This window comes from Mirounga angustirostris, unplaced genomic scaffold, assembly GCF_029215605.1.
Source record: "Mirounga angustirostris isolate CCGP_5_RB_7025 unplaced genomic scaffold, mMirAng1.0.hap1 SCAF_4, whole genome shotgun sequence".
NCBI classification, from domain to species: domain Eukaryota; kingdom Metazoa; phylum Chordata; class Mammalia; order Carnivora; family Phocidae; genus Mirounga; species Mirounga angustirostris.
In genome coordinates this window covers 49,020,887-50,174,319 of record NW_026991712.1, presented here as the reverse complement: position 1 = coordinate 50,174,319, position 1,153,433 = coordinate 49,020,887, and the positions used below count along the sequence as shown (strand labels likewise).

The 1,153,433-nt window shown below is 36.6% G+C and overlaps 4 protein-coding genes, 1 long non-coding RNA gene, 1 other non-coding gene and 3 pseudogenes across 22 annotated transcripts; 5 read left to right on the top strand and 4 right to left on the bottom strand.

The window, feature by feature from the left end:
- Positions 1 to 22,088: 22,088 nt before the first annotated feature.
- Positions 22,089 to 22,224, bottom strand: LOC123860582 (U4 spliceosomal RNA). The gene has a single exon (XR_006794715.1). It is a non-coding gene; the product is annotated as a U4 spliceosomal RNA (small nuclear RNA).
- Positions 22,225 to 100,672: 78,448 nt separating this feature from the next.
- Positions 100,673 to 134,895, top strand: LOC123858595 (heterogeneous nuclear ribonucleoprotein A3-like; annotated as a pseudogene).
- A 51,879-nt stretch (positions 134,896 to 186,774) lies between these two features.
- On the top strand, positions 186,775 to 880,203 carry RALYL (RALY RNA binding protein like). Of its 3 annotated transcripts, XM_045896307.1 has the most exons (10): positions 186,775 to 186,796; positions 187,537 to 187,630; positions 512,289 to 512,567; positions 747,298 to 747,373; positions 773,238 to 773,270; positions 801,723 to 801,770; positions 811,749 to 811,912; positions 830,592 to 830,705; positions 845,907 to 846,079; positions 879,433 to 879,568. In XM_045896307.1, the coding sequence occupies exons 3-10, from the start codon at positions 512,312 to 512,314 to the stop codon at positions 879,448 to 879,450; spliced, it is 882 nt and encodes a 293-aa protein (XP_045752263.1). In that variant the 5' UTR covers positions 186,775 to 186,796; positions 187,537 to 187,630; positions 512,289 to 512,311; the 3' UTR covers positions 879,451 to 879,568. The 3 variants fall into 3 exon arrangements, with proteins under 3 accessions (XP_045752263.1, XP_045752264.1, XP_054368527.1); XM_045896308.2 differs by lacking the exons at positions 186,775 to 186,796; positions 187,537 to 187,630; positions 512,289 to 512,567 and adding an exon at positions 685,372 to 685,511 and having other exon boundaries at positions 879,433 to 880,203; XM_054512552.1 differs by lacking the exons at positions 186,775 to 186,796; positions 187,537 to 187,630; positions 512,289 to 512,567; positions 845,907 to 846,079 and adding an exon at positions 685,372 to 685,511 and having other exon boundaries at positions 879,433 to 880,203.
- On the bottom strand, positions 508,883 to 508,960 carry LOC123860553 (small nucleolar RNA U3; annotated as a pseudogene).
- A 37,836-nt stretch (positions 880,204 to 918,039) lies between the features above and the next one.
- On the bottom strand, positions 918,040 to 1,065,133 carry LOC123858937 (uncharacterized). Of its 2 annotated transcripts, none has more exons than XR_010410618.1 (3): positions 1,064,810 to 1,065,133; positions 1,060,356 to 1,060,503; positions 918,040 to 918,178 (listed from the first exon to the last, which is right to left on the bottom strand). It is a non-coding gene; the product is annotated as an uncharacterized LOC123858937 (long non-coding RNA). The 2 variants fall into 2 exon arrangements; XR_010410617.1 differs by lacking the exon at positions 918,040 to 918,178 and adding an exon at positions 1,013,760 to 1,014,423.
- Positions 1,065,134 to 1,065,240: 107 nt separating this feature from the next.
- LRRCC1 (leucine rich repeat and coiled-coil centrosomal protein 1) lies at positions 1,065,241 to 1,105,250 on the top strand. 7 transcript variants are annotated; one of them, XR_010410615.1, is made up of 20 exons: positions 1,065,241 to 1,065,475; positions 1,067,807 to 1,068,012; positions 1,068,297 to 1,068,362; positions 1,071,773 to 1,071,940; positions 1,073,874 to 1,074,049; positions 1,074,141 to 1,074,347; positions 1,083,386 to 1,083,579; positions 1,083,849 to 1,083,996; positions 1,085,664 to 1,085,812; positions 1,088,282 to 1,088,486; positions 1,089,174 to 1,089,313; positions 1,090,919 to 1,091,120; positions 1,091,503 to 1,091,688; positions 1,092,679 to 1,092,853; positions 1,093,732 to 1,093,895; positions 1,097,753 to 1,097,961; positions 1,098,056 to 1,098,193; positions 1,099,881 to 1,100,016; positions 1,101,568 to 1,103,430; positions 1,103,686 to 1,105,250. XR_010410615.1 is itself a non-coding variant. In XM_064588153.1 (20 exons), the coding sequence occupies exons 1-20, from the start codon at positions 1,065,387 to 1,065,389 to the stop codon at positions 1,101,579 to 1,101,581; spliced, it is 3,033 nt and encodes a 1,010-aa protein (XP_064444223.1). In that variant the 5' UTR covers positions 1,065,241 to 1,065,386; the 3' UTR covers positions 1,101,582 to 1,105,250. The 7 variants fall into 7 exon arrangements, 5 of the variants coding, with proteins under 5 accessions (XP_064444223.1, XP_045752258.1, XP_045752260.1 ...); XM_064588153.1 differs by adding an exon at positions 1,100,610 to 1,100,670 and having other exon boundaries at positions 1,101,568 to 1,105,250; XR_010410616.1 differs by lacking the exons at positions 1,101,568 to 1,103,430; positions 1,103,686 to 1,105,250 and adding an exon at positions 1,098,680 to 1,098,858 and having other exon boundaries at positions 1,099,881 to 1,099,963.
- Positions 1,105,251 to 1,108,275: 3,025 nt separating this feature from the next.
- On the top strand, positions 1,108,276 to 1,108,384 carry LOC123860702 (small nucleolar RNA SNORA70; annotated as a pseudogene).
- A 5,190-nt stretch (positions 1,108,385 to 1,113,574) lies between these two features.
- On the top strand, positions 1,113,575 to 1,138,366 carry E2F5 (E2F transcription factor 5). 4 transcript variants are annotated; one of them, XM_064588150.1, is made up of 8 exons: positions 1,113,575 to 1,114,106; positions 1,129,128 to 1,129,237; positions 1,130,409 to 1,130,572; positions 1,132,071 to 1,132,112; positions 1,133,575 to 1,133,639; positions 1,134,330 to 1,134,447; positions 1,136,345 to 1,136,389; positions 1,137,567 to 1,138,366. In XM_064588150.1, the coding sequence occupies exons 1-8, from the start codon at positions 1,113,873 to 1,113,875 to the stop codon at positions 1,137,674 to 1,137,676; spliced, it is 888 nt and encodes a 295-aa protein (XP_064444220.1). In that variant the 5' UTR covers positions 1,113,575 to 1,113,872; the 3' UTR covers positions 1,137,677 to 1,138,366. The 4 variants fall into 4 exon arrangements, with proteins under 4 accessions (XP_064444220.1, XP_054368526.1, XP_054368525.1 ...); XM_054512551.1 differs by having other exon boundaries at positions 1,113,577 to 1,114,106; positions 1,136,342 to 1,136,389; XM_054512550.2 differs by having other exon boundaries at positions 1,113,580 to 1,114,106; positions 1,134,180 to 1,134,447.
- Positions 1,138,351 to 1,142,870, bottom strand: RBIS (ribosomal biogenesis factor). Of its 5 annotated transcripts, none has more exons than XM_045896301.3 (4): positions 1,142,738 to 1,142,869; positions 1,140,462 to 1,140,578; positions 1,138,776 to 1,138,892; positions 1,138,351 to 1,138,479 (listed from the first exon to the last, which is right to left on the bottom strand). In XM_045896301.3, exons 2-4 carry the CDS (start codon positions 1,140,573 to 1,140,575, stop codon positions 1,138,408 to 1,138,410), a joined length of 303 nt encoding a protein of 100 aa, XP_045752257.1. In that variant the 5' UTR covers positions 1,140,576 to 1,140,578; positions 1,142,738 to 1,142,869; the 3' UTR covers positions 1,138,351 to 1,138,407. The 5 variants fall into 5 exon arrangements, with proteins under 5 accessions (XP_045752257.1, XP_045752256.1, XP_045752255.1 ...); XM_045896300.2 differs by having other exon boundaries at positions 1,142,720 to 1,142,867; XM_045896299.3 differs by having other exon boundaries at positions 1,142,711 to 1,142,818.
- Between the last annotated feature and the right edge of the window lie 10,563 nt (positions 1,142,871 to 1,153,433).

Genomic DNA, 1,153,433 nt, shown 5'->3' with positions numbered 1-1,153,433 from the left:
GCTAAAGCCCATTTTGTATTATTATTGGTCAAGGTGAAAGTAAGTCATTGTCTATCTTTATATTAGGTGAAGAAGATGAAAAAGAACATGATTAATAGTAGAAGTGAAATTTCAAATAGGTTTTGTGTCCAATAAAGACAGAATAATGCCTTTTAAACTCTCTCTTTCTAAAATAGTTACCCACTCCTTGCAACCCAGTTTACATCCATTATTTTACTTGAATTCAGATTTCAAAATACTATTTTGTTCATATAACTGGCGTGAATACTTCCATAAACTTTGGGTGTAAACACAGTCAGCCCTCAGACATTTTTACAATTACCTACCAACTGTCAATTTTTAAAATCTTTTTAAAGGGACAACTTTTGTGGGGTTCTTAAGAAATTTATACTTTAGTCCCTATTTCATTAATTTCTGCCCTACTCTTTATTTTTTCCCTTCCTTCTGCTTGCTTTGAGTTTAGTTTGCTTTCATTTCTATTATCTTCAAGTTTAGGTTATTCCTTCTTTCCTTGTTTAGATGTCCACACCTATAAATTTACTTCTAAGCACTTTTTTATCTGTTTTCCACATGTTTCAGGATATGTATCTTCATTTTGTTCATATTTTATCTCAAAATATTACCTAACTTCCCTTGTGATTTCTTCTTCGAGCACTTTCCTTTTAAGTAGAGTAGTTAATTTCCTCTGGTACAGCCTTGCCCTTAGAGAGGAGTAGAAAGTGGAGGGGAGGAAGCCAGAAAGAAAGTGCTCTGACAATCCCCTAGAATTCGTATAGTGGGATTTTTGAACCAAGGGCACACTGAATTCTAATGTAGTTCTAAATTCTAGGTGCACTTTGTTTACTTTCTTTATCTTTCCCAAGTCTGCACTGAAATACCTGTACCCTTAATCTGCTATCCACACTATCTCTTTTCTCTCCATACTCTATCTACAAAATAAATGACTAAATCTTAAAAAAATAAAAATAAAAAATCACATACTACAGTAAACAAAGGATAGTAAAGAAACAGGTCTGTATTTTTATATTGAAAGTGATTTTAACTTTGGTCCTAAAATATTAAGTTGTTTATGATGTTCTAGAATGATTCAGAGTAAACAGAAGATTGTAGTTTTCCTACTTTGCAAAGTATTTCCTAATTGTAAAAGACTAACATATCCAAATTTTACTGATTCATTTTAATTCATTGTGAATATCAAGTGAGCAACTTGTTCAATAAATCATAAATGACAGAAATGTTGTGTAGTTAAAAAAGAAAACCAAGAATGAGATAATTATGTATAAAATGGAAAGTATAATGACAATTTTGTCTGAATAAAAACAATATAAATCCCATCACTTATTGCATTTAAGAATATGAAAAGATGCATTGTGATGAAAAATATAGTTTAATTGTGTAGCTAAGTAGCAGTGTTTCTTCATATGTAGTCAAACAGACAAATTAAGAAAAAGCTGATTAGGTCCTAAAAAATTGATCAGTAATTCAAGAGAGTGAGACAGAAGGATCAGGGTATAGTAGGACTACTGAGTGACCATTACATGATCCTTTATAACCAAAAGGCTAGCTATTTCCTCAAATAAGATCTACAAAGTGGACGAGCAGGATAAAGAAGTGTACGAAAACAGAGAAAATAGGTACTGCCTAGAAAATTATTAAAACGGATAAGGCGCTATAGCAGTGAGCTTTCATTCGGTCCATGGACTTGCCTTTGGATTTTCACTTAATTAGAATACAGTATTGTCAGCCACTCGTTTCTAAAAAAACAAAAAATAAAGTATATCAAACATGAAAAAGAGAGAATGATTCTCCAAATAGGCTGTGTCCACCTACAGCAACGACAGGGGACTTATTTTCTGGGTATTCAAATAGCATATAAATCAGTCTAAGGAATTCTATCTTGACATGAACTTCTTCTAAAATTGTCAAATTGTTAGTAAGGTTTCATTAAGATTTTTAAGCAACGTAACATAATTTTTTGTAGTATTATGATGCAACAGATTATTTCTTCCAAGTAGGGAGAAGACAGTGACCTGAGAAGTTAAAGTTGACAAAAATGAAAGTCTTTGAAAACTTCAGAGGGGGGTGTGCAGCAAACATCTATAATTCTTTAAGAAGTCTCTCCCTCTCTGACGTTAATCTATGTTTTGCTCTAAGACCTACAGTATTCGTTTGTTAATATTTACCTCATTATAAAATTTACTATGTCATCATTCTATTGGTTTCTGACACCAGGTAAGGATTCTCAGGGTGAAAAATGCCTTGCTAATTAAGTCATATTTTCACAATTTTACTTGTAAGTGGCACTTATTCCTAACACTTTTCTCATCTGAAGAAATGTAAGAGGCATTGCGTTTTAATTGGAAAAGAAATTTAGCTCATACAGAGTTGGCAGATGTACAGTTTTACTGATTACTTTTTTCTCCCCCTTAAGAAAATTGGTTTCGTGGTTAAGCTTAAAGACCAGGAAAGAACAATCATTATGAAATCGTTACATAAAGTTACAGTAAAAAGGTCAATTCAGTAGAAAAGTGTGATCACCTCACTCGATAAGTACACTTTGTTTCTACCTCGTGGGAAAAACAACAATAAATATGTCACCTCACACTGTTAATGATTGTACATATTGTTATAAATAAATTTGCAAGAGCCAAAATAATCAACCAAACTAAAAAGACAGTTTGACAAATTTAGGCACCTGCACCGAGAAAAAAAAAAAATCGTTTAAGCAAATCTTTTTCACAAGGTGGTTCAGTTGTAATGACAGCATGTGAGCTTTGGTTGAATGCCCAGATGCTGTAATTTTTTTTTTTTTTTTTTTTTGCCTTGTTAGTTTAGTGAGTGCTGAAATCCTAAAGAAGCAATAGAAGCAAGTGACAGCACACAAACTAGTAAGGAGTCTGGAACAGCTGACTCTTTTTACCTTTTGCTACACTTGACTTCATGGGTTTTGGATTCAGAAGATTATATATTTTTATTAAATATTCTCCTTGTGGAAATGACTGTCATCCTAAAAGTTAAAGAATTAATCATAGGAAGATATGATTTTGCTCTCCAAAAACTGTCAGAGTTTTAGGGGCACCAGGGTGACTCAGTCGTTAAGTGTCTGCCTTCGGCTCAGGTCATGATCTCAGGGTCCTGGGATCGAGTCCCACATCGGGCTCCCTGCTCTGCGGGAAGCCTGCTTCTCCCTCTCGCAACTCCCCCTGCTTGTGTCCCTTCTCTCGCTGTGTCTCTCTCTATCAAATAAATAAACCTTAAAAAAAAAAAAGTCAGAGTTTTAGAAGCATAGCCATATCGAAGTAAGCAAAGTGAAATTGAAAGTTAAGAAAATTTATCTACCTAACTTCAGGAGAAAATTTCTGTCCCAATAAAAGAAAAAGAATCCATTTCAGCATGAATGATTCAGGCTGAATATCTATGTTGTCCAGACACCTGCTCCCCCACCGTACCTGGTAAATACAGTGTTTTAGCCTTTTTATAGTTAATATACATCTCATTAAAATTAACATGTACATAGTGCTCTGGACTTTTCAGTCCACTTCCAAATTAGACTTATGGGTTATTTTTCAGTAGTAGAAAGGTTTTTGAGGTGCTTTTGAGGATTATTTTGGTGTTAGCTGGCTATCAAGCCAAGCAGAAGTCTGAATAATGGGCTTTAGGAAGTAAAGCTTCTGGTCTCTCTTATATACATAGGATGAGAAGATGGCAAGAAGGTTTAGTTGAAGATTGTGTTGTGAAGTGGAACATAGCTCTGGTGAAACCGAAATAGCTGCCACGTCCTGCCACACTACCAGTTGCTGAAGGTCTGCTATGAAGCAAGAGCTGTGCTATCCTTAAGTAATCTTAGATGTTAAACCACATCACTTCTGTCTCAGTGCCTACTATCAACACGAGAGCAGCACAATGGACTTCTTATATCCAGCCAGTACATTAATACTTACAAAGAGCCTAATTTATTATCTTGTATCAACAGTCACTTGGTGGATAGGAAAAATTACTATCTTATAATTGTTTAATCTGTTTTTCTTTCCCACTGTACTGTACACAGAAAGTGCCATATTGTACTCATTGGTGCATCTCTAGTGTCTGGCATGGAACATAGTAAATGTTTAATAAATATATATTTTTAAAAGATTTTATTTATTTATTTGACAGAGAGAGAGAGATAGGGAGAGCAGAAACACAAACAAGGGGGAGTGGGAGAGGGAGAAGCAGGCTTCCCGTGGAGCAGGGAGCCCAATGCAGGGCTCGATCCCAGGACCCTGGGATCATGACCTGAGCCGAAGGCAGACGCTTAACGACTGAGCCACCCAGGCGCCCTAATAAGTATTTTTGAATGAATGAATTGTTATTTTGTTTGTTTTATATGACAAAGGAAACCAAAGGAAGGAAGGGAGGGAGAAAAGGAGAGAGAGAGAAAATGGTGAGGAGAAAGGGAAGGAAGGAAGAAAGGAAAGAGGAAGGAAGGAAGGAAGGAAGGAAGGAAGGAAGGAAGGAAGGAAGGAAGGAAGGAAGGAAGGAAGGAAAGAAGGAAGGAAGGAAGAAAGGAGGGAAGGAAGGAAGGAGGGAAGGAAGGAAGGAAGGAAAGAAGGAAGGAAGGAAGGAAGGAAGGAGAGAAGGAAGGAAGGAGAGAAGGAAGGAAGGAAGGAAAGAAGCAAGGAAGGAAGGAAGGAAGGAGAGAAGGAAAGAAGGAAGGAAAGAAGCAAGGAAGGAAGGAAGGAAAGAAGCAAGGAAGGAAGGAAGGAAGGAGGGAAGGAAGGAAGGAAAGAAGGAAGGAGGGAAGGAAGGAAGGAGGGAAGGAAGGAAGGAGGGAAGGAAGGAGGGAAGGAAGGAGGGAAGGAAGGAAGGAAGGAAGGAGGGAAGGAAGGAAAGAAGGAAGGAAGGGAAGAGAGAAAGGAGGAAGGGCTCACAACAAAAATACTGGGAAATTGTTTGCGCCAGTAACGCTTACTTAAGTGGCTAAGCAAGTCCACAAATATTTTTCTAGGGAAGAAAGCCAACTTCTCTTTCATGGAGTCACTGTATGATTACACCATGTGCAAAATTGCACAGGCAGCAAATAGAAATATATACATTTCTCTAGGAAAGTCATTGGGCCATCGGCGCGCTTAAACCTTTCAAGCAAGAGTCTGGCTTAGTTGGGTCTAGCTGATCCCTCTGGCCCTAGCTGGAGGTGTTTTTGATCAATCAAAGAATTACAGAGGTTCGCCATTCACAGGTTAACTAGGAGTGATTAAAAAGGACTGCTCGTGCAGGCCGAAAGAAGCACCTTCTCTGCTTCAAGCCTCCTGAGTCAAGGCCCTATCAACATGAAGAACCCTGTATGCTGAGGAAAAGTTAACTTTGGATTTTTGTCTTTGGCACAGTCTTTTTAGTAGAGGACAAAGACGTTAAATTTATTTTGTAGATGAAATGTCATTTGGAGTGAATTTCCTTGTGTGTATGCCCTCAAAGGATTTCAAAGAAGAGACTTGTTTAATTAGTGGAAATATTAAGTAAATAAAATGAACAATCTAATTTCCACCCTCTAGCCAAGAATTTCTACATCTCCTCCTGACTAGCCACTAGAAATGCAATAATTAGAGCTCATTAATGCAGTAATGTGGTAACATAGATAAATCATAGATTAAGATTAGGTCCAGTTTTAATCATATTGAAGTTTAGTACTTAAAGTAACATATATCAAATGTATAAAAGACTCTGCAGTATTCAGAAATTAACCAACATATTTGAGTTAAGCAAAGTAGGATGTATGCCTAGGTCCTAAATGCATAAACAGTATAGCAACATACAGTAAGTAAGATCTCAATTAAGGTAAGTCTTAAGAAATTATTATTGGGGCACCTGGGTGGCTCAGTTGGTTAAGCGGCTGCCTTCGGCTCAGGTCGTGATCCCAGGGTCCTGGGATCGAGTCCCGCATCGGGCTCCCTGCTCAGCAGAGAGCCTGCTTCTCCCTCTCTCTCTCTGCCTTCCTCTCTACCTACTTGTGCTCTCTATCTCTCTGTCAAATAAATAAATAAATAAATAAATAAAATTATTATTAATTTTTCTAATGCCTCAAAGTTTCAGTATCTGAAATTATCTAATTATCCTATCACCATTAAGTAAAACTACATCAAAATTCCACTTTTAATTTTAGTGTCATTAAATTAATACTTGCATTTCAACAATGCTCTTAGTATTTTTATTTTGAAACCCACTTTGGTTACTGAGAAAAAAAGATTTAAGTTGGTTTGATTTTTATAAGACATTAATATACACGCTTTCTTTTAAAATGTAATTATAAATTTAAAAATGCAAAATAATAACCGCCAGCCAAAAGCTTACCAGGGCAACTTTTCACTTAAACCTAAAGGGAAATTAACTGGAGCTTTCTCTGAGCCAAATTAAACTAAAACAAAAATTAGGGTGACTGCGAGCAGTTCAGATTCTCAGAGTCATCAGAGTGAGTCTACTGCCCAGTGCCTGGTTGTCCCTCCTAGGGGACCATTTGTTCACATGGGAGAAGTGGTGCAGAGAACTTACAAAAGTTACAGAGTACCAGGCAATCTGGAGAAAAATACTAGTCTTAAAGAAAACAATTAGTTTTCTCTTCGACATGCGAGGTGTCTAGAATCAATTTTGAGAATGTGTACATATCCCTTCTCCAAACATGTATTATAGATCCAGAAACACACATAGTCATCACACCACCAGTATCGTCTCTTGACCCAGCTGGTTTTAAATCACAAACTATTAACAATATCTGCTCTCAATATCCCCTCAGTGAGTCATGTTTTGTGATTTATTGCCACCTTTTTACAAATGACAACCAATCAATAAAATTTTCAGAGCGATCCCTGACTGTCGTTGCTTCAACCCCCAGTGAAACACTATTCTAGCTGGTTGGCTGAGGGTTGTTTTCATTCCTATAGTTTGTTCTTAATAATGAACTTCTTGACAACATACCCTGTTTCAAAAACACATAGATCTTCTTTCAGTGAGTAACATGACAATCCCAGTATAACTCCATTTATTTTTAATGATGGATGTGTCTAATTTATTTACTTACACATGTAAGCTACATCAAAATTACCTTGGAAACTACAGGGCAAACAAACTGAAACACATTTTTTTTTTTCCCACTGCAGTAATTTAAGGCTTCCATTTCTTTTCCTGTTCCATGTCCTCTTAGGAAGCATACAGCTCCAAGCCTCACTCAGGGCTCATGCAGAGACATACTTGAGGCTAACAGTAAAGAGAATAGAGAGAGAAGCCTCACATCTCTCCAGTGACCGTGTCACACACTCATTTCTAGGCCTGGTGAACTTACTCCCAATAGCATGTGTCCCCATGGAGCCCACAGCTATAGGCTTATTTTTCTCTTGGGTATTCATATTCCAGGTCTGTCAAAAACATTTAAGAGTATGTTTTTTTCTCTGAAATGTTAAGTTTACCTTCAAATTTTTGTGTACTAAATATTCACATAACATCCATACATTGCTTATCTTCTTTGGAAAGTGTAAAACTTGAAAAGAGAAATGGCGGGGGGAGCAGGTAGCAGGCTTTTGTATTATTCCCCATTGTTGGCTACTTTTCCAAAACTTCAAAAGGCTGTGAGTTGGTGTGGTCAGCAGAGCAGGAAAGAAACTGAGATTGCAGTAACAGGCAGGAGAAGAAGAATCCACCGTCAGAAGCAGTAAGCTATATTGGCAGAAAAGGTTAAAGCTATAAAATGTGATCTAGGAAAAGGCATTGGGAACCAGAACACACAGCACATGATACAGACAGGGAAAAAGACATTTTGTCAATAAATTAAATATTAAATAAAAAGTATAGAAAGTACCATAAGTACACATGGAAGAAACAGGACTCAATATTTAAATGTTTTCCGAATGGAGCCCACAACCTCCTTACTCTGCTCCCTCGTAGGCAGCCGATGCAGCTATTCCCGTGAAAGCGCTAGGTTTGCCCACACTTGGTCAGAAGCAGGCGGAGAGAAGAACGGATTTCAGCAGGAGGTGGTACATTCAATGCGGTTTGAAAACACAATTAGAGAGGAGATGTGTAGATCCTGACTGTAAAAATGGCCCACAGCCAAATGACAGAGAAGTCAAGCAGTGACAGGAATAGGCCAAAATTGAAGACCACAATGAAGATAATTTATAATTGTGTCACTGAGCAAATTGTGTTGGTCGAGTTGTACAGCCACAGGAAGATGAGCGTACATTTCATTTAGTATTATGATTTTCCTGGACCTACCATAATGCTGGGAACTTGGCAAGTGTTCAGTACATGCTCCTTAGACTGAAGTTCCAAGTCAAGAAAAATGGAATGAAGATTGATGCAGAAGACTAGGAACACATGTGATGACAAGCTCAGTTTCTCTGAAACAGAATGGCGGGGACAGGATTCGAACCTCACCATTAAGTCCTTATGGGATATGGCATTTGCCATCAGCTTTCCCCAGTAACGGTTTTCCAATTCTTCTTGCACCATTCCCCAGAATATGTCAGGAGACTGTTCACAGATCTCCCATGTTTCTGCACATCTTTTGATTCAGACTCTCATTTCAAAGATGTTTGTGTAGCATATATCCTTGGAAGTTAGACATAGGCTCTCCCTCCAAGGCAATGGACAGATTTGTTTCCCAGACAGATAATAAAAATAATGTATTCTTCTGGGGCATAGTTTGAACAAGTTCCCTAGACTTCCCCTTATAAGGTTGGGGTTTCCCAAGCACAGGGTTCCTCAGTTGTGCCACAGATCCACTGGGCCCTGGCATCTACGTGAGCCCACAAATGTGTTCCCCTGTGGGAATCAGGGGCAAAGGAAACTGATGCCCACATAAAGCTCCTGCCGCCTGCTCTGCTGTGTGTAATGTAGTCCTTTGCCTTTTCCTCAGAGTCTCGTGGCTTCTGCCAGCATCGATGAAACTATGGTAGCCTAACTGGTTAGCTTGCAAGTAGGAGCAAGTTTCAGGTACTTTACAGTTGGGCACCTTCAGTTAAGTGTTGCCCACATGACTTACTTATGGGTTTGAGCAAAAGCGTCTTAAAACTTTCAGGACATGTCCTTATAGGCAGAGACCATGAGCTGCTTCTATTCTGCCTCTGGTTGAAATGTTGATGAAAGTAATGAAGCTTCAGCATCCATCCTGGAATATAGTTTGACTTTAGGAATAAAATCCATGTGGTACCTAGGTTTCACAGTCTCTGACACTGCATAGCATTTTATAAAATGCATTAATATGGGGACTCCTGGGTGGCTCAGTCGGTTAAGCATCTGCCTTCAGCTTCGGTCATGATCCCAGGACCTGGGGATCAAGCCCCGCATTGGGCTCCCTGTTCAGTGGGAAGCCTGCTTCTCCCTCTGCCTGCTTCCCCTGCTTGTGCTCTCTCTGACAAATAAATAAATAAAATCTTAAAAAAAAAAAAAAAACACACATGGCACCTGGGTGGCTCAGATGGTTAAGCATCTGCCTTCGGCTCAGGTCATGATCTCAGGGTCCTGGGATCGAGTCCCGCATCGGGCTCCCTGCTCCTTGGGAGCCTGCTTCTCCCTCTGCCTCTCTCTCTCTCTCTGTCTGTCTCTCATGAATAAATAAATAAAATTAAAAAAAAAAAAAGCAGCGAAGCCTTGTCTGAAAAAAAAAAAAAAACACAAAAAAAATGTATTAATATAACTTTTTTTAAATTGAGCACTGTAATGTGCCCATCATCTTGTTAAATAGTTACCATGTATTAAACCAGGAAAGCCTCACAAAAACTCTATAATGCAAACATTACTATAATCCTCAGATGAAGTAAACTGATGGTTATTAAACAAGGATTTTGGCCACATCGTCAATTGCATTCAACCAGAAAGTGGCACACAACTTGTTACTGGCACTCAATCCGAAGAGCACAGGGCAGGAGTGCCAACTCAGTCTTCCTGGTGTTGCCCAACACTAGGTCACCCTGGAAGCTGCACACGCACAAGGGACAGGCCTGCTCATTCTACTACCATATACCCGGCCCCTAGCAACATGCCCAATACAAACTAGGTAATCAACAGTAGGTAATCAATAAATATTTATTGAATCAATTAGGGAGTTAAAGTCACTTAATCACTCTGACCCTCGGTTCTCTTATACATTAAACAAGAATAATAGAAATATTGCAAAAATGTTATAAAGATTAGACATAATAGATGAATAAGTTCTGGCATATATCAGGTATTCAATTAATGGTTGCTGTAATTATTAAGTCTGTTTGAAGAAATGTGGCTGTTGAGGCACTCTGTTCTTCTGATCTCTAATAGCCAATTTGCTTCCAGGGGTTAATTATGGTAAACATTTTAAATACAGAGACACCCCACTTTATGCAAGTACAGGTAGCATATAATGTTAAAACCACATGTTGCTACATTCAAAAGATGTTTATATTTGACATAAGAAAGAGTAGATTGGGTTTTATCACTGTTGTTTTATGTTTCATAATGGATGAAGATCCCTTATATACCACTCGGGTCAGATACTGTCTTCTCTGCAACAAATGCCAAGTTATTTCCCCCACACACAGTGGTGAAACCTAGAGATGAAGGCATTCCCAAACTGCTGCAGTGCACATAATTACAATGCACGTGTTGGTTGACAGTCTGCATCTTCCTAACCTCCAGCTACTTCATGGCTCTGTTTTTAAAAAGCAAATAGAAATAATAAACTATTGCTAAATAAATACAACCAATGAATATTCTAACCCTGAATTTCTAAATATTGAGAAATTACAGCTGTAGACACTAAGAACTCCCCAAACAAGCTATCAAATCTAATATAAGGAGAGTGTCTTCCCAAGATGAATGAACACAGGTCAACATGGAATAGAAGAAAAGACAAGAATGAGACCAAACCAGCGTGATTAAAGAAGAACAGGATCCAAAGAAAGCAGGAGGGGAAACATCCTTTCTCTTTTTCTCTGGCTAAGAGCTCAACTAGGCACCTAGTGGGAAGGAATGGGTTTAATACCAAACAAAAATTCTCTAGAATTATTTGTGTATCTAAGAATTTATATTTATTGTCTTGTAGCTCACATCCAATAATGTGAACTCACTACTTATCAAAAAAGAAAAATATAATAAATTTGTCCTTATAGAGATTTACATAATGGCCATTTTAAGAGGTTTCATAAAAATAAGGACCTGATGTTGATTGGCACAAATGCTCATTGTCATTAAAATTCTACTAAATAAGTTCTAGAGATCCAATGTAAAACATGGTGACTAAAGTTAATAATATTGTATTGTATAGTGGAAATATGCTAAGACAGTAGATCTCAGGGACTCTCACCACACACACACACACGGTAACTGTGTGAGATGAATATGTTAATTAGCTTAGCAGTAATAATCATTTCCTTATGTATATGTATATCAAATCATCATGTTGTACAGCTTAAATACATGCAATTCTATTTTATTTTTTTTTTTTTTTTTTTTTTTTTTTTTTTTTTTAAAGATTTTATTTATTTATTTATTTGAGAGAGAGAGAGAGAGAGAAACAGCATGAGAGGGGACAGGGTCAGAGGGAGAAGCAGGCTCCCCGCTGAGTCAGGAGCCCGACGTGGGACTCGATCCCAGGACTCCGGGATCATGACCCGAGCTGAAGGCAGTCGCTTAACCAACTGAGCCACCCAGGCGCCCTGCAATTCTATTTTAAAAACAGAAAAAATTTCAACTAAATATATGGAAATATTATATTTAAAAAGAATCCTCTATAGATGGTGACTAAAAAGGCTCTTGTACATTGAGGGCACCATTTCTTTTGGTAGTCATTGGTAGTTTCACATAGGAAGAGATAACAAAGGATAAATCTAACTCGGAGATGCAAATAAATATTTTGGATCATTATTTGGCATTTCTTTTCAAAATCATCCTCTGTGTGGTTGAGCAAACCATAAATCTACAGGGTATATGTCTATAAAATTAATACTTTGAAAATAAGGAAGAGATTTAGTAGTTCATTAGTATACCACTGTAGATCCAATTCTCCCTTACATAGCAGGTATCATATATTATCGCTGCCCTTATTTCTTGCTACAGACTTTACAACTATTTTGGGATACGGTCTTATTTCAGTCAGATTTAAACTCATTACTTCATGCACTTGGTGGAAGAGAAATTATCTGTCATCCTATATTTGACAGGATGTTCTCCTGGGCTGTATATTTTAAGTTCAAATATAGACTCTGCCTCCTTCTGTCATTTTGAGTCTTGTCTACTTGGAATGAGTAACTAGGTGGAGAATATTGTGTTTGTTTAATGCTAAACCTATAAATATTGCTAACTTAACATAGTCCTTGGAATATTTTCTTTATGAACGTGCAAAGTAATCAATTTTCCCACTATTTGTTACACTAGCTTCAATGGGTACCTAAATCTTAAATGCATACTAATCATTGTTTAGGGAATGGAACTCAGACATTCCGCATCACTTTGGGAGTTAGAACAGCTGTGTTTTGGTCTGCGCACTCCATGACTGATTCTGATATTTTTGCAATACCTACTATTTTTGAATGCGTCTTATGAAAGAATGATCACGTGGCTAAATGATGAAGTCATTTCAAACTACAAGATTAAAAAAAAAAAATCTCTCCCCTGAAACCAATTCTACAAGTGTTCAATAGAATCACTAGCTATAAAATCGGACAGATTTACCATTCTTTGTTCATAGTAGTAGTTTTAATTTTTTAAATTTTTGGTACTGTTAACATTTCATCTTTCCTAGTAGCGTAGCATCAATCTTCTTTTATAACATTACTCCTCAGTTATTTTTAATAATTAAAATGAATTACCATAAAACTTACATTCTTTATTAACAAAACTTCTGGCCTATTTAATTTTGCCAGTGTGGTGTCTTCTATTTTAATAATTAGTGAGTTCTGCCATTTTTCAGACAGAAAAGGCCTATCCTAATATTTCCTATGGTAATATCATGAAAACATAAGAAATTGACCCTAGTATGATTAATCGAATTCATCTTAAAATGTTTTTCAGATCATAATTACAAACTAATTTTTCAAATCTATTATTTAGCAAACAAACCAATTACATAAAATAGGAAAATATGCTTAATCTAAAAATTCCTAGATACACATCTATGGTAAAAATACCAAAATTTTTATTTATTTTTTTTTAAATACCAAAATTTTTAAATGACAGCATCAAATCTAGATCATTATTTTCCAGGGAAAAATATTTGCAAGACTATCTTAAGACTATTGCATGAAGTGAACAGTATCCAAACCACCGCCAGTATTTGTGGGGGTATTTTAAACATGTACATATCCATAAAACTGGATTTGCAATGTTGATGCTATTTCCTGCTAGATAAATGAGGAAGAAATCTTTGTATAGTAGTCATACAGGATAGAGAGATAGGAAAATGACACTGGCTCACAAGTTCTGCTGAGAAAAAAATTATGAATAAATATTTTAACTTTTAAATTCAACTGGAGAAATATAATAAAACCTTGCCAGTCCATCCTAGTACATTTTGATTGAGCGGAAAGTTCGTGATCTGGAGATTTGCCTTTGACTAGAACAACTAAATAAGTATCATTGAAACCTTGACGCTTTTGAGAATGAAAAGGGACGCTAGTAACAATCACACCAGGAAAATAAGTGCAAATATAGCCCATCCCAGTCAAACCAGGTAAGCAGACCGCCACAGCTAGATAGATGATTTGTAGAAATGCTAGGAAAAAGCAGCTATTAGGAAAGGCTAGACTGGCACTGTGTGAAGCCAACTTAAGAGCATGCTGAGATTCATGGACCACAGACTGAAAAACATTTTTAAGGAAGATTTAATTCCATTCCATAAATTAGCTACAGATTTTACTCCATTAGAATTTAGAATACATCTACTCTATGCAAAATCCATTTATCCATTTGATTACATAGCCAATGAAATACATTTGATTTCACAGCCGAAGATTCTAGAGATAAACGCTATTAATTTTCAGTTACAAGAAAAGAGATTTCTGGATGTTTCCCTTCCATTTCTATTGAGCCCTTCCTTTTCTCCACATTAATGCCAAATGAGAAGCTAAGCAAGAAAGGTAGGTTGAAAGAGATACCCATAGTTCTGTCAATATCATAATCAGAAAAAAAAAAAGCGGCCTATTTATAGACAGGATTGCAAAAAAGACTGTGCCTTATGAGAAACCCTAAAAGTGCTATAAAATGGCTGTTGAGTCACTTTTGATCAAACAGTATAGTCTGAAATACTAATAGGTTTAATAATAATTATTATTATTTATGATTAACATTAATAATAATAGCTAACAGAGAAAATGTTTAGTATGTACCAGGAATCCTTCTAAGGCTATCGCATATGTAACTACTTTAAATCTCTAGACATTATATTAAAAAAAAAAAGACAAATAAATCTCTAGACAAGCCTATGAGGTAGGTATGACTATTACCCCCATTTTGCAGATTATGAAACTAAAGTAAGGTAAGATTATATAACTTGCTCAAGTTCACACAACTAGTAGGTATTTGATTTGAGATTTTAACCCAAGCAGTTTGGATCTAGAATGCATACAGTTAAATTCCCAACAGAACTATAGTTATAAAGACAGTCTTGTCCAAATAGAGGATAAGCCTCTTCCAAATGTAGAAAAATACCAGTAAATAAAGAATATTCAGGAAGCAGTCTTTCAACTGATGGTCAAAAAAGACAATATTACTATAAGGTCTGTATGCCCTCAAGGTATTTATAAAAGTTTATAAATTTATAAGATTATAAGAGTAATTTGGAAGGAAAATAACTGTAAAACATGCTTTTTATAAAATATGAAATATTTACTGCATTTGCAGCCAAAAAATGTACATTTAGAAAGAAAATCACAAGATACCCTCGCAGCAGCCTCATTTACATAACGTGGTGAAACTGGTTTTTATACAGTTAATACTTTAAACTTAAAAAAAGCAAGACCCCCAAGAACCTAACTTTCTGGTAACCATATGTCTTCAAACAGTGAGTTCAAGAGCAAGACTGAATTTCAAAAGGATCCATATGTTTTTTCTTTTCATAACTCCAGATTTCCATAACAAGAGAACCTAAAAGCCAATCTTAAAAGTCACTTTAAAAAACACATGGCAGGTGAAATAGAAAGTACTCAGTCATACCTAGCCAAAATAAGCATCGCATACTTATATAAAACATTCATGCATGGGGATGCAGCTAGTCCTAATCCATCTGTTGTTGAAAAATATATAAAGAAAGAAAAAGAAGAGATGAAAGAAATGGTCTAAATCTCCCTCTGAAGGAGATTTCTCTGTTCTATGTTCAGTAGCAGCTGTTCTAAACCGATTCAACGGGTTTCCTTTCCATTTCTTTTACATTTTAATTGTGATTTGTTTCTTGTGTTTTTCCCTGTGAAACAGCCCATATTTTTCAGATGAATTCTATTTTGCTACAAATATCATGCCCATGTCATTAAAATATCAGTAGATAAAAAAGGAAGTAAAGCATTCTTAAATTTAAAATTAAACTCGTTTTTCACAAATATTTCCAGAGAAAAAAGAAAAAAAAAAAAAAACTTGGGAGAGATACATTATTTGTTTTAGTAAGGGGTAATCTATTGCTTAAATATCAAAGGACAAAATTAGGTAGGGTGATTTATGGCTTCACCAATAAAAATATACAAGTGATTACTAGTAAGTTATCAGGATTGTTTATCAAAGTTTGCAATTACTGAAGTTTATATAATCCATGTCTTATTTATTTTTGAATAACTTATGTACTTAAAATCATCATTGCATTAATAAAACCAAATGCCAAGCAGAATTGATGATACATGCATGGATCAAGATTCATAATTGGGCAGTGACTTGACCAAAATTTGAATTTAGCACTCATCCATAACAGATAGTCTTTGAGGAACTAACTCTTCAGACTTACAGATATGTTTTACCCCATCTCAAAGGGCAGGTCTCCAATGGAATAGAAGTCATTTATTTAATTAATTCAACACATATTTATTGTGTGGCTACTATGTGTATGCTAACACTGGTGAATGTCATTGATTAAGAAACATTCCCACCTTTCGGTGAGTTTATAATTTAACAGAGGAGGATGAGAAAAAAAAATTTCAGGGGCGCCTGGGTCGCTCAGTCATTAAGCGTCTGCCTTCGGCTCAGGTCATGATCCCAGGGTCCTGGGATGGAGTCCCACATTGGGCTCCCTGCTCCGCGGGAGGCCTGCTTCTCCCTCTCCCACTCCCCCTGCTCGTGTTCCCTCTCTCGCTGTGTCTCTCTCTGTCAAATAAATAAACAAAAAATCTTTAAAAAACAAAAGAAAAAAAATTTCAATTCAATGTTATGGCATACCTAAATTTCAAAACTCTACTTCTTTATTGTGTCTAGAAAAAGCTTAAGAGTTTCAGTAATTAGTAAATCAGTATGAAAAATAAGTATGATGAGCCACTCATACAGGTCTCCAGAACATGATAAGGGATAATAGAATTTTTCCAGGCATTGATCATACTGTCCCTTAATTATTATGTCTCATTATATCTGAAACTCCAGAGGACACTGACCACAAAAGAGAAGCAACGTTAAATTACGTTATGTGGAGGATGTGGTAAGTTTGTGCACCAAATCTATTTCACTTTTTCTCTATTTTTAGGCAATTTATACTATCTCCATTTTTTCAATTCAATAAACATTTTTATGTACACATCTTTGTACTTACCATGCTATTTTCTTTTTTTTACTAATGAAAAATTATTATTGAAATATAGTTGATGTGCAAGATTATATTAGTTTCTAGTGTGCAACATAGTGATCTTACTTCTAATTATGGTCTTTTCTTTCTCACTTAGAGAAAAATCCCTTAACATCTCTTGTAGGGCCGGTTTAGTGGGGATGATCTCCATGTTATTTTCTTACGGTAAAATGTTAGAAGCAGAATTTTTAGGTCACAGAGGAAATACTTGGAAAGCTTGGTGCATATGGCCAAATTTCTTGAAAAATTTTGATGTTTACCTCTTTTGCAGGTCATATGTAGAAAGGCCTACATTCCATTAACAAATCTATAATTGCACTGTCCAGTGTGGTAGAGACTATCCATAGGGGATCATTCAAATTTAAATAAAATTTAAAGTTGTTTCCTCAGTCACACTAGTTATATGCCAAAAGCTCAATAGAATACTTCGTAGAATAGCATGTGTTTACTCTTGATGTAAGTCCTGTACATTTTTTTTAAATGCATCCCCAGCCTATCATTATCATTATTGCTAACCAAAATAATTATTTCAATATTATTTTCTAAGCAATTATTGGTGATAAATTTTTTAAATATTAGTGTTTGTACATCACCATGATCTTAAACCATTTTATTCATTTGAATAGTTTCATTTTGATGCTCCTCCTTAAGACAAATGTCATGACACCTGCAAATAATGATGCTAGTTAGAAAAAAAATCCCCATGGACTAAAGTCATTTTTGGTAAGGGTGAGTGTACTTCTTTTGTGCTTTGTCTCCACGCCTTTGGAAATAGCCCAAACGGGCTACCTTCTCAGTGGTGTACTCTTGCCTCCAGACCTAGCTCTCCTCGACTAGTCCCATGTTGGAGTAAATCCCTGCCACTTTTAAGAAACTGGCTTAGAGAAAAACGGCTAGAAACAGGCCTGTGCTTTACTTTGGACCTCACTTTGAACCATTAAATGCTGTTTCTCCATAGTGATGGAAGGAACTAAATGCATGACATATTTCATTCATGTTATGGTCTACCCATGCATCTTTCACTAATCTCTTCAAAACAGAGAATGCTGTTAGAACATGCCAAACTTTCTTTAATTTCCTTCCTGAAAAGCTGTAATTATTTCCCAGGAAAGGAATTCATGTAACAACTCCTAGTGTCTTCATCAATTTATCTGAAGCATTTTGTATCTAGCAAAATTTTCTTGAGGTTATGATATGCTACCCTCTCATTCTGCAATTTCACTGCCGAGGAATCCTTTGGGGTTGCTGTTGTTGCTTCTTTTGACTCTGTTATCTCCTTCCTCTTTTCTTCCTAGACTTGTGTATTTTTGGCCAGGGTGGGCAGATGGTCTTATCATATTTGCTTCACCTCATATGCTATAGAATTTTAGTATTTATCTGTATCTAAGAGCTACTCTCCCCCCATCCCAAGAAAGTCTGTGAAACTGTAGGCAATTCCCAGCTAATTTCCAGCACCAATTTAGTATTTCTTGAAAGGTTTTTACAGTGACACACTACTGTGAAATGGAAAAAAAAAAAAAAAAGTTAAGTATTAAGGTTTCAGAATGGTATAAAAATTTTACTGAAATGATGACTATTTTGTACTTGTAATCATGTTGATAAGATGGCATCTTGAAGATCCTTGGGTTAGCCTTAGATTCCTCCAGCTTTATTAATACTCTTTTCTATATCATCCTTCTGGGACATTAAACCTTGTTACTCTCTACACTTCCTGAAGAGTTCTATCCCAGCTGAAAAGCCTCCTGGGGTAGACAGGGCAGAAGAATGATGATCACCATTTTCAAAAGGCTCAGTCCCAGGCAAGATTTGACTTTTTTAGGATCCCTACCATCACCCACAGATTTTCATATGGAGGAAGAGCTTTTCTGATTTCACATAACTCCTGAAAGGACCACCAGTCCCCAGTCATGCACATGCCAACAGGTACATATATACCAAGAGGATCTTCTTACATTAACAGTTTCCAAATAAAGAGTCTGGAATTTCAGTTCATGTTAGCATTTTTCTGAGACTAGACTGAAAATCACAGTATCATCGTATATTGGAAACTATGATCAAAAAAAGCAATGCAGAATAAAGTGGCAATTGAGGACTAAAATTTGACCTACATCGTATTTTAAAATATTATGTATTATTATTCTAAAATATAAAGATGTGGTTGGATTTCCATTATTTCAAAAACACTGAAGAGCTCATCTTTTTCATGCCTCCACAGAGGCCAGATCAACCAGAATCATGACCACTACAGGCATCTGAGCAATTTTAGCAGTCAGTACAAATAGCTGTAGCTAAATTGGTCTTTCCATGATCAATACCAATTGCGAAGCTCCAAAATTTATGTGCATGCTCAGGCTGCAGTCAAATGGTCATGTGAATTAGGTAAATATCAACGGGGTGATATTATCAATAACAAACGTGATCATGTTTTTCCATTCTACTTTCCTTTGTATTAGATTAGCAGACAAACAAGCAGCTTGATTTTTTTTTAATTAGAAAGCCACTTTAAAAGTTTTACGGTTATTTAAACTATTATCTTAAAAATGATTCTGTCCCTTCCTCCCCACCTGTCTCTCAAAAAAAAAAAAAGCAAATAAATGCATTGTCCACCGCAATTATAATGCGGCTTACAGCCATGCCCTTAGGCCCGGAGGAGAATGTGGGAAAGCGAAAGCAGTTTTTGGATAAGTGTGATGAAAGTGTTTTGATGTTTTCTTTACATTCTGCCTTCCCATTATTACTATTACTTATGATTTCCCAATATTTAAATGTAACCAAATGGTGATTTTCTTATAAAAAATCATTATTTTTCTTCATAGTTTATAATATTTCACAAAGCATTAACATTACACCATGCTGCTAACTGCTATGAGTGTATCTAAACATATTCATTAGTATTTGTTAACAGATCACATTTTATGTAATATAATATTTTTAAAACCTTTCTACATATCTATAAAATTTAAGGAGCTATAGTTGAAGCATTGTTAAATATCTAGCACCAAGGCCTTGTGTTCTGGTCTTCTCTGGATGTCTTTTCTCTGATCAGCAGCCCTTAAGATTCACTTTGAGGTAGAACAAAAGGGAGATGTGAGAAATATAAAATTGAAGGGCAAAATGAGAGCAAGGACACAGGTTTCCATCAGCATCGACTCTCAGTACAAAACACTATTGTTTTGGAAGTCTGTTTATATTTACGCAATGAAAATATCTGTTCTATAGTCATCACTGGTTAATCTGTAAGTAACACATACACACACGTACACACACACAACAAAACATATGTATGCTGTACATCATAAAAATACAACTAAAATACATATTTTTGTGTCTATAATGAAAACAAAATCTTAAAATTTTAAATTATGAAGCTACAGGAAAGATCATATACTTCCTTTTTTTATTTTATGAATTTACAAAGGTAGCAGTGGACGGGCTGGGGTCAGAACATAAGCTTTGAGATATACTTGTGTGCTTTCTACTACACAACTATACTCTGAAATATGCAAGCAGAGCTCATTAGAGAGACAACCTTTGCCCAAAGAAAATACATTTTCCATATACTGTTCTGCAGATTTCAGTAGAGAAATTCTTTTGAAATCTTGGTAATGATGGCATATAGATTTCTCTGTTCATGAAGATAACAAAGCTATTGATTTGGCTTTCCTTGTAAAATTGTAAAAGAATAATAAAGCCACTCCACAAACAGAGTCAAAGAAATGTGCGCTTCAATTTTGTCTGTAACTACTCTTTTTTTTTATAAAGATTTTATTTATTTATTTGAGAGAGAGAGAATGAGAAAGAGCACATGAGAGGGGGGAGGGCCGAGCAGGGAGCCCAATGCGGGACTCGATCCAGGGACTCCAGGATCATGACCTGAGCCGAAGGCAGTCGCTTAACCAACTGAGCCACCCAGGCGCCCTGTAACTACTCTTAAATGAACCTGTCATTGGAGTGTATTGTTGACTCTATTAACTGCATCTGAGTTTGCCATGTTTCCTGAAGATGTGTTTCAGATTATGCCCATGATTCTTTAGTACTTTTTGGTTTGGTCAATTACGTCAAATATTTTTGTTTATTAATACAAAGAAAGATCTTCTAGAGGGGAGGGGGGTAGGAGGATGGGTTAGCCTGGTGATAGGTATTAAAGAGGGCACGTTCTGCATGGAGCACTGGGTGTTATACGCAAACAATAAATCATGGAACACTACCTCAAAAACTAATGATGTAACGTATGGTGGTTAACATAACATAAAAATAAAAAAAAAGAACAGGGAGAACTATGAATGTGTGTGAATTATCAAAAAATAAAGAAAGATCTTATTATTCTTTAATATTTTCACTATGTAGTATGTGGGAATAACATGGTTTCTGTTCACTATTGGATATTGTTGTTGCATTTGACTGAAAAAGAACTGACCAAGATATGGCCAGCCACCAGGAATAGTACCATGTGGTGGTTAACTTTATTAACTTTCCTTTCAACCATAATGTTGTCTGACACTGTGGTGCTTATCATTTAATATTTAACACCCATTTGTCATTCATTACTTCAGCAAATACTTCTTTAGCATCTGATGCAGTTTTCTTATGCCTTGAGTAAAAAGATTGCAAAAATCACTAGTGTCAAGTCCCTCGTCAAATACTTTCAGACATATTTGTCCACAAGGTGCTCTACTGAAATGTAGTTAAATACTCTAGATTAAAAGAAGGAAAATTTTCGACATTTCATAGTTCTCAATTTTATCTTTAACATTATGTAAGTTTACCCCCACAAACTGCTCCTTGCTTTGGAACTAAAGAAAATAATATCGCATTTGAATGACCAAGGCTCTTCCCTGTATAATGCACTGTTACAATAGTCTATAATATAACTACCATAGAACAATTTCACTTCTAGATACATACCCAAAAGTACTGAAAGCAGCATCTCAAAGAAATATTTGAACATCGATGTTCATAGCAATATTATTCACAATAACCAAAAAGTGAAAGTAACTTAAGTGTTCTTTGACCAAAGAATGAGTGGGTAAACAAAATGTAATATGTATATGTCATGGAATATCATTAAAAAAAAAGGAAACTATGACACATGATACAACATGGGTGAACCTTGAGGACATTATGTTAAGTGAAATAAGCCAGTCACTCTGGGAACCAAACTGAGGGTTACATAAGGGAGGCAAGTGGGGGGATGAGGTAACAGGGTGATGGGTATTAAGGAGGGCACGTTTGGTGATGAGCACTGGGTATTATATGCAACTAATGAATCGTTGAACACTACATCAAAAACTAATGATGTACTATATGCTGGCTAATTGAACATAATAATAAAATAATAATAATAATAAATAAGCCAGTCATAAAAAGACAAACACTGTATATTCCACTTCTATGAAGTACCTAGAATAATCAATTAGCAATAATCGTGCCCCGGATAAACCTCATTGGCTACAATACTGCCACTGCGCAAAGCAAATAAATAGGGACAGAAAGGAGAAGGGCGGTTGCCAGGGGCTGGGAGAAGAAGGGAATGGGTCATTGTTGTTTAATAGGTATAGTGATAGCAGAAATGGTTATGAGTGATGTGTACCCTCTATTCTAGCATCTTAAAGATGCTACAATTTAACCAAATTATGAATGAGTGAAGCAAGGTCCTACAGTGGAAAATCAATGTACTGCTTTTCAAGGGTGACCTTCTTTTCATGGACCTTAATGCATTAAAATATTTCTTCTTCTTAGTATTATGCTAGAAAGCCATAAAGAAGAATGACTCTGGGGGACCTGGGTAGCTCAGTCGTTTGTTAAGAATCTGCCTTCGGCTCAGGTCATGATCCCAGGGTCCTGGGATCAAGCCCCACATTGGGCTCCCTGCTCAGCAGCAAGTCTGCTTTTCCCTCTCCCGCTGCCCCTCCCCCTTGCTTGTGCTCTCTCTTTTTCTCTCTCTCAAATATACATAAAATCTTTTAAAAAATAAAAAGGCAAATGGTATTGAAAAAGAACAAAGTTGGAGGACTCACACTTCTCAATTGGAAAACTTACAACAAAGCTACTAAGAACGTGTGGTGCTGACACATATATATGGAATAGAGCTGGGAGCTCCACAACAACCTTTCAATGGTCAGGAGAATTTTGACAAGAGTCTCAAGAAAATTCAAACAGAAAAAAAGTCTTTTCAACAAATGGTGTTAAGCCAATTGGATGTTAACATGCAAAATAAAGTTGGACCCCTTCCCCTTGTCATACAAAAAATGAACTCAAAATAAAAAATAAACCTGATTTTACAAATGTTACCTAATAATAAGTGTGACCAAAATTAAGAATAAAACTCATGATCAAATTGTTTAAAATTATTAAATAAAATAAAAGGTGAGTTTTCTATAGTGCTTATAGGTTAAGATAGTTAACATCTTAGGTTCCCTCAAGATTATACTTTTAATTCAATGTAATTCAATAAAATTCAGTGTTTTTCATAAAGTTTAAAAAGACCTGCCTAAATTTTATATGACATAGAGCCAATAACAGCCAACAAATTTTTAAGAAGAAAATTTGTCTCTACCGTATTGCAAGAAAAAAGATAGTATTTCAAACAGTGTGTAAGAGATAGCTAGATTAATGAAACTGAAATGAAATGAAAACAGATGCAAACCCACATGTTAATGAAATCTTTGTGTGTGACAGTGGGAGCATCACACATCAGTGGAAAAGAAGTAATGAACTATTTAATAAATTGTGCTTGTTTAATTGTAGATCCTTATGAAAAGACATTAAAGTATATCCTTATACCATGTAAAACTTAGAAACTCCAGATTTAACTCAAAAACAAAAATGAGAAGAGCAAAACTTTTATAAGAAGTTAAGATATTATTTTCATAATATTATTAGTGCTAACTATAAAGGCTTTGAGCTAAGGTAGGCTAGCTTTTATTTGATCAACCCCCTCACCACAAATAAAGAAAAGCTAGGGGCTATGTGATTGAAGGTGTCAGAGAGAAGCAACTTAGCTATATCCAAAAATGTCAAGATCCTGAAGAAAAGGGAAGTGCAGATTTATGAGACTGGCACTTGGTGCGACTTGTTCTCTGAAGGCGTTTGGAGAGTCTGGGCAATGCATGCAGTGATTTCACAGAACTGCAGGAACAAGAGTTGGAGTTCAGGACCTAGCAAAGTACTGGCACTCTGGTGACGAGCCCTGGATTTAAGATGGGTCCCCCAAGGAGTAAAGGCATACTAGAAATAGAACACCCCTAACAGGAAAAAACCTGTCATGGAATCACCTCAATTATGGTTTTTCATATGAATATTTGCCTTTGCCATAGCTGAGAAACAGACAGACTTTTGGCAACCCTACATGTTTGAAAGACAAAAAGTGGAGTTCGGGATCCCAAAGATGAGGGCCTTGTAAATAGTCTAGTTTTTCAGTTAAAACCAAAAAAGGCCTCAATAGAGGATTAAGGGTGATGTGGAAAAAGAGGGACAATAGATAATAGAAACTGATACTAGAAATCCACAGCTGATCCAGGTATTAGAATAACAGATATAGCCTTTATAATCAAAATAACACATGGGTTGAAGAAAACAGAGAAGGTATAACATTTCAACAAACAATGGGAATATATAAAAGGAATACAAATAAAAATTACAGATCTGAAGATATAATAACTAAAATAAAGAATTCGATAGATGAGTTTAATGGCAGACTAGCCAGTGTCTTCACTCCAAAAAAAAAAAAAGAAAAAAAGATTAATGAGGTGAAAGATAGTTCATTAGATCCAGACTCAAGCGCAGAGAGAGAGAGAGAGATGGGGTGAGGGAGGATGGAAAATACACTATAGCATTTAAGAGATAAATGGGATATGTTAAAATACCTAACATAACCTGTAAATAGAACCTTAGGTGAAAGGCCAAAGAAAAAAATACAAAGCAATATTTGAAAGAACAATGCAAATAATCTCTCAAAGCTGATTGAATACATTAAACACAGATTCAAAAAGTACAACAAAAAGTTTATGTAAAATACGTAGAAACAAAACAACACTAAGGCACACCATAGGATAACCAAAGACAAAAAAAAAAAAAAAATCTTAAAAGCAAGAGAGAGGGGAAAAATGGACCCATTACCTAAAAGAAGAGAGGAAGAGAATGACAGGTAGGTGACTTTTCTATGGAAATAATAGGAGCAGAAGGTAATACAGTTGAAAAAAAATACACTAAAAAAAAACTGAAAAATGCACTAAAATAGAATGCTATTCACAAAGAAAATCTGCTTCACAAATGAAGGTAAAGACCTTTTCAAATATATAAAAATCAGGAAAATGTATCACCATCAGATCCACACTAATGAAAATACTTAAAAAGTACTTAAGATGAAGGGAGGCGCCTGAGAAGCTCAGTCAGTTAAGCATCTGACTCTTGATTTCTGCTCAGGTCATAATCTGAGTATTCTGAGATCAAGACCCATGATGGCTCTGGACTGGGTGTGGAGCCTGCTTGAGATTCTCTCTCCTTTGCCCTCTGCCCCTCCCCCACCTGCTTGTGTGCATGCGCTCTCTCTCTTTCTCTCTCTCTCTCTCGATCTTTCACTCTTTCTCTAAAAAAAGAATTACTTAAGATAGAGGGAAAATGAACTCATGTGAAAGCCTGGAGTTCAGAAAGAAAGAAAGACTTAAAAGACTAAATATGTAGATACATCTAAATGAATATTGACTGCATATAACAACAACATTACTGTCTTGAGTGCATTTAAAATTATGAATAATTAAAGTAAATACCAAACATAGCAGAAAATTCAGGAGGTGATAAATGGAATTAATGTGTTTTAAAGTCCCTGCATTGTCAAGGGAGCATTAAAAGCATTACGTTAAATCAGGCAGGCTGCAAAAAAACAATAATACATAGAGTAATTTCTCATGTAACCATTCAAACAATATTTTAAAAACATGACCGATGAGAGGATAGATATCAAAAATGCTTAATTTATCCAAAGAATGCACAAAACGAAAATAAAAAGGAAATATAAAGCAGGTGGAAAATACAGTACAAATAATCAGATGGTAGATTTAAGCACAAATTGAGGAGGAAATACACTAAATACACCAATTAAAACATAAAAATTGTCAGACTGGATTTACGAAACAAAGACATAATAAACTTTGAAAAAGTCTTATCAGCCCTCAATCTGAAACTAAAACAATCTGAGGGTTCTTACTATGAAAAAGAACGCAAATGGAGGTTTCTTTTGAACATTTTACAAAGTCCTATGACATGTGAACCCAGTGCTGGAGGTGGAGGTATTTCAGGTGAGGCGTTCTGAGGGGCTCTGCCAGGGCAGTAGATTCATAACAAGTCTGTTTCTGTTATGCAGGCAATGATAGTGGGAACTCAGGAGCATGACAAACTGTGGGTGGGAAGTTCAAACTCAAAGAGAATGATTTCTTGAGATGATGATTATGGTAGAGATTTTGGTATGTTTTAATATAAAAAGATGCAAATCATTTCAGGATTTGGTACTTGTTGAATTTATAGAAACCTACAGGCTACTACTCCCTGAACTCATTTGATCATGACAAAATTTATGAGATTCAGTATTAATACGATAATTGTATAGATGAGGAAACAGAATCTTGGAGACGTTAAATAATTATCCAAAACACTTAACTAGTAAAAAAAAGAGCTAGAATGTAAACTCAACTCCATTTGCTTACAGTACTCATATAGTATTTATTAAAAGTCAAAGAATTTTAATATAATTTAAAAATATAATTAGAGTAGCTGTTGCAAATTAATTTGAACAGTTGCTGAATTTTGGATGTTAATTAAGGAGTTCTTGTATTATCAAACAGTGGTATAAACCAAAAGATGTGGAACATTCAAATTTATTTTGATAATACATCTAATAATGGCTCTCTTTGTAAACCACAGGAAAAATACTTATTAGAAAGAATATCCTCAATTTTAAGCTTTTCTATTTAATTTTTTGTCTTAAGCATTGGTGATTTCTGCCATCTAGCAGATGGCAAAAGAGAATGAGCAAGAAGCAAATAAATATTCATGGAAGAGTTGGATCCATTCACCAGGCTTAGATGAAAGCTAGTGATTTTTTTCTTGAACATATTCTCTGGGCCATGATTTTATTTGACTATATTTAATATAGTCATACTTCATAATAGTGAAATAATTCCATTTTCGCATGCTAGAAGAAAATACATCCTTTTTTTTTTTTTAGAATTTGTCTATTCATCTGACACACACACAGAGAGAGAGACCACAAGCAGGCAAAATGAGAGGAAGCCCAAGCAGGGAGCCTGACGTGGGGCTTGATCCCAGGACCCCGGGGATCATGACCCTAGTCGGAGGCAGACTCTTAACCGGCTGAGCCACACAGGTGCCCCAAAATACATCCATTTTGATGATGGCCCTCAAGGATTGCTAGGATTTCATATCATTCAAACAAATTTGAGAAGTACTTCCTTCTTTGGCTCCTCCCAACTTTGCATAAAAACTGAGAATTTTCTTTATTCTGGTGATGCTCAACCTACTACATTATTTACTTTGCTTTGTTTTTAGGGATAATATTACTCTTCTCATTTCTAACCTCCTCCTTTGTCTTTCTGACATGATTTCAACTTTAATGAAACTGAATTTTTCTCCTGGCTCTCAGTTTAGTTATAGTTAACTATATATAGTTTAGTTTTATTTAGTTTTCTTTTTATATTATAGTTATAGTCAGCATTTGTTTTAGGGATATTTCTTCATTATCTTTCAAAAAGTACAGTAATGAACTGCTTTTACCCTACAATGTTTTGACTGTTTACCTTCTCTTGAAAGGATGATGTTTTTTGTCTAAACTTGCTAATTATAATTATAATCACCACTCAAATAGCAACATCATTGAGACTTTCTCATCTAGTCTGGTTTAATTTCTTCTAGTCACACTTAAGCTGTGTAGGAAGATAAAAAATGTTCAAAATAGGGGCGCCTGGGTGGCTCAGTCGTTAAGCGTCTGCCTTCGGCTCAGGTCATGATCTCAGGGTCCTGGGATAGAGCTCCGTGTCGGGCTCCCTGCTCCGCGGGAGGCCTGCTTCTCCCTCCCCCTCTCCCCCTGCTTGTGTTCCCTCTCTCGCTGTGTCTCTCTCTGTCAAATAAATAAATAAAATCTTTAAAAAATAGTTCAAAATAATTTATACATACATAATGATTAAAGTTTAACTTATAGAGACTTCATTTAGTGATCACCAAGTGATGTGTTTAGGAGCAATATTTTTCCTGCCCTACGGAAAGGGAGATGACTTTTGAACTTGAAGAGTAGTAGGAAACCATGTGATCCCTTTAGCTATTAATCCTTTATTGATAAAAGAATTAAATACTTAATAGAAGATAGTTCAAAAAACAGACCTTCAGAGATTTTTCTCTAAACACAATCTGTTCTTTCATTTTTAAAAGATCCGTAAGGAATTTGAGAAATAAGACAGAGGATCATAGGGGAAGGGAGAGAAAAATGAAACAAGACAAAACTGGAGAGGAAGACAAACCATAAGAGACTCTTAATCTCAGGAAACAAACTGAGGGTTGCTGGAGTAGAGGGGGGTGGGAAGGATGGGGTGGCTGGGTGATGGACATTGGAAAGGGTATGTACTATGGTGAGCGCTGTGAATTGTGTAAGACTGTTGAATCACAGACCCGTACCCCTGAAACAAATAATACATTATATGTTAATAAAAAGTAATAATAATAAAATAAAATGTCTTGTAGAATCTTCAGACTGTAGGTCATGGAAATAAAAAAGTATCAAATCTTTAAAAAAAATAAAAAAATAAAAGATCTGTAAGAATTTTAAACATCTAAATTCTTCATTTTATTATTTAATTTGGTATATAATTATTATCATTTAGAAGAGATTCTAAAGATGTCTAAAGAGATTATATAAATCTTAAATTAGAATGAAGCAACCAAGGGGGGCCTAGGTGGCTCAGTTGGTTGAGTGGCTGACTCTTGATTTAGGCTTGTGTCATGGTCTCAGGGTCCTGAGATTGAGCCCTGAGCACAGTCTGCTTGTCCCTCTCCTGCTTCTTCTCTCCTCACTCATGTGCTTGCTCGCTCTCTCTTTCTCAAATAAATAAATAAAATCTTTAAAAGATAAAATAGATAAAAAATAAAATGAAGCAACCCAAAAGAGAAATATTTTTGACTCATAATATCAAATAAACATTAGTTAAAAGAATCTCCTAAAACAAGATTTGACAATCTGTAAAATTGTCAGTATCTTTCAATATCTCTTCTTGAGCAAATACAATAAGGTAATAGTGATCAAATTTTAAAAGGATATGGAAGTTAATTCAATCTTAGTTAACTAAATAGACATTATGATAAAATTGCGTATAATTGTAATTTATTTCCTGCAGTTTGCCTTTTAGATTTCACTAGAATTTCCCTTTTATCCTGAAATACCAGCTTGATACATTTCCAATGAAACAACTTTGGATTTCATGTTGTTAGGAAAGCTAGTCCCTCTTACTAAGTTCCTGTTTAAATTGTAATCCTGTGATTTTTTAATCATTCGTTACTTTAAGAATAGACTTCTATTGGAAATTTGCAGTTTAAGACCATGATAAGATGCCACATTCAGGGCGCCTGGGTGGCTCAGTTGTTTAAGCGACTGCCTTCGGCTCAGGTCATGATCCTGGAGTCCCGGGATCGAGTCCCGCATCGGGCTCCCTGCTCGGCGGGGAGTCTGCTTCTCCCTCTGACCCTCCCCCCTCTCATGCTCTCTGTCTCAAATAAATAAATAAAATCTTTAAAAAAAAAAAAAGATGCCACATTCATTTGTTATTTTAAAGCATTTTTATAGTCTTTTATATATAAAATTAAAAGCGGTGTGTGGGGGGGAAACAATGATATTTAGTGCTGGCTCCAAAGAGTTGAATTTCTTGGTGTTTAGTTTGGGATCAAAGAACAAAACTATAGCAACATAAATGGAAAAACCATCAGTATAATAATAGGGAAAAGATGTGGATGTTATTCCAAAGAAATTACTAAAATCGGTTTAGTAGTCAAAAACAGTACTGCTAATTTGTTGCTGGGGGAAAAAAAATGGAAGGAAAGTTAATGATGCCATAGTACAAGGATTCTTTTAAATCTTCTCCATAATATGACCCATAAAATATCTACTCTCAACTGACAATGAAAATATTTCTATTTTGGAAAATATAAGTCATAAATAAAAGAAGACATATGTTCCCACCAGCCCCACCATCTCTTCCGAAGATTAAGACAAATAAATCTGTTTCGGTTATCTCTTGCTATATATAAAAAAAAAAAAAACAAAAACAAAAACAAAACTCCAACATTTAGCTGTATTCAGTGATGAGTTCTGCTTTTTTACTTCACATAGTGTCCACTGAAATCACTCACACAGCTACATTCAGCTGGGAGCTGGCTGGGGTCCCAAGGTACTCCCGAACATAATCAATCCATCAATCTCCCCACTTCCTCCCCATCTCTCTCTTTCTCTCCCCCCCCCCATAACCTGTCATCACTAAGTAGCTTAACTAAAATTTCTCTATATGGTAGGTAGCTTGGCAAAAATGGAAGGGTGAAAATGAGGGATAAAATGAAGCTGCAAGGTGTCTTAAATTATAGAGCCAGAAATTATACAGTATCATTTCCACTGTATTCTATTGGTCAAAATAAGTCACAGAACCTGCATAAATTCAAAAGGAAGGAAAATATATTCCACTCATTAATGACAAGAGTAGCAAATTCACATGTAGGACAAAGAGGGAGAAGTGTGCACACTTTGGAAAAAAGCTACCATTGTCTACCCCCTGGCCACAGCAATTTATAGACCTCCCACAAGCAAAATACACGCCTCCCTCCTCCAGAAATCTGATACCCTTAAGGCGTTGTCTCAAAATCCGGAATGTCATTATCTAAATTATGTCCATATGTGCCTGAGGTTTCCTGGATGCAGCTGCTTGGGTTCAATTGCTCTTGATCCAGAGACATATGAAAATAAAAAGATCATTTGCCTACAATATTCACTGATGAAGCACAGATAATCGCAACAGACACTTGCATTTTAAAGAAGGCAGAGATTTGTCACTGGTCCATGGCAATTCTAAATACAGTTGGACACATGTCACAAGTTCCCCCTACTTGAAAGGCAAGTAGATTGTGGTTCTGGCCCCTAATGCTTGCCTTTGCTTCGATCATCCCTCCTTTTCTATAAGATATAGCCAGTATTTACAGTGAATCACTCTCTCAGCCTGCTTCTTGTCCTTAAAAGTTGGATGCTCTTTGCATTTTGAAATATTCTGTTCCTTTTAGCCAGTCAGGTGGTGCTTTTGACGGTACAGGGCTCTTAAAATTTTGTAGACCTTTCTATAAATCTTATTATGATTCACCTCATTCCCTAAAAGCAATATCTATTAATTTTTTTCAAGACAGACTTCTAATACTTTGGGAAAATGCCATCCAGATTCTCAGAAGTCTTTATGTCTAGCTGAGATGGTCTACTAGGAACCATCTCAAATTTTTCTAAGGTTTTAAAAAAGCAGCTTACAAACATAAAATGAGTGTAACCTTTACTGAGTGGTCATATTTTACTTTGGTCAGTTGGAGAAACTATACTGGACAAAAGGAAAGAGATCATCTACTTGAAAGAAGAAGATAGATGTTACATTACAAAGGACATGTGCAAGGGGAGATCTAGTTGGATGTATATGTGAAAAGAACCTACCTCAACTTTATTTTCTATCTAAATTACTTCTAAATTCTCTGATCCATCATTTTTCTATTTTTATTCATAAATAGAAACCTAATGTGATATATTACACAGAAATAACATGTTAATGTATTACATAGAAATAATACAAATGTCTTCAACTTAGTCCCAAATATTTTGTGCATTTAACTTTGGTTGATTTAAATTTCTGCTTTTAATTGCTTGAATTATTTTGTGTCTATCTACTTACTTCGGATTTTATAACTTTATATTTGTTAGCAACAGAATGATTAGAATCATATTCAAAATTATTCCATACCATTTCATACCCATTAGGATGGATGTATTAAAAAAAAAAAAGAGAGAGAGAAAATAACAAAAGGTAGCAAGGATGTGGAGAAATTAGAGACCTTCTGTGTTTATTGCTGATGGAAATGCATTGGTTTGGCTTCTGTGGATAACAGAATAGCAGTTCCTCAAAAAACTACACATAGAATTACTACATGATCCAGCAATTCCCCAAAGAATTAAGAGCAGGGACTCAGACACATATTTGTACACCCATGTTCATAGCAGCATTATTCACAATAGCCAAAAGATGGAAGCAACCCAAGTGTCTGTTAATGGATGACTGGATAAACAAAATGTGATATGTACATAAAAATGAAATGTTATTCATCTTTAAAAAGGAAGGAAATTCTGACACATGTTACAACATGGATGAACCGTGAAGACATTACACTAAGTAAAATAAGTCATAAAAAGCAAATATTGTTATGTTTTCACTTACATGAAGTACTTGGAGTAGTCAAATTCATAGAAACAGAAAGTAGAATGGTAATTCAATTATACAATTATGATGCCAAAACATTCTATGTTCTATATAAATTAAAAAATTTAGGGGCACTTGGGTGGTTCAGTCAGTGAAGTGTTCAACTCTTGATCTCAGTTCTGGTCATGATCTCAGGGTCGTAAGTTCAAAACCCAACTTAAAAAAAAAAAAAACTAAAAATTTAGTTTGTCTGCTGTGCTTAAAAATGTTTAGTTAAAGGTCAAGTTGTTCAAGTAATGTTCAAGTAATGAAGTTCTAATTTTGAAAAACACCAGCTAGAGCATCTGATTACTAATATTAAATGATGTTTCCTGGTGAAACTAAAGAATACATGTCCATTCATCTGTTACAGTTACACTATGCCATATAATTTACACTGATAATAACTACCTCCAACCTTTAAAAGTTGTGTGTATTTTCTCCCAAATGTTTAAAGATATTATAATCTTCACATTTTTGTTATTTTTATTACTCAACAATGACTATCAGGAAAAAATAATTTACTCTTCAGTATTTTTACTTATACAAAAAATGGTGAATTCTGTTCTTACTGTACCTGATATTATTTTGCCCAAATATTATGAGTAATGGACCATACATTGTACCATTATATGATTGTTATGATTGTTATCTTGACCTCATTCAATTTTGAAAGAATTGCCTTCTTCAAGCAATGTCATTTTATAAACAATTTCAAACTTTGATAGGTAATTGCACTGAAGGTTCAGAAAATCGTTTTGTCTCTTGAGAGCCCAGATTAAATCAATTTACAAATTAAAGGGGAGGAAGCAATTAGATAGCAATCCAAAGAGTGTTTTTAAAATTATTATATCCTAGGTGTCTTTTTTTTTTTTTTAGAGAAATGAAAGAGAGACAGAGAGAGACAGAAAGAGAGCATGAGTTGGGGTAGGAGTGGAGGGGTAGAGGAAGAGGGAGAAAGAATCTTAAGTAGGCTCCATATTCAGTGCAGGGCCCGACATGGGGCTCCATCTCCAGACCCTGAGATCATGACCTGAACCGAAACCAAGTGCGGGATGCTTAACTGACTGAGCCACTCAGGCACCCTACATCCTAGGTGTTTTTTGGAAAAAAAACCCAAAAAACAAAAACAAAAACTGAACACAAGTTCTGTCTTCCAAGAAGAAGCTGTTTCACTTTTCCACTTTGGTTTCTGCTGCTTTGGCAGCTTTTTACGCTGTCCCAACTCCATGTTTAGATGCCTCACTGGAGCATATTTTAGATGTAGAACCCATATTGCCTTATACTTTGAGGCTATGGCCCTCTTGCTTATTAGAAAATAATTAAAACATTCAAAATTAGATTGGAGAGTTGCCAACATTTCCATGGTTGCTTAAAGGGCAATGATTTGATAACAGTTGTAACAAGAGAACCATTAAAGAGAAAGATGCACAAAAGATTCACTTAAATTTTCTATAAAAATAAATCGTGTCACCACACACGGAAAACGGTTTTCATAGATTGAAAGATGTACGAAATAGGAAACTAAATAGAACACAAATGTAATGCAAGATAACTGGATATACTTATTTAGCACCAATAGTATTGAATTTAAGATTTTTTGTTGACCTGCCAAAATATCGAATATAAATTTTTAAAGTAAAGAAAATTGATAACTATTTTGATGGTCAAAATGATATGAGAATTTAATTTTAAAGTAAAATCAGGAGCAAAAATTCTAATGCATACCTTATGCAAATCTATATGAATCTATATAAATGATTAAAATAATATCAAGTAAAATGTTGATCATATCTTGTATTCTTTAATGTTTCAGACTGTAGCTGTGTTTCCTTCTACATATTCTTTATAAAATTACATGTGTGGCTGATTATTACTGTAAAAGTTTTTTTTTTTTTAGAATCATAAATTTCATTTCAAATTTTCTCCAGTTGTTTTTGTTTATCTCTCAATGTCCCATGTCAAATTCAAATCCCCTGGCTTTTGACCAAGATGATTAAATGTAGAGAATTATAAAATTAAAATATTTAAAAGATACCAAATATATTTAATTAATGATTATCCTTTTACCATCCTCAACATAGTGACAGAATATTCTTAAAGGTTATAAAACTATGAACCAGTGTCTTAAATAGATGTTAAAGTTACAGATAATTACTTAGCACTATCACAACTCATTCTTTATGAACATTAAGAACACATGGATGATAAGAGACATGCTAAAAAAATTGGAATTTGATCAACATCTTTACTAAAAAATAAATACAGAGCTGTTGACTGACCTGAATGCATTGTACTATATTGCTAATTTATTTTTATTATTGGAATAGTTTATAATCAAACCCTTATAGGGGAAAGGTAAGACTCAGTGATCACTGGTCAGTAACCAGAAAGATTAGTCTCAGAGAGATTCTCTATTCACCCCTACACTTTGTCAATACCAACACGGCTATTCATTCTCCACCAGTAACACTCCTTAACTTGTTTGTGTCTGTGTGTGTATATGCATGTGCATACATATAACACAATTGCATTTGAGCTTTGTTATCATCACATAGATTTTTTTTTTAATTTCCCAAGTTAAATTGAAGTAATCATATTGCCTGATTTGCCATAATTTGTAATGAGGAAAAAAAAAAACTGGCTGGTTAAAATTTTTAAGTTTAGAATGCTTTTCCCAGGAGCAATTGCTTTGTATGTAGTTGAGAGTTATATAAACTATTTGAGGGCAAGGGCCAAATTTTGATTTACCAGTATCCATCACAGTGGAAAGTAAATATCAGATATTCAAGAGTGATTTAATGAATTGCATAAAATGAACAGTCATGCTTGACCGAAACAGTTTTTTTAAAGGAAGTTACGAGAGATAAGGAATAAAAAGTGTTTAGTATAAAATTGGAACTCAATAAAACATTTGATAAGTTTTCTCATGATATATTTATAAAAATTATATATGGAGGAGTATGGACATGGTAATTATGTTGATTAGTAAGTGATTAAACAATCTAGTAGCAAGAAGATTTATTAATACAATTTGTCTGACCAAGAGAGAGAAGTCTTTGGATGGACAGCCATAATACTCTGTTCCTGATCTTATCCTGTTCAATATTTTTATGGAAAAGATAAGAAAGACTTCTGGTCTCCAGTTCCCCATGTAAGGAGCTTCGAAGTCACCACTCCATCCTAACAACATGGAAAAATCCAAACAAAGTCAAAAATCAACAACTCTTCTTGGATCCTTAGAGGGAAGGACCCAGGGCAAAGCACTACCTCCAAGACTGGAGAGACAGGCAATACATACAGAAAATCACTGCTTAACAGAGCAGTGGTTTATGAGCTGCAATGTCAATGGGAGCCAATGCAGGGTTAGGAAAACCAGAATTACAATTAACCAATTGTTAGAACCTCAACATGGACAAGTCTGAGAGTTAAAAAGTTCTGGGGACCCAGTCATCAGAGGTCCCCACAATACTGTGAGATTTACCTCCAAGGGTTAGAATAGAATCCTAAAGGAAATATGGGGGGGGGATCCCCTTGTGCTTTCAGCTGGCCTAAGGGGAAAGTTACCTTTTTGAAATACCCCAGAACACCAGAACATTTTGTTCTTCTAAACAAGGCTTGCTTTCAGATGAAACCAGAGTCTAACCTACTGAGATATTATCAGAGCTTAACTGACACGGGGAAAGGGAAATACACAAGTCCAACCCACTATAGCCATCCTGTCCCACCTAAGAGGAAAAAAAAATTACTAAAGAAACACTTGTGAAGTTCACAGTCCACTAAAAGTCTGACTATAGGATGCTTCCTCTCCCTTCATACCTCACCACCAGATTCCTAATGATCTATTTATAGCAGCTCCTTTCATCATATTCGGATACCATGAAAAAAGTACAAGACATACCAACAGACAAAAACACAACTTGAAGAAACACAAAGCATCAGAGTCAGACAAGGCAGGGATGTTGGAATATTCAAATCAGAAAATTTAAACAACTAATATTAATATGCTAAGAGTTCTAGTGGATAAAAGCATGTAAGAACAGATGGACAATGTAATCAGAGAGATAAAAATCCTAAGAAAGCACAAAACAACAACAACAAAAAGCTAGAGATCAAAACATGTAAGTGAAATGAAGAATTCCTTTGATGGGCTTATTACTAGATTGGCTGAGGAAAGAATCTCTAAGCTTGAGGATTTCTCAACAGAACATCCAAAACTGAAAAGCAATAAAAAGAAAGACTATAAAAGAGAACAGAATATCCAAGAACTGTGGGACAATGTCAAAAATTGTAACACATGCATAATGAGACTACAAAAGGAGAAGGAAGAAGAAACAGAAAAAAATATTTGAAACATTAACAGCTGAGAATTTCCCCAAATTAATGTCAAACACCAAACCATAGATCCAAGAAGCTCAGAGGACACCAAATAGGAGAAATGATAAAAATTAAACAAACACAAAAACAAAGCAAAAAATATGTGGAGATTGAACAGCACACTTCTAAATAATATATGGATCTACATGAAATCTCAAGAGAAATGTTTAAATATTATGAAGATTTTTCATACTGTTACTTATTTATTCAGTTCCCCAACATAAGACATCTTATTAATATTTTTCCCTTTCATCATCTTGAGGTATGTGAGTTTATTCACTGTTATTCTATATTCTTTTTTCATTATTGTTTTAATTTATCCTGAGTTTTTAAAATTATTCAATATGGTCTTTTCATTTCCAAGTTACCTTACTTCTCCCTTTAGCTGCTTCTTTTCCAGATTGTTCTAAGAACCTATGACATATGTTAAAATTAGTGTTTCTAAACTTGTTTTAAGCATCCTTTTTTTTTTAATCAGTTCAGGTTACTATAACAGAATACCACAGACTGAAGGACTTAGAAGCAGCAGAAATTTATTCTTCACAGTTCTGGACATTGGGAAGACCAAGATCAGAGTGCTAGCATGATGGTCTTCTGATGAGGGCCCTCTTCCAACTTGCAGACCTGACTTTTTGTTTGTATTCATATGATAGAAAAAAAGAATAAGGGACCTCTTTGAGGTCCCTTTTATAAAGGCATTAAGCACATTCATGAGGACTATACCATCTTGACCTTATTATCTCTCCAATGCCCCACCTCCTAACACCATCACATTAGGGGTGAGGATGACTGCTTATAATTGGAGAGTGAGAAACATAAACATTGTCTATAACACCTACCTTGATAGGCCCAAATATTTCCCCCATTTTTAAATGCTATTTGACATTCCAAATACATTACTCAGAATAACGACACAAGCAAAAGCAATTGTAAGAAATCTAAGTATTTATATCATCTCTAGATCTAGATATGCCCCTCCCTACAGTGGTCATGGTCTTTGCCTTTTAAGAATCAAAATCAAAACTACCTCGAGAGATAAGCATTCTGAGTTAAATACAACAAGGTAAATATAAAGGTACTGCATATAAGTGAAACAAGAACAGAAAAAATTCTAATAACCAAAAAATACATGACTTGGTACAACCTATGTTAGTCCATTCCTAATCCAGCTTTATCCAACTTATGTAGAATATTGACTCGATAAACCAGGCCTGCAAGCACATAAGGAAACATCTACAAAAGTTAATGGAGTATCCAGGGGCACCTGGGTGGCTCACTCAGTTAAATGTCTGCCTTCAGCTCAGGGTCCTGGAATTGAGCCCCACATCCAGCCCTGCATCGAACCCCTACACCCCAGCTCGGCAGGGAGTCTGCTTCTCCCTCTCCTTCTCTCTCTCTCTCTGTGTTCTCTCTCTCTCTCAAATAAATGATTTTTTTAAAAAAGTTAATGGAGTATCCAAAGAATCTGCTTCCATTTGTCTAGTTTCTCAGAGAGAACAACATTTGATATACAGGAAGTTTTATATATCTATTGTATATTTAATATTATTTTTGTAACATAAAACTAATTCTTGTATCTAGGCAGCCTGGTGTCTAGTTTTTCCCTTTTCGTTCCAGTCCCTAGTTTTCTTTCTTCAGTGGGCAGTAGGAAGGAAAACTAGTAGTTTTGCCAACTTTACTTCATATCTACTCTAAAATAGGCAATTTTTCTCTGCAATAAGGATATGAAATCATATTACTAACCACACATCATAACTTAAAAAAAATGTTCAAAATGAAAGTAAAACACATATGGAGTTACCTCTAAATCAGGCAATGAGCGTGATGCTGGGAATTGTGAGGAAAATGTGCTAACTGTGCTCAAGGAGCCAATAGAAGATTTAGGGAGGCAGATGGGAAGTCAAATAACTCCAATACAGTGGGGATATTGCTATGACTGAAATATGCACACAGTATTACAGCAAAATGCAGAAGCCACTGTCTTAACCCAGCCTGCAGAAGTTCAGTGAAGGTAATTTCTGAGTTTCATCTTGAAGGCTGAGTAGGACTAAAGCAAACGAACAAAAATATTGTTTTTTATTAAAAAACAATCTTTGTGGGGCGCCTGGGTGGCTCTGTTGTTAAGCGTCTGCCTTCGGCTCAGGTCATGGTCCCGGGGTCCTGGGATCGAACCCCACATCAGGGCTCCCTGCTTGGCGAGAAGCCTGCTTCTCCCTCTCTCACTCCCCCTACTTGTGTTCCCTCTCTCACTGTCTCTGTCAAATAAATAAAAAAAAGTCTTTAAAAAAATAAATAAAAAATAAAAAACAATCTTTGAAACATCATCCTATATATGTATATTTATATAGTTCAATGTTTCTCATATAGAAAATGTCATGGAGACAGGAAATGGAGATGGTAAGGCTGAATGAGTTGTTAGGGGGTCAAACTGGAGGATTCTGTGTCACACCACAGATTTAATTTCATTTTATAGATGAAATGAAGAGCAGAGACATAGTCGTATGTTTAATTTAGTAATATTACCATGCAGTAAAAATTCAAGGACGCCTGAGGCTAAAGCTGGAGAAACTAATCAACAGATTGTTATTAAAAGTCCAGGCAAGAGATGGCAAATGTCTGAGTAGTAGAACCAGCAACAATGGAAGGAAGGTAGCTATCTTCAGGAAATATTTAATAGGTTAGATTTATACTGGGATAGTGACTAGATAAGAATTTTGAGGAAAAACAGGACTAGAGAATAACTCACATAAGATTGGGTAACTGAGTGGGTAGTGTTTCTAAAAACAATTTAGAAAGCACATGGTATTGTTCAGTTTTTAGATGTTTTGAGTTACAAGTAATTGTGGGATATTCAATAATTGACTTTGATTAGAATTTGGATTTATGGCTTTGGGACCCTCAAAAGAGGTTAGACCTGTAAAAATTAACTTGTAGGTCATGAACATTTAGAATGTAGTTAGAACATTGAAAGGTTATTATGGGATAGTTTAAGAATGTGAAGAGAAGGGGCGCCTGGGTGGCTCAGTTGGTTAAGCGACTGCCTTCGGCTCAGGTCATGATCCTGGAGTCCCTGGATCGAGTCCCACATCGGGCTCCCTGCTCGGCAGGGAGTCTGCTTCGTCCTCTGACCCTATCCCCTCTCATGTGTTCTCTCTCTCTCATTCTCTCTCTCTCAAATAAATAAATAAAATCTTTTTTAAAAAAAAAGAATGTGAAGAGAAATTAATAACAGTAGAAATTCCATATCTTTTTTTTTTTATTGGTGCATGAAAAATAATCTGCAAACTTAATGGATTAAAACTAAAATGATAAAACACTTTTTAAATATCTGTGGGGTTAATTAAATTACCCTCCTGTGATCTTGCCTGGGCTCATTCATGTGATTGCATTTAACTTACAGATCTCCTGGAGACTGGTCACAAGGGAGATACCTGCATCCATTGGGCTCTATTTGTATGCAATCTCTTATCATAGGCTGCTTCTCAACATTCCAAGGGAGCAAAGGTCGACCCTGCAAAGCCTCTTGAGGCCTAGGCTTCGGATATCAACAATGTCACTTCTACTACATTCTCTTGGTATAAGGCAGACACACAAAGCTAGTTCAGATTGGCTTGAGGAGATAGACTCAACCCCCTTTTGGAAAGAGCTACAAAATATATGGGCATTTTTTTAGTCTACCACATCTGAGAAACACCAATATGTGAAAGTAAGACATAGAAAGAAGAGGCTGAAAAAAAATAAGACGCAATTATCATGAGAATTGTGTCATGAAGCCAAAAGAAGAAAAAACATTGAAAAGAAAAGATTGGTTAACAGGGTCAAATTTCCTGGATAATTAAATTACCACTTGACTTTGTGAGTGAGTGTATCTATTAGGTTTAGGAATTGGAGGCCATTGATAAACAAAATGAGAAAAGCCTTAGTGGCAGGCTAAAGATAAAAGCCAGATTGAGATTTATTGGAAAATATATGGAAATTTGAAATGGAAATAGTCATGTTTGGTTATTCTTTCTAGAGTTTTAGGGGAGAAGGAAGTAGAGTGAGATTAAGAATTATGTAATGGCTTGTATTTTTTTTTTAATGGGAGAGATATGAGTATATATGCAGGCTCAGGAAAAGGAGCTAATAGATAAAGATGGGAGAGACAGACATAGACAAGGAGATAGAGGCAGACACAGAGAGCAGTGATGGTATTGGAATTGGAGAGGGAGAGAGAAATGAGAGGAAAAGAGAGACAGAGACAGAAAAGCAGATACACAAAGAGGTAGAGAAACAGAGAAAAAAACTCAGAGAGAAAGAGACACAGGAAGATAAAGAAACAGAAAAAGAGATAGAGAGCCATAAAGAAACTGAGAAAACACACATGCAGAGTACCGCATACACGAGCACAAAGCTGTAGAGAAAGACACATATGGAAATAGAGGCATACACACAGACTTCCATGCACGTAGCAAGTCAGAAGCAGAGAAAGAGAGAGAGAAGCAAAGAGAGAGGAGACAGACATAAAGAAAGAGACACAGACTGACAAAGAGAGTGAGAATAAATGGTTTCAAGAACAAAGGTGGGGGAACAAGGCATGGACAGGACCAAGGATCTCATCTCTGAAAACAGAGAAGGATTAGAATGAGTGTTTATAGATGTAAATTTACAGGAAGATGAGGGAAAGAAATAAAGGGAATTCAATGTGATAGTCTCAAAATCTTTGATAAGATGAGAAGATGAAAGTTTTCTGCTGAAAACAGAAACATTGGGGGTCACATTATAGCAGTGGTTTCAGCCATGGTTGCGTGTTAGGATCAACTTGGAAGATTTTTTTTTTTTTTTTTTAATACTATTGCTTGGGCCAACCCTCAGATTCTCATTTAATTGCTCTGGTGTGAGCCTAAGTATCAGAATATAAATCTCTCTAGGTGACTCAAAAATACGGTCAGACTTAAGAATCCTTTGCTAGAGCTTTCAGGAGAGCAATGATGTTTTGGAATCATTCCTGTGAGTAATGTTCCAGGGGTAAGACCAATGAACAAGTGAAAGGATTGATGGGTGTATTCACAGCCCTGCGGAAACTGACCCCTCCAATAGATAATCAAACCATTCCACAGGGTCATTCAGGTTTTTTTGTTGGTACTCAGCTGCCCAGCCAGATAGGAGGAGAAGATTTTCCAAGAATAGTGAGGCCTAATGGGATGACAGAGAAGAATATGCTGAGACATAGTGACAGTGACAAACAAGGACCAGGTTTTGTTAAGAAAAGAAACCAAAAGTGTCCAGATAGACTGGATAAAATTACAGGACATGCAAAACCATAAGGTGAAAGGAAACATATAGCAAGGGCATATTTGAGTTTAACATATAGAAGTTTAGGCCTAACAGTGGGTTATGGTGTTTAGAAATATCTGAAATGGAGCAGCTTCAGGGCCATGGTGTGGAATAGGTGGATAAGATGAAATGGAGGAAAGGATCAATTGAAAAAGGAAAGACTATGGAACTGCATTTACAGTGGCAGAGGCCACCGCCATTGAAGATAAAGTCACTTGGGATGGTTTTCTTTTCTTTTTTTTTTTTTTTTTTTTAATGATTTTATTTATTTATTTGACACACAGAGAGAGACAGAGAGAGAAAGCACAAGCAAGTGGAGTGGCAGACAGAGGGAGAGGGAGAAGCAGGCTCCAGAAGAAGCAGGCTCCCTGAGGAGCAGGGAGCCTGATGCGGGGCTCGATCCCAGGACTCTGGGATCATGACCTGAGCCGAAGGCAGTCGCTTAACCAACTGAGCCACCCAGGCGCCCCTCTTTTTTTTTTTTTTTCTAAGTAGTCCACGCCCAATGTGGAACCCAATGTGGGGCTTGAACTCAGGACACTGAGATCAAGACATGAGCTGAAATTAAGAGTCAGATGCTTAACCAACTGAGCCACTCAGGTGCCCCAGGATGGTTTTTATATATATATATATATTTTTTTTTTTTTGCATGAGGGAGGTCAAATAATGGTTTGGAAACCAAAAGAGGAAACTGAAAGAATGTAAATGGGTAAAGTCACTTGCTTAAGGTCATGAAAATAGATGTACAGCATCTAGATTAGTGCCTGGTTCAGAATAAACATTGAATAACTATTAGCTATTATTACTAGTGCTATTATCATTAAGAAGCAGAGTGAACACTAAGTGTATCCAACTCAAAAGTACATGTTTTTTTTCCAAATATACCAAGAAGTTTCATTTCCTACCTTATAATTATTTCCTAATTCCTACCAGTTCCTGTGGGTAATAAAATTCTGCTCTAAACTCAACAAGTTGGCTGGACTTGCTAACATAAGAAACCTTCCCTGTGTCATTCTTAACTCTTAAACACAAACTTCTCAGATTAATGGAGGTTGGTAAAGGCCCAGCTCTCCCTAAGGAGTCTTTTCTCTCTATCCTTTCACTAATTTCCACTGTTAGAGCCACAATGACCTCAGAGGGGCACTGCTTTTAATATTCTTACTTGGGTAAATTCAGGCAGGCTAGGATATTCAACATTCAATAAGGTCTGGGGAATATCTCTTTACTCACATCAAAGAATAGCACCCATAATCAGATATTTACAAGACTGGTGTGCACTAGGGTCCTAAGGAGGTTTGAATTCTGACATTTAGTGAGGCTATCCAAGCTCATTTCCAATAAACTCCTCAGGAGAACAGGTCCTTATGGGATCAGCTTGGCTATGGTCTGAAGATCAACTCAGAAAAACCTTGCATTAACTCCATGTTTTGCAAACTTGCTAAAAATAAGAACTGCCCGGAGTATTTAATAAAAATAAAAAATAAAATTCCAAGCCATCTCCCTAAAAAGTATTATTTAGGACATAAGGGAAGTAGGAATCCATATTTATAAGAAGAACCTCTAGATGATTCTTATGATAAATTTGGTAAATTCTACATTAACTTCCTTGACTCAGGAGATTCTCATCTAGTGAGCCAGGAAGCAGGGCAGGTCTCCTAGAACTTTCCTGCTCTAAGTGAGGTCAGAGGACCCATCACGCTGGCATCACATAGAAGAGTTTTAGAAATTCAGAATCTTGAACTCAACTCCACACTATTAATCTGCATTATACTAATATCACTGAGTGATTAAAAGGTACATTAGAGTCTCAGGCTAGAGAGCCTCCTGCCCAGTTATAGAAACACTCTATGCTCTCCTCATCCAACTTGTATTTGGGAGAGGCCATCTTTTTCTTCCACTAGGGAGCATTTCCTGATTCCTGTTAGCCCCTTTTCTACAAGGATGGACCAAACAAGCTTCTTATGTAATATATTGCTTTAACTTCATTAGGCCTTTTCTACCCCAATCCCCTAACCAACAAAAGCTCAGAATCATGATCGACCCACTGTCTGGGATAATAGCTCTCTGATCAACACCTCTGAATAGAGTACAATTAGGGCCAATGAGAAGCTATGGAGAAGTATATCCAACTCAATGTTAGAAACGACCTAACTAAGAATCGGAGCTTGGCATGGATAAAAAGGCAGATATCATAGAGTAACTGAGTTGAGCTACACAGAAAGCTTCAAATAATATGCTGGAAGACTATCTGACAGCAAGCTGAAGAAAAGATTCTAGAACCTAATGTAAGGTTATAATTTCTCACTTTTAATACCCCTTCCAGTCATGATTTTCTATGCTTATAAATATTAATATCTAATATTTTTCATATCCTAGAAACCAGAATTATTCTTTATAGTAACATTTCCAAAGCATGTTCTACATTTATGTTTATGTAATGTTATACTTTAAAAGTATGCAATAATTAAATAAGTCTGAGCATCAGTCATTGAAATTACAAGTTTTCATTATTACAGTAATTCTCTGGGCCTTTAATATGTTAATTTTCCTTATGACCTTCCAAGATGAGGACAAGGATTGCCGTGTTTTTCAACATTATTTGACCAGAGATTATTTTTTTACAGAACGTCTCATAGCAGTTATGTTCTGTGAAACACAATTTGGAAAATGAAAATACATAAAGTAAGTTCTCAAATGCATGAAATCCAATAAAAATTGTGTTCAGTATTTTCCTACCTAGAATGACATCTATATGCTAGGCCACCTTACAAGGGAGAAGGATGCTGCAAAGAAGCATTCGTCATCACAATCATGTAGTTTGTGACATTTTAACTTCCACATCTTTCAAAATATGAAGTACTCCACTTCTATTAATATTATTTTTTTCTTCATCCAAGCTTCACTGCATTTGACATGCCTGGAACACTGTAAAGCAATAAAATATTAGAATTTTCTCCCCTTTTATTTAAGAAATAGAATTATTTAGGATATATAAACATGTTTTTAATTGTTCCCATAGTGCCAGATGTTATTATCTGATTTTATTTTAATTTGGAAAGTCTGCATTTTTACTGATGAATATTAAAACAGTCAGCAAAACTACAAAAGATGTATTTCAAGTTCAGAATGTCTTCCTAAAGATAGACCATTGGACCGATACCTCTATCTTTCAAAAATCTGACCCTTTCCCAAATTCTCTCATTGGTACAATAATTGCTTGTCAGAAACTCAGATCATCCCAAAGAACTTCATATTTGACGACAGCAGGTGAGCTATACAATGTGTGTATACATTCAAGCAAACACAAGCGCTACAACCTGACGGGGTGTTGCCCATCTAATCCTGTGGGCTGTCCTAATGACAGATGCTGATGTTCACACAACTGCTTTAGCAGCAGCTGTTGCAATCAATTACTGAGATGGCTAAAATGGTCACATTGGCTCCACTGTGTTCTGGCCATTTTATGTTTATAGCTTAGACTTTGCAAAGTCACTTTAAATGGATTTTAAACAGGAGCATTTCTTAAATCAGTCTTCCTGACAACTAGTTCCATGCTCCATACTGATGCGATAGAGATATTGTCATTTTTCCTCTTTTACCTGAAGAATGAAATAACTCAGGCTATATAAACATTCTGATATTGCCATGATTTATCATCTGAAAAAAATGAGATTCCAATATTACTTTGAAGGAGATGGTAACTGCCAATGTAAACAGTCAGAGAGAATTCTTATTGTGCTGAATCAGATGCCTCTGAGCCCTTTCGGTGTTATTCAACCCACATTTTACAGTGTAAATATACACTTAAAATGGCCGTAATGTAAAAATAAAACATATGATTTTAAATGACCAATGCATTATATTTTTAAAATCTATTTCTAAATTGTAAAGTCTATTGGGAAAAATTTTGATTCTTTAAAAATGAATTACCTAATTTCTATAGTAAGACAGTAATTTAGAAATTAATTTTGATAAGATTAGAATACTTGACAACTCTAGTTCCCAGTTTCCTGGGAAATAGAAATACAATTCAAAAAACAAGAAGTTTATGAAAACTAGAGGTACACCTAAAAATATATTCTATTTGTGAGACCAAGGATTGACATATTGAGTCATGGTGTCTTATACATGAGCTATACATATCAAAATAATTTTACCTTTTATTATTCATGTCCATGGCATGGATCCAATCATTTTAGTTACCCAAAGATAAAATTAAGTCTATACAATATCAATTGCCTGACAATGTATTAAATACTTTTTTCTTTCTCATATCTAGTGTCCCAAAGTGCATTAATGTCTGTATTAAGGTGGGATTATGACTCCATGCTTGGTGCTGTTTCCTCAAATCCAAAATCCAATCTTGTGTTTCTAAGTAGAGATGCTGATTATCAATATAGGCTAATGTGAAGGACTGAATATTTGTGTCCACTCAAAATTCACATGTTGAAACCCCAGCCCCCAGGGCAATAGTATTTGGAGATGCGGTCTTCAGGATGTAGGTAGGTTTAGATGAGATCATGAGGGTAGGTCCCTCGTGGTGGGATTAGTATCCTTATAAGAAGAGATGCCAAGAGTTTAGTTCCTTTCTCCCTCCCACTTTCTCTCTCTCACTCACACTTTCCCTAAACCCCAAGCACTCTCACCCACAATGGAATCAGGGAACACTTTGATCTTGAATTTCCCAGACTCCAAAACTGTGAGAAATAAATTTCTGTTGTTTAAGCCGTTCAATCTGTGGTATTATGGCGACCCAAGCTAAGACACATAGTGACAAAAAGGAGAACATGAGCTTTGAGCTAATAGCCCCAAGTTTTAAACTTAGCTGGTCGACATACACTTCTGCCATTAACAGATTGCTTTATACTGCTAAACCCCAGCTTTATTTATAAAATAATAACAATAAATACCTAGGTAGGAGATAGTTGTGAGAACCAAGTAGGCAATGTATGTAAACACCTTATCATATGAAGTGCCCAAAATGTTGCTCTTGGGGTGATTTTATTATATTTTTTCTTTATCCAATATTTTTTTTTACCTATCTTTTATTTATAATTTCATGTTTTTTATTTTTAAAGAGTCTCTTTAAGCAGCTTTAGTTGGATTTTTAAAAAATCAATATAAGGAATTCTTAATCTCAGGAAACAAACTGAGGGTTGCTGGAGTGGTGGGGGGAGGGAGGGATGGGGTGGCTGGGTGATAGACATTGGGGAGGGTATGTGCTATGGTGAGCGCTGTGAATTGTGTAAGACTGTTGAATCACAGACCTGTACCTCTGAAACAAATAATACATTATATGTTAAAAAAAAAAAAGAAGATAGTAGGAAGGGAAAAATGAAGGGGGGGAGTTGGAGGGGGAGATGAACCAGGAGAGACTATGGACTCTGAGAAACAAACTGAGGGTTCTAGAGGGGAGGGGGGTGGGGGGATGTGTTAGCCTGGTGATGGGTATTAAAGAGGGCACGTACTGAATGGGGCACTGGGTGTTATACGCAAACAATGAATCATGGAACACTACATCAAAAACTAATGATGTAATGTATGGTGATTAACATAACATAATAAAATAATTTAATTAATTATTAATAAATGTAATAATTGCTTAATAAATATTTATAATAATAAATAATTTAAAAAGCAATATGAATTTTTCTGCCTTCTAACATAAGAAATTTATCATTTAAACTGACACAATTTATTTAATTGGCTTAACTCCTGCCACCTTGTTTTATTATTTATAAATCATAATTTGCTTTTATTATCTCTGTTTTGCAAAATGGACTTTGCTTTATTTGTTTATTTACAAATGTTTGCTTTTATTTTAAATCACTTTCATTATTATCAGGTGTTCAAAAACATTCCATCAGTAACAGGTTCACACCATAAATACAAAATATCACCAAGCAAAACACCACAGCATGTTACAACTATATTGCATTCCAGAGAAGGAAAATTCTGTTTTAGGAAATCAATATCAGATATGACTACTTTATAGTTTTGAGGAAGAAGAAAATATATAAACATCTTGATGACACAGTAAAGCTTTAGACAAAAATTTAACAACTAAGCTTGGTAGGAGAAAACTTAATGAATTTGAAAAAGGAAGAAAGATCTTTATCTTGATTAAGGCTTTCTCGTAGACAGCTATGGCAAATAATATAGTTAATATGAAGCAATCACTTAAAAATAAGGGCAAAGATAAAGGTAGCCACTAGTTCATATTGCTTAAAGGTCAACCCAATGTAATAAGGCAAGAAAAGTACACATGTAAAACAAAAAGATGGGGGTGCCTGGCTCAGTCTATAAAGCAGGGAACTCTTGATCTTGCAGTGGTGATGAGTTCAAGCCCCATGTTGAGTGTAAAGCTTACAAAAAAAAAAAAAAAAGGGAAGAAGAAAGAAAGAAACAAAGAAAGAAAAGGAAAGAAAAGTACAGATGTATAAATAAAGAAAAAGAAGAAAATACGCCACCATTACATGCAAATGATGTATCTGTGCACCTAGAAAATAAAAAAAACAACTAACTGGAAATTATAAGAAGTAATGAGAGAGTTAAAATGATTGTTTATAAGTTCAACATCAAAAATAAGTCATTTTCTTATATCAGTAAAACAGAGATAACTAATTATAAAATGTAAAGGGTAAAGGTTAAATTTATAAAAAATGAGAGTGAAAAACTTTAATATTCCTTACTTATGTAAAAATTATTAAAAGTTAGGTTAAAGAATACATGAATAAATGGAAATACTGTGCTCCTAATTCAGAAGACTTAATTTTATTAAATCATAAAGAAATGTCAACCCAAAATCATATAGAAATGTCAATCAGAAGTTTTCATGTGCATATCCTTTGCTCCAGCTCACCACTCAACACTCAACAAAACAAAATGTGCACAACTACATACCAGAACATTCAGGCATTGCTTGTATTATCAAAATATATTTTTTTTAATTCTGGAAATGACTTAATGGCATCCACAAGGGAATGGTAAAGGGGAATTTTCACTCTTTAAGTTATCAATTAATATGTTATCGGTATGCACGCAGTAAAGAATTAGCTCACTTAAGCTAGATTGCTTACATCATACAGATAGGTTTGGCACCTGTCCCTGGCTCATGGGAAGTAACCTCTAAACCCCTGGAATGTCCTGCCTGATAAGAGTGTCCTTGTTTTCATGAGGGCTTCGGGCCATGACATATAGTCTATGTTAACCACGTAACATATTGTGAAGGTCTTGAGCTACATGGCGTCACCTCGACTTCCGGAGGCAGAGAGCTTCCCCAGTTGGGAATACTTTGTACATGCTGTCACACATCATTGCTGGTAGAAGTAAGTACTATCCATGGAGAGAAAACCTATAATTTATGCCTTTTTCCTATTCTGACTTTAATCTGCACCCTCACACGGTAAAAACTGAACTATGACTACAACGGCTTTACTAAGTTCTGAGAGTCCCACTGGTGAATCACTGAATCTAAGGAGGGTCTTGGGGTCTTCCCCAACTGCAGTATGTTCTCTACATTGAGGTTGTATTCAAATATAACTTTTAAAATGTTTTAAACAAAGTTACACACACGCGTATACTGACCTACACAGGATTTCAACAAAAGGATTGGCCTCTTGTCAAAATTATTACTTTCAAGGTTGTTTTTCAACTATTTCTTTCTTAAGATTTTATTTATTTATTTGGCAGAGAGAGACACAGCGAGAGAGGGAACACAAGCAGGGGGAGTGGGAGAGGGAGAAGCAGGCATCCCGCAGAGCAGGGAGCCCGATGCGGGGCTCAATCCCAGGACCCAGGGATCATGACCTGAGCCGAAGGCAGACGCTTCACGACTGAGCCACCCAGGTGCCCCCTGTTTTTCAACTATTTTTTACCATTTGAATAATTTGTAACTATATCGGGCACATTGTCTGCCGAGGTATATGTTTCTCTAGTTTCAGCGGCACATACTACCATTGGCGGCGCCCCACGGCTCACGAGGCAGCACAGAAGAGGCGCAGAGGTCAGGAAGCCAGACTCCTAAATGGGATCCTGCCTCTTGAGTAACAGGACCTCAGCCTGTTGCATAACCTCACTCTACCTTGCTGCTTCTTTTGTGAAACAGAGAGGATTCTATTTTTGTGAGTTCAATTAATGAATATGAGAGAAATAAGAACAATGCCTTCAGCATTGACTCAGTGAATATTCATTTTTATTATTTTTATTTTTAATATTTTTTATCTTATCTTTAAACAAGCCTGATTGGTTTCAGCATATTTTTGTGTTCAAAATGGATGTTGAGGAGCCATCTTTTCTAAGTTATTGCATATATTAACATCCATTTCTCCCTTAGGCTAATTAAGGGTGAAATTGACTATGTATAATGTTTTTGGTTGACAATATTTTTCTCTTAAAACTGTATACTGTTTATTCATTGCTTCAGGAATTTAGTACAGCATGATGGAAGCTTCAGATGAGCTTAATTTGTATTTCTTTCTAGTTAACATATTTTGGATGCTTATAGGATCTAGAATTTGTTTTTATTTTTCAAATTTTTGTAAAAACAATTGTTCATCGTTCTTGCTTTGGATTCTTCCTAGTTAATCTATAATTTGAATTTCCATGTCAATCACCATCACTCATTAAGTTTATTTCTATCTGCTTTTCTTCTAAATTAGGAAAATGTTCTCAAGTTTGTCACCTCATTAGTGATCTCTTTTCCATGGGATCAATAATACTCAATAAATCCTCTAATGTTGATTTTGATTATTCTATTACTCTTTTTTTTTTACTTTTCTTTTAATTTATTTCACCTCTTTTCATCTTCACCACTGACTTTAAATCCATCCTGACAATATTCTTCTTAGTTTATATTTTCCATATATCTTCTAATTTTTGCTTTTGTTTCACAGAGGCGACATCTTTCTAACCCATAAAAACACAAAATATCTTCTTAAAATATTGGGTCTCTAAGATGTAACCCATTTTATGAAGTTTGCTCTCCCTTTAAATCTTCACGATAAGCTTTCAATTTCAATTTATAGCTTCTGATAATAAGCCACATTATTTTATTTTTTCTTCCTCAAATTAGAAGAGATTTGTCCAGATAGGGGGTTTGCTAATAAACAGTAATATGAATTTCTATTTATCTCACCCAAATACATGTGAGTAAAAATATTCTTGTGAGGTCTGCACACAGAGGATAGGTTGCTCAATATGACCTTTTGTACAGTTCTGCTAAATGAAAGAACAATGTCCAGGGACACCTGGGTGGCTCAGTCATTAAGCGGCTGCCTATCTCTCAGGTCATGATCCCCGGATCCTGGGATTGAGCCCCATGTCAGGCTCCCTCTCCCCCCCTGCTCGTGCTCTTTCTCCTGCTATCTCTCTCTCTCTCAAATAAGTAAATAAAATCTTTAAAAAAAAAAAAAAGAAAAAGAAAATAGAGTGTCTACCTGCTCTGCGAGTGCATCTCCCTTACAGTGAATGGATGGACAACACAAAATACTATGTATTTTTACCACCCAGCCATCCAAAACCTGCACGTGAGGAATTTCATTTTTTGAAGTAGGATGTGGTGATTCACTGTCAATTTCCCCTTCAGGTTCTTTTTTTTTTTTTTTTCCAGTTATCCACATGAACCATAAAATGAGATGCTAATGTAATTTGGGTTAGGGAAACAATACTTTGTTGTTGGTTTTTTTCTAAGATTTTATTTATTTATTTGACACAGAGAGAGAGACAGTGAGAGAGGGAACACAAGCAGAGGCAGGGGTCGAGAGGGAGAAGAAGGCTTCTCCACGAGCAGGGAGCCTGATGTGGGGCTTGATCCCAGGACCCTGGGATCATGACCTGAGCCAAAGGCAGACACTTAACGACTGAGCCACCCAGGCGTCCCAATACTTTGGGTTCTTATTCAAACAATACCAACACAATAGATGTTTGACTTCTTAGACAAGACCTGCTGGAAGAATCTTTGAAATAGGGCCAATGTAGCAAAGAGCAAACATAACTGTATTTATTTTCAAGGTAAGTACATTTGGATTTGCTGCATGTCAAATGGCAAAACACACATGCATCATCAATTTCAGCACCAGAAGTTCTGTAGTTAGCAGAAAAAAATCTGTAATTTTGCCAATGTGCTGGCCCTCAAAAAAACTTCATGGGTAGTGCTGTTAGAAGTTTTTATCCTCATGCTAGCCTCATAGGTATGTTAGGTGATAGTTGGTTCAGGCTAAGAAAGAAATTTCTAAAGAGCTGTCATTTTACCTTAAGTCCCCCTTTAACTATTTCTATCACAATAAAAAATATATTTACACATAATAAATGAGGTAAATAATGTATTATCATTTACACCGGAAATATATAAACATAATTAAGCCTTAAAGTAATAAGGAAAGAGCTAAGGAAGTCACCGTTCCTTTTCAGGTTGTAATTGAATCAAACATACTTAATGATAACAAAATTATACAGGGTTCTACATTTGCAACCTCTTAACCTCTTCCACTGCCAAGGAATGCTCAAAAGAAGAGAGGAGGCAGAAAAAGGTTGAGCTAATTAGAGTACATATTAATTACTATGTGGATGTTTCAGCACAACCAGCTCACTAATCAATAGCAGAGTCCAAGCGAATGCCTACGATTTTATGTTATCTTAAAAATCTTGGTGAGTTTTCAAAGACACATTTAGCATCCTTGCAGATTGCCTATGGCCTTGTTAATTTGTAACCAAGTGTCTCTAATACATTTATTTTAAAATTTTCAAGGGGCGCCTGGGTGGCTCAGTCATTAAGCGTCTGCCTTCAGGTCAGGTCATGATTCCAGATCCTGGGATCAAGCCCCGCATCGGGCTCCCTGCTCAGCGGGAAGCCTGCTTCTCCCTCTCCCACTCCCCCTGCTTGTGTTCCCTCTCTCGCTGTGTCTCTCTGTCAAATAAATAAATAAAATCTTTAAAAATAAATAAATAAATAAAATAAAAAATAAAAATAAAAGTTTTCACCATTAAAAAGTGGGTATCTAAAGATCTGGGACTTTGTAACACACAAGTTTTTACCTGCTGGCCTTTGTTTTTTTTTTTGTTTTTTTTTTTTTTTAAAGATTAAAACAGAGAGAGAGACAGCATGGTGAGGGGGGAGAGGGAGGAGAGAAACTCAAGCAGACTCCCAGATGATTGAGAAACCCACAAGGGGCGGGGCTCAATCTTGAGACCCTGATGTCAGACCTGCGCTGAAATCAAGAGTCAGATGCTTAACCGCTTAATCCACTGTGCCACCCAGTCGGCCTTGGCCTTGGCATTTTATACGGCTCCTGGACAGCCTTCAGAACTGACACAGCAGCATCTGGTTTTGTGTTTGTCTTCCTGGGGAGCATCTGGTATTGAACCTAATCTCCTGTTTTTACTGCCTGGTAATTGGTATACAACTATATTTCTCTTTAGATAAACATAAACCAATCAACTTAAAGTGTTCTGAGGCAAAACTGATACTTTTCCTAGGCTGAGAACTCTGAGTACTTTGAATTGACCTGACGGCTAACATCAGAATTTTTCCGGACCAATACATGTCTTCTTCAGTTTAACTTGGAGCTCAGTGTTTTGGAAGACCCTTGGTGAAATCCCCCTGTATGGGACTAAATGAGACAAGACAGGTCCTCTTTCCCAAATCTCATCATACAATTAATTTCTCCTCCATCTTCAGAAGAAGTAAATTATAATGTGAAATAGTAGAGCAGGTCAGAATAGACTCAAACCGGCATCTTCAGTCAGACTTCTACCTCACTTACTTATTAAGGAGTGGGACCATATAAGGTATTATAACTTGGAGCGAAAGTAGAAGAGACTGCACAGGATAGCTGTGCAGATGATATCACTTAAAAAAATTATACCTGCAAAAAACGTTTTGGCAAAATTGCTCCCTTTACAAACTCTGCCTGCTTGATGTTTTCATATAAATAATATGAACAAAAAGAGATATGCTCCCTGGACTATCTCAAAGTCTTTCTGCATGTTAATCTGCATACAGAAGATTAATATTTCATAAAATAAAATCAATAAAAGGAGTCAGAATATTTACCCCTTTAGAGGTAGTTGCCCAGTGGTAAGCAGAAATCAATGTTTATTTTCATTCTCCTGTTAATAGTAATAATAATAATAATAACATTTTAGGAGGAGAGCTGATATTAGTGTGGACAATAATGAGTGGCCATTTGCTTATTCATTCATAAGTATTTACTGAGTACCTACTATGTGCCAAGCATAATTGGCACGGGAAATATAAGAGTGAACAAAGCAAACGAATTATCCCTGGCCTGGGGAACTTATATTCTAGTGGTAGTGACAATTAATACAATATTTAATTGATAATCTATACATGTATAAGTAAACACGTCTACACACAAATTAGAAGGTAATAAGTGGTAGAGTTAAAAATTGAAAGTTAAAATGTAGAGGAGGGTCAGGAGATAAAGGGGTTTAGGAAAGCTGGAGATGACATTACAATTTAAATAAAACAGTCAAGGTCCTCACTGGGAACAGGAAATTTTAGAAAAGATCTAAAAAAATGGTTTTGATATCATGTTAGATCATGAATAAAGAGACCATTGGGGTGGAAGGATTAGAAATGTTCCATGGTTCTGAAATACTACCTAAGTACTTAAGTAAGTCAAGCCTAGAGAAATAAATAAACCTTGATTTTGATAAGGCCTAAAACACTTGTATAAATAAATGCTGATAATATAGCTTCAGAGAAAACTATAGTTTCACCCATCATGGATACCAGGCCCTTGACAAAAATTGTCATTATGCTGTCCTTCCAAAACCTGGTTTCTATCGTTGAGGTATCTATTCATCTTTCTATCTAGAAAGAATATTTCATTTTAGACCATTTGGGATTATCAAAAATGTTAATTGAAGTAGGAACAACACACATTTTTCCAAAGTTAATTTAGCATTATGTATACATTAACCAGTGATGGAGGATCTGTAGCTGAAGCTAGGATATAAATGTTAGACTTATGAGGAAGTAGATCGTCATCATAGGTCTGTTCCTTCTTCTGGATTGCTTTTATTAATTCTTGTCTCATGGTAGGATTGGTCTCAGAAGAGTTTATGAAAGGCCTTTATTCTCACTTATCAATTAAGTGCTTGAAGACATTTTTTATGAGTGAGTTCTATCAAAGAGAGCTCTACAAGTGGTTCCCCACACTGCAGTCTCCAAGCTAGGGGCCTGCTTCCTTACTCATCCATGAATGCCTATGTTCTGCTTCAGCCATTTCTGTGAATTAGAAATGCTGAGTTTGGACTCCTTAGTAGAGCCAGGAGAGCATGACCACTTTGTACTAAAGTCTGACAGAGTTTTGACAGCTGCAACCAACATATAACCAGCTGTGTAAACTTGGGCAAATCTTTTAACTTGTCCAACCCAAGTTTCTTTTTCTTTAAAAATGGAAATAGGGGCTCCTGGGTGGCTCGGTCCGTAAGCGTCTGCCTTCGGCTCAGGTCATGATCCTGGGGTCCTGGGATCGAGTCCCACATTGGGCTCCCTGCTTGGCGGGAAGCCTGCTTCTCCCTCTCCCACTCCCCCTGCTTGTGTTCCCTCTCTCGCTGTGACTCTATCAAATAAATAAAATATTTTTAAAAAATGGAAATAAAGATATCTACCTCAAAGGATCATAGATTTAATTAAATAAAATAAAGCACATAAAGTTTATCAGATCTAGAGATATCTGGTATTCAATCTACTCCCCTGGTGTGGTATAGTCTCAGTTGTAAGCATCTCCGCCGGGGTGGGGGGTGGTTGCAGAATTCCTGGGCAGCCCTAGAATTTAGTCCTTACCAAAAGACAAAGGCACTGGATAAACCTAGTCCAAAAGACTACACAGGAACCAAACCAAGAATTGTCATTTCAAGCTTAGTAGTGTATGGAAATGAAAGGAACTGGGCACAGAGATCCCTTCCTATCTCAAAAGGACATCCTGCTGTCACGATCAAAGAAAATGTTAGATAAACTAGACTGACCTCAAATATATGAATAATCATTACCATAGAGAATAATTAGGAGCTGTTTTTTTGTTTGTTTGTTTGTTTGTTTGTTCACAAAAAGCAGAACAAGAATAGTTCCAGTTTGTAACATCAGAGGAGGTCATTGAAGGACAGATGGACCCTCACGCTGAATATCTTTCAGTAGCTACCTGCCTCATTGTCTGGGGTAGCTCAGGGCAAGCGATGGTGCCAGCAGAGGAGCGGAGTAGACGCGCGCATCTCTTCATTTCTCACTACGTGCTTCGATGATTCCACGCTTGCACTTAGAGCCACCACTCAGAAGCAACATGAGAAGACATTAAAATTTCTCCTGGAAAGAGATGATTTTCCTGCCTCTACAGCCATGCAACTATATCCAAGAGGTAACTGAAGATTTTTAGAGGAAATATATGTTCAATTTACATTTTGCATTAAAATTATAAGTTCATACTACTACTTAGCGGTAAATAAAAATTCACCGAGAAGTAAATCTGGTAGCCTAACTTGTTCTTCGGGGATAATAATTTTTTTCCAGATGTTAGCACATGACAATTCCCATAGTACAGCACAAAAGTACACAGACTTACAAAGAGCAGTGCGCTTTTTTTTTATTTTAAAAGTATCACTAGTTTCCCTTTTCTTAGGAAATGTCCCTTATGAGGAGTAATGAACCACAGCCACCTCTAAGTTATTAAGTGTAATTATCTGCTTTGTGGAACATTTGACCTGTTGTTTCTTCTCATTCCTCAGGATATCTTCCACTTCAGCAATTTCACTACTCATCCAAAACTACCCCAGTGGGTGAGCAGAGAAATAAAAAGAGATAAAATATCCATCAGTTAATTGGCTCTTTTTAATAGCACAGGAACAGTGTGATGGAAGCTTGAATATAGTTGTTAAAATGAGGTTTGAAAATCGTTTATGATTGACATAACATTTTCTATATTCAAATGCATTACAATACATGATCAAGGTGTGATTGTATTGGATTATAATTAGGCTTCTGCTTTCTATAAGGATTTTACTTACCACAGATCATTCTTGTCATGAATTTTTCAAGACTCTGATAGTCTCCAAATATTTACATATTACCATTATCTTTTTGGCTTTCAAAAGTTGTCCCCAAATGACATTTATTCAAATTTACTAATAATCAAACCAAAGAAGAAATAAAGTCTCTCTGGACTAATGCACGTCTTCTGCTTTCACTAAAAACAGCCATCAGCTTATTCCGTTCGGTTCCTCTTTCTTGTGGAACAACTCGAGATGTTCTCCAAGGAATATTCTTCTTTTCTTCAAACGAGTACACTTCACTTAAAAAAATTCACTAATCTTGAACTTATATTTGCTTTTGTATAAGTCCACGTCTACTCCACTTTGTAATGCCTATAAGCTGCCATTAAGAATCATCCTAAGTACAGACATTTGTAGTCAGCTGCCATAGTCTCCTGAGTTGTTCTATCAAACTGTGCATATTCAATTATTTTAATTTTTCCTCTTAAGTCAATCCCTCTAGCTACTTCTCTTGTATTGCTCTTTTCTGATTTCTATCCCTTTTTTTTTTTCTTTTCTTTTCTTTTTTTTTAATTTTCTTTCAGGGACAAGAAGTCAATGAAATATCTTAAGCATCTCCCTGGAGCTGTGCAAAAAGATTCAGCAACCTTCCAGTTCTTTCCTGAAGTGAAGGCTCCCCACCATTTCCTATCAGGATCTTAAATAATGTACCAAAAATTCAACAGAAACTCATTCTGGATGAGAAAACAAAGAGCGAGACAAAAGGCAATTCATTTCACAACAGTCATTGAAAACGCATTTTTACACCCAAAGGACTGCAAATGTGGGGAATGATCTACTCTATTGGCAAATATCACAGAAAGAAAAGCATTAAGAAATGTTGCCAAGCCTTTTGTCTAAAATTACTGAAAATCATCGAATTTGTTCTTAAAATGAAAAATGGTCTCTACTCCTTGATTCATCTCTACCTACAGAGTAAGTATGTTACAAATTGTAATGGTTCAGTTATTTTCTTTTTTCTTTTTCTAAAGATTTTATTTATTAGTCAGAGAGAGAGAGAGAGAGCACAAGCGGGGGGAAAGACAGAGGGAGAAGTAGACTCCCCGCTGAGCAGGGAGCCCGATAAGGGACTCCATCCCAGGACACCAGGATCATGACCTGAGCCGAAGGCAGACACTTAACTGACTGAGCCACCCAGACATCCCCAGATATTTTCTAAATATATATTTTACGTGATATGACTGTGGCTGGAGTTGGCTTGTTCTTTTAAAAATAAATCCTTTTATTGAAGTCAGAGTCATGGGTACGATACCTTTTCCCCATGCCCTACTTCCCAAACTAACATGCCCGCCCCCCCCCCCCCCCACACACACCCTTGGATACTTATCTCTAATGCAAACTACCTTGAGTAACCTCTTGACAATAGAGACTTTGTATTCATCATTATACCCCTTACAAATTCTTTATATTCCTTCCAAATCCAAACAGGTATGCCATGAATTGATTCATTAATTACCGAGTAAAAATAAATCAGATGAGACAATGTAGATGGCCAAGGCTAAAGCCAATGCAAGAAAAAGAAATCATGAAATATTTTTTAAAAGTCAACATGTATGTCCAAAGCCTAAATCTAGAAATACATTTCTCAGTTTTTTCTTTTCTTTCATTCTGAAAAACATTAAACCCAATGTATTATATATAATTATGGTCTTCTGTCTTTAAAGTTCACTTCTTTCATTTAACCTCTGAAACAAACACATCTTATTTATTCAAAATAATACAAAGAAGAAAGCTTTTTCCAGAAAATGTAATCATTCTCCTCAATAAGTAGCACCTGGGCCTTATCATTTATTCTGAACGGTCTGATAAACCTCACACATGTGGGGAAAACCTGGCAACCAGCATAAAAATATACTATCAAAATTTGCTAGAGGCTTAATTTTTTTAAAAAATCATTATATATATGCTACATTGGAGATGACTAAATGATCCATATGAACAGTGATATCTCTAAAATAATGTATAAGAATTTTTTCAATAAAATTAATGTCTCTTGTGAAGACCTTATTCATACAGAAGTTCACAATCTTTTCATGTGGATTTCAGGTAATTCATTCCTCTCTGTGGTTATTTTCCCTTACCAAACATAAAGAATGCTAAATTAATTGTGCTTTCAAAGCTCATGCGACTATGTATCTTAGATTCATTTATGATTATATGTCCTTCAGAAATTTTGGACACTGAGTTCCAAACTATACCAAAAGAGGAATTTTTATATGATTTTCTAATGATCCCCTGTGAATGCTAAACATTTTCTCTTGTAATTAGATAAAGCTATTCTTTAACTTGAATGCTCTTTGATGGTATACTTCTATCTCTCATCTCCCATTCTTGGTCACTGTTTCGTCCTTCTCTGATACTTAAAGCTATTTTGGTCCTTTGTTTCAGGTATAATTTACAGGAAGCATTTCACACTTACTAGAACTTTCTATCTTTTAAATGTTCAAATAACACAGTTTTAATTTTATTCCTCAATTTTTGTCCCCAGAAGACACTTCCACTTATAGCAAACACTAGTTAGTAGTTCTTTTTCCAATGCGAGACTCTTAACTTGGTGATTCAAAACTGAAACAACAGCAAAAACCTCTTGGTTTCTGTGACTCTTGATTCCTAGGCTAAAAAGAGCTTGATGTAGCCATACCAGATGTGAGAATAGAAGCTGCACCTGTGTGTGGAATCTCTTGATTAACTGTACATAAATTTCATTATAGAAGCCAAGATAAAACTGGCTAGTAAAGCTAATAGTACAAAATTTGTAAATTAAGTTTTCAATATGTGTTTTGTTTTCACATGATAACAAGTATTTAAATTAAAATCTTGTAAGGAGCAGAAACTTAAAATCATCAGGTTTCTTTTTTCCTAATTTGAGCAAGTAGCATTTTTGTTTAAAGAATATTGCCTCAAGAACAAAGTTTTACTTTCAGCCTTCAAGCTCTAGTCCGTGAATCATTCAGTTATTTTTTCTTACATTTTTAAAAGCAAAAGTTAATTAATAAAAAGACTTCCCTTGATAATACTACTTTTCCCATTTCTTGAGATTGTTTTATCAAAGCTGTGATATTGATTAAATTTTTATTAATTTGATGCTTAAAATGTATTACAGTAAATCATTTATGTGGCTCTACTTCACATTTTCCTTTTTTAAAAATGAAAAGTAAATTTAAATCACAGACTTAATGTTTGGGTATATTTTTTATCATTGCTGGTAAGCATGATAAATTAATTACACAAAATATTTTTGAATAATTTCCTGTTTACTTTGAGAGGTAAAATAAAATGTTTTTTAAGGATTTATTTATTTATTTTAGGGGGAGAGAGAGAGAGAGTTTGTTGGGCGGGAGAGGCAGAGGGAGTGGGAGAGGGAAAGAATCTCAAACCCACTCCCCACTGAGCACAGAGCCCAAACTAGGGCTTGATCTCACGACCCTGAGATGAAATCAGGAGCCGGACCCTTAACCAACTGAGCCACCCAGACGCCCCTAAATTGTTTTACAGATAAATAAAATCATATTATAATGTACAGAATAGAATCCTTTAATAATTCACAATAAATGCTGTTAAGTATGGAGGGCATAAGAGGGATTCTGCTAACAAGTTGGATATAAAATTGGCTTCTAAGATTCTAAGTATAAAAAACACATAACATATCACTGGAGAAAAAAGCAAAGTCACATTAAAATATAAAGAAAAAGGTCCAGGGTCAATCTGAAATGAAAAATTTTTCTTTCAAAGGGATGTGTTAGCAATAGAAGTACATACAAACTAAACACTGGAGAGCATGTTTTGGCAGGGCCTACTGAAGCCCTGTCCAAAGAAGACGGCTTCCCTGCCAGGAACTCAATCACACCAGGTCCTCTGGCAAATCCAGTCCTCTCCTACTCACATGCCAATAAATATCTGGATCACACAACTTTCCTGTCCTGCTTCAGCAAACTTCTATGTATAATTTGGCTTCCGATATAAATCTGCTTAAAGGGTTATTGTTCTGGCCTTGTTCCTATAAATATGCATGTTCACACGATAGCTCTATTTCTTTTTGGAAATTAGCAATTGGCAATCTGGTTTTACATATTATCCTTTGTGATGTAGAAGCTGAGTCCTCACTCTGATGCATGGTAAGAACTAAAAGTTATTCATTGCATATATTAATAAATAAATAAGAGGTAGGTCCACATGCACTGTGATAAGAAGATAAATATTGTGAATCTGAAGATGGGAGGGCCAGATAAAGTGAATTCCCCACCCACGGTGTAAGTTGGCCACACGTGAGTCTTCTTGGCAATCTGACCACCGTCTTTTTCCTGGAAGCACATTTACCTCATGCAGTGCTTTTCCTTTAAACTTTAACAGATTGTATCACCCTCCCTGAGAGCAACAAAAATACTTTTGTATTTCCCCATCAATAAAGACAGAATATCTACTTTAAAAACAGTTAAGTATGATGGATCAAAAGCACATATGTAAGTATGTTCTCTTCCAAAACCAAGCTTTAAAGGTATTTTCTGAAGACATTAACCCATCAGGTCAAATATATCCATAAAAGAGATAATAACACAAAAGTTTAGAATCTGAAGGCAGAAGAATATGTGGAAACTAATTTGGGGGGGCGGTTAGGAATCTGTACCTAGCATTAGTAATGTAGAGAAAGCAGAGGATACATTTATTCTGCAGATCCTGTAACAAACCTAGAAGTAGGTTGCAGCAGGGCTCCTGAAAATAGGAGCGAAAGCTGCAATACAATTAGGGGGGGCTGGCAGAAGTCTGCTTAAAGAAGCATGTAGGCCACCTCTCATCACACCAAGCAGGTGGGTGATGGCACTGACCCACCTTGGCAGAAGATTCAAATTCAATTCTCTGAAGAAAGTCTAAAAGAGCCAACCCAAATCTAACCAAGCCTCTAGGTCTCACTCTGTTTATAGGAGCTAGCAGCTGTGATAAAGGAACAAGCTAAATGATACTACAAAGAATACTCAACCAAATCTAGTATGTTGAATATCCTATAGTCTAGATAACCTGGCTTCACCAAAAACTTGATGGGTCAAAATGTAAAAAGGGCTAATGCTGAAATATTGTTATAGAATGAAAAAGAGTTATGCACATTGGCACATAAAAATACATGAAATATGTAGACTTGTATCTTGATTCAAACAAACCAACTACCAAAAGAAATTCTTAAGGCAATGGGGAAATATGAATATGGTCTAAGATGAAGATTCATAAGCTTTATTTGCCTAATATGAAGACTACCAAAAATGGGAGAAAATAAATAATATATTTAATAGCAGGTTTATAATTATAAATGCATTTACCATTGGAGATAACAGTCTAATACCAGGAACATCCAAAAAAATAAATATTAAGGCATGCAATTCAGTTCTTAAAAATAGATTAATGATGTTGAAAACAAGTTATATAATTGTGTTGAGTTAATTAGAGGACCAATATCAGTAGACATATTTAGGTTGGTTGCCCAGAAAGCTAGGACAATATTATCCTTCATTAATAAGTAGGTCTTCCCCAAATGAACCATTTAATACGCCTTTTATTATACTCTGGTCAGACCATATTAGCAATACCTCTTTGAATATAAACACTTGGTTCTTACCAGACTGATTTTCTCCCTATTTGCTAAAAAGTCCGTGTTTACTTTTTTTTTTTTTTAAGATTTTATTTATTTGCGAGAGAGAGAATGAGAGACAGAGAACATGAGAGAGAGGAGGGTCAGAGGGAGAAGCAGACTCCCCACCGAGCAGGGTGCCTGATGCGGGACTCGATCCTGGGACTCCAGGATCATGACCTGAGCCGAAGGCAGTTGCTTAACCAACTGAGCCACCCAGGCGCCCCCGTGTTTACTTCTTAATGTAGGATGGAAGTTGTGGGTGAACCTGGGAAAGGAGGCTACCATGGAGTGGGGGAAACAAACCTGCTTGGAATGAGCTGCAAAAAGAATAGGAGAGGGAGAAATGGCGCATCAAGGACAGACAGCAGTTTTGCATGTGGCTGTCCAGTTTTCCCAACACCATTTATTGAAAAGACCAGAATTCACTACAATAAAATACACTCTCTTTTAGTGTAAATTTCTATGACTTTTGGCAAATTCATCTAGTTGTATAATCAACACTACAGTCAATATATAGAACTGTATTATTACTACAGAAATTTCTCTCAAAATTTTTTTAGCCATATCCCTCCCTATACACCAGCCCCTGGAAACCAACAATCTGTTTTTTGTCCCTATGGTTTGTATTTCCAAGAATACTACATAAAGACTCTATAAATACTGTAGTGGTTTATTCCACTTAACATTTTTAGTTGTTATTTACTTTTTTATTTGCATGGATCAGTACATATTTCTTCTTTACTATGGAGTAGTATTCCACTGCACAGATGTACCACAGTTCTCTACCCAGTCACAATCCAAGGACATTTGAGTGGTTTCCAGTTTGGGGCTATTATGGGTACAGGGACCATAAATATCCAAGTTTCTATGTGAACACGAGTCTTTATTTCTCTAAGATAAATACCTGAGAGTGGGATTACTGCATCACATGGTGAGTATATATTTAACTTGACAAGAAATTGGCCAACTGTTATGTAAAGTAGTTGTTCTATTTTGGATTCCCACTAGCAATGTATGAAAGTTTCAGTTGCTCCACATACTTGTCAGCACTTGTTACTGGCAGTTTCTTTGATTTTAGCCATTTTACAAAGGGTATAGTGCATCTGATTGTGATGAGTTTGCATTCCTCTAGTGACTAATGATGTTGAGTGTATTTTCCTTGCTTATTTGCCATCTCTATATTTTCTTTTGTGAAGTGTCTGTTCATATCTTTTGCCCAATTGTTAAATTGGTTTGTTGACTTATTTAGTTTTGAGAGATCTTTTTGTATTCTGAATACAACTCCCTTATCAGATTTATGTTGCAAATATTTTCTCCCAGCCAGATGGTTTTGCCTCTCTTAATAGAATTTTGCAAAACAAAAATTACTAATTTTTGTGAAGTCCATTTTTTTCTTTTAACAAATTTTGTGCTTTTGGCATTGTATCTAAGCAATCTTTCCTAAAACCAAGATTATAAATTTATTGTTTTTTTCCTTAAAGGTTTATGGTTTGGGGATTTATATTTAGGTCTATGATTAATTTTTGTTAATTATTTCATATGGTGTGAAGTATGAGTTGAGATTTATTATTTTACAAATGGATATCTAATTAGCCTAATACCACTTGTTGACAACACTATTCTTTCTCCATAGAATTGCCTTCAGAGTTTAATAAAAAAAAAAAAAAAATTACCATAGATATGTGGGCCTATTTCTGAATTCCCTTTCTGTTTCACTGATCAATATTTCAGTCTTTTCAGCAATACCACACAGTTTTGGTTACTGTAGCTTTATAGCAATTCTTGAAATCAGATGAGGAGACTCAGCCAACTTTATTCTTCTTATTCAAAATTGTTTTGGCTATTCTAGTTTTTCTAGATTCCTTTCTTTCTTCCTGTTCTGTTTTCTTTTCTTTTCTTCATTGGTTCCTTTGAAACAAGTTTCCTATTTTAGATAGTAAACCAGTTAGCCTTAAAAATATAAGTGTAATCGCACATTGGTCATAAAGCCTTCATCAGTTACTTTAGAGCTGTAATATTTTGTGACCTTTTTTCTCCTCATTTAATACATTCCTATCAGCCAGCAATGTCCTCACTTGTACCAGTCATACTTCTAGAGAGAAACAGGGGCACATTCTGATGGAATTACAAAGAAACAAGAGAGATGAAAGCAAAGTTAGGAGACTCAACATACGTTTTGTCTCTGAGGTGGGAATACGTTGATAGGTAAGCCTTCACCATTCTTTGGCTTACAGGTACAAAGGGAGGAAAGTGTTATCAGAACCCAGGGATAATTAAGATGAAGTAGAAGGAGCATTTCAGCTGGAGCTGATGAGAGCTGCATGTCGGACCATGCAGAAAGGAAGTGGAGAAGAAATATCTAGGTTCCTTTCTCTTTCTGTCCTTTAATCTCTTCCTTTTGCCTCCTATTTTCTGAAACTTGCTAGAAACAAGGCAAAGATCTTCAGATATTGCAGTCCAAGAAGGTAAGCACCCAGGGCACAGCTCACCGTAGAAAAAGACAGACAATTGATCTAGAGAGCAAATGGAGAAAAGCAGCCCAGCAACCCATCCCATCCAGGATTCTAACTCAAGCTCAAGTATGTCACCAGAGTTCACAAATCTTAAGTTCAAAACTGTAAAACATTATAATTCTACATCATTTTAGAGACTGCAGAGAAAACCAATGATCCAGTTTAATAGAGACCATCTTGCTTTTCCTCAATAGAAAAGCTGCTTTTTAAATGGTTGAATATTAAAATATGATCCATAGAAATTATATAATAAACATGATGATAATTAAAAATTTAAGCAGAAAATTTGAGATTATTTTTTCCTATCCATTCTACTTTACTTTTTATACAGTGAGTTTCTCTTTTTAAATTTCAAGTCTGGCTCTGGTCTCTGAATCATCCCAGAGTAGTTGTTGTTCAATCAGAATCTAATTACTTACTTATCCAAAAGCTGACATCTGTTTCTGGGCCAGTTATTTTCAATGATTCATCACCCTTCATCACATGAACACTTCCACCTTTTACTACCTTATACCTCAGAATAACCAGAGGAAAAATAGTAAGTGAATCATATTGTGTCTAATTTGCTTTAAAGGGCCTCTCCACACAAAACTTCTATTTCACCAAACTTAAAAGATATTGTAAATGTCTCCTGATACCCAGTCCATTGTATGCAAGCAAGCTGCAGAGCTTCGGCATATGCTCTGCCTTCTCTGTGTCTCATTCTCCACCAAATCCCATCAAATGGGAGCCTTGATTTTCCTCAGGCTGGAGGAGGGGCTTTTAGGAAGCACTACTTCTACTTCAAGTTGAGACCTTGCTACAAACCAAGGCTTCTTGGCTCAAGAAAAGATGGTGGAGGAGTAGGGGACCCTATTCCAACTGGTCCTGGAATTGAGCTGGATATCTACAGACCACTGTGAATACCCATGAAATCAGCCTAAGATGTAAGAAGATAGATCTGGATCTCTACAAACAGAATATCGCAGGCAGTTGGTTTTGAGGTATGAAGCAGGGAGCCATGATTCCAGGGGCACATATCCAAAGATAAAGGGAAGGAGGAGGGAGTCATTGGAATCCTGCCCAGCAGTGAGAGATAGCTTCCCATGCTGGGGACAGGACACAGACTCGAAGACCAGTAGTTGCGGGGAAAGGGGTTTAGGGCAGAAACCCAGAGTGGTAGGGCCATGTGTGCAAACTGGGGGCAGCTGGAGGTTTTAGAAGCACAAAGGACAGAGATGTGCCCCCATGCCCAACCTGGAGGCGAGGACTGGGAGCGCTGCTGAGGGGTGCACAACCCAGGATGCTGCAGTTTATAGCAGCACAGACAGAAATGGAGATGGTATGGCCTGGAGAGCTCAGTGAAGAACAGACTGAGGTCTCTCTGCTCTGAGGCAGAGGGTTGGAAACGATTCTTCTGCTCTGACTTTTGGAAGAGACGCGGAAAGCTGCCAGGGAAAGCTGCCAGAGAACAAAAGCCCCAAAAAACTGGTTATCACTGAGCCCATCCACCCCCGCACAGGGGGCAGGGCAACTCCTCTGCCCAAACAGGGTTGCCTGAGTAACAGCATGGCAGGCCCTTGCCCCAGAAAACAGGCTGGGAGAACAAAAGGCTGGCAATTCTAAGGTCCCTATAAAACTGGTGCATCTTGCTTGGGTTGTGGCCAATAATTTGGACTTTGTACATTCCCTCAACCACCCCTTAACAGAATGACTAGGAGGAGGAAACCCCAAAAGAGGAAAGACTCAGAGGCTGTGACTTCTGCCACAGAGTTACAAATGGATACAGATATACCCAAGATGTCGGAAATTGAATTCAGGTTAGCAATTGTGAAGACAATAGCTAGAATGGAGAAATCGATTAATGGCAACACAGAGTTTCTAAGGGCAGAAATGAAAGCTGAACTGGAAGAACTTAAAAATGCTATCAGTGAGATCCAATCTAATCTAGATAATCTAACAGCTAGAGTAAGCGAAGCAGAAGAACGAATTAGTGATCTAGAAAACCAATTACTAAAAAGAAGAGAAAAGAGGAGGCCAGGGAAAAACAGCTCAAAATCTATGAAAATAGAATCAGAGAAATAAGTGACACCATGAAATGTCCCAATGTCAGAATTATTGGGATCCCTGAGGGGGTGGAGAGAGAGAGAGGACTAGAAGATATATTTGAGCAACTCATAGCTGAGAACTTCCCTAATCTGGGGAATGAAACAAACATTCATGTCCTAGAGGCAGAAAGGACCCCTCCCAAGATCAAGGAAAACAGGCTAATGCCCTGGCAGGTAATAGTAAAACTCACAAATCTTAGAACCAAGGAAACCATCTTAAGGGCAGTTAGGGGAAAAAGATTCCTTACCTACAGAGGGAGGAACATCAGAATAACATCAGACCTATCCACAGAGACCTGGCAAGCCAGAAAGGCCTGGAAAGATATATTCAGGGTACTAAATGAGAAGAACATACAGCCAAGAATACTTTATCTGGCAAGGCTATCATTTAGAATGGATGGAGAGATTCAGAGCTTCCAAGACCAGCAGAAACTGAAAGAATATGTGAATCCTAAGCCGGCCCTGAAAGAAATATTAAGGGGGGTTCTATAAAAGGAGAAAGACCCCAAGAGTGATATAGAACAGAAATTTACAGAGACAATCTATAGAAACAAGATCTTCACAGACAACATGATGACAATAAATTCATATCTTTCAATAATCACTCTCAACATGAATTACCTAAATGCTCCCATAAAATGGCACAGGGTTGCAGATTGGATAAAAAGATAGGATCCATTCATATGCTGTCTACAAGAGACTCATTTTGAACCTAAAGACACATCCAGACTGAAAGTGAAGGGATGGAGATCCATCTTCCATGCCAACGGACCTCAAAAGAAAGCTGGGGTAGCAATTCTTATGTCAGACAAATTAGATTTTAAGCTAAAGATTGTAGTTAGAGACACAGAAGGACACTATATCATTCTTAAAGGGTCTTTCCAACAAGAAGATCTAACAATTGTAAATATCTACAGCCCCAGCGTGGGAACAGCCATCTACATAAGCCAATTGTTAACCAAAATAAAGAGTCATATTGATAACCATACGTTAATTGTAGGAGACCTCAATACTCCACTCTCAGCAATAGACAGATCATCTAAGCAGAAAATCAACAAAAAAACAAGAGCTTTGAATGACATACTGGACCAGATGGACCTCATAGATATATACAGAACATTCCACCTTAAAACAACAGAATACTAATTCTTCTCAAGTGCACACGGAACTTTCTCCAGAATAGACCACATACTGGGTCACAAATCAGGTCTCAACCGATATCAAAAGACTGAGATTATTCCCTGCATATTCTCAGACCACAATGCTCTAAACCTGGAACTCAATCACAAGAAAAAATCTGAAAGAAATTCAAACACTTGGAAGCTAAAGACCACTCTGTTCAAGAATGTTTGGGTCAACCAAGAAATCAAAGAAGAACTTAAACAATTCATGGAAATTAATGAGAATGAAAACACATCGGTCCAAAATCTATGGGATACTGCAAAGGTGCTCCTAAGAGGGAAATACGTAGCCATCCAAGCCTCACTCAAAAAAATAGAAAAATCCTGAATTCACCAACTAACTTTACACCTTAAAGAACTAGAGAAAAAGCAACAAACGATGCCTAAGCCACGCATTAGAAGAGAAATAATTAAGATTAAAGCAGAGATCAATGAATTAGAAACCAGAAATACAGTAGCTCAGATCAATGAAACTAGAAGTTGGTTCTTTGAAAGAATTAATAAGATTGATAAACCACTGGCCAGACTTATCCAAAAGAAAAGAGAAAGGACCCAAATTAATAAAATTATGAATGAAAGGGGTGAATCATGACTAACACTGAGGAAATATAAACAATTATTAGAAATTATTATCAACAACTATATGCCAGAAAATTAAGCAACCTGGAAGAAATTGATGCCTTCCTGGAAACCTATAAACTGCCAAGACCTGAATAGGCCAATAACCAGTAAGGAGATTGAAGCAGTGATCAAAAACCTCCCAAAAAACAAGAGTCCAGGGCCTGATGGATTCCTGGGGAATTCTACCAAACATTCGAAGAAGAGATAATATCTTTTCTCCTGAAGTTGTTTAAAAAAATAGAAACAGAAGGAAAGCTTCCAGACTCATTCTATGGGGCCAGCATTACTTAATCCCCAAACCAGGCAAAGACCCCATCAAAAAGGAGAATTCCAGACTGATATCCCTGATGAATATGGATTCCAAAATTCTCAACAAAATCCTAGCTAATAGGACCCAACAATACATTAAAAGGATCATCCACCATGACCAAGTGGGATTTATCCCTGGGATGCAAGTGTGGTTCAACATTCACAAATCAATCAATGTGATAGAACACATTAATAAAAGGAGATAGAAGAACCATATGGTCCTTTCAAATGATGCAGAAAAAGCATGTGACAAAATACAGCATCCTTTCCTAATTAAAACTCTTCAGAGTATAGGGATAGAGGGAACATTCTTCAAGTTCATAAAATCCATCTATGAAAAACCCATCATTTTCAATGGGGAAAAGCTGAGAGCCTTTCCCTTAAGATCAGGAACACGTCAAGGGTGCCCACTCTCACCACTATTGTTAAACATAGTACAAGAAGTCCTGGCAACAGCAATCAGACAACAAAAAGAAATAAAAGGTATTCAAATTGGCAAAGAAGAAGTCAAACTCTCTCTCTTCGCAAATGACATGATACTTTATGTGGAAAATCCAAAAGACTCCACCCCCAAATTACTAGAACTCATATAGCAATTCAGTAATGTGACAGGATACAAAATCAATGCACAGAAATCAGTTGCTTTCTTATACACTAACAATGCAACTGTAGAAAGAGAAATTAGAGAAATGATTCCATTTACAATAGCACCAAAAACTGAAAGATACCTCAGAATAAATCTAACCAAAGAGGTAAAGGATCTATACTCTAGGAACTACAGAGCACTCATGAAAGAAATTGAAGAAGACACAAAAAGATGGAAAAATATTCCATGCTCATGGATTGGAAGAATAAACATTGTTAAAATGTCTATGCTACCCAGAACAATCTATACCTTCAATGCCATCCTGATCAAAGTTCCAATGACATTTTTCAACGTGCTGGAACAAACAATCCTAAAATTTGTATGGACTCAGAAAAGACCCCGAATCACCGAAGAAATGTTGAAAAAGAAAAACAAAGCTGGAGGCATCACGTTGCCAGATTTCAAGCTGTATTACAAAGCAGTGATCACCAAGACAGCATGGTACTGGCCCAAAAACAGACATATAGACCAATGGAACAGAATAGAGAGCCCAGATGTGGACCTCAACTTTATGGTCAAATAATCTTCAACAAAGCAGGAAAAAATAGGTGATGGAAAAAAGTCTCTTCAGTAAATGGTGCTGGGAAAATTGGACAGCTATATACAGAAGAATGAAACTCGACCATTCTCTAACACCATACACAAAGATAAACTCAAAGTGGATGAACGACCTCAATGTGAGACAGGAATCCATCAAAATCCTAGAGGAGAACATAGGCAGTAACCTCTTCGACATCGGCCACAGCAACTTCTTTCAAGGTACATCTCCAAAGCCTAGAGATACAAAAGCAAAAAGGAACTTTTGGGACTTCATCAAGATAAAAAGCTTCTGCATAGCAAAGGAAACAGTCAACAAAACAAAGAGGCAACCCACAGAATGGGAGAAGATATTTGCAAATGACACTACAGACAAAGTGCTGATTTCCAAGATCTATAAAGAACTTCTCAAACTCAACACCCAAAAAACAAATAATCAAGGCAAAAAAATGGGCAGAAGACATGAACAGACACTTCTCTGAAGAAGACATCCAAATGGCTAACAGACACATGAAAAAATGTTCATCATCATTAACCATCAGGGAAATTCAAATCAAAAGCACATTGAGATACCACCTTACACCAGTTAGAACGGCAAAAATTGACAAGGCAAGAAACAACAAATGTTGGAGAGGTTGTGGAAAAAGAGGAACCCTCTTACACTGTTGGTGGAAATGCAAGTTGGTATAGCCACTTCGGAAAACAGTGTGGAGATTCCTCAAAAAATTAAAAATAGAGCCCACCCTTTGACCCAGCAATTGCACTAATGTCTATTTACCCCCCAAAGACACAGATGTAGTGAAAAGAAGGGCTATATGCACCCCAATGTTCATAGCAGCAATGTCTGCAATAGCCAAACTGTGAAAGAGCTGAGATGCCCTTCAATAGACGAATGGATAAAGAAGATGTGGTCCATATATACAATGGAATATTACTCAGCCATCATAAAGGATGAATACCCAACTTTAAATCAACATGGATTTGACTGGAGGAGATTATGCTAAGTTAAGTAAGTCAAGCAGAGAAAGTCAATTATCATATGGTTTCACTTACTTGTGGAACATAAGGAATAGCATGGAAGACATTAGGATAAGGAAGGGAAAAATGAAGGGGTGGTGATCAGAGGGGAGACAAACCATGAGAGACTAGGGACTCCAAGAAACAGACTTCAGGTTTTGGAGGGGAGGGAAGTGGGGGGATGGGCTGGCCTGGTGATGGGTATTAAGGAGGGCACATACTGTGGAGCACTAGGTGTTATATAAAAACAATGAATCATGGATCACTACATCAAAAACTAATGATGCATTGTATGGTGACATAACATAATAAAATAAAATAAAACTTTAAAAAATTCTAATTAAAAAAAAAAAAAAAACAAGGCTTCTTCACAGTCCCTAGGGGATGGGTTGCCTACATGTGTATACAGGGAGCAGGGTGGTGAAAAGGAAGAAAATGACGAGAGATAGGAGGAGGACAGATATAATTATAAATGATGCCACGATTTATTGAAAAAGAAAATGAAGGTTAGCGTACGGAGGAAATCACAATTAGTGGAAAAATTTAAATATGGACTAACAAAAAATTATAACATCACATCCGTTTGCAAATATCTATATTTAAATTTTACAAATAATTTCTCGTACTTATTGTAACCAAACCTTGTTAAATAAATGTGCATCAATAAAAGCTCTTATGAGGTAAGACCTGATTATTAATGCTGTGAAGCCCTCTGTGGTTTCTGCAAAGTGTATCAGTACCAATCAATCCTTACATTAGTGGACTAATGAGTTCACAATCTTCAAATTATTTTTGGCAAGAAACTGCATAAAATTATGTCAAAATATATATGTTGCATAAGTTCATACAAATTATCAACTTTAATCTGAGCTAAATTTTATGTCTATGATATAAAACAAAGTAATTCAACCTATTTTATCAGTTATACAACTTGCGCTTTTTGTTTGTTACCATACTTATAAAGATTTTATCTATAGGTCCACACATTACAGAAATATTGACAGTACTCAGAAGCAACCATTTTGAAGACGTAAGACCAAAATTAAGACTTACTGTATGTGTTTTGTGGCCCAGATTATATTCATCATCAGTGCTTTATTTCATTGCCTAATATTTCTTACTTGTATCAGTAGCAAAAATTTTATATTAATTTTACATAGAGGAGCTTATGAGAAAATTAACAAACCAAAAAGAGGAGAAAGAAGATACAAAGAAAAATGGTTCTTAATTTCCAACATATGAATTAGTTGATAATATCAATGTGAAAAAAACATATAGGACATAAAATAAGAGAAATGCTTGAGTTAGAACAGATTGCATTTTTTAGCATATATAGTTCATGGAAATTATGTTAAAAGCTCATTTTTTCCCCAGCATTTTAATTAGAAACTTAAAAAACATATAATTCAGGAATATTTAGCTTATCTGCATAAAAATGTATGATTGGTAACCTACAGTCTTATTAAGTCATTTAATACTTGAAATTATTTCTCACATTGACAGATAAAAATTGTATTGCTATTGATCTTTGGTATGCTACCCTAATAAATTTTTATTGCTTCCTCTGTCCATTCATGCATGACATCATTTTATTCATTACTTGGATGATTCTCTGTTGAGACTCTTTAGTCTTATCTAATAATGCATTTAAAATTTTCCCCTAACATACATGTATTTCAATGTGCTGAAAGCTCAACCAGAAGGAAATATTCACTCATTTCAGTACAACTGAAGCCCTAATTATTTTTCACCAGCAACTCTTGAGCAATCACATTAAATCTTACATTCTAGCACTGTGTTACTGCCATACAATTTTGTAAGCCTTAAATACTCAATACATATCTACCTAGAAATTATAGAATATTGCCCTGTGATAACTGCAGTATTTTACATGTTTATAAATGGTAAGAAACTTTCTACCTTCTTTTAAAAACGCCAATAGCAAAAGCATTATATGAAATAAGGAATAAAATAAAAGATAAGGAAGAGGAAAAATGAAAATACGAGAAAAAATAAAAACGCAGATCTAGGAAAATAATCAAGTAACTTGAAAAATAAATGTATCCTTTCTGATGGCTGAGTAATAGTCCATTGTATATATGCATGGATGGGACTGGAGGAGATTATGCTAAGTGAAATAAGTCAAGCAGAGAAAGTCAATTATCATATGGTTTCACTTATTTGTGGAACATAAGGAATAGCATTGAGGACATCAGGAGAAGGAAGGGAAAAATGAAGGGGGGCAGAATCGGAGGGGGAGATGAACCATGAGAGACTATGGACTCTGAGAAACAAACAGGGTTTTAGAGGGGAGAGGGGAGGGGGGATTGGTTAGCCCGGTGATGGGTATTAAGGAGGGCACGTACTGCATGGAGCACTGGGTGTTATACGAAAACAATGGATCGTGGATCACCACATCAAAAACCAATGATGTATTGTATGGTGACTAACATAACTTAATAAAATTTAAAAAAAAAAGAAGAGAAAAAAATAAATTTAAAAATCATATAAATGAATCAATAGGTGAAATATAGTTTATTTTGTAAATGAATGTTTAATTGAATGTATTTATGGTGGGATGGATTATATCAGCCATTTACAATAAATCTGAGGTAACTTAAAGCTAGGTGAGTCTTGAAAGCACGACATACTTTTTGTTTTGGACCCCCACCTCAACATTTCATGACCACATTAAAAATGCAAGAAGTCAAACAAATACTTTGTTAACTTTGTTTAATTCTGTGTTTTACTTAAAGAACTGGTTTCCTATAGAACACCCTACGGGAGACACTAGTTTATGTTTTTCTTACATTTGCTCTGTCTCACTCTCCTGTACCTACTTAGTACCTCTACTAGTTTTCAGTTGCTGCCTATAAAACATTACCACAAATTTAACGGTTAAACACAACACAACACAACACAACACAACACATATTTATTATCTTCTAGTTGTGTAGGTCGGAGTACCGGAAGAGTATAGCTCAGCTAGTTCTTTACTCTGGGTTGTACGAGGCCAAATTCAAGGTGTGGGCAGGTCTGTGTTCCCTTCTGGAGGCTCTGGAGATGAATCCCTTCCCAAACTCATTCAGGTTGTTAGCAGAAATTCATTCCAGGAGTTCAAGTCCCTGTTTCCTTGCTGGCTGTCAGGTATGGGATTTTTCTTAGTTTATTGAGGTCATCTGCATTCTTTCGCTCATGGCTCCCTGCTCCATCCTCAAAGCAAGTAATGGTGGATTGAATCTTTCTTACACTTCAAATCATTGACCTCCTTTTCTGCCTCATCTCTCCACTCTTCCAGTAGGAGGAAGTTCTCTGATTTCAAGGGCTCCTGTGATAAGATTGGGCCCACCCTGATAATCCAGGATAAACCCCATTTCAAGGTCTTTAACCTTACTCACATCTGCAAAGTCCCTTTTGCATGTCAGGTAACATATTTACCGGTTTCAGGGATGATGATGTGCATATCTTGCAGGGAGGGGAGGCATTAATCTCTCTGCCATATTATCTACCTTTCCTCCCAGTCTTCTTTCTCTCTAATCCTCTCATGAATCTGGGCACCACAACCCACTGCTCCTCAAAAAAGAGTGACAAGTTCACTTCCATCTTTGTTGTTTACCCTTTCACCTGGCCCTGAAATATCTTTCTTTCCATATGTTCATCATTTTCACCTCCCCTTCCCTTTGTGGCTCTAACTCAAATTCTACCTACTCAGTGAATTCTTTCATGTTTTAGACTTGCAAATTCCCTATCTGCAATAATCTACAGACCTCAGTGAGCCTTTGGGTCTGTTGTTAGAATATACAACCTTCGGGAGCAATAGCATAATTCAAGCCCTGAAGCCAAACTGACTGGGTTCAAATCCCGATTCTGTCCCTATCTTCCAGTATGAGTCCCAGTTTCTCTGTATATAAAATGTGGCCAATAAAAATAATACCTCTCTTCACTTTTGTGTGTTGCTGAGGTTACTGATAAAACACACTTAAGATATGTAGAAGTGCCTAGCAAATGGTAAGCTCTCAATGACAGTTATTATTACTACTTTATGAGTAGCTCTAACAAATCCTCAAGAGCTTTTATGAGTATCTCTAACAAATTCTCCTGGAGCATCAGTTAGGATGTATTTCAGCTGCAAATAACTGAACAACTTCATTCAAACTGTCTTAATTAAAGAGAAAATGTATTTTGTATATTGCAAGAAATCTAGAAAAAGGTATATGCAGTGCATGAGAAGTGGTCTAAATATCAGCTGATCCAGTGACTCAGTGAGGTGAGTTTTTCAAGCCCTCTGCTCCATCACTCACCGTAAGGCTTCATTCTCAAAGCCCTGGGAAAAAATCAGTGCTATTGCAAGTGTCACATTCACACATAATTCAGCAAAACCCAAAGGAAAAATAAATACTGTTGTTTTCTATGCCTCCCCTTTTAGGATGTGGAAAATGTCCCAAAGACCCCACAACATGCTTTTCACATGTCATGCTCCTATGTCATAGGCCTGAAACAGTTCACATACTCATTACTGAACCCCTGGGTCCAGGTTGATGTTAGCTTTCCCTAAGCCTGGGTAGGGTTGGTGGTCGAGAAGGGAGTTGGGATGGAAGGAAGGAGTAGGGGATATCTTTATAAGGCAAGCTTCTGCTAAGAAGGAGGAAGGGAGAACGACTTCAGGGTAGACAACTGATAGGCTACCTTCTATAGCAAATATGTGTTTACATCGCTTCGAAGTCAAGTACCTACGATTGTGTCCTGCATAAGGTACGTGTTCGGGAGGTACTACTAATATCAATGATGCTAATGTTAAAGTGTTTTAAGTAATATACGATTTTTGATTAGTTCCAGAAGATCTAATTATCCATTTCATAAAATGTTTAATATTATTCTAATTATACGTTGATTTTATAACTCAATTGTGCTAAATTCCTTACAAATAAACGCAACTCTGTAGGGAGCTTATTTCTTGCAAGTTGATTCCTAATCCCTTAAACAGGCTGTTAAAAATGAGGTGATGTGAAATAAGGTGAGAGTAGGAAAGACGCAGGCTCGTGGTTTACAACTGTAACCCTCATTTCATCTCAAGTCGCCATGCTTCCTTTTGTCAGTCCCTCTTTCCCCAGAAACACACAATCTGCAGCCCAGCGCAACACATTATTTGCCTGACTTGATTTTATACTTATTTCAAAGTTGAGTGGAGAAAATTATCCAAGGGGAATTTTTTTTTTTTTTTTCTCATTCCTACCCTTACTCAAACAATGGTCAGCCTTCTCCTCTCCCTTCATTTCTCAGAGTAAGAAGCTAATTCTGGAGTTCAGGTGGAATGTGCTGCACTTAAATTCCAGTGATTTCGCTATTTCAAATAGAAAGGTCAGAGTGGAGCTTTATGCCTTTCTTTATACCTTCCCTTGATCCTTTCCCTTTCTAGAAGTTCCTTGAGAAAATGTTATATGACAGGTGTGTCATTTGCTGTAAGAAATACAAAAGCGGTATGATATATACTCCAGGTCCTTAAGTAAATCACGCTGTTATTATGGAAGCATCGTGGATACACATGCAAGTAACTTGGAACATATTTTATAACAGTATGTAATTTTGTATTAAACAGATGATATTAAGTGCTCACCTCCTAGGAGCTCCAAAAAGATAGAAATTATTATGATTTGTACAAATTGTTAGAAACAAAAAGTTATTGTTTTAGTATTTTTATTCCTTAAATTACTTCATAGGAACTAACACAAAGTCTGCAAAAAAATGTAATAAAATTTTAGAATTTTCATAATATATTAGGTTACCTGAAATAATTTTATATACATATCTATATATATAATTATATAAAAGGTACTGGGTTGGACAGTCCAATCTAAGACTAAATGAAGAAAACATTAAAATGATTTTAAGACTGAATTTCTAGGTATTCGATTTAAATGTTTAAGAATTACCCACACAGACTGAACTCAGAAATAAAGATAATGCAAAAATAGAAATCAAAGTAAAATATAGACATTGCTTTGAAATCTCAAAATCACTAAAATCATCAATTATCTTTATTTGGCAAGGGGAAGGCAATAGCAGTAAAATGTGTATCAGCACCAACTGTGATGTGAAATTTAAAGCTCTAAAACCCCATTAAAATCAGCCTGGTAATGATGTACCATATGCACTGATCTACAGTTGCCAGAGGATCCCTAACCTGTGGCTTCTTTTTCTCTGTCACATTACCTTGTTAAATAAGAACGAGCTGAGAATGTTTGTTTAAGTATTCATAAGCATGTACATAATATAAAGGTTGACAAGTTTAGGGATGCATATTTCTCTTCTGCCTTTTGATATATACTATATATCTGCTTTAATTTGCCATGTATGCTTGTTTCCAAAGTAAATTTTAAATATAATGTAACAAAAGCTATTCATATGGAGCAAAACAGATTAGTCATTCTGACTACAAATTTATATATGCATTCTGGTAAGGGAAATGGTTTAATCTGATGATTACGGGGGCCTATTAATCAAAGTGCTGATCAAAAGTCATAAAAAATTTATATTTCAGTTCTTTACACTTCTTTATTGCTCACCTTTATAAATAATTCAGTGCCTATTCTCTTTTTCATACACTTACATCTCTTTCATTAACACCTGTGAAAGTTGAGATTTTATACTGAAGGTAGAAAAACTTTCAGCTCCAGCTGAACATTTTCATTTTTTGGCTCAGAGAAATTATTAATAAATAAGCTCTGGGTCTATGAGATAAGTAAAATAACATTTTTATTTACATGTTCTTGACAAATTGATTATTCACATTATTTTCCTTTTCCAGGGTTAGCAGTTTGTCCTTACTAAATAGGTATGCTGCCACAAGGATTTTCACAGGAGGAGAAAACGATCTTTGAAGTAACTACATAGCTACATAGGAAATTTTTAAGGCTGCATGTATGAAATTTCATCTCCACTGAGTTAATCGACCAATCATCCATATTGTGAAATACATTACACATTTTTCAGGACTCTGGAAACTACTTACTTTCGGAATTAATTCATTAAAGTTCTCTGCAATCAAGTGACATAATCACAGAAACTTTCAACTGTGTTACTTGAAGACAGTAAAAGTCAAATATTCTATTCTCACATGACATTTCCCCTTCTCTTTCTCTATTTTTCTTCCTTTCTTTTAGATGAATTATTCTAGAAAACTCTCATGCTTTTTTAAAGGGAAAAAGGGGATTTGAATCAATACTGACCTCGTCCCAATTTGTCTCCACCTGCTTGCTTCTAGACCCCCATTATTTATTTGCATTTCTGAAAGGATAAAGGTGGGAAAGCATGCATGTTCACTTGTAATAATTTGAGGTAAAATAAAAGCTTGTTTTTATTTATTATGTGCATACATTATAATGTATAACATGAGTCAACCTACTTTTCTGCAAAGGGCCAGCCGACTCTTGATTTCGGCTCAGGTTTTTAGCTCAGGGTCCTAGGATTCAGCCCCACTCAGTAGGGAGTCTGCTTGAGGATTTCTCTCCCTCTCCTTCTGCCCCTCCTCCCAATCTCTCTCAAATAAATAAATAATCATTAAAAAATTGTTTCCTAATACACATATATATGTATCCATATGTATATGCATGTGTGTGTATTATGTGTGCATGTTTGTTTATTCCTTCCTAATTAGATGTTATAATTAAAATACAATTAATATTAATATTTTTCAAGCAATAATCATAATGGATGTGTCAACTCTACCTAGACATCTTACAATCAATTCATATACTCCCTAAGCAACTTGGAAATAGTCTTGGGACAAAGTTGAAACAATCTCTGATAACTTCTTAATCTCCAGGTCTTGACCCTACAATCTGAAAATGTAAAATCTCTTAAATTGTGTGCATTTAAATGTGTCACCATTATTATATGCCCAAATCAGTCCATCTGCCTGTCCCACCAACAGACCCTTTGGAAAGACTAGACTAAGTATGTGTGATTGTTCTTGCTTGGGCATAACTAAAAGATTACTGTTAGATGCTCAATTCTTTGGAAATGCGTCCTCAATTATATTTTTAAAAGCAAACTTACAGAAAAAAAAAAATAAGAAATAAAAGCAAACTTACAGCTCAGAGGGAAGTTTCTTTAAAATTGTTTTTTTTTTTTTTGCCCTAAAACCCTAGATTCTTTTTTATTTATTTATTTATTTATTTATTTATTTATTTATTTATTTATTTTTATTCTTATGTTAATCCCCATACATTACATCATTAGTTTTAGATGAAGTGTTCCATGATTCATTGTTTGTGCATAACACCCAGTGCTCCATGCAGAATGTGCCCTCCTCAATACCCACCACCAGGCTAACCCATCTTCCCACCCCCCTCCCATCTAGAACCCTCAGTTTGTTTTTCAGAGTCCATCGTCTCTCATGGTTCGTCTACCCCTCCGATTTCCCCCGCTTCATTCTTCCCCTCCCGCTACCTTCTTCTTCTTCTTTTTTTTTTCTTAACATATATTGCATTATTTGTTTCAGAGGTACAGAGCAGGAAAGAATGTCCAATGGGAAAAAGACAGTCTCTTCAAATGGTGTTGGGAAAATTGGACAGCCACATGCAGAAGAATGAAACTGGACCATTTCCTTACACCACACACAAAAATAGACTCAAAATGGTTGAAAGACCTCAATGTGAGACAGGAGTCTGTCAAAATCCTAAAGGAGAACACAGGCAGCAACCTCTTTGACCTCAGCCGCAGCAACTTCTTCCTAGAAACATTGCCAAAGGCAAGGGAAGCAAGGGCAAAAATGAACTATTGGGACTTCATCAAGATAAAAAGCTTTTGCAAAGCAAACAGTCAATAAAATTGTTTTATATTTGTAAATAAATTAACTTAGCTACTTCTGGGGTTATGGTTATCTATTTTTGGATCATTTCTTGCTTTTGGCTTTGAATTTTTAAAATTTATTTAAAATGTATGTATTAAGCCTCAAAGAAACAGCAACTTTGGGGTTTTGTTTTTGTTTTCATTTTGAATTTTATCATCTCTTTGCTATCAAAAACACGATTTGGTAGATAATCCTGTAAGAACTATAGCCATTTTGCTCCTTGCCACACTCAAAATATGACATAAATGAAAATATTGTTCAAGGTAATCCATCATGAGAGTAGAGAACATTTTCAGTTTATGTTATGTGATCCTTATATTTTAGAACAGGAATAAATGTGCTTCATTTAATGCATGCCCTAATTTCCATATATTTTCAGGTCAGCAATAGTTTGGGCAATGGCAAACATCTATGACTACACTTAGGATAGTAGTTATATATAATCAAACAATGAGGATTAAGGGTGTTCCCAAACTTTGACAATCTATTCTTTTTATAGGTCAGTTTGATTATAATGTCAATAAAGAGCAGGACCAATTTAGAATAATTTACAGTAAATATGCAGAATTTTTACTTAACACAGAATTAGGCTAAGGCACAACATGCCATTTTCATACCTCTTGCCAGATATATAGTAAAGTAACTTCTAATTGAATTTCACAACTGATGGTCTTTCTTTTCTGAAAGGAATATGACTGATCTTTAATAGAAAATTTTAAATATTCATTTTATTATATAGGTCAGTCTGAAGTAAACTCATCTTCTATCTAAATTTCTGGGCCGTTCAACAGTATTTCCACTATTAACTTGTTTTATTTCTGATTACATCAGAGTTCTCTTTTCTTTGTATTTTGTGAGACACTTATTTTTGAAACATAAATAGTGAAAAAAAGTACTGTTGCCTCTGACTTTAATGTATATTAAGTAAGACATCTTTAAGTAGAAATGCACATAAACAAGGTAATGTATTGATTGATTGGTGAAAATGTGACCAGAGGCTCACAGGACTCTATCCCTGTATTTTCCCTAGGAACAATGGCTCGGGATTCACTCATCCAGTGTTTGTGGTGAACACGACTGCCAACGATAAGAATCTATAGTACATATCGATTCAGGGCCAGTGTCAATTCTTGATGCTAAAAGTCATAGCTGATGTTGCTGGTAAGAAATGTTGAATGACCAGAAAAAGTCATCCTGTGCCAAATAGAATGTAGTTAATTTGCAAAAAGAAGGAACAGAGAGACTAAGTATACCCAAATTGAAAAAGACAGAAGAACGTAGTGTAATATGATTTTCCTGTTCCCCTTCCAACATTATTTCCAACCAAGACAGCATTAACATTTCTCTCAGCCTGACTAAACTTTGGACAGGTTTCTTCCCGACGATAGGCCCTAGACCCCCCTTTTCTTAGAGCACTGACTCGAGAAAACTTGTAATTGTAAATTATTTTTCAGCCCCTTTGAGATAACAAATCTTCTCTCAGCCTCTTGCTACTTTTACAACCCAGGAATGTCTTTCTCAAGGACCTGGAAGTCATTCCTTTCAAATATTACTGTCAAGAAAGATAGCATCCCTGTCTCCCACTCTCTATAAGAAGGTAGGAGTCAAACTTTGATCAAGATCAATGCCAATTAACAAATACAGATGGCCTAATCACACGGACCAACATCCCCACTGATCTCCTTGAACATTTGTCCATTAGCTCACTCCAGTTTTTAAAACTCTCCCATCTTGGGGCACCTGGGTGGCTCAGTCCGTTAAGTGTCTGCCTTCGGCTCAGGTCATGATCTCAGAGTCCTGGGATGGTGACCCACATTGGGCTCTCTTCTTAGCGGGGAGCTTGCTTCTCCCTCTCCCTCTGCCTACCGCTCTGCCTACTTGTGTTCTCTCTCTGTCAAATAAATAAATAAAATCTTTAAAAAAACCCCACAAAACCAAAAAACTTCTCCATCTTTTGTTTCAGTAGATCTGAGTTTGACCTCTCCCGTATTTAAATAGTGTTGAAGAAAATCTTCCTTGCCTATTTAACTTGTCTGGTGCAATTTTTCTTTGACATTCTCCTGTATCTGTTTTACTTGAATTAAGTATGAGTGTTTCTGCAGCAGACCACATGCATGCACACTCACATACACACACGCATACACACACACACTTGAAGGAATAATGCAGTGATAAATCATTTCAGGATAGGTGTAGGTACTGATAAAGCTATTCCTTATTTCTTATTTTTTCCTCCAAAGGAAAAAAAAAATCCATGGTTTCAAAGAAAAGTGGATATGGTGGGGAGAGACAAAGAGGACAGTCCCCTCAATCAGAAGATCAGTTCATTGTCATCTGTTGCAAGTGCTATCTCCTCCCCACATATAATAAATAGCACGTGGTTCTGTTTGGAAATACCTGAAGACGGATTTTATTTTATTTCTTAATGCTTTAGGCAGATGTATTATTTATCTGTTGCCACAATAATGTTGAGTAACAGAAATCCAAATACATCAGTGACAATAAACATGTATTAATTTGACTCATGAGTTTACAGAATTCATCTGAATTGGATTGGGCTCGACTGATCTTAACTACTCTCCTTCATGCTTCTGTGGTCAGAAATGTGTCAGCTAGACAGTTTTAATGAGCTTGCCTGCTCTCATTCACATAACTAGAGGTTCGTAAACAATGTCCTCTGCTGAAAACTTGGGACAATTTGTCTCTGTTCTACATATCTTTCATCCCCCAACAGACTAGCTCAGGCATGTTCTTTCGCAAAGGAACAAAAGACAAGCGGAAAAGCACAAATACATTTCCAAATCTCCTTTTGCATCGCATCTGCCAGCGTAACATCTAAACACATCCCATTTGAGCAAAGCAAGTCCCAAACTAATCTAGATTCATGGTGGTGGTAGCATGTGGTGGTATGGGACCCCGCAAGGCACATGAGAAAAAGCAGGAAAATGGTGGGGAGCAGAGAATCGGGACCTGTAATATACTTGATCTACTATAGTAGAAATATGCTCTTTCTTATGCCTATTTCTGCATCCCTTTTTAGGTTTACAATGGCCTACCTTATCCCCAACTTGGAGGACAACCATCTAATGACTTTGCAAATAGATTTACAATTTTAGTGTAATTCTATGACCCAAACTATCATCTGTTATATGTGTATATATATATATATATATATATATAATTTTATTTTATTTATTATATATATATGATATATATATATCATCTGCAATATATGATATATATATATCATCTGCAAATGTTATATTTCAAATATATAATTATCATGAGTTTGGGAATAATGAATTATTTCACTCTTGATTGAAATGTTTTCAATGTGCTAGGAATCTTCACTGGAAGAGGAAAGTTAAATATTAATAAAGTTCTCTTTTTGAAGCATTTTAGTTAAACTTTGTGTAGTTTTACATTTCACTTTATCCTCTTGCATTCTCTCACATTTTTGGAAAAAATTCATGAAAAGGGCACACAGTGTTCATGTTTTATTAAAAGGTGGAGGCAAACTCAGTTGAAATAAATGTTCAACTTTTTGCAGTACTACTGAGTACAATGTAACAAATCTTTGAAGCAGGGCTCCTACTTTTGATAAACTCACCACCTCTCTCATTTGAGGCAGGACTTTGTGTCTTTTCTCTATTCCCAAACAAAGGCACTGCTGTCCAATTGTTTGTATAATAGCTAAAGTTATGCAGATGTCTGATTCATTGTGGTACTTCATTTTCTTTATCATCTTGTATTGTTGTGGGGCCAGCTAGAGTGTAAGGCTTCCTTCCCAATTGTAATCTTCCTAGCCAGCCGCAAGAGCTGGTGGAAAAAAAAATTGTGTAGTCTTTGAATTTCCCACTCTTTTACTTGAATTTACTTCCAAGTACAGTGGCAGCCATGCTAATAGGAAAACTTACATAAAGTAGGCAGTTTCCAAAAATTTCCTAACGTGTGACTAGAAAGGTAAAAATTTGAGATTCCGCACTTCAGAATATACAATAACCCATATTTTTTTCTCTAAGAGAGGGACTTGCAAAACAGCTTACGTGTCATAAAGAGATTTATATGAACATCCATCAGTACTTTCAAATATTTGGAATTTCAGGCTGAATTAGCTGCTTGGTCCATTCATTCAGTAACCAAATCTCCTAAGAAGCACACATGAAAAATTTGCCATCTTTGTACTATTTTGACCCTGGATTTGGGTTTGAAAAGAGAAAATCCGAGTTCCCTATCTGTTCTCCATTGTTACTAATTATATGATTTAGTAGAAGTCCATCCTATCTCTGAATCTCAGTTCATCATCTTTAATATGAGCTTATTATGATCTACCTCTCAAGATACTGTAGTTATAATAACGACAAAGCATACATAGGTCCCAGCTCAGTGCCAGATAGACTATTAGTATAATTATCATTATTATTAGACTCTTTCAAAGTCAAGAACATCTTTCCAACCCTAACAACAAATTCAGCCTTCTAATTTATGAAGCCCCAGACAAACTGTGCAATGGCTTAGTCACAGAGATTCTACTCATGTATGTATGCAATGGTCTTGATATTTTTTGGGAGGATGGGGTGAAGGAATGGATTATTTTATTTATTTGATAAATTAATAACCTGGATAATCTAGACAAATAAACAGCCATTCCTAGGTAAACAGTGGTTGAAAACTGGTAGCTTTAATCAAAATGACCAAAATGAGTGGGGGATAGCCTTAGAAACTTCCCTGTGGAAAATAATTGTGTTTGAAACTGAGTCTTTATGGAAGAAGCCCTTTGCAGCCTGGAATTTTATTTAATAAAGCTAATATTGGTTATTTTCAAAATAACGATTCAAGATATATGAAGTTTTTATACACTCAAGTTGGTAGAAAATGGCAAGTTCTGTTGAATGTAGAAATATTAAATCATATTCTCTAGTCATAAGTTCACTGTTCATAAGGAGAACTATTAAATTATATAGAGCAGTGACAGAACAATCCTGGCACCAATTGTCCTTACTGGGCTATGCACATTATGAAAAGAAATGATTTTTTTTGCATGTCTCTGTGGTATTTATAAAATCTTGTGAAATTTGGAATTTTGTAAAATTATAGTAATATGCCAATTATAAATATAATTTAATCTTTACCTCTATTCAGGAGGTACTATGATAGAAACTACTCTTTTTTTTTTTTTTACAAAAAAAGCAGTTTCTATAGATACTATCTTTGTTGAACAGCAATATTTTTTGAACCAGCTCACTTCCTGTTGGTGCATTTATTATTATAACATAAAGTAAGTTGCAGAAAGCTGGTATCTTTTATGTTAAATTATACATTTCCAAATTTTGTGCTTTAACTTTAATGTGGACACAATATAAAGAGTTGATATTACAGAAATTTAATGCTAATGTTTCCTTTAAAATAAGAAATACAATACACCTATGCGTGAAATTAATAGTCTGTTGGAATTCCTAGCAAATCATCTACTAACTATAAAAAGACAATTGTCAAGCAACAGATTTAGACAAAAACAGGTCTAGACTCTGAACACTACTGATTATCATAGAGTAAAATAACAGATGAAAGCTTTTCAATCTCAAAGAGCAGCCAAAGGACAAAATAAATAATATTAGGTATTATATATAATATTTGAGTTTGCCCTGAATAGTCCTTCTCCATCTCTGATATTAGATTATGGCTTTTCTACTGTCAATGCTTTGTATAGTATGTTTTATTCTATTCTTATTTTACAAACTCCCACTCATCCTGTCGACTTCCCTGGTGGCTGAACTGATGGCCATGACATCTGGAATCCCATTTCCAGCCCCAGATCCCCACCCCAACTTTGCCTGCTCAGGATCCAACAGTTAGCTGGACATTTCTCTTGGTTTTTCAACAAGTAATTCCGGTTGACTATGTCTCAGAAAGTTATCCTTTTTTTATACTCTCTATTCTAATTAAAGACCCTAATAGTCACCCATGATGGAGACTTGGAGTTTAACCTGAGATTCTTTCTATATGTTCAATAACTACTTCTTAAATGTCTGTGTTTTCTTCCTCTCTATATCTATTGCAAATAATTCCTTAGTTCAGATCATCATTATTTTTATATCGTTTCACGCAATCTACAATACTGAAATTTATTGTGGAATCTGATTGCTTAGACATGCCATTTGAGTGGTTGGAGTATGTCTTTAAAGTCTGATGGTAATTTGAAGAAGTTGCCACAAGATGGTGTTTTCTTCTTTTTAGTTTATTAATTACAGACATCTTAAACCTTGACTAAGCCCTATAAGTATGATATGTAAATTACCTTTTCATCATTGAAGGATTCATTATCAGGTAGTCAATATATATACATATAAACTATGAGAGAATGTACCAATTGACATAAAATAATGAGGAATATGATATCCAGGTCTAAGTCAGTGTTTTCAAAATTTTGTAAGCAATCTTGACTGGCTGGCAACATTGAGCAAGGTATTCCACATGCATTACTAAGCTTCAAAGAGTTTCTGCATTATAATAAGGGGAACCCTATCAGTGAGATCACAATTTTACCTGCTGGGAGAAAGCAGCGGTAAGAGGCGATAAATATGATTAGCTTTCCAGCTTTCAAACTTTTAACTTTCTTGCATTTCATGATGCCATAAGTTCCTCGATCTTTTGTATTCAATATTCTTTTCACCTCTATTGCAAACTTATCAGTTCACAAGCCTGTAATTTCTATGAAGATGGTTTTCCAATCCAAAGCTCTAGTGTCAATTATTTTTTCTAGAGCCACATGCACATTAACATAAACCTATATATTTTTCAAAACTCAATAGCCTTTCTTTACAACCTCAAATATTCATATTTCTATAAAAGCCAAAACATGAAACTTCAGTCTTCTTTGAGAATGTCCTCTTTCTTATCCTGTCCCATTCACACATCTACTGAAAAAGATGTAACATTTTTAAATTCTGTATTCATTTTCTCCTGAAGCTATTTTTCTTTTTATCCTCGTAACTTTAGGGCTTCACTTCCTCATCTCCCAGCCCTAGGAAGCATTTCACTTTACATATATAAACAGTCACATGCATCACACAGAAATGCACACACACACATACACACACAGTTTTGACTTTTAAAATAACTCAATATATACCTATCACATAATATTTTAAAAGTTGTTATATATAATATATAACATAATAATATATCTTGATATATATGTATCAATAAAGATTTATTTTCATTTAAAAGAGCTCATAATCACCTTCTAGAGTAACACATACAGATCTATATCAGTTTTTATTACCTTTATGTCATGATAGTATATATGGATGTGCCATAATTAATTTTGATATATCTTTATAATGGACATTTGACCATATCCAATTTTTTCCACTATTAGCACTAATTTACAGATAGTATTCTTATAAATATGTGTGTGCAAGGTTTCTTTTTTTTTTCCTTGTGAAATGGACTCTCATATAATCAACTATTTGGGTTTGCACCTTTAAAATTTTCATAGCTACTTCAAGTTATTCTCCAAAAATGATGTATTAATTTTCCCTATCATTAAGGTAAGAGATTACCCATTCTCCCATATATTTAACAACAAAGATATTATTATTACTTCATATATTTTCTGAACTTAACATAAACCAGCTTTTTAATTTGCATTTAATATATGTTTAATGAGGTTCAACAACTGTTAATATATTTATTGGCCATTTTTACTTCTACCTTGAACATCTTATTCATATCCTTTATCCATTTTCAAAAACTTTTTATTTTTAATTTTTTTTTAATTTTAAGAGAGAGAGAGAGTGCACATGAATGTGGAGTGGGGAGGGGCATAAGGAGAGAGAGAGAGAGAGACTCTTAAGCAGGCTCCATGCCCAGCTCAAGCCCAAGGCAGACCTATCTCACAACCCTGAGCTCATGACCTGAGCCGAAATCAAGAATCAGACACTTAACTGACTGAGCCACCCAGGAGCCCCATCTTTGCCCATTTCTTAACTGAGTGTTTAAAATCTTCTGTTCCATTTAGTTGTAGGAGATTCTAACATAATGTGTGTGTGTGTGTGTGTGTGTGTCTACAGTCATTGTTTTTAGGATGTCAATTCTCCTCATATTTTTTAAATGATTGCTAATTTTATTAAATAGTGTTTCTACTTCTTGATTAAACATGGCCTTTCTTGCTTCTCTGTATTTTTGAATTTTCTATGACAAATGTGATATTTTCATAATCAAACAAAGAAAACAAAAATTTTGTATACAAGTTACCAGTAAGAATTTTGGGGAAGTGAAAAAATCACAGTACTGTTAGTCAGGATGGTAAATTGTAAACAACCTATCAACGTCTTCCTTCCTCTTGCATCCTGTCTCTGGTGCTTGCACACTAGACAGGAAAGTCGGGTGTATCACAAGACAGGCCAGTGTGAAAAAGAAGAAAAGAATCTGATTCTTTCTTGTATTTATTCCAGTTGGTCAGTGCCTGTAACACCAATTGTCAAAAATTCTACATATCATTTCTTACTGTAAACTTTATCTATAAACTTTATTTAAATTCTCTTGTTTTAAATTTAGAAATCAAATTCTACTCAGGAGTATGTCTCTATTCCTCCTTTCTTCATGCTGTGGTACTGATGGTAATTAAAATTTACAATGCTTCTGTATCTCACCAAATACAGTTATGTACCCCATCTCACAACCCATCCCACCCCATCTCACAACTATGTAAGATAAGGAGGGTAGTAATTATTATTCACATTAATGAAGAACAAAACTGAGATGTTTGTCAACTTGTCCAACATCATTTGGCTTGTCAGTGTTGGACCCAGCACCCGAACTCAGTTCCTCTGATGTCACCCATTCACCAGCTTCGCTTCTCTGTGTCAACACTGAATGATGTGCTTTTCCCAAAACAATTCCTGTTCTTACCCAACCTCCTGCATTTTATCATAGAGTTTGCTCTTTTCTAGCCCTTCCTTGCCAGGGTTGCTACAGTTTGCAAATAAAAAATACAAGTTACCCGTTAAATTTGAATTTCAGATGAACAATTTTTTAAGAACTGTAAGTGCGTCCCATATATTGCATGGGGCATGCTTATGCTAAAATAATATTCACTGATTCTCTGAAGTGGAACTTTAACTGAGAGGCCTATGTTTTATGTGGCAACCTTATCTCTACTCTTATTTACTCTCAGAATATGAGCCATTCTTTAACATGAATGCCATTTCTGACTTGGACTTTATCCTAAATCTCCCAAACTAAACGAATCACTTTTTCTTGCAATTCATGAGGATATTTGTTTTTACTTCTTTATTAAATCTACCTTATATCATAGGTTTGTGGCTGCTCCTACTTTTTAACTATGGTAAAAACCATGGTGACAGCTATAGCTTATTCATCCTTAGAAAGTCCAAAAATACGTAACATCTTGCATATGGTAGCTGTTCAAAACATCTTCACTAAACTGAGTTAGCATATAATAATCCGCATCCACCTTCTCAATTTAACCTGCATATATATCCATGACAATATACACTACCAAGGAAAAAAGTAAGATAATAGAACACTTTAAAAGAGTTGTCTTAAGGGATGCCTGTGTGGCTCAGTGGGTTAAGTGGCTGTCTTAGACTCAGGTCATGAGCTCGGGTCCTGGGATCGAGCCTCACCTCAGGCTCCCTTCTCAGCGGGGAGTCTGCTTCTCCCTCTCCCTCTTCCTCTGTCCTTTGCCTTTGTTCACTCTCTCCTTCTCAAATGAATAAATTTTAAAAATCTAAAAAAATAAAAGAGTTGCCTGAAAAAAGTTAAATTACAGAGATTTTTGTATATTTGGGATATCTTCATGTTCAGAACAACTTTTTTTCAAGCTACTAAGTGGCCAAAGTCATATCTTACCTGGCTTGGGTTTTAAGATCTTGACTAAAACTCAACTCTAGCTTTCAAATTTTTCAAATACCTGACCATAATCAGAATGAGAGAGCTACGTCGGATTTTCTTTTTAACCTAACAACAATGCATTTTTATCTTAAAACAAAACTTTTTTCTTAACAATAACTCATTAACTTTCTCTTGTAATCAAAGTAATTTTATTTCCCAGATGCTGTCAGTGATACTGAAACAAATAATTTCCAGCTTTTAGTGTTTAGGTCTCTGAGCCAGGTACTGTGTTAGGTACAAAAGAAGAAAGCTATATGGTACATGTCCTTAAGAATTTCACATTTGAAATATATGCATAATGGAATAATTTTAATACAAATAATTTAAAGGATAAATTTGAAAAGACAGAAAAAAAATGGATTATCCCAGTATGGGTCAATTTGAGACATATTAGTAACCCTTGAATTTTTTTTTAAAGATTTTATTTATTTAAGAGAGAGAATGAGAGAGAGAGAGAGCATGATGGGGGGAGGGTCAGAGGGAGAAGCAGACTCCGGGCTGAGCAGGGAGCCCGATGCGGGACTCGATCCCAGGACTCCAGGATCATGACCTGAGCCGAAGGCAGTCGCTTAACAAACTGAGCCACCCAGGTGCCCCGTAACCTTTGAATTTTTAATGTAGACTCAAAATTTCCTGTTACATTTTGCATCCACTTTAAAATTTAGCTTAAAGAAGTGACATATGCAAAAATTCAGCTAAAGAAATGTCCATTCAATGATTTACAAATATTCAAATACGTGTACATATAATTAAAGAAGTATTTAATAAAACATAATACAGCCATAAAATAGACTGAAAACAACAAAGTGCTATTGTAGGAGTGTAATATGGTCATGAAAAGATGTCTTTAACAAACTGCTGAGTGAAAAAAATTATAAAACGGCATAGCAATAACCGTACACTTTTTGTTGTTTCTGTAGAAAATAGATGATTACATAAGCACAGAAGTTAGAAAAAGCAATTCCTACCACTCTAAAAAATTATTTTTCATTAATGTATTTTATATAATATTACATTTTATTATATTTTAGCTCTTTTAATCTAATTTTCCTGGTATATGTGTGTACTTAATTTTCTATCTATCCATCTTATGTTTATATAAAAGTTAAAAGATAGTAAATAAAAAGATATGTCTAAGTAAAGGGTAAATGATATTAGTTGATTTGGATACATAGATACAGGATGCAATCACAAACGATATCACCAAGATTCAAGTTCTTTCTACGAATATCTACTCAATGTTAACAAATCATATTATCTCCACGGACAAAGAGCAGATATGAGGCTTGGCCATGAGGTTCTGACCCAGATAAAGGACGGATGGTGTTAAATGCATCTTGGGAAGGAACCATCTGGGAATGGCATGTTTATGCTTGGTTAAAAAAAAAAAAAATGCAGCTTTCTCCTTCTGTTCCTGGCTTTATATCAAACATGTAAACATGTCAACTTAACCACAGTTAAAGTGCTCTTTTGAGTTCAGTAAGTCAGTATGGAGTTCAATTTACCTCCTAGGAGGTATGTTCTTTTGCCCCTTCTTGTGTGGAATCTCCTACTCTTCTAGAAACTGCTCCCACAATATTACAAATATGCTGCTCAGCTGTTCCGTGGTTAGAGTCTATCCATTTGGGTCAGACTCAACTTGTTTCTAAAGCTCTTCCCCCTGATGGAAGCTTCTCTGCTACTGTTTCCCAGGGTGACCACTCTCTACAGTTTAGCAACTCAAACTGATTTAAATTCAGTAAAATAAGCATGTGCTCCTGAAATTTTGGCATGAGTTTAGCCTAGGATTTCTGGGTAAGTAAAGTATGTTTAGGAAAAACAAACAAACAAACCCAAATCGATGCTGTAGTAATGTTCCCTTTTTAAAAACATATCAAACATGTCAATGATATTTGGAAAAGTAGACACACAAGGGTTTCTAGACACAAAATGTATTTTAATGAAGTGAAATCCTTTTTATGTTCCATTGTGTCCTCACAGAATAGATACAGAATAGGCATAGCAAAAGAGCATTCCAGGACTCTCCTAAAAAAAAAGTGTCAACCATGTTGTACACAGAACACCTCTATGGGTGAGAGGATAGTTCCGTGAAGATGTTGATTCAGTCTGCCGTACTGACGAGACTGCCAACGAGGGGGCCACTTGCCAATTGGCACTCAGTACAGTGGCTTTTTCCCCTTACGATAATTGCTTATCAACTGGGAATTTCATTTATCCATTGGCACTATAAATTTAACCTCAGTTTATGAAGCAAGCTCTAATACCTCCACAATTTTTGTCAATAAAATGATTTGAGATTTTTCATTAGACTAGTGTTTGAAAACATGGCATTGTTGGCTGATTCTGTTCCTCTTCATTGCACTAATTGTTTATAAAAATTATACTCCACAAGCTTTTTGAGAAAACAAGCACTTTAATGAGCACACCATTTTAAAAAGTGAGGATAATTTCAGCAATGTAGAGGCCCAGGCACTAGGAATTTGCCTCGAACCATTTTAAATATATCATCCAGCAATCATTATTTAACTAAATTAGTCATAAGTACAATTTAGGAAGGTTATGATTTTATTTATGTCTACTCAAATGTAACTTAAGGACCTACTAAGGGATGCACAGGAAACTTGCTTCTCCATCTCCCCTCCTATGCTGATCAATATGCAATACACTGAGGAGTTCTGCTATTACACATATTACCTACAAGGGGAGGGATGGAGGAAAAAAAAAAAAGACAGCTTAGGCCAGGATCTTGGACTGATATGAAGCTAAAGTCTGCTACCACTGTGAGAAGAGTGAGAATGCTGAGAAAACTGGACTTTGGGGACACAGGTTCAAATGGCTTTCAGGCCTCATATTTTGCACAAAGTAATAGCAGCAAACGACTGAAGAAATCTGAAGCCGCTGGTGCACTGAAGATAACATTGGCTATGACAAACCCATTTAGCTCCAGCTCAGACTGATAGACACAACACCGATCCTCTCCCACTGATGGCAAGAAAAAAGAACAGGGGTACATATTTCTAAATGCAAATATTATTTACCTCAGCCTCTACTATCCTTTTACTTACAATGTTTAGCATCCTATCAAAATTTAGAGATATTCACAAAAGCAAAGCCCATGGTATAACCCATGACCAGGGAAACAAGAGAGTAACACAAATAAATAAAACAAACAACAAAAAAAAAGAAGACCCAGAAACAACCCAAAATGTCGAAAATATTAGATAAATACTTCAATGTAACCATGATTAATATATTAAATCATGTAAGGTACAAGGTGAAAAACATGCAGGGATAAATGGGGAATTTGAACATAGAGATGGAAACATTCATAGGAAGTTAAAGGAAATGTAGAAACAAAAAACACTATATAAGAAATTAAGAATCCTTTTGATGGATCTATGGTACTTGACAGAGCTGAGGAAAGAATCAGTGAACTGACAGGAAGTTCAATAGAAATTATCCAAACTGAAACAAAAAGAGAAAAAAAAAAAGTAAAACAACAACGAAATAGAGCATTCAAGAGCTGCTAGATAATAGAAGCAAACATATAGGTAATTAATATGTTCAGATTATATAACACCACAACCAATTAAGTTAACATTTAAAAAACTAAAATTTAAAATCAACATCATCATTTTCAAGTGATCTGTAATATTCACAAGATAGATCATATTCTGGGCATGTAGTGAATCTCAATAAATTTAAAAGGTTGAAATCATTCTAAGTATGAGCACATACTTAGAGCACACTGGCATTAAATATAAATTTTTAGAAACACAATAATATTCAATAATATTTCAGAGAATACCTAGAAATATCTGCAGTATTTAGAAATTAAACACACTTCTCCAAGAATCCATGATCAAATAAGAAATTACATAGTGAAAGACCATTCTAACTCAATGAATTAAAAAAAATAAAGAGATAATATACAAGTCACCAATATTAGGAATGATAGAATATCTGCAGACTCTACAGATATTAAATGGATAATAGGGCTATTTTATGAACAACTGAATGTCAATCAATTCAAAAAGTAAAGAAAATAATCATGTTGGGGCACCTCGGTGGCTCAGTAGGTTAAGTGACCGACTCTTGATTTCAGCTTAGGTCATGATCTCAGGGTCGTGAGATTGAGCCACACGTTGGGCTCTGCACGGGGTATGGAACCTGCTTAAGATTCTCTCTTTCCCTCTCCCTCTGCCCCTCCCCCACTCATACTCTCTCTCCTTTCTGTCTCTCTCTCTCTAAAAAAGAAAAGAATTATATTGCTTGGAAGACACAACCTAAATTTATTCAAGAAAATATAAATACCCTGTATAGCCATGTATTTATTTTTTAATTGAATTTATGGTAAAAAAAAATATTACAAATAAAGTTTCAGGGTCGAAAAGATTCACTGGGAAATTCTACCAAACATTTAAGTAAGAAACAATACCAATTTTATATGATTTCTAAGAAATGGAAGAACAGTTTCCAACTCACTTCATGAGTCCAACCTTGCACTGGTACCAAAAACACAGGCCTTCCAAAAGAAAACTGTAGACCATTTTTCTTCATGAACTATCAACACAAAAATTCTTAAATAAATTATAGCAAATTACATCTAATTAAATATATAAATGGCAATACAAAAAAAAAATAGAGATGCGCTTCATCAGTTTGTGAAGAAGTTCCGATCTATTACCAGTTTGCTTAGCGTTCTTAACATAAATTGGTATTAAATTTTGTCAAGTTTTTTTGTACCTTTCGAGATAGTTCTAACATTTTCAATATGTAATGTTTTGATATAGTGATATGCATCACGTAAGTCTTGAATTTGAATGAACCTTGTATTCTTGGTAAAAATGTATTGTCCTTTTACTTTTCTTATACTTCATGGATCTAACAAAGTTTTGCTGAAAATAATAATACAAACACTGTAGTCAATTATGTATGTGTATTATATGTAATATAATATATATGCTTATGTGTGCTTGCAGATAAATGAAAAATTACACTAGTGATACAAAGGATGGGAGGAAAGAATTATGATTATTTTGTTATTATAAAAATAATCACTGTACCTATGAAATGGTACAGTATTATTTGTGAGTGGGCTTAGATTAGGGGTAAATGAACAATACAACCATAATAGACAGAGAGAATGGAAGCCTAAATTAGGAACAAGAACAAGAGAGCAATTAATAGAAAATATAATCCACCAGTGTCAATTATCACTTTGAACGTCAATGGTGTAAATGAAATTAAACAATGAAGATTGGATCAAAAAACAAGACCCAACTATATGTTGTCTACCAAAAACCCACTTTAAATATAAAAACATGGGGCACCTTGGTGGCACAGTTGGTTGAGCGTTGACTCTTGGTTTGGGCTCAGGTCATAATATCAAGGTCGTGGGATCACAGAGTCTGCTTAGGGTTCTTTCTCCCTCTCCCTCTGCCCCTCCTGCTTGTGCTCTCTCTCTCGCTCTCTCTCTCAAATCAATCAATCTGTCAATCAATCTTTAATCATAAAACCATATATAGATTAAAAATAAATGAGTGGAGGAGGAAAGTATATCATCTTAATGCTAATCAAAAGAAAACAGGAATAGTTATATTAATTTCAGACAGCAGATTTAAAGTAAAGAAGAGTATCAGGGACAAAGAAGGGCATAACATAATAATAAAGAGTTCCATCTCAAAGAGACATGCAAGCCCTAACCTGTACGTGCCTAACAATAGAGAATCAAACCATGATAGCCAAAAACAAATAGAATCGCAAAGAGAAATAGATGAGTTCACAATCATAGTTGAAGATTTCAACAATCCTCTATCAGAAATGGACCAATCCCACAGGCAGAAAATCAATAAGGACCAAGTTCAACTCAACCACACAATAGTTTGAGTGAATATAATGGACATTTATAGACTGTTTCATTCATAAACATCAAAACACATTAAAAAATTCATCCATCTCAAGCTCACATAGAACATTTACCATGATAGTCCCTTCAGGGCCATAATACATACCATAACAAATTTAAAAAAATAGAAATCATATAATGTCTGTTTTCAAATCATAATAAAATTTAACTAGAAATAAATAACAGAGAGACAACTTTAAAATCCCCAAAATTTATATAGACTAGAAAACACACTTCTAAATAACACAGAATCAAACAAGAAATATCAAGAGAAATTTAAAATATTTTTAACTAAGTAAAAATGAAAACACTAATTATCAAAATTAATGGCATGTACCAAAAGCAGTACTTAAAAAATGTATAACATTAACATATATATTACAAAGGAAGAAAGGCCTAAAACTAGCCATGCAAGTTTCCACCTTAAAAAAGTAGAAAAAGAGGAGAAAATTAAATCCAAAAACATTATAAAAGAAAACTGCAGACCAATATCTTTCATAAACATAGATTCCAAAATCCTCAACAAAAAATTAGCAGTTTGAATCCAACAATGTATGAAAGGAATTACACAGCATGACCAACTGGGATTTAATCTAGTTTTGCGGAGCTGGTCCAGCATGTGGAAATCAAATTATGTAACCTACCAAATCAACAGATTAAAACAGAAAATTGAATTATCACATCAATAGATGCAAAGCATTAGACAAAATCTAATACTGATTTATGATAAAATCTCTACGTAAACTAGAAATAGAAGGGAACATTCTCAATTTGAGAAAGATAATCTACAAAGAACCTAAAACTAACATCCTACTTAATGGTGAAAAACTCAAAGCTTTTCCACTAAGATCAAAAACAAGGATAGGAGGGACGCCTGGGTGGCTCAGTTGGTTAAGCGACTGCCTTCGGCTCAGGTCTTGATCCTGGAGTCCCGGGATCAAGTCCCACATCGGGCTCCCTGCTCGGTAGGGAGCCTGCTTCTCCCTCTGACCCTCCCCCCTCTCATGTGCTCTCTCTCTCATTCTCTCTGTCTCAAATAAATAAATAAAATCTTTAAAAAAAAAAAAAAAAAACAAGGATAGGAGGGGCACCTGGGTGGCTCAGTCAGTTGGGTGACCGACTCTTGATTTCAGCTCAAATCATGTTCTCAGGGTCTTGAGATCAAGCCCTGAGTTGGGCTCTGTGCTGGGTGTGGAGCCTTTTTGGGATTCTCTCTCTCCCTCTCCCTCTGTCCCTCTCCCCCTGCCCCTCTCTCTCTCAAAACAAAATAAAACAAAACAAACAAACAACAACAAAAAAACACAAGGATAAGATAATCCTCTCTCACAACTGCCTTTCAACATCATATTGGTAATTCTAACTAATGCAATAACATAGGGGAAGAAAGGAAATAAAAAGTTGTTACTGGGAAGGAAGAAACAAAAATGTTCACAGATGACATGATCATATATGTATAAAATCTGAAAAAATCAACAACAAAAAAATTTTTGAAACCAGTAAGTGATCATAGCACAGCTGCAGGATACAAGGCTAGTATACAAAAGTCAATTACTTCCTTGTATACCAGCAAAGAACAAGTAAAATTTGAAATTAAAAGCACAATATCATTTACATTAGCACTCGAAAAATTAAATAGGTATAAATCTAACAAAATATGTACAAGAGCTATATGAAGCAAACTATAAACTCTGAAACAAAGTCAAATCAGAATTAAATAAAGAGATAAGAAGATTAAATATTGTCAAGATTTCACTTCTTCCCAATTTGACCTATAGATTCAATGCAATCCCCATCATAATCTCAGCAAGTTATTTGTGGATATCAACCAACAGATTCTAAACTTTACGTGGAGAGGCAAAAGACTTAGGATAGCCAACACAATATTGAAGGAGAAAAACAAAGTTGGAGGATTGACACCAACAACTTCAAAACTTACTATAAAGCTCCAGTCATTAAGACAGTATAGAATTGGTGAAAGAACAAATAGTTCAATGGAACACAATAAAGAGCCCAGAAATACACCCACATAAATATAGTAAACTGATCTTTGGTAAAGAAGCAAAGGCAGTGGAGAAAAGATTCTTTTCAACACATGGTATTGGAAAAAGGAACCTAGACACAAACCATATACCTGTGACAAAAATTAACACAAAATGGGTCACAGACTTAAAACCACAAAACTATAAGACTCTAGAAGATAACATAAGAGAAAATGTAGGTGAACCTGGGGTATGGCAGTGACTTTTTATTTTATTTTATTATTTTTTGATAGAGAGAGTGTGCATGTGCTCATGCACATGCGAGGTGGGGGTAGGGCTAGATGGATAGGGCAAAAGAGAATCTTAAGCAGGCTCCATGCCTTGAGATCATGACCTAAGCCGAAATCAAGAGTCAGAAGCTTAACTGACTGAGCCACCCAGGTGCCCAAGGGCATTGGCTTTTTAGATACAACACCAAATGCACAATACACAAAAAAGAATGTGCAAATTGGACTTGATTAAAATTAAAAATTTTTAATTGTCTGCAAAAGACAATGGCAAAAGAATGAGAAGACAAGCCACAGACTGGGATAAAATGTTTGCAAAAGCACATCTGATAAAAGACTATTACCCAAAATATACAAAGAAATCTTAAGTTCAACAATTAAAAAGAAAAACCCTATTAAAAAAACAACTCTATAACTTTTACAGACACCTCACTAAGGAAGCTATACATATGGCAAATAACCATGTGTAAAGATGCTTCACATCTTATGTCATCAAGGGAAAACAAATTAAAATAATGAGATACAACTACACACTTATTAGAATGGCCAAAATCCAGAACATTGACAATACCAAATGCTGGTAAGGATATGGAGCAACAGGAACTCCCATTTGCTGCTGATGAGAATGCAAAATGGTACAGGCTTTTTGAAGTCTGTTTGGCAGTTTCTTTCAAAACTAAACATACATACAATCCAGTAATCATACTCCTTGGCATTTACCCAAAGGAGCTGAATACATATATTGACTCAAAAATCCACATGCGGATGTTTATAGCAACCTTATTCATGATTGCCAAAACTTGGAAGTAACAAAAATATTTTCCAGTAGGTGAAGGGATGAATAAACTGTGGTACATTCCAACAATGGAATATTATTCATCACTAAAAGGAAATGAGTTATCAAGCCATGAACAGACATGAAGGAAGCTTAAATGCATCTTGTTGGGAGAAGTCAATCTGGAAAGCTACATACTGTATGTTTCTAGCAATATCACATTCTGAAAAAGACAAAACAATGGTGACAATGAAAAGATTGGTGGTTTCCAAGGCCTAGGAGGCACTGAGGGTAAATAGAGCACAGAGGAATTTTAGGGTAGTGAAAATATTCTGTGTACTTAATGGAGGATATATGTCATTATACATTTGTCCAAGCTCATAAAATGTACAACCCCAAAAGTGAGGCCTCATATAAACTATGGACTTTGGGTGCAAAGGATGTATCAATGTAGATTCATTAATTTTTACAAATGTACCATTCTGGTGGGATGTTGATAATGGGAGAGGTTATGCATGTGTGCGGGCAAGGGGTTTATTGGAAATCTCTGCACTTCCCTTTTAATTTTGTTGTGAACCAAAACTGCTCTTAAAATATAAAATCCTTGGAAAAAATATTATATTATATATTATGTCTATAATATATATTTTTGCACTAAAAACTTTGGCTCTTAAAGACTTTGGCATTTTGATTTATCTTATACTTCTTTTTTTTTTTTTTAAGATTTTATTTATTTACTTGACAGAGAGAGACAGCGAGAGAGGGAACACAAGAAGGGGGAGTGGGAGAGGGAGAAGTAGGCCTCCCGCCGAGCAGGGAGCCCGATGCGGGGCTCGATCCCAGGACCCTGGGATCATGACCCGAGCCAAAGGCAGACGCTTAACGACTGAGCCACCCAGGCGCCCCCAGGCATTCATATTTTAAAGGATGTTCCTACTAAGTAATATTCAAACTTTTTCTTAAAAGGCATAAGAACCTCTAATTCTGATAGGTCTAAGCATATCTTCTAATAAAATGCTTAGACATGTAGAATAAAATCAAGTAAAACAAAAAGAGAAGGGAAACTGAAAATGAATATTTCATTTCAAAATTGTTAGAACATCAACCCTCTTGTTTTTATCGTATTCCTTGGTTTGGGATGAATTCCAGATGGGATATTTGTCTCTCATAGCTAGCTTGTTCCACATGAGGCTCGGTTAATCAGTTCAGCCGGAGAACGTAAATCAAACACCTGTTCATGTGAATAAAAATGTCCAAATTTTCTTTTCCAGGCCTTATTCTCCTGTCATGAGCAGACACAGCTCCTGCCCGTGAAACGACCATGATTGATCCATGAGTTTTCATTAGTGGACTTTTAACTTATCCATGAGTTAGAATGCCCAAATCCACCGAACATCTGAATGTGCCCTTTGGTGATGGGATTGAAGCTGCCGCAGGCAAGCAAGATTACGTGGGTCTTGGTGGTCTCGGTCATCGTGAGGGTGGGTCCCTCGCGCTGGTCCAGGGGTCGCCTCTTTTTTTGTGTCTCGATATGTCTTAATTACTGCACCCACCATACTGCATTCTTAGCACTTCTCCACTCTCTCTATCTCTCCCAGAAGGTGGGTTTCTCCAAGACAGGGACCTAGTCTTCACCATGGTATCCATCGTAACCTGGACAGTGCTCTGGCGACCTCCCGGCAGCAGGAGGTGGCTCGGTCGCCGCCAAGGGCGGGTGCGGGCGGCAGTTGGGGGATTTCGGTAAGGGGTCGACCGGCCAGGAAAAGTCTGAGGTCCCTGGGGGAGGCTTTTAGACGGAAGGGAAGCCAAGGGGGAACTCTGGGCACTTTCCCGGGAATCCCTTCGCCAAGGGCTTATCTTATACTTCTAATAGTTTCATATAAAATACTAATATTATCGCTAATAATAACTACAAAACTGCAGTTTAAAACATCTTTGCAGTTTAGTTTTATCCTTTGAATATATCCTACTGGGTATCCTAAATCAAACTACTTTGTTACTGTTGTTTGAATTGGTTTTCTTTGTATTATATATATAGTGTTAGATTCAATGCCATATTCATGGCATTTGTACATGTTTTGATTAGCTTTTATTCTCAAATACCTTTTCCAAAGATGCTTTTATGGCAGACAGACTTGGAAGATAGAAATAAAATCACCCTCCAGGACAGAGGGCAGATTTATGTCCTGACCAATATAAAAAAGATAATACTGTCTTCTGGGCAAAGTTTGGGCAGGCTTACTAGCAGCCATCTTACAAGATTTAGGGATTACTAAACTAAAGTTTCCTCATCTGTATCAGAAACCTGTGTGTGCTGTATTCACCTCAACCCTTCATTATCACCTTCATGGGATTGGGAGGCAAGAAGAACGGATGCAAACGTGATGCTCATGCTTCTTGCTGCAGTGCCATGAGTTAAAGTCCTTAGTCTCTGTCCCAGACTGTCACATCTCCAGCCAACATTTGTGAGCCTGGGGCAGTCTAACTTAGCTACAATCTCAGATCCTTCACAGTTCTTCACATAGTTAGGTTCTTTGTTTTCAGTTTGTTTTAAATTTCATGTATTTTTTTCTTCTTTTTGATTTAACTTTCTTTTTATCTAAGATGTTGACATGTCTCTGTAGTCAAATCTGTAAAAAGGTACAAATCATGCAAATCTTGCTTTCATCTCTGTCCCCATCCATCCAACTTTTTCTTTCCCTCTCTCTATCAATAAGCATTTTTATTATTTTTGTTGATCCTTCCATTGATTTTAAAAAGAATATATAGAGATAAACATTGAGACAGACAGATGATAGATAGATAGATGATAGATAGATAGATAGATAGATAGATAGATAGATAGATAGATGATAGATAGATAGATGATAGACAAAAAGACGAACAGGTAGAGACAGGCCAATGCCCATTAACAGACTTCCCTTGAATCCCAGAATTATTAACTGTACAGGACAATGTGGGATTGCAGAAACAAAAAGAGATTGGCTAGTAAGAAGGGCTGAGATACAGATTTTGTTGGGAAGGTCATCTCCATAGCTCAAAGAATAGCACTGAAGTCCCTGTGGCGTCATAACATTTGAACTTACTGGAAATTTGCCCTGGAGTTTTGAAGGCTTGCTTCATCTAGATCCTATTCAACTATCTCCCAGGCATACTACCCGCTCTCAGAAAATGAATATATAACATATAAGGGGCACCACAGAGGTATGGCAATGAACCAGAACTCTCAGAAAGAAAAGAAAAGAAAGAAAAAGAAAGAGAAAGAAAAAGAGAGAGAAAGAAGGGAAAGAAAGAAAGGAAGAAAGAAAGAAAGAAAGAAAGAAAGAAAGAAAGAAAGAAAGAAAGAAAGAAAGAAAGAAAAAGAAGAAAGAAAGAAAGAAAAAGAAGAAAGAAAGAAAGAAAGAAAGAGAAAGAAAGAAAGAAAGAAAGAAAGAAAGAAAGAAAGAAAGAAAGAAAGAAAGAAAGAAAGAAAGTCCTGATTGTAAATGTATTTGCTAATTTCCATGGTGTAAATACACCCACCACAGAGAAAATTGTAAGCTACCAACATACCACTGAACATGAAGTCCAAGGGATCCAGCCTATTGCTTCAAGTGCCTATTGTTAAAGAAGGTCAAGTGTAAGTTGTGGGCACCTTTTCTCTCAAGCAAATGGGAAGACATAAGCAATTTCTAAACAAGATAATTTGCTGGATGTTGACTCTGGCTTGCTGGAGTCAGCATGCACAACATCAGAGAGGACAATTGTGTTTGTCCTTCCCTGTGTTCACTACATCCCTTGAAGGTCCCAAAGTGTTTGGAATATAGTATGTGTCTACTCCAATCCAACCAGGTCAACGGTGATGTGTTAAATCTAAATGTCATGCCCCAAACAGTTATCAGGTCCTGATTTTTTGTCAAATTCTTGCTTATGACATTCCATGGAATTTTTGCTTTTGATCTCATTAGTCTTATTTCAATAGAATTGTTATCATGGCCTGGCTCTTTGGTTTTACAGTCCTCCCCCTACCTCCTCATTTCAAAATCTGCCAATACTTACTTTCCCCAAACCAGATCCTTCTTGGTTCTTGCTCCTTAAACTGTACCTGGGCTTATATTATCACGCAAAGACCTTGGTTTTTCTCTTTTCTGTCAGTTAGACCACAATTTATGCCTACAGTTATCCTATTTACCTACTATTTTTTCCTGAGCAAAATGCCAAGCTCTCTGTGTCAATAACAGTGTAACATAAACCTATGACTAGAACATGACTATGTTGTTATGAAGGCAAACAGAATTATAGATATAATTATAAACATATTTAAAAATTCAGTGTATATATAAACATCATATAAATGATAGAATTTGTATTTACTGAGAATATGCATATATAAATTCTGTAGATGACTCTACATGACAGACTTTCCAAACAATGAAATACTGTAGAGATTTAAATTACAATTGCTAAAATTATTTATTAACCTAATAAAAACACATCAAAAGGACGGTGCTTTTACCATTTCTGTGAGAACTCTTGCATTTAAAAACTGATAATGCAGGACGCCTGGGTGGCTCAGTCAGTTGAGCGTCCAACTCTTCATTTCAGTTCAGGTCATGATCTCAGGGTCAGGAGATCAAAGTGCCATGTGAGCCTCCACACTCAGTGGGGAGTCTGCTTGAGATTCCCTCTCTCCATTTCCCTCTGCCCCTCCCCACCACACTCCCTTTCTCTCTCTCAATCTAAAGTAAATAAATAAATCTTAAAAAAAAAGCATAATCCTTACAAAATGACTGGTACTTTTTTACTGAGGGTAAATACACAAAAATGTAAAATGAAAACAATTTTTCCCAATGTGAAGCTCAGTGAAGTTTCTAAATGCTAAATTAAAATGAAAGAGCAAAATTCAATGCTTTAAAGGCAGTATAACAACACTTTTTGAATACTACACTACTCAAATAAAACACTAGATTATACACTAAAACATTAAAGTGGTTTTTTTTCCAAGTTATAGGATTGCAAATGATTTTTTCTTTTCATATATTTTTCCTACTTTCCCCAAGTGAGTGTGTATTACTGTTACAGTAAGATGAAAATACAACATGATGTCCAAAAATTACTTTTTGAAAGGAATATAATGAAGTCAATTTGTTTATTTCTATTAAGCACAATTAAAGTAGTTGAAAGAATTATTGGTACATTATTTCTTTTATTATGTTATATTAATCACCATACATTACATCATTAGTTTTTGATATAGTGTTCCATGATTCATTTTTTGCGTATAACACCCAGTGCTCCACGCAGTACGTGCCCTCTTTAATACCATCACCAGGCTAACCCATCCCCCTACCCCCCTCCCCTCTAGAACCTTCAGTTTGTTTCTCAGAGTCCATAGTCTCTCATGGTTCGTCTCTCTCTCCGATTCCCCCCCCTTCATTTTTCCCTTCCTGCTATCTTCTTCCTTTTTTTTTTTTTTAACATATAATGTATTATTTGTTTCAGAGGTACATTATTTTTTAAATGAAGATAAAAGACTTCTTCTTTCATTAAGTGACAGGGCTGAGTTAGCCATTAAAAACTCTAAGAAGAGGGTGCCTGGGTGGCTCAGATGGTTAAGCATCTGCCTTCGTCTCAGGTCATGATCCCAGGGTCCTGGGATGGAGTCCCGCATCGGGCTCCCTGCTCCTTGGAAGCCTGCTTCTCCCTCTGCCTCTCTCTCTCTCTTTCTCTCTGTCTCTCATGAATAAATAAACATAATTTTAAAAAAAAAAGCTCTATGAAGAAATACCAAAAAATAGCAAAAGTTTGGATATTAAATGTTTTGAAGTTAAAGGAAACCATAGGGGCACCTGGGTGGCTCAATAAAAATCTTTAAATAAATAAATAAATAAATAAATAAATAAATAAATAAATAAATAAATAAATAAAGGAAACCACAAAAAGCTATTTAATAATTAACAAATTTTGAAGGCAGAAGAAAATGTGAGTCAATGAAATGTTTAAGCTACTCTTCTTTTTTTTTTAAAGATTTTATTTATTTATTTGACAGAGAGAGAGACAGTGAGAGAGGGAACACAAGCAGGGGGAGTGGGAGAGGGAGAAGCAGGCTTCCCGCCGAGCAGGTAGCCTGATGCGGGGCTTGATCCCAGAAATCTGGGATCATGACCTGAGCCGAAGGCAGACGCTTAATGACTGAGCCACCCAGGTGCCCCTAAGCTACTCTTCTAAAGAAATTATTTTCGGGGAGCCTGGATGGCTCAGTCAGTGGGGCATGCAACTCTTGATCTCGAGTTGTAGATTCGAGCCCCACGTTAGGTGTAGAGATTACATAAAAAATTTAAAAAAAAATGGTTTTCAAATATTTAGTTGTGGACCTCTCCCTTCAAAGGAATTATACCTGCTGACCAAAGATGCCAAAAATGCAAAAGGTGAGCTGCAATTTTTGAAATAAGAATGGGACGACCCTCACCAGCTGCCCCTTCCATGATATCCCTGGGAACAGACTAAAAATCACTTTTCCGAAGTAAACAGAAAGAGCAATAAAATTAGAACTGAGAATATTAATATCAAGCAGGCCCTAGTGTATACAAGTATTATTTAGTTGAATAGGTATTAAAGTATCCCAAATCCTTAAGATAAGTCTGTGAACAATGACAGAAAAGAAAGGAAAAAAATTAAAAATAATGTATCCAGAGCCCAAAGCTTACCCTGGCTAAAGGGCAGAGATTTATGCTGGCAGCAGTTAATGAAGAAACTAACAATGCAGTGTTGCAAGAAAGCAAAAAGGAACACATTTTCATAATCACTACCTTACAGGAAAAAACCTCAGATTTTGAATACACGATTGTGTAACACAACTGTGGTGTGCATAAGGCACAAGTAGAGCAAAATAAGGTTTATAAGTCTTTAAAGATGAGTTTATTCATTGAAAACTGCAGTATGTACATAATACACAATATAAAAACATGCTCAGGCAATTGTACCAAAAGATCAAAATTAAGCATGACATTTCTATAGAATACTGGATTGAAGAGGAAGAAAACCAGTACCAAATAATATATGCCAAGTAGAACATGCTGCATAGAGTTGTAATTAGTATGATGAACGAGTAGGATTGGCAGGAGGATTTACAAAAACTTCATTTTCTCCCTTTGCCCATTCAAACACTTTCTGTGGGACAAGTTCTGCCCCTGCCCCTGGATGGGACCCAGTGCAAACCCACTTGCTTTTCCACTCATTCTCAGATAATAAAAAAGGCCTCCAGTGTCAATGATTGGTATACTCAGGCCTGTATAACAAAATTTCATTTAACAAGCTTTCATTTAAAGGTAAATCTCCAGTTGAGGTTCAATATCCTCTATCTCCAGATCTTTGATTTTTAAAAGGAAAGGAAAGTCAGTTAAGGAAATTTAAGGAAAAGAAGGGAGTGGGGAGGAGAGGAGAGGAAAATCTCCCAACTTCATTTAAAGATAAAACTCCCACCCCATTGAACCTGCTTCAGGTTAGCAGGTTGAAAGCTGGACATCCTTAGCTTCATTTCTTTCTCCCAGTAGCTGGGTCCCCAACTTCTGCTCTTCAGGCTTCTTCTGACTTCCCTAAGGCTGAAGAGGAGGAGGGGAGGGACAGATGGAGGGGAGGGGGAGAGAAGTTATGCTTGACCAGTGTCAATCTAATCTGGTTTTCAGTTCGCATGACCTGACCACATGTCTAAAGCAGACTCTGTTCTCGCAGTAGATTTCCTGTCTGGGTGCTATTGACTGCAGCTGCCATGAAGAAGGGCAACCTCCTTTTTGGGTTGCTGCTTAAAATTCCCCGTCAGGGTCTGCATCAGTCACCTCACTTGACCAGGACACTGTTCCACAGGAGTCACACGCTTCGGACCCACCAGCAGTGCAAGAAAGGTAATTCCCACAGAGCTTATTCTCTGCTGTGGTGGCTCCTTCTGCCACTCTTACCTTGAGTTCTGCTTGGTTATAAGAACAATTCCGACATTTTGAATTTGTCTATGATGCCTCCCAAACTCCAAGAGACCCAGGTTAACTCACACTTAGTAAGCCAACTGTCCATCTCCATGGGAGCGGGGGGGATCATGCCACAGCATTGCGACACGCTGTGTAAAGAAGCCCTCTTCCTGATCCCCAGGCCACTTCAACATCAATCCTTTATCACCTCATGTGGGCGACTGTCCACAAAACCAGTCTTCATACATCTCCTTCACCAGTCCCACCACCTTATTTAGAATGTGGTGGTACTTACCACCTGCAGATTTGTACTTGCCCTTTCAAGCTTCAACAAAACTAAGACAAAAATAGTGCCATTTTGGGGCGCCTGGGTGGCTCAGATGGTTAAGCATCTGCCTTCGGCTCAGGTCATGATCCCAGGGTCCTGGGATCGAGTGCCGCATCAGGCTCCCTGCTAGGTGGGGAGCCTGCTTCTCCCTCTGCCTCTGCCTCTCTCTCTCTCTCTCTGACTTTCATGAATAAATAAATAAAACATTTTAAAAAATAGTGCCATTTTAACACCCTAAAGTATTAATTAATGGGGCAGAAACTATTTTTGCCCTGTTCACATGAAATACAATTCCCTTAGGGGTGCCAAAAGTATCATATCTGAAATGAAAACATGATTATAACGATAAAGAAGTCTGTAAGTTGGATGGGTCACTTCATAATATCCATGAATGGCTATATTCATTCAATGAATATTCATTCATTCAATATAGCTATATTCAATGGCTATATATATATGATCCTGGTAAATTAATAAATCAACTCTTATCGGCATACTTAATTTTAACAAACAAGCCAACACAATAAAAAATAAAGGGCAAAAATTGAGTAACTGTCTCCCTGAAGTCAAATTATAATATTTTCCAACACAATTCACACACACACACCACATTGCATTGATTAAATGGACTGTTGTTTCTTGTGATTTGGAAATGGATAAGAGCATATAAAGATTCTCAGTATCTTAAGGCTTGCATAATGATTCTGGCACTTAGGATACCAAGCAAAAGCCAAGCACAACAAAATAAAGCATAGTATATGTATAGCAACCAAAGAGAAGTGGATAATTGAAACAATTATCTTAAGCATTCATGCCTAATTTGCTGAAATAATCCCTGAAATATCCAGATAACAACAATCACAGACTGTGAGTAGAAAGCTTTTGTAGAGCAGTCATCTCAAACCAGTCCTCCACTGTTCTTTTTTTTTTTTTTAATTTTCTGTTTAACATACGGTTACAGAAGGCAAGTCTCTTCCTCCAGGAAGAAACACTAACAAGCCCTATGCTAAAAGACCTGAAATCTGATGGGAGGATCTGAAGACACAAGACAATCTTACCCTGATTTACCAGTGGATAATAAAAAATATATTTAAAATTTTCTGAAATTTTTCCTTTAAGTGTTGATTCCTGTACCATTTATTCCTCCCTCCCTACCTCCTTTCCTTTGCTTTCTGGTAAGTTGATATAAGTGTCAGAGTATGTCAGAACACATTTTTAATAAACTTTTACATTAGTTTCAGATTCCCAGAAGAGTTGGAAAACAAGCTCCCTTGTATCCCTCACCCAGTTTCCTCTACAGTTAACATCTGACACTACCAAGATACATTGGCGAAACGAAGAAACTAACATTGGCATATTACTACTAACCTAGCTAAGATTTCACTAGTTTTTCCACAAATCTTGTTCTGCCCCAGGATGGCATCCGGGGCACCACAAGATGTTCTATCGTCCTGTTTCTTCAGTCTTCTCTGGTCTGTCATGATTCCTCAGATTTTCCTTGTTTTTCATGAACTTGACAGTTTCTTGAATACCAGTGAGGTATTTTATACAATGTCTGTCAATTTGGGTTTGTTGATGCTTTTCTCAAGATGAGACTAGGATGAAAGACTTTTAGGAAGAATTGCATAGAAGTCAAGTGCCCTTCTCGCAGCCTAAGAAGAGTACATGTTATCGACATGACTTATCACCAACCATGTTCACCTTGGTCACCTGGCCAAGATCATGTTTGCCAGGTTTCTCCCCTGTAAATTTAGTTTCCACTTTCCTTGGAAGCAGTCATGAAGTGCAGCCAACACTCAGCGGGGAGGGGAGGAGACACAATACATTTTAAAGTGCATAATTGTCCTTAATTGCAAAGTATTTTGAGTCTGATTATTTCACTCAATACAAAATCCATGTTTAGCAGTATCATACTTTGGGAGGAAAACAGAAATTCTATGCAGATTTTCCTATCATTCCAACCCAGACTTTTTTGCCTTCTTTATTGATTTATTGAGTATGTACCACATGGCAATCACTCTTTGGGACATTCAAGTTTTAAGAAAAATTGCTGCCCATTCAAGTCGTATTGGAGCATATTGTTTAACAGACACACCCCAGGATTATTTAATTATCTAGGTGAACATACCTTTGTTTGACTTACTATTTACTATTGACTATAGCTCAGCTGCTATTAAATTATGTGGTACTTATAGATTTTTGTTTAGCAGAAAGGCAAATGATTTTTTTCCTGATAGAAACGTATCCCTAACTTTATTATTATATTGTCTTGTAATACATTAACCAGTTTTGTTTCTAAGCTATTAATATTATTCCTTCTTCAGTGCCTAATATACTCAGTTTCTCAAATGTTTTACTGGTCTTACCACCCTGATGGTCCTTTCATTATTGATTTGAATACATCTTTAACACATTATTTATTCAATATTATATGAGAGTCCTTTTACTTTGACATGGGAATACATTTGTGAACAAAATAGTCAAAAAAATCCAGTGTTCATGTAAACTACGCTATGGTGGGACAGAAACAATACAAAAATAAGTAAGATATGTTGTCCTAGAAATTGATAATTACTACATAGAGAAATAAAGTAAGAGAGTGGGATAAGGAATGCAGGAATGGAAACTAATATTTTGAATAGAGTGGTTAGGCAAGGCCTCTCTGTGAAAGTAATATCTGAAAAAATATTTGAAGGAAATGAGAGCACAAGTCATGGGAATTTCTAAGGGAAGAGCATTTCCAGGAAAGAAGCAGCATGTTCAAAATTCTTGCATTGGGAACACTCCCAGCATGATGGAGATAAGCTAGGAGAACAGAAATATATTGAGGAGAGAATAAGGATGGTATATAGATATTTTATTATTTTTTATAGTTTTTTTATTATGTTATGTTAGTTTTTATTATGTTATGTTAGTCACCATACAGTACATCATTAGTTTTTGATATAGTGTTCCATGATTCATTGTTTGCGTATAACACCCAGTGCTCCATGCAATATGTGCCCTCCTTAATACCCATCACTGGGCTCACCCATCCCTCCACCCCCTCCCCTCTAAAACCCTCAGTTTATTTCCCGGAGTCCATAGTCTCTCGTGGTTCATCTCCTCCTCTGATTTCCCCCCCTTCATTTTTCCCTTCCTTCTCCTAATGTCCTCCATGCTATTCCTTATGTTCCACAAATAAGTGAAGCCATATGATAATTGATTTTCTCTGTTTGACTTAATTTCACTTAGCATAATCTCCTCCAGTTCCATCCATATTGATGCAAATGTTGGGTATCCATCCTTTCTGATGGCTGAGTAATATTCCATTGTATATATGGACCACATCTTCTTTATACATTCATGTGTTGAAGGGAATTTCGACTCTTTCCACAGTTTGGTTACTGTGAACATTGCTGCTATGAACATTGGGGTGCATGTGCCCCTTTTTTTCACTACATCTGTATCTTTAGGGTAAATACCCAGTAGTGCAATTGCTGGGTCATAGGGTAGCTTTATTTTTAACTTTTTGAGGAACCACCACACTGTTTTCCAAAGTGGCTGTACCAACTTGCATTCCCACCAACTGAGTAAGATGGTTCCCCTTTCTCCATAACCTCTCCAACATTTATTGATTGTTGCCTTGTCAATTTTTGCCATTCTAACTGGTGTGGTTTTGATTCAATTTCTCTGATGGCTAATGATGTTGAACATTTTTTCATGTATCTATTAGTCATTTATATGTCTTCTTTGGAGAAGTGTCTGTTCATGTCTTCTGCCCATTTTTTGACTTGATTATTTGTTTTATGGGTGTTGTGTTTGAGATGTTGTTTAGAGATCTTGGATACCAGCCTTAGATTTTTACTATGATTGAGATGGAAAACTTTTGGCAGTTTCTGAGCATTAGCTGACATAATCGTATTTCTTTTTTAGAGCATCATTCTAGTTGCTTCATTAAGAATGGGTTGTGAGTTCAAAGGACAGGAGGGAAACCAGTGAGGATGTTATTACAATACTGCAGAAGAGAGATGGCAGGGCTCTGGAGGAGATGAAAAGTACATTTGTCTTAAATATATTTTGTCATATGTAAAGAAATAATATGTCATCTGCCAAAAGGATTAACCAGACTACCCACAGGGGCAAAAAATACCAACCCAAGGTGACAGAAAGTCTGCATTATGTCAGTAACATAAGGAGTAGAAGACAAACTGAGCAACTGAGAAGAGAAAACCATTTCTTCCCCCTTTGCAAGATTTTCTTTACTGTGAAGAAAGGGTTTTATAGTACCCTGAGAGATATTTTTCAAGTTTTATTTTTGGATTATGATACATGCTTTTTATAGAGCAATGGAAAAATATAAAACAGTATGTACAATTTTTTAAACAATGTCTAAAAGAGTTTCTCTTTCAAGAATAATTCAAGCAACAAAAGCCGCCATGTACTATGACTTAGGCTAGTAACCCTAACGTTAGCATGTAGGACAGTGTATTTGGATTTTTGGTTTTTCAGTTATTATTTTAAGTCATTGAATCTTTTGTGCAAATAATATATTACTAGGAAGAAAATAAATAAAACAGTTAAAGGCAAAACTTCTTTACTTGAAGCTGGGATATGGGAAGAGGAACCCAAATTGTTTAGACAACAATCTTGAATCAGTCACCTGGAATATCCAGGGCTCAGGAGAGCATGATGGCTTCTCTAACCAGCATTGCTTCACTGAAAGGAAAGATATATGTTCGGTTATATATTTTTCACAATAGATAATAGATTAATAAAAAAAAAGGTCACAAGCGGAGCGCCTGGGTGGCTCAGTCGTTAAGCATCTGCCTTCAGCTCAGGTCATGATCCCAGGGTCCTGGGATCAAGCCCTGCATTGGGCTCCCTGCTTGGCGGGAAGCCTGCTTCTCCCTCTCCCACTCGCCCTGCTTGTGTTCCCTCTCTCGTTGTCTCTCTCTCTGTCAAATAAATAAAGAAAATCTTAAAAAAAAAAAAGTCACAAGTAAAAAAAAATATAATAAAGCCAGGGACACTCATGAATTTGTCTTCTTTCTATTTAGCATTCTGAATAAATTCACTTGGTCTAAGAGTTTTAGGAGAGGCCATCCAGTAAAACCAAACCTTGGACCAGGAGTTGAGACACCAATCTAGTAGGTCAGTCCAAACACATTGCAGATTTATATCTCTGGTTCTCAGTGATCGAATGTGTTAAATTAAGTGACAGGATAAGAATAAGCTACTTACAAAAGTATTTCAACCACTTCTCCAAGAAGGAGTTGACCTTTTCGATCAGGTTTTTTAAATAAAAATAAAATGTTAGGGGGGAAAAAAATAACATGATTTACTTAGTATATGCTATTAGGCCTCTATTCTGTTGTCTACCTCCAAATGCACAAAGTACTATAAGATTAACGTGCATATTTTATTCATAAATGAAAAGCTAAGAGAGAGAGGAAATTGAACTCTTTTGAATGTCCAATAAACATCTAGCATTAATCTTATAAGATTGTGATCAATCAACATCATTTTCTTTGGCTATATTTTAAAGACAAAAATAACTACAAGTTTTAAGAAGATTTGGGGTCACACACGTATTTTAACTTGAGAATACAAACCACAAACATAGACAATAAAAATGCACACAGAATCGGCCAACATTTACAATGTATATAGACAGTGGATTGATTTAAATAAAACTGGATCACTTCGTGACCAGGTTCATCACTTTGCTACAACTGCAAAGAAGACAAGTCCAACTCCAAATAACCTTGGCAAAGACTCTAGAGCTTTCCTACATGCATTTTTAGTCATCTTTTCTTATCACTAAAGCTTCATTCCACTAAATTTTCTCCTTCCTTTCTCTTCAAGCCATAAAACTGCCATTGGCCCTATTACTCTCTTCTTATCTTAACCGATGGGGTCCCCAGCCTCCCCACACACATTCAGAGTAGATACATGCACTTTCTTAAGGAGCCTTATTTTTTCATTCATTCAGCATCTCCTATGTGCATCCCTATATACCAGCTTGCAAAATAAAATTTTAAAAAATTTTAAAAGACCATACTAGGGACACCTGGGTGGCTCAGTCATTAAGCTTCAGCCTTCGGCTCAGGTCATGATCCCACGGCCCTGGGATCGAGCCCTGCATCGGGCTCCCTGCTCAGCGGGAAGCCTGTTTCTCCCTCTCCCACTCGCCTGCTTGCGTTCCCTCTCCCTGTGTCTCTCTGTCAAATAAATGACTAAAATCTTAAAAAAATTAAAAAATTAAAAATAAATAAAAGACCGTACTAACAATTCCGCTTTAACAGACAGTGGGGTTATTACAATTTAAAATTTAATGTTTTGTCTCTATCACCTATATTAAACAAAAATAAAATCATGCAACATATTTTGTAACCCACTTTTCCAGTTATAATTATGTTATTTCCCCATATTATTAAATAATTTCAACAATATTTGAATGGCTATCTATTGTTTGCCATTTATGTTGTCTGCAATCTTATTTGATATTCAAATATTCCTTTGTATTCATCCTTTTAGTTAAATTTTTTATAGCAACCATGATTTCTAAGGAGAAATTCCTAGAAAATAAAATTTGGGGTCAAAGCACATGAATACTTTTAAAGCTGTTAATATATCTTACCAACATTCCCTTTGAGAATTTTATTGATTTAGATTGTATTGCTTACTAAAATGTTTTCACATCTTTTATTTCTTAGATCTTATTTATCCAAATCTTTAGCTCAATCGTGGACTGGCATAGGCCATTTCATAGTTTATATCAAGCTTTACGTAGAGAGTTCTCAGACTATAGGTAATAATTGTTCACTTTCCATTTTATTGATACTTAATACAAAAGTGTCTGAATGAGTTCCATTTGGCAGCTTACATGGTTTCATTATGGAAAACATCCATGCTCTTGAATATTTCTCGCTGCCTTCTTTATATTCTTTCTTTCTCTCTCTTTCTCTCTCTCTCTCTCTCTTTTTTTTTTTTTTCTGGAATAGTTTCAAACTATTTCAGACTGCACAGTAGGCCGTATGATTTGGAGAGTTAGTATTTCTGCTTTCAACAACGGGACAGCAACCATTAAGGTCTAGGTCATACAATTATTTCTGCCAAAGCAGAAATTTGAATGGTGGCACTGTGAGTTTGGGTTGGGAATGAGTCATTTACTTAATGCATCTGCATCTCTCTGCACATTTTCTTTACTGGCAGACTCTTCTCTGGTATCTCTAGGGAAGCACTAATCCTTTTTTACTGTTACAAATAGGGTCCAGAAAAAAAAAAAATCACCTAATAGAGTTGGAACAGAAACAACAGACAAAACAATAGAGTTTTACTTATTTTTTTAAAGATTTTATCTATTTATCTATTTATTTATTTATTTATTTATTTATTTATTTATTTATTTATCAGAGGGAGAGAGAGCGAGGGAGAGAGAGAGCACAAGCAGGGGAAGCTGCAGGCAGAGGGAGAAGCAGGCTCCCCACTGAGCAAGGAGCCCAATACGGGACTTGATTCAGGACCCCACGATCATGATCTGAGCCAAAGGCAGACCCTTAACCAACTGAGCCACCCAGGCGTCCCAACAATGGAGTTTTAAAAGGTTATGGATAATTGTTGAGAAAATAGAAGTCTTCATTATATAAAATGGCAGAAACTCTAATTTGGTTGTGGATCTTATCTGAGCTATTTTTACATTTATCTCATGCTGAGTAGAGAAACCTGGGCAATTCTTGCCACTTTATCCAGCAAGGGCCTTGACAATATAGGGCATCAATATAGAGGTAAAATCTGAGAGAATTTAAAAATTATTAACCTATCTTTTAGGGATTTTCGCAGCACACACCTACCTCTTAAATAAAATGCAATTCAGGTTAAATCCAGGAAACTGCACAAACATTGCCATTGTACAAAATATTGTCATGAGTAAAAGTTGACGCTGAGAAATTGAATAAAAATTGAAGAGGGGAAGCAGCTTCAGCCAACTGTGTGCCTACTAAGGTTTAACCTCCTGAGTCAAGCAACTTCACAGAAGGGAAGGTCCACAGACCAGGAAAAAAGTAGTCAATGAAGATAAGCCTGTTTGTATTGGAAGAAAGTGCCTTCCTGACCAGGCAATCATTTAATCCATGCGTGGCTCAGCAGTGATCATCATTCATCACCATTGATTCACTTTGCTGACTCAGAGAAGTTCAGAGTTAGGTTACTACAGTAATAATGTAATGTACTGTGGAGTTTATTTTAATGGCAGAATTAATTTTAACAGCTTTATAAATTACTTTAGTTCTGTATTTATAGAACCATTAAGGTTATGAAGGGGTTAGTCATATTTTCAGTTATACTTTACAGCATTTATAAAGGAAATTATATGTTATGTTGCTATGAGTGAATTAACAGATCCTGAAAGCTCTAAGGGTGTAGCATTCAAGAATCTATTCTACTCTGAAACACAAGTTATGAGCTCCCCCTCAACCTCAATTGCATCTTTTGGTTTCTTTTAACACTCAACTGAATAATTCTCCCGAACACCTACTTTATCATGGGAATCAACAAATTCTTAAAAACCTCAACATTTTTAAAAAGTAAAATGCTGATTAACCAAAGATAAAACCAAGCGTCTTTGTAAGTGCTTCTATTATATTTATTTTTCATACATCATTTCTACTGGCTTTAAGCACAGGCTGTGAACAGGCAGAGAAGATATGAATTACAGAAGCAAACCTAGAAAAAAAAAATCCTAAAACTTCCTCTCTCCAATATGAAGTTTAAGAATTATACTTGAAAGCATAGAAAGTTAAACCTGCTTATTCAAGAAGGTATAAAATTTTAAATGATGGCATCTTAAACTCATGTTTGAAATTGAGGTATTTTCTTAAGAATAATTACCTCTAAGACTATGGATTCTAGAAAAATCATAAAGATGCTGTCAAATATATTTCAGTAAGCACCAAATGAACCTCACTTGCAACCATAAATCATTAATCTTTAATCACCAGCCAATTTCTCAATAAGCTCATTGGCATGGAAATTCTAAGATACTCAAAGGATAGTTCTCGCCGATCTGGCATGCATGGTTGGCTTGTGTGTTTAATTACTGTTTATGCATCAGCAGGATCCAGACTTTTGTATGTAATAAATAGAATGCTGTCATAGTGTCCAGATGGTTTTAGATGCAAGGCCCAGGGAGCATGTTTGGAGATTATAGGACTGATTTACTCTCTGTTTGCACCAGTTCAATTGTAAAAATCATGCTAATAGTAGGCATATCAAGAATTCTGCACTACAGAAATAAATCTAGTGCTTTATTAGTTATTTTGAAAGACATTTAAACTTGACTTTACCATTTTCATAAGAAAATTGAAGGAAGTTTTAAGGCAAAATTAGTATCTTTGTTTAATATGATGTCTTTTATTTTTGCAGGAGATAGGGAATACCTATCTAGGGTCCAATCACTACCCCCATAAAATGGGCTTTTAAATTAAATTAATATATAAACAGATGTTTTCTTTTTTTTTAATTTTTTATTGTTATGTTAATCCCCATATATTAAATCATTAGTTTTAGATGTAGTATTCCATGATTCATTGTTTGTGCGTAACACCCAGTGCTCCATGCAGAACGTGCCCTCCTCAATACCCATCACAAGGCTAACCCATCCTCCCACCACCCTCCCCTCTAGAACCCTCAGTTTGTTTTTCAGAGTCCATCATCTCTCACGGTTCGTCTACCCCTCCGATATCCCCCCCTTCATTCTTCCCCTCCTGCTATCTTCTTCTTCTTTTTTATTTTTCCTTAACATATATTGCATTATTTGTTTCAGAGGTACAGATCTGAGATTCAACAGTCTTGCACAATTCACAGGGCTTACCAGAGCACATACCCTCCCCAGTGTCTATCACCCAGTCACCCCATCCCTCTCACCCCACCCCCCACTCCAGCAACCCTCAGTTTGTTTCCTGAGATTAAGAATTCCTCATATCAGTGAGGTCATATGATACATGTCTTTCTCTGTTTGACTTATTTCGCTTAGCATAATACCACGTCGTTGCAAATGGCAAGATCTCATTCCTTTTGATGGCTGCATAATATTCCATTGTATATATATACCACTTCTTCTTTATCCATTCATCTGTCGATGGACATCTTGGCTCTTTCCACAGTTTGGCTATTGTGGACATTGCTGCTATAAACATCGGGGTGCATGTACCCTTTCGGATCCCTACTTTTGTATCTTTGGGTAAATACCCAGTAGTGCAATTGCTGGATCATATGGTAGCTCTATTTTCAAGTTTTTGAGGAACCTCCGTGCTCTTTTCCAGAGTGGCTGCACCAGCTTGCATTCCCACCAAAAGTGTAGGAAGGTTCCCCTTTCTCGGCATCCTGGCCAACATCTGTCATTTCCTGACTTGTTAATTTTAGCCATTCTGACTGGTGTGAGGTGGTATCTCATTGAGATTTTGATTTGGATTTCCCTGATGCCAAGCAATATTGAGCTCTTTTTCATGTGTCTGTTGGCCATTTGGATGTCTTCTTTGGAAAAATGTCTGTTCATGTCTTCTGCCCATTTCTTGATTGGATTCTTTGTTCTTTGGGTGTTGAGTTTGATAAGTTCTTTATAGATTTTGGATACTAGCCCTTTATCTGATATGTCATTTGCAAATATCTTCTCCCGTTCTGCCGGTTGTCTTTTGGTTTTCTTGACTGTTTCCTTTGCTTTGCAAAAGTTTTTATCTTGATGAACTCCCAATAGTTCATTTTTGCCCTTGTTTCCCTTGCCTTTGGCAATGTTTCTAGGAAGAAGTTGCTGCGGCTGAGGTCAAAGAGGTTGCTGCCTGTGTTCTCCTTTAGGATTTTGATGGACTCCTGTCTCACATTGAGGTCTTTCAACCATTTGGAGTCTATTTTTGTGTGTGGTGTAAGGAAGTGGTCCAGTTTCATTCTCCTGAACGTGGCTGTCCAATTTTCCCAACACCATTTGTTGAAGAGACTGTTTCTTTTCCATTGGACATTTAGGATTATTTGTTCCATTTTTTGAAAAAAGTGGATGGTATTATGATGGGGATTGCATTAAATGTGTAGATTGCTCTAGGTAGCATTGACATCTTCACAATATTTGTTCTTCCAATCCATGAGCATGAAACGTTTTTCCATTTCTTTGTGTCTTCCTCAATTTCTTTCACGAGTATTTTATAGTTTTCTGAGTACAGATTCTTTGCCTCTTTGGTTAGATTTCTTCTTAGGTATCTGATGGTTTTGGGTGCAATTGTAAATGGGATCAACTCCTTAATATCTCTTTCTTCTGTCTTGTTCTTGGTGTATAGGAATGCCACTGATTTCTGTACATTGATTTTATATCCTGCCACTTTACTGAATTCCTGTATGAGTTCTAGCAGTTTTGGGGTGGAGTCTTTTGGGTTTTCCACATAAAGTATCATATCATCTGCAAAGAGTGAGAGTTTGACTTCTTCTTTGCCGATTCGGATGCCTTTATTTCTTTTTGTTGTCCGATTGATGTGGCTAGGACTTCCAATACTATGTTGAATAGAAGTGGTGATAGTGGACATCCCTGCCGCGTTCCTGACCTTAGGGGGAAAGCTCTCAGTTTTTCCCCATTGAGAATGATATTTGCTGTAGGTTTTTCATAGATGGCTTTTATGATATTGAGGTATGTACCCTCTATCCCTACACTCTGAAGAGTTTTGATCAAGAAAGGATGCTGTACTTTGTCAAATGCTTTTTCTGCATCTATTGAGAGGATCATATGATTCTTGTTCTTTCTTTTGTTAATGTATTGTATCACGTTGATTGATTTGCGGATGTTGAACCAACTTTGCAGCCCAGGGATAAATCCCACTTGGTCGTGGTGAATAATCCTTTTAATGTACTGTTGGATCCTATTGGCTAGTATTTTGGTGAGAATTTTTGCATCCATGTTCATCAGGGATATTGGTCTGTAATTCTCCTTTTTGATGGGGTCTTTGTCTGGTTTTGGGATCAAGGTAATGCTGGCCTCATAGAATGAGATTGGAAGTTTTCCTTCCATTTCTATTTTTTGGAACACTTTCAGAAGAATAGGTATTAATTCTTCTTTAAACATTTGGTAGAATTCCCTTGGGAAACCATCTCCCCTGGGCTTTTGTTTGATGGGAGATTTTTGATGACTGCTTCAATTTCCTTAGTGGTTATAGGTCTGTTCAGGTTTTCTATTTCTTTCTGGTTCAGTTTTGGTAGTTGATATATCTCTAGGAATGCATCACTTCTTCCAGGTTATCTAATTTGCTGGCAAAGAGTTGCTCATAATATGTTCTTATAATTGTTTGTATTTCTTTGGTGTTGGTTGTGATCTCTCCTCTTTCATTCATTATTTTGTTGATTTGGGTCATTTCTCTTTTCTTTTTGATAAGTCTGGCCAGGGGTTTATCAATCTTGTTAATTATTTCAAAGAACCAGCTCCTAGTTTCGTTGATCTGTTCTACTGTTCTTTTAGTTTCTATTTCATTGATTTCTGCTCTGATCTTTATTATTTCTCTTCTCCTGCTGGGTTTAGGCTTTATTTGCTGTTCTTTCTCCAGATCCTTTAGGTGTAGGGTTCTTTCCATTAATTTCCTGGTTGTCCCATTCATTCTTTAGTAAGATGCTCTTTAGCCTCCATGTATTTGAGTTCTTTCCGACTTTCCTCTTGTGATTGAATTCTAGTTTCAAAGCATTGTGGTCTGAAAATAGGCAGGGAATGATCCCAATCTTTTGGTACCGGTTGAGACCTGATTTATGACCTATGATGTGATCGATTTTGGAGTATGTTCCATGGGCACTAGAGAAGAATGTGTATTCTGTTGTTTTGGGATGGAATGTTCTGAATATGTCTGTGAAGTCCATTTGGTCCAGTGTGTCATTTAAGTCTTTATTTCCTTGTTGATCTTTTGCTTAGACGATCTGTCCATTTCAGTGAGGGGGTGTTAAAGTCCCCCACTATTATTGTATTGTTGTCAATGTGTTTCTTTGCTTTTGTTATTAATTGCCTTATATAATTGGCTGCTCCCATGTTAGGGGCATAGATATTTACAATTGTTAGATCTTCTTGTTGGATAGATGCTTTAAGTAGGATATAGTGTCCTTCCTCATCTCTTATTACAGTCTTTGGTTTAAAATCTAATTTGTCTGATATAAGGATTGCCACCCAGCTTTCTTTTGGTGTCCATTAGCATGGTAAATGGTTTTCCACCCCCTCACTTTCAATCTGGGGGTGTCTTTGGGTTTAAAATGAGTCCCTTGCAGACAGCATATCAATGGGTCTTGTTTTTTAATCCAATCTGATAGCCTGTGTCTTTTGATTGGGGCAATTAGCCCATTTACATTCAGGGTAACTATTGAAAGATATGAATTTAGTGCCATTGTATTGCCTGTAAGGTGACTATTACTGTATATTGTCTGTGTTCCTTTCTGGTCTATGTTGCTTTTAGGCTCTCTCTTTGCTTAGAGGACCCCTTTCAATATTTCTTGTAGAGCTGGTTTTGTGTTTGCAAATTCCTTTAGTTTTTGTTTGTGCTGGAAGCTTTTTATCTCTCCTTCTATTTTCAATGACAGCCTACCTGGATATAGTATTCTTGGCTGCATATTTTTCTTGTTTAGTGCTATGAAAATATCATGCCAGTCCTTTCTGGCCTGCCAGGTCTCTGTGGATAGGTCTGCTGCCAATCTAATGTTTCTACCATTGTAGGTTACATATCTCTTCTCCCAAGCTGCTTTCAGGATTTTCTCTTTGTCTCTGAGACTCGTAAGTTTTACTATTAGATGCCGGGGTGTTGACCTATTTTTATTGATTTTGAGAGGGGTTCTCTGTGCTTCCTGGATTTTCATGCCTGTTTCCTTCCCCAAATTAGGGAAGTTCTCTGCTATAATTTGCTCCAATATACCTTCTGCCCCTCTCTCTCTTTCTTCTTCTTCTGGGATCCCAATTATTCTAATGTTGTTTCATCTTATGGTATCGCTTACCTCTCGAATTCTGCCCTCATAATCCAGTAGTTGTTTATCTCTCTTTTTCTCAGCTTCTTAATTCTCCATCATTTGGTCCTCTATCTCACTGATTCTCTCTTCTGCCTCATTTATCCTAGCAGTTAGCGCCCCCATTTTTGATTGCACCTCATTAATAGCCTTTTTGATTTCTACTTGGTTAGATTTTAGTTCTTTTACTTCTCCAGTAAGGGTTTCTCTAATAACTTCCATGCTTTTTTCAAGCCCAGCTAATATCTTTAAAGTGATGATTCTGAACTCTAGATCTGACATCGTACTAATGTCCATATTGAGTAGGTCCCTGGCAGTCGGTACTACCTCTTGTTCTTTTTGTTGAGGTGATTTTTTTCCGTCTTGTCATTTTGTGCAGAGGAGAATAGATTAATGAGAGAACAAAATGCTAACAGGCTAACAACGTCCCCAGAAAATATACTCTAAACAAATCAGAAAAGACCTGAAGCCAGGGGAAAAGAAAGGGAAAGAGAGGAAAAAAAAAAAAAAAAGATAAAGATAAAAACAAACAAAAACAGAACAAAACAAAAAAATCAGACTATGATCAAATATGACCAGGCTGGTACATAGATCAGTGCCACACACTAGATTTTGGGTGTATTTTGGTCTGTTAGAAGAAAGTGCCTCCCAAAATTTTAAAGAAAGAAAAACTTACATATGTACAAAAATAAGGGTTGATATAATGAAGGGATGGAATATGACTGTAAAGATGAAAATTATAAAAAATTTTATAAAAGGAATTGATAAGAAGTTGTTTGAAAAAAGAAAGAAGAGGATTTAAAAAAAAAAAGCAAAAAAAAGGGAGAGAATGTGATCAGGCAGGAGAGTAGAAAAAAACCATACACTAGAGATTTATGGTATATTTTGATCTGTTAGAAGAAACTATTTCAAAATTTTAAAAAGAGAAGAACTTATATATATATGCCAAAAATACGGGTAACTACTATGAAGGGATAGAATATGACTATAAAAATGAAAAATAAAAATGTTTTTTTAAAAAAGGGATTGATAAGATGTTGTTTGAAAAGGGAAAAAGAAAAATTCAAAAAAAAAGTTAAAAAAAAAATTTAACTTTGAAAGACTAAAGAATCATGGTAAAAAAAGCCATGGATTCTATGTGCATTATTCCCCTAGCGCTGGAGTTCTGCCGTTCTCATTGATCGGTAAACTTGGTCTTGGCTGGCTGTTCTCGCTGATCTTCTGGGGGAGGGGCCTGTTGCCATGGTTCCCAAATGTCTTTGCCAGAAGCGGAATTGCCCTGCCCTTGCCGGTCAGGGCTAAGTAATCTGCTCCAGCTTGCTCTCCGGAGCTTTTGTTCCCTGCAAGCTTTCCATACAGCTTTGGAGGCCAGAGTGAAAATCTCAGCCTCCCAATCTCCACCCTGGAGGAGCCCAGAACTCGGGGCCCTGCTCCTCAGTGAGCCCCCAGAGAAAAGCAGTCAGTCACTCCCACCTCCCTGGTCTCCGGCCGAACTCCATGCTCACCCGGCCCGAGACCGTGTGTTTCTATCTCTGGCACCCTACTCGGTGTGGAGTCCCCAAACCCAGCAGATCCCTGCGGTGCACTCCCGCACCTCTCCTCCCAGGGGAGGGAGGGGAGTCTCTCCGGATGTGCCACTTGTTGGGTCCCTGCCGGAGGAGCAGGGGCCCGACTCTGCCGCGGATCACGGTTTATGGCCACCCCGAGCTGAGAGCCCGCGCCTGGGCTCCGTCTCTGCAGCCGGCTTCCCCGCTCCGATACCTGGGAGCTCTGCCACACTCAGGCACCCCCGGTCTTTCTGCGACCCCGAGGGTCCCGAGACCACACTGTCCCGGAGGGTTCCACCCCCCGCTTAGCCACCAGAGTGACGTCCCTCGGCGGAGCAGACTTTTAAAAGTTCCGATTTTGTGCTCCGTGGTTCTATCACTTGCCAGACGCGGCCGACGGAGGCCCCTCCCCCGCCGTCTATCCTCCCGAATATCGGCTCGGATTCACTTCTCCGCACGTCCTACCTTCCAGAAGTGGTCGCTTTTCTGTTCAGAGATTTGTTGCTATTCCTTTCTTCGATCTCCTGTTGGGTTTGTAGGTGTTCAGAATGGTTTGATCCCTATCCAGCTGAATTCCTGAGACCAGACGAAATCCAGGTCTCCTACTCCGCCATCTTGCTCCAACCCACATTGTATTTTTAAATGATAGTGACTATAAAGTAAAAGTGAATTAGACAAAATATTTACCTATTGATGATTATTTATTTTCCTCATATGAATTATTATTTTTTTTTTGGAAATTCAGAGCCAGATTGTTAAATTCATATTTGGCTGAAATATTAGAAAATGTTGAACATATGGATAATTCAAAAATCCTTCAATAACATTCTACCTGATTTGAACCATGAGCTTTGCAGCCACTTTAATGAAAAAGAGGGGGAAAAGAAATTTGAAAGATTTTACTTTTTTTAATCTTTTTTAAGATTTTATTTTTTGACAGAGAGACAACATGAGAGGGAACACAAGCAGGGGGAGTGGGAGAGGGTGAAACAGACTTCCCGCCGAACAGGGAGTCTGATGTGGGGCTCGATCCCAGGACCCTGGGATCATGACCTGAGCCGAAGGCAGACGCTTAAAGACTGAGCCACCCAGGTGCCCCAGAAATTTTAAAGATTTTAATCCTCTTTTATATGACTAGTTGAGGACTAAAGTTATAATAAACTGGAGAAAAAGAAGTTATCCTGTCTACGATTTCAAAATCTAGGAGAACATTTCTGTCTAGGAGTCTGGAATTGAACATGTATAGGTAAAACATTTATAAGAAAGAAAATTGTCCTAAAACTGGTCTTTGATAGAATTTGTGAATTGATATGATCTATTATCCCTTCTGGAAAATAATTAGAATTCCTGATAAAATGCTTGAGCAATTTTATACGAGATGATAATGATTTCAGAGTCACTTTGGAAAACCTCCCCACTTGAGAGAAGCCCAACCAGTCTTACAAAGAAACCATGATCTTTAACCAGTATGCATTATGGGGTGGTGGGGGTGGAAATAAGTTTAATAATGACTATCTAGGTAGTCTAATTTTCTCATAAAATGTCTTTACCAAGGGAGAAGCTTATGATTTGGCAGGTTTGAAATACAGTTTTCACAAGTGCTCTTAACTATTTGAGAGATTGCTTTAATACCCTAGTAGTATATCTAACATAAGGGCCAATCATGGATCAACTAACAGAGAAGTAACGTGTCTGCATAAGAAACAACAAAAACAAAACAGTGAAACAGACCCATACACGTATGACCACTTGACATATGACAAAGGCAACCCTGAAATATATGGGCTAAAGCATGCTCTTTTCATTAACAATGTTGAATCAATTATATACCAATATGGAAAACAATAAATCTTAATCCCTTCCCCACATCACACATAAAAGTCAATTCCCTATAACTAACAGTTCCACTTCTGGGCATATACTCAACATAAATGAGTTTATATATTTACCAAAATTATGAAAAAGAATGAACATTCTTTTCATTCTTTGTTATGGCCCCAAACAATAAACAACTCCTAGTCTATAACACAAGAAAAGACAAATTTAACAAACTCATATAATGATTAGCAACAAAAATGAGTAACTTGCAAATACAACATATTCAAATGAATTTCACAAATATAATGTTAAGCGTAGTCAATAAGGAGTACCTACTGGATGATTCAATTGTATGAAATTCAAAACCAAGCAAAACTAATCTATGCACTAGGGGGCTGGTAGTGACTGAAAGGGAACACAGGAATGGTTTTGTGGTGCTGATAATGTTCTGAAAATTTATTTAGATGCTGGTTAGAGGTGTGTTCATGTTGTAGAGCATCTTTGACTTTGTATATGTAAAATACATATAGATGTGCATAAATTATGTGTGATTCCTAAGTCATATATATGACTTACTTCAATAAAAAGTTTACTTTATAATGAGTGAACATTTCTGATTGTTTATATCTATATATCAGGATTTTGTGTATCTTAAATTAATCCTTACCATCCATGCATTTTTGCTGCCTACCTCGGGAACTTAATTTTGCCCAGCCTTAGGTCCCAACTCTCTCCCACTTCTTGTTCCCCCAGAATCCCTATCATTCAGCCAGTTTTGTATAGCCCATTGTCTCCCATGCAATTCAAAATTGTGACTTTTCTTCAGTTAAGAGAATTGACTCACATGTTGTATCATAAAATAACTAAACATCTTCTCTAATATCATATATAATTGAGAATATATTCTGAACTTATATCTAACATAGGACTTTTTATGATACTGTCAATGCCTAACAAAAAGCATATCAACAATTCTATTGACAGCATAGCTCTTACATGGAAGCAGCAAGAAAGTCCTTTTAAACTTGAACACACAACCACTCCATGTCCTGGAAAGGTGAAAAACAGATAGGAGCAAGGTCAAGAGGGAGAGAGAGAATGATATCTCTTATTGCAGAGTGAGTTTCTGATTGAAGTAAATAAAGGAAAATGAAAATCTTGTTGATTCATACACAAAAGTAAGAGAATGGCTTCATTGATTAGTATGAGGTGAAATGCCAAAATAGAACATGTCAATGAAGGAATGAACCAGATTCCTGATCCCCATATAAATAATTCCTATAAATGCATTAGTATGTGGTATTATCCACACTTCATTCTCCTCTGCTAGTATTTTTAATAGGAGAGGATATGATGTAACCTCCTGGAAACTTTATTTGAGAGCAGACACTTCTGTTGGCATAGTATATCAGTAATTTATTCCTGGAGAAATTTGGAATAGAATTGCACATCTAAAATTTTAAGTAATTTTTTTTTAGCTTTGGCCATATTATTGTTTTGAATTTTTGAAATGCATAAATATCAAGCTGGTGCATTCTGTGGGACACATCGAATACTATTCATGGATATTTGCTGAATAAGGCAAGCATAAATACAGCCTGGGAAGATTCCAACAGATCAGGTCCTTCCATCTATATCTGGTTGCCTGGCTAGGCAGAACTTCTGTGAAGGTGCTAATGAAAAGTTGCCTGATGCTTGCTTATCTACCTGGATATCTGGAGATTGCATATATGTTGTCACCTTTCAGCATATTTTCTATGTACTGTGAAGAAATGTTTGAAGAAGCATCTTAGTTATGATAATGCAAGGCAAGTATGCACCTATTGTTCTGAGGAAAAAATGTGATAACACTAGTTATGTGTCCTCAGGGACTTTCCCTCCCGATAATCCTTTGAGATGCATTTCTGGAGAACAGGGAAAACGTTTTGCATGGACTCCTGGGAGGAAAAAGATAAGACACCTCACTTTTCCCTTTGAAGTTCAAAAATTTTAGAACTGCTATGAAATGATTCTGACTATTCTCAGTCAAGAGGGCACAAGGACCTAATGGAGAACTCCTTATCATGGTACATTCATATTCGAAAAACTGTTTAGTAGTATCTCCTAAAGCTGGATATACATTCACCTCATGATTAACAATTCCATTCCTACTTTATATTCAAACAGATATTAGTTCATATGCTGACCTTAAGACTTGTGCTAAAATATTCATAGCAACACAATTCATAATATTCCTAGGTGTAAACCACACAAATGTCCATCAACAGCTTAAGAGGTAAATAAATGGGCTCTAGGGACATGATATAATAATAAACAGCAATAAGAATGAAAAAAATATGCAAAATGTGGTTGAATCTCAGAAACAGAATACTGAGAGAATGAAGCTAGTGTGAAATAATACATACTATAAGGAGTCCTTATATTTAAAGTTCAAAAGGGGGATGCCAGGGTGGCTCAGATGGTTAAGCGTCTGCCTTCGGCTCAGGTCATGATTCCAGGGACCTGCGATCGAGTCCCACATCTGGCTCCCTGCTCAACAGGGGAGCCTGCTTCTCCCTCTCCCTCTGTCTGCCAATTCCCCTGCTTGTGTGTTCTCTCTCTCTCTCTCTATGTCAAGTAAATAAAAATCTTAAAAAATAAAAATAAAGAATAAAATAAAGTTCAAAAGGGGTTATAACTAATCTATGTGGTTAGAAGTTAGTATATAGTAACTCTTGAATAGGGTCATTGACTGGAAAGAGATACAAGGGGGAGTTTTGGTGTGCTAGCAATATTCTTTCTTAGTCCAAATGCTAGTTACATGGGAATATATAGTTTGTAAATATTCATCAAGCTGTAGAGTCATGATATATGTCCTTTCCTCTATGTATGTTATACTTCAACTAAACATTTAAAAATATAAGTTGTGACATCTTTTCAAACTGGCAAATTGTTATGCCACTTTTATACATTATATGTTTAGATCTAAATTTGGTGAAATAGTATCATTTAAAGAACATAAATAAATGATATTAATAGAAAATATGCTTAAGGGCACCTGGGTGGCTCAGTCAGTTAAGCGTCTGCCTTCAGCTCAGGTTATAATCTCAGGGTCCTGGGATCGAGCCCTGCGTTGGGCTCCCTGCTTCTCCCTCTCCCTCTGTCCCTCCCCACCCCCTCTTGTGCTCTATCTCTCTCTCCCAAATCAATAAATAAAATCTTTAAAAAAAATTTAAAAAGAAAATATGTTTATATATTTCATATTGTTAATATTTGTATGTTAAATATATTTATAGAATTTATAAAATAAATATGTTTATTTATAATATATAGCCACTTTTTCCTTATGAACAACATTGTAATATACTTCTTAGTATACCATAATACTGAACTTGGTTCACTCATTTTTTTATAAGATTCAAAATTTACACTTAAAAGTTTGAAAGGGATATCTGATCATGAAAACAGAAATATGTCTTTAATTATAAATTCTCTTATCCCATCTTTTCCATCTACCTTGTTCAACATCAAAAAAAAAAAAAAAAAGAGGGTGCCTGGGTGGCTCAGTCGTTAAGAGTCTGCCTTCAGCTCAGGTCACGATCCTAAGGTCCTGGGATGGAGCCCCACACTGGGCTCCCTGCTCCGCGGGAAGCCTGCTTCTCCCTCTCCCACTCCCCCTGCTTGTGTTCCCTCTCTCACTGTGTTTCTCTCTGTCAAATAAATAAATAAAATATTTAAAAAAAAAGAAAATACAACTGTTTTATACTGTGGAACAATGACTCGATGTGAGACAGGCATTGTCCAGAAGCTTTAGTACTGAGGGTGGCTGGAACAGAATGTCTGAATGAGCAGAGCCCCTGAAGAATTTGCAGAGAAAAAGTAAAGTATTATTTTTAGAACTAAATCTCGGCAGCCTTGATTAGATTTTCTATAATTAGCTAAACCCTGAGTTTAAAAGTCACTCCCAAATGAAAGATTGCTAAAGTACCAATAGTAAATAAGTTTCAGGTAGCATGAATTAGGGAAGCATATTTTACCCTTGGTGTTTAATATTTACATGCAAGAATAATATAGATAACCCTATGAAATAGGTATGTATTATTTTTCTCCTTTCATAAATAAAGAAACTAAGACAGAGTCGTTAAAACCATGCATAAGGTCAATAGAATGTGGGGGAGTCTGAATTTAAAACCAAGAATTTCTGATTTCAGAGCCCAGGCTCTTAATCGTCATTCAATACTGCCCATGGTACTATCAAAGGACCCCACAGAAAAGACACATGTGTTACAGACACTTTGAGCCTAAAAATATAATTTATCAGGTATCAAGGGGTTGCTAAAACTCAGGACAATGGAAGACTTTTGTGTATCTCAGTATCACAGAGGGAAAAAATATGTTTTCTCTAAAAGTTCAGAGAAAGACAGAGACAACATGTGGCAAGTAAGCTTTTGAAAGTAGATATTTAAGGGGCGCCTGGGTGGCTCAGTCTTTAAGCGTCTGCCTTCAGCTCAGGTCATGATCCCAGGGTCCTGGGGTCAGGCTCCCTGCTGGGCGGGAAGCCTGCTTCTCCCTCTCCCACTCTCCCTGCTTGTGTTCCGTCTCTCGCTGTGTCTCTTTCTGCAAATAAAAAATGAAATCTTAAAAAAAAAAAAAAAAAAAGAAAGTAGATATTTAAGGAAGTCTGCCTGGAAAAGGGAACTGTGGTTCTAAGGTTGAATGACTTAAAGTCTTTAAAAAATCTTGAAACCTAAAAAAATAGTTATTCTTAAAGTTGAGAAAATGAAAAATACAAAATTATAGTTAAGTAAATCCCACAAAATAAGCTGGTTGCCAGATGCTGTACACTTTTTTTTTTTTAAGATTTATTTATTTATTTTAGCTTGAGCAGGAGGGGCAGGGGGGAGGGAGGGAGAAACTCAAGCAGAGTCTGGGAGCCACACCGCAGGACTTGATCTTGAGATCATGACCTGAGCGGAAACCAAGAGTCAGAAGTTTAACTGACTCCTCCCCCAGGCGCCCTCCAGATGCTGTACACTTAGTTTTTTTGGTTTTTTTTTTTTCAAATATTCACTAAAAATTTTTTTAGAAAGGTATTTATTTATTCTTTTTTAATTTTATTTTATTATGTTATGTTAATCCCCATGCATTACATCATTAGTTTTTGATGTAGTGTTCCATGATTCATTGTTTTCGTATAACACCCAGGGCTCCATGCAGAACGTGCCCTCTTTAATACCCATCACCAGGCTAACCCATCCCCACACCCCCCTCCCCTTTAGAACCCTCAGTTTGTTTCTCAGAGTCCATAGTCTCTCATGGTTCATCTCCCCCTCCAATTTCCAGGGGTGGATGCTGAACACTTTGTAATTGGTATCTGTGCTGTAGGGTTTTTCCTCTGGCTATAATGGCTTTAATTTGTAGTGCTGCCACCATCCTTTTGACTTGTCTAAACCCATTCATCAGTTAGTGTGCATTAAACTCTGCAAGGTAGCAAGATTTAGACCGTGCAATGAGGCTCAATATATATATATATATATATATATATATATATATATATATATATATATATATAATATATATCATATTATATAAAGTTTCCTATCCTCAAGATGCTCAGTCTGTAAAATGAAATCCATTTGAAATTAATATTTTTAGTACAGTGAATTCACTTTTATTTTAATATTACACAGAAAGATGGCATAACACACTTCCCTTCTCAGAAATAACTTAAAACTGATTGGAAGAACAAGGATGAAAAACCCAAATACCATCTTCTATGAAATTAAGAGATATCTACATTCTTGGACTACAATAGCAGTCAAGGTCAAAAAGAAATGTCACGGGGCGCCTGGATGGCTCAGTTGGTTAAGCGACTGCCTTCGGCTCAGGTCATGATCCTGGAGTCCCAGAATCGAGTCCCGCATCGGGCTCTCTGCTCGGCAAGGGGTCTGCTTCTCCCTCTGCCCCTCTTCCCTCTTGTGCTCTCTGTCTCTCATTCTCTCTCTCTCAAATAAATAAAATCTTAAAAAAAAAAAGTCACAAGACATTAAGAGAGGATGCCCATTGCTGTTGACATCAGACAATGCAGTAAAGCAACTTGCTCGGAAGAAAGTGGCACACACCTAATGCCAAATAACCCCTTGTTTAGAACAATAAAAATCACTTGACAGACAAGCTAGATTTTCAGAGAAAAGTTTATAAGTGAGGCATGGTGAAGACTACCCTATGGCCTCCAAGCTCTATTGCATGGGGAGGAGTGAAGCCTAAAAGATATTTCCCTCTCTCTATCCCTTTCTCTCTCTCTCTTACACACACACACTCACACACACACACAATATGTGTCACAGACAATTCTCACCAGCCAGAAATTAAACTTTATCCCCTTCTCAATATAAACATCTCCGTCCAAGAAGAACTCATCTTACAGAAAGGTAAATAATCACAAAGGAACCAAAGGGAATGTAAGATGTCCCAATGACAAAAGGAAAAAGAAAACAGGAAAGGCAGATGGCACATAAAAAACATCAGCCAGAAAAAATCTCTTCACACAGTAAATAAAAACTAAGCCCATAATATAGTCATTAAAATAGAAACTAATACAAAAAATAAATCTATAAACCAAAAGACCAAAGCAGAGATAGAAGAATTTGGAGATAATATGGCAAGACAAGAGATATAAATAAACCATAAGCCAGTAGAACTCAGGAGAGATGGAATTCAAAAAAATCAAGCTAAGCGGGTATGACAAATACTATAAACCATCTGACATTGGCTAGGAAGACAGGGCAAGTCTTCAAAGAAGAGAAAAAAGTTAATATAGATCTTAAAGGACAAATGGAATTGAGGTCAATCAGAGGAAGAAAAGAAGTCCAGTCTCATATAACATGAACAAAGGCATGAGTATATTTTCTGGGACCTAAACATGGCTTTCTATACATGAAGAACAGGATATGAGGGAGAGAAAAAGGATGAATGGGACTGGAATTGCAGATAAATACTAGTTTTTGGAGACTGTTTTATGCTAAGCTAATAAATGTAACTTCATATTATTAGCAAAAAGGACCTACCAGTGGCTCCAATCAGAAGATTAATATGATCCTTTATATTTTAGAAAGATCGCTCTGCCAACAGTGAGGGAGTAGGATAGATTAGGATGAATACAGGAGGCAGACAAAGTAGTGAGAATAATGGTAATTCCTTTCTGTAATCTAGATAAAATATAATGACATAATTACAGATAATGGCTGTAGAAAAATGTGAGAAAAAATAAGAAATATTTAATGGGAAATATCTACAGAATAGCTTGGCCAATTGAATATAGCAGGTAAGGGAAAGAAAACCTGAAGAATGATTCCAAGTGTATGAATTACTTGACTGGTTGAATGGCATCCCAGCAATCAATACAGAAACACTGTAGGATATACAGGATAGATGGAGAGAAGTGAGGGGCAGAGATAATGAGTTACCTCTAAGTGAGTATATTATAATAAATCAAATAATCCAAATAATTATTGGACTTTAATAAAAAATGCTGCAGTACCAGAAACTGAATTCCAAAAGGTATTGACAAATTTTGACTGCTGCAAAAACAAGAAAATCATCCCTGTTTTCACATCAGATTTCATAATTTTATTTTTTTAATTTTTTATTGTTATGTTAATCACCATACATTACATCATTAGTTTTTGATGAAGTGTTCCATGATTCATTGTTTGTGCATAACACCCAGTGCTCCATGCAGAACGCGCCCTCTTTAATACCTATCACCAGGCTAACCCATCCTCCTACCCCCCACCCCTCTAGAACCCTCAATTTGTTTTTCAGAGTCCATCGTTTCTCATGGTTCGTCTCCCCCCTCCGATTTCTCCCCCTTCATTCAGATTTCATAATTTTAATATAGCATGGGTTTTTTTTTAGATATTTATTTATTTATTTATTTATTTGACAGAAAGAGACACAGCAAGAGAGGAAACACAAGCAGGGGGAGTGGGAGAGGGAGAAGCAGGCTCCCCGCCAAGCAGGGAGCCCCATGCGGGGCTCAATCCCAGGACCCCGGGATCATGACCTGAGCCGAAGGCAGACGCTTAACGACTGAGCCACCCAGGCACCCCAATCTAGCATGGTTTTAATGTCTTAAAGTATTAAAAATCATCATAAACTGTGTATATCTCAGCATCACTAAAAGCTCAGAGAAGAATTTACACAGAAATTATATAATTTATATACAATTATATATAAATAAAATTATGTAATTTTATATTACAATAAAATTGAAAGGCAGTCTTAAAGGAAGTCAGCCTAAACTACTGAAATCATGTTATAGACTTGGTTAGGAAACATAAGTACTCTCTACTTAAGAAAAATCTTACCTTTTTTTTTCTTTCTATAGTAATGTGTTCTGTGTTACTTTATAATATCAACAGTGCCAGATAATAACAAATACTGTTCTACTTATTTCAATCTTTTCATTTAACTTTTACTTTTATGTTGCCTAATAAGCTGGATGTCAACCAGATTTTCTGTTGTATTATAGAAATTTAAGGATACCTGCAACATCATTTAACAAAATCCTGTGAAATTCACCAAGTAAAGCAAGCAAGGTTTCAACACTGAAAAAAAAAGAAGTAGGACATTCTAATGGCAAGGTACCATTGTGATGCTCTCCATTAAATTGTACCATATTTATTTATCCATCTTTAATGTCTGTGACTACTACATAATGAATGAAGCACTTCTGCCTTTTCTTAGTTTGAGCCTTTCTTTAAATGCCCTTCTTGGAATTTTGTTCATTTTGTCTTTTGGTATGTGTAATTTGGTCATATTCAATTTCAGCTCTATTTGGCTATTTTTAATTCTGATGAGCTTCCTTCCTATGCAGTTAAGTTACACACAACTTCTATTTAGATAAATGTCAATACAGTTCTTACATTTAAGAACCCTACCGAGGGGCAGGAAGGCCACAATCCAAAGGAACCAGAGCAGTTGAGAAAACTGCTAATTGGTGGCTTGAGCTTTGAAACTACAGATGATAGTTTAAGAGAACATTTTGAAAAATGGGGCACACTTACAGATTGTGTGGTGATGAGAGACCCCCCAAACAAAACGTTCCAGGGGTTTTGGTTTTGTGACTTACTCTTGTGTTGAAGAGGTGGTTGCAGCAATGTGTGCCCAACCACACAAGGTTGAGGGGCATGTAGTGGAACCAAAGAGCTGTTTCTAGAGAGGGTTCTGTCAAGCCTAATGCCCATCTAACAGTGAAGAAAATTTTCGTTGGTAGTATTAAAGAAAACACAGAAGAATTTAATTTGAGAGACTACTTTGAAAAGCATGGCAAGATTGAAACCATAGAAGTTATGGAAGACAGGCAGAGTGGAAAAAAGAGAGGATTTGCTTTTGTAATTTTTAATGATCATGATACAGTCGATAAAACTGTTGTTCGGAAATACTACAGTATTAATGGGCATAATTGCGAAGTGAAAAAAGGCCCTTTCTGAACAAGAAATGTATCGGTTGGATCACAAAGAGGCCGTGGAGGTGGATCTGGCAACTTCATGGGCCGTGGAGGAGACTTTGGAGGTGGTGGAAACTTCGGTGGAAGACGAGGCTATGGTGGTGAAAGTGGTGGCAGCAGAGGTAGTTAGGGAGGAGGTGATGGTGGATATAAGGGATTTGGAGGTGATGGTGGCAACTATGGTGGTGGTCCTGGTTATAGCAGTAGAGGAGGCGATGGTGGTGGAGGACCAGGATATGGAAACCAAGGAGGCAGATATGGCGGTGGTGGTGGAGGATATGATGGTCACAATGAAGGAGGAAATTTTGGAGATGGCAACTATGGTGGTGGCAGGAACTACAATGATTGTGGAAATTACAGTGGACAACAGCAATCAAATTTTGGACCCATGAAGGGGGGCTGTTTTGGTAGAAGAAGCTCGGGCAGTCCCTACAGTGGTGGTTATGGATCTGGTGGTGAAGAGGTGGATATGGTAGCAAAAGGTTCTAACAATTTTTCGGAAGAAAAGGGCTACAGTTCTTAGCAGGAGAGAAGAGCAGGGAGTTGTCAGGAAAGCTGCAGGTTACTTTGAGACAGTCTTCCCAAATGCGTTAGGGGAACTGGAAAAATCTGCCAGAGAAGGAATGATGACCCATAGTCAGGGAAGGTACTGGAACCCCTTTTTGTTCCGGACTGTTGTGGCCACAGTTTGCAGAAAGTGCAGCTACTGATTACTGTGCTGGGCTCTCAGTGACATGTACATTCCTGAGGTCTTTTATCTGTTGTAGCTTTGTCTTTTTCGTTTTCATTACATGTGGCTTATTGCCCTGTCAATTGTGGCAGTGGTACCAGGAATTAAAAAATTAAGGAATTTTTAACTTTAAAAAAAAAAAGAGAGAGAAAAGGGAAGACAGATGAAGAAAAAATAAGCCAATTTATTATTGACAAAGCTGGTAACAGGTTATGTGACTCCTATCTTCAGATTAAGACCTTTATTTCCCTCAGCTTTTGTATATCCCAAGCTCTCAGTACCAGTTTATTCTGCCACTGCTTTTTCTCAAGTGGTGGGAGTACAGGCATTGCTTTATTTCCAACCTGTTCCTCCATGGCCTTCGTCAACCCCCAGCACACCATGATTTTGCTGAGGCCTGGACATTCTTGCTTACAGTCAATGCAAGCAAGATTAAAACAACCCCTTGATTGTGGTCAAAGCTTCCATAAGCTGAAATGATAAAGAGAAGTCAAAAATCACATGGGACCAAAGCCCAAAAAGTGTTGGTCCAGACCTTACCAGTTAAAAGCTAGTTATTATACTACAGTAAAATCCAGCTGTAATGCACAATATAAGCTGCTACAAATTGCCAGAATTTGACCCTATGTACCCAGCCCAACAAAAACTTAATATTCAAGTTACCATTTTGTTTCCTAAATTTCACTCTTGTTTATTGTTCAAGATTTCAGCCCAGTGCAGCAGATGTTAGGGTTTTGAGGAGGTCAATGTATAACACTCCTCTTTTCCTCACTTGAGTTCTAAACCAAAGAAGAAAGAAACGTAAGACAAATTCAGATTATTACTAGGAATGTCATACATATGCAGGCAAGTAGCCTTCTTAATACAGATACCCAGAGTTAGAAAAATTTACCCCCTGACTAAAAACAAGAATTCCTGCCCCTCAAAGGTCCTTCCAGCTGGACTAAGAATCAAATTGACACGAGGCAGATTAATAGGAGAGAGTCAAATTCAATAGGTGTACCTATGGGGAATCCACACCAACGTGGAAATTCCAAAGACAATCAGGCAAAATTAGATATATATGCCATTCTGAAATAAGAAGAAGGAAAGAGAGGTCTGGGATTTCAGAGGAAAGGAGCACATTTCATAGGGCGAAAAGAAGAACAGATGTTTGGTAATTAAGTGTTTGCCCTATGATACAGATAATAGCCCTTATTCTGCCAGACCCCCAATTTAGATTCTTCTGTGTGGTTAAGGGAGAGAAAAAAGTTTCTCTTGAGCCCATAGGGTCTCAAATGCCTTCGGCTCAAAATAATCCACATGCCAAAGTAGCATATTCTGGGGGAACTGTCCTGAACCCCTTCACCACCATCAAGAGCTGAACTGAACGGGAGAAGGCCAAATTGCCAGGTGTCAGAGTGGTCCATCAAGATATGTCAAAACGAAAGTAACAGCCAGTCCTTGAGTTACGTACTACAACAGTCTAAGCAGGAGGCTCCCAGGAGGCAGTGCAGGCTCCCACAGGGTTCTATTCTTCCCTATGGAACCGTGTTAGATGGATCAGCACATATGCAAGGATCCTTTCACTGACAAGGGGGCCCAAGACATTTTGAGGACTCAAGGACCAGAAGGGAAGAGAAGGGGGAGGCCTAAGAGTGGAAAATAACTGAATACTGAGGCAGAGTGGAAAAAAAAAAAAATGTCTGGAGTAGGGAGGGCAGCTCTCCTCCATGAAGCCTGCCAGGTTAAGTCTTTATAACTGCTTATGGTCAGACCTGAAACATCACACATCAAAGTGGTCCACCCCCTTCATCTGGGGGCATGCCTTTGTAAAACTTAAAGTATGGAAGCTAAAATAAAATAAATAAAATAAGATAAAATAAAATAAAATAAAATAAAATAAAAAGTATGGAAGCTCAGAACACAGAGTGTGTTTCTCACAGGTAAGAGGGAAGACATAAAGACACTATGCAGGCATTCCATTATTCTGTCAGACTTCACAACAAGTCCCTCCTCAACCCCCTATGCAAATGCAAGAACAAAAATAGGCCAGTAGTTGAACAGTAGTGGAGCTCCCTAGATTTTTACTTTACTTTCCATATATGGGAGCAAATTTATTCCAATCTTTTGGTCGGTGATGTTTTATGATTAAATAACATCAATCAATATATAAATAAGATGCTCACAGACATCCATAATTACACAACTTTTTTTTTAATTACACTTTTGAACAAAACATCATATTTTTTCTAGATTTGTAGTTCTTTTCTTTCTCCTCATAATTTTGATATCAGGTAACGTCAATTCAGTTAATTAAAGTCAGAGGAGAATTCTGGAAAGAGAACAAACATATAGAGCAACTAGGATAATCAAACAAAAAGACATGGACAGTATCTACAGGGAAAAAAATTGACAATGTACCCACATGATTACCAAAATGCAAGAAGGTATGAGGGTGCAGATGGACCCTGATACCTGATGTTTGCATGACAATAGGAGAAGCAAGGAAAAAGGCATCTAGTAAAACTTGAGAACTACCAAATAACCAACAGGGCCTTACATGAAAGGTCAACAAATCATTTTGAGAATAGCAGCAAAACTAGGATGGTGTACGATTGAGAACAGGGTGTCTATGATAAGGCCCAAAGATGTAGAGCATTCTACATCCTATGAACTCTGGGAACTAGTCTAATCTTTTTTCCATGACAATAATCTATGCTCAGGAGAAATGTCTATGACTAAAACTCAAAATGGAAACAATAGAGGCAGAAGAAAAGGAGGCAGAATACATCAAAGGAGAGAATCAATTAGGAATTCTCATGACATAAATTGCTATATTCTTCAACTCTTCATAAAAACAACAAATGAGAGAAATTTAGATGCAAGTTAGAAATGCTATCTTAAACTTTAATGAAATCAATTTCATAAACACAAATACAACAAAAGTGACTCCCATCCAAAATTATTTTAAGAAGGAAAGACAGACTAAGAGACAAAATAAATAACATCCATAAAGACAATGAAGGCAGATTGGAAGAAATGACCACAAAACATCAGTACATCAAAATAGATAAAAAGACAAAGGAAAAGTCATCTAAAATATGAAAGCTCTCTCTCTCTCTCAAATAAATAAATCTTTTTTTTTTTTTTTTTTAAATGGGGTGCCTGGATGGTTCATTTGGTTGAGCATCCAACTTTTGGTTTTCACTCAGGTCATGATCTCAGGGTCATGAGATCGAGCCCTGTATGGGGCTTGCTTTCAGTGGGGAGTCTATTTGAGGTTCTCTCCTCTCTCTCTGCCCCTCCCCCCACTTGCATCCTCTCTATCTCTCTCTCTAAAATAAATAAGTAAATCTTTAAAAAAACAAAATAAAATAAAATAAAAATATGAAAGAACAGTGTAACTAAGAAATGGGCTGATAGAATCAGGGAAGAATTAGAAATTTAAAAAAAGCAATTGTGTCTGAAATAAAGAATGAGGAGCAAATAACTAGGGAGTATCTTAAGGAAAATAGAAGATTTTTTAAAAAAATAGAAACATTTTATAACTCAAAAGAAATGAAAAAAGAAATGATAAAGACTTTATATGTAGTCAAGATTACTGTCAAATATACAGTTTGCAGAAAATTTGTCATCAGCATGCAAGGTCTCAGGTAATGTTTCTCTGATGAGTCTTAACTCAAAATTTGCTAAATAATGACCTTCAGAAAACCAAAATGACTGCAAAGACCTTGACATAGGACTGGTGGTAAAGATTAGAGATTAGTGATTTACCTATAGAATCAAAATCAATGGAGGACATAAAGAAGAGAGTATAGAATGTGCTGGCTGCCTGTTCTGACACTGGGTATACTACAACGGTGAATAAACAGGACAGAATGGGTAGAGCATTTGCAAAAAAACTCTTTTTTAAACTAAATTGGTGCTAATGTTTGTATTATTATTCTAAAGATGCTGTGTGTGTAATGTAGGATAAAATCAACAATTCTAATTTTATCATCCCTAGTATCCTTGAATTCAGGATGCTCAATGTGGGGGAGAGGAAATATGCATATAAAAAGGAAAAGTTAAGCTATACTGAATATGAGTAGAAATTTCATGTAAAAATCAGATATTTTATTTTTAAAATATATATCTATATCTTCTCCATGCATGTCTATATTTATATAGAGAGATAATAGATAGATAGATGATAGATGATAGATAGATAGATAGATAGATAGATAGATAGATGATAGATACATAGATAGATAGATAGATAGATAGATAGATAGATAGATAGATAGAATACACATACATATTTTCTAGTGCTGTTTATTGGAAAATTATAGAAACAATTATCAACCTATTATGAATGGCAATCCTTTGTCCAAACTCTGATCTCTCTATCCATCTCCCACTAAAAGGAATGAGGGCTACTTGGATAATTGGATAATTTCAGGTCTCAGACAGGAAATGTACAATATACAATTTTCCTATAAGATGACCAGAGAAAGGGGGAGCCTCAGTGCCTTAGTCATTAAGCGTCTGCCTTCGGCTCAGGTCATGATCCCAGGGTCCTGGGATCGAACCCCACATCGGGCTCCCTGCTTGGCAGGAAACCTGCTTCTCCCTCTCCCACTCCCCCTGCTTGTGTTCCCTCTCTCGTCGTGTCTCTCTCTGTCAAATAAATAAATAAAATCTTTAAAAGAAAAAAAAGATGACTAGAGAAGTTTCTAATAACAAGACATTTGATCAGAGATATAATTGATGAGGGAGAGAATAAGTTGGGTTTCTGAGAAAGAACCTTTTTTTTTAAGATTTTATTTATTTATTTGACAGAGAGAGAGTACAAGCAGGGGGAGCAGCAGAGGGAGAGGGAGAAGAAGACTCTCTGCTGAGCAAGGAGCCTAATGTGGGGCTCGATCCCAGGACCTGGGATCATGACCTGAGCTGAAGGCAGTCGCTTAACCAACTGAGCCACCCAGGCTCCCCAGAAAGAACATTCTTGACAGAGGAAACAGCAACTGCAAAGTTCATAGGTGGAATTGTGTTTGCTATGTTGAGAAAAAGTAAGGAGGTCTTCCTGGCTGCATCTTTGAAAGTGAGGGCAAGTGTACCAGGCAATGGACAGATGGCTTAGAGGTGGGCCAGAACAAAAGGGTTTTGCAGACCATTTCTAACAGTTTGGTTTTTCCCTGAGAGAAATAGTTCACAGAGTTATTCTGAGCAGAGAATTAACATGATCTGACTTCTGTTTTAAAAGGATCACTTTGGTGGGGTGCATGGGTGGTACAGTCTGTTAAGTGTCCAACTCTTGGTTTCAGCTCAGGTCATGATCTCAGGGTCATGAGACTGAGTCCTGCATCGGGCTCCACAATCAGCAGGGAATCTGCTTGAGATTCTCTTTCTCCCTCTTTCTCTTCCTCTGCCCCTTCCCCCTACCCTCTAAAATAAATAAATAAATCTTTAAAAAAAAAACACATAAAAGGATCACTTTGGCTGTACATTACATTAGATTATTAGGGGAAGAGTGAAAGTAAAAGCAGGGAGACCAGGTGAGAGTCTGCTGCAGTAATCTGGGCAAGACTTGGTGGACGCTTGGACATGCATAAGCCCAAAAGTGATGAGGAGAAATGGTAGGATTCCGAATATCTCTTGAATGTACAGTCAGTGGGGTTTTGTGATAGATGGAAGGTATGAAAGAAGGAGAAAATTCAAGACTCCCCCGAGGTCCAGGACCTGAGCAAGTATAAAAATGAAGATGGCAATTCCTGAGATGATGAAGACTTTGAGAGGTGCCAGTCATCAGGGGACAAATCAAATGTTAAAGTTTGCATAATTGTTCATCATTATTATTAAAATATATTCATTTAAAAATATTTATTTTTTCCTACTATGGCATTTCATTAAAAGTTGTAGTCAATCTTTGCAAATGCATCTTTAATGTCACGGGCTTTGTCAAAAATAAGGGCAATTTTTAGAGCCATCTAACACATTTTTAAGGATACATCATCTTCACTTCTATCTGTGTTGTGAAAAAGAGCACCTTTTCAAGTTAGGACTGATACTGGCCCTGGAGATTTGATCCTATGCGTATAACATTAAGACCATTTTTTTGAAAAGTTTGTCTTAGAAGTGTGAATATGTGATCTCAAAATATAAACCACTTATTATATAATAATAAATCCCAAAACAGTTCTATCAAGTGTTCTTCAAAGAGCTTAATTAAAATATTATGCACCTATTTGCAACGGAGATATTCACACTTTAGGAGAAAAATCATTCAAACTTGTTAAATTCCTTTGACTTGTTTTTGAATTACAACTGATGGTTTCGTTCAAAATGAGCATGGGTTTTGATTGAGGTCATTCTAGAAGAACATGTCTTACCTAAGTAGTATTCTGTTGTTTAAAATAAAGTAATTGTGAGACTACCTTTTAATATGAAAGGCATTACAAGAACAGCATAAGAAAAAACTCTATTTTTATTTTTTTAAAGGTTATTTATTTTAGAGGAGGGGTGGGTAGGTAGGGGCAGATGGAGAGAGAACCCTAAGTAGACTCCACACTGAGCACAGAGTCCCCACATGGGGCTCGAACTCAAGAACCTGAGATCACAACCTGAGCCGAAACCAAGAGCCCCATGCTTAACCGACTGCGCCACCCAGGCACCAGAAGCAACTTTATTTTTAGAATGATGATGAGGGAGGAGATAAAATTAAAACAAACAAGTTAAATACATCATTCAGGAATAGGTATTTCCCTGATTCAGATTTTTTTTTAATCTTTCTCTACATTGTTCCATCTCTGTAAATTCATTGCACCTTTACTGGTTTTTCATTCCATATTTAAACATTTTTATTTAACTTAGGAATCTGGGAGAGGAAAACTAAATTTAAGCTGAATCTTTTAACCAGCAAAAGAAGAAACTTAAAATTACGGAACCTATTCTTGTTAACATTTTCTTGACAAGATAGCATGATGAAAAAAACATTTAATATTTTAATATTTAATACAAGTTTAAATATTAGTTATATTCCACAACTTAATAAAGATTATTAGTCTGATGACTTTCAATTCCTGCACATTTACATTTTTAGGAGTAACTTAGTAAGGTTTGTTACTAAATTTCATTTGTTATCCATATACAGGGGATACAATAAGGACTTCTTTAAGAGTATAAGTTACTGGGGTGCCTGGGTGGTTCGGTTGGTAGAGTGTGTGACTCTTGATCTCAGATTGTGAGTTCAAGCCCCATGTTGGGTAAGAAGCCTATTTAAAAAAATAAATAACAGAAAAAAAAGTAACAAGTCACTATTATGCCATTAATTTTAAAGAAACTAGTATCACTGTTGGAGAGTTAAAGTTGAGATTAACTCATAACAGTCCAGGGAGGAGTTACGTAAAGTCTCCCTACGAAACAATACTCCAAGGTCAAGACATTCTTTGACAAAAATTGAATGTATTCATATAAAGAAAGAATGTATCAAATAGAATGATACTAGTAACCTACAGAGAACTAGAGGAGACTAAGGGTAGAGACATTGGTATACCCATGTGTCCAGGGATGAGAGCATTTTACCTAATGGGATTCAGGTATTTTGCTCTCTCTGGCAAAACCATTCCCATTGAGATAAACACAAAAGGTTGTCCTTTTCAATTTCTCTAACCCCTTCATCCTGATTACATGTTTTCAAAAGAACTTCTAATTATGTTTTCTTATGGGGAGAGCATAATCTGATTTCATCAAAACATGTTGAGGGGCGCCTGGGTGGCTCAGTTGGTTAAGCGACTGCCTTCGGCTCAGGTCATGATCCTGGAGTCCCGGGATCGAGTCCCGCATCGGGCTCCCTGCTTGGCAGGGAGTCTGCTTCTCCCTCTGACCCTCCTCCCTCTCATGCTCTCTGTCTCTCATTCTCTGTCTCTCTCAAATAAATAAATAAAATCTTAAAAAAAAAAAAAAACATGTTGAAACAACTCAATTCAAATTTTTTTAAAAAACAGTATTTGATTTCACATATCATTGTCCACCCCTTTGGTCCCTTCTACGTTATTCTTCCAGAAACTCATCCTCAGTGTCTCTTGATAATTCCTTTCTTCTGTACCTACACAAACCAGTATTTTACCCCTCGCTGGCCACTGAAACAGCTCTTGTGAAGGTGACTATCGCAATGCCAATTCCAACAGTCAATACAATATTGTTCACTATGGGCAAAATGTTGTACATTAGATCTCTAGAATTTATCTTGCATAACTGAAACTTCATGCAGTTAAATGGTGCTCCCCTTTTCCTTCTCCCCTTTCTATGAGTCTATTTTGGATGCCTCATATAATTGGAATCATGCAGTATTTGTCCTTCTGTTACTTGTACACTATTGGAAAAAATGTAAAATGGTGCAGCTGCTATGGAGAAAAGTATAGAGTTTCTTCAAAAAATTAAAGATAGAACTACCATATGATCCAGCAATCCCACTTCTGAGTATATATCCAAAGGAAGTGAAAGCAGAATCTTGAAGAGTTAATTGTGCTACTGTGTTCATTGCAATATTATTCACAATAGCCAAGACATGGAAACAACTAAAATGTCCTTGATGGATAAATCAATAAAGAAAATGAGGTAAATACATACAATGGAATATTATTTAGCCTTTAAAAAGAAGGAAATCCTGCCAAATACGATAAACCGGGATAAATCTGGAAGACGTAATGCTAAATCCTTACATATTCAAACTATGCCCCTTACCTATCATTCAAATACATTATCAAGATTTTATCACATTTTCCTTTTTTCATTCACTTAAGTAGGTAAAACTCATAAAGAGGAACTATGCTAAGGCAAATTCCCAATATTATGGTATTTCATCACTATCTATTTCAATATGTGGTTCTAAAACTATAAACATTTTCCTGCAAAAAACTCAGAAATACATTATCACATCTAACAGAAGGAATATTAATGAAATTAGCAATTAAATAAAATAAAATCCAGTCCATAACCAAATTTCCTCAATTAACTAAAAAATGTGTTTGCATACTTACTTTATTCTAAGGAGGATCCAGACAAGATCAACACACTAAATTTGGCATTTAGTGTTCTGTTCTGGTTTTTTTTTTTTTTTTTTTTTTTTTATTTGACAGAGAGAGACACAGTGAGAGAGGGAACACAAGCAGGGGGAGTGGGAGAGGGAGAAGCAGGCTTCCCGCCGATCAGAGAGCCTGATGTGGGGCTCCATCCCAGGACCCCAGAACCATGACCCGAGCCGAAGGCAGGCGCTCAATGACTGAGCCACCCAGGCGCCCCTCTGTTTTGCTTTTTAAAGTCTCTTTTAGGCGAATTAGCTTCCTCCTGGGTTTTTTGTTGGTTATAGCGGTGGGTTGTTGTTGTTGTTGTTTTAATGGCACTGAAAATTAGTCAGCAGTTATACATTTTGTATGTTCTTTCCAGAGCAAAATAGAGTGGATTCCTTGATATGAGTGGGTCAAAGATAAATGCATATATTATTTTTCTAATTATTGTTCAATTTCTCGGCATAGGGGTTTAACCATTTTTCATTCCCACTGACTGGATATGAGTACTTGTTTCCTCACAACTTCTTCATTGGGGAATGTGGTCAAAACTTTGGATGCTTTCCAACCCTATAGATAATAAGTGGTTTTTCAGTGCAGTTTAAAATCACATTCCTTTCCATTGTGTACAATTAACTTATTTTTATGTGTTTAAAGGTCATTTTTACTTTTTATTTTGTTAACTACCCTTGATATCAGCAGCTTTTGAAAGGTTTCATCACTACCTCTTTAATAAAATAGTTTTCTTCTTTGGACTTTGAAGACATACCACTCACCTTACTTCTCTTCTCCCTCACTGCCCTTTCCACTCTCATTCTCAGGCCAGATTATTCTCCTCTTCTCAACTTCCGTCAGCTATCCCCAGGGCTCAGTCTATGAACATCTTCTTTTCTCTATCTATACTCACTAGGGGACTTCATCTAGTCTCCTGGGTTAAAATACCACCGACACACTGATGACAGTTCCCAAATGTGTATCTTTAGTCTTTAGCTTTACCCTCAATTACAGAAAAATGTAAAATTCACTACTCAATATGCAATTTCAATATCAAACCACACTCTCGATCATCCCCACACTCTAAAGCAACTCCCTCCCCAATATTCCCCTGCTTCCTGCCTTCTTTCCTATAATTGCTCAAGTGAAACCTCATAGAGTGATCAGGAATTCCTCTCTTTCTCTCAGATCCCTTTTCTAATACAGTTGGCTCTACCAGATTTTTGACCATCTTACCATCATTTGCACCATTACAGTTCTAGCCCAAGACAACATCATCATTCTCTTGGATTTGGGGATAAGTCCTCCTTACTGGTCTCCTTGCTTTCACCTTGTGTTCCTGACATACAGCAACCAAAATGATGCCTTTAAAATAAATCAGATCAGATCCAACAGTTTCATTTCTGGATATATATCCAAAAGAATTGAAAAAGTCTCAGAGATATATGTACACCCATGTTCAAAGCAGCATTATTCACAATAGCCAGTAGGTGGAAGCTTATTGTGCAAATGCCTGTCAACAAATGAAGAGATTTATAAAATGTGATAAATAAAGTGGAATATTATTCAGCCTTATAAAGGAAGGGAATTCTAACACATGCTACAACATGGATAAACCCTGAGGACACACTAAACAAAATAAGCCAGTCACAAAAAGACAAATATTATATGATTCCACTTATATGAGGTTATCTTAAGTAGTCAAACTCAGAGAAACAGAAAGGAGATGGTGGCTGCCAGGAGCTGGAGTGGGAAGTAGCAAGTTGTTTAATGGGGACAGACTTGCATCTTTACAAGATGAAAAAGTTCTAAAGATTGGTTGAACCACAATGTGAATATACTTAACACTACTGAACTGACTTAAAAATGGTTAGGAGGGTAAATTTTATGTTATATGCATTTTACCACAATTTAAAAATATTTTTAAAAATTAAAATAATTCTTTTTGAAAAAATCAAAGTCAGATCTCCTTCAAACCCACCAATAGATTTCCTTCTCTCTCAGAATAAGTCCAAAATTCTTTCCAGAACCTTCAAGGCCTTATATGACTTATACCCTTTCCCCACCCAACACCTACCTCCAACCTCATCACCTACTACTTTCTCTCTCATTCTCTCTCTGTTTTCCTACTGTGTCTCAAACTTGTCAAAAACACTTCTCCCTCAGGTCCTACACACTTGATGTTTCTGGAGATAATTCACATAATTCATTTTCAATTTCAGTTAACTGCTCAGAGAAACATTCCCTGGAAACCCTATCTAACTTGTACCTTCTTCTTGTAACTCTTTAACCCTGTATTGATTTATTTTGCTTCATTACACTTAGCTATATATATATATATATATATATATATATATATATATATATATATATATATATATATATCATTTGTTCATATTGTTGGGGAAGAAGACTTTCCTCTGTCCTATGGTCCTTTTGCTAGACTTGGAATCAAATTAATACAAAACAGATTAATATGAGAAAATCAAATTCAATAGGCATATATACAGGAATCTAAACAGACATGAAATTCCAAAGGCAATAAGGCAACAGGAAACTTAAATGAGCTAAGGAGAAGGGTAGGGTCTGAGGATACAAAGGAGAGAAGACCATTTGTAAAAAGGTGAAAGATGATTTCTAAAGCAAAGGTTGCCCTATTATGTGGATAAGTTTCTTAGGTAAAGGGAGTCTCTCTTAATAACTCTCTTCCTGGTATAGGCTCTCTTTCCAAAGTAAATTTAGGCAGTTGAGGGGGAATCAGAGAGCTTTTCTCGCATCTGCTAAGTTTTGATTACTTTTAACTCAAAATAATCTTTATGCCAAAGTGGCCCATCTTGGGGCAGCCTACTCTTGGCCCCTACAATGCTTAACTAGTTTTTTCTTCTCTTCAATTATTAAAATCTATCTCTTTCATTTTCAATCCCTCTCATACATAAATGGCCGTATGTATTTGGATTTGCATCTTTACTATTTTCTTCCCTGTGACAATATATCACATTGCCTTCATTTCTCGACATTTCTACCAAATCTCAATATCCATTAGGTGAAGTATCAAAATGTCTTTCAAAACTGGTTTGTCTACCTTTGCTCTTTTATTGTTCATATCTATATAAAATCAGCTTGTCAAGTTCCATGAGAATTTTAATTGGAATTGCATTGAATTTTTATATTGTTTGCTGGGGAATTTATACGTCTCCATTCCTGGATCTTCCCATCCTTGCATATAATGCAATTTATTAAGGTTGTTAATGTCTTTCAATAAAGTGTTATGATTTTCTGAGAAAAAACTTTTATATATGTTGTGAGATTTATTTTTAGTACCTTATATTTTTGGTTGTACTCAGATAATATATTTTTTTAAGATTTTGTTTATTTATTTGACAGAGAGAGAGAGACAGCGAGAGAGGGAACACAAGCAGGGGGAGTGGGAGAGGGAGAAGCAGGCCTCCCACCGAGCAAGGAGCCCGATGTGGGGCTCGATCCCAGGACCCTGGGGTCATGACCCGAGCCGAAGGCAGACGCTTAACGACTGAGCCACCCAGGCGCCCCGGATAATATATTTTCTAAATAGAAGTTTATTTTATTTTCTGATGTAGAGGAAGGCCATAGAATTCATTTTATATCTAGCAACTATACTAATCTCTCTTATTAATTCCGTACATTCTTTGGGGAGTCTGTGTTGTAAATCATATATCTGCAAATGCTGATGTCTATTTCTTTTTCAAAACAGTATGTCTTTTCCTTTCCTTTTCCTGGCTAATCCCTTTAGGACAATATTGAATAGAAATCAGGACAGTGAGTATCCTTGTCTTATTCTTTATTTAAAAGAGAAATGCTTTTGACATTTTACTATTAAATGTTAATTTTTTTCTTCAAATTTTATCACATTAAAGAAGTTCTATTCCCATGTTGCTAAGTATATTTTTGTTTTAATTCATGAATGATTATTTTATGCACCTGTCGGGATGATCATACTTTTACCTTTAATCTATAAATGCAATAAATTACATTAATATATTTTCTAATGTTGAACTAGATTTTCATTTCTAGAATAAATCAATTTAGTTGTGTTGTAAAGTTACTAGATTTGGTTTGTTAATATTTTCTTTAAGATGCTCTCTTCACATACACAAAAGAGATTACAATATAATGTTTAATTTTCATAGGGTTATTTTCTATTTTTGCAGCAAGATAAACCTGTGCCATAAAAAAAAAAAACAGTTGAAAAGAGGTTCTGTTTTGTTTTTTTCTCATAAACATGTGCAAGACAGCAATTATCTTTTTTTTTAAGTATATGTTTAAATTGTCCCCAGCATTTTCCTTATGGGTAATTTTTTGAATAGTCACTCAATTTCTTTAATAATCACGAGGTCAAAACTTCTGTAGCTGAAATCATGCAATCAAAATATTTTGTGTTTGCCTACTGGCAATGTTATATAAAATAAAATATATATACCATGTCATGTTCTAAAATCTGAAAAACTCTTAATTTCAAAACAAATAATTTTCCCAAAAATTTTAGATAAGAAATTTTAGGCTTCTAGTTAAATTTCTATTCTTGAATCAATTTTAGTAAGTTACACTTTTTCCGAAAATTTGTCCACATAATTTATGTTTTGAAAATTATTACCATCATAGTATCACCCCACACCTGTCAGAATAGCTAAAACCAAAAACTCAAGAAACAAGTATTGTTAAGAATATGGAGAAAGAGGAACGCTTGTTCACTGTTGATGGGAATGCAAACTGGTGCAGCCACTGTGGAAGATAGTATGGAGGTTCCTCAAACAATTAAAAATAGAACTACTCTATGATCCAGTAATCACATTACTGGGTATTTACCCCAAAAATATAAAAACACGAATTGAAAAGGATATATGGACCTCTATGTTTATTGCAACATTACTTGCAATAGGCAAACTACTGAAGCAGCCTAAGTGCCCATTGATAGATTAATGGATAAAGAAGATGTGGTGCATATATATATATAAGAATATTATTCAGCCATAAAGAAAAGTGAAATCTTGCCATTTGCAGCAACATAGATGGAACTAGAAAGTATAACACTAAGTGAAATAAGCCAGTCAGAGAAAGACAAATACCATATGATTGCACTGTTTGTAGAAATCAAGAGACAAAACAAATGAACAAAGGAAAAAAAAAAGAGAGAGAGAGAGACAAACCAAAACAGACTCTTAATTATAGACAACAAACTGGTGGTTACCAGAGGGGAGGTGCATAGAGGGATGGGTGAAATAGGTGAAGGGGATTAAGACTACATTTATCATGATGAGCACTGAGTGATATATGGAACTGTTGAATCACTATATTGCACACCTGAAACTAATACAGCACTGTATGTTAACTACACTGGAATTAAAATTTTAAAAAAATATGGTCATCAAGTTATTCATAATCACTCATAATTTGCAAATCCCTGCTGCATCTCTTTATCTTGGTTTTACTTCTAATATGTTTTTAGGTATATACTTTTTTTAAGGTTTTATTTATTTATTTGACAGAGAGACAGAGCACAAGCAGGGGGAGTGGCAGAGGGAGAGGGAGAAGCAAGTTCCCCGCTGAGCAGGGAGCCTGGGATCATGACCTGAGCTGAAGGCAGACACAACCGACTGAGCTACCCAGGCGTCCCTAGGTATATTCTTTTAATCTTACCAGTCTTGCCAGAAGCTAACGATACTGATGTTTAAAACAAACAAATGTAACTTTCTTGATTCTTGTGCACCAAAATGTTTTTTTTTTTAATTAAGGTCTGCTCTTCTATTTATTATTTTTCTTTTTCTACTTTATTTTTATTTGTTTTAGTGTTCTTTTTTATATCCTTATAAATTAGATGCTTAGGTCATAATTTATTTGATCTTTTCTAATGAGAACATTTATGTTCCACTTTCAATGCACATCATGAGTTTTGCTTTGAATAATTTTTATTATGACCAGTGCTAAGTACTTTCTAAACTCTAACACTGATTCTAACTTGAATATTGATTATTTAGAATTATTTTTTCATATAAACTTCTGGTGTTTGGTTTTTTTTTTTTACATTTCTAACTCCATTTTATTTTTGTCAATAAGTTCTATGTGTTATTGATTTTTTAAGTATAATTAATATAGTGTACATTAGTTTCAGGTATAAAATATAATGATTGAACAATTCTATACATTTCTCCTTGCTCATCAAGGTAAGTGTACTCTTAATCTCCTGCATCTATTTCACCATCCCCATACCTATCTCCCCCTAGCAACCACCAGTTTGTTTCTCTGTATTTAGGAGTCTGATTTTTGTTTGTCTCTTTTTTGTTGTTGTTTATTCATTTGCTTTGTTTCTTTAATTCCACACATGAGTGAAATCATGTGATATTTGCTTTTCTCTGACTGACTTATTTCACTTAGCATAATACCCTCTAGGTCCATCCATGTTATTGCAAATGGCAAAATTCCATTCCTTTTTATGGCTCACTAATATCCCATTGTATGGGTGTGTGTGTCTGTGTGTGTGTGTATCACTTCTACTTTACCCATTCATTTATGGATGGACACCTGAGCTATTTCCAGTCTTGGCTATTGTAAATAATGTTGCAATAAACATGTATATATCTTTTCAAATTAGAGGGTTTTTTTTTCCCTTTGGGTAAATATCCCATAGTGGAATTAGTGGATTGTATGGTAGTTCTAATTTGAATTTTTTGAGGAACCTCCATACTGTTTTCCACAGTGGTTACACTGTTGAATGTTCTCATTGTTTTTAGGTTTTCTGTACTTAACGCTTACTACCTCTGGTTCAAAATGCCATTTGTTATTATAAACATGTTATTCTAGGAAGGAATTAATTTCTTAATACTGAAAATACTTTCTATCATCACAATTGTGAGCTTTAGTTTCCTCCTATGTTAGATGAGGATGAAATTATCTACCTTGAGAGGATCTGACGCGACATATGTGAAGTATTATCACAGTTCCCTGACAACAGTAATGTTTAAAAAAATAACTGAAAAATAAATGGACACTTTCTTGGGCGCATATATGCATGTGTTTCATGTACTTGATTACATTGAAGGTTTCTTGAGGAAAGGAGTAAGTCTGATTCTTTTTTGTATCCGATGTTGTGCTTTCTAATGTAATATTTTGCACAAGGTATGAAATTAAATACAATTTGTGATTGATTAATTGATTGAATAATTGTGATAAATTATAAGTCAATCATTTGTAGGGGCACTTGGCTGGCTCAGTTGGCAGAGCATACCACTCTTGATCTCAAGGTTAAGAGTTTGAGCCCCGTGTTGGGCGTAAAGTTAACTTTAAAATCTTAAAAAAATCATTCGGAATTTTCTATCATTTTTTTATTTCAGATTTTGAATGTTAATATTAAATAGAAGAAAAGCACACAATGATGAATAATGGTTAGTCATTAAAATGATGTTGAATTGACTATACACCACTTTGTGTACAGAGATTTCCTAAGAGTGGTTCAAAGAATGGTCTCTTACGGAGAAATGCCAAGGATGAACCTTAATACAAGAGGTCCTAAATATCTGGATTTGTGTGTGTTTGTGTGTGTGTCTGTGTGTGTATACATACACAAACACACTCTAATCCTTCAGTAAAGTCCATTACACACATTCCGTTTCTTGGAATGGTGCCATGGGAATTAAGGGACATGATTCTCTCCTGCACAATTAAGCTGGTAATAGCAGTATCCCAGCAAATATACAATGATTCCAGATGGGTCACCAGAAATGAAGAAAGAAGCCACTTCAAGAGGATTTGGGGGAGGGGTCCCTGGGTGGCTCAGTTGGTTAAGTGTGGGACTCTTGGTTTTAGCTCAGGTCATGATCTCAGGGTCATGAGATCAAGCCCTGCATCCAGCTCTGCACTGTGCATGGAGCCTGCTTAAGATCCTGTCTCTCCCTCTCCTTCTGCCCTCACTAGCATACGTGTCCCCAAACTAAAAAAAAAAAAAAAGAGGATTTGGGGGAGGTACTGGGAAGCATATGTCATGGAGAAGTAGATGCAAATGGAAGATTTCTGTTGTTTCCAGTTTCCTTCTCCTCTTCCTGTCCTCCTTATAGTCTCGATCTGTGCCATCTCTACTCCTACCAAAAGTCCTGACTTACATATTCTCTCTGATCCTAACCAGGTCTCCTTCACATTATTTATTCATCTATGTCCTGTAGCTGCTCAATTAAATATTTTGAAGAAATGCTTCCTACAGCCTTTACCTTGATACCCCTTTATACAAACTTCCAGTAACTCCTTTCACGTTTAGTTTTACTTTCTAAGTATATCTTTTTTTTTTTTTAAAGATATTATTTATTTATTTGACAGAGAGAGAGAGAGCACAAGTAGGCAGAGAGGCAGGCAGAGGCAGAGGGAGAAGCAGACTCTCCACTGAGCAGGGAGCCCGACGTGGGGCTCGATCCCAGGACCCTGGGATCATGACCTGAGCCGAAAGCAGCCGCTTAACTGACTGAGCCACCCAGGCGCCCCTTTCTAAGTATATCTTAAATCTTTTATAATTCTAGCCTTCCAAACTATCATAATCTCTTTCTTAGACAAATACAGTAGCCCCTACAGCCTTTTTTTGCACTCATTCTTGTTCCCTTCCTAGCTGTAGCCAAACTGATGTTTTTATAAAGTTCATCTAATTCCCTCTTCCCACCCTCATCAAGAACTTAAGGTTTTACTAAGGATTTACATTATTTTAAAGATAAAGACCTAAATCTCTAAATGCTCCGAAGGTCAAAATCTATTCTCTACTTACTTCTCCTGGTTCATCAGCCTTCCTTCTGTTCCTGGAACGCACCATGCTCCCACCTGCCTCAGAATACGAGTGGCTGCTGCAACTTCCACCCGCCTTTTTCCCCTTTAGCCCTCTCTCCAGTTAGCTGCTACTCTCCATTCAGAATGACACTTGATCTTTTTTTTCAAGTAAAAAACTATCAATACCGATAATAAGGGCGCCTGGGTGGCTCAGTTGGTTAAGCGACTGCCTTCGGCTCAGGTCATGATCCTGGAGTCCCGGGATGGAGCCCCACATCGGGCTCCCTGCTCAGCGGGGAGCCTGCTTCTCCCTCTGACCCTCCCCCCTCTCATGTGCTCTCTCTCATTCTCTCTCTCTCAAATAAATAAATAAAATCTTTTAAAAAAATTAGGTAAAAAGCACAGTGTTTTTTTTCTATTCTACCACCATATATTTGTTTAGGAGAGATCATTTTTAGACATAAATACTTCTGAGAGTGAGATAGGGGTGTCACAAATTGGTAACTGCATTTCACAGAATACAGTACAGAACAACACTCAAGCACTTTTTGTATTAACCAGAGCACTACACAAATAAAGATACCCTGCCATTACTCAAAACAGATTCACATTTCATTTAACAAATGCAAAGAGAACCCTTTCTGCAGTTTCTCAAAATTTTAATTTAACTTAATGTAGTTAATAGACATGGAAGAGAAAGTCCATAGGATTCTCAAATGCTGTGGTTACTGCTTAATTTAAATTAGAGCTTATCTGTTACCTATAAATGTATAAGGTCTTTCTTGAAGGGTTTCTCAGACTGAACCATTTCTTGGGATTTAAAGGACACTATTAGTTTATCACATTTGCATATTACGGGACATTTCAGGTTGATAGAAAATATGAGGTACTGCATCGTAAGTATGATATAGCAAACTGGCTAAGATCAATGATAATATCTGGTTTGCTGGTTAAATATCTAGGTATCACTTACCTAAAATAACTGGTAAACAATTGATATAATCAATTATGATATAAGATAACTTTATATTCTTCCCAATTAGATTCTCTCTCATTGTCTCAAATTACACAAATCATTCTAAAGTACAGTTCAGGTCTCCCTCATCACAGTGCCATCCTACAGATTCTGATCCACAGTATTTCTTTTATTCACACTCTAATAATTCTGGATGCTTATCTTTTTTGGCTTGGACAACTTATCTTTTCATATGCTTATTGAGTGTCCTCTGAATACTAGACTCTTCTTGTGTTTTGAGCAAAAGAGACACAAATCCCTGCCCTCAAGGTGTTTAAAGTCCAGTGGGGGAGACAAATAATAAATAGCAGAAATAAGTTGATTCTAGCATATATTAAATGGTAATAAGTGTTAATGGAGGAAAACAAAGCCTGCAAGAGGACTAGGAAGTGTTGGGGAGGGGAATTGCTATTTTTAATAAGATGATTACAGAAAGTCCAAAAAAGAAAGTCACATATAAGTAAAGACCTCAAGGAAGTAAGGAGCAAGCTGTGAAGTGAATAGGTCAAAAGGTGTTCCCAAAGAGGCAACATTAGTACATCAGTTACATAGGCTTTGGGGGGTGGGGGTGGGGTGGGGTGGATATTGTACCTCTTCTGTTCCAAGAAGAGCAAAAAGGTCCTGAGCTCACGTGACCTGACCAGAGAAAGCAAAGAGAACAGTAGAAAGAAATGAGGTCCGAGAGCAAAGGGAATGCAGACCAGGTGAGAACTTAGAGATCAAGGTGAGGATGTGCCTATTTTGATCTGACTTAATCCAACAGGATCGTTCCAATAGCTGTATTGAAATAGTGCAAAGAGGGAAATGAAAAGAAAGATAGAAAGACTTTGGATTATAGAATCTCAGAATTTTATTGGGTTCATGATTCATTGAGAACTTATGAATTAATTTTCTCACTTAACACTCACAGTTTATTTAATAATTGCTTTATATTCATTACCTGACTAATACAACTAAAAATTGAAGCACATAATAATATTAAAGAGAAGCTGAATTTGCCACTCTAAGATAGGTCTTTCTGGCATAAAGACTATCTTGAGCTGGTTATTTTTAAGAAAGAGCAGACATAGGAGAAGCTCTGAAAACCAACAGAAATTACTCTTTTGTAGGACGCATTTACATTTGTAAGGAAAATCGCCACTTGTAAGGGCATATTCCTCTTTGTATGGAGATCACTAAAGCTCTAGGGGCCCCTTGGTGGCTCAGTCAGTTAAGTGTCCAACTCTTGGTTCTATCGGTTTCAGCTCAGGTCATGATCTCAGGGTCTTGACATCGAGCCCCAAGACAGGCTCTGTACTCAGTGTGGAGTCTGCTTGAGATTCTTTCTCTCTTCCTCTCCCTCCCCCTCTGTTCCTTCCCTTGACCCTCCCAACCCAGCACCTTCCACCGCCGCTTGCATGTGAGTGCTCTCCCTCTCTCTCTCCCCAAAAAATAAATAAATAAAATCTTAGAGAGAGATCATTAAAACTCTAGAAACTTTCATTAGTGGAGAAGGCAGGGACCCAAATTTGCATAACAACCTTACCTTTGTTTGCTGTGTTTTGTCTGATAACCTCCCATAACTGGCTCCCCCCCGCTAAAATCTTTTGTCTTTAGCTGGAGATGATATTTCATTTCAGGGAGTTAGTTTTCCTGCATATCTCCCATGTATCTGTATACAGAAGCTATATAAGTTATTAAACTTCTGATTTTTTTCCCTGATAATCTGTCTTTTATTGCAAATGGTCTCAGACAAGAACCTAGAAGGTTAGAGGAAAAATTATTTTCCTCCCCTATAATATCAACCCACTTCCCAGATGCAGAAACTGAGATGTAAAGAGATTGGGTAAATTGCCCTAAATCACATAGTAAGGGGCAGAGCTGGAATTTGAAACCAAACCACCCAAATCCTGTTACACTTACTCAACAGCACTCCCATACATCCACTTACTGCTGGTGATTGTGGCAAAAACTGACCTTGAGGTGAGCAGCACAAAGAGAAACTTCCAAGGGCATAATTATTTTTATGATTAATTATTCAGATTTGAACATTTTTTTACTATATCAGACTTCTTGCTTCCATCATTCACAAGTTCAACATTTTGCTTTTACAGGTTTTGGGTTTGCTAAGAGGAAGCTAAGTTTTTTATCAGAGTCTTATAATATTAACTATAAGAATATCTCAGATGGCAAGGTATTCCAAAGCAATTAGCTTTTGAGAGAAAAAAAAAAGAAAGAAAGAAAGAAAGGAAACAATTAATGAAAACCTTGGGTCATTCAAGTCTATTTTGCCTTCAGGAAACAGTAACAGATTATCTGGACAAATCTCTTACAGAAAGATGACAAGGCAGATTCAAAAGCTTTTGAGTCTTCTATGCAGTTCATGCCAATTTTGTTTGAAGATTAAGCTCTAATAATAAGTTTCAATCTCTTTCGGGCTTAAACCTCTAATACTCATTAATTCTCAAATCTTTAGAGCATGGTCTTCTCACCAAGCATAGTGCACTAGCATTTAGTAGGCACTCAATAGATAGCTATGAGTGAATCAATGAATAAATGAATAAATGAATTATTAGCATCAGAAAATCCCAACCCACACTCAGTCCCTTCATATATAAAAGAGGCTTTACATTCAATCCTGTTAACTTTTTAAAAAAAATTGCACAATCGGGGGCACCTGGGTGGTTCAGATGGTTAAGTGTCTGCCTTCAGCTCAGATCATGATCCCAGGGTCCTGGGATTGAGCCCCACATTCTCCCTCTGCCTCTGCTGCTTCCCCTGCTTGTACATTCTCTCTGTCTGTCAAAAATAAATAAACACTTTTTAAAAAATTGCAATATCAAAAAACTCAGAATTCCCAACCTTAAAATTCTGCACTTATGTGTTAATATTTTCTACAGAGCAGGTTCAATGAAAGCTTTTTGAAGTAAATACACAAAAAGGATAAAGATTACCCTGGAAGCCTGAAGAAGACAGACAACAGCCTTAGAATGGCAACAACAGATGAACCACAGAACATCAGTAGTGGGTAATATTCACTGAGTGATTATTATGTGCCAAGCATTGCACTAAGTGGATTATCTCATTTACCTCTTCATTATATCACCCTGTAAGGTGGGTATAACATAGTAACTACAAAACATTGGAACATGGGAGTCAAAATTCCAGTGTTGCTGCTAGTTAACTATGTGAGGTTGAGAAAGTGGCTAAAACCCTGTTTCCTTTCTGTAAAAAAGAATATTAGTAGTATCTACTGTGTAGATTTGTTTTAAGGGTCAAATGTATTACTATATGTAAGTTGCTTAGACTTATGCATGGAGAACCTGGGTGGCTCAATTAATTGGGTCTCTGCCTTTGGCTCAGGTCCTGATCTCGGGGTCCTGGGATCCAGCCCAACATCAGGCTCCCTGCGAAGGAAGGAGTCTGCTTCTCCATCTCCCTCTCCCTTTGTCTCTCTCTCTGCTTCTCCCTCTGACTCTCCCCCTACTCATTCTCTCTCTCAAATAAATAAATTAATTAAATATTTAGAAAAAAAAGAATTATGCCTGGCACTAAGCAACTGCTCTATTCATATTAGCCATTTAAAATTCCATTTTTAAGATTGAGTAAATTGAGGTTTACAAAGCCTGTATTTCTCCTAAGCTTCTGATTGTACCACCAATCCCAATTATAAAATAATTCCATTTATCAAAATGGACAGTGAGTACAAAGAAAATGCTCATTGTGGTGATTAGAATAGCTCAAATCAGAGATCCTCAGATATTAAGTTCCTCTAGCATCAGCTTTCTTCATTATCCACAAAGATTAGAAATATATATTATTATATTACATATGTTTTATATATGTAACATGTGTATGTATATGTGTGTATATATGTGGTTAATATAAAGTACGGCTCAAACAAAATATCAAATTGCCCAAAAATCAACAGCTTATTAAAAGCAAAGCTACCAAGCATTCTAATTCAATAACACCAGTATAATTTTAAGTAGGAAATAAACAGAGAAATGAGGACATTCCAAGAAAGAAATGATGGCATTCATTATGCTCTGAACTTACTGTCGTCAACAAGGTAATTCTGAAAGAAAACAGTACATGACCAGTGTGAGGACAAATACAAATTAAAAATAAGAAGTTTGATTTTCCCTATTGAAAATAAAGGAAGAGATTTGCTTCCCTTTCTTTTAATTAGAGCACTTACTTTAAAAAACTTTTAAGTACCTTTTCCTGTCTTCAAATGTATACGAATTCTTTTGAAACTAGATAGGCCTTTTGTCAGCTTTACAACCCAAAAAAGTCTTGCACAAGGACCTGAGAGCCATTTCTTTGAAATGTAAACATCAAAGGATAGCACCCCTATCTCCCAGTATCTAACTTTGTTGGGTACCTTGCTCCCAAGGTACAAGATGCAAAACTAACTCCTTTTGTAAAGATCTGAGAAGTTTGTTTTTCTTCTGGATAAAGTCAGTTAGCTAACACAGTCACCCCAATTGCCAGGGGAATCTGGGGTGTATTGTGCATGGTGGTAGTGCTATGCAGTCCTCTTCCTTGAGGACTAGTTCCTGTTTATCTTGAGAACATGTACGGGTTAGTTTCTATCTGGCTATATAAAAGGGTGAGGTTTCTTTCTGTTTTTGCAACCTCTTAGCAGATTACCTATGATGAACATAATTTTCTGATTTAATGCTTATTTAATAATTAAAACGTTTCGTGTGTATGTGTGTGTGTGTGTGTGTGACAAACAGTATCTTCTTCTTACAAAGACATCACTCTTCACCAGTAATTCTTGCTTATTTGTTTCTCTTTGATGCTATTTTTACTTCTATTCTCTGAGAACAGTGCAAGCGCCAGGTAAGAAGAAAAACAATGGAAAAAAAAAAAAACTGTTTCTCTGCTGCTTTTATGGAGAATTTTCTGGGTTGGGAGAAGATTTTGTTTTTAATTTTAGTTCCCCAACACCAGTTATCTACAAAAATACGTATCTGTTATCAGGATGGTATTAAATCAGGTGATGTAAATAATTCATTCACAGCCAATTTTTGGTATGGCAGGAAAACTCTCTAGTTATTGGCCAGGAATTATTTTCAATTTCATGATTATATATTTGGCCTTTCTAAAATATGAAGAAATATACAAAGAGAGATAAAGAATGTATCAAAACAATTTCAAGCGACTAAAAAGCTAAGTGGCAGAACATTTTCATCATTTCAATTAGACATCTACCTAAGCATCCTAGGTAATTAATATTCTACAGGTTGAATGGTATAAATAAATCAGGTAACTATTATGATGCCAGTTGCAAAATGCTTTATCCATCAATTAATTCATTCACTGAACTTTTACTTGAGTGACTACAGGCTGATAATCATTATTCTGGTTCCTGTACAGAATACATTGTAATAAAATAGAATTTTCCAAAGCACCTGAGAGTATTAATGGCTTAGTGCAAACTGCCACTCAGTTTTACTAGTGGGCTAGGAATAGCGCTGGCCTAAAGAGAGACAGACGGAAATGAGCAAGTGTTTTATTTGAACAAATTCTAAGTATACACCTCTTGCACAGACCTGATTCCTTCTACTCCCTCTTCCCTACTTATTCTAGGAGGAATACAACCTTTGATAATAGCAAATACATTCTTTATTATTATTATTATAAATTAGATCATCATTACTGGTAGAAATAATGGTAAAAAAGAATGTTCATGGCTGGAAGCCCATTTTGCTTTCCCACTGATCAGTCTACACTATGGATCAACTAAGGTTTTCACCTTACTCCCTGACTACCCACCAACATCTCTGACAAATAAAATGATTCATTAACAAATGAAAGCCAGATCCCATGACTTGCCTCCTCCAAGCTGGCTCCTCTGGAATAAATCCAATTGAGTTAAAAAAAAAAAAAAAAAAAAATCCTTTTTGTATTTCTTTATTACTGTTAGATTGCATGATTTTAAATTTTATCAATTGTTAAGCACTTACTAAAAAAAGAAATACAATGCTTAATTCAAATGTTTTTATAAATAAACAACAGTATGTATCTATATGGTTTTCTTGTGTTAGATTTTCTCCTCAGCATAGACTTTTATACCATCTTTGAGCAGGGCTGTATCAGAGGATTTTGATTATTTCTGCTTTAAAAATATTTATTACAGGACATCTGGGTGGTTCAGTCAGTTAAGCATCTGCCTTCCACTCAGGCCATTGGAGTCCTGCATTGGGCTCCCTGCTCAGCTGTGTGTCTGCTTCTCCCTCTGCCCCTCCCCCTGCCTGTGCTCTCTCTAACCCCTTCTCTCTCTCATGCTCTCTCAAATAAATAAAATCTTTAAAAAAATAAAAATATTTATTCCATATATCTAAGCTACATATTTTCTTAGGAATAACATTTGTACAATTTTATGTTTCATAATACTTTACTAATTTATTTTCTGCTGAATCTTTACAGTTTTATCAGAATATTAATTTTAAAATGTGTATTTAATTTTTTGATATGATAATATCTGGCACATAGTTTACTCAATAAAGTTTCTTTTCATTTTAAGTCAAGAGTATTGATACAAGAGTATTCAGATAGTTATTCATTCTTTCATTCAATATGTGTTTATTGAATCACATATGGGCAAGAGACTGACAGGTACTGCCTATGTTGTAATTAAGGTGACAAAAAGAAAGATCAATAGATGCCAATTAGTGAGGTTTGCCTGAGGAATCAGAAACTTGAGAGGACAGAAGTATATCTAGACTCTAATCCTCAACATTTGCAAGAGAAACCCAGTTATGTCATTTGGAGGCAATGGTCTGACTCTAGAGAACATGTTCACCCAATCTAACCCACAGTAAGCAAATGCTGAGTTATAAGTCAACTGCTGAGAATATCTATCTAATGATCCTAGTGAGTTTATACTTTATTAGTAAAGAGTACTTAAATAATCAAATTAAAAGATTGTTTTGGTACTATGGTAAAGTGAGATTGTTTGGTACTACAGGACAATTCTAAGTGATACTATCACCAAAATTGGACAGCCTGAAATATCCCCTTACCAGATGAAGAACAAGATGTGTTGTATAGTGAAGAGAAAGACTTTTGGAGTCAGATACAACTTGGTTCAAACCTCAGTTCTATTACTAGGTAATCACTGGATTATCACTTTTTCTGTCCGTATTTTCTCATTTGTGAAATTGGTATTGCTTGTAAGAGAAATATTGGTCTGGCATGCAGAAAAACAATTTAAATCATGACTGAAGTTTCTCAAAGGGGTTCCAAAAGAAGAATGCTTTCATAATATACAAAAAAGGCCTTAATATCTATTTTCTCTATCTCTCAATATTTTAGAAGGCTGTGTTCCCTGAGAGATAAGGGCCCTGGGGAAATATTTTTTTGTGGGCCCCTGCCAATATAAACAATTCGATTAAAATATGCAGTACAAAACTCATGGGTCTATATGAGGTATACCTATGTATTAATAAATATATTTATTTATTTATTTATTTATTTGAGACAGAGAGAGAGAGAGCACAAGCGGGAAGGAGGGTCAGAGGGAGAGGAAGAAGCAGACTCTCTGCTGAGCAGGGAGTCTGTTGCAGGGCTCGATCCCAGGACACTGGGATCATGACCTGAGCCAAAGGCACACACACTTAACCGACTGAGCCACCCAGGTGCCCCTGTATCAATAAATATTTAAATTAGGGAGTAGAAAAAAGGGATTGCATATCTGTTTATTGTTCAAACAGTACCTGTGAGTATAGGGGAAGAAAAATTTTTCCTTTACCCTTCTAGATTCTATTGGTTGGTCTGTCAATTAAATTGACATAGACAGAATAACCGGAGAAAAATTTAATTTTGTATGTACAGGAGCCCCACAAAGACATGAGAGGCTCAAAGACAGCCCAGCCAATTGAGGCTTATTTGCCATCCTGAGCTCAGGAGAAAGGGCTAGTGGTCTAGGGCTTCAAAAGAAGAAAGAGGATCCACAGGAAGATGGGAAGAGTAAATGTTTGGTAAACAAGCGCTTGTCATACCATGCAGAGACAATGGGACACAGAGAGGATTTTAAACAAACAGGCCTTGCCAACCTCTCACCAACTTGCCATACATAACCCATACTCTTTATAGTTATCTTTGGTGATAGCTTTCTTCCTGGAGGAAACTTCTATCTAAATTCCTAGGGGCAGTTATAAAGGAGGTAAAAAGCCCTTTCTGAGTCTTTTGGGCCTTCACTGTCTTGAGCTCAAAATAATCCACATGCCGGGCGCCTCGGTGGCTCAGATGGTTAAGTGTTTGCCTTCGGCTCAGGTCATGATCCCAGGGTCCTGGGATCGAGTCCCACATCGGGCTCCCGGCTCAGCAGGAAGCCTGCTTCTCCCTCTGACCCTCTCCCTCTCATGCTGTTTCTCGCTCACTCGCTCTCTAAAAAATAAATAAAAAATCTTAAAAAAAAAAAATAATCCACATGCCAAAGTGGCACATTTTGAGAAGTCTCCTTTTTTTTTTTTTAAGATTTTTATTTATTTGACAGAGAGAGATATAGCGAGAGAGGGGACACAAGCAGGGGGAGTGGGGAGGGAGAAGCAGGCTCTCTGCCGAGCAGGGAGCCCTATGTGGGGCTCGATCCCAGGACCCCGGGATCATGACCTGAGCCGAAGGCAGACGCTTAACGACTGAGCCACCCAGGCGCCCGGAGAAGTCTCCTTTTGAATGTCTTTATAAGGCTCCTTCTTGGTGTTCAGGCTCCTGTTTATGCCTAGAAGCCATTTCTTCTTATTTTTTTAACTGTCAAATGTATCATTACTTGCTAATTTCATATCTCCTACCACAGAAAAAGGTAGCAACATTATTATTACTCATAATGCCATGGCTTTTTGGAACCTGTTTATACTGAAACAAGAGAGGCCTTCTTCTCTCTACAGTTCCTTAATACCATTCATTTAAAAAAAAAAAATACCTTTCATTTGATGTTGCTTATCTTTTTACCCATGATTCTGGATCACCCATCATGACGTCTGGATGTATTGGCTACTAACGACTTTCTCATAGGTTATTCCTGTGCTTTGGGTCCCTCACATGCAAATCTTAACCAGAGAGTGCAGAAAGAAATGTGAAAAATAATTCCTTTTCTAATCATATTAAACTTACTATTATAATTGCATAGACTAAACAGAACACATCTTTAAGCCATGTTTTCTTTTGAAATCTTTAGAGAGTAGTAACTGCATATCTAGAATTCGATTTCTTTCAGTGTTTACCATGATTTCCCTAGGGATTTATGGAATAGCCATGACCATGAGCATCTTCCATAGCACTCAACAGTGAAACAAATTATTTAAAAAGAGGGTTTTCTCATTTTTTATTACAACCATAATGGAAAATATGTCTATTTCATTAGCAGCATGTTTATTGCAATATGTCACATTGAGACAAATGAAATGATAGGAAATATGTAGGACGTAAGCTAAAATTCAGATTACAAAACAGAACATTTCTTTTAAATACAACAAATGATAAATCTATGAGCACTTAAGTAATAATAGAGGAAAATGCCAGGCAAATGTCAGGTGAATGTGCAACATTTTATATAGGGATTCTGAGCTATGGGGATCTGGAACTGTCTAATCAAAAATAATATAAATATAATAATATAATCCTCTTCAATTAGAGATTAAAACCACACAGGATAGAATGGTTTTCTAAAAAGCAGAATATTACTGCCCTGCTCAGTGGAGCCTGTGTTTACCAGTCCTGAACTAACATTGTTCTCTTTGGGCCCATAGACACTTTTGGTGTCTCCAAGTTTTGGTATCTCCAGTAGATACCACAGATTATGGATTTGCCAAGTAAATCCTAGATTACTTGGTCTGACCAGAGCATCTGGAGAAAAGAAGAAGCCTGGTATTTAGTGAATGATTACTACATGCTTTGATAAGGAAATATGATTTTATTTTATTTCTCAAAAAACATAATGGGATATTGTTATTTTCACTGCATTCAATTCTTTAAGCTGAAGGTAACAAATCAGCTTTTCATCTTACAAAGCAAAGTTCAGTATTTACACAGTGGCCATATGATCTTCTCACCAATAAGATATGAGTACAAAGTATGCGTGAGATACTTGCGTTACTTGCTCAAAAGCAAACAGCTTGCCCTGGATGTCTCCCTGCCTTTCCTTTCCTCTGATCTGGAACACAGAAGTGTCAGAGATGCACTGTAGACCCAGAAGACGAGGACAGTGGTGATGAATGGACAAACCAGACTGAAAAAGAGAATCTGGATCTCACAGTAATCTTGTAAAAGAGACATCCCTACCAACCTAGACATGCCTGACACTTGAGGTGAAAGGGAAGTAAACTCTCAGCTTATTTAAGCCACTGTATTTTTCCCCAGTCTTTTTGTTACTGCCATTCGCCCTTTACCTTTCTAAGTAATACAAGCGATTTTGTTCCTGGATTACCTAGCTATCTAGCACTGGTTTCAAACTTGTAGATTTCTAGTAGGATATGGTAGGTACTTTATGCTTAGGGTTCATTCTCCACTGACTAAATTACCTGCAATTTCAATGTTATGTCCAACAACATGTTGTTGATTTATACTTTGGATATGTGAAATGTAAGCAAGCCTTACGCAAGTTGTTCAAATGATCTACATCGTTTCCCACAAATCTCATAAAAAATTCAGTATTTTTCTGTGATTCTAAAAATGTTAAGGCTTGAATCCCATTGCTTTGGTTTTTAACAATCATCTTGAATTCATTCAAGAACTCTGCTTAGCAAGCAGGAATTATATATATTTTCCCCTATTTTGCATATCTATACGAAGTTAAGAGAAATGTTTTGGAAGGCTCCAGCCTTAAATTTTCAAATAAGCAACTTTACACATACTACAAGTACACAAGAAAGGAATATATATATATATAATGAAAGGAATATATATGAACAGTTTTTCCTTTTTTTTTAAAGATTTTATTTATTTATTTGAGAGAGAGAATGAGATAGAGAGAGAGAGCACAAGAGGGGGGAGGGTCAGAGGGAGAGGCAGACCCCCCGCCGAGCAGGGAGCCCGATGTGGGGCTCGATCACCAGACTCCAGGATCATGACCTGAGCCGAAGGCAGTCGCTTAACCAACTGAGCCACCCAGGCGCCCCATGAACAGTTTTTCCTGATGGACATCTCATGTATGTGATCCACTTAGGTACCCCCAGAAACCTACCTAGAAGCCCCTTTTGTGCTGTGACCTGGAGTTGAAAATTTTCAACATATACATGAAATTATCGCTCTTACCTAGTGACTAACGGCTTCAAATTCCTACCTTTGGAATTCTTTCTTTTACTTATAATGTTATTTTTAGAACTTTCTGACTCAATTTGTTGCCTGGCAAAGGAACTACCAACACAATAACAGAAATAAAAAGTATGAAGGAATGAGACCAAAGAGAGAGAATTAATTTTGCTGTTGATGGGGGAAAGTGATAGAGTATACAGAGCCAGCTGACGAAAAGCAGATCTGAGTGAAAAGATTCAGTGAGAGGCTTTGCTTACTTAAATGGGCAGGCATGAAAAGCAACTGATAGAAGCACTGACATGGGAAATAAAAGAGGTAAAGGGATGCTCAAGTCACATTTTGCCTGCTTCCCAGGGTTTCTGCATCATACAATACCAAGACCTTTGCTCTAGAGAAGTATCTTACAAGATATATAGCTGACCTCAGCTTCCTGTATTTATTCTCTTGGAATAATCACTTCTTAAAAGGGAAAGGTGATCTTAAGGGAGAGATTATAGCTAAAAAGATTTTGTCCAGAAAATCCAGGAAGAATCACTTTTTATAAGGTTAGGAGTTAATCTCTGCCACATACCATGTCTCATGGGTGGGACAGTTCTAAAGCTGTAAGCATTCTCAATCGCTCTGATTTATCTCAACTCCTTGGAAGTTATAAGAAAGTGTTCTGAGACCATCTCAGATTTGTTATTACAGACGAGATCTTATTTTCCAGTTTTCCTGAATTAATCTATGGTTGATATGTGAAAAGAATAAATAAAGATGTGCTGGGAGAAGGTTACACAGGTATGAAGTTAAGAGAAATGTTTTGGAAGGCTTCAGCCTTAAATCTTCAAATAAGCAAATGTACACAACCACATTCGCAAGAGAGACTTCCATTTGTTAAATGTCAATAATAAGAAGGAGGAAGAGGGCAAGAAGGGGAGGGGAAGAGCAGTTCACATTTTTGAACACTTGCTTATTTATACTCTTCCCATTCCTTGTTAAGGTCTTTTTCTTGTTTTTGATGACCTTAACAGTTTTGGGGAGTACTGATCAGATATATTACAGAATGTACTCCTTATCTCAAGGTTAGACTGTGGTTTAGATCATACGGAGGAAGACCACAGGCAAAACATTATTCTCATCATATCAAAACAAGGATACATGCTATCAACATGACTTACCACTGTTGATGTTAACCTTGATCACTGGGCTGAGGTAGTGTAGCAAAGCTACTCTTTTGCCCCTTTCTGCATTATACTTTTGAGAAGGGGATACCATGTGCAGCCTGCACTTAAGGAGTAGGGATTTATGCTTCCCTTCCTTGAGGACAGGTAACTATAGACATTATTTGGAATTAATCTGTATGAGAGATTTGTCCATTTGCCTGCATTTATTTATATATTCAATTATTTAATTTTATCAATATGGGCTTGCGGATATTTATTTTATACTCTGGGTTATAAGTCAATACTATTTAATTTTGTTGGTCACATTTTTCCATCTTTGGCCATTGGGAACTTTTTCAGTTGACTTCTACACAGAAGTGTAGAATCAATGTGTTGTGGGATTTTATTTTATTTTGTTTTGTTTATTTTATTTTGTTTTGTTTTTTCAGTGTGTGCTTGTGTGTGTGCGTGTGTGTGTGTGTGTGTGTTAGCATTTCCTTCCGGCTCTATGAGATGTTCTAGGATCACCTCTGCATTCCCTATCTTTTTTTTTTTTTTAAGATTTTTTTAAATTTATTTATTTGAGACAGAGAGAATGAGAGAGAGAGAGCACATGAGAGGGGGAGGATCAGAGGGAGAAGCAAACTCCCCGCCGAGCAGGGAGCCCGATGCGGGACTCGATCCAGGGACTCCAGGATCATGACCTGAGCCGAAGGCAGTCGCTTAACCGACTGAGCCACCCAGGCGCCCTGCATTCCCTATCTTAACCCTAAAATCAGCTCTTTCTCCAAGGAGTCCTGGTTCCTTTTATTAGAGAATGGTATTAGAAACCAGTATCTAGGAGCTGTGTGGACTGGTTGCTTTTGAAAATCTTGACTCCCTTCATTTCCCAAGCACTGAGAGCTTCTGTTACCTATTATTTCAGATTATTCTCTGCCTGCCTCTCAAATGTCGATATTTTTTAATCCACAATCCCTGCAGTGCCCATTCCATAAGCCATTTGAGGGATTTCTTCTATTTTTATGTCTTACACTACCAGCTCTGTGCTGCTGGCTCCCAACTCTATAACCTGACCTTTTCCCTGAACTAAAGATGCCAACTGCCTGATGAACATAAATGATTGAATTCCAAAGGTACCTCCAACCAGACATTCCAAAACTGAGTTCCCCATCTTTTCTTCTCCAAATTGGTTACTCTTCTCCCAATCTCCATTAACACCACCATTGTCCACCAGTCAATCTGTAATCACCAGTCATTCTAGTCCCTTCCATGGCTCTCATTCTGCCTCCTACTCAATAATCAAGCCCTGATCATTTTACCTCATAAAACGTTATCAGATTAACTTTCTCCTTTCTGTTGCTTTACCTTCCCTCATTCTGGTCTAGTTCCAGTCTTTACCAGTTCTCATGTGCACTATTGAAAGTCTCACTATCTCAAATTTTGCCTTCTCAAAACCATCCTCTAACCTGAGGTCACAAAGATTTGTTATAAATGCTATTCAGACTTATCATTCTTCTACATATATACCCTATACCATCAGACAATTAAAAAAAAAAAAGAAAGAATAAGAAAAGAAAAAAGAGCCTGTGTTTTTTCATTATCATTGTTTGAGAAGTTGGCACAAGCCTGACATGGAATAAAAGCATTCACAAATAAAACATCCTGATCACACCAATATTCCAAGTTTTTTTGGGACTGTGGCAGGTGCTAGAGCAAAAAAGCACTTCAAAAGAGGTCTCTCAAGGTTTACTGAAACTACTGAAAAGTGAATTCCAAAAGTAAACATCAACATGGAAAGTATCATGGTTATCATGACAGAAGAGTGATCATAGAATCAGTGTAATAGCACTTTAAGGAAAACCTAAGGATCAAAATGCAATGCTGTTTCTTTATGCAGTTGTCCTTCATTGCTGTATAGCAAAGCTTTGGTGTAATACACTCATTATTTTTGAGGCTACAATTTGCTACTACTAATAAAGAACTGAAATATGCAAATGATTTACATGTTTGATAAGTTACATTTTCTAACATATTCATACAACAGTGTTTTACTCGTTTCTATGGCAACACGCTTTCTTGAGAGGAGGAGGAAAGCTGTGCTTACAGTTAGTAAGCTGGTAACCCTGGGGAGTGTCATGTTCATTTGAACAGCCCTCTCTGATAGGAAATCAAAGAGGCAAGAACTGCTACCCTAAGCAGCAAAATAGAGCTGCTGGTGAGGTCTTTAGGACTCTGAACCACTTTCACCAACATCAGGATGACTCAACATGATGGGTCCCTGACACGTGTCCCTAAAGGATCACTCACTCAGACAAAATATTTATTAAACAAGCATTTATTCCAATTCTGTGAAATACATGAGACTGACAGAATCCCAGGCTGGCAACCATCATGAATATCACCCTGTTTAAAGGTGGACAGTCACATGTAACCTAGGTGTGCTTTCCAATTGTATGATTTATGCCTTAGCAAGTGTTTAAATAACTAAAGTGTGTATGTGTGTGTGAAAGAGACTGTGTGTGTGTGCCAGAGGTTTAAAGAATACCCAAATAATACCAAGGATTAATTCCAATATACCAGAGCACTATGTTTCAGATCCCATCCCTCAGCTTACTATCAACTACGATACTATATTTATTTTTTATTCTATCCAATAATATTATGGTAACATAATTCAGAGTATTTAGTATTCCTCTGCTCTCAATGACTTCAGAATCTAGCTAGAAAGAGAACACAGACTTTTTGCCTCTCTCTCTCACACACACACACATTGTTAAGTAAGGAGGTAAATGAAATAGAACATACTAGATACTCAAAATGAGTGGTACACGTATTTTTTTTTTTTTTTACTATTTTCGTATAATATGAAAATGTCTGAATGGAGGGTAGGTTTGGGACTTAAAGTACAGGCTATGTGGCATTCATGGAATTCACTTTGGGGTACCCAGGTGGTAATGCAAAGAGATCACAATAATGCTCAGAGTAGCTGAAACGGAAGTATGAGTCCCATGTGGATGTTAACTGCAGCAGACCTGCCATACTGATGAGATAATTTGGACAGAGAAAAGCACTGTTTCCAAACATGAGGCCCAAGTTAAAAGACAAAAGAGCAGGTACTTCAATTTGTAGGTGCTGGTTTGCAATTGAGCTGCATCTTACACAGGGAACTCTATGAAGCATACTCCAAAGTGAAGAGCAAGGGATTTACTTAAAACTGTGGTTTACTGAATTTCAAAATAATATTGTGAAAGTCAACCAGACTCTAAGCGTAATGGATTCAGCAAAAGAAGAAATTGCTGTTTGCTAATATGATCGAAGGAAAGTATTAGAATGTGATTTTAAATGATTTTGGGTCTTTAAAAATGGTATACTCTGAAATAAAGAGACAAGGAGTAAAGCTTCTTAAGACAAGGAAAGAGATACAAAGAAATAATCTGCTTTGACTGCAGACGTCCAAACCAGACAATTTTGTTCAGTTATAGGGACGCATTTGTGATGTCTGGCTGACACTTCAGTTCATTTCACCTCCCAAATTCCCGAATATCAATCAAGCAATTCCCTGAAGTTCACTTCTCAGTGAATTTCTGCCACTTAGAAAGGGGCATACTATCCCTCACACAGTGTAACTCCTAAATCTAAAATTGACCAAACTTGTTTCAGTGGAAGATCATGTTACCCATCACTTCTCCAAACCGCACTGGATCCGTCCCTACAACACTTTTTTTTTTTTTTTTTAATGAGATGAAACAAAATTTAAAATCTTGTTTTAGTTGCTTTCTTCCCTTCAGCAGGAATTTTCTTTCTGTACTTTAGACTCTTCCCTAACTACACAGAAACTAACTCCTCGCTATGTTCCCTTTCTGGGCAACTACTCAATCCATTTCATTTTTTCAGTTCACATAAGCTAGTGAGCCTTCTGTTACATATATTCTACATTCTTCTGCCAAGACATTCCTCTTAAGTGTGTAGGATTTCCTCACCGTAAAATTAACACGTGTGTGTATAAGATTTGTTTGGGCTGCTGTGTATTACAAATATCTAAAAACCAAAAACTAATTACAGCTTTACAGTATTCATGTAGAGAACCACAAAAAAATGCTTTTTGCATTAGTAATGTCATTATAGACCCAGTTGGATAATAAGATGTCTTTAAAATGGGGTCAGCATAACTTATGCCCTTGATTTTTACCAACATGTTTATATCTGACTAATTTTCAGCACCATAATGCAAAAGCTGTAGAAAATACCATAAATTATAAATATCATTCTACCAAAAGAAATTTTGTTTAAAATTACTACATAGACATTGTAATGTATAGCAATGGAATTACAAGACTGTTATTTTTCAAAGATTGGCTGGAAAATTTGACTCTTTTCACTAAAAAGACGGGTTTTTTATTAGACAGTTTTACTATTTTTCCATAACACAGGGAAGTTTATAAATATCCTTTTATATCCATATATTTTACCTTAAATATTTTGACAGTTCATTTATGGTGATGGTGGGGGCGGATATTTTTCTCTTTTCATAAATGAGCATCACATTTGAGAAGAGTAGATTTACTTGTTTTAGAAAATTATGTGGGCTGTTATAATTACAGTGCTAGTCAGCATCAATAAGTTTATACTCTAATGACTATGCCTTTTTAATATTTTAATGTTACTATTGTTTGCAAATACTCTAATAAGTTCAATCTTTCCTTAGCATGTGCATTCTTCTTTTTTAAAAAAAATCCCATTTAAAGAAGTGATTTATGAAATCTGATTTTAAGTTGGTTTTATATTACTACTTGCAGGTTGCATTTTTTTTTAAATTTTATTATGTTATGTTAGTCACCATACAATACATCATTAGTTTTTGATGTAGTGATCCATGATCCATTGTTTTCGTATAACACCCAGTGCTCCATGCAGTACGTGCCCTCCTTAATACCCATCACCGGGCTAACCAATCCCCCCCCCCTCCCCTCTAGAACCCTGTTTGTTTCTCAGGTCCATAGTCTCTCATGGTTCATCTCTCCCTCCAATTCCCCCCGCCCATTTTTCCCTTCCTTCTCTTAATGTCTTCCATGTTATTCCTTATGTTCCACAAATAAGTGAAACCATATGATAATTGACTTTCTCTGCTTTTAAGCTGACTATTGGCGTCATTATAAACTCAAAGCTGCCTTTTTGAAGAGATGCAGAGATAGACAGTAGAAAAGAAGAGAATACGTGAATAGCAATGAATTTCACAGGAACTTACACTATCCCTCTCTAGGAATTCAGCAGGAACAAAGAAATGAACATTTAAAACAAAACACATAAGCACCTTATTCATATTCATATCTCATCATTATTTTAAATTTACAGGAAAAAGATCTTAAATTTTTCTAATAATCCTAATAGAAATATTCAATCTTTTTTATTTCTGTCAATAATCTAGCTTACCAGTTTCCATTTGTAATTAACTTCTGGTTATCTTTGGTAATGGAGACTCAATATAAAACATAGAGAAAATAAATTGATATAGTTCAAATATCCATTTTTTACTCACCTTTCCTATTTCACGTTTTGACTTCAAAAATGTTTTTAGCAGCAATTCTGCTGAATTAAAAAAAAAAATTCTTCCCCTAAATTTTCTGTAATTTTCAGATGATTTCTTTATTGAAGAAACAAATATTAGTGCTATTGCAGTTGTGCTATACGCCATGAACCTAGTTAAAAATACTACAAAACACGGAATCCCTGTTCTCTTATTTCTTAGTATCAGATAATAGATTTGCATATCCACAAACAGTACTAGTTGCTTTAATAAAACTTATCTTCCTCTCTTTGTTAACAAAACCCTGATTTCCTTAAAGTGCTAGTTAAACATAGTCACCTTTCTGGCTTCCCTTACCTTTCTGCATTTTGACCTTCTCTGCTTCCTCCTGAGCAGAGCACAGCTGTGATGCCCGGAGTTGAAGCAGCCGTCTTGGTACCAGGATAAAAAAAAAAAAAAAAAAAAAAAAAAAGGCCACAAAAAGATCGGTAGAGGCTGTTGGGTCTTGAGGACTTCTTTAGACAAACGTCCCAGCCCTGGAAATTTGGGGATGTTGAAGCAGGACAGTATGAGACAGAATTGGCAGCAATCAAGTCTGTAAATCACATTCTTTGCTGCTATTTACTGAATCCCAAGTTCAAAAATAACTTCCTTTTTGATACAGTTTCTGAAAGTTTGGTTAAAATATTTAAGCTTTCTTAGGTAATATATCTTTTAATTTGGAACAAGTATTTATTAAGACCCTTAAGTGTTCATTTTGGTTGCCGAATACACAGGCAAAGACGTCTAAGAAAAATCTTTAAAGTTTGCTTTCATGTTAAAATTGTAAAGTATGAGGTTGAGAGCCACATCAGATGATGCCATCTGCAAACCGGGGCAAGCTAAGTTTGTTTTCTGGTTAGAAAGCCTGACTTTTGGGTACATTTAATAACTCCTTTCTTGTTCTAATTGGATAATGTCAATCAGTTGAAGTAAAATTTAATTTTTCTGAGACTTTTTTTTTTAAGATTTCATTTATTTGAGAGAGAGAATGAGATAGAGAGAGAGAGCATGAGAGGGGGAGTGTCAGAGGGAGACGCAGACCCCCTGCCGAGCAGGGAGCCCGATGCGGGACTCGATCCCGGGACTCCAGGATCATGACCTGAGCCGAAGGCAGTCGCTTAACCAACTGAGCCACCCAGGCGCCCCATCTGAGACGTGTTTGAAGTTATTTTCGCTGCCCGCCCCCACCACTTTCCACGAAAGACAGTACAAGCCTTGTTATTCATGCCAGGCTTGGTACAGTTTCAACTATCTCATGGCACAGGGAGTTGTTGGGTTTTAAATGGATACTCCCGCTATGGGAAATGGCAGCTGTTTTTCCCCATATTTTCTCTTATCAGCCACAGATAATTAGTTCTGCCTGACAAAGCACATCGCAAGGGACAACTCCATAGCTTTCGTAAGCACCTCAGCAGTATCTTCCTATGGCTAATTCTTCCTGAACCTGTTTAAGACTGCTTCACTATAATTATTATTCCTCATCACTTGTCCACACTATAAATGTAGGCAGTATTAACAATATATGTAGCAGATATCTGCATGTTATCTTTTTAATGCTCTTAGATATTTGCATAGCAGGAAACAGGGGCATTAAAAAAACAAGCTTATTCCTCTGACCCTCAGCATCCATACTCATATACCACCACTGGAGCCCCTATTATATTATTATTATATATAATATTATATTAATGCATCGTAAATTCCTAAACATGTTATGTCCTCCCACCCTTTACATAAGCTGGGTTAGCATGAAGGATAACAAATAGTCTCTCTTCTTTATAGTAATAAAATATCATAAATGAAAATCTGTGAATACCAATAAAATACATTTTAAAATTCTAAGATACTATCAAATAGAAGATACACAGCTTTTTAGTGAGAGCTTCTCAAGAATAGGGGAAAAAAACCCTCTGTATTAAGTATATACATCTGTTGTGAAATATGAGCCAATTAAAATATATTAACATGGGGGGTGCCTGCGTGGCTTAGTCGGTTAAGCACCTGACTCTTGATTTCGGCTCAGGTCATGATCTCAGGGTCCTGGGATGGAGCACCATGGGTTAGGTGCTCAGCACAGTGTCTGAGTTTCTCTCCCTCTGCCCCCCCGCCCCCAGCTCACATATCTGCATACTCTCTCTCTCTAAAAATAAATAAATAAATCTTTTTAAAAAATACACTAACATGTGAAAATGTCCTGCTTATAATCAAAGAAATATGGTAAGAACACCTTTATACAGAGTTGGCATTATTTGAGCAACAAAATTTTGAAAAAAATTGAAAAATAATTATTGATATACCCATGTCCTATACTTAAACTCTCTAACAGCTCTTTTTTCATTTACCCCTTCTCTTCCTCTTGTCTTTAACTCTAGACTGCTGAAACTTTAGTCCCTGTGATATCTTGAGGTATTCTCTTTGGAGACCTCATCCATTCAAAGAGCTTCAAAAATCTGTGCCAATCTATCTGTGCCAATTACTATTAAGACTCTGAAGAGACACCTAAGAAATTTAGATTATTAAAACACTTTTCAGGGAGCCTGGGTGGCTTAGTCAGTTGAGTGTCTAACTCCTGATTTCAACTCAGGTCGTGATCTCAGGGTAATGGGGTCATGGGATCAAGGCCCATGGGACTCCGTCTCAGGGGCAGAATCTGCTTGAGATTCTCTCTCTCTCTCTCTCCTGTTGCCCTTCCCCTTCCCCCCACTGCTGTTTGTGCTCTAAATAAGTAAATAAAATCTTAAAAAGCACACATTTCTTTTTATCTACTGAGGAAGTCCACTTGTATACTTGCTGTCAAATCTAGTACAATGTGTCCTCAATATAATGCATAACTTTTTCCAACACCAGCTTATTCCCCTAACTTTTTTTTTTTTAAACAATGATACCTCCATTTTCCAGGAAATTGGTGGCAACAAATTATCTTTCTCTTTTATTCTCAATCTTCCAAAATCTGCTTGCAAAGTCTCTTCATGTGTCCCCTTAACACCTCTCTAATACCATTGTCACCACACTTCTTGGTTCACAAACTTGGGAGTTCCTCTAGGTGAACTATGAAACTCTCCCCATATACAGAGGGCAAGGAGAGACAGAAGAAAAAGTCAAGCCAGATTGGTAAGTGGTGGGCTTAATATGCAAGGGAACCTACATAGAAGGCTTGTCTTGGGCGGCTGCAAACTGAGTAGATCTCTGCCCTGCCCGATAGAATCTTAAGTTTATAAAGAAGCCCTAACAGCATTCAGTCATGTGTACAGTGCAGGGGGTCTCAAATAACACATTACTTTCTCAAGCCTGCATTCTTAAAATGGCTCCTAGTAAGGGGATGGAGGGTGCAATGCACATTACAAAGACAGGGGAGGGGTAAGGAGCCTCCCATCTAGCTCAAGGATCAACCAGCAGTCCTGTCCTCTCCGTGACCTCTCCTACCAACACTAGTGAGGTGTTTTTTCTCAAGCTCGGGTGATAGCAACAAACTCCTCTGAAGCTATGGTGTTCAGATTACACAGTTCTCATCAATGAGATATTTTTAGAAACTTTCTAATTCTTTTCTTTTTTATCGTCTGATGCAATACAAAATCACTTTTCTCTCTTGAAAAATCATCAGCATTTGCCTCTCTTGACCACTCCTGCCTTCTTGAAACTCTCCTGGTTTCCCTTCGTTCTGACAGCTCCCTTGGCAGTCAGTCTTCTTAAATGTTGGTGCTCCTTGTGAGTTTGTTAAGAACATGAAGTGACACTGCCCGAATGTGAAGTCTGGCTCTGCAGAGTACTGTGTAACCAGGGGCAAATCACATCACCTCTCTGTATATCACTTTCCTCATCTGTAAAATGAAATACTAATAATGTCTATGCCATATGGTTGTTACAACTTTAGCTGATTTTATCCATATTTATTAGCTCGAGTTTAGATCATTCTTGTGAGCTCCAGATAAGTATTTCCAATTATACAATGGAGATTTTCATTTGGATCTTTCACACAGACATCTTCCCATCTCTCTCTTTCCACTCCTCCCTCATCTGCCCTTACTTGCCTTCTCTACACTTCTTCCTACCTTTGAAAACTCAAAATTATCCTATAAGGTTTAGCTTGGCTATAATCATAATGTAGGGGATAAGATTGTGTGCCAAGAGAAAAGAGCAGTGAGGTGTAAAGGACTTCGGTTGAATGGGAGAAGCAGATTCCTAATGTGGAAAATGGGAGAGAAGAAGAGATAGAGATAGAGAGAGAGGGAGAGAGAGAGAAAGAGAGAATGGGCAGCATAGGTAGGATTTGTGAAAGGCTGTACAGCTGAGATTGGACACCCTTCATCTAGAGGCACTGGGCATAACAACTGCTCCTCTCTGTCTTCCCAGCATTGAGCACAGTGTAGACAGCATTGCATGTCTGAAATAAAACTTATTTCCATGACACAAAGTGTTGTCGAAACCGACCTCTGTGCTCCGGAGCCGAAATACATAACATGAAGACAGAGCTTGAGTATAAAGAAGGAAGATAGTTCATTACTTTGCCAGACAAAAGAGGCTGCAGCTAATGCCTCCAAGACTAAACCTGCCCAGGGTTAAAGGCTGAGGGGTTTTATAGGAAAATACAGGATCTGGGCGGTTTTGATAGAAATCTGATACATGTTGCCATGTCATGTCTTCAAGGCGCTCTCAGGACTAGCCTTGATGCTGGCTACCTGAGTCTTGTTACTAAGTATACATTGAGGTCAGCGAGATGTCAGTATCCATACAGAGTTCCTGGAACAAAGGATTCCACAGAAAAACAAGTGAAGGAGAGGGAAGGTTTAAGATTGAAGAAGAGAAAAAATTGTTCAGTTTAAAGTCAAGCTTTGCTGAAGCACTAATGTGTATATTTAATTTCCATCCATCTTTACATTTCTATAGGGGTTTCAAAAGAAACACGCAGATGAGCAAAGAAATAAATGAATAAATAAGGATGGTACATACGCCTCTGAAATGTTTTGCCCCCTGGCATTTTAGAGGGGCACAAATTAGCAGCATCTGTAAAAGTGACCTAGTCTTGGGTAATTATTACCAGAAATAAACGTTTCATAATATTGTTGAATTGCTATTTGGGACAGGCATCTTGCATTGTTAAAAGGATAACAATAAATAATCTCATTCCATAGGCACATGGATTTGGATACTTGTGGGAATGCTTTCAAGCTCAACATCCTGGCAGATTCATTAGAATGCAGTTCTGTTAAAAATCAGAGCTGTTTGGGGGCATCTGGGTGGCTCAGTCGGTTAAGCATCTGCCTTTGGCTCAGGTCATGATCCCAGTGCCCTGGGATAGAGTCCCGTGTTGGGCTCCCCATTCAGTGGGGAGTCTGTGCTGTCTCTTGCTTGCAATCTCTCTCTCAAATAAATAAAATCTTAAAACAAAAACAAAACAAAACAAAACAAAACAAAAACCCAAAAACTTTTTTAAAAATCAGAGCTATTTTTTGTTTGGGCTGCTTCCTGAAATAATTGTCCTTAAAATGTTCCAGCCTTTCTTACTCTTTTTTGTTTTTGATTTTCCTCTTGGCAGGATTCTGGGTCTTCATAGAATGCATAGCCAAATTACCTAGGTTTTTTTTGTTTGCTTGTTTGTTTTTTCCAAAGCAAAACAATCGTACCTACCTACTGGTACATACCTTTCATCACAGTTTGGAGAAGTGGTCTGGTTCTCCACCTGTGTGAAAGATACATATCCGGCCCTGAATTTTCACAGAGAACATCATTTCTACTCTGTGAACACCTGGTATCTAAAGCGTATGGATATCTATTCAGCAACACCCTCTATCAGCACTTCAAGCAACTGTCAAAGAATTCAACCATAATCTGACTACGATCCAGTACCTGGGAAAGGCTTATTTGAAAATCTGATATTTAAGAATGTGTAGGGGATACATGAACTCCAGGTTCTCAAAAACCTAACCCTTGGGGCGCCTGGGTGGCTTAGTCGTTAAGCATCTGCCTTTGGCTCAGGTCATGATCCCAGGGTCCTGGGATTGAGCCCCACATAGGGCTCCCTGCTCAGCGGGAAGCCTGCTTTCCCTCTCCCATTCCCCCTCCTTGTGTTCCCTCTCTTGCTATGTCTCTCTCTGTCAAATAAATAAAATCTTAAAAAAAAAAAAACCTAACCCTTCATGGTTAGAACCTAGAAAGAAATAGATTCCTACAGAAATGCTTTCACTTTAATATTAGATTCTTAATGTTTATAGAAAGTTGATATAAAGTATTTATTTGAAAATTACTCTGTTTTTATTACAAAAGCATCATTACAAAGATATAAAGCATGAAGAGAAAGTTAATCCTGCCTGGTGAACCTGTGTTATTTCCCTAATCAGTCAATGCAAGCAAAGGTTCAGAGGGAAGCTTAGTATCTTGTTAAGGAAACTTACTCATGCCATGTGCCCGGTACATTGATTTCTCTCCAACTTTTAAAGAAATATTTTGTTATTAAAAAATCTTTCTTAAAATCATTTTTTTAAAAAAATGCAAATGAATGAAATAGGATCAATAAGCAAAGGTTTAGATTATATTTTAGTCTGAATTTAAAATATCGAGAATCTTTACATGTGATATACATTGATTCCACTTTAGTTTGAGACTGGAATAAAGAAATCAAATTCTGAAATTTTTGAATGTCTTTTATAATCCATATTGTCAGCATCTCCTGGAAAAGTGAACTGAAGCACAGGTATCTTCGAGTACATTTTCAGAGTCATATTAACAAAGTTTCAGCTATGAGATAATGTCATCTTTTACTGTTATGCATCCCTAACCTTGCTTGAATAGTTTAAAAAAAATTATACATAGTGGTGGATAATTTGCAAATATTCATATATTTTAGGATACCAAAGTAACATTTTCCTAACACAATAAATTTGTTTCATAATAGCAAATGATTGTTTTTATAATCATTATTTAAATTGTACACAGCTTACAGGATGTAAATGAGTAAATTGTACAAGTTTTAATAGTCTATTTACCTACCTAATCTGTTTATCTACTTGAGTGTTATACTCGTCAATTCGCTGTCATAACCACTGGATTTTTTTGATGGTAAGAAAAATACTTTATAAATGATATTTCAGTCAACATAAAATTATGATGTATTAATTTTCAGGATTTTAATAATGATCCTATCCTAGGCAGAAAAGATTCTAGTTTTATCAGTAACTCAATTCCAGAAACATTTCATTAAGCAATAGAGCTTTGTCTATTCTCACTAGGTTGCTGGAAGAAAATTAGGAGATGCGTTAATTTTGACAAAATTTTATCTGCAAAATCTCTCCTCCCCCCCAAAAGGTAGTATACTCTTGGGCGCCTGGGTGGCTCAGATGGTTAAGCCTCTGCCTTTGGCTCAGGTCATGATCCCAGGGTCCTGGAATTGAGTCCCGGATCGGGCTCCCTGCTCCTTGGGAGCCTGCTTCTCTCTCTCTCTCTCTGTCTCTCATAAATAAATAAATGAAATCTTTAAAAATAAAAAAAATAATACCCCCCCCCAAAGGTAATATAGTCTTGAATCAGGCATTTAAGTTTTAACTTGTTAGCCTGTTTTTCTCTTTGTTAACTTTCATTTGATGTACTATAATATTTTGATAATAGTCTTTAAAATTAATTGTGCCTCAATAAATGTTTGAAGAATGTTGATTTCTTCTTATAAGCCTTAAAACATGTTATATCTTCTGCTGGACAAATGACAAAAGAAAATTACAGACTAAGTTTAATTGTAAGAAAAACAAGTATCAGGTTTAAAGATTAAATTTTGTCTGGACTGATGAATCACAGATCTGTACCTCTGAAACAAATAATACATTATATGTTAAAAAAAAAAAGAAGAAGAAGAAGAAGAAGATAGTAGGAAGGGAAAAATGAAGGGGGGAAATCGGAGGGGGAGACAAACCACGAGAGACTACGGACTCTGAGAAATAAACAGGGTTTTAGAGGGGAGGGGGGTGGGGGGATGGGTTAGCCCGGTGATGGGTATTAAAGAGGGCACGTATTGGGCACCTGGGTGGCTCAGTTGGTTAAGCGACTGCCTTCGGCTCAGGTCATGATCCTGGAGTCCTGGGATCGAGTCCCGCATTGGGCTCCCTGCTCGGCAGGGAGTCTGCTTCTCCCTCTGATCCTCCTCCCTCTCATGCTCTCTGTCTCTCATTCTCTCTCTCGCAAATAAATAAAATCTTTAAAAAATTTTAAAAAAATAAAGAGGGCACGTATTGAATGATTCATGGAACACTACATCAAAAACTAATGATGTAATGTATGGTGAGTAACATAACATAATAAAATAAAACTAAAAAAAGTTTGTCTGGAATTTACATACTTTTGTTATCTCCTGGGTTTTGAACACAGTTGATTTAGGGACTACTAATAAAATATTCTGTTTAATTTTTTTTGAAAAAAAAAATCAGTTACTCATGCTCTTTGAAAACAAGCAAAAAATGATATATATCAAATTTTAATGAAATCTTTTTATGTGACAATAGCAAAAAGTCCTTCATTTGATTTTATGTAATTTGTAAAGATAAATGTGTCTGAGACTGGCACTTATGTAAGGGTATGTGAGTGCTTGTAATACACAGTGTGCTGTTTTTCTCTGATGTGAGTCCTAACTGGAGTGTTCGTGTATTTATAAGTTTGTAGTTTGAAATATTCATATTTTGCCCAGTGGCCTACTAGTAGATCATTGTACTTTTATTTGCAAAGTCTGTGTTTGATCTTTGCTCTTGTTTTCTCTGGAGCTTTAAATGAATAAAATAACAAATAATTTACTACCCTGAAGCCAAACAGCCAAGAGCTGTGATCTTTTCAGAACTTAACAAGTTTCACCCCTCTCTACATTGAGGAGGGAGACATGCATGGGGGAAAAAAGGAATCTGGGAAACATCGTCATATACATATCACATACATAATTGACTGTTTCCTAAAATCATTTTTTAACCCAGTGTTTATTTACACATTTGCTAGTACAAAGGATGTCCATGAATCAAATAAAAGTAAAAGTCAAGGAATTAATGTGTTCATATGTCCCAACCCTTCCCCACATATATACTCTGAATATGTATAGGAAGATAAAAGAGGTCTGAGTTCTGAGACAGAAATAAAAAAAGAGAAAAAAAAAGAAATTAAAAAAGAGAATAGAGAATATCAGAGGAAATTAAAAATATGAAAGAGAAAAGTTACTAAAAAATAACCTATTTGGGGCGCCTGGGTGGCTCAGTCGGTTAAGCGGCTGCCTTCGGCTCAGGTCATGATCCCAGGGTCCTGGGATAGAGCCCCATATTGGGCTCTCTGCTCAGCGGGGAGCCTGCTTCTCCCTCTCCCTCTGCCTGCCGCTCTGCCTCCTTGTGCTCTCTCTATATCTCTCTGTCAAATAAATAAATAAAATATATAAAATCTTTAAAAAATAACCTATTTATTTTTCAATGAGCCCAAAAATAGAATCTGGAAGATACAGATTCGTGCATACAGTATATAGAACATAACTATTTATTATAGTCATTCTTAAGATTTATTTATTTTTTGACAGACAATTTTAAATCCATATCATCTGTAAAACCCAGGTTTTAAAAATTAAAACAAGTAAACAAAGAGAAAAAAATCAACGGGAGAATTGTAACTATAACTGTACAACATCACTGTATATCAAGGAGCTACTTCATATCTTTGAGTCTAAGATCTTGTGGGTAGACAATTAAATGTCAGTTTCTCTCATACATCTTCACAATTGTTCTCCGTAGGCAAAATTAATTTTCCAATGAAATCATATGGTCTTTGTTATCAGTTGGGATCATTAGGATAAATAAATCTCTTAATTTTTAAACACAAATGAAGATACTTCTTTCTGATTCTCTCTTTCTTTTCAAAAACGAGATTTTCTCTGGTACATAGTTTTGTTAACATCAGCAAGATTGTTTTCTAGAGTTTTCAGGCAACATTTAGTTTCACTAAAGAAACATATTGTAAAGTCTGCAATATTTTTCAAATGTACTTTTTGTCATGTGTGTTTTAGGACTCATCTGTATGACCTAAAATCTGTCCAGTATTTGCACTTGTCTTATATTTCTCTAATATTTTTTTAAAAGGAGATTTTCCAGGCCCCCCACCCGATGCTTTTGGTCTTACAATTTCCTTTCCTCCTTCTCCTCTCTCTTTGCTTCTTCTCTTCCTTTCTTTCTCTTCATCCTCCTCCCCATCCCTTTTGCTCGTCTATATTTTCCTCCCTTTCACCCGTCACTATCATTTTCTCAATTTTTTAGCTCTATAATGTATGTAACTTTGTCATTAGAGTTACTTTTTCTGTTGCGTGGTCTTTAGCTGTCTCACTAGGTATGAAAGCTCCTTGCTGTTCCATTTTTGTCCTCTGTCCCTGGACAGAGTCTTTCAGAATCTCAGTTTCTGATTATGAGGATTTTATAACAGTACATATGTCAAGCATGTAAAACACAGTAAGTTATTCAATGGCACGTATTTTTCCTTTATATGATATTTCCCACTTTTCTTTTGCATAAATCCCTTTTCTTTTTTTTGGTTTCCTTCAGGCTTCTTATATACTTATATCAATACATAATAAAGTGTTTTAAAGTTAACTTAATATTTTTAACCTTTAGTACCTTTCAGAGGTTTATTTCTGGTTCTAGGATTACCACATTTCATCGTTAACTTTTCAAATCTAAAGAGATATCTTGGATTTACAGCTTATAAATTTACAAACTGACATTTTTTATATCCTCCTTTAGAGTGAATGATTGTTAGATCAGTAATCAATGAAAAATAACAAATGGTGCAGAAGACTGAACATGTCACATGTTGCCTTTTTTTTTTCCCTCTCTGTGCCTAAATTGTATTTATGAGGAAACTCATCAGAGTGTATATATACCCTCTTGTCATTTTTTGCCAGAGGCCACTTTATCATAGAACTACACTCAATCAATTTAATGCAAAATAAATACATTCAAAGTAAGAATAATAGTAGACATATTAATTTGTTTAAAATTAATTTTCTTAGCAATATACATATTTTTAATTTGTATGAAAATAAACATGCATGTACATAAATCATAAGAAATTTTGATGTGTTTTACTCTCCATATCTGAATTTTTGGATTCCATAAAATATATGAAGAGTGAAATAAGTATTAAAAATGAAATTACATAAAAATTTTGATAGCTCTTCCTTATTTTACTCATGCCATATTATATCTTTACTACTTATTTTTATATTTACTAATCATTCTTCATTTGTACAAATTATTTCATGAGTTGTGGTATTTACAGTTACTCCAATTGAAATACTAGAAAAAACAAAGGACACCATCAAAACTCGAAAAAGAAGCATAAGTGAAGGATATTCATTGGGTAGGACATAAAATGAAAAAAAAATTAAATTAATCAAAACAAAATCACTAAATTGTGAAAAAACTATTAAGTGAAACAAGAGAAAATGAGTTGGGGGCATTGGATATAAAAGTGTACATTGAAACCTTGATACTGTAACACATAATTTCTAAGTAGATATTTATATGTAAAACATGCATATGCATATATAATTCATGTGTCTTCAATATTTTCTAATGAGAAAAGGTTGAGATTATGTAGAATAGATTTCAAAATAGAGTTTTCCTCAAACATCATTTATTTGTCTTATCTTAAATTTAGTACACTTTGAGTTATGAATCCTCCATGATTTATTTCAGAATAGATATCAAAAGGAACAGTTCACAATTGCAACTTTGCTTTATGAAGTTTCTACAGTTAATCTCTGAGAATGTGACCGGAAGTACATGACCACATCTTGTATACGGATTTTTGTTGAAGAAAAAAGTAACCTATTAATCTCTCCTTTTGAAGATTTGTTTCTTCTCCTTGTGTTTTATGGAATCAAAATAATGCATGAAAATAAGGTGTACTATTTTTGTGATGAATAATATAGCCAATCAATCCCCATAAATTTGTTTTAGATCTACTTCATTTATTCAGAATATTATGCATTTGTTAATTAGTATTAATAGCAGTATTTGAAAATATTTACTATCTTTCATGGGTTTTTTGGTAAATATTTTATTCTAGCTGTAAAACCAGATACAATGTTGGTTCAATCCCACTTGTAATATGTATTAACCATGGGATCCTTGGAAAATTATTTTAATTATCTGATTTAATTTTCCTAATCTATAAAATGAGTATAGTAATATCAATGTCCTAGAGCAGTTACAAAAACTAAATGAGAAGCTATGCTTAGTAAGTACAGGTTCTCTTAATCTAATTTTGTGTATTCTTGGTTTTCATGGAGTGATGCAAACTAAAAGGTGAGAATGGCACATGGAAATAAAATAAGTGGAATATTCTGAGCACCATATTGTAATTATGTAAGCAAATGGGAAATGTGCAGGGAGGATATTGATGTCTTGCTTTTTCTTCAGCAGAACTGCATTCAACATAAAGGGAAGTCATTTTATTGAATAATAAAAGCCTGACAATCACTGTGATTGGCTGACGGCCATTACTGCAGTGTAATTCTAAATAGCTTGTTTTTCAAAGTTCTTCTTGCATAACTCTTCAAAACCCAGGCAATTGCCCAGGCTAGTTGAAAGTTTCAGAACTCATTTTTAAAATGAAGTTCCTCACATTTGAACACTGCTGTGATATAAGTGATGGTAAATATGCATTGAAATAGTATTTTCTTCTTAAATTATTAGAATCAGATAATTTTTGACATGGAAGAAAAAAATTTGGAAAATTTAGCAAACTAAGTTTTAATTAATTAATTCATGACTCAGAGAAGAAAAAGACCGTGTGTGAAGAGATCTTATTTAAAAAAAAAAACGAAGCCCAACATGTTTTGCAGTGAAAAGCACATTTGATCTGTATTATCCAGCTTAAAATCCTATGATTTCCCAGTGGAACTCAAAGAGGCTTCTGAAGTTACCAAATCCACCTTGATGCATTCATCTTTTTCAGGAAGTATTTCTAATCAGCAATTCTTACTCTAATGTATGTATAATAAGTGGGTGTCGAGTTGGCAACTCACCAAAATAAATGTTTAATGACGTTTTAATGGTTATTTTAAATCTCTTTTATTTAAATTGTGGATTAATCCTTAATTTGGTCAATGAATTCTGACCAGAATGTTTGAGAAACATATTTGCAGTTGAAGCTCTCTACAATGGATGTGTACTTAATTTTCAGAATTGTCCAGGTTAGATCATCTCGGATGGAGGCATTTTATCTTAAATGTCAACATTAGAAACATTGAGGTAAAGATCAGGGGCAGCAATCTGTGAACTGAGGAACTGTGTTAATTGTTCACTCTCAAACACAGAGATGCCAATTAATTCCACACAACTCAGATTCAAAGCAGCATGGGGAAATGGTCCTGATGTTAGTTTTGCACAAAAATGAAGAAAGTAGATGTGTTCCAGCGCCCAGAATGCTGATTCTTCAACAGGCAGCAATAAAATCCCAGTGCAACCAGCAATTGGCTGGTGGAATCTTTGTTCAGGCGATAGGCACCCTAAACCAGCTGCTAGGTGGAGAAATTCCTCTTTCACCCTCACCTTCAGAATCAACGGATCAGCCACCTGGGCTCCCGCGGGCTGCGCCACCGCCTCACTCCTGGTGCACGTCTCCCCCTCTCGACCGCCAAGTGCTCACTCCCTCCCAGAGAGCACTTACACAATGGACTCACTTGTTTCCCTTGAACCTCTCCTTTGACTTCCAGCCCCAGTCCACAACTTGAGCAAGAGTCAGGCAGGGGCCTCTGCCATGGAGAATGGACCCGCGCAGCATTCCAGACGGGCTTGGAAGCACGCGCGCACACGCAGACAAAACAAACAATGCTTGGCCCACGAACGAATAAATTAACGACACCCATGCCCCCACCCATTGCTCTGCAGCCCGTTAACAGAAACCCGGAACGGGGTTTCCTAAACGAGAGATTTTGTTTTGTATTTCAAACTGCAAACATTCTTCGTTGGTGGCGGCAGAAAAGATGCTGCACGTTCTGATTGCAATAAAGATTGACTGTGGCTTAGCCCGAGACAACGCCCCCAATATCGCGCTGCGCCAGGTTCCCTGAGAACCGCGAGGGGGAAGCGCAGATCTAGGGGAAGGGAACAGCAGAGGCAAAGGCAGCTTAGGAGGGATGAGAAATGGGAAATCAGGGAGGAAGAAAATGAACGAGTTAAATAGGGCTTTAATAGTGAAACTTCGGGAGAGAAAGGGGTGGGATCTCTCCCCGGTAACTACCTAGAGATTAAAAAAAAAAAAAAGAAAAATAGATGAATGCATAAGCAAGTGGCAAGCAACAACAACTTTGAGGTGAGCAGCAAGTTGTTCACCTCCTCTAAGGCGCTCCCAGAGCTGCCCCAGAACACGCGCTCCCCATCGGCGGCGGTGGCGGGGTGGGCGGTGGGGGAGCGGGAGCAGCAACGGCAGCAGTAATAGCGGCAGCGGCGGCAGAGGCAGCGGCAGCTGCGCGCCTCCGGCCCAACCCCGCTCCGCTCCCCCTCTCGCCGGCGCCCTGCCTGTCTTGCGTGTGCGTGTGCGTGTGCTCAGCCTCAGCGTGAGGGGCACCTGCTCGTCTGGGCTCACAGCGGAGGCAGCCTCGCCGCGAGCTGCCGCTGCCGCCCCTAGCGCTGCCGCTCCCAGGCGCCGGGCTCCCCGCCGCCGCCGCCGCCGCCGCCGCCTCGCCGCCGGAGTTGGGCTCGGTGGGGCTTCCCCCCTCGCAGCCTCAGTCCTTCCAGGCTGCCTGCAAGTCAGCCTGGCTCCGAGTCACGTGTCAGTGCCCGAGGCAGAGACTGAGAGAAAAAAACGCGCTTCATTCCTTCTTCCACCGCCATACTGTATTTTATACTAAATCTCATTTTTATTCCAACATTTTACTCCCGCTCGGTGAGTACCTTCTCAGTGGCCTTCTTGTCCTATTCTTTTTTTTTGTCCTTTTTTTTTGTTTTTGTTTTTCTTCTTTTTTTTTCCACTTCTTTGATTATTGTTTATATTTGGGAAAGCTGGAGGAGCATGGTTTTGAGCCTTTTCCTGAATCCAAGTTTTTCTAGCATGAGATGGTTCTGTAGACAAGGCGCTGTGTCTGGGAGTCCGCGGCGACCGTGCCCGCTGGGAGCGACTCCCAAGTCCAGCAAAATATGCAACTGGTTTTATGGAAAAAGCGATGTGAAGTATGGTGCCAATTTTTTTTTTCCTTTGTAAAAATAAAAAGCATGTTTCTAACTCTTTTTTTTTGCATACTCTTTTTTCTGATAAGATTTTTGTATAGGTGGGATTTTACGGCAGTGTTTACAAGTTTGTGGTTTTGCAATACTGGTACAAACCACTGAGCAAAAAACATTAATTTTCTATCTTTTTGTGCCGTTTTTGGAAGCCGGTGAGAACAAATTCGTTTTTTTCCCTCCTGTTTTTGACACCCATGCATAACATGAAACTTTTCTTGCAGCTGGTTACTGGGATAATTTTTAAGCAAAATACTTTTTTCCTCCTTTATATTAACTGTGACTTTTGCACATTTGAATTTTTTAAAAACCGAGATAATTTTATGATAGATATCCTGATATCTATATATTATCCCTTCTTCCTCCCCTTCCCCTCCCCGTAAATCAATTTTCAAATGATGGCAGTGGAAGGTTTTTCTGGAAAAAAAAAATGAAGTGCGGTTTGGTTTCCTTGTCAACGGAGGATGAAGTGAACAGCTGAGCAGCTCGCAGAGAGCAGGTACTTGGTCCCCTTGGAGGCGTTTCCCGGGTTTGCAATGGCAACACTGGTCCTGGCAAAGAAAGCTGTGTGTGTGTGTGTGCGCGTGTGTGTGTGCGCGCGCGCGCGATGGCGCGCGCTCCCGCGCGCGTCTCCGGGCAGTGTCCGAGCCCGCCGTGGGGAAAGCCGTGCCCGGAGCTAGTGAAAGCCAAAGTCCGTTCCCCGCCTCGGGATCCTTTTTGGATGTGCGCAAAATACGGTCCCTCCCCAGGCTGCGCCCAGGTCATCTCCGCGGCGGGCGGTGTCTGCGCCGCCGGCGGCGCCGGCTGGGGACGCGGGCCCTGTAAGTTCTTCGAGCGCCACTTGCGGAGCAGGAGGGGCGAGGGCCGAGGACGCGGCGCGGGTCGGCTGGGGCGGCCCCTCGGAGCGCCGGGGAGACGTGGGGAGAAGCGGCAGGGGCAGCATCTTCCGAAGGGGCTGGCTCCTGGCCACGCGGGCCGGGAGCTCGAGACATTTCCAGATCCCTGAGGATGGCACCAGCCCCCTCACGCTCAACTCCTGCTCCTCCTCTATGCCACGAGTAGACAGCGCAGTAGGTCTTTCCCAGCCCGTTGTGCTTGTTCCGAAGGGTTTTGCTTTCTTAGTGGTGTTGTCTTTGGATCTTTTCTTTCCCTGTCGTGTTGCTTTGGTTTTAAGTGCTCGCTGGCGTCTTCCAGGGGTTGGGGAAATAGTTAACTTTCTGTGGTGGTCAGTTGGGTTTTAGATTGAGGATGTAACTGTTAGTTTGCATTAATGAGACTACACCCCTTAGGTACAAATTAGCCTTTTATTTCAGTTTTAAAGGGACAACAGCGTTTTTCCTATTTTTAACCACCTGATCAGTGGTTCCAGAGGTTTTCCCCTGAGAACTGAGCACAGGGCAAGGGGTCGGGGTTGGTGATGGTGTGATTGATTTCAGTGTATTGGTAGCATTACAGTACTCGGTGTTGACGGTATTCTGTGGAGTTTAAGATATTTTATGATTGTCCTGTTACATATTTCCAGTATCATCTAGCACTGCTTTTTGGAGATGTACCAGTTGATAATAAAAAAGCTTTTTCTGTACTTAAACACAGTGACAGAATCTGCTGGAAAACTTGCTGTCCAAACAAATTTCTTGTCATACTTTAAATCTTGAAATCTGGAGGGTAACTATTATTTAAATGATTTGATTTTGAAGCTCTGATGTTCTTTCTTTTTTTTTTCCTTAAATGAAAAGTTTAGCCTTAAATTTGTCATATGTATATAATTTGAATTCTGTTAAAGTAAATATGAAGCAAAGGAAATAACTTTTTACTTCTAAAATTAAGTTTTCTTCTAGAGTATCTGTAGACAAAACAAATACCAGCATACAAAAGGGCCTGTAACAAATGGGTTAATTACTTAAACTATGGCTTTTAAAACAAGTATTTCTGTAAGTCTTGTCACCTCAGCTGGTGGAATGAAAAGTTTTATGCCTATATTTATTTACTCTTTGTGGTGAAAGAGTTAGGAGTACTAACGATCATTTATCTGTAGAACATTAAAATTTATTTCAATGTTTAGAAAGCTTTTTTAAAAAAATTCACAGTGCATTCTCAGTGGTGTTTGGAAGTTACAGTTGAGTTATTTTTGTACTCTGGGTAGCTTTTCTCTGTTAAGAAAGTCCTGTTGCATTTATATAAGGAAGACAGCTCATGTCCTGCCTGTGGACTACCAGACTTGATATCACGAAGGGTATAGTTCTAAGATTTGGCACAAATATTGTTACTACTAAGCTTTAATTTTTGATTTGTGTGTGTGTGTGTGTAGTGAGCACATTACTACAATATAATCTTTCATATGGTTTAAGCAGCTAGCAAAAGCATTTAAAAAGCCACTTTTTAATCACTTTTATCATAATGTATATAAATAGAAGTGCTCATTTATTTAAAAAGGCAAGTGAATGCATGTATATAATATTTCTTAGCAGTTTATATGTACTGTAAATCATTAAGTTCTTTTGAAAAGGAGAAACAGGATGAGTAGAAAGAAAAAACTTGAGTAATCAAACCAGAATTTTCATTTAGAAGACGAGTTGCTGCCCTGAGGTGGGGGTAATTGGGTCTTAAGATTGGAGCAGTGCTTGAGCTGTACTGTATGATGTTTCCAAATGAGATTGAAACTATAATGGGGCAGATGAAGATGTTCATAGCATTTTAATGTGGGAACAAATATGTAGCTGTGCTTTGAATTCTGTAACTAAAGATCATACTAAGAACCTTTAATTCATGTTAGGTTTTCATTTATTTAATAGTCATAGTTCATTTTATTTCATACTTATGTTAAATTCTATTACATGCAAATTTTTGAAATTTCCTCCTTCATGAATATACTGGGAATTCTACAACTCTTTAAACTGGTCACCTAGTCTATGTGTGTTTTGGTTTAAAATCTTTGCATGTAGTATCCTAGAGTTAGCACCGCCTACTGGTTTCTTATGGAAAAATAATGTTGTTCTTTCATTTAGTAAGCAACCCACCCAGATTCTGATCAGTTTAATCATGCAAATTATTTTCAACTGCAGGGAGAAAGGGTCTGGGAGGTAGAGGTGATGGGTGAGGGTAAGAAGATGTATAAATTAAATTGGTTTTTGGACTGTTAGCCGACTTTGAGAGTTTCATTTAAATTTTGGCAAAGAAATCATCACAAAGTTAAAACAACTGTTAAATTTCCTAGAACTTTTCTATGGGATGCCGACATTTGGACATTTTGAAAAATCCTGGATTACTGAATTAATTTTACAGTTTCTGTTCCAGTCTTGAACATTATAGAAAAAGAAACCGTTAATTGGAGTTCTGTCTTAAGTGTGTGGTTTGTCCAAACATTTTTGAATGAAATTTTCATCATTAAAAATAAACATTTATTTTTTCCTTATATTTACCCTTATATGATTAAAAGCAAGCAAGTAGCACACTTATTTTTTTTCTTAGTTTGCATGAGGTAGCCACACTGTGGTGGTGTTATATATGAGGGGGAAAGTTTCAAACACATAATTTATAGAAGCACTCTTTATATTCTTAACCACAAAAAATATACTGCCTTTTTTAAAAAAAGATGGCCAATTTATTTTCTCTAATTTTTATGAAAGGCTACTGTTTAAAAGAGATACTATATTTATGCAAACAAATGAAGCCTTTAGAATATAAGAATAATGGAATAGAAAAGTAATGCACATACATATGATATGCCACAAATATTGTATTTTCCTAGTTAAAAGAATCATGTGCTATATGAATAACTGTTTCTTAGGTAAAATAGTCATTTTTTAAATGAGCTAATATAAAGCGTATGGAAAAGCTCCGATGTCTGTTACATTCTTGAATGCATTCCTCTTGAGTAAGAGTATGGTCATGCTTTGTTTACTCTTTACTGGTATTCCAAGCAACTAATTATACAGTGCATCAAATCAAGTAAAGCTCTACATTGGAAGTAGAAGAGAAGCAGATATTTAGAATAGTTTGCATGAAAGAAAGGAAATTGAAGGAAATACATTATTTAAATTTATTTATTCTTTCTGACTTTGAAAACTTTTATTTTTATATGCTTATTAGCTGTGATTTTAAAAAAATACAGTAATTTCCTCACTTCTATCATATTGTCATTAAGAAAATTCTATTTTGTGCATAAAAAACTGCAATAATGATGAATTTTATTCCTGAAACTTGTTTATGGAGCTCTGGAATATAATTAAAAACTAATTTAAAAAATTCCTCACTGATCTGAAGTTATTGTTATTATTTTCTTATTCTTTCATATTATTATTATTTGCTATTTCTAGTGACTTGCACAGGTGCCTTTAAAATCCCATTTTCATAATTTAATATGAGTTTTTAATTGAATAAATATCTCTTTAGTAATTGGCAGTGGCAACATAAACTTGCACATTTTTGATGACAGGGGCAATTCATTTCACTATACCATGATTTTGAGAACAATAATTATGAAATAAAATGTATGTACAAAAAGCTAGTTACACATTTAGCAAGTGTTATGTAAATATAATATGTGTAATCACTCTTATTTTTATTATTAAATTTTGACCTGTGGAAGAGATATATCTAACCCAGCCATTGCCAACTTCTACTAGTTTTACTTTATTCTTCTAGATTTTAGTTTTTCAAGAAAGTATTGGGGCATTTTTTTGTCCTTGTTGCTGTTCATTTGTTTTGTTAGACTTCTGTTAACAGTTAACTTATGGTCAATTGGTTTCGTGTTTTTGTAATTCTCTCACAAATTAAACTTTTTTGTTTGTTTTGCATTATCTTGCTGTTTTCTGGGGCTAAAACCTAGAGAATATAAAGGTGTTGATTTCATTTTCTATCCATTCCAAGCTGCAGAGAAGGCAATGGAAGAACTTATTTAGTGTTTAGGATAAAAGTGTTCTGGACTGTCCTTGGAGACTCTTCAGCTGGGGTCAAGGCTGTAAGATTTATTCCTTGGATCATGTATAAATCTAAGTGGAGAGAAATATAATGGAGAACATGGGAACCTTGTCCTGCTTTTCTGAAAGATGCAATGGAATGCATCATTAAGCACCCTCATAATAAAGAAAAATTCGAGATTTTATTTGTAAATATGTTTTATAACATTACATCTAACTCATCAATTTCTTTCTATATATTTTACTTAGAATAATATAGTTGAATATTTTGTCTAAATTTTAAGAGTGGAAATTAATTGCATTCATACAGAATCTGTGTGTATAGATACACATTTTGATAGTTACATGCTAAATTGTTAAAGGTACAACATATTTTTGAGTCAGTTTGGAAATTGTTACCAGGTTGGAGTAGGCAAGGGCTATGTTTTCTTTAATCAAGATGAGCGGGACAGAAAAGTAAGACTAACATTTATTGATGTATCAAATGAATGTAGTTCCATTTGTTCTTCCATGAGTAGGTAATATCATTATTTTACATTTTTGAGGAAGCTGAGACTTAGATATGTAACTTGTTTGAAGCTCCACAGGTAGTAAAGGGGAAGTGACAGGAATGTCTGAATTGATATCTTATGTCCCTTCTGTACAGGGATGTTCCATTTGTGGAGAGAAATTTGTTTGTTTTGTTTCAGCTAGTCTAAAACAACTGCTGCATCTTTATTCTTGGTACATAATTTAAAACTACTGTAGTCACTTTTAGTAGTAAGTGCTGTGGCCAAAAATAATAGAAAATGGCACCATTTACACAGAGACATTTACTGGTCCTGAAAGGACTTTCAAGTAGCAACATCACAAATCTTTCCATGACTCTAGGATTTTCTAAAGAGAACCAAATCATGGAAATTTGTCAGGAGCCACTGGTACTCTGTGGTCAAGACAAAATTAGATGGTTCAACATCTACAAGTGGCTTTCTAGATGACCAGGGGGAAACACTCAACAAATATTTACTTACTAAGTACAAAGTGTAATCTATACTTGAGGCTTTTGCAGTGTGAAGTGAAAACTTAGTCTTCTGCACAAGGAAAACAGAACCACCAATTTTCATAACACAGCAAGTCTATAAATATAGGTGTCTCTTCTGTCTACCAGCATCTCACTATCGACATCATCTCCACCTCAGAATTCACTGTTAACACATATTTGGATGTCACAGTTTCTTCAAGCTCATTTTATCCATTTGTTAATAACATAAAACACATATAACTGAAAGATGTTATTTTAGGATACTGTTTTTAATTGCTTCAGATGTGTGAAAAAGTCTTCCATTATTAAGTAGTTTCCTTGGAACATGAAAAGTGGTTATTTTTCAATAAAGAATGGGAAACATAAACCACCGTGGAGGTAGTGTAAATGAACGTGATGAAATGGATTGCAAAGATGATGGTAAATCTGCAAGTCCATAAAAACAGTGGATCTGAAGGCCAAGGCAGAAGGACCCTTAAGATCTGCCTTTGTGTTTGGAATCTGGATAACTCGAGAACGAGTGGTATAGGGGTGCCTGGGTGGTTCAGTCCGTTAAGGGTTTGACTTCTGAACTTGGCTCAGGTCATGATTTTAGGTTCCTGAGATTGAGCCCTGAGTTGGGCTCCATGCTGGGAATGGAGCCTGCTTAAGATTCTCTCTCTCCCTCTCTCCCTCCCCCCAGCTCTCTCTCTTTCTTTAAAAGGAAGGAAGGAAGGAAGAAAAAGAAGGAAAAAGAGGAAGGAAGGAGGGAGAGAAGGAGGGAGGGAGGAAGGAAGGAAGGAAGGGAGGAAGGAAAACTAGTGGTATAAAACAAAACCAAAAAATAAAAATATCTAGAGAAGAACCTGACTTGCTGGGAGAATGGTTCAGCTTTGGACATATCACTGATTTGAAGTTCCAACATTAATTCCTGGATAAAATGACCAATGTGCAATGAAATTCAGCTCTAAAGCTGGAAAACACGCTGAAAGATAGAGATATTGCGAACTTATTTATGCCAAAACTTTAGGAGGGAATAACTCATTCAAAGGCAAAAATTTGGGAAACACCTGCATTTTTTTTTGATTGGATGTAAAAGGATCTGGTTAAAAGCAGAAAAAGAGGAAGAGGAGAATACCCACTGAAGCTTAGGAAAATGTGTGTGTGTAAAGGAGAAGTGTTGTTCAATAGGGCTAATGCTGCTTAGGCTTACAGGAAGGTGAGGCTTGGGAAGTGTGGGAATGGTGGGTGGAATCTGTAATTAAAATCCACTGATTTTAAAAAGGAACTGAATGAACTTGAACAAAGGAAAAATTCTGGATATGATGTGACAACATCATAAAGAGGTCAGTCCCTAAGATTGTATGTGTCACATACTTTTGTATGTGTGTTTCTCTGTGTGTGTGCATGTAACCTGATCTCAATAGAAAGACCATAAAAAGTTTTCCTGGAACTAGGTAAGCTGATTTTTAATTACATATAGAAAAATAAACATGCAAGGATAGCCAGGATAATTCCAAAAAAGAAGAGCAAAGAAGGGGCTAAGCTATCACATATTAAAATATAAAGCTTTTAAAAATAAATATATTTACTAGCTCTGTCTCCTGAAAAAGTCTTCTAAACAGTGTCTCTGGTTGCAGTGAGCACATCCAGTGCACAAATTGTGGTTTCTAAATACCATTTCCTACTCAAGGGGACCAGAGCTTTTTAGAGAACTGGCTGATTTTAAGTCTAGGCAGAAAAAGTACAAGTGGATATCTCATTGTGCCAGAAAGTAAGGAAATGTCCAAAGATGAGTAAGATTGTGTCAACTTTATTTGTAAATTGTAACTATAAATGGGAGCCAGTTTGAAGGGCCTTCCCATCGCCAAATTCAGATAAATTTGAACATCAAGTGTTGTTGGTTTGCAGCCTCAGGAGTTTCTTGGGTGAAATTTGAAACTGGGCCCCATACTCCGAGGGTAAGGAGAAACTGAAGCGAAAGGCACATCGGTCTAGGTTGTAGGTGGCAGTTTTGATAAGCAAGAGAATTTGCATAGGGTGGTCACAAGACAAGTAGATCTTTGTTTTTTTTTTTAATTTTATTTTATTATGTTATGTTAATCACCATACATTACATCATTAGTTTTAGATGTAGTGTTCCATGACTCATTCTTTGCATATAACACCCAGTGCTCCATTCAGTACGTGCCCTCTTTAATACCTATCACCAGGCTAACCCATCCCCCCACCCTCCTCCCCTCTAGAACCTTCAGTTTGTTTCTCAGAATCCGTAGTCTCTCATGGTTCATCGATCTTTGCATCTATCCACCAGAATCTCAAAAGTTTAGATAGCTACCTTAGTGGGGTTCAGTCATATATCCAGTCGGGATGGGCTCAACAGCACATTACCCTCTTAAGACTGTGTACTTGAAGTGGCTCCTAGTGTGGGAATGGTGGGTGAAATGTATATTTCAAGGATGGGGAGGAGGTAAGGAGCATCTGATTGCCTGGGTCCAGCTGGAGGGTCAACCACCTGTCACATCTTCTCAGTGACCTGCTCCAACAAGAGTGACTGTAACAGTTTGTAAAACATTGAGTGAAGTAAAATCCATGAGTCCATAATGAAACTCAAAAACAAACAAATAAAACCCAAAACAGGAACTAATTCTGATAATAATTAAATTGAAGGAAATGGTTAGCCTGTTTATCTAAGGAAGTACTCTTTTCTAGTTGATGAGGGACCAATTCTTTACAAAACCATGTGGGTTGATTTATGTAAGAGATGCTGGAATTAGAAAATTAGTTTATAACTCCCAATGAAATAAGTAGTTCTGTCAAGAATCATCAACAGGTGCTAAAGTCATTAGTTAAAAGTATTTTGGGCAGTAACATATTCTCATGGTGCTCAAATATTACTTCTTAATTGCTTCTAGCTATTGTCTGTTTAAATAACTAAGTTATCAACCCTAGCTTCATTAACAGAGAGCCTGATGCCATAAGCCTCCTGATGGACACAGTATCAAGTCTCCATCCGGCACCGGTTTTGAAATATTGTTGCTAGAATGTTCAAGCTGAATCTAATAAAACCTGTTTAAACTTAACTTTCAGTTTACAGAAAAAGAGAGGGAAAGAGGAACAGGTTAAACTAAACCTTGAAGAAAGAGACAAATTTCCAAGGTTTAGTATTCTGCACTGAACATACCAGACATGTGGCCTAGTTTCTTCAAAAGTTTCACACCACGGTAGGGAGAATTTTCTAGATTAGAAGAGAGTATAAAGTCGGGGCGCCTGGGTGGCTCAGTTGGTTAAGCGACTGCTTTCGGCTCAGGTCATGATTCTGGAGTCCCAGGATCGAGTCCCACATCGGGCTCCCTGCTCGGCAGGGAGTCTGCTTCTCCCTCTGACCCTCCCCCCTCTCATGTGTGCTCTCTCTCTCTCTCTCTCTCTCTCTCTCTCTCTCTCAAATAAATAAATAAATAAAATCTTTAAAAAAAAAACTTTAGAAGAGAGTAAAAGAAAAGCAAATGCAATACTGGAAGCTGTATTTGATCCTATTTAAACAAAAGAAACAGGCTCAAATCTTGGTAGAATTGGGAAAATTTATATATAGGCTAGATAAATGATATTAGGAGATGCAAGCTGAGTGTAGTGATAAGTGTCATGCGTTCTTATGAGTCATCATCAAATGTGTGTGAGATGTGTCTGGAACAAATCATCATTTGTTAATTTTTGAATGCAAGGAGACGTTATGCAGATTTCATTGTACTCTTTCAGATTATCCGATTTTTTTTTCAGTTAAAATGTTGAAAAATCCATTAGTTGTCATTGAGAAAAAATATGTATATTAGAATTAAACAGAAGCAGAAAGAAGTCCCGTTGCCCATGTTTAAGGTCATTTGGGGTCTTGAAGATATGAAGACAAGAAGTAAATGAAGTTTAATGCTAATCGTGGGACTGAGATATTATTCAAGGAGTAATATTATTGAATAAAGGGTATATTTTAAAGTCAGAATAAAGAAAATCTGAATGCATATTTACTTTTTTCAGGATGGAATCCCCTAGCAAGAAGAGATGGAACTGTAAGGATGAGCATGGTAATTTTCAGGAGCAAGTTTCAGAATGTGCTGAGGGGTTAGTGTGATCAGTGCTAGCACAAGAAGATGTTTGTGTATTAGAAGAGGAAAGAAATTCAGTCAGTTTATTAGTTAACTGAATTCCTTATTTATTCAGCTGTGTACTGGAGGATGGAGATTCAGTGGTAATAAGACTCCATGCCTGCAGGGAGTTTGGCATGTAATGGTGACTTCAGTCTTCTCAGGTTAAGTGCAAGGTCATACGTTGAGAAGAACTGGTATGGGCATAGGAGCTTGGAGAATACAGCCAAGAATATGCAGGAGGTCTGTAAAAAAGATTCTAGAGCCATAAGGTGAAACTTGGCAAAATTGACAACAATTTGTCACATTTTAGTCAAGGCAATTGCATCACTTTCTTTAGCAGTACTTAGTCTATAATCTGAATGGGTCTAGCAAACAACTGAAGTTTACTTGATTAGAAGATTAGCAAGGTATGCATAATGCAAAACAAAGAGCCTGGCTTTCTAACATAGTGAGTATGTTATAGAAAAGAAGGGCCATAAATTTGGGCTGGGAAAGGGGGCAAGGTCAGCTCCAGGAGATGAATGAACTAAGAACAGGTTAAGAATTGAGAGCCTGAAGTCAGGATGAAAACTAATAGCAAGTTTACTATTTTTAATAGAATGAGAAAGGTGCAAGGATGGATGTCTTTGATCAGAGGAGAATATTATTCCTCCAGATTTTGATAGTGGAACAGAGTCAAATGATGAACACATTTTAGAGTTTGGGAAGGCATGTGGCTTACTAAGGTTGCTGATATTGAGAAGTTAAAGCATTGTGAGGAAAGGCTGAGTGTTAAAGTGTAATTTAGAAAAAGGATTTTTTTAGAAGATTTATTTATTTATTTTGAGAGATAGGGCACATGTACTTGAACAAGGGGAGGGGCAGGGGCGAGGATCTCAAGCAGACTCTGAGCTGAGCTCAGAGCCTCATGAGGGGTTCGATCCCAGGACCCAGAGATCATGACCTGAGCCATAATCAAGAGTCTGATGCTTAGCCAACTAAGCCATGCAGGCACCCCTAGAGAAAGGATTTTTTAAATCCATAATTGCAGACGGGGAAGAAGGTGGAAAGGAAAACTTTAAAACGTGCTAAAAAGTACCAATGACATTTCTAGAGGTTTATAATTAACTGATGTCATAAAGGAATTTTTTTTTCATTTATGTAGGATTTTAGTACTCTCTTTTGGAACATCATAAAGAGAGCCGTAGATAAGTAATGTTTGCATTTATCTTGATCCTATTTGGTTAGAATATTCAGGGAATATAGAAATAAACTCTGCAATGGTTACTGCAACCCAAGTTGAGTTTTGTAAGAAGTTACTGATCAGGGGGCACCTGGGTGGCTCAGTCGTTAAGCGTCTGCCTTCGGCTCAGGTCATGATCCCGGGGTCCTGGGATCGAGCCCCACGTCGGGCTCCCTGCTCGGCGGGAAGCCTGCTTCTCCCTCTCCCACTCCCCCTGCTTGTGTTCCCTCTCTCGCTATATCTCTCTCTGTCAAATAAATAAATAAAAATCTTAAAAAAAAAAAAAAAGAAGTTACTGATCAGAACCAGGGAAACTAATACAGGATACGACACTAAAATACTTTCTAAACGTAACAGTAAATGATTCAGACTTAAAGAAGGTTATAAAGTGTTTGTTAATATATTTTTTTTTGTCTAGTTCAAGATTTTTTTTTAAGTCAGAAGTCCAGTTAGGTAGACAGACAATAGCTGTTATTGCTGGATATGTTGCTGTAGCTGCTATGACCTCATTCCATTTATAGATCGTCCGTTAGGGGTCAGACTGACTGCTAAGTGCTTAGTCATATTGTGCCTCATCTTTGTTACACCATGGAAGAATGTATTATTATCGCAGATAGTAATATCTGGGAAGACATTGAGGATCAGACGGATGGCTTGTCCAAAGTGCTGTCAGATGTCTGACTAAAGATCTGAACACAAGCCTTTTGCTCCACACTTAAACCAACATGCCTTCTTTAAAAAATGGAGAAAAAGATACTTGATTTGTACATCATTAGGTCAGTGACATTTGTCTAATAAAATAGGCACCTGCACAGCAGCTCCCTACATAGGGAATATTTAAAAACACAATGCTTTTATTCAGAACTGTGCTGCATCATTCGCCATTCTTGTCCTTCTCATAGTCTTCGGTAGTGTTTCTGCTCTGAGCGGAATTGTGATTTTGAACACTTGTTCATTCATTCTTCCACTATACATTGGGAATCTATTGTATCTAAGTGTGTTTTAGGAGATTTAAAAAAAAGTTGAAGAACAAAACAAGACACAGACCCTGTCCTCATGAACTGACAACCTACTTGAAGGAAATGGTTCATGTGAAAAGAGACAGTAAGGTAATCAGAATTAAGAAAAGTATAGATGATTACTTATGGTTACACAGATTATTAAGGCACTTGAAAAATTTGGAATGCAGTGCCTCTCTCTTTCTCCCAGTGACTTTGCAAGGTCCTCAGATTGGGAGATTTGACAATACTCTGGATATTGTATCCAAAGTTAGGAATACGTGAGCGCATACGGGAAAATGGGTAGCAGGAAAAGTAAATAGGCCAATGAAGAGGACAACAGCAACCACAAGATTTAGAGAGGGCCATCTGGAAAGGAAATTGGAAGATGAAAAAGAATGATAAACTTTCAAAGAAAAAAAGAGGTCAGCAATAAGGAGGTACAGTTAATATGAGTGTATGACTTTGTATTCATATTTTATTCATTAAAATAAAGTTCATTATTTGGGAAAATGAATTTTATTTTGGAATATATTGAGATTATTCAAAATTTCAAATAAAAACACCTTATTAGAAACTCTTAAGTACTATAAAACATATAAAAGGAGTTCAGAAATATCTATGCATTTAGATGCTTTAGGTGGACAACAATGTACAGTTGACCCTTGAACAACACAGGTTTGAACTGTGCGGGTCCACTTATGCACGGGTTTGTTTGTTTGTTTGTTTGTTTGTTTGTTTTGATCAATGCAGTACAGCACTGTGAGTGTATTTTCCTTACGATTTTATTAATAGCTTTCTCCATCTTAATTGTAAGAATACAGTATATATGACCAATAACATACAAAATATCCATTAATCGACTGTTTATACTATTAGTAAGGCTTCTGGTCAAGAGGCTATTAGTAGTTAAGTTTTTGGAGAGTCAAAAGTTATATGTGGATTTTCAACTGCACAGTAGTCAGAGACCCTAACCTCTATGTTGTTCAATGGTCAACTGTCATTTTATTAATAATTTAGATTAGTCGGGGTGCCTGGGTGGCTCAGTTGGCTGAGTGTCTGTCTTTGGCTTTGGTCATGAACTCAAGGTCCTGGGATTGAGTGCCGGGTGGGGCTCTCTGCTCAGTGGGGAGTTGTGCTTCTCCCTTTACCCTTGCCCCCCGTTGCTCTCTGTCCTTCAAAGAAATAAAATCTTCTAAAAACTAGTGAACCAATAGTATGAAAATACTTTGTTTTATTTAATCTCTGAGTGTATTCCATCATGTTTGTAATCTTTATTTCAGAATTGCTAGAGCCTTCCTTCCTTATTCCAGGCCTCCCTCCTGTCATTGTTGCAATTGGAGAAAAAAAAAATAACAAAAAAGAAAGTGTAGAAGAGGGAAGAGGGGAAATAAAGAGGAGGACAATGGGAAGACATTCTTGAGATCAGCACTGCCCAGGTGAAAGAGAAGGCAAGCCAGGAAAACAAGCCATCATGTGTAATTTTAAATTTTTTAGAAGACACATTAAGAAGAAAAAAGAAACATGAAATTAATTTTCATAATATATTTTATGTAACTCAGTTTATCAAAAATGGTTATTTCAACATGTAATCAATATAAAATTATTTTTTAAACATTTTGCATTTTTTTTTGGTACTAAATCTTTAAAATCCAACTTGTATTTTACTCGTAGAGCACAGAACTAGCCAAGGTTAAAAAGTGCTCAATAGACACGTGCTAGTAGCTATGACTAGGAAAATGCAGATCTAGAGGGTTCAGAAGTCTCAGGACCATGTCATGCTTTAAAATTTCTTTGATGTCTTGATCCTTAGCAGAGATTAGCCAAGATATATTTTGATATACTCTCTGATTGTCTCAATTTTAGCTTTCACTTTTTATTAAAATCTAACCTGAAATCCACCGAAGTTCATTTTTGCTAAAAAGTAATCTCGGGGCGCCTGGGTAGCTCAGTCGGTTAGCATCAGAGTATGGTCAGTTGGCTAAGGAATATTAATATTTGCTCAATAAATATTTCTTGAAAATTTGCTTTGCACCATTCTTTGTGTCACAAGATACTCCATAATGTATGAGAATGGAGATTTTGGTGTAGAAGGGGCAGACGGTGATAAATTCCCTAAGAGGTAAAAATATAGTTCAGGGTTAACATGGTATCTTATTTTGTATTAAATCAGAAGATTAATTTCCTATATAAGTATGTTCACAAAATATGACTCATAATTAAGTGAATAAAGTCAAACCAGTTTTTGATGACTGTATATAGAATGACACATTATTTGAAAAGAACACCACAAATTTATAGAATATTAAACAATTTGTGTAGTCTCCAAGAATGAAGTGATTTAGTATCCTTTGTTAAAATTGTGAGTCACCAAGAATCTGATGGGGAAATATGAACATTGAATGTTGACCTATTATCTCTCATTATTTGACTGTTTCAGAGCTTAGCCTAGGTCAGGATTCCCTTTACAGTCTTCCAAGGTGTGTCCTTGTGTGAGTGAGAGGGATATGACTGTGTGAATGTGTGGAATGGGAAGGGGAGAAAATGCATTGCTTATAAAAAGCTGGAGAAAATGGCATTAGATATCTAGTTACCATATAGAATATAATGAGAGGAGTAGCTCTCATTCTTTTTTGCCCTTTTTCTTTTTTTGATACCATGTCTCTTTCTTCGTCCCTGAAAGATGCATGTATAACATTAAATTTAAACAAAGTTTACTATGAGATTTCTTGTTTTTGATACCCAGACAGGGAGCTGGAAGTACTCAAAACACACTAATTCTAGATTTGGGGTTCTAAGGTTTTGACTGCATGTGCCATGGTTTTGATTCAGTTGTGTAACTGCAAAACTAATTTATGTCAAAATATTAATGAACGAGTTATACTTTTTTCTTTCATGTCAAAAATGTAATTGTGAATTTGGTATTTTTACTTATCTAGTGAGCATTATATTGCTATGTCTATCAGATCTTCAATTAGGGGATTAATCCTTAGTTGTTTTTGATCTTTCTCTGGTGAAGGAGAAGGGGGTTAATATATCTATATTGAAATCCCATAATCTCAGATTAGGTTTACAATATACCTAGGAGAGAAGGTAGGCTTGGATTTGTTACAAGTTGAAAATAAATGGTTTGGTTTTATAATTTCCTTTAATATAAGGGGCAGGAAGTTGGATGTAGAATATTATTCATTCTCAAAATCCAAATTTTTAATTTTATACTTTATCAGATGATTTCCTGCAGATAACTCAATTGACGCATATATTCTAAAAAATGTGTATCTGTTAAAAAATGAAATAAAAATGGAAAATGCTCAAAATGTCTTAAAAGGAAGCATTGTTATTATGATAGTATTGATGTTGAAATTTTAATCACTAGTGAGGAGATTCAAAATTATATCTTCCTTTTTATTCATATTATTTGGTATAAATCCTTTCAGCTTTTGTTTAAATAAGCAGTGATATAATTTTTAGTAAACGTTTGTAATTATGTAATACTTGCATAATTTGTGTAGTATATACATAATAATAACATATAAATGTTTAGACATATGCTATATAATATATGTAGTAAAATTTTGCACTTAAAAATATACTTTAAACACACTGTCATTAACTATCATTTGTAACATAATTTTAATGGCAATGTAGAATTTCACAATATACTTTGCCAAAGCCCATTGTGAATGTTTTAGTTGATTCTCTGCATTTTCTTCTGATTTTTATTTCAAATAATGCTTATTCCCATACTTACATTTTTTGTGTGTTTGTTTTAGAACAGTGTTGTGGCATTTTATGCACTTTTAATTTATATGAATTCGTACTTTTTAATTATATTTTTAGTGAAAACACAAGCTTAACACTTCATCCAGTGTTCAGGAAATTTATCTTCTTGTCCAACATTAGTAGAAAAACTGTGTTGGACTTACTTACAGATGATACTAAAAAAAACTCCATATCACATGGAGTTTTATATATGGAAGTAGTATATAACCTATTGCAGATATTTTCGGGAGCAGTTTTTACATACCTTTCATGATTACTTCAGAACCTAACCACTAAGAAATAGGCTATGTAATTGTATTTCATAGAATATTTTTCTTACATGGGCAGTGACATTTTGAACACTTACTTTAAAAAAAAATGCCAGAGCTTTTAAAATTTAAAGTTTAAAATGTTATAGTGATTTCTTAATATTTTCACCACATGTATGTGTATTAACATTGAAGTACTCTGGTTGCTTACTAGCACAAACAATAACACTTTTTAGTAATATGTCACTCACCTGTGAAAGTTACTCGAAACGTAACATAAAAACAGAATTGCATGGGAAAGGAGTAGGACATCAGTACTTTTTGCAGTTGTAAATTAATTATTTCCAACAACACAACAAAGGAATGTTAATTCTTTTGAAAAAGAAGCAAATGGAAATGAGAAAGATGCTTATGGCATTTATCATTTATCACTCAGGGTAGTTGGGCTTTTTACTTGCCATCAGAAGAGTGCCTGGTGCTGTGAGGGGAACCTGGGTGGCTCGGTTAAGAGTTCAATTCTTGATTTCTGCTCAGATCTCAGGGTCATGAGATTGAGCCCTGTAACCATCGAGCACCACTCTAAGCATGGAGCCAGCTTGGGATTCTCTCTCTCTCTCCCTCCCCTCCTCCCCACCCATTCTCTCTAAGAATAAAATAAAACCGAAATCTTAAAGAAAAAAAAAAAAAAGAGTGCCTGGTGCTGTGAATCTTTTCTAGGGAAGAGAAGCTGTACATACATAGCCTCCTTTTGAGTCCTCTAAAGTTTCCAGGATGACTAGAGTTTGCAGAAAAGAACTAGAACCGTTTGATGCCCAATATTTTGTTTTCATTTTTATTTTTTGTCAGTTGTGTGAATCACAGTAGAATTCTAAAAAGTACAGGAAGAAAATAACAGTTTTTTCAGCAGATTATTCTGAACTAATTTTAATGAAAGTTTTCAAATGCTTTTCTTTCATTTACTCGGGTTAATTAGGGTTTTCTCCCATCATGTTGATGATGGCAATAGTAAAAAAATGTTGCTACCCAAAATAGAATCTGTGGCCTACTGATGGCTAGTTGAAGACAAGAAATTGAGACTTCCCTACAATTTTACAGAAAAATTTTATGTCTTATTGTATGTCTTTTGGTTTTTTCCTTATTTTTTCCAGTAATATATTTTTAAAAGATTTTATTTATTTCTGGAGAGGGAGGGAGTGTGCATGTGAGTGTGCACAAGTGGGGGAAGGGGCAGAGGAACAAAAGGGCAGGATGGAGGGAGAGGGTAAGGGAGAGACTCCTAATCAGACTCTGTGCTGAGCAGGGCTGCATCTCATGACCCTAAGATCATGACCTGAGCCGAAACCAAGAGTAAGACACTTAACCAACTGAGCGACCCAGAGGTGCCCCTTTAGTAATATATTTTTATTTTATTTTATAAAATATTGATTTGCTACTGGTTGAAAATTTAAAAAAAAAGGTCATTCACCACAAATTGCTTGAGAAGTATTGGTATAAAACATAGCACATTGCACTTACGCATTTTTTGTCCTTTCTAGATTATGTTCATCTTGAAAATGAAGATAGCATAATTCAGTCATTCACTAACTCATATTTATTCATTTGCTTATAAACACATCAATTGACACACTGTTAGTTACTGATACACAGAATATAGAAACATCGTCCCATTTGTAATGGGCTCACAATCTCCAGGGAAATTTAATTCTATGAGAGTAGTTACCCAGTGTTTATAGATTCAATAAATATTACTAGAATTAATTGTATTATTTAAGTAAATATATACATGCAAATATATTCATACATATACAGTGTATATATATATATGTATTATAACATTTATATTATTTTTGTTTTTTTAAACCTCTGGTATTATATGCAAATTGCCTAAAATTTTAAAAGAAATTATCACAAGCAAGTCACATTGAACTATTCTTACCCTGTAATAATTCTGAATAAAAAGAGAAATTTCATATAGAGACTGATATTGTAATTCTGAGTAGTTCACCCAAAAGATCTGAGCAAATATCAGAAGCATTATTTATTTTTTCTGAAGATTTTATTTATTTATTTAACAGAGAGAGAGAGAGCATAAGCAATGGGAGCAGCAGGTAGAGGTAGAAGGAGAAACAAGCAGGGAACCTGATGTGGGGCTCGATCCCAGGACCCTGGGATCATGACCTGAGCCGAAGGCAGATGCTTAACCAACTCAGCCACCCGGGTGCCCCGGAAACATTGTTGATAGAATTACACCTCTAAAAAAAAAAATAAGGAAAGAGGAGCACGAAAAAACTTTTTCCTTTTCAGATGAAAATATCTGGAAAATATTGATATATTAAAATCTGTAAATAATATTCTGCGATTGTCTTAAAAATGGAATAAGTTTTTAAAAATTTTTTTCTTATTTGCAAAGATTTACATATTTTGACCCCATCGATTTATGTTTAATGTATACAAACTAGCGTTGTAGCTGTGCATGTTATTAATGCCTATAGATTCTGCCAGTATATTTACATATACCTGATTAACATCAGTTTCACCTAAATCAAGTTACTTTTCTTCATTTTTGTCCATTTTTTGTTTGCTTTTACAGAAATGTTATCTCACCATGTTACGTTCCCCAAAGTACCACTGTGACATTTTGCTTTTTTAAAAATATTTGGTGAATTCTTAAATGTATCTTTTTTGTGCATGCCATATGTTCAACTCCTGTTTCAGATTTCTTCATAAAGCTTCTGTGGTTATTTCTGTTATCATTTCCAAAAATAATTTACTCTGAAGATATAATTTTAGTAAGCAAAAGCAGTGTTCAGTATTACTAGGCTTAGATAATATATAGCAGTTTTTTATATGGCAGAGGCATACAAAATGTGCCAGGTTTTTTAGGTCCATTATTTTTATTCTTATTTTATAGATGTTGGCCTGGAGAATCAGAGGCATTGAGTTACCGGCCCAGGCTGACAGGGCTGCTAGGTAGCAAAGCTAAAACTTCAGTCCAGGTCAGTCGGATGAAAGTCTATAATTCTTTTTTTTTTTTTTTTTAAAGATTTTATTTATTTATTTGAGAGAGAGAGAATGAGAAAGAGAGAGCACATGAGAGGGGGGAGGGTCAGAGGGAGAAGCAGACCCCCTGCTGAGCAAGGAGCCCGATATGGGACTCGATCCCGGGACTCCAAGATCATGACCTGAGCCGAAGGCAGTCGCTTAACCAACTGAGCCACCCAGGCGCCCGAAAGTCTATAATTCTGACCCATAAGGTTACTCTCATTTCATAATACATGCTATCTTAAGTAGGATTTGATGACTTACACAAATGATCCGTTGTCTTAGTCTGTTTGGGCTGCTATACCAGAATACCATAGACTGGGTGATTTGTAAACAATAGAAATTTATTTTCCCCATTTCTGGAAGCTGGGAAGTCCAAGATCAAGATATCAGCAGATTCACTGTCCAAGGAGGCCGTCTTTCTGGTTCATAGAGGGCTGTTTTCACGATGCATCCTCACATGGCAGAAGGCATGACGGAGCTCTCTAGGGGCCCATGGGGGCTCCACCCTCATGATCTAATCACATCATAGAGGCCCTACATCCCAGTACCATCACACTGGGGGGTAGGATTTTAACATATGCATTTTGGGGGTACACAAAACTTTCAGTCCGTAATATCCTTTTATTTGATCATTATTTTTTCTGACTAACAAAACGTGTGTTGACACTTCAGAAAGTCTGTGAAGCCATTGAGCTCAGATAATGCTCTCAGTATACAATTACTGAACATTTGCTCCTTTGGCTCAAAACAGGTAAAGTGACAACACTATAAGTTATAAAGACACCACCCGGGCGCCTGGGTGGCTCAGTTGGTTAAGCGACTGCCTTCAGCTCAGGTCATGGTCCCGGAGTCCTGGGATCGAGTCCCATATCAGGCTCCCGGCTCAGCGGGGAGTCTGCTTCTCCCTCTGACCCTCTCCCCTCTCATGCTGTTTCTCTCTCTCTCTCTCTTAAATAAATAAATAAATAAATAAATAAAATCTTAAAAAAAAAAATAAAGACCCCACCCCCCACCCCCCCATCCCACAGTCATCGTTTCTGTTATCTCAGGGTGAAATCAACAATCAGGATGAGGAAAGCCATATGGCTGGAAATCAAGTTGATGCAGTGTTTTTTTTTTTTTTTCCTTCTGTTTAGGAATTAAACATTGATTAAATTTGAATTGGAGAGGATTCCAAAAATATTATAACCTGAAAGTATCGTACAATCCCCCCTCAACACATATGCAGGGTATTAAAAGGAAAAGCCACTGACACTCTTGTCTGGAGGTTTTTTTCTTTTCAATATTCTTTGACTTCCAACTGAAGCCTGTTACTTGAAGGAACAAGTAACCTAAATTCAAGACATCTTTGGCGGGGTGGTGGGATGGTGGTGCTAGAAATAGGAGTGCTTTTCTAAAACACTAAGTTGGCAATAAAAAGAACGAAAGGGAATCCATGATTTCAAGGAATTTATCTTTATGAATCTACATTTAAAAGTGGTCTGAGGAGAAAGAAGTAGCAAATTATAAGTTGTAATCAAGCCAACAAATAAATGATGGCTATTTTATTAGTTTGCTAGGGCTGTTACAACAAAATGCTAGAGACTGCTGGCTTAACCGACAAATGTATTTTCTCACAATTCCAGAGGCTAGAAGTCTAAGATCAAGGTGTTGGCAGGTTTGTTTTAAGACCTCTCTCCTTAGCTTGCAGCCTTCTTGCTCTGTGCTCTCATGGTCTTTCTTATAGATGCTCACATCCTTGGTGTCTCAAACTCTTTTATAAGGAAACCAGTCATACTGGATTAGGGTTAACCCATATGATGTTATTTTACCTCAGTTGCCTCTCTCAAGGCCCCATCTTCTAATACAGTCAGAATCTGAGGTCCTGGGGGTTAGGACTTTAACATACACATTTTGGTGGGACAGGATTCAGTCCTAAACAGGTGTTAACTATTTCAAACACTGTGGTAAATACTAGGGGAATGGATTACATTTCTGGCTTAAAGGAGTTTGCAGTCCTTGGTGGGATAAGGTAATGACTGTGTGGGTAACTCCAGCCTTTCTCATGCTACCTAAAATCCGGTGACCTCGTTTGAGTAGCTGGGAAGGTGTCCTCAGTCTCTCAGAAGCATCTCATTTAAGAGGGCACTTTTCTTATTAGAAAATGTAAATATTTCATTAAGGTTACATATATGAGACATTGGAAAAACAGTTCAGTGGGAGCATATGATTAAGAGTTGAATTAAGGCTATACACATTTATTTAGAGGACTATGAATTCAGTTCTCCAAGTGGGGAGTTTTAAGTTGTCAGGAGAATAACTGATGCTTTGGGGGAGAGGTCAGGAATAAGAAGAACAAGTTTAGAATTATCTCAGTGGAGGTGATATGTATAGTTGAGGTGAAAATGGATGAATTTGAGAATAAGGAATTGTAGGTGGGAAAGTGCTTCTCTCATAGCATTTACGCTCAGTGTTACTGAGCGAAAGCAAGGTTAACCAGTGAGAAAGTTGGAAAGACTAAATAGGTCTGTGGAAGGTAAGAGAAATTATCAAGGAAAAGAGGTCTGTCAGAGAGTCTATGAGAGTTCACAGTTCGTTGTTTAAAAAGTTTATAAATACATTTAATTTGTTAGATTATTGGGAGGGAAGATTTTTAGCCACAAACCTATTAGCAACTGTCAGATATAGGTCAAATCCACCATTTTTTGGTCAACAATTTGAGTTTTCTTTATGTGCAGTATACACATATCCCATGATAGTCTTTAAGTAATACTGAAGATTGGCCACGTGAAGTTCTTTTCTTCTGATTAAATTGTGAAATCAGTAGTCAAAGTATTTACATTAGAAAATCGTCATTACCACAGGAACCAAACTTTTTAAAACCTTTTAAAGTTTGATATTTTTTTCATTCTCTTTATAAAATAGTTTTTTTAAAAAGATCAGTATTTTCCATCTATATCTAAGTAAATCAAATTCACTAATAAATTAGAAAAATTATCAAGAGTTATCCTTTTCCCTTTAAAATATGATTAGTACATTAACCTTTTTAGACTTACTGTCAGAGCTGGAAGAGCTTAACTGTATCTTTTAAGTGTTCTAACTAGTCAGTGATGAGCTCTTCTGTTGTAGCTGTGATGGTTCTTAATCCCTTTAGGAGGAGCTTCAGCTTTCCAGAAGGAGGGTTCTCAGCCCCTCAAGACCAGAGAACCTGGAAAAGCCTTAAATGGGCAGACTGAAGACCCGTGTGTAATTCCTACCCTGGCTTTTGAGCTCACATCACACTTTGCATGCCTGAGCTTTGGTTTCTACATCTGTAGAAAGTGGTGCTAAAATTCATTGCTCTATCAGATTATTGGAATGATTGATAGGGGGAAGAAAAGCACCTCGTGATTTCTTTTTTTTTTTTTTTAAAGATTTATTTGTTCGGGCACCTGGGTGGCTCAGTCGTTAGGCGTCTGCCTTCGGCTCAGGTCATGATCTCCAGGGTCCTGGGATCGAGTCCCACATCGGGCTCCCTGCTCAGCGGGAAGCCTGCTTCTCCCTCTCCCACTCCCCCTGCTTGTGTGCCTGCTCTCGCTATCTCTCTCTGTCAAATAAATAAATAAAATCTTTAAAGATTTATTTGTTCATCTTAGAAAAAGAGAGGAAGTGCGAGCAGGGGAAGGGGCAAAGGGAGAGGGAGAGAGAGAATCTCCAGCAGACTCCCCCTGTATGTGGAGTCTGAAGTGGAGCTCAATCTCAGGACCCTGAGATCACGACCTGAGGCCAGACCAAGAGTCGGTCGCTTAACCGACTGAGCCACCCAGGCACCCCCAAAATAAGGAAGTTTTAAAGCAGGTGTCACAAATGAGGCTGAAATTGCCTCTTTGTGATATAAGAGGGTTCTCTAACATGACGACCTGAGAGTCGCAGCCCTGTCCAAATGTGAACCCTGTTGTATCGAGCATCCCAAGGTAAAAAAATAAATAAGAAGGTAGGAGGCCATTTAGTTGGAAGATTATACTACGTGAAGCTGCCATCCCTGTGGTAGGTATGCAGGGCTGTGCTTTGATTTTGAATTGGAGAAGCTTATATACATACACACCTGAATACATAAATAATAATACCAATAAATAAAAACATTAAAAAAATTTTAACTAACAAATTTTGCAAATATACTCCTCCCCTCAAAAAAGCTAACCATGGGGGCGCCTGGGTGGCTCAGTGAGTTAGGCGACTGCCTTCGGCTCAGGTCATGATCCTGGAGTCCCAGGATCGAGTCCCACATCGGGCTCCCGGCTCAGCGGGGAGCCTGCTTCTCTCTCTGACCCTCCTCCCTCTCATGCTCTCTCTCTCTCTCTCATTCGCTCTCTCAAATAAATAAAATCTTTAAAAAAAAAAAAGCTAACCATGGAAGATATTACAAAAAGACTATTTTTTTCAGAAGGTATGGTCTTTTTGATATTCCCTGATGTCCAACTGGTTCGCATGCACTTTTCAAAACAACACTACTGTTGACTGAACAAAATATACGTGCTGGCTTTTTGTGAGTTTCCTCTAAATGGCCACTTCTTGGCCCCAGTTATAAACTCTATGGAAGCTTTTTGGTTTAAGGTCTGGTGTAGTATAAAAACACACCTTTTGAATCAGATCTGGACTTAATTACTGGCTTTGCATCCACCTCTAAAAGTTTCCCAGGTTTATGGGGACTTAGAGTGGAGCTTGGGAATCAGCATAATAGAAGTTCCCCAGTTTACTTTAAGGTGCCATTGGGATGGGAACCAATGCTGTATCAAGTAATCCAAAAACATTACAAAGTAACTTTAGCATTCTGGTGTAGTGTCCCTTCACCTTTCCATCCCCAGCTCTGTGAGTGTGCACACGTGTGTGTGTGTGTGTGCATTCATACACACGTGCATGTGCTCTAACACAGTGACTGTTTGAATAAGTAGCTATCAGTTGTTGCATTTTTCATTTCATTTACTTTTTTTTTTTTAAAGATTTTATTTATCCATTTGACAGAGAGACAGCGAGAGAGGGAACACAAGCAGGGGGAGTGGGAGAGGGAGAAGCAGGCTTCCCGCCGAGCAGGGAGCCCGATGTGGGACTCGATCCCAGGACCCTGAGATCATGACCTGAGCCGAAGGCAGTCGCTTAACCGACTGAGCCACCCAGGCGCCCCTCATTTACTTTTGATTAACAACTTTTGTAGTGTGATTAGTAATTAATGCGGCTACTTTTCTCATCGCAAAACCCATGCAAAGCCAATTGTTAAAGTGGAGTATGACAAAATTAGCCTGGATAAGTGTATATCTGAAGCAGACAACTTTGAGTTGACAATACACACATCAGGGTAGAAATTCTGATATGTTTTAAAAATGAATTCCACTTCTTTATATGATGTCTAGTTTTACAGCCTCAGAATTGTACAAGCTTGGTCATAAATAAATGTGTGTGTGTGTCTTAATTATTTTTCAAATTTTTCAAATTGCTTTTCCAGAGTCTTTATATTGACAGCTGATAACCTTTAGGTCTTGTATTTAACATTTTGGTAACTGGCATTCAATACGGTATAGATTTCTCAAAATGGATTTTTTTTTTTTTTTTTTTTAGCATCTTGCTTGTATCACTGTAGGCCTCAATAGGGCCATTGCTAACATGAGCTGCTTCTCTTTCTCAATTAGTAGGTCATTCATAAAAACAGTATCTCATTAGCCTCCAGAAAACACAAGAAGGATACAGTGATATAAACAAGTGTAATTCAGTGTTTACAAGCACTTATTAAAGAGTCCAAGTAGAAATGAAGAGTAGATCCCCTGCTGTCCTGGATCATTCCCTCTACCAGTGCAGAAAATGGAGAAATGTTCATAATATATTCTGTTTTGTTTTATCCATTGGCAGAATCCAAGTTGTAAGGTCATGGGCCACTGAAACTTTATTTTATAGTTTGCTGAACATTTTTGTTATGTTTTATTTTCACAGTCTTACTTCTTTAAAACGTTACTCTGTACCAGTCATGCTCATTTGAGAGACACACGTACATGGATTATTCATTTCACTCTGTTTTCATAAATTGCCTCATCATCAGCATTATCATAACCAATTTTATGTACCTACGGTGTGCTAGGCACCGATACATGAACGACTGGCATACTCTCCATGTTGCTTTTATAATTCTAGAGAGTAATAATGCAGTTGTGTAATGGTGTTTAAATGTCAGTTTCTTTCTTAATGTCTTATAATTTCATGATTACCAGTAAAAATCAACACCAATTCTTGAATACTAACAGTGTACTAGGTATTATGTAGTTGTCGTTTCTCGTCTTTGTACAATCCCTGAAAGGTAGATGTCTTATTATCCCCATTTTATAGATGATGGAAGTGAAAACTTAGGTCACTTGCCTGTGTCACTTGGCAAATAGCAGAGCAGAGATTTGAAAATACCTCCGTCTGACTCTATGCCTGACCTTTTTCTCGCAAACCATAGTATTTTACCATCACGGTCTCCACTTCGGGATTGCTGTTACCCGAAGATCATTAGAGTTAGAGTTCCCAGAGCGCCTTAGTTAATTCTCTAACAACTCATCTTGATTTGAAATGCACAGCTACTAGCTTTCCAGTCACAGTTTGGACTGGGGCCCAAAATGGTCTGTTGAGTGTTTGGTTGTATAAATGACTACAGCGACTTGCCATCTTCTCGATCAAGCAACTGAATAGTTGTGTAATTAGATCCAGAGCTTAGACTTTGCTTCCTCCCATGATGTTTTTATCATTTGGTGATTAGATTACAATGTCAATGATTAGCATGCATAGTTTCCCCACTCTAAGCAATAAGAAACTCTCTGTTCTGTGTTTGAAGTTGGCTGCTGGGTTAATCCACTAACTGCCTGTACCTTGATCCAAAATTATATACTGATGAATGGTGATGAATTCCATGAAATTCAGGAAACTGCTTTGTTGGCTGACACTAAGACATGTTATGATTTGACGTGGCTGTATATAAGTGTTTGCACTCGAGCAGAATCCCAGGAAAAAGAGAGAATGCATAGAGCTGGAGAACTATCCCTAGGGAAAAATCTATGAAGGCAGTGTAATAATAATAATAACAACATTATCAAAAACTTCTTTAGTTACCTGTATTGCCAAGTGATATTCTAAGCACACTGCATGCTGTAGTCACCTGAGCAGTGAGGAAATTGACGTATAGGGAAGATAAGCCCTGGTCACAGAGTGGCAAAGCCAGGATTGCAGCTCAGGCAGTTTTATTCCAGATTCTGTGGGTTTTTTTTTTTTTTCCTCAACAGTTTTATTGAGTTATCATTGACATATGAAAATTATGTATATCGGGGCACCTGGGTGACTCAATTGGTTAAGCGACGACCTTAGGCTCAGGTCATGATCCCGGAGTTCCAGGATTGAGTCTCTCTCTCTCTTACTCTCTCTCTCTCTCAAATAAATAAATAAAATATTTTAAAAAATTATGTATATTCAAGGTATTCAACTTGATGCTTTCATATATAATACATTGTGAAATGGTCACCGTGATCAAGCTAATTAACATATCCATCACCTTAAGATTCTGTATTCCTAACCATTGTGAATTCTTTCATAAAACCTCATGTGGATATAAATGTGGTTCTGAGCATAAAATGCAGATTTAATTTACATGAGGATTTCTAGCACAGAGATTAATAATTCTGAATATAAATTTTGAGTAAAAATGATACCTTCTGTGAATTCCCAGTGTTTCCACATAAGTAAATGGAACTTTTATTTATTTTGCGTTGTATTTTTTAACATGAAAAATGCTGTTCTAGCTTTCTGTCCTGTCATAATGTTACTATCTTTTGTTTCTGTATGTTTCATTTTTTCAAAACTATTTCCAGTGTGCAAGTTGATGTAATTCTCATAACATCAGGTGTTTTGGGGGCAGGTGTTGTTTTCTAAATCTATTAACAAAGAAATTAATCATAGAGACATGTAATGAGTAGCACAAAGTCACCAGCAAGTGAATATGAGGCTTGGAATGAGAATACACACTTGATTTCTAGAGAAGCAAAGGCTATATTGCATTATCCAAATTTTGATGGAATAGTTTTAGGTTTCAAGAAACAAGGTTTTAGTAGTAGTGTGTGAAGCTATAGGTACAAGTAGCGTAAGTGAGGTAAAGGAAGTGGGAGAACTGTACAAATAGGAATATTCCCCCATTGAGAAACAAGACATAATTTCAGTATCTCACTAAAAATATTTATGAATGTTGAAAAAGATCAGTATGCTCTCTTTTAAAAATTGCCTTTTCATATTTTTCCAGTAAGAAAAAGTTTTATGGGCAATTTTTATTATGAAGAGTTTCATAAGGTTTAGGTATGTTACAGAAATGATGTTTCAGTACTAATTAAGTAATAAGATAAAGTTCTCCATTTACTTCAAGCTACCAAGGTAGATTTCTTCTAACCTCTAGAAATTGTTCTAATAACATTCATCAAGATTTATCTGTGTTCTCTTTTCCTTACTTTTTGGGTTATTCTCAGAATACAGATATAGGGGTGCCTGGGTGGCTCAGTCGTTAAGCGTCTGCCTTCGGGTCAGGTCATGATCCCAGGGTCCTGGAATCGAGCCCCGCATCAAGCTCCCTGCTCGGCAGGAAGCCTGCTTCTCCCTCTCCCGCTCCCCCTGCTTGTGTTCCCTCTCTCGCTGTTTCTCTCTGTGTCAAATAAATAAGTAAAATCTTAAAAAAAAAAAAAAAAGAATAGAGATATAATTAGGGGTGCCTGGGTGGTGTAGTTGGTTAAGCGTCTGACTCCTGGTTTCGGCTCAGGTCCTGATCTCAGGGCTGTGAGATCGAGCCCTGTGTTGGGCTCAGTGTGGAGTTTGTTTAAAGGCTCTCTTCTCTCTCACTTTCTCAAATAAATAAATCTTTAAAAAAAGATATAATTAGTAGTTGCTTTATTGTGTGACTGTAGGTTTCTGCATGTAATAAAAAGTTATTTTGTGTTTAAATTGAATATTATTTTGAAAATAAGCATCAGAATCCATTTAATAGCTCCTCATTTTTCTTAAATTTGTTTTATTTTGGAACAAAATAAATAGCTATTTGGAATAAATAGGCTACATTTTTCTCAAAAGAAAATTATACCTGTGTGTGTATTTGTGTATTTTGGTTCAAGATAAATGTTATCACTTAAAATACTGACACAGACAACATATTAAAAGTCAACTTTCATAAACCCGTATTTATCATTTTCAAAATAAATCCATGACATGAATTTCATGTTTCTCATTAATTGCATTTGATAAATATAATAATTGCATGTTTTAATTTGGATTTTATCTTGAAAATATGTATTTGAATGTTCAAAATTAACATGCATACACAATGGAGAGTTACATATACAATAATTATTAATGTATATACCATAAATGCCCTCAATATACCTTGTTTAAGAATGATTCCCTTACATATAAAAGTATACATATACCTTTCACAATATTATTGGAAGTTGAATGAAAAAAATGTTCTGCAGAGTGTAATAAAAAATTTATTGTTAAAATTACTTTATTTTTATTTCTAAATTATTACCACTGCTTCAGTTTGCTTTGTCTTTAGCTAATTTAATTTGCTATGGCTGTGGTCCATCATTGTTATCTATTGTCACAACCTGTACCTAATATTTTAGGTCAATTATTTATAGAATATGCTAAGTTAGGTCATATTACAGGTGTTACCCTTGGGTGGAAAAGATAAGGCAAAGTAATCAGACAGCATGTAAATCAACTTTGAATAATGAAAATTGGTAAGTTACATACAAGTAATTTGTATCGTTAATATACATGAAATAGGCAGTAAAGTTGTGGGTATGTTTTTGTGGTCAAACTTCATTTCTCATAATTGGATGCATGTATATAGATTGAGTTGTAACGTGTCTTTGTGCTTTATCAAATTTGTATAAACTAAATAAAGGAAAGTGTATTTGGCATGAATGCAATTACATATTTACCAAGAAGCCTATTTACCTGAATATTTCTAAAATATACAATAAAACTTATTTTGTCCCTTTAGCTATGTGTTAAAATTTTCAAATATTGTGAAAGAAGTAATTTAATTAACATTATTACTGGTCATAGTAATATATATATATATATATATATATATATGTTATACCCAATGTATACCCATTACTAACATATATATATATATATATATATATATATATATGTTACCATATACCAGTAATGGGTATACACATAAATAGCAAGAATTGTTTGAGGCATTTTTATTGAATTGTATGTTAGCCCCTTTCTGGGGAAAAAATGTATTGTGATTAACTCTGTGCTATTGAAAAGGTGGTCTGTGGGACCAAATTGCTCCACAGTGTTTGTTTTGGGCCTTCCAGGAGATAGAAACTGAGAGTGAACATTTAAGAGTGTGTATAGAAGCAAAGCAACAGAGTAATTTTACCTATTGAGTCTGATGAACATTTTGGCTTGTCTTTTTGCGTGCCATGTTTTATTTCATTCTCCTAGTAATTATTTTTTATTTTATCAGTCCACGACAGACTATGGGGAGGAGGGAGGAAAGACTGGTCCTTCATTAATTACAGTTTAAAAAGCACTGATTTATCTGATTCATGATTCAAAAAGTTCAATGTACAACCAAAATATGATACAAAGTTTAATATTATTAGTGTACTGGAAAAATCCTACTATTTCAGTAAATGTCATGTCCATAAAGATTTTTTGACATATAAAATGCAAAAACTGGCATTACCACTTGATAATAACATTTTATTGAAATGGTCATCAGCACTCAGATGGATCCTTTCTGTTTATAAGGAGAATATTTACACCTTATTATTTATTGATTCTGAATAATGTAAATGCTCTTACATTAAAAATACTCATTTAAGGGAACGAATATATTAAGTACAGATAAATTGAAATTTTAATTATTTATAGAAAAATGTCCTGAGCCATATTTCTTAATTTATCTCCTCTGCAACTTGCATCCTCATTTTTCTTTTCTTTTCTTTTTTTTTTTAAGATTTTATTTATTTATTTGAGAGAGAAAGTGTGAGCTGGGAGAAGAGCAGAGGGTGAGGGAGAAGCAGACTCCCCCTTGAGCAGGGAGCCCAACGTGGGGCTTGATCCCAGGACCCCGGGATCATGACCTGAGCTGAAGGTAGACGCTTAACCGACTGAGCCACCCAGGCGCCCCAACATCTTCATTTTTCAGCCTGTGGCTCTTTAACTTTTGCGGCTCTCTTAGTTAGGTTTTCCCTGTCTTAAAGGCAGTGGCTTGTTTATATTTAATCCATGAACCAACCAAGACTTCTGAAGATGTTCAATTGACTTTTGTGGTTTCTGGGTCAAACTACCCACACAAACTCATCTATCCTAGAGTGCACAGAGAAGAGTCCTTTAAAGAACATTTCATCAGTGGTTCATTTGAATAACTAATATTTGCATGTGGCAAAAAAAAGTATAAAAAGGTATACACTAAATATACATCTTCCTCCTCATACTCCCTGGAAGAAACTGCTGCCAACTACCTGTATAAGAAAATAAAAGTATATTTTCCCACATAAAGACATACTCACAAAAAATGTTCTATGAAGTGAGAATGGTAGTCTCAGTGAAATGGGAAAGTAAATGAGTGTTTTTGTGAGTGATGTCACACATTCACACCTGCTGTTTGTAAGGCACATCACCTCCCTTCCTCCTCACAGCATAATGCTGAGATCCAGGTGTAATTACCCCTGTTGTACAGGTAAAGGTCAGCCTTACATGTTGAGTTGGCAGGGATGCTACATCCTGAATTTGTTCCTAAAGTCTGTACAGACATTTCAGGTATGATTTGATACAAACATTTTTTAAAAATCTAACATTTTGCTGAGTTACACACTAAAATGTGTAGAGTTGATGGGAAAGTGGACCTAGGTTTATATCAACCTCTGTCTGTGTAACCAGATCATGAAGAAAAATAGTATTCTTTTAATTTTTTTAATTTTTTTAATTTTTTTATTCTTATGTTAATGCCCATGCATTGCATCATTAGTTTTAGATGTAGTGTTCCATGATTCATTGCTTGTGCATAACACCCAGTGCTCCATGCAGAACGTGCCCTCCTCAATACCCATCACCAGGCTAACCCATCCTCCCACCCCCTTCCCCTCTAGAACCCTCAGTTTGTTTTTCAGAGTCCATCATCTCTCATGGTTCGTCTACCCCTCTGATTTCCCCCCTTCATTCTTCCCCTCCTGCTATCTTCTTTTTTTTTCTTAACATATATTGCATTATTTGTTTCAGAGGTACAGATCTGAGATTCAACAGTCTGAAAAATAGTATTCTTTTAATAAAAATCTCAGCAGAGTTAAACAAATGTAAAATTCCTAATAAATAAAAGAAGCTATAGGACAAAATAAAAATGAACTTTTAAGAAATGGTGAGGATGGCAGGTGGAAGGAGGAATAAGGAAAGGATAACACTGTGAAGTTATGGAGATGAGCAAAATGTGCAAAGATCAGGAAGCATGAAATAAGCACTTTGAAGACTGAGTAGTTGAGCCAAGAGGAAGAAAGAGGCATAATACATTACCGATTGTTGCTGCTTGCATCTGTAATGGACTGTGTGTTCACTTGCCGCTACTTGGTGGCACAGACCCTTAAATTCTTGGGAAATATTACGTATAAACCAGTGCTACCCAGTAGAAATTTCTGCAATGAGGGAAGTGTTTCTGTTATCTGCACTGTTTAATATGGCGGCCACATGTGGCTAATGAACACTTAAAATGTGAATACTGTGACTGAGAAACTGAATTTTTAATTTTACTAATTTAAATTATTTACGTTGAAACAGCCATATGTGGCTGGTGGCTACCAAATTGGACATTGCAGATATGATACAACTGATTTCCATATTATACTTCTGTTCACTATTCCATTTGAGCTAATTCACTTTCCAGATAGAGATGGTGCAGCAGATATGACTGATCTCATAACCAGTATGCTGTTTTCTGTCCTGAAATAAAATTGGAACTAGCTTACATATATATCCTGCTAGTAGATTAACATCTGTGATAATAATACAAAGGGTTGTGGTGGGTTAGAGGCCTCTTAAATAGGAGCCTGCTCATCACTGAACACAGCTTGGCGTCTGGGCTTGTGCAAACTTTCTATTTCATTAATATGTAAATCTTACCTTTCCTAGGTAAGCTCTTTCAGAACTGTGATCCACTTAGTGTGTTCTTGTTTCCCTGTGAATACTCGTTCCAGATAGGCACGTTTTACATTTTAATTCTGTGTGACTTAGTTTTTGGAAACTACTATGCCGTTTAAGGTCCATATTTTCTTTTAGAAAAAAGACTATTATAACTTCTAAAATAAAAACTGTTTAGGAAATTCGTATTGAAAATCATTTTCAAAAACATCTCAAAATATTTAAAATACAATAAATATTGAACATTTGAAAGAAATTATTCTTCAAGTTGTTTGTTCACAATATTATTTTAAATCAAGTAGTTATCAAAAAAGGATATCTATGCAATATTAAAGAACTGGAGTATATTTAAACTTTAAAGCTAGATCAGTGATAACACTAAGAAATAATTTTGAAAGTTGAGAACATAAGCTTTTTTAAACCACTTGTCTCGTTCAATTGCATATATCTTTTCAGGCTTGTACAACTTGGTCCATATGTGACAGACATTTTCAGATCCACTGGAAAAAGCAGAATGCTTGGAAAGATTTTATAATAGATCATCCTTGGAAATAGTTTGTCTCACTACCCGATCTTTCATAAACATGCCTGTCTTCGATATACCCTGCATAATCAGGCTGTAAAATGATGGCTGAGGATAAAACTAGTGGTATGTTCCTGAAACTAGTCACTGATCCAACAGTTTAAGCATTGTATTAACATGTTTTCTGGGAAAGAATTAGACTTTTTTGAAGAGAGATTCTAGAACATTTTATTTCACTATTTATGAAAAGTATGGGCAACCTACAGCCATTTCTTTTAAGTGGATACACTAGTCATAGACGATTTAATTGAGCCACTTTCTGAGTTGATAGAGATGATGATTGTGTTTAATTCTTTGAGGAAAGTGAGTGGGACATGTAACCCTTTATAAATGGGGAGGAGTTAATCAGGGCTAGTTATGCTATTTCAGTAGAAATACTGCTTAAGCATTGTCTTGCAGAATGATAGCTTCCTGTATATTATCAAATTTAATATGCCTTTGATTGTAAGAGTCATCATTATTTTCTGTACTGATAATGTGGAAAATGCTGTCAATTAAATTATGATATGCCCTCACTTGTATAATATGGCTTTCTTTCGGAGATGTTAAAAAGTGCCTAAAATCTATGCCTAAAAAGCTATGAAATAGGATAATAATTTTATCACAAACAAGGAATCCTTTGGTAGAAATAGTTTATGGAAATACTGCAGACTGATATCCAGGAAGACCTTCATGTCCTACAGGTTAGAACTCCAGTGACATTTCACTCCCTCTGGAAAATATTCCTATGTCCAAATCTGATTCAGATTCCCCTTCTCTTGGCTCCCCCAACACCAATACACAGCTCTGTGGAAGCTTAACCTAACAACAAACTTACGACTTTTCTGTACCTACCACATAATTTCTGAGCCTCAAGACATTTGATAAGACTTTATTCAAATTTCTAGGATTCTGCCTGGTGTATGGTTGGTGTTAAATGACTCTTTCATGAATAAATGGATGGACAATAAAAAACAAATGGGTGCTGAGGTAGTAGCCACAATACCAAATGGAATTCTTCTTTTTAAACTTTTCAACAGACTAACAGTATGACTTTCCTACATCTGAATTATAATTCAGTGACATTTTCAAGTTATCCTGGCAGCTGGAAAATTTAGTGCATACCTTGGATGATGTGATGCCAGAGTCACTCCTAGAGTTAATAACAGGGAACATAAATACAAACTATAGGCAACCAGAGTTGAGACTGTGTACTTTATAGATTTTTTTCAGTGTAATGATCCACTTGCTAATTGTCACTCCCTTTATAGTAAGTGTAACTTAAAAATGAAGACATTTCTGTTTTTTTTTTTTTTCTTAAAGTAGGGAAAAAGAAATGGATGAGGTGCAAGGTGGAGAATATCAGAAGTGAACAACAAGAAATAAAATGAAATTCTAATATTTGAAAATTATTAAGTACTAGTAACTATAACTGGGTCTAACCCAGAAAGCAGGATCTGTGAGGTAAGGGAATAAAGACATTGGAAGCAAAAAATTACTGCTATCCCTATCCACCTAAAAAGAGTAATGATAAAAAAAGACATGTAGACAGGCAAAGAGGAATCATGAGATATAAATATATAACCTACTTCCAAATGTCTTCCTGATTTTTACTTAAGAGCATAATTTTTATGCACACATAATAGCTATTTGAAATGATTTCCATATTAACCAATATTTTATTTCCCCCAGGTGATGGAAATAGCCACTCATTTAAGTTTCTTCTGCAGTGAGTTTCATGCAATTAAACCAAACAAGAAGAACAATTTCTGTAAACCACAGTCCGGAAAAATTAAATTGAATTTTTACATTAGTGATTAGGAGGTCATTATTAATATAACCAAATTTTTTGTTTCCTTTACTTTATTAAAATTTTCTCACATGTATTCATTTTATTAATCTAATGGTATTATCTTAGTAAATCCCACTAAACTATAAATAATTTAAAATATTCAAATATGTCTATATCATACGGTATTGGCATGTATATTGCTGAACTCTTCAAAACTTTCAGGTGAGGTAAAATATATTTCTCTTGTATTTCCTCCTAATGATATGGTTGACTGTAAAAGAACAATAATCACTATTGCCTCAGAGTAAATAGGCTTTGAGATTCATTAACCACCTTAGTTTTGCTTCAGCTATTAATCTGAGAAGGCATTTATTACTTTGCATATTACAATGCAATAGAGAATATTCATTAATTAATTCCATTGGGAGAGTTCAGTACTACCATAAACAACATTCAAGTAATGCAATATATGTTAAGGAAAAAAAAAAGAAGAAGAAGAAGATAGCAGGAGGGGAAGAATGAAGGGGGTAAATCGGAGGGGTAGACGAACTATGAGAGATGATGGACTCTGAAAAACAAACTGAGGGTTCTAGAGGGGAGGGGGTGGGAGGATGGGTTAGCCTGGTGATGGGTATTGAGGAGGGCACGTTCTGCATGGAGCACTGGGTGTTATGCACAAACAATGAATCATGGAACACTACATCTAAAACTAATGATGTAATGTATGGGGATTAACGTAACAACAACAAAAAAATCTTCAAAAAAAAATAAATAAACGCATGGTGTCAGCCACAAACCCGTTTAAAAAAAAAACAAAACAGGAACTGAACCATAAATATTATTTGTAATGGGGTGAGAAATGGAGTGAGAAATGGAGCATTACTGTTTGTATTATCATTTATTCATTTTTAAGGAAAACTATAACAAGTGTAAAGCCAGATGCTGCTTGGTATCAGGGAAATAGCTATGGAAAAAAACTTAGTTCCTGATATCAATACATTGTTTCATCTGTCCAAAAATAAATAAATTAATTAATTAATCTTATAGGGAAATAGTAGAATATATAAATATATATTCATCACAAAGAGAAGCAGACCTGCAAGTCATTATTTTCACATTCATAGAGGGACAAGTAGTTATAATTCAGGAATTCTTCACAGGAACGGAGGTAACAAGGAATAGAATTTGATGGTGAGGGAAATTAGCATGCAGTTAAGTGTATAAACTCTGGGGAAATCTTGGGTTTAGATACTTACTGTATCGATTACTAGCAGAGAAATCTTATTCAAGTTCTGTTTCTTCTCTAAACTTAGGCTTTGTCAACATGTAATGGAATAAAGATAGCATCCAAAAGACGGTATTTAAGGGGTGCCAGGGAGACTCAGTCCCTTAAGCATCCGACTCTTGATTACAACTCAGTTCATGATTTCAGGGTCTTGGAATCAAGCCTGGCATCAAGCCCTGTGCTCAGCATGAAGTCCGCATGAGTCTCTCTCCCTCTGCCTCCCCATCCATCACTCACACTCTTTCTCTCTCTCATATAAATAAATAAATCTTTAAAAAAAAAGAGAGTGTTTATAAACAAGGTAATTGTAATCAAGTACCTTGTATTAAACGGGGTATTGTAAAATGTTTATAGTAATGCTAAATGAATCTCACCTGCTATTATTGGGTACCAGAGTGATATAAATGTGTTTTTCACAATCATATGACACAAAGGGAAATCTAAAACTAAATTGAGGAAAACATAACACTTTGTTTTATATATACTTGAATGTAGGTTAACTGGAGTGCAGCTGGAGGGTAAAATCTATGCCGTTAAGCCGGTCTTCCTAGAACCTGCCAGCCTTGTTTTTGTTGTTGTTTTATAATAATAATAATAATAATAATAATAATAATAATAATAAGCAGTGCCTGATGACTCAGTCAAACATCTGACTCTTGATCTCAGCTCAGGTCTTAATCTCAGGTTGTGAGTTCAAAGCCCCGCATTGGGCTTCATGCTGGGTGTGGAAACCTACTTTAAAATATATATATATATGTATAAATGTATATATACACATATATATATAAAATAATGAAGTTTGAAATATTGTGAGACTTACCACAATGTAACAGAGACATGAAGTGAGCAAATGTTGTTGGAAAAATGGTATTAATAGACTTGCTTGACATACTGCCACAAACCTTCAATTTGTAAAAAAGACAGTATCTGCAAAGTACAATACATAAAGTGAAGTGCAATAAAACTGGGCATGCCTGTGCTTATTTTTGTATAGTCATAATTTATTTTAACTAACCATTTTTGGGTTTCAGTGTAGTATGAACATTGTAAGTACTCGAGGTAAATAGATACTGTGCCTGTGATCTGGGGCAAGTAAATGACTATTACTAAATCATCTGTGTAATGGGTACATTAATACCAGTCTACCTGTAAGTTTTTGAGAGACATTTGAGATTATCTATTTCCTGAATAGTACATTGTAAACTACAAATACTATGCAGAGATAAGTAGTTATTATGCTCACAATACTTAAGGAAAATAAATAAAACTGTTGCAAGTTTCAGTTGAAATTTATCCGTGCAAATAAAAAAATCCAAATTATAACACCTACCATGTTCAGTCCTCTGTGTTACATCTATGCTGTATAATACACGCATTAACTTTATTAATTCAGCCATGCATATTTAAGAATACTTATATGTTAACTATGGATACAGAAACAAATAATATATAGCCTTCACTCTTGAATTAAAGTACAGAGTGTTGAGTACTATAATGGAAGTAAATGCCGTGAGTCACAGAAGCCTAGACATGGGTTTATCTTACTGATCAGGAGATTCTGGGAGGTTTTCCTTAGACAGTGATGTTTAACTCAAGGTTCAAGATGTGCAGAACAATTGTCTTTATCTCACCTTGGGAGATAAGGAAAGGAGAGCACATACCACGGGAATTTATGAATAGCATTATTTTATGGGCTCAGTAAAACCTCACTGATAGGATGTATTCCATCACTTTGACCGATAGTAATCTATCTGGCCCCTGATGTACCAGAGACCCTTAAGGTTCATATGCTACTTAGACCTAGTAGCTTCTTATGTAACAGGCATGGGTGAAGGGATGGTGGGGGGTGCAGGGAATGCTATAAGAAGATCAGGTCTTTGGTTGTGAGCTGAGGGTGGTGAGATTGGTCTTGACACTTATATCTGGTTCAGATAAATACATGCAAAGGGAGCCTTGTAAGAACACAAGTACGCAGGGAGCAGAGAAGTCATTAATGTAACATCCACCACCTGCTACATCCACCTTGGGGAATTTCTCCGTTAACAGAATGCTGCATCTTCAAACTTGAGGTGGGAGTTGGGGAAACAGGTAGGATGGAGGAGTCTTCTTTCTCATTCTCTTTCTCTTGCTTTTTATTTCTCCTTCCCTCTTCCCTTCTGCTTCCTCCTTCCCTCCCTTCCTCCCTCTCTTTAAATGTCTAGAATCTAATATGGAATGCTGTTTTGGCCAGTGGGTTATGTTGGGAGGATGTTGATAGGCTTTCATCTCCCTGGTTCTTCTGGCTAGCTCAAGAGTTGCCACCAGAATGAGACAAAGGTCAGATAAAGTGCTTGACTGTTTGGTACTACTGAAGGATGACCAGGTATTGTGGGCAAGGACAGTGGTAAGAGTTTGTAATAGTCACAATTAGAAAAGCAAGAGAGAGCTAAACAATACTATATAGAATGAATGACAGGTAGCAGGTGGTTTGTGTACCTTCATTTCTAACCTAGCCCTGGGACCCACAAATATTATGAAGTGCCTCCCTTCCTCTGAAACGTTCCCGTCTCAGTTTATAGTATCACCATCCACCCAGTTGCTCAAGCTAGATAGAAGTTACTCGTTTTTCCCCTCCCCTGCCCCTCCTATAAGTTATTCTTGATTCTTCTCTTTGCCTTTCCCCTCTCTTGTAATACTGAGTGAGTCTTCTAGGTTCTCTTACAGGATGGATCTTGAATTTTTCCACATTTTCCCCCATCTCCATTGCCACCACCCTAGGCCAAGGTGCATCATTTCTGGCTTAGATTTACTGAAACTGTCTCTTAACTGGACTTTCATATTTACATTCTCTAATCCATTCTCTACATAGCATTTAGAGGTGATCTTTCAAAAATGTAAATCAGATCATGTCACACGTTGGCTTAGCCCTTCAGCAGCTTTTCATTATACTTAGAACAAAATCCAAATTCCTTGTGGTGACTTACAAGGCCCTGCCTGAATTGGCTCCCTCTTATCTCTCCAACCTTGTCTTGTTCCTTCTTGCTGATTACGTTTCAGCTACAGAATCTTTCTCAGTCCTTCAAAGAAGCATTATTTCTGCCCAGACTCTTGGCCATTTCTCTGCATGAAGATTCTGCCCTTAGCTTTTTTGCACAACTGGTTTCTTTTCATTTTTAATGTCTCAGATTTTATTGCTGCTACTCAAAGAGGACTTCTTTGGTCCGAACCTTGTGTCTTCCTTCACTTTTTTTTTTTTTCTCTTACAGCACCTGTTTCTGTATGTCCTTTGTAGTACTTAGCACAATCTGGACTGTGTGTGCTTGTTTTCTGGCTGTTCTCAGTTTGCTTCTTTAGAATGAATGCTCCATGGAGATAGAAACCATGTCTCCCTTCTCCTTCATTGTGTCTCTATCACCAGGCCCATGCCTGACATATGTGCGGAGCCAGTATGCTTTTGGAAGAATGAATGACTAAGAGGAAATGAGAAGTAGGTTTTTCAGTGAATTTAATAAGAGGAGAGAAGCTGGTCACTATAGGTAGCATACCAAAAATATAATTTTGATACTAATGTATAGCAGGGTAAGTGTGACTGCTTGTTTATTTAGATCAGTTAGTGCATTCCTTCAGGTAAGATCTCAATCTTTATATCTTCACAAATTTCATATGGTTATTCAGATGAGAGCTTAATCTTTTATTTAGATATTTGCTGAGTACCAGACTTATTCATACCTTTATTTATCCTTACTATTTCAGTTTGTTCTTATTAATCATTAAAAAAACAACCATTATTCAACCTATCAGTCAAAATAAAGAATATAAATGAAGGAATATAAGGAAAGAAAAGAATAAAAGGAAAGGAAAGGAAAAGACTATAAGGAAAGGAAACATAAAACCACCCAACTTAAATTTTTAAACTTGGGAGAATTTATTGTTCAGAAGTCTGTTAAGAAAGTATGATAATTCATGAATATCTGCAGGGATAACTTTGGAAAGTAAATTACCTTTCTTATAGTAAGTTAGGTATTGTTTCATGAAGACTTGATTCAGTTAGGTGTTTGTACATATTTATGCTATGTGTCTATACTGGATCTCAAGATCTAGATCTTGAAAAGATTTCAAAAAAACATTTGAAAGTTGCTATCATTCTAAAAACTTTGTGTATAATTCTAGCTAGCTCAATGTCATGCATAATTTCACTGAGGGGGAATTGAGTCGGTATTTGTTTGTGAGTGTAACCAGAAAATGATAATTCAGTCAGAGCTTACTGAACAAAAGTTGTGTAATCTTTTCCACAATTACAGTTTTTAAATTTTATCTCTAAATTTTTGTTTTTGGTATTTTCATCTGAAAGTTACTCTGTCACTTCAGAGTCACACTCCGTGATGATATTCTCCCCAATTCGCTATTCCTCCTGACTCCCCTATTACTGTTAAGGAATGATGTAAAGTTGATAAGAATTACGGTTACAATGGCTGTGGGTCATTAAGCACCATGCATCGAGTCTTAGAAATTAGTTTCATTATTGTAATAGTGATTTAGAAAACAATTTTTCCCCTTTGACTTTTAAAATTATTATTACTCTGGTATGTGATATTTTGGGATCCATTTATCAAATGCTCTGTACCTGTCACTACAAGTTAAAAGACCCCTTCCTAGCCTACAGGGAACATGTATTCAAGCATAGAACACAGACTGGTAAACAGATAAGATCACACAGTGGGATAAATGCTTCAATAAGCACAATATAGAGCTGTAAGGGAGTGAATTGAAGAGACACTCCCTCGTTCTTGAGTGTTCAGTGAAAATTTATTTGTCCTGCAAGTGTTATTTAATCTGAGACATAAAGGATGAGTGTACGCTAGCAAAACAAAAAAGAAAAATGTGGTTGTGGTAGTTAATGTTCCAGTTAGAGAAAAGAGCATAGCGTGGGGGAAATGAAGGTGGAGGAGGGCTGTGAACTGGGGTGGCAAGAGTGAGTCACGTTAAGGAAATCAGATTCCATCCTGGGTGTAGAGGAAGTTTTCAAGTGTGTGAGGGCACGTACAGCATTAGCAGCATAGAAGAATCTTGATAGTTGTGCTCATCCAAGTACACTTGACCGTAAATGGTTGACTTAGCACTCTTGAGAAGAAGACTAACACTGGACACAAAGAGTACCAACTCACTAAATCCTGCAGCTTTTGTGTGCAGTTAGAAATGGTAAGAAGATCAGCATTTGGAGGGGAGCACCTGTATTTGCCTGGTGGTGGTGGGAAAGGGCACATCATTTGCTCTATTGAATATAAATGACTCATCACGGTTTCATTTCATACACACACATGCGTGCACACACACATCCAACACACTAGACATATGTAAGAAGTCATACGCCATTCCCATGCTGTGGGTTTCCTCCTCCAGTGTGCCCTTTAAAAGGCCCTTAATGGGCTCCTGGGTGGCTCATTTGGTTGAGCGACTGCCTTCGGCTCAGGTCATGTTCCTGGAGTCCCGGGATCGAGTCCCATGTTGGCCTCCCTGCTCAGCAGGGAGTCTGCTTCTCCCTCTGACCCTCCTCCCTCTCATGCTCTCTGTATCTCATTCTCTCTCTCGCAAATAAATAAAATCTTTAAAAAAAATTAAAAAATAAATAAATAAAAGGCCCTTAATACTAGGTCCTAGATATTTCTGCAGTTTCATCTCATGGTATTCATGCATGCATTCATTCATGTATTTAGTCATACTTGGCATGCATGCATGCATACATACATACATCTGTTCCATCAATCAAACATTTAGCCATTTCTTGGGCAAAATTTATAAAGCAAGGCATCCTTCCTCATCTTCATCCTTTCCTTGGTAGGCACAATATCTGAAATGTTCTCTGTCCTTGACGTATGTGTTCAGAGTCATGACAGAAGTCTATATAAATTGCTCTGGGTCTTTGTAAGGAACACAAGGAAGCTTTTCGTGAAAGTAGCAGGATTTGAATAGAGTCTTGAAAAAATGAGCAAAATTTGAACACATAGCATGCACAGTAAAGGATGAGCAAGTGGTAAATGCAGAGGGAAATTGCATGTTAAATATCAATACCCAAGTTCCTCTTGTGTTGCTGCAGCCAGGAGAGAATTTGGAACTACTTATTCTGTAATACCAGCATCTACTTTGAGTTCTTGAGACTCACCAACTCCAAAAAAAGTCCACATTAATCCCAACACCTTTTTTTCATTCCTGCCTGTCATAATTATATGTGTAGCTGTTCTTATCTCTCACCAAATGTTAATATGACTCAGGTTAAAAATCTGAATATCTAGAGAATAAATAGGGGCTTGAGAGTTGGGAAGGATAATAAATCTTTTAGAAGAAAGCGAAATGGTAATCAGCCTGAATCCTGAGGTATTTCCTGGCCCATTTTCTGATATTCTCGATGAAGAGCTACATTATTGACACCTGATGGGTGTGCTTCTATAGTGGCTGAGTCAGGACTCGAACCCATGGTTTCTGACTTGTTGGTGTCTTTCTACCCAGGATAAGAAAATCTGATCATGTAATACAGGTTAATAAAACTTTGAAAAAATGGAAACCTGAGAACGTAAGTGTGATATAAGTGAAATAGACTATCACTAAAATAATATTTACATATCCTTTTTTTGTATGCCACCCCTAATTAATTTGAGAGGTAGGTGGGACATAAATAACAAATAAGTTATACGTGGCTAAACAATATTTAACCTAATACAGTTCGCAGATATAGGGTTTATTGTTAATTTCTGTTAGTGCCAATAGACTACATAATGATACCGGTTATGTATGATTAAATTGATTCAAATTCCCAACTTTAAAAAATACCTATGCAATAATTCACAGAATTTTTCTGTGGTAGCTAATTTAAGGAATTTTGCATTTTGTTCAGTATGTTAATTAAATATTTTTTATAAAATTTACAAGGTAAGTCATACATGGAGAGTAATTACCAACCCCATATTATTAAATATTGCAGAACAACTTATAAGAATGACACAGATTCATTCACTTAATTTGGATGAGAAAAATAACAAAATAACAGACATAAACACAATTTCCATTTCTTTAAATTTAATGTAATAGTAGATTTCATGAATTATTCTATAAATAATGTGAACAGAAGCAAATTTTAGTGTGTAAAATTTATTTACTTACATAAGTTATAATATAAATTGTACAATAAATTATTCTCTAGTTACTCTGTTTAGAAAGCTTTCTAACAAATCCTGAAGAAATGGAACCTTTTTTATTCAACTTTCATACTAGTTTAGTTACTACTGTGGGCACCACATCATAGTAATGATTACTATTTCCTACTAATAATTACCATTATGAGCACATATTTGATGACACACACTGTACTGAATTTTTTACTTACGTTATCTCACTTAAGTCTACTATAACCTTGCAAGTCCGTTATCATTATCTACATTTTATAGATGAAGAAATGAAATCTCACAGGGAATAAGGAAATTACTCAGCGTCAAGCAACCATTAAATAGCAGAGGTGGTACTTAAGCCCAAGCCTCTCTAATTCCAAAGACTGTGATCTTAATTTCCATGGCAACCTGCCTTTATTCAGTCCACACATATTTATTCAGCCTCTCCATGCTAGCATTCTTTCAGATGCTAGGAATGCCAAGATACATAATAATAGCTTTGACCCTTCCAGACTTTCTCCAAGAAGAGAGGATATTTCAAGGAAGAATTGTAATGACAGATGCTATGGGAGAATGGCATAAGAACATTAGAACAGAGTGAGGGCATCGAATAATGCATATCATTTCTACCTAGGAATGTTAAGGAAAGGCTTTGTGTAAGAAGAAATGCTTGAGTTAGGACTAGAAAAATAAGGAAGTGTTGGATGGATAAGAGAGGGAAGGGTTGTCCAGATTTGGGAAAAGATAAGGAACCATGAAACAGCATGGGGAAAAGCATATTTTTCAGATTGATTGAAGCAAGAAATAAAGCTAGAAAAAAGGGCATATATATCATAAATTATCTTATAACCAGTTAGGAAGAGGTTATGACATATTCCACAGTTATTGTTCTACTGTTGAATATTTCATAGCATTGAAAAAAATAGCCACATTTTTCTACATGATATAATGTGGATACAGTGGATATATCTGCATATAATGTATAATGTCATGAAAGGAGGCCTTCCTAGTGGGAAGAATACCAGTAAAGAGACTATGACGGTGGTTCAAGATGAGGGGTAGAGGACATTTTTAAGTATTTCAATCTTTGAGTTCTTAAAAATATGCTTTGGTTATATGCTCCTAAGTAAATTTATAGAATTCTGGTTATTGCTCACATAGTTTAGTTGCATGTTTATATCTGCAAATATTTCCATAAATGTTAAGGCCATCAAACTCTCTCTCCAAATAGCCTTTCCATCCTTTTTAAATACACTTCGTGAGGAGACACTTAAATAATTTCAGGGATCTGGGACCAGTCTCCTCTTTTAACTCAGGAATTTGAAGAGCAGAAAGGAAGCTGAGAAAAAAGTACGACCATGTGGATTTGTCAAATATATCTTGTATATGGGTATCTGGTATATGATTAAGGTGACATTATAGTCACCTCACCTAATCACAGAAAAGGCAAATACTCCAAAACAGGTCTTGATAAAATCAATTAGTCATTTGGGAAAAAAAGTCTGGGTAGTAATTCACTCCTTTTTCCATTATGGATTTCAAATGTGTAAGAGATTTAATTGTAAAAACCCAAACAGTAAAAGTACCAGCACAAAATTGGGTGACTGTACAGGGGTTTTCAGTAAATGGTACCAAATACAAAATTTCAAAGAAAAAAGTTAGACTTGACTATGTAAAAGTTTAAAATTTTTCTACTGTGAGGATAACATGTACAAGTTGAAAGAAAAGTGACTGTGAAAATTGTTTTTAACATAAGTGAGATATGAATTGTTAATATGGCCAATAAATATGCAAATATATTCAGAGTTGGTAATAATCTAATAATGCTAAAAATGATAATGAGATGTCATTTTAGCCTATCTATTTGAAAACTATTTTTAAAATTAACTATATTCCGTGTTTTTCTGAGTGTGTGAAAATGGGCACTTAAAAATACTGTTTGTGGGCATATGATTGGTATATATGAAAAATGCTTAAAAAGTATATGTATTAAGTCATATAGTATATATGCATTAAGGAATGGACTCTAAGGAGATAGTTAATAAAAATAATGTTCAACAAAGGCATTTTATACGGGATGATTTATAAGATCAAAGCACTTGAAACAACTTTCATTACTCTCAGGAAGGGACTAGATAAAATCTGTATAGTATAAAAATACAGCCATTAAAAGTGGTAAAGTAGATTAATATTTGTAAACATGGAAAAATTCCTTTACATATATATCTACACATACATATATATATATACATATATATATACAATTTAACAGTCATATATATAATATATATCAGATAATATATAATATATTATAGGTACCTCTTGGCAATTAGGTTTTGGGTAATTATGTTCGTTTTCATATTTGGATTTTTATTTATGACATTTTTATCAACAGAGAAAAATAAAGTCTTTTTCACTTTATGGGACAAAACCTGATGGATTTGGTGGAGACATACATATTACCATAACAGGTCTTGGGTCTGGGCGCACTCATGATGTTGTCAGAGATGTAAAGTAGTCAGACTAACTCCATATCTGTTAGCTAAGTGGTTCCAAGCACCTAACTCACTCCATCTTTTGTCTCCTTCAGTTTAGAAACAGTAGAATTAGAACAACTAGTATTTGAGTTTTGAAATGTTGAGACAACAGAAAGGAAGGACTGGCACTGCTTCGTTGTACTACCATGCCACCCCCCTCTTCCATGTACTCAAACTTAAACCCCTGAAATGCTGGGTGCCTTTCCCCTTCCTTTGTGTTAGTCACCCTCACTGTTTACCAAGTCTAATTCTTTCATCCATTCTTTTTAGTCTACTTGGACCAACATCTTCTTATTCTGGGCTCTCCTGTGTGTGGATGATGCAGTACCTTTCCAGCTGGTCTGTTTCTTTGGCTTTATTCTAACACTGCTGCTAAAATAATGTCTGAAAATGTCATGATTCAGCTCAAAATCCTTTAGTCGCTTCCTACTACCTACCCGAGAGTGGCTTCCTTTCTTTTTTTCTTTCTTTCTTTCCTTCCTTCTTTCTTTCTTTTTCTTTCTTTCTTTCTTTCTTTCTTTCTTTCTTTCTTTCTTTCTTTCTTTCTTTCTTTCTTTCTTTCTTTCTTTCTTTCTTTCTTTCTGTCTGTCTTTCTTTCTTTCTTTCTTTCTTTCTTTCTTTCTTTCTTTCTTTCTTCTTTCTTTCTTTCTTTCTTTCTTCTTTCTTTCTTTCTTCTTTTTTTGGCAGTTCTTTCACCTATTTAATTTTTGTGAGATATGAATTACATGAAACAAATTACAAATAGAAATATAAAGGTAAGCCAGATAACTCCCCTAATTTTCAGTGCATTGGGGACTTTCGGAAAAATTCCACAGTTAAATAGTTCATATACTCTCAAGAATCTAGTCATTGCTAATTAGTCCTTTTCCCTCAACAATTTCTTAACTTTGGCTGGTTGTCCCATTTGTCTTTTGATTCATCTAAAAGAAAAAAAAAAGATTCTTGCTCCTAAGAACACAATCAAACAATAACTTTTATCTTCTTATTCTATGTGATAAAAATGACATGTTGTGTCTCTTATCTCCCACAGAAATATATCATCACTTGGTCTGTAATGATAAGAGAGAAATTGATTTAACAGATTTAACACATTTCAACATCTCCTCCATAACTGATACAAATGGGTGACTTTGGGCAAGTTATTTAACTTCCTTAAGCCTCAGTTTCCTTGTGTGAAAAGAGCTACCACATTTGAGTGATTTGCCTTCATTGGAGCTATTTTTCCTTTCTGTCAACCTTTTTAAAATTTGCAACATCTCTTTTTCTTTTTAGTTTGTCAATATTTTATCTTTTGTGACCTTACCCATTTATCCCTGTAATGCATTCATCCTTTTATTATTGATTTGTAAGATTTTTTTATCTATCATCTATCTACCTATCTTTCATCTAGCTAGCTAGTTAGCTAGCTAGCTAGCTAGCATCTATTTCAGCTTTCTTGAGATATAATTGACATATAATATTGTGTAAGTTTATTGTCTACTTGTTAGTTTGATACATTTCTATATTGAAAGATGATTTCAGCTTTCTTGAGATATAATTGACATATAATATTGTGTAGGTTTATTTTCTACTTGTTAGTTTGATACATTTCTATATTGAAAGATGATTACTAACATGTGCTGGCTGACACCTGCATCATGTCACATAATTACTGTTTCTTTTTTGTGGTGAGGAATATTTAAAATCTACTCTTAGTAACTTCCAAGTACATAATACAGTATTATTATTTTTTGTGTATGTTTTATATCTTTTTTTAATGTTCAGTTAGCCAACATATAGTACATTAGTTTTTGCTGTAGTGTTCAGTGACTCATTAGTTATGTATAACACCCAGTGCTCATCACAACATGTGCCCTCCTTAATACCCATCACCCAGTTACCCCATCCCCCCACCCCCTTCCTTATGTAACCCTCAGTTTGTATTATTAACTATCATCGCTGTACTGTACATTATATCCCCAAAACTTATTTTAGTTTTATGATATTTAAAAATTTATTTATGTACAAAATTCAGTATAGTTGGGCGCCTGGGTGGCTCAGTCGTTAAGTGTCTGCCTTCGGCTCAGGTCATGGTCCCAGGGTCCTGGGATCGAGCCCCACATCAGGCTACCTGCTCAGCCGGGAGCCTGCTTCTCCCTCTCCCACTCCCCCTGCTTGTGTTCCCTCTCTCCCTGTGTCTCTCTCTGTCGAATAAATAAATATTTGACTCAGCAATTCTATACATTACTCAGTGCTCATCACATCCCCTTCACCTGTTTTGGCCATACCCCCACACACCTCCCATCTAGTTATGAACAGTTTGTTCTCTATATTTAAGAGTCTATTTTTTTGTTTGTCTCTTTTTTTCTTTGTTTTGTTTCTCAAATTCCACAAATGGGTGAAATCATATGGTATTTGTCTTTCTCTCACTGACTTATTTCATTTAGCATTATACTCTCTAGCTTCATCCATGTTGTTGCAAATGGCAAGATTTCATTCCTTTTTATGGTTGAGTAATATTCTATTATATATACATATACATCACTTTTTTTTATTTATTCATCTACAATGGACACTTAGATTGCTTCTGTAGCTTGGCTATTGTAAGTAATGCCGCAATAAACATAAGGGTGCTTATATCTTTTTGAACTAGTGTTTTGTATTCTTTGCATAAAAACCCACTAGTGGAATCACTGGATCATACGGTAATAATATTTTTAATTTTTTAAGGACTCTCCATACCATTTTCCACAGTGGCTACTTCTGTTTGTATTCCCACCAATTGTTCACATCCTCGCCAACACTTGTTTCGTGTGTTTTTTATTTTAGCCATTCTGACAGGTGTGAGGTAATATCTCATTGTGATTTTGATTTGTATTTCTCTCATGATTAGTGATGTTGAGCATCTTTTTATGTGTCTGTTGGCCATTTATATGTCTTCTTTGGTAAAATGTTCATATTTTCTGTCCATTTTTAAATTTGACCCCCTTGACTTGCTGAGATCTAGAATGTTGAAGGTTCTGCCCTCTTTGCTACAATCAGTTTCAGTCAAGAGATACCTATTGAGCACCTACTAACTGTAACACTGTTACAAAGAAATACATGTTTTTAGAGAACATGCATTCTTTTATGAAAGTTTAATTCTTCAAAATGATAAAAGAAATGTCACAAGGTGATAACATGATTCATTGCCACATGAATAAAATAGACAGCAAGTGCTGTTGAGTTTTTGAGTGAGGAGAGAGCTCTTCAGACTTTACTTCACCACCATGAATAACAAGGTTCTCATGGCTTGAATCAGGCACTTTTGGGAATGTTTCAGTCAGTAACTTTAAAACTCTTTACAGCTAAGTTACAGTCTTTTCACTTTAACAGAGAACAATAGTAAGGGTGGAGTAAAGAAGCTCAAATTTGAGAAACAGTTACATATTAGGAATAACTTTGAATGTTTAAAAAATATGTATTTTTTAAAATTAAAGTAATAGATGCACATAGCCTAAAAATAAAATAGTAGTAATAGGCCTTTAAAGAAAAATGGCAGACACATATATATGCATGTGTGTACATACATATGCATGTGTATATACATGTGTATGTATATGTGTATGTATATTCTATGTGCATGTGTGTATACACATGTACATGAATATGTGTGCATAAACAAATAATTTCCCCTTCTTCATATCTTCCCCACAACTTTTACTGAGATGTGTTGTCAGTATAATTGCTATTGTTTCCTTATAATTTTTTTCTTTCACTTCACAGTCTGTTTCCTCTTGGGTTTTTTGTTGTTTTCTGTTTTGTTTTGTTTTGTTTGCTTGCTTCTTTTGGTCTCTCTTTTTTCTGTTGGGAGCTTCCTCAAATGTCTGATAATCCCTGGTTATGTTCATATTAAAGAGTAAGGCACTAAGAGCTCTGTTTGGGATAAGTGCTGGAGAGTGAACAGAGGATGTGGTAGGCTCGACAGCTGATGGGTTTTCTAGAGGGTGATAAGTGATCTGGCCTAAACTTTCTAGGAGGTCTTCCAAGTTTCAATATCCACAGAATTTTTCTTTGAGGTTCCTCAGATTTTCCAGAGTTGGATACTCTAGTTTTCTGTCTGGAAGCTATGCACCTCTCTATCCATGTTCTGGAAGCTCGGTGGGAGAATAGAGCTAAGGGTCCCATCATTAAATACATAAACTTTACTTAATTACTCCTCCTTCCCACCTCCTGCTTCCCCTCTACACACACACAGATTGCTTCCTTGCTTAATTTGCCTTATTCTTCTCCCTGTTTTGCTGAATTTCTTCCACTCAGATTGTATTTCTCAAAGATAACCCCCTTTGCAGGATTGCATATACATAGTGTGGTGGCCTGAGAGATCATTACCGGGCTGCACACGTGGGAGTCCTGCACTCTTGAGTTAGTGGTTCTGGGATGACATCAGTCAGTCCCCCTCTCTTTGCTGTTTCTCTTTGAAGTCAGACTGTCTCACTCTGCTAACTCAGTTGCCAGTCTTCTAAGAGTTTCCCATCAACTGAACTGGGTGTGATTTTCTTCACTGATTTTTTTTTTCTTTCTCCTTTCCAATTCTATCCATGTAATTTAATAAACATTTTTGTTTTTTAATACCGTTAGTGAATTGGGGCGGGGAGGGTCAGGAGATGAACGTGCATTTTCAATCTGCCACAATGAAATAGAAGCAAGTATTTTAGTCTTGCTATTTCTTATAAACATCCCAGGATGTTTCCCTGTGAAAGTTATGCACCATTTTATTTTTTCCCATTTTATGTTAATCCAAATACGTAGCCAGAGTTTCTGAACAGTGTGAGTAGCCAAAGTTGTCCAACAGGACAAGGGTCTCCTTTCTTCCAGTCTTCAATATCGCTTTTGTACTTTCCTTTAAGCCATCCTGAAAGCCATCAACCTTCCACTAACAGATTTTTTTTTTTTTCAAAACTCATCTACTGTTTATGCTCACCATGCAGTTTCACATCTGCTGAAACATTTTTATGTTTTTGTTAGGACAGCACTTCTTTACCAGGTCTTTGTTGTCTTTGTTGCTAACCCAATTCCTTCTCAACCTATTTGCTTGAAACAAGAATGATCATGTATTATCTCTCACATTTTGTGGATCTTGAATTCAGGCAGCATAGTAGGTATGGCTTGTCTCTCCATCACAGTATTTGGGGGATAAGCTGGGAGAATCAAAGGTTAGAAGCTGGAATCATCAAAATCTCCTTTACTCAAATATGAAGGAAGATTCTGGCTGTTATTTGGGACTTGTGAAAAACTGTGAAGGGTCTGAGATTGTCCTGGATGTGCAAGCTGTCATATGTATGATAGCAGAAGATACAAGACTCCTCTGAGTCAGAGACAAGAGAGTTTATTACTCAGGACGCAGCAGCCTGCATGGATTTTCAAGTTCATATCATTCCTTCTGTCCTTAAGACCCATGAGGAGCGAAACATGGAGTGACTCTGGCAGATGCTGCACATGTAGTGGGTGTACATTATAGATGAGGAACCCTGAGCTTAGGAAACCTCATTTTTTTCAAGGGTTTGCAAACAAACTTGCTTGAATTTTGCACCAGAGGGCAGCATAATCTTTATTATTATACTGGTCAGCACCAAACCTACCTTTGCTCCAGAAGGAGATACTATCTCTATCTCCCGAGGTTTTTTGCTGCACAAGCATCCTTGGAATGAGAATCAGAAACAAAGGACAGTCAGTGTCTCTGCTAGTAAGATGTGCAGAAACCCAAAAGACCCATTGAGAACTTCCTCCCAATGAAAGGAAAGAGAGGAGAATGGATATTGAAAAATGATTAGCAGCTTCTGACACACTATTAGGACACACTTAGATATAAACAAATCATATTACCATGGTCTAATAAGTAGAAAGGAATTTGGGCTTCTTATATTGGTGCCTGAAGGCAAGACTGACAAATTCTGCTTCAAACAGAAAATGCTTGAAGCAAGCAAATCAGATACTGAGGAAATCTTCACACATTCTATTGTGTTATTGTTATCCTTGTCACTAGCTCTTTGTGCATATGCATATAACTTATCATATTTAAGATGCTTGGATAGTTTTAGATGGCATACTTTCATAAGAACATTTATTAACATTAAAGTAAATGTTTAGCCTGGAGAAGGGTAGACTCAGGGGGTATGCATGGTACCATGTTTAAATAATCTGAAGGAATGCTGTAGGGTGGTGAGGAAGGAGGTTCAGACTGCTCCAGAATGCAATCCAGATCAATGAATAAAGGTTATGGGGAGGCAGATTTACCCTCACTAAAAAGAACTTTTTAATAATTAAAGCACGGCGTTGGAGGAATCTTAATTGACAGAAAGTGCAGCTTTGAAAGCAAATGCAGAAAGCTTCACAGGAAAGAGAGCTCGGAAAACCAAGAGCTGAATATTCTAATATCATGTGTTGGTGTTCAGAAGCCAAAGTAAGATAGTAAAATGGTATCAGTAACAGTGACCTTAAGAGAGAACTACTTTTGTAAGTGTGACAAGGACTCATTCAATTTAAGTTTGACAGTGAAAGACTGAAGAAGTCTTAGTGCCCTGAAATTGCAGACAAGGATCAGGGCATAGAGGTAGAGGACAACAGTGAAGACAGTTGAAACTGACTTGGAAATGAGCCCCTTCCCTGCTTCCCTTTTCTTTTACTTTCTTCCTTCTCTTTTTCTCCCCTTCTCTCTTTCCCTTCTTCCCTTCCCTCCCCCCCCCTTTAATCATATAAACATGGTCATTGTACCAGGCACTGTGCTCAGACCGAAGGTGGTTGTAATAGTGAAAAGAATTTGTGGTCTTTACTTTCAAAAGACCTACAAAGTTAGTGAGAGAAACAAAACAAGTATGATGGCAAAGCATAACTACTCTGAAAGAAACAGGGTGCCATGGAAGAGATATACAGGGGAGAGCTAAATTAGGTTGGGGGAATGGGAAATTTTCACTGAGGAGGTAATACTAAAGCTGAGATTAAAAAAAGAAGAAGAAGAAAGAGAAAGAGAGAAAGAGAGAAAGGAAGAAAGACAGAAAGAAAAGAAAGAAAGGAAAGGAAAGAAAAGCTGAGATCTAAAGCCGGTAAGAGCTTGCCAGGTAAAGAAAGAGGGGATTGAGCTGTCTTAGAAGTCACGATGGAAAAAGACTTTAGCACATTCAGAAACAGAGGGAAGGTTGCTGATGTGGCTGGAGCAAACTTAGGGAAGTGATTTGAAATGAAGTTGGAGACCTGGGCAGGGTCCCAAAGCTGAACTTTGCTTCTGCCTGGAGACCTGATAGGTGGTGAGTAGGTGAATATGGGGGATGGACCTCCAAGGGGCTATAGGCACAGTCCAGGTGGCACGTGTTGTTGGCGTGGAGCAAAAAGCTGGCCTTGGAGGAGGAGACACATGGATGAATGCTTTTCAGCACCACTGAGTAGAAGAATTTACCCACTCTTCAAGGAAAAAAAGGCTGATTGTGCACCAGTATTATTTTCTAATTGTCATCAGCTGTCTGTGGCCCCCAGAAGGCAGGATGGTTGGCAACACAAGCTCTGCAATGAGACTGGCTGTGCCCCAGTCTTAGCTCTACCACTGTCTAGCTGCATGAACCTGGGAAAGTCTGACCTTCAGATCCATCATCTGTAAAATAAACTGCATTGAAGTATCTGCTTTATGGGACTTATAAGATTGTCAATTATGGAAAGACATCAGAGGCAAAATACACAAGTTTCTTTAAGGAAGTTTACAAGAACTTAATTGGGTTCCAATGGTTGCCCAAAGAAGGAGACTGTCCATGTTATCTCCATTAGAGGAGCAAGGGTTCCACGCCTGGAAGTACGTCAGTTGTGCCCTAACACTCACCTGGCCATTAGGTCTTTCTTGATGTTTACTTGGTCACTCTTCTGTGATGCGTTAAACCCTTTGGCTTGTTTCAGTAGTTGTGTATTCATCAGATGCACATAAATGCTACTAATACTCCCAGCATGTTCCTGCATTTCCCTCAAGTTTAGTGCACCTAGTATAGTGTCCCTTAGCAGGTCAAAGATTTAGCCCTATTTGAAATTTATTCCTGCACAATTGTGCAATAATTTAATGAGGTAATTTGTATAAAAAGACTTGGCCCAAACTTGGAAAATCATGATACATGATAGGATGCAGGCTTTAATTATTAGTGAATCATTAAATAAATCTGTGGTTTAGTTTTGGTTATTGTAGTTTCTCTTTTAAAATTCTAGTCTAGTGCTGGAGTGGTGGGGGGTGGGAGGGATGGGGTGGCTGGGTGATAGACGTTGGGGAGGGTATGTGCTATGGTGAGTGCTGTGAATTGTGCAAGACTGTTGAATCACAGATCTGTACCTCTGAAACAAATAATACAATATATGTTTAAAAAAAAAGAAGAAGATAGCAGGAGGGAAAGAATGAAGGGGGGGAAATCGGAGGGGGAGACGAACCATGGGAGACAGTGGACTCTGAAAAACAAACTGAGGGTTCTAGAGGGGAGGGGGGTGGGAGGATGGGTTAGCCTGGTGATGGGTATTGAGGAGGGCACGTTCTGCATGGAGCACTGGGTGTTATACACAAACAATGAATCATAGAACACTACATCAAAAACTAATGATGTGATGTATGGTGATTAACATAACAATAAAAAAATAAAAAATAAATAAGTTATGGCACATCCACATAATGAAATGCCACAAAAAGAGAAAAAAAATAAAATTCTAGTCTAAAAAAGAATTTATTTTATTATTTTCTGAGGACCTGTAATAAAGTACCCCTTCAAGTGTAATAATCCAGACATGTCTAAACTAAGTGAACCAGCTCACCATCTGCTCACAGTTCTGCTATTTAGGCAGAGATAACAGTAAAAACAGTCTGTCAGAGTTTCAGTTATATAAACAAAATAAATGGTGGGACCCAGACTATCCTTGCTTTGCATTAACTCATAACTCTCAAAAATGACACCCAAATAGAAACAATCCCTCTATGCATTGATATGTCAAATGAATATATTTTTTAAAAGCTTTGTCAAGTGAAAAGTTTCAAAATATAAGTAATTTTTATGTTTAAGATTACTGAACTAATTACAATCATATTAATAACAACAATAATCATCATGGTACATGTAGCTTTATTTGTAATTTATTTAGGGCATACCTTTATGTATCTAAGAGGAAAAAAAATAGGATCACCAGTTCATATGCTAGGTACTAAAATAGCTGAGGCAAGTTTGGTTGAGTACCCCTCAGGCTGTCAAGAGACATCTCTTTAGGATCCTCATAAAGAAATAGGCCAGGTCTAGGCTTACAGCTTGAGGAACAATTCAGGGGCTCATGGGAGTAATTAAAAGTAAAGATTAGCCAGTAATGGTCCTACTCAGCAACTGTATCAAGCCTGGATCAAATAATCTGCTAATAGGCAAACAATTCCATGCCTTTCCCAGGGGATGACACCTGATATATCCCTTTTAATTCCCCCAAGAGCTCTCGGTTGTCAGCATTCATACATCATTAATGATTATTCTAATATTGTTTCTCCAAAATGATAACAGCCATAATTTGTTCCTCTCTTCTCTTGCTGTTGATGCAGTCTGCTTTTGCTTAGTCCTTAGTCATCTTGTGTTTTCCGAAACTCTCTCCAGGTTTAGACTTGCATTTGTAGAGCTGTAGGTGACAAGAAAATTCTTCCTCTCAGCCTTCCCTCTTGTTATCTGTTCTGATGTTATTAAAGATTTTGAGTGGAAAATCAATAGAGAGGGAGCTAAGGAAAGAGAAAGAAAGAAACACCACATTGTATCATGCTTCTCTTTTTATATATTTGTTAATTTCATGGTCACGGAGGGACTATTTTTGAACAAAAGTCTTTATTCATTGTGATAAAAGGGACAACAGTGAACTGTACAGACAATATTGAAACAGCTGAATATAAAAATATAAGAAAGGAGATATTTACAAAAAAACCTGATATTACCAAATAGAGGTAAAGAATTAAAAGAAGGGTTATTTGATACCTATTAGGATTTCTTTAAATGTTACAATTAGATAGAAGTGGTAGAAGAGATCATGTAATGTTTATTCTTCATTTGTCTGAGATCCACATCAGTGGGGAGGAACCCATAGTATAACTTTCTTTAAAAATTTTCTCTTTAACATATTTCAGCAACTTAACTCTTATCAATAAGTTATTAAAATTTATAACTTTACGAACACATCTCTGAGATACTAAGTGAAACTTTTAAATTTACAGTTCAATTATTTTCAAAGGTCAAAAGACAGTGACTTGAGGAAGTGATAAAAAGTAGGTGTGAACAATGAATCATGGAACACTTCATCTAAAACTAATGATGTAATGTATGGGGATTAACATAAGAATAAAATAAAATAAAATAAAGCAGATGGCAACCATTAAAAAAAAAGTAGGTGTGGAATCCTATAGTCTTGAAATTGAAAAAGAATATTTGCATTTTATAATAAACTAACCTGAACCCTGGACGTCAAAGGATAACACTGGATTGTTTCAAAGGACCAAACTCAGGTTTCTTGATATCTGAAGAGAAAGCCTTTTCCACTATACTGTACTGCATTTAGAAGAAGGTCCTAAGTTTTGAAAAAATTTCCTAGAAAATTATTAAAAATAATAATACCTAGTTTAATTTATTATTATGTTAAAGTTCAAAGTTTATTTTCTCTGTATGTACATAATTGATCTATCAATAACACAGTAACAGGGAAATTTAAAAAGCTAATTTTTTTACAGTAAGAAAAATATTTCAAAAATTAGTCCAAAAATTTACAAAAATATTGGTACAGAATTTTTTATTTTATTCTTATTTTAGGTTAGTATATTACAAAGTCCAACATCTTCATTTAACAGCTAAGATTATATAGAAAGGAAACTGAAAATCAATTTACCTACATATACTCTTTATTTTTAGAGAAACAGGGTACTTAGCACTCAAAAACTTTAACATGATAGTCAAATCTAACATCTTGGTATGGAATTAAAAAAAAATTTGTTTTTGAACTCCAAATCCAGATAAGCCAACTAAGCAATTGGTACAAGGCAGAACTTCATGTGTTTCCTACCTTTATATTTCATACATATTTTGTTCAATTTACCTTCAGATTTAGTGTGATAATGTAATGTTCCAGTTTTAAATGACTTTTTTTTCCATTACCCTAGAGAAATAATGGCCATTTGTTACTGTTATGGACAAAACTTAGTTTATTAATTATAGAAAATTGCAATATAGAAATATAGAATTATATGGATTTTGCTTAAAAGCACTAGAACATATTGTTGAATTGCTTTAAAAAAACACATACAAAGTTTAATACTGTAGTCGATGCTGATTTCCCTTAGTTACTATAAAAGGTGATTTTTCAAACAAAGTTTGTCATGTACTTTCTTACAGATTTATCAACAAGTTAAAGACAAAATAGGGTGAAATGAATAGAAAATACAGTGCCAAGCAGCCCAATTTTCGCTCCCAACCTTGGTATATTAGAAAGTAACCATTCTAAAGTCATACTTTGGAACAGTATCTCCCTCTTCAACTTCTACTCAGGTTACAGCATGCCAGAGGATTTTTATACTTTTTTTTGCAAAGCTATTTGTTCCTAATTCTCCAATATTAAAAACTTTCTTAAAGTTCTAAAAGAGATAATGCTGAAAGAGTGTTTCCTGTATGCAACATGACAGATAAGGAAGTGCTAGGTAATGTTTACAAGTCATTTTTACCTAGTGTGCCTTTTTATTTCACCATACTCTTATAAAAAGGTAGATGGGAAAGATATTTTCTTTATAGAATTGTGAAAACTGAAGCACGTAAGATTTAAATGATTGGTTTGCCCTTGTGCACTGTTGGTGGGAATACAAATTGGTAAAGCCACTATGGAAAATAAGATGGAGTTTCCCTCAAAAACTTAAAAATAGAACTACCATCTGATCCAGCAATCCCACTTCTGGATACATATCCAAAGAAAATGTAATCACAATCTTGAAGAAATATCTGTACCTCCGTGTTCATTGCAGCATTATTCACATTAACCAAGATATAGAAATTAGCAAAGTGTCTGTCTCCAGATGAATGGATAAACAGCATGTGATATCACACACACACACACACACACACACACACACACGGGACTATTATTCAGCCATGAAAAAGAAGGGAATCCTGCTATTTGCAACAACATGGATGAACCTTGAGACCGTCATGCTAAATGAAATAAGCCAGACAGAGAAAGATGAATACCTTCTGATCTCATGTATATGTAAAATCTAAAAGAGATGAACTCAGAAACAGAGTAGATTGGCTGCTACCAGAGGTTGGGGGTGGGGGGTGGAAATGGGGAGATGTTGGCCAAAGGGTACAAACTTTTGGTTATAAGATGGGGATCCAGTGTATGGTATTTCCAAGTATATACATATATACATGTATCAAATCATCACTTTCTACACCTTATACCCCTTAAACTTATTCAGTGTTATATACTGATTATATAATATCAATAAAGCTGGGGAAAAAGTAAACAGAGAGCAACAAAATGAAGAGGGTTTTTTTTTTAAAGATTTTATTTATTTATTAGAGAGAGAGAGACAGCGAGAGAGGGAACACAAGCAAGGGGAGTGTGAGAGGGAGAAGCAGGCTTCCCGCAGAGCAGGGAGCCCGATGCGGGGCTCGATCCCAGGACCCCAGGATCATGACCTGAGCCGAAGGCAGATGCTTAACGACTAAGCCACTGAGGCGCCCCCAAAATGAAGAGTTTGAATCATTGAGGTTCTGGAATGCAACTCTCAGACTAGAACATAGAAGCATTGCTCTCCGATCAAATAACAATAACCAGACTACTTTTGTGACGATACTGCATCAGGATACAGAAACAGATTTAAGGTGCTACTTTATTTATACTGAATTTTGGTAGTAATTTCCTTTTGATGTCAAACAGTAAAAATCTCCTAGTACAAAATATGTTAACTTTTACAAGAGTAAAATTATCTACTTGATACCACTTTTGAATTATAGTCATCTTGTAGAAGTTCAACATGGTTATTAAGAGCTAATACTCAAGAATCCCTGGGTTGGCATCTAGGCTCTGCATCTTAGTGGTTGTGTGGCCTTAGACAAGTCATTTAGGTCTCTCTGGTTTAACTGCCTCTTCTGTAAAATGGGAATAATGGAGAGTACCTTCAGCCTGAGGATCTTGGACTGAGCAAATGAGTTAATACATACAAAGCACTCAGCATAGCATACTGTGCAACACTTGGCATATTGTGTTGTATAAGTTAGCCATTCATTTCTGGTAACATTCATCATATTTTATATTGCATTTACTCATATCTCTCATTCCTGTGGGATGTAGAATCTCCCTGTGGTGAGTAGGAAGCTGTACCCAGATAGAAGGAAGTTCATTTAATGAACATGAGGGCTGGAAATACTTGCATAAAATATGCTCCCTGCTTTCAAGATGTTTATAAACTAGTGGGAACCCCCCCCCCAAAAAAAAAACAGGCTAATAAAGGCAGATGGTGAAAGTGTTACAGAAAAGGTCTCCAAAAGCTCCTGTGGAAACAGAGTATAGGATACAGAACAAGCAAGAGAGGAATTCTTTAAAACTGGAGCCAGGCAGGGCTTCATGCATCTGCTCACTCTGCCTTTCATTCATCCATTCCCTCATCTCTTCAGTATTTAATGAGCTCTCACTGTGTTTTAGGTCAGGGAATTAAATTGTGACTCAAAAAAAAAAAAATGCAACTTCTCTCTCCTTTTGGAAACTAGAGTTTAGTTAGGTGGACTGATACTAAACAATAAATAGCATTATTATTAAAAAAAACCTCCACTTTGGCTGAAATAATATATTTGTTCTTATGTATATATTTAAACTTTACCCTTATATTACATTTTATTTCAAGTAATTTGGGGTGGGGGGTACATATAGTTGATTTTATTCTCAATCTGCAAATCTTTGTCTTATAAGGGCATCAATCTATTTACTTTTGCTATCACAGGATAGGCTCTTAATATTTATTCTTTTCTTTCCTGCTTTCTATTTAGTTTGCTGTTTGTTAATGCATTTGTTTCCTTCTTCGGATATGTGGACTTTATCTTCATTCCTGTTATTTTTTCTTTGATGATTTGGAGGAAAGATTTGAAGAGTTTGATCTTCTGTTGCAGATTTCTCCAATTCTGTTTTACTTCTATAAAAGAGCATACTTGAACCTGTGTTTATTAATGTTAATAAGGAAATTATATCAACCCCTTTTATGCAAAATGAGGGAATTAGCACTCTTTTCCTATGCCTTTCCCTGTTTCACAGATTTTGTTGATATATCATTATATAAAATTAAGTCTCATGTTCTTATCTTTGAGTTACAAATGTTCACAGTTTTATTTTGTGATGCACCATATTAATGACAAACATTGAGAAAAACCTTTACATTTTACTGTGTTCAACATACTCTGTACACACCATTAATAAATAATGTCTTGCCTATTCTTATGATTTATTTTAATTCTAGACAGATGGTGCTCATTTTAAGAGTGCCATGAAAGTATTCTATCATAAGAAAGTGCTTTTGGTTCAGACATGGATCACAATATCAACTAGTTGTAAAGTCTCTATAGACCCCAGGTTAAAGAAAACTCACAAAAGTCTACAGGATCCAAGTCAGAAATGTAAATCATTTTTTCCCTCTTCTCCTATGTTCATCTATTGTGTTTCTTAAGTTCCACATATGATTGAAGTCATATGGTATTTGTCTTTCTCTGACTTGTTTTGCTTAGCATAATACTCTAGCTGCATCCACATCTTGCAAATGGCTAGATTTCATTCTTTTTGATGGCTGAGTGATATTCCACTGCGTATATATACATATATATATGCGAGCATATATATATATATATATGTATATATGTATATATATACATGCATGTGCACGCACACACACACACCTCCCACACCTTCTTGATCTATACATCAGTTGATAGACATTTGGGTTATTTCCGTAATTTTAGCTATTGTTGATAATGCTGCTATAAACATTAGAGTGCATTTGTCACTTCGAATCAGTATTTTTGTATCCTTTGGGTAAATACCTAGTAGTGCAATCAAACCACATGAGACTCTTAACTATAGAGAACAAACTGAGAGTTACTGAAGGGGCGATGGGTGGGGGATGGGCTAAATGTATGATGGGCTTTAAGGAGGGCACATGCGTTGAGCACTTGTGTTGAGCATCTATGAGCACATATGTAAATGATGAATCACTAAATACTACTCTTGAAACTAATATTGCACTGTATGTTAACTAACTGGAATTTACATAAAATTTTGAAACAAAGAAATGTAAATCATGAAGGCATCTGATATAATGTAATAGATAAGGTCTGTGGCAAAATAGGGAAGTACAGACCTATTCTGAAAGCATTCATATTCAAATTTTTTTTCTTTTTTTTAAAGCAGAGATGGTGAAAGAAATGACTGTAGGCCATAAATTGATTCATGGACAGCTAGTGTTTCTGTAGACATTGACTGAATGATTTTTATAATTTAGTGGTAAAGAGTAAAGTCTGGGCAAATATGATTTCTGTTGTGTATGACTTGCTTTTGTTTCTCTGGATTTTTCCCCCTTATCCCTTGGAGAAAAAAAAAAAATCCCCAGAATATGCTGTATTGATTTTTTAAATTATGTTGAAATAAATAATCCTTTCAATTTTCAAACTCAAATTTTGAAGTGAATTATTTTGTTTTTGCATGTTATTTCTGTGTAATGTTTGGTCTTTTCTTCAACAATATCAGTGTCCCATTTTTAATTTTCTTCTATTTCCGTACATTATTGGAGAATCCTCTCAAGTTTATCATTTACACTACAGATTTAGTTTCTTATTATTTTTGCTTCAAATTCTGGTTTCCATTTTTACAATTTTACTTATATTTAATAAAACTTCCCTCCTAATCTCCGGTGCTTTTTATTTGACATATACTTACCTCTCAACTAGTATTACTGTCCTTAAAATGTGTGTGTGTGTGTGTGTGTGTGAGAGTGTGTAGCCTCCCTCATATTACTTTCTTTACCTTTGAATGAAAAGAGGCATATCTATGCCTGGTATTTGAAAAGTAATTGATTGGGAAAGATAGATTCTGGTTGTTCCGTCATTGAGCCCCCTTGGGTGTTGTTACAATACTTGTCTTAGATCTTAAATTTAAAAAGTTGTTTATGTATAAAGTCTTAGCCATACTTTTTGGATCTTGTCTTTGCGTGCTTATTATAGGTCTCTTGAAGTAGGAAATCTTTTACCCACTGTCTGGTGAGATAAAGTAGAGTTTATACCCAGATAATTTAAAGCAATATTTCTTCCTCTGACTTCATTTATACAGACAAGCATTTCTCTCTGTTTTTTATGGTTCCATTTCTTCCTAGTGCCAACTCCCCAGTCCAAGGTGCAGCACGGCATTGCCTGTCCACTTCAGCCCAATCCACATTATCTTTTGGAGAATTAATATCCATGAATGGATGAAAGTATTGTTGCTGAATCTTTTGTAACGAGGGTGACAAACTTGTTCCGATTTGTCTGAGACTTCACTGGTTTTAGCACTGCAAGTCTCACATCCTGGGGACGTCAATAGTTCTAGAGAAAATGGAACCATTGGTTACTTTATTTGCAAACTATGCTATCTTCTAACCAACATAAAATTCCAAAGTTTTCAGAGATTCTGCTCTTTTTCTTTTACCTTTGTTGAAAATTATTTATCTTTTTAGTATCAACTAAGCTAAGTATATTTCATCTTCTGTTGTTTATACTTTGAAAGCAATGAACTATTTTTTTTATTTTAAAGATATAATATTAATTCATAGTACTGGATATACTTGTTCAAATTATGAGTACCTTTTCAACTCAGGCAATTCTAATGCTTGTTTAGCCTTGTCCTCAAAGGATGTAGACAGAAAAGTACAAGTGGAAGCAGTGGAAACCTGGAATTTGGTTTCCATGATGGGACCAAATTTAATGTGTTAGTTTGACTGGGCTAAGGGATGCCCAGTTAGCTGGTAAAACATTATTTCTGAATATATATGAACTTATATGTATATATGGACTCTGTTTCTTTAGAAAATGCTAACTAATGTCATCTCAACTAGCTGTTTTAGAAAAGTTCATGTGGGGGCGCCTGGGTGGCTCAGTCGTTAAGCGTCTGCCTTCGGCTCAGGTCATGGTCCCAGGGTCCTGGGATCGAGCCCCGCATCAGGCTCCCCGCTCAGCGGGAAGACTGCCTCTCCCCCTTCCACTCCCCCTGCCTGTGCTCCTCTCTCAATGTGTCTCTCTCTGTCAAATAAATAAATAAAATCTTTAAAAAAAAAAAAAAAAGAAAAGTTCATGTGGTCTTCAGGCCTAGTGACCAGTGAGGGCTTGTGCCTTTGACACTGGGATATGCTATGGGGGAAAGATGCATAAATTCTGCTTTATCTGGGTCTAGTCTGAATACCCTTCCTGGGGGCTCCAACTGCCTTTGGCTTTTGAAAATATATCCTGAATTCTAGAATATCAGTACTATGGGAATTCTGAAATGTGTGTGTGTGTTTGTATGTGTGTGTGTATATGTGTATTTGTGTGTGTTAAATGAAACGAAAAAGTTCAAGTACATCAATTTTATATCACAAATCAATACATGCTTAAAGCTGAAAGTCTAAATTATTTTTTAATTTAATTTAAAAATACTTAACGAATGTGTAAGGTACTGTACCAGAGTGTATAGGACAAAAAAATTTAGACACCTTCTAGACTCCAGCTTCACACATTTTCCCTTATAGTATATGAGTTGCCAAACCCAGATTACTAGACTGCAAAGCCTGGAATGTCACATACAAGTGATTTGAAATGCTGGAAAAAGATTATTTCTGGTTGGTGGCGATCCTAGAAGAATAATTTGAGATAATGTTAAAAGATATGTTGAATTTAGGTAGACTGCAGTGGAAAAACATATGAAAAACTTTTAGAAAAAAAATATATGGGAATGCGTAAGTTCAGAATATATTGGAAAATTCAAAAGAAGCTAAGTTTAGCTCATGCTTCAGGTCACTGATGGAGGTTAGTGCAAGTTTTTCTGGCAAGTTCTGCTACGACTAGTGGGTAGAGGCCTTTGAAATCCTGACTTAGGGGTTTGACTTATTTTTTTTAATCCCCTAAACTTCTTTTTTTAGAAATTTATTTATTTTTTTTCTAGAGAGAGAGAGATAAAGAGTGTGTGTGCGTGTATGCCAGTGGGGGGAGGAGGAGAGGGAGAAGGAGAGAATCTCAAGCAGACTCCCTGCTGAGCTCAGAGCCCAACTACTCAGGACTCAGTCCCACCACCCTGAGATCATGACCCACCCCGAAATCAAGACCCTGATGCTCAACCAACTGAGCCACCCAGGTGCCCTTCACCTAAACTTTTTAATAGGGAAATTTTGCCTTGTTTATATTTCTATCTATAGAATATTGCCTAACAGTAGACACTCAAGAAAATATTTGTGGAAATTGAAGTAATCATATAAGTGCAACTGCACATCTGAAATGGCTTTGTATATGCTTAAATGCACATATTAGAGTTCTTTTTTCAGAAATTCCATTAAGATTTTTCAAAACCAAATAAAAACTTGAGATAAAATAAAATTTCTTATGAAAAAAATATTTTTAAAAGCCAATTTGTTGGAAATGGATGAATGAATGAGCTGCATTAGTCCCCTTCCTACCCATGGTTTCACTTTCTTTAGTTTCAGTTAACCTTAGTCAACAGCAGTCTCGAAGCAGATGATCCTCAGTAATAGTCTAACTCCAGTCACACCTACACCATTCACCTCACTTCATCTCACACATAGGTATTCTGTCATGTCATATCATTCTCAAGAAAAAGGGTAAGCCTAGTACGAGACGATATTTTGGGAGGGAGAGAGAGACCACATTCCTATAACTTTTATTATAAGTGTATTATTACGATTGTTTTGTTATTATTGTTAATCTCATACTGTACCTACTTTATAAGTTAAACTTCATCATATGTGTGTATAGGAAAAACATAGTACATATAGGATTTGGTCCTATTTGTGGTTTTAGGTATCCACTGGGGGTCTTAGAACATATCCCCTGCAGATAAGGGGGGACTATTGTATTGCATATAATTTCACTATAGACTAAATGAGAAGATTCTTCCCCTTTTATAACCAGGAGCATAAATAAGGATACCACTTAACAAAATTATTATCATCATGAGTAGGGTTTCATTTAAAAATATTTTGAAAGAGACACACATTAAATATCATGAATTACCTAGTGTCATGGAAAAGCAGCAATTTGCCACAATTATACAGGTCCACCAAAAGCCAGAGCTGCAAAGGGTATGTCTGATTACTTACTGGTGAAGGGTATAATTCTCTCTGAGGTTGAGAAGGGTAATATGTGTGGGCTTGTTTGCCAACATCTGTCAGCAGTTTCAGGGTGCCACATTTTCTGTTCTAGTTTTTAGCATTAATACAATATCATCAGAGGTTCTAGGCAAGACTGGAGCTATGTGCAAAAGTACGCGTAGTTTTTTTTTTTTTTTTTTTCTCTGAACATATAGAGAGGAACATTTCTGATTTCTGAAAAAGACTTTATTTGCCAGCAGAAACCTTTGTTTTGACATGTAACAGTTTTCATTAAGTCAAGTGTGTTCTTAACTCTAACAGCTGGTAAAGTGCTTCCTGTGTATTAAGTGGGAGTGACTCATATTAAAAGACATTCTCTGACATGAAACCATTTCTGAAGGTCATGCTTGCTGTCCTGAGGACCTTTAGAGTAATCTTGGCTCTACTTGATGTCTCATCTTGTCTACATCTATTTAAAAAAAAATAGGATCTTCATGCAGCCGTGGTAGAGAAAATGAACTGGACTTGGGTAAGAGAAAGTTATCTGAAATAGGGGAGTGCTACATATTGACTGTATAATTTTCAACAAATGACTTAACCTCCGCTTTTGTTATTCGAGGGGTCTTAAATGAATTACTCATTTCATTCTCAAATGATTCTAGGGAGTAGGTATCATCACAATCGTTCCCGCTTTCTATATTAGGAAACTAAAGTACAAAGAGGTTAAGTAATTTACCTTGTGGATAGCATGCAAGCCTAGGAATTGAACCAGGCTCTGTCCCTTGAGCCATAACCTTACCCACTCTCTTCTGTACCTATCTAACACTATCTAATTTATAGGATTCTTTAGAAGTTTAAGTGAGATAATATCTGAACACAATAGGTGTTTATGAAATAGTTTTTGAACTTTTGGAAAGTACGGATTTTTTTAAAAGATTTATTTATTTATTTGCGAGAGAGAGAGAGAGAGAGTGAGCAGGAAGAGAGGCAGAGGGAGAGAGAGAGGATTGAAAGAGAGAGAGAGAGTCCTCAAGCAGATTCCACGCTGAGCATGGAACCTGACTTGGGGCTCAATCCCAGGACCCAGAAATCATGACCTGAGCCGAAATCAAGAGTTGGCTGCTTAACTGACTGAGCCACCCAGGTGCGCCAGAAAGTACAGATTTTTTTTTAAGTTTTTTTTTTTTAACAAAAAACATGATTCTTGATAAAGTAAAGAAAACTTGCTGAGAAAAAGATTTTAGGAACAACATGGCCAAGAAAGATAATTGGAAAACATTCAGGTGGTTGGTGGAGCCCTACTTTCAGCCTGAATTACTTTATGGAATATTAGGTCACAGATTATTGAATCTTAGAATTATAGAGGAAAATTTATGCAGGATTTCATTGTTTTTGCCTACTTAAATTCCAATTACCAAAGACTATACCTAGAGTTGAAAGGTCATACTTAGAGCAGTGACACTTGGAAGAAATGAAGACCTACTTAATTATTTAATGGGACTGCAAAATGCCAAGTACAGCCATAAAATCATAAAAGTTCATAGCAGGCAAATCTTTTGGTGTTACAAATTTTCATCAACATCATCATGGTGATACTAACATATGTCTTCTAATACTAGGTCAGAAATTACATCATGCCTGGTCTGTGGTCAGTTGTTGCACGGTTAGGAGTGACTCCAGGACAGTAAGCAGTAGACTCACCTCATACCCAAAGCATGTTTCCTCTTTCTGATTCCATAAACTCTCCTAGTTGGATAGGTACATTTTCTGAATATGCATAGGATTGATTATCCCAGTAAAGATTCAACAAACATTATCCTTACAAATGTTAGGGATATGGGATGGTGGTTATTTTAAACTCATTTATTATTTGGGGACCAAGTTATTTTGTGACCAAAAAAATTTAATTAATCATCATTTCTAGATGATAACTATGAGGATGAGGCTGCCTTTAAGCTTGTCAAATAATAACAGGGGAAAGGCAGGTTGAGAGGATAAATGGAAATAACAAGATGTTTCGGAACATGGAGTTAAGTCCTTGTTGCAGATCTATGTGAAAATTCTGGAAGGTAATTAGATACACTATTCTGGAACTTAGAATAGAACTAGTGACTGTAGACATCGATTTGAGAATCATCAGCTTATTTGGTCCTTGGAGGGGGGGAACTGAGGTAGCCTCATGCACAGAGTGTTGGTTACCAGATTTTCAAGAAGGTGAAGGATTGTGATGATGGGATTTGCTTAGGGCCCTCTTCAGATGATTTTTTTTAATCAATGATGATTCAGATGAGCACGTAGAAAATGGATAGCTTTTTCAGGATTTAAGATATTGTAGAAATGAGTGGCATAAGCGAGGTCCTTGATGAAAGAAAAAAAATTGGAACTCAGTTATTTTCATTTGATTAGAGTCAGTGTCTGAAAACAAGATGAAAATTTAGAGGAATCAATACCACATTTTACATTTAGGTTGAAATAAATAGAGCCCTACAGAAAGGATAGCAAAACCAGTCTTTAAAAGACTTAATGGGAAGATAGACTAGGTGTTTTTTGTACACAAATGCTAGCTTCTTCTGCCACTCTCCTCCCCTTGCCCTTACCACCCAATAAACAAATTGCAGTATTGGGTTGTCTCAACAAAAGACATTATCTTATAAAATTTGTCTCCAGGACTTGGTTTATTGTTTCCGTTCCTTCTCCTCCTCATTCTTCTTCAGATCTGTAACGTTCAGAAAAATGATACCAGTCTCACTGGGTTATGAGTGGATCTGTAAATTATGTACCATGAAGTTCATGCAAAAACTGTTTAAGAATTTTTGCAGAGGTGATAATGGGAGCATGTTAGCAGATAATTGAATTTATTCTTACTGTTTATCTTTCCCTACAAATTCACTTTTTAATATTTCCTCACAAACTTATTCCCATAATTGCCTTTCAAGACTCAGTTGTAGAGATGCCGTCCCTCTGTGGACTTGCCTGATGTGCCCAGGTAGGTAGACCACTGCCTCTTTTGTGTTCTCTGTGTCTCTGCCCCATCCTTATAGCTTCATTCAGCTCTTACCACATTGAAGGACATTAATTTATTGTCATGTGTCTGTCTCCACTAGCCTGCGAGGGACATCAGAGCACAGACCTTGTCTTAGACCTTGTCTTACTAACATATCGTTCATATCTGTAGCCCATGTCTTAGTTCAATTCCTGACAATATGCTTTTGAACTGAATTGAATCGGGGATAGAATAGAAATGTTCTGTGGTGCTCTGGAGGAAAGAAATAAGGCCAAAGGGCAGAAGGGACAAGGACACAGGTTATTTAAGCTCATTACTAACAATTAGAGCTGTCTGAAAACTAAATGACCTGCCTTTACAATGTAGGTCAAGCGCAAGGTGAATCATAATGCAGAAGCGATGTTGCATAGCCTGACCTCTAAATTCCTCTCCAACTCCTGTGTTCTATGCCTTACATTTTTCTCATGTGTCATTAACTACCCTCTTGGGTAGTCTTCAAAAGTGCCTTCATATATATTATCTCATTTATTTGAACGAATTTCCTGTGATGTATGTCAGGACAGGTATTACCATTCTAATTGTTCAGTAAAATAAGGCGTAAAGAAGTTAAGCGACTTGAACAGGGATACTCCTTCAGCATTAAATTTGAGACCAGAATATTATCTTCCACATAGTCATTCAGATATTCATTAAGAAATAAGTTTTAAAAAAATATGTCTTTCCTGCTTATGCTTTGATATATGCTTAATTAAAAACAAATGATCATCGGGGGTGCCTGGGTGGCTCAGTTGGTTAAGCGACTGCCTTCGGCTCAGGTCATGATCCTGGAGTCCCGGGATCGAGTCCCGCATCGGGCTCCCTGCTCGGCAGGGAGTCTGCTTCTCCCTCTGACCCTCTTCCCTCTCATGCTCTCTGTCTCTCATTCTCTCTCTCAAATAAATAAATAAAATCTTTAAAAAAAAAATGATCAAACCCCTGTTAGTGCTTTTCATGCCACTTTTAGTTGTCGTGTTAATGATGATTCTGAATAGCCAGGACCAAAAACAGGAAAGCATGTAGTATAAAACAGTGCCTAAGAGGAAACATTGATAACATGCCACGTATTTCAAAAGTCTGGGTGTATGATATGTGAGCACACACACTGCCTTCCATGTTAGGACCCCTAGAGTGAAGCCTTTGATGTTGCGGATCAGTGATCAGATTTGGCAGAGCTATTTGGCTTCAGTGCATTGCCTGAAAAGGCTGGAGATGGAGAGGAGTTGTTTTGGATTGTATCACATACTATGTATTACGTCTTTTAGTGTATTTTATTATGTTCTATCTGAGTTTCCTAGGCTGGCAGCTATATTGTGCTTGAAGTTAGGTATTTCCTGAAGTAAAGTTAAGGCCATATGAGGAAAGTAAACTGATCCTTTCAGTTACCTATTTGTGCATAACAAATCATCCTGGAACTTAGTGGCTGAACACTATAGCAATTCTTTTCTCTCATGGTTCTGTGTATTCACTGTACCCCTACTGTCTCAGATGTGGTTACTCGTGAAGCTACATTCAGCTGGTGGTTGGGGTGGGGTTTTAGCCAGAGACCCTTAGTTCTCCTCCATGTGACCTGCCCAGATGGCTAGCTTGGTATCTCACAGCATGGTGGTCTGAGGGTTCTGAGAGAGAAGTGGAGGCTGCCAATCCTATTAAGGCCTTGAATCTGAACTCCAGGAATGTCACTTCATGTATAATATCAGCCTCATGGTGTTGACTAGAGCAACCCACAAAGTCAGCTCAGATCAAAGTGGCATCATTAACATGACAACTAAAAGTGGCACCTCTTGATTTTTGAAACAGTATGACTAAAAGGGGAAAGATTGTTGGTGGCCATACTTGAATGCAACCCATTACAGTGACCAACCAGGAAAATAGTAACCTGAGGAGAGTGAGGTCTGGAATTACACTGCTTAATTGTTAGGATCATAGAAACAGTCACCTAAAAATTATGTGAATAATCCTTTTCTCTGTATTGATCAAAAGCCCTACCAATCCTGATTTTCTTCGAGTAAACCAAATTGCCATTAATTCTATTTTATGATTATTATTTTCCTATCTATTTAGTTACTTTTGTAATTTTGGAGCGTGATAAATATTTTAACATACAGCAGATGACAATTTTGGGATTGAAATTCTGTCATCCGTATATTGATTACTGTTTGCACTGCCTTATAACACTTCACTTACATTTAAATATGATCAGTCCCACTAACTTTGTGTAACTACACAACTGTTTCTGAAGATTCATTTGTTACTTTTATAAAGTATTACTTAGTTTTGGATTGATTACTGAATTTTATTCAGATAGAATTAAATTAAATTTTGAATAGATTTTTGAGTCACATTCTTTAATAAATATCTTATTTGTTTATAAGTTATCTCAAAAAAGTCCTGAGTCACATTAGCTTTCATGTACTACTTATTGATCAATATATAACAAAAATTCAGTTTTCTCTATATACTATGTTGAAATCTGAAAATATGGCTCTACAATATTAGTTCAAAATGTTTGGGCTTGGGGAGCCTGGGTGGCTCAGTCGTTAAGTGTCTGCCTTCGGCTCAGGATGTGATCCCAGGGTCCTGGGATCGAACCCCGCATCGGGCTCCCTGCTCGGCGGGAAGCCTGCTTCTCCCTCTCCCACTCCCCCTGCTTGTGTTCCCTCTCTTGTTGTGTCTCTCTCTGTCAAATAAATAAATAAAATCTTAAAAACAACAACAACAATAACAACAACAACAACAAAAAAAACAAAATGTTTGGGCTTGTTTTCCTTACTTTTACCTGAATTTATTAATTTCTAGGTATTTGATACTTGAAAATTTCATTTTTTAACATGTCATATTGCTTTAGTTATGACATGTCATTAAAATAGCCATCTTAGTGATTTTAAGATGTATAGATTGGAAAGAATTTTCATTAAAGAAAATTTCTAACACAAAAGCAGAGAAAATAATATACTGAGGTCCTATGTACCCACAAAAAAAAAAGTTGTATAGATTGCTTTTTTGAAATTCATTGTATCAATTCAGGTTTTTGTAAGTTTAAAAAATAAAATTCATATGCTTATAAATTAATTGCCTAGCTAAATAGATTTCATATAATAAAACACTCAACAGGAAATTTTCTCATCACTTACTGAACTCAAAGCTTTTTTTAAAAAAATTCTGCTTCATCACTAACATACTTAGAAAATTTTCATGGCAATCAAGTCAACTCTTCTCTGTTGATAGAAATTTGCATGACACCAGTGACTGGGGGAGTTATGGTTCCAAATCAGAAGTTTTTGGTAAGGTTTCTATTTGTAGATGTTATTAATTTCAGTGTTTCAAGCATAGTTTTCTGATTTAACATTTCATTTTGGCAACTGTGTTCTTTCACTAGTGGAAAAATATACTGCATTTTTTTTATTGTGGCTTTTATATGCATAAGAATGTTTGTTCTGATTCACACTGGAGACTCAAAATAACATTTCCAGTTTACTTATGTGCTAAGAGTATTTACAAATCTAAACTGGAAACAGTCTTTCAGTGTGTTTAGCAAATGTTTATAGTTTCCTTCCCTGCTGACACCAAATAATAAATATTGAACAAAGTCCAAATCTGTTTCTTGAACATTTCTATAAATAAAAAGTAAACAAAGCTATAATTTATTGGGTTTTATAACTGTTTTTATAATGAAAGATAATGCATTTAAGTATAATCTAACAAATTGCCCTATCTTGTTTTGTAAAATAATTACCATGAGTTATATTTTATAAATTTTTTGACTTAATAAAGAGAAAAAAATGCTTTTAAGTTCTTAGCTGAATTGTGTAGAACGTTCTGGAACAATAGTTTTCCAACCTATTGGTGATCCATTAATGGGTGATGAAATAAATTTTTTAGGTTAAATGCTGGATTTTTAGAAGAGTGGAATAGAATTGAGTTAAGAAAAGAGCGGAGTACATGGGCATGTCATAAAGAGTAGACATTTTATGAAAGCTTTATTTTTGTTTTATCCATTTATATGTAGTTGGTCACAGTGTAAAATATGCTTCAAGCTGAGGGTTTTGGTCAAATCAGTTGGAAACCTACCTGTATCGAAGCAACTTTAGCTCTTCAGTAACAAATTTAAGCCTTACTCGTGATCTAAATTTAATGTCTCCAATTGTATTTTGATGAACCACAGATTACTTTAAAGATAAATATTGCTAATCTGAAAAGGAGTGGAATTTGGATTTTACAAGTTTTAATTAAATATCGGCTTTGTGTACTAAATGTTTTTTCTTTAATATTGAAATGCTTGTGACTCACTATTGATTTATCTCTAAATTTTCAGTTTATTCTTCATAACCATAAGACAGCTGTCAGTCATTCTTAATGTATTTTGACAGGAAACTTCCCATTGATAGAAGTAGATGTATTGATAGAGGACAGAAGAAGTTATGATGTTAAGAAATAGTAAGGCTCTATTAATTTTATGTAATCATGACCTGACAAGGTACTTTCCAAAGGAAATGATGTATAGTAAATAATGCCAGTTCTCCCATTCTGAATACAATTTAAATCATTATTTAATGCATAAATGTCTATAGTTGTTAATCAAAGATTAATTATACTACCTTGGAATTAAAGACTGATTTTTTTTTAATTTTTAGTAATTGGACATTCATTTATTTAACGATTGTGCCTTGGTTTAACATTTTGCTAAAGCACCAAGGGTGTGATTCTTCCTTCATGAAGCTAGCATTTTTGCTAAGGAGACAAAATAAGTGATCACAAAATACATGAATTCCTTGAAGTCAATAATGATGTATATTCATATTTATAACCATTATGCCATTAGGAGTTCTTTTAACAAAATCTCAGTAAGTATTATTGAATGAATGGATGATTGAGTTAATTAATTTAAATAATGTGGGGAAAACTGGCATTGATCATGAATTTAGCATGTAATCTGACAAAGGATGCAATTATATGAGCTCAAGTTGTTTAAAAAGGTTTTAAAGGAGATTGCATTACAGCTGAATTTTAAAGGATGCAAATGGATGGGTCTAGACTGGGGAGACTGCATGAGCAAAACTACTGTGATGAGCTAGATTTATTTGTAAAGCTTGCCTGTCCCTATCTTTTTTCTTTTCTCAAAGGAAAACAAAACAACTCTCTTCATAGGCTTTGATATCTAGGTGGTTGTGGTAGGCAAAATAATAGCACTTTGAAGTCTATACATGAATCCTCAGAACCTATGAGTGTTACCTTATGCACAAAAGGGACTTTGTAGTTATGATTAAGAGTATGGACTTTGGGATGGGGAAATAACCCTAGACTATCCAGGTGGGCCCAAATTAATGATCTAAGTCCTTAACAGCATATAACTTTTCTGGCTGTGGTCAGAAGTTTGACAGAAAGAGGAAAGATTCAAACTGTAAGAGAGACTTGACTTGACTCACCGTTACTGGCTTTGAAGATGGGGGAAGGGACCTTGAATGGGGGTGCCCTCTACAAGCTGGGATCAGTTCTCACCTGGCAGCTGAGAAGGAAACAGGGACCTCCGTTCTGCGGTCACATGGAACTGAATTCTCTCAACAACCTGAATAAACATAGAACTGGATCCTCTAGAGCCTCCAGAAAGGAATGTAGCCATATGGCACCTTGATTTTGGCTTGGTGACACCTGTGTCAGACTTCCAACATATAGAACTATAAGATAATTTGTATTGTTTAAGCCAGTTAGTGGTAATTTGCTATAGCAGCCTTCACTCTAACAAAATGATGGTGTGTTTTGCAAAACCACGTCATCTCTCTTCGTATCTCTTTGTAGCAAAAGGACCTAAATATATCTAACCCACAGGTTAGCCTATGGTATAAAAAGTCTAGGTCAGATAGTGACATATAAACTCTGTCCTACCTCAAAAATAGCCTGGGCCAATTAGATTTTCTCAGTTTCTTTCTCTGTACTTTGTACTAGAAGACTTTTTTTCTAGGTGACTGATGACAACTGATGATGTACTTTGTACTAGAAAAGAAAAAAATCTTAGAAAAAGGCTGTAGCTGAAAGAACATGAGGTAAGTCAGGCCTGAATGTCCATGATGGTCCAGGTACCAAAACAAAGTAATAGAGAATAAGGAATTAGGAGCTTACCAAAGGATGGTTGTTAGAGGTAACATTCAAGCAGGTGTACAGAAAACAGCAGAGACCTCACTGTCCTTGATGCAGAAATGGAGGGAGTGACCCCTTTGCGAGTTCCAGTTCCCACTGTAATTCATATTCTTCCCACATACTTCTTTTTCCTTTGGGTAATTTAAGGGACTCTTCATTTAAAACCCAACAAGCCTAAATAAGGCATGAATGTTATCTGGGAGTAGTCTTTGACAAAGCCAGTGTAAATAGTTTGATGTTGAGAATTCAGAAAGAGGACCCTGGGCCAAGAAGGGAGAAAGAAAAGTCATAGAAGATGGAAAAATAGCCAACAGAAGCTCAAGACTTTTCAGGGCAATGAAAACACATTGAGAAATTGCACCTGTGACAGGTAACTTGTCCCAGGCCAGTATCATTTCATAGGGATAATAGAGTCAGGAGAAGGAATGCACAATGATGGGTAGGTCTCTCTTCTTTCTGTTCTACAGAAAGGTATGAGGTGTGAGGGCCTTGGGTGGCCTTGACAGTCAGTTCAAGGTTCAGGCAGCTGATAATAACTGTGATAGGTTTTAATAGGTAGCCACCTGTTGGTTTAACCACCCTTTTCCAGGTAGTTAACCAACCTTGGAATCTACCACTCAGACCGTTCTAATCATTCATTCCTTTCTTCCTTTTCTTTTCCCCACAGTTCTTACCATGGCCTGATGATATCTTGATTTGCCAGCAACATGACTCTCCTTTCTCTCAACTTTTCCATCTAGTCTTACCTAGATAGAGCCCAACAATTATTTTTTAAAATTCCTTTTCATCTTGTTGCCTCCTGAGTCAGAAACTTTAAATGGTTCCTTGACATTTACAGGATCCTCCGTAGTATAGCTTTCAAGGTACTCTGCAGCCTAGTTTCAACTTCAATTTATCATGCCTCATATCCCATTATATTGTTACAGAAATCATCTTCACAAGCCAACTTGGCTCATTCAGAATCCCCTAAATATGTCTCTTGGTTTCCTGCCAGAGTGAATTTTGCTCGTCTCATTCCTCTCACCTTCAGGGTGCTGCCGGGCACACATTTGCCCATTCAAACCCTAGGCCTCTTTTGTTCAGTGTCTCTCAAATTGGGAAATGCTTTGTCTCTGGAAGATTGTGTACCTATTCTTTCGATAAACAGTGAAAAAGGAAACTTCAGAGCTCCAAGAGAACAAGACCAATGACATAATATTCCCTTTCTTCCCTATCAGATGCAGTGTCAGATCATCTTAGGATTTTTCCCATATCACTTTCATCTTTAGTCCTAAAGGTGGGACTCTGCAAATATCAAATGATCCTAGACTTCAAAACTGGATCAGACACCTCTGGCAAGGGGTGCTTTGACCCTTTGTTTTTCATTACTTTACCTGGGACAGAGATTAAGAACTCCTGGTGAAATCAAATTATAACCTCAGTAGGTAAATGCCAATCATTTGAATTGGTGTGAAAACATAAGGATACCTACCTATCTCCCCAATCAGTATTCACGGACTTATACTGGGAAAGAGGATGAACATGGGGCTTTAAGCAGCAGATGTGCTCATTATTCATTCTCGGAGCAGATCTGCAGGAATCGTACAGGAAAGGGCAGAGTGATCTTGCTTGGCAGTCTTGATAAAGGAAAATGGTCATCTATTCGTCTCATCTTTCACATAAGAAAGAAAAATTATTTCATGGCAATCTATGAGTTTTAGGACCATTTTGAGTGTTTTCCTGAGGATCCTTCAAAATACCCAGTTCTAATTCTAAATCCTTTGAGCCCTATTGTCTAAAATTTTCTGAATTCTGAACTCCGGAATCCTATAGTAAGTACCTAAAGCAGACATTAATGATTAATTACAGAGTGGCTAATGTCGCTTATTTATAACCTTTCTGTCTTATTTAAATCATATAATGGGTTTTAATTGTTACCTATTTTTGTCACACATCTTTAAGAAAATTATAAGATCTTTGAAAGTAGCCACTGCTCCTTATTTTTTGCTGTATCTCCACAGGTGTTCACCTAGAGCTTTCATTCACATAACATTTATTGAGCATTTACTATGAGTCAGGCACTGTTTTGGGCATGCACATCTTGCCTATGTTAGGTTCTTTTGCTCATTTCTGGAATGTCCTTTAAAAATATATGTTAGCAAAAAGGCAGACCCTGAAAACTGAAGCCAAAAAAATTTACTTGCTTGTTCCTTGAATGTTCACTGACATCTTTGCACTGGGTACAGAATACCTTATGATACACCTGATTGGAGCAACATAGTTCAGAGTTTAGGTGGAACAATCGAGATCTGTTTTTCACAAAGGTTTACGTAAACTCCATCACTGCAATTGAAATCAGAGTAGAGAGAATTCGAAGAACTTTGACTATACCAGATTTGGTATCAGGTGATAGTCTACTGTTGCTGATTTTATTTTACTGAAGGCTTATTACCATGACTATCAATGTTTACCAGTGTCAAACTTGTTCCATTTTTGCAGGTCATTTTAAAAAAGTGGATAAGCAGTAGAATGATTTCAAGTGAGGATTTGAAGGGAAACTTCTGTGAGGATCCCTGAGAATAACTTAAGTAATTTGTGGCAGCTGAGAACCATAGGGCTAATCCTATATGAAATGAAACTATCAGGAATAGGGCACATCTTTTTTAGCAAATGCTTCAGGAGGTTGGGACTAAGAGACAGATACAGTGAGAGGTTCTTAAAATAGTGGCAATTGTAAATTGATGACAACATTTCATTTATTTATAGGGGTTATTTAGAAGGCCATTAGTAATCTGCTTTTTCAGCCATACCCATATACTTAAAAATCATAATCACCTCCATGGGAGGCATCACTCTTATAAGCAATCTATAATTCAATGTGTAATGTGTATAGTATGTGAATCTCTCATATTACAACACATAGATATGTATAATACAAAAGTAACCTCCAGAGAAATAATAGGAAATCTCAAGATGCAAGAAGTGATGTGGGAACTCCTAGGCAGAACAGTAGGAAATGGTGATACTGTGCCCCAGGGAGTATCACATTAATGGGAGCGGGGGACAAGATGTAACCTGAGTTCACAGGAGAGAAGGACCTAAAACTGAGACTCCTGCATAAATCTGGGACCCTCCTAATAAAAGAAGGTTTAGAAAAATTTTGCCCTCTGCCCAAGGGAGCTGGTCATTTTTTTTTTTTTTTCATACTCGGAGTAGACAAAAAGGATTCTTTTGGCAATTGCAGCCCTCAGTTGGGCCATGCCTGAATGTGGAGTCTGATGTAACATCATTGCAGGATATGGAGATCCCAAAGTGAAACATCTAAAACTTCCTGGGACCAGGAGAAGGAAACACGAAACCTCCCTACAGGTGTATTCCCACAACCCAGGGGTAGCTACAGACTATCACCAGAAGATAGAGAAAAGGTAAAAGTGAAAAAAAAAAAAGACATTTTCAAATAAAGGGAGTCTAACATTGAAAAATTCTGGCTGAAGAAGCCACTAGAGATCATACTTTAGTATAAAGGAAATTGAACCCAAACAGAATTTCTTACAACTCTAACAATAAAAAGACAAAGAACCCAATTTAAAGATGAGTGAAAGATAAGAATAAACATTTCTTCCAAGAAGATAAACAAATGAATGACAAGTATGTGGAAAAATGTTCAACATCATAAACCATTAGAAAAATGCAAACTAAAATCACGATTAAATACCACTTCATACCTACTGGAATGGCTATATTTAAAAAGACTGATAACAGTAAGTGTTGCTGAAGATGTGGAACAGTTAGAACTCTCATACATTGTGGCTGGAATGTAAAATGATGCAGCCATCTTGGGAAACAGTTTGGCAGTTAAACATGAGATTAACCATATGGCTCTGTATTTTCACTCCAAAGTATATGCTTATGAAAATTGAAAGCATATGTTCACCCAAAAACTGGTACATGAATGTTCATAGCAGCATTATTCATAATAGGTAAAGTTGGAACAACTCAAATGTCCATCAGGTGATGAGTAGGTAAATAAAATGTGATATATCTGTACAGTGGGATATTTAAAATAAAAAAAGGAATGAAGTACTGATACATGCTTCAACATTGATGAACCTTGAAAACACTAAACTAAGTGAAAGAAACCAGTCACAAAACCATATATTTCATGATTCCGCTTATGTGAAAAGTCCAGAACAGGCAAATCCATAGAGAGAGAAAGAATGTAAGTGGTTACCAGGGGTTGGGAGTAAAAGGGAATGGAGAACAAAAGCTAATGGACATGGGGTTTTGTTTGGGGGCAATGAAAATGTCTTGAAATTAAACACAACTTTGTTGTGTTGAGTTGTTGCAAAAAAAAAAAAAAAGAGGAAGAAGAAAGAAGAAGAAGAGGAAGAGCAACTTGTGATCCAATGTATAATGTATAAATTCAAATACTAGTGTTTTTCAGGGAATTGTTGGGGCTAAATTTGGCCTCAGGTAAAATAAAATCTAGTAAAATAAATAGTATTATTAACACTATTATTATTAATTAATAGGATAAATCGGTAATAATAAATGCATTATTCTGTAGTTTATTATATTATGTTTTATTTCCTTTTTATGTTTGTTTCATTAAACTGTAGGAATGGTTTACAAATTAACTTTACAAATTAACAAAAATTACAATTATTACAGTATAGCCACAATTTTCAGTGTTAATTGGAAGTAAAAATGCAGAACAGAGGCCACTTTAGGATGGCTCCTTTCTGCCAAGATAGTTGTTTTGTCCAACCCATCCAAGCAGTTTCTATAACAAAGTGTTGCCAGCCATCATGTACTGTAGCCCTCTCCAATAAGAGGGAAAACTGGATGGGTGCTTTGCTGGCTTGCATCTTAATCAGCGTTCCCTACTTTCTTTAGCATATGAGTTATTCTAAGGCGAGGGAAGCATATTGTTCAACAGGGAGGAAGAAAGAAAGCTTGAATGTTATGCACTAATATGTTAGCATATATAGTCAAATGAAGGACATTTTAAAAAGTTATTATAACACTCTCACTACTACATATAGTAAATCCAGAACATGAGAGAGTACTAATTAGTACTGAACACAAATGGCAGAATCATACTGCATTTGCAGATGTAATAAACTGCTGGTGTTGCCGCTTTTTAGGTGATTCCTATGAGTTTATAACTCATTCTTTCTCTAAATGCTTTAGCTCTCTCAAGAACAAGATCTGTCGGGCGCCTGGGTGGCTCAGTTGGTTAAGCGACTGCCTTCGGCTTAGGTCATGATCCTGGAGTCCCTGGATGGAGTCCCGCATCGGGCTCCCTGCTCGGCAGGGAGCCTGCTTCTGTCTCTGACCTTCCTCCTTCTCATGCTTTCTGTCTCTCATTCTCTCTCTCTCAAATAAATAAATAAAATCTTAAAAAAAAAAAAGAACAAGATCTGTCATTTTACACTGTAGGAATGAATTGTATAATTAATATGGGAATGACTCTACTGCATAATAAGACTATAAGTATATTGGTGAATACAGATAAATTAAAAACTAATTAATTTGAAATTTATGGACTGGTGGCCACTTATGCTGTGACACATTGAATGCTTTAGTAAGCAACTGCATAATTCAGCGGAAGGGTTAGTGGGAGTGAATGACAAATGTGAGGATGCAGTTCTCCCGTGATGAATACAGATGGACGCAGAGGTGGCTTTTTTTCTTTAGTCATTATTTAATGATTTTACCTTACAAAAGAAATTATTTAATTGTCTGAATTAAGACTGTTTGTTTTGCCTTTCTGTTCTTTCAGTTTCCATTGTGATATCTAAACTAAATTCTTTGGGAATATAGCCCATTAAGTTTAATTAATATAGTTGAGACTGATTAGCAATGGCTGAGTAGTATCAAAGTGACTTCAGGAATCTATTTAATGCATATGAACAATTCTAATTATTATTTTAAGAAAGACCGTCAACTCTGAGTGTTTGTGATTCAATACTATATTCCTGGTCAATATTTTTTTCCTATTTTTATAAATATTTATTGTGAGCAATGGATGTTAATACTTGTTGAATGATAGAAATAAGTATCTAAGTATATTATTGGAAAGTTAAAGAAATAATAGTGTAGGCATTTAGGGGCACCTGGATGGCTCAGTCGTTAAGTGTCTGCCTTCGGCTCAGGTCATGATCCCAGGGTCCTGGGATTAACCCCGCATAGGGCTCCCTGCTCTGCGGGAAGCCTGCTTCTCCCTCTCCCACTCCCCCTGCTTGTGTTCCCTCTCTCGCTGTCTCTCTCTGTCAAATAAATAAATAAAGTCTAAAAAAAAAAAAGAAGTAATAGTGTAGGCATTTAATTGAAGCACATACTTTTGATCATTGATATTTTGAAGTTGTGGAAAAGATGTTTACATTGATCAATTCCAAAAGTTGTTAAGGGTATGAATGCAAATAGGCTAGTTTTTTGCATAATTTCATTGTTGGAATGCCACAATATAGCAAATGCCTTGTCATTACTATTTATTACAATACTGCTGTGGAAAGAGGACCACAGACTCAGACATTGGCACTTCTGTGAATGTCATTGCATGAAGGCATGGTTGAACACTCACAGTAAAGGGCTGAACCATGAGAGAGCCCAGTTGTTAACAACTCAGAAGAGCAGATTGTCTTTTTTGCCTGTGTGTAAGAAGAGCTGCTCTAACATTTGCCTCGTGCCAACTACAGGAGAGTAGAGAACTGGTCTGTCTCCAAGAATGAAGTGGCATAAATAATGGTCCATGGGAATGGTGATGCTGGGGCTCATACAATAACAAATTTCAAAGATGCTACTTGAAAGATTCTTGGTGACTCACTTTAGACAAAATCAAATAGAGATTTGAATAGAGGTTAATATTTGAAATTTTGAAAATAGAGGTTATTATTTAAAAATATAAATCTTCAAAATAATTGTTCAGAGAAGAAAGGGGAGGATACTAATATTGAAGAGCTATAAAGGGATTTTGGTTTGTTCAAGGGAGTACAACATTAGGGACTTTTTATCTTGTTTTCAACTGTCCCCCTGACATGAGGGTCATGTGTGTGTGTGTGTGTATCATGTTCACATATCTGTCTATAAAATATTACAATGCAATGTACTGGCCTAAGGATGAAACTGACACTATGATATTCATATAGAATGTCTCACTCAACATTTTCATTCTTTAAGATTTATTTATTTTTTAGAGGGGGGAAGGACCAGAGAGAGAAAATCCAAGCAGACTCCCCTCTGGGTGTGGAGCCCATGTGGGGCTCAATCCCAGGACCCTGAGATCATGACCTGAGCTGAAATCAAGAGTTGGATGCTTAACTGACTGTGCCACCCAGGAGCCCTCAACATTATCATTCTTAATTATTAGTATTTAAAATGGAGAAGTAGAAGAAATTCCTTCTACATCTCTTAAAGTTTTGAAGATAGGGAATTAAGCACATTTGAAATTTAAAAGTAATTTTTACTGCCTGAGTCTAACAAATTACAGTGAATGAATTAACTTACAGGTAGATCAAGGGATCTCCTGGGATGCAAGTGTGAGCACAATTTTATGGAGCTGACTCTCAAACTCTGCCATAAATTCACAGTGTGATTAGTTAGGGATATTATCTCTTCTTTCTTCATTGTGGCTTTCCTTACTAAATTTTTAAAAATTACACAGATTATTTTTTTCTTACAATGCTATAAGAAATTCATTTTTGCTATAGACTTCACATGATTAAAATTAAATGTCTTTAATTTTGTCTCTTATGTTTGTATTTTTGTTGAAACAGTGTATCTCTCTATTCAAAAATTTTTATGTCAGACTAGGTCACAGACTATACACATGAAACTAGAAACATACAATCCAGAAATAGCATTAAAAATCAATAAGAACGCCATTCACATTAGCATCAAAAGACTAGAAGGTTAAAGTAACATAAAAACTAAAATTATGAAACTTCTAAACTAATCACATTAGTCTTTAAAAGTGGGCCTTTTCTGGGCGCCTGGGTGGCTCAGTTGGTTAAGCGACTGCCTTCGGCTCAGGTCATGATCCTGGAGTCCCTGGATCGAGTCCCGCATTGGGCTCCCTGCTCGGCAGGGAGTCTGCTTCTCCCTCTGACCCTCCTCCCTCTCGTGCTCTCTGTCTCTCATTCTCTCTCTCTCAAATAAATAAAATCTTTAAAATAAATAAATAAATAAATAAAAGTGGGCCTTTTCTGGGGGCACCTGGATGGCTCAGTCAGTTAAGTGTTCGACTATTGGTTTCAGCTCAGGTCATGATCTCAGGGTCTTGGGATGGAGCGCTGTGTAGGGCTCCATGCTCAGCATGGAGTCTGCTTGTCCCTCTTCCTTCCTCTCTGCCCCTCCCCCTGTGCACTCTCTCTTTCTCTCTCTCTCACTCAAATGAATAAATAAAATCTTTTTTAAAAAAAGAAAAAAAAAGACATTTTCTGGCTATGGTCAGAAGGAGGAGAGGTTCAAATTGTGAGAGACTTGACTGCCATTACTGGTTTTGAAGATGGGGGAAGGTAGGTTGAAGCAAGGAATATGGGTAGCCTCTAAAAGCTGGGATCAGTCCTCACCTGATAGCCACAGAAGGAACAGGGACCTCAGTTCTGCAGTCACATGGAATTAAATTCTCTCAGCAACCTGAATGAACAAGGAAATGGATTCTCCTCTAGAGCCTATGGAAAGAAATATCACCACGTGACACCTTGATTTTGGCTTGGGTGAGAACTGTATCAGAAACCATAGAAGAGAATCCTTATAATTTAGGGATGAGACAAAGATTTTCCAGTGTGACCAAAAAAAAAAAAAAAAAACATAAAAAATAAAAAATGATAAGTTGAACTTTATCAAAATTGTTTGCTCTTCAAAAAACAACATTAAAAAAACAACATAAGAAATAAAAAGCTAGAGAGACAGGAAGAAAATATTTTGAAATGTATATCTGATAATGGAATTGAATTCCAAAATCTATAAAGAACTTTTTTAAAAAAGAAAGACTTAATTTTTTTTTTAAGATTCATTTATTTATTTTAGAGAGAGAGAGCATGAGCGGGAGGAACAGAGGGAGAGGGAGAGAGACTCCAAGGAGACTCCCAGCTAAGCACAGAGCCCCAAGGTAAGGCTCCATCTCACGACCCTGAGATCACAACCTGAGTCAAAACAAGAGTTGGGAGCTCAACTGGACCCTCAACTGACTCTGCCACCTAGATACGCCAAGACTTATTTTTAAGAGCACTTTTAGGTTTACCATAAAATTGAGAGGAAGGTACAGAGATTTCCCATATACTCCTGCCCCCACACATGTATAGCTTCTCCTATTACCAGTATCATTCACCAGAAGAAAAAAAAGTTTTCTTTTATTGTTTTTTTTTTTTTTTTTTTTTTTTTTTTTTTACCAAGAATGAACCTACAGTGACACATCATAATCACCCAAAGTTCATAGGTTACCATAGGGTTCACTCCTGTTGTTGCACATTCTGTGGGTTTAAATAAATGTATAATGTCATATATCCACCATTATGATATCATACAGAGTATGTCACTGCCCTAAAAATCCTCTGTGCTCCACCTATTCATCTCTCTCCCGCCCACCTCCACGCTGGCAAAAACAGATCTTTATATTGACCGTAATTTTGCCTTTTCCAGAATGTCATGGTCAGAATCACAGGGTAGTTGACTTTTTCAGATGGGCTTCTTTCACTTAGTAATATGCATTTAAGGTTCCTTTGTGTCTTTTCATGGCTTGATAGCTCATTTGTTTTTAGAGCTGAGTAACACTCCCTTATCTGGATGTACCACAGTTTATTCATTCATTCACCTCCTGAAGGACATCTTGGTTGCCTCTAAATTTCGGCAATTATGTGTAAAGCTACTAAAACTTTCATGTGTGGGTTTTTGTGAGGATATAAGTTTTCAATTCATTTGAGTAAATAATGGATACTATCCAGCAACAAAAAGAATGAACTATGTATTGATGCATGTAACAACATCAATGAATATCAAAATGGTCTAAGTGAAAGAATCTAGCCACAAGAAATTACAGACTGTATTATTTCGCTTATTTTGAAATCCTAGGAAAGACAAAACTGTAGAGACAGAAAGTAGATCTGTGGTTCCCTGCGGCTGGGGGTGGACGTGGGAACTGACTGTAAATGAGCACAAGGCAGTTTTGGGGTGATGAGAGCATTTTAAAACTGTGTTGTGATAGCCGCACAACTTCATAAATGTCCTAAAATCGAATTGTGCACTTAAAATAGGTGAGTTTTATGGTATTAAATTAACTCAATAGATCTGTTAAAAATTATTAAGCTATCCTCAAAATAAGATTTGGAAGATTATTTTCTGTTATAGTGGGAAACGTGTATATCTGTTTAATTAAAAGAGAGACATTGGAGGCAAAAACATCCATCTGGAGAGAAGACTAGCAGGCTCCTACGTATAAGATTTCAGAGTGCCTTTCATGAACTTAGTAAATTTGCTGTGATGGAACATCTGGCTGAGAAACCTGATTTTACCAGCACAATGAGAAATACCGTTTTCACATAGGCCAGAATATTAGTATACATATAGCCGGTTTATTTACCACTGTCGACAGAACTACATAGCAGGCGAAATGATAATTTCACTCATAAATGATCATGAAAATGCACTGAGATATTTTGGGAAAAAGCAGAGGCAATAATTTCAGCTTATATGAGTGGTTCATAAGCTGTATCATAATCAGAAAATTGCTTGATAAACACACAACTCAAAACTAGTGCAGTTAATTAGATGAAGTTGATACTTACTGGTATCAGGATACAATAGCTTGTTCACTCTATTTCACAGCAGGATGGCTTGTTGCTGGCCAACCAGCTCCCTCAGAAGGATGATATAGATATAAATAGAGATACAGATACAGATACAGGGATAGTTAAATACGTTTGCTTGATTGGATTCCTTTCAATCCAGCATTTATTCAGCCTACTTAGGTGGATTTGCATTTTCAGCACTGAAAATTAATTCGATAATCATAATGTTTTATAGTTAGAGGGAGAATTTATTGCCTTTTATATTAGTTATCTTTTACTACACAATCAAAACTTAGTGCCTTAAAACACCGAACATTTATTATCTCAGTGTTTGTAGATCAGGAATCCAGGATCTGGGTGCCTCTGACTCAGAGCCACTCACAAGGCTGCATTCAAACCATCTCAGGGTCCTACTGAGGGAGCATCCACTTCCATGCTCACTCACGTGTGGCCCTTGGCAAGCCTCAGGTCCTCTTTGGCTGTTGGCCAGATACTTGCCACATGGGCCTCTCCAGAAGGCAGCTCACAATATGGCATCTGGTTTCCCTCAGACCAGGTAAGCAAAAGAGCAAGAGGGACATCCAAGTAAAAGTTGTTTTGTTACTCATCCCAGAAGTAAATCCTTTTGCCTCTGCAACACCATATTCAAGAGAAATGAGTCACTAAATCCTACTTAAGGAGAAAGGATTACACAAGGGGGTCATCTTAGAGGATGATGACCACATTTTTGTTTATGTGTTTTGGGAACAACCTCACACTAGCTGCTGACATCTTTTTGAAATTTAATCAATGATGAAAATATACAGTTCTACAAAGAAAGACTGGGTAAAATGTATGTGTAAGATTCTTTTGTTAACAGCCAAAGAGCAAAATCCTTTTTATTAAAAATCACACAATATAATGATAAGAAAGGATAGAGGAGATCTCTTTTGTTTAGTGTCGGGGGAATGAAAGGTACAGGGTTACTTAAATAGCATAAGCATCATGTTCCCATGGACTGTATTACTATCTGTTTTTTATTTAGCATTAGTCTGTTGGAACATAGGAAAACTAGAAATAAGCAACTAAGAGACATCTTTTTTGTCTCTTTTCCATTGTCTTCCTATTCCTTTATTCTTTCTCATTCTAAAACCCAAACCCACTTTGTGATTAGTTAATAAGCAGAACACACATTTTTCCCCATTAAGCTCTTCCGAAACCTCCCAGATCCAGGGTCATGGTCAAATGCCAAGAGTGAGATTTTGCTCAAATGTAAAAATGAAACATGGATTTTTTAAAATCTTAATACTTAAAATGTGATGGAGTGTTTGTGGTGGTGCATGTGTATGCCTTAGTTTAGGAAACCGTTGATTAAGTCTGAGTAAACAGTCTTACTTTTTCCCCCTTCATAGTTTGTTTTTACTGATTTTTTACTATCATTATTTTGCTTTACCATTTAATATGAGTGTTATTAAAATATGAAAATTTAGAGAGAAAATAAATGAATGTTCTTTCTTGGTTAACTTCAGGAAGCTTAGCTGTATATTCAGTGAGTATTTAGTATGGTGCATGATCAGTACTCAGTATTCAAAGCTAAGTTTACTTCTTAGGCCATATTTAGCTTAGTGACTGAGAAGAAAGAATAGAATTTTTGTTCTTGAAAGTAAAATTAAAAGCATACATTTTTTTTATTCAAGATTTCCTTTTTGAACACTAAAGCAAATCAACAACTTTTTCTTAAATCTGATAGCTGACATTGATTAAACTTGCTGACACCATGAGAGACTATTCCATTGGTCTTGATATTTATGTATAATTCAGGAATTGTATGCCTGCAAGTCATGGAGATCCAATTCAAATGAGTACAGGCAAATTTGAGATTTTATTGAAAGACTCCTATATTGCTGAAGAGATGATTAAAAAGTGAAACTGTATGTATGTCTGGAACCCTGTTAAGACACTTTCTGTCTAGTCTCTTCTCTGTAGATTTTCAATGTACGGCATATGAGGGAGATAGTCTTTATTTTTTATTTTTTTTAAAGATTTTTTAATTTATTTATTTGAGACAGAGAGAATGAGAGAGAGAGAGCACATGAGAGGGGGGAGGGTCAGAGGCAGAAGCAGGCTCCCTGCCGAGCAGGGAGCCCGATGCGGGACTCGATCCAGGGACTCCAGGATCATGACCTGAGCCGAAGGCAGTCGCTTAACCAACTGAGCCACCCAGGAGCCCGAGGGAGATAGTCTTTAAACATCCACAACTTAGATCTCTACCACCAAAATGAAAAATCCCAGAGATATTATCTTAAAGCTCATTTTTGGTTAAGGGGTCCACCCTGGATCAGTCACCTGTGTCCAGAGGATCAAGATCTTGTAATGGGCCTTACTTAAGTCTGGTGTTTCTCTTGTCAGCTACAACCTCGCAGGTGGTGTAATACATGTCAGTCAGCTACAACCTCGCAGGTGGTGTAATACATGAACATTATGAAAGTTATAAATCAATGTCTTCTGGCCTTTAAGCCTAATATATTTTATTTTTAGACATTTTTATAGAGCATTCTATTGAAAGTCTAATAAATATCCTCAGTTCTCGATACTTGCCCTGGAATATAAGAGGGTAGAAGGAGGAATAGATTTCAAAGGAAGGAAAGAACCCTGGGAAGTAAAAAATAATGCCATTTTCATCTCTAAACCGCTCATGTCCTTGAAGACAACCTGCTATTTGTTGAGTGTGTTGTGCAAATTAAATCCAGTCCAACCTTCTAGTATAATATTTCATAACAGTGTTGGGAAGTGGTGAATATATATAAGTTGGATACCAATATAAAAGTTACTTCATTTTATTTTTTATTTTTTTTAAAGATTTTTAAAAATTTATTTATTTGACAGAGAGATAGCAAAAGTAGGCAGAGCGGCAGGCAGAGGGAAAGGGAGAGGCAGGCTCTCCGCCGAGCAGGGAGCCCGATGTGGGGCTCGACCCCAGGACCCTGGGATCATGACCCGAGCGGAAGGCAGCCGCTTAACCGACTAAGCCACCCAGGCGCCCCTCTTCATTTTATTTTTTAAAGGGGGTGGGGGCAAAGGGACAGGGAGAGAGAGAATCTTAGCCAGCTTCCATGCCCAGTCCCTGAGCCTGATATAGGGCTCTGTCTCACAACCCTGAGATCATGAGTTGAGCCAAAATCAAGACTCGTACGCTTAACTGACTGAGCCACCCAGGCACCCCAGATACCAATATTAGGGGTCTTATACAAACAGTTTAAATTTCCCAAATCAGTACTAGTTTTTCTCAATTGAACATTCATTTCTTTCTCAAGGATAGCCTTTGGAAAGATGAAACACCCTCTAGTTAGTTTTTCTAAATTTTTAGCAAGTTCTTTACAGATGTCATGCTTAAAATGAGTTAGCCAGGATTCAGTGGCCTTGAGCCAATCTTTATATTTTGGTTCCAAAGGGCAAAAATTAAGTTTTCTTTAGCAAACTAGTTTAAAAAATATGATACCATTCATGTCTCAACTCATAAGCCTACACTCACTGGCATATAAGAAATCATATTGCTTTCATCGTTATGCATGTAATCTTAAAACATAACTGTGTGATCTCTATATATTATTTATATATGTGTCATTACCTTTGAAGTCAGAAGAGCCCACTGATAATAAGCTGTTTTGTTTTTTGTTTACCTTTGAAGTCAGAAGAGCCCATTGATAATAAGCTGTTTTGTTTTTTGTTTCTTTATTAAAATTTATGATATTTTGGAAGGAAGATGAGCTTTGGAGACTGATTTTGAATCCAGCTGACCTCTTATTATATTAGCCAGTGTGAATGTGGACATGATTCTTACTGTCTTTGAGTCTCAAATTATCATATACTCAGTAGCATTGTTGGGAAGGTTAAGTGCTATTGCATGTGGAAGGCAGCTTTGTGGACCATAATGAGGCTCAACAAATGTAATTTCCCTTCCATATTCTAATTGACTGGTTTCCGCAACTTTACTACATTACACTTTACAAAGTACTTTCCTGCTGTAATCTGTGAGTTTTGCATCTCGCAACTTCTTTACGTGGTAAGAAAAGAAAGCTGTTATCTTCATATTGCTTCATTTTGTTTCTCAACTTGAAAAACAAAGTTGAAAATAGTAAGATATTAAGTATACTTCTGGAAAGTTTATTAAAAGGCATCTGAATTAGGCCTGCTGCAGTCATCCTATTGCATCAATCCTTAGGTCCTTCTATGCAGACAACAGTGGGATCAAAAGGAATTTAAGGAGAATCACAGGACAATGAAGAGGGGAGTGTTAAATTAGGTATGATGTTTAAATTGGGCTAAATTTGAACGTGCTCTAGATATCCTTCAGGGACAGGGAAGAGCACTTTTAGTGGTTAGAGAATAAAATAAAGAGATTTATATTTGTGCCTCAGAGAAGTTCAGAATTTTCAATAAAGCAGTTAACAATTACTAGATTCAAATATATGTTAAAACACATGTTTATGCTCTGTTGTCACAGATTTTTTTTTCCCCAAGAAATAAAGGTAATGATGACATAGTAGTGAAGAAAGCCACAATTATCTGAAGAACAAGGTTTGATGTTCACCTCTGTGTCTTTTGGTAGCTCTTGTACTTCAATATTTAGGCCACACTTGTATTTAGGACACTCTTCCTAGTGCTGGGGTTTCTGCAGCCAACAAGACAAACAGGTCCTATACCCGTATTAGGGAATTTATATTCAGATTTGGGAAGGAATTCAGTAAACAATGAAATTCAGAAATAAGGGAATTTCAGGTAGGAGTAAGTGCTGTGAAGAATGCAAATCAAGTATATTAGCTTCCTTTTGCTATTAGTGGCTTAAAGCAGCACAAATTTATTTTCTTAAAGTTCTGGAGGTTAGAAGACTAGAATCAAAGCATTGGCAGGTCTGTTATTTCTGGAGGCTTCAGGGAAGTATCCGTTGCCTTGCCTCATTGGGCTTCTGGAGATCCCCTGCATTCCTTGGCTCATGCTCCCTCCCTTACACCTCTCCAGTCTCTCACTTCCATCATATCTTCCACTAATGATTTTGAACTTCTTGCCTCCTTCCTACAAGAACCATTGTGATTATATTTGGGGCCCAATTAGATAATCCAGGATAATCTCCTATCTCAAAATCCTTAGCTTAATCTCATCTGCAAATCCCTTTTGCCATATAAAGTAACATTCACAGGTTCTTGGGATTAGGTTAAACACATTTTGGGTTGGGGCCATTGTTCAACCTACTGGGTGAAGTTACTTGAGACAATGATTCAGAATGAGAATGATTTACCCTCCAGATAAGGGTGATTTATCTGAAGTGGTAACAGTTGAGCTGAGGTTTAAATGCTGAAAGGAGGGCGCCTGGGTGGCTCAGTTGGTTAAGCGACTGCCTTCGGCTCAGGTCATGATCCTGGAGTCCCTGGATCGAGTCCCGCATTGGGCTTCCTGCTCGGCAGGGAGTCTGCTTCGTCCTCAGACCCCATCCCCTCTCAGGTGTTCTCTCTCTTTCTCATTCTCTCTCTCTCAAATAATATAAATAAATAAAATCTTAAAAAAAAAGATTTAAATGCTGAAAGAATACATATTTAAAGCTTTTGTGTGTGGTAAACTACTCAATGTGAAAAAAAATTTTCCTTGCACTTGGCCACCATTTTCTTAGTAGAATCAAGATCGATCAAATTGTGGGGTGCCTGGGTGGCTCCGTCAGTGATTAGGCATCTGCTTTTGGCTTGGGTCATGATCCTGGGGTCCTGGGATGGAGCCCTGCATCAGGCTCCCTGCTCAGCGGGGAGTCTGCTTCTCCCTCTCCCTGGGATCCTCCCCCACCAACCCCCACCTCCGCCCCTGCCGCCCGGCTCCTGTTCTCTCTCTCTCCCTCTCAAATGAATAAATTAAAAAAAAAAGTCTTTATTAAAAAAGATTGATCAAATTTCTGTATAGTATGTTGTGGTTATAATTTCCTCATCACCAGGAACCAGTGTTGAGGGTCCTCAGGAGTGGGAGAGAGACACAAATCTTGGGCCCTAATAGTTATACTGGTGAGTGAAAGTCTCCTCAGTTATATGGGTTTAGGAATTCACACTGTAGTGGCTTTCTCTGAAAAGAATTATTGGTACATATAAGAAGATAGAGTCTACTGATTTCTCCCCACTACAACATTAAATTAAATCTCAATCATGAATATACAATAATACTCTTCTGTTTGCCCTTGAAAGCTTTCAGCAGTAAAATATTTACACTAAATCTCAGCAACTAATGACATCTCTGAAGTCACTAGATAGGAATTACTCACAGGGCAAAGAACAATATGCTGAACTTTCCACAGAGAAAGTATTGGTTTAGAGATATTTTTAAAAATTTCATTGAAAGGCAAGATGTAATATTATATTGATTTATTTTCCCTGAAACACCAGACTACACAATGCCATATACATAACAAAATATGTTTATGTTCCCAATCTAGGGAGTTGGAAATTTTCCATTGGAAGTATCATAAGAAACGTGGTAATATCTTTTTATTTCTGGATTTAACACCATATACACAATGAATACCAGACATATTAAATAACCTGAACCCCGACTTCATCTTTGTATTGATCTTGCTTCCCTGAATATAGCATACCTCAGCTTTGAAGTCATAGGACCCAGAATTGCACTGGTGAATACGAGGTGATGCATACAATTTCTTGGGGGAGAAAATTTGGATTGAAGTTTCTTATATATATAATTTTCAAACTAGAAGAGGAATGGTGTGTTCCCTCCCATAAGTGGTTAGTTTGCCTGAAAACAAATCTTTGGGGAGGAGAGAATATATTTTTTATTGTGATCCCATGAGGTAAAAACAGAGAGAGTAGTCAAACTGCTTTTTCACTTAAGTTTATTTTCCAGCTTTAAAACTCTGGGATGCTGTGAGTCTGTGTTTTCACACTTTGATGTGCATAAGGAGGAGGCATGTTATCACCAAAGATAGAGACTTGTGTGAGGGGTAAGGCCACACTGAGAGCTACGCTGCGATTTCATTAGCACTGAAAAGGGTGTTAACACACATATAAGGAGATTTTTCCTAGGCATAAACCCTGGCTTGCTTTTTAAGTGTTATTCTGATTGAAGACCCAACTTGTGGTGGAAGATCTAAGTGGAGCAATTTCTTAAAACCCCTTAGGACACTGGAATATCCTAAATATCCCTGGAGAATTTCTAGATACATGAACAAACACAAAGCTGTTTCAGATTTTTTTTTCTATATTGATTTAATCATGTCAATTTTGTTCTCTCATTCTTTTTTTTTTTTTTAAGATTTTATTTATTTATTTGACAGAGAGAGAGATAGTGAGAGCAGGAACACAAGCAGGGGGAGTGGGAGAGGGAGAAGGTTTCCCGCTGAGCAGGGAGCCTGATGTGGGACTCGATCCCAGGACCCTGGGATCATGACCTGAGCCGAAGGCAGACGCCCAAAGACTGAGCCACCCAGGCGCCCTGCTCTCGCACTTTTTAATATCATCTTCCCTAGCAGGGGATATTTGATGATCTCCACACTTATCAAACACATAGCTGTTTGAGTGTATTTTTTTCTCCCAAAATGACTTAAGTGTAGGGTTTTACAACCTGTGAATGAAAGAATTTAGCACTGTAAGCCAAATGAAACTCTACCCAGAGTGTCCTCTCTTGAGTGTGTTTTGCTATGTAACTGCACTCCCCTGATGTTTGCTCTACCCTTCTTCCTGGTATTCTCTTCTTCAAACTAGTGTATGAATTATCAGACCATTTTTGGAAAGCTCAACAAGAGCTAGTCTGTCCTGAACACCCACCCCCAAACTTTTGTTCTTTAATCAATCTTCTTGAAAAGAGGAAAATAATAAAAGCAACATCATGTGTGTGTGTATGAAATATAAATATGAATTAAATTATCTGATATAGATATTTTACCCTAAGTTTACTCTCTCCCCTTACACCCTTCCAAAGGCGTCCAGTGACTTCCCATTTCACTTGAACAAAACTCCAACTTTGCCATGATCTAGCATCTGCCTTTCTTTTCTGTTTCCTCTTACTTCCACTCTTCTCTGTGTACCCTGTGCATCAGCCATGGAGGTATCCTTTCAGTTCTCCAAGCATACCATGTTCTTGGCTGCCTCGTGAATTCATACATGACGTGTCTTCTCCTTGGAGATCTCTTCCCCTGGTTTGGTATGTATCTGGCGTCCTGTTATCCTTCAGGGCTTTTCTAAGGAAATACATTACTCTCTTAGGAACGTTATCTGAGTGGCTCCCCTCTGTTACCCTCTATATGTATTTTATGGCATATGTACACTATCTAGCACTGAGAGAATTTCAGTTACGTGTGTATGTATTTGTTAAGTCAATCGCAGCCCCTCTTTTTCTCTAGATTGTAAGTTCCACAGGGTCAGGGACCCTATACTTTGTTCTCTAGGACATACTCAGGCTTAGTGGTACGGCTGGCAAATAGTTAATTGCTAAGGCATATATGGATGAATTAGTAAGTAAAAAAAACAGTAATAATTTTTTCTTTCTCTTTATATTATCATCCCTTTCAAACAGTGAACTTTTTGGTCTATTGGGAATTAAAGGGTGGCAGCAGAGGGTGCGGGATGGGAGGTGGCTCATAACTTCAAGGTTCATCCCTCAACTACTCAAAGACTCAACCACATATTAGCAAGGTCCTATTTATTTGTTTGTTTTGCTCTTTTAATTGAAGTTGTGGTATTGATCAAAGGAGAATGTTGTTTTAATAGCTAGGGAGCAGGCATTGTAGCAAGAGATAAAGTATGTGACATCACCAAAATCCATTGACTGTGTATAGGTCACCCATACTTTATGGGTTGGGCCAAATACATAAGGTGAAATGACAGACTGCTTATGATTTTTTAGTTTTCAAAAGTGAGGTGAGCCAAGAAAACCCTTGGAACTTGACAAAATGAAGAAGAGCATTCAACTAAATGTGAATTATATTTCACTCTTGATTGGCGTAGAAGTCAGACACCTCTCTCCCCTGTTTTTAATAACATTATAATACAATATTCCACATAGAAATGTGGTAAACAGTAACTAGAAGTGTAGTCATTGGTATTGCAACTAGCTTCTTTTTGGAGGAAAAAAAAGTTTAGAGAACAGATTTAGAAAGAATTTGTGCTACAATGGGTGATAGTGATGTGTAAATTTTGAGCTATAGATAAAAATGTTAACCTGAGCCTGCTATTGGATACTTTCCCTGCATATTGCTGACCTCTTGATCTTTCTCTTGACTGTAGTCAAGTTGCTGTAGGCAAAAGTCATGTATTTGCGCATCTGTGTTATCTGCTTTATCTGCTTCTCAGCAGCACTGCCTAAAAGGAGTCATAGAAGGAAAAAGGCAAAAGTTCCCTCTCCTAGTAAGGAATAGTCTCATAAAGAGAGAAGCTGTTTCCTTTGCTCCATCTTTATTCAGGGGATGCTGGTTTGAGGACATGATCCTGAAGACGTAGCAGCCATCTTGTGACCAAGGTGTAATTAACCTGAGGAAGAAATTCGAACATGACATTGCAATTGGTAAAAAGAGCTTAGGTCTTTATATAATCACTGAATGAATCTTGGAGCCAGACATGATTTTAGTGATCAATTAATATTCTTAGGATTTATGCCATAGTTAGTTGGATTTTTTATTATTTGTAGCTAAAAAGATCTCTTACAAATTTGTAGTTCTTATCATCACCCGGGATTCTGGACCTACTCAAGGCAAGGTCAGGGGATAACATATCTAAGAGATTCAAAATTTACTCAGAGGTAGAGACTTAGAGCACAGATGATGTCACATAATTCTCATGGTTAATGAAGTGACAGAATCCTAGATATAAATACATATTCTAGTGGGATAATAAAAGGGGTTGGTTATATTTATTAAATGGAGCATTACTTCTGGACAATTTGAAACAAAATAAAAAGAAATCGCATGACAGCAAATTAAAGAAACCAATGAAAATAAGATATCATTCTGTAATACACAATGTAATTTTGTTTTAAAAGCTGAAAAAAAGAACAGTAAATTAAATAGATGCAAATACTTGACAAAGTAGGCTTTAGAGGATTATTCCTGTGTGATAATAAAATGTGGGTAAAGAAAATATTACAATGAGAAGCAATCTCATTCAATGATAGGCATAAAGTCTTTCCTTCCCCAGATTACCAGGTGTGAAAATATCTTATTTAGTAATACCATTTTCTTCCTATTCTCCATTATGTAAAAGGTTAGTTATTCTAAGAAAGTCAAGCAGTAATGCAGAAAATTGTTCTGTTTGAACGATTGTTTTTTAGCTTCTAAAGTCATCTGTAGTTCAACACTAGAGAAATATATAATGTTACGCTATATAAAGTTCATTTTTATTCTCTTATAATAGTGACACTGGTGTTTTATTTCCAGCTAAATAATATAATGTTTAGATTCTTAAATAAGTCACTTAGAAATATTTAAGGGCCAGTTATGTAGCTTTCAATTTTTTCTTGTTTACAGATGTTTTTGCTACTCCATAACAGAATTGTCGAAGGAGAACTATGCAAGAATACAGAGAGACTTTCAATACAAAGGACTCATAGATCACTAACCATATTTAATCTTATCATAGTCAGACTAAGCATTTCCTAGAGATTTTTGGATTAAAGTAGGCTGTGAAGTCATTAATTGAAAAAGGCATGGGTTAAAACTCATTTGGCAGAGACCCTTCATACACCTCATAATAGCGAAAGATAGTTAGGGCCAAGCTCTTTCATTATAACTAGTATTTTTTCCATTATCTTAAAATATCTACTTTGAATTATTTTAATTACAGTGAAAGATATAATAATTTGGAAACCTAAAATTAGTGTCACTTCTAATGACACTAGGAACATATTCATATGCTAGGAACATATTCAACACAAGGCCTGTTTTTTTCTTTTTTTTGAGAGAGAGAGAGAGTAGGTATGAGCAGAGGATGGGGAGGAGCCAGGTGAGGGGGAGAGAATATTAAACAGACTCCATGCTCAGCACAGCCTGACTCAGGACTCAGTCTCACAACTCTGAGATCATGACCTGAGCTGAAATCAAGAGTAGGTGGCTTAACTGACTGAGCCACCCAGGCGCCCCTTGAGAAGATGATCCTAACCTCAAGGAACAGGAAGTGTAAAGGCCCTGAGAGCTTGTCTGACTTACTGGAGGAACAGCAAGGAGCTCAGTGTGACTGATGGGGCCTAAGCAAAGGAGAACAGTCATAGGAAATAAGGTCAGATATAATAATAGAGAATCGTATGCAATGTTGAGGATCTTTTATTTTACTGAGTGAGAATAGAAGTTATCTTTACTGTGGGTAAAGAATTCTGAGTAGAAGAGTAGCACAATTTGACTTAAATTTTAAGAGGATACCTATGTGTGCCAGGTTGATGGAAGCAGCAAGACCACTGAGGAGGTTTTGCCATAATAAAAGTGAGAAATGATGGTGGTTTAGACCACCGTGGTAGCACTGAAGTAGTGACAAATGATCAGATTCCAGATGTATATTGAAGGCTTACCTGGCAGGGTTTGCTGATGGTGTGAGAGAAAGAGCCAAGTCAAGGATGACTTGATGCTTTTGACTTTCATAACTGAAAGGATGGAAGTGTCACAGATGGTATAACTGTGTCTTTTTATCTGGCCATGTCTGGTTACGTGCAAGCAAACTGAGAATGGGGAGTGCTAGATGTAACCAGGATTGACTTTGCTATGTGAGTACAGTGTGAGGCAAGAGAGATGTTAAGGAGTTGGGGATATATGCAAAAGAGTTACTAGGATGAACCAAATGACTTAATCCGGTTAAGTAAAATGTGAGGTTCTGACGGGTGAGAGTGGATGACATCAGGTAGAGATTACATCATGGAAAAGAAGAGGTCAAGGGACTGTGAGGACAGGTTATTGGCAAGATCATGGAAATCACCAACAATTATGAGTTAATGCTGGAGAAAGTGACAGTAAACTGGGAGCTGAATTCTTCCAGGAAGGAGGAAAATTAGCTAGGCAATTGGTAGATGAAAAATATGATGAAGGGTTATGAGTGGTATCTGATTACATGACATTTAGAAGAGGAGATTTTAGGAAGAATGGAGGGAAATGGACAGGAAGTAGCAAAAAAAAAGGGGGAAAAAAAGCTATTGTTCACAGGCTGTGGGAGAGAAACCAGCCTCCTTAAGAAAAGCATCATCCTCAGGAGCGGATAGGACTTAATTTGAGTAAGAGGGTGTTGGGAGGGGCACCTGGGTGGCTCAGTCCTTGAGCGTCAGACTCTTGATTTTGGCTCAAGTCATGATCTCAGAGCCTGGGATCGAGCCCCAGGTGGAGCCCCACATGAGCGCTGTGTGGAGCCCCGAATGAAGCCCCTTGTCCAGTCATGTGCTCAGCCAGAGTCCTCTTGTCTCTCTCCCTCTGCTCCTCATGCATGCTTATGCACACTCTCAATCAAATAAATAATTTTTTTTTAAAGGAAGATGATGGGAATATTCAGGTAAGAATGTGTGTGGGTAAAGAATTTTTCTAATTGAATTCTAGAAGATTCACTGGTTTTAGAATTGGACAGTGGTGGGTGATGGAGTCATTTGGGAATGTACAGTCCTGTTAAAGATTTTTATTGGGGTTGAGGGATGACCTTGGATCCTGGGCTTCTTGTAATGACTGAGCAATCCTCACTTTGCCCAGTTCTGTGAATACTGAGATCAAATCATGCTACCATCAAATCTCAGTTATTATAGAACTGGGCAAAGTGAGGGCTGTTGGTAATCTGAAATAAAAGGAATAGAAGATTAATCTGGCCCCAGTGGGCAGGTAAAACCTGCAGGCTGAGTCTCAGGTTGGAAGTCAGGCCAGTGTATGCCTGGAAATAGAGAGCTGAGTGCTGTTTGCAGGGCACCAAGAATATCGGTCACAGCAATGATTCTGAATATTTCTGCACATTCTAAACAGTTGGGAGCTTTAAAAAATCCCAACGCCTAAGTCACACCCCCAGGCATCAGTATTTTTTTTTTTTCAACATTCCACAGTGATTCCATTGAGCACCCGACTTTGGGGACCATTGTGCCACAGTATCTCTTAATCCTAGGATATTCAGATCACTGAAAGCATCTGTCATGTCATCATTGCTGATTCTCTCTTCTTCAGTTGTTATCTGTTCAAACTGTGACAGGGCCTCATTTTTCAATGGCTTGGTTTGCTATATAAATAGTTACAAAACCTCACATTCATCAATTACATGGAATTCTATGTCTGTGGAAGATTTGTAATGTCACGTTGCACTCCTTTTGTATTTTAGTTGCATATTATTGTTCTATTGCACTTTATTGTCTTTTTTTTTTTTTTTTAAGATTTTATTTATCTATTTGACAGAGAGAGACACAGCAAGAGAGGGAACACAAGCAGGGGGAGTGGGAGAGGGAGAAGCAGATCCCGGCTGAGCAGGGAGCCCGATGTGGGGCTCGATCCCAGGACCCTGGGATCATGACCTGAGCTGAAGGCAGTCGCTTAACCAACTGAGCCACCCAGGCGCCTGCACTTTATTGTCTTATTTGAAGCCATAATTATCCAACAAAGATGTTGACCCCAAGAATGGAAATCGATGCAAGATATTTTCATTTTATAATTTCTTTGCTTCCCCATCTAAAATCCTGTGTGTGAAGATTTGTAAAAGGAAAGTATTTTTCTCTGATATATTTTATTTGCTTAGCAATACTTATAATTTATTATACAATTAATATCATTGAACATTTAATATTTTTTCTTTTTTGCTATCATAAATCACATATTAATAAATTCAATAATGCATAGCTTTTTATGCTTTCAAAGTAAAAAATTGCACAGGACAAAGTTACACTGGCAAGGCTAACTTAATTTCAAGCTATCACAATAGTGGAGAGAGAAGAGAACTGAATTCAATTCCAAGAAACAAAGAGCAGAAAGACTTTTAAGTGCTGGAGTGAGAGGGTGCCCAGAGGCCAACTGTGTTTACACCTGTTGGTTTTCTCAAAGGCAAAGTAAACTTTCTCTTATCTTTGTGACAGGACGTAGTTTTATAATTTGTAACAAGGCACCAGCAGAAATTAGACTCCTACCCTCCCACAGAAACTGGAAGATAGGGGGCGCTATCTCCCCTTATGTTTACATATCAAAGTGACTGCTCCCAGGTCCTTGAGAAAGATCTGCCTGGGTTGTAAAGCTGGCAAAAGGCTTTTAAAAAGGATTTAGATCTCAAAGGGCAAAGAGAGAATTTACAATTGCAAGTTTTCTAAAGATCTAAGAAAAGGGGCCTGTCTCAGAAAGAAGTCTGTCTAAGGTTTAGCCAAGCTGAGAGAAGGTGAAGGCTATTTTGATCAATGTATATCTCATATTAGTTCTTAAGGAAGAGTTGTGAATTGCTAGGTGAGTGCAAGAATGCTTTTAAAACATTTGATTCATATTGAAAAATTACCATCAGAATTATTTTCTAAATTTATATGTTCACTAGCAAAGTATGAGGGTTTCCATTTTCCATTTGTGTGTGCCAACATGAGTTTGTTAAAAGAGACTATTTCCAGCTTTGATTTATATTTTGACCAATTTGTAAGAGAAAAATGAAATACCACACTTTCAATTACCCATGAGATTGAACTTCAAAAATATATTTATTGTCCATTTGCAATTCCTTGTTGGGAATTGCCATTTCATGAAGCTTTTTATTTTTGTTTTATAGTGTTTATATTATTTTTAAGAGAAAATCACAGGGTTATCTTGCTTAATGGTTCATAAATAGGAGAAAAATCAGTACAATGTACCAAGAGCTAACTACAAGTCTAGGTATTTGTTTTTCCCTGTAAATTTCAACCTCAGTTTCTGGTGGGTTCCTTAGTTATGAATAAGAACAACTGCAGGAGGACAATACATCTATTTCGAGGATATTTTCTTCATTTTGGCTTTAAGCAAAAGGAACTGCTATATCTTAGCTTTAGGAAAATATTAGACACTGACAGTTCTGTTGCCTAGAAGACAATCAGTGCTTGTTGGAGGGAGGAAAGAGAGGGTAAATATTTTACAGGATACATTCAGTTACAATCAAAACCATGACTTAGAAAGACAGACCTTTGTCTCTGTGGCCACCCACCCAGCCTCTCCCCCAGCAACAAACCACCCACACCTCAGCACACCATGATATGGATCATACATGTTTCAACTTGTTATGTTAAATATGGATCCATCATCATCTCTTTTTTTATCAACGATTTTATTTATTTATTTGTCAGAGAGAAAGAGAGCACAAGCAGGGGGAGCGGCAGATGGAGAGGGAAAAGCAGGCTCCCCGCTGAGCAAGGAGTCCGATGTGGGACTTGATCCCAGGACCCTGGGATCATGACCTGAGCTGAAGGCAGATGCTTAACTGACTGAGCCACCTAGGTGTCCCATTTTTTTTTAATCACCTCTTGTTTACCTACTTTTACCTCTTTAAGAGTCCCCCTCTTTACACATTCATTAAATTCTGATCCTCCAGTTCTCTTTCTCGTCTTTGTCTATTACTTTTATCCTCCTGTCTCCTTTCAGATAAATAATTGAACGCCTCTTCTGGAATAGACACTGTTCGTTTGGGTTGAAATACTGAAAGGAAGCCCTATAAGCTCCTTCTAGAGGAAACAATCATACAAGCATGTAATTTCAATTCAGTGAGTTTAACATAGGTTTCAGTTAAAGGTAGAAAATATGAAATAAGGGACGGGGGAACTGAAGTTTATTGGTATCTTCTAACTGCCAACCACTCAGAGAAGTCCAATCTCATTTAAATAAGGACCACTATTCACTGAAAGATCTGTGTGAAACAGTTTTGTATTTAATTTGGTCTTCTCAGAGCATATCTGGGAGCCTGGCACATGGTAGGCATTAAATAAACGTTCGCTGAGTAGAAATGTATAGAGGTTTGGGAAGCAATGGACATTTGAGCTGGTCTTAAAGGGTATGTAGAATAAATACAGAATAAATATGTAGAATAATTTTTTATCTTTAAAATTCTTTAATACAGTATATAAGCTTTCATAATTTTATGGATATCCAAAATAGCCATTGAATTATATTTCTGTCTCTAATAAATATTAATTTTAAAAAGGTTGATTTTCAGTTGTTGTTAAAGAACCAAAGCTGACATTTTGTTGACTGGTTAAAAACTGCTGATTGAGAATTATTAAAACTAGTAAAATGGGGGCGCCTGGGTGGCTCAGTTGGTTAAGCGACTGCCTTCGGCTCAGGTCATGATCCTGGAGTCCCTGGATCGAGTCCCGCATCGGGCTCCCTGCTCGGCAGGGAGCCTGCTTCTGCCTCTGACCCTCCCCTCTCTCATGTGCTCTCTCTCTCTCATTCTCTCTCTCTCAAATAAATAAATAAATAAAATCTTAAAAAAAATTAAAAAAACCCCAAAAAACTAGTAAAATGTTATGTCATGTATATTAATAATGAAAATGTGCTTATTCTAAGTATAAATGGCATCCAGTTTCAGGAGCACTTATCATTTGAAAGGAGAGGGCTTGTCTTTGTAAAAATGATAATTTTTGTCTCAATTCATAACCAATAAAATGGTATTATATTTTTATAGCATCTCGGTGAAGTTAATTAATAATAAATTATGCTTTCTCTAATCAGTTGTTGGTTAAATGAGGGAGAATATTATCTCAAATTTCCTGTGGTTCAATTCTGAGAAAGTAAATGAAATAAAATGGTAAATATATATGTAAGCTACATATATAAGCTTTATATATATTATATAATGTGCATATTAGGAATATGTATTAGCTATGTTTGTAGAATATGTGTGTAGAACGAACATATTAAATATATATGTATATGTCCATACAGATGGTGTTCTATCTACCCTAGAACCCTATGTTATAAAGTCACGAGTAGATACTATTCTATTTTCCACATATTGATGATTTATAATTTGAGACTCAGATTTTTCTTACCAACATGTGATTGTTAACAGAGAAAACTCAGTTTAAAAACCTGGCCTCAGATTGCAGTGAACTAGGTCCTTATTCTGTCCTCCCTCTCCACATCATGTTCCTATATTTTGAACATTGTTAATGCTAATAAATTTCTTTTCAGAATTACTTCAATATTACATTTTTATTTAATATGGTAATAGAAAAAGTGAAAAGAGGACTTGAAAGGGAACTACTTCTAGATTTAAAATGCAAAGCAGATAATTAACTATAAATACCAATAAGCTCACCAATAAGGAAAACTTAAAATGAAATAAGGGAAAGAGAGAAAAAATGAACAAATCCCAATTATGAGTTTCTATTAATTAACATTTTTAATTACAGAATCATATGTCACCTAAATGTCAGCTGCTTGGGGGTTTCCAAATCCTCTGGCCTCCTGAGGTTATTCTTCCTTTAATGTGTAGTAAAATTTAGATAAGTTTCCATCCCAGTTATTATAGAAAAGTCAGTATTTCTCCCACATTACCTATAGGAATACTTGGGATCTACATTTCTCTCAGTCCCCTCTTGGCCTGTTCCACGTTTCCACTAAATTCTCAGTCTTCTGATGTCTTTTGTACATTCTATGTTGATGTAAACACAGGCATCTTTTTTCTTTGGTTCTCTAAATCAATCATGATCACAAAGCTCTTGGATTTAGCAGTTTTTCTTTTTTTATTTAAAGATTTATTTTATTTTGGGAGAGAAAGAGTGTGTGCAGGCGCGTGCAGGCGTGCATGCACGCACACATGCATGCACACACACACGAGGGGGAAGGGACAGAGGGAGAGAATACCAAGCAGACTCGGTGCGGAGTGTGGAGACCCACATGGGGCTTGATCCCATGACCCTGAGATCCTGACCTGAGCCAAAACCAAGAGTCGGACACTTAACCGACTGAACCACTGAGGCGCCCCTAGCACAGTTTTTCTAAACCATTTTGGATACTACCGTATAAAAAATAATAACAAATTGATTATGAGAATACTATTCCTAATGGTCTCACAGTCTTTTTCACTCATGGAACTTCTGACAGGCTGTCATTTGTCACCAGACATTTATGTCCTCATCTCCTCACTTTCTGCGATAATTGCTGAGATTCACGATCCCTGCCCTCCAAACTGAAACCTTCCCATTTCCCCCTCTTGCGCTTCTTTGTTTCTTCACATTTTATTATGTATGAATAATACATAGCACTTCTCTATTTTTCTTGTTGCAGAAAGCTCTGATACATATTTTTTACTTAAAACAGCCAATAATGTTATTTTTTGAGTAGTCACCCACCCTGGAGAAAAATTATGTGCCTCTCTTAGAAAGCACATTTTATGTTCTCTCTCCTTGCATAAAAAGTGGCAGAGTATTTTTTCCCTCTCCATTTTCTAGAAGAAAAAAAAAAATATATATATATATAGTCCTTTATATTCTACTTTTTAATTTATTTTGGTAACTTTAAAAAATTAGATACTTAGGAAATGTCACTGGCATTTAAGGAGGGTTTAAAGATAATAAATTGACTATATAGCATTACTATAAGTGGTACCGAAGGAGATAAAAGTGAATTGTGATTAAATAACCAGGTATTGAACTAAAGAATGAAAAATGAGAGATGTAGAAGACAGTTACTTTTCTTTTTTTTTTAAGATTTTATTTATTTGAGAGAGAGAGAGCACACGAGAGGGGGGAGGGTCAGAGAGAGAAGCAGACGCCCTGCTGAGTGGGGAGCCCAATGCAGGACTCGATCTAGGGACTCCAGGATCACGACCTGAGCTGAAGGCAGTCACTTAACCAGCTGAGCCACCCAGCCAACCCAAGACAGTTACTTTTCTAAAAGTGGCAGGATTTGACAGTGAATTTTACATGTGAACTAGATTATGTTGTTCAAGAATGCTTGCTTATGGGTATCTTCAGTTTCCATATGAAGAGACCAATAGTATCCAGAGCTCAGCTGATACCTTCAGTTTCATATGAAGAGATCGGTAGTATCCAGAGCTCAGCTGATCTCTTCAGTTTCATATGAAGAGATCAATAGTATCTAGAGCTCAGCTGACTTTTAAACTCTTGGATGGGCAGAGAAAGCACTGATCTCTATTAAAAACTTGACTGAAAAATTAGTAGTTCAGAAGAATAGGCTACCAATTCTCCTAAAAGCTTCTCCTGTATTTTTCAAATCCTTTTGTCAAAAGCTGACTCCTGTGGGAAGCAAGGAGGACCACCAAAATGAGAACAAAAAGAGGCTGTTTTGTCAAAGCTTGGTCTAACAATGGAGTCAGCCACCATCTCTTGTGTTTGGCAGTGACTCAAAGGCAGACAGGAGTAATAAAAAATCCAGGAAGGTGTCAATTTTACTCTGGAAGCTGTTGGTATGAGAAGCTGGAGGTGGGCTATCTAGAATGGGGGGGCATCTTTTGTGATTGATTCGAGAGCATATTTGACTTTCTTTAATCGGTCCTAAGTTGAAAGTAGGGTCAAAAAGCAGGAAGGTTGGCAGTCATTGACCAAGTCTTGACCCTTTTGAGCTGGTTGCTAAAGAGTTGGGGGTCAGAGTTCTGTTGTCATACATGGTCTCTGAATCCCCAAACATTTCCAGCAGAACTGGCTGATAAGACAAAGCTGAATTGATTGCCTATCTGGCTAAGGGAGAATGGTGCCTCACCAAATTTTGGCAGTATCTTGACATGGGGGCCAGTTAAAATCAGAATTTGTTGAGAATTTTTAATAAAGACAACAAAGTGTGGTTTGGTTCTCAGTGTGCAAGCTGAGTATAGGAGTAAACCAAGAGCTGTTGTTCTCTCTTTTTAGTTGGACTGTATTGTCTTTGCTCCTTTTAGATGCCATTGTCCTGTTTTAAAGTTTGCATAATATATGAAATAGCCATGTAAAATTCATAGTCGTGTTTACCCAAAGCCATTTGTCAGATATGTGTACTACGGTCAATTGCAGAGTAGCATTCTCTGCAAATACTGTCGATTAAAAGTCTTCCATATGGGTCTAAGAATTCTTGTTTCATTTGGAATTTGACCTTGTTTGGTTCTGTTGATGATAGAAGGGACACTTTCTCTGGGACAAAATCAGTCAATGAAATTTGCGTGTCTGAGGTGCGGTAGCATGAACTATGCTTTCTTCTCCAGCTGGTGCCAGGAGAATTCAGAGCTGATGGAGAGAAGCTACTGAGGTGGGGAACAGGGCTACCTCTAGTGAGTAGTCACAATGTGGTTTTGTCCTCAGGGAGGGAAAAAGAGTAGGTGGCTCTAGAATGTCTATGAAGTAGATTTTTTTCTTTTCTTTTCTTTTTTTTTTTTATAGATTTTATTTATTTATTTGACACAGAGAGAGACACAGCGAGAGAGGGAACACAAGCAGGGGGAGTAGGAGAGGGAGAAACAGGCTTCCTGCCGAGCAGGGAGCCCAATGCGGGGCTCCATCCCAGGACTCTGGGATCATGACCTGAGCCGAAGGCAGACACTCAATGACTGAGCCACCCAGGTGCCCCTATGAAGTAGATTTTTCATCAAGTTTTGTTTGCATGATGAGCATGCACTTTTTTTTTTACTGTATGTGTCTTTCAAGCAATTTGAAGTAATTTGAAGGTTTGTTATCCTCAAAATCATAATTTAGCACCTACTACTGGCTGAATGAAGTTTGTTACAGAAGTAGTAATTATTCAAAGCATGGAAATTTCCATAATGATAAACTCAGATCAGATATTTCAAAGCCAAAAGATTCCCAAGGAACCAGAATATTATCTTAGTGAACAGTGCTTTTAATCCCACACATATATCCCAGGATATATCTTTCCTGGGGCTGTGACATTTTATCCTGTTCACCATATTCCTCTTTGCCTTCCCTTGTAAAGGTCCCAGGCTCCTTATGTTAATTATTCCATCCAGTTTCCAGAGCTCTGTATGCAAAGAAGTGGCTTTCTGAGTCATAAAAAGTCCTGTTTTCTCCATTTCCTAGAAAAGGAGACATCTTCTCCTGCCTTTGTTTGACTGAGAGGTACACCACTCAAGAAACACATAAGAAAAATTAAATCTGCCCCAAGTTTACCTGGTTCTTCCCAAATCTAAAATAATCAGTAGTTTCTCTTGCTTAAGAAAAAAAAAAAAAAAAAAACCAGTTGGGTAATGAGGATCTGGCAGGGACACCCACACACTATTGCACAACCAAATGCATATGTAATGATAACCAGCTGATTATTGCACTTTGACCTGTTGCCTAAAGAATCTAGAAATGTTGGCATTGTTGCCTTTCTGGAGTAGATATACATGTGATGAGAAGAGTGAACAGTTCTAAATAAGTGAATATCTAGAGTCTAAATAAGTGAACGGTTCTACATGTGAGAAAGTGGAAGATATTAGAATACTGTGGATTAATGTTTGTAAGATTAGAATTAAGCGAGTACTGGTATTTCTTACTTTGTGCGGTACGTGAGACCATAGAAATGACTGTGCCAGCCGAAATTGTGCAAAGTGATCTTAATAATCCAACGGGGGAAATTTTCCCTCTGGAACCTTTAAATTTTTGTCAAAACATCAAAAACTCTCTTATTCTAAATTGCAAATGTATAAGGAAATAAAAATGGAAAACTATTATTTATTTAGTACACTGTAATTTAAAATATTAGAAATGTTGAGATTTAAAGTGTCTCTTTCTTTTAAATAACTTAATTATAGTTTGAATAGTACTTGCCTTCCTCTTATCATCATATAGCTTATATTACTGAGTGCACATCTTTTCTCTGCCTTTGCAAATTGTCATACTCCTTTCTAAGTCTGAATCAGGGTCCAATATTTTATCCATTGCACTTGCCATATCATAAAATATATCTGAGAGTTTCTTTAACGGAATCTGGAGCCCAGGCTATCCTGTAACGTCAATGGAAAGCCATTTAAGGGTTATATGTAGGCAGAAAAATGAGATAAGCAGCTTTGCATTTTTATAAAGATATCTGTGTAGCATTTTAGAAAACAGAATGGTGTTGGGGAGGGGCAGTGGGGCCTGGAGGGGGTTTAATTATGAATCAAATGGGGGACATAGGAGAGAAAGGAGAAGAAATCTTTAATGTGACCTATTTATGCCTAGACAATGGAGTATATGGACCTGCTGTGCACCGAGGCAGGAAGCTCAGCAGCTTTGTACAGCACAATGACTGTAGGGTCTGGTGGGTCCCCGAGGCATTTGATATGTATGAACTTAATTGTATGTGAATGGAGTGGGTTTGGGAATTCTGGAAAATTGATATTTTTCTGCTTAGATTCTTACAGAGAGTGTCAGGGATGATGGAGAGACATGAAATCTGTTTCTTGACTCTGCTCTAATGACCACATCACAGCCTTATGGGGGGAAAAAAAGGAAGGCAGTAAATAAAAGTAGAATGTGTTTTTCCATGAGGAACTAGATAACACAGTTATCAGTGCTTTGGTACACAGGTGACCATGTGTGGCCAGAGTGTGGGTTAGCAGTGTTCTCACTTTTCCTATACAAAATAAAATCTGGCTCTGGCACAATGAAAAGTGAAATCAGCATGGTTGGCTGCTTAAGGTGAACAGCTTTTGGAAAACAGAAGACAGCACTTGAGGGAGGGGATGCTGGGTTCTAAAAACGAGCATTGGCAAGAGAAGAGAGACACGGCTGAAGGGAGTCTTCCAAATGCCTCAAAGCAATGAACATTCATTAGGATGCTGGAGCAGAGTAATAAGAAATGACTGGTCAAGAACTTGTTGGGACACCATTTGGAAGACTTTGAGATGGAGAATCTTAAGTCCTGTGGTTATATAAGTGGCAATTAATGAACCAGAGAAATTGAATATTAATACTAATATAATTTTATTGTTACCAACATTCTGTTAATGTTAAGGAATATTCAGGGTACATTTTCACTTTTAGTAATTCAGTTATTCTCTATATGTGTCTGTCTCTTCATTAAACTACAATCTGACCAGTGGTTGATCCTGACATACTGATGTTTCTATCTTTGTAAGAGTACAGGACTTGGCACATATTAGAAACAAAATAAATAAGTATCCCCTCAGCAAATGAATAAATTATAGATACAGTATATAGTTGTTATTCAAAGTACATTATTCATTGGGTAAAATGTGTTGTCTATTCTTACCTTGCTTAAAAATAAACTGTGTGAGTTAAAAGTTAGTAATGAAGAACTGCATTATAAATAGTGCAAAAAACATTTCCAGATAACATTTAATAGCTTTACAAGTGTGTTTTAATGAACTTTAAGATATAGCTTCCCCTGTAATTGCTGACAATTGTGTTGTTGTAGTTTGAAGCTCACGCATGCTTATCAGAGGTTCTATTGACTTATACTCTTTCTGTTTATTGACTACTTAATTAGTTTTCCAAGATAGCTAATCAGGGAGAGATGTCGGTATTTAGGAGTCTTTCATTAAACCATGCTAAGAAATTTAACACAGAAATGTGTGACTTGAAACTAAAGTTTAGCCATGGCAGAGCTCCTGAAGATGTAATCCTCAATCATGAGTAAAGTAGTTACAATTTAATATTTCTATTTTACTTTTCAGAATAACAGCATTTTCTTTTTGGTCCACTGGATGAAGAAATCTCACATGTACACATCTGTGGTTATAAGGATATTTCAATTTCCATCTGAATCTTAGATTAGCTGAAGTAAGCACATTTCTATGGCCTATATGTATTAAACACATATCAATTCTGACACTTCCACTTTTTATTGGAAATATAGCAAAAAATATAAAAGTCATCATGACTTTTTCGTGTTTTAAAGCTGTATTTTTTAATCCAAATCAATTTTGTAGTTCTGTTCAACTATTTACTAATATAATATAATGGGATATTAGTGAAGAGCTTTACCTAGCCATTTTTTAACTTGAGTTACTTTTTTTTTTTTTTTGGAAAATGATTTCTCTCTCTCTTTTAAATCAGTTGAAAACCACTAGCACTTTTAAATCTTATTCTTCTCTGTTCTATGTGAAATGAATTCCCACAAATATTTTATGCTATTTTTTTAAAAAAGAGAGTGACTTCCAATTTTCTACTTCTCTCTACAGTCATACAAATTTTTAAAGTAAAGTCATAGGATTATTTTGCTTCTTCAACATAGCTATACATCTTATTAGACACTTTGCTGCCTTATTTTTCTTAATATTAAAGTTTATTGTAATAAATCAATAGATGGGATTGTGGGATAATGAAAGCAGAATGTTGATGATGTGTGATTATACTGACGTTTGCACTATGTACATTGTGATAAGGTCATTTATTCTAGAGAATTTTAGATGCTGACTTGACTTATGGTAAACTCAATGAACAGTTTCTGATCTTGAAATTTTTATGTACTAGTGACAAAGACTTTACTGTCAAGTTACATTATTTTTTAATTTAAACTATTTTTCATATGACTTTTGGGAAACAAAAGTTACAGAGCTAGTTTATAGAAAGTACTTGAACCTAACAGAGTGAGAAATTGAGATGATAAAACTAGAAGGCAGCTTTAGGTTTTCTGTTTTAAGCTTAAAACCTTGGAGATATATGAACTTTTGATTTAAAAAAATGTCACTCATTCATTCATTCATTCCTTCATCCAAGCATATAACCAATATTTATTAAGCATATAATATTTGCTCGTGTGAAGATTGAATCAGAGAGCTTTTTGTTTCAGGGTAAATTGTTTTCATTTAAAAATTCTTAACATGGAATAATAAAAGACTCATACCTCTAGCTCTCATAGAATCCTTCTTTTCATAATTCATCTAGTCATTCAGCTGATATTTATTCAGCAACAGATGCTCATTTACATAAAATAAGAAACACTGTGTTCAGGAATTGAGGGAGGTGAAACATATGTAGTTATTTAGAAAATATGCATGAGCTTTAATTTAGGGGAATATATATGGGGCAATTAGAAAAAACTCTTTGGATTAATTGTGTGAAATTTTTGAGGAAAGGTAATAGGAATTGCATGAAAAACAAGCAAATAAAAAATTACATGTATTCCAACTTCCTTGAATTATATCTATTTATTTTCTGTTATTTACAGGTAATTTAGGAGCATACATTAGACGCATAATGTGTCATTTGTCATGTAGTTTATTAAAATGCCTACATTCTACTTTCTAAACCCATTTTCATTCTTACTCCATTAAAGGTAAGGAAACAGCACTGACTGGTAATTGAATATAATAGTGACCATTCATCCCATGAAGTGTTATAGTCTCCTTTATTGAATAGTTCAACATCAGTGGCATGATTTGGGTTGGGAAACTGAAGGTAGAGTAAAATACTGATATGAAATGAAAGAAGGCATTCTACAATCCGTAGGGGAAGAAAAGAGAAAGAGAGCATGTAGCTTTAGCATCTTAAGGCAAAGAGATTTTCAGAAACCAGTAACCTTTTTGAACAGCAAAAATTATTCCAACGGTGTTCAAAACAAATCTTAGATATCTATGACTATGCCCAAATCGGATTTCTTAAGCAAATATTTTGGCTGGATGAGTTTTGGGGGACACTTATAAATGATAAAAAGAAAAATATTCTCTCTAAAGCTAGATTTTGGGTGAGTCTGCTAGCTAGATTGATTCTCAAACCCTGTTTACCTGGCTAAATGTTTTCAGACCATCTTGTAAGAGGTGTAGGTCAGGTTTTGGTGTTGCAGTGGATATAATGGCACTCTACTTTGACCCTTCTTCAGGGCCAGTGGTCCCATCCATAGTTGCCTAGAGTACCAGCAGTACTTTGCTCAACTTTAGGAAGCTGTTTGGGCCAAGGTTAAACCTCCTTTCAAGGGATAGCCTATAGCCATTGACAAGCTGATCCAGGGATGTAAAGGTCTGACCCTTTTGCCTCAGTTCAGGACAACTCTGGAGAAACTACCACCGCTTGACAGTGAAGAGCATTGGAAATGGTCACTCAGCCCAAAGGATGTGAGCTTGGACAAAGATGAAAGACAAAACCTTCCCATAACTCGAAGAGACGTATTCTACAAAAGTAAAATTCTTATCCTGAAGGGAGCAAGTTGAATTACTAGAGTTCTGTATCCTGGTGCTAAGATGAGTTTCAAGAAAACTGGGGTGAGACACCATAAATTGCCCTAGGTGAACTTTTTCTAATCTTACTCTCTATATCACAGGGCATGGAAAGAGTTAGACCATTTGAAAGCCTTCTAATTCTATCCTGAGTGGATGTAGGAAGAGTGACAAGTTCTATTACAATAACTCTGTGAGCAAGGCTGATATACCTAACTGCCTTAGAAGTAGCAACTGAATCTTGAGGCTACAAATGATTGCGGGACACACTGCCATGATGTTTTTTTACATTCTTTACAGAGGGAGGAACAGGAATCTTTCTATGAGTTAGGAAGAACATAGAAACCCCTTTCAGAAATTCCTCTCTGCCTTTGTACAGAGACCAGACTTGCCTTTCATCCTTTTCTTTTGATTCAGCTACTTATAGGTACACTTCACCTGGGTCTGTAATGTAATAAATCAATCTCAAACCCACATGGACAGGCACCTTTACTTTAAAACCTCAAAAAAAATTGCAAACAAAGAATCTTCACTGAGGAAGAGTCAGAGCCCTCTTGAGAGTTAATCTGGATCAAACAGACAATTAAAGAGAGAGTACAAAGTTTTCCTTCCCCTTGTAATTCTAGTTTATATGTTTTTAGTCTTTATAGACAGATTTTAAAAATGTACAACCATATATGTTTTTAGGGGCACCTGAGTGACTCAGTCTGTTAAGAGTCCGACTCTTAATTTCAGTTCAGGTTGTGATCTTAGGTCATGAGATCGAGCCCACGTCAGACTCCACATTCACTGTGGACTGCTTGAGATGCTCTCCCTCTGCCCCTCCCTCTATTCATGCGTGCTCTCTCTTTCAAATAAATAAATATTTTTTTTTTAAAAATGTACAACTGTATCTGTTTTTAAGTTAAAGCCTTTGGTTAAAGTAGTATTAATTTAAAAATGACATTCAGAACAATCTTTCCTTTCTTTCATTGTGAAAATTACTCAAGGCCAGAAGGAGATTAGAAAAAAAAACTTCTAATATATTTTTGATGACAGTAAGTTAGCAGGGCTGCCATATAAGTAGAGATTAAGGAGGTGAATGAGGAAGAAAGAGAAGTGAGGACTCCCACAAATGGACATCTCTGAAGGCCAATCGAGTTCACTTTTCAAAGATGCAAGACGCATTTTGAGACACAAAACAAGATCCTTTATTTGAATAGGTCAGAATGAATGGGGTGCATTGGCTTGAGTTAGTAACTTCCCAGAATAGAGTTTGTTTCCCACAGAGGGCTGGAATAAATAAAGAATATACACCCAAGCCATATTTCTAGGAAGAAGTCTGTTTCCATAGCAGGGGAATTAAGGAAGTCCTTGAGTTGTGAAAAAAAAAAATTATTTGCCTATGTCTATTAACTTTTAAGAAGTAAATGTTAATTGATCCTCAACCCAAAATTCTGGGTCAGAAAAAAAATCCCATGAATCCTGGACCATAACTGATCCCTCCTAAACACAAACCACATATAAATAGATCAGCAAGGAAAACTCAGAAACTGCAAGGATGAGTAATCAGAAAGGAACCAACAAAATGTTTATACAAAGATTCTGTTAAAAAAAAAACAAACACCCAAGGACATGAACATAAAAGGAAGAAAAAGAAAGACTTAAAAAAATAAATATGGTCACATAGCAGATAAAAAATTTGACCATCTTGCCAAAAATTGAAAAACCTTATGCATCTATGAGCAAGTACCAAACATAGAGAAGGAAGAGCTCCTTGGATGTATGGGAAGATAAGAGACTTGTTATTATTATGTCTCAAGTCTTTTAAAAATCTAGAACTGTCTTCCTTCCCTCCCAGGTATTTAGATGTCATTGATTTGTGAGATGCTGGCACTTTCTAGGTCTCTCCCTAACATGGTCAACAGAAGTTTTCAGACTGTGGTCAAATGGTCCTCAAATGGTTTATTTACTGCAGGTGTCTCATCATGCTACCCAAAATAACAGAGAAGTCAATGTACTTTTCAGATGGTTTATACATGCAGTAAAACTGTAACAAATGCCACTAGCCAAGAGCAACTGTATAGAGGCTGATGATGGAATTACCCCATGGATTTCAATAATGCATCCAAATTTTGGAGACATTAAAATGTGAAAAAATGTGACCAAAAATCGGCAGATTAAAATGAACTGTCAGAACCAAGACAAACATTTGTGATATAGATACATAAAAATGAGGTTAGTATAAATATTAAAAGATAAAGAATGCTATATTTGATCACAAATCAAAGCTCAATTTTTTCCTTTCAACAACAGATATTTCTATAAGATGATTCTTAAGATTGATAGTATAAGCATGATAGTAAAAAAGCATTGGCAGTGATATTCAAAACAAATGCCAATAAACAGATATGAAGAGTTGTGACTCTCATATCACAGAATGTTGAATTAAGGCCAATAACCACAAATTACCTTACAATTATAATGTTAAAATATATGTGACACAATGAAGGTAAGGCAATTACAATTATTTTGTCTACAAACAATATAGCATAGACATCGATGAAAGCAAAACCCATAAAAGATAGAATTAAATAGAACAGGGTCACATTATTAGTAGAAAACTTTAACTTACCTGCCTCAGTCAATGATAAATAAAAATAAATAATATCTAATACAATTAAATAGTATTAAATTAATATTTCTATACTGCTGTAACCTAAAAAGATCAAATATACTTTCTCTTTAGTATCAATGGAAAATTAATAGGCATTGATAATGTCTTAGATTGTAAAGACGGCCTCAGTTAATCAAAGTGGAAGTAGTGCAGAAGGCATTCTCTAATAACACAATGAAACAAATTCATAACAACATTAAAAAGTAAGAGTCTGACCACTTTGATATTAAAAAACAAAAAATAGTTGGTAAAAACCTATTTCAAAAAGTAATCCTACATAAAACATTGTAGGACTAGAAAATTAACAAAATCCAAATGCTTAATATATAAACTGTTGGAATAGGGGCAGCAAAGCTCAGAGACCTATTCACAGACTTCAACATATATATTAGCAAAAAAAAAAAAAATCTTAAATTAAGCATCTAACTTATGAAAAAATGGGCGAAAGAAAAGCAAGAAGCATTAGTAAAGGCAAAATTGGAAAATAATGAATTGAGAAAAACTAAAAGGGGCACCTGGGTGGCTCAGTCGGTTAAGCATCCAACTCTTGATTTCGGCTTGGGTTGTGATCTCAGGGTTGTGAGATTGAACCCTTCGTCTGGCTCTGCGCTGGGCATGGAGCCTGCTTAAGATTCTCTTTCTCCCTCTCCCTCTACCCCTCTCCACCACTCTCTCTCTCTCTCTTCTACTCTAAACAAACAAACAAAAAAACAAAAAAAACAAACCTAAAAGAAAAACAATAAAACTTCCTAGGAAGAGAAATCTCAGAGCTAGGTTTTTTGAAAGAAAAAAAAAAAATGGGCTCACCCAATTAAGAAAAATGGAAGAGTGAACTATGACCCAAATGAATAAATAAATAAATTATAAGAGAGAAATAATCATACACAAACATAAAAATGTCAACACATACGTATATTATTTACTCACATATTTACATATATTGATATATATTACTCTTTTTATCTATATATAATCATGCTTCCTAGATATACAATCATTATCTTTGCAAATAATGATCAGTTAACTGAAAAATGCATCAATAAACAAAAAAGCTATTATAAACAAAAGAAGTTAGCAAGTAAAATAAAATTTTCTATGCATAAACAAGATTATTTAAATAGAATGGTAGAAAAGACACCTTTTTACTCTACTAGTGAAACCAAAATACTATACATAAACCTCGAGAAATGTGCAAGACCTGTATTTAAGTTATTCTATGTACTTAGAAGATTGAATTTACAAAAGGGGATTAATTATCTGTAAATTCCTGAAATTCTCATGAGCCCAATAAAGTACCATGGGGATTGTTTTAGTAAGTGATGACATTATTTTCTAAATTTCATTATTTTTAAATAATAACAAAATGAAGAACTAAAAGAAAAAATCTGAAAGTAAAGAGTAGTGAGGGGAAACTAGCCTTACTAGATATTGAGATTCATTATAAAGTTTCAAACATCTGAGAAATGTGGTCCTGTGTATACATGTAGTGAGATTGCTGGAATAACAGCAAAAATAAAACAAAGAAATAGAGCAAATACATACAAGAAATTAGTATAAAATAAAAGTGACATTCAAATCTGGTGGATTGTACAATGAATGAAGTTGGGACAATCTTGTGTCTACCTGGAAAAAAATAAATTTGGAACCATATGTAATACGTTAAACCCTCGAAATTCTAAATTGAGCAAAAAATCACATAATTAAAAGATAAGAAGCCAAAGAAATATTAGAAGAAAAATGCTTATATATACATACATATGTATATATAACATGTAAATGTTACAAGGCTTTTGTAAGGATGCTACACAACTTTAATCCAATTAAAAATATGTAAAAGCATTTTTAAACTTGTTTTTAAAAGACATGTCACCATAAGAAAATGTGATGACAAAAATTACAGACTGGGGTATACATTTTCCTAAGATACATGTAAATTGGTAAGAAAAAGATTAAAAACTTAATAGAAAAATAGGCTAAATATATGAGCAAACAGTTCACAAAAAATAACTCTTAGACATATCAAATGGTTTTAAAAACCATTCTCTGGTGTGTGACTTTAGAAAGACAGATGCACTCATGTCTAACTGGAAGGCAGTTTGGCAGTCATTATTAAAATTACCTTGCACATCTAAGAATTTTCCTGCAGATACATTCCCATATGTATAAAAGGATATAGATTAAAACTTACTCATTTAATATTATTTGTGATACCAAAACATTGTAAACAAACTAAATGTCCTTCAGGAAGAAAATAAACTACATTCTATCCAAACAGTCCATCTAAGAATTTTTGTCTATGTGTGTTCTTATATATACAAGAGAACAGTGGTTAAATAATGTATTTGTCCACACTGTGGAATAATAGGCACCTTTAAAAAGAACTAAGGAAGTCTTTATGTACTGATGTGGGATTATATTAAGTGATATGTCAAAAGTGTGTTTACCTAGTTTTATATCATCTGTGTAAAGCAATATTAAACATATTTGTTGAATATGCAAAAATGTATACTGAAATGTATATAGAAGAGACTGATACAATTTGCAACTCATGGGAAGAAGATTGGTTGCAGGTCTGAGGAAGAATCTTATGTTAGGAGACTTTTCAATGAGTGCCTTTTTTGTACCTCCTGAATTTTGAACCGTGTCATTGTCTTACCTTAAGCAAAATAATGAAGATTATTAATTTCAGAGGAATTACATATTGGTCAAAACTGGCTGAATTAAAAAAAATTAAAAATTGGCTGAATTAGCTGCCCAATTTCTTGTTAATTTAAGCCTACTTAAACAGACTATGTGTATTAAAGTAAAATGAGAATTCTTATAGCCTTTCTGTGGAATGTAACCCAAGAACATAGAATAGTCCACTAGCTGCATGGTTGATAGCCAATTCTGAATATTTAATTGAGTGGGAAATTGCCTTCATTCTGCTATCCCACTGTCTGGCAAATTTTTGGGGGGGTCAAGGACACAAATATTAAAATTATATAGACCATCTCCCCAAATTTTAAAATTTAATAAAAACAATAGGTTGCCTTGATAATAATAATTCATTAAAAGCTGGAGTAAGATCTAGCTTTTAACACAACTGATACTGTTTTGTCCAATTACTTGACTAAAATACAAAGAATTTTAGTATTTTGTAAAATTATTATTATTTTCAATTTGGGAAATTGCACATGCCTGTGATTAACTGATTATAAAACCTGTCTCCTTCATTCTTTGTTAACTTAGACCCTGATCATACATTTAGAAAGCTGTTTAAACTCATGTTTCTTTGGGGTGCCTGTGTGGCTCAGTTGGTTAAGCGTCTGCCTTCAGCTAAGGTCATGATCCCAGGGTCCTGGGATCATACCCCACGTGGGGCTCCTTGCTCAGTGGGAAACCTGCTTCTCCTTCTCCCTGTACTGTTCTCCCTGCTTGTGCTCTCTTGCTCTCTCTCTCTCAAATAAATAAACAAAATCTTAAACTCATGTTCCTATCATGACTTTACCAAAGACAACTTTACTCTGATTTGCCAGAAATTATTACTACTTCTCTTGCTAATCAGTTTACTCTCAGGCATCTCTGTCCTAAATCTGCTTAAATGCTTGGTTTGCAATTTACATTTACAGTTTATAGAAATTCAGGTTAAGAAAGACATGGAAAAGTACTTTTGGCATTCTCTTCTTTAACCATGTCACATGTACTCTAAATCATTCATTAGACTTCTCTCAAAAAGTGTTTCATATCATGCTCAAAAGTGAGAAAGATAAATTATTTTAATTCTTTGAGTTTTGTCAAGGTATTATGAATACTTGTGTTTACATGTTTTACCAGTTGATATAGAAAACTAGGTAGAAAAGTAGGAAAGGTGTTTTTTACTCATTACGCATGCATTCTGGCAAGTATGGTTAGAATAAAGGCAAAATCTTAGTGATTTATTGTTTTGTCCTATATCCTTTCTCTTGTTTGCTTAAACATTGTTAAACTTAACTGTAGTTGTTTTCTGGTGTATCTATTTACATTTTATTTCAGTATGCTCAAATGTTTATTCTCATTCTGTATCCAGAAATTTGATGATTTAAACTCAGAATTTCTCAAGAACTTGAAATTTAAAAAACTATCCTTCTTTCATCTAGAATCTTTCTCAATCTCTATTCTGACCAGGTAAGCACAGATAGGGGGCTATTTCAGTAGAAAAAGATAATATACTAAATCCTTTTAAAATAAAACTTAATTTGAAGTTATTAGAGAGCTTCATTTGTGTGTGATCATTTGCTAAGCATGATTTTAGTTATGGATCTGATTAAGTTTGAGTAGCACACGTTAATTAAAATTTAATAACACTTCATTTAATTAGGTTAGGTATTCTCAAAAGTACTCCAGAGCTAGATTTTATGATTCATAGAAGCAAAAATACCCACTTCTTATTCAACATAATGATCCCATGTTAAATGGAAGAGAGTGAGAACAGCAGGGATGAAGCACATGTAAATCAGTACCAAATATTATTTTGTGATATTTTAGCTACACATAATCCTTAGCTCCTAAATTAACTCATCTCTCATAATGTAACCACAGCTAGGAGATTGAAAACACTGTGCTAGTTGCTAGGGGCAAAGTAAAGATGAATAAAACAGCCTCTGACCTCAAGGATATTAAATCTAGTAGGATTAAACAAAAGGAATTTTATGATTGCACATTAGAATTTCCAAAGTAGGTGCTCGGAGGCTCTGTAATTCAGCAGCTGAATGTGAGTTTTTACCATCTTGCTTCCCTGCTTTCCTGAGTTTGTCTCTTTCCTCATGATGTCAAGACGGCTACCTTGATTCTGGGGTCATGTGCCAGGATCAAGTGGAAGACGAGAGGAGGAGATATTAGAGGTGTTTCTTTTGCAGTGAGGGAAGCTCTCAGGCAGATTTCTCCTCCTAGCATATTGGTTAGAGCTGTGCCCACGCGGTTTCTAAACTGATAACCAACAAAGGGAATGGGTTTGCCCTGATTGGCTTACCGAAGCACGTGGTCCTGTAAAGAAGGGTTTCTACAGAATAAAATCAGGCTTCTGCTAGCAAGGAGGATAAGGTAAAGGGGACTGATTTTTTTTTAGGCAACTATCAATGTCTGCTGTATTATTGAAAAATTTTTAGGAAGAAAGTGTTATGATCAGAGCCGTGCTTTTTGTCTCACTCGGCAAGTGAAATGTAATTTGCCATGGTTGGAAAAGCGCAATCTTAGGTTTCATGAAAGTGGACTATTTTATGCTTTCCTTTTCTTCTTTCCCTCCTCTTCTTCCTTCTTTTCCTTTCCTCTGTTCTTTATTATTTCAGTCATTACTTAAATTTTTAAATATTTACATGTGTTACCAATCCTTACAATTTTTCCTCCTGAATACCCTTTCCCTCCAGCTTCAATTTAGCCTGTTACCATTATTTCTTTGTAGACAACTAAGATAGCCATAAAACATGTCTACCTGAATTCAGCATTAACTTCCTACAATAGGATTGGCTCTGTCCTTTCTGAGGCCTAGTGCAAAATGAAGGTGCAAAGCTTTTCCCCCCAAATTATTAAAAGTTTAATATGACAATAGCAGAACATTAAACCAAGAATGTGGCCCTGTGGAACAGCACAGAGATCTTTTCTGTTGTTTTTAGGATGAGGACTTACATCCTGAATATGAGCTAAATGTAACCAGCCTAATCCTCCACCTACATCTATAACATATCAGCCTGTTCTTCACTCTCTGTTGTCCAGGCATAATAGTTTTCTTTCACTGCCCTTCACATTACTATGCCACTGGCCATTTGCACATGCTCTTTTCTCTATCTGCCCCTCCTTTCCTGTTTATCTTTCAACTCACATCACTCATCACATCCTCCTAAAATCTTCATTGACTTCATAACTGTGGCAGACTTCTATCATGTGGTAGGTTTTTTAGTTTTATTTTCATAGCAATTGTAACACTTATATGTTCTTTTTTTTGCACACTTCCTTAATTTTCCTTTTACCACATTACTGGCCATTTGGTGAGGAAGATCAAGTGTTTTATTTGCTGAGTAAAACCATGCTGCTTAGCACAGTGCCACACATATAGAAAGGTCAACAAATACTCAGCAATTGAAGAGCAATATGGGGAGGGATGAGAATAGAGTGGAGAATAGGACAAACGTAATCTTTGCCATCGTAATATTTACAATATAGGCAAAGTAACAGTGAGGTTTTATGAAGCTAATGCATCAGCTTCGCTATCTATAAAATTTTACATATTTTGACTGAAATGAATGAAAGATGGTTCATTAACATTTTTTCTCTTTGTTACATTATTTTAGGTTTTTTCTTGGGGATAGAATGGCCTGCCAACATGTGCTGGTTTTGATATGGATAAAACTTTTGTTTAGGAATGGCCGTTAACACAGTTAAGTGAATTAAAGTGCTTAGCATGCACTTTGCATTGATATTCAACCAAGAGTCTTTCTCTTAAGTGAATTTGAAATACAGTTGACCCTTGAACAACTTGGGGCTTAGGGACTGCCATGCAGTCAAAAACCCATGTCTAACTTTTGACTCCCCACTAGTAGTTAATAGCCTACTGTTGACCTAAAGCCTTACCCATAACATAAACAACACATATTTTTTATGTTGTATGTATTATATACTGTTTTTTATAACAAGTTAAAGAAAATGTTATTAAAATCTTTTTTTTTGAAGATTTTATTTATTTGAGAGAGAGAGAGCATGAGCAGGATGAGGGGCAGAGGAAGCAGCAGACTGCCCACTGAGCAGGGAGTCCGATGCCGGACTTGATCCAAGGACCCTGGGATCATGACCTGAGTCAGAGGCTTAACTGACTGAGCCACCCAGTCACCCCAAGAAAATCTTAAGGAAGAGAAAATATATTTACAATACTATACTGTGTTTATCTAAAAAGTCTATGTATAAGTGGTCCTACGCAGTTCAAACTTGTGTTGATCAAGGGTCAACTGTATACATCTGCTTCTTCATGTGGCTGAGTCTCAGCCAATCATGCGGTTGCATCAGGAGCTGGAACATAATGTCTGAGTGGGTATCTTGAAGAAGGTTCATCTCCATTCTACATTTATAAAATAAATAGATTGGTTCCACTTACATACAAAATGGAAGAATTGTTGTATTTATTTGTGCTAAATAAGACTAATCTGGAAAGAATTTCTCAGTATTTTGTCATGGTACTGTCTTCATAGTGAACATAGATGGTAAAGTTTTTCTAAGAAATGTTTGACTTTTACAAAGAGTCAGATTTTGCCCTTGGTGTGAAGGTAGTTTTAATACATCTATTAGAAAGAATCTAAACTGCATTTATGTTGTGAATAGCTGACCAAATAAATGCATAACCTTCACTCCTGCTGAGAAGAGGGAGTGGTTGTTCCTTTTCATTGTCTGTGATAACAAGGCCAGGGAGAGCTTCCTTAATGTCTTCTTAAGGTTGTTGCAAATACCAACTGACATGCTCAGAAGTGCTTTGATGGTTGTCTTTTTAACTTCACATTCCCTTAATCATAGCTCGAAGAGAGGTTTTTTAGGAAGCTTCAGTATTTTCCAAATGTAAGGAAAGCTCTTATTAACAGTTTTTGAGTCATTGGTGCATAGAAAAAGCTTAGGAAAGATGGAGCTATTTGAGGTGAAGAAACACATTTTTTTTTCTCCTCCTTTCATCACATAAATATATTAGAATGTGTTCCTGTTAAACTTCCAAGGAAAATGTATCTTTTGAACTGTGTTAGTCATAAAAGAATTTTTTTCAAAAGGTACAAATTCTCTAAGGTAATTTGTGAAGATGGAATTCAAGTATGTAACTAGTTTTGTTCTCTTTCTTGTTCTACAACTTATTTTTAAATATATATGTAAAACCCTTGCATTGTACTTAAAATTCATAAATGGTGTCAGTGTACATAGTTTTTAATTAAAATATTTTTCATTTTAAAACATGAGCTGGGTAAATACTTCTCCACATTCTAATTCCAAAATTTGGAATTGAAATTCCAAATTTCTGTAGTAGTAGTGATTTTATAGAAAAGCACACACATCTATCAAAATCAGAATGATATCAGATTTGCTGTATTTTGCTTAGGTTTTTCATGAGGCAAATAATACCAACTGTTGATCTGTGTTACCTAGACTATTATGAAATATAGGTAGGTATATGATGAACATTCTAAACTTGATGTTTTCCTTATGTCTTGTTTGTCATTCCACTCTCCCTTTCTCTATATTTATATATATGTGTACCATATATATCTACATATATATGTGGTATATAAGCATATATGTGTGCTTGTAAATGTATGCACACACATGCATGCACCTATACACACAAAAAAAACCTTACTCTCAATCTATTACATTGTGATAAAGTTGCACTTCATATAATTATATATATATATATATATATAAATGTATTTTGGAGTTATATATAAATGTATATAAACATATATGCCTTGTGGGTTGGCAGCACAACAATTAAATGTAAATACCAAATATACAGACCTTAATATTTATTTGTAGTTGCTTCTGGAGCTAAAATGAAATGGAGTCATGCATTCATTGAGCAAATGGTTACTTAGTATCTGCTATGTATCAGAACACAAAGACATTGTTCCCTTGTGTAGCTATAAAGGCTTCTCCTAATGCCTTTTTGCATACTCCATTTTTTTGTCTGACTCAAGTGAACTGGAGTTAGAAACTAAAACATGATTTTAGATTCTGGATCTAAGTTGATGGTTCTAACTAAAATTGTTAGGATACTTTTGTCACTTTCTGTAGTGCTTCTGATTATCAGCTAACTTATGAACTTCCAGGAGTCAAAGAAAAACTGGTTCCCTGGAGTTTTCCATGAAAGTAATTCTTACTTAGATTTGATGAACTACCAATGGGTCCATTTTTCAACTTCTTTTCATTTTTTGAGATGTCTCAAAATATCTAAATTTCCTAATGACAAGTCATTTATTAAGGAAAACTGTTACTTGCCTGGTGGAGAAAAGCTTTTTCTTTTTTTTTTTTTTTTAAAGATTTTATTTATTTATTTGAGACAGAGAGAATGAGAGACAGAGAGCATGAGAGGGAGGAGGGTCAGAGGGAGAAGCAGACTCCCTGCCGAGCAGGGAGCCCGATGCGGGACTCGATCCCGGGACTCCAGGATCATGACCTGAGCCGAAGGCAGTCGCTTAACCAACTGAGCCACCCAGGCCCCCGAGAAAAGCTTTTTCTGATTATAGTGGTAGAAAGAAGAGGGGAAGAAAGACAGTCTTAGGGAAAGTAAAGAGGAAATGTAGAGATTTAAAAGCAGAAGTAGGGGCACCTGGGTGGCTCAGTTAGTTAAGCGTCTACCTTTGGCTCAGGTCATGATCCCAGGGTGCTGGGATCGAGCCCCGCATCAGGCTCCTTGCTCAGTGGGGAGCCTGTTTCTCCCTCTCTCCCTGCTTCTGCTCTCTCTCTCTCAAATAAATAAATAAATAATCTTTAAAAAAAAATAAAAGCAGAAGTAGGACTTATGATTTTAATTTCAACAGGTAATGATCTTGGAACTCATCATTCCTGCCCTTATAAGAGAAGCCAAACAAACTGAAGGTCAGTGGCTTTTCTTGGACACATCAGAGAAATAAGATCTCAAGGCAAGCTGCCATGCTGAATCTAGAAAGGACAGACTAACCTAAAGAGGCATATCCAAAATCTGCTTACCTGGAGCAGAAGCCACTGGAGCCATAAACTGGTTAAGGATCACTGAAGTGGTAATTTTGATGAATTTCTAGAGGGTACAGACTAATGTGATTATGAAAAACTCTTTAGGGTTACAGTCTTAGAGGAGATTCCCATTGTGTCATGGGTTTTGCCCCCTGAGGAACTGAGGAAGACCCTCTCATGCTTCTAGAAGGGAGAGGGGAAGAGTAATCATTATAAAATATGTCCAGAGCATTTGCCATCACAAAGACTTGTTCTCCAGGAGAATAGTCCTTCCCAGAGCCTTATCCCAACTGGGAAGAGGATTTCTCCCACTATAGCCCCTTTAGTCTTCTTGTCTCACTTGGGTTGGGGGGTAACACTAAAAAAAATGAGACTTAATCATAAGATTATGGAACTCTTCCTCTTCTCCATACATTACCCCCATGCCACCCAAACTCCAACACCCCTCTTTCAGTAACTGACAGAACAGACAAAAATTCGGTAAGGAATTAGTTGACTTGAGTAGCACTGTCAATCAGCTTGATCTGATTAGCAATTTTAGAACACCCCATACAACAGCAGCAGAGTACACATTCTTCTCAAGCTCACATGAAACATTCTCCACCATAGGTCACATTTTGGGTGGGTAAAAGACAGGAATAAAATGTAGAAAGAAAAAAAAAATGGTAGAGGAAGAAATTAACCTGGAAATAATTTTGGCAGGAAGAAAAATGCTAGGAGAAAAGAGAAGAAAGAAGAAGGCTAAAAAAAGAGAAAAACAAATAAAAATAGTTACCTCTTACTGAGCTTTTGCTGTACGTGTGCAAGTTCTGTGCCAAACTCATTTCATACATTATCTCACTGAATCCTCACACACTCTGATTTGGGCTTTCAACACCATTTGCAAATGAAGAAACTGAGACTCAAAGAAGGTCAGTAATTTGTAAGTGACAGAGCCAAGATTCAAAGCCAGAGACCCTACTTCAACCAAAACTTGACTTTGTTCATTCTGTAAATATGGGGTTAAGGCTACTTTTTGTGAAGTTGGGCTGGGTGGCTTGATCTAGAATGGATCTATTCATCGGTAAGTGTTTTACATGGTGCCTGGTGCCTGGTAGTGTAGTCCCATTTTTTTTCCTAATCAGACTCTATCCTCCCAGACTCCAGTCAACCTTCTTGGCAATCAGCTTTTCCTCCCCTTTGCTATATATCTTGTTTTCCACTGCACGTCAGTGAAGTACGTCAGGGATGTGCTCATCAGTACCCCACAGACCTTACTTCATACTATTTAACATAGTGAAAAGGCTATTACAGTAGAGTTGGTGACTGTGTCTACAAATAGAAGTTACAAGTATCAATTATTCTTGGGAAATGAGACCAGGCTTGAAATAGAAGCTAGATAGAGGAGATGGTTAAAATCAGAAAGCCTTTTTCCTTCTAAACTGTGACATAATATTCCTCGAAGCAGTGATATACTGCAGTATATTGCGTGATTCTTAAAAGCAAGGACCATAACTTATTCATCTTTGTTTCCTCCAACTAGGGATTTTGTAAATAGAAGTTGTTTTAATAAATGTTACATGAATTATAATCCTTCATAATCATTTAAAATAGTAAAACATGCTTCAAGTTTTAGGAAAAGCTCATAAATATATCATAAATATATTGCATACAAAATTAAATATATTTTATACAAAGGACTGCAGTACACTATTCATATAACACATAAATAATATAGCTGTATTGTATCATAAATTTGGCCTACATCTAACAAGCTAGCTATAAAAAACATTTCCATCTTTTTATTCCTTTAAATTTAAGAGAATTTGTTAGATGGTTTTAGATGACCTACGTTTCTGAAAAAGGCTGCCCTTGGAAATTTCAATAATGCTTTCCTTTGATCTCAACATATGTACCTTAACAAACAAAAAGTTACTCCATTTCTTGGCCTAGAGCTGAGCTCTTAAAAAAAAAAAAAATCTGTTTTCCTCTCTGCAATTCAATGCACAGTGTTAAATTGGTAAACCAGCACATTAGTAGGTAAAAGCACTTGAAATGTAGTTCTAAATTAAAAGTCTTCAAATAAACCAAATGAGGAAAATTATGGACTGCCTATATGACCACACATACTAAATTTCAGGGACATACTATGAAGGGGAGTTTCTCCTGTATTCTGATTTCCATCATCCATCAAGTGTTTTGTCACTTAAAATTTTCAACATGCCATCTTGCAACAGATGAGTGCCACAGTATGACTCAGTGCAGCAATTATTCTGGTAATCACAGGGTTGGAATACTACAATGTGTTAAAAGAGATTGGAATGTCACTACAGCAGTTACATAATCAACATTTTAAATATTTTCTTTTTGAGTCTCTTGTGTTATATAGTTGGATCATGTAATATAGTTAATAGCACATGTGAAATGATAGAACTGTGATGCAGTGAGTTTTGAAGTGTGTGGATTGCGAATATGATACTTTATCTCATAAACATTTTGTAAGTAGAAGTTGTTTTACTACATGAATTATAACCCTTCGTTATCATTTAAGATAGTAAAGCATGCCACACATTTTTGGAAAAGCTCATAAATATATTGCATACAAGATTAAATATATTTTGTACAAGTATATTAGTGCGTTAAGAGGTCTCTCTATCACTAAGTGCTTGAAAATTACTAGACTGGTGATTTGAGCTATTCAACTAAGTAGACTGGTTATTTGACTATTTGAATATCTTGGCAGTTTTACTGTCGAATCCATCAAGTGTCTTAATGTCGTATATAGTTAATATTCTTCCATGCCACTGATCTTCCCTCCCTCCCTCCCCTCTGGCTGCTTCCCACCCCCCTTCCCTTCCTTCCTTCCATTGTGGATAACATTATTCCATTTGTACTTCAAACAAGGTGAAATTTCAGTGGTACTTTGAGCCATTTACTGGTGATCTTTCTTAACCATTCCATGACTCAATTTCCTTATTGAGAACCAACTTCATCTAGTTCTTTTGAAGTGTGCCCGAAACATATTAAAATTTCTAATATATTGAGAACAAATTCAATGGAATTTCATTACATGGATTGTATTCCTTTGGAATTTTTCAAGTCCCCATTATTTTTTCAGCAAACATTTTATTTATAAAAACATTAATTTTTGGTACTGGTATGAGGTTGTTTTTTTTTACATCATTTAGTATTAACTATTATAGAATTATTAATGCCTCTCTAGATCCTGCTTTCTTTGTACTCCCACAGATCACTCAAGGTAAAACTTCGGCGATATTTCTCACTTGGGGAGACTGGTTACAGCCACTTTACCTCCTTACTTGATTCTGAAGGCTTCGGATTAATAATTCTGTCACTAACATTTGCCTCCTGCATAACCCATGATGATGTATTTTCTTTTTCTCTCTCTTTTTTTAAGATTGTATTTATTTATTTGAGAGAGAGAGTGAGAAAGAGCATGAGAGGGAAGAGGGTCAGAGGGAGAAGCAGACTCCCTGCTGAGCCAGGAGCCTGACGCGGGACTCGACCCCAGGCTCCGGGATCATGACCTGAGCCGAAGGCAGTCGCTCAGCCAACTGAGCCACCCAGGTGCCCCGATAATGTATCTGCATCAGAAAATGTTCCTAAATATGTCATGGAAGGCTCTTTTTGCTCTTTATTGCCTGCACTGTTAACTTTCTCTGGTACTCTTAATTCTATTTAGCTTGGATTAAACTGTATATCTATGCCCAGATTTCTAATAACTTTTCTCATTGTAGCATTAAGGATTGTTGTGCTAGTGGGAAAAGAGTGACATTACCCTTTATATGTCCCATGTCCATATTTCTATGGAACTTTTCAGTGGAGGTTACCAGGTGCACCTTTTATAGATTCCCTATTATGGGGAGAGAACACCTTACAGCTCACTCTGGAATACTACCTTCATTATTTCAATGAAACAATACATGTTCTTTAAATCACCAAATGATTCTCTTGCATTACATTCTTGATGTCCTCATCAGTTTTACTCCCTGGATTTTAGATTTTTCCTTTCCTGGATAAATTCATTAACTACACTGTCCTCCTGATAGCCCTGTCGGTGACTACAAAATCACTCTTCATAACTGATGAAATATCCTGAACTTGTAGTGTTTTGATATCTCAACTGCTCTGGCTTTTGACATTCCTTCATTTCGGCCACTTAGTGGCGAAGTCAAGTCTTGAAAAGTATCCCTCAGAAGTACTCTACCTTCAAGTTGACAGCTCAAAGATCGACAAGGACCACTGTACATCTCTTCATGTTCTTGACAACTAACAAACACTGAACAGACAATGGGCAAATTTGAACCCAAATTTGACCCTCCTGTATATTCTTCGCTTATCCACCTCTATTCCTAAGCTAGAGATGAAGATAATTTGTTTCAACATCATCCAGTTACTTTTCTAAGATGGCTTGCCTCTTGGCCTTCAAAAGTTCTCCTTTGCTAGCACCATTCTATATGGGTAGCAGATAACTTTTGATATGTATCTCTTGCAGAAATATACAAACAATAAAAATATTTATGCTATTTATTTGCAAACAGTAAGTAGTGAACACATTATAAACTCCTAGATTTATTTCATATTAACAATTTAATATATGTCTATGATTGCATACATTCCAGTGTCACATATGATTGTATAGATTACGGTGCCTGAATTTCAGTGAAAATTCTGTTTATTTATGACTCCAATCCTTAATTTACTGTTTTAGATAACATGTCTCTTGTGGTCCATTTTAAACTGTATCTGATTCTAGTCTTTCTGATTGCTTCTCTACTAATGACCACTTACTGTCCTAATTGGACTGTTCACCCTTTTTCTAGGAGATAAAAGTAGAGTGTTTTCTCTCTGCACTTAGATATTGCTTAACTTTTCGTAATTGATATAACTCTCTACAATAGGTAGACAGCTAAAAATTTTACTTTTGAACTTTATGCCTTGAACATTTAGCTGTTTTTATTTTTTTTAGATTTTATTTATTTATTTGACAGAGAGAGACATAGCGAGAGAGAGAACACAAGCAGGGGGAGTGGGAGAAGGAGAAGCAGGCTTCCCGCGGAGCAGGGAGCCCGATGTGGGGCTCAATCCCAGGACCCTGGGATCATGACCTGAGCCAAAGGCAGATGCTTAACAACTGAGCCACCCAGGCACCCCTAGCTGTTTTTATTTTAAAATAATGTCATAATAACAAGGAATATTTTAAAACAATAGGCCAGCCCAATTAAAATATTTTCATATTTCTATAGAAACATATTGGTAGATCAAAACGTTGGCATTAAGTATATTAATTATAACTATCTTTAGTTTGCTTTTATATAATTAAGATAAAAATGTAATCATGTATGAAAAACAATGAAATGAGATTGATTTAAAATGTATTTTTTTCTCAAATAAAATTCTGTGTCCTTTTCCACTAAGGGCATGACCTAGAATTTGCCTACATTACTTCTGTGTTGATTCCATTTGACAGAACTTACTTGTAAAGGAAATCTTAAATTATAATTTTTCTAGGCAGCCATGAGTTTGACTTAAAATAGTGAGTCTGATACTAAGGACCAAAGTGTTAATTGGATATTGAGAGGCAACTAGTAGTCTCTACCTCCTATGTTGGTAAGATTTCTTCAGTCATATTTCAAAAAATTTTTTGGTTGATCTTCTGTCATATGCCAGATCCAGAAGATCTAGAAATGAATGAAATATAATCTTTAACCTTAGTTGTGATAGGAGTGGTAGGGCATAGGAGTGCAATGCTTTCTGAGCTCAGGAAGGGGTGTCATTAACTCAGTTTGGGGTGTAGAGGGGATTGAGAAACACTTCAAAAAAAGATACAGTGTTAGTTGAGTTAGTTTAAATACAATTAAAATTTCCCAGGTGAAGAATGGGCCAAGACTTTCTTGGTAGTAGAGGGTAGTAGAATATGCAACTTCAAAATATGCCTTTTGGGGGCACCTGGGTGGCTCAGTCATTGAGCGTCTGCCTTCCGCTCAGGGTCCTGGGATCGAGCCCCACGTCAGGCTCCCTGCTCAGCGGGATTCTCCTCTCCCACTCCCCCTGCTTGTGTTCCTGCTCTCGCTATCTCTCTGTCAAATAAATAAATAAAATCTTAAAATATATATATGTGTGTGTGTATATATATATATATATATGCTTTCCGGTGTATTGATTATTTGGGGCTGTAGACACTTAATAAATGCAGGTAGAGGTTTCTCTGAACTCCCTTTATATGCCTAAAGACAGATCCTCGAAAAGGAACCCACTTATCTATAGCACCTACCCAGAAGTTTCATCAACCAGGCAAGATTGATTCTTATCACAGGAGAGACTAGAAGTCTGTGCTGCACCCAGGTGAACTTTGTCACAAACTACCATATCTCCTATCTGTTCTTTAAGGCCCCATTCACCTTTCCTAAAAATCACTTACTGTCCCCTAAGAGACCTACATCCCTCTTCCCTTTTCCCTATTAATTTAATCCTGAATTGTAAGCCATCTCAGGGAGTTACTCATTTTTCCTGAGCACCTCCCATGTATACATAATGTATACATGTTAATAAATTTGTTCTTCTCTTGTTAATCAGTCTTTTATTACAAGACTCTTAGCCAAGAACTCAGAAGTGTAGAGGAAAATTATTTTCCCTCCCCTCTATTAATAAGATACGCTATGAAAACTAGCTGTGTCATGAAATGTCATAATACAGAGAACAGGAGTAAATTCAGTTTGGTGGTATTAAAGGGTTTGTAGAGGGAATGTGATGGAGATGAACCTATAACGATATCTCTTGGTGTGATGTGAAAGGTCATGTATGTTTGAATTTCATTAGATAGATCAGGGGTCCACAAACTGGGGCCCATGGGCCAAATCCTCCTTGCCAGCTCTTTTTGTAAGGAAAGTTTTATTGGAGCACCGTTACATGCACTTGTTTACCTTAAGTATCTATGTTGCCTTCTTGCTACATTGGCAGAGCTGAGTAGTTGGTGATAGATACAATAAGGTCCACAGAGCCTAAAATATTTTCTATCTGGTCCTTTGCCAGAATAATATTGCCAACCCCCCAGATGTAAACAGTGATTTCTCTTTGGAAATTTTAAAGCAGTAGAAACCCACTAATGGGAGCTCTTTCAAGAGCGTGTGGAATAACAACTTACTTATGTTGGATATCTTGATGAAATATTTTTTTGTTTTGTTTTGCTTTGTTTTTGTTTTATTGTTAATGTAGAGTGTGCTTAGAGACCAGAATACAAAGGAATCAGAAGAGAATGCACTATAAATAGTCTGTTTACTGCCACTGGGGAAAGCAATTCAAAAAAAGATTAAAGGGTTTGCCGAAAAGGTATTAGAGTTTGCTTTAAGAAGGACCCAAACTTTTACATTGAAAAAATGGGTGGGCTTTGGTTGCTATTTTAATTAATACTTGAGTTTGCCTTTCACTGAGAACTTTCACAATAACGTTAATTATTGGGAGTCATCTTGGCTACGTTCACTGTCATTCCGACACAATAGAAGCTGTTACAATAAAGCAGTTCTGGGCCATGACAAATACCGAACAACTGCAGAGCACATGTCGCTCACCATCTCTAGACCTAGAAATTTGTCAGTTTTCAGAATGACTTCTTTCAAAAAGAAGCTATCTTCAGGTTTTCCTACACTTGAAGTTTTTCAAGAGCTCTTCATGAAGTTGTCATATGGTATTAATGCACAATGAGCGTCATTCATTAAGTCTGCATTGATCTGACAGACATTATACTTTAAATAATTACTGCCTATTGCATTACCTTTGTCCTTTGTGAGCTTTAATTTCACATGTCAACAGTAATCACTTTGGAGTGCGATATCTGTAGATACAAAAATGTCTTGCCTTGGCAACTGTGTACTTGAAAGGTGATGCCTTAGGCTAGGAACTCTTGCACTTTTGTTTGCTTCCCATAATGCCACCTTTTAAACAAATGTTTAAGGTTTACTGTCACTATTGTAATTTTTTTATTCCACTGTTTTAAATAAAAATATTGTCTCTTATTAATCCAATATAAATCACTGTGGTCTATTATTAAACAGGCAAATTCTGATAGAACTTTTATATTCCTCGTAGTAATGTGATATCCCATCAATTCCTTGGAATTTAAAAGACAACCATACTATAGAATTGGCTTTTGTTTTGTATAGTGAGCATGTAGACTAATCTGAGGTCTTTAATCTGTTTTCAGGAAACTCTGCCTTATTGGAAAAAAATGTTGGATAAATCCCTTTAAGACTTACTTAAAAAAACATTATTTCATAGTTAAAACATGAAAAACAAACTGGCAAGTAAGAGAAAAGTGTATTATGGATATGTAAAGAAGTAACAAAAATAACTCCTTTCTTAATAGGAATTAAACAAAAAATGCACACATTCAATTCACAATGTTGATACAAATGGCAGATAAATATATGAAGAAATACATAGCCTCATTGGAATAAAAGGAATGCATATTTAAAGCATAACAAAATACTGGTATTTCCACTTACCTGATAGTAAAGGTGAATAAAATATTAACTCCAGTGGTAGCTTGAGTACATAAGGACATCATACTCTAATCTTCTGTTCACAAGAGTACAGTTTTTAGTCTTTCTGGAAAAGAGTTTGGTTATATATACCACATTTTAAGTGTTACACTGTTTACTTACCCATGTTAGTAATTACATAAGAATTTATGCTAAGGAAATAGTAGAATAGGGGCATAAAGATGCACGCATAAGACTGATCATCATAGCATTGTTGGTATTGAGAATAAACTAGAAGCAACCAAGGTTATCATTCTCTGGGAGTTGGCAGAATACCATGTGGTACACTCATAAAATGGGTATTATTTAGCTACTATAAATGATGAGTAAAAGTAATAGTTTCTTTTTCAAATACTTTCCCCTTTACTTCCCTCACAGCATACCTATATTTTCCTCTAATGTCTCTGAATTTTGCCCCTGTTTGAAGGTTCATTCTTCCCAAACTAGTAGATAAATTCTGGATCTCACAAAGTTCTACCCAAGATTCACTTCCTTTTTCATACTTTCTCTTTTGATCATATATGTTTTTTTCAAACTGTGGGTGCTGACCCAATCTTGAGGCATGAAATCAACCTAAGGAGTAATAACCAACATTTTCAACATTTATTGCAAAGGATATAGCATGGACAAAGCTAGAGAAATTGTGGTTGGTTTGAGGAATTTCAAGAAGTTCTGTAAAACTGAACTGTTCATTTGGACAAGCTCTAGGATTTAAACCTGCTGAGAAAGGCCATGGAGGGCATTGTATGCTGTGCAAAATGGATAGTATTTTATCCTGAAAATGATGAAGGGACAGTGGTATTTTAAAATGGCTTTTATTGAGGAATTTAATATACTTGACTCTTGTAAGCAGGAAGAACAGTGCATATATATATTCCATTTACTGGAAATGTAAATAAGACATCCTAACATATCCTGATGAATAGGGTGATATCCAGGCTCACCAAAACATCTCCGCAGAGACTGAGCTTATATCAATAATCTATTGGTATTCTATTCAAGCAGCTAGTCACCATAATATTCATCTTTGTTCTCTCAGGGCTGTTGTATTTGTACCACCTATCTGTGATCTTTACTATTAAATTAGAAGCCCAGAGTATGTGTGTCTGGGACACAGATAAAAGTATTCATCTTATCCTGTACAGTGTTAACTCTGAAGCCAAAGCATCAAATTATTATGGTAATCCTCATATTATTTGGATTCAGTAAAGTCCAATGTTACCTTTTAAAGCAGTTGCTATTTTAGATTGGTTATAAGACGCTGTGAACTTGGACTTCACATTTTTCCTGAAGCCATCTTTAGAAACCCCATAAAAGCTTGCTTTTCGTTTTGTGTCTTTAAGTTTTAGGCAGTACTATGCTCATAGTAAGTCCACAGCAGGGAGGAAGGAAAGCTTTCTGGAAAAGAAAAACTTATCTGAAAAGCCTAAGCAAATTAATTTTCTCCTACAATGTTTGTCATAGAAGTAAATTTAACTATGACTAAGCAGTGCAGAAATAGAGTTTGTCAGTTTATCATTGTCTTATTTTTTCATATCTTTAACAAGGTTTGAATAAATTCTAAAATGTGTTACACATGCCCTGACTTATTAAGTGTAATATTCTGTTGTCAAACAGACAGCTTCCATCTTTTCTTGATGATTCAGTCACCATTAGAGTTTCACAAATCATAATAATTCCTTAAATTTATGTAATGCATTATACTAAATAGGTATAAGTTAAATTACTTGAATAATGTGAAATTACATATTTATGTTATCAAGTCTTAAAATAGTTGAAGCTATTAACTCTACATTTAATAGCCTTATCCTTCAACATTTTGGGATTCTTGAATCTACTTTTTAGGTTTTCTGCCTTCCAAGTCTTACGGGATTCTTTCTTTTAGTGCTGTAGGTGATATGGCTTTCTCAAATAATGCCTTTCCTTGTAAGGAAAAGGCAGTGACTTTTGTGTGTAAAACAGAAGGACATTTTGATAAATGTCCATTTGAAATGTCATCTCACTGTTTTTTTTTTTTTTTTTTTTTTTTGAGCCTTAGGGTCTGATTGCCTATCAAGACATTTTTTTGTTTTGTTTTGTTAGCATCTTCAGGGTCTGATTAAGAAGAAAACGTAGCAGACACATGGAAAGGGGAAGAGTCCTCAGCTTGAGAAGGGAAAATGAAAGGATTATACAAGGTTTGATCCAGTGCCTATCATTCTTATATGTATATAGTGTGATTCCAAAGAAAAGACAAGACAAAGGGGAAGAAGACTCAGGAGCATGAAGAATAGAAGTAAAAAGATTATACAAGGTTTGATCTTCTATATATATATAAAAAAGCAACCAGTCAGTGAAAGAACAAGTTAATAAAAAGCAATCTTAACTCCATATTTATTGAACACCTAATAATCTTTTAGGTTTTTAAGGATTTCCCCTTAAAATGTCTCTAAGTTTATTATTTTTAGACTCCCACCTATTTCCTTATTATTGCTGGCTGCTGTGTCTGTCTTCCTAGTGACCTTTAAAAGAGGATCTAAGAGCTGAGAAAGACTCAGATGGAAGTAAGCCCAGATAATGGCAGCAAAGATGAGTCCCTGGAGGCCATTCTTTGGATTCAAAGAAGAGCTGGAGGGGAGGAGGGGTGACCTGGAAACTAAACTAAGATCCAGAAGTGAACCCAGACAATTAAATCTTGCAGAAGGTCCCTTGGTGATTTCCCTAAAAATATATCAGCTGTCCTGTTATTTTAAGCCACTTAGGCATGAAAGCAGACTGTATTCTAGTACCTTCCTGAGCTAAGGAACAAAATTTCCAGAAGGGGAGAGGAAAACAGAAATACTCTCAAATATTTTACGGAAGAGTAATCATAGCTATTTTAGACTCTATTTGCCTTTGGTTAATTATGTGCTACTTATTTTTTTGTTTTTGCTTTTTTTCCCCCTTTTCTCTTCCAGGAGAATAGTCTCACCCAACTTCAAATTAACTTTACTTTTTTTAAAAAGATTTATTATGGTAAGAACACTTAACATGAGATCTATTCTCTCAACAGATTTTAAGTGTAGAGTACATTGTTGTTGACTGTAGGTACAGTATTTTACAGACGATCTCTAGAGCTTGTTCATCTTACTTTACTGAAACTATATGCCCAGTGATTAATAACTCCCCGTTTTCCTCTTCCCCCAGATTCACATTTTACATAAACAATTCAAAGCCTTGCCTTGTGTGCTATGCTGGACACCTAACTTCATTGTTTTAATTATTTGATCAATCTTTCATGAATATCAGATAAAGTGCCCAGTAAAAACCTGACAGATCATCCATGCCCTTAAATATTAGTGGTCTTCTTGTAAATAAAATACCCTGTGTTAGGTTAAGATGAATTAAAAACAAAGTCTATTCCCAGAAAGTTCTCCATCTAATAAGAAAAATAATGCATGCATATTAGAAACAGCTAAAATAGAAAAATAGTAGGAGGGGCTCAGATAAAATCTTTTGACTCTGGACCATCCATTGTCTATTCTCATTTTCCTAGTAATAGACCATGGGGCTTTTCCTTATCTTCCTTATATGGCTAGCTAGGTCAACAGTGATACCTCCTTCATACAGGTGGGTAGATCCAGAAAGCTTGCTGACTCCTTTATTTCCAGAAAAAGTTCTGACATGCTCTGGCTTGGATCAGATGAGTTTCACCCTCTAGAATTGAGTCCAACAGCTTATATGGGGAATTGGATGCTGTGATAGCTGTCTTTAGAAAAGTCAGTGGTTTGCACACTTTTGGATTTAGTGAATCATTGGAGTATACATCTCAATGGCAAATATCTTTTTTTAGAATTTGACCAGAAAGACTAACTCTAGGGAGTTTATATTTTATCTTTAAAAAAAATAGATTTTAGTACTTTTAGCTCACCATATTCAACATTTTAGATCATTTATATACTTGATCATCAGAAAAACCAATATTGGCAGATAGAAAGTTGAATTCCTCTGTCTTCTCTCTGTCTACCCCAGTGGGGCTGCTAGCCAGCTTTCTGGTATCCACATGGAGGGAAATCTCATTTCCTGATTGCACTTGGTTTCTGTCAAGCTGAATATGCTTTCATTTTGACACCTACATTCTTCCTTTAAATTTCATGCCATTTGCATGGATATCTGGGTATATATGGGAAATCTTTGACTTATTCTATCTACACTATTGCAGAATTAATTATTTCTACACTGGCTCTGGGTACAATGGGAGTGCTGAGAGTTTAAGGAAAGAGAATTTGTTTTTAGGCCATTCTTCTAGAGTTAAAGGAATTAGTCACGATAGAAAATTTCCTTTTAGGTTTATATTTATTTAAATAATCTGACATTGGTGAATGGTAGCATGTGGGATAAATGTAGAAGAAATTCTTAACAGTGTTTTTATCCTGGATGCCAACATTATAGAATATATTTTAATTAGCTTTTTCATACCTTTAGTGCTCTCTAAATGATACCCTGTTCCACATAAAACTTGCCCTTCTCACCATCATTTTTGATGTAGCTGTCCTCCAATCTGGTTGGACTTACGGAATTAGAGGGTTAAGTTTTTCTTTTCTTTTCTTTTTTTTTTTAAGATTTATTTATTTATTTGAGAGAGAGAGAATGAGAGAGAGCAAGCAAATGAGAGGGGGGAGGGTCAGAGGGAGAAGCAGACTCCCTGCCGAGCAGGGAGCCCGATGCGGGACTCGATCCCGGGACTCCAGGATCATGACCTGAGCCGAAGGCAGTCGCTTAACCAACTGAGCCACCCAGGTGCCCAAGTTTTTCTATTCAAAGAACTTAGTAACAAAAGAAAACAAATCTAACTCACGTGTCTTGAGGAAGAAGTTTTACTTCTTGCTCTTTTCAATGAATGTTTTATCTATTTCCAGAGAATGTAGACTTACACCTTCTAGTTTCTGATTTGTTAAAATATATTAAGAGGTACAAATGACATTAAAAAAAAAAAAAGTCCTCATCAGATTAGTGAAGTCACATGCAAAATAAAAATCAGAAGTGGTTACCTGGGGTCATATTAGGAGAAAAATTTACTACAAACATGTCATTGTGTGGATAGATTCAGATACAATACAAGGTAAAGGTGAACCCTTAGTTTTGGTAATAAGATTCTGACACAGTCACTCGAGCTATGAATTTGGTGAGTGGGGCTGTGGATTTCCAGATTCTTGTTGACTAATGAAAAATATTCTTCCCCTAGCTTATATTCTAAAGTCAACTGCCTTGAACTTCGTAGACTACAGGCTGTCATTACATTGCTCCTTCATATAGCACAGTTGATTAAGCTTCATGCTAAATAAAGCATCCTATGAAAATGTCCTGTCTCTAGAATACTTCAAGTACCACTCAATCCTGTAAATTTCTGTCCTAGCCAATACTTTCCTTTATTAGCTTTCCTAGAATGGTCCACTTTGGTGAGACTCAAGAGTGATTTTTTTTTAATACTTAAAAAAAAAAAAAAACAGTTAACTTATTGGAATAACCTGGGTAACTCAGTCTATTAAGCATCTGACTTCGGCTTGGGTCACGATCCCAGGGTTCTGGGATTGAGTCCAACATCAAGCTCCTTGCTCAGAGGGGTGCCTGCTTCTCCCTCTCCCTCTGCTGCTCCCTTGCTTGTGCTCGCTCTCTCTCTCTTTCTGACAAGTAAATAAATAAAATCTTAAAAAAAAAAACAATTAACTTACCATTCCCCCCAAACTATAGACTAGCTTAAGAACATAGAAAATATGTTATTTCCTACATAAAAAGAAGATAGGCTCAAAACATACCTTTTCTGTCTCTAATTAAATCCTTTCCACTTGTGGAGAAAGCCAAAAGAAACATTTTTTTATGATGCATTCCACATTTTACCTGGCTCTTTTTCTTTGGACAGGAACCTGATTAGGCTAAGGATTTTGAAATTAGTATAGAAGTCAGATTATTGTGTTTTTAGAACCAACCTCTTAGGGGCATGTGGGTGGTGCAGTCAGTTAAGCATCCGACTCTTGGTTTCGGCTCAGGTCATGATCTCAGTGTCATGAGATCGAGCCCCACATCAGGCTCTGTGCTCAGCGTGGAGTTCGCTTGAGATTCTCTCTCCCTCTCCCTCTCCCTCTGCCTCTCCCACTCATGCTCTCTCTCTCTCAAATAAATCTTAAAAAAAAAAAAAACAAAAACAACCTCTTAATTCTACCATAAAATCCAATATTACAACTATATAAAAGTGCCTTGTCCTCTTCAGCCTTATATTGTCCCATCCTAGCCTTTGCTGTTAAGCTTTCAGTCACATGGGCCTTGTTTCAACTTCTGATGCTCATTTGTCTCTTCACTCATGCATTCTGTTTCTTGGTCTTTGTATTTACTCTTCCCTCTTTCTGGATTGTCATGCCCCAGTTGTTCGAATAGCTGCCTCTTCATTTTATTCAGAACTAGACTCAAATGTAATCTACATGAAACATACTATCCTCTCCCCACTATCTAATTACTTCACTATGTTTTATTTTTTCACAGCACTTAACACTATCTAGGCCATGCTGTCCAGTATGGTAGCCACTGCCCACATGTAACTCTTTAAATTTGAAATTGTTAAAATAAATAAAATGAAATGGAAGATTAAGTTTCTCAGTCACATTAGCCATATTTCAAGTGTTCAGGAACCACATGTTGCTAGTGGTACTGAATAGTATAGCTCAGATCTAGAACTATTATGCTCAGGTATTTATTTTTCTACAATGCTGGCTCTCCATGTATACTTCTCCCACCTTTTGTTTTGCTTCTCTCAACTGGAATATAAACCCCAGGAAAAACTGAGCTTGTTTATCTCCTTCACTGGTGTTTCTGCAAGCCAGGAGCAATGTCGCAAATAATAGATTCCTGGTGAACGTTTGCTCAATAAATAATTAATGAATATTAAAGAGCAGAAGGAATGGCTTTCAAACGTGCTGTTCCAGAGTAGTGTTCAACATTTGGAAGGATGTTTCTCAATATTCAACTGATTTAACAGGGGAAAAAAAAAAACTATGCTATAATTCACTTTGTTTAGTTTAATTTTGACCTGTTTGTCTTGGAGGATTCGTTAGAAAGTAGCATTTTCAGGGCACCTGGGTGGCTCAGTTGGTTGAGTGGCCAACTCTTGATTTTGGCTCAGGACATGATCTCAGGGTCATGAGATTGAGCCCACATCGGGCTCTGTGCTCAGTGGGGAGTCTGCTTGAGGATTCTGTCCCTCTACCCATCCCCCACTAGTGCACATGCATGCACTCTCTCTCTCTCTCAAATAAATAAATCTTAAAAAAAATAAAGTAACATTTCCTAAATAGATGTTCTGTGGATATTTTGCTGACTTTATCTTTGATATTATACCCACTTAGGGGCGACTGGGTGGCACAGTTGGTTGAGGGTCTGAGTCTTGGTTTTGGCTCAGGTCATGATCTCAGCATCATGAGATCAAGCCCCACTTCAAGTTCCATGCTTAGTGGGGAGTCTGCTTGAGTTATTCTCTCCCACTGCCCCTCCCAACCAGCGTACAATCTCCCTCCCTCCCTCTCTCTCCCTTTCTGTCTCTCAAATAAATAAATCTTTAAAAAATAATATACCCACTTATAAAGCATTATAACAACATCCCTCTCCAGGTTAAAATCCTCAGAGTATCTTAATGTTTTGTTATTGTCATTGGTTTGATTTGGTTTGATTTTAATCATTTTCTGGCTATAAGTAAAGCTGGGCATCTTATGCTTGTTAGTTATTTGTAATTTCCCCTGTCTAGGTTGACTTCTTAAGTCCTTCCAAAGGTTCCCATTAGGCTGAGGAGGGAGTTTTTGTTGTTTTAAGGAAACCAAGAATAGAATATTGTTGGGTGTTATGGACGGAATGTTTTTGTTTCCTTAAAATTCATATGTTGAAGCCCTAACCCCCTCATTCAGTGGTATTTGGAGATGGGCCTTTGGGAGGTAATTAGGGATAGGTGAGGTCATGAGGGTAGAGCTTCTTGAGGGGATTTGTGCCCTTACAGGAAGAGACACAAGAGGGCTTCCTTGCTCTCACTTTCTCTGCACAAACACAAAGAAGAGAACTTGTGAGCACATAGTGAGATAGGAACCAACTACAAACCAAGAGAAGAGACCTCAAAATGAAACCCACCTCAATGACACTTTGATCTTAGACTTCTAGATTTTGGAACTGTGAGGAAATAAGTTTCTGTTGCTTATATCACCCAATCTGTGGTATTCCCTTATGGCTGACTTAGCTAAGGCACTGGGGAAAGAGGGAGGAAAAGAGGGAGGAGGGAGGAAGGATCCAGGCCCATATCCCAGACCTAACCTGATCATCTTTTCTCTAGAAACCCTTTCCCCTCGCACCTCCCTCCTTAGAGACAAATCTGTTGTTTTAGGGTCACACTTCTTTCCTGAGGAAAGTTAACTTCCCTTTAATCATCTATCTAGAGAAACATAACCTAAAATAGAGAATCTTTGCTCCTGACCTTGATCCTCTTTTGGAGCCGACTTGAAGACAAAGGATAGAAGAAGATAATACTCATTTCTCACTTCCTTATAACTTTTTATTTTGATACGATTGCACACTTTAAAAGGTGCAAAATTCATACAAAGAACTACATGCCCTTTACCTAGAATCATCATTTGTGTACATTTTCTCTCATTTGCTTTATCATTCTCTCTCTCCACTCACATATATTAATATTAAAATTTTTGAGATAATATAATTTAACAGTAAATTGGGAGTAAATTGCAAACTTCATGTTCCTTTACATATAAATGCCTCAGCATATTTTTCCTAAGAACAAGGACATTTTCTTATTAATAATTAGAATTTTTTAAAAAGATTTATTTATTATTTGAGAGAAAGAGAGAGCGTGAGCATGGTGGAGACGGGCAGAGGGAGTGAGAGAATCCCAAGCAGACTCCCTGCTGAACATGGAGCCTGTTTCAGGGCTTGATCTCATAACTCTGACGTCATGACCTGAGCTGAAATCAAGAGACGGAAGCTTAACCAACTGAGCCACCCAAGCTCCCCCATAATTATAAATTAAAAAAAAATATATAGTTTAATTTGTAAATATCAATTTTTAATTTAAAAAATTAATTTAACATTTTGTACTAAATTAAATTACATACAGTTAACCCATGAACAACATGGGTTTGAACTGTGTGGGTCCACTTATATGCAGACTTTTTACAGGATAGTACTGTAAATGTATTGTGTTCCTTTTGATTTTCTTAATAACATATTTCTCTAGCTTTATTACATACTGCATTCATATAATACATATAACATACAAAATGTGTGTTAATCGGCTGTCTATGTTATTAATAATGATTCTGGCCAACCCTGTGGGGGGTTAAATTAAGTTTTGGGGGGAGTCAATAATTATACATGGATTTTTAACTTTGAGGGGATCAGTGGCCCTAACACCCACATTTTTCAATTGTCAACTTTATACAACTTATATAATAATAAAATAATTGTATAGTTATAAATATCAAGAACTTTAACATTGATACAACAGTATTATCTAATCCACAGTCTATATATAAATTTCATCAATTTTACCTTTAATATGTCTTATGTTTTTTTCCCCCAAATCCACCATCCAATCGAGGATCATGCATTGTATTTGGTTGTCATGTCTCTTTATTTTATCTTAATCTGGAACATTTCCTCAGGTCTTATTTGTCTTTCTTGACCTTGACATTTGGAACATTATGAAGAATAAATTCTAAAATGTTTGACATTTTGTTCTATTAGTGCGTTCACTAGTCCATTTGTATTACAGTCAAAATTCGAAACCTCTCCTAAGTTAAACCCTTTCCTTTTATGCAACTCAGGCCTATTTTTTGACGGGATGCCAATAGTTCGGAAGGGAGATGGTCAGCTAATTTTCTGCTCTCTCCTCTGTACTTCTTTACTTTTCCTTTCATTGCTTTCCATCCTTACCCAGCTACCTCTTGTTCTTGACTTCCTTCAAGTTAGCAGTGGGGAGAGGTGAGGCGCAGGCAGTAGCAAAAGCCATACTTCACTACTATCCTGTGGTTAGCATTACTCCTCAGTGGGCCATACTGAGTTCAAACAGATTCTAATGGAGCTTATCTGTCATCGTCAGAGACTCCTCACTAGAGCTTCTGACTACAACAACATCTCTCCTCTTGCTGGCCACGTAGGACGTATTCTCAGCTTCCGAGTGTGATGAGTACATCTCTATCTTCCCTTTGTGGATGTCTCCTTGCTCCTGGATGAAGTTATCTCAGTCCAGTATTCTTTTGCATGGCTGACATTCATTTACTCCATGGAAAACAAGCATCTTCCTCTCTGTTGTCTTTGGAAGCACAGCTGGTTTCTAATATGGTTGCTTATTCTTCCTGTAGAGCTGAGCAGGCAATTGCATTAAGTTTCTCTTAAAATATTTTGGGGCTATGAGTCAGAAACATAATCCCCAAACTCTAAGAGACACATATCAAGCTTTCAGCATGTTCCATTGGACTCTCTCTCACCTGACTAGAGGTGAAGGGAAGTAATCTTCTCCCTTCCTTCCCCCAAGGGGATCAGAAAAAAAAATACCATTCACTTCAACTACTCCAAAGAAAAGAGCAATTTAATATTTCCGACATCTATCTTTCCTCCCTTCCTCCCTTCCTTCCTTCCTCCCTTCTTTCCTTCCTCCCTTCCTTCCTTCCTTTCCTTCCTTCTTTCTTTCTTTCTTTCTTTCTTTCTTTCTTTCTTTCTTTCTTTCTTTCTTTCTTTCTTTCTTTCTTTCTTTCTTTCTTTCTTTCTTTCTTTCTTTTTCTTTCTTTCTTTCTTTCTTTCTTTTTCTTTCTTTCTTTCTTTCTTCTTTCTTTCTTTCTTTCTTTCTTTCTTTCTTTCTTCTTTCTTTCTTCTTCCTTCCTTCCTTCCTTCCTTCCTTCCTTCCTTCCTTCCTTCCTTCAGTCCTTCTTTCTTTCTAGAGAGGGGAGAATGGGGGCAGGGGCAGAGGGAGAGAGGGAATCTTAAGCAGGCTCCACACTCAGAGTGGAGTTTGACAGAGGGCTCAATCCCAAACTATGAGGTCATAACCCAAGCCAAAATCAAGAGTCAGACATCAACCGAATGAGCCACCCAGATGCTCTGACATGTATCTTTTATAACCTTCTTTAACCTATGCTCTGGAAAGGAACGTTGGTCTGAGTGTCACAGACCCAACTTGGCCACATACTTTGCATGCCCTACCTGGGGTCGAGCCTTGCACTTTGGAATGTGGGAGTACATGCCCTGTTGTTTTGTTCATTGCTTTTGGGGGCTTTAGTAAAAACTGAAATAGAGCCCCATGTAACATCCAGTATAGTGATTAGTTCTTCCCAAGGCAATTCAACAAATCTTTGCAGCTTCTGTCTTCTTAGAGAGAAAAACAAACATGAAGTTTAACTTTCTAATGGGATATCCTTGTACATGAGTAAGAATACTAAGACTAATAACCCTAATAGTCTGGCATATCACATTTGTGCACTTTAACTGAAAGTGTAAAAACATCCTGTGAGACTTTCTGTATTTTTAGAGATCATTTGGTTACACTACTGTTATAGTTACTTCTCTGCATAGATGACAGGAGAATTTTCTCTCAGGCTTTAGTGCCAAAAATTATTAGACTTTTCCTAAGTAGCAGATTTTTTTTAATATTATGAGCACTGCAATTGAATGTTTTTCACTTGTGATGACCACTGTACTTCCTGGAGCTAATATATAGTTGTTCATGTCTAGAAAATGTGCAAAATCCACAAGATACATGTTTTGTCTATAGTTACAATCTAGGCTTATTTTATTTCTCTTTCCTTCTTTTATCTTTCTTTGAATTTCTTCGCTTTTTCTTCACTTACAGTCGGCGTTTAAAAAAATCTTTTTTGCAACAAAGTATGCATAAAATTATTGAGAGGATAGATATTAATATTTTATTTCCTATCAGGGAAAGACCTCATTTCCATTTTCCGCATGCTTTAGGGACAGGGATAAGATCATTTTAAAGTATATAAAAGCTAAGTGTTCTTAAATATCCTTTAGAGTGGTCGGGGAATCATTTAAAATACGACAAGACAAATCTGTAATAACTAGGACATTTTTGTATCTTTCTTTAGATGACAAACTCTAAAGAAACAAGCTTTCTTTTTCATGGTTTTAAACAGCTTCAGCTCATAGTTTAAACAGAGCCACAGGGGCGGCTGGGTGGCTCAGTCGATTAAGCATCTGTGTCTGCCTTCGGCTCAGGTCATGATCCCAGGGTCCTGGAATCGAGTCCATGTCAATGGGGAGTCTGCTTCTCCCTCTGTCTCTTCCTCTCCCCCCACTCACGCTTGCTCTCTCTCTCTCTCTCAAATAAATAAAATCTTAAAAAAAAATAAACAGTTCCACAACCATAACTGCAGCTGACACCAAAAACTGTGAGGGCCACCCATTTAAGAGGTCCATGGTTGAGCCATGTGCAGTGCAGAGGAATAGAAGCAGAAATTATACTGCACACTTACCTGAGCTTAAGAGAGAAGGGCCCTCTGTAGACGAGTTTGAACACCAATAAATTTACAGTGAATTAATTATAAGACTGAAACCTACACATGGATTATTGTTTGCTCATTTTTTAAAATTTTGGTGATAATTATGCCGTGTGTGTGTGTGTGTGTGTGTGTGTTCACATCTGTGTCTGTGTTTATGGTTGTCTTAATAGGCTTGTTGGGCTTTTCAAAGCGGACCTAGCAATTGGCTGGTGTCTGATAATCTTTGAAAAGGGTTAATTCAATTATTACATTTTTACTTGAAGCCTACATCACAGATTTACACACAGCGGAAAGCAAGACTGTTACTATTTTATTTTCAGTGTTGAGTGCATATTTGATTCGTTTCAATGTTATTAGAAAATTAATATGGCATTATTTCTCTGATGATATTTCCCATTATATTCACGGTAGAAATGAGGCTAGTAATGCCAGCTCATTCAAAGAATATAGCTTCAGGAATGAAGGTTTGTTTTTTGTTTTTTTTTCCCCTTCATATTGAAATGGTAGTTTTCTAATAGAAATACTGAATGTTGTGTATTCAAATATCTTTAAAGGAATAGTTAATTCAGAATTGAGTGCAAAGGAGCTGCAGAAGATTATTCATCCATGTAGATACAATTATACTGTGGTAGATAATGGATTTGTGTTATTCTTAATGTCTATACATGGCTACAGTGGAGACTGAAGTTGTTTTTATAACTGTTCAGTACATTGAACGAAAGAAAACTATGACAGTAGAAAGCATCTGATAAATTAAATGTGACATGTTTTTTATCCATATAAAATGGTTTCTGAGCAGCTGGTAATTGTGAATATTTTAGCAGTCTTTTTTGATGTGGAATACTTCTTCCGTGTTCAACACTAATGAGTTGTGAGTCGTACTTCATCAAATTGACAGTTTCCTTACTTTTGTAAATAGGAATGTGATACACCTTGTAAAAGCTGGTAAAAGATACTCAACTCACCATGTAAGCACATGGCATTTTCTCTTTTCTCTTCTCTTTCTACGTTTTACCACCAACTTTCCTCTAAGGAAGATACGATAAAGGCTAGCATTCACAGGGTGCTTAATAAATTCCAGCATCATGCCAGGTACCATAATATATACTCTCCACTGGATAATTATTACAGCTAAAATCAGCTCAAAGAAAACAATGAAAATGTGAGTTGGCTAAAATAGTAAATGAGTGCACCAAGAAATTGCAGATTCTTTAAAGTGTTTTCATATGAAATGCTTGTCTTTGTTGTTGTTCTTAGTATAGTTTACTTTTAGAAAGTAAAAGATACCTTACATTCCTCCAACTTTTATGAACCTTTAAAGAATATTTTTACACTGCTAGTCTTTGTAATAATCCTGTGAAGTAGGAAGTTTATGCACTATTCTCATTTTATAGGTGAGGGAAGTGACTTAGGGAGGAGTATGAGTCGCAGAGTGGGACCATAGTGCAGATTCTAGTGCTTTAATATATAGTATTATTTTTACTAAGTGATAGAAATTAATTCAACTGTACTAGTAACATGGAAGCTCTAGAACAAGAACTATCCAAAGAAAACTAAAGATGTTAAGATCAATTAATCAAGAAGTATTTTTTAACAGTGTAACAGCCTGAAATTGGCTGTGGTACTGGAACGAAAAAAACAAAAAACAAAAAACATCTTGAACTGATTATTATTATTTGCGGTATTAAGTTAATTCTTTCTCTGGGGGAACATTATACATTAAGACTTCTAGCAAAACAAGCACAGAATGGTAAGCTTTGAGTGGGGATGAAACTCTGTGTTCAGCTAGAATAGCTGAGCGAGTGCAGCTACTGCTAACCTTCCAAATCAACCAGCCCTCTTTGGTCTGTTTTATACTTCAGGATTCTACATCATATTACCCTGAAAAAAAGAGGTCCAATGCCAACTAACACATTGTCGGACCACTAATCATCCATATCTTCAGGAAAACTTCCAGTAATAATTTAGACTCTCACTAATAGATTTAATAATGATGACAACTTATGCTTTTAAAAGAAGGTGACTGGGCGCCTGGGTGGCTCAGTCGTTACGCGTCTGCCTTCGGCTCAGATCATGATCCCAGGGTCCTGGGATCGAGCCCCGCATCGGGCTCCCTGCTCTGTGGGAAGCCTGCTTCTCCCTCTCCCACTCCCCCTACTTGTGTTCCTGCTCTCGCTATGTCTCTGTCAAAAAAATAAATAAAATCTTTTAAAAATAAATAAATAAATAAATAAATAAATAAATAAATAAAAGGTGACTGTTTTCCAAGGAATTTCACTTTGATGCTTCTGAAAATATGTCATAATTGGTAACCCCCATATCCTTTCCCAAACAAGGGCCTCAAAATTCTAAATAGCATAAAATAAACCTCTTTTATAAAGATACCGATGAGCTCACAGATAATTAAGGGACATCCTCAGAAGCTAAATACCCAAAACCAGGGTGTGTCAGACATGATTGAAGGTGAGGTGAGCCCATGGTTAAGGCAGAATTGAGGTCAATCTCACTCCAGAGGCTTGTGATTTCCCATTTGCCCATGTGAACAAAATGGCAGCTTAGTCTACTGCATAAATGTGAACTACCAAAAGACTGTCACCTAGATAGACAAGAAAACAATTTCTTTATCAGCATGGGGAAATGACAAGGAAACTTGCAGTTAGCTGAAATCCACTTTTGGCTTTTCTAGTCCTGCTTGCAGGAAGACTTAATGCAAGTCTTGTGCTTCTCCATGAAGTCACTCCTTTACTTTATAAGACAGGTATCATGTCTCTGCAAGCCTTGGTTTTTCTAGACTAAACATTACCATTTTCTTCAAATATATTTAGGTGGCATGGTCTTTAGTATCACAAAATCACATTAACCTTCTGCTTGGTTAAACATGCAGGTTAGCATGTAGAAATTCTGTGTTCAAATTCTAGCTCTTTGAATCCAATTTCCTTGACTCTAAAATTGGGATAATTGTTTGAGACATAAATGAGGTTGGTAGACATTTGTAAAGAACACTATTGTTTAGATACATTTCACTGTATCTTAAAGTCACTATTCACATCACTATGGCATAGTAACAAATATTCATCATTTGAAAATTGTTGAAAGTAGAGTTTTTGGAGTCAGCCTTGGGTTTTTGAGTTACAACTCTTAACATTAACTTCTATGGGAACCTGGAAAATTCACTTAGTATCTTTTCCCTCAGTTTTCCCATGTGTAGCATATGGTAGACAATAATAGGTCATACTTCATACAATTGTAATGAGGGCTTAATTAAATTACACATTAAATTAATGAACACAGAGCATGGCGCATATTAAAGATTAGATGTTATTATTGTCATCGTGACTATACAGGTGACAAAAATATTGTTAATCAGATTGACAAAAATATTGTTAATCAGATTGTTAATCAGATTCATTGAATCAAATGAAATATAAACACACACACATACACACACACACACTAAAGTTGCTATAATTTACTTATGGGGAGCTACACTGTTACTCAGGAAACCATTACACTGAAAATAATAAAAAGATAAAAAGATAAGAGTCAATTACAAGCCAGGCAAATTCACATTAGCAAAAATTGTTAAGAACACCTTGACAGTGAGGGAGGGTGCAGAACCTTGTTTAAAATATATTTATATATATCTCAAAAAGCATGGTCCTCCCAAATCATTTAGTGTGAGAATAGCCAGGCAAAAACACTGTTAATTGCTGTGAAGGGGTCAGCACACAGATAACAGAGGAATATTTAATACCTTTCACATAAAATGAACATTAACAAACTGAAAGCTTTAACATTTAAAGGTGTGAGTTTCCATTGTCTAAAGAAACCATTGAAGTAGGTGTTTATTTCCAAATGATGATGGATAAGTCAAGGGTATGTGTAATTGCTTACCGAACAGATAAATGTTTGACCTAGACTTCATATGCCAGTTCCTCTTAAATGTGGTACAGCGGAATCCAGCTAGCCAAGGTAATGCAGATTCATTTCATGTCACTTCTGCGTGCCTGGGTAATATTTTGTTTAGTCAAGTTGTGCTTTACTTTGGCTTTCTTTGGTATATCAATATGTTACAAAAAAAAAAAAAGAAAGAAAGAAATGGACTGGGTAGGAAAATCTGATCAAGCAGGTGTTTTATCCTATCTGTAATCACTATATATAATACGTGGACAAGCAAAAACCCTTTAGCTTTTTCTACTGTTTGGAATTTGAAACAGGGTCACAATGGAAGTATGCAAATCTCTCAAATGCATAGAAACTCTGCAAAGTGATGTAAAATGCTTAGCCATTTATTATTTGTTAGGCATCATAGGAGTAAAGAATTAAGTCACTCTACATTCAAAGTGGATCACAAATTCAGAGCTGTGAGTCCTGGCATTAAAGAATAACTTCTATCAAAGGCGTGTATTTTAAAGATGTCATTCTATAGGTTACCTCTGAATGAAAATTCATGGGAAAATCCTCTCACAGAAAGGGATGAAGGATATTTACTGCCAGTAGGTTTATACTATTAACAAGTTATATTCACAGTGGTATGAAATATTAGTTCTGTCAGCTTCTTACAACTTATGGGGCTTTTGCAAACCTTCAGCAATGCAGATAAGCATTGCTGTGCTCACTTGGAATATCGGATACATCCTCCTTGCACTTTGAAAAGCAAATAGAGTACATACATTTATCAATCCTGACATTGATCCCCTTCGACATAGCTCAGCAAAGAATCACCTAAATAATACAGTATTGAAAAGCTGGAAGGCCAAACAGAACAAGCAGTCTTCCATTTTATAATTGAAATATTTGATGGTATAAGTGAATTAAGTAATTCTATTCTTATTTAAAGTACTTATTTTTCCTTTCTTAATTCCCCATCTCTAAAAGAACTACATACAAACAGATGACTAACCACATTCTGGTATTCTGTCTATAGTTGAAAATAAAACAAAAACAACTTACATAAAAATTTAAATGTCATTGTACAGAACCTACACTGAAATATGGCAATTGGTTTATTGATCGTGCTTAGAAAAATCGCCAGTGTGTCTAATTTCACATTAAAATGACCAGTACTTCTTAAAGTCACAGTTTATCATTAAGAATGTGATCTTGAGTAACTGGAATTTCATTTTTTTATATAAAGGCATTTGCCACAGTGGGAGGGGACTTTGAAATGGAATTGATTTTCTCTTCAGTTTGTATTTTATAGCACTTACAACCCCTGACCTCACAGAGAAGTACATGATTAAGTATAATACAAATTAACCTATTAAGGAAAGCTTGTAATTCTGACAGTTATTCAAGAAAAAACATTTTGTTACATAAAAGTTAGAGAGCTATACTATTATTCTTCAAAAGAAATACTCTGTAACTATACTTTTAAATTTAAATTTTTTCTTTTTCTTCCTTAAAAAAAAAAAAAGATTAACTTATTTAAAGTAGGATTGTCTGGGGCGCCTGGGTGGCTCAGTCAGTTAAGCGTCTGCCTTCGGCTCAGGTCATGATCCCAGGGTCCTGGGATCGAGTCCCGCATTGGGTTCCCTGCTCAGTGGGGAGCCTGCTTCTCCCTCTCCCTGATCCTCCCCTTGCTTGTGTTCTCTCTGTCAAATAAATAAATAAAATCTTAAAAAAATAAAGTGGGATAGTGTGCTTACAAACTTTCAGGAGCCAGGCAGTGACATAAATGAGTGTTTCAGGTGAAGAATGTGTAAGATTTTGGCACCAACCTGGTTATAGTTTAACCACTGTAACACTGGCCTCATTATATTTCTATTAAAATTATTTGGGAAACAAATTATTTGGGAATATGCTTGTGAGGTATACTGGGCTGAGTAGAGCCACCAACCAGAGCTTTCTGTTTAATGTTACTCAGGAAGATGCCCCTAGAGCCTGTTAGATCAGTGGTACTTGTATTCTTTAGGAAATATTAGCCTCTTCTCACAAAGACAGTTTGGAAAACCATCATCATAGAAGTGAAATAAAATGGCATCATTATTTCTCTACTAACAGATGTCTATGTCAGTCTTCCTGACCAATCCATACACACTTTATATTTACTCAGTATTATCTTTTGGATACTTGAGTCTTTTCCTGTAAGTAATTAATGAACTTAGTTTGTTGAAATGGTATCACCTTCAAAGTAGTCTACCTTGTTTTCGAATGTGACCAAAATCCCCTTTTAAAAGGTCCTCCAGGGCGCCTGGGTGGCTCAGCTGGTTGAGCGACTGCCTTCGGCTCAGGTCATGATCCTGGAGTCCCGGGATCGAGTCCCGCATCGGGCTCCCTGCTCGGCGGGGAGCCTGCTTCTCCCTCTGACCCTCCCCCCCTCATGTGCTCTCTGTCCCTCTCATTCTGTCTCAGATAAATAAATAAAATCTTAAAAAAAAAAAAAAATCCTCCAGTATCTCCCTCTCATTTCCTCCTGTCTGTCCTCCTGCCATGTTCTAGAATATAGAAGCACATTCATTCACTCACTCATCCACTACTGGAAATTAAGCACTAACAATGAGCCAGACACTGTGCTAGATGTGGTGTTAAATATCAGTGAACCAGAAAGACCAATCCCAATTTTGGAGAGCATGACAGAAGTTAGTGAGGGTGATTGACATCACCTAATAATTATAATTACGATGCATACACTGTGCCCTAGTAGCGGTTTTTCAAATTACCTGTTCCTACTTCACTTCTACCTGCCTTTCCCCCTGCGAAGCCTCCCTCAACCTTCCAACCTGAATTACTTTTTTCCTGTTTGGGCCCACCATTGTACCTTCTGTGCATTTCTATCTCTATCTCTATTTCTGTTTCGCTTACCTGTAATTATGCTGAATGAAATGGCTTGATGGTTTGCGTGCTTCCATTCTGGACTGGAGTTTGCTAAAGGCACATACTCTGGTATCTTCCTTTGCAGCCACAGCCCTTGGGGGCATGGCTCCCCAACAAGCATTCAGGGAATGTTTGAGGACTAGATACTACGTTGCTCTTTAAAAAGCAATTGCTTTTGACTTCCAGCAACTGACTACATTTGCGGAGTTCAGATGATTTTACAACCTCAGATGTTTCAGTCAGTGGTGTCAATGATTAACTGACAAGGGGGCTTTTTTTTTTATGTATTTTTTAAGATTTAGTTATTTATTTATTTTCAGAGAGAGAGAGGGAGAACACATGAGCAGGGCGGGGCGGGGGGTTGTGCAGAGGGCAAGGGAGGGAAGCAGACTCCATGTTGAGTGAGGGGCCAGAGGCAGGAGGGCTTAATCTCGAGAACCTGAGATCATGACCTGAGCAGAAACCCAAGAGTCAGACTCTCACTGACTGAGCCACCCAGGCGCCCCCAAGCCGACCTTTCTTAAACAAAATTTTATTACTTATGGATTTTGTGTTGTAAATTATTATTGCGTATCATGTTGTTGTAAATGTTTACATGTCATCATATTATAGTAGGGAAGTATTCTTGTTGTAGGGGAAACAGATAAATGACAATTTCTAATGTTTTTTCAGGCTTGGAATTTTTATGCCAAAATATTGATTTTATTGGACACTTGAAAATACAGTCCATAGCTTGAAAGTGAACATGTCAGAATACATAAGACTATTTACACAAATAGAAATTATAATAATAAGGAATTGACATTTATGAACTATTTTTATGAAATGAACATGTTTACTACCATAGTATTTTTAAGCCCCTGCATGTTATTATTAAGAACTCTAAGCTCTTGACTTCTTTGCTCTGTTGTCCTATGCATTTCTTTTTCATCTTTTCATCTTTCTTGTGCAGATTCTATGCCCTGTCATTCTCTGCCACCCCATCAGGTCTGTGGCGTCTTTAACCTTTAAGGTTTGTCCTTCTTCCTCTAACCATTGGTGACTTTATCTTTTATCTACTCCTGCTTTATCTTTGATTCTGGGCTTCAGAGCAGCCATCCTAATCTATCATCTCAAAGGTAGAATATCTTGTCCCTTGTTGATTAATTAGAATCTGTTCCTATTTAATTTTGATGTAACTCATCCTTTTTTCTTTTCTCCAAAACTACTTTTTAACCTATGGGTTCACATTAGTCCTAATCAAGGCAAAGGTACAGGTCCCTGTTGGCTGTTGTCTGAGCAGAAAAGTATGCATAAACTGCATCTGAATACTTTAGTCCTTTAATCATTTGTGTCACTTAGCTTTGTCTGGAATTGTCAACTCTAGCTTCTCTACAGAGGATTAGTGTCTACTGATTTGCTTCTTAGGCTCTACTGCCAAAAGTACTTCTGAGTGAAGGACTCTCCATTTGGTATCTTTGTGCCAGGCCATCTTGTCAAAGGATGTGGTTTTTCCAGAGATTGAGTGTGCTTTTTGAAGCTATGACTGAACTTGAAATTGTCTTGCATGCATTTATTTCCTATATCTTCTGTTTATTGTTACTCCATTTCAGTTCATCTTGCAAGAAATTATTGAATGTGCCACTGACATCATTCTTCCCAGGCTATTTTGCAGCTAGATTGCATGAGCCTAACTTTACAAAGCTGGTTATTCTACCCAATGAATTGTCCACTTAATGTACAAAATTGTCTGGTTATAACTGATCAAATCATTGCACAACACCAGGCAATTAAACTACCAGGAACTGTTGTTGCTTTATTGACCTTCAGCATTTGTCAGGAGTTCAGAGTAACAAGAAAACCATGTTCCAGCAGCTTCTCAGAGGTATTCAACTTAAATATTTAATCCAATCTTACAAACATTTATTGAGAATAGACTTGTTTACAGGTTCCTGGTAAACGGCAGAAAGTTATGGGCAAAGGTTTCCGGTGTGTGTGTGTGCATGTGCACGTGTGCTTGTTTGTAAAGTAAGATAAGTGCAGAGTTAAGACAGTTCTGGTCCACTCACCTATGGCTAGAGTTGCCCTCACCTGCAGGTTAAATCCTGTCCAGTTTTTTAGGCAACCCTGCCACAGCTGAGCCGGGAAGAGCAGGCTAACGCCATTGGTTTAGATTTGCTGCTTCATGCCTTGGTATCACTGTGTCTGAGATTAGTCTCTAGGGACTCCCAGGTCCAAGAAGCAACCACTCAGAGGCCATATTTCCTGACTCCTCCTGGGTTTGCCTTCTTACCTAAGTTCGATCATATTTTCAAACTATATATAGAATGAGAACCGGGGCCTAAAACACATACTATTTGGTTAGGATTCCAGGGACTCCGTTTAGTACTAGCCACCTGCTCCTGTCTGGGGTTAGGTCCAAAAATTAGGTGATTTACTTCAAACTATAATGTTGCCCCTTTCTTATCTGTATAACCACAACTTGTACTGAGAACTGTGCTAATCACTTAAATAGATTATATCCAGTTCTCACAATAACATTGCATATTACAGTTGAAGAAAATGAACAAGTAGAATAGCTGACATCCACACCCACATCAGTCTCTGACTTAATTTTGGGTGCCATGAGTCCCCTAAAACTTCTGCTGCAGTACCCCCCCCCCAAAGAAGAGTGGACACCTTTGGTGGCAGATCAGTCATGTGTAGTTACCTGATCTTCACATTCTGGAGTCTGCCTTGATGTTTTCTCTCCCAACTCAGTCTCATATCCAATCAACATCATTGTTCTTAATTGCAGTCAACAGTAATAGACTCTAGGTATTTGGTAGCTCACAGGATTGGTGGGCTTGAGAAAATTGGTGGGAAAACCAGACTTGAGACTGAGTCTTTAGGAGATAAGCTTAAAAGCATGCGATAAGACTGGTCTTATAAGAGCATTAGTCCAGAGGCTACTAGGCAATAAGAGGGAGGGGTGCTTACCGTCCCGTCCGAGTGAGGTTAGATCTGAGCCAAGAACTTGACCTTGCATCATTTGGGTCATTATTACCTCTGATGCTATCACCAGGAGTATCCAGACACCAGTGCAGAACCCCCAAACCTCCCACAGAGGTTGAAGCTCCTTTTCACATTATTCCTGTTTGAATGCATGAGTCTTTTGATTTCTGCATTTGATTTCTGGAACCTAGATCACTTGCTTGCCTCCCCACTGCAAGGGAATCTAGAAATTTCCATTTGGGCTTCTGAATTGGAGTAGTGGAAGTCATATTTTGAAAATTCCTTTAAACACTAGAAAGCTTTTCAAAAGCCGTTGTGCAGCCCTGTGTATGATGATGTCTACCACAGTTGGCTAGCCCTACTCCCATATATCCCTCACCCCCATATATCTCTTCCAGTCAAACAATTCATAGTGATCTAAAATATAAATCAGGCCCCAGATGCCAACTTTAATAATCATTGGCTATACTGCCAAACTATTGCAGAAGCACTTGTAGTTGAGTGCTGTTTTGTAAGGCTTCTTGTAAAATGATGAAGTTGTTTCCTAATATTTGCTTATGAATTCAAGTTTTACATTTATTTTTTCTTGGTTTTGTAATGTGCTTTTGAAATCTATATTTATATTGTCTCTGGCTCACTCAATACTATACCGGTCTTCCTGGGTCTCCCCCGGAGATGAAATAAATAAGCCGATAAATAAGTAAGTAGGTAAGTGAATAAAAGCATGTCATGGGAATGGGTGTTTTAGGATCAGGGTACCGGTAAACTTAACAAAGGCAAATTAATCAGTGTGCTGCACCATTCACAATGACAAGTGGCCCCTTTCATTATTACTGTGACAATATTGCTAAATAAGCAAAACACAAATAAAACCCTCCAGTGGGAAAATGGGTAAGAATAATTAGGGGCAAGTAGCTTTGTGGGGACTAAAATGCTGTAATTAGAAGGGAGGATTTGGAGCAGTATGTGAAGAAAGATCAATAGAAGACTTATTTTCTCTGCTCAGAAGAGCTTTTTCAGCTCTCTTTGTTCAGTGGTAAAATGGAGTTATTTTGGAGTAGAAAATGACCCACGGCTCTAAGGACCTGGGAACACCTTGTAATGGGTAGAGGGTTTGTCAAGGGTGGGGGGTGGGATGGGTGTGTTATGACATGGTTTTTTGCAATCATATTGTTAATAGCAAAACAAACTATCCAAAAGATAATGATAATTTATTCTCGCTTGGTCTGGATTACTCTTCCTTTAAGCTTTAAATATCATACCATATTATGTTAAAGTATTTATTAATGATAGCCAGTTAAAACCAGTGCAATGCTGAATAATAATCTTCTGTCATCTTGAATTTGATTAAGTAGATATTTTGTTTAGAATGTCCTAAACTGAACAATAACTAAGAGGAAACCTAAAATCTGAATTCGTTTTCCCATATTCCTTTTCTAAAAGTAATCATAATGCTGTGTTGTTATATTGACACTTTTTTCCCCCTCAGGCTATTTCTTAATGTGAATTTTAAAGGAAGTTGACTCTATTATTTGCACTTAGCTTTAAATAATCTATGGTACAAAGGGACTTTTCCTTCTCTAAGTGGTGACTTGAATTTCCTTCTACTACATTGCTGGCCAGTGGATAATGGACTTACCTCTACAGTATCCCTGGAATGTGGCCACCGAGCTACTCTTGAATATAGCTCATTTCATCTTTGGACTGTTCTCTCTGTTTAATAAGATCTCCTATTATGAATCTGAAATTCTTCGTTTGACAGTATCTTCTCATATGTCTTCCTTAGTTTCCTTAAGATCAGTAATTTTTGTTCCTGATTTTTGTTGTCTACCAGTAGTATAATATGGTTGCTCCTTGAATTTATTAGTGGGTAGATAAAGTACTTGATATTGTAGAGCATCTTGAAATAAACATTGTGCTTATACATTCATATTAATAACTCTTTTGGCATTTTTAAATACATTGGTTATATTCTCAGTTTAAGAAAAATAATTTAAGTTCATATAGACTGAATGGGATGGGAGTGAGAGTTTGCAAGGTGACCTAGATAACTTAATTTCACAGCATGCAATAATTGTTAATTATCATATGGACCTATATATGTGTAATTCTGACTCTTACTCTGAAGTAGAGAGGGAGAACTGGGAAGGTTGCTATCCTGACCTTAAAACAAGTTGATTTGGAGACACTCCAATTAAGAAAGTTTTATCCACTAATATCTTGTAAATTTCATTCTTAACTTAAGTGGGAAAGAAAGACCAAAAGCAACAAAGACTGGAAAGAAACAGGGAAAGTCTCCAGAAACAATGACAAAACAAGTAATAAAATGGCACTAAACCTATATCTATCAATAATTACTCGGAATGTAAATGGACTAAATGCTCCAATCAAAAGGCATAGGATGTCAGAATGGATAAAAAACAAGACCCATCTATATGCTGCCTACAAAAGACTCATTTTATACCTAAAGACACCTATAGATTGAAAATGAAGAGATGGAGAAATATTTACCATGCAAGTGGATGTCAAAAGAAAGACAGATAGCAATACTTATATCAGACAAACTAGATTTTAAACCAAAGACTGTAAAAAGAGATGAAGAAGAACACTACAACATATTAAAGGGTCTATCCAACAAGAAGATCTAACAGTTGTAAATATTTATGCCCCCAATTTGGGAGCACCCAAATATATAAAACAATTAGTAACAAACATAATGGAACTCACTGATAATAATACAATAAGACTAGAGGACTTTAACACCTCACATACAGCAATGGACAAGCCCCACATCAGGCTCCACATTCAGCACAGAGTCTGCTTGTCCCTTTCCCTCCCCCCCTGCTCCTCCCCTTATGCATCTCACCATACTCTTTCTCTCTAAAATAAATAAATACATGAAATCTTTTTTAAAAAGGAAATAAATGATACAGAAACAACAACAAACCAGTAGAACAGATCAATGAAACCAGGAGCTGGTTCTTTGAAAGAATTAATAAAATTAATAAACTCCTAGCCAGACTTATCAAAAAGAAAAAAAGAGAGGACCCAAATAAACAAAATTGTGAATGAAAGAGAAGAGATCACAACCAACACCACAGAAATACAAACAATTATAAAAGAATATTATGAAAAATTATATGCCAACAAATTGGGTTATCTGGAAGAAATGGATAGATTCCTAGAAACATATAAACTACTAAAACTGAAACAAGAAGAGATAGAAAACTTGAACAGACTCATAACCAACAAAGAAATGGAATCAGTAATCAAAGATCTCCCGGTAAACAAAAGTCCAGGGCCAGATGGCTTCCCAGGAGAATTCTACCAAACTTTTAAAGAAAAGTTAATACCTATTCTTTTCAAACTGTTCCAAAAAATAGAAATGGAAGAAAAACTTCCAAACTTATTCTTTGAGGCCAGCATGACCTTTAGTCCAAAACCAGACAAAGACCCCCCTAAAAAAGAGAATTACAGGCCAATATCCCTAATGAGTATGGATTCAAAAATTCTCAACAAAATACTAGCAAATTGAATTGAAAAGTATATTAAAAGAATCATTCACCATGGTAAAGTTGGATTTATTCTGTGTTGGAAGGATGGTTTAATACTCACAAATCAATTAACATGATACACCACATTGATAAAAGAAAGGATAAGAGCCATATGATCCTCTCAATAGCTGCAGAGAAAACATTTGACAAAGTACAGCATCCATTCTTGATGAAAACCCTCAACAGCGTAGGAATAGAGGAAAGAGACCTCAGCATCATAAAGGCCATATACGAAAGACCCACAGCTGATACCATCCTCAATGGGGAAAACCTGAAAGCTTTTCCTCTATGGTCTGGAACAAGGCAGGGATGTCCACTCTCACCATTGTTATTTAACATAGTACTGGAAGTCCTAGCCTTAGCAATCAGACAACAAAAAGAAATAAAAGGCATCCAAATCAGCAAGGAAGAACTGAAAATTTCACTGTTTGCAGATGACATGATAGTCCATGTAGAAAACCCGAAAGACTCCACAAAAAAAAATTGCTGGAACTGATATACAAACACAGTAAAGTCTCAGGATACAAAATCAAATACAGAAATCTGTTTCATATCTATATACCAATAACGAAGCAGCAGAAAGAGAAATCAAGGAATCGATTCCATTTACAATTGCACCAAAACCCATAAGATACCTAGGAATAAACCTAACCAAGGAGGTAAAAGATCTGTACTCCAAAAGCTATAAAACACTGATGGAATAAATGAAGATGACACAAAGAAATGGAAAAACATGCCATGCTCATGGATTGGAAGAACAAATATTGTTAAAATGTCTATAATACCCGAAACAATTTACAAATCTACACATTTAATGCAATCCCTGTCAAAATACCACCAGCATTTTTTTTTTTGCAGAACTAGAAAAGTCCTAAAATTTGTATAGAACCACAAAAGACCCAGAATAGCCAAAGCAATCTTGAAAAAGAAAAGCAAAGCCAGAGTCATCACAATTCTGGACTTAAAGGTATTTTACAAAGCTGTAGTGATTAAGACACTATGGTACTGGCATATAAACAGAGGCATAGATCAGTGGAACAGAATAGAAAACCCAGAAATTCACCCACACCTTTATGGTCAACTAATCTTCGACGAAGTAGGAAAGAATATCCAATGGAAAAAAGACAATATCTTCAATAAATGGTGTTGGGAAAATTGGACGGCAACATGCAAAAGAAGGAATCTAGACCACTTTCTTATACCACACACAAAAATAAAATAAAAATGGAGGAAAGAACAAAATGTGGGACAGGAAATCATCAAAATCCCAAAAGAGAATGCAGAAACAGTAATTTCTTTGACCTTGGCAGTAGCAACTTCTTACCTAGAAATGTCTCCCGAGGCAAGGGAAACAAAAACAAAAATAAACTACTGGGACTACAACAAGATAAAAATCTTCTGCATAGCAAAGGAAACAATCAGCAAAACTAAAAGGCAACCTTCAGAATGGGAGAAAATATTTGCAAATGACATATTTGATAAAGGGTTAGTTTCCAAAATATATAAAGAACTTATAAAACTCAACACCCAAAAAACAAATAATCCAGTTTAACAATGGGCAGAAGACATGAACAGACATTTCTCCAAAGAAGACATCCAGATGGCTAATAGTTACATGAAAAGATTCTCAACATCACTCATCATCAGGGAAATACAAATCAAAACTACAATGAGTTATCACCTCACACCGGTCAGAATGGCTGAAATGAACATACAGGAAGCAACAGGTGTTGGTAAGGATGTAGAGAAAGGGGAACCCTCTTAAACTGTTAGTGGGAATGCAAACTGGTGCAACCACTCTGGAAAACAGTATGGAGCTTCTTCAAAAAGTTAAAAATAGAACTACCCTACGATCCCCCAGTTGCACTACTAGGTATTTACCTGAAGAATCAGTGATTTAAAGGGTACACACACCCTGATGTTTACAACAATAGTCAAATTAAAAAAATAGAGCCCAAATGTCCATCAACTGATGAATGGATAAAGAAGAGATGGCCAATAAATATATATTTATTTATTTATACATACGATACACACACACGTGCACACACACACACACTGGAATATTATTGAGCCATCAAAAAGAATGAGATCTTGCCATGTGCAGCAATGTGGATGGAGGGAGAGAGTATTAAAGTGATATGTCAGTCAGACAGAGAAAGAGAGATACCATATGATTTCACTTATATATGGAATTTAAGAAACAAGACAAATGAAAATAGGGAAAAAGAGAAAAGAGAGAGCCAAATCATAAAACAGAGACTTAACTATAAAGAACGAACTAAGGGTTTGCTGGAGGGAGGTGGAGGGTGGGGGATAGGATAAATATGTGATGGGTATTAAGGAGGGCATTTGTAGTGATGAGCACTGGGTGTTGTTCATAAGTGATGAATCACTAAATTCTACACCTGAAACTAATATTATACTGTATGTTAAACTAATGTAACTTAAATAAAAATGTGAAACTAGAAAAATAAAAATATAAATAAATACATAAATAAAATTAATTCTTATTTTGTTAGTAGAGATATTGGAAAGTTTTCTGTTCCCTTCAATTTGTTATGCCAGTGCTTGCAATACAAATCCTCCTGTGCTAAGTCCAGAGGGAAAGATCCCCCATGTTTTTGCTTTATCTGGTTCTTTCTCTGGCTATATTCTTAAATAACGAGAACTTATTTTCTTTAAAAAAAATATTTTATTTATTTGAGAGAGAGAGAGAGAGACAGCGCACAAGCTGGGGGGAGGGAGAGAGGGAGAAGGAACAGACTGCCCCCATGAGCAGGGAGGCTGACTTGGGGCTCAATCCCAGGACCCTGAGATCATGACCTGAGCCGAAGGCTGAGGCCCTTCAGCTTGTTGCTATTTTTTTTTAATTATCTTCACCTCATTTATATAATTTCCCCAGAATTAATGAGGAATAGGAAATTATTAATGAAAGCCAATCAACAGGAGATACAGAAATGATAAATACTGAGAAAAAACAGATTTTCAAAAATCCTGACAAGTTCAAATAAAATTAGGAATTTTGAAAGGCTGTTTGGTACTTTTGTGATCCCTGTGGGTGAGTATCCCATTTGATTCCCATTTTATACATGAGGAAACTGAGGATCAGACAGCTTAAATATTTCCCCACAGCCACAAACCTAACAGTTTGGAGACTAGGTATTAGGTTTAAGTGTGGAATTAGGCTGCTTTTAGTAAACACAAGTGAAATGGAAAGGGAAGTAATATCTGTTGAATGTAAACTATCTGACAAGTAATCTGCTGTCATCTGAGGCTCAGTTATTTCTCAGTACAATGCTGTGGATTAGATATTATCTCCATTTTGCAAATAATGAAACAGGCTTGGAGGGGGTAAGCCATTTTCACACATTGCCCACTTGATAGGGGGCCGGGCTAGCTAGCGTTTGAACATGGAGGTATGTATGGCTGCAAAACCCATGCCTTTTCTGCTGTACAAAAGAATTGTGACCTCTCTTAAGCAGGAAAATATTCAAACTATTCTACAAAAACCCAACGTAGTTAAGATGCCACTGTCCTAGTTCCCTGTTGCGCCGTCCCCACACTTCGCCTGGGGATTTGAAAGTGCTCACACTGTCTTGTTGCTGTAAGCCATTCCAACCTGTTAGAGTTTACAATTATAAATAATTTTATAGGCACATTCATATTAATACATACATGCACGGTTCTCCCCTCTACTGTTGCCAATTCAACAAGTGTCGATTGTGTCCCTGTTATGTGCCAGGCTGTCTTGTAAATGTTGGGGAACGTGAAGACCAAATTCTGGGCCTTCGTAGAGCTTCTGTTGCTTTACTGTTATCACTACTCTAATGAGTCATTTAGTTTACTGTCTTGATTATATGGGCACACATTTCATCTCCAACTAGATCTTAATGCCTCCGTGGGACAGAAATTGGGTTCTACTACCTGTTGTGTCTCCCACAGACACTGATTACAGCAGTATTTCTGCTGTGTTCCTTCTTTTACACTTTTTCAACACAGACATATGACAGTTTCCTAAAATCCACTCCTTCCATTTAAATAGAATCCAGCTGTGACACTGTAGCTTGAAGTTTTATCAAATTTCTACTTGTAGAAATACAGATTTACAATTAATCAATGAATCACTCAGAAAGTATGATTCATTCTTTGGTCGTAGAGCACACTGAGATTTGTTGCAAGGTGTAACATTGACTGACTTTCTATCCTAGAAAAAATACCTAAAAACATTGGGCTCATGAGCATTTGTTAGGGAACTAGGAGTTGTGCCTCTGAGTGGGGTTAACAGCACTCAGTAAATGGTTCTTTTTTAATACTCTTCTCAAATGAAATATAAACATTCATATTTGATAATGCAATAAAATATATTTGTTACCCTTTGAAGGAACAAATTTATATTACAATAATAAAATAAAATTTTATTAAAATAAAAATTTATATTACAAAATAATTATTTTGTGTAAGAAGTTTCAGTGTCAAACACAGATATATTTGTTATTAAATATTCTAGGTTATATTTTAAAGATCTGTCAATGACTACCTACTGCAAAGTGCTTTTGTGTAGGTCTTTATTTGCATGCTTGAGTTAATTAACATTTTTTAAAAATAAAATTTTTTATATTGCCCTTTTTTCAGGACTTATTAATTTTCTAGCATCACTGTGGTATAATTGAAAAAAATTATATAGTATTTAAAGTATACAACTTGATGATTTGATATACACATATGCATTGTGATAAGCTTTCCCCCCTTTGAGTTAATAAATCCATCATCTCACATGTTTTCCTTTATTATTATTTTTGTGCAAGTATTCAAGTTCTGTCTTAGCAAATTTTAGTGATACAATCCAGTGTTACCAACTGTAATCATCATATTACACATTCGATCCTCAGATCTTATTCATCTTACCACTGAACATTTGTATCCTTTTACCAACCTTTCCCTATTTCCTCCATCCCCCAGGCCCTGGCAACCACATTTCTACTCTGTTTCTATGAGTTCAATTTATTATTATTATTATTTTAGATTCCACATATAAGTGATACCATGCAGTATTTGTCTGGATTATTTCACTTAGCATAATAGCTTCCATGTTGTTACAAATGATAGGATTTCCTTCTTTTTTAAGGCTGAATAATATTCCACTGTGTATGTATGTATCAATATATATCATATTTTCTTTATCCTTTCATATGTCAACTGACACTTAGGTTGTTGCCATGTCTTGGCTACTGTGAATACTGCTGCTATGAACAGGTGAGTATGTGTATCTCTTAAAGATAGTGATTTAATTTCCTTTGGATCTATATCCAGAAGTAGGATTTGGATCTTGTGGTAGTGCTATTTTTAATTTCTTGAGGAAACTCTGTACTGTTTTACATAGTGGCTGTATGAGTTTATATTCCCACCAACAGTGTATAAGGGTTCCCTTTTCTCCACATCCTCACCAGTGTTTGTTATCTCTTGTCTTTTTAATAATAGACATCCTAACAGGTGTGATGTGATACCTCACTGCAGTTTTGATTTGCAGTTTCCTGATGATTACTGATGTTGAGCACCTTTTTAATACCTGTTGGCTATTTGTATGTCTTCTTCACAAAAATGTCTATTTAGATCCTGTGACTGTATTTTAATCAGGTTCTTTGTTTTTTTAATTTTTTTTGCTTTGAGTTTTATGAGTTTCTTATAAAATTTGGATATTAACTACTTATTGAATATGTGATTTGCAAATATATCCTCCCACTCCATAGGTTGTCTTTTCATTTGTTGATGGTTTTCTTTGCTGTTTAGAAGCTTTTTAGTTTCATAAAATCCCACTTGTTTATTTTTGCTTTTGTTGCCTTTGCTTTTAGTGTCAAATTGAAAAAATCATTGCCAAAACCAATGTCAAGTAGTTTCCTCCCTATATTTTCTTCTAGAAGCTTTATAATTTTCAGGCCCTATATTCAAGTTGAGCCTTATGTTAAAGTCTTTGAGTTGATATTTGTGTATGGTGTAAGATGGAGTCCAGTTTCATTCCCTTTCATGTAGCTACCCAGTTTTCCCATCATCATTTATTGAACATACTAGCCTTTTTTCTTTGTATATTCTTGGTTCTTTTACTCCTTATTGATCTGTTCAGATTTTCTATTTCTTCATGATTCAGCCTTATGAAATTGTACATTTCCAGGAATCTGTTTCTTCTAGGTTTCCAAAATTTTGGTGTGTAATTGTTCATAATATTCTCTTATGATCTTTTGTATTTGTGTGATATCAGTTGTAACATTTCCTCTTTCACTTCTAACTTTATTTCTTGGCACCTTCTCTCATTTCTTTTTCTTGGTAAGTTTACCTAAAGGTTTGTTTATTTTGTTTGTCTTTTCAAAAAAAATTAAAAAGCTTTTACTTTCATTAATCTTTTCTACTGTCTTTTAAGCCTCTGTTTCATTTTTTCCACTCTGATCTTTGTTATTTTAAATGGCCCTTTAACGGAGAATTTATTGTGGCTGCCTGAAGAAATTATTAGAAGTGGTATTAAAGATTCTAATTTTATATGATAATAATTTTCTCTTCAACTCAGTTTAGTGAAAGCCACCTTGATTGAAGACAGTTTGCTAGAATTTTCTAGTTTCTGAAGGCACTTCACTAAATTTATTAGACAAACTTTGTAATCTTATACTCCTTCCCTAAGGCATAATAGAGTCTTCCTTAGAGTAAAATATAGAACCAACTCTGGACACTTCCTGTAAAGTTTTACTCAATGCTTTTGGTGTGTAGTGGGATTGGAATTATATATCACACACTATGAAGCAGACCTCCTAAGAAATCCTTTTCCTACCTCTCTCTCCAGAGTCAGATTTGTCTAGACAGTTCACCTCCATGCCAGCTCAATTTCTCCTCAGTTTGTTTTTCAAATTCTAACTCTAGCTCCAGGCCTTTCTCATTCCAATTTGACACCCCCCCCCCCCAGTATCCCACATTCTTAACTTTCTTTTTATTTGGCATGTGATTCATTCTTATGTAAATTAGTTTAGCCTCTTTTGGCTTCTTCTAATTTTTCTCTACATTAAATTCCTAAATCAGCACAAGAGTCCTTGGCACCAAGCTGAGCAATAGAAGAGTCCTCCTTAGAAGGTATGGGTATCTAAAAGCTTGGATCTATTTATACCTTGGTATTTTTGTCCTTATCACAGTTAGAGTCCAAGATTTAAATTTACTTTTGGTTAATAGTCCTCTGGGAAGATCATACCAGTAGGGCCTCACAAGATAGCTTTACTTGGATAAATTTACTACCTTCCAGGGAATTGCCCTCAGCTTTGTAATGAATCTTGATTTTTGTCAGGATACCAAGAGTGCTTCTATCTCATACTAATCACAATTATGTCAGGCCAGTGTGTACATCAGAATAATTAATTTATATTGGCAAATACAGTTTTTAATAGGACCACACTCTTTTTTTGCTATACCTAGTTCATTTCTTCCCTAAGGGAGATCTAGGGAGAGAGCCAGAGTTTAATCCTAGGAAAATTGTTTGCTCTGTCTTGAATCAGAACAGGAGGGATTAAATAGTTCATTCTTACATTCATTCTAGCAGTATCATTTGATCACTTAGTCTAAGACAGAGGCTTTGCAGGGAACTAGGACTACAGAGATAAATATGTCACATCAATTGCCCTCATGTTGCTTAGTTTAGTGGAGGAGCCAGCACTAAATTAAGAACTACAAAAATGAATTTTGAGGGAAAATCAGAGTGTTCAGTGACAGTGAGTAACTCCTGGCTGACTGAATATGTGGGTTAGAAAAGGCTTTTCTAGGGAACTGGTGCCTTAAGCTGACTTTACCTGAAAGTGACTATGAATTAATGATGAAGAGTGTGTGGAGTGGTCTTGGTGGTGGGGAGAAGAATTTTTCAGTCAAGGAGAACAGCGTGGCTCATGTATACTTCGTGGGGTTGATGTTATGTACCTGGTTAAAGATTTGGGAATTTGTTCTGCAGCAAGAGGAGGCTCCTTTTCCTGATAGGACTAATACGATTACTTTTTTTTTTTTTAAAAGGAAGTCTCTTATGGGTAAAGAATGTGGTAGAGTATGAGAGAGACTCAGTAAGGTCAATTAGAAAAAAGTACAGATAGAATGGTATGGTCATTTAGCTTCAGATGTTGAAAGTTGAAAATGAGAAATACAAATGGATTTCCACATATTTATGAGGTCAGATCAACAATATTTAAGACTGAGCAGATGTCTCGGGTGGATGGAGAGTGATAAAAGTGACTCTAAGGTTAACAGGTTGGAAAAAAAGTGGCATGAAAGAGTGGATGATAACCAGGTTTGAAGGTAAGATATTAAATTCAGTTTTGTACCACATACACCTGATTTAAGCTTCATAAAATCCAAATAACAGGCACTTAAACCATGTGAACTCCCCTATCCCCACATAGTAAGAAGATTGAGAGGATAGTTCAAGGTAGTCTATTGCTTCAGTGGCATTTGCCCTTTTATTCCAAGCTTGTTACTTCGTTGTCATGAAATGACTACAGTAAAAGTCATGTTCTCATTGAAGGCATGAGGATAGAAGACTAAAATCTTAAAGCTCTCCTCTTATTCTTTTCCCTTTTGGAATAAGCAATAAGCACACATTTCCCCCCAACACCACCAGAAGACTTCCTTGTAGGTTTCCTCAGCCTTAGTCCTTCCCAACTGCAAAGAAGGTTGAATGGTGAGAGAGATTATCACAGTTGGCTCAGAACCCCTATTAGACACCAAAACCCTTTAGTAATCTGAAATGAAATTCATAGACAATATAATTTACTTACTTATATAACCTCACAAGAAAAAACCTAATGCTTTATTAGTCATAAAATAGAAAAATTAAGGAATATGTAAATGTTTAGGGCAGATTCAAAATGAGGTAATTGGCTGTTTGCAACTATAAATAGCATAATGGGGTAAATGATGTCTCCAGTAAAATGTAGAATATCACTGCAACACAGTAGTGGTGATACAGACTGATGCTTATGTGCTAGATTGGTGTCATAAACAGAATGAGTGCTGTTACCATTGACTTTTCTAAAATGTTAAATGAAATGCAGAATGAGTCTCTGACATGAGCTTTGGCCCCTAATGTTGCAGGAAGACACTTTCTGGACCCCACCAACTTATGCTGGTAGTGCTTCTAGTCATTGTTACAAGCAGATTTCCAGGAAAAACATGTAATGGACACACGATAGACCAGAGTAGAAATGTTAGATCAACTGAAGGCAAAGAAAGATTGATTTCCCTGATGTTGAGTGTCATCTCATAGATTCCCACATAGTGCCTATAGGTATTACAGACATTCACTACAAAGTTAAAGGTTACCTGCACTAATTCTTGTTGTGTGTCTAGCCCTGAGGAGTCCGATTATTTCAGTCCAGGATAACTCTAATTGTAAGGTCGAGGTTTCCTTGGGAAATCTTGCTCAGTACCTTAGGCACTGGGGGAAATGTATACTAGTGATTTCAAACTACATTAAAAAAAAAGCAAAAACTTTCAATTTTTTTTCTGGACTTTCAACGAAATACCTAATTTATATTTTTGGATAGCTAGAAAATTTTTCATTCTCCTAAGATATTTTCTTTTAAATTATTGGCTCTTACCGTTTACCATCTTATACTGAATGAGCCAGACTTTGATTTTTTTTTTTTTTTTTTTTAGTCATTCATTCTAGTTAATGTGACATACTTTTTTGCCGATGGCACTTTTCCCCTTAGAAATCAAAGCTATAGGGGCGCCTGGGTGGCTCAGTTGGTTAAGCGACTGCCTTCGGCTCAGGTCATGATCCTGGAGTCCCGGGATCGAGTCCCGCATCAGGCTCCCTGCTCGGCAGGGAGCCTGCTTCTCCCTCTGACCCTCCCCCCTCTCATGCTCTCTGTCTCTCATTCTCTCTGTCTCAAATAAATAAATAAAATCTTTAAAAAAAAAAGAAAAAAAAGAAATCAAAGCTATATTCATTTAAAGAAAAAAAATCAAAGTTAAAAGTAGTTAATCTGGAAAATGGTTAACTGAGAAACAAAAAGAAATTTAATTAGTATAATAAAGGTTGCCTTTATGAAAGTGTAAATGACTTTTTTCCTATGCTACATGAAGGAAATAAGAATTTTTCTCTGTGATCTGATTCTCCATTTCCAAGACAGCCTGATAAAAGTAGGGAAAATTATTTTGTAAAACGTGTTAGTGTTCTTCTTAGAAGCCACTCATATTACATGGTTGCATTTAATGTAAATTAGGATTATTTCACCAAATCAAACAATTTCATGTAGCAAATAAAAAAAGATGTTGAAGAATGAATTAAATATGATGAGTCATATTTTATTGTTCTTCATTTTGAATTTTTTATTGAAGTCATTAGACTTAAAATTTCTTAATCCCTTTAACAATTCAGTTTAGATAAAATATGGTTATTTTATTAATTCATCAAGCAAAATGAAACATTTTTGGAATAAGACTTTATAGTGGAATTTGTAGAATACCCCAGAATCATAGCTTTTAAGCAGGAAGACATAATCCTGTGTGTGTGTGTGTGTGTGTGTGTGTGAATGTGAATGTCATGTGTGTTCCACAAAATAACAAAGTGTATGCCTCTATGAATATGTGAAATTATGTAGCTTATTGCTATGAGATTTGAGATAAGGGAACTACAAAGTAGGATTGATTAGCAAAAGATTAAAGAAGAGAATAGTGAATGATAGATTAGCTAATGATAGGCATGGTTTTTAGCAGGGACTGGAAAGAAATGATGGATATGCAATGGTGAGAATACTGATATGATGTTGCAGACTGAGAAAAATATGGAGCAAATAAGGCAGTCCAGAACAGAACATGTAAGAATGGTTGATCTGTATTGGTGAAACTTTTGTTAAGGAGGAACTGAAGAATGCTTAAAATTGTGATAATGAGTGATGAGAGAATGAAGAGATTGTTCATTTTATGTCCTAAAATTCAGGTGACAAAAATGTAAAAATCTTCCAGAAATGCTATAAGTAAGAGGGTGGCCTTAAAACAGCTCTTTTGGAAGTAGTTTTTCTGGTACCTTATTGGAAAAGGGCAAGGTTAGAGGGAACAGAAATAAATTTGTTAAGTAGTTCAATTATAAGGTGACCAAGAACTAGGTAATTAGACTAGTGGCAAAAAAATATATGTAGATGGTATAAATAGAATCTGATAATGAAAGAATTTTAAAAAAATGTATATAATGTTTTGTGATATATATGTACATATTATTTAACCCTGTTAATCAATTTTATTAAATATAAATTAAAGCAAGTATTACTGTCCCAATTATTTCACAGTATATAACACTAATTTTACTTTTAGGGGAAATGGGGTGAGGGTGAAGGATTCTGAATTACAAGGTAAAGATCTTTAAATTATTTTGAGACATGGTTTTAAAAGTGCAAACAAACCCCGACAAAAATTTCCATAATTTAATGCTATTGTCTCATAGGTTTCTACTGAATCAGCATAAACCACACTTGTTAAATTAACCATATATCCTTGTGAAGTGAATAGAATAAAGAATTGAATTAGCTACTGGATTAACAATCATTTACTTACAGATTAAAATATAAATTTATCATTGGGAAGTAAGAAATCATTTATTCTGTTTATAGTATACTTATTTATATATGGACTTAAGGCTTATTTATTTATTTTAGAGGGGGGAGAGAGAGAATTGGGCGGGCAGAGGGAGAGGGAGAGCGAATCTTAAGCAGGCTCCACACCCAGCACAGAGCCCAATGCTGGGCTTGATCCCATGATCCTAAGATCATGACCTGAGCTGAAATCAAGAGTTGGATGCTTAACTGACTGAGCCTCTCAGGCATTCCTGGATTTAATATTTGAAGTGTTGATGTCCTTAACTCTCTCCAGGAATTATTTGTTCTATTTTAGTTTAAAATAAAAGCATTTTAGGGGTGCCTGGGTGGCTCAGTTGGTTAAGCATCTGATTCTTGATCTCAGCTCGGGCTTTGATCTCAAGGTCATGAGTTCAAGGCCCGTGATTGGCTCCATGTTGGGCATGGAGCCTACTAAAAAAATTAAATAAATAAATAAATAAATAAATAAATAAATGGAAGCATTTTAGTCATAGCTGATAATCATAATTGCACATTTTTATATTTTGTCTAATAGCTTTGAATACACTAATTTCATCAAAATAACTATATAATAAAATAAAGACCAAAGTATTCCAGTTTGCATGTAATAAACTGATCACTTTTAATTTGAATTAACTCCTGTAGTAACAAGGTGTGTTCTGAGAGAAAAAAACCCTCACTTTTCTAAAATTTAATAAGTTCCAAATACAATTCTAATGTACAACTTATAGGTTTATTTACTAGACCTGCACTGTGCAATCCAGTAGCCCCCAGCCACATACGGCTCATTAAGTTTGAATTAATGAAAATTAAATACAATTAAAAATAGTGTGCATTCATCTCTTGCTATGGAGCACAAGAATGTTATTTGAATACTATTTGATCTTTTTTAGAGTTTACTTGTTGAAGCTAGTGTCAGAATTTTGAAACCCCCTACCCTTGTCAACAACTATCAAATATTTCCTAAGATCCTACTAGGTAAGCACTTTTGCTGGACAGTAAAGGTAAACGTTCGGTATTAACCCAATAAATGCTGTGAATCTTATAAGACATTTGAAAGCTTCTTACTTGTAAAAGATGTCGAAATATTCAGGAACTTTCTAGTGAAAGAGACACTGAAATGTTCACGAAAGTTTTAATGAGTTATTCATTCCCATGAAGATTGAAGGTCAATAAATAAGACAGTACAGTAAGCATTCCTTCTTAATCTTGACTACAAATAGGACAAGAGGAAGCAGAGGGTGCAAAGATACTATTGGATAAGAGATTTTAGTTAGATGTAAAGAAATGTTTCCTGGTGTGGAAAGTAATTGCACATTGCAAGGATTTATTGAGTGAGTTTGTGGGATTTTTGGAAATCTTTAAAAATAGAATACATTTCGATCTCTCTAGGGAAGTATGTGATATGCCTGCAGGCATTGAGTGTGGGGATGAATTAGATTCATTGCCATGGTTTTTTCACACCAACAGTTCTATGAATCTGTAGAGGATATAAAATTGGATAATTCTCACTGTGTTCTTCAGGGAGTCAGGTTTCCCGATTGCTTTTTCTAACAGTGAATCAGTGCCAAAATATTACCTTAGATTCAACAACTTTTCAAATATAAGAAAGAAAAAAAAAACTGAAAAATATGAAATGCTAGTGTTTTGCCATTTTAAGAAGCAGTGTTTCTTGAGGTGGTTTAGCATTTCCTCTCCTCTAGGAAGAATGAAACGATTTTGGTCCTAGTGAAGGCATTACTATTGGGAAATCTTGAATTCCTATTATGCCACTGATTTGAAGGAAAACTGTATTTACTGAGATTTGAAAATCCCTATGAAATAATGACTCGTGCCTTTAATCTGAATAACCAAATTAGTTTTACACACGATAAGCTCTATTTGTCACTTTGTGTGAAATATTCCATTAGGATTACACAAGTTTGGTGTTGTAGCCACCTGGAATTTGTTCCAGTATCCCAGTGTTGAAGCCTGGGGGCTGTGCTGGAAACGAAGCAGTGGGCACCCAGGTCAGAGCCACAGAGAACCTGCAAGTTGGGAAGTGGCCCAAGTACACTCACTAGGGCAGCACCGGAAGAAATTGGACGGAGAGGAAAGTGGGACAAGAGAGCTGAGCTCGCTGCCATGGAGGATGACATGCCTGCATTGGAGTTGCAGTGAATCTGGTCACACATTAGGTACATCAAAGAAGAAATCCAAAGCCACCACTTGCCTGAAAAGCCAATGACTTTTTTTTTTTTTTTTTTTTTTTTTTTATCCCTTGATGTAATTCTTAGTGAGGTTTAAAATGGAAAGCAGAAGCAGGTCAGGCTGAGTCATACTCACGAGGCAAACTTTGGGGGAAGCAGGAGTCAAAGGCTGGAGGCAGATGGCATTCCAAATCTGCAGAAAACAGTTTGAGAATAACCCCCAAATAAAGAAAAATAAGAAAATTGACACTGGAAGAACACTCTCAAGGGAGACGGGTGGGTGAGGAAGTCAAGATAAATTATCTGTGCAAAGCTTCACCAAAGAGAATGTTCTTTTGATAGGCAGCATGATATAACAGAACAAGCCCCTGCTTTGGGATGAGACAAACAGTTTATTCTCAAGGCCGTTCTCACGCGCTGTGTGATTCTGAGCAAGATACTTAATCTCTGTTTCTTCATCTGTAAAATTCCAATAATAATTCTTATCTTCCATTGTTGTATTTAAAATCAAACAATTACTATGCCTGATAATGCAGTAGAGAATCAATATTATTATTATTTTTGTAAAGATTTTATTTATTTTTTTGACAGATAGCGAGAGAGGGAACACCAGCAGGGGGAGTGGGAGAGGGACAAGCAGACTCCCCTCTGAGCAGGGAGCCCAACCCGGGGCTCGATCCCAGGACCCTGGGATCATGAGCCGAGCCGAAGGCAGATGCCCAACGATTGAGCCACCCAGGTGCCCCGAGAATCAATATTATTATGTTGAAGTTTCAGTTGTTGGAAACTGCATTCATTCATTCATTCTCAGTTGTTGCTTCATTCCTTCAGTTCATTCAGTAAATATTTCTTGAATAGACATGCCAGAGAGCGCTAGAGATAGAGGGTACCAGCAGGAGATGGTTTATTAGTTCTGAAGTTACCTGATCATAGTTAAACTTTCCTTAGAATATAGATCATTAGTAGCAAAGTTTGGGCATGGAACTAGTCGTAGAGAGGATCGCACCATGATTTATGTGAGGTTGAGAGAGAGATTGCATCTGAGTTGTGTATTTGTTCTTATTGGGATAATAATGGTTTCAGGCACCTCAATATCTTGTGTCCTTAATTATTCCCTTTAGAGGGATTTATTCTCTGGTAATAGCACTTTAGCCAGTCCTACAGGAATTGAGGTGCTACTAAAGTCTTTCATATTATATGTGAAGTGTGTGTGTATGTGTGTGTGTGTGTGTGTGTATCAGAATGTATGTAGGAAAGAGCCACCATGAATGTTTTTGGACTAAGGCATTTATTTTATTAGATTAAACATCACACAGTTGTAGGAAACCATGGGAAAATAAATGCTAATTAATGGTGAGGTTCGTGGAAATGTGCTCCATGCACATGTGGTGATGGGAATGGAGTCCTGGTAGACCAGCTGGGTAGTTGAATGCGAAGCAGAGATAAAGCAATGGTACAACTGGACTCCTGAGCACAAACAGGAAACCACACGGACAAACTCCAACCTCCTAGGACAAACTGGAAGTCCCGTCTGTCTGTCACTCCCTCTAAACTCCATGTTGCTAGTGATCTGTAGAATAAGCTGGTGGCCTTCCCCAGGGATCTATACCCGCCCCTCACTCAGGACACAGAGGAACAGAAAGAGGATGAGGGGAAGGGTGAGTTTGGTTGAACTACCAGTTTGGCTGCTTTCCCATGCCAATAATGTGAGCCATCAGATCAGCCACAATGTGAGTGAAAGGCAGGGCTCCCAGCGCCCTGCACAAACCTCGTGAGGATAATGAGTGATGCTTTACCTCTGCCTTCCCAATAATTGTGTATATTCCTATATGACCATCCTAACCAGTACCACCCTGGAGAAGACAGAAGGCCTGTGGTATCATTACCTTAGGGAGCAGCTCTGTGCAGTGTGATTTCGTTTAACCCTTTCTGCATTGGTAATTCTTAATAGGAGGTGAGAGGAGGAGTTGGGAAGAGTAGAGCCAGCTGAACAAGGGGAGGCACCCAAGAATCGCTTGGGGGAACTTTTTCTAACTGCTTACGTTTGCTTCTGTTTCTTCGCTTCCCAACACCCTGAGATTTTAATTACAGATTTTGATTTAGAGGAAGAGAACTCGCTCTGCTGCTGCTGAAAAATCACAGCATAGCAAGTTAGCAATACTGGTGTAAATATGCTCCATTCATTGGGTCGATCTCTGTGGAATGAAGATTAGAACCACTGTTTTAGATTCTATAGTAGCATTTGTTTCTTTTTACTAATGGATTCTTAGCTCCTGAAAGACAGGAAGAGAGTCTTGTGTAGCTTTTCTTCTGTTCTGCATGCTCTCCCACCACTTATGTAGTGTCTGGTTAAGCAATAACTCTCAGCTCTCAAACTCAGTTGCCCTCAAGGGGCTGAGTGCTAGAACAAGAGTAGGCTTTACCTAACCTAATACCATTCAGTGAGATGGGGGGAGAATGGAGGGAGGGGTTGAGAGTGGGGGAGAGACCAAGAAAGCCGCGAATGCCACTGCCACCAGCCCCCACCCCTAGTATGGATGCAGCTGGGGACTTGTAAACACCATTTGCCATCATGGCTGGGAGAATGGTGGACGTTGCATTTTCATAATGATGTTCATAAGCAATACAGATATCTAACAGCATTGACAATAACCCTGTAATGGAAACTAAAATAAAAATGTTTTAATATTTCAATGAAGTAGCCTATGAACTACTGAAAAAGTCCTTTATTGCAACTTATTGATCTAAGTTGGAGGAAATAAGCATATTAATATATAGCTTTGCTTTATTCTTTTTCCCCAACTAATAAAATATTAGGATTTTAATAACATTAAAAGTGTGATTGTGTGGAGAGCATGGGTGGCTCAGTTGGTTAAGCATCCAACTCTTGATTTCTGCTCAGGTCATGATCTTAGGGTCATGAGATCGAGTTCTATTAGTCAGGCTTTGTGCTGTGGGTGGAACTGCTTAAGATTCTCTCTCTTCTTCTCCCTCTAATCCCTTCCCCTTCTAAAAAAAAGTGTGATTGTGATTTGGTATTGAATAAAATGTCATCCGTTATGATTAAATTAAGTTACTAAAAGAGTAAATGATTCAGAATTATTTATGCTAGTACAAATTATGTTGTGATAAAGACTTATGTTTCATAAATGCTAAGGCATAAAACATTTCATTGCATTTTTATTTTACAAACAATACTTATCAGGAAAGTATATTCTATACTAGTTCTTTTTTTAAGATTTTATTTATTTACTTGAGAGAGAGAGAGAGCATGAGCAGGGAGGAGGAACAGAGGGAGAGGGACAAGCAGACTCCCCTCTGAGCAGGGAGCTCAATATAGGGTCCCGTCCCAGGTCCCCGAGATCATGACCTGAGCCAAAGGCAGATGCCTAATCTACTAAGCCACCCAGGGGCCCCTATACTAGTTCTTTAATTCACTTTTTTTTTCTAGTTCAGATTAAGCATTTCAAGTGATGTTAAAGTATTACATCAGAAAACTAGATGAACACATTTTAAGAGAAAGTAATATATGGGTCAGAAAAGTCTGCCATACCTGGGACACAGAAACTGAGAGAACACCTTACTTTCAGCTCCAATAGTTTTGGATTTCTTTTTAACTTGCTGTAGGTCCTTCCCATGCATTTCATTGTACAAATTTCCCCTGGTAGTGAGAAACAGTATTAAACTTTTATTAGTAATAAACCAGGAATGACAGTTGGCACACAATGTTGGTGCTTCGGAACTCTTTGCTGATGAACAAGTAAATGAGTGAATAAAGAGATAAATGATCGATTTCTACCCTTTGATGATTTACCTAGTATTCTTTTTAATGGTAGACTATTTACTAGTCAGTTATGAAAATAAATAACTGGGAGTTCTGAGACCTGCACGCATAATTTACTTTATATTTAACATAAGATTCCACTAGTCCTTTTTTATATATTGAAGACACAAGTATTTCACTCATATATTCATCCAGCATATTTTTCATTTCCAGCTAGACACTACCTGTTTTTCTTTGTCAAGTTGTGTTAATGGCCTATAAATCAGTCCTCATCTCTAGGATGAAACAGATTTACCGTGTTGCAAAACTAATGTTGGCCACAAAAGTCAATACATTGCCTACCATCTATAAGCTATTTATATAAAAAAAAAGGATGTTAGTAATTATAACCCAATTTGTATAATAAATAAAAGGATAAAAAATTGAACAATTAAAAAGAAATTACTCGCCGTGAAATCTACCATTGATAGTGTTTAGAACATGAAAGTGAGTGTATTTTATGAAAGCAGTGAGGTACATACAGTGGAAGAAGAATAAAGCCTTAAGGGTCAGTGAGCTTGTGTGTTCACTCACTACTAACATTATATTCATCAGGGTTCTTAGATGCAAAAATAGAGAGCAATGATGGGTTTTAAGCATAAAAGGAAAGTTTTGGAAGAAAATGGTTAGCTCGTAGAATTTAGTGAAAGACTGGAAACTTGGCTAAAATCACAGACTTAAAGATGGTGAGGAACCGGGCGCCTGGGTGGCTCAGTTGTTTAAGTGACTGCCTTCGGCTCAGGTCATGATCCTGGAGTCCCGGGATCGAGTCCCGCATCGGGCTCCCTGCTCGGCAGGGAGTCTGCTTCTCCCTCTGACCCTCCCCCCTCTCATGTGCTCTCTCTCTCTCATTCTCTCTCTCAAATAAATAAATAAAATCTTTAAAAAAAAAAAGTGTGGATATTAAAAAAAAAAAAAAAAAAGATGGTGAGGAACCTAAAGCATCCACTTGGTAAAACCATGCCTCTGAAAGAGTGACTAGAATGTCCCCGCTGCTGATACTGGACCACACCGTGACCCCACTGACTTTGTTGGCATTGACACTGCCTGTGAATGCTGCACTACAGTGTGGCTGTTATTGTAGTCGCTTCTTAACTCCCCTCAAGTCTTTGTATTACTTCCTCTAGATTCATAGTCCTAGGTGATGTCTTGCAGTTGGTGACTTGAGTCACATGTTTATGCTCTGATACCTGGAGTCAGAGAGAGCAATTAATTGGAATTTTCAGGCTCTGCTGTGAGAGGGAAGACCCTCCCTCTAACCAGAACATGTAGGAAGCCAGTGTCTCCAAAATCAGAAGGGGTATGTATGTATCAGAATGATTGTTGAGCACTAGGGTGCCATTAAAAAGCTGTGTGATCTAAGAGGACAAATCATTGAATTTCTCTGGATATGATTTTCAGACCAGCAAAATAAACACCAAGAAATTGGTCATGTCTGCCTGAAAGCAGAGGTTTTGATAGTTCAGTGAAAAAGATGTTATGAACACACAGTGCAGGCAACAACAACGATGAATAAGGATATGAATGGGGTGGGTGGGTGAAAATGAGAGAGTAAGGAAAAATTTTATGGCAGTGATAGTACCATAGATGGAAGAGGATGTTTATGAGGTGTCTGGCCAGGGTAACTTGGGGGTTAGTCAGCTCCATTTCTGCATTAGGTGTGCTATTCGCCACATCCACGCACACCAAATAACAGCTAGATATGATTACTTTTAAAGCAAATTTTCACAAGCGTGGAGAATAGGATGAGAAAATTGGGGAATAGCAGGAACAGACGGTATGTGACATAACTCGGTAATCTTTCAGGTTATCTACAACAAAAAATGGAGCAAACTGTATTGTGGAGTTTGAGGAAAAATACTCTACAAATTAGTGTGGAGTTTGGGGAAAAACAGTCTATAGAAATTCTCTTGAAAACAAAGCCAATTATATAGCAATTTAAGAGAAAGATATCTCATTTTCTCACAATACCATTATATAGTGTTTCATAATTTTTCATATCTTTCTATAGAGTTTTCATCTGTAAGGAAAAAAACCACCATTTTTCAGATGCCTTAAAAAGTCCGAAGGTTAGGATCAGCATAGAAGTACTCCAATATTGGGGTACGTTGGTGGCTCAGTCAGTTTAGTGCCCGACTCTTGATTTTGGCTCAGGTCATGATCTCAGGGTATTGAGATCAAGCCCTGAATCTTTAAAAAAAAAAAACAACTCTCATCTTTAATATATGTGATTCTATCACATATCCCTACTTCAACAAGTCACCAACTTGCACTATATGCAGAAGTTGCACTGAGTTGATGTTTCTTGACATTATTTAAGTCTCTTGTTAAGAACTAGCTGAAAATAGGAAGTTAAATGTGCAAGAAATGCAAATGTTCATGTATCTATTTGGATACAAGCTTTTTTGCTTTCTCTTTTGGAAATAGAAATGCAGATAGGATAGACTCTGAGTGTTTTACACATGCATTCTTAAAAGATTTTATTTATTTATTTGAAAGAGAGTGAGAGCACAAGCGGGGGGAGGGGCTGAGCAGGGAGACTGATGCGGGGCTCTGTCCCAGGACCCTGAAATCATGACCATAGCCAAAGGCAGACACTAAACCATCTGAGCCACCCAGGCGCTGCACACATGTATTCTTAAATTATGGTACACATAATTTTTAATAGATATTTATATTTGTACTATTATAATTCTAATGCACAGTCCCTTATCTAAAACCCTTAGAGACATGTTCTGGAATTTATAAATAGAAAAGGAACATAATGCATATATCATGTTTTATGTAACACCCCAGAAGCCATTTGAGCAGCAACCCATAACCAAACATTTCTAACTGAAATGTATTTAGTATTCACCAGTAAACATTGCATTTGAATGTGTGCCATGTACATGTATTACACTTAAAATAGAATCAGAATACTAATAAAAGAAGAATATTTTGTTTAGAACATAAAAGTTTGATGTTTAAAAAAATAAATAAAATAAAACAGTTTCACATCAAGTTAATGGCAAGTTTGTTTCCCAGATTAGTTCAGACCAGGTCAGGTTTTGCCATCAAATGAATTAGAAAACAAAAACTTCAGTTAAGAGATCTTTTGGATTTTATCTGCGTGCATAAGGGATTCTGAACATGGGTGTTTTGTGCGACCAAAGATTCCCTCGCGGTGGCAACAGCTTTTGGGTTTGCTTCTATTTCAAGTACATGTTTTGCATGGAAGTTTAATGGTGTCTACATGCCATATCCTTTGCTGGACATAGATAGTTGCTTGGCCCACCTGGGAAATTTTAACTCTAGCTAGGAAATCATATTCTTCCTTGGGATCTTACATTAGTGCGCAAAGGCTTGAGTACTTGTGTCACTTCTCTCTGTGACAGAGGTTTGAGAACCCTCAGGAGCCATGTTTCTTGGCTTGTGACAATAGATTGGCTGCATGGAGAGAGAATGGAGGGCACTTATATGGAGATAAAGTGAGGCCACATGAAGAGTGCCCTGTCAACATTTCAGTCTCTAGGTCTTGTTCCTGAGCATTCATTCCATCTTCAACCCTCTCCTTTCCAGCAGGGTTCCAACGGCCTAACAAACCAACATATTTCCATTTACCTGTAATAATTTGAGTTGGGTTTCGGTTCTTTTTATTCAAAAGAGCCCTAACCAAGAGTGGAAAATTTTTTATGGAGCTGCAAATATTCATTTTGATATTGAGTACTTCCATTTATCTTAGAGTCCCGGAGAGTAACCCAGGTGCCCATTAATGCTCTCCATCTCTAAACAGCATGCCTGGTGAATCATAGGTAATGCTCTGGGAACAAATTACCTCTGAAATCTCCTTTGCTGAACACAGTAAAAGTGGATTTCTTGTTTAAAGTACATCTGGATCAGTTTGCCGAGAGCTCTGCTTCACATAGTCACCCACGGGCCAGACCCACAGAGGTCCCAGCATCTTTTACCTGCACCATCTGGGGAGCATGGCCACCTAGTCATTTGGGGAAGGGGAAGGAATTGAGGGATCCAGGGCTGGCATGGAAATGCTGTGCCCCAAGTGCCACATACCAAACCAGTTTAGTCCTTGCCTCTAGATCTTCTGATCTAGATTTTAAGGCTAGATGAAGGGAATCTGGGGAAGGGGGAAGTAGGTTGTGGAAACATTTCCAGGAGGATTTCTTTCTTCCTTAAGCACTAGTTTTACTTTGCTTTAAGCATGTTGCTGGAGTATAATTATTTTGAACCTTTTAACACGGCAGATGAACTAGCCGAATTTCCTATTCTGTAAGTACAAGGAAAACAAATACTACTAGTGAATGGAAAATACCAATCTCTCACATAAGGCTGTAGTTTAAAGTAGTTGTAGGAAAGTGCTCTCCTTTTAGAATACATTAGCCTATAGCAAACCGTTAAAAAAAAATTCTGATGGATCCTTTTGTTCCTAAAGAAAACTATTTAAGCATTCAATCGATTAATATAATGGTTTAAAATAGAACATCATTTTTTGTGGCACAGTTTCAAAACAGAAGGATTAGAGACATTCAGATACTGAACATTCAACACAAGCTATGATTTCAGCAGGGAGTCTTATTTGGTCTTTCTTCATTTTAATTCCATCAATTTCAAATTTTATTAACAGAAGTGGGACACAAAAAATTCCAACAGTGATGCTTTACAAAACCCTGCAAGTTTTGAATAATTGTGGTCTTTGTCACCATTTTGTTTCTCAGGGTATGTGTTTATATACTTCTGCTAGGATGAAAGACTCAATACTTCTCCCAGTGGGCATTGAAGAATTAAGTTTTAAAAGACAGTGATTACTTAGTTTCACTGTGTATATGGGAAATACCACTTATTTCACTTGGTTATGGGTATAAGTTTAGGTAAGTAAGAAGACTAAGATGAGTTACCTAACCGTTTGAACCCACTGGTGAAGTAATAGAATTGTCAAGAATAAGAAGTTTTTACTTTCACATATATGAAAGGTGATTTCAGAATAGTTAGAATATGAGAAATTACACACACACACACACACACACAAAGTGATGTTTTGTGTTTGTATACTGACCATGAGTCTTGTGAATGGGGAACCATTTGATTTGTTCAGTAAAATTAGTGTTTTAGAGTGGTAAGGGACAGAAATAGGAACAAGGACACCAAAGAAAGTTACAAGCTGGGAAACAGTAAGTGTGTTATAGAGGAATATCAATGTAGAATCTTCCATATAGCTAGACGTGGGTGGTTAGCTCCACGTGTTAGAACTGGAATAATTACACAAAGTACAGATGGAGAGGTGGTCAGAAATATTCTCTGTACTGTAAATGAGCAAACTTGTAGAGGCCTGGCAGAAGGATGAGGGCAATACAATTTGTTTACTTCGAGGGATAGAAGGTGAGGGTTGCTATATGGACAATAGGTAAGGAAAATCTGATTATCAGATATCCCAGACAGAGTTGCCTTGTTCCAGAGAAATGAGAGAGAGACGGTTTCACTAATGAGATGATTATTAGAATTTCTGGGTAAAAATCCTCAAAAAGTGCTAGTACTGAAAGATTAACATGACCTGGTCTGTGATGTTGAAAATAAGGATTAATTGTATTATTCCCTTTTCCTCATGATTCATTTCTCTCATGCCTCCTCCCAGAAGCCCATTGATCTTGCATTATGTGTAGTTTCTTAAAAGTCTTCCAGAATCTCTATACCTACTGTCTTCCAATTCCCTGTTAAAGGAAACTTTTTCAATTGCCATTTATTCGGTGTTTACTATATGCTAACAGTTTGGCTGAACACATTAATATATTCAATATTATCTGATTAAGCAAATTTGTGATAATAGGCATTGACATTATTTTATTCCTCACCATGAAATGTGTCTGTGGACAATATCCTAAAAGGGAGGTATTTAGAGATTTTTAATGTAAGATGTTTAGCGATATTCGGTGGCATTTTATACCTCTCATTCTTCTTCCCACCAAGCAACCAACCAAACAAATAAAAAACAACAAAACTACTCATAACTTATTATTTCCTCATTATATTTCTATATTGGATCTCTTTATGATTTTGACAGCAACGGTAGAGAAATAAAACAATGTAAGACTCCTGGAGCTCAAATTTAGGAAAAATGGAGAACAAATTTGTAGTAATCATACATATGTACATAGAGGAAACTTTTGACATCTTATTTAAGTGAGCCTACTGGACACTGAAATCCAAAATCCTAAGGAGACTAAATTCTGTAACACTATCTCATAACATTAAAAAAAAATCATTAGAAGTGAAAAATCTTTAGATTCATCAGCAGTTTGGAGAACTGTTCTTTTTTTTTTTTAAGATGTTATTTATTTGAGAGAGACAGAGAGAATAGAGAGAGAGCATGCAAATGGGGGAGGAGCAGAGGGAGAGGGAGAAGCAGACTCCGCACGGAGGATGGAACTTGATGTGGGACTGGATCCCACGACACTGAGATCATGACCTGAGCTGAAATCAAGAGTCAGATGCTTAACCGACGGAGCCACCCAGGCACCCTTGGGGAACTGTTCTTAATGGTAAACCCTTTGAAGATGTTTGCCTTAATGGACAACATTCTTGAAAAAAAAAATTAAAAAGGGGCAAATTTTAATTTTGGCGAATTCAGTAAACACAGTCAGTGAGAATTCAGTGCTGTGGAAGATGACAATGTCACTGAATGCATCCAACTTACAAGTATCTAACAGCCATGATTAGAAGAGAAAGGCCTGGCCAGAGCATTAAGTCTTCTATGTGAATTTAAAAAAAACAAACAAACAAAAAAACAGTAAACAAACCAAAAAACAAACAAAAACAAAAACAAAATGTTTAAAGTGCTTGGCAGCAACTGAAGTAAATCATATATGTACCATACTAAAGATTTCAAGATTAAAGGAAGAATAATAGTGGAGATGTGGCACATCTTGATTGCTAATGCAGGATGCCCAGTATTCCTTTGCAGATCCACAACATCAAGTAAAAATTACTGGACCCATCTTTGTGAACAGCCATGACTGGAGTCTACCGCTATGTAAAAAGAAAGGCCAGATACTGGTCTTCTGAGAACCCTGGCCGATGAGGGGCAGACATTGGCCTACACTCAGTCAATCGTAAGTGTCCTCCTGGTGTTTATTTAGTGTGGATATATCCTTAAGAAAGAGGAACAGCTTAAAGTCTATTTTGCATGGGGCACCAGCAACAGCTGGCTGCACAGAGCAGTGGACATGGGAGCGAAGGAACCAGAAGCAGTTTAAAAACAGTGTTTGTGAGGTCATCTTGGCTGTGGTTCTAACCATCAGGTTTCCTTTGATTTCTGAACATTTTCAAGCTGGAATCACCCTCATTCCCACTGATTCTATGAGCTACCCATTACCTATCCGTTAAGTCTTTTTCTGCTCAAGATATCCAGGGTAATTTTCTATTTTTTTTTTTGTCATCAAGCATCTTAACTGCAACCCACAGAAAATACTCAAATACTGTTTCCAATACAAATTGTCCTACTAGTTTCTTCTGTGAGCCATATCTCTAATTAACCATATGACTCTTGATCATTTTGAGCTTCTTAACGTTTAAAATTATAACATCCATATTTTTGCTATTTACAATCTGGAAAAAAGCACATAGAATGTTTAATAAATACTTCTCGAATGAAAAAATGAGGCAGCTATCTTATGCACAATTCAGTGGAAGTTTGATCCCTACTGATTCAAAGACCAACAGCTATTTTATAGAACACAAGAAAGCCGGTAACGGGAAGCTATAGAGAACATTACTTGATCACATTTTTGTGAAAATTGAGCACAGGGACGTTAATAGTGCAACAGTGGTATGCAAATGTATGCCACATGCTTTACTAAGGACTATTCATTTCTAATGGTTTTGAATCACTTTGCTAATAAATATTGTAATAAACAGTAATGAACATTCAACCTAATTTGCTAAAGTAGACGTAAGTAACTTGTAAAGATAATATCATCCAACAAAAGACTTAGAAAATAGGTAAAGGTGAAAAGTGAGGTCCTTAGACAAAGTGTATCCAATACTCTGTACTCTGGTCAATGTACCAGAGTCCTGGCCGATTAAGCAATGTGACTCCCAGCCATCAAGATTCTAAAAAAGACTAGTGATTTCCATTTTCTTATCTTGCAAACTGGTGGACTAAAACAAACAGTAGATCGAGGAAAAATAACAGTTTCAGAGAAGAGAAAGCTTCTAGAATTCTTTAAAGGAATAAGTAAATATGTTTACAAGGACTATTACCATACATAATGTATTTGCAGCTATAAGAAACCCTTTATAAAGGCCACATACCAAAGACCATTTAAAATTTAAGCCACTGTAGGATGGCTTATTTTGTCATGGGGAGAGAGTTGACTTACGGTCAAGAAACGATGGATAAAACAGGTACTTCTTTGCATAGAAAGATGTGAACTAAAGCTCAGTACTGGGAATAGTTTCATTTTACATTTTTACAAAATATTTGATGACAGTGTGTGTGTCCAGTATAATTTGTAATTTGGGAGATAGTACTAAGGATTTCCAGGTATGGCAGAAATATTTAAAGCGGATCTGAGTGAAGAGCATAAACTTGTATGTGGGTTTTATTGTCAACAAATACAAGCTAATTCTTTGGAAGCAGGCAATATGTTTAAGTCTGGGAGGTCACTGCTCAGCTGCCTACATCAGAGGCAATTGCTAGTACATAGTGGGGCCCATGACAAAGAGTAAGACAAAGACAGAAATCCAGTGGGGGAGGATGGCCCATATAAGGCATAGCCTCTCCTGTTGAGGAAGAAGCGTACTTGGTAAGTTGTCAAAATTGATCCTCAAATGACTGGAATAAAAGAAATTTAAGTAATGGAATATGGATACAAGAGAATAACCAGATCAGTGGAGAAAGGGGCCAAGGTTGGAGCAGAAGTCACTGCAGATTCACTTTACCCTGATGTTCATGAGTTTCTTCATTTCTTATTCATCAAGGTCATCTTCCTATCTTTCTGATTAAAGTTCATGTTAGTTTCTGACCTTGGGGACTGACTGGATTCAACCTTCAGCAGCATTGACCCTTGCTAAGAATAGAGTTGTGTAATGGGGAGAGACATTCAGACAAGTCAGTTTACCCTGCCTGGAATACTGTAGCAACTTTGGACCTTAGATATGGGGATGGGGGTGCGGCGGAAAGTGAAAAAAGTGAATCTGCCAAAGAGCCACTGAAATGAAAAGAGTGTGGTTTGCAAATGAGGAAAGAATGCAAAAAATATTCTAAAATAAGTATTTGAGAATTAAGAGGTAGCTAGTTAATGAAATTGTGGCTAATACTGATAGATTAAACATAGACATAGTTTCTAAATCCTGGAATCATTTGTGAAAAAAGAATACGTTGGTGGATTCTAGATTCCTTATTTTAAGTCTCATGAGTGGCATGTTAAAGTACAGTTTATTGAAGGGCCTGAGAGTCTGAATCGAGTGCTCTCAGTGAGTTCCATGACCAGGCAAGTTTGAGACACACTGACGTATAGAGTGTGTGTTAATTTGTGGATCTCATGACCCTCAAAATGTGGTGCAGGCTGAAAAATAAATAGAATCTTGAAGAGTTTAAATTAATGGACAGCATAGTTAAATCCATAAGGGTTATTAGGAGAAGCTGCATGTATTGCTTTGGCAAACAGCCTTAATGTTTTGAGGTGACAGCATTAAGGCAACTCTGTTTTGCCACAAAACATTTTTTTTTGTAGGTAATACCACCTTTCATAGTGTCAACCTTAAAAATAAAGTAACCATGAAACAAAATAAAGAATAAATAAAATAGCCAGTTATTTTACCAATAGTGTTTCTTTGAGAATAGCAGAGGAATTACAGTTTGGAACATGCTAGCTGTGGGAAACCATTGGCAAAAGGAAGAACACCTTTTATTAGGTTTTAGGAGGAAATTGAAGGAGGGTTGTTTTAAACATAATTTCACTGGAGAAGAAAGAGTTTGAGGTTGTGGCGGTTTCTCTTTGGCAGCAAGCAGTGGTTAGTGCATTGTTGTTGGGGCAGAAAAGGATTTTTCCTATTTTTCTTTACAGCAGGAGATAAAATTCTGATGTGAAAAATGCCCTCCCTTGTCAGTAATTCCTTTCTTCCTTCTTTCTGCTGGTTATGCCATTTTCCAACTCCATTTTTTTTAAAGATTTTATTTATTTATTTGAGAGAGAGAGAGAGAGAAACAGCATGAGAGGGGAGAGGGCCAGAGGGAGAAGCAGGCTCCCCGCTGAGCCGGGAGCCCTATGTGGGACTTGATCCCAGGACTCCGGGACCATGACCTGAGCCGAAGGCAGTCGCTTAACCAACTGAGCCACCCAGGCGCCCTAACTCCATTTTTTAAAAAAAATATTTTGGGTATTTATTTACATTTTTTAAAATTTGAGTATAATTGGCGCATAAAGTTACATTAGTTTCAGGTGTACAACATAGTGATTCAACTTGTCTGTATGTTGTGCTCTGCTCACAAGTGTAGTTACCATCTGTCACAATATAACACTATTAAACCATCATTGACTGCATCCCCTATGCTTCGCCTTTTATTCCTATGACTTACTCATTCCATAGCTGGAAGCCTGTGTCTCCCACTGCATTTCCCCCATTTTGCCCATCCCCTCACCCCCTTTTCCTCTGGCAACCATCAGTTCTCTGTACTTATAGGTCTGATCTGCTTTTTGTTTATTCATTTGTTTTTATTTTTAGATTCCACATATAAGTGAAATCCTATGGTATTATCTTTCTCTTTCTGACTTATTTCACTTAGTATAATACTCACTTGGTGCCTTTGAAGTAGTGTTTAATATGGTAGCCTCTTTCTGGAGCATGTTATTTTGAGAAGTTCTTGTTTGGAAAGGTGAACTGTGTTTTGTTTTGTTTTTTTTTTCTTAATTATCCTGAAACAACTATAATCAAAAATAGATTTCCACTTAATAGTTTTACCTTCAAGGTAATTATATTTATGTTTATATCCCTTAACACTTCCTTATTTCTCTGTAACCTACAACATAAATTTTAAAATGTTGTTTAAATAAATTATATCATAAAGGCAGCCATTAGATACTGTCTCTGGTACTTTGAACTCAAAGTATTAAAATAACATTGGTCATGTCTTCATATATTTAACTCTTTGAACACATATAGTTTGTGAATTAGACAAATTCTTATTTTCAAAAATAAATGTGCCTCTGAGAGTTTAATGTGTTTCTTTAGTAGTTTGTCTTTTTAGAAGTATAAGAAAAAATAATATAGGTACATTTAAAATTCAATTTCATAGACACCGGCATCCCTCTGAGAAGAATAAATGAGTTTGGGACATTGGAGGATTGGCCTTCATAAAATCTCAAGATGGTTGTAGCTGAGTTATTTATTTATAAAATGGACAAAATGCATTACTCACAAACCATAGTTTTACATAATAGCGAGCAGAGTATAGACTTAAGATAGTCGTATGGTACCCACAAGATCTAGCTGACACCCCATGTTGAGATGGTAACTTCTGTCCTTGAGATGTTTCATTTGGCATTTTTCACTGATCTCCAGAGCAAAATAAAGCCCCTTACCCTGCACTGAATTTGCTGTAATATGGACTGTGATTACTTTGGCATCATATTTTCTTGCTTCAGATGAATCCATACAATTTGCTCATTTGTTGAGTGTTTGCCACCTGCCAGATCAGGTGCTGTAGCTCTGTATATCTAGTTTTTGACCCTTTACATCAAACTGCTGGTAGTCTGTGAACTTGGATTTCAAGCTGTTTTGCTCTTGGAAGCTGCCTGTCTTTTCCATACCTGTTCTGCTCTTAGTTGCTGCCTATTTTCTTAGGCTTAGCTACATGCTCTGTGGGTATGTCCCACATCACTTTCTTATTTAGATCAGGCTTCAACCTGAACAAGGAAATTTACATTTGAGCAGTACATGAAAAAAAAAAAAAAAGAAAGAAAGAAAATTCTAAATGCTTCCATGGGAAATCTCACTCTAGGAGGCATTGGGAAGATACTTACAATTTTAGTAATCCTCCAGTGGATTGGTTAATGATGATTACTTAATTATGCTTATTGTTGATAATAACAGTGGTAAGAGAGGTGACCAAATTTGGACTAATTAAAGTGTTTTTCATTGGTTTAAAAACAATGGTTTATGTCACCTTGACTAATTGTACAACTTTCATTCCCATACTATGAGGTCATAGTTATTAAACCTATACATGCAAGTACTTATAAATAAAAAAGTAGTACTTCCTAGCATTCATATTATATTACCCTGACAGTGTATTTATATATATTTCTGATATCAGCTTTAATAACAAATACAACTTGAAATGAATTGAAATAAATTTAATGACAACTTAAAACATTTCCCAAAGGTGGTAGCTTATAAAACAAAACATTTTCATCTAAACATTTTCATTGAAACATTTTAATCTAAAACATTTTCATCCCTTTATTCAAGATCTATGAAAATATGCCTTTTATTTGCTCTAGTACTGGTTGATTAATGTTAGAAGGTTTACATTGAGAATGTTCATGGATAACCTGATTTCACAAGATGTTTAGCTAATTGTATTTCATCCATAATTCCATCAAGTGATAAGAAATTTAAATGCTGGTAGTCTATATACTTCTCAAAGTATCAGGTAACTTATTACTATAGAAAGAAGATGCATTCTGTTGTCAGGCCTTGGTTAGAATTCTGATTTTGCCCCATTCGATGTTGTACAGATTACTTAATTTCTCCAAAGCATTGGTTTATTCATCTACAAAATGGGAAGAATGATGCCTATTTCATAAACTCCCTCATTCCTCATTTCCAATCCATGTGTACTTTCTTTCTCTAAAATATATATAAGAGGCATCATATGTCTGAGATGTAAACCAGTGTGTTTTCTTTCTTGGTAATGTTGTAGTCCCTGGTTGTCCATATTCTATATTAAGAACCACCCCTAATGGACCTTTGATTATAGAGAAGATAATCTTTCCATCTGAGTTCACTAGGCCATGAGGCTTCCTGCTCCTAAGTATGAGGATCAGATGATGTAAGATAAATTTAGGTCAGATCGGAAGAAAAACAGAAAACCTTGTTCCCTTTGCTCCTTTGGAGTATAGGGAAAAAGAAGCAAGCAGTCAAGCACATGTTTCTTCCTGTTTAAAATCCTGTAAGTGGGAAGGGGTTGGGGGAAAGCCAGGGGCAACCGCAGGTGCTTGTGTCTTGTATTATAAACTGGGGAGAAGACTGCAGCTGCATGGGATAGGCTTGCCTCAACAGCAGGAGTCCAAACAGAGCAGAACAGTAGTATCATGACATGTTAAGAGAAGAGGGGGTCAAATTAGCCCTCCCAGAGCGGCCTAGAGGGATGCAGAAGTTTCTGCCTGCTCTGCGGTGGGAGGCATGTGTGCGCTGAGAAGCGGTGTGCTTACATCAAAGCCTCCATAACTGAGCGTGAGGTGTTTCACCTACAGAAGCTGACCGATAGGACAGCTTTAGCAGGTGCTGATGAAAGATGTGGTTGAAAAAAATAAAAAGAAAGAAAGATGTGGTTGATTTCAGAAGGCCCACCAAAACCACTAAGAGTCAAGGGGAGGCCAAATGAGCAAATCAGTGATACATGAGCACAAGATTCCATTAGGAACAGATCCCATCCAGAGAAGCCAGGGAGACTCCCATGACCAAGAAGTAAAGGGAAATCACCAAAGAGAAAGAGAAGGCCCAATGTACAACCCAGGCCCTATGTCCTCTACTCTCCATGAGAGCATTTATGTTTTATTTTTAAATTATTTAAAGATTTATTTATTTATTTGAGAGAGAGAGAGAGCCGGGGGGAGGGGCAGGGGAGGGAGAGAGCAACCCAAGAAACTCCATGCTGAGCATGGAGCGTTGCGTGGGGCTCAATCTCACAACCCTGAGATCATGACCTGAGCCAAAACCCAGTTGGTTGCTTAACCGACTGTACCACTGAAGTGCCGCTCTCCATGAGAGCATTTAAATATCCTTCTTCACCAAAGTTAGGTTCTCCTATAATATTTTCTATACTTTTAAAGTCTTTTTATTGTTATGTTATTCACCATACATTACATCATTAGTTTTAGATGTATATACTTTTATTTTATTTTTATTTTTTTAAAGATTTTATTTATTTATTTGAGAGAGAGAATGAGATAGAGAGAGCATGAGAGGGGGGAGGGTCAGAGGGAGAAGCAGACTCCCCGCTGAGCCGGGAGCCCAATGCGGGACTCGATCCCGGGACTCCAGGATCATGACCTGAGCCGAAGGCAGTCGCTTAATCAACTGAGCCACCCAGGCGCCAGATGTATATACTTTTAAAGTCTTACTATTTATATCTTTGTCTTGAATCCACTGTGATTTGTGTATGTGTGTTTATCTGTATGAAGTGTAGTTAGGATTAACATTATATTTTCCCTGTGGGTAATAACTTCTTGTTCCAGCACCATTTATTAAAAAGACATTTCTTTCCATATTGAATTATAATGCTTCCATTATCAGTCTCCTCTTTATCTTTCTTTCTTTCTTTCTTTCTTTCTTTCTTTCTTTCTTTCTAGCTACCTACCTACCATCTATCATTTATCTATCTGTGGATTCTAATCTATTCCAGTGGTCTGTTTGTCCATCCTCATATAATTCAATACACCATGTTTGTTTATTTATTGTCACAGTGTAAAAAATTAATCTTGGTTATCTGGCAGGGAATGAGCCTTAACTATATTCTTTTCCTCCAAACTGAAAAAGTTTCAACTCTTCTTGGCAGTTTACTTTTTTATAAATTTTAGGATCAGAGTCTCTAATTTTGTGGGAAACTTTGCTAAGATATTGATTAAAATTGATATCAGTGCGTAAGTAAATTCAGGGACAGTGGGCATATTTGCAATATTGAGTGTATTTCTCCGTTTAACAGCCCTGCATGCCCATTCTCACGCTCTTCTTTTTCTGGTGTGCTGAAGTCCCTCAATAATATTTGGTGAATTCCCAAAGGACAGCCGGCACATCTTTTGTTGGATATTCCTGGTCACCTTATTATTTTGTTGCTATTGTGAAGGGGGTGGGCTTTTATCCCACTATTCTTTCGAATCCGTTATTTCTGGTATAGAGGAATGCTGTTGATGGGGGGCAGGGGACACTGTGTCCAGCGTCTTTGCAGTTATCTCACTAGTTCTGATAGGTTCCTGATTCTCTGGGATTTTATGTGTAAGAACACTTCGAGTTTACAAATACAGTTTTGTCTCTTCCTTACCAATTTTAATATTAATATTAAATTTAATATTAATAGAAGTTTATCATATTCCTAGTTTTATGGGAAGATTTTTCAAATGTATCCATTAAGTATTGTGTGTACATTTTTAATAGCTATTTTTTATTAAGCTAAGAAATTTAACTTTCTTTTTCTAAGAGTATTTCCATCCAATAGACATTCTATTTTATTCAGTATTTGTTTCCTTGTATGGAAAATGTTACATGGTTTCGTTTTTTTAACCTATGAAATGAAATGTGGCTTCAGTAGATTTTCTCCTGTTGAATTATACTCTGCGGGCAGGATCACTTTATCATCTTTTTACATTCCTATTTTCAGGCTCTATAGTTGGTATGTTTTTTTTCAACTTGTATCAGGTCCCCCATTTCTCAGCGTTTGACCTTGTTCTCAACCTCTTCCTCTCCTGACGATGCACATGTGCATCTCTTCCTTCTACACTCCTTCTAACTTAAAGTAAGAAGTGGGGTGCCTGGGTGGCTCAGTCGTTAAGCGTCTGCCTTCGGCTCAGGTCATGATCCCAGGGTCCTGGGATGCAGCCCCGCATCGGGCTCCCTGCTCCGCAAGAAGCCTGCTTCTCCCTCTCCCATTCCCCCTGTTTGTATTCCCTCTTTCGCTGTGTCTCTCTCTGTCAAATAAATAAATAAAATCTTTAAAAAAATAATAAATAAAGTAAGAAGCATCCTTCACTGAACTCTTCCACCTTTTCTCTCCGTTTCCCCATCTTCCCACTGCCTTGAACATCGGGCTCCGTTACTTATCCTATTCCATTTTTGATTTGCAACTTCTTTTCTACTATTTCTACATTCTCTGCCTCCAAAAGTGCATATGTCTCTGCTCCCTGCAATTCTTTCAACCTGCATTTACACTTGAGATGGCCCACTGTTTTCTTTATTTACATGAAATCTCTTGAGGGGCCCGAAGGGCCTGGTGGTGAGGACCTCAACTTCCTCCTCGTTGGACTAAACTGGACTAAGTTTACCTGTGACCTAATTACTAAGTCAATTACCCTGTTTCTGTCCTTTATTCAATTTAATCTTGGTGCATCTAAATGTCCCCTGCCTTCTTGATATAGTTTTCTTCCTTAGTGTCTGTGACGCTATTTTTCTTTAATTTTCTTTCTTTCTATCTCATCATTATTTCTGTGGCTCTTTTTCTTGCTCTTCTCTCCTCCAGATATTAATGAATTTGTGCACAGGAAAAAACTAGAAATCATCTTTTGAAACATTAAAGATCTAGTGATTACATAAGTTCCATAGATGGTTAGAAATATAATCTCTGTCTAATGTGGCTTTTGAAAGTCTCTAAATCATAAATAGATTAGATGATCAAATTAATATCAACAAAAATTTATTTTTTTTTACATTGGAGATGTTTTCACTCTTCTTTTTGTCTGTGGAATGATTGGGAAAATAGTGCATAAGAATATCAAAATATGAACATGGCTCATTAAAATAGCTACATTTGGGATAAGGATTAAATTTTTTTAAGATTTATTTATTTATTGGGGGGCGGGTTGGACAAAGGGAGAGAGAATCCTGAAGCAGAGTCCCTGATGAGCAGGGAGCCCAATGTGGGGCTCAATCCCAGGACCCTGAGATCATGACTTGAGCTGAAATCAAGAGTCAGCCGCCTAACTGACTGAGCCACCCAGGTGACCCTAGATATATTATTTTTTATCAACTTAAACCAACACTAGGACAAAAGAATGCTGTAATGAAGTTTTTTTATAATTGAAATATGACTGACATAGCTCTTTTGAAATAGTTATTCTTAAGTTTGTCTTTGATTGTCTTCCCATGGTTTAACATCCTCAAATAAGTCTTCATCTTGCAAAATTCTGTACCTAATACATACTGATGCATAAAGAAAATGTATCAACTAAGCAGATTGTTCTATGATGGCTTGGATTATCAGACATTTGCAAGTTAAATTCAATATTACTGTATAAATTTAAAGAACTAACTGAAATTAACATAATTTATTTGTTCCATTAGTGAATAACCAAAATTTTAAAGTTCTTCAAGCTATTTTATATGCTTATTAGGATAATTGTAATTATTCATTTTTATTTAAAAATTAAATGATGTTAAGCATACAGTGTTTGATGAATATAAAAATATATATCATTGAATTATAAATGATTTTGCCTCCAGCTGCCAACTTGAAATGCCAAGCATTTCACTGACGTTCATATTTCATGTGATGTTGAACCATTTATGGTCCTTGTGCTGCCATATGAGAAACAGCAATATTCATCAACCTTTTATGCTTCATGAAGCAAAAGGTGTTATTTCATTTGTGAGTTTCTTTCATAATAAAGACTGAATCTCCTCTTTTATTTTTCTTTGTAACTTTAAATGATGGTAGTCGGTCAGAAGTCCCCATTGAGGGTGTTTATTCATTTTCTCCGTAGGAGTAGACCACCACAAGTTCAGTGAGGGTCAGCAGTAGGTTTATCTTATTTGCCATTATACTCTCAGCACTTAACATAATGCATGGTTAGCAGGAATGAATGCATTTATTTCCAATTTCTTTTTTTTTTACTTTTTTTGGATATAGTTATTAATTTAAGTGGCCCACCCCTATATTCTCATCACAACTGGTTACCTGAGGGGTTCAGAGGAATATTGATACATGTTGCCTCCTGTCAGAGGCCTTCAGTATAACTGAAGATATAGATTAAGGAATATGGTCCAGTGGAAGATATTATATCATTAAGCTCCTTCTTGACTATCACAAAGTATAAATCATGTAGATATTCATAAAAGAGGGATTTCTGCAGAGAACCAGAATTATAGAAGTGATAGTTGGGTGAAGCTTAGAGAAGAAATATTTGCAATAAACAGGGAAACTGCTTTCCACATGAATGGAGCAAGATATTAAGGGCTTGAGGAAATAAGATCATTAAGCACTGTAGGGGCTAAGAGAACCTAGGGTTCGTTAAAAACGAAAAGAGGATGTTTGGAAGTTGAGTGGCATTTGCTTCTTGATAATAAAGGATTCTGAAAGGCATGTAAAGTATATTTTACTTTAGGGAGAAAAAAATAAGAATCTAATGAATAGGGGCACCTGGGTGGGTCAGTCGGTTAAGCATCTGCCTTCGGCTCAGGTCATGATCCCAGGGCCCTGGGATCGAGCCCCACATTGGCCTCTGGTCAGCGGGGAGTCTGCTTCTCTCTCTCCCTTGGCTACCCCCTTACCCCGCTCTCTCTCGTGCTCTCTCTCAAATAAATAAATAAAATATTTTTTAAAAAGAAGAATCTAATGATTATTTGTGAGGAAAAGAATCACCTAATGGTATGTCGCAGTAGCTTGTAAATTGGATATACTGAAATACATTGTGAAATTGAGTGCAGACCTGGATTTAGGTGGAGGTAGCAGGAATGGAGGCAAGAAAAAGATGGGGTGATTGATTTTAGATGGGTAAACAGAAAGAGGCAAACTAAAACCAAGCTGTTAAATTTGGGTAAAGAAATGAACTGAGCCTGGGTGGCTCAGTTGGTTAAGTGTCTGCCTTCGGCTCAGGTCGTGATCCCAGGGACCTGGGATCGAGTCCTGCATCGGGCTCCTTGCTCGGGGGGAGCCTGCTTCTCCCTCCACCTGCTGCTCCCCCTGCTTGTGCTCTCTCTCTCTAACAAATAAATAAAATCTTAAAAAAAAAAAAAAGAAATGAAATGAACTGAGGTTCTGCAGTTAGAGATAGGAAAACTGAAAGAGAGGAGGGTTAGTTTTTGATACATGAAATTTGAGATGGTAGCCAGAGAGTTAAGTGGAAATGTCCCAAAGAATAAGGAAGGTACTTAAACTATCATGCAAAATAATTTCCCTTCCCCACATTTCATATCAAATATACATCCATGTTCACGTAGTTTTTTTTCTTTTTTTAATTGTGTCTGTTTCTTCTAGAACATTTTCATCTTACAAAATTTAGTTTTCACGAACTCTCGTTTTTTGTGATTTATTTTATAAATGCCTAAGTACTTCAGTAGGCTAGTGCAGATATCAAGAAGAGTGAAATGTTATACAATCATTTTAATACAAAATTACCTATTTGAGAAAGATACAAAGTTTCCTTTCCTTTAAAATGGGGATGATAATTCTTGCCCTACCTAGCTTGCAGGGTTGTTGTAAGATCAGAAGAGATGATGGGTATGAAAGCTCTTTGAAAACTCAAATCCTTTACAAATGCAAGCTATCATCATCATGATTATACAGTGCCCTCTATATGAACCTGAAACAATTTTCAATTTTCATCTATCATGTCACTCTTCTAATTCCTATAGAGCATGTCCCACAAGATTTTTATCATAGGACTCTGTTTTAATCAACGACAATGCATTTTCATGAAAGCATAATATTGTTTCTATAATAGATATTCTTTGAACTCTGGATGAAGACTAATACACATTTCAAGGACCATTGTACTTCTGAGAATTTTTTCCTATCTCTTTCATTTTATAGCTTCCTTTTGCCCGTATTATATGGGTGCAATAAAATGACTTCATCAGGTAAAGTATCCTATAAAAACTTAACTGTCAACCCCATCATCTTTTCCCCTAACTTCATCTTTTCCCACTCTGTGAGTTTCAATTCTCTGATAAGCACCACCCATGGGCTTTACCCATTGTCACCGGTCCATCCTAGTGATCAAACCAGACATTGAATTTGTAGAAACATAGCACAATCAGCCTCAGGATTTAGTACAGTTGGAATTGAGGCTTGATGCCAACCCAAAAACCATTGTGTCAAAGAGAGTTCTGACTTTTCTTCAGTCTCTCTATGTCTCTCTCTATCCTTTCATCAAATTAGTACAGTCCTGATGCTTGCAATTCCGAAGGGCTTCTCCCTAGCTTCCTAGGCCCTGGGAGGAATAGACACATGGTTCTCGACCATTGCATAGCCTCCGTCTTCATTCTTTGATGCCCTTTTTCTGGAATCTTCCACATGCCCTCTCCTCAAGATTGACTCTTCATATCAGGACTTGACCAAAGAGTTCCTAAGTTAATGAAGCCCCTTGGCTTCTATATTGCAGCTCTGCTAGCCGCACCTGCCAGGGCCAGTCTTTGGTGTTCGATGAATCTCAGACATGCCACACTGTACCCGATAAGCTGGCCTGTGCCTGGCCCTGAGCTTGACCACTCACCTCCCTCATTTAAGCTTGCTAGCCAGTTCCGTCATGCTTTATATCCAGGAGGGCATTCGTGTCCAGCTCAAGATGCCACCTTCTTCTGGCCATATCTTTCTGCTGCTTCACAAAATTCCCCTGTCATATTTCACCCAGATAGTGCTAACGCTCTTTCTCTCTTTTTCTTGGCACTTATACAAGAAGTGCAAACATCCACTTAGGGAAGAGGGCACCCTGTCAGAACTGGGTCTTTTCTGATACTTGGATTAGGTCACCAAGTCACTGCAGATTTATGGAGGAAAGAGAAACACTGCACTGGAGAATTTGCTGTAATTGCCAGAAGCACCAAACCTGTAATTACTATTGCTACTCTGGGAACTTCAAGTGAAGCCTCCATAGTTAGCTTTTGCCCTTATCCATCCTGATTTTCCTGCCATATTTTTCTACTTTTGCCTTTGTTAGAATTTATAGTAGAAATAGAAATTTAAGAATCCAGCTGAAGATTCTTAGAGTAGTACAAGGAATATATTTTTTTACATTTATTTGATGCCTTGCATGCAACAGAGCACAGAGAAATTTAATCATTGGTAATAGAATTATTTTAATAAAGTCAGGGAGAAGTGACTAACACTTTTACTGTTTGAGCTCATAATGTAAGACATATGTAGCACTTTTTCAAAGAATTATTTATTTGAGAGGTAGAGAGAGCAGGGTGGAGGGGCAGAGGGAGAGGGGGAGAGAGTCCCAAGTGGGCTCTGTGCTAAGCATGGAGCCTGATGCAGGGCTTGATCTCATGACCCTGAAATCACGATCTGAGCTGAAACCAGAGTCAGTTGCTTAACTGGGTGAGCCACCCAGGTGCCCAATGTAGCACTTTCTATCTTTGCATTTCAGTGTGGCTCCATCAGGTAGGTGTTATCTTTACTCCATTTACAAAATGTGGGCCATAACGGGCATTGCAGATGAGGATACTGGCAGTCAGAGAGCTCACGGGTTTGCCTAATTCAGCAACTGGGGACTGTGCTATGGCAATACCATACTTCTGGGCTCCAGGTAAAGATCCCTACCCACTGGCGACCACTCTCTTACTTAACTTCATCCCTCAGCTCCACTTTGTCTTCAGAGCAAATGACAAAGGAGGGTCACAAGGCCTTTTGTTATAGCATGCCGTCATACAGCTCATTTCCCTTCTGTCCTTCCTGTACTTCAGCCAATCTGAACCTCTAGGAAAGCCATCATATCTTGTCCTTCCTTTTTACCTGGGTAACTGAGTCCTCTATTTTGGGGCCCAGATCTGTTGGGAAAGCTTCCGTGAGGTGTGAGCTGGCCTCAGACAACATCTGGTGCACTCTTTTATTGGAGTTATCAGTACCGTTAATGTATGACTCTGGTTGCCTTAGATTAAGCTTCTGAGGGTACAAAGTGCCTCTTTCATTTTTGTTTCCTCTTTTTCTTCATCTATAAAATAAATATAATAATAGCTACCCTGTAGATTTATTGGGAGGATTAGAAGTAATGTATGTAAGTAAAGTAACTAACAGTGCCAGAGACATGGTACTAAAACTAACAATAACTCATATTTATTAAACTCATTTTCTGTGTGCCAGGTACTCTGGTAGGCATTTAACGTGTATTATCTGTAATCCTTATGTAATGATTTTATTCAATGGTCTGAACTCAAAGCCAGTATAAGCAGAAAGCACTTTTACTTTTTTTCTCTTCAACAATGTTATCAAATCTTATGAACCTGCAGTTTGATCCGTGTTAGGCAGAGGCCATAGTTTCAGACTATCAGTTATAAACACAAGTTAATTTTAATAATTAAAATTTATTTTCAGTTATTAAAAGTTCTAGACTGTTCTTAACGTGAATGGAATTCAAAACGTGTCCCTTTCCCTCAGCTGACGCCTGACACTGCCTCTTGCCTTGCGTTTCAGAATCGTTTTTGACTTGACTGGGATTTTTCTAGTCGCTGTCAGTCATCAGTGCCTCTGTCACTGGCCAGAGACGGCTGCATTGTGGGGTGTGCTGGTAGGCTCTTTAGAGCCCTGCTTCTCCCCCCCGCCCACACCGTAACCACTGCTATTTAGGACCTCAGCTTTCTGACAAGGGACAGAAGCAGTTTAACTCTCACCCAGCTCCAGCCCAAGCAGCCAATCCCACAACCTCCTTCTGCCAGGTTCTCTTACTCTGGCAGATGATTCTTCTCAGTAGGATCCCATAAAGAAAGTGGATTACTTTCTGTGGTACACCCTGAGCCCGTAGGAAACTCAGGCCTTCTTGTCGTGTCAGGTGTTGGGATGTAGATCTGTCTGCCTGTCTGCCGTCCTTTCTTCTTGCTCTGCTGGTGTGGACTGTGCCAGTCAGCATCCTGCTTTCCGAATTCTCCCGGAGAGAAGGGGGCAGCCATCGGTGTTCACACGCACCTCCACACTCCAGGCGCACATATCAGCTTGTTGTAGACTCTTCACAGTGGTCATGCCGCCATTGGCCTGCACGTTTCTGCAGCCGGCGAGCCTAGGGTCAGAACTGACTCACTAGCTTTTTGTCTCAAAAGTGCCCCACTCACTACTCTGAGATCTGTTAGCGCTGTCCCCTTGCATATGTGTGTGCAACAGGCATACATGAGAGGAGATAAGCCCAAATCCCTCCCTTAGGTAATCTCACTGCCTCCATGACTTTCTCTTAATGCACGCCATAATTCTGCTCTTGATAGGACAGATGAGGTGTCATGTTAGTGGCCAGTTAGGCTGCTTGTTAGGAAATCCTAGGAGAGGTATGAACAGCTGCTCTTCACAATCTTTTCTCCTATTGTTCTCACTTTTAGGTCTTAGCTGAAATATTTGAAAAAAACAGGAAAAACCCTGTTCCACATCTTTGTATATATAAAGCACTCATTTACATCTGAAGAAACTGTGACTCTAGAAGTCAGGTTATCTTTCCTATGGCCACTAAACTTATTTAGTGAAAGTCCAAACCTAATTTGTATCTAGGTTAGTGTAATCCCAAACTGACTGTTCTGTTCACTGTACTGTTTACTTCAGAATGTGATTGTTCAATTGTAAATGGTTACCAAAGGGCATCTCTAAGTTGAGATAGATAGCAATGGCACTCTTTGGGATTTATTTAGGTAACTTACAATGGAAAATGGAGGTTTGATGCTGTGGACATATCAAGGATTATCCAACTTAATTGACTCCTGTATTTGAGCTAGTAACTATTAGTCATTTTCGGCCAGTTTAAGAAAAATTTGATAGAGCTAAAGCAGTGCCTAGCTCATTGTGAGAATTCCATAAATATTTGTTAAATGAAAGACTGTAGTAATTCAAACTCAGCTGATACAACTACTCCTAGCAAATGGTGGCGAGTCTTGGGTTTTGTCGAGTGCTTTGATTGTGTGGGTCTCCCTGTTATTCAGCCATCCATCATCAACCTTTATATTCAAGGAAATGTCTTAAACATTTTTATTGGATGACTGCAGGTCTCATGCAACCAGGAGAAATACCAAGCTCTCAAAAGAAGGCTGATTGTGTCAGGGTTGAAAATTTAATCAGCAAGAACCAATTTAAAAGAGCCAAGTTGTAGCAAAATCTAGAGAATTCTGACTTTGAATAGAATCCTTTCCTGCTTCACTATAGCCTCAACTTTCTTTCAGCTTTTAAATAAAAAAATGCTGATAAATGGCCAATAAAGAATAGCTCAATATAGTACAATAGTTATCCTTTTTCTCTCAATGTTCAGAGGGAAAGAATATCTGGATAAATCTCAGGGATGTTTGGGGAATTTTAGAAACTGTCCTCTCAGTCAGGTTAATTTATTAATGCTCAATTAGTAAAAATACCATTGGAAATGTTTAGTCCTTCTCATATAGATAATACTTGTAGAGAGAATTTATTGAAGAGATTTACATATAAAATTATGAGTGAAAAACAAAAATATTAAAAATAGCTACAGCTCTTTTATATATTCTGATATCTTTGCACTTAGTGATGTATAGCACACATCAAACACTTAAAAATACATTTCCGTATATGAGATTCTTGAAAATGTGAAACCATAGTGAGAGAAAGCTGATCAGTAATTGCATGAGGGGAAGAGGCTTGACTGCAAAGGGGCACAAGGACATTTTTCGGGAGTTGAAAATGCTCTGTATCTTGATTGTGATGGTGGTTACATGAATATTTTCCACTTCCCAAATTTACCAAATAGTATAATTATAGTGGGTAAATCTTTTGTTACCTACATTATATTTCAATAAACCCGAGGGAGTGAAAGAGAAAAAAAAAATCTTTATTACTGAATTTAGACTGTTTCACCTTTATTTTTTTTTTTTTCTGTAAAGTGAATAGGACCGTGGTAAATAGTCTACTTTAATTATGTTCTACATGGAATAAAATCTTAAGTTTCAAATTATCTTGAAGACCGTTTCGTGTAATCCTTCCTTCCTTCCTTCACTCTTCATTCTTCATTCACTCTTCACTTAGTTGCTTGTTGCTGGATACATGAAGTCAAATAAAAGGCATAACCCTTGCCTTGAGGAAGTGTATTAGTTCTTAGCTATTACTGTGTAACAAATTGCCCCCAAATTTAGTGACTTAAAGCAACATACATTTATCAAACCACAGTTTCTGTGGGTCAGAAATCCAGACACGGCTTACCTGCATCTTTTGTTTCAGGATGTCTTACAAGGCTGCAATCACAATGTCAGCCAGACCTGGGATTTCTCATCTGAAAGCTCAGATGGTCCGAGGTCTGCCTCCAAACTCACTAATGTTGTTGTTGGCAGAATACAGTATATTGAGTTCACCCTGGCCTCAGTTTCTTGCTGGCTGTTGGTGGGAAGCTGCTTTCGGTTCTTTGGCAAGTGACCCTTTCCAATATGACCCTTTCATCAATGAGTGCAGACTGAGAAGACAAGAGAGTCAGCTCAGAAAACAAAATCACAACCTTTGATAACTCAAACACAGAAATGGCATCCCCTCAACACGGTCACATACCCTTGGTTAGAAAAAAGTTATTCATGAGAAAGGAATAAACAAGGACATCAATACCAGGAGGCAGGTATCATCATCATCATCATGGTGCATACATGATCAAGTTGCTGTGAAAATTAAACAAAATAATGAATGTAAAGTTCCGAGAGCATGGTATCTGTCAAATAGTGGGCATTCAATAGAAGTCATTTATATTTTGTTATTATCCTTGTACAGATCTCATTCCTGACCTAAAATCTGCATCTCTGAAACTTCTTCCTTGTTGAACTTAGTTGGAAAACTTGGGGCTTACTAATCAAGTTGTATTCACTTCCAAATGCTAGACCTGCTTTTAATTTACATCTGAAGACAATGCATGTGTTGCCTTCATATCCTCCCTTCCTCTGCACATTCCAGGCTTCTCTGTTTCCAGAAATGTTCCCTACGTAACATGATTGCAAGCCTCCCAAGCATCTCTTCTTGACACACTCGTTAGATTATAAGTCATCACACAAAACTGAATAACTGTATAACAAGTCAGTCATCCGGAGGAAAAGTTTTCCAGTGAAGATGATCCATAGATATTATTTTTACCTCAAGTTAATTCATAAGCAATCCTGACCTAGGCCCTAATCAGGATGCATATGAGAAGCTCAGACACGTTTCTCACAACTCACTGAGTTTGTGAACAGTTAGTACACATTTTGCAAAAATTCATATCAGAGCACAAGAGAAATATTTTAATTATAAATTAGGAATCTATATACAACAAAGCAATAATTAAATAAAGGGAATATATTTACAACTAAAAAAATGCATTTACATCTAAAACTGTTTAATCAACTTCCAAGTTAAGAAAAGATCATATTAAGAATTGAATATTTATTTTAGAAGAAAGAGCATTTTAGCAAGTGACCTATAAATTAAGGTCAGTATTTTTAAATATGATGTTATATGTCAATTGTACTTAATAAAAAAATTAAAAGAAAAAGATTCATACACTTAAACTTACATCCCTGAGAAAAGATGTATGAAGTAACATTCTTGCAGTAATACTTAATTTTTAAGTATTTCATCATTGATATTTCTCATTCTAGGAATTTTTATTTCATAATCGTTTTCAAAAAGGGAAGAGAATGCATTTAAATAAAATAGTTTATCCTCATATGAATGTTCTCTATTATTAGATTTTACCTCAGGAGACAACATACATTTTTAACTTCTTTGATGTTTATAAGGAATGTTGGTGATCATGTAATATTTTTAATGTGCTAAATGTTATTCAACAGAAAAATAATAAAATGTCATTTATTTAAATTTCTGTTGTAATGTAAAGGAAAGAGCAAGTGCTGATGATGAATTGTTTAATTTACACATTATACTGAAGATTTTTTAGAGCTAATTATATTGGCATTTCTTCTTAGAAAAAGAAAACAAGTATAAATAGTTGGTCATAGGAATCTTCAGGTATTTTCAGCTTCAAATTCCAAGTTATTGAAAATAACTCCACTCCAAAAATTAATTAATAAAATACATAGGAAATTATATTTTAAATGTTTTTATTCTACCTTTGTATTGGAAATGCAGCAGTGGTTGCAGTGGAAATAAAATGTGACAAAAAATACTGAAACAAAGAATGCACAAAACTTAATTTCCACTGTATGCCTGTGTCTGTGTATATATATATATATATATAAAACACATTTTAAAAACCATTAAATACTAGTACCTCAGTAGAGAAAAGTGGGCTTATGATAAGAGTCTAAAAAATACGCATTAAATGTGGATAGTGGTTGTCTGTGGGTTATGATTTTTATTTTCTTCTTTATATCCTCAGTGTTTCTGAATGATTTGCCAGAAACATGGATTATTTTAACAAGCAGAATTAACAAAGTTGATCTTTCCATTAAAAATATATTTTGTGCTCAATCTGTGAACCAAAATAAAAATGAACTTAGTTTCCTTATGGTTCTTAAGGAGAATAATTAGAAAATGCTATGATTTTTTAAAAATAGTAGTTTCTTTTTGTGAACTTGTAAGAATTGTTCACTTAGGGAAAAATGTATTTAGAGTTACTTTTATTTTTTTGTGGAAATCCTTTGCACGTATGGGGAATCATCAAAGAAAGTATATTTTGTTATTAATTAAGTCATTAAAATTCAAAGTCAAAACATTTATAGATTTATCTTCAGTAAATAAGCATCATATTTATATCAGGTAAAGATTGCATTATAGCATATTGATAAACATTGCATACTTATAACTATAAGAAAAAATCTATCTGAGCAAGCTGTTAAATGCTTTTGTTTGGTGACACATTTTATTCAAAAGGTAAGAAATATCTCTTTCTTTGCAGAGGGGGAATACATTACAATTCAACTTCAGGGGTCTCTTTTAGACTTGCATTAATATTGAGCAGTGGTAGAGGTGATTTTTACTTTGAGTACCTTGATTATGTTATTGCTAAATCACCTGACTCGTGTTAAATGAAATATATAAAGGAACCATGAGGTACCAAAACTGTGTTCCTGTGCTTTTCTTTCAATTTCAATTTCATGCCTATTTTGATGAAACTGTGAAAGTAAGTAGGGTTAAATAATATTAAAACCACTGTTAGATCATTTGTAAACTCTCATTTTCAAGAAGAACATTCATGAATACCATTCTGCTAGTTAAAATCTAACTACTTAAAACTGTTCAATAATTATAGAATATCTATGCTATTTATATTTATTTATTTATTTATTATTTATTCATTCATTCATTCTTTCATTCATTCGTTCTCGCTTCTGCGTGGATTCAATTATACGTTAAATTTATTATTCAGTTTTGTGTGATGACGTTTTTTAAAAAATACTATCATGTATTTGAAATGAGGCTTGTGTAAAAAAGCATTTATATAGATTTTAGAAAAAAAATTTTAAAAATTTTATTTAAGTAATCTCTACACCCACCATGGGGCTCGAACTCACAATTCCAAGATCAAGTCACATGCTGTACCAACTAAGCCAGCCAGACACCCCTAGTTCTTAGAAATTGATTGAATCTCAGTTCTGCATTTAATATTTCAACCAGCAATGTTACTTTGCTTTAAAATTCTGAAAAGATAAAGTTGATTTTTGCCTTTTAACATATAGCCATCTGAAATAATTTCATTCATTCACTCATTCATTTATTAATCCATTCAGTAAACATTGAAAAGAACTTGTCTGTGTTCCAGGTACTGGGTATCCAAGCACTTGCAGACCAGAAGGGGAAATAACAGACAGACAGATGCATGCACACACACACACACACACACAAAGAATGAAAATTGCTTTGATACAGATATTTTGATCTTACTTATATTTGAAATACCCAGTTCTCTCTCTCTCTTTTTTAATTGAAATATAATTGAACTGCAGTGTTATGTTAGTTTCAGGTATACAAGTAGTGATTCAACAATTCTATACATTATGCTATGCCCAGCACAAGTCACCATACAGCCTTGTTACAGTACCACTGACTATTCCCTATGCTGTACTTTTCATCCTAGTCACTCATTCATTCCATTACTGGAAACCTGTATCTCCCACTCTTCTTCACCCATTTTTCCATTCCCCTACCACCTCGCCTCTGGCAACCACCTATTTATTCTCTGTATTTATTTATAGGTCTGTCTGTTTTATTTTGTCTTGTTTTTTAGATTCCACATATAAGTGAAATCATATGGTATTTGTCTTTCTCTGTCTGCCTTATTTAACTTAGCATAATACTCTCTAGGTCCATCCATCTCGTTGCAAATGACAAGATCTCATTCTTTTTTATGACTAATATTTCATTGTGTCTATACACTATATCTTCTTTATCCATTTATCTGTGGATGGACATTTAGGTTGCTTTCTTACCTTGGCTACTGTACATAATGCTACAATAAACAAACATAAGGGTGCATATATCTTTTAGAATTAGTGTTTTAATTTTTTTTAGGACTTAGTAGTGGAATTGCTGAATCAAATGGTATTTCTGTTTTTAACTTTTTGAAGAACCTCCATAACTGTTTTTCACAGTGGATGTGCCAATATACATTCCTACCAGCAGGGCACAAGTGTTCCTTTTTCTCCACATCTTGTCTTTTTGATACTAGCCAAGTCTGACTGGTATAAGGTGATATCTCATTGAGGTTTTGGTCTGCATCCATTATTCTTAATTAACAGAGAGTAGCAACTCAGAAATTTACATATACTTATTATATGTATTTTTAAAGTTTGTCAGTAGGCTTTTTAGAGTTTCATGAAACATGGTTTTAGAAACTATTACTTTGAAAAAAAATTGGTCCTGTTACAATTACTGAGATTGTCTTCTGGTGTTGTTTGTAATCAAGCCATATGGGGCCAATTATCTAATATATAAATTTATTTCTGTTAAACATTTACCTTATTACAACCTCATTGTAGACAGAATAATGGCCCCCTAAAGATGTCTGCTTCCTAATCCCCAGCACCTGTGAATAGGTTACTTTACATGGCAAAGAGACTTTGCTGATGTGATTAAATTAAGGATCTTGAAACGGAAGATAATCCTGGATTATCCAGTTGGGCCCAGTGTAATCACAGGGTCCTTCTAAGAGGGAAGGAAGAAGATCAAAGGTGGAAGAAGATGGGATAGAGAAGCAGAGGTTGGAATGATATGCTTTGAAATTGGAGGAAGGGGCTCCAGCCAGGGAATGGGGACATCCTTTCCAGGGTGGAAAAGGCAAGGAAAGGAATTTTCCTCAGAGCCTCTGAAGGGAATGCAGCACTGTCTATACTTTGATTTTAGCCCCCATAAGATTTAATTTGGGCTTCTAACCGCCAGAATAGTGTGTGTTTTTTTAAAGATTTTATTTATTGGGGCGCCTGGGTGGCTCAATAAGTTAAGCATCTGCCTTTGGCTGAGATCATGATCCCAGGGTTCTGGGATCGAGCCCCGCATCGGGCTCCCTGCTCGGGGGGAAGCCTGCTTCTCCTCCCCTATTCCCCCTGCTTGTGTTCCTGCTCTCGCTGTGTCTCTGTCAAACAAATAAATAAAATCTTCATTAAAAAAAAATTATTTATTTGAGAGAGAGAGCAAATGCGGGGGTGGGGGCAGAGAGAGAGAAGGAGGAGCAGACTCTCCGTTAAGCAGGAAGCCTGACATAGGGGCTCCATCCCAGGATCCAGAGATCATGACCTGAGCCCCTGAACTGAAGGCAGATGCTTAACTGACTGAGCCACCCAGGTGCCCCTAAATTTCTATTAAGTTACCAAGTTCATGATGATTTGTTATAACAGCAATAAGAGACTAATACAGACCTACATAGCAATAACCCTTCAAATGGCCTCTTTTTTTTTTTAATTTAATAAAAATCCTAGGTTCATTCGCCAGATGAATCACTGAAGAGATGCTTATTTATTAGCAGAACGTGAAATCTTTTTATTATTTCCAGGGAAACATTAAGTAGGATAGCTGCTAACTCTACGCATCAAGCCAAATAAGTCTTCAAGGGGGCAAAGCTACAGAAAAGCAGCTGTTGGTGTCACCTAGACCAGAGCCGCTACAGTTCTTTTTAACTGAGACTCCAGATACCACTGGAATTTTAAGAAACCACATAAAAATAAAACATTTGAATGTGAATACTTTCGATGCTTCCTTGACTTGTCACACATTCAAAAAGAGCCTCTCCTGGTAATAATCTGTGTGGTGCTGTTAGTATATCAATTGCAGACAAGCAGAAAGCTGAACCCTTTATTGCTCCTTCTGTTTGCTAGGAGTATTCCATATTAGTGCAGCCGGTACTCTGTTTTACAGGGTGAGGGGAAAAACTGTAATAACTTCTGTGCCATTATTTTTGAAACTCGAGAGTTCATTAAAACTCTCTTTGGCTTTCTTCACTGCCATCTTTCTTCCTTCTTATGAATTATTCAAGGCAGATTTCCGTTGAGGTAAATAGTTTGATTTGAAGGTTTTTGTATCTGGATTTAGACGCAACAAGAAGTGTTAAATGCTCAGAATTTTAAGTGTTCAGAATGGCACAGACTCAGCTCTTAAGATGGAAGGCATTTGCTGTTAACGCTCTGGGGCTGCTATTTGGGACTTCAGCGTGGAACTATTTGTCCTTCTGAAGTAGGTAGGCATTATGAGGTCTATAGTATAAATCAGACTTTACAGAATGCTTGGTCCCCAAGCACTTTGAACATTCTAATCCACTTCTCAGTTTACAGAACGTTTTTTTGATTTTATAAGGTAAAGTTTCCCTTTTCTATTTAACCTTGCCAATGCATTATTAATCTCTATTATTTTTCAGGTATTATATACCAAACAACAAAAAAACATTAGCCTGCATGTTTCTCTGGGATAAAATGAGGTTGTAAGTTTTGAGTTCTTCTTTCAACAAATAATGTGAAAGCTAAGAGGACCTAGGAAACATTTCATTTTTATATAACTCAAGGTAAGCCTGATTTCTTCTTTCATAGTAGTCATCGCTTCCTGGGGATTCTATGCCTTATTTTTAATTTTTAAACACTTAGCTCATGGAGTTTACATACCTGAAAAAACGATATATGGAACACATGGCTGGAAACTACATTGCTTTGGAACTAATGGGCAGAATTGGTTGAGCACAATGTAGCACATTTAAAAAAACAATCCAGGGAAATCTTATTATAGTTCTGTCATCTGCTAAAATTCACCTCCCTAATGTCAGTTTCTGTTAAAGCAGTCTACATAAAATTATGTTCATGAAATTATGCCCAGGTGGCAAAGCGTTTATTCACGTACTCTGCCCTAACACGATTTTTTTTTAGTAGCAGGAATTCCATTTACTAAAGAACGATAAGAACTAATATTTAATAATTAGTGTGTGCTAGGTACTTTGCATGCGCTGTCTACATGAATGCTCACAATGACTCCATGGTATAGTTTCTGTAGCATCCCATTTTAGAGCCAGAAAGTTGTTTGCAGAGCACTGTCTTGAATCGGTCTGTCTATCAAAGTCCATGCTCTCAAGTACTCAGCCAGTGATTACAAATTCAAACATGTGTAAGAACAGAGATTTATGAAGTTACCCAGTATAATGAATGAATTTAAATTCATTTACATTTAAACTGGACATTGGTCAACCTTTACATATTTGTATGACTGTATTCAGCTTTCAGCCTCTCGTTTTTTTTATTATTTTTATGTTAATCACCATACATTACATCATTAGTTTTTGATGTAGCGTTCCATGATTCATTGTTTGCATATAACACCCAGTGCTCCATGCAGAACGTGCCCTCGTTAATACCTATCACCATCAGCCTCTGGTTTTAAACTCTACACAAAGCCACACTGCTTTCAGAAGCATTAATTTATATGCATGATTATTCCTTTATTCATTTCAATTTTATTCAGGTTTTATCAGAGACTGTAAGTGTGCAGAGGACAGAACTGCATTGTTATATTACCCTTTCATGCCAAATACCTACCCATTAACTCAGTCATGTGGTCTGTCTGGTGTCAGGACAGAAGAAGGAGCTTCCTACCTGGGCCTGGGGGAGATGCTGAAATCAGAAGAATGTTCAGACTCATAAGCCAAGGGAAAAGTTGAGTTCTGAGGAGGTCACATAAATTGAAGGGGCTAGAAGAATGTATTAAGATCTAGCCTACAGCACTAGTGTCTTATGGCCATGAATATGAGTGTGATGGCACCTGCTGAAGGGAGCTGAGGCAACACTTCGAAACCAGCTTCATATTTGGTCCGTGATGGCACCAGCCATATTATAAGGCAGACTTGGGTCATTCTTAAGGGATGTGGGCTGAAGTATGTATCAGTATTACACATAAAAATTTAAAGATAAACGAGGTGTTTAACTCCTGTAAGAAAAAGCTATGGAAGAGCTATGGAGGTGCCATTAGTTTAAGTTCCCTTAAAGGATTTTCAGCTAACAGAGAAACATAGGGAAATTTTGCCATTTGTTTGATTGTTTAAGGAAATATATTTTCAAGAATTAATAACATTCTTATTGATATATGTAATTAAGCTATCCTTTCTCAAAAATCTATAATAGCTCCTCATTTTAGTTATAGCAGACATCCTTTAATTTGATAAGTTATTTAAGTTTTTTGGTCTTTAATTTCCATGAAACTGGGTGTGTGATTTTTAAAACTTTTCTTCAGTGGATGTGCTGATAAAATATTAAATTTGAAAATCACTGGGATTCTGTGCTTAATCAGAACTCTGTCATCTTTAAAATTCAACAGGTCAGCAGTCAGTTATGACAAGGTCCTTCATTCCTTGGTAATCCTTTCTACTATAATGTACTTAATGTCCACCTGCCCACCTTTCCTTCCTTCCTTCCTTCCTTCCTTCCTTCCTTCCTTCCTTCCTTCCTTCCTTCCTTCCTTCCTTCCTTCCTTCCTTCGTTTTATTACCTTCTATTGGAAAAGGAACTTCATAGAGTTCTTGATTCAGTGGTTGGATTTGGGGAAGGCTTACTCACCACTAGGGGGCATTTGAAAACATAAGAGGGAATTTGGGGTTTTTACATAATTGAAAGAATAAAGGAGACCTTGTTACAAGCATTTAGTAGCTAGAGGCCAGGGATATTGTTAATCATCTTGTTGTAGATGGAAAAAATTCTCATGTAAAAGGTCAGCAGCATCCTTTTTGAGAAATATTGTAATGGATCGTGTCCTTGAAGTTTGAAAAACACTGTGGTAAAACTAATTTCTTTTCGGGGCGCCTGAGTGGCTCAGTCAGTTAAGCGTCTGCCTTCAGCTCAGGTCATGATCCTGGGGTCCTGGGATCGAGCCCCGCATCTGGCTCCCTGCTCGGGGGAGGGGGGAGTCTGCTTCTCCCTCTTCCCCTCACTCTGCTCATGCTCTCTCTCTCTGCTTCTCTGTCTTTAAAAAAATAAATAAATAAATAAAACTAATTTCTTTTCTGATGAGGATTTTCTTTTTTTTTTTTAATTTTAATTTCAGTATAGTTAACATACAGTAGGATTTTCATTCTTGATTTGCTCATGCTCTTTTTGCCTCGAGCACCTCTCGCAATTACCCGGTTGAAATCCTGTTTATTTTTTAAGGCTCAGCTCAGATCTCCTCTCCGTTATGAAGTCACTTTTGTAAACTTCTCACTTTACTCTAAGCTCAGAGTCCTTCCTACTTCTTGATAGCCTTTATGTAATCTCTCTCTTGAACACAAGTTTGAATAATCCCCAAACCATAGGCAACTTGAGAAAAATGTTGCTCGCTTTTCCATTTCTGTTTTCCATATCAGGTTTGGCAAAGGGCTTTGAAAATAGAGAAGGCTTTTGTTTTGTTTTATTTATATTAAAGTGATGCTTCTATGGAGAAATAGACAACAAATAATGAAATAAGAGTGACTTATCCTCACCCACAAAAACATCACCATGACAGACATGCTACTTGAGATAAACAAGCCTGAGATACAACCTAACTTTATTCATTTATGATTAATCCACTTTAGGAGCTCCATTAAAAGTAGACTATGAAACCTGTTCTTTAATATATCCTTTCTTGTTGGATGTATCTTGAATCCATGACTTAAATTTCAGTACGCAGACTACCCTATGGTAACAAAGACTTTTCTAGAAATAAAGGTAGTTTTCAGGTCTTCTCTAAAATATATGTATATTTAATATATATATTTAAATATAAATTTATATATATATATATTTAAATATATATATTTAAATATATGATCAGCTCCCTACCAGTTGCCTGAAACAGGATCAGGTATCATTGGCCCACTGCCCTAGTTCATATGCAATGAAGGAATCAACACTATCCCACAGCCTGATTGTATTTGCTTTAAGGAACAGGAAGTACTCAACTCCTGCTAGATGTTGGTAGTAAAAGTAGCTGCTGCCAGTATCATTTCTAGAACTTATTTCTAGAACCTACATGCACTTTGAGATTTTCAACTCTTCTCAAAGGATTCCTATATCCTTCGGGCTATAGTTTTAAAGAGAGCTTTTGATGTTAAAGTTCTAATAAGAGAATAGAATTGTTTCCTTGAATATACTAGTCTATTTTTTAGAATATTATTGAAACCACATTGGTGAAACTGTTGTAAATTTTGTTGGTTTAATGATCCACGTGTGTTTTCATTCTCGTTGGGTAATGGTGATAAGCTAGAAAAACGCTGCAAGAGAATTGCAGGTTTTTACTAAATATGAAGGAAACAAGATGATTCCATGCCATTTAGGACCTAAAAGAAAAGGGGAAAGATAGGTAAAGTCCAGTTAGCTATACCATCTATTTTATTCTGACTTTGGGCCACAGAGTATTGTTAAGTAAGGACTATCAGATATATGTTAATGTATCTTTAGATCATTGGTTTTTCTGCATTCTTAAATGGCTACACAAATAGTGTCAATGTTGAATAGCTGAATTAAGAGTTCTGGAATCCTCTGTGTCTATCTAAATATTATGTATGTATGTGTGTCTAGGTGCTTATTATTTCTTCCTTCCAGTTAGAGTATGAATTTCCAGGATTTAGGAAGTCCAGTTGTATTTCTTCTCTGACCTTGGGTAGTACACCCATTCTGAAAATCACTTTGGCAATATGAAGTCCTGGGGCACGGGGGGTGGGGGATGATAAAGTTTGGGATGATGATGAAAATAAATGAAAAAAAAATCCCTTTATCTTTTTCTTGGTATACTAAGTAACATTTGGGAATATAATATTAGGTAAATATATTCAAATATATTCTGGATCAGAAAGTGCTGGGTAAGTGGAAAATAAGAGGTGGCACTTCTGGGCATTTTCTTTTGCTATAATATCACCATTTTGAATAAACCATTTATACAAACATACACATATAACCGCTTACCCGGGAACATCAAAACTGAATACTTAAATTAAGTTTATGTAATCAGGAAACGTTTCAACTACCATGACCCTAAGAGTATAAGGCATGTTGAAATAAATAAAATACCAGTGCTTTCTAGAAGCATTATAGAACCTCATGCATTCAGGACTTGCTGGGATTTGTCCTCTGTGGCATTGAAAGGAGATGATGGGTGATTATACTGTCAAAGCTTCTAGTTCTCAAATATAATCTTCAAAGGAGTGCTGGGACAGACATAGAATAATTTTAATAGACTTTGGAAGACTTTGGAACATCAAAAAACAGAGAAGAAAACTTGCATAATAACACAGAAACATTGCCAGTATTGTTCGTCCCTTCTCCCTCCTCCCTCTCTCCCTCTCTCCCTCTGTGTAGATACACATATATGTTTCAATGTATGAATAGATAATAGAAAAAAACATCCTCTTTTACAATATTAAGTACATATTCTTTTCCTTGAATGTTAAGATACATTTCAAACTTTATTTTATTCTGTTTTAAGTTTTGAAAGCTTCTTTCAACACATTCCTTAAAAAAAAAAAAAAAAGCTTTATTGGGATAGAATTCACATATACAGTTCACTTATTTAAAATATTTAATTCTGGGATACCTGGGTGGCTCTGTCAGTTAATCGGTAGACTCTTGATTTTGGCTCAGGTTGTGATCGCAGGGTCCTGGGATCCAGCCCCGCATTAGGCTCCTGGCTTGGTGGGGAGCCTGCTTGAGGATTCTCTCTCTCTCTCTCCCTCTGCCCCTTCTCCTGCTCATTCTCTCTCTCTAATAAATAAGTAAATCTTTAAAAAATAAATTATTAAAATAAAATATATAATTCCATGTTTTTAATATTTCACAGAGTTGTACATTTATCACTATAATCAAATTTAGGTCATTTTCATTACTCTAAAAAGAAATTCTGCACCCTTTACAGTATCCCCCATCCATCCCCACCCCCCATCTGTCTTCACCCCACACAACTATTCTACAATCTGTCTTTATGGAGTTGTCTTTTCTAGACATTTCATAAAAATGGAATCATATAATATGCTGTCCTTTGTGACTGGCTTTTTTACTTAGCATAATGTTTTAAGGTTCATACATGTTGTAGCATGTATCAGAGCTTCATTTCTCTTTATTGCTGAACACTATTAAACTAAATTATATGGATATATTATTACATTTTATTTATCCATTAACCAATTGATGGATATTTGGATTGTTTGGCTCCATCTGGATTCATCTTCTGGCGATTATATATAATGCTGTGGTAAACATTTGTATGTATGGGTTTTCATGTGAACATATGTTTTTATTATTTGGGTGAATATTCAGAAGTGGAGTTGCTGGAAAGCATGGTAACTCTGTTTAACTTTTTGAAGGAATTTCCAAACTGTTTTTCAATGAGTGTGCAACATTTTACATTTTTACTAGCAATATATGAGTGTTCCAATTTTTCCGTATCCTTAATAATACTTGTTATTATCTTTTTTATTATAGTCGTCTTAGTAGGTATGGAGTGGTATTTCATTGTGGCTATAATTTGCATTTCCCTGATGGTTAACAAGGTCAAGCATCTTCTTATGTTTAGTGGCCATTTATATATCTTCTCTGGAGAAATGTTTATTTAGATCCTTTGGCCATTTTTTTTAATTAATTTTGATAAATATATATAAAATTAAATTTACCATCTTAACCATTTTTAAGTATACACTTCAGTAGTGTTAAGTATATTTACATTGCTTTACAACAGATCTCCAAAACTTTTTATCTTGGAAAACTGAAACTCTGTCTTCATTCAGTAACAACTGATTTCTCCCTCTTGTAGTTCTGGTCTTTGGTAACCACCATTCCACTTTCTGTTTCTATGAATATGACTACTTGAGATACCTCATCTAAGTGGAATCGCACTATATTTGTCTTTTTTGTGACTGGCTTGTTTTACTTGGCATAATATCCTAAGGTTCATCCTGGTTGTAGCATGTCATGGTATGCCCTTCCCTTTTAAGACCGAATGGTATTCCATCGTGTGATTTTACCACCTTGTTTTAGCCATTCATCTGCTGATGAACGTCTGGTTTGCTTCCATTTCTTGGCTATTGTGAATAGTGCTTCTGTAAACATGGGTATGCAAATGTCTACTCAAGACCTCATTTTCAGTTCTTTTGAGTATATAACCAGAAGTGGGATTTCTGAATCTTGGAGTAGCTCTATTTTTAATTTTTGAGGACCAGCATACTATTTCCTATAGCAGTTGTGCCATTTTAAAATCCCACCAACAGTGGGCAAGGGTTCCCTTTGATCATTTTCAATTCGGTCATTTATGTGTTTGTTATTAAGTTATAATAGTTTTTTAATGGATCTCCAACACATTTCTAAATGAAACCAATACATAGACTGATACAGTATTTAGCTATCATTGTGTGTCAAGTGTTCTAGAACTAAAATATAAGCTGTATGGCCTTGGATGAGCTATGTAATCTATTCCTCCATTTCCTTTTCCACAGAATCGGGATGATAATAATACATACAGCGTAGGTTTCGTTTGAAGGTGAAATCAGGCTCTGTATGAATGGCCATCAAAAGAATGCCTAACAAATGATAAATGCTCAGTACTTGTTAGTTATTATAATCACTAAATGTTGTTCTTTCAAATATGTATATTAGACTGGTGTTACAACTTGATCTCTGCAGTATATGATACACCTACTTGTATATCTTCAGTGGTAAATGCCTTTAGTGGTTTCTGTTCTCATTGTTAGCATAGCTGGTGGTGAAAGACCTCGCCACTGTGCAGCTTGCTGCCTCTGCACATCATGGCTAATAGTTTAGAGTTTCAAAGAATAAGAAAAATTCAAAAGTAGAGGTAATGATTGAAGGAATCCTACAACTATTACCCAGATTCAACAATGATCCCCAGTAGCAAACAGTGTTAGGATAATTTGCAGAGGTAATGAAAATATCTGGAAAAAGACTGAACAGATTTAGTGTCTCATGCATTTTTACATAACTCTTGATATGATTAACTTTCCTACGTCTCTGTCACACACACACACACAATACATATATATGTTTATGTTGTTCTATCTTTAACTACAAGAGCAGGGGAGAAACAGTTCTCTGAATGTAGAATCAACTTTTAATGGAAAATGAAATTTTATTTTTTTAAAGATTTATTTAAGAGAGAGAACACAAGAACGGGGTGAGGGGAGAGGGAGAAGCAGACTCCCTGCTGAGCAAGGAGCCCAATGTGGGACTCGATCCCGGGACTCTGAGATCATGACCTGAACTGAAGGCAGCCGTTTAACTGACTGAAGCCACCCAGGTGCCCTGGAAAATGAGATTTTAAAGTAGAAATTAAAAAAACTCAATTTCCCTAAATATCTATCTATCTATATAGGTATATAGATATGTAAAAGATACATATATTTCTATATATATATCTTTTTAAAGTTCATTCATTTTGTGAAACTGGTGTTATCAGTAAAATATTTTGATACATCTTTCATCATAACAATCACAGTAATAATGTTAGCTATGCATACTGATGGAGAAATTATTCCTGGTAAATAAATTGTCCAAGACAAATGACAAAATATAACTAAAATATATCCAAGACAGTATCCAGAGACCATTCCCATCCATTATAACGTATCTCAAAATATGTTATAATCATTAGCCTAATAATCCAGGAATAAGAAAGCTATGAAATATTGCCTTATTTGAAAAGAGAAGTTGTGATGTATTTATCATTTTAATTATACCTGTTATGGTATCACTTTAAATCACCCAAAAATATGTAGTGGCACACAATAATAGAAAGTTCCTTATTAGGGCACCTGGGTGGCTCAGTCAGTTGAGCATCAGACTCTTGGTTTCGGCTCAGGTCGTGATCTCTGGCTCCTGGGATCAGCCTGCATGGGATCCACACTCAGCTCAGAGTCTCCCTCCCTCTCGGCCCCTCCCCTTGCTTGCGCCTGTGCTCTCTCTCTCAAATAAATAAAATCTTAGAAAAAAAAAAAGTTCTTTCTTGTTCATTCTGTTAGCATGGGGTGGGTAAACAAGTTTCCACGGCATCTCTGCTCCAGCCAGGAACCCAGGCAGGCTGAGGCTCTTCCATCTTCATCAACTGGCTTTTTTGACAGGAATTGGTTTGCTACAGGTCTGTAATGCATACCCTACCTCACTGGGGGGATCCCCAAAAAGAAAGAATGATGAACAAGTCGGATTTCCTGTAAGCAAGCTGATTAGTGGCCAGCCTCCTGGAAACACTGTATTGAGGATATTTACCATCACGGGAATTTCTTTAACCTATGAAATGGTCCTGATCTGACTAGGATTGCATGAAAATCTATACATTTATGGAGCATGCCTCCCTGGAAAATGTCACATAAACTACATTTCAGTTGAAGCACAAAATGGATGTTTCATGACAAAAGCTCTCTTTTATATAAGTGATGACTGTATTTTTCTCTTAAAAACCGATGTTAAGAGATGCCTGAGTGGCTCAGTCGGTTAAGCGGCTGCCTTCGTCTCAGGTCATGATCCCAGGGTCCTGGGATCAAGCTCCACATCGGACTCCTTGCTCAGTGGGGAGCCTGCTTCTCCTTCTGCCTGCTGGTCCCCCTGCTTGTGCGAGCTCTCTTTTTTTCTCTCTCTCTCTGACATTAAAAAAAAAAAAAAAAAAATCTTAAAAAAAAAACAACAACCCATGTTAAATCTGGGCAGGAGTGTGTCCTAGTGTGGTCCTAGACCTTGCCTTGCTTTGCCTTTTATAATTACTGGTATTCTGGAAATTATTAGTAAAACTGGATATCGGATAAGATCGGTGATTTTTTTTTTAGTCTGATCTGACAGTCCACGGCTTGCAAAGTTGACCTGGTAGGTGAGGGAGGGAATCTCCATTCCAGCTAGTGTAAAGGTCAAAAAGATCATAGGTCCACTCATGAAAGAATTGTATGGGTCTGGCTTGGAAATGGGGTACAGTACTTCCTCTGGCATTTCATGTCTTGGACTCAGCCATTGAGGAACCACACTCAACTGCAAGAAAACTGGGGAAATATAGTCTAGCTATGTACTCAGAAAAGATGAGGAGAATATGGATTTTGGTGAGTTTGTTAAAACTCATTCTAGAAAAATGAAATATTTTGTACATCTTTCTCTAGAATAATAATATGATTATAGCTCATAGTCATTACTATGGATTAAGTACATCATCACACTTAATCTTCTCCACAGCTCTGTGAATTAGAGACCAATGTTGTCACTTTATTGATGTGGATTCTGAGTCTTAATGAGGTTATATACATTACTGAAGGGCACAGAGCCAATTTATCTGACAGAACCAAGACATGGACATAATCTGGTTCTTTTCCAAGTATTTGTAGCGATCAGTCAAGAATTCTCGGAATAAGAATTTCATGTAGGTAGGGTTGCCAGATAAAATAGAGGACACCTACGCTATATTTGGGACATACATGTGCGAAGAACTATTCAGTGTTCATCTGGAATTTAAATTTAACTGGACATCATATATTTTTATTTGCTAAATCTAGCAACCCTACATGTAGCATTGCTATGTAGGAAAAAAAAAGACAAGCTATTAAATCATACATTAAACTTTTCTATTAATATTTGGAAATGTCACCCTTGAATGTTTAGCATAGTCATATAATTAACTATTGCCATCCTCACATGGAAAAAGTAGCAGCATAATTTCATATCGATTTATGGGGAAAAAATGTAGGTTTGACTCCCATAAAGGAGTATATGATTAGGATTAAAAGCCATGTCTACCATCACTAGATCATGCATAATCTTGCATAAACTATCTTTACTAGCAAAAATTTTAATATTGGAAATTATATTAAATGTATATCAAGGCAGATTTTTTGTATTTTCTTTGAGTTTATTCATGTATAATATGCATTACTTTATCCATTATATATACAAAGTTATTTGAATTTTATACTAGGTACTATTGGATAAATAAGTGAAAATTAACACTGATATATCTCTGATTCTTTATAATGTGAATAATTTATTATCTAAACTCGATAGTATTGAGAAGAAAGGATGCTTTTAATAATTACTCCAGGACAACAGGTGAAACAGGGGATAGTTTCAAGCAAACTGGGATGAATAGTCACTCCAATGGGCCACCTAATTTTAAGGTTTGGGATCATAGAATGTTAAAGGAGGACAGCTGTCATAGACCTCATTTAATATAGTCTTGTATTACAGACTAAGAAATCTAAGGCCCAGTGAAAATAAACAATGTCTTCTATATATTAATGATTCTTAATCAAGTTTTTACTTTATTTATTTACTTATTTATTACTTATTTATTTACTTATTTACTTACTTACTTACTTTTAAGTAGGCTCCACATCTAACATGGAGGCCAGTATGGAGCTTGAACTCACAACCCTGAGGTGAAGACCTGAGCTGAGATCAAGTGTTGGATGCTTAACCAACTGAGCCACCCAGGTGCCCTGATGACATTTTTCAAAAAGGAGTGATTTATATGACTCTTGTCCCCTCATTCACTTCCCCTGTATTGTACCTAAAATTATCATCTTCTACAACAATATTCACTTCAGCTAAGGCTCTAAAGGCCAGAATGAAATCTTAACACACTAATGACAGGTATCTGTATTCATTCTTTTAGCATAAAGTCTTTTTTTCTGAACCTGTTAAGAATTAAGTATGTGTTCCATAAAGTTTCGTGTTCCAGGCCAGACTATCTCTTTTATATTCTAATGACTCTGTAATGTAGAACAAATGGCAAGCCGTTCTTTGAGTGTGGAGCTGAACTGAGAAATGGTCATGCCACAGAACTTCAGAATCTTCCATCAATATGGTCTCTGGAAAGCGTAAGAGTAAAAACACAGCTATTTTGATATTTTTGGAGGTAGTTAAATATTATTTTTATGTGAAATTACTGATGATTCCTTCAAGGAGTGTCAGACATAGGTGTTTAATTGTCAAACAGGAAAAAAATGCTTTAATAATTTATTTACTCCCAAATTTACATATATTTAAGTGTTCTCTTTTGTTCTCAATAATGTGAAAGAGAGGCAGTATTAAATGATATTAAGAATCTGTCCTCTAGGGATGCCTGGGTGGCTCAGTCAGTTAAGCAGCTGCCTTCAGCTCAGTTCATGATCCCGGGGTCTTGGGATCGAGTCCCACATCGGGCTCTTTGCTCAGCAGGGAGCCTGCTTCTCCCTCTGCTGCTCCCCCTGCTTCTGCTCTCTCTGACAAATAAATAAATAAAATCTTTAAAAAAAAAAAAAGAATCTGTCCTCTAGGATGCCTGGGTGGCTCAGTCAGTTAAGTGTCAGACTCTTGGTTTTGACTCAGGTCATGATCTCGGGGCCATGCAAACCCCGCATGGGCTCCACGTTCAGTGTGGAGTCTGCTTGAGATTCTCTCTCTCCCTCCCTCCCCCGCCCAATAAATAAATCTTTAAGAAAAAAAAAAGAAATCTATATTCTGATGAGACTGCTGGGATTAAAATCCTAATGCTAACACTCCCTAGCTTGTGGAACATGGACTAGTTAGTGGATTCCTAGCCACTCTACCCCTTAGTGTTCTCATCTGTAAAATAGGATTTATAATATTAATGACTGCATAATTTTCTATGAGTAAGTGATTTTATTTAATGTTTTAATATAAAATACTTAAAACAGTGTTCTGTCATCTATTAAGCACACAATAAATAAGCTCTCATTATTGTATTATTTCTTTTCAGTGAAATAGAGCTTTCTTTTCATTGCCTTGTTATTTTTGGTTTCTTTTCTTTTCTTTTTATTTGTTTCTTTTAGAGAGAGAGAGTGCACATGCAAGGGGAGGGGTAGGGCAGAGGGAAAGAATCTTCAAGCAGACTCCCTCCCGAGCAAGAAGCCAGACACCAGATGGATCTCACAACCTGGAGATCCTGACCTGAGCCAAAACTCGAGTCTGATGCTCAACTGGCTGAGCCACCCAAGCTCCCCAGTTTCGTTTTGTTCAAACATAAACTTGTAAGCAATAAGCCAGTTAAAAGAGCAAGACATTATTATTTACAATATGCGGTCTTTTATTAATTTTTGAGATCAAATTCTAAAATGGAATGACCCCCTTTTTTTTTTTTTTTAAGATTTTATTTATTTGACAGAGAGATACAGTGAGAGAGGGAACACAGCAGGGGGAGTGGGAGAGGGAGAAGCAGGCCTCCCGCCGAGCAGGGAGCCTGATGTGGGACTCAATCCCAGGACCCTGGGATCATGACCTGAGCCGAAGGCAGACGCTTAACGACTGAGCCACCCAGGCGCCCCTAAAATGGAATGACCCCTTGAACATACTGCAGGGTTATTATGTTAACTTCTTGAGTATTTGATAGGTAAGTAAAAAAATTGATTTAGTAAGAGTCATTTCCTATGTTTGAGAAAAGTTCATCTATTTTATCATTGTCTTCTTCTTAAGCCTCAAAGAAAACACTATGCAAATATTTAAGTTGGAATTTTAAAGTGTATATTATTAAGAATGAAGTAGGAGAATGCAGTTATTTTCTGTTTGAACTCCCAGCTTATGATATACATACAAAATGAGAAGGGAAGTAAACTCTAGGAGAATCTTGTTTTGGTAAGTTCCAGCGTTTTTACTGAAAGTGAAAGATATTTCTTTTTTCAAAAGCATCCAAGATTAATAAATAATCTTATTCTAGATTTAGAAAGTAAGATAACACTTTTTTTTTCTAAAATTTGCCTAAAAATGAAATAAACACCATATGGATGGGAATTGGCAATAATCAGATTTTTGTCCCCCCAAAACATATCTTCTTTGCAGAATGAGCAAATCAAATATTTTATACATGACCTTTCCCCATGCTCTTGTCATTAAGATTACTCACTCCGGCATCTGTGTTTTTCACTCTCATGACCAAAATGCAGAACATGATTAGAAAAAATAACCTCTCGCTGGTGGGGTCCACTACTCACGAAGCTTCAGATTAGTGATCAGCTGGTATTTCCGGTTTCCTTTTTTTTATTTATTTTTTATTTTTAGTGACTTCATTTTGTTCCAATGTTTCACTGCTCCCCTCAGTGTCCCTACACCCTTTCTATTCCCTCTCCCTCTAACCAGCTGATCTCAACCACTCAATATGGGGGACACTGAACTCCTTTCTTTTTTTTTTTTTTTTTTTAAGATTCCATTTATTTATTTGACAGAGACACAGTGAGAGAGGGAACACAAGCAGGGGGAGTGGGAGAGGGAGAAGCAGGCCTCCGGCAGAGCAGGGAGCCCAATGCAGGGCTCAGTCCCAGGACCCTGTGATCATGACCTGAGCTGAAGGCAGACGCTTAATGACTGAGCCACCCAGGCGCCCTGATATTGAACTCCTTTCACTTTATTCATGGTTTTGTTCTTTAGAACAAGCAGTTCCATTCAGTGGTTTTCTACCAAGTGTCTGTCTGCAAGTTACTTTGACAAGCGGGGCCCTCACCACAAGGAGGACTAAATGACATAATCTATGTAAAGCACTTAGCATAATGCCAGGCACATAATAATGTTAACTATTACTTCTCTTTTTCCCTACTAAACAGTGGGCAAAGATTCAACCAAGGATTATTTATTTAACTACTTTTCTTTCAGTATAATTACATGCCTTTGAAAACAAGGTATCTTTCCAACTGTTGGAAATTGTCATATGTCTTCTAATATCCAAAAATAACTGCATAAAATAGTGGTTAGGAGCCAAGGGGGACAGATTCCCTGATTCCCTGGGCTCAAATCTCACCTCTGCCACTTAAGAGCTGTGTGACAGATACCCAGACACTTAAATTTGCCCCTGTTTCCTCATTGATAAAATGGGGGGTTATCAGATCATCTATTGCCAGTGTGGGAAAGAGGAGAAAGTCCATTAATTTGGGTAAAGTGCTTGGAAATGCTGGTGCATGCTTGCACTTAAAAATGTTAGTTATTGGGCGCCTGGGTGGCTGTCGGTTAAGCAACTGCCTTCGGCTCAGGTCATGATCCCAGGGTCCTGGGATCCAGTCCCACATCGGGCTCCCTGCTCTGCGGGGAGCCTGCTTCTCCCTCTCCCACTCCCCCTGCTGTGTTCCCTCTCTCACTGTGGCTCTCTCTGTCAAATAAATAAATAAAATCTTAAAAAAAAAATGTTAGTTATTACTAGTTTCGCTGTATTCAACACTCATTATTTCAGCAAATATTTGTGAGATCCTGTTAGTTCTTATCCACAATGATTGGTTTTAGAGTGCAAAGGCAATTAAAAATATATTCCTTATAGTCAACAGAGGAACAAATATCAAGCAAATAAAAAAAATACAAACAAAACTACAAACTATATAAAGAGGAAGGGAAGTGGACTGAGGGGGTGTGATCAGATTTGGAAAATAAAGCAAGTGTGAAACCCTAGGGATAAGTAGACGTGCACTAGAATTCTATTTTTTTCTGATAAGCAGTCATGTTTTATTTTCTGAATATAATAAGAGACAAAGCCTTATATATGTTCTTTACCAGAAAATTCTCTTAGATTTTCCTTTTCATATGGACACCTTATTAAGTAAAGCAGGATATTTAGGTCTAGGGAGATTTTACGTGGGTTTCATTTATATATCACAAGTGATTTGCTAATCCCAGAGGCTTTTACACTGTAAAATGTTATCAGTAGTTGGGACACTAAGGTCCCATTTTTACTTCTTTAATTACCTTCTAATTATAGATTTCAGCTTTTATATTAATGATAAAAGTAAACCACAATCTCTCCCAAAGAATTTTTATGCTAAAAGCAATTAGGTAGATATCTTCTTGGCTCCTTAGAGAGAAAATAGATTTAGATGTGCCGGAAAAACTTTGTCATTAAAGGCCTAAGTAACTATGATCCTCTTACGGTTGATGGTACAAGCAATTGGGCTCAAGTAGAGGTGCATAGTACAAAGTAAAAATACTTGACCCCAAATTCCAAGGTGTATTTAGTAAAGGTGTGCTTAACAAGAGGTGATGAAAGCAAAGCCCTTCAGACTTTGGAGGATAGATGGCAAGTTTGCTGAAGGGAAAGGAGAGAAGAGGAAACAAAAAGAAAAACTAAGAAAGAATGCAACAGAGATAGGAAAAGGATTTATAAATGCTTTGTACTAAAGAAATATTTACTAAAATTCCTTTCTTACTGCTATCTTATACTAATTATTTATATAACTATATAAATACTAAATATATAATTGTATACATAATTGAAATGAATTTTTTCTAGTTCTTCAAAATGCACTGTCAAAATTAGAAGTCTCCAGCAAAACTGCTCATTTTAAGATCACTAAGAGCAAGTTCTGGGAATTTAAAAAGATTTAGGTGCTTTCTAAAGTTTTTATATTTTTTCAGTTATCTATTTATCATTTATCTTTCTATATTGTGCAACACCTTCATTAATTTAAAGAATTATAAATGAATATGATGTATATTTATTTAGAAATATTTAAGTTTCTTGGAAAAAAGGTAGGTGTTATCTTGACCAGGCACTATATGTTTATAAATAGAGGGAAAAACACTTCGCTCTTCTTAGTAGACACATCTATGTCAATACCTAAATTCTATATATTTAGATATGCTTTCTGATGGACAGCATAATTTAGTTAGACATTCTAACATCTTTCATTATATGTTTGCACATGAGAAGAGAGAATTTCTCTCACTTTGCCTTATTTTTTAAACCTTCTCTGGAATGTATTCCTTATAGAGAGCCTTATATTTAGAGTTGTCAAACACAGTTAATCTTCAGTTAGAACATGCATAAAAGTGCAAATTGTTACAACTTTTACCTTATGCTTTACTCAAAGTGAAGGAGAAATGCATAAGGTTTTATATGAATTGAATAGATAATCTTCATTTTGCAAATGATTTACATGTAGAATGAGTGTTATTATAGGGAGTTCCTAATGTAATCAAGATGAGTTTCTTATTTCCTATTTTAAGTCATGAACCAAATCCTTCATCATTAAGTCTGTAGCATAGAGTGTGCTTGCTGGCATATATTATCATTTTTAACCTTATTTTTCTTTGAATGCCATATATGTCAGAGAGGTTTTATATTTGTTGAAAATCACATTACGCTATGCTACTTTTTAAAATTTTAATGTAACCACAAGTTCTTGTTTTTAAATAAAGGAATCTAAATATGAATTAATAAAAGCATATACTTAAACCGAACTTCTAGTGTATCAGAAGAGAAACATTCTCATAGTGTTCCTCTTTTGACATTGATCATTTTATCATAATCTTATAATAACATTTTATTAATTTGTAAATTTTCTTGAAAATCATATCTCTGTTAATATAAAGTCTATATCAGTGGTCATTTTTTGTAGTAAAGAAAAGTTAATAACATTTTTGCTATGTTTATTCAATTTTGGCCTCTTCCTGGTGGTCATTTTTCTATTTTGTTCATAGTTCATTAATGTGAATTTCCTAGGAGAAAGTTTGCTAAAAATAGCATCTCTTACCATATGTGATGGTTCTTCAGAAAGGTTACCTACATCTGTGTTCCAAAGGACTAAATATCTTCGGTTTCTGTAATGACAGGTGAAAGGAAATAAATAAAGAGGTAGACCAAATGTTTTAGTTGACTTGTGCACAGCATCATTAAATCCACTATCATTCCTTTGTTTTTATGCCTTTCATTATGATTTCATCACATCTTAAATAAATGATTTTGAACATATTGATGTGCAGATGCGTTTAAGATTCAACTATTAGCATTTACATTTTAATTAACAACCTAATAGTTTTTTAAAAGTGCTAGTGCCATTTTACTGCTACTGATGAAGTTTCCTGAATATCTGAAGTCATTTTTGTTTCTTTGTCTGCATTTTTTCATGGATTGCTGGTGTTTAGACTTGATTTTTGCTCCAAATAATAAAAATATCGTTCTGGGAGAGATCTTAGAGATCTGCACTGGGACCCACTTGGACAGCCGAGGTCATTTTGAGTAAGAGAAGTGATCTCACCACTTCCATTAGTTCTAGTTCTCATGCCTTACTGTCCTGGGTCTCATCTGGGTCTCTTAAAACACAAGAAGAGGCACAGACCTCCAGAAACACTGAAATCCAAGATTTAGAGTGAGTCTTAGGCCTCCCTGGTTTTTAAATCCATCGGTGATTGTGATGGACTGTCAACCATGAAAATATTTATTTTATGCATTTAGTCTTCCAGAAAGGTTATAAGAGTCCACATGATTTCTTAGTAGCAGAACTGGAATTAGAGTTAGGCCAACTGATACTCCGTTCACTATAACATATTGTCTCTATTTTTAAAGTTCTTTTGCCTGAATCCACCAGCCCTTTCTGCAATTCTAAATTCTTTTTTTAAAAGATTTATTTTATTTGAGAGAGAAAGAGAGAGAAGGAGCAAGCAGCAGGGAGGGTCAGACGGAGAGGGAAAGAATCTCAGACTCCCCTCTATGTGTGGAGCCTGACGTGGGGCTGGAACTCACTACCCTGAGATCATGACCTGAGCTGACATCAAGAGTCAAAAGCTAACCCACTGAGCCACCCAGACACCCCCAATTCTGACTAAATTCTTAAACTCCTCTGTACCATCCAGGTACTGTGGCCTTATGTGCAGACTACCTCTGGAAATGAAACACTGATATTTTTGCATAATTAACAAAAATAAATTACTGTGTTGCTATGGCAATATTACTTTCTTAATCTTGGTATGTGTGTATAGAATTTGTGTGTGTGTGTGTGTGTATGTATATATATATATATATATATATATATATATATATATTTATAGAAAATGGCCAATTCTCTGTTATTACTATATTTCCTTCTCATTTATGCATTTAAGAAAAGCTAAACCTCTAACATACTTGTCAATGCTCAAGAATACCAAAGTCAGACTTGTTTAATGCCAGCAAAAGTGAATGATTAAATATCATTTAAAGATGAATTAAATAGTTTTTAGGTATCTTTGTATCCTATAAATTTATCACTTATCTGGCACTTTGAGACTTCTTACATAATTACCCCCCTTTGGTAATGAAAGAGACTCCTGTTCTTCGTTTATCCACTTAACTTTTTATTCACTCAATATTTATTAAGCATTTATTAGGTACCAAAATGCACCTTTGGAGCTGGAAATACAAAGATAAGCAAAATGATACTTCATGGTATAATTATAAAATTATAATTGTAAAATTACATCTCATTGTCTTCATTACACATAAGAGCTACCAGTAAAGACTAACAATAACTATCTGAAACATAAATGTAGAATTCCATCTGTGAAAAGTGCAATAAGCAAGGGAGCAAATGTGGTCTGTGGCAGGAGTGGGGGTGGACAGAGGACCAGCCACAGGACAGCTTCCCTGAGAAAATGGCTTTTAAGCAAGCTCCAAATGATAACGAGACATTAAACAGGCAAAGAGGATAGGTAATGGCTCGAGTCAGTGCAAAGATTTGGTATTCTCAAGGAGCTGAAAGAAAGAAACGCAAGTGGGAGTTTTATAAGTATTAACTTGAGCCATTTTTCTTGTACTTTTTAAGATTTTATTTATTTGAGAGAGAGAGAGAGAGCACACAGGCAGGGACAGCAGGAGAAGCAGGCTCCTCACTGAGCAAGGAGCCTGATGCAAGGCTCAATCCCAGGATTCTGGGATCATGACGTGAGCCAAAGGCAGACCTGTAACTGACTGAGCCACCCAGGCTCCCCTTTCATGTATTTTATTATGAGATTACTCTTACATCTGTGCAGGGAGTGTATTGAGTTTGTAAGAGCTCAGTTTTGCTGAAGGTCATGAAAAACTAAGGTGACCATTCACCTAATTTGCCCTAGTATAACAATCCTGGTATACACTTTCTTTTTTCTTTAATTTTATTTTTTAAAATTTTTTCCAAGTTTTTATTTAAATTCCAGCTAGTTCACATACAGTGCAATATTAGTTTCAGGTGGAGAATTTAGTGATTCATCACTTGCATACCATACCCAGTGCTCATCACAAGTGCCCTCCTTCATACCCATCACTCATTTAACTCATCCTCCCACCCACCTCCTCACCAAAAAATCTGTTTGTTTTCTATAATTAAGAGTCTGTTTCTTGGTTTGTGTCTCTTTTTTCCCCCTATGTTCATTTGTTTTGCTTCTTAAATGCCTCATATGAGTGAAATCTCCTGGTATTTGTCTTTCTCTGACTTACTTCGATTAACGTAATATTCTCTAGCTCCATCCATGTTGTTGCAAATGGCAAGATTTCATTGTTTTTGATGGCTGAGTAATATTCCATTGTATATACATGACGTCTCTTCTTTATCCATTCATCTGTCAATGGACATTCGGGTTCTTTTCATAAATGGCTACAGTTGATAATGCTGCTATAAACATCGGGGTGCTATAGTTTTCTAGACTAAAGTATTAGTAGTCATCTTTTTGCTCTTAAGTGTGTTCTAGTTTGAATGATAAATTTTATGGTCTGCCTATATAAAATGAAAATTGATACTGTTTACACAATTCTTAGATCAAGTTACAGAGAAAGGAGTTCTTGTAACTACGTACTCTAGGAGGGCACAGCCTTCTTGGATATTGTTTTGCATAATTTCTTGCTATAGAGCAATAGGCTACCAAACAGTTTACTATTTTGTACCAACCAACATGCTTATTTCTTTCTTCCCTTCCTCTCTTTTCTTACTCCTTTTCAAAGTGGAAGTAATATTTATAGACTGTCTATACTATGTCTGGTCAAGTGATAGACAATTAGTATACAATAGTGAAATAGGCAAAAACTAGAACAAAAAAAGGAAACAAGATGAATTTGAGGAAGCTTTTGAGAGAGCATAGGAACAGCTGTAATATGTGTACTGGCTAGAAGATGGGGGGTGGGAAGGACATTTTTAAAAGTACTATTGAAGACTCTTGAAGTTCTTTTCTTGGTCTTCCAAAAATATGAAGTAAGTCTATTTTTCTTGGTTATTCAAGCCCAAAGCCTGAAATCAAGAATGACTTTGGCAAGGCAAAGACCTCTTTGGAGGGTAGAGATTGGAAAGTCCAAATTGGGATCCTCAGTATTGGATAGATAGAGGAAAAAATGCTGGGAGCACCCTTTTGTAAAGCATGGACTATTTTCTTTTGATGGGGACATTCCTTTTCTCTAGGGTTGCAGCTAAATTCAGGAGGTTGACCCAGTGTCATAAAGTCACATGGAGATACCAGTCTTCCATTGTCTTTTGTCTTGTATAGTGTGCTTTCCTAAAATGGACTGAGTTGTTCATAGTCCTCATTGCTGGGACCATAGTCATCTCTATTACTCTCACTACATGGTTGAGTAGGGCGCTGATATCAAATTGGGGGGGTATGGATTCCCTCTATGCTGAATTCCCCACATTTAAATATCATAGCATTACCTTAGGAGAGAGGAGACAGCGAAGACGAAGGTTCCACGTTAGATACACATTTCATATTTATATTTATAGTTATATTGCTCCCCTCTCTAATTCTCTCTTTTACTCCCTATTACTAGAGAACCCTAGTACTTCTCATTTGGAAAAATATTAAAATCCTAACTAGTATTTTTTAAATTCTGGTATTTGTCTCAGAACCTCAGCTTTTGGAAATCAAAAGCCCCAAATTTTCTTTTTCTATTTTGTTCTTCCACCTCCCGCCCCTGCTTGTTCTCCCTTTTGCAAAAGCACCTTCTTGAAGACATAACCATCTCTTTTCTCCCTAAGTGGCTGAACAGGGGATGATCAAACCACCTAAAGAAACTATGGGAATAGAAATTTATCCTGTATTGCATTGCCTGGTTTTCCTGGCACATAGTAATTGCTGACCTCTTCGTATTCTGATTAACGTCTGCAAGTACTCACACTGACAAGATCTACAGCATCTGATTGAGGCATCCTCAAACAGCATGATGACTAAAAATATGGAGTCTGGAGTCAGATGGTTGGGTTTGAATTCCGACTCTGTGATTTACTGATTATGGGACTTTTGAGCATATTATTTATGTATCTGTTTCCTCATCTAGGAAATGGAAGTAATAGTAAAGCCTCTGTCATAGGTTTCTAATGGGAATAAAATGGTATGATCTCTATGAACACAGCACAGTCCTTGGCATGCATTAGACACTCAGTAAATGTTAATTCCTATTATACATGCTTAACGACAACTTAATTTGTATGCTGTTCAAACTGCTGGTGTCTGACTAGGATAAGCTTAGGGGAACAAGGGAAGATTCTCATCCCAAGCCTCCCTTCCCCAACAGAAATGAATCCTTTGTTGTTATAATACAGTTAAGTCTACAAACTCCAAATTTAGTACTTAACTATAACTTACATTCACTTCAATATAAGTGGGACCCTGAATTTAGTCTTTTAGTTTTGATGTAATTCCAGTAAGATCCTTAGATTTAGTAGATTCAATGTCTTCTTTTCTCCCTCCAGAAACCAACCTCTTGCCTCTTACCTCTCTCCTAGTGCTGGCATCATTTAGCCTTTCCATCTTATTACCTGTAACCTCCTTTCAATCTTAAGTAAGCCTCCCTTTCTTTGCCGTAGTATCTTCTTAACAATTTCCAACATTCTCCTGAGCCGGTACAACCTGGGTCTCTCCTTTATGCATCATTTCCTTTGCTGTCCTTTCTGGTGGCATCTGTGCTTTCTCTCCAGCTCCACATATGGAAATGTTGAGGTGTAAAGAGCATATTGTGAGCACCTCAGTTCCCATCGCTGCTTTCCAGCTTTTTTTTTTTTTAAAGATTTATTTATTTATTTGAGAGAGTGAGAATGAGAGAGAGTACATGAGGGGGGGGGGGTCAGAGGGAGAAGCAGGCTCCTTGCTGAGCAGGGAGCCCGATGTGGAACTCGATCCCGGGACTCCAGGATCATGACCTGAGCCGAAGGCAGTTGCTTAACCAACTGAGCCACCCAGGCGCCCCCGCTGCTTTCCAGCTTTTTAGGCTGCCCACTGCTGCCACCCCTTACACTTCCTTGACCCCTTTAGTATCAATGTCCATTAACTCCGTTCTGCCTTAGCAAACTCACTCTTTGTCATAACTGCTTCCTTTGTTCTGTCTGGACTTCACTGTCTGTCCAATCCTTTTAACTATGTTACCCTGTTCAGCTCCTATACCTTGTCCTTCAGACCTGCCTTAACCTAATAATTTACTTTTGTAGTCCCATAGCGAGGGTCCCATTAGAACCACTAACACAAGTTCATGATGTTAACTTTTACATGTTCTTCAAACAGCTCCTTGTCTAATTTTGCAAAATAGCAAGCCATTTTAAACTTTTCTCTCCATCTAATTATCAAACTTGATATCTTATCCTGACTCCACGGGACCAGTGTCACTCCAAAGGATCTCTGGGAACTTGATCGACCGAACAATGGGATCGAATTGCAAAATCAATTGTTAGGAAGCAAGATGTGTGTGTGTGTGTGTGTGTGTGTGTGTGTTTGGTGCTTGTCAGCAATTGACAGAACTTGAGGTGACAGTTCATCTGGGTTTGGTTGCTACCATTGCAACATCCATGCAGCATCACTTGGGGCATTGGAAATAGGAAAAACACGTACATCTATGACCCAAAGTATAAAGAAACCCAGGAGGGGCGCCTGGGTGGCTCAGTCGTTGAGCGGCTGCCTTAGGCTCGGGTCATGATCCCAGGGTTCTGGGATTGAGCCCCGCATCGGGCTCCCTGCTCGGCGGGGGGCCTGCTTCTCCCTCTCCCACTCCCCCTGCTTGTGTTCCCTCTCGCTGTCTCTCTCTCCATCAAATAAATAGATAAATAAAATCTTAGAAAGAAAGAAAGAAAGAAAGAAAGAAAGAAAGAAAGAAAGAAAGAAAGAAAGAAAGAAAGAAAGAAAGAAAGAAACCCAGGAAAACAGTATGTCCTTTTATTTCATCTTCAGCTGAAAAATCTCTCCAAATATCTCCTTGAACTGAGATCCAAGGACATTTTACTAATTTTAAAGGTCCATTTAGTAAGATGAAAAGCAAAAGAGGGGTATCCCTTCAGAAATTCAAAATGAAAAAGAGCACATGAGTACATGGAGAAGACTGAGTGTTAACAAAGCATTTTCACACAATGCCTATGTCACTTGCCTTAGCTACTGGGATAGCCTCTCGACTAGACTTCCAGCTTTTGGCCTCAGCCCCTCCAGTCTCCTCTCACTGACTCCAGAGTCGTCTTTGTATGGAGCAGAACTGACAATGCCATGTCCCTGCTGTCCTTGATCTGGGAGTGGCTCTCAAGTGTTAACTTGCTTAGAAGCATCTGGGCAACTTGGAAAAATGATTTCTGGAATGCATTCTACAAGTTTAGATACTGAGCTTGCCCCCATCATCTGCATTTTGGTTAAGCATTCTGTGTTTCCCTATTGCTATTGCTCCAAAAGCAAATTTTGAGATAACACTGACTGATGGAACGGTGTCTAATGTGATTACACAAAAGACCTTTCATAGTCAGTTCTTTAGTATCTTTTTCTGCGGTCTGCTCTGACATACCCTGTGCTTCATACCCTCAGCTCCATTTATTACTTGTCCTCCCAGATGCCCTCTCTATTTTGTATGTATGTATGCCTATGGGTACATACACATACACACATAAAGCAGTTCAAAATATTTTAAGCTTGTATCGACATTATTTTACTAATGAAGAGTTCTCTAGAATATATAAATTCTTAATTTATTAATGATAGCCTCTTAATTATTTTAACATATTTTTCCTTCCCAAAGCTAATGTCAAACTAAAAAGATATTCAGGTGGCCAGATGGTCATTGATCATAAGGGCTTTTGATTCTGTATTCATAAAATTTTCATCACTTCTAAGGAGTCCCACACGTATCTTGGCTTCATTCTAACATGGGCTTTGAAAAATGGTTTCAGTTCATATTTAGAGTTTAGATGATTTACATTCTTTTGTCTTTTTTAGAGTACAGCTGGTCAGAGGCAGCTCATGGTTAAACGAAATCTTAAACTCAGAATTCTTGTTCTAAATGGATTTAGTCAGCCTTAATTCATTAAAAATTTATCTCCTTCCTTGACCTTTTGTCAGTGTCTTTTCCTATTGCTTCCAGAAATTAAATTAGAAATGTTACTATAATATCTCTATCGTTCTCTATCCTTTATTTGCTCACACATACAGGCTCACATGCACACAGATACACATGGACACACACATACAATATTTTCACGAGATGAAGGAACTCAGAAGGAAAACATATAAATGGAAATTACCTTTTATAATATGATTACCAGGAGACCCCCAACTTTAAATCTCCTCGTTTATATGACAAACTAGAAATTATATGTGAAAGAAATTAAGTGTTACTTAATGCCTATTAATACATTGCAATTTATAATTCATAAACCATCTTTAGGGTGGGATAGACAAACACTATTTTAAAGGAGAAATTGCCTGTTGTTCAATTTTTCTTCTTTTATGCATTCTCTTGGACTTATTTTCACATGAAAGATTTATACTTTTTTTCTTCCTGTTTGTTTTAAGGTAATTTATGGCCACTTTTCTTTATCCAGAGAAAGCCAAGCAAAGTGAAACAAAACCAGAACCCTTTTTGATAGGAAAACACAGAGTTCCTGAGTGAGAGGTGTAAGGAAGGGGCAAGAGGAAGCGTATTCTATGGTTTAATGCTCCGGGCTTACAAAAGCGTGGTGTTGGAATGGTAATTGGATTTCTGAGCATTGCTTTGGAGAATAGACTGTTTAAATCATTGAAAAGGAAATCATTGCAGAAAAGAAGCAGTGAAGAATTGCACAGGCTGTTTGAGTACTTACAAAATAAGAATAACATAAGGAACAATGAAGAACCGGTTTAGTGCTGTTGAGATTCGACATCTTTAAAAACCTGATATTGTAGCTGTAGTTTTGATCTTTATTCTTTTGTTGAATAAAGTCCCAATGCATTTTGGACCAATATCTTAAATGAAGACTGAAATAAATGAGACCTTTTAAATGCTTTTAGAGAAAAAAGACAACATTTTCCCCCAAAGGCTACATTATACTTCTGTATGGAAAATAGATGTGGACAGATATACATCTCTATTTTTAGTTTGTTTCACATATGTACCTCTAAGGCAGGCAGTTGACAGTCTTAAATGCTAGAAGATTCCTATGTCCCCAAAGTTTCTTGTAAATACAGTGGCTGGTGCACAGTAAGCATTTAGACATTATTTTGATGTGGTAGGAGAGGCTTGGGTATCTGAGGTGGGGGAAGACTGGCTAGTAGCCTCTTAAAATCTCCAGTTAAATTTCCCACAAAAATTTTTAAGTAAAACATTGCATTTGCTAGACAAATAGATATTAAGATATGTGCTCTAGACTTCTTTTCAAAAGCACCTACCTACTATTCTTATATGTCATGAATATGGTCAAAATTATTACCTCTAGGTAAATAGCATATATTGCTTTTGCCCCAGATTTTAGCATTTTTCTCTAAAAAAGCAGAAGGAAACAACAAAAGATAGAACATAGATTTCTAAGAGAGTTCACTAAACAAATTGCCCCATTTCTCATGGAGGTTTACAACATAGATTTCCACTTACCCTTGTTAATTTGCCACAGAAGAAACATTTGTTGAGTGCATTCTTCATGCTAGACAATTTGCTAATTACCTTAGTCATATACTTAATGTGTTCTTCACAATAACCTTTTCCTTATTTTTACAGTGAGAGAATGGAAAACCCAGATAGTGATAAAAATTTCTCAGGAACACCATATCCAGGATTTCAATCCTGTTCGGTGTGACTGAGAATCATTTCTTTCCCTCTGTCATATAGTCCTATGTTTTAAGCATTAGTTATGTTTGAAGACAATTTTGTCTTTGGGGAATATTCATTGCTTTCTGGAGATTCTTTTTACTTCTGTACTGTGTTGTTAAGTTCAAATGCAAATGAACTCTTCTTTTTGTTCAAAGAGAGGAAAGAAAGTCACAAAGTGGTAATACGCAAGGCTAGAATAGAAAAGCATTCTTATTCTCCACCTGAGACCTAGTTTTTTATAGAGAAAATAAGAACCACTGTGAGAAGACCAGTGTTTGTCACTGGCTTACTCTAGTGTAAAATATTTGAAATTATTTCATGAAATGATTTTCAGAAAGGAAATTTTAGAAATTAAAAGTTTCATGTTTTATCTATGAATTGTCATTCCAGGTCAGGGTTTAAGTGTGTAAGTAACCAACATTAGGGAGTTACCCTTTTGAAGCAAAAATTCAAATATAATTTTCTCTTTTTCCAGAGAATATGCTTATGCTTCATTATTTATCAAAAAATATTCTGGCCGGGCACCTGGATGGCTCAGTCGGTTAAGCAGCTGCCTTTAGCTCAGGTCATGATCCCAGGGTCCTGGAATCGAACCCCGCATCAGGTTCCCTGCTCAGCAGGGAGCCTGCTTCTCCCTCTCCCACTCTCCCTGCTTGTGCTCTCTCTCTCTCTGTCAAATAAGTAAATAAAATCTTTAAAAAATATGTTCTGAGGTTATAAAATAAAAATAATTTGGCTATGGAAAAAGCCATGTTAACACAAGGCATAAATGAATGCCCTTTCTAAAACAAAATTATGAATAATTGTTTTTGAAATTTTTTAATGTTGTGAGCACAAAAAGTTTCCTCACTAGATAGATTCAGAATAAATGAGTAAGAATATGTAAATTGCTTGCTAACTTTCAAAGCAGATTATGGTGATGAGGCAAATGTTCCTCTAATGTAACCTTTTATAACTGGGGTTAATTTTGCTTCTTGCTTCCTGTCTCCTGAGTTGGGACGGTACCTGCCTCACTGTCGAGGCAATGTGCAATAGCAGGTAGCGTATGGGCTCCAGAGTCATTCAGGTGTGTTCCATATGTCCCATCTACTTCCTACGTGATGTTAGGCCCATCATTCACCCTCCCTGAGTCTGAGTTTCTCTTCTGTAAAGTAGGACATTAACACTCAGCTCATAAAAACTACTGGGAGAATTAGCCGACCAATGTAGTAATGTAATAATGGTAACTGGCTTGTACTGAGTACTTAACAATGAGTCCACAGTCTTCTCATCTTTACTGACATTAGCAGCCTGTAGTTGTCATAGCACCTCATAAGGTATGTCTATACAGCCACCCCTTTTGCAGAGGAGAAAGCTGATGGGCAGAGGGGGAGGTCACATAACAAAGAAGTGTCAGGACCAGCGTTGGAAGCCAAGCATTTTGGTTCCACAAACCCAAGTACTATATACACTTGACCAATATAGTATTGATGCCCACCACCTACAACACACTAAATTTCTTTAAAAATCAATCTACCTAAGAAAAAAAAAAGTCTAGCTAGCTAGCTGTGTGTTGAATTATGTCTCCCAAAATGATATGTTGAAATCCTAACTCCCTTATTTGGGAATAAGGTCATTGAAGATAAAATTAGTTAAGATGAGGTCATAGTGGAGTAGAGCAGACCCCTAATCAAATAAGATTGTCTTTTTTTTTTTAAGGATTTATTTATTTATTTGAGAAACAGAGATAGAGCACAGGGGGAGAGGGGAGGGACCAAGGGAGAGAGAGAATCTCAAGCAGACTCCTCGCCGTGCGCAGAGCTGGACGCAGGGCTCAATCTAAGGATCCTGAGATCACGACCCAAGCTGAAACCAAGAGTCAGACGCTGAACCAACTGAGCCACCCAGGTGCCCCAAATTTGACCATCCTTAGGAAGAAGATGATGTGAACATACAAAGGAAAATGCCCTGTGAAGGTGGAAGCTGAGATGGAGTTATGCAGCTGCAAGCAAAGGAGCAGCAAAGATTGTGGGTCACCCCCAGAAGCCAAAAAGAGACTGTCTCAGAGAGAAAATGGCCCTGATGACATGTTGATTCAGACTAATAACCTCCAGAACTGAGACCATCAATTTCTGTTGTTTTAAGCCACTCTAGATTGTTAGTTTGTGGGGTCTTTTTGTTATGGTAACTTCAGGAAACGAATATACTTATATAATATTTACATAAAATTGTGAGGAAAGTGTCAGGTATAATAATAACCACTCACTAAATGTGTGTGTGTGTGTGTTTACGATTTTATTTATTTATTTGACAGAGAGAGAGAGAGCGAGAGGGGACACAAGCAGGGGGGAGCGGGAGAGGGAGAAGCAGGTTCCCTGCTGAGCAGGGAGCCCGATGCGGGGCTCGATCCCAGGATCCTGGGACCATGACCTGAGCCGAAGGGAGATGCTTCACCGACTGAGCCACCCAGGCATCCCCATTAAATGTTTTCTTATCTTTTTATAGGTTAGTAGTATAGGAATTTGTGCTTATGGAAATCCTTAAAAACAAACTCTTCCTATATATCATTTTCTAAAGTTAAAAATCTATAAAACAGGGCGCCTGGGTGGCTCAGTCGTTAAGCGTCTGCCTTCAGCTCAGGTCATGATCCCAGGGTCCTGGGATCGAGTCCCACATCGGGCTCCCTCCTCGAGGGGAGGCCTACTTCTCCCTCTCCCACTCCCCCTGCTTGTGTTCCTGCTCTCGCTATCTCTGTCTCTGTCAAATAAATAAATAAAATCTTAAAAAAAAATCTATAAAACCTTGGAATTCTTGTGTACTCCATCAGGAGACATATATATCTCTGTAGACACAGGTGTTTCTTTTCCTTTCAGTCAAGTGACAAATGTACCCAGAACTTACCATTCATAATTCCTACAGCACTTATGATTGATAGCAGTTAGGTGAGCACTTAGGTCTGTAACTGCACTGCAGTATTTATTTTTATTTCATATATGTTACTTTCTTTCTGCATTTAGATCATAAATTCTTAGAGCAAAGGGGATATATTTTATACTTTTGTAAAATACATAACACCCAAATAAGGATGATGTTTACACATGGTGTACTATATATATATATATAAATTTTATATCATGACAATGACAATAACTATTTTTTCAATCTGTGGTATTCATATCAGATGTTTGTATGTGGGGACCTCCATTGTTCAGCTTAATGGCGTCTTCTGTTCTCAAGAACATTGCAGGAAGGTATATTAGTTTGCTAGGGCTGCCATAGCAAACTACCAGACTGGTGTGGCTTAAAATAACAGAAATTTACTGCCTCCCAGTTCTGGAGGCTAGAACTCTGAGATCAGCATGTTGGCCAGAGGACTGGTGTTTTCTTCTTCTGAGGCCTCTCTGCTTGGCTGATAGATGAGCAACTTCTGTGTTTTTGCATTTCCTCTTCTTATAAGGACACCAGTCCTATTGGATTAGGGCTCACCCTAATGACCTCATTTCAGCTTATTTACCTCTGTGAAGACCCAAGCTCCAAATGTAGTCACACTTTGAAGTCCTGGGGGTTAAGTCTTTAACATATGAATGGGGGTGCCCTTCAGCTCTAAACAGAGAACATGAAAAACTTGTGTCTGTATGGATTTTTTAGCTGAGGACCTACCTAACTAGAAAGCCCTGTGAAATATTTGAATGTAGAATCTCTATGGGTAGCTAACACTTTTCTTTAAAAATGAATGTATCATTCCAATAAGAGTCCAAGTGTATTAGCAATAGAATTGTTTCTCAACCCGGTAATTTTCTTGAGGTAAGAAAAGAACATGTATACTTATTTGAGAGATTTGAGGTTTGAGGTTTTGTTTTTGTTGTTTATTTTGTTGAAACACCTGAACAAACTAGCAGTATTTGCCAGTTGTTTTGACTTCACGGTAGTAATCTCTTTTATTTCAAGGAATAATATTTGGAAAGTAATGAATGGGAAGGAGATGAACTGATACTCTGTTCACACTAATACAACTATTCCAAGAATATGACATGACCTCTTCAATTGTCCCAATCGGATTTTAGATGGAATGAAAATGCATTAGTTTCTTAAAGGATGCACAGTCCCCATCTGAGGAACTTTGAAGAGTAAGAAGAAGAGCTAGTGTGGAAAAAGAAAGCTTTTACATTCTTTGATGCTTAGGATTCTGTGATTCTAAGAATCTGTGATTATTTCTCTCTGTACGAAAGCTTAGTAGCCTACACAGATATTAGAATTCATAGCTATGGGTAACTCAAAGTTATTCCTGTATGTGAGAAGTGATGTGATTCCCTTCTCTAAAAAATATCTAGTATAGACATAACATTATGATTCTTTTAGTAGTAGAGATGTTACAAGTCTTGGATGAAAAATTTTTCTCAAAGTGCAGATTTATGATACTAAGTATATTGATTCCCATTAGACATTACCTGAAAAGAATATTTAAATAACCATTTGTTTTCAGAATTTTCAGAGAAAATAGGAGAAAAAAACTCTTATTTAGAAGGGACTTTTTAATTGACTCCAGATACATACATTAATATAACTAAATTAGTCATGTGCCACAATTATTTTATACTACCCATAAGATTGGGTCATGTGAGGGCACGTGGGTGGCTCAGTTGGTTACACATCTGCCTTCGGCCCAAGTCATGATCTCAAGGTCCTGGGATCAGTCCTACATCAGGCTCCCTGGTCAGCGGGAGTCTGCTTCTCCCTCTCCCTCTGCCCCTCCCCCAGTTAATTCTCTCTCTCTCTCTCTCTCTCTCTCTCATAAATATAAAATCTTAAAAAAAAAGATTGGGTTATTTGAGGTACTTTACTTAAATTTTGCTATTTTTATCTCGACATATCTTAGACCCTACATTTTCTTTGTTCCCCAGGAATTGGACATTCAGGGCAATCTCTACCGTACTCACCAGAGAGACTGAGACCAGCCTGTCTTTTCTGAAAACTTATTAGCCCTTACTGCTAGAACTGGTCTTTTCTATCACTCCTGAAAACTAGGCACTGAACTGTGTTTTCAGTGCAGGATCTAGTCTTATTTACTTCCTCTTGGTACAGCATCCCCCAGACTCACTCCCTTAGAGCTGTCCTTCTCATGGAGATATAGGATTGGATAGAAAGGATGCTTCCTTCTCTGAAGTGTGGGTTACAGATGTCCTTCCAGCAGTAATAGGAGTCATTTTTATTCCAGTTTGCTCCCTTTTCTCTGATGTGTCCTCCACCCTGTCCTGGTAGGGATGTCCCTGTTTATATGACATAGGTAGATGTGTCTAGAGGTTGCCAACTTGATTAAATGCTAATTTCAAGCCTAGGTTATATATAGTAGAAGCAGTTGCACAATGATGTAAGACTTTCTCAATGTGCATGTTGATGTAAGTGTTGTTTTAGCTTATTTTTTTATACCATCTTTTTTGAGGGGTTCTTGTTCTTGTAAGCTACTTTGTCATCTTGAGTTCTGATTTCAGGATTTTTCTTTCCACATCCATGAAAGCTAGATTGTGATTGATATTTTGTTGTTTTTCATATATATGTGATTTTATTTTGATGGTAGTTTCCATTTGATACATGTTCATGATTTTAATAATTAATTTTTTTTATTTATTCATTTGAGACACAGAGATACAGAGAGAGAGAGAGAGAAAGCATGAGCAGGGAGAGAGGCAGAGGGAGAGGGAGAAGCAGGCTCCCTGCTGATCCAGGAGCCCGATGTGGGGCTCGATTCCAGGACCCTGGGATCATGACCTGAGCTGAAGGCAGATGCTTAACCATCTGAGCCACCCAGGCGCCCCAATGATTTTAATAATTAAAACACAGATGACTATACTAGTATTTTCTTCAGCCACATTTAATAACTTGTCAGATTCTTATGGTCACACTTAAGATAAATGTGTTGAAAATGTGTTAATATTTGGATTTCTCTGCAATTAAAAAACCATTTGATATGCTACGTGGGATTTATACTTGATAATCCTTCACTTAAGTATACCAGTAATCTTCCCTGTTTGGCCTAAATTTCAGACTTTCTAAAGTAATGCACAATGATATGTGCAGTCATAATTACTTTCAGAAACAAATTTTAAATCAGTATAATACTTTAATAGAATCACTATCAACTCATAGTTCGTCCAAGTTATATAATGTTATGTTTGTAAATCATAATTAAGGTAAAATTATGTAGTAACTTACTCTGAAATTTTGTGAGACAGAAAATGCTTACAGCATATCATATATAAGTGAGTTTGGATATTAGAGTTTTAAGTAAGTAATAATTTGGAGTATTCATTTGGCCAACACTAGTGAAATTTATTTTCATAACTTTGTATGCATACTTTCTTCAAGGATTGAAAAAAATATTTATCTGTTAATGGTCACAGTAATCTCTGTCTTATGATATCTAAAATTTTGACATGTCCCTACTCTGAGAGAGACAGAATAGTGGAGTGATTAATAGCAAGAGCCTGAATTTGAATTCTGGCTTTTTAAAACTTCAATGTCTTCTGAGAAAAGGAGATAAAAAGTCTCAAGTTCATATAGGATTGTTTTGGAGGGACTGAATAATCCAGTTTGTAGGGAGTGCTGAGAATACTGACTCCATCTCTGGCCCTCCATCCTGTTCATGTCCAAGCAATGACCTTCCTCTGGGCTACCAGCTCCAGGCCCCATGGAGGTTAGTGTATGCTCTGAACAGAAGGCTGGAAGGCTTGTTCTGATCTCCCCTCTGGCACACAGATGGCGCCACTTTAGAGAACTACCCTTCCCTGTATAAGATCTGTGGGTTAAGCTCTGGGCTTTGCAGAGGGTAGCTGTATGGCACTTGGATCTTCTGTTCATCCGATCCCCCGTCAGTAAACTACCCTGAATGAAACTGTGTTAAGCGGTATGGCATGGTCTGCTTTGTTTCTCAGGCTCAAAGCGCCTTTTCAGTCTGAAGGATACTTTACTGTCCCTCTTCCACCTTCTGACATAGTGGAACATGGCAGGTGCTCAGGAATACAGCTACTCCTATAATTACTTTGCTATATTTGCCAGCCCCTGGCAAAGACAAATCAGTTTTCTGGCCCTATAGTTTTACCTTTGCAAGAATATCATGTAATATAAACATAACTGTATGTAGTCTTTCTTAAGTCTTGTTTCTTCTTTCACTTACCATTTGAGATTCAGTCATTTCAGTCATTTCATTCCATGTATCAAAGATCCCTTCCTTTTTATGTAGTATTTTAAGTAGTATTCCACTGTACGGATATGCTGTAGTTTGTTTATCCATTTCTGATGGGGAGATATTTGTGCTTTTTCCAGTTTTGGGCAATTATGAACAAAGGCATTATAAATATCTACATACAAGCTTTTATGTGAAGCTTTTAGGTTTCATTGAACTTGCTTAAATCTCTAAGAGTGGGGTGATTGAGTCATATGGTGAGTGTATGTTAACAGTATAAGAAAAAAACTATTTTCTAAAGTACTTTTACCATTTTGCATTCTCACCAGAAATAAATGAGAGTTTCAGTCATTTCACATTTTTATCATCAACTTAGTATTCCCAGGATTTTGTCTGTTTGTTTATCTGCTTTGCAATTCAAATAGTTATGTAAGTGATGATTTTTTTTTAAATACGAAAAAAATTTTTTTTCTTCAAACATATGAAAGTATAAAACAGTCTTCAAAATAACTTGGAATTACAAGTTTGTCCATTTTTCTTTTAAGAAAATTTTACATTTTCTCCTTTACTTCAGACTTTTCAGGAGGTGAAGCTTTATTTAAGGCACTGTGAGATCTCTGAAGATTTAAAATTTTATAAGAAATGTTCCTATCTTCAAGTTGCTCATAATGTATCGGACTTGCTGAGATGAACCCCTGAATACAGGCCTAGGTGTACTTAGGAGAGAGACCGTAGCCCAGTCTGGCAATTGAATGAGTGAATATTGTTAATTGGTCAATGCCGGTTGACAATACAGAAGAGGCCTTTGAAAGATCAGATTTGGGCTTCAAAATTACCTTTATTTTTGAGTGAGCTGCAATAATATTCATTCTTTTCCAGTCTGTCTTAGAACCCTGAAACATGGACAGCCATGGATTCAAATCTATGGAGTAGGGAGAATGGTGAGCGGCAGAAAAATAGAAAAAACGAGAAAAGAGAAGAAGAGCAGGGCACTGAGTAAAACCTTAGATCTGTGCCATCTTAAATTGGGAAATTCTTTCATATCATGATTTATCTAAGTATCAATAATATTAATAGAAACTTTAGTGATTTATCTGAATTCAAAAATTAAGGGTTTTCTGTTATTTTCTTTTAATGTCTTCTAATTTGGGCCCTGGCCTCACTGCCTCTCACAATTCACATTCCCTGATAAGCACTGGGGCCTTTGGGGGATAAAGGGGTTTTCACTGGCGACAATAGTCCTCAAAGTGTTGACTCTTGTCCTTAGAATTGTTCTGTAGTCATTTGTGTGGGTTCATAAGCATAAAAAGCAATTTCCAATTGGCTTTGAAAATTATTGTCTGGGACAAGTGTACCCAAATGTTTTTCTCATAGCCAGATATAGGTAAGTGCTCCTCTGACCACCACTTAAAAATGAACCAAACAGAAACATTAAGTAAAAATATGAGGAATAGCAGCAATGTCCACATTAGCTGAACTATGGAAAGAGCCAAGATGAATGGATAAAGAAGATGTGGTATATATATATATACAATGGAATATTATGCAGCCATCGAAAAAAACGAAATCTTGCTGTTTGCAACGACATGGATGGAACTAGAGGGTATTATGATAAGCGAAATAAGTCAATCAGAGAAAGACATGTATCATATGATCTCACTGATATGAGGAATTCTTAATCTCAGGAAACAAACTGAGGGTTGCTGGAGTGGTGGGGGGTGGGAGGGATGGGGTGTCTGGGTGATAGACATTGGGGAGGGTATGTGCTATGGTGAGTGCTCTGAATTGTGTAAGACTGTTGAATCACAGACCTGTCCCTCTGAAACAAATAATACATTATATGTTTTAAAAAAAGAAGAAGATAGCAGGAAGGGAAAAATGAAGAGGGGTAATCGGAGGGGGAGATGAACCATGAGAGACTATGGACTCTGAAAAACAAACTGAGGGTTCTAGAGGGGATGGGGTGGGGGGATGGGTTAGCCTGGTGATGGGTATTAAAAAGGGCACATACTGAATGGAGCACTCGGTGTTATACGCAAACAATGAATCATGGAACACTACATCAAAAACTAATGATGTAATGTATGGTGATTAGCGTAACATAATAAAATAAAAAAAAAGAAGATAGCAGGAAGGGAAAATGAGGGGGGGGGAGGAATCGGAGTGGGAGACGAACCATGAGAGACTATGGACTCTGAGAAACAAACTGAGAGCTCTAGAGGGGAGGGGTGGGGGGATGGGTTAGCCTGGTGATGGGTATTAAAGAGGGCACGTACTGAATGGAGCACTGGGTGTTATATGCAAACAATGAATCATGGAACACTCCATCAAAAATTAATGATGTAATGTATGGGGATTAACATAAGAATAAAAAAAATTAATGATGTAATGTAGTGATTAACACAACATAATAAAATAAAATTTTAAAAAATATGAGGAAAAAAGAATTGCTTTATAAACACAAGCTATTTTCAACAGAAACGGATATCACTGAATGTGTAGACATTCGCGGCAAAAAGGCAAAAAGAAAGAAAAGCAGGAAAAGCTATGGAAATGCATTTGAGATGTTTGTTACTCTCTTATGTGGTTTTACTTTCCAAACTCCTCTAAAATTTCAATTTTTTTCCACACCCATTTTTGTATAAATATGAAATAAGGCTATAAATATACATCATTGTGATGACATAGCTGAATTTAAGTGATGAAATATTTTACAGATACTCTGCTTTTAAATTAGGATCAGTTTATTTTAGCACTTGCAATTTGATTCTAATTAAATGCTTCAAATTTAAATGCTCCATATAGAATCTATTTTCCTCAGTATCAAAACCTTTATAGGGTTTGTATTAGTTGTTCATTGTTTTATTCCTCACATGATGGCATTTCTGCTCGCCTTCTACATATCAAGAGCTGGAAAAAGCCCTGAGGACACAAAACTGAGTAAGATCCTGTTCCTAACTCCTAGGTGCTTAACTGAAAGGTGGGATAGTTTCAATGGGAGATCCTATGGAAGGAGAGAGACAGAGGTTGACTCAGTAATTTCTGGGCTGCATTGAGAGATGAATAGGAAGATGGTCCTGCCCCAGGGGACAGCATTTGCAGATGCAGGGAACTGCTGAGCTGCATGTTTGCATGTAGTTGGGGAGGTGGGTGTTCTATGCGTGTTTTTGTATTGCAAAGATCAAGGCAGGGAATAACAGAAAGCAGCCAGAGTTTGGTCATGAAAGAACTTGTACATCAGGCTACTGACATACCTATGTACCGACCACTTACTGAGTGGGAGTCAGCATACTATACCGATCAAGTACTTGGGTTTGTGGAATCAAAATGCCTGGCTTTCAACACTGTTCTGACACTTCTATGCTGTGTGACCTTCCCCTCTACCCATCAGTTTCCTCATCTGTAAAGGGAGGTGGCCGTACAACATACTTTATAAGGCTGCAGTAAGGGCTAGTTATACTAAAGCCTATATATATATAGATCACGGGCACGTCGTTAAGTATTTAGTTAGTTAAGTAGTTAGTACATGCCAGCTGGCATTCTTACCTCATTAGGCATACCTTGGAGATACTGGGTGTTCAGTTCCCTACCACTGCAATAAATCAAATATTGAAGTATTCCAGTGATATAAAAGTTATGTTTGCATTATTCTGTGGTGTAGTAAATACGCAATAGCATTATGTCTAAAAAAACAATGTGCATACCTTAATTTAAAAATACCTCCAGGCACCTGGGTGGCACAGTCAGTTAAGTGGCCGACTCTTGGTTTCCTGAGTGACTTCTCGGCTCACGTCCTGATCTCAGGGTCCTGAGATCGAGCCCCCCTACCCCCCGCCGCCCATTAGGCTCCGCACTCAGTGCATAGTCTGCTTCAGATTGTCTCTCCCTCTGCCTCTTCTGCTCGTGAACTCTCTCTCTTTAAAATAAATCTTTAATAAATAAGTAAATAAAAATAAAAATATATTATTGCTAAAAAATGCTAACCATCATCTGAGCTTTTAGCAAGTCATAATCTTTTTGCAGGTAGAGAGCCTTGCCTCAGTGTTGATAGCTACTATCTGATTAGGGTCCTGGTTGCTGAAAGTTGGAGTGGCTGTGGTCATTTCTTAAAATAGACAACAATGAAGTTTGTTGCATCTCTTGACTCTTCCTTTCACTTAAACACTTGGAGGCCATTGTAGCATTATTAATTATTCTGATTTCAATATTGTTGTGTCTCAGGGAATAGGGAGACCTGAAGAGAGGAAGAGAGACAGGGGAACAGCCAGTCGATGGGGCAGTAAGGACACACACACTTATCAATGAAGTTTGCCATCTTATATGGGTGCATTTGTGTGGTTTGTGATGCCCCAAAACAGTTACAAGAGTAACATCAAAGATCACTAATCCCAGATCACCATAACAAATACAATAATGAAAAAGCTTGAAATATTGTGAAAATTACCAAAACATGACACAGACACAAAATAAGCAAATGCTTTTGGAAAAATGATGCTGATAGACTTGCTCAACGCAGGGTTGCCACAAACCTTCAGTTTGTAAAAACAAAACAAAACCCACAGTATCTGCGAAGCACAATAAAGCAAAGTGCAATACAATGAGGGATGACTGTACTACACTGGTTGGTTAATTCTCCCTGCAATTTTTATGAGATAGACTTTAATGCCCTACTTTGCAGAAGAGAAACTCATACTTAGGGAGGTTAACTGACAAGCTTAACATCACATAGGAAGGAAATGGCACCACCCAACAAAGTGAGAAAGGGACAGGCAAGACTAGGTAAGGAGAGATAGATAGGGGGCTCCATGATGAGGCTCACAGAAATCCCCAAAATGCAGAGGTGTAAGGAAACCAGAGATAAGGGAACACTCCAGACCCCCCTGCCCGAGGTGTCCAAGGGGGGAGTCTTATTTATGACAGTCTCCTGTGGTCAACAGAAAATAAACAGACCCTAAAAAGAAGTAAACCATTAAAGATGTTATCACTAGTCCTGCTTACGCAAAGGTGCTGTCAAGTAGGGAATTCAAAAAGATTTAAGTTCCCTGGTTAACTTTCTATAAAAGACCAACCAACCCTAAAAGCCCTCAGTGGCAACCCTGTCAGGACCCCTCTCACTCCTGAGAGCTTTCTGTTGCTTTACTCACTCTCCTTTGTCCGTGAAATTCATTCTTCTACTCCGTAAGATAAGAACCTAGCTCTCCCGCCTCAGAAGTACCATTAGAAGATCTTCTACAATAAGGAAATAACTTCAAGGAATATTGCCTCTGTGACTCTACAAATTGGGGAATCACTAATGCTATTTTTTAGGTAAAAAGCCCAAAATGAAGACAAGAACAACTAGTATGTCCTGGGTATTTTTATTCTCAGTTAAAGTTTGGGAACTCACCTCTCATAGCCTAAGGCCTCTGTCTGATCCATCAGTGATCAGAGCAGCTGGTTGGTTGCCTTGTGATGAAACATGGATTGAGAATCTCATCACAGATGAAGATCTTAGGATATAGGAGCTTCACGCATTTCTGCACATAACACCCTTCATTCCCTGCTGGAACAGAGTGGGTGCTCAGGCCATGCTCTGAGATCACAACCTCCCAGGCCAACACTGGGTCAGGCAGCTGGCTTAATTCCTTAACAGCTGATTCCTTGGACAGTGAATGTCTTTCTTTGCATTTTTTTTTTTTTGAGTTGTACAACCCCTGTGCTTTGCTTTAATTTTCCCACTTTTGTTATTGGCATAGATACAAAAAATGCTTTACTTTCCTCTTAATTCTAGCCTACTAAATAAAATAGCCCAAAGTTGACGATGAATAGCGACCTCTAATGCCAGCAAATAGGTAAACTATGCTGAGGATAGTGATGAATTGGGAAAAATATGCCACACCTAAGCGAACATGGTATGTAGTTCTGCTTCACTGCTGACAGTGAAGAGCTAATATTTTCATTTTTTTAGTTTTGCAACAGAAGCTAGAGGAGTGGAATTTTGTGTTTTGTCTTATTTATCTTTTTGTGGATAAGTAATTAAAATAAAAAATACGAAGCAAAACACCATGTGAGCCAATAATATGTGAGCCAGCCAAGACACACTGAGCTTTCAGGCACCTGCTTCTATCTAGGTAAGGAGTACCAGGAAGGAGAAATGGTTAGATTTGTATGCTAGATAGACCATTCTAGCAGACCCATTTGTCTACCTGTGTTATCTTCCTAGAGATTGTAGTGAAACTATGAAAGAAGATGAGATTTCTAGAGACATAAAGTGGAACAATCAGGGAAGAAACAGAAGGAATCATCAGAGAAGAGAAATAAGTGTAAGAAGGAGGAAGCACCCTAAGCTTCAAAAAGATCTAGTAAAATAAATACTGAAAAAGTCCTTTAGTTTTGGTAGCTTGAATTTACCAAGAAATTAATGCAAGGGATTTTGGTGGAGTGGAAGAATTGTACTGGCCAGTATATGCTAGTCTTTGGGATATTAAGATTAGAAGAGAAAGAATAGGTGCTGGAAGTCAGTGGGTAGAAAGTGAATTAGGTATCAGGAAAGGGTTTATTTTTATGAAAGAGACTTAAATGTATTTATTATCAGGGAAACGTACAATATTTACTCAAAAGGTAGAGGGAAACTGCTTTTTATTAATGATTACCAAATGTCAGTTCCAAATGTTTTCAGGCTATCTCATTAATTCTTAAAACTCTGCTAAAAGGTAGCTAAACATCCTTTTGTTATAGATGTTATAGTTTCATGGAAGTTAAATATCTTTCAGGAAGCTACATGACTTGATAATCAGTATTTTTCCTTTTGTTTGCTATCCACCCAACAGCTGTTCTAGAAATATTTAAGATAATCTAAAAGGATATTTAGTACATAACTGTGAACCAAGAATAACGTTTTATAGCTCAGTATCCAGTGTATTTGAATTTTTAATTTTTCTATTAAAACTGTATTACAGACTTCATTTGCACCCTGCATATCATAGACCTTATTTTATTTGGGAAATAAATCATTAAATTTTTCTCATCTTTTAGCCAGATAAACTGACATGAAGAGGAGATGACTACTGATCTTTAATATTCATTTATATTTTGTTATCCATAATGGATTATGCTATAAAATTTCTAGTTTTAAATTATCTTCATTTCATTCATTTGCAGCGTATTTGAATTAATTGGAAAACATGGGCTCCCTCTTGTGACAAAATCAACGATTTTAAGTGTTTTTTTTATGCCAAACTAAATCACACATCTTTGTCATTTTAATTGTTTTTAAATAATATTATGTATACAATTATTTAATCATTTAATATTTTTCTTTTTTCTGACAATTATTCCAGTTTTTTGAAAAAGACAAATCAATTTTTGATTCTAATGTATGTTTAAAACTGTAAATAATGCTTTAAAACGTGGAATGTCAAAGTTGTGTTGAAAATATCAAGGAAAAGAGGAAAGACCAAATTTAGCTTTTGTTATTTTGTATTTAAATGTGCTGTTAGATGTTTTTGAAAACTCTTTGGAGAAATTAAATTAGTCCTTGTAATATTTTAATCGGCTGGCACTCCAAACTATGCACACAGTTAACTTTATATTCTGTATGTTCCTCATGCTTGATAACTATGCTTGTACTTCTAAAATGCTCTGCAAACTGTGTGTGTCTATTGTTTTTGCATTCCTTAGGGAAGCAGCATGCACCTTGAAATACTGGAAATGCTCACAATGAGGTCTAACCAAGAAAGAATAAAAATCACAGTTATTTTTAAAATGAAAAATTATATGCTGTGTATCTATGTGCCTGTGTGTTGTGTGTATGTGTGTGTGTGTGTACGTGAGAGTGTAGTGAAAAGAAAGAAGGAAGGAAGCAAGGAAAAAGGAAGAAGAAAAGAAAAAAAGAAAGAAAAAAGAAAAACAACTAATAGTTACATTCACGGACCTATCTCGGAAAGGGTCTTTTAAGGTCATCTTAATAGCAGGCTGTGAGTTAAAAGAACCGGGTTCAGTCGTGGCTCTGTCATGAAGTACCTCCATGCCTTGAGCAAGTCCTTTTCTTTGTTGGAATGTCTATTTTCTTACCTGCATAATAAGGTAATTAGTCTAAATCGGTGCTTTTCGACTTATTCTCTCCAGGACCGTATCTGTGGGAAATAACATACTTCCATGACCACTTGAGCGTTAACTATTAAGGCTATGTCTTTGGGGTGACAGAATAGGGACTTTGGTGGTGGCAGGGTGTGAATGTAGACCTCAGGAGTGCGGGATATAAAAGCACAGCCTCGGGTGCCTGGGTGGCTCAGTTGGTTGAGCGACTGCCTTCGGCTCAGGTCATGATCCTGGAGTCCCGGGATCGAGTCCCGCATCGGGCTCCCTGCTCAGCAGGGGGTCTGCTTCTTCCTCTGACCCTCTTCCCTCTTGTGCCGTCTCTCATTCTCTCTCTCAAATAAATAAATAAAATCTTAAAAAAAAAAAAAAGCACAGCCTCAGATGAGTATGATGTCTGGGAGCTGAGGGGCGCCAAGGAAGGAGCCTTTCCTACTGATGAATAATGAATAAGCTACTATCCCAGTCTTATCTTCCATGGTTCTGTAAAGACTGAAACATTTTGGCAATGCCGGACTGGTAGTTAGTAGGAGAACCAGGACTGGAATTTTACTCTCCCACGTATACTATTTTTTTTTTAATTTCTATAATTCACAGATAGCCTGGCATTTTGCTGGAGTCATAAACCATAGGCTGTATCAACATAAAATTCAAGGCACAAGTTTTCCTCCCCCTCCACGTTGTGTCAGTCTGCACTTCCTTGCACAGGCCTCCTTCGGTCATGTATATCACTGGTGTGACTTGGTGGGATTTCAGTCTGCGGCTCTAACTGACATATCAGTAACTGTTTTTCATCACCCTTGTCACTGGTGTTGCATTTTGCCCCGAGAACTCACGTGCCGTCTGCCCCCCTACTCAGGTTGAGCCACAGGCTCTTGTGCAGAGCAGCTGCCACGTCTTCGCCTTCTCAGAATGCACTCTGGCCATGAAACCCTCTCGCCTGGATCCTGGCTTCTTTTTGTCATTGCTCCCGGGTTTCTCTTTTTTGAGTGAAACCTGTGTGGATGACTTGCTTAGCCTTTGAGTTTCCTTTTATTTCTGACTCTATATCTCAGAGCGTGCACAGGTCCACCCTCTGTGGTCCATAGACCAATCCTTCCCTTTACCCTCCTTTAGCCAAGTCCCGATTCACTGGAGAGAGTGGGTAAGTCAAGCTAACAATGAACAGCAGCAGGGGGGCGGCAGTAAACTGCTGTTGAATACTATTGTCACTCATTCATTCTTCAGTTAGACTGATAATATTTATTGAACGACTGCAATGTTGTAATTTGATCCCTTTTGCTCCAAGAAACTTGGTACTACGTGAAGACCCTTTGTGGGAAGCCCAGGACAGAGAATTGGTTCAGATTGTTCAGGGAGAAATGAAAAAAGAAGATGAATATGGATGTATGTTAACGTAGACAGCCAGAACCAAAAATGCGTGTATGTTTTTGTTCATTCAGGAACGCCTGATATTTATTTGCCTTCTATGTGTTGAATGCCATTTTAAGATTTGCAACAACCTGGATGGATGTAGAGGGTAGAATGTTAAGTGATATAGTTAGTCGGAGAAAGACAAATATCATAGGATTGCACTCTTATGTGGAATTTAAGAAATAGAATTTAAGAAACAAAACAAGCAAATGAAAGGGAAAAAAGAGACAAGCCAAAAAACAGATTCAACTATAGAGAACAAATTGATGGTTATCAGAGGGGAGACGGATGGGGGGATGTGTGAAATTGGGGACTAAGAGTACACTTATCATGATGAGCACCGAGTAACTCAGAATTAGTAATTCAGAATTAGTAACTCAGAATTCAGTAGAATTCACTGAGTAAATTCTATTGAATCATTATACAGTACACCTGAAATTAATATAACATTGTACGTTAACTATACTGGAAGAAAAAGATTCTACCGAGAAAGACGTGAGGGAAGCGAATATATTATATAATGTACATTATATCATGGGTAGTGGTGGTAGAACATAGAAAACCTAGTGCTAAGCAACAGCAAGAGCCCTCATTCTGTGCAATAGCTTTTGTACTGAGGATTTTGTACGGCTTAATATGTAAATGTGATTATACGTAAGGAACCAGAGTCGATGTCAATTTTTGTTGTGGTGGTTGTTCAAATAGATAAATTACTAGGAAGGGGCTTCATCGATGGAAGGAGGGACCTTCCATTTGTTACCAACTACCCTCCAGCCCACCCACCCTACTACATTAGTTCCTTATCCTAAGTGTTGGTGTTTGTGTGCATGTGGGTGACTGTGTACATATATATATGGTAGGCAGAGTTTAGAGATTTTGTGGTTTGGTTGTTGACATGTTTGAATTGATGAACAATCCATAGAGTTTCCATTTGATTTGTTAAAAATAATGTTAATTTAAAAAAAAGATTTTTTTTGCCTCAATTCAGTTTCTGGCTCCTTGCATAGCGCACAATTTGTGAAGAGAGATGATGAGCAACCTGCATACAGGATTATTCACACTCTAGAATTTGTTCCCACTTAACAAAGTACTGCTAGAAGCTGGTTCTTTTTCTGCAGTAGGGAAATAACTTCAGAATATTGTCCCTGTGACTCTCTGAATTGGGGAATCCTTGACCCTAGTTAGTAAAAAGCCCCAACTAAAGACAAGGAGACGACTGGCATGCCTTTCCTGAGTCCTGGGGATTTGTACTCTCAGTGTTTGGGGACTCACCTCTCACAGCCTGAAGCTTCTGTCTGGTCAATCAGTGAGCAGGGGAGCTGGTTAGGTGTCTTATGGGTGAAACATAAACTGAGAATCTCATCGCAGATGAAAATCTTAGGATATGAGAGCTTCATGTATATTTACTCAGTCTCTGCATTTATAAGGCTTTAGTATTGTGCTTGCTGCATAGTGGATGCTGGGGTTATGGAGATTCTTCCCCTTTCTCTTTGCTTTGCATTGTTTAAAAAGACATTCAGAATCTGAAGCACTGTAATGGGCCACTTTTATCTTCAAATGTAATGATAATATGCAAGTATCCAGCAGACATGTGATCCAATCCAATCCAAAGGATGAAAGCAGAATATTAAGCTCCTACCATAGGTCTTGCTTGTGAATGGTTTGATTTTCTTCCTGGTCTTACTGTTTCTGTGCTGATTGCAGAATGATTTCCTCTTAGGATATTAAAACATAAGTCCTTAAAGACAGAACTTTGCTTCTCCTACAGTAGGTCTGCATTTCTATCAATCTTCCTTTTTTGTTTTTATTCATTGTTGTTTTCATTCAGACAGAACAGGATTGCAGGAGATGCAATCCTCTCCCCAGATGTAAAAGTGGGGTCTTTGAAACACTTAGCACCCGCCGCAGCAGAGAGAGACAGGGACGCTATGTTCCTCGATGGTTTCTGGAAAATAAAAGCATATGATTCCCTTGGAGTGCTGCTGGCAAAGCTCTTTCTCATTACTCAAAACCCTTTCCTTTATGGTTGTATTCTGCCTTCTACTATAAATGTCCCCACACGTTCTTTGGCTAAACCCAGGGACTGAACAAGGGATTTGCTGCTTTTAACTGTTCACTGCCTTCATGCAGTGGTTCCCAGCCCTGGCTCCCCAACTCTGCTCCACATGAGAATTTCTTTTTTTTTTTTTTTTTTAAGATTTTTTTTTTTATTTATTAGAGAGAGAGAGCTCAAGAGGGGGGAGCGGGAGCGGGAGAAGCAGACTCCCTGCCGAGCAGGGAGCCTGATGCGGGACTCGATCCCGGGACTCCAGGATCATGACCTGAGCCGAAGGCAGTTGCTTAACCAACTGAGCCACCCAGGCGCCCCACCTGAGAATTTCTGATCAGTAACTTGGAACATTAGCTTTTTGAAGCAAAGGTTCAAAACCAATGCATTTTCGTGTAGTGGGTGTTTAATAAATTTCAACTGAATTTTAAAAATGGACTGAGTTAAATTTTATTTTTTTTCCTCAAAAAAAAGCCTCTCTCCCCTAATTGATTTGCATTATCAATTTTATTCTTCCACCTAATCTTTCACATTGCCTCATGATATGAGAAGGCAGGGAGGGAAAGGGGCAGAGGATAGTGTGCTAATAGATACAGTTTCTCTTATTTCCTCACTTTTAGCCTTTACTACATTCTAGTGCAGATATTCAAATACTTATCTCTTTTTAGTAGATTGTGTGATCCTTAATGCAGGGACTATATGTTACTCATTTTCATGTCTCAGGACACAGGCTTGAGTCTGAACTTGTAGAAGCTGTTCAGCAAAAAAATGAATGAATGAATGAATGAATGAGTTGGAGCATTGTTCATGATTTTGTTTAAAAATGTATCTGAAAAGTGCTCAAAGTATTTTAATTTATACATATAAATAAGGCTTTAGATATTACTCCAGAAAATGCCATTTAAAATGATACAGCATAAGTTACTAAATCAGAATGCTTTAAAACTAACAAAGGAAATCTATAATTTGGTTTCTACACAGTTTACATACATATTAAGGAATGATGACTAAGAAGATGACTGCTTTTAAAGAACCTGGGAGAACTGGGGAACTTTTGACAGGGGAAATCAGAAATGTGCAGTCCAGTGAAGAATTAAACTTCTGGGAGTAATAATATGGGCTGATGCACTCAATATAGCAGTAATGCCCTCTGAGAAGGATAGGAAATAATTCAGTTCCTTCAGGCTGCATGGAAGCTAAATACAGTATGACAAGAAATAGTAGCAGCAGTCATTATATCTGATTGCTAATTACCCCTTTGAATGATTCAGTTATGCCTGCTACTAGATAATTAGTTTAGTAATTTATGGCTGTGGCGCAAACTAGTATTTTAATTTTCGCAGTACAATTTTCACAATACCTACAGTTCAGATAATATCTTTCTTTTTTATTCAATTTTAAATTGCTTTTTTGAAGGCCTATGAAAGAGCAAAACTCCTTGCATTTTTTCCACGTGTATTTCATGCAAAAGTTAGACACTTTATGGAATTTTATTTAACTTTAAACGGCAGGAAAATAACATCTTATTGAGTCCTGTTTCATTATGTTTCATTTTTCCAATTTTGTGGGCAAAAAGGGGTGAAAAATTTTTAAAGATTCTATCAAATGACTCAATTTAACAGCTGCCAAATTTCATGTTCCAAAAAGACATTGAGCATTTGATAATCTACCTTCTTCCCTTTTTATACATTTCTACTCTAAGGATGAGCTCTGTTTATGTGGCGTACAAACAAATCGAGAACTATCAGACCTTAGGAAAATTCTGACATCATCTCCTCCTTTTCCTATTTGAGTAGATGTGATTAATTCGAGACAAAGAAAGTAGAAGTGAGTCACTATGGGTGAATTTTGGCCTTGGATCAGTTCCCTCTTGAATCCACTTGCAGTCCTCCAATATTCCAGCTACTTTGCGGGGTTTTGTGGTAAGATAATGGTTATTTTCTTAAAATACTCGATCATCTTTTATAAGCATTTATTTTGGGTTCAGTGTTCCCATCAACCTTTAAGTTATTTCCCCAATACAGATAGTGGTAAGAGAGTAAATCCAGGAAAGGGAGAGAGGGAGAGGGAAAGGTTGATACTATGGTATGTGAAAAAAATTTCATGACTCCAATATAGTTAGTCTGCAGCCCAAAGGCAACATTGATCAATGAAATTCACACGACAATTTCAGTTTAATCATGTTTATTTTATTTGTGTACATAGGGAACACACTTGCCAAATTGTTGAGCGATACTATGAATTAAGATTTGACTTAAATAATGCCTCACTTAGATACTGGATTATGAGATTTGTATTCTGAGTAGCTGCTAGAAAAGTTGCAACTTCAAGATCACTGTAATTAAGAGTAGGTAATTTTTGCAATGAGAGGGAGCACTGAAATGTTCGGAATAACAGAAATTTTTTAATTTCATTAGGTATTTGGTATTGCCATCCCTAATATCTGAAAATGATTGCTTTTAGTATTAGTCAATGCTACCAGACACATTTGCCTTATGGCTAAGAGTTTTCAACTAGCATCTTAAAATTTAAAATATTTGGCAATTACTTGTCACTCCTTATTGCTTTCCATTTGGTACTTTGTTTTTTATTATAATAAAATTACAAAATGCCCATGGTTTTTGCTTGCCATACTGTTCTTGTATCCAGTATTTACCAGTGCTGGATCAATGTTCTAAAGGGCAGCCCTGACAGTGTTATTTCAGTGAACATCAGGCTGATGTTTATTACAGGCTGAATCTATGCCCTTTATTGCCAACAGTCTTACTTGAAATATGTGTTCCTTGACCCATTTAATAAATGGTTCCCCATAGATATGGCAGTGCAATTCTTCCTTATTTCTATAGATGTTTTTTTTTTTTTAAAGTTTCTTACCCATAAGGCAGTCTGTCTAACCATCAAAGCATCATATTGACCTTTCCAACTTTGTTCAGGGTGACAGTTGGCTGGTTGTTGACACTTCTTTTTTTCCTAAGTTGCTAACTAGAGCTCAAACAGAGTTTTGTGCTGCCAGAAACTAAGCCCCTCCACTGTCTTCAGATTAGTGATATTCTGCTTTACTTATCTCAATACTAATTGTTTATATTCTAAAATAAGATGCGGCTGTTAAAAAGTATGTAAATGTATCAGTAATAAGAGGCAGGATTTACTGTGGTTAGATTGTTGTCAATATGATGACGCTCAGTATATTATGATCTTTTTGTTCATATGATGAATTTACTTTGGTTCTCCTCTCACTGGTAAGAAAAAAAGGAAACATTGGTTTTTAATATAGATATGGTATGTTGAAAAAATTAGTTGTTGATAGAACTCTTTGGAAGGAAGATATTATAATCTTGTATTTACATTATGAGTCCCAGCAGCTGAACATTTTTTCAAGAGTTAAAGAAATTTTGCCGTGGCTCTCAGAATTGTGTTGTTCACAGAATGTTATTGTATTTGGTGTTGAACTTTTCATGTATTTTTCTACCTTCTTTCTTGACCTTTATTTTTCTCAATATAAATGTAATAGATCATTAGATACAAGTATCGAAAAGGAAGGGAAAATTTTCTTCTTTGCATTCATTTCTATATATGTATATACTTGTAATTAAGATATTTTTGGATATTTTTCCTCCAAGGAAAAGTTAATCAGTTTCCTGATCTTATAAATGTGATTTAAAGGGACCGCCTTTATCTGATTTGAGATAATACTGCTTAAAATAGGTGCAGTGCAGTATTTCATACTGTCTTATCAGAGCTTTTAAATAATTAGACTGTCATAGAATGTGATACTTCTGAGTGCTAAGAATTCTATTTTTAATTCTTTGATATGTGATATTATATTACATTACTTTATATGAATAAGTGATATTTTTCCATACACAGAGGTGTGTGTGTGAAGGTGTGTGTACACATATTTATACAATTAGAGTTCTTGACTGTTTACAACATCCAGAGGTGCTTAACAGTTTCCTGAACTAGAGACTCTTCAGTATAAGCCATTTCAGACATGATATCTATGAACGTAACGCCGTGAGAGAGCAGTGAATATGGTTATGATGACTGGTAAGGAAGCAACATTTTATCATATAGTTTATTTATCCTGTTAAGTTTGTTGAGCTGCATACCAAGAAAGCACTTCAGGGGTAAGGAATATAAACAAGAGCAAGCCAGTGTCCATACCCATGAAGGGTTTAAAAGCTAACAAGAGAGATAAATGCACACATGTAATCTACAAACAGTCAAAACAAGAGACTGCAGTCAGAGAAATGTACTCAAAGTGCTAAGGCAGCCCAGAGAAAGGAAAGGACAATTCATATAGTCTTGAATGATTGTCTCAGACTGATGGTGATATTGTCCTTATTCAGGGGCACAGTGTCAATGACATGAACATCTCTCCTTCAGAAACGAATTAAATAAGGCTGCTAGTTTCATTATTAATATCATCTCAAATGAATTTCATTGGTTTACAAAAATCTTGTGTACATTGGGAGCATGTAGGTATAAGCAGACAAAGAGAACGTTTTAGAGACTTAAGTGGAAATGAAACTTTGCCTTTCTCTTTGCAAAATCTTGTACCCATTTTATTTATTTGTTTCCTTGTTTTTGCCAAACGCAGGTGTAGACTAATTCAGTCATAAACATAAGACTGGCAGAAATTACGATTCGGGTATAAAAATCATGCTTAGGATTAGATATAATAAATGAATTTCACATACTTCCAAAATTCCAATGTCAGAAGTAGCATAACTCTGGTCAGGGCAGCCTGAACGCTTCTACCGGGAACAAAATAAATATACTGTGATGTGAGGGTCCTGCCAGGCGGGTACCAGCAAGAGAGATCTAGAACTTCTTCCAGGTAGGGAAGACAGTATGGACAGAATGCTTATCCAGGCCAGAGTCATATTCTACAGATGTAAGGTTGTGGTGGTGACAGTCAGCGTCAGATAGACACACAATTAGAGATCTAGAAGTTCTCTGCTTTTTCAGGGAGGTGGGCCAAACCTGTTTGAAAATTTGATGTGAGCTTTCAAACTCTCCCCAGAAATTGCACATACATACGAGACTGCTATATATAACTTCATGGGCTTCACAGACTACCTGAAACCTTTGCCAGGTTAAGGACCCATGGTTCAAGTGGAGGCAGAGATAATGAAAAGAGGGTGTTTTCCTACAGTTGATAAAGACCCTCTCACATTTCAAATCAGCCTGACTGGCGTGCAAGGCGATGTCCTTGTCCCAGATGGAAACTGCAGTTGAAAGTGGGAGCCAGGGGCCTGGGACTAGTGATCATTCAACTGACCGGTCACATGTACTGGCCGAATCTTTGATGACACCTGTTTTGTGTCCTCCCTCACTTGGCATATTCTTTCTCATGTAGCTTAAGAACTGATTCATACCTCTCATCCATCAGGAAGCTCTTCCCTAACTCTTTGGTACCATGATTATCCCCTAATTCTCTCTAATAATAGAGTTACAGCTTTTTCAGGGACCAGATTATGTTTCATTCATTTCTGAGTGCCTGTTCCCAGCACAGTGCCAGGCATGTGGGAGGGACTCAGGAAATCTTTATTTTACGAATGAATAAAAGCCAAAAAATGTGTACAGCAGGTTTTTCTCTGCTAGAAACTAGGATACACAGCTTCAGAAAGACTAAATTAATGCATAAAAGATTCATATTATCTGAAACAAGCTATTTTATGTGGACTCAACTGGGAAAGCTATACCTAGTGGAACATAAAATGCACTGCCAAGCAAAGGGGAACAAAAATGAGCCAAGCATCAAACGGATTTGGGAACATTGATCAGGGAACAGTTCTGAAGTAGAGGCCTATTATGGGAGTAAAATCTCTGAGTTAATTGGAGTCCCCTGATTGTTCAGCTAATGTCATTTCAAAACAAAAATGTTAACCCTTTTTTTCTTTTGAAATTGTTCAGGGTTTTAGGACTGGAAAAGGCATACCTGGAATCTGGTCTAGAAAATAAGGCATTTACTGTGGAATACAAAACCAGAAAAGTGGGATTATTTTTTTCCAACAGGAAAAAAGAGTACATTATGAGATAAGAAGAAACCTTTAATCAGAGCAAGGGAAAACAAATTCAAATAGAATAATTCTGCAATTTAGTCATCTCCCAAAAGAACTGATTTCTGCTCAAATAAGTATCCCACATTGCTCAGATTTTGGTATTTGGAGAGAAAAAGATGGTATTTTATGGGATTCTGGACCACTTTCTTCATATTGAAGAATCATGTCATAGAGGACTTAAATATCAAAAAATCGATTTAACCTAAATCTGATAGCACACAAAATCAATCAGAAACCCTAATGAGAAATATCAAAACCTTCCTTATATTTACTTATTTTCTTAAACATTAATTAGTTAATTTAATTATTCAATTTCTTGCTTTTAGGAGCTCTAAGTTAACTGGACTGAAATCATCTTTAAGTCAATTTCCATATAAATTTCCACATCTGTCTTGTCACCGTGATTGCAATCTTAGAAATTTATTTGTCACCCCTCCAAAACTTACATAAGAGTTTAACCTGATCAGTTCTTCTAGTCTGACTGCCTAAAAACTTTCTAGTGGCATCTCAGCTTCAACTTGTCTACATCCATGCTGTTTCTTCTGCTTGGAACCCTAACCCCAACCTCATTTTATCTGATAACCATGTACCTCCTACTCATCCTTCAGAACTCAGCTCAGGTTTACCTTCTCTCCTCTTTCAGCCTATTTTAGATATCTCTCCTCTCTGTTCTTGAGCAAAATGCACACAACCGTAAAATGCAATTGTCTCTCTGGCCCATCTTGGCTCCTCAAAACAGAGACTGTGTGAGGAGCTACCCCAGCGTGCTTAGCACAGATGATGGGCCATTGTAGGTTCTCAAATGCTTTTCAGTAGATTAATGGATGACCTTTCAAGCTCTAGTCTTATGCTCTTCTAAGCACTTTACATTTATTTACTCATTTAACACAGCATCCTTCTGAACTTGGTATCGCTGTTATACCAAAGAGGAAGCCAGAGGATACTGAGGTTTAGAGAGGTTAACTCCTTGCCTAAGGTCAGACATCTAGGAAGTGGCACAATCACAATGCTGATTCTAGGCATCTGTCTGCAATGCACATACTTTTCCCTGTTAGGCTCCATTCCCTGACTTGATTGTATCTTTGAAAGTGCAGGATTGTTGACCTTGTTCTGAAGAGAATGATGACTGATTTATTGCATATCATGCATGCTCTAAGTATTTATTAATCTCTTTCTAGTAATTAATTCAATATTTATTACATCCCTCTTATGAGCCAGGAATATACAAATGAACAAGAGATACACTGACTTGCAGATGACTGAGATTCATAAGGGCAAACAATCTTTTGTTAACATTGCATCATAGGAACTTTTGGTCTGTTATTTCATCTTAGAGTTAAGTGCAATTGCATTAGTCAGAAAATTCTTAACAATTTCATTCCCTATCATTTAGGCATTTGACTCTGACAAAGATATTAAAGTACATTTCATAGTGAATTATCATAATTGCCCTCTGTAGATGCTCAATTTTAGGAGTTGCTTTGAGCATCCATACATTTCTCTGTAATATACAGAGTTTATAGAACTATCAGAAAATATAAGGACTAATCTGAAATTCAGAATCTTTATTTTATTTTTGTACTGACAATGCAAATGCTTATCTCAAAAAATCTTATTTTATTCCCTTTTCATAGCCAAGCACAACTTTAACACTTATAGAATCTTTGTTTCCTTTCCAATTGTCATAGAAGAATAAATGTAATACAGGGTATGGAAGTTGTATTTGCTCTGCGTTAATAAAAGCAATAAAAGCTGTTTTCTCCCATCCCTAAATTATGTAGCAATGACTCATAGAGCAAATAAGGGGATATTACAAGGTGTGATTTTCACAGCATTTTTCTAAACCCTGCTATGGATAATATAAACATTGGAGTACACTTTTAAATTTTTAAATGCTCCTTGATGACAGGAGTGGTTTTCATTTTTGTTTTTATGGATAGCATTTTCCCTTCTTGAATTAACTGTAATCTACTTAGCCATTTTGCTATCTACCAAATGTCCTGAGGAGTTCTAACTACACATGACGTGCTGTTGTGCGATATTCCAGAAAGAGGACACATTAATGTTTAGAAACATTTCTCTACAAGAACAGAATCACTGTATAATTCCGCTGTAGTGTGACATCACTGTAGATTTATAAAGCTTTGTGGCTTGTGTGTGTTGTATGCGTTCTCTCGTACCTTATGCCTTGTCTTATGTCATTACCCCAGTTATGGGCATCACTCAGCTATTGCTTGTTCCTCACGTCCTTTTATCTCAACATTAATCGCACTCTTTCATTTCTCATTGATAACAAACACAATTTTATGCCAGAGTGCAAGTGTAATTTTTTCATAATTTACCAATTATGCAGTCTTTTAAGAAAAAAATATTTTTAAAGTAAATCCTCTAAGAGCCTTGACTGCAGTGTGCTGTTTTAACTCGTCAAAACACTGATTAATGATGACCACATGGTTGTATTTTGAGATGATGGGTGGTAACTAGCAAAGCAAGAGGTAAGATGTAATGCTTTGTTCAAATTTTTAGTGTGGAAAATGTGATTGATGAGTGTATTTGTGCTCTCACTCCAAAATTAACTTCTTTGAACTTCTGAGATATGTAGCTATCTATCTCACCTTCCAGAATGAATAATATAATAAGTTAGGGATAAGGTATGAATCATAGTGCCTGGTACTTAGGAAGCAATAAAGAACAACTAAAAGTAATTCTAGTTTAATTTGTCCTTTTTAAATACATATGTCACGGATTATGGTTGATTACAATCCTTACGGATACCTATATTTGGTGTGGATACCTAAATTTGCACTGTCTTAAGCCTGTCTCATTATTTGTGCATGCCCTTTCCCTTTCTGTTCATCTTGAACTAACGAACTTGAATTACTCACCCCTTAAACTGAATTTTAGTTCAGACAATGTTATACTTTTTTTCCTTCATGTTTCTTGTAACTCTTTTTGTTCTTTTGTGTTATTACCACTTAACCACATTATATTGAACTTGTTTAGGTAACTGCTTTCCGAATTCCACAATGACATCCACAAGATACCAAACTCTGTCTCACTTATGCTTTTGGCCCAGGGCCAAGCAGTGTCTGCCAAATAGTAGATTCTTCATAAGTATTTTTTAAACTGTTGAATTGTTAATCGTATGAAAAAAAACTTAGGCTTCTGCTTTACTTTTATAGCCAAGTTAACATCCTGTTAACCTCAACTTAATTCTTTAATTTGTCAGGAAATAACATTTGAATTGCTTGAGATAGTCAACTTCAACTGTATTTTAATAGTTACTTGTATTTGACAATTGACTTTTTTTTTCTATTTAAGCGGTATTACAGATGTCAAAGATGATAACTTGTAGTCCTGCATCTTCATATCCCAGAGTAGATAGTTGTAGAAATGTCCATACCGGTTAAGCCATGAGGTCATAAAAGTATAATTCTCTATTTCCAACCATGACATAAAATTGAATCTTTTTACAACTTATTCTAGAGGACACTGTTAAGGTTTTATTCCAAATCTAAAATTGTTCTTATGTTTATTGTTGATTATATCAAGTCTTGAATCTTGGAACAGATATTTATTTATCTTTCCAAATTTGGCTTCACATGACAGTGTTATATGCTTTCTTCTAGTCTATAGAGCTGCTCCATTATCCTTTCTTTCTTCTTAAAGAAAAAAATGCATTGAAGCATTTGTCTGGAGGGAAAAAACATTTCACATATAAAATATATCTTGCAATCATGTAAAAAGAAAAGGCAGGTCAAAGTTGTAACTACTAGTCTTTGTAATGCTACCTTAAGATTATGACTGATAGGAAGAATGATGTATCACATAGAGAATATTTTAGTTAACTTGAAAACATAAAAAGAGGATTTTATTTTATTTATTAGGCATTAAAATAAAACATCAGAAAACAGTGTTGATAAATGGTTATTTATGAAGCTATCTTACATCATAAACAGATGAATTTTAGCAGATTACCCATCCCAAATGCAGTATATATGTTTTTCTTAACATGAAGTAAGAAAGCATGAGAATAAAGAATTCCTTGAGGGAAAGAAATCATTGTGATCAGTTAATTTGATTATATTTTCAAATCAAAGCATTTGGTATTAGAAACTCTGAAACATGGTGAGAGTAAGATGTAAAAAAATAAAAAGTTAATAAGCCAAACAACAACTACAAGTCCGTTTATTCATTCATTATTTTAATTAATGGAATAGATGTCTATGAAACAGGTGATTGTATATGGTGTGATAAATGCTATGATTAAAGTCTAACAAAAGGGTCCATAAAATAATCTAGAAGGGATATCTAACCAAGACTGAGGGGTCTAGGAAAATTTTCTAGAAAATATTAGACCTGAGTTGAGTCTTAAAAATATAGGAGGTGTACTGGTGACCAGGAAGAGAAGGGAAATAAATGCATTTTCAAGAGATGATTAAGAGGTTAGGGCAAATGTGGCCAATCAGGGAATTGCATTGGAATATAAACTGTAAATGGAAGTCAAGAGATTTTAAAATGAGGCAACAAAGGCTCAAATCATCAAGAGCACTGTAGGTCACTTTAAGGAGTAGATCCTAAAACAGCAGGGGAGTCATTCAAGGAGGTTAAGCAGAAGTGCCAATGTCAGCCTCACATCCTTTTCACCAGAGGAATGGATACAGATATGTTTGCAACTAAGGGGAGGGGAGAGCCTGGAGAGAAGGGAGACACTTCCCCCTTTAATGTCTTCCATTTTCTCTATAAAATCCTGAAATCATCTCTTGTGAGTGAGGAAGAAGAGAGTGGAGCAGTGTGTTTATGGAATGAGGTGAAGACTTCAAATACCATCTCTGGGGAAATGGGACAGAGAACAAACCAGGGAAGCTATAAGAAGTGAATGTTGCACAATGTAAAACTACCACTTTGGTTTGTCTTGGCCCTGGCTCACATACTTTTTCTTCTTGCTTGGAAGTCTGTAGGAAAGGCCAGAAAACAGTGCCAGCTAAGTCCCTAAAGCATAGAAATCTCGGTCTTATGTTGATCTGAAGTTAGGTTTTACCAGATATAGGAAATAGGAACAAGGGTTAAGGATGTTGGAGAGCATCCAAGATAATGAACTAGGGGATCTTGACTGGGTAGATAAGATGAGGCAGACAGATAGATATTTAAAGCTGGGTAGTCTAAACATGTGTAGAAGGAGCAAGGGTATGAGAATCTTGAAAGGATAGAAGGGTATTTCGAAAGTGTTGAGTATTGGAGCTTAACACTCCAAGGGTGGAAGAATTGTGGAAAAGTTCAAGAGAGTCACCTGAAAAACTATTAGAAACCATGATATAATTTTGTGAGAGAGCATAGTGAAAATTAATTTAAACAATCGATAGTCTTAAAGAATCCCATCGTGGGGCGCCTGGGTGGCTCAGTCATTAAGCGTCTGCCTTCGGCTGGGGTCATGATCCCAGGGTCCTGGGATCGAGCCCCGCATGGGGCTCCCTGTTCGGCGGGAAGCCTGTTTCTCCCTCTCCCACTCCCCCTGCTTGTGTTCCCTCTCTGGCTATCTCTCTCTCTGTCAAATAAATAAAAATCTTAAAAAAATAAAAAAATAAAAAAATAAAGAATCCCATCGTTTTTACTTTTAGGATTTATTCACCAGAAAATAATTTAGGAGGCACAAATATTTTTTTTTAATTTTTTAAGAGGCACAAATATTATTAACAACCTAAGATGTTCATTAGAGCCTTGAAAATAATAGCAAATGATTGCAAACAGCTTAGAAGTACAATAGCCGAGGAGGACTTAAATAAATTATGATAAATCAAAATATTTGTGGAAGCATAAATTGGTAGAACCTTTATGGAAAGATTTGGCCTTGTCCATCAGTTTTAAATGCAAATACCATTTGATCAGGAATTCCACTTCTAAAAACGTACCCTGTAGATATATTTTACATATGCAAAATCAAGAATGCATGAGATAATTTGTTGCTGCATTGTTTGTAAGATAAAATGCCAATCAGTAAGGAACTGCCTGGGCACATTATGGTGTACATTCATTTAATGGAATAATATGAAACTATAAAAACTAATGGGAAAACTCTATTGATGTGAACCATCCTCCATGATACATTGTTAATTTAAGATGGACACTGGGGAGGGTGTGTGCTCTGGTAAGTGCTGTGAATTGTGCAAGACCGTTGAATATCAGATCTGTACCTCTGAAACAAATAATGCAATATATGTTAAGAAAAAAAAAAAAGAAGAAGAAGAAGGTAGCGGGAGGGGAAGAATGAAGCGGGGGAAATCGGAGGGGTAGACGAACCATGAGAGACGATAGACTCTGAAAAACAAACTGAGGGTTCTAGAGGGGAGGGGGGTGGGAGGATGGGTTAGCCTGGTGGTGGGTATTGAGGAGGGCACATTCTACATGGAGCACTGGGTGTTGTGCACAAACAATGAATCATGGAACACTTCATCTAAAACTAATGATGTAATGTATGGGGATTAACATAAGAATAAAATAAAAATAAATAAATAAATAAATAAAATTAATTAATTAATTAAAAAAAAAGAAGAAAACAAAATTCTGAAAAGAGTGTGTGGTATAATGCCATCTATATAAAAAATGAGAAAATCCATACATGTATTTACACATATATATGTATAAGTTATTTTTCAGATAAATTTACAAGAAAATAATAGCATTAGTTGCTGGTGCGAAGAGAATTTGGGTGGTGAGGGAGACAGCAATGAACAGAATTTCATAGCATTTTATCATATATCTTTTAATTCTTTATGAATTTCGAATCATGAGGATGAAATACCATATGATTTTATTCATACGTGGAATCTAAAAAGCAAAACAAATGAAATAAATAAAAAGCAGAATCAGATCTATAAACACAGAGAACAAACTGATGGTTGCCAGAGGGAAGCGGGTTGGGAGGTGGGCAAAATGGATGAAGGAGAGTGGAAGATACAAGCTTTCAATTATGAAATCAGTAAGTCATGGGAATAAAAGGCACAGCAAAGGGAATATAGTCAATGAGATTGTAACAGAGTTATGTGGTGACAGATGGGAGCTACACTTGTGGTGAGCATAGTATAAAGTACAGAGAAGTTGAATCATTATGTTGTACATCTGAAACTAATGTAACATTGTGTGTCAACTATACTCAAAAAATTAAAAAGAAAAAAAAATGTACTACCATTAGGAAATTTTAAAAATCAAACTGTTATAACAAATCTAAGTATAAAAGTAAATTTTTTTACTGACTTGGAAGTATGTTCAAAATAATGAGCTTGGGGCAGGGGAAAGAGAATTATAAAAGGATATATATATATATATATATAATATATATATAATATATATATAAATTTTTAAAGGGTATACATATATATAAATATTATATACATAACTACATAATGCAGGCATAGGAAAATGAAAAGAAAGTACACTCCAAAATATCAATAGTGGATATAACAGGTGGTAGGATTGGATTGCAAGCAATTTTTATTCTCTTCTTTTTGTTAAAGTGCATTTTGAATATATCTCAGTGCATGTGCATTATTTACATAGGTGTGAAATGGACCAATGTACCATGAATTTCACTACTAAAGGGGAAAGTATATTTTAAAACACTTTTAGATAATCCCTAAAACTCCATTCTTTCAAACATTCAAACCATGTTTTAGATAGTTTGCAATAAAATTTAACAAATATAAATGTGGGATCTTCTGTAACATCTTTCATTTGACTAGAAGACCAGTCTTGACAGATGTACCTAAGAACTTTTATCTGTTATCATAAATAAAATATATTCACTGATACAAATTAAGAGAATATTGCAAGAATGAGTCTTCCAAGAGAAATCTAATGAAGAATAATATACATTGTTAGCAGGCCCACATAATTCACAACTAAAATGAATGGCCATTGTGTTTTACATCTTCAGCATAATTGACAATAAAGAAATAACTTGCGTTAAACATTTAGATAAATGAGCATATCCTATAAGTGCAGTGTCTGCAAAATCTTGGTTTCAGGAAGAAGCTAGGAACTTTAGAAAATTGTAAAATAAAATTTGAAATAACATTGTATTTTTTTCACCTGCTGTTCACAAGTCTATTAAATGTATAATCATGAAAGAAATCAGAAAGGGAGGTTGTCTGTGGCAAAAAATAATTATTTTTTAAGTTTATATTTAATGCATCTGTTATAATTTGGATTAGGTTCTTTGAAATATCGTTCAATTTAATGTTTTTAGAAACTTTTGTTAACTCCTAAGTACTAAGATTATATAAGCTTTCATTCCCCACCCCCTCGTCTCCTCAGTTACTAGCATCTTGCTTGAGGGTGGTACATTTGTTAGCTTGATGTATCAATATTGATATTGATATTAACTAAATGCCATAGGTTATATTAGCGTTCACTCATTATGTTGTATATTCTATGAGTTTTGACAAATGTATAATGACAGGTATCTGCCATTACAGGATCATATAGAATGTTTTCACTGCCCTAGTAATGTATTTGCCCAAATCACAACATCATTTTCTGTTCCTGTCAGCAATGAAAGAAAGTTCCTGTAGCTCTACTTCCTTGCTAGCATTCAGTGCTGTGTTTTGGATATTAGCCATTGTAATAGCTGTGTAATGGTATCTCACTGTTGTTTTAATTCGCATTCCCCTGTTGACATATGATGTTGAGCCTCTTTTCTTTTTTTTTAAAGATTTTTTTTATTTATTCATCTGAGACACAGAGATACAGAGAGAGAGAGAGAGAGAGAGAGAGAGAAAGCATGAGCAGGGAGAGAGGCAGAGGGAGAGGGAGAAGCAGGCTCCTCGCTGAGCCAGGAGCCCAATGTGGGGCTCAATCCCAGGACCCTGGGATCATGACCTGAGCCGAAGGCAGATGCTTAACCATCTGAGCCACCCAGGCGCCCTGAGCATCTTTTCATATTCTTTTTGGTCATTTGTATATCTGCTTTGGTGTGAGTGACTATTGAGATATATTTCCCATTTTTTAAATTGGATTGTTTTCTTATAGTTGAATTATAAGAGTTTTTTATATATTTTGAATACCAATCCTCTCTCGGATATCTATTTTGCAAATATTTTCTTCCACGCTGTGACTCATTCTATTCTCTGAAGAGAGCCTTTCCCAGAGCAGAAGTTTTGATTTTAATGAAATCCAACCTATTTTTTTTTCTTTCATGGACTATGCTATTAGTTTTGTATCTAGAAAGTCACCACCAAACCTAGATTTTCAAACCATTTTATCTCCTAGGAGTCTTATAGTCTTGCATTTTACATTTAGGTTTTGTATCTAGGAAGTCAACTAGATTTTCAACTATGTTGTTGTCTAGGAATGTTATAGTTTTGCATTTTACATTTAGGTCTATGATCCACTGTGAGTTAATTTTTAAAAGACGTAAAATTTATGTTTAGATTAGTTTTTTTTTTTTTTTTTGCATGTGGATTCAGTTGTTCCAGCATCATTTGTTGAAAAGGTTTCAATTAAAAAAATAGTTTTTTCTGTTTTCTAACTTTCTAGTCCCACTCACAGATTGCATGGGTTCAAGCTCATCTCTACTCTCTACTCCATTTTTCCCCCACCATACTGCAGTTACAAAAAAGCTATCAAGTTTTTCTAACCACCTAATTCCATAGCATCCCTGCAGCTCATCAGATCCTCATTAAGTGGTAGGTGACAGCTTCATAAAAGCAAGCCATCCTTGTGTTGAATAACTCACGTTATAATTCGTTCATTCACTCAACATATATTGCATACTCAATATTGTCAAATATTTATTCAAGAAGTTGTATTTTACTTAGCCTAAAATTATAAGATCTTGGCTCCATGCTCTTGAGCAACATACAAACATCCATTTCCTTTTCTGCATCTTTGATTTTGATGTTAAAGTGCCTCTCATTCCTTCTCTCAGTTTAACCCTGTACTGTTCCTTCAAACATCCTTACTACAACATTGATACATCTTTAGCAGGGTGCAGTTTCAATTTTTGTGCTACTCTCAAAATTTTATTTAATGAGAGAGAAACATATTTCTCTAGAAGTCATCCATCTGATATAATGCCCAATGGTCTATTTACTTTCTGTGACCTGGACAACATCCCCTATTAATTCAGCCTTAAATCACTGGTATTTTCCCTGCCAAAATGGCATGATGCACATTATATTAAATTCATTATGAAATTAAAATTTGCCTGGTGGTCATATTCAATATCGCTTTGTAAGTATGGAAAATTTGCATATGAGATGTCTTGAGGAGCGGGGGACTCACTTTTCTAGTGAGTTTTGAGAAATTAATGTGGAAACATATGTGAAAATAATCTTTAAGTTAGGTTCACTGAGGAATAATTTACATACAATAAAAATCACCCTGTTGAGTACACAGTTCCACTGGATTTGACAGGTCATGCAGTTATGTACACACCATCACAATCATGGTATACAACAGTTCCTTCACCTCACATATTCCCACTGGCTTCTTTGTAGCCTGCCCCTCACAACCACTGACTTACTTTGCGTCCCTGTAGTTTTGCCTTTTCCAGAATGTTATACAAAGGGAATCACACCGATGTGGCTTCCTTCACTTTCATAATATTATTTGAGACTCATCTATGCTGTCGTATTTATCAGCAGTTTCTTCCTTTTTATTGATGTATGAAACAAAGATGTTTTTAATTGTATTGAAATCCAATTAATCTATTTTAAGAAAAAATTAAAATAATTTCTTTTACAAAATAGGTTATTATTAAATTATTTGATTGAATAAAGATAGACATCTCTTAGCATAGAATATAGACAGTAGCATTTTAATAGTTCTCTTAAGCCCTGCACCATGAATTGGAAAAATTTATCTCTTGCTTTCAGATGAAAACTGAATTCCCAAGGGCATAGTTTTCAAAAAAATGTAACTTTGTAATGTTAGTAGTCATAGAGTTTGAGATGAAGTTAAAAACAGGAGGTGGTTTTCTTGAAACATGTGGGATTGAAAGGCCAAGGTGTGACTGATTGTGAGGAATTTTTTTTCCCGTTGCCAAAAAAAGCCTTTTTTGAGCTGAACAAGAAAGGTATAAAATTAAAGTAATTGCGCACTTCAAATTTTAGTAGCAACATGAAATCTTGCTGGCAATTTGATGTTCTACTGACATTGTGGTCTGCCGGCCTGTTGTGAGATACATCAGATGTGAATGCTGCTTATTTTTCCAATGATTCTCTGAGTGATCCTATGGAGTAGCGTTTATGTTAGACCAGCAGTGCACCAGCAGAATGCAAGCTGTGTCCCAGAGCCTGCCTCTTTAAATCTGAAAGTTATTCCATGTCCTTTTTTGTTGTTGTTTGTTCCTAATTCACTAGTCATTGTGTATAATTATACGTTAGGGGATGATTACACACCAACCAATTACAATCAAACTTGGCTTGTTAGCATAGAAAGCTTTGGTTGTTGATCACGATCATGGAAGCAGGAGCTCACCCTCCCTGAAATGTAGATGTCATGTTAGAGTTCCTCAAATCAAACCCTGTTGATGCATCAGAAAGAACGTTTTGGTGTCATGTGTTCATCGTTGTCACTTTTCCATAACATTGGGCATCGCCTCTTGACCTTGAGATTCTTTTGTGAAACTGGGATAAATACATGTGCATGGTATCGGAAGTAGATTTTCTCCTAAAAGTTATGTTGATTTTCTAGTTTTTTTTTTTATATATAGAAAATCAAATTACACTACAGTCGGTGAAAAGTGTATTGAATTCGTATATTGAAAAGTTATTGATATAAACAGAATATGGAACAGTTTTTTATTTGAAGCTTTTTAGGGTGAAACAGAAAATAACAGCAAGGATTAGAAGTTTCTCAGTTTCCCAAATGTCACATTACCATAAATTTGGATGTATAGAATTATAATAGAGCCCACATTCTACAAAAATAAGTAAACAGGCATTTTGTAGAGCAAACCTTATTTGAAAGATGCGACATAGACTTTATATATCCTAACTGTGACTTTGGACAATTTCCTAACATTTTTTAGCATCAGTTCTGCATCTATAAAATGGGGATACTAGCCTTTCTCAAGGGATATTATGAGGATAAAATGAATTATATTGGTAAAGTTCTTGGGACATTTACTTGGCTGTTTTTAAAAAGAACACCATGGAGTGTTAGTTACATAAAAGAAACCTGGTAGTTCTGGGGGTATATCGAATTATAATACTTGGGGCAATGGCTTATACATAGAAATGAGTGTGTCTGTTATGTGGAATTGCAAATTTCTCAGTGGAAATATTTTTATGGCTTTATTCATGATCTGTACTTTAATCTTTGTCCTTTTCTTCAAAATATTCTAATAGTTTATTCTGGATTGGCTAATTTCTTGTCCACTAGCAGTCATGTACATATGGACTTGGAAAAATAGCTTTTTCTAATTCCCTCCTTCATTTGATCATTCAAATCGTTCACTATTTAGTCAGTTAATCAGAACCTCTTGTGTCTTTGGCAATAACATATCTGTATGTGTAAAGTTTGCTGCCTCCCATTCTCTCTTTTAAGGGAGATAAATATATGAATATTTATGAAACAAGAGGACAAGTGATGGCAGAAAAAAGTTGAAGATAAAGTCCCAAGGGAGTTCAGAAAAGTGAAACTATTCTCTCTGAGAGTTTGAGGAAGGCCTTAAATTGAGCTAAAGGAAGGGTAGGTTTGGGACATAGAGAGAGAATTCCAGGCAAAGAAAACTATGGAAACTAAGAGGTCAAGAAAAGTATTTAGTGTTTTGGGATCTACTCCATTTGACTGGGATACATAAAATATATAAACCAGCTGGGGGAAATCAGGCTGGAAGAAGTTAGAGCAAATCATTGAAAGATTTGAATAAAAGTGAAGACTTACTGCTTTATTCAGTGGGCAGCGAGGAGACTTCCTGGAATGTGAGGTCAAATCTCAAAAAAAAAAAAAAAAAAAGTCAGTGAGTTCAGATCATTTAGTGGAATCAATCTGGCCACTATTTAGAGCTTGGATGAGAAAGAAAAAAAGATTTTGATTTATTCATTCTTTCCCCAAATCTCTCTTTTATTCTGACAGCTCCACAAACATTATTTTATTCAGGAAACTGTTTTATGTGGATTACCTACTAGTTTGCTCACTTACAAGGATTTATTTTAACGGTATTGTCTTTGAAACGATGCTGCAAATTCTTCTCGTACCATACCAAAATCCTTGACCTTGGTGAGTCACAGCTGTGGTACTCTTTCAGCCAAAAATGAGGAAAAATTAGGAAGCTTTAAATTAATTTCTTATAGTTCCTTACATTCTTGTGCATATCTATGGGGATGGAGGGGTGGGAGGAGAGGAGTGTTCAGGTTCCTCTAGAATAATCCATATATTAATAGTTTGATTTATTTTTGCCCCGCTTCTGCCTTTTGAAACTGCCTTATTCAGATTTTTTGAAGAATTAAACTCTCAGGGCCCCAGAGTGGCTTCGTCAGTAGAGCATGGGACTGACTCTTGGTCTCAGGGTGGTGAGTTCAAGCCCCACGTTGGACATTGAGTTCAATTTAAACAACAACAACAAAAAAGAATTAAACTCTCAATATGTAATGTAATATTTGTGCTACAAAATATTTTTTTAAAGATTTATTTATTTGAGAGAGAAAGTTAGAGTGGAGGGAGGGGCAGGGAGAGGGAGAGACTCTCAAGCAGATTCCCTGCTTGGCAGGGAGCCTGGGACTGGGTCTCATGACCCATAAGATCACAACATAAGCTGAAACCAAGAGTTGGATGCTCAGCCCACTGAGCCACCCAGGCGCCTCATTGTGCTACAAATTCTTAAGAACTCTAATTTACTTACTTTTTTAAGTTTTGTATTTTAATTCCAGTATAGTTAACATACAGTGTTATATTAGTTTAGATACACAATATAGTGATTCAGCACTTCTATACATTACTCAGTGCTCATCATGAGAAGACTCTAAATTCTATACCTAAAAATAAAAGGATATCAAAGAAAAAGTTTTGCATTTAGTAGCAAATCCAGTTAGGTCAATAATGTTAGAATATATTCTAATCTGTTAGAAGGGATACCTTAGATCCTAAAAGCTAATAATAATAATAATAATAATAGCATTTGATAATCTTTAAAATACTTTTATAAAGAGTTAAGTGAAAATTTAAAAGTAAATATATGCAATTAACAATATGTAGTACAAAATATTCCAATGTAAATTATATTTATTACTTTTACTAATAGATCTTTAAACTGTTTTTTAATTTTTGGGTGTTTTATCGAATGAAATATTCTACTTTATTTATTTTGTTTTTTTTAGAAGAATGATCTTTATATGGTAAAGTATTTTAAATATAATATCCAGTATCCTATTTATTTAATTTTTGTGCATGTGTTCATTTTGTGCACATTTCTTTTAATAGTGTCCTTTGAGTTTTCATTAACTACTAGAAATCATTTTAAATTGAGAAAGTTTTAACATTTCACCCTATTAGATGAAGTGTCATTTCAAGAAATGAAATTTTTAGGGTGCCTGGGTGGCTCAGTTGGTTAAGCGACTGCCTTCAGCTCAGGTCATGATCCTGGAGTCCCGGGATCGAGTCCCACGTCGGGCTCCCTGCTCAGCAGGGAGTCTGCTTCTCTCTCTGACCCTCCCCCCTCTCATGCTCTCTCTATCTCATTCTCTCTCTCAAATAAATAAATAAATAAATAAATAAATAAATAAATAAATGAAATTTTTATATATTTATAGTCTCTAAACCATTATTATTTATCTTACATGTATTATGTTGACCTAGCATATGAAATCTGCATGTTATGCAAATAAGTTCCTTTTATATGAACTGTTGAGGTTGTTGGTATTAATATTATTATAAATATCATCACTCTTAAGCTATTATAATAAGATTAATTTTTAAAAAATCTCTGCTTAAAAGAATGAAATGTAATTTGGTTTATTTTTTTTAAGATTTTACTTATCCACCTGAGAGAGAGAGAGAGACAGAGAGAGCACAAGCAGGGAAGAGGGGCAGAGGGAGAGGGAGAAGCAGACTCCCTGCTGAGCAGGGAGCCCCACCCCAGGGTCCTGGGATCATGACCTGAGCCAAAGGCAGACGCTTTACTGACTGAGCCACCCAGGTGCCCTGGAATTTGGTTTATTAATATGAAATTCCTGCTCCTTTTAAAGTGACTTCTAATTCAGGGAATTATTGTTTCTGAAGGCATTAAGAATCTTTTTATTATGAGGTATGGGATGAAATAAAAGATGGTTTGATTTCCTGTTTTAGTAATTGATTTATTGTATAGTCGACACACAATATTGCGCTAATATCAGGTGTTTACCAGTTTCACTACCACAGGCACCATCTTTACTACAAAGTTTAAAATAAGAAAGAAATGGACAGTTAGTAGTAAGCTCAACTATTGGCTAAAGATTATTTCAATGTAGAAAGGTTAAATCACCTCAGAACAAAATTTTAACATAATACTTTCCACTTCAGTAGTTTCATGCTTGTGCCCATAAAAGGTCTTTATTTTATTTGCCCAAAATTTGGAAGTCCTTGGAATTGTTTGAGTAAAAAAAAAATCTTTTTAATAAAAGTAGTAAGAATCTTTTAGGAAAAATAAATTTCTAATTATTTTCCCCACTAAGAATGTGTATCAATTAGTTATAATCTGTTGTTATAACCAGGAAATTGGATGAGTACATATGTATGAGCAAACTGAATGGTGCTTAGTACATTTTCTAACTCTTTAAATCATTGTATATGTGGAATAAGTTCCTCCAATGCAATTTCAAATTCCATAGGTTACTACCTATGAAACATCTTTGCAATTATAGCATGTAATAATCTCTCAGGTTTATCTCAATTTTTGTTTATCTTGATTTCTTGATTTTTGAAGGTGACGAGTCCAGTCTCATGACATTGTAAAGAAATATCTCTGCTGGGTGCTTGAGTGGCTCAGTCAGTTGAGCATCCGACTCTTGATTCTGCTCAGGTCATGATCTCAGTGTCCTGAGATTTGAGCCCTGCACACATGTGCGTGGTTTCTCTCTCTCTCTCTCAAATAAATAAATAATTCTTAAAAAAAAAAATCTCCAGGTGGCGCCTGGGTGGTTCAGTCGTTAAGCGTCTGCCTTTGGCTCAGGTCATGATCCCAGGGTCCTGGGATCAAGCCCCACATCGGGCTCCCTACTCTGCGGGAAGCCTGCTTCTCCCTCTCCCACTCCCCCTGCTTGTGTTCTCTCTCTCGCTGTGTCTCTCTCTGTCAAATAAATAAACAAAATCTTAAAAAAAAAAATCTCCAAAAATGTACTTTCTGCAAGAGTGTTTTTTGAAGAAACTTCAGTTTTTAGAAATATCTTTATTTATTTAAACTAAGTTTTGTGTGGTGAATGCAATAGATACTGTACTCAGCTATCTTTCCTTGAAGTAAGTAAATAGAAAAACCACTGATGTAAAGGTAACTGCTTTTTAAAAACATTTAAAAATGTATAAAACAAGTTTAGACTGATTAGCAAAGTGTATAGTATAAAATTTCTGAGGACAAATGGCTCTAGCTTAATGAAAGGCTAGAAAGATAGAAAAATGTGTTTAGACATATGCAAAAGAAACTATCAATTTCTTTTATGAGGATTATGATTTATTATCGTTTATTTTCTTTTATGAGGATTGTGAATTGTGATAAATTGTTAGCTGGTAAATTAGACAATTAGCATGAAAAAAAATTTCTGGTAAAGAACATGTTTTTTGTACCTTGTGGCTAAAGAAATTACTGGAGGTACGGTCTCTAGGATTTTTTTTTTTTTTTTTAAGCTTACTGCAGTTGCTGTTGTCTGATTACTTTGGAGTGGATTGAGTCAGTTGCATTAACGAATAAACACTTTCTTTTTTTAAAAGATTTTATTTATTTATTTGACAGAGAGAGAGAGACAGTGAGAGAGGGAACACAAGCAGGGGGAGTGGAGAGGGAGAAGCAGGCTTCCCGCAGAGCAGGGAGCCCGATGTGGGGCTCGATCCCAGGACCCTGGGATCATGACCTGAGCCGAAGGCAGCCGCTTAACCGACTGAGCCACCCAGGCACCCCTGAATAAACACTTTCAAGAAAGCATATCAGGTTGGCATATTCTAGGTTGAATGCACAATCTATAGAAGTACTAACTATTTAGTCAAAGGGATTACAATACAGAGGATTTTCAATTTGGCACAAAGGTTACTAAATGATACAAGGTGAAATATAAATCAGTTTGAGAGGTCAGAAGGATTATACTAATAATAGACATTCATTCAACAAATATTTGAGTTATTGTTGCTATGTGTCAGGGGTGAAATGGTGGATAAAAATGGATACAGTCTCTGACTTCTTGCATCTTATAGTCTGAGATCAGTAGTGGTAGGAGAGACATATAAGCTTATGAAACGGTCCATACGGAAAACTGCGAATAAGGAGAGATGCATAATAAAGGAGCCTGTGGTAGAGGTTTCTGACCCGAATGGAGTGGTCAGAGGCATGCTGATTAAAATGTGAGATGAATGTCATTCTATTTCGTATGTCCAATTGACTATGTATATCAAGGGAAAATTAGCATTGAATCATTTCTAGATAATACTTTTATCAACCTACTAAAGAGTCAAAACACTTTTCAAGTTTCCACTTCTATGCACAATGCCTTAACTCTTTTGTGGAAAATCTTGTCTTGTTTTCCAAAAAGATCGAAATCAAGAAAGTTGAAGTATTTTATTCCTCAGCTTTTCAAAAATCTCATCACATTTCTATTCCTTCAGCTTTTTTTTTTTTTTTATCATTCTTCCCTTGAGGTTAACAGAGGCTTACTTGATAATCATTTCTAAAGATTTTGAGCCCATGTCTTATTTCTCCTGATACCTGAAGGTTCTTGTCTCACATTTACTATCTTTTCCAGCCCGTATCTATCAATAACAGTATCGTTCTTCCATCATTGCCGCATACATTCACTCTAGTTATAAAGATATCCATGGAACCAGAGCAAACACATTTGTTGTGCTCTCCCGGCTTCTGCTGTGTTACTGAATTGAGGAAAATGTTGGAGCTATGCAATGATGTAGCAACTGCAGAAAGGAGTACGCCTTTAGAAAGAAGTTTTAGTTCAGTTGCAAACATTTTCTGTTTGAAAAGATCTGGTAGGTAACTGCCATAACTACACCTGGACTTCAGGTGTAAATGCATCTGTAACAAAACCAATTCTGCAGCATTCGATTTTTATGTGGTAATTAAGGCATGTTTTGGAAGGTGAGGTGATTCGGGGAGATAATATAGAATAAAAGGAACACAGGGAAGGCCTTCATGTTCCTTACACAGGGTAAAACATGATAAAAGTTTAGGGTCTTACTATGCCATTTTCTTTGCTTCTGTTGGATCCACGTATCCCTTTGTAAGGTATAAATTGTACTCATATTTTATTTTCTGGAGGAAGTCTCAACTCTTCTTGTTGTCTACATGATGGCTGGATTTGTCATTTTAACCCCACACATAGCCTTCTGTTTCTTTACATTGTTCATATATCCCCGTCCTTTTTTTTTTTTTTTTAACCACATTATAAGTGTTGGGAAACAGTGCATCTCCTTTAGTTTCTAGCCCTGTGTCTTTCTTACCATAAACACTCTGTCTAAATTTAATAATGGGGACCTCCAGTTCCCTGGTATAATCACTTTATGCAATGACAAAAATTCTAAGCAGTTTTTGAAAGTTGAATTTCAGTGAAAGAATTAGATTACAGCTTCACAGAAAGTGATTTTTAGCATTTCATCTTGATTCTCAGAGCAAAGGCAATATTTCTTGCATTATTTCTTATAAAATGACTATCAGCGATATTTTTAACTCTATTCAGAATCCAGAGGAAGATATGACACCTGTCGAATAGACTTAAACAATCATTGCATTTGACCAAAAAGTATAAGAATATCAGAATTGAAACTCCCTTTTTTTCATAGATGAGGAATAATTCTAATTTTTTATACTTTCCAACTAAAATGTTTGTTGAACTTTTAAAAAATTTCACAGATAAAACATTTCACTCTTTCCCTTTTTTAAGACTCCCTTCTCATTTCTTTCAAGCAGGAAGTCTTGGTGAACAATTATCAGTTAAAGCCTTTGCCATACAGAAAATGTATTAATGTTTTGATCACAAATTTGATTTAAAAACCAAAGACTTTTGGGGTACCTGTGTGGTTCAGTCGGTTAAGTCTCTGCCTTTGGCTCAGGTCATGATCTCAGGGTCCTGGGATCAAGCCCCACACTGGGCTCCCTGCTCCACAGGGAGTCTGCTTCTCCCTCTGCCCCTCCGCCCTGCTTGGGCGTGCGCGCTCTCTCTCTCTCTCTGTGTCAAATAAATTTTAAAAAAACTTTAAAAGAAAACCAAGTGTTTTATGTATGTTGATATGTGTGTCACTTATTTTCCTTAACAAAATCTACCTCTGTGTCCACTCAGAATATACTGATTAAGACTGTAAATGCATCCTGATTAAAGTGGTAAAAAGACTGTACCCAATGGTGGAAATTTATTGCCAAATGGAGGTGGACAATGATGAATAAATTAAAAATACAAAGCAGTATAACATGTGTTCTGACAGAGAGAAGCAACTGAATGACATAGGAGAACAGAAAAGGAAATCTAGTTAAATGTCTAAATGGAAAATAAAGGTAATATCCACTTTTCTATGATAATCACTTTCTGCACAAGCAAAAATGCTAAGCAGTCTATCAATAGTGTCTATATGTCAGAATCATCTATTTTTGCTTTAAATTTTACCAGTGCTTGTCCCTACCCTTAATAAGGCAAATCAGAATTCTTGGGGATAAAAACTGTTCCTCTGTAATTTTTAAAAAGCTCTAGATATTACTTTAATGAGTTCTCTAATTAAAATGACCATGCACCTGTTTGCACAGGACAATCTTGGCACACTCACATACACCCTCTCTCTGGCACATTTTCTGCCCTGAGGCTCTCTCCTTCAGGTACCCTCTGCAGGCTGTGTTACCACGGCCTCCCCATGTCCCTTCACACACTACACAGAGGACTCTGTATATGTCTTGTGGATTCCTCTTAATCTCATACACCTTTGCAAATAATTCCTTATTAAACTCTTCTAAGTTACGCCCAATTATGTGTACCATCCTTTTCCCAAAGATCTTGACTGTCCATTATCATTATATACCAATGTTACATGATGATTGGATGCTTAAAATGAGGTTCCTGTTTTGAATGCAGAAATCAACCTCTCATGCTTCCTCCCCTAGATATTGTAATCAAAGACGGACAACATAGCATAAACATTTATATATCAAAAGCAAAGTATGGGCCAAGAATTTCATTAACCACAATACAGGTACAATTTTCTTTTCCCTGAATAACTGGAAGCTGTGTTTAGGATTTAAATAGTGACTGAGGATTAGTTTCACTTTGAGAAATAATGAGTATATAGTTATTTTTTTTTCTTTTTTTTTTGGATGTAATGAGTGTAAGTTATTTTCAAATCATTTTATTTCATATCTTTAAGATGGTCAATCAGTTGTCAGTTTTTGGTGTCTTTGTTCTGGAAACTAGTATATTGTTGGTATAATTAGTGATTATCCCTATATGAGAGAAGAAGTGTAGTGTGGCAGGAAGTGCACTTACTCTTTTTAGATTACTTGGCTACTGCTTGTACTGTTGCCCTGCCTCCCAAGTCTGACTTCTGGACATTAAAAACAACGTTATCATAATCCTCAAGTATTATCTTAATAACAGTCCAGCTTTTTTATGTGAGCTGGTCTTTTCAGGGTAGATTACTGAATCTGCCGAGGGTTTGCAAACATTAACCACTTCAGATCATCAGGGCATCATTTAATGTCCAGCGGTTGTTATAGACTAAATTTGACTGAAGTTAGAACTTGCATCCTGAGATGTGGAATTCAAAGCTAATTTGAAAAAAATGTATACTGATGCATAAAAGCATTATGAACTAACCTTTCTGAAAAGAGAGAGAGAGACAGGATGAGTACAAGAGAGTGCACAAACTGGGAACTACTTTTGTTTCCAAAGGAATTGATAGCAATTAATTCACAGATATGTCTTGAGCACATAGGATATGCCCTGCTTGCAATAATAACAATGACTTCTAATTTAACTGTCTAACACATAAGAACTAGTTGACCAGTGGTGCTTAACTCTTGACCCCTTGCTCTTACTGTTGTTAAATAGGCTTTGATTATTAATTATATTTAAATCTATATAAACAATAACATTATTCTGAACTGTTCAAGAGATACCCATATATATAAAATTTGGAATATTATGAAAATCTGAAAAAGATAAAAGAGAAAGGTACACTTTAATTGTATGTAACTCATGACTGTGACTCATCATTATTATCAAAAGGAAACTAAAATGGGTTAGTGATCTTGAGTTTGACTGTACATTTGTGCTTATAATGATCTTGTCTCAGTGAGGGTAAATTGCTTACTTTAAGATCTGTCTGCAGGATTCCCTTAGGAAGACAACTGTCTTTGTTTAGGAATGCACCTTAATGATTGCCTTTGGCTTTGTAATTAAGGACTTGTGTTCACATCCTAAATTGGATAGAAGAAGAAAAACAACTTAAAAGCTTGGTAGGAGAAATTACTCTGTAGAAAAATATACAGGGAATTTTGGAGGATGTAGGCAAATAAGTCAAGAGGAGATGGGGAAAAGAAAGTCAAGAAAAGTAGTGATACGCTAGAGGTTCAACGTCTAAAAAATTATAGACCAAAAAAAAAAAAAAAAAAATGTTAGCTAGTGGAATTTGACTGGGAATTTACAAGAAAGGAATAAATGAACTGGGTTTTTTGTTTTTGTTTTTGTTTAAATAAACTAAATTAAAAAAGACAGTGACCTCCAAAATAAATAAATACATACATACATACCTGCACATAACTTGATTAATCCAAATTTCCAGTGATATTCAAGTTATTAATATATTTGTAAATTTTCAGGTTCTAATTAAAAATATGCTTAACTATTTAAAGACAAATTTTTAAGAACCTGAATTTGGCACTGTGTTATTAGTTCAACTTACTAATACTTGGATTTGAAACTAATCCAGATACAATTAGATATCCTTAGATAATTTCTAGTTTACTTAAAAAAAAAAAAGCATAGTAAATACCTGAGCATTAACCAAAATGGTAACTCTAGGACTTAAAATCTTTGCCTAAATATATTATCCACAAAACAAGTCCATTAAATAAAACGGTTCCTTTGATTTAAAGAGGCAGTGTTCTATTTAACAACTGCTTTGTTATTCCCTATACGGAGTAAACAAACATTTAATGTTGGCTAAAGTATAGACTTAACAAAGATAGGAAGGACCAGAATCTAGTCTTCTTTGTTTTTTTAGGATATACTTCATGGAAGAATCTCATACTTTCCCATTGAGAATCTAGATATTGATCACAATCTAGTCCCTTGGAGATTTCCATTTTTAAAAGATAAAAGAATATAGTAGGGTGTTAGAAATGCCCTGTATCTTACTTGAGCAGTGTTGTGTGATTGTATACAATTGTCAACCCTCATAATATTGAATATTTAAGTGCTAATTTTTAATGTATGTTAATAATACCTAATTTAAAGGGAAAAAAAAACATGAACTTTTAAAAAAGGAACTATGTTCTAATATTCTTCTAGAACCTTATATCCAAAACTTGGTAAACTTACTCATTAGTGGATTTTCTTTAGTTAATATATGCTTACGCTTTACTTTAGTACTTAAGCACTGAAATTAACAAAACCACAGTTAAAAAACAATAAATCGATTGAATCACATTACTGAGAATAAAGGAATAACATCTTTTTTTTTTTCTTTTTTACGTTTTCCAAATGAGGTTAAGATAGTATCCCACATTAGATAGCATTTTTGAACAAAAATACACTGTGTAACAAAGTTATTTCTATCTTCAGCCCTATGGCTTGTAGTGAAAGTGCTTTGCTGGTGTGGTTGACTATTTAACACAACCAGTATTACTCTGTTTGTGACTGTTTTGTGCTCATTTATGCTCAAAGAATAGATTTGTTTTTTACTAGTAAATGAACTTTTTATGTGTACTCTTCAGCACCAAGTAGGCACTCTTAAGTTCCATTCAAGTTTTAGCAACCTTAAAAATCTCCATCAGTCCGTAATTGCTACACTCAAGGAGCTGAATAACTCATGAAGAGAGACCAATGGGACATAGGCGTTGTACAGCAAAGAGCTGTGCATGTCAAGAAATATGTTTTTCAATAGTGTTTCACAGCATTTGCTTTTATGTTTAAAATTGCTGTAGAGAACCATGTGTCTGTTTCATCTTCATTTTTGTAGATATAAAATGATCTCTACTAAAGCACTCATGATTAGAAGAATTGCATTATAACTAAATAATTTGGCGTGCCATGAAATAAGTTTAATAGCATTTGCACTTATCAGAAATAATGACACCCTTGTAAGTCACTGATTCACTATTTAGAAATAAAAGTCCTAAGCAGATTTTCCCAGTGAACATAGCCCTTTGGATTTTATGCTTAGATTGGTAAGATATTTAATACCTTATTTTTCTTTGTGTTGAAATTAACCTCCTTAATGTAAATTATAATAATTTTGTGATTTTTCACTGTACAGTATACTTCTAAAAGATCTTGAGAAAACATAAACCAGAGAATTAAAATAAAATCCACATGAAATTTAGTATTCATAGAGATTTAGCTTTTAAAATAAAGGTAAAACTATTTGTTCCAATTTCTAATTGCAGATTTCAGTGTTACCTCTAAATGTGATTTTATTTTCCTTTACATCCCTCCATAACATGGTATGATGCTTTGTTAATACTCTAAAAAGGTAGAACTTAAAATTTTTGCTCTGGAGACTAGAGATCAGATTTTCAAACACTGGTGTTGATATATCACTTTTTCCTTTCATCTTATTCTTGAGAGGTAGAGTATTAGCTGCCACTGCATTGTAGACCCTATGAAGTCACTAGACCTCTGAGTGCTTGTGGTCAATCAGGCCATGATGCTGTGACTGATTGATGACTTTCTTAAGATGCTAAAACTCTGAAAATTTTAATGTCGCCTTAATAGTCCTCTGCTTTCTATTTAATAATAACACTAATGAATGCAAATCACTTAAATAATGTCCCTTTGTCCTTACGCTTAATTCTGTCTTATGTAACCATGCAAGGACATCATCAACTCGAGGGTGAGAAATGTAATAATTGATGAAAAAAGATGAGATGATTAATTGGGAGGGCAGTTATCACCAAGGAAGAACAGAGATAGAAGCTATTATATTTTTCAAAATTGTTAAGAGGCAAAACAGACGGGATTGGAATAGAAAGCCATTTCTGAACAAGAGCTTGTCATTTTTATATGCAGTGTCATTTTCCAAGATAGAATATATAGTTTTACTGTGGAGTATTTCATACATTCTTTTATTCATTCACTTCATGTATTTTCGGTTTCTGTCTTAATGTATAGGTTGCCTTTTGAAAAGACATTACTGAATTACATCAATTCAGAGACATAAATAAAATAATTTTTCCATTTTTAGTATTTCTTAAATTAAGATCTTTTTAAATTGGCATCTATTTAATGCAGCTTCTCTTTCCAGAAAAACTTTCAATGAGTTGACAGGTTTTCTTGAAATAGCACCTTAGAAATCAAGAAGAAAGGGTCATCCAATAAGCTCATTCATTTAACAAATATTTATCAAGTGCCCGCTCTGCCAGGAATAAGGCTAGATGCTAAGAAAGCTGTAACAAGGACAGAGAAGGTTTCAATCTTCTTAGAGTTCTTGAAGGTAAAGTAAATTATATGTATATATATATAAACAATTAAATAAAATACAATCTAGTAAATTACTACTGCAGCATAATGCAGATATATTTAACATGCTATAGAATAACTGAAGAGGAGGTTAATAATTCTGGATGCGCTATTCAGAGGAGAAAGAACTCATCAAGTGGAAGGATACCAGGCAAGGGAAAGAACATATGCCAAGGCAGGGAGGTGTGAAATGTCACGGTGTGTACAGGGAATGATGAGTAGTCTAGTAGAACTATTTCTCTTAAACATGAATAATGAACAGAGCACTTAAAAAGGAAAGAAATATCTTGCAAATCTGTAGTATTGACTCAAATTATTTTTATATTTTTATATACATGCTATTTCTTTTATTCTACAGCAATAAAATTCCCAAACGTGTTTATTCATTAGATGGGAACAAAATTATGAAACCAGTTAAAACCCAATTATTAACATTAATTTAAAGTGATATGTGAGTGTTATCTTGGAGCATGGTGAGCAACAACGAAGCAATGAACTAGTTTTTTAACTAGTTTAATCAATGATCTGTGAATTGGATAGGGCAATCAATCTAAGTATATCTTAAAATATGACATTGTTATAATTATGACTAACAATGTCTAGTGTTTTTGAGTGCACATTTTGAACACACACACACACTCTACACCAACTTTTTTTCCGGCAATGTCTTACTCTCCAAAACTCTTTTACGTAGCTTCACATACATTGTATGGATGGCCTCTTCCTCTCTGGTTGCCCCCCTCAGAGATCTTTCCTGACTTTTCCTCTTGTCCTAACTTCCAAATGTTGGGGTTCCATCCTTGGTTCTGTATACTCTATCCTTTGGTAATCTCATTTAGTCTGATGCATTTCATTTTTCTTTATATTCTGGGAACCATTATATTTTTATATCCAATCCAGTCTTGTCTCCAATACTCCAAACTCATATACTAAACTACCTACTTGACATCACCACTTGGGTGGTGAGTAGACATCTCATACTCCACACCTCCAAATCTGAATTTCTGATCTTCTCCCCAGTGTTGTTCCTTTTATAGTCTTTATCATCTCAGTTAATGATAATTCCATTCTTACAAATTATTCAGGACAAAAACCTTGGAGTTTTCATATTTTTTTTTCTCATCTCAGATCCAAAACCTTCTAGGAGATTAAATGGGGTTAGCTTCAAAATGTATCCAGAATGGGGCGCCAGAGTGGCTCAGTTGGTTAAGCGGCCAACTCTCGATTTCGGCTCAGGTCATGATCTCAGCGTTCTGGGATCGGGCCCCACGGCTGCCTCTGTGCTCAGTGGGGAGTCTGCTCCCTCTCCCTATGCCCCTGTCCCCCCACAAATAAATACACAGATCTTTAAAAAAATGTATCCAGAATGGAGCCTGCTCTCACAGCTTTCAAATGTTATTACTCTTGCCAAGCCACCATGATGCCTTGTCTGTATTTTTGCAATAGCCTCCTGTTCAGTCTTCATTCTTCTGTGCTTACTTTCCTGTAAGCCATCACAATGTATTCTCAAGAAAGCTGCCAGCGTGTTTATTTTATTATGTGAGTTATCATGCCACTCCTCTCTAATTAAAAAAAGAAAGGCTTTCTTTTTTTTTCTGAGTAAGAGTCAAAATTCTGACAATGGCTTATGAAGCCTCACATGATCTGCCCCCTAGTTGTTCATGTTACCATGCATGCTGGTAGTGTGCCTGGGATATTTGACGAGTATTAAGACTTTCCTCCTCTATTCAACAAAGCATGCTCGGTAACAATCGTAAAATGAAATGAGTAATCATAAAGGCCAAAAAAGAAACCAAAACAGTGAAATGTTTCTATTATTTAACCTCTTGTGTGTGTAATACATGTATCTATACAAGTATATACATATATATATATATATATCATGCCAGTATATATAAAGAATTGAAAAAATAAAACAAGTGTTCAGTACAGAAAAGCATTACTTCTAAATTGTATTAATACATTTTTTGAAAATAAAAAAGAAATATACCAACATTTTAGTTACAACAATAAGTAATAACATTTTGTTTTCTAGTTTTAACTTCTACAAATTTGCAATGACAGTCCAAACTAATTTTCTTTGTATATTCATGCTCAGGAGACAATATAAATGTATTTGTTGGTCTATCTGTGCTCATATTTGGTGAAAGAACACTTTTATTAGTTTTGATTTCAAAAATTTTCACATAAAACAAAAGATATACACAAAAACAGAAGAAATTCTTAACATGAGACTAAATCTGAAAGAACAAAAATTCCGTTTCACAATAATTTCCAGAAAATTTACAAATGCATAAAAACAACAAGTAGTTCATTGAATGGCAGAGGGGAAGTAAATCAAATGTGGTTTATTTATACCCATATCATCCATGTTTATATCTAACCTACTGTTTGAGTGCAGAGATATGTAATACCACAGGGGTTGGAGATATGAACTGTGCCTAAAGTGGATTCGCATGATCTAAAACTTCACAGATGGAAATGAACTCTCTTGAAAGGAATACTTATGGATGGCTCCGAGACTGACAGTATAATAAAATTATGTAAATTAATGTAGAATACAATTTTTTTCTTTTTAAAGACAAATTCTAAAACATGACCATTTGCAATAATAAAACATTAAAATTCAAAAATAACCAAAGCAGTTGTTTAGAACTTAGACAGAACAAGAATTTTTTCAGGGAAGGTATTTTTCACTGACACGAGTCAGAATGACCTGCACCCTAGTGTATTTTTTCCATGCTCTAGCCTTGCTAGGCTCCTGGATTATGGGATAATAATAAGAAAACTGAGATTAATGTACTTTAGTAGAATTCTTTGGATACATTTACAGAAGTCAAGCTCCGCTTCGCTGTACTTCTACTTTGGCTGAATCTTTGATATACAATAAATACACTCTGTAACTGGTGGTTGGTTAATACAAGAAAACCTTTAAAGTGTGAAAATATTTCCCAGCCTTTTATATAGGGCAGGGGTCAACAAACTATGGCTCACAGGTCAAATCTGGCCTGCCACTAGTTTTTGTAAATAAAGTTTTATTGGAACACAGCCATGCTGATTCATTTGCCTATTATCTATGGCTACTTTTAAGCTTCGGTAGCAGAATCGAGTAGTTGAAACAAATATCAAATTGGCTGCAAAGCCTGAAATTTTTACTATCTGTCCCTCTACAGAGGAAGTTTGCAAACATCTTCTCTATTACATTTGTGTGCAAGAATTGGGTGTTAAACTTTATAATGAATTTTTTTATTGAACTGTGTTAATGAGAAACAAAAGCAAATAAAATTGATCTAGTTTGGCTAAGATGTATGCAGCAAGCGATTTACTATCAGAGAAAAGTGTGATTGAGGCAACAGTGTTTTTTAACAGGATTGTGAAGTCAGCAGAGAAAAGATGTTTATATCCATGGAGTGAGATTATGAAACATCAACTCTGCGTTTGCATTAATATTGGAAACAAAGCAGCATTTATAGAGAAAGAATGATTGAAGTGTTAGCATCCGTGCAAGGTAGAGTAACAGGAAATAATTTATCATGAGATGATTTATAGCTTCACTTTACAGAGACAGTTATTTTCATGGTACAAATACTTCATATCTGGAAATGATTGTAACAAATGTGATTTTTTTTTCCCTTCAGCGTAAGTTGTATGACCTGCTTCACAAGTTCAGTGCTACAAATATGGTTGAATATTGTACTTGTCCAATTAATTGCATGAGTTACCACCTGAACACTTGAGCAAAAAGCTTTATACCAACGTTTTGAGGTTTCCTCAACATCCAGAATTGCTATGGGTTTGGAGGCTTTCTTAGTGTCAAGAACATATAGATGGATAGCTGGGAACTCAGGACCCCAGAGATGCCCATTTTCAAATGCCCCTGGTTCCTGTTGTTGCCCTTGTTCCTGAATATAAAGCTTCAGTCTCCTCTGGGCCCTGGAGGAGACTCTGAGTCTTGCCTTCTTTCTTCCCAGGAGGCTTCTTGGATTCTTTTTTTTTTTTTTTAAAGATTTTATTTATTTATTTGAGAGAGAGAGAATGAGAGACAGAGAGCATGAGAGGGAGGAGGGTCAGAGGGAGAAGCAGACTCCCTGCCGAGCAGGGAGCCCGATGTGGGACTCCACCCCGGGACTCCAGGATCTTGACCTGAGCCGAAGGCAGTCGCTTAACCAACTGAGCCACCCAGGCGCCCAAGATTTTTTTTTTTTTTTTTTTTTTTGACAGAGAGAGAGAGAGAGCGAGAGCAGGAACACAAGCAGGGGGAGTGAGAGAGGGAGAAGCAGGCGTCCTGCCGAGCAGGGAGCCCGATGCGGAACTCTATCCTGGGACTCCAGGATCATGACCTGAGCCGAAGGCGGTCGCCTAACCAACTGAGCCACCCAGGCGCCCCGCTTCTTGGATTGTTTAAGTTGAGGTTATTTCTTCCATGAGATTCATTTATCATTACCAAAGGACAATTGGTTGGGGCAGCTTCAGTCAGACTGTGGAAGGCCAAGTTATTCCCTGCTCCCTAGACTCAGAAGGATGATTACTTGCCATACATTTACATGACTGAGAGGGTCACTTAGTTGACTCCTATAAAGAAAATCATTTCCAAGGTCATCCTGTGCCCACCTTGGCGATAAGTGGACTATAGCTTCTTGTTTCTAAAATATTTAACATCTACGTCACAGGTATTAACCTGGAAAAATTCCTGGACCAAGCAGCTTTTAGTTGGTGTTGTAAGGCTTTTCTAGACACTGAAGGCTGGAACTGTCTAATAAGAACCTGCAGTCAATGAGAATAGACAAATCAGTTAAGCCATTTGATTGTAGGAAGAAGGGGGAAAGGAAGTCAGGGGCTACAAGAGGATTTAGAATGAGAATGCACATTTATTTATTTATTATGTGAAGGAAATGGATGTTTTTAAAAATATTTTTTTAGGAAGAAAAATACGAGCTTAATTTAAGATGAGGATAAATTAGAGAGGGAATGGTAACAGATGGTGGACAATTTTTGTGAAGGGAGCTAGGATTTCTGGAGCATAGTGGAAGAATCCTGGAAGGATCATTCAAAATGACTTAAATTTACATTCAAATACATTTCTAATGTTCACTCATATTTTTATAGATCTTCATGTAGCGGAAGGATTTAATTTATTTCATGGTGTTTTGTAAATAGAACTGAAGACCCCTGGGAGGAGTTATGAGGAATCAAAACTTGGGAGAACTTTTTCCCCCCAAAATAAGAATAGTTTTTGTTATTTCCCCTGATATTATATAAGTAATGCATGATAATAACTTTAACACATGAAGGAACGTATGGATAGGAAAGTTTTAAAACTTTCAAGTTCCAATATAAAAAGTCTTTGTTGCTAACTTTCCGTACTGCTTTCTCTATAAATATCCCCATACATACAGGGGAGGTAAATGGCATCACATCATACATGGTATTTTCATCAGCATAATTTTAAAAATAGCCTTAAAAATGTGGCTCACGTTTCTTTTCTTCATTTCCTTGCGCTTTGTAACCTTACCTGTCCCCAACCCAGATAACCACTATTAATGATATCATATGTCTGTCTGAAACTTAGAATCATTTTAGTAGTCTCACTGCCATATTCTACTTTCCTGGGATATAATTGAGGAAATCTTACGCTATACCTTTATTTCCTTGTAAGTTACTTTGTTTATTTTTGCCTGGATGTCACAAAATTTTCTCTGGAACTTTATTAGGATATGCCTATGTGTACTTTTGGGGGAGAAAAAAATCTTGCCTGGAACTAGCCTTTTTGTGATGAAAAATTAAATCTTTCTTTAGGAGTTTTTTTTATTATTACCTTTTGGATTTCTGTCTTTTCTTTATGAGTTAATGTGTTTCCCTCTTGTATGTCTTGTATTTGCATTTTCTATCTCCTGGATTTTTCATAACCTTCTCATTGTTCTATTTCCCCTAATTATTTTCATCTTTTTACATGTTTACTGTGTTTTGAGATATACCTTTCTTCTCAGGAGTGAACAACATTTTGTCTTCTAGTTCCTGGAGTTCTTAAGTCTTTATGCTGGATTTTTTATTTAGGGGAGGCTTTTCCTTCTCTCTTTCCTTCTTTCCGTCCATGCACCAAAGGACATGGAGGAAACTTAAGTGCATATAATTAGGTGAAAGAAGCCACTCTGAGGCTACATATTGTCTGATTCCAACCATTTGACATTCTGGAAAAGGCAAAACTGTAGGGGTAGTTTGTTGTTGTTTTTTCCCTTCCTCCCTCACTTCCTCTTTTTCTCCCTTTCTTTCTCCCTCCCTCCCTTCCAACTTTCCTTCCTTTCTTTTTTCCCCTGTTTGAGGAAGCTGTTATCCTTCTTTGCCAGTGTTGCTTTACTATGAGCCACTTACTCTAGTACTATTTCCCCCTTTCCCAAGCTCTAAAGTGTGCCTACTCAGGTCTTTGATGAAGCTTGCAGCAGTCTGAGGTAGTGAAAAGTTTCAAGAGGAAACAAACCAACACAGAAGGTGGATCAGCACTGTCTTCTGCTGCCTGGTAATGTGCCAGCTCATAGGCTCTTTGTCCCTGATTGAGCAGCCTGTAAGCTTTCAGGGCTTTTTGGTCTCGGGGCTTAGATCACTTTCATGCTCAGGGATAGGACAGAACTCAACCTATTTGAGCAGCTTTCAGAGCAGCTCTTACCAAGCCAAGGAGACGTAGCAGGTGCTCCTTTCAGGGACAGGGTGGCCAGGTTTGGTCATGCAGGATCATGACCTGAGCTGAAGGCAGGCGCTTAACTGACTGAGCCACCCAGGCATCCCAGTCTATAAATTTTTTTAAAAGATGATTTTTTTTAGAGTGGTTTTAGCTTCACAGTGGAATTGAGAGGAAGGTACATAGTTCACATTTTTCCTACCCCCTTGGCCCCCAAACATACATAATCTTCCCTATTACCAACATCTTCTACCAGTGTGATACATTTGTTACTATTAATGGCCTACACTGATGCATTGATAGTTATCCAGGTCCATAGTTTGCATTATGGCTCACTCCTCATGTTGTACGTTCTTTGGATTTGGACAAATATGTAATGACATCCATTGTTATAGTATCATACAGAGTATTTTCACTGCCCTAAAAATTATCTGTGCTCCACCTATTCACTACCCTCTCAACCCCTCGAAACCACTGAACTTTTTATTGTCTCTAGAATTTTGCCATTTTTGGAATGTCATATGGTGGGAATCATACAATATGTGATCTTTTCAGAGGGCTTCTCTCACTTAGTAATATCCATTTAAGTTTTCTCCATGTCTTTTCATAACTTGATAGTTGAGTTCTTTTAGTGTTGAATACTATTCCGTTATCTGGATGTACCACAGTTTATGGTCCACTTGCCTACTAAAAGACACCTTGGTTGTTTCCAAGTTTGTAAGAATGAATAAAACTGCTGTAATATTTTTGTGTGGATGTCAAATTTCAACTCCTTTGAGTAAATACCAAGGAACTATGTGCAGATTTTTGTGTAGACATCAAATTTCAACTCCTTTGAGTAAGTACTAAGGAACATGATAACTAGATGGTATGATAAGAGTACGTTGAGTTTCATGAGAAATTACCAGTGTTCCACAGTAGCTGTACCATTTTGCATTCTCACTAGCAATGAATGAGACCTGTTGCTCCATACCCTCACCAGCATTTGACGGTGTTAGTGTTCTGGATTTTGGCCATTCTGATTGGGGTGTAGTCTTAGATTTTTGATGATGATCTCTCATGGATGCCATAGAATCAGTTCCTCAGTTAAGAAGCAAGTAGTCCAAGAACATTATAGCACTTTCCAATTCTATGTCTCTATTTGAGCACTAGATTCAGTCCTTTATTTTTACTTCCTAGATTCTCTTCATTTTACTGCTTTTTGTAAAATTATGGAAAATAATCTTACTTTTTTTAAAAAAAACTATTTATATGAGAGAGGGAGAGCATGAGCAGCGGGGGTAGGGGCGGAGGGAGAGGGAAAAGCAGACTCCCCACTGAGCAGGGAGCCTGACATGGGGCTTGATCCCAGGACCCTGAGATCAATGACGTGAGCTGAAGGCAGATGCTTAACTGCCTGAGCCACCCAGGTGCCCCCAAATAATCTTATTTTTAAAGGCAAAATTTTTCATACAAATAAGACATTTTTCTAGAAGTCACACAATTTTATTATAGAATCACTATTTAACTTAGAACTATAAAACCAACTTGTTTTAGAACTCTAACATTGCTACTAGAAAAAAAGTATTAATTTAAGAGAAAGCAAGATTCAAGTATATTGTAGTGAGGCTTTTTTCTCTTCTACCTTTTTAAATTGTAGCGAACACAGATTCATGGTTCAAAAAAAGTAAAAATAAATGATATATAATGAAATGTATTTCATTATAAAACCAGAACAATAATCCCTGCCCTTAGAAGCAACCTCTCTTAAGAAACTTACCATATAATTCAATTGTATACTAAAGCAGAGCTTCTAAGAGATTTGATTACAAAATATTTTTGCAAATATTTATATACTGTATTACATCCATGCTCCAAAAGCAAACAAACAAAAACCTCAATAAATCCTCCTTGCTCTCTGAATTACATTCAGACTCTTTTTGCTTAGCATTTAAAATCTCCACCGTCTGACCTTAATTTATCTTTTCAGCATATCTCCAAAGTACTTTAAATGGATGTATTGTAAGCATCAAACTGAATATTCTATAAAGCTGTTCATGTTTTTTTAATCTGTTGAAATCCCTTCTCTTTAACTCAGCTTTCAAATGCCTTAAGCTCCATAAAGTATACTGGATACCATAAGGAGATTGTGTTTTCCCCTTCTATGAATACTTATAATACAAATGAGTGTATATTATATAAATGAATACATCTTTAACAAGGCATTACATATAATAGTTTCTTGTGTTATCTTTATATTTATGGTTATATTTACCCTTTAATAGATTATAAACTTTCAGAGGTAAAAACCCTCAAAAGGGCCCCGTTATTATATAATTTCAACACCTACTTAGAGTAAACACAACATACATTTATATTTGACATACACAATAAAGACTAAAATTTCCACTTCAACTCTTCCTTGGGGAGCAAATTTCCCCAAAAAAACTGACCAGCAAATGAGCAAACAGTGCCTGCTTTATATGCCTTTGTTAGGAGCTTCTAAAGTGGTACACAGATTCTGCCTCTTTCTGGGATGACTAGAACAGTTCGGAGAGATACAAAATACTGTGAGACATCAATTTGAAAAGGGTCATTTTGATTTTGTGATGGTTTATTAAAAACTATTGATTTTTAAAAATCTGTTTTTAGTACTCACTATTTCTCAATTTATTATTTTTTTAAATATTCATCAAAAGGGGTGCCTGGGTGGCTCAGTCGTTAGCATCTGCCTTCGGCTCAGATCGTGATCCCGGGGTCCTGGGATCGAGCCCTGCATCGGGCTCCCTGTTCCGCGGAAAGCCTGCTTCTCCCTCTCCCACTCCCCCTGCTTGTATTCCCTCTCTCATTGTCTCTCTGTCAAATAAATAAAATCTTTAAAAAAAAATTCATCAAAAGATGACATTTTAAAGAAACATACCTTGAAATAAAAATAGGCAATTTCCTAATTTTCTGTATTTGTCTGACATATGGAAGTTTTTAGGAACAGGTAGCTAATTTATTCATGTAAGGCATATGGTATTTGGAAATTGTTTTAACTCTCTCACTGACCTTTCATTTTCACTTACCGTCACTCTGAAAACTTTACGTAATTATCTTTTTTGTCTAACTTTTTACAATCCTAAAATTAAGCAGAGTTTTGTATTTTTCTCTTCTAAGCTTTGTCTCTTTTTCACTAATACGAGTAGAAGCAAATGCGTAAGGCATCCCTTCAGAAGAAGCAGGGAGGATGGGGAAACTCTGAGTTACCAGTTACTAGTTAGTATTTGGTATTTTGTGTTGAAAGATAATAGAGGGTTCTAGAGGGGAGGGGGGGAGGGGGATGGGTTGGCCTGGTGTTGGGTAGTAAAGAGGGCACCTACTGAATGGAGCACTGGGTGTTATACACGCAAACGATGAATCATGGAACACTACATCAAAAATTAATGATGTAATGCATGGTGATTAACATAACAGTAAAATTTTTTAAAAAGAAAGATAATAGACTTTGAAGATAGACTACTGCACTGCTCACTGACTATATGCTTTTTTAAAATATTTTCTTAATTTGCCCACCTTATTTTTTAATTTTATAGAAGTTACAAACATACATAAAAGTAGAGAGAATGAATATAATACATAATAGAATAAGCCCCCATGTATCATTCACCCAACATCACCAGCAATAGTTTTTCATTCTTGTATTATGTACATCTTCCAATTTTTCTGCCAATGTCCAGATTTTAAAACAAGTCTCAACTTGTCATCTTACGTTTAACTATTCAGTGTGAGCCTCTAATGTGCTTTTTAAGAAGTCGGGGACTTCTCTGAGTCTTCATCTGTTTACTAGTAAAATATTTTATATGGTTTAGTGAGGTTTAAGATACTTAAAGAAACACAGTGAAAGCACTATGTCTGACACATGTAGGTAAATACTGATGGACTATTACCTGCCTTTTCTACTAGAAAAGTTGCTCTTGTGGTAAAGCAAAGGATTTCAGTTAGCGTGACTATTAATCACCAAACAAAAGCTATACTGAATTCATTATTCTTTTCATTTTGTTATTTTAGGTTTAGCCGTGGTATTCGTTTCTCTTGGGCTATTCAGACTCCAGTCTCTTTTCCGTGCAAACAAGCAAGGTATTGAAGGACTGGTTATATATGGAATGTCAAATATAGTCATGGTCCAACGATTGCAAGCCAGTTAGTTCTATCACCAGGTGTTCAGTTTTGGTTTGGATGACTACATTTGGAATGCTGTAGATTCCCTCAAAAGGAAGTTTGACAGGATGGACAGGATCTTGTCCTTTCAGTTTTGTTTAGATGCTTCTGTAGTAATCAACTCATAACCACGGCTTTATTGGCACAATTCTCTAACCAAGCAAATGAAGCTACTAAGCATATACTTAAATCATTTCAAAAAATAATAGAATTCTCAGAATGAACCTCTTAGTGAAGCAACATTAGATTATCTGTATCTATAAAAAACATTATATTCTTATATATAAATATCTATGAGTATACATCTAATATATATATATATATATATATATATATATATATATATCCCTGACTTAGATTTTCCAAGAACATTTCAAATCTCATTCAATTGAATCCAAGGTAATATGATTACAGTTTTATCTTCAACTTTCTCCTGTTTTTTGGCATTTATTATAAATAATCAGTGTAGTGTTAGGATAGTTTCAATATTTTTTTCCATGGTGTTATGGCCCCTAAATCCACAAAAACAGAAATCCTCTTCTTGTTTCCACTGGAATTCCCAAAGAAGCCTAACACATGAAAGATAAATGTAAGAATGCAAGTATGCCATCATAATAGCAGCTTGAGTGCTCAATATTCTAATTCAAACTCTGACAAAACTAGACCATGTTTACCACTTAAGCTCATGATCTGAGATGAAGCCTCTTACCATCCATTAAAACCTACATTCACATCTTGAGATCCTACTATTTTCTGGTAGTAGATAGAGAACTAATAAGTACTGCAGCATGGTATAGAAACTTATCTCTATGATAACCACTCTCAACCTTGCATGTAGAGGTAGAACAAGAGAGAGGGAATCTACAAGGCCTATTGTAAGTCCTGAACCAACTTACTCACTTGGGTCCATAAAAGAAGGAGCTAAGTATGGGTTTATACATTTCACAACATGGTGACTACACCTACTAATAACTGTGGTTTATTAGATGACTCTAAATCAATTCACCGACTTACCTACACTTTCCTGATTTGTACATATATGTAGAATGGAAAGAGTGGGGTTTGGGTAAGGAAGTTAACTTTCTACCCTTCCCAAATGTTCCAAAGTCTTAAGATTATTTAAGTGGGGATAACATTGTATAGATTATCAGTGTTTTCTTTCTTCTCTTTCATACACATCATTTTAGAAGGGGGAATGAATGATTTTTAAGTTTGCTTATATTTTTGACTAGTAAAGAATCATCTTTCCTATTTGTTAGAAGTCAACATAACTCAGGTGTAATTATCAGGCACCAAGAGCCATGTGATTTTCATGTCACCTCTAGTAGCTAGTATAATGCCCAGATTTATAAATTAGAAATTTATAAAAGAGTTTCATGCTCCAAATGAATAAGTTGTCCTGAGTCTGTGTGTTGTAGACTGAGTATCACCACCCTGGGATATTATTTCCATTATATGGTTAGCTCTTCAAAATTCTAACTACTTTATTGGGCAATATCAAGTCCTTCTTTTCATATTCAATGTCATTTTCTGGAATTGAATTGAATAATAACCATTATTCATAATTCCATTAATTACCTACTTTGACTAAAAAAGCCTCATTGCAGCTGCTAATGGATCTCCTTTCAGGGCTTGTTAACATGGCACCTCAAATGAAGCACTCAAGATGCACATCTAAACTTCCTAGTATTGAATATGCCCATTAATAATACTTTTAACCTCTGGTCGGGAAAGTAGGAGATGCTAGAATTGATATACATTTATGTTTAATCATCAAAACTTCATAGAGCTCCATAAATTTTGTTCTTATTCATATCCAAATGGAACTGCCTTTTTTCAGTATATTCTTTTAAAAGGAATAGGGTAATGATGACATACTTCTCAACAGACTGTTAAAACATATTATGAAAGATATGAAAGTAAACCATGGCCACAATACTCAGAAAGCTGAAATATTATATTTCCTGAGGGGGTAAGACAAACTTTATACAATCCCAAAAGAAAAAGTTCCAAAAATATCCATCATGATAATTATATTCACAGCTTTTTTTTTTTTTCTTTTCCTTAGCTATGATTAGTGAACTCCTACTTTTTCAGGGGAGAAAAGATTTTTTGCTGATATTTTCTTCTTCTTATGCTACTTTATCTATGCATGCTTCATTAGGCAAAACTTTATTACATATTTACTATGGGAACAATCTTGTGAATAAAAGCTAGAAATGCAATATGGAGAATATGCAAGCAACTCTTTTTTTTCTTTTTTTTTAAAGATTTTATTTATTTATTTGACAGAGAGAGAGAGAGAGACAGTGAGAGAGAGAACATAAGCAGGGGGAGTGGGGGAGGGAGAAGCAGGCCTCCCACAGAGCAGGGAGCCTGATGCGGGGCTCCATCCCAGGACCCTGGGATCATGACCTGAGCCGAAGGCAGACGCTTAACGACTGAGCCACCCAGGCACCCCAAAACTCTTTTTTTTTTCTTTATGGAATTTAATTAAATCAGCTGAAAAAGAGTAGAGACTTTCAAAGCCAATGGAGTGTCAGTATTGTGTGCAGCCTCCAGAATGGTGCAGACCTAGATTTGAAACTTATTTCTACCAAAAACTACCTAGATCTATCTTAAGTAGGTCACTTTATCTCTGAGTCTCAGTTTCCTGATGTATTTAAAAAGAGTGTATTAATTCCAACCTTATACATTGTTATCAGGATTGACTGAGATAATTATTTAAAGATGTTAAGAGCATTATGTGATCCCTGACATATAAATGGCTCTCCATAAAGGACAACTAACATCTTGGCACACAGCAGGTGGTCAATATGTACTTGCTTAATGATAGAATACAGTATCTTTTCTAGGAAACCAAGACTGAAAGGAAATTTTCAACTTGCCTTTTCACATTGTACAGAATATGTGGGAAAAAATGTAAAGACTTGTTTCTTGCTTGGTGCTTTCCATTGCTGCAGTCTTATGCGTTGAGCACCCACAAACTTTAGGAAGGTTTTCAGTAACACCATTACTAATCTTCGTTAGTTTCATATTGCCTGTGGTAGAAAAGACTCCAGTAACCGTTGTTGAGATCAGCTTTCTTAAGCGGATCTTACATTGTGGTGGAGGGGCTTATAATGAATTTTTTTAATCTCTTCTTCAAACTAGGTGTTCTTTGCTATTATCAATAAAATACTGGTTTTAAGAAAAGAGGAGCAAAAATTAAATTAGTGAATTGTAAGGTTTATTAGCAAATCTTAAAGAAACAAAATGATCACCACAATCAGACTAATATATCCATCACCTCACATAAACATTACTCCCTATTCCAACCTCCCCTCCCCCGTCACAATGTTTATCTACCCTCTTAGCAAATTTCAAGTATATAACACAGTATTGTTAAAATAGCACCATGCTGTTCTTCAGATCCCCAGAATTTATTCATCTTGCATAGCTGAAACTTTGTGCCTTTTGACCAGCACTCCCCATTTCCCCTTCCATCCAGCCTCTGAAAAACCGCCATCCTACTCTTTACTTCTAGGAGTTTGACTACTTAAGACTCCAAATATAAGTGAGATCATTTCACAATGTTTACATATACCAAAATATCAAGTTGTACACCTTAAATATATGCTATTTTTATTTGTCAATTATACCTCAGTAAATCTGACAAAATAAAATGGGACCCACTGAAAATCATGAATAAGATCTGAGAATTATTTTTTATGTAAATTTTATTTACACACATTACTACCTTTTAATCAGTTAAGCAATTGCCTATTTAAAGCATTGAATACAGGTAATAGAGACTTGTGCATTATATTCCTGTAATGTGATTTAGGGAGCTCTCTGGCAAGGCAGAGCCAATCAAGAAGGACTTGTGGTGATTCTTTGCATTTTCAAGGAAAAGGCCTAACCTTGGACTTAATTGACAGATCATAAAACCTATTGGCATTTCTTGAGAAACAGCATATCCTCTTGATTTGAGAGTTTATAAATAAGATGATTTTCAAATAATTTCTTTTCTTCTACATCCAAGCTGATCTGAAACAGTAAAAATTTATCACCATGTATGTTTTACTTAAAACAACTCTCAAGAAAACTGAAATACGAGGATTTAAAAAACCCGATTTTCAAAATGTTGCAAATGGCTGCTTTTCAGTCTTTTAGAGCTGCAGTATTTACTTTGCAACCTTTTTTTCTGGCCCTTTACTTCACGACATCTGGTAAACTTTACTGATAATCAAGGCTGAATAACTTATAACATCTACAATCAGTACGTAATCAAATCTGATGAAAAAAACATTTACACATGTTTATTTAATTCCTAGATAGATAGATAGATAGATAGATAGATAAATTTTTGAAATGAACTGTTTGAAAGTCCTGCTATTTAACATCTTATCTTGTAGTTCTGGAACTAGAAAAGTTCTTTTGGGTGTTGGTGTCCTGGCATGAATGGGAATATTCAAAATTAATGTGGTATTAATGATGGCAATTAAATCCAGGTCTTTATGTTGTATTGTTTGTCCTTTCCTTGAATCTGATACTGATTAGGGGGTTACTATGGATATTTGTAAAAAATATCTGCATTCTGAGGAGTCACTTCTAAATAGTTGGCATCCAAAATGTTACTAAATGAAAATTAATTGCTTTTCATAAAAAAAGGACATTTTACAACACTGTGTAATCATATTAAAACAATGACTGGCCTCACTAATGGAAATTAAATGTGATCCTGGGTGTTCTGGCAGTGTGACCTGGGAAACAGGTTTGCATGTAAAAGTGCAATTTCTATCCCCTGAGCAGATTTTGATTCTCAAAATAATTAGTTCTGTCAAATAATTAATTTTGTTGACAAGACGAAGTTGAGAATATACAACCTCCCTCACATATATTATAATTATTTGGAATGACAAGACGGTATCAAACAATAATCTTCAATTCTGGGTGTCAAACTTGATCACATCATTTCTTTTAGTACTTCTGAGGTTCATGTTCATAACCTTGAATGGAACACATAACTCATTCTCTATAATGCCATTTATATATGGAATATTTATTGTAGTCACTGAATCTGCTTTGTGTTTGTGTGTAAGGAAAGGTTTTTACAAAACATGCAGTTTGCCAAGAGGTAACTTTTAAGCCTGTATTCAGATTTTAATATATTATTTTCTTTTTTTAAATATACTATTTTCTAAAGCTATTTAAAATGGTACAGTTATGTAAAATGTTGTGCTTTTGCTTTCCAAAGTTAGATAACATTTTAAAAATACGTACTTCTTGCCCTTCAAATGTCATTTCACATCCAATTTAACTTTCTCCTTAGATGATTTAGAACACTAGAAATAATGAGTCATGTCGATATGTACTCACAAATGAACAGAAATTATGTATTAGCTACAATTTTATATAGCTATAATTTTATATAAAACTGTGAAACTTTGTTGATATTCTCATTAAAGTCATCAAAATACTTCCTACTTAACATTATTTTGTAAGCCCATGGTCAAGAAAATAATCATAAACATAATATATTTCAGAATGATCATTTCCTGCAGACTACATGAAAACCAGTACATAGAAACTGAAAAACCACTGCAATAAATATGAGTGTACAAGAATGTTCAACTATATTGATCTCTTGATCTATGTTAATTTTTATTTTCTATTTTTTCTTCAAGATTTTATTTAAATTCCAGTTAGTTAACATGAGTGTAAATTAGTTTCAGGTGTAAAATTTAGTGACTCATCACTTACATACAACACCCATTGCTCATCACAAGTGCTCTCCTTAATACCCATCACCTATTTAACCCATCCCCCACCCACCTCCCTCCATCAATCCTCAGTTTGTTCTTTATAGTTAAGAATCTGTTTTCTGGTTTGCCTCTCTTCCCTCCCTCCCCATGTTCATCTATTTTGTTTCTTAAATTCCACAAATGAGTGAAATCATATGGTATCTGTTTTTGTGTGACTGCGTTATTTAGCTTAGCCTAATACTCTCTAGCTCCATCTACATCTTTGCAAATGGTCAAGGTTTCATTTTTTATGGCTGAGTATTCCATTGTGTGTGTGTGTGTGTGTGTGTGTGAGAGAGAGACCTCTTTATCCATTTGTCAGTCATTGGTCATTTGTGCTCTTTCCACAATTCGGCTATTGTTGACAATGCTGCTATAAACTTTGGGATGCACGTAACCCTTTGAATCAGTTTTTTTGTATCCTTTGGGTAAATACTAGTAGTGCAATTGCTGAATCATAGGGTAGTTCTATTTTTAACTTTTTGAAGAATCTCCATACTGTTTCCCAGAGTGGTTGCACCAGTTTGCATTCCCATCCACGATGTAAGAGGATTCCCCTTCCTCTGCATCCTCACCATATATATTGTTTCTTACATCATTTTTTTAGCCATTCTGACAGGTGTGAGGTGATATCTCATTGTAGTTTCCCTGATGATGAGTAATGTTGAGCATCTTTTCACGTGTCTGTTAGCCATCTGGATGTCTTCTTCAGAAAAATGTCTATTCATGTCTTCTGCCCATTTTTTAACTGGATTATTTGGTTTTGGGGTGTTGAGTTTTATAAGTTCTTTTTATATTTTGTATATTAATCCTTTATCAGATATGTCATTTGCAGATATCTTCTCCTATTCCAAAGGTTGCCTTTTAGGTTTTTTCTTTTCTTTTTTTTTTTTTTTTTTTGGTTGTTTCCTTCTCTGTGCAGAAGATCTATGTCAGTTTTTAAATCCACATCTCTTTTTCTGTGTTTCTCTGTCTCTGTCTCTGTCTCTCTCTCATAAAATAAATATCTCTGGGGATGGCTTCCAGGTGTCATTTTCTAAAAAAAAACTCCTTAGGTGATTCTTTTGTATAGCCAGGATTGATATGTATTAAAAAAATATTAGAATTTTACTCAAAAAAAATTTTTAAAGTCTTAAGCAAATGAAAATATATCAGCCATGTTTCTAAATGCTAGATTGGCAATTATAAAGGTGTGGAGTTTTTTTCCATATTAATTTGTAGTTTGTATAGCATTCCAATCCAAATACAATTTTAAAAATATTTTTAAAATACAGTTGACATACAATGTTACATTAGTTTCAGGTGTACAACATAGTGATTTGACAATTCTATACAATATACAGTGCTCACTACAATAAGTTTAGTTACCATCTGTCACCATACAAAATTACTACAATATTATAGGCAGTATTTTATAACTGGGAGTTTATACAACTTGATCCCCTTCACTTTTTCCACCCATCCCCCCACCAGTTTGTTCTCTGTATTTAGGAGTCTGTATCTGGTTTTTGGTTGTTTGCTTTTGTTTCATTTTGTTTTGTATTCCACATATAAGTAAAATCATTTGGTATTTGACTTTCTCAGTCTGACTTGTTTCACTTAGCATAATACACTCCAGGTCCATCTATGTTGTCACAAATGGCAAGATCTCATTCTTTTTTATGGCTGAGAAATATTCCATTGTATATATATGGTATACACCACATCTTTATCCATTCATCTATCAATGGACACTTAGATTGCTTCAGTATCTTGACTACTGTAACTAATGCTGCAATAAACAAAGGGGTGCATGTATCCTTTGGAATTAGTGTTTTCGTTTTCTCTGAATAAATAACCAGCAGTGGAATTATTGAATTGTATGGTATTTCTATTTTTAATTTTTTTAGGAAACTCTACTGTTTTCCACAGTGGTTGCCCAAATTACATTCCCACCAGAAGTTGACGAGGGTTTCCTTTTGTCCATATCCTTTTGTCCATATCCTCACCAATATTTGTTATTTCTTGTTTTTTTGATGCTGGTATGAGGGGATAGCTCATTGTGGGTTTGATTTGCGTTCCCGTGGTGATTAGTGATGAGCATATTTTAATGTGTCTTTTGGCCATCCCTATGTTTTCTTTGAAAAAATGTCTATTCAGGTCCTCTGCCCATTTTTTATTTACATTACTTGTCATTTGCCAAATTATTGAAAAATATTTTTTAAGGATTTTATTTATTTGAGAGAACAAGCAGGGGGGATGGCAGGCAAAGGGAGAGGGAGAAGCAGCCTCCCCGCAGAACAGGGAGCCTGACTTGGGGCTCGATCCTAGGATCCTGGGATCATGACCAGAGCCGAAGGCAGACACTTAAACAACTGAGCCACCCAGGAGCCCCGATAAATATTTTGAAATAATTTAGCAAATGACAAATAATTCTAAAGTTCTTACGTATGAGTAGGTGGTTACATTTACATATACTGTTTGAAAAGAAATGCCGGTAGGAGAGCAGCACCATTAGATGTTCTCATACTTATAGATTAATACATACACTAATTAACATAATTCTGATGTATATAAGAAGACATCATATCCTACAGGATGTATTACAGACCATTAGCGAAACAAATGATTGTTCGGTAAATGGTGTTGGAATAATTGGCTATTCTTAGGGGGAAAAAATCAGATGTAGTTACACTCAACATGATTAAAATTTATAAATCCCATACATCCCATGGCCAAGTCATTTTTATTCTAGGAACACATCATAAAGATAAAAATTAAAATACACAAAGATATAGACTTAATGGTTGTAAAAGGGAAAAAATAAGCAACACCTAAAGACCAATATTAAGTAAAGTCTTACGATAGAATATAAATGCATTTCAAAAATAAAAAAACAAACTGAGGGTTCTAGAGGGGAGGGAGGTGGGGGGATGGGTTAGCCTGGTGATGGGTATTTAAGAGGGCACGTTCTGCATGGAGCACTGGGTGTTATACGCAAGCAATGAATCATGGAGCACTACATCAAAAACTAATGATGTAATGTATGGTGATTAACATAACATAATAAAAAAATAAAAAATAAAAAATAAATACTAAAATTTTATTTGCAAAAAATTGATTAAAAATAAATCAGAAGGAAATATGACAGAATTAATTATATTTTTGAGGTTATTTTTACTTCTGTATGTTTTAATTTTCTCATTTTTTACATGTTTTTAAACAAACATGAATTTATCATGAGTAAAAAAACAAAAATAAATTATTTTGAATACTATTTATGGGAGTTAAGTTATTTACAAAAACTTTAAACTACACTGAATATCATAAAAATACCTAAAAAATGGCTTTGAGAATTTTGCTGTTTGGGAAGACAATATTAAAATGGTCTTTTTTTTAGACTATAGATTTAATTCAACTCCCATCAAAGACACCCTCTTCATGTGTGTGTTTGTGTGTGAAATTATCACTTTGTTTTTTGGGTTTTTTTTTAAGATTTTATTTATTTATTTGACAGAGAGAGACACAGCGAGAGAGGGAACACAAGCAGGGGGAGTGGGAGAGGGAGAAGCAGGCTTCCCACTGAACCAGGAGCCCAATGTGGGGCTCGATTCCAGGACCCCGGGATCATGACCAGAGCCGAAGGCAGACGCTTAACGACTGAGCCACCCAGGTGCCCTGTTTTGTTTTATGTAATTGGTTGGCACCTCCAGTGACATGCTGAATAGGAGTGGTCATAAAGAACATACTTGGATCTTTCCTAGTCATAAAGGGAAGAGCTTCAAATGCCCCTCTTTAAAAGTGATGTCTAGTGTTCATTTTTTTCCAGATTTATTGAGATATAACTGACATATAAAATCATGTAAGTTTCAGGAGTAAAGTGTGATGATTGGATACCTGTGTATAAAAGACCCACTCCTTAAAGTAACTGCCAAAGTAATTTAGAGTATATTTTGAAGAATGAATTTGAGAAGGAAGAATACTAAGGAATCTTTTGACCCATTTATTTTAACATTAGAATAATGACAAATGTTGCCACAGCCTTAGAGAAAATACTGTCGATTAGAATAAAAAATACTAGAGAAATATCAAATTGTACATGAGAATTTAATATGTTAAGAGGCCTCATTTGTTTTCAGTGGAAGAAATAATAGCATAGTTAATACATAACATTGACATATTGGGACGTCCATCTGTAAAAAATCAGTAACACCTCTAACCCTATGAAAATAATGAATACAAACCAAAAATATCCAGAAGATTATAAAAATTCAGAAGTAAAGATTAAGTAATGAAGTCTTAGAAAAATATAGGAATATATACCAATCAAGACATGAAACCTAAATAATTTAATGGAGAAGATCAATATATCTAATTTCATAAGAATAAAAATTCCTTGGGGCACCTGGGTGGCACCTCTGTTAAGCAACCAGCTCTTGATTTCGGCTCAGGTCATGATCTCAGGCTCCTGGGATGCAGCCCCACATTCCCACATCAGGCTCCACGCTTAGCGGGGAATCTACTTGAAGATTCTCTCTCCTGCTCCCTCTGTCCCTCCCCCTGCACTCTCTTTCTCATGTAAATAAATAAATCTTTATTAAAAAAAAGAATAAAAATTATTTGCTAATGAAAGCACCATAAAATCAAGATAAAAATAATTTTGGAAATACTTAAGTAAAATAAAGAATTACAACGTTTACTATGCAAAGAACACCTAAAAATTGATAAGAAAAATACAATTAACCCAGTTTTTAAAAAATGGACAAATGATACCAACAAGCAATTCAAAAAGGAGGAAAAGCAAATGGGTGATAAATACATGAAATGGTGTTAAAAATCATTAATGGAGAAATGTAAAGGGAAATAACAATAGGCTACCCATTTACCCATCGGTGTTGTTTTACTTTGTTATATACTAACAATAAATTGTATTCCTTTTATCAGTTAAAAATCTTTTCAGGAAAGGAAATAACTAAAATAAAAAGGAACATAGAAGAATATGCAAATTTTTAGATGATTTAATATTAAGTAAAAAAATCTAAAATTAAATGTGATTGGAAATATCTTTATCTTCCTTTTTTTATTCAGAGAGAGAAAGCAAGAGCAGGAGGGAGAGGGAGCAAGTGCGGGGTGGAGCAGAGGGAGAAGGAGAATCTTAAGCAGGCTCCACACTCAGCATGTAGCCAGACACGGGGCTCAATCTCACGACCCTGAGATCATGACCATGAGATCATGACCTGAGCTGATATCCAGAGTCGGACACTTAACCAACTGAGCCACCCAGGCACCCCAGAAATATTTTTAAAATGGTAACCTCAAAAAAGAATAAATAAAAAGCTATAAAGGGAAATACATTAAAATTTTAACAATTGTTATTAGGCAGTCGGGTTAAAGAGATAAGGTTCATAAACATGTTGACAATAGAACCTTGTGCATGGGGACATTCAATATATGGTGGCTATTTTAATTTTTTTTTGGTATTTTTTTATTATGTTATGTTAATCACCATACATTACATCATTAGTTTTTGATGTAGTGTTCCATGACTCATTGTTTGCATATAACACCCAGTGCTCCATGCAGAACATGCCCTCTTTAATACCCATCACCAGGCTAACCCATCCTCCCACCCCCCTCCCCTCCAGAACCCTCAGTTTGTTTCTCAGAGTCCATAGTCTCTCATGGTGGCTATTTTAATTTTCATTGTCATTTTTACTGAAGTGTAACTATAGGGTTTTTTATGTGTTTGTTTTTGTATTTTTTTGTATCTTCCTTATATTTATTAGCATATTGTAACACAGAACTCCATAATCACTATATAATGGTAGAAATGACAAAGTCAATACTGAACAAATTAACCATGACATTAGAATGATACCATTCTCTGGAACTTCTGGTTTATTTCTAGGCATCATTATTACTCTTCCTTAATGACCACCTCTGTTCCAACTAGATCACCATGCTGTCACTAATATTTTAAGTGTCTACTATGTACCCAAGTATAATAATAATTACCTTCATCGCCATTCCAATTTTATGAGAAAAGTGATATCAGTACCCCAATTTTATAGATAGGGTTAATGAAGGTGAAGGAGGTTAAATAACTTTCTCAAGGACATACAGGTGTTAGAAAATGGTGCTGCCCCTTGAACAAAGGCCTCCTGATTTCAGATTCTATGCGTTTAGCATTCTCTTATTGCTTCCATATCTATAATTTAATTCATAGAAAATTGGATTTTTCCAAGTTTTATTTTTGTCTTAATTATTACAAAGTTTGTAGTTCAAATTGTTGTTTTCTAAAACACTAATAATCAAAATATTTTGTGAAGTGTTAGATTATTAGATTTTCTCAGGTTTGAAAATATATTTAGTTAGCTAACTGAAACAATGATTATTCTTAGGAAAAGAAAGTATTTCATTTTTCTAAATCTCAGAATTAAAAATGATTTTGAAATTTAAGTAAAATAATGTATTAGGTCATGGTAGACTAATTTCCAGTTTCTTTGTATTTTATCCAAAAATAATGATTTAAATTAGTCAACAGACAAAAAAATCTACATTTATAAGATACCCTATACTGTGTGTGGCCTTTAAATATATTAGTTGAGTTAGAATACATGTAAAATTTTACCTGGTTGAAATATCATTTTTAGATTGAATCCTTTCAGCCTAAATCAATCTGTTCTTTAAATTTTTATGTTATCAGATATTTTGCTCTCTTTTGAAGGTAACAAAGGTAATATAAGTTTCTACATCTGAAACCTGTCACAAGGCAGAGCTCAAGTTAACAAAAAACTCTATATACTTATGTAATCAGAGAAGAGCTGTCATCTAGCTGATACTTATCTGGAAACCACTGTACTTTGAAAAATGTGTCTAAAACATACTATAGAACTGGAGTGTTTTTGGTTTTGTTTTTCATTGTGTGGGCAAATTAATGATGGTAGAGTTTGTATTGTCCTCCACTGCTTCTACTCTGCATTTTTCCTGCCTTATGTCCTTTACTTAAACAGAGGCAGTCTAGAATCACTAGGATACTATCCCCAAAGCCTATTTATCCATTAGATCTAGAAATAGAATTGAGTGCAAGTAAAATTCCGTTCTGATTTATTCTTATTTTCTACACGTGCACAGAACTGAATTAATAATTCTCAGTTCGTGAGACCACAGGCATCGTTGGTCCATTCATGACCTATTTTATTCTAAAAGTAATTATTTAATTATCAGATACCCGGATCCAGTTATGGATTCTTCACGTAAGCAGTTCTATAGTAAACCAATATGCAGAAATTGTGGTTGGGTGGGATCAACTAATAGGCTTCCAGTCTGAAATTCAGGCTGTGGCGTCCTGTTAGTATCTTGCAATTAGAAGGAAATAAAAAGATCTATCTAAGTACAAAGTATATTAGTTTACCATCAAGGATAGGCTGTCCAGGCTCATTTAGAACATGGGGTTTTTGTTTGCTGCTTTTGTTGCTCTGTGACAGAGGAGATAAGTTTGAGTGACTTAAGAGCTACCGGACGTTTATTTTACCCTCCAATGGCAGGGCACAGCATGTGTTTGGCACGAAGAAGGTCTTACCCTGGATTCGTAGAGGTGAGCTCTAGCCAATGACTTAGAGACTATTGAGGCAGTTAAAAGCAGTTTGTTTAGGGGAACCTGGGTGGCTCAGCCATTAAGCGTCTGCCTTCAGCTCAGGTCATGATCCCAGGGTCCTGGGATGGAGCCCCACATCGGGCTCCCTACTCTGCGGGAAGCCTACTACTCCCTCTCCCACTCCCCCTGCTTGTGTTCCCTCTCTCGCTGTCTCTCTATCTGTCAGATAAATAAATTAAAAAAAAAAAAAGCAGTTTGTTTGAATGTGGATTTCACACAGTATTTGTTAGGTGTTGATGACAGTATATTTTGCATTTAGCTGGAAAAGAATGTTAGGTTTTTGCTCTGGTAGGCCTTGTGTACAATGCTAATCCTCTCTGAAGGAAAATTAAGGACATATTTCGCCAGCTGATACCTGGCAGTAGATTAATGACTGGCATTCCTAAGACTGTGTGTCAAAGAATTTAAATAAACACTTGTTAAAACTTGATGCATTAGAGTCAATGTGCTCTTGTCGCTATCATTGTAAAGGGAAATGATTCAGAAAAAAAAAAAATAAGGGAAGGCATGTTAGATACATGCAAAGGTCTTATAGTACTTCAGAAACACTATTTTTTAAGATTTTTATCCTTCAGAATAGAATTTTAATACCAAGTTCACACACCTTGAGAAGAAAATAAGATCCTCTGATTCATGAGCAAAGTTAAACATTTTTCCATGTGCTTGGGACCCTCACTAAAATAACAATTGAGTTAATCCAGTGGTTTGTGCTAATGTGCATCACAAAGAGAAGGAATGTCGTAGAATATAAGAGCTGAAGTAGGTGTTAGCTGGCCTGAGACTCAACCCTTCAGCTGTATGATCATTATCACTGACATTTTAGCCCGAGCTGCTTTCCTTGTGAAGGGCACCAATAGTACACGTCCCATCTGTGTCACAATGTTATAAGGATCAACAGGATAATAATAGTTAAGCATTTTTGTGAGCTTTGAATTGCTATATAAATACAAAACATAATTTAACAAAATCTTGAAAGGAACTGTAGTGTGACAGATAGGCTAATCATCAACATTTATTAAACTAGTACTATATGCTAAGTACTGTACAAATAATCTGCATTTTTTAAAGCTGAATTTTTCAAAGTTTGCCTTGACATTGGATTTTATCTCATAAAAAGCATAACCCATTCTACTCTACTAGTAAGAAATCAAGAATCCAAAAAAATTAAGCATTTTGCCTTAGGTCAGGACTCTTAGACTATTGCTACTCCTATTATAACAGGCTGATGATGCATGATAAAAATCATCATAATAAAGGGGTTCAGGGGCGCCTGGGTGGCTCAGTCGGTTAAGCGCCTGCCTTCAGCTCAGGTCATGATCCCAGGACCCTGGGATGGAGTGCATTATCGGGCTCCCTGCTTAGTGGAAAGCCTGCTTCTCCCTCTCCCTCTGCTGCTCCCCCTGCTTATGCTCGCTCTCTCTTTCTGTCAAATAAATAAATAAACTATTTTTTTAAAAAGTCAATAAAGGGGTTCAGGCAAATCTTTTCAACTTAGGTAGATATATTTTATGGAATTTAAGGATTACTTATAACCAGATTTTTTTAAGTAGGATAAATATCCATGAACATGTAAATGAACATGAGAACAACTGTATTTCTTAAATAACTAAATTTGGGATTACAGAAATATTTTTCTACTTATACATTTGTTTGCCTTACTTGGTGAAAAAACATACATGCCATGTTGATTACATGTATACCATATCATAAAAAGGTGTTTGGTTGGAGAAAGACAAAATTTTTAAAGACAATACAATGCATTGTATGCTACAGTTTAAAGAGGTACGGGGTTACCTGCCTGGATGGACACATCTTTCGATTTATGGATGTATGGACCACTGGGGTTATGTTAGTGCTTCAGTGCGACGCTTCAAAGGAGAGGGTCTTCTCAAAATGAGAAGGGAGAACCTTAGATTTGAGTTGCTCTGATTCTTTGTCTAATCCTCCAGTATTGAAATTTTGAAATGTGTTGTGAATGGTATAAGAAATAATAGCATGATGGAATGGAATGAGGCAGACATTGGTCTGAAACCAGATTCCACTATTTCATAGTTGTGTCCCCTTGGAGAAGTTGGCTTCTGCGTGTATAATTTTGTCAGACTGTAGAATGTGGATAATACTACCTTGTTTGCTATTTTTTTTTTTTTAATTCAGTGGTGACTTATGAACTATCTAGGAAAGCATCTGACAAATGTTGGAACCCACCAGGGGGCAGCTGTAAATAACCCAGTAGATAACTGGCAGGATCTAGTCTACCTAAAATCTTAGGAGGTCTCTTGTTTGTTTGTTATGTTTTGTTTTTTTACTGGGCTGTTCTTTCTTTTCCCCTCTTAATTTTCAGGCATCTAAGAGGTTTTCACACTTCTGGTTGTTTCATTTCTCTGTCAGTTCTCTGCTTAGAGGTTGTAACTTCTGACCAATTCACCCAACTTAGATTATGCTTCTTCCCTATCTTAGCACACTGTCTACATGTGCAAAGCAAAACATAAGTAAGCTCTGACATTGTTGAAATATCGCTATTTTAAGTGTTTAAAATGAGCATAATGACTAAAGGTAATAAGGATTAGTTTTCCATTGTCTTTTAGTGAAGTAACTTACCAGCCAGAAGACAGTATTTAACAATGGGGGGTGTCTGGGGGAGATGTGGCTGCTCTTGTCCCAGAGGATTATACTCTACAGTGCACAAACTCATGACCGTGGGACATTTCCTGAACATACTTCTTTGAGATTATCAGGAGATGTAATATCTTGTTACATTTAAATCAGGTTTCGATGCTTTATTTTTTTTAATTATGCATATATTCTATAACTTTCTGGTTGATAATCACCGGGATATAAACTCTTTTCTCTCATAAAATATAAAATATGGAAGAAACTTAATATTCATAAAAAGTTATCTAGTGTAAACTCCTTCTTTGAAGATAAGAAATACCGGTGTGTGACACTTGCCTGGATTTTCTTTTTTTTTCTTTTAATAAGGAAATACAATACTTCTAAAAATAATAGCATACTTAGGAACTTGCTATCACTGAAGAGTCATAAGAACTATTAATGAGGTAAGGTCTTTTGAATGTTACATTTTGTTGGATATCCAGTGTTTTTAAAATTTAAGAGTGTACATCTGCTTTATCTCAAGGATTGGCATTATGTGTCCTCAGCCCAAATTCTTAGCAGATTTTGTTTGATGTGTGGATCGTGGCCTACAGACGTGGGTCACCCCAGAAAGAACCAGGGTTTTGCAGTTGCTAGTTTCATTATAAACGAGGAATTACACTGGAGAGCCCTTAGAGTTCTAGCAGATGGTCCTCTAAAAATGGCTGTTATATGTAAAGTGTTTTATGGGAACTTAGAGATAATCAGGTAACACTACAAATAATGCCTGTTGAATATGCAGTAGGTAAGAAAGTATCAACACTCTTTTAAAAATCATTTTGGCTTCTGGACTCTCAAGCCTGTAAAACCTACTTATGTAGTTATAATACCTATGTTTTTCTATATAAATCTTTGCAAAGCCGAGGTCATTACTGTTTGTTTTTATGACCCTGAGCGATATTCAGTTTTATTTTACTGAATAAACTACACAGCTATCAGCCAAACAATAGCTACATAGTGATAGCTATTATTTCTAACTATACTTCAGTAAAATACAAGCTTTTTCTTTACACAATGGAGACAACCACTCCCCATCCAATTTTTTAAATAGCTCTTCTTTCCTGTTTGAATCTGTCATGTTTCATGGATGCTAAAATGTTTTTGTAGAGAGGAATGTCTTTATACACCATTTTAAAATAATGAGATCCATTCCAAATATGGAATTGCATGTCCCTTAATTCAGTAGTGAGCATATATTCCTTTCAAAACTTCACAAAAATTGTGAGGATGCTTAACAATACATACCATTAACAATAGCGGTCAAAAATATTCCTTACATAACTTTGATTCTCAAAATTGTACTTCTTCTTTCCAGAAATATGATAATCCCTTTCAGTGTGTATTTCAGCCTATTTGGTTTACATATATATTTAATGTTCATAGGCTCTTCTGTTTGATTTAGATGGTGGGTCATGCCAGAAAGTTTATGAATATATATTTGCAAATACATGTATTTATCCTATACATGCAAAGGTTGTGATTGTACACTATATATGTATAGAGGTAGAATATATATGTACCAGGATAGAATAAATTTTTAGTTGACACAAGAGGGAAAAAACACATTCCTTGCCCATGAGATATGACAGAGCCTTTTATAGATGTTAACCTATCAGATTTTCTCCTCCAACAGAATCTCTGGTTACTTCTCTCAGGAATTTTGACTCTGAATAAAATTCATCATGCAATCATTGAAAGCAATGGATTTACCAATTAATACTGTCTTATAAAATTATCTCAAAATTATAAAAAAAAAATCAAGTTGTTATTTGCCTGGTTGGGAAGTTGGAGTAGTAGTGTTGATGTAGATGTATATATATTTAAAGCAAACTAATAATCTCAATAAGAAGCAAAAAGAATAGTAGACATTTATCCACCCATTCATTCATTTTTAATTTTCATTTACAAATTTAAAAGTGAACTGAACAGGGGCGCCTGGGTGACTCAGTCGTTAGGCGTCTGCCTTCGGCTCAAGTCATGGTCCCAGGGTCCTGGGATCAAGCCCCGCATCGGGCTCCCTGCTCAGCGGGAAGCCTGCTTCTCCCTCTCCCACTCCCCCTGCTTGTGTTCCCTCTCTCGCTATGTCTCTCTCTCTGTCAAATAAATGAAATCTTTAAAAAAAAAAAGTGAACTGAACAAGAGTTAAGCACCTGATGTATTCAGCACCCTGAGCTAAATGATATAAAAGTGTTAAAATGTATATTATATATATATATACATACACATACATATACATGTAATGTGTAATATACATCATCTCTGCATTTAACTTAGTAAGAAAATAAGAGCTGCATGAAAGGATAGATACAGGACATATGTAGTTCACTTTGTTTCTTCGTATTTCTCACTAAAATTATCTATAAAATCAAATGAACGAGTTTATCCCCCCTTGCAAAGTTTTGTATAACTCATTGACCAGAGATTTAAATATCTTAAATGAAACAGCCCAAAGAAGCTATTTTGTTGCTTATATTTTGGATCTACATGATCTCTTAGCAGTATAGTTTGAAATATTTTAAATGATAATACATTCTGAGAAAAATTTATATGTGAAATTTGTTTTGAAACCCTTCAGTGATCATTCTATTGAACAAAAATTCATGTGAAGCCAAGGTTAAGGGTCTCTTTAATGTGAAGAAAGGATTAACTGCAAGACAAAGACTGTGTAAAGAGGAGACCCAACACCATTCTCTCCTTTCAGGTATAAGCTTCCCTGGGTCAGTCCCCAGGAGGATATCTGACTGTAGATCATCTCCTTATCCAGGGTGGAGTTCTCTCCAGTTGCAGATCCAATTTTCGTATTGTTCTGAGAGACATAGAGCTGTTCTGGCTACATCCCATCATGTTGGTTTCGTATAGACATTTGTAAATTATAAACCATCGCTATCAGTGTGTGTGTGCAATTTACCGTATGAATATTAATTTCTATCTGTCTCATCAGCTTGAAAGCTTATAAGAGCCCAGTATATCATATTTCTGCATAAATGCAGCAGTCTGTGTAGAATTGGCCAATTTCTGGAGTCTTACCTTCCCAAAATATTACCCCCACAGATGATCTCATTATTTGTAGCAAAAATTATAAAAATTATTGTAGCAGTATCTCAAAAATTTCTGACAAATGTTGAAAAAGAGCCTTTCCAACACTGAATGTTGTTATCCGAGTACATGAAATGTACACCTCAGATGAAGTTTAGATCCATATAATCATCCTGGTTCCTCTGCAAGCTGTTGTGAGTTTCACTTGCAAAATCAAGGACTCAGAGAAGATAGATGAAACATTCAAGTCATTTCCGAAAGTCCATGTATAGACCAAGATGCCAGAACTTCTGATATCAGGTCCTTATTATGTATATGCCATTATACTCAAGGACTAGATCATAATACCAAAAGCAAGATACCTGTAGAATCTCAGTTGCTCCATGAGTATAAGATAAATATCAACCAAGGCTGTGATGTGTCAGTTGTTAATTAAAACCTCTTCAGTATGTTGATTCACAAGTCCTCTTTTGAGAAAACGTGCTAACTTCAAAATCACAGTGATCTCAGATACAATATTATTAGAAGCTGTGTTATATCTCCAGAGGTCCCTGCAGAAGCAATTTGGGAAAGACCTAGTGGAAAGCACTAGAAATCAGAGTCCAAATCAAGCTCCAGAGAAGTTATCAGATAGAAAACTGAGCATCCCAGAGGTTACATATCTGCTTAATTACTCATCTAGAAAAAGGCAGAGCTGGTTATACTTTTCATGGGAAGAAACCCAATCACAAAGTAAACGTTGAAAAATTCCTTTTTTTTTTTTTAACTTCAGTGTAGTTAACATAGTATTATAATAGTTTCAGGTGTACATTATATTGATTCAACAATTGATTCAACAATGGAACTCTATCCATTATTCAGTGTTCATCGTGAAAAATGTACTCTTAATCAGCTTTAAAGAATATTGTAGATAATTCGTACAATACACTACAGTACTAATTTGATAAATGTTAATGATATTTGTATGTATAACAACAGCATTCTTAAAAATGAAGGTAGTTTTCCCTCCCCAAATCTGATAATTTATACTAGTTATGCTAATATTAATACTTAGTTAAAAAAACTAGTATAAAGTCTATGTGGAGACTACAAATGTCTAGTGAATTAAGACACTTACGTGGCACAGTTACCTCATACTTACAGTTACTCTCTTCTTACTATTATTTGTGGCATAAGGTCTTAACAAATCTTAACTCTTACTAAGCTTACAAATAGGTGATAATAATAACCCTTAGCTTCTCTGCAGAAAAGGGCATCCGTAATTTTTAATTTCTACCTTTCCTGGGATTTTTTAATGTTTTGTGGAGATTCTGCCTTGCGTAGCTAAGGGTAGGGAAGAATTGGAACGTTTGTGTGTATTGTCATAGACTATTGCAGCAATGGAGACTGCATTCATTCCTCCAAAGAGAAATCGTGCTCTGAATCGGTTATTGGCAATACCTAGATTGCTTGGTGCTCTCATTTATAAAGCTGCCTCTGCATTCAGAGCAGCTGAGTTTAGGGAATTGGTAAACAGGAACTTTATCTGATCCAGACATACAGTAGGCATTTTCACTATATCATTTTTATTGCTACTTAATACAACCCTAAATATTCAATTTTGTGGAGGGCAGTTCACCATTGCACCTACTGTAGGGCATTTATTTATATTTCAGGAGAGCACAGAGATGTCAGGGGGTTGGTTGTGGGATTTAAAACCTTTTACTCTAGGGCCAGTCTTCCAAAGCCACATCAATAATGATTGAAAGTTGTTCATCTCTGCGGGCAGTTTAGTAGCCTACATGAAATCACTTAGTGGTCCGAATTTAACTCCTGAGGGAACTGTCATGATTGACAGTTTGAACAAAGAGGACAAGAGTGGAAAAGACCTGTTAACTAGGAGTGAGTGAATTTCTCCTGTGGGCATGACAGTGTTTATTTCCTGCAATTTAGCTTTAAGTGACCTGAGAGGTTTTTTTTTTTAAGATTTCACTTATTTATTTGAGAGAGAGAGAGCACATGAAAGGGGGGAGGGTCAGAGCGTGAAGCTGACTCCCTGCCGAGCAGGGAGCCTGATGCGGGACTCAATCCAGGGACTCCAGGATCATGACCTGAGCCGAAGGCAGTCGCTTAACGGACTGAGCCACCCAAGCGCCCAGCCTGAGAGTTTAAAAATAGAGAAAGATATTTGATTCAGTGGAGGAATATGGGGAACAGAGCACAGTTTTATCCCAGTGAATACCCAAGAACAATCCTCTTTCTATTTCTCCATTGCCGGCCTCATATGATACATCAATTAGAAGTGAATATTATGATGCTTTTGCTTTGAATGTCCATATTTACATTATTAAATTGTATTAATCTGAACTATATCATACCATTTATTATCATGTGACTTGCAGAAGAAGGTGACTACAAAGTTGTATGTATTCTAGTCTATTTTATATTATTTCAGGGCAACTCTAGTTGGAGTCAGTAAATTGGTGGATCTGATAAATTCTGAGGAAAAATTTACCAGAATCATCTCTGGGCATTCTTAAGATACTGTGTTCCCTAGCATTCTTAATACAAATCACAGACTAAGTCTTAGCAGTTTGTGGCTCTTCCTTTCTGCATAACGTGAATAGTTACAGTGGTGATGAGGCCTCTCAATATAGAACCCAAATTGGTGTCTTCCTCATGTAAGTTGAAACACTTTTCTGGAAATACTCCAGATCCCAGAGGAAATGAAGGAAAAAGGTAGAACCCTCTCCTAACTACTCTGAGTGAATATTTAATAAGCTCTTAAACCAATGGCAGGTATATAAGTGCTATGTGCTTGTTAAATATAAAGTAAGTTTTGCATAACTACTTCTGAAATAGTCTTAATGATTTATAGACCATCTTTGAAAATTCAAAATCTCTTAAATAGAACCCTTTTTAGCAATGTTTACAAAAGGCATTAAAAAAAGAAAGGTTATGTGACAAAAAATGAAGTGACACTGATTACTTCTCCCATACTTTATTCTGACTGCACGGTCTCAGCTATCTTTTCAAACTGGTCTTGGTTTCTACATGGATGTTGTTGACCAGTCAGAAACCAAGGTAATGGTACCTCATGGTCCACAGCCCTCTACCAAATAATGGTTCAAATAGCAGTCAGTGCTATATATCCCTTATATCACAAAACATACTGTCCCTGACTGACTTCTTTTCCCTTGTCAAGTAGAAAGAGCCTAATCATTGTTGATTCGGCTTCTCTGTATAACTCAAAACAGTCTTCTGCCTAGGTCACGTTGACCAGTGGAGTTATCTTGGAAGTGTAATTACAATCGACATCTTAGACAACTTGTGTGACTGAAGGATCTGTTTTGCAGAGGAGAAAGATTTTAAGAACATCACATGCAACAAATTTCCGAGATTTATACCAATTTGTTCATATTCTAGAGAATATGAGTATACTTCAGGATAACTTCATGAAATGAATACTTTTGAGTTATATCACCATATGGTTTTATCTCTTTGAATCCTTTTGTTTTTTAATTTAAAGTTGATAATTTTCCTTATTTCTAAAAATCACATTGGACTCTTATACCTTGAATTTAGTGATCAGACAAATAGGCAATGCTTACATGATCCCTGAAATAATAGATATAACACCAGTCACAATCTCTCTAATGGCTCAAAGAAAGTTTGTTTCATTTCCTGAAAACTCCAAACACAAGTAGGTTTTTATCCTTGGGTGATGTGAACTTTTATGGACTAAATTATGTCCCCTCAAAATTCGTATGGTGAAGCCCTAACCCATAATGTGATGGTTTTTGAAGATGGGGCTTTGGGGGAGTAATTAGGTTTAGGTGAGGTCATGAAGGTACGGCTCCCATGATGGGGTCAGTATCCTTATAAGAAGAGGAAGAGAGGCCAGAGCTTCTCTCTCTACCATGTGAAGACATAGTGAGAAGGTGGCCTTCTCCAAGCCAGGAGGAAAGCTCTTACCAGAAACTGAATCAGTTGGCACTTTGAGTTTGGACTTTTAGCCTTTAGAAGTGTGAAAAATAAATGTCTGCTGTTTAAACTATCCAGGCTATGGTATTTTGTTATAGCAGCCTGAGTTGACTAATGCGTGAGGAAAGAAAGGAATTGTACTGATTATCTATCTGTTCCCTACTTTATTCTTGACATTTGACCTGGTCTAACCAGTGTTTTTTTTAGATTGGTCGTGATTTACACATGGACGTGTCTGACCTCTCATGAACCAAGGTGATGGTCTCTTTAGACCATAACCCTCTCCCAAATAATGGTTGGATCTGCCACACCTTGTTAAATACTTCACAAGGGATGGCTTAACACTTAATCATTACTCCTTGTTTATAAAATTTGAATCATTTACTAATTTATATTTTCCAAAATCATTTTAATTCAGTGTAACACAGAAGTTGATTAATATTTCAAATTCTGAAATGTTGACTCACTAATATCTATTGATTTCCAATTTATGGTTAGAATAACCAATACAAAGTGATTACCTTTTTGTAACTACAGTTGTTACATTATTTATACCTATATATATCTGTTTGTTTGTGCTCTCCTGTCGACTACTTAATCTTCAGATTAAAAATACTTATTTCTTAGTAGTTAATGGTTATACTCAAACATAATCACTGCTATTAAGATATTTTAGCTAACATTGTTTCCTTTACAAAATTAATTCCATTCCTATTTTTATAGTAATTTTATTTTTCTATTGCTTACAATAATTTCATTAAATTTTTATGTTCTGCTTGAACTGTGGAATGAAATACTATCATTTGCCTAATTTTTAAAACTTTCTGTATTCCATTAAGTGGCATTCTAAGCCATTTTTCTTCCTAAATATCTCATATTAATTTTCTATGAAGTTTATTATATCACCTTTATTACCAGTGAGTCCTTATTAAAAGCATTTTATATCTTTAAATCTCTTTACACACAAACTGTCGTTAAAAAAGAAAATGGAAACTGGGTTCCTTGGTTCTTATAGTGTGCTATTGCCATGATATTACAGTCAGTGTCTGAGGTACATAGTAAAAAAAAAAAAAAAAGTTTTATAAAGAATACGTTGACGTGACTATAATTAATATGTTTGCCAAATTTAATGAGCAGGAAATTTTGCTTTTGCTCTGAATGTTCCTCATTGTAGTAACTGAATTGCAATGTTGAGATAGAAGGACTGCTGAAAGGTCAAATATTTTAGTAGTGTTTTTATTTTTTTTTAATTTCTTTATAATCAACAGTTAATTTTTAATAAACATAGAACACATACTATGTAACATTAATATATAAAATATAATATGTAGACCTAATAAAGTGTGCATTTAACAAAGGAAATCAGAATAATTTTTATAATATTTTTAAGTAATAATGACTTTGGTGATGTGCCTGGGAAGCTCCAAACACTAATTCATTTTTTTCTGAGCACAACAGAATTATGCTGTTTCCGATATTAGTGCCTGTCTAGCTAAGCTCATAAACTTCATTTCAGAGATCAGAATATCCCTCTCTTACTTAGTTTATGGTTTCTTTGCCTATTCTTCCTATTCAACCTAGTGAATCCGAAAATATTTTGAACGTAGTACTTAGGGAAGAGCTGGAAGGCATCAAAATTACTTGGAGTGATTAAAACAGCCAATACAGGTGGTAGTGGAAAGGGGTTTAAACTTTCTAACTGAGGACTGATAACTAAATTAGAGTTGTTTTTTTTTTTTCTTTCCTATTTGACCAAGGGGTTTTCATATTTGCAATTTATCCTCACTAAATTTGTCATTGTTCATCTGAGATACTTTGGTGATCTGAAAAATTGGAAACAACCTAAATGCTCCTCAAGAGAATGAAGAAAATGATGGTATAGCTTATTAGTATGTGACTGTGTAAGTTACATCCAAAAGGTGATTTAACAGCATAATAAAATGAGTATTGAAATAATAAACAATGGCACTTGGCATATAGATTATGATGCTTTTTTCCTAATTTATAACTCTTTTTCTTCTAAGTACTGGAAAGCAATGACAAAGAAAATACACCAAAATTTAAACAGTAAATATCTTCAGGTTAGAATTACTTTTTTTCCCTTCATATGTGTCTATTTCCCTTTGTGTGTACATATTCTTTTTTTTTTAAAGATTTTATTTATTTATTTGAGAGAGAGAATGAGATAGAGAGAGAGAGCATGAGAGGGGGGAGGGTCAGAGGGAGAAGCAGACTCCCTGCCGAGCAGGGAGCCCGATGTGGGACTCGATCCTGGGACTCCAGGATCATGACCTGAGCCGAAGGCAGTCGCTTAACCAACTGAGCCACCCAGGAGCCCCGTGTGTACATATTCTTTAAAATATTTACTTTTAAAAAGCTACCTTTGGCTTATTGTAGGAAGTAGTTTGCGATTTAAGAATTGAATATTCATTATAATTATGATGTTTATCTTTATGAGTGACAGAGATATCACCACATATACTTGATTCTCCCATGGCAAATGGACATCTGAAGGTTTTTCACAAAATAGTCTTTATGAAGTATTATGAATTCTACTGAAGAATTGTCTGTCACTGCCCTGGTAGATATGTTATGTCTTCCTAAATTGTGGATGGTTTTCTGAAGAATAAATTCAGACTTTTGGGGGGACATTTTTTTGGTTTATTTCGTCCAATGGAAGATACTTAAATACATTTGTTTATTTCAGTTCAATTTTTCCCTTTTTATAATTATAAATCGAAGCAGTTTTATTTGTTACATTATTGTTTAAATGTAAAAAAGTATTCAAGTACATTTAGATGAGTTAAAACTATTTGGAAAACGACTGTCGTCTTGTGCATGCTAAGAAATTAACTAACTATATGCTCATTGAATTTTTGTAATACCCTTTAATGATGAATTCAGATATCTTCTGATTCAAGAAGTTTTCTCTGGTCTTTTCAACTGGAGATGATCTCTTTCTTTTCAGAAATTACAACATTTGCAAGGTTTTAGCGTGTATTCTAGGACTTCTTTGAGTACTAGCTCTAGACTTTAACAGATTATAACGTTTAGGGCATGATATTCTTTTCTTTTTCATTTTTTATCTTTTTCATCTTTTCTCAGGCTTTTGAATATAGCATGAACTAGTAATTTTGGCTGACTTTCTTGAATACTTGGGTATTTCTTGTTGCTATTGTTATTTGTTGTTGTTGATGTTGTTATTCATTCTTTGTTCAGTATGAGTGTCTGAATAAATCTAAGGTTGGAAATTCAGGACCATGAAATCAAGAGAAGAGTCGAATTTACAGCCGTGTTAATCTCGTCTACTCCAAAAATGTTTTCTCTATAGTAAATTTTAATGTTATCTTTCATTAAAAATTAATGTATCCCTCTTAGATTCAAGGCTAGAAATCTCCTTCGTAGACAGATCTTTAGCTATTCTAAACACATTCTTTATGATTTTATAGAGTATTCACCATCTCAGGGTGATATTTTCAGAATGAAAACTCTACTCTTAAGTTAGTCTTCATATGGCAACTGTTTAAATTTTTACTTGTTCTTTTCTGAAATATAGCTAATACCATCATATCTTTTGTAAGTTTCTGGGACCAAAAGCATACTCCGTAATACATAATACATAAATACATAATTGCTTCTGATTCATAGAGTAAATATCTGTACTTTTAAAATACCAGAGTCCTTTTAGCCTTTTTGGGTATAGAAACTCATTAAAATATTGCTTTAATTTTAACTAAATAAAATTAAAATTTCAGTACCTCACTCACACTGGCAACATTTAAGTACTCAAAAGTCACATGGGGTTATTGACTACAATTTTAGATAGTGCAGATAAGGAATGTTTCCATCTTTATAGAAAGTTCTGTGGGGCAGCTGTAGTTTATAGTTTATTTTTATTATACAGCCGCCTTCATAAACACTTAACACTAGCCCCATTCAAACTTCTAGCTTAAAAACAAAGAGACAAGTTCTAGGATTAGTTGCATTTTCACCAAAATATTCATTTTTCTCTTTTCATTTGCTTTGTAGCTATAACATCTCCTTCACTGTTCTTCTTACAATGTAAACATTTTTCCAATGCCTCAGAGCTCCTTGATTTTTCTTTTTATCAGTGGTTTTCAGCAATTTGATTATGATGTGTCTGGGTGTCTTTTTGTTTATTCTGATTAGTATCCAGTGAGATACTTGGATCTGTGGAATGATATAATTTTCATCAAATTTGGGAAATATTTGGCTGTTGTTCTTTTGAATATTTTTACCCCTGTTGGACTCCAGGCATGTGTATATTAAACAGCTCAGTACTATCATATAACTTACTGAGGCTCTGCTCAGTTTTTTTTCTTAGTGTTTCATCTCTATAATACATTTTGGATATTCACTATTTCTACAACTTTAAATTCACAAATCTGTTTTTCTGCAGTCTTATACCTGTAATATCCATTAAGTATATATTTTTTTATTTTAGATCTAGTTTTCATCTGTAGACATTCCCTTTGATTCTTTTTTTATATCATTAATTTTTCTCCTGATTATGGGTCATATTTTCTGATTCATGGTATCTCTAGGAATTTTTTATTGGATGCTAAAGATTTTGTATTTTGTGTTGTTGAGTGTCTGAGTTTTATTTTTTTGAAGAAGTATTGTGCTTTGCTCTGGTAGACCTTTGAATTGTGTTTGGTTTAGTTTGATCATCTTGAGACTTGTTTTTAAGTTTTGTTAGGGTCGTCCTAGAGTACCTTTTACTGTAGGGGTCATTTATCCCCATTTCTAGTAACAAACTATAGAAATGATCCCTGAAAGTATAGTCTTGGTGATGGGCACGTACTGAATGGAGCACTGGGTATTATATGCAAACAATGAATCATGGAACACTACATCAAAAATGAATGATGTAATGTATGGTGATTAACATAACATAATAAAATTTAAAAAATGTAAAAAAAAAAGACTACACATATCCCCATTACTAAGGCCTGACCCTTCTGACATCTGAACGTAATGCTCCAGAGGGCCAGTTTGGACACTCCACTGTTGCTGGTAGGAACTTGAAGGAGTCTAGACTTTTATGGGTCTGGAAACAGACAGCTTTCCAATAACTTTTTAACCAACCTCATGGAAGCTCACCTTTTCATGCATATTCTAGGAACCAACATAGACTCAAAAGATCCCTGAGACAACTGGAGTTGTCTGTATAGCTCTCTTCTTTCTAGAAACCTGCCTCACAAATTCCTGCCTCCTCAGACTCCCCGAACTCTGATTTCTATTGCCTCAACCCAGTAAAGTCGCTGTCTCTGCTTTCAGTTACACACATATGCACACACACACACATACACACATACCTCAGCTCTATGACCTGAAATATGTTTCTTTTCTCTGAGATGTCATGGCTCTGCCATGCCTGTGGTTTAATGTCTGAAAATAGTTGTTTCATCTAAGTTAGCCTGGTTTTCTAGTTTTTGGAGTCAGGGAGGTTAAAATCCCTGTTATTCTATCATGTCTGAAAGTGAAGTCCTTTGACAGATTGAAGATTCGTGTAATTGAGAAGTACAAGCTAAATACTACACTATGAATTAAGACAATTTTGCATAGGATGTTGCAATGTTAATGTACAACACTATGACAAAACTCTATCATTATAAATGCTGATAGAAACTGGCAAGTAATCTTGTGTGAGAGAGTAGACACAAACAGACTTTAAAGTGATTAAGAGTCAGTAAGTAGAATTACACAATTGGCAGTTTGGAGTTACAGCTTTGAGAATCATTTATATAGAGTAAAAGGATGGAGTCGGAGAGAACATGTTGATATTTACAGTGAAAATTCTAGGATAGCTGCACTTTCACCTTAAATTTGACTCGGGCTCATTATCAAAGACAGACCACTGGGCTCTGTCAGCCATGGGTCTGACCTAATCTAATGGTTCTTGAGTTTGCATTTTAACCAGTTATCCCTCTTTAGGAAATAAAACATCAACCATAGTCATTTGTTTATTATTGAAAGTAACTCTCATGTTTCTAAAAATATTGATGACATAACAGCAAAAAGAAAATAATACTATTTTGATGGATTGCATTAATAATGTTGGAGTGAAGTGGGAAGATAACAATTGATTCTAGAGCCCCCAAAATGGATCTTTAGTGTGATTAAAACACACTAAATTATATGAGGAAGTTAATCATTTGTTTAAAATACATATGTATACTTTGATTTTTCTTTTTTCAGTTGATTCTCAGAGCATTTGTCTTGAGGTATGCAATAGCTCAAATTGCAAAATAAAAAAAAAGTCAGCTTTCCTTTCTTTTAACCCTAACCTTGAATAATTCATAAAGCAGCCACTTGTCTAGCTAAACTGAAACAAAACAAGGCAGCAACATAAGCCTTGTTCTTAATGATGCCATACTATTACTTTTTATGGAATATCTAATTGTTTATGAACTCAACCTTCATTATAAAGAGTTATGTATAATGTTGACTGTCCAATATTTAGTAAAATTTTAATAATCCAAGATGTAATCATTAACAACCTAATTTGAAACATTTTTTTGTTTTGTTTTGTTTTGTTTTCATATCATTTCATTTGGAGAATTATCTTCTTCTTTTTTTTTTTTTGAAACATTTTTATGTTATTTGGTTGCTCTTGATTTCAGAAGTAGCTGGTTTAGTGAGTAAATTTTCAAACATATTCAATTGCATGCCTTTAAGATTTCTATCACTTTAATGTTCAACTTAGAAATATCATTTAAAATTATTTTTAAAAAGACATATTTATTAATTGTTTTGTAGCCATAAGGTTTTAAAAGAGATTGTTCATATGAAAGTATATGTATGTATATAGATATGCATATGTATATATCACTGATAAAAAGTATTAATTAGCTAATGTTTAACAGTGATCATCAATGTCAGAGATTGTATCCTTGTTGAAATTTTAGTTTCACCATATTGGTTTTTAAAAGTGGTAGTCACTTTAGAAGAAAATATCTGGCCAAAAACTAAAAGAAGGAAAGAAGGACGGAAGAAAGGGAGAAAGGGAGGAAGGGAAGAAGGGAGGAAGGGAGGAAGGAAGGAAAGAGGAAGGAAAGAAAGAGAGAGAGAGAAAGAGAGAAAGAAAGAAAGAAAGAAAGAAAGAAAGAAAGAAAGAAAGAAAGAAAGAAAGAAAGAAAGAAAGAAAGAAAGAAAGAAAGAAAGAAAGAAAGAAGGAAAAAGAAAGAAAGAAAGAAAGAAAGAAAGAAAGAAAGAAAGAAAGAAAGAAAGAAAGTGCTTAATAAATATTGTTGAATAAATGAATGAATGAATAAATTTTTAAAACCTTACAAAAATAAATCTGTAAGTGCTGGAGTACTTACAAATAAAAATTTCATTGAGTTTAATTAAGCACAATTAAATACTCTGGCAAGCTCAGAAAACAGTTTTTAGAAATACTGGCAGTCCTTAGGCAACATAGGAGCTGTTAGTTAAATGAATTAAAAATGAGTTTGAGAGTAGAAATTTCAACACAGATGCCCAGTCTACTAATTTGTTGATCATTGATGAAAACTAGCTACACATGCTGCTTTTTTTTAAACCAATATATGATATTGGTTCCGTTAAAGAGAATGTACAGAATTACCTCTGATTAAGTCCCTTACTTACACAATTATGTTTTTCTTATGTTGAATTTTGAAATTAATTTTTAAACCTTTTTTCTCTTCTACAGCATTTAGTGGAAAGAATTGTTAGTTTCTGATAGAAAGTTTCTGATAATGAAATATCCAATATATGTACCTTTCACAGAAAATATAGAGCTAAAAATGCATGTGCTCAACAATATAAGGTGGCTTATTCCTCAAACTTGTTTCTGAAAAATTGATAGACTTAAAAATAAAAGCAACTACAAAAGGTTAATCATTATGTGAGGCTGAATTTTGGATAAATAAATCAGGAATTCATTTATAGCCATATGCTAAGTGTTTATAAGTGTTCTCTTACTGCATTTTGTAATGCAGTGTTCACCTTTTATATTCCTAAATTCTCAAGAAAATCAGTAATAATTAGGGATTTGAGGTTACCTGGTACACTGTTGAAAAATGTTGAAAACCGGTAGTACCCATCCAACCTAATTATTTTCCTTTTGACTATTTTTGTTTGTTTGTTTAAGGATTAAAACAAGGTGAGCCAACCATGACTGGCAAAACACAGACCAGCAATGTCACCAATAAGAATGACCCCAAGTCCATCAACTCCCGTGTTTTCATCGGCAATCTAAATACAGCCATTGTCAAGAAAGTTGACATTGAAGCCATTTTCTCAAAGTATGGAAAAATAGTCGGATGCTCAGTTCACAAAGGTTATGCATTTGTACAGTACATGAGTGAGCGACATGCAAGAGCTGCAGTGGCTGGAGAAAATGCCAGGATCATAGCCGGCCAACCACTTGGTAAGTCATGCTCACGTATGGCTTTCACATTAGTGTTCTAGTCTTTGCACATATCTGCATATGGTTTTACTGTTACAAAGCCAACACTACCATAATAGCTGTCTCTTATTTAACCAGTTATAGTGTTTGCATATTTGTAATTTATATTATTTTCATGTTTTCATATTGTTTTACATGTTTCTTATTTTCTCTACCAATTTAGAGACTTGAGATCAAGTCCGCTTTGTAGGATTTGTTACCTCCACCAAGCCTAACAAGGCCGGGCAAATAAAAAATATGCATCATATTTAACTTTATTTGACCTGAAATGGTATCTATCTTCCAGGAAACACTATGCGAAGGAAAAAGCTAACTCAGCCTTTTATACTTACAGCATTTGCTCTGAGGGTTAATATATTTTCCTAACTTCCTGTTTTTATTGTTTGAAGAGAAGGGATAGAAAATAGCAAAATGAAGTTAATCGAGAACTGGAAAAGGAATATAAGCCACTCTTTTTTTAAAAAATTTTTTAATTAACATATAATGTATTATTTGTTTCAGAGGTACAGGTCTGTGATTCAACAGTCTTACACAATTCACAGCGCTCACCATAGCACATACCCTCCCCAGTGCCCATCACCCAGCCACCCCGTCCCTCCCAACCCTTCCCCTGCAGCAACCCTCAGTTTGTTTCCTGAGATTAAGAGTCTCTATGGTTTGTCTCCCTCTCTGGTTTCATCTTGTTTCATTTTTCCCTCCCTTCCCCTATGATCCTCTGTCTTGTTTCTCAAATTCCTCATATCAGTGAGATCATATGATAATTGTCTTTCTCTGATTGACTTACTTTGCTTACCATAATACCCTCTAGTTCCATCCACATCGTTGCAAATGGCAAGATTTTGTTTTTTTGATGGCTGCATAATATTCCATTGTATGTGTGTCTATAAATGATATACATAATGTGTGTGTATATATATAATATCATATCTTCTTTATCCATTCATCTGTTGATGGACATCTAGGCTTTTTCCATAGTTTGTCTATTGTGGACATTGCTGCTATAAACATTGTTAACCCACTCTTCCTTATCTAGTCTGGAATCTTGTACATCATGCTTGTTCAGTCATGTGCGATGATCAAATTTTTGTCTAATGTTCAAGGAATATATAGGTTTTTCTTCAAAGAAGAAAAAAGAATATAGTCTGAGGTAAAATGTAAATACTTAGGAGAAAATACTTTGTAGTAAATATGTAGAGTAAAAAATAAAAATTAGGCAGCCTATTTTTCTACACAAGAAAAAAGCATAATTAAGACATCAGTGATTCTGGGGCACCAGGGTGGCTCAGTCGTTAAGCATCTGCCTTTGGCTCAGGTCATGATCCCAGGGTCCTGGGATCAAGTCCTGCATTGGGGTCCCTGCTCCGTGGGAAGCCTGTTTCTCCCTCTCTCAGCATTTGCTCTGAGGGTTAATATATTTTCCTAGCTTCCTGTTTTTATTGTTTGAAAAGAAGGGATAGAAAATAGCAAAAATAAATTAATCGAGAACTGGAAAAGGAATATAAGCCACTCTTTTTAAAAAAAAATTTTATTAACATATAATGTCTTATTTGACAATAGCAAATTAGATAATAGCTTATGTCTATTGTGTTCTCTCTCTCACTGTGTCTTTCTGTCAAATAAATAAATAAAACCTTAAAAAAAAAGACATCAGTGATTCCTTAATGTATATCTTATCCTGTCCAGATTCAAATTTTAAATTGATTATACATTATCTTCTCTCAGTGTTACATGCCCAGAACAAAACCCTTGATTTTTCACACCCTCAACTTCCTTCATTCCCAGGCTTCTCCATCACAGTAACTGGAACCCTTACTTAATCCAATTTTTCAAACAAAAACTGAGGTGTCAGCTATGATTCTTCTGTTCTCCCCAGACCCCAAATATAATCTCTCCTCATGTTTCTTGTCTTCAATATATCCCAAACTCAATCACCTTTTAGATATATATCAATAGCCATCTTATCCAGGCCACCGTTATATCTCAGCTCTATCGACTGCTGAAATAACCGCCAAACTGGTCTGCCTCTTTCCATTCTTGCCAGTGTCCCTCTAAAAACATAAATGTGATGATGCCATTAACGTGCTCTTAAAACTCTAATGCTCTTCCATCTTACCCAGGGCAAGGTTTATATTCTACACTGGACCTCCAATACCTCACATCTTCAACTTCATCTCCTTCTCTCTGCCTTTGTCTACCGTGTCAGTAATGCTGGCCATCTTGATATGCCTCAAATGTTCCAAGATTGTTCCTACCTTGGAGGCTTTGGACTTGCTCTTCCTTCTGCTAAGACAGGTCTTTGCTAATTTATTGCTCCCTGCTTGATTGTGTGCTGTACTCAAATTTTCCTTCCCTGGAGAAACTTTTCCTGACCAAGTTATCTAAAATAGAATAGTCTTCTGCCCTCTTGTGTACACTGTCTATTCCATTACTGTACTTTATGTATTTTTTTTCATAGCCCTCATCAGTATCTGGGATTACATAATTTACCATGTACCTCTATCATGTCCACAGACAAAAAGATGAAGGAACATGTAAAGAAACAAGCTAAAAGCATAGACAAATCAAGTTAGAAGAGTGTTAAGAACATTTTATTATTAAGCCACATAACATAGTTATGAAAAATGTTTGGGAAGGCATAGAATTCAATAAAATGAAAGCGAAGTCTGAGGTGATAGTCTTCAGGGGGGAAAAAAGAGATTTTTACATAAGTGCTTGCTACAGCCCCACAAATGCTCACTTACATATAGGAATATAGTTTTTATTTACCTTTCTCTAATTCATTTTTTTTTATATTTTAAAGAAAGGTAAAGTTTTCCAAAAGACATTGTGAAGTTTTTTTATTTGTTTTTCTTTATTTACCTTAATGTCTCTGTTCTGCATATCTACCTTGAAATGGAAATTTTCTGACAATTTTTTTCTTTCTAAGTTGAAATTCTTATTTCAAGACCACATTCGAGCCAGTGTCAGAGAAATACCCATTTATTGCTTGTATCCTGACTGTTATGAAACTAGCACATACTTGTAGAAATGTTTTAATTATTATTTTATAAAAATTAATTATCAATATAAGGTCAATTAAAAGTCCAATTCATTTACTAATGAACTTTATTTTTGTGAGCAATCTCTACACCAAACATAGGACTCCAACTCACTACCCTGAGATCAATAATTGCACACTCTTGACTTTCTAATGAACTATAGCTAATTTTCCAGAATCCCATTTCTTTCCACTGCTCAGTTGATTACTCTCCTTTTGAGAAGAAAGCAACAGTTAAGGAGAACATCAATACTAAAAATTTTGTGGCTAACTTAGAAAAACCCAAGGGAAAAAAATGGTGACACCTAATCACTATGCTTTGAGAGGCACAGAATTAAATTGTGCTTCTAATAAGATACCATTTCTCATTTTTAGTCATTTGTCTCAGATCCTCTGTTGTGTCCTCAGGTTAATCTCTGGAGCATATATCTTGATCAGCCATAATCACCCTTTCTGCCTGAATCCAAGTTAAAGACTTTACTTTTTCAGTTGAAATCTAGTCTTTTACACTACTTGTGTCTAAGCTGAATGTCTTTTCATACAAAGCAAGTGCTTTATAATGGTTAATAAGTTTGCTTTTCAGGTCAAGTGTCTGAATGCACCCACCTTTTCTAAAACCATATTGCTAGAAATTCAGGCTAGTCTTCTAGTTGTCCCTTATAGAGAGTAGGTTTCCCAGTCAGGTCCTGAAGAAGATTCAGTTTTCCAGGATGTCTATCCATTTCTGACTTTAAATATTGTACCTTTATTTTTGGTGACAAGGCAAAACTTAAGTAAATCACTTTGCTTTCCAATTTTTTGACTCTGAAATAAACCCTTTATGATTTTCAGGCCCCAGCAAGCCCTACAAGCCCTTAAATTGAAGTGAATTGATGGTGGATCAAATAATAGACCACCATTATATGAAATTGGTATTAGCTTCAGGCACCATAACTTGTGTAAAGCATTATTCTTTCTCTTAGAGTGAGAAGAAAATTAATAGTGATGAAGTCTTGCCCTGGGCCAGTACTTTACCTGTATTATCTTATTTGATCTCAAAGCATAGTTAAATATCTTCTTCTAAACATAAACAATCTTTTCATATCACTATGTGTTTAAAACTCTTTATGTACAATTTAGAGATTAAGTATCAGTAGTACCAGAAAAAAATTAAACATTCTATAGAATAGGTGAGTTCTTATAGTTCTATGGAGGCCACAAATATATCCTTAAACTGAGAATAGGCTATGAATATGATGAAACCCAGCATTTAATAAACAGAAATATGAGTAGCTGTTTTGACACTGAAAGTTTTAAACTTGGGAAGCAGTCTGTTGAATTGTCTTTTACTGAAAAAATAATCCATCAGCAGTTTGATGGATGGATTTCTGTGAAATAAAACTAGAAATGGGAGATGTGATGGGAAACTATCAAAAGAAGAATAGAAATTATGGAAATGAAGAGGGGAAAATGAGGAAAAGTAGGTAGGATCACTAAGATTGAATAACTAGTTGGCACAATGGGTGAGACAGAGATGGAGAGAGATAAAAGAATCAAGAATGATTCCCATGTTCTGGGTTGAGAATAGAGAATGATTTCCTAAGGGAAAAGGTTTTTGTGTAAGACACTGAGTGCAGGACTGAATAGATGTGTTAAGGTTGATGGGCATGCTTGAGGATATGGAGGTGTAAATATCTAGTAGGATCTTGGAAACACAGGTCCAAACTAAGAAGAAAGATTTGGACCGAGTAGAGATTTGTGTGTCATTAGCATAGATGTTGTTGAAGCTATAGAAATGGATAAGCTGACCCAAGGAGAACATATAAAGTCAGAAGACTATTGGCTGAAAATGGATCTATGGAGAAAACTTTGGGTCGGTAAAAAGAAGAACCTTTCTGATAAGCCCTCTGAAAATCTAAGTCCAAAGTATATTCTACAAAGCTACTTCATTCCCCAGGTCTACGCTGTAGTTGACCATGACCTTCCTAAACTTCCTGTATTGGATGACTACTTTCTTAGCTGCAGAGTCCTCAAGTCAGTTCTCTTAAACTGCTACTGATTTCCAAACTTCCAAGGCCATATATGCAAATATTCTTATTGATTCTAATATTTAAAACTCTCATTTATGAGAGTTTAAGCACCTTATCTTTAATGCTTAAGTTTCTTACCATATTAATATCTTCTATACCCAAGGCCATCTGCCTAGCTGAATAGCAGAGAAAACTTTATCTACCTTGCCAGGTTTCATTGTATGTCTTTAATAAAACCATTGGCAAAAATTAGAAATGTTCCTCAGACCAAATGCAAGTCAACCATTGTAGATCCAGGCAGGATGATTTTATTCACTTAACTATGTTAGTACACCTGAAACTTAAGACCAATAATTCCATATATCTGTATTATAAAACATTCTGTGTCTTTTGGAGAAAACATCTTTTACCATGAAATTGCCATCAAATTCTGAATTGAAATTTTGAATAGTATATATTTTATATTCTTTTCAAATTTATATAAAATGAGAAATTATTTTAAAAGTTGCTGAATCCTACCTATAAATTACAGTGCATAGAGTAACTAGGGGAGCTCAGAAGTTAGAGCTAAAAATACTGGAACTCTAATCTGAATTTTGAAAGTAGGTCACAGTCTAAAGTCTTGATTAACTTCCCTCTCTTGAATTTTTTATTCTTACTTTGTTGGCAGACATTCCTAAATTTCATACCATAACAAGGGAAAAGGTGCCTTGAAATAGTTCAGTGGTCCATCCATTTTATCAACGTGTTCATGAAACCAACATATATTTTATTGAATGCAAAGTTTATTTCCTGAGGTTATTTCCCTTTTAGCACATAAACAAATAACTAAGATGGTATTTTTTCCTTGAAAGTCTAAAGACTTCTATATACTTATACTCCAGAGCAATTGAACAAAAACAAACAAATATATTTATTTCCTTAAACTGCAAAAAATGTCTCCAGTACTATTACTTCTTCTTCTTCTTCTTCTTCTTCTTCTCCTTCTCCTTCTTCTTCTTCTTCTTCTTCTTCTTCTTCTTCTTCTTCTTCTTCTTTTCTTCTTCTTCTTCCTCTTCTTCTTTTCTTCTTCTTCTTCTTCTTCTTCTTCTTCTTCTTCTTTTCTTCTTCTTTTCTTCTTCTTCTTCTTCTTCTTCTTCTTCTTCTTCTTCTTCTTCTTCTTCTTCTTCCTCTTCTTCTTTTCTTCTTCTTCTTCTTTTCTTCTTCTTCTTCTTCTTCTTCTTTTATTCTTCTTCTTCTTCCTTCTTCTTCTTCTTCTTTTATTCTTCTTCTTCTTCCTTCTTCTTCTTCTTCTTCTTCTTCTTCTTCTTCTTCTTCTTCTTCTTCTTTTATTCTTCTTCTTCTTCCTTCTTTTTCTTCTTCTTCTTCTTCTTCTTCTTCTTCTTCTTCTTCTTCTTCTTCTTCTTCTTCTTCTTTTCTTCTTCTTCTTCTTCTTCTTCTTCTTCTTCTTCTTCTTCTTCTTCTTCTTCTTCTTCTTCTTCTTCTTTTCTTCTTCTTCTTCTTCTTCTTCTTCTTCTTCTTCTCCTCCTCCTCCTCCTCCTCCTCCATGATCAAGGTATGTCACAGACCTAATTGTGAGGTCGACATGTTTCCTTTCTCTCCCATTTCCTTCCTCTCAAATTCCTCCCATTTCTGAATAAGTTGACTCGCTCAGACTTTGGTGCTATGTGACCCTATGCCAGGTTGTGTCCCCAGACTGTGACACATGTTTCAAAATAGCCCTCTCTTCTTTTCCTCACTGATGTCTCTTCATTCCCAGGTCACAGTTGGCTTTCTGAGGATTTTAGCTGATAAATACCCTTAATCATACGTTTGGAGCTATGATAACTGAACACATTAAAGGATTTCAAATAAATGAACTGGGTGGAGAGATGGATTGTTGGTATTGCTGCCTTCCAGAAAACTAATCACAGCATACCCTGTGGGTGTTGTACGGAAAAGGAAACTTGGCCATGATTTAACTTAGTTGCTTTTATATGTGTTCAGTTTTTCCACACATCTTTTGCACCACATTATAAAAAGGATATCCCTTTTTTAATCCCTGGCTTCATGCCTTTGATACATAATGGAGGATTTTTAAGCCTTCTGTGGCAAAAAACAATTGATTCCATTTTGGCTCACATTACTTGGGATTCTTAAAAAATCAGAATCCAACTGTGAAATTACTCTGAATAATTTTTGTAAAAAACACAATTTCTATAAGGTAAATCTCCTTATAAAAATGTATCTCAGTTTGGTTAGTCAATAAAATTGAAATTTTAAAAGGAAAAATACTTATGTATCCTCTTCATTGTATTTGGATTTTAAGCTGTTAATATTGGAAATATTTGTTACATATTTTAATCTAAATTTAGTCATTGGAACTTTTTTCCTCAAACACATTATGTGAAAGGTGAAACAAACTTTTTAAATGCTTAATATTGACAATTTTTTATATGAGAGGTCATGCATAAAGTGTCCTTTTGTACTAAAATATCATGCAGAGGTTGGAGACTAAGTCTAGATCAATGCAAATTCCTACTGATTACATTGGCTTGATTACATGCATGCTATAAATAAACATTTGTGATGTGTTTTTTATTTTTAGATTATTTCACTCCTATGATGCTTGCAAAAGACACAATAATATAGGAACTTAAGAAGTCTGTTATTAATAGTAAGAGGAACCCAAAACAAAAACATAATTTATCTATGGAAATCATTCTTGCTCTGAAATCTGAATACAAGTCCCTGTTGTTGAGGAACAGAGTCTAGCTTAGAAAAAGAATATGTAAAATAGAGAATTAAATTAATTTCCTTACATTATAAATGTCTTGCAAATGCTGAAGGAATTCAAAAAAGGAACATGATGAATAGATTGTTAATTTTAAAACAAATCTGGTGGAGGGGCACCTGGGTGGCTCAGTCATTAAGCGTCTGCCTTCGGCTAGGGTCATGATCCCAGGGTCCTGGGATTGAGCCCCACATCGGGCTCCCTGCTCTGCAGGGGGCCTGCTTCTCCCTCTCCTACTCCCCCTGCTTGTGTTCCCACTCTCGCTGTCTCTCTCTCTGTCAAATAAATAAATAAAATCTTAAAAAAATAATAAAATAAAATAAATCTGGTAGGTATTCTTAATCCTGATCATGAAGGAAGTAATGGAAATGCAGTGGTAGAAAGGAAGATCCTGGAGAGCTATCCTGAGTAAGAGGAAAGAAGAAAAACAGACAAATGCTTGTAACAATCTATGAAGCATGCCTTAGGAGTAATGGATTTCAAATGTGTTTTTATCCTCACCTACGATTTTGAACCCAGAGTGATCTTTTCAAAATACAAATCTAATGATGTCACCCTGTGATAAAAACTTTCAGTGATTTCCCATTGTTTTCAGAAAAAAAAAAAAAAAAGATAGACCCTTGCTGTGGTCTACAAGTTTCTATGTGATTTGTTTCTGACTCTTTGGCAGACTTATATCACTACCTTCTCAGGCTTGCTCCATGCTCCATCTGAACTGACTTCCCTCGACTCTTTGAGCAAATCATCTTTCCTTCCCCTGGACCTTTGCACTTGCTGTTTGTGTAGAATGTTCTTCCCTACTAAGCTCCCCACCACCTTACCTTACTTCCCCACTTCTCCACTTCCTTCACTTGACTATTCATCCTTCAGATCTCAGATCAAATATCATTACTTTAAGGAAACCTACTTTGATCCCTCAAATATAGTTGGAATGTTTTACTTCCCTTTCTGCTTTTCAGTTTTGTTTTTATATTTACTCTTCTGTAACTGATATCCATTTCTTCTTCCTCTAGGCTAAGCTCCTTGATAGCATTGACTGTATATGTCTATACTAATCTTCTTAGCACCTAGCAGAGTATCGATTCTTCCATGGCAAATGGCACATAGGCTGGATGAGTGGTTGGATGGTTGGAGGAACAGCTGGGTTTCATTGAGGGCTTTTCCCTCCTATTGAAAGAGCAATACAAGGAAATGGAGACAGACAGGAAGAGGGAGAAGAAGGAAGTGGAAGGGGAGGAGGAGGATGAAGAAGGAGAAGGTGTAGTTACAAGTTTCCTGAAAAGCCAGTAGTTATAGTTTAGGGTTTCTCCAAAGAGAAGGCACTGTGGTCTTTTTGTAAAGCAACGAGGTATTCATTCTCTCTAAAGTCAGACACCACAGAGGTAGTTATTCAATAAGCTGGGTTTAATTTTTTTCTAAATATAATCTGTCTTTAATAAACAAAATATTAACACATACATATTTTATTCAAAGGTTATAGTAAATGATATATTGGTTTTAAAAAAGGGATTTTATTTGTGGAAAACTACAGTCCTTAAAATGGCATGCTTTCATAGTTTTGTCTTATTGATAGTTAAATATTTGCCTAGTACCTCATCTTTCTCAAAGCTCTTTCAAGCACAGATTCTCTTCTTTCATTCTCAGAACAGCACAGCGAGGTAAGTAATATGAGTATTTATGCCTATTCTGCTGGCTAGGAACTGAGGCTCAAAGAAATTAACTTACGTTAAATCACACAAATGGTGGTGTCGTATATGAAGCTCAACATATTCTGACCCTAATTATTTTCACTATTTATTCTTGCCAGCAATTCCTTTCATATCAGTGTATCAGTAGAGTGACTGTGCATTTTACCATCTAAACCAAGATACTTCTGAGAGTGAGAAGAAGTGCTATTAATGATTATGCTGTCAAATCAGGTGTAAACCAGGATGATCCAGGGCAAACTTGAATGTACAGTCCTTATTATCTATACATTTGTCCTTAAAGTAGGCTTGTCAACTTGATCTTTCTCATAGGTCAGATATTGCATAGTATATTAGTTAAAGAATGCCAGCCTCAGTATCAGATAAACCCTGACATTTGAATAGTTAATATAATAGAAATGTATTTCTTCCTCATATAAAACACAGTCATAAAATACACTCTAGAGAAGAGATGGGCTGGGTCGGGGGGAGGCTCTGTTCTCTTTCAACCAGGGACCAGGCAGTGGGAAGTTCTGACATCTTTTCATGAGTAGCTACCATAGACATGGAAAGAGGTCCACTTGGCAGACAGGTGAAAAGAGAGGGACGATGAGACTCTGGCAGTTTTGTAGCTCAAGCCTGGAAACGGTGCCCCTTCGATCTGCTTGGATGCCACCCACACAGCCAGATGCAGGTGAAGCTGGGCACCTATTCCCACCAGCAACCGTGTAAGCAGGTTGTCATCTTTAGTGAGCAGTTAGCGTCTTTGCCACATGTAGTTGAGTAACTTGAAGAAGTTAATCACTAAGAATCCATTTCTGTAAAATACAAAGAGCAGTGCATAGTTCAGACTGTAATGCAGAACTCCTGTGTTTGTAAAGTGCTTGAAACCTGGCCTGCTAAGTAAAATCTGTATATACTTTGTGGTAAAAATTTGTACATAGAGCTGGCAACCTGTAGTGCTAGGAGAAATCCTCTTCTTTTTCTGGCTGTAAGATTCTGAACAGGTTTTGAATAGGTGGTGCCGGCAGGCAATAATGGTAGAGTCTATAATTGCTGAGAAGAAGAGATTAGTTAAAGTGATTATAGGTGTGATGAGAGATGACTCTAAGAAAGGAGAAATTTAAAATCAGTGTTAGGAGAAACTTAAAATCAGTGTTTAAAGGATGGACAGGTAAAGAAAAACAATTCCAGGTGGATGGAACATTATATCTGGAGTCCTAATTTGGGCAGAAGTGAATGATCTACTCTGTGGATGAAGAAGTGGGTTCATGAAGAAGAGTAGTGAGAGATAAGATTGATGTCAGGCTGTGAAGGGTCTTGAATGTTATACTGATGAACGCAAGTGTGTAGAAAAACTTACGATATTGTGTTCAGTGTAATGAAGATTGGCTTCAAAAGGATATCTTTTATTTGTTAACTATGATTTGACTTGCAGTTGCACTTTATTTATTTATTTATTCTTAGAAGGGGGGAGGGGCACACGGAGAGGGAGAGAGAGAGAAACTTAAGCAGACTCCATGCCCAGTATGGAGCCCGCCTCGGGGCTTGATCTCACAACCCTGAAATCATGACCTGAGCCAAAATCAAGAGTTGGATTCCCAACCAGCTAAGCCACCCAGGCACCCCTTGCTGATGTTACATTTTAATTATGCAACATGCTATTTAACATGCACATTAATTTCCTCTCACTGTTGAGATATCCATTCACTTCTTCACTTATTTGTCAATCATTAATCTTCTATTCTAGCCAGGATATTGCATTGGGTGAGGTCTTCTGGGAATAAAAATTATACTCAGAATTGGTGCAATTGTTAAAGGCTATTTGTTGAATATTTTACACTTACTTTTTATTGTTATAATATAATTATCTGTCATTAAGTAACATGGTGCCCATATATATATAAATATATATATATAAATATATATATATATATATATATATATATATATGGCAGTGTATGTCTTTAGAACAGTGTATGTCTTTAGGACACTGTTTCCAAAACTTGACATTATTGAAACTTTGGGCCTTTGTTTTGGGAGCCAGTTCTTTGCATTGTAGGATATTTAGCAGCATCCCTGACTTCTTTCTACCTACCAGATACCAGTAGCCCCGCTTCTATTCTAGTACTGACAACCAAAAATGTGTCCATATACTATCAAATGTCCTCTGAGGGCCAAAATTACTACTGGTTAAGAATCACTACTTTAGAGCAATTACAGCAAAATAAATTCCACTGATGCAGAAATGTTATATTGTAATAGTTTTAACCAAAGTACACCATATGAAAACAATGGTTTGAATTATTTTGTAAATAACTCATAATTTATAAAAGAAGAGATCTTTTCCAGTTGTCCAGAAAACAAAACTCAATAGGTACCTTTTGTAGCAATTATAATAACGTGTTTATGACTGTAGCTTACCATTTACATCACCAGTTTGTTTTAATACTTAAAAACACAAACACCAGAAACAAATCGATCTGTCTGTATAGTTAACATGTTATGTGTTTACTGATTTCAAACAAACAAAAAAAGACTGTTTTTCTAAAAGTCCTTTCTCTTCACATCTTAAATATAATGCCTTTTAGAGATGTGATTTTTTTCCATTAAATCCTTCCATTCAAACATTTAAGATCACCACTAGAAGTTATGAAGAGGGCGCCTGGGTGGCTCAGTTGGTTGGGCGACTGCCTTCGGCTCAGGTCATGATCCTGGAGTCCCGGGATCGAGTCCCTCATCGGGCTCCCTGCTCGGCGGGGAGTCTGCTTCTCCCTCTAACCCTCCCCCCTCTCATGTGCTTGCTCTCTCTCACTCTCTCAAATAAATAAATAAAATCTTTAAGAAAAAAAAAAGAAGTTATGAAGAAAAAGAAAGCCTTGTAAAAGGATTAAGTGAAAAATACTCACTTCTGAGACTATTCAGATGCTTCAAATATTTATTATTTAACAATACCACTAAAACCTTGTTAAAACGAAGAAGGTAAGAATTGCCGCGTTCCTAGTTGATGTTTCTCTAACAGATACATTAATTCTAACACTATATCCGTTCTACTTCATGTTGGAAAGTATATTCTCCTGCAGATAATTTTAGGTACAAATGAGATGCAATGCCTGCATCTAGTAAGAACAGACTGACAGCCTGGCTGAAATGATGAGTACAGATAATCATTTTGGACAATGTAGTCTCTTGCAAAGTCCTTTGAGAAGTGCACAGACCTTGTGGGGCTTTCTAAATCTTGTTGAAAACATCCAAAGAATGCTGCCAGTAATAAAGGACACTTTTAGCAAGGCACCATTATATAAACGTATTACCATTTGTTCTGATAAAAAAAAAAATAAGGAAAAAATTTTAGTGTTTGTCTCAATGTCCAAAGAGAATAGGGTCATCATACTTTCTCAGCTTGATGGTTTGACAAAGCTTTCACTTCCAAAGGTATAAATCATAAGTTAACCCTTCAAATTAGCAGAAATTTAAATTAGTAAATCTTTGAATTTTTCTTCCTTGGAAACTATTTACCATTCCAGCTCTCTTTTTCCACTAAAGAAATGTCCAGCACATCCCTGTATTTTAAATAACCAACCAATTTCCCAACAAATTTTATATCATCCAGGTATTCAAAGTGATTATCAAGTGCTCAATATTATATTTAGGTGACCATTATATTTGTTTTTAAAAATCTATTCACAAGGCTGTGAAGGGTCTTGAATGGTATACATGAGTGGAGGCATGAAGAATTACTTATGAGATAATATTCAGTAATTTCATTTTTATTTACCCTTTTCTGTGGTTGACAGCAATATATTGCCATTCTAAACCATTAGATTTTAGTAATAATATTTTTATGTATATGTAATTTTCACTCAAATTTTCAAAGAGATTATTTAAAAATTTCTTTCCAACATCCTTCATGGATACTAGATAATTCATTTAATTAATCCTGTTTTACATATAAGGAAATCTTATACTATACTGGCTGTTAAAGAGAGCATGTTTTCCTGAAGACAAAAGTCTTGAAACATCCTAACATTTTTCAAAATTACTGTAAAGTTATCCTTAATTCTACTATCCAGAGTATACATGTAATGTCTGCTAATTGTTTGGGAAGTCTTCCTCCTCTTCTACTTTCCATCTTCATCCCCATCCTCCACTGTTCTCACATAATAAATATTGAAAACAACATTCTGAGGACTGCAAAGCACAATACACATATCAGGTTTTCAGTAATTAAACAGAGCTACTTAATATGCTATAAACAAATGCTAATTAGCAAACTTCCACAATAAAGTAAATTATAGAACCAATGGTCTGTTGGCCAGGGAAATACATGGCCCCACACATGACAGAAAGCCTGAGGGATTTTCTTTATGTCTCTAAAATTATTTATTTGACTCAATCACTAAACCTAAATTAGTGAAAGCAGTGGTAAATACGGTTCATGATCCATTTCTTCACTAAGAAAATTCCTGAGTGACACTTGGAAGGATCTTGTTAGTTCTAACTTACTCCCTAGAGCAAAGCTGAGCTTACATAATGATAGATAAAATACAATACATCAAATTATCCTTCAAACTTGTTAATAAAATATCTGAAAGTCATTTGTGAATTGATTTCAGAATACTGTATGTAATATGACCATTTTCTTCCAACTGTTGTGTGGAATTGTGTTAGATGTTTGCCAATACATATTAAGCTCTAAAGGGGCATGGAAACACAATGCCACATCAAAACAAAATAAAAATAAAAGTAAAGTAAAATATAAAATAAAATAATACAATGCAATACAAGAGATGACTTCCCTTGGAAAATATTCTAATTGTGATGTAAAATATGTACACATAAAATAACATGCAAATGAAGATAGCAAATATAATGTAAAGCATAATATCATGCAGACCAAGTACTATAAAAGGATGAAGTATTGTAAGTTAATCACTTCAGTTATGGAATAAAATATGTACATGTGAAATAACATACAGTTAGGTGGAAAATACAAGATAAAGCATATTGTAATGCACAACATCAAGTGATACAGGAATTTTTTAAAGGGATGCAGAAGGGCTTTGGGGAAATTTAGATTTGAATTTAAAGAGTTTGGAAACCATCTGAAATAGGTGGCAAAAAATTAGGATATTAAACCTCAAGAACATTTTAGAAACTGCAATTTCTCATTTATTTGAATTGAAACGAAAAACAAAGAAATTGAAATTGTAGCTTCCAGTGCTTATGAAAGATGATGATCAAGTGTGAAGATTCTGGACTCTGGTCTCCTTTGTTAGAATCCCAACTTTCCACTTACTGGCCATGTGATTTGGGGCAAGTTCCTAAGGTCTCAGTGCTGTTCCCTTGTCTGTAAAATAGACTTAATCATAAAAGGACCCATTTCTTTGAGTTGTTATGAAGATGAAATGCATCAGCATATGTAAAATGCTTAGAACATTGCCCCGGACATAGAAAGTGTCATAAAAACCAGAGGAAAGAAAGCATCCTATTAAGTCCTATTGTTTAATGGTTCTCAGAACCTTCTAAAAATGAATTCAGAAAACTGGAGTCTCAGCTGAACTAGATTTTCAGCTTCTTGGAGGTGTTGAGCCTAAACAAGCATTTATCTTTTCTGCTCTCTGATTTCCTCATGTGTGAGGAGAGCCCCAAAAAGGCTTCATCCTTATGCATTATGGTTTGTGCTCCTTCTGTCCTGCTGAAGAAATGTTTGCCTACTTCATCCGTGGTCATGAAGACATATTCTCGTATTTCCTTCTAAGGGGCTTTTTGTTTGTTTATTTTACTATTTACATTTAGATCTTAATACTTCTGGAATTGAATTTTTTGTGTGCTGCGTATTAGTGAACAGATTCAATCATTTTCACATGAATATCCAATTAACTGCATTTTTTTGAAGAAACTGTTCTTTCTGGACACCTGGATGGCTCAGTCGATTAAGCGTCTGCCTTCAGCTCAGGTCATGATCCCGGGGTCCTGGGATTGAGTCCTTCATCGGGCTCCTTGCTTGGCGGGGAGCCTGCTTCTCCCTCTGCCTGCAGCTCCCCTGCTTGTGTTCTCTCTCTCATGTGCTCTCTCTGGCAAATAAATAAATAAAATCTTTAAAAAAAAAGAAACTGTTCTTTCCTCACTGTCATGAAATGTCAGTTTGGACAGAATAAATGGTATATTAAATTATATATAATATATATTGCATATATTATATATAATTTAGAATACATTTTATATGTTGTTATATGTAGAATTTTATTTAATATCAATTTATATGATATATATGATATATGATATATATTACAATATCAATTTAACATTATATATATGCTATCGATATTCTGTAAATAGTACTGATAATACAACTATAAATGGTACCATTTTAGACATTTTATTTCCTAATTGTTCATTACTGGCATATTTATTTATATACTCACACATCTTCTAAATTCATTTATTAATTCTAACAGTTTATTTTTGGGGAGTTATTCTATGTGTATAACCATGTCTCTTGCAAATCATGAGTTTTATTTCCTGTCTTCCAATATGCATTTCTTTCCTTGCCTTACTACATTGGCTAGTACCTTCAGGATAATATTAAAGAGTAGTCATAGTAGCAGATGTTTTTGTTATTACATGAGAAAGCTGTTAATATTTTGCTATTATCATTTACCATAGGATTTTATTTTTATGGAAACTCCCTATTAAATTAAGGAAGTTCTTAGAGTTTGCTATTAATTTTTATTGAATTACACCCAGTATATTTTCTGTTTATATGGGAATGAATATATGATTTTTTCCTTTATTCTATTAATGTGAAGAACTGCAAGTGATCTTTTAATGTTAAATCAGCTTCACATTCCTGAAATCAATGCAATATATTTTCTTTTTCTTTTTCTTTTTTTCTTTTCATTTTCACCTCTGTGTTTATGATAGAGATTTAGAGATTTTAGAGATTGGCCTGCAATTTTATTTCCTGTTATATTCTTACCGATTTTGCTATTGAGGAGATATTGGCTTCATAAAATGAATTGGGAAATGTTCCTTCTTTTAATGTTCTCTGGATGAGTTTGCACATGATCATGTTATTTCTTTATAAACATTTGCAGAATTTGCCAATGATGCCGTTTGGGTTGGGAATATTTTGTGGACAGATCTTTAATACAGATTCAATTGCTTTAATAGACAAAGGACTATTCAGATTTTTAAATTATACTTGTGCCAATTTTGGAGAGAGAAGTTTTCCAAAGGATTTGCTAATTTGATATTCATTTTCAAAGGTATTGGCATAAAGCTATTTCTGGTATTCTCATATTTATTGTCATTAGGATCTTTAAGTGATTATTTTTATTTTCTAATCTTAGTAATTTTTGCCTCAACTTTCTTAGGCTATTCATCTATTCAAATAACCAAATTATGGCTTTGTGTATTTTCTTTGTTGCACATTTATTTTTGTTTCATTACTCTGTAATCTTATCTTTATTATTTCTTTTCTTCTACTTATTTTGGCTTAGTTTGCTACTCTTTCTATAACTTCATGAATGAAAACTTAGGTAACTGATTTTCAGCATTTCATTTTTCTAAAAATGTATTGAATTCTACAATTCCCTCTGAGCACAGCTTTAGCTTGTAGATCCTACGAGATCTAACACATCATACTTTCAAATCAATTAGTTTATAAGTATTTGCTAATTAACATTGATATTTTTATTTGACCTATTGGTTTTTTAGAAACTGTGTTATTGAATTTATAATTTTTATAATTGACTTTAGCTTAATTTCACTGTAACTAGAGAATAAACTAATTAAAATTCAGTGAGATCAGTTTTTTTCTGTATATGGTCAGTTTTCTTAACTGTTCCCTGTGCAGTTGACAAACAGCATATATATATATATTCTGCTGTTGTTCTATGTAGCCTTCTCTGTGTCAAACAGGCAAATATCACTAATTGAATTTCTGATTTGTTTTATCATTATTGATTTTTGTCTTCTTTTCCGGCAATTATTTAGGTAGGTGGATTATGATTATAGATTCGTGTCTTCATCTTTTTAGTTCTTTTAATTTTTGCCTTACATATTTGAAGCAATAATATTTGGTAAATGCAAACTTGAAATTGTTGTATCTTTCTAATGGATTAATTTTTGTATTAGTATGATATATCTCTCTCCCTATAATTATTTCTGTTTTATGGAAAAACATTGTCTAATCTTAATATAAATTAACTTACTTCCTTTTGATTAATATTTGCATAGTATATCATTTTTCATCCATTCTAATTTTAGTGATTTTGTGCCTGAATATAGCATGCTTATAAGCAAAATATAATCTTTTTAAAAAATACATCTTGATAGCCTTTTACTTATAATAATCTATTCATATTTAATTACTTATGTATTTGAATTTATGTCCATAAATTTGCTATTTTTTTCTATTTGTTCCATGTGTTGCATGTTCATTTTTCTTTCTTGACTTTTTTAGGTTAATCTGTTATTATGTTGTATTTTCCATTCCAATAGCTTGTCTGTTATATATACTTTTGATGTTCTTATAGCATTACTCTAGAGATTGCCACAGATATCTTCGATGTATTAATTTAATAATAATAAATTATCCTTCACACTACTTTCCAAATAATCCTGAGTTCATACAGTACTTTGTTCATTGACCCCTCATTTTTTGTGTTATAATTGTCATGAATCTTCATTTTGCACATATTTTGCTTGATTTTGTACATTTTTGTTTGGAGATTTTCAACTATATATAAAAGTGAAGAGAATAGTCTAATGACCTAGATATACACATGATCCCATCTTAACAATTAACAATGCACAACCATATTATTTTTTCTGTATCTCAACCATTTCCTTCCTACTCCTTGGATTGCTTTAAAGCAAATCCCAGACATATATAATCTGCAAATATTTCCATATATATATGTATATATATATATGATTTTTTAAAGAAAACATAGCCACAATATCATGATCTCACCAAATGCAATTCTTACAATTCCTTAACACCAATCTAGTAATAATTTCCTGTTTTCAGAATTTGCCCTCTTATAGTTCTTTTTATTAATTTATTTGAATTGGAATCCAAATGAGAGACAAAGATTGGGATTCGCTGATATATCCCTAGGTCTCTTAATTTATAGTCTCTCCTAATATATTCCCCATCTCCATTTGCATTTTATCTGTTGAAAGAATTGGATCATTTGTCCTATAAAGTTTCACAAGTTCTGCAATTTGGTGATTCCACCCTGCGATATCATTTAACATGCTTCTCTGTTCCTTGTATTTCCTGAAATTTTTAAATTATATCTAGAGGCTTGGTCAAATTCAGGTGAAAATGTTTAAAGATTTCTTCATGGGTGACTCTGTACATGTCTACTAAAAAGTGCTATGTTGTTTTCTTCCCTTTTGTGATGCTAACAGCTACTGAATACATAACTGCTACTGAATATATATATATATATTCATTCCTATATTCATTACTGCATAGTAACATAGTAATCTACTTCTATCATTTATTTTCTTTGCTTATAAACTAGAATATTCTAAAAGAGAAATTTCTTTCATTATGTATTTGGTTATCGTGAGTTACTATTGTATAGAAAGAAAAGGGTAATTCCTTGATTCTTTTCCTTTTTACCATTATTCAGAAGAGTAAAGTGATTCCTTAGCATTCTCCAAAGATTGAAATGGGTTTTTAATTTTTTTTTAGTAAGCATTACACCTAACATCAGACTTGAACTCACGACCCCGAGATCAAAAGTCACATGCTCTACCGACTGAGCCAGCCAGATGCTCCTAAAAATCTTTAATTTGATGAGCTCAAGAATTAAGCATAGTTGATAATGTGTCAATCCCTTTCAGTTGTTATCTCCATTAATGATCAAATTATCCTGACTTTGCCTTTGTGGCACCAATGTAGTCACATTGTTTCCTGGGTCATTTTGATAGTAGTAGTCTTTGATAGTTTCCTTTATTCTGAAACGATAAAATGTTCTAGGATCATAATTCCCTACCCCAAACTGGGAATCAGCCACTTTTCCAAAGAGCTTTGGTACCATGGGAAAAGTTATTTAAATCCAACATTCTGGGTGCTAAGGAGGCTTGTTGCTACTGAATTGTTATTGTTTCTCAGTTGTTTCAAAAACTAGAGCTAGGAAGTGCATAGACATGCCCCCCTACACACACAAACACACAAACACAGAAATTAAAGAAAAAATCACTTTGCATCTATATTTATCTTTCCTGTTTAAAATCAGGACTCCAGAAATTTTAGCTAACTTCATCAGTGTTACATCTCCATCTTCTTTCAGCATTGGCAGAAATCTCATTTCTTAACCACACTGTGTAAGAACTTACCTGGTTATCCTAAGACATACATAAAAGAGTCTCACACCATCAGTACCATTAGCATCAACATTATTATGATTTGCAAAAATGGCTTAATATTTTCTTATTTTTAATGTTTTTTTTTTCTATAAAGAATATTCTACTAGGTAACAAGCAAAAAACTTTTTTTTTTGATGTAGTGTTCCATGATTCATTGTTTGCGTATACAAGCAAAAAACTTTAAAGTCACTTGGAGTCTTTCTCTATGAGGCTATGTCACCAAGTAGATACACAATTACAATGTTTGATTATTAGGGATTACTTTTCTTTTTGGTCTTAGCTTTATTGAGGTATGATTGTTATAGAAAATATTGCCCATATTTAATGTATACATCTTGTTGAGTTTGGACATATCCATATACCTATGATATCATCACCACAATCAAGATGCTAACTATCCATCACCTCCACAAATTTCCTTATATGTTTTGTGAGATAGGTTTTTCTTTTCTCTTTTCTTTTCTTTCTTTTCTTTTCTTGTAAGAACACTTAAGATGAGGTCTATCCTCTTAACAGATTTTAAAGTGCACAATACTGTACTGCTAATTATTGGAACTATGTTGCACTGCAGATCTCTAGAACTGAGGTGTTTTTTTTTTTTATACTTTACACCACTGAACAACAATTCCCCATCTCACCACACCCCAGAACTTGGCAACCACCATTCCACTCTTCACTTCTCTGGGTCTGTTTTAGATTCTTCATATAAGTGGAAGCATACAGTATTTGTACTTCTGTGCCTGGCTTATTTCACTTAGCATAATGTCTTCAAGGTTCATCTACATCAAACTAAAAAGCTTCCACACAACAAAAGAAACAGTCAAAAGAGGTGAAAAGGCAGTCTGTGGAATTGGAGGAAATACTGTAAACCATCTCTCTGATAAGGGGTTAACATCCAAAACATGTAAGAATCTCCAATAATTATTCAGCAAAAAAACAAATAATGGACAGAGGATCAGAATAGACATTTCTTCAAGAAAATTATACATATAGCCACCAGATATATGAAAAAGTGCTCAGCATCACTAATCATCAGGGAAATGCGGGTAAAAGCCACAATGAGGTGTCACTTCACACTTGTTAAGATGGTTATTATAAAAAAAAAAAGTCAAACAAACAAAAAATAACAGATGTTGGCAAAGATGTGGAATTGGAACCATCATATACCATTGGTGGGAATGTAAAATGGTGTCACTATAGAGAACATGTGGAGGTCCCTCAAATAGAATTACCATACAATCTAGCAATCCCACCCCTGAGTATTTATCTGAAAGAATTTAAGTCAGGATCTCAAAGAGGTATTTGCACTCCTTTGTTTACAGCAGCATTATTTACAGTAGCCAAGATATAGAAACAACCCAATACCCATCAATAGATGAATGGATAAGGAAAATGTGGTATATACATATAATGCCGTTACCGATAATTTGTTATATGTTGTATTTGGATTTGTGCCTTCATCTGGTTGCTCTGTGTGTTTTATGGAAGTATTTCTGGAGAGCAAAAAGCCATGATGCCACCACCTTCTACCCAGAATATATTTTCTATATGTATTTTAAGAAACATTAGATTAATTTTTATTGTTTTCTGCCGCCAATAACCATTAATATTTACCTGAATATCTACCCTTCCTATTACTCCTCATTCCTTCCTTCTTTTCCATGTTTCTCTCTGAAGAGTTCTCTTTAATATTTCGTTAATATTGATCTGATAGTAAAAATTTATCTCCATTTTTGTTTATCTGGCAATTTCTCCTCCCTCACCTTTTTTTCTTCTGCTTCACTTTTGAAGATTATTTTCACAAGTGAATTGTGCAAGACTGTTGAATCTCAGATCTGTACCTCTGAAACAAATAATGCAATATATGTTAAGAAAAAAAAAGAAGAAGAAGGTAGCGGGAGGGGAAGAATGAAGCGGGGGAAATCGGAGGGGTAGATGAACCATGAGAGACGATGGACTCTGAAAAACAAACAGGGTTCTAGAGGGGAGGGGGGTGGGAGGATGGGTTAGCCTGGTGGTGGGTATTGAGGAGGGCACATTCTGCATGGAGCACTGGGTGTTATGCACAAACAATGAATCATGGAACACTTCATCTAAAACTAATGATGTAATGTATGGGGATTAACATAAGAATAAAAAAATAAAAATTAAAAAAAAGAGAGAAAAAAATAAATAAATAAATTATCAGAGAAAAAAAAAACAAGTTATAAAAATTAGATGGGTGGTTAGTTTCTTTCAGCACTTGAAAGATGCCAGAGAAGCATTACAGGAAATAATAAAAATATTTTCTAAAAATTGAACAGTCTTGGTAACATAACAATTAAAATTTAATCAAGATATGTGGACAAATGGCAAGATCTCATTCCTTTTGATGGCTGCATAACTGGAGGGTGTTATGCTGAGCGAAATAAGTCAATCAGAGAAAGACATGTATCATATGACCTCACTGATATGAGGAATTCTTAATCTCAGGAAACAAACTGAGGGTTGCTGGAGTGGGGGGTGGGGTGGGAGGGATGGGGTGGCTGGGTGATAGACACTGGGGAGGGTATGTGCTATGGTGAGTGCTGTAAATTGTGCAAGACTGTGGAATCACAGATCTGCACCTCTGAAACAAATAATGCAATATATGTTAAGAAAAAAAAAAAAAGAAGAAGATAGTAGGTGGGGAAGAATGAACCAGGGGAAATCGGAGGGGGAGACGAACCATGAGAGACTATGGACTCTGAAAAACAAACTGAGGGGTCTAGAGGGGAGGGGGGTGGGAGGATGGGTTAGCCTGGTGATGGGTATTAAAGAGGGCACGTTCTGCATGGAGCACTGGGTGTTATGCACAAACAATGAATCATGGAACACTACATCAAAAACCAATGATGTAATATATGGTGATTAACATAACAATTAAAAAATTTTTAAAAAAGAGAAACCAAAAAAAAAGATATGTGAACAAAATTATTTGCTTTTATGATATTGAAAAAATTTATAGGTAGACTTCAGATAGTATTATATCATTTCTTGTTGAACCTCTTAATCATTAAAAGTGAACTTAAAAACTTGCTTATGTAGACTTAGTTAAAATAATGTTTATTCTTTTCTAAAAAAATTATATACTTCATTTATTATATTTTTTTACCTTATTTTGCAAAAGAAAAGTGGGTTTATATTGTAATAGTAATATAGTTCTTTAGAAACTCATAAAGTAATCATTATTTTCAGAGTATAGAAATTATAAACAGAGTTTCTAATAATACTGGTATTCTGAAAGTTTTCACCAATATTGAATATAAAGTTTACTATAAAAATTAAAGGCTTTCCAAATTTCTTAGTGAACTTTAACCTTTTTTGTTTAATAGGTATAAAATATTATTAAAATTAAAACATTATTATTAAAATTACAAAATACAGAAACAAATTTTTTAAGGTAAGAAAATAATTATACCACTGCAATGGAATCTCTAGTTCCATAACTGTCACTTACGGTATAAGTATAACCTAATATCTAAGAGGAAAACAAAGAAAGTGAAACACATGTGAGAATTCTCGAAGCTCCTGACATTTAGGCACAAACCAAGGAGAGACTAGCAAGAGAATAATGGCAGTTTTACCTAATTTTCTCACCAAATCACTTGACTTTTTCATTAAAATGGAAGTTTTATTAAAATTTGATTTATTATATTTATTGTAGTTTCCTCTCTTATTTGTCTTCTTATTGGAATATAGATTGATACCAGATGAAGCCTAGTGGAGAATACAAATGGAACATAAAATCAGCCTTTTTGAAATAAGTATAACAAAAACATCAAGTTTTTTTTTGACAATAAAACTATTTGACAAAATAACTATATTTTTTGTTATTAAGCTTTTTTAATAACATGATTAGTGTAGTTGTTGCTGGCTTGACAAAGGGATAATATATATAATTATAACATAATTTCTACCTCAGAATCATTTAACTCCAGATCTAGCTGTAGTCATGGGATGAATAAGATTATTTTGTATACACATGTCGGATGAACATGGTATAAATAAGAGAAGAAATTGAGGTGGGGTTAATTAAGACTTTCCCTCTCTAAAACAGGACTTTTGAGTTAAAATGTTAAGTAATTAGTGACTTGGTAGAGTTGTACATAAGAACGTTCTAGTTAAGAGGAATAGCCCGAGCAAGAAAGAGCTGTAAAGAAAAATTCAGAAGTGGGTAATACGTAGAGGTACTTAATGGCAGTGAGTACCTTGAAGAGGAAGGAAAGGTAATTATAGAAAGATAGTGGAGACACGTTGGGGACAGAGGACCACATCTAGGCTGTTCAGGGTTGTATCCCCATGTCCTAGGCTAGTGCACAGTCCTGCATAAATATTTGTTGAAATAAATTCATGTCATTCCTTCCATGGTTGGACCAAAATAGTAACTGTGCAAATGAAAAGGAATCATTTAATCATTCATTTATCCTCAACTCTGCTTTCAAACCCTGCCATAAAGGGAATAAAACATTGCCCTGGTTCTACAGATCTTCACATTTTTCTGGAGGCTACAGAATGACAGAAATATATATAATTTGAGGGCATTTTGATGAGTTCAAAAGTAAGAATATTGAATAAAGTAGGAGTAACTCTGTCAGAAACTTTTAGGAGAGGAAGTTTTATGACTTGGTTATTAGACACAGAAAATGAAAAAAAAAAAAAACTGAGAGAAAGTGAGTTTGAAAATCACTCCAAAGTTGCACAGAACTGGGAACAATGTGGTTTCAGCAAAGTCCTGGGAAATAGAAATAAAATGGTTACACTTACAATTAAATTTAGAATGTCATTTGGTTGTATTTGCTATGTAAACTACAGTGTGATGTGTATTTGGTTAAGGAATGGGATGCAGCAGTGGTAGCTATGGCAAAATGGGGTCATTGTTGGAGATTAACTAGTGCATCTGTCTCCCAAGATGGCCTTACCCATATACACATCCTGTCCTTATAAGATAAAGTAAACCAGCCCAATTTTACAGATGAGAATAGCATCATTTATAAGCGAAAGCAAACAATCCTGTTCTGATGTCTGTGGTTCTTTTCTTAACACTACTTGGTCTTAAAATCCTGCCTCTTCTTCTAACCTGCTACTCTGATTTTGGATCTTTGTTTAACTTCGGCTTCCAAATTAGACCTACTTTATTCTCCATATTCCAACTGTTGACATCTCGATGCAGCTTCATCATGAACACTTCGGAGTGTTCATGTTGATTCAATTCAGTTCACCAGCTTCATGTTTAAAATACTTCCATCAAATCATTATATAGAAGAAGTAGCTTTTGAAATAAGCAAGTTATTATACGTAGAGTCTTCAACATAAGACGGAGTGATAACAGAGAAGTGGCTAGCGAATAAAGGGGTTAAAGATTATGGGGTAGGGGTGGGGAGTCAAAGGAAAACAGTCCACACCCATAAACATACACAGACAAACATACACAGACACACACACACAGACACACACACACACACACGTTCTTGGCCTTGCTGCTTATTTCCTTTTTCTATACATGTATCTATGTTAGTAGATATTTATATACTACTAGCCTAGTGATATGAACTGGCGAAAGTGGGAAAAATAACTGGTGGAAACATTTGCCATGAGAATCATCTCCATATACAAACTATTTTAAAATACTTTAGAATACTGAATTAAACTCTTAAAAAAAGCCTTTAAAACAAAGAATTAATGTGACATAATCACATTCTTAATAGAGTTTTATTTTCTCATATTCCTTTAATTATCTTACTGAATTGAAACTTAATAGGTTTCTTTTGATTATCATGATGCAATAGTAGTTTTATAATAACAAAACTCGTTGCAAAATTAAGTAATCATGGCTGAAATACATTTGTTCATGTTTGTAGGCAACAATGTTTTATCATTAGCTGAAATCATCTTAGTGTTTTTCACTTTAATTAGACTATAACACATTTACGAAACTGGAAGTGTAACAATTTATTGCAATTTCTGGCAATTCATTGTGTTTTGCTTTTCAGCCAGAATGTGTTCACTCAAATGTGAATGTACATCTTTTGAAAAGCAAGTAATATCAAAGTGACTGCGTTAATTATTGTCCAGTGTTTCTATTACAAGTAAATATATAACAAATCCAGATACCAGGTGTCTTTGTCAATGCAAGGAACATTTTCAAGGGAGCACAGTCAAAAGAATCAAAAATACAAAACATTCCAAATTATATTCTGATTACTATTGGTGTCAATCAACAAATGTCAAAGAGATTCTAGACACATAGTTCCAATTATAATTTATAAGCCCTTGGACCTATCATTTTCTCCAGCACCTGGTAATTTTTGGGAGTCTTGCTCTCTTGCCTCAGAAGAACCTTTTTACCCACAACATATTCCATATCCTTATGACAAACCCCAGTCATCTTCACCCCCATTTTATTAACTCCTTTGCAACAGGTCTTCCTATACAACAGTACCTTGTTTCCTTAGGATAAATAATCCTAGATAAATCCAAGTAAATAAAAAGTAAATGTCAAAAGTGTTCTTTAAGCCCATTATAGAACTTTTGATAAATTGTTTCTTCCAAAAAATAGAAGTATGGTAATGTATTAACGTTCATAATGTGAGTCCCATATTTTTGGTTTATTTAAGGAAATTTTCAAGGGTGATTTTGAGTCTATGCCATTTTTGCCTTTCTGTGCCATCTCTAGATCCTTTGTATAATATATTTACTCTCCTGTAATTATTTATCACTTCCAATGTCTGTTTAATATACCAGTGCATTGCTGTTGGCTGACAAATAGCCCATTGTGCATACATGTCATTTGTTGGACTTGTGATGGGTTCTCTGGGACCTCATTAGGCTGTTTTCTGCCACAGATTGATTGGAGGGGAGATAACTCCTCTTTCACTAAGTGGTAATGGTTAGAACTATTTTCCTAATCAGTGAACAAATGAATGAATAAAAGTAATTTTGGTTAGAAATTTTCATTTAGTAATATGTTCTAAGGTTTCTTTTAGTTTTTGGAAAGGGATTTGACTTCTAAAATGTGGCCTCTTATCTTCTGGAAATAGTCCCAGACTAAACACGTAGATCCTCCAGTAAGTATATGAGGATCATTGTAACCTATACAACATTTTCTTCCTTTAGATATCCCAACAGTATATCCATAACACTCAAGCTACTGACTAACAGTTTAGAGTGAAATAAATATAGGGGCGCCTGGGTGGCTCAGTCGTTAAGCGTCTGCCTTCAGCTCGGGTCATGATCCCAGGGTCCTGGGATCGAGCCCCGCATCGGGCTCCCTGCTCAGCGCGAAGCCTGCTTCTCCGTCTCCCACTCCCCCTGCTTGTGTTCCCTCTCACTGTCTCTCTCTCTCTCTGTGTCAAATAAATAAATAAAATCTTAAAAAAAAAAAAAAAGAAAGGAATATAATGGCATGTAGAGACTTGCACTAAAAGGAACAGGTCAAGGATAGCGCTTCTAACCTTCACTGTTTTGGATAAACGGAACTTAAAATGACCTGTTCACTTAGACTTGCCTCTATAGCATGTTTTTTTATGGAATTTTTTCACTCCCTTCCCAGATTAATTGCTTTCAGATCTTATATATTTGCAGGGACAATGTGAGAAATGATAAAAACAAAATAAGGTCATTTTATTTGATTAAGGACAAGAGTGATTTATGCAAAATAGTATTAAAAATGACTATTTAAATTGTACATTGCCTGTACTTTTCAGGATTAAAACAAAGTGCTATGATGTGTAGAGATGATGGATGAGGGAGAGATGGAAAGCATATGAAGGAGCTTAAAACTTTTAAAAGGATATTCAAGATTTTTACATTACCTCATTAAACACCTAGAATCAATCTATGAGACAGATAATATTAATCAATTTTTCAGATGAGAAAACTGAATCTGAGAGGATTTGCTCAAGACCATAACTTATGAGTCTCAGATCTGGAGTCTTATCAAGGTTGCTTGACTAGAAGACTGAGCTTCTGGCCACCACGAGGGACTTGTAAAAGACAAGGAAATATCTTGATTGTTTAATCACATTCCTAACACATTATTTATAGTTGGAATTTTTGTAACATTGATCTCAATTTTCTACTCCTTCCAGGCCCTTATTATGCAGTCCCTGTAGGCAGAGTACTTCTACACCCTTTGTCAGGATTGTTAAAAAACCTTGTTTTGACTACTTAGAATATAAGTGGACATGGTACTTCCAAGGGGAAAGCATAAATGCACTCCCATGGTTTGATTTTGCTGCTTTCATTCCTGCACTTTGTTAAGACAGCAGCAGGTCTTGGGTCCAGCTGTTGGTTCAGCCGGAGTCTCTGAGAAGGCATAAGTGCAGAGCCCCCACCACCACTCGAAGCCTGAAACAAGCTCAGTAGCAGAACCCCCGCCACTGCCGTGGGATCTGTTGGGAAATAAATATCAAAGCTACTGATGTTTGGGTGTTAGTTGGTGCACAGCGTAATTTAGAGAAAGCAGACTAATGCATTTACCAAGCATCTAGGAAATAGTCTGACCTAAATGGATAATTGGTAGCATTTTTACAATTAAAAAAAAAAAAACTAACTTGTCATAGTTCTTTTTTAATGTGTACGGAAAGCAGAAGGTTATTCTAAAAATATTTTTCCATCCTACGTAGAATACTGTTTTCCAGCATAGTTGGTTGTCCTGATGCCAGAAAAGGGCTTCTATGAAAGTATATATCCTCACTATGGCATCAGGTGATGGAAATTCATTCATTTTGTTTAAACATCGCTTTCTCTGTATAGGCACATTTTATAAATATTACTGGGAGTGGTTACTCCTTATGTGAGCAAAGCTTTACTATGCATGTGTTTATCAAAGTAAATTTCTCCATGATTGGACAAGGCTGGGGTGGACCCAGAGCAATCAGTACTTACTGGATAGAAGGAAAAGACAGGAGTCTGAAAACAGGGGGGAAAAAAGTGGCAAAGGCTGAGGAATAAAAGAACAATTGTGACTTAATTTGTATCATTGTGATCGTTTTATATCACAATCTATAATTAGCAAATATATTCTTAGAGCTTATGCATGCTCTGTGAGCATTTTAATATATTTATTATGATATTTGAATAAGAATGATACATGCATACTCTAGATCATATAAGTGACCACCCTTTAATTGTATACATTAAACGATTTCAGTCCTAGAATTTGCAAACTTTGTGTCTATATAGATTCGGCACCAAGTATCACAGCTGTAATTTCCCGGGCTAATGAGAAAACAGCCAGTGCTGAATTAGGCCACTGATACATTTGAGTGAAATTAAAAGTTGTAAGACTGCAAGTCACACTGGCCAAAGGAAGACTTTGCAATAGTTTAACAAGAAAAGCCATATAACGTAGACATTAGACAGATAGCTCTGGGGTATAAGACAGTGCAGAAGTCTAAAACACCTGCATAATACAGCTGAGTGAGTTTTATTTTATATGAGTAAGTCTTAAGCCTAAAGAGTTTATACCTAGTTTCATATTCGTATTTTTAAGGAGTATAATAAATATAATCTAACCCAACTCCACATTGCGGTTGGCAAAAATTTGCTTTTCTTTTCTAGAGTTCCGCTCATTAGAAGTAATACGATTGTCAAAGTACATATATGCTTGTGAAGTGGTTGTGACACAGCTGACTGTTGACAAAGCCCTGTTTTAATTTTATGGGAATTCTGATCTCTAATCATAGCAGCTAAATTAATGATACATGAGAGACTTATTTTGTTCAAAATCCAGAAATCTCTAATAAAATTCAGAATCTTCTAAAGGCAATTATTCCGTTCAGTGCAACAATAGCAGCAAAGGCTTTGATCCCAGACACTGACATCTTTATGCCAAATGCTGAGAATATTGACACGCACTCAAGGTGTTTACGCTGTCATGCTGAAGAAAGAATTACCTGTCCTAAGTTCAGTCCATCCTTAGCTGCTGACTTCCTTGGTTTGTTATGCACATAGCTATGGCACCAATCAACCAGGCTGGCTTTTTCGGATGTTCTCCTACACAGTTGGGGACCCGTTATGTACCCTGTGGTGCTCTTGGACTGCAACCCAACCCCACCGAAAAGCCCAGTGAGTGAGACTCCCTTGCACCTCCTTCTCCCTGGAATAGTATGGGTTGTTCATTGGTATAGCTGAGTATTTGGGGGAATAAAGTAGCCCAGACTCCTGGTGTGCTCATTTTAAACTGCTTTTGAAAATGATACCGGATCCAGAAATTTCACGCACAGAAATCTCTTTCTTGAAATTAATCCAGCCAATGCACCTGCGTTCCTGGCCAAATTCCCCTTGATAACCAGTGACCCAAACTTTTCTCCATTGAAAAAATGAATCAAACCCTTTTTCTCTTCTTTCAACTGACCTTTATGATTCATTTGAGGCTGTTGTTTCCTGGTGAAGAGATATGGACTGTGCAAAACTGACATTTAAAAGGTGAGAAGTCATGAACTGTGAACCGGCCTAGTTGTTTCATTCATAAGCTTTCTTTCAGTTGTAGATTAGTGCATTTCTTGTATTACATTTAAAAATAGTTTTTAAAAATTTGTTTTGGAATGATAGTCACTATTTCTGTTAGCCTAACTGACTTCTGTACTATTTCTCTTGGCTGAAATCACTTCTGTGGATTTAATTTATTTCGTAGTTTTACAATTATCAGATTGTTTTTTTTTCCCTGGGTTTATGTTGACCTATATATACTAACATTTGAATTTAAAATATCTGGTCACTGGAGATGAAAGTTCTCCTACAGAGATAATTAGGTAGTATGGATGTAGTTTTTCAACCTGTGCTGTAAGTTTCAGTGAGGATTGTCCTCTATAATTACTTCTAGCACTTTCTGATTTTTGCCCTTGGTACCGTGCTTTGAGCTCAGAAGCACCTGAAACACATAATTCTCTTCCTTGTGAAAGTCACTAGCCTTTACCTTCTGTACTGTACTTCCACCGTGAAGGAACACAATAGCAGTCAACAATAACTTTAGGCCCCAAACAAAATAATAAAATCACATTAAACACTAATCACATTTTCATGTAATTATCATCTTTTTTTCCTGAAAACTAATAGGATGTTCATTAACAGAGGTGCAAAATAGCACTTTCCATTCATTCATATAGTTCTTCATCTAACATTTTTGTTGGAATTACTGAGCCGTATTTTTATTCATTTGGGAAAAAGATGATATAACAGTATTTTTATTTTCATATTAGCAATTTGCATGAAGGGTTTCTGTAGCAAGTTTATAAGTATTTAATGTAAGAATTATTTTGAAACAGTATAAAGACATATAGATATAATTGTACTTATAGAAGTGGAGTTTTCTTAGAAGCAAATAGGAATTATGTTCAACCTCCTATACAACCACAAAATATATCTAAGGATAATCTTAAAAGGCAGAAATGAGACCCTTTTTGTCCTTTATTTTTAAAAATTTGAAGCCATTCACCTAGCCTTTGCTATAACCCATCAGCAGTTTGGAAAATACTTATTTCTGACGGAATTATTTGCAGTTCATGCTGATGCACTTTTCATGTAAATCACTTTGACTTTAGCTTATTAGATTAGACTGTTGGTTAATAATGGGAGCATTAAAAGTGGTATAATAGAATGGGATATCTTAGTATATAATTACTGAGTAGAGTAATAAGGCAAAGATCTGGCTGATAAAAATAAAAATACTGTCAACAACAATGATATCTTATTTCAGAATATAGGGGATGCAGGTAGGGAAAAGTTAGATATCTCAGAATTTGACCAGACTAAGGTCAAGTATTTAAAATAGACAAAATCAGGCCAGAGCAGGGAGCCAGCACAGGTCAGCTATGAAGGGGCAAGAGGTGGGGGAAAGGCGACCACTCATAGACAAGGAGTGGTGGGTGATAAGTTCCAAGGGAGCTGTAGAGGCATCAAGAGAGAGAGCACTGACCTCCAGTCACATGTAAACAATTTATTGGGGTTTTATAAGTTGCCAGGAACAGATACAACTGTGGCTAACCTGAGCAAAAACAGAATTTATTGAACAGCTATGTGAGCGCTTACTGCAACCGTGAGAAGATTAGAGAACCAGGCATGGAAAATGATAAATCTAAAGCAACTCTGGGCGCCTGGGTGGCTCAGTTGGTTAAGCGACTGCCTTCGGCTCAGGTCATGATCCTGGAGTGCCGGGATCGAGTCCCGCATCGGGCTCCCTGCTCAGCAGGGAGTCTGCTTCTCCCTCTGACCCTCCCCCCTCTCATGCTCTCTGTCTCTCATTCTCTCTCTCTCAAATAAATAAATAAAATCTTAAAAAAAAAATCTAAAGCAATTCCAAAGTATTAAAAGTATGACTACTTTCTAGACTCATGGGGGCACATTTTCAGTTTTCATTCTTTTTTTTAAAGATTTTATTTATTTATTTTAGAGAGAGAAAGCAGGGGGAGGGGCAGAGGGAGAAGGAGAGAAAGCGAATCTGAAGCCAATTCTGTGCTGAGCGTGGAGCCCAATGTGGGGCTGGATCTCACGACCCTGAGATCATGACCTGAGCCAAAACCAAGAGTCAGAGGCTCAATTGACTGTGCACCCACGTGTCTGTCAGTTTTCATTCTTAATGCTCAATTCAGATTATAGAGTGTCCAAAGGTGAAGCTTGCGTTACCCATCTACCTCTGCATAGGGAAGGGCAACACACTTTGAATAAAGTTCCCACAGGGCTATAAACAATAGGAAAAGAAGCTATTTACCAAAAGAAGAAATTACCAAAACCAAAAAAAAAAAAAAAGTGAAGTGAATGCTGAATAACAACAAGCAACAACAGCAACAAATAATAACAATGAAAATAGCAACAAAAGGTACAAACTATTTAGTGCCATGGATAAATGTATAGATATGTAACAACTTCTGAAAGGAACGATACAATAACAGAAGCACCATAACATGGGGTATAACGATATTTTTATTAAGAAATCCACCATGACCATTCATTTATTCATTGCTATTTCAGTTTCTTAATTGTGATTAGTATCTGTAGCAAAGCTTTTCTTCTCCTAACACCTAATGTGTTTCTTTGCCAGAGAGTTATCTTCTCCTGAGAGACTTACTGCTTACTCTGCATTCAAAAAAAAAAAAAAAAAAAAAAAAATCTGGTTCGGTGTAACACAGATTAGGGTAAATCTTGTATCCGTGGCAAATGAGGGCAGATTTCAAAGTCAAGAAGAGAGGAGATCATAGGCACAGATGCCCAGAGGGACTGTCCAAAGAAGCAGTCCAGCACCCTGCTTCTCTAATTGGGGAAAGATATTCTAAGAGAAGGCTTCAACTCAGTCTGAGAACTTTTAGATTCAGGACTGTTGGTTTGATCAGTTAGGCACTCTCACTTTCTGGATCTATCACTAAATTCTTTCTACTAGATTTTGTGCTTATGAAGCAAAGGTATCATCTCTTGGGTTGAGTGCAGTAGCACTCTGAAATCTTAGAAGTTTTTTGGTGTTTTTCAGAAGATTCTGCCTTTCTTTTTTTAATGAGTTGTTATTAAATACCTAGATGAGGGAGTGGATCAAGACTTGTGTTAATTAATGCCAATCTCTGGAAATCTAATCCTTCTTAAACCAGGGACCCGACCATAGTAAGATTTAAGATCGCATGTGTTATTGTGTTTTTTCTTCAGTAAATGGCAGTGCAGTGAAAAAGACCATGAAAACCTCTCACTGAAAATACCAAAGTTAATGAGTGTCAGCTAATCTAATTTTTAAATTAGAACTAGGTATATATGAATACTTGAAGAATATGTAAAGAATAATGTCTAGGTAATGGCTCCGGTAAAGAAAGAAAAAAAAATAGCAAACATAAATTGTGTTTCATTCTGTGTTTCTCTTTGCAAACTTAATGGCTAAAGGAACTATGTTGTTGTCATTAGAAAATCATCCAAGTACTTTGAAATATAACTGAAGCCTGTATCTATGAACTGTTTTCAGCTTGGCCTTTCAGATTTTCCGCCAACAAGGATTCTCTGATTTCATTATGTGAGATGGTTTTGTCTACTGACATTACGCAGAGACCCACAGTTATGCCAAACTTCAGAAGCTATAGCCCAATATAATTTCCAACTATTTGCTCATCTACTCTGCTTACACTAGTGATTAACTGTGTAAACTCAATAGCCAGACTCCCTTGGATTCAAATCCTGACCACACATTTACTAGTTGGGTAACTTCGTGAACCGTATGCCTCTGAGTCTGCTTCCTTACAACTAGCAAAATGGTGAATCTAGAAAGTACCTGTCCCATGCATGTAAAACGTCTAGCTAGGTACTGGTGCATACTGAGCATTAGAAAGGTATTAGCTGTTCCTACATCATTGTTCAGTTCAACAGCCTTCTCTTCTTACACAGTCATTCTAGAAGAGTTCCATTTGAGTGACCCTTGTTTTGGTTTGGATAAATTCAACAATTACAGAAAACTGCTATAACTTTGTTATTTAATGTTCGGTAAGAGCCCTGTAGAAGATTGGTCATAGCCATTTCCTTAGTTCTGTTTACATTTTGACCTACTAGTGCAATTTTTTGTTGTTGTCTCCTATTGTTTGATTATTAGGAATCAAATCGTGCAGTAGAGAAGAACAGCATCATTCCATAAATTTCCTGAAGTATGTTGGCTTTACATATTGCATATGTAATTTTGAGTGCAGGTATAGATGTAATTTTGATAGCCTTAGACCTAGGAATAACTGAAGTATTTACAATATAGATGTCTAAAGACATTGTATAACTTTTAGACTGTAAGCTTCACAATGTCATATACCAGTTATTCTCTAACTTATCTATTATGGCCCTACCCCAGATGGGCTGGACCCTCAAAGGTAAAGGTAAGGAGAGCAATAAAATGCTACTCCTGGGGTGCCTGGATGGCTCAGTTGGTGGCGTCTGCCTTTGGCTCAGATCATGATCCCGGGATCCTGGGATCAAGCCCCGTGTCAGGCTCCCTGCTCAGTGCGGAGTCTGCTTCTCCCCCACACCAACCCAGAAAAGCCACTAAGGGAATAAGCTGTGCCATCTCTCAGTAGCAGAGTTCAGTAATACAGCAGTGCAGAAAGGCAGAACAAGGAAGGCCATTCTGACATACTTGGTTTGTGTCTTCACAACTTCACGTATAGGATATGTACCAGGCATGGTGCTCAAGATGCTCTGCAGCTCCCAAGTCCTCTGTAGCACCTTGTATTTACCCTCTGTGCTTTCTCCTAAGGCCCCTTTTCAGATCCCCCATATTTGCCCATTTCCTTCCACCAGAGGAAAGTTTGCCACCCATCATGTAACCCTATCCCAGATTGAGATTTATTATATTTGCCTGTGGTGTTATTCATTGCAGTGTCACTTGCATAAGGAGAGTGAACTTGAGCTGACCATCAGGAGCTGGCCAGCCCTTCAGCACTGACGTTGATGCGCTCCATTTTTAATGATATCAGAAACAGAAGCAAAATTTATCTCATCCACATTCTGACCACATAAACTCCAAACTCACCACTTCAAATTTTTACTAATACACTTATATTAATATAATCTACAAATCATTCCAAAGGAAAGAATTATGAGATTTCTTTACACACTCTTTAACTAAATTCTATTTATATGGCATATTATATAATTGAATGGATTCCCTTATCTGGTAAAATACATTTCTGAATCTCTCTAATCAATATTGACTATTAAGGGTTGCTAGCAATGCCTGTCCTGCTCACCGTTAAATCACAATCATCTTGCAGAGTGCATGGCACATAATATATTTCCAGTCTGTATTTGTTGATGAGAGAAATCAGGCAACTGTTTGTTCTAGAATGCACGGATGTCTTTAGGCTTTGGTACACAGCAGTATTTAGAGGATAATTAGCATTGGATATCAGCTGGTTATTTAGTTTTATAAGACTTCTTATTTAAACAAATAAATAATATCAAAAGCAACTAAGAGAATCTACATCAAAAGTAACACTGGAAAATATTTTGATTTAAAAATTCAGTGAGTTAATTAAAGAAAGAAATGAATATTGCTGAGAATCTGTTTAGAATAAGAATTTAGAATAAGAAATATTTCAAAACACAGAGCAAAATTACAAAGAGATAGAAGCCATTAGGGAAAAGGTAAGAGAAAAAGCATTTCAAGGAAACACTTTATACAAAGGAAAAGTTAGAGATGGAGGAAAATCAATAAGGAAAGACATAATAGAGAAAATTTCCCTGAGTCTTCATATTGAAAGGGTTCCAGGAAAGCTTGAATATAAACAAAATGACTTGGACATATCAAGCTAAAATTCTCAAAATACATACCTAAAAATAGAAGTTGCAAACTTCCATTCAAAATTAAAACTAACTTAGAAAAAAAAAATAGTCTGGCATCAGACTTCTCACTTGCAACACTGAAAGCTAGAAGCTAACAAAGTAACTTCTATAGACTTAATACTGAAGAAAAAAAGTTACCGCAGAAGTATAGGCCCAGCAAAAATGTCATTTATCTGTCAGGAAAAAAACAAAATCAACCAAACAAAAACTTGCAAGAAAACAAAGATTAAAAACTATATCCATCATGCCTACTATTTGTTAAAAATAGTCTTACTTTGTTAAAAGTGCTCTTAATGGGAGGGCATGCCTTTATGGCTTAGTCAGTTGAGCTTCTGTCTTTGACTCAGGTCATGATCCCAGGGTCCTGGGGTCAAGCCCCACAGTGGGCTCCCCGCTCAGCAGGGAGCCTGCTTCTCCCTCTCCCTCTGCCCCTCCCCCCTGCTCATGTTTTCTCTCTCTCTCTGTCAAATAAATAAAATCTTATAAAAAATACTCTTAATAAATCAGAGCAGAGACCTCAAGAAAGGAAAAGGTGATGTGATAAGGAAACTACGTAGTGAGCAATGAATAGTTGCAAAGTTCATTTGTGTGTGCATGTGTGTGTGTGCGTGTGTGTGTGAATCTAAATGGATAATATTAGAATGACTGGTAATTTGTAATAAAATTGCTAAATAAAATCTTTGTAATAGAGGAAATAGACTTAAAGAAAAACTTAATAATGTTTAGAATTAAGAGGTTTAAACAATCTCAGTAGAGCCAAGTTCTGTTGGAGGAGAACAGCATCAGTAGAATAAAAGCATTCCACTGTGGGAAGGAAAGCAGGAAAAGGAAGAAATGCAGGGAAAACATTTTAAAGCTCATTGACTTAGAAGAGGGGAGGAGAATGGGGGAGGGTAGAAGTATTCAGTAGGTGGGGGGAAACAGATATAGCTTATATTTTACTTTCATAAATCACAAACGTGTCTGATAATGATTGTGGAAGTAGGGAGCACACATCTCATGGAATGGAAAAGGCAATTGGGTACAAGGTAGTTATCAGTCATCAGACTGGTGCCTCTGATACAGCCACCAAGTAAAAATACAGTTATCCTGAGTAGGATTAATTTAAGATCAAGAAGATTTAATGTCAAGAAGGTTGTGTTATAGAATTACTTAAATGTTTCTAAGTTGACAGTGGAGGCAAATGTTTAGCATCCATGTTACTATCTGCCACTTAATAGTTAATAATCTAATAATCACATCTTTAGAATTTAAAAAAAAACTCATGTGAACACTGTTTTTATTATATTTTTCCAGCATGTCTGGTAATTTGAGTTTCTTACTGTTTGGATTCTGGAATAGGAGCAAATATTTTCATCAGTCATCATTAATATGAAAAAGAAAATTAAAAATTCCCATTTTTAGAAGTGAAACTTACCAGATGACTTGTCTGCAAAAGATAATTTCTCATATTTACAGTTGGAATCTTTGAATACCCATTGGAAAGTTCACTTTTAGCACATCTGAAATGATTCTAAACTTTTCATGGACATGTTCAAATTTTGTTTTCAAATGGTAACCTGGCTGGATCAATTGGTAGAGCATGCAACTCTTGATCTCAGATCGTTTGTAAACTCAAGCCCCACATTGGGTGTAGAGATTACTTAAAAATAAAATCTTAAAACAAACAAAAAAAAATGGTAGCTTGTTATTCTATGTGCTTGTTAATCCTGTAGATGCAAGTCTTTTAAAGTTTACTTGGCTAGAGAAGAGACTATATTTAACTCATAGAAAAGGTTGTCAGGAAATAAAGAGTATGCATGCCAACGTGATGTAAATGTACATGATCACAATTTCTTCATCTATGCCTCAGTGTCCTCAGCTCTAAAATGGGAATAGTGGTTTAACTGTGAACAATCTGAGTCCGTCTGCATTCTCACATTTGAGTTTCTACTGCTTCCGGATGCTCAGTCAGTTCCTCTAAGGCCACAGTAGCCAGGAGGATAGGAAATTCCTTGAGTAGATCTGTGTCAGGTCACGTCAGGTCTTGCACTAGTCCACTCCAGGACATGGCTGCCTCAAAAAAGGAACAAGAAGAGATGTCTTAATGGAGAAAACCTAAGAATGGTAAACGTATCCATTTATCCACAAATTTGCCACAAATCACCTAACCACATGGAAGGGTTTGGGGATAAGGATGGGACATGGTTGATAAAAACCAGAAATCTTTTCCTTACTCCATAGTTACCATAACTATCACAGCAATTTCATCTAGCAACCCTACATAATTGTTAATAAACTCAAGTCACCTAAAATATAAAATACAGGTATAATCTCATAGAAACTGATATTAGAAATGAAAAATAATTACATATGATGAATATAATTATGTTCCTTAATTTGATGCCTTTTAAATAGTTAAGCACATGGATGAGTATAGTGTTTCTGCATTTAATCTGACTCTCTTGGAACAATTTTGTGCAGAGGAACCTAAGGGAAAATTCTGTGCTTTATCTTAGAAACACCAGTAGTTTGGGACAGATTTAAAGTGTTTAGTGTAAGCAAAACCTGAGTGATTAAACTGGGTAACTTTTTTTCCCCCTAATTCCCAGCTGTCAATATGTTGTGGTGAACTTAGATCTTTTCTTTGTTGTTTTTATGTGCAGGAAATTGCTTTGCTAGAAATAAACCTTCTTTTCCTTAAATGGTGGCTAAAGATAATATTTTAAAGGAAGACTTCACTGTTCTTTCAGTTTTAAGGCTTATAATGTTATAGATCTGTTGCTTATTTTAATAACATGATTCTGTTTGTATTTGGGAGATACATTTTATTATAGATTTTACCAAATGTTATGTTTAATTGCCTTTTTTTATTTTTACATTGGAGGGCCATAAGTTTAACAATATGAAAAGATTTCAGTATGTATTCAGAAGTTCCTAGATTTTTCCATTTATGTGAAAGTGTATTTGAAAATTTTCTTGGAAAAGTTGAAGCCATATCTATACAATACGAAGAAAAAGTCTTCACATAAACTAATTTCAAGTGACTGGGTATTATTTTACAGTTGTCGTACCTCTTTCAGATTCAAATTTTCTAACCATGTTGGTTCTATCAATTCCAGCCTTAAGATCAATATAATTGATGAAAAAAAATGGTCCAAAAATAAAAGTTAAATAGTTCTGCCATTCTCTATCATCTCTTGCAATAAATCTCTTTTTAGTAGATGCTCTGTGAACTCAGAATAATGAATCTTAGAAAGCAAGAGGACATTAGATATCCTCAGCCCATTCTCATATTCTGTAGAAATGCCTCTCTATAATATGTTACAAATAGTAATTTGGCTTCTTTTGAACACTTTCAAGAACAAGTGCTATTATTGTGGAATATATCCTTGGACTAAACTTAATTCTGTATTTTTGTAATGTTTACCATTGTCCCAAGCTCACCATCTGCATCTTTAGAGAAGCCTAACACTTTATCCAGTTAATATCCATTCAGATGTATGAAGACTGCCATCATTGTTCTAGTCTTGTCTTTTCTCTGCTAACAATCCCAATCCCTTCAACATCCTTCCCATGAATTGTTTCTAAACCTTTTATTATTTCCCTGCTGTCCTTGCCTGGTTTCTCCCCAAATTTTTGGTAACTTTTATAAACAGTGGGGACTTTAGATATCTAGACTTTGTCAATTATTGTCTGAACTGTAGAAAGGAAGGCTTTCCTAAGGCCTGAATCTCTCAACTTATACCTTATCATGTTTATATTAATGCGACCCAAGTTTAATGGATGTCTTACTTAGCAGTGCTTTTATTTTACATTGTAAAGAGTTTTCAATCAAAAAAATATTAAAATCTTGTTCATATAAAATACAATTTAGGCAAGTGAACTTTCACGCTGTGTTCATGCGATTTATTTATCTGAATGTAAAATCAAGGCTTTATATTTTTCACTGCTGACATTCATTTTGTTAATTTTGTTTTACCATTTCCCTTTAAAAAATTATTTTAAAATTTTTATTCTATTTTCTAATATATCAGCAACCCAGGCTCAAGCAACCTACCTTTTGGTGACTAATGAATAAGATAGTGGTAAATTATATCCTAGAAGATCTCTCTCCAGGACTATATAAATTCTATACATAGATGATGATAAAATAAATTAATTATTACAGCTTGAGTGCAGAATTTCGAAGACTTGTAAATCCACCAACTATAAGTTTATATAGCCAAATTTCTCTAATGTTGTCTATTTGGCTGGCCTAGGAAAATTTATGAAATACTTTGCCAAAATCAAGATTTTTAAGTTCAGTATCATTTAACTTATGTACTATGTCTGGTATCAAAACAGGAAATATTTATTTTAGTATCATTTAGTCTGACTAAACTCATGCTAGTTTCTAAAGAGGATTCCTATGATTAAATAAGATTATGCTTATATAAAAAAGTTTTAGGGGCTCCTGGGTGGCTCAGCCAGTTAAGCATATGCCTTCGGCTCAGGTCCTTGGAGCTCGATCCCAGCATCCTGAGATCCAGCCCCCATGTCACCACTCAGCAGGGTGTCTGCTTCTCCTTCTCCCTCTGCCCTCCCCCCTGCTTGTGCACTCTCTCTCTCTCAAATAAATAAATAAATAAAATCTTTTAAAAAATAAATTAATTAAATAAAAAAATTTAAAAGTTTTAGAAATTTTACAAATACAAATGCATTATAAGAGATTATTAAGGGTTGAAAAAAGAGCTGTTTAAAATAATCTGTTCTAGGGCACCTGGGTGGCTCAGTTGGTTAAGCGACTGCCTTCGGCTCAGGTCATGATCCTGGAGTCCCGGGATCGAGTCCCGCATCGGGCTCCCTGCTCGGCAGAGTCTGCTTCTCCCTCTGCCCCTCCCCCCTCTCATGCTCTCTGTATCTCATTCTCTCTCTCAAATAAATAAATAAATAAAATATTTAAAAAAAATAAAAAAATAAAATAATCTGTTCTAAAATTTTTCTTGAGAACAACATTAAACATTCTGATGAGAAGTTGTTAGAATCTTTAACAAGAACTAGTAAATAATGAATCTCAATAAATATTTATGGTATTAATGCATGAATGAATGCCTGTGGTTGATTGTCTTGAGTTACCAACTGAAGCTCGTGCCTTGGGAGCCCACGTGGAACTGCATATGGCCAATATGACTATGGTGTGGGGTGGATTCTTTGGAGTGCACTTGAGGGATAACAAAGAGAAAACGACAAGCTCAGGCCTGTTAACTCTAAACTTAAATCACTATCTGAGAATCAGAGAGATTCCATAAAACCCTAAACTAAGCTTTTATTTCTGGTAGTTGCAGGGTTGATATTGCTGAAAATCAAACACAAAATGTAACTGTGTTAGTTGCTGTATTACAGTTGAACTCACAGTCTCAGCAAATTTCTCATGTGAAATTTAGGGCATTGATTGATAAAGAATGGGACTCTGAATCTTGGAATGGGTACATCTGTTGTCGGACACAGATGAGAAGACTCCCATCCCATTAAAATTAGCTTTCCCTCCAGTATCTGAGACGTGCCTTCTGCCTGAAAATCCTATGAAAACCTTCTCTTTGGTGAATATGTTGAAAGAGGATGCCAATACATCCTATTGCTCCTAGACCTATAACTAGGTTCAAATCTCAGCATGTCCCAAGAGAGACAGGTACATAATATTACCCAAGAGGAAATAGCTTACACATCAAAAGAATTGAAAATCTTTGCACATATTTCAACAGAAACCTAAGGAATTAATGGGAATGGATTCTAATATTACCCAAGAGGAAATAGCTTACACATCAAAAGAATTGAAAATCTTTGCACATATTTCAACAGAAACCTAAGGAATTAATGGGAATGGATTCTTAGAGGAGAACGAAATAAAAAGCCAACTCTGAATTCATTGATAAGGGTATACTTGCGGGAGATTTAGGGTTGGGGAGGTAATTTAATTTTTTTAAAGATTTTATTTATTTATTTGAGAGAGAGAGTGCATAAGCAGAGGGGAAGGGCAGAGGGAGATGAGCAGGGAGCCCAGTATGGGCTCGATCCCAGGACCCTGAGATCATGACCTGAGCTGAAGGCAGACACTCAAACTACTGAGTCACCCAGGTGCCCCTTTAATTTTTCTTTTAATTTCTTTTTTAAAATGAAATATAATTGACATTTAGCATTGTGTAAGTTTCTAAGGGGAAAAACATTGACTTGTAACATACATTGCAATATGATAACTACATTGTGTTAGCTAACACCTTTATTACTTCACATAATACCATTTCTTTCTTGTCATGGGAGCAACTAAGGAAATTCTATTTGTTAATGCTTATGCAGCAAGAGATGGTTCTGAAAGATTATGTACTTCATTGGACTCCATGAGAGTAGCCTACAATTAATGAGGCTGACATGCCATAGCTACTCTAGCATGATGTAGAGGAAGGCACCCAAAAATTTAAGAGATTTAGAAATGCTGGACTGGATTTATCAGGTGCAAGTATGCTCCATGAGAAGGTCCAGAAGACATTGCCCTCAGTGAGGCATTGAAAAATACATTAGTGAGGGAATACCTGCATTTGTGATCCTCTGTGGTTCCTCTCCTTTCATGGCCAGGCATGAATGCAGGACAGGATTTTTTAATCTAGTACTATTGACATTTTGGACAGGATAATTCTTTGTTTTGAGGGCCTGTTCTGTGCAATGCAGGATAAACTGGTCTCTACCCTCTGGATGCCAGAATTACCCTCCTCTGAATCATAGCAATCAAAAATGCCTCCAGATAGTGTCAGTTGAGCCCTAGAGGGAATAAAGTTCATCCTGGTTGAGAACCACTATTCTACAGGGTGACATCTGTATTAGTTTCCTATTTTTCCACAACAGATTATGAGAGATTTAGTAGTTTAAAACAACATAAAGTTATTCTACTATATTTCTGGAAGTCAGAAGTCTGAAATAAGTCTTACAAGGGCTCACACCAAGGCTACTTCCTTGTTGAAACTGCAGCAGAAAATTTGTTTTTTGGTCTTTTTCAGGTTCTAGAGACAGCTCATGGTCCCTTTCTTCATATTTAAAGCACAGTGTAGCATCTCTTCCCTCTGACCTCCTGTCTCTCTCTTAAAAGGATATGATCATATTGGATCTACCTAGATAATCCAGAATAATCTTTCCATGTCAAGATGCTTAACTTAACTATATCTACAAAGTCTGTTTTACTACGTAATGTAACATATTCACAGATATCTGATATTAGGATATGGACATCTTTGCTGGGAGGGAGGGAGGACATTATGCAGCCTAGCATACTACTATTAAAATGGGTTCCCTGGTATTAATGGGAATTATAGGATCTCAGAGCAGCAGAAGCCCATGACAAAGACAGGTGGAAACATCTACTTTAAAGGGCAGCAAGGACATACAGATCATCAGAATACCTTGGCCCCTGGAGATCTTTGGAGGTAGTAATTGATCATGGTGTCCCAAGCAAAATAAATGGGCAGACCACGAGATTATTACTTGATCTGTGTAACTGAAAAAGCTCTAGGTCTGGTAGCCATAAACCTGACTCAAGTATCCACATGGCTTCTCACTCCCTTTCCAGACCTATGTCAATTCATAGACATAGATCCAGAATTCCTTGATTTAAGAAGAGGTCACATCCCCTTGAGGAAGTACCTTGCACCACCGGTGAAAGTACCCATCAGAAATCTCCCTCTAGGGACGCCTGGGTGGCTCAGTCGGTTAAGCGTCTGCCTTCGGCTCAGGTCATGACCCCAGGGTCCTGGGATCGAGTCCCGCATCGGGCTCCCTGCTCCACGGGGAGCCTGCTTCTCCCTCTGCCTCTGTCTCTCTCTGTGTCTCTCATGAATAAATAAATAAAATCTTTAAAAAAAAAAAGAAATCTCCCTCTAATACTTCTCCAAAAAGATGTGGGCCATTTACATACATGTGTAATTTTGACCCATTTACAGAGTGACAGGCTGCGAGTGTTAAATGGGGCCCAGAAAAAGAGAAGTCTCTGCAGCAGGTTCAGGCTGCAGTTTAAGCTTCCCTACCAAAAAGGCCTCATTATATAGCACGTCCAATAATGATACTTGAAGTATCCATGGCAAAGAGGATTACTGTATGGAACCTCTAGCAAGCAGACCTCTCTATAGCTTTTGGCCTATATATATATGTGTGTGCCATCTTCTGCAAATAATTACCCTCCTTTTGAGAAATAGCTCTAGTTTGCTATGGGGCCTTGCTAGAAACCAGGGACTAACCATGGAATATCAAGTGTTCATGCAGCCTAAGCTGCCCAACATGAAATGGCCGTTGTCTGACTCACTTAGCCAGAAGGTTGGGCATGGGCAACAGTAACCTGTCAGGAAATGCAGAGAGTATAAAAGAGATCAAGTTTGGTCAGACTCAGGAAGTTCTGGAAGGTGAAGTAATTTGCAAGAACAGGTATTTGGGGCTCCTTTGACACGAAATATATAGTGTTCATAACTAGGTATTTTTCAAAAATATCTGAAGCACAGCTATTCCTAAGGACAAATTAACTACTGAATTTTCCTGAAGCTGCTATTGAGTAGGCCTTATTCCACACTGGTGCAGGGAGGTGATTAAGAGTCACATTAATTTGAATTCAAAATTTAACTCTGCTATTTATTTACACTGTGAATCTTGATCACATAACCATTCTGAGCTGCCTCAATTTCCTCATCTGTAAAATGTGGGTAATACCACCTACCTCAAAGGGTTATTAAGATTAAATGATTTGTATAAAGTAAATATAACATCACAAAATTGTTAGTTTCCTTCTTTTCTTTATCCCATCCCTCCTCCAGTAACTTAAGAAGAAAAGGATTAATTGCCTTGTGCCTTAATACATTGAACACAAAACCAATTCATTTGAATTAGGTCAGGTAAAAGTTCAGTCATTTGGCTATTAGTACCCATCCATAATGGAAGTATGATGGTGTGTATTTTATCATATAGGCCATTAAACTGTAGGCCATTTGGATGTCTTTAGAAGAAAGAATGATGATCTTGAATTGCACAGAACATTTCATGCTTTCTCATGCTATGCTCTTTACTCTGCCTTTTTAAGAGAAGGTACTCCTGCAACAAGAGAATTTTTAAACTATATCCTGATGATATTTTGCTGTATTGGAACAATAACTAACACCCAAATAAATCACACTGTGAAAAAGTGATGAGACAGGGTATGGACTATGAAAAAAACGATCAAAACAGTGATTTATGTTCCTGAATTAGAAACTGAATTTAAATATTGAATGGCTAAAGATTTTAGAAACCTTGGCAAAACCAAAGATTTTTTTTTATTTCTTTACATATGTTGAGCCACTTAATTATCTGTTTGAAATACATTATACTTACAAGTGTAGGCACTTTTGCTTTCCTTAGACATTTTATTCATTTACTTAAAAAAGCATATTTTGAGTCTCTGGATGTCTATTCAGAAATAATGTAACTAAATGAGATTTCATACCCATGACTTTTTTCAGATCGTTGCAGACTTATATGGTTCGATTATGCAAGTTAATGAAGGGACAGACTCAGATAGCCAGTCTTGAGAGTAAATAACCCAAAATTTACTGGGTAATATGAGATTTAAAAAAAAAAAAAAACTGAAATAAGAGCCAGCCAACAAAATATAGTTTTTTCTAAAACCAAGAATTATTTTTGGATAAGTAATTTAAATTATTGAAACTCACTGGGACTCAGTTTCCCTAACTCTTTAAAATAAGAGAGTTAATGCTATTTTCTACAACCAACATACTCTTGAGTCTGTGATTATATTGGGTTTTTCAAGGTGACTGTGTTTATCTGAATATGATTGTCTTACTTACAGTTCCTTTTTAAACTTCTCCCATCTCCTAGATCAACTTCATTTTCCTTGTATATGGACCTAATTACATCTTAGAGTAATTCAAATCATCAGCCTAAGAATTGAACTACATCATTACTTGCTCTCACTTTTTCCTCATGATTTCCATAGAACTGAGAGGCCCACTAATGGTTTAGTTTGAAAGGCCTTCCGAGGTCTTTCTGGGCTACACAGTGTATTTGAAAAAAAAACACTTAGACCACCAGGACCCCTTGAAAGCCTTGTAGTAGTAGTAGCTTGCACAAAATGTTTACATTGGTGTTTGCTATTGGTATAATAATTGAAAGTTTTTTGCAATATAGAGATGAGCAGTCCCAAAATTTGAGTTGTATCAAATAATATGTTAGATTTTTAAAGACCCATTTCCTGCCCCAGATTTACTAGGATGGGGAGAGTGTTGCAAGGATGGGAGACAGCTTTATTTTCAACAGGCTCCCTACTAGATTTTGATGCATCACATTTACCTATTGCTACAAACCAGTATTTATGGCCTAAATATTGGCACATCTTCCTACTTGATTAGAGTGATCATATAATATATTCCCTGAACTAGGGCTCATTTGAGAGTGAAAGAGGGTTCTCTTTAATAATTATGTCCATATGAAAGGCATAAAGCAGGACTTCTGGGGCAAACCAGGACCAATATTCAACACATAATCTTTTCTGTAGGACCACTAAAAATCTGCCTTCATATCCTGTTATATCACTTCATACATAAAATAAAAACCCTACAACAGTATACTTCCATAACCTCCAATTGCCTTTTTCAGCTATTTTTTCACATTACACTTTACATATATTATTAACACCTGATATATTGTTATTATCTTTGTTTTAAACTTTTTGCTTTACACAATTAAGAAACTTAAGAATTGGAAAGTATTTTGTATTGATCCACATTTTTACCATTTCCAGTGTTCTTTATTTCTTTATGTAGACCCAGATTCCCTTCTGGTGACTTTTTCCCTCCATCTGAAAAACATCATGCAGATCTGCTGGCAATAAATCTCTTAGCTTCTGATTGTCTGAATACTTTGTCTGAATTCTCGAAGGACAATTTTGCTGGATATAGAATTTTAGCTTGACAGGTTTTTTATCTGCTCTTTCAAAATGTCATTCTGTTGATTTCTGACTCACATAATTTCTGATGAGAAGGATATAATAATTTTTGCTCCTATGTATTAAAAAAAAAGTCTTCTTTCATCATGTTGCTTTTAAGATTTTCTGTTTTTCATTGGTTTTCAGCAGTTTGATAAGGATACACTTTGATATGGCTGTCTTTTAGTTTATCTAGCTTAGGGTTTTGACAGGTTTATTGGCTTCATTAAATTTAGAATATTTTTCAAATATAATTTCTGCTTTCCCCTTCTTCTTGAACTCCAACTTATGCATTTTAAACATCTTGATATTTTTTAGAAGGTTTCTGAAGTACTTGTCATTTTTTTCCACTTATTTTTCTCTGTGAATCAATTTGGATATTCGATACTGCTGTGTCTTCACTGCTCACTTGGGGATAGTGTCCAATTAGCTATTCATCCCATCTATTAAGTCCTTCACTTCTGATATTGTGTTTTTAATCCAAAGAAGTTCAATTTGGCCTTTTTTATATGCCTTTCATTGCCTCTTCATTATATTCATATTTTCCTTTAAATCTTGAGCTTGCTTGTAGTGTCTCTTTTGATCCAGGCTGAAAACAAACAACCTGATTTAAAAATGGCCAAAGACCGTAACAAACACTTCACCTAAGTCATATGTCATCATCAGAGAAATGCAAATTAAAACAACAATGAGATACTGTTACACACCTATTAGGATAGCCAACAACTTCAAGGAGAAGACCTCTTTGCAGACTTCTGGATCTCTTTCTCCACAGAGCTCCATTTTCTCCAGACCTTTGCTCTAGATATCCCAACTGCCTTCTCAACTCAGAAAGCTTACTGTGTCCGCTCAGCTGCATCTCTTGCCTGCCTTTCCTATGCAATGCTCTAGCAAGTGCCTCCTGGCAGAAAGCTGAGGTGGTTATTATAAGAATGACTTCACATTTCCTATTTCTTGGTGTTCTCAGTCCTGTGTTGTCTGCTGTTCAATGTCTGAGCATGTTTGTTTCATATGTATTGTTCAGGTTTTTCATTGTTTATGGCAGTAGGGCAAGGTGATTGTAGCAACTCCGTCATGGCTGAAAAGGGGAATAAATAATGCTTTATTCTGCATTTTTAAACCATCAACAAAACTAAATGTTTGGGTATGTTTCCATTTTTTGTCATCAGACTAAACTTGATTAAGTATTTTCATCATATTCTTATTTCTTGTGTTCATAATTGAACCATTGGTTTTGTGACATAGAAAAGTTCCTGGAATGCAGAAAATTCTGACTATTTTCACCCAGTATCACAATAATCACAATAACGTTTTGCTTTCATTTCATTCCCTTGATAATACAGAGGTCTTTATCCTCAGATTTGGGAAGTAAAAAGAAAAAAAAATATTGACTGTGGTTTATAATAGTAACATTATATTTTTATTTTACAGTTGAAAATAAAAGTCTTTTCTATTTATTTAATATATTTCTATTTATTTTGCTACTGAATCTCCCATTAAAATCTTATGTATGTCTGTTGTTTATTATAAGTCGAAACTAAGTATGTGTGTCTATTGTTTGTTTATAATCAAATATAAATAGAAAATACTGTACTTGAAATATATGCCTTTATATGAAATAGTGAAAGTTCATTTTGAAAATCCTCCAAATGTAACTAAAGATAGTTTGAAAGGTTGGCTTCTTTCCATAGAATCTCAGAACGAGTACAATTGTTTTTCTTGAGTTTGGTTTGAGAATACATTTTTCCATGAGACAGTTTACTTTACATTTTTAGGTATTAGCACTGGTCAATAATTGTCCAGTGCAGAACTGAAAGTATTCTTCCTTACAAGATGGAGGAGGACAGTTCAGTCAATAAAGGATCATTCTTTGGGGGTTTGTCTTGCTGATGCAGCAGAAGCTTGCTCTTAATGCACAGGTACAGCAGTGAGTACCTTTGTGCTGTAATGAATACAGACTTGGACATTCCCTTCTTTACTTATTAATCAGATGATGGAAGAGAATTCTCTCTTGCATATCCAAGACTCTGTATTAAAAAACTAAAAGAAGTGGAAAAAAAAGAAAGAAAATTAAGAGAAGTGTTTGTCAGGAACCTAGCCTCTGAGACAGCAAGTGATTGAAGGCAGCTCCAGCTTTGATTACTAGAGTTTTTAGAAATCAAAATACTGGATGTAAAACAAGTGACTATTCTATCACATCCTTCATTAATTATAAAAAAGAGCAATATTTTATAATAGTTTCCCCACTAGTTAATATTTAAAAAGTAAAGTGTTATAGTCGTAGATTTAATCATAATATTATGTACGATAAGCAACAACCAGTGTATTTTTTTCTTCAATCATTTACTTGTTGGTTTGGGGAAAAAAAGACTCATTAAAACTCCCATTTTAGACTGAAGAAGTGAACAACTTTTATTTATGTATACTGTAAAAGTTTCTTCTTTACCTTAGAACTATAAATAAAACAAGCAGTGAACTTAAGGATTAAGGAGTACTGAAGTAAAGAAATCTTAGAAAAGACTTTTTAAAGCATGTATTTTGATACTATAAATAAAACTTAGTTTCCCGGTGAGAAGTTTAGGTTTATTTCAAATTACATGAGAACACATGGCTGGAGTTTAGAAAAATTGTGCCAACTTTTATTTTGCCCGGGACTGTAGACAAATCAGTAGCTAAACTGGATGGCATATGCATTTGGACTTCTTGTGATCAGAATTGAATGTCTTTGGGCAATACCTTTGCTCTTTAGGTTGACATGAGTGTCACCACTCCCAGGAGCAGTATGGCTGGACGTTAAGGCCAGTCTCTGGTAGCGGACTGCTTGAAATTGAATCCCGCATTTGCTTAGTGTGTGACCTAGGGCACATTACTCAGAGCCTTCATTTATTTATCTGTAAAATGTAGGGCATCATAGTATCTACCTTCTAGCCTTTGTGTAAGGGTTAAATGAATATATTGCATATCGCCTAAAACAATACATGGCATGCCATGTAAGTCAGCAACAATTTTAATAGTACTAGTAGCAATAATAATAGAAATGTATTTCCCCTGCCTGGCTCCTGAAGACATTTGAACCTGCAACAGAAGCTCTAAACCTTGGTCAGACTTTTACACTGTTGCAGAACATAATGACGGGTGGTTATTGGCAGAACTCCTGGCCAATCTGCTTTCTGTTCTAGAGGCATCTCCGTCTCTTCTTGTAATTGCACCATCTTGACTGCCTTCCCGTTCACTGAACTTTCGACTGTACATGGAGGCTGACAGGTGTTTTCCCAGAGGTGACACGAACGGCTTCACACAGCTGTTATCTGACAGTGTTCAGGTCTTTCTGAGGAGAGCGCGTGATGGAAAGGCCATCAGACAAGCAAGCCAACAGTTGCATTTGGCATAATTACACACTTCTCGAGGGAAGGAAACAGTCAATCTCATAGTTTTTAGTCAGGTTGACACCATCCACCTGTTTTGCAAGGTACATTCACAAAGTTCACATAGTTGATTGACTGAAGCTGAGACGAAAAGGCTAAATGTCAGGCTTTTAAGATGAAACCAGCAGCAGCTCTCAAGCAGCCTGGCAGATAGAGTGAAGTCTGGAATTAAGAGTGACAGAGGAACGAATGGTGAGGGGTGAGGAGAAGCCTGTGTTCGCTGGAAGAAAAGAAGTCAGGCTGTGGTTAGAGTGTGCGTGGGGTTTGATGAGGGGTGGAAAGGCTAACCCGTGTGCCCAGTTATTTTAACATTCGAAGAGAAACTTCCACTTTTGAACTGTAATACATTTGGAAATCTTACTTTTGAAATGTCGATGTGTTCTTCTTCTTTTTTTTTAACAGTTCCTAAGATACTGAGATTCTGTTTAAAGATCATCTTATTTACTACATTTTTATCACTCTGGTCTCTGCTTTAAAAGCTGTGAAAATCTAGGAAAATATAAATCAGCTACATTGATAAGAGGTCAGAGGGGCAAGAAAAAAAATTTGAAGTTAACGAGAAAATATGCGAAAAGTTTAGATTCAAGCTATTTTAGTGTAAAAATAAAGAATTTAAAATAATGAGAGTTTTAAATAGTTACAACAAAACCGTAACTAAAGCATCTTTGCTTTAATAAAATTCACCATCTAATGTGACAGCGTTAGCTTTCCTGTGTGTGTTTCTAAAATAGAGTCTTTTTTTCTCCTTATTTTAGAGTGATAGCAATTAAAATTCACCTATTAGTGCCTTGGGTTATAGAAGCCATTAGATAAACTAAAATTCATCATCTTCCTTTTCATAATTGCCAAATACTGTGGCAAGATGAGGATTATGAATTAGATTCTACTCTGTTTATTTACTAAGTGTCTAGGTTTTTCAGGGAAGAATAATGGTTCTGTCCAATAGACACATCAGTCGAAGCACAGTTAAATTTTAAATCTTCAGGAGTCAAAATAACGATAATAAGTAAAAGGACATGGGTGAAAATTAGTATATTTTATGTAACCCACTGTCCAAAATATTATTCATTTCAATGTGTAATCAATATAAAAACTATTGAGACTATGTCCAAAATATTATTTTGGTGGTGAGTCAATGTGAATTATGAATGAGGTTTTTTTTTTTTTTAAAAGGTTTTATTTATTTGACAGAGAGAAAGACAGCCAGAGAGGGAACACAAGCAGGGGGAGCGGGAGAGGGAGAAGAGGCTTCCCGCCGAGCAGAGAGCCCGATGCGGGGCTCGATCCCAGGACCCTGGGATCATGACCCGAGCCGAAGGCAGACGCTTAACGACTGAGCCACCCAGGCGCCCCTGAATGAGGTTTTTTTACATCTCTTTTCATACTAAGTTTCAAACTCTGGTGTGTATTTCACACTTAGGTGCATCTCAATATAGTCAATAGCCACACTGGCCAGTGACTAGCAACCATAATCAACAGCACAGATTGAGATCATTTTACCTTCATTCCATTCTTTCACTCATTATGTCCTTGAAATCCATAAATGAAATATTAATTAATTGTAAATGTATTTTATGGTCTATATTACACACTAAACTATATTTTCAAGTTCTCTTTGGTAATGGTCTATTTCAGCTAAAGAATGTCTGCTGTTAGAGGTGTATCTTAGCATTATGATTATTGTTTTAAAATTGTTAAAAACATTGTTCCAATTGCTATTGTTGCATAACAGATCACCCCAGATTTTATCAGGACAAGACAACCATTTTGTTATGCTCACAGATTCTGTGGTCAGTATTTAAAAAGGCAGAGCAGAAATGATGTGTGCCTGATACACACATTCTGGGGCTTTGAATGCGAGACTAGAAGGCCGTAGTATGGCTCAGTGTCTGGGAACTGGAGTCATCTGGACTCTGTTCACTCGTGTATCTGGTGTCTAATCTGGGGTAATGCAAAGCTAAGAAGTGCCATCATAGCACCTACTCTTGGCCTCTCAGTGTGGCCTGGCCTTCTCACAGCATGGCGACTCCGTGGTTAGGCTTTTCACATGCAGACCCAGGGCTCCAAGGGCAGGTGTTCCTGCAAATAAGACCCAAGTGGCATTGCCTCATAGGGCTTAGCCTCAGGAGTACCACAGTGTCATTTCCTCTCCTTTCCATTGGTTCCAGATGAGCCAAATTCAGAGGGCATTGACATAGGCCTCACCTCTCCATTTGAGTGTCTAAAAAACATGAGACCATGTTTAAAAACCACCACATAATTTTGCTTTCTGAAACTTTGCTTTCCCGTATCCATGGTTAGGTGTGATGTATGAAATCTGCTCAGTTTTTATCTATTGTAACTCCACATGTTCACTCACTATACACAGAGATTCACCAGAGTTTCATTTTCTCTATGCCCAGAGTTTGGCATAATGCCATCCTGTGGCACACATAATTTATAGAATTGTGAGGACTGCATTAACTGATAACGTAGTAGGTATTCTGCAGAGGGTTGGCACACTGTATGTGCTCCGTAACTGTTAGGTTTAAGTGTCTTAGAGAGCTATTAATATAACCATGAATCTTTGTTTAAGTTCCAGCTCTACCTCTCGCAACAAGTTTTGCTTTAATTAAATTACTGAAATTCTCTAAGCCTCTATTTCTCTTTTGTTACTGAAGGTAATAATAGCCCATTTTATAGGGTATTAATATTATTAAATGGAATAATCCACATAAAATGCTTATTATAGTGTCTGGTACACAGTAAGCAATGTATTTTATGAAAATTTGTCCAGAATTTTTAAATATGACAAATTTCTCAATAGATAATTCCACAGAGAAAAGATTTTTAATCAACAATGGAGTAGTTATCTATTCCAATCAATAGAGAGAGATTCTGGGGCAGTTTCATTATGATATATTTTATTACATAAAATCACTTGTGTTCTTGAAATAGTCTAAGATTAATCAAATCAAGTAAATTTCCATATTGGTATGAACAATCACTGGGCATCTATTGAAAACATTCATATAAAATTAGGGTAATTAAGTGTCTTTTTACATGACTGATTCTTTTTTTAATAAGGTTTTTTTTAAAAAAAAAAAGATTTTACTTATTTATTTGACAGAGAGAGAGAGATCGAGAGCAGGAACACAAGCAGCGGGAATGGGAGAGGGAGAAGCAGGCTTCTTGCCGAGCAGGGAACCCGATGTGAGACTCGATCCCAGGACCCTGGGATCATGACCTGAGCCGAAGGCAGACGCTTAACGACTGAGCCACCCAGGCGCCCTACATGACTGATTCTTATCTTAGTATAAAACATTAAGAAAATACTTCCACAAAAGCCTTCATTGTGATTTCCCTATCTATAAATTTCAGTGTATCCGAGTCCTTCCTAAATGGCTAAGAAATTGCTGGTGGTTTTGCTGTTCATATGTGTATAATTATAACTTCATACTCCAACAATGACTATCACAGCTTAAAACTGGTTAATTTTGACCAATAAATATCAAAGAAATCCTTGAATTGTAACGACAACTACTGTTACAGCAAATGTAACTTGGACTTTCATTCAAGTTAAACTTTTATTTTTCTGAAGAGTGCAAAGGCATAAATCCACGAAGAATCATACTACCCTGGAAATGGTTTATCAGGCTGGCATGTTATCCTCAGCTCTTTCCGCATCCTACAATGTAACTAAAACAAAGTGCATTTACTTGTTAAAGGATCTCTGGCCTGTCAGTTCTTCACTTGACCCATTCGATTTGTATTGCTACAAATATTGAATATTTTCTGGAACATTGCTATTATCCTCCTATTTATATTTCACAGATGATGTTATGAAAGCTATTTAAAAAATCTAGATGGTGTTCAGTGAAAACATCAGCGAGAGAGAGTTGTGTTCTTGTCTTCTCTCAGCTGCTAACAAAATCACGGGCTTTGAACTCGTCCCCAAACCCTGCATAATGGTTACTGTGGTCTAGAACCTATAAGGACAATTACCTACAAAAAATTTCATAAAATACACTATAGATTCGTGTCTCATTGTAATTACCAATATTAAATACACAATATACTAAAAGCTACTTGTAGCTTGGAATGCTATGAGACACTACTTTAAATTTCCTTTACTCCTAAATAATCGATGACATTCTTGACTTATTTCCTGAACTCCATCTATCTGCACACTAAGACATTGAGCTGCCTTAGTAACAGACATCAATGATAGTGATTTGGTCTTTGATTTCCTTGTCCCTGTGTTCTATTTTTCTGCTAAAACTGATCCAACATTTTCTTGATCTTCTGACAAATAGCAATGCTCTTTTCATGAAAAAAAAAAAAAATAACTTTATAGACTTCTTACTCTTCAGTTCACATGTGAACTTACTGAAATCAGGATCGTGGCTGGCTAGGGTAAGAATGCTTCCAGACTGTTGAGTTGGAAGGTTTTTGATTTAATTGTTGATTTCCTGGGTATGAGTAATAAAATCAGTTGATGAAAGCTATGTCTGTATGTAGTAAACTTTCTTCCTATTTACTTTCAGATCTTATAATGATCTTTAAATTGTTTTATATTTCTGGGGCCCCTGGATGGCTCAGTCAGTTAAGCATCTGACTCTTGATTTCCGGCTCAGGTCATGATTTCAGGGTTGTGAGATGGAGCCCCACATTGGGCTCTGCCCTGGACATGGAGTCTGCTTAAGATTTTCTCTCTCCCTCTCCCTCTGCCCCGCCCCTTCTCCCTCTCCCTAATATCATCATCATCATCATCATCATCATCATCATAGTTTTATATTTCTGATAGAGTGAAGGAAACATCCCTGCATAATTATAAAACTTACTAAAAAAAAAACAAAAAACCCTAACATTTTTAATGAAATAGTATTGCTTAGGTGCCAGGCATTTATTGGAGACTAAAATATCTTGTATTACTAAATCCTTGCAATAACTTGTGATGTAAGTTATCACCGAAGAGTCAAGAAAGCAGAGGCTTAGAAATGTTGAACTTACTAGCTGAAGTTATTCAGTTGGAAAGGTTCAGAGCTTCAATATAACACATGATTGCAAAGTTTAGCTTACTCACATATTTAATGATAGTGGATATATTTTTCAATTAGAAAAAAATCTGGATGATATCAGAACAGATTGTTTGGCAGAACACATACAGAGGAATTTGTAGAAACAAATGTACCACAGTCACAAAAATTTTTACCTTTCTTAAATATCTTTAGATATTTAATATTTAATAAATATATTTAGGGATATATTCCATTTAATGGGGATTTAGTCATTATTTATTATTATTCTTTTAGTAAGTTACTAATATTTAAGTGTGTTTTCTTTCAAGTTTCTTTCTTCATGAAATAATACCATTTTGTAATGACTTGTGATATGCAGAAGCAAAAGAAACATGACTAAAGCTTGTGTTAAAAATTCATGAGTCAAAAAAAAAGAAAGAATGATCAGATAGCGATAATAGGTCCACTAAAACATACCTCTTTTTCATCTCTTCATCTGTTCTTAGGATCATAAAGACACTGCTAGAAAGGTGATTTTTCACTTCCATTAAAAGCTTTTTATGAACAGTTTTCCCTAGAGCAACTTTGTTCTATGTCATGTTACTCAGAATCTAGGGTAATGCAACCCTTGTTTCTGCCGTACTAGTTGTTCAGTGATTAATGTATTCGGGGTCCTTCTTGACTTGAGACATTTGCGTCAACCTTCTCCCAGAATGTGTGCTTGAGTTCTTATGGCTGTTATGGGTATTTTTTGATAATGGTGATAAAATTGCATTAAGCAATTTAGAATCTCTCACTTTCCTTTTCAATATTAGGTATTGATGTATATGCCATGATGTCACTCATTCTTTCCCTGAATGCATTAACCTTCATTGTCCATGTTTATGTCTGGTTTGTCTGTCTAATTTGGAATAAAAGCCCTCTGGAAAAAGTGTAATTTGGTGCTATGTACATTGTAAAGTCATTGCATGAGCTCAGTAAATGTTTATTAATGAATATAGTTGTCAACATTATTAGTGGATATTATTGATTCATAGTAGTGATAATAAGATGCATTATTATTATTGGATGGAGGTACTAGACCTAAGTTTTCTTAACGAGGGAAATATAGTCAATGTGTGTGCGTATACATTATGTGTAAACACACACACATACACATGTCACATATACATATATGTGTATAGATATTCAGCAGCTGTTGTTTTTCATGTCCACACTGTAATAGAAAATGTTTTTAGATGAACATTTTATGCTTCAGTTAAATACACTTTAATAATCATGAAAATAAGCCAAAATACATCTAAATGTTGTTTTTTTCCATTGTCACTTTAGTTAATTTTACAAATGCTTATTATATCTATATTAACATATGCCAAGTGCACCTAGTCACCCGCCGTGTATTGAAAACAAAGGAGAAACAAAAAACAGCCCCTGTCTTCAACGTGCCCATCGTGCAAGGGGCACACAGGTAAGTAGTCACCTGCACTCCAGGTTGCTGAATGCTGAGACATGGCGTCAGGTGTGGAAAAAGGAAAGGTGTGGAATCCCTTAGGAAATTTGCTTTTTTTAGAATACTTTCCTGATTCCAGTAGGGGACTTGTCTTGTTGAGTACTACCATGTACTAGCCAAATTTAAGCTCCAAAAGAAACTTAAGAGGTATTTGATTTCCATTTTCACATGAGAAAACCAACTCGGGAGAATTTATGATGAACATCCAAGATTACAGAGCAGACGTTTGAATCCAGTTTTGCCATACTCGAGGCCTAAACTCTGAATCCTTAATAACTCCCTAAATATAGAAGCCTTAAGATCCAATCAGTTAGAAAATTAAGAAGCTTTCTCTTTTGATGTATTAATAAATGTATAATGAACCTATAATTTGAACTATTGATAGTTATTGTCCATATAAGATTAGCAACTCTTTAAATGCTCAGTCCTAAGCTAATATGGTAAAGTTGAGCTGGAAAATCATACTGAGTAATGTTTTCTTTTCTTTAAAAAACTGTCCATTGCAGGTTTCTGTTGGTCCTGGGGCTAAGTTTTACCCCATATTCTTATTTTTTTTAAAGATTTTTTAAATTTATTTATTAGAGAGAGAGAGAGTGAGAGAGAGAGCACAAGAGGGGGTAGGGTCAGAGGGAGAAGCAGACTCCCCGCCGAGCAGGGAGCCCGATGTGGGACTCGATCCCCGGACTCCGGGATCATGACCCGAGCTGAAGGCAGTCGCTTAACCAACTGAGCCACCCAGGTGCCCCCCCAATACTCTTATTTTTATAAATGTATCTCATGGCCTGGTAGTTTTCTGGACTTACCGGAGAGGCATGTTCTTTCATATGTTTGACCCAGTATTATTAGAGTACGACATAATATATTTTTGTGATCCTGCATCACTGTAAGAAAATTATATGACTCATTTTGGTTCACTTTGTCTGGATTAAGGAGCAACACTGGTGTCTCAGCTGTCCAAGCCTGAAAAATGGATTGCTACTAAACGTATCATTAAGCACAACAATCAGTAACTTCAGCACAGGCTCCAAGTAGCAATACTTGCGCTTGAGGAGAAAAAAAGCAGAGATATAGCACAGTTAAATGCAAATTTATTTTGACTCGATGTTGCCTTTTATCTGTTCATAGAACGTAGGGTTACAGAATAAAAATACATTGTAAGTGGACCTTTTCTTCACTCAGTTTTGCCAAAATACAATTTCAGCTAAATGTTAGAGTATCAGATTAGATTTTCTGTTAATTTCTAGGTTTACTTAAAGTCACAAGCTTCTTTGAGATTGAATAAAAAGAGAGTAGTAAGTCCTAGAGAATCACTCACTTTTAAGACATTGATAATTGACTTTAACCTGCAATTCATTTCGTCTTCAGAGTGATCACCTTGAATTTCAGAAGCATTATGTACTTTTTAAATGTTATTTTTAAATATTTGTTCCCCAAATTTTGTTCTAGCCGTACTTGTTCTATCAGATAGAATAAATAAAAATAGTAGTTTATATTTAAAAAGTGTTGTGCAAACAAAATTAAATAAGTATTTTTTTTTCTGTAATACTTTTCAGAATTTTTCATCTCCCAGGGAAGAGTTATAGTGTGCTGCATTTCCAAACTGATTTCAGTAGAACTTTTATGATTCAAAACCAAAATGAAGGATTTTTTCCAAGCAAAACACTGTAACATGATGAAGTTATTAGCTGAAATTTTAAATTAAGTACTTATATGTATATAAAACATAAGGACCAATTGAATGGGACTCTCTAGATGATTCAGATTATTGCTGAAACTCCAAAATTGAGAACAACAGATAATAAATAGTCCACAATCTGCTAAGAATGTCTAAACATATTCATAACTGACAACAGATGTGCTCGATAGTTTTAACTCTCCATCAACCCGTATAAGAGAGGTTCAGAAATCCAACAGAATGGTGACAGAAAGCCACAGAAGTAGAGTTGTCAGCTTCATGGAGAATATTGTGTGATTTCATATGCCCTCCTCTATTTTCTACTGATGCCCCCCCAACACACATATATGGACACACACAGGAGGAGAATGGGGCTTTCTTCTCTAAGCCAAGGGAACCATTTTTAAAACTTTGGGGTTTTAAAACCCTGAAGGTCCAGGGTAGCATTATTCTTCTCAGTTGATGAAGTGCTCAGCTATAGAAATGTGTTGGACTAACATTGCATTTGAGGAACACTCAGTAAGATAATTCTTGAGAGAGCTTGGCCCAGTTCATTACATAAAGGAATGTATATGAACATAGTGACTATTACCTGATTCTCATGCCTTGTTTTTTTCCAAGCTTTGGGCAGTTATGGTAAAAAAAAAAAAAAAAAAAAGTGGAGGAGGCAGTATAAGGGAAAAGGTCTATATTACTGCATTTGCAGAATATGTACAATGTGCAAGTTTGCAGTGGATGAAGTGGTTCAAGTGATCAAGATGGCTTGCACGTGAGAGCTACCAGATAAGGCAGAAAGAAGTATAAGATGTGTCACCGGGAACAGTTGCTGGGGTAGGTGGGGTGTTAGAGCACACCTAACCCATTTGAGAGAATTGTGCAGTCCTATACAAAGGGAGTGTGTTATAAGGCAGTGTATCTGAAGAAGTCACAAATGTGCCCCACAGAAAGGTCAGTGTTCATAGATGTGCCACAGTGGGGGGGCATGGCATAATGGTCAGCAGGCATTAGCCAACTGAGAACTACAGAGAAACTAGTACAAAAAGACTTCTGCACATCTGCCCGAAATCCCCTTCCCTGCACTGACCCTTTAGGAGAGCTAAAGACTAAGCCTTAACCCCTTCCCCACTGGGTGTTCCGGACCCAAAGTTCAAGCCCAAAATGAAGGGGGAAAAGTGCAGCTAGCTGGATGTAAATGTGAAGTTTAGATTTATTTAGGACCAGAGTTATTAATAACTGAGTTGTTCTTGTTCCTTCCCCCAACCCCAGTATAGGACTTACTCTAATCATTGACAATGACTCTAATGCTGTAAGATCTCATGGAGATCTGAAAGGAATTCCCCAAAAGCATATTGAACATATGGATTTGAGGAAAATAAAGCTTTTTCTCTAATTGTATCTTATTAGATTCAATCTAATATGCCAGTTATAGACATTACGTTTAATTTCCATGTCATTTATTTTATGTTAAATTATCAAGTTATTACATTATTTAGCTAAAATAATACAAATTTACTAACTTCAGATGAGATTGATTCTACAAAGAACTTAGAAGTAGCATATAGTTTATATATACAAGTGCATATTAAAATACAAAATATTGGGCACCTGGGTGGCTCAGCTGGTTAAGCGACTGCCTTCGGCTCAGGTCATGATCCTGGAGTCCCAGGATCGAGTCCCGCATCGGGCTCCCTGCTCGGCGGGGAGTCTGCTTCTCCCTCTGACCCTCCTCCCTCTCATATTCTCTGTCTCTCATTCTCTCTCTCTTAAATAAATAAAATCTTTAAAAATAAATAAATAATAAAATATAAAATATCTTACAAAATATTAATGAACATAATTCATTGTGAAAATATATATTTTAGAGCATCAGATTATGCATCAGGAAAATACTTTTAAACAGCTAATATGTATTTTATTATTTTAATTCATAGCTAAGAACCCAACTATTATATTAATCATATTCAGCTGATAATATCTGGTAATGGCTACTTAAATTAACTATCTGTATCAAATTTTAGGAGAAGAACAATAAGAATGCCAAAAGGGAAAAAGAAACATATGCATATAAAATAAATTCAGACATTCTGTTTTGAAAATTATTAAAACTTCATATATAATATTTCTATATCATGTAGCTGGTGGCAAAAACATCGATCATCATGTTATCTATACACTGAACATGAAAAATTGATTGTGTTCTAATGAAAGGATCTAATTACTTAGAGAAATGAAGAGAACATATGAAAGCTCTTTAGCTCCAATAGCCGTACATTATCATTAATAACACTGAACACTATGTGGTTTAATTCCTCTGCTCTGAACATTTTGGAACATACAGTCTTCCTAATTCATTTCTTTAGAGAGAGGTCAGATAATTAATTTATCATCTTCCTAAAAATAACAAGTGGAAATATCACATGAAATCCATGCAATGGTATTCAGAGGTTTGTACTTCAATTTTTTTTTTCAGTTCTTGCTAAACTTCCACAGGTAAATAACATTAAGCTTATGCATACTCATTGGTTCGATATATTATTGCAAAGCTCATTCAGTAATTTTTGTAGCATGTCCTGTGATCATAAAATTATGCTGTAACCTTGCTATAGCCATAAAACAGAATCAAGATTCAAAATCATTTCAACATGCTGGAATTCAAGGTCAAAATCAGTAAGATGAAATTTAACAGGGGAAACGAAAACTTGCGTATTTGGGCTTAAATGATCATTTGTGCAAATGTCGCATAGGGAGATGTATGCTGAGAAATGAATGGCTGAATAAGAGCCCAGTTGAGAGTGAGATTACACAACATTTGAAGGATGCTTCTGCAGAAGGAGGATTAGAGCTGCAAGCAGGTGAGACTATAGAATTTCTCTTTAGGCAGTTTTTAATTCAAGAAATAATATGTTAACAACCACAGCTATCAAATGCAGAAATGAGTGTTTTGCAAGGTGATGAATGCCTTCTCTGTGGTGTCCTTGGATACTTCCAAGCAATGACTGTATATGTCATGAAACTGATTATATAAAAGGCATTTCTGCAATCAAATCCAGAAGAAATAATTAAGAATCCTGCATTGTATTTTTTTCTCACTTATGTGACCCACTGACATTCTTATTGGCATTTATATTCTGTCTTACTAAGTATAGGTATTTATGTAGATGTCTAGTTCATTTCTAGATTTATTTTCCTATGCAGTAAATTCCAAAAGATTAGTACCGCATTTTACTTACATCCTTGTCTCCTGTAGGAGGTCTAGAAGCCTTGAACTAAAAGCACACCAAAAACTTTGGGTATGTTATGAAATTTGGGTATGATAATAGCACTTTCTTGAACAACATATAATATTTACCACATTATTAAAATGATATTTCATGAGAGATACATTTCAAGAACTATGCAGAGTCTGAGGTTTTATCCAACTTGCATGCTAACAAGTTAGCCTATCTCAGTTTTATGGATGTTGTCTGAACACCCAAGATTCTTGGGTCAGAGGATACCACAATTTCATGAATGTTAACAGAAGACCCGAGACTCCTAGATTAGAGACAGAGGATTTGATGACTCACAATACAACAAAAAACATGAGAATCAGCATACGTCAGTCAGTTCCTCAAGCTATCATAGCACAGAGGAGTGACACAGATGAGCCAAGATGGTGCACGCATGCCCGGGCGCTAGTATTACAGGACAGAAACCTGAGCTTGCTTAGGAAACCCCAAATCTTTTATAATGGGTAGTAACTGGTTCTCTTCTGTTCCAGAGGGAAAAAAATAGGATCCTATCTTCCTAGGCTGTTTGCTATACAAAGGTCTTTGAAAGACAGGTCAAAGAAAGTTTAGTTAGTACCTCTCATACAACACACAGAAGCACAAGAGACCCATGGAGAACTGTCTCCCAACAATATAATTCATAAAATCCTTCTACATTGTGAACTAAAAGTGGCACTTTTTGAGCCAGACTTTGATGTAGCACTGTGTGATAATGATGGGGAAAAGGAAAAAACATGGAAAAATTCATGGAAAATGAAATTTACATAACCATTGTGTCAGAAGTGACTTCATGACTATGAATTATCATTAGAAAAATAATTCAAACTTAGTATCTGCCGTGACTGTCTACTGAATCTCATTATATTTGTGGCTTTTATTTATTGTTAGGACACCTCTGAGTCTACCTTCTTTCTCTTTCGTTGTTCAGTTGCTACTTTTGTACCTTTATTCATCTGTGCTATAGCTTTTATTTTGCTGGCCACATAGGTGAGCAGCTAACCAAAGCATTTGTAGGCGAGGGAGGGCTCGTGATCCTAATCAGGATGGAAGTCTTAAAAAAAAAAAAAAAGCAACCACCCACGATCTATAAAGTACAGTTTCCGAAAACTCAGGTCCTCTATAAACATTCCTGTAATTTGCCTGATTTCCATACCTCAGACCAGCAATTCTATTTAAAGGCCATAGGAAGATTATCATGAAAATACACAGGGACAGAACTCTACTTTAAAAGTTTTAGAGATAAGTTTCTTTTTAAAAATAGCAGTGTTCATTCTACTCAGAAATAACCAAGGCTTTCATTCTCTTTTTTTTTTTTTTTTCTCCATAGACAGACACAGTTTGTAAGTTGATACAGATCTGACTGTTTAGGATATCCAAAATGCATGGGTTAAATTTCTTTAAACTCTGTTGAAGTTTTTGCTATAAGTAATCACTAATTTTAATCTCACTGCATCTGTTGTCATCATTAACATCAAGCGCTATTTATGAAATGCTCAATTGAATATGGGCCTTTGAATACAATTGAACAAAGATAACTAATGATCCCCAAATCAAGTATATGATTATAATGGGATATATTATGCCACAATAGCACCTGGAACAGAGGAAAGAGCCAGTAACTTTGGTTGAACTGAGCTCACTGTGTTTATGAGGACAAAGAATTAAAATTACAACTTTCATAAAGTGTCCCAATAATCGTAAAAACAACGAAATATCTTATTTTTGTTATTAAATTTATTTCTGCCTTTATCACCTTCCGATTTACACAGAAGAATAAAGATACTGTCCGCTAATAGATAAGCATTGCTTCATGTAATATACACATTTTTAGCCCCATAACCTAATTGAGAATCACTGAGACATGCTTCTTGGGTGAATGCACTGCATTGCTGATCTCTAAAACTGCATTAAGAGCACCAACATTGGACTCCACATTACGTTATCATAGGTGACTATTTTTACACTTCATCTACTTATGATACATTTTTAAATATATTTGTTTGGATTTATCCTTTCACTTTCAAATAAGAATAATGAAATGACTATTCCATTCATTTCAGGGGGAAGAAAGGATATATTTAAAGATTAGACTGGGGTTCCGGAAACCTACAGACTGGCCCTTGTTCTTTCAGTGTAATGAAGTGTTTCGGAGCACAGGCATTGGTGAAAAGAGAAGTGAGTGGAATTCTGAGTCTACCCCTAACGCTTTGTGCTGATTACAGGAGGTTACTTAATTGTACCAATTTGGTCCTCAGTTTCCTCCTCTTTAATGGGGACAAAGCCTAACAGATTAGGGTCATGCACATCAAATGATACAATATATACAAAGGACTGAGTGCAGCTTCTGGCACATATTAAACCACATGATTTCAGCTTTTCTGGGTCTCAATTTCCTCAACTCTAAAAATAGGATTGGACTATATGATATCTAAGGATTTTCTAGCTCTACCTTCATAGGCAAATTGTGCATCCTCTTTTATTTTTACTTGGGGTTCCTCATTTGCTATTGCCTGTGGTTCTGCTCAGTTTTGCTATCTTTCTAACTTCTTTCTAATGCAGTTTTTTAATCCTTTGACTATGTAGGATCTAGGGACTAGAACATAAATATATGATTATAAATGTATTCTATACTATCATGACAGATGTCTAATATTCAGACATGGCATATCAGCATTTTTCATGCATAATCTTGCCGCTTGCCTGACTCTAATTCACCTTTGATAACTAAATCACTGATGAGGACCAGAAGGAGAGAGAGATAGAAAAAAGAGAGAGGTAGCGAAGGTGGCGGGGGGAGTGTGGGGGGTGGTTGGGATTGAACATGTCAAGGATTCTGCAGCCCAGATACTCTGACATTATCATTGTGAAGAACGGAGATAGGGTATGACTGATACTGTAGGCATCTAACAGAATTAGAGTTCTGGGATGCAGATTCTGCTTTCACTGAGAACAGCTCTTGACATGCAGAAATGAGCCTCACATTTGTAAAGGCCAATTGACCAAACGTTATTAGGCAGTAAACTCAATTGTCCTCCTAAACTCTAGACATATCTGATCCTGTGTTAGACACCGAAAGTAGGTTAGGAACTCTTTTTTAGCATGAATGTTAGCAATAAGTGGTGTCTCTAATATCTTTAATCAGAAAATTACCAGAGAGGTAATTTAGGATTTATATGGGAAGCATATTATTCAATAATTACCTATTTTAATAAAAAGTATATCCATCTTTTGAGGTCGTAACTGTAGAGATTTTAATTTTAGGTGGGAAGAATAATACACATACATATAGATAACTAATGACCTCATGGCCAATGTGCTGTGCAGAAGCTCAGATGGCTTTTTCTCTGTCATGCCAATGTAGTTACAAACGTGGGACTCGTATTAGGTCATTGTTGATATGTCTGATATATCCCACTTGTTTCCCTAGATTATAAGTAGCTAGAGGACTATATCTTAGTCATGGATATAACACTGGAACACATAAAACCCCATTATCTGTGCCACTGAGTGATATATGCGCTGAAAGAAGATGAAGTTGGTCACTTGATTTTCTCTATTATCTAAAAATCTCAAACGTCATATTCATGTCTCTTAAATGAATACTTTAGTGTCTTTGAAATATTTCTGTAAATTTCATTATACTTTCATTCATTAAAAAAAAAAAAAAACCTGGTTCTTTCTCTGAAAGATCTTTAGTGGTTTCCTAAATTGGGACCTATGGGGTTCATTTGAATAGCACTGGGGTTTTTTCCTTGGTTTCAGTGAAAATACTCTGTGCATCTTCTATCTCAGCAGCTCAGTGTTATATGACAAGTAAGTTGGTCTGCCTCTCTCATTTCATGACATGGGGAATGCACCTTTCTTCTTCCTTATAGAACCTTATAAAATGTCCCTTTCTCTATCAGGCTTTCTTGAAATCCCCAACACAACTGGTTTAAATGTCGTCTCAGCTAACAGTATTTTGTAAACACTTTTGCTATAGTAGTCCTCAATTTGTGTTATAGCCTGTTATCTTTGTTTTGTCTCCTTTGTTTCAACTGTGGATTACCTCATTCAACCAACAGCCAACATCTCTTGGTAATGTCACACACCTCTTTGAGTCCTGCACATTGAGCAGATTACTTGGAGTAGAAGGGACGAACAAACCACAAGCTCTCTCATGCTCACTTGCACCCAGCCCATATGATAATGAACAGTATGGTGTACTTTAAAAATTCTGACCTACAAAATATTATTTCCAAAGAGCCAGCTCCTGTGTTAACACTACCCTATATTATTCCCAAAGGAAAGAAATATTTTTGCTCTTCTCAGAACTGGCTGATTGTTACCAAAACAAGGTTGTAGAATATATCTGCTTCTAAAAATACTTACTTCTTTACCATATCACATAAATAAAAATTTGTCTCTGCATCTTTTTTTTTTTTTAAGATTTTATTTATTTATTTGAGACAGAGAGCATGAGAGGGAGGAGGGTCAGAGGGAGAAGCAGACTCCCCGCCGAGCAGGGAGCCCGATGCGGGACTCGATCCCGGGACTCCAGGATCATGACCTGAGCCGAAGGCAGTCGCTTAACCAACTGAGCCACTCAGGTGCCCTGTCTCTGCATCTTAAGTGATCTGTATGCTGAGGACAGAGAGACCATACACTGAACAAATGTTATAATTTTGTTACTTTCAAATGTTCACATTAATTTACAATTATACAATAAAAAGCCTTTCCCTGTGATATCTTTAATACCATACTTTTAAAAATTGTGTTTCTGTAAACCTTAGCGTTCCCAAGGTGAAAGTGATTCCCTTAAAAGAAAGTAGAGGCCACAATAGATGTATTTTATATGTAAGATGTGTCACCTTTGGACACTGTATTAGTGTCCCAGGGCTGCTGTAACAAAGTACCACAAACTGCGTGGCTAAGACAATAGAAACAGTTAACAGTCTGAGATGAAAGTGTCAGCAGTATTGGTTCCTTCTGAGCCTCTGGTGACAGCCAGCAATCTTTGGTGTCCCTTGGCTTGTAGCTGAATCACCACAACCTTAGCCTTGTTGTCACATGGCATTTTTCCTGTGCATCTGTGTCTCTTCTTTTTTTTTTTTAAAGATTTTATTTATTTATTTGATAGAGTGAGAGAGCACAAGCAGGGGGAACAGTAGAGGGAGAGGGAGAAGCAGGCTCCCCGCCAAGCAGGGAGCCCGATGTGGGACTCGATCCCAGGACCCTGGGATCATGACCTGAGCCGAAGGCAGTCGCTTAACCATCTGAGCCACCCAGGCGCCCCTGTGTCTCTTCTTTTAAGGTAACCAGTGATGTTGGATTAGGGCTCACCCTAATGATTTTATTTTAACCTGATTACAGTAAAGATAGAGTTTCCAAATATAGGCACATACATTCAATCCTAGGGATCAGGACTTGAACTAATTTATTCATATCAAACGCAGTGTGTTTAGAACATATGTGTTCAGCAGACAGTTCCACCCTTAACAGGCACCATTTGAAGGTTGAGTCAGGGTTTGTAATTCCAGGAGCAGAAAAAAAAAAAAAAAAAGACAGGCACTGTTTGAAATTCATAGCTTTAACTGTACTAACAAGCACTGCTGGGTGTTTCAAGGTCTTTTGTCTATGTGCATTGGTATATCAGTTTTATATTAGAAGAACAATTGGGCATGGCACACATCAGAATCACACAAAAACTGTTTTAAATGAATTAACAGGTTTTATAGAAAGATCATTAAGCTTGTAGTCTAGACATTTGATTTTACAGTAGAAGATGCCATTGACAGCATGAATATTGAAACCTAGACTAGTCTCTTAACCCTTCTTTTTATAGATTTTCAAAATTTAATTTGTTAAAAAATAAGGGCAAGAAGATGCTCATAGTATATGTTGAACACATTGATTCTTTTTGAAGTAAAATTTGTAAATTATGTAAAAATATGAAAATCTTCACTTGAACCAAGTTGTCCCCCAGATAAGCTTACAGGAGTTTTTTGCTAAACATCCACTGCTAATTACACCCAAGACAGGAATGGTTTCTGCTCCTTTGACTTCAGGATCTTCCCTTTAATTTTTATGAAGATTTTTCTGTATGATGGCATAGTTTCATAACACACACTGAGGCAATGTAGACTGTGAAATTGCAGGCATCTTCATGTAAGACCTTCTATTAATATGTTATGGAATCATATAATAGAGGCAAACATATTATATGGTAACAAGGATGATTTCTTGAAATGGAGAATGTAGAAATGAGGGAGATAGGTATCTGTGTTACACAGCCAGAATTCAAGGGAACAGGAAAAGACACTGATGTAATTTATGGAAACTAAAATGTCATTAAGAAACTGATGGGATCCAGCTTTTTTTTTTTTTTTGTAATAGCTTTTTGAGATATAATTCACATACCAAACTATTCATCTATTTAAAGTCTACAGTTCAATGATTTTTTGAATATTGACAGAGTTGTGAAACTATCACCATTGTCAATTTTAAAATATTTTCATCACCCAAGGAAAGAGACCCCATACCCTTTAGCAGTGACTGCCCTCCATCTCCTGTCCTACGCAATAGCTAATCTACTTTCTGTCTGCATATATTTGTCCATTGTGGACATTCCATATAAATGAAATCATACATGTGGTCTTTTGTGACAGGCTTCTTTCCCTTAGCACAATATTTTAGTTTCATACAAGATATAGCATGTAGATATACAATATTTTATTTATCCATTCAACAACTGATGTATGTTTTGGTTTTTCTACTATTTGGCTATTATGAATAATGTTGCTATGAACACTTATGTACAAGTTTTTGTGTGCACATTGGTTTTCATTTCTCTTGGGCATACACTTAGAAATGGAATTGCTGAATCATATGGTAACTTTATGTTTAACTTTTGGAAGAATGACAAGACTGTTTTCCAAAGTACCACCATTTTACATTTTCACCAGCAATGTATAAGTGTTCCAATTTCTTCACATCCTTGGCAACACTTATTATTATCTGCCTATGACTGTAGCCAACCTAGTAGATGTGAAACATTGTCTCATCTTTCTTTCAATTTGCATTTCTCTGAAGGCTAGCTGATGATATTGAGCAATTTTTGATGCACTTGTTGACTCTTTGCATATCTTCTTTGGAGAAATGCCTACTTTAATCAGATATGTGATTTATAAAGATTTTCCCTGTTCTGTGGGTTGGCTTTTCATCTTCTTGTTGATGTCCTTCAAAGCACAAAATTTTTAAATTTTGATGAACTCCAGTTTATCTACTTTGGGGGTTGCTTGTACTTTAGGTGTCATATCTAAGAAAACTGTCTAATCCAGTATCATGAAGATTTACATCTGTGTTTTCTTCTAAGAGTTTTAAATTTTTTGCTCTTACGTTTAGGTCTCTGCTCCATTTTGAGTTAATTTTTGTATATGGTATGAGGCAGGGGTCCAGATTCATTATTTCTGCTTCTATAAGTTTTACTTTATCAACAACTTAATTCAGACTCTCACCTGTATATCTAATCTTCTCTACCCCACGAATTCAACTCCTTCATAACTTCTGATTGATAATAGCTTCCACAACACAAGCTTTCAGTTGTTTAATATTATATGTGTTTTGTCTTAAAGACCTTGACTTCTGGTCTATCAACCGATAAGCTTTCACCACACATCTCCAATCTCCAAATCAGAGTCCTGCAAAAGGAAATGTGGCTGCCACTAAATACCATGCTCTCTATTTGGGCAGAGCTTTTGGAAAGATCTGTGGTAGATTATCAGTTGGCTTTTCTTCAGTAAAGGCACACACTTTTTGCATTTACCCTCCAGTCGGGGATCAGATGAAACAGAATACGGACACTTAATATATTAAGTACTGTGTAGCCATGTGCCTTCTCACAGGGCAGAAATCATGGACCTGTTAGAAGGTAAACAGTAGCTAGGTCAACCATTTGTGGTTTTTATCTATCCAATGTAACATCTATACACAGACCATTTATAATTTCATAGATTTTATTTTTTTTTATCTCCAGACTGACAACAATCAACCTGAAAACTTAGAGTAAACTTTATTATAACAGCACAAATCATTATTCCTTCTGTCTGCCATAATCATTACTTCAGGTAAAACCAAGAGTGCTTTTGACTAACAAAAAAGGAGACATTTTCATGTTAACAGCTCTGAGATTTTTTTTTTAACCTAAATGATTCCAATTATTGATCCTAGATTGAAATCTTCAAATAAAACTGATTTATTTCTTTAATGGAATATTTAAACTAGAAAAGTCTATCAACCTGGGGTCTTAGCCTGAATGAACCACCTCCTTTTGGAGAATTGATCTTCCAGTCACACTTTTATTAACCTTGAATTTTTAGATCATGGTTGCTTTTACAGAGAGAGAGAGAAAGAGAAATTATCTCCAGTAACATTTTATAGCATTGACAAGTTAGAGTATGGACATTAGAGCTAACTAACTCTGTGATGAATAACCTTTCCACACACCAGCAAAACGAACAATGTGCGTATTTAAATATGCAAGCTAGATAACAAGGAGAGCAATGAGTAAAAGTAAGCACTACTGAATGGGTGCTGGGACCCAGTGCATACTGGCAACTCTAATAAAAAAACTCCAACAAAAATGGGCATTCCCCAGTGATTACTTTTATTCACCAAATTTTGTATCTCCAAGTTAATAAATTATGGAACCATGTTTATGAAGAGTTGAAAAGGTCCTTGAGCAAGCGCTTATATGTCTTGCCTCTTGACTCGTTAAAAGAAGAGCATTTTTGGGATTTGATTTACAGAGTTTGGTGCTCAGAATTAACTGGACACAGGACAACTACATTAATCTGAGCAGCTGACAAAGGATTGAGGTACCTACCAGAAAGCTAAGTGACTGATTTATAGTGGGGCTACATGGTGGAGTAATTAGAATGCAGCTCTGGAGCTCAGTAGGGGGGTTTGAATCCTGGCAGCAGCGTTTAAAGGTATGTGTCTTTGGGTAAGTTTCCTAACCTCCATTAGTCCTTTAAAATGTGGATAACACGTGCTTTCATGGATATGAATGTTAGACACAATGTTTGTAACTGTGCTTTCTAAAAAGGAGCCACTGTGGGGTGCCTGGGTGGCTCAGTCAGTTACGCGTCTGCTTTTGGCTCAGGTCATGATCCCAGGATCCTGGGATTGAGCCCCGCATGGGGCTCCTTGCTCAGCGGGGAGCCTGCTTCTCCCTGTCCCCCGAGCTTGTGCTCTCTCTCGCTACCTCAAATAAATAAATAAAATCTTAAAAAAAAAAAAAGGAACCACTGTGTAAATGGTGACAATAAAATAGGAAACATAACTGCAGCTAGTATGCCATCAAAAATCCCATCTTCTAGCAACAGTATTCCCCCCTCCCCGCTAGAAAAGTCACAGGGAATGAAATTTAAATCAGAAATGAAATTTAAATGAAATTTAAATCCAAGAAATCAGAGCAAGAGAGATCTGTAGTATAAGCCTAATGTTTAAGGCAGCCATCTTCAAAATAGAAAAATTTTCATGTAAACTAAGCAGATGGAATCTTCAGGATCACCCTACGGGGTTGGAGAAACTCAGACAAACTTCTTCTCAAACCACCCATTCTTTCCTTCTGGTCACCAAAGTTCAAATGGTACACGTGTTTCTTACACATGACATGAGAAGTTGCTCAGCTAAGAATTTCTTAGACATCCTCTTAATTTACTATCAAATGGACCAAAAAAAAAAAAAAGAGCTATGCAAATTGTGACACCCAAGTCTCAATTCTATCTGCTTGGGCTCCATGCAAAAACTGAGGAAAACTCCGGGTATTTTGGTGCAACTCAAATATACTGACACTTTCAAACAGGTCTATGCAATTACTATTGTGTTCCATTGTCCATTTGTCCTCATTATTGCCATTGGCAGTTTTGTGTTCTTTGTATTCACATCACTTACTATTTTTCAATCGATCCATATTTTTGCTTTTTCAATTGTGTTGTTATTCTCAGAGACACTATTATTTGAAAATCGTGTGCCTCTTCTCTGGCAAAGTCTCATTATATGTGCCTCTCTGACACCTCATTCTAAATTCTCAGGAGAGTCTGGGCCGGGGCCATTAGTTTTCCAGCATTAGGAGAAACAATCTTGCACAGCAAAAAAACACCTTCTTCCCACTTACATTTTTGTTAATTCATGCCTCTTGCCAATTTAAGTAACCCTAAATTCATTAGCCTTAATTGCTTTATTGTTTCTGATGCCCCTGTGACCAGATAGTCTGGTGGGATCAAGGGTTACGGTGAAGCCAACCTAACCCACATTAAAGAAGCAGAAGTGGGTTATTTTCCCCAGTGTCTCTAGTTTCTCTCCAACCTGTTCTTTGAAACCAACGGACACATTTTTACTAGTCCCAACTCCCCCAGACTTCTGAATCACCCAGTTGGGGAAATAGAGAGGGAAGGAATCCCCGAGTTTACAAGCATTTTTTATTTCATTGATTTTTCTTTGGTTTGGTCTTGCCCTGGCTTCTCCCCTGGGACTTGATTTGTATATAGCAACTAGAGGAACTTACTGGTATCAATGGAGTGGAATGGAAGAGATTGGTAGAGTTACTTAAAGAAGCAGAATGAATCATGGAACACTTCATCTAAAACTAATGATGTAATGTATGGGGATTAACATAAGAATAAAAAATAAATAAATAAATAAAAATTAAAAATTAAAAAAAAAAGCAGAATGAGACTGAAGGTAATATAAATGACTGTAGGATAGAAAACAAGAGGCTACAGATTTAATAAACTCAGTATAAACTTCAGTAGGAAAATGAACCACTGGAAAGACTAGCTTCTCTGAAATAAGAAAATTTGAAAGAATGCAAGTTGCCCAGGATGATGAAGTATATTCGTAAGTATAAAAGCGGAGAATAGGCCAAGGTTTGCAAAGGAATGGAACATGGTGTTAGGTAATCCAGTGGCATGAGGCCAGTTGTCCACAGCTCTTAAGCTTCTCAGACTTCGCTGGATCTATCACTGTGTGCACTAAACTGTATCCTTCCCCTAATTCATTTGGTAATAGTCCATCTACCCGGTCATTCATTTCAGAAACCTGGATATTTTTTTGTGATACTTCCCTTATGCTCATCTCTAAGTTATCAAATTCTGCTGATTCAGTGCCCAAATATTCTTGATTTTCCCCTTTCTTTTCAATCTCTACTACCAGTATCTTTTTTCAGACTCGCCTAGTTCTTGTACTGAGTGACTTGAAATAGGTTCTTCCTGGGTCTCTGTGACTCCAGCCTCGTCTCATTGAAATCCCTGCTCAATAGATCTGGCCGGAGTGATAGATGTAAAAGCAAAGGTGAGCAAACGACAGCTTGTGAGCCAAGTCTGACCTGCTGTCTACTTGTGTATGACCCACAAACAAAAAATGGTTTTTACATTTTTTATTTTTTTTTTGAAAAATCAAAGGAGAATACTACTTTGTGACACATGAAAACTATATGAGGTTCAATGTCCATAAATAAATTATTGGCCCACATCCACACTTCTTTGCTTCCTTACTGTCTGTGGATGTTTTTGTGCTTTAACAGCAGAGTTGAGTATTTGTAATGGGGACCAGAGGGTCCACGAAGTCTAAAATATTTGCTGTCAGGTGCTTTGCAGAAAAAGGTTGCCCACCCATGCTCTAAAGCAAAAAGAGGACCCCATCATTCCTCTGCTCAAAATCTTTTAGTGATACTCCATTACCTGCAAGATAAGACCAGGCTCCTGAATGTGACATATAGACCTCTATTACCTGCGCCTATGTCTCTCCAGCCTCAGCCTCCTTCGTAGCGTTACCTGCTGCTATATGGTAATGTCCTGCCTAGGTTCCTGTGCTTGTCTCCCTGGAATGCCATACTTTTTCATTTTGTTGAGTTAAATGTTTCTCATCCTTCTAGAAAGAATGCTGAGGTCATCTCCTCCAGAGAGTCTCCCTAGACTCCCCCCTGGAATGATGTGTCCTCCCTGACTTCTGTTCTAAGTACCAAATTATTTTACGAATACTGATTTCTGCGTGTGCCTAAATAGCAGGCTCTGGGGGCACCTAGGTGGCGCAATCAATTAAACATCATTCCATGAAACACTGGTTTCAGCTCAGGTCAAGATCTCAGGGTTGTGATCTCAGGGTTGTGAGATCAAGCCCCACGTGGGGCTCTGTGCTCAGTGCGGAGTTGGCTTGAGATTCTCCCTCTCCCTCTGCCCCTCCCTCTCATGCATGCTCTCTCTCTCTCTCCCTAAAATAAATAAGTATATATTTTAAAAAATAAAAATAAATAAATAGCAAGCTCTGGATTACAAGACCATTGGCTGGAAAAGGGTCTTTTTTATTTTTCTATCCCCTATGAATATATGTCACACTTAATATTGACTCAATCAGTGTTTGTCGAATGAATTAAAATACCTGGCATAGGGGCGCCTGGGTGGCTCAGTCGTAAGCGTCTGCCTTCGGTTCAGGTCATGATCCCGGGGTCCTGGGATCCAGCCCCGCATCGGGCTCCCTGCTCAGCAGGAAGTCTGCTTCTCCCTCTCCCACTCCCCCTGCTTGTGTTCCCTCTCTCGCTGTGTCTCTCTCTCAAATAAAGAAATAAAATCTTTAAAAAATAATAAAAAAATAAAAAAAATAAAATACCTGACATATAATTAACAATTGTTAAGTTTAACAGAAGACTTTATATGTAATTATAAAAAACATCATTCTGTAACAAAATGTAGCATTAAAATTATTTTAGAACATTTAACTTGGATTTATGACAAAGATATCTAATTTTTGTTTTGGGAGTTTTGCAGCAAGAAAAATATAAACTTAAGCTAATTTCTTTATATGCAAAAATAAATTTCTATCACAGGGCCAGATAACACATGTAATAAATATTTAAACAACCCAGCTTGCCATTATCCCTTATTATCATATGTCTCTGACCATTAAAAATTTCATAAATGCACAAAGATTATAAATAGAGAATATTAAAACCTCATGTAGCTGAAATATTTTATATGCATAATCTTAGCTAGAAGAAAAGATTTAGTATGATGGCATTAAATTTCTAGAGGATACTTTGTATTTATTTTGTAAGTCAAGAAACTATATTGCAAAATAAGTTGCTTCCCTCCCATGGAAGTTAGCAATAGTAAATATATCACTATTTAAATATTGGTGAAATGTCATTTTAAAAAATCTAAGCTGATATATGTATATTGAACCTAATACTGTGATTAAAATTATCTCTTAATTATTGAAATACAAAAAATAATTACTTCCTTTGACATCTCTAACTAGAAAAAAATCTACTGTTTTTAATATTTTATCATTCATTCCTTTTATCTGTCTCCCTCCCCTCAAATAAACATTTGGACTGATTCAATTACATGTAAATATATGTGTATGTATTTCTTAAAAATAGCTTTGCTTCAGATATATTTTAAAAATGCTCTATCTTCAAACTAATCATTCCAAGAACACTCTGCTTTCATTATTGCAGAGTAATGTGAGAAATTGGGTGAGAGTGTAGCAGGACACACATGTATTATTGCTTCTGTCACACCCAGACCACCCCATTAATTTTCTTGGCCTGATCTAATTTGATGATGGGGTCACTTTCAGGTTTGAATCTAATTTTTATGTTGCCAATCTTTGCCAAATTGATGGGCAATATCCTAAGCACATATCCTTGTGGGCTTTCACAGAGTTTTCTATCACTATTTGGTTTATTTATTCCTGAAACTTTTAATTTGAAAACTTGCTGTTACTTGTTTGCTTTAATATTGGTTTTATCATTTTGCTTTTTTTCTCTAAAAACAAAACAGCTAGTGCAATCTTTAATTACACTCTGTCCATTAAGTAGGGCTCATCCTTAATTCATCAAATGTAATACTTTTTTTTTTTTTAACCCATGTGAAACAGTTACCTCTCCAGGGACTGAGCTGAGGCATTTGGTACTTTTTTTATAGAGACAAATCATAGACTGATTGTGAGCTATGTTTGCACATTTTTGGTTTCTGCTAGACTTTTTCTCTTGGCTTGACTTACTTAGTTTATCTTATAAACATTCACTTTCTGTTATTTGCCTGCTGAGCACACACTCCTGCTTTTACACACTGTATAGAAAGGTCTGCTCTTTAAGAAGTTAATAGGTAAAGGGAGGTTGGTATTTGAGGCAAAATGTTTTCCTAGGAGGATCCTCATCGCTGACATTTGCTTTCCTTTCCAATCTCACAGTCTGAATTTGCAGGCCTTTGGGGCTCCATGCATAGCCCATCTGTTGGAGCAGACCTATGCCAAGTCGACTTGGATATGTCTGAGAGGAATGAAGAGGGCATTTGAAAAAAATTACTCTCATAATCTGTTTTTCTAGTGCAAAACCTCATTGTTGGAATGGACATGATTCTGCCATCCTGAACAAACTGACAACTTGATATTAGAAATAAACATCAAGCAGAGCCTAGTAAGATGGCCATTTATATTGGGAAAGGTGTTATATTTAATGTATGTTTCTGTTCAACGGTTTGCCTGGTGCTCTTGGTTATGGTCAAGGTCTTAAGCTCAGCAACAGGTTCAGGAAACATTTAGTGAGGTCTGATAATGTATACAGCAAGGTTATAGAAAATCTTAAATATGCAAAGATGACTGCGATGTGGTTCCTTCCCTCGAGAAGTTTCCGTACTAAGCATGGCAGAGCTAAGATACAGTCAGAGAATAAGATAAATGCATTTCATATATTTGATACTTTTAATATTGATACCACTTACATCTTGTACTAATATTACTTCACTGAAGTACATTATATATTTTCTAAGTTTAATCTTATAACAAGTTATATCCCCTTTTTACAGGGAAGGAAATTGGAGAAGCAGAGATGGTCCGATAGGTATTTAGGAGTGGGGCCTGTCTATCTTATTCCCATACTTACGATATTTACAGATAAACTATATTGCATAGAGAAAGGAAAGACCGAGAAGAGGAAAACCAAAAATGTGTTTGATGCTGTGGTAGATGAATACTTCCATTAGAGATGATGTAAAAGCTAAACACCCACTTTCTCAGCCTTCCTGAAACCGTGATTTTCAGACAGTTTCTGCACAGCAGCTAGTCTACCAGTAGGCTTTTTTTTAAATCTCATTTACTTCTTTTTTTAAATTTTATTATGTTATGTTAATCACCATACATTACATCATTAGTTTTTGATATAGTGTTCCATGATTCATTGTTTGCATATAACACCCAGTGCTCCATCTTTAATACCCATCACCAGGCTAACCCATCCTCGCACCCCCTTCCCTCTAGAACCCTCAGTTTGTTTCTCAGAGTCCATAGTCTCTCATGGTTCGTCTCCCCCTCCGATCCCCCCCCTTCATTTTTCCCTTCCTGCTATCTTCTCCTTTTTTTTTTTTCTTAACCTATAATGTATTACTTGTTTCAGAGGTATAGATCTGTGATTCAACAGTCCTGCACACTTCACAGTGCTCACCATAGCACATACCCTCCCCAATGTCTATCACCCAGCCACTCCATCCCTCCCACCCCACCCCCCATTCCAACAACCCTGTTTGTTTCCTGAGATTAAGAATTCCTCATATCAGTGAGATTGTATGATACATGTCTTTCTCTGATTGATTTATTTCATTCAGCATAACACCCTCCAGTTCCATCCACGTCGTTGCAAATGGCAAGATCTCATTCCTTTTGATGGCTGCATAATATTCCATTGTATATATATACCACATCTCCTTTATCCATTCATCTGTCGATGGACATCTTGGCTCTTTCCACAGTTTGGCTATTGTGGACATTGCTGCTATAAACATCGGGGTGCACGTACCCCTTCAGATCCCTACATTTGTATCTTTACCAATAGGCTTTTGAGTCCGATGAGGTTGACTGTGCTCTGTATCCCTGCCTTTAACGCAGATGCAGAGAGCAAAGCTGCTGCTGCCACCTTGCAACATGAGAAAAAACAAACAAACAAAAAAACAAGAGAATTCCATAGACCTCAGCTCACAAGTTGATGACCATCACTAGGAGCTGTCCTGCTCCGCATTTATTGTTACGTGAGAAAAATAATGCCCTGTTGGTTTAAGCAACTTGGCAACCACCATTCTACTCTCTTGTTTCTATGAGCATGGCTTTTGTAGATTCCTCATATAAATGACTGATTTCATGTAGCATAATGTCTTCAGGGTCCATTCATGTTGTTAGAAATGGCAGGATTTCTTCTTCCTCATGGCTGAATAATATGCCATTGTATATATATTATTTATAGTATGCAATATTCCACTTCTTTAGCCATTTATGCACTGATGGACACTTAAGTTGCTTCCGTATCTTGACTAATGCTGCAATAAGCGTGGGGGTGCAGATATCCCTTCAAGACAGTGATTTCATTGCCTTTTGATATATACCCAGCAGTGAGATCTCTGAATCATATGGTACTTCCATTCCTAATTTTTTGAGGAACCTCCATACCATTTTCCATGGCAGCTGTACATTCCCACTGATAGTGCACGAGAGTTATTTTGTCACATCCTCACTAGCACTAGTTATCTTTTGTCTTTTTGATGATAGCCATTCTGATAGGTGTGAGGTAATAGCTCACAGTGGTTTTCTTTTGCATTTTCCTAATGGTGATAAACATCTTTTCATGTACTTGTTGGCCATGTGTATGTCTTTTTTGGGTAAATGTCTATTTCGTTCCTCTCCCCGTTCTTTTGTTGAATTGTTTGTGCTTTTGCTACTGAATTGCATGAATTCTTTATGTATTTTGGATATTAACCGCTCATCAGATATATGATTTGCAAACAGTTTCTCCCATTCTGTAGGTCGCCTTTTCATTTTGTTTATTTTGCTGTGTAGAAAGAAGGCTTTTGGTTTGATGTAGTCCCACTTATTAAATTTTGCTTTTGATTGCTTTTATTGCCTGTGCTTTGGTATCATGTCCAAAAAATTATTCCCGAGACCGATGTCAAGGAGCTTTTTCCCCTATGTTTTCTTCTAGGAGTTTTATGGTTTTGGGTCTAATATTTAAGTCTCTAATACACTGAAAGTTAATTTTGGGGAGTGGTTTAAGAAAAGGGTCTGATTTCATTCTTCTGCATGTGATTATCCAGTTCTCCCTGTACCGTTTTTTGAAAGACTTTGAAATTTCTCCCCAGATTTTGGAAGTTCTCAGTCATTATTTCTTTAAATCAGCTTTCTGCCCCTTTCCTTCTCTCTTCTCCTCTGGAACTCCAATAACTTATACATGAGTTCTTCTGAAGGTATTTTATGGATCATATAGGCTTTCTTTACTCTTCTTCCATCTTTGTTCTCCTCTGACTGGATAATTTCAAAGGTCTTATCTTTTGTTTCACAAATTCATTCTCTGCTTCATCTGTTCTTCTATCGGTGTTCTCTCTTACATGTTTTTTTTTCATTCATTGCATTCTTCAGCTCCCAAGTTCTGTTTGATTTTTTTTTTTTTATGATTTCTATCTCTTTGTTAAACATCTCATTCTGTTCATGTATTGTTTTTCTGATTTCATTGAATTGTCCTTCTGGGCTTTCTGAGTGTTTATTAGGTTTCCTTAAAACAGCTATTTTGAATTCTTTATCAGGCATATTATAGATCTCCATGTTTGGGGGATCACTTACTGGAAGATTATTGTGATTTTTTGGTGGTGTCATCTTTCCTTGACGTTTCATGTTCCTCGAAGTTTTGCATTGTTGTCTTTGCATATGATGTAGCAGACACCTCTTCCAGTCTTTAGTAACTGCCCGTGGGACAGAAATGCCTTCCATCAGCCCTAGGACTAGGGCTTCTGAGGCTTTCTCTGACCTTCTGTGGATACACCTTCTCCACACTTCTTACTCCCTCTAGTGGCAGAATTCTTAAGCTTGTATGCCTTTTCTTGATCTTGCAATGAATGCACCAAGCTGGGTGCTGATAACTCCCCTTTGGTTCTTTGAAAGGTGACACTAAAACTCAAGTTTGTGGTATCTCTCTGGCTCCACAGAGTCAGGCTCTGTTTTGTGTGTGTGCTCACTAGCCATCTGTGAGAGCTCACTCTGCCGCTGCCGCCATCAGAAGTATGCACAGGGAGCTGGCTGCAGAGTTTGGGGATTGTGTGGATGAGGTACATAGAGGGCTGGGGGTGCCCGTGGGCCAGGTGGGGATGGGTGCTGCATGTGAGGTGTTCCCAGTGGCTTTTGACTGAGCTTCATGATGAAGTCCATGATGCAGCTAGTCGGATCCACTTTGTTTTAATGCCCTCTGAGAGTCCTATGTTCCACTCTCCCAGCCTCTTCCTGCCCCAGTCATGCAGTTCATGACTCTGGATGAGACAAGAGAAAAATGAGCTTCTTTGGCAACATCCCACACACCTGAGGAAGCTGGGGGCTCATTCACGTGCTCTCACTTCCCCCTGTAAGGGAGATCACGAGCTGAGAATACCTCTCTTGGTCCTGAGTCATGCCACCTTGAGTCAGGAAGGGAGGTGGGGGTGGGAGATGTAGGTCAAGTTATTACTCTCTCCAATACTTCCAAAATCATATTTTTTGGTCTAATGGTATGCTGGAACTTCTCTGGAAACTAGGACTTCCACAAAGACTCTCTCATCCATGGGTGATTATCTAAGACAATATTTTCCAGGGGATCCCAGACCATGACTAAGAAGGGCTAGAACCAGTTCATAGGCCACTGGAAGAGTCCACACTGGGACTGTGGTCTCTATGCCTGTTATCAGATGCACAGGTGGATGGGCCTCCTTCTGAGTCTCTCTCTTGGCAGATGTGCTCTATCCCACAGCTCCCACAGACACTTTTGTCCATGGATGGATACTGAACTGTTGTTGAGGGGAGACAAAAACAAGAGATGTTTTCTTCAGCCATGAAGCTGATGTTACGCCCAGGGTTCTATTCTTTTCTTCTAATTTTCTCATTGCATACTCTTTCTCTAAGTGAGCTCATCCACCTTTTGTTGTCTAATAGCTGTGTATTGTTGCCATAAACGTGCCCTAATGCCACACATATATTTGACTCCCAGTCTATATCCCAGACCTTTCCTCAGAGCTCCGGACTGAAATATATTCAAGTTCAAAATAGTCAATGCCTACTTCTCATCTTTCCATACAAATCTTATTTTCTTATGTACTCAGTCACCCAAGTCAAAAATCTGAAGTCCCTCTAGACTTTTTCTACATTATCCCTTTATATCAGTTTCACACCAAATTCTGTCCATTTGCAATAACCCTTGAATCTATTTATTCCATCCATATAACCACTAACTGAGCCTAAGCTTTTGCAACATCTCTTGCCTGAATTACTGCAGCAGGTCCTCAGTGGATCTCCCTGACTCTAGTCTTCACTCATTCCTATCAATTCCCATACACTCTCAGCAGAGCGATTTTATGTAATAAAAATGCACTGGTGTCCTTTGTCTACTGAGATCCTTCAAGGACTTTGCAGAGCCTTTAAGATACAGTGCAAACTTTTGACGTGGCATTTCCTCACCTCTGCTTATTTAATCTATTCTTTTGTTCTGATTCTTGCACTCATTTCTATATATCTACTAAAGAAATGGTTACAAAATACATGATATGTGTGAGAACCAGTAACTGCTGGGATGACAGAATTTTCCTGACCCTCATACCATGTACAGTTGAGTAGGGGAGACAGATAATTTTAAAAAGTCAACAAAATGAGATCAGTTTGCGATCAGTAAATTAAAAGATTTCTGTCACTGAGAACAATGATGGGGGAGAGTAGTTTGTACTGTATGGTCTGAGAAGGTCTCACCGAAATAATAATATTTAAGTTGGGATTTAAAGGAAGAGAAAGACTCAGCCACATGAAGTGTTGTGGGTAAGGGTATCCAGGCATAAAGAATAGAAATTATAAATGCCTCATTCAGATAGAGTCTAGCAGGTTCTAGAAATTGCCAGAAAGCCAATGAGGGAAGAGAAAGAGTGTTAAAAGAAACTATTGTATAATTTCCCCCCCAAAGTACACATCTTTATATGTGATGATGATGGTGGTGGTGATGGTTACCTAAAAAGCTTCCTTCTTTTATCTTTGTCAGGTTAAATTCTAATCTTCTTTCAAATTCTTTTGGGAAGGAGGGATTAAGTACTCCTTCTCTATCTTCTCATCTGACACAGTGAATGACTTCAATAGTAATTATCCCATTCTACTGTAACTACTTGTTTGTTTCCCCCATCAGACTTAAAGGCTTACACTGGGGCTTATTCATCTTTAAAACAACAGTGTCTAGCAGGGATCCTAGCAATTTCATTAGTATCTAATAAATGCTTGTTGAACAAATGGACAAATGAATGAAGAATAGAACATTCTACTACTACTACTGCATGATGATTGAGAAAATATAAGAATGAGGAAGAAAATGGGAGAGAAGAAAAGACTGGGTTGTTGGTGTGATATTTCACCTGCTTCACAATCATGCTGTGAGGCGTGGGCTGTCGTTCTTTCTGCTCTGAGGCAGAGGGAACACAGGTGAGAATGATCAAGTAACCCCCACGTATTGGCACCGGATGAAATCATGGAGCTGGGATGTGACCCTGAGTCTGGCTCCCTGCAAAGCAAATGAGGGTCCTATTTTGCAAATTAGACTTAAATAATAAGTAACACTTCTCTGACATATTTGGATATTCGCACTTACAGGCTACAGATATATTCTTGTTGTTATGATTTGATTAAATCCAGTATCTGTGTGGCTCATTGTCACCTCATTCAGGTCTCTGCTAAAATGTCACTCTGTGAGAAACGCTTCTTGCCCTGAGCTCACATTAAGGAAAACCTGGCATTTTACTATTCTACTCTTACTAACAGCAGAACAGAATGTGGAGGTCCGTGCCTTTAAGGAGCCAATGATTTGAATGAGAAAGCTAATACATAGCTCCTTCTTCTTCCACAAAATTTTCTCTGACCAATTAGAAATAAGACGGATATTTTCTTCCTCTTATAAAATAGAATGCCAATCTCCTAATGGCAGGGCTTTAGACTAATCTATTCGAAACTCTAACGATGAATAATGAGTTTCCATGTCCTACTTGTGCAAATGTTTTATTTTGGGTTGCTTGTAAGCTGTGAAAGTTGGGAAAATAGACTAAGTAACATGAGGCTTATTGTCTGTCAATACAGGATCTCCATTTTGGCTGCCTTTTTGTTTTGTCAACCACTTTTATCTTAAATCTTTGCTACCTACATAAAGGACACGCGTTAACGCACACAATAAGGTAGATCCGAGTGCCTTACGTGCAAATATGAGGTTGACGTGAAATACACTGAGGCTGTCTGTACCCCTAGTGACAAAAATATAATTCCCTTTTACTGCATCTGCCAGCAGGGTGTACTGTATTATTTCCTTGCAAGAATTCCTACGTACTTCTAATTTGAATGTCGGCAAAGCACTTAAGGTATTTCTACATATGTATTGCAAATACAGGGAGACTTACCATACACTCTTTAAGAGGTTATTGTCTCTGAAATTGCAGCACATTTTAATAAGGTCGTTTTCCATCTATTCTTATTCCCTACCTTAACCTCACATCAATTTGAAATCCATCGGTGTGTCACAGTCGGGATTTGTTTCCAAGAGGAACTTAACTGTCAGGCTTCCTGTTCCCTTTTAGAGGATAAACGATGCTGTGTTGCTTTTACTTATTATATGTGATAGATGAAGGAAAACAGCAAATGCAACAAATGTATAAAGGCAGGGAGGTAAATCTTTCAAAAGCACTTTGGTGCCACCATGTGGTAAAGATATGGTATTTCCAAAACTATCTTGGGACATTGGATTCTTCAAACATTCTTCTACCTGCGTACACAATTTTTGTTCCGTTACCTTCCTAAGTTCTAGCTCTCCCATTATCCTTGAAAAGGTGAATTTTTATTATAAAGTAAATCAAGGGAAGTCTCGGAAATTGATTTGGAGAACATTTTACTTTTCAGCCGAAGTGCTTGCACGCTCTTTCTCTCTTTCTTTTCCCTTTGAATGTTAAAGAGGGAGAAAGTCCTACCTTACAAGCTTCATTTAATTATTTCCAATAAAAGAACATTATCTTTGAACTAAATCAATACCTCTTACTTAGGCTTCCATCTTAGTACACACCTTCAGGCATGTGTATCTCTGCGTTCTAATAAAAGACCATCTTGTCTCTGACTCTGTTTTTAGTTACAAACATTAATATGGCTTACTAGGAACTAGGCACCATTCTAAGCAATCCATAAAAACTAGCAGTCAGCCCTCTTGGCAACTCTTTGTGCTAGCTACTGTCACAACAACCAGCACCATCATCATCCTCAGACTCCACTTTACCCCTGTGCTCTACTCCCTCTTCCGTAGACCACCCCCCTTCACTGTACTTCGTCATGGCTAACCTGCTGCCCAATCCTATCAGCCTCTGACTTCTGCAGTCTTTCACAACTAATGTTCTCAGTATACAGGCTCAGCCCTGTTCAGTTGTTTAGGTGACCCCAACCAGGATAGGTGGGTTCTTGTCAGTAGCCACAGTATCATTCAGTCCATTGGATCCTTCACTAGTCCTTTGGCTCCAAACCTAGATTCTACTGTGCTAGTGACGAGCCCTGTAAATGCTCAGGTCAACCAGTGGTCTTATTCGTGTTCACTGTGCTGTTGGCGCAACCATACGAAGTCCTGCCTCAGTAACCTAGCACACCACATCTCTAGTGGGGAAGAACACTACCTTGGTTTCTGACCTGCTCTAAAGCACTCAACTATGATGCCGGTAGCCAGTTGACGTCCTTCCACCTTTCTATTGAAATGCCCCCACTCGCAGGTTAAGTCTACCGGAGCCAAGCTCAGATAGCTGGAGCTCATTGTGGAGTTAGTCTGTGGGCACACCCTGTGCGAGCCAGCCTCACACTTATGTCCATTCTGCTAGCTCCTGAACCCCTCCTAACTCCTCCTCAGCACATACTATGTTATTTGGAGCTCAATAGGTTTTGTACGCAAATTGACCTATGTCTTCTCCATTGCTTTCTGTTGCTTTAACACCCCCACTTGTTTGGGGTGCTACACTATTCCTATGATACTCCTCCACCCTCATACACGTGTTAGATATTGCCCCTTTCTTTAAAACACTGCTGGTATTTTCTATCTTTCACAAAGCTTTCTCTGCAAATTAACCCGAGGTGGAGAACTTACAAGCTTCAATCACAAGAAATAGCATATATCATTGCCAGCAAAAGTCCTTCAATTATTTGAGCAGGAAGATGCCATAAGCACTAGTGACCTTGCTCTTGAGAATAGCCCCTAAATGTAGTGTTGAGTTGCCTATGCGTCTAAAATCTTGGAACTGAGAAAGACTGAAGATGTTTTTTAATGTTCTTTTAATTAAAAAACACAAGAGCATAGCTTCGGAGCCTAGTATCATTCTGTGTGTACAGAAAATAACTTAATATGAAGTACTGAATAATTTAATTTGATACTATTTTAATTCTCCCTTGAAGGTACCAGTAGGTTTTAAGTTTTTCTGTACAGAAGTAAAGAGGCTTTCCATTGCATGCACATAATTCCAATATGCCTGGTATATGCTTCTAAATGTTTATCCGTCTTGACTTTGCATGCGCAAGGATTCTTATACATGGCCTTGTCTTGTGATCATGCATATTTTTTTTGCAAAAAGTATAAAGTCTAGCCATTAAAGAGCAATATACCATATATATGTGTGTGTGTGGGTGTGTGTATATATATATATATATATATATATACACGTTTGGTGTCTATATTATATATAGGGGAAAAAACTCAGTGTGGTATAGTGGAAAGATTTGGAGTCACAGAATTGGGTTCTAATTCTGCCCCCAATTGTATTAATGATTTATCAGCATTTTATTTCACTAAAACCTTTTTACGTAAATTGAAAACATAATTGTCTGTTTCTGGAAGTGGTGTGTGTGTCTGTGTGTGTGTGTGTGTGTGAAGATAAATCTAAAGTGTCATGCACATGACTGCTACATTTTAGTTATTTTATAATGGATTTTTATTTTTTTATTTTTTATTTTTTTAAAGATTTTATTTATTTATTTGAGAGAGAGAGAATGAGAGACGGAGAGCATGAGAGGGGGTAGGGTCAGAGGGAGAAGCAGGCTCCCCGCTGAGCGGGGAGCCCGATGCGGGACTCGATCCCGGGACTCCAGGATCATGACCTGAGCCGAAGGCAGTCGCTTAACCAACTGAGCCACCCAGGCGCCCCTATAATGGATTTTTAAAGTTTTAAACTCAGTTTAATAAAACTAAAACAGCATTTCTCTTTTTTGCTCCTTCTTGTGTCTTTCCTAATTTTCCTTCTTCTCTTCTGTTCTTTTCTTCCTTCCTAAGGGCAGAAAAAAAAAAGCAGTAAATATGAAGAAGAAGCAATATGCATTGCACTTTTATAGACCAGCTGCTTAATTTTCTTTGACCCTCTCTGGCCAGAGTACAGATATCAACTGTAGTAATTCAGTACTAAATTTGGGAACGTTTATAATGGCCACTTTGGAAGGAGAGTAATTAAATATTAATTCAGACCCTCAAACTGATTTTTAAATTGCAGAAATACATCTCTTATGTTCCAGGTTAAAGACAACTTGACTATGTATTGATTTAGCAAAATGACAGTTCAGGAAGTAGGAGCCTTTGAGTAATGAAAAGGTCACTGGCCAGGTCAGCAGGCCTGGATGTGGTTCTGGGCAGGTCGCTGACTGACCATTTTTCTCCTGTTTCGGAACACATAAAACTGGATATCTTTTTGCTCTATCGGATGCAGTTCTTGTGGGAATAAAAGGAGACAGATCTCGTGCATCTGAACAGTTTTTAGAAACTATGAAGTGCTCTAGCCATATAATGATTTATGAAAGTGTTGAGAAGGGTGCAATTTAAGATTTTTTCTCAATATATTAAGAGAAACAAACAATTTTCTTTCCTTTTTCCCTAACACATATACCTTTGAGACTTTCCTGTAATGCTTTTTTCTTACCACACACAAAAAAATTATCCATGGCTTCAATAGTCCCTGCTCTTAAAATGTCATTTACCAGAGATTCTGAAAATATGTCTGTTTGGGTTTTTTTTTTTTTAACAACACTTTTTTTGTATTTAAAAGAAACAAGCTTCCTAAGGCCATTTAATTCCTATTTAATTTAAATATACACCTAGTTAATGAGTATTTGACTGATAACCACCTTGTAAAAAGCATGAAAGTAATTTATGCTGGAAGACTGAAACATTGGTGACAGACCAATTTTAAGGAAATATAGTTTTATATGTCTCTATACACATAACATAAAACCCATACAAATGGGGCGCTTAGGTGACTCAGTTGGTTAAGTGTCTGCCTTCAGCTCAGGTCATGATTTCAGAGTCCTGGGATCGAGCCCCGCTTCGGGCTCCTTACTCAGCAGGGAGCCTGCTTCTCCCTCTGCCTCGGCCCCTCCCCCTGCTTGTGCTCTCTCTCTCTCTCTCTCTGTCAAATAAATAAATAAAATCTTTAAAAAAAAAAAAAGACCTATAATTTGAAACCTTTTTCTTTAGTATGGTTCTGGATGAAGCCAATTCATACACACACACTTGACCAATAATATTCCTTCTTTCTCCAAAGAAATTTTCTGATTTACAAAGGATATTTCCAGCAGCATACATTCATTTAAAATTTGAAATCGGGTCAGATATCCAACAGTTTTCTCAACTGTGTCTCTGCTTGTCCGGAGCCCTTAGCCAGCCAGACGTTCACTGTGCCATCTCCGCTGTCCTCCGCTCCGAAACTGTGGCAAGCAGGGCCGTTCAGTCAACAGGGGCCACTGCTTCAGCTGCCCTGGGCCCTGAGCTCGAGAGGGACCCACTCTGGCCTCCTCACCTGGTGAGGAATATGTAGGTCCGAAGTGTGAGCCCACTCAGAACCTGTATCCTTCTTCTCAGCAGGTGTTTCTCAAGTGCCGAAGAGGGAAAGGGCTCACTTTTGTCCCCCACTCTGTTGAATCATTTGATAACACACGATAAAAATAAATTCCTACAGATATAAAATTTATTTTAAAAGATGGGTAAATTATAAGCTCGCAGGTTTTTTATTCTTAGCTTCAACAGACCCAAAATTACTGTCACATTGCTGTAAAGTTCCTAAGCTTTTACTCTCAATGTTTGTAGCTCTGTCCTTGAGTTCTAGTAAAAGTTTGCAGACGGCAGCTACCCATGGACACACTGAGTAGCACCATTATAAACCACAATGTCATACTCGAGACTCCAAAATTCCCTAACCAGAGGCCTCCCTACCCAAACTGGCTCCAATAGCCCCTCCTTCAGGTTCATTCTCCCAAGGGTCATGATGAACCTTAGTCTGGGGATAGCTGTTGGTGGAGGTTGTGGGGTTGTGGCTGAAACACGTGTGGCATGTGGGCCCAGGTGTCCTCCCAGGAAGACATGAGCCCCTCATGCGGGACTTGTCTAGGATGAGAAGAGAGGGGCCCAGGCCCCCAGCAGTTCCTCCTTGTACCCTCTCGCCCCTCCCCTGCAAAAGTTAGAGTCAGGCTGAGTTAGCATTGCGGTCTTGTCAGTGATCTGTGCCTCAACTGCCGGCCAGCCCTGCTGTCTCTTAAGTCCAGTCTCCCCGGAACTGCTGGACCAATCCTATAGTTCTCTCGGCCTCTCCTGTTGTTTCCCCAGGGCTTTCATTCTCTATGCAGTTGTTTCCTCTTTCTATCCAGGGTTAATTCTGTTTCTTTCTAGTTGAGCATGATCCGGTTAAACTATAAGGAGGTTCTTAAAGGGAAGTAAAATGTGCATATCCTAAATTCATAAGTTCCCAAGATTTTTGTAGGAATGACGCAGATTTTCCGAATTCTGCCTGTTTCAACACCTCTTTGCCAATCTGCCTCTGAAAGGTCTCTGGAAGGCTCTGACCATGGACCCGGGTCTGCCATGATTCCTCAGTTCAGCTGAATTCAGCAGAGACATGTTGCATACCTGCAAGGGGGCAGGCATTTCATTGGGCACTGGGAGTATAATGCTGCCTAAGACCAAGCCCGTCCACTCAAGGAGTGTGCAATCTAATCGGCCTTTTTAAAACGGATGTGGAAACTGAAGTCCAGATAGTTGAGGCAAGTTACCCCAAATTCCACAGTTAGTGTGTGAAAGGAGAAGCCTCAAACCAGGACCTTGGCTCAGAGTCCAGGGACCTTTCCTATTGTCATTCTTCCTCAAGCTAGCAAAAAGTCTCAATCATGTCTGTCTTAGCTGCATACTGTATGCGTTCAACAGATCTATATAATTAGGAGGTTCTACTAAGTCTCCTATAACCCTTCCAATTTGTTGGAGGCATGGAGTGATGGAAGGAGTCAGGGGCTGGATATCACACCCCTCAGGTTTAAACAGCATCTTAATTTAGTTTCTCCTTAATCAACTTAACCTCTCAACCTCTGTTTCCTTATCTGTAAATTGGGAACCATGTCTACTTCATAGTATTAAAGAATTAAAGATAAAGATAAATGTCAAAATTCCTATCACGGACACTGTGTTATATTAGGAACTTGATAAATGAAAATTCCTTTCTCTTTCTCATCCATTTCTTGAAATCCAAACCCTTGAGCCCAGTAAGTGTGAATGCATATGTTAAGAATATCAGCTAGGGGGTGCAAAATCACTGTAACTCGTGCCTGGTTCAATACTGGATTTTTTTTTTTTTAACAATAGACTATTTTTGCAAGAATAGTTTTAGATTTGTAGGAAAAAAAATGAGCAGATACTTCAGAGTACCTGTATAATACCAGCCCCCTCATGCATGGTTTCTCCTCTTATTGATATCTGATACATTTGCTCTAGTTAATGAACACATATTTATCATTATTATTAAGCAAAGTCCATAGTTCATTCAGATTTCCTTAGTTTTTACCATATATCCTTTTTTTCTTCCAGGATGTCATCCAGGAAACCACATTACATTTTATTGTTTTGTCTCCTTAGTATCCTTTCGGCTGTGACATTTTCTTAGACTTTCCTTATTTTTGATGACCTTGATAGTGTTGAGGAGTACTGGCCATATATGTTGTAAGATGCCTTTCTTACTGGATTTTGTCTGCTGTTTTTACCAAGATTAGACTGGAGTCATAGGTTTTTGAAAGGAAGACCACAGAGGTAAAGTGACATTCTCATCACATCATACAAAGGTACATTCTGTCAACATATTTAGAACTGTTGATGCTGATCAAAGGATCACCGGGCTGAAGTAGTTTGTCAGGTTTCTCCTCAGGAAAGTTACTCTCCCCCATTGCCCTCCCTGTACTCTATTCTTTGGAAGAAAATCATTATGCAAAGCGCATCCTTAAACAGTGGGGAGTTAGGCTCTCCCTCTTTAGTGTGGAGTAGCTGCATAATTTATTTGTAGATACTCTAATGCATTTATACATTTATTCAACTATTTATTTATATTTGTATTGAGTCACAGATAGTTATTTTGTTTGGGGGTTATAATCCAACACTACTTTGTTTTGTTACTCAGATTGTTCCAGCTTTGCCTATTGGGAATTCTTTGATTTGGTTCCTCTACTCTGTGACATATCCCCATCGGTGTGTGTGTGTGTGTGTGTGTGTGTGTGTGTGTGTGTTGTGTTTGTTTGTTTGCTTTAACACCTCCTGACTCCCTGACACTACAAGATGCTTCAGGCTCATATTGTCTATTACCTGCCACAATCCTAGAATCAGCCATTTCTACAAGGAGCTGTTCTTTTTAGTGGAGAATGGCAGTGGAAACTAAGATCTGGGTATTGGGTGTTTTGTTACCAGAGTGCCATTTCTTTTAGGCGTTTGGATTTTAATGCCCAATGGTGTTATTTTATCACAGGTTATCCTACCTTGCAGAATATGGAAAATGATATTTTAAAAAAATACCACTGAGTGCTTTTTGGAAATATTTTATTCACATAGGGTTTCTGGAAGGTAAGTATCTTGTGGCTTGATGTGTAGAAAATGTCATTAACTTCCTAGGAGTTACTATGTATATCAAAGAGGTAAAGTGATTATTTTTATAGGTAATAAATGCTAATATACACATTTTTTCCACTTTGCCAACACTTATTCTTCCTAGGGTGATCACATCTTACTTTTTCTGGGATTGAGGTGGTTTCCAGAATGCAGGACTTTGTGTTTTAAAACCAAAAAAGTCCTGAGAAAGCCCTGATGAGGGGGGCGCCCTACACATAGCACTTATAACAAGTATAATTAGGCAGTAGGCATAGAGAAACTTGGGTAGAAATACATAAGTATGTGTATTTGTACGTGTGTACAGATACTCACATACACCCACACACTGCATGAAATTTGGGAATATGTCTGAACATTTTCGCCACAGTACCTATGTATAAGGCATGCCTCACAGTGTGCACTCAGTAAATATTTGCAAATTAAATGAGTGATTGATTATATTACTTAATGAATCCATCTCATGTTTGATTAATGTGATAATTATATGGTCAAACATTCTGTTAAGTATTTCCATATTACATTTCTGTTTTTGGTAATATCTGTACGCTTTCTTTATCCTAGTAGTTCAGTATACCCATATTTTCTCTAGACTGTAGGTATATTATAATGTTGAGGATAGTTTAGAAGCATTATTGTTGCAGCCAGATCTGTGGTGGGTTCACACTCCCAGTAATACAAAGTACTATCACCCTGATAGACAGAATACGGGATTTGTATTTATGAGCTTGAATGGTTGTTCCTAAGTTTTTGATTATGTGTCGCTCTTTGTTTTTTAATAAATTTGCTATCCCCATTTTTAAGTTTATTTATTTTTAAGTAATTTCTATACCCAATTGGAGGCTCAAACTCACAACCCCAAGGTCAAGAGTCACATGCTCTACCATTCCCATTAAAAAAAAAATTTGTATTTGTACATGTGTCTTACTTATAAGAACTCTTTTCCTAATAATACTATTAGCCTGTCTTCTAACAGACACTGAATTTTTTTTCTCTCAGATCATGGTTTGTCTTGTTTGCCATATAGAAGATTTTTATTTGAGGAATTTTTGTTTGTTTCTAGTCATCAAATAGATTTATGACTTATTTATTGTTTCTGGCAGTGGTGTAATTTGTGAGACTTAAAAAGATGTTTTGTTGTTGTCGTTGTTGTTACAAAAAACAGCACCCAAAACGAACCATGTGGTCATCTGTGTAGTACCCAAGCCATGAATATCTGGCCATCTCCCATTACTGGAATGGCAAATGTCACAAAATCACAGCAAAAAACATAGTCCCTGTTTCAAAGTCCCCCATTTGTAGGATTTATTAATAGTCTATACAGTGCTTGTCTATGAGCCAGAACAAGACCACTAATGCATTTTATAAAGCCAGTAAACAGCCGTTACCTGCTTGGGGAAGTAACTACAAGAAAAAAAATAGATCCAACCTATTACTGTATTTCAGAAGGAAACAAACAAGGACTCTAAAAAACTATAGGCTTCAATATTTCTTTTTGAGTAAATATGATTCTTTTATTTGAGGCATCTCATTTTCTTTCTATTACAACCATACAAAAACTTTCAGAAAATGTACAACTCTGTGCTACTTGGGAGTACTGCTTTGTAGGGTTTGGTGAAAAGGGGAGAATTACAAAAATCATTTAAATGTCCTCTGAATAAAAAAGGGATAAAAAGAGTAAGACAACTTTTGTTCAATATGCTTGGAACAGCATTGCTAATGTCATTTTAAAATGCATGCTTATGAATCCACAGTGACATTGTACAAAGAAAAACAAATTGTCATTGCATGTAAATTGCTTGTATTTTCCAGTAAATATAATTTGGTGATGGTAGTAAAATACACTGTGCAGAATGGATTCTGTTCACTCTTTCCTTTGAAGGTGGCTACAAAGTATGTTTACTTGTGATCCAAGTTCATGGAGTGTGGAAGCTCTTGAAAAGATTAGGGGCTTATGAATTGCTTTAGGTAAAGAAGTCAATCGAACGGTGGAAAATATAAAATATCTAAGTAAACACATAATTTCAGTATAAAAGATTTTAAATAGGAGGAGTTATGCTTCTCTTACAGAATTATGATCAGAAACGCTAAAGTCTCTATTTTTGTAAGAACTGAAAATGAATCTTTTAAAAATATCAATTTTAGCACAGTGAACTTAATTGGAAACAGAGCAGAAACATAAAAGATATACTTCTTTAAAAATATATATCCCTGAACTTCTTTTTTTAGAATACGGTATTTTATTTTATTTATTTTTATATTATATATATATGTCTTTAATAATGTTGTTTTGTTTTTTATTTTTATTTTTTTATTATGTTCAGTTAGCCACCATATAGTACGTCATTAGTTTTTGATGTAGTGTTCAAAAGAAGCAATTGATCCTAAATGTTATCCCAAAATTTTGGCAGAAAGCTCATGTGATATTTTCTTGACTTTTAATGATATTAATCATGATAACAACAGACTCTATTGAGTACTCATCATTTGCAAGACACTGACTCTTCGGTATCTTGCATGTAGTAAAGCCCCATAAAGTCTCATGAATGAGCTGCTACTATTATCCCTATTTTAGATGAGGAAGATGAGACATGGAGAGGTTAAGTAAGTTACGGAAAGCTGTACAGTAACTGGAGTAGATAGCACTTCAAAGTAGATCTTTGGTAACTGGTCCCAGTAAACACAACTGTAGAAGTCTAGGAAATGAATAAAAAAGATGTATCACTGAGTCACTGACTAGTGTGATGCAAAAAAGTTCCAAATTGTTATTTTTTTTTAACCATTGAAACTGCATCTTAATGACTAGAGACACCCTCTAGAACAATAACTCCTTAACTGTGGTATGTAAAAGAATTATGGGTGAAGATACTATCAAAAATTAGGTTTCTCACAGGATACCTCAGAAAGACCCTTGAGTTATGCAGAATTAATGAAAAGAGAGAACTGCCAGGTCTGTAAATTATGGAAAGTTAACCCTGGAAGAAAATGTGGGCCACATTTTGAGCCCATTCCTCATTTTCCATATCAGGAACTGATTACAAAAGAAAAGAAATCCTTTGCTCACAGCCACAGAGAGCCCATTGGTAAATGGACCTAGGTCCAAACTTAGATCATCTGCCTTGCAAATTAGATTCCTCTCTCCCCTCTCACCACAAAAAGGAAGGAAGGAAGGAAGGAGAGAAAGGAGAGAGAAAAGAAAAAAAGTGAGAAACATGCCTGAGATGTAAAGTGAGATCCACCCAGGTCCTCCTGCACTGAGCAGGAGACATCAAGCACTCAGAGCTGGCAGGCCCTCACACCATTCATCACTCCCTTCTGAACTACTTTCCAGACCTACACTGGACTCTCTTTCCTGACAGGTTGTATATCGTTTCTGTCTCTGAGCTCAGGGTCCAGTTGTTCCCATTTATGGCTCTGCTTTACCCTTTGGCAAAGCACTAACCATGCTTCTCATACTTTGCCTGACCCAACCCAGGCTGTAAGCAAAAAAGCAAAAAAAAAAAAAAAAGGCATCATAACCAAAATTAGTAACAACAGTATTGGTAACAGGTTTCCAAGGCTGCACCGTTAGAGATTCTGAGTGAGTTGGCCTCGATGGGCATAATTACCTGCACCCTCAGGTGGGTTTGTTGCAGGCTAGATGGGGCAGGTTTTGTTCCCAGGCCTCTGCTGGGAGAGAGAACAGTTGCCTTGTTGAGAAACACAGGGAGATTGCTTAGGATCTCTCTCAAAGTGAAAAAGCGATCTCCCTTACTAAAAAAGGTGAGAAGAAGCTCATTTACTAGCATTTGACAAAACAATCTTCCTTAAAGTGCTAATGCATTTGAGAACAAGTTAGGCAAGATTTTAAAGCCCTGAATATCTTTGCCAACAATTACAGAAGCAGCAAAGTAGAAGTGGTGAGACCGCAGTGTAATAATAATATTCCTGCTAAGCTAAAGTTTACCATAATTTTCCACGTACCTGTCACTGTGCTAAGTATTTTTTTGTATGATTTAATTTAGCAAGTACTATTTTCTCTATCTTGCAAGGGAAGATTCTGAGACCTAGAGAAGTTATGTGATATGCCCAAACTCACAAAGTAATAGGCAAAGGGAAGATGCAGACCCAGCTGCAGTCTGCCTGGGAGCCTCTGGTCTGAATCAGGGCTTGTCAAAACTGAGTGTGCACACCAGTCACGTGGGGATCTTGTGACTTTGCAGATTCTGATTCAGGAGGGCTGGGTAGAGCCTGAGCATCTGCATTTCTACAAACCTGTTGGGTGTTCTCGTCAAAGCCAGCTACAGAATTTGCTGGGTCCAGCGCAAAATGAAAGCGTGGGACCCCTGGTTAATAATTTCTGAACTGCAGAGCATTAAATCAAGTACGGTTCTTCTGAGCACAGGCCCTGTGCTGCTCTGCAGGTGATAGACCCGTGGAGCTGGCCTCCACGCTGGGAGAGGCACTGGGGAAATCACTGCGACATGGACGTCTGTCTTGTTCACGGATCTAGCTAGCCTCTTCGTAAATGCTTGGCAGTAGTGGGAGATCAATAAATATTTTTTATGTATGAATTTTGTTTTAATTTTAGCTATACATTATAAATACATGATTTCCATGCTTATCTCTCACCTGAGATTTTCTCAAGTCCGTGCACCTACTGTGCTTGGCACATACAATTCTCACAGTAAAGGCTCAGTCTTTAGTTGTTGCTCTTGTTATTAAGAGTACTAGCTTTACTGTCAGTGTAAGGATTAATGTGGGTATCAGAATTAATCTTATAAGAACAGAGAAAAAGTTCATCTTTCTAATTCTCAAATTGTGTGCTAAAACCAATAAAATCACAAAGGCCACCAGGCAACATGGGTCTTCCATGGCTTGGGGTTGCTTTGCAGAACCTGGAAGACACACAGAGATGGACCCTGGTGCATGAGGAATGGGCCCTATTCTTGACATTGCCCCCATCTTTCCAGGTAGACTTGGGTGCTACCTCTTCGATCTTCCTCGGGAATAGGTTGCTTCGCTTATTTGTAGAATTGTCTGGAGATTCTTAGATGCTTAAATCTGGCAGGTATTTCAGATGCCATTTAATTCTACAGACAGCTATAAAATCAGAGTGAGCTAGCTTTAGTAAAAGAGGGAGGACACAGTCGGATTTTTCTTTCCTTTTTTCCATTTTCTTTTTCTGAACACATTTACATATTTTAGATGGTAAAGAGGAGGCTGGGCGTGTGATGTACATGGCATTTCCTGACCTGAGTAAAACCACAGCTCCCTGATCCCTGTCCTTGAAGAATGACAGCATATATTCCTGGTAAGATCAGCCCAGGCAGAAGCAGCTAAAACCACTTATTTCCTTGTGTGCTGCTGGATTTTCAGTCTTCTTCACAGTGCCTGGTGGCTAATAAGTGTTTCAGAAATATTAAATATATATAAGCACATTTCCTTTTAAAGTAGAATCATCTTATACAGTTCCACTGTAAGATACTTTGTAATATTTTGAGGAAATTTTTCTAAGATGGATTATTATTCTTTTCCTATACTCTTTTATTAAACTGAGTTTACTTTACATAATTTAACTAGTCTCGGAGAAAGGTTACGGATTCTTTCTCACCTCTTTAGCTCGTATTTCCCAACTGCATCAGCTTTCAACACCCCTTTCCCTGCTATCATATTAAAAAAATTTTTTTAAGAAAAATAAAAAGAGAAAAAGGAAAACCAGATAGTGTTTAGTGGTTAGTATGGGCTTTTGTACAAATAGGCAGTCAATGTCAGTGTGAATTTATATACTACCTTCTTCCAGAAAAGAATAATAACTGCTTAAACTCTTGAGAAAAGTTTTGTAGAGTTAAATTAAGTTTTCGTACTCAGCTTAAACAATCTACTACAACTCTAAGTCAATAGGTTCTACAAGAACCTGATTGTAGAACTTTCAAAAAGTACATGAACCTTATAAAACCAATGTCACTGCTAAAACAGAAGGTTTTTAAATTACTTCAACATTTGCTGTACTCATTTAGACCATAGCTGGCAGTAACCCCAAGGATGCAAAGAGAGGGTACACTGGAAAGGGTGGGTTCTAAATTCCAACCCCCCCTCCAAGGCATGACCATCATAGATACGTGTAATGTATAGGTTCCTAAACCCCCGAGTGCTAATTATAGCCATTATTGTCAAGTTTCTTTTCTATGAAATTAATTATCATCGGTCCCTTGGCAAAGCTTCTCTAGCCATAGCACTTGCTTTCCTAAAGTTATATCTGCATAATTATTGTTTAATAACATCAACACTTTAATTTAAATGTTTGAGTTTAAACCTTACATGCATAGAATTAATCAGGAGAAGCCACAGTGAGTTAATATTATTGCATCAATAATAGAATTTGGAGAGAACAATTCATGGTAAGGGTAGTAGTGCGTGAAAATTGGAGCTTTCCCGCTATCAGAATGAGAGGAAGGATGTGTTTGATGCCACAAAGCAGAGAGAACAGTGGGTGATAATCACCTAGAGAGAAGCAAGGGAAAGCTTATTTCAAGTTATATTTCAGCATGAAGGGCTTGTTCAAAATTTATTCCAGGAGGAATAGAGAAATGTTTGCTTTATTGGTAATGTCAAATAAATCCCAAGAATGACTTTCCTTGAGCCCAGAATTTAGTCTCAGACATGAACATTCATTATTTATTGGGCCAGGCTAGGTTCCAGGCTTTGAAAATTTTAGAACCTCATCGGGGCCAATTAGCTGAGTTGGTTTTTACAGAGTGTGTAATCGTTTCCTAGAAAAATTAGCAGCAACAAATGTGGGGAGAAGAAGAGTGTCCTTAGAGTTGATGTGTCCAGGGGTCAGGTCATAATGCTCAACAGAGTCTCATGTACATTAGTATAATTTTTCTAGAGAAATCCCTTTTAAAGGCCGTAAAATAAATCCCCGTCTAATTTCCTTACCGTCCTGTGGGAAAGATCAAAACACCAATGTGGTATATAGACTCTCCCAACATAAAGTCCTGTAGGTCATGGAAAGTCCATGTACAAAATAATGGGGGAAAAAGGAAGCAGAAACACTTTTTAGTTTGAAATGTAGACATCCATGGGGTGCCTGGGTGGCTCAGTCGGTTGAGTCTCTAACTCTTGGTTTTGGCTCACGCCATGATCTCATGGGTTATGAGAATCAAGCCCTGTCTTGGGCTCTGCCCTCAGCGGGGTGTCTGCTTGAAGATGCTCTCCCTCTGCCCCTCCCCTCACTCATGCTCTCTCTCTCTAAAATAAAGAAATAAGTCATTTTTTAAAAAAGTAGACGTCCATGTTTCAAGTCATAAGATTTGAGGTATATATCCCAAGACGTTACCTGTGTGGAAAAAACTCTCAGTAAATTAGTGTAAGATCTGAAGTCTTAACGAAAAATAAAAATTAGTTAGACACTTCTTTTCAGTTTTCTGACATAGCCATGTATAATTTCAAGTGGATATCTCCTTTTAAGGTATAGTACACATCACATACGCTTAAAAATTCAAGATATTTATGGCTAACTAAAAGTCAATTTCAGTATGCACAGTTTTCACAAACAAATGATAATGGTGATAGCTCTAACAGAAATGTAAGTGTGGCTTTGAAGAAGGAACTTGCTCTTCATTTTATTCTGTCAGCAAATATTAGTTCAGTTCCATTCCTCAACTATGACATGATGTTAGATTTGTTCTTTTATTTACCGGTTAAACCCTCAATGGTAACAGGTTGTTCATTAGGTAAAGGATTAACGCGCCACATTATAATATTATTCTAAAAGCATGAAACATTATTTTGAGCTAGTTCACCTGAAATAGTAATTACTACCTATATTCAGTTTTAAAAGGCATTCCTTGCTGTGTATGGGAAGTTTGGTGGTGAGGATATGTGTTTTTGTGAAATTAGTAAATTCCTAAATTAGTATTATTTTTTATCTTGGTGGAGAATTTAATAAACTATGTAAATTGTTACTACACATTATTTGAGTCTGTGGACCAGGTCCTCACACTTCAAGCATTCTCATCCCTTGCAGTTCTTGATATCCTAAATTAGTATTTTGAAAAGGATTTCACCTCTTAGGTCTCCCTGTCACCCAGTGGTAAGTCACCAACAGTATGCAGAATTCTATTATACTCTTTTAATATCGAGGTCATTACTGAATTTGATAGTTCTTTTAGGCAAGTATAGGGAGAGAATCCTCAGTTTGAGTGCATTACGGAGAGAGTGTGAGGTGAGAACATGGAATCAAAAGATTACAAACAGCTCTTTGAAGGATTTTTGTCATTCACTTAGAGAACGCGTGAGGGCAGAAAATAAGTTAATGTTGAACATACCGACGGAGAGCTGCATGCGGGAATTCCAGGATGTGCCACCTGGCAGCTGCGTCCATGTGCCTACATTGTGCTAATTCTGCCTTGTTTTACCCTCTGAATGATTAGTCAGTACAATTCAGAACATTTGAAGAGCATAGAGAATTAACTCCCGTTCTCGACTGCTGTCCAGCAACAACTAATACTTGTAGTTGTAGTATTAGTTTTGACCACACGATGGAGTCCTTTCTTCACTTTTCCTCATTCTGTTTCAAGAAAATTCATCCAAGTAAGTATTAGATGTATTAAAAACATTTAAACTACTAGAATATTCCTCTGAAAAATTTAGGTTCCATTTGATAAGGAAAATGAAATTCAGTGAGCATTCATAACCAGCCGCAGATTATTTCAGATGAAATTTGAGATTATTGAAAAATATTAATTCAGGAATAATGATTTTAATAATTCCTTAAAAAGACCCTGAAAAGGCATAAATATATAACTTCCTGAGAACATAATACTGTTTAATACTGACTGATTTAATACAGACTTTGAAAGACTGAATCAAGTTTTGAATGTATTTAAAATAGTAGAATGATTGTACACAAACATATTACCAAGTTATTATATGTATGTTTCTGCCAAGTTTTAATATATAGGACCAGAGATTATCAGCCTTTGATCTTAGATCAGTGATGTTTTAGAATAAAATAATATTATAGTTGCTAGTATTGGTGAACACCTTACAGTTTTCTGTGGTTTCACAGGCTTTATTTTATGCGATGCTGAAGGACCATTCAAATCCCTATTCCAGGGAAAATTTAAACACCTGACAGATTCTGGACAAAGTAGAAATTGGCACCATTACCTCTTTTCACCTTATGTATTTACCCTTGTTCTTTAACAGTGCATCTTCAATTTGATATCCTAAGTATGTTACAATGTTTTTAAATTATTGCAGCAATAGAAGGATGATTCCTGTCACTTCCAGACTGGGTTGAATGATGTAGAAAGGGCTCTGAAATCTTAAAATTTTGCATTCCTCTCTTCAGTTCAAAGATCCCGTTTTTTGTTTTTTTGTTTTTTTTCTCATTAGGTGGTACAATTCTTTTGGAATAATCCCTCTCCTAGACTGTGATACTTTTCCAGTTCTCTGTTCAGAATTCGGATCGCTTATATTCCTCTCATAAGTGATCTCTTTGTGCTAAGGCATTGATTCCAGGAAGCCTCCTCAGTGGTCATGCATTCATTCTTAACCTGTTACCTAAGGTCCTTCCCCCCAACAAGGAAAAAAAAAAAGCCTTGTTGAATTCACCGACTGGCCAGATTGACAACTTAATGGACAGTTTTTTATTTTTCCTCACAGAGTCTTTCATTGATACACATAACATTTCTTTCTTCCTGAAATACTGTGTTCTCCTAGGTTTCTTGCTACACTTTCCCTCTTTCTTAGTTCCTTTTCCCTGTCTCCTTCACTTCTGACTTCGTATTCCGATTAAGTACCAGTTTTATTTCTCTAGTTCAGACCTCTTCTCTAAGCTCAAATATTACAGCTAGAATTGAATCATGGCACAGTCATCCATCCTCTCATTTGTTCAAGTCAGAAACCTGACTCCCCTTTCTCTTGAAAACCCACATCCTCTCCAATCCATTACATACCTTGTCAATCCTGTTTCAAATGAGATAACCACTCAATCACTGTCTTTCTATCTCCATTGCCAACAGCTGATCCACTCTGTCATTTCCCAGTTCAGACTGTGCGATTAGCCTTCTAATTGGTGTGTCTTTCTTTCTTCCCCATCTTTTAATCTGTTCCCTAGAGGGTGCCTGGGTGGCTCAGTTGGTTAATCTGTTCCCTAGAACCTCAAAGTAATCCTACAGAAATATAAATAAACATTATGTCCTTCAATGTAAAACCCTGTAATGACTGTTGGATACAGAATAAAATTATAACTACTAACCTATCCGTATGGTCTAATTGGTACTTCCCTCTCCTCCTTTATCTCAAGTCACTGTCCCCTCTTTTCATTTTATAGTCACCAGCCTTTATGTGTCTTCTCAGCTCACGAGTATTTCCTTCCAGCACAGGATGTACTAGGATGCAGTTCCCATGGCTCTTTCTCCTCTTTCAAGTTTCAAATTAAGTAATACCTCCTTAGAACAGCCTTCCTGAGTATCCACTGTGATCTCCCCCAGACAGAATTGTTTATTTTCTTTATAGTACTTCCTGATTTGTTGGCATTTGTTTGTCTTCATTCCTAGTTATAATATAAATGCCTTTGAAGGTAGACTAATGGCTTTTGCTCAGTAAAACATTTAAATCCTACATAGTAGGTAATTATTAATATTCACTAAAAAAGTGAGTAGGTGTCCTTTTTTTTATTTATCAGCCCACATGGCAGTTAAATTCTGAAGAAATCACCATGGAAAGTGACAAGCAAGGTTATGAAATTTTATTGACCAATGTGTTGACATAGACAGCTGCAGATGGGGAGGTTCATTTAGCTAGGGTGTTGCCAAAGAAAACCCCAAGTGAGAAGAAGAGGAGAGAGAGAAGACTAATGGAAAAGACACAGCATTCTGCCTGAGAATACACAATCTCAGATTGAAAGATAGATGAAGGAAATTTGGCAAAAGTAGAAAGAAAAACAAAAATATTAATGGTGAAAGATCCCATTTCAGTGGAGTGGCCAGTAAGAGAAACGTGGAAGATAATTTTCTGAGATCCTGTAACTGGTATATATATATAATATAAATGCAATTATAAACATCTTACTTACCCCAATTCCTGATTGAATCTGAGAAAAGAAGAACATTTGATTATGCCTAGGACTTCGGCTCAGAATTATAATATATTGGAGGTATATAGAGGTATATTGGAGGTATATAGGTATAAAGAAAATCTAGACTGTTTTTAAAATCAAATCCTCTTAATCCCTTCCCCGGTTTTTCTCTGTAGCACGTATCACCTTCTAATACTATGTAACATTTATTTTACTATTATTGTCTGTCATTGCTGTAATGTGTATGCTCTCAGAAGGCAGGGATTTCCATCTATTTTGTTCACCCCTGTTAGACAGTAGATTCTCAATAAATGTTTGTTGAGTGGATAGAAATAAAAATGAACTACAGTATTTTACCTACATATTGGAAAATATTAAAGAGAAAATAATTATGAGAGTGAGGGAAAAATACTTCAAAAATGTGCATATACTTGGGCTGAGAAACTATTTCTGGGCATCCATCCTAGGAAAATAAGCAAACATACAAGGAAGTTCATTGCAACATTTTTATGATATAAAAAATGAGACCTAACAATCCTCAGTTAAAAGAGTTCTTTTTTTCTAACTTAAGAAAAATCTCTTTAATGAAAGAATTCACCTAAAATAGTATGTTCTCCTTGGTATTTAATAGTATTTAATTTACAAGTTTCATTAAATTCTATTTTGTTAACTTTGTCCATCACCATAAATGTGACCTAAGAACTGATATACAATATACCATTGCTGTTTGAAGGGTTTGTAGTCACCGACCTGCTTGGACCTTTAACATCTGAGTATTAGCCATTCATAAAAATGTTCCCATGCTTTGTTTTTTGAATACTTCAGATTTTTCATTTTTAGTTACTGAGTTAAAATTTATTCCACGCCAAGTCAAGGGACTGCTAAAGGGGAAAAATGAACATTTTCGGGTTTACAAAATACCTTTCATAGATGGTGTGATAAGGAAAGTGATTCCATAAGATGTCTACATCCTAGTTTCCAGAACCGGTGAATCAGTTACTGTGAATCATGACAAAGGGTTGCCGACGTAATTTAAGTTAGAGACCTAAAATAGGGAGATTACCCTGGCATATCCTCGTGAGTGCCCTCTAATTACATGAGCTGTTAAAAGTAGAGAACTCTGTGGATGGAGGTAGCACAGATACAACAGAAGGGAAGATCAGGAATGAGATCTTGCCATTTGCAACGACGTGGATGGAACTGGAGGGTATTATGTTGAGTGAAATAAGTCAAACAGAGAAAGACATGTATCATATGATCTCACTGATATGAGGAATTCTTAATTGCAGGAAACAAACTGAGGGTTGCTGGAGTGGGGGGTGGGGTGGGAGGGATGGGGTGACTGGGTGATAGACACTGGGGAGGGCATGTGCTCTGGTAAGCGCTGTGAATTGTGCAAGACTGTTGAATCTCAAATCTGTACCTCTGAAACAAATAATGCAATATATGTTAAGAAAAAAAAAAAGAAGAAGAAGAAGGTAGCGGGAGGGGAAGAATGAAGCAGGGGAAATCGGAGGGGTAGACGAACCATGAGAGACGATGGACTCTGAAAAACAAGCAGGGTTCTAGAGGGGAGGGGGGTGGGAGGATGGGTTAGCCTGGTGGTGGGTATTGAGGAGGGCACATTCTGCATGGAGCACTGGGTGTTATGCACAAACAATGAATCATGGAACACTTCATCTAAAACTAATGATGTAATGTATGGGGATTAACATAAGAATAAAAAAAAAAAAAAAGAAGGGAAGATCAGAGACACCTGAAGTGGGAGAAGGACTCCAGGCACTATTGCTGGTTTGAACACAAAGAATGCAAATAAGGGATGCAGGCGGTTTTAAGCAGCTCAGAGAGGTTCCCAGCTAACAATTCCCAAGGAATGGGAACTCAGCCCTAAAACTACAAGCAGCAGGATTCTGGTAATAATCTGGATGAGTCTGGTAGCAGATTTGCCCCCAGGGTCCTGGGATCAAGCCCCGCATTGGGATTCCTGTTCAGCAGGGAGCCTGCTTCTCCTTCTCCCTCTTCCACTCCCCCTGCTTGTGCTCTCTCCTTCTCTCACTCTCTCTGTCAAATAAAAAAATAAAATCTTTTTAAAAAATGAAATAAAATAAAATAAAATCTTTATAAAAAAATGAGGATAGATGAAGCAGAGGAGTGAATCAATGATATAGAAGATAAAATTATGGAAAATAATGAAGCTGAAAAGAAGAGGGAAAGGAAAGTAATGGACCACAAAGGTAGACTTAGAGAACTCAGTGACTTGGTAAAACGTAATAATATTTGTACACAGGAGTTCCAGAAGATGAAGAGAGAGATAAAAGGGCAGAAGGTTTATTGAATAAATATATTATCGATAGCTCAACTGACATTTGATTGCAAATTGTTTTAGTTGCTGTAGTTTTATAATATATTTTGAAATGAGGAGCTCAGTTTTTCTTTCCCAAGACTGTTTTGGCTATTTGGCATCCTCTGTGGTTCTAAATGAATTTTAGAATTTTTCTATTTGTGTAAAAAATGGCATTGGGATTTTAATAGGGATTGCATTGCATTTGTAAATTGCTTTGGGCAGTATGAACATTTTGACAATATTAACTCTTCCAATCCAAGAACATGGGATGTCTTTTCATTTATTTGTGTCTTCTTTAATTTCTTTTATCAATGTTTTGTAGGTTTCAGGGTATAAGTCTTTATTTCACAAACTTATTCCTATGTATTTTATTCTTTTTGACACCTTATAAATGGGATCACTTTCTTAATTTCTTTTTTAGATAGTTTCTTGTTAGGTATAGAAATGCAACTGGCAAGAAGACAGACATATAGACCAATGGGACAGAACAGATAATCTAGACATAAACCCACACATATAAGGTCAATTTATCTTTAACAAGGATTCCAAGAACACACAGTTGGAAAAAATAGTCAGTCTCTTCAACAAATAGTGTTGGGACAACTAGATATCCATATGCAAAAGAGTGACTTTGGATCCTTATCCTTATTACACCATACACAAAATGGAATTCAAAATGGATCAAAGACTTAAACATAAGACCTGGAACTGTAAAGCCCTTAGAGGAAAATATAAGGAGCTTCATGACATTGGCCTGGGTAATGATTTCTTGGCTGTGACACCAATAACACAGGCAAGAATAGCAAAAATAAACAAGTGGGACTACATCAAATTTTAAGGCTTCTGTATAGCAAAGGGAATAATCAACAGAATAAAAAGACAATCTAAAGATTGCAAATCACATACCTGATAAGGGTTAATATGGAGAATATGTAAGGAATTCCTTCAAATCAATAACAACAACAACAAAAGAATAGAAAACCTGATCAAAAATGGGCACAGGACTTAATAAGCAGTTCTCCATAGAAGACATACAAATGGCCAACAGGTATATGAAAAGGAACGTGTTTGGGTGACACAGTCAGTTGAGCTCCAATTCATGGTTTCAGCTCAGGTTATGATCTCAGGATTGTGAGATCAAGCCCTGCCTCCAGCTCCGGGCTCAGCATGGTCTGCTTGAGACTCTCTCTCCCTCTTCCCCTCCCACTCCTCCTCGCTCTCTCTCTCTCAAATAAATTCATAAATCTTTAAAAAAAAAAAAAGGTATTCAATATCACTGATCAGGAAAATGGCAAACTAAAGCCACAGTGAAATATCACCTTACATCTGTTAGAATGGGTGTTATCAAACAAACAAAATTAACAAGTGTAGGTGAAAATGTGAAGAAATTGGAACCTTTATACATCATTGGTGGGAATGTAAAATGGTGCAACCACTATGGAAAACATATGGAGGTTCCTTAGAGAATTAAAAATAGAACTACCATCTGATCCAGTAATCCCACTCCTGGGTATTTATCCAAAAGAAGTTAAATCCAGATTTCAAAGAGATATTTGAATTCCCATGTTGATTGCAGCACTATTCATATTAGTCAAGATGTGGCAACAACTTAAATATCCACTGATGGATGAATTAATAAAGAAAATTTGGCATACACATGCAATGGACTATTATTCAGCCTTTAAAAAAAGGACATTCTGCCATATATGACAACATGGATGAACTTGGAGGATATTATGCTAAGTGAAATAAGTCACAGAAGGTCAAAGAATGAAAAACTCTACTTAGATGAAGAATTTAAAATAATTAATTATATAATTAAAATAATCAAACACATTGAAGAATAGAGAGTAGAATGGCTGTTGCCAGGGACTGGGGGAAGGGGAAAATGGGGTTTTCTATTCAATGGGATAAAGTTTCAGTTATACAGATGATTAAGCTCTAGAGATCTGCTGTTCTGTGCTATGCTTATAGTTAACCGCACTTTATTGTACAATTAAAATGTTGAGGCTAGATCTCATGTTATATGTTCTTACTATAATAAAAAAATTATGGTATAAACAACAGACTGATGAACTTGACACTAATCCCAAGTAAAATTCTAGAAGACAAAAAAGGTTTTAGAACATTCTAGAAGAAAAGTGATCGTGAGAGGAGAGCATGAAATCCTAAGCCCCACACCCCATTTCCTTTCTTGATAGTGTCACTAAATTGATAAATTTGATAAATGCCTTTATAACATCTCTGCATTTCAGCAAAATCCAACTGATTTTCTTTTTTGACTACCGAAAATCCAGTAGGATCCATATTTATATACATCCATAACGTAATACATATATATAATAATATATAAACACACAATCTACTCTTTTATCTTTCTGTCTGAACTTTACATTTAGTATATTCCAATATAGTAGTGACCTTGACTTATTCTAGCTGAAAGCAATGTTAAATGCTATTATTTTGTAAAGTACTGCACAGAGACTATTTAGAAGATACTTTTGTGCAAAGCCTTATGAATATCTCCAAACAAGCATTATTTTGAATAGGAATGAAGGAAAGCTTTTCCCAGAGGAATGTACAGTGTTTTCGTTTCAGTGACACTGAATTCCCACTACAAATACTCCTGTGGCCTTGAATAAGTAACTGACTCAGTATGATTCTATTTTCAGAGCACAACTCTCTAATGTCTTCATGGCATATATATTGCATTTCCATTCAAAATGGAATAGATTTCAATTTAAATATCTATCTCACAAATGTTTTTGATAGTAACTGCAATTGGATGCACTTCTTCTGGCCATAAAATTGTGGAGAGTTTAACCATAGATTTAGATAGCATAAATTAATTTCTTCACTACAACTGATAGAATTGGTTTTTTTTTTTTTTCCTGAATATTAATGGTGGTTGTTAGAATTCTAGAGGCTCGGTGTTGAGTGAATCTCCATTTAATGCACTTTTCTAGACAAATGCTATAAACTATATTTGTATTACTCCAAAATCTCCTGTTTGAGAAGTAAAGTTCATAGCTAGATATATCACAAGCTGATGACCCCTAGAGTTTGGATGTTAGGGGATCACTACTTATCACATCAGGTAAATAAAGTAGAAACTACATCTTTCTTTCTTTCCTTTTTCTTTTTCCTTGCTCTTTATTTATAGCTGCACAATTTGAAATACAAAAGATAGCAATAAAAATCACATTTTGAAATATACTTGATATTTGATTGAAATACAATAACTTTACAAAACAAGGCCTTGATTAATTTCACAGATAAATTTTTTTTTGGTAAGAATATTTTTTTTAAGATAAGAGAGGATAGTAACACATCATGGATATTGCAAGATAATACCAACAACAACAATGATGACAAAGAACTTAAAAACAGGCAATGAGTCAATACAAACTAAAGATTAAATTTCAAATGATGTTTGGGAAATGAAGACCAAACAGCTTATTTTTGCATAAATGCTAAATTTACTTGTCATATTATTCCAAATTAGGGCAGGTGAGTATGTGTGCATCTCAGCTGTTTTTACTATTAATATAGAGGCATCATGGCATTATAAAAAGAGCAATCAAAGACTGCAATCAGTCAAACCTAGATTTGGATCTTGCCCCCATTTACAATTTTTTGGATTTAGGGCAAGTTACTTAACTATTTTAAGCCTTGTCTTCAAAATAGAATTCTAAGGAGGGTTGACTAATGATCAAATGATATAATGAATATAAATAACTTAGCACAGTTCCTACCAAACAAAATACTTCATTAATTAGTAGTCATCACCATAATTGTAGTTGTAAAGGTTGCAGATGAGATGAAGATCCAACCTAGGTGTCAACTTTTAATATTAAACTAGATTAGATTAGGGGTGCTTGGGTGGCTCAGTCAGTTAAGTGTCTGCTTTCTGCTCAGGATGTGTCCAGCTCCCAACTCAGCAGGAAGTCTGCTTCTCCCTCTCCTTTTGCCCCTCTCCCCCACTTGTGTGCATGTGCGTGTGCTCTCTCTCTCTCTCTCAAATAAATAAATAAAATAAAATAATAAACTAGATTAGATTAGGTTGGAATTTTATTTTTAGATCTTTTTTGTGCATGATTTCCAAACTAAAATGAGAGTACATATATAAATAATATAACATGCTGTAATCACACAGATTTTATGTGCTGCCCCTAAACATATCCTCTTCATTTATCCTTCTCTCTCCATGCTTCTGACCAACACCTTCTGTCTGCAACCATATCTCCCCCGTCTTCATATCTGCTTTTCAAAGGCCTTAATGCATTAGTGGAAATCCAGCTGAACCACTATATCTTCCATGAAGCCTTTTCATGTATCACAATTTAAATAAATCTGTCCCTCTCTGTCATGCCCCACTATTTGTCATTTCTTAAATATTTATAGCTATTTATGAAATGTTTGTCTGCCCCATTACACCGTGAGCTGCTGGAGCCAAAATACAACATGTACTCAGTTTTATATTCTCTATGGCTCGTAACACAGCCCATGTACTCAGTACATTTATTCATTCACCACCACATTTTCTAGCACTTTCCATGTGCAAGACACTGAGGATACAATAAACAAAACATCCATTATAATAGGTAATAATAACAAGTAAATGTTTGCATTAAGGATTTTACTTTTCTAGTTGTCGCATTTTCAGCAGTCTTTGCCGTGAAGAACATGGTTGTGAACCTGAAAAAAGGGGAACATCCCTAAATATTAATGAAAACAATTCTCATAAAGACCATGACTTACTCTGTAAGAAGCTCAGCATTCAGGTCAAAGTGTACTGACTTACTTAGTAAAAATGTAAAATTAAATTAAAGGATTAATAAATTAGTCATCATGTTTTCACTGGCAACCATCAGTTCTTTCTAGGTCCAGGGACCACAAATTATACTCAGAAGTAAATGGGAACCACTTGGAGCAGACTCAGTGACAGCTTTATAAAATGTCAGTAGTTAGGGATGATAGAGAATAAATAGCAGTAAGAGTGGCAAGCTGGACCTTTCAGTGGGAGAGCAACTAACTCCTTCCATGTCAATAGACTCCAAAGGGTTCATGTTGAATAGAAATAAACATCACCAAGGATGAGCATGCCTTGAATAAACAGTCCTTTGTAGCTATAAAATTATTCAGCTAAGATGAATGCAGTTATCATGACAAACAGCTATAGAAACAAGAAAAGACCACAGACAATGGCAATGAACCACAGGGTTTACACAGGAACTGAGGATCTTCACCATGTTTCTGAGTTGAGAACGCTCCCAAATATGTTTGTAAGCTCTCTTTACCAAAATAAGAATTTTAACTACTTAGAAAGGATTTTTAATAGGTAGATAAAACTTCACTGAATATGGTTTTATAGATAATTAAAAGACATATTCTGTATGTTGTGAAAATTCAGCCATCAAGACCCAGGCTGGTGGAAACACCATAGAATTCAGTTGTGCATTCAACAAGAAGAACAGTGGGAATAGCAATACTTAGGAATAATTCCAAAATGCCTTCTAATTTGAGATTGTATTTTTTGTTGAGCCTGGAATTGGGATTATGGCATAAAATGAGAAGAGGATTGCCATATGCCTGGTTCCTGGAAGTGCTTAGCAGTACTTAGAAGATATTTGTTTTAGATTGATAATGGTCAAACTAATATTCTAGCACATAGTACATATTATCTACTACATATTTAGTAGATAGTTGATTAAACATTGAGTTCACCAACTAGGAGTCAACTTGAGATAAAGTTTTTAGAGTCATTAGCATGTAAATTATGGTGGAAACCATAGAATTAGATACAGACATTACCAGATAGAGTAAGTAGAACATGAAGACAGGGAATCTCCTAGGAATAAAGTGTAAACAATGTGAACAATTCAATAAAAAATTTGGAAGGAAAGGTCAGAGAGGTAGGAGGGAAACCATAGGGCAGCATGTTACAGATTGAGAAGAGAACTTGGGGGATTTTGGGGGAGATCAACATATTAAATTTGGGGGAGGTCAACATATTAAATTTGATAACCACTCCAGTTTTCTTGAATTTGTTCTGATAACCAGATGGTGGGAAAATGGTATACCACTATATTCCTCTAGTTTAGTTCCACCACACTTACTGAGTTGAAGCTTTTAACCCTATAAATTATATTTACAATTTTATTTTTGACCCTTGAAAGTTTAGATCTCTACATTAATCATGTAGTTAGGGAGAACTTGCTGTTTGCCAGATAATGATGTGTTTAAGGGTATGTGAAATAACCATGATTCCTGATTTCTGCCATTTTGAAGTATACATCCTATTTGCTGGGAGTGGTGTTTGTTGAACATTTATAATGAGTTAAGTAATATGCTAAGTGCTTTATATATGTTTTCTCATTTAATTCTCACAACAATTCTGAAGAAGTATGTTATATTATTATCCATATTTACTGAAAACAAACTAAAACCCGAAAGAGTATTTAATTGATATGCTATGCTGGGAGAAGATAAAATAAATCCAATTATCTTATGCTTTATATCCTTTCCAATTTTTTATAGTGGCTGTCATGCCCTCTAAATACTACTTTTACAGAAGAGCATTCCTTTTCATGACAAAATTTTCAGGCCTTTTGTTTTCCTAGATAATTTTATCAGGATATGCTATATGTGCACAGTGATCTCTTTTTAAGCGTTTCTGGGTATAGTCTTTCAAGTGCGATAGGATAATCACCTCCCTTATTGCAGAAACTCCAGTTCTACTGACATTAAATTCAGCTTTGTAGCAGTTACGTATGCTGTTGGGAGATTTAAATAAAGGTCATAAAAACCTGTAGGTCTTTTCATATAAAGTTAAATTATGTCACCTTGTCCTTGGATATGAATAATTTGGTGGTAATTGGTTTTTTTGGGTTTTTTTTTTTTTTAGATCTAGGAGATAGAACAAAATGGCACTAGAAATCCAGGAGGGACCTTATTCAACCTAAGGCTCTTAGCAGGATACCTGAAATATATGTATTCCTTAATTTTAGCTCATATTACTATTGGTTTTCTGTTCTAGAGATAAAGAACCTGGATAATAAAACTTTCTCACTCTCAACAGTTAACTTAATGCCTTATGACCCGATCTGTGGATTTATTGTATCTTTGGCTTTCTCACTCTGAGCATAATTAAAACCAGTTTGGCTTTATGAACCTCTGCTTGTTCCTGACTGAAGACTCTCAGATACCATTTTTTTTTCCCCAGTTCTTTCACCCCATCCCACTTCTCCCAGTTTATTTGACCTCTTTTATAATGTAGAGTGTACTTTTCCAACGGGAGTCCATTTGAGAGCCCTGTAGTATGACACACCTTCTTAAGAACCTCCGCTTCTTTCTTACTGACTAGGATTATCTGATATGTATTACCAAAATTTAATTTTGCACACATCCACAAAGAAACACCTTCCTTTTTAACAGTATGTCTAAAGTGATTTATTCTGATATTTGCTCTGGAATTTCTACAAGTTACTCTCCTAAAATTTGGAATTATGACCCTTACCAGTGATTCCTTTCAAGATCCTATAGATTCAAAGCGGAAACATAAGTTTCCCCTGTAGTTTGTTAAGTACAAGCAAGTTGCTTTAGTACCACAGAAGAAAATACACACATCTCATTTGTAAGAGTCAAGGTATCCAGAATAAACCCTAACAGACTTCTCCCCTTGTGCCATCTTGCTTCTGTTAATTGGGTGCTCTGTGGTAGCACCGCATCATCGTGTGTTCTGTCCAGCTGACCAGCCCGTATGCAAAACACTCCTACAAGAATAGCACCTCACTTCTTCCTTTCATGGTCACTGAAATGTTCCTCTCCTTTTCCCGCCCACTGAATCTTGGATCTCTTGCAAGTATTTATCTAATTGACAAACAGGGTTATTCCACACTTACTTTTTAGATTGGTTTCTTTTGCACAAAGAAAATCCTTCACCCAGAGGGACATGTATTTTTTAGAATGGTGGAGCAGAAAAAATATATAGCAGTATTAAAGTGCATCTTCAAATCTATTTAAGGATAAGATAATATCTATGTTCCTTGCAGAAAAACATCCTCACAGCTTATTTCTCACCTTTTCACCCAGAGGGAATGACTGTATATCCTGACTTTCTAACGATTCTGCTATGGCTTGTCTCCGTCCACGTGAAGCTTGAGTTTAGTGTCATATCTGAAAATTAAAACAGAAATACAATGAAACTACAATCAAACTACTTTACTACTTTAGAATCAAACTACTCTGTATACCTAGAGCTACGGATATGTTTGGTAAAATTTAATTATAATATTAATGGTTTCTATACTTCAATTTCCAGAATTCTGTGAGTCTATGATTCTCCCCATGTGAGAGAGACAAAGTATTGTTTCACGTGTTGTTACTTTAGTTATCACTAATTCACATTACAGAGGGTCCTAAATGTACTGATACCTAAACATGCTGAAATGTTGTATACAACTTATTCTTCCACAGACTTACATACAATGAAAATGGGGAAATGGTTGAGGCTAAAGGAGAACTGTATGGCTCAATACTGGTCACCAGTATATTTTATGGTTCCTTACCACATGTGTTTTCTTGTATTAATTCATTATTTTAATTTATGATGAGTTGGTAAATGAAAGGCAGGAATAGAAGTATGATGTGTACCATGGTAACTAAAACTCTATTGAGCAAAGATGTATTATGCCTTTCTTAAATTTTATTACTACTCAATATAACAGTGTTTCTAACAATGAGGACTGGATATCATAGAGAAACCTGGAGCACCAAATTGCAGACATTTCATCTAAACAACTGCAATCAGATAAGACTATGAATTCAGTTTTTACTTTCTCTGGAAAAGTTTTGCTCTTCTCAAGCCAATATTCCCAAGTATTTAAGGATATCAGGAGTTAGATTTGAAACTATCATCATCATTATTGTTATTATTATCATCATTATTATTATTACTATTGCTATTATTAAATGTTTGCAAGGGTCGGATGACTCTTTGCTGGAAGATAGGCATTTCCTCCTGTTCTCACACCTAACCTGCAAAGACATTATTATTCCCATTTCACAGGTAAGAAAAACTGATTAAATGTATTCTTTCATTTAACAAATATTTATTGAGGATTTACTATGTGTTAGGCTTTATTCTAAAAATTTGGCATATACCAATTAAAAAGACAGCTAAAATTCTTGTCCTCATGGGCTGACATCTTAGTCATAAATTTACTCACTTATTATTAGACATATTAATTGAGTAAATTACATATTAGAAGTTCATACATTCTTTGGAAAAAGGAAAAAATCAGTGTAAAGAAGATCTGTATTGCTGGAGTGATAGCAGGGAAATTTCAGGACTATAAAGTTTATTCTTTCCTCATTTAATGTTTTTGGCTTGAATTGAACTTTATCTGGTATCAGGGTTTTAATATATGCATTCTTTGGCTTCATCCTGTCTTGTACATTCCTTTGGTTTTTAGCCTTTGAATCACCATATTTCAGGTATATCTCTTCTATATAGCATAGAGTTTGGTTTTGCTTATCAGCCAATTTGAAAACTCAGTTTTTGAAATTAATGAGTATACCTTAATCAGATTTATTGACATGATGATATGATGGGTCTCAATTCTGTCATAGTTATCTTTTGTTCTAGTTACTATGTATATTATGTTATCTTATGTTTACCTGTGTTTTTCCGTTTTGTGAGTCCTTTCTATTTGATGTTGTTTGTTTCTTTAATTTTCTTATACTATATTTTGTAGTTGATAAAGATTTCTATTTTTGTACTGGTGGTTACCTTTGTCTTAATACTTACAGAGTGATCTTAATTCTTTTTTTATTATTCTTTTTTAAAGCCTTTAGAATCTCGGGGCCATCTGGGTGGCTCAGTCAGTTAGGTGCCTGCCTTTGGCTCAGGTCATGATCTCAGAGTCCTGGGATTGAGCCTTGTGTTGGGTTCCCTGCTCAGCGAGGAGTCTGCTTCTCCCTCTCCCTCTGCTCCTCCCTAACCCCCCTGCTTGTGCTCTCTCTCTCTCTCTCTCAAATAAATAAATAAAATCTTTAAAAAATAAATAAGTAAATAAAAACATTTAGTGTCTCTTCTGTCAGTTTTTTAATCTTTTTTTATCTACCTAATACAGGTGCAATGCAGTCAATGAACTGATCCTACTTTCCTCTCTCTTCTGTTTTCTGTTTCTTTCTTCTATTCATCAGAAAATATCATGTTTACATATTATTATTCTACCTATGACGAAGAAGACTTTGAGTTTAAGAACTAAGTTCTAGAGGTGCCTGGGTGGCTCAGTCACATAAGTGTCTGCCTTTGTCTCAGGTCATGATCTCAGGGTCCTGGGATTGAGGCCCGCATTGGGCTTCTTGCTCAGCGGGGAGTCTAGTCAGCTTCTAGTCTCCTTCTCCTCCCCCCTGGTCTCTCTCTCTCTCTGAAATAAATAAATAAAATCTTAAAAAGAAACCCTAAGTTTTATAAGTCTAAAGAACTCAGTCTTGTCTTAGTCCTATAATTAAAAATGTGAAATATCATCAATCCTTTTATAAGGGTTTCTCTAGTCAGTACTTGATTGGATGAAATTCATCCTCTAGTAGATTCCTTCAGAAGAACATATGTATTCTCTGAGTTTTTGAACATTTAGAATTGTTTTTCTATTGCTTTGACACTTGAAAAACTTAGCTGTTGTCAGGATTTCTTTGTTTCTTGAAAATGCCACTTCATATTGCCTTGCTTTATATTTCATTTCTGAGAAGTCTGATTGCCTGTCTACTTCTCCTGCATTTGTACTCTGTCATCTCTTTGCCTGGCAGTACTGAGGAGGTTGTATTTTTCTTTAAAGTCTAATAGTTTTACCAAGATATATCTAGGAACTGCGTGTTCTAGTTCAGTTTTTCTGGATACTTATTTGGTCCTTTCAATATGCAGATCCAGGTCTTATTTTATTTTCTTGCAAGTTTTCTTGGATTATGGTTTTAGATATGAATTCTGTTCCTTGGTTTCGATTTTCATAGCCAAGGACACCAGATGTACAAATGTTGGACATCTTTTGCTCCTCTTCTGTCTGACTTTCTGACCCTTTGCATTTTCCTTTTTTATATCATTTTCATTCTCTTTTGTTGATTATCTCTTTCATCAAGGCCCTTGACAAATTTTCATTAGAATCCATTCTCCCTTGGACATCATGTGATTTAGGCTTGCTTTGTGGTCTTTAATGCCTCTTCTATTTCTTTTCTGGGTTCAGTAAATTCTCATTTTATTTCTTCGTCTTTTTATCCATTTATGCTCCCAATTTTTATAATTCTAATTCAAATCATCTTAAAAGCATTTCCAAAGTGGCGTTTGAGGATATTTAATTCAGTTTGGTGTCTTGTGTTACAATTCTCTTCAGTTTTTTTGGTTTTGTGGGGAGAATTTTCATCAGCTGAAATGCTTTGATTCACTTTTACTGATTTTTCGTAATAGTTTTGTATGGATATAGTCTGCTCTTTTCTATACCTGTATCCCTCATCTGTAAGAGTGCCCAGTTGTTCTAATTCTGCCCTAATCTGTGCAACTTCTTTTATGAATTGTGTTTTTGATGGCCATGTGAGGATGGAGAGATTGGTGGGTATTTTTCTTTTGTTTCTTTAACTTTCCCCTCTTGGTTCCTTCTTATCCTGCACGTCCACATATACAAGTAATGCTTCCTTATCTTAATTCATCTCCTCCTTTCTCCCCAGAAGCAATTCCCCTTGCAGCTCCCACTTCCAGTGCTACTTACTTTCCCTTAGCTCAGTGCTAGGAGCTTCCAAGGCCTGACCTGTGTTCAGTATTTTGGCATTCGCTATTGAACTTCACTGATGGTTTCATTTGTGTTTTATCTCAGACATCTTCACTCCTCTACTCTTCTTAATGGAGTCTGTTAAAGTCCTCTGTCTTCATCTCTGCATCCATGTGCTTGCAGGAAAGGCAGTGGAAATGCTATTGGAATGTTTTTTCTTCTACTGACAATGTAAAGTTTATTGCATTTTCTAGTTCTTACTGCTGCTGAAAGTGTGGCTTGTCTGTGGTTTTGTTTGCTTTCCTTGTTGGTTTTATAGGTTTTGAGGGGAGGGTAAGTAGGTAGATTTAAACTCGAGCAGCCATCATTGTCTTCCAAACCCACAGATCTTCAAGATCTGAAATAGGGTCAACATAGGAGATTTTAAAGAGAAAGTTATATTAAACAAAAACTTGAAGGAGATTAGGAAGTTATTCATGGGGATTTGAGGACAGAAATATTTCAGGCAGAGGAAACAGCATGTCTGTTGTGTGAGCATGTCTGACATGTTTAAAGAATAGAAATGAGGGGGGCTAGAGTGGACATTGGCTATGGATATGGGGGAAAAGAGTAGGATAAAGGGTCAGAGTGATAAGGGGTGAGTGTATTTGAAAGGACTGAATTATCTTGCGTAAGGATTGCGGGGGAGGGGTATTCAAATCTAAATCTGTCTCCATACCTTGTGTTCTTTGCATAATATAATGCTGGTACTCATAAAGAGTTTTATGATGTTCATGCATAAAAAAACAAGCCAGAATCTCCAATTTTGTATTGGTAAAATAATCTCGTATGGAAGCAGGATAGGATTTGGTGGATACAACTTATCTCATAATCACCTTTCCCTTTAACCTGTCATGCATTTCCACTGTTATCCCGTACATACTTCTAGGGAAGTACGGAACACTTTTAATATGGAATTCAAAAAAATAGACAATCCTTTATCTTATACCTTTTATGCCTTTTAACAATACAGTAAATACAACGACTGGGACAATAAACCAAAGATTTGTTTTAAGCAAAGAGGAAACAACGAAATAAATACTATTAAAAACCATAATAGTGACATTACATAGTGCAGTATATGCTGAAACTGTTGTAAGTGCTTTACATATATTAAATCATTAATTCCTTAGTAACCCTAAGAACTAGATGTGCTGTCATTAATCCTACTTTAAAGATAAAGATATTGAGGTACAGTTAAGCATATTCCCCAAGGCTGGCCAGGCATGTAGATGATCTGATTTAGAGAATAAAGATTTCCTGTCCTGGGTACCCCTCTTCCTAAATCCAGACCAACATCCAAGTGAAGTGTAGATATACTATCTCTACAAAATCTATTGGACCCTTAGAAGGAGGTTAAGTCCTTTCTTCTAGCTGTCTTTTTTCTATCCGGGTATTTGCTTCTGGTCTTCGTTCCCTGATAACTGACACTAGGATAGAATCTTCTTCCTCATATGACACCATCTGCTTAGCAAAGAGATACATTCTTCCCTTCTATCCACAAAGAAATAAATTCTGCAGCATTCTTACTGGAAATAAACTGGGTAAGTTTATGGGTTTCTTTAAAATAACCTAGCAGAGACTAAAATTTGTCTTCTTGTGTTTTCAAATTTTTTCTTATATCTTTGCTTCTAATTAGTTACTACATTCATTGAAAAAGATAGAAAACATTTATCTCTCTCTCGTTTTGTCTTGTAGTTTATTAGGTACATGAACTCTCATCATGAGCACCTGGGAGCATCTGAAAAAAAAGATGAGTGAAGGAACCTTTTTTATAACTATACTCCATTAAGTCCTCTCCATTAGTCTATGGATCTCCTTCTTTGCATCCTGCAAGAAGGCAGTATAGAGACCTGCCAAAGCTTCAGATATTTTATATAGTGACATATACACATATATACTGAAGGCAGAAAAGAGAGGGAGCTTTTCCTAACATGTGCTTAGTACATGGAAACCACTTAGCAGAAATGTATTGAAGATTGGAGAAATGAGTGATCACAGAGAAACATTTTAAATGTTTCCTTGTTCTAGTTAATTCAGAAAGAGTTGAAAGAAAAGACAACTTTGTTCCTTGTATGGTTTAAGTTAATTTGAGATATTGGAGATATTTTTGTTTTGCACAGGATTAAAGTGTCATAACTTGTGTCAATAGGAAGAGCACTTAAAGAGTCTTGGATTCAAATCCCAGTTCCACCACTGACTAGATATTCATTCATTTACTCCTCCATCCCTTAAGGAATGTTTATTAAGCATCTGCTCTGTGCCAGGCACAGTTCCAGTGCTAGGATGATAGTCATGAACAAAACAGCTAAAATTTCTGATATCATACAGCCAATATCCTGGGGGGAGAGATAGACGATAAACAAGAAATGTGAACAAAATATATTATAATGATAATTACTTAACAGTAAAAGAGGATAAGAAGTGTTGGGGGTGTGTGGTGTTAAACATTTTAGGCAAGAAAGCTAGGGAAAGATGGAAAAAGTGTCTTGTAGTTTTTTGAATTTGAGTTAAAAACCTGAAAATTGTTGAGGGCCTTATCATGCAAGACGTTTGATCGTTTTGCACTTAGTTTCCTCATCTGTAATTTGGGAAGGGATATCATTTATGGTATTAAATTGAATGGTCCATGTCAAAATATGTAGCTAAATAATAGCACCCAACTGGTGCTTGTCACACAGTTGTCTTTTTAATGCCCAGGTTCAAAGTCAGCACCACAGATGATTGTGTCTGTGGTTCTCCAGCAGAGTTTAAGTGCTTTTTTTTTTTTTTTTTTTAAAGAGAAAGACATTTGACAGAGCTATTTAATCCTGGAGAATATTATTTTGGCCTCTGATTAGGCGTTTCAGCATGAGCATCGCCTGTGGAGGTGGGTACCTGTGGAGGTGGACTCCTGCAGACATGTTAAAATAAGTTCTCATGAGTGATAAGGCACCAGCAGATTCCAAGGGTGCCCATGAAATTGACTGATATAGCTGAATGCGCCAACTACTGTCAGGATCAATGGCTCAGGCTACTCATCATTAATGAAAAATGAGGAAGAAAAGTTTATGTTTTATTCATTCACTACCAATTTGCGTGTGGTTTGATTAGAAAGTAAAGCAATGTAGTCAATAGATGGTGCCAGAGGGCAGGTTCCCACTGCAAAGCTGAAATGAGTTTGTTGAAGATAAAATCTTGTGTGAGGATTCTTCTTTTTTTCTGATTGTATTACACATTTCTCATACTTGGTGGATTATTAGCATGAGAAGAATCTAAAAATTTATATTAGAGTCACATTACCATACTGGAAATGGATACTTAACAAATCTCTTCAAAAAGTGTTTAAATGTATAAATTTCAAATAAGTCAGAAGGGGAAAAAAATAATCCCAATGTTTTATAATCACAAGATAAGCATCTTTCATAAAGTAAAAGTATTGCATACATTATTTGAATATATGTCTAATACATTTAATTGAATTATGAATATATATGTGTGTACTTGTGTGTGAAATAGTCAAAAATAGAAAAAGACATTTTAGTAAGAAGATGAAGTAAAGGCAATCGTTGAAGTGAATTTGGGGAGCAAAGTAGGTAATGGATTGAGTTAATTGTAAATGAGATGGAACATAATGTCAAATTCCGTGGATAGGGGCGCCTGGGTGGCTCAGTTGGTTAAGCGACTGCCTTCGGCTCAGGTCATGATCCTGGAGTCCCGGGATCGAGTCCCACATCGGGCTCCCTGCTCAGCGGGGGGTCTGCTTCTCCCTCTGACCCTCTTCCCTCTCGTGCTCTCTGTCTCTCATTCTCTCTCTCAAATAAATAAATAAAAATATTTAAAAAAAATTCTGTGGATAAAGCTTGGGAAATAAAAGCAAGTAGGTTGGATTAAAGTAATTTAAGAGTAGAGAAAGGGTCTGAATATCTTAAATTTCAGAAAATGAGACCATTTCAATGTCTTTGTGTAGAAAGCATCTTAGAATCTTTTGCCGGTGCACTCAAATTTGTATTTCATATGAAAATTGAACATGTTATTAAATTTCAAGAGCCTAGAGTGTCCCATAAAGATTCCAGTCTCCTGTGATTACCCATAGGAATCTGAAGTGTAAGACAATTTAGGGTCAAATGTGTTTCTACAAGTAGATACGGCATTGTGTTATAATTTTACAAGAAAGGGAAATTTTAAAGTTTTTACCGAAGAAACTCTTATTATTAAAACTTACCATTTTAAATCAATCTGCTACCTAAAAACTTAAAAATGATTTTCTCTGTTATGAGGTTCATTCTTCAGAGTGGTAAGACTATGGATACTATGTGTCATGATTCCATCATTTCAATTATTATGATTTTAGTTAAAGAAATAAGGACGTTACTCTTATGTTGCCAAAGTATGCTCAGAATCACTGCTGATTACTTTGATATTCGCTGAGTTAACTATAGTTCTGTACTGCTATGGCATTAGGGTATCTTAGCCCAGGAAAGTTTTATAATAATCCCCTTTCAATGACTTCTTTTATAATTGAACATAATTCTTCCTACCTCCCATGTTTGTTTAGATACCATCCCTATAATGGCTCTGTACTGGACCTGCATGTGTTTTCATCTGAATAAATCCTCCCAAGCAACAGTGTGCCAGGATTTATAACTCCACATCTCGGGTCTGAAACAGCCTATGTGGTGTATTTCGATCTATAAAGGGAGTGATTCAAATCTAGATCTTCTTAACTACAAAACTGTTGTTCGATCTATCTCTGGGGCCCATATATTCTGGTTGTTTGGGACGATCTGGATTTATGCCCTTCTTATTTAGGATTTGCCCTCTGCCAAAGTGTCCTACTTTGGGAGATAAATTACATGGTCACTCTAGATCACATTAGGAAACCCGTATTATTTAATCAGAATTCAGACATTGCATCGATTCAATGAAAAGCAAGAAATGTGGTTCCTACTTTCAGTGCCTTAAAAAAGAAAATCTGAACATCTGTTCAAATTAGTGTCTACAGCACATTTGCATAAATATCACTGTGTACACCAATTAGTCCAATGCTAAAAACAAGCAGGGTATGAAACTTGTGGGTGGGTACCAGAGGTTAATATTAGAAGTTTTTGTGTGCTAAAAACAAGCTTTCTTTAGAAAAAAAATTTGTCCCTGGGTAAAATTTATTAATAAAGGATATTCTTTTTCAAGTGCTTTTAATTCCCTGCCACTATTTTTAAATGGTACAGAACAAAAGTTTATTTTTTAGCCAACAGAGCTTTATAAATATTGCCATAAAAATAATTATACATGAATATAAGCAAACTGAGGATGAGACCAAAGTCCTTAAATGTCCTGTAGACACACACACACACACACACACACACACACACACACACACCCATCCCAGACTTCATTTCCTTCTGCCCTCTTGCTCATTCTGCTCCAGCCACACTAGCTTTCTTGCTCTCCTGGAAGCTCCCTTTTCCCATATAGCCTTTGCAATTGCTATTCCCTATACTTGGAATGCTTTTCCTTCTGAAATCCTCATGGTTTGCTTCATCTTCTACTTCATGTCTCTGCTCAAATGCCATCTCCTAGTGGAGACCTCTTTGATCAAATTAAAATAGCAACTCCCCCATTTCCCACCTACTTTTTATGCTCCCGCCACTTTAATCTTCATACTGTATCATGTACTTATTTATTATACTTATTATCTTTACCCTCTAAAAGATAAGACCTTTGAGAGTAGGTTTTCATTTTGTTTTGTTTTGGGGGGAGGTTTTGGGAGTCTATTTTTTTTTCACCAATATTAATGCAGTGTGTAATACAGTGTCTGGCATATTGTAGGTCCTCGGTAAATATTTGTTGACCAAGAGAATGAATAGATTAGGAATGTGCTGAATTTCAGCTTAGAGGTGATGCTTTGACTTGTGTTGGAAGTATGTTTCAGTATGATAACAGCATCCCATTTTGGTTATTCTTACATTAGCTATCACTGAGAACCAGCACTGGTTAACACTTTATGTGCATCCAAGTTACAAAATCTCACATGATGCTACAGACTGGGTATGAAGTTAAATAATTTGCTTCTTCGTCACAGTTGCCAAAGTGTAGGGGGGTCAGTTAAACACCAAAGTCAGTTGTTTTCTGTTTGTTTTGTTTTGCTTTTCTTATTGCAATGAGACAGATGTGCAGTGTAACCAAATATAGAAGTGCAAGATTGGTTTTCACTCCTGGATTGTGGACCCAGCCTCATATCCTTTTACTTACACCATGTGCACATAAAGAGCTGCTCCCTAGGGCTCAAGACAGCTTTCTTTCCAATATTATTGAGGTTCTCATTTGATTAGGCAGTATTAATCAGCGGTTCTATTGGCATTCTTTTTTTTTTATATATATTTTTTTATTCTTATGTTAATCCCCATACATTACATCATTAGTTTTAGATGAAGTGTTCCATGATTCATTGTTTGTGCATAACACCCAGTGCTCCATGCAGAACGTGCCCTCCTCAATACCCACCACCAGGCTAACCTTGAAATATAGTTGTTTCCTTGAAATAGCTGGTCCATTCATAGGAATATGACCAATCTCATGTCAATTAATCCATGATGATGGGAATGTGAAGAGAAATAACATGACTGACTGAACGCTGACTGTGTGTTAGACATCCTCGGTCCTCATTTGAACCCTGAGAGATGAGATATTCATATTCTGATTTCATAACTAGAGAACCAGCAGTCTAGAAAATAGCTTCACAGTGTTTGGTAACTAGAAAGCATTCAAAAAGTTCAGTGCCTTTATTTCCTCTGCTACCCCGACATTCTATTATTATACTTGAAAAATGAATGTAAACATATAAACTTATCTAAAATTGAGAGTGGATTTCCTGTAAATTAGGGAAATTGTGAAAATTAAAGAAAGCATTATCTACGTATTTTTAAATATGCTTTATGGGGCGCCTGGGTGGCTCAGTTGGTTAAGCGACTGCCTTTGGCTCAGGTCATGATCCTGGAGTCCTGGGATCTAGTCCCACGTCGGGCTCCCTGCTCAGCAGGGAGTCTGCCTCTCCCTCTGACCCTCTGACCCTCTTCCCTCTCGTGCTCTCTCTCATTCTCTCTCACCCAAATAAATAAATAAAATCTTTAAAAAAAATGTTTAAAAAAATAAAAATAAAAATAAATAAATATGCTTTAAATGCATATAAAATGGGTAAAAACTCATTCTGTCTTAACATGCATTGGGTTTAATGAACCATATGAGATAAATCAATTGACTGTTTTCTCATTTAATATCTAAAGTAGCCTGGAAGGTTTTCTCATCTATTTTGCTTGACTCTGATTATAATTTTATAGATGAACTTATTCTAAAACACAGAGGACAATGGAAAAATTTTTTACATGGCAAAAATGAGCTCCATTTAAGCTGCTGATTCAGATTTTACATAATGTTAAAATTTTTTTCAGAGACCACATTATGAGAGTGTAAGAAATTTCAGCTGCTGAAACTAAAGATTGTTTTCACTGTACTTTTAAAGCATACTAAAAATCTATAGGCTTCCACAGACATCTAACATAGTGTGACAAATCCAGAAATTGCTGTGCTGTTTTGATGGCAAGTTTTTTTTTTTTTTTTTTTTTTTTAATTGTAACCTCAAAAACTGTCTAGAACAGTGCCTGGTACGTAGTAGTAGTAGTAGCTTATTAAATGTGTTACCATTTGTCAAATTAGTTTTCTTTTATTGAAAAATAAGACTGCGCTCTCACAGTAAATATTTCCAACAACTCAAAAGAATTGCAATTAAAAGGAAGTGTTCCTCTTTTGAAAGTGATCAGAGTCTCCTAGCAGGAAGCATTTGAGTGGACACCTTTTCCCTCATAATACATTATAAGAGGGTTTAAAAGAGTATGCACAAGCAAATTTTAAAAGAATGGAAGGGTGTCCATCTGAAGATTAATGTCTGTAACAAATTTCAAGGAGACATATTTGGGTGGGAGTTAGGTGAGGAACCAGAGCAAAATCCCATTCTGAGAAAATAGAACAAAGCAAACAAACAAGCAAGCAAAACACACTACACTGGATGGGTAAGGAATCATTTGAGGATGTCTTTCCTAAAAATGGGGGAATCAACCAAGAAAGAAAAGAGAAGATCCAGGAATTATGAATTCAATTCCAGATGAGACTGTGCAACAGAGTTAGAAAGTGGCCAGTCCCAGTGGCCATAGAGCAAGGCTAGCATTTGCCATAAGGGGATGGATTGAATGATCACCAGGAGAACTGATCCAGAGCTGATGAAGAGTTGGGAGAAGGAGCCTCTTTATGTGACCCTAAAAATTATTAAAAGGTACAACTAAGGAAAAGTGAAGTAAATAGTGTTACGAACTGAACGTTTATGTCCCCTCAAAATTCACATGCCCAGTGTGATAGTATTAGGGGTAGAATTAGGTCATGAGGGCTCCATCCTCATGAGTGGGATTAGGTCCATATAAAAGGGACCACAGAGAGCTCTTTCACCGTTTTTATGAGGATTCAAGAAAAAGTCAGCAATCTGCAACCCACAAGAGGGATCTCACTAGAGCCAACTATCCTGGCACCCTGATCTCAGACTTTGAGCTTCCAGATTGTGAGAAATAGATCTCTGTTGTTTACTTGGTCTATGGTATTTCATTATAGCAGTCCAAACCAACTAAGACAAATAGAAAACTGAAATTGATGGACATCCTGTATCTAGGGTTCTTCAGAAAGGTAGTGAACGGGGAGGGGGGGGCATTGGGAGAGGAGTTGGGGCAGGACAAAAAATGCAACAGTGTCTCAGTTGTGTATGAACCAGATTCTTTTTTGACTTTGTGTTTCAGATCGCAGCTAGATGTAGGCTCCCTCAAGAGATAAGGGCTGGGGTTCTTGGGTGGCATAGTCGGTTAAGCGACGGACTCTTGGTTTCAGCCCAGGTCACGATCTCAGGGTCGTAGGATCAAGCCCATGTCAGGCTCATGCACAGTGCGGGAGTCGGCTTGAGATTCTCTCTCTCTCTTCCCTCTGCCCCTCCCCCAACTCGTGCACATGCGCACACTCGCTCTCTCTCTTTTTCAGTTAAATAAATAAATCTTTAAAAAAAAAAGAGAGAGATGAGGGCTGTCCAGTAGAAAATGAGTAAAGGGAGTGAGACTCGGACTTGTTCCTAAGAAGACAGTTTTCTACAAGAGGGATGACTGAGAAGCAGCTCCTGGGGAGCTCCTTTTTAGAGCGAGTGGTTTTAGGTTGTACCGGCATCCTGTTTATTGGCATAATCTCCAGATTCCTGGGCAAGGTGCCAGCAGGCAAAAACAGCAGGTTGAGTTCTTTGGGGAGCAGACTCTGAGAGGGGAGTTAGCGTGAGGGATGTTTATTAGAGACTGCCCTTGGGATCGACACCTTTAACAAGGGTTGGAGGAAGTAGGAGTGGGTAAAGGGAGAAGGGGGGCTCTGATGCAGAATCAGAAACAACCTCAGTGACCCTTGGGGAAGCTCTGAGGTGGTACTGGCTGTCCTAACTAGTCTCCCTTGGGCCAAAAAAAGGGAAGGCTTTTATTCTGCTGCCTGGATCAGTCATGTGAGGAACGCCAGCCCCACATGCTGTGCCCTTGGTTACGCAGTTCTCTGCACATGAGACAGTGTGACAGTGCTGTCCGCTGAGGAGAGGCGGCTGGCTGGCAGCATTTCCAGCTGCTGAGGCAAGTTCTTCCTTCAAGGGGATCTAAGCGGTGTCATAATATGCTTGAGACATCAGAACTTGACACTGACAGGCAGCAAATCCCAGAACTAGAAAAAAGAGCTATAAAATCTGTGAGAATGGCCTAGGAGGATGTGGATGATCAAAGCAGACTCTGTCAGGAAGGAAATATAATAATAACCATTGGGCTTTACATAGACACAATAATATAAACATTATTTATTGCTTTTGCCTTTTACATTGAACATGTTGAAATTCAGAAGATGGATGGTTATAAGATCAAATACATTTGCTTTCCTTTTTTTCTCCAATGCTTATATACATTATTTTATTTTATTTTATTTTCATTTTTTTATTATGTTATGTTAGTCACCATACAGTACATCATTAGTTTTTGTCAAAACTTAAAATTATAGATATGTTTGGGAATGGAAGGTGGAGAGGAGTGACAGGGCCAGGTTACAAGGTAAAGTGGGAATGTAAATACCATTGATATTAATGGGACAAGAAAAGGAGAAATAAATTATTCACATTTACATGGTTACAGTAGAAAAATAAAAATAGTGACATAACTATATTGAAAGAAAGGACAAGGAGAGGCAGTGATGGTGTAAATGGCCTATATTGTAATATGAGAGAATGAAATCAAAAGCTGTAATGGAAAGTAGATCAATCCAGAGAAGCCATACAATCACATCATTTAAAGAAATACAAGGAACTTCCTGGAGGACTTTTTTCTTCTTTTGAGTATAGTTGATACACAATGTTACATTAGTTTCAGGTGTACAACGTACATGATTGGATGCTCACCACAAGTGTAACTACCAACTGTCGGGATACATTATTACAATATCGCTGACTATATTCCCTATGCTGTGCCTTTTATTCCCGTGATTTATGCATCCCATAACTGGAAGCCCTTATCTCCCACTCCCCTTCACCCATTTTGCCCATCTACCCACCCCCTTCCCTCTGGCAACCACCATTTTGTTCTCCATCTGCCTGATTCTGCTTTTTGTTTGTTTATTCATTTGTTTTGCTTTTTAGATTCCACATATGAGTATCATCATATGATATTTGTCTCTGTCTGACTTATTTCACTTAGCATAATACCCTCTAGGTCCATCCAGGTTGTCGCAAATGGCAAAAATTTTTAAAGCTGTTAAAAAGTAGTTGTCACTAAGGATCAATACCAAAAGTAGAGAGGAGTGAGGCAGAAAATGATTACTTTATTTATAAGCCTTTCATACTATTTAAATTCCTGAATTTCATATATGCAAAATATTTTTAAATTTTAAAAATTTCTGGTGTCTGTTTCTAGAAATCATCTATGCACATAAGGTACACTTTTAAGATATATACAATCATTCTTGTTGTTCTGCATCTCATTATGTTATGAAATTTTTTTCTTTATTAGCTTATTTGTTATCCCACACTATCCTATTGAATAAATATTCCATAATGCATTTAGTACTTAACAGGGGACATGTAGGCACATTATGGGTTTTCCAAAAATGTTGAATCCATATCCATTCCCAGAAACAGTGTATAAGAATGCCTGTTTCATCTTCTATCCTTTGTTAAAAATATGTATTATAGAACTTTTTACTTTTATCAATGGGATTGGTAAAAAATATATATATATTCTTATTGATTTATGTGTATTTCTTTAATTTGAATGAAATCAGCTCATTTTCATATATCCATAAGTTTTTCCTATAATGTGCATATTCATATTCTTTGATATGTACTTGAGTTATTAGCTATTTTCTTATTTATCTGTCAAATCTCTTTTGCTAAAAGAAGTTACCACAATATCATAGTTTTTAACTTTTTATTTGCATTGTGACCATTTTTATTTATAACTTTAAAAGTCATATGTAGAAAAAAACTGTGTAGTCTATGTAGTATTAATATGCAATCAAACTAATCAGTCTTTCAGTTTTTTTGTCTCTCTGTGTCTTGTTGGGACTCCCTTTCTTAATCTAAGATTGTAAAGAAAATAGAATATGTTCCTTCTATAACAATTGTGATTATATTTATACTTTTATCATTAAAACTGTGACCCACTTGGGTGCCTGGGTGGCTCAGTTGGCTAAGCGACTGCCTTCAGCTCAGGTCATGATCCTGGAGTCCCAGGATCGAGTCCCACATTGGGCTGCCCGCTCAGTGGGGAGTCTGCTTCTCCCTCTGACCCTCTCCCCTCTCATGCTCTCTCTCATTCTCTCTCTCTCAAATAAATAAATAAAATCTTTAAAGAAAAAAAAAAACTGTGACCCACTTGAAGCCATTTTAGAGTTAGAAATAAGGTTTTTTTTTTCCTGTCAATTTAGTTGTCCCAACATGATTTATTTCAATAAAACATCTCTTTCTAACGGATACAAAATGTTACTTTCACAATACTAGTTGGATTATACTGAAGTAATTTCTGAAGTATATCTAGCTTTTCACTTATACATATCCATATAAACACTCATACCAACTAGTTTATATATCATAGCTTTATAATGTGTTTATATGTTTTCACATCTGATAGGACTTTTCCCATTCAATATTCCTTTTATTTCTGACCCCTTTGCCCACTCACCCAAAATCATATCTGTTCTTACAAGTTTATCTTTCCTCTTGATCTGTGAATCACCTCTGAAGTCTCCCAAAGTCATATTTAGAGTTTTATTGTTTGTTTGCTTGCTTTTGGATGGGAGGGAGGGAGTATTATGTCAGATTTATAAATGCAGTATTATGTTAGATTTATAAAGGAGAATCAATATCTTTACAATGTAGAGTTTGTTTATCCAAGAATAAAGTTTGTCTATTCAATAATTAACTTTGTCTATCCAAGAATAAATAAAATGGGGCAATTTAGTCAAATACTCATTTTGGGGTTTAGTATGGAATTTTTGCATCAATCATCATAAATGTGATTGGCCCATAATTTTTATTTGGGTCTTTCTTTTATCTTTATCGGGTGTTAGTTTCAATGAGGTTTGGAGTTTTAAAGTTTTCTCTAATCTCCATAAGCTCTGGATCTGTTTAAATAATAGTAGAAAATCTGTTCCATGGAAATCTGGTTGGTTGTACATTTGAAATCATATAAGCCTGTCATTTTATAACTTTCTCAATTCCCTTACTACAATTGGCCTTTCTGGGTTAAATGTTCTTTTTTTTTTTTAAGATTTTTAAAGATTCATTTTTTTAAAGATTTTATTTATTTATTTGAGAGAGACACAGAGGGGGAGAGAGAGAGAGAGAGAGAGTGGGGTGAGGGGCAGAGGGAGAGGGACAAGCAGATCCCTGCTGAGCGGGGAGCCCAACTTGGGCTCCATCCCAGGACCCTGAGATCATGATGTGAGCCAAAGTCAGACACTTAACCGACTGAGCCACCCAGGCACCCCTAAATGTTCCTTCTGAGGAAAAGATACCTGTTCTAAATTTTCAAATTTATGTACATAGAGTAGAACATGATGAATTATTTTAATTCTCTCTTTATTTTTTCCATTGATATTTCTAACTCTGCGATTTCTCCTTTTGTTTCATAATTAGTTTTTTAAAGTAGCTTATCTGTTTATAATTTCTTTCAAAGAACCACATGCTGGATTTATGTATTAGTTTTACAGTATTCATACCTTCTAAATGACATTAATTTCTATCTTCATTAGTTTTTCTTATCTGTTTCATTAGACTCATTTGATTTTAGTTTTAGTGTCTTTTAATTTACTAATTAACTCATTTAATTTATATTTTCTTATTTAGATGTGTAGTATTTAAAACTATGAATTTTCTTGTAGTGACAACTTTGACCTATATTATAGATTCTGCTTTTTAGTGTTTTTTACTCATTCTGTTTTAGAAATTCAATAATTTTGTTTTTTTCTTTTCCTTAGATTCCAGGTTTTTATTTGAAGATATTTTTTGAAGTGGATTTTAGTTTTTCATTTTTTATTTGATATTGTCATCAGAGAACTAGGTATATATTATTTATAAATTATGGAATTCACTGAAGTTATAGTTGAAGCTTACTATAGAACAGATTTTGAATATATGTCCCAGAAAATTTGGAAAGAAGGTGCATATTTTTTTAAGATTTTATTTATTTATTTGTTTGAGAGAGAGAGTGAGCAAGAGGCAGGGGGAGAGAGCAGGAGCAGGGGGACTAGGAGGGGAGGGGCAGAGGGAGAAGCAGACTTCCCGCTGAGCAGAGAGCCTGACAGGGGCTGGATCCCAGGACCGGAGCCGAAGGCAGACACTTAACCAGCTGAACCACCCAGGTTCCCCAGAAAGTGCATATTTTATGTTCAAAGTGTAGTGTTTAATATATTCATGTGCACCTAAAATGCCTTACTGTATGAATTTTATTTTATATATATAGCCTATAAATTCCTACCATTTTTGGTCTGCTTGATGAGCCATAGGTCAAGAAATATGAATTAAAGTCCCCCACTTTTGGATAAATCTATTTCATTCTGCCAGTGTTTCTGTTCCATTTTTGCTGTGCAAATTTTGGATGGCAATATTGTGAATTATACAGTATATGTAGTCCTGTCTGGTTTAATGATTTGGTCTTCAAATCAAACATGATTTTTAGTTTTGTAACAATTTTTCCATTTTTTTGTTTGAATGTGTCCAGGATTAATTTCTAGACTTTCTGAGCTTTCTTGTTGTAGGCGTGGATTTCATTTATAGCAGTAGGGTGTTTTTTTATATATATTTTCTTTCATTACACACGTTTTTTTGAGAAACAACTGAGAACTTCACCTAATTGTATGCGCATATATTTCTTGATTTTGCTCCTTTTGTTCCCCGATAAGCTGGTCTGGCCAGCATAGAAAGAATTCTGCAAAACTTTTTTTTTTCTCTTTTTTTTGACTTGGAGTAGCTCTATTTAGTCATGTTCAGGTTTTTATTTTATTCTCTTCTTGCGGACCCACACTAGTTACAGTTAACCAAATTTAAAAGTTGGTTTCCTCAAGATCTTACAAGACCTCCAATTTCAGTTCCCACAAGAGTCCATCCAGAAATGTGTGAGCTATGAAAACCATGATTCAACATGTGACCTCTTTTCTAGCCCCCTTAACTTCACTCAGTTACTTCTCCTCTTAAATATACTCATGTCTCTCAATTCTTAAAATATGTTAGTGGTTTCTCATTGCTCTCAGGATAAAGTGCAAACTCCTTCACTTGGTTTATCATGCCTTTCATAATAAGAATGTGCTTTCATTTCTGACCTTGCTTCTGGAAACTGCACTCTATGCTACAATCACATTAATACACATTTAACTCTGTGATTAGTTTATGGATCTTATTTGGATCTGTATTTGAACAGTGTATAAAGAAAAATATTTGCGAGACAAAGACGTATTGACTACTAACTGGATTTTGATGGCATTAAGAAATTATTGCCACTATTTGTAGATGTTCTGATAGTGTTGTGGTTTTGTTTAAAGAAAAAAATCTTATTCTTTAGCTATGCATGCTGAAGTACTTATGGGAAACATAATGTAACATCTGGATTTGGTTCAAAATAATCTGGGGTGGGACAGTAGATAAAAAACAAAGTTGTTTTGAGCTGATAATTATTTAAGCTGGATGATGTGTGTGTGCTATTCATTACACTAATCACTTGACTTCTGCATTTTTTTGAAACTTCCCATAGTAAAAAATAAAGAAGAGCTCAGGTCTTGATTAAGCCATCTGATTTAAGCTATTTTTCAGCTCTCTCATATCATCAAATGAGAGATCATGCTGAAAAGAACCATCTGGTAACAAGAAATGGAAAGCAGTACTGGACCAGTTTTTGCTTAATCGAGTATTTTTTGGAATGTAGATGTGTTTGGGCTTAGCACACTGAGAACCAGCAACCACCTTAATGACACATGCATTGACAGACTTTGGGACTGCATGTGTTTTCTTTGTAAAGCAAAGATAACAGAACTTTGATTCTGCTAACCCTGGGGGATTCTATTCTTACATTAGGAATTAGCTTTAGCATACCATAACACATTTTGCACTGCTGTGGAATACCCATTTTTCTCTCTGTTGGCCTCATGGCCTGTATTACTTACATCTGAGAAGCAGCAGAGTGAAGATACTCTCTTGAAAGAGGGCTTTCATATTAATTCACATGAACAAAACATACATATGAAATGAGTATGCATGTGGTCACAGACACACACACACACATGCACACAGAGATATAGTTAACACTATGAGTTAAGCTCTGGACTAGTATCTGAGGCTATAGCAGTGAACCCTCTACTCAAAGAGAGGTTAGAGTTTGAGAGACAGGGTGGGATGGAAAGGCATGAAAAATAGATACAAAGCAGTTCTTCTTGCTGCTTCCACACTTGTATCTCCTCAAGAGCTTAAAAAAAAAATCTTATACCTGAGTCCCATCCAAAATCAAATGAGTCAGAATCTCTGAAGATGTGATCGACTGTATTTTTAAATTTCCCCCCCACCATACTAATGTGTAGCGAGTATTGAGAATATTGATAAAAGGTTAACTCAGCAAACCTTTATCTGAGATCAGATGAAAAACTTCTTTCCCATCTTGCCTTCCATTGCTACCTCTAGTACCCTACTCCTAGATCAGGTAAGATGAAAAAAGGAGTTATAAAGCTGAGAGAAATGGCAAGTCAACGGTGCTTGGATTTCATTCATTTATTTATTCTACAGACATTTACTGAGCATCTATTATGTGCCATGTCCTGGACATTCTGGTAGTTGCTAATAATACAAAATTAACACGTCACTGTCTCTGCTCTATCTATTGGGAGAGACAGGTAAATAATCTGATTACAAACCCTAATACTAAGGGCTGAGTTGTGAAGTTCTGAGTTGTGAAGATAAATTTAAGTTAGGTAAAGGGAGGAAGTGGAGTAGGTTTATTCAAACAGAGAGATAGTGTCTCCCTCTCTTCTTTTTTTAATTTAATTCATTTGTGGAAGAAAAATGAGTGAATGACTTAGGGAACTTTTTAATCTTCTAATTTAAAAAAATAATTTTTCCGCTGCCTTTGTATTTCCTATAAACTGCTAATTAAATCTAGAGACTTGATCAGTTTGAGGTTCAAGTTTTGACAGGAATACTTTATAGTATTGGAATACGTCCATCCAGACACTAATGCTATTTATCCCTCTTTTTGGATTTTATGACCATTTATGATCATTGCCTGAATCTAGTATTTCATTAAGGACTCCAAAATGTTGATTTTCTGTTATTCCTTCTTAATTTATTTACTATAATATTTCTGTGAAAAGAAACTTCCTCTGATCAACTCTAGTTATGCTGCAGTGCGGTATAGGAAAACCAAGATGAATGCTTGATTACTGATAAGTTTTCACAATAATGAGCTGGTCCTTTAATATCATTTAAAGGTGACTGATGAAGTATTTTTCCTACTATCATTATGAACTCATGTTTTTAAATATTTAATGTTTTTAATCTATTACAGCTATTCTTTTTTTTTTTTTCCTCAAACCATCCCAACTTTAATCAGTGAGAACCACTTCAAATTGGCTCCAGCTTTAGATGACTTAAGTCGTCTCTGATGGCTTCTTTGTTTCTGGTATGATAGAATGTAACTGGCCTATCTTGTACCTTTGCTGATCCCACCCCAAATCAGCCGGTCCTTCCAAGTGCCTTAGTGGTCAGTGGTGCATAGGGATGCCTTCTGAAGCCCTGCACCTATATTCATATACACCATAGGAGACGGTGGTATTTTTTGAGAATGAATTGGGAACAGTGGGTATTTCCACAGAGGCTGTGGAGTGTGTGGTGCTCCACGAGGAAATAGTGCCCTTGAGACATAAATTCTTTCCTAAGCTTTCCCATTACTGTTTTTAACTTTGAGGCAAATATTTGTAGGCTCTGTGTCACACTTCTCCCATGGCTTACCTCCTTGGATGAAGAAAAGGCATGTTACTAGCAGGCAATTGTTTTATGAATTACTACCGCTGCCTTCCATGGAAGTCTGTGTCTGTCAAGGTATATGATGATCAGAAGATGTCTATTGAGTAGTCACTGCGTTAGGTACAGAGGACTCAAACATGATTAAGACTTCATTTCACATTGTCTCTTCAGGTCATTTCAGTAGGGCCAGATGCTACTGTGGAAGCCCAGAGGAAAAACTAATAAATTCTGCCTGAAAGAAAGACGTGTTCACGGAGTAAGAAGTTTTTGAGTAAAGGTCTTGAAAGGAATAAAACCCTGGGGTGCGCATAGGGGAAAGGTATTGGAGAAGGGGACATAGGCTATCATTTAAAACAGCGCGGCAGGATAAAGACCCAGTGATTTCAAAGTTGAAAGGGTATTTGATCCGTGTGGTGGCAGTACAAAGTGCCAAGTTTATACAGGGCAGAAGTTCAAATACTATGCTGAAAAGACCCTTTGGGTCAGATCGTTAAGGCAGTGAGGCCACCTTCAAAGTTATTCTCTAAACTTGGGTAATTACAGTGGGAAGTAGAGAAGCAGATTGCTGAGACACTGTTTAGATAAAGTAGTCCTCATGGTAGATGAATGTGAGGGAGGGTTTAAAGATGACAAAGTAATTTTACTTATGATGATTGATATTACAACTTGGTTTATAATGGAGTGAGACAAAACCAGGGTTAGGGCTCAGGAAGGACCCAGTAAGACAGAGAATGATATGAAAGAACTTACAAAATCAAACACCATAAAGAAGTCAAGACGTAAACGATCGAGAATCAGAGAGATTCACTAATAAATGAGTTAGTGGAAGGAGGACTGATTGAGGTTAAGTGATTTGTTCAACATCTCATTTATTCATTTATAAAAATGAATCATCACACTCATTCATTCATATTCTTTCTGCCCAGGATCAGTCTTCTCAGCATAATATTCAAACTTCCACCAGGCACTTTATACTGCAAGCACACACATCAATTACTCTTTCGACTCTAAGATCACTGTAATGTTCATGGTACTATGCTACATGCAAGAAATATAAAACTTGGTCCTGCCCTTGGAGCTGTTACAATATGATGGTAAATCACAGCTAGCAGGTGATAGAAAGCTGGGAATAGAAGCCAGAACTCCAGTCTAGTGTTGGTTTTGTCACACCATCCCTGCTCTGTCCCATCTCACAGGGTCTATTCCTCATTCTTGGACTCTGTATTTTAAACCAAGCTAACATAGTATTTGCCCCCTTTGGCTAAGTGCTGACATTACATTGGGTCATAATTAGTCTCTGCTTGGGCAGGGCCATTTGGGCATTACCATTTTGGAACACTCATATGCTTCTGACCATGTTTATGATCAACTCTGTCTAAAGTAAATGTTAAGGATTTATAATTACCTTTCAATATAAGAAGATAGTTTACCTTTTGCAGTCCAGGCCTCAAGTAAATGGCATGCTTCCATCACTACTAGAGTAGGTGTGTCTAATTTTTGCCCTGTCTACATACCACAGACTAGTAAATGACAAATTCTTTATAAGATTATGTAATTATTAAATAAGCATAACTTCATTTATTTTCCATCAAACACTAACTTTAAATATTTTAGTTCTTTATGCATCTCTGTAAATAGAGCAGTTGGTAAACTAAAAGTGTGCATTTAAACTGATTCTTCGTCCTTTCGTTCTTTTTATATTCATCTTCCTTAATTTAGTCTCAAAACATCCCTAGGCGGTTGGTGCTGACTCTTGCTTATTTGATATCAAAATTCTTGAGAGCCTGTTCCTCCACAGCAGGGTTTAATTTTCTCCCTTTAAGCATGTTCTTTAACTATTTCCTACCGACAAAAAAGAAAGACCCATCTTCTTCCAACTTTTGCATTGATTTCCCACTGTTGTTGGGATCCTGGTTATGGATACTGTGCTCAAGATCAGTTCTATCTTCTCTCCCCTGAAAAGACACTTAAAGGACTTCAAAGATCTTTTGTGTGGTTCTTATGCTTTCCCCATTTAAGAAATTATTCATAACTCTTTCTGCCTGGCATTCAACTCATTTTGTACACAATGCTTGTAAAGCAGTTAACAATTCTGATTGGACTCTCCCTTTAGAAGAAGCTTCAGGAAGGAAACATCAGGGTTCTTATCTTTTTTAAAGAGATGACTCCAAAAAAAGTGATAATTTTAATAATGTAATCTCACCAAGAAGTTCTGGTTTCTAGAAATGCATTTATCTATATCTGTTGGAGAAAGTTGCCAAGACCTTGCTTTATACAAAATTGACTATGGTATCAAAAAAGAGTTACAAAATATATAGAATTGCGGGAGGCTCTCTGGGTGGCTTAGTCGGTTAAGTGTCTGCCTTTGGCTCAGGTCATGATCCTGGGGTCCTGGGATCGAGCCCCATGTGGGGCACCCTGCTCAGCAGGAGCCTGCTCCTTCCTCTCCTCCCTGCTTGTTCTCTCTCTTGCCATCTCTGTCTCTCTCTCCCAAAGAAACAAACAAACAAACAAAGAATTTATAGATTTGGGAGAGGATTTAGACTAAGGTTTGACAGATCAGGTTTCTCATTTGGAGGTGATTACACTGAGGTCCACAGAAAGGTGGGCACTACTGGATTACACAGGTTTCAGTAGAAGACTAGATTTAGACCTGAATTTCCTGTTCCCTGCCCACCGCTATCTCTATTCTTACTATATTCTTCAACATCAGTCTAAATGTTCCCTTCTCTTGTATTTCTCTCTGGGCCCTTTGTACTTCTTCCACAGGCCAAATTGCACGGTTGGGATGATTACACAGGATTTTATAAGTACTAAAAAGGTCGTTTTTATTATCATTGTCTCATTGAGACTGAATAATCCTGGTGGACAGGACAATTCATCTTTTATCCTAACCTTTTTCTTTCTTTTTAGCATATACTGGGTACTCATAAATAAAGAAATTCTGGAAGTTGATATTTGACTTAGGGAACAAATATTTGACGATATTCATACCTCAAATACAAAGAATACCAGATTCAAACATTTCTTTTCTTTTGAAAGGCTAACTTTGTCTTCACTGTTAAATCCCTTAATATTTCATGGTTATGGACACTTAGGAAAAGTCTGTCTTTTCTAGCTTACCACTTTCCACAGATGTTATGCTACCCATGCATTTTCATTATAGTTCATAGACATTGGATAGTTTTTTTCTTTATGAAACAATGGTGATAGGAGATACTATATTTTAATGTCCTTACTTAAGAGTATATTCCCTTTTGAAGTTTTTCTGAACCAGAAATGCCAAAGTTGATGAATCAGTGATCTAGAAATATGGATATTGGATGTGGGGTTGCTTATACTGTGATATTAGAGTGTAGTTCATTCCTTCCTCCAAATTGCTTGTGAGATTTTTATAGATGTCCACGTGGCAGAAATAAGTCTTAGTCTGTGGATTACAGGAAATGTGCAAAGCCTGATTGTAGGCACAATGCTTTTTTGCCTATGGGTTTTTTTTATGAACATGTTGCAGTCAAAACCATATCCCAAATCCTGTGTCCCAAATAACATTTAGTCACGTGAGCGGACTGACTCCATGAGATATCTGAATCTGTCTCCATGGTTTTCGATGTGTTATGCTTAATAGCAGATGACAATTTAAGGTCCCCACCAGATCCTAAAACAGTGTTATAGATTCTTCTAAGCTAAATAATAGCTAGTTATGCCATAGTTAAGCCTCAATCAAATGATTATTGAGGAACTTCTGTGCTTGGCGTTATGGGGGAACACAAAATGAATGCAGAAGTTGTAATTCTTTCAAAATGTTGTCAGGTGCTTAGGCTTGATTACATATACATGGGTAAGTGTCATGCACTTTTGCATTTTGGAGGAAGAAATGTGGAATTAAGGAAATGAAGAAGCAGAAAGATTTCATCAAGGAGGAAACATTTGAGTTCAGCCATAAAGGCAGAACTTGTTTTTCTCCACCTGTCAGTGTCCTGGATAAAATTTGCTCTTGGTTAGCCTTATCAAATAGGCTAATAAAGAGTTAAAATTGTGACATTAGTAAAATGCATTATGAATAACACGGTTCAGTTCTTTTCAGACAGTAGTAATATAGATTGGAGATGATAGAAAAAGTTAAACCTGGTCAAGGTACTCCTAATAATCTTAAAAGGAAGTAAAAGAAAGTATGGTATGTGAAAATAAGGAGAGATTACTTACTAAGAAGTATTATCTTGTAGTATCAAGAGTAAATAAATTGCCGGTTTCTTAATGATCACAACAAAAGATCTAATTAAATTATTAATCAAGATTGCTTCTGAATGGAAAATGCTTAAAACCAGCAGCATTTATTGATATTTTATGCAATGAAATAAAATACAAAATGCAATTACTTCACCTACTTTCTCAGTTAAAAGAGTTTTAAGGGGGGGCGGAGCAAGATGGCGGAGGAGTAGGAGACCTGGATTTCGTCTCCTCTCAGGAATTCAGCTGGATAGGGATCAAACCATTCTGAACACCTACAAACCCAACAGGAGATCAAAGAAAAGAAGAGCAACAACTTTCTGAACAGAAAAGCGACCACTTTCTGGAAGGTAGGACGTGCGGAGAAGTGAATCCGAGGCGATATTCGGGAGGATAGACGGCGGGGGAGGGGCCTCCGTCGGCCGCTTCTGGCAAGTGATAGAGCCGCGGAGCACAAAATCGGAACTTTTAAAAGTCTGCTCCGCTGAGAGACGTCACTCTGGTGGCTAAGCAGGGGGTGGAACCCTCTGGGACAGTGTGGTCTCAGGACCCTCGGGGTCACAGAAAGACCGGGGGTGCCTGAGGGCGGCAGAGCTCCCAGGTATCGGAGCGGGGAAGCCGGCTGCAGAGGCGGAGCCCAGGCACGGGCTCTCAGCTCGGGGTTGCCATAAACCGTGATCCGCGGCACAGTCGGGCCACTGCTCCTCCAGCAGGGACCCAACAAGCGGCAGATCCGGGGAGACTCACCTTCCTCCCCCGGGAGGAGCCGCGCGGGAGGGCACCGCAGGGATCTGCTGGGTTTGGAGACTCCAGACCGGGTCGGGTGCCAGAGATAGAAACGCGCGGTCACAGGCCGGTTGAGCATGGAGTGCAGCCGGAGACCGGGGAGACGGGAGTGACTGACGGCTTTTCTCTGGGGGCTCACTGAGGAGCAGGCCCGAGTTCTCGGCTCCTCCGGGGCGGAGATTGGGAGGCCGCCATTTTCACGCTCCGCCTCCAAAGCTGTACGGAAAGCTCGCAGGGAACAAAAGCCCCGGAGAGCAAACCCGAGCAGATTACTTAGCCGGGAGGGGGCAAGGGCGGGGCAATTCCGCCTCCGGCAGAGACATTTGGAAACCACGGCAACAGGCCCCTCCCCAGAAGATCAGCGAGAACAGCCAGCCAAGACCAAGTTTACCGATCAATGAGAACGGCAGAACTCCAGCGCTAGGGGAATACTGCACATAGAATTCACGGCTTTTTTACCATGATTCCTTAGTCTTTTAAAGTTAATTTTTTTTTTAACTGTCTTTTTGTCTTTTTATTTCTTTTTGAATTTTTCTTTTTCCCTTTTTCAAACAACATCTTATCAATCCCTTTTTTTAAAAAAAAAACATTTTTATTTTTCATTTTTAGAGTCATATTCTATCCCTTCATAGTAGTTACCCATATTTTTGGCTTATATATATAAGTTGTTCTCTCTTTAAAATTTTGAGATAGTTTCTTCTAACAGATTAAAATATACCCTAAATCTCTAGTATATGGTGTTTTCTATTCCCCTGCCTGATCACATCCTCTCCCTTTTTTTTTCTTTTTCTTTTTTCTTTTTTTAAATCTTCTTCTTTCTTTTTCAAACAACTTCTTATCAATTCCTTTTATAAAATTTTTTATAATTTCCATTTTTACAGTCATTTTCTATCCCTTCATCATATCAACCCTTATTTTTGTACATATATCTTTTTCTTTCTTTAAAATTTTGGGAGACACTTTCTTCTAAAAGACCAAAACACACCCCAAATCTAGTGTGTGGCACTGATCTATATACCATATAGATCATATTTGATCACATTCTGGTTTTTCTTTTGTTGTTGTTGTTTTGTTTTGTTTGTTTTTGTTTTTATCTTTATCTTTTTCTTTTTTTTTCTTTTTCTTTTTTCTCTCTTTCCCCTTCTTATCCCACTGCTTCAGGTCTTTTCTGATTTGTTTAGAGTATATTTTCTGGGGACGTGGTTACTCTGCTAGCATTTTGTTCTCTCATTAATCTATTCTCCTCTGCACAAAATGACGAGACGGAAAAAATCACCTCAACAAAAAGAACAAGAGGCAGTACCGACTGCCAGGGACCTACTCAATACGGACATTAGTACGATGTCAGATCTAGAGTTCAGAATCATCACTTTAAAGATACTAGCTGGGCTTGAAAAAAATATGGAAGTTATTAGAGAAACTCTTTCTGGAGAAGTAAAAGAGCTAAAATCCAACCAAGTAGAAATCAAAAAGGCTATTAATGAGGTGCAATCAAAATTGGGGGCGCTAACTGCTAGAATAAATGAGGCAGAAGAGAGAATCAGTAATATAGAAGATGAAATGCTGGAAAATAAAGAAGCTGAGAAAAAGAGAGATAAACAACTACTGGATCATGAGGGCAGAATTCGAGAGATAAGCGATACCATAAGACGAAACAACATTAGAATAATTGGGATCCCAGAAGAAGAAGAAAGAGAGAGAGGGGCAGAAGGTATAATGGAGCAAATTATAGCAGAGAACTTCCCTAATTTGGGGAAAGAAACAGGCATGAAAATCCAGGAAGCACAGAGAACCCCTCTCAAAATCAATAAAAATAGGTCAACTCCCCGACATCTAATAGTAAAACTTACGAGTCTCAGAGACAAAGAGAAAATCCTGAAAGCAGCTCGGGAGAAGAGATATGTAACCTACAATGGTAGAAACATTAGATTGGCAACAGACCTGTCCACAGAGACCTGGCAGGCCAGAAAGGACTGGCAGGATATATTCAGAGCACTAAATGAGAAAAATATGCAGCCAAGAATACTCTATCCAGCTAGGCTGTCATTGAAAATTGAAGGAGAGATAAAAAGCTTCCAGGACAAACAAAAACTAAAGGAATTTGCAAACACAAAACCAGCCCTACAGGAAATCTTGAAAGGGGTCCTCTAAGCAAAGAGAGACCCTAAAAGCAACATAGACCAGAAAGGAACACAGACAATATACGGTAACAGTCACCTTACAGGCAATACAATGGCACTAAATTCCTATCTTTCAATAGTTACCTTGAATGTAAATGGGCTAAATGCCCCAATCAAAAGACACAGGCTAACAGACTGGATTAAAAAACAAGATCCATCGATATGCTGTCTGCAAGAGACTCATTTTAGACCCAAAGACACCCCCAGATTGAAAGTGAGGGGGTGGAAAACCATTTACCATGCTAATGGACACCAAAAGAAAGCTGGGGTGGCAATCCTTATATCAGACAAATTAGATTTTAAACCAAAGACTGTAATAAGAGATGAGGAAGGACACTATATCATACTTAAAGGATCTATCCAACAAGAAGATCTAACAATTGTAAATATCTATGCCCCTAACATGGGAGCAGCCAATTATATAAGGCAATTAATAACAAAAGCAAAGAAACACATCAACAACAATACAATAATAGTGGGGGACTTTAACATCCCCCTCACTGAAATGGACAGATCATCTAAGCAAAAGATCAACAAGGAAATAAAGACTTTAAATGACACACTGGACCAAATGGACTTCACAGACATATTCAGAACATTCCACCCCAAAGCAACGGAATACACATTCTTCTCTAGTGCCCATGGAACATTCTCCAGAATCGATCACATCCTAGGTCATAAATCAGGTCTCAACCGGTACCAAAAGATTGGGATCATTCCCTGCCTATTTTCAGACCACAATGCTTTGAAACTAGAACTCAATCCCAAGAGGAAAGTCGGAAAGAACTCAAATACATGGAGGCTAAAGAGCATCCTACTGAAGAATGAATGGGTCAACCAGGAAATTAAAGAAGAATTAAAAAAATACATGGAAACCAATGAAAATGAAAACACAACTGTTCAAAATCTTTGGGATGCAGCAAAGGCAGTCCTAAGAGGAAAGTATATAGCAATACAAGCCTTTCTCAAGAAACAAGAAAGGTCTCAAGTACACAACCTAACCCTACACCTAAAGGAGCTGGAGAAAGAACAGCAAATAAAGCCTAAACCCAGCAGGAGAAGAGAAATCATAAAGATCAGAGCAGAAATCAATGAAATAGAAACTAAAAGAACAGTAGAACAGATCAACGAAACTAGGAGCTGGTTCTTTGAAAGAATTAACAAGATTGATAAACCCCTGGCCAGACTTATCAAAAAGAGAAGAGAAATGACCCAAATCAACAAAATCATGAATGAAAGAGGAGAGATCACAACCAACACCAAAGAAATACAAACAATTATAAGAACATATTATGAGCAACTCTATGCCAGCAAATTAGATAACCTGGAAGAGATGGATGCATTCCTAGAGATGTATCAACTACCAAAACTGAACCAGGATGAAATAGAAAACCTGAACAGACCTATAACCACTAAGGAAATTGAAGCAGTCATCAAAAATCTCCCAAAAAACAAAAGCCCAGGGCCAGATGGCTTCCCAGGGGAATTCTACCAAACATTTCAAGAAGAATTAATACCTATTCTTCTGAAACTGTTCCAAAAAATCGAAACGGAAGGAAAACTTCCAAACTCATTTTATGAGGCCAGCATTACCTTGATCCCCAAACCAGACAAAGACCCCATCAAAAAGGAGAATTACAGACCAATATCCCTGATGAACATGGATGCAAAAATTCTCACCAAAATACTAGCCAATAGGATCCAACAGTACATTAAAAGGATTATTCACCATGACCAAGTGGGATTTATCCCTGGGCTGCAAGGTTGGTTCAACATCCGCAAATCAATCAATGTGATACAGTACATTAACAAAGGAAAGAACAAGAATCATATGATCCTCTCAATAGATGCAGAAAAAGCTTTTGACAAAGTACAGCATCCTTTCTTGATCAAAACTCTTCAGAGTATAGGGATAGAGGGTACATACCTCAATATCATAAAAGCCATCTATGAAAAACCTACAGCAAATATTATTCTCAATGGGGAAAAACTGAGAGCTTTCCCCCTAAGGTCAGGAACGCGGCAGGGATGTCCACTATCACCACTGCTATTCAACATAGTATTGGAAGTCCTAGCCACAGCAATCAGACAACAAAAAGAAATCAAAGGCATCCAAATTGGCAAAGAAGAAGTCAAACTCTCACTCTTTGCAGATGATATGATACTTTATGTGGAAAACCCAAAAGACTCCACCCCAAAACTGCTAGAACTCATACAGGAATTCAGTAACGTGGCAGGATATAAAATCAATGCACAGAAGTCAGTGGCATTCCTATACACCAACAACAAGACAGAAGAAAGAGAAATTAAGGAGTCGATCCCATTTACAATTGCACCCAAAACCATAAGATACCTAGGAATAAATCTAACCAAAGAGACAAAGGATCTTTACTCAGAAAACTATAAAATACTCATGAAAGAAATTGAGGAAGACACAAAGAAATGGAAAAACGTTCCATGCTCATGGATTGGAAGAACAAATATTGTGAAGATGTCAATGCTACCTAGAGCAATCTACACATTCAATGCAATCCCCATCAAAATACCATCCACTTTTTTCAAAGAAATGGAACAAATAATCCTAAAATTTGTATGGAACCAGAAAAGACCCCGCATAGCCAGAGGAATATTGAAAAAGAAAAGCAAAGCCGGTGGCATCACAATTCCGGACTTCAAGCTCTATTACAAAGCTGTCATCATCAAGACAGCATGGTACTGGCACAAAAACAGACACATAGATCAATGGAACAGAATAGAGAGCCCAGAAATGGACCCTCAACTCTATGGTCAACTAATCTTCGACAAAGCAGGAAAGAATGTCCAATGGAACAAAGACAGTCTCTTCAACAAATGGTGTTGGGAAAATTGGATAGACACATGCAGAAGAATGAAACTGGACCACTTCCTTACACCACACACAAAAATAGACTCCAAATGGCTGAAAGACCTCAATGTGAGACAGGAGTCCATCAAAATCCTAAAGGAGAACACAGGCAACAACCTCTTTGACCTCAGCCGAAGCAACTTCTTCCTAGAAACATCGCCAAAGGCAAGGGAAGCAAGGGCAAAAATGAACTATTGGGACTTCATCAAGATAAAAAGCTTTTGCAAAGCAAAGGAAACAGTTAAGAAAACCAAAAGACAACCGACAGAATGGGAGAAGATATTTGCAAATGACATATCAGATAAAGGGCTAGTATCCAAAATCTATAAAGAACTCATCAAACTCAACACCCAAAGAACAAAGAATCCAATTAAGAAATGGGCAGAAGACATGAACAGACATTTTTCCAAAGAAGACAGCCAAATGGCCAACAGACACATGAAAAAGTGCTCAATATCGCTCGGCATCAGGGAAATCCAAATCAAAACCTCAATGAGGTATCACCTCACACCAGTCAGAATGGCTAAAATTAACAAGTCAGGAAACGACAGATGTTGGCGGGGATGCGGAGAAAGGGGAACCCTCCTACACTGTTGGTGGGAATGCAAACTGGTGCAGCCACTCTGGAAAACTGTATGGAGGTTCCTCAAAAAGTTGAAAATAGAGCTACCATATGATCCAGCAATTGCACTACTGGGTATTTACCCCAAAGATACAAAAGTAGGGATCCGAAGGGGTACGTGCACCCCGATGTTTATAGCAGCAATGTCCACAATAGCCAAACTGTGGAAAGAGCCAAGATGTCCATCGACAGATGAATGGATAAAGAAGAAGTGGTATATATATACAATGGAATATTATGCAGCCATCAAAAGGAATGAGATATTGCCATTTGCAACAACGTGGATGGAACTGGAGGGTATTATGTTGAGTGAAATAAGTCAAACAGAGAAAGACATGTATCATATGATCTCACTGATATGAGGAATTCTTAATCGCAGGAAACAAACTGAGTGTTGTTGGAGTGGGGGGTGGGGTGGGAGGGATGGGGTGACTGGGTGATAGACACTGGGGAGTGTATGTGCTCTGGTAAGCGCTGTGAATTGTGCAAGACTGTTGAATCTCAGATCTGTACCTCTGAAACAAATAATGCAATATATGTTAAGAAAAAAAAAAAAGAAGAAGAAGAAGAAGAAGGTAGCAGGAGGGGAAGAATGAAGCGGGGGAAATCGGAGGGGTAGACGAACCATGAGAGACGATGGACTCTGAAAAACAAACAGGGTTCTAGAGGGGAGGGGGGTGGGAGGATGGGTTAGCCTGGTGGTGGGTACTTAGGAGGGCACATTCTGCATGGAGCACTGGGTGTTGTGCACAAACAATGAATCATGGAACACTTCATCTAAAACTAATGTTGTAATGTAAGGGGATTAACATAAGAATAAAAAAATTAAAAAAAAAAAAAAAAGAGTTTTAAGGGAAACTTAGAGCAGTGGCCCCCACATGAGATGCCTTTTTTATGATATTTTGAATGTACCTTCAATGCATGTACTTCTAGTCTACATTATTAGCCTGAACCAGTTTCCTTTTACACACTTCAGACAGCATTTTTCAAGAAATAAACACGTACAGCACAAGTGGGAGATAAAAACACTTTCCAGTTCTCCATTTATGGGAGGTTGAACTTCTTTGGGTTGCTAGAACTATAGATTTTTCAGAATGTGTTCTTCAGAGTGAAGTCAACTGATGTCACTTTTCTCTCAAATTTTCAGCCAACTGAAAAAACAAAATCATTATTTCCAAATTTCAAATTCCACCTATATTGTAAGCTATACAAGACCACCTTGCTTTTCTCACTTTTTTTAATGTTTTCTCTATGAGAATGGGCACTTCCTGATTCTTATGGCTTATTGTCAGCTTTATGGATTTCCTTCTATACACAAGACCTTCTCTGTCCTACACAATGTGTAGCATTTTTTAATACAACCAACAGCAGGTGTGTGATAAAGAATTCAAAAGGAGGTTAAAAAAGGTGAGGAAAAGTACTTGAATCTCTTTCAACATGGAGCTCTTTCTTGAGTCTCTTTTGTTATTTTCACATTTCCTGAGGAATGCTAAACTAGCCATTCGTGCGTCCAGAAATAATGGCAACAACTGTCATTTATTGAAGATATGAAACTTGGGCAGAGTCACTATGCTGGGAACGTTTGCATTTATTCAATAAATATTTATTGAGTACCCACTATGTATCTGGTAGTATAGAAGGAATTAGGAAAAGGAAAGTGATTGATCACTGCCCTCAAGGAACTTATAATCAAATATTTAAAAAGATATATCCAAGGCAATGATGAGGCTATGCAGTGAGAATTATGGAAGCATAGACTCGCTTGAGGCAAAGCTTTCTGGAGAAGTTGAGGATTGAGCTCCTGTTAAAGGATAACTAGAGGATTCACATGTACAGATGAAGAGAAGTGGCATGTAAACAGAGAAGTTGTGTGAACAGAGTATTGATGGCAAAACAGTATATGATATGTGTGTAAGGAACTACAGATAATTTGGCAACGGGGAGGTTGGTCCTGGCAAGAGTTAAGGCTGGGAGGTATGTAGAGTTAAAATCATGACAGAACTGGTATGACATGTTAAGATATTTAAATTTTATCCCAGAGGTTTGGGAAGCCAGTCAAGAGTTTCAAAAGTTCTGCATTGCTTATGTACATATCTTATATACACATCAGGGTAGAGTTTGTATTTATGAGATCGTATTAGCTAAGGCTTCCAAAACAAATTACCATAGACTGGGTGGAGTAAATAGCAGAAATTTATTTTCGCACATGTCTGGAGGCTAGAAGTCCAAGCTCAAGGTGATGGTAAGGTAGATGTCATTCTGAGGTCTCTCTCCTTGCCTTTTGGATGGCCACCATATCACTGTATGCTTGTACGACCTCTTCTTTGTGCTTGAGCAGAGAGAGCAAGCTCTCTGGTGTCTTTTCTTATAGGGCACCATTCCCATTATGAAGTCCCCACCCTCATGACCTCATCTAACCTCAATTACGTCCCAAAGACCCCATCTCCAAATAACATCACATTGGGAGTTAAGGCTTCAACATATGAATTTGATGGGGGGGAACACAAACATTCAGTCCATAGCAGAAGAGAAAAAAGCTGTTACAGTAATCAAGAGGCGGGATAATGAGGCTTTGAGCTAGAACTGATGATACATGGACAAAAGGAATACAAGAGCAGTTATGGAGTGAAATCAGATGGATTTTGGTGATTAACTGGAGCTAAAGGAGAAAGAGCAATCCATTTTTTTCCCATCTCCATTATCATCCATCAACTCCAGACCACCAGGTGAGGCTACTGCCCAGTCTCTGCCCTGCACTTACCCAACTCCTACCTGTTCTACACTGCTGCCCCTCACCCTCACTGAGTTGCCCTACTCAGAACTTTCCAGCCATAATGATATTCAACAGCTTCTTTCAAGTACTTGATTCCTTCCCACTTCAGCACATTTACATATTACAGGAGAGAAAATAAGTAAGTATACAAATAAATGCAACCTAATACACTAAGTACCACTGAATCACAGAAGAGGAAGCGTCTGCTATGACACAATGTTTCCTTTTCCAAAAATCAACGCACTGTGGAAAATTGTGCAATAGAAAACTACTGAACCAGTGAGAAAATCAAGGTTTGGAGTGCAGCACTCAAAAATTTCAATAGTGACATATTTTTTAAAATGCTAATAACCTAATAAAAATGGTAGCATTTTTTAAAATATACTAATAGTTAAGAAATACATAAGTAACAGAATACATAGGGTATTTTTACCTTAAAATTTGAAGTTTGCTTTGACATTGGAAGAGTTGTAGTTGTGTTACTGGGGGTAAAGGAAGGACAGTGAGCTGAAATCCGAGGGCAGGTTGTAGCAGATGCAGATGGATGTGGCTCCTAACCCGGTGAACTGAGGTAGCATGTTTGAGGTGTGCATACGGGTGCATTTCATGTATTCCTACTCAGTTCAGGTTTAGCTGGCACTGTCTTTTGCATTCACCTCATGTTTCTCATGGGGGAAATTGCACATAAACAATCTCAAATTGTTCCTTCATATCAACTGTTTTGGTATTTACATTTTCAAAATAGTCATTACAGCAGAACTGAATATAATTGTGCCTACAACAGTGGGGAAAAGCATCACCAAGGTTGTGCCATGTGACCTGAGTCTTGAGACATAAAAAAGTGTGTGCTAGCAGGAAAGAAGGAAGGGAACTAGACAAAAAGAACAGCATACATAGAGCAGACTAGGTGTGACAGAGAATGTCATGTTTCACAAACTGCCCAGTGTGTGATTTTCCTATATTAATTTGTTCTACTGGGTTTTTAAAAAAATATTATTTTCCTCATAGTAATTGACCTAACTGGATCCCCTTCTCTAGCACTTGATTGTTTATTTCATAAAATTTTGGGAAAAGAAAAATGACTTGCCTTCATTTGATATCTAAAATCTACATTGTACACGTGCTTTTATTTTTGTGTAACTCACCAGGTAACATGACAACATTGTACACATTTCATGCCTCCCTTCCTAGCAACTGAATATAGGAATAGTCCTTCCAGGTCCAAAAATAAGCAAGCATCATTCACATACTTGAAATGACTAAAATGGTAACTGTATGAATTCTGCAGATATAATCATGTCTTGATTTTGTATGTATTCTGAATATTACAAACTTAAAGGCTAAAATTAGTGTTAGTTAGAATTTTTAATTCAGCCAAAGAAATAGTTTCTAGGGGTTTAATTTAACTTAGTTAATTACAAGTTAATAAAATATGTGTTCTTATATTACATAGATCCATTAGATCAATTAAAATCACTTTATACCTACCATATGCATAATACAATCTTTGGGTCTATGATTCTATTTCATTTCAATTCATATCTTATAATTTCCAGTGCTCCCTCCTATACTGAATATTGTGAATATGTACTGAGAATACTCCTGATGGAAGCACGCTAAATGGGGAAAAAAATACTTCAATGAAAAACAACAATATTACTTAATTCACTCAAATGATTGTGTTAATTGATTTCCCGATAGACACAGGCCTTGTTTTTCCACATGGATGATCAAATTTATTTTAGAGTCTAATCCTTTGAGGACACTGCAATCTAAGTTTTTCCATAGCTTTCTATTTTATATTGGTAAGTATCTTTATTAGGTGGAGCAGTCACTTGAGATAGATTATTGTAATAATGAAATATATGTTGCTTAGTCAACAAAATTATTGAACCTATTCAAAGGATGTGTAGTACATTGTCTCCTTCAGGGTTCTATAAAATGTTCTACTGAAGTCTTCTAAATATTTCTTTTATCCTCTACAAAAATGCTGTAACACTGTAGTGTCTGGGTATTTATTAGCTCTCCCACGACATCTGGAGGGCACTTACTTCACCGAAAAATCTAAGATAGTTGTAGCGGCTCTTACTCTCAAAGGACCGTTATGTAGGTCTTTTGATTCTTATTTTCTGTTTCCATTCTCCCACCATCCTTTTGCTCAATTCACTTTACTCACTTTGCACATTTTGATACTTTATGATGGGAACAATATGAGAAAGAGCATAAGTCCATATAAGTTAATTCTACTACTCTTTACTGGGATAAATCAAAGAAAAATATTAAAATGGATAAATAAGACCTCTCTTTCATTTATTCAGCTCTTCCTTCCAAGTGCCATCGATTTTAAGTGAGCTACTTCTCTAGTCTTCATAGTTTTTATCTTTTTCTCAAACTTTAAAAAGATATTTGTAATGTAAAACAATTCTAGATAAAACTTCCTAAGTAAATAATATATCATGTTCATCAATGTAGAATTTTTTATTTGGAAGAGACCTTGGAATCCTGTTATCTTAATAAGAAGGTTAGGGGACAAACTAACAAGGTACAAAGAAAGCCAAATATATGTCCAATGATAAGATGCAAATAAAGTAATTTATAAATTGCTAATGTAAAAGAACAATTGTATTTTAAAAATATTATCTGTCATTATCACATTTAAATAATAGGGAAGATGGAATCAGTCTAAGTTCTACAGCTAAATATTAAATAATTAAAACAAATCTAGAAAAACGAAGAGAAAGAAAGTAGATGGTGAAATCCAAAGAGCTGGATTATGAAGACCCAGTTTTTGGAGATGGCATCCATTATTTCATATATTTCTTATAAATTTATCATGAAGCTAAGTCAGAGAAATGTGAGAATCCACAGGGGGAAAAAATGACATAACTGCTTTTGAATGGTGTGATAGCCAAAATCCTTATCCTTATAAAAGTGATTTTTGAGGTTAAAAGGAAAACAATATCTAGCATCTGTAAGCATTTTACAGTTATAACATTTTTACAGGCAGGTTAAAGCACTGTTTGGAGAATTTCCACATGGCTGGTATTTATTAAACCTAAAAGTTAAAATTACTTTCTTCAGTTTTATTGCAATGCAAACATTTTGTATTGTTTGTCAAGATAACTTTGTAAGAGATTTAGAATGATAAATGCGCTTGTGATGAACTGCTACAGAAAGAGAGCCAAAGGGACTTTGGTTTCTGTCATACATGAAGTATGGCCTTCTGGATTACAGGGAGGGTTATCTTTTTCTACACGTCTCTCTTGAGATCAAATCTGGGACATTCTAGCCATCTCTGGTTAGGTGAAACTATAGATCATGTTTTGGCTTTCTAAATCTTTTTGCTGGGGGAAAATTAAATTGTCCATTTTAATAAGAACAGTTTATTTTCACCATTAAGTAGTTGGAGGGAAGGTAAATTAAGAAGGGGCACAATAAGATTCAAAAATGTAAAGTAAGACCTCCAAATTATCTGATTATACCCCTAAGGAATTAAGCACAGCCCCATTTAATTTAAGAAAGATTCATAGTGCACCTCCTTAACTACAAATACTGGCATTCTTTTTCCCCTTATAGTCTAATGTGCAAATGATGAGGTCTTTAACAGAGGGATCCTCCAGGTGCTATGAAAACCACAAGAGAGTGGCTCTATGTCTCTTGGAGGAAGAACAGGGAGGGTAGATTCCATACAGGGAAAAAAAAAAAAAAACACAGGCAAAAGAAGCAATGCTAAAATCAGTGGAGTGGGAAAATATAGTCCAAGTTTTTTCATATGCATAAATCCAAAAATCTAAACAAGAACAAAATATTAGCAAATTGAGTGCAGCGATCTATAGAAAGGATAATGTGTAACGATCACATTGGTTTTATTCTAGAAATGCAGGTCTGGTGTAACATTTAAAAATGTGAATCTTGACACCCCCCACACACCATACCAAAAATTAATTTCAATTAAACTGGAGATCAATTTGTGAAAATAATGAAACTTCAAGAAGTAATCATAGGAGCATATTTTCATTATCTTGGTGAACACAAAGTTCTCATAAAGGTAACAGAAATTAATAACCACAAGAAAAAATAGAAAAATTGGACCTAATTAAAAATAAGAACTTATGTTCATCAAATATGTCATTTAGGGAGTGAAAAGCAAGCCACAGTATGGAAGAGGATATTTGATTTATCTATCTCTATCTCCATATCTATATATCTGACAAAGGATTCCTATCCAGAATTTGTAAAGAATTCCTACAAATCAAATTAAAGGAAAAAAAACAACAACACTGAAAACTCAACAGAGAAATGGAAGAAAACTTCAAATAGCACTTTAGAAGAGAGGATATACAAATGAACAAAAACACAATGGTTAACAACCTCATTAATCACTAGGGAAATGCAAATTAAAACTATAGTGATATCCCAGTACACACCCACCAAAATGATTAAAATAAATGTTCTGGCAAACACTGGCAAGGATGTGGAACATCAAGAACTCCCATGCATTGCTGGTGGGAGTGCAAATTGATATAAGCATTTTGGAAAATATTATATAGCTACAATAATTAAAAGAAAGTCTTGGTCAAGTCTATTAAAACTGATACATTACCTTATGAATTCCTAGATATATTCCTATCCCTAGATATAAATAATACCCCCTAAAAACAAGTATATATGTTTACCAAAAGCGTTATACAAATACATTCATAGCGTTATTTCTAGTAGCTCCAAACTACAAACCACCCTGAAGTCCATCAACATTAGAATAGACAAGAAAAACTGTAGTGTATTGATACAATCAAATGCTCTTCAGTAATTAAAGTGAATAGAATATTCTGGTCCCCACCAACACGCTTAAATATCACAAACAATTTTGAGCACAAGAAGCCAAATACAAGAGTACACAGGGCATGATTCTATTTATATAAAGTTCAAAGACAACTAATTTATGATGTTATTAGTTGGTATGGTAGTTAACTTGAAAAAGAGGTGACTGGGAAGAGACAAGAGGGGGGCAATTTCTGGATCTTGGTGCTTATTACACTTTGTAAAACATACCAAGCTCCACATTTATCCTCTGTACACTTATTTGTGTGTGTTATTTTTTGATATAAATTCTACTCCTATGAGTATTACATACAGAAGTATTAGTCTGGGCTTTGGGTGTCATGTTTCCAGTCATTGTCTTCCAAGCTGTAGCTGTAAAATTTTTTATGAGCAGAGACTTACTTGCTCCTTTTGTGCAATCCATTGGTACCATTCCCTTGGATTTATTAATTTAATGGAAGCTCTTAGACATTTTACACACAGAGAAACATAACAGGAGTTTTGTTTTTAAAATGTTGTTATTCAGAGACGTTTCGTATTTTGTCTAGTTTATGCAATTCAAGGCAAAGTAAGACATTAAGTGGATGTATTATAGCATTTCTTATAGTCCAACTCACCATATATGATGAATATGATGGACATGGATATAACATCTATTCCAACCCCTTTCTGGTATTACTTGCTCTGCCTCAGGAACTGGGAAACTAAAAATGCAAAGCATGAGTCATTTATTTTTCTGATTTGGATTGTAACAAGTACAGTGTGGTTTAGGAGCGAGCGATTGTTCCCTGATCCTCGAGGCGTATTACTTGTAGCAATGGCAGGGGTGACATGATTCGAAATCAGGCAGCTGTAGAGCCTGTTCTGTAGTCGTGAAGTGACTTCCTGAGCATAGAAACGGCAGCAGTGCATCTGGGTGCTCAGTTCTGCAGTGTAGATTTGGGTGAGCTTTGATGAAAGCTCAATTTTAAGTCTATTTCTTCATCCTTCCCAATGTTCTTGTAAGCTGTTTAATGCCTTGTAGTAAATTCCTTTCTGTAGTAAAGCACCTAGAGGTGAATCTGTTTTCTGCAACTGGTTCCTAATTGGTAACAAAAGAACACAGTCAGCATTCTCTACCAGGAAAAAAAAATCTCACGCTAAATGGATGAACAACTTTTATCCTCTTCTATAATTAGAGTTTAATCTTAGCCCTCTTATCTATGATCACATCGAATATTAACTGAAAATAAATTTTGTCATTTCAATTCCATCACCACTCTTGAAAACTTTCAAATAACAAGATCTACTTTTAAGTCCAGTTAAGATCTTCCATGTAATTATAAGTATCATCATACTTTCTGCATGAGAAAAGCACCCATCAAATGTCATTGTATCACTAAATAGTGAATCTTCGCAGTTGTAATTTACCTCTTCCCATTTGCTCATGAGGTCATGTGGTTGTATTTGCCCCGTATTAGTGGATCAATAGGTGCAAGGCTCTTCTATCTCACTAGATTTCATTAAGAGTTGATTTACTCCCATACAAAAATAGAAGAGAAATATAAAAGTTATATTAGCACGTGCGCACACGCGCACGCACACACACACGTGGGGAAGAGAATCCGGTCTATACAAGACATGAAGTATTACATATATGGCCATTTCTTTAGCAAAAGGAGTAGAAAATTGTTTTCCTAAGAATCACAGAAGAGGTATTGGTGATTTATTTAGTTTTCCTTCATGGCATTAAGCCACATTAAGCACTATTTTTTGCAACATAATGGCTATTAAGCAACTTTGTACATGCTTGTCTCTTGATGAATTGTTTCTTAAATCATACTTCATAATTCATGTAACATTTTATTGAGCATCCACTAAGTACAGCGTGTTGGGGACTATGGGAGATATAAAGCTACCTATGAAACTGACTCTATCCTCATAATTGATCTTATGGGAGAGGCAGACAGAAATATGTAATTTCAATCCTAAAACAAATCACACTATAGTTTGTTATAGTAGATTGTGGTTAATATTATAAATAATGTGAGTGTAAAGGAAGGAGAAACAAATTCCAAAATGAAAATACTAGAGAAAGCTTCAGGACAGATATTTTGTTTGAATTAAATAAGATAGAAGGGAGGACCTTTCAAAAATAAACATCATAAACAAATGCTATTAATGTTCAGGAGAGTAGTAAGTTCAGAACTTACCTCTGTTCAGGTAAGTTTATAGAATAACCTAGATCTGTATGCCTTGTCCATATTATGGAGGGTGGTGGAAACTAAGACTATAAAAGAAGAAAAATTGAGGCCAGAGTTTGGAAGATCATAAATGTCATGCTAAGAATTTTAGATGTTATTCCATAGTCATTTGGAAGCCACTTAGCAAGGAATCAAAATGTGAGGGCATTAGGGCATTCTGATGGCAATGTGAAAATTGAATTGACCAATGGAAAGATCGGAGTTGAGAGACCTCTGTATAACTAGTGGAGAGGTTTGAGTGGTAAAATGTGGTGATAATAGGAGCGGGGAGGAGCAACCTACCTAAGAGGGATGCATTGGTAAATAAGTAGTAACAGGAAGAGTTATAAGAGAAGGACCCCTAGAATATGACCAAAGAAACCTGAGTATGGGGTATCACTCACTTAAAGTGATAAACAGAATAATTTCCTCCTTCAGATGTCCATGTCCTGATCCTCAGAACCGGTGAATACATTAACTTCTACAGCAAAAGAGATTCTGCAAATGTAGTTAAATTAAAGATCTTGAGATAGGGAGAGGTTATCCTGGATTATCTGGATGGGTCCATGTAATTACAAGTAATTACAACAGGGTCTAAGTGAGGAAAAGGAGCTATGACAAGGGAACCAGCTGTTGAAGTAAAGGCCCTAAGTCAAGAAATGCCAGCATCCTCTAGAAGCTGGGAGAAACAAGAAAATGGAATTCCACTCTGAAGCAACAGGATGGAATGCAAAATGGCCTACAATTTAATTTTAGATTTTTGATTCACAGAAATTAAGAGAATAAATTTGTAGGGTTTTTTCTAATTTCTATTATGAAAAATTTCAAATGTACATATTACAGTTTATTATAGTGAATCCTGTATGTCCACTATTCAGGGATTTTTTTATTTTTTATTTTTTTTAAAGATTTTTGTTTGTTTATTTGACAGAGAGAGAGAGAGCAAGAGAGGGGGCACAAGCAGGGGGAGTGGGAGAGGGAGAAGCAGGCTTCCTGCTGAGCAGGGAGCCCGATGTGGGGCTCGATCCTGGGATCATGACCTGAGCCGAAGGCAGACGCTTAACGACTGAGCCACCTAGGTGCCCCAAGCTAGGCAATTCTGAGGGAATAAATGTATGTTATTTTTTTTAAGATTTTATTTATTTATTTGACAGAGAGAGAGAGACAGCGAGAGAGGTAACACAAGCAGGGGGAGTGGGAGAGGGAGAAACAGGCTTCCTGCTGAGCAGGGAGCCTGATGCGGGACTCAATCCCAGGACCCTGGGATCATGACCTGAGCCAAAGGCAGATGCTTAATGACTGAGCCACCCAGGAGCCCCAAGGGATTTTTTAAGTTAAAGTACAATTGACATATTATATTAGTCTCAGGTGTACAACATGATTTGGTATTTGTATACATTGCAAAAGTATAAGTCACAGTAAGTCTAGTGATCTACCATCCATCATCATACAGAGTTGCACTTTTTTTTTCTTAAGATGATAACTTTCAAGATCTACTGTCTTACCAACTTTCAAATATAGAATACAATATTATTGACTACAGTCTTCATGCTGTACATTACACCCCCAAGATTTATTTATTTTGTAACTGTAAGTTTGTACCTCTTAAGCCCTTTTACCCATTTTGTCCACTTCCCTACAACTTTCTCTGCTGGCAAGCCTCAGTCTGTTCTCTGTATCTCTGGATTTTGGTTTTTTTGTTTGTTTGTTCATTAAGGTTCATCTGTGTTGTCAAAAATGGCAAGATTTCATTATTTTATATGGCTGAGTAGTATTCTATTGTATATGTATACCACATTTTCTTTATCCATTCATCCATCAGTGAACATTTTTAGCTTGTTTTCATATCTTGGCTATTGTAAATAATGCTGCAATAAACATAGGGGTACATATATGTTTTCAAAGTAATGTTTTCATTTTCTTTGGATAAATACCCAGGAGTAGAACTGCTGGATCTTATGGTAGTTCTATTTTTAACTTTTTGAGGAACCTCCATACTGTTTTCCACAGTGGCTACAACAATTTACATTCCCACCAGCAGTGCACAAGGGCTCCCTTTTCTCCACATCCTCACTAACACTTGATGTTTCTTGTCTTTTTCGTAATAGCCATTCTGACAAGTGTGAGGTGATATTTTATTGTGGTTTTGGTTTATATTTCCCTGATGATTCATGATGTTGAGCACCTTGTCATCTACCCACTGACCATCTATGTCTTCTTTAGAAAAATGTCTGTTCAGAACCTCTGTCCTTTTTTTAATTGGATTGTTTGGGTTTTTGTTATTGAGTCATAGGAGAGCTTTATATATTTTGGATATTAATCTCTTATCAGATTAATGATATGCAAATATCTTATACCATTCAATGGGTAGCATTTTCATTTTGTTGCTGGTTTCTTTTGCTATGTAGAAGCTTTTTTCTTTGGATTGCTCATTTGTTCATTTTTGCTTTTGTTGCTCTTGCATTTGGAGTCAGATCCAAAAGAAACCATTGCTAAGGTCAATGTCAAGGAGCTTATTGCCTGTTTTCTTCTAGTAGTTCTATGGTTTCAGGTTTACATTCAAGTATTTAACCCATTTTGAGTTAATTATTGTGTGTGATATAATATAGTAGTATACGTTCATTCTTTTGCCTGTGGCTATCCATTATCCCAATACCATTTATTAAAGAGACTGTCCTTTCCCCATTGTAAATTCTTGCCTCCTTCGTTGTAAATTAATTGACCATGCATTCATGGGTTTATTTCTCAGCTCTTTATCTTGTTCTACTGATCTGTGTGTCTGGTTTTATACCAATAGTATATTGTTTTGATTAGTATAGCTTAGTAATATAGTTTGAAATTAGGAAGCATGATGCTTTCAGCTTTGTTCTTTCTCAAGATTACTTTGACTATTTGGGATCTTTCGTGGTTCCATACAAATTTTAGGATCATTTGTTCTATTTTTGTGAAAAATGCCATTGGAATTTTGATAAGGACTGCATTGAACAATATGGACATTTTTTACAATTTTTTACATTTTTACAATATTAATTCTTCCAAGCCATGAACACAGAATATCTTTCCACTTATTTGTGTCTTCTTCAATATCTTTCATCAATGTCTTATAATTTTTAGCATAAAGGTCTTTCACCTCCTTGTTTAAATGTATTCCTAGGTATTTTATTCTTTCTGATGCGATTGTAAATGGGCTTAAAATTTGTTTCTGGGGGCGCCTGGGTGGCTCAGTTGGTTAAGCGACTGCCTTCGGCTCAGGTCATGATCCTGGAGTCCCTGGATCGAGTCCCACATTGGGCTCCCTGCTCAGCGAGGAGCCTGCTTCTCCCTCTAACCCTCCCCCCGTCATGTACTCTCTCTCTCTCTCATTCTCACTCTCTCAAATAAATAAATAAATCTTAAAAAAATTGTTTCTGATAGTTCATTATTAGTATATAAAACCACATTTGCATATTGATTTTATATCCTGTGACTTTATGATTTTGTTTATTAGTTCTAAAGGTTTTTTGGTGGAGTATTTGAGGTTTTCTATATATAAAATCATGTCATTCACAGATAGTGATGGTTTTACTTCTTTCTCTCCAATACGGATGCTTCTTATTTCTTTTTCCTGTTTAATTGCTCGGGATAGGACTTCCAATACTGTATTTAATACAAGTGGTGAGAGTAGACATCTTTGTCTTGTTCCTGATCTTAAAGGAAAAGCTTTCACCTTGTCACCATTGAGTATGATGTTAACTATGGGCTTGTCATATATGGCCTCTATTATTTGTGGTACTTTCCATCTATATGCACTTTGCTGAGACTTTTTATCATGAATGGATGTCGAATCTTGTCAAATGCTTTTTCTGTATCTATCCTTCATTTTGTTAATGTGATGATTCAAGATGATTAATTTGCAGATGTTCAACCATCCTTGCATCCCTGGAATAATTCCTACTTGATCATTGTGCTTGATCTTCTTAATGTATTATTATTGAATTTGGTTTGCTGATATTATGCTGAGGATTTTTGCATCTGTTGCCCTGTAATTGTGTGTGTCTGTGTGTGTGTGTGCGTGTGGTGTCTTTGCCTGGTTTTAGTATTAGGGTAACACTAGCCTTGTAAAATAAGTTAGAAGCATGGCCTTCTCCTCAATTTTTGGAGGGGTTTGAGAAGGATAGGTATTAAATATTTTTTGAATGTTTGGTAGAATTCACCAGTTAAGCTATCTAGTTCTGGACTTTGTTTGTTGGGAGATTTTATGTTTTTGTTGTCAGAGTTTACATCTTTTTTAATTTATGTATCCCTTAACTTATAGTTATTTTTACTCTTTTTGTGTTTTAATCTTCATATTAGAAAGCTAGATTACTCCAGTGAGATTTTTACTTTCATATGTTTTCTTATTACTAATTAGTGACCTTTCTTTAAAGCTTAAAAAAGTCCCTTTAACATTTCTTTTAAGGCCAGTTTCATATAGTGATAAACTCTTTTATAGCTTTTGCTTGTCTGTAAAACCTTTTATCTCTTCTTCACTTCTACACGATAACTGTGCCAGGTAGGGAATTCTTAGTTGTAGGTTTTTTGCTTTCGGTACTTAAATTTATCATACCACTCCCTTCTGGCCTGCAGTTACTGCTGAGAAATCAACTGATAGTCCCTGCCTGGTACATAACAAGTTGTTTTTTTCTTGCTGTTCAAGATTCTTTCTTTAACTTTTGACATTTTAATTATAATGTGTCTTAGTGTACATTTGCATTGTTTTAAGTCACTATTACTATGATAATATGTTACAGCAGTAATATGTAACTAATGAAGATTTTTGTACCTAACAGTAGAGTATAGCTGTAACTGATATCTAAAAATCAGGAACTAGTTTTGGAATTGGGTAATGGCTAGAGGCTGGAGGAATTCTGAATATGATCCAAAAAACCTAGATTGCTTTTTAACAGACTTTGAGTAGAAAATGAATGTTTAAGGACACAGAAGAAAGTGAGGAACATGATAGAAAAAATCTACATTGCCTTAGAGAATACTTAACTCATAATAAGCAGACTGTTGGTAGAAAGGAGGACATAAAATGTTAAGTTGGGGGATAGTGGTGAGAACAAAGGGGTTCTTTGTTATATAAGAGTAGAAAGCTTGCTAAATTGTGCCCTACAGTTTTGTGGAAAGCAGTTGAACTGTTATGTGGTAACTGTAATGCAGTTATGTGGATATTTAGCTGAGGAAATTAGGATAGTTAGCTGAGGAAATTTACAAGCAATACATTGAAGGTATGACCTGATTTCTCCTTGCTGATTATAGTAAAATGTAAGATGAAAGAGAGAAATTCAGGAAATAACTGTTAACCAAAAAGGAACCAGGATTTGATAATGTGAAGAATTCTCAGTCTATCCAGACTGCAAAAGATGCCAAAATAAGGACATTCACTGTCAGGAAAGCAAGCTCCAGAGATGTTACGAAGAGTGCGGCTGGCCAACCTATTGTTAATGCTTTTGAAAGGATAAGAAGGTCAGTGTGTTCAGTCACACAGAGGTTCTTTGAAGAGATAAGCATGTGTCTTATGAACCCTCTCAACCATCTTAGCAGAAGCCAGAAATAGAGAACTCCCCAAAAGAATTATGGAGGATCTGCTTGTCTAATGAATGAACCACAGGGTTCTTGAAGATGTTATACAAGCAGAAATACTGCCATCTTGAAGTGAAAGGGACAGAGAAAGGACAAAATAAACAGAAACTGCTGGACTCAACAAAATTCTACAGAAAGGAAATAGTATGACAAAACTCCTCTACTACAAATGTACTGTTCTCTAGAAAAAAATGTGGATGACTCTGAGGGCAGAACCATCCCAGAGGATGAAACTATGGGCCCTGAGGGCAGGGTTATGGTCCTGGAGGGGGAAACCAAGAGCCACAGGGGATTATTCCCAGTCTTTGAAACATAATGCAGTTTTTCCAGTTGAATTTTGGACTGATGAGGTGATGAGATAAGATTCTGAACTTTGAGTTTTTATTAAAATGGATTGAGACCTTTGTATGTGGGATAGACATGACTCTTTGGGAGTTAGTGTGCAGACTATAATGGAGAGAATAATGACTTTCCTAAAATATCCACATCTTAATCCCCAGAACTTGTATGTATATGTTACTTTATATGGCAGAAGGGATTTTGCAGATATGATTAAATTAAGGATCTTAAAATGCTTGTATTATCTTAGATTTTCTGAATGGGCCAATGATAAAAAAAGTATCCTTATAAGAGATGCAGGCAAGTGAAAGGAAGAAAAAGGAGATATGTCAATGGAACCAGTGGTTGGAGTGACGTATTTTTTAAGGTGGACAGGGCCATGAAACCAAGGAAGATAAGCAACCTCTGGAAGTTGAAAAGACAAACAGATTCTCCTCTGAATTCTTCAGAAAGAATGTTGTCTGAACAATGCCTGATTTTAAACTTCTGACTTCCTGAATTATGAAAATAAATTTGTGCTATTTTAAACCACTAAGTTTGTGGTAATTTGTTACAGCAAAAACAGAAAACTAATACATTCATTCATTTATAAATATTTGTAGAATAGCTAGTATATTTCAGACACTGAGCTGGCTGCTAGGAATACAGTAACAAATGAAGTAGATATAGTGGATTATAGTTTTACATGCTGAAATCTGGCCAGAAACAATGCAAGAAAAGCATGTTTTGTTTTGTTTCGTTGCACATGCTAGATTTGCTATATATGAGTTTTGGACATGTATATAGGTATATTTCATAATAACAGCTAATGCTTATGCTGGTCACTGTTCTAAGCACAGTTTATATATTAACTCATTTAATTCTTATAATAATCCTGGGAGGGTGTTATAGATGAGGAAACTTCTATAGATGAAGAAACTGTCTATGGATATATAAAGCAACTTGCCCAAGTTCATGCAGCTGGGTGGCAGAGCTGGTGTCCAAATAAATAAGCCAGTCTGGCTCCAGATCTTGAGCTTTAAAACACTTTTAGCAACTCTAGTTGAATATGATTGCGAATCTTTCATTTTGCATAGATTGATCTGTAAATATAAATTTGATACTTGTAAGGAAAATAAGAAACAACAATGGCGTAGAAGCCAAAGAATAGAGTTTTCGAGAAAAAGATAATAATTGACATTGTCAGATGTTGATTAATGTCAAGTGGAATGACTATTAACCAAAAATGCCTTGATTTGGTGTCCTCGTTATAAAAGTTTTCCTGTTACCATTTTCTGAAGTCATATTTATTAACCATTATTTCTCAGAATGTGTCAGGCCTTTGCACTCAGCATTTTATTAGTTTCAGCTGCTTTAGTATAGTTGGGCAGTTGTCACTAACCCATTGAGGCCAATGGCACCAACTCACATACGTATATCTTGGCTTCATTCCTATGATGTTCACTAGCATAGATATGCTTTGCTTTGCTTCCACTGAAATTGCTCAAGATGTTTTGTCCAGTGATCTGCGTGAAATTAGCCCTTGTCAGATATTTATTGACATACTACACGACTTTCTGTCACCCTTCACTGCCACTTCTGCAAACTCAAACCAGCATTTAGAATGTCAGAGTACTGTATACATTTATTCTGTCTGATATGGACAGATAATTTTAACTGGTATTTTCATTAAACATTCTTTTTAAAAACTTTGGATTCACATAATATCTATTAGTAAATAAAATATCAAGATTAAGACCATGGTTATTTTATCTTCTTGTGCCCCCTTCTAGTTAGTGCAAGTATATGATTCATAAGTATCTGTGGACTGGAGTAATGAGGCATAGAATTCTATTAACTATTATTGTCTTAATTTGAGTAATGAACAATTGTTTAGAGTATTGTTACAAATTGGTAACAAAGTTAACATAAGAAAAACTTCTATCATCATTATTTGTTGAATACCATTTACGTACCATCAACCACTTTATATATCCACATCTTCCTGTAAGCTTTCCACCCATCTTGGTCTACCTCTCACTAATACCTCAAGGTCGCCTGTGACTCAACTCTTTCAGAACTCTTTCCACAGCTCTCATCCACAGAGCTTCAGAGAAGAATGAACCAACTTACTGTCAAGGGCTGTTTTTTCATACGCTGTCATAGGACCACACATCTGCTTTCAGAGCACCTATTTTTGAACTTACAGAATATATTTTTATGTTATCAATTAATGTCTGTACCCCCACTAAAATAAAAACTATCCAAACAATTGTGTCTATCTTTGCTCACCATCACATTATCCACACGGCACAATTTGAGTGCATGCACTATCTGTATTGGATATATGAAAAAATATTAAAGTTAAATTAATTTCATTTTAGTGAGGGATCATACATAGAATCCTAAATTTTATAATAAAAACATCAGATTAATCTGATTAATCTGGTGGGAACATATAGATATTCATGCTACTGGAAACACATACCATAAACTCCCCCCCCCCAAAATATAAAACACCTTTTTTTTTTTTTTCTCACTGAATCAAGATCAGGTGGTCACAAGGCCAGTTTCTTCTCTGCTATGCTACTTTCTTACAAAGATTAAGTAGGCTTAGAAGTTGGGAACCAAAGGTTTTTGAAATTGAATAATCACCTTTTCACATGCTGTATTTGTATTCCTATTTTGTGAGCCCCCTAATGACGCATTTACGTATTTACTGCACAGTCCAGGTGGGTTTTCTAAAGCGTTCCAAGACATGATTTAAAGATAGCTTGAGATTTAGTGTTCATCAAACTAAAGGAGACAGTTTGGAAAATAAAATTTGGGACTCTTTTTTCCACTTACAGTCCTGTTTCTGTATCTAAGGCCGTTTAAGTAAACATCTAAAAACGGTTTTTATAACAGTAAGAAAATCATGAATTTCATTTACATATTTACTGTTCACATACTGCTGTGCTGGTAATGGCAAATGCAGAGTTTATTCAAATAGTTGTCTTTGAACACATATGTGAGGTCAAAGACTATCCAGGTGGTTCTCAGCCCCTTAGCAGACACAAATACACACAAAATGAGGACTGGAGCTGGATTCCTGAAATACCCTTGGGCTATGTAATGCTAAATTATACCTGAAAACTCAGTCTATTCAACTCAGCAGGCTGAAGTCGCTCATCAATGTGATAATTATAACTAAATATGAACAGGAAAGAAATTAGAAGAACAGGACTGCTGTGTATACCACTTTTGTAGACAGGCTGAAATGAATGCTATTAATATATACTTAAGATATTTTATGCACATTTTACATGGGAAATGATTAGAAATTTTGAAGTAACAATTTTGATGTTATCATTAAAAACCAATATATGCTGAATGTGATCCATAAATAGAAATTCATATTTCGCCAGCAGGTCTTAAAAGTCCATAAACAATCACACATCTTAGTATTGCTCTTTGTCCATTTTAAATATTATATTTTTAAATCACAAACCATCATAATGTCTAGTCCAGGATTTTCAAGATTGTGTGTTTATGTGTGTGGTGTGTATACTTAAATTTATCACCTAATTTTATCTATTTTTATTTATTTTATTTTATTTTATTTATTTATTTGAAAGAGAGAGAGCACTAGCAGGGGTGGAGTGGGGAGGAGAGGCAAGGAGGAAGAAGGGGCAGAGGTAGAGGGAGCAGCAGACTCCCTGATGAGCAGGGAGCCCGCCGTGATCTCAAGACCCTGAGATCATGACCTGAGGTGGAGGCAGATGCTTACCGACTGAGCCATCCAGGTGCCCCTAATTTTATCTATTTTTAATTGGAAAATTTCTCCGGGTCATTCTCACCCACTTGATTCTTCTCCTTGAACATTTTCCAAATCCATACTGGATCTTAGGTTAATATAAATATATCAAATGCATTGATTAGGGTCCGGTGCTGCATTTACATACATATCTTAGGATCCCTGTACATGCATCTCTAGAATCCTTTATTTAGAGTCCTGGGATGGGTATCAGAATGAATTCCATATTGAAATCCTATGAATCAAATTGGTTTTCCCATGGATTCACACATTAAAAGCAGGTATATCTTCCAAAAGAATAGCAGTAACTCCAGCAATTCAAGCTGAAGTAAAATTCTAGGTAATGTTCACTGTTCTCTACTTTTTCTGAATTTGATTTCATTGTCTGACATTTATTCACTTAATATATAAGTTAGTGGTATCCTGGATTGGGCATGGCTTTTGCAATTCACACACTTGGATGCAGATTCCAGTTCTACTTCCTACTAGTTTTGTGAACTGAACCTCACTTGAACCTCAGTTTTCCTATCTGCAGAATGATATGACAATTCCTTTCTCACATAGGTGTTTCAAGATTAAATAAAATCACATAAGTAAAATCCTTGGTCTAAATAAGCACTTAATTATTGTTTATAAGATTTCATTCAAATTCTGTAATAAATCAATGAACTATTTTCATTTTAAAAATCTCATATGTATTTACATTGCTTGCATTATGAAACTAATGGTGGTTGACTGTAGGGGTGATGATGTGAAATTAAGATGTGTGGTATTAACCACAATGTGGTCTATCCTCTTTGAAGCAGAGAATGCAAGGCATCATACAATAAAGTGCTAAATCCTGCGAGTCAGGCTTTTTTAGCATAAAGTACTTATTCTCTGCCTTGTACCAATAAGAATTTGAGGTGACCTACCCCCTACTTATACTCCACTACCACATATATCCTATAAATTATAATTCTGTATAGATAAAAGACAGCAGAAGAAAAAGTAGAAAAGAAAGATAAGACCAGATGCTCTAGTTCAGAGGCAAGAAAGAAAAGAGGGCAAGTTTGATGGAAGAAGTCGACTGAGATAAGAATCAGCCAGAAAAAAGAGAAAGGCAATGCGCTGGGCAATCAGCAATTTGTGCAAGAGGACTTTTAGCATTTATTTCTCCATGGACATTTGCTACATTTTGCCTTCATCTGCCTCAGGTGCCACTTGCTGGTAACCGCAATTACCCTTCATCTTCTCTACTTCTTTAAGGATCTTCCCCAACCAGAGTCTGGCCACTGAAGTATCGTTCATCTTCCAAACACCCTGGAGACTGTCTTGCTTGCTAGCTCTTCAACTCACATCTCTGGTTTTTAAGATAGGTAGGTAGATGAGTAAATAGGTGATGATGAGTAGATGATAGATAGATAGCTAGATAAATAGATAGATGATAGATACATAGATAGATACATAGCTAGATAGATGATAGATAGATACATAGCTAGATAGATGATAGATAGATGATAGATGATAGATAGATACATAGCTAGATGATAGATACATAGATACATAGCTAGATAGATGATAGATACATAGATAGATAGATAGCTAGATAGATGATAGATAGATACATAGCTAGATAGATGATAGATAGATATATAGCTAGATAGATGATAGATAGATAGATAGATACATAGCTAGATAGATGATAGATACATAGATACATAGCTAGATAGATGATAGATACATAGATAGATAGATGGATAGATATAATAGAGCATATATTTCTTATTTTGTAAATTCTGTTATAGTGAAATTCCACACATAATTTTCATGATCATGGAAACTATTGTGATTTTAAGGATGTTTTAATGTCTCACCATTATTACATGTAAACTCAGTAGTATCCCTCCATCCCAGGACACCGTGAAGATGCTATGTCTGAGACAGAGTGGTAAGGTACTGAGGAAGTGTATCTCATAACTAAAACACCTCCAGGGAACGTGGTACAACAATTCCCCCACACCATGCCCACATCCAATAAACTCCATTATCGTGTTCACATGTCTGTGAGGTAATTTGTTATGAATATAGTACCCTTTATGTGGCTATCACCCCGAAAAGGCTTTGTACTTTTTAGATCTAGGTTTGCTACATTTTTACTGTGTAACAGTCAACATTTGTTAAAATACTTTGAAGTGAGATAAATTATTTACACAGGCATAAATACCTTCCTTCATATTTCTAGTTATAATCTGTAGAAAATTCAAGGTTAATTTAATCGTATATGTTTTAGTCTTCTTTAAAAAAAAAAATCTTTTAGGGGCCATTAAATATTTGGGCCCACCCAAAGGATGGGATTAAAAAGATAGAATGCCATTATCCTTGAGACAATGAAAATAAATTTATCCAAATATGAATGGGAAAGTAAAACCACTAAGAAGATAAAACTAAGTCTGAAAAATCAAATTTAGGCTAAAAGAATGATGAAACTAAGAGAAGGTAGAATAGGAACCACACAAAGAAAGGGAAATGAACAAACATGAGAATGCTCAAAAACAATTACCAAGGAGATTCAGTGAAAATAAAGTCGATTGCAATGTGAGTTATAAAGGAAAAACATTTAACTATGTTGAATACGTTTAAGTATTAAATATTTTTTAAAATTCAGTGATTTCAAAGACTTGTTTGATATTAGAGCATAAGAAACTGGAGAAAGTCCAAAGAAATGAATAAAGACTTCATAATTAAATCCAATTATAGTTTACAAAAAATCTTAGAAATTTTTTTTCCAAATACATAAAAACATTTAATGAATCAAATGGAGGGAATATACAGTTGACTTGTTTGTCAAGTACAAACAGTCAAGTATAAAGAAGAATCATTCTGGAAATTTTCTCACTCATTTGAACCAGTATTACAAATGAAAACTTGAGCCGAACATTAGGAAGTTTTATGTTTTCTCTGATTTAAAAAAGAACAATGATAAATCGATCAGTCAAATGAGGTACTAGGTAAAATGACAAGAAGATTTTTTAATATGATAGCCACTCAATACTTTAATTAATAACTATTTTTAGATTATCTGCTAACAGGAGAGCACTTGACTCTGGGGCAAACAGATATGGATCCAGTTCCAGAACATTAAGCAAGACAGCAAATTTAATATAAACATACACAGAAAATGCAGATATTTTTCCTTAAATTGTCGACAAGATGGACCAGTGATTGCGCTGAGGTTGAAAATATTTGATGTTATCTCTGAAAGTACCTGAGCAAAGGACTTTTGTAAAGAATTTATAGGGGCTACACTAGCAAGGAGATGTTTTAATAAAGAAGGCAGAACTCATCTCTGAGCGGAGAAAAGGCAGTTTCCCCAGGGACAGCTGACATTCTGGTGAGGGAAAGGTAGAGAAGGTCCACATCTGTGCGTTGCGCTGTAGGGTGACAAGAATGACATAAGAAAAAGGTTAACTGTGGGTAACTTTCTGTGCAAACCTGAGAAAAACTGACCAAAGGGAAGTTGAGATATCACTCTGATCAATTAAGAAATAATTTCAGGCTAGGGTGCTCAGAGGCGCTAGGCTAACTCTGGGGTGTCCTGGATTGAGGCTCCTGCTGTGAGTACCTGGTTTGAGTAGCTTGAGGTCCTGCCCCTCCATTCCCTTCAGTTTTCTGTCCAGCTAACTTGTAAGAGCTCTCTGTGGTGGACCAGACATCTGTAAATGAGGAATTTTGGCAAATTCACTTCTTAACACATTTTCAATTTTACCATTTTATTGTTTTAGTAATTAATAATAATAACAATATAAGTATTATGCAGTTCAAGTTAAATATTTCCACACCATCGAGGGGCACCTGGGTGGCTGAGTCGGTTAAGCATCTGCCTTCAGCTCAGGTCACGATCCCAGGGTCCTGGGATTGAGCCCCACATCGGGCTCCTTGCTCAGCGGGGAGCCTGCTTCTCCCTCTCCCTCTGTTGCTCTCCCTGCTTGTGCTCTCTTGCTCTCTCTCTCTCTGTCAAATAAATAAATAAAATATTTAAAAATATATTTCTACACCATCCATATACTGTGTCTTGATAAAATTCTTAGAAGTTCTATCAAAATTAATACATATTATAATTTTTATTTTTTTTCTTCTAGGTTCTTATTTAAATTCCACTTAGTTAACATACAGTGTAATATTAGTTTCAGGTGTAGGATTTAGTGATTCATCACTTACATACATATTGTATTTTAAACCAGGTAAGAATGTCAGAACTCTGGATGGGCTAATCATTTGATACTCTTGGTATTCTTTAAATGTTCTCTTAGTGTTTTATTTGGAAGAAAGGTTGAGGGTTGGGGCATCAGGAGAGGTGGGTGAGGTGACACGTATGAGAAAGGGAAGTCAACACTGCTGCAGACATGAGCAGACCTCTGCTGTCCCAAGCAGTCCATGGTGCTTCTGAACTTGCATGTCCCTACCAGCATCTAGCAGCCTAAACCCTGCAGTTAATTGCATTCATCCGTCTTAGGAGTGAGTTGAGCACTACTAGTTGTTATGGAAATATGTCTCTGTGGGTCTTCAACCCCTGTGGCCTAAACAGCTACCAAAAGTATCCCTTCAACCTTACATGGCATGTTACAGTATTGCATTGGCTCTAGAGAAAGATCAGCCGGTTCAAAACCAGGCATTATCTCTTGTTCTCTGTGAGGTTTCAGTCAGAACACTTAATCTCTCAGCCTTATCTTACTGAAACATTAAAAGGGGCAAAAACAAAATAATAAAAATAATAATAATGATAGGAGGAGGTGGTGGATGAATCCATCATAAGATTGTTTTTAGTATTCAGTGAGTAATCCCGTAAAACTCTTAGAAGACAGCCTAATGCCTAACACCTAACATGCACTCCCTAGATGAATGTTAGCTCTCATTAAACCATGGTGTTCATTCCCTGTGACGAGTTCCAGCAAACATCATTTTCTTGATTTCGGTGCTTTATTAGTGACATTATAATGACACTTTTACATAAGTCTTCTCCAGCAGCTACCCAGTGCATTGTCCCTTAATTCAGTCCTAAAATCATATTGGTCTATTTTCTAACAAAATAATCTCAATACCACTACCTAAGTCATGCAGTGTCCCTGAATATTACCTGCACCTGGCCTCCTTTGGGGAAAGTTTGCTCATTTCTAAAAGGAAGGTAGGGATAGCTAAGTAACAGACTTGCAAAGATTATGTGACATGATGTGTACTTAGCACAGTGCTTGACACACAGCAGCACAAAGTACTTCCTTTATCTCTCATTGTACACACACACACACACACACAGAGTACACACCCTTCCTTCCTTCTTTCTTCCTTCTTTCCTTCCTTCTTGCCTTCCTTCCTTCTTATTTGTTGTTCTTTTATGTTAAAAGTCATCTTCTCTTACTTTGCCAGGTACTTTTATTTTTTAAATGGTTCCTTCCATGAAAAAGGGAAAGATATTGACATAATCATTTGATTTTATATGGTAAGTCATCCTTCCCAATTTGTCAGCACTCACTGAATTTGTATTTTAAGTATGGAATATAAAGATTGAATCCATTAGGGGCACCTGGGTGGCTCAGTTGGTTAAGTGTCTGCCTTTGGCTCAGGTCATCAAGCCCCGTGACCATTGCGTTCCTGCTCACCTCCCTCCCTCACCCTCTGCCCCTCCCCCCAGCTCATGTGCTCTCTCTCTCTCTCTCTAATATAAATAAATAAAATCTTTAAAAAAAAAAAGATTGAGTCCATTAAAAGAAATTATGTTTCAGGGAGTAGATAGATATTTTAAAAAGCAAGTAATGCTTTTTTTGACCTCTGACATTATAGGCATAAAGCTGATTTTGAACATAAAACAACAGTACTCAGTCTGGATTCTTGAAGAAGGTAAGGAAAAAAAGAATGAGATGTCTGGACCTGTCTTCTCTCTTCAGCTATTTTTTCTGTCCTGTATGTCTGCATTCTTCCTCCTTATTCTTGTGGCTGAAAATTTCCCAGCCAAGACCTCCTCCTCTGCCTCAGCTACTTCCTCTACCTTCCTCTCATCTTCCTACCTGTACTGCAACATGGTACTCATGAAGTTGCTCTTAATCCATTAGGTGGAATTGAGGTCCCAAATTGTGATGGTTTAAAGCACTAGAAACAGATATGAGGTCCAAGAGTGGATTGCTCTGTATTCCCTGAGGTGAGAAGAGTAATGTAGGAAAGAGTTGATAACATGAAAATCCCTATGTGGAAACTATGAAAGTCAACCCTGGTACAAGATTGGGAGCACAACAGTGTACCAAACATTGAGGAGTACAAGTCAGGATACTTGTTTTCATGTGTGTCTGTGTGATAATGAATGAGGCTGGCTGATGGGTTGTGGTATATGTGAACAAATTCAAATTGTTACATAACCTTTGCAAAAATTGTTCAGATCGATGTTAATTACAGATATTACAGCACTAACAATGTGAAAAGAGAGAAACTACACATGTGATGGAACCATATAATAATTTAAAAATTAATACCGTTTATGTCATTGCATCATTAAGCGATTTCTGCCTCATCATCACCAATGACATGTTTATTCATACCATATATGTTGGACAGACGGTTTTAACTTTGTTTAGTTGTAATAAATTTTATGTTTGTTCATCTTCTGGCATGAGTAACTTTTATAAAGGAGAGCTTGCTTAGTGGTTGTGACTTTGCTTCAGTAAATTTAAAATTTATCTTCACATCTGTGAGTATATACAATTCCATCCAGAACAGTGAACTCGTCCAAATTAACTTTGGGGCCAAAAGACAGACATGAAATGACAAGTGCTTGCATCAAATAAGAAAGTAACTTCAGTCAATAAACATGAGTTTGACTATTGTCCAGATTTATTGAAAAATAAATTATAGTATATTGTCTTTATAACTTAAATTAGTTCATAAAAACTCCTTTATTCAGCAAATATTTACCAAGAGCCCACTTTATACCAGGCATTGATATGTCCTCTGGATATATAACTCTGAAAAAAGAAAGCCTGTCCTCTGAAAGCTAATGTTCTAGTAGGCAGAGACAAAAAACAAATACATAAGTGCTATGGAGAAAAATTAAGCAGGTAAAAGTTTGTGGGATATAGGTGTATTATATGTCATTAAGAAAAAGCCTACTTATTTTATTTATTGAAATATTTTAGTCTCACTTTTAGAGAAAACACAAGGAAAATCCTTCTAGTGTTTCATAATTGACTATGTCTTAGAGTAAGATATAACCATAGTGGTCTTTGACAAAAAAACCTCACTAAACACTGCAGTTTGTTAGTCAAAAGTCAAAGAAAGTGGGCAGAAATGCTGCTAAAAACCTGCCGACATGCTCTTTTTGAAATCTATGATTATGAAATGTAGTAATTACTTAAATATGAAAATATTCTTTAAAAAAAAGATTTTATGTTTTTATTAGAGAGAGAGAGACAGCGAGAGAGGGAACACAAGCAGGGGGAGGGGTAGAGGGAGAAGCAGGCTTCCTGCCGAGCAGGGAGCCCGATGTGGAGCTCGATCCCGGGACCCTGGGATCATGACCTGAGCCGAAGGCAGACACTTAACGACTGAGCCACCCAGGGGCCCCAAATATGAAAATATTCTTGACACTGAAATAATCCTTTTATTAAGAAGGATGTCTCCTGCTATCAGTAAGTAGACTGAGTTTGTTAACACTAAAAAGGAATTCTGGCAATTGAAAATGTCTTCTGCTTTTAGCTGGAAGATGGAAGCTTAATGTATAATCAGGAAGTCTTATTACACAGAAGTTATTCGCTGGTGTATAAATCCTTTGGTATTTTAAATAAAACTGCATTTCAGACACCCTCATTAGCACAGGAAGGAGATTGGAAATCATACACAATTTTGGAGTGTTTGGGAGAGGTAGTGCTCCTGAGCTTCTGCGGGGTGCCAGGCGGGCGTTGCTCTCAGAGCGGAGAGAGTCCAAGGCATATGAAGACAAAGCTTCCGTGCTGTCCAGTTGACAGTGTGAAATGTGTTCAGATAAGAATATGTCCACAATCCTGTGAAAAGAGAGGTCTGAGGACAAAAATGAGGCAGCAGAGGGGAGGGCAGGCAAAAGACTCATGAAAGGCTTCCTTCGGGAGCAGACAGAGTGCCCAGCACACAGTAGGCACTCACCGACTCTGAGACCCTAACGCGTGCCCCTTCCATTCTCGGCCTGGGGAGATAATGTGAAAATACTGCAATTCCTGCATTGCCTGAGAAGCAGTCTGTTTGGAGAAATAGACAAAACTAAAAGTGGCAATTGCTTTAATAATTCAGCATACAAAGTGCATTGAGAGCTCAGAGACAGAAAGAATTTAGTAGAATTTCAAAAATAAAATACAAATCTAAGCATTCTAGGGTGGCTAAAAGACATGTGAACCCAAAGGATAGTTTTTAATTTCTATAAATCTCAAACAAGGGTTTTTATATTTCATATTTGTATTTTCAGTTTTACTGTTCTTGCTAAATACATGAATCTGTTCTTAATTCAACAATCCTTCAAGCACAGCACTTTCATAGTGCAGATTTTATTAGAGAACTTAACTGATACCGGTTGGGGGAAGGTGAAGGGAATACAATTTTCTCTAGAAGATTTGCATTAGATAGAGTAGTTACAGGCTGTAGCGTCTCCCCTGTAATTTTATGAGAATGGTATTACCCTGGCTTTCACTGTGTGATTGCTGGTTACCTTCTGTCAGTGAGCAACAGTCTTACTGCAAAGCAGGAGCACAACCCGTCTCTTTGTCTCCGTGGTCAAAGCAATTACTTCTTAGAAAGTCGGATTTTTTCAGAATGACCATGTACAGGAGCAAACGCAGACATCAGAGATGTAAGTAAATTCTGACCCAACTTTTTCTTATGACTGTGGTGAGAGAAACATACTTGATTCCTTAAAAGACTAATCATGACTTCTTCAGATCTATCCTGGTAGTAGAAAAAAATATTGTAGCCTTTTTTCTCACTAACCTTTATCTGTATCCCTCTTACATGCTTGGAAAATGTTAGGGGGAGAGGGGATAATTCACTTGTTACTATGGAAACCTTTGGAAAGGTTTACAAAATCAACAGAGAAACAGATCAAATGCAATTTCAGTCTAGCTCAGGAACCTTCATTCAGGCATGATCACTGGGTAGTTCTCTCTCTCTCTCTCCCCCTCTCTCTTCTTTTCTTTTCTTTTCTTTTCCTTTCTTTTCTTTTGTTTTCTCCCCTTTTCTTTTCTTTTCCTTTCCAGAAGTGATAGATTTTCTTTCCTGAAAGTCTATTGAAGGGTTTGGGAAGCTAGCCTAAAACTTCCATTTATTTGTCCGATATCAATGATAACTCTCAGGAGAAATAAAACAGTTCAGAATAGAGGGGAGAGAGAGTTAATTGTGAATGACAAGCTGAATATGTAACAGGAAATTCATCGCCAAACTTCTTGGTCCGGAGCATATTTGTAACATAATTCATTACAGACACCATTTTAAAGGGTTAAAAGGAGTCATTTGTAATCTACCCTAAAGGGATTGATTCTGACTGAAAAGGAACAGCACAGTTACCCTGGCCTAAAGTCCAGAACAAAGATGATTATGGAACTGAAAGCCATTAGGTTTAGCTAAAAATCAAAGTCTTATAATGTGTTTTATGGTAATGCAATATGCCTGCCATGAAAAGCTTTCCAATCACTTCTCTTTCTAGTAAGCCCAACTCGTTATCACTTTATCTTCCCTATTGTCTAAAGCAAAGTAAATATTACCTTATTGCGCCCAGTGCATCCTATCACTGACTCTGTTTATCATCTTAGGCAGGGAACTACAGCTTGTTCTATAGTCGAAGTCTGTACTTTTTCATTATTCCTAGGATGTCTTTCGGCATTACTAAATGTTTTAGACAATCGGCAACAATTACTCTATCAAAGGCCAAAATATGATAGAAATGAAATTTTTTTTGAGTATGATAATATTTTTGGCCAATTTCCACCTGAGACGTGAACACTAACATTTCTCTTGTTCAAAGAAGTTTTATGCACCACAGAAAGCTCTGAGGGCCAGGACTGCCAGTTTGATTTTATATGCCTGATTGCCTTTTGACGCCTCTCTTTCTTGTGACTGAGAAACAACATATGATAAATGCTGCTTGTGTCTTATAAAAATGATTGGCACAAAGTCTACAAATATATTGCTGATTAATTTCCTTGTGATTTCCTCGCACAAGAATGGATCTAAATTATGCATGTACTTAAAAACCATCTTGTACCTTTACTCCTGTATCTTTTGGACACCCCCTCATTTTTTTCCATGTAGGTAATCATCACCTTAATGCAGATGGCAAATAAAAGATTATAGAAAAATTGTACTGAGTCTCTCCCCTAAAATGTGTTTGCTGAAGTCTGCGATTAAGCAGCAGGAAGAAATTGTGAATTACATGAGACAAGTCAGAAAATGTATAATTATACAGGATGAACACAGTAGGGTGTACTAAGTGGTTTAGTTAAAAAAAATCTAATGTGTTACTTCTGTTTAATTGTATCAGCTACATTATATTGCATTAACTGTTTCTATATTCTAATCATGTAAAATATTAGAGAGCAAAATATAATAAAATTAAAGTATACAGAAAGGTTAGCAATAAGAGCAAATAGAATCCTTAAATGAATTTCTATCTTACACTAATAATATTTGCAAAAGTGGAAGGTATTACAATTGTTTGCTAGCAATGGGTATATAAAAATATCTGAATTATCCCATCACCAAAAACCAGTGCATTTCCATTTTCAATGGTATCATTTCTGTGTGTGTTTTTGATCATGTAAAAGGCATAAACTAGCCTAGAGGCAATTGTAATCCAATTAAGGCAATAATTGCACACTTAACAAAACCTCAATGTGAGAAAGAAGGAAAGTGTTTTTATGGTTTTCTTTAAAATTGAAAAAGTACATAAATAAACTTTCTAATTTCCTCATTCCCTAGAGACTTACCATAATATCCTTTAGTAAAAATAATGCAACTTTCTTTTAGAGGACCCGGTGAGAAGACCAGGGAAGGTGTGTGGGGCTATGCTAGGGGATCGAAGAGAGGGGTGGGAGAGCCGGACTACTTGTCAAAGACATTTTAAAGTATAAATTACACTAAGCCTTTGAAAATTCATGTGGGACTTTGAAATCCATTCCTCACTCATGTCTAGATTGGTTATTTATAATTCCCTACAGAGGAATGGGAGGGAAGAGTACCCTTTTCCTTGCTTTTGGTGGAGCACTAGCTGTGGAAAATGGAACAGCTTCAGCGTTTGTTCAGATAGCAGATCTCACCTGTGCACAACTGCATAATGACTTTCAATTAGATACAGAATTTGTTGAGTGGCATTAAAAAATGTTTGCCTATGTCGGACATTGATTTTGTCAGAGCCAAACAGGTACTTCAAGAGGAACTCAAATATATGTAAACCTGTTTTTACAAATTGGGTGGAGGCAGGAATCATCATTAGCATAAATAACTTTGTTCTTTAGTGTTTAAACGTTGAACTTTTCATATATACTATATCATTCTATTGATTAAAGTGTATAGTTTATGTTTAAATTTTCAAAATGTTATGTATAAAATCATGTATACCTGTAAACTCCCTTGCTGAAATTCCAGATGACCTTGAGCAAACATTTTGTTGTTGTTGTTGTTTTTAAAAGAAGCATAGAGATAAATTCTTAAGGATGAATATGTTTCTGAAATACAGACTTAGAGAAAAACTAGAGTACGATCCACATGCTATTGGATACAGAATTTTGAAAATACCGCAATCCCCATACCACAGCAAAGAGAACAGTGTACATCTAACTTCAGGTGTGTAACATTCCATCTTATTTTACCAGATAAGAACTGATGTTCATTTTTGATTATCAGTGATATGTTTGGGTGCTTATCTGTCTTATCTATCCCATTATGGAAGGGCTTGATGAGATCACTTCAGGAACCTGAACACTAGCCATAGTCCTCTACCTGTAATCTTGGCCGATGTCTCTTATCTCTGTGGATTGCAATTTCTTTTTCTATAACTTTAGCAGACTGTGCAGAGATGTTTTATAAGGTGTCTTCAATCTCTAACCCCCAGGGTTCCCACAGCATAGGCTTCATCATGTAATTCTTCTACTCAAAGAAATTTTATGGGTTCTCGTTGCCTAGACTGTAGCTCTGGGCTCATGTGCTTCAGATCCATGGGACCATGGATTTACTGCAAGAGACCCTACAATTCACATGAATATTAATCATTGCCTGTATAATGGTGAAAAGAAGTATAACCCGTGTATGCATACATACATATATACCCCTATATTATTTTTTGGTTCTAAAATGATAGGCTTAATAAAAGATGGTACTAAATTTGTAATAGCTTTTAATACCATGTATTTTATATGGTTTTTAAGCCAATTATATCAAATAGGGATTTTATGTTTCAATGTTTTAAAAAAAAAGTGCTCTCATATTCCCAAATTTTGGGAATCACTGAACTGGAAAATGAAATACAAACATGACCTTATAAACACATATTTACATTATTGTCACTCACTGCATACTTCTTTCCTGATACCACCTTGTTCTAGCCATTATCAGACTATTGGCTCATTCGCAAAATTCATTATAGACTCTCTTGTCTCTGTGCCTTTGCCCATACATCTTCCTGTTGATGGATGGTCCTCATCCGCATCTTCATGTGTATAAATCATCCCTGGTCAAGGTTTCATTCAAATGTCACATCTTTCATAAAGGTCTCTCCAATTTCCACATCAAATTTATCATTTTCTTCTCGTTTTTCAGATGCTATTTTTTTTATTCTTATGTTAATCCCCATACATTACATCATTAGTTTTAGATGAAGTGTTCCATGATTCATTGTTTGTGCATAACACCCAGTGCTCCATGCAGAATGTGCCCTCCTCAATACCCACCACCAGGCCAACCCATCCTCCCACCCCCCTCCCCTCTAGAACCCTGTTTGTTTTTCAGAGTCCATCGTCTCTCATGGTTCGTCTACCCCTCCGATTTCCCCTGCTTCATTCTTCCCCTCCCACTACCTTCTTCTTCTTCTTTTATTTTCTTAACATATATTGCATTATTTGTTTCAGAGGTACAGATCTGAGATTCAACAGTCTTGCACAATTCACAGCGCTTACCAGAGCACATACCCTCCCCAATGTCTATCTATTTTATAATTTCATTTATACTTCCTATGTTCTGTCTAAGGTTTCATCAGGTGAGGTACCTTTAATTCTTATTTGAAGCATTCTCAGAGTATAATTCAAGGCTTTGACCATAACGATCCATAACTATCTAGTGAAATTTATTCATTTAAAGAAATATTTATTGATCAGCTATTATATTACTTTCTAGACACTGCTCTAATGCTATGGCTTTCGCAAGGAATGAAACAAAGTTCTAAACAAAGATGACACACAAATAGATACATAATATGCCATGTGATGCTAAGTATTACGGAGAAAAATAATGCAAGCAAGAGAGAAAGGGAGTTTTGGAAGGTAGGATGGGGAATTGCTGTTTTCTATATGGTCGTCAGGAAAAGCCACTATGATTAAGGTAACATTTACTCAAACACCTGAAGGAAACAGAGAGAGCAAACTCTGCTTCTTATTGGATAGTTCCAGACAAAAACAGCATGTGCAAAGTCTCTGGGATAGGAGGGATACTGGAGGACCACAAAGGTGGCAATAGAGAGTTAATGAAAAGATATGAGATCAAAAAAGCACTGAGGCATTGGATGGGTGGAGTCAGACATAGATTTAAATTAAACAATATATTTTATTTGTAACTGAATTAAGATATATATTAACTTTTCAGAAATACTATCCATACTTAAAGTGATTTTTTTTTTATTTTAAGATTTATTTATTTATTTGAGAGAGAGTGCGCACGTAATCAGGAGTGGAGGGGTAGGGGCAGAGGGAAAGGGATAGGAACAGAATCTCAAGCAGATGCCCCGCTGAGCATGGAACCCAATGCAGGGCTCGATCTCACAACCCTGAGATCATAACCTGAGCCGAAATCAAGTCAGACACCACCCAGGCACCCCATACTAAGTGACTCTTGTATTATTTTTATTAAAATGAAAATTATAAAAATGATTTTAAAAAGCATTACACTTCATATTAGGTGAGGCATCCAGTCATTAATTGAAAGACAATCAAACTGTGGTCATCTAGATGTCAGAAACATTATTTGAACAAGAATATTTTCTGATTTATCTTCTTGTAAATATCCCTGTATTTTTGATACATTAATTCTATCTTCAAAGGTCATGCTGTGAGAAAAAAATAAATTTATAGTTTAATAGAATTGTAAGCCTTCTTTAAAAAAAAAAAAAGATTTTATTTGTTTAAGTAATCTCTACACCCAACATGGGGCTCAAACTCACAACCCGGAGATCAAGAATTCCATGCTCTGCAGACTGACCCAGGCAGGTGCCCCTAGAATTGTAAGACTTCTTAAAGGTTTTGCAGGAAGAAATAAGACTGCTGCCAGTCTTAATTGATGTAGAATTGGTGTCTTAGTGGTCAAGATGAATAGCAAGTTTAATGTTCTATGATTATTGGAACATGAGTTGTCTTAACTGTCACATACATCCTTATTACTACATTCTATCTTATACAAATCTTCATTTTAAATATTTTTTGAAATTCTTTATTACAAATTGGATATCAAAGATAAAAATGGATTCTTATTTAAAACATATACTTAAATTGATACTGCATATAATTGTGAAGATAAAATTAATTATGACTCTTAATTCACAAATTATTTTATATCTCAAATGTTGGCCTTATTTATTACAGAACCATTTGAAGATTCATATGATATTGGTTTAAAAAGATATTTTAAGCTTACACTAAAAAAAAAAAATGACTTGAGCTTGATAAGTAAGGCTTTCTGGAGGACACTATTACATTCAGTCGTTGATTTCTCTATTATTGATGCTTGTTGGGAATTCTGGTCTGACATCTGAAATTTCTCCAGTCTTTTTTCTCTCAAGTTCCTAATATGAATTATATAACTGATATGGATTGAGAATTTGTAACTGTATACATTCTTCCATGGAATCATGTCTGCATGGTAGAATCAGGATTCTCTGATTGTGCATGCCCAATGGGACCATAGTTAACCAGTTTGAGAGCAGAGAGGTACAAAAGCTGACTAATAACACCCCTGATACAGATTGACTTTATGAGAAATACATATTGGTCTGCCTCACGTCCTTAATCATTTGCTTTGCTTTTATACACTCTAGCCTGTGACTGGTTTTACCTGGAGGAATACTTATTCATATTCTCTCCCCACCTTCTCCCTCTCCCTTCCTTTCTCCCTCCCTCCCTTCCTCTCTCTCTCTTTCATTCTATTCCACGTATTTTCTATTTTGCAATGCTCCACAAAGTCAGAAGTCACTTTTATAGAGGGTGAGCGTTTGTACATTTTCTTTTAACTTCTCTACTTTCAGAAAACAACTTGCCTATCCTACATCACCTGCTCTTTTAGTGTCTATCTTCTGAGAATCTGTGCTGCATTTATATCTAGACCTACATAAAAGCCACAACATTGACTCTATCCCCAGTTGTTCATGTAAATGTTCTCTACTGAATGACATTTATCTCTCAAAGAATGTTACAGTTAAAAAATAATGTGGATTTGTATTTATTGAGAGCAAATGATGCATGTGAAGAAACTAGGCTCTCAGCAAAATAAGATTGGTGTTAAAGTAGATATTAACATATCTTTTTAAAATACTGTCATGAATGTAGGGATTTTTACATGATTATAAGAAAGATGACTATTCAAAAGCATTGATGGAAAGTGGGATAATACAGTCTTTATGTAGTCTAATATGTCCTACCTTTGGAAGCTTAGAAAACAGCTTTCTTAAAACCATAATCTGCTATAATTATACTTTTTGGACCATCTGTTTGGTTGAATCACATTAAATTGTCATTTTTGTAAGTCAAATATGGCAGTTTCATATTGTTAAATATAAACACCAGCTATCACAGAAGGTGGCAAAAAAAAAAGAAGGGACAGGTAGGGGCGCCTGGGTGGCTCAGTTGGTTGGGCGACTGCCTTCGGCTCAGGTCATGATCCTGGAGTCCCGGGATCGAGTCCTGCATCGGGCTCCCTGCTCGGCGGGGAGTCTGCTTCTCCCTCTGACCCTCCTCCCTCTCATGCTCTCTGTCTCTCATTCTCTCTCTCTCAAATAAACAAATAAAATCTTAAAAAAAAAAAAAGAAGGGACAGGTAAATAAGTCATAGCACCAACACAGTGGCATTAAAAGTAAAAGGCATTATAGTTAAGCTGAGGATGAGCACTTGATGTACTAAAAGAATATAATTAGGAGAATGTATTCATTGTTTTTCTTTAGGATATGTGAGGTTAAACCTTTCACACAAAAAAATAAAAAGCGCATTCATACTTGTCAACATAGATGACATTGTTTTGCAAGTGATGCATCTAACTAGGCTTTGAAGATCATCAAAATTTTAGAAATTGCCTACCTCCCACCAACCTTAAAATGTTTATTATAAAAATGTGAATTCTGCCTTTACATGATTTTAAGATTAGAATTTTGCTTTTATACAAATGGAAAATGGGACAGCTGAAATGAATTAATAATAATACCAAAAATGATAAGAATAGTATTTGACATCTTTTGAATTACTACTCTATGCCAGGTACTGTTTTAAGCATTTTGTTATATACGAATAATGTAATTTATCTAATAGAGATATAACTGAACATGTAAAAGCAATAATCCAGTAATCTATGGCACTTTTAATTTCCATCCCAATTTTAAAATGTTATTTATAATTTTGATATTAATCTCTAGGAAATTGAAAACCTGAAGTTAAATTAAAATATTTATCTTGACCAGGGTGAAAGAATAAGCTTATATGTCCCTTGGGGAAACGAAGAAATTAACTTCATAGGGTAAAGTACATTGTTTGGCCAATATTCTTATTTTTTGAATCATAGAAAAACAGAAAAAAATATCCCAAGGAAAAGTTTTACATATATATGCAAATGAATATTCACATATGAATGCATTTGCCTGGTGTGCCATCTTTTCTGCAAAAGAATAAAAGGTTTCCAGAACTTAGAAAATTGAAGTGCTCTGCAGTGATTTAGTAATTCATTGTGAGTAGTTATACTCTTTTTGGTCCAGAACAGCTAAATTGTTTGGCATAACCTTTTGATTCATTTTCCTCTTTGTAGTTATTGATTTTCTTGGCATTATTTACTGAATTGTGCTCCCATTCTGACTATGGACTTTCTGACACCTTTAGTTATATAGGGTTACATTATATATGTGTTAATATTGACTCAAAGTCTTAATGGCCTTTTATCATTGACTTTATATTATCTCTAGAATTTCATTTGTATTTAAAATAAAGATAAGGTCCACATCTATTTTGTGAAATGCCTTATAGAGAGTGTGGCATGTATTTTTGTAATGTTTCATGCCTTAGGCTGCTTATCATTGGGAAGTGTTATATTTTATATTATATGATTCTTTTGACCCCTCGTGAACTTGAAACTGCCTTAGAGGAACAGCTGGATATATTTCCTTAAATAAACACACATTGTTCTTCAAATTGCTAGTATCTGTCTTCTTAATAGGCTCCACAGGCAATAGGAATCTTGACTTTGAAGTCACCTCCGTTGGGTTCATGTAGATGTCTGACTATTTCATACCTTTTTCCCTCTCATACTTGAACTGAATCTATCTTTCAACTTGTCTTTATATGTACAGCATGTAGCCCTAACTTATCTTTTACCTGTACTCTGAGTATATAATATTTTTGGCATTTTATTTTATATGCTAATTAAATGTAATATAAAATAAAATACCAAAAATATACAACACCTGTAAATGCATTACAGACTACCTGGAACATTTAATTCTATCTAATTTATAGTGTCAGTTATTAACGAGAAGCTGGTTCACAACTAAATAAAAATGCACTCGCGTAAAATCAGGAATAATTTATTTTTAATTGGAATGCAAGGAAAAATTCATTTGCTTTTTCACTTCTGGCTTTGCTAAGGTACCAAGGGAAAAATGGTCACTAGAATTTTAAAAGTCGTCGTAAAAATTTTCTCAGCACTGAATTTGTCCTCCCAGAACTATTTTTATAAAACTAACCTTTTTCTAATGATCATTTCTAACATAGATGATACACTCAAATTTGATTAATGGGTACGGAATCTCCCAAGACGCTTTAGCGATGAAACTCCATGAAGATTTCTAGAGTTTGTTTATGCACTGTTTAGACAGAAATATTTTTCAGATTATCAGGCCAGTTTTCCAAACCAAGCTAGATTTTGAGAGAAGATTTGACTTGAATGGATGGGACAATTTATTTGAAATTGAAAGAAAAACAAATCATTTAAGTTATAATTTAAAAATATTCTTTGTTACTTGAATATTTAAGAAAGAAGTTAGTAAGCAAGCACAGGAACAAGATATCAAGACATAATGTTAAGAAGATCATAGATATTTTTGTTGCTGAGATTTTCATTTAGGTCTACGGAAATGGTCTCTGGAAATTGGAACCATGCTAATTTAACCAGTTCTCTTATACTGAAAACAATCGTCCATCAGGTTAAAGACAGTAGGAGTTGTTTTTGTCCTATGGAAACAGCCATCTAACATCTTTAGTTGTTGGGGAAGCTATGAATCATTAGTAATACTATTTCTCCTAGATTACTACTGACAGTAATTAAATCAACAGTTGTAGTAATTTGCCATATACTTCAGGCCCAATTAAGTGAATCTTGCCATGTTTATCTGGCTATTAAGGGATAAAGTGGCTTGGGACCCAGAATTCTCAGGAAGTTGCCTGCATTATTAATTTTTACCAATGTTGACTTAAGTTGTAGAGTATGATAAGTATGTTGGGAGGGGCATCCAAGATGGTGGCATAGAAATATCCTGATCTTCTGTCACAGACACACCCACATCCACAGCTACATATGGATCATTTCCCTCTGAAAAAGATTTGAAAACTAGATCAGTTGCTCTCCACAACGAAGAATAAAAGGACAACATCAAAACTGGTAGCAGAAGCAGAGACATGGTCTTGCAAAAAACTCACCTCTAGCATAGCAACACACAGTAGGGAAGATCTCACTAGACAAGCACTTCTCCCAGAGGAGCAAGGTTTTGGTGCCCCACATTGGTATCTATGCCAGAAAGATGAGCCCTGGGATCTATACCAGAAAGATGAGCTCCAGAACATCTGGTTTGGATAACCAATGGGACTAATGTCTGGGCATCCCAAAGTGCTATAACAAACTGAGATTCCTCTTGGAGGGTTTGCATGTCTTCTTGGTTGACCTGAGACCCAGCAAAAAACAGCAGTTTGAAAAACACCTATATTTAAAAAAGAAAGAAAGAAAAGGAAAGAAAAACAATTATATGTGAGGGAGATTCATTTGTTGATCTGGAGGCATCAGCTGGAAGGGTGGAGGACAGCTGAGATGCTCCCCAGAAATGGAGGTACTGGTGGATGTCATGCGGCACTCCCCACATAGCCTATTAGCATAAGTAGGCAAGCATGGACATGGAGCCCTCCAATCACCTTGCTGGAGCAGGTGGGCTGAGTGGTCACGGCATTTGCTGAGAGCATGGAGAGCACAAATCCCCACCACTTTACTGAGACAGGAGGGGCAAGCAGTCAGATTTTCCTTCCATTCCCAGCCTAAAGCCAGCATACACACACAGACAAGGCTCTTTCTTGCTCTATTGCTGAAGTCTGCAAGCACAAGCAGACATTTTCCCACTGACTTTAGGAAGACTTTAGGAATGTGCCTTGCCCACTGCACTTTCCAGCTGCCTCACTAAAGCCAACAACATGTGCAGTCCACATAGGGGATACCTCTGGATCACTTGACCGTGGTGGCAAAGAGGGCTGGTGTTCTAGAGCCCTATGGGACTATAACAATCTGAAAGATAGCTCTCGGCAGTCCACTAACTCCAAGGCATTGCACACACACAGACTGAGACAACCTCAGACTCCCTCTGAAAGCAGCATATTCATTTAGTGTGGAGCTTCAGCATGAGGGACAAGCTTCAGGTTTCCCACACATCTAGAGGCTAAGGGGGCACTCCCAGGGAAGATAAGCAGGAAGACACCATCCTTGCACATACTTTTGGCCTTGCTATGACCCAATGAGACTTCCCAGAAAGGAGCTTACATGCTCACCTGGAGCCCTGATTTTGGCAACTGTCAGCCAGGAGACACTTCCAGATCTCCTGGTCTGGAGGCCAACAGGTATTAGAATTGCAGATCCACAAGACTATAAATGTTTTCATACTTTAAAAGCTGCTGCATGAGGACCTGGCTTCTAATCAGCCTGAAACTAGGTACAAAATGAGATTCCTCCCCTTGAATCACTGACAAGTCTTGGCATGCCCTCAACAATGGGGGCATATCAAGAATAAATCAGGCAGTTTAGACAATCACAATGGTTCCCACGAGCTAGGGCAAGGTTGAATGAGAAGGATCATCACCTACACAAGGCCATGCCTCTGATACTGAGAGAGGTAGCTGTTTCATCTAATACATGGAAACAAACACAGAGAGCCAAGCAAAATGAGGAAACAGAGAAGTATGTTCCAAACAAAAGAAGAAATTCTCAGAAAAAAAGATCCAAACAATATAGTGATAAGTAATCTATATAGAAAAGAATTAAAAGTATTGTTCATAAAAGTGCTCACCAAACTCAACAGAAGAATAGATGAGCATAGTGATGACATCAACAAGACATAGAAAACGTAGCAAAGGGGCGCCTGGGTGGCTCAGTCGGTTAAGCGACTGCCTTCGGCTCAGGTCATGATCCTGGAGTCCCAGGATCGAGTCCCGCATCGGGCTCCCTGCTCGAGTCCCGCATCGGGCTCCCTGCTCGAGTCCCGCATCGGGCTCCCTGCTCAGCAGGGAGTCTGCTTCTCCCTCTGACCCTCCCCCCACTCATGTGCTCTCTCTCATTCTCTCTCTCAAATAAATAAATAAAATATTAAAAAAAAAAAAAGAAAACGTAGCAAAGTACCATACAGAAGTGAGAGAATTGAAGAATACAATAACTGAACCAAAAAATGCCCTGGAGGGGTTCTGTGGCAGACTACATGAAGCAGAAGTATGGATCAGTGAGCTGGAAGATAAAGCAATGGAACTCACCCAGACACAGCAGCAAGAAGAAAAAAAGAACTTTATTTAATGAAGATAACTCAAACAACATCAAGGGAAATAACATTCTCATTATAAGGGCCCCAGAAGGAGAAGAAAGGGAAGCGGGGGCAGAAAACTTATTTTGAACAAATAATGGCTGAAAACTTTCATAACCTAGGGAAGGAAACAGATGTGCAGGTCCAGGAAGCACAGAGAGTTCTGAATAAAATGAACCCAAAGAGAGCCACACCAAGACACATTATAATTAAAATGTCAAAAAAGTAAAAAGGGAATCTTAAAAGCAGCAAGAGAAAAACAAAGTGTTAAGTACAAGGGAAATCCCATAAGGCTCCCAGTAGATTTCTCAGCAGAAATTTTGCAAGCCAGAAGGGAGGAGCATGACACACTGAAAGTGCTGAGAAATATGCTACCCAGCAAGGTGATCATTCAGAATTGAAGGACAGTTAAGAGTTTTTCAAATAAGTACAAGTTAGAAGGATTTGTCACTGTTAAACCAGCCTTACGAAAAATATTGGGAGACTTCTTTAAGCTGAAAAGAAATAGCAGTAAATAACAACAAAAAAAATATGAAAGGAAAAGTTTCACTGGGAAAGGCAAATATATAGTAAAGATGGTTGATTAATCACTCATAAAGCTACTGAGAAGGTCAAAAGATGAAAGTTATGGTTCACTATAATAATTAGTTAAGGGATACATAAAATAAAAAATGTAAAAATGTGACATCAAAAACCTAAAACGGGGAGGGGGATGAAAATACAGTTTGGAATATGTTCAAATTTAAGTTGCAATCAATTTAACATAGATTGTTGTATACATAGGATGATATATGCGAACCTCACAGTAACCACAAAGCAAAAACTTAAATACACAAAAGAAAATGAGAAAGGAATCTAAACGTAACACCAAAGAAAGTCATGAAACCAAAGGCAAGAGAGAAAGAGAAGAGAGGAACTACAAAATCAGCCAGAAAACAATTAACAAAAGGGCAATAAGTACATACCTATTCCCTAACCTAGAAAAAAAAATCAATATACTAGAAAGTTAATGAAAAAAAAAAAAGTGGCAGGGACTGACTGCTGTCCCCTTAATAATCATTCAGTCTTTCTTGCATGATAATAGGTTCCTCCATAATTAGCTCTGCCTTCCAGTGGCCAGGTGACTGTTGACCATTGCGGTGTGGAAAATGGATGTGTGCAACATCTAGGACAGTATCTCTAAAAGGAAGGGGTCGTATCTTTCCTCACCATGTCCTCCGTCCTGCTCTGGGGTCAATGATGTGATAGTCACAGCTCACCTTGGACTGTTAGGTCCAATACCAAGCCCTCAGAATGGCTGAGCAGGTGGCATGGAGAGTCTGGTTTGGGAATGAGCAAAGAGCCCTTCTACTGCCCTTAAGTGCTTTCATCCAGACTTTTACATTGGAGGGAAAGAAACTTTGATCCTCTTTAAGCCACTGTTATTTGGGATCTCTTTTATACACAGCCAGATAATTCCTCCCTAATATAAGAAAAATTAGATTTCTTCCCTATCATCAGAGATTCCACTAGAATGCCATACCTAGATCCAGACGGGAACATACCCAAAACCTCGCCCTATCAGTGAGGAGTAGGACATGTTCTGTAGGTGAGAGAGAAATCTGAAGCCCGGAGCTGCTAGGGGTCCACTAAGGGTCACGCAGCTAATGGCGATGCACACCACGCCCAGGGTGCAGGATTCTGACTTCTGGACCAGAGCCTGGCTGTGAGTGCTGCCTTCAGTTCCAGCTGCAAGACCCTCCTTCCCCTGTTCCCAGAGAGACAGTTCTGGGCATGAAGGGCTGCTCTGTCTTCCCAGTTCAAGTGTAGATTTAGACTACAACTCTTCTGTGCCTCCTTCCCTTGCTTCTTTGGACAGAGCTAAGCGTTTTACCAGCCGTCTGGGGCCTTGACCTCTGAGGTAAGACTTTATGGAAAGTAAGGCGGTCCCGGGGTTAGCTCTTCTCTTGGCTGTAATTCACCCCTGCCGGGAGTAAGGCATGGATCCTTTTCCAGGAAAAAGTTCTGACTGGGATGCTCTAGGGAGAAGTGTTGCTTCCTGCTCAGAAGGGACAGTTTGGGGTGCTCTCCGCTGTCTCAGTGGTTTCCAGAGTGACAGGGAAAAAAGGGAAAGGAAGCATTCTCATGAGTCAGACCCAGAATTGCACTTCTTTGCCTGTCTTAGTCAAGGAATGCGACCTTGTAACTCCAATTGCCAACGTTTTCTGACTGACGGGTTTTGTGTAAAACTTCCAAACGCTCTGGAAAGAATCTGATTAACCCAGTGCCATTCGGTGCCCTCGGGATCCTACATCCACCCCACATGGATAGTGGGGATGCTCTTTGAGGGCTTTCCAGGGGAAGAAAGACAAAATTAAATTCTACTAAGGCAGGCAGCCTGAGACTGGAACACTGTTTCCCTCTGGCTCCACGGGAAGAAAACAAACTTGCCCTTCCTTCTTCTGTTACTGCTGAGAGCTTCACCAAGAGCACCTGGACGACAAAATGGGGTTCAAGTCTGCCTTTCCAGCACAGAGTACGAGTTTGATAATTTGTATCTAAAAAATCTGTGCTATAATACTCTTTTTCAAAAAAAATGTTCTAAATATTGTAATTCAGTGTAACCACATCAGTTATGATAATATAACTCCATTTTGGGACCGATCATTAAATCTGGAAAAATGTAACGTATGCTGCAATGATGATTGTATCCCACTAATTTTTGGAGCTAGCATTCCAATCATTGCTATAGAACAATACTTAAAATACGACTGTCAAACAGTTTTTTGTCCTTGGTGATTTTCTAGTGGACATTTTATACCTTGCTGTAGCTTTTCATGTACTTAGTAACAGTGTAGCTTCGTAACAAATACCATTGCTATATTTATGTGGCCATAAAGTTAGTTTAAGTTACTCTTTATGGAGTCATTTATAGCTTTCAGTCATTATTGAGTTTTTTATGACTACTATAAAATGGTATGACTTAAGAGAAATTATAAACTTCTCCCCTATGCTTATTTGTCATGATTAACATTTATAGAATTCTATTGGTTGTTATGTCTGGGATATTTTATTGTCTTCCTTCTAGAAAAGTAAAATAATAGAGATCTCCAAGCAGGTTATTATGCAGTTGTTAAGATTTTGTTGTATATATTGTATATATCTCCATGGTCTGTTCTAATTTTAATAAACTTTAACTGCCAAATTTCCTGAAAAACCAAGTAAGTTTAGAGGTAACTTCAGTTGACAACTAAGTATCATCACTTTGTATTATCAACTAAAAGTTTTATTGGTTGCTCCTTTCAGTTATTCTGGGTCAGTTTTTACATGAGTATTACCTGAAAGCCTTAATATTATTTTTCCATCTAAACTTTATCACATAGTTGTGGTTGGGAACAGATTTTTCTAACATTGCATAAAAACATATGTTAAGAAAGCATTGTTTAATTTTTTTACTTTAAAAAGACTTACAAGGCATTTCTTGATCAGGTATTATCTTACTTTTCAGATTCATTTCTTGTCACCCCACTTTGCATATTCCAACTTAGTGCATGATACTGAACTTTCTTTCTGCTCTCTGAGGAATTCTTTCCATCAGTAGCTCCTTATGTTGCTTCTTCTATTTAGAACACTCTCCCCTCCTTTCTTTTTTTTTTTTCTAAAGATTTTATTTATTTATTTGAAAGAGAGAAAGCAGGGGAAGTGGCAGGGGGAGCGGCAGGGGGAGGGAGAGGGAGAAGCAGGCTTCACGCAGAGCAGGGAGCCCGATGCGGGGCTGGCTCCCAGGACTCTGGGATCATGACCTGAGCCGAAGGCAGGTGCCCACCTGACTGAGCCATGCAGATGCCCCTCTCTCCTCCTTTCTTAGTTAGCTATTACTCTTACCTGCTATTACCTGACATCTTTCAGGTGTCAGCGTAGACAATCACCTGCTACTGACTCATCTTTCTAATCCTTGTGTAGGAGTGGAGGCTGGTAGAGGCTACTAGAATTGACCTTTTAATGTATTCCTTTATACCCTACATGTGCCCTGTATATAAATTGTCATGTATCCAATCATTTGGCTATAACCCTTGAAGCCAGAAACCACCCCCTTTGTTCATTGTTATAGCGCCAGCATGGTCTGGCACTAGAAAGCCTTCAGTCAATGCCTTACTTATGTACCTGTTTCAGCAAGTAGAAATTGCAGTCATTTGCCCCAAATAAATCACTATGATATTGTCGATTGAGGAAATATCTCCTGCCTTTTCATATTCACAAATGTCCACGGATGGTGTTCATGTGCTAAGGCCTTTCTGGTGTCAGGTTTTAGAGTAATTTTGTCTCTTAACCACTCTAGTTTTACTTTCTTAAGGAGTATTAAAAGGAATCTAAAAACACTTTATGTCTTGGGTAATTTAACAATGTTTCCCCAAAATTTAAGGCACATTTAGAAATGACATGAAATACCAAGGATTTCTGTTGCAACTTTGCTAGTTCTTAATTTAAAACTTCCAGATTTTTTGTATCATTATAGGAACTGAAGTCTTATGGCTAATAACAAATTCAGAATTAAAACTTGCTTCTCTACATTCTCATTTTTTCTTCTAGCCAGGTTTGGCTCTGCTGCTAGGTTTCATTATTTCTTAGATCAATTTTGCATCAGTTAGAAGAACAATTTGTTTGTTTCTCCTCATATTTGTAGCTATTAATCTCAGCAGTAACTCAGCGATTGACTTTTTTCAAACCCTCAACATCACAAAGACATAGACTTTAAGGAATAACTTGAGCCAAATCCGGGATATATTGGCTGAAAATATGAAAGTTAAGACTTCACGTCATATATAATAAATCTGTCTCTAAGTTGTTATGCCATTTTTTAATTTTGGAATATAATTAGAATGGTCGTATGAAGTCATTTCACTGCCTACTTTTAAATCCCCTTCTTTCGTTGTCCTTTCCATAACTCTTGCTACTCAGTAGTTGTATGAACTGGAAATTCTTGAACTGTAACTAAAAGTGACCTCATTTCCAAAGCATTTAAAGTTATTGCAGGTGAAAGCTCTCTCAAGGGCTTTCAGTGCTTCAAATGTGGGTGTACAATCTGTGTCAATAATGAATATTGCACATTAAATTGACCTGAATAGTTACAACACAAACTTTTTTCTCAGCGTTGGCAAATTTCTGCCATGAAAGCTTAGAATGGGACATTTTTTTTTTTTTAAGATTTTATTTATTTATTCATGAGAGACAGAGAGAGAGAGGCAGAGGGAGAAGCAGGCTCCCAAGGAGCAGGAAGCCCGATGCGGGACTCGATCCCAGGACCCTGAGATCATGACCTGAGCTGAAGGCAGACGCTTAACCATCTGAGCCACCCAGGCGCCCTAGAATGGGACATTTGAAGAGAAGCTATTAGAATAATACAGGGACTCTGAAAGGATCTCCATGCAGTGTGGGTTTTTCTTTTTTTTCTGAGTATAATTGAGATTTCCAAGAATTTTTACTGAAGAGTCATTTTATTTTCTGGACTTGGTAATTGAAAAAAGGATAAAATTGTTAGGGGAGCAATAAGGAATTCGGTAAAGAATTGAAAGCAAAATATTATGTGCTTGATAAATTTATTACAGGCTTCTTACCTGAGTTGTTTAGAACACCAGGCTAATGAGTCCAAGGTAATAGATTTGAGCTTTCTGTGGTGTGGATGGTTTACTCTCTCTCTGGATCTCAGACCACTGCTGTCACCCTGCCCAGCCATCCTTCAAAGAAGGAGCTGGTTCCTAGATAACACTGAATGAAGGAGGGAAGACAGATCAGACTAGGGCCATCATACAGCCATCAGAACTACGATGTCTCAAAAGGGATATACTGCTAGTTTTATCTATATATGTATGTGTTATGTATATTATAATTTATATCATATTGCTTGTGATACCTCCATATTTAGGAGAGCACATCTATGTTTGAATAAATATTTATTAATATTAAATATAAATAAATATTAAAATTAAAATACTTTCATTTTAATTTATGAAGGCAGTAAAATTAAATCAGCTTTTTAAAAAAATTTTATTATGTTATGTTAATCACCATACATTACATCATTAGTTTTTGATGTAGTGCTCCATGATTCATTGTTTGCATGTAACACCCAGTGCTCCATTCAGTACATGCCCTCTTTAATACGCATCACCAGGCTAATCCGTCCCCCCACCCCCTCCCCTCTAGAACCCTCAGTTTGTTTCTCAGAGTCCATCGTCTCTCATGGTTCATCTCCCCCTCTGATCCCCCCCCCTTCATTTTTCCCTTCCTACTATCTTCTTTTTTTTTTTAACATATACTGTATTATTTGTTTCAGAGGTGCAGATCTGTGATTCAATAGTCTTACACAATTCACAGCACTCACCATAGCACATACCCTCCCCAGTGTCTATCACCCAGCCACCCCATCCCTCCCACCCCCCACCACTCCAGCTTTTTTTTATTAAGTGTCAAATTTGCACACTTGGAATTTCACACAATACAAAATATCTACAATTTCAAAAAAGACTTGCTTCACAGAGGGATATGAAGTTAGTCTCAATTAATATTTTTTATTATAGCCTTTTCATTTCATCAGGCATGTTAAATTTTAGATAATTTAAAAGACATTGAGAGGCGCTTGGGTGGCTCAGTCCATTTAGCGCCTGTCTTTGGCTCAGGTCATAATCTCCGGGTCTTGGGATCCAGCCCTGCATCAAAAAGGACATTGAACTAATAGAGTATGCTGTTGTCTTCTCTCTCAAGGTATGAGTATGACTAAATTTCTCTAAAAAACTTTGCTTACCATGAAAGACTCTAAGAATCTAAGGTTTGTTTAATTGAGGAAGACTTCAGATTGGTTCAGGCACTGCTATGAATAGAAGTGGTAGGAAAATTTCCAGTTTTATCTAGTTATGATGACAGTACACAATGGCATCTTTTTTTAAACAAGCATATATCTTATACCTCCACGAACAGAGCAGACCACAAACTACTCATTTACTTCCAGTTTGAAACTAAAGTTGTCATGTTCATCACAATCACAGTGTTTCATAGACTTGGATCTGGTAGGATGGAATTATCAGGACTTTCATTTAATTTTATGCTCCATCTTTTTATAAATGTAACCTAACAATTACATAGAATCAAGCAAAAAGACTGCAGTTACCTAGGCTAACTTTCTCATTTTGGTAGAGGAGGAAAGGGTTTGTTTTATTGCCCATTAGAAATGGTGACCAATAAATGTGTCTGCCCATCTTCCTTCTTTGGGGGTGAAAGGGTTGATTCAGCAGTAGTTAACTCATTAAAAAAAAATAAGTCGTTACTGAAAAGTTAAGGTTAATAGAAATACCCTTAATATTCTTCTCTTGTATTTAAATAATTAACATAAACTTTCAAGTAGTTCTTTTTATTATTACAACAATCCCTCTTCCTATTTATGGCCACTTTTTCTGTACTCACCATTCTCATAACCTTTTCCTATATGCTTTTGCATCACCCTTTATTTTCTCTATTAAAGTAATTCCCATACTAGAAATTATATTATTTGCATAGTTTTTTCCAGTAAACTGTGATAACTAAAACTAGATTTTTTTTTTTAATCTTCCTATCACTTTACCTAGCTCTGTATCCAATTCCTGGTAGGATCTCAGTGAGCATTTAATGAATGAATTCATTAATATTTTTCAGTCTTTGGTTTTAGTTTTTTATCTTATATTTTTATTATATCTTTACACTTACATTTAGTAACATAGATAAATTAAAACATATATTTACCTTTCTAATAAAATTGCACCTGATGGAATCATAATATTCTTGGCAGTTTCTAAAAATGTCCATGGCTACAAAGGTTTAAACCTGAACTCCTCTTTATGGTTGGTAACCTAATGACTATTCCAAATTCATAATTTAAAAATTTTACATTGTCTATCACTCAATAACAGTATAAAAGTTAGGCTTTGTGTTTGAATTAAAAATAATTCATCATCATTTATTCACCCCTAAGAATGTTAAGCACATTTGTTAAAGATTTCAGTTAGCCATCTATTTATCTGTGTTAGAGGAAAAATGTCCAAGGCCCTTGACCTACTACTCCAATTTTTGGCAAACTTAAAAAGTTCCATCTTTAGCATTCATTTAGAATTCATCTCCTCGATCTCTTTTGGTCCAAAGCCACAGGCTTTGATTGAGGACTTCCAAAGTAACTTGTCTTGGCCTCTCCTCTGTTACTTAACAAATCCTTCTAAAACTGAACCAAAGGGGGGGAAATCCTCCTCCATATTTTATCAATGTAATAACCAAAATTCTCAGTTATTCCTTTGGACCTTATTTCATCATTTCCCCCCATACTATGCACATTATGTTGTTTAAGATTTTATAGGCAAGTTCTCATTTCACTGGAATTTGTGCTTGGAACTTCACCAAATAACTATCAAATCAATAGTCCATAATTAAATGCAGAGTAGAAGTACTCTGTATATTTTACAATGCTTAATTAATCTTCCCCAATGGAACACTTTAATGCTATTTTCATAATGGGAATAGTATTATGAGCTCTAAGAATATTTCATTTTGCAATCACCTATTAATTATGAAGCATAGCTTTATTCATTATTTTTTTCCTTGATATGCAATCAACCTGCTCTTTATCATGGTCTGAATTTCATGGCCAGTAAGGTGGTTTATATATACTTTAATTGTATCTATTTAATGAGTATTCTATAAGTTTCCCACTGCCTAAACCAGTACTATTTGATAATCATCTGAGTACCAATGTTATCAAGTGTGTTCTGTCAAAAATGTCATTTTCATCTTTTGGGAAGTTGCCTAAGCACAGTTTTTTTTTTCTTTCTGGTTATAATATCATTGCAAAAGTCATTAAATAATATAGGAAGATACATTGTCATGACAAAAGACCAACCAAGAATGAATATAGGCCACACTTGTTTCTTTTCCCATTACAGTAGAAGTTTGATTTGCGATAACGGTAGTTAATTAGTTTGGACAATGAATCCAATCAATCTAGTCAGTTTACCAAGAAGAAAAGATAGTATTAAACAAGAATTCTGATAAGATTGGAATGGACTCTTAAATAGATTAATTAGTTCGATGCATGCTTTAATCAAAGCAGTGTTGTCATGTCCTTTAGTAGAGAATACATCTGTTCACACATAAAAGAATGAAGTTTCTTTTAAAAACTTAATTTCCAGTTCTTTTAATGAGAGTAATTTTTACATTCACCATGTTCTAGTTGAGTGTGAACATTATGTAGTATATGTCTATGAGTCTTTCAATTTAGAAATATGAGTTACTAGTAGAGATAATAAAACTGCCAAAACCCAGATACGTGAAGCTCGTAATGAACGATACAGATTCCTATATATTCTGCTCATAAACATTAGAAATGATGAAAAGCTTAATCTAGTTGTAAACAACCTGCATAATATATTTTATGGTTTTTCTCCTGGATGCATATACAAGTAGCAAACACAGTTAATAATATTGAGCAATCTGAGTTTGAAATCATCAGTTTCCTTTCAATTTAAAATGAGGATTGTGAAAATAATTATGCTTTACAACAAGTAGGCTTATATTTTCATTGGATATAAAACAATAAAATACTATCTCTTTACAAAATTTGAACACAACTAAAGTAAATTTTATTGTAAGAGTAAATCCAGATACATAAAATAGTATTAAAACTTGAATATATAAAATCGAGAAATCCTTAAATAACCATTATTTTGAATAACTGCATACTTAGATAAACTTGCTCACTGATATCATAATTGATCCAGATTCCACTTATATAACTTTTCTTTTTGGAAGAGTAGTCCTATGTAATGTCTTTCTTATAGTTAATGGTTGAAAAGTAAGGCAAAGTTTAAAACAGATGTTTTCATTACTACTTAACAGTGTATGATTTTTTGTGGACTATATGACTAAAAGGATAATCACTAACCTAATATGATTTAAACTCTAGACTTTCAAAAGAGAGAAATAAAACAGCAGTCTGCTATTTCTAACAGCAATGTTTATAAAACAAAAATTGGCTTCAATCCACATTTGAAAACAAAATATGCAATACCATATAAAATATCCAAAATACATACATACTGATGCAGAAAGAATCTGTTTTCTTGCCTGTGGTATAAGAGAGCCAATTTCTAAGAATTTGCTCAATTTTTCATGTTCTTCTCAGATTTATCAAGTCTTTTTCATGGATCCTGCCCAAGTTACTCTCAGCTGTTAAGTGATAAGCATTGGACTCATTCATATACTTAGCGAACGTTTACTCAGTGAGAAGTGTACTCTGTTAGGCCTTGTAGGGGTTGTAAGTATACATGAGGTGGTCTTTATTCTCAGGAAGTTTACACAAACACAACACAGGGTAGTGCACAAAATCTCCTTAAAGTAAGATGATTTCTGCATTGGTATTTAAACGTTGAAAGACAGAAAGACTGTGGGTAATTCAAAATAGGGAGGAAGGTAGAGAATGAAACAGAGAAGGAGACGTGAAAGATAGTACAAGTGTTTTGAGAATGAAGAGGGGTTACATTTATTTCCCAAGTTAGAATTCCTCTTGAATGGCTCTGCTGGGAAGAAGGTCATAAGATGTAAATATAAACAGATGTCAGATGGGAAGATTTTCAATTGTATGCTTCGATGTGTGACATTCCATTCTATGATGGTAACGATACCAACTATTGAGTATGTCCTATGATGAATGAGGCACAGTTCTAAGCGTTTGAAAGCATTATCTCAGCTGATCTTCACAACAAGCCTGGAGAGACTTAGTATCTCCATCTTATAGAAGAAGACATCAAGCCTTAGAGACATGCAAGAAGTTCCCCTCAAATTGGTGAGTGCCTGAACCAAAATAAATAAATAAATAAACAAAACACAACTCTATCTGACTCCAATGGCCTAACTCCACCATCTTTCCATTCCCCACACCATCAATGAGGAGCTGTGAGAGGTTCTGAGCAGGGCCATGGGACATTATGAACAATAGCAGTTAAGGAACATTCATCTGACAGGGATGTGTCACATGATTTGGAGATGGCAAGACTGAAGCAATGACACAGATCATGTTGATAGAGGAATAAAATAATAAAGGCCAAGAGTTGTTGGTTGTAATGAGAAGGGAAATGAAAGGGTTAATATAAAGGAGGGAATGAAAAACTCATATTGAGATGAATGAATGAGGGTATTAATGAATAAGAAGAAGAGGGAGAGGAAGGAGGAGAAGGGTGCTAATGATGGTGGGTGGGTGGGTGGAGGAAGAAGATGAGAAAATAGAGATGGTATAGGAGGAGCAGGTGCAGAAGAAACAGGGGCAGAAGAAGGAGCAAGAGCATTTATTGGTAGAAAAATCCCATTTGGGAAAAAGTAAGCAAGTAAGCCATGTGGAATATTTGATTTACTTTTTATGACAACGCTATGTGTTAGATATTATTGTCATCTCTAATTTGTAGGAGGGGAAATGAAGGCTTGGAAAGCGTGGCTTGCCTGTGGCCACAGAGCCTGTGGGATATGAAGTTGAGACCTGCACCCACAGAGGTGGATGGCAAAGCTCATGCCCACTTGGCCTTCCCAATAACTGTGAACAGAGTTGGATCATTAATCCTCTTTTAAAGATAAGGCTCCAACAAATATTTTACCTGCGAGCAAAGAGTAAGGTCTTCTGCTTTAAAAATCTTTATTTTGGAGTACAGGGAAGCAGCATACATACTGATTATGCAAACAGTATATGCGGTAATCCTCCTGAAACCTCTTTCTCCTTTATCCACCACGTTTAATCTATCACCAGACTTCATTGATTTTATCTCTTAAATTGTTCTATAACCTATCCACTTCTGTCCACCTTCACAGCGACCTACCTACTGCAAGCATTAAATATCTCGTATCTGGGCTACTGAAATAGCCTTCCAAAAAGTGCCTCCCACATTCGTTCTTTCCAGGATACAGTTTGCTTTTTAATATTCTAGCCAAGGTGGTATTTGTAAAATGCAAATCTAGTCCTCACATTCAGCTACCAAAAAAGTAATAAAATAGTAATATAAAACACTTTTAATGGCTTTCTGTTGCCCTTAGAAAAAGAGCAAAGTCCTTCAATGACCTAGAAGGTATTTTGTAGGCAAGCATGTGCACCTCTGACCATCAGCCTATTTTCCATGTAGCTCTTGTATCTCAGACACAATGATGTCATTTCCTCCCATCCTTCAGTAAACTGGGACTTCATTCACCTTGCTCCCTTTCACAGAATGCTCTTAAATTCCCAACCACCCAGGCCATCCTTTCCTTGTTTAACACATATTTCTTATCCTTCAGACCTCAGGTCAAATATAACTTCCTCAGGAGTTGTCCTTGATGCTCAGAATAGAGAAGACTTCCCTTGTATAGGCTTTCATAGCTCCCTCTGCTTTTCTTATGTAACCTTCACCTCTGTTGGTAAATGTGTATTCACAAGTGTGTTTTTGTTGAGTATCTGTCCCTCCTGTTTGTCTAGAAGTGCCATGAGAATGGAATCACATGTTTTGTTCACTGTTTCATACCTAAAACCTGCACCCAAGATGAAGTAGGTGTCCAGTAAATATTTGCTGAATGAACCATGAATGATTAATAACCCTGTCTGTATTTAAATACTAGCCTCTCCATTTACTAAATGAGTAACTTTCTTAAACTACACAAGCTTTTCTTTCCCCATCAGAGAAAATAAAGGATAGTTATAATCTAATGAGTGAAATTATTCATGTAAAGCCCTTAACTTATAGAAAGCACACACACACACACACACACACACCATTATACTACAAAAACATCAGAGATCCCAAAGAACAAAACAAACATTTGCTGAGGGGGAAAATGTCTTTTAGTATAAATAAATTAAAATAAAATACATTTTAATGTTTCAGTAATGCCTAAAAGGGATGTGACATGTATAATTTACTTGACAAGACTAATTTTATAATCCTGATTTTTAAATGCTTATTTTGAAAAATTGATTTGCTTTTTGTCCTAGTCCTTTTGGGGCCCAGAATCAGATATTAGCTTTGAGAAAAGTCAGAAAAAACAGTAAAAATGGAAACAGTGGCCCACCACAGTATTAAGTTATCTTTTTGGTATGCTGATGCTTCCTGCTATCAGGCAAAAGGGGATGATGAACATTCAAATGAATCACTAGCTTATGGCTCCGGAAGCAAAGACAGGGCAACAAACCTAGTGTCATATGCAGGTTTCATCCTGTCATCTGTTATCTAAACTTTATTTATTAAAGAATTTCTTTTTTTTAGTAATCTCTATACCCTGTGTGGGGCTCAAAATTACAACCCTAAGGTCAAGAGTCACGTGCTCTACTGGCTGAGCCAGCCAGGTGCCCCATCATCTGTCATCTATATGTTTCAGATCCCTAGCATATATTTTCTCATTCATCTATACAACACAAACATTTCTTAATGTTACCAAATTAAGAAATTAAACTAACAGCATAAGAGGGTTCCCCTTTCTCCACATCCTCACTAACACCTGTTGTCTCTTAAACTGTTGGTGGAATGCAAACTGGTGCAGCCACTCTGGAAAACAGTATGGAGCTTCCTCAAAAAGTTAAAAATAGAACTACCCTATGATCCAGCAATTGCACTACTAAGTATTTACCCAAAGGATACAAAAATACTGATTTGAAGGGACCTATGCACCCCAATGTTTATAGCAGCAATGTCCACGATAGCCAAACTGTGGAAAGAGCCCAAATGTCCACTGACTGATAAATGGATAAAGAAGATGTGGTATATATATACAATGGGATGTTACTCAGCCATCAAAAAGAATGAAATCTTGCCATTTGCAATGATGTGGGTGTAGCTAGTGAGTATTACGCTAGGAGAAATAAGTCAGTCAGACAAAGACAAATATATGATTTCACTCATATGTGGAATTTAAGAAACAGAACAGATGAACGTAGGGGAAAGGAAAAAAAAGAGGCAAACATAGTTAACAGACTCTTAACTATAGAGAACAAAGAGTTGCTGGAGGGGAAGTGGGTGTGGGGGATGGGCTAAATGGTGATAGGCATTAAAGATGAGTACTTAGTGTTGAATCACTAAATTCTACACCTGAAACTAATATGCTGTATGTTAACTAACTGGAATTTAAGTAAAAACTTGAAAAAGAAAAAAAAAGAAATTAAATTAGCCTAAAACTATAGGATTCCTTTTCCATTCCGACACTCCGTGGTTTTATCCCTGATCTATCTACCTCATCAAGTAGAGTTTATCTGCATAGTACTTTATATGAGGACATACAATAAAAAGTACACAATATTAGTGTTAGTACTGGAGACAGATGAAGTTAATCCTAAAGATGGAGAAAGTGAAAAATAATACTGTGTTATTTATTTTAAAAAGAGCTAAATTTTAGTCTGAGCTTCAAAGTGCTGGTCTTGGAATCAAGTGGGCCAAAGTTAGAATCCGTCCCTGCCCCCACAAGCCTGTTTGCTCTTCTATGTATTAGAAATGATAGCAGGACTTACATTATATGGTTATTTTGTTAGATGGGATAATACCTGTAAAATCTTTACTTAGCCCTGTGCATGGGCCCCAGTGAGCACTTGATAGAATGGTAGTCAGCACTGAAACCACTGACCCTTAGCCCTGTGCATGGGCCCCAGTGAGCACTTGATAGAATGGTAGTCAGCATTGAAACCACTGACCCATCACAATCCGCCAAGTCCAGAGATGTGAATGATTTGCCTGAACAGAAGGTGACACCCACCTCTGGGTGACACCTTCTGTACATTTACCTGTACAGGTAAATGTTCAAAGGAGACTAACAAAAATATTCAAAAGGCAGAATGAGTACTTGCTATTAATGTAAAATAAATGTGAGTTTTGACCTACATACAAAGTACTTTTTTGTTGTTGGAAAATATACACAATCATTTTATTTGGAGATATTGTTACAGATAAATCTTACTGTTTGTTTACGAACTGCATGATTTATGCACACAGATTGTAACATACAAATTCTGCATAGTCTATATGAATCAGCAAGTGGGCAGACAGATTTATCTCTGCTTATCCTTGAATAGCTTTCATTGTTAATTCCATTTTCTATTCCTATTGTGCATATCACCACTTAATTTTAATCTCTGACAAACTAATTTACTAAATGGAATAGTTTTTAGAGTAAAAAAACAGAAATCTTTATTCATCTTTTAAAATATTAAAATTGGCTAAAACAATGAATTTGGTTATAGTTTCTGTATTTATTAGTTTTACCTTAAAAGAATATTTATGCCACAGATGAATTTGTTTTTATTTTTAAAGTATAGCCTTATAAAAATTTGTCATTTATTTCTTTATTGTTAAAATTGCATAGAAAAACAGAGTTATATTTTGGGCATTATGGATAGAAATATCCAGCTGCAAGAGCAAAAAGGTTTATGTCATTCAATATGTATGTATAAATAGAATTTTAGAAACAATATATTTCGTCCTAGAATGCCAAAACTCATTCTATTGTTTTGTTATTTTATTCCTGTCAGTCACTGAAGACATGTTGATTATTCTTATAAGAATTGTCTCTTCTAAGTCCCTGTATCTTGGCTGTTCTAACTGAAAATAACACTACCCGTGAAATAGGGAAAAATGATGCATGAGGAATTCATTATGTGAATGCTGATGGTACAGATAAATGTGAAAACATGGTTACTGTGGGAAGTATTACAGTAAAGTAATTACGGTTAAGTTATACCAAGGTATCTAGGAAGAAAAATGGAAAGAACTAAAAATAAATTAATTAATTTCAAATTAAACACATGGGTTTGGAGAAGACTAATATAAAAATGCCGTTGTAAATTATGACCTACAAGACAGTATGATATACAGATATTATGTATCTATATCACATATATTATATGTATATCTATAACCATGAAAAGTATGTAAGAATGACTTAGGCACCTGAAACATCAGATCTGTGAAGTGTCTCATCGTGTTTCATATTGTCTACCATATATGACTGCTATTAGGTAAACATTTCCATTTCCATTGAACTATAATTCCTCCAAGCAGCATGCTTAGAGGTCTATCCTCAGGTAATTCACAACTGAATTCAATTGTGGGCTCTGAATTATATATCCTCAAAGAAAATATTTGACCATTTCTAATTGTCTTTGAACTTGTTTTAAAATTTAGAATCACTGAAAAACTATCAGTTGTTATTACTAGCAGTTACACTTAACTTTTTGTTGCAGTAAACTTAAAGGTAAATAAATGTTTAATTTCATCTTAACTCATAAGGTTTGTTAACAAATCTAAATAGTTATTGACATCATATTGAGCTTTATGAACATTGCTCAATATTAGCCCATGTACCATTAATAATCAAACTTCTAAGGGAAATATTTTATGACCTTTTTTCCCTTTAACCCGAATAATGTACATCTAGCAGATTTCCCTACAGAATTATAGGTTATTTCAAACTTTTACATAAAATATACATAGACTCATGCCACTGGAAGACACATGTAGCAAGTAAAGAACATGTCCATATGAAATGTGTGTGTATGATTCTAAGATAATTAGACTAATTTTCAGATCTACTTTATACAAATCAATGATATATTTTCATTAAAAACATATTGATTGCTTACTCTATGTCAGACATTGTGCTGGGTGTTGATACATGGTCAAATTAGATATGATTCCTTCTCTTGTTGAACTTGCAGCCAAATAAAATATTCAGGTAAGTATAATGATGGTTGTTCTGAGTGTCATAGTGCTTATAAAACAAGAGTTAGAAAAGGTGTCTAGTGAAGGAAGATGCCTAGCTTAGTTTTCTGTATTATATTTTAGGTATGCATAATGTCCCTCTGGAAACAGAAGCCCTCAAAAGCTAAGTGAAAGATTTTGAAATATCTATATTCATCCATGGGAAGTTAGTTTTGAAACTTGTAGAGTCACTTACTCTCTGGACAAAAGACTAAATATTGAGGGTTATTGTTAAAGGTCAGGAGAAGAAAGGAAGAGCAGAGTTCTCTCTCACTGGTTGCACAACAAAAGCAACAGAGTATAATTTATTCTAAAAAGAAAGTCTGTAATTTAAAGGGTATGTTTTCAGGTTTCATTTATATCCCCAAAACACATCAATACATTCATGAACTTGCATTATAACTCCAGAGGTTAAAAAAATGAATCACAAAAATTGAGTTGTGTAGTGTGTAAGGTTGACAGCTCTGCACACGTGGCTGAGAAGTTTCTGTGTTATTCTGGCACAAGCTTTCAGTAATTGGAAGCTATCCTAGTCTTACCTAGATGGTTCAGTGATGACAAGTACCTGGAAATGCACAGGTAATGAAAGGATTATGTTCCTAATGTAACTGAAGTGCCAGATGACACCTATCTGGGCTACTATTATAATTATGCACTAATATAGTATGTCTTCTGAGGCCTGAAGAGTCTCACAAGAAAAATAAAGGAAGGAAGAAGGGAGAGAAAAAAGAAAGGAGGGAGGGTGGTTTTTTTTTTTTTTTTCTTTTCATTAGGGGGCCATCAGAAAAGGAGTTATGGTTTATCAAGTCATAGTCCCCAAAATGGACTTGGGGGAGTGGCAATTTTTAAAGGGATCTGACTCCCCTGTCATGAACTGCTCTAGTACCATCCCCTGGAGGAGACTCAGAAAAGACCTGGGAAAGAAAGGACATCATGTCCTGTGTGGTAGGTGAAAAGGTCGTTGGTGACAGCACTGTTAGCCCTCTGGGGCACCGCTTGTTGGAGCCTCCTCCAGGGGTCGTTGCCCCGAATGTCTCTGTAACGACAAAAGAAAATGTCACTTTGAAAAGAAAGAGAAGTTGCGCCATACAGCATACAGCCCCTCCCATAGCCCTGCATTATCAGAAGAAAATGTTTAGTGTAACAAGGTTTAATTTTTACAGTCTTCCACACTGTGTATTCTTTTAGTTGCTAGCAGACTAAAAATGTGAGCCAATATTATCCAAGGTTTGGAAATCAGACTGGCCTATATATATATAGGTTCTTTTTCCCTTGAGCCTGAAGGTGGATGGAGAACGGAATGGGGGAGGGGCCAAAGATGAAGTAAGATAAAGAAGAGGTGAAAAGATGCAAACTAGAATTTAATGGTCGTGTAAGGATTACTTTTTTAAAGAGCTCAAACGTGCTCGATAACCTTGACCATTACACATTTAGATAGAGAAATACTGACAAGGCTCTGGACAGGTGGTAGTCTACAGCCTTATGAATTTCATGGATAAATATCCAGTACAACATCAAATACCCTCATAGACAATTGGTTAGCATTTTTATATATAATAGCAAAAGGTTCTGCTAACAAAAAGAGTCAGTGTTCAAATAACACAGTACTTTAAAAAAAAATTTGAGACGTTTCAAACTATCATTAAATTGTATTTTTTCTGGAGAAATGTCCTTAGCATACGGTATAACTTACACACAAGAGGTACATGATCAATAAATGAAAAAACTGCTAATGTCATAGTATAGTCCAGTTAGTTAATTGAAACAAAAATATTTGTTGTTTTTTTTTTAAAGGTTAATCGTAAGAAGTTAACTATATGCATAAAAGAAGGAAGAGCAATGCATCCATGTAATTGATTACCCCCTTTTTTAGGTTCTTTCAGCTTTCTGCCTTCAGTCACTTGTGTCATAACTGTGGCTCCAGGGAGTGAGAAAGATCTAGAGAAAATTGAGAGAGGTAGACACCAATTCCTACAGGTCAATGATTTTGATGTGCACCAAGCATTAAAAGCAAGGAAATGCAGGTATAATGGAACATCCCCCAAGGGAAAATAATATCTTTCCTAGGATAATCCATTACACATTGGTCCTGGAGAAGTGTTACAGAGAATCAGTCTGTCCTTCAGCAGTCGGATTAAGTTATCCATCAGGCTGACTTGTGCACATATAGTTTAAATCAGGAAAGAACAGATAGTTGTCCTAAATTCTCTGTGCTCCTAAGGGAAAAAATAATTGAAAGCAGAAGTTGATGCTACTTATTGACCAAGTGTGATCATTGAATAACATTAAGCTTGGCATTATTCAATTTATCCATCCCTTTTTTGGTGCCTGATGGAGTTCTTTCTTTTCTGCTATTTCCTGGCAATCCTAAGAAAATAAATTACAGTCACAATATCTACTAGTTTTAAAACTGCATTCAATTATATTTTGTAGCACTTTGATAGCTGTAACACTTGCTAACTTCAGACAAATTGACTGCAGGATTAGTGTAATCATTTCTATAGAAAGCATTTCAAAGCTTTAAAATGACAGCATTCTAAAATAAGATAGTGATTCCTTGACAAAGGATGAAGCTAAATGGGGAAGTTTTTTTACTCTGTATTCTTTCTTCTGCTTCAAAGGTCACTTTGCATTTGAGTTTTCCTCCATTTCAAACAGAATTTGACCACAATGAGTATCGGAATATAAAAGATACTATCAAAGAAAATGCCACGTAGCATTCTTGCTGATTGTCTTCCCCTGTCAAGCTACTCAAGTGCTTCTAGAGCAAATGCTATCAATTTATGCTCAATATTTGAGGATATATTGGTCTACGAAAAGGGTTCAGACATCTTAGTCACCAACTTTATTCAGAGCTGGAGAGTTACTAAATAGAACTAAGTGCTAGAGAAGCTGGAACTACTTCATCCAAACAAACAAAGAGCCTGAGGGGTGACTGAATAGCTTAAAGCTTATTAAGACAACCAAGAACATCTGGTCACACTTATCCTAAGTGCTGCAATGAAAAAGACCAAGACATAGAATGTCTAGAAATAAATATGTACTTGTTTAGTCAACATCAAAGGAAATTAAAGAGAAGAGTACTATTCAGTCCTAAAAAAGGAAAGAAATTCTGACACATGCTATTAGATGGATGAGCCTTAAAGACATAAGCTAAGTAAAATAAGCTAGTCACAAATGGATAAATACTGTATTATTCCACAATTATTCTACTATACAATTATTATTGTATTATGAGATACCTGGTATGGTAGAAACAAAAGTAGGATGGTCCTCTGACAACCACCATCCTACTTTTGTTTCTACCATACCAGGTACCTCATGTCAGAGGACGGTCCAAGGGCGAATGGGGAGTTACCTTGTAATTCATATGGAGTTTCAGTTTGGAAAGATGAAGTTTTGGAAATGGGTGGTGGTGATTATTGTACATCAGTGTGAATATACTTAATACCAATATCCATAATTCTTAGCTCAAAGCACCTGAAAACTCCTCTGACCTCAAAGATTCTGGCCTCCATTCTGGCCATGGAGGTAGTCTGAATCCCACTGTGTGATGGATTCCCAGACACAAACCAAGTGTTCCTTGTTTTATCTAAAAATGCTGCTGGATTGAGCCAGACATTTCCTGCCATTGCTTCTCTCTCTTTAGGTCCCACTCAAGCAAAGCAGGAAGCCATACTTTATTTTTTTTAAAGATTTTATTTATTTATTTATCTGACAGAGAGAAAGACAGCGAGAGAGGGAACACAAGCAGGGGGAGTGGGAGAGGGAGAAGCAGGCTTCCCGCTGAGCAGGGAGCACGATCGAGTAGGGACTCGATCCCAGGACCCTGAGATCATGACCTGAGCCGAAGGCAGACGCTTAATAACTGAGCCACTCAGGCGCCCCACGAAGCCATACTTTAAAGAGACAAATTTGAACTTATCCTACTATACCCAAGGCACCCACTGCCTGATCTTTGTGGGGGAAGAAACTAGACTCCATTTAACTCTACAACCGTCTCATTAAAAACACAGCTCAGCATGTATATCAGCCAAGTATTATTTGTGACCCACACTTTGAAAATCGCCACTCTACACTATTCACAAAAAGATCAAGTTTATTCAGGGTTTTTTAAAGGAGGGTCAATAACTCTGGTTCACAGTTGCTTTTTATTTTGCGATACTGGTTGCAGTGAATCATTTCATTTGGAGAAGCAAAGATCTAGGATTGGTATCAGGATGGCACTCCTGATTTAGATCTTTTCAAAATCTGAGAGATGATGAATGATAGATGACGATATTAAAACCTTAAGGTACAGGCAGTTCTGCTATGCGGTTTGTTTTCAACTGTGAATCTATTCCAAAGTAATGGATATACTAAGGAACAATTTAAGCATCGTGCAAATTTTCTGTTTGTCTATATGTAAGTTCATCTCGGAAAAATAGGTAAGTGTAGAAAGCACCCAACTGAAGCTAGCCAAGTAGGAGCATATGCACACACACGCCAAACACATGCACCTGTCGAACATCTACCAACCACCTCAGTTCATCAGTCACCTTAGTCCATCCATATCTGATGTACAACCTTCCCTATGACTTCAGATCCTACTCCTCCCACCACTTCACACTAACTCGCAAGCCGCAGCTTTTCCAAGGACCACTTCCACAAGCAAATGTCAGGTCTTTTTTCAAAATAAAGTGCCATGTTTATTGTACTGCTTATGGATTTCTTAATGGTTCAGCATATGTAACACTGTGCTATCATATTTATTAGGACCCTTTTTTCTTTAATGTATCACTGATGAAGTTTTGGAATGCTGTGCAACAACCTGAATTTTCCCAGAAATCCTGGAGTTTTTATTGTGTTTTGTGGCACAGTACAGTGGTTTCTAAGAACATACGTATGTTACAAGAGAAGTGATTGCATTATATAAGTTATTATGTAAGTCAGTCTCAGGATTCACTGTCTGCTCCTAAGTAATGCAAAGAAAATGGAGCTTCTTTATTTTTCTGCAACTAGCCAATTTTCTTCATGAGGATCCCACTTGCTAGGTGGCACATAGGATTTTATTCTCATGAGACATCTCTTATTTATGCAAATAATACCCTTCTGGGACCTCTCTTTCCAGAATCCCAAGCAGAAAGGAGGCAGAAGACGCTGTTATTTTGTCTTCTCCTTCGACCCAGTTATTGGACTTCTGATGTACATATCTCACTGCCTACCTCCTACTTCTATCCCTGTCTTCTTCCCATACTCCATGGGGCTAAAAGCATATGATTTCCATGTCTGTATTTTTTTGGTTTTGACTTCTTATACATGTTATTCCTCTTCCAGGAGCAAGTAGCCTCATAGTTCAGCAGATTAGCGAAAGCAGTAGCCACTGGAGGCTATGGAAGAACCTAGGATTGAGCCTGCAAGGTGCCTCTCAATATTTACTAAAAAAGAGTAAAGGCATAGAGAAAATTCTTTTATCTCTCAATGAAGGCTGGCTTTCAAGATTATTTTCTAGCTGCAGTCTCAAAAATCCTACTCTATATATCAAAATTTAAAAGTTGACTCTTTTTCTCCTTGCATTCCTGCAAAAACAACTTGAATCCTCTCCAAAGGCAATATAGACACCTCTCACAGGATGGGGGAAGTCACTGAAATAACAACAACAATAATACTAATACGTTTTTTTTTTTCCAACAAATGTTAGTTCTATCAAAAGTATATGACTGTCTATTTGAGTTGGCATAGGTACAGGATTTTATGTCAGGGAGAAAAAATATGAATATTAAAAAATATAGAGAACTGAAATTTTCATGAAGCTTTGAGCATATTGAGAAAAATCTTACCTTTCTCAGTCTCAGATTCAAATCAGACAATTTTGCAAAGACTAACTTTTCACTTCAGAAAGGGCATAGCAGTTTCTTCATCATATTATAACCCAAGCATGGTATTTTGTGAAAAGAAAATAAGGGGAACAGTCATGGTCCATAAAGAGGAATTTTGTGGCCTTTTTATTTTATTGGACTATACCACCAAATACAACTCTTGAAAGGCATTCTTTCTTATAGTTTGTAGGTGGAAAAATAAATTCTATTTATTCCCTGATAGGAAATTGCATAAAAATGGTCTAGTGTTCCCTCAAGATAGCTCAACAAGAAACGAGCTTCATGCATAAAGTTGAAGGAATATAGAGAAATCTGTCAGAATATACCTGAATCTCATACACTCAACAGTAGAGTCATTTCAAGTAATTAGCAAAATTTACTTAATAACCAAATCATAGGCTACCATTTAAGATACTTCATTTCTACCATGAGTTTTGTATGTAGATAATTAAATAAGTTATTTTTTATTTAAGTTAACTTTCAGTTTATTAAAGTTACACATTCAAGTCTTAATTTTGTTAAGATTTAGGTTAAATCATCTTACATACTTTTTAAATGTAATCTATACATTTGGTAATTGTATTAAAATAATAAGTACTTGTTCTTTGATTAATGTCCAAATTAATTCTTTTAATAGACTGAGTTTCCCTATAAAGTTAATCCCATTTATAAACAGGTAATTATATTGTATTAAACATTTATGACATTAAATATATGATTTTAGTATATCTGGCTCCCTCAATATTTTAAATTCCTGAAAAGGAAGACTTATAAATCTACTTACAAATTTTTTTCTAAGTAGATCTTGTAAATATTATTAAGTTATTATTTCAAATATCTTAACTAACAAAATTAAACAGATTGGACGAAATATTTAAAAACTTCAAATAATGATTTGATTGGATTTGTAATTTTTCTACTTATTTTTTTCCTCTTTTCAGGGTTTTAAAAATACTTAGGTAAGGAGAACAATTAACACTGTAGTTAGACAGAATTTAAGATCATGATATAAATATTTATCTCTTTATCACATATTTGAGGCCAAAGAGAAACCTTGGCCCCTACATTCTTTCAGGTTCCAACCAAGTTACAGGTAAATACCTTGAAATGTTTCTTAGAGTTGAATTCTATATGCTTGGTCAAAAATAAAAGCCAAGGGGCACCTGAGTGGCTCAGTCGTTAAGCATCTGCCTTTGACTCAGGTCATGATCCCGGGATCCTGGGATCGAGCCCCCGCATCTGGCTCCCTGCTCTGCGGGAAGCTTGCTTCTCCCTCTCACACTCCCCCTGCTTGTGTTCCCTCTCTCGCTGTCTCTCTTTGTGTCAAATAAATAAATAAAATCTTTAAAAAATAAAATAAAAAATAAAAGCCAAGTCCACATATTTCAGGTGAGAATTGGTTTTGCAACTTAGTGAATCACTAGTTCTCCTTGTCTCATTTTATCTTATTCCCTTTAAACTCTTCAGCTGATTGGGTAGGAAGGTACAATTTTGTTACTCCACTTAGGTTGCAGGTAAATTCTAGGACCACTTCAATGAATTCATCTGATCTTCTTACTGTCTGGAAGGATTCTTCATTCTTTTCATATATATTTTTTTCTAACTCTTGGTCATGATTCAACAGAGTTTAGTAACACGAGCATTTATTTGCAGGTAAAAACAGTAGGTCTGGTGTGGAATGTTAAGCGCAGCTTACCTAATTGTCAAATACAATGTGAAACTTTCAGTCATGATAGTAGAGCTTGAATAATATTTGGGCAATATGGATGTTAGATGAGTAAGATAGGAGAAGAGCAGCTCAGATGAAAAATGAGAAGATCTAGTTCTAGCCTGACTCTTATATTTAATCTTTGGAAAATCGCTAGAGTCAAGATGATCTATTATAGTCCTTCCCCGTGTTCCTACATCTGAAATTCTTTGAGTTACTTAAAAAACAAAGGGAGCAATATATTGTCTCAAAAGTTTTTAAAGCCAGTAGCTACTATAGCATAAAAAAATGTAGCTTACAGTAAAACGTCTCTTTCTTAGGTTAGCATTCTACATGAATACATCACTTCAAATACATTGTCTTTGCATCTTGACTTCATACTATGCTAATATTTAATCCTTTGATCAGAATCTGAAATCTGCTTCTGCTTGAATGAAAATGTTTAATTAATAGTTGATTAATAATATGGAAGTATGTAACAATATTCAAAAATCCCCAAACATTGTTATTGATACAAGACATCAGTGTTTATCCTATTGGTCGTATTTTGATGTGGGTTTTGATCCAATGCAAAACATAAGTAAGCAGGCATTTTCCCCAGTTTTCTCTTCTGTCCTTTACGTCCCTCATTTCCTTTCTACTTTCCTTGGCAATCCTCAGTTGCCCTAACATCTGCTTCTCTGCAATTAACTTCTAGATCATTTTTGGTTTTGCTACTTTCTGAAAAGAGAATTCTCTGTAATGGCAGCAGCATTGCTCTGAGGATTGAACTGCACAATAAGTTAACCTCCCCATTGTCTAATAACTAGTTAAGGGAAGCAGTGAAGTTAAAAAAAAAATTATATGCCAAATGTTCAAAGAAATGGAGATTGAAATCTAGACAAAAGAATTCTTCAGTAACTGATACTGGGAGTTGTAGGAAAATAAGTATTATTACCTTTCTGCCATGTTTCCTACCCCAGATATTACCATTGTTTATAGGCTTTTTACTTTGCATCCATATTATTTTAAGAGTGTCCTAACTGGTCCTGCCATCTGATGTATTTGCTTATAACAAATGTAGATTTGTAGCCATATCTCATTGCCTTAAATGCAACTCTGAATTTGTTATCCTTCTTCTGAATCATGTGTTCATTTATTTCACAAACCATTTTTGAGCACCTACAATGTGCTGAGAAACTCTTAGGCATTATCTCTTAGGATAACTCACCAGTAAGTATCATGTTTTATACACTATGAAAGAGGTAAATCCGAACAGCATAGACAAAGAATCTTTACCAAGAAGTCAGGAAAAATTGTCCACAAGAAATGATAGCTAAATTGAGTTTTGACCTAGTCAGGCAAAAATTCACAAGACATAAATTAAGAGAAAGGACCACGCATTTGGGGGCAATCACATGGCACCTACAACAGAGTAAATGTCTCTTTATTCAACACAATTAAGATGAGCTGTTGGTTAAATGGTGAAAGAGAAGAATCCTTTTAAAAGAATGTATCAATACTATATTAGTTGGATAGAGATTAGGCAACTATAACAAAATGCAGTGATTTTAACAAGGTAGAAATTACTTCCACACGTTAAAGTTGAACACATTTATCTGGGACTGATGTGGTGGCTTGTGTGGGGACAAGGGCACTTTCTGTTTTACTGTGATGTTACCCCTAGAACGTTACCCTTCTGCTCATGGTTGAAAATGGTCAACCAGCCATTCCAGCGGTGGGGGAGGGGCTGTGGTTCACCTGCTTTTACATCCTGTCTTTCTTTCCTGCACTTATTTTGCTTGTATGGGGAGAAGACAAAGGGATTCTAGACCTTGTCTTCTTACATCTGACTTTGGAAAAGTGTTAGTCCTTTTGTGGCCATATCATTCTTCTTTTTAGCTTATTTCATGTGATTATGATAAGTATAGTAATGGCCTAAACAGGCCCTCTTGACAAGGAGTTTGGTCTCTAATGAGACCATTCTTTGGTCTAATACCCAGTCAGTAGAATCACTACATAATGCTCTGATATATGCATCTTTTTGCCCCCATGTTGAGGCAGTTATAGTCAAGCCTATGGCTACAAACCCCAACCACTCATGATGGATAATTCATACGTGTTGGCGGGCCTAAGCAGAATCTGGATTTGAACTGTGAATTTGAAGAGGCACTTCTGCCCCTCTCTACTTGACTGTCCCACCTTATCTTCTTCCCAGTTCCATTTCTCCTCTGCAGGTAGCCCCAGGAAAATCAAACAAGCTTAGTGATTATGTAGACATCCAGTGGCGAAGTTGAATATAATTCTTCCTTTCACGTCAAAATTCTCACACTTTATCAGTGATTTTCTGAGGATGTCCTGCCTTTGGCTTCAGAGATATACTCCAATTAGGTATATCTGTCCCCCTTTTCAGTGAAAGGAAAGGTGAGCGTACATAGTTCACAAGAATTACACACTCCCAAAAGGCAACGCTTCCCATCCCAACACCTCCTTTTTATTAAATGAGGGACCGAGAGATGAGGAGTAAAGAGGAATGATAAGTGGCACCACCCAAGAGCCATGGAGAGGTAGATGACAATAATGATTATAAGAGTAAAGAGAAGGAGGAGAAGGAGGAGGAGGAGGAGAAGGAGGAGGAGAAGAAGAAGAAGAAGAAGAAGAAGAAGAAGAAGAAGAAGAAGAAGAAGAAGAAGAAGAAGAAGAAGAAGAAGAAGAAAGAAGAAGAAGAAGAAGAAAGATTTAAAATAATAATACCCACAACAACAGCTAACCAGTGATTACATTACATGCCAAGCTCTCTCCAAATGTTTTGTACATACTAATTCATTTAATTATTCCCCAAAGCACTATGAGGTAGTACAACTTTTTGATGGGTGAGGTTAGCTAATTTGTCCAAGTTTCCAGTCTAGTGAGCACTGGAGTTAGAATTTGATCGCAGGTGTCTAGCTCCTAAGCCTGGTGCTAAGACCAGCTATGAATATGTCGATGGTTAGGCACCATGGGACATTGAGGTTTAGTTGTCAAGATGACATAGGGAGAGGGCACATGTGCAGTTTGAAGGAGCTATTGGAACATGGCAGAACTATATAAGTATGCTATAAGGCTACCAGTGAAGGGATGGTTCGGAATAAAATGCTGGTATGGCCCATCAGATAAAGAAGCAACCATATCTCCTATGAACCAATGCTGTGTCTCTCAAAGCAAGTAGCAGCTTTTTTGAGTAGACCTACTGTGAAAATCATTGTTGACCACATGTCAGTCTTTTCTGTCACAACTATACACATGAATAACATGTTGTCAACAGAAGCACGTTCTCAAGGCATCAAAGACACTGATGTATAGCAAGGACTTTAAATCTCAATTGTCCCTCCTTTATATTTATAGTATCTTTTGTGCACACATGTCTAACAAATGCTAATAACCATAAATAAACTGGACTTTAATTCACTCTTGTGAGGTCAAACTAAAATGTTTAAATATTTTCTTGATACAATTGGCAAACCATTGTTTTTACTGAATTAGTAGATTTTGCAGTGTGATTGAATTAGAGTATGTGTATGAGGATTGTGTCTATAAAAAATTGCCTCTGTAAGATATGAAAAGTAATCTGTCAATCTTATGTTTTATAATATTGAACCATAAGTGTTGTAAATATTAATACAAAGGTAATAATAGAACTATGTGGCCACAGTAGAAATCCAAGAAGATTCTAGTTCTACAATATTGTGACTAAATTTGTAATCCACTTAGTTTAATCATTCTTCACAGCAAATGTTTTATGACTTGACAGCTATTATTAAAAAGGTAAAATATAGCATACTGTAAAAAAAAAAAAAAGCCTCTTACTGAGTGTTCTTGACATTTGACAATGCCATTAAGCTGAAAGTATTGAAGACAGAGTTTTAAATCATGTGAGCTGTTGTTAAGCTGGGTTTTTCCTAAAAGGTTTACAGAAAATTTGTTATAATTTATTGCCATAAACAAATAGAGGCAACCTATATTTTTCTGAATTTTTGAGATTAGTAATAATACTCATAAAGTGTAAGAGAATACATTATCTGGACCAATATACCATGAGTTTTATTATCCCTATGGCATCCACAATCCACCCAAAAAAACAATAGGAAACTTTGAAATATGAAGTGATAAATGTTTTTAAGTGCCTCTTCTTTTCTAAGAAGAAAAAAAACAGTAAAGCAAATAAGAGAGGTTTGAGGTAAGGAGATTTATTGATAGGCAGCCCTCAAAATGAAATAAAAAGATTACGAGATCAGCATACAAAATTAGAGACAACTTCAGTAAAATCCTATAGGGCATGTAACAGCCCCTCAGTGGCGGTGCCCTACCCTTTCCCATAGAAGCTAAAACATGTGAAAACATTCTAATGAGAGTGAAATCCTAGTCAGAAACCACATTCCCCCAAGAATAAATATTGATGGCTGACTACCATTTTATTTACGTGTATATCTTAGGAATTTGCTAGTAACACATGTCTATCTTCCTAACAACTGGATTTTCAACATAATAATTTCTACAGTGTCACCTGCTGATCCTCGAGCCCCAGCCTGAGGAGAGAAGTAGTTGTGCATAATTAGTTATATTCACATTTTAATATTCATATTGCTGATGATGCTTTCTTGTGATTTCTTATCTAAGCTTCATATGTGAGGCAAAGACATTAGAAAAGATACATTTTAAAAGGCTGTTGTGTTTTTGCATTAGCAGAACTAATTGATTTGTAGACAAGCACATTTTCCTTTACGTAATGAAGCATATTTTGATTACTCTGTGAATAAAATCACAATTATTGTTCTCTTTTTAAGATGTACAGAAATTATTTTTCTTCTTTAACAGTTTCTTCCTTGATTTAAGGACAATGAATGTGAACTCAACTATTCTTTTTTTTTTAAGCTTTTATTTAAATCCCAGTTAGGTGACATACAGTATAATATTAGTTTCAAGTGTACAATATAGTGATTCAGTACTTCCGTACAACACCTGTGTTCATCACAAGTGCCCTCCTTAATCCCCATCCGCTATTCCACCACCACCTCTCCTCTCTATTAGTTAGGAGCCTGTTTTTGGGTTTGCTTCCCTCTCTCTCTTTTTTTTTTTTTTCCTTTGTTCATTTGTTTTGAATTCAACCATCCTTATTTGAAATTTCCTGTGGTGCTATATCTTGTCCCCTCTTAATTAAGCAATGAAATATATGTATTGATACACTAACAAGGAGAACTTAAATCAAGGAAGAAAGGGCTTCTATAGCCTCTACGTAGAAATATAGACCCCAATTTGTTATTGATAAATCTCAGTAAAATTTAGGAATATTTTTAATAGCATGATTATTAGATGATACACTGGTAATTAAATTCAGATCAGATGTGGTATCAAATATTACTGTAGCAGTAGAGGCCATTACAAAATAAAAGTACATAATCTCTATCCACTAGAAATTTCCTTAGGAATTAGTTTCAAAAGGTAAAACTAGTTCAGATTTCACAGAGAAAATAATGGACACTGATTTATTTAAAAATACTATTTTCCCTACTGTAACATTTAAATAAGGAAATTCATTCAGCCTCATAAAAAAAAAAAAACCCGGGGTGCAATTTGTATATCTCTTTTATATTTATACATACAGATTATTTATATACTAGTCAACATTTAAGCTGGATTTGGGGAATTGTATTTTAGCAATGCAGGAGCAATGGATTCCTTTTAAAAGAAGCTGTGAGTACCAAATTCGTTCTCTGAATGTTAGCAAAATTAAAAAAGAGGATGGAGAGAGAACTTGGCTAGTTGTCATGTAGTAAGCTTAGCATGGCTAGTATATGTATTTGGTTAGCCAAGACAAATTATACTCATAGAGGGGAAAAAAATGATGTTCTATTTCAATAATCATATTCAATTTGAAATTAAACATAAAAGTATCATGAAGTAAATGGTTATTTTTTGTTTAATGGTTATATGTACACATATTTGGATGGAAGTTATTAAACTTTGTAAATTGCAGTCTAGAGAATATTTCTATATAGCAACATAAGAAAACCCATTAATTAACCTCAGTTTAGGGCATGCTTTGTTCCATCAAGTTTAGACTACAAGGGAAAAGCAAAATAGAAGAACAGGGGAAAAAATTAGAGGTTAATTGCCTTTGTTGATCTCAGTAGTTATGACAGCTCTAATCCGCTAAAATATGTGTAAAAATGGATGAATGTATTCTTAGTAAAATTGTGTGTTTTGAGAAATTTTATTCTCAACATTGAGGTTTTAATTTCATTTATAATCTGAATGAAAGTTGACTAAATTATATTCATAAAAATGCCAGTTTTGTATGTGTACATTGTCACACTAAAAATACTGACTTTCTCACAACTTTCCGATGAAATATACACATTCATATTAGAGTTTATTTGGAGAAATGGAGCCATATTCACCTAATTAGTATTTTTTTTTCCTTTTCTGTTTATTTCTTCTCTTTTGATAGGTAAATACAAACTTTAGAGTAATGATATTAGTTATCTATCACTACCTAACAAGTTATCCCAAAGTCTCATAGCCTAAAATAATAAACATTTATTATTTTACCCTTTCTGTGGGTCAGGAAATCTTAGCATAGCTTACCTGTGTGGTTCTAGTTTAGAGTCTCTCACAAGACTGCCATCAGAGTTTTAGTTAGAGCTACAACCATCTAAAGATTTGACTAGGTAAGGATATTCTTCCAACTTCACCCATGTAGTGGCTGGCAGGGTTTGGCTCTTCACCACATGGCCTCTCCACAGAGTGCCTGATGACATGGAATCTACTCCCTCGGAATGAGGAAGAAATCCCAGAGAAAGAGAGAGTGTACCCAAAGTAGAAGACACAGTCTTTTTATAACCTCATATAGGAAGTGATACACCATTTACCGCCACATTCTATTCATCAGAAGTGAGTCACACATTCTATTGATTAGAAGCAAGTCCAGCCCACACCCAGGCAGAGGTGAATTATATTCTACTTCTTGAAGGAAAAGGTATTGTATTAGTTTTCTATTGCTGCTGTAACAAATTACCATAAATTTAGTGGATTAAAATAATACAAATATAGTATCTTAGAGTTCTGTAGGTCAGAAGTCCAGCATAGGTCTCACTGGGTAAAATTACAGGGGTCAGCTGGGCAGTGCTCCTTTCTGTAGACTCTGAGGGATAATTTGTTTCTTTGCCTTTCCTTGCTTTTAAAGGCTTCCCACATTCCTCCGCTCATGGCTACCTTCTTCCATCTCTAAAACCAACACTGGTGATCTGAGTCCTTTTCACATTACAACACTCTGACCTTCTCTCCTTCCTACCTCTTCCAAATTTAAGGACCACTGTGATTACACTGGGCCCACCAGGATAACCTTGGATAGTCTTCCTATTTTAAAATTAACTTATTTCATCTTTGTCATATAATGTAACATATTCACAGGTTCTGGGAATTAGGCTCTGCATGTCTTCGGGGGGGGACTATATTTCTGCCTATTACATGTATGAAAGAATTTGTGGACATATTTTCTAAACTACCTTAGTAATCAGTGACTATTAAATAATTCTCCTAGGATCTGCCTTCTTCCCAAATACAACACATTGAAGATCCTGTCTCTTCAGAATATTCATCAAAAGCTAATGAGCACTAACCCAAGTAGCAAACTGCCTGCAGTAGTCATTCAATATCCAATGGAGATAAACATCCCTATCTTTCTTTTGCTCAGGCATTTGTGGTTGCCAAAAGCAATAGGATAGAATTTCTACCCTTAAAGCAGGAGCAGGTAATTGGGTAGTTTGAGGAATGTACCTCTGGAGTCACAAAGAATCTAGGTTGAACATGGGTTCTGCCAGAATACTAGGTGCATGACCTTATGCAACCTACTCATCTCTCTTGCCTAAAGTTTTACTCTATAAATGGGGAAAGCAGTATTGATTTTGCATAGATATCGTGCAGATTAGTTTATAGTTCAGAAATGTATAGTTCAGAAAAAAGTCTAGTATATTTTTATAAAATGGCTACCATTAACCCCACTATGGTATCTGTGATATTAATGTTTTCTTTTAATGCCTATAAATCACTAATTAAAGTCATATTTTAGGCCCTCCCATGAGCCAGGTACCTAACCTAGACATCAAGAATTCCTTTTGAGGGAAAAATTGAAAATATAATTCAGGAAATCCACTTCTGGGTATTTATCCAAAGGAAACAAAAACACTAACTTGAAAACATATCTGCATCTCCATAGCATTTTTTTTATAGTAGCCAAAATACGGAAACAAACTAAGTGTCCATCAGTAGATGAATAGATAAAGAAAATGTGGGATAGATAGAGAAATAGATATAGATTTAGATATATGTATGTATACCATTGTATACGTGTATATACATGAATATTATTTACCCATAAAAAAGGAAGGAAATCCTGTTATTTGTTAATAACATGGATGGAACTTGAGGGCATTATATTTAGTGAAATAAGTCAGACAGAGAAAGACAAATACTGTATGATATCACTTATATGTGGGATCTAAGAAAAAAAATCAACAACCGAGCTCATAGATAAAGAAAACAGATTGGTGGTTGCCAGAGGCAGGATAGGGTGGAGGGCAGGTGAGATGGGTGAAGGTAGTCAAAGGTACAAACTTCTAATTATAAAAAAATAAGTCATGGACATGTAATGTACAGCATGACAACTAGAGATAATAGTACTGTATTGTATATTTAAACATTGTTAAGAGAGTAAATCTTAAAAGTTCTCATCACAAGAAAAAAAAAAATTTGTAACTGTGTGGTGATGGGGTGAATGTTAACTAGACTTATTGTGATGATCATTTCATATATACGCATATGTTAAATCATTATAATTCTATACATCAATTACATCTCAATAAAAATAAAAAAAATTTCAGAAAGAAACAATTCTTTTTGAAATCACATTGCCCTGGCTTCCCACCTTATGGGCAATTTCTCCATAATAATTATTCTGAAAGGCTTTTAATAACAATGATTAATTATTTTGTTCATAAATTTTTAATGGGCTCTAGGCTAACTTATTTGTGTCTTTAAATGTTTATTTTAAGATTAAAACCCTGTTTTTTACTATTAAATGAAAACTATGAAATTGGTGACATTATTTGTGAACGGTATTGCAAATTTAGTTTAAAAATTCACATTGAAAATAAAATTATATGATTTTTACAGTGATAACATGAATACAACTTTGAGTAGAATACAGCATGGTAAAAAATAACATTCTTAGCAAAAAATGAAAGCTGTGGAGCAGAAATGTACTTTGAACTGTTATGGCATATAAATAATTCATAATTGTATCAAACAAGCTATGATATTCTACTAGTTTATACAAACTGACCTGTAAGTATCATATTTTATATATTTTTTTATGTTTATAGAGTCAGGAAACAGAACAGAAATTTTGGTGATGAATCTGATTGTGAACTAAAAACATCAATATATCATTACAAAATCTCTCTCTGCTATCTATCATCAATTGAATTTCAGATGTTTGAGCTCTTACTCTAAATTTTGGTTACATATTCTTCAAATTTAGTTGGAAATCTCTAATTAAAATGTTCAGCAAGGGGCCCCTCAGTGGCTAGTCGATTAAGCGTCTGCCTTCGGCTCAGGTCATGATCTCAGGGTCCTGGGATCGAGCCCCGCATCAGGCTCCCCGCTCAGTGGGGAGCCTGCTCCTCCCTCTCTCACTCCCCCTGCTTGTGTTCCCTCTCTCCCTCTCTGTCAAATAAATAATTTTTTAAAAATCTTAATAAATAAATAAATAAATAAAATCTTTAAAAGACATATTCAGCAAGATTCAAATTTGGAAGTTTATAAAGAATTTTGATTATTAAAAGCAAATCTCTTAAGTGAGAAGACAATTCTTACAAAAGCAATGAATGGAGTAAATAAATTACACAGTGACAGCTCTAAAGATATACAAGATTTAATTTTCATTTTCCTATTATAGTGCTTTGAAATGTCTCAACTTGAGGGAAAAGTCTTTTGACTTTTTATAAAGTCCTATTTATAATTAGGGAGTTTTATTTTGTACCAAAATGAAATGAAATTGAAACTTGCCATCAGGGAAGTACAAATCAAAACCACAATGTGATACCACCTTACACCAGTATAATGGCTAAAATTAATAAGATAGGAAACAACAGATGTTGGCGAGGATGCGGAGAAAGGGGAACCCTCCTACACTGTTGGTGGGGATGCAAGCTGGTGCAGCCACTCTGGAAAACAGAATGGGGAGGTTCCTCAAAAAGTTGAAAATAGAGCTACCCTACTACCCAGCAATTTCACTACTAGGTATTTACCCCAAATATACAAATGTAGTGAAAAGAAGGGGCACATGAACCCCAATGTTCATAGTAGCAATGTCTACAATAGCCAAACTGTGGAAGGAGCTGAGATGCCCTTCAACAGATGAATGGATAAAGAAGATGTGGTCCATATATACAATGGAATATTACTCAGCCATTAGAAAGGATGAATACCTACCATTTGCATCGACAAGGATGGAACTAGAGGGGATTATGTTAAGTGAACTAAGTCAATCAGAGAAAAACAGTTATCATATGGTTTCACTCATATGTGGAACATAAGGAATAGTGCAGAGGATCATAGGGGAAGGGAGGGAAAACTGAATGGGAAGAAATCAGAGAGAGAGACAAACCATGAGAGAGTCTGGACTCTGGAAAACAAATTGAGGGTTGCAGAAGGGGGGGGTGGGGATAGGCTAACTGGGTGTTGGGCATTAAGGAGGGCACATGATCTGATGAGCACTGAGTGCTATATGCAACTAATGAATCATTGTACATTATATCAAAAGCTAATGATGTACTATACATTGGCTAGTTGAATTTAAAGAGAAAAAAAAAGAAATTGAGAATGCCAATGGTTGTATGGCATCTACCTTTCCTAAGACATTCAAAAGAATATTAAGACATTTTTGACAATTTTTATCTTATAAAAATGTCAAGAAATGTACTCTGTGAATGGAAGTAAAAAGATAATACTATGAAAATATTTGGTCTAATACAGTTACACATATCGACATAAAAATAGAATTAAGAATATTTTCCACTTACAATAGTTCTGAGCTGATTTTCCTCAGCACCTGTAGAAGTATTTTCTCAATTAAAAATACTATACAGAGTGGAATAATTTGAAAGTGTCAAATATGTCAAAACCATTAATGGCAAAGTGCAACTTTGAGGAAGACTTGTGAAATTTTATGAAAAATTTAAAATAAGATAACTGAAAAACAAATTTTATAGAAAAATGTAAGTGACACAGTGTAAACTGATCAAAGCGCCATGGAAAAATTAGTCAGTTTATGTTATATTTCATATTCAGATAATCAACCGAAATTTGTTTTAATTTTTCTTCACTTTAAACAGTTAAGAATTTTTAAAAATCTTTTTGATTACTTCTCTTTATAGAACCAGTGATGTAATAAACCAATTTGTTGATCAATTAAATAAATTTTCAAAATTATATAATTTTAATATTTTTAATGCCCTATTCACACCCAAAAGTGACTCATGTAGATACTAAACTTTATGGTCACTGTAACTATAACCTTGTTCTTGACTCTACTTTCTACCTTTGACAGCCATATTGAGCCCCTGAAGTTCAGGTAAAACAGTCACTAATTCATTGATTAAGTCATTCATGTATTCAGCAAACACTTATTAACTCCATCTATTCGCCAAGTATTCTAGGTGCTTTGAATATATTTGTGAACAAAACAAAGATCCCTGGCTTCATGGAGCCAACATTTTAGCATGGAGAGTAGGGCATCACCTACAGATAAACAATAGGCATAATGAATAAATAAATTGTATCACGAATGAGGAAGTGATAAATCCTTTGGAAAACAAAAATTCAAGCAGAGTAACTGGGATTGTGAGTGTGAGAAGTGTAGTGAAATGAAATGCCTCACATTAAATAGGCGAGAAGGTGACACTTGAGCAAAGATTTGAAGGGATTAGGGGAATTAGCCGTGGAATTATGTAGGGGGAGAGGAGGCTGGGAGAGAGGAAGTGGCTAATGCCAAAGGCAGACGGACACACCTGGACTGCCTGAGAAACAGGAGATCCGTATACCTGGAGGGGGAAAAGTGGGGGAGTGGAGTAGGGCATGAGGTGTGAAATGTGGCTGGCTAGAGAGAGGATATGATACAGGTGGAGTCATTTTAAAGTCCTCTACATATTGTTGCATGGCGATATCTAAAAAAAATTTTATGTGATTAAATCTTGTCTATTCTTGTTTTTATCATAGCTTGGCTTTGTTCTTAAATATCAGGGAATCTATTTCTTTCCTGCTTTTGGTGAAGGTTAGATCCTTTGCATTTCCTTGATTTCTGGCTCTCCTAGGCTTACATTTTCGGTCACAGAGCTCTTTGAAGTTTTGCTATCTCATGGAATTTTAACAATAAGATTGAATTTAATGGTTTTCTACATTATTTATGTTCACCAAGACTTTGTGAAAAATTTATCTTTTAAATTATGAAATATTTGAGTAATTTGCCAATAAATTTTATAAGCCTTGCCACAAGTGATACATCTATTTTTTAATTGAAAAGTCAAACTTCATCTATAAAACATGATGTTTATTTAGAGTGAGAACTCCTGAACTCAGAGTCTTGGCACCCCTACTTATTAGCTATATTATCTTGTGCAAATAATTTATACTTTCTCAACTTCAATTTGTATAAATGGGAATCTGCGGTAAGACCCATATCACAAGATTATTGTGAAAAATTTTTAAGACGTGTGAAAATGTGATCAAATGTTAAATGATGTGCAAATACTAGCAACTATAATTATCATCAAAGATGACATTAAGATACCATTAGGCCATTCTAAGCATTTAAAAAAGCATTTTTCAAGTTTGTTCCCTAAATGCTTTATTTTTCTGCTCAGAATTTTTAACTCCAGTGTAGTTATCATACAGTGTTATATTAATTTCTGGTGTACAATATAGTGAATCAACAATTCCATGTATTGCTCGGTGCTCATCAGGATGAAGTGTACTCTTAATCCCCTTCACCTATTTCACCCATCCCCCCACCCACCTCCCCTCTGGTAACCATCAAATTGTTCTCTATAGTTAAGAGTCTGTTTTTTGGTTTGTTTCCTTTTTTTTTTTTTTTCCATTTGTTCATTTTTTTTTCCATTTGTTTTTGTCCATTTGTTCCATTTGTTTTGTTTCTTAAATTCCATTATGAATGAAATCATATGGTATTTGTCTCTCTCTGACTGGCTTATTTCACTTAGCATTATACTCTCTAGTTCCATCCATGTTGTTGCAAATGATAAGATCTCATTCTTCTTTATGGATGAGTAATATTCCATTGTGCGTGTGTGTGTGTGTTTGTGTGTGTGTGTACCACCTCTTTATCCATTCATCTTATCGATGGGCAGTTGGGCTACTTCCATATTTTACTTATTGTAAATAATGCTGCAGTAAACATAGGGGTGCATATATCCTTTCAAACTAGTGTTTTTGTATTCTTTGGGTAAATACCCAGTAGTGTGATTACTAGATCTTAGGGTAGTTTTATTTTTAATTTTTTGAGGAACCTCCATACTGTCTTCCACAGTGGCTGCACCAGTTTGCGTTCCCACCCACAGTGCACAGGGATCCTTTTTTTCCCACATCCTCACCAACACTTGTTTCTGTGTTATTGATTTTAGCTATTCTGAAGGGGGTGAGGTGATACATCATGGTAGTTTTGATTTGCATTTCTCTGATCGTGAGTGATGTCGTCTGCTCAGAATTCTTAATACTTCCTTTTCATAGCAGTTTTAAAAAAAGTAAAATCCTTAAACAATAATTAAAGGAAGTGATTTAAGCTAAATATGTTAGATTCCATTGCTTCTCAAACTTGAATGTGCATAGCAGTTACCTGGGCGTCTTGTTAAAATGTAGTCTGATTCATTAGTTCTGAGATCGCACCTGGATTCTGCAATTCTAACAGGATACAGATGCTGTCTGTTTGCCAACCAAACTTTGAGGATCAGAGTTGTATGCTAATCTCAATATAAAATGCGTTAAGCTACCTAACGTTAGCTTTGGTGTTTCATTATATTTATGAATTATAAAATACTCTAAATACAGTAGCTTTGGTGTTTTAAATACTGAATGCAAAGTCATCAAAGAAAGGACCTGAGAAAATAAATTTATCTATACATATATGAAAAGAGAGAGAGTAGACAAGGAAGAGAACACAGGGAAACAATACCCAAAGCTTGGGATCTACTTTACTTCACTGATGGAAATCTGAGAGTTCTCAAGAGGAAACTATTAATCCAGATTCTGTGTTTGAATTTTACTTTCCTTAAGGAATATTTTGTCCTCAAGTATGAAATTAAATAAACTCTTGGGATGCAAAAAAACTAATACTGTTAAGTCCATGCACTGATAATGAATATTTGGCTAAGATTATTTTTCTACCAGGTATTTTTGGTCTTAATTACCACAACAGTTGTCTCTACTCTTAATGTCAATAGGTCATTAAGTATATTTGTAAATTTGTTAAGCAAGGTCCTAAACAAATTCAAGGTGCTGCTGGTGAACATTTATCCAAATTTCAGATTTGATTCATTTGGTTTCTGGAGCCTTTATCTCTTAATAAAACATATAATCCTTCATTTTTACCTTTGTAGAGATTCTTAGAGATGTTCATAGAACACAGAAAAGCATTCTTCAAAAAATATACCCAAGGTAATATAAGAGATAAAGTGATAGAGAAAAAAATGATGCAAGTTGAAAGTTTGAGGAATTAAAGAAATTCAAATTTGATTTAAAAAATTGCTCTGTACCTGTGTGATAATATGCTTGTATTCGCTGTTAAATAACTTTAAACTAGACATTGAGTAAATATGCACCAGTGCCGTAAAGTTTCCTCCAGTTTCATGGCCACTTAGGCTTCAGGAAAATCAAAAGTATTTTTAAAATTAGCTAATGGGAGTTTTGATGAGAAAAGCAAAATAAACAAAAGGACAGAAACAGGTCTCTACCGCTTAATGGATAGAGCAGCGGCTTTTGCAGAGTTTGCTGATAGATGTAACTCTGTGAGACTGCTAACGTTGTAAGTGGTGTCTTGGGAGGAAACCACATCAGGTACCAAGAATGGACTCTTGAGAGCATCCTCAGCCATAGAGGGAAGGCCACCACGTTCCCAAAGCACGAACTAGTCATCTTGATTGTGACGTTTATCAGATTAGCTGTGGTCACCTGCAGGTTCATCTCTCTCTGTGACATCCCAGAGAACACCATGTTCATATACATTTACCCAGTACTTAGTACGGTACCTGGCACATTCTGTAGGTTCAGTAATTATTTGATCATTGAAAATGAATGATTTGTGGCATTTTTATTTTCTTCTTAATATAACCATTGAAAGCAGTAGACAGTAAATAAAAAAAGAGCATCAACTATACATGCCCACTTTTTTCACTTCAGTTTCTATTGGGGAAAAACCAATTTGAATCTAAATAAGTCACATGATGCGGCTTACCAAGTAATTAGTAATAAGTTCAAGCTTCCACTTTTGTTTGCCCTTGCAGCCAGAGCCTGGGAGCATAGAGCATTTTCTGGTAACAAATGGGAATCTGGCCAACCAGTGATCTTTGCATTAGCATTCTAATAACCAGAGGCCAACGTGCCATAGTGCTGTGTCAGAACTAATTTATGAAACCAGGTCCAAAGGCTCATTAAAATGGTCACAATTCAGGGACTGCCCAGTAAAATTAGACTACAGTTTCATTCCCATAACAGTGAATATTTTAACATACTATTAAGGACATATTTCAAGTGTTAAAACTAGCTTTGATTCCATGAAGGGAAAAACAACAAGATTAGAAAGCCATTTACTTTTGTACCAAATTAGCTCCACTTTCAGCTTTAGGCTTAAAATACTTCAAATGTCCATATTTTAGAGCACACGGTAGACTACACTTGCATTTGCAAGTCTGGTGCGTTTTTTTTCCCTTAGAGTAAAAGCACTTCCGGGCAGCTCCATCAAACCACCGTGTTGTGAACCTACCTGGCCAAGACGTCTCAAGCAATCAACTGGGTCCAATGTATTTCCCCCACTGCCGCCAGACAGATCTCCTTACAGCATTCTTTTAATCATACATCCTGCCCCCATGATGCCAAGACTCCCAGGGACTTACATGCTACTTTCCACAGCCAGACCAGGATTGAGTGGCATAGCAAATGTGACATCCAAAATCTGGGTAAGAGCAATGAGAGAGTAGGCAAAGTTCTAGACCGTGAGTCTTGCAGCTCTAGTTTGAGGCTGTTGCTGACTCTCAGTCCTCTCTCTCAGGACAGGGGCAGGTATCAGTCAGTGCCTGGCACGGGGGCCATGCTCAATAATAGAGGCAGTTGTAGTGAACTGAGCTAATGATATTATTATGAATGCCCTTTAGTTTCTCAGTTCCTCAAACATCTATGTACATGACGTGGGAATAATGATTCCTGCTCTGCTTAGTTCACAGGATTGTTTTGAGGGTCTAAACTAATAAATGCACAAACACCCTTTAATGGAGGGTGCTATACTAGGGAAATGTAGGGTTCATGCATTCCCTTGTCAAACATAACGGACTATATTCTTTATCTCCTGAACTTTTATTCAATGGAATAGTAATGAATCCCTAAATCTTTTAAATGTGAACAATAAAAGGCTCCGAATGACTTTTCCTGGCAGTCTCTATGCCATGGTTGAATTATTTAAACTTTTATTTAAACCTGGGGAAGGAAACAAAACAAACAAATCTCAAGAATCAAGATAATACTTTGAACTAATTCTTTTTGAAAAATATTTCTTTTAGTTTTTTTCTCCATCTAAAAAATGATATTGATAATGTGGATACCTTATTATACTATAAATTAGACATCACTTTGATATCAAGGTGAAATTCCTGTAGAAATAACAGATACCAGCAGGGATCACTAGTGGTAGAGGTAAGTAGCAAGTGTCCATTCATTGTTGTAGTGTAAATAATATATAATTGAAGAGATTAAATTAAATTATAAAAAAAAATTTTGCATGAGGATATTCCAAATTGAAACATGGCAAAGAAATAAATGTAAAGTATTTTTCTAAATATTTCAGGGTATCTCATAAACCACTGTTTGAGAGCACTATTTTGTTGGATGTTCACAAGCGTGCCATCCAAAACCTACTCTGTGTTCGTGTATATAGATATATAGATATATAGATAAACATATGAGTTAAACGCAACTGAATGTTTCTTTTTTCCGGAATCTTATCCTTTAATCTGCATTATCAATATCCAAGAATGAGATATATTATAGCATTTTTACCAAACTTATTTTACCATGATTTATTTGTTCGGCAACATACCTATTAACATCTTCCAAAACAGTTCAAATAAATACCACTTGAGGAAAAGTGCTGAACAAAGTGTGTTTGGCTGGACACACTACAACCTGTGCAAGGATGTGCCTTCTGGTCTGTATGAAGTTAATCAAGCAATAGACTCACTGAACCCCTATGGGATAAATAACACTGTGCAGAACAAAAGTCCAAAATCAAAGGCAAATACTCAGTAGTCTGGCCATTGGAGCAATGTCATAACATAAAATGGGGGTGCCAACAGGGAGTCACAGTGTTTGGGTGTCAAATTGGAGGTATCTTCCCAAGAGTCCTAAAGCATGAACTAATAGAATGCTGTTACCATTGTCTTAGTCACACGTTAACGAGAATCGGTCAAATAAATACATTAACATGTGTTGGGTATCATTTCTGAGAAAGACACTCTGGAGCAGTACCTGTCTCTGTCTGCCTCATCTCATTTACCTCAAACCAGAATAGGTTCAGCTCATTGACTTTTTCCAGCTCTCTAGCTTTATAGTTATTCCTGTCATGGTATGTGGGCATCGCTTATTTAACTTAGATATAAAGAAGAAAGGAAAACTGATTAAATTTTTTAGAACATGAAATAAATTTTTTAAGTAGTTTACTGTGAAACGATATGGTTAGTAACCCAACAGGATATTTTTCAGTTGTTTGATTTTGAGGTTTAATATTAGAAGAATAATTTTGGAGTAAACTTTTATTTTTTTCAACCTATTTTTTTCATGCTAACTTGACATATCAAAACTTCAAAACAGATAGGGGGTCTGTTCTATGAGTCTCTTAGTTGGTCCTTACTGAGGCTCACAATGTCATAGGACAGAATGCAGATGCCCCTCCTCCCTCCTTGGGGAAGTCTGCTGTCTCCAGTCATCTCCTATCCACGGGTAAAAGTTTAGCTCCCTTCTGCTTTGTCCCTAAGACCAAAAAGGGGTTGGGGGCGTTCTTCCACACAGCTGTGATGTATATTGTACCCAAACAGAAACACTTTAAGAGACTTCTTTTTAATGGTACTTACCTAACGTTACTGACTCTCTCTACAAAAATATAATTCTAATACTCAGATAATAGAGTCCACCTTCTTGATATATAGGTACATTTATAGGTACTTACCTAAAACAAGTAGGAATTTAACTAGGATTTTTGGGATGATCTCAAAAAATTTTGCTGAGAATGATTAAACCTACAGCCTTTCTTGAGGACAGTACATGATTTCTAAATATTAGTATTTGGTATGATTCTGTTTCCAAATTTGGGAATTTAAGAAATAACACTTTATTTTCTGTATCTCAATGTTTTACTCCAAAGCCCCTATCTTATAAGAGGAGCCAAAAAGTAAACCTTGGTCATTGTTCTCTTGCCCTACCTATGGGAAACTTACACAGTGCCCGACAACCAGGGAAGGAAACCTCAGGATGTCTCTCCAGCACTGACCACAGAGTTTACTGGTCAGATGTGATTTACCCTGTTTGCATGGTCCCTTTTAAGGCCAATAGCTCTTGAGACATGAAAACCTGAGCCTTGGCTTCCAAATAAACCATGTTGTTCTGAAGACACAATTAAATTTTATATTTATAAAGTTCAGTACAATGGAAATGCTCGTTCATACAGAGCTTGGCAAGACTTCATGTTCACTGACTAGTTGAGCTCACTGATCTCCGTTCCTCCTCCCTGGACCACATCCAACCCCTTTCACCCTCATCCCTGTGCATTAACACCAAGTTATGGATGATCTCCACTATAGCAATATGAAATATATAAAATATAAGTATTTCCTGTAATAATCAAAGGAAAATTATGCATTTGAGCACTATTTTATGTCTATAAGAAACAAAAGATTTTTTTCTCCATTTTTTAAAACTTTTGAAGAGAGGCCCATGTCTGGAAATACTGAGTTTAACAGCCTTTCATGAAAGGCTTTCCGTTGTAGGTGTATGCTGTCAGACTCCTAAGTTTGTCTTCAGAACCACTAGGACCATATTATTTTTTTAAAAAATGTATGGTGACTAACATAACATAATAAAATTTAAAATGAAACAAAACAAAACAAAAAGGTGTTACAATATTTGTGTTGACAGACTTAAGTCTCAAGCTTTTTATTTATTTATGAGAATAGTTTTACATTTTCAACTCATAGTGAAGACTCATGGAGTCTGAGCTAGAGATACACACATTGTGTCTTACTATATTTCATGGACATGTGTCCTCTACCATCATTACAAACCTTATAAAAATAATAGAAATCTGCTTTTGTTTCACTCACTTTTTTGTTCCAACTGTCACATCTGAAAGATTCAGACAGCCTTGATCTTTGGCTGTGCCTTATCCCAAATCATACAAGAGTCACTGTCTTCATGATTCATTCTCACAAGTGTCCTCTACTCGAAACCCAAAATTATATCCCAGTCAAATTAGATGTAAAGTTTTAATTGGGGTCTCTACTAATCTACTCATACCCAGTAATCCCCCCACCCACCCAACTGCTCTTCTTTCCTGATATTTCCTCGTTCACAATCTTTGCTGAAACCACCTGTGCACCAAAACTCACTACCCCTGACCTGAATATTTATCAATTCACAACTTATGATCTTTGTTCCCATTTTCTTTACTATTTTATTAGTTATTAAATATATACAAAATAAAATTCATACTATATTAGAGTTATAAAGAATGATGCTATATTAAAAACTCATGTTCCCACTACACATGCACCCTTAATAGTACATTATAATTAATTTTCAAGTCTCCTAGTTGTCCTGCCCAAGTTCCACATTCTTTTCTGCCCTTTAAAGGTAACCTTCATCCCAAATTTATTGTTTATCTCTGCTTGCTCTTCTTTTATTTTATTACATGTATTTGATTCCTATGCAACATTTGTTTAAATTTGTATTTTTATTAACATAAAAGGATTCATTCTGTCAGTGTCTTTCCATGACATCATTTTTTGGTCAGTGTTATGTTCCTGAGATTCAGTGTTTTTGCCTGTGTCTCTAAGTCTCTGTCTCTGTCTCTCTCCCTGTCTCTATCTCTCTCTCTTTCCCTCCTGTTGTATAGTTTCATTTTGTAAATATATCACCATTCGTTTATCCAATTATCTATCAAAGGATATTTGTGTTTTCCTAGGAATTTTTTCTATCTTGCTGTGCTGCAATGAACATTCTTGTATATATCATATGGTGCACATATGCAAGAGTTTCTTCAGGTACATACATACCTCCTGGGTCATAGGGCTTGGGCATTTTAAGTTCACTATAAACTGCTAAATTATCTTCTGAAATAATTGTACCAATTTATGTTTATACCTGCAATGTACACATATTCCAATTGCTCTCAAACCTCACCAACTCTTGATATTGTTAGACTTCGTAAATTGTTGTAAATTCAGTGGGTATCAATTGTATCCCATAGTGTTTTAATTTGAATTCTCCATTACTATGCTCGCTTCGGCAGCACATATACTAAAATTGAATTCTCCATTACTAGTGAGGTTGAGAGTCTTTTCATGTGTTTATTCAGCATTCATCTTTCTGTAAAGTGCCTCTCCTGTGTTTTTTGCCCAATTTTCTATTTGGTGGTTTGTCTCTTTTTCCTATTATGTAAATGAGTTTTTTATATATTCCAGAAAGAAATCCTTTCTCAAGGATTTCTTCATCTAGTTTGTGGCCCTTCTTTTCATTGTCTTTATGTGACTTTTGATGAGCAGAAATTCTTTTTATTTTATTGCAATGTAGTAGAATTTATCAATCCTACATTTTAAGGCTAGTGCTTTTTAGGCCTGGCTTCAGATTATCCTTCCATACTCTGATCTCATAAAGATATTCTACTACATTCCTCCTAAAAGTTATATATTTTTGCCTCTCACATTTAGGTTCTTAATCCAATAGTAACTAATTTTTCTGTATAGTGTAAGGTAGAGGTCCAATTTCATATTTGTCCTTGCACTAACTGGCAACCAATTATTACAGCTTCAGAAGCATATCCTTACTCACTGATCAGCTATGCCACCTCTTTCCTAATTCAGACATCCACATGTGAGTGTGTCAGTTTGGAGGTCCTCTACTGGGTTGCAGTGGTTCATTTTCTATCTGTACCATTACTATAGTCTTAATTACTACAGCTTAAAATAAATCTTGATAAGGCAACTTTGCCACCTTTAGGTTTTTTTCCAGGGGTTATTTTGACCTTTTGCTCTATCATATAAATTTCCGAATCAACTTATCCAACTCCACAGAGACATAAAAAGAATGTTTGGTGATTTTATTGAAATTATATGGAATCAATAAATCAACTTCGGAAGAATTAAAATGTTTGTTATATCAAGGTTTCCAATTTCTCTATTCATGTAAGTTAACTGTAAAATCTTCTAATACAGTTTTATAATTTTCCTTATAAACATTTTAAAAATTTTATGATGTATTTATCCCTAGGTACTTTACTTTTATACTATATAAATTACATCTTTTAGAATTATATTTTAAAAACGTGTATTGCTGTGTAGAGATATGGAGTTGAATTTTGTATATTGGCTTTGAACCCAACAAATTTATTAAACTTTTATTGATTATAATAATTTGTGGATGCTTTGGAGTGTTTACATGGATCCACTTATTATCAGCAATTATGACAGTTTCATTTCTTCCTTCCCATTTCTGATACTGTTTCCCTGTCTTCCTTCACTGACTATGAAATCCAGTACAGCATTATACAGAATTAGTAACAGAGAATGCCCTTTTAAATTCCTTGATACCAGGGGCTGGCTCAGTCGGAAGAGCATGCAACTCTTGATCTCGGGGTCATGAGTTCGAACCCCTATTGGGTGTAGAGATTACTTAAAAATAAATAAATAAACTTTAAAATAAATAAAATAAAATAAATTCCTTGATACTAAAGAAACTGTGGCCAGGGTTTCACTATTAAGTATGACATTTTCTAGAGATTCTTTTTTTGTAGCTATCCTTTATTAGGCAGAAGGAGGAAGTCTCCATCTCTTCCTAATTAAGGATTTTAACACACATGGATGTTGAATTTAGTGATTATAGGGTTCATATTCTTTAATGTGGGCACTGTCTCCTGCCCCCTCTAGTTCACAAGGGCATGAAAGCTAAAGCTCAAGTTCTGGTTTCAACAAATGTCTTCAAGGAACAAGGTAGAGTCAGTCTTCCACTTCCATCTGAGTTCCTGCTTTCACTCAGGTGTAGGTTTCTATGAACGCCTTACTTTCCTACTAGCTCAGTGTTGTATTTTTTAAAAAGAGATACATTCTACAGTTGACCCTTGAACAACATGGGAATTACTGACCCCTTGTGCAGTCAAAAATTCACATATAGGGGGTGCCTGGGTGGCTAAGTCGGTTAAGCTGCCAACTCTTGATTTGGCTCAGGTCAAGATCTCAGGGTCGTGAGATCCAGCTCCTGTGTAGAGCTCTGCGCTCAGCAGGGAGTCTGCTTGGGATTCTCTCTCCCTCTCTCTCTGCCCCTCCCCAGCTCTTTCTCTCTCTCTCTCTCTTTCTCTCAAATAAATAAATAAATAAATAAATAAATAAATAAATAAATAAATCTTTTTAAAAAATTCACATATAATGTTTGACTCCCCTAAGACTCAGCTATTAATAGCCTACTGTTGACTGAAAACCATACCAATAAAAGAAACAGTAAACATATTTTGTATGTTACCTGTATTATATACTGTATTCTTACAATAGAAGTAGGCTAGAGAAAAGAAAATGTTAAGAAAATCATAAAACACATTTACAGCACCATACTGTATTTATTGAAAAAAATCTGCATATAAATGGACAGTGCAGTTCACACCAGTGTTCAAGGGTCAGCTGAATTTTATGTAGAAATTTTGGTTGTTTTCATTGGTGGGTGGCTCATCCATCCCTAATCCAGGGTATTTAGCCCACTGTAAGAAAGAGAAGTATTCCCTTTCTTTTCTGTTAAAATAATGTCCCTCACTTCTTTCAAAGCTTTTCTTGAAGTTTGCCTTTTTTTTTTTAAGATTTTCCTTTTTATCATGTTTTAGAAATTTTAACTTTATTAAATCTTGGTTTTTATGTAATTTTCCAAACCTTTGTCACCCAACTTTCTAACCCCTTAATAGTTTTACACATTTCTTTAAGACAGAAGTTGATCAGCTGTATGTAAATACTCTTTTGTCATGTACTTAAGTATCTTACTGTCTTATCTTAGACACTTTATCGTGGTTTTAGTTCACAAAGGCCAAGGATGTGCTCTCTTCTTCTGACCACCCCAGAACTGAAACTACACATTCTAGTTGCTGAGTGCATTGTGCTATTCCCTCAGTAAACTTGGTATGCTCTACAATTCCATCCTTCTACATTCCTTTTCTACATAGATGGAAACATATTGTCATGGGAAATTAATAATTCCTCTTATGACCAAAGCTCTATTCCATGCAGATGTCTATGCAAACTGAGACATTCCTGGCAAAAATCCAATTTAGAAGGATATCTCCTTCTCTCTCTCTCTCTCTCGTTTTTTTTTTAAGATTTTATTTATTTATTTGACAGAGAGAGACACAGCAAGAGAGGGAACACAAGCCGGGGACTGGGAGAGGGAGATCAGGCTTCCCACCGAGCAGAGAGCCCGATGCGGGGCTCGATCCCAGGACCCTGGGATCATGACCTGAGCCAAAGGCAGATGCTTAACGACTGAGCCACCCAGGCGCCCCTCTCTCTCTCATTTTTACTAAACATTCCTCATTTCCTTTCCTCATTCAACACTGTCTTTTTTCATAGTTCTTTTTTTTTTAAGGTTTTAAAGGGTTTTATTTTTTTTATTCTTATGTTAATCCCAATACATTACATCATTAGTTTTAGATGAAGTGTTCCATGATTCATTGTTTGTGCATAACACCCAGTGCTCCATGCAGAATGTGCCCTCCTCAATACCCACCACCAGGCTAACCCATCCTCCCACCCCCTCCCCTCTAGAACCCTGTTTGTTTTTCAGAGTCCATCGTCTCTCATGGTTCGTCTACCCCTCCGATTTCCCCCGCTTCATTCTTCCCCTCCCGCTACGTTCTTCTTCTTCTTCTTTTTTTTTTCTTAACATATATTGCATTATTTGTTTCAGAGGTACAGATCTGAGATTCAACAGTCTTGCACAATTCACAGCGCTTACCAGAGCACATACCCTCCCCAGTGTCTATCACCCAGTCACCCCATCCCCCCCACCCCACCCCCCACTCCAGCAACCCTCAGTTTGTTTCCTGCGATTAAGAATTCCTCATATCAGTGAGATCATATGATACATGTCTTTCTCTGTTTGACTTATTTCACTCAACATAATACCCTCCAGTTCCATCCACGTCGTTGCAAATGGCAACATCACTTCCTAATATGTTACGTATTTTTCTTATTTATTTTGTTTGTTGTTTACTGTCTATTTCTCCCCCAGTAGAAAGTAAGTTTTACGAGGGCATGGAGCTAACCTGTTTGGTACATGACACAGCTCAAACAGTGCCTGGGCTAGAGTAGGTTGAATTAAAATAACCGTCTAATAAATAAATGGCATATAACATTTGTAGAGGTAAATGGCAAAAGGAAAAAGAAAATCTCATGATTTATTTTTCTCATATGGATTCACTTTTCCTAATCAGTGCTGTATTATTTTTTGCTTTTAGATATCAATATGGCAGGAGAACCCAAACCGTACAGACCAAAACCTGGAAACAAGAGGCCCCTTTCTGCACTTTATAGGTAAGTAAGCAATTTTGCAAGATACAGTAATGGAAACTTGTTACGACTTTAGAAGGCAATATAACCTATAAGGAATGTTTTAAAGAACGATCTTTCCTGGCATAAAGTACAACAAAATGCTGGTGATCAGCATATAAATATATCACACAGCATTGGCAGGGATCTTGTACACCTAACCTTCCTATCTCCACTTAACCCCTATACAAAATAATCCTCTAATAAAAATCTAATAAAAATCTCTCGTGACTCTGCTGACAAAGTGGTGGAAAGGTCAGCATCTTTTGAGTACTGTATGCAGTGTACTGTAGGTATTTTTCCTGTGTTGTTTACCTTAACTTTCGTAACCAGCCTGCATTGTAGAAACTGCTACTCTCACCTTACAGATCAAGAACCTGATATGCATTTTCTTAGAGATTTTCCCTAGCTCACACCATTTGTAAATGATGGCACACAAATTCAGACTCATGCTTTCTGATACTATATCTTGAATTCTTTCCACCCAATCATTCAGCCTCTTTCTTCACAAACTACATGTTAATTCCCCCCTATTTCTCTAAAACAGCAAATGCAGTCTATCCCTTCTCCAGAGAGACATTCCTAACTACCTTTAACTTTTCCTAATACACTTAGGTCTGAGTCAACTTAACATTCTGGTCTTTCCCCTCTACATGCCCCAGTTTATCAATGTCCAGACCCAGAATTTCAATTGTAGGTGGATAAGTAGACGGTATTGAGGGTCTTTATTGTTCTGTGTAAACTTCTATCACTTTAAGTAAAATTCAGTTCCTTTTGGGAAGAAGACAAGAGTAAACTCATAGAACTTTTAGTTCTTTAAAAACAGCCACTTTTTTTTGCATTTTTTAAATTTTATTATGTTATGTTAATCACCATACATTACATCATTAGTTTTTGATGTAGTGTTCCACGATTCATAAAAACAGCCACTTTTGGAAAAAAAAAAATGCTCTGCTGCTAAGCCACATGTCCCACTTGATGAACTTTTGCCATAGGTTTTTGTATTGTTAAGTGCAGATTTTGTATTTCTTTCTCTGTTAAATTCCCTTTTGTTAGACTTAGCCAATTATTCCAAGCTATTGAGGTTTCCTATTATCCAATTTATTTAGTCTTCTCCCAGATACTTATCTTCATTCCATCAGTGTCCACATCCAAAGAGCTAATGTAAGTATTGAGCAAGGCCCCCCCTTTTCCCTGATATTATTTGGATAAAGGAGAACTGAGTTATAAAAATTGATTATATTCTGATCTAGTACAGTAGGAAGAGTATTCAAAAGATAGCTTGGAGCTGTTTTTTTGTTTTTGTTCTCAAGAACCAGCATTATCTCCTTTTTTCAGCCACTCACAGCCTCATTTCCCAAACTATGAAAGAAAAGGGTCAGAATTCGATGAGTTTCAGGTCCTATTCATTCTTAACACCCCAGTGCTCTCTAATGTGTGACCATCAGAGACCTTAAGGATATATTGAAAATATGTCTTAATTGCTCTTGTTATTTTGACTGTGTGGATTTATTTAATTTTAACTTAAAAATTTATATAAAAATGGAAAAGTGCAGGTCTTAACTAATTTGTTAAATGATCATAAGGCAGTATTGATGTTAAAGGTCAGAAATGAAGTTACCAACCAAAGGCAAGTGATCCTTTCTGTACCTTGTTTGAGGTAAAGGATAATACTAATAAAACTGAAAAATGTAACATCTTTTCTGATCAGATTCATTTTTAAATGTATGTGTAGAACAGCCGTTAACTCAGAACATTTGAAAAGTCGAATTTTCAATGATTAACAAAACAAACTGTCAGTGGCTTTTTTTCCTCATCAGAAAGTTACCACAGTGCAGTAATGTTAGTTTTCATATTTTCCCTGTTCTTGGACTGTTTTGATTTTCCTATGAAAATAGAAGCTTATGACAAGAAACAGATGTCTTTTTAACTATTATTTCTCTATTACTAAATTATGTTGAATTGTGAATTCAAACAAATCAGAAGCAGAAGCTCATTTAATCTGATATATTGTATACAAATCACATTAGTGGAGAAATGCTTATTTATCCTGTTCTCATCTGTTTACACAAATGAAGGCTAGGATGTCGTGAAATTACAAAGCAGTAACAAAGGGAACAAAAGAGAGCGAATGTGCAGCTGAGAAAGCCTTTTTATACACACTTTCTCATTCTGACATAAGCTTCATAATAGTAATACCTTCTTTTTATGTGGGCAAACTGGGCTTTCATAGTCAGTATTCATCTATTCACCACAGAACTCCACATATTATGTGCCTTGCATTATAAATGAGAAAACTATGTTTCCAAGACAATAAAGGACTCGCCCCAACTAAGGTAACAAGATAAGAACTGAACTCTGGTTTTCAGCTTTCAATTCTAGTGATCTTGGGGCGCCTGAGTGGCTCAGTTGGTTAAGCGGCTGCCTTCGGCTCAGGTCATGATCCTGGAGTCCCGGGATCGAGCCCCGCATCGGGCTCCCTGCTCAGCGGGGGGTCTGCTTCTCCCTCTGACCCTCTTCCCTCTCATGCTCTCGGTCTCTCATTCTCTCTCTCACAAATAAATAAAATCTTAAAAAAAAAAATTAAAAAAAAAACTCTAGTGATCTTGCCACTAGATCCCAGCTCCCCATAGTTACTCACCTGCTACTATCTAAACAATACAGATTACAAAAATCAGAGATTCCTGCGCACCAAAACCAATAATCAGTTATATTTCTGTCCATGAATATCATGCCAGCAGGTGGCAAAGGAAAGATTCTACACTAGACAGCATAAGAACAAGAGTTACAACCAATTTCTGTGATCATAGGGCACAGGTTGTGAGCTTCAAGTTCTTTATCCCACATAATGGTTGTACAATTTTCTTCACAGGATAAAATTAAATAATTGAGGCGAAAGCACCTGGCTTAGTGTAGGGCATACGGTAGCAGCTTGAAAAGAGGTTGTTTCTGCTTTCCTATTCTTTGTGTCTTGAGTCTCTTTTCCTTATCTGTGAGATGAAAGAGCTGAAATAATTTCATTTCTCCATTCATTCATTCTTTCATTCATTCATTCATTCATACAAGACATGTTTATTGTGTGTCTACTATGGTTTAGGCACTGTGGTAGCTGCTTTTCAAGGCAAATGACGTGGAAAATGCCAAGTCTACAGGGCAAGGAGAGAGCAAATGAAATACAATAAATTATTTTTCTGGTTATTAGTAACCTCCGATACACCATTGTGCTCTAAACTGCTATGTCTCTGTGTCTATTTACTCTGTTGGGGATGTGTATGATGTACTATCAGACTTTCTCCTTCATCTGTAACCATTTCATCTCCATCATCAACTACAAAGTAGTATTTACATGGAATACTCACTGAGGCGTTACTTCGCTCTGTTACTTCTTTTAACAGGATTTTCAGTTCAGCCAAGAAACCTTCACCAAGCATTTATCATGTGCTAAATTAACATGGTATACTTGAAAGACACAAAAAATTTTAAAAACATACCGAAGCTTTAAAATATTTACTGTTAAACATGAGTGAGACGTACATATAAATAAGGAACATAAATAAAGTATACATTCAGTTCTGTAAGAAATGAGAGAGTTACTGATCCTGCCAAGGGGGAAGAGAGTGAAAGGTCTGGGTGACACTTGAGCCGGCTTCTGCACAGGCAAGCATTCACTCAGTAGACAAAGAAAAAGAAGGGCATGCTGGGCAAAGAAAACATGAACAGGGTGATAGGCACAGAAATAAAGAAAATCATCTCATGGTGAGAACTAGTATGGTTCACTTGATGAAGAGCAGATACCTGGAATGCTATGGTGGCTCAGGCTATCAGGATTTTAATATGTGTGCTTATCAGATTAAGGAGATTTGGCTTTTATGCTACAGTCAACAAGGAGCCATTGGAATATTGTGAGCAGTTGGAAATGGAATGGAAGGATGAGTGAGAGTCACAGGTATGTCCAAGGTTTCTAGCTTAGGCAACTGATCATATGAGTCTGTTAGAAGAAGAGGAAAGACATGACAAGCAACAGCAGGCTCAAGTATAGAGTTGGGGAAAGGAAGCAAAAGAAATTATTTCAGTCTTAGACATGAATTCATAAAGACAGACAATTCATTAGAAGAGCGCTTGTAATAAAAATGTCTCCCATTAGGGGCTATTTGTAAATGAAACATAATTAATCATTTGTGAACATTCCATAAATATTGGACCCAGTCCTAATGGTGAATAGCATATCTATTCTCTAGGGAAAATATTGTAACTTTTAATAAATTGCTGCTTCCAATGTGCTGTGTACATTACACAGGGTCTATGAACGTCTAAAATAAAATTCTCTCCCAGGAAGTGAGTTTCCCTGCATGCTAAGCTCCAGTTAATGCTAAATAATAGCTAAATGAGAATAATTGTATGGTGGTTTTGTTTCTGCTTGTAAAGGAGACAGACCTTTCCTCTCTGAAGTGAGTAAAGCTGACAACCAGAGAACAAAGATACTATTTATCAGAGCTGACCAAGTACAGGTTTTCACTCACCTAGAGGCGGCCCTCCCAGTCGCAGGGAGCACAACCCAGTAAGACACAGGAAACGAAGCTTCATCCCACTCATTGCATGGATATTGCTAGGGATCATTCCCAAGTATGGTTTTATGCCAAATATGGTTATACAAATGCCTTTGATGGCAACCTTCCCACCTCACAGAGATGACCGTGGATATCAAGATTGTCACTGCAGGTAACTTTAAGGCTCCTTAAAATTGTCACAGGACGACCTATGGTATCACTATTTTCAGATCATCACAGTTAATGATGATAACCATGAAGGCAGGTTGTATTATAAGAACTTCAATGACCAGAACACTTTCAGAGGCTGGACCAAGTAAGATGACCCTGCAGAAAAATATCTCTGGTGGTTTGTTTACCACTTGACCTACGTGAGTTCTGTTATCATCCTTCATGATGACTCGGCACATCAGGGGACCCTCAAGTGACCCAAAATGTTCCCTAGGATCTTGACAATTGAAATGAAAGCAATAGAGGCTAATTTCAGCTAATGCTAAATAGCAAAAATCAATATGGAGGAAAAGCATCCTGGACATCTCTGCTTCATTGACTTGCTGTGTTTGCTGAGGAATGTTTACCAATTAGCTATTGATTATTTTATGTATTTTCTGTCTCCTTTTATAATGTCAAGGATAATACACATACATTTTCACTTTCAGAAGCTTAGTACATCCATTGTCAGTGCTCCCTTTACCCTGGTAAAGGCTTCCATTTCACTTACCTAGTCAAGTGGGCCCACTCAGAAAGCCATCTGGGAATGGACTCTGTGGTTTTTGTTTTTTGGGGGTTTTTTTTCTTTTTTTTTTTTAAGATTTTATTTATTTATTTGACAGAGAGGCACAGCGAGAGAGGGAACACAAGCAGGGGGAGCGGGAGAGGGAGAAGCCGGCTTCCCGCTGAGCAGGGAGCCCGATGTGGGGCTCGATCCCAGGACCCTGGGATCATGACCTGAGCCGAAGGCAGACGCTCAACGACTGAGCCACCCAGGCGCCCTGGACTCTGTGGTTTTTAAGTGGAATGTAAGGAAGACAGGAAACTGCTATTTCCAGCCCTGTGCCAATGCACCTGTCCTTCTGGAATGGGCACAGGCCCCACCACTAACACGTCCACAGGGTTCAATTTGAAAGTAAGTTGCTGCTGGGTGTCTGTAGCAATCACAGTCTCTTTTAGCTCTTGATTCAATCTTGGGCAGTCAAATGACCGGCATGGAGAAATGTGGTCGCCAACATCCACAAGAAAAAAGACAAAAACAAGCAAACAAACAAACAAAAACCCTCCACTTCTAAAATTCCAAGCTGAACATCCATACATCTGGGTAATTGAGGGTGACTTCTCTTTAATTCACTTCTCAAGTGAACATGAAATGCTGTTGAACCAGAAAAAGGTCCCAAGCATGCATGTTGAGGATGGTTTAAAGTTGTGCAAATGTGAGGATGTTTGGTGGAAAGAGTGTCAGACAGATGGGAATGCATCCTAAAATTGGCTTAGCCTTATCAGTGATTTGAACTCCATGTCTTATTCATTAGCTTCTTCAGCTGCTTGAAGGAAAAATAAAAATTTCCTGAAAAACAATATATTTAAGGAGTCTGGAACTGTTACAGATGCGCTATAAATTGTAGTTATTCTCATTATTATGATTATTCAAAGAAAAAGGTCTATAATAAAGTATTTTAAGAAGTTATTTTAAATGAGCCTTGAGCTACAATAATGTTGCTAAAATTCATACAGTCAGTCAAACAGGTTAACATTTTCTATAACTGCCTAAAAAGATATTTTGGGGGGAGAAAGGATTACATTTACTTAGAGTATGTCCCTCATATTTCGACACTAAGCAAATGTAATTTATAAACGTTTTAATTTAAAATGTTTGGAGAAATGCTGACACCATCCCCATTAAAATAATTCCGCTGCAGGCAGTTCTCTGCTAGGTTAAGGCATGGCCTATTTGCAGTCTTCTGTGATGATTCTGATGCATAAATATCCATGAATAAATATCTTCTTGCATGTGGAAAGAACATGGTAACAGTAAAGGGAGACTGGATGGTACAGTTTCTTAAAGCAGAGAATCCATCTCTAAGGCTTTTTGAAAGAGTACAGTTCTATGTGTTTGATTTGAGGTAATTTGTGATAAAGTCAAAGGAAGCAAAATCATGCAACCAATTTTCAAAAGAGGTAAATAGTAAGAATCAAGAATTAAGTGGGAGTTAGGGGTGGGGTGTGGCAGATAGAATCAAGCAAATTATACTTAGAAAACTTAGGCAATAATAGGAGGTGAGCATCAAACTTAGCTACGAGATTCCCAACAGTCAAGGCAAAAAGGGGATGCATGGTAATGTATGTAACCATCTATTAAAAGCAACTACTCCGGGGCGCCTGGGTGGCTCATTTGTTGAGCGTCTGCCTTCGGCTCAGGTCATGATCCCAGCGTCCTGGGATCGAGCCCTGCATCAGGCTCCCTGCTCTGCGGAGAGCCTGCTTCTCCCTCTCCCACTCCCCCTGTTTGTTCCCTCTCTCGCTGTGTTTCTCTCTGTCAAATAAATAGATAAAATCTTTAAAAAATAATAAAATAAAAATAAAAGCAACTGCTCCAATTTGTGATAAGAAACTCTTTTTCCCTGGGGCACCTTGGTGGCTGTCGGTTAAGCATCTGCCTTTGGCTCAGGTCATGATGTCAGGGTCCTGGGATCAAGCCCTGCTTTGGGCTCCCTGCTCAGCGGGGAGTCTGCTTCTCCCTCTCCCTCAGACCCTCCCCCCTGCTCATGCTCTCTCTTCTCTCTCTCAAATAAATAAGATCTTAAAAAAAAAGAAACTATTTTTCCCTAACTCTCTCTTCTCAGAGAAACTTACCACATATAAAAGTATCTAAACAGCATGGTAGCTAGTACCTTCAGTACTAGTTATACAATAAACACACACACACTCATGCACACAAAATATTTTTAAACTAATGGAACTTTCAATAAAAACCAAGAGCGAGCCACACAGTTTTTTTTCTGCTTCTCCCAAGACTGTTTACCATCTTGTAACCAATTGCATAAAACTAAAAAAGAGTGACATTCCAGGATAGCTAGATCTCCAGAGCAGCCCAGATTCAAATTACCTATATGAGCTACATACAAGGAGGAGACAGAAAGCAAGAGTGGGCTGACCCCTCGGTTGGCCTATCCACCCAGCCCCAAGGACTGGAAGAAAAAGACCATGCTTGGTAGTTTATGACCTTTACACAGGGGCCTCTTGACCTGTTACTTAATCCTCCTCTAGGATGGGGAGAAATGGAAAAGGAACAGTAAACCTAGCATCAGATAGAAGGGGCTGACATTTCTCCTCTTCCTCACAGTCAGCAGGTGCAGATGCAGACATGCAACTCTTTTCTTCTAGCTGGCAACACTACTTTAGAAGCTGCAGCCTGTCCTGAAATAGTTGCTTTCTTTCATTTGTGGGAACAGGGTTTTCTGTTAAACCAAAGCTTCCTTGTCAGCAGGACTCAAGTGTTATGGCCTTTTATGCTATATGTTCTTTGTGTCTCACTATGTTTTTGTTCTTCTTGCTTTGCATGATGGGGTATTAAGGTTAGAGCACCAACAGAAACCCCACTAGTCCCCACGAAGCGTAGGAGGATGATAGTCATATCATATTGCTGGGTCAATATGTAAGTGCTCCCTGCCTGGGATTAAGGTGATTTCTGGATTTTTTATCTTCCAAAAGACAATTTCCAAAAGATGGAGTGTCTCCACTGTCAGTGCTGATTTCATTTATTTTCATCATTTTATTTATTTGGTCATTATCTTTAGATCTAGTGACCTGTTTTTTAGAATAGGTCTTGGTAGAGAACTTTGGGCCCTGAACTTCCAACCTAAGCTAATTTAAGTTGGTTGTTTTTCATTTCAAAGAGTTATTTCATTCCTTCTTTGTCCACCAAGGGCTCATATCTCGTCTGTCTTCTCAATCTACACATTAAGTTCAAAATTCCAGGATATGTTTCCTTTTCAACAAGACTACATGGAAGGATCATGAAAGAAACTGAAATGTGTCTAAAGTCCTATTTTTAAACAAATAAAATTAAAGACTAAAAAATTCTTAGTGTGGGAGTGGTACCCTCTCTTTACACTGTTAATTATAAAATGAAAACCAAGATCTTTTCCCAACCCGGAAATGCTTTCCACAAAGGTAGTAAAGAAGGAAAACACCCTTCTTATTGAATAAGCACCCACAATGTGATGCACATCATAGGTAACCTGCTAAGAGTTCACAAAGACAGAAAGAAATCTCACACCCTTTTTAATATAGCAGAGCAGATATAACCCATTCTGTACATGTTCTCAAGATAAACAATAACTAACCCTCAAGGAAGAGGACTTGAAAGCACCACTTGTCATGCATAGTTCATTGTAAATTCATCTGGTAACTGGGGTGACCATCTGTGTCAGTTGACTTTATCCAGACAAAAATTAAGCTTCTCCTATCTTTATGATGGATAGTTTTGCAACCTGGAACACCTAAGTTAGACTCATGCCCTCCCACAGAACCTGCGAGATAGGGATGCTATCTCCTTTGATGCTTACATTTCAAAGAGATGTCCTCAAAACATCTCAAAATATGGCTCTCACATCCTCAAAAAAAGACACACCTAGGTCATAAAGTCCTACCTAGTTTTTTTTTTTTTTTTAAAGACTTTATTTGACAGAGACACAGCGAGAGAGGGAACACAAGCAGGGAGAGTGGGAGAGGGAGAAGCAGGCTTTCTGCTGAGCAGGGAGCCCGATGTGGGGCTCGATTCCAGGACCCTGGGATCATGACCTGAGCAGAAGGCAGACGCCCAACCACTGAGCCACCCAGGTGCCCCAGTCCTACCTAGTTTTTAAAGAGATTTATACATTTCAAAGTGAGAAGAAAGTCTTTACAATGACAAATTCCCTAGTGTAAATGATCAAGGAAAAAGGAGGGAGGGAAAATAGTTTTCCTAATTTTCAAGAGGGAGTTTTAAATTTCTAGGGTATTGTCCCATTTTTCTTAAAGTGCAATTGAGAATGATAATTTACAGACTTACTTGTGTAAGACTGATGGGAAGTTCCTTATATCATGCCCCTTCCTGAGCAGTTAATGCTTTGTACCCCCTCACTGACTGCTCCTCAGAAGTCCCAGGGCCTTTACTATAACATTCCCAGCACACATACAAGGATGCTTTGTGACCATACTGATTGCTTATCTTCTAAAAAAAAATAAAATAAAATAATAAGAGAAGTGTCACGAAGTAGAGGAATGTCTGAGTATAAAAAAATGGGGAGAGGAGAAAAGATGAAATGAATATTCACAATCTAGATGGACATAATTGGATTAATGAGAAGCCAAATAGCTTTTTTTCTTCTGTCATCTTTTCTCACTTTTACAATGTGAATGATTTTTATATCACATATAAGTATTTTATAAAACTATCTAATTTCAAAAAAAGAAGTACCTAATTTTGTTATCTTTATAAAAATGTATTTTCTCCTGGGGCGCCTGGGTGGCTCAGTTGGTTGGGCGACTGCCTTCGGCTCAGGTCATGATCCTGGAGGCCCTGGATCGAGTCCCGCATCGGGCTCCCTGCTCAGCGGGGAGCCCGCTTCTCCCTCTGACCCTCCTCCCTCTCATGCTCTCTCTATCTCATTCTCTCTCTCAAATAAATAAAATTTAAGAGAAAAAAATGTATTTTCTCCTGGTCAATTAAAGTTTGAAAAAAACTTACTACAAATTATAAACTAATAGAAAAGTTTGAGTTATAGAAAGATTTTTTTTGAGAGGCGCCTGGATGGCTCAGTCATTAAGTGTCTGCCGTCGGCTCAGGTCATGATCCCAGGGTCCTGAAATTGAGCCCCGCATCGGGCAACCTGCTCCGCGGAAAGCCTGCTTCTCCCTCTCCGACTCCCCCTGCTTGTGTTCCCTCTCTTGCTGTGTCTCTTTCTGTCAAATAAATAAATAAATCTTTAAAAAAAAAAAAAAGAAAGATTTTTTGAGATTTTAATCATGAGTAAGTTTTGCACAGTAAAAAAGTGAAGTTTGTTAGCTTTGATTGGCTTTAAATATATTAACTAGAAAACGGTCCACAAATTTTCTTATAAAAATTATATAAACTGGGCGCCTGGGTGGCTCAGATGGTTAAGCGTCTGCCTTTGGCTCAGGTCATGATCCCGGAGTCCCGGGATCGAGTCCCGCATCGGGCTCCCCGCTCTGCGGGAAGTCTGCTTCTCCCTCTGCCTCTCTCTCTCTCTCTCATGAATAAGTAAATAAAATCTTTAAAAAAAAATTATATAAACTAAATGCAAGAATAATTCTTCCAATTGAGTTATAAATGCTAAAACGAAGCTTGAAATGCCCCCCCCCCTTTTTTTGTTGTCTAGAAAGATGAGGGCAAAAAAGACAGCATAGTCTCACTAGATTATTAGTCAGCCATGTATGATGAATGTTTCTCACAAAAATTTGTTCTTTTGGAAATTAATTAACTTTATTAAACTTTCAAAATGTCTTTCTAGTGGAATGATAGCATGATTGATAATTCAACCTTACTGGTATTGTTAAATAGCAGAATACTCAGAGTACTAGTAAATCTTCTTCCAAACCCAAGCAGTGACGTGTATTTGATTTGTGTTTACTGGATGGTGGAATAAAAGGACAAGGGGCTTGTTTTGAGTTAAGCATATTACGTTGCAAATGAAATTGAGATGTTATATAGTTTATCCTTATTTGTTTGAAATATCTTCTCTCTGGCAAAATGTCTGCTTATGTGTCAGAATCACTTAGTTCTGAAAAGCTGTCTGTGGTCATTAGAAGGAGCACTGGACTGGAATTTAGGAAACCTACAACCACATCATGTATCTGCCACTACTTGCCTGTGTCAGCGAGGTGATTATAAGCAGTACAAACTTTTTTAAGTTCACCTTTCTTAGAACATGAAGGAATGGAGTTAAACCATTTCTTACTTGATTCCCATTTCTAACACTCTGGTATTCTGCTGTTTATTTTCTAATCCAAAAACAAAAGAAAAGCAAAGGTCCTTTATTATCAAGTTTATTCTTATTTTTCTTTCAAACTCGATCCAGTATCTTAAATAAAATATTCATATCTTTTGACTAAGCAATTTCCAAAAACATATCTAAGAAAATAATTCTAAATATTTAAACAATGTAAAAATATATGAAATTTTTCTTAAGGTGTTCTTTGAGTTTTATTTCAAAACACTGAACAATCTGATCCAGCCAAGATATTATGCAATAATGGGTATGGGCACATTCATTAGATGGAATGTTCACAAAAGTGTTCATAATGACATGGAAAAACTTTAAGGTTTGAGTAGACAAAGAAGCAAAATTATATAAACAGTATATATAACAATATATAATTATATAAACATCATGTATTATATAAACACACAACCAAAACTATTTAACAAATAAAATAAATATATGCAGAGAAAAAAATAGAAATCAAAATAGTAGCTGTGATTCTTTGGACAGTGAGGATACAGGTGATATTTTTCTTGTAACTTAAATACTTAACGCAATTTTCTTTAATGAGAATTTTATAACCAAAGGGAAAGAGAGAGAGATTTACAAGCCAGATATTTTCCAGTGGTAGCTAATAAACATCACACAAAAGCACTCACAACAGGCAGCAATGAGGATTTTTTGTGCTTAGTGTTGTGCAAGGTCAATTCAAAAGATATAGCCCTTCATGTTTGGAACTACACTTCTTTGGTTACCGCTGTTATTCGAAAAGTTAGTGTTCTAAACGGGGCAACTCCATTAACATTCAGGGCAGGCCAACAGTCTTGTGTGGTGAAGCAGTTAACTGCCCAGGCTAACTGCCGGAAGTGGCCTATCAGTCAATGCCACTATGGAATCAGGAGCTCAGTGTGCAGAGGGGAGAGTGAGAAGCAGGGTGCAGGGGAGAGCAGCTGAAGTCATCTAATCTTCAAAAATGAAAAGTCAAAATTTATGAGCCCTTCAGTGATGCAATAAAATAAGTAATCAGCAATGTGTAGTGATGGCAGTTCTTCTGACTACAGATTAGTGAACCAGTAGTAAGACAATGGCGCTTGCCTGACAATAGCTATCCCTCTTTGTATTTAAAGCTCTAATCCAGTTGCTTTGCTGCTGTTGATGCTTTAAAAGGGCATAGAGTACATGAGCTACAAAGAGTAACAGAATAGTTTGGAATAAAGCCCAGAGTTAAGTCCTTAGGATACAGAGAATGGGACATGGCAGAGAAAGAGGGGATAGGTTCTGTGTTCCAAACTCTTAACAGAGAGAATCAATCAATACAGGAGAACCAATAGTAATGAGTCTGAGTACAGTGAACATATCAGAATGTATTTATGAAGAAATGGAAAAGAAATAGAGCATGACCCACAAATCACAGATAATCACGTGCGAAATAGCATTTGGAGTTGGACTGCTTAGGAACTCTTATTGAAACTATCCACAACATCAGGGTGTAGACATAATTGTGATATTGTGAGAATTCTGGAAGAATTGAAGTCAAATTGTAACTTCTAATTTCTTGATTTGCTGAAGACGGTCTTTTTCTCATTTTTTTTTTTTTACTCTTTATTACCGACACTCAAGATAGTAAATCTAATGTTTAGAGTGTTTAGGAAGAAAAATTATATAATCAGCATTTGAAAATATGGACTAAATTGAGTATAAAAAAAGTTGAAACACTTGGCATGAAAGAATACCATAAAGATATTATGAAAGAAATAAGTAATATTAGGCATCCATTTTAACTGAAAAATCAAATATATTATTTTTAAAAAATGTAATGCTGAAGAAACAAAAAGCAAGAAAGAACAGCTTTATGTGTAGGTGAAGCATAATGTGGGCAAGCAGTTATTAGACAACGTTTAGAGACAATATGAATTGGTAAAGAGAAATGAAGGACTTCACATGGTGGGGTCAAGCCTGAGAGTCTTCTGATGAATGCTAGAGACTTGGAGAAGAATCTCTGATCTCACCAATTTTGAGTCAACCGCACCATCTCAAGCCCAGAAGAATAACTTATCTCTAAGCCTCTATTAACAGACCCGGCTCACGGATTTACCAAATTCAGCCTATATTAGAGATTCTCAGTGGATCTAGTAGAGGAGAAGGAAACACAGAATCACTAATTCAGTTGTTTATCAATTATTAAGCACCTATGGGACATTGTTCTGGGCACTGAGGATGCATTAGTTAACAAAATGGACAAAAATCCTTGACCTTGCCTTCAAGTGTGAAGTAATGATAATAAACAAAAATTAAGCATACATTAGAAAGCAGGAGGTGTTACAGAAAAAGTAAAGCAAGGCAAGAGGGATAGGGAGTGGGAAGGTGAGAAGTGGTGCAACTTTGAGTAGGTGGTGAGTGAGGACCTAGCTGAGAAGGTGATATTTGAGCAAAGACTTGGGGAAGGTGATGAACAAGTAATGTTTCACCTGGGGAAAAGCATTCTGGGCAGAGGGACAAGCAGCACAAAGTCCTTAAAGCAGAAGCACACCCAAGTGTTAATAAAAAGCAAGAAGGCCGATGTTTCTGGAGCAGAATCAAGCAAAGCGGAGGGCTGGGAGGAGGTGAGAGGCTAAGGCAGAGATACAATGGGGGTGCCAAATCGTGTAAAGCCTTGCAGACCATTGAAGTACTTTGGCTTTTACTTGGAGTGAAACCGAGAGCCTTTGGAAGATTTTAGATGAAGGAGTACCATGACAACACTTAAATTTTGAATAGTCACTTTAGCTTTATGTTGAGAATAGGTTATGAAAGAGCAAGGGAGGAACATGGGAAAACATGCAAAAGATTATGACCCAAACAAAGTGGTAACAGCTGAGATGAAAAGAGTTGTTATGTCATGGATATATTTTGAAAATAGAGACAACAAAACTACAAATTGGATGTGGACCATAAGAGAAGGAACAAAGTCAAGGATATTATTATCTACTGCTAGATAACATGTACTGGCTTAAAAAATGTTACTATTTGTCATATTCAGCAATCTGGGTTGGTTTGGTTGAGGTGGTCTGCTCTTTGTGGTGTCCAAATGGCTTCTGTGCTTACATATCTGGCACTTCAGCTGGGGCTGGCCAGAACAGCCGTCATGACTGAGCATCTTTCTCCACATGGTCTCTCCATGTAGTTAGCTTAGACTTCACTGTGGTCTCAGACTAATCAGTTTTACATAGTGACCGAGTTCAAGAAGGAGGAAGAAACTGCCTGTCCTCTTAAAGACTAGGTTGAAAATTCTGCAGTGTCATATCTGCCACATTATACTTATGAAAGCAAGGTATAAGGCCAGTTCATATACAAGATGAGGGACAGAGACTCCAGATTTTAATGGGTGGAAGGAAGGAATTGATAATGAGCAGACTATCTCCCATAGACATCTCCATGATTTCTGGACTGAGCATCTGAACATATGAAGTTGCAGTTAAGTGAGATGAGCAATACTCATGGCAGAGATTGGAGTAGGCCAAGGCGGGTAGTAGAGATGAGGAGTTTGGTTTTTGTTAAAGTGGAGATATCTAAGTGAAAGTATCAGGTGGACAGTCAGATACATAATCTGGAGTTCAGGGAGAGGTCTGAACTGGATGGGCACGTCTGTGAGTCATCACTGTGTAGATGGTATTCAAAACCGTGAGCCTGGATGAGAACAAACACCAAAGGGGTAATTAAAGATAAAAAAGAGAAGAATTCCAAGGACTGAGCTCAAGAACACACCAATATTTGAAGTCAGGATCTAGCAAAGGGGACTCAAAAGAAACAACTAATGAGGTTGACTAAGTGGTATGAAACTCAGTAATAAAAATGGTTTTGGGAAGAAGTGATCCGTTGGGTGAATTGTTCTTCAAAGTTCCTGGTAACTAATGATTTACCACTGGTCTCAGCACTGTGGAGACTGCTGGAGACTTCAACAAGACTACATCCACCAGGCTTAGGGTCCTGGCTCAATCCTGCATAGTTAACACAGGGAGCGGCCCAGAAATGGATGGGACCTGGAATTATAAACCCAAGCTCTGGTAAAATAGCTCTCACTGCAGTGTTAGAGGGAGATGCTACCATGAAGCCGAGATGTAGCCCTTCCAGTCAGGTGGAGCTTTCAGCACAATCCCGGAAGAGGTCATATCAAGGACTCCAGGCAGGTGACGGGCATCACACAATTTTGTCGGCATGTGGCAGTTGAGGTCATTAAATTCTGACATTTGGAAATCTTGCCATTTGCAATGACATGGATAGAACTGGAGGGTGTTATGCTGAGCGAAATAAGTCAATCAGAGAAAGACATGTATCATATGACCTCACTGATACGAGGAATTCTTAATCTCAGGAAATAAACTGAGGGTTGCTGGAGTGGTGGGGGGAGGGAAGGATGGGGTGGCTGGGTGATAGATATTGGGGAGGGTATGTGCCATGGTGAGCGCTGTGAATTGTGTAAGACTGTTGAATCACAGATCTGTACCTCTGAAACAAATAATACATTATATGTTAAAAAAAAAAAAGAAGAAGATAGGAGGGGAAGAATGAAGGGGGCAAATTGGAGGGGGAGACGAACCATGAGAGACGATGGACTCTGAAAAACAAACTGAGGGTTCTAGAGGGGAGGGGGTTGGGGGGATGGGTTAGCCTAGTGATGGGTATTAAAGAGGGCACGTTCTGCATGGAGCACTGGGTGTTATATGCAAACAATGAATCATGGAACACTACATCAAAAACTAATGATGTAGGGGCGCCTGGGTGGCTCAGTTTGTTAAGCGACTGCCTTCGGCTCAGGTCATGATCCTGGAGTCCCGGGATCGAGTCCCGCATCGGGCTCCCTGCTCAGCAGGGAGTCTGCTTCTCCCTCTGACCCTCCTCCCTCTCATGCTCTCTGTCTCTCATTCTCTCTCTCTCAAATAAATAAATAAAATCTTAAAAAAAAAAAACTAATGATGTAATGTGTGGTGGTTAGCATAACATAATAATAAATAACAAAATAAAAATAAATTCTGACATTTGGTGCCAGGATTTAATGTTTTCAAAGACCTGGGGGCGGGGGGGACTCTGGGTCTGAGAGAGGTTGAGGTTACCGAGTTGGGAGGTGAATCTGCCAGACCAGTATGTTCCGCAGAAGAGGGCAGCAAGGCAGTTAAGCAAAACATGCACAGATGGACTGTTGTTTTCCCAGCCCATATCCGACTTCAGCTACTGCTTGGGTTGAATGAGTTTCTGGCATTTTACTAAGAGAAGGCAGAGGAGGGGATGAGGCTGCCCCTGGGAACTGAGTGGGTCTGAGAGTGTGGGGCCTGGATGCAGCGTGTGGACAGGAGGGAGGGATGGCGGGAGGCACGTGAGGACAAAAGCCCACTGTTCCTCTCAGCCTATGGGGGCTGGCCTGTGAATACCTGCTTTATGTCTTTTAGCACCATGCACACTCTGTAGAACTTATTATGACCAGCAATCGAAAGACGTTGTATTGCGTCCGATCTCTTCATTTCAAATGGAGGAAAAAGATAAATGACATCATAATGCTGCAAAGAGCAGGACAGAGGATAGAGATTTGAAACTGGATAACTCTGTGACTGATTACCTGTTTTCCCAGTCTGTGCGCTTGGCAGACGCACTGTTTCTCTGTAGGATTTAACAGTTATTAGCAAGTAACTAAATAAAACAATTGAAAGAGACAGATGAGCAGCCCCTTGCTATTTTTTTCTGAAATCTCCTTCCTTTCACTACACAGGTTTGGAACGGAGATGAGCAAATCTTCCAACATGAAAATAATGGAGTTTGAAAGTATCTCTTTTCAGAAAATCGTTTTTCTTATTTGAATGGAAAGATCCACACAGTTGTGTGCACCCCCTTCCCATGTGAGGTGTGGGGAGGTTAATTCTGGAGTTAGAGTGGAGTGAGGGTGAGACTCTATACTCTGCCTTGGCCAGATATCTACTACTCCTACCCCTAGCCTTACCCCTGGGGCAATTGGAGTAAGCGTTGCAAGTTTCCCAGGAGAATCTGCCAATGGTTGATCATCTTTCTGGCCGTGAGTTTCTTCTTTATACTTCATGTCCCTTCCTCCCACGGCAGCTCGATCTTCCTGACAGAGTTGTGAAGATACATTACAGCCTGTGCGAGGGAGATGAGCTCTGCAGCCTCAATTTCCAATGTAGCAAAAGTCATATTGTGAGTGCCCAAACTGCCACTGAGATTCTTGGTTGATCCCACAGCCATCCATTAAGCTGTCCCTGGAGTTAGCACAGATGGTGGTAACTGCAAATGGAACTTACCAAGAGGTCTGATGATAGCTTTAAGCAGAAATTTCCATCGACCATGAAAGCCCTTGCAAAAAGGTATCACGGGAAATTGAGGGGAAAGCTGCTTTTTAGTCCAGAGAAATGGAATCCACTGTAGACAGATCTCACAATAGGAGTGAAGGAGCCTGGCTTTCTTCAGCGCTGAGGTGATTTTGACACTCCTCTAATGGCCAGTGAATGATATACTGGAAAGTGAGACAAATATACTATAAGGTCTTCATCAGACTGCCTGAATTATCGTCCTGCTGTATGACTTTTTTAGCTTTTTAAAATTTTGGGAAAGTTACTCAATCCCTCTCTGCCTCAATTTCCTATGTATAAGATAGAGAAGATAATTGTACCAACTTCACAGGGAAGTTATGAAGATTAAATGTGTTAAAATGCTTAAATAGCATGAAAAAAATTAAAAGTACTGGCTATTATCATATATGAGGCATTAAGTACATGTGATTATTTGCACACATTGTCATATGGGCAATATGTCTGGAAATCTGGGTTCTGCTGCAGACTCTGTACTTCTTTATTCCTTTCATAAGTTTGAAGAAATTTCTATACCTTCTACTAGCACAGAGTTGGTAAATACGTATTTGCACAACATTCTTCTCCTTTCCTTTTATATTTCTGTGGCACACATAGGTTAATTACAACCATCTTACACCCTGAGGCCTGAATAGGTTTATGGAATTCTTATCAACACTTTCTTCCCAGCAGCCACCATCAGTTAGTCAGAATTGACACAAAAATGAAGACCTATTTGACCTCTCAACTTTAGAGCGTATAAGCTTTTAAGGAAATAATTGCTCCCACGCTTAGCCATCTCAGACCGTCCCATCAGTCTCACCCAGAGCCCTGCTTTGCCACAAAGTTCTCAATGTGGTTGACAGGAAACCATAAAAGGTTATACTTGGGATAATCTTTGTGCATCTGTAATAACACTATACCCTTGTAGGAGCCACACCTGGGAAAGGGCTATGGTCGATGCACTGTGAGTGCCAAAAATATCTTGAGCTCTTGTTCAACCAAAGACACTAACTGATGAGTCCTACTCGGAAGTTCCTCGGGCAGATGGAGATGAGGAGGTTGGTGCCTGTGCAGGCCAGTGCTTTCTCCCGTGGCATGCACCAACATAGTGTGTTCTTCCTAACAAGCCTCTTGCTTTCCAGGCAAGAGCTTCTAGGCATCTAGGCCATGGGGGGCCAGCACAGAAACCTGGGCTGCTTTTGCTTCCGTATTTTCTCTCAAAGTGAGGAGAGGAGAATAGCCAAGGTAAGTACTACAGACAGATTCTGGTTTTTACTGAATGTCAGAGAATACACCTGCAATTACGGATGAATAGCCTGCCCCCACTACATAAGGAAGACTTCTATTTGCTTTTTAATTTTCTGGCAATAAATGAATTTTTAAGAATACTGATAGAATCATATTTTAGTATGCAAAATGGTCAGGAAAGGAAGATGTCTATGAATTGCTTTACAAGTGCTTGGCTCTGATCAAAATCATCATCTTTTGCTCACATTTAATCATTTACCTTGAAAAAAAGCCTGTTTAAATCAGAAGGCCTTGGAACGATGAAAATGTCATGTGAATGTGTTTAGATTACAAACGATTAATGATGAAATGTAGACTAAATTTTAAATATCAAAATACGATTCCTGTAATTAAAAAAAAAAGCTATTAAGCTCTTTGTAAAATAGCATGTCACATTATTCCATAAATAATACACAATTGGTTAGCTAAGCGTTAACTCACGATGACACGGACCACCATCGTGTCCCTTTCTGAACTTTGCATCTACACCTAAAGGCCTGCTAGTGAGCCTAGATATCTCTCCTCGATCCTTTTCTTCCTATTCTACACATTCTCTCTGAGGCTCCCATTCTCTCCTTTGATGTCATATACTAATTCTGCTTTGATGACATGACTCTTAAATCTGTATTTGCAGACCCAATATCTTGTCTAAGTTCCAGGCATACATTTCCATCTGTTGCGTACCTTCACCAAGAGCCCCACATGGTTCACTGTTATATAACAGCTACACATACAACCTGTTCCCTAATCTGAACTCCCTAGAACTGTTAACTGGCCATGAATGTAGGAACAATCAGAGCACACATGGATAAAAAATAATAATAACAATGATGGCAGAAGTTTATCAAGTATTTATTTATTTATTTATTTATTTATTTAATTTTGTTACCCATTTATTTACTTATCCAATTCTCACAACAGCCCTAAGAGTTAGGTCTATTATTACCCCATTTTGCAGATGAGATAACTGAGGTACAAAGAAAAATGCCTTAGGTTTTCAACACCACACAGCCAGAAGATTATTAGAGTCAGAACTAGAATCAGGCTGTCTGATACTAAAAATTGTATCCTTAAGCCCTTTGGAGTTTCCATCTTAAACGTAGGTCAGGCTTAGGTTGCCATTGCTAAAGAGAATAGATCCAAGGGTAGTAAATGGTGTTGCTGTAATTTTTACTGCAAAACCATATAAATATCGTAGGGGAACATACTTAAAAGTCACTTTGGAGTCATAAAAAACCCACTAGTTTTACAAAAACAAGGTAGTTGAAGTCATTTCTGCAAAAACACAGTATATGCCCAAGCACAGAGAGTGAGAAAGCAGGATGCCACCCTGACGGTGAGCAGTTGGTTCAGCTTGGCTGGAGCATAGAATTTGCAGGCTGAAGTGGTAGAAGACAAGGGCTGGGAAGGTACTAGAAGAAGATTGTGAATGAACTTTTAGTCATATTAAAGGGTCTGGTCTTTACTCTGTAGGTAAATGATGGAAGTAGGTATAGGGGAGTAAGGCACAGGGGAAGGTCATTTGAAAGAATCATTACTAAGAGCCTCCTAAAGAAGTAGGCATGATTCTAGGTACTTGAAATAAAGTGAGTTCCGACCTTCAAGGAGTATAGTGTCTTTAGAGGGAACTTGGAAAATACACTGAGAATGTTTCATACAATATGATGAAGTGTTATGAAGCTCTCCTAACCAACTTATGGTGCCTTATGAAAAAATACTTCCTAGAAGCACTCAGAGATGTGTAATGAGGGGAATTACAGGCTCATATTTGTACAATAGCTATTTTAGAAAGATGATTCTGCTAGTAGACATGGCTATTCCAAAGAAATATTGAGGAAGGAAGGTCATTAAGGAGATTATTCTAATAGCCCACCTAAAGGTTGATGATTACTTGAACTGCAATAATACGAATTGAGAGATAAGTAAAGAACTAAAAGGACTTTTGGCAATAGAAAACAGCAAAACTAGGAGGATCTACTGAAAGTGAGTGTCATTGGAAAGAAGTCGAAGAGAAAGATTATGATCTTTCTAGTTTGGTCAGATGAGTGGCTGATTAGGCCATTGAGTTAGGGATAAAGAAGAACAGAATGAGGGAGGCAGGCAATATTTAGTCTGGGACATGGGAAGTTGAAGGCACCTAAAACTGGAGATGTATGATTGGGCAGATACAGCCACACATCATATACAGAGTGACACGAGAGACAAAAGTTTGGAAATATCCAGCATGTGGACAACATGTGAGACCAGATTAGGTTTCTCAGTATAGAAATTATAACAAAAGGAAATGTGACAGTCCATAAGGCACGTAGAAACAAAATAAAACAAACAAAATAAACTGATGGAAGGCAATACACGAGGCAAGACATGAGCAGGTGGACTTTAGAGCCAGCATGCCTAATTTCACATCCTAGCTCAGCCATTTTATAGCTCTGTGACCTTGGGCAAGACACCTGGCATTTTTGAGTATCAGTTTCCTCATCTGTAAAATGAAATCTATCTCAGAGGATATCATAATGCTTAAATAAATTAGTGTTTATAAAGCATTTTTAATAATGCCTGGTCTTTAGTAAATACAGCTTAGATTTTTTGTTGTTAAATACAAAAAGTTATAAATTTGTTAGCTCCAAATATTAATCTTCATTTTGCATTTTACTTTATCTCTTTACTGTGCCTATTTTTCTGAAGGCTATGGTTTGTTTATTTTATTCTACCCCTCATTCTAGCAGATCCTGAATGAAGTATTATTAAATTCATTACCCAGTTCATGTTAAAAGTAAATCTTAGGAATGATAAAAATCAATCCTTTTTTTCACAAAACAATTACCTTGTTAGAAAAAAAAAAAAACTCAGAAAAAGTTCGTTCTTTCTGAGCATATCACAATGTAGTCATCTGTTTCTAAGGATTACATTGATGAACAATATTCTCCAAAGGGATGTTTCTCCTGGTAATTTTCTTCTTTTACGCTTTTTCACTTTTGAGGACTAAAATTGCAAAAGTGAGCTTTTCATGTATTCAGGCAGTTGCAGCTCTTAGAACTAAAAACTTATCTTTGGCAGAGTCTTGACCATCACAGTCTACTCTGTACCAGGAACTGTGTGAGTTGCTCTAAGTACATAATCTTATATTCTTCACAACAGCTTCTTGAGTTGGCAATGATATTGGCTCTATTATTAATGAGAAAAGACGTACAAATCTCTGAATCGACTCAAGGCTAGGGAAGTTAAGCCTGTGTGATGAAACCATGACTGGGCAGTTGGTTACAAAACAGAGCATCGTTCAATGTGGGCCAGTTATCACTTCCCTCTACTATGTGTCATTGTTTTGAAGGTGAGACATGAGACAGGATTGCCTAATGGTGGCTCCTCACAGATTTCCTGCTCTGTGTCACCACTGAAAATATTTGGGGGAGGTGGTCCAGGTAGCTAGGGCTTATCTTCAGTGGCTTAGGCTGACTCATGGATAATGATCTTTCTTTTCTGTTCAGCTCATAGAGCATCAGCCAGCACCTCCCCTGGGCCATTAGAAGATTTAACACAGAACTTTCAGGAGCTTCTTGTCTAAGTAGACTTGCAAGGTTAACATTCTTACCAGTCTTAAGACTTGAAGCTAGCCATTTAACCCGACTCTTGTCCTGAGACTATGTCATCGTAATGGAGATAAGAAGTCATGGAAGCTTAGTGACAGGACTGTCCCTATAAGATGAAGTGTCAGGATTAGCATTATAAAGGAGTTAGATAAACTAAGATAAATAGATAAGATCATAAGATCTTAAATAAGATAAATAGATCATGCATAAGGAAAGAAAGAAAAAAATAGTATTCTGGTATAGAAATAGAACGCTTCAAGAAACCAAAGCAAAGGAGATATGTTTAGGTAATAAACAGACAAATTTCCGGGAATAAAGTGGTTGGTAAGAGAAGTGAGAAAGAGCAACGTGGAAAGTTAGCATGAGTCATGTTTGTGACAAGCTTTCAAGTGACACACTAAAAGTTGGGGCATCATCTTGCGATTATTAAAATAGTCAAGAAAGATGGTGACATGATAATAGCATTTTAGGGGAGTTGATCTGTCCGTTGCAGGTGCAGAGAATTGGTGATGTAGAGCGGGAATTCAAATTATTCTGAGCTTCTAATTGTGAAACAATATCTGGATACGTATTAAAATAAAGAGTGCCTATTTTGAAGGGTTGTTTCCAACAAGATAATCGTAAGTCATGCACTGGCATAGTTTTTCTGTAAAGGCCATATAGTAAATATTTTCAAACTGTGGACATGCAGTCCCTGTTAGAACTAATCCTCTTGCAGCTGTAGCACAAAAGCAGCCTGAAACAATATGTAAATGAATAAACATGACTGTGTCCCAGTAAACTCCATTTATGGGCTCTGAAATTTGAATTTCACATAATTCTCACATGTCACGAAATATTATTCTTTTTGATATTTTTCAACCATTTAAAAATGTGCACTTGTGAGCATAGAGATGTTGAAATCAATCACTATGTTGTATATCTGAAACTGATGTGTAACATTATGTGTCAACAATATTCAAATAAAAGACAAAATGTAAAAGCCATTCTTAGTTTGTGCATTATACAGAATCAGGTGGTGAGCAAGAATTGTCCTGTAGACCACGGTTTGCCAACCCCTGGTTTATAGAACATTAATCAGAATCTCAATCCAGTATCATTTTGAAAATTTTGAATTTTCCCCTGAGTTCTTCTATTGAACATTTGGGAGGAAATAGTTGAAGGGAGTGAAGTGGTAGAAGCAGAAGGAGGCAATTAACTAGTTAGTGGGACTAACCATCTTAACCACGGGTATCAGAAGGGCAACATATGTCCCTCCATGCTCCAGTCCAACAACGGCTTGTCTGAAGCCTTCAGGGAAAAAAAAAAAAAAAAAAAAAAGGAAACTCAGTAAGTAAATACTATTCCAAATACATTCTGTGTTTTAGTAATTGCACAGGGAAAGGCAAGATGGTGGGTTTTTCTTTTATTCATGTTGTTTATGATACCTTGAATGAAAGCAACAGCATGCAGTCCTTAAACAAATGATATGAGCGGGGGCATTGCAATAAGGAAGCTATAGTGTGAAACCGGGTGAAGTTGGAGCAACTGTGAACAAAGAATTTACATTTGGAGAGACCAGCTAGGCTGGGGTAAGTGATGAGAATTCACCTGGGAATTGAGTGAAGAGGGAGATGTGAAAGTCACATAAAGGAGAAATTGACAGGACATTGCTAATTGCGATGTGGAAGATGAAAAAGAGAGAGGAGTCAAGATATGCAGTTTTCTTCTACTGGATTAGTCGATGCCACGAAGAAACAGGCAGCAATGAGAGGCTAGGAGGACACTGTAGGCAGCAAGAAACCGTTTATTAAGTGTTGCTGAGTAGAAAGTAAGGGAGAAGTGATAGTGTCATGATGTTGATGATCCAAATAAGTCAACGGTCGCCTGCATCACATTATATAGAATCCCCCTCATTTCTTCAAGGTAACTTCTTTTGATCCCTTAGCACTGGTCATGTCTTATAAAACAAACATATCCAAATATATTTCATTATTTATCTTCAAATTTTTTCCCTTAATTCTGTTTGCTTATTCATATCATAAATATATGGGCACAACAAACACACAGTATGGCAAAGAATTTACAGGGAGGTGAAAATAAAATCAGAATTCAGAAAAGGAAAAGATTGTATAAATGTACATCCCCAAACTCTGAGCTTTTTTTTTTATTAGTTTCAGAGGTAGAATTTAGTGATTCATCAGTTGCATAGAACACCCAGTGCTCATTACATCATCTTAAACACCAGGATTCAGATAAAAATGTCTTTAATATTTGTTTATGTTTAACCCATAATCATATGTCAAGAAACATATAAAAATGAAGTGGCCAATATACACGTACCAATTGATCCCCTTCATTATTAATTAAGGAATATTTAGAAGTGGAAAGTTTCCTGATTGATTTGCTTTTTGCAAAGAAATTAATTTATGAAATAAGAAAATTAACTGGAAGCATTCTTAGCCTGTTTTACAATGAGAAAAGTAATTCCCAGAAAGTTTTTTAAGTTGCTTAGCTCAAGATGCCACAACTAATCAGAGGTTTCACAATTAGAATTCCTCAGGAGGTATAAAAAAAATACATGGTTCTTAGGAGACATTAAGAGGAGGCATTAAGATCCTAATCTATGACCTAACTCTCGCCCCCTCCCCCCCCACTCCCAAATGTGCTACTGTTGGTAAATGACAATGAATGTCATGCTGTTTCTCTCTTTGTTGCCGAATATTTACCGGAAATCAATTACTCAGCCAATATGTAACTAAATACATAATAAATTTCTTTACCACTACAACAATTACAAATAGATATATCCACACTTCTACAAATTACTGTAAAAAAGAAAAGAGGATATAGAGAATGCAAATCAAAATTAGACTAACAGTATTATTATCTTAATGTCTCATTTAAATGGTACATTCCCATTCCAAGTCCCTCTCATTAGCTTCTGCATTAAGCCAGCCAGAATTTGAATTAGTCCAGATTAGATCTTCATATATTATTTATAGCTTTTTATTAGTGCTAACGTATACATTTTCACCCAAACAAGTATAATAATTTTGTCAGATTCCTATAAAAGCAATTTTTAAGTGTATAGCAAATTGTTATATTAAAATTAATTTTTCATATTTTTTTCATAGACTTGAGTCAAAGGAGCCTTTCCTGTCTGTTGGGTGAGTATATGTCTAAATATTTTAAGTCTCAGTTCTTTCATCGATTTTTTTTTAAGATTTTTTATTTATTCATTTGAGACACAGAGATAGAGAGAGAGAGCATGAGCAGGGAGAGAGGCAGAGGGAGAGGGAGAAGCAGGCTCCCTGCTGAGCCAGGAGCCCAATGTGGGGCTCGATCCCAGGACCCTGGGATCATGACCCCAGCCGAAGGCAGACGCTTAACCATCTGAGCCACCCAGGCGCCCCCCTTTCATCGATTTTTAACAAGGTCTTCTGGGATGGTATTATCAGTCATATAATTCCATATTCAAAGTCATCCCATATCATTGGACGCGTCATATCCTCAGCAACATTGCTATCTATGTTTTATAAAGGCTTAGCCAGAATGTTCACAAAGCTATTTCATGACCTTGGAAGTTCAGCAAATAATGCATGTAAAAGCCTGTATCCTCTAAAAAAATCAAACGAGGTATACAGTAATTTTCTATATTCTCGTCGTGTAAAGATAACGCTCAGATTGGTCTTACAAATTCCTCTGAACCGCAGCTTCACTATATCTAGTCTGTCTACTCGTTCCTCTTAATCTACCCTAATGTTTCTTCTCCCTTTTTTCCTAAATCTGCCTTCAAGATCTGTATCTATCTTTTCTCCTTTTCTTCCATCTAAGAACGCAAAGCTGAGGAACCATGAAACAGATTAAGTAAAACCAACACTTGCCTCCTCTGGTAGTATTCCGAGTCACAATACATGTTCTAATAATAATATATTGTTGACAAGAATACACATGTGCTATTTTCAGGCATTTTGCTAATTAAGAATCAGCAGAGTTGTTATTTGATCTACCAAAATAATCCTTTGACTAACATATTAAAATGTCTCATTAGGGGACTTTTGCATGCTCAGCATTATGGTTGATGTTGTAAAGTATCAAAAAGTGCCGGAAGATATGATAGCTTAAAGGCAATCATGTCATAACTGATGGGGAAAAAAATCATGTACAAGCAGCCATTATACTCATGCTTAATGACCAGAAACATGGGATGGGGTAGATTTTTAAAGGATCGCATTAGTTTTCTTTTATCACTTCACAGTCCTTGAATATTTCTGTCACTCCTTGAGCAACATGGTTCCCTTTCCCCTTTCCACTCCTCACAAAAGCATTTGAGAGAGCCAGTTGAATCATGAGAATGAAAATAATTGTTAGTGATGCTGGGAGAAAAAAAATGGAGTAGATGCATTTATTGGAGGATTTTTTGAAAAAAATGAAAGGTCAAGTTGATCTGGTCCAAAAAAATCATTAGAGCATGCTTCTTTCCTTCATTGATCATCAGCTCCTATTGTTAAAAATCTTTAAGCCTGAAGAAATCTTTTATTATGAATGCATATGTGTCCTGCCCTCAAGTCAAGAGGGCTGAAATAGCTTCTCTTCATGCCTCACTTAATGCAGTTTCTCGGCGCATTTCCTATTCTCCCAACTTCTTTGAGATGGAATTCATTTTTTACTTCATACCTCTATTTTACAAGGGCAGACTCTAAGTAATCTTTGTTTTAAATGTATCAGGAGTGGGCGCCTGGGTGGCTCAGATGGTTAAGCGTCTGCTTTCGGCTCAGGTCATGATCCCAGGGTCCTGGGATCGAGTCCCGCATCGGGCTCCCTGCTCAGCAGGGAGCCTGCTTCTGCCTCTCTCTCTCTCTCCCTGTCTCTCATGAATAAATAAATAAAATCTAAAAAAAAAAAAAAATTAAATGTATCAGGAGTTTAAAACTTCGAATTAGAGCCATGAAAAAAAGTTTCCAAAAAAGAATGACATCTAACTCAGCAAATACCCGAAATGGGAAAACTGGCATGGCAGTAGGAAGATAACTGCTATTCCTTAGATGGGTCTTAAAAGTAAAGGGTGAAACATGCAACCCAAATGGTCTGTGGACTGGATACTTTAATATATAGCTGAGGGCGCCTGGGTGGCTCAGATGGTTAAGCATCCGCCTTCAGCTCAGGTCATGATCTCAGGGTCCTGGGATCGAGTCCCGCATCGGGCTCCCTGCTCCTTGGGAGCCCGTTTCTCCCTCTGCCTTTCTCTCTCGCTCTGTCTCTCACGAATAAAAAAAAAAAAAAAAAAAAAAAAAAAAAAATCTTAAAAAAAAAAAAATATATATATATAGCTGAACTTCTCCCTTTTCTCCCAAGAAAATTGTTTTAAATAAAATTGCCTAAAGTTTGGATGAGTCTCTCTTAGTTAAGAGGATAGGATGATTGTGAACATAGTGGACCCATATGAGATGGCCAGGCAAGGTAGTCTAATAGAGAACCACTATTCAAATTTGTGACTCTCAGTTCTGTCACTTATCAAAAGGAATTAATGCATGGTGTATGTTCTTTGGTATGAGTTGACCTGTAAGTCCATAACATTGAATTTTTCTAGGACCCTGCACACCTCACATTAATTTTAATTCTATGTGCAATAAAAAGCATATGAATGAATAGATCAGTGCTAAATATTGCATACTTCAGTCCATTGCCTGCCAGTGTCTTAAAGCACTTGTTAATATGTACTTCTAGAAGTTGCTCTTCCCTTTGCAGGGTCTGACACTTACAAGCTATGTGTATTGGTTTAGGCGATTACTTGAACCCCCAGGCTTTGGGTTCTTATTTGTGATATGGAGATTAAATAAGATAATTTAGATCAAGTACTTAGCACTGTTTTCGGTACATAATTGTTCATAAACGTTAGCTTTTATTACAGATGTGGAAGGTATACTCATTTACAATGCTCCAAAGAGTCAATCTGAGAGCTCTGAAGTAGTTCAGAGAATAAAACTCCCCTTTAACAGGGCATTCTTTGAGTTACATGTGGAAACCAAAAGATGTTTTTATAATGGAGAGGAAAAAAAACAAAAATTGTGAATGGAATAAGCTATCAAACAAGTTGAGTACAGGTAATTGTTTTGAATTTTTATGATGAAAACTAATAATTGTCATTTAAATTTTTTAAATGGAAAGAAATATTGATACATTTAAAATGTGTATCTCTTCTTAATATAAATTAGGGAGCAAAATTCTTCCTTTCATAAATGTGCTGTAGTAATTAATTACGAAATAAAATTTTTAAATGTCACAACATAAATTCAGTCTGAATATACCAATGGAAAAATGTGTCAAAGAAAGTTGTAAGACAGGAAATATTTGCTTACGGAAAAAGATAAGGGAATTATGAAAGGAAGTTAAGTGAAATCTCAGATCTCAGACCTTCAACTAAAGATTGATAAGAGAGGAGCTTTCTTTCACATGCACCAGTAAATGATTAATAAGATAATGTCATTAGGAAAAAAAAAAATAACCTAGAGTGAGGCAAGAAGGCTTATCCCAGAGTCTGATTCTGTTTACCCAAGGTAGGCCAATAAATGCAGTGTTTTCCAAGGCTGTCGAGCCAAACCTGGAAACCACTATCATGGCTGCATTCTCCCAGCTCCTTCTCCTACAAACATACACAGATTGTTCTTATAGACATCTACAGTCTCTGGAATTTTTTCAGAAAATCTTTGAAATATAGCTTCCCACAGTCTTTCCCTGTTTGGGATACATATGGTGGAGGTGGACACATTGATCTAGAACTGTCTTGGAATTTACCCATCAGAGACCAGGATAACACGTAAAGAAACCAGATAGTATGCCATGGAAGCTTCTGCGGTGCACAAGGAGCAGATTATCTATGCTCTGGTGCATCAAAACTCATTCTGATGTTGTCCCAGACCTAAGACTGGAAATTTATTAAATTTTAAATGATTAAATAATATAATTTAAATATTTAATAAATAATTTTTATTAAATGTTGATTAAAATATTTTATATTATAAATATTATGTGTATACAGTATATGCATTACATATTTTACATTTATTATAAATATATGATACAAAAATATTTGTATTATACATAAAATAAATTTAAATAATAGATTTAAAAATTAAAATTCTTTCCCATCTCGCTCACCCAACAGTAAAACAAATCAGTTAAGCAAACATGTTTTTTAGTGTGGAGCTTAGGCTTGCGTGTTACAAGAATACTAAGCCTGTGATATTCTACTCACCCTCCAAATGTTCCATTTTAGAGCAATTAAGAAAACTCTTCTGACAAATGTTTGTTTTTATGTGGCATCAGACAGGTTCCGATTTTGGAAATAAGCTGGGAGAAAACAGGTATAGAGTTTGCATTTAGGAAAGTGAACAAGAGGGGCGCCTGGGTGGCTCAGTCGTTGGGCGTCTGCCTTCGGCTCAGGTCATGATCCCGGAGTCCTGAGATTGAGCCCCGCATCGGGCTCCTTGCTCCGTGGGAAGCCTGCTTCTCCCTCTCCCACTCCTCCTGCTTGTGTTCCCTCTCACGCTGTGTCTCTTTCTGTCAAATAAATAAAATCTTTAAAAAAAAAAGGAAAGTGATCATCTCAACTAAGATGATTCTAAGATCTAAATCTTAGTTTAAAACCAGTCTTGCCTTGAAAAAGCTTTTACAGCTTTTTAATGAAAAATACAGATGAGGGAAAAGGAAGCTCCTGTTCATTTGACGTTTAAGATTCACATTCTAAAGGGGCATGTCAAGACAATACATGAGTTCTCTTCAAGTACAAGTGACTGTTGACACTTTGCAGACACTGAGCCACTTTAAAAATATACTCAAGGCACTAAACGAAATTTTCCATGTGAATTATTTCTTCTTACCTCTTCAGCATGAAGTTGACCTTTTAAAAGAAGACTTTTAATATGAATTAGATGTATTTTGGAATTGAAATTTTGGTTCATACCAATATTTCAGCTGATGAATTTTTGCGTGAGTAGCTTTATTAGGAGGACTATTTATTGCACAGGTAAAAAAAATGTTCAGACTGTTTTCACTGCATTAGGATAATTTAAATAACTCAGGGGTGCCTGGGTAGCTTAGCTGATTAAGCATCTGACTCCCTCGATTTCAGCTCAGATCTTGATTTCAGGGTCGGTCGGGGTGGATGGAACCCTGAGTTGGGCTACACGCTCAGCAGGGAGTCTGCCTGAGCTTCTGTCTCTCCTTCACCCTCTGCCCCTCCCCCTGCTCTCTCTCTCTCTAAAATAAAGAAATCTTTATAAATAAATAAATAAATAAATAAATAAATAACTCAGAATAATTTTAAAATGATATTGATAAAGCTCAGAATTATTATTTCCTAAGCTTGTCTAAGAGATTCAAAACACATCAAAGATAGAAATAGCAAAATTACTATATTTATCTTTATCGAGGCTCAATGAGTAAGCTAATCATGGCCCAGTCAAGGGGCCTATGCATCTCCACATCTCCTGGATCCTCTGAGATGTAGTGGGACCTATTCTACTAAGTCCAAACAAGAGGGAGTGAATGAAAACTGCCAGGACAACAAAGCTCGCCTTACATCTAAAATTGACCCTCACATAATTGCTAGTAGCTATATTTTTTAAAATAATTTTGCTTGGGGGATATTTTCCCCTTTTATTTCCAGTCTTGGAACTGAATTTGGATCTTCAATATACTTCTGCTGTTATTATGAAGACATTATTAAATCTTGACACTCTTATTAGGTCCAATATTTACACTATTTTACTTTCGTCCAGGTTTTGTATGAGTCCTTATATTTACCAGTAGATGCTATACACTGTTATACTCTTAACTACCTATTTGAGAGCTTAAGTTCTTTTTTTAAGATTTTATTTATTTATTTGAGAGAGAGAAAGAGAGACCACAAGCAGGGAGGGAGAAGGGCAGAGGGAGAAGTAGGCTCCCAGCTGAGCAGGGAGCCCGATGCGGGGCTCGATCCCAGGACCCTGGGATCATGACCTGAGCTGAAGTCAGACACTTAACCAGCTGAGCCACCCAGGAGCTCCTAAGAGCTTAAATTCTGTAATTCGATCTCTTTGGTTTGAATTTCATTCTGTTACTTCCTAGCTAGGTGCCTTGGGCAATTTGTTTAACTCTTCTGAGCCTCATCTCCTCACCTGAGGTAATAACTTATTCTTAGGGCTGTTTTGAATGAGCTAATATTGCAATGTTCTTAGAACAGTGTCCGACACCTAATAAACAGGAAATAAATACCAATTACTATCAATATCCTATGCAACAATTAAGTTATATTAATAGTTTTTTCCTAAAGGAGTAAGTTCCACCAAATGACAAAAATGTCAACTAATTGAATCCCAAATATCTTAATACCCAATTCCTGGTAATGCAGTTGAATTCTGGGAATGGAGTTCAAAAGAGAGTGAAATCAGCACAGGAATGAAGGCCTGCCTAGTTACTCGGGAGATCTTTGAGGAAGATAGACAAGAAAAAGTAAAATAGCATTAAGACAGGAAGACAATTCCAGAAGGTACTTAGATTTATAGAAATATCACACACAATATTAAAAACTTTAATAATAGGAGCATGAAAAAGGGAAAGCAATACCAATTTAGGGATGGTTTCAGTCGAGCATCAAAACATAAAACAGAATTATAGGACTGCTGTAAAATCATTTAGGAATTAAGAGTTTAGCTTGGGCGCCTGGGTGGCTCAGTTGGTTAAGCGACTGCCTTCGGCTCAGGTCATGATCCTGAAGTCCCGGGATCGAGTCCCGCATCGGGCTCCCTGCTCGGCAGGGAGTCTGCTTCTCCCTCCCCCACTCCCCGTTTGTGTTCCCTCTCTCGCTGTGTCTTTCTCTGTCAAATAAATAAATAAAATCTTTTAAAAAAAAAAGCATTTAGCTTAATTTAAGAACTGAGAAGTTGAAGAAAATGGCCCGATCGTCAGGAAATTTTTCTAGACAAAAGGTAGGACCTGAGTTAATCCTCAAGGTGAGGTTAAGAATTCAATACAAGATTGAGAGAGGGAAGAAGATGAGCTTCCTTTTCATTCTGTGGATACAGTGGAGTCATTGAATGTTGTGTGTTTGCTTGTCTATTTTGTTTTTACCTGAAGAGTGATGTTATCCAAAGTGAGGTCATAGTACAGCCATTTAGAAAGCCGCTGCAATAGTCCAGGCAGGACTTGAAAAGACTCCTGACTTTAGCAGAATGAAATCACCTCACACCTGTTACAACGGCTATTATCAAAAAGATCAAAGCTAATAAATGCTGGTGAGGATGTGGAGATAAGGGGACCCTTGTGCACTGTTGGGGAGAATGTAAATTGGTGCAGCTACTACAGAAAACAGTGTGGCGGTTCCTTCAAAAAATAAAAATAGAACTACCATATAATTCAGCAATTCCACTTCTGAGTATTTATCCAGAGGAAATGAAAACACTAACTGGAAAAGATACCTGTGTCCCCATGTTCATAGTCTCATTATTTACCATAGCCAAGACAACCTAAATGTCCATTAACAGAGGAGTGGATAGAGAAAATGTTATATATATACATGAAATATTATTTAGTGCTTTATAATAGAATTTTGTCCAGTCTTTAAAAAGAAGGAAATCCTGCCATTTGTAACAGCATGGATGAACCTGGAGGACATTATGCTAAGTGAAATAAGTCAGAGGCCAGACACAGAAAGACAAATACTTCCTGATCTTACTTATGGGTGGAAGCTAAACTAGCAGAACTCAGAAACAGGGCATAGAATGGTTGTTGCCAGGGAGTGGGCGAATTAGGGAGGCAATGTTTCGGTTATGCAGAATGAGTAAGTTCTGGGAATCAGAACATGATGACTATAGTTGCTAATACTATAATGTATACTTAAAATTTGTTTTAAAAAGGCGATCTTAAGTGTTCTCATTAAGAAAAAGGTAACTAGGGTGCCTGGGTGGCTCAGCTGATTAAGCGTCTGCCTTCGGCTCAGGTCATGGTCCCAGGGTCCTGGGATCGAGTCCCGCATCGGGCTCCCTGCTCCTTGGGAGCCTGCTTCTCCCTCTGCCTCTCTCTCTCTCTGTCTCTCATGAATAAATAAATAAAATCTTAAAAAAAAAAAAAAAAGAAAAAGAAAAAGGTAACTATGTGAGGGGACGGATATGTTAATTAGCTTTCATTAAGGCAATCATTTCACAGTGTGTATGTATATCAAAAAGTCGTGTTGTGCACCTTAAATATATACAATTTTAATTTACTAAGACCTGTAAGGAAAAAAACAATGGGAAGGAAATGCCTGATGAAAATAACATTTTTTTGAGAATATTAGAATCAGTGAGTGAGGGAGTGATGTCTTCTTAGGGGCTGCTCAGCTGAAATTTGTGGGATCATGGTGACAGGATGACGAGCTAAAATCCAGGTGTAGCATCAAAACTAGGGGAAGGTTAACAGGAAACTGTCCCTGAGCTCTTAAATACGCCCGTCTGACACCTGGAAGCCACTCATGGCCAACGCAATGCCTATCTCTTGATGGTGTGGGTTCAATTTTCTTTGAGTCTCCAGGGAAAAGGGGCTAAGGGGGTAAAGCCAATTGTCCTCTTCTAAAAATCTATTCTTTTTATTTGGTTAGACTGAGACAGTGCTACCACAAAGTTAACGATTCCTTTAGCAACTGCACTTGTTTCATTTTTCCCCAAGGCCCTCCAGGCTGCTTCTCTGGAGAGTACACAAAGTTTCTACGGTGCTATTTTTGTAATCTAAAGCAGTTGTGCTCTCAGGCCTGATGCTACAACTGTAATTTTAATTTATCAACCTGCCACTCAGGGAAATGTGTAAAAACATTTGGAAGCTTAAACCCATTATTTATTTCTGCACCTGTCAATGCCACTCTTCTGTACTATATATATATTGACCGTGGTGTCTTGAATGCATAGGTTCCAGAACGCACTTTTAAGGAGCAAGAATTCATTACTCTCCAATAATAAAATAGAATAGAGTCATCAAAAACAGTCTTCCTCAGTCCTTACCATTTGAAAATGTCTTAGGAAGCAGAGAGACTCATGGTGACTAAAACGACTTTTATTTCTTCAGTGAAATGTTCTCCTCAGGGAAAAGAAAGTAATTGCAGATTATAGCAGGCAGGAGTATAGTGTTACTTAGAGGGAAGAAAATACATAGGACCATTAAATAGATTTATTTAAGTTCTGCTTATAAAGAAAGCAGTGGTGCAGGACTTTATAGCTGATGATATTTCAAAAGAGTGTTATCAGCACTTTCACTACAGTCTCATTCATTCATATAATAAAGTGTCACATTAAGCCAAATGTCACAGTTCATATCAGTTTTACTTTGAAAGTTGGTATTATTATATATCCTAGGCAACCTCCCCCCCAAAAATTTGGATGAGATCTTTGATCATAATAAATTAAGGTATTTAAAAGTCAATCTATCATTTGAGATATGTATATATATATATAAAGAGAGAGAGATTCAACCATTAAAAACATTCAACCCAATAATAAACCTGATGTCATACAGGTTATATGTGTATTTAAGATAAAAATGCTGTTAAAATTGTGACTTAAATAATATTGGCTAAATAATCTTACCATATCCTCTAAACTCTTAGTCATAGCAATCCTCACCACTTAATTATTCTAAAAAGGCAAGTCTAATGAGAAGTTCTTTAAAATCTACAAAGGATTGGGCGCCTGGGTGGCTCAGTTGGTTAAGCGACTGCCTTCTGCTCAGGTCATGATCCTGGAGTCCCTGGATTGAGTCCCGCATCGGGCTCCCTGCTCGGCAGGGAGTCTGCTTCTCCCTCTCCCACTCCCCGTTTGTGTTCCCTCTCTCGCTGTGTCTTTCTCTGTCAAATAAATAAAATCTTTAAAAAATAAAAAAATTAAAAAAAATAAAATAAAATCTACAAAGGATTTATGATCACTTCATATTATACAATTTTAAATTAGCCAAACTAATTTGCAGACATCAAATACCCATACATAAGAAAATCGATAACTAAACTCATCATACATAAAATCTCACTCATGAGAAGAACTAATCTTATATGATGTTATGGAATCAAATTTAAAACAAAGCTCTGAAAGGTATATTAACTTACACAAGTACCACTGTTTCCTTAATACCAGCACTGTTTTTGAGGAACGTGAGTTTTTAAAATGTCAAGCTACATTGGAAAGAATGAGCATATAGTCTGACCAATAAAAGATATGTGTATTGGATGTGTATATGAATAAAATAGAAATGGTGGCTCAGATTATTTAGATATCATATGTAGAACTACTACATGAAGAGTGTTGATTCAGTTGGAAACAAGATCTCAGTTTCATATACTTTTAAAATCTGTTCTGACAACACTCACTAGAAATAAATGTTCAGAATAAAGAAAGTGCTTGATTTTCTCTCAGTTAAAATCAACCCATCTCCAACGAAAGAAAACTAATTAACTTTACTTGAAGATAATAAACTCTTTTTCCAGGGTGCCTGGGTGGCTTAGTCAGTTAAGCATCGGACTCTTGGTTTCAGCTCAGGTCGTGATCTCAGGGTCGTGAGATCAGGCCCTGTGTAGGGCTCCGCACTCAGCATGGAGTATGCTTGGGACTCTCTCTCCTCTCCCCCTACGCCTCCTGCCTTTGCTCTCTTTCTCGCTCTCAAATAAATAAATAAATCTTAAAAAAAAAACAAAAAACTTCTTTTTTTCTATTTTTAAATATCCCTAAAATGGGCTTTCCAGTGGAATCACAGTTGCTTACCTAAATAATTTCTTGGCAGTATTAGCCCTTCTTAAAGGATTCAAAGTTTTGCTTAGCCTTTATTTTCTATTGTTCAATGAATCTACACTGGTTCTCATATATAGAAAATAGATATTCTTATAATTATTTTAATACTGGAAAACTAAGACACAGAGATGTGAGGTAGGCTCCATAAAGACACACAGCATATTGGCAGTCATTTGGAAATGGAGTCCAGCCTCTGGCTTTTGCTTAAAGAGCTGTCAGTTTCATTCACACTGACACTTCATTCTGTCTTCTGAGTTTCATATTCATCTGAATCATAATGAACATCCACATAATAACTTGAATTATTCAGGAAAAATAATCATGTACATAAAAAGTTATCTATTGCTTCCAGAGGCAGTGTGAATCCCAGATTTGCATTATGAAAGTGCTGGCAAAAGTTTTAAAGCCTCATGTCCCAATTAAATTCTGTTCATCCAGCCAAGAATGACTGATCTTTTTTTCATCAATCTCAAAATGTGACCTTTTCAACACTTTTAATGACATTTTTCAAAGTACAGAATACTTTTGATTCAAAAGATTCCCTACTTAACTCTGCAGAACAAATCAGTTTTCACAGTATAATTGATAGCTACCAAATATTAGCAAAAACCAGGCATCGCTTACGCTTTAGGAGCTTATCGGGGGGAAAAAATGCATTGAGGAGCTATATTTTGGCATGCCAACTAAAGTAGATACTAAAATGAAAAACCAACCCTCAAATGTTTCATGTTTTTAGAAACATTATTTCTTTGGTGAAATTTTAATTAGATCACATTCAAAATTTACCATTAGAACCTGGAGGCCACGTTAAACTTCAAAATAACATAACAGTGCCTCTGGTTTAACCCAATAGTAGACAACCCTTGACTATAATTTCCTCTTAGCTTCAATGAAAAGCATAAAAAAGATGAAACACTTGATGAGACATTTCTCCCAGATCTTGTTAAATTATCATATCATGCAAGTGGTAATTCAATGAAGGGTATGTTATAGCCCAACTGGATACTAAAAATCTTGAAAGCCTTTTAAAAAGTGAGGCTTCTAAAGAAGTTATTTTTAGGGGTGCCTGGGTGGCTCAGTTGGTTAAGCGACTGCCTTCGGCTCAGGTCATGATCCTGGAGTCCCAGGATCGAGTCCCGCATCGGGCTCCCTGCTCGGCAGGGAGTCTGCTTCTCCCTCTGACCCTCCCCCCTCTCATGTGCTCTCTCTCTCAGTCTCTCTCTCTCAAATAAATAAATAAAATCTTAAAAAAAAAAATCTATAAAAACCATCCTGGGGCACCTGAGTGGCTCAGTTGGTTAAGCATCTGACTCTTAATTTCAGCTCATGTCTTGATCTCAGTGTCCTGAGTTCAAGCCCCACATTGGGTTCCACATTGGGCGTGGAGACTACTTAGAAAAAAAAAAAAAAAAAAAAAAAGAGGGGCGCCTGGGTGGCTCAGTTGGTTAAGCGACTGCCTTCAGCTCGGGTCATGATCCTGGAGTCCCGGGATCGAGTCCCGCATCGGGCTCCCTGCTCGGCAGGGAGCCTGCTTCTCCCTCTGACCCTCCCCCCTCTCATGTGCTCTCTCTCTCTCATTCTCTCAAATAAATGAATAAAATCTTTAAAAAAAAAAAAAAAAGAAGTTATTTTTAAAATGTGTTCCTTAATCATGGGCCTTTGATTATCAACATTAATTTCAGTAGGCCCATGGCATGCTGACTCCTCCAGATTCCCACATCAGACCACCAAGTCAAGGATTAGGAGGCTTCCCAATAAATCAAAGCATCCATTCGTAATTTTCTTCAGTTACCAGTTTTTAGCTTGAAGCTCATGAGGAAAAATTTGATCACTGCCCTTTGTACAATGAGCAGCTGTCTAATTTCATTAAGTGCATCAATTCATTATTTGAAGGGCGCTCTAAGTGTGTGTGCAAAATATCATACGATAACAATGTCGCTGCTGTTTGAAAACCAGCCTACTAGACAGGAAGAGTTTGCTCTTACTGTGATTGAGTATTGAGCTTTCCTTCCGTATTACAAAGATCACAACACCAAATTACCATTGTTGGAGAACGTAGTAAAGTAAAACGTTACTTTTGACAATGGCAGATGAAGGCTGGCACCAAATTCTTTAGACTCGAATGTTGAATATATTGAAAAGAATTCTGCAATTCACATTATTTTTGAGGACATTGCTAATTGCTTAACATTTAAACCTTCAAAGTACAAACCAAGTGTTAAAAACAAGAAGCGTATATCATGATGCCATTTCATTCTAATCAAGATCCAGGATTTTTATCTTTATTTCTGAATATCAATTTAATTATATTTGGATGAGAACTAATATACTCAGTAAAAACTCTTCTCGAATCATATTGCTAGGCACAAAGGAAGGTGCAAAGGTAGATGAGAGCAGTGTCTCAGAGTGGATTCACTAAAACAGTGCCAGTCCGTGAACTGTTTTTTACCAGGGTGACTACTGAAATACAAAAAGGAAGTAAAAGCATTTAGAAACTTTGATTGCATTTTTATGCCACTTTGACATCTAAGTGTACCATTTGGTATTTTATGAAATTATCAGTCTGTGATGAATGAGAAATTTTTCAAATAAAAAGCTGGTCCTTCGCTACAGTAATTGAGAAGTTGTGGACAAGACTAAGTCTTTGCCTTTAAGGACCTTATCATCTCATGAAGAGGATAAAAACAAAGAAGCTGGTGTCTAATACGAGACATGGCTTGGCAACTCTAATCTGCTAAAGAAGATAAAATAAAAATAAGCAGATATTTGTGATATGAGGCATTATTTGATAATTCTTGAAAGACGGGTTATAAATGAAAAGTCATGGTGGGACACAGTCGGGCAGGTTTAGTTTCTATTGTGGAGATAACGAGCAGTACCATTTGGCTGCACCAACGGTATCTTAGAAGTGACACTGAATGACATAACTGGCAAATTAACCAGTAACCGCATCACAGGAGACTGAAAAACCTCGTGTTCAAGGTTTCTTCAGCTCCCCTCACCCTTTTCCCCTCTCCTGCCTCCTCTTTTCTCTCCTCTCCCTCTCCCCCCTTCCTTTGCCTTCTCCTCTCTCCTCCTCTCCCTCCTCCCAATCTCCTACTTCTCTTATTTCCTCCCCCCCATTTCTGCCTCCCCCCTTCTCCTCCTTTTTCTGTTTCTCTTCCTGTTTCTTCATTAAAAAAAAAAAAAAAAAGGCATGCCTTCAAGAAGGAGCTTATGTCCTCGTGTCTGGTCTTCAGCTACTCCCTTTGCTTTGCAAGAGATTCCACCATGAGGAGGAAAGTTAGTATATGTGAAATGTTTGCTGAGTGCAAAAAATCACATTAATTCCTAACACTCCAACCGAACTCATCACAGTTGGGGAAAAAAAAATCCTGCCACTATCTTAATGGCCTATGGAAAAATTAGGGCAACCCTACAATACCATTATTTTTCAACATTAAACCAGAATGAGATTTCTCTTCAACAAAGACTTAGCAGTTTATCATCTCAGAAAACTGACCATCCCAGAAAATCTGGAGATACTGACATTTTACAGTCCCAGTAAACCCTTAAGACCCTGCCCCATCACACCCCAGTGAGACCCTCTGGTCAACAAGCCCTGCAAATGTGTGCACGCAACACACACACACTACTTCCAGTCAGGTTTTTAGTGCTGGGCTCTGAATTATGACCTACCAGCAAAGGATCACCAGATATTTGAGAAAATACTCTAACATGAAAGAAAAAAAGAAACGGAAAACCAGAACTCCACAGTCGAGGAAGTATAAGGAGTATAAAACTAATCTAAACAAGCAAGCAAAAAACCCTAAAAACCCTCTTAAAAACCAATAATTAATATCCCTAAAGATAGGAAAATATATCTATATAAAAAGTGTATTATTAAAAAGGAACATATGGAAAAGAAAAAAAATTCTTAGAAATTAAAAGCAAAACAGAAATGAAAAACTCAATGAAAGTTTAGAATTCAAACTTAAAAGATCACAAAGACAGAGATGGAAAATAGTAAAGAAAGGATTTAAAATAATTTGAGGCTTACTCCCAGAGATCGATATCTAGTAATAATTGTTTCACAGACAGAAAACCAAGGACATTATCAAATAAGTAATGAAAGAAAGTGTCCTAAAACTGAAACATGTAAGTTTGCCATAGGAGGATTCTCAGCACAGTGAATGAAAGATGATCCACACTTAGGCAGATTAATTACTACAGATAACAAGACCTGAAACCGGGCACCTGGGTGGCTCAGTCAGTTAAGCATCTGCCTTTGGCTCAGGTCATGATCCTGGGGTCCTGGGATCGAGCCCCGCATCGGGCTCCCTGCTCAGCAGGAAACCTGCTTCTCCCTCTCTCTCTGCCCCTCCCCCTGCTCATGCGCTCGCGCTCTCTCTCTCTCAAATAAATAAATAAAATCCTTAAAAAAAGAAGAACTTCAGCCTTCGAGTAGAGGAATAAAGGCCACATACAAAGACTCAGAAGCAGAATGACATCACATTTCTCAACATTAGGAACTTGCAGACAATGCAATAATGCCCTCCAAATTCTGAGAGAAAGTGATATCCAACCAGACTGTCAGTCCTACCAAACACATTATCAGTCAAGCATGAAGATAGGAAAAGATCCACTCCATTCTTGTATTTTTGAGGTAGTTCTACTCTATCAAGTCACTGCAGCCACTGCATTAGCAAATACTGAACCACTGGTCCTAGGGGAAATACAGGATTAGGTTCCCGTAAGCGTCTGGTCACAATAATTTTGTTAACCAACTAATACATAACCCTGCTTGGTGTGTGTTTCTGTGTAAAGACAGTTTATTTCATATATATTGTTGATGCATTAACATTGAATTCATGACCAACAGCACTATAATGCTTGCCTGAAGGAAGCTCATGTAACATGTATTTTCTCCCTGAGGCATATCACAGCCTTTTGTGCTTGGGAAGACTGAGCTGCACCTCAGCACTCTGTTTAGGGGCCATTGCAAAACAGAAAAATCAATGAAAAGCACAAGAATGCAAAAAAAAAAAAAATGCAACACTAAGTAGACCATGAAAAGTATACTTATTTGCAGTGTCAGATCTGAACAAAGTCACCTCAGTCTCAGTTGGGAATGTGCTGCCTCAGCAACTCAAATTTTTTGCCACTCTGTGCATGTCTGTGAGTGACCATGAAAGCGCTGCAAGTATTGATTTGGGAGTTATAGGTAATCTTAGCAAATTCATAAATACAGAATCCTCAAATAAAAAGAATCAACTGTATTTTCAGAAATCTAAGGCTTAACAAATCCTTTCTAAGAAATCTACTGATGCTTGTTTCACCAAAATCATTGAGTAAATAAATAAATAAATAAATAAATAATAAAAGGGTCTAACACAAGAAAAAAAAAGGTTCCCAAGTCACTGGTGAAGAGAAGTACCAGGATGGTCACTTTGTAGCAGACCCAGAGAGGACCCATCTGGCTTATAGCAGGACATCGGAGATCTCCATTAAGAATGAAAAAAAATGAAGCCATTATAAAAGCCAAGTAAATTTGTACAAGAAGGAAATGTAATCGTAGTATATTGCTCAACTGTAAGTAAAGTTTATGTAGTCAAAATAACCTAAACACTGAATATTGACTTAAAACAGAAAAGAACTAATGAGAAAAAAGCATGGAAGCTTGTGAAAAATTCTTCATTACAAATAAGCCCAGCAATATTGTGAGGGCTCACAGAGAACTCATTCCTCTGTAAGATTTAATTCTGTTCAAAATGAATCCATGGTTGAAAGGCACACACTTCCAGGTATAAGATAAGTAAATCCCAGGAATGTAATGTACAGCATAGTGATTATAGTTAATCATACTGTATTGTATATTTGAAAGTTGCTAAGAGAGTAGATTTTAAAAGTTCTCATCACAAAGAAAAACAATTTTGTAATTATGTGTGGTGATAGATGTTAACTAAACTTATTTTGGTAATCATTTCACAAAATATCAAATCATTGTTCTGTATGCCTAAAACTGATACAATGTTATATGCCAATTTTATCTCAATTTAAAAACAACAACAAAAGATTTAATTCTAGAAACTGAAGAATATTAAAGAAAATGTCTGTTAACTTAGTTCAATAATGTTCAGAAGGAAAGTGCCTCTAAGAAACATATGTAGGTTGTAATAAGAAGAGACTAATCTAGAAAATAGCAGTTGATTCTTTAACTAAACCCCAGATTAAATATAATGCCTCAAATGAAGAAGTAAATGGCACATTTGATACCATACTGGGGAAAAAAACCCAGTAAGTGATTTTAGGAAAAAACTTGATAAACATCCCCTGAGTAAAATAGAGGAAAGTGGCAAAATAAAAACAAGGAAAAAGAAATGGATGAAAGTTCATAGAGTTTAATCTGTAAATAATAGGTATTGCCACAGAGAACAATTTTACAGAACATGGAAGAGTCAACAATGAAAGATAAAATATAATTCATTGATTTCTTTAAATGAGATTTTTACAATTTGAAATGTAAAGAAAGCTATTGGTATCCATGCCAAAAAGAAAAGAAAAGCTAACTTTAAGAGAAAAACTAAAGTTGGACTCAGTTTTCTCTCTGATATGTACCACTGGCAAGACAATAACAGATATTTTTGAGGGAAAAGATCATAGCAAGAATCCTGTGTTCAGCTACATCATCTTTCATTTGTGAAAGTAACAGAAAGACATCAAGAGAAAATATGTTTTACCACGTAACAAACCCAGACAGAATTTTATAAATATAGCTACTAACCTTGTTTTGATTCTGGACTCCAGCATCATAAAGATCAACTTAATTTATAAAAATATGTTTAACAACTATTTAGTCATGTTCCTTAACTGAAAAGTTCTTAAAAGGGACAAAATGATTTGTTGAAAAAGACTATGGGAAAAATGGTACTGGTGGGGAAAATTTCACAATATTTCTAAAGTTTATCTAGAGGTGAGAATATTATAAACAAAATTTTGAAGGAGACAATCTCTTCTACAAATATGTCACTTGGGGATAAGAAATGGCAATTCAGTGAGAATAAAATACAGGCTACAACAATTAGCCATGTTTATACATGAAGGTAGTAATTGACAGAGTGCAAACTAAATCAATAAGGAGTGGAAGAATCATTCAATATTCCTTCTTGGTCTTGGCACTTATCTATTTAAGTATTTATTTAGAATATATTATAAGGATTGCCTCTTAATTTTATCAAATACCTCTTTAGCGTCTACTGATGACAATCATAGTTTTTCTCCTTTCATTTGTTTTTGTGCCAGAGTATGCTGATAGATTTTTCAGACTTGAACCTGACATTAGTTTCCTCTCCCTAGTCTATTTTGGCCTATTATGTTGCTCTTTTTCTAATAAGATTAAGACTGCATTCCTTTCTTTTTTCATCTTCAGTCTTCAACAATGAACACATTTAAGCCATACCTTTTTCTGAGTTAAGTTCCTACTATGTCCCATAGGTTTTGGAAGAAGCATTCTTTTTATTTCTTTCTAGATAATATGAAAGTCTAATTTTGATTTCTTCTTTAATTCTGCATCAATTTGATTGAGGAGAGTCAAAGAGACCAGAACTGGTGCTCAACCGAAAAGGAGCCAGCTTCAGGTCACCATGTTCCCAAAACCTGTAGGTGAAGAATTAAATGTTACATTTTAATGAAGTAATTTGATTTAATAAAATCATGAAATTTCAACTTGGAAGATATCCCAGAACTATGTAATGCATCAATTCTCTTCTCTACAAAATCCCCAACAAATGATTTTCAGGCTCTTCTTGAAGGACATGTATCTGTTACACTGTGTTTTACTAGATCATACAGTGTTTTGTCACAGTATTTTTCTTTTTATGATTCTATTTTCTTTCCAAAACTACCAGACACTCAAGATATTTGGAACTCGTTATTCTATTTCTTTGTTATATTTAGCAGTAACATTTTTCCTTGTAATTACTACTCTTTAAGACTTGTTTTGCCTTCTGGAACTACAGTGAATAAATTCAATGCCTCTTCCACTAGACAACCTTTCAAATATTTAAACAGTTACTTACCTCCTTTCCCAAAGGCTTTCTTCTCTAGACCAAACAACCTTATTTAATTCAAACTTTTTCATACAGTCATTTTTGAGATTTCTTGCCATCCTAATTTCTTTCATTTGTATGCATTCCAGTTGGTTAATATCCTTGTGAAACTTTACTGAAATACACTAAACTGTTTCCAGGGATGTCTCAAAAGTGAGAGTCCAGTGGAATTATCTTCTTTTTAAAAACCCTTCACTTTAGTTAATGCCCACTAAGATTTCACTAGCCTTATGGTAGTGGTAGTACATTCCTGGTTTCTACTTCTGATAGTGGTAGTAATTGGCAAAATACCTAATATTTCTTAACCAATATCTGGTAAGCCACAGACAATGCAATTTATACTCTGGACTCTAATTAATCATATCATTGCTTTGGTTCTCTCATTTATACAATCGGGATAATATTAACACTAACTCATAGGACTTTTAAGACAATTAAATGATCTAACGGATGCAAAGCAGTTAGAACAGTGATAAATGCTAACCATTCAATAAATATTAATTATTAGAATTATTAACGTTGTTGTTACTATTGTTATTATCCCTTTTGACATCACTCTCAAATATTTTTTTAAAGCTAGACTCGACCATGAAGAATATGTGCAGTTGATATATTTAGTCTTGAAGGAAAACTTTAGAAAAATTATTGTAATCCAATAAGATAAAAATTATAATAATAAAACTATCAACTATACAAACTAAGAAAAGGGTTTCTCTATAAAAGGACAACCTGTACCCTTTGACTGTATGTCACATTTGGTCAAAGAATGCCTAAACAGGATTGTCTCAGGCAAGGCCTAATCAGGAGACAGAAGATGGAAACCACACCAGTCATTTTAACAGAGAAAATTTAATATGAGGAATTATTAACTAGTAAAGTACATGGTTAACTACCTCAAAAGGGTAAAAAAAGACTACAAAAGAATATCAGAATAGAAAATGTAGAGAACAACTACTATCTCTGTGGCTGAGGGACAGTATCCAAGGAAGGAATAAATGAAGAGCCTCTCTCTCTGAGGCTGAGATTCATACTCCCGTAGGAGAGGGTGTGACTGCAGCCTACTGGATGGCAGAGAAGTTTGTTGGGGTGTTGGTGGACTACGGATAATGGGTAGGCACCGTCCTGCTGGGGTACCAGTGAGCATCACTGGCTCTCCCATATCCTGCTGATAGCAGTGCCAGATGAGCAAGAAGAAATGTATATGAGAACCTGGAAAAAGAAGCTGCTTCCTCTTCTTTGCCTTGTGGTTTTCCTCCAGTAGGGTAGGGGGGCTGGGGGGCTGGGGAAATGGATTTAGGACTGAGAGGCAATAAATATCAATATCAATTTATTGGCAGAAAGGGCTAACCCAACATAGCAATCATAATGGTCTAAACATTCTTTTTTAAAAAAGATTTATTTATTTATTTGAGAGAGAGAGAGCACGCAGGGGGAGGGGCAGAGGGAGAGAGTCTTAAGCAGACTCCACACTGAGCACAGAGCCCAAAGTGGGGCTAGAACTCATCATCCTGAGATCACGACCTGAGCCAAAACCAAAAGTCAGATGCTTAACTGGACTGTGCTATCCAGACACCCCCATAATGGTCTAAACATTCTAATATTAATATTCAGGCATTTGAAAACTCTAATACAGATACTTGTTTTCCTACAAAAAGTAGTAACAATAAATATTATTGCAGAAATTGCCACAGACGTGTAACATTCAATTCAAAAAATTTCAAATGGAGGTTCCTGGGTGGCTCAGATGGTTAAGCGTCTGCCTTCGGCTCAGGTCATGATCTCAGGGTCCTGGGATCGAACCCCACGTTGGGCTCCCTGCTTGGCGGGAGCCTGCTTCTTCCTCTCCCTATACTGCTCCCCCTGCTTGTACTCTCTCACTCTCTCTGTCGAATAAATAAATAAAATCTTAAAAAAAAATTTCAAATGGGTGACTATAAACACTCTGCCTTTTCAAAACTCACAATTTAGTGAAATAGACTCCTGGATGGTCAATTGTTATAATATGTTCAAATAGAAGTATGCATAAGAAGCTGTAAAAATGAAATCTGCATATTTCTGGCCAAATTCACTTAAAACAAAGAGACATAATACTCTACAGGATTTTGACATGAGTCCTCCTGGAATATTTTATTCTGGAAATTCCAGCGTCAAGAAATTAAGACAAACTAAGTTCAAAGAAGGAAGATAAGAATGATGAATGGAATAGAGAGATTGCTTTGTGAAGGGAAAGGTTAACAGAAATAAATCTATATAGATTAGCTAAGTGACAGGAAAAGCAGAAAGCTGACAAGCAAGAATTAAATGTAAATGCAAAAAGAATAACATAATACATGGAATTTAGTCTAACCCCACAGGCTTTATAATTGGGGAAGATGTGGGGCTTGAGTTAGTCTTTAAGAATGGATAATATTCAACTGAAAGAAGATACAACATGTTGATAGATGGAGGGCTTGGGCAAAACCCTATAATGGGAAACTTGAGCAACCATTTGGGCTAATACAGAAGACTGTGTAGAGATCCAAGAAAGTCTCCCTGTGACAGCAAGGAGAGTTTCTCTGCCAGAGTAGGATGCAAGGAAATGCAGAATGGATGAGAGAGTAGTTGAATGAATTATTAAAGAATATTTGAAGAAGGAGCCCCATTTCAGAGAGCACTGAAAGTTGAAGAGTCTGAACATCACCTTGTAGGCCATGGGGAGTAACTGAAGAGTTTGATGTTGTCTTTTGTAAAAAGAATGCTTTCAAGTCACTAGCAGCATGTATCATGGATAAGAGTTGTGGATATACTTGGGACCAGGAATACCAGTTTGGAGTCCATTTCACTGGTCCAGACAAGACTCTTTATGTGTAGGCCAGACCTTCAAAATAGCTAGATTCTTGGTTCTCCTGCTTTCACATTTATAGTTCTCTTACCAGATAGGTCATGCGGTTTGCAAAAAATAAATTTCCATTTTCATTGTAGCTTTATCAAGTAATCATGAATTGAAGAGAATCATTTTTTTCATTTATTCCAGAGCAAAAGACAGAAGTGAAAACTAAACACAATTGTGGAATCCCATGTTTAAACATCTTTCTTAACAGAACACAGCATAGAGAAGAGTAACAACCATACCCCATTCAGGAAGATACTTCCAAAGTCACAATCCCTGTGTTAACTCAGCCAGAAGACAGGAAAATAATTTTCCCCCTCCTTTTTCTCTCTTGTTCCCAGAATTCACTATCTACACCTACCTTAATTAAAGTAATCATCCTTTAAGTGTGTGAAACAGTAACATAAGAAAAAAAAAAAAAAGTGTGTGAAACAGTAAGCTTGATTCACAGTAGGTAAGAGACCAGAACTAGTAACTGAGCTGGGTGGATCGTTTTACCCTTTTGAATGTCTTAGTCACTGCCCCTTCCTGAGCTCCCAGGTCCTGATCCACAATTAGCCAGGAACTCTACAAATGTTTCATAATTCTTTAGGTTCCCAACCACCTCCTCCTTCAATTCTGAAGTCCTTGGTAGCAAACCATTTTGTCAATGCAACTTAGACTAAGTAGCTTTTTAAACTCTTTTTGAATTTCTAATGTATGTGTGTATGTCTATCCACTATACAAACATACACACACACACACTCCAAGGTAAAATTAAAGTTGTATATGTATCCCCTAAAAGAAAATAGACAGATTTTTGTCCACACATTATCTTGACAAAGTTTATAAATCTGTTCAACTATATATATACACTCTGACATTTAGAAACCTACACCAAATTTTATGACAAGTTAGAAATAGGATCCTATAGGTACTTCTGAGGATACTTCTACTAATAGCCTTGGAGAAGTATGCTCTAGAAGTTCATTCTGCTAGCCTACCTTATGACTTCTGCAATCATGACTTCCACAGGTACTCTGAAGAAAAGTTATGCTATTGACAGAGACTAATCTTCATAAAAAACTGTTCTACAAATTTATTCCACATTTTTCTACCACCAATTCTTGGTCTTCTGGAAGGGCCTCCTTTTGAACATTCACTTGTCAAATTCCTAACCTTTACAAAGACCGATTCAAATGCCATCTCTTTCATAAACCCTCGTTTGAGACTTTGTCCCACCAACCACATCCTAATTCTTCTGCCTATAAGCTCTCGTAGCAGTTTTTATATCTGTTTTGGCATTTGTCAAATTCTGCTTAAATTATAGTCATATGTATATTTATCTAATCCCTTACACTTAGATTGACATTCCTTGAGGTTAGAAGCCATGTTCTGCTGATATTATTATCCACAACTCCCAGTATTGTGCCAGACTTAAAATACTCAGTAATTGATTATCAAGTTTAATTTGGGAAGCCAGATATAGTCACTGAGAAGGCTTCAGTAGGAGTTACTATTGGCAGGATGTCTGTAATGAAACCATTAAAATGCTCCCTCCTTGTGCTGGGAAGTTTATTCATTTTCTTCAGATTATATTTTAATGAAATTCTGTGATGGAAAATAAAAAGAAATACTTGTGTGTATTAGTCTATTCATATGAAGCTGGTTTTATGAATTCAAAGGGATTAGATAAATTTGATCTCACATATTGCAAAACCTAATGAGTTGTGATTTCTCCTTCTGTAAATGAAAAAGCTTAAATTAAATTCCAGGGAAGTTACTTGGTGTCATTTAATCTTCAGTAATAAAATAAAGACTATGAGTGTGCAACTCTAAACAATTACTTTATTAATTCCCATTTCCCATTAAATTTTGAGGGAACCTGAGCAGTTAGAATAAAGGTACATTGAAAAGTAGAATGAGGGGCACCTGGGTGGCTCAGTTGTTAAGCGTTTGCCTTCGGCTCAGGTCATGATCGCAGAGTCCTGGGATCGAGCCCTGCATCGTGCTCCCTGCTCTGTGGGGAGTCTGCGTCTCCCTCTCCCACTCCCCCTGCTTGTGTTCCCTCTCTTGCTGTCTCTCTCTCTGTCAAATAAATAAATAAAATCTTCTTTAAAAAAAAGTAGAATGAAAGTATACCAGATTTTAAAAATATATATAAACTATTTGTGTGAAATATTTAAAACTGTTGTTTCACTTTTCTAAAAAGTTGAGTATCTGCCCCTTGCCACGGAGCATGCCTCCAAACAACAGAAGCCTTGACAGTTGCTAGACTTAGTTTCTTCTTGGAAAATGCCTAAAACATCTGACTTATGACCATTTTGTTTCAGTAGCCTAAAGACCAGACTGTCATACGAAGCTATTACAATGAAAGTTGCAAAGCCCCCCCTCAAAAAAAGGAAAAGTAAATTAACTCATGAACAGAACAGTTTATGAGGAAAGGAAAGGTTATTTCTTTTTTAACTTGAAACTCTTCCAATAAAATCCTAGAATACGTAAAACGCCTTAAAAACCTGAATATGGTTTCTGGAAATGCCATTTTTTGACAGGTAATTTCAAATAGAGCCTCACACAGAAAGAGAAAGAAGGGATTTTTAAGAGAGACAAAATCTGGGGAAGGGGAAAAAAAAAGCTGGCGGCAGGAACACTGAAAAAGCATACTTATCACAAATCAGACTTGCCCTGTGGTTATCTCTTTTCATTTCTTTGAATCTCTTTTTCTTCCTTGGAAATCCAGGGTGATTTTACAGCTTATGACCTGAGCCAACTACGGCCATGGCATTTCTGCTAAAAGCCCAAACCATTAAGACAAAAACAGGCTTGTCATGATCACCGAGACAGGCTTGTTTGTGCATTTCGTTTCATTTTGAACTGTGACAGGTAAAATTGAGTTCCTGATGGCAGACAGTGGGACTTGGAGATCACATAGTTCGGGAGGCTCAGCTACAACTTGTTCCTGCAAATATGTTGTAGCAGTCAGGATTGAACCAAAAATAAGCAGATTGGACAAGATAATTTAAGATAAATTAAGCTACTAAGAAAAACAAAAATGATTTCTCTTTTCTCATGCATTTTTAAATTTCCAGAAGGCTATTAAATTATTGAAGTATTTCCTAAAGGTGTGAAATACATGGAATCATCAGTGTCAGCCACATTAGTAACATATGTATTAATTGGTCCATGTCATATTTGGCACTTGGGGAGTTTAAAAAGAGCTAGAGGACATATATAAAATCAAGAAGAATTTATGCATCTTTAATTAGATATTCTCATCATCATGTTCATAAACCTTTGAAATGCTCTCTTAAACATCTGAGGAAAAATAAAGTTATATGTGCTAAAGCATTAAGATTATTAAACTTATTTAAATTAACAAATGTCTGATGAAACATGACACAATCAGAAAAATCACCAACTTTCGATTTAGATAAACCCGTGTTTAAATATCAGCTCTATGAAAAATGATTTAAAAATTCACTGACTTATTACAGTGTGCTAGAAACTATGCTATTCCATTTTGCAGATGCATTTTGCAAAGATTAAATAGATTGTTCACTGTTGTTATAAGCTAACTGTGTTCCTCCAAAATTCACCTTTTGAAGCTCTAATCCCAGTTCCTCAGAATGTGACTATATTGGGAGAGAGAGTCTTTAAAGAGGAGATAAAGTTAAAATGAGGCCATATGAGTGGGCTCTAATCCAATATGACAAGTGTTCTTATCAGAAGAGGAGATTGGGACTCAGACATCACAGACAGAGGGACAACCATGTGAGGAGACAGCAAGAAGTAAAGAAAGTGACCTCAGAAGAAACCAGACCTGTTGACACCTTGACCTTGAACTCTTAGCCTCCAAAACTGTGAGAAAATAAATTTTTGTTCTTTAAGCTTCCTAGTGTGTGGTATCTGACCTATTTTGCTATCTTCTCCTCTTCCCTTGACCTCTACAATTCTAGAATTCCTAAGACTAGCCTACTCCCTCTCTCTACACTCACTCCTGAGAAAGAGCTCACCTTTTTAATGGCTTTGTTGCCATCAGCATGCTCACAACTCCCGGACTTACTTCCCCAGCAAGCCCTCTCTTTGGGGCTACCCTCAGTAAGGCAGCATCCAGTCACCTGTGAAAGTGTTTCTTGATTGCCTCACAAGCATCCAAATGCTATCTTATCCAAAACCGAACTCAGCATTGTCCTCTAGAACCTCTTCCTCCCAATCTTCCCCCGGTTGAGAAAGGATAACAAAGTCTGCCCAGTTTCTTCAACTGACTCGGTGATAAATTCAGTTGAGTCTGCCTCCAAAACGTGTCCTGAACCTGTCTAACCCTCTCCATCTTTTCTGGAATGTTGCCTACGATGCTGTTGCCTAGGACACAGTAGCCCTGGACCAACCTTCCTGCTTCACTGAATCCATCAGGATTTTTCCTGACTTGTGCCTTTGTGCTTTCTGTTGCCTCAGGTCCTTTTCTCCCAGGCTCTTGATAGGACCTTTCTCATCCTTCAAGCCTCCAGTTGTATGTTACCTCCTCAGAGAGGTCAGCTTTGATTAATCTCTTTTAATAGTTCTTCCCTTTGGTCTCTCTGTCCCATTCATTTACTTCTAAGTATTTCCTGTTTAAAATGTTTTTCTTATTAGTTTTTTATCTGTCTCCACTACTGTCAAAGAAAAAAAATGCAACATGCAGATTAAATAGGTAAGGAAAAGACCATATTCAAGACTATCTAAATAGAGGACAGAGGCTGAACTCAACTCTACTGAAACAAAATGCTGGGGAGTTTGTAATACGTGGGGTGAGCTAGTGGCAATAGCAGGGAAATGGATCAATTTGATTAGGTCATCTGTGTTTGCTAATTGGCGCTTAATCAAAGTGAGATATCTATTCTGCTTCTAAACCTAAGTGGCAAATACAGTTCCTGACACACATGTCCTTAATCAAGTTCTGGGGGCACCTGGGTGGCTCAGTCGTTAAGCGTCTGCCTTCAGCTCAGATCATGATCCCAGGGTCATGGGATCGAGCCCCGCATCGGGCTCCCTGCTCAGTGGGAAGCCTGCTTCTCCCTCCCCCACTCCCCCTGCTTGTGTTCCCTCTCTCACTGTGTCTCTCTCTGTCAAATAAATAAATAAAATCTTAAAAAAAAAAATTCTGATAAATGAGCACATGAATGACTACACTGTACTTAACCTGTGTTGTGTAGGATATTTCATATCTCTAGGCCTCAGCGTCCTATAAAATTGGAACAATACTCTACGTCTTATGGGTTGTTGTTAAGATTAAATAATATGTTCTTTCAATTCTCCTGACATAAGAATAGTTACAAACTAAAGGCCTGTTAAATTGATCAATTGGGGAATATAAAATTACTTGCCTGTCATATGGTGGTTCCTCAAAAAGTTAAACATAAAAGTACTTTATGATCCAGCAATTCCACTTCTAGGTAGATACCCCAAAGAGATGAAAGCAGGGACTCTAACAAATACTTGCACACCGATGTTCGGACTACCACTGTTCACAGAGGCTAAGAGGTGCAAACAACTCAAATGTATATCAATAGAGGAATAAATAAAAAGCGATATGTACATATATACAACATTATATTTTTCAGTCATAAAAAGGAATGAAATTCTCATGTGTGGTACAGTATGGATAAACCTTGAAAATGTTATGCTAACTGAAATAAGCCAGCCTAAGAAGGACAAATATTATATGATTCCTGTTATATGAGGTATCTAGAAGAGGCAAATTCAGGAGGTAGGATGGAGAGAACCAAGGGCTGGGGGCAGCGGGGGATGGGGAGTTATTGTTTAATAGGTATGGAACTTCTGTGTGGGATAATGAAAAATGCTAAAAATGGATATTGGCAATCTTTAAACAACATTGTGAATATACTTAATGCCACTGAGTTGTATACTTAAAATGGTTAGAATGGTAAATTTTGTTATGTATGTTTCATACTGATAAAAAATTAGTGAATAGACATTAAAAATAATTATTCCCCTGTAGTGTAGATACGTCATTCATCATGAGTAAATTTCTTGCTGGCTGGCGAGGGTTGCACAGTGCCATGGAAAAATGCTCCAGACATGGATTCAGAAGATTTTTTTTCTCCAGTTTCAGCTCTGTCACTTACTAGTAATAAAAATTTGAGTAAGTCACTTAGGTCCTTTGCACCTTAGTTTCTTCTAGTTACAGTATCCAACAGAGTTGCTTTGTGTACTAAAATTAAAGGAAATAATGCATATAAAGGGCTTTGTAAATTCCAACAATTATATAAGTAGATGGGAGCAGTTTTATTATATATTCCTTTAAGAAGCTTAATCTTTTCACTAAAATGTGCTTATTAATTGCTATTTAAGTACCCTAAAATATTAAATTATGGTTGCTAAGATTCAGTCAAGGTGGATTTTTTTTTCTCTGTGTATTAAATTATAAGTTTTTAGAATGAAAAAGAATGCTGAATTTCTAAAGAAACCACATTTCTCTTTAGCATTCTTAATAGCGAATGGGTCATTAAACCTTTCTTTTCCATGCCTTTTGTTCATTGTGTAGTCTCACTGTACATACCTTAGGAAGAAAGGATAACTATGTTATACCCTGTCTGGAAAAAAATGGCCTTCATTCATACGTAATTACAAGTATTAAAATATTTTATTTTGTTACCTCTTCTCATCTTCCATTCCAAACCATACAAACCATTATCAGTCTTCCCATTGTCAGACATATGACAGTTTGACGTGGCACCATATCCAATTGTCATTACTTTGTAAAACTCTTTGGATACATAATTACATTGAAAAAAAAATCTAAAAAGTAACATAAGTTACTTGTTTTAACCTCATAACTTAGTACCAAAATTAGTGTGGTTGAACAAGTGTCAACTAATTTTTTGTTTCCCTCCTTAGTGGTTATGTCTTTGACTATGATTACTACAGAGAAGATTTCTACAATCGGTATGTAAATTTTTCATTCCCGTTTTCCTTTGATTTAAATTCTTTTAACTGCTTTGTATATTTCATTCCTAGGTATTCTCGATTGATATTTAAAATAAAGAAAATTCTTTACTAACTCCCCAAAAGTATAATGTAGGCAGATTTTCTTATTTTCATTGTGCTTACTGAAGCATAGTACATCTTGGACTTTTAGGACTTCAGAGGTTCTTAAGCCAAAAGTTCGGTTATGGAATATTGGAATAACATCCCCAAAATTTAATGAACCAATATTGTTTTCCAGGTCTGTTGATGACTTAAGATTCTTCAAGACTGAAAGTTTTGTAAACTCGGAAAATGACTCCAACCTTCTAAAATATATCTGTTTTCAATATGACACATTGCAATGTTAGTTGGTTAGATTGGTTAGATTCAGTAAAAATTACAGACGGTTCTTGCTTTGCATAGTAGTGTTGGATCATAAAGGAAACCATACAAAGTGATGTTAATAATCAGTGGAAAAAAACAATCTTCTGTCCCCTCTAAAAATGCTCGTAAACACATTAAAAATTCTCTTGCTGTTGGTTATAAATAATAGAGAAATACAGTAAAATCGTTGTAAGTACACTATAATTTAAGACAGTAAAAATATTGAGAATTCATGTGTTTGAGTTCTTTGTAAAAAGACCTGTCCAAAAGTAGTTCGAGCAGGTCTTGCCTTCTTGTACAACTTACTCTACGGAGCTAGCATCCTTCTTGGGCCTCAGTGAGGTGTCCTACTCCTTTCAAAGGCTGGACCAGCTTCAGCAGTTTATCAGCATTGTGAACTATCTCTGAGAGGTCTTCAGTGTGGTTCTTTTGCCAGGGTCACTTCTTCTGGGGCATCGTTATCCCTTTTTATCCCTTCACAACTGTTTTCCTCATTTATGTCAATCTGTTGCTTTTCCTAAATTCCTCTGGTTCGGCATCTAGAGTCTCTCCAGCAGAAGAGTGTCAATAGTCCCCAGTCAGCTATTTCTCCCACAGTTCCATCCCATTTAATTTTTTTCCCTTCCAGTGTTATCCCTCTTCTCTTCTTTACTGCACTTTCATCTTTGTTGACCAGTTTCCTCTTTTGATTACCCACTTTTGTCAAGGGCCACGTGGGTTTATCACGGGCAACAAGGAGACAATACAACTACAGAGTTACCGTCCGGTACCCCCCAGATGCATGGCAACCAGAGACACTTTGAACGAAGTGACGTGACCAAGCACTGATCAGGATGCGCCTCTGTTATTTGCACAGTGCTTTGTGGACTGAAAAACTAGCAGCCAAGTTTGGACTTTGTGAAATTACTCACAGTTACTATGTGGCAACTGAAATTTGATTTGTGCTGTGGGAAGACGTGTTATTTAACTAAACATGGGCTGAAATTCTGAGATATGCAAATCAAGGGCCAGCTGTACATAGATCATTAGACCACACACATAAAAATGAGGTAAATATCTTTTAAGCTTTCTAATTGTAAGTTCTAGTCAAACAAAAACAACAACAAAAATCCCAAGGTATAAAAAATGCAAACTTGGAAAAATAGTTCGTAATGGACATTTTTAATAGGGAAGAAACTTCATGATCCCTTGGAAGGTCCTGGTTCCGTTTGCTCCAGCCACACAGCTCCTTTCTCAGCTCCACAAGAACACCATGTACCCTCCTCCCTCAGCACCTTCTTCCGTGCTGCTCCTTCTCATCATTCCTCCCTCTGCCATCTAGTTAACTTGCCTTCATCCCTCAGCCCTCAGCATGAACACCGACTAAATTAGGTTCCTCTGTTCCCCTCTCTCAGCACCCAGCATTATCCTTCACAGCACTTCTGCTTTTTTACTGCTGTCTTTCTTTGTGATGACAGTATTTGATTCATGTCTGCTTCTTGTCCTCCATGAAGGCAGGAAAGATGCTCAGGTTTGAGTATTATTGTATCTTCGGGCAATATCATTAAGTTCCAATATAGTGGATACTCAATTCGTGTTCTTAATTCATCTTCTTGGATTTAGAGAGACATTGGTTTCCCCAAGGTCATACAGTAAATTCATGACCAAACTACAAATATAAACTATTTAGATTCAAAAGCCAACTGTGTGAATGTGCAAAACGGGAGGGGAGCAATATTAGTTTATGGAGTTAAGTCAACGGAGACAGCCTTACCTAAAGGGAAATCAGACCACAACCATACCTTCATCACCACTATGCTCAACTACTCAGTTAAGCAAGTTATTCCACTAGGTACACCTTTATGATCAAATATGATTTTTAAAAGATAATTTTCTCAAATCATTTTAATAATTTATACAAGATACAGTATTTTGTTGTAAATATTAAATAGTTTGTAACAACTTATCCTAAAAATGATCTGAAGATCTGGCAGCATAAAACAATCCCATTTACTATTAAGAAAAGACACCATTTAAATAGTCTGCATACTATTTGAAAATTTTAGTTTTAGACATTTCTAAAGACTTTTTTTTAAAGATTTTATTTATTCATTTCTTTGAGAGAGGGAGAGCATGAGTGGGGTGAAGGACAGAGGGAGAAGCAGACTCCCTGCTGAGCAGGAGCCCAATGCAGCTCGATCCCAGGACCGTGGGATCGTGACCTGAGCCAAAGGCAGATGCTTAACCAACTGAGCCACCCAGGTGCAGCCTAAACTCATTTTTTTTTTTTCAGGATACATACCCTGTCCTAATTGCTATGAATAAAGTTTTCAATTAGCATATGTTTAGTCTGTCAATATGAAACTGTTTTTGGCATTGTAGTCTCTTAAGTGTTTTCTATCTTGTGATTTCCTTCTACATTTAAAGAATTTCTCCCTAAAATGGAGTTTCTATATAAATTATAGCCCAATAAAATCATTAGGTAGATAGATGATAGATAGATAGATAGATAGATAGATAGATAGATAGATAGATAGATAGATAGATAGATAGATAAATCTGTCCTACCTACCAAAGATTAAGAGCCTTAATCAGCCAAAGAGTTATAGAGCTTGAAGTTTTCAGATGATTCTTCACTACACAAAAAAACTAACTGAACAATTCCGCACATCATTTATCTTATATAAAATCTGTTTGCCTTATAAGGGTGCAAAAGATCAGTATGGTTGTGTTGCTAACAGGCTGTCTGAAGAATCTGTGCTCTTATTAGTTTATTTTCCATTTTTTTGCACTTGGCTAAGAAAGATGTAAGCATCTGCCACTAGTGGATAGAGTCCGGAGTTCCCTATGAAAATAGATTGTCATGAAAGGAAAACAGAATGGACAGGCTGGATGATATAAAGAGCTTACAAAGCGCTAACAGTTTTATGCACAGTAATTTCTCATAAATTACACTCTGCTTGAAATTGTGGTTAATTTTTTTTCTCTTTTTACTAGTGGTGCAAACTTGGGTGAGTTATTTAATACCACAAAACATGTTGTCTCCTCCATGAAGTGAGCAAGAAATTAATTCCTGCCTCATAAGATTGTTCTAAGGATTAAGTGAAGTAACATATGAATAATGATCAGCATTGTGCCTGGTATATCCTGGTATATTTTTACTGCATAACCAATGTTTGCTACTAATAACATCTAACAGTAACCATTAACAATGATGGTGAATGCAATTCTTATGCTGATATTCATGTAGCATTGTCCCTGACTGAGACATCAACTGGTTGGTCAGTTGTTCCAAAAAAGTCCATTGTGATGCCTCTTGATTATTCTATTTTTATCGTTTTCCCTTCTGCTCCCAGAGCATAATAGCTTAGACACTGCCATATATCCATACGCTATGGCTATTTGATTTCTGCCTGGTTTAAGAATTCTAATGTGATTGGGGATTTCAACCCATAGATAGTTTCAGCTTAGAAAACCGCTTTACACAAAGTGCCATCATATTGTCATTGTTTTGATATGCTGGCCCAGCAGTAAATTTCCTAAAGACTAAGTTAGTGTCTCTTCATGGTTTCAGGGATCATGAAGAGTATCACTAAATAATAGACTTGAATGGTTATTCTAAGCTTTTTTTTTTTTTTTTCATATTACACAAAGCGCTGCTCAGTAATTTACAGCATTAAATGGCATTTTCTTCTAAAAGGTCAAGTCTGACTCTAAATGAAGGACATTACATGTTATTAAAATTAAACATAAATATTTATATTCTTCCAAGTAAAGTAAAAGGAGATATATACCTAAAATTATATTGAATCCCCCGAGGGAATGTTTTCAATTTCTGAGATATTGGCAGTGTTAATCCAATCTTTTTTCAACAGTATCAGGAATAACACTGAGCAGATGATAACCCCCAGGATAAGTAAACTTGTGTTAATAGAGAAAAAGAAATGCCAGAAGTGCTTTACCATATAGAAAACACTTATGCATATTAAATCATGCAAAATGGGCATTGTTCAACTCTGGCACAATTTTGACCTTGTGTAACTTAATAGAAGAGAAACTACTAGAGTTGTAGTTAATGAAAAAATCTCCACATCAAGCTGCAGTTACCTCATTGATTACAGAGTACAGCATTTATTCATGAATCCTGGAAAAACATATTAGCAAGAGGCAATGTATGTTTCATTATGCAGGTTTAAATTACCATCTAATAGAATAGTATTCCACTTAAAACATTTGGAAATAACAGTATGGTACACTTGACAAAGGGTATAGATTTTTGATATAGGTTATGCAGAAGATGTGAATTTCAGGCCTAGCTGTGCATGTGCTGACTGGTTAAGTGACTTGGGAAAGTCACTTCATCCTTTTTTATTTCTTCATGGGCAAAATGACCTAACAATACCCACATTACAGAATTATAAGCATTCATAAATAAGAGAATCATTTTACTGATATATAACCTCAAAACAGCTATTTGAATGTATGAACTTTTTCATTACCCAAAGCTATATACAAAATATAGCAGACAGCAAAGTTGTGCAAAAGGTAAAGACTACATTAAGGTCAAAAAATTGCAGAAAAGATCATTCAAGATTTCGATCAGCTTGCCTTTAAAAGCATGTTCAAGAAATATCTACACAAGATCCAAGAAGACAACTTCACTGAAAATCTTAGAAAATTTTAATAACAAAAAACAATAGAAATTATTCATTTACTGGTCTCCAGTTAAGTGTGCCTTTGAAATTTTCTAATTCAGTTGAAACCAAAAGCTTACTTGAAGTCAGGATGGAAATAACAGACAGATTTTATGAATTTTGAGTAATTCAAGCAGTATAGAAAACAGATATAATGAGTAGGCTGTAAGAATCATTCATGTGGGGGCTCCTGGGTGGTTCAGTCATTAAGCATCTGCCTTTGGCTTAGGTCATGATCCCAGGGTCCTGGGATCGAGCCCCACATCGGACTCCTGCTCAGCGGGAAGCCTGCTTCTCCCTCTCCCACTCCCCCCTGCTTGTGTTCCCTCTCTCACTGTCTCTCTCTCTGTTAAATAAATAAATAAAATCTTTAAAAAATATATTAAAAGAATCATTGATGTGGATTTTAAATACATCCCTTCTTAAAAATGAATAGGCACCTTAATTTGATTTTATTAACTATATATCTGTCAGAAGTTAAGCATGCTGAAGATAAGGGTTCAAGTTTGAATCAAGACACAGAGGAAGATCTCTGATCCTCTGGTTACTGATCTTCACATATGCTACAAAGTGCCAGTGAGGACATAGCTCTGAACTTGTTCTCAGGGTTGGCTGTAGGCAGCCTAGTTGTTTAGCCCCTGGTCCAGACCACATGTTTTTGTTAACATTAAGCACATGGTGACTATAACCTTTGATTCATAAGCAAGGAAAATGAAGAACCCTTTTTCATGAGGGAAATTTAGAAAAAAAACAAACAGGTAATTACCAATTCTTAAAATCTATCTAAATAATTTATCTAAAATTAAAATTCAGTGTTTGATAACAGAATATTATTCAAATAATACATTAAATTTTTTTTTAATTTTATAATCACATAAGTTGACAGTGAACAATAGGCGTTAAGCCAAAGTCAATCAGGTAATGATTATTAGAATATGGTATATCTGCTTGAGAAAATGCACCACAGCAATCAAAATAAATATTAGGAAGACCATTTAGCAGGCTTGAGAAATGTTTTTAATATAAACCAAAGAGAATTAGAGAGAATACATGACTGTGCTTATATTATGTTCTTAACTATGTGGAAGATATGGATACTTGTGGAAAAAAGATTAGAAAATGATAGTAGTTTTTTATTTTTATTTTATTTATTTATTTATTGAGAGGGAGAGGGAGAGAAGGAATCTTAGGCAGGCTCCACACCCAATGTGGAGCTTGACACAGGGCTCGATCTCACAACACTGAGCCAAAATCAAGAGTCAGGGACACTTAACTGATTGAGCCATCCATGTACCCCATATAGTAGTTGTTTTAGAGTATGAGATTGGGAGTTATGCTTTTTCATGTATTTTTTCAAAAATGTTGCCTTATTATTATTAAGCTTAAAGCTAACAAGATTTTAATAAAAACAAGCACTCAAAATTATATTCATTTTATATGTCAATATGCCACCAAATTGCCTTTGTCCAAAACAGCTAATTTTTAATAGCCAATATCCATATTCTTCTTAGAGACAAGCTATGTTTATTTTTATCAGGTATATAAATATTATTTACCAGATTTTGCCTTTTGCTAGGTAATAAAATTACATAGCTCAGCTATTATTAAAGCAAACAGAATTCCAAACAAGAAATGAGCACTTGAAAAGTAGAAATGTTTATTAAATAAAGCAAACTAAATCCTCAGATTTCTTTATTGGGTTGTTTTTAGTAAAATTTGGTTACATTTATTTTATTTCTTGCTTGAGAGTAAGCCTTTTAGGGTTCTTATTTTAAAATAGACATTGAGGAAGGAAAAATTATGTGTTTGGCTTCATTATAAATCATTATGTATTTGACCAATAAATATTAGAGGGAAAACAATAGGGAAAATGAAGAACCACTAAAGAAAAAGGAGAGGGAATATAATTCTAAGAGTGAAAGGAACCAAAAAAAAATGAGAAAGAAGAAATTTTAAGCTTTTAACTGACCTTTGAGATTTGTATTCCATTTAATCCTATTGTATTGCAATCTTTGCTGTCAGTCCATAATCCTAAATGGACGATTTCCTTTATCCCAACAATTTTGCTGATCTAATACCTTATAAAGGTAAAATTTCTTAGATTTTCTATAAACAGAATTCTGATGAGAAAGCCAATGGTTGTGTCTCCCTTCATGGGTTACCTCTCACCTACTTCCCTCTGTATTTAAAAGAACCCTACATCCTATCTTGAATCCCAGAAAATCTGCCCCACTTCCCATTCTTACCTTGTTATGTTTTTGTGCATTAAGACAATACCCAGTCTTCCTTCCTTTAATTTCTGGTAAACTCAAGTGTAACCAATGAAAATTAAGAAACTCCTCAACTCCATTAAATTTTGTAAAATTCAAAATTATGCTGTCGTGTGAAGTATCCATACCCTTCTTTAGTTTTGTTTTGTTTTTTTTTTATAAATGACATATCCCTTTTTAAAATATAAGTTCTAATATTGCACATCTTCCCATCAGAGTGGCAGAAAGAATTGGTAAAACCTTACCTGATACCTTGATGAGAAAGAAGTCATTGCCCTTTGAAGCAACGCACCAAAATATTCAGAGAACAAGGGCTACGCTCTATAGGAATTGACAGCAAAGGACACGCACGACACATACTGAGTATGTGACTAAAATGTATGTCGCATATCAAAAGCATGTCACAAATACAATGAGCAAATCCAGCTCTGTTTTCTCAACATAAGCTGAGGCCTGCCGGACACTGGACGCTTTGTAATCATTGGCTGGGGGAAGCAATAAGAAATAGTGAGAAATATTTCACTTTCCTGTAAAATATTCTTGAACATAGTCACTGAAGTCGCAGTGAGTATGGTGGCTTTACTTGGCCTGCATTTTCATTATAGCATTCCTCTATCGCTGTATATTTTAGTTGTGCTTTAGAAATGTTCTCAGCCCAACTTATAGATTAGCTTAATTAATGAACCAGCTAAATTGCACTTTCAATGGTCCCTCCAAAAGAACTTGCCTTTCATCTGAAGCGGCAGCATCTACCCTGGAAGAGATGAGTCAGTTGCCATATTTTTTTTCCCCTCGATAGCTTTGGGTGTTAGAGCTCATAAAAAGTGCCTTCGTATTTTGGTTCACTAGCTTAAGGTGCTGTGTGAATTCAACTTATAAATAAGTAAAGGAGTCCTTATTTTGTGATTGAAATGAGGGACAGGTTTAGTTGACCCTTTTGAGTTTCCAGCCCCTAGTGGTATGGATGATATTCATAACCCTTTTCAGCTTCATCCTGCCTATACTCTTTGAAGTAAACTATAATGTGTTGACATCCATGCCCTGTTCTTTGCCAGCAGTTCTTCAGCTCTAATGGACTTTGCTTATTCACAGAGGATGGCACCTCTCTTGAACTCTGTCTCATTTCATTTCTTTTCCTTTCCAAACATCTCTTAGTTTCTCCCCAGCATGTTTCCAAATAGTTTTTGAACACTTTAGCTCTCTAATGTGGGAGACAGCCCCAGTACTAAGTTCTGCTTTAAGCGTGGTTTATATGCTACTTTTTTACCCCCATAGTATCATAGTTTTGAATGTTTCTGAATGAATATGTGGAAACCTGCCTTTATTATATTTCATATATTGTTTTCTAAAAGGGGATTCATCGGTATGTGTAAATAATTTGATGTAATTTTATAAAATGACCTATTTTAGAAACTGTTTTTTTCCTATTATAGAAATTCACTTCTGACTTTCATATTAGATTATTCTTATTGACTGTTTTAAAACAATTACGAGAATGTAATCCATATAATGATGTCACAATAAAGTAGTATCAATGATCATTCTAAGTCAATAACACTATTCTCTTTATAGTGGATAACATAATAACACATCTGGTTTGCTGGTAAATAGTTTTTTAAAAAAAAGTAAGTGAGTAAATATGTCCTCAAATTTTTTCTCTGACTTTTCATGCTTCTCAAATGTGCTAAGTCTGCAAAAATGTGTTGTTTATGAATATGCAGTATGAACAATATGAAGCTTCTGAATCTATGACTTATATATTTATATAAATGAGTAAATATTCTCATACTTTTATTCCTTTCACTGTTTAGGGGGAATGCATTGATTGTGGGGATTATCATTTTTCACTTTTTAGTAAAAGCTTCTAGAATTTTTATTGGTACTTTTTTTGGTTAGAGAAATTTTCAATAGCTTACTATATAAATATCAGTAGTCTCAATTTACATGTCTAGCAAATGGTCAGAATAGTAAAAAGACATCGTGATACGTATTTCCACTGATACTCTAGTCAACAAAATTTTATCCTCTTGCTGGTGCCATTTTACTCAAACCCAGTCTCCCTTTTTCTACAGTCAGAGGAGTCTTGTTACTTAAAAAGTCCTTAGAGACAGGTACGGCACCATGTGGATTTGTCTCTCACAGCTGTTCTCTTTAATCTAGACTTAACTTCAAGATGATTTTCCTTATGAGCTTTTTCATGATGGAACAATAATTTGCTTTGCCTTGTTCCTGATTCTGCATGATCTTTTCCTCTTTTCGAACTAGTGCGCTAATAAGTGTTGATGTAGAAGAGGAAGATTTCTATCCTAAGAAGGATAAATCTGTGAGACTGAGCAGAGAAATATACTTGGGAAAAAAGCTCAGCCTGACTTCAACAAAGGGCCGTGTACTCTGGGCGCAGAGTTCCCTGTACTTTCATGCCTTAAAGACGAGTTCATATTGGAGAGTTAGATTCTAATGTCCAGAACGCATAGTCTGTATTAGAATCCTGTTTCTGATAAACACCTGTGTGAGAACAAGAACAGAAACATTTATGGACATCTTTTACAAGGCCATTTTCTTAATCATTTCACACATTTGACAGAACACGGAGGCATAAACCAATCTCAGCCACGCTTGTGTTTTTGAAGGTTATTCGACTACCACGGGCGTGTGCCTCCACCTCCCCGCACGGTGATTCCGCTGAAGCGTCCCCGAGTGGCCGTCACTACGACGCGCAGGGGGAAAGGAGTCTTTTCCATGAAAGGGGGCTCGAGATCTACCGGCAGTGGGTCATCTTCATCAGGCTCTAAATGTAAGTAATCTTCCTTAATTTATTTCTGCTTAAAGGAGGCGCTAGGGGCGCCTGGGTGGCTCAGTCATTGAGCGTCTGCCTTCTGCTCAGGTCATGATCCCAGGGTCCTGGGATCGAGCCCCGCATCGGGCACCTTGCCCAGCAGGGAGTCTGCTTCTCCCTCTCCCACTCCCCCTGCTTGTGTTCCCTCTCTCGCTGTGTCTCTCTCTGTCAGATAAATAAATAAATAAATCTTAAAAAAAAAAGAAGAAGAGAGGGACTACTTATCATTGCACTAATGCCTATATTCAATAAATTAATAATTATGGAGTGTGTTTGGTACATAGTATGAGAGAAATATAAAATGGCTAAGGAAGGGACTCAGCTTTGCATCATACTACATTGCAGTAGGGAGACAAACACAAGCGTGACTAACAAAAACCCAGGACCAATTTGAAAACTTTTATCAGAGCAAGGACATGTTTTAGGCCCACCTGGTTTGTAACATATTACAGTTGTGAAATATAACATGTTGCTTTTAGGGAAGAAAAAAAAATTCATTTCAAAAGAATGTGCATATAGTATCTTTTCAGGGAAATAATATTCCAAATTAGTGCATGCTTTGAATATTTGAGCACTGGGACAATTAAGATAGGCAAATGACATAATAGAGATGTTAAAAATGTAACTTCCCGTACTATGCTAAATCATTATGGTTATGTGTCTGAAAGTATATTTTATGTCGTAAAAATAAAATAATATTAACATAATTTCACGTTAATTAGTGAAAAGTAAAGATATAAACTTTCTGACAAAACACACTGCTAAATTTTTATACAGACGGATTCAGAAAAACTAATTTGCTATTAGAATAGTATTCATAAGGAAAAGATAGAAAATCTTCTTGCATTCCTTGAGATTATTTTGTAGCAGAGAAGACACAGACAATAAGCAAACAAATTAGAATATGAGATGTTACATTGTAGATCACTGCTATGTCAAAGAATAAATAAAGGGAAAGAGAAAGTTTCATAGGATGGTATATGGCTACCTCTCTCTGATGAAAATGGCATTAGAACGGAGACTTGATGGAAGCAAGGAAGTGAGAGAGTGAGTCTGAAGCTCTCGGGGACAAAGCGTTCTGGCAGGAGAATGGTCAGTGCTGAGACCTTAGGTTAATAGGGAACAGCAGGGAAACGAGTGTGGCTGCAGCAGAGTAAGGGAGGGACAACGTAGCTGGAAATAAGGTGAGAGAGGTAGAGAAAGGTCAAGTTCCAGAATAGATTGGCAGGCCATTGTAGAGACTTTGTAGTTACTCTGCCTCCCAACTTTTAAGACAAGTAAGGCAAATACTATTATCTCAATTTTATTTTTTTTAAAGATTTTATTTATTTATTTGAGAGAGAGAGAGAACAAGCCTTGGGGATGGGTGGGGGATGGGGGTAGAGAAGCAGACTCCCTGCTGAGCAGGAAGCCTGATGCAGGAAGCCTGACCCTGAGCCCAAGGAAGAAGCTTAACCGACTGTGCCACCCAGGCACCCCTATTATCCCAATTTTAAATTGATGAGTAAACACAGAGAAGGTCACATAGCCAAGACTAGAACTCGTGTCTACATGTTGTCTACTATAGGACATTGCCTTTTACCTTAGTACCATCAGAAATATCAAGAAAGGACACTGTTGAAATATTTTGTTTTTACATGAGAATGTGCAAAAACATAGTTACCAGAAGCACTGATGCTCCTGGTAAATGACTCAAGTTTGGTTTGCTTGGACTTTGACTTAGCTAATAAAAGCTAAATAACAAATTGATTTAGAGTTCCCTGTGTACTTATTTATCCATTTATCTATCTATTCTGTGGATAAATATGAATTCCCTTTTTGAGTTTTAGTAATAAAAGGAAATTAGTTTCTGCAGCAATCTCTAAACAGAGTTGTGTATGCTCTCAGATTATCATCAAAAGCAAAGAAATCTCTTGAATTCGGTTCTTGCTGTGAAAAAATGAACATTGAATTGCCTGCTAGTTTTATAGAAGACTTTTTTACCATGGTAATACTAACTTCATTTCAACTAGAAATATCTTAAGCATCTGTGGAGTCTTTGTCCTGTGGTCACTATTAAAACAATGTTTATCAATTGGAACTTTATTGGCTCTTTGACCATGTAAGTTCTATATTGTGTAAGAGTATTCTGAGCTTTGTAGAACTCTAGCATTCTTGACGCCCAAACCCTAAATGCCAGTAGCATTCCTCAGTCTTTGTAACAGCTGTATCTACTGTTAGACATTTCTAAATCTTCCCTAAGGAGATAATACCCCCCTAGGTTAGAACCACTGAGTGGTGGCCATTCTTGGGTAAGTGCAACTGAGTAGGATCCAGCCACTTGACTGTCATATACCCCACTGTTGCAGAGAAGAGTAGTAGTTTCCAGAAGTTATTTGAAAGTAAATATCTTAATATTTAGATGGTTACATTGTTTTTGGCCTTTTTATTTTTTGATTTCTAGTTTTCTTAGATCATGGAGAGAGAATAAGGATTATAAAAATCTTTTTTGAGGTTATTAAGAGTTCCTTTGGGTTCCATAATAATCAGATTTTCTGAATGGAAAATAGAATACATTTTCTGCTTTTCACATAGAACAGAATGTGTGTTTTACCCTGTTGATTGTATTATACAGTCCTCTCTCGACTTGCTCTTTTGTGGAAAATTATGTCAAATTATGAAAGTGATTACTTAAAATCTTCTACAATGATAGTGACTTTATAAAGTTTTTCTTTTCTGGGCGCCTGGGTGGCTCAGTTGGTTAAGCGACTGCCTTCGGCTCAGGTCATGATCCTGGAGTCCCGGGATCGAGTCCCACATCAGGCTCCCTGCTCAGCAGGGAGTCTGCTTCTCCCTCTGACCCTCCTCCCTCTCATGCTCTCTGTCTCTCATTGTCTCTCTCGCAAATAAATAAAATCTTAAAAAAAAAAAAAAATTTTAAAGTTTTTCTTTTCTTGAGGTTTGGTTTTATGTCCCATGTTGCTTAGATGGTTTTTAAATAGTGTTTTATATTAATAATAGGAGAAAGAATAATAGCTAACACTTTTTTGGTGTTTATGACAGCTGTTGTTTCAACCATGCATTAATACATATATGCATTTACATATATTAATTCATTTTACAATATTAACTTTACATATATAAATTCATTTATTCCTTATAACTGCCATATAAATGGAGTATTATTATTATTCTCATTTTATAGATATGGAAAATGAGGCATAGAAAAGTTGAGTGATACCTCTAAAGTCACAGAGCCGTTCAATAACAGAGCCAGTTGCTATAGCCAGGTTCTAGAGCATCTGGTTCCAGAATGTAGTCTCTTCAGTCTGTGGCCTTTTCAATACTGACTCTCTGTAACCTCTTGGAGAATTGTAACTTTTACATTTATATAGTATTCCATTTACTATTTTTAGCTTTGAATTCTGCTTTGTCTGATATTTTGATCCTTTACTGATAAGGTTCTCTTTTGGTTCACATTTCCCTCATACATCCATTTATTTTTTCATCTTTTTATGTGTATTCATTTCCTAGGGCAGCTGTAATAAATTATCATAAACTGAATGGTTTAAAACAACAGGTATTTGGAGGCTAGAAGTCTGAAACCCAGAGTGTCAGCTGAGTTGTGCTCTCTTTCTGGAAGTTCTAGAGGACAGATCTGTTCCATTCCTTTCTCTTAGTTTCTGGTGTGCTGGCAATCCTTGGCATTCCTTGGTTTACAGACGTTCCACTTCAGTCTCTCTCCACTGTCCTATGGTGACCGCCTCCCCCCCTTCCCCCCCGCCAAGTCTCTGAGTCCTTGTGTCTGTCTCTTCTCTTCTTAAGAGGACACCAGTCATACTGGATTAGGGCTTACCCTAAATGACTTCGAGTGGAATACATCAGCAGAGATCTGTTTCCAAATAAGGTCACATTCACAGGTACTTCAACAAATCTTTTGGGGGATCATATTCCAACCCATAGCATGGTCACTTTCTCTCTTTCTTTCTTTCTTTCTTTCTTTCTTTCTTTCTTTCTTTCTTTCTTTCTTTCTTCATTCAATTAACTGTAGTTAGTGTTATTTTAATGAAACATAAATCTAAACAATATTTATATATAATTCACTAGCAAGCAAAACGAGAATCACAATTACACATTCTTTCTAAAATCATATAGGCAGATTATATTATATACACGCACACACGTGTGTGTGTATGTGTGTATTCATTATTTAAAAGTACTTTTATAATTAGCCTGGTACCTGGGAATAACAATAATTTTCAAATTTAAATCACAAATGAAAAATTCTAGTGAAATGTAAAATATACTATGTTAATATTAGCTTAAGTGAATGAATATTTACTGAGGTACCTCTTGCTCTTTTATTAATAGTTGTTTCCTAGTATTTAATGACTTGGCAAGTACAGAAGAGGAAATTAATGTTATAGCTTAGACAATCTGTCATTTCTTATTTCAGAATTTTAATATGACTAAATTCTGCTGTGGAAAAAAAATACAAAGAAAAAATATATTAACACTATAATTTGCCAAGGTTGAATACTAATAAGTGTTGAAAATGGATTGCTCTTTTAAAAAATTAAATTACCAAAAAAAAAAAAAATTACCACTAAGTATTTGTCCCTTTGCAAATCAACTTGAACTAAAACTATGCAGTTACCCCCCACTCATCTGTGGTTTCACTTTCCAGAATTTGTTACCCATGGCCAACCAGGGTGCAGAAGCAGATGCTCCTCCTTCTGCATATCATCAGAAGGTCAATGGTAGCCTAATGTTACATCATGACACCTATGTCATTCTTCTCATTTCATCTCTCACATGGCATTTTGTCATCTCACATCATCACAAGAAGGATGAGCACAGTATAATAAAATATTTTGAAAGAGAAAGACCACATTCACATAACTTTATTAAAGAATATTGTTATAATTGTTCTATTTCTTTCTGTCCCTAATTTACAAATTAAGCTTTATCAAAGGTATGTATGTATGTATAGGAAAAAACATAGTATAATAGGGTTCAGTACTATCTGCCGTTTCAAGTATCCACTGGGGGTCTTGGAATGTATCCCCCAACTGTTGTAATCAATTTGTGCTGTCCCATGGAATCATAAGATAAAAAGATGTGATGTTGTATTTAAGCATTTTGCAAAAGAGAAGACATGAATACTTATGAACTTTAGCTGTGGTTTCTTAGTGGAAAAATGAGTGCCCTCTGAAAAAAAATATTAAATCAATTTTAAAATAATTAACTTAAATTCTAATGTTTAACAAGAAAAATCATTTTTTAAATATTTTATTTATTTTTTTTAAAGAAAAAGAGCACCTGCAAGCAAGGAGGAAGGGGCAGAGGGAGAGGGAGCGAGAGAGGATCTTAAGCAGACTCCACACCCAGAATGGAGCCCAACATGGGGCTCGATCTCACAACCCTGAGATCATGACCTGAGCCAAAATCAAGAGTTAGCTGCTTAACCAACTGCGTCACCAAGGCACCCCATTTTTAAAAATTTTTATTTATTTTTTTTACTAACAAGTAAAATCATTGTAAGTTTTGATGTCTTTGGGTTCCTGTCAATGTACTTTTGATGACAGAATAGGTCATAGACTAACACAAAAGCCCTCAAGCATCTAATGGGAAATTAAAGATAGTTCAATTAAATTTAATAAATAGTTGTTGAGAACTAAGGAATTGTTGTGTTGTTGTTTTTTTTTTTTCCCCTCGAAAGCATGTTATTTAAATATGGAGGCAAAGCATCAACCAGAGATACAATGATAATATCCAGCAAAATATCATTAAACATCCCCATCCATCTATTATCTTGGCCAAAATATATATTCTGCTTTTAGGTTTTAAGGAAAGAAATTGCTGTTGGCCATAGGGTTTAAAGAAAGCTTAATAGAAGATTTTGAGTTAAGTTTAGAAGGATAAGTGGATTTGAAAAAATAGAATCAGAGAGACTCCTGCTTTCCAAGACACAGTACCTAGGTGGAGAAGAGCAGAGGCTTTGCTGTCAAATTGCCTTGGGATGGAATCCGTGTTAGACAACATACTCACTTTTGGCCTTGGGGAAATCCTTTAATCCCTGTATTCCTCCATTTTCTATCTGGAAAATGGAAATAACAATACTATGGTTGTGGGAATTAAATTACTTATGCTTATAAAGTTCTTAGGCAAGTCTTGTCACATAGTTAATGTTCAGGGAGGGGTTTTATTGTTGTTGTTGTTGTTGTTACAACAGAGTACAGTAGTTAAGGATATTAGATATGAAATTGCTTTAACTGGAATCCAACAGTGGCTCCGCCATTTATGAATTGTGTGTTTGGGGGCAACTTTGTTTGCTGTACCTTGGTTTGGGAAATAAGAATAATCTGCCCTCTCCATAAGTTTTTGTGAGGATTAAATGAGCCAACACACATAAAGCTCTCAGAACAGTGTCTCATATTCTAAAAGTCTTAATAATAAGCTATAATAGCAATAATAATGGTTATTATTATTATTAATTACTATTACTATCTAAGCAAAAATTTAGTGCTAGATATGTCAGTTAAGAAACTACGGGTATTATAATTAAGCAGAGCAAAAGATAAAGTTGAGTAACTGGACAACAGCAAACTGTGGAGAATATTGAAGGGTTTGAATTTCATCCCGGGCTGAGGGAATGAGGATTCTCGGCAAAGTGGTATCTGATCAAAAATAATAGTTTAAGAAATTTATATGATGGCTCTATTTGTTTGCTAGCACTGCCACAATAAAACACCATAGTCTGGGTGGCTTAAAGAGCAGAAATCTATTTTCTCACAGTTCTGGGGTCTGGAGGTTGGAGATCATGGGGTCGTGTGTGTTCCTTCAGGGGCTATAAGGGAAGGTGCTGCATCAACCCTCTCTCCCTGGTTTGTAGATGGCTGTCTTTTCCCTGTGTCTTCACATCATCTTCCTTCTGTGTGTGTGTGTCCAAATTTCCTTCTTATGAGTACACTAGTCATATTGGAGTAGGAAATATTGGATCTAGTGACCTTGTTTTAACTTGATTACCTCTTCAAAGGCCCCATTCATAAATACAATCTCATTCTGCGGTATCAGGGGCTAGGACTTGAACATATAAATTTTGCAGGGGACATAATTCAACCCATAACATGGATGTAATATGCATATAAAACCTAAACAAAAGGGGCGCCTGGGTGGCTCAGTCGGTTAAGCGTCTGCCTTCAGCTCAGGTCATGATCCCAGGGTCCTGGGATCGAGCCCCGCATCAGGCTCCCTGCTCGGTGGGGAGCTTGCTTCTCCCTCTCCCTCTGCCTGCCTCTCCCCTTGCTCGTGCTCTCTTTCTCTGTGTCAAATAAATAAATAAAATCTTTAAAAAAAACCCAAAACCTAAACCTAAAAGTATGGAGATCTTGGCATACCCTGCAATGCTTTCTTATTTTAAGAGCCAAATTCTTGGATAGTATTTAGTTCAGTAATTAATTTAGGAGAATGAGATTCAGGCCCATTTAGCTCATCTTGGTAAACACAAATGAATTTCTCAGATACACATGGCTTTACAGTCTGAACACTGACAAGCACTTAGTATAAACAGAGTAATAAATCCTTGCTAACATCACAACCTAATACTTAGATACAAAGTAGCACAACCAAAATAATTATAACGTATTTACCATAAATAAATAAATAAATTTGTGAGCATCTCGGCTTTTTTTCACTAAGTTTTAATGTGGCTCATTAATATAACCAGAAAAAGAGGCAAATAGCAAAATATTTGATAAATTCCTAATACCAGTATAGCTTGTGAGCATTTGAGATGTTTTCTCAGTTCCTCTATACAAGTTATGATTTTCTTTGTGCTCCACTAAAAGTTCCAGAAAGGATCTAATCTTTCCACTGTGGGATTATAAAAGTTTGTGAGCATTAAATCCTATCAAAGGATCTTAATAACATTTTTTACCTCTGCTGCTGCTTCTGCTGCTTTTTCCCAGATCATGTGCTGACAAGCAGAGCCCTGACTACTCTCCTGGTCTCTTGACTACTTTTCTGGGCTCTATGCGCTCCCCTAATCCCATTAGTTGCATGCCCAACTGCAGGATTATTCAAAACAAATTACTTCTGTCAATTCCTCACTCGAAACTCAAAATTGCTACCATTTACCTAATAAGAGTCGAAACTCTTTTTCAGTGACTTTTCAAGATATATCTGACCCCGTACTTCCAGTTTCCCACCACCCTTCCCCTAGCTTAATTGTACTCTTATTTAAATGCTTTTAAACTCATGTTCATACACCTCCACCTGAAAGCCCTTTCCTTTATATCAAGAAATGTGTTATCAACTGTGTTATCTATCTTATACATAGATAAACATTATTAATAATTTTACCTGGTTCTCAAGGTCCAGTTCAGGCAATACCACTCACATGAAACAAGTTTGGACCCCTCTGTGCTACAAGGGCATCATCATAAAACCAAACCTGTTGTCCATCTTCCTATTATAAGACTTAAGCCCTTGGATTCATGTTACAGTCATTTGTATGCACATCTGTTCTCTCCACTTCAGATTACAGATTCATTCTTCAAGATACTTTTGCACTGCACAGCGTATACTCTTAAAATATTTGTGGAATATTTGTCACCACTATTATTTTTGCCTTCCACATTTTACTCCATTATTTTATAAATTTCATGTTCATATGTATTATAAGAAGTTGCTTACACATTTACTTCCTCCACTAATTATAAACTGCATGAGGTTAAGGAGGCAGTTCATCATAATGAGAAGCTCATGGCTTGGAGAGGCAGGGGAAGAATCAAACAAACAAAAATGAAGCATGGCTTTGGAATCAGGCAGTCTACTCTAAACTTGATTTTGTTGCCTTTTTATTAGGCAGTCCTTTTTTTTTTTTTTTAGAAATGTGCAAATAGATTATTTTTTTTTATTTAAATTCCAGTTAACATACAGTGTAATATTAGTTTTAAGCATCCAATATTGTGATTCAGCACTTCCATACAAAACCTGTGCTCATCACAAGTGCCCTCCTTAATCCTCATCACCTATTTCACCCATCCCCCCACCCACGTCCCCTCTGGGAACCATCAGTTTGTTCTCTATAGTTAAGAGTCTGGTTCATGGTTTGCCCTTTTCTCTTTTTTGTCCCTTTGTTCATTTCTTTTGTTTTGTTTGTTGATTTTGATATATGAGTGAAATCATATGGTATTCATCTTTCTCTGACTTATTTCACTTAACATAGTCTTTAGCCCATCTATGTCATTGCAAATGGCAAGATTTCGTACTTTTTTATGTCTGAGTAATATGCTTTTATATATATATATATATATATATATATATATATATATATATATATACACACACACACACACACACACACACCACATCTTCCTTTTTTTTAATCAGATCTAGGGTTAGGGTTCAGGTTAGGGCCAGTATTAGGGATAGGTTTAGGGACAGGGTGAGGGTTAGGTTTAGGGCCAGAGGGAGGGTATGTGCCTGGGATCCTGTAGTTCAGAGACCCCTCCAGAGTGTTAGGTTTAGGGTTAGTGTTAGGGTAAGTGTTTAAAGGTTAGACATATTGCTAGGCAGTCTTAAACACATTATTTAACTTCTCTAACATTCACTGTTCTAATCTATAAAACAATTTTAATAATACATATTTTGTGTATTTATCATAAAGATTAATTAAGATGGTATATGTGCAGCTGGTAATGGTATGCTAGATGCATGGATGCATACAGCAGGTATTTGAATAATAGTTATTGAATAAAATAATGAACTCATTTTTCATTTCATTTTCTCTTTCTAAAAATATATAGAAAGAATTAGTGTAGATGTAAGCAGGCATGGGTATTATAAATGCACACATATGCACATATATATAATTTGTTTTTCTAGGAAATTCCATCCATGAATGTGGTAATTGCCAAACTATATTTACATATATAAATGGAGAATTACACAAATTGCTTCAATTTGTTTTAGCAAAATTTTTTAAAGTCTGACTTTTGAAAACTATTTACAAAGTTGGCAAATTAGCTTCTGCATATTAAACTAGCTTAAAATATATGAATAAGAGGAAAAGGACCAAAAGAAGCTGAAGTAGACAAATTAAAGTGATAATGATAAAGATTTCTTAAAATCTATTTTATGGAAATCAGTGGTCTTCATTTTTTCTGGATGTGACTCAATTAAAAATAATATGGTTCCTTAATGCATCATGAAGGAAAGAGCTAGAACTGACGATCGTATTTTTCACATCAAATGAAGCTGTATGGCACAATAAAGAGTGTAGAATTCATAGTCAAAAGACCTGGGTTTGAGCCTGAACTTTACCTGTTCAGATTATTACATTACACACAGCCATTGTATGACTTTGAGAATGTCATGTAAATTGTCAGATTCTCAGGTTCCTTTACTGATGAAGTAGTAAATGTAAAAGTCACTAATAAATTAAGTTCTATGCAAATTATTTTTATTCCTTTACTGTTTTATATTTAAATAATTTATCAAAGGCTGGGGGAAATAAATAAAAAGAGAAACAAATTAATGTGAATAATTGTTGAAGTCCACATGTTCACAAACAGTTTTAAATTTTCCAAATAGTTCCTAAAAGCATGGTGTTGGTGAAGGAGGGTATATAATTATTTAGACCAGGGTTTCTAAGGCCTGACGCTATTGACATTTTTAATCAGATAATTCTTTGGTGTGGTGTTGGGTGGGGGGCTACCCTGTATGTTTTATGAGGTTTAGCCAACTGGCTGCCCACTAGATGCCAGTAACACCACCATCTCTGAGTTGTGACAATCAAAAATATCTCCAGACATTGCAAATATCCCATGTAGGGCATTACTCTCTGTTAAGAACCACTGATCTAGACAGTTAGCTGAAGCTTCTTTGTTTGTCCCTGAATAGACTTGACCCCACAGGTGACTAAAATAAATTGAAATATTTTTCACCACATAAATCAGAGATGCACACATTTTTTGATATAAACAGATAGTATCATCTCATATGCCTAATTTCCTTTCTGGATTATATCTCATCACTCTGGAAAAAACACAAACATCTTGTTGACTGTATCAGAATGTAATAACATTTATCAGCAAATCAATGAACTCTTTAGAGAGAGCAAGTCTGAAATGATTTAACATGGCTTCTTTTTTCTTTTTTTCCTGAGTAGAATACTAACTACAGCAATGGTTTAGGAAAAATATTTGAGATTATCTGTACGATGTAAACTGACTCCTAGTTTCTGTAGTATCCTGCTTGCCCAAAAGCAGGCTAGAGTAATATATTCTAGGAACTTTATTTTTATTCATTTATCATTTAGATGATCTTGAAGAAAAATTCTAAATTCAAGCCCTATGATCACCATAGAAAAATAAAGTATCATCAGCTGGAAGCCAAATATTTTTTATTATGACAGTATGTTTTCTTTTGTCTGTAGTTTTCTTTTGCAGTTTTTGTTGTAAAATTTATCTAAAAGAAAAGAGGAAGACATATTTCCTTTGAAGATAGTATTATTTTTGTCTCAAGTTTTTATTTAAATTCTAGTTAGATTACATACAGTGTAATATTAGTTTCAGGAGTAGAATTTAGTGATTCATCACTTTGCATACAACACTCAGTGCTCATCACAAGTGCCCTCCTTAATGCCCATCACCCATTTAGACTATTCCCTTGCCCACTTCCCCTCCAGCAACCCTGTTTGTTCTCTACAGTTAAGTCTGTTTTCTAGTTTGCCTATTTTTTCTTCCACCTACATTTATCTGTTTTGTTTCTTAAATTCCACAAATGAGTGAGATCATATGGTATTTGTCTTTCTCTGACTTATTTTGCTTAGCCTAATACTCACTACCTCCATCCACATCACTGTAAAATGGCAAGATTTCATTCTTTTTGATGGCTAAGTAATATTTTAGTGTGTGCGTGTGTGTGTGTGTGTGTGTCACCTCTACTTTATCCATTCATCAGTTGATGGACATTTGGGCTCTTTCCATAATTTGATGTTGAGTATCTTTCCATGTAACTGTTAGCCATCTTTATGTCTTCTTTGGAAAATATCTGTTCATGTCTTCTGCACATTTTTAACTAGATTATTTGTTTTGGGGGTGCTGAATTTTATAAGTTCTTTATAGATTTTAGATACCAGCCCTTTATCAGATATGTCACTTGCAAATATCTTCTCCCATTCCATCGGTTACCTTTTAATTTTGTTGATCGTTTCCTTCACTGTGCAGAAACTTTTTATCTTATGAAGTCCTAATAGTTCATTTTTGCTTTTATTTCCTTTACTAGTAAGAAGTTGCTATGGCCGAGGTCACAGAGGTTGCTGCGTATGTTCTCCTCTAGGATTTGGGTGGTTTCCTGTCTCACATTTAGGTCTTTCATTCATTCCGAATTTATTTTTGTGTATGGTGTATGGTGTAAGAAAGCGGTCCAGTTTCATTCTTTTGCTTATTGCTATCCAGACTCTTAAACACAGAGAACAAACTGCTGGTTACCAGAGGGGAGGTTGGTGGGGGGGTGGGTGGAATAGATAAAAAGGACTAAGAGTACACTTGTCATGATGAGCACTGAGTACTGTATAAAATTCTTGAATCATTATATTGCACACCCGAAACTAATATAACACTGTTTACTTATGTGTGAATTAAAAAAAAATTTAAAAAAATTTTAAATGTAACAATTAGCCCCTATATTACTCAGAATAAAACCCATAGTATTTAACTTTGGCCAACAAGACTCTATACAATCTTCTCCATATACCTTTTCACTCTTCTCCACTCTCCACCTTACCTCTTGACTTCTTGTATTCTTCTTGCACTTGCTCATTCCACTCTAGCCACATTGTCCTCTTGTCTGTCCCTAAAACACATCAAATATACTTCTGCGTCAGGCCCTTGCATTTACCATTCCTCAGCCTCATATAGTCTTCCATCCCACTATCCCTTGATATTCCCATGACTTGCTGCCTCCCCTTATTGAGACTTTTGCTCAGATGTCACCTTATCAGTGAAACTTTCCCTTACCACTGTATATATATATATTGACAAATCTTACTCCCTAGCTAGGTCTTCCCTAACCTCTTGTCTGCATTTTATATTTATATTTATAAACAAATAAAAGATATTTGTTGTCTTCTTCCACTGCTAGATGGGTGTGCCATCATTTCAGGGACTTTTGTCTCTCTTGTTTATGAATATGTCCCCAGCTCTTGGGAAGGAGCCCAGCAATAACAGATCTTCATGAATATTGTTGAATAAATATGTTAGACACTTGAGTCAAAAATGAGAGCAGTTCCTGCCCTTGTCAGGGAGAGAGACATTTAAAGAAAAGATCATTTAAAGTATCATTTGAAAGAAGTATGAGTACAAAGAGGATGAGCTTTTTAAAGAAGAGGTTCAAGGGTTGAGGATGACTTTATTCTGTAGGCAACATTTGAGCTGACTATTTAAAAATCAAATGACATTTACCAGGTGGAGGAGATGAGAGTGTAGGGCAGACAACAGAAACACAGATATAGATGTCTGAAAACACAAGACACATTAAAGGAACAAGGAACAGTTGTGACTAAAGCCTAAGATAATTAGAAAGGCAAGCAGATGAGTCAAGGGAAGGTAATTTGGGGCTGACTGGGAAGTAAAGCAGTTTTCTCCATCCCAAGCCCCTAGCTTGTCTACATTAGGTTACTTTTATATAACAATTATGTAACAGCAAGTTGATTGAAATTATTCCATATTATTCTTAGTAAAAAATACTCCTGACTCTCATGATCTAATTCTCTATATAAAAATAAAGGCACTATATTCTATGCAATGTATCTTTGAAGATAAGGATATTAGATTTTGAAGAACTGAGGTGGAATTAGGGAAAAATACAAAAGTGTGGCTGCCAAAGGTATATGTCCTTCTTTTATTCTTTTATCAGAGTGCTTCTGATTAAGAAAAGGTATATTTCCATGCTAATTTTCTTCTTGCACTTCTTGTTTGCTTATCTATCTCTCCATTAGACAGCCAATTCCAATTTAGTGTCTGGTACATGCACAAAGCTTTAAAAAAGATTTGTTGGTTGGGTTGAAATTGCATCCAGTGACCTACCTACTTATACATATACCTAAAGATCTTCTGAAATTTGCTAATTTCTTGCTGTGTTTAAAACACAGAGCTATAAATTCCGTTAAACATGAAAGGAGGAAAAGAATGAGAGAAAGAAAGAGGAAAGAAAAAAAAGAGATAGAGAAAGAGAAAGAAAGAGGGAGGGAAGGAAGGAAACAAGGAAGGAATGAAGAAAGGAAGGGAAAAGAGAGAAGGAATGCAGGCAGGCAGGCAGGAAGGAAGGAAGAAAAAGAAGGAATTGGATGCCTTCTCTCCATTCGAAAGAGTTTGGTTGTTGAGAGCCTGTGAGGGGGTAAATTTATTAATATGTCTTGCTTCAAACAACTGTCCAAAATCCCTTCTTTTTGAAATGTTGTATTGTCAGAGATCAGAATAATTTATTAATCTGGAATCTGAATAATTTTTATGGATCTGTTTTATGATGAAAAGATAGAAAATTTTCACTATTTACTAATCTAATTTAGGATCTTTTCTTAAACCTGTTAATATAATTTTCTAATTAAGGAGGACAGGCTTCAAAGCCCAGGACCTCATGGTAAGCATCAGGAGTCTCAACAATCAGTAATAGAAGAAGGAGCTTATTAAAACACAGAAAATATTCAAAAGCATGACTCTTGAAATTCTCCAATATCTAATCAGGTCTTCACTCTCAAGAAGCTCACAATTTAGTATGAAAAGTGGTCATACTAAGTAAAAATCAATAGACAGCGGTGCCTGGGTGGCTCAGTCATTAAGCGTCTGCCTTTGGCTCAGGTCATGATCCCAGGACGCTGGGATCGAGCCCCGCATCGGGCTCCCTGCTCCACAGGAAGCGTGCTTCTCCCTCTCCCACTCCCCCGTTTGTGTTCCCTCTCTTGCTGTGTCTCTCTCTGTCAAATAAATAAATAAAATCTTTAAAAAAATTCAATAGACAGTATGTATCTAGCGGCAAATATGAGATGCCATTAAATAAATTACAGGTGAGAGATGCACCCTCCAGAGGATTAGTCAAAGAAGAATCCATAGGGGAGGCAAGACTTTAAATGAAGCCCTAAAAGGCATATAGGATTTTGATAGACATATTTGGGGGAGAGAGAGAGAGTCTTTGCTGGGATAAGCATATCAATAAAAATAATAGCAATAATAATAATAGTAGTAGTAATAGAAATAATGTCTTCTGCTACTATCATTTATTGGGTATGATGATGTTCTGGGTGTGGTCCTAAGTCTTTACGTGAATTACCTCATTAAATTTTTATAACAAGCCTCTAAGGTAGAGGATGGAAATTACAGATGTGGAACTTGAATATTAGTGATTACAAGTGACTCCCCAAAGGGACATTGATGTGAACTAGAGTCTACCTGGTTCCATGCATTATATGATTAAGCACTAAGCTTTTCTGTTCAAGTGAAGAGTATGCTTTGAGAGGAAATGGAATATACAGCTGGAAATATACTTTGGAGCAGACCCTGAATACCAGTTTAAAGAGTTTGGTTTGTGCACATGTTTGTGGGTTTCTGGCCTTTTCCCTATAGAAATGGGGACATTCTGGTAGTGTTCAATAGAAAAGGTTTATGACTTATTACTTTGAAGGCACTATGCTATAGGCTGGGCAAATTAAAGGCAGAAGCCCAGGTAAGAGTGGGCAGAGAGTGGACGGGGAAAGAAAATGTAGAAAGGAAGAAAAATGAACTGGGAAGCTTTGGATCTAAGGCTCTCCTTAATTATGAACTCACTTTTATTTTTTGGAAAAATGTCAGAAATGAAAGTTGCAAAAATTTTTTAAATTCTAAGTTTAGAAATCTAAGCTAGTAAAATACACGTCTATTTTGATGGAATAGCAGATTAATGCAATCCACAGTGCAGTAGAGAAATTGTTAACAGGAGCCAAAAAAAAAAAAAAAAAGCAGAGAAGAGCTCTAGAGGGAAGCACATCAGGTATAGAGGTGGCTCATCCCAGGAATTCCATCTGGAAACCAGACACAATAACACAGACCCATACCCAAATCTATAGGTAGTTAATCCAACTGAAGAAAGGTAAAAACAGGACTCCAGCCAAGTAGGCCAGGTAAGTGGCACGCCCTCTCCCAAGAACAGCACTGAAGTGCAGTAAGAAGACAGCTTTCACAATTGCTCAAAAAGCAGCCAAAACTATTTTTAACCTGCTTTGCAGGACCTTGATGAGCCTTTGCTGCTAGCCATTCCAAGACTGAAGCTGGGCAACTTGCATAGGGCTGGAGACGGATTCAGAATTTCCTGGTAGAGGCAGGAAAGAGCAGACAGAACTTGGGCAGATCAGATCCTTGTTGTCTCTAAGCTTAAATACCACCAACTAATTAAACCCAAATTTTATAATAGTCTGACTCAGATCGTAGAAGTGTTCCTACAGTGCTAGACATGAGTCTAGACTTAAAGCCAACCTTGACATCCTGGATACATGTTAAGTTCCTATGTGGTGAGCCCAGATTTCTAGTGGTTTGTAACGTAGTTTCTATAAAATGGGGTATTGGTGGGGTTTTTGTTTCTTTTTTTTAAGGAGATAAAGACATTAAAATTAGTCAACTGCATTCCTGGGCTGAGGAGTGGCTCTACTTACTAATACATGTGGTTTCCAGCCACAGTCCCGTTTCTCGTGCATTGAAATCTAATGTTCTAAGATAAAATATTTTCTATTAAATTTGATAGGTTTAAGTAAAACTACATGACGTGCTTCCATCAAAGGAAATGAAAATCATTCTTCAAAGTGGAATCAATTTGCAATTGTGACAGATGATGTTTTTCAAATTTCGCTGCAGTTCCACAATGGCACTTTGATGTCCCTGAAATAATTGACATTAGAAGAAATTCTCTATTTTAAACTGTGTTCTACTTTCAGTTTGGTTCTTCATAATAGGAACACACCACGGGGTCCTGGATTCTTGCAGTTTTTATTTTGCAAGCGACTTTGCATCATAAATAAAAATCTGCTTTTTGTAAAAGAAATTTCTGATTTTATAATAAAAAATGTTTTCTCATTTTTATACTGGAAAAAATATGTGCTTCCTTTCATCAATTAATGTATATTGATGCATACGTTATCATCTATATTATATCACATATCTTAGCTGAAATATAGCTCTATTCCAAGCAAACAAAGATTGCATTTAGTTTTTATTATTTATAAAAAAAAATTTCCTGAAGACTAAAGAACGAAGCTAAATGCTCATTTCTTCCAAAATTTCTGGGGAATAACCAGGCTGAGATCATCACAAACTTGAAGCAAAAGTAACAGAGGATAGGGCGCCTGGGTGGCTCAGTTGGTTAAGCGACTGCCTTCGGCTCAGGTCATGATCCTGGAGTCCCGGGATCGAGTCCCGCATCGGGCTCCCTGCTCGGCAGGGAGTCTGCTTCTCCCTCTCCCGCTCCCCCTCTTGTGCTCTTTCTCTCTCTCACTCTCTCTCAAATAAATAAATAAAATCTTTAAAAAAAAAAAAAAGTAACAGAGGATTAATAGGCTGACATCAAGCTCTGTGCCCCCCGATCTTGAAGCGTCTCTGCTGAGGCATGGACACCTGAAACCCCACCTACTGAAAACTCCTAGGCAGATGCAGATTTTCTGTAATGATAGCTTTGAAATCTTCGATCTTTCGTTATTGTGGGTTCATGGCAAATTTCCCAATAGTTCTCAAAAAATGAGAAAATAGCAACAGTGCAGTGAATTTTTCATAAACATAAATATATTTCATTTGAAGGACTGCCCTTTAAATAGGAGAATGTCCTTTTCTTAAGCCTCTTCTTTATAAAATAATTATTATTGTTGATAGTAGGATGTTTGTTGTTGTTTTTAACATCCTTACTTGGCAAAATGAAAAGTTGCCAGTCTTGTGTTCGTCCCCACTTGCTTTTCTTTGAAACCATACTAAATATCCAAAACCTGGAATGAGAACCACTACTGTAGAAAATACCAGTGGGAACTTCAGTGAATTTTCTTCCCTCCAGCGCCACGGCTTTTAGGGACACATACAACCCATTGCCTCATTTTTTTAAAGAGTAGGTGAAGTAGCAAGAGTTCTGTTAGAGTTCTCTAGCATCTAAGACATTTCTTCAGAGGATAAACGTTATATCCTGGTTTCAATAAAATACCAGGGGACTAGATTAAAAATATCATTGACTCCTGAAATATGTATTACAACATCGACCTCAAAGTAGTACTAACATATCTGCCATGATTTTATCATTCCTCAGTCTGAATCCATTTTACAGTGCAGATTAACTCTACTACTTGCCAAAACTGAGTTTCGTATCATTTAGTTATTTGATGTTTCCAGATTACTCCATCCCTTTGTGTAACTTTCAGTGAAAAGATTTAGTATCAAATGCTCACGTCACTGAAAATCACTGTAATTGCCAATGTCTTCCGGTATTCTAGGATCAGTGGAAGTAACGAGAAGCTGATAAGATTGAAAAGTGTCCTATGTAATTTGACACCATCTTGAGAAAACACGGGGTGTCTGTGAGTTGTGTTCTACCTGAGTAATGGTACATTTGACATTCTGTTGCTTTCTTTCCCTTTTCCCCTTTCCAGTGAAATCAGATGAGTTACAGACAATCAAGAAAGAATTAACCCAGATCAAAACGAAAATTGACTCCTTGCTGGGGCGCCTGGAGAAAATTGAGAAGCAGCAGAAGGCGGAGGCAGGTAAGTGAAAAAGATCTGTGGCCACAGACATGTCACAGTTAAACCGGTGAAACGGTGTCAGTCACAGGAACAGCGCAGGGCCCGGGAGATGCTGGCCAAGTTTAACAGGTTAATACAGACACATGAAGAAGGTCTTTAAGCCAAGAGTTGCCAACAATACAATCTGAGCTTTTACTCATTAGAGAACATGAACCAATTTGTCTAAACTTCATATTTTTAAACAAGGAAAAGTATTTTGATGGTAATAATCATAGTTGTATTATAATTAAAAGTTAATAGCTCAATATCAAGAATCCTTTAAGAAAATAAAATCAACCACTGGAATATCACTGTCAGACTAAAATAATATATATTTAAATAAACTAATTGCAGAAATACAACAGATTTCAGAAACAAGGATTATAAAGCCCAGCCCCTACATTGCTCCAGTCCCTGTAAAACCAGTACCCAGTTTCAGGGTCCTCCGCATCAAGAGCATGCCCCTGGCCATCCCCAGTCAAGTCATTTGATTATATCTTTTACAACTTAATGCCCCTTCTCCTTTGAACTATCATCCTTGACCTTATTTCTCTTCTAATACAATTCTAATGCCCTCGTCAAGTGGCTACAGATATTTTTTAAATCATAGAATATGAGAACTGGGATAAAGTTAGAGCTGAGCGAGTACACAGTTTGAAAATCATGTTCTGCAAGGCCTCACATGCCTCAGAGGCTCCCTGGAGATAGGATGAAGGTTAGAAGGAGGCCCAGGAGATAGATGAACTCATGCCTCCTCCAGATCCTGCCCTTGCTCTACCTCTGTATCTATTTTATTACTGGGTTTCAACATACGACTCCATTTGCTAAAAGAACTTCACTTTTCAGGGGCGCCTGGGTGGCTCAGTCAGTTAAGCGTCCAACTCTTGATCTCAGGGGGAAAAAAAAGAACTTCGCTTCTTAAAAAATACAGTTTTGAAAGCCATTGATCAAATCCACCCTCCTCATTGCACAGATGAAAACACAAAGGTTCAAGGAGGTAGATTGATTTTTCCATAGTCACTTGAGTAGTGAGTGATAGACCTGGGTCTCAAACCACAGTCTTGTGAGTGAATCCAGTGCCCTTCCCATTTATGGTTTCAATCTCAGGTTCCACCCAGGACCTGGTCCCAGGATTTCACTGACTGAGGCCCCCTGGGTTACTCCTAACTGATGAGAACTGGTTGGGATCCTGGGGCCTGTGAGCTACACAGCAAAGAGGAACCTGCCTATGTGTTCACTGTATCACTGGGTGAGGACTAGAGCTTTTACCTCCTGGTGATGAGCTAGGACTCAAAGATGAAAAGAAGGCAGATGAGTTGGTGGTATAGCAGAGTGAATGAGAGAAATAAACTCTGGTTCAGATTCTCACGCACCACTGACTTAGCCTCCTGTTTCTCATTTATAAAATAAAGATAGTAATCCCTACCTCACACTGTGAGAAACAAAGTATCATATGTAACTTATATAGCACAGTAATTAGCACAGAGTAAAGGCTCAATAACTGGAGCTGTTTGGCATTGGTAGTAACACAAGCATATATAGGCAAATGAATATTTCCTACTATTTTCACACAACCCATTTTTTTTAAAAACATGAGCTATATACCCAGCACTTGGAATGGCAGATTCTCACTAATGTGGATGAGAAAGAGTAGATAAAACAATCATTGTATTAAAAATTTCTATTATCAACATATTTTCTACTGAGAAAAGATATGGGCAAAGGATCGGAGTAGACATTTTTCTAAAGAAGACATACAGAGATGGCCATCAGGGACATGAAAAGAGGCTCAGCCATCACTAATCACCAGGGGAATGCAAATCAAAACCACCAGGTAAAATATCACCTCACACTTGTCAGAATGGCTAGTATCAAAAAGACAAGAAACAACAAGTGCTGGTGTGGATATGGAAAAAAGGGAACCCTGGTGCACTGTTGGTGGGATTGTAACTTTCCACTATGGAAAACAGATGGAGGGTCCTCAAAAGATTAAAAATAGAACTACCATATGATCCAAAAATCACATTACTGGGTATTTATTTATTTGAAGACAACAAAAACACTGCCTACACTTCTTAATAGAGAAATTTAGATTTTAGAAAGTTTTTTATATGCTGTCTATGGCACTAATCTAAAATGTGGCTGTAACTGAAATATTCTGTGATGTCGCCTAAATCAGTATTTCCCTTTGAGGAACTTCTGTGAAATTCGTTATTATGTAAAACAACCCTTACAGCAAAGGACTTTGATAACCAATTTGCACTTCAGTTTAAAGGATTATGGAGAACTCATTTAAATATAAATCACCTCAAAGAGAAAAATGTGATCCTTATTCTATCATATTATACCTTCCAGTTTCCTTCAATGAATAATACCTTTCACATATCTTCTTGGAAGATCATCTATAAATGTAACGCCAAAATTCAAAGCTTGCATTTTCTTTTCATGAAAGGCTGTCACCTTATTTTTGTACGTGTTTAAACTTTCCCAGTCATGAGAGGGTTATTTTTAAAATGATAGGCTTAATCTTTTGATATTTATGTCTTTCTTACTTTAACATGTTAAGAAGAAAATGGAATTATTTAATTTGTAATTTCATTCACTTAGTAATTGTCTCCAGAACAGCATTTGTATTTATGGAGATAAGATGATTACTTTCTAGATTTTCTTTATGAAAAGAAATCAGGGTTGTAAGGAAGGAGTCAAGACTGGATTATAGAAAGTGGAGAGAAATATAATAAAATTCTTTAAAAATACTCAATAATTTCCTTACTAAATTTAAGGGAGCACTCATTTTAATGTTTATTTGGTTGCTAAGCTAATTATTTCATAGCTAACTAACATTTACTCTTCATTATTACTCTTCTATACATCTCTCATTCCCAGTCTTAGTTATTTGATAATGAAAGTTTCCAACATAAAGTACTGGCAGGAAGGAGATGGAAGATCACAAACCAAAGATGGGGAAACTACACAACATGGAGATTGTCCAGTATTCAGGTTTCATACTATCTTTTTTTTCTTTTTTGTTTGTAGTGAATTTCAAAGCTATGAGGAATAATTGTAATGAAGTATAACTACTTGATTTGGGAATCTCTATACCTTCAATTGCTTCCAATAGATATTTGTATGGTGTCTTGTCTCTTTCTTTGAGATTGTAAACTTCCTGAGCATAATAAGGTCATGTCTTCTCTTCCTTCTCTAACTCCCCAACACCAAGTACTATGTACCAGGCACAACCTGGCAACTCATTTAACTTCTCTAGGTCTCAACCCCTCAAATGTAAACTAGAGGAATGGATTATGACCTCAAACATACTATCCCGACTTTTAAATTACAGGTAGCATAAATCCACAATGCATATATTATTTTTTTCTTGAATAATTCAGTAAACACAACTTTGGGATATAGTGTATGTAGATTATTGAAAACAACAAGTAACACTTATATCAATGTAGTCTACAGTTGTGCCTCATTCCTGGATGATTCTTTTAAAAGAGCCACATATAAATGGCCACATAGGAATGGCACAGTTTACATGTGGTTTACACAGCGATGTTAAATGACCAAAAAGGGTAAAAGAGGCAAGAAGGAAAACTAAAAACTGGGTGTCATACAATGGGCACAATTAATACAGGAAACTACATCTTTAAAAAAATCAAACTTCAGGCATAAAGTCTCTGATGTGAAAAGGCAAGTAGACATTATTTAATTCAATTTTATTTTCAGTGGTGTGCCTGATACATGGCCATCCAGTCCTGCTTGGACAATTCCAGTGATAATAGCCAAAGTTTGACCTAAGCATTGGAGAGGTCACAAGCCAGATCCCATAAGATAAATTCACCCCCCCCCCACAATATGTTTGGTAAAAGATACAGAATTTTAAAAAATAATGCCCAAGAATTATAATATTACAAATAAATATCAAAATACATAACTGCTTTTGAAAAGTTGGAATCTTTCAATATTGCTATCACTTTATGCATGGCATACTCTTTTCAGTTTGCTAATATTTTTATTTACCCACTTCACACATGAATGTTATTTACTTGGTTGGTGTCTGTTTACATTTGTGTCTCAGATGCCTATGATAGGTTCTCCTTATAAGTCACCAAACCAAAAGGTCTTTTGTTTTCACTTGGTTTGGTCATCCATTTTATGTCCCCTGAAACCAAACTAATGTCTCATCCATTGTGAATGTAACAGCCAATTAAATATTTAAAAGGAGCTATAATATTTCACTCCCAACCTTTGAACAGAGAGTCAACATAATTGGCCCATAGATGTTCAACTTAGCGGCATTCAGATTTTTGTCACAGCATCTTTGAAGCCGTCTTTTCTCTAAATAAATATCAATAATTTTTTCAGCTGCTTCTCATGTAATTTGGTTTTGCATCTTGAACCATTGTCATCTCTCTTCTCTGGTCATTCTGTAGTTTGTCAACCATATATTGAGGTACTCAGAATGGAAAACATTGCTCCAGATCATATCTATAATGTGTTCCCTATAACATAACTATTTCTGCCACCTATAACGTGACTATTTCTGTTCTGAATACCTTACTGCTAGCATTTGCACTCTGGATTAAGTTGGTGATGTTTCTGGTTACAGATATTGGATTAAATACATGAATTGAGCTCTGCTGTCTCCTGAAACTGCAATAAAATGATAGGATTTAAAAAATGAAAACCTCTAAGCATAAAGAGAATGGGAACAGAATTTTAGAAGCTAGACAGCAGATGGAGAAATGCACCTGAATTAACATATCCTAGAAACCTGGGTCCAATTTTAAATGCAGAAATCCCAAAAGGTTCAAAATTAAAGACATATTCTTCTGGGAAAAGAGTTATAAATGGTTGCAAGTCTGTTGAGTCGAATTCCTACATCACCATTCCTAACTATCCCTGACCCACTAGAAAACTGATGAAGTTTCCTACAGAAAAGCTACAACAGCAGATCCCAGAGCTGGTAAAAAACAAATTTAAGTGCATTAAACATTAAGGAGAGAAGTGAAAGTTTATACAATTACTGTAGAAATTCCAAGCATTCTCCTCCCCCTCAGCTGCCAGACAACTGGCAAGACACTAGCAGTTTTCATTGGGAATATGAAAGGAAAGATTTAAGATGCTGGCATAGGTGCCACCCAAGGAAATGGTCAATGAGGTCATCCTGCAAGGAAATGGTCAATGAGGTCATCCTGCCACCCAAGGAAATGGTCAATCAGGTCATTGTAAGCACAATATCCTTGTGCTTACAAAGCTGCCCATTGATATTTTAATACCCTACTGGTAATATGAAGGGACAAGCATCACTCAGTAATAGAAAACACTTAACATAAAAAGGAGATATCAGAAAAGGAAAGAAAAAGAAAAAGAGTTTGGAGGAAACAGATTGTGCAGAAGAATAATATTTTAAAAAGGAAAAAAAACACCAATTAATACACTCAGAAAGGAAGAAGATATTGCATTCATGAAATAAGAACATGAAACTAAAACTTGAATATTCAGAAGGCGGAGAAAAGATATTTTAGAAATTAACATATGATAGCACAAATAAATAACTCAGTACAGGACTGGAAGACAAAATTAAACTCTCCCAGAAAATATAGAAGAAAATAGATAGGGAAATAAGAGGATATGGGTATGAAAATCACTGGATGAATATCTGAATAACAGGGTTTCAGAGAGAAAGAGGATAGATCATCAAAAACATTTTTTAGAAAAAAAAAAAAAAACTGAAGAGCATAGTTAATCAGATTGAAAGAATCCACTGAGTGCCTGAAACAACACATGAAAATAGATGCACATGGAAGCATCTCATTTTGATATTTCAGAACATGAGGGCAAAGAGAAGGTTGGTCCTACCAACTTCAGAGAGACAGGAAAAGAGAGAAAACAGTTTTCATGTGAAGACCAGGAATCAGAATACCAATGGGCTTCTCAGCAGCCACAGTGAAATGTAGAAGGCAATGAAAACATGCCCTAAAAATTCTGAGGGAAGATCATTTACAAGCTACAGTTCTGTACCTCATACCCAAACTCTTAAATGTGAGGGTAGATTAAGGACATTTTCAGATATATAAATATCAAGAAGTGTACCTTCAATTCATTCTTTCTCTGAAAAGTACTGAAGGCAGTACTTCACCAAAACAAGGAGGTAAACCAAGAAAGGGGAAACATGGCTCTCACAAAGCAGGGAAACCCAAAGGCAAGAGCAAGGGGAATCCTCAGGATGGTGGTAAAGGGGATTCTGGCATGAGCTGTGCGAGGGACCCAGAAAGAAATAAATCCAAATCAGAACTACTCAAAAGCTCTGGACGAGACTTTTTCAAGATGAAATTGATCAAATGACTAAAGGGTGGGGAAGTGAATTAGTCGAAATGAGATTTACACATCTAGTTAAAGTTTGCTCAAGTACATAGAAGTACATAGGGAAGTAAATTAAAAAAAAAAAAAAAAAAAAACCTAAGGCAGTTTTTAACATCAAAGAAAATAGCATTGTTCAGGAAAGAAAAATTATTTATTATATACTAATAGCTTAGCTGCACAAAGCATTTACATACTTAAAATTATTTAAAAACAGAAAATTGATCTAATCTAATTTACAATGTAACTCCCTAGAGTGATGGGGTAAGTGGGGACTGTGTGATAGAGAACTCAATCCTCAGCTTTCTAAGTATGATATCAACAGACAGAGCATGAAATTGATTAAGAAACAGCAATATAAACATGTTATTTAGAAATATGAGGGCACATATTTAAAAGAAAGAGCTGAGTGGAAAGCCTTTAAGGAACTGAAAATGGTGAGCAGGTAGGAATGGAAGACTGCTATTTTTCATAACAAGTCTTGTGGAAATATTTGACTACAAAAATTAAAAGTCTTAAAGAAGCTAAATTTAAAGGGATGAAAAGAGAGTGAGTTGTGTTTAGCAACTGGATCAAAGCTTTTCCTTCTGCTTAATGGATGGAGAACTTCTTACGGTTATCCCTAGGATAATTGTAAAAGAAAAATTGCACTGGACGATTACTAAAAATGGCAAGGAAGACTTTATTCTAGACTACTGCAATAGGGGTCAAGACTAGTACAATATGGGATGGAAATTGAACTCTACTAAAACAAAAGGCAGGATCATTTTTAAATGCTAAGCTAATGGAAAAGTATTAGAGGACATTAGTACGGAGGCTAGTTGGTATGATTGGGCCATCTGTGTTTGCTAATTGACTGTTATGGAAGATAAGCTTCTACGCTCCCACAGAGACTATCTTTCTTGATGATTACATTTCAAAGGGATGGCTTCTAGGTCTTAAGAAAGACAGGTTGTAAAAGATTTACATCTCAAAGGAGCATAGAAAGAATTTACAATCACAAGTTTTCTAAAGTTACGGCTCTAAGAAAAAAGAGGTCAGGAGCTTCTTTAGTTAGGAAGAAGCCTGTCAAAATTTGGTCAAGCTGAGAGGTACATTAAGGTCCTTGGTAATAACTCAATCACCATCTTTCAAAATTGACATCTTTCTCCTCACTTTCTTACCTCATATACTCTACTCTCTGTGCCTGTCTCTGTTTACATCACAACTACATAAATCCTGTCAATCAAATTGCCAAACTGAACATCTTCTATTCCTTCTACAGCCAGTGTTGCAAAACCTTACCTCAGTGTCTTTTTACTTCATCCCTTCTATTTTCCCAATACTGTTGCCTGTACCCAAACCCTCATCATCTCTCACTTGCTCTGATGCATTCATCTTATTTTTTAACAACTTTATTGAGGTATATTTTATATAGCATGAAACTTACCCATCCCAAGAGTGCAATTCAATGACTTCTTAGTAATTTTACCGAGCAGTGCAACCATCACTACAAATCAGTTAGAACATTTTCATCCTCCAAATCCTCACCTGGTAGTTGGTCTCCCCACTTCTAGTTTGCTTCCTCCCTAATTCATCTTCCCTGTGGCAAATAGATCTACACTAGCAAAACATCTAAGGCCCCAGGCTCAAGAATCAAACAAAACTAGGTTCAATCCTATTAGAGATCTAGTCCCAAAACTTACTAGTTGTATGATATTTGGAAAGGTCCTTATGAAATCTATAAAATGGGGGGGGGGGGGCGGATTAATATCTATCCCTTAAAATTATTGTGAGGTTTAAATAAACACAGTATCTCTGTAATTTTTAAAATCATTTATATTGAATTTGTGGTGACCTCAACAATCCAGGGTACTCCATGAGAACAACTCCAGGAATATACTTATGTAACTGACATTTTAACTGGAAAGCAATCCTCCTATGTAGCTTTCCTGATGCTCATTTATGACATTATTAGTATTACCATCCATAATAAGTTGCATCTCTTTAAATAGCATTTATTGGAATCATTGAGTTAAATTCATATTATATACAGGTGTTGTAATGTAGAATTTTTTTAAAAATACAGCTTATACTAGTATGCAAAAACAATAGTTCCAGGGTACTTGCTTGGCTCTAATGAATAATGTGACTGCTTTGTATCAACATTCTTTCCAACCATCTGCTAAGTACAATTTAGTTAGCAATTAGCTAGCAATTAAGTCGGCCTGTCAAAAAACTTAATTGCCAACTCAACCAATTTTCAAAGTTATATTAATGATAATAGCTATGCAGCAAACTGAATTTAATAAAAATGCTTTGAGCATAAATCCCAATAATTCTAACTTGTTTTCTCAATCATATATAGCTTTTGAAATAGAAATGTGATGTGCAAAAAAAACTTTTGAATAGGAGGGTTGAAATTTAATATCAAATTATTTTCTTTTGTGGCTTTCTAAAGCCTGAGGCATTTTCCCATAAACAGAAGCACCTACCTAACACTTGCACTTCTTTCCCTTTGACAACCATTATTTAGTTGGAACCTGTGCCCCTAACTAAACAGACTTCTTCACTCTTTAACTTAAAATTGTCTGGTTACTGAAGAGAGTCAAAGCTCTATCAAATTAGGCCTTTCTTCTAGAGAAATATTAAGAAACAGCCCAGGCTATGGAGTCAGAAAACCTTAAGCAGGAATTCTGATTCTTGCACTTACTGGTTGTGTGACCATGAGCACCTATTTCTCCATCTGTAAAATGATAAAGAAGCCTCCCCTGCAGGATGTTTCAAGGCCTATAGGTAATGGATGTTGCATGGTCAGCACTTTGTAAGCACTCACTAACTTTTTTTTTTTCTGTTGAAATCCATAATTTATGTAATGTTAGAGATATCTTTTAGGCATAAGCTGCTAGCTTTTTTGTTCCTAATCCATTCTTTAAAAAAAAAAAAATCTAAAACTCACTTCGCCTACGAAAGAAATGCTGTGGTCACCCGTCACTCTGACTTAAAGAAGACAACGGAGACTCCAAAAGATGCCAGTGGTCAAAAACGCCCTCCCCCTGGAAGCCCTTGCAGACTTCACACTTTATTTTTCTCCTAAAGGCTTATCCACTTGAAAACAAACAATATTCTTTTTTTTTTTTTTAAGATTTTATTTATTTATTTGACAGAGAAAGACACAGCGAGAGAGGGAACACAAGGAGGGGGAGTGGGAGAGGGAGAAGCAAGCTTCCCGCTGAGCAGGGAGCCCGATGCGGGACTCGATCCCGGGACTCCAGGATCATGACCTGAGCCGAAGGCAGTCGCTTAACCGACTGAGCCACCCAGGCGCCCAACAAACAATATTCTAAGAAACTCTCAGACCCCACATTTTACTGTGACTTGGTGGTATGGGGCTCTCATGGAAAATGTGGCAAGGATGTTTCTTTTAACCTCTGTGACTTCATATTTTTGCTACCATGATGCCAAATTCAACAAACACTTTGACTCTCTGAAAAGAATTTGACACCCAGACATTTATGTCTGTTTTTTAGATCCACAACAATTCATGAATATATTCAGCAAATATTTCATTTGTGTATAAGGCTCTGAGTTAGCCATCAGGGCTACAGAGATGAATAAAAATGTTTCTGCCACAAAGAACATTAATAGGGGCGCCTGGGTGGCTCAGTCGTTAAGCGTCTGCCTTCGGCTCAGGTCATGATCCCAGGGTCCTGGGATCGAGCCCCACATCGGGCTCCCTGCTCCGTGGGAAGCCTGCTTCTCCCTCTACCACTCCCCCTGCTTGTGTTCCCTCTCTAGCTGTGTCTGTCAAATAAATGAAATCTTTAAAAAAAAAAAAAGAACTATTATATTAAAAATTATCATGATACCTTCCGGGGCGCCTGGGTGGCTCAGTCGTTAAGCGTCTGCCTTCGGCTCAGGTCATGGTCCCAGGGGCCTGGGATCGAGCCCCGCATCGGGCTCCCTGCTCCGCGGAGAGCCTGCTTCTCCCTCTCCCACTCCCCCTGCTTGTGTTCCTGCTCTCGCTATGTCTCTCTCTGTCAAATAAATAAATAAAAATCTTAAAAAAAAAAAAAAAGAAATTAATAGTAGAGACATAAATATGTATGCACACACACACAGACCACATATACACTCAACACTCACAATAAAAAGGAAAAGCTGTAAGTAGAAAAAGAATTATGCAGATAAAGAGAATGTTATAAAGTTAAGAGTAAACTAAAACATATTACTCACTTCTAGTAGAAGTAAAATTAGTTAATTATTCATAAAAAAATAGAACAAGTTGCTTTGTTTCTGTTTCAACAAAATAATTACTGGATCAAAACTGCTTGTTAAACTGTGAACCAACAGGTTAATAAACAAAATGTGCTTTCATGTGTGATTTTATTCCTGGAACCTATCATTGTTTAGTGATTATAACATTTCTCACTGAGGTAATGACAAAAATCTATGATGACTACATATTACCAAAGCACAGGTTGATTGTATTTCTCTTAAACTGCTATGAATTGACATTTTTTTTTTCTCAGACCAGATAATGTCTTCCATACATTTAGCTTTCAAGTTAATGAATGGATGAATGAGGATAAGTCCTAGGTTTTTTTGCATTGAACTCTAATACACTCTTGCCTTTGAAATAGGCTGTCAGAGGAGTTCCATGTATGTTATATAACACACACACACACAAGAGCAGAGAATAAATTAAAACACTATGCCTATCTAAACAGAAATGAAGCCAAAATTGTCTTTGTAATGTATGACTCTTAATGGTCAGTAGTGATGAATGATTTTGACATACACTGTCTGTAGCAATCAAATAATCAATATAGATTCAACTCAAGAACTATTTTTGAGCCTATTATGATAACATGTTTGTGTGGCCTTTACACTTTAGGAAACACACTCACCCTTTTTTCCTCATTCGAGTTCACAGCAACTCTCTGAACGATGTTATTTTCATGCTCATCTTTTAGAGAAGAAAGCCATAGTTAATAGGAGTAGTAATTAACAGAATTATGGATCTCAAATCCTGTATCCTTTCTAATAGCTTATATTATCTCTTCTATGTATAAGCACTCGGTAAGGGGTACAGAACAAATCAAACAATTTCTTGATAACTGACTTGTATTGCACTTTCCACTTTACAAAATATTAACATCTATATTATCCCCTTTGTGACAGTGACCTTTTGAGACAATAGCTCAAATATTAAGGAAACGTAAACACCAGAGAAAAGGATAACAGTAGACTAACAATAAGACAGCATTTGATCAGGGCTTTGGTTGATCAGGAGAGAAGGGATCCCATCCAGGTAGGAGGATCAGGAGAGTCAGCTTGGATTTCAGCATAATTGCAACAAATTGATACACAAAGTCAAATGAGGGCTACTCATCTTTAAGTTCTGATCCTACATGGGTTCTCTGAAAATCTTCCATGCTTCCTTGGTCAAAGATTTTCCAGAGGAGAAAAAAAAAACCAAAAAAACAGAATACTAGTTTCAACATCAAAAAATAAGGGTTCCGGGCACCTGGGTGGCTCAGTCGTTAAGCGTCTGCCTTCGGCTCAGGTCATGATCCCAGGGTCCTGGGATCGAGTCCCGCATCGGGCTCCCTGCTCGGCGGGAGGCCTGCTTCTCCCTCTTCCACTCCCCCTGCTTGTGTTCCTGCTCTCGCTATATCTCTCTCTGTCAAATAAATAAATAAAATCTTTAAAAAAAAAAAAAAAGTAAGGGTTCCCAGAGAACAAATATTTCTGAAGTCATTAGAGAAGAAATGTATATGTCAGACCAAGTAAATTTCCAAAATAATATTAATCCTAAGCAAAAGTACAGTTATGTATTATAACGAAAAAATAAATATAATGACCTAAAATTGAGAAAGTCTGGCTTTAGGAAAAGTTGTAAGATTCAAGACATTTTTCGCTGTATAGGATAACTGTTCAATCCCAAACGTCCATTCCTTTCTCATTCTTGAAATACCAGAACCAGGTGGCGAGAACAATGGTATTTTTTAAAAGATTTTATTTGTTTATTTGAGAGAGAGAGAGCACAAGCAGGGGGAGGGGCAGGCAGGGGGAGCGGGAGAAGCAGGCTCCCCACTGAGCAGGGAGCCCTACTCGGGGCTCAATCCCAGGACCCTGGGATCATGTCCCGACCTGAAGGCAGACGCTTTAAACAACTGAGCTACCCAGCCATCCCAAGCAATGGTATTTCTAGCAAGTAGCATGGTGACATAGAATGGCAAAATGGGAGGGACCAGGTGATAAATACAAAAGTCACTCTTAGGACAAAGATGGAAGGGTTGAAACCAGAGTTGCCTTGTCGGATACATTGTGCTGCCCAAGGCGTCAGCTGTAGTAAAGACTGTAGGGTAGAACATGGGATGTGATTAACATCAGAAGATTCAAAACTTCAGTGCTCAAACGTATCTGCCCATCACAGCTTTCCCTCAGTTGGTGCTGCTGGCCAGAGGTGTGTAGGTAGGTTAAAGGTCAAGAACTGTAGAGGACAACGATCTGTGGAAGGAAGGTGAGATGAATAAAACCTAGCAATTTTCAGTAGCAGTTAAGTTCAGCATGTGTTTCATCTGTATCGTTTGCCTGATTTGCCTTCCTTTTATTTATTTTTTATTTTATTTTTTTCTGATTTGCCTTCCTTTTAATCCAGATACTTGGGTCATCTTCCCCAGATTAAATCTTTTTGGTTAAGTTTGACAATAATCACTTTAGAATCTTCATAGGAATTTCTAAGCTAAAAGTAATGTAGACATCAGAGAAAAGGGAATTTATACTACTTGTTTTCATCAGGACACTCACATATATGAAGATAAAGAGTGTAGCTTTAAAAGCAAAATTTACATCATCACTACATTAGTTATGTTGTTCTATGGAGAAAAGGGAAACTAACAAGTTGATAGAAAAGCATCACAGAATGTATAGTCTGTGTCTACATGTAGGAAGTAAATGTGAAGAAAAAGAGCCTAGGTTTTGTCATTTTAAGACACCTGTAGTAATTACTTTTAGCCTTTTTGGACCCACACCAGCTCTTCTCCTCCTCTGGAATGGAGCCTCAGCCCCACAAGTTTTTCACTGTTACTCCCTGATCTGCCCAGGCCTCTCATTCCATGCTTACTGGTGTTGTTATCTTGACATACTGGCAATGAGGACCATGTGGTCTCCTTTTTTGTATGTAAGAGTTACACATTTATGTAGTCCCCCTTCATAGTGTGCAAAACATTTCCCAAATATAAGCTCTGTTAATCCTCACAGCAACCCCAGAGGTAGGTATTTTTATGAAAGCTTTTATGTAGATGAGGGAAGGTTGACCTACTATGTTCCAATGACCTGACCAAGTGGCCAAAACAGACTCAAGCCCACTGGTAAGTAGCTAAGCTGACCTAGAATCCTGTCCTCTGACAGCAGGGCCAAGGCACAACCCTACCCTTCTGCCTGATTCTCAATACATAAACTTTAGTACTTGGAGAATTGAAATACAAGAACACATGTATTAATATGAGTAACTGTTATTAAAATTTTAAACAACTTATAGAAGAGGATACCTGCTTATTTATACATCTTTTTTATCAGTTTATTGATTTACAAGTTAGTTGTGTCTGAAAAGATTTGTGCTGAGTCAAAATATATATATACCAATGCTTACTTTCTTTTTAACTCACATTATGAAGAAGACCAGGAATGAATATGCCTCAATTTATTTGACTCTATAAACAATCTTTATTGCCATAAAATATAAATAAATAAGCTTAAGATGTAGCATCTTTTAAAACTCAAATCAAATAATGGGATAATTGTCTGGTAAAATAACCATAATCAAAATGAGTAAAAACCACAAGGCTTTTGAGATAACCATGTATACATAGGAATAAGTTAGAGAAGGAGGTACATTAAATGATCTTGTTTATTCAGTACCCAATGCTTCTTGATATTTTCACAGGAAATGAAAACCAACCGCTAGGGGAAATAATTATTATGTTGTCAGCATAAATCCCATCTGGGCGAATTTCTGTAAATGGAACGCGCACACCCTGGTAATTAGAGGGTATTCTATTAATGTAGAATGTAGCTTCATTTGTTGAGCACTTATTATTTGCAAATAACTCTACTAAACTCATTGATTTAGTATTTCACACCCTGGAAATTAAGAAGTAGTAATCTTAATTGTACGGATGAGAAAACTGAGGCAGAAGGAGGGTTAACCATTTTGGCTTTGCACCACAAAGCTAGTAAATCTAACACCAGAATTTTATTCTTAACCATTGCAGTTAACCACATCTGCCAACAGAATTTAGACTCTAAAATGTCAGAGTATTGTTCACATAAACAAGTTGTCTGAAAGACAATGCATGTACTTTTGTACTTTTTTTCTCAGTGAATTTTTGTCTTTTTCACTTAGATTTGAACTTGTCAATGAAATTTCTTTATCTTCCCTCCTTGAGTGAACAAGTTCTATGTTTTATTTGATTTTTTCCCTTTGTTTTTGCTGTATTTTTTCCTCAAAGAGAATATCCTTATTAGAAAAGAATATATATAGCCAGGAAGATCCATCTCTTTATGTAAATCTTTATTTCTTTATATACGAGTACCATCTGGACTTCCTAATTTTTGATAATTCCATTTAAAAATAAGTATACTGAAATGAAAATACACATAGGTATAGGTACATAATTTACATGACTGAATAAATTCAACTGGAACATAATATTACCTTATCTTCCTCACACAGAGTTTACCCTTTCATAGACTGTTTTTCATGGTTTATCCAAATGGCTCGTGAGCAACCCAAGGTAGTAGTCATTTGCTTTCTCCCCCCCCCCCCAGAAGCTCAGAAGAAGCAATTGGAAGAGAGTATAGAGCTGATCCAAGATGAATGTGTGTCAGAGAATGCAGATCACTCTACAGAGGAGCCTGCTGAAGGAGGGCCAGATGCGGATGGAGAAGAGATGACTGATGGGATAGAGGAGGACTTCGATGAAGATGGGGGTCATGAGCTGGTAGGAACTAAACATTTGGTGTTCACACCCCTTGGTAATAGCACCAGCATGTCAGCAACTCATTCATTCTAAAATAAAGATTTAATATTTGGGGCTTATTTCATTCTTATATGCATATATTTAAGGCAACATCAGTACAGTGCTTTGCACATAATAAGTGCTCAATACATTCATGTTAACTTAAAATATGACAGAGTGAATGAATGGACAATTGAAATATTATCTATGAGACTAGTTATAGTTAAAGTGAAATGAAAGATTCTCTTTCCCAAATGCTCCATCACAAAAGGAATCTTGCATTTGAGCAATTATATGTGAACTGTACGTTGATAAAATATTCTTGCAACAAACGACCATCTAATGGAAAATACATGGCTCCCTCTCTTATTAAATAGTGTCATTCACTGATGATAATTATCTTTACTAGTTGTATGGCCAACAGTTATTTCCATAGTCTGCAGACTAAGATGACCCTTGATATATGGCCAGTTCACCATCTTTAGAACATGTGCTGCTTGATAGTTTTTATGAGTTGGGGATTTAGCCAAGACTTGACTCCTTATATGTTTTATTTCCCCAATTTTGTTATAATCATAGTGCTCAGATCTAATGTCCTTTCCTATATATGTACACCAGGGACTTCATAAATATACGCTGATGAGGATGCGATTTCTCATATTTTATCATCCATGAAATTAAACATACTATCTTAAAGGGATTGACTAATAAAAATGATGAGAGGGTGGCAAGTGTGAGTGTGTGTGTGTGTGTGTGCACGTTGCCAACTCTCAAATATCTAGGGACTGATCATATGAAATTTGACTTATCCCAGGTAATATCAGATTCCAATTTGTTATAATACCTATTATTACTTAACTAATTTTGTCATGGTGGTTGTTGTTTTGGTATGGTAACTACCCTATCAATCGTTTCATTTAGGAAGGTCTATATTGATTTTTAACATTCTAGTTCTGTTTAAATTGTATGGGACCTTCATTTAAACTTTTCAGAGACTTTAATAACCACCCTTTTTTCTCCAAAAGTCGGCATCAGCTTGAAGGACTTAAGTCACTTTTTAGGATGGTTTTTGATTTCAGAAATCTATTAAGCAGGGACTAGAATGAAGGACTAACAGATCTTTCAGCTTTTCCTCAGGCCAAACCAATTCAATAACTTAATTTCCTCAGCCCATTCTTATCAGACTTCTGTTTTTACCATTCTATTGTGAGTGCTTTTGCCAAGGTCTCTGGAGCCCCCTGTGTTGCCATTTCCAATGGTTACCTCTCTGTTCTTATTTTCATTTACTTCTCTGAAGAATTTGGCTGAGAATTGATTAGGAGAATTCTGAGAAATTCTCCTAACATACCAATTGTTCATTCCCATTTTCCTGTGTTAGAAACTTTGACTCCATACTCCCATTTTAAATATTAGAGTAGCCCAGGGCTTTGTCATAGGCTACCTTCTCTTTCTACACACTTTTCCAGGATGACTTCAATCAATAACAGAGCTTTAAATGTCACCTATAGGTCAAAAAATTCCTAAATCTAAATTTGTATTCCTGATCTCTCCCTGGAATTCTAGACTCATGTATTTAGATGACTGTCTCTTCATAGATCTCCTCCAATAAACAATTGAAACTCAACATGACCAAAACATTATTGGTTTTTTTCCAGTCATCTTATCCCTTCCCAGTCTTTGTCATTCTGATAAACAACTTCATTATCCACACAGTTGTTAAAACCAAGGAGACTAGGATTACCTTTGATTCTCTCCACCCTCCTCTATTAATTCTACTTCAAAATCATAACCCAAAGCTAGTTACATCTCCACTACAGCCAGACTGATTTTCTTGGTTCAGCTCATGCAATCCATTCTCCACACAAGAAAGATAAAAATCTTCATAAACTATGTACATCAGGTAATGTTACTCCCTTGCTTAAAATCCTAGAGTGCTTTCATTCTGCATGGAGCACTGGGTGTTATGCACAAACAACGAATCATGGAACACTACATCTAAAACTAATGATGTAATGTAGGGGATTAACATAAGAATAAAAAAAAAGAAAAAAAATCCTAGAGTGCTTTTTATGACACTTAAAATCAAAATCCCCAAGTGTATGAATGTAAATTGTGATGAGGTCGGGTGGAAGATGTCAATGGAGAGAGAGAACTTGATAAAGAGAAAGGGAGAAAGTTCCCAATGCTGAAGGGAAAGGAATCTAGAGCAGGTGTGTGGGGCTGGCCCTCAACATGAAGAGGAACACTCTACCACTGCAACTAACTGCAATAAGTCTGAGGATTTGGTGACAGGTGCTTAAGGGAGTTCAAGCACAAACTGTATAAGTCAGAGGGTGATCATCTCTGGAGAGTGAGAAGAGACAGGCAGGACCACAGATTGGAGGAGAATGGAGATTTAAAGAAGCTAGTATGTAAAATATAGAGGATCACTAATTTAGAAAACATATAAAGATTGACAGCTAGTGTTAATAGCCAATTGAGGTTAAAGACAAAGATTTAATAAGTAGTATTTTTCGAACTTTAGAGTCTATCAGGATTACCTGGAGAACTTGTTAAAATACAGATTGTTGTATTTCATTCCAAGAGTTTCTGATTCAGTATGCTGAGTGAGTCTGGGACTGCCTGTCTGGGGACCACACCTTGAGAACCACTGTTGTAGAGGCATTAATCAGCCCAGCTGTGGGGTGTTCTCCATTGGCTTGTGTCAGCCCTGGTAGAAGCAGGATTTTTGGATTTTTGTCAGATAAGCGCAAAGAAAAACAACAAATAAAGAGCATTGAGGACATTAGTAAAGACTGGCTAACTAGATGAATCATGCAGTTGAACCTGACCAGGGAAGAGGGGAACATAAGAGGGGGCTGACAAGGAGAAAATGGAGGCAGAAAGGGAAAGTCCTATGCATTTAAAGGGAGGGAAAATGAAATGCATATGAGAAAAGTGAAGGCTGTACTTAGAGACTGAGATATTTCAGACATGTGACAGTTAAGTGATAAGAAGATCCATAGGAGGCAGTGATGGAAGTGGGATCAGAGCAAAAGTCACTGCATATGAAGAATCAAGGAACTTCGAGGCTCAGCTGCAAGACTGGTCATCTACATGGGCATGAAATCACTCCAAATATCAGATAAAGGTAAAAGAGGAAGTAAAAGAAGTAAAAGAATAAGACAGTTACCAAAAGTCAGCTGCCATGAAAGAGACCGCATGGCCAGTGTTAGTCCCAGATCTGTTACTATCCAATCCAATTGAATCACCTTAAAACAAATAACTTCTCTGAGTCTCAGCTTCCTTATCTGAAAAATAGTAAGTTTAGATCAGAAATTTCTAAAATGCATTCTGTTTGATCTTTACTCCGAGTGAGTCTGTTCCAGGAGCACTACATCTGAAGGAGCAAGGATTGGTCATGCAGCCAAGGGAATAAATCCAAACCATGGTGCTTGGTTTACACTCTAAACACACCGATCAGCAGTAACTGATCAGCATTACTGTTGCTAGAGATGCTTGGGTTTTCTCCCTCTACCCTTGTGTTATAACTGGGGGCTTAGGGTACTGAAGAATTAAACCTTATATCTAATATCTCACTTTGTTTCTAAGACTTGGAAAACAATGAATGAGGTTGAGCAATCTAAACGGAGACTGATGAGTACGTCCTAGTGACTGGCCAAGAGAAAATTCCTCTATCTGGTGCCCACTGTTTTCTCCTTTCCAGACCACATGAACCAGATCATCCATGGTTCCTGAAAAGAAAAGTAAAAGCATAAATCTTCTCTTTTAGAAAGGCAGATATGATTACAGATTCAGGAAGGATACAATATAATTAGGTTTTTAACACATGCAGTAGGAGTCAGAAAGAAGAGCTAGAATCCACATGCTCAGGCAGGTGCTCAAAGAAAATCTGGAATGAACAGGAAACAAGAATTGTATCTGAAGCAAGAGAGATCCAGCAAAATGAGCTAATGGGACAGCTGTAGTTGGTGGTACCCCTGGTGGAGCATGTGAGAAGCTGAAGGCACAAGCTGTCCATTCATTGTCTCGTTCTAAATATCCAGTTAGTGAAACTGATTTCCATGAAGCAATCCATTCAGCTGACATTTGGGTGCCTATTCTGTGGTGCTACCAGGTGCTACTAAAAAATGCAAAGATAACTAAAACTATTGTTTTATGTATGAAATGAAATGTTTAAGTAAATGATTCCTTTTTTCAGGTAGCTTAGTGCCCTAAAGAACACTGATTTCCTCATGTAAAAAATAATAGACATGCACTTGGTAATTTATAAGCAGCCAGCGGAAGCTAAAAACCTGTGATTCTACAATTTTCTATGCCTACATATTTCATTAATGCATAGGAATTAAGACTTGAATTTATTTAAAATTGAACTCTGTATTAAAGAACTATATATACACTAGCATACCACTACCCTACTCCTATTTCTGAATAAATCCATTAGCAAATATTTATTGATTGAACACTAATGAATGGCACTGAGGTTTTTGCTATGGAAATAAAGAAGGAAAATCCTATGTTTTCCCTCAAGAAGGATATAAACCAACTGAGGATAAAGGCTACAGGTAAAAAAAAAAAAAAAAAAAAGCAGTATGTTAAGAACCATATGAAGATACAGTTTACAAATGGGGAATCACACATAGATAGGATGGTCCAGAAAGGCTCCTGGCAGAAGTAAAATTGGAACTTTATCTCAAAGGATGCCAAATTAAAGTGACAGTATGTGCTAAGCTTGAGAAAAGAATATTCAAATCAGCTTTCATTGTTCCCAGACCATTTTATAAAAAATATATTAAATATACAAAATACATTAGATACTTCGTATGATAGGTAGGTAGGTGGGTGGGTGGACAAATGGATGGATGGATAGATAGATAGATAGATAGATAGATAGATAGATAGATAGATAGATAGATAGATAGATGATAGATAGATAGATGATAGACTTTTTTAATAAAATGACTAAAACTTCACAAATAAGACATTTATACCTTTCAGGCTCTTTTATTTTTTTTTCATATCCACCAAAGTTGTTACCGCCTTTTATATAAAATAACATGATCCAAAATAAAAGTAGTCTATGCCATAATGGGAAATATTATAGAAAAGTAAGTGCTTAGTACCCTGCTAATTCAAAAGGGCAAATGAACTCTACCAGGTGTATGAGAAAAGGCTTCTGTATACACTCTAGGACATTACAAAGCTGTCAGATATGTTAAAGGCCCTTAGAGAGGCTATTCATTGTTTTCCAAAGCAAAGTTCTTGGTTGATTTACATCCAAATACCTAAGGTGCTGCTGAAAATGCTGATACAGATTATCTGGGTAAGAGCCCAGAAATCTGTACTTTTATCAGGCCGAGGTTTGAAACTGCAGAGCTAAACCATCAATTCACAAAGGAAACTATAGACAAACCAAACATTTAAATGGATTATAAAGAATTTGAGCTCTTTCGAATTCTACTTGTAATTGCTTTTGCTTTTGCTGACTACATACAATCAGATCAAGTAAATCTAGTAAGCATCCACAGTAGAATTACCTAGCTAGATTGTGTAATACTTAGGCATGCAAGCTCAGTACTATGTTGTAATACATTTTTCAGCACTTAACAAAACATTCAACTAAGCAAGTCACCTGGGCTTATAAAGTTTTGAATTTCTGTGCACATTGGGAAAGATCTGGACCACAAATTGAACCCCATATTTGGAGAGGCCTCTAAGCAAACACTCTGATATGCCACTGAAGATCTGAAACGCATAAAGTATTCTGATTGCTCTTTTGGGTCTTTATGAACCAGACTGAAAATGTCACCTTCTTTCCGAAACTTTTTTTTTTCCTTATGAAATCCTTTACCTTGATGCTCCCCTTTATCAACCATGCATCCGTCTCTTCATTTTCATCATTTGGGCTGAATGCTAGCTGAAGAACCAAGAACTTGGGAGACACACTCCCAAAGGTAGTGTCATCTAAATTAGTTAGAGGTATGTATCACAAGGAAGCAAGAAAGTGGTTACTTAACCTGTTTGATTTGGGCCTGCATTTCCCTGCAGCATTCAGAGACCTTCATCTTGACTTCACCTTGAATCTGTAATTTGGACAGTTAGGGATACGATGAGCAATCATGGCACCTGTGTGCTACAAGGGACCTGGCCTGGCTGGGCTGCTGCTGAGGTATGAATGGCCAGAGCCTCTGCAGCTAATTGGCCAGCTCTTCTCAACAGAAATGGGAGACGGCTAAGCACTTGATGGGAGGCAAAGGGTGTGACAGGTGGACACCTCTTCTCCGGCTCTCCACACTGGAATCCTGCCTCTTCAGGAGCTCTGGTCTCTCTGTAGTAAGTGTTCCTCGTTGTGATTTTCAGACTTGCTCTTCTTGGCATCTCTCTTGATTTCTGTCATTTTTATTTTAGCTACAGAACTATGCCTAGCTCATTAGGATTACACCCCCCGACCCCCGCCCCGCCGCTGCGGTGGAGGCTTGATGGCTTGGTTGTTTTTAAACAACAACGGCTGACTCCTGACTCCCGAGGGTCGAGAGTGGGAGCCTCACGTTAAGCATAGAGATTACTTAAAAAAAAAAAAAAAAATGAACTCTGCCTACAGTTGGACAGCAATAGTTCACATCTCCATGAGTTTGTATAAGCTGTTTACCTGTGTCCTCGCTGGCCTCAACTTTTTTCATCTATAAAAGGAGTTTGGTAATAATATATGCCTGCCCCAGGATTGTTGTGAACAATGAATGAGGTAATGTCTGAAAAGCGCATGCCTGGCACAAAGGAGACATTTAGTTAAAAATTTGCTAAGTGTTTATTGGTTTTTTGTATGGCACTGTATCCTTTCATATCTCCTTTTGTGTTTTCTTGTCCCTTTTAACTTCTTTTATTTAATTTTGCTAACTCTCATGTTTCCAGGCCTTTCCAGGTAGGTTATAAGTTAGGTCACAGACCAATCACAAACGTCTTCCAGCCTCATTTGGACCCCTGCACAGTTGCAGTACCTTGCCAGTCCCACCCCCAAGTCTCTCGCACTTGGTTCTGGGGATCCCAGGAAGTGTCTCATTTAGGCTCGGGAACACGTCCAGTCATGTGCCCCTGCCGCCTGTCCACCACCCAATCTCCCCTTGAGGGTGCAGTCTAGCCACAGACTTTGCTACCCCCCTTCAGGTCTCCGTATGAAACACCAGGTTCCACCTTAAAGCTGGGACCACGACGCCCCTCTCCTCGGCTCCAAGTTGGAAGCTGACCCCCAGAGCCCAGCATAACACCCCTGGCAGCCTGAACCCACCAACGAGGAGTCCGCCATCAAGCAAAGCAGCCACTTGAGTTGCCGCCTGAATATTTGCCTACATCCCTGTTTCTGCCCGTGGTTTTCCAAACAGCGCCCAGTTTGCTCCGGTTAAAACGCCAGCCAGGGCATGTCATTCTGTTTGAAACTCCCCAAGAGCTGCCCGCCTCACTCAGAGTAGAAACACGTGCCCTCACGGGGGTCGCCAAACCCCTACATCGTGGAGCCTCTGACCCGGCTGCGACTTCTCCCCCACTCGCTCCACGGGAGCCACGCTGGCCTCCAGGCCCACGTCATTCAGCTCCCGCCTCAGTGCCTTGGCGCTTGTGAGGCCCCTGGATGGGAGAACGGGAAGGTGGAGTCCAGATCCTAAAGGGCCTTGATGCCGTGCTTACTGTTTGAAGTTCGGCCCATAAATTTCATGTCAGTAAATTGGGGATTGCCTTTATATAAGAGAGAATTAGGACACAATGCAACCTCGTGGTCTGAGGCCAATTCTTCTGGAGTGAGATAAAAGTAGGGTTTTCAGATTTAGCAAATAAAAATACAGGACACCCACTTAAATTTGAATTTCAAATAAACAATGCATAATTTTCTAATATAATCATGTCCCAAATACTACATGAGACGTACTTGTGTCAAAACGAAACAATGCAAAAGCCTTCTGTTATCTGTCTGAAATTCAAATTCACCTGGCATCCCGTAATTCATCTGGCAACCCTCCATAAAAATGGGTTTGAACACTGGCCTTGAACAAATTATTTAATTTCCTTCAGCCTCTGTTTTGTCATCAGTGAAATTGGAATAATCATACCCACTTTCTAGGGCTCTTGTAAGGGTTAAATGAGATACCTCATGAACAGCACTTAGTCTCCAGCACAATGTGAGCAAGGAAATTGTTATCCATTACTATCTCAGTTTGCAAGGGAATATTTCAATAAAACCTTACAACATTTCTAGCAACAGTCTTCAAATGGAACTTTGTTTTTTAAAAATCTCTGGAGATTTGATTTTTTATAAAGCACTTCTTATTTGATAAGAAAGTCTTCGGGAAACAAATGTAATACTCCGAGAAAAATCATACTTTGCTTTCATCTTTTTAAAGTTTTCTTTGATTTTATATTTGCTGGCTTATTCAATTCAAAAGAATTCCTTTCAAGTCCACTTTTTTATGCTTTTTCTTTAAAAAAAAGAAAAAAGATAATGCTCACTGTAGCCTGGGATGATATGTGGCTTTTATTTTTAGTCGTCGCTGTAGATTTGCTCTCTGGCTCCTATGATCTGGCCGCCAATTTAATAACAGGTGGTCAATTGTAGTTTTAAAGAATCTGAGTATGTGAGAAGCCTTATATATTACATTTTCTCTTAGTCATCCAGCCACTCATTCATTAAAACAACAATCAAAAGAATTTTTAAATAAAATAGTGGAAACTCAGTAATGTGCCAGATATTGTTAGTTGCTAAAGATTCAAAGGACAAGGCATAGTGATTTCTGATTTTATAGCACTCACACTGTGTGGAAGAGGGAAATGCTGCAGCCAGAACAAATAAACAGATATTAACCAAACAGTGTGATAAGTACAATTACCACAGGAATCATGGCAATAGAGTGTGGCAGAGAAATGAGAGAGGAAATGAATCTGAGCAGACTTCATGAAGGTTGTGACACTCATGTTGGTTGCTAGAGAATGAAAAAGCATGTGCAAGAAGACAAAGAGTTAGATGGGATCTCAACAGAGAGAACAGAATACACCTAGAATGGCTTGACAGAATTTGGTGTCTATTGAGAAGTTGGTTGGTTCGTTTGGCTAAAGCAGTGATTCTCAGATGGTGGTCCCAGGACCAGCAGCATCACATCATGTGGAAACTTGTTAGAAAAGCAAATTCTCAGGCTCTAACCCAGACTCAGAGAATCAGAAACTCTGGAGGTGGATCTCAGCAATCTGTTTTTTAACAAGCCCTCCAGGCTATTCTGATACCTAAGGAAATTGAGAACCACTGGACCACAGCAGTAAGGTTTTCAAACTTGGGCACCCATAAAATCACCAAGAGTGCTTTTTTATAAATACCAATGACAGGGGCCTCAGCCTGTAACAATTAAATCAGAGTTGGGGTGGAGACAAAGCAAAAGTCCAAAGATGTTTTAATGCGTAGCCAGGGTTGAGAAGCCTTGAGATAGAGCACATGGTACTTGAAGAAGGAAGGACAAATAGATTCTTCACCAAAGAAGAAGTAAGCACATGAAAACTCGCTCAAAATCATTAGTCTTCAGGAAAATACAAATTAAAACTACAAAAAAGTAACCCTGCACAGGCCCCAAAATAGCCAAATGGACTGATGGAGTGAAATGTTGGCAAAGATGTGGACCACTCAAACTCTCCAACATGGTTGGTAGGAAGATACAATATAATAACCATTTAGAAACATCTGGCAATTTCTTATAAAACTAGACATAATGAGCTAGCAATTCAACTCCTAAGCATTCAAGAGAAATGAAAATATATGTCTAGACAGGACCTGTGTAAGAATGTTTTAGCAGCTTTACCCAGAATATCCAAAAACTAGAAACAATCCATCAGTCAGAAAATGGATATATGCATTGAAGACTATTCAGCAACAAAAGGGAACAAGCTACTGATACATGCAACAATGCAGAAAAATCTTTAAAAAAAATTATGCTAAGTGAAAAATGCTTTGTACAAAAGAGTACAGTACTTCATAATTGCATTTAAATGAACAGAGGTTGCCTGCAGGGTGAGGAAAGGGATTAACTTTCCTGGAATGTCATTCTGTTCCTCATACTGGTGAACATCCACTTTTATTTCATTACTCAGCTCTAATATGACACCCTCTAGAAAGCTTCCTGATAATCCCAGGTAGAGTTAAGTGTGTCCTCCATAGCTCACACAGACTTCTATTAGAACACTCACTTCATTGTTGCTCTTACTTTTTAAAAATGTCTCTTTCGGGGCGCCTGGGTGGCTCAGTTGGTTAAGCGACTGCCTTCGGCTCAGGTCATGATCCTGGAGTCCCGGGATCGAGTCCCGCATCGGGCTCCCTGCTCGGCAGGGAGTCTGCTTCTCCCTCTCCCACTCCCTGTTTGTGTTCCCTCTCTCGCTGTGTCTTTCTCTGTCAAATAAATAAATAAAAAATCTTAAAAAAAAAAAAAATAAAAAAAAAAATAAAAATGTCTCTTTCTCCAACTGGACTAAAAGCTCTTTGCAGGCTGGATGATGTCTTTTGGTTTTGGATCCCTCATGCATAGCATAGTATCCAGCATATGGTAGGGAATGGGGGGCGGGGGGGAGGTGGATGAGGTGGATAGATAGAGGGATGCTGGATTACCTGATGGTCCTTGACACGCTATGTCATGCTATATGGGTATGCTGTTCCTTCTAACTTGAATACCCTTCCCCTTCTTTATTTTGTCTGGTTGATCAACACATCCTGTGTCTTCAAGAGCCTTGTCACATGTCATGAGTCCATCCCTGGACAAAGCCCCCAACCTATCCTGGATACATTTGGGTTTGCTTTGTTCTTTAGACCACATTCTATACATATCTCATCATACTTAATTTGCTATATTGTAATTAGTGATTTCCCTTCTTTCTGGCTTATTGATTGTAAATTTCTCAGGGCTTATTTTATTTTGTAGTTTTCCTTAGTATAGTGCTTTAGCACATGTTAATGTTAATGAATATTTAATAAAGAAAGAGAGGAAAATGTCCTCAGATTCCCTCAAACTATGAGCCCCCTCCTATCTTTAAGCACATTTTATTGTGTATTCTAATCAGATTGTGTTCTAACTATTACTTTTGTATGCATGCCCTCTGTGATTTAGAGGGTTATTATACAAAGCAGAGAAGCAAACAGTTTTCATTATAACTTAGTCACTAGGTCATTCAGGCAGCATTCTGTGCATCTTAAAGGCACTGAAGAGGAACAACAGAAGGAGGCTTAAAACCAACACATCAAAGTCAACACAGCAGTGTTGATTCTGTTGTGTTGGTTTTCAGTGGTTCTGTATTATTACCTCCCATGAGTGATAAAAATGCAAATTTGAAGTAACCTGAATTTAGTTAGTAAAGCTAGGACACCAAGTTATAAAACAAACCAAGAAATAAGCCTCTCTCTCACTCCCAATCTGCAATTTCTAAGCCCACAAAAAGCTGAAAGTCACAAGTTCATAAGATAATAAACTTCAGAGAATTCAAAACTAAAGTATGCCCACGTAAGTATGTAGATGCTTTGGTTCCAACTGCAGCTAGGACAGCAACGTGGTCATTAGCAAATGGGCTTTAGAGCTAAGGGCTTTTGAGATGTGAGAAGTATTGTGGTAGACATGTAATTTCCAAACTGCCTGTAATGATGTTAAAAGGCAAAGTAATAAATCTAGAGTATAGATCCAAACAAAATAAAATATTTTCACCATCCCAGAGTATCTATACAGAGGAAAACAAAAGAGGAAGAGAATAGAAAGGTTCTGAAGTCTTAGAAATGAGAGGCAGTCCAAAAACAAGCCTTAAATTTACAAAAACAAACAAACAAAAAAAGAACTGCTTTTCTAGAAACGTTATAATGTTCTAGAGGAAAATAGAGCAATCTGAAGTATTGAAGGTGAGTGATGAAAGTTGTTGGAGAAATAAAACAATCCAGGCAACAGAAAGACCCTTCACTCCCAGTATAGAACAGAAAATGTAAATTTGGAGTAAATATTCACAGATTCACTTGCATGTAAGCTAGCACCAAAGTGACCACAATGTTAGTGCCAAAGAAAAATTGCACTGGCTAGAATTCAACAGGTAAGGAAGACTGTATTCAAGACTATCTATGGCAATGGAAGAAAAAGACTGAATTCAACTTTGTTCAAAGGAAAGGCAGCAGAGTTTTTAAGCCTGGGGTGAGCTGGTGGAAAAGTACTAAGAGACATTAGCAGAAAGTTTGATCAAGGTGATTAGGCCATCTATGTCAGCTAATTGTCACTTACCTAATTAGGCCCCTGCCCTCTCAGAGACTGGGAGTAGGGGGCGCTATCTTCCTTGATGAGTACATTTCAAAGGAAGGCGTGCAGATCCTTGAGAAAGAAGGAACTAAATTGTGAAACAGACAAGAAGGTGGGAGAAGATTTACATCTCAAAGGGACAGAGAGAATTTGCAAATACAAGTTCTCTAAAGTAAATGCTCTAAGAAAATGGAGGTCAGGGTCCTCCAGACAGGAAGAAACCCGCCTAAAGTTTAGTCAAGCTAGGGAGAAAGTTAAGGCCATCTTGGCTATTAGGACAAAATCTCACGCATTTTATGCAGCAAGGCAGAACATTTATCTCCTCAAGAGACAGAAAGCTGAACCTTGTGACAATCTCTTGTACAGCTCCGAAGAGTTCTCAGAGCTAAATCCAGAGCTCTCCTATTACATATGTCAAATTAAAAACAAATACAAATTTGGTAAGCAGATGCTTTATTTGGAAGGATTATTGCAAGGGAGGATGAGGTTGTTGCAATAGAGAGCCATGACCATAAGCTCTGCAAGCATCTCAAGAGTTAAGCTAAAAGGGTTTTCCTTTTATGGAGAGGAGTAAACAAAGCTGGAGCTAACTGAATGTGGGGAAATGGGTGAAAGGGTGGCAAACTGAATAATAGATCAGGTAATGTTTTACCCTGGGGCCAGCCTATTTTCCCAGAGGGGCCCTTCCAGAGTAGTTGTATATTGGCTCAGGCTGATAGTAGACCTAAGTTTAGAGTTCTAGAAGAAGAAGAGGAACTTAACCAAAATTTAGTTAACAGGCATGTTATTCTCATTGATCATCACGGATGGAACAGTTCAGCTAATCATTTATGAGACTAAGAATGGGAATTTGGAGGGTCTGTGTCTAACTGTGTCATAGGTAAACAAGCAGGCATCACTAAGTCTTATCTAAGTCAAATGGGGAAGGATGGTTCTTTGTGGTAAGCCATTTCCCAAAACACAAAGGGTAGAATGGGGGGACAGGGAAGAGGGTTGTCCTTAACCTTCACTTTTTCAGGATCACAGGGCTCTGGTAAAATTCAACATTATCATATGTCTCGAGGTTATCTGGCTGGTAATCTTGGAGCTATGCTACACTGTAAACGTTGGAGAATGGGGTTTACCCTTAATGGGATTTATCTTTATGTCAAAGGTTAAAGGAAAGACCCAGATTCACTAGACCTCCAAAGAGACACTCTAAGAAAAAAGGCAAGGGGAAATTGCTCTTTGCCTTTTTTTAAATGGAAAAAAGTGTTTTCCTTACAAAGTGCCAGATGTAAGTTTAGCAATTCAGAAGGGTTATTTGGGTTTTAGATTCAGATGGGCATGCTTTTTAATAACTACAGGACCTTAGGCAAATCACTGACTCTCTGAGGCTTACTTCCACATCTGTTAAAGGAAGTTTTTGCAGGTTATTGAAAGGATTAAATAAGATCATGTTTATAAAAATCACTGCTATAAGTATATGTGTATGGCAAACTTAATCTCTTCCCTCAAGTAACAAAATTTAAGGGAAGTGCCAGTTGTAGGAAATTTTAATAACTCTGAAAGGAAAACATTTAAATGATTTCATTATAGTGTTTATACATGTTCCTTTCAACTTTTGTTGTCTTAAAATTCCAGCACATTTTATTAGTGTACATCAAGATACTCTTTTGAGATCATCTCTGTGGAACTGAGGTATAGGAATTTGTAGGCTAACAGAACCATTTGAAATCTGAGAGAAGTTACAGTGATTTCAAATTTGGAAAAATTATTTTCATTTCTATGGAGATACTAAGAAGAAAGGAACTAGTCAAGAAATAAAAGAGGGTACATAATGATCTCATTTAGGAAGGAGAATTTGTCTATCATTTACTTAACCATACATAATCACACTTGACAAATTGTAGATTTTTGTGTTTTAATCTTTAGATCTCACTCAACCCCCATCTCTTAACCCTCACCAATGGAATCTTGGTCTCCTCACATTGATCTGCTGCACACAGAGACTAGATAATCTATGGGCAGGGATTCCCATCCAAGTGATCAAACACACATACACACACATAAGGAGTTCTATGGAGTAGATGTGTCATATTCTGGCTGCCTAAGAGGTAACTCCCATTTTTCCATTAAGGATGAGTAAGATGCTACATACTGATATCAGTAACATAGGGTTCTTTTCTTTTTAAGATTTTATTTATTTATTTGACAGAGATAGAGAGCACAAGTAGGCAGAGTCAGGCAGAAAGAGAGGGAGAAGCAGGCTCTCCGCTGAGCAGGGAGCCCAATGCGGGACTCCATCCCAAGACTCTGGGATCATGACCTGAGCCAAAGGCAGCCGCTTAACCGACTGAGCCACCCAGGTGCCGCAGTAGCATAAGGTTCTTAAAATAACCGATGTATGTATATGGTTTGCTCGGAAAGCCTATTTTTGTGCCAGATGATAAAACCCCACACCATAGTTCTGATGTTGTCTAGCCACACAACATTAAATCAATAAACTGTTCGAAGATTCTGAGAGGCAAACAAATATTTCTTTTCCTATAAATTATTCCAGAATTCCAAAGGGTATACACGATTGGGAAGAGAGTCCTAGTGATGTTAAGAGTTTTATGCAACAGAAACAGTTTAACTAGATACGTGTTTTTCCATTCATGCCATTTTTATTCAAGCAACCAGCAAATACTTATTAATGATTATTATGATCATTATAAGTGATTATTATGTTCAGGCACCATTCTAAGCACTAGTAAAGGTCAGTAAATAAGGAAGAAAATGCCTCTTTTAGGGGTGCCTGGGTGGCTCAGTCTGTTAAGTGCCTGTCTCTGGATTTCAGCTCAGGTCATGATCTTGAGGTTGTGAGATTGAGCCCCTGTTGGGATCTGCACTGGGCATGGAGCCTACTTGGGATTCTCTCGCTCCCTCTCCCTCTGCCCCTCCCCCTTCCTTTGCTTGAAAGAAAGAGAGAGAGAAAGAAAGAGAGAAAATGCCTCTTTTGGGGATGGAGGGTTCCTCATTCACAGATGAAGCTTACATTCTAGTTAAAGATTTATATCCTAAAACATATTCTTCAATCTGCACATATTCTATAAAACTAATACCATGACTAGAGTATTAATTCATTGTTACACAGTTGTTGGCTGTTAAGCACCCCTTCATTGTTACTTAAAGTTGAACTTGCCAATTAAAAGGTCTCTTTGGGGCGCCTGGGTGGCTCAGATGGTTAAGTGTCTGCCTTCGGCTCAGGTCATGATCCCAGGGTTCTGGGATCGAGTCCCGCATCGGGCTCCCTGCTCCTTGGGAGCCTGCTTCTCTCTCTCTCTCTGTCTTTCATGAATAAATAAATAAAAATCTAAAAAAAAAAAAAAATTAAAAGGTCTCTTTGGAATTCACTGATGAAAATAGATATGGTAGATTTTTTAAATACAGGGCCTATTAAGGGTAAATAGGAATGTAAGTACAAGGTAAATTTTGTTAACCACCACTAGTTGGCCAGTGCTTTCTAAATTTCTAGCTTTAAAACAAACAATATGTATTAAAGTATTAAAACAACATGTGAAATTTTGAAATGCTAATATTTGCACAGTATTTTCAAGAAATAAGAAAGCAAAAAAAAAAAAAGAAATAAGAAAGCATAAGAGAACAAAAGAATTTTATTTCTATAAGAAAATAATTCCATAATATGTGAACACTTTTCTTATGAATATGCTTAGCAAAGCTTATTACTGATGTTTGAAAATGTTTTCCATTTTTCTGTAAGCCACTCATGAGAAAGAAATAATTCACTGATTGCCTAGTAGGTGTAGATTTGCTTCATTTGACTTTTAAAGAATACTTTAACTAGAATTACCTCCCGTTTAGGGGGACACATAAAGATTCTACAAATTGCACTGGTTAAAAGGGCATTATAAAAAAAATGGCACTGTAACCATGGTAATATCATTTAGAGTCATAAAATTTAAACCACACTTTGTCTATATTCCCTGCCTGGTTTCTAATGCTGCCTGTGTGCACCGTGGCGTATTAGAGGCATGTTCTGTTCAATTCTCTGGTGCCTTGTCACTCTTCCCTGTTTTACGGACAACTGTGTGTCAGTGAAGACACCAGACACTGAAGCACAAACACTTCAGGTGAGTGTTCACCACATTTGTTTAACCGGGTGAAAATTGGTGTCTTCAACCTTGCCTAACTATCTTTTTTTTTTTTTTAAGATTTTATTTATTTGACAGAGAGAGACACAGTGGGAGAGTTTTACACAAGCAGGGGGAGTGGGAGAGGGAGAAGCAGGCTTCCCGCCGAGCAGAGAGCCTAATGCGGGGCTCGATCCCAGGACCCTGGGATTATGACCTGAGCCCAAGGCAGATGCTTAACGGCTGAGCCACCCAGGTGCCCTTGCCTAACTCTCTTTATATTCAAAGAATGCACATAAAAGTAATCCCATTCATCCTATTAAATAATGGATGTTGAATTCCTGACACAATAGTGATATATTCCTTGATTTTCTGGCACTAACATTATATGAATACTAAATTTTTAAGAAGTTTCAGCATTTTCTTCTTCCCAGATCTGCATGTTAGTAATACTTCCTATTTTCTGTGATACTGAATCTATAAACACATTGGAACCCTTTGCTATATTTTTCTTTATTCTAAATCTAAAATGTTAAGCACAAGTAATATTCTATATGAAAATATCAGAAGCTATTTCTTAGATATATCAGTCAATTCATTCATCTAAAGTCTTAAAGTATATTCAAATTACAGGAGTTGATTTTCCAACATTATATTTACTGGATAGATTAATAGACTTTCAGGGGAAAGGTTAGTTAGTTACAGATACTCACCTCCCATTGCCTTTTCCAGAGGTTGTTGAACTTAGTGACCTGAACATTTTATCTGCCAAATGACTAGCAATAAAGTTTCAGGTTTTTTTAATGCTCCAAATACAGTTGATCCATTACCAAGTGTGTTCTATGCATAGGACTTTACTGATTTTTTTTCCCTAGCTAGTTTTAAAGTTATTAGTATAATGAACTTTAAAAACTCTTCAGAATACAAATAAATGAATAGATCAAAGACTACCTTCATTTGATAAATACCAGTGCAAGAAACTTGTACTTGAGCAAGCTAAGAAAGTCATTAACAGCAGTATTTCTGATGGAACCAATGTTATACCTACTCAAGCTACACTGAATCTAATAATCTGTGAGAAAAGAAATGGGAAAAGGTATGAAAGCACTTTATTAAATCAGAAATTGAAAGAAAGGAAAAAATGGCACTTTTTTTTCAATTTTATGCATAGTTCAACAGACAGGATCACAGCAGAAAAGAGATTAATTGTTTAAATGGTGCTGACCTTTTATAATTTCTACCCCATATTCTAGAAGTTAATTGCCTAAATAATGCATTTCATGCAATGCATGGAAGTTTTAAGCCAGGCAGTATTCGAGTTGCAAAGGGGCAACTTCTAGTTCACCCAACTGTACTGTGCACCTTTATCACCTAAGCAGTCAGGGATTCTGTCTGACTGTTTCCCCACACATGAAAATTCTCACAGTGCAAACCAGGTCACACCATCAGCCATACTCTACTGCAGGCTCTTCCCTTATAAACCTTCACTGTCTTTAGAATGGTTCTGAACATTGAAAATCACAAGCTCCGGAGTAGCCTGAGATGAAATGCTAGTACAGCCCTTTCGAAACCTGATAAGAATGCTTATCAACTGGAACCTGATAGGTATTCTGGATACTTTATGTATATTTAATATTTCCTATCTTGCCACATTTTTAGGAATACATTTTAATAATGTTCAGTAACAGCTTCTAAAAGCAAACTTTGCCAGCCTGTGGTCTACTGGTCTACTGGAAGTAACATCTAGCCCTGCCATTTAAAGCTATGTGAATGAAACAAGTTGTGAAATCACTCTGGGCCTAAGTTGTCTCAAAAATGTGGAAAAATAGCTTATTTTTAAAAAGCAGATAATGTGTACACACATACACATACGCGCACAGAAGTAGAGACAGAAGATTTTTATTTATTTCCGAAATAAATAAAAAAGTATTGTTTTATATTAAAACAAAATAAATGGGGGGGGAAACAATACTTTTTTTTTTTCATTTTCACTACCTTCCAGGAACAACGCTGAGTTTTTTGTATACATAATTTCCTTTATTGCCTAAAATAACTTAAAGGATAGATATTTTAGAAATAACTGATTTTAGAAAAGCTAAGTAACTTCCCCAAGGTCATACTGATAATAAAAGGCAGAATTGGGGCACCTAGGTGGCTCAGTCGGTTGAGTGTCTGCCTTCCGCTCAGGTCATGATCCCAGGGTCCTGGGATTGAGCCCCGCACTGGGCTCCCTGCTTAGCAGGGATCCTGCTTCCCCCTCTCCCTCTGCTGTTCTCCCTGCTTGTACTCTCTCTTTCTCAGATAAATAAAATCTTAAAAAAAAAAAAAAAAGGCAGAATCAAGATTCAACCAGGGTCTATAAGATTCCAGTGCCCTTAGATATTTTCACATATTAGTGCTTACAAATTTCATTAATTTTAATTTGTGTTGTACCCTTATGATTTTTGCTGTATCTATACACCACTAGTAGTATTTTTAATTTAATTTTAAAAATTAAGTTGACTTTTTTTTTTTACTTAAAATAAATGTATCTTTAAAACTAAACTTTAGTTCATTCCAAAAAATGAAAAACCAGGTATTCCTTTTCATAAGTAGGAGGTATATTTAAGATAAATAGCATGAAAAGACAAAACATTTCCTTTTAAATTCAGTTCAGTACTTTCATATGACAAAAAAACTGTGTTCCTGCTTCTCACAATCTCTCTCTGTCTCTGTACCTCTATCTCTATCTCTCTCTTGTTCAAAAAAAGACAGTACTAGAGAAATGTCAGAACTAGCACCAGCAGAAACTTTCTCTTTAATGCAGTCAGAAAACTGGAAGAACACTGAGAAGGGTAATTTTCTCACTCTATGAGTCAATGTTTTTTGGGGGGGTTTTTTTGTTTTTTCAATTAATTAATTTTTTTTTTTTTTTTTTAACAGAGAGAGAGACAGCGAGAGAGGGAACACAAGCAGGGAGAGTGGGAGAGGGAGAAGCAGGCCTCCCGCCGGGCAGGGAGCCCGATGTGGGACTTGATCCCAGGACCGTGGGATCATGACCTGAGCCGAAGGTAGATGCCCAACGACTGAGCCACCCAGGCGCCCCTGAGTCAATGTTTTCAACGTGTCTTCCCACCTAACAGTACTTGGGTGCCGTTAGCAGTTTTGTGCACCTCTGGGAACACAGAGCTCAATCGTGCTGACCTGCGCCTCACGCTTGATGAAATGATAACTCTGATGACATCCTGATTGGCTGTCACCCTCCCGCAGTCCTGTGCCTTGCACAATTTTTACCTGAAGTTGGCAGAAACTCTGCATGCAAATTGACTTGTGAGATTACATTGGAAAAGTACTCTGAACTTTACAGAATTAGATGCCTCAGAATTGATCAAAATGAAAACGTTTTCATGTGGTGTATCCCCAGAGCCCTGAGACTCTCGGGAGGAAGGTGGCCCTCTGGGTTCCTACCCACTGGTGGCAACTGGGAAGCCCTCACCTTGCTGCCGTCTGCCACATGCTTTTAAAAACGCCAAATGATGTCCGTTAAAATCAGACATTGCCTTCTCAGACCATCTCATTTTTCATAAGGAAAGTTTATGGTATAACGAAAAGGACACCGACATACATATTTTATACACATTTGTTTTTGTAGAATAGGTTAATTGTCCACAAAGAAGCTGCCAGCCTCTTGGCCAAATGCTCCTAGGTTAGTTCGATAAATATCTTCTTTAGAGGCCTGTTATTGTTACTGTTATTTTCGGCAGATGTAAGGTAAGCGTTCAATGTTCTTAGCTGATACCATAGACTACATCCAAAGGGAATGGGAAAAAATTACCCAGAAATACTGAAATATATAAGATTAATTTTGCATAAACATTCTGTGTATAGCACAAAAGTAGTTGAGCATTAGCTGCTAAAATACAACAGTATAACTATTCTATAAAAGTGATGTTGAGAGGGACGCCTGGGTGGCTCAGTCGTTAAGCGTCTGCCTTCGGCTCAGGTCATGATCCCAGGGTCCTGGGATCGAGCCCCGCATCGGGCTCCCTGCTCGGCGGGAAGCCTGCTTCTCCCTCTCCCACTGCCCCTGCTTGTGTCCCCTCTCTCGCTGTGTCTCTCTCTGTCAAATAAATAAATAAAATCTTTAAAAAAAAAAAATTTAATGTCATCTGTTTTTAAAAATTGTCCTTAATCTTGACACTAAGAAAAAAAATATTAATAGGAGTTTAAGTAGCTTGAAATCTCATAATATTCACATGAAAAGTAATAACTGTGAAACCAGGGCCAATTATTTTTTAACTTTTACCCAGAATTTTAAGTCGTTTCAAAATTCAAAATACATTTTGTTTTCTGGTATTTGTGACCACATTTGGTCTCCATATGTACTGATGATAAGCAAGGACATTTTTATTGAAACCATCTCTGTAAACATAAATTGAGTAACTATATCTGGAAGTAATTTAGGTTGGAAAAGTTCCGCCATTTAATTGATTTTTTTTTCTATATGAGGTATGGTATTTTCTTATGGCATATAAAGTGATAAAATTGGTTATTTCTTTTCATATCTGAAATGGGTTCAGTCAATGAGAAAAGAAAAAGATATAGAACTCTATTTACAAAATATCATTGTCCATTGTCCCCTTAAAAAATTAATAAAGTTTATTTAAAATTTATTATAGGTATGTGCACATATACAAGTAAATACAAGTAAAGCAATTCTTTCTGACCCAGAAACGAATTCTCTGTGCTCTTTCACTTACCCATATTTGTCTCAAAATAGAGATTTCTAGAATAGCGTCATAGGTACCTGCCCTATTGGCTTCCCAGCACTCATCTACCAAAACCCCATTAGTCAAAATGCAGTTCCTGTGACCCAAACAAAGAAACGGACAGTCAGTGGGAACATTCTGCCTAAAAAACTTCCGTTGAACAATTATTTCCCCAGTACATCTCACCAACAACCCAAGTGTTTAGAGGCAGGTTTGTTGGGAGGGCATGTTGTTGCCTACCTTCAGACATGAGGCATCCATTCTGTGATGTTTATTTCAAATCAAGTATCTATTTAATGTGACCCTCAAGTGAGAACAGAATAACGTGATTCTGGGCTGGATTTATTTTACCATGCCATTAAGACCCTGGGCAAGTGACTTTCTTTCCTTGTGCCTCAGACTTCTCTTCGTTAAGATGACTGTTTGTAAAGCACTACAGAAATAATTTATAGCTTCAGATGTACAGTGCAGCTGTAAGATATATTTATGTGCCAAGTAATACCACACTGTGTTTCCTCAGCAAAAAACGCCAGGTGTAGGTAAAAGAACAGAAAACCAGGCAGACACAGGGCCCTTCCTCTTTAGCACACAACAGAGTGTAGTGATCATGAGTCTTCCGTGCATTATCACAGATCTGATGAACAGATAATGTAGCATTCTGTTCAGGTCCATAAAGTGTGACTTACTAGAGAAATTTAATTATAAAGGAAAAACCTCTTCAAATAAAAAGTTTGATCTGGGGAAGATTTGCTCATAGAAATCTAGGAGAGAGCTCTGCTTACATTGAATTACTTCATCAATTTATTGAATTAAATGCTCCCAGCTCTTATTTATCTTGATCCATACAGAATCATATAACTGACACTGTTCCTCAATCTATATTCTCTTATAATAAAACAAAGGAAAAAACAGATAAGTGAGCTGATATCCAAAACCTATTTCAAAAAAGTAACCTACAGAGGATATGACATAATCAGTCACACATAAAATGGATAAAGTACAATTTCTAATTCTTTCTGTCTATGTTACAATTCTGGGATTTTTTCATAATCATGATAGTCCTAGGCACTACAAAACTCTGAAATCTCTTCTGAATCACCCAGGATTCTATTATATCCAGCTTAATTTGAGTGCTAAGAGTATTTTGATAATACTATTACTAGGAACTATTCCAAAGCTTTAAGCCTTAAGATTTCTTTTTTGAAATTAATTATATTTCCCAAATATGTTGATAAAAAAACAAGAGTTTATTAATAGAATAATAGTATAAGTATGCCATCACTTTACTATATGACTTGATCTCTCAGATTAATTTTGCTCAGTTTTAAAGTTGAAGCTATTTTTTATATTCTAATACTTTGGTGTATACGGTAAATTTAATTAAATAAGAATTGTTAAATAACCATGACAGCCTTTGTCTCAGCTATTCTGAAGGATCATGAATTAACTGTACAATTTCCAAGGACTTTTTAAATTATACCTCTAAATCAATCAATTTTAAATCACATTTTTCTGTGAGACATGAAATGATTTCTAAATATCTCTTCTTGTGGTACCCAAACTAATTACTAAAGGAACTACAGGAAACAGTAAAATGTATGAAATTTCAAAGTTCATAATAATCTCAGCATTCATTAATCAGCATTTGGCTTCTAGCACAGGAATTAACTTACACAATTTGTTGTATTATCCTGAAGTTGTCTTTATCATTTCCAGCATCGGGAGCCACTGACTGTTGTTCGATGCCATATAATTGGCATGAGAAGTCAGAAATCGATGCACGATCAAACCCAAGTTATGTGCCAAATAAAATTGCTATAATTTATCAATTCAACTAGTCAAATGTGATTGTCAGTGAGGCCAGAACACTCAAAACACAATCATAATTATTTTCAGAAAGTATCAGGGATCAGTTGGGGAAAAAATGAGAAAAATGTTAATGTGTTGATGTATGTGTAACAGAGCATCCACGTTCTGGTAAATCACATAATTTATCAATGTGATTAACTTTTTTTCAGTATTAACTAAATTTTTACACAGATGTTTTAAAGATTTTATTTATTTATTCATGAGAGACAGAGATAGAGAGGCAGAGGGAGAAGCAGGCTCCCAAGGAGCAGGAAGCCCGATGTGGGACTCGATCCCAGGACCCTGAGATCATGACCTGAGCCGAAGGCAGACACTCAACCATCTGAGCCACCCAGGCGCCCATTTACACAGATGTTTTAAATAAAATTATGTAACCCACATAAGATAATTTTACTGTAAAGTTAAATGTTCTTTTTTCTTAATCAAATGTATTTTTATAACACAAAAGTTCTCCTTTAGACAAATGACTAAATTTTTAATTAAAATGGTTTTTATTTTTTATTTTTATTTTTTTTATTCTTATGTTAATCCCCATACATTACATCATTAGTTTTAGATGAAGTGTTCCATGATTCATTGTTTGTGCACAACACCCAGTGCTCCATGCAGAATGTGCCCTCCTCAATACCCACCACCAGGCTAACCCATCCTCCCACCCCCCTCCCCTCTAGAGCCCTATTTGTTTTTCAGAGTCCATCGTCTCTCATGGTTCGTCTACCCCTCCGATTTCCCCCGCTTCATTCTTCCCCTCCCACTACCTTCTTCTTCTTCTTCTTTTTTTCTTAACATATATTGCATTATTTGTTTCAGAGGTACAGATCTGAGATTCAACAGTCTTGCACAATTCACAGCGCTTACCAGAGCACATACCCTCCCCAGTGTCTATCACCCAGTCACCCCATCCCTCCCACCCCACCCCCCACTCCAACAACCCTCAGTTTGATTCCTGCGATTAAGAATTCCTCATATCAGTGAGATCATATGATACATGTCTTTCTCTTTTTGTCTTATTTCACTCAACATAATACCCTCCAGTTCCATCCATGTCGTTGCAAATGGCAAGATCTCATTCCTTTTGATGGCTGCATAATATTCCATTGTATATATATATATATACCACATCTTCTTTATCCATTCATCTGTCAATGGACATCTTGGCTCTTTCCACAGTTTGGCTATTGTGGACATTGCTGCTATAAACATCGGGGTGCACATACCCCTTCGGATCCCTACTTTTGTATCTTTGGGGTAAATACCCAGTAGTGCAATTGCTGGATCATATGGTAGCTCTATTTTCAACTTTTTGAGGAACCTCCATACAGTTTTCCAGAGTGGCTGCACCAGCTTGCATTCCCACCAACAGTGTAGGAGGATTCCCCTTTCTCCGCATCCCCGCCAACATCTGTCATTTCCTGACTTGTTAATTTTAGCCATTCTGACTGGTGTGAGGTGGTATCTCATTGAGGTTTTGATTTGGATTTCCCTGATGCTGAGCGATATTGAGCACTTTTTCATGTGTCTGTTGGCCATTTGGATGTCTTCTTTGGAAAAATGTCTGTTCATGTCTTCTGCCCATTTCTTTCTTTTTTTTTTTTAAGATTTTATTTATTTATTCATGAGAGAGAGAGAGAGAGAGGCAGAGGGAGAAGCAGACCTCCCACAGAGCGGGGAGCCCAATGCGGGACTCGATCCCAGGACTCCGGGACCATGACCTGAGCCGAAGGCAGACGCTCAACCATCTGAGCCACCCAGGCGCCCTTCTGCCCATTTCTTGATTGGATTCTTTGTTCTTTGGGTGTTGAGTTTGATGAGTTCTTTATAGATTTTGGATACTAGCCCTTATCTGATATGTCATTTGCAAATATCTTCTCCCATTCTGTCGGTTGTCTTTTGGTTTTTTTGACTGTTTCCTTTGCTTTGCAAAAGCTTTTTATGGTTTTTAAATTAGTTCAAGACAGAACTTCAAAAAATGAAAAATCCAGGCAAATCTGCTACAAACCAAGGAAAGGCAGGTAGTAAGTTATGTGCAAATCCTGGTACATTCCCAATAAGTCTGTCTCTTTTCTCCCTCTCATCATCAGGGCATCAGTATATTTTCCTATCTCAGTTGAGATCACCAGTACTAAAACTGATGATGCACCCAGCCTGCTTCCCTATTGTCTTCCTTCCCACAACTGGACAGAATAGAATATTAAGGAAAGCACTGGCCTTAAAAAACAAACAAACAAACAAAACAACAGCGACAACAAAAAACCAGCCTAGGTTTGATTTAGAGAAGACACTCACACCCTGATCCAAGGATTAATGGATAATACAAGGATGATTCTTGCCTAACAACCTACCTTTCTGGTTTATAAAGAAAATCAAATGAGACTATACATATAAAGTGTTTCATAAGCTTCTAAACACTATACAAATAAGAGTTATTATGATGATTTGTGATCCATGCCCACAGATTTAGCCCAGTCCCAGATTCTAAGAATAACCCAAACCCAGTCTCCACGTGGAATGAATTGAGGAAGCCTCCGCTAAGTAATTCAAATGCCTCAGACTCTAAGACAGTCTTGCTGTTTCTCTTGCTGTAAGCTTACTACATTTGCTCTAGGCTTTTTCTAATAACTGGATACTCCTTTACTCCTGGGAATAAACAGGGTCCCCAAAATTAAATGAATAAATAAATCAAAACCAGAAAATTCTATTTTTCAGATGCCTGCTTTAAAGTTGTAATACCAATCCACTTCTCCCTGTAGTAGCACTCTGCCTTCCTCTCTCCTGCCATCTTAGGATATCTGACCTGAATCCATACCCCATAGATGGGGCCTTCCTAGTACTTCTATAACACTCAAATTCTGCCTACCTTCCTGGCTTGTCACCGCACTCTCTAGGTTTTGACTCAATATATAATCCAGCCATTTAGCAGATTTAGATTCACGGCAGCAAATTCTTTTCTATGATTTTTCTACAAATGGAGCAAGATGCTTTATGAGGTAAACAGTTCTGTATCCCTTAAACATAATCAAGCCAAAGCTTACATACCTGTCAGTCATGATTACCATGGAAGGCACTGCTGCTGTGGTTGGGAAGTTGGACACGATCCCTCTACAATCCTAGGTCACCTGCTTAATTAACCACTCTGCTACTCTGGTTCTCTGATGCTTCAGAATAAGAACGGAGAAGACAATATACAGTGCCTGACATCATTGTGTCCTACTACACTGAACAACTTATTCCCATAATGAATCCAAAAAACAACATACTATTTGCCTTACTTGCATTTTTTGTGTGATTTTAGTTAAATGAAATGTACTCCAGAAACACAAATGTTCTTTGTGTGTAAATGTTAAAAATTGTTACTGCACTAATGTCCTTGTTAGAGAGAGAGCTGTAATTAATTATAGGAAATGATGTTACTAACTCTGAAAAGAGTGGGGTTTTTTTAAATCACATATGGTAAGTCATGTACCAAACCAAACATCCATGGTGTTTCTAATTGTACTTTTATATTAGTTAATATACTATTTTCACTTCAATATCAAAACTCATGTCTATAAGTAAATCTCATAAACTAATCTAAAATAGGAATAATTCAAAAGCTTGGAAGTCATTTCATAATATTTGTAGGAACTCACTGTATTTGGACTTGGTAGATAGAGTTAAATTATTTTAACATTAAATTTTTTCTTTTACTTTTATGCTGGTTTTATAATATTGTATTATGTTTTCCTTCAGTTTTAGGAGAGGAAATAAAACATCTTAACATTACTCATGCATTAACTTAAGTCTATTGTATTATAACAAATGACTGATTTTTCCAGTCTTTTCATCTTTCCATTTGGTTATGGAATAACAAAGCCCACTGATTTGAATATTTGTGATCCACTATAGTATAATAAGACCAATTTTGTCTTTTAGTCATACTTATTTCTTGAACATTGAGAGACAGATGGAGAACAGGATAAAAAAAACATGGTAATAATTGGGCAGAATAATGGGTGTGGATTATAAAACAACTGTTAGGAATTTTTTTTAAAGGCTTTATTTATTCATTTTGAGAGAGAGAGGGGAGGGACAAAGGGGGAGGCAGAGGGACAAGCAGACTCCACGCTGAGCACAGAGCCCTACATAGGGCTCGATCCCACAATCCCCGAAATCATGACCCCCAGACTTTCCTATTTTTCTGTACTGACAGTGCCAAACAAGTCTCTTTTGGATCAACACTTCACTTTGGCAGATTTAATAAGTTTCAGTTACCTTCTGGTCAAGACTCAAAGACTAGAAACTTTCTGCATTTCTTAAGTAACACTGCATATTCTCTACCCTGATCCTTTAAGTCTTGATTTTAGAGTCAAAATCTCAGAAGGCAGCCTGATTGTCTTACTTCCAAGTTTCTGATGGGTTACTACACATTTATCTTTGCCTGTGTTTCTTGTAACCCCCCAGACCCTACATCCAAAATGGCCATCAACTGAGGAACGGAGACTATTAGGCCCCTAAAAACTACATGATGGAGCAGTTGCCTCCACTCGTAGCCATCTCAGCGAGTTAGTAGCCATCTCTGTTTCCATGCCCTTTATGGTTTTTGTGTTATGATTCTTTTAGCCTAAAAGTATAATGCAATTTTGGTCCAAAGAGCTTATTAATAGAAAGCAAGTTTACTTATAAGGAAGAGTAGTAGCCAGGAATCTGTGTTATTTAGAAATTTGAATTGAATTGTGTCTCATTTGTAATAAAGGATTTGTAAAAGCCAAATGTATTCACGTTGTCTATAAAAAGCGAATGGCTTGCAATGTCTATAAAAGCGAACCGTTACTCAATAAACATAATCAGTGGTGGCAACAAATATAGATAATTCCTGCTTTGTAAGACTCCACTTTTCTGTAAAATGTTATACAGCCTATATTTTCCACATATTTTCTTTCACCTTTTTTTGCTTTTATAGATATTATCTAAAAATGTGGGTTATCTATATTTCTCTAATTACTTACTAGTTATAAATCTCAATTAGAAAAAAAATAACAGAAGCATTTCTGATATTAAAAAGTCAGAAGATTGGGGCCCCTGGGTGGCTCAGTTGGTTAAGCATCTGTCTTAGACTCCAGTCATGATCCCGGAGTCCCGAGACGGAGCCCTGCATCGGGCTCCCTGCTCAGCAGGGAGTCTGCTTCTCCCTCAGCTCCTCCCCCGCTCATGCTCGCTCTCTCTTGCTCGTTCACTCTCTCTCAAACAAATACATAAAATCTTTAAAAAAAGGTCAAAAACTTCTTTAAAAATATGATTTTTTTGTAAAGCTGTTAGTAAAGTATATTTATTCCACCTATTGCTGTACCTATAAAAACATGTTCAACATCACTAATTATCAGGGAAATGCAAGTAAGAACCACATTGAGATATCACCTCACACCTGTTAGAATAGCTATTATCAAAAAAAGAACAAGTGCTGGAGAGGATGTGGAGAAAGGGAACCTTCGTGCACTGTTGGTAGGAACATAAATTGGTGCAGTCATGTGGAAAACAACATGGAGGTTCCTATAAAGTAGAATTACCATGTGATCCAGCTATGCCACTTCTTGGTATTTATCTGAAGAAAATGAAAACACTAATTCAAAAAGATATAGGCACCCCTATATTCATTGCAGCATTATTTACAATAGCTGAGAATGGAAACAACCTAAGTGTCCATGGATGGATGAATGGATAAACAAGTTATGGTATATATATTATATATATACACACAATACTATTCAGCCATAAAAACGAAGGAAATCTTGCCATGTGCAACAACATGAGTGGACCTTGAAGGTATTATGCTAAGTGAAATAAGACAGAGAAACACAAATGCCATGCATGGGATCTCACTTATATTTGGAATCTAAAAAACAAAAAAGAAACAAAACAAAACTCATAGATACAGATAATAGATTGGTGCTTATAGAGGGGGGAAGAGGGCCTGGGGGCAAAAGGGCTGAAGGGGGTCAATTGCATGGTGACAGATGGTAACTAGATTAATTGTGGTGATCACCTTGTAGTATATACAAAGACTGAATTATTATGTTGTACACCTGAAATTAATATAATGTTATATACCAATCTTACATCAGTAAATATATATATTAATTCATAAGGTTTAAAATTAAATGTGCTTTCTCTTAGATTAATACTATCCTTTTTTTCTTTGTCAAGTAGAAGTAAATTGCTTGGTTCAGTACAATCCAGGCCCATCTGAGTGGCTTTTTGTTGTTTTTCAGAAATGGGAGAGATTGAGAATTGGAAAAGCATTCATCATCAGGATAATTTGTTTTAAAAGCATCCAGGCTTCCATATAGCCACTAGATAAATTACCCACTATTCAAGAGAAGGAAAGCACAATTAGTTTCACATTATAGTAAACCAATCAGCTCCTTAAATGGCTGTCATTCTTGAGAAAAAGGCAACAAGAATGTCATAGTTGTCCCCTTTCTCCCATGCCTTTAGAAGCAAAAGCAATACTTTTCTCAGACTGGAAGATCTGTGGAAAGCATTGTGAATATATTTTGCCATTGCTTTTAGATAAGAAGCATTATATTCATTACTTGTATCCATATGGTTAATAACACCTACTTCACAATGCAAAGTTAATGAAGCTTTTGTTTTGTACTAGGGACAGGCAAATGCTTTGAAGCCTTATGGCAAGGAAGTAGACTTCAATAAATTATTTTCAAACCTTTTCTTCTTCCCAGGATAATTATTTTTATGTAATCATTTACAATCAAGGAGCAAAGGAAGGGGTAAAGAGAAATCATACCAGGGGTAATGGAATATGCACGAAAAATCTGCAGGCTGTTTTTCTCTTCTTAAAAAGAATACTTGCTAAACAACCATTCATTACCTCTTTTGAGGCAAGCAGGATGGTGTAAGAATATACTAAATTAATGTCATCTGCCATGACTTAACCTGAAGAAACACAATAATTAGTAAACTTTACATACACAGCTGCTGCAGCAGTTTAAGCATGTTCCATCTGTCATAAGAGCGATTGATGAAGGCCTTGCAGGAAAGAGGGCGACTGCAATCATATAGAGAGCTTTAGTTCCTCCCTGCACACAAGTGTTATCAATCCAAACCCAAACCTACTATGCCTTATGTTCACATGTCAGTATCATTCTACAGGTTAAATTTAATTGTATTTATTAAGGTTTTCATTTTCACATTGGAATAGATCCATTTTGGTACCTGCATACAGGGAATGTATAAAACTTCCTTTATACCACACAACACAGGGCAGGCCTGCTTTGAACCATGAGTTCAAAACTTTGTGCTTTAAAGACTAATTGTACATGAACACTTCTTGCATGAAGAACATACTTGAATAACATTTTCATTTTTAGAAATACATGTATGTGTGACCAGTAAGCATATGGTACAGACTGGGTGAGGAAGAAGAGGGGGAGGAGGAAAGGAAATAGGGAGTGGGGGAGAGAAGCAAAAGTGAGAGAGAGAGAGAGAGAGAGAGAATATCACAGTATCAAAATGTACTTAGGCCTTAAAGTTTCTTTTCTAAGGATGTAAGTTTTAAATGCTTTTGACTGAAAAATAGACTACTTAGGGTATATATTTTGTTTATTTTTAGTTGTTTGGTGAAAGTTTCAAAATCAAAATTATTAGGCATTTATTATTAAGATTAAATATACGAGCTTACAAAGTACCGAATCCTCTGAAAAATGGTTGTCCCAGACCGCTTAATTAAATAGCATTCAAACATTGTAAATGGCATTTGTGAATTTAATATATTTTATATTGTGTTTTTAAGTAATTCATTTGTCTAGTCCGACAAAATCTTTCTGAGAATGAAATAATTCTTAAAATCTAATGAATTCAATGTATCAACATGGTCTAAGGTTTTCTTAGACTTTCCAATATCGTGCACAAACATAAGATTTGGTCATAAGATTTCAAATCATAAAACTGAAATCCTGTGTCTCAATCTACTTTTTAATGGCATTTTCTAAACTGATATCACAGGACTGTCAGACTAATAGGCTAAATTCTCTCATGTAACACAGATATTTATAATAACAAATGTTCAAATACTTTTTCTTAACACAAAAATATTAGTAGTATGATTTCTAGTCCTGCAAATTCTGTATCTTCCTAGAATTAAGATATGTACTCACTAAGGAAGAAGACATCCCAGTTAACTGAAATTACTTAGATGTATATGTTTTTGAGTGTGACAAATGCATATCCATGAAGGAAGAAAAAGTACCATCCTAGATCACTGATACCTTTCAACCAGGGATCTTGGCCAGGTGACATCTGGAGCTACAGATATCCAGAGTGATTCTCACCACCCGAACTGCCATACTCGGTCTTTTTCATAATCACTATTTCATGGGCTTCAAAACTCTAATAAATGGTCATGTTACATAATCATCCGGCTATTCACAGGAGTCAGCAACTGTTGAGAAAAGCAGCCTGTGCATCCATGCAGTCTTTCAACACCCACTTAGTCACTTAAGAACAGGCCTTGGGCCTGCAATACTTCCTTACCAAGAAACAAAGAGCCCACAAAGCCTGTCAGTTTCATCAGCTACATGGAAAATACCTTTCCGGGTTCAGACTAGAGGAGTCTCTCCTTGTTCCACTTAAATGTGTATGTTAATGATTGTCAGACACACCTTTCAGTATTTCAGCCTCCATGGAGCAGAGTTCAGGGTCCTACTACTGCCGCAAGAGAGGGTTATACATAGGCCAATTGCCCTGCATCTGCTGCCTCAGGGACTCACTAGCCATGAGGGACCAAGGCACATGACTGGAGCTGTAAAGCGCTGTTTTCATCCAATGCTGACTGTGCTTTGTTTTCCTTGACAACTCTAATACCAAAATACAATGGACAAAAACATTTGGAGACCTTTCCTGGGATTGATAACCAGTGGTAGATGGTATTGCTCCCCCCGAGACTGATAACTGATGCACGATGTTTTTCTCAACAGCAGTTCTCATCCAAATGGATACCTCGATTTGCCTGTCTTTGATTCTTAAAACATATACACAGATTTTCCATCTAACTGAAAAAACTTTGAAGTTGATGAGATAATAGGTGTAATTATATTTTCTATCTAAATATAAACCTTGTGCTTGATAGGATCCTAAGATAAATACATGCTTTTTCCCACTACTGAAATCTTGTGTTATTTTATCCTCATATTCATATTCAATTTCTTTGGGTTTTTTTTAAGATTTTATTTATTTATTTTGACAGAGAGAGAGAGCGAGAGAGGGAACACAAACAGGGGGAGTAGGAGAGGGAGAAGCAGGCTTCCTGCGGAGCAGGGAGCCTGACGCAGGGCTCGATCCCAGGACCCCGGGATCATGACCCGAGCGGAAGGCAGACGCTTAATGACTGAGCCACCCAGGGGCCCCTCATATTCAATTTCTTAATTCAATGCTTCTACCAATTGAATTTTGGCTCTTATATTGTGTTTCTGGCTTGTGGTCACACCATGAGTCTTTCACTGCCCTTCTTGCATCTAGCTTTTTTTTTTTTTTAAGATTTTAATTATTTATTTTAGAAAGAGAGAGTACATGCATGCACGCAGGAGGGGGAGGGGGACAGAGGGAGCAGACTCCTCCCCGAAGCAGGGAGCCCAATGTGGGGCTCAATCCCAGGACCCTGAGATCATGACCTGAGTCAAAAACAGCTGCTTACCCAACTGAGCCACCCAGGTGCCCCACATTTAGCTTTCTTCTTTTACAACCAAGGTTATGTAACTCAGACCAGAGATCTGTATTGCTTTTTCTCCTATCCCAGGGGAATAAGGCTTAGGACTGCACTGTTCAAAGCCTCTTTTTTTTTTATTGTTTTGTTAATCACCATACATTACATCATTAGTTTTTGATGTAGTGTTCCATGATTCATTGTTTGCGTATAACACACAGTGTTCCAAAGCCTCTTAGAGGGGAAAAGTATCCCATGGTCACTCTTCTGAGGAGCCACAAAAATTCAAAAGCAACCCAAATCTCTTTCCCTAGCCTAGAACTTCAATTGTTTCCCCTCTGACTTGGTCAAGAGCTCTGGTTGAAAGATAATTGCTGATCTCAGGCAAGAAGTGGACTAGACTTTTAAAAATTATAGCATACTGTAAGTGTAAATAATTTTAGCATTGTCAACAACAAGGATCTAAGAACCTAAAGTTCTCAAAACTATTTTTCCTAAAGATCTAGTTCTTTAATCATCTCCTGATTCAGCCTGAAAATCTAACTTAAATCCAACTTACATATATGCATGCTATCAACAATGAAACCTAAATCTCAATATTTAAAAATTTTTTTTCTTTTCTCAGTTTCTACAGATAAAGTGATCTGAAGTAATGAATGATGCCACAAAAGCAGAAGAGAGAAACTGTGACAACACCCAGAAATGTGAAAGGAGGTTTCTTACTGGATAGCAGCATCTTTGGTTCAATTTATTAAAAAAAATACCCAAATAAATAAAATGGACAGTATTGTTCAATTTTAGAAATTCCATTTCTTCTATGTTCTAAGCTATATAATTGTCAGGTTTTTATGGTTTAGATTGTAAATGTGTTTTCCCCTTTGCTAATTATGTTGTGTTTTTTTAAGTCTTAAAAGTCTTAAAATGTGAAGGACATTTATGAACGGTAAGGGAGACACTGTATACAAATGTATATTTGTAAAAGCTATTTTTATGATTAGCATGTTTTACTGTTGATCATATATAAAGTCAGGTGATATTGCAATTCTATGTTTAAAGCTTATTTCCAACAATGTCATGTAAGAAAAGATACATCGTAAGCTAGTTTTTATAATTTATTTTAATTTATAGTTTAAAGTACTTCAGATCATAATGATAAAATACTTGAAAATGTTATATTTCTGCCCTTCATAAGCACCATTTTTATTAATAAAGAATGCAAATATTTCAGATGTGATTCCATAGCTAAAGGACTCTGTTGCTTTGACCTGTGATTAAATTGAGCATTCTCTACTCAACTGAAACAATCCAATTATTACCCAATACTTCAGTCTGGGTAGGAGATCCCATGGACAGGTTTTAGTGTCAATACAGGTGAAAACTATATTGGCAAGGAAAAGATTGTCTTATCTTTGGTTCCAAAAGTTTAAATAGTGCGTATATCACTTCATTTCGTCTCCTATTACTAGGAACACTCCATTCCCAAGCATTGCAAGTGTTTTCCAGATGCTCTTTGCTGTTGTCTTGTGCTGTGGAAATGGAAGAAACCATCTTCCACAGACTGTAGGAGAACTCAGCATATAATTTCTTAATAAATACTGTTTCTTTTAAAACAAAGTTGGCGTGTATCTTTCCTTTGAGGGTGCACTTAGTTTTAATATTCAGTTTGACTCTTTATGTCCTTGTAATGCCACAAAATTAGTGTGATAATGAAAGTAGCATAACTTTACTAAAATGTATATGTTTTATATGCCCACACTTTTCATGTATTCCGGAACACATTAATTTGCTATGTAACACAAAGCAAGATGGCCCTCAATTCTTGACAGAAGTCACATTCTGGTATACACTTCTAAAAGGCGTATTTTTTCATTCAAATGTAGAATTTTAAGGAAATATTTCAGGACAGAAAGCAGAACTACCTTGACAGAGGCATTTTTGCTCTGTCAGACAAGTCTGCTGCTAATGGCTACAAGCCCCTCATTAAGAGCAGAGAGACACATGTAATGTCATCAAGAATACTTAGTGGAATTAAGGCCTCCTTTTTTCAAAGAAACTAAAGAGAATCTAAAATCACTTTGGTATGTTTTCTTATTTTTCTGTTTTAATTTCTTTATGGCAGTTCATCCTCTTTCTTTATGCGTATCAAATGGGCGCCTGGGTGGCTCAGTCGTTAAGCGGCTGCCTTCGGCTCAGGTCATGATCCCAGAGTCCTGGGATCGAGCCCCACATCGGGCTCCCTGTTCAGCGGGAAGCCTGCTTCTCCCTCTCCCACTCCCCCTGCTTGTGTTCCCGCTCTCACTGTCTCTGTCAAATAAATAAATAAAATCTTTTTAAAAAAGAAAATAAAAAAAATAAAAGCTCATGAAAAATTATACAATTCCATCCAGCAAAGGTTACCTAAAACTAAAATTGTGAAAGCAAAAATTAAAAATTTGCACACTAGGACCTACGGGCTGGATCAGGAATGTACTTGCCTTTTGAGGAAATGTGAAAATCACAATGTGGTATACTATTTTTCATGGCCATGATGAGTATTGGAGAATTTGCAATTGCTGTGATTGAATTGTGAAGCTGAAAAGAAGCTGTATACGGTTCTACAAGGGAATAAAATCAGCAGAGTGATTTCTTGGTTTGCTGCCAAATAAATACATTTCCCTAGGATAGTCTGATGCCCCAGAAAGAAAATGTTACAGGTACAGTGTATTAGGAAAATGCACATGTGGATATTTTTCCCAACCTTCCATTTATCTGTCCTTAATATTCAATAAACAGTGTAGAATTTATAGCAGACATTATCATAAATTAAGAGTATCATACTTTCCCAGATGTTCATTAACTATTCTCAAAGTAAAATGAATAATTAAAATGTATAATTCTTTGTTATTGGACTTAATTTTCTCCACACAGGCCTGGCAGTATGTAATCATGCATCTTTCCCTTAATTCATTACCCGATCCTGGCTTCAGATTTTATTTTAATGACAAAGATGGAGTAAAATATATACCAGATCAGCAAACTATAGATTATATGGGATTATAATCCCTGTGGATTTAGTGTAATAATTTAAAAGGGAACTTTTAAGAGATGACGAAGGTAGTGTAGACTTCTAACTCCAAATAACATCAGTTCCATTAAAAAAGAAATGCCAAGGGAAAGAAAAGAGTTATTACTCACTGAATTCAACTCAATAAAAATGTGGGAAAAGAGGCCCACTGCTTGTAAGTTAGGTCAACTAGTCACTGGTGACAATGTGGAAGGGAAAGTACACATTTTGCTTCCATCTTTTAAACAAAAATTCAAAGCAGAAACACATGACAAAATAAATTGACATAGAAATGAAGCAGGAGATAAATAAGAAGGAAACTATTTTAAATGGGTTAAAGTGCAGAGAACAGAAATTACAAATGCAAACACCTATAGAGGCCTGATAAATATAAATGAAAGAAATAGTCATGAAGCCGCTTAGTAGACTTTAAATACAACTATGCCGATGAGGATGGGCCCCCTCCCAGTTCCAACTGGCTGCCTGATCCAGAAATGTGGCCAATCTGAAAGATTGCCCAGGTGTCCTGATTTTTCAAGAGAAGGTAGACATCAAGAATTTTAAATGAAATAGAATTTTAAATAGAATTTTAATTCTATTTTTGTTTTGTTTTAATATGAATCTGAAAGTGAAGGAAACCATATCTGTGATTTATATCCAGTATTTAGTAGTTGTAAAAGTTAAAAAAAATAAACTCGCAATAATGAAAAACAACAAATTCAGGATTACCTATGGTGAGAAAAAGAAGGGACAATAGAATGGAAGTATTGAATAACATATGTAATAATAGATCTATTAGTAAATCTATTTGAATCAAATATTTGGAATCAAACATATCAAATGTTAAGGTTTGATAAAAGTCAGTTCTAAGTTACACTGGTGCTCATTATATTTTTTCTATGTTGTGTTTGGGGCCTTCTAATATTTGCAGAGGAGGAATTTATAAGTGAATTTCCTATTTGTTATTGAAAAGGCTTCCTATCAGCCCTTGAGATATTTAGAGTCACTCTAGGAATCTAATTATGATTCATGCAAGAATTTGGGGTACCTGAGCATGCCAAATAGTCCCTATGTTTATCTGGTTGCTTCTGTAAGAATAAAGACTATACCTTCTCTACTTTTATATCCTGCATCTATGTTACCTTGTACATAACAGGTTATTTCTCCATAAATTTTTGGAGAATTAAAAGAAACAGGGTGTGTTCTAGGTTTTTAACCTTATTATAAAAAGTTTCAAAGCTATAATTTGCTAAACAACTACTGTGTGCCGAGCTAACAGCTTTCTTTTTTTTTCTTTTTATTTTTTTTATTCTTATGTTAATCCCCATACATTACATCAACAGCTTTCTATGCACTATCATGATGCACACAGGAAAACTGCAGGATAGGTATTGTTAGCTCCAGTTTCCAAGTAAAGAGAGCAGATCATTTATTCATTCAACCATTTTTTATTAAGTACCAACTCCATGCCAAGCATTGTTACTGGCAATATGGGGTCCAGCTATAAATAATAAAGACTAAAATGTCTGTTCTTGAAAAGCTAATACTCGGACACCTGGGTGGCTCAGATGGTTAAGCGTCTGCCTTCGGCTCAAGTCATGATCCCAGGGTCCTGGGATCGAGTCCCACATCGGGCTCCCTGCTCAGCAGGGAGCCTGCTTCCCCCTCTGCCTCTCTCTCTCTCTCTCTGTCTCTTATGAATAAATAAATAAAATCTTTAAAAAAGAAAAGAAAAGCTAATACTCTTCTAGCGGATGACACAAAATAAGACTATTAACAAGCAAATGTAAAGTATGGCAGAAGATAATAATGATGAACACAGAGGAAAAAGCAAAGCAGGGAAGCAAAGAGGGAGGTGAGGTTTTACATGGGTATTTTAAATAGGCTGATCAGGGAAGACTCCTTGGTAATATGGCATTCAGGCAAAGTGGAGTAGGTAAGGGGGTGAGCCATGTGGCCATTTATGGGAAAAGTGTCCTGAGCAGAGGGGACAGCAAGTAAATCCCCTGAGGTGGGAATGTACTTGGTGTGTTCAGGAACAACAAGGAGGGCAGTGTAGCTGGATTGGAATAAATTAAGAAAAGAAAAATAAATGAGGGCACAGAAAAGCCAAGATTTCAGATCACAGAGCCTTAGAGGTGATTCAGAGTTCACTGGTTTTACGCTGTGTTAGATGGGAAAACATCAGAAGATTGTGAGCACAGGAATGATAGGATCTAACAAAGATTAAAAGAATCATTTGGGCTGTTAAGTCCTGAATAGACTATAAAGAAGAGAATCCAAAAATCCCTGCATTCTAGGTTGAGATACAACTATGTGAGTTTGGTCTGAGACTAGACTGAGAGAAAACTGCTCATTCACTCATCAAATATTTGTTGAGCCCTTACCATATTCCACATGTGTATTTGGCAATGGGCATGCAGTAGTGAACATAGACACATTTTCTTTTCTCAAGGCCCTTAGTCTACTAAACAATGTTAGGAAATAGTTGAATAAAGATGGTAAGATTAAAATAGTTTAAAAAGATATTGCAAATTAAAAAGAACACCCCCTGCCTAAGTCCTTTTCCTTACATTTTATGAAACTACTATGACTCTCATATAAAAACTTGACCAAAAAAATAACACCCAAAAGCTAAATACGGATAACTCATTAATATAGATGTAAAAATCTGAAATAAATAAAAATACTAGCTAAAAATTTCAACAAAATATAAAATATCCCCCATGACCAAGTAGGGTTTTATGACAAAAATTTACATACACACACATACACACTTGTGCATGTACACACATGCAAATATACACATATAAATATGCATCTTAAAACAACATTCTACTTCATACTGAAATATATTACAATTGAACTTGCATTGAAAATAAGAATACTATTTAAATTAATATTTCTAATTCATTCTGTAAGAGAGAACTAGGACAATAAAGAAGAAACAGTAATGAATAGTGTGACCATTAGAAAGGATGAGAACATTTTTTTGTTTGGATAGAATGTGCTTATCAACCTTCATGGCCCAAGAAAGTAGGAAGAAACCCCACCAAGTTTAATTATGAGTTTTAAAAAAATTTAAATATCCAACAAAAGTAAAATCTTACATAGCTTTGTAATTCACAAATAATAACTGTGGAAATATAATGAAAAACTTCTATTTCATAACGTTAAAATACTTGGGAATAAAACTGATAAGAAATGTACAAAGCTACATAGCACACACCACAAAATTTTATTCACAGAATAAAAGGTATGAATATATGAATAGATATAAGATGTTCCTAGATGGTAAGTTTGAAGTTATAAATAAACCAATTCATTATACATTAATTCAATATACATTTTTCCCTAAGCCTCAAAGATCTCATCCGCTTCTTTGGCTTTTAAGGCCATTTTATATGCTAATGAGTCCCAAGAGTATACTTACAGTCCTGACCTCTCTTTTTGTACAGCCAACTTCTCATTGGACATTTTCACTTGGATGTCTCATGAATCAAAACTTAACTCTTGTTTTTCCACCTAAAATGGATCCTACTTCTAGAGTATCATCTCTGTAAGTGGCATGTCTGTCTGCTCATTTATGTAACCAAGAAACTGAGGAGTCATCTTAGACTTCTTCTTGCTCACCTCCCATCGCTGTCTACCACATTTTGTTGCATTTTGTGTTTCTACCTCCAAATATACCCTGAATCCCTCTACTTTTCTCAAGTCCATCTCCAATATTCCAGAAATCATCTCTTAATTTATCTCCTTGCTTCTATTCTACCTGCAGCTACAATCTAAATGTCATCTTTTAAAAATATCAATGGAAATTGTTACACCTCTGTTTAAAAACTTAATACCGTCTCAATGCCATTAGAGTAAATCCAAAGCCTTTGTCATTGCTGATGAGGCTCTGATGTCTAGTTCTGCTGGCCTCTCCTACCTCTTCTGTTTCTTCAATTCACTGAGCTCTTTTGTACTTTAGGGCTTTGCCTTTTTTTTTTTTTTAAGATTTTATTTATTTATTAGAGAGAGAGCATGAGAAGGGGGAGGGTCAGAAGGAGAAGCAGACTCCCCGCTGAGCAGGGAGCCCGATGAAGGACTCCATCCTGGGAGTTCAGGATCATGACCTGAGCCAAAGTGAGTAGCTTAACCAACTGAGCCACCTAGCCACCGTAGGGCTTAGCCTTTGCTAATCCCATGTCTAGAATGATCTCCTTCCATAACCTTGTAAGGGCAGCATGCACTCACTCACCAGTTTCCAGCTTAAGGGTAAATGCCATTCTGAGGCCCGTCTCCCCATCCTTTGCCCTGACCCCATTATTCTTTATCAAAACACCTTGGTTGTATGTTTCACTGAACTTCCTGATTTGTAATTCTGTGTACCTGTTTATTGTGGTACTGCCTGTCTTCCAGACTAAACGACAGGTCTTGAGAAGAGTGGCTTGTTAGTCCAGTTCATGCCTTGCACATAGGAGGAAATCGATGATAATACATGGAACTTGTATTCTAATGGAACTCTTGTTTATTCTAAATTCCACCTGGACCAATAACAAATAAAATAAAAAACAAATACAGTTAATAATGAATAAAAGAATTTCAAAGGAAAGCACTGAAGGAAGGAGAACTTGCCATTGCATAATGATTAAATCAGAGTGTTAAGAAATCAAAGAACAAGAGAAGGAAAGAAAGAAAAAATGGCAGATAAGTTTTTGAATAGATCACCCTGCTTACATATAAGAACTTAATATTTAACACAAATGTTTATTATATCAAGGAAAATGGTACAATATTTATAAATATATCTGGGGCAATTATTCAGGAACTTTTAAAAATACATAAAATTGGGGGTGCCTTGTGCCTCAGTTGGTTAAGTATCCAACTCTTGATTTCAGCTCAGGTCTTGATCTCAAGGCTGTGAGTTCAAGCCCTGCACTGGGCTCCACACTGGTTGTGGAGACTACTGAAAGAAAGAAAAGAAGAAAGAAAGAAAGAAAGAAAGAAAGAAAGAAAGAAAGAAAGAAAGAAAGAAAGAAAGAAAGAAAGAAAGAAAGAAAGAAAGAAAGAAAGGAAGGAAGGAAGGAAGGAAGGAAGGAAGGAAGGAAGGAAGGAAGGAAGGAAGGAAGGAAGGAAGGAAGAAAGAAAGAGAAAGAAAAGAAAGAAAGAAAAAGGAAGGAAGAAAAAGGAAGGAAGAAAGAAAGAAAGAATAAATATATGTGTATAAACATACATATATGTAATTTAACATCACTCCTTACGTTACTCATCACAATAAATTAAAGATTTACTTTAAGAGTCAGTATTTTTAATCACATTTTTGAAACTCTCTGTTTAAGATCTTCACTAACACTATCCCTTCTCTGGATGGAAAAGAACTTCCTATGCATAAAAGCAGAAAGAACTCACATGGGAAAAGATTTTATTACAAAAAAAATATTGAACATCTATAAGTTAATAACATCTAACAAACTTTAAGAAGTTTTGAAGACTAAAATTGATATTCTTAATTTAGAAAAAGATCAAAATGATAAGAAACTTTAAGCACATCAATAGATATTTGGGCAAATGGCATAAACAGACAATTCACAAACCTGACAATCAGTCTTGTCTTGAACATCAGCTAGCTAGAGACAGGGACCTTGTTTTGGTTCACCTAAGCACTGACTCTTTCTGGAAGAGGATATGGCCTTGCTAATGATGTGTTTGGCTCAGGAACCAGGAGAGTTTGATATTTGTCAAGATAACCTTACAGGAAAGTTGTTAGTCTGATTCTTTAGCAGTGATGATGTAATCCTGAGTGTAACAGAAATTGATGAAATGATAATTCTGATTCTTTCTCACCTTTGGAAAAACCTTACAATCATCAGCCACATAGGGGATGAGGATTAATGGGAAAGTTGAATGGAGATACATCGCATCTGCTTCTGCTCTGTGTAGCCATCTCTTTTCTGATAAATTCTGCATCCTTGGCCAGACTGAGACTTTATAACAATGTGTTTATGTCATCTCTTCTGACTAATCCATAATACAACTGTAATACTCCAATGACTAGCTAATAAACATAAGATTGCAAGTTAAAGTAACATTGAGATTCTGTTTAACAATGACAAAAATAGCAAATATTAAAACATAATAATATTCAAAGGGGTTAGGAGGCAGTGGGGGTTAAACTCTTAAATTCTTATATTTAAGCACTCCCATTGAATTCTAGTGGGAGTGCTAAATGGCAAGTGTTTGGGAAATTAATTCGACAATATATCTAAGTATGTCTCAAAAGCATTCACAAATTATATAATCATTAAAATTATAATTATGTAGAATTTCTAATGATAGCATAGGAAATTTAGAATCAAAAAGGATAAAAATTATATACACAGGGTTACCTCACCTTTATGAAAAAACAAAATGCATTGAGAAAAAAATGTGGCATTATATATGATTTTTCTTCCATCTTTACACTTTTCTGCACTTTGAATATATCATTCAAGGCTTGGTAACTGGAAGATGGTATTATTTTTTACAAAAATGGATGAATCAAGAAGAGATTAGGAGATAGATAATGTTTTTTTATTTTAGACATGCTAGGTTTTAGAGAATATCAACACATCCGGTGTGAAACTTCCTAGCATGTGGTTTAAATATCAATGAAGTGACCAGGACTGAAGGTGTTTTGAAAGTCATCTACAGAGACATCATGGAAAACTGAAGGAATGAACAAACCTTCAATGATTTGGGAACAAAGAGGGTGAAGGGGTTAGTCTCTTGAAATGTTACTGGCAGAAATGGAGAAGGCAGAGAAATTGGGTGATCGAAAGAGAAAGTTGTGCCTGTGTATCCCTACTGCATGTATTAATAGTACGTGTTGGTTTCATTGAACCAAAAGCCTTTACATTAAACCCACAGATGGTCATTTTATTACATCAGTGCAGTTGGGGTAAGGGACCTATCAGAAATAACAACCAGCAGACTTTAACACCTTGTTGTAAATTGTTACAAGTATTCCTAAACTTTTGAAATAAAGCCCTCCTAGGGATTAGGGACATAGCAAACAATGTTGCCCAATTAGTATAGATAGCAAAGTACCATTTACCCATCAATTCACATTTTTTCTTGGAAAATGCATTTTTTATTCAAATCTCAGTCCTTAATTCCTACTTCCTAATTTCCCCTTGGAAACCATTTAACACTCAGAGCAAAATCTTGAGTAGAAAAAGATCTTATTCATTGGTGATCAGGGCTGAATTAAGGGGTGGAAGATAAGGTCAAGACAATAAGGGAAAAATCCATAAAATGTGCTAAATTGATTTATTGAAAATGGAAGAAGGACAAAAATTTTATTTACCATGACTTCTTTTGGAAAGAGAACTGCAGGCAGTTAGAAGGATTACTATGATCTGCCTCTTGGCTCAAGTAATACCAGTAACAAAGGAGAGGGGGAATTCTACAAATACAGAGCTTTTGTTTTGTGCAAGCAATATTTAAAAGAGGGTTCAAACCTCCAGCTATCCTTATCCATACTTCTTTCATTCAACTTCACATCAACACACATACACACACACACACACACACACAAACACATTTGTGTCAAAGAAACCTGTAATGATCACCTGCTAGAAAATGTCCAAAATTATTAGCCTGTCCCAGGTATATAAGCAAGTTATATACCTCCCAGACAGTCTAAAGGTAAGACTAGTCCTGTGAAAGATACACTTGCCCTGACTATTTTGGTCACAAATAAAATGCCAAATAACCTGAAGTCTGCCCACAATATGCCTTCTAAATATGATCCTGCCTACAAGTCTTTCCCATGCCCCAGTAATCCAATACATAGCTCCTTTTCAGATTGAGGCTGAAAGCCTTTGGAAGAAAGCTCTCCATGGATTTCAGTTTTCTGATCCCTTGCCATATGGTATAACTACTATTTGAGCCAGGCTAATTTTAAAAGTTTAGAAAGAAGTCCCATTTAAAGCCACTCATCCCTTTCAACTTTACTTCTCTCTGATCGCCTCCAAACAAACAAACAAAAAGAACAGCTCTCTAAGATTAGCTTTGCTGTCAATTTTCTGTTCTAGTGAAAGAAACTTTGAAGTAAAAACCTCTCTGGAGTCATAATTTCTCTTTATACATTGTGTTCTGTTTATGTTATTTTTAGAAATTTTAAAAATTCTAGTTTTAGCCTTAATTTGGGAGAAAGTAGTATTAACTTTTTAATGATTTTTGTTTGTTAGGCTCTAAAGCTGAAAGCATCTATTCTTTACAGACAAATAGTAAAAAAAATATGTAGCATTGTCACTGTCTTACAATTTATCCTAAGTCTATGTAGAAGATTGGCTTTCTTTTTAGCTTTCCTAAATTATATTTTTACAAATGCATTAAATTCCTTCTTGACAACTGTAGGATTCAAAGCAATTCAAATGAGATTAGCTCATTGTGGTTAATACAAAAAGCTTTATCTTTTAAAAAGTGTCAAAACTATTATCAGAAACTCCTAGAAACCAAATGCATTTTTACTGACCTTTATTACTTTCTCTTTTACTTTGCTCTCTAACTGGTAATGTAGTGCAAGTTACTCAGTCTGGCATTAAAAAAGGGTCTTTTATCATTTCAGTACATTTTCAATTTATTAATCTGCAACCTTCTCCATTAAATAGAATACAGATTCTTGCCATCTAAAGCTCTCTGATGCACAGATATAGTCGCATCACTTTCCCTGCTTAAAAAATAAACATTACATTTTAAAACCTGGATGACTTGCCATTACCTAAATACTCAATCCAGCATTTACAGTCCAAAGTAATCTGAAATCAACATACACATCCAATTTCTCTTTTCCTATTTCCTTCCATGAAGGCAAAACGTTGATAGCAAAAACAAACGCACTTTATTCTCTCTTTCGCACAGTAGAATTGAACAAATATTTATTTATGTAATATCTATTATGACTTGCCTACTATTCTGGTTAGAAAACCTCTCTCTGCTCTGGGAGCTGCCAATGCTTAGACAACCCCCCCTCACTTATATTTAATAAAACTATGTCTGTTACATATGCATTTCTATACACTCCATTTCATTAGGATTTAAGGTGAGCACTGTTTATAATTGTTTATTCGTTCACTCATTCATTCAATACACATTTCCTGAGTGCATCCTGCAGACACAAAGGTTAGTAAGACAAAAATCTCTGTTTTTGAGAATTTACAATCTAAGGAGGTTGACAGAAACATAAACTGATTGAGTAAAATCCCTGGTGACATGCTTACCCCTCTGGTTGCACTGGCAGAACACTCCTGCACCCTAAGGAATGAGGAACCCATGAAAACCAGGCATGAATCACCAAGACGGAAGATGGCACACAGCTTGGCTCCCCAGGGTCAGCAGTCATATCCTGGTTGGGTTTGTGTGGTGTGTACTTATGGATTTGTAACAGGTCCAGGGATGCTGTCTCAAATCTCTTATTCTCATTCTCATTCTCTTTCTTTATATCTTGTTTAAACACAAACTGTATATGTGACTCCACTTGAGGTGTTGATGAAGGCTGCCCTTCATGCTTGATTGCAACCACTCATAGAAATGCAGACCCAAAAAAAGAAAAAAAAAAAAAGAAATGCAGACCCAATGAATAAAATATGGCTTATCAAGAATCTATCAATAATCTCAATGTTAGAGTTCTGAAAAATGTTTCTGACAAGAAATTGTGTCAAATTCGAGATTTATTATCTTATCAATGTCATTAGTAAAGCTCATTCATCATATACAATGAACTAGATTAGACATTCATTTCACTACACGATCAACAAAAGTTGACTCCTTATAAAAATTTGGATAGCTATGAAATATTAATATAAATATTCCTCTTTCTTATATGCCCATAGAATTGTCATTTTTAGGTTTTATATGTAATTTAAATTGAGCAATGAGGTTTTTTTTTCAGTGAGCATTTATTGAACACCTGTTGCATGTAGATCCCTACCTAATGGAAGAATACTAAAAGGCTATTCAAAGCAGAATTCAAGCTATAGCCTCAAGCAAAAATAAAATAAGAAGGACTTTTTCCAATTTGGTTTCTGGAAAAAAGATTTCCCTTTCTATGCCTAAGAAGCAGAAGAGCTAAGGATATAAATGTTTGATAACCTGAAATAAATCTGTCAGGAAAGAATTCCAGCTGCAACCTTGAATCAAAAGAGTAGCCAAAAAGGAGATGAACCAGTCTGAATCCTCACTCCTGAAAAATTTATTACAGAAGATCTCACAACTGGGAAGGCTCAGGATAGCTCAGTTAAATAACGTTCAGCTCATTTTGGTTACCTCCCAGGATTCCTGAGTGAGAGTTTTAGCCAGTGTTAGGGAACAATGAAGTGAAATGTCTTGTAACTCCTTGGAAGATTCCACAGTGAGGCAAATAATTCAAATGCAGTAGTCTACGAGGCCCTGGTTCAGGAGAGGGTTTACCTGTGAAGCAGAATGATATGTGAAGTGTTTATTTTTAGTGGATTAATAACAGGAATCATTGCACAAAACGTTCTGTTTTCCTTCTTTGCAACTGCCTCAGTACAAGCTATAAACCTTCAACCGGCATATATCTGGGGAGCAGTGACTGGGCTCTTTCTTTTGGTTATTTGTTCAAAGAAGCACCTTCTCTGGTCCACATATACCAATATATGTGTGAGAATGTAAAACTGAAAGATCTGAAAAGGCACATGTTTTCATAGACTCTGTACTAATACATGAAGTCAGGAGAGGAAGACAAATTCAACAGTAGGAATTCTGAAAAAGTGAGAGAACAAAGCAGACTCTTCTTTTCTGTCTTCCACCCAAATCTCACCTTTCCCTGTGACAGTCCCCAGGGAGCTCTTCTTAAAAGTTCAGAAGTATCGGGCACCTGGGTGGCTCAGTTGGTTAAGCGACTGCCTTCGGCTCAGGTCATGATCCCGGAGTCCTGGGATCGAGTCCCACATCGGGCTCCCAGCTCAGCAGGGAGCCTGCTTCTCCCTCAGACCCTCTCCCCTCTCATGCTGTTTCTCTCTCTCTCTTTCTCTCAAATAAATAAATAAATAAAATCTTTAAAAAAAAGGTTCAGAAGTATCTGTGATCAGGAGAAAGTTATTCCATTCTTTACACCTTTTGAAACATCTTCCTAATGAGACAGATGTCAGCACAGCATTCTTCTTATTCAGAGAAAGCTGTAAATGTTAGCGGGGGGCATGAGTCAAATTATAGCCAAAGACAAACTCAGTGAGCAAAGGGAAGGGCTCCTTTTGTATTTGAAGCTTCATAGAATCTTCCATGTTAGAAAGCTGCAGTAGATCATTCAGAAGCCACAAACATAGCTGCATCACATATTGCCCATGCCAAGAGTACAGATTGTATGGAGGCATGAGCATGCCTCTTCTACTCCCCACTCCTTGGCTCACCTGAACTTATCTAAGGCTGATCTACACATGTTCTTTTTTTTTTTTTTAAGATTTTATTTATTTATTTGACAGAGAGAGAGCACAAGCAGGGGGAGCAGCAGGCAGAAGGAAAAGCCCGCTCCCCGCAGAGCAAGGAGCCTGATTCGGGACTCGATCCCAGGACCCTGGCATCATGACCTGTGCTGAAGAAAGACGCTTAACCAACTGAGTCACCCAAGCGTCCTTGATCTACACATGTTCTGCCTGACTTGTATACTACTCCAAGGAAGAGAATGGGAAAGAAATCTCATTTGTGAGACCAGCTGAGTTAAATAATATTTAAATATGGCAGAAAAACCTTTGGACTGGGCTGAGTATCTGAGAATTGAAAATTAGTTTTTGGCTGCTAAGAAGAAATATGGACTCAAGGACAACAAAAAATATGTTCAGTTATAAAATCGTACTTTTCACCTCTGAGATGTATAGTCTGTCAAAACCACAAACACTGTGATAGTAAAATCCAATTTGTCCACTTTGTATACAAGAATCTTAAATGAAGTAATCATCAGAGAAGATTCAACCAGTCTAGTCTCTGATATAGAAAGTACTTGTAAAGGTTATTTTAGGCCAGATTTCTTGAAACTATCAAATGATTTGGTAAGAAAGTAAAAAAATTAAATGAAATAAAAATTACCCTTCCAAACAATGCAAGTATTTCAACATGATTGTATGTAACAACTTAAAAATACTATGTAACTGTTCTAATATTAGAATCTAAAAATATCCAAATATTTCTATGCTAAATTATTTGTTAAAATAATTTGTATTCAAAAAGTACTTCATCCTATCCATTATTTCATTCAATGTGTTATCATGAAGCACATACCAGGCACTGATGCTATAGAGTGTCTTTGCCTGCAAGGATCCTATAGTCTGACAAGGAGATAGATATGCACACACATATGTAGTAATGTAATGATTCAATAGTGATTGAGGCATAGATAGTACAAGCTCAGTTTGGCTTGGGACAGTTAGAGAAGACTAGCCAGGCAGGAAAGGGAAGCCTGGAGCTATGGTAATGACCTTTGGTCAAGAAAGGAATAAACTGTACCAGCTGGTGATTAAAATATGCTGTCTAAAATCTGAAAGTCCTTGAGGAAATCTGCCTTAGCTTGTCCACATTGTTTGTTGAAAACAAATAGATTTCTGGGGTGCCTGGGTGGCTCAGTCAATTAGCATCTGACTTTGGCTCAGGTCATGATCTAAGTGTCCTGGAAAGGAGCCCCATGTTGGGCTCCCCACTCAGTGGGGAGTCTGCTTCTCCCTCTCCCTCTGCTTCTCCCCCTGCTCATACTCAATCTCTCTCTCAAATAAATAAATAAAATCTTAAAAAAGGAAATGAATAGACTTCTGCTTCTAGCCAAGACTGAGTTAACAGGGATTGGAACTAAAAATCTGACAAAATATATGAAACAACAGCTTTCAAGCCATTGGACACAGCTAAATGAAGGACAGTATTCCTGAAGATACAGAAAACAAATGAGGTGAGTCCTACAATTGTCTCAGCTTACTGTCTGGAGATAGTTTCTAGGTGGTGGCATTTGGGTGGAACCCAAGCAAACCCCTGAGTTAGTCTACTTGAATTGAAGACATAGAGCTAGAAGTTCAGGAAAGCCAAGATGGCCATTGTTTACAGAGCAGTGTACAGAACAAGCAAGAGCTACACAGAGAAAGAACTCCAGAGATCATCAGTGTTCTTCCTTGAGCACTGAGTTGAATGCTGATCAGCACTTACATATGGGGGAACTACCTGAGTTTGAAGAATGATGACCCACAAAGGGAACAGTGCCTGGAAATCTCGTAGTGCCAGGGTTAGTACCAATACCTAACAGTCACAGTGGAAAACTTCATAATTCACTTGATGTTGGTTACAGTATTAAAAAGGATCTTGCTCAATAGTGAGGAAGAATTAGCCTTAGACTAAATGCTGCTTTGGTGCCACCTAAAAAATTTAAAACAAGACCCAAAAGACCAAAACAAAAAACAAAACAAAACAAAAAAAATGCAACAACAACAACAAAACCCAAAAGACCAAACTATTTTTTGGCATTGAAACAATCATCAGACCTATAAAATATAGAAGACATGATCCATAATGAAGAGAAAAATAAATCAAACGAAACTGAACCAAAAATGATACAGGTAATAACATTTGTAGACAGGACATCGTAAGTTATTATATTGTATTCCTTAAGTTCAAGAAACTAGAATAAATTTGAATGTGCCAACTAGAAGCATAGGAAATATTTTTAAATACCCAAGTCAAACTTCTATAGATGAAAAAATACAATGTGCGAGATGAAAAATATACTGAATAGGATTAACAACTGATGAGACAGGACAGAGAAAAGATCAGTGAATCTGAATACATATCAATAGAAACTATACAACACTTTCATATATTATTAAAAAAAAGATATATTAATAGTTCGCACCTGGTGTAAGCAGTTATGCAGGCTGGTTTTAGCTACAATACCAGTGGCTTTAACTACATGACCATTGGTTTGTAAAAGACCCCACAGTAAACTTGTCCCTTGGTTTCCCTGAAATCAAGATGTCTTGCACTTCCTTGGTGGCTCACGATCTGGAGATGAAGAATATCTTGTGCAAAGAAAGAGCCCTTTGCAGGGCGCCTGGGTGGCTCAGTCGTTAAGCGTCTGCCTTTGGCTCAGGTCATGATCCCAGGGTCCTGGGATCGAGCCCCGCATCGGGCTCCCTGCTCGGCGGGAAGCCTGCTTCTCCCTCTCCCACTCCCCCTGCTTGTGTTCCCTCTCTCGCTGTGTCTCTCTCTGTCAAATAAATAAATAAAATCTTCAAAAAAAAAAAAAAAAAAAGAAAGAGCCCTGTGAACTGTACCTACAAGTTTCACACCTCTCTGATATTTATTTGTGTTATCTTTCTCCTCCTATGACATATCCATTATCTTTGAGTCTTGTGTGAATATACCCTCTGTAGCTTTGTGTTCAGTTATATGACACTGTGCAACTTAAGAAAAATACAGTTTTTTGAGGAAGGAGAAGTAGATTATGGTTAATAATATGATGATGATTTAAGGTGGTGTGAAGAAAAGATAGAAACAGGTTGGGGCGCCTGGGTGGCTCAGTTGGTTAAGCAACTGCCTTCGGCTCAGGTCATGATCCTGGAGTCCCGGGATCGAGTCCCGCATCAGGCTCTCTGCTCGGCAGGGAGTCTGCTTCTCCCTCTGACCCTAACCCCTCTCATGTGCTCTCTCTCATTCTCTGTCTTAAATGGATAAATAAAAAATCTTTAAAAAAAAAAAAAAAAGATAGAAACAGGTTGGATTTCCATGTTTCTGGATTCTGTGTGGAAACAGAATGAAATTTAAGAGAGACAACACAGTGAGGTAGATAAGAACATGGACCTTAGTATCAGAACTCCTCTGTCCGTTTCCAAGCTGTATGACATTGAGCAAGTTACTTGACCTTCCTATACCTTAATTTCCTTATCAGTATCTGGCAAATATGGCAAATAGTAAACACTGTATGAATGTGTGTTATTAATTTGATTTTATTTCTACCCATAGGCTCTTTGAAGTCTGAAAAATATCCCTATTTTATTAATTTTACTAGTTAATATTATCCTTAAGATTTAGATTAGATATTTATTCCAAAACCAAAAAACAAAACAAGAAAATGATAGCAAGAAATATTGTATGTCATAGTGAATAAAGTATCTTTTATCTCCAAATCCTTGACTCTCATACAGTTATTTTCTCACCAATAAAAATAAATTTTTAAAAAGCAATTTTTGTCGACAAGCCTACATAGAATTGATATATGCTTTAATAAATTAAATACTTATTTTTATCTTAAATAATATAAAAGCAAATGTATTTAGATTAGAGTTATAGGAGATATTCTGGAATGAATAAGGAAAAAATTGAACAATTCACTGGGGAGAACAATGCCCTAAAAAGATGAAATAAATCTCCCTTTTAAATCACTAAATAGACTTAGAATCATCAACTATATTTTGGATGACTGCAGAAGGAAAGAAAAGAGACAGTATAATTTATATCACTATATTAGCCCAGAGTTTTTGAATATTAATAGGTCATTGTTACCTGCTTCACTAGCTCAAGTGCTTATCTATGTACATCAAGCTGTTAATAAACTCACAGTAAATTTGATACTATTTCTTAATCTCAACTGTAAGGATGTCAATAGACTTTGAATTGTAAAGTAATCTGCCTTCAAAACACATTTTGAAGGTGAAAAATGCTAATTATAGTTAATAAAAACATAATTTACTAGGGAGCTTATTTGAAGGGAATGACAGAATGAGTCACCTGGGTCAAGAACTGTGAAAGGTCTCAAGTTTTATTTTGATAAGTTAGCTTGTTACTATTTTATTGTTACTGACAGTAGACAGAAGACTCCTGAGTCAAGGACAATGGACTTTTTACTTATGGCAGAACAAGCGCTGTGAGGTTTATGTTTATGTTTGTCAGTTCCCTTTGCAGTTCGAACTGCGCATAGTCCCTTGTGTCACAGCTGAGGAACTATAAGCTTGCAGAGCCCAAATCTTTTGTAGGGGTTGCAAGAAAACCTGCCCTTTGCCCTTAAGAGAGCGATCTTTTATACTGGAAAGAAAGAAAGTCCACTCTCTGCTCTGGAAATTTGAGGCACTCTATCTTCCAAGGCCATTCACTTATAAAAAACATCCCTAGAAAGGTAGTCCAGAACACAAGCTATCAGTGCCTCTACTTGCAAGACATCCATAAATGAAAGAGACCCATGAAAAATTTTCTCCCAACAGTCTTTTAGGGTATTTTAATATCTTCCTAATTGTCTATCTTTCCTTTTTGCCAATTAATTAAATATATTGGTTGGATCTCAAATAAGGTAACATAAATTCCAAGTTGGAAAGAGGGAGAACTGACCCTTCACTCTCTTTTGTCACCATCATGTCCTCTCTTCTCTGCCTCCATGTGCCACATAGGGTTAGTTCTTCAGCTGCAACTGGCCATTCACTGACAGACATACAGTCAAAGCTCTGGGCGCTTCAATCTTCCATATCTGCAGTTTTGGTTAGGGCAGTGGCAAAAGGTGGTAAAAGCCAAGAAGATAATGGTGACATCCATGGAGGGGCTGATACACAGAGACTGCAGGTGGCACTGAGGAGATGGTAGCCAAGTTAATGGAAGCCACATGACAACAACTGAAGAAATAGCAACTGAGCAAAGTGACTGACAAATTACCAGCCTTAATGGAACTCCAAGATGATAAATAAGGTAACAATTAAAAATCCATTGTGATGTCAGGCTCTGTTCTGGTGCTGGAAACACAACAGTGAACTGCTTCATGGAGCTGACAGTTTAAAGGACAAGAAACAAGAGATGTTAAGTAAAATGCAGTGAATCATATGATGTGCCCCATGTGCTGGTGACTTTCATTCTTTCTATGATAATGAAAGCTCCCCTCTTCTGCAGAAGAGTGTGCTTGACTTTGAATCACTGGATATTCTCTGAACAGAGAAAAATCAGGAGGCACTTTGGACCTGTTACTCCACAGCATAAATGGAGATGAACCCTTGAGGCCATCAAGTGCAATCTATTTAACACAAAAATCTCCTCTACAACACTTTCAGATGGTCATTTGATCTTGCTTAAACAGTTTCAATGCCAGAGAGAGCACTATTACGAATCTCTAAAAAACATCTTCATACAGTTTTATTTTAGACATTTGTGGTCATATTTCTGTAGGGAAGATTCCTAGCTGTAGAACTACTGAGTCAAGGGACATGCACATTTCACATGTTGAGAGCTAATATTAAATTGTGCATATGCATATATACAAAAACACACGCTGTACTTTTCACATGATTTGATGACAGTCACAGAAAGAGAAATTATAACTCAAACTCAGAAAGGACAGTCTAATAGTTCAACCAATTCCACACAGATCAATTTATTTTGGTTTAGATAAGGCCTTAGAAAGGAGATTAGAGAATTTCTGATGATAGCTCTAACATGTAAGAGATCAGAGTCATCACTCTGATCTTTACAGTAGAAAAACAGCTACTGTAAATCAACTTTTCTTAGGCTCATCAGAGAATTCAGATCATGGGGCAAACCACCACCCCAAAATTTGGAGAGAAGCAGATACTGAGGATCATAGCCAAGATCAGCTTACCTGGAACAGAACCCTCTGGAGAGAGCCTTGGTAACTTTGACTAATTGCTGGGAGCTGACTGTAAAGTAGCATGACTGTGAGAAACTCTTGAGGGCCCAGTTTTAGCAGTCTTCATTCTTTCATGACTTCTATCTACAGGAAACCCACTAGGTTTTCAAGGTGAAGATCTGAGATACCTCCCCTTGTGTTTTGGGCAGAGAGACAGGAAATTAACCATTTTTAAATATGACCAAAGCAATCTCCATAACAAAGGCCTGTTCCCCAAAGAAAATGACTACCAGAGCATTATCTATATAAAAGAGCAATTATGCAATTCAGCTTCCTCTAGACTTTCTGTCACACTCAAAAGGAGGGAAAGTGGCTAAGAAAGATGGCTGAGGTGAATCCAAAGACTCAGCTCACCAAAAGACTGAGAATTAATCATAAGATACTATTTCTCCTCCCACATATCACCACATCAGCAAATCTTCAGTATAATAACAGAGGGTTACAACTGAAAGAGCTGCAAGACAGACTCTATTTAAGAAGGAATTCTTAGGTATTTCCAGGGAAGATGGCAGAGTAGAAAGATCCTGACCTCACCTAGTCCCATGGATACAACTAAATAATACCTACATCAGTGTAAATAACCCAGAAAATGACCCAAAGTCTGGCAGAACAGACTCTCCACAGATAAATATAGAGAAGAGGACACATCAAAGAGGGTAGGAAAGGTGGAGATACAGTCAGGAGCCAAATTGACCTGCTGGACTTTCTACAGGAGGGAGGGATGCTGTGTGTGTGTGGACAGGAGAGAGGACCGGACCCCCATACCTGCTACCACAGCTACAGGGGACCCATATTGGGAAGATGAATCCCCATAACATTTGGCTTTGAAAACTAGAGGGGCCTAATTTCACTAGTTCCTACAATCAGTAAGGCTAACACCTGGAACTTTAAAAATCAGCAGCGTGGTTCTGGGAGAGCTGGAGGGTGATAGGAAACTGAGTCCCATCCTTAAGTAGACAGCACGACAAAAAGCCCCAAGGAGATACAACATAGAGGCAGGAGTTTGAAAAATCCCTGGGGTATACAAGAAGGAGATTTATTTACTAGTCTCAGAGAGTGTGCTAGAGGGTCAGGGATCTTTAGGAAACTTCTCCAGGAACAACAAAGCTGGCAGGCACAATTTTCCTCCCTACTACGCATCCTAGACACACAGACAGCTGCTAGAACCAGCATAGTACCAACACTCTTCACCAAACTTGCTAACAGCCACCCTGCTCCCACGTTCTCCTACAGACACCCCCTCCAGCCAGGCCTTAGCTCTAGGTCTCCTCTCACAGTACACCCTCCCAAACCTTGCTAATACCACATGTCCTGCCAATGTGTTATCCTGCAGATCCACCCCCTCCAATATACCCTTGGCCAGAGCCCATCCAAAGTGGTACCACAAACCTTGAAATGTGCAAGCAGTCCCAACAGGGGCTAGTACCACTACAAAGTGACCCTTATCCCAGGAAGAGGGGGAGATAACCACACACACCAGTCTGACTGCAGCCCAGCAGTGGGCTGGGAGCAGATATCTGGTCTAACTGCAGGCCCTGCCCATCAACTAAAGCTTCTCAGGGGACAACAAAGGGAAAGTGCCTTGTAGTTTGGTGCTACCATATCCCTGGAAAATGCCTGGTCTGACTAAACTCAAGCCCAAGGCACCCCTAGACTCGCCCATTAACAACACAGGGACCAAATACTGTCCACAACAGGCAAAGATTGCCATTGCAGATAACTGGACTGAAGGAAAAAAGCGGCTCAACCACAACAGTAAGGCACACCCAATACACATAGGAGATACTTTCAAGAGCAAGAGACATAGCTGACTTTCCTAACACAGAGAAACAAACAGAGACAGAAAAAATGAGAAGACAAAGGAATATGTCGCAAATGAAAGACCAGGGCAAAATAATAGTAAGAAAGCTGGATGAAACAGAGATAAGTAATATACCTGACAGAAAATTTAAAGTAATTGTCATAAAGATACTCACTGGACTTGAGAAAAGAGTGGGACCCTCAGTGAGACCCATAATAAAGAAATAGAAAATGTAAAAAGGAACGAATCATAAATGAAGAACTCAATAACTGAAGTTAAAAATACACTAGTTAGAATAAATAGTACAATAGAGGAAGCAGAGGAATGCATCCATGACCTGGAGGACAGAGTAATGGAAAGCAATCAAGCTAAACAGGTGAGAAAAAAAATAATACAAAATGAAAACAGACTTAGGGGACTCAGTGACACCATCAAGCATAATAACATTCACATTATGAGGATCCCTGAAAGAGAAGAGAGAGAAAAGGGGGCATAAAATTTATTTGAAGAAATAATAGCTGAAAACTTCTCAAATCTGGGAAGGAAACAGAAAGCCAGATCCAGGAGGTACAGAGAAACCACAACAAAATCAACCCAAGGAGGTCCACACCAAGATACATAGTAATTAAAATGGCAAAAAGTGGTAATAAAAAAAGAATTTTTAGAACACTAAGAGGAAAGAAAATAGTTATATACAAGGAAACACCACAAGGCTATCAGCTGATTTTTCCATAGAAGTTTTGCAAGTTAGAAGGGAGTGTCATGATATATTCAAAGTGTTGAAAGAAAAAAATCTACAACAAAGAATATTTTATCCAGTAAGGTTATCATTCAGAATAGAAGGGGAGATAAAGAGTCTCTAAGGCAAACAAAAGTTAAAGGAATTCATAACCACTAAACCAGCCCTGCAAGAAACGTTAAAGGAACTTTTTGAGTGGAAAGGAAAGGCCATAAGCAGGAGTAAGAAAAGAAGCACAAAAGCAGTAAAATTAAGTATATCTATAAAAATCAGTAAAGGCACTCACAAAATAAAAGGATATAAAGTATGACACAATATACCTAAAACATGGCAGGGAAAGGAGTAAAGAATGTTCAAACTTAAGTGGCCATCAACTTAATATAGACTGCCATATGCATAAGATTTTATACATAAACCTAGTGGTAACCACAAGCCAAAAGCCAGTAATAGATATGCCACAAATAAAGAGAAAGGATCCAAGAATATCACTTAAGAAAGTCAGCAAACTATGACAGGAAAGAGCAAAGAGATGAAAAGAACAGAGAAGAACTACAAAAACAACCATAAAACAAGTAATAGAATGGCAATAAGTACATACCTATCAATAATTACTTTGAATGTAAACAGATTAAATGCTCCAATCAAAAGATATAGAGTGACAGAATGGATAAAAAAGGAAGACCCATCTATATGCTGCCTACAAGACACACATTTCAGACCTAAAGACATATGCAGATTGAAAATGAAAGGATGGAAAAGCATTTATCATACAAATGAAAGTGAAAAGAAAGCTGGGATAGCAATGCTTATAACAGACAAAATAGACTTTAAAACAAAGATTGTAAGAAGAGACGAAGAAGGACACTATATAATCATAAAAGGAACAATCCAAAAAGAAGATAAAACAATTGTAAATATTTATACGCACAACATGGGAGCACTCAAATACACAAAGCAGCTAGTAACAAACATAAAGGAAGTAATCAGTAGTAATAAAATGATAGTAGGGGATTTTACCACCTCACATTACTGGATAGATCATCCAAATGGGAAATCAACAAGGAAATAGTGGTTTTGAATGACACATTGGATTAGAATGATCTAACATATATTCAGAATATTCCATCCTAAAATGGCAGAATGCACATTCTTTTCAAGTGCACATGGAACATCCACCAGAACAGATCACACCTTAGTCCACAAAACAAGTCTCAATAAATTCAAAAAGACTGAAGTCATGCCATGCATCTTTTCTGACCACAACGCCATGAAACTAGAAACCAACCTCAAGAAAAAATCTGGAAAGAATGTAGATACGTGTAGGTTAAATAACATGCTAATAAACAATGAGTGGGTCAACCAAGAAATCAAAGAGAAAATTTAAAAATACATGGAAACAAATGAAAATGAAAATGCAATGGTCCCAAATCTTTGGGGTGCAGTAAAATCTGCAGTGAAGTTTATAGCAATACAGGCCTACCTCAAGAAGCAAGAAAAATCTCAAATACACAACCTAACCTTACAACTAAAGGAGCTAGAAAAAAACAAACAAAACCCAAAACCAGTAGAAAGAAGGAAATAATAAAAACGAGGGCAGAAATATATTATATAGAAATTAAAAAAAACAACAACAACAATAAAACAGATCAATGAAACCAGGAGTTGGTTCTTGGACTAGACAGACTGATTGCCAGCAATGAAATTGAATCAGTGATCAAAAAACTCCCAACAAACAAAAGGCCAAGACCAGATGGCTTCACGGGTGAATTCTACAAAACATTTAAAGAAGACTTAATACCTATTTTTCTAAAACTACTCCAAAAAATACAAGAAGAAAAGCTTCCAAATTCATTCTATGAAGCAAGCATTACCCTGATACCAAACCAGATAAAGACACCACAAAAAAAGAACTACAGGCCAATATCTCTGATGAACATGGATATAAAAATGCTCAACAAAATATTAGCAAACAAAATCAAACAATACATTAAAAACATCATTCACCATGATCAAGTGGGACTTATTTCTGGGACACAAGAGTGGTTCAATATTTGCAAATCAATCAACATGATACATTACATTAACAACAGAAAGGATAAGAACCATATTATCTTCTCAATAGATGCAGAAAGATAGGGCGCCTGGGTGGCTCAGTTGGTTAAGCGACTGCCTTCAGCTCAGGTCATGATCCCGGAGTCCCGGGTTCGAGTCCCACATCATGCTCCCTACTCAGCCGGGAGTCTGCTTCTCCCTCTGACCCTCTCCCCTTTCGTTCTCTCTCTCACTCACTCTCTCTCTCTCTCAAATAAATAAATGAAATCTTAAAAAAAAATAGATGCAGAAAGAACATTTGGTAAAGTACAACATCCGTTCATGATAAAAACCCTCAACAAAGTAGGTTTAGAGGTAACATACCTCAATATAATAAAGGTCATATATGAAAAACCCACAACTAATATCATACTCAATGATGAAAAACTGAGAGCTTTTCCTCCAAGGTAAGGAACAAGATAAGTCCACTCTCACCACTTCTTTTCAACATAGTCCTAGCCACAATAATCCCAGAAAAATGAATAAAAGGCATCCAAATTGGTAAGGAAGAAGTAAAACTTCCACTATATGCATGAAGGCATGATACAATATATAAAAAGCCCTGAAGACTCCACTAAAAATGCTATTAGAACTGATAAATGAGTTCAGTAAGGTCACAAGATTCAAAATCAATATGCAGAAACCTGTTGCATTTCTATACACTAATAATGAGATAGCAGAAAGAAAACAATCCCATTTATAACTTCACCAAAATAATGAAATACCTAGGAATAAACTTAACCGAGAAAGTGATAGACCTGTACTCTGAAAACTATAAAACATTGATGAAAGAAATTGACAGTAACACAAATGGAAAGACACTCCATGCTCAAATATTGTTCAAATGTCCATACTACCCAAAGCAATCCACAGGTTTAATACAATCCTTATCAAAATACCAATAGCATTTTTCACAGAACTAGAATGAAGAATGCTAAAATTTGTATGGAACCACAAAAGACCCTGAATAGCCAAAACAATCTTCAAAAAGAACAAAACTGATGTATTACAATCCCAGATTTCAAGATATATTACACAGTTGTAGTAATCAAAACAGTATGGTCCTGGCACAAATTTAGACACATAAATCAATGGAACAGAATACAGAGCCCCAAAATAAACCCATGATTAATTAATCAGTTAATCTTCAACAAAAAGAAATATACATGAATATGCAATGGGGTAAAGACAATCTCTTCGACAAATGGTGTTGGGAAAACTGGATAGCTGCATGCAAAAGAATAAAACTGCATGACTTCCTCACAGCATACACAAAAATAAACTCAAAATTGATTAAAGACCTAAATGTAAGATCTGAAGCCATAAAAATTCTAGAAGAGAGCACAGGCAGTAATTTCTCTGATATTAGCCATAGCAATATTTTTCTAGATATGTTTCCTGAGGCAAGGGAAACAAAAGCAAAATAAATTATTGGGGCTACATCAAAATAAAAAGCTTCTGCACAGAGAAGGAAACCATCAACAATACTAAAAGACAACCTACTGAATGGGAGAAGATATTTGCAAATGACATATTTGATAAAGTGTTAGTATCCAAAATATATGAAGAACTTATACAACTCAACACCAAAAAAAAAAAAAAAAAGATCTGATTAAAAAATAGGCAGAAGTCATGAACAGCCATTTCTCCAAAGAAGACATGAAAAGATGCTCAACATCACTAATCATCAGGGAAATGCAAATCAAAAACACAATGAGATATCACCTCACACTTCTCAGAATGGCTAAAATAAAAAACTCAAAAAGAACAAGTATTGGCAAGGATTTGGAAAAAAGGGAACTCTCATGCACTGTTGGTGGGAATGGAAACTGGTGCAACCACTGTGGAAAACAGTATGGAGGTTCCTCAAAAAATTAAAAATAGAACTACCATAAGATCCAGTAATCACACTACTAGGTATTTACCCAAAAAATATGAAAACACTAGTTTGAAAGGACATATGCAGGCCTATGTTTACTATAGCATTATTTATAACAGCCACATTATGGAAGCAGCCCAGTGTCTATTGATAGATGAATGGATAAAGAAGATATATATAGATATAGATATAGATAATATTTATATTATATATAAAGAAGATTATGTATATGGAATATTACTGGTCAGCCATAAACAAGAATGAAATCTTGCCATTTGCAATATGGATCTAAAAAGAATAATGCTAAGCAAAATAAGTCAGAGAAGACATACCATATGATTTCACTCATATGTGGAAAATTGAGAAACAAAACAAATGAACAAAGAGAAAAAGACAAACCAATAAAACAGACTCAACTCTAGAGAGCAAAAAATGGTTACCAGAGGGGAGGTGGGTAGGGGAATGGGTGAAATAGGTAAGTAGGATTAAGAGTACACTAATCATGATGAGCACTGAGTACTGTATAGAATTAATGAATCACTATATTGTACACCTGAAACTAATATAACATTGTATGTTAATTTTACTAGAATTGAAATTTAAAATAAAAATAAATTAAAAAGAAAGAGTTCTTAGGAAATACAAAAGACAAAAGGGGAGAGAAAAAAGTGAAGACACTGCTGAAGCCGCCAACACTTAACAGCTACAGCAAACATTAAACACAGCCCGACTCCTAGCAGATTAACACAAAACCTCACACTAAAGACCTATTTACTGCAGCTCCTATTGCCTGATACAGCAAGTCTGGCTTCCAAGAAAAAAGCATTAGAAGACATGTTGAAGTCAAGGAAAAACGGAATCCAAAGAAACAAAATAAGTTTCATAACCACATTCAGGTATGACATAGATTTTGGAATTATCAGATAGGGAATTTAAAGTACCTTTGATTAAAATGTCAACCTCCAATGGAAAAAATAGACAATTTGCAAGTGCAGATGGGTAATGTAAGCAGAGAGATGAAAACACTAAGAGAGAATCAAGAGGAAATGCTATAAAGGGAGAGGAACAGAAGTAAAGAATGTCTTTAATGGGCTCATCAATAGACTGGGCATGACTGAAGAAGGAATCAGTGAACTTGAAGGTAAGTCAATAGAAACTTCCCATGAAATACAAAGACAAAAAAAAAAAAAAGAGAGAGAGAGAGAGAGAATGAAAAAACAACCACAACAGAACATCTAATAAGAACTGTGGGACGGGGCGCCTGGGTGGCTCAGTCGTTAAGTGTCTGCCTTCAGCTCAGGTCATGATCCCAGGGTCCTGGGATTGAGTCCTGCATCGGGCTCCCTGCTCAGCCAGGAGCCTGCTTCTCCCTCTCTCACTCCCCCTGCTTGTGTTTCCTCTCTCGCTGTGTCTCTCTGTGTCAAATGAATAAATATAATCTAAAAAAAAAAAAAAAAAGAACTGTGGGACAATTGCAAAAAAAAAAAAAAAAAGTAACACACACAATGGAAATACCAGAAGGAATAAAAGGAGAGAAAGAATCTGAAAAAATATTTGAAGTAATAATGGCCAAATATTTTTCAAAGTTAATGACAGACAGACACCAAACCACAGATCCAGGAATCTTGGAGACTTCAAAAAGGAAAATTTTCAAAAAAATCTACACCCAACTATACCATATTCAAACTACAGAAAACCAAAAACAAAGAGAAAGTCTTGAAAGAGCCAGAGAAAATAGCACCTTACTTATAGAGGAACAAGAATAAGAATTACATGGGTCCTCTCATCAGAAACCATATGAGAAAGAAGACAGTTGAGTAAAATATTTAATGTGTTGGGGTGGGGGGGAGTACGCACTGACCTAAAATTCTATATTTGGTAAAATTATCCTTCAAAAATGAAAGAGAAATAGACTTTCTCTAACAAAGAAAAATTAAGGAAATTTGCCACCAGTAGACTTAGAAATGTTGAAGTTCTTCCAAAAAAAAAAAAAAAAAAAGGAAAATAATGAATGTCAGAAACTCTAACCTACAGAAAGAAAGGAAGAGAATTAGAGAAGGAATAAAAATAAAATGTTTTCTATCTTTTTCTTAATTGATCAAAAAGATCTGTTCAAAATAATAGTAACAACATATTGAGTAATTATCACATATGGATAAATGGAAATAAATAATAACAATGTTAAAGGGGTGGGAAGAGAGGGGCACCTGGGTGGCTCAGTGGATTAAGGGACTGACCCTTGATTTCAGCTCAGGTCATGATCTCAGGGTTGGGTTCCATGCTCAGCATGGAGTCTGCTTGAGATTCTCTCTCTCCCGCTCCCTCTGCCCCTCCCTGCCACTACGCCTGCGCGTGCACGCACGCTCTCTCTCAAATAAATAAATAAATCCTTTAAAAAAAGATGGGAAAGGAGAACTGGGAAAACTGTTATAAGGTATATGCTCTATCCATGAACAGCAAGTGTTATTTGAAGGTTGACTTAGTTTAGTTGGAAGTGTATATTGAAAATGTTAAGGCAATCACTAAAAAGATATTTAAAAATAGCATAAGTTATTATAAGAGAAAAGATAAAATATAATAATATACAATGCTCAATCAATACCAAAGCAGGCAGAAAAAGAGGTGAAGATTTGTGAAATAAATAAGTTAGCAAATGTAATGAATATAAAACAGTTGTGTGGTGACAGATGCCAACTACACTTATTCTGGTGAGCATAACTTAATGTGTAGAATTGTCAAATCACTAGATTGTATACCTGAAACTAATATAACGTATGACAACTATACCTCAGCTAAATAAATAAATAATACCATATACATTAGCATCAAAAATGAAATATTTAGGTATAAATATAACAAAATATGTATGGGATCTATATGGAAACCTACAATGAAAGAACTCTAAATTTTTAAGTGATAAAAGAAATAAAATCTAAATAAATGGAGAGATATTGCATGTTCATGGAGCAGAAGATTCAATAATGGTAAAATGTCAGTTCTTCCCAATTTTGTCTATAGATTCAACACAATCTCAATTAATATTCCAGGACATTATTTGGTGGATATTGACAAAGTAATTCTAAAATTTATATGGAAAGTCAAAAAACCAGAAAAATCAACAGAATACTAAAGAACTACAAAGTAGAAGGACAGACATTATCCACTTCAAGACTTACCACAGTAATCAAAACAGTGTGGTGAAAAAACACATATAGATAAATGTAACAAAATGGAAATCTCAGAAATAAAATCACAGAGTCAAGTGATCTAGGCAAAGGCACAAAGGTAATTCAATGGAGCAAGGGTAATCTTCAACTAATTATGCTGGAACAATTGAACATCCATTTGAAAAAATTATCTAGTTAAAACAGATCATAGAACCAAATATAAAAATGCAACCTTAACTGTGACTATAGAGGTGCTAATATCTAAGATCTTTCTGAAAAAATTAGCCTCGTGGTACATGCTGGAGGAAAACTAGTGAGCTCTCCATGTGGCAAATCCCCCAGCATGACTCAGTTGGCCCTGAGCCCTTCCAAATGCAATGTATTTTCCAAAAGTCTCTGAAAGCACCAAATACTCTCTAGGACCACTCTTAGCTGCGATCCCAATGCACGCTAGCCACAGTTCTGAGTCTCTGCTGAGATGCACTAATAGATTTTTTTGTCCTTTGTCATCAATACAGGCACTTCTGTCATCCCCCAAGATTGCCTGTAACCCATTTTAACCCGCCCCTGGCGACCTCCTCATATAAATCATGATTTTCCAATAGGTACAGACCTATCCCTTTGTATCTGAAGGGGACATAGCTGAAGGTCCCCTTGAAGTTAATACCTCAGGCATAACTTCCCTTTCCCTTGGTTGTGGCTGGAAAGCTTCACAAACTTGAAAGGAAATAACATTGTTAGCTCTAACATGCCTTCTTCCCTGGTGGACTGTCATATCCTACATGATTTCTTTTTTTTTTTTAAAGATTTTATTTATTTATTTGAGAGAGAGAATGAGAGAGACAGAGAGCACATGAGAGGGGGGAGGGCCAGAGGGAGAAGCAGGCTGCCTGCCGAGCAGGGAGCCCGATGCGGGACTCGATCCTGGGACTCCAGGATCATGACCTGAGCCGAAGGCAGTCGCTTAACCAACTGAGCTCCATTGAATTACCTTTGTGCCTTTGCCTAGATCACTTGACTCTGTGATTTTATTTCTGAGATTTCCATTTTGTTACATTTATCTATATGTGTTTTTTCACCACACTGTCTTGATTACTGTGGTAAGTCTTGAAGTGGATAATGTCTGTCCTTCTACTTTGTAGTTCTTTAGTATTCTGTTGATTTTTCTGGTTTTTTGACTTTCCATATAAATTTTAGAATTACTTTGTCAATATCCACCAAATAAAGGCGCCCTCCTACATGATTTCTACAGTCTTTTACAGTGGCTGTTTGGAAGATCATGATGAGGTTAGATCGTAGGAAGACTGGGCAAGTCATGGTCACCATTCAGGGACAGTTGCACACTTCCCATTATTTTTCCTCTTTTGCTGACCTGGATAAACCCTCTTTCAAACATTGATGCATACTTGGTGCATATTCTCTATACTACAGATGTCACTGCATTTATCCCATGGAGGAATATGGTTATTGCATGGCCTCTTTGGACCATGTAATTCAGTAATGTATCTTCACTGCTCATAACTCTTGTATCAATATAGTTTAGCTTCTTCTTTGAGATTTCCCTTATCTCAAAATATCATTTATACCCTGCATATTTTCTACTCTGTGCAAAAACCTTCATTGACTTTAGAGGGCTAGAATCAATGTTCAGACTCCTCAGTCTGGTATTCATGGTTTTCTGCAGCAACTTTATTAGTGTATTATCCATATGTCTCCCGCTCCCTCTTAAGGGATTTTATTTATTTGAGAGCAAGAGAGAGCGAGAGAGAGCATGAGTGGGGAAGATGCAGAGGGAGAGTGACAAGCAGAGCACCTGCTGAGTGGGGAGCCCAATGCGGGGCTCGATTCCAGGACCCTGAGATCATGACCTCAGCCGAAGTCAGATGTTTAACCAACAGAGCCACCCAGGTACCCCTCTCCATAGATCTTTATATGACTTCTCTAAATCTGAACAACTAATTAATGCCACATCATCCCAAACACCATGGATTCAGAAATCACCCCAGCCTTCCTTGAGCTCCCAGTTGCCAAATGGTCATCTCTCAACACTGCTATCATTAATTTATTATTTTGTATAAATCACAAAGGTCTTGAACATGAAAGTCTTATGATTTATCTAATTAAAACAAAAGCAGGACCTCAAACAGGAACAGAATCTGCAAATAGTATTTCTGAGAAGAAATAGACTATAAGAGCACCTGGGTGGCTCAGTCACTAAAAGCGTCTGCCTTCTGCTCAGGTCATGATCCCAAGACTTGGGATCGAGCCCTGTATATATATATATATTATTAAGAAGTAAATTTGAGAATTAACTTCATATGTGTCCAAGCATACACATTATCTTGTTTTGAATACAATGAACGTTTTGGGTGGTCATCCAAGCAATCTTCCTTAACACTCCATCCCCTTTACCCACTTGCCTGGCACTGAACATTAGCCTACTGAGTTCTTACCATTCTTTCTACATATTTCTTTCAGAGCTCTTGTCACAACATCTTTTAATTATTTATATATACTTCTGTTGCCCATACTAGATTGTGAACCTCTGGATAATAGGGAACTTGTTTTGCTCATTCTTTTATGTATCCTCAGCATCCAGCTTAGTATGGGCACATTAAAAAAAAAAAGTTAATTGACCAAAAAAGAAAAAAGAGCGTGTGCCAAAGTGCCATGGCATTTCAATACTTTATTAAAAATAATATAATGTTCGATAATAAATCTGATTTAAACACATAGAAAATATGCACCGTTATTTGGCTTCTTATCCATTCATTCATTCATTCATTTGGTTATATTTACTAGATGTTATTAAGCATCAAAGATTTCCAGATTAAAAACCAAGTGCCCATTATTTTTCAGTATTTCAAGTCATTTTCTTATGTGTATTTCTGCCTGAGAAGGATAAAATGCATTTTATAGTTCCAGCTGAGCTGATGAGATTTACATTTCTGACAGGTAAAATACATGTTGCCTTTTTCTTTTCTTTATTTGCTTCACTGAAAACTAGCAAATAATTTAAGACACAGACTTTTAAAACTTAAAGCACCCAAGTCTTTTGACTAGGCAATTGTAGAAAATATTTAACAAATCATTAATCATCCTATAATCATTTTACCAAATAGCATTATTATAAGAAGTCATAAACTGGAATTAGCAGGATGTTATGATAGTCTTCTGAGAATGCTATTTTTTGAGAATGAGCAACCACCCATTACATTATTAAATATACAGTCTAAACACAGAGACACTGCAGAGTTCAGCTCCTTGATTTAATGACAGAAAATATATTCCCACAAAAATCATTAATCTCTAAGCAGCAACAGTTAATTTTCCAAATTCAGGTCCCATAACAGACTTGTTGTGTTTACACTGTGAATATAAAGTAATGAAATAGATTTTTTAACAAGCATATCAGAATGTGTGCATCCAAATGTGTGTCACCACTCAAAATAGTCATCTTGAGACATTTTTAATTTATTACAAGAATGTTGCTATTCCTCCAAATATTTATTATGGCAGTAATAGAGATAAGTTTATGTTAGGGTGACAGCAAAGGGAAGGAGTGATCAATTTTATCTGGGTTTTTTATAAGGGCTTCAGAGAGGGTTAGGATTTATGCATGATCTTAAAGGATAAGTAGATGCTTCCTCATGTACATGCATGGCACATACCAAAAAAAATTACAGAGAAAAGAAAGATTGGGTATCTATAATTACTAGTTGTTTGGCATGATTGTGTGAGATAGGAGTGGAAAGCTTTGCTCAAGAAGTAAGAAAAGGCAAGGTCAATGAGGGCCTTATATACCATGCAAAGAAGTTTGAAATTAACTCTATACACAAAGGGTAGCATAGCGGGATTTGTATTTTATTTTATTTTTAAGATTTTATGTATTTATTTGAGAGAGTGAGAGAGCATACACATGAGAGGGGGAGGGGCAGGGGGAGAGGGAGAAGCAGGTTCCCTGCTGAGCAGGGAGGGAACCTAACTCAAGGCTCCATCCCAGGACCCCGGGATCATGACCTGAGCTGAAGGCAGACGCTTAACCAACTGAGCCACCCAGATGCCCCAGGATTTGTATTTAAAACAGTATTCTGATCATAATATGGAAGAGTGAATTACAAAGGCATGGGGCTGGAGGAAAGAGCAGTTAAGAGACAGTGAAAGCTAAATTAATACAGAGTAAGGATTGATTTGAGAATTATTTAAAAGGTAGAACTGATGAGTTAGTAACATGCTACACAAAAATTCCAACGAAGATAAAGTGTAGGATGATTCTCAGGTTTCTGGCTTGTGTGACTGGGTGAATAGTGGTACTAGTAGCTAGATAAAGAAATATAAAAATGGGTCAAATGTGGGGAAAGAGTATTCATATTTGAAGATGTTGAGCTCTACATATCTGTCGAATTTTCCATTTGAGTCTGATTAAAGAGACTGATCTAGCTTAGTGATAAGAATCTATGAGTAATGAGGATATATGTGGTAAAGGAAACCATGAAACAGATGAATTCACCCAGAAATAATTTAAAATAAGAAGAAAAGAGAATCAAGAAAGGATTTGAAGAGAAGGATAGTATTGCAAAGCAGACATAGGAGTAAGCAGCCAGTGGGTAGGAGGAGATTTTGCTAGGTATTATGTCTTAAAAACCAAGGGATAAAGGCTCAAAAAAAAAAAAAAAAGGAAACAATAAGAAGTAGTAAAAAGTACTAAGCAATGTGTTATGTGCTTTCTTCTTTGTCATTTTAATTCTCAAAACATACCTTTAAAGCAAGTATTTCCCATGTTATAAGTAGATAAAGTAGGCCAATTTGACCAAGGTCAACAGGTAACAAGTTGTGGAATCAGTATTTGGACTGAGGTCTATCTATTCCCAGAACTCATAAATGCTGCCAAGAGCATCATAACAAGAGAAGAAGATAGACATCGCATGTGATAGAGTATACTCAGTGGAGTGACCTTGAAAACCTCTATGGAAATGAGAAAGTAACTGCAGTGAACATTGACTTTATCTTCAAAAGAATTGACTTATGGGTGTTAGTGAAAGAGGATCCTAGGGATAAGGGACTTTTTTCCCAAAATTAAAGGGACTTAATCATGTTGATGAGAAAGAACCAATACAAAGGGAGAAGATAGAATAGCAGAATAAAGATCATTAAGGAAGCAAGGTCATTAAAGAAATGGGATGAATTGAAGTTTAGGACATAAGGTCAATCTTTAGCTTTGAATCTGTACCTCATTTTGATTCTAGATTTAGTGGATGTCATCAGACCTCTAAATTCCAAATTGTGTTTTTTCTTTTTTTTCTATGAGAAGATGTTTATCAGTGTTGCATGTTCAATACAACACATGCAGTAAAGGAAGACAGCATAGCACATCGTCTGCTATTTTCAACAATTTGATTTTTGACACTCAGAATTAATATGGATCTAATTCTGAATCGTAAAGTGGAGAATTTTCAGTGATCAAAATATATTTTTGCCAAATTAAATCAAGAAAGACAAATAGATGCCACCTCTGCAATCCCTTATCACCTCTCATGCCCCCAGATCCATGGCCATCAGCAGTCCTAGTTCTCAGGCTTTTTGCACTCTCACAGTAATTACACCACTGGCTTTCCTGGGTCTCCAACTTGCAGGTGGCAAAGTGTGGGATTTCCCAGCCTCCGTGATCATAAAAACCCCTTATAAAAAATAAATAGAAAGATGATTCTAGACACAGACATAGATGGGGATATATCCCATCAGTTCGGCTTCTCTGGAGAACCCTAATACACTCATCTGTAAAGTAGTGTGGGTATCAAAAGGCTGTTGGGCTCATTATAGGAGACAATGTATATGAAGCAAGTTAGCAAAGCACATGAATAATATGAACATGTTATTCAGTACAATTAAATTATTGCCACTATTTCAGTAGAGAGCAATGATACTGGCCATGGATCCAAATTGTGTTTTTTCGAAGTGGATTAGAGATGCCCAACTAAAAAGGGGGAAAGGGCTTATTGCCAAATGGTTTGAGGAACTGCTAGGTAAAATAAAGTTTCTTTACTAAAGAATGTCACAGAGATGTTGACATACTAATGTGCATCATAAATATCTAGAGTAACAAAAAATGGAATATTTAGTATTTTCCAAATATATTTAATCTAGGAATTCTTTATTATTAATTTCCCTTACAGCATGTAGATGTCTATAGTAGAGAGTTTCAGAAATGTTACTCTAGAGCATATGCTTCCTAATTGTGTAATGGAGATTTCATTTTCTGCTATAACAAAGTTCCAAAGAAAAAACTTTTCCTGCATCTATTTCCAAATAAATGTTTTCCTCCATGGGTTCAAATAATCTCAACATAATATATTTAATAAATATTCAGATTAATTAGGTTTCTTGGAGAAGCAGACACCAAACCAGGGTTAGACATGCAAGAGATGCATCAAGAAAAAATACCTGTGAGGGAAAAGAGGAATAAGTGGGGAACCAGAGGAGGAGGGCAGAGCCATGGGACTGAGATGCAAATCTGACACCTGTGATGGAAAGAAGGGGAAGGAGAGATCAGTATGAAGAGCCTCAGACCCAGATCTAAGAAAGTTTTGGCCAAGCCAGTGAAGGGTCCTTGAGCCAAGAGAGGAGTCCCACAGGAAGGACCTGGCTTAGTAACCCTGCCAGTTTAGTTGTTGGGGGACAGTAGTTTCTGAGAAGTATGGCCTCATGCAAAAGTAGTGGTGGAGTCATAGGCAATTTGAGTGGTACATTTTCACAAATACCAGTCTACCCTGCTCTGCATAGCTCTTCCATGATCCCCATGATCCCTCTTCCTGAGAGGAAAATTTTGAAAGGAAATTTAGTGGGATAAATGACAGTCACCATTGGCTGATCTCAGAGCCACAACTGGTACTTTCTCCTGTCTCTTCCACCATTCATTCCAAACTCCCCTCACCCCCAGTTGTTACATTGGCAGGTCTTGGTGGCTTTCCTGACGGTATGACCCAAACCTATATCCCTGAGGGGTCTGAATAGAATCCTACCCTTTCAGTCTAGGATTGCTGCGTGTGTTTGTTCAGTTATGATGGGACAAAAGAGTACCAGGAGAAATCCATGTGAATCACCTGGATTCCACGTGTATTCTTCGTTACGTAAAAGCAGCCTACCTCAACCTACTGATCAGGTTCAATCACTCCTTCCAGAATGATGTTTCCTCTTCTCTTCCTCTGGTCCCTGGGCAACAGAAGTCTAAAATGCCATGTCAGCAGCCATAGCTTAATGTTCATTAAAGCCTTTGCTGTGTTCCCTGGCAATAGTGTACTCCCTAAGGAAACAGGACCCCAAATCCTGTAGAGTGAAGACTCATGGGGATAGGAAGCATAAATTCCCCAGTTATAATTGGGAATGACTGTACATGGCTTACTCCTGCTTCCACCTCTTGTCTCTTGGACCCATGCTCTTTCCTACTGGGGACAGAGCACCATATAAAGGTCTGATTTTATGTATATTCTGTGTATATACAACCTGAAGGATGGCATTCCATCCCTTCAGAGTGTGTCTTCTGAGCTGACACTTTAGCTCTGCCTTTGAAGGCCATACCAGCATTCTATGAGGCCAGCTGCTTCTGAATAATAGCCTTAATACAACCAAAGGATCCCATAGTCCTGGCCTGCTCACTTGCCTTCTTCACTGTGAATTGGGTACCCTGGTCAGATATCATGATATGTGAGATTCCATGTCTGTGGACCGAGCATTCCATAAGCCCCAGATAGTGGTGCTGGCAAAGGCTCTGCAGGCAGGAAAGGCAAATCACGCTCTAAATTAGATAGAAGGACCCAATGTACTCAACTTGCCACCAAGCAACTGCTTGGTGTCCTTGAAAAATAGTGCATTTTATGGGAGGGGGAAGGCTCTGGTTTGTTCTGTTTCTGACAGGTTAGACATTTAAAGGCAGTAATTCCTAGATCAGCCTTTGTAAATGGAAATCCATGCTGTTGGGTCCAGGCAGAGCCTATATTGATGTCACCAAGGCAACGTGAGTTTGAGGATGAAATCAGAAGTAAAATTTCCCTTTAGGAAAACGTTGCCAAATCATTTAAATTGTACTTCAGTTGCACAAACTATCCTTAGAACTTATCTTTATTTGATCCTGAACAAACAAGTAAATATAAATTATAAATATCAGTGAGTATTCCCACCATAATTCTAACTCCTTAATCCTATACTTGTTTAGTACACAGTTCACAATGTGCAGCTTTCATAATTTATGTGTCAAAATTATACAGCAATCATATGTCCCAGCTTTGCTGTGGTAGTCCAGATTTCAAGTAATTCTGTTCCTTTCATAAAAGCAACTAATTTCATGTAAAACTCAAATTGCAGCACTCTCTCTTCAATATTTAAAAGGCTTTTTATTTATACTAAAAGATTGTAGTAGAATGTAGCAGCCTGGTCTCTTAGGGCCTTTCTAGCATCCAGGGCCCAACTTTGGTCTTAGAATCAGAGAGCACCAAATGAGTTAAGGGCAACAACACAAGGAACTGTTACAATTATTTTGGAAAGTAATGTGCAAAATCCATTAAAATTAAAAACACACATACAACTTTGACCCATCAATCTTACTCCACATAAAAATAAAGCCATCAGTATGTAAGGGAATATGTCAAAGAACATTTACTATAGTACTGTATGTATTGGCAAATAATAGTAAGAAAAACTGGAAACAACTTAATTATAATCTCAGAGGAATAGCTAAGCAAATTATAATACATCTACATCCTGGAAAGGCAACTATTGAAATAATTACTGAAATGGATTTCTACAAGGTTTTGGTAAGAGGAAAAAGTAATGACAAAAAAACATCCAACATATGTTATATGTGTGTATATACATATATATATTTGTTTATGATCATGAAGGAAAATAGAGAAGCATACCTGCTATGTTATTAACATCAGTTACTTTGAAGGCAATGGATTATGGATGGAGGAGGCATGAAGAAATGGATGAGGAGGAACCACCAAAAAGCATTTCCCTAAAAAACAAATAGCACAAATGTCACAATGCTATAGTAACCAAAACTCTTTGGTATCAGCATGAAAATAGAAATATAGATTAATGGACTAGAAAAGAGAGCCTAGAAATAAACCCATTCATGAAGTAATTTTCAACAAAAGAGCTAAGAATATACACTGAGGAAAGGATAGTCTCTTCAACAAATAGTGCTGGAAAAACTGGACAGCCACATGTAAAAGAATGGAACTGGACCCCTATCTTACACCATACACAAAAATCAACTCAAAATGGATTAAAGATTTGAACATAGGACTACATAAGACCTGAAACCATAAAACTCTTAGCAGAAAACATAGAGGAAAATACCCTTGACATTGGTCTTGGCAATGATTTCTTGGGTAAGACTCCAAAAAGCACAAGCAACAAAAACTAAAACAAACGGGACTACATCAAATTAAAAAGCTTCTACTCAGCAAAAGAAACCATCAACAGAATGAAAGGGCAATTTACGGAGAGGAAGAAAATATTTGCAAACCACATATCCGATATGGGTTAATACCCCCCAAAATACCAAATAACTCATACAACTTAATAGTGAAAAACAAGTAACCCAATTAAAAAATGGACAAAGGATCCAAATAGACATTTTTCCAAAGAAGAGATACAAATGGGCAACAGGTATATAAAAAGGTGGTCAACATCACTAATCATCAGGGAAATGCAAATCAAAACCACAAATGAGATATCACTTCATATTTGTTAGGATGGCTATTATCCAAAAGACAAGAAAAAAACAAATACTGGTAAGGATGTGGAGAAAAGGAAACTCTCATCTATTGTTAGTGGGAATGTAAACTGGTACAGCCACAATGGAAAAAAGGATGAAGGTTCCTCAAGAAATGAACAATAGAGCTACCATGTGAGCCAGCAATTCCACTTCTGGGTATTTACTCAAAGTAAACAAAATCAATTTCCTGAAGATTTATCTGTACTCCCACCTTCATTGCTGCATTTTTCACAATGGAAACAACCTACATGTCCATCAATGGTGAATGGGTAAAGATTGTGGTATAAATATAAAATGGAATATTATTCAGCTTTTAAAAATACTCTCATTTGTGACAACACGGATGAACCTTGAGGGCATTATGCTAAGTGAAATAAGCTAGACAAAGACAAACACTGAATGGCATTGCTTATATGTAGAATCTAAAAGATAATAAGTCAAACCCATAGAAACAGGGAGTAAAAAAGCGGTTGCTAGGGATTGCGGAGTGGGGAAAATAAGGATAGGCTGGTAAAAGAATACAAACTTTTAGCTATAAGATGAATGAGGTCGGGGGCACCTGGGTGGCTTAGTCAGTTAAGCATCTGACTCTTGATTTTGGCTCAGGTCATGATCTCAGGGTTGTGATATTGACCCCTGCATGGGGTTTAAGATTCCCTCTCTCCTTCTTCCTCTGCCCCTCCCCCACCTCTTAAAAAATGAATAAGGTCTGAGGATGTAATGTATAACATAGTGACTATAATTGGTAACACTGTATTGCATAATTGAAATTTGCTAAGAGAGTAGAACTTAAATGTTCTCAAAAACAACAAAAATTAAATATGTGAGGTGATGCATGTTAATTAAGTCACTGGAGGGGATCATTTCACACTGTATATGTATATCAAATCATCACGTTGTACACTTTAAATACCTGTCAATCTGATTTTTCAATTATGCCTCAATAAAGCTGAAATAACCCCATAGTGTGTATAATACAATCAACTTTAAAAATATTAAACCATAATAAGAAATTCAAATAAAATTAAATGGCTACAATAGACAGTGAGTTATTTCTAGTATACTGTATTGCCGAAGAAGTTTGGCAAGTCATTCCTGATCCTTTGAATATTAGCTATTTCACACTGATCAAAGACAGCTACAGCATAGAAAGGAGGAAGGAATGGGGGTAAGGTAACCTTTAGGGATGCTGGGCAAGTAGTAGTCTCACCTAGCAACAGCTGGTGAGGTTCCTCTAAAGGAAAGGAGACCCTTTCCTTAGTTCAGTTTCATCTTCATTACTGAGAGGAGACCACAGTTCAGTTTCATCTTCATTACTGAGAGGAGACCATATAATGTATAGTTCTGACCAGGACATTTTTGAAAATGAAAGTGCCTGCTATATATAATTATTGTGGGACAGCAGATTTATTCTAGAATTGCACCAGTTAAATCAAGATATGTGATCACCCTAATTACTCATCACCCTATTAAGAACTATGTTAGGAATGGGGGATGGGGCAGATGAGGACATTGGGAGCTACAAAAAGTAGGAAATACAAGTTGCCCTCAAGGAATTGCAATTTGAAGAATGAAAAAAATGTAAGTCATTCTAAAACACAGTTGTGACAAGAAATTTAAGAGAGAAGAGCCAATGTGGCAAGGATGATCAGCGGAGCTAATTGGGAAAGCCTAGCAGAAATTGGGAAATTAAATTGTTGACCAAATACAGTGTATCACATTGCAAAATGTTTCTTTCTCAGAAAGGGTAGGATAAATGTTTTGCTTTTAGTTTTTACTTTGCTGCAATTGATGCTGCCTCTATTACAAATTTCACATGCCAGTAAGATAAGAATAAAGTACAATTCAAACTAAGACCCCAAGCTTCCTAACCACAAATCTTTATAAACAACATAGAAATAATGAGTGGTAGTGAGTGAACTCAATTCTAGCTTCAGACTAAACAATGAACTAGTTTTTTACAATTGCAATTACAATAAAAACTTTATGTTGTATATAGAACAACCAACAATATTTTGCCTTTTGATTTTGCATCTTCACTCTGGTTGGTACATGAAATTTTTATGTTCAGTTTTTGGATAAAAAGGTCAAAACTTATTCTATAAAAGTTCTTGTCAGTGTTTTTAGAACTTTGATGTGCATACAAACCACTTAGGGATTCTGTTAAAAATGCATGTTTTATACACCATATCTGAGGAAAGCCATAAATTCCGCATTTCTAACAAGCTCTCGGGTGAGGCTGATGCTACACTTGGAAAAGAGTGGTCTATGTTGTTCTTCTAACACCCCAAACAATACAACCTACTTTTTGGCATTTTAATTCAAATCCAAGGAAATATAGACTAATCTGAAACATCTCAAATTACGATTTCACCAATCACCTGAAGAGATTTGTAAGAGATAGATGATGTTTCACTAGGTATGGGAAATACTAAGGGATATGTTTGCTTGAACAGTTCTTTAGGTAGTTCTAATGGCCAGCCAGGTTTGGGAACCACTGCCCTAAATTATGGTTGAAACAAATATGATAACACCAGAATATTCACATGAAAACTGGGGAGCAAACCGACTTGTCTCTGTTTACCACAGAATAAAAATATTCAGTCTTGTACTCCATCAGTTCTCTTTATGAGCTTTTAATTCCTATAAAAGAATTAAATGAAGTCCTCAGACTGGATGTGGGCGAAATAATATTATTTTTTGAGTAGAATATAAACAATGTACCTAGGAACATATTCCCTTTAAACACACTTGAGTCCATAGCAGAAGCTGTTGTAATATTCCCTGAAATGGGTGATAACAAAGTTTCCAATTCAATTGTTTTCATTTTAGTCCAAAGCTTTATAAAAATCAAGACTGCCAAAACAAAATGTATCAGCATGTGCCATTCTAAGCTAAGTGAGAAAATGAATTTGCAAGTATCTTTTTCTAACCAATGCTTTTTAGTCCAGTCTCAGTTTCCTTTGACAGGTGGATATATTCCAAGACTTCAAAAGGGTTTTGTGGTTTAAATCAATTTCATAATGCTAAAATAGCTAATAAACCAAACTAGCCTACATATAATTGGTTCACTGACTATAATATTAATGTTATTTTGAATAACAACTTCTATCAATTTTTGAATACCTTTAACATACAAGGCTCCATGCTAAAAATATTATGCTCACATAAATTATCAAATATAGAACTAACAGCTATAATGCAAAATAGCTAATATTAAAACCATTTTATAAGTAAGGGAAACGAGGCTTGGAGAAGTTGAGGATCTTGGCCTCTGTATCAAATATGAGCCCTTATTTTGACCCATACCTACCTGCATCTTGTGCAGGTTATATAAATTCCACTATGACTTTCAAAACCTGTGAATTAATAAAAGAAAAGTGGAGATTATATTGACTTCATAACATTAAAGAACTGTCATAGCGTCAATGATCCCTATTTTCAAGAAACCAAGACAGTCATTGTGTATACTCCAAACAAATGAGAATACAGATCCTTTAAGTTAGGAGACCTACTGTTTTAGCTTCACTTCAGTTTTCTACATAATATAGATGCCAAATTACAGCTTTCCATATAAATAGATTTCTAATTAAAAGCATTTATAACCACTACTCACAGTGCTACTAAAAGGGAAAGTCCCACAAAACTCCAATTTATATGTAAAAAGGGGACAATATCCAGACACCAGACCAGAGCAGTTTGGGGAGTTTAGAAGGAAATGCACAAAATTGTGAGGAGAGTCTTGGCAGAGTTGGAATGCAGGACCAGTCAGGATAAATCTCCCAAAGAAAAGAGCTCTACACTGAAAAGAAACTTCTGAAAGCAGGTCTGATGCTTGGTGGGTCAAACACTGGCAAAGAGGAATTATAATGAAGGGTTCCAGAAAGTGCATCTGGGGGAGAGAGAGGGACACACTTTGGAAGGCAGAGGCAGTGTGTTTAGACGTAGCACCTGCTTGTAAATGAAATGGAAGGAAGGAAGCAGATAATAGTATGGTCCTGCTGAAACAAGATGGATTCTAAAAAATCAGGGAGAGCCTGAGCACAAAAATGCATCATATATTAAAGAAACTGCTCTTCACATAACAACAGAGAGAATCCTTGAGGGAAAAAAATTGAAACAGAAATAATAAATAGAATCAGAGACAACATGATACAAATGAAAGTCAGGCAAATTAGATTGCTATATTAGTTTATTAGGGTTACTGTACCAAAGTCTACAAACTGAGTGGCTTAAAACCACAGAAATGTATTGTCTGGAACCTAGAAGTCCAAAATCAAAGTGTCAGCAGGGACGCGCTTCCCCTAAAACCTTTAGAGGAGTCTTTCCTTGCCTTTTCCTATCTTCTGGGGGTTGGCATGCAATCTTTGGTGTTCCTTAGCTTGTAGCTACATACCTCCAATCTCTATCTTCATTGCCACATGGCTTTCTATCTCGATCTTCACACGACCATCTTATAAGGAACACCAGTCATATTGGATTAGGGACACAACCTACTCTAGCAAGACACTTAACTTAAATAATTATATATGCCCTGACCCTATTTCCACATAGGATCATATTTAAGATTTTGGGGGTTAGGACTTCAACATATCGTTTTTGGGGAGGAGGGAAGGACACAATTCAACTCATAACAATTATATATATATAATATGTGCATATTTTTTTCCTGAAGAAGAAAACTAAAACAATTAAAACAAAATAAACCTAACTGCATATTAAATCAGTAACATTAACATCCATTTGGCAGAATTATTTCATGCGACTTTATAATCCAGAACTGTATGTTCTTAGTGGCATACATTAAAAAGAAAAACAACCAAAGAACTGAAGAGGAAAAATTTTCAGCTAAATTCTTTTTACAGAAAACAGTAGTAAAACATAATTACATAGAAATTATTATTGATGGGCGCCTGGGTGGCTCAGTCGTTAAGCATCTGCCTTCAGCTCAGGTCATGATCCCAGAGTCCTGGGATTGAGTCCCACATCAGGCTCCCTGCTAGGCAGGAAGCCTGCTTCTCCCTCTCCCACTCCCCCTGCTTGTGTTCCTGCTCTCGCTATCTCTCTCTCTGTCAAATAAATAAATAAAATCTTAAAAAAAAAAAAAGAAACTATTATTGATAATGAGATGACAAAAATATGTAAAAGAAGTATTAAGCATAGTAAACCTAGTTATATTAATATCATGAAAAATTGTTTTCAAGGCAAAAAAAATTAGAGATAAATAACATCATTACATATGGTGAAATAAGCAATGCACCAAAAAATATAATAATTAGTTCCAGGACCCTAGTTAGATACATGGGGAGATAAGAAAGATCTCTTCCCATGAAAATTCCTCACTATGGGGGGGAAAAAAAAGGACAAATTTTAGTGGAAAGTTAGCCATCTCTGGAACAGGAATGAAGGAGGACATAATGACATTTTTAAAACATGAAATCACACAAAATGTATCATGACCATGTAGGTTATTTCTCAATATTGCAAGAAATGTTTAAAATAGAAAATAAAATTCAGCATTCAAAAATATTAAAGCAGGGGCACGTGGGTGGCTCAGTTGGTTAAGCGACTGCCTTCAGCTCAGGTCATGATCGCAGGGTCCTGGGATCAAGTCCCACATGGGGCTCTCTGCTCAGCAGAGAGGCTCCTTCTCTCTCTCCCTCTGCTGCTTCCCCTGCCTGTGCTGTTCTGCTCTCTCTCTGTCAAATAAATAAAGAAAATCTTAAAAAAAAAATATTAAAGCAGAGGGTGCCTGGGTGGCTCAGTTGTTAAGCGACTGCCTTTGGCTCAGGTCATAATCATGGAGTCCCGGAATCGAGTCCTACATCAGGCTCCCTGCACAGCAGGGAGTCTGCTTCTCCCTCTGACCCTCCTCCCCTCTCATGCTCTCTCTCTCTCTCTCTCATTCTCTCTCTCTCAAATAAATAAAATCTTCAAAAAGATATTAAAGCAGAAAAATTCTATGAACATCTCATTTTATACAGAAAAAAATTTGAGAAAATATATTTATTCACAGTAAAAACTCTTATCAAACTTGGAATCAAAGTGAATCTTAATTTGACAAAGAATATCTATCAAAAATGTACAAGTGTCTGTCCTCACTTACAGTCAGTATTATACCTAAGTTCTAACCTCTACACGGGCAATGTGTAATTCTCGCAAATGCAATAAACAAGATAAAATATAAAAATCACTGGGACACCTGAGTGACTCAGTCAGTTAAGCATTGGACTCTTGATCTCACTCAGGTTTTTATCTCACAGTCCTGGGTTCAAGCCTCACATTGGGCTCCATGCTGACCATGGATTCTACTTAAAAAAAAAAATGGAAATCACTGATAACTTAAGAGACAAGTCATAGTATATGAGTTTATGAGTTTTTAATCCATATAACTGGGGAAAAAACTCTACTAAACAAAGCTGAAAGGTCAACAATTCATATAAGAAAGGATAAAACATAAGAATATGCCATTCATGGAACAACAAAAATACAGAATAGTCAATAAATATATTTTAAAAATTAGGAAATACACATTAGGGATGCCTGGGTGGCTCAGTAGGTTAAGTGTCTGCCTTCGGCTCAGGTCATGATCTCAGGGTCCTGGGATTGAACCCCACATAGGGCTCCCGGCTCAGTGAGGGGTCTACTTCTTCTCCTTCTCCCTTTGCCCCTCCTCCCTCCCTGCTCATGCTCTCTCTCTCTCTCTCTCTCAAATAAATAAAATCTTTAAAAAAAATAAAAATTAGGAAATACACATTAAACAATAAGGAATTGCCACTTCTTACAAATCATAATAAGGGGGGAAAAGGAGTATTTTAAGTTTGACAGCACCAAGTTCTCTTGATGTTGTGAGTGAACACTTGCAGTTGATGTGTAAATTAGCAAACATTTGTGAGAAGCAATTATTAATATCTAGGAAAATTTCAGATCTGCATACATTATAACCCAGTGATTCTGGCCACTCACATTGAATACTGTTAGCAAACCTTCAAATATCACAGTTCAGAGTGCCAATGGGGCCCTCTATTATTTCAATAGTAAAAGTTAACTTATATCACACATACAATCCTTAGGAGACATCTTAAAGGTAACACTTAACTTTCATTTTTTCTTATTTTTTTAGTTTTTAAAGATTTTATTTATTTGAGAGAGAGAGAGAGCGCATGAGTTGGAGGAGACAGAGGCAGAGGGAGAAGCAGACACCCCGCTGAGCAGGGAGCCCCATTTGGGACTTGATCCAAGAACCCTGGGATCATGACCTGAGCTAAAGGCAGACACTTAACCAACTGAGCCACCCAGGCACTGGGTAAAGCTTAACTTTTAAATGTTTGAAAAGTTTTTCTGTAAATGAATGTTTCCATGCATTACTTTGAAACAGGAACCAATTGACAAGTCATAATTTCTTATTAGCGTGTAAATCAAAATCATATAATGGATCATCTGCCAAATGGATAGTCTGTTGACAGTCAAGCCAAGGCATTTAAAGTAGGCTTTCCCTCACACTTAAAAAAATAATGGCATCTCGGAAAAAAAGTACCAAGGATGTTCTAACTTCTAACAACCATAATAGTATGGATATACAAAGAGCAGAGGGTTCCAAAGGAGCTGAACCTGTTTAGAAGTGTTGTAAATTGTTTAAGGATCCAGGAAATGACGTTTTGCTTCAAATTAAAATACTATACCAATAGAACAAGAAAATAGTGTTAAGGGGAAAAAATGTTACATGAATGACTTCCACATCACCTCAACCCTAAAAGGTAAATACATCATAAAGTTCATGGCCTTACATAAAGATGACCTACAGACAACTATTAATATTTATTCATTGGAGGGGCGCCTGGGTGGTGCAGTCAGTTGAGCGTCTGACTCTTGGTTTGGGCTCGGTTTGTGATCTCGGGGTCCAGCTCCTTGCTCAGTGGGAAGTCTGCTTAAGACTGTCTCTCCCTCTCCTTGTGCCCCTACCCCACTCTCAAATAAATAAAAATCTTTAAAAAAATATTTATTAATAGGAATTAAATAGGAATACAAGAAAACAGAGAAAAAACAAATTTCTCACCAAAATGGCCAGAAAATTTTATGAAGTCTCATTTCTTTTATCTCGATATAATCTAGGGGTTCATGACCAAGAAAATACAAATTATTTTTAACTCCCGTAAATATAACCAATTCACTACAGTTAATTATCTAATTATAATACAATGTCTCCTTTTAGAGAAAAGATATTTCAATTATTTATGTGCTTTTCTGCATGACTAACACTATAATATAAAGAGTATATTAAATTTATCAGGATATTATACATTCACTTCCATAGATGAAAGAAAGGCTATAGTCCCCTAGATAGTAGAAATAAAATAACTTAGAATGAAATAACCCATATATGTATATTAAAATATAATTTGTGAACATGAAGCCTGCCAGATACTAGAAATGATCTCATTATAAAATCTTCAGGTTCTCATTTCTAGGAAAAGCCATAATTACAACCTTATCTTTTTAGTGACCAATTACTGTATTCAGGGTATTTTCTGAAATAAATGTTTTGTTATTTTTATGACTTGCCTATCTGTATTTCCAGTTCCAAGAATAGAAATCTACAATCAGCCATTTCCATAAATAAGAAGTCTGAAATAAATGACACTGTTCTATCAAAACACAAGTACAAAACCTTTAAATTTTAGATGAAATGTAAAATAGAAATCTTTATTAGCATAAATAAAATACTTAGATGGAAACCTTGATATCACTCCAATTTATCAAATTAGGTCATTAGAACTTCCAAGCTGACAAGAAAAAAAGTATGCCCATACCATTCTAAGTAAATTGGCCTGCTCTTCTAATGAGCTAGTTTCTTGCATTAGAAGGAAAGAGTAGCTGATTTACATTCCCAAAATATAAAGGTTTGAAAAATCTTATTATTCTAAAAAGAATAACTCTTTCCTACACAAAGTAATGTTCTTACTTTCCATTTTTGTTACTAAACTAGATATTCACAACGCAAGCACTACTCTCAGTGTGTAGGTATGTGTGTGTTGGCATAGGGGCTGGAAAAACAGAGTGTAGATGAATGTGACATGCCCACAGAACACCCTCTTCTAATACTTGCTGTGAGAAACACCACCAGAAACAGCATTCAGTCCTCTGAAGTGACCATTGTTCTAGTACCTCACCCCCAAAATCATTTGGAGAATACAAGACAGAAGTAGTACATAATTCATCATGTAATTCATTCATTAGAACATGCTTGATATTTAAGTATCACTTGAAAAATGATGATAGGGCGCCTGGGTGGCTCAGTTGGTTAAGCGTCTGCCTTCGGCTCAGGTCATGATCCCAGGGGCCTGGGATTGGGCCCCACATCGGGCTCCCTGCTCGGCGGGAAGCCTGCTTCTCCCTCTCCCACTCCCCCTGCTTGTGTTCCTGCTCTCGCTATCTCTCTCTCTGTCAAATAAATAAATAAAAATCTTTAAAAAGAAAAGAAAAGAAAAATGATGATAATCACTGCCAAAAAGTTATACATATGTGTTCCAGCTACCTTCCAAACGATACGAATGGATCTGTTTCCTCTAAAGCACTGGCTTAGGAGAAAAGCATCTCCTATTCAAGGCTGATATAATCTCTCAACCTTCACATTGAGCAAATGAATGAGGACCTGGTAAACCAGCTTGGGAAAGAAGTCAGCCAAGCATTGGAGGAAAAATAATCTTTAACACTTCTTGCCTCTGGTTATCTTTTTCCTTCCTTGCTGGAAATGCCCTGCTCAGTCTAATTATTTTTTTAATTTTACTACTGAAATCATTTATTCTCTCAGCTTTGGGGCTTATTCAATGAACAGAGAACTCTTTAATTAGTCCAAAACTGAAACTAATATTCAAATCTTTCTTGGATTATAGTTTAAGGTTTCTCAACAGTGGTAACGTTGATATTTTGGGCCAGATCATTCTTTGTCGTATGAGGCTGCCCTGTGCATATAGGATATTTAATAGAATCTTTGGCCTCTACCCACTAGATACCAAGGGCAATACCCTCATACTCTGAGCTTTGTGATACCCAGGAATATCTCCAAACATTGTCAAAATGCCTTTGGGATAAAAACAGCCCATCCCCTTGAGGACCCCTGGATTAATGCGGGTTTTTTTTTTTTTTTCTTTAACATTTGTAATGGAGATGCAGGAGAAATAAGGCTACATACTCAAATAGAAACAAACAGATAAAACAAAACAAACAAAAAAACAATTAAATACCCTTAACTTGAGATAATAATAAAAGTACTCAGAGGCTCTTTCCAGGGCATGATTAAGTTCTAGTCTGTAAAGTTTTTGAGAATAGTGATGTGATAGTTAATTTTATGTATCAACTTGACTGAGTCACAGGGTGCTCAGATATTTGGTTAAACATTATTCTGTGTCTGTGAGGCTGTTTCTAGATGAGATTAACATTTGAATTGGTAGACTGAGCAAAGTAGATTGCCTTCCCTAAAGTGGGTGAGCCTCGTTCAATCAGTTGAAGGTCTGAATAGACCAAAATGGTTGACCATTGAACATGTTTCTACCTGACTCCATGAGGCAAGGGAACTGTTTCTACCTGACTGCTGTCTTCAAGTTGGGAGATTGGCTTTTTTCTACCTTCTGACATAACCAAAACATCTGTTCTTCCTGAGTCTCAATCCTGATGGCCTTTGAACTAAAGCTATACCATTGCTTCTTCTAGTTCTCAGATTTTCAGATTCAAACTGGGACCACACCACTGGTTCTCCTGGGTCTCCAGCTTGCTGATTCACCCTACAGATCTTAGAATTTGTCAGTCTCCACAATAGCATGAGCCAATTCCTTATAATAAATATAATATATATTATTTATTTATATTTATATTTGTATTATTATATTTATTATTTATAGTTTATGATTTATTTATATATATTCTATTGGTTTTTATATATACACAACACAAACAAATATGTATGTATATATCCTATTGATTCTGTTTCTTTGGAAAATGCTAATACAAATGACCTGGTCTTTTGGGGGAAGAACGTAGGGAAAAGAAGAAAGGAAGACCTGGTTAAACATCTTTACTCAAACAAAAAATCTGTACGCAAATATATGTTGAACTATACTGAACTAGTCAGTGGCTCAATACATGAAAGCCATAATTTGGTTCTCCTAAGTTTTACATTCAATTTCAAAAAGGGAAAGTTAGTCTTTATACCCAGGTCACAGGCAGTCCTTACTTTCTTTCTCATAAGCCTTATGTGAATATAGATCACTTTATTAACTTTTCTTGTCTGTGAAATAAAACAATCTAATCCCTTTAGTGCAACTTCCCTAGATCTCCTTCTTATAATTCCATTAATGTTGTAATAAATTTTTATTTCTGTTTCATGTTCAATTTGTGAATCCCTGAAGAACTCTGCCCTTCTCTTGTGGCATGCGGTTAAAGATGAAAATTATATTTCTTGGATTCCCTTCTCCCATATATTTCAAGGTTTGAATTGGTCAAAAGAGTGCTCAGGCAAATTTTGGAACGTTGGAGTGAAAGTTTTCATCGTCAGACATGATGACACACAGTTTCAGGTAGGCCCAGCAGGTCCCACTTTATCCTTCATTCCATATCCAGTCCTAATTGTTCATCTTCCTGACTGACAGTGATTCTAGACCCAAAACAACTGCTTGTCTATCGACACACATGAGGGGAGCCAAATAGAAGCACCAGCTTCTCATGCATTTCCCCATGAGCTTCTCCCTTTCAGTTTCACTTTGGTGACTAGATGTGGTTGGTTTCTCAGATGGACATGTGAATGACTCCTTTCCTCAACTTCCAACTCCCCTTCTGGGCCTTTCTTTCCCCGATCCTACACTTGTGTAGATATAAAACCCATAATAAATTCCAATTCTAAAACTCACAGTGACTCTGCTCCCCTGACTGAACCTTAACTGAGAAATACCCCACACTGCCTATGTTATATTTTATAATATAGCATAAACCCACAAAAATGATGCCTCAATCATGAATATGAGAGTTTCCTAGTACACTGCTTCACTTGTGTTCAGGATCAGATCCCTAAAATTTTTCTTTCTTGGATTCTTCATTGTTATAGATTGAATTGGGCTCCCTCAAACAAAGATATGTTGAAGTCCAAACCCCTGTACCTCTAAATGTGATGAGGTCATAAAAAGGGGAAATTTGGACATACGCACTGGAAAGATGACGTGAAGGCACACAGGGAGAAGAAAGCCATGTGATGTGAGTAATGCATCTGCAAGTCAAAGAATGCCAAAGATTGCTAGAAAACACCAGGAGCTGAAAGGGCAAGGAAGGATTCTCCCCTAGAGCTGTCAGGGAAGAAAGGCCCTGTTGACACTTGGATATAAGACTTCTAACCTCCAGAACTAGGAAACAATATATTTCTGTTGTTTTAAGCTACCCAGTTTTTGGTTCTTTGTTATGGCAGTCCCAGGAAACTAATATACTCATTATGCTACCTCCGATGGAGATGGCTATTGTGAGGTCACTGCCAAGTTGGGCATAGCTGTCTATTACCAGTGCATTCTACACTCTGATGTCAGAGGAAGAGAACTCTCTTTCTTTCTACCAGGAATTGAATGAATGCATCCATAATTCCGCATGGGACAACTGATTCTAGGTTATTGCATTTAATGATATGTTGCTAAAGATATAATAAAAGGCAAGTCAATACAAGGAATAACTTACAACTCTGTCAAGGCCTAGATTTAACCTAGATTCCTTACCAGGGAATATCTTGATCTGCTGCTCATGACTAATAATAGCTTACTGGTTTCTCCAACAACATCACCAGAAACACTTCATTTCTCAGAGCGAAATGACCCCTCACTTCATTTCTATAAAATTCATCTGTTGAACCTTATCTTGACCTCTTGCCAGAATAACTGAAAATTGAAATGTCTATACTCTTTAAAAGAAACTACATTCCCACCAGCCCCAAGTGTGTGATCTATCCCTGTGCCCTAACAAAAACAAATTCATAAAAATGTAATAGTACATTTTTCAAAGTCTTAGGTCAAAAAGATCTTGGAGTCCAATCTCACAGATTGTCATCAGATGATGATGATGTAAAAATGACCAGGATATGATAAAATTTAAAAGTATGTTATTAGTGAAGAATCACTGAGACAAGGTCCAGGACAGGACAGAAATTCAGAGAAGAAAGCCTGGAATATTTTACCCTTAGGATGGTGACCAATTCTAGAAAAAGTAACTGAGTGACTGAGCAACGTACTTGACAGCTTCAGGGCTAGGCAGGAAAAAAGCTGGATTGTGAGGCACTCCATATTTTCGGTTGGGACTCCAAAAGGCCACACTGCTGGAATAAGGGTCCACTGGAAGTAACTGCCCTCACAAAGACTGCATCCTAGCTTCAAGCCATGTGGGTGACACAAAAATCTCAATTCCTGAAACTGGTTTCAAGAAATGCCAGATAAAGTCAATGCTGATTATTCATCTATGCACTAAAATTTATTGGTGACCTCCAAATCAATACTCATGGCATTTTCATGGTCATTTGAGGACGTGCACAGAGTGGCAAAACATTTGAGTCACTCAACATACATATTTCCAGTTGAGGTCAAACAAGGTGATGTTCTACCTTCCTATGTCAGCTCTCATATTTTAAGTATGCTATTTGCAGTCTATTTAGTTCTTCCTATTTTGTGCTTTGTGGTGGTGATTTTGTTGCTTAAAATGGCTCTAAGTGGAGTGCTTAAGTATTGTCTAGTGTTCCTAAGCATGAGAAGGCTGTCTTAGGTAGAAAATGTCTGTGCTAGATAAGCTTCATTCAGGCATGAGTTCTAGGATTATTGTCTGTGAGTTCAATGTTAATGAATCACCAATACAATATGTTCAGAAAAAGAAAGAGGAAATTTATCAATCTGTAAATAAGGTCACTGAGGAAGGTGCTAAAATAACATCTATAGTGTATGACGAAACCATGGAGAAGTGGCGACATTTGTGGATTTGTGAGATGACAACAAATAAGGAAAGTAGAATGACCTGCATAGGCAGGAGACTAAAAGTCAGAAATTTATAGTCATGTTAACCAGGATCAGGAAATTTTTAAACCCTTCTTGCCTAGTTCTGCTGGCTTCTGCATTTCAAAAGTTGATATAGGTAAAAAATGTTAAAATTATAAGCAAGGCAGGTTCTGCAGATCAGGAAACTACAGGAGAATTTATTTAATATCTGCTAAGTGTTACAGGAAAAGGGTTCTGTGGAAGAGCTGTTTTTCAATGCTGATGAGACTGGCTTGTTTTACAAACATGTTGGCAAATGAACCTATGTAATACAAATAGCCACCAAAGCCTCTGGCTTTAAATCATTCAAATACCATGTAACTAATTCTTTGTAAGAAATACGTGAGAGAGAGAGAGAGAGTGAGTGTGTGTATGTGTGTATGTGTGCAAAAATTAAGGTGTCTTTATGGGGCACCTGGGTAGCTCAGTTGGTTAGGCCCCCGACTCTTCACTTTGGTTCAGGTCATGATCTCAGGGCTGTGGGATCAGCCCTGCATTGGACTCTGCACTCAGCACAGAGTCTGCATGAGGATTCTCTCTCTGCCTCTCTCTCTGCCTTCTCCCACTCACACACTCTCTCTCTCTAGAATAAATAAATAAATCCTTTTTAAAAATTAAGGTGTCTTTAAACAAAAATATACATAAAATAAGGTTACATAGTGATTAGTTGATGATAAGGTTGTGACCAGAGGCTCACAGGAACTTATTTCTGTATTTCTCCTAGGAACAATGGTTCCATATTTGTTCACAGTGGCTTTATGGAATATAACTACAGTGAATAATGAGAATCAACTTTACTGTGTGCCTTGCATGCTAGATAGAAACAAAGGAAAATTGTTGCACAGAAAAAAATAGATAATGGAAAAGGGCTTCTGATATTGGAATTATTAAACACAGGCTTGTAATTATGCTTTTGCTTGAGGAGACAAAATTCTACATTCACAGAGATTTTTAAAAGATTATAAATATAGCAAATAACTAAGAAATATATACAATTGGCATGACATATTTGAAAAACTACCATTGGAAAATCTAAAATGAAAAAATAAAATATGCAAAATTAAGAACTCAGTGAATGGGTTTGCTATGGACTGAATATCACCCCCCCAAATTCATATGTTGAAATTCCAACCTCCAATGTGATGCTATTAAGAAATGGGGCATTTGGGAGATGACTAAATTGTGAGGGCAGAATCCTCAAATAGGATTAGTGCCCTTATAAAAGAGACCCCAGAGGGCCCCCTCACACCTTCTATTATGTGAGGACAAGTGAGAAGCAGTCTACAAACAGGAAAAATCACCAGACACCAAATCTGCTGGCTCCTTGATCTAGGAAGTCCATCCTAGCCTCCAGAACATTGAGAAATAAATATTTGTTCTTTAAACCACCCAGTCTACAATATTTTTGTTATAGTAGCCCAAATGGACTAGACACCATTTAATGTCTACATATTCATCTAGTCCAGTATAGTAAAACTGTTGAAAAAAAAAAAAAAAGGAGAAATGTCAAGAGTAAGAAAAGAAAGATTACCTTCAAAGGAACAAAAATAAAACTGACTTCTAATTTCTCAACAGATTTAGTGAAAGTCAATAAAAAACAGAATGAAATTTTTAATGTGCTGAAAGATTTCTACTAACCTAGAAATCTATAATAAAGAATTTATTTCATTTTTAAGAATTAGGATGAAATGACATTTTCAGATAAATAAAACTAAAATGATTTACCATTAGCAGAGCCACACTAAATAAAATATTAAAAGGTATTCTTTAGGCAAAAAAAAAAATAATAATAATATCTAAGCAAGAAAGAGATACAAGAAAAAAACTCTCTCTCAACATTCCTTAGCAGGCAAGGCCCCGGTCCTAGTCCCGCTTTCTGGAAGTGGCATGGCGGACATCAGATCCCCTGGCAGGCCCAGAGCCAGGTTGGCTGGCTGGAAGGGGCCGACTCAGTTTGCAAGACTGCATTACAACTGTAACATACACTGTGACTGATGTTTCTTAAAGTGCATATTGTGTGACTGATCTGAAGTCAGTCGGGATTTGTAAACAGGGTAACAAACAAGATGTTTTTCTTCCATGTAAACAATAATTTTTTTTAAAAAAAAGTGCAATTTGCATTGCAGCAATCAGTGTTAAATCATTTGCATAAGATTTAACATTTTTTATAATGAATGTAAATATTTCAACTTAATGGTACTTAAATAATTTAGAAGAAAAAAATGTTAACTTAGACATTCTTATACTTCTTTTACAACCACATCCCATTTCTATATTTCCAATTGTGAAAGAAAAATATTTCAAGAACAAATCTTCTCTCAGGAAAATTGCCTTTATCCATCTGTTAAGAATTTTTATACAAGAACACCGGTATCCCCTCTTAATTTTACTGTAGAATATGTGCTGGAAAAATTGCAACAAAACTTAACTACCCAACAGATAACATTTGTAAATACTGTAGGCATCTGTACACGCTACGATGAAGTCTATAGTATGACTAACCCACAGGCAGGTTGCCTTAATTTTTTTACTATTACGTTATGTTAATCACCATACATTACATCACTAGTTTTTGATGTAGCTTTCCATGATTCATTGTTTGCATATAACACCCAGTGCTCCATGCAGAAGGTGCCCTCCTCAATACGCATCACCAGGCTAACCCATTCCCCCACCCCCCTCCCCTCTAGAACCCTCAGTTTGTTTTTCAGAGTCCATCGTCTCTCATGGTTCATCTCCCCCTCCGATTTCCTCCCCTTCATTCTTCCCCCCCCTGCTATCTTCTTCTTCTTCTTTTTTTTTTTTTTTTAACATATAATGTATTGTTTCAGAGGTACAGGTCTGTGATTCAACAGTCTTACACAATTCACAGCGCTCACCATGGCACATACCCTCCCCAATGTCCATCACCCAGCCACCCCATCCTTCTCACCACCCACCACTCCAGCAACCCTCAGTTTGTTTCCTGAGATTAAGAATTCCTCATATCAGTGAGGTCATATGATACATGTCTTTCTCTGATTGACTTATTTCGCTCAGCATAATACCCTCCAGTTCCATCCACGTCGTTACAAATGGCAAGATTTCATTCCTTTTGATGGCTGCATAATGTCCATCGACAGATGAATGGATAAAGAAGATGTGATATATACATTAATTAAAAAAAAATGGGATAAAAAAATGGGATGTCGTATGGAAACCTATTTTCACCAAAGTTTTAAAAATAAAAAGGGTATTGTTTCGTCTTAAAAAAAAAAGAGAGATACAAGAAGGAATAAATGAAATAAAAATAATATGTGGATATATCCAAATGAATAATGACTGTATAAAATTTTTTAAATGTCTTGAGAGGTTTAAAATATAAGAGAATTAAAATAAGAAGGCAAGAATAGGACAGAAGACAGGAGAGGGATATATGGTGTTAAGGTGTGCTAAATTTCTTGATTGAGAGGACAAAAATACCAATTAACATTAGAAGAGAAGTGTAGCAGAATTATTTTTTATATCATATGACCTCACTGATATGAGGAATTCTTAATCTCAGGAAACTAACTGAGGGTTGCTGGAGTGAGGGGTGGGGTGGGAGGGATGGGGTGACTGGGTGATAGACACTGGGGAGGGTATGTGCTCTGGTAAGCGCTGTGAATTGTGCAAGACTGTTGAATCTCAGATCTGTACCTCTGAAACAAATAATCCAATATATGTTAAGAGAAAAAAAAAAGAAGGTAGCAGGAGGGGAAGAATGAAGGGGGGGAAATCGGAGGGGTAGATGAACCAGGAGAGACGATGGACTCTGAAAATCAAACTGAGGGTTCTAGAGGGGAGGGGGGTGGGAGGTTGGGTTAGCCTGTGATGGGTATTGAGGAGGGCACCTTCTGCATGGAGCACTGGGTGTTATGCACAAACAATGAATCATGGAACACTACATCTAAATCTAATGATGTAATGTATGGGGATTAACATAACAATAGAAAATTTTTTTTTAAAGAATTAATTTTTAAGTAGTCAAAAAATGAAAGCAATCCACATTTGCAAAATAGTAAAATAGATTATATTATGATATATTCATACAATTTAATACTACACAACAATGAAAGTAAGTTAACTATAGCCTGTGACTAAACCTCAAAAAAATCATGTTTCAGAGTTAGAAGCCAGACAAAAAAACATATATCTAATCATTCTATATGTATAAAATACAAAAACAGACAAAATTAAATTTTGGTGTTAGTGATTATACTTAGTCAATAAAACTACAAAGAAAATCAAAGAACTCATCACCATACAATTTAGAATAGTGGCTACCTTTAAGTGGGAAGGATTGGGACTGGGAGGAAAGCTTCAGAGGGTTTCTGAACTGCCAAAGCTGATGATGTTGGATTTCATATGACCCTTGCAGTGATTACACAGGTGCTTGCTTTGCTATATAATGTTTGGCTGTACATTTTATTTTCCATACCATTTGGTATGTATTTCATGCTAAAAATATTTTTAAATGCAAGTTACAATGCCAAGTGTATAATAGGTTCCCAGTCTTATGTCACAATTTTATGTTCATATATACATTTGAAACACTGGAAGGGTTTTCTCTAAGCTGTTAACAAAGTCGTTTTTTATTTCTGTTTTCACATTTTCTGACTCTCCAAATTCTCTACAATGAACGTGTGCTTCCAAATGTTCATCCATTACATGAAAATGTTATAATTAATTTAAGCAATATCATAAAGGACATTTATACTACTTTCCATTTTTTTCACTCATAAGTGTAATCATCCTTCTACATGTATAACTGCACCCTTCGTTGTGAAATAAATTCTTAGAAGCTAAATTACTAGGTCAAAAGTCGAAATATTTGACACCTGCTAGGTACTGCCATATTGTTCTATAAAAACATTTCCACACATTCTTGCAAACATTAGATGCTGTGATCTGAAAAATGGCCTCCAAAGAACAAAGTCTTAATTCTTGGAACCTACTGAATATTACCTTAAATGGAAAATGGATTTTGCAGATGTGATTAAATTAAGGATCTTGAGGAAATTTTTCTAAATTATCTGGATGTGCCCCCAATACAATCACAGCCCAAATATAATCACAAATGTCTTTAGAAGAGAGATTTGATGTAGAAGTAGATGTGATGATGAAAGCAAGACATTAGATTGATGTGAGGAAGGAATATAGGTGGCCTCCAGACACTAGGGATGAATTCTCCTCTAGGTCCTCTAGAAAGAATCAGCCCCGCTAATGCCCTGACTTTAGTCCAATGAAACTGCAGACTTCTGGCCTCCAGAATTGTAGAATAAATTTATGTTGTTTTAAGCCATGCAGTTGGTGGTAATTTGTTATAGCAGCCATGGGAAACTAATATAGAACCTATCATTTTTTAATTTTTGCCAATTTGATGGTTCAAAATATTATCTGCTTATTTTCTTTCTTTCTTTCTTTCCTTTTTTTTTGCTGTATCAGAAAGGTTGGTCAGCTTTTCTTATGTTTTTTTTCATTAGTGTTTTTTCTATGAATAATCTGTTCATATCCCTTCCCCTTTTTGATATTAGATATTATTGTGTAAATACACAATTAGACATATGTATTATATACATAAAATCTCATTACCTTCCTATTTCTCCCTGTCAAAAAAATACAGTATTTGACTCTGAATCCTTTGAGTGGTTGAGGTCCTATTACTCATGAACATCCCTAAAACTGTTTATCTGAGTTTTTGAGGCAAGCTAACTGCTTGTCTGAATTTTTGAGCCCATTCTTGACCACCGCATTTCTGCAAAACTCTCAGACTGATATTTCATCTCCCTTATATCAACTGTGTTCTCGTGCCTCAAACAACCTTATGCCTATAGACTGGTAAAGTCACAGTTGTGATATATGGCCAGCAACCCCCCCAAAAAAACAAGGGATTCATTATTATTTTCTTTTTTAAAATTTAAGTCCTCCTGCATCTTCTGGACTTTACATCGCTGCTTTGACTTTCAAAATCTAACGCTAGCTCCCAAATACATCATAAATGCTGCTATCTTAGACCAAACTTTGACTTACTTGGTATTTTCACTATGGACTAGGTGTATCATTTCTGTGGCTTTTGAAACAAATGCGCTGGAACCCTATGCCAGACTTACACAATACATTGTATGTTTATCTAGCTCTGAAAGTGTACTCCCAGTAATTATAAGCCCATACTCCTTTTTGTGGACACCCTAGTCTAGTCCTTTCTGCCCTTGTATTCTTCTGTAATACAGGTGCTACAGCTCATACTCCTGCCAAGTGAACTTCCTTCCCACACTTGGGAACTGAATATATTGGACAATCATCAATAGTCATACACTTTCATACATAATCCATACATCTGATCATTTCTTTCTGGAGTCTGAAACTGTGTTCTGTGCTTCTAGCACTACCTTTCCATGCACCTAAACCCTACAACCCCTACTCCCCTACTGTTCATATCCCACTCCACCATGAAGGTCCTGGCCCCTTCCAATTGCTCCATACCACTGCAGATAACTTTTTCATGTCAAGTTTTATGCTAATATAATTTTACCTACTTCTTGAGGTTGTTAGGTAATGGATATGGAATTGTGAACATCTAAGGCATGATTATTTATCAAGTTAGTTGAAACTGAAGTAAATTTATACTCAAATGTGGTCTGGAATCATATCCATACCTCTGATTATAATTTATTTCAAGATCTGGCATATACTCCTATTTCCATTATTAATGAAATGAAATGTTATATCAAAGACAATTACATTAAACCCTGAATAAAATCTGACTGATGTTGGGTGAAAGCCTTTCTACTGAATTTTACTTAAGTGAGGAATCTATGTTTTACTCACTTTCCTCAAAATCAATTGTTACCAAGGACATAAAATATTCCAAGCACAAATTAATACCTCATAAGAAAGGCAGTTTAAAAAGGTAATCTACATATATAATCAATAGAGAACACTCAAAGGCAGTATTTTTATAGTTTCAGAAGTACTCAAAGTAAATTTTACCTTCATCCAGCACTTCTGAAGGCTTGAAGTAAAGCTTTTATTACAAGGTAGATGAAAGAAAATGACCTAAAAGTGAGTCATTTTCTCAAATAAATTGAAATACTATTATCTTAATTCTCAATTCATTTCTGAGTGTAGACAGTTACTGGAATATTCAAAAGATAAGATTAATGATACTCCACTCTGTCTTTATGGCTATATAGTAATTCCAAAATTGGCTTCATATTATTGTCTCACAAACTAAAATAAAATATAGTAGACCTCGTGCACCATATGTGTGTGCATGTGTGCACACATACATGAGCGAGAGAGAGACAGAAAGAGAGAGACATGCAACATCTCTTCCTTTGAGAAAATACCTCTCATTCACAAAATTTGTTGAGATGGGGTTAACTTACATCAGATAGGTCTAATAAGAGTTCTCCCTGGTATTTCCCCGAAGGCTTAGGAAAAATATTTACTTTCTCCAGGATTTGAAGCTTTGAGGGTCTTGTGAGGCCAAAGCCTCTACCGGCCATTTTCCAAACTCACACAGTCTTTATGAAAATGAAGCCCACACAAAGACAAAGACAGAGACAGAATTGAACCCTATATGCAATGTTTAAGTACTTGTAATGAGGTCATACACGAAATTCTGCTATTTTTTTGTATACTTATTAATATCATTAATAAATACTTTCTAGGTTAGGATGACAGAGGAGTGTAGGGGGATCCTAAGCTTATCTCATCCCTCAAACACAGTTAGATAGTTATCAAATCATTCTGAACACCCACAAAAATTAATCAGAGGTCTGAGAAAACAAAAGCTGCTAATTAGAAAAGCGACCACCTTTTGGGAGGTAGGAGGTGTAGAGAGTTGATTTGGGGGAGCTATAACTCTGGATACTACAGTGGGGAGGGAGCTCTGCTTACAGAGACTACTGCAAAGTATTATAAGTATTACAAGCAGCAGAATGCAAAACTTTTAGAAGCTGGCTACCTTAGGGGAGGTGACTGGCTTAAAGGTGCTCAGGTGGCAAAGCAAGGCAGAGTCCCAGGAGTGACAGCATGGTCTGAGAATCCCCTGGCTCACAAGAACAAGAGGTGGTGCCAACATGCTGCACTGTTCACAGTCATAGGAGCAGGGCTGTCAGCTGAGAGCAGCGAGTCTAGGTGCCAGCTTTCTGCTCTGTCTTGCCATAAACTCTGAACCCTTGCACAGTTGTTAGACCGCTTTCCTGGTACTGGCCTGCAAAAGTGTGGTGAGACCCTCCTCCAGAGGATCAGCATGGGTCTGCACCACAGGAGTTCTTAAATTTGAAGTTTTGAAACTCAGTCATGCACAAAAAGCTTGGACACAGGCAGTGTGAACGCAGGGATCTGCCAGAAACTAGGGACACAAGAAGGGTGATTGACTGTTCTTTTCTGATGGCTCCCTGAAGAGTGGGGGGAGCGAACTTTCGGTTCCGGGGATAGAGAGCAGGGTACCACCATATTCGACCTGTCCATCAGTACTAAAAGCCTTCAGGGAGCAAAACAGCGCCACATAGTGGAGGCCAAAGCTGCTTACATCAAGCTCCTCCTCCCTGAGCCCTAAATGTGCACTTCCCCTAGGGCAAGTCCACCTGAGAATCAGTGCAACAGGCCCCTGCCCCAGAAGACCAGCACAAACAATTCCCTAGCACCAAGTCTCCTGATCATAGAGTGCTGCAAACCTTCCGCTCTAGGGGAAATAGGATCTAGCTTCCTTTTTCTTTTTAATTTTTTTTCATTTATTTTCTTATGTTTTCAATTCCTTTTTGTTTTTTTATTATTATTTCTTTATTTTTTATTTTTACATATATATGTGCATATATATTTATATATTTTCCACTTTTTGTTTATTTCATTTTATTTTGTTACTTTTTAAAATTTTTGGATCTAGATTCTTTTAACAAGCAGACCAAAACACACCCAGGATCTAGTTTCTTTGTGTTTTTGTTTTTGTTTGTTTTGATTTTTATTTCTTCTTTTCTTTTCTGGACAAAATGATGAGATGGAGAAATTCACCCCAAAGAAAGAACAAAAAGTAGAACGCATGGCCAAGGATTTAAACAATACAGATGTAAGTAAGATGTCTGAAATAGGATTTAAAACAATGACCATAAGGATACTAGCTGGGCTTGGAAAAAATCATAGAAGTCACTAGAGAACCCCTTACTGCAGAGATAAAAGAACTAAAATCTAGTTAGGCTAAAATTAAAAATGCTATAACCAAGATGCAAACCCAAATCAATACCATAAAAACAAGGATGGACAAAGCAGAGGAATGAATCAGTGATATAGAAGATATATTATGGAAGATAATGAAGCTAAAAAGAAGAGGGAAAGAAAGATAATGGATCACGAATGCAGACTTAGGGAACTCAGCATTTATTAAAATGGAATAACATTCATATCATAGGACTCCAGAAGATGAAGAGAGTGAAAAAGGGACAGAAGGTTTATTTGAGCAAATTAGAGCTCAAAAATTCCCTAATCCAGGGAAGGACACAGACATCAAAATCCAGGAAGCACAGAGCCCTTCAATCAAGTTCAACAAAAGCCGACCACCACCAAGGCATATCATAGTCAATGTAACAAAATACACAGACAAGCAAAGAATCCTGAAAGCAGAGAGAAAAAAGTCCTTAACCTTCAAGGGAAGACAGATCAGGTTCACAGCAGATCTCTCCACAGAAACATGGCAGGCTAGAAGACAGTGGCAGGATATATTCAATGTGTTGAATGGGAAAAACATGCAGCCAAACATACTTTTATCCAGCAAGGCTGTCATTCAGAATGGAAGGAGAGATACTTTCTCAGACAAACAAAAGCTAAAGGAGTTCAAGACCACTAAACCGGCCCTGCAAGAAATTTTAAGGGGGACTCTTTGAGAGGAGAAAAAAAGACCAAAAGCAACAAAGACTAGAAAGTAAAAGAACACCAACAGAAACACTAACTCTACAGGCATTAAATTCGTATCTTTTAATAAACACTCTGAATGTAAATGGACTAAATGTTCGAATCAAAGGACATATGGTATCAGAATGGATTAAAAAAAAAAAAAAACAAGATCCATCTATATTCTGCCTACAAGAGACTCCTTTTAGACCTAAGACACCTGCAAATGGAAAGTGAGGGGATAGAGAACCATCTATTATGCTAAAGGACATCAAAAAAAGCTGGGGTAGCCATACTTATATCAGACAAACTGGATTTTAAAATAAAAACTGTAACAAGAGATGAAGAAGGGCAATATATCATCATTAAGCTCTCTATCCATCAAGAAGTTCTGACAGTTGTAGGGGCGCCTGCGTGGCTCAGTCGTTAAGTGTCTCAGCTCAGGTCATGATCCCAGGGTCCTGGGATTAAGCCCCACATCCGGCTCCCTGCTCCACAGGTACTCTGCTTCTCCCTCCTCCACTCCCTTGCTTGTGTTCCCTCACTCTCTGTCTCTCTCTCTCTCTGTCAAATAAATAAAATCTTTAAAAAAAAAAAAGAAAATCTGACCATTGTAAATATTTATGCCCCAAACTAGAGAGCACCCAAATATGTAAATCAATTAATAACAAACATAAAGAAACTCAATGATAATAATACAATACTAGTAGGGGACTTTAACACCCTACTTACAACAATGGAAATATCATCAAAGCAGAAAATCAACAAGGAAACAGTGGCTTTGAATGACACACTGAACCAGACAGACTTAACAGATACATTCAGAACATTTTATCCTAAAGCAGCAGAATACACATTCCTTTCAAGTGCACATGGGACATTCTCCAGAATAGATCACATACTGAGTCATATCAGCCCTCAACAAGTACAAAAGAGCAAAATTATACCATGCATATTTTCAGACCACAACACTGTGAAACTTGAAGTCAACCACAACAAAAATTTGGAAAAACTTCAAATACATGGAGGTTAAAGAACATCCTACTAAATAATGAATGGGTTAACCAGGAAATTAAAGAAGAAATTTAATAATACATGGAAACAAAAGAAAATGAAAACACATCAGTCCAAAACCTTTGGGATGCAGCAAAAGCTGTCCTAAGAGGGAAGCATATAGCAATACAGGCCTACTGCAAGAAGCAAGAAAATTCTCAAATACACACCCTAACCTTACACCTTAAGGAGCTTGAAAAGGAACATGAAATAAAGCATAAAGCCAGCAGAAGAAGGGAAATAATAAAGGTTAGGGCAGAAATAAACATATAGAAACAAACAAACAAAACCCAGTAGAACAGACCAATGAAACTAAGAGCTGGTTCTTTGAAAGAATTAATAAGATTGGTAAACCTCTAGCCAGACTTAACAAAAAAAGAAAAAGAAAAAGAAAAAAAGAGCCGAATAAATAAAAACACGAATGAAAGGGGAGAGATCACAACGAACACCAAAGAAATACAAACACTTATAAGAATATATTATGAAAAATTATATGCCAACAAATTGGGCAATCTGGAAGAAATGAAAAAAGTCCTAGAAACTTACAAACAACCAAAACTGAAACAGGAAGAAATAGAAAATTTGACCCAAACCAGCAAAGAAATTGAATCAGTAATCAAAATTCTCCCAACAAACAAAAAGTCCAGGGCCAGATGACTTCCCAGGGGAATTCTAAGAAGTATTTAAAGAAGAGTTAATACCTATTCTCAAATTATTCCAAAAAAATACAAATGGAAGGAAAACTTCCAACCTCATTCTATGAAGCCAACATATCCTTGATTCCAAAACCAGGCAAACACTCCACTAAAAAGGAGAATTACAAGCCAATATCTCTGATAAACATGGATGCAAAAATTCTCAACAAATTCTAGCAAATCAAATTCAATAGTACATTAAAAGAATTATTCGTCATGATCAAGTGGGATTTGTTCCTGGGCTGCAGGGGTGGTTAAATATTTACAAATCAATCAGCAGGATACACCACATTAATAAAAGAAAGGATAAGAAATGTATGATCCTCTCAATAGATGCAGAAAAGCATTTGACAAAATACAACATCCATTCTTGATAAAAACCCTCCACAAAGTAGGAATTGATGGAACAGACCTCAATATCATAAAGGCCATAGATGAAAGACCCACAGCTAATATCATCCTCAATGGGGAAAAACTGAGAGCCTTCCCCCTACAGTCAGAAATAAGACAAGGATGTCTACCCTCACCATTACTATTTAACATAGAATTGGGGCGCCTGGGTGGCTCAGTTGGTTAAGCGACTGCCTTCGGCTCAGGTCATGATCCTGGAGTCCCGGGATCGAGTCCCACATCGGGCTCCCTGCTCAGCAAGGAACCTGCTTCTCCCTCTGACCCTCCTCCCTCTCATGCTCTCTGTCTCTCATTCTCTCTGTCTCAAATAAATAAATAAAATCTTTAAAAAAAAAAAAAAAAACATAGAACTAGAAGTTTTAGCATCAGTAATCCCACAACAAAAAGACATAAAAGCGGGGCGCCTGGGTGGCTCAGTCGTTAAGCGTCTGCCTTCGGCTCAGGTCATGATCACAGGGTCCTGGGATCGAGCCCCGCATCGGGCTCCCTGCTCCGCGGGAAGCCTGCTTCTCCCTCTCCCACTCCCCCTGCTTGTGTTCCCTCTCTCGCTGTGTCTCTCTCTGTCAAATAAATAAAATCTTTAAAAAAAAAAAAAAAGACATAAAAGCATCCAAATTAGTAAGGGGAAGCCAAACTTTCATTATTTGCAGATGACATGATACTCTGTGTAGAAAACCTGAAAGACTCCACCAAGAAATTGCTAGAACTAATACACGAATTCAGCAAAGTTGTAGGTTATAAAATCAATGTGCAGAAATCTGTTGCATTTCTATACAACATACTGAAACAGCAGAAAGAGAAATCAAGGAATTGATCCCATTTGCAATTGAAGATACCCAGGAATAAACTAACCAAAGAGGTAAGAGATCTGTACTCTGAAAATTATAGAATACTTATGAAGGAAACTGAAGATAACACAAAGAAATGGAAAAACATTCCATGCTCATGGACTGCGAGAACAAATACTGTTAAAATGTCTATACTCCCGGGCGCTTGGGTGGCTCAGATGGTTAAGCGTCTGCCTTCGGCTCAGGTCATGATCCCAGGGTCCTGGGATTGAGTCCCGCATCGGGCTCCCTGCTCCTTGGGAGCCTGCTTCTCCCTCTGCCTCTCTCTCTCTCTCTCTCTCTCTCTGTCTCTCATGAATAAATAAATAAAATCTTTTAAAAAAAAAATGTCTATACTCCCAAAGCAATCTATACATTCAGTGCAATCCCTATCAAAATACCACCAGCATTTTTCACAGAGCTAGAACAAACAATCCTAAAATTTGATCGAACCACAAAAGACCCCAAATAGCAAAAGCAATTTTGAAAAAGAAAAACAAAACTGGAGGCATCATGATTCCAGATTTCAAGGTATATTACAAAGCTGTAACCATCGAGACAGTATGGTCCTGGCATAAAAACAGACACATAGATTATGGAACAGAATAGAGAATCCAAAATGGACCCACAACTAAGTGGTCAACTAATTTTCAACAAAGAAGGAAAGAATATCCAATGGAAAAAATAATCTCTTCCACAAATGGTGTTGGGAAAACTGGACAGCAACATGCAAAAGAATGAAACTGGAACACTTTCTCACACCATACACAAAAATAAATTCAAAATGGATGAAAGACCTAAATGTGAGACAGGAAACCATCAAAATGCTAGAGGAGAACACAGGCAACAACATCTTTGACCTCCGCTGTAGCAACTTCTTACTAGACATATCTCCAAGAGTAAGGAAACAAAAGCAAAAATGGACTATTGGGACTTTATCAAGATTAAACAGTTTCTGCACAGTGAAAGAAACAATCAACAAAACTAAAAGGCAACCTTCAGAATGGGAGAAGATATTTGCACATGACATATCTAATAAAAGGTTAGTATCCAAAATCTATAAAGAACTTGTCAAACTCAACATCCAAAAAACAAATAATCCAATTAAGAAATGGGCAGAAGACATGACTAGACATTTTTCCAAAGAAGACATCCAGATAGCTAACAGACACATGAAAAAATGCTCAACATCATTCATCCTCAGGGAAGTACAAATCAAAACTATAATGAGATACCACCTCACACCTATCAGAATGGCTAAAATTAACAACTCAGAAGACAATAGATGTTGGTGAGGATGCAGAGAAAGGGGAACCCTCTTGCACTGTTGGTGGGAATGCAAACTGGTGCAGCCACTCTGGAAAACAGTATGGAACTTTCTGAAAATGTTAAAAATAGAACTACCCTTCATCCCAGCAATTGCACTACTAGGTATTTACCCAAAGGATACAAAAATGCAAATTCGAAGGGGTACATGCACCCCAATGTTTACAGCAGCATTAACAATCACAATGGAGAGAGCCCAAATGTCCATGGACTGATGAATGGTTAAAGAAAAGGTGGTATGTATAGGTGGTGTGTGTGTGTGTGTGTGTAGAGAGAAAGAGTATTTTTTTTAAGATTTTTTTTTTATGTTAATCCCCATACATTACATCATTAGTTTTAGATGAAGTGTTCCATGATTCATTGTTCGTGCATAACACCCAGTGCTCCATGCAGAATGTGCCCTCCTCAATACCCACCACCAGGCTAACCCATCCTCCCACTCCCCTCCCCTCTAGAACCCTCAGTTTGTTTTTCAGAGTCCATCGTCTCTCATGGTTCGTCTACCCCTCCGATTTCCCCTGCTTCATTCTTCCCCTCCCGCTACCTTCTTCTTCTTCTTTTTTTTTTTCTTAACATATATTGCATTATTTGTTTCAGAGGTACAGATCTGAGATTCAACAGTCTTGCACAATTCACAGCGCTTACCAGAGCACATACCCTCCCCAGTGTCTATCACCCAGTCACCCCATCCCTCCCACCCCACCCCCCACTCCAGCAACCCTCAGTTTGTTTCCTGCAGTTAAGAATTCTTCATATCAGTGAGATCATATGATACATGTCTTTGAGAGAGAAAGTATTACTCAGTCATCAAAAAGAATGAAATCTTGCCATTTGCAATGACGTGGATGGAACTAGAATATATTATGCTAAGCGAAATAAGTCTCTCAAAGAAAGAGAAATACCACATGATTTGACTTATATGTGGAATTTAAGAAACAAAACAGATGAACATATGGGAAGGGGGAAAATAAGAGAGAGGGAAACAAATGATAAGGACTCTTAATGATAACAAACTGAGGATTGATGGAAGGAGGTGGATGGAAGATAGGTTAAATGGGTGATGGGTATTAAGAGGGCACTTGTTGTGATGAGCACTGGGTATTATATGTAAGTGATGAATCACTGAATTCTACTCCTGAAACCAATATTGCACTGTATGTTAACTAAAATTTAAATATAAATAAACAAATAAGTAATAAATTATTTCTAAAAAAGTAGATTGCAGCTAATAAAGTCCTAATTTTTTATTATGCTCATGTTATTGTTCTCAGCATTTCTACTGACACCAAAACAAAATTTCAGACTATGGCCCTACTAGAAAATGGACATCACCTGTCTCTGGGTTGTCAATAATTGCTCTTCTTTTTACTTCAAACTTTTAAATAAATTTGACTTTGTAGATGTCACCCTGTTGTCCTAAAAGATTACCCAGAAAGGTTAATTGAGTCTACTCTGGTAAAAATATTCATTATTTAAAGCTCCCTATGTAATTTACATTTGCAGGTAGGGTTAGTATTTATCTCAATGTTAGACTTTTCAAATGGAAGGAAGGAATGAATCTCATATCTTTTGTCTGATCAATAATATTTATTACCATTTCCAAAAGTCTATTCTCTAGTACTAAGACTGCATAACCAAAACAAGAAAAGAAATATTACTACAGATGAAAAACAACTTTGGTTCCTTCATTTTCCAGGAATGGTCTACATTCATAGGGATAATACATTGCTTTATCAACACTTAATGCTTCTCTCAGATTTTCTCTTTCATATTCAAGGAGTATTTAATAGAATTTTAAATACAATCTAGCATCATAAGACCAGATATTTTTTGACTTGCATGGCTAAAGAAAAGGATAGTACATATATATTTGTCCCAAAGATTAAAACTCAACTGTTTACTAGTATGTGGCTCTCCGATTTTAAAACTGTTGAATTATTCAGTTCTAAATTCAAATTCTGGGGTTTAGAGTTATGCTTTTAAATAGCAATGTTAAGATATTTTTTCCTGACACTTAAAATATGACCAACTTAAATATTTGGGATGAAAATGACTAGGTTGTTTACAAAAGCTGAAACTACTTCTGTGACAAAAAAAAAAAAAAAACAGTCACTTTAATTTTATTCAACATTAATTTATATCCGTATGTTCAGCTAAAAAAATTTTCTATCTTCCCTTACAGCTACATAATTAAAACATATGACTAAATTTGGGCTAATGAGATGTTACCAAAAATGTCATGTGGGTGTCCCTAAAGGGAGAATATAATCTTTCATTTATTCTGCTGCTTGCCACCAAATGTGATGTGGACTTCAAGATAAAAACCACATACTGAAGTGTGAAACAGAAATATTAAAACCAGGATGCCTGATGATATAGTAGACACTCTGTAGTCCTGAATTGCCAAATTCCAGGCTTGTTTTACGAGAGAACGAAATAGACTTCTATCTTATTTAAGCCACTATTATTTATGGGACTTTTTTTCCTCTTTGCAGTTGCAGTCAAACCTAATAATCTATACCAATTTTCTAATTTCTAACTGGAAATTTCTCTTGCTAATGTTATACCAGCAGTTCCATGTGGTATTAGGTAACATTATATGCTTCAAATCCGTACTCCCTGTGTCTCTTTCCCAATTCTCCAGTGGCCGGTGTAAAAAAGAGTCAGGAATTAATCAGTGAATTGAGGTTCTACAAAAAATTTCACTAAACAAGGATCATGTGTATATGGGGCAAATACATGTATTCCATTGTGATAAATATAAGGCATGTATTTTTTTTTTTCAGGTTCTAGCTTCTTAACAAACATCCATACAAATCTATGTGACAAAGTATGGAAACTGAGACAATCATGCTTTCCTGGTAATAGACATGGGCTAAGATTATTCAGGTTGATGTTACCAGATCACCTAACTTTTAATTACGTATCACTTAACAGAGAGTGAGAGCTACTGAAAAGTTTTCTTTCTTGTACGCCTTTCTTTCTAAGTGTAAAAATTCCTGGGCCACTTTCTCCTATTTTGTCCAGCTTCAATCTACTACTTCCTAGAAAGTCCACTGTCATTATAACCAATGGTAGGGGAGGGGGGAAGTGGTATTTCAAAACACCATTCAGGACCCTCTTTCTAAGACCATAAGACAGTTGATATTCTGAAACATCAACTTTAAATAAGTCACCAGTGTAATGAAATATTTTCTATAGGCCATTATAATACAATGTTCAGACCAAATAAAAAATATGCACAGGTAACATTTTTCCTACATAACTTTTTTAAAATCCTGAAACAATTTTTTTATTTGAAAGAAGAAAACATTGTTATCCTCTTTTCCACTTTCCAAAATAATTTATTGGAAAGAGCTGACCTAGAACCCACCCTAAGAATTTCCTGTAGATATTTAAGGCTATTTAAGAAATGCTGTAATTTCAGAGCTTCTTCCAATTGTCTATACGATGAAATGTAAAATATGGGTTAGTAGAGCCTTTGGTACACAACAGAAGCTCAGTTCAAATTATGATCTGCAAACCCTGAGACACTTTCAGGGTATCTGTAAGGCCAAAAACATTTTCATAAAACTACTAAAACATTATTGATGTTTCACTGTATTGACATTTGCACTTTGATGGTGCAAAAAGAAATGGTGGATGAAAATGCTGGGACCTTAGTCTAAATTAAGGCAGTGGCACTAAGCTACACCAATAGTCCTTGTTTTCTGGGGCACCTGGGTGGCTCAGTCTTTGAGCGTCTGCCTTCGCCTCGGGTCATGTTCCCAGGGATCGGGCCCCACATCAGGCTCCTTGCTACGCGGGGAGCCTGCTTCTCCGTTTCCCACTCCCCCTGCTTGTGTTCCCTCTCTAACTGTCTCTCTCTGTCAAAAAATAAATAAAATCTTAAAAAAAAAAAAAAATAGACCTTGTTTTCTTCACCAATACATACCCTCACTTTAAAAAAAAAAAAAAAATTCCAGTTTCACTTCAGAATATCTTTGATGATACGGTAAAATAGTTTCATTAAATACTGAGAATTTGGGGAAACTTGATCTATTACTGTATGGCTCTCCAATAACGTCTTTTCTGTGAGCTTAGTGGAGATATTAACAAATGTGATTTTTAAATGTTGTATGACAGGGTGCTTGGGTGACTCAATTGGTTAAGTGTCTGCCTTCAGCTCTGGTCATGATCCTGGCGACCCGGGATTGAGCTCTGCATCTGGCTCCCTGCTCAGTGGGGAATCTGCTTCTCCCTCTGCCTCTGTCCCTTCCCCCACTCGTGCTCTCTCTCTCCCTCTCTCTCAAATAAATAAATAAAATCTTAAAAAAAAATGTTGTATGATGAAATGTGTCACGATTTGGGATATTGGCATAATTCAGTGAACCATTATTTTCCAAATAGTCAATAGATAATGTAACAAAATCACCCCTGGGTAAAAATATCATTCAGAATACAACATAGGCCATGGATTTTAAGGAAAGAGGATGAAAAGCTCATTGATACAGTTTAGATTCTACATTGCAGGTAACCTTTAAGAACCCACCACTTGTTGAATTTTGGTGTAATATCAAAAAAATCCACAATAATGTGAAAAAGCTATACAAATATAACCAGTTCTATTTTAATGCTTGTTTTAAAATCTGAATTTATTCCAACAATAACCACTAGATGATTGCAGAAAACTGCACATAGCTGAAGAGAGCTGTGTAGGAATACATAAAACACCAGAACACACATCTCACAAGGACACCAAGACACATCTGATGTTCAATGTAAACAATGTTCCATTCAATTTCACATCACCCTCCTGCCACCACTACACAAAAGCTTAGAAGGTGCAACCCTTGCAAATGCCAAGGACACAGAGTCCCCTCTTTCCCCTCTTGTCCCCTCTTCAATTTCCCCCTTCCTTAGCCCATCTTGTATTTCCATCTATGTTCTGTGCTCCTTTTTCTCCCTTCTCTCATTCTTTTTCTTTTTCTCTCCTTTCAATATTTGAAAAATGTTTTATTCTCCTGTATTAGAGGAACAGAGGTTCTTGCTATTTTGCTATTTCTTTTTAAATTTTCCAGCTTTCTCAAGAAGTTAAAAATAGAGCTACCCTACAACCCAGCAACTGCACTACTAGGTATTTACCCCAAAGATACAGATGTAGTGAAAAGAAGGAGCACATGCACCCCAATGTTCATAGCAGCGATGTCCGCAATAGCCAAACTGTGGCAGGAGCCGAGATGTCCTTCAGCAGGTGAATGGATAAAGATGTGGTTCATATATACAACGGAATATTACTCAACCATCAGAAAGGATGAATACCCACCATTTACATCAACATGGATGGACCTGGAAGGAACTGTGCTAAGTGAAATACGTCAATCAGAGAAAGACAATTATCATATAGTTTCACTCATATGTGGAACATAAGGAATAGCACAGAGGACAATAGGGAAAGGGAGGGAAAACTGAATAGGAAGAAATCAGAGAGGGAGACAAACCATGAGAGACTCTGGACTCCGGGAAACAAACTGAGCGTTGCAGATAGGGAGGAGGGTGGCGGGATGGGGTAACTGGGTGATGGGCATTACGGAGGGCACGTGATGGGAAGAGCAATGGGTGTTGTATGCAACTCATGGATCATTGAACATTATATCAAAAACTAATGATGTACTATATGTTGGCTAATTGAATTTAAATAAATAAATAAATTTTTCCAGCTTTACTGAGGTACAATTGACAAGAAAAAAGTTGTGAGGTATTTATTTATTTTTTTTGAAAGATTTTTTTTATTTATTTATTTGACAGAGAGAGAGAGCACAAGCAGGGGGAGCAGCAGAGGGAGAGGGAGAAGCAGGCTTCCTGCCGAGCAGGGAGCCCGATGTAGGGCTCGATCCCAGGACCCTGGGATCATGACCCAAGCCGAAGGCAGATGCATAACAACTGAGCCATCCAGGCGCCCCAAGTTGTGAGGTATTTAAAGTGTACAACAAAATGATTTGGTCTGTGTGTACATTGTGAAATGATTCCCTCATTGGGCTACCTAATGAAACCATCACCTCCTATATTTACCTTGCAAATGCACCCACCCTGGGTGCTTATAGAAGGCCACACGGTAGAAGGAGCAACATGATCCACATCTCGGATGCCTTTCTAGAACAAACTGTCAATTCAATTCTGCCCATCTAAGAAAGTATCTTTGAGGCTATGTTGTAGGGAAACCAGAGTCTCAGGAATACAGAAATTAGCTTCCATGTGGAATTAGCACATGAAATTACTGTCTCTGAAGGAGTTTTCATTTTCCTTCCACATTATTCTAATTCTGTAAATTGGCAACACATGGATAACTCATATATCAAATATTTGATCTGTTACATTTAAAGGAATATGATCATTCTCTGTGTAGCTTACTGTCAACTTTCTTACTCTATTTTATTCCACATTTTGTTTTAGAAAAAATAGATAGCAGGAGTCATTCCTTATTCCTATTTTGCAGTGAAGAATTTATAATGATTATTAATGTCTTTGCTCAATTTTTCCTATTGTTTATGCCATTAAGTAACATTCACCTCCTTCTTTTTATTCACTATTTTAAAAATTGAGTTGGTAAACTATCTTGATAGATAAAAACTCTTTGGAATAATAGAGTATAATAGTCAGTTTAATTTATTTCTTCTTATACATTACTCTTTAAACTGTACTTTTAAAAAAATCACTCTTTTAATGAAGTTTATAGAAAGAAAAAAATACGGATGCACACACACACAAAATGAGCAACTAGATAATACTAGGTGAACATAGGCAAATTCAATGAAGCAGGATTTTTTTGTAATCCTTTATGAAAGGTTCTTGCTGGCTTATTTTGGAGTTGCTGGCGGTCCTCTACTCACACTCACCTCCCATTTCTATTTTTTGGTGGAGAATTCCCTTCTCCCTTAACCTGAAGATGGTAGTATAATCATTCTACCAGTGTATCACTTTCATCTTGAAAAACTGGATAAGTTATTGAGATATCTACTAGTTATTATTGTTTCTGAGGGGGAAATATTAAGATAGTTTCCCTTTTCCTAAATTCAGATACCAACAAATAATAAAAATAAGCAATGCTAGGAAAAGTAAGAAAAAAGAAAAGATCCAGATTCATAATAGTCATAGCTTCTTTACAGTTGTTAAAACTAAATAACTCCCAGAAAAGGAAAGCAACCCTAATCCTTGTCATTTCTTGATCTTCTTTATAAAAGGATTCAGATGTGAATGCAACTCCACTGGTGAAGAGCATAGCTCTCCTTTTAATTGCCATTATCACAAAAATGAAGTTTAGAACATTTAAATAGTAAACAAGACAAATTCTTTAGGTGAACCATGAAGTTCTGAACTATACTGTCATTTTGATGTTCAAACTACAGGCAGATTCCAAATAGCAGCTATTTACCATTTTGAGAGCCTCAAATGACAAGTGGTATATAAATAGGTGTTGCTATTACTGTACTTAGGAAATCATGAGCGTTGATGTGCAAGACTCCAAGATAATGAGTTTTTGAAAGAGATGTTCCCACTCTAGATAGCAATGCTATTATTAACTTGCAGATTTTTCAAATATGTTTTATAAAAATTGATAATTCCTTCTAGCATCTTTCTGAAGTTAGCCAGTAACCCTTGTTTGTGCTTATTTTCTTATTAGTTTTTCTTATTCTCTCCTTTCTTCAGGGGCTCAATATGAGAAAAACCATCATGTTGAAACTTAAATGTTTAAAATTCTCTTATTCAGGTCCATAGACCTAAGCCCTAGCCAGTTTGACCAGTATTCAGGTATGAATATTAAAGTTGAGTGTGGGACATCCTGTCAATATTTCCCAAAGGCTAGGAATTGAGAATAATCAATATTGCAATTCCTATGACTAGGTCAATAGATAAACTGTGTCATTACACATTTGCTTTCTAGGGTCACAAGAGAAACCCTTTTGAGTCAAGGGCAACAATCTTGGCAGATGGTAAATTAAAACTTGTGAAACCAACTTTGAGCTTCCATATTTTTTTTCAAATAAGGTACAGGAGTAGTGTATGAGAAGGCCAAGAAAGCTGAAGAATCATATCTCTATTTGCATATTAAGGATGAATTTCTAAATAGACCAACTGGCCTCCCAATATTTGGGAAGCTTGAGGCAGTAGCAATGTAGACTCGCATGGCACACATCTAAATTTTTTAAGTTATAATTTAAGCCAGCAAATTTTTAAATAAATATTTTATATCTTCCTATATTTACAGTTCTTGGACTTCTCAAAATGCCACCCAGGAATGTGACAGTGTAGAGAAAGCCAGCCCCACATCAACACCTACCTAAGCTCCTGTTCCTGGCACTCCTCACCCTACTTCCTTGCATTTGGCTTTGTCCCTCACCATAAGGATTCTCATACCACAGCTATTTCTATCCCAGCTTACACATCCAAGCTCTATCTACATCCCTCATTCAGCAACTAACCACTCCTTAGGCACCCCTTGGACCAAAGGGATATACTCACCATCGATGTTGTATCCCCTTTAGACCAGAGTCTCATTAATCTTTCCACAGGCCAAATTTAAAGGAAAAGATTCATGTAAACTCTACAAGTAAGTTCAACATTGGGAATGGAATTCTGGGCTCCCAGATACTCAGAAAATGGGTCTAGATGCGGAGATGATGCAAGAGTTGCAAAGGTATGTCCCACTAGCCCCATAGACTCTTTGATCCATTAAGAATATCACAGCCAATGGAAAATCAGAGCAGAGCAAGGGCCCCTCTTGTTTGTGTGTAAGGATGATATCATAAATTCATATAGTTTACTGATTTTCCAGAGCAAAAATTACATGAGTAATATCCTTACACATTTTATGGGTCCTTTTTATGCCATTGTATATTCTACCTACCAATTAAGTGGCCAATGGGAGAGTCTAAGGCAAGAAAATTTGAATTTAAAAGGTCAGGAATATTGAATGCAGAGAAAAAGATAGGAAATCTTTGACAATATCCATTTAATAAGGCACAGAAACCACCATTTTCTAATGATGTAATTTGTCACAGAAGAACTTGGGACATTGGACACCATGAAGCTACCCTCCACGTCTGCATGCCTGTTCAGAAGCATGCACTATGCTTGTTCAAATCTGCTTTACTTTGGATGCATCAGTATATTGGAGAAGGTAACCATTCTTGTTGGTTCCTAATGAGTACTCAGCACTAGGCATCCAGACTAATTCAAAGGAATGAGCATTTGTTGATCTGAACAGTGGTGCTAGATAACAAGTTTCAAAGTTGGAAAGAAAATAACCTATGTAGGAAAACTCTGACCCCTCTCACTGTAGGCAGAAGAGAAGGGAATTTCACAGGATTTCCCTGATTTAGACGACTGCATCATGGTTGTCATGTCCATGAATTGTGGGTGTTCTGCATAGAAGTGACACCAAATCTCTTTGTAAATTAAAGAAATGTGCCTCTAATGCTTTGTGCTTCCCTTCATGATTACCCTGTGGCTTCTTTCATTGTTGGCTCTCAGATTACTGGGGCTCCCATTACAATTGCATCTGTTCATCCACAGAAGACTAAATCATCACCAGTATCTCAAGGACAGATCTGGGGGAAGTCTTGCTGAAGCAAACACTGCTCATTTCTGAAATCACCAGATATAAGAATGCAAAGGACCTTAGCAGTCACTTACTCAAAACCCTCATTTTATAACTGTACAAGTGACATATGCTTGATCACATAGTTTGGGACTAGAATTCAGGGTAAGGGAAAGGAAAAGGAATAGAAATAGCTAATTGATAGCTATTAGTTTTTGATGAGTATGTGCAATGTGCCCGACATTTGACTCAATTCACAGCTTTTAACCCTCACATTAATCATGTAACATGAGTATTTATTAATCCCACTTGCAGATAAGAGAACAGAGGCTCGGATCAGATAACCAACTTTTCTAAGGTCACAGTGCAAGTAAATGGAAGAGCCAGGATTCAAAGTCTCAGTTCTTTTCATTACACCACGCTGCCTCTCATATTCTATACACCTTTATGTTCCCTACAGTATGTAAGGTAAATATGGTGTGCATTCACCAAATGTGTTTTTAAAAATAGCCTTAGACAAAGCAGAATAACAGAGTGGACAACTTGGAACTCCCTTTCTTTCTATTGTTGACACCACGATAAAGATAGCAATAAACTGAGTTGCTTTATTCAGTTCATAGTAATGTGAATAACAACTCAGTGTACCTTATAGTCACACAGCATTTTTATGATCCTGAGCTCAACTGCCTATAAGGTTATTGCCATTATTATCATTTCCATTTTCAAAACAATAAACCTGAAAAAGAAATAATGGAACTGAGATACTACAAAAGACTTTGAGAAACATCCTTCAAAGTCACAAAGGTAAGCAGGAAACAAAATAGGAACTGAAAAATGAATTTCTGCCCATTCCCCTACACTCCTCCCATCTGGCAACTATCAGTTTGTTTTCTGTATTTGTAAGTCTGGGGGGGGGGGTGTTGTTGTTTTTTAGATTCCACATATAAGTGAAATCATTTGTCTTTTTCTGTGATTTATTTCACTTAGCACAATACCCTCTAAGTCCAACCATGTTACAAATGACACTGTTTCATTCATTTTATGCTTGAGTAATATTCCATTGTGTATATATGCCACGTATTCCATATCCATTCATCTGCCAATAGATACTTAGGATGCTTCCCCATTTTGGCCATTGTAAATAATGTTTAAATAAACATAGGGATGTATATATCTTTTAGATTCAGTGTTTTTGTTTACTTTGGGTAGATACCAAGAAGTGAAATTGCTGGGTTTTATAGTAGTTCTATTTTTAATTCTTTGAGGAACCTCCATACTGTTTTCCACAGTGGCTGCTTCAATTTACGTTCCCACCAGCAGTGCGCAAGGGCTCCCTTTTCTCCACATCCTCTTGACACTTGTTTTTCTTTTTCCTTTTTCTTTTTTTTCCCAAGTTTTTATTTAAATTCCAATTAGCTAATATACATGGTTATATTAGTTTCAGGTGTAGAATTTAGTGATTCATCACTTACACAACTCCCAGTGCTCATCACAAGTGCTCTCTTAATACCCATCACCCATTTAACCCAGCCCTCATCCCCCCTTCCCTTTAGCAACCCTCAGTTTGTTCTCTATAGTTAAGAGTCTGCTTTCTGGTTTACCTCTTCCCCCCCTGCCCCACGCCTCATGTTCATCTGTTTTTTTTCTTAAATTCCACATATGAGTGATATCATATGGTATTTGTCTTACCCTGACTGACTTACTTCGCTTGGCATAATACTCTCTAGCTTCATCCACATCGTGGCAAATGGTAAGATTTCATTTTTTGATGGCTGAGTAATATTTCATTGTGTATAAATACCACCTCTTCTTTATCCCTTCATCAGTCGATGGACATTTGGGCTCTTTCTATAATTTGGCTATAGTTGATAATGTTCTTATAAACGTTAGGGTGCATGTATCCCTTCAAATCTGTATTTTTGTATCCTTTGGGTAAATACCTAGTAGTGCAATTGCTGGGATGAAGGGTAGTTCTATTTTTAACATTTTTCAGAAAGTTCCATACTGTTTTCCAGAGTGGCTGCACCAGTTTGCATTCCCACCAACAGTGCAAGAGGGTTCCCCTTTCTCTGCATCCTCACCAACATCTATTGTTTTCTGAGTTGTTAATTTTAGCCATTCTGATAGGTGTGAGGTGGTATCTCATTATAGTTTTGATTTGTACTTCCCTGAGGATGAATGATGTTGAGCGTTTTTTCATGTGTCTGTTAGCTATCTGGATGTCTTCTTTGGAAAAATGTCTATTCATGTCTTCTGCCCATTTCTTAATTGGATTATTTGTTTTTTGGATGTTGAGTTTGATAAGTTCTTTATAGATTTTGGATACTAACCTTTTATTAGATATGTCATGTGCAAATACCTTCTCCCATTCTGAAGGTTGCCTTTTAGTTTTGTTGTTTCCTTCCCCATGCAGAAACTTTTCAATCTTGATAAAGTCCCAATAATTCTTTCTTTTTTGCTTTTGTTTTCCTTACTTATGGAGATGTGTCTAGTAAGAAGTTGCTACAGCTGAAGTCAAAGATGTTGCTGCCTGTGTTCTCCTCTAACATTTTGATGGTTTCCTGTCTCACATTTAAGTCTTTCATTCATTTTGAATTTATTTTTGTGTATGGTGTGAGAAAGTGTTCCAATTTCATTCTTTTCCATGTTGCTGTCCAGTTTTCCCAACACCATTTGTAGAAGAGACTCTTTTTCCATTGGATATTCTTTCCTTCTTTGTTGAAAATTAGTTGACCATATAGTTGTGGGTCCATTTCTGGGTTCTCTGTTCTGTTCCGTTGATCTATGTGTCTGTTTTTATGCCAATACCATACTGTCTCGATGATTACAGCTTTGTAAAATACCTTGAAGTTCAGAATTGTGATGCCTCCGCCTTTGCTTCTATATTTCAACAGTACTTTGGCTATTTGGGGTCTTTTGTGGTTCTATACAAATTTTAGGATTGTTTGTCCTAGCTCTGTGAAAAATGCTGGTTGTATTTTGATAGGGATTGCACCGAATGTGTAGATTGCTTTAGGTAGCATAGACATTTTTACAATATTTGTTCTTCCAATCCATGAGCATGAAATGTTATTCCATTTCTTTGTATCATCTTCAGTTTCTATAATTTTTTAGAAGTTTTTTTTTTTTAAGATTTTATTTATTTATTTGACAGAGAGAGACAGCAAGAGAGGGAACACAAACAGGAGGAGTGGGAGAGGGAGAAGCAGGCTCCCCACTGAGCAGGGAGCCTGATGCAGGGCTCGATCCCAGGACCCTGGGATCATGACCTGAGCCTAAGGCAGACGTTTAATGACTGAGCCACCCAGGTGCCCCTAGTGTTCTATAATTTTCAGAGTACAAATCTTTTACCTCTTTGGTTAGGTTTATTCCTAGGTATCTTATGGCTTGGGGCACAATTGTAAATTGGATCGATTCCTTGATTTCTCTTTTTGCTGCTTCATTATTGATGTATAGAAATGCAACAGATTTCTGTATATTGATTTAGTACCCTGTGACCTTACTGAATTTGTGTATCAGTTTGGGCAATTTTTGGTGGAGTCTTTTGGGTTTTCTACATAGAGTATCATGTCATCTGCAAATAGTGAAAGTTTGGCTTCTTCCTTCTGATTTGGATGCCTTTTATTTCTTTTTGTTGTCTGATTCCGGAGGCTAGGGCTTCCAGTACTATGTTAAATAAAGTAATGAGATTGGACATCCCTGTCTTGTTCATGACCATAGCGGGAAAGCTCTAAGTTTTTCCCCATTGAGGATGATATTCAGTGTGGGTTTTTTGTACATGGCCTTTATGATATTGAGGTATATTCCCTATATCCCTTTCTTGAGGGTTTTTTCTTATGAAGGAATATTGTACTTTGTCAAATGCTTTTTCTACATCTATTGAGAGTATCATATAGTTCTTATCCTTTCTTTTATTAATGTGATGTATCACATTGATTGATTTGCAAATATTGAACCACCCAGCAACCCAGGAATAAATCCCACTTGACCATGGTGGATGATTCTTTTAATGTACTGTTGAATTTGATTTGCTAGTATTTTGTTGATAATTTTTGCATCCATGTTCATCAGGGATACTGGCTTGTTGTTCTCTTTTTTAGTGGAGTCTTCATCTGCTTTTGGAATCAGGGTAATGCTGGCCACATAGAATGAGTTTGGAAATTTTCCTTCCATTTATATTTTTTTGGAACAGTTTGATAAGAATAGGTATTAACTCTTCTTTAAATGTCTAGTAAAATTCCCCTGGGAAGCCATCTGGACCTGAACTTTTGTTTGTTGGGAGATTTTTGATTACTGATTCAATTGCTTTGCTGGTTTTCAGTCTGTTCAAGCTTTCTATTTCTTCCTGTTTCAGTTTTGGTAGTTTATATGTTTCTAGGAATTTATCTGTTTCTTCCACATTGCCTGATCTGTTGGCATATAATTTTTCATAATATTCTCTTAAAATTCTATATTTCTGTGGTGTTGGTTATTATTTCACCTCCCTAATTCATGGTTTTATTTATTTGGGTCTTTTCTCTTTTCTTTTTGATAAGTCTGGCTAGAGGTTTATGAATTTTATTAATTTTTTCAAAGAACAAGCTCCTGGTTTCATTGATCTCTTCTACTGTTTTTGTTTGTTTGTTTCTATATCATTTATTTCCACCCTAATTTTTATTATTTTCCTTCTCCTGCTGGCTTTAGGCTTTTTTTGTTATTCTTTTTCTAGCTCCCTTAGGTGTAAGGTTAGCTTGTTTATTTGAGATCTTTCTTGCTTCTTGAGGTAGGCCTGTATGGCTATATCCTTCCCTCTTATGACCACTTTTGTTGCATCCCAAAGGTTTTGGACTGACGTGTTTTCATTTTCATTTGTTTCCCTGTATTTTTTTTTTATTTTGTATTTAATTTCCTGGTTGACTCATTCATCCTTTGGGTGCGGGATGTTCTTTAGCCTCCATGTATTTGGGGTCTTAATTTTTTCTTGTGGCTGACTTCAAGTTTCATAGTGTTGTGGTCGGAAAATACACATGGTATGATCTCAATCTTTTTGCACTTGTTGAGGGTTGAATTGTGACACAGTATGTGATCTGTTCTGGAGAATGTCCCATGTGCACTCAAAGAGAATGTGTATTCTGCTGTTTTAGGATACAATGTTCTGAATATATCTGTTAAGACTGTCTGGTCCACTCATAGATATTTACAGAACATTCCACCCTAAAACAACAGAATACTCATTCTTCTCGAGCGCACATGGAACTTTCTCCAGAATAGACCATATACTGGGTCACAAATCAGGTCTCAACCGATACAAAAAGATTAAGATTATTCCCTGCATATTCTCAGACCACAATGCTCTAAAACTGGAACTCAATCACAAGAAAAAATTTGGCAGAAATTCAAACACTTGGAAGCTAAAGACCACTCTGCTCAAGAATGTTTGGGTCAACCAAGAAATCAAAGAAGAACTTAAACAATTCATGGAAATCAATGAGAACGAAAACACATCGGTCCAAAACCTATGGGATACTGCAAAGGCGGTCCTAAGGGGGAAATACATAGCCATCCAAGCCTCACTCAAAAAAATAGAAAAATCCCGAATTCACCAACTAACTCTACACCTTAAAGAACTAGAGAAAAAGCAACAAACGATGCCTAAGCCACACATTAGAGGAGGGAGAGAGTCACCATACAATACATCATTTGTTTTTGATGTGGTGATCCACAATCCATTGTTTTCGTATAACACACAGTGCTCCATGCAGTACGTGCCCTCCTTAATACCCATCACCGGGCTAACCAATTCCCCCTCCCCCCTCCCCTCTAAAACCCTGTTTGTTTCTCAGAGTCCATAGTCTCTCATGGTTCATCTCTCCCTCCAATACCCCCCCCATTTTTCCATTCCTTCTCCAAATGTCCTCCATGCTATTCCTTATGTTCCACAAATAAGTGAAACCATATGATAATTAACTTTCTCTGCTTGACTTATTTCACTTAGCATAATCTCCTTCAGTCCCATCCATGTTGATGGAAAAGTTGGGTATTCATCCTTCCTGATGGCTGAGTAATATTCCATTGTATATATGGACCACATCTTCTTTATCCATTCATCTGTTGAAGGGCATCTCGGCTCTTTCCACAGTTTGGCTATTGAGGACATTGCTGCTATGAACATTGGGGTGCATATGGCCCTTCTTTTCACTACATCTGTGTCTTTGGGGTAAATACCCAGGAGTGCAATTGCTGGGTCATAGGGTAGCTCTATTTTTAAATTTTTGAGGAACCTCCACACTGTTTTCCAAAGTGGCTGTACCAACTTGCATTCCCACCAACAGTGTAAGAGGGTTCCCCTTTCCCCACAACCTCTCCAACATTTGTTGTTTCTTTCCCTGTCCATTTTTGCCATTCTAACTGGTGTAAGGTGGTATCTCAGTGTGGTTTTGATTTGGATTTCCCTGATGGCTAACGATGATGAACATTTTTTCATGTGTCTGTTAGCCATTTGTATGTCTTCTTCAGAGAAGTGTCTGTTCATCTCTTCTGCCCACTTTTTGACTTGATTATTTGTTTTTTGGGTGTTGGGTTTGAGAAGTTCTTTATAGATCTTGGGTACCAGCCCTTTATCTGTAATGTCATTTGCAAATATCTTCTCCCATTCTGTGGGTTGCCTCTTTGTTTTGTTGACTGTTTCCTTTGCTGTGCAGAAGCTTTTTATCTTGATGAAGTCCCAAAAGTTCATTTTTGCTTTTGTTTCACTAGCTTTTGGAGATGTATCTTGAAAGAAGTTGCTGTGGACGATGTCAAAGAGGTTACTGCCCATGTTCTCCTCTAGGATTTGGATGGATTCCTGTCTCACGTTGAGGTCTTTCATCCACTTTGAGTTTATCTTTGTGAATGGTGTTAGAGAATGGTCGAGTTTCATTCTTCTGCATGTGGCTGTCCAATTTTCCCAGCACCATTTATTGAAGAGACGGTCTTTGTTCCCTTGCATGTTTTTTCCTGCTTTGTCAAAGATTATTTGACCATAGAGTTGAGGGTCCATATCTGGGTTCTCTATTCTGTTCCATTGGTCTATATGTCTGTTTTTGTGCCAGTACCATGCTGTCTTGGTGATCACAGCTTTGTAATACAGCTTGAAATCGGGCAACGTGATGCCCCCAGCTTTGTTTTTCTTTTTCAACATTTCCTTGGCGATTTGGGGTCTTTTCTGATTCCATACAAATTTTAGGATTGTTTGTTCCAGCGCTTTGAAAAATGTCATTGGAATTTTGATCAGGATGGCATTGAAGGTATAGACTGCTCTGGGTAGCATAGACATTTTAACAATGTTTCTTCTTCCGATCCATGAGCATGGAATATTTTTCCATCTTTTTGTATCTTCTTCAATTTCTTTCATGAGTGTTTTGTAGTTCCTAGAGTATAGATCCTTTACCTCTTTGGTTAGGTTTATTCCGAGGTATCTTATGGTTTTTGGTGCTATTGTAAATGGAATCATTTCTCTAATTTCTCTTTCTACAGTTGCGTTGTTAGTGTATAAGAAAGCAACTGATTTCTGTGCATTGATTTTGTATCCTGCCACATTACTGAATTGCTGTATGAGTTCTAGTAATTTGGGGGTGGAGTCTTTTGGGTTTTCCACATAAAGTATCATGTCGTCTGCAAAAAGAAAGAGTTTGACTTCTTCTTTGCCAATTTGAATACCTTTTATTTATTTTTGTTGTCTGATTGCTGTTGCTAGGACTTCTAGTACTATGTTGAACAACAGTGGTGAGAATGGGCACCCTTGACGTGTTCCTGATCTTAAGGGAAAGGATCTCAGCTTTTCCCCATTCGGATGATATTCACTGTGGGTTTTTCATAGATGGATTTTATGAGCTTGAGGAATGTTCCCTCTATCCCTATACTCTGGAGAGTTTTAATCAGGAAAGGATGTTGTATTTTGTCAAATGCTTTTTCTGCATCAATTGAGAGGACCATATGGTTCTTCTCCCTCCTCTTATTAATGTGTTCTATCACATTGATTGATATGCGAATGTTGAACCACCCTGGCATCCTGGGGATAAATCCCACTTGGTCGTGGTGGATGATCCTTTTAATGTATTGTTGGATCCTATTGCTAGGATTTTGTTGAGGATTTTGGAATCCATATTCATCAGGGATATCGGTCTGAAATTCTCCTTTTTGATGGGGTCTTTGCCTGGTTTGGGGATTAAGGTAATGCTGGCCTCATAGAATGAGTTTGGAAGTTTTCCTTTTGTTTCTATTTTTTGAAACAGCTTCAGTAGAATAGGTATTATTTCTTCTTTGAATGTTTGGTAGAATTCCCCAGGGAATCCATCAGGCCCTGGACTCTTGTTTTTTGGGAGGTTTTTGATCACTGCTTCAATCTCGTTAGTGGTTATTGGCCTATTCAGGTTGTCAATTTCTTCCTGTTTCAGTCTTGGCAGCTTATAGGTTTCCAGGAAGGCCTCCATTTCATCCAGATTGCTCAGTTTATTGGCATATAGTTGTTGATAATAATTTCTAATAATTGTTTCTATTTCCTTGGTGTTAGTCGTGATCTCCCCCCTTTCATTCATAATTTTATTAATTTGGGTCCTTTCTCTCTTCTTTTGGATAAGCCTGGCCAGTGGTCTATCGATCTTATTAATTCTTTCAAAGAACCAACTTCTAGTTTCATTGATCTGATCTACTGTGTTTCTGGTTTCTAATTCATTGATTTCTGCTCTAATTTTAATTATTTCTCTTCTAATGCGTGGCTTAGGCATCATCTGTTGCTTTTTCTCTAGTTCTTTAAGGTGTAGAGTTAGTTGGTGAATTCGGGATTTTTCTATTTCTTTGAGTGAGGCTTGGATGGCTATGTATTTCCCGCTTAGGACCGCCTTTGCAGATCCCATAGGTTTTGGACCGATGTGTTTTCATTCTCATTGATTTCCGTGAATTGTTTAAGTTCGTCTTTGATTTCCTGGTTGACCCAAACATTCTTGAGCAGAGTGGTCGTTAGTGGTCTTGAGGTCCATCTGGTCCAATGTATCATTCAAAGCTCTTGTTTCTTTGTTGATTTTCTGCTTAGATGATCTGTCCATCGCCGAGAGTGGAGTATTGAGGTCTCCTACAATTAATGTATTGTTATCAATATGACTCTTTATTTTGGTTAACAGTTGGCTTATGTATATGGCTGCTCCCATGTTGGGGGCATAGATACTTACAATTGTTAGATCTTCTTGTTGGATAGACCCTTTAAGAATGATATAGTGTCCTTCTGTGTCTCTAATTACAGACTTTAGTTTAAAATCTAATTTGTCTGATATAAGAATTGCTACGTCAGCTTTCTTTTGAGGTCTGCTGGCATGGAAGATGGATCTCCATCCCTTCACTTTCAGTCTGGATGTATCTTTAGGTTCAAAATGAGTCTCCTGTAGGCAGCATATGGATGGGTCCTGTCTTTTTATCCAATCTGCAACCCTGTGCTGTTTTATGGGAGCATTTAGGCCATTCACGTTGAGAGTGATTATTGAAAGATATGAATTAATTGTCATCATGTTGTCTGTGAAGACCTTCTTTTTATAGATTGTCCCTGTAAATTTCTGTTGTAGATCACTCTTGGGGTCTTTCTCCTTTTATAGAACCCCCCTTAATATTTCTTGCAGGGCCGGCTTAGTGGTCACATATTCTTTCAGTTTCTGCCGGTCGTGGAAGCTCTGCATCTCTCCATCCATTCTAAATGAAAGCCTTGCCAGATAAAGTATTCTTGGCTTCATGTTCTTCTGATTTAGTACCCTGAATATGTCTTGCCAGGCCTTTCTGGCTTGCCAGGTCTCTGTGGATAGGTCTGACGTTATTCTGATGTTCCTCCCTCTGTATGTAAGGAATCTCTTCCCCCTAACTGCCCTTAAGATGGTTTCCTTGGTTCTAAGATTTGCAAGTTTTACTATTACATCCCGGGGTGTTGGCCTGTTTTCCTTGATCTTGGGAGGGATCCTCTCTGCCTCTAGGATGCGAATGTTTGTTTCATTCCCCAGATTAGGGAAGTTCTCAGCTACAATTTGCTCAAATACATCTTCTAGTCCTCTCTGTCTCTCCACGTCCTCCAGGATTCCAATTATTCTGACATTGGAACACTTCATGGTGTCACTTATTTCTCTGATTCTATTTTCATGGATTCTGAGTTGTTTTTCCCTGGCCTCCTCTTTCCCCTTTTTATCTATTATATTGTCTTCCAGGTCGCTTATTCACTCTTCTGCCTCAGTTACCCTAGCTGTTAGATTATCTAGATTGGATTGGATTTCATTGATAGCATTTTTAGGTTCTGCCAATTCAGCTTTCATTTCTGCCCTTCGAGACTCTTTGTTGCCATTAATTGATTTCTCCATTCTAGCCATTGTCTTCACAATTGCTAGCTTGAATTCCATCTCCGACATCTTGGTTATATCTGCATCCATTTGTAAATCTGCAGCATAAGTCATAATCTCTGAGTCTTTTCTGTTGTGGGGGCTCCTCCTCCTAGTCATTCTGTTGATGGGTGTTTGAGGGTGTAGAGTCCAAATTATTGACCAGAACCTAAGCAAGATGCACCTGTTTTCTTGGGACCTTAGGGTTGCTGGCCTTTTGTTTTCCCAGCCTGTCTTCTGCGGGAGGGGCCTGCCGCGCTGTGACTCAGGCAACCCTGTTTGGGCAGAGTTGCCCTGCCCCCCCTGTGGCAGGGGATGGGCTCAGTGGGAATCAGTTTTGGGGACTTTTGTTCTCTGGCGTCTTTCCCTGGCGCTTTCCATGTCTCTTCCACGAGTCAGAGCAGAAGAGACCGTTTCCAACCCTCTGCCTCAGCAGAGAGATCGCAGTCTGTTCTTCAGTGAGCTCTCCAGGCCACACTGTCTCCGTTTCTGCCCGTGCTGCTATAAACTGCAGCATCCTGGGTCGTGCGCCATTCCACAGCGCTCCCAGTCCTGCCTCCAGGTCTGGGCACGTCTCTGCCCTTTGTGCTTCTAAAACTGCCAGCCACTCCCAGTTTGCGCGCGCGTGACTCCACCGCTCCGGGTTTCCACCCAGGGGCTGCCCTAAAGTCCTTTCCCCACCACTACCGGTCTGTGAGTCTGTGCCCAGTACCCAGCGCGTGAGGCTGTCACTCACCGGTGGTGTAGGATCCCCACGGCCAGGCACCTTCCCACTGCCGTTCATCCTCCGATATCTGCCCGCAGAATCACGGCTCCCCGCTTTGTACCTCAAAACCAACTGCCTGCAATATTCTGTTTGTAGAGATCCAGATCTTCTTACATCTCAGGCTAGTTTCGTGGGTGCTCAGAGTGGTCTGGTAGATCTCCAGCTCAATTCCGGGGACCAGTTGAAATAGGGTCCCCTACTCCTCTGCCATCTTTCCCTCCTCTGTCTTGTTGCTTTTAGGATTTTTTCTTTATCATTATAATTTGCAAATATAGCTACAGTATGTCTTGGAGTTGGCCTGCTTTTACTGATTTTAATGGGAGTCCCTTGTGCCTTCTGGATTTGGATGTCTGTTTTCTTACCCACATTAGGGAAGTTTTCAACTATAATTTCCTCAAATAAATTCTTCTTCCAGGACTCCTATGACATAAATGTTTTTATGTTTGATGGAGTTACTGAGTTCCTAACTCTACTTTCATGATTTAAAATTTTTCTCTCTTTTGTTCAACTTCATTATTTTCCATAATTTTATCTTCTATATCACTTATTCATTGCTCTGCTTCTTCCATCCTTATAGTCATTATATCTAGTTGGTTTCAAATCTTGGTTATTGCATTTTTCATTTTGGCCTGATTGTTTTTTAGCTCTTTTATCTCTGTAGTAGGATCTTCTTGATGTCTTCCATGCTTTTCTCATGACCAGCTAGTATCCTTATGATTGTTGCTTTAAATTTTGGATCCGCATATTACTTATATTTATTTGGATTAGATCCTGGCTGTGACCTTTTCTTTTTCTTTCTTTAGGAATGAATTCCTCCATCTTGGCGTTTTATCTAGGTCTCTGTCTTCTCTGTTAGAAAAGCCTGCTATATTTCCTGCTCCTGAGAGTAATGGCTTTATGAACAAGAAGTCATATAATGACCAGAGCCTGGTGCTTCAGGAAGTGTCTCTGGTGTGTGTTGCATGGACTCTGATGCTGTGTTTTAGTTGCTCTATCCCTCAGGTCAGTCCTTTGCAGGTTTCTTCTTTCCTTCAGTGGGGAGCATTTGGATCTTAGCCGGAGTGTGGCAACTTTTAACTAGATGTGCTCTGGTCTGCTTGTTAAAAGAGACCTGATGGTAATTCCACTAGTGCTGAAGCTTTGCAGAACTCCATATATGGTCAGTAGATGTGGTGCGTGCAGGGTCTTCTCAGGGAGGGGCCCGCCACTCTGGTCCTTAGGCACATTTGCCTGAGAAAAAGCAGTACCAGTAGAGCTCAGGGGGGCAGGACTTGGTGTAAGCAGGTTAGGCAGCCAGTGTTGGTGTTATGCTGTTTACTAAATTCGGCTTATGCTGGGGAAGGGGGGGGAATGGGGGGTGGGTGCAGGAATGACACCAGACTGCTCTTTTGTCCCTGGAGATAGGAGTCCATGCTTGCTGCTCTCAGGGTCTCAGGGAAGCACTTTCAGAAGCCCTTTCAGAAGGGCAAAGAATTTCTCCTCAAGCATCACAGGCATTTTTCAGATTGCTGACTTCACACTCTCTGTCTCTGGGTCACTTGCCTGCTGGAGCAGCACAGCACACCTTGGGTTCTACCCCATCCAGGCCTCTGACTTTTAAAATTCCAAACTTCAGGGACCTGGTGTGGTGGGGACCTGGTCTAGTCCTCTGGGAAAGGGTCTCACTGCACTGGGACTGATGCAGGTTTGGCCCAGAATGGTAGTCATGTCAGAGCACAGGGGCATGGGATTTGGAGCAAAGCAGGCTAAACAACCAGTGTCTGGGTTAGCCACCCTCAGCAGGTGCTTCTGCACCTGTGCTAAGGAGCAGGGGAGGGAACTGGTGCCCACTGGCTCTTCTGTCCCTAGAGAGGCAATGCCACTCTCAGAGATGAGTTCCAGAAAGTAGGAATAGTCTGTCCCCATGTACCTTAGGTGATCCTCAGATCACATCATCTGCCCCTGGTTTGCTTGTGTGCCTGCTTTCCAGGAGTAGGGCAGCATCCTCAGGTCTCTATCCCACCCAAGCCAAGGGACCTCTGAAACTCCAGACTTTGAACCCCACAGGTTGCAAAAATGAGCTCCTCTCATCTTCCCAGCCAATGGCTTTGGAAGTGTTCTCATTGTGCATATCCCTGTGTACTCCACTCTCTCTCACCTTTCTCTGAGACCAAGACTCCCTCCCCTCCACAGCCCACAGTCCATTTCTTCCCCAAACCACATCTCCTTCTCTTCCTACCTTTCTTGATGTGTCCTCTTCTTTCCCTCTAGTTGCACAGTTTATTCTGTCAGTACTCAGGTCAATTTCTTGGATATTCAGAATGATTTGATAGTTATCTAGCTGTGTTCGAGGGACAAGGCAAGCCTAAGGGTCCTCCTACTATGCCACCATCTTAGCTCTCCCCTTCTATTTTTTGTCTTTTTGATACTAGAATCTAGTATCTAGTATCACTGGTGTGATCTGGCTCCTGTCTCATCTCTCAATTGCATTCATGTAACAATATTTGTTACATATTAATTATGTGTCATACACTGTACTAGAGTATTGGAATGAAATGTTGAGTGAAAAAGACATAGCCCTTTTCTCATGATGCCTACAGATATTAATCAAATTATCACATTAATGCAGAATCAGGCATTCACTTAAGCTTTCAGTGGTCCAGCCCACTAGGTGCAGGGTCTTGCCTTCCACAAGATGCTTCCAGCCCAGTAAGCCTACAGTGATGCAGTTCTCCTTGGACTCATTCAATGACTAGTTGACCTTTTAACAATGTGATTTGCCCTACTAATCATGTAGAAACATCCATTTCTAAAGAGATAAATTTTTTTGGTGGCATAATTATTTTTTATTTTATCTTTAAAAAGCATTTCTGACTATACACCCAAGCTTTGATAAATTCCTTAAAATTTTGAGGGGTTTGTAAGTAGAGAATAGTATCTTATTAATGCTAGTCAATGAATATACATTTATTATTTGAAAACTGGCAGAGAATTATGACCTTTATCTAGCTCAATTGCTTTGAAGCATTCACAGAATTTTAATTTGTTAATAATTGAGCTTGGAGAAATAATAATTTACGCTTTGCAAATGCACTATTTCAGTGTCACAGGTGAGACAAAGAGCAGGCTGAGAAGCTCATTAATCATGGCTTTCCTCTTACTGATTACAGAAAAACAAGAAACTCAGTTCACTACTGCTAAAATAGAATTATGGAAATTCTTTTACAGCAACACATAATCCTTGAATTTCCTGAAAGAACATCTCTGAGTCATGACAAAGTATGATTCTTTCCAATACTTTTATTTTAAATAATTTTATTAGTAAACTATGGTAAACAATATTTTAACAAGGAGAATGTACAATGATTTTCACAGGTAATGTTTCTGTGAATATACCATTTTGGCTTAGATGAAAGCAATCAAATAAAAAGATGAATCACTTCATCTAATTCTCTCCCACAAAAGAATTTAAAATACCATCATTTAAATTACCAAAAAATACTGCTTCCATAAATGCATATACAAAAGTAGAAAGAATAATATATTGAAAGAACTTGTTCTATTTATCTTTTTAATGTACACTGGTAAAAATTCTTCTAGTGTAGGTGTGATAATATTGTAATAAAGTTGTGTGACTCTTTTTTAAAATATTAGAACTTGTATTTCCAAATAAGTGTTAGCCTTTCTCAAACCTTTTGGAAATAAGGTAAAATATAAATGTACAAATGAAAGGTTAATGATGTTGTCAGCTCACCCTACACAATCTTATAACACTTCTTTTGTTCAAGCTGTTTCTATTCACTTTCTAGAATTACTTTCAAAGTCTGTGACATATTCTTTTAAATGAATGTAATGATGGCAAGTGCTCATTTTTTGGCAGTCTCTTATTTTTGGAACAATAAAAAAAAGTAATTTATTTCCAAGCCTAGTAAACATTGGGAGTCTCTGGAATTATATTTAAAAGTCTAATCCTCACAATCAAAGAAATCTTACCTTGAGAGTTGAAAAAAAACTGTAAGCCTTAAACAGAATGCCAGTCTAGACTTGACAGATATGGGGTTTGATTGGGGGGGGGGGGTGTTTTTTTTGGTGGGCTGAGAGTGGTGCAATGTGAAGGAATGGGCATGTTAGCAGTACATTCTTTCCGTGGTCTTCTATCTATCTTATAACTGAAAACATCCCTAATCTGGGGAAGAACACAGATATCAAATTCCAAGAAGCATAGAAAATTCCCATTAAATTCAACAAAAACTGGTCCTCACAAGGCATATCATAGTCAAATTCACAAAATACATGGACAAGAAAAGAATCTCTAAGCAGCAAGGGGGGAAAAAGTCCTTAACCTACAAGGGAAGACAGATCAGGTTCACAGCAGATCTGTCCATAGAAACATGACAGGCCAGAAGACAGTGGCAGGATATATTCAACGTGTTGAATGGGAAAAACATGCAGCCAAACATACTTTTATCCAGCAAGGCTGTTATTCAGAATAGAAGGAGAAATAGAGTTTCCCAGACAAACAAAAACTAAAGGAGTTCATGACCACTAAACCAGCCCTTCAAGAAATTTTAAGGGGGACACTTTGAGTGGGGGGAAAAAAGACCAAAAGCAGCAAAGACTAGAAAGGAAGAGAGAACATCACCAGAAACATCAATTTTACAGGTAACACAATGGCACTAAAATCATATCTTTTAATAAACACGCTGACTGTAAATGGACTAAATGCTCCAATCAAAAGACACAGGGTATCAGAATGGATAAAAAAAAAACAAAATCCATCTTTATTCTGCCTACAAGAGACTCCTTTTAGACCTAAGACACCTGCAGATGGAAAATGAGGGGATGGAGAACCACCTATCATGCTAATGGATGTCAAAAGAAAGCTGAAGTAGCCATACTTATATCAGACAACCTAGATTTTATTTATTTTTTTAAAGACTGGTTATTTATTTGAGAGAGAGAGAGAGCAGGGGGAGGAGTAGAGGGAGAGGGAGAAAGAGAATCTTTAGCAGACACTGTGCTGAGCATGGATCCTGATGTGGGGCTTGATCTCACAACTCTGAGATCACGACTTGAGCAGAAACGAAGAGTCAGAAGTTAAACAAACTGAGCCACCCAGGCTCCCCAGACAAACTAGGTATTAAAACAAACACTGTAACAAGAGATGAACATGGGTGTTATATCATCATTAAGGGGTCTATCCATCAAGAATATCTAACAATTGTAAATATTTATGTCCCCAACTTGGGAGCACCCAAATATACAAATCAATTAATAACAAATATAAAGAAACTCATGCATAACAATACAATAATAGTAGGTGACTTTAACACCACACCTATATCAATGGACAGATCATCTAAGCAGAAAATCAACAAGGAAATATGGCTTTGAATGACACATTGGACCAGATGGACTTAACAGATGTACTACTCAGAACATTCTATGCTAAAGCAGCAGAATACACATTCTTTTTGAGTGCACAGGGGACATTCTCCAGAATAGATCACTTACTGCATCACAAACCAGCCCTCAACAAGTACAAAAAGATCAAGATCATACCATGCATATTTTCAGACACAACACTATGAAACCTGAAGTCAACCACAAGAAAAAATAGGAAAGAACACAAATACATGGAGGCTAAAGAAGATACTACTAAAGAATGAAGGGGTGAACCAGGAAATTAAAGAAGAAATTTAAAAATACATGGAAATAAATGAAAACAAAAACACATCAGTCCAAAACCTTTGGGATGCAACAAAAGTGGTCATAAGAGGGAAGAATACAGCAATACAGGCCTATCTCAAAAAAGCAAGAAAAGCCTTAAATACACAACCTAACTGTACATCTAAAGGAGCTAGAAAAGGAAGAGCAAATAAAACCTAAAGTGGGCAGAAGGGAAATAATAAAGATTAGAGCAGAAATAAACATATAGAAACAAACAAAAACAGTAGAACAGATAAACAAAACTAAGAGCTGTTTCTTTAAAAGAATTAATAAAATTGGTAAACCTCTAGCCAGACATACAAAAAAGAAAAGAGAAAGGACCCAAATAAATTAAAAATTGAATGAAAGGGGAGAGACCACAACCAACACCACAGAAATACAAATAATTATAAGAAAATATTATGAAAAATTACATGCCAACAAATTGGGCAATTTGAAAGAAATGGAAAAAGCCCTATAAACTTACAAACAACCAAAACTGAAACAGGAAGAAATAGAAAATTTGACCCATAACCAGCAAAAAAATTGAATCAATAATCAAAATTCTCCCAACAAACAAAAGCCCTGGGCTGGCTGGCTTCACAGGGGAATTCTACCAAACATTTAAAGAAGAGTTAATGCCTATTCTCAAATTGTTCCAAAAAAATACAAATGGAAGGAAAACTTCCAAACTCATTCTATGATCCAGGATTACTTTGATTCCAAAACCAAATACTCCACTAAAAAGGAGAATTACAGGCCAATATCCCTGATGAACATGGATGCAAAAATTCTCAATAAAATACTGGCAAATCAAATTCAACAGTGCATTAAAGAATTATTCACCACGATCAAGTGGGATTTATTCCTGGGCTGCAGGGGTGGTTCAATATTTGCAAATTAATCAATGTGATACACCATATTAATAAAAGAAAGAATAAGAAATGTATGATCCTCTCAATAGATGCAAAAAAAGCATCTGACAAAATACAGCATCCATTTTGACAAAAACCTCCACAAAGTAGGAATTGATGGAACAGACCTCAACATCATAAAGGCCATAGACAAAAGACTCACAGCTAATATCATCCTCAATGGGGAAAAACTGAGAGCCTTCCCCCTACAGTTAGGAATAAGACAAGGATGTCTACCCTCACCATTACTATTAAACATAGAACTGGAAGTTTTAGCCTAAGCAATCCCACAACAAAAAGACATAAAAGCATCCAAATTAGTAAGGGGAAGCCAAACTTTCATTATTTGCAGATGACATGATACTCTATGTAGAAAACCTGAAAGATTCCACCAAGAAATTGCTAGAACTAATACACAAATTCAGCAAAGTTGCAGGTTATAAAATCAATGTGCAGAAATCTGTTGCGTTTCTATACAATATACTGAAACAGCAGAAAGAGAAATCAAGGAATCGATCCCATTTGCAATTGCACCAAAAATAAGATACCCAGGAATAAACCTAACCAAAGAGGTAAGAGATCTGTACTCTGAAAATTATAGAATACTTATGAAAGAAATTGAAGATGACACAAAGAAATGGAAAAACATTCCATGCTCATGGACCAGAAGAACAAATAACTGTTAAAATGTCTATACTCCCCAAAGCAATCTACACATTCAGTGCAATCCCTATCAAAATACCACCAGCATTTTTACAGAGCTAGAACAAACAATCCTAAAATTTGATTGAACCACAAAAGACCCCAAATAGCAAAAGCAATTTTGAAAAAGAAAAACAAAACTGGAGGCGTCACGATTCCAGATTTCAAGGTATATTATGAAGCTGTAACCATCAAGACAGTATGGTACTGGCATAAAAACAGACACATAGATTATGGAACAGAATAGAGAACCCAGAAATGGACCCACAACTAAATGGTCAACTAATTTTCAACAAAGCAGGAAAGAATATCCAATGGAAAAAAGAGTCTCTTCCACAAATGGTGTTGGGAAAACTGGACAGCAACATGCAAAAGAATGAAACTGGAACACTTTCTCACACCATACGCAAAAATAAATTCAAAATGGATGAAAGACCTAAATGCGAAACAGGAAACCATCAAAATGCTGGAAGAGAACACAGGCAGCAACATCTCTGACCTCAGCTGTAGCTACTTCTTACTAGACACGTCTCTTGAGGCAAGGGAAAAAAAGCAAAAATATCTTAAGGTAATTGGGACTTTATCAAGATTAAAAAGCTTCTGCACAGTGAAGGAAACAATCAACAAAACTAAAAGGCAACCTTCAGAATGGGAGAAGATATTTGTACATGACATATCTGATAAGGGTTAGTATCCAAAATTTATAAAGAACTTATCAAACTCAACATCCAAAAAACAAATAATCCAATTAAGAAGTTGGCAGAAGACATGAATAGACATTTTTCCAGAGAAGACATCTGGATGGCTAAGACACATGAAAAAATGCTCAACATCACTCATCATCAGGGAGATACAAATCAAAACCACAATGAGACACCTCCTCACATTTGTCAGAATGGCTAAAATTAACAACTTGGAAATAATAGACATTGGTGAGGATGCAGAGAAAGGGGAACCCTCTTGCACTGTTGGTGGGAATGCAAACTGGTGCAGCCACTCTGGAAAACAGTATGGAACTTTCTGAAAATGTTAAAAATAGAACTACCCTTCAACCCAGCAATTGCACTACTAGGTACTTACCCAAAGGATACAGAAATACAGATTCAAAGGGGTACATGCACCCTGATGTTTATAGCAGCATTATCAACAATAGCCAAACAACGGAGAGAGCCCAAATGTCCATCGACTGATGAATGGATAAAGAAAAGGTGGTAAAAAAAAAAAAAAAGAAGATAGCAGGGGGGGAAGAATGAAGGGAAATCAGAGGGGAAGAAAAACCATGAGAGATGATGGACTCTGAAAAACAAACTGAGGGTTCTAGAGGGGAGGGGGGTGGGAGGATGGGTTAGCCTGGTGATGGGTATTAAAGAGGGCACGTTCTGCATGGAGCACTGGGTGTTATGCACAATGAATCATGGAACACTACATCAAAAACTAATGATGTAATGTATGGAGATTAACATAACAATAAAAAATTTTTAAAAAAGGAAAAGGTGGTATATATATATATAAATACACAAAAGAATATTACTCAGCCATCAAAAAGAATGAAATCTTGCCATTTGCAATGATGTGGATGGAGCTAGAACGTATTATGCTAAGTGAGATAAGTTAGAGAAAAAAGAATACCACCATATGATTTCACTCATATGGGAAATTTAAGAAACAAAACAGATGAGCATATGGGAAGGGGGAAAAAAGAGAGAGAGCAAAATAAACAATAGGAGGCTCTTAAAGATAGAGAACAAACTCAGTGCTGATGGAGGGAGGCAGGTGGGGTGTTGATGGAGGGAGGCAGGTGGGGAATGGGCTAGATGGGTGATGGGTCTTAAGGGGGGCACTTTTTGTGATGAGTAGTAGGTGTTGTATATAAGTGATGAATCACTGAATTCTACTCCTAAAACCAATATTGCCCTGTATGTTCATTAATTAGAATTTGAATAAAAATTTTAAAAAAAGAAAAAAGAAAGAGCAAAAGTTATTCAAATATAGAGACACTTCATATCTTGATTTCTAATGTCAGGATTATAGGTTAAAGTGTAAATATCATTCCCATTCATAGTAATAACTCTGAAAGAGAGGTACCAAATGGATTTTCTGAAACCACTCAAGGAGTTTCTCAATTAACTTTTTTCTAAATGCATACAGCTGAAACAATACCACAATTTTGGGGTAAATTTACCCTTAAGACAGGACCTGTAATATCTTAAGGTAATTGTGAAGAATGGGATAACCTATGTAAAGAAAAACATGGCATCTTTGTTTATGATTTATTTCAAGAATGGGATAACCTACGTAGAGAAAAACATGGCATCTTTGTTTACAATTTATTTCATTTGCGATTAAATCACTCATTCATTACAATTAGTAATAGTTGTATTATACTGTACAGAAGCTGTCCATGTGAAACAGCCTAATGAATATAGACCTTTCCTTTTTTTCTAAAAAATAGTGGTATTATCTTGGCTTTTCATTCTATATGGAATATTTCTGGGACCCAACATAAGATTCTTTGCTCATGTGAAGAATCTTCATTCCTTTAAAAATAAATTATTGCCTTAACTGCTGGGCCTCTCTCTGATTGGCTCATAGTATAACAGCTCTAGAAAATGTTCTTTTCATTCAGTAGCATCAATCAATGGACCAGGATGTTGAATAATTTGAGATATAATTCCACAAATTTGAGAAAAATAAAAATTTTAATGACAAATAATAAAAATAAATGTAAATATATGAAAAAACAAGATTTAATATAACTTCTCTGCTTCAAATATACTTCCACCTGCTGAGACTTTGCTGCCTGATAGTGCTTTAATTCAAATACCTTTGTATATGAGGTTGAATTTTTAGTTCGCTCAAAGGTCCTCATGGAACAGAAAGAGGAAAACCAGTCACCAAATTGTTATTATTCTATGTCAGCAAAATGACCACTCATTACTATAGACTGTACAGAGGAAAAAATCAGACATATTGATTATCTAACATTATTTCAACTAGTGTTGTTTTGTGATAGCACTTTCACCAGCCACCACAACAGTAATAATAACCATATTTCTTCACCATGTGCCAGACTCCATTCAGAGTGTTCTATAAGTATAAACCCATATTATATACACAACACCCTATGAAGAGGAAACCACTGTTACTCTCATTTTATAGATAAAGAAATTGAGGTACAGAATGGTTAAATGATATTTATCAAACAACCAACATTTTTCATAAGAAAGATAATCTGTCAGACAAAGACAAAAGTGCAGTATGTAAGAATGAATAAAAGAGAGATACTCAAGGGGTGCCTAGGTGGCTCAGCAAGTTAAGTGACCAATCCTTGATTTCAGCTCAGGTCAGGATCTCAGGGTTGTGAGATTGAGCCCCACATTGGGCTCCAAGCTAGTCATGGAGCCTGCTTAAGATTCTTTCTCTCCCCGGGCGCCTGGGTGGCTCAGTTGGTTGAGTGACTGCCTTTGGCTCAGGTCATGATCCTGGAGTCCCTGGATCGAGTCCCGCATCGGGCTCCCTGCTCGGCTCCCCTCCCCCCTCTCATGTACTCTCTCTCTCTCTCTCATTCTCGCTCTCTCAAATAAATAAATAAATTTAAAAAAAAAAGATTCTTTCTCTCCCTCTGCCCTTCCCCTGCCCAAATAAATAAATAAATAAATAAGCAAACAAACAGACAAAACAGAGATACTTAAGATGAACATTCCACCAGATTAACTCAGATTAACTGGGCTACAGGCCTTATGCTCATGTGAAATCTTGCCATAGACAAAACAATATACTATTTCCAAGCAAACTTCAGTTTACACTGGGAGATACCACACTGAATAATAATTTGAATAGACAAATACACATTAAGGAAGTATATTGTTTATAGGTTAAAGGGATTAATACTTAAATAGAATTCTAATTAGAATAATTGAGAAAGAATAATTTTTACTGGCAGGAATTGAATAAATATATTTGTTGAAAACAATGAAGGGATCACAGTCTGCCTTTTAATTAATTTACAACTCAAAAGAAAAATTCTTGTGGACCTTGATTATACTCATTTGTTGGAAGAATTGCTAAATGGTTCTAATTGATTGCATTTAACTCGTTACTCTATAACATTCAACAATTACTGAATTTGTAATATTAAGAATTATTCACTCATTGTGCTTAAAATTGGGTTATGAGATTAAAGCTGCATTGTTCAAGTGTTAAAAATTAATCCAAATTGGGAATATTAAATGATAGATTGCATTGTAAAACCACAGAGCAGTATTATGTTGAATTTTACATTTCTCTTATAATGAATGTTTTTTTCACAAATGGCAATATTGAGGTTGTGAATAAATGGTATACAAAATAGACATAAAGCAATTAATTAATAATTTTAAGTGGTAGGTGTTAACTGCTGTTTTTGACAGAAATTTTAACTTTCAACAAGAATTCAAGAAGAAGGAAGACCATTCAAAGCTGAAATACTATGAAAGGATTCCTAGCAGACAGGGAAGGTGAGATGAATATAATGGGTAATCATTAAATAAACACTGGTGAGAGGAGAGGAATCTGGGTCCCAAATCATGATGGAAAAACATCAAAGTTTTCTGTACGCAGATACAGCTTAAAAACATTGATTTTTTATGATTAAGCATTATCCCTAATCTATAGTTATAACTAATCTATAATTAGTCAAAAATTTGACTTTTAAACTGCACTGGTAGGGAAGAGCAATTGTATCGCTGTATTATTAACTGACTTTTATGTTACACATAGACTTAGTAAAGAGCATGCTGATTATTCCTATTACGTGTTTTGTGGTTACTATGTCTTACACTGAAGTCTCCATTTCTTTTTTTAATTAGATAATTTTGGAGCTTTATGAATAAAATTCAAAAGTTGTATTGGTTTTTTAGAAGAAACAAGGGAAAAATATTAAATGTTCTTGTCATTTCTGGATTCTTTATGAAACTACACATATAATCTTTAAGTAAACTATAATTTTTTAACTCAACGTTTTAGGGAATTTTTGAGCTCAGTAGATAATTTTGCAAAAATAGAGATGAGTGGGAACAGAATGATTTGCAAAACAAAATTTAATTATTTTACCATTTACAGAAAGTAATTTTAAATGAGACAGATTTTCCCCCTGTAAAGCATTTAATCATAGGAAAAGAAGCATAGGAGCAGAACAAGAAAAGGTGCTATAGATTAATTTCTGTATCGCAAGAAGCTACAGGGAATTTCAGACTAAGTGTAAAATCACAATATTTTAAACAAAAGGCCCTTTTACATGTGCCTTAATTTCAAAAATTTCTTTGAAAGCTTTGGAAACTTCATTGTCATTGATTAACTGAATTTCAGAATTAAAGGGGCTATGTTTTATGGATTTCCTTTTATATACAACTTAAATCAGAGTTTCATTCAGCAAACCTTACAAACACACAGCATATAATTAAAAACCTGCTTCTCTTTGTTCTGAATTCTCATTGTTTCCCTCCATCTCTAAGCCAATGTTTGATTCTCTCCAAGCTCCACATATGATCCTTAGACAAGGGACCAGTCAGTGGGACTCCACTTAGTGCATACACTAGAAGGACTAGTTATGTCCCCAGACAGAATGTCTGCAGGTGAAGGCACAAGTGCCATGGCAAGGATAGCCAAGGTAGCACAGTGGAAAAGAATGCTGGGTTGAAATCAGAGCTGGGATTTCCCCAATTCCTTAACTTGTTAGATATGTTAACCATACAACATATCAACAAGAGCAAAGCAAAAGTGCTACATTCAAGAAGACACTGTGTGTGTGTGTGTATCTGTGTGTCTGTGTGTCTTCTTAATATATAACAGTATAAATATGTGTATCTTGAGATATATAGATACATACACATACATAACTGTGTGTGTGTGTATATACAAATACATATATTTATACATATAGTTACTTTTATTATTCCTAAAATAGAACGTGGACTTATTAAATCTACAAATTGTTTCGGGACCTGGGTGGCTCAGTTGGTTAAGCAACTGCCTTCGGCTCAGGTCATGATCCTGGAGTCCCGGGATCGAGTCCCGCATTGGGCTCCCTGCTCAGCAGGGAGTCTGCTTCTCCCTCTGACCCTCCCCCCTCTCATGCTCGCTCTATCTCATTCTCTCTCTCAAATAAATAAATAAAATCTTAAAAAAAAAATTAAAAAAAATCTACAAATTGTTTCTCCTTGGATAACTTTTTGAGATAAGATGAAGAACTTATATTTGGGCATACCAATTTTCCCAACACAAAGCAACAGTCAAAGAAAAAGACTAATAGAGTTTTTTTTTTCCTCCCCAGATTTTATTTAAATTCAAGTTATTTAACATATAGTGTAGTATTAGTTTCAGGAATAGAATTTAGTAATTCATCACTTACATGTAGCACCCAGTGCTCATCACAAGTGCCCTCCTTAATGTCCATCACCCATTCAGTCCATCCCCCCAACCCCTCCCCTCTGGTAACCATCAGTTTGTTCTCTGAAGTTAAGTCTGTTATGATTTGGCCCCTCTGTTTTTATCTTATTTTATTTTTCCTTCCCTTCCCCTATGTTCATCTGTTTTGTTTCTTAAATTCCACATATGAGTGAAATATATGGCACTTGTCTTTGACTGACTTATTTCACTTAGTATAATAAACTCTAGTTCCATCCATGTCACTGCAAATGGCAAGATTTCATTCTTTCTGATGGCTAAGTAAGATTCCATTGTGTGTGTGTGTGTATGTGTATCTATCTATCTATTATATATATATATATATATATATTATATAGATAGATAGATATCCCCTCTTCTTTCTCCATTCATCAGGCAATGGACATTTGGGCTCTTTCCATATTTGGCTATTGTTGATAATGCTGCTATAAACATTGGGGTGCATGTGCCCCTTCAAATCTGTATTTTTGTGTCCTTTGGGTAAATACCTAGTAGTACAATTGTGGGGTTATAGGGTAGTTCTATTTTTAGTTTTTTGAGGAAGCTCCATACTGTTTTCCAGAGTGGCCGCATCAGTTTGCATTCCCACCAACAGTGCAAGTGGTTTCCCCTTTCTCTGCATCCTCATCAACATCTATTATTTCCTGAGTTGTTAATTTTAGCCATTCTGACAAATGTGAGGAGGTGTCTCTTTGTGGTTTTGATTTGTATCTCCCTGATGATGAGTGATGCTCCGCATTTTTTCCATCTGTCTCTTAGCCACGTGAATGTCTTCTTTGGAAAAATGTCTATTCATGTCTTCTGCCAATTTCTTAACTAGATTATTTGTTTTTTTGGATGTTGAGTTTGATAAGTTCTTTATAGATTTTGGATACTAACCATTTATCAGATATGTCATGTGCAAATATCTTCTCCCATTCTGAAGGTTGCCTTTTAGTTTTGTTGATTGTTTCCTTCACTATGCAGAAGTTTTTTATCTTGATCAAGTCCCAATAGTCCATTTTTGCTTTTGTTTCCCTTGCCTCAGGAGACGTGTCTAATAAGAAGTTGCTACATCCGAAGTCAAAGATGTTGCTGCCTGTGTTCTCCTCTGGCATTTTGATGGTTTCCTGTCTCACATTTAGGTCTTTTATCCATTTTGAATTTATTTTTGGGTATGGTGTGAGAAAGTGTTCCAACTTCATTCTTTTGCACGTTGCTGTCCAGTTTTCCCAACACCATTTGTGGAAGAGAATCTTTTTTCCATTGGATATTCTTTCCTGCTTTGTTGAAAATTAGTTGACCATATAGTTGTGGGTCCCTTTCTGGGTTCTCTATTCTTTTCCATTAATCTATGTGTCTGTTTTTGTGCCAGTACCACACTGTCTTGATGATTACAGCTTTGTAATATAGCTTGAAGTCCAGAATTGTGATGCCTCTGACTTTGCTTTTATTTTCCAACATCACTTTGGCTATTTGGGGTCTTTTGTGGTTCAATCAAATTTTAGGATTGTTTGTTCTAGCTCTATGACAAATGCTGGTGGTATTTTGATAGGGATTGCACTGAATGTGTAGATTGCTTTAGGTAGTAAAGACATTTTTACAATATTTGTTCTTCCAATCCATGAGCATGGAATGTTTTTCCATTTCTTTGTGTCCTCTTCTATTCCTTTCGTACATGTTCTATAGTTTTCAGAGTACAGATCTTTTACCTCTTTGGTTAGGTTTATTCCTAGTTATCTTATGGGTTTTGGTGCAATTGCAAATGGGATCGATTCCTTGATTTCTCTTTCTGCTGCTGCATTATTGGTGTATAGACATGCAACAGATTTCTGCATGTTGATTTTATATCCTGCAACTTTGCTGAACTCAATGATAGAATTTTTTTAAATTCTTCAACATACAATTATCTCTTATAGATATATAGAATTATTTTTATGTTTGGGAGAATTTATGATATGATTTAAAATCCATCTGTAATTCTAAACTGAATGCATCATAGGAGCATGGTGGTGATCTCTTTTTTTTTTTTTCAAAAAGTAAAATATTTGTTTTCTGCTATTAGATACTTTAGATCATAAAAAAAATGAACACCTGATTTTTTTCAAATGAAATGGTGCATGCAAATATTTAGCAATAGTTACCTATTTCTTTTTTCTTTGCACTTAACTTTGTTTCAATGTTCTGAAATTTTTGATAAATTAGCTCTCAATTAGAGGTGCATATGATGTATATGTATAAAATATTTTGGAAAATGAAAGGGAAGGATATGAATAAATGAAACAGAATGGCAAAATATTGTTATTAAGCTGAGGGATGAGTATATGGGAGTTTATTATGTGATTCAGCTTTTGTGTGTTTGAAAATCTTCAAAATAATTTTTTTAAATCTGGTAAAGATTTTTTTCATTAACTCATTTCCACTTAAAAATACAGATTTCAAAACCTAACAATAACCACAAAACAAATGATCCACAAACATTTATCCTTCCAATTTTTACAATATATTGTCATCATTCATCTCTTTTATACTATTAAACTTGAATGGTCATTTGAGATACACATTTCTTTTTTTTTCTTAAGATTTTTTAATACTTTTTTATTAGAGAGAGAGTACAAGCAGGGGGAGCGGCAGGCAGAGGGAAAGGGAGAAGCAGGCTCCCTGCTGAGCAGGGAGCCCGATGCGGGGCTCGATCCAGGACCCTGGCCAGGATCATGATCTGAGCCTTCTGAGCCAGTCAGGTGCCCCGAGATACACATTTCTGAGGCCACTCTTCTGATTTAGCTTACTGGCTGGAGATCTGCAAGATTGTCCCTTACTATCTCCTGCAGCCTTCCTGACAATGCCTTGAAGATACATACAACACCACACAGATGAATTTACATGAAAATGTCTCAATATCAGAGCCATTCTCTGCTTTCAAGAATTTGAGTCCTCTTTCAGCTATTTACCAAGATGGGCATCTTCCCCTTAAGCCAAATAAACCTGTAAGCAACATGAGAAAAATAAAACTAAACTCAAACACAGAGCTAGCTCTGCTTTGACCTAGATGGTTCAGGATGATAACTTATGCAGTGAAGCAAGTCATTGCCACTCTGGTGGGCATTCTTGCTGCCACTAGCCACTTTGTAGACACAGCCTCAATGGTGAAGCCCATATTGTCTCCTGGTGAACTAACTATGCTTAAGCTGTTATGGTGTTATTTAGCAGACTTCACTTTAGTTGACCATTTGACTGGACCAGAGGTAAGCACTTTGCTTGATCCTAGAACATTAGTCTCCATGAAGCCAATGGCAATAGCTTATTCCAAATTTAAAGATATACTGGAAGAATGGATAGTAGACTTTGTAAGTTAGGTAAGTTGGTGACATGATGTAATCAAAAATTTATCCCATGAGTGAAAAAATATCAGAACTTGACTCCAGAATTTTGTCACAATTTGAAAAGAAAATTGGCATGAAACATTTTAGTCAGCTTTCGGAAAGCAATTGTTGATTCTTTTTTTTTTTTTTTAAGATTTTTATTTATTTATTTATTTGAAAGAGAGAGACATAACGAGAGAGAGAACATGATCGGGGGAGTGGGAGAGGGAGAAGCAGGCTTCCCGCCGAGCAGGGAGCCCAATGTGGGGCTTGATCCCAGGACCCTGGGATCATGACCTGAGCCGAAGGCAGACGCTTAACGACTGAGCCACCCAGGCACCCCGCAATTGTTGATTCTCTTAACAATTTCCTCATATCCTGTCAGGCTCTAGAATGGCTTGGTGGAATATATTTGCCAACACCAACAATCACTGTTGTAAAAAGCATGTAAATTAGAACAATGTTCCTTAAAGTCCCAGCTATAAATGCAACAAAAACGAGGCATCTAAAATCAGATTTATTAATATTAATTCTCTATGTCCCACGGTATCAGTGTGACTCACATAGCGTTTGTACGTCTTCAGTTTTCCACCGGGAGATGTTAATAGTGATATCACATTCACATTTTCCCAAGACTCAGGTAGGTATATGAGGGAAACCTTTTCCAACTCAGCAGCCTCCTTCTCAAACTTCTCAACAATTTACTTCTCGATTCCACTAATTTTCTCTTTTTCCAGTCCCAAATCCCTTATATATATTTTTAATGCCCAGAGTTTTTAATGTTTGCATGAAATTATCACATCCAGTCTTTGTATATATTATTCACACAAAACATGGTATGCGGAGCAAGGAAGATGACAGCACTGTTTCATTCTGCAGTTTGCTAACAGTTCTTTGAGCATTGTCTTTGGTTTGGAGCACACATTAAAAATGAACATTAAAAAAAAAAAATGAACATTTTTTTTAACATGAAGGATATACTGTGAAAATCCATTATAATGACAAAAGGACCCAGAATCATGTTACATAAGTAGCAACTAGAAAGAAAGAAAAAAAAAAAAAGAAGAAGGGAGGGGGGATAGGGACCAGAAAATGAGAAGATTTGAGCTGTAATTTAGAAAAGGATAGAAAAGGGAGCAATGGGGTGGAAATTACAGATATAGATTTGGGCTCAATTGAAAGAAAGAAGTAACAAGAGCTGTTAAAATAAAATGTGATGCCCCAGGAGGCAGAGCATATTCCATCACTGAAGGTGTTTAAGAAAAGATGAGATAAGCATCTGTCTGGAAAACTTCAAGCTATTTGTCTGAATGACTTCTAAAGTCTCTTCTACTTGTAAAAGTCTCTGAGTTTTTCATCCATTCTGAAATTAGTAAACAGAACTCTCTATTGCAAACAGGACTGGCCATGGGCTTCTTTCACAACAGCAGTGAAGAAACGTCAGTCCCTCCATACCTTAATGTTTTCCAAACATTTAAAATGTTGCTATAACTCCCTAAATGTAGGTTTTACTTGTTTTTCTTTGTTAAGATCTCAAAAAAAATTTTTTTTTTAACTCAAAGTAGTTGAATGCTTATTTTCCCATATTAATGAGCTCTTCAATAAAATATATTTCTAACATACTAAAACATTTCCATCCTCTGGTATATAGTCGTAACATATTTCATAGAAGTGAACTACCAATTGCATATTTAATTCCGAGGAAGGAAAATGGTTAATTTTAGGATGTGCCAGTGTTCTTTTAGGCTACTATTACAGCTTTAATGAAGAGCACGATGGTTAAGAACACCATCTCTAGCACCGAACAGATCTGGGTCCTTGTTCAGGACCCAGTGACAGGACCCTGTCCCAATGACCTAGCTCTGCAAACTTCTGCCAATCAACCTTCCAGCCTGAGTATCTGTTTCTTCATCTGTGAATATAGATACCATCACTGCCTATCTTGTATTATTATTGTAAATTAAATAATACATACAATGTATCTATCATAGTATGTGGCATATACTGATCCTTCAACTAATATTAGCTGCTGTTATTGCTTCTGCTGTAAAGAAAATTCTGCCATTTACAGCAACATGGATGGACCCTGAGAGCATTATGCTACATGAAATAAGTCAGAGAAAGACAAATACTGTATGATCTCATTTATAGATAGACTCTAAAAAAAAAAGACCCAACTCATGGAAACAGAACAGATTGGTGGTTGTCCAAGGGGGCAGGGGCAGGGGGTAAATGGGTGAAGGTTGTCAAAAGGTATAAACTTATAAGATAAATAAGTCCTGGGGATATAACTATAGTTAATACTACTGTACAGTATATTTGCAAGTTGCTAATGAAGCTGGCATCTATCATGTCAGTTTAGATGAAATAATGAACATTAAAGGTCATATTGCCCCCAAGTATGGCTGGACCAGCCAAGGAATCTGTAGGAATGCAACCCTACTGGATTACCAGTAATCAGCACTACCTTAAAGATATTATCACCAGAGGTACCTAATGAAATCTTTAACACAAAGAATAACAATATTTTTCAAATTCCAAGTTTCTTGAGATGGAAAAGACCTCTGGGGAACCAGAGTGGCATCAGAGCACCTGCTAGCATGAATTATGGGCCTCCAATCAATGGCGTCCACCCTCTCAGGAGACCACTGCCCTAAATTTTTGCCCTTTAAAACCCTCACTTGCAAACCACTGGGGAGTTCAGGATTTTAGAGCATTAGCTCCCCATTCTCCTGGGTGGTGCCACACCAACAAATAGCCTATCTCTCTTCACTGTAAAAGCTCGGTGTCAGTTTTTATTGGCTTACTGTCCATCGGGTGGACAAACTCTCATTTGGTTAGGTTATACTAAGAGAATATATCTTACAAGTTCTCATCACACACAAAAAAATTTTAAGTATGTGAGGGGATAAATTTTAACTAAATATATTATGGTAATCATTTTGCAATATATACATATATCAAATCGCTATGTCGTACAGTTTTAACTAATACAATGTTATATGTCATTTATATCTCAATAAAACTGGAAAAATATGTAAGGCTAATTTTCAGACATTGAAATAATAACTAGAAGGAGTAAGAGGAAGAAGAGGAGAATTAGGAGTAAAAGGGGCAGAAGAAAAATTATTCTATCACACATAATAAATTAAAAGGAAAATTTAGATGATAACCCAACGCTAATGACTTCTGACTTTATATTTTATTTAATAGCTCCTTCACTCTCCTTGTAATATGAATATTTTTACAAAAATAGCTAAAATTTTGTAAGCTTTTGACTGGAACCAAAAAAAAAAAAAAAAGACCTAAACTGACTCATTAAGTTTTATGCTGTTAGTATTATTTTTCAATTCAGTAACTGTATTTTCCTGTTCACTGAGTCATGGATGAACATATAAGAAATATTCATGGAAGACAAAGTACTCAGGCCAAAAACACAGTGTGTAAAAACAGGCAAAACATTTGTAAAACCCTAAAATCAGTTCTGAATACTAAAAAGTCTTTCAGTGTGTCCAAAGAGAGAAATAAAGAAACTAAGAAAATAGCATCATTACTTCCAAGTAAAAATGTAGGAAGTATTTAAAACATTAAAAATTATCCTTGCAAGTCTCAGGAAGACAGTTCAATAGATCTGTGAAGAAATACAGGGGATTCCATGGCCATAGGTGACAGCACAGAAGTTAAGAGCCTGGATCTTGGACATTGAAAGGCCTGGGTCAAATTCCAGCTCCACCATTCTCTAGGCTGCATGAAATCGGGCAAGTCCTCAACATTTCTGATTCTTAGATTCCTTTTCTATAAAATGAAGATAAAAAAAAAATGAGGATAACAATCACACCTGCCTGATAGGACTGTGATAACGAATGGTAAATGCTTAGCAAAATACCTGCCCATGGCAATTATTAGCTAACAAGATTATCAAAATTAAGGCAAGATAGATGGCCACTTTACTGGCTTATTCAAGGATAAGCAAGAAACAATTCCTATTTCAAAAGAGCTTTACTGAGGATTCCAAGGAAGACTCCATGATCTGACAGTCCATAAAGCAAAGCAGAGGGAAAAGAAACCGCTAGAGAAAAATTGCCTCTAGCACAAAAATGCCTAGTTCCAGCTCTGCATTTTATTAACACATTGGGAGAAATTTAAAGTAATCTGGTAACATACTTCTTAAAATGGGATTTTTCTCACATCATTTCAATAGTACCTTTCAACACTCAAGTAAACATATCCATTTGGAACCTAGTCTACCACAAAGAGCAAATCAGGAGGGAAAATAGTTTTTTCCATGTTGTCAATCTAAGTCGTCACATGAGAATATGTCAGTAATACTCAAAAGGTACCATGAATATAAAAATTATCATCTTAGAGACAGTTATTTGAAGAGTTTCATGCTGTTTGTCAGAATCAGAAATTAAGTGATTCTTCAGAAAACTAGAGAATAAAATAAATGAGCTCCCTTCACAGTTGAGGATGCAGAATGGGGGAAGAGAGGTGCAGTTTGTTCATTAAACACATTGAAACTTAAAAACTTTGCAAAATATCTTATAAATAAATGTCTCAGAGGCATGAAGTGATTTTTATTAAAAAGTCATTCTTTTGGCCAAGTACTTGATCTTTTAGTTCTACCTTTTTTATTCTATAAAATCTTTAGACTTATAACTTCTAGCCCATAGTAAATACATTTCAGTAAAGAAATGACAACCTTGGAGACCAAGTAGTACAATTTTTAATTTAGTTATTATAAAATGACACATAAAACTAAGTGGCATATTCAGAGCCATATAGGCTTAGCAAAGAAGGGGAAAGAGATAGCCATGCTAAGTTTGAATACTGACACCTTTCATTATCTGTAACTGTGACATCCTAAGCTCTCTGAACTTTAGTTTCTTTTTGTCAACTGGGTATAGCAATAAATACTTGCGAAGTTGCTCTAAGAATACACCAATACATAATAAGAGCCCGGCACTTCATAGGCTCTATTCATCATGACATCTGCAAAGAAATCTCATATGCTCAATGATAATTTGCTGCTTAGAGCAAGCTTTGGAATTTTTTATTGTGGATTGCTACATGTGTATTCCCAGTTACCAGGCTAAGGGAATTTTCTGCTTCCAACAGATAGAACTAGACATAACTGAATTTTTACTAGCATGGACTGTCCCTATCAGGAAACTAGACTGCCCATGCAGGACTCCAGATCAGTTAGAATCCTGCAAATGCCCACTGGGCGGGCAGTACTGCCAATGAGAGCTGAAACCAAAAGGTAAGGCTTGAGCAGGCAATGGACCAGATACTTAGAAAGGGCTCAGGTCCACTGGTTCAGAAATGACGCTAGAAAAAAAAATTGGCAAGGGCTCATCATAAGGGAGAGAGGAGGAAGAGAAGTTATTCCATCTTTATCTGACGCAGTCCTAAAACCCTTTATTCTAAAAATCGTAGGCAGATTTACCTAGATCCGCACTGTTTCTAGAACTGCCTTCCCTTAGTTGATAAGCTTAATGCCACCAAGTCTTTTAGACTTTTTCATCAGATGGGAGAATTTCTTGCAGTATTACTGAGGCTCCAACTGATTGTTTAGTTGCCTAAAAGTCCTAACAGAGATCTTTCATCTTCTTTGTTAATAACAGTTTATGCTTTTATTATTCTCTCTCCTACCTCAGGATCAACTGCTCAGTTACCTCAATTGAGAGGATATATATTATCATCTTTTACTGTCTAAAGATTCATTCTTTCATCCCACCCCACCAGCTAATAGCTGCTTTCCTTCCCCTGCAGCTGGTTATAATTAATAAATTATAAATTAGACACATCTCAGCTGTTTCACTTCAGCAACATCTTAGCAATGGCTCTCTGTAGGATCTTGGCAAAAAGATTTCTTCAGAAACAGTTCCAAGTAAAAATTTAGTAGTTACCAAGTAATAGAATCCAAATCTTCAAGCTTGTCATTTTGGATAAAAACTGAGGCTGTGAGGATGTGTGTCTAGGGACTCCTCTCAATTTAAAGAGCCAACACCTGGCACCAGAATTTAAGTCTTTTTATTCTTGGTTAATTTTTGCATTACACCACATGCTTCTCCTCTTAAAAGTTCAGTATAATTTAACAAAATGAAGAAATGTTTAATAGGATTACATAGAAATTTGGAAAAAGATAACATTGATTCCATCAGCAAGGCTCAGATGAGAGAAATAGAGACAGCTAGACACAGATTCATAAAGGTCGGTAAGAGTGGGGAAAGGATGGATAATTTGAGTCAATTCATTAAATCATGAAGCTGAATCTTTAATATACTCCCCCAAGAGAACACTTGTGAGTCACCTAACATCTCCAATCATCAGATCACAAATCTCTGTCAATAGGGGAAACTATTATCCCACACCTACCTGCAAATACTAATTGCCCAATAATGACATTTACATAATGAGTCAATGAGACACTGAAACAAACAAACAAACAAAAATGTCAGTTAATAATGTGCTTAAGGGGGGCGTCTGTGTGGCTCAGTCGTTAAGCATCTGCTTTCGGCTCAGGTCATGATCCCAGAGTCCTGGGATCGAGTGAGCCCCGCATCGGGCTCCCTGCTCAGCGGGAAGCCTGCTTCCCCTTCTTCCATTCCCCCTGCTTGTGTTCCCCCTCTCGCTGTCTCTCTCTGTCAAATAAATAAATAAAATCTTAAAAAAAAAAAAAAGAATGTGCTTAAGGAGGCACACAGTCCTCACAATGATAGTTTTACTCTCCTCATGACAAACTTCTTCACACACTGCTAAAGAATAATCCCCAGAGGTTCACGGAGCTGAGCTCTATACAATGGGAATTATAGGAGATATAAGATTAGTATTATGAGACATGACGCCAAAATTTTTATTAGGACTGCAAAGTTTAACATATATGGCATAATTTAAGAACTGCATAAGTACTCTCTAAATTCTAAAATGTGAGTTCAGGTATCCAGTACCTAAATCATCTAATGATGGAAATGAAATTATTCTGTGTTAAAAAGATGTCTGTGTCTTGTTATTCCTATATTTAGTTATTATATTAGTCAAGGTTCTCCAGAAAAAAAGAATGATAGATTATATATATGGGGAGGGTGGGGAAGAGAGATTTATATTAAGGAATTGGATCATGTATTTATGGGGGCTAGCAAGCCTGAAATCCATAAACCAGACCAGCAGGAAATTCAGATAAGAGCTGATACTATCCTGAGTTCAAATTCAGCTCAGGAGTCCCCTCAATCTTTGATCTTTCTGAAAACTACTTTCACAACAATATCTAGACTGGTGTTTAACTAAACAACTGGGCACCACAGCCTAGCCAAATTGACACATAAATTTAACCATTACAGTTACAGACATCTTTATAATAATCAAGGAAATAAGTATTTGTAGGAAAATCACACTCATCACAATACTTACCACAACATATGGCATTTTAAAATTCTTTGGCATTCCTCCCACTGAAAGGTTGCAGGGAAATCTGTCTCTCTGTGTGGCTTGAGATTCTCACAACATGATGGCTTCATTCAGAGGGAGTATCTAAAGAGGAAACTTCTGAGAAGCATTTCAAGCTGCATTCCAGAAGGAAGCTATGTGACATTTTACGACCAGGGCTCAGAGGTCACATGGTATCGCTTTTCCATATTCTACTGGTTGATGCAGTCACAAGTGTTCTCCAACTCAAGAGAAGGGGACATAGACCCCACCCCTCTCTGAGAAGAGTTCAAAGAATTTGGGGCTCATGTTTAAAAACTGCCATAATTAATTAATATTAATCGAGCTGCTACTATGTCCCAGGCTCTATGATGGGCTTTTATGCTTCACTTAATCCTCCAACCTTCCTGAAATATGGTTATTATATATATAAGTAAACTGAAGCTGAGAAATATTAAAACTCTTCCCAAATTCACGCAGCTAACATGTAGCAGAGCCAAGATTCCAACTTGGCATTCTGACTCTAAATCACCACACATTTTGTATAATACAATATTGCCTCCCATTTAGAAATAGAGAGAAGTAGGGTGCCTGGGTGGCTTTGTTGGTTGAGCATCTGACTCTTGGTTTCAGCTCAGGTTGTGGTCTCCCGGGGTCTCTGGGTCGTGGGGTCAGGACTTGTGTCAGGCTCTGTGCTCAGCGGGGAGTGTGCTTGGGATTCTCTCTCTCCATCTCCTTCTGCCCCTAACCTCCGAGCTCTTTCTCTCTCAAATAATTAAATAAATCTTAAAAAAAAAAAAAAAAGAAACAGAAGTAAAGAAAAAGAAAATAAAATTTAACCCTAATTTTTAAAATTTTATTATGTTAAGGGGCGCCTGGGTGGCTCAGTCGTTAAGCGTCTGCCTTCGGCTCAGGTCATGATCCCAGGGTCCTGGGATCGAGTCCCGCATCGGGCTCCCTGCTCTGCGGGAAGCCTGCTTCTCCCTCTCCCACTCCCCCTGCTTGTGTTCCTGCTCTTGCTATGTCTCTCTCTGTCAAAAAAATAAATAAAATCTTTAAAAAAAATTTTTTCTTATGTTATACTAATCACCATGCATTACATCATTAGTTTCTGATGTAGTGTTCCATGATCCATTGTTTGCATATAACTTCCAGTGCTCCATTCAGTACGTTCCCTCTTTAATACCCATCACCAGGCTAACCCACCCCCCGACCCCCCTCCCCTCTAGAACCCTCAGTCTGTTTGAGGCCACCATTACCTTGATCCCAAAACCAGACAAAGACCCCATCAAAAAAGAGAATTACAGACCAATATTCTTGATGAACATGGATGCAAAAATTCTCACCAAAATACTAGCCAATAGGATTCAACAGTACATTGAAAGGATTATTCACCACGACCAAGTGGGATTTACCCCTGGGCTCCAAGGTTGGTTCAACATCTGCAAACCAATGTGACACAATACATTAATAAAAGAAACAACAAGAACCATATGATCCTCTCAATAGATGCAGAAAAAGCATTTGACAAAGTACAGCATCCTTTCTTGATCAAAACTCTTCAGAGTATAGGGATAGAGGGTACATACCTCAATATCATAAAAGCCATCTACAAAAAACCCACAGCGAATATCATTCTCAATGGGGAAAAACTGAGAGCTTTCCCCTAAGGTCAGGAACATGGCAGGGATGTCCACTATCACCACTGCTATTCAACAGAGTACTAGAAGTCCCAGCCACAGCAATCAGACAACAAAAAGAAATCAAAGGCATCTGAATCGGCAAAGAAGGCAAACCCTCACTCTTTGCAGATGATATGATACTTTATGTGGAAAACCCAAAAGACTCCACCCCAAAACTGCTAGAACTCATACAGAAATTCAGTAAAGTGGCAGGATATAAAATCAATGCACAGAAATCAGTGGCATTCCTATACACCAACAACAAGACAGAAGGAAGAGAAATTAAGGAGTCGATCCCATTTACAGTTACACCAAAACCATAAGATACCTAGGAATAAATCTAACCAAAGAGGCAAAGAATCTATACTCAGAAAACTATAAAATACTCATGAAAGAAATTGAGGACGACACAAGGAAATGGAAAAATGTTCCATGCTCATGGATTGGAAGAACAAATATTGTGAAAATGTCAATGCTACCTAGAGCAATCTACACATTCAAGGCAATCCCTATCAAAATACCACCCATTTTTTTTCAAAGAAATGGAACAAATAATCCTAAAATTTGTATGGAACCAGAAAAGACCCCGAATAGCCAGAGGAATGTTGAAAAAGAAAAGCAAAGCCAGCAGCATCACAATTCCAGACTTCAAGCTCTATTACAAAGCTGTCATCATCAAGACAGTATGGTACTGGCACAAAAACAGACACATAGATCAATGGAACAGAATAGAGAGCCCAGAAATGGACCCTCAACTCTATGGTCAACTCATCTTCGACAAAGCAGGAGAGAATGTCCAATGGAAAAAAGGTCTCTTCAACAAATGGTGTTGGGAAAATCGGACAGCCACATGCAGAAGAATGAAACTGGACCATTTCCTTATACCACACACAAAAATAGACTCCAAAGGGTTGAAAGACCTAAATGTGAGACAGGAGCCCAACAAAATCCTAAAGGAGAACACAGGCAGCAACCTCTTCGACCTCAGCCACAGCAACTTCTTCCTAGAAACATCACCAAAGGCCAGGGAAGCAAGGGCAAAAATGAACTATTGGGACTTTATCAAGATAAAAAGCTTTTGCACAGCAAAAGAAACAGTCAACAAAACCAAAAGACAACCGACAGAATGGGAGAAGATATTTGCAAATGACATATCAGATAAAGGGCTAGTATCCAAAATCTATAAAGCACTTATCAAACTCAACACCCAGATAACAAATGATCCAATCAAGAAATGGGCAGAAGACATGAACAGGTATTTTTCCAAAGAAGATATCCAAATGGCCAACAGACACATGAAAAAGTGCTCAAAATCGCTCGGCATCAGGGAAATCCAAATCAAAACCTCAATGAGATACCACCTCACACCAGTCAGAATGGCTAAAATTAACTAGTCAGGAAACGACAGATGTTGGCAGGGATGTGGAGAAAGGGGAACCCTCCTACACTGTTGGTGGGAATGCAAGCTGGTGCAGCCACTCTGGAAAACAGTATGGAGGTTCCTCAAAAAGTTGAAAATAGAGCTACCATATGACCCAGCAATTGCAGTACTGGGTATTTACCCCAAAGGTACAAATGTAGGGATCTGAAAGGGTATGTGCACCCCAATTTTTTTTTGTTTTTTTTTTAAAGATTTTATTTATTTATTCGACAGAGAAAGACACAGTGAGAGAGGGAACACAAGCAGGGGGAGTGGGAGAGGGAGAAGCGGGACTCGATCCCAGGACCCTGGGATCATGGCCTGAGCTGAAGGCAGTCGCTCAACCAACCGAGCCACCCAGGCACCCACACCCGGATGTTTATAGCAGCAATGTCCACAATAGCTAAACTATGGAAAGAGCCAAGATGTCCATCGACAGATGAATGGATAAAGAAGATGTGGTATACACACACACACACACACACACACACACACACACTGGAATATTATGCAGCCATCAAAAGGAATGAAATCTTGCCATTTGCAACAACGTGGATGGAACTAGAGGGTATTATGCTGAGCAAAATAAGTCAAGCAGAGAAAGACATGTATCATATGACCTCACTGATATGAGGAATTCTTAATCTCAGGAAACAAACTGAGGGTTGCTGGAGTGGTGGGGGATGGGAGGGATGGGGTGGCTGGGTGATAGACATTAGGGAGGGTATGTGCTATGGGAGCGCTGTGAATTGTGTAAGACTGTTGAATCACAGACCTGTAACTCTGAAACAAATAATACATTATATGTTTTAAAAAAAAAAAATGCAGGAAGGGAAAAATGAAGGGGGGGAAATCGGATCGGATGGGGAGACGAACCATGAGAGACTATGGACTCTAAGAAACCCTAATTTTTTAAAAGGTTTTATTTATTTATTTGAGAGAGAGTGTGTGTAAGCTGGAGGGACAGGGAGACAGAATCTGAAGCAGCCTCTGCACTGAGCGCAGAGCTCAACACAGGTTCGATCCCATGACCACGAGACACAACCTGAGCTGAAATCAAGAGTTGGACATTCAACCGACTAAGCCACCCAAACACACCCATAAATTTTCTTAAATTACCACCAGAAGTGTATGTTTTTGTTTAGGTCTACTCAGCTTTCATTCATTCTTCTGAACACAGTGTTCTGAGGCAAATTAGAAAAAGTGTCCCATCTAAGCAGATGCAGCCCCAGTGTATCATGCCTTGGCAAGTGGAGCCAAAGGTAGATTTCAGTCCCTAGTCACTGCCTCAGCTGGACACCATCTTGAAATGAAAAATTATTCATGAAAAACTATACATGTTGACCTTGCCCCAAACCAACCTTACTTCTCAGAGAGATGAATGAGGCCAACTCCTCCCTTTGCTCCAGCTGGAACATGACCCAGGTCTACCTAATGAGATTCAATTCCAGGGTTCTTACTGAAACTGTTAAAAAAGGAAATTATGTTCTTTGCAGATACACCTACCAATAAATAGCATAAGACAAGAGTGGCTGGGAAATGCAAAACCTGAAATAAAGCCACCACAGCAGAAAGCAAAATAAAAAGCTAGAGAATGTAACCCTGGATCCAGCGTTGCCTGAAGCTAGGATTATCCCTGGACTCTTCGGATACTTGAGCTAAAAAACCATCTTCCTTTCTTTTTAATTTTAAAAATGAATTTCTGTTGAATTTATGACACAATCAGAAGTGTTCCAACTAATACATCTTCTTGGTCATGACTTCATTTTCCTAATCTGTAAAAAAACTAAATAACCTTGAAAATCCTTTCTAGCTCTAAATATCTATCTATCTATCTATCTATCTATCTATCTATCTATCTATCTATCCACACACATATACATATATCTGCACCTTAGTTTCCTCATCTTTACAACTAGAATGTAGGACAGAAGTATCTTCATGACCCTTCCAAAGCTAATAGCAATGATTCTGTGATTTTGTGTAGATTGGGGCAGAAAATGTCCTAGTATATTATTTCTATCCAGATTACATCAGAGAAGGCAGCAGGTTGGGAACAGCTCTGTAGTACTGCCACCTGGTGACTATTTGCTTCATCTATGCTTTTGCCTTCCGAATCAACAAGTAGAAACAAGTGCAATTTCATGATCTTCTGAAATAATGTTTTATGTCTGAAACATATAAAGTTAAAATAAGTCATTACATTTCAAGCAACATTGATTAAGCAACAACTGGGCACAGTCACTAAAGAGCATATGAAAATGTCTGACAGAACCTCTGCCATCTCAGAATTTTAATTTTATGAGGACATCATATATGGTTCATACCAAAAGAAGATAACAAAAGAAAGTAATAGAGGTAAATGATCAAAAGACCAAAAATTATGAAGGATTCGGAAGATATCAGAGGAAGCATCATGAATTTTAATGATGATTTTTATAAACATGAATTTTAAAAGCCTACAATGGGTAGTGCCACTATATAGATAGAAAGAAGCAAGGGCACAAGGCAAAACAGTGATTTATCATAGAAGATATTTAAGTAATAACTAGAAGACCACTTGGAAAGGAGCACAGATGTTTTCAGGGGATGACTAGGAGTAAGGGTTTAAAAAAGTAGTTGTAGGTCATATTTTAGATAAGCCTGAATGTCAGTCTAAGGAAGCAGAGTGCAGAATGAATTGGGGGTGAAACATGAGAAATGGGAATACAGGCAAGGGGATGAGATAAATATGATGTCATGAGGACCTAACCTAGGGTGATAGTGGTAGGAGGACTGGATTAAAAAAAAAAAAATGCAAGAGCCATTTCTGAGTCAGACTCCACATGGTTTGACAATTGATTAAATTTGTACTAGGAGAAAGGAACTCTTTAGGATGGAGAAATGTAATCTCAAGTTTTGAGCACAAATGACTATAAAAACAGGCATATTGGGGTGCCTGGGTGGCTCAATAGGTTAAGCATCTAGCTCTTGATTTCAGCTCAGGTCATGATCTCAGGGTTGTAAGATGGAGCCCCGCATCGGGCCCCCCGCTGGGGGTAAAACCTCCTTAATATTCTCTCTCTCCCTCTGATCCTCCCCTCATCCCTCTCTTAAAAACAAAAATAAAAAGCAAACAAACAAACAAAAAAAACAGATGTACTATTAAAAGAAACAAAGGACTTAGGAAGAAGAGCTTTTTTGTGTGGAGAAAAAAAAATCCTAATCTTCTATTCAGACCTGCTAAGGTTAGAGCTCAGAAGGATTTCTGGTAAAAGATATGCAAGGTAGAGCTAGGAATAAACATTTCAGTCTCAAGGGAGGGTCTGGACATAAAGATGCAGGGTTTGGAACCATCTTCAAAATAATCATTAAATGTATGAAAATAGGTAAAATGCCAATGAGTAGAATATGTACAGAGAAGATTAAACACAACATACTGATGAACACCAACTTTTAGGGGATGGACAGAAAAAAAGAAATCATAGAGGCAACAAAAGGAAAGAATCAGAGCTAAAGGGAGTTTTAGGGTGGGGCAGTGTAAAGAAGTCAAGACAGAAAAGCATTTCAAGGAAATCAACAAGGGAAAATGCATCAGAGAATCCAACGGAGTGAAAAGATAAAAAAAATCACAAAGACTCTTTGTTGAACCACTTGGCAGTTGTTAAGAGGATTGTTAAGGGAATCTTAAGAGAATTGTTTCATAAAATGCTGAGGACAAAAGCAAGAGAAGAAGTAATGAAGGAATTCTGACAGAGATCCTAGCCTATTCTCAAGAAATCTGTTGTAAGAAGGAAGGAGAGAGATAGAATGATAGCTTAAGAAGAAAAAGACCAAAGGAAGTCATTATAGATGGAGGGCAGAAACTTGGTGAAAGGGAAACATTTAAAATGACAAAAAGGAGATATCAACTGAAAAAGGCAAGATTCCAAAGACAAAGGCCAATAAATCAGGACACATCTGTAGGAAACATATTTGTAAAGAAGGAAAAATAATTTTTCCTCATGTGGGAATAAATTATCAGCAGATGGGAAAAACAGAGAATAATTCTATGGCAGAGAGAAGATAAAGTCCCATAAACTGTCATTGGGTTGTTATTCTTGATAAATAATGCAAGAATACATAGGCAACCACCTCATCTCAGTTTAGCCAGGGTTTTCCCCATTTTAGCCCTAAATTTCCCATTTCTCAGGAAATCAGGGCAAACAGGAATGGTTGGTAACCATAATCATGGATCAATTGCTGATTTCATGTGGGTATGGGTTAATATCTCAATGAGATTAAGCAAGAAATTTCAGAATAATTTTATGAGGAAACTTGATAGTTCATCAAAGATGGATGAATAGACAGCTGAATAAGAGTGATGGGCTATTTTATATCTTATTAGATGGCAGGAATTTGTAATGTCACTCAGTACGTGTCATCTACACAGATTCATGCTCAGCAGTGAAATGGGGGAAACTGAAGGATTCCATAAAACCTGCTTTTTGTTGCTTTTCCTGCTTCTATTCTTGCTAGGACCTGCACCCCCACTTTACACATGCCTCAAAATGCAAATAGTGTATTCCTCCTTGTAAGGGACAAGGAGTTAGTGATTTCTTTAAAATAGATAACATCTAAGGAAGGATCAGGTGTGAATGACTGGATCATATTCATCATATTCCAGACCACTGGAGCTAGACATCTCTATGCCCAGACCTCCTGACTCCAAGGAATAACACCTGGGCCCTCATTTTTGTTCTAATAGGTTCCTGGATGCCTAAGAGTACACATACACCAGACCACAATCCTCAGTAAAAACCCCCTAGACCGTGAACAAAGACAAGACTCCCTCCTTTCCTTCCTGAATCTCCCAAATACCCTGTTTGGACCTGAACTCTCTGTATACCTTCAATAAACTCTGCTTTCACCTTTCGCTGCCTTGTGTTTGATTTCTATCCTGCATGCAGCCAGGACCCTGTTGGCTGGTCCTGAGGAACCCACTCTGGGTCCTGGGACCCGGCCTGCCAGCATCAGCAGCACAGAACCATGAATTGAGAAAGCAAAAAAAGGAAAATGCAGTTTAGGGAGTTTGTTTCAGCTAGTAGGAAATGCATGTAGATTGGTAAAATTGTTTTCAAATTTGGGAAAATGACAGTTTCTTTTGTATATAAGTTGGAAGATTAATTTCTGGCTCTGATAATTTCTCATGTGATCCTCTTTACTACCTTCCTGTGGGTGTCGGGTACCAAAGGACACATTCACACCACAGTATGACCTCCTAGCCCGAAATCTTCATGTCTTAATGCTCAGTGAGTTGGTGCAATGGATTGTAGCATTCCTGAATGTCATTCAGAAATAGCTAGCAAAAACTTAACTATACAGAAAAGTGACTGTGAATCACATAATATTACTAAAGTCAAATAAAAGAATCTCCAGTTCATCTTCCCTGATACCTGATCCCAAAATTGCCTGCAACCATTCCCACACCACTCAATATGAGAAGTGTGATAAAGGTGAGTCAGAATGAAAAGAAACGACTGTTCTAACCAACTGCGGTTCAAATACCTTACCTTTACAAATTTTACAAAACCATATAACCTTCTAAATACATTAATAAGGCCTCCTCCAGGTCCTCAGTAGGAATTCATACAACTAAGGGATGCTGAAACTTCATTAGCTTATCCAAAAATCTGCACCAATACACCAGGTTTGTAGCTAATACTTGGAGCAATGCTGCCCTGCATACAAATACAGAACTTAAAGTCTGACCATATTAAAAGTCTTATGGTTCCTTTTTTTGTTTGTTTGTTTTTATTTAAATTCAATTAGCCAACTTATAGTACACCATTAGTTTCAGATGTAGCATTCAATAATTTATCAGGTTCATATAACACTCAGTGCTCATCACATCACGTGCCCTCCTTAATGCCCATCACCCAATTACCCCATCTCCTCACCCATCTGCCCTCCAGCAACCCTCAGTTTGTTTCCCATAGTTAAGAGTCTTTCATGGTTTCTATCCCTCTCTGACGACTTCCCCTTCTGTTTTCCCTCCGTTCCCCTACAGTCCTCTGCCCTGTGTCTTATATTCTGCATATGAATGAAACCATATGATAATTGTCTTTCTCTGATTGACTTATTTCGCTCAGCATAATGCCCTCCAGTTCCATCTACATCCATGTAAGTGGTAAGATTTCATCCTTTCTGATGGCTGAATAATATTCCATTGTATATATATATATACCACATCTTTTCTATCCATTCATCTGTCAATGGACAAATCGGCTCCTTCAACAGTTTGGCTATTGTGGACATTGCTGCCATGAACATTGGGGTGCAGGTGCCTCTTTAGATCATTACATTTGTATCTTTGGGGTAAATACCTAGTAGTGCAATTGCTGGGTCATAGGGTAGCTCTATTTTTAACTTCTTGAGGAACATCCATACTGTTTTCCTGAGTGGCTGCACCAGCTTGCATTCCCACCAACAGTGTAAAAGGGTTCCCCTTCCTCCACATCCTTTCCAATATTTGTTCTTACCTGTCTTGTTAATTTTAGCCATTCTGTCTTTATACATATTGTTGTCTCTCTCTCTGGAGAGTTTTCCACTACACAGCTTTCCAGGTGGAAGGAATAGCAAGTACAAAGGCCCTGAGGTAGAAATATGTTTGATGAATTGTGTCTGGTAGATTTTGAGGTCAAGGAACAGCTAAGAAACCAATATGGTTGGAGAAGAATGAGAGAGGAGTAGAGTAAAACAATGTGAAGCCAGAGATGACCAGGCAGGTCTTGCAGCCTGGTAACAATGCAAAGACCCTGACTTACTCTGAGTGAGTTTGGAAGATTAATTTCTGGCTCTGATAATTTCTTAGTTCATTTACTAAGACAGACATAGAACTGAATTGTCCTGCATAATAGAGTTGGAGAAACACTGAGCTCTGGGATCTGTGTGAGAAGGAGTTTAATGGATAGTGAACCTTCTGGAGAGCTTGGAATAGCCCAAGGCAAAAGGATGGGAGATTCAGGAACAAAGTCAGTTTCCTGGAGTGGGGGAAGAAAAATATGAAATATTCAGTTTTGGATCATCCAACACACTATTCCAAGATATAGAAATCCTTCAGAAAACAAAAGGTCTAACACATACAAATGCCTCTGTAAGTAGTGTTTTGAGGAAAAGAAGGAAAAGGATCGTAGCCCTTTGGGGTTGACTTGAGTTAAGAGAAAAGATCAGGAAGAGAGGATAAGATATGAGAGCCAACAACTCAAGAAATAGAAGTAGAAGCAAGAGAGGACCATAGAGAAATTTTCATGGGAAAGATTTTGGGTATCTCATCACGGTTGGAAGGATTCAAGACATTACTATTTTTTTTAAGATTTTATTTATTTATTTGAGAGAGAGAGCATGAGCAGGGGTGGGGTACAGAGGGAGAGGAAGAAGCAGACTCCCTGGTAAGCAGGGAACCTGACAGGGTGACACGGAGTTCAATCCCAGGACCCCGGATCACTACCCCAGCTGAAGGCAGACACAACCAACTGAGCGATCCAGGTGCCCCAAGACATTACTACTTAAATAGTAAAAGAAGATAACTCCAACACTGCACTAGATAGAGGCAGGCAATAATCAAATGTAACCACCGGAGTTACATTTGTATTCAAGTATTCACAGTATGCTATGCATAATAATAAATTATGGGAATGAACCAATCAATCAATGTCAAAGAATGAAATTCATTTAAGAAATGACTTTTGAAATAGCTAACCATGATTTCTCACTGGGTAGTACTGTTTATATATTATACTTATATATAGGAGCTTTGGAGTTCCATTATGTTTTTGCTTTTCAAGCGAACACTTATTTTTAGCTTACTGTGTTCCAAATCCTAAGTGTTTTATAAGAACTCCATACCTTAGGTATCATTACCACGTCACTTTAAATATCAGAACACCAAGTCTCAGATAAAGTAATTTGCTCAAGGATGTACAATCATTTGGAGGAGAGGGTTAGGGCAAAACAAGGATTTAAATTCAGGCTGAGGATGCCAGAGCCCGTACTCTTAATTATGTCCCTATATTCTTCTGTCTCATTTGTCCCACATTCATCATCGTGTTTCAGCTCATAAACATGGCATTAATTCAAGACATGAAAGAACCGAATCTACTTGGAGAAAAAATCTATGAGAGATACTAAAATGTACAACTGGAGGATATTCAAATCCTATTAAAAATTAACCAGTGTTTACATTAGAGGAAATCTAAATATTGTAATACAGAAGAGAAATGGACAAAGTAACCTCATTCCACAGAATTAAAAACAAGAAGAAAGAAATCACACATTTTCTAAACATTCTTTGGAGCTCCATGTCTACAATATGGCTATTTCACCAGTCTGATTCAGGCACCGATGCTATAGTTAGGATATTCTAGCAATAAAGAGAACTGGAGATTGTACAGTTCATGATACAAATAAGAGGAGTTTTAACCAACATGTCTTGACCAAGGTTGTTGGTGTGTGTGTGTGTGTGTGTGTGCGCGCGTGCACACTTAATTCTTACAGCTGCTTCCAAGATAAATTCTAAATGATGAGTCAGCCATCCTGGGCTTGTAGAAGACTCACAATCAAAGTATAACATGATTAGATAATAAGGGAAAGGACAGAAATCTCTTTCTGTCAGGAAGAGATTAAGAAAGAAGAGCCCTGAGATGCTGATAAGACTTAAACTTACATTGACTATTTTTTTTTTACTGTAACTAGAAAATGCCATAGCTTTTAAAGTGAGTGTGAAGAAGTAATGAGGTTTTTGCCCTTGAAATACTTTTTTTTAACAAACTGAGGGTTCTAGAGGGGAGGGGGGTGGGAGGATGGGTTAGTCTGGTGATGGGTATTAAAGAGGGCAAGTTCTGCATGGAGCCCTGGGTGTTATGCACAAACAATGAATCATGGAACTCTACGTCAAAAACTAATGATGTAATGTATGGGGATTAACATAACAATAAAAAATTTAAAAATACTTTTTTGATGAAAAAAATAAAATTAAAGTAGTTCCAGTTTTATGATATAATTGACTCTAGAAAGAAGGAATAAAAGATCATTGGAAATTAATGAGTGTCCAGTATCTTAGGTACTTCTGTAACTGCTTGCCCTCAGGGTTGTCAGCTTTCTTCTAAACGCAAAGCTGTTCAAGCGTCCTTTTCCTCTCATTACAAGCTCATGCAACACAGCTACATGCATTCAGCACATGAGCCTGTCAAACACCGAGGAGACACTGGAAATTATCTGTCTTTTCATCTAACAAATATTGATTAGGCATCTACTATGAGGCAAGCACTGCCTTAGGATGTTGGCTCCAAAATTAGAAAGACACAGTTCCTGCCACTGACTCACTCACAGTCCAGAGGACAGTAAGACATGCAAGTAATTGGAACTGAGACTTGGCTAGTGTGTACCAAATGACCCTTCCATCTGTCTATAACTGGGTTCCTCCTATTATATAAGTATCTATGACAAAGTGGCCATTAAATATTTTTAATAGCATCCCTGTAAGCAATTACAATGTAATGTGGTGTGTCCTATATTAAAAGCATGTATATAATGCCAAAGAAACAGACAGAAAAGACATTCATCACATCTTAAATTGAAATTGAAATGACAGTTAATAACCTCACATCCTCTGTGACACTCTCTCCAAACATACCAGCCCACAGTGATGTTTATGAAGAAACATAGACTTTTAAGGTTGGAAGAGACCTTAGAAATTAGCTTGACCAACCTCCTCACTCTAGAAAGAGAGAATTAGAATCCCAAAATGCTTCACTAACTTCCCACAATCACCCACCTAGTTAAGATCACAGATAGAAGAAGAATGCAGATCTTCTCATATCCAGGCCCAAAACTCTCTGAACACTATCCCACAACTAGTCAGTAACACACACTGTTGTACTTAACTGGGCCATGGTTGTTTTATCTCATTGTCCTGCCTTCAATGCCTTCCATCCACATTTCTTACCTAAGGACTAATAACTTCTCCAGCGGAATGGCAGCAAAGACAAGACCAAAGCAGCTAGGCTAAGAGACATGAGGCCAAATCCCTGTTCTACCACTTACTTGCTCATAAACTTGAGGAGAAAATGACCTGATTCCTTTATATCTCAATTTCTTCATTCATTTAATGGAAATTACAATATCTGCATTTTCATGAGATTTAAAATAGACTATGCATATAAAACTCCTTGAGACTCCTTGCCTTCAGACCCTCCCTACTTCAGTCCATTCCCAAAGTGATTTCCTAATACAGATCAATCAAGTTATTCCTCTGACTAAAAGGGGAAAAACTAAACATCTAAATATAATATACAAAATTCTTTATAACCTTGACTCAACCTTCTTTGTAATCTCATATCCAGTCATATACTTTCTTATATTTCCCAAATATACCACAGTCTCCTACATCTCCACGTTGTTTGCACATTTCTACTCCCTGGTGTGTCCTGCTCCCTCCAAACTCGCCTCCTACTCATGGATTCATCTACCTCCCTAATTCATCCTTAAAGACCTTGCTTCAATCTTTGGCCTTTTAAAATTTAGAATGTATTCATGTACTATTTTTGTAATTAAAAAACTAAATAATATTCTACTCCAGAGAAAAATGTATGACCATATTTAAATGTTACCTTTTCTGTTATTTTTTCCTAACTTCCCTTGCCCATGTAATGGCATTTCTATGGTAACTGTGTAGCTGTACCCTCCTCTGTTACTAATATCATAATAAGTTTATGTGTCTGCCTCTACTCTGAGTCACTGAAACCCAGGAAAAATGTCCTATATCTCCCTCATAAGCAAGCTGAAGAACTAAACTCATGAAGAATGAGCAAAATGTCCTATGGGAGAGACTACACTACCTGGAATCAGGGTTGCATCAGCTATTCTTGGACAACCCAGATCAGGGCACATGTTAGAGCTTTTCTCTTCCAGGTCAGGAAACAGAGACAAATGTTAGGAAACCCAGTTTAGATTTCCTTGCAGTACCCTAATGGTGATCCTCCTGCTCTGAAAACTGCCACGTGTCATGTTGTCTGTTATATTGGAGAAAATCACTAGACTAGACTTGCCCCTAGAAACCGTTTTTCCCTTAAAATTCTTAACACTAGATGTGCTTTTTTCTTCTTTTTTAATTTAAACTCAATTAGCCAACATATAGTACATCATTAGTTGCAGATGCAGGGTTCTGTTATTCATTGGTTGCATATAAAACCCAGTACTCAGCACATTACGTGCCATCCTTAATGCCCATCACCCAGTTACCCCATCCCCCCCTCCAGCAACCCTCAGTTTGTTTCCTATAATTAAGAGTCTCTCATGGTTTGTCTCCCTCTCTGATTTCTTCCCAGTTTTCCCTCCCTTCCCCTATGATCTTCTGCGCTGTTACTTATATTCCACATATGAGTGAAACCATATGATAATTGTCTTTCTCAATTGACTTATTTCGCTCAGCATAATACCCTCCAGTTCCATCCATGTCGATGTAAATGGTAAGATTTCATCCTTTTGATGGCTGAGTAATATTCCATTATATATATATACCACATCTTTATCCATTCATCTGTCGCTAGATGTGCTTTTTAAAAAGCAAGCTCTAGGGTGGTTGATTAATTTCAACCAGGTACTATGCACACTCTTTGAATACATGATACCTGTGGAAAAGCAATATTAGAGAAACTAATGGCTTGGTTCTTGTCCTTTTCAGGGGGGATAAATAAGATGTGGATAGCATACTGTCCACTGAAAATTTTTAGAGTATAATTATGAATGTCATATAAATATTAAATAAAGATGTCACAAAGATATTAGACTCATTAATTCTTGAGAAAAACAATATGATGTTACAAACTGTTTGAAGTATATTCCAAAGAGCAGGGAGAGGAAATGGTAGATACATAGATGATAGATAGATAGATAGATAGATAGATAGATAGATAGATAGATAGATGATAGATAGATAGATGATAGATAGATAGATAGATAGATAGATAGATAGATAGATAGATAGATAGATAGATAGGAACCAGAAATGTTGAAATAATAGATCTGCTTAAAACACAAAAAATTGGCCAATACCAATAGGACAATAACTAACTACATCTGCATGGGACACAATTTGTCTTTCTACAGAAAAGAATCATTTAATCATAAGCAATATTCTACTACTTACAGAGTTGTAAAATAGCTTTTGATCTACAATATATAACCTGGAAGTGTGTGTTAGACAATGCTAATTTTCCATTGAAGACATCCAATAATCCTTTTGTCCATTTCTAAGTCTTTTGCAATTTTTTCCTATACCATTATAATGTACTGATATGGCACTAATTCATTTTCTATAAAAATATTACTTCTCTGAGTTTAGTGACTAGTATTTTTTCTGCTTATCCTACTAAATATTCTGATCGCTCTTCAACATTGACTTAAAACAATATGATCTACAAAGTAGAATGGTGTCTCCCAAATACATTATTCATAAGATTTAATTGGGGGTACTTTTTGAAATTCACATTTCCAGGTTCTCCCCTGGAAAATCTCATTCAGTAGGTATGAAAAGGGACCTGGAAATAAGTATTTTTTAATAAGCACCACACACGATTTTTATGATCAGGTAAGTTGGGAAGTGTTTCATTAAAGCAAGGCTGAAAATAATCCTGTAACTAAATATAGTTTTGAGTACCCTTAAATTAATTAAACAATCATTAATTAAAGTTTTATTTAACTCAAGAGGTTTATCAAATCTTTTTTTTAGAAATGTCTAAATTTATGACCACTTACTGTCTCCCAAATCACTTAAGTATTTTACCAAAGCATAAATATTAATTGCATCTGACTTAATTGCATGAATTGCATCTTTTAACTTTCAAAGATCCCTATGCTCGCTCTATATTTTCCTCATCTTACATTGAATAATGTAATAGCATCCTTTGAACTGCCAAAATTATAGCAAAATAATCAACAATCAATAAACTGAGGTTAGTCACCAGGAATAGCAGAAACAGTTGATCCACCAAATCCTAAAATATCAGTAGATGTAGGGAGGGGCAAAGATGAGATCATGAGTCAGAGTGACATCTGAATCTGAAGAGCAAATCCATGAATTCACAAATGGCTAAGGGGAGACATTTAAGAAACAAATGTGGTAGATCCAGATAAATTTCCAGCACAGCATTTTGCAAAGAAACTATTCCCATAACAAGGGCTAAATCTCAGCCAGAACACACCAGTACATTGAAATATTTTTATTCTACTAGTAAATGGTTACTACCCTAAGTTCCTCATCCATTCCTCCTAGCCAATCCTATTACTGAAGGATAATATCTGACATGGCAGGGGATCCCCCAAACCTTGCTCATATAAATATTAAATGAAGCCCAATTGTCAGCAACCTTTCTGATTGTTTTAAGTCCACATCCCATCATGGTTAAATACTGTGATTATCACTCCTACGCACAGGATATCTCCACTGATAATTTCATGATACTCTTAACCAGACTCTTAAAACTACCAAAAAGAAATCCGTTTTCTCCTAGAAAAAAAAAAAATGAGTATTTGTCCTGTTATTCCAGCATTTGAATCTTTAGGTCTTACTGACCTGAAAATGGTAGCGATGTCCTTATATTCACATTGTGACTTTAAAATGATACAGTGCACTAACTGGGGGCTACACTTAATTCTTTTGCCAATTCTTTTTTTTTTTTTTTTAAGATTTTAAGAGTTAGCGAGAGCAGGAACACAAGCAGGGGGAGTGGGAGAGGGAGAAGCAGGCTTCCCGCCGAGCAGGGAGCCCGATGCGGGGCTCGATCCCAGGACCCTGGGATCATGACCTGAGCCAAAGGCAGACGCTTAACGACTGAGCCACCCAGGCGCCCCTCTTTTGCCAATTCTTAACTGAGAAATATTTTGCTACTTCTTCTCTACTAATTCCTGTGCATCTTCCTTCTAAATACTTCTAAAAAGAACCAGAAAAAAAAATTGGACATCCATTTACCTGTAAGGGACTATGGTAAATGCTATTATACCTAATCATAGACCTAAACAAAGCAGTACAATTTAAAAAAGAAAACTACTTTAGCACACACTGGTACAATGTTTTTTTTCTTTCATGAGCCCACTGTATAACTCTTAATTTCAGTCTTCTCTGGGAACTCTATTTTTAAAATAGCTGGGCTTTCTCTTTAAAACAACTCACATAAATTAATTTACACACCAGCATATTCGTGTAGGGAATAAAATTAGTGATTTTCTTGCACTAGATGTCTAAGGCCACATCTTATTTCTTTCATTAGGACCTGGAAAAATCTGTTTACAACACTTGTCCTCAGTGTCCACCCATGAAAATGAGTATTTGGACAAGATCAGAGCTTTCCCAACTTTGCAATGACACAAAGCTCTCTTCAAAGAAAATATTGCACAAAAGTTCAACAGATAAGCAGGGCTTCTCCAGTTAAAGGGGAAGGATGGGCAGAGCATTGCCAGCTTGAACCTTCATCTACTTCCCAGGAAATCCTGAGACACCCTAAAGGAACTACTTAAGATTCCACAAAACAGTGTGAAACACACAAAAATATGATCACTAATATCGTTTCCGACTCTAAAAATTCTATGAAAATTCTATAATGTGTTCTTAATGCTTGGGCTGTTCAATTAGACCCCATGAAGGCTCAAAGGATAAAGGCTAAACTAGTACAAACACACAGCAGAGGACAATATTAGGTCACTCATAATATAAAAGAAGTGACCCAAAGTAGGCAAAGTTATGTCTGTGTAACTCAATATCTGTCCCTTCACACTTCATGATATAATCCAAACCAAGTATCAGTGGAAGATAAAGTAATAGCAGAAAAAATAAAATCACTATAATATAGGTCATATTGACTGTGACCATTTATCTGAGGTTCTCTCTCTCTATATATATATATACACATACATTATATATTCATACATTCATACATATTTCTCTTCTAAAGTTTCCTTTGATTGTTTCATTTTGGGAACATCTGTCCTCTAGGTTAGATCCTCAAAGCCACTGCTCCTATACACTGATTTCAGTTATTCTTGGTGACCATTATCAATCCAGTGATTTGAACAACTTGAGAAAAGTTGGAAACTTTACAAAATTGAATCCATATTATGTTGCACAGGGTAACAAGAGTTATCTGTTAAAAATGTAAATTCAGTCATATGATTAGTGTGCTTAGAACACTTCATGGCTTCTCGCCTCTCCTAGACTCAGTATGAAATCCAGGACCTTACATAATTTTCCTCTGTGGATCTCCCCAGCTTCATCTTGTCCCACTCTCCCCCTGCCCACTTCTGCTCCTGAAGTGGCAGCTTGGCCACATTCTGTGTTCTCTCCCCTGTCGTTGGGGCCTTAATTATGCCATTCCTCTGCTAGAAAACACATCTTTCAGCCAACTGCTTTAACAGTCTATTCATCCTTCAGACTTCAGCTTGAGCCTCACCTTCTCAGCAAAGCCTTCCTTGACCCAGTCTAAGTTAGGTAAACTGATATATATTCCAAATAGCGTCTTATACTTTTTCACAAAATTTTGCATATTTGAAATTGTTTAATTTATCATTTGTAATTATTTATTTCATTTCTGAATTTTTGTTGCCAGTAAATTCCTTATGGACAAGGCCATGTCTATCTTACGTATCCCCAGAGCCCCATTACTTCTCATAGTACCTGGCATTTGGCAGATATTTGACAAATATTTATTGGTAACAAATGCCACTTAGAAAATTTACAAATTTCTGAATTCACTCTTTAATAGCTAGTGGTGGTTTTAAACTCATTTTCTTAAAACTAAAAATAATTTTCATTTGTTATCAAAGATTTTATGACGCCTTCAAATTCTTGAACCAAATGGAATATTCTGAATATATGTGCTTTTATAGAGCCATCTAGTGTCCATATTGTTTAGTGAAGCTTAAAATGAAGTAAGGCCAAAAAAAAAAAAAAAAAAAGCCCATAATATACTTAACAGTGAGAAATGCATAATCTCCATCTGGCAGTAGCAATTTAATGCATCAACTGGCCACTTGAATAACTTTTTTCTCTTGAGCTTCCTCTGCCCTTTACCTCATAGACATTGTATTAGTCATTCTAGAATTTTTGGTAACTAAAACTTTGATGAGAGATCTCTGTTTGATGTAGTATATTGAACAAATATGCTGCTATCTACTCCCTCCTAAAACCCCACTAAAATGACAGGAGAAGAATAAAATATGCATAGACGTAGAAGGATAAATAAAATAGGATAGGAAACCTCAGCAGGTAAGAGATGTAACAAAATTTTGGAAGTTAAAAAGGAGAAGGGTGGATAGTAACTGACATCATCATTAGAGAAAACTAAAAGTTAAGGAAGGGGAACCAGTAAGAAGATGAACATCAGAACATCTCAAAAATTGATGGCACTAGTAAAGTTACAACCCTTCTCAAGAAGCTCCTGTAAGGGGCGCCTGGGTGGCTCACTCATTAAGTGTCTGCCTTCGGCTCAGGTCATGATCCCAGGCTCCTGGGATCGAGCCCTGCATCGAGCCCTGCATCGAGCCCTGCATCGAGCCCCGCATCGGGCTCCCTGCTCAGCGGGAAGCCTGCTTCTCCCTCTCACACTCCCCCTGCTTGTGTTCTCTCTCCTGCTGTGTCTCTCTCTGTCAAATAAATAAATAAAATCTTAAAAAAAAAAAAAAAAGAAGAAGAAGCTCCTGTAAGATATATGCTCCAGCAGAGGATAAACCAAGAAAAAAATAAAACATATCCAGGACACAGAACATCCAACAAAGGAAAAATGTAAAGGGGATTCCCAGGATGGTTAAGAAGGGAAACCTCAGGACTCCAGTTGTGAAGTAGGATAGAAAGCAACCAGTGTAAATTGGAGCAGAAGGATGGGGGTCTCTAAGAAGTATCAAAAAGGAAAAAAAGAAAAAGAAACAAAGAAACCAAAAAAAAATGCTGTTTAAATATAGGGAGAGGATATTGAAGCGCTGCCCGAATATTTGGGAATGAATGTCATAGGTACACGAAAAATTTAGAAAAATTTTAAAAAGACAAGAAAAAATATGAGCACAATAAATTGCCCAGCCAAGAATCATATTTAAAAGATAGTAATAATGTAGAAACTAAATATTGATTTAATCAACTGTGACAGAACTACACTCAGAAGATGGGAAGAGAGAAAAACGGGGGGGGGGGCGGAATGGGTGCATATAAAAGAGTTAATTTCTTTAGCTAAATATTTTGATATTTAAACTAAAAATGTTTTAAAAGAACAATAAAATTTTATCATTTAAAATATGGAGACAAAGTCTGAAAAGAACAGAATGTCATTTCCTCTGGGAGAAGGAATCAGGAGCATATGGGAGTGTGACTGAGGACAGATTTTTTTTTAATTATGTCTTAACTTTTAAATTATGAGTGTACACATATAAAATTTTAATTAGTTTAATAAAAATATACACTTTATATATTTTCTTTCTTTTCTTTTTCCCATTGTGCATTCCCACACTGAGCTGTATGAGACAATAATACATCTTCAAGTTCTATCTAAAATGTACCAGTGTTGATAGCCTCATTTGGTTTTATCTGGAACTCTGATTACACGATATTGTAATTTTGACAACAAAATTGTCAATATTTGACAAATACTGACAACAAGAACACTTAATATTTTAAGACATGCACAAAAGACCCCTCACCACTTCTATAATTGTTTCCCATCAATGGTTGCTTGAGTATACTGGCCACTGAGTTCTCTCTGTGGGAATATCTTTGTGATGTCTGGCATCACAGAGCACTTGTTCTGAAAGACGTACAGGGTTACACATCATCCTTGTGCAATTTCCTACCAGATTTTTTCTGAATAACGCCTTAAAATTGGGAGCCAATTGCTGGCATTTTATAGTGGCCTCTTTGAATCTGTCTAAATAATTAGCTTCTTGGGGTTCTAAATGGACCACTATTTTACTGAGGGCTGCCTGTCAAATATAATTAGTCATCAGGTAGGGCACTTCTTAATTTAGCCTCAATGTTCTGCCTTTTTGTATGGATCCACATTTATTGTCACTTTTGTAGAAAGCATTAAAACGCTTAAAAGTTAAATGGGTTGATCATTTTAAATTGAGATTTCTACAGAGGAAAGTCTCTCATTTTTACAGCATTCCCAAACTATGGACAGCTCCAAAGGCATACTGCGTATCAGTGTATATATTAACTATGATTATCACTTGGTAACTGTCAAGCTTTGGTGAGTGTGATTAAGTTCTGCTGTCAGGGCTGATTTTACCTCTGAAAAGAGGTCATATTCTAGGCAAAAAACAGTTGAACATATTGCTTGCACATCTCATACCTTGTGTCTCCTCAACCGAAATGTTGGGCTGCTTACCATTACAACCTGAGAAATATGCATTTCCCAGCAGATGACAGGTTTGGTCTAGTCTACTCCGGTCTAGAACTAGACTCTCATGGACAAAATAAGACAAGCATAGGAACAGTTTTCATCAGGTTTTTGATAAGTGACAAAGACAAAATGCATCCAAAGGATGCCATTCTAAGGAGAAACCTGAATTCCCCAGGTCCCTAGGACTGACTTGAAGAACAGATCTCATATTTCACATCTGGTCACATAATCACATGATCCTTAAAAGAGATCTAATTTCCTAGGAGACAAAATTAATTTAGCATTTGAGAGCACAACAAAGAGCAAATCATAGGTCAGACCCAAGGTGAACCTCATCCCACTACTATGATCAGAGATACCCACAAGCAAGATATTAAGAAGCTCCATGGAACATACTGTTTTGGAGTTGAAGAGTCTTGGATATGGCAATGAGGGCTTCTGACATGAACCTTGGTAGAAATTCCACATCATTGAGTTCCTAAAAATATCACCAAAGCTTAATCAAGCAAAGTTAATTTATTATAATTTATTGCAATAAGATAGAATTTCACTTCATTTTTTATATATCAAGTACACAGAAAAAAAGTGTTATGCTTTGAAGATCTCTAATTTGCCAATTTCTGATGCTAGTCTCTCTCTCTCTCTTTTTAAAAAACATACCCTGGGGAAAAATCCTCTGGCCATATATTTGAATCTTTCTTAAATACATCATTGATTAGGAAAAAGAGTCCTTTTTGTATAGACCAAATATACATATCTGGTCACATAAAATTGGGCCAGACTGGGCAGTTCCATCACAAACTTCCAATGCTATATGAAATGCCAGGTAAGGCTCAGGAACCCACACTAGACACATATTTTGTCATCTCCTGCAAGTCAGTAAATGGTGAAATAACAAATAGGTGCATAACATGTCACCAAAGATAATATCTTACAGTTTTTACATTTTCCTCTTTCTTGAATATTTTTGCTTTTCTGGCTTTACATGTATTTTAAGGAAGATATGCAGAGGAGAGATATCGTTTATAAGTTAATTTTGAAACAAATTTCCTATTATTCTAATATCAAACCCCTATATCAATTTAGAAAGATATCTTGATATTAATAGCAAATTGTTAAATACATAAGTTTTCAGTTCATCAAATGTAGTCAGTAAACTTGTGGAAATAAGAAAAAAAATAGATGAGAAAGAATGTGGCATTTTCAACCTTTGATCATTGTTTTTCATACAGAATTCACTGAGACAATGCACAAATAAAGGTAAATTTCATTTCAAACAAAAAAATTATTACATATATTTATCCTTTTTAATGTGACAATTGATCCAAATATGTTCTCTCTAATCTTTCCAAAACAAGTTACTAAATTAATCTCTTCCAATATTTATCAAAAGATAGAGATTTTAGATTGTGTCCATTGTAAAATTTCAATTAAATAGAGTTTAGATAAAATTGGATATTTGGACCAGTATCACTTGATGATTAACTAAATATCAAGACCTACAATGTAAATGTAGATATCAAAGGTAGAATAAATACCTTTAATAAACAAGTGAATAACATATCTATTTGGAAGGTGTGGGTGTAGGTGCTATTTTTATTTTTAAGAAGTTCACACTTACAAAAAAGTTGCAAGCATAGTAAAACATAATTCCCATATAGCCTTCAACCAGATTCACCAATTGTTAACATTGTATCACCTTTGTTTCACCATTCCCCTCAGATATATAATCATTTAAGAGTTTACCATAGATAACTTGTCTCTTTACCTCTAACGTCTTTAAATACAATTCCAAAGAAAAAGGACATTCTATAAACAGGTGATGTTTCAATGACATTGACATTTTTGAAAAGGATGGTCACTTTTACAGAATGTCCCTTAATTTGGTTTTTTAAGAAGCTTTGTCGTTAGATTCAGGTCATGCCTTTTTGGCAAGAATAACCAATAGCTATCAGTTGTTTCAGTACTAGTCAGGTTAGCTTTGAAAACTTGGCTAAAATGGGATCCTTCTCCAATGGTCACTATTTTTCCTTTGAAATTAGTAAATAAATTCTAGGGAGAAATTTTGGAACTGTTTAAATACTGTTATAAAACTTTCACCCAAATTTTAGCAGCCATTGATCATTCTTGTCTGAATCAATTACCATATGGTGGCAAAATGATTTTTTTTAATTTCATTATTTCTTTTTATTTTATTGATTGGCATTTTATTGTATAGAATTTTTAAATCTCTGGTGTAGGCCAAGATCCTTGTAATTAATCTCTCCCTGAAATGTGAAATAAGACAAAGAAATTTACCATGACTTGGGTTTAAATCTGATTTTATAGTATTTTCTTTTAAATATTTTAAAAGTTCTTCCTAGGGATGCCTGGGTGGCTCAGTTAGTTAAGCGTCTGCCTTCGGCTCAGGTCATGATCCCAGGGTCCTGGGATTAAGCCCCGCATCGGGCTCTCTGCTCAGTGGGGAGTCTGCTTCTCCCTCTCCCTCTGCCCCTCTCCCCAGCTCATGCTCTCTCTCTCTCAAGTTAATAAATAAAATCTTAAAAAAAAAAAAAAGTTCTTCCATGATAAAGGTGAAGTCCACCAAGCATAATATTAGTAATGTATAAATCCAATATTTACTTAATGTTAAATATTAAATGCCAGCACTGTCCCCTTTTTAACTTAGTTGTATTTCTTGTGTTCACCATTTAACGTGATTTGCTTTTTAAATATATATTAACCACAGTATTTCTGAAAAACCAAAAAAAAACTGAGGAAAATTACATGTTTCATAAAAAGAGCAATTATCAGAGGGGCTTAGAGCTACCTAATTCCCACATTTTACAGATTAAGAAAAAAAGCTTTGGGGGTACCTGGGTGGCTCGGTCAGCTAAGTATCTACCTTTGGCTCAGGTCACAATCCCAGGGTCCTGGGATTAAGGCCCATGTCGGGCTCTCTGCTCAGCGGGGAATCTGCTTCTCCCTCTGCCTGCCGCTCTACCTGCTTGTGCTCTCTCTCTCTCTCTCTGTCAAATAAATAAATAAAGTCTTTAAAAAAAAAAGGAAACAAAGTTTTCAAATGGACAAGGTAATCACCCAAGATCCCATCAATAATTAGTAACAATACAGGCCAAGAGTAAAGATCCCCTGTCTTCTACATGTTTAATTATTTATAAGGCATGTTAATTAACCAAAAAAAAAACTTCCTAACACAAAATAGTTATAAAACAAGCTTCCATATTTCTCTCCAGATAGTTAATGTGAGGTCTTTTCAGAGCTAACTAAGAAAAAAATATAACAAATGACATTTTAAAAAAAAATTTTAAGTTACAAAACACAGAGCACTAAGCTCCCAAAAGCAATAGGATTTTTTCCAGGAAGAGGGCTTTTATTCAGTAACATATCAGATGCTAGGATCTTTTTGTTTCCCAAAGAGGTACTGAGCTACTTCTCAGTCAGTAAGAAAATCACCCAACAGTTAGGGCTGGGTGCTTAGCGGCATCCAGGCCATCTGTCCTTAGTCACACGGAGGACAGCTTCCCTAGCAGCAGAGCACAGTACCTCATTACCAGTAAATCCCAAGGTTCTCTATCTTTTGATTCCACAGTACTGTCTTCTCAGCGTGTGGTGCCTAAAGAACTTTGTTGTCAGGTGAGTTTATTACCCAGCATTTCCATTCCTAGTATTCTAAAGTAAACCTTCTAAGATGGGATTTTGTGAGGTGATTTTGCATTCTTCAGGGATTTTGACTGAGACTTCAAGACACAGTTTCAATCTGTACGGAGATAGATGTCAGCCACTCTATTTTCTTAACTGGAATTGTGCTTGGTTACAGGAAGAAGAAGAAAGGGGTTTGGAGCAGTTTTGTGAATGTTTTCTGTGACAGGCTTTTCTGATGCCTCTAAGAGTGTGGAAGCCTTTGGCCAAGAATTCCTTGAATATGCACACCTGGAGGTCCAGATTCATACAACACGGAAACAGATGTCCCTGAAATTTAGTTTCCTTTCTTTGTTCCTTCAATTGCTCAAAAATGTATTTTAAATGCCTTCTACATGCCTCTTCTAGAAGTTGGAGATACATTAGCAAACAAGCAGAAATGACCCTGCCTTCAGAAGAGATGATATCTGAGATATATATATATATATATAAGCTGAGCAAGTTAAGGAAACAGAGTAACTGAAATAAACATACCTAGATAAGGTGCTCCTCATGAATTTCCATTTAGGTAAGTTGGGATTCTCTGTATCTGCCCATATGCCTCTTCTATTTTGGGGGCAATAGTTTTTCCTATGATTTCAGTTCTCTGACAGAGCTAAGAACAGTTGTTGATTTTTAAGTTTGTTCAGCTGTAAAAGCTGCTGTTAGGACAAAGCAAGACTTCTAAGCTCTTCATATGCCACAAAAGAAAGCAGAAGTCTTAGTGCAGTATTTTAATTACCTTCCTAAGTTCCTTGGTCTGGGTATTAATTTATAATCCATAGTCCCTTTCTGTTCCATTGAGCTGTTAAAGTGACTCAAAGATCATCCTTCCTCTCCCTCCTGCTAGCGATGCTATTTTACATAGATTTTCTCTACAGGTCTAGTCTCCAGTAGGATGAAGGCACACAGGAACCTTCAGCCCAAGCTCACTGCTTCCACTTCTCCCCAAAAGTTTCCAATCCCTGAGACCAGAACATATACCACATGGATCCAAGTAAACTAGATATTACCTTTCCTGGTTCTCCTTCCAACCCTACACATACCCCTGTCCTGACTCCTCTACTCCCTGTTTTTCTCATCACCATATCTGGCCTTGGTATCAGCAAGACAGAGGAAATTTAAAAGGGAACCACCATTCTTCCTGCACTCTCGTCTCCAGCCATAGGTGCTTCCACATGCAACTTTTATTGTCAAAACAAGATCATTTAGAGAAAGTAGAGGGGCAAGTACTGTGTAACTCTAAAATTTGTCCTATTTTTACCAACCATGCTGTAGAAAGGACCATAGAACAGCAGATCAGACTAAGCATAAGGGACTCAAAACATAGGCTCTCCTAAAGTTCTATATAAATTCCTCATTTAAATTTTGGAATGAGGGACACCTGGGTGGCTCAGTCGGTTAAGCATCTGCCTTCGGCTCAGGCCATGATCCCAGGGTCCTGGGATCCAGTCCCCAGTCAGGCTCCCTGCTCAGCATGTAGTGTGCTTCTCCCTTTCCCTCTGCCCCTCCCCTCCCTCACTCCTGCTCTCTCTCACTCACTCTCTCTCTCTCAAATAAATAAAGTCTTTAAAAATTTTTTGAAAAGATTTATATCATACAAAATACTTCCTTCAGCCATGATGGAATCAAAATAGAAATCAATAAACAATGTAATTTGGGAAATCCCACATATCAGAAATTAAACAACTAGGGGTGCCTGGGTGACTCAGTTGGTTGAGTGAACAACTTTTGATTTCAGCTCAGGTCATGATTTCAGAGTTGTAAGATTGAGCCCCATATCCAGCTCTCTGCTGGGCACAGAGCCTGCTTAAGATTCTCTCTCTGGGGCACCTGGGTGGCTCCATTGGTTGAGCGCCCAACTCTTGGTTTCAGCTCAGGTAGTGATCTCAGGGTTGTGGGATCAAGCCCTGAGCAGGGCTCCATGCTCAGCGGGGAGTCTGCTTGAGATTCTCTCTCTCCTCCCTCTCCCCTCTTAAAAAAAAAACAAAAAAACAAAAAACAAAGAAATTAAACAACTCACTTCTAAATAACTCATGGGTCAAAGAAGAAATCACAAGACTCTCAAGAACTGTGACGAGTCTGCAATTTAACCCTAATTGCAAGGTCACATGTTAGCCTAGTACAGTTTCATGAATGCCAGCACTGGAGACAAAAACAATTTATTATTCATAGCAATAGCAATAGCAAAAATACTATTTTTATGCTGGTTCCCCAAACCTCAATTTCCACAAGACAAAGTAAAGAAGGCCAGGTAATACTTGCACATGACAGCAGAGGAACCCCAAGCTTAGGGAATCCAAATATTTCATAATGGGTAATAAGTCTCCTTTACCTTTACCCTAAAGTAAGTCACTGTCTGTATTATATAGTAAATAAACCTGCCTTCTTCTTCTAGATATAAATACTATCTCTATGTCCATTGCAGTTCACTACACAAACATCCTTGAAAAAATAATCGAGGACAAAGGCAGTCATTGTCTCTCCCCACTAGATGTACACAAATGTAAGAAACACAAGGACAATTGCCTCCCAATAATACCCGCCCTTCATTTCTACATTTGGCTTGTAGTGAACTGTCCCATGAGCATACCAATCCATCAACTATTCTGATAAATCTAACAGGGGCTGGGACCAAATACATTCAATTTGTCTCACAGAGCATTTAATTAAGGCTGCTATCTATAAGATCCCAAACAACAAGATGAGGTAGTATTGACCTCAACCTTGCTCCCCCTCCCCCCACAGGGTCCTGAACCTAACCATATGAAAAAATCCCAACAGAATTGCTGAGTAACTGTTATAGAAATGGAGGTAGAGAAGATATTTGGAGATATTGAAGTTGTTTTGTATAGGAGGTGCTGAAATTGAGGCCATCACCTCCTGTTTCAGATAGACTTCTTGGTAACGTTAAGGGACAAAGCAATCAAATCATAGTCAGCCATTTGGCTTGGAACAGTTTCAAAGAGAAGCCCCAGGTTATTTTCCTTCAAGAGGAAGGTCCCAGGAATGGCTCTGAAAGACAAAAGGTCATTATTGTCCATCCATCCTTATTTTCCAGAATCTAAAATATTCTATCCTAGAAACCTACAGTGGCCACTATAAGAAGACTCAGCAAACAGTGTACTCAACCAAGTGGTCATTATCTTTATAATCTAGTACCATGTCAATCCAACAAGAGAATCCAGGTAAATGAACCAGAATTAATTTTGAATTCCCTAGGCTTTCTTTTGGCCAGGCTGCTACTCAGAGGTTATACTAATCAGGTGAGCTTGAGGTTGCTGTGTAAGGAAAGGAAGAAGCATAATAACCAGCAATGATCAGAAAAGCCTCCCGAATTTACAAAATAGGTCTATATAACTCCCTATCCCATTCTTTCTGATTATTACCCAGGAAGCAGCCAAGAATGGTTTATCACTTTCTAACAATGGTTATATTCAGTGTCTAAACTACCTGACAAAGGCATGTGAACCAGAAGAATGTGGGAGGTAAAATGTTTGGGAGGTAAAATCAGAAATATTTTTGCATTGATTTTTGAAAATGCCATCCAAACATTAAACTTTTCTGTTGAGAAACTGCTGACAGTCTTATGAGGGTTCCCTTATATATAACATTTCTCTTTTCCTTTATTGCTCTTAAAATTCTTTGTCTTTGACTTTAGACAGTTTAATTATAATTTGTCTTGTTGTACCCCTATTCAGGTTCAACCTATTTGGGATCCTTTGGGCCTCATGGCCTGGATGTCCATTTCTCTCCTCAGGTTCAGGAAATTTTTAGCTATTATTGTTTTAAATATACTTTCTGTCTCTTTGTTGTCTCCTTCTAGATTCCTATATTGTGAATATTGTTGGGTTTTTTTTTTCTGTGCCCTATAATTCCCATAGGTTTTCTTCACTCTTTTTCATTCTTTTTTCTCTTTAATCTTCCCATGGAGTAGTTTCCAAAGTCCTATAGTCCAGGTTGCTGATTCTTCTGCGTGATCAAGTCTACTTTTGAAACTCTCTATTGAGTTCCACAGTTCAGTTATTTTATTTCTCAACTAGGATTTCTGTTTTGTTTTATCATTTCTATTTCCTTGTCAAATTCTTTTTGTTCATGCATTGTTTTCCCTATTTTGCTTACTTGTCTATGTTTTCTTATAGTTCACTAAACTTCCTTAAGAGGATTATTCTGAACTCTTGTCAGTTCATAGATTTCTATTTATTTAGGGTCAACTCCTTTGGTGGTATCATATTTACCTGACTTTTCTGTGATCTGTGATTCCTCATGTTGGTATCTGCACACTTAAGTAAGCAGGCTCCTCTTCCAGACTTACAGGTTTATTTAGACAGAGACAGTTTTTCACCAGTCAGCTCAGTTTGGGTGTGTCTGGGTGTGTCTGCAGGTAATGACCTTGGGGAGGTGGGGCCTGCTATTAAGCTCAATTTTGGGGTGAGCCAACTGTTCGGGCTCTGAAGACAGGGATAGGGGTTGTGCCTCTGACTGAGAACAGTTGGATAGAACTGCTTTCTTGGTTCCCTACCCAACTGAGGCTGAAGAATGGGCTCTGTGGTGCCTGGATTCTCTACTCAGGCTTACTAGATGGTCAGGACTGGGCCCCACTATATTCAGTAATAGATGGGACTATGAATTAGCTTCCCTGACCTGTACAACTCATTGTTTAGGGGTCTGAATCAGTTGTGTGCAATGAATTCCCTGGTCAGGTGTGACAACTGATTTTGCTTGCAGATAAGGGAAGCCACAGGCTATGCTCACTGTTTGAGAGCTCCTGTACATAGGGCTGTTGAATGGGCTATGCAGCTGTCCATGCATTCTGGTTAGCTTTCCTGGTCAGATAGGCTAATGGCTATATAAAGCAATGAGCAGGGCTACAAATTAGATTCCTTGGCCAGGCTTCTAGGAGTGATTCTAGGAGTTCCTGGGTGGTTCAGTTGGTTAAACGTTTGTCTTTGGCTCAGGTCATGATCTCAGGGTCCTGAGATGGAGCTCCACATCGGGCTCTCTGCTTGTCGGGAAGTCTGCTTCTCCCTTTCCCTCTGCCCCTTCCCCCATCCTGCTTGTATACACTCTCTTGTTCTCTCTCTCAAATAGGTAAAATCTTTAAGTCAAAATTTTTAATTTAAAAAAAGAAGTAACTCTGGGTGCCTGGGTGGCTCAGATGGTTAAGCATCTGCCTTCGGCTCAGGTCATGATCCCAGGGTTCTGGGATCGAGTCCCGCATCGGGCTCCCTGCTCCTTGGGAGCCTACTTCTCCCTCTGCCTCTCTCTCTCTCTCTCTCTCTCTCTCTGTCTCTCATGAATAAATAAAAATAATTTTAAAAAAATCTTAAAAAAAAAAAAGAAGTAACTCTAAAGCTGATAAAGCTTTTGTTGTCTTAAGCCGACCCACACCTCAAATTTCCTGGCCAAATAGGGCCACTGGCTTTGCTCTGCAAACTATCAGATCCACCTTCATCTTAGCTCAAGTACCCCTGGGCTGCACAGCTTCCAGGAGTTGTTGTTTGCCCTTCTAGTTAGATGAAGCTAGAAGGAATACTCCATAGTGGGTGGGCCTATGTCTCAGCCCCTTGTTTGGGTGGGAAGAAAAGGGGACATTCCAGGCTACTCTAAATTTCCCAAACAGGATCTCTCCACCCACAGCCTGGGCTATGAATTAATTCCCCTTTCTGTGTATAGCATGCGAAGCCTCCATGCCCAGTACCAGCCTTTTTCTTGGGGTGATCAGCTCTGCCCACCTACCTCTTAGCTTGAGCACCACGGGTCACCAGCCTATCTGGTCAGTTGGTGCTGGAAGGCACTCTCCACAGCAGGTGGGGCTGTGACTCACACCTTGTCTTGGCATGGGCAAACCAGGATCCAGGGCTGGCAAAACTCCTCATTTGAGGATCTGATCAGGCAGGTCTGCACCCCAAAGAGCTCCCTGATGAGAACATGCTACAGACTTGGTTCTGCAGATGAGCAAAACCACTAGTTGGGACTACTACTTGGGCACTCAGTCTGCCAAAATCCATGTGCTGGATGTTGCAAGTCAGACTGCCAATGGTTGAACTCCACAGATTCCCCTGAAATCTTTGTGGTGCAACATCAGAGTAAAAGTTCCCACAATACTGGAGGGTTCCTGATTGCCCCCCTGGGTTCTCTTTTCCCACTAGAGGAACTAGAGGTTCAGGGGAGACCTCTCTTCATGGTGATGCACTGGCCTAGGGGAGGGGCAATGCAGTCAACATGTAGCCACATCTCTTATCCTTCTAATGCAGTCTGTCTTCATCTCCATGGTGGAGGAGGACGCTTCGGCCTTACCCCTATGTTCTAGGATTTTCCCAGTGGTGTCCTGTTTTCAAATAGATGCTAGCTGTTATTATGAGGGGAAGCCAAGTCAGAAACAACCTAGGTTGCCATCTTGGTGACATCACCACTCCCTTGCTATATTTCTAATGACTGAGGCTATTGCAAATATCCTGTATGTTTGGTCTGTCACTTAGAAAACTACAGACTGGTGGGTAAAGAAACCCATTTTAGGGACTATAAAGTATGGAAACAAATCATGGCTGCTGACTGAACCATCTGCTGACTGCTTACTCATGTCCACTGAGTTTTCAGTTCCATAGCTGGTGCTGAGGTTAAACAGCTGGAGCAGCCTAGTGGAGGGTTTCAGCTTAGCCAAACCATCAATGGACCATGCCCAGACACTTATGGGAACCCTTGTAACTAGAGAGCCCCATTGAACTAGCAGCTCTGCTTCAGTCAGCAAATTAGGGTGTAGCTGATACTTTTTCATGCAAAGCCAAAATGCCACTGGGCCAGGTTAGTTACATTCTTGAATATGCCATTTCTATTTGATAAGAGGACTTGTTGAGCTCTTCACACCTTCTTAATAGTTGAGTCTGAGCTGATTCACCCCAAAATGAGAATATCAGGCTGGAAAGTCACAAGGCCTCCATGGGTCAATTGTTCAGTTTGACAGCATCCTAGTAGCAAGCTAATAATTGTTTTTCAAAAGGGGTATACGTGGTAGTTGCATTAGAGAGGAAACAAGTCAGAACCTCAAGGGCCACCTCCAGCTATAAGCTGCCTCTCTTTGCCAGAGGATGGATGCAATAGAAAAAAAAAAATCATCAATCACGGTGACTTCTAGGTCAGAGGAGTATTTATGATTGTGGATTCCCAAAGGTAAAGAGTATGCCATTGGGGCGCCTGGGTGGCTCAGTCGTTAAGCGTCTGCCTTCGGCTCGGGTCATGATCCCAGGGTCCTGGGATCGAGCCCCGCATCGGGCTCCCTGCTCGGCCGGGAGCCTGCTTCTCCCTCTCCCACTCCCCCTGCTTGTGTTCCCTCTCTAGCTGTCTCTCTCTGTCAAATAAATAAAATAAAATCTTTAAAAAAAAAAAAAAAAGAGTATGCCATGGCTTGCTGGACAGCTTCCAATACAGCCTGTTGATCTTTGTTCCCCACTCAAATAATACTGATCTGTGAGTTAGCTGACACAGAAGACCAAGTAGAGTACCCAAGTGAGACATATACTAGTAGGGGATTAGACACTTTTTTTTTAAATTTTATTATGTTATGTTAGTCACCATACAATACATCATTAGTTTTTGATGTGGTGATCCACAATCCATTGTTTTCGTATAACACACAGTGATCCATGCAGTACGTGCCCTCCTTAATACCCATCACCAGGCTAACCAATCCCCCCATCCCCCCTCCCCTCTAAAACCCTGTTTGTTTCTCAGAGTCCATAGTCTCTCATGGTTCATCTCTCCCTCCAATTCCCCCCCCGCATTTTTCCCTTCCTTCTCCTAATGTCCTCCATGCTATTCCTTATGTTCCACAAATAAGTGAAACCATGTGATAATTGACTTTCTCTGCTTGACTTATTTCACTTAACATAATCTCCTCTAGTCCCATCCATGTTGATGGAAAAGTTGGGTATTCATCCTTCCTGATGGCTGAGTAATATTCCATTGTATATATGGACCACATCTTCTTTATCCATTCATCTGTTGAAGGGCATCGCAGCTCTTTCCACAGTTTGGCTATTGAGGACATTGCTGCTATGAACACTGGGGTGCATATGGCCCTTCTTTTCACTACCTCTGTGTCTTTGGGGTAAATACCCAGGAGTGCAATTGCTGGGTCATAGGGTAGCTCTATTTTTAAATTTTTGAGGAACCTCCACACTGTTTTCCAAAGTGGCTGTACCAACTTGCATTCCCACCAACAGTGTAAGAGGGTTCCCCTTTCTCCACAGCCTCTCCAACATTTGTTGTTTCTTTCCCTGTCCATTTTTGCCATTCTAACTGGTGTAAGGTGGTATCTCAGTGTGGTTTTGATTTGGATTTCCCTGATGGCTAATGATGATGAACATTTTTTCATGTGTCTGTTAGCCATTTGTATGTCTTCTTCAGAGAAGTGTCTTTTCATATCTTCTGCACACTTTTTGACTTGACTTGGGTGTTGGGTTTGAGAAGTTCTTTATAGATCTTGGATACCAGCCCTTTATCTGTAGTGTAAAGACACTTTTTTTTCTTAACTACGAGAGGGGTTGAGTGTTATGAATCTGCCTACATATTCCCAAGAAACTTCACTTGGTAAGCAGTACTCTGAATTTTGTTGGGGTTCATCAGCCCTTTGATGGAGGTATAATAACACCACCTCTGATCTGTTGAGACGGAGACTTCTGATTTACCAACCAACAGGACATGAACTATGTATGAATTTTGGATATCAGAGGGCAGAGGCACTCATGCAAAATTCTGACCACCAAATGGTGGCAAATAGCAGGAGCATTTAGGAATCTCTAGGGGAATACTATGAAAGTATGTTGAAGGCCTTGCCACATGATTGTGAATTAGTCTTGGTCTTCAGGTGCTAGTGGGATAGAAAAGAAGTGCTGGCAATGTCCAAGACAGTATACCAACTAGCATCAACCTATACAATGGTTTCCATTACAGTCTCCAGGTCTGGAACAACCAGGGCTATAGGAACAACTGAATGCAATTGACAATACGTCTACTATAAATCTGCAGCTCCCACTAGCTTTTGTCACTGGCCATAGAGTAACAGTTGTATTGAGATGTGCATTTTTTATTCCTCCTGCTGCCTTTAAGTCCTCAGTCAAGTCTGTGATATTTCTTCTGCTGAGATTCTATATTGTTTTGGGCTAATTGAACCACACAATGAGGAGAAGGAGGTGGATTTGGGAGGAACTTATATGCCCCCCTAGTACTCTCTATGTGCATCTCTACCTGAACAGGAGAATCACCTCTGGACTTTTTGATCATTCGTATTACAAGCATGTAAAATATCAATACAAGTAATACATTCAACAGAGGAAGTAACAAAAATATAGTACATTGAACTGACCAAAGAGCTTTATCGACAAAGGAACTTCTGTGGATAGAGGGCTTCCCTTCCACACTGAATTCTACCCAAATTGCCTTAGCTGCTTGTAGCCTATAGGACTGAGTTTGTTGATGACTTGGGAACCTGTGTCTAAAAGTCTCCATCCCTAATTGTCTTTCTCCTCATGACACCTGCAGTTGAGGAAAAGGAGGAGAAAGGCCATGGAGCAAGAAAGAATGGCTTTGTGCCATTAAGTAAGATACATTTTTTTTAAACCTCAATTTAACAAACCTGCCTCCAAAAGACATAGAATATCTAAATATATCCATAGTAGGGAAACAAATTAAATTAGTAATTTAAAATCTTCCCATAAATTAAATCCCAGGACCCAGTGGCTTCACTGATGAATTATATCAAGCATTTAAGAAAGAAATGATACCACTCCTACAAACTATTTCAGAAAATAGAAGAGGAGGGAATGCTTATCAACTTATCTTATGGAATCAGTATTACTCTGATACCAAAATTAGAATAATTCTTTTCACAACGAAAGAAAATTACATACAAATATTACATATAACATGTTGTCATATGAACTACAATGAAACAATTCTTTAAAACATTAGTAAATTGAATCCAGCAATATATTAAAAAAATGATACACAATGACCAAGTGAGGTTTATCATCCAGGTTGGTTTATCATCCAAAAATCAACTAAGGTTTTACTATATTGACATACTAAAGCACAAAAATAACATCATAATGTTAAGAGATTCATAAAAAGCATTTGACAAAATCCAACACCCATGCATTATTTTTTAAAAACTTTCCAAAAAAAATACAGGCATATGAGGGAGCTTCCTTATTTTAATGAAGGACAGCTACAACCTATCAATATCAGCTCTTGTCTTTGCTACAACTATAACTTTAAATTTATTAAATTAATTAAAAATTCTATACCTCACATAACTTATGTAATTAGTGGCTTCTCTATTTTTTTTTACAGATGCTGTTGCTGTCATCTGGGTGGATAGAGTAATCCCTTCCATACAATGGGCCATTTCAATTAGTGTTTCGTCCTCAATATTTAGCTCCCTTAATTGTAGTATATTTATTGTATGTTGCAAGTCAGGAGGGTCAGTCACCTTTGATCTTCTCAACTCTCAATATTGTCCTGTCCAGTTGTAGCTGTGATTCAAATACTCATCTTTACCTGAATTATAATCATTCCCTCAGACTTAATCCTTTTAATAAACTATGTGGGGTTAATAAACTGGATTCAACTTGGGCTAATGATGACAGATTTACTTAAACTAAGATTCCAGAAGCCCATCTTATCCAGACTTCATAAGGTAAATTAAACCCCCAAAAGAAAATATCTCCTTTATCTCTGTAAAGGGCATTTTCTACTTTTAGCACTTTTTTTTTTCTCATATCTGTATGTAAAAATCTTTCTAGCCCTGTGAGATCATTTTAAGAATATTTAATCAAGAGTATGGATTTTCGGGGTGCCTGGGTGGCTCAGTTGGTTGGGCGTCTGCCCTCGGCTCAGGTCATGATCCCAGGGTCCTGGGATCGAACCTCACATCGGGCTCCCTGCTCTGCAGGAAGCCTGCTTCTCCCTCTCCTTCTCCCCCTGCTTGTGTTCCTTCTCTCGTTGTGTCTCTCTGTCAAATAAATAAATAAATAAATAAATAAATAAATAAAGCTTTAAAAAAAAAAAAAGAGTACAGATTTTCTGGGGCACCTGGGTGGCTCAGTCATTAAGCATCTGCCTTTGGTTCAGGTCATGATCCCAGGGTCCTGGGATCGAGCCCAGCATCGGGCTCCCTGCTCAGCAGGGAGCCTGCTTCTCCCTCTCCCACTCCCCTGCTCCTGTTCCTGCTCTTGCTATCTCTCTCTCTGTCAAATAAATAAATAAACTCTTAAAAAAAAAAAAGGAGTATAGATTTTCTATTTATTGCTCTGTAAGTCTCTTAGACCGTTTTCAATGCGAAATCTCAGGAGAGAAAGTACAAGACTGGTTCTTGTTAGAAAAGGCTAGGGATGGGGCGCCTGGGTGGCTCAGTTGGTTAAACGACTGCCTTCGGCTCAGGTCATGATCCTGGAGTCCCGGGATCGAGTCCCAGGATCGAGTCCCGCATCAGGCTCTCTGCTCAGCAAGGGGTCTGCTTCTCCCTCTGACCCTCTTCCCTCTCGTGCTCTCTGTCTCTCATTCTCTCTCTCTCAAATAAATAAATAAAATCTTTGAAAAAAAGAAAAAGAAAAGGCTAGGGATCCTTAGGATCTTTTTATATTATGACAAATACAATCAGAGAAATTTGAGTCAGAAAAGACCATATGTGGAGTGTATACTGTTTGTACTAGATCTCAGTGGAATAGATTGACCAAATGTTCAAGACCACTGATTATTCGAGTGCTCTCTTAATGATAACTACCTTAGCTTATCGCATAGCATACACACTGGAGCTGGCTTACTATGGGAATAATACATGGAGAGTCTTGTGATTACCTAGTAAATAAGTAACAAATCAGAGCCTGTATCTTCCTTTCAAAGGTTGTCTCAATGAGTTTTTGGCAAAATGTGTCTGACAAAGAAACTCATAAATAGCAAGTATCCAAAGGGCAGGTAGCATACATTCTGTTTGAAAGTTGATTCAAATGCTCTAGAATCCAAGCCTTTGAGTTAAAATTTTGATGTTTATAGTGGTAAGTAAGAAGTCTGGTTTGTAAAACACAGGTCAAAAGAAAACACCAAATCTGACACTTGTGGCAGACTCAAACTAACTTATAGGTACAAAACTGGCAGACTACAGGTAATTTTATAGATTCTGTACGGCCCAGGAAGGTATGTTTGGCTGTGCATGGGGCAGATGGGGCTGGATGCACTAAGGGTGCCACTCTAGGAGAGGGACTGATGGCTTGCCACTTCACATTTTTTATAGAGAGGTTGGGAGGGGGTGGGAATTACCCAACTGTCTAGAAAGATTCTGAACTTGGCAGTTAAAGTGTTAAGCCAGCAGGCATGAGCAAATACAAACTAGTTTACTGCTCCATGGTTTACCCTTGGCCCCAGATCTCATAGCTTACTAAAAAGAAAAGGAGATTTTTAGAGCTAATATGGAATAAAAAGTTCAAAAGAGGCATTTACCCTTTAAATTTCACCTTAAAGTACCTTTAAAGAGGCACTTTCCAGGTTTGTGATATTTCCTTCCTCAATCGAAGTCTATCATCCCACCCACAAGGAGCCAGACCATCTTTTCCATGGAGTAATATTTATAGTCATCCTCAGTCAGAGCAAGTAAAAGCCCCCAACCAAAGGACGGGCATCAAAACAATGCTGCGCGTGGAGCCTGACATGGGACTCGATCTCATGACCCTGAAATCATGACCTGAGCCAAAATCAGAAGTCAGCTGCTTAACTGACTAAACCACCCAGATGCCCCTATATTTATTGTTCTTTTTTTTTTAATTAACATATAATGTATTATTTGTTTCAGGGGTACAGGTCTGTGATTCATCAGTCTTACACAATTCACAGGGCTCACCATAGTACGTACCCTCCCCAGTGCCCATCACCCAGCCACCCCATCCCTCCTACCCCCCTCCACTCCAGGAACCCTCAGTTTGTTTCCTGAGATTAGGAGTCTCTTATGGTTTGTCTACCTCTCTGGTTTCGTCTTGTTTCATTTTTCCCTCCCTTTCCCTATGATCTTTTGCCTTGTTTCTCAAATTCCATATATCAGTGAGATCATATGATAATTGTCTTTCTCTGATTGCCTAGTCCCAGTCTTCCATTTGTCCTCTTTCTCTAAATTATTACCCTAGCTAGCAGATGCCTTTGGTATGATCTGCTTTCATTGGTCACTCCTTTCCTTGCAACTTCCTTGGGTCCCATTTTCAAAGAGCCAGAGTCAAATTGTTTTGTATGAAGGAGCATCATTGGGGAATCCAGTCATCTGGCCATCCTCTTCCTTTTTTTAAAAAAAAAAGATTATTATTTATTTATTTGAGAGAGAGAGAGAGAACACAAGCAAGAGGGGCAGAGCAAGAGGGAGAGAGAATCTCAAGCAGACTGCACTAAGGGTGGAGTCCGATACGGGGCTTAATCTCACTACCTGAGATCATGACCTGAGCTGAAACCAAGAGTCAGACACTCAACAGACTGTACCACCCAGGCACCCTGGCCATCCCTCTTCTTTGTACCCCACCTCTTTATTTCCACCTCAGGTGTAGACCTGAACCTTTTTGAGTCTTTTTTTTCCTCTACCCTTGGACTAGAATATATATAGGCTTAGAAAGCAAACCATTTTCTAGTGCAGGTACCTAGCAGCAATAGGACTGCTCTGGATACACCACATACTATAAGCAGCCTCATAATTCCCAGGTTTCCCTTGCATGGAAGACTCCAGATTTCACTGCTCCAGAGCTTCAGTGATCCACAGACATTTATTCTAAACCACCATGTCACTGGCCAACCTTATTTGATCAAGTGCCCTGCCCCTGCCTCTACAGGGAATGTTCCCCAAACCCTGGATATCTCAGCTGACAGTGGTGCTGCTTCCAAAAGACCACTTCACCAGGAAAATGGACCCATATTTATACACTTCAACATTCACAGGGTCAAAGATACAATGCAGGGTCAAAGAAGCTTTTAGATACAGTGTTATGGGGTACATGAGGCTCCCCAGACTCCTGACATTCTATGAATAGATGTACTTAAGCCTGGATGGTACAAAGGTTCTACTCCAGGAAAGAAGGCCCCAGTATTCTGAAGATTTACTTATAGAGGCAAAATTGGGAACAGATACTGTCTAAACAAGTCCAAAGCCTCTGAGTTTGGTAATGAGGATTCTAGTATTCCCTTTAAATTCATCCTCATTGAAGCAAATATAAAATTTGCTCAGCAGAAATTTAAACTTAGTCCCTTTATCCCTACCACCAACCAACAATCAAGGCACAACTGAACAAAAAGAATAGGTACTACTGCTGCTTTTAGCATCCAATAACCTAAAATTATGTTGTGTAATTATTATGCTATATATATGCTGTAGACCAGAGACTATCAAGATACCAGGCATCTAAAAAATCTATAGAAAACTTAGTAGAAGCATTATTAACATGAACAGTTAGCAGGTTAATTGTTCTGAGGTACTGAATAAAGGCCAAGGGAATAATTTTTCTCTATACAGAAGAGATCACTAAAAAATTATTCATCTGGCTTCAGCTGAAGTCTCTATGATAATTTGACCCATATTTCTAACACATAGGGAGAAAAGAAACTGGTCTAATGTTTTGAACAGAATGGAAATCATTTTGCAAAAGCTCATGTGTAGACAAATAATTTTAAAGTCTGAAAGAAAAGCAGGTCAAATGACGTATATTAACTTTCCATCTTGCCACTTACTGGGAAAGGGTTTTGACCACTCTAGGGATGGAGTATAGAGCAATGGCTTAGGGTATGAAATTTAGAATCAAAAGACCTAGGTTTAAATCTTGGCTTTGACATGGTATGTGGATATCTGACAAATTACAGAAGTTCTCTGAGCCTATTTACTATCTCTAAATTAAGAATAATAACAAGGTCAGTTGGAGTAAAGGTTAAATAAATAATTCCTAGAAACTCTTAGCGTAGATAGGTGTGAAATATCAATATATGCCTTTAGGTCTTTTTGGAGAGTCCACAAAATAAGAAGGAATGCAAACATTTGACTTCTGGAGATTAATACTATATTGATTCCATAACCTCAAGTGGACATAAATACCAGAGCGAGATGAAACTAATTCACCTGAGCATGGCCAATCACTCCCCTGGGCATGTTCCAAGCTTAGTCATCTTAAGTGGGAAGAAGCTTGACAAGGAGTCAGTAACTACTGAGTATAACAGTATTCTGGCCTGCCCAGTTTCTAAAGCAGTAGAAACAAGAATAGGAATGTATTCACAATCTTCAATTCACAAGCTAAGAAGATCTAAAATAAATCCTGCTGTTAACTGAGTGCAGAGATACTTCCTGGGTACCTCATAAGGTACCTCTAATTTATGCCTTCCAATCCCCACTACTACATCACACTCACCAGATCCCATCCCCTCTGTAATGGCTTTATTGAGGTTCCTATTGTAGCAATGTTGGGTATATTATTTATTTATTGTATAATAAACCACCCTCAAAACTTATGGATTTGAAACAACAAATATTTATTACCTCATATTTTCTGTCAGGAATTTGAGAGAGCATTAGCTGGGTGGGTCTGAATCAGAGCATACCAAGATTTCAATCATGTGGGCCAGGACTACAACCATCTGAAGGCTTGACTGAAGCCAGAAGATCCTCTTCCAAGCTCACTCACATGCTTCTGACAAGAGGCTTCAGTTCCTCACCAGGTGGGTCTCCCCATAAAATGTCCTCATGACGTGGCCAATGCCCCCCCAACAAAGAAAGGGAAAAAGAGAGAAAGAAGGGGAGAGGAAGGGACAGGAAGGGAGGGTGAACAGAATTTTCACTGCCTTTTATAACATAATCTTGTAATTGACATACCATCTCTTTTTATGTATTCTTTCATCACACAGAACAACACAAGTATTAGCACAATATGAAAGAAAACTATACAAAAGTACTGAATACCAGGAGGCAAGGATCATTATGGACCACTTCTGAGGTTGGATACTCCAATCAGGACCTACCTGAGCTTATAGTACAAATACAACACCCATTATTATACAATTTTGTAAGCTATAAACTAAAAGACCCTACTTGATCATTCCTCTGTCAGTTGCCACTTCACTCACTGCAGTCCAGTCACAACACCTATCTTTCAGTACATGAGTATACCAAGTTGTTTTTCATCTAAGGGGGTTTGCATTTGCTCTTCCTTCTACCTAGAATTCTCCTCCCTCTCAATCTCTGCCACTTAAATTCTCAGTTTAAATATCACTTCCTCTGAAAGGTCCTTCATGATCAAATTATGTCACCAGTGATGTTTATAACAACGTTAACTGTTAATATTTACGAACTATATCCTATATGCCAGGTACTGGTCCAAGAACTTTTTATATTCTAATACATTTAATCCTCACAACAACCCAATGAGATAGGTACTTTTATTATCCACATTTTACAAATGAACAAACAGACATAAAGAAGTAACCTGCTTAAGGCAAGAAAGCTAGGAACTGGTGGAGGATGTGAGGAATAAAGTAACTGAAGTGTCTGAACAAAAGAAGAGAGGAATGAGAGGAAACTGGAGAAACAGGAAACTGATCTTGTAAATACTCATAGACCATGTTGTGTTGATACTATTCTAAGGGCAATAGGAAACCACTGGAGAGTTGAAAGCAGGGGATATAACTTATGATTATAGTAATAGTTGAACATTTTTTAAATATAAAGAATAATATAATAAATATCATAAACACTCAACTTATGAAATTAAACACTACAAATATTGTTGAAGAACCCTATGCATCTCTCCCTTCTCATTTCCCCATGTACCCCCACAGGTAAACCTTATGTTGAATATCATTATATTTTTATTACATATGTACATATTTATACATAATATATGACATTCGTTTTTAATATTTTAACATTATATAGTTATATGTTACATATTATATATTGTGCAAGTTGCCTTTTTTGTTAAATTTTATGTTTTTTAAATATACACATGTTAACACTAATCTCGAGTTCATTCATATTGAACACTTGGATATACAGCATCATGTAAATGTAGCAAAATTTATATTTTCATTCTCTTATTGATGGACATTTACATGGCTTTAAAATTTTTACAGTGACAAACAACACTGCTATAACCATTCTTTTACACCGATCTCTATAAGGTAGGTCCTAGATATAAAAGGATTTAAAAACAATAGAAAGAGGGGAAAAAAGACACCAAAGCTGTCATTATCTATAAACTAAATCATTATCAATATTTTAGTATCATTAAGCAAATAATTATTAAGCAGTAAAGTTGAGTTTAAGATTACTTATTAATTATACACCAACATAAAATGGTAAGAAAATGCTTTACAAGTGAATTTTTAGAATTTGCAAATAAAGGTTTAGAATTTAAAAGCAAAAATAAACATGATGTACTTAAGCCTAAATTTAACAACAAAAAGACATTAAAAGATTTACTCTTAGAATATTCCATCTTTTCCTGGAGAATGGATCAGGAAAAAACAGGGGCTTAAAGCAGGAAGGTAAGAGTTTTTTGCCATTACCTAAAAGAAAAATGATAGTGGCTCACACCAAGATACTTGTAGTAGAATCAGGCATATGATCAGAAATAGATACGATTTGGAAATAGAATCAAGACTTGGTGAGGGATTGGATGTAGAGAGTAAAGGAAAGTATCAAAGATATTTGGACAGTTTAATCAATTGAGCATGAGAATGAAATTTACTGAGGCTTGAGATGAAGAGACTTACACTTCCAACTTGTATCAAAACAATCCTCCAACCAAAAGCAATAAAAAGCTGTACTCAATATAAAAATGTCTATTTGAAAGAACTAGAAATAAATCAAAGCAGCAAGGGCTTACGGAGTCAGAGTCCTAGAGAAAAAGGAAACCTAGAGAGGTGAACCTGACATTTAGCATCACCTTTCCCCTAGAAGCATTTGACAACATGTAACTGGTGAACTAGAAGTGCATCAAAATAAAATACCTAGCCAGAAACATGGAAAGAGAAATAAAATATGGAAAATACAGAAAATAGAATAAACATGTATGATATGTGCAAAGACTGCTATACTTTTGAAATATAATTTCACATCCATCAGATCAGCAAAAACTTTAAGTCTGACCATACTGTGTTGGCAAAGAAGTGAAATTTGAAGCCATCTAATAAAACAGCAGTGTCACCCAGCAATTCCACTCCTTATGAATTTCCTAGAGAAACTCAAACATGTATCTAAGAATAAATTGTAAAGGATATTCACTGCTGCATTGAATTTAATAGTGAACAAACGCTCTCCAAAAGCCAAATGTATGTATTTGTGCAACAGAAAACTGTAAAGGCAACTCCAATCTTCCAGTGCCAGGCCCACACACCTTGGCCAGTCTTATTCCTGTCCACCTCTCACAACCCCACATCCAATCCAGCAGCAGTTGTGTGGGGTCTACTTTCAAAATATATGAATATTCAATCACTGCAAACCTCCAATGCCAATATTCTTGCCCCTAAGCTTAAATACTTCCTAATCCTATATACTTGGACTGGCCCATGTCCGGCTCTCTTTCATGAGTGAGGCTCTAATTCAAAAATCATAAGCTATACAAGAAATATCCAGACAGCCAGCTACAGCATGCTTAAGAACATCCTTCCATCAGGAATTAGTAAATAGAAACATCAGCAAGATACTCATTTATCTCCAATTGCAATAAGTTTAATTAAGGGTAAAACTTTTCTCAAGTCTCCCTGTGCTTAGGAAAATATTATCTATTAACTGTTAACCTTTTCATTCCATACAAACACCACGATTACCACCACCACTATCATCACTCATCAGTCATCACCATCTGACATATTATACATATGTGTTCATGTGTTTACTTCTCTTTCCCCTAAGATACAAAAGTATTTCTGTCTGTCCTGACTAGAATACAAAAAGGTCTTTGCCTGTTATGAGCTTTGCACATAGTTAAGTGCTCAATAAATTTTTGTTGAATGAAATAAACAATAGGCCAAAACAAAAACAAATCACAAATTAATTTTTCTGTGCTTTATCCTGCTACAAATAATGGGTGAACGAATGTATGAGTTAATAAAAAAATTGGATGTATTAAAAAATATTGCATGTATTAACACATAGTGACACAAGCTACACACGTGATTTAGAGACTGTAATGGCCTAAATAAATACATTTATTAAAATTGTATTTCCCTTAAAAGCGAGAAGTCATTTGTCTTGTAGCTTTCAATTTTTTTCTTTATCTTTGGTGTTCAGAAGTTTATGATTTTTTGGGGATGGATTTCTTTGGATTTATCATGTTTAGGACTCATTCAGTGTCTTATATATGCAGCTTTATATCTTTTGACAAAGTTGGGAATTTTTCAGCTGTTATTTCTTTGAATATTTTTCAGGCCTACCCTCTTCCTCCTCTTTTCTGGAACTCCAATGACACAAGTGTTAGATCTTGTGTTATATTCCCACAAAAATCACTGATACTATTTTTTTTTAAGTTCATTTTCTTTCTATTGTCAAAGTGCGTATTTCTACTATTCTATTTTCAAGTTCACTGATTCTTTCCTTGTGTTTTCCATTCTGCTGTTGAACCCATCCATTGAGTTTTTAATTTATTATATTTTTCAGTTCTAAAATTTCCATTTGGTTTCTCTTTATATATTCTGTTTCTTTCCTGGATCTTTCTATTTTTTCATTTCTTTCAAGCATGTTTGCACAAGCTTATTGAAGAATTTTTATGATGGCTACTTTAAAATCCTTGCCAGATAATTCCAGAATCTGTGTCATCTCAATATTGATGTCTGTTGTCTTTCCTCATTCAGGTTGAAATTTTCCAGGTTCTTGGTATAATGAATGATTTTCTATTGTATCCTGGACATTTTGGATATTATATTATTAAATTTGAGATCTTACCCTGGACCTGGAAGCTCCTAAATATATTTATTAATAGACTGGTTTATATCTACAGGGACAATATCGATATCTAATTATAGTAAAAGAATGAGTGCTTCCACAAAATAATTTCATTATATACAACCTATTCTATACTGCTAGGATGGCCGAAATGACCTCTGCCTCCTGGTATGAATGCCCTAAAGTAATCCCGTCCCCTTAAGTGTGGGCAGGACTTGTGAATTCTTATTTCCAATGCATAGAATACAGCAAAAGTGAAGGGATGTCACGTCCAAGACTTCTGTCTTCTTATCACTCTCTTCTCTGACGGAACAAGCAAGATGCCACACTATGATTTGCCCTATGAGGAGTCCCACATAGGAAGAATGAAGGAAGGCCTCCAGGCAATAGCTTAAGAGAGACTGAGGCCCTTGGTCCAAAAGCCTGCAATAAACTGAATCACAACCCTATGAGTGAACTTGGAAGTGGATCCTTCCCCAGAGGAGCCTTGAGATGACTGCAGTTCTAGCCAGCAGAAGCCTCATGAGAGACTTAAAGCCAAAGGTCCCAGCTACCAGCGTCCAAGTTTCTGACCCACAGAAACTGAGAGAATGTTTTTCAGGGCACTAACTTTTGGGGCAATGTGTTAGGCAGCAGTACACACAAGTGCAATTATTAAGCCATGACAGGTCAGTACTCCAACGGATGTTTCACATAGGTTCCATGGAAATGACTCTATGATAAAATGAAATTATTACCCCAATTTTACACATGAGGAAATATGGATTCAAAGAAATAAAACAACTTACTAAAAATCATGCAGCTACTAAGTATCAGATGTGGGATTCAAAACTTGGCCTACTTAAAGTTTACATTTTTTACATTAAACTACAGTTCCTCTCTTTGGAATACACCTTCAAAAGTATTAGCCCAGAGTTATATGATATCAATGTTATACCACCAAAGGAAAAAATCTCTGCCCAAAACTTAAATATTTCTTTCTTAATTAGCTGTGACTATGTTGTTTAGTGGCATATATGACTTTTTAAGACAGATTTATTAAGATATAATTCATGTACCAAACAATTCATCCTTTTAAATTGTACACTTGGATGGAGTTTTTTGCTATATTACATTAATAACTTTTTTAACTTGTGATAAAATATATATAACATAAAATTTGCCATTTTGACCATATTTAAGTGTACAATTCAATGGCACTAATTATATTTACAATGCTGTGCAAACATCACCAGGCATATTTGAAATTTTAAATAATTAACATGTGAAACATTTTAACACTGGAACTATCTCAAAGAGTTCACAAAATCTTAGAACAAGTTAATCATTTCTAAAACCGAGTTAAGTGCAATAAAATGCTTATGTAAGGATGATGGCTAAATCAACAAAGCATGCTGCAGAAGAATCATGGGGGAAATGTATAAAAGTAAGCAATCCGCATGAAATTTTTAGATTATTTTTCAGGATTAAAAAAAAAGAAGAAGAAAAAAGCATGCAACTCCTGAGGGCAATAGGATTTTTCCATGGAAATATTTTATTGTTTTGTGTCACAACAGGTGCAGGAATCTTTGTGTCTCCCAAAGGGATATTAAAATATTCCTCACTGAACATAGCTGTCTCCCTGAGTATTTGGGTTGCTTGTGCTGTTCAGCCTATGTTCACTGCTCTCAGTCTTGCAGAGTTGGGGACAACCTTCCCTAGAAGTGGAGCACCTTACTATTTCCTCAAAAGATCTCTTGGATCCTCTGTTACTTTCCTCAGTTTTTAGACCAAACTTTTTATTTATCCCTTAGGAATAGCTACTCAAAGCTTGATAATATCTACCTATCTAATTCAGCCTTTCTACACCAGGTGCCCAGCCCCAGAGCTACTTAAGAAATGTCTAGCTTCGGCTATTTTGTGGTCATTGGGACTTCTTAATACTAAAGGGGTGCTAACAGTGGCTTGGTTTCAAACTATCAGTATTTTGGTGAAAATGGCTGTCCTCTGCTTCATTTCCCTTACTGGGATTGTGCTGTTAGGGATTGGGAAAAAGGAGAATATGGCCAGGTTTGAGAATGCTTTCAATGCTGAACTTCCTGGTGCCTCACAGATTGCAGAAGCCTTACTTCAAGGATTGTTTCCATATTCTGGTACATCAATTCTGATCAACATAGCAGGTAAATTCATCTCTGAAATACTTTTGTAGCAGGCAAAGTTTTGTTTACAACTCTGTACAGAAAGATCTAGCTGATTCATTTGTTTTTTGGAGTCAAATTTAATCTTCCTTACACTAGTAGGATGTATCACAGTTTAGTCATCATTAAGGCTCAGTGTATAATCATTTACATAGGATATGTGGGATCTAGTATTCTTCAGGTCATGTCCTTTATTCAAAACTTGGGAATTTTATAAAGTTTTCAAAAGAAAATTAAGATCAGACTCAGACTTTACTGTATTTTATTCTAGCATTTTTTCCAAAACATTTTAAGTATCAATTATGTAAGAAATATATTAATATAAACTATCACAGATATTATATATATATACACATACATAGAGAGATTTTACTTATAGTATAACTTCAGAATCATAATTTTTAACAAAATGGCGCAAAATAGTAAGAATCTAAGCTTTCAGGCAAAATCTGTGTGGGACCAATGCAGAATCAGGCCAAGCAGATGAGGAAGCAACAAATACATGAATAATACTTTCTCCTCCTTTTCATTACAAAGAACTCTTCAAAAGTCCCACAGTATTTCCTTTTCTGATGAGTTTGTGTTTTTCAGGAGAGATAAGAATCCTGGTGAGAATATTCCCAAATCTCTAATTACTGTTCTTCCAGTGATGGCTGTGATTTACGTATTGGTGAATATATCCTACCTGGCAGTTTTGACCCCTCAGGAAATCATCTCTACAGGTATGAATGTGTCTAGACAAAGAGGAACTAGTCACTACTACTACCTACCCTCAATAAACATGGACTCCTGTGTACTGTAGGTATGTTTGATACACCGATAAGAATATAAACATGATGTGTTCATGCTTTGGTTTTTATAAGGAGAGGAAAAATAATCATCTAAACAATCTATAAAGAAGAGGCACATGCTAAGGACTAAGGTCTAAGGATAGTAAAATGTGAAACAGCAAGAATTAGAAAGAGAAAGAAGAGGAGGAGAGGACCATGGAAGAGAAAGGGGAAAGAGATGAGGAGAACAAGCTCAGCAAGAAAGCAAAGATACTTTGTTAGAAGAATTTCCACCCTTAGGGTACACCCCAATACCTATCCTCAAAATAACTGTTTGGAATAGGCAGTTAATTCTTCATTTTGTAGATAGGGAAACTGCAGCTCAGGGAAGTTAAGTAATGGACAGAGTTAATCTCCTGGACAGAGTTAAGATTCAAAACTGGATCTCCATCATGCACTTCTCATGATAAGACATTGCATCTTGTCCAGGTTACTGAAGGTAATGGGTTGTAAATGTGGACAGCAAGTTGCAAGACCTGATCTTCAAACATGAGTTCAATATCCTTTGAACCCTGACAAGTGCCTCCTAAATCCCATGCAAAAGCTAGTCTTAGAAGGTTTGAAATGCAGTTTAAAATCACGGAGTACAGTGAATAAATTTAGAATACAATTGCAATCATCTCTCTGCAAATTTTAGGATTGTTAACATTATTAATAACAAGTTCTCTAAATTTTAAAACAGAAATTATCTATAGGAGGGCGCCTGGGTGGCTCAGTTGGTTAAGTGACTGCCTTCGGCTCAGGTCATGATCCTGGAGTCCCGGGATCGAGTCCCGCATCGGGCTCCCTGCTCGGCAGGGAGTCTGCTTCTCCCTCTGACCCTCCTCCCTCTCATGCTCTCTGTCTCTCATTCTCTCTCTCTCAAATAAATAAATAAAATCTTTAAAAAAAAAAGAAATTATCTATAGGAACAAAACTTAATACTTCTAATTTTGCAAATAAATAGAGGCAAAACTGTAGATGTGTAAGCACTTGTGAATGAAAAAAGAAGGAATAGAACTGAACTATTAATTCATCAAATTATCACTGAAAAAGACCAGCACATCATAGGTAGTAAGATAATGGAATCATATCATACAATTTTGAACTCCACTTTAAGTATAATCCAAAGTCAATAATTTTGGAGAAATTTTGCAGCACATTTGATACCCTTATAATTTTTTTTGTTTCTAGTATCAGTTATTTGTCTTAATTAAGCATATAATATTTACCCCCATTGAAAATCTTTTCCTTTTTTATTTTTAATTACAGTATTTATGACTGTATCATTTATCTATGGTTGAAAAACAAGCCTGCCCAAAATGTACCAGCTCACATCCACCACTTATTTGGTTCACAATTCTGCAAGTTGGCAACTTATGCTGGGTTCAGCGAGGCAGTTCTGGTTGTCTGCTGGAGTCATACATGTGTCTGCTGTCCCCTGCAGTTTAAGTAAACAGCTGTATTGAGGTTGGCCATGCTTTCCTGTTTCTTTGGGGCCTCTGTTGGTAGGACAGTTGGAGTCATTTGAGAAGCAAATGCCAGGGGCACCTGGCTGGCTCAGTCAGTGCAGCATGCAACTCTTGATATTGGGCTTGTGAGTTCAAGCCCCACACTAGGTGTAGAGATTACTTAAAAATAAAATCTTAGGGGTGCCTCGGTGGCTCAGTCGGTTAAGCATCTGCCTTCTGCTCAGGTCATGATCCCAGGGTCCTGGGATCGAGCCCTGCATCAGGCTCCCTACTCAGTGGGGAACCTGCTTCTCCCTCTCCTTCTCCCTCTGCCCTGTAATTCTCTCTCTTGCTCACTCTCTCTCTCAAATAAAAGAAAAATTTGTTAAATAAATAAATTTTTAAAAAATAAAATTTTAAAAGGAACACCTGGGTGGCTCAGTTGGTTAAGTGTCTGCCTTCAGCTCAGGTCATGATCCTGGGGTCCTGGGATCAGGCTCCGCTCTCCGGGGGAGTCTGCTTCTCCTTCTCCCTCTGCCCTTCCCCCTGCTCATGCGTGCTCTCTCTCTCTCACACACAAATAAATAAATAAAATCTTAAGAAAGAAAGGTCAAAAACGTTAGAGGGAGAGAAGCAAATGTCAAGAAATAATTAAATGTGCAAAGATTTTATTAAGAGAAATGCTTGCATTAAAGAAACCAAGAAGGAAGCCAGGTAAGGTGAGGAGAGCCATGGGACCATGATGCAAGTTTAATCCAAGTGAAGGAGAAAAAGAGGGAAGGATAGGTAAAAACACCATACACTGATATATAGTAAAGGGAAGGTTTGGCACATCTGCTGGGGAGCCCTTTAGCCAAAGCTGGCCATCAGATACATGAGTACTTCTTAGTATCTCTACCTCACAGTCATTAGCTGGGAACAACTTGTAAGAGCATGGCTTTGGTAGAAATGCCACGATAGATTTCATTGTGCAGTAGCTGGGGCCCTAGATCAGTTATGCTCCCTGTATTTGGAAGTCTGTAAGGTGCATTTTCATGGCTCCAGAGTCACTATGGCTTGTCTCTGACAGATTACATTGAGTTTGTTCATATGGTAACTAAGCAGTGTCCCAAGAGAGCAAGCAGAAGTCTGTGATACCTCTCAAGGTATAGGCTCAGACCTTGCAAACCACTACTCCCAGTGCATTCTACTGGCCAAAATAGACCACGAGGCCAGACCATATTCAAGAAATGATAAAGAAACTCTCCCTCTCCAAAGGAGGGACAAAGTCATATCACAAAGAGAACAGATACAAGAAGAAGTAAAGAATTATTTGCCATATTTGCAATCAAGCAAAAGTGACTTTTTTGAAAAACTTTTTTAGTTGCTGTTGCTGTTGCTGTCACCTGGATGGACAAAGTAATCCCTTCCATGCAATGGGTTATTTCTCTTGGAATTTCAACTTCAATAGTTAGCAACATGTGTTGTACAATACTTTCAGCCTCAAGACTGTTCTACACAGCAAGAAGGACAACTGCCTTTGATCTTCTCTATGCTTCATAACTACTTCAGTCCAATTGTTGCTATCACCCAGATAATCATTTTAGCTTCTTTTCTTATTATGTCCTCAGATTTAATCAATTTAATAAAATATTCAGGATTAGCAACCTGGGTTTTAAGAAGGCTATATACGATAGGTTTACTTAAACTAAGGTACCAGGACCCCAATCTACCTGGACCTTATAAGGTAAATCAAGATAAACATGTTAATATTAAATCTCTACTCTCTTTCTAGGAATATATTTTTTTTTTAATCTATAGAGGATGCTTCTAATCAATTATGAGTCGAATTTATGAAACATCTGATCTGGACCTGCATGTCCCAGTTTACTGATGTGTAATTGGCTGTATGATCTACTTTTGGCTTGATTTTTAAGGAGTAAAAGGTCAAAATTAATTCTCTACAAGGAAGATTGATGTTATCATTTTTGTTATCTTCCAGGAACTAGATAATAATGCTTTTGAGAGGGGGGTAATATTAGCCCATCTCAAAATCATCCCTTCAGTGCACAACCCAACATAGGTGATGTGGCATTCTGTTCTTGTGTCCTTGATAGAGTCCTCGTTTTCTATAAGATGTTAATCTAAGCTTCAGTTTGGGTGATTATAAAACTGTGAATCTGAACTTAAGATAAAATCACTATCTTCTAGGTAATGTCAGTAGGGCCACTGTAGGCTCCTAGAGTATCTTTGTGCAAAATATAAAAAAAGCACCCCCTCCTCTAAGCGGACCATAGCTCCATGCCCAGCACAGAGCCTAGTGAGGAGAGCACAAGCTAGATATCAACCCCCTTCTGCCCCCTCACATGGGAGCACTTGTGTATGTAATGACTACCTAAGCAATCATATGTATTAGAAATAAAATCAGACTCATTTGAAAAGACCAGTCTGACAATGTAGAGTAAATTAGAAGGACGCATAAGTACAGTCAGGCCAAAGAGCCTGCAGAGGTTCACTTAGTCACCCTGTTTAACTCAAGAGAATTCCAAAACTCAGAGATTAAATAATTATCCTAGCTAAAAGGAGCAGGGCTGGAATGTAAACCATGCATTCTGATTCCAGAGCCCGTATTTCTGTTATATTTACTAAAAGAAGACTGGTGAATATTTTATTCTGTAAGGACCTACTAAGGAAATTTTTTCTGATCTTAGCATCAAGAATATTTGGGCCTCTCCTAAATAACAGATTTTGCTTATAGTTTATGATGACCTGCTCTCAGAATCTATATGAGGCTTTGTGGCATGCATTTTGTGAACAAAATTCATTCTTTATCTATGTTTATTTCCCTATTTCTCTTTCTTACTTTCATTTATTTTGTCTTGGTATAATGTAAGCCATACCTTGCTATGATGTAAATCCTAAGAGGTTTCAAATAGTCTGCTTTATTCTTTAATCATATCATAAATATAATCAAAATAGCCCATTTAAGATACTTTCTAGCTGTGGGGATTGTGCAGAAAGTAAAACAAGAGTCCCATACTTCATTCCAGAGACCATAATAACCACTTGAGTGTGCTTTTTGAAACCTGAATTCCCAGACTCACCCTTGGGGATTCTAATTCAGTAGGTGTCAGTGGGTCCTAGGAATCTATATGTTTATTGATTATCTTGGGGGTTCTTATGCAGAGACGTCCACTGACCATATTTAAGAAACACTAGTCTAGATAATCCTGACATTCTTCTCAAAATGGCTCCTTCTTTGGCCATGGCTCCTGTTGAAAAAAGTGAATGATAGTATCTTGGATTTGAGTCATCCATTTACTCAACAAATATAAGGTAACTATCTGCTGTGTTTCAGGTACTCTACCATGCAGTTCAGAGAAATAAAAATGAATTTTTCAATCAAGAAGTATAAGAAATGTGTACAAATCACTGTTACAAAGTTAATTAAGAAATGCCATTTTGTTGAGCACATTCTACTAAAGTACCTTTTATGCAATTCTCAAGAAGACCTCAAAAGATCAGCATTAGATAAAAACCTCATTTTGCAAATGGGTCTGAGAGGACCCCATTTTTCCCCCAACATCCAGACTTAATAGTTAAATGGTAACAACACAGGTATATCATAAATATTTTATTAAAAACCTCTGAACACATTTATCTTGTAGCACCCACCAGCCCACCATGTAGCTTCCTTCAGTTGAGACAGGGTGCAGGGCTACAAGGGTCTCACTGTGCAGTGACAGCAACTGTGGGAGCTGGGGGTGAAAGCCCCACAGGACTGGCAGTTCAAGGCCTCCTTCTGGCTCCTTTCTGGAAATGGTTCTGAGGACCACATTAATTAAATAGCTCAAAGTTATACAACTGGACAGTAGCACTAAGCTCCCTGGAGAGGAACCTTCTTTATTTGTCCTAAATACTTCTGTATCCCTGGTATGGAAATGGCACATAGGAATTCACTGAATATTTCTTGAAGGAATGAACAATTAAGATAGCAGAGCTCAGGGGCACCTGGGTGGCTCAGTTGGTTAAGCATCTGACTTTTCAGCTCAGGTCATGATCTCGGGGTCCTGGGATCAGGCTCCGCTCTCAGTGGGGAGTCTGCTTCTCCCTCTCCTCCTTCTGACCCTCCCCTGACTCATGCTCTCTCTCTCTCTCTTTCTCAAATAAATAACATATTTTTTAAAAAGATAGCAAAGCCTGCAATTCCAACCAGACTTTTCTGATTCCAATGTTTCTGTTGTTTGTATTAGTTAATAGTGTTACTCCAGGAAAAACTGGCACATGCCCGATTAAAGAAAGGGGTGCCTGGGTGGCTCAGTCGTTAGGTGTCTGCCTTCGGCTTGGGTCATGGTCCCAGGGTCCTGGGGTCGAGCCCCGCATCGGGCTCTCTGCTTGGCAGGAGGCCTGCTTCTCCCTTTCCCACTCCCCCTGTTTGTGTTCCCTCTCTGTCAAATAAATAAATAAAATCTTAAAAAAAAAAGAAGCATTATAAACAAATATTACAGTTATGCCATGCATGGCTAGTTTCCAAATTCCCAAAACTAAGCAAGCTTCAATGACTAATACTAGTATGACATACTTAATTTTTTATTTTTGACAAAGATTTCTTATAATGTATGTTTTTTCCTATGCCAGAAAATAAAGTACTGATTTTAGTAAATAATTGACAATACCTGATCGATAGAGTATATGGAATAAATATAAATAAATAAATACAGTTCCACCTTTTTACAATCATTTAGTCTGCCACTGATTTACTTTCCATAATATAATACTGAGACTGTCTCTTTAAATATACGTGAAAATATATTTGCAATTTTCTCCCTAGTGTTTGGAAATATTTGTTCCAAACAGAAAGGGAATGTTCTTACATTGTTTATAGAAACTTTTGAGGAAAAAGTCATCACTAATCTTAATCTTTTTTTTGTTTTGTTTTAACTTTCAGGTGTGTTTGCCATTTGTATTGGGATCCACAGCTATATCTTTGTTTCTAATTTTGACACCAGTGATTCAGTCTCCTACAGCAGAGTGTATCTATGGGTTTATCTTTATTTTTAGTGGACTTCTGTGTTACTGGTTTCATGTTAACCTTAATCAACATCGTTTGTTTTGACAAAATCATCTGTTATTTACAATTACTATTTAATGTTTCACCACCTGAAGACCAGGATGATGGTATTTCAACAGGAGAAAAACATCTTGAAGAAATCTTTTTTAAATAAGAAACCCTAAATGGTTAATGAATGAGTACATTTTTAAAGATAATCTTTGCTTTCAAGTGTATACACTCATATACACAAACCCTCCCTCCGCCTGCCCAATCCCCAACTACATATATCGAATCCACCCCCCCCCCAGCTACGTATTCAAATTCTTTACAGTTCAAATTCTTTTGCTTGTAATTGAAGCCCAAGTTCCTAGTACACATGTTTTTCACCACTTTCCTTCAGGTCAAAAATTTTAAACGAAAACATACACATACACACAATAGATTAAAGGGTATAATACACCTACTTCTGTGTGTAGAAAGAAATTAATATACACCTGAAATTAATATAATGTTATGTGTTACCTGAAACTAATATAATGTTATGTGTCAATTATATCTCAAATAAATAAATAAACAACCAAACAAACAAAATCAGAGTCACTGTCAGGAAGACAAGTTCGTGGGTAAACAGTGCCTAGCAGATATTAAGAAGCACCCACAAAAAAAAAAAAGACAATAGTCTAAGTCTGAAATTTATATTAATAAAACTACATATTGCTTCCTACTCACTGGTCTAAACTCTTCACAGTGATATCAACTAAAAGAATATGTTTTACTTCCAAATCCTGGTGTTCACCTCTATAAAGTGTAATAGGCTAAATCATGACCTTCAAAAATTAAAAACAGAACTGCCATATGACCTAGCAATCCCACTTCTGAGCATTTATCAGAAAGAATCAAAATCAGGGTCAGGAAGAGATACTAGCATTCTTATGTTCATTGTAGAAAATGTGGAAACAACCTAAATGCCCATTGATAAATGAATGGATAAAAAAAAGTGATATGTGCAGAGAATGAAATACTATTCGATCTTAAAAAAAGAAGGAAGTCCTGCACCATTTTATATTCCCACCAATAGGACATAATGGTTCCAATCTCTCCACATCTTCAACAACATTAGTTGTCTGTTCATTTTTTTATAAAATAGCTATCATAATAGGTGTGATGTGATCTCTCATTGTGGTTTTGATATGCATCTCACTGACAATCAGTGACATTGAGCATCTTTTCATATACCTATTTGCCACTTGCATGTCTTCTTTGAAAAAATGTCCCTTTAGGTCCTTTGCCTATTTTTTATTGGGTTGTTATTTCACTAGTGAGTTATATGATTTCCTTAATATAGTTTAGATATTAATCTCTTATCAGATAGATGGTTTGCAAATATTTCCCCCTATACCATAGGTTGCCTTTTCACCATTTTTTTTTTTTACTTCCTTTGCTGTGCAGAAACTTTTAGTTTGATGTAGGCCCACCTATTTGTGCTTTTGGTTCACATTCATGAAATCGTTGCCAAAACCAATGTCATGAAGATTTTCCCCTATGTTTTTTTCTAGGAATTTTATACTTACAGGTCTTATGTATAAGTCTTTAATCTACTTTGAATTGATTTTTGTATATGATATGAGACAAGGGTCCAATTTCATTATTTTACATGTATATATTCATCATTCATCACCACCTGACATATTATCCGTGTATTTATTTGTTTACTTACCTCTCCTCTAAGATACAAAATACTGTGTCCTGGCTAGAATACAAAAGGTCTTTGTCTGTTTGTTGATCCTTCATATAGTAGGTGTTAGATAAATATTTGTTGCATTTTAGGGGGTTCCAGAGATTTTGAGGTTGATCAAGGAAAAGATAAGATCAGGAGATGTGGTAGCAGACACAAGCTTCATTTGGGCACACTTTAGCTGGTTTGCATGTGGAGGAAATCACTCACAGTATGAGACTTCCCAGAGGCCATGGCAAGCCACCATCCAAAAGAGGAGGGCAACAAGGGAATTCCTGGGGAAAAGGAGACTCCACATGGGGGGTTTGCATATCTAGGTGGTATCACTCAGCAGCAAGTAGGCAGACTCTGGGTCAGAGAGCCCCCAAGGGCAGCAGTGCCTTGGGATCTTTATTGCCCTGGGCTTACCTTACCTGTTAAGCAAAGTTTACATGTTAAGTACAGTTTTGTGGGGTATGCAAAGCAAGCAAGCTCTAAATGGCTAAAAATATGTTTATTTGGACTATATTTAAAACAGTTGAATGTGTAAAAGTTGGAGCTAATGGGTCTCAGTCTGCTGTGAAGAAGTAAACAACCTAGGGTTCAACCTAGGGTCCAACATACATCTTTGGTTCATTACATTATGCACAAAATGAACAAAACATCAAAACAAATAAACAAAACACAAGTTAATTTCTCCATAGCTGATTCTGCTACAAAATTAGTGAATGAATAAATGTTTGAATTAATGAATACATATTCAGTGGACTAATACCTATAGATTAAGATAAATCAGGGGAAGAGTAGTAGCCTACATACATTTAATACTAGATGGATTTTTATATACCCCCATGGCCAGTATAGATATATAAATTAATCCTAATATGTGAGGTAATCCAATAGATGTTTCACATACATGATCTCATTCAATATGTGTTGCTGATCCTACAATATCAAATTATTATCCTCATTTTATAAATGAAGAAATGTGGATTCCAAAAAAATAACACAACTTGCTAAAAACCATGCCACCAATAAGTGACAGAGTGGGATTCAAACCATTGCTCACTTGAACGCAAAGTTTACATTTTTTCTGTTAAACTACAATTTCTTCTCTTGGTACTCATCTACAAAGTATTCTTTCAGAGTTAAATAATATCAGTGTTACACCCTCAGAGGAGACTTCTCTTACCAGAACTTTTAAAATCTTCCTTTCTTAATTAGTTGTGACTAACTTGTTCACTGGCATATGTGATTTTTTAAAAAATAACATGAGAAACACTTTAACTCTGTCCTTAAAAGAAGTCACAAAATCAAAGAACATTTCACAAGTTAATCATTTACAGAACCAAATTAGATTCAATAATAAAATGCTTGTGGAAGGATGAGATGGATAAATTAAGGAAACATCAATGTTTGAAGAGCTTCCAGAGAAATGGAAGGAAAATGTAAAAAAAAAATGGCAATCCATGTTAAATTTCAAAATTACTTTTCATAATTTAGAAAATGGAAAAAGGCAAAAACATACAACTCCCAAGAGCAATAGAACCCCTCCATGGAAATATTTTAATATTTAGTGCCACATTAGGGATAGAAATCTTTGTGTCTCTTATCAGGGATGTTAAAATATACTTCACTGAACTTAGCTGTCTCCCTGAGTATTTGGACTGCTTGTCCCATACCGATGATCATTGCCATTCTTAGACACGCAGGGCTGGGAACAACCTTCCCTAAAAGCAGAGCACCAAATTATGTTTTCAAAAGATCTCTTGGATACTCTGTTTCTTTCCTCAGTCTTTGGATCAAACTTTTTGTTTATCCATTAAGAATGGCGGCTCAAACTTTATTACTATCTGGCTGTATGTGTGTATCATAGCTTTTTCTATGCAAGGTTCTACATGTCCGTGGAGCACAGCTGGGACAAGTAGCAAGTAGAGAGGTTAGAATATTAGTTGGTAGAGGTACACAATGGAGGACTGTGAAAAAAAATAATTCTGTAAATTTATTGTTTACTTGCGTAAGTCAAGTTTCTCATTGACGGTAACCATCAAGAACTTGAAGACATCACCATTAAAATCATTAAATTAAAATGCATTGTTATTTCAAATATAAAATCTCTTTTCACCTTCAAAATTAATTTTTAAAATCATATACATTTTAGAATAATTTTTTTAAGTTCCATAAAAGATTAAGTTGGGATTCTTATTGTGATGGAATTTTATTTCAAAGTCTATTTGGGGAGAACTGACATCTTTAGAATAATGATTATAGCTTCCTCTAGATTAAACTTTTTTGGGGGAAAGGGATCCTTCTATAAACTTTAGGTTTTCTCCATAAAATTCTGCACATTTCCTGTTACATTTACTCCATAATCATTTATAATTTTTGTTGCTATGTCTATTTAGAAAATCCAAGAGAATATAGGAAGAAAATTATATCATCTGCAAATAAAGGCAGTTTATTTCTTCTTTTTAAATTCTTAAAATTAAAGAAAAATTATTCTTCTTTCTTACAGCTTTGGTTCAAGTTCATTTTAAAAGAGCAGGAATCTGCATCTTGCTCATGACTCTAATGAGAATACTTTTGATGTTTTATACTAAGGATGATGTTTATTGTAGGTGGTTGGAAAATGCCCTTTATTTAAAGCATCATCATTTATTCCCAACTTGCTAAGATTTTAATTATGACAGAATACTGAACCTACTTTTTGCTTCTTTTATGATAATTATAATTTCTTCTTTAATCAACGAATTTAGGGTATGTTTTGATCTTTTTCTAGCTTAACGAATTCTTTTTTTCTGTTAATCTATACAACAGTTAATTTTATCTTTTCAAAAAAACAACTCTTTGTTTTGTTGTTCATTTTTTTCTTTTTGTTTATTTCTTTTTTAAATTTTATTTTATTATGTTATGTTAGTCACTATACATCATTAGTTTTTGATGTAGTGATCCATGAGTCATTGTTTCTTTCTTTTTTCTTTCTTTTCTTTTTTTTTTTTTTTTTTTTGTCCTATTGCTTTTCTAGCAATAGGTCTTTTTCTTCAGGAGCCCATACTCTCTTGCTCCCTCTGGTGTCTGGCTGCCTTACTAGGGGTCAGGCAGTGGAAGCATGCTCCATTGTTCTTCCTGTGGAGAAGCCTCAAGTTCTGCAACTTCTCCCTATTTAGCAGAGCTGTGCTGGGCATGCAGCTAGCCATTCTTCCCATTTCCTTTGTTCTTAGCTGCTCTCATGAACTATGGCAGTTCCACTGGTGCTCCATGTGAGGTGAGACAGGAACCAGCCCCTCCGACAGCTCCCAGATAAGCCAAGACCTTTGTGGCATGCTCTACTCTTTCCTCTCAAAGAGGCCAAGGTGACCTCTTTTGGTGTTGAGCTGCGTGGCTTCTAGGTAGTTATGGAAGGGGCAACAGTTTCTCTGGAGCCTGCAGGGTCTCTCCATTGCCTTCAGCTCAAAACACTACACATGCCAAAGTGGTGCATTTTGGGGAGACTTGTTCTAAATCCCTTCAGTCCCACCTTTGAAACTTTAAAGAAATTTCACAATAAAGAAGTTAACTGATAGGTTAGTCCATATCTCAATGAACCAGCCTCAGTCTTGACACTGGATCAGTTGAGTTAAACAGTTATATCTCATTTCAGGAGGCAGTCTTGCAAGTGGGCTCCCAAAGTTAGGCCTATATTGGGCAAGCAATCAGGTAATTAATAAGAGGCACCGCTACAGAAACAAAAGAAAAACAAAGGTTAACGGCTGGAGCAAATTATGAACCCAGTGTCTGAGTCCTGAGTGTTGCCAGTGAGATTTCTAGATGTCAGGCTTGAAGCATCTTCAGACAGAGTAATGGCAGACGGTGGCAATCTGAAAGATTCTCCTGGCTTGAAGTTTGAACGTCTCTGGTGATGTTTCTGAGTGGCCCATACAGCAACAGGCACAAAAATTGTCTACACCCAGGCTATTGGGATGATTTCTCTGACATTAATATCATGTCCTCTAGCTTCAGTTTGCAGGATTTCAGGAAAAAGGGCAGCTTTAGTTCTCAATGATTCCAAGTGAAAAGGAAGGGAGAAAATTGCAAATTTTAGTTTGGAGAGTCTCAGCCAGGTATTTGCAGAAACCAGAATTCAGGATCCAGTCCAGTTTACAGGCAAACACAAACCCTCAAAGACGATAGAACTTGACTCTAATATCCACAAAGGTGTGTTACTGAAACATAATTTTTCTCTCTAAAATCACCCTCCTTTCCACCAAAGATAGTCAAGTTAAGACTAATTTGTTTGCAAAATAAGTCTGGTTTCAAAAAAACTTGGCGTGATTATTTACGTAAGTGCAGCAATAAGAGTGAGTGACCATATAGGCTCTTTTTAAATATACTTTACTAGAACTTTTTATAAGGAATCGTCAGATTGAACTTTTAACACCCTCTAAGGCTAAGAAGTCAAGCCAAATACTTGCCATCAGACTTGCCAACAATATCTATATATTTGGGTAAATATCTTCATCTCCAGGTCCCCAAAATACCCTGAGGTTCCTGGGCCTGCCAGGAGGTGACCTTCTTTTCTCACCTGGTAAGGCTGCTGGGAACCCAAGAAGCAAGGTACCAGGCTGATTTTTCCAAGGGGCTTCATTGACTCTGTAAAGTCAACTTTAGTTCCTTAAAGCTGTCTGGTCATATTTGAGTCTATGTATCTCTGTCAAAAATGACAATGTAGGGGAACCTGGGTGGCTCAGTCAGTTAAGTGTCTGCTTTCAGCTCAGGTCATGATCCCAGGGTCCTGGAATCAAGCCCCACATAGGGCTTCCTGCTCAGTGGAGAGCCTAGTTCTCCCTCTCCCTCTTTTGCTCCCCCTGCTTGTGTGCTCTTGCTCTCTCTCTCTATCAAATAAATAAATAAAATCTTAAAAAAAAAAATGACAATCTAGGCAAGTCTTGGCAATATAACCAACGTTTCCAATTATATCCTATTACAAAAAGAACACATTCTTATTGAACTTATACAAATAAGTATATTGGCATGAAAATAAGAAAATTCACTGAGAGTGTCCAAATTCTGGAGGGATCAAATAGGGAGAAAAAGATAAATGTTTCTTATTTGTTTACAAAGGTATATTTTACCAAATTGCTCTAAGTCATTGATAGGTTAAGAGAAAAAGTTTCCTTAAATCTGAAAAAGCAAACATTAAAGAACCAGCAATGTTTCAAATAAGAAGTCATAAAAATTATAATCCTCTTCTTCAGTTCATTTGGTCCCGTTTATTTAATTCTTGTTCTGTTTGAATCAAGTTTTCCCACAAGTTCTGGAAATTCTTACCCAGTTCAGTTATATGACCTTAGGGTTAACAGAAACCTGTATTTGTCAAAAGTCCTTTCCATGAATCTCCTTGAGGATGAAGCACTTTTGCAAGGAATCTTTTGTAAAAGTATTAGAATAAAACAATAACTGTCTGTAAATGATTAAGGACTTTTTAAAAAATGTTCATCATTAGAGAACTGATGAGTTCATTATAATGGACATGACAAGGAAATGTGGTTATTTCTGTGACACACAACACTTCAATAATTAGAAGTACAAGTGATAACATTCATTATACCAGGACATATCAAAATTTTAAGAATTTCATATATATTCTAGAATGGTTATAGCAGTAGTATTCACCCACATAATGTAACCTATGAGAGTTTATCATAATTTATTTGACAATGTTTCCCATGTAATTTAACATACCAAGTAAGTTTAGCTAGTTTAAAACCTCTCTTTATAAGGCGAGAGAACAAATCTTTTGAGATGTTTCAGGGACCCTCTTGAATATCTCATATCTCAATAGTTAGTTCCAGGGGTGCCTGGGTGGCTCAGTCGTTAAGCATCTGCCTTCGGCTCAGGTCATGATCCCAGGCTCCTGGGATCGAGCCCCACATCGGGCTCCCCACTCTGTGGGAAGCCTGCTTCTCCCTCTCCTACTCCCCCTGCTTGTGTTCCCTCTCTCACTGTGTCTCTGTCAAATAAATAAATAATTTTTTTTAAAAAAAATAAAAAGCTGAAATAACATTAAAAAAAACAGTTTTAAATGAAAAAGACTTTAGTTAGAACTTGATTTTTGGAAGTTTGTCAAAAATATTCTTTTAAAAAAAGGTTTTAAAGTTCTTGCCTAAATAAGATCAGAGATCATTACAAAACTTAATACTTAATTATCTATTTAACCAAAGTGGCAATAAAAGATTTTAAAGGCAAATACAGAAGGTTACATTGTTAGCAAAACTTAGTTCTTTTAATATGAGAAGATTCGGCTTTCCTAGGTAACCAAAGACTTGATAAAGACAAAACGTAGACTCTGTTTTTTTTTTGAGGCAGATTACAATAAAGAAAAACCTTTGTTTACAATTTCTTATTAGGAGTAGACCAATAATCTGAGAAAACTTTGTCATTTTAACAGAGAGAAAAACCAAATCCTAAACTTGCAGCAGTGTACTTTTGATATTAAAGCTCATTTACTTAATTAAATTCTTTTGTATCTTAGCCAGTCCTGACTGATGTAGTTTTGAATGTAGGCAAGGTCCAGAGCCGACGGCAAGAAAGAATCCTTGAGACGTCTTTGGTACAAAAAGGTGGTTTTATTAAATCACGGTGACAGGACCCATGGGCAGAAAGAGCTGCACCAGGGTCATGAGAAATGGCCCATTATATACTTTCAAGTTGGGAGGGGGTTAGGGATAGCGTAAATCTCTAAGGAATTTTGGAAGCAAGGTTTCCAGGACCTTGAGGGGGCTAGCTATTGTAGGGAAAAGATCATTTATTACTGTCTAAAAAAACCTGAGTCATGAGACCCTTCAGATGTATATTGGTGGGTCATATGCTTGGAGGATGATTGTCAACATGTATCTTAGGGGGTAGAGATAAAGGAAGTTTCCAAAGGAATTTTTATATGTTAAAGTAGACTTATAGGATCCTGGGGGTCAGGCTAAAATTGTCTTTTGCCTTAGCAAAGTATTAACATCCAGGCAGCTGAGTTCCAAGAGAAAGGTCACTCTGCCTGTTTCAAGGACTTGTCAATAGGCTGTAGATAGTAAGGAAATTTAATAATTATTCTTCTGCCATTGTTTCCCACATCACTGACCATGCATAAAATTCCTTTCCAAAATCCCTTTTCCAGAAACCTTCTACAACTTTCTTTTTTACATTCAGATTTTGTCTTATACTTTCCCTTTTTAAATAGTCAACCTCACTTTAGGACACTTTAGGATTATTTTTTCTTTACCCCCCCCCAAAAAAAAAGCATTTCTACTCTTTATGCCCCTTCTTACCAAAAACACACATCTTATTCTCTTCGCATACAGAGATGCTTCCCTTATTATTTCTAGTAGTCTTAATTACATTTATTAGAATCCTTAATTCTTAGACTTCTTAATTTCTAATGAAAACTAAGAAGTAAGCTGTGAACTGTTATACCAGCTTTCTTTAAATTGGCAAATTTTTGAATACTTTTTATAATTTCTAGAACCATGTGCTTTTCCATAGTACAATCTTTCAATAAAGCACAAAACATGTTTACCAACAGACCCAAATTTATCCTTAGTTTCTCTGTAATAAGGAATTCAAAAGCAAATAAACCTATATTCAGTAATTAAGGTTTCACTATTTCATCTTATTTGGAAATGATCCAGATATTCAATGAATTTAACTTAACTCATCACTTAACTTAGCAATTTTAAAGTTTTAAGTTACCAAAAAGGTTTGGTAAAACTATTTTAAAAGTTGACTTAAAAACTTTTATCTAATTTGCATCTATTCAATTTAGTTGCTCTTAACAATTAGGTTCAGATTACTCACATGAGACATCAGACAAAGCCAGCCATTCTCCCAAACTGGTTTTGTTGTTGTTGTTGTTGCTGTTAAAATTTTTTAACAGTTGTAATGTAACCTTATTTGGTTAGTATACCCAGGTACAATAAAAGTATTATATTTAATATTGATAACTCTAAAGGCATGTCTATTTTAATTAAACCAACACACTTCATTTAGCTTTTATTCATTAAAGATTGATCCTAGAGGGTGCCTGGGTGGCTCAGTTGGTTAAGTGACTGCCTTCGGCTCAGGTCATGATCCTGGAGTCCCTGGATCAAGTCCCGCATCAGGCTCCCTGCTCGGCAGGGAGTCTGCTTCTCCCTCTCCCACTCCCCGTTTGTGTTCCCTCTCTCGCTGTGTCTTTCTCTGTCAAATAAATAAATAAAATCTTTAAAAAAAAAAAAAAGATTGATCCTAGAGAATGTGAACTAAAAAGCACTTGGGTTAGTTTTTATATTTCTGAGGGCTTTAGAGTAGCCAATCCTTACAAGTGCTTGCCTTCAAACCAACTATATAGAGCTCTTCTACAAATTCTGGCAACATACCGTCTGTAGAAAAATACCACACATCTACAACATACAACATATATATACAAATATATATATAAATATATATACATATATAAGTATATATATGTATATAAGAACTTTCTTATATATAGTTCTATAGGAACTTTTATATATATATAAGAACATTTATATATATATGAACTTTCCCTTATGTTCATCACTTTTGTTTCTTAAATTCCACATGAGTGAAATCATATGGTATTTGTCTTTCTTTAACTGACTTATTTATATATGAGCTTTAACTGACTTATATATATATATATATATATATGTAACTTTCTCTGAGTTATACATATGAACAGATGCAGAGACCTGTAATATTTATAGAGACCTAATATTTATAGAGAAGATTTTTCATTTGTCCAATTTCCAAATACTTCCTCTTTCCTCCAAAACTTCTTTTTCTTTTCCTTCAGTTAAGAAACCTCTCCCTAAAGTTTGCATTTCAAAGAATTGCTCTTAGGTTGAGATATGAAAAGAAAATCTACATCACAAAGGCACAGAGAAAGTACCCAAGTTTCTTTGGTTACCTTGGAAGAACTTTGGCTTCCTTTTTCTTTTCTTTTTTTTTTTTTTTCAGATTTTATTTATTTATTTGACAGACAGCAAGAGAGCACAAGCAGGGGGAGCGGCAGACAGAGAGAGAGGGAGAAGCAGGCTTCCCGCCAAACAGGAAGCCTGATGCTGGCTCAATCCCAGGACCCCTGGATCAATACCTGAGCCGAAGGCAGATGCTTAACCGACTGAGATGCCCAGGCGCCCCTCTTTTTTTTTTAGTGATTCATCAGTTGCATATAACACCCAGTGCTCGTTACATCAAGTGCCCTCCTTCATGCCCATCACCCAGTTATCCTATCCCCCTACCCAACTCTCCTCCAGCAACCTTTAGTTTGTTCTCTATAGTAAAGAATCTCTTAGGGTTTGTCTCCTCTGTTTTTATCCTATTTTATTTTTCCTTCCCTTCCCCTATGTTTGTCAGTTTTGTTTCTTAAATTCCACATGAGTGAAATCATATGGTATGTCTTTCTCTAACTGACTTATTTCTATTAGCATTATATACCCTAGTTCCATCCATGTCGGTGCAAATGGCAAGATTTCATTCTTTCTGATGGCTGAGTAATATTCCTGTGTGTGTGTGTGTGTGTATGTGTGTCTACACCACACCTTTATCCATTCATCCATCTTGGGATTAGTTAAAAAAAGAAAGAAAGAAAGAAATATTGACCTTGAGCTCTTTCTGGGTCCTTATTTCTAGTTTTGCAAAGATTTGTAAGATAAGGACAGTTGCTCTCAATTCCTCAAAATATTGGGTTGTAATTTAAATCATAAATTGATATATCTATCCAACTTTATTATCCTCAATTGCTTCTTTCCTTCTGGGTACATAGTTTTCTTTTAGCTTAGGGAAAAGAGCCTAAAAAAATTCCTATCAGCTCTGAATATCAGCTTCTAATCTGGCCAACTTTTGACTACAGAGCTATTTTTAAAAATTCTTTTAAATATCTTGTCAGTTTTCAGCCAGGACAAATAGCAAATTTTTCTGGCAGCACTGAATAATCCCTCCTTGGGTTTAAGAGGAGTCCCTAAAGAGGATGCAAAGGATACTACCTTCCCAAGATCCAGTCACTCCCAAAAATAACCAAAAGAATCAACAACCTGCATGCCCCAGGTGGGTAGACAAAATGAGACAAGCAGAAAAGTAATAGTTATCCCTGGGAGAGAAAGGATCAATAGCCAATGGGTTTGGATTTGGAAAGGAAGAGGCACTGTCAAATTTTATTTTCCTCTTCTATCAGCCCCTGAAAATCAGTCTACAGCTGATCATTTGTAGGAGAGCCTATGAGAAATTCTGGTCATCTCTTTCCTTTATGAGAAAGAATGACCAATGATCTTTCTAATTCTCCTCTAAATTTAGTAGAATCTTCTGAAAAGATCTGCTGCTGTCCAGGGGACATGAATTCTTTTGGTGGGGGTCTAGGATTTATTCACAAAGGACATTACATAGGAAGGCCAGAAGCTGGCAAAGCCTGATTACAGAGTACAGCACAGTGAGTCCTACTGTCTGTCCCAGGTGCTTCTGCTAAATTCACTTCCTGACTTTCAGCATTTGCATGAGTAATCCATATACTCTAAGCCAAGAGATTGGGCTAGAGTGCTCTCTGTAAATCTTGTAGCAAAAAAAGAAAGCTAAAACAGGAAGATGGGGCCAGGTTTTGAGAAGGAGAATTTACATTTGATTTAATTTTTATTCTGAGTCTAATTTCTGTCCTTACATCTTACGGGGAGTCCCTAAGGGTAGTCATTGCATTTCTTTGAATCCCGCTTTTAATTTGCCCACATGCCAATGAATCAATTGTTTAGGATGACAGCTCCCTAAAAATCTTTTTCTTTCAAATACAGCCAAATCAAAGGATCTATCATCTGGCCGTTGAAGAGGAGGAATTCTCAATAGTGACTTAAACCAATAAGTCTTTTCATGAAAAGACCTGGAGGTAGCTTTCCAGGCTTAGAATAAATTTTTACCACAGACTTAAGAGACATTCCTGGAGTAGGTATAGATGATGTAGCCCCTATGATTCAAAAAGTTCATTCTCAAAATTAGTCTAAGACAGCAAAGGCCTTCACTGCAGGTGGTAAGGTGTCTTTAGTCTCCCAAGGAAGCATGAGATACCTCCAGTCACAGACTCGCTAATCTGTGACACTGGGCAGGCACTACTGGAATGGGATTTTTCCAGCACTAACACAGTAACAAAGGTTGAGATGACAAAAGCCCCTGTGAACTAGGGTCTCTTATGACAGATTCCCCTGAGAGCTGACATAGTTGGACGAAGACACCTGGATCCATAGCCTATAGGGCTGGCCACCAGATGCACAGCAATACATGCATCCTTTTGGTCTAGAATTTGCCATTCTTACATTGCCAGAGACCAAAGAGAGTATTCTCACTGGTCAAAAAGCCAAGCTCTCAGGATATAGAATGACACAGCAGACAGACCATCTCTGGGAGGAAAAGGATTAATAAAGACCAAAAGTATTCATATCAAATAACCAATCATTGAAATCAAAGGGCTAGTTCCACATATATTTTCTCCTGCTAATGTATATTTAGAAAAGGAAAAAAAGGACTCTCACCACTCTGCTTCCATTGGACTCTGCAGGTAGAGATCCAGGAGTCTGATGTGGTAAGAATTCTTACCTTTTGCAATTCTATCAGAAGTCCCAGGATCTTTCTACTGCAACAGCTTCAGAATGAGCAGTGCCCAGCCAGTGAGGTCTCGCTAGCTCACCAAAAGTGCTGGTGAAGAAAAATTTTCCTCTATCCTTCAAAGGTTTTTCCAGCCGGTCTAAGAATTAAATTGACATGAGACAGATTAACAGAAGAAAATCAAATTTAATTTTGTACATATTCCCATATGTACACACAAACATGACAGGTTGAAAGACAGAAAGGTAAAATGAAGCATATATGGGGTGTCTGGGTGGCTCAGATGGTTAAGCATCTGCCTTCGGCTCAGGTCATGGTCTCCAGGTCCTGGGATGGAGCCCCATGTCAGGCTTCCAGCTCAGCGGGGAGTCTGCTTCTCCCTCTCTCTCCACCTCTACCCCTGCTTGTGCTCTCTCTGTCTCTCTTTCAGATGAATAAAAAAAAAGAGGCATATATGCCATCCTGAACAAGGAATGGAAGAGGGGTGGAGGTGGTTAATGCACAGGGCAATAAGAAAAGCAGTTGACAGGAATTAGATGTTTGCCCTGCCATACAGGTGGGTCATTCAGAAAAAATTTCTCTCTGTTCAACTCTTATTCAGGGAAAGACTCCTCCAATTTAGATTCTTCTAGGTAGTTAAGGGAGGGGCAAAATGTTATCTTGAGCCCATAGGGTATTGAATGCCTTCAGCTCAAAATAGTCTGCATGCCAAAGTGGCACATTTTGGAGAGACTTCCTCTGAACCCCTTTGGTCCCATACATTTTAGAAATTTGTTGCAATTTCTTTGTAATCCAGTGAATGTTTAATTTTACTACAATGAATTTTATTACTACCCATGTTCACATATATGTACATGCATAGACACGACTAAATAGAGATACAACAAAAGATTAATAGTGGTGTCTTTCTCTAAGATAACAAGCGATTTTTATTTATTTTTTATACTTTTCAACATTTTCTATAGTTAGCAAATATTATTTTCATAAGAAAAATATTTTTCTAATACCAAAAATTATGTTTTTATATAATACAGTAAATTTTTATGACAATAAGATTTTAAGAATATTTTAAATTATACTTGACATAATTTAAGAATGCAGGATAGCATAAGGAATATATTAGAAAATATTCCACCAAATTTAAAATTTTAAGGACTAGTTCCATCTGAAAGAAGTCCAGATATCCAAAAAGTTCAATTTTTTGAGAAAAACTAACTCTCTAAATATTTTGAATAAAGTAATATACCAACAAAACACAAATTACAAAAATATTGTCTATAATGGTTGGCATAGAGAGATGTACAAGCACAGCATGTGTTTGGAGGGGGTGGTATATACAACTAAGTGACTGGAATTCATGAGTAATGCAATTTTTTCAAGGCCAGAGGTCACTAATGGTATTGATTTTATGGGCCCACACTACTGATCTGACGTTCTGCACTGAGATCTGTATGTATAAAGTCACTGTAAAATTTTAAAAGCTTTGGGTTTTATTTTTTTTAAAGCTTATATATATTTTAGATGATTCAAAAGCCAAATGATAGCTTTGTGTATCTTGTCTGAGAAATTAGCATAAAAGTGCTAAAAAAAAAAAGTGCTATGTAGATTCTAATAGGAAAAAACATACAAATTTTCCTGCGCCTGGATGGTGCAGTCAGTTAAGCGTCCAACTCTCGGTTTCCACTCAGGTTGTGATCTTGGGGTCATGAGACAGAGCCCCACATGGGGCTGAGTGCAGAGTCACTTAGGATTCTCTCTCCCTCTTCCTCTGCCCCTCCCACCTGCTCTCTTGCTCTCTCTCTCTCTAAAATAAGTAAATAAAATAAGTCCTTAAAAAAAGAATTACACCATGTAATACCACCATTACATTTTGAGCCTACAGGAATGCAGTAAAACACTAAAGGATATTCAAAAACTATCAAGATGAAGAAAAGGAAGGAGAAACAACTGTGGTTACCTTATACCCTATGTACATCCAAATCAGTAAACAAAGCTCATAAAATCTAACTTATTAACTTCTCCTCAGGTATTCTCCTCTCATCATTCAGACCCCTAGGGACTTTGTCCAGTCCTCCATTTTCCTCACGTGGTTTAATGCAACAACCTCCTTAATTTATACAGTCACCTCTAATCTCCCTCCAATCCAGCCTCCACTCAGTCTCTAGAGATAATGTCACAAAACACAAATCTAATCCTGTCACTTCTCTGCTTAACTACTCTGTCTTGTGTTCTTGCATCCCCTCCCAACCTTACTCACAACTGTTTGCAACCACCACACTGTCACCCCATCACAACCCTCCTTCAACAAATACTCCTATTTTTTTGAATTTTATTTATTTATTTGACAGAGAGAGAGAGAATAAGCAGGGGGAGTGGCAGGCAGAGGGAGAGGGAGAAACAGGCTCCCCACCCAGCAGGGAGCCCGATGCGGGGCTCGACCCCAGGGTCCCAGGGTCCCAGGATCATGACCTGAGCTCAAGGCAGACACTTAACTGACTGAGCCACCCAGGCGCCCCAACAAATACCAACTTCTAAACTGGCCATTGCAGGTTCTCCAAGATCTGAATCTAGCCTTACCTCTTGCTTTCTCATGTGCACACACACCCTCACCACACATCAGTCTATCTAAGCAACTTACCATTTCCAGAATAGATATTATTCTCTCTGCCTCCCCCACAATGCTACCTTGCTGCCCCTTCTGACTGCCTATCTCATCCCTGACCTCACACTAGTAAGGCTGATTTCAAATATATTACCCATTTGGCACCCCACAAATACTTTATAGATACAGGAAAAGCAAGTCCAAGACAAATTGAAGTCCCGTTTAAAAATATAAAACTACAGAGTATAGTAATTGAAAAGTGTTGTTTACATATTATTTAGAATATTAATGATAGGCTCTTTGAATTTGAGAACTAAAGTCTCCTATAGAAACTTATTTAACAAATTTTGTTTTGCAAATAAAGAATTTTGAAGCAAAACAGCAGTTTCTAAGCATTTGTGTTAAAAAAAAAACAGGCAAACAATAGTAATATTAGTTTATCCAACTATCATTTTAAAAGTCAATTCTTGGGGTGCCTGGGTGGCTCAGTAGGTTAAACATCTGCTTTCAGCTCAGGTCATGATTCCAGAATCCTGGGATCAAGCCCCACATTGGGCTCCCTGCTCAGCGGGGAGTCTGCTTCTCCCTCTCCCACTCCCCCTGCTTACGCTCACTCTCTCAAACAAATAAAATCTTTAAAAATAAACAAAAAGTCAATTCTTAAGTGCTAAGGCAGTTCAGATATAATCTACAATTTTTGAATTCCACTAACAATAATCAGTATTTTAATTAATTAATTAATTATAACGCCCACGACTTTGGAGGAAAGATCCAATGCATTTAATAACATTACAACATAATTTGTTTCTTATATCAGTTATTTGTTTTGTAAGACTATAATACCTTATCCCCATTGAAAATCTCTATTTTAATGGATATTCAGTCACAGATCAGTGACTATTATCAATCATCTCATCCTATATAACACATTTTCTCCAGAATTTACTGGCTTAACACAAAACACTTTATTTAGCTCACATTTCTGTTATTTTTGCAATTTGGGGTGGGTTCAGCTAAGCACTTCTGGGCTCATGTATGTATGTGTGCTTCCTTTGCTAGAGTGATTTGTTTTTGCTCCATGTATCTCCTCCTCCAGTTGGCTAGCCTGGCCTTGTTCAAATGGCAGGTCAGCCAGTTTTCCAAGAGAGGGAGCAGAAGCATGCAAGGTGTCTTGATGCCCAGCACTAGGATTAAATGAATTCTATTGGCCAAAAAAAAAAAAAAAGAGTCGCAAGCAAGCCCAGAATCAAGAAGCCACTGAGGAGATTCTACCTCCACTTCTTATTGGAAGGAGCTGCAGACATATGGCAAAGCACATGGTTACAGAAAACAGTGAATTGTGGCTACAAATTTTAGAATGTGAAAGGTATAGCTAAACAATAGGAGACTAGTGACATTTAAAGTCTGGAAATATCTTCAATATTAGAGCAAAAAGTTAGGCCTTTATTTGAATGCTAACAGCGACCACCAAAGATTTTAGCTCAAGATAGTGACAGGTTCAAAGCTGACACACCTTTTTTTTCCATTTTTAATTTTTTTTAAAGTAGGCTCCATGCCCAAGGTGGGGCTTGAACTCACAACCCTAAGATCAAGGATCAGATGCTCTACCCCTTGAGCCAGTCAGGTGCCCCTAAATATTCCCATGAGTTAGAGAGCAATCTAACCAGGTTTCTTCCACCTTCTGCCGGTATTGTTTTCCTACCTGGAATGCCATTCACTTCCAGAATTCCCCTTGACCTAGCAAGGCTCTGCTCAGTCACCAATAACTTTTTAGAAAACTTTCCCACTACCCACATCACTATACAGTTGGCTTAAATGCTCCTGTGCTATTTCTAGCACTCACCCTGTTGCACGTCAATTCTTTGTTTCCTCCACTGAACTGTGACTGCTTCCAGAGAACGAGAATTGGCTTCAATTTATTCCTCATGTCACAGGGAAGTGCTTGACATATGTAAAGCATCCCATAAATGTTTACTAAATCAACAGTAGGTGCAATGGCCGGTGGGGGAATAACTTATAGGTACGTATGACTATAGTTTTGTAAAGACAAACTGCTGTTAAATCGCCTTCAGAAGTCAGTGGCCTACAACGCAAAAATCATACAGGAGAACGTCACAGGAAAGACCCATTCTTTACCCACCAACCACATACACGGGATGATGTTTCTCTTTACGGCAAGACCCAAGAATCGCGCCGTGGATACCGTAAAAGGGAGGGAAGCCCTTGGGGAAGAAAATCAGGCTTCCCGCTTTACGGCACTTGTCAAGGCGCGAAAGTGCCCGGCTGTCGGTTGGAGGGGGGCGGGGGGCCTTCGCCCCCGCCCCCTCGGACTGGACTTCCGCTCACCCAGAAGGCGTGTTCCGGGCTCTCTCACCCCGCTCTGGGCGCCGGTTAAGACCACGGTCCCCGTTGCCGGTACTATGGAGGCGCCGGTGGAGGCGGAAGTCGAAAATGAAGACGGCGACAGCATCTGCGGGGATTTGTGCTTCATGGACAAAGGCCTGCGGAGGTAAAGGGTGCTCCGCAGCCAGGAGCGGCCCGCGCATCCCCCGGGCGGGAGCCGTAAACAACAAACTGCCTCGGAGCGGAGGCGGCACAGCCTTACCCAGACCGCACACAAACGCTGTCTGGCTTCCCCCCGCCTTACTGCGCAGAACTGCTCTGCTGGAGTGCCAGGTCCAGCGAGTCCTCATTCCTTTCCTCCTTGGCCTTTTGAGTAGCCTGGAAACTACCCTACGATCTCCTTCTCTACCAGTCTTTTGCCATCCTCCGTCTCTACTGGTTCTCCTTTCTTTACTGATTATTCTTCCTCTGCTTGCTCTGTAATTGTTGGTGTCCTCGGGTTCTATCTTGTCTCTTCTGCTCTTTCTCTTACCTTGACAAAAAGTGGCGCTGTGGTTTGGCCGGCAACCGTGGAGCGAAGGTTTACTGCTCTTCATTAGGTTTTCCTCAATTCTCTTTGCCTCCCTTCTAATTTCTCCTTTGCAGAGCACAATGATACATATATCCATAAACTTCTTGAGACTACTAAGCATCATATTTAGCTAACCATTTCCCTCTTTCATGCAGCCCAAATTTATGCATGACGTACTAGGTTCTTCATTCCGCCTTACCGGCTGGTCCCTACCTACCTTTTCGGAATTAACCTCTTAACATTTCTCCATTTACCCTCTGTGATTAGTCATGCTGACCTACATACAGGCAATTCCATAGTGGACTTATCTATGTTCCTTTGTGGCATGCCCTGCTCTATGCGGAACCTTGCTGCTGATAATTAAACCATCTTGTTCTGGATCATGATCTCATGATCTTTGCCCAAAGACCCCAGGGAGATGGTTTTTAAAGGAATATTTACATTTATATTTAATAATAGATGCCATTTACTGAATACCATCTATGTGTAAATATATATGTTATCACTACCCCTCACAATAATTCTGCAAGTTAGTAATTTTACAAGTGACAGATCTGAGACTCAGAGGATCTAAATAGTGTTCCCAAATTCTTCCAGCTGGTGAGCAGTTAAGTTCAAATTCAAACCTATTGCTGTCTAATTTCACTTTCTGCTTTTTCTGCTGTACCACATTATCTGCACAGTACTAATTTCCAGAAACTGAAATGTGTCAGAAAATAAATGACTGTCATTAAGAGCATGTGTTAATAGCACAAGGATAGCTCAGTAAATGACAGTAGCAAGGTAACTGGAAAACATTTCAACAGTCACATTTACAGATTGGTAGTTTCAAATTTACAAATGCTTTATCTTTTTCTTCCACATGTTATTATGTGCTTCATTCTGAAATCTAAGGGAGGAGCTGAATGACTTTATGGCATATTTAAAGTGTTTTTGATTTTTAATTTTGAATTTGAGATTCTTGATGCTAATTTGAAAGCACACCAGAATTCCTTATTTTCTTTTTACTCCCTGACTACTAAACTTCTCACTTCTCTACTGCCAGAGTTAAGTTTCCTCTGCGGTAGCTGCTACAGAACATTGAACAGATGCCCATGACATTGCGTGTCCCTATTCCCGACTGTCCCTCCTTCCAGCACCTCTGAACTTTGTGCACTGTAGTTTTTATTCCTGGAATGACCATCTTTAGGAGAGGTTCTGGTTATAAATGGCAGTACTTGAGAGAATGAGGAGATGAGTTCTATTTAGGGGAGGTGCATTCCAAATGTATAGAAGGGAGGATGGATTTTTTCACTAGAAATAGTAATAACTGGTTGTTTCTTTTGAAATCAACTACATTCTGGGTTAAATAGCTGTTGCAGACAGTAAAGAAAGATTACAAGCTACAGTGCCAGATCTGGATTTATACTGCCTCAGGTAGTAACTACAAGAACTTGGACAAGTTATTTAATTTCTGCAAACTTCAGTATGCTTATACCTATTGCTTAGAATTGTTGTGAGATAAATGAAATGAGAAATAGAGACTTAGAGAGGTTAACTCATTTATTCAAATAATTTAGCAAAAAAGAAAAAAATACTAGAATGCAGATTTGAACTGGGGTATTATGATTCCAGGGCCTTTACAATTACACCTTTCATTATATGCTGATGACTTGGTTGCTTATAGAAGGTAGAAATGCCCCAGGGTCACTTCCCTTTCTTGAGTGGGTTTCTTGTTTATCTGTATGGTCCAAAATACCAAAGAGTGGTAAGAAGCACGGTCCCTTATGAGATGTGAAAAGACTACCACAAGTAGGAAGGATTTCGTTATAGAATGAGTAGAGCACATGCTTATCATCTACATGCTGTTTGGTTGATTTTAATTATATTTGGTCATAATTTTTAAATCCGTTTCTTACTTTTGATAATCTATATTTTCTCTTGTAGCATATCAGAGTTATCTTTAGATTCATCCCTTCATGCCATCAATCTTCATTGCAATAACATCTCAAAAATCGAAGCCATTGATCATGTTTGGAATTTACAACACTTAGATCTGTCATCTAATCAAATAAATCGAATTGAAGGGCTAAACACACTGACAAAACTATGTACTTTAAATTTGTCCTGCAATTTGATCACAAGAATAGAAGGTTTGTAAGTGATTTTCATGTGATACTTTGCATAACGAAGATTATTTAAGTCCACTTTTCTTCTTCCCAATAGAATGGAATAAATATTACCATAAACTTTTGAAAACTGACCTTAAAATTTACTACATAAAAGTTTTCTTCTAGAAAAGTTAACAATTTTTTAAGTATTTTGCAAAATACCAGTAAAATTGATTTCACTGTTATTGGACTATAGAGTTGCTTCAAAACTGTCTGAAATAGTATTGTAATACTATATAGCTTTATTTTATCTTATTTTATTTTAGGACTTGAAGCACTAACTAATCTGACTAGACTGAATTTATCTTATAACCACATAAATGATCTTAGTGGTAAGTAGATAATCTTATGTTTTCTATAATGCTGAATGTTTGCCACATGTGATGAGTTAGGCTAAGCTCAGCATGCTGAAAACTGAATAATCCTGTTTTTGACCAAAAATACCATCTAGAGAGTCTGCTTCAGACATAATTCTTTTTTTGTTGGTGCCAAAGCTATGGCTGAATAAAAAATAGGAATACAAACTAGGTGATCAGTAACCGAAAAAACTTGGATAGAAGGGACTTCAGGAAAATAGTGTTTTAATCTTAAATAATTGATCGATATGCTATTATATAAAGAATAGTTCCAATAGAACTTTTTACAGTGATGAAAATATTAAATATCTATGCTGTCTGACATGGCAGCAAATAGCCAGATGTGTCTTTTGAGCACTTGAAATGTGGCTTGTGCAGTGAGGAGCTGAATTTGTAATTTAATTTTAGTTTAAATTTACAAAGCCACAGGTGACTAGTGCTACCATATTGGATCATATAGCATATTGGACCATACTGCATTCCAAAGGCTATATTGTAAATTGACGATCAAATAATTTTCTTTTCTTTTTGACTTTTAGCAGGTCTAAGAAGGTTAAACATTTTTACCTATTTTTTAATTGATTAAAGTGATACACTGATAAACTGAACAAAGTTTCGTGATAATTCTTAGAATTATCTGTTAGAACTGGCAGAATTCTTCTAATTATCATCATAATCCTGTCAATTTTTGAAAATCTTATTCATGTGTTTATTTTTCTCCCATACTAGAAAAATACTAGCCTACAGCAGGTATTTAATATACAAAAAATTAAAGCAATCTACTCCCTACTGTTAAGCTGGAATAGCAAGAATATTTTAATTTTTTAAAACTTTCTCCCCCAAAGTTGTGAAAGTATTGGAATTGAGTATTAACCCTAGCTCTGTCACTGCTATGTGATGTTGAGCAAAGAATATTACTGTTTAGATGCAGTTGCCTTATCTGAAAAATGTGAATCTTGGATAAGATTGCTCATTCGTTTACTCAACAAATATTTATTGAAGATCACTGTATCAAATACTGTTCTGTAGTAATTAAAAAAACAACAAATAGATAAAGTTCTTGTCATAGGGTTTACATTGTAGTGGGGAAGAAAAGCAAAAAATAAGATCATGTCAACCCCTCAAAAATAAGCAAAAGATTTGAGCAGAGCCTTTCCCAGGAGGAAATCTAAATGGCAGATTAGTACATGAAAAAAAAAAAAAAATGTTTAGCATCTTTAGTGGTTAAGGAAATACAAACTAAAACTGTAATGAGATCTACTTCATACCTACTAGAGTAGATAGTTTTAAAACTTATAATACAAAATACTGGTGAGATTATAGAGCAGCTAGAACTTGTACACATTGTGAGGAGAATTGAAAATGGAACAACTACTTTGGAAAACAGTTTGAAGGTTTCTTATAATGTTAAACATACACTTACCATATAATCATGCAGGCCCTCTCCTAGGTATTTACCTAAGAGAAATGAAAACATGTCTGTTCAAAAATCTGTACATGAAAGTTTATATGATTATATAGCTTTTTATATAATCATGTTTATATGATTCTTTATAATCTTCCCAAACTGGAAGCCATCCATACGTCTATCACCTAGTAAACAAATAGTGATTCATCCACATGATGGAATATTGCTTGGCAATAAAAAGGAATGAACAGTTGATATATGCAGCAACATGGACAACTCTAAGAAGAATTAGGCTAAGTGCAGGGAGTGAGACACAGAAAGATGCACTATATGATTCCATTTATATGACATTCTGACAAAGGCAAGTTACAGTGGCAGAAATTAGATCATTAGTTGCCAAGGGTTGAAGATGGGACACATTGATCGGAGTGATAGAATGTTCTGTATCGCAGTTATAGTAGTGGTTACACAACTGTGTATGCTTGTTTACGTACGTTGAGCTATACACTAAAAGGGTGCGTTTTAGTGACTTCATATCACATTATAATAAATACGAAGAAAATATAATAGACAACCCTGTAAGTTTTAATAGATCATTATGAGTTCAATAAATAAAGGCAGTATATATGATAAGTGCATGCACAGACACTAAGGCACCTTCAACCTTGTCATGATAAAGGAACAGAAAGAGGGGTAGTATGGCTAGAGCATAGCAAATGAGGGGTTAGTGTGCTAAGAAAAGAGATGAGAAAGTAGGCAAAGGCCAGATCACAGCTTCATACTCGGTAAAAAGTTTGCATATTATTCTAGGTGCAATACGAAGCCATAGGAGGGCTTTAAACAAGTGACATATGTGTTTTTAAAGGATCACTTTGGTTGCTGAATGAGTGAAGAATGGATTTTAGGAGGATAGGAGTGGAAGTCAGGTGACCAGTTAGGAAGCTATTTCAGTGGTCTAGGTGAGAGATGATGGAGACTTAGACTAGGGTGGAAATAGTGTAGAGGAGCAAATGGATATATTTTGCAGGTAGAGTTCATAGGATGTGCTGATGGATTGAGATAAGGAAATGAAGAAAAAAGGAATCAAAGATAAGTTAACTGAGTTTTTTCTGTAGCGACAGGTGGATGATGGGACTGGTTCCTGATGTGGGAAAGACTGAGGGAGAAACAGGTTTAGAGATGAGGGGATGAGAAGTAAGGATTCTATCTTAAATTTGAGAACCCTGTTAGACATGTGTGTATGTATATGTGTAAGTCTCAGTTCGGGGGTGGGTTTCATGGTTTGAATTGTAGATTTGGCACATCAAAGGCCATTTCCAGGCTGTACCTTTGCTCAGAAGCTCCATTTTAAAGCGAGTTCTGAGGGAAGAAAAGAGAAACATGAAGTGCTCCAGTGGGGTAAACTGTCAGCATGCATGGCCCCATCCACCACAGCTGCAGCTGAAGTCAGAGGCTGGTCAAGGAGACGTGGTACCAGGCACCAGTAACCTCTGCTGCAAATCTAGTTGTTAGCATTACCATGCTCTAGATAAACTCGTGTAAGAATTATTACCAGGGAACTAAATCAAATGGGTGCTATTTGTATTTTATGCTCAAACCAATAAAATTGAAGAGTACTGCAGGGTTTGCTTGTATCTGCTAATCAAAAATAATGTGTTGATTGAGAGCCTGAAGCCATTGCTTTATGCTTCTCCTAGAAGTACATGCATTGACCTGGAGAGGTCCATATGTTCTGTTTGAAGAGAACCAAAGACCAGGAACCTCTGGGCTAGGGCCTCAAAAGGGATGCTAACCCTGTGTTTCTTCAAAACAACAAATGTCTTTACTCATACGCTGTTTATTAGATGTGGCTGTTTACGGAGACTTCTTATTAATGCTGCTTCTTTGCCTCAAAATCTAATTTATATAAAAATTAACTTTAATTAGCTGTTGGAAAAATGACTTCAGTGGCATCAAGAGTTTTTTTTCCTTATTGCAGGTTTGATTCCCCTTCATGGAATTAAACATAAACTTAGATATATTGACCTACATAGTAATTGTATAGATAGTATTCATCACTTACTTCAGTGTGTGGTAGGATTGAACTTCTTGACTAATCTTATTTTGGAAAAAAATGGAGAAGATAACCCTGTCTGTCGTGTTCCAGGTATGAGCAATTAATACTTTTTGTAACAGTTAATATTCAGAGCTCCTTTGTTTTCTGTGACTGGTGTTTATGACCCTTTTATTTGTCTTAAGCTTTTTATTATATATTTGAAAAAACATAATTGGAAATAAATAATTTTATTAAGACAGATTGCGGTTAAGAGAGCACAGATAAATAATTCTATTTAGACAGTTTTATATTTGATAAGTGAATGCCTCAAAATTAAATTATGTTATAATCTATTCTTAAACAGTATAATAGTATGCAGCCATAAAAAAAGAATATAGAATCTTTAGCTACTGATACGTAATTATCTCCAAGATACACTGTTAATAGAAAAAAAGCAAGCAAGTTTGAAAACATTGCATATAATAGGTTACCATTTATGTGCAAAGGGTAAAATATGTGTGTGTATTTGCTGATTGTATATATAAAATATCCAGAAGGCTATACCAGAAACTGATAACAATGGCTAACTCCAGTATTAAGTAGGTAGGGATCGGGAAATGGCAGAAAGGGTGGAAAAGGTAGCTGGGAATCAGGAAATATTAGGAAAATTTTTTCCTGTATACCTTTTTAATTTTGTTTGTGAATGTGTTTAATAAATAAATGATTTTTGTAAGGAAGAAAACTTAATACGATATATTGAAGATGCTGCTGAAATGCCATTTGATCGAATTCAGAATCACTGAAGTTGGTAAATACAAAGCAGACCAGACTACTATTTCTTATTATTATCACTTATTTCAAATGGCTTAACCAAGCAATAAGATACAAATGGAAAATATGAATATATATTCCAAAGATCAGCTTGGGTAGAAGGTGGCTACAGAGTTGGCTCCATTCTGTCATTAATATGCAACTGTATGAAGGCTTTTCCCAGAATGGAAACCTATTGTGATAATTTTATTTCACAGAAGAATATAATAGATGTGAGATGAACTATTTTCCTAAGGCCATATAGTAGAGTCTACCTAAGAATCAGGAGAGACTTCAGTTTTCTGGGGAAACCCTGTTTTGGGGGGAAAAAAGCCTTATTTCTAAAACAACTTTTTTCTTCTTTTCCTTACTCACCCAAGTTGGATTTTTTCCCTGACAATTTGCCTTAAGAATCTCTGGTTCCTACAATTTGAACCTTTGTTTTTCACTTTGATTAGGTATTTCAACACGGTTGCCCTCCCCCTAGAATTAAAGGGATACTAAAATAACCTTTCTCCTCTCAAAATTTCTTAAATTGATTTGCCAGATTCTTTCTTTTGGAGTTCTTCCAACCACTTCACTGGCCTTTGTTAGAAATACTTGGTCTTAACATTATAGTTAAGCAAAGTTAAACTGTTTCTTTTAGCCTAGACACCAAATTAATGTTAACTTGTCAGATTTCTCATATTTAATTGTACTTAAGGAAAATAAACATATTCTTGAATAGTTGATAGATTGCCTATCTTAATCTTAGTTATATCTAATTTAAGGGAGAAAGATGGGGAAGTTTAATTTACTAATACTTAAGGCCTCACTAGCAAAATTCTGAATTTCTGGTGGTTACCCACATTATCCTGATTTATATTTATACTAATTATATTACAAATAAAAGACATGTTTAGCTTTCTGTTCAGAATAAGCTTACTGGTATCATGCATTTATAACTTTAAAGCAATTTTACAAAAGCTAAATCCAGCAATAATGATTTTTAACTTTCTGATCTTCACCAGGAGGACTATGTGGGAGGGGTGGTGGGAGTGTTTTGTTTGTTTTATACTTAACGATTACATACTAGAGAAGGACTAAGTAGCTTTTATTACAAGTTTATTAGTTGCATTCCAGGACTAATTTTATCATTCAGGTGATATATCTGGTAGGTGATAAATTTAGTGTATTTGAGAAATAATTAACTTTTTAATGCATGACTTTTTATTTTGAATGATTTGTTTCCAAGGGTACAGAGCAATTATGCTCCAGACATTGCCACAGCTTAGAATCCTAGACTGCAAGAACATATTTGGTGAGCCAGTAAATTTGTCAGAAATAAATTCATCACGCCTACAGTGCTTAGAAGGTCTTTTGGATAACTTAGTTTCTTCTGATTCTCCCCTAAATATAAGTGAAGATGAGGTATGGTATTGTTTTTTTCTAATATAAAAGATACCTTCAAATTTAATTAATGTAAACTTAAAAGATCTTGGTTTGTTTCTCTGTATCATAGATAATTGATAGTATGCCAGTGGTAACACCACCCATCGATGAGATAGCTCCCTTGGATCAGTTTGCATCACCAACAGATACTGGTTTGACATCATTTATATCTATATGTCCATCTTCTGAGCCGGAGAAAGTTAATCATGAAAACAATTTTCATAACGACATGAAGCTTCAGAAATTAGATGATCAAATTTTACAGCTTCTCACTGAAGTAACTGTTTTTCCTATATTTCTAAGCAATGTTTGTTGAAAAAAAAAATAGTTGAGAAAATGTAAAATAAAAATAGCATATAAGCTAACCAACCCGAAACAATTTATAGTTAACATTCTGTTGTGTGTGTATATTTTTTTCCTTTACAGAAATAGGATTCTGTTTTATAATAATAGTAGTAGAAAAAGATAACATACTTTTTTCACTCATTTTCCTTATTGTCCTTCAAATGTTTATTATATAATTCCTTTATTTTGCTGTATGTCACATTATTTCCACCCACCCACCTTTTGGCTTTGAGTAAACTCAGAACTCTTCTGACTCAGTGTTTATAAATATAGAGGATACATGAGTTACTTTGGGCCTCTACTATCTTCAATTGTTTAATGATCAAAACCACTTCTAGAACTTATAGCTGCATGACAGGTTAACTTACATAGTTCCTGCTTTAATTTCTGTTTACAGCAGACCCTCACCAGATTAATCTCTACTTTCCTGAGATATTCTTTTTTACCCCTGCTACTGGTACACTGGCTTTTAGAATCTTTGAATTATGTGGATGGACTGCAATGCCTAGATTTTACTGCTATTTGGGTCTCCAGACTTTGCTGTAGCGTTCTTGACTGTGATCTACAATAACAGTTGTTTTCTTAAGCACCACACTTCTGAGAATGCAGTGGATTATTATTTAGCCCCTACCTGGATATAGGGTAGAGATACTGTGGTACAGGCCAAAGAAGCTATTAGTCAAATGTCAGTTTGACCTAGATATTTGTAATTAAATTTTAATATTCAAAATTTTTTTCTCCAAATGAGGTGGAGGTGTGGAGTAGAAAATGCTAATTGTGGAATTATGGTTCAGAGGGTTTTTAATAATTCTGAACTATTATCATAGTTACAATACTAACATAACAATGCTAGATAAACAAAAAGTTTACCTTAGGGCAGTAAATGAATAAGGCTGTAAGGATTTTGTGTGCCAGAAAACCCTAGACACTTCACTTGGGCCACAGAGGTGGGTAGGAATAGAACTGGGATAAGAATGCTGGCCTATACGTTCTTTAACATCATTGATAACATGTCACTGAGCTCTCCAACTTCTCCGTTTCCTCAGATTTCATCATTCGTCTTTTCTAAAAGCTGATTCTTCTGCCAATATCAGAACTTAGGTTTAATTTTAGTAACCTGAATTTGAAGTGAACTTTTATGGCTTCTTCTGTGCCATCCTCATTTCATTCTCACAACACACCAGTCAAGTAGCTAGGGATCAATATATCGTTCTTATTTTATAGAAGAGAAACTCAGGAGTTTATCTAAGCGTCCTTTAATAGTAAGAGTTGAGCTTCACACCCAAATCTCTGATATCCAGTCTGATATTCTTTCCACCAGCATGCTTCTTAACTCAGTTATGATGATAATTCTTCCTACTTTGTAACCAAAAATAGGAGTCTAGCTGTCTGGGGGAAAAAACATGATTCATTTCTCTGCATAATAAAAAAATTAGGTGGATGCTAACTTGTGTGAAGGGTAAACATACAGTTTTAATTTCAGTTGATGTATATACTCAATGTTATTTCAAAAGTAGTAATTTATAAGTGAGGTCATAAAATTACTGAAAATGTGCTATACTACAATGATATTTTTCTTAACTATGGGACTTATTATTATTTCACTGATCTTGAGAGTTCTCTGTGAAGACTTTTGTCTTTTAGTTTTTCCCTACCATTTTATTATGAAATTTTCAAACTTAGAGCAAATTTGAAAGAATTTCTTAGTGAATACCAGTATATCCACCAACTAGATTCCACTGTCAACATTTTACTTTGCTTATTTCATCGTGTATCTATCCATTTATTCATTTATCAGACTATCTTATGACACATTTCAAAGTAGATTACATGCATTGGTATATTTCCTTCAAAATACTTACGCATGTATATCATTAACTATAGAGTTCAGTATTTTTTTAGCCATCTCTTTTTTTTTTAATTTTTTTTTATTTTTATTTATTATTATTTTTTTAAAGATTTTATTTATTTATTTGCGAGAGAGAGAATGAGAGAGAGCATGAGAAGGAGGAAGGTCAGAGGGAGAAGCAGACTCCCTGCTGAGCAGGGAGCCCGATGCGGGACTCGATCCCGGGACTCCAGGATTATGACCTGAGCCGAAGGCAGTCACTTAACCAACTGAGCCACCCAGGCGCCCTAGCCATCTCTTTTGATGTAAAATACAGATACGTGTTTTCCCTGAATTGACAATACATATACCTGCTACCCAACTTTTACGAAGATAAACATAACCATCATCAACATTACCTCTTCCCTGTCAGTCTTCTCCCCCAAGGCAATCACTTTCCTCCCTTTTTCACCATAGATTACTGAATGCTTCTTCCAGAACCTAATATAATATAATATAATATTGCAGTCGTACAAATATACTCTTTTGTGTAAGTCCTCTTTCACTCAGTATAACTTTGAAATCATTCCATGTTTTATATCTATTCTTTAGATCTTTTTCATCATTCTCAGCGGTAGTTTTAGTATACAAGTTTTACATATTTTTTATTAAATTTATTCCTAAAGGGCGCCTGGGTGGCTCAGTTGGTTAAGCGACTGCCTTCGGCTCAGGTCATGATCCTGGAGTCCCTGGATCGAGTCCCGCATCGGGCTCCCTGCTCAGCAGGGAGTCTGCTTTGCCCTCTGACCCTATCCCCTCTCATGTGTTCTCTCTCATTCTCTGTCTCTCAAATAAATAAATAAAATCTTTAAAAAAAAAAAAAAATTTATTCCTAAGTATTTTGTTTTATAACACTGTAAATTGAAGAGTTTTTGTGGCTTCATATTCCATGATTGCTGCTTGTTTGTGAAATACCTTTTATTTTTATATGTATATAGCTTGGATCCTATGACTTTGCTAAATTTACTTAATAGTTCTAGTACTTGTTTTGTATTTTCCTGGTAATTTTCTACATAAACAGTTACATGGAGACAGTTTTCCTTCTTCTCTGACCTTTATGCTGGTCCTTTTTGCTTTGTTGCAATAGCTAGAATTTGCAGTGCAGTACTGAAGATAAATGGTGAGAGTGGGCACTTTTGTCTTATTCCTGATCCTTGGAGAGCCTTCTGTATTTCACAATTAAGTATGATGTGAGTCTTACGTTTTTCATAGATGTCCTTTATCAAGTTAAGGAGTTTACTTTTGTTCCCAATTGGCTGAGTTTTCTGATGTTGTTGAATTTTTTTTGTTAAATGCTTTTTCTGCATCTATTGAGATGATCATATGTTTTTTTTATTTTTTACTCACATAATAGTATGAATTACATTGATTAGTTTCCAGATGTTAAACAAACATTGCATACTGGGGGTAAACCTCATTTAATCATGATAAATTATCATATATTCTTGGATTTAGTTTGCTAATATTTTATAAGAGTTTTTACAATTTGCTCATGAGGGATATTTGTTTTTACTTTTATAGTAGCATCTTTGGTTTTGATATTAGGTTAATGTTGCCCACCTAAATGAGTTGAAAACTGTCCCCTCCTCTATTTTCTAAAAAATTTTTGTAAGATTGGAATTATTCTTTCTTAAATGTTTGATAAAGTTCACCAGTAAAATTATCTGGCCCTGGAAGGTTTGTGATAATGAATTCACTCTCTTTAATAATTATAAGGCAACTCATTTTCTGTCTCATTGTGTGTTGCTTTATATAAGTTGTGTTTTATAATTTGTCCATTTCATCTAATTTGTCAACGTAAAATTGTTACTAATATTCTCTTACTGTCTTTTTAATATCTGTAGGATCTGTAATGATAGCCTTTCCTTTATTACTGATAATGATGATTTGCGTCCCCTCTCTCTCTGTTCTATTTTATATATATATATATATGTGTGTATATATATATATATTCTTTTGTCTTGGTCAGTTTGGCCAAGGGTGGGGTACCTGGGTGGCTCAGTTGGTTAAGCGTCTACCTTTGGCTTCAGGTCATGATCCCAGGGTCCTGAGATCTCCCTCTGCCCTTCCCCCTTTCTGCTTGTCCTTGCTTGCTCTCTGTCTCTCTCTCGTGCTCTCTCTCTCAAATAAATAAAATCTTTTTTAAAAAATTAGTCAAGGGGCGCCTGGGTGGCTCAGTCGTTAAGTGTCTGCCTTCTGCTCAGGTCATGATCCCAGGGTCCTGGGATCGAGCCCCGCATCGGGCTCCCTGCTCGACGGGAAGCCTGCTTCTCCCTCTCCCACTCCCCCTGCTTATGTTCCCTCTCTTGCTGTCTCTCTCTCTCTGTCAAAAAAAAAAAAAAAAAAAATTTAGTCAAGCGTTTTGTTTCTGTTTACAAAGATGAATTTTGTTAATTTTATCTGCTTTCTGTTTCCGGTATTACTGATTTCTACATTTTCAAATGTAGAAATTTCTTCAAAAGAAGAAATTATTTCTTCTACTTACTTTGAATTTACCCTTCATTTTTTAGCTTCTTAATGTAAGTGCTTAGATTATTGATTTTAGACCTGTCTTCTAATTTAAATTAACCATCTAAAGCAGTAAATACTTTTAAGCACTGCCTTAGCTACAGTTCGCAAATTTTTATACGTTTGTTTTCATCGTTATTTACCTAGAAATATTTTCTAATTTCTCTTGTGATTTCTTCCTTCATCCAAGGATTATTTAGAACTGTCTCGTTTAATTTTCAAGTGTTTTGGTTTCTACATATGTTCTGTTAGTAACTTCTAATTTACTTTCATTTTGTCAGAGAACATTCTAGATAATTTTAGTCTTTTTAAATTTACTGGGACTTACTTTATAGCCCAGTGTGTGGTCTATCTTGGTGAATGTTCTTTGTGCCCTTGGACAGAATGTTTATTGTATACTTGTTAAGTCAGGATGGCTGATAGTATTTTCAGATGACTCATGTCATTACTGATTTTTTTATCTAGTTCTATCAGTTGCTGCTGATACTGATTTTTTAAAGATTTACTTGTCTGATTCTATCACAAAAATGTTAAAATCTCCATCTAAGTTTAGATTGGTCTGTTTCTCCCTTTAATTCTCTTAACATTTGCTTATTATATTTTGAAGCTCTGTTATTAAGCACATACATGTTTACAGCTGTTCTGTCTTCCTAATGAAGTGTTCCTCTTTGTCTTTGGGAGTGTTCTTTGTTTTGAAGCCTGTTTTATCTGATATTAATAGAACCATTTCAGCCTTCTTACGCTTACAATTTATATATAAATCTTTTTCCATCAATCCGGGTTTTTTTTTAAAAAAAACAGCTTTATTGAGCTATAATTCACTTACCGTACAATTCAGTGGTTTGTACCCATTAGCAGTCACTACCATTTTCCTCCAGCCCTAGGCAGCCACTAGTGGATTTTATTTTTATATGGATTTGCCTATTCTGGAAATTTCATGTAAATGGAATCATCATTATGTGGCCCTTTGTGATTATATTCTTTCATTTAGCATGATGCTTTCAGGTTTTACCCATTTTGTAGCATGTATCAGTACTTCATTTTTTTTAATATAACATAATCTATTGTATGGATATACCACATTTTATTCATTCTTCATTTGGTTGGTTAATTTGGGTAATTTCCACTTTTTGGCTATTATGAGTAACACTGCTGTGAACATTCATGTATATGCTTTTGTGTGAACATAGGTTTTCATTTCTCTTTGCTATATATCTAGTAGTGGAATTGCTAGGTCAAATAGTAACTGTGTGTTTAACCTTTTGAGGAATGACCAGACTATTTCCAAAGCAACTGCACCATTTTACATTCCTACCATCATTATATGAGGGTTCCGGTTTCTCCACATCCTCACCAACTTGTTATTATCTGGTTTTGATGATAGCCATCCTACTGGGTATGAAGTGGTAGCTCATTGTGCCATCCATTCACTGTTAACTTACTATATCTTTATATTGAAGTAAGTCTTATATATAGGTGGGTCTTGTTTTTCAATTCAGCCTGGCCATCACTCCTTTTTTTTTTTTTTTTTTAAAGATTTTATTTAATTTATTTGACACAGAGAGAGAGATAGTGAGAGAGAGAGCACAAACAGGGGGAGGGGCAGGGAGAGGGAGGAGCAGGCTCTCCGCTGAGCAAGGAGCCTGATGCGGGGCTCGATCCCAGGACCCTGGGATCATGACCTGAGCCGAAGGCAGCCGCCCAACCAACCAAGCCACCCAGGCGCCCCGACATGGCCATCACTCCTTTTGAAGAGTCCATACTCCATTGAAATTTACTGTAATCATTGATGAAGTTGGATTTAGGTATACCATTTCATTATTTGCTTTTTGTTCACCTTTTTATTAATTTTTCTACTTTTTCTATCTTCTATTGTATATTTTTTATGATCCAATCTTAATTTGTATTTCGTTCTGTAGTCATACTTTTTATTTCTGTGTGTAATAACTCTAAAAATAGACTTTTCAATACTATATTCATCTAAAATGTAGAATTCTTCCTTCTATTACACTTTGTTATAGTTGCCATATGTATTTCATTGGATGCATTATAAACTCCAGAGACAATGTTTTAATTTTTGCTTTAAAGGAATTAAAAGTAAAAAATATTTAAAAATTATTTGTATTTACCTGTATATAAATCATATATGAGGGGCACCTGGGTGGCTTGGATGGTTAAGCATCTGCCTTCGGCTCAGGTCATAATCCCGGGGTTCTGGGATTGAGCCCCACATCGGGCTCCCTACAGAGTAGGGAGCCTGCTTCTCCCTCTCCCTCTGCCTGCCGCTCCCCCTCCCTCTGCCTGCTGCTCCCCCTGCTTGTGCTCTCTCTCTCTCTGTCAAATAAATAAGTAAAATCTTTTTAAAAAATAAAAATAAATCATATATGACACTCTCTGAAAATTTAATTTCCTTGTAGTATTATTTTCCTTCAGTCAGGACTTTTAGCCTGAACTTCCTGTAGCAAATCTTGTAGTGGACATCTGAGAACACATGCCTTTTGAAGGACATTTTTTGCTGAATATAGAATTCTATATTGACGGCTTTTTTTTTCTTTTAGTACTGTCTCCTGGCCTCCATAGTTTTGAATGGAAGTCAGCATTTTAGAATCCTTGATTTCCTGAATATAATGTGTCATTTTTCTTTGGCTGCTTTCAAGAATTTACCTTTACTTTTGGTTTTCAGCAGTTTGGCAACATTGTGCTTAAGGATACTTTTCTTCATATTTGTCCTACTTAAGGTTTCTCTGAGGGTTTTAAATCTGTAAATTGGTCTTTACCCAATTTAGGAAAATTTTGACATCATTTCAAATATTTTCCTGTCCCATATTCCTTTTTCTCAGATTCTGCTTAGATCTTTTGATACTCTTCCACGGTTCCCTGAGATTCTCTATATCTTATCAATTTTTTTTTCCTCTGTATTCATTTTAAATAATTTTATAATTAATAAATAATTTTGATAAACTGATCTTCAAGTACACTTATTCTTTCATCACCTCATTCTCTTCTTAAGACCAGCCAATTTTTACTTCAGGTGTTGTATTTTGCAGTTGTAAAATTTCCATTTTTTATAATTTCTTTTTCTCTGCTGAATTTTTCTTTTCATTCAAGACAAGCATATTTTATATCATTGAATATGATTATAATCACTATTTTAAAGTTCTTTTTTATTGAAGTATAATTGATAAACAATAGTTTATAGTTTCATAGTTACATAGTTTCAGGTGTACAACATAGTGATTTGACAACTCTCTATATTATGCTCACCACAATTGTAGCTACCATCTGCCACCATACAATGCTATTACAATACCATTGACTATATTCCCTATTCTCACTTAGTCATTCCATAACTGGAAACCTCTACCTTCCAATCTCTTTCACTCATTTCGCCCACCCCTTCATCCCCTCCCCTCTGGCAACCACCAGTTTGTTCTCTGTGTTTATGGGTCTGTTTATGGTTTTTGTATGTTTGTTCATTTGTTTTTTAGATTGCACTTATATATGAAATCATATGGTGTTTGTCTTTTTCTGACTTATTTCACTTAGGAGAATACCCTAGGTCCATCCATGTTGTCACAGATGGCAATATAATTCTTTTTTATAGCTGAGTAATATACCATTGTTCTTTTCTGCTTATTTGAACATTTGGATCCTCTCAGGTTAGGTCTCCATTGATTGTGTTTTCCCTTGAGAATAGGTCATATTTTGTTGGTTCTTCCTATATTGAGTAGTTACAGAATTTATCCTGGACGTTGTGAATGTTATGTTGTGGAGACTTTAGATGCTATTATAGCCCTCCAAAGAATGTTGATACTTTTGTCATAGCAAACGTTTGACTTGCTTTCACTTAAACTATAAATTTGTCTCTTAGGCAGCAGTTCATTTTTTTAATCCTGTAACTGGGCTTCCTACAGTCTATACTGTCCAGTGATTCTTCAGGCCCAAAAGTCTTTGGTTTTTCTACCTCAGTTTTAAGACTCCCTATGTACTGGGGCGCCTGGGTGGCTCAGTCGTTAGGCATCTGCCTTTGGCTTGGGTTGTGATCCCAGGGTTCTGGGATTGAGCCCTGCATCGGGCTCCCTGCTCGGCGGGAAGCCTGCTTCTCCCTCTCCCACTCTCTCTGCTTGTGTTCCCTCTCTCACTGTGTCTCTCTCTGTCAAATAAATAAATAAAATCTTCAAAAAAAAAAAAACAACTCCCTATGTACTGCTGATTGTGGTAAGCTCTCGAGTGAAAAACCATAAAAACAGAAACACCCTGTTCTGGTCATTTTTTCCGTGTGTCAGCTCCTCTCTAGAATAAGCCTGCTTTTGTTCACTGTCCAAGGCCTCCAAATAGTTTTTGTTCATAGTTGTTTGTTTATATTTTTCCTAGACTTTATCATTGCTATCTTGAGAATCAACCTCATAGGAACTTGTCCATACCAGAAGCTAAATTCCTGTCTTTAATTCTGAACATACCTAGTTTATGAACCTTTAATCTTATAAAAAGTCATAATGTTTTAGGAAATTTGACATTTAAATCTTTTATACTGAACTGAACTTTTAACAAACTTTGTTGGTTTTTTATTCTAGACTTCTGATTCTTTATTAGATAATGTTCCTGAGAAAGATCTCAGACCAAAAAGAGATACAGATATGACTTCTGAAAGTGACTATGGCAACAGAAAAGAATGTAATAGAAGAATTCCTCGAAGATCAAAAATCCCATATTATTCTAAAACTATTCAGACTATTAAGCACCACAATAAAAACAACCCTTTTATGAGGTAATTGTTTTAATTTTAGAAATTCAAATAAGGCACCCAGAAGTTAATACTGTTGGCTTGTTTCTTTAAGGTTTCTCAGAGTGATATTTCTTTTCTAATGTCAGAGATTTGACTTTCCAGCCTTGTTGACTCAAATTTGTTCAGTATATTTATATAAATTTATTCAAAAGGATCCCTTTCACTGATAGACTGTCGTTACCTCAGTTGTGAAAACTAGTATGAATACTGTACGTTTCTTTGGGTTATTACCTATGTTTTACTCTTTGCAGCTGTAATCGTAAAATGAAACCACCTTTCTTTAAAGATTTATATGTAAGATCATCTTTAGCAAACTGTAATATGTTAGAAGAATCAGAAGAACAGAAGACTGAAATCATTAAAGTAGACAACAGTAGCTCAGAAGACACCACTTATCGGGTATGATATGAAAGATTAAGGGGGCATCTGGGTGTCTCAGTCGGTTAAGTGTCAGACTCTTGATCTCAGCTCGGGTCTTGATTTCAGGGTGGTGAGTTCAAGCCCCACATTGGGCTCCACACTGGGAGTGGAGCCTACTTAAAAAAAGAGGAAGAAAGGGGCGCCTGGGTGGCTCAGTTGGTTAAGCAACTGCCTTCGGCTCAGGTCATGATCCTGGAGTCCCGGGATCGAGTCCCGCATCGGGCTCCCTGCTCAGCAGGGAGTCTGCTTCTCCCTCTGACCCTCCTCCCTCTCATGCTCTCTGTCTCTCATTCTCTCTCTTGCAAATAAATAAAATCTTAAAAAAAAAAAAAAAAAAAAAAAAAAAAAAAAAAAATTAAAAAAAAAAAAAAAGAGGAAGAAAGATTAAGAAAAAAAATGAATGTGAATAATCTTAGTTTTAAATATGAAATTAGTCTCAGTAAAATAATACATGTTTTTATGAGCAAAAAATATTGAATATAATTTTACTAGGGTGATAGATTGGGTTATTTTCCTCTTCCTGACTTCCAGATTTTGTATATTTTTGTAAATTGTAAAGGAATGGAAATTACACATTTATCTAAGGTCAAATTTTAGTGAAATCATTTGTTATATGTTTGTGGAGGAAAAAAAACAGATCAAAATTTTCAAGTTCTTGTTTTTTTTTTTTTTTTTTTTTTTTTTTAAGATTTTATTTATTTGAAAGAGACAGACACAGTGAGAGAGGGAACACAAGCAGGGGGAGTGGGAGAGGGAGAAGCAGGCCTCCCACTGAGCAGGGAGCCCCTTGTGGGGCTCGATCCTAGGACCCCAGGATCATGACCTGAGCCGAAGGCAGATGCTTAACGACTGAGCCACCCAGGCACCTCTCAAGTTCTTACTTCTTAAAGCAATGGTTTCAGACTTTTGGGTCTCAGACTCTCAGATCCATAGCTAAGGAAATTTATGGGTCTTCTCAGGGGAACTTGTATATACACTCAAAAAATGTGTTTAATATCAAGACTTCTGAAACCCAGTTTTGGATGCATGGATGCCGGATTAAGAGGCCTTTAAGAAAGGCACCTGGCTGGCTCAGTCGGTAGAGCATGAGACTCTTGATCTCGGGTCATGAGCTCAAGCCCCATGTTTGGCAGAGAACTTACTTTAAAAAAACCAAACCAAAAAAAAAAGGCCTTCAGGAATTTAAATATTCTTCAGTATTTGCCTTAATAATTCTCATGTTGTTAAGAATTTTTAGTACACGTTGATTTATATTTTTCTAATATTAACTTGCCCTTGTTTTACTTATGAAGTGCTAGTTACACTTTCAATTGTAATGTGCACTGTTCTTCCAGTAGTGTAATGGGTTTTTTAACAGTTTCAAACCTTTCATGCCATTGGTTTCCTCTCCCTGTTCTCAAGTATAGTGGCTTTAATGTTTGAAAAATAATAATTATCATTAGAACAGTAATAATAGCAGCTAACATTTATTGAGTGGCTATTATGTACCATGCACTGTTTTATATACTTTACTTTCATTAATTTAATTCTTACCACAGCCCTTTGAATTAGATAACTATTATTCCTATATTATAAATGAGAAAATTGAGGCAATGAGAGGTTCAGTAACTTTTGCAGGTTCACATAACACTATTGTTTTCTTCCAGACACTTGTTGAACAACTAGACCAAGAGAGAGAGAAGAGATGGAAAGCTGAACAAGCTGAAAAGAAACTTATGGATTATATTGCTGAACTACACAAACATGCAAATGAAAAAAAAGATATTCATAGCCTGGCTCTACTCACCACAGATAGGTAAGGGAAAAGTCTGTAAACCGAAAGATCTCTCCTAGTGCAAAGAATACTAAACTTGGATCTGGAATACCTTAGTTTATACTAGGTGTAATAAGATCAAAAACAATGTATGTGGTTTTAGTTTGTTTTGAACTAATTTTATTTAAAGATTTAATGCTTTATAAATTTGTTATGTAAATGAAGGATTCAGGTACACTTACTTGTGCCTTCAAGCTGAGAAGTGTTAGATCAATAAATAAGTATAATAAGTGAAGAAGAGCAAAAGACTAGAACAGGGATTGGCTTTTTTTTTTTTTTTTTTTTTTTTTTGTTGGTAAAGTGTTGGTTTCTGTGAAGAATAGGGATTGGCAAACTTTCAGCTTTGTGAGTCATATTTGGTCTCTGTTGCATATTGTTTTCTACAGTGGGTTTTGGTACCAGATAACCCAAGTTTCTTAATTCTGCTATTTCTGCTTTTCCATCTTATCCATTCCATTGCCTATTTTATCTGTTTTTTCTGTATATATTCTCTAATACATTTTTGTCTTACTCCATTCTGTGAGAATAACAGTTTTCTGAAATTACAGTAACCTTTATCTTCTGTTTCTTGTAGGTAATTATTTCTAAAGTTATATTTTTCCTCGGGGTGCCTGGGTGGCTCAGTCATTAGGCATCTGCCTTCGGCTAGGGTTGTGGTCACAGGGTCCTGGGATCAAGCCCCACATCGGGCTCCCTGCTCAGCAGGAAGCCTGCTTCTCCCTCTCCCACTCCCCCTGCTTATGTTCCCTTTCTCACTGTGTCTCTCTCTCTCAAATAAATAAATAAAATTAAAAAAAAAAAGTTATATTTTTTCTCAAAGGGTTACAAGACCTTTCCATAGAGTTCTTGTTCATTTTTATCTCTTATTCTTGAATGAGCACTGTGTTTCTAGATTTAGTATTTGCCAACAAATAAGGTTTGGGAAGTTGCTCTCAGTTCCATTTCCTGTCTGTTTATACAGTGGATAAATTCCCAATCTTAATAGATTAGTAAGTTGATATACACAGCTCCCAAGCCAATTCTCAGGTTCTTTTAGGCATTTAACTAGTAAAATTTTGTGGTACTCATGTATTTTCTATCCCCCACTACCTGTTTTTCTCATACTTTGTACCTACGTATTATAAGGAAAATTATAATACCCATCATTCTATGAGACCCTCTCAGTTATGCAAGCTATGATGCATCATTATACTATTACTGGTCCTTCTACCACCACCCACCAACTTCCTGCCTTATTTGTTTTGGGAATTGCTATCTTTGATAAAAGAAGATGCTAGACCGGGGTAAAGAAACATGATGGGTAAATTAACAATCTCTGACTACCTCATTAGGTACCTAAGTAGCTAATAGAGTGCGATAGTAGATGTATAGAGCCCCTGTGACCCTGAATCATGCAAGAGAGAGAATGCATCTTCCTTTTCTTCCTCCCAGAAAGATGTGGTTTTATGAGGCTAAGCCTGTGTGTTCTAGGAGTTGTTTTAATTTAGTTTTGTTTGCCTTATAATTGAAATTTCTCCCAGACTTTGACATGTTTTCTCTTGTTTTTAGAGACCCAAGCTGGGTAAACATAATGCCTTAGTCCATGGCCACAGTGATTGGTGCATACAGTGGACATATGAACCAAATTGGACTAATCAGAGCCTTTCCTAGAACTCTTCTAAATTGAACTAGAGGAAGATAATCTTTTCTATTTGGTCCTCAGAGCTGTTAGAATGTGAGCCCAGGAATGTTTGTAGCTTTTTCCTTCTCTCCATCATACTTTACAAGGAACCCTACAGTAGGAGAAATGGAAACCAGCCTGTAGAGAATCACAAGTAGAGAACCCTTATGGTCTTCATGGTTTCAGTGGTCCCTCAGAATAGTGCACCCCATCCTCTGAATTGGTTATGTAGGTCAGTAAATTCTCCCTTTTAATTTAGGTAGTTAAGAGTTTTTGATTGTAATCAAAGGATTTAACTGATAGAAAGCTAGGATCAGTATTTTGTGTCTGGGGAAGATACAAGGAAGTCTAAGTTGACTTCCAGTCATCTATTTATATATCATATCTCTCTTATAGCTTTATAACTATATCCATGTCTGTTCCCTCTCCTAGATGTTGAACTCCTTGAAGGCACAGGCTTTATCTTAATCCATCTTGTTTGCTTTTAAGCCCATACCTAGCACAGTGTCTGAAACAAATTAGGTGTTCAGTAAAGTTTTGCTGTTGAATAGTAAAGTTCATATAAGATAAAGTTTCATTAATTTATATAGAATGTTTTCCCTTTGGGCAGAGTGTTAGTTTCAGGGATGGGAGAGAAGCATATTACACTGTTTTTCAGCCGTTTTTACCTAATGAGTGTTTGAAACATACTTCAAATCTTCCTCTTTATTGTAACCTTTAATGTTAACTACAATTTTTATCCTTTTGTATGCATAATATATACTTAAAGCCACATTTGATTTCTGCTTTAGGCTAAGAGAAATTATTTTTAAAGAGAGAAATTCCAAAGTACAACTCGAAGTTATGGTTCACAAACTTCAAAATGAAATTAAAAAACTAACTATTGAATTAATTAAAGCAAGAGATCAACAAGAGGATCACATTAGACACTTAAGAACCCTGGAAAAAGCATTAGAAAAAATGGAGAGGCAAAAAGGGCAACAGCAAGCAGCACAGGTACTTCTCTCTTTTAATCTATCCGTCATATGAATTAACACAAATTCATAGTTTTATCTAGAAACAGATTATATTGTTACAGAGTAAACTTAAAAGATATTAGGGTATATGCAAAAATTCATTTAAATGTAACAATTCCTGTGGAAATCTTTCTTTTCTTTTTGAAGATTTTATTTTTAAATAGTCTCTACAGCCAACATGGGGCTCGAACTTACAACCCCAGGATCAAGAGTCGCGTGCTCTACCAACTGAGCCAGCCAGGACTGACGGACACACACACCACACTGCCCCCCCCCCCACCTGCCCCCACCTCACTGTGGAATTATTCCTGACTAGCCCTCACAAAGCAGTTATAAGAACAGTTGGTGGAAATATTGTAGGTGATTAGGGTTGTATTATGAGAGCCAGGTTTTAAAAGTCTTTAGGGAGCCTGAAGATTTCATTTTCATACTTTCTGAGTGGAAATTATTGAGATCTATGATGTAATTAAGCTGTAGATAATGTTAGTGTGTTTGATGCTTCTAAGGCTATATTTTATGGGACCGTAGCATCATTAATTTAATAAATTTTGAAAATCAACTTAGTCACCAGTTCCTATTGAGAAGGCACTTTTCTTTGGAGAACTGGCATTAAAGTAGAAACAGGGAGAGTATTCTCTAAATACTGTAATTGTGTATATTTACTCAGATGCGACTTATCCAAGAGGTGGAGCTCAAAGCTGCCGCTGCTGATACAGAAATAAACTTACTTAGAACTTCTCTTCATCAAGAAAAGGAACAAGTACAGCAACTTCATGAACTTCTTGCATTGAAAGAAAAAGAACACAGGTAAATGAAAGATATATCAGGAAAATAATGACTTTTTTTTTTTAAAGATTTATTTTCATTTGAGAGCATGCTCGTGCATGCACATGTACACAAGTAGGAGGAGGGGCAGAGGGAGAAGCAGACTCCCCACTAAGTAGGGAGCCAGTCGTGGGGCTCAGTCCCAGGACCCTGGGATCATGACTTGAACCGAAGGCAGATACTTAACTGACTGAGCCACCCAGGCGCCCCAAATAATGACATTTAAAAATAGAAAAAGAAAAGTTTCTTCTCCCTACCCTACTCCTTTACCTAAAACTAGACTGATTGATCAGTGGTGAAATCTAACAATTAGTTTGTGAAAAATAACATGTTTATGTATGCATTAAAATCAGTCTTACATTAAGAACTAGTAGCTTAAAAACAAATAGGTGGCTTTATTGAGGTAAGAGCTTATAACAGTGAAGCTTATTTTGTATTTTTCCAAACCCAACCAAAAATGAGTCATTGTAATACAGAGAAAACTGTTTTAATTGACCTCCTAGTAACTACCTATTAATCAATAGTCTTTATTCTCTGAGGTGCCGGAGTCAACAAACTTTTTTTATGAAGGGCCAGATAGAAAATATTTCAGGCTTTTCAGGCCATACCAAACTATATTTTTGTAGTAAAAAAAGTAGCCATCGGAACTATGTAAACAAATGGCATGGCTGTGTTCCAATAAAAGTTTATTTCCCAAAAAGAGTCTCAGGCCAGATTTGGCCTATCAGTTGTAGTGTGCCATACCTGTTCTGTGGAATCCACAATAATTTGAACACTTGCAGCTAGTTATCTACTTACTGCCCTACCAGTTGAATTGTGTATTTGCCATGGGTTAATTGTGTTTGTTCCAAAAACCTGTTTTGTTTTTACCCTTACATAAATGAGTTTTTTTATTATAAATTAAATTTTGATGTTCTGGGGAAGATTGTCATCATATGCAGGGGCAGAATGACTGTAATAAAGACTGGGGGAGATAATTGTAAAAATTAAAATTTTGCACTGAGTTTCCTTTACAAATATATTTTAACTTCTTGTTCTAGTTTAAAGAAACCAAAACTAGAAATAATGGATTTTGTATTACGGGTTTGACTTACTCAGGAAAAATAGTGGAGAACTCTAAAGAATGAACTCACATTTAAATAAAAATAAACTTGCCCTGTATATCAAAAGATTGGTGAATAATTTCACACTTTAACTGATTTTTTTTCTATTAACCAACCACCAGTAACGGTCAGACTGTATTAGTTGTATATCAAAGATTCAGCCAAAGTAGAGGATATAGTGAAGTAGAATTTGACTTCTAAAAATGCACCTAAAGAATTTTAGAAGCCATACAATGACTCTGGACTATCTCAGTTTAAATATGGCATACTCCTTTTATCCCCATCACCACTGAATATACAATCAAATGAAACTCATATTCTTCCTCTACCATCCTGTGCCAGTTTCTTTGCTCCAAAGTTAGGAGCTGATTTTAAATTACAAATAGAGAATATACACTATTTTAACAACTATTTAAAGACCTTGAAAGTTTTTCTTTCCAGGTGAAATAGCATCCTGTGATTTTTATTTGTTTTTGCATTCCAGGAAAGAACTTGAAACAAGGGAGTTTCTCAGTGATGCTGAGTTCCAGGAAGCCTTAGCTAAAGAAGTAGCTAAAGAAGAAAGAAAGCATGAGCAAGATATAAAAGAATACCAAGAAAAAATTGATATATTAAACCAACGGTATATGGATTTAGAAAATGAATTCCGTATTGCTCTGACTGTTGAAGCCAGAAGATTTAAAGATGTAAGAATTGGCATCTAGCTTTTTATTGAAAACAGCATCAGCAAGATATGTTTGGATGAGAAGACTATACTTTAGAATTCTAGCTCTATTTACACATTGGCTATATGATTTTAAGCAAATTACTTAAATTCTTAGCACCTTAGTTTCTTCACATAAATAATAGCTACTCTTCAGTGCTGTTGCAAAAACTAAGATTATAAATGGTCAAGTAAAAGCACTAGAATTGGGCAGCCTGAATTCTTCTATTACTATAGAGCAGGAATTGGCAAACTAAAGCCCCTGGGCCTATTTTTTAAATAAAGTTTTATTAGAACAGCTACAGAAACAAATAGTTTCTAAATATTTGGAGAACTGCTATTTATAATGCAATTTTGAAATATAGGTTAAAGATGGTTTTGAAAATGTTGCAACTGAGTTAGCAAAGAGCAAGCATGCTCTTGTTTGGGCTCAACGAAAAGAAAATGAATCTTCCTCTTTAATTAAAGATCTGACCTGTATGGTGAAGGAGCAAAAAATAAAACTTGCAGAAGTTTCGAAATTGAAACAGGAAACAGCAACAAATTTACAGGTAAAACATTGTAACATTATATTTTCTTTTTAATTTTTTATGTCATGGTCTCAAGTATATCCTGACTATTTTAGGAAGTAACACAATTACAAACTTCTAATAATGCTAATTACACATCTGAGGTGTATGAGAAAAGTAATGTAACTAGGGGATTAAACCATGATTTCACAGATTGTATTGCTTACACTAAAATAGTATTTAAGTAAAATAAGTGACTTTAAGAAGTGTACTAAGAAAATAGGTGCCAGTTGTACAGTGATACAGCAAAAATTGTGATGGTGATACTCAGATGGTAACCTGAGTTTGGGAAACACCACGCGAATTGCTGATAATTTTGTGGTGGTCGTGGTTATTTTAGATATACCTAGCTGTAATAATTTTTAATTTTTTTTTTTTTTTAAGATTTTATTTATTTATCTGACAAAGAGAGACACAGCGAGAGAGGGAACACAAGCAGGGGGAGTGGGAGAGGGAGAAGCAGGCTCCCTGCTGAACAGGGAACCCGATGCGGGGCTCGATCCCAGGACCCTGGGATCATGACCTGAGCTGAAGGCAGTCGCCTAACCAACTGAGCCACCCAGGCGCCCAATTTTTAAATTTTTTAGTGCTTTTGCCTCAATTTCAAACATTAGTGGTATTTTGCCCAAAGGAACTTAATTCCTGAAAGTGTCCTTTAGATTATTGATATAAATGCTTGATGAGAAATTTTGAGTAGTCCATGTGTAGTTACTCTTTTAAGATACTGTTACTAGAAAAAAATTCAGAGATTTTAAAGGGATGGGTCTCTTAAATTTTGACGTTTTATTTTACGACCTATATCGGTCTCTAATAAAATTAAAACTTTTTCTGATGTAAAATTTAGGAGCATTTACTATGCATTTATTTGCTTAAACATTTTTTCTCGTAAAATGCAAAAAGTAAAAAATAAGCACTTAAATGTAATAATTACTTTGCTTTCCCCCCTCCCCCAATGTTTCTGGGGATGTACAGAATCAAATCAACACCCTTGAAATCTTGATTGAAGATGACAAGCAGAAGAGTATTCAAATAGAACTTCTCAAGCATGAAAAAGTCCAGCTTATTTCTGAGCTAGCCGCCAAGGAATCACTAATTTATGGTTTGAGGACAGAAAGAAAAGTATGGGGGCATGAGCTGGCACAACAGGGTAAAATTTTCAAATTTTCAAAGCGAAAGTAGCCCATTCTTCTAAATCAACAAATCTGGGTATTGAGAAAAGGAGGGGCTTATTAACTCTGCCTAAGACACACCAAAAAAGAAAGTGATACTTTATATGGAAGGATAAGTAGGTACAGCCAAGTGAAATGCCTCCTAAGATGTGAATTTATTACACGAGTTAGGAAGTTACAGCTCTGATTTTTTTGTTGTTGTTGGTTTTCTTCCCAATATAATTTGGCTACTTTTCTGAACAGGTCTACCTTTACAGTGCTACAACTAAGTCATTGAAAGAATTCTTTCTTATACAGTGCTTTTAAATTATTTGTATAGTACACAGTACTCAGTTTTTTCTAAAAATGTTGGTGACACTTATCTTGTTATGCATGGAGAAATGTGAGATAGTGTATGAATGAAAACCACTTTAGGTTTAGGTTAATTTACTCTTAGTCTCCTTTCTTTTCCCGTCACTATGAAGCAAGAGATAGACACAGTTTTCTGGCATTTGTAGATACTTTACAAATTATGAATAGCTAGATGTTGGTTTTAATGGAGAATTGCTTATTTGTCCATTACATATAAGAATCTTGAATATGATTTTTTTGTTTGAATGCCATAACTTCACCAATTAAATACTACATGTCTGAGTTACTTGTTCTTGATTTGGAATTTTAGGTTTTCCAAATAACCATGGGTGTTTAAAAGACCTTTTAGTTCTCTTCCCCTTTCCTTTCTGTTACGCTTTATATTGTTTTTTTATTCAGTTTTTCTTTTTATTTACTGTATTACATATTGTTAAATTAGATGTTCATAAAATACAACTCTTCCAAGGTCTTTTAAAGTTTGTTACTGCTGATGTTTATTTCTCAGGATCATCTCTAGCCTTAGATCGTGGGAAATTAGAGGCACAAATTGAAAGTTTATGTAGAGAGAATGAGTCTCTGAGAAAGGCAAATGAATGTGATAATGATGCATTAAGAATTAAGTGCAAAATCATAGAAGACCAAACTGAAACCATTGGAAAATTAAAAACTGTAAGTTTGATACTTTATTTTGGGAAAAGAGCATGTGGCAGATTTGTAAACCAGTGGATCAAATTAGCAAATAAATATCTATCTCAATGAATCCAAGCTGTTGTGGAATTTGGGACAGATTGTCATGTGTTTCCTTGTATGAAATATGCCCTTTGTCTTTTAAAAGGACTGTATGGCTTTTATTTATTAATTTTAAATTACTTTTACCTCAAAATCTTATGGGATGATGTTATTATGGCCTGTGAAATAACTGAAAATAGTGTCAATAAAGGGTTAGGAATCTTAAGAAAATTCCTGTTTTATATGTTTAAAATATCCTTTTAGAGCATTGTTTAGGATGTTCCAGTATTGCTAAATCACATCTCAAAATTATGACAAAACCAGCTATTCTATATTTAAAAATAAATTTCCCAGGGGAAACCATTTTTTTACCCTCTTCTTCAATATGGCCTATCTTTTTTTTTTTTTAAAGATTTTATTTATTTGACAGAGAGAGATGACCAGAGCAGGAACACAAGCGGGAGAGTGGGAGAGGGAGAAGCAGGCTTCCCGCCGAGCAGGGAGCCCGATGTGGGGCTTGATCCCAGGACCCTGAGATCATGACCTGAGCTGAAGGCAGAGACCTAACGACTGAACCACCCAGGCGCCCCAATGTGGCCAATTTTTTTTTTTTTTTTTTTTTTTAAGATTTTACTTATTTGTCAGAGCGTGCGCACGCGAGAAGGGAACACAAGCAGGGGGAGCAGCAGGCAGAGGGAGAAGCAGGTTCCCTGCTGAGCAAGGAGCCCGATGTGGGACTCGATCCCAGGACCCCGGGACCACGACTCAAGCCGGGGGCAGACGCCTAACCGACTGAGACCCAGGCATCCCCCAATATGGCCTATCTTAAGAGAGATACTAACAGGATTGTTTGCTTCAAAGTATGTTACATGAAAAATTTCCAGAGGAATTTTTTTAGTTATCTTGAGCACTGAATCAAATTTGATCTCCAAATTTTTCTCTGAGAGATTATCTCTTAAAATATAAAAATGGAGAAAAGAGTTAAGAAACTGCTAAATGAGATTACCACCCATTAACTCATTCTTCAGAGTAGCTATAATGGCCTAAGATTTATTTTTCCTTTTCTTAGTCACTTTTTAAAAAATTCCTTGAGAACTTTATCAAGTACAGAAAATCATCATTTATCACAATGTTGCCATATCCATAGCTAGATTTAGGCTATGAATGCCTGAACTATACCACCCTAAACAATTATATCGGTACTCCTCAATTGAAATTTGGTTTCCAAATTTCCACATCCAGGCATGCCCACATCCAAATTTGAAATTGTATCCAAAAATTCAAATATATATGTCATACATGCCAAGCAGCATGTATGGTAGCTAAGTAAGCCTTTTTAGCAGTAAGCCTTTTTTCTTATTTTAAAAATCTAGCCAAGCATATTTTCCTTTGAGTTAAGCTAAATATGAAACACAAAGACTTGTGATTTGCTTTTAAGTTTCACAGGGCAAAGCAGATGATACTCTGGGTATAATACATTGTTTTTGACAAAGCTACTTCCACGGAAGACTACGGCTTTTTTTTTTTTTTTTTTTTTTAAAGATTTTATTTATCTGACAGGGAGAGACACAGCGAGAGGGAACACAAGCAGGGGAAGTGGGAGAGGGAGAAGCAGGCTTCCCACTGATCAGGGAGCCCGATGCGGGGCTCAATCCCAGGACCCTGGGACCATGACCTGAGCCGAAGGCAGACGCTTAACAACTGAGCCACCCAGGCACCCCAAGACTGCTGCCTTCTTGTCAATCTCTGAGCAGGAAGGAAATGACTAGTAATGAATGATAATAGTTGATCTGAAACACAGAAGAGTTTTAGTTTTAGGTTTTTGGGTTTTTTTTTTAAATGTTCAGCCCATCATTTTTTTCCCCCACAATTTAGTACATTTATTCTAAAGAACATTGCATCATCCTCAAAGATATGAGTATTAGTGGTGCTTTCCCACTAATCATACAGCATAGAGAGATAGTTTGGCATAATTTCTTTCAGCAGCAAATTCATCATCACTAATACCTAAAACGGATAATGACCCTTATTTATTGTTAAATTAGATGTTCATAAAATAGAAATCCTCCGGGTCTTTTGAAGTTTGTTATTGATAATGTTGTTTCTCAGGCTTGTCTCTATCCCCAAATCATGGGAAACTAGGGGTTTGGAATGAAAGTTTATGTAAAAAGAACAAGTCTGCAAAAGGCAAATGAACATGATAATGAAGTTTGATGTTTTCAGTTTGGAGTTTGATAATTTCAATTAAATAGATTCTATAGTTAGCTTCTGACTATGGAAATCAGAAGCAGAAAATTTTTTAAATTCTCTTTCCTCCCCACATATTATTTTGGTACTTTTCAGTACATATGGCTCACATACTCTCTGATGATGCAGTATTTGTTATTTTTTATTAATAGGATTATTTCTTAAGACTCTTTTATAACTTTTGTGGACTCCCATAATATGTGGCAAGACTGCTCACTCTTAAGTGCTTCAGAGAGTCATGGGGAGAAAATAAACAATTCATGACTTTTATGCAGATGTTGCTCAAAACTACAAGACTACCTGACATCTTCGCTTAGAATTTTTAGATATGTAACACACTGAGGAATTGAACCACCTCTTTATAATACTTATGAATACATACTTATAAGTTAGCCTTTTCCAGTATTTATTTGTTTACCTCTATCTTCTTCCCAGAAGTAGGAAAAAGGGCAGGGTGGGGCAGAGGAAACAGGGTAAAAATCAGAACTACCAATTTCAACTTTTTCTCACTTGCAGAGACTGCTATCAGTAGGTGGTATATAGCAGGGCTATTCCAGACATCCAGGCATGCCCACATAAAGCAAACAAATGTTCACTGGAATGAATAACCTATATGAGGCCTAGTACCTGCAAACTTTTAACAGTGCCTATGGTAGTTTTGATCTTTCATTATCCCCTGATTTATAGTATGTAAATACAGGATGAAGTCTGGCTCATGGTACAGAAGATAGAATAAAAAATGTTTTGGGGAAATATAAAACCTGTTTTTATGTGACATTTTAATAGTGATAAAATCATACTTTATTTTGAAGTAAAGTATTTGCTCATCCTGATGCAGAAAGCACTTATGTTTAGCACAGTAGAAATAGCAGTTTAATTTGTGCCATGACATACACTGTGAATATCAGTCTTTGCTGTATCAGTCATCCACTCAGAGTTTTCTGTTTCTGTCATGAAATCATCTTTTCAAATGCAAAATTGCGATAATTGAAAATTTTATTGTGCTGCTTTCTTTTCCTTCTCTCTCCCTCTATGATTGATAATTGCCTAACTTACTGACATAAAAAATGTGAAGGGAATAAAACTCTTATTTTTGTTAACAGCACTTAAAGTAGTAGTGATGTTTCTTATTGATTGTGATTTAAAAATGTCCTGTAGGGGCACCTGGGTGTCTCAGTAGGTTAAGCGTCTGCCTTAAGGGTATGTCCTGTAAATCTCTTTGAAAACACTCAATAAATATTCAGTTTATTTATTTTTTAAGATTTTATTTACTTATTAGAAAGAGCACAAGCGGGGGGAGGGGCAGAGGGAGAGGGAGAAGCAGGCTCCCCACTGAGCAGGGAGCCCGAAACAGGGCTTGATCCCAGGATGCCTGGACCCGAGATCATGACCTGAGCTGAAAGCAGATGCTTAACCAGTTGAGCCACCCAGGTGCCCTTCAATTTATTTTTTTAATTTGTAGTTTTTAGAATAATTTTAAACCATACCTAATTTAGGAAATGAGACATTTAGGATTAATAAAAGTAAAGTGCTGATTTTTTTTCTTCAAGTGTGTACAAGAAAGAGAAGAACAAATCAAAATATTACAAGAAAAGATCACTGAAATACAAAAATGTACTCAAGAACAACTTGATGAAAAATCTTCACAACTAGATGACATAATTGAAAAACTGGAAAGACACAATGAAAGAAAAGAAAAACTAAAACAACAGTTGAAAGTAAAGGAGTTAGAACTTGAAGAAATTAGAAAAGCTTACAGGTATATAGTATTTCCTGTTGAGAAATAAAATGTGGCTAAATAATTTCATATAACCAGTTTTATTTTTTAAATTGTTTTTTTTTTTTCATATTAGTACACTTAATCAGAAATGGCATGATAAAGGAGAGCTTCTAAGTCATCTTGAAATGCAAGTAAAAGAAGTGAAAGAAAAATTTGAAAACAAGGAAAGGAAACTTAAAGCAGAAAGAGACAAAAGTATTGAACTACAAAAGTAAGCACTAAGTCCCAAAGTATGTGGGAGATCTTTAAACATAAACACTGAATTGGGATGGGTGAGGTAATGTAAAAAGAAGGACAGAGAAAAGGACTAAACACATGTTGGACTTGGTTATTTGCAAAGTAATTTACTTCCATTCTATCTATAAAATATAGATAATAGTTCCTACCTCCAATGTCTGATGTGAGGTTTGAATTTTGTGTATATGTATATTCATGTATATATATGGCTTGTATGAGTTACTTAGTGCCTGACACATAATAATTGCTGTGGAAAAATACTAATTATACTCTATAGAAAGTTTTAATTGGTAATACAGTTACTTGTTTGTCTGTTAACAGACCCTGTTCCACTTTGCTTTCAACCAGCAATAATACAGGGACTTTGGCTTGGAACCTGTTGTAATTTTCTCTCCTGCCTGTCATAATTTGGAGTCTTTTATATCCTAAAAGAAATAATCATTTCTTTTTTTTTTTTAAGATTTTATTTATTTATTTGAGAGAAAGAGAGAATGAGAGACAGAGAGCATGAGAGGGAGGAGGGTCAGAGGGAGAAGCAGACCCCCCGCTGAGCAGGGAGCCCGATGGGGGACTAGATCCCGGGACTCCAGGATCATGACCTGAGCCGAAGGCAGTCGCTTAACCAACTGAGCCACCCAGGTGCCCAGAAATAATCATTTCTGATAAATAGCAGTTCCTAAACTTTAATATAAATCATAAAGCCTGATAGTTTTCAGAATCTCTTATATTACATTGTTTATTGTTGTGTTAATCACAAAACAGTAAAGATCTGATTTTTTTTTTATTTTACACATTAATGCTTTTATGACTAAGATTAGTATATATGATTTTTGACTTAATAGAATTTTAAGAAAAACATTTATTTATATAGCTTTTTATGATATATAAATTGATTTTTTTTCTTATATCTTAATTTGAACCCAGCAGTAGTTCTGTGAGGTTGGCAGAGCAGGTAGGATTATCCTGTTTTATAGTTAGTTGAAAACTTAAATGCAGAGTTTGTGACTTGCCCTTAAGTCATATGGCTACTAAGTGTTGCAACTGGGAATAAAAAAGACTTGATTCATGGACCCTAATGTTCAATCCATTATTACTATGGGCTATACCAAAAGCAGAAAATGTGTTCATTATGGACTTAACTTTTTAAATAAAATTATTCACATTTAATATAAAGGAATTGGTTCTGTGCCTATAAGAAACTTTTAGCAATAAATTTTGTGAATACTATTTAATGTCTTTATTAACATAGAGTATTATCGGTTAAGCATTAACATAGAGAAGTCAGACATACAATACATATTCATAAACTTAAACCTTCCTATAGTGTATACCTCTCAAATTAGCATACTACAAACCGATGGGGAAAAAAAGGTTGATAATAGTCATCTGTGAATGTGCTTATAAATCACTAGACTCAAAACAAATGAGAACTCAAGTACTCTAACTTTTAGAGGGTGAAAGTGTAACAAATTTTCATTGATTTTACCCTACCTTGTTGTGTTACTAACAGATTCCACTGGATGATGAACCCAAGATAGCCCTTTGCCACTTAATGGAGTTATACTTCCATTAAAATATGAATATAAGAGTTGCCATCTAAGAAGAAAAAAAAATCCTAATTTTTATGCACAAAGATACATAGTTTTTGTTTTATTTTTAAGGGATGCGGTGGAAAAGCTTCATAGTATGGATGATGCCTTTAAAAAACAAGTTGATGCAATTGTTGAAGCTCATCACGCTGAAATAATACAACTGGCAAGTGAAAAGCAGAAATACATTGATTCTGCAAATTTAAAGGTACTATAAATAAAAAGTACAATCCATCATTATTTTGGAAAAAGTTTCCAAAGAGTATTTTATTAATTAGGGTTTTAGACTATCACTGATGGTTTTGAATGATATCATTTAATATCATTGACAGAGGAACTTATTAGGGTGATGTTAAATCAGAGGTAGACATCAGAATCACCTATAGAGCTTTTTAATAATACACATGCATGAGCTTCCCCCTCAGAGACTTTCATTTCCTAAGTCTCTGGTTAGACCTAGGTGTTTTTAAAACACAACAGGTAACCCCTGTTTGGTTTGATACGACCCGTCTGTTGAGATCCACTAGGTGAGTGGACAGTTAGAAATTTCCATTTTCCCTTGATTCTGAAGCAGCAGTAAGAAACAGATATCTGTGAGACAGAGATTGAAAATCTGCTAACTGGGAAAGAGTTCATAAACAGAAAGAGTAACTCCATATAATTATAATGACAGTTGTGTGATTAGTTGACATAACCCTCAGGAGTCTGTGTGAAAAAAAAAAGCAACAAGGTCTTTGGAAATAATGACAATAAATAAGGAAGTATAACTTGTTCAAAATGTAGTTCTTTATTTTATTCCAGGTCAACAGATGTTTCAGAAGTTTTCTTTATAATCTACCAAGTGTTAACAAGGGTGCATCAGGTAATACCAAATAAAGCATAAGATTAGGTCCTTAGCTGAAAGGAAAATATTGAGTTTAATTTTGGACCTCTGGTGCCAATATGGTGTAATAGCAAAGGGATGTTAGAGAGTTACAGAAATGGCACCAGGGCTTACGTGTGATAATCGTGAAAAAAAATTACAAATTATTACATAAAGATGATAATTTAAATTAGGAGAAATACAGTTTTCTAGGGAAAAAGACTAGGAAGTCTGTATTAGAGATTCAGAAGAGGGAAGTAAACAGAAAGGAATGGTCATATTGATAGCATTATTAGGAATGTTGTGTCATAGGAGAGAGAGTTTCAAGCAGAAATTAATAGTATACAATACAGAGAATCCTAGGAGAATATAGGCTAGGAAGGAATGATAAAATTATCTCTCAAAAAGATGGTAATTTATAACCAACAGGAGTTTTAGAAATGCAGTAGACCAGATTAAAGCGTTTCTTTGGGAAGGGAGGTTATCTCAGTTTTAAAAGTCTACAAGGAACTGATGTTTTAGTTGAACTCATGACTCCTGATTCATACATAGCACAGGACAGTGGAAAGATTAAGTCAGAAGACTGAGTTTCTGTTCATATGTGCTACTGAGAAACTGCACAACCTTGAACAAATTTTCTAAGCTCTAAAATACAGTTAAGATAAATGACCATGTGCTCATCATAAGAATCTGTGAGATCTAGACAATATTAAATGTAAGTACTTTGTGTACAGTATTAGTATTTGAACAAGTTACATTATACATACCTCTTTGCTTTAAATGAATACCACAAGTTACAAAATTCTAAGAGTGAAGTTTGACTTTTTCTTTCATTATGCATTTTTAAAATATATTTTCTTTAAAAAATTTAAATGCAAAATTTACATGTTGATTTAGGTTCATCGAGTTGAAGAAGAAATGCGTGAACTTCTTCAGGAAACATGCAAGAACAAAAAAGCAATGGAAGAAAAAATTAGGCAACTTGCTTTTGCTCTAACTGAAATTCAGCAAGAAATGTGATGGTTCTGAGAATGAATTTAATTGAAATGGAACAGCAGACCTATTGTAAAAATGATTAAATATTGTAATAGTAGTAACTGCTATGACTTTGAAATGTCTCTTTCTACACATTTCATTCTAATTATATTTTAAAAGACTTTTGATCAAGTATTTTTTAATTGTATATGTAGGTTTTTATAATAAATTGTTGATAATTATGTGTACTAGAAAAACCTATCAAAATAACTAGAGTTACAACACTTTCTTGTTTCTGTGCTATACATTGTTTGGTAATTACACATTTGTCTTCAAATATGTAAATGGAAATTAACATTAGTATTTGGACTATATGAGGTAAAGTATTTTCATCATTGTTGTTACCTTATTGTGTTGATGAAGAACTAATTATATTTATTGGTCATCCTTTAGTTGACGTAGCTCCATTTTTTTTTTAAATGCTCATAAGTGTAGCTGAAAAGTATTTGAAGTCTGTATGTTAAAAGATACGGCATTCTTTACAAAGCATATGTAGCCATCTCCACATCACTCATAAAGACCCTTTTTTTTTTTTTTAAGGTTTTATTTATTTGACAGAGAGAGCACAAGCAGAAGGAGAGAGAGGGAGAAGCAGGTTCCCTGCTGAGCAAGGAGCCTGATGTGGGACTCGATCCCAGGACCCTGGGATCATGACCTGGGCCGAAGGCAGCTGCTTAACCGACTGAGCCACCCAGGCGTCCCTAAAGACCCCTTTTTTATAATGCATATGACTTCTTCATTAAAGATTACATATAAGGTTTCATAAACATCATCTGTTCTTCAAGAGGAACACTGCTGTTACACCTTCGTTTTCCCTTCTAATCACTGTATTTGAAAGAATTCTTATTTTTGTCATCTCTTATGTTGCTATATATGCAGAACAAAAACCTAGGTACTATCACTATTTCTAAAAGAAAGAATATAATATCCCATTTTTAACTAATAGCCACTGAACTAAGTTGTTTGGGGTTTTCTTTGTTTTTTTATCATGGGGCTTGAACTCAACGACCCTGAGATCAAGACCTGAGCTGAGATCAAGAGTTGGACACTTAACCAACTGAACCACCCAGACACCCCTGAACTAAGTTTTAAAAATTAAATGCAATCAGAAGAGTAAATGTTTCTAAAAGAGAGGGCTCCATTTCGTGAGAGGCAAGCTTCTTATTGAGCTCTGTGGGACGGCATCAAGCATACCAACATGCACAATGGAGGTGGGAGAGCAAGGCATAAAAAATAATTGGAAAAATAATAGCTGAAAATTTCCTAAATGTGATGAAAAGATTAACCCACAAATCCAAGAACTTCAGTAAAACCCAGGATAAACCCAAAGAGAGCCACACCTAGATACTTTAAAGTCAAACTCGCGGGAAATTCTTGAAAGCAGCAAGAAAATATGATTCATGTAAAGGAACAATGTGATTAACTGTTGACTTCTCATCAGAAACAGTAAAGGCCAAAAAAAAAACAAAACAGTAGAGGCCAGAAGGCAGTAACATACTTGAGGTATGGGAGAGAAACGAACTATCAACCAAGAATTCTACATCCAGCAAAACTGTCAAGATAAATGCAAAATAATGGCATGCCCAGACAATTGACAAAATTTATCGCTAGCCAACTTACCTTAAAAGAAATATTGAAGTCCTAAAGGCTGAAAGAAAATGATTCCAGACAGTAACTCAAATCCACTGGAAGAAATGAAGAATATTGGGAATAGTAAACATGTAGGTAAGTTCTCCTAAGACTGTATAAATACATTTTTCTTCTGTTAACTAGAAGATATTATATACAGCAATAATTGTAACACTATATTGAATTCACAGCATGTGTAGGTGGGCTTTGTGTGACAAAAACAGCAAAAAGTTGGAACAAAATATATTTTGCTAGATTAATACTAATCTAAAGATGACTGATAAAATGCATATTGTAATTCCTACAACAGCCACTAAGAAAATAACCCAATTACATTTGAAAAATCAACAGAGTTCCCCACTTCTAGAATGGCAGCGCAAGGAATTCTGTGGACGTGTTTTCTAGCAAAACAACCACAACGGTAAAAAGTGTTTTATTTTTTATTTATTTTTCAAGATTTTATTTCTTTGAGAGAGCAGGGGGAGGGGCAGAGGGAGAAACAGACTCCCTGCTGAGGGGGGGGGACCCAACATGGAGCTCTGTCCCAAGACCTCAGGATCATGATCTGAGCCGAAGGCAGACACCAACTTTGCAGCCACCCAGGCGCCCTGTAAAAATTATTTTAAAACACCCATTTAAAGTCTGAAAATTGTCCTAAGAGCATACGGCAAATGAAAAAGCATTTCTTCAAGAAAATTTATTAAGTCGCTGTAAGAAGAGGAAAAGCCTTCAATAGATTCCTTAAAATGCCCAGTTTTCACCTAAAAAAGTAGGAGACCTGCAAAGAAATAGAAAAGGGGGACCCATACAGAGGGTAAAAAAGCAGGCAAGGAAAAATACTTGTAAGAGGGCCCAGATACTAGATAAAAGAAGACTTCAAAACCACTATATGTTCAAAAGACTGAAGGAAAGCATGCTTTAAAAGTAAAGGAAGCTGTGTTACTAGAGCTCACCAAATAGAGAATAAAGAGAAATATTTTTTAATGAAATTTTACTTTGGGGGCTCTACAGTGTATTTGAGCCAGCGGAAGAATCTGAACTTGGAGATTATGCAATTTGAAGAAGAGACAAAATATTGAAAAATTAACAGAACCTCAGAAATGTGGATCACATTAACTGCACCAACATACAGTGAAGTTCAAAAGGAGAGAGAAAAGAGTGATGTATATGAATTCTAAAGTATATGTAAAATATATAACCTATTTATTAGAAGAAATAGTGGCTCTAAGCTTGCCAAATTTGATGGAAATCATGAATTTACATTCTCGGGCGCCTGGGTGGCTCAGTTGGTTAAGCAACTGCCTTCGGCTCAGGTCATGATCCTGGAGTCCCGGGATCGAGTCCCGCATCGGGCTCCCTGCTCGGCAGGGAGTCTGCTTTGCCCTCTGACCCTATCCCCTCTCATGTGTTCTCTCTCATTCTCTCTCTCTCAAAATAAATAAATAAAATCTTTAAAGAAAAAAAAATCATGAATTTACATTCCCAAGAAGCTAACTTCAAGTAGGAAAAATTCATAGCCACACCCACATAGTAAAAAATACTGAAATTGGAAGAAATGTGAGAAGTCCCCAAATATTTGCAAATTAAACTGCAACTTCTAAATAACCTATGAGTCAAGAAATGACAGAAAAGGTGCGATAGAGGAATGGGCACTGTATTGACCCATGCTGTGTCTGGGGAAGGGACGTTGCACAGATAGGATTCAAAGGCTCCAGAGGTTTAAAAAATCATTTGGCTTTCTGAGTTGTGGGGCCCAAGAAAGGCTGCCTACACTGTAACCTATATCTGGATCCAAAAATCTTTTTTTCCCCAGTTGTATTGAGATATAATTGATATGTAACAATGTATAAGTTTAACGTATACAGCATAATGATGTATGTATATATTGTGAAATGATTACGATAAGTTTAATAATATCCATCACTACACAGTACATTTTTTCTCTTCTGATGAGAACTTCTAATATCCACTCTGAGCAACTTTCAAATACACAATACACAACTGTTAACTATAGTCATCATGCGTACTACATCCCCAGAACTTAAATATATCTTATCTAACTGTAAGTTTATACCTTTTGACCACCTTCATTCAATTCCCCCCACTCCTGGATCCAAAATCTTGATTTATAAGTACCTAGACTTAAACTCACTAGTCTTCTAGTTTCTGTTAGTACATACCAGCCACCAAATTCCTAAAGCCAAGATATGCTGTCTTTAATACTGAGTTCCTGCAAGGTTGGGATGTTAGGTAGAGAAGTTCCAGTTTAGTTTTCTGGGGGATAATTGGAAAAGATATTCTACCTGCTCTCAACCACCGAAATCCCAAAATGTTCACTCACATGGCCAAACGCTGAGTAAAGTTTGGGGGAATAGTTTGTCCTCTCTTCTGTTGAGTTATCAGAAAATAAACAGCAGCTGCTACCCTTCTTCATTAAACCCTACTAACACTTAAATATCATCAATGCAGTGGACGAAGTAGTAATGTCCTTAGGTTGATATCATTGCAAGTTCCAGTAAATGAATCTGCAACAATTAATAGATGAGTCTGTATTTTATGGAGTAGGAGAGTAACCCTGCCAAAGTTGTGACTATTTAATTCATTTGGAAGATTTTCATCAAGAAGTCTTGATATCCCATCTGATTTGTGATTTGTGGGCTAGGATACCACCACTAGTGGTGGGCCCCAATTATCTCTATTTCTTTACTTCCTTTGGCAGTATGAGACTGCTGCTCATGACTAATTTATGGCTTAAATCACAATGACCAAGGGAGACACAAGCAGCTGAACATACTGGTATAATTGACTCATTTATACATTAAGTGGATGTAACCACCATTTTTGTCTAAGTGCCTGCTCTAGAATACATAGTTATTTCGGAGTGCCTGGAGTGTGACTATTCTTTCATTATGGCTCTGTCATGCTGGTGTTTCCAACATTTATTGCCACATCCTGGGATATAAGCCACAGTCTGACCTAATTGCTTCCCATCAGATAGCTCATGCCTTATCCTGCCTAGAACCCCTTAAGATGTGTTGAATCAGGCACACAGCCACCTAAAAAGCAAAACAAACACCTATTTACTAGAACTTAGGAAACGAAACCTAGAGCAGAAACAAATTTCCCTGATCCTTATCCTTACCTCAGGGTCTTGAAGAAAGATAGTCTCAGGGACCCCTGGGTGGCTCAGTCGTTTAGGCATCTGCCTTTGGCTCAAGTCATGTTCCCCGAGTCCTGGGATCAAGTCCCGCATTGGGCTCCTTGCTCGGCAAAGAGCCTTCTTCTCCCTCTTCCTGCTGTTCCTCCTGCTTGTGTGCTCTCACTCTCTGTCTGTCAAATAATAAAATCTTAAAAAAAAAAAGAAGGAAAGAAAGAAAGGCTCAGGCTTTCAGGAAATGGTAAGAATCATATATATATATATATATATATCTCCTGTTTATAGTGGGTGTGCGGTCTTTGGTTTTACTGGAAGTGAATTTTAGGGAGGATCAATCCATGGGGTCTTCTATGAGACTCATCAAATCAAAATGTTCTTTTCTGAACGTTCTTTTCCAAGAGGCTGCTGTGCAGTTTTCCAGCGTGACTCCTACCAGGCTTTGGAAGGGCTTATATTTAATAGTTACATCTGTCAGGTTAGTTGTTAGTTACAACACCTGTAATTAGACTGAATTTTGCCTTTTCTTTCTTCAAGAAGTGTATGAATTGTAGTCTTCTCCCACACAGATAGATCTAATTAAGCAGTGCTTTATAAATGAAGTTGGATTTTTTTTTTATTCTGTCAAACTTTTGGAATATCCTTTTATTTAAACCCAAAGAGATGATGGCTTTTACAACCTTGAGAATTTAGGGCCTAAATACCATAAGAATCTTTGAAATCTTTCCAGGATTTTGGTTAGTGTCAGGCTATAGTAGTTAACTATTTGACATTTCATGGGTGTATGAACCCTCCTCTTCCCCAGTCCCACCTTGCCATAGGCTGCCCTTGTAGTTGCCACAGCTTTGAATGGATTATCTTTTTTAGCCATTTTTTCATTTTTATCTCCATACTGCTGTATTTGTTGGTAGTGTAACTGTCTTGCTTTGATTTATGTCATTTTTTATGTTTTTAAGTAGGCTCCATGCCCAGTGGGACTCAATCTCACCACCCTGAGATCAAGACCCAAGCTGAGATCAAGAGTCAGACACCAGGGGTGCCTGGGTGGCTCAGTGGGTTAAGCATCTGCCTTCAGCTCAGGTCATAGTCCCAGGATCCTGGGATCAAGCCCTGAGTCGAGCTCCCTGCTCAGTGAGGAGCCTGCTTCTCCCTCTCCCTTTGCCCCTCTCCCCAGCTCATGCTCTCTCTCAAGTAAATAAATAACATCTTAAAAAAAAAGGGATGCCTGGGTGGCTAAGTGGTTAAGTGTCTGCCTTTGGCTTAAGTTGTGATCCTGGAGTCCTGGGATCAAGTCCCGCATCGGGCTCCTAGCTCAGCGGGGAGCCTGCTTCTCCCTCTGTCTGCTGCTTCCTCTGCTTGTACTCTCTCTGACAAATAAATAAATAAAATCTTCCAAAAGAAACAAACAAACAAAAAGAGACACCTAACCAACTGAGCCACCCAGGCACCCCAGTAACTGTTTTGCTTTTAGATTCTGTTTTCTTAGTATATGGCTCATGGTGGGAGACTGAGGATCTGTCTATGCCACTTATTTTCATTATTTTTAAACCTTTGAGATGGAGGGGCTTCCTGATTGGCAGATATTTTCTTCTGAACAGTAGTGAAAACAACATTGGTTTGCACTTTTACAAGCCCGGAATACCCTTTCTGCTCTCAGTGTTTACAATGCTGGCATACATCGCCTACTATTTTGTAAACACTGTTGAACTTATGAAATCTGTGTACTTGCTCTCTTTACTGATATAACCCACATAAAGATTCTGAACTTTGAGAGCAAATTCTTTATGATGCATAACTGGCTAAAGACTAGAAGAGTACCCAGTGTGCAATGGCTCCTTGGTAGTGTATGTAGCCTGCTGATTGTATGGGGTCCCCTAAGGGACTTTGGAGATAGCCCTTTCCAGTGGGCATTGATGTCTGACCTCATGCTATCTCCAGTCTAGGCTGCAGACAGGTATGAGGGGTGCTTTGGAAAGCACAGTGGCCAGGGTCCATGTTGGCCAAGTCATCAAGTCCATCTGTACCAAGCTGCAGAACAAGGAGCATGTAATTGAGGCCCTACACAGGACCAAGTTCAAGCTCCCTGGCTGCCAGAAGATTCACATTTCTAAGAAGTGAGGCTTGACTAAGTTTAATGTGGATGAATTGAAGATACGGTGGCTAAAGAAAAAACAGCTCATCCCAGATGGCTATGGAGTCAAATATATCCCTGATCATGGCCCCTTGAACGAATGGTGGGTTCTGCAGTCATGAGAACCTGGGCACTGCCCCCTCCTTATTCATTCCCATCAGTAAATCCTACTTCCTGTCAAAAAAAAAAGACTAGAAGAGTAAAATGTTTTTCTTCCTGTCAGCTAAAAGACAAATAAGTGTTTACTAAGCTTCAACTGGTTATGATCACGAAATAAATTGATACACTTAAAAACTGGTGTAACATCATGAATTTCCTCTTCATGATTTCTGTCATATGTTCACACTACCCAAATTGTTAGCTTCTTGTTAGTTTTCCTAAAACTGACTGACTTTTAAAAATTAAATACCTCTTTTAGCCACAATTTAAATAATGTAAGTTAAATCACTAGTTTGATGTTCTGGTTATGTTTGTTTTAAGATTTTCTCAATTCACATTAAATCAGTCACGCACGTATTACAATTAAAAAGTGCTTCACCATGTAATCCGCTAAAATCATTCTGTGTGATACCAGTAGTGTATGCGCCACACATTAGAAGAGAGACAAATTGTTGGATGGGCTACTGACTGAGGACAGTTCCCCAAAGTAGTATTTTGGCTTTTCCATTTTTTTCCATTTTACAAAGCATTTTTTCTTCTCAGAGATTCTAACAGCACATATTATTTGATTTGGTAATGTTTATGGCTAAGATGACTTAGTTGGAAAACATCCACTGATGAGTCTGCATTTAATTTTTGCTGAATAAAGTATTTTTTATAATAGCATACATATAATTATATAAGTATGTGTTTTATAAATAAAACACTTTATTTACAAGGGTGCCTGGGTGGCTCAGTTGGTTAAGCGACTGCCTTCGGCTCAGGTCATGATCCTGGAGTCCCTGGATCGAGTCCCGCATTGGGCTCCCTGCTCGGCGGGGAGTCTGCTTCTCCCTCTGACCTTCCTCCTTTTCATGCTCTCTGTCTCTCATTCTCTCTCTCTCAAATAAATAAATAAAATCTTTAAAAAAAAACAGTTTAATTACAGTGGAACAAGATATTATAGTACATATTTTAAGGTTAGATAATTCTTGGATACCTCTTGTCATCTTTTTTTTTTTTTTTTTAAAGATTTTATTTATTTATTTGAGACAGAATGAGAGAGAGAGAGCACATGAGAGGGGGGAGGCTCAGAGGGAGAAGCAGGCTCCCTGACGAGCAGGGAGCCCGATGCGGGACTCGATCCAGGGACTCCAGGATCATGACCTGAGCCGAAGGCAGTCGCTTAACCGACTGAGCCACCCAGGCACCCCCTCTTGTCATTATCTTGAAGGATTTACTTATTTGTTTACTTAGAGTGCTTTATCTTTCATTTAGGGAATAGGTTTCCTGGTACTGCACAAGGAATTGAATGATGTGGGGATCATTAGTGGTGAAAAATTATCTTTTGACAACACTTTTGACATGGAATCATTCCCTCTTGGTGATAAATCCAAAAATTTTCAACACTCATTTGACATAGGGTTTTTGTTGCCAAAGGGTTTGTATCGGAGGGTACAAGTTTGCGTCTTAATTGGGGCAATGTATTATGAACAAGAACCCTTTACGTGATGACTCATTATTTAGACAAGCTGTCATCTTAAGCTTTGGTAGTTTAGTGACGAGCATTTTTATCTTACTAAAATTTCAAAGAAATGTGTTATCAATCATGTTTCCAATGTAGAGAGTTGCTAAGCAACTTGATTTTTCAGGAAGGTCTAAACGACATCCAGGTTCAGTAAATGTTTGATCCTATTTGCCTTCCCTTTTTTATCTGTAAGAGGAGTCAGAGGACTATTCATGCATAAGGAAATAGAAGATTGTAGTGTATACTAGTTGAATTATATTTTGCTATAACAAATTTGGATCTCTTGTTCTTATATTTGAACATGTATGGTTGAAATTCAGACCCCACATATCAGATCATAAGCATCAACTTAATGACCATAAGAATTAGAGGTGTGTTTTTTTTTAAGATTTATTTATTTATTTGAGAGAGAGCGGGGGGGGTGGGGTGGTTGGTGGTAGAGGGGCAGAGAGAGAGAGAATCCCAAGCAGACTCCAGACTCTGCAAGGAGCCCAACGTGGGGCCCGATCTCATGACCCTGAGATCACAACCTGAGCTGAAACCAAGAGTCAGATGCTCAACTGACTGAACCACCCAGGCGCCCAAAGCATTAGAATTCTTAATACCACTCTTCAAGGAAGAGGCAACTATTTCTCTGCTTCTTTTAATGTCATCCCATATTTTTAATATATGTGCTCTTTCTCTAAACTGCCTTGATAGTGCAATACAGTAGAATACAAGTCACCATATAAAATTTAAATTCTAATGTATGTGAATTATATTTCTATATATGTTTAAGTGTAATTTGCATATCCTGTTTCTACTTATAAGGCACAAACTTGTGAAAACAGCTTCTTTATTATATTGTTGTACCATGCAGGTTTTTGGTGGGCAAAGAGTAATGTTGTTTATCATAATGAGAGGATTAATAATCCTTGAAACATATTTCTTAACTAAGTTTGTTGTTTTTTGGTAGTATTGTTTTGCTTGTTTATTTTACCTAGAAGTGCGGAAGACAGATGTGTGTTGCAAGGTTTGGAAAGGAAAAACAAAAAGCCAAATTGTTTTCTTACTAACTTAGAACAGATTATGCAAGGGAGTAATAAAGCTAATGGAGGTAGCCTTTTGATGGAAGTTTGTTAGCTTAAAGGAGACCTGAAAGTTGGAAGTTCCAACCAATCATGACCACTAAATAGGTTCATGCATTTAAAAATCAGTATGCCATCGTCAGTGACCAAAATAAAATATGGTTGGGGTGCCTGGCTGGCTTGGTTGGTAGAGCATGTGACTCTTGATCTGGAGGTTGTAAGTTCGAGCCCCACATTGGGGGTAGAGATTACTTAAAAATAAAATCTTAAAAAAAAAAAAAAAAACTTAAAAAAATGTACAGTTGTGTCATAACATGGTAGTTAAATATTTAAGAAAATCCAACCAAAGTTTTTTTAATTTCTTTTTAAGATTTTTTATTTTTAGAGGTACCTGGGTAGCTCAGTCAGTTAAGCGTCTGCCTTCGGCTCAGGTCATGATCCCAGCGTCCTGGGATGGAGCTCAGCGTCTGGCTCCATGCTCAGCAGGGAACATGCTTCCCCCTCTCTCTCTGCCTGCCTGCCTGCCTACTTGTGATCTCTCTCTCTCTCTCTGTCAAATAAATAAAATCTTAAAAAAAAAAGTTTTTTATTTTTAAATAATCTCTACACCCAGTGTGGGGCTTGAACTCACAACCCAAGATCAAGAGTTGTATTGCTCTACCTACTGAGCCAGTCAGGCACCCCTCGTAATGATTATTTGTATTTTGATTTTTTAATCTCATGTTTCTTAAACAATTTCATTAGCAGAAATTTCCAAAAAGATTCAACAATGTTTAAAGATTTTATTTATTTGGCAAAGAGAGAAAGAGCACAAGCAGGGGGAGCTGCAGAGGGAGAGGGAGAAGCAGGCTCCCTGCTGAGTCAGTGGTTGAGCGTCTGCCTTCGGCTCTGGTCATGATCCTAGAGTCCTGGGATCGAGCCCCGCGTCGGGCTCCCTGCTCGGCGGGAGGCCTGCTTCTCCCTCTCCCACTCCCCCTGCTTGTGTTCCCTCTCTCACTGTGTCTCTCTCTGTCAAATAAATAAATAAAATCTTAAAATAAAATAAAATAAAATGAAGACTGGTTATTAGGAAAGTTCTTTGCCTATGAATAGGAAACAAATTTATTATAAATGGTTTATCTAGTTTTACTTGTGAATGCTGCTGTCTGAACATTTCACTTTAGTCACCCATTTTGTTAGCTTGTTACTTTAAGTAAAATCTTGCATGAAGCTTTCTTAATTTTGTCATATGAAATTTCTATTCACCTAATATTTATTGAGCATCTACTATATTCCAAGTGTTGTAAAAACAACTCATTTAAAATTTAGACCTGGGGGCGCCGGGGTGGCTCAGGTCATGATCCCCGGGTCCTGGGATGGAGCCCCACACCAGGCTCCCTGCTCGGGGAAGCCTGCTTCTCCCTCTCCAACTCCCCCTGCTTGTGTTCCCTCTCTCTCGGAGTCTCTACCTGTCAAATAAATAAATAAAATCTTTAAAAAAAATAAAAATAAATAAAATTTAGACCTGATTCTCAGAAATTTGTGATCGAGACAAAAGACTTTCTTTTTTTACTCAGATCTGTGTGCCATCTCATTTATCAAAAATGGCTTGGGGTATCACTGAAGCACAAAAACCTATGACTGCCTAATATTCTAAATAATACAGTATAATCTGATTTCAATAAGGCATTAAGAACACCTCTAAATGCAGGAGATCTGGGGTCTAGCCCTGAGTCCAGCAATGCGCAACCTCTCCCACTACACTTCAGTTTCTCTACCTACAAAGTTAAGGCGTTGGGAGTGACTGCTGATGAGGACAAAACCCTAAACTCCAGGATTTTGCTTCTCTTGCATTCCAAACCTAAAAAGATGATCTATGGAATAAAACCCTGCACTTGGTCCCGGCCACTGTTTGCAAAAGATTCTAAAGCTCAAAAAGAGCGCTCAGCAGATAATACCCAACGACGATAAGCGACCCAAATCTGATCTCCTGCGGCTCTACAAACGGAGCTCAGAAACTAAGGGCCACTGGGCAGAGTGATTTTCTGCCCGAGATGTCCTTGCTTTCTCCCGCTGCCGCTGCGGGAGCTCGTCGTTCCTCCAGGCAGCTCACGAACAGCGGGGAGGCGAGTGTGAAACACACTCACCGACGCTTCCCCTCCTCCCCGCTCGCTCCTCCTTCCCACAGAAAAATGCGTTTCCAGGCAACGGCGAGCCTCGGCGTCACTTCCTGCCATTTAAACTCGGGTCCCCACCCCTCGCTGCCCCTTCTCTTCGCCTCCACTCCCCCTCCCCTCGGTCGTGGGCTTCATTCACGCTTCTCAGGGCTCGGGGAGGGGGCGGAGGCCGGCGCGCCTGGCCGCCCCGAGTCCCGTGGGCGCCGCGCGCGCACCTGTTGCTGCGGGGGCCCGCGACCCTTGGCTCTGCTCTCGGCCTGCGGCGGCTGGAGCGGCCGCTGCAGAGCCGGCCCGGCAGGTGGCGGCGGGCGGGGCAGACGAGCGGCCGGGCGCGGGGGCCGCAGCTCAGCGGCGTGGGGACGCGATGGCGGCGGCGGAGCCCGCGAGTTCGGGCCAGCAGGCGCCGCAGGGCCAGGGCCAGGGCCAGCGGCCGCAGCCGCAGCCTTCCCAGGCGCAGCCTCCGCAGCAGCCCCCGCCGCCTCAGCTCGGGGGCGGCGGGGGCGGTAGCAGCAGGCACGAGAAGAGCCTGGGGCTGCTCACCACCAAGTTCGTGTCGCTGCTGCAGGAGGCCAAGGACGGCGTCCTGGATCTCAAAGCGGTGAGCGCGGGAGGCGGGGATGGGGGCGGACTTCGTTGCCCGCGGCCTCCGAAGAAGCCCACCCCCTTGAAGAGTGGGTCGGGCGGCGTGGTGTGGACGCGCCCCGCGGGGACCGGGCGACCCCGAAGCTAGGGCCGTGTGGCCGGGGCCCAGGCCCAGGACTCCGGGATGGGGGAGGGACGAGGGACCAGGATGGCCCCGACCGGCCGCACAGCCAATAGGGCCCGGCGCCGCGCTGGGCTCTCGACAAAGAGCCTAGGACCTGGAGCGCGCCCGCGTGGCTTCTGGCGCAGGAACCCGAGGGCGACCGAGGGTCCTTGCTGCTCCGCGTCCACCTGTGGCAGAGGCACAGGGGGTACCCGGGCACTTTGCCTGGAGACACCTGGGGCTCGATCTTGCTGTTGGGAATTGATGGTTTTAATAGGCTATTCTAGAGGAGACCGTGTTCCCGTTGTTCGAAACAGAACAAAAAACCCGATTTTGCCACCTCTTCCGGATGAAAGAGGAAAAAAAGCGAACTTTCCACACTCATTCCCCGTTGAAATAATAATAGTAATAAAAAAAAAAAAAAACCCGCTTCCCTGCACAATTCTTTTCATCGTCCTGATGATTGGGAGGGGCATATTTGATTTTTTATTTAATTTGGTATCTGATACGGATTTATAAAGGTGACCTTTGCCGTCACACAGAAAGGGGATGTTTTAGAACTTTGACTCAAGGTGGTGGAAGCGCTCAGTAAACTCCTGTTTCATGAGAACGTGTGCTTCGTCTTTTACTAGTTTTTCAAACAACAATATGCAATCAAAAGCTGTTCGGTTAAACAGAATGACTTAACCGTTCCAGGCAGGATTTGGAAGGATTCCACAACGCCGAGGAACAGGAGAATGTGATTACTTGAATTAAAATTCAACCAGTGCACCAAGTTTAAGTAGGAACCAAAGCTTTAGAAACAAATAAAAATTACTAACGAGTCATTAATCACCGCAGACCCCCTCCTAGGCATTTCCCCGATATCCGAAATCTGATTTTATACTGTTGATTGGTCCCAGCACCCAGGGGAGTGCCAGTGGGACCACCTTGGCTTTGAAAGTGTGACCTAGATCATTAAGGTTATGCCTAGAGCAAAGGAAACGGCGTCTGAGCCGGAGAGCATTCTGTAGTATTCCCTGAAGGTAGAGACGAGGACTCGGGGGACTTGAAGCTTTCTACTAGAGGCCCTCCTCTGAGTGTAGCCCAGGGGGTGATGTTTGTCTTTGAATGCCCTTTCCTTACCATGCGCACGGTAGGTGTTCATTAAGTGATTGTTGAATTATCTGAATTCAAATAAGGCATGATGTGTGCATTTTGCATGTTGGCAAGTAGTTTCTACTGTCTATCCTTTTATTCCTGGAATTTCCCCCCAGCTCTGGAAATTCCTTGTTCTTTCTACAGCCTTTCCTCCCTTGCTTCCTCCCTGAAAGTGCTTTATAGTGTATATATAGTATTTAGATTGTCAAGAACTAAAAATGGATTCCGTTTAAAGAATTTCAAAGGAAGTCATGAAGTCATCAGAGAAAGCCAGAGATGTTACAAAACATGGCTTGCAAACTGCTATTCAAAATCTAGACATTGAGTTGTATCCTGAATTTATTGTGTAAATGTACTGTGGTTTCAGTTAAAGGGAATCGGGGAAGTTTGGGGTTTTCCAGATAGAGCTGAACTCAGGGTTTAACTTTGAGGGCTTCTTTCTCAACTCAGCTGGGAATATGATGGAACTTCGCCTTACTTGCCTTTAAATTCTTTGGCTTCCTCTTGTTTCATCTAAAGCCATATAAGTGTTCTCCGGAAGTCACAGAGAAAGTAAGTAGGAAGTGGAATTTAATTTATTGTAACAGCATTGTTTCATTCATCCTGGAACTTTCCTAAAAGTTTCCAAGATTTCTGCAGTAACATTATGGCTCTTTGTATTAATGATTTTTTACTCCTAAAGACCACTTTGAGTATCATTTTTTTCTCATATACACGAAAAATATACATACTTATTTACATCTATTTTTCATTTATTTACATATATGTGTAAAATCTTATTCATATAAAAATCTTACAGTGAAATCTTTCCAATGTTTCTTATTGTGAACCATGACATCTACTACTGAAAAATAACAGGATGCTGTATCTTGGTGATGCATTTCTTCTTCATAATATACCCAACTGAGGATGTAGCTTAATAAAGCAAATAAATTCTAATAAAGCTGTTTGAGTATACTTTAACAATTAGAGATTAGAAACACCTTGAAGGTGGTTTGTGAAACTTATAGATCTCTCTCCCACTCCCACATACTATATGGTCTTATTTACAAAAGTGGGGTGCAGTACTTATCTTTTTATTCCAGTGAGATGACACATTATCCCTTGCTCCTCTCAAGCTATCTGGCTTGCCATTTTATGCTGCTAATAACTAGCACTTATTGAGTTTGTTCCAGACTTTTTACATATATTAACTAATTTTATTGTCTTAACAACTTGGAAATTTGGGCCTAACATCCCTATTTCACAGATGAGAAAATTGATATGTTAAGTAACTTGCCCAGTGTCACACAGTAGAAAGTGACAGACTAAGATTTGAAAGAAGACCATTTTTCTATTGTTTATGCTATACTGTCTTTTAGTATTCCTTAAAAAAACCACAAACTTCTCTCATTTAAGTTTTTCAACTATGTAAGAACATAGAATGTTTCTTCTATAGAAAAACACATGATTATTTTTATCCCTCTGCCCATGACAGAAGAAAGAGGTATTGAGCTCCTACTTTATTTTTTTAAGATTTTATTTATTTATTTTTGAGAGAGAGAGAGAGAAAGAGAGAGCATGCACACGCACGCAGCAGGGGAAGGGGCAGAGGGAGAGAATCCCAAGCAGACTCCATGCTAAGCATGCAGCCCGACCTGGGGTTTGATCTCACAACCCTGAGATCATGACCTGAGCTGAAATCAAGAGTCAGAAGCCCAACGTACTGAGCCACCCAGGTGCCCTGAGCTCCTCCTTTAAAAATGAGGGTATTGATGGTGAATTCCACATTATTTCACAAATTAAACTAGGGTTCTACTTTTCCAGAAGTAAGAATTTAAAGCGCTGTTAAGATAGTCATGACTACCTATATATTGTTTTGGAAATTCCTATTAAATATAATTTCTAACTGAGTTTCTATATTTTGTCATTTTGGTGTCACCTTGAATTTCAAAGCATGATTAAGATTGTATTAAAATTGTTTATGTTACTAATTGCCTGCATAATACCTAGGTTAAAATGATAAAGTATTTATGATGTTCCTTATCTCACAGGTCCCTGACTCATACCAATTTATGATTAGCTAATTAATATATGCCCTGGAAGAAATAAATAATTAATCTAAGGCCTTAGTTTGTGACATAAAGCAAAGATTTGGTGTCACAGGATAAAGATAGGATTAGCCTAAGGAAAGATATATGAGTAGGACAGCAGAACTTTGGGGCATACTTAACAATTCTTAGGACAGTTTCACTTTTTTGAGTGTATACCCCAAAGATTTAGAAACAGTGTCTTAAATAGATAATTGTATACCCCATATTCTTAGCATTATTCACAGTAGCCAAAAGATAGAAGCAATACAAGTGTCTATCAACAGATGAATAAATAAACAAAATGTGATCTGTACATACAATGGAAGGTTATTCAGCCTCAAAAAGGAAGGAAATTCTCACACATGCTACAACATGGATGAACCCTGAAGACATTATGCTAGTTACAAAAAGATAAATACTATATGATTCCACTTATATGAAGTAACTAAGAGTAGTTACGTTCATAGAGACAAAATAGAAGAGTGATTCCAGGGGCTAGGGGGAAGGGAAGAATGGGAAGTTGTTTAATGGTTCAGCATGTTATGGGCTGAACTGTGTCCTCTCAAAATCCATATGTTGAAGCCCTAATCCTCCGTACCTCAGAATGTGACTATATTTGGAGATAGTGCCTTTAAAGAGATGATGAAGTTAAAATGAAGTCATTGGGATAGGCACTAATCCATTCAGACTGGTGTCGTTAGAAGAAGGGAAATTTGGACACACAAGACACCAGGATTCATACCCCCAGAGAAAAGCCCATGTGAGGACACAACGAAAGGGTGACCATCTGCCAGCCAAGGGGAGAGGCTTCTCAAGAAACCAAACTTGCCAAACCTTGCTCTTGGACTTCTAGCCTCCAAAACTGTAAGAAAATAAATTTCTGTTGTTTAAGCCACCCAGTCTGTGGTCTTTTGTTATGGCAGCCCCAGCAAAGTCATACTATGGATTTAGAATTTGCCAGAGGATAAGAGTTGTGGAGATGGGTTGCACGTCAGTGTGAATGTACTTAAAACTAACCAAATTGTACACTTAAAAATGGTTAAGATGGTAAATTTTATGTCATGTGTATTTTACCAAAATTAAAGAAACATATAAAGCAACAACATGAGATACTACGACATAGCTATTGGAATTGCAAAATAACACAAAACACTAGCAAGACTGAATGCTGGCCAGAATGTGGAGCAACAGGAACTCTCATACGTTACTTGTGGGAATGTAGAATGGTGCAGCCACCTTGGAAGACTGGCAGTTTTTAGAAAACTGAACATATTCTTACCATATGATTCAGCAATCACACTACTTGGTATTTACCCAAATGAGTTGGAAACTTATGTCTACCTGCACATGAATGTGTATAGCAGCTTTATTTGTAATTGCCAAAACTTGGAAGCAACCAAGATGTCTTTTGGTAGGTGAATGGATAAATAAACTGGCACGTTCAGACAATGGAATACTATTCAGTGCTTTAAAAAAAAAAAAAAGCTATCACGCCATGAAAAGACGTGGAAGAACTTTAAACGTGTATTACTAAGTGAGAGGAGCTGATGTGAAAAGGCTACCTACCGTATAATTCTGAGTATATAGCATCCTGGAAAAGGCAAAACTATGGAGATAGTAAAAGATCAGTGGTTCAGAAGTGAGAGGGCAGAGCACAGAGAATTTTTAGTGAAACTATTGTGTATGACACTGTAATGGTGGACACATGTCATTACACATTTGTCAACACCCGTATATGGTACAACACCAAGAATGCACCCTAATATAAACTATGGACTTAGAGTGGTAATGACATGTCAGTGTGGGTTCGTCAGTTTTAACCAATGTGCCACTCCAGTGAGGGATACGGATAGCGGGGGCGGCTACGCACATGTGGGGGCAGAGGTGTATGGGAACTCTGCTTCCTGCTCGGGTTTGCTTTGAACCTAAAACTGCTCTAAAAAATAAAATTATTGAATATGCACATAGAAAGCTGACCTGGACACATCTATTCCGACGTCTAATTGTTAAACATCAATACCAGGTGCTTGGCTAAATGGAAAAAAATTCTCAGGAGACTAAAGCTCTACAACACTAATAAAAATTATTATTAATAGTTGGTACTAAATGACTGGCGCTATGCCCAGTGCTTTACTTGTATGAACTCACTTAATCCTTAAAAGTATAAAAGAGATTGTTTCCATTTTGCTGATAGGAAAGTGACGTGTAAGGAGGTTGACGGTCAATATCCACAGTAGTTCAAGCCCCATATTGGGCATGGTGCTTCCTTAAAAAACAAACAAACAAACAAACAAAAACCAGAAAAGCTTTTGGGGTGCCTGGCTAGCTCTTTTGGTGGAGCATGTGACTCGACCTCAGGGTTGTGAGTTCCAGCCCCACATCCAGTGTAGAGTTTACTTTAAAAAAATATCCACAGTGAGTGACACGTAAGTTTAGGTAGCCTGCTGCCAGAAGTGATGCCCTGAGCCACCATGCTAAGCATATACATATGTTATTAAGTTGAAAGGTAACTCTTAATAGACCAGAAACACACTTTGAACTGCTATCTCATTTTAAGGGGGGAAAATAACAGCTTAAGTCCATGAAAAAGAACAAAAGGTAACATGAAAGCATAACACAAAATACATCAAATGAGTGATAATTGAAACCTGTTTCTATATTACACATGAATGTATTCAATTCTTTTTTCTTTTTAATAAAGTTGTGTTTTTTTTTGTTTGTTTTTTTGAGAGAAAGAGTGCTAGTGAGTGGAGGGGAGGGGCAGAGAGAGAGAGGGAAAGAGAATCCCAAGCAGGCTCCATGCCCAGCACGGAGCCTGACATGGGGCTTGATGTCAAGACCCTGAGACCATGACCTGAAATCAGAGTTGGACACTTAACTGACTGATGTACCCTTTAATGAAGTGGTTTAGATGAAAAAGAATTCAGGTGTCTCTTTACAAGAAACTCGCCAACTTTAAAAGTCTCAAAAAGTTTGTTACACCAGGCAAAAAGAAAGAGAAAATAAATTAGGAATGAGAGTAATAATTTTCAGATAGTCTACTTTAATGGTATAAATGTGTTTTTGAGAATAATATCACAATCCAAGGATGAATTATAAAAGTCAAGCACTTGTTAGCTGACTAAAGGAATGAAATGTTTGAATAGGGTTGCCTGTTGATATGGATCATACATCTGTTTGGGTGTCTGAATTGTATTAGCTGTTTCTTTAATAAGAATATTTTTTATAAATACATTTTTTTTCTAGATTTTGCCAGTTAAAACTGAATTGTTCCTAATTATTCTCTCTTTATACATTAAACCTAATATGCTTGTGGAAGGGAGGATTTCTTTCTGATTCATTTTTTAAACTTAAAGTATAATTATTGGAGTAACATACAAATAATAGAAAGCTCGGCAATAGATTAAAATAAAAATTACCCAGTATGCCATCACCCAAAGAGAACCACTGTTTTCAGTTTTCTATATTTCTTCAACTTGTTACACCTTTTTATAGCTGAGATCAAACTTTTATCTTTCTAAATTATAAACATAATTTGTGATGGCCTCACAAGTTACATCCATCACACTAATCAGAATTAACCTTTCTTACAGACAGGCATGTAAGTTGTTTCTAGGCTTTTTCCCATCTCGTTCAACAAATAGGAGTTAACCATTGTGTGCCTCAGTCCCTTCCTTTAGTAGATTGCAGCTTACAGTTGTAGGGGAAAGTCAGGGAAATGGGCAGTTGCACACTTCTTACGCTGTAAGGTGGGTTTGGAAGCACCTACTGAATATTATTTCTTGTATTTTTTGGAGATGATAGCCTCAAGCTATCTTTTTTTTTTTTAAAGATTTTATTTATTTGAGAAAGTGCATGTGCGCAAGCATGAGTGTGGGGAGGGGTGGGGGCAGAGGGAGAGGGAGAAGCAGGCTCCCTGCTGAGCGGGGAGCCCTACATGGGGCTCCGTCCCAGGACCTTGGGATCAAGACCCCACCCAAAGGCAGACGCTTAACCGACTGAGCCACGCAGGCGCCCCGCCTCAAGGCTTTTCTTCGTTGGACTGCTGTCTTGTCCAGACGCCTGAGCTGTGTCTGCTTTGTGAGTTGTTGTCCTTTCTATAGTTTCTCTCTTGTGCCCTGATCGCTCCAAGGTGCCTCCCTACTGTCCCAGATGGTACTTCCAGTTCTCCCGTGGACCTTGAAATTAAATAGCCCAACTGTTAGGAATCATATAAAAGGAGTAACGAAGGATCTAAATGTTTTGAGTAGTGAAATACACCTTTTTATATCTATTTTTGCTCTTTAGAAGCCTTTTTGTTCTACTTCATTGAGCTTGACTGCCTTCCAAAGTGTTAAATAGTGAGTTAGTGAGATAGGTAGGGGTGTTCTCTTTTGTTCCATGCTACACCTTCCAAGAGCAAACTTTTCTCATTACTTTAGGGGAGAAATTGGATCAATAATTGAAATTGGATCATATGGATCAATAACACAACTGCAATGCCTACCATGTGCCAGGCACTCTTCTAAGTGTTTCAGGTATACTCATTTAATCCTCAAATAACAGCATCTTAACAGTCCTACAGATCAGGAAATTGAGGCGCAGAGAGGCTAAGTAACTTGCCCAGGGTCATAAAGTTAGTAAGTCAGGCCCATCCCAGAGCCTCTCACGTCTGTGTCTGCCACCAGCACAAACCCAAGTGGTAGAATAGCAGATGCCCACTGAATTTTGCTCTTGTTTTAAAAAGTTAGTACTTACGAGGAGAGAATTTCCAAAGCCATTGAAGACTTGGACAGGCAATCTAGAGTTTGCAATTTACAGATTTCAGAGTTTCGGCAGGCTTTACCTACTTAAACAGATACTTTATCAAATATCTTCTTTTTTCTTTTGAGTAATCTTTGGTGACTTGAGTAAAACAATAAAACATGTTTCTTTATAAAAGCTTATGCAGGGGGCGCCTGGGTGGCTCAGTTGGTTAAGCGACTGCCTTCGGCTCAGGTCATGATCCTGGAGTCCCGGGATCGAGTCCCGCATCGGGCTCCCTGCTTGGCAGGGAGTCTGCTTCTCCCTCTGACCCTCCCCCCCTCATGTGCTTGCTCTCTCTCATTCTCTCTCTCTCAAATAAATAAATAAAATCTTAAAAAAAAAAAAAGCTTATGCAGGGTTTATTAAAAGGCTCAAGCTTCTAGTTATAAAATAAATAAGACGGGAATACGAAGTATAACTGGAATATAGTTAATAACATGTAACAACTTTGGTGACAGTAGCTAGGTTTAACATGGTGATCACAACATATATAAATGTTGAATCACTAAGTTGTACACGTGAAACTAAAAAGTTATTGTATGTCAACTATACTGTAATAAGAACCAATTAAAAATAAAAATTAAAACAAATTTAAAGCTTATGCATTTCAAAAATATTGGTACATATATATCAATATCATGTTTAGGAATGACTGTTTCGGGTAGCAAAAGCATTGGAGATTTTTTAGGAGGAATTTCTTTGGGGCAGGATACTGAGTTGGAATTAAAATACTGTGTGCTTAGTGCTGCTTCTTCAGGGAGGCCTTTGTATCCATAAAGTTAGTTCTTTATTTTTGGTATTTAATTTCCTTATTGATTCAGTGTCCCCTGCAGACCCACTGAAAGCACATGGCAGCCTCTGCCAGCAGCTTTCCCTTCTGCCTCCACCTTAAGTAATCTCTTTTTTCCAACCTCTTATAATACTTTATCTCTACAATATGGCACTGTTTCCATTCTTATACCTCATTCTCTAACACAAGGTGTTACCCACAACCTTAGATATGTATACAGTTCTTTTGTTACAAGTACCAGTGGTGCTTAAATTGCTTATTCAGTGCAATTTTTTTTTAGTTTGGGAATTTTGACGGCACACCGCGCTTATTTAAAATCTTGAAATTTTATTTTATTTTATTTTATTTTTTTTTTTTTTTTAAAGATTTTATTTATTTATTTATTTGAGAGAGAGAATGAGAGACAGCATGAGAGGGAGGAGGGTCAGAGGGAGAAGCAGACTCCCCGCCGAGCAGGGAGCCTGATGCGGGACTCGATCCCGGGACTCCAGGATCATGACCTGAGCCGAAGGCAGTCGCTTAACCAACTGAGCCACCCAGGCGCCCCTAAAATCTTGAAATTTTAGAGCCCGTTTGAAAATGTTTTGCCACAAACTTATTTCATGAATATATAATTAATGTCAAATTCCATTTGATTATCCATGAGCTTTATGAGTCTGTACCCAAACAATGAGGAGAATGGTGTGAGCATTAAATTAGGTAATATTCTTCGGAAGATCCTATTACACAGTTATCCTGTTACTGGCTTATAAATGGTTCTTAGCTGTGATTTGAAATCAGACATTCTGTGAGTTAATTATCTTCATCAGTATTTGAAATTAGCTAATAATCAGTTCAAACCTTATCATAAGATAGATAACAGAAAATACCACATGACACAGTCGAAAATGAGTTCACGGGCGCCTGGGTGGCTCAGTAGGTTAAGCGACTGCCTTGGGCTCAGGTCATGATCCTGGAGTCCCGGGATCGAGTCCCGCATCGGGCTCCCTGCTTGGCGGGGAGTCTGCTTCTCCCTCTGCCCTTCCCCCCTCTCATGCTCTCTCTCTCTAATAAATAAATAAATAAATCTTAAAAAAAAAAGAAAAGAAAATGAGTTCACTTGGTTTTAGAAATTTTTTTTAATATTTTATGGGCACTCTGGGGGCATCACTTGGGTTCTTTTCACCTTATTGTCAGCGTCCTATCTGTATGTGTGTGCATATATATATATATAACTAACTGACTTTATATAGTGTTTCCCTGGCACGTTTTTTACTTTTAGATTCTGGCCCCACTGACTGTAGTATTAGTTTCCGAAGCATAGTAGCTGAAACATTGACTACACATGTATTGGCAGTTATGGTCCTGGAAGAGAGTAAAGTACCTGCTTTGCAGATGGAGAACCTGAAAGACGGGTTGTTTCCCATAGTTATTGTGTGTATGTTAGCGCATTTGAATGCAACATCATGCTCCATCAGAAGAACATTGTTGAACAAATGAGCTGCAGCTAATCTTAACTCAAATAAACCTACAACATAATCTCTCTCCCTCCCCCAGAGTTGACATTGGGTCTTAGTGGACTCATTTGTTAAAGTAAAGGGGTGGGGCCAGGAAATTCTTAAAGCCCTTTTTAGCACTAACATGTGATCTCTCTCAGTTCTCCTGATTTATCTTACCCACCTCTAAAAAGCATCACAAGCTTTAATTTTGTTCCACATATAGATACCACTTTGTTTGCAATTGGTGACATAGTTTTAGAAAAGGATTTACTATTTGGAGGGGAGATGTATTTCTTTCAGAGGGTTGTTTATTTTCCCCCCAAAACTGAGTTGGTTTGTACAAATAGATGCTTCCTTTGTGTTTTATAGGTCAAATCTATAATAGCAAATGTAACCTTTTAAAGTAAATTTGATGCATGCACATGTGCACTTATTCAATAGCCATGTGGCAACATGGGATGAGGATGTACCCATTTGCTCTCTGCCTGCCCCTTGACAGTACCCAGGCTGTTCTCCAGGGCTGGAGAAAAGTGCACACTGATGCTCATGGGTCTCAGTTTAAATTCACAATGACTAACTTCAAGAGGACTAATATTGCGTCCAGCATTCCTTCTACAGTATTTACTCCTACTCTCCTAGATGAATATTTCATCTTTCTTCTAAACCATTAACCATCCCCTCCCCTCTTCACTCCCCCTCCAACCAACCTCCACTTAGGAGAAAACAGAAAGCAACCAGAAGGAAATGTCTAAACTCTCCCCCTACCTGGTCTATTATCCTACCTACATCTGCACCAGAAACTCGGCTGGAATGCAGTTATTAATATGCCTTGTTATTATTATCTAAGGCTAATCCTCAGCTCATCTGATTCACATTCTTTCTTGCCTACCTGTAGCGGTCCTTTCTCTCTCCTGCATGGTTAATTATCCCTCTGCCTCCATTATTGGACGATTCTTATCAGCATAATTTATGTGTTGAATTAGCTCCCATCTTTAAAAGAAGAGAGAAAGGAAGGGGGAAAAAAAACTTCTTGAAGGGACCCCATAACCCCCTACAGCTACTGCCCCATTCTTCTGTTCCTCTCTGCAGCAGAATTCTTCAAAAGAGTTGTCTGCTGTAGCTTTCCTTCCACTCTTTGTTGGACTCTCTCCATTAAGGCTTTGATTCCATTACTCAGTCAAGACAGCTCTGACCAAGGTCACCAGTGACTTGCCAAAGTCAAATCCATGATCAGGTCTACTGCTCATCTGACTCACCCTGACAGCGGTACTTGACCTGGTCACTCTTTCTTACACTCTTCCCTTGGCTTCAAGATGCCACTCTTTCTATTTCTCTTACTTCAGTGTCAAGTTGCTCCTCACTTCCCAGATCTTAAACACTGAGTACCCTGGGGTCAGCCTTTAGACATCTTCTCTTTCTAATTTTACCTCCTTAGGTGAATCCATTTACTAACAACTACTGAAACGGTATCTCTAGCTTGGACTTCTCTGCTAACCCACACACTCATGTCCAGTGGTCTTCTGAACTTCTCCCTTTGGAGGTCAAATTATCCAAAGCCAAGTTCCTGATTTCTAATGCCTCAAACCTGTTCTTCTGCAGTCTTCCTCATCTCCAGTTGCTCATGTCAAAAACTGTGGAGTTACCCTTGACTCTGCTGTCTGGATCTACTGCTTGCTATCCCTTCAAAATATACCCCGTATCTCACCATTTCTCACAACATCCTCAGTTACCTGTTCATTCAAGCCACTAACCATCTCTCGAATGGATTATTGCCATTGTTTTTGCAGTAGCCTTTTTTTTTCTACCCAGAACACCCAGAGAGAACATTTTAAAGCAGGGCATTAAGTGACCATGTGCTTAAAGCCTTCCAGTGGCTTTCCATTTCACGGGGAGTAAGAGCTGAAGTCTTGACAATGGCCTGCAAGACCCCAGTGATCTGGCCCTTGCTATCCGGGTGTTCCCATCTTTATCTCTGTCTCTCACTACCCCCCCCCCCCCGCCTTGTCTCCCTCCTTTCCTCCCCACCCCTTTCTCTCACGTTCTCCCTCTCACTCACTGTTCTGGCCATACTGGCTTGCCCGTCTTTCCTTGAAGAGTAAGCATATTCCCACTTCAGAGCATTTGCACTTGCTGCTTCCTGTCAGTTATTCTTCAGGGTCACTTTCTCCATTCAATTCAAATGCTACCTTATTCGGGGAGCTTTAAAATGCTGTAAATATAGCCCCTACATGCATTCCTCCTAACAATTATTTGCATATTATTAACTCCTTTCCCCTCTTTGAGGGCAGGGACTTTGTTCCGTTACTACTCTATCCATAAGACACAGAACAAGCCTGGCACATCATAGTGGCTAAATGAATGATGATGATGGTGATTCATTGTACGATTCTATTGAATATGATGTCTTGAATTACTTCATAAAACTTTAAGAATTCACACAACTTTCTGAAACACTGCATAAAATGTGATAGGTCCGTATACACACAAACTCTAAATCATCCACGATCCGCGTAGCAGACAGTTGTGCTAAGATTATCTAGTTTAATCCCCACAATTCAGATATGTTATTATTGCATTTTACAAAAAAGGAAATGAGGCTTCATGAGTCTGAGACGAGCTGAAGATAGGAAGTGGTGGCGCTGTGACTGGATCCCTGTGTGCCGAACTCCAGAACCTACAGTCCAAAGAATGACGGGGCTGCTGAAATAAAAACCTCCTTGGAGATCCTTTTTAAGTGATAATGTTCTGTACTCGCTGGTCATTTATGTGTTTGTATACTTAAATAGAAAAGTATTTAAGACATAATGTTTAGTTTTGGAAATAAAGGCCTAAAATTTGTCATGTTAAAACAGTAATGAATTATAAACTAGATTATAAACTTTAAAAATTTTTGATCAAAAAGTGAGCTCTGATGGCTCTTCGCCTGATGACCTTGGATAGCTCTTGCAGTCTGGTTCATACAAACATGTCCTAATACCCTAACCGGTGAGCTGTTGCTATGGTTGTGAAGGCTTTTGTGTGTGAGTACATAGATACAGATACCGTAGAGCTGGCTTGAAGGGCTCTGGGTTACTTCTCAAGAAGACCTCTTCCGAGGGAAGTGAGAGATGAATCCTCAACTTCGGATTTTTACAGTTAACTTTGCAGGAGATTATTGCTCTTTAGAAAAACAGCCTCAAACTCAAGCAACTTTATGAATGTTGATAAAACGGAAGGAAATTGCTAAGTACAAGGGAAGAGGAGATCAAGGAAACCATGCCTAGCCCTACTTTTAATTTTCTGGTTCTCTAGAAGAGATGGAACCAAAATAGTCAGAGTTGGGGACTCAGAACCTCGGTTTCTTGTTCTTCATTCTTCCTGCCACATCTTATTTATTCTCCTGGTCCACTGATTGAAGCATGAATCCCCTTCCTGAAGGCCTGAATGATTAATTAATTGGACAGTGGTAACTTGGTATTTTGGTAGCACGATAAATGGATTGATAGAATCGACATTAAATGCCTGTGAAGTTAGTCACACTTGCTCCTGTAGAAAGAAGGTCCAGATTGCAAATAATATGCTGTCCCGGATTGTGTGTGTGTGTGTCCTATGTTTTTAAAGAATCAAGAAAGTAGTGATGCCTTGGGAGAGCTGGTAACCAATTATATGAAACTAAATTCTGTTCATTAATTTGGATAATGTGCTGAATTTTGTAAGGACATAAATGTGTTTTTTCTTTACTACCATAACTCTTATCACATGACTCCACATTCAAGATAGGTTATTGTCTAATTCACCCCGAAAAAGAGCTGTAGGGTAACTTCTTTTTTAAGGTCTGTCTATTCCATTGGAGAACAAAGCTCATAAATATGAATGGGAGCCAATTAGAGAAACAGTATAGCTTTCCTGCATTTATTCGTAACATGGTAGCATGAAATATTTTTGTTGACCTTACTTTTGTTGAGTCAAACTACCAAGCTTTTGTATTATATTTGTTGGTACCACAACTTTGTGCTATAGATTTTGATTTCTTGTTGATTTTATACTTTGTGTTGGGATGGCATGATTCACTCCTCCATTTTCACTGTGAGTTTAAAACGTGTAGATAGTATATTTCGGTACCACAAGTGTTTGTATAATTTAGAAATCCCCCCAAGTCTCTAGACTTAATTATTAACAGGTTGCTGAGATATAATTTTTCAAAGTTTCAAAAAACAATTAAGGCTGTTTTTAGACAAGACTGTTTATGAAAAGAGAAATGAAATAGGAAGTGACATGGGTAGACAATTAGTACTCCTCCTCAGGATTAGTCCATAAGGTGACGTGAAGTATTCTCATTGTGTTCTTTTATTTCTGTGGGCTTTGTGTCATGACCCTTCATATATTTTTTCCCCCACTCTAACATCTGCTGGCTTTTAAATGGAATAATTTCTTTGGAATTTGCAATGTTTGAGAGATGCTTTGAACATACCCACCTATTGTTCCCAAGCAACTGACCAGGTCAAATTTGGGATTGGGCTGTCATGCTGTGAACTTAATAAGCAACCTTTTTTGGCTTTAAAATATGAATTGTCCTTTATTTCATTGTTCTTTGCCTCCCCCCTTCCCCCCCTCCCCTTTTTGAAAACAGGCTGCAGATACTTTGGCTGTGAGACAAAAAAGAAGAATTTATGATATCACCAATGTCTTGGAGGGAATTGACCTGATCGAAAAAAAGTCAAAAAATAGCATACAATGGAAGTAAGTTACAAACTAGTACCCTACTCTAAAACCTTTACTTTTCTTCCTAATGCTCTGTAAAATCTGACCTTTCTACTGTTTAGCTCTCCTAAATCCTCTCTCGGCCCTCTAGTCTCACCAGGCCCCTTGTCTTTCCCTGGACACCGCTCTGGGTCTCTGTATATGTCACTCCTGTGTTGGCGTGCTCCCTTACTCTGTCTACCGTTTGAGTTACACTCTGAAAATTCAAATCTTATTTTCTTCCTCAAGTTACTCATTTGGCACACACTGCATACTGCGTTGTATTATTAATCCCGCTCTGCCTAAGTGTTTAGCTGCCCAACTAATATAAACTCCTTAAGAACAGGAACTATGTCCTATATATAGAATATGTACCTTATATATAGTAGTTGATTGAAATGCATATTGTTGTTTGTTAACTTTTGTATGGTTGTATGTTTGAATGTAAAAAATACTTTCTGTTCTGCAAATTTGTCCCCTTTGGCCTTAGTTTTTTGTTTTGTTTTGTTTTAAAGCCAGAATCTCACCAAAATATTAAAAGGTTGTAATTTATTTTACTAGCATCTCAGCCTACGTCATGACACTTCCAGGTGTGACTGTTAGCTTTGACATCCTTTTGGTGCCAGTCACTAACTAGCCTGGCCTTTCAGATGACAAACCATTCTAGAATATCCTGAGAACTTATTTTAGACTTTATGAAAATTTTCATTTTCATTTTTTTTTAAAGATTTATTTATTTATTTATTTGAGAGACACAGCAAGAGAGGGAACATAAGCAGGGGGAGTGGGAGAGGGAGAAGCAGGTTTCCCACTGAGCGGGGAGCCCGATGCGGGGCTCAATCCCAGGACCCTGGGATCCTGACCTGAGCTGAAGGCAGACGCTTAACCAACTGAGCCACCCAGGCGCCCCAAAAATTTTCATTTTCTGTATGGCAAATGCATTGAGAATTTTTATAATTTGATTGTTCTTGCCAATAAATTTTCTAAGCAAATATATTCAGAGGTACAATGTTTAAATTTTCTAAGGATTGTAATGCTTGATTTTTAGAAGATTATAAGGATTTTTTGTCTTGAATAAGTTACTAATTCAGTCAGTTTTTATTATTATAAAAATTAAGTGATGTTAACCTGGGCTTGATACTGGAAATATTAATTCTCATATGTTTTTAAGAGGTGTAGGTGCTGGCTGTAATACTAAAGAAGTCATAGATAGATTAAGATATCTTAAAGCTGAAATTGAAGATCTAGAACTGAAGGAAAGAGAACTTGATCAGCAGAAGTTGTGGCTACAGCAAAGCATCAAAAATGTGATGGACGACTCCATTAATAATAGATATCCTTTTAAATAAGTGACACATATAGCCAGAGAATTTGTATTTATATATTTTCCAGTCTGAAGATCAGTTATTTTATTCTAGTGTTCTAAAAAGTTTTGTAAGTGAATATAATATTTTAATTTTACAATATCATTCTAACAATTTATACTAATATTTGAAAAGTTTTTACCTCTTAAACTACACAATACGTCTATTAACATTATTCCTGTGTTGCATTGAGAAAAAAAAATTCATCCACTTTCAGTCTACCATTGATAGGATGCAATATGCTAGCTAAAGTGTGCTTAGGGGGTCTCTGAATATTAGAAGTCATTGTTAAATGCATAGGTATATTTAAATAATTATGCTCAGTATTCTGAAGTGGCAAAAATTCAGTAACTCTCAAAGTTTTGAAAAATTAATTTTGGCTTGAAAATAAAATATCAGGGACCTGCAATCAATCCAGGATACTTTCTGCCTAATATTAACTCAAAGATAGTACCTACTCCAGGTTGGGGACCAAGGCTTATGTATTTATCATATTATGTGGGGGAAAAATATTAGGGGTATACTTCATGTGTTTCTTAAAAGCACTATTCTCTCAAATACCAGCGATTCTCTTGATTTGTAAACTTGCCTGTACTCTTATGGAATCTCTTAATGGCATTTATCTTCTACTACCTCTCATGAATTTTTGACTAATGTATACAATTAATTTTTTATGTTGTTTTGGTAATTTGTTGAATAAGTCCATGATCTCATTTGCTATTTCTACAGATCAAAGCTCAACAGTTTGATAACAATGGGGTTTTCAATCTGTCTTTTTTTTTTTTTTAAAGATTTTATTTATTTGACAGAGACACAGCGAGAGAGGGAACACAAGCAGGGGGAGTGAGAGAGGGAGAAGCAGGCTTCCTGCAGAGCAGGGAGCCCGATGCGGGGCTCGATGCGGGGCTCGAAGCGGGGCTCAATCCCAGGACCCTGGGATCATAACCTGAGTTGAAGGCAGATGCTTAACGACTGAGCCACCCAAGCACCCCTTCAAGCTGTGTCTTGTGGAGCCCCCAAATACAAAAACCACTGAACTAGTTGATCTTGGACTTTGCTGCACTGCTTTCCAAGATTCTGGCCATTTCCAGTTCCCTAAACCATGACCCAGGAAGATTCTCAATTTGGTCACTCTCCACTCCTACTGATAGCATCCTTTTCCCCACCGGTATCTTCGTCTCCAGAAGCCCTGTCTCCGTGAGCAATATGCACTGTTTTTCATCTCTCTCAAAGGTCCTCATATGTCACAGAAAATCAAAAGTGACTTCTTGGAGCAAAGGATGGGCACTCCTCTTATGGACCTTTGTCTTTGCCTTTCCAGCCTAAAGACTTTTTTTTTTTAATCTTATCATGTGTGGCAACACCTTCATGCATTTGGTCATTTTGTTTCGGCCTACAGATTTATTATCTTAATTTAAATGCCTAGACCTTGGTATACATGTTGTTCCTTAACTCTTATGACAGTACATTTTCCTATGTAACTCATGAAGACATCTGTAATTGCTTTAATGGTAAGTACTGTTAGTCAGTTTGTTCTAACATTCTTCCTCTGATCGATCTATTTAGTGTAGAGTGATTCAACATTCCCCAGGCACTCACCCGAAGTCATTATTTTCAGGAACTGTGGACATTTTGTGTCATTCTACAGTGCTCTGTAGTTATAGGTTGCTTTTGTTTCTGTTCTCATGACAGTAACTGCTTTTCAGTTTTCATTTCATTGACTGCATTGGTAGGTGTAAACTGTGTGGGAGGGGCAGCTAAGTCAGAGAAAGATTAAACAGCAGTCTCCAAGTCACAGAATTGTAGTGTCAGTGACCAAATTTGAACAAAACATGGTTCTCATTGGCACTGTTTATGAAACTGTATGAAGCAGGTGTGCTGGTCACAAATGAACTCAAAGAAAGCATGAGGGCAGAGTTAGGTGAATCCATTTTATAACCAGGACAATTATTCCTAACCCTATTCCATCCGCTGCCTCCATGTTTTCTCCTTGAAAGGAAAATACAGTGTATTAGTAACTATAGTGGGAGGCGGGCTGTGTTCCCATAATTATAACACAAGTAAAATGAAATTTTGCATACATATTTATATTTAGTTATGCAGGGCTTATTAAATGGACAGTCTTATGTATTATGCACATAAAAAAAAGATCTGCCAAGCATCTTGCCAAGTGAAATCTGACTTCCCAAGACTATATTGACAATATGTGTGGACTTACTGCTTTACTCTGCCACCATATGTCCTGAGCTTGCTTGCTTTTTTTTTTTTTTATTTTATTTATTTGAGAGAGAGAGCGAGAGAATGCCAGAGCATGAGCCAGGGGAGGGTCAGAGGGGGAGGGAGAAGCAGGCTCCCCACTGAGCAGGGAGCCCCATGCAGGGATTGATCCCAGCACTCTGGGATCATGACCTGAGCCAAAGGCAGATGCTTAACTGACTGAGCCACCCAGGCGCCCCTGTCCTGAGCTTTCTAAGAAAGTTTGGGGAAAGTATTTTTAATCTTCAACTCAACAGAGTCTGCTGTAGAGTTTAGCTTTAAAATTAAGTTCACTTAAGCTCAAGTTTTCACAGTATCATATCTAATCTCTAGGATCCCTAGTCACTTAAGTAATTTAAAAATCTCAAGTAAACAATGTTACTTGAGGCTAAAGGTTTCCAGAATTTCAGACTATACAAGACTGAATGAAAGCAAAATTAACTTGAGCTGAATTTGTTAATGAGAATAATAGAGCTAACACTAAGTATTTAGCCTCTTCTAAGATCTACTGTTACATGTATTACCTCAGCTAATCCTCAAAACAAGCCTATGCAGTATGTTATGTTTCTCCCATTTTGCAGAATTAGGAACCAAAGCCCAAGGTCACCTAACCTGGGATTCAAACCCAAGCATTCTGACTCCAGAGCCCATATTCTTGCCACTGTATTCCAAGATCAATATTATTTTCTAAAATTTAAAAATATTTTTTTTCACCAGGTGATACACTTTTGGCCATTCAAGCACCTTCTGGTACACAGCTGGAGGTACCTATTCCAGAAATGGTAGGATAACTTTTCTTAAAATGGATCCATTGTCTTAAGAGGGTCAAATGTTTTCTCTTTAGCTGAATAAGAGCTAATTGTGTGTAAACACTTTTAAATTACTGCTTTCAAGTTTTCTACCTGAAAGTATTGATATCTGAATTTGGATGACTTTAGTAAAATTATAGAAGTGACTGAATTATTTAATTTTGATTACAAGTTTTATTAAATTTGTTTTGAGCTAGAAAATATCAAGGAATGAGTAATGATATGCAGTCAATAATCTTTAAAAAATCAGTTAAAATCACTATATCTCTAACTGATATAACAATCCTGAGGAAAAAGTTCAACTTAAATATCAACAATAATAGATTGCTTTAAATTGGGCCTTTTTCAAAACATTTTCTAATTGAGTCAAAGACATTTATTGACTTTGCTACATAAATTCTATGCTATATAATAATTAGTCCCTAGTAGCTTTGCTTATCCTAATTTTTAATGTTCCAAGGTAGTTAGAAATGTTAATATTTATTCATTTGTTTATACCCAATAACTTTAAAGGGTCAGAATGGACAAAAGAAATACCAGATCAATCTAAAGAGTCATTCAGGACCTATCCACGTGCTGCTTATAAATAAAGAGTCCAATTCATCTAAGCCTGTGGTTTTTCCTGTCCCCCCACCTGATGACCTCACACAACCCTCCTCTCAGCCCTCCACTCCAGTGACTCCACAGAAATCCAACATAGCAACTCAGAATCTGCCTGAGCAACATGTCTCCGAAAGAAGCCAAAATCTTCAACAGACAACAGCCACAGACTTATCATCAGGTGGGTCTAGAGCCTTTGTTTTAAAAAGTCAGAAGGGAGAATATGAATATGAATACCATATTAAACAAGTTGGTGAGCTTTTTTGAATTTGTCAGTGTGACCAGCACTGGGATAGGTATTATGAGGAAAATTTAAAAACAGATCCTGCCTTTAATTGTATTATTACAGATTTGTTTCTTAGGTAACGTAGACATACAATCTGATTGTATATTCAGACACATACAATTGAATACAGTATAATGTGGTTAAGACTGTGTAGAATTATAAACAGTGACCAAGGAAAAGATAGTTAATGGGCCTAACTTTGCAGTTTTCCTTAGGATTCCATGTTTGGAATTAATCGAAATTTGTTCATTTTCCCCCATTTTTACTATTTACATATGTCAGGGTTTTTTTTTTTTTTAATCACAGGTTTGTAAGGCTCTTTTCTCTCTTAGTCACTCTAGGATAAATGATTGAAATGTGTTCTAATTACCTTTAAGAAAAGTCAAACTGGTGTACAATATAGTGACGTTTGCCTCCTTTCTTCATATTCCTTATCACTATACTTTTTATTTGCAAAGCTTAGTTTTAAAGAGCTGAAAAAAGGTCTCAACTCCAGTTTTGGAAATCTTGCCTTCCTAAGTTGTTTAATCTGAAATGAAAATAACTAAAACTCTAAAAACTGGGCATCAGGAATAGGGTCCACATCTAAATTATAAAAATTTCCTTGGGCACTCAATTTTTTTTCCGTGGTTACATGGCTAGGTATTTAGCAACTACTTACTGATTCAAATAAAAGGCCCATGGCAGATATTCTGTCAATGGTTGCTGAATGAATGACTTAGACTTAAGTCATGCCAGTCTAGATGTAATATTGCAGATCATTAAAAACTACATTGTATACAATCCCATGTTTATTTTTACCTTTGGCATGTGTCTCATTGGAATGTGGTGTGAGCCTTACTACTCTGGGAGTTCACAGCTTTTTGTCCTCCTATCCTCCCTCTGTAACTATTTCTGTACTTTCAGGGATAGAATGGGGGTGCACAGTGGAAAGTGTACTCCTTAAAAAGCTTATGATCTAATTATAATCTAATGGGGAATGTATAAAGACAGGCAAGTTTTATGTAGTTTAACTTAAGACACAATTAGTACATTGGTCTCCACAAAGCATTAAAAAATTTCTGTATATAGTTTTATATTTGGAAATAGTAGAGAGAATAATCTGGGGTCGGATTAGAGAGAAGCTTGAATATCAGACTGAGTTGGGACTTCAGCTCATAAGCCAATGAGGATTTGTGAGCAGGGAAGTAGCATACTTAGAACTGTAAACTGGTAAGCACAGAAGTAACACGATTAGGGAAGATGCTTTTGGGAAGCAGAAGGATAAGAGGCAATGGAGACTGAAGATCTGATGTCTGCAGTTATACAACTAGGAGAGAACATTAAAGCTAAAATGGGTGATAATAGGATTGGAAAGAGAAAGATTTGAGAAATATTGTTTAGGCAAAATAAAGTAACTTTGATATGTGAGATCTGGAGAGAAATTTAACAACAGGTGGAATGGAAAGTGATGTTGAAGTTTTAAGGTTGGGTGACTGGGAGAATTATGGTACCACTGACTTTGTAAACAGAGGAGTAAGTTTTGGGAGAACGATGATGAGTCTTTTGATCTACATCTTGAGTTTGGAAGTTTAAAAGTAATGCCAAGCACAGAGTAGGTGCTTGTGAAAATTGCATCTTTCCATAAAGTTCAATTACTTTAACACTGTGTTGTTAATCAAGCTGCTGTTTAAATTAGCTGTTGCATATATACTGTTTAAATATAAACTGCATTTAAATATAATTGCTTTCTACTATTAAAATATATAAATAAAAATGTAACAAAACTTTATCACATTTCTGTTTCCAGCAGGATCTATTAGTGGAGATATCATTGATGAGTTAATGTCTTCTGATGGTAAGTAGTTTAAAATTTTACTACTTTATATATCAATAATGCTTTTCTAGAATTTATAAATGGCATGAGTTAAATGTGGAACCTATATTTTTTAACTGCTTAACATACTATGACGATTCATGAAAAATTTCCCACTTAACAGTAAATCATAGGCATCCTTCAGAATTTTTATTTTCCTGCATTTCGAGAAAAAAGAGCCCAGAAGGGGATACTTATTACCATCACTGAATAAATTTCTACAGTTAGCACACTGGCCCTTTCACATCTGAAGAATTTGGCCAGGAAGAGTAAAATAATATGTAGGTAATCTCAAAACCCAGTTTTGTAAATACCCCTAACTAAGGCCAATTTCAAGATACTAATGTGAAGTACGTGAACTATTACTAACATTAGCCAAGTCGCCATCTGTTCTGAAATAATTTTTAAAACTCTTAAAAATACAAAAAAAAAATTGTAATTACTTTAATAGTAACTCTTTTGGCTTCACCTTTCTGTAAGTTCTTGGATTCAGTCCTGGTTCCTAACAAATATAGCCAAACCTAGGAAGTTGCAACTGTTAAATAAGCAAATGGTACAGTAACCATTTGAGATTAAACATTTCTGTAGAAACAGAACATCAGCAAATTTATTAAGTCGAGTTCCTACTTGTTTTCAAAGTAGTAACTTATTTAGCAGATCAGAGGACATTCTTTGACCAATTTTTTAAAAAAAATATTTATTTATTTGAGAGAGAGAGAGAGAGAACGAGCATGAGTGGGGGGAGGGGCAAAGGGAGAGGGAGAAGCAGACTCCCTGGTGAACAGGGAGCCCGATGAAGGGCCTGATCCCAGGACCCTAGGATCATGACCTGGGCCGAAGGCAGATGCTTAACCGACTGAGCCACCCAGGCATCCTGACCAATATTTCTGAAGCACATATATTAGTGTGACAAGTTCAACCAATAAAAATTTTAGCCTCTTTTTCTCATGCTATACCTATGCATACATTATCTTTAAATGAGAATCTTTCAAAATATACACCAGATACAAGTCAAATTAATTTATTACTTTTTCTATTATATACTGTAAAATATTCTTACATGTAATTTAATTTGGATAGATGTATTTGAGAGTATTTTGTTAAACATTTTAACTGTATGTAAAAACCGTGTTTAACACTGAATTTGTTTTGCTTGCAGTGTTTCCTCTCTTACGGCTTTCTCCTACCCCGGCAGATGACTACAACTTTAATTTAGATGATAATGAAGGAGTTTGTGATCTGTTTGATGTCCAGATACTAAATTATTAGATTCCATGGAAACTTGGGACTGTTATCTACCTCTAACTGTAACATTTTAGACTTCTTAACAACCTAAGTATTTAAAATAATGAATGTAACATCTTTTTAGTTCACTGATTCTGAAGTGTTCTCTAATACTTTCTTTTTAACTTCACAAAACTTCAACCATAAAAACAAAGGGCTCTTTTCAACCACAAAAACAAAGGCCTTTTTCAGGGGAAAATGTGATTTAATACCTACAAATCCCCTCTACCCTCAAGTAATTATATTCTGGGATTTCAGCTTTTCTTCCAATTCTGAATCCTTCTGTTTTTTTCCTCTTATGAGAGGAAAGTTAAAGTAGACTTACGGCCATCTAAAACAAAAAAAAGTTGGCCAACGGCTCATCACTTGTTTGTCTTGTATTTTTTTTACTGCCACGAAACTGTCCGTATTTCTGCGTGTCCTCCAATCCAAACACGCATTCACTGCCACTTATAAAGTGAAGGATGTAAAGTAGGATATATTAACTGTTTCAGTGAACAGATTTTGTGAAGTGCCTTCTGTTTTAGCACTTTAAGTTTATCACATTTTGTTGACTTCTGACATTCCACTTTCCTAGATTATAGGAAAGATCTGTTTATGTAGTTTGTTTTAAAAATGTGCCAATGCCTGTACATTAACAAGATTTTTAAAAATAAAACTGTATAAAACATTTAATTTATTGGTCTTTTTGGGGTATCTGCTGTATCTCCAGTGTATTACAACTGAGCCATTAATCTTGTCGCTTCATCAACATTAACTGGTTCGTTTTCATGACACTGCTGAGGAATCTGAAGGGAGAAAAATATTGTATTTTAAAATGTAGATAACAGTAGTGAACAAAAATGACTTGTATATAATCTATTATCTAACTTAATTTCTTCTAGTCCTACCTTGAGAAGTAAAACAATAAATTCTCGTATTTGGACTCAAGGTTTTAGAGTCTGAATATGACTCAATATGCTACATATACTACAAGGCCAAGTATAATAGAGATCCAAATACTAAAATACATTCAACTTCCTGGCTTTAAAAAGTTGGGAGTTTAATTTATTAGCCATAACAAAAGGAACTGATTTCTACTCACCAGCTGTTTCTGCAAAGGTTCAAGGGAAAGGCCTTTTGAGAAATGGGCAAGTTCCTTTTGTATATCTACAAAAGCTTTATTCACTCTGTTAACTTTTTCATCATTCACAATGTTTATCTTTTAAAAAAGAAAAAAGGCATTAATCTACAATCTTGTAACCATTAATGATATAATATATCAAACTTTAATTTAACCTTGTTAAACCTAAAAATTCATCAGCCCTACCCATTTGTGGGGAAAATTCACACAAAAATTCTTATGGTCTTATTGGGAAATTTTAGACAAAGGTTCTGGTTTTTTAAAAATAAGAATTATGTGGACATACCTTGTATGTAGATTTGGTATAGGCACAGATTCCATGACCATTATTTAATCAATCACTTCTTTACACTCTCTTTACTTTCCTTCTCTTCTCTCCCTTAATCAAACCTGCTTGGCAACCTAGTTAAACTCAACTGACAGCTTTTTCTGAGCCTAAAACTGAATCTGGAGGAAATCATGACTGGCTGGCTGGCTTCACTTTAAGTTCATGACCACAAACTTTAATTTACCATTTATATAGTGCCTGGCAATCTTACAACCTCCATTTAGTAAGTTAGGCCATTTTCTGAGAAAACCGTTTGATCATTTCTCCAACCAGCCTGCCTATCCAGATTTCCCTCTCTTAGATCTTTCCATTAGCATACATAAAGCTTCTAGTACTCCTATTTGAACAAAATGATCTCCTGTCAGTCAAATACACGAAGTTTTTCCCTAGCTTGGGGCCTTTGTATTTGCTATTCTCTGCCTAGAATATGCTGCTCCTAACACTTAACAAAACTTTCGATTACTTGCTCGTTATCGTCTGGATTTTGGCTTCAATGTCAACTTTGAAGATAATCCTATGTAAAATTGTCACTCCCTACCCATATCATATCACCTAGCTTTATTTTCTTTGTAGCATTTATTAAGTCATAAAAATCCTCGATCAAAAGGCTTGATTTAGGTAGTTCATGAAAACTGAAAGATAAAATGTTACATTTCTATGACTACTATGACAATTACTAAGTCCTGGAGAGCTGACTCCTCCTACTACTTAAACTTGAAAACATTTCTTGAAGAATTTTCTTAAAGAATCTACTTAACCTTGAATAAATTTCCCATTTCTCAAATATTTTGAAAAGAAAAAAAAAACAAAAAAAAGAGAAACTCCTTTCTTTTCAAATTTTGCATTTTAAGAAAGAAAGTATCTTATTTTATAGGTTTTTGTTTGAGTTGTAGATATCTTCAAGGAAATAAGAATTACTGAGGAGAAAAAGAGTAGGGTGCTGACCAGCATTTTATGTCTTGCTTCTGTTAAGAGGTTCTTGAATATATTTGAGTTCAGACATATGAACTGTTTCCCATACCATGGTTTTTGATAATTTCTATGCTCTGATAAAACTTAAAACTGTTCTTTGGATAAAATCTTTAAAAAAAACAAACAAAAACTGTTCTTTGGAGACTCATGCATTTGCAATTAAAGTGCCTTTTTATTTTCATACATCTACATCAAGAAAAGGAGGTATTTTTTTTCATTTTTAAATGAAAAGCCTTTGTGAGAAAGGCTAAGAAACTGTTTTAAATAATAGCATTCAGTTTTCCAGTGGCTTTACAACTATGCTTTGCCTGTAAACAATAGAATCAGAATATGTAACTAATACTCACCTTCTTAAGATTAGTAGTAACTGGTTTTGCTTTGTTTTTAGACTTAAAGTTTTTTTGGCTGGCTATATGAAATACATTCCTGGACTTCTGCCCTCTTAGTTTGTTCTTGGCCATTGTCTAGGGAAAAAAGAAAAGGAGCTCAATTAAGCTGCCCACATTTATGAACTATAAATGAATTTAAGTTTTTAAAGTAAAGCTACCAATTTAGTCTAAGAAATTCCATTTTATTCCTGATTATTTTTAAAGTTGCTGCATGTATTAAATTATTTCCATGTCTTTCGTCACTACCAGGTTTTCTGCTATTTGAGTGCAGAGTATCTATCTAATTCTTTTGTCTCTAATACTTGGCCCATAGAAGTACCACGTTAATTTCTGATGGTTGAATTCGTTAATACAATCAACACAATTGCTTTCTCAGCTCTCTGCAGCATCTGACGATGTTAACCATCACCATCCATCCTGCTGGTTTACATATACCATTCTGGTTCCTATCATACCTTAGGATGGACTCCTATCTCCTTCCTTTTTCATTCCTTTTTACTTGCCCCACTTTCTCTCCTATGTACACTTCTTCAAAATCAGTCCTTAATCCTGACTTCCTACCTTTAATTACTTTCACAACTTCCACATCACCTCTATGTGAACGGCTCTTGAAACTTTACATATTTTCTTTGCTCTATAGCTAAACACACACTAAGCCTATATAAATCCTACCTTAGAAACATGTCTCAAACCTGCTTTAACAATGCATATGAGAAAATTTTAAAAATATTAATAGTTAAGATTTATTGAGCTTATAGTATGTGTATAAGCACTATGTGAACATTTTATGTGCTTTAACTAATGTACTCTGCATAACTTTGTGGGAGGTACTATTATCCCCATTTTACAGATAAAACTGATGCAAAGAGGTTAATTTGCCCAATGTCACACAGTTAGTAATCAAGAAATGATAGGATTCAAAGCCGGGGAGACTAGATCCAGAGCTAACATTATGTGATATGGCTTCTCATGTATAAGTGAACATAATGTAGTACTGATTAGTTTAGGACCGGATTACTCCTATAGTCCCTAGGTCCATTTGGTTAGACCATAGATTGGCAGTCTATACCAACGGACCAAATTAGGTCAGGCACCTGTCTCTAAGTTTTGGTAGAACACAGCTATGTCCATTTGGTTATGTATTGTCTACGGCTACCTTCCTGCTACAACTGTGGCCTACAATGCCTAATATGTATTTATTTAACAAATAATATTTATTATCTGGCCCTTTGCAGAAAGATTGCCAAACCCTGGCTTAAGTCATCTGCATTCAAGTCTATGCCTAGTGCTATGTGATGAACCTTCCCGATATTAAAAACTTTGAATGACTCTTCTAATGCATTAGGGGCAGTGTGCTTTGTTCTGGTATAATGCCGGAACCTCAAATTTAGGATAAATATGTCAAACATATCTCCTGCCACCTCTCTGTACACACCCATCCTAGAGTACTAATTGCTCTCTGAAGACACTCTGCATATTCCTTTCTTTCCTTTGCTCAACTTGTATCTCTCGACTGAAATTTATATCCTCCTTCAGTATCTAGCTTCAGTAAACTACTTAGGGACAGGAATGCTTGTAAACACCAATGATACTCCTACTTAAACAAACAAACATGAACACAGGAAACTCATGATTACTACAGAGGAAGTAGAAAATACACATCATATCCCCCCAATTAAATAATCTAAAATCCTTAAAACAGTAAGCAAAATCCAATCACTTATCTAGTATTCATTAATAACTTACGATGTGCCAGGAGTGGTATAAAAGTGATAGACATAGAAAAAGTGATATACATATATGTGTGTGATACAAACACAGATACATGATATGTCTTGCTAGAGGCAGCATACAAAGGGACACAAGAGGGAGGAGTCCACCAGAGTAGTGGACTTGAGAAAGGTTCATGGAGACGGGAATACCCTGGGGGTGGGGCAATATTGAAATTCTCCGACAGCAACGTGAAAATTGGGATGACAAGAGACACAACGAAAAACTGGTACCCTGACAAGGGCTTAAGGCCCCAAAGGCACCGGGGTTTCAGGCCTGGGCCAGCGGGCCCGCTGCCCACTAGGGTCGCCCGAGGGAGGCAGCGCGCGACGGAGCCCAGCCTCCGGGCCTCACTGGCACGAGACCCACCAGTCCAGTCCCAAGCCCCGAAAACTACACGCCAGTCTGCCAGAAAATTTATTAACCTCTCCCCATACCCTCAATACCCTCGTGCAGCAACTCACGCTCCGGCTGACACCATCTACACGCAGAAGATCTTCAGGAAGTTCCGGAGGTGGGGAGGAAGGAGCCAATCAAAATTCCTCCCACAGGCCGTAGTTCCGCCCACCGGACGAAGCCCTACCCACCCAGCGGAGTCTCACCCACAGAACACTGGCCTGCCCAGACGAAGCCCCGCCCACCGAACGTAATTCCGCTCACGAGCGGGTTCCCGCCCTCGTAACGTAGCCCCGCCCACAGAGCTAACTCTCTACTGTGTCTTCTAAACATAGCGAAGCCCCGCCTCTAGGGCGAAGTTCCACCCACCATGGGAAATCCCGCCCCAAGAGCGTCCCTTACCTTAGGCAGGGTTGAGGACCAGTGCTCGGCTCCGGCAAGCTAAGGGCGATGGGGATGCAGCCAAGTCTGGACTTCCCGGGCGGGTAGGTGTATACAGAAAGCACTGAGGCGTTTCTGAGGTTCCGAGCCGCGAAGTCCGTCACCAAGTCAGCCCTCAGCCGCAGACGCCTGGCTGGCTCTGCCCAGGCTCCCAGCAGGTGGCGATGTGCGCCGCTGGATTGCGTCCGGGGCTCGGCTGGGGGTGCAGAGAACCTTGCGGCTGGGAGAGATCCGGAGCTATAATCTCCGAAGGGAACGTTTGTAATGAACGAAAAGATGCTTTTCTCTTTTCCTTGCTTCAAAAAGAGAATTTCTAACCGCACAGCACAGGCACAAGAAAATATAAAAAGAAAACAAGTATCAGGGAACGTAGAGAACCTTAGAAGAAACATTTTTTTTTGCCTTCCGGTTGTGTCAGTTTGTATTTCTCAATTAAGACATTTTTGAGTTGAGGGGCCCCTGGCTCAGTCGTTAAGCATCTGCCTTCGGCGCAGGTCATGATCCCAGGGTCCTGGGATCGAGCCCCGCATCGGGCTCCCTGCTCAGCAGGAAGCCTGCTTCTCCCTCTCCCACTCCCCCTGCTTGTGTTCACTCTCTTGCTGTGTCTCTCTCTGTCAAATAAATAAATAAAATCTTTAAAAAAAAGACATTTTGAGTTGTCTAGAAAAGTGACTCAATTCTACCAAGAGGAGCTCTCCATTAAAGTAACAGTTTTCCCATGTTTCTCTACTTATTTTGATGAGTTCATAAGAAAAGCCAGATTTTAAACAAATGTAGAAGTACTAACATGTATCAGTTTATTACTTACAAGAATTTAGCCTACACTCTAAGTATCAAAATAAGACCACAATACCACTCCCCTTTTGCAAGGAGGATATTACTAAGGCTCATATTTTAAGCCACTGGCTGGCGCCCACGAAACTAGTAATGGACAAAACCAAACTAGGATCTGTGTGGGTTGGCCCTGGGTCAAATTTTCTTTCCTCCAAATCAGCCACTGGCCTGCTTATAGGAAGATGAGACACTTTTATAGTAAATCATATTGTTATATTTATGCTCATCACAAAATTAGGGAATATATTGAGGAAAGAGGAATAATTACCTGTCAATGTATGTTTATTCAAATTTTGTATTCTAAGAGTGACTTTTTAAAAAACACCTTAAAATGCTGGTATAAAGTGCCCATAATGTGTGGGGGCAAAACCAAAGCTACATAAATCTACATAAAAACCAAAGCTACAGATCTTTTTACCAAGCCTGAGTTATCCACAAATATTGAAGCAAATAAGGCAGGTATAAGTATGGTTCCTTGAATGTGAAGTTATTGATGTATATATGGAAGACAAATAAATAGATGTAATGGAATGACATTATAGTATTTATGAAAACTTATGGGCCCGGTTTTTTTAATTTGAAATGGTGAAATAAAGATACATACACCAAAGGAATACAGGCAAGAGCAGAGGCATTATCTGTGGTGAGTGAGGAGTCATGGATTTCTGGTTTACCTTTCTCACCAATTAATAGTGTGATTATGAAGAAGTTACTTCATTTTTCTGTGCTTCCCTTTCCCATATGTAGATGACCAGAGGATATGCCCACTCCAGAGAACAATCATTATCTGCTCAGCATCCTTTCCGGGAAACCCTTCTCCCATTAAGTGGTCCTGGTTGAGCTGATAATTACAGTCATCCTCTAAAGACTTTTCAACTAGAGCTAGTGAAGAATGCTGTCTTCTGCATTTAGTGTCTTTGTATTGGGATGATGTGAAACTAAGGCTGTTGTTAAGCATCTTCTCCAGCAACTTGCAGGAGACATGTCTGCAGTGGGAGAGAATGAGGGCAACATATAAAAGAAAACAGACCTGAACAATAGAACACAGGACCCTGATGATGTCATTTGAGTCTGGATTTAGCCATAGATGGAAGAAAGATCTATCCCTAGACTTCTCAGTTACCTAAGCAAAAACATTGTTTTATTGGCTTAAATTGTCTTGGGTTATTTTTTTTTAAATCATTTGTGCCTGAACGAGTCTTTACTTACTTCACAGGAGTATTGTGCAGAATTAATAAAATACAAAGCATGAGAGCACAAGATATTATTAGGACAAAAGAAAGGATTATGCTAATTTTCTAAAAGCCATTTACTTATGAACCAAATGAATCTTATATAAAGAAAAAAAATACTTCAAGTTTTCAAGTCTTTAAAAATACATGCAAATATATTTCCAGTTTTTCTAACGACCTTAAAGATGAATTAAATAAGTGGAGAAAACATTTTTCAGAAACCTTAGTTTTCCTGTTTTATTAAACTCAGCAATGCAGAGTTCTGTATGCAGATCTGGTCCTCAAAGAACTGTCTTGAAAGCAATTCAACAAGTAAACAGGGATGATGGTTAGGGAGAAGAGGAAAATGAGAGCACACATAAATAATAACAAACCATTCATAACAAATCTCATAGCCCTTTATTGGAACAAAGCCAGTCTTGTATAGATGATACTTTATGATAAACTTGTTTCATTGATTCAACTTTATTCTACCCACTGCTCAGTTTCATTCAATCACAATAGTCTGACACTTTTAAAAATAAGTCTGACTATTTTGTAGAATGTTTCATAACTGGGAGTTTTTCTGTTTCCTCATAATTTGATTCAGGATATACTTTTGGGAAAGGAGGTGAACAGAAATCCCACAAAAGTGATGCTGTGGTCCCATTGCATCCCATCAGGTGGTTCGTGATTTAGATTTGTCCCATTATGGGGATGTTAACTTTGGTTGCTTAAGATTTTTTTGCCAAGTTTCTCCACTACGGACTTACTCCTTTCCCCCTTTTAATCAATGAGTATTTTGTGAAGAGCAATTTGAAACTATGCCAATATCCCGTTCCTCATCAAACTTTCATGCCAGTTTTGGTACTCGATGTTTCTTGGATAAATTAATTATTACTGTATTGATTCCCAAATTGTAATTTTTATATCTGTCATTCCTTCCAAAGTCATCAGTTAACATTCCATTGTAAGTAAAAACTTTGTTCTCTTTCTGTTTATTTATTCACTTAGTTATTTATATTAGTACAGGCTCATGGTTGCTATTTTATTCATGGTTGCTATTTTATTATCATAATTTCTTTTGACATTCACATTGCCTGAGATTTGGCCAGTGAGTGCTCCTTCACATATGTCCTTTTGATTTGTCCCCATCCTTCTTTGACCACCTTCTTACTTTTTGGCACAGCAAAGCACTCCAGGTTCATTTTGGACCTATACATCCCAAGTCCCAGAATTAGTCATTTCTCCATGGAGCCCTGGTTCCTTTTAGTGCAGAATAATATTTAGAAGCCAAGCTCTGGAATATTGATGCTTCTAGGCCTCAGTGGGCAGATCTACGCAATATATGCATGGATGTACATCCTGTTTGGCTGTCTGTCCACCTATCTATACATGTTCACACACCTCACCAACTGTATTTATTTCTATATGTAAAACTGTGAGTTTATGTCAGTATGTCCAATTCGAATTGAATACCATAGGATTTATTTTAGTTTCCTACCTTTTCATTTTTGTAATTTATTTCTCCATCAGTGAGAAACCTGGCTTCCTACATATATTATTCTACATATATTATTCTAAATATATGTGCTAATCACTCATTTGATTTATCTTCCTGTTAGTAACCAATCTTCCTTCACTGTTGCCACCTCTCCCACCCCGACTTCATGCAGGTGCCCCCCTCCGCCCCACTGGGCTCACACCATCCACTGAATCATCCACTCTGGCGGCTGCCACCTGCAGAAATGGTTTCCTTACCCTGCTCAGGCTCTGACTTTCCCTAAGATGCTGCCATCTCCCCTCCCTTATTAAGACCTAATGTCTTTTAGACTTAATTATGATGGATGGAAGGAAGGAAGGAAGGGAGGGAGGGAGGGAGGAAGGAAGGGAGAAAGAGAAAGTGAAAGAGGGAAAGAAGAGAAAAAAAGCAGATAGCAAAGTTTGGATTTTTATTCTATAGGCAATGAAGGATTCCCCTTCCCTCCACACCTACACCTACACACACACACACACACACACTCACACACACACACATCATATGGCTTGTTATAGGGAACTAATTTAGTTGGCAGCATGAAAGTAGATTGGAAGAAGGCACGGTGGCAGGCAAGGAGTCAGGGGTTCAGGAAGTAAATGACAGAGAGCCTGGGATAGCAGAGCACTTGCTATAGCTCCCCTGAGTATCAGTGCATGAAAAACAGTCAATAAAAATGATACGCATTTTGCCTTGCTGTAAAGTTTCTTTGTGGGCCAAGTAAATAGTAAAGCTACCTTCCAATGAATCTGCATTTCTGGTGAGGGGCCAATTAGATCATGAAAATGTTCATGGTTGATTATGGAAATAGGGATTCTTTTTCTCTCTAACCCCTCAGTGACAGAAGCATTTAATTTTAGGCTAAGAATAAATATATCTATAACACAGTCTATATAAGAAAGTGGAGCAGAACAGACAGGACCCTCTACCTTTCTAACTAGGTCAAATTCCTGGAAACATCTGGAGGGTTAGAACCAAGAAATGAAAAGAGACCATTAACCCTTTTGGGTGAAGTAAAAATGATTCACTTCTGCAAGTATTATAAAGCTGCAGGAGGTAGGTCACAGGCTTTAGCATTTCACTATATATTTTCTATAATTCAAACATATTACTTGTATGCATGTTTGTCTCTCGACTAGTCCCTGTACTCTTCAAGGGCCAGTCTATTACTCAATCACCTTTGTGTCACCATTTCCAATGCACGGGAGGTATGGCATAAACATTTGCTAAATGAAATAAAATTCCCTGAGGTGTAAAAAAGCAAGCAAGATATTGTAGCCAATATACTAAAAATGACTTTAAAGCCCTATCACCTTTACCATGACTAAAAATAGCTAGAAGAACACTTCTTTTTATCTTCTTGTCACACTGTTCCTCAGGAATGCTAGATGCTCAACCAATATGTTTTAATTTAATTGAACAGATTTTTATCCGGGGTAATCCCCTGGCCCAGTGCCTAGAAACCCTGAAACTAAACTAATTATAGTCACAAAGGAGGGCTTGTATATGAAATATTTGAGGTTAAGAATGCTCAAATATGGGGCGCCTGGGTGGCTCAGTCGTTGAGCGTCTGCCTTTGGCTCAGGTCATGATCCCAGGGTCCTGGAATCGAGCCCCGCATCGGGCTCCCTGCTCCGCGGGAAGCCTGCTTCTCCCTCTCCCACTCCCCCTGCTTGTGTTCCCTCTCTCGCTGTGTCTCTCTCTGTCAAATAAATAAATAAAATCTTAAAAAAAAAAAAAAAAGAATGCTCAAATACATAGTCCTAAGGCAATAAAACTATTCAAAGGGTACATGAAGTCCTTCCACATTTTTTATGATGCTTGGTTAAAATCCAAGTAATGGTTAAAAATTACAGGAATTGTGGAATATTTAGCAGGTGCATGTTTAAAACTCAGAAAACTGGCAAAGGCAAAGAAGGCAGTGTGCTGTTTAATTACAATTTGACACTCCAAATTCCAACAGTATTTAAAAGTAAAAAGGGAAAGGATGCTGTGCTTTGTAATTATCAAGTTTAGTTGATAATGCAAATACGCTGTATAAAGCTCAAGAATAATTTTGTTTTTCAGCTGAAATTGTTATGTTCAGAGTCCACACAGACTAAAGTCGACAGTTTTTGACTTTTTTCTTTGTGTTGTTTGATAGCACCCTGTTTGCTGAAATCCTCCTAAGAATTACATGGGCATCTGTATTTTAACAGACAAAAAATACTGAAGACTAAAAGTTCTTACAAACATTTGGCTCCTTAAAGACTTGATTTTCTTTTGGATTAGAAGAGTCATGAAGAGTCGTTTTAGAAATGGAAAGTTCAGAAAAGTATAAAGAAGAAAACAAATAACCAGCAGTGATTACATTCTGATTTTACTCTCCATCACCTTCCTCTCAAATGAGTTATTGTAATAGCTTTCTAGCTGCTTTAATCTCTATGCAAACCCCGTGGCCAGAGGAATCCTGCTAAAATGTTAATCAAATCATGTCATTCCTCAGCTCAAAATCCCCAAAGTTCCCCACATCAGTCAGAATAAAAGCCAAAGTGCTTACTATGGCCCTTGAAGCCATATGTGACCTCCCTCTGCTCCTACTGCTTTCTTACTCTTCTGTATTCCATGCTAACTGTGTTCCTCCTTCTTGACCCTTCTGCCTGGAGCACTCTCCTAAATATCTGCAAGGCTCCTTTCTCACATTCTTCAGATCTTCTCTTGATGTCTTCTCTTCTGTGAGGGCTTCCATGACTACTTCTATAAAGTTCCAAATCCTCCTACATTCCTTCTCTGCTATCCCATTATTGCCCCATAGCATACCATATATTTATTCATTTTGTTTTTTATCTGTCTCCTCCTGCTAGAATGTAAGCTCCGTACAGGCAGAGCCTTCTATCTGGTTTTGTTTGTTTGCTGCTATATTAGTTTTCTAATGTGTAACAAATCACTCCAAAATTTAGTCACTCACAACAACAATCCTCATTTATTATCTCATAATTTTAGTGGGTATGTAATTTGGGAGGGGTTTGGCTTGATGGTTCTGGCTCAGGGTCTTTTCTGAGGTTCAGTTGGCTGTTGGCTGGAGAAACAGTCATCTGAAGGCTTGACTGGAGGCTGAGGGGTCTACTTGCAAAGCGACTCACTCGCGTGGCTATAGGTTGGTGCTGACAGGTGCCAGGATGCTGAAATCCTCTCCAGGAGGACCTCTCCATAGGTCTGTCTGAGTATTCTCATGATGCGGGAGCTGGCTACTTCCAGGCTGAGTGATCCAAGAGAGGAAGGGAGAAACTGCAGTGTCTTTTATGACCTAGACTCAGAAGGCATACGCTATCACTTCCACTCCGTTTTATTATTCGTATGTGCCCATCCTATTCAGTAAGGAAGGAAACTACACAAAGAATTAAATGCCAGGAGGTGAGGATCCTTGAAGACTATCTTGGAGGCTGACTAGTGCAGCAGCTATATTCCTTGTGCCTAAAACTGCCTAGCACTTTTTTCAAAAAAAGATTTATGTATTTATTTGTTTTTAAAGATTTTATTTATTTATTTGACAGAGAGATAGCACAAGTAGGCAGAGCGGCAGGCAGAGGGAGAGAGAAAAGCAGGCTCCCCACTGAGCAGGGAGCCCAATGTGGGGCCCGATCCCAGGACCCTGGGATCATGACCTGAGCCGAAGGCAGACGCTTAACCAACTGAGCCACCCAGGCGCCCCTTATTTATGTATTTATTTATTTTAGGTGGGGAGGGGCAGAGGTAAGGAGAATCTTAAGCAGACTCCATGCGGAGTGCAGAGCCCAAGACGAGGCTTGATCTCATAACCCTGAGATCAGGACCTGAACCTAAACCAAGAGTCAGATTCTTAACCAACTGCACCACCCAGGTGCCCCAAAACAGCCTAGCATCTAAAGGTAATCTAATAAATGTTCTGAACAATGAATAAGTTCTACCACACAGATTTTCAAAAACATATTTCTTTGCAGCTTTTTTTCCTAAGTAACATAAGCAGTTATGCTATGTTATTTATTAAAAATTGGAATTTCTTTCCAGCTAAAAATTTGTAATCTATAAATATAAACATACTTATTAATAAGTATATTGAAAATATATTTATGTCTTTCTGAAATTACATCTTTTTGATATACAATAAGTTACTTCAACTCTCTTCTTATCATTGATATTCTGTTGTCTCTAGATTTTTTTTCTATTATAAATACATTGTGATGAATGTATTTATAATAATGTGATGAATGTAAATACATTGTGATGAATACATGTTCATCACAATGTACATCTTTGTACATAAACCTTTGAGAGGATCTCCTAATATTTTCTTGAGGAGCATGCCTAGGAATAAAACCTAAGGTTATAAACACTTAGAATACTTGATTTAAATTACCAAATTGTTTTCAGAAAGACCATATATTTTATAATTCTACCAACAGTGTATGAGCATGCCAAATTCACCACATCCTTATTGAGATGGAGTCTTGATACTTTTTAAGAAGCTGAGATTTTGATCAGGAAGAAATAGCATGAAGACCTCTTAAAAATTACTCATCTTTTGAACCTTGTTTCACGTTTATAGTTTAGTTTTCTTTTTTTCTCTTTGTCATATCAACTGGTTGTTTAGGGGTTAAAACAGACAGAATTTAGAGGGGAAGGGAGAAAGAGGAAAGCAGGAATTGGTATGATTATTGTTTCTGACTTGCACAATTGGGTGGATGGTGGCGCCATTTAATAAGATAGAGAAAACTGTGGGGAGGAAACTGGGATGGGGAGGAAATAATTAATTCCATTTCAGTCACCTTAAGTTGCAGCAGTTGGATACGGTTCAGTGGATCTAGAGCGATCTGCCTAGGATAGTAGCCACTTGCCTCCTGTGGCTATCAATCACTTGTGGTGGGCTAGCCTGAACTGAGATATTCTACTAAGAACAAAATACACATCAGACTTAGAAGACCTAGTAAGGCAAAAAAATGTAAACGGTATAATTGTGTCAGTTAAGGTCCAACCAGGAGACAAAAAATCATACGATAATTTTAACAGGGAAAGTTGACACAAAGAATTATTAACTATAACAAGGAATAAGATGTAAGAGAACTATGAAGAATATCCTTAGGCTAAGGGAGAGTTTCCAAGGAAGGACGAACTTGGAAGTTGGCTTCTCTTCCAAGGTTGGGATTCAGATTACTGGAGAGGTATAGTAGCAGCCCACTGGATGGCAGAGAAGTTCATGGGGTGGCCCAGACCAGAGCTGGCCCATAGTTGCCAGGCAAGCAGAGACACCCCTCTGGGGTTCAGTGGGCCAAGTCTGGCATGCAGGGGTGAAAAGGGACTCAGCACTGGGAACCGTGTCTCTGCAGGGTGATACACAACCTAGAGGGCAGTGTCTATGTCCAAAGCACCATGGGAAACACCATCCATGGAGCAGGCTGCCTGAAGCTGGTGGGCAGGTGTGCAGAGGAGTTGAGGCATCTACCTGCCAGAGGGGTGGCAAGAGAGCTGGGATGGGTGGTGTTTTCTTCGGGAGTTCCGAGGAGAGGGTTACTGGTTTGGGGTTAGGGCTGTGAACTTGCTGAAGGACTAAACACTCCTGGGGTGAGGCTGGGCCACTGTGCCCCTGCATGTCCACCCACACCTCTCTCTGCCAGGAGCCCAGCAGAAGCAAGAAGAAAACAAAAATGCAGTCTGCCAGCACCAGGAAACCAGTCCCTCTTCTGTAATGTCCCTCTATTGAAAAAAGGTTAGCATTGTGCTTGCTGCAAAGAAGACATTCTCAAAGTTCCATTATCACAGAGCAGGTAACGTATGGTGAATTTAAAGTTGAGAGAGAATGCATCAATAATTGGCACACTCATTAATATTTTTTATATTGATTCATGTTAAAACAGTAATATTTTGGATATATGGGGTTAAATAAGATAAACCATTAAAACATACTTCACTTATTTAAAACTTATTTTTAATGTAACTGGCTGAAAATTTACAGTTACATATATGGCTTGCACTTGTGACTTATGTTATATTTCTCTTGGATGGTGCTGGAATAGATTTCTAAACTAGGTAGATGATGTCCATAGAAGTGGAAGTACCTAGGATGAGAATATATAGAGATAAGGGATCCTAGTAGAAAGTCCCAAACCCCTAAAATTTAAAAGTTGGTATGATGGTTAATGTTATGTCTCAACTTGATTGGGCCACAGGATGCTCAGATATTTGGTCAGCCATTATCCTGGGTATTTCTGTGAGGGTGTTTTTGAATGAAATTAACATTTAAACCAGTAGACTGAGTAAAGCAAATTGCTGTCCTTAATGTGGGTGGATCTTAATCAGTCGAAGGTCTGAATAGAATAAAAAAGCTAACCCTCTCCTGAGTAAAGCAGAATTCCTCCTGCCTGACTGCTTTTGAACAGAGACATTGGCTTTTTCCTGCCCTCAGGCTTGAACTGAAACATTGGCTCTTCCCGGTTCTTGAGCCTGCCAACCTTCAGACTGGTGCTACATCATTGGCTCTTTTGAGTTTCCATCTTGCCCACGCATCCTGTAAATCTCAGGACTTGTCAGTTTCCATAACTGTGTGAGCCGATCCCTTATACTAAATCTCATTTACACACACACACACACACACACAGAGTGTGTGGTTCTGTTTTTCTGAAGAAACCTTACTAATACAGTTGGGTATAGAAGAACCCAAGGAACACCAGACAGGATGGTTGGGCAGCAAATGGGAGCTGGGTGTATGTTCAGGAAGGGATTTTCCCT

Bases quoted from the DNA above. Each gene is read 5' to 3' on its own strand.
- E2F5 (XM_054512549.2), top strand. From the start codon at position 1,113,873: ATGGCGGCGGCGGAGCCCGCGAGTTCGGGCCAGCAGGCGCCGCAGGGC. The intron at 1,129,238-1,130,408 runs GTAAGTTACAAA...TATGTTTTTAAG, and splicing joins AAAAATAGCATACAATGGAA to AGGTGTAGGTGCTGGCTGTA. The intron at 1,134,448-1,136,341 runs GTGGGTCTAGAG...TTCTGTTTCCAG, and splicing joins AGCCACAGACTTATCATCAG to CAGGATCTATTAGTGGAGAT.
- RALYL (XM_045896307.1), top strand. From the start codon at position 512,312: ATGACTGGCAAAACACAGACCAGCAATGTCACCAATAAGAATGACCCC. The intron at 773,271-801,722 runs GTGAGTATATGT...TTCCCTCCTTAG, and splicing joins GAGCCTTTCCTGTCTGTTGG to TGGTTATGTCTTTGACTATG. The intron at 801,771-811,748 runs GTATGTAAATTT...GTGTTTTTGAAG, and splicing joins AGAGAAGATTTCTACAATCG to GTTATTCGACTACCACGGGC.
- LRRCC1 (XM_045896302.3), top strand. From the start codon at position 1,065,387: ATGGAGGCGCCGGTGGAGGCGGAAGTCGAAAATGAAGACGGCGACAGC. The intron at 1,074,050-1,074,140 runs GTATGGTATTGT...TCTGTATCATAG, and splicing joins TAAATATAAGTGAAGATGAG to ATAATTGATAGTATGCCAGT. The intron at 1,074,348-1,083,385 runs GTAACTGTTTTT...TTTTTATTCTAG, and splicing joins TTTTACAGCTTCTCACTGAA to ACTTCTGATTCTTTATTAGA.
- RBIS (XM_045896301.3), bottom strand. From the start codon at position 1,140,575: ATGGCCAAGAACAAACTAAGAGGGCAGAAGTCCAGGAATGTATTTCAT. The intron at 1,138,893-1,140,461 runs GTGAGTATTAGT...CTTTTTTAAAAG, and splicing joins TTACTACTAATCTTAAGAAG to ATAAACATTGTGAATGATGA. The intron at 1,138,480-1,138,775 runs GTGAGTAGAAAT...TTCTCCCTTCAG, and splicing joins AACCTTTGCAGAAACAGCTG to ATTCCTCAGCAGTGTCATGA.